Below are 1,153,433 nucleotides of genomic sequence, written 5' to 3' on the forward strand. Positions count from 1 at the left end.
TAAAATATCTGAACCCTAGAATCCAGCTAAGGAAGGTGGGGAAAAGCCTTTGGAATTTAAAAGAGTTCAATGTCCACTGGTCACCATACAGTCTATTGTTTCTCCAACCTTTAATGATGTTTATTCTTAAAATTGATATAAATTAAATGCTTTTAAAAATCAAATTATATTTCTTTGTTGCCTTATATTTCAATTTCGGAGATGAGACTCAGAAGCAAAAGTGACCATAAGCCACAGTCCAAACTGTATCTGAGGATTTAGCAAATGCCATATTTAAAGGCAAATGGTATGCATGTCCTGATGAAATATTGATATGCTCGGTGTGCACCTTCAGCAGGACAGACCTGGGCTTAAAGGAGTGGAGCTGCAGTGGAAGACTGACAGCTATCACAGGGCAGGTCTCCTGTGGGCATGAGTCCATATACTGATCTCCCAGGTACACAGCCTGAACAGCTTACTTGTAGTAATTTAGCCCCAGGAAACCGGGCTCACACCAATCAAACTCACACAGGATTGATTGGTATTAGAAAGCTACTTTAATAAGTTACAAGAAGAAATCTTGACTGCCAGGATTCCAGCTATCCACAGAAGCCAATCAGTGTACTTTCTTCCCAGCGGGGAAGCCTGCTTGAGAGACCATCCGCACCATAGGGATTTGCTAGAGAATTTAATCATAAATTGATGGGAAGCCAGTGTCGGCTAAAGGATTATTTAAGACAGCTGATATTGGAAGAGAATGAATCCAATGGACTATGTAAATAATCTATTCTTCTAGATTTTCCAAGTTGCCAAATTATCAGAAAGCAAAGTGCTTGAACTATATTAACTTAACATTCCCCATCATGGAAGATGTGGTCTGCTGTCTCTTAGATTCCAGTATTCACATTCAGTGAATGAATGTTGTGATCAAATGGTCCTCATGTATAGGATGTGCCAAGGAGAAGATAACATTTTGACTCTGCATTTGAAAACTGCTAATGGCTTCTTATGTTTCCTTTAGTTAAATTGTACAATAGATATCATTAATCTCCTACTAGGTGTTAGGTGCTCTGCAAGATTCTGAAATTATAAAGTTGAATAAGACACAGTCCCTGTCCTGGGGGAGTTAATAGTCTGTAAGGAAATTACATACTTAAGACAGCTAACATAATTAGCATTGGGCAGGGGCATGAACAAAGGGTGGAGTCACTAATTTAGCCAGAAAGCAATACAGGAAATGGTTCAGTAAGTTTCTACTGAGGAATTCAAAAATAAAATGGCACTTCCTAGATGCACAGAAACATATGGGCATTCCAGGCAAAAGAAAACATGATATGTTTACTGGACAGAATGCTTCTGAATGAAAGTAGAGTAGATATCCAGTACAAACCAGCTTAGGAAAAATGCATATTGGCTTATAAAACTAGAATATCTATGAGAGTATACAATGTTCACGATTCACTTCAGGCATGACTGAAACCAGGCACTCACACTTCAGGCACCACTGGTTTCTTTCTTGTTTCCTGTACTTCTGTTTATATTGTCTGCGTTTTCACGGAGGCTGTCTCCATGTGATGGGAAAGACAATTAACAATTTCGGGCTTGCATGTCCCTTTGCAGCCTGTGATTCTAGAGGATATTAAGGAACATCTTTCTCAACAAAAACCTGCAAAAGTACAGGAAAAACTCTAGGTCTGGCTTGTACAGCATACCTATACCTGAAATAATTGTGATATTCCTTGTGTTGAAATGCTCTTAACTGCTCAGTAAGGTGATGGAGACTGAAGAGGATTATTATGACAGAGTGGGGTATTTCCTACAGAAAGGAAAGCTGGAAAGATATATCCTATGTGTCCACAATGCTACCAAAGCCTAAAAACACATTGTATTTTGGAACTTATAGGTGTGACAAGTGAATACAGTTCAGAAAATAATATAACGTCAGTCAATAAAGTCAGGTTGTTCTAATGAAGATTTCAGAATATTAATTTACCTGACAACATGATCTGTAAATAGTTCACATAAAGAGATTGGTGTTTATTCTAAATGTCACCAGGAATCTGTTGCAATTTGTAATTTAAAATGTGCCTGGTACCTTGTAAAAACTTTCTAGTATAATCATTACAGTGAATTCTTAAAAATTCCTATGAATTAAGTATCATTCTCTTTATTTAAAAGATGGAAAAAATAAGCTCAGAGATTAAGTAATATGCCCACATCATAGGACCAGTAAGTAGCAGAATCAGTATTCAAGCTCTGACACAAGTTTAAGGCCCATACTTTTAGTCCCTATGCACACACATCTGTTGCAGATGTTTTTGCTCCTTAGTTCAGCTAAATCCAGGTTCTTGTGCCACGACCAGAAAAAGTTAAGCGTGCAGACACATTGAAGGGTAAGAGGAAAGGAATTCATTGGACAAAAAGGGGGGCAGGGAGGGGCAAAACTCTCAGCAAAGAGAGAGCGGGTCCTGCCAGCCAGTTTCCGCCTCACAGATTGAACACCAAGTCACCACACAGGAACTGAAGAGGCCAGGCTCCTCCCCTCTGCAAATGTTGGGAACGCCCCGTGGCTCCATCCCGTCCATCCAGCCTGCAGGCCAGTCGGAGAGTCTCCTGGGACTCTCCCCCTTATCATTTATCACATTTATGTAGTAATTTAGGTGAGCCTGCCATGATGAAGAAGGGTGGCTTTAAAATGTCAGTTTTAGAAAAGGGGAACAGTCTTTACTGAGAAAAAGAAGAGTTGAAAACTCTTTAGCAATGATCCAGGGGTCTATTCTATGGCTATCCGGATGGATTGACTGGATTATATTTAGTGAGGAAGTATGATTTAACAATTACCACAACTCAATTTAAAAAAAAAAAAAAAAAAAAAAAAAAAAAGACATTCCATAAGAGCAGCCTCTTGATTCTGATCTACATTTAATGGGTCAGTAGTTCCCAGTACAGGTTGTGCATGTGGCATTTGGGTTTTAACAAGCTCCACAGGTGACACTGATGCTCAGACACATGTGGGGCCCATAGTACCAACAGTATTCCCATTTCAATGTGCTCCTTTTTCCCCGCCGAGGTACAGTGATTTGTATCCCCAGGACAAAATATTGAAATGCCTAATAAAAATGTCTGGCATTTTATACAACCGTATGCTTAGGACAGAGGGTAGCTGCCCTCTCATTCACTAGGATTGATAGTCTCTTGGTTCCAGATGAGCAAAGCTAATTCCCCTCCTCAGGTATTTGCTGTTTCAAAGTTTATTTGAGAAGGTTTATTTACCCTAGTCATTCTGAATTTGGGAATTGGAGTGGATTCATCTGTTGCCACTTTAAATTTCCTTTGACTTTTGAAAAGCTGTGATTACCTCAGTATTTCCTCAAGTTTTTATTTTTTCTACTATCCACTCATCTTCAAAAATGTCTCTTCGCTGTTTATCTTTCTTTTAATAAATCAGAACTATTTCATTTAAAATGCTTTATGGTTATATTTGGAACAGACATTTATTTCCTTGTTCTTAGCATTTTCTCAGATAATCATTCTTAGTTTATTCTGTTGTGTGTTTTGAGCTTCACGGATCCAGCAAAAATGTCAGTGAAAAACAAACCATCAGGAATGAATTGTTTAGAAATTGATACTTGAGTCACAGGAGTCTATCAGAAGCTTCCCTAAAACTGGATTTAAAATAACACGAAAGGCTGGGCACGGTGACTCACGCCTGTAATCCCAGCACTTTGGGAGGCCGAGGCGAGGGGATCACAAGATCAGGAGATCGACACCATCTTGGCTAACACGGTGAAACTCCGTCTCTACTAAAAATTAAAAAAAAAAAAAAAATAGCCAGGCATGGTGGTACACGCCTGTAGTCCCAGCTAGCTACTCAGGAGGCTGAGGCAGGAGAATGGCTTGAACCCGGGAGGCGGAGCTTGCTGTGAGCCGAGATCGCACCAAAAAAAAAAAGCGGGAAGCACTATAAATACTACGCGCATCTTACCAGAATGAACACAAAAGGAAGAGGGAACGTGCACAGAAAGGGAAGATTTGAGAAAAGAAAGATAAACATTGTCTGTTTCATAGTTTCTTTTAATGTTTCCCTAATTGAGTTCCTTAATTATTCTCAGAAATCTGAACATTTTCTGGAGAGAACATGGAGCTAATGTATTAATTTTTTTTTATGTGGAACTCTTTTCCAACAGAGGGCAAGTTCAAGAATATCTATTCAGTATTTCCGAAGACCTCCATATAAAAACAAAAGTAAATTAATAGTTTAGAGATCAAAGCACTTAGAAAATGTTGTTTATCATCCCTCTGTGAGTAAGTGGAGAATCATCACATACAAGAATATTTAGTAATATGCATTTCATTAAAATCAAATATTAGTGGGAGTTATGTGAGTGTGGAGAAAAAAATAACTGACTTCAATCTGTAGGAAAAGCAAGCAAATTTTTGGGATGGGAAGGAAAATTAAAGTTTAATTATCAGATATTTTCTTAAAGTTAATTTTCCTTGCCTTTGTCTCATGCAGAAGCTCTATCAGAGACATGATTTATGGGCATCTTATTTTAATTAGCAGTCTGGAGGTAAATGTTCTGTGAAAAGTTGAGTGTGTGTCCTCACTTTGCAAGGCTGCAAGGGGAACACATTGTGAAATATGTCACAGAAGCTTACTAATGCCATATGTTATATATTCAGTTTCATTTTGCTTTGTTTTTAATTGCATAAATGTGACCAGGCATGTGTGAACCATAAAGCTAATAAAATGCAAGTTTCATGGCCCCTACCTTGCACAGATTCTTCCCAAGGTCCCAAGAGGGGCCTTGGCAATGGCATCTGGTCATATGTTTCTGTAAAATTAATTAAGTAAGATATATTTGCTGCAATCTTTAAGATCAGGTTTCCTCAACCCAAACTGGTATTCCCTAGTGCCATTTGAAAGTAATATAGTCATGGCCATTTATGAAATCCACTTAAGGGGAAGAGGAGTTGGGAGATACATTTATTTTGCATTTAGTGAAATATAGTTATGAGCTTCAGAGTCACTTCTGTGTATAGTTAGATTATTGCCAAACACCTCAGTGTTGAAATGACTTCCAGAAATATCTTCCTGCCAACTGTGAAGATTTACTATGTGATATGGTTTGGCTCTGTGTCCCCGCCCAATTCTCATGTCAAATTGTAATCCCCTATGTTGGAGGTGGGACCTGTGGGAGGTGATTGGATCATGGGGATGGATTTCCCTGTTGGTGCTGTACTCGTGATAGTGAGTTTTTGTGAGAGGTGGTTGTTTAAGTGTATAGCATCTCCCCAACCCTCTCCCACTCCTACTCCAGCTATGCAATGTGTGTGCTGTGTGTGCTCCCTCTTCACCTTCCTCCATGATTGCACATTTCCTGAGGCTTCCCCAGAAGCCGAGCAGATGCCAGCATCATGTTTCCTGTATAACCTGTGGAACAGTGAGCCAATCAAACCTTCTTCATTTATAAATTACCCAGTCTCAGGTATTTCTTTATAGCAGTGTGAGAACAGACTAATACACTATGCCACGTTGAAAAACTACGAGGCTCAAAGTGGTATTGTAGTCTGCAGGTATGCCTCAAATCTCTATAAGGGCGATATGTGAAAAATTGAAGAGAAATAAGCTTTGAACTTTATGGAGCCATAAGCTAGTCTCTGGAAATTTCTTCCCAATATCACATGTGTAAAATTTTAAGTAGAGGATTTGTTTCTTAATGATGCCTCTTCAAAACAGAACTTTTCTTGTCATGAATATATGAGATAATGCAGATTATATACTTATAAATGTACCAAGCACCTTTACGGATATCATGCAAAATAAAATTTGTCAGAATTCTGGTGTTTAGAGAGAGTAAAGCTGTAGCAGACATATGAAACAGAGATAATACGTTTGAGAATTGTCAACTGTTATGAATACCCAATATACGTAATTGTTAAAAAACTACGTTTGTTTATTTATACTAAAGAAAAGACTGAATTTGTCCAGACTCTATATAGAAAATCTTTTTAAATTGTTGTCCCATAAAGAGGTGATTTATTAAAGAGTATGTGGTCAAAAGTTATAAAAACTAAAAGTATTATGGTGACATATGATCAAGTTGTTCATGAATAAAAAAGTTATTTTTCTCAATTCTGTGGTATTTATTATATTTGTCAGCTATATAAAATTTTGTAATTTATTATGTGGTTTCTTTTCTATTTTAAATATATATTCAATTTTACATAGTTTGTATTCATAATTCTATGAGTTTATTTTTAGAGACAGACTCCAAACTGAATAAGCTTTAGGTTCCTATAAACCTGAATTTTCCTGTATAGGCGACTTCTTCCAGGAATGACATCTGAAGAAATGGAGCAGATAGCTCCTTACTTGCAGAAGGGGGTCATTCTCCTTCCTAAGGAGTATGAACAAGTAGTGTTTATTCCAGCAATGTCAGAAAGTTTAACTTTAGAAAACTCTGTTGATGTAATTTACCCCATTTATTGATTAAAGGAGAAAAATTCTGAGATCATTTCAATAAATTCAAAAATATATTAAATAAAATACCCAGGAGAGATAAAATTCATAGTAAACTAAATATGGAAGGAATCATCCTTAACCTGATAATGGTTGCCTACCAAAAGGCTATAGCAATTATTGGACTTAAGGTGAAATAATAGAATCAATCACTTTAAGATCAGGAACAGAATGAAAAATCTCTACTATTACTGCCAACTAAAGCAACAAGACAATAAAAAGCAATTAGAAGTGAAAGTATTGGGAAGGAAAAATAATTTATAATCTACCAATTATATATTTGTGTTCCTCGACTATTAAATACAATCTATAGGAAAAATGCTAGAAATAATAAGCAAGGCAGTTGCATTGAAGATACAAAAATTAGTTATATCCCTATGCACTAGAAACAGCCATTAAGAAAATATAATTGTTTTCAAAAACATCATTCACATTAGCAATAGAACCCATCATGTAGCCAGAAATAAATCTATCAAAAAAGGTCCAAGACCTATATGGAAAAATGAATAATATCTTTATTGAAGGCATAAAAGTCCCCTAAGTAAATGAAGAGAGATACTTTTGGTCATGGATGGGAAGAATCAATTTCATAAAGGTGTCAATTCCCTCTAAATTAATCTATAAATTTAATGAATTTCTATCATAATCCCATCACAGTTTTTTATAGACTGTGACAAACTAGTCTGAAAATGCATATGGAAAAGTGCATAGCCAAGAATGGTTAATTTCAAAGAATAAGGAGGAGGAATTATCCCTATCAGACTTATACAGTTATAGTAATTGGGAGAATATTTATTCAGAGATAGATAAATTGACCTTTGAAATGTAATACAACAACTCTGACACAAGGATGAGGACTTTATGTTTGACAAAGGTAGCAATTTACAATTCAGCAGGATGTTGGACTGCATAATAGGTAGTGCTGAGACAGGATGCAAATGGAAAAAATACAGAATTATTGATGTCATTTATACCAGTGTTTCTCAATTGGGATGATTTTGGCCCACTGTGGCAATGTTTGGGGTCATTTTTGGGAGAACAACTGGAAGGGAAGAATATTATTGGTGTCAAGTGGATACAAGTCAAGGATGCTGCTGAATGTTCTACAAAGCATAGTGCAGTTCCCCACCATACCCCTCCCAAAAGAGCATTATTCAGCCCCAAATGTCATAGTGTCATCACTGAGAAACCCAGCACTAGCAAGAACAGATTTCTTTCAGATAACCAGAAGACTGGGTTGTGGTTATCTGGGAGAAATCTGTCATCCCTTTTCAGATCTGTTCAAATGTCACCTTCTAAATACAACTTATCTGAACCCCGTTTATTTACTTATTCTTTCATTCACTTAAATTTCTTCTTTATGGCATTTAAAAAATTTTTTAAATTTCAGTTTTTATTTTAGATACAGGGAGTACATGTGCAGATTTTTTTACATGGGATTATTGCATGATGCTGAGTTTGGAGTACAGATCCCGTTACCCAGGTAGTGAGCATTGTACCTGATAGGTAATTTTCTTAACCCACTCATCCCCCTGCCATTCTCTCGTAGCCTACAGGGTCTATTGTTCCCCTCTATCTAAAATTAGAACCTCCATTCCTCCTTCTATAACATTTCTGATCCCTCTCGATTCTACTCTCCTTTTTCATTATTCTATAGCACTTACATTCTAACATTCAACAAAATGTACTTGTTTACTATGTCTATTGTTCATTGTCAGTCTGCTAGAATGTCTTGTTTTGTTTATTGAAATATCACAAACACCCAGAAGAGTGCTTAGCCTGCAGCATTTAATCAATAAATATTTAATAAATAAATAATCCCAAGTGCTAATTACTACATACAGTGGCAGGATCGTTCCTAACCTTCTGGTGGATAGTGTCATTTTGAAGAGGACTGTGGCACTGTCAATTATATTTGAAGATGCACACACCAAGAAAGTCAATGTGAAGATGGAGGTCAAAGTTCATCACAGAACTTTTCCCCCCAGCACCTAACCAGATGAGCCAATAAAGTCGACTCCAAGGAAAAGAGTCACCAAGTTATTCTGAGTAATAACTCAAATGCATAAAATTAATGACATGTAACTAATAAAAGAAGCAGAAGATTAAGAACAGAAGAGAATTGTAGCATGTCAGGGCTCCTAACCCTGACTACCTCCCAATTTGTATGCCATGATCTTTTAAAAACATTTTTATTTTTAGGCAATAAATAGGAACTCATATTTGCCTTTTTTTCCTCATAATTTAAAACAAATTGGCATTTGAAAGTGATTATCCAACAGCACAAATGTAGAATCACATGAGACACACACACATACATGCACATGTGTGTGTGTCTGTGCATTTGTGTATGTGCATATAAATATGTATGGATATTTATATCCTGATGCTCAAACTCAGACCTTTTGAAGTGGAATCTCCTGGTATGGACCCAAAAAATGTGTGTGTGTGTGTTCTTGTTTGTTGTTGCTATTGCTCTTCGGTTGATACTGATGATCAGCGAATTTCTACAACTTTCCATCCAGCAGGTTTTCAAATGTGTTCCAAGAAGCCCTAAGTATGTGAGTATCTGTGGAGATATCTGTGGAATCATATATTTGGTACTCTGGTAAATAAGATGGTTTTATCTCTTTTATATTTTATGTATATTTATGGATTTTATGTAAGATATTTTTTGGAAAAAAAAAACTATTTTTTTAAAGCTAATATTCTATTGATTCAGAGAAACCTGGGAAACTGAATGATGTTTAAAGTATGTGGTAGGTGCTGTGATGGACCACGCAGATCTGCAGGAATGAGGAAATTTTTCTTCCAGCTGTTGAGAGTGCTACCAGAAGATGAACCTCAGCTGCCATCCATCTTTGAAGATTGCTTCAGCTGAAGAAAACGGTATGGTCCTAGGTCAGCTTCCTTCTAGGAAAGGCACATATCCCATATCCAAAGGTTAACTTTAGAAAAATCTGTTAATGTAACTTACCCCTTATGTGGGTGTAAGAGAGTCCTGACTCTCTTGCTTCAACTCAGGACAACTTTGAACAGCGATCCCAGTCTCCAGAACACCCTCTGATGGGGAGCGGAGCCCTTCACTAGGACGGCATCACAGCTGCCTCTGCCCAATCCTGCTCCCTTTCCATCCTCACTGTTAAATTCCCAGAGCGCTCCCTAATAAGCATCCTGCTCATTAACGTGCATCTCAGAGTCTGCTCCTGAGACACCAACTTACAACACCGAGTGAACCTAGATCATATGAATATATGATGCGCCGCACTGCATCGTTGCGCAAACGAGTGAGCTGACTAAAAGACTGACAGATAAAAGAAGGAAAAATGTACCACATGCCAAAATCACACCGTTCTGCATTCATAACACATGGAAACTAATGGTCTGCCAGTTGTGAGTTAGCAAAACAGGAAGTTTGTAAGGCACACTGGCATGAAATTACATGGATACACATATATAGCATTAACTTCTGCCTTCGCCTGCTTAATTAGAGACACTGTTTGGAATATCTACTTGTGACAAAAGTTGGAGAAAGATAAGAGCAGGTAATTATTAAAGTCTGAGAAATGAAACTATTGAAGAGAAGTCAAAGAATTTGTTTTAAACATAGCAGTCCTACCTCTGAGACCAGTGGAAAGAATTAAACGAACTACACCCACCTTCCAATTTGTAAAAAATAATAAATAATAATAATGTACATGCAATAATTGTTTTTTAAAAGATGACATCTTAAATAAGTTAAAATACATATACACCGATGTCAGATAAAAATGTACACCAAAGTCATGGACCAGTTGCAGGGTTCCACTGGCGGTGAAGGAGACCGAGACAACACCATTCTGGGTAAGGACATGAGGCCACTGTGGGAAACACTGCCTCCCAGTTCCTCTGTATCACTTACGTCTTCTGAGACTACGTGCTCTCTGCGTTCTTGTTTTATTTTGCAGATTTATAGTTGCTGCTGTTTTACTCAAATAAATTCCCATCTAGAGAAACTTCAGTTAATGTCATAAGAAAGCATTCAGATGACGAACCATTGAAAGAGGTGAAGAGATCACTGTTAACAGTGAAAAAGGCAGTCAAGGAGATATTTGACAGTGCTGCCAAGATGAAAGGATATACTAAGGCTGGAACCACCGCATATGAAGAGGACTCCCTGTGTAAGAATATCTGTGACAGATGATATAGGATAAAAGAACTAATACTGTGGTAAATTTATTCTGTGGCTTGCATCACTGTTTCTAACTTTTGTTCTCATAATACAGATTTGTATGCATTCATTGTTTCCAAACCAGTGTATTTATTGTTCCGATAAGTAAATGTGGCAAAAACAAAATACAACATCAATATGACATTTTTCAACCTTTTGTACTATTGATTCAGCTTATTTGTTCACTTCTCATTAGAATATGTAGTTTGATTTAAATTTTTTTAACTTATTTCCACTTTCTATAAATCCAACTAATATGTCAATAAAAAGACAAACATGATATTGTAAAAAACCTAGTCAGTATTCTGGAATTCAACATGTTATCTACCCAAACTTTCTCCAATGCCTAAAATGTGTCTCAATACTCCTAGATGAACAATATTGCTTTGAATTCTTAAATATAATCAAAAAGCTTAGATTTACTTCAAACTTGAATAACTGCTACAGATAAAATAAAAATGCTCATCTCTCTTCAATAATTCTGTATTATAATAGGCTATTTAATAAAATAGAGCATGAATTATTTAATTGCCCACCATAAGAAATGAAAAAGACCTGTGAATTGGTGATGAGATTGAGAAATACAATTAAACTGTAAAATAAAATCTCCACTTTACCTAGATGGGTAATTGAGAAATAATACACATTGTCTAAGAATTTAATTAGACCAGAGTAATTTTAAAGCTTAGATTCACAAAAGGAGTCCCACACTAAGCCTATGGGAAAGGAATAGAAAAAGCTAACACTGTGTATAAAACTACCGAAATATTTGTTTTTATGTGTGCAAATAAAGGGGCCTAGGAGGAAAGATGAGGAGAAACAGAGAGAAAAAGAGAGAGAGATAGGCTAAGCAGATGGCAAGAACTAGGATCAAGGTCTGTAGAAATGGCTACAACATTGCAAGTCTGTTTGTGTGGTTGTATAACTTTCCTTACCTTCAGTCAAGTATCCTACATCCACACATGCCTTTTATAAGTGTTGTGTGAGTTGTATGTATGTGCATTCATATGTATAATAAACAAAAGGACAGAATTCTACACGTAGACCTCCATGAGAAAAAGGCATATGCATAGGATGGTGAACAGCGGCAGAAACTCGGATCAAGGTGAACTTAAGAATCCCCCTGGGAATTTACAGACTTCATAGGGAGAGCCTTAGACTTTGCACAAATCATAGAATGGGTTTAGCTAGTCTTACTCAGGATATTATAAATTCACCCAAGCTGACATTTGCGGTTCAGATCTGAGCACGTCCTGGTACATTCTATAATTTAAAATTCAACAATGCCAGTTCCTGCTAAATATAACTTGTATTCCCTAAGGGCTTGGCTTAACTTCATCATGACTCTCTTCTTAAGGTCAGAAATCTTCTGAGTTATGCTGATGCAAACATCTATTGAAAGCAGTAAAGACAATTTCTCTCTCCACCCCAACCCTCTCCACTGCATCAAGAGGCTGATGTTAACTCTCCAGTTAGATCTTAATTAATGTAGGCTTTCTACACCACTTTGGAGCCTCAAGACCTGCCGTTCCCATCATTCCATTAAGCAATTTTTGTTCCGATTTTCTACAAATCTCTCTTTCATGACAAACTCACACATTTAAAGAAAGGCACGTGTTATCACCAATACAGGGAGATTCTCTCAAGAGGTCCTCTAACCAAGAATCCCTGTTGAAGACTACTGTCTCTTGTACCCCTCCAGTCTCTTCCTTCTGCGTGGAACATTCATTACTTAATGAAATATTTAACCCCTCTTTGCAAATCTTCTTCAACTTTCAGAGATTTTTAGCATTTTACTTTCTATTGATGTGAACTGGTTCTTTTCCGCCTCCCATTGAAAATATTTCCTGTTTAGAAACCTTTTTTAGAAATAAGTTTACAGTTGTTTCATCACAGGGTCAGATTGGTAAAACTGAGAAAAAGATGGTAATTCATCTTCCTCCTCCCTGCAACTCTTCTCAACAAGGAAATGACTATAAAATAGTGGAGAGAAAATACCAAAATTTGGATCATTTTCATTAGCATTGTAATTAACTGTATATCGTCTGTGTCTGTCTGCTGTAAAGCACATACTGTCTGGAACGTACTTTTTGGTTCTTCCATGTTGAAATAACTGTATGATTGTTTCTTCTTTGCCCGAGTTATATAATATATGTGCATTTTAAGATATAATTGAATATTGATGTAAATAATTAAGAAAGTTAAAACGATCACACACAACTATCATATCTGTACAATTTGTTGTCCAAACTGGGACCTTTTCAGAATGAAAGCGGTGGTAATAATTACTTTGGGAAAAATAGACTGTTCCAGGAGAATCCCGATGCGGTCACTCTAACATCAATTGATGTGTAACCTTCCAGAATTTATTCTATGAATATACACACTATAGATTGCTTACCTATTTAGAAAAAATGAAATATGATGCATAGTTGTGTAAGCTTTTTATATAAAATAGACATTTATTTCTATATCAATAAGTACAGAGCTACACAATTATTTCAATGGCTAGAGTGACTTGCACTTGTTAAGTGCTACATAAATGTTATTCTTATTAGTTTTAGAATTCCTGTGTTGTTATAGTATGCTTTTGCTTAGTAAATGAAATTAGTTTTACATCCTATTACTTAAGATCCTATTCCATTTTTGCTATTTTAATCAATACTGTGATAAATATTTTTGCCCTTCCTTAAGGTAAATTTTTGCCCTACCTTAAGATAAATGTTTAGAAGATGAATTTTGGAATTTAAAGTATGTAATTTTACATTTGGTGACATGCTTATATATTGTTTTCTTAAAACCAATTTGTTTTGTATATTTTTAAGAACAAGATAAATTTAAATGTATCAACATACATACCCATTGGAAATGTATGATTGCCAATTTCCCCATAACCCTGAGAACAATAAATGTTGTCAACAATTTTGACCTTTTTCAATTTAACAAATAGAAATGGTTTCGTATTTTAATTGCACTCTTTGGATCCAGCTAATTAATATTCACCCTGGAGCTGGGGATACAGTAGATAACTCAATAGAACAGAGCTTATTGTAGAAAATAGGAACAGGGACAGAAAATAGAGCCACAATGTACCTTACAAAAGCAACCACAGTTTAGAAAATTTTAAGTGGCTAAATAGAAAAAAATTACATTTTTGTCAGAAATTTATTTTTGTGAGGTTTAACACAGAAATCTAATGTTATTCAAATAGTTTTAATTTTGATGATAAAAATATGAGTATTTATGTTTATACTTTTTGTTTCCTACTTAAGGTATCTTTGTCTAAACCTGATGTTTTAAAATTTTAGCTCGCATAATTTAATGAACTGTCGTCCTTTCTACATTCAATTGCCTTAGTGTTTTTTCTGAAAATCAACTTGCTGTATTTGTTTGGGTCCATTAATGGATTTTTCTATCCATGTCCATTCATCTATGTATTTTTGTGCCAATACTGCACATTCTTACCTTGGGTATTTTTTTTAATTGCCTTATTGCACTGTATAGGGCCTAGATGCCCTTTATTAGGTTGAATAACTTTTTCCTACTTCTAGTTTACTGAGAATTTTTGTCATGAATATATATCAACTTTTATCAAATGTTTTTCTGTAACTATTGAGATGACCATGTATTGTTTCTTCTTTAGGCTGTTAATATTATGAATTATATTGATTAATTTTAAGATATTAAAGTAGTCTTGCATTCCCAAGATAAACTTCACATGGTCATGATGATTCTTTTTTAATGTAATATATATTGCTAAGTTTGAACTGCTAACATTCTGTGGAGGATTTTTGCACTTATCATCAAGAGGGCTCTGTAGAGGTGATTTTTGTTGTAAATTATTTGCCTGGTCTGGACTCACAAAATGGGTTAGTTACAGTTTGTTCCTCTGTTATACTCTGGAAGATTTCATGCAAAACCGAGACTCCTTCTTCCTAAAATACTTGCTAATATTCACCAGTAAAGCCACCTGTGTCTGGGATTATCTTGGTAGAAAAGTTTTTAACTACAAAATCAATTTCTCAAATAGATGTGCCCCTTCCGGTTACCTAAATCTTCTTTCATGCATTTTGATATTTTTTGTCTTTTACAGAATTCCTACAGTTGCTCAAAGTTGCTGATTTATTGGCATAAAGTTGTTTATAATAAATTTTTATTATTTTAATGTCTGTAGAGTCTGCAGTTATGGCCATTATTTTATCTTTTATATAGTTAAATTGTACCTGTCTTCTGTTCCTCATCAATCTGCCTGAAGTTCTATCAGTTATGTTGATATTTTTCAAAGAAGCAACATTTGATTCTATTGATTTTCTTTTTCTGGTTTCTATCTTGTTGAATTATGTTATTTATTATTATTACCATTTGTTTCATTTTGCTTAATTTGACTTTCTTTTTTCTAGTTTCTTAAATTGGAAGCCTAGTTCAATCACTAATTCAAGACCATTTTTCTTGTCTAATATAAGCATTTGATGCTATATAACAGTTCTCTAAACACTATTTTAGCTGGATCCCACAAGTTTTTATATATTATTATCATTTTTAATCAGTTCAAAATATTATATAAATTTTCATGTGTGTCTGTGTGTGTGTGTGTTTGTGTGTGTGTTGTCCTATGGCCTATTTAAAAGAAAGTTGTTTAAATTTTCAAATATCTGGGACTTTTTGCAGATAATTTTCTATTATTCATTTTTATTTTAATTATTTTATGATCAAAGAACATAGTATGCATTATTTCTGTTTTTCGTAATTATTGAGATGTGCTTTATGGCCTTCAATGTGGCCTGTCTTGGTCAGGATTTGGGTAGTAATTGAAAATAATGTATATTATTATTTTCTCTGTTAAATAGAGCATTCTATAGATATCAAAGAGATCGAATTGGTCGATTAGTTATAACTTCCATTTTTAAAGTACTTTACTTATTTTATCAATTACTGAGAGAGACAGATCTTGAAATCTTCAACAACGGTTGTAAATTTTTAAAATCTATGTATTTATTAGCAGAAAATTCTCAAATTCTTGCTCAGTGTCTAGAGTTTAAATAATATGAGCATTATGATATAGTACTTAGTAACAAAGGTTCCTATAAATTAGTACTTCAAGGGGAGAATACTTATACAAAATAGTATCAAAGACAGTATTTAAGGCAAACAAGACGTTGAGCTCCTCTGATTTCTCACTTCAAATTCAAGTATTATTAGTGTAGATAGTACTATATGAAAAGGTTTTCTCTCAGCTGACTTCTAATTGTACTTCATTCTTCTAAGTACATGCTTACATGAAAGTCTGCCTAAGCATTTATTAAATGAATAATGGGAAGATAGAAACATGATTTTAAAAGATGCTGGTGGAAATTCAGAGTCAGCTGTTTTAAATTTTATGAACGCAGTAGTAATTTAACTTGTGATGGAAAGAATTTTATTCCCATTTCCAAGAATGCTAATGCTCACATTTCAGTTATTAAAATTAATCTGACTCAATTTTGTTCTGTATGCGTGGGTTCAGCCGTACTGATTGAGAATAGCAACAAACATTAAGTATGTTTTTGTGATCTGTGACACTCTATGGCTGTTAACACCAAATAGGAATGGGTTGATAAGAGTGTCCTTTTGACCCAAAATGCAGAATTCATTAGGAATTAATGGTAAATGATATTCCAAAGATAATGTCATTCATTTATTTGACAAATATTTATTGAGTCTTTCCATAAAACCATGCCTAGGGAAGGGAAACTAACATTTACTGGAGACTCCAATATATGCCAATAACTGTTAGGCTTTTTCTAAACGTGACTTAATCCTCATGACAACAGAATGAAAATAGGTGTTATTATTATGGTTTACAGGTGAAAAAAATATAAATGTATCAAGGTCACCTTGCTCAAATTCAAACAAAAGATAAGCGGTGGCACTGTAATTCACATCCATATATTCTGTAATCTCAAATCTCAATTCTTTTTATTATGCCATGTTCCTAGTAACTGGGTGGATTTCAAGAAGCATAAGACATGAATTGTTTCTATTGTCAAAAACTTACAGCCTAATTGGAAAGACATGATATGCAAATGTCCATTCACTCAACAAACACATTTAAGCCACAGCAATAAATAATATTTTATACAGGTGGAGAAAAATTAGTTCCATAGTAGATGCAATTTATATCCCATGAATTGAGAAATTCCTGAATTATTTTTTCTTTTATGAGCAAATAAAATTGTTTATGCTTTTAAAAATCCACTTTATATATCCTATGGGGTGAAGTAAAAATAAATGAATGAAAAATTTAAAAATCGACTTTAATAAAAATGTTTTCTTCTTAACTATAAGGTGAAACATGAAGTTTTCCAAGAAGTAACCACTTTCTGATGCTTGCAAAGTTAATCAGAGCATCATATTTAACTTAAAGCACAAAATTGCTCATAGACATTTCAGTGGAAACTTTAATTCATGAATTTTCTGGCACTGGCTTGGACATGTTTGTACACATATGAGACAATGAAATTTTATTGTCCTTTACATTTGTTTAACTCGCTCAAGTTCTTTTTCATATGTCACTTGGGAATCAATAGTGTATTCATAGTATCCAAAATTAAAGTCCCAGTTTATATCCCCAAATTTGTTCCAATCCCAAGTTTTCTATCTCACTGAATTACAGAACAAAAATATAAAAGTTAATCTCTAACTCTTTCCTTTTGCTATCATTCCATCACCCCTATTATTCATTAATACATTTTTTCATTCTACATGTCCACAATGTCTGCCAAAAATATATATTTCTCTCCAGTTTTAGTCCTTCTACCATAATCTACCCCATTACCACTTGAAATTTGGTCTATGGCAATAACCACCTAACTCAACACTCTGCTTCTATTTTTGCCCCACCCTATATCTTCTCTACACTATAGCCATTTTTTATTCTTTTAAATATAACTCAAATATTATTTATTCCATATTTCAACACTTAATAAACTTAAATTCATTGATTGATTAATTTCCAAGGCTCTGAAATTCCTTTGATTTTAGAATAAAATCTACATTTCTTATTCTATAGGAACCCACAAAGCTAATGCCTCTTTGCCCTTTATCTGCAAAACATAGGTTAGTACATGATAGCCATTTTCTCCACGTTGGAGTTGGTAAACCAAATGCTTAAACCAAGATAATCACTACTTCGATCAGCATCTTGTTATAGAACCAACAAATTTATATGCCTGCTGCACAGTGAAATACCAATACACTGAGACAGTACAGTTTGCAGCAGAGAAAAAATTTAATGATCTCAGGGTAGCAAGCAAAGAGGCAGGAAGAGGCCCTCAAATCCTTAGCCCTGAGGAGTTCAGAGCTGACATTTTTAAGAGGATTGTGGATGAGGAGCTGGAAAATCAGGATCATTGATTGGTCAGGGTAAAAGGGATCAAATCATCAGGATGTGGAAACTTCATTCTTTAGTGAGTCATCTCCTTATTGGATACTTCAGACCAGCTGACATCAGTAGTTTTGCTAGTTAGTATACAGGACCTGAAAGAATATCTCAGATGGAAGGCATAACATTTCATAATGTTGTTGTCTACAGAGGAGTTAGGGAAACTATAATCTTGTGACAAGGTCTGCATAATTGGCAGCAATAACTATAAGAAAGTGAATCAGAGCAAGCTGACCTAATGATTATTGCTGAATGTGCTGAATCAGCAATTTATTTTCATTTCTTACCTCTTCTTCCCTGGTTAAGTTCATAAAGTTAATAGAAATGTTTTCAATCTCACGTCTACATCACGTTCACCAGGTTGTTTTATAGTATTTTATTTTTGCAATTGCTACTCTGGGCAAGCCAATTATATAAGATTTATATATAATCTTTTTAGGGCTAAACTAGTCCTACTCATATGCTTATTATAGATGGAAGACGTTTGGCTTCAGAATGACACTTCCAATAGAATCTGGGTTCTACCACTCCCTTTCTGAACATACTTAGTTATTTCACTTCTCTTTGTCAGTCTCTTAAATTATAAAGTGGGAACAATCAACATATATTTTACCAAAGTGTTGTGTTTGAGTTAAAAGGAAATAAATTGCAAAAGAGAAACTTGGAGTAGAAATTTAGCCAAAGTCAGTTCCTTTTATTCCCCTTACCTTATAACACACAAGCCAAAACTAAATTTTTCTATAGCTTAGTCATGGCCATTTAATTTTATAGCCTAAATTATGTTCAATTGGTTAATTTACTAACCAGCATTGCTTTCTTAAAGTAACCAATTGCTTTAACAATAATCTCAGCTTAAATTTTTTCTTTTACATTTTCAGTTCTGAGGTTTTCTCCTTTTAATATGCTAGAGACAGCTGCATGATATTCCTAGCTGTGGTACAAACACCCTATGACATTGGGCATAGTTGCTCACATCTCCCGTTACAGCTCCACTGGGAGCTGGTACAGCAGCAAGAACAGGAGAATTCTCTTTTGATTGTTTTGTAATAAGTTGTAGCTGTAACTATATGTACAGCAGCTTTTGGTTTTCTTGGCTTGAATACAATCATTTTCATAGCCTTTGTCCAGAGACTAAAATATTCATCAATCCTGAGGGATGGGGTGTGGGGAGAGAGAAGATACACCATACTTTAAGGCAAAATATACTCCTTAAGAAGAATTTGTAAAACCTTTTATAATAAAATGATTTAATTTTTTAATTTTGGAGACAGGGTTTTACTGTGTCACCTGGGGTGGAATACAGTGGCATGATCGTGGCTCACTGCAGCCTCGACCTCTCAGGCTTAAGTGATCCTCCCACCTCAGCCTTCCACATAGCTGGCCTGCAGGCATATACCATCACTCCTGGATAACTTTTGTATTTTTTTGTAGAGATGGGGTCTTGCCCTGTTGCCCAGGCTGGTCTCAAACTCCTGGGCTCAAGTGATCTGCCATCCTTGGCCTCCCAAATTGTTGGGATTACAGGTGTGATCAACTGCATTTGGCCAGTTATTTCTTTTGAAATTGAATTACTTCATACCAGAGATGATCAGTTGATCACTGTCAGGTCCACATCTACCTCACTTTGGAGCTCCCAGGTACTCTTTCCTTGGCAGTTCTGCTCAGGGGTCTAGTGCTATGCAACCAAAGTCACATCATGATAATGCTTAGGGGGCAGAGCAGTGCATTAGGATGTTGAAGAATAAATGTATTCAAGAAGGATGAATGTTCCAAAATAATGGATCAGAATGTGATGTGGGTACTCTTATAATATTAAGAAGCATTAATCAACATGTAAGCCCTATGATTTTCTCTTCACACCTTTGGAAAGACAGAGACTGACTTGACAACATCAGTTTTACACCCATAATCCACCGGTTTTGAAAACTTCTCATTAGTGAAAAGCAAATGATATATGACTTTTAATGGACCCTGAGTAAAGAGTTTCATGTTGCAGTGCCATTCCAACATGGCCGAATAGGAACAGCTCCGGTCTGCAGCAACCAGCACGACTGACGCAGAAGACAGTGATTTCTGCATTTCCAACTGAGGTACATGGTTCATCTCACTGGGACAGGTTGGACAATGGGTACAGCCCACAGAGGGAAAGCCGAAGCAGGACAAGGTGTCACCTCACCCAGGAAGCGCAAGGAGTCTGGGGATTTCCCTTTCCTAGCCAAGGGAAGCCGTGACAGACTGTACCTGGAAAATCAGGACACTGCCTAAATACAGTGCTTTTCCAACTGTCTTAGCAAATGGCACACCAGGAGATTATATCCTACGCCTGGCTCAGTGGGTCCTACACCCATGGAGCCTTGCTCTCTGCTAATGCAGCAGTCTGAGATCAACCTATGAGGCAGCAGCATAGCAGGGGCATGGGCATCTGCCATTGCTGAGGCTTGAGTAGGTAAACAAAGTGGCCAGGGAAGCTTGAACTGGGTGGAGCCCACTGAAGCTCTGCAAGGCCTGCTGCCTCTGTAGACCCCACCTCTGGGGGCAGGGCATAGCTGAACAAAAGGCAGCAGAAACTTTTGCAGACTTAAACGTCCCTGTCTGACAGCTCTGAAGAGAGCAGTGGTTCTCCCAGTATGGTGTTTAAGCTCTGAGAACAGACAGACTGCCTCCTCAAGTGGCTCCTTGACCCCCATGTAGCCTAACTAGGAGACGCCTCCCAGTAGGGGCTGACTGACACCTCATACAGGCAGGTGCCCCTCTGGGATGAAGCTTCCAGAAGAAGGATCAGGCAGCAATATTTACTATTCTGCAATATTTGCTGCTCTGCAGCCTCCGCTGGTGATACCCAGGCAAACAGGGTCTGGATTGGAACTCCAGCAAACTCCAACAGACCTGCAGCTGAGGGACCTGACTCTTAAAAGGAAAACTAACAAAAAGAAAGGAATAGCATCAACATCAACAAAAAGGACATCCACAACAAAACCCCATGCGTAGGTCACCAGCATCAAAGACCAAAGGTAGATAAAACCACAAAGATGGGGAGAAACCAAAGCAGAAAAGCTGAAAATTCTAAAAACCAGAGCGCTTCTTCTCCTCCAAAGGATGGCAGCTCCTCACCAGCAATGGAACAAAGCTGAATGGAGAATGACTTTGACGAGCTGACAGAAGTTGGCTTCAAAAGGTCGGTAATAACAAACTTCTCTGAGCTAAAGGAGGATGTTCGAACCCATTGCAAGGAAGCTAAAAACCTTGAAAAAAGATTAGACAAATGGCTAACTAGAATAAACAGCATAGACAAGATCTTAAATGACACGATAGAGCTGAAAACCATGGCACGAGAACTACATGACGCATGTACAAGCTTCAATAGGTGATTCAGTCAAGTGGAAGAAAGGGTATCAGTGATTGAAGATCAAATTAATGAAATAAAGAGAAGAGAAGTTTAGAGAAAAAAGAGTAAAAGGAAACGAACAAAGCCTCCAAGAAATATAAGACTATGTGAAAAGACGAAATCTGCGTTTGATTGGTGTACCTGAAAGTGACAGGGAGAATGGAACCAAGCTGGAAAACACTTCAGGATATCATCCAGGAGAATTTCCCCAACCTAGCAAGGCAGGCCAACATTCAAATTCAGGAAATACAGAGAACACCACAAAGATACTCCTTGAGAAGAAAAACCCCAAGACACATAATTGTCAGATTCGCCAAGGTTGAAATGAAGGAAAAAAATGTTAAAGGCATCCCTTTCTCTCTGCCTTTAACATAAAAAAATGTTAAAGGCATCCCTTGGGTTACCCACGAAGGGAAGCCGATCAGACTAACAGCAGATCTCTTGGCAGAAACTCTACAAGCCAGAAGAGAGTGGGGGCCAATATTCAACATTCTTAAAGAAGTGAATTTTCAACCCAGAATTTCATATCCAGACAAACTAAGCTTCATAAGTGAAGGAGAAATAAAATCCTTTCCATACAAGCAAATGTTGAGAGATTTTGTCTCCACCAGGCCTGCCTTACAAGAGCTCCTGAAGGAAGCACTAAACATGGAAAGGAACGATCGGTACCAGCCACTGCAAAAACGTGCCAAATTGTAAAGACCATTGATGCTATAAAGAAACTGCATCAACTAACGGGCAAAATAACCAGCTAACATCACAGTGACAGGATCAAATTAACACATAACAATATTAACCTTAAACATAAATGGGCTAAATGCCCCAATTAAAAGACACAGACTGGCAAACTGGATAAAGAGTCAAGACCTACCAGTGTGCTGTATTCAGGAGACCCATCTCACATGCAGAGACACACATATGCTCAAAATAAAGGGATGGAGGAACATCTACCAAGCAAATGGAAAGCAAAAAAAGCAAGGGTTGCAATCCTAGTCTTTGATAAAACAGACTTTAAACTAACAAAGATCAAAAGAGACAAAAAAGCCATTACATAATGGTAAAGGGAATAATTCAACAAGAAGAGCTAACTCTCCTAAATATATATGCATCCAATACAGGAGCACCCAGATTCATAAAGCAAGTCCTTAGAGACCTACAAAGAGACTTAGACTCCTACACAGTAATAATGGGCAATTTTAACACCTCACTGTCAATATTAGAAAGATCAATGAGACAGAAGGTTAACAAGGACATACAGAACTGGAACTCAGCTCTGCACCAAGCAGACCTAATAGACATCTATAGAACTCTCCACCCCAAATCAACAGAATATACAGTCTTCTCAGCACCACATCGCACTTATTTGAAAATTGACCACATAGTTAGAAGTAAAGCACTCCTCAGCAAATATAAAAGAACAGAAATCACAACAAACTGTCTCTCAGACCACAGTGCAATCAAATTAGAACTCAGGATTAAGAAACTCACTCAAAACCACACAACTACATGGAAACTAAACAACCTGCTCCTGAATGACTACTGGGTAAATAACAAAATGAAGGCAGAAATAAAGACATTCTTTGAAAGCAGTAAGAGCAAAGACATAATGTACCAGAATCTCTGGGACACATTTAAAGCAGTATGTAGAGGGAAACCGATAACACTAAATGCCCACAAGAGAAAGCAGGAAAGATCTAAAATCAACACCCTAACATCACAATTAAAAGAACTAGATAAGCAAGAGTAAACACATTCAAAAGCTAGCGGAAGGCAAGAAATAACTAAGATCAGAGCAGAACTGAAGGAGATAGAGACACAAGAAACCCTTCAAAACATCAATGAATCCAGGAGCTGATTTTTTGAAATGATCAACAAAATTGACAGACCGCTAGCAAGACTAATAAAGAAGAAAAGAGAGAAGAATCAAATAGATGCAATAAAAAATGATAAAGGGGGTATCACCACTGATCTCACAGAAATACAAACTACTATCAGAGAATACTATAAACACCTCTATGCAAATAAACTAGAAAATCTAGAAGAAATGGATAAATTCCTGGACACATACACCCTCCCAAGACTAAACCAGGAAGAAGTTGAATCGCTGAACAGACCAATAACAGGCTCTGAAATTGAGGCAATAATTAATAGCCTACCAATCAAAAAAAGTCCAGGACCAGATGGATTCACAGCCGAATTCTACCAGAGGTACAAAGAGGAGGTGGTACCATTCCTTCTGAAACTATTCCAATCAATAGAAAAAGAGGGAATCCTCCCTAACTCATTTTATGAGGCCAGAATCATCCTGATACCAAAGCCTGGCAGAGACACAACCAAAAAAAAGAGAATTTTAGACCAATATCGCTGATGAACATCGATGCAAAAATCCTCAATAAAATACTGGCGATCTGAATCCAGCAGCATATCAAAAAGCTTATCCACCCCGATCAAGTTGGCTTCATCCCTGGGATGCAAGGCTGGTTCAACATACACAAATTAATAAACATAATCCATCACATAAGCAGAACCAATGACAAAAACCACATGATTATCCCAATAGATGCAGAAAAGGCCTTTGACAAAATTCAACAGCACTTCATGCTAAAAACGCTCAATAAACTAGGTATTGATGGAATGTATCTCAAAATAATAAGAGCTATTTATGACAGACCTACAGCCAATATCATACTAAATGTGCAAAAACTGGAAGAATTCCCTTTGAAAACTGGCAGAAGACAGGGATGCCCTCTCTCACCACTCCTATTCAACATAGTGTTGGAAGCTCTGGCCAGGGCAATCAGGCAAAAGAAAGAAATAAAGGGTATTCGATTAGGAAAAGAGGAAGTCAAATTGTCCCTGTTTGCAGATGACATGATTGTACATTTAGACAACCCCATCATCTCAGCCCAAAATCTCCTTAAGCTGATAAGCAACTTCAGCAAAGTCTCAGGATATAAAATCAATGTGCAAAAATTATAAACATTCTTATACACCAATAACAGAGAAACAGAGAGTCAAATCATGAGTGAGCTCCCATTATCAATTGCTACAAAGAGAATGAAATACCTAGGAATTCCACTTACAAGGGAAGTAAAGGATTTCTTCAAGAAGAACTACAAACCACTGTTCAACAAAAAAAAGGAGGACATAAACAAATGGAAGAACATTCCATGCTCATGGTTAGGAAGAATCAATATTGTGAAAATGGCCATACTGCCCAAGGTAATTTATAGATTCAATGCCATCCCCATCAAGCTACCAATGACTTTCTTCACAGAATTGGAAAAAACTACTTTAAAGTTCATATGGAACCAAAAAAGAACCCACATTGCCAAGACAATCCTAAGCAAAAAGAACAAAGCTGGAGGCATCACGCTACCTAACTTCAAACTATACTACAAGGCTACAGTAATCAAACAGCCTGGTACTGGTACCAAAACAGAGATATAGACCAATGGAACAGAACAGAGGCCTCAGAAATAACACCACACATCTACAAACATCTGATCTTTGACAAACCTGACAAAAACGAGCAATGGGGAAAGGATTCCCTATTTAATAAGTGATGTCATGAAAACTGGCTAGCCATATGTAGAAAGCTGAAACTGGATCCCTTCCTTACACCTTACACAAAAAATAATTTAAGATGGATTAAAGACTTAAATGTTAGATGTAAAACCATAAAAACCCTAGAAGAAAACCTAGGCAATACCATTCAGGACATTTTATTCCATTCTTTATGGTGGTTTTAAGCACAGTATTAAAAGTATGGCTCTGATATAAGGCTGGGCAAACTTTATGTTTTGGCTTTTTAACTTATTAACTATATGACCTCAAGCAACTTATTTAGTTTCCCTGAACCTCAACTTCCTCATAATTAACATTATTCCTCATGTTAATAGTAATAGTCATGTATTGTCCAAAAAGGGATATCAGAATTTTAAATGAGCAAATACATATACATTGTTTAGCAGAGTGCTTGAAAAAATACGTGTTCAATAAATATTAGTTGTTATCCTTTAACAGGTCTTTTGAAGTATAATTAACATAAAATAAACTGCATGTTTTAAAAAGTACAATTTGATTAGCTTTGACATAAGTGTTCACTCATGAAACCACTGTCACAATCAAGACAATGAACGTATACATTATCCTCGAAAGTTTCCTTGTGTCTTTATTTGTAATCTTTTCCCCCCTCTCCTGATTAAAATCCCTTCACTGCCCCAACAGTTTCTAGGGAAGTATCAACATTCTTTCTGATACTATAGATCAGGTTTCATTTTCTTGAATATATACATGGAATATTCAGTATGCACACTTTTAAAATCCACCTTCTTTAAATCAGTGTAATCATTGTGAGATCCATCTTTGTGTCAACAGTCCTTCAGTTTTTTGCTGAGTAGTATTCCATTGTATGGATATGCCACTATTCATATATTCAATTTTTCAATTGTTAGATTTATTTTAAGAATATTTAATATTTAATAAAAAATTAAATCTCATGGGGTTTGCTTTAAGCAACAAGATGTATCATTTTCTTCCTTAATAAAGATGTAGGGGACCCGAGTTCCAAAGAGAGGGAAACACACAGTTGGTCAAAGGTGGACTTGTCTCTGCAACTTGGCTATAGGACCAGGCTTCAGGAGATATTAGCTAGGAGACCACCTTTTACGGGAACATTAATTTCTAGTTTTACATTTTCTTTTTCTGCATGCTAATAATTTATCGTAAAATCTTTAATAAATGTCATGTTAAATGTTACAGCCTACCAAACCTTTAAGGAATGATACCAATTCGACACACAACTCTCCCAAAAATTTGGCTTCATTTTCAAGGCTAGTACTGCCCTGATACTAAAACCAGGAAAAAGGCAAGATATGAAAACAAAGGTATGGACCAATGTCTGTCATGAACATGGAGGCAAAAAATTTCAACAAAATGTTAGCAAATTAAATCCAGCAATGTATATTATAAAAAGGATAATGCATCATGACTAGCCAGGGTTCATTCCAAGAAGGCAAGGTTAGTATAACATTTATCTACCCATTAATGTCAACGTAATTTAATACATTAAAAGAGAGGATAAGGAGGAAAAACTATATGATCGTCTCTATGGATTCATAAAAAGCATTTGGATTTAATAATATACAACATTTGTTCATGGTAAAAAAAATCTTTCAGGACTGTAAGGGAACTTCTTCAACCTGATTAAGAGAATCTTTTAAAACCTATAGCCAGTATCATACTTAATGAGTAAAGATTAAGCTCTTCTATCTAAGATCAGAAACAAGGCGAAAATGTCCACTCCTACTTTTTCTATTGTACTGGGCATCCTAGCCAGTGAAGTAGAGCAAGAAAAGTAAGTCAAAGACTTACTTTTGGAAAGAAAGAAGTGAGATAGTCTTCATTTGCAGATGACATGAAAGTTTACATATAATAAATCTATAAAAATCTACTTATGAAAATCCTGGATGCTGAACATGACATGATATTAAACAATGAAATTAAAGAAGAGCCATATATATATATATATATATATACACACACACACACACACACATATACACACCTTGTATGTGTATGTATGTATATGTGTGTATGTATACACACACACACACACACACACCCCTTGTTCATGGATTGGATGAATAGGTATTGTTAAAGTGTCAGTTCTTCCAAATTGACCTATACATTCAATGCAATCTCAATCAAAATCCTAGCAGGCTTTTTATTTTAGTAGCAATTGACAAGCAGATTCTAAAATTTTTACAGAAATGGAAAGGATCCAAAATAGCCAAAACAATTTTGAAAAAGAAGAACAAAGTTGGAAGACTTACACTATGTGATTTCAAAACTTCCTATGAAGCTACAGTAATTGAGATTTATAGGATTGGATTAAGGATAGCCATATAGCTAAAGACAGTATCATAGAGATAGAAATATAGATGAATGAAACAGAATAGAGAGTCTAGAAACAACCAGTACATACATGATCAATTCATTTCTTTTTTTTTTTTTAATTTATTTGTTATTATTATACTTTAAGTTGTAGGGTACATGTGCATAACGTGCAGGTTTGTTACATATGTATACTTGTGCCATGTTGGTGTGCTGCACCCATCAACTCATCATTTACATCAGGTATAACTCCCAATGCAATCCCTCCCCCCTCCCCCCTCCCCATGATAGGCCCCTGTGTGTGATGTTCCCCTTCCTGAGTCCAAGTGATCTTATTGTTCAGTTCCCACCTATGAGTGAGAACATGCGGTGTTTGGTTTTCTGTTCTTGTGATAGATTGCTAAGAATGATGGTTTCCAGCTGCATCCATGTCCCTACAAAGGACGCAAACTCATCCTTTTTGATGGCTGCATAGTATTCCATGGTGTATATGTGCCACATTTTCTTAATCCAATCTGTCACTGATGGACATTTGGGTTGATTCCAAGTCTTTGCTATTGTGAATAGTGCTGCAATAAACATACGTGTGCATGTGTCTTTATAGCAGCATAATTTATAATCCTTTGGGTATATACCCAGTAATGGGATGGCTGGGTCATATGGTACATCTAGTTCTAGATCCTTGAGGAATCGCCATACTGTTTTCCATAATGGTTGAACTAGTTTACAATCCCACCAACAGTGTAAAAGTGTTCCTATTTCTCCACATCCTCTCCAGCACCTGTTGTTTCCTGACTTGCAAGAGAAAGAAATCAAGGGTATTCAGTTAGGAAAAGAAGAAGTCAAACTGTCCCTGTTTGCAGATGACATGATTGTATATTTAGAAAACCCCATTGTCTCAGCCCAAAATCTCCTTAAGCTGATAAGCAACTTCAGCAAAGTCTCAGGATACAAAATTAATGTGCAAAAATCACAAGCATTCTTATACACCAGTAACAGACAAACAGAGAGCCAAATCAGGAATGAACTTCCATTCACAATTGCTTCAAAGAGAATCAAATACCTAGGAATCCAACTTACAAGGGATGTAAAGGACCTCTTCAAGGAGAACTACAAACCACTGCTCAGTGAAATCAAAGAGGACACAAACAAATGGAAGAACATACCATGCTCATGGATAGGAAGAATCAATATCGTGAAAATGGCCATACTGCCCAAGGTAATTTATAGATTCAGTGCCATCCTCATCAAGCTACCAATGAGTTTCTTCACAGAATTGGAAAAAAACTGCTTTAAAGTTCATATGGAACCAAAAAAGAGCCCGCATCTTCAAGACAATCCTAAGTCAAAAGAACAAAGCTGGAGGCATCACGCTACCTGACTTCAAACTATACTACAAGGCTACAGTAATCAAACAGCCTGGTACTGGTACCAAAACAGAGATATAGACCAATGGAACAGAACAGAGTCCTCAGAAATAATACCACACATCTACAGCCATCTGATCTTTGACAAACCTGAGAGAAACAAGAAATGGGGAAAGGATTCCCTATTTAATAAATGGTGCTGGGAAAATTGGCTAGCCATAAGTAGAAAGCTGAAACTGGATCCTTTCCTTACTCCTTATACGAAAATTAATTCAAGATGGATTAGAGACTTAAATGTTAGACCTAATACCATAAAAATCCTAGAGGAAAACCTAGGTAGTACCATTCAGGACATAGGCATGGGCAAAGACTTCATGTCTAAAACACCAAAAGCAATGGCAGCAAAAGCCAAAATTGACAAATGGGATCTCATTAAATTAAAGAGCTTCTGCACAGCAAAAGAAACTACCATCAGAGTGAACAGGCAACCTACAGAATGGGAGAAAATTTTTGCAATCTACTCATCTGACAAAGAGCTAATATCCAGAACCTACAAAGAACTCAAACAAATTTACAAGAAAAAAACAAACAACCCCATCAAAAAGTGGGCAAAGGATATGAACAGACATTTCTCAAAAGAAGACATTCATACAGCCAACAGACTCATGAAAAAATGCTCATCATCACTGGCCATCAGAGAAATGCAAATCAAAACCACAATGAGATACCATCTCACACCAGTTAGAATGGCGATCATTAAAAAGATCAATTCATTTCTGATAAAGGTCTCAAGGTAATTCAATAGGAAAAAAGATAATGTTTTCAACAAATTGTACTGGAACAATGGTATGTCCATACTGAAAAATTTAAAAACCCTCAATCCCTATTTCATATCATATACAAAAATTAATCTAAAATAGATCATCCTAGACCTAAATGTACAAGCTAGAACTATAAAATGTTTAGAAGAAAACGAAGGATTATAAACACATGCACACGTATCTTTACTGCTGCACTATTCACAATAGCAAAGACTTGCGACCAACCCAAATGTCCATCAATGATAGACTGGATTAAGAAAATGTGGCACATATACACTTTGGAATACTATGAAGCCATAAAAACGGATGAGTTCATGTCCCTTGCAGGGACATGGATGAAGCTGGAAACCATCATTCTGAGCAAACTATAGCAAAGACAAAAAACCAAACACTGCATGTTCTCAGTCATAGGCGGGAACTGAACAATGAGAATATTTGGACACAGGGCGGGGAACATCACACACGGGGGCCTGTCATGGGGTGGGGGGCAGGGGGATGGATAGCATTAGGAGAAATACCTAATGTAAATGACGAGTTAATGGGTGCAGCAAACCAACATGGCACATGTATACCCATGTAACAAACCTGCACATTGTGCACAAGTGCCCTAGAACTTAAAGTATAAGGGGAATAAAAGATTTTCACTTTGCATCCTCAACACCACATGAATTTTATTAGTGAATGGCTTTATAGCTATTTTGAATATTGAGAACACTCAGGGAGCATTCTTACAGAAGTCATAACAATGCCAGAAATTGTGATAGGTATAGAGTTTAAAATAAAATCATCAGAGTAGAAGCAAACAAGTGAGCAAAGGAATAATGTATTGTCACATTTGTCTGTTTACTTGTTTGTTTACCTTGAATATTTTGAATACATGAACAGAGGTAAAGATAAAAGATCAGAAACCAAAACAAGAGAAAAATAATTACAGGCCGGGCACAGTGGCTATGACCTGTAATCCCAGCACTTTGGGAAGCTGAGGTGGGCAGATCACAAGGTCAGGAGTTCCAGACCAGCTTGGCCAACATAGTGAAACCCCGTATCTACTAAAAATACAAAAATTAGCCAGGCATGGTGGTGCGCGCCTGTAGTCCCAGCTACTCAGGAGGCTGAGGCAGGAGAATCACTTGAACCTGGAAGCTGGAGGTTGCAGTGAGCCAAGATAGTACTACTGCACTCCAGCCTGGGTGACAGAGCGAGACTCCATCTCATGGGAAAAAAAATTATAATATTTGAGCAATATATTGAAGCCCAGGTTTCCAAAGCAAAACAGGAAAGGGGGCTTTACATGATAATGTACACAAGTTTTCCTGTCTGATAAAAGAAAGCTTATAAAACCTTTAGAAGAAAGTTTTGCTGGCACTAAAGACTAAAATTAAATTACCTCATGGAAACATTTTTCCTTTAGCAAGGAATTATCAAGATGTGACAGTGAAGAGCATGAACTTCAGAATACACTTCTTGAGTTCAAAGACTCCAAACTTGCTCTAAGACTTAGTTTTCACATCTGTTATATGGTGGTAACAACATCTATCACATAGAGCCTCTATAAAGATTGAATGGAAATTAGGCCGGGCGTAGTGGCTCACGCCTGTAATCTCAGCACTTTGGGAGGCCAAGGCGGGTGAATCATCAGGTTAGGAACTTGAGACCAGCCTGACCAACATGGTGAAACCCCATCTGTACTAAAAATACAAAAAAAAGTTAGCTGGGTGTGGTTGTACGCGCCTACAGTCCCAGCTACTCAGGAGGCTGAGACAGGAGAATCACTTGAACCCGGGAGGCAGAGGTTGCAGTGATCCGAGACTGCACCACTGTATTCCAGCCTGGACGACAGAGCGAGACTCCATCTCAAAAAAAAAAAAAAAAAAAAAAAAAAAGATTAAATGGAAATTAAATGAATGTAATGCAAAATTTAAGAAAAAATGTAATACAAATATGAAGAGCTTAGAATAGTGCTTGGCACGTAATAAGCACTATGAGTGTTATGATGATGATGAAAATGACGATTACTACTATTATTAAAAGAAGACTTGTAGTAAAAATCAAGTTTCCTGCCACAAACCTCTCCTGTCCTGTCTAGTTCCCAGGAAATTCCTATATGTTTTAACTACTTTTCATATTGATTGCTTCTGGTTGGTCATTTCAAAGTGCTAAATAACATTCTAATATGTATTTATCAACTTACGTACTTCACCCCCACCTTCTTTTCCTCCACTTCTGTGTCACTGCTCTCACTCCTCCACTGGGCAACTCTCCAACTCTAAAAGTTCTCTCTCCAAGCATCAGTTACTTATTCATTCAAGTCAGACAGCATCTCTTGACCCTTAGGTTAAGGGTAATAAGTCATGTTAAAGAAACTGTCTTTAATTGTTATACAAAAGCTGAAAAACACAGGTTACCCAGAAATTTTTTTCTATTGACCTCATGTAAATAGTAATGGCATATCAAATCACGTTTTTTGTATAATTTCTATGATACCTAAGCTAGCAATATTAAAAATGCTTTGCTTTCTGATGATGTGACCTGATAGGAGAATTTTGTGAGAAACCAGAGAAATCAGAGAAATAGGTGAGTTCACTCAAATGTTATTTAGTTTAACCATGCTTTTGACAGGAAACAAACCATGTGCACTTTAAGATTATAGTGTAGATATTACATGCTTGAATACTGAAAAGAAATGTATGTGCTTACATTGCCAAGCTTTCAGATTGAAGTCTTAACATTTTGTATTAAGAAAGGAAAGTCTTTTGTTGCCTACCATGTGATTTATTGCACAGAACTCTAAAAGCACAGGCAACAGAAGCAAAAATATACATATCGGATTGTATCAAACCAAAAAGTCTCTGCATAGTAAATGAAACAAATAACAGGGTGAAGAGACAGCCCACCGGTTGGAAGAAAATATTTTCAAACCATGTATCTGATAGGGGATTAATATCACAAATATATAAGAAACTCACACAGCTCAAAAGAAAGAAAACAAATAACCAAGTTTAATACTGGGAAAATGGTCTGAAAAGACATTTCTCAACAGAAGAGATATGAATGACCAAGAGATATTCAACATCTCCAATCATCAGAAAAATGCATATTAAGACCATAATATGGTTTGGCTGTGTCCCTACCCAGATCTCATCTTGAATTGCAGCTCCCACAATTCCCACGTTATGGGCGGGACCCAATGTGAGATAACTGAATCATGGGGGCAGGTCGTTCCCATGCTGCTTTTGTGATAGTGAATAAGTCTCATGAGATTTGATGGCTTTATAAAGCGTGGTACCCCTGCACAAGCTCTTTCTGGCCTGTCGCCATGTAAGACATCCCTTGTTCTTCTACCGTGATCATTAGGCCTCCTCAGCCATGTGGAACTGTGAGTCAATTACATTCTTTCCTTTATAAATTACCCAGTGTAAGGTAGGTCTTTATTAGCAGCATGAGAACAGACTAATACAGACCACAACAGAATACTATTTTACATCTGTTAGAACAGTTATCATCAAAAAGACAAATGATAAGAAGTGCTGGTGAGGATGTGGAGAAGTTGTTGAGGTGATGGATATATTAATTAGCTTGACTGAATATTTCTACAATGTATACATAGATCGAAACATCACGTTGTCCTGCATAAATATACGTAATTATTATTTGTTAATTAAAAATACATTATTTTTAAAAGAAGGGAAAGGACCTAAAGTGTACTGATATTTGTAACTTGTTTTGAGATGCTTGAAAAGTACGATGGATCAATAGATGGGCAGATGGGAAGATAGAAGGATGAACATGAGACAAAGAAAATGTAACAAAATTTTAACATTTGTAACATTTACATGGTAAGTGTATGGGTGTCCACTATATAATTATTTCAACTTTTCAATATGTTCCACAATTTTTAAGATGATATGTTGAGGAAAAATAATAGAAATTCCTGATTTTCTTCTATCAGCACTGAAAATGCATTGAAGTGGTTTGTATGAATGAAGAGCTACATTGTTTTCAGAAAAAAAAAATTGAAGATTTACCTGTTTAAAATTTAAATGCACAATCTGAGGCTCTTAAAGTCTATATTATAAAGCAAAAATGAAAAAGCTCTGTCTTTATAGATACTATGCATGAGCAAATTTGATGGCTAAGAAATCCCAGTGCAACTATCCTAGGCCATATAGTTTTCAATGACATTGTCTTCTAGTAATCTCCTGGCATAATGAGTGAGCATCAAAATTTACCCCCCAAAACTACATGTGTAGACCTATGAGATTTTTTCAAGTTTACTTCTTAAAATGTTAGCTAGTGTCAGTAAATAACAAAATTAAGCTTAGTACTGAAGTATAAATATTTCTTAATCCAGATTGAAAGAAGAGCATTCCAGGAAGAAAGCTCGAAGCAAAGCACAGAAATGTAGAAATATGAGTGTTGGTTAGCAAATGGCAAACAGACAAGTATGGCCAGAGCAGGAGATGAAGGGAGAAATTAATAAATGGGTCTGGAAACGCAGAGCAAGATGGTGGAATAGAAGCCTCCACAGATAGTTCCCCCTCCTCCTGCCCAAGGACACCAATTTAAAAACTATCTACACAAGACAAGGATCTTCATAAGAAATAAAAATCAGGTTAACACTCACAGTCCTGGTGTTAACTTCATATCACTGAAACAGGCACTGTAAAGGGAGAAAAACACAATCTTGAATCACCTATGCCACCCCTCATGACCCCCCAGAGTGGCAGCATGGTGCGGGGAGAATTTCTGTGGCTGGCAGAGGGAGCACACAGCAATAGTGAAGCATTAAACTCAGTGCTGTCCTGTGATAGCAGAAAGGAAAACCAGACCAAACTCAGCTGACACCCCCCATCCACCTTGCACACAGACGGAGCATTTAAACCAGCCCCAGCCAGAGAGGAAACTGAGATCCCAGTGATTGGAGCTTGAGTCCTGCAAACCTCACCACTGTAGGCTAAAGTGCCCTAGGGTCCTAATACATTTGAAAGGCAGTGTAGGACTGCAACCTTTATTTGAGTCCCAGTGCTGAACTGGAGCCAGAAACAGTAGACAGTGGGGAGAGGAGAACATGCAACCTACCCAGACACCAGCCAGGGCAGCTAAGGGGTTGTTGGCATCACCCTTTTCCTAACCCCAGACCATAGCTCACAGCCCCAAAACAGACCCCTTCCTTCAGCTTGAGGAAGGATGAAGGAAGAGCAGGGAAGACTTTGTCTTCAGTCTCGGATACCAGCTTAACCACAGCAGAATAGGGCACCGGGCAGAGTTGCAAGGCCCTCTTTCCAGGTCCTAGCTGCTGATGACACTTCTAGACATGCTCTGGGGCCAAAGGGAACCTGCTGCCTTGAAGGGAAAGACCCAGTCCTGGCAGGATTTGTCACCTGCTAACTGAAGAGCCCTTGGGCCTTGACTAACCATCAGCAATAGCCAGGTACTATGTCAAGGGTCTTAGGTAAGGCCGAGATTTTCTGGCTTCAGGTACCAGCTTAGCCACAGTGGAGTAGAGCCCCTAGCAGCCTTTAGAGTCCCTGATTCCAGAAGTTGACTCTTGGACAGCGTTTCTGGATGTGTCCCGGGTCAGAGGGGAGCCTACTGCCCTGAATCATGAATCCCAGGTCAGGCAACATTCACCAAAAATTAATTCAGAACTCTTGGGCCTTAAGGTAAGGTTGGCAGTAGTCTGGCAGTACTCCTTGTGGACCTGTGGTGGCAGTGGCCATGGGGTGGGGCTCCTCTGCCTTTGGAAATGAGAAGCAAAAGTGGGAACCATTGCAGACTGTGGTTTGAGTGCCAGCTCAGTGGTAGTACAGTGGAACACCAGGTAAACTTTTAAAGTTCTTTACTCTAGTCCCTAGCTCTTGGAAGGCACCTCTGGACCCAGCAGGGGACAGGGGTAACTTGTTGCCCTGAAGGGAAGAATACAGACCTGGTAGGCTTCTCTGCCGGCTGATTGTAGAGCCCCAGGGCCTTGAGCAAACATAAGCAACAGCCAGGGAGTGGTTACATCAGGCCTTGGGTGAGACCCAGTACTGTGCTGGCTTCAGGTATGACCAGGTACAGTCACAGTGGTGGTGGCCACTGAGGTTACTGTGTCACTCAGCTTCAGTTTCCCGTGGCTTAGAACAGAGAGACTCCATTTGTTTGGAAGAAAGTAAGGGAAGAGAACAAGAGTTTCTGTCTGATAATCCAGAAAATTTTCCTTGATCTTGTCCAGGATCATCAAAATGGTACCTTCACAAGTCTTTTTTTTTTTTTTTTTTTTTTTTTTTTTTTTGTGACAGAGTCTTGCTCTGTTGCCAAGCTGGAGTGCAGTGTCACAATCTCAGCTCACTACAACCTCTGCCTCCCGGGTTTAAGCGATTCTCCTTTCTCAGCCTCCTAAGTAGCTGAGACTACAGAAGCATGCCACCACATCAGCTAATTTTTGTATTTTTAGTAGAGGTGGGGTTTCACCATGTTGGCCAGGATGGTCTCGATCTCTTCACCTCGGTATCCACCTGCCTCGGCCTCCCAAAGTGCTGGGATTACAGGCATGAGCCACCGCACCCAGCCCTACACAAGTCTTTAAGAACCACAGTATTATTGGGCTTGGGGTGATCCCTAAAGCAGATACAACTTAGATCTGTAAGGAACATCTCCATCCAAGTCTTTTGGAATATCTGGGAAGCCTTCCCAAGAAGGACAGGTACAAACAAGCCGACAGTGATGACTATTTAATGCCCAGACAGAAGCAAACATCTACAAGTGTCAAGATTTCCCAGAGGGAAATTCCTCAGGTTTTATCTGGGAATGTCTTTATTTCTCTTTCATGTTTGAAGGATATACAGTTCTAGGGTAAAAGATTTTTCCTTCTGCACCTTAAATATGTCATGCCTCTCTCTCGGCCTATAAGGTTTCCACTGAAAAGTCTGCTGCCAGAAGCATTGGAGTTCCATTGTATGTTATTTGTTTCTTTTCTCTTGCTGCTTTTAGGATCCTTTCTTTATTCTTGACCTTTGGTAGTTTGATTATTAAATTAGTTGAGGTAGTCTTCTTTGGATTAAATCTGCTGGCCATTCTATATCCTTCTTGTATTTGGAGATCAATATCTTTCTTTAGGTTTGAAAAATTCTTTGTTATTATCTCTTTCAATACCCCCATCTCTTTTTCTATCTCCTCTTTAAGGCCAATAACTCAGATTTGCCCTTCTGAGGCTGTTTTCTAGATGTAGGCATGCTTCTCTTTTTTTTTTTTTTTTTTTTTTTAACTCTTTTTTCATTTGTCTCCTCTGTGTATTTTCAAGTTGTCTTCAGGCTTACTAATTCTTTCTCGTTAGATCAATTCTGCTGTTAAAATATTTTGATACTCTATTCAGTATGCCAATTGCACTTTTCACCTCCAGAATTTCTGCTAATTTTTAAAACTTATTTCAATCTCTTTGGTAAATTTATGTGATAGAATTATGAATTATTTCTCTGTGTTATCTTGAATTCTTTTGAGTTTCCTAAATATTACTATTTTGGATTATCTATTTTGGATTATCTGTCTGAAAGGTCACATATTTCTGTTTCTGCAGGATTGGTTCTTGGTGCCTTATTTAGTTCATTTTACTTGACTTGTGCTACAAGAAATGCTAAAGGAAAGACACTAAAGAGCAATAAGTAATCACCCGAAGGTAAAACACTCACTGGTAATAGGGAGTGGTTATATTAGGCCTTGGATGAGACCCAGTACTGTGCTGGGTACACAGAAAATCCCAGAATACTATAGCCCTGTAACTGTGGTATGTAAACTACTCTTCTTATAAATAGAAAAACTAAATGATGAATGGATCAAAAATGATTATCTACAACAACTTTTTAAGACACAGACAGTACCATAAGATATAAATAGAAACAACAAAAAGTTAAAAAGCAGGGGAACAAAGTTAAGATAGAGCTTTTATTGGTTTTGTTTTTTTGTGTTTGTTTATACAAAAAGTGTTCATGTATTATCAACTTAAAATAATAGATTATAAGATGATATTTGCAAGGTTCATAGTAACCTCAAATCAAAAACCATACAAACCAAACAATAAAAAGCAAACTAAATTGTTTCACAAGAGAAAATTGCATTCACTAAAGGAAGACAGAAAAGAAAGAAAGAAGAGGGGACTGCAAAACAACCAGAAAACAAATAACAAAATGGCAAGAGTAAGTCCTTACTTATCAACAATAACATTGAATATAAATGGACTAATCTCTCCAATCAAAAGAAACAGACAGTGAATGGATTAAAAAAACAAGGCCCATTGATCTCTTGTCTACAAGAAACACTTCACATACAAGTACACACATAGACTGAAAACAAAGAAATGGAAAAAATATATTCCACGGAAACAGAAACCAAATAAGGAGCAGGAGTAGCTATATTTATATCAGACAAAATAGAATATAAGACAAAAACTATAGGAAGAGACAAAGAAAGTCACTATATAATGAAAAATGAGTAAATTAATGAAGATGATATAATAATTTTAAAAATATATGCACCCAAAACAGTTGTGCCCAAATAAATAAAGCAACTATTATTAGAGCTAAAGGGAGAGATAGGCCCCAATACAATAATAGTTGGAGACTTCAACACCCCACTTTCAGTACTGGACAGATCTTCCCAACAAAAAATCAACAACAACAAAAAAATCAGATTTAATCTGCACTGTATACCAAATGGATCTACTAGATATTTACAGAGCATTTCATCTAACAACTGCAGAATACACATTCTTTTCCTCAGCACATGAATTACTCTTTTTTATTAATTAATTAATTTATTATTATTATTATACTTAAAGTTCTAGGGTACATGTGCATAATGTGCAGGTTTGTTACATATGTATACTTGTGCCTTGTTGGTGTGCTGCACCCATCAACTCGTCAGCACCCATCAACTCGTCATTTACATCAGGTATAACTCCCAGTGCAATCCCTCCTCCTTCCCCCCTCCCCATGATAGGCCCCGGTGTGTGATGTTCCCCTTCCCAAGTCCAAGTGATCTCATTGTTCAGTTCCCACCTATGAGTGAGAACATGCGGTGCTTGGTTTTCTGTTCTTGTGATAGTTTGCTGAGAATGATGGTTTCCAGCTGCATCCATGTCCCTACAAAGGACACAAACTCATCCTTTTTTATGGCTGCATAGTATTCCATGGTGTATATGTGCCACATTTTCTTAATCCAGTCTGTCACTGATGGACATTTGGGTTGATTCCAAGTATTTGCTATTGTGAATAGTGCCGCAATAAACATATGTGTGCATGTGTCTTTATAGCAGCATGATTTATAATCCTTTGGGTATATACCCAGTAATGGGATGTCTGGGTCATATGGTACATGTAGTTCTAGATCCTTGAGGAATCGCCATACTGTTTTCCATAATGGTTGAACTAGTTTACAATCCCACCAACAGTGTAAAAGTGTTCCTATTTCTCCACATCCTCTCCAGCACCTGTTGTTTCCTGACTTTTTAATGATTGCCATTCTAACTGGTGCGAGATGGTATCTCATTGTGGTTTTGATTTGCATTTCTCTGATGGCCAGTGATGATGAGCATTTTTTCATGTGTCTGTTGGCTGTATGAGGATAGGCCATGTGTTAGGTCACAAAACAAGTCTTCAAACAATGAAAAAAACTGAAGTAATATAAAGCACCTTCTCTAATCACAGTGGAATAAAACTCAAAATCAGTAATAAGAGGAATTTTGGAAACTATGTAAATACATGGAAATTAAACAATATGTTCCTGAATGACCAGTGAGTCAATGAAGAAATTAAGAAATTGACCAATTTCTTAAAACAAATGATAAAGGAAACACAACATACCAAAACCTGCGAGACAGAGCAAAAGCAGTAAAGAGCTTCTGTACAGCAAAATAAACTATCATCAGAGTGAACAGGCAACCTACAGAATGGGAAAAAATTTTTGCAATCTATCCATCAGACAAAGAGCTAATATCCAGAACTTACAAAGAACTTAAACAAATGTACAAGAAAAAAACAAACAAACCCACCAAAAAGTAGGCGAAGGATATGAACACACACCTCTCAAAAGAAGATATTTATGTGGCCAACAAACAGGAGAAAAAAAGCTCATCATCACTGGTCATTAGAGAAATGCAAATCAAAACCACAATGAGATACCATCTCACGCCAGTTAGAATGGCAATCACTAAAAAGTCAGGAAATGGCCAGGCATGGTGGCTTACGTCTGTAATCCCAGCACTTTGGGAGGCCAAGGCAGGCAGACCACAAGGTCAGGAGATCGAGGCCATCCTGGTTAACATAGTGAAACCCCATCTCTACTAAAAATACAAAAAAAATAATTAGCCGGACGTGGTGGCAGGCGCCTGTAGTCCCAGCTACTTGGGGTGGCTGAGGCAGGAGAATGGCATGAACCCCGGGAGGCAGAGTTTGCAGTGAGCTGATATCGTGCCACTGCACTCCAGCCTGGGTGACAAAGCAAGACTCCGTCTCAAAAACAAAAAACAAACAAACAAAAGTCAGGAAACAACAGATGCTGGAGAAGATGTGGAGAAATAGGAATGCTTTTACACTGTAGGTGGGAGTGTAAATTAGTTCAACCATTACAGAAGTGTGGCAATTCCTTAAGGATCTAAAACCACAAATGCCATTTGACCCAGCAATTCCATTACTAGGTATATACCCAAATGATTATAAATCATACTACTATAAAGACATATGCACACGTATGTTTATTGCAGCACTATTCACAATAGCAAAGACTTGGAACCAGCCCAAATGCCCATCAGTGATAGACTGGATAAAGAAAATGTGGCACATATACATCGTGGAATACTATGCAGCCATAAAAAAGCATAAGTTCATCCTTCTGCATGGTCCTTTGCAGGGACATGGATGAAGCTGGAAACCATCATCCTCAGCAAACTAACACAAGAACAGACAACCAAATACTGCATGTTCTTACTCATAAGTGGGAGGTGAACAATGAGAACACATGGACACAGGGAGGGAAACATCACACACCTGGGTGTGTCACGGGGTGGGTGGCTAGGGCAGGGATAGCATTAGGAGAACTACCTAATGTAGATAACAGATTAATGGGTGCAGCAAACCACCATTGCACAAGTATACATATGTAACAAACCTGCACATTCTGCACATGTATCCCAGAACTTAAAGTATAATAAAATAAAATAAAATAATTAAGAAAAAAAGAAAGGAATACTTATAAGTGCCCACATCAAAAAAGAAAAAAAATCTCAAGTAAACCATCTAATGATGCATCTTGAACTGACCATTAACAAGTAATGAGATTGAAGCCATAATAAAAAGTTCTCCTGTAAAGAAAAGCCTGGGATCCAATGGCTTCATTCCTGAATTCTACCAAACATTTAAATAAGAACTAATGCAAATCCTACTCAAACTATTCCAAAAAATAGAGGAGGAAGGAATACTTCCAAACTAATTCTATGAGGCCATTATTACCGTGATACCAAAATCAAAGACACATCAAAATAAAAAAGAAAAAAAGAAAACTACAGGCGAATATCTCTGAAGAATACTGATGCAAAAATCCTCAATACTGAATCCAACAATATATTTGCTCATTTATCGTGACAAAGTGGGATTTATCCCTGAGATGCAAGGATACTTCAACATATGCAGATCAATCAATGTGATACATTACATCAACAGAATGAAGGACAGAAACCATGTGATCATTTCAATCAATGAAGAAAAAACATTTGGTAAAATTCAATATTCCTTCCTAATAAAAATACTAAAAAAAAACTGGTTATGGGGGAACATACCTCAATATAATAAAAGTCATACATGACAGACCTACAGCTAGTATCATACTATATAGGGAGGAAATGAAAGCCTTTCCTCTAATATCTGGAACATGCCCACTGTCACCACTTTTATTCAAAATAGTACTTAAAGTCTTAGCTAGAGCGATCAGACAAGAGAAAGAAATAAAGGGCATCCAAATTGGAATAAAAGAAGTCAAATTATCCTTGTGTGCAGATGATATGATCTTATATTTGAAAAATCCTAAAGATTATACAGACAAACTATTAGAACTCAAACAAATTCAGTAAAGCTGCAGGATACAAAATCAACATACAAAAATCAGTAGCATTTCTGTATTAAAAACATAAACAATCCGGAAAAGTAATAAAAAAGTAATCCAATTTGTAATAGCGACAAATTAAATTAAATACCAAATAATTTTATCAAAAAAGTGAAAGACCTCTGTAATGAGAACTATAAAACACTCATGAAAGAAATTGAAGGGGACACCAAAAAATGTGAAAATATTCCATATTCATGGATTAGAAGAATCAATGTTGTTAAAATGTTCATATTACACAAAACAATCTATAGATTCTATGCAGTTTCTATCAAAATACAAATGAAATTCTTCACAGAAATAGAAAAAGCAATCCTAAAATTTATATGGAACTACAAAAGACCCAGAATAGCCAAAGTTGTACTAAGAAAAAAGAACGAACCTGGAGGAATCATATTACTTGACTTCAAATTATACTACAGGGCTATGGTAACAAAAACAGTATAGTACTGGCATAAAAACAGACACATACACCAGTGGAACAGAATAGAGAACCCAGAAACAAATCCACACACCTACAGTGAACTCACTTTGGACAAAGGTAGCATGAACATACACTGGGGATAGGATGGTCTCTTCAATAAATGGTGCTGGGAAAACTGAATATCCATACGCAGATAGACTCCTTTATCTCACCACATAAAAAATCAAACAAAAATGGATTAAATAACTAAGTCTAAGACCACAGACTCTGAAACCCCTACAAGAAAACATTGGAGAAAATCTCCAGTACATTTTTCTGGGCAAAAATGTCCTGAGTAATACCCCACAAGCACAGGTGACCAAAGTAAAAATGGACAAATTGGATCACATCCAAAACCTTCTGCACGGCAAAGGAAAAAATCAACAAAGTGAAGCGACGATCCATAGAATGAGAGAACATATTTGAAACTACCCATCTGACAAGGGATTGATAGCCAGAATATATAAGGAGTTCAAATAACTCTATAGGAAAAAATATAATAATCTGATCAAAAATGGGCAAAAGATCTGAATAGACACTTCTCAAAAGAAGACATACAAATGGTAAACAGACATATTAAGAGGTGCTCAACATCATTGATCAACAGAGTGAATCAAAACTACAGTGAGATATCATCTCACCTCAGTTAAAATGGCTTACATGCAAAAGATAGGCAATAAGAAAAGTTAGCAAGGATGTGGAGTAAAGGGAAGCCTTGCACATTGTTGGTGGGAATGTAAGCTGCTAGTACAACCACTATGGAGAAAACTTTAAAGGTTCCTCAAAAAAATAAAAATAGAGCTACCATATAATCCAGCAATCCCACTTCTGGGTATATACCCCCAAGAAAGGAAATTAGTATATCAGAGACATATGTGCTCTCCTATGTTTGTCCTGCCTTTGAAGTGCTGATTACAATAGCTAAGATTTAGAGGCAACCTAAGTGTCCATCACCAGATTAATGGATAAAGAAAATGTGGTACATGTACACAGTGAAGTACTATTCAGCCATAAAAAAGAATGAGATCCTGTTATTTGCAACAACATGGATGAAACTGGAGATCATTATGTTAAGTTCAATACACCATGACAAATATCACATGCTCTCATTTATTTGCGGAATCTAAAAATCAAAACAATTGAACACAGAGAGCAGAAGGATGGTCACCAGAGGCTGAAAAGGGTAGTTGGGGGCTGGGGAGATGGTGGGGATGGGGATGGTTAATGGGTACCGAAAAAATAGAAAGAATAAGACCTACTATTTTATAGTACAATAGGGTGACTGTAGTCAATGATAACTTAATTGTACATTTAACTAAAAGAGTATAATTGGATTATTTGTAAGACAAAGGATAAGTGCTTGAGTAGATGACTACCCCATTTTCCATTATATGATTATTGTCCATTGTATGCCTGTATCAAACATTTCATGGACCCCATAAATATATATATACCTACTATGTACCCAAAAAAATTAAAAATAAAAAAATTTTTACATGGGTCTGAGAGGGTGGGAAGTGTCCCAGTAAATAAACATGATCAGTTATTTAGACTTCCTTCCACGTGTAATAAGAAACTATCGAAGATTCTGTGCAAAAGTGTGTGACTAGATTTGTAGTTAAAAAAATATATTTATCCTGGCATAAAGGAACATGGAATAGAGTATAAAATTAAAGTCAGAAGATCAGGTTAGTTAGATGTTATTCTTTTCTCCATTAGCCTTTCACTATCCCACTTCACCTTCCCTTCGCCCCTTTCTATGTTTTCGGAAAATAAAACACTGGCATCTACTTATTTGTGCAACTATATATGTATTAGGTTGATGCAAAAGTAATTGTGTTTTTTGCCATTGAAAGTAATGGCAAAACAGCAATTACTCTTGCACTAATTTAATATATATATGGATGAGTGTGTGTGTTCAATACACTGTCTCAAACATTCATGTGCAACAGAATCCTCTAAGGAGCTTTTTAAGAATGCAGATTTCACAGTTCCACTCAAGATCTAGAAACAAGTGAAACAGCTCATTAGTGAGACATTCTGAGCATTACTAAAAAGCATATTACACAAAATAATATACCTATAAATGAACTTTTAGCAAGTGTTCCACTGATCATTTCATAAGGGCAACATCTGTCCTGCCTTTGGCTCAGTGTTTCATTGAATTTTTATGAAAAGTGCAATGTGTTGTCTGTTTTGAGCTATCTCAGAAATTAGTGCTTTGAACAGATTTGCCAGAGGGATTACCACGTAAGAATTAACAATGACTTCATTATCACAGTGAGTTGACATTTAAAGTCTTATTATAGGAAAGAAAACAAAGTCAGCTGCCATTTCTTGGGAGTCTGCATTGAGAATCTCACACAAGATTTTACATGTTTTACATCAGTAAACTATGAAAATATAAGCAGCTTGAGGACGGGGTGAGGTCCATGTTGACAAAGACAAGAGACTTAGTACCTAACACTGTAAATTAATGCCATTCTTGTTAGAAGAGACAGATGCACATCCCTTCAGCACTGCTTACTCTCATTGATTCATTTACCCATTCATTCAGTCAGTACTCATAATACTTACATCTAGCAAGAGGATTTGATTAAAATAAAAATTATCATAATATAAAAACTCAGATGATTAAGACTGGCTGGGCTGAGGCATGTGAGCCTAATTTAGAAGAATCATTTTACTTATCACAACACATAAAAACATTTCCTGCTGACAGCCCCAACACGAAAAAGTGAGAGGATATTTTGCAGTTTTAAGAAATGACACCTGGCTATGTGATTATCAGATACTTCCTAATAAGAGGTCAAATCTCATTCACCATGAGACAAAGGATGAGGTGTGAAAATGAAGGCATTATTCTTCAAAGATAAATATGCTTCAAAGATACCTCATTTACGGTGAGTAGACATCTAAGCAAAATGGAATGTAATTTCCTATAGGTGAGAGAATCTCAGACACATGGTATGGCAAATTAAAGACTGACGCAAATTTTTGGACACTCCTCCCACCTACCGATGTGATCTATGTCTTCTTCTCTTGAATCTGGGCAACTTATGGGACTGCTTTGACCAATAGAAAGCAATGTTGCCTCAAATTTTAGGTTCACACCTTAGGAACATGTTCTACCACCTGTTCTTGGAACATATTTGGAACCCAGAGCCCTGATTACGTGGCAGCTGCTTCTGCTGTGTGAAAGCCCAATTTAACTATGTAAGGAAGAAGTCAGATAGAGATAGGGAAAAAGAGAAAGACAGAGAGAGAGTCCCAGCCGGGGCCTCCATTGTTCCAACTCCAGCCATTTGAGTCATCTCAGCAGAAGCAAGTTTTGGGGTAGTTTGTTCAACAGTAATAGATAACCTACATGGAAGTCCGTGTTAGTGGCCACTGAGGAAAGGCCTCGAGAGATCAGGCAAACAGTTCCCATGACTGAACTCATGCAGGAGGGAATGGTGCACCAAGGGAGCTTCCTGCCTTCAAGATCACTAGGCCTGGGTAACTGGCAATGGCATTGGTGACCACTATGGCAAAATGTCGTGATCCTATCTCAGGAGTCCTCGTTTTATCCAAAGAAAGGGAAAGCAACCTTGAAAGATGACTGTTGCTGTACTGCCTGATAACCTTGGGGGAAGGAGAACTGAACTAGGTTTAATCTAAACTAAATAAAAAATTTCACACCTCGCATCTAAGTGTGAGCAAGTCTCACTGGTTAAAAATACATTGAGTTCTTTCTAGCCCTTCCTTGAAGAATGAACTTGGGAAAGCCATTGAGACCCTCTGTTCTCCTTCTATAAAATAGAAATAACTCCTACATTACCTAATTTGAAGAGTTATTGTAAAATCAATGAAATACTAGCCATGAAATCATGTTGAGAACTATAAAAACACACAGTACAATAAATAAAACTGTAACCACCTAACCACCATCATTCTATTATGTGTTCAAATATGTTTTGAAACAAAAGAAAAGGTAATCCCTCTGTTTCCTGTATATATGTTTATGTACATACACACACACATACACGTGTACTCCTCCTCCTTAGATATCTCTATGCCTGAGCATAAACTTTCATAGATGAATGGTGGGCCTAGTTGATAAAATAATCTCAGAACTGAAGAGAACAAGGACAGTGGAGAGGAACAGGAGTCAGTTATTTATTAGCTACCTGCCATGTGCTTTTTATGCATTTATCTTATTAAACCCTCATTAAGTCTAATAATCTAGACGTTATTATTATCATCTTTGTAAAATGCAAAAACCGAGGCACAGGTAGGTTAGTTACTTTGCCAGAGTCACAGACTAGTGAGTAGCAGAAATGGATTTAAACTCTAGTCTGTGTGACTACCTAATGTGTTTTCTTATGCCTCATTGAATAAAGTAATAATAATAGTAATACAGAATGATAAAAAGTTTAGCTTTAAGCTTTGAAAGTAGCTTTTCCCTATAGTATGGTCAAGTGCAGGTATCTCAATGGCCCACAATATCACCATGACAACCAATCCAACCCAAGGCTAGCTTTCCTTTATGTGTTCCAAATTACCTCTGTGTCTGGGGCACTCCAGGGCTTGCTGGCCTTGTGAATTAAACAGAGAGTCAGTCAAAGCAATGAGTAAACTAATTTCCACTAAACGTCTGGACTCATCAATGTATGATGTGCAGATCTGGATTTCCGGGTTCAGCCAAATGCAAGGAAAACCTGACAAGAATTCAATTGAGGAGTGTGCAAGAAATGAGAGTTGAAAATAGAACAGAAGGCTCAGCATCCTGTTAGACAAGACATGGATTTGCTATGTTCCCATCTTTTCCCCCCCTTATTCTTCCTACCAACAAAGAACCCAAGCTTGGACTTTTGGCTAAGCTGCTCCATATTTGAATTTTGCAAGGTTTAACTCTTTACCTGCTGACTCACCCCTTCTGTGTACATGGGCATCATGGAGAATTAAGCCACGTGATTCAGAGAAAGTTCCCTGTATCAATCCTGCAAGGTGTGTAGAAGTATGAAAGAAAGAATTAAGTCTGTACCAAAAAATGAACTTTCAATTTCCTTAGGATGGGGGATCAATGAAACAGCCTATGTTGTTTACTGAGCAACTAGAGTTGACATTGGTTAGGTGAGTTTAATTGGGTATGTTTCAAGGTGAGTGCTGAAGAGAGATGAAAAGCTATGCTTAATAAGAATAAAATATTGTTGATAATCTTGTCAGGAGAGAGGAAATTAAAGAATTCTCATGGTGTGACTCCTTTCCCATAATCTCCATAATCTTCAGCAAATCTGCTAAACACAAAATGCTACATGCAAATGTATTTCTGGTAGAAACTGATGGAATAATTGATTTTTCGCGTCTGGGATGATGTGGAGCAAAACAGAATGTGCTTGTACCAACAACAGCGTGGGAAGCATCAGGTACCATGTCTCTAAAGAGATAGAGCCAATAGGATATGGATAGATATAGATGCAGCTATAGATACAGATACAAATATAGAGATGTATATGACATAGATGTAGATACATGAGCAGGGATTCATTAGTAGGCTCACATAATTACGGAGGCTGTGAAGTCCTGTGATAGTCTGCAAGCTGGAGAACAAGGCAAGCCAATAGCATGGCTCAGTCTCAGTCTACAGGCCTCAGAACCAGGGAAGGCAACTGTGTAGCTTTCAGTCTGAGGCTGAAAGACTGAGAACCTGGAGTTCTGATGCCCAAGAGCAGGAGAACATCAGTGGCCTAAATCCAGGAAAGAGAGGGGAGAGGGAAGAGGGGAGAGGGGAGAGAGGGGAGAGGAGACAGAAGGGAGAGAGGGGAGAGAGGGGAGAGAGGGGAGAGGCAGAGAGGAGGGGACAGAGGGAGGAAGAGAGAGAGAGAGAGAAAAGAAAAAAAGGAAAAGAAAAGAAAAAGAAAGAAAGAGAAAGAGAGAAAGAAAGAAAAGAAAAGAGAAAGCAAGCAAGAAAGCAAGAAAGAGAAAGAAAACAAACAAACACGAACTGGCCTTTCATTCTGTTGTTTTGTTCTATCTGGACACCCTCAGCCGATTTTATTGTACCTGTCCACATTGGGAGAGGACAGATCTTCTTTACTCAGTCCACTGACTCTAGTGCCAATCTTTTCTGGAAACACGCTCACAGCCATATCCAGAAATAATGCTTTACCAGCTAAAAGAGTTCCTTAATCTAGTCGAGTTGACATGTAAAATTAATCATTACAGACTGTAAGAGCAGAGGCCCTCAAGAATTATTGTTACTACAGGCAAGGTCTTTAGACTTCTACAGAGCAGGAAATCTGTAGTTAGATCCGATTTTAACTAGGGAATTTTACAAAAGGTCAAGAAGTCCTCCACATCACATAGGGATTACAGATGAATATACTTGAGATGTCTTATCCATTCATCTTCTCTTTCATTTAACATTCATTCAAATAAGTATTGCAAGCACTGTGCTAGACAAACTGAGTAGAGAAATAAACAATATAGTTCAGTGTTGCTCAAACTTGTTTGCACTAAAATTATCTGGTGATTGTTAAAATGCAGATTCTGAGATTTTCTTCAGCCTCTCCACATAATTTCATTTATAAGTTTGGGGTGGAGCCGAAGAAATTTGATTCATGTTGTCTGTGGACTCTATTATAAAAGGATATAGATTTAATCTTTCACTCAAGAAAGGTACAGCATAGTAGGGAAGACAAATATATAAACAAAGATGATATGGTTAACAATTGTAGGGGTTGTGATTGCTCTATGTTTTGGGACCGTAAGAGAACCAAAAGAGAGACTACTCATTTTCTTCTTTGGGAAGGACTTACTGGGGAAGATCACACTAACATTGAGAGTAAGAAATGACTAGAAGTTGATGAACATGGGTGGGAAATAATTTCTAAAGAGAAATAGCACAAAACAGTTGTGAAATCATGAGTTGACAGAACTGCAAGAAGCCAAGAGTGGTTGAGTTCAGGGTCAATAAAGAATCCTACCTAATATGTAAGAGATGAGCACGAGAAAGATGTGAAAGGCTTTGACAGCCATACAAGGAGTTGGACAACAGGGGAGCCACTGGAAGAATTTGCAAAGACTGGACAGGAGGGTAAAATAGCCCAAATTTCATTTTTTGAGGCTTAATATAATTGCAAAACAAAAGGCTGGCACTGAATTATGGTTGACCTCTGGGAAACAGCCTTGGAAAGCTTCTTCTGTTAAAATCTCAAAGGTGTCAGATTCTCAGGAAGACTACAAGAACTTCTAAGTAGGCAGAAAAGAGCAATAAGAAGGCATCCTCTCCCTCTATGGCTCCAAGAATAGGAATGTATTTCTGCTGTGCTGTTGATATCATCTGGAGTAAAGAATAGTGAGTTTCATGAATGTCTTATATGGACCACCAAGTAAAGTTATACTTATTAGTTATCCATCTCATCAATAGAAGACTCAGCCCTTTCAGGCTTCTCCAGCATTCCCTGTTCATCATCCAAAGCTTGAATTTCTACATCTGAAGGCTGAAATCCCCAAAGGAGATAGATGGTCTTTTGTTTCATTTTGTTTTGACTTCTTCTATCCTTTGTACCTTCACCATTCTGTAAATTTGTAATCAGAACTTTATCACATCCTGGCTTTCAATCTGTAGACGTACAAATCTAGTCCAGTATCTATACAATGTCTAGAAAGTCACAGGTCCTGTAGTCCAAATCCAGTGTCAAATGATGGCTAGACTTGTCTGTATGAGAGACATATAGCACTGGATAAAGTTGGGTATTGTAGTCATTTAGGTGAAAAGGGAGAATCTAAGATAAAGATGACCATTTTTCATTCATTCTTTAATTTGTACTAAATACCAATTGTTGAGTCTTTGTTCAGAATTGAATGGCAGTCCTAATAGCCTGACCAAGTCAACTAGATTTCCAAAATGCCCCACTTGTGCTTTCATACCTGGAAATACCTACCCAGGTATGTGCATGCATTTATATCTAAGGGTGGATAATCTGACATCCTGTAGGTATAGATGTTGTAAAACTTTTGAGATTTCTGTCATTCTGAACAAAGTTATAAAATTACCAGTTCTTGTAAACAAATATTAATTCAGGAAATGATTGAACAAAATAATATTAAAGGCACTAAAATAAATATTAGCACCATTCTAAATAATGTAAACAAGGAGCACACCGTCATTCATTAGAAAGCAAAGCTTTGGTTAAAACACACACACACGCACACACGCACACACCTGGAAACCATCTGCTTAACTACAGTGACATCAAACAGTAAAGACTTAGGATTTAAACCAAAGTCAGAAAACCTCTCATTCTACCTTTGTTGAGTACGAATTATTTAATAATTATTATTATAGTAATAAGTGCTAACATTTATTTCTTACCCAAGTAGCTTAAGATCCTTGCCCAAGGTCCTACAACAACCCAAGGACAAAGCCAGGCTTCAAAACCAAACCTGTAATATTCTCATGTGCATACACATAGTCATTTGTCTGGTCCTTCTTTAACTTTTCATCTACAATTGATGCCCCTTTGATGTTCCTGCATGTTAATTTAATGGAGTATAAATACTGAGACTAAACAATGAGGTGCGTAAGATTTTATCTTATAATTTGTCTTCAGACTCTCTATGACTGCACCCTCTTCTTTCCTGTACTTGTTGGTCAGACTCTTATTGCCTTAGGATTATTATAAGGAGGTGTTGCATGTTGCTATTCAGAACAGGCAAAAACCTTTAGGAGCAATATTGGATAAGACAATGCTCTCATGCCCTCATGCCAAAATACGTCTTCCCAGCACTTCAAAAAGAGGAGTGAGCAGGGAAAGATACTAGCAACTTGCTGATATACCAGCATATTTCTCAGAAAGACTCCTCTGACCTGTACAAAACTGTGTTTGAACCAGAAAAACTGGACTCTTGCCCTGTCTTAGTCACCAATCATCTCTGGCACTTGGTAAAACAAGTTATTTCCTTTGCCTAGAACCTCATTTGCCAATCTCTAAAATGGATTCATTGAGCTAAATGATCTTATGCTTTTTTCTAACTCTTAACTTTCTAGGATCCTAAATAGAAGAAATCTTTAGTGTAACCATTTGCATGAGAATTACTTCGTCCAAGAACCAAAGAATTTTCCCAAGGCACTACAGATTTTCTTCCTTTATTTATTTCTGTACAATCACTAGTAGTGTGCTGATTCAAGACACTGCCATGTTACATTCTTTTATCAAGAAATGAAGTGAAAAAAAAGTTTTGTTTTTTAAAATGTGTAACTGATTCAAGTGATTGGGGCAGCAAGAAGGAGAGTTGCAATTTCTTAGAAACACTATGAAACTTTTTCAAATTGCACTGGCCACCTATTCTTTGACTTCAAGGGTAAGGTGGAGGAGAGCTAACTCTATGTTGGGGAAATTGAAAAAGGATTATTTTAATCAACCAGCTGGGGAAACCAATGGCATAGAGTGGTAACCTCTAGGGAAGAACTGAGCTTCTTTAAGTGAAAAAAAGTCACCTGGAGAAGTTGAGGAAGGCAAAAAGAAAAGGAGCAAGGGGAGAAGGCAACTTTTACCGACTGTCCTGTTAAAAGTACCCGAGATTTGTATAAGCAGCTAACTTAGGGTGTCTCCTTCTGTTTTCAGTAATTCCAGATTTAAATCAGTGGCTCTAATTCATCCTCAGAACTTTTTTTTCGTGATTCTGCTCGTGTGTGTGTGTATATTATATGTACATATTTTTACTGTTTATGCTGGGGAATAGGAAGTGTCAGAGTGATGGAGGTAGTTATGAACATAATCTAGAGCTCCGCAAGAACAAATGCCTCTACTCCAGGTAGCTTTGCATAGCTCTAGAAGCATAGCTTGTGGCTAAATACACTTAGGACAGGCAGATCATTCTGACAAAAATGGGAAAGTGAGAAAGAAGGAGGGAGAGTATAAGGAGAATGACACAGAGTCAGAGAGATGGAGAGAAAGAGGAAGAACAAGGACGAAAAGGAGAAAAGGAGAAGGAAGATGAGGAGAAGAGGGGAAAAATACAAATTATTTACATACAGGATTCAGAAGAATTCTGGCCAAAAATTACTGAAAACTTGGAGGTAGGGAACATTCCTAGAACAATATTTTTATCCTGTTTCAGAATTATTAAAAGAGAACTTGTTACTGGCAAAAATATACTCAAAACTGGAAGGTAGAGAACACTCCTAGAACAATATTTTTATCCTGTTTCAGAATTATTATAAGAGAATTTGTGATCTAAAGCCTAGGTTCTCTTGCATAAAATTATCTAATAATAACAGTAATAGCTAGATAACAAAATATAGAAAAATAACAGGTTAAAACCACAGGCTGAAGGATCAGACTTTCTGAGTTCAAACCCTCAATTCACTAATTATATCATCAGGTATCAATTATACAGTCTAGGGCAAAATATTAAATATCTATGAGTCTTAGTTGCTTTATCTTTAAAAGAAGGATATAAGTTTATAAATGAGGATAAGTTTATTTGCCTTGCTAAGTTGTTCTAATGATTAGGTAAAATGACACTTGTAAGCTGCACATTGCTTAACACAAATTGGCCATCAAATGCTAGCTCTGATTACTCATCTTGAATAGAACATCTATCATGTGCTTTGAGCTACATTACAGCTAATCCTTACAAAATTCATTCTCCCATTAGATTGAACACAGTCCTTTTCTCAGAATCATGCAGTAAAAATAGAGATCTCTGACTCCAAAGCCTTCACATCTTCTATATCACTGTCCTCAGAATATGACACTACTATATGATGAAACTGATCAAATAGAATAAAAAGACACTGCCAATAAAACAATTAGTTAAAAAAAAAAGCATAGTGAGGTAACAAAAGCTATATGCCTTAGACAAAATAAATTAGCACTAATTTAGAGTATTCAGATTTTCATGGGATGATTATTTTTCTACTACAATTAAACTTCAAAGGTAATGAAAGAGTAGTTGCTTTCCACTCAGTTTATTAAACATAGGTTATGAATGTAATATTTCTTTTTAAAAAGTTTTTATGAATCAGGAAATAAGAGAAACAGAGAGAATGTACAAAAATCAAATGTAGAGATTTTATGTTGGCTGTGAATTTGTCATAGATGGCTTTTATTATATTGAGGTATATTCCTTGTATGCTGATTTTGCTGAGAGTTTTAATCAAAAAGGAATGCTGGATTTCATTGAATGCTTTTTCTGCATCTATTTAGATGATCAGGTGATTTATGTATTTAATTCTGTTTATGTGGTGCATCACATTTACTGACTTTCCTATGTTAAACCATTGCTGCATCCCTGGTATGAAACCCACTTGATCATTGTGGATTATCTTTTGATATGTTGCTGGATTTGGTTAGCTAGTATTTTGTTAAAGATGGTAGCATCTATGTTCATCAGGCATAGTGGTCTGTAGTTTTTTTTGGTTATGTCCTTTCCTGGTTTTGGTATTAGGGTGATATTGGCTTCACACTATGATTTACAGGGCAGGTTCCCTCTTTGTCTATCTTGTGGAATAGTGTCATTAGGAATGGTACCAATTCTTCTTTGAATGTATGGCAGAATTCTGCCATGAATCCGTCTGGTACTTGACTTTGTTAGTAATTTTTAAATTACCAATTCAATCTTGCTGCTTATTATTGGTCTGTTCAGGGCATCTAATTCTTCCTGATTTAAGCTGGGAGGGTTGTATCTTTCTAGGAATTTATCCATCTCTTCCAGGTTTTCTAGTTTACGCACATAAAGGTGTTCATACTAGCCTGGAATGATCTTTTGTATTTCTGTGATGTCAGTTCTAATATCTCCTGTTTTGTTTTTTATTAAACTTATTTGGATTTTCTCTCTTCTTTTCTTGGTTAATCTTGTTAATGGTCTATCAATATTATTTATCTTTTCAAAGAACCAGCTTTTTGTTTCGTTTATCTTTTGTTTTTTTTGTTTTTTTTTGTTTTGTTTTTTTTGTTTTGTTTTTTGTTGGGTTTTTTTTGCTCCAATTTCATTTAGTTCTGCTCTTCATGTGGTTTGGCTGTGTCTCCACCCAAATCTCATCTTGAATTCCCATGTGTTGTGGGAGGGACCTGGTGGGAGGCACTTGAATCATGGGGGCAGGTCTTTCCTGTGCTGTTCTCATGTTAGTGAATAAGTCTCACAAGATCTGATGGTTTTAAAAACTGGAGGCTCCCTGCAAAAACTTTCTTCTTTTGTCTGCTGCCATATGATATATGTCTTTCACTTTCCACTATGATTGTAAGGCCTCCCCAGCCACGTGAAACAATGACTTTATTAAATCTTTTTCTTTTGTAAATTGCCCAGTCTTGGAGATGTCTTTATCATCAGTGTGAAAATGGACTAATATAGTAAATTGGTAGCAGTAGAGTGGGGCGCTGCTGAAAAGATACCAGAAAATGTGGAAGTGACTTTGGAACTGGGTAACAGGCAGAGGTTGGAACAATTTGTAGGGCTCAGAAGAAGACAAGAAAATGTGGGAAAGTTTGGAACTTGCTAGAGACTTGTTGAATGGCTTTGGCCAAAATTCTGATAATGACATGAACAATGAAATCTAGGTTGATGTGGTCTCAGATGGAGATGAGGAACTTGTTGGGAACTGGAACAAAGGTGACTCTTATTATGTTTTAGCAAAGAGATGGCATTTCAGCAAATGGCAGCATTTTGCCCCTGCCCTAGAGATTTGTGGAACTTTGAACTTGAGAGAGATGATTTAGGGTATCTGGCGAAAGAGATTTCTAAGCAGCAAAGAAGACAAGAGGTAACATGGGTGCTGTTAAAGGCATTCTGTTTTAAAAGGAAAAAGAGCATAAAAGTTTGGAAAATTTGCAGCCTGACAATGTGATAGAAAAGAAAGTCCCCTTTTCGGAGGAGAAATTCAATTGGCTGAGGAAATTTACATAAGTAAGGAGGAGCCAAATGGTAATCACCAAGACAATGGGGAAAATGTCTCCAGAGCATGTCAGAGACCTTTGCAGCAGCCCTTCCCATCACATGCCTGGAGGTTCGGCAAGAAGAAATGGTTTGGTGGGCTGGACCCAAGGTCTCTGGGCTTTGTGCAGCCTAGAGATTTGATGCCCTGTGTCCCAGCCACTCTAGCCAGGTCTGAAAGGGGCCAACATACAGCTTGGGCCATTGCTTCAGAGGGTGCAAGCCCCAAGCCTTGGCAGCTTCCATGTGGTGTTGAGCCTGCAGGTGCACAGAAGTCAAGAACTGAAGTTTAGGTACTTCCACCTAGATTTCAGAGGATGGAAACACGTGGATGCCCAGGCAGATGTTTGCTACAGGGGTGGGGCCCGCATGGAGAATCTCTGATAGGGCAGTGCAGAAGGGAAATGTGTGGTTGGAGCCCTACTGGGGCACTGCCTAGTGGAGCTATGAGAAGAGGGCCATCATCCTCCAGAGCCCAGAATGGTAGATCCACTGACAGCTTGTACTGTGTGCCTGAATAAGCTGCAGATACTCAATGCCAGCCCATAAAAGCAGTCAGTATGGGGGCTATACCTTGCAAAGCCACAGGGGTGGAACTGCCCAAGGCTGTGAAAGCCCACCTCTTGCATCAGTGTGACCTGGGTGTGAGACCTGGAGTCAAAGGAGATCATTTTGGAGCTTTAATATTTGACTGCTCTGCTGGATTTCGGACTTGCATGGCCAATTGTTTTGGCCAATTTTTCCCATTTGGAATGGCTGTATTTACCCAATGCCTATATTCCCATTGTATATAGGAAGCAACTAACCAGCTTTTAATTTTACAGGCCGATAGGTGGAAGAGACTTGCCTTATCTCTGATGAGACTTTGGACTGTGGACTTTTGAGTTAATGATTAAATGAGTTAAGACTTTTGGGGACAGTTGGGAAGGTATGATTGGTTTTGAAATGTGAGGACATGAGATTTGGGAGGGTTCGGGGCAGAATGATACTGTTTGGCTGTATCCCCACCCAAATCTCATCTTGAATTCCCACATGCCATGAAAGGGACCCAGTGGGAAGTAATTGAATCATGGGGGCAAGTCTTTCCCATTCTGTTCTCATCATAATGAATAAGTCCACAAGATCTGATGGTTTTAAAAACAGGAGTCTCTCTGCACAATCTCTCTTCTATTGTCTGCCACTACGTGAGATGTGCCTTTCACCTTCAGCCATGATTGTGAGCCCTCCCCAGCCACATGGAACTGTGAGTCCACTAAATCTCTTTCTGTTATAAATTGACCAGTCTCAGGTATGTCTTTATCAGCAGCATGGAAACAGACTAATACAGCTCTGATCTTGGTTATTTCCTTTCTTCTGCTGGGTTTGGGTTTGTTCTTGTTTCTCTAGTTCCTTGAGGTGTGACCTTAGATTGTCTGTTTGTGCTCTTTCAGACTTTTTGACGTAGGTGTTTAGGGCTCTGAACTTTCCTCTTAGCACTGCCTTTGCTGTGTCACAGAGGTTTTGGTAAGTTATGTCACTATTGTCATTCAGTTCAAATAATTTTTTAATTTCCATCTTGATTTTATCCTTGACCCAATGATCATTCAGGAACAGGTAATTTAATTTCCATGTATTTGCATGGTTTTGAAGGTTCCTTTTGGAGTGGATTTCCACTTTTATTCCATTGTGGTCTGAGAGAGTGCTTGATATAATTTGGAGTTTCATAAATTTATTAAGGCTCATTTTGTGGCCTCTCATATGGTCTATCTTGGAAAAAGTTCCATGAGCTGTTGAATAGAATGTATGTTCTGCAGCTGTTGGATGGAATGTTCTGTATATATCTAAGTCCATTTGTTCTAGGATATAGTTTAAATCCATTGCTTCTTTGTTGACTTTCCGTCTTGATGACCTGTCTAGTGCTGTCAGTGCAGTACTGAAGTCCCCCACTATTATCGTGTTGCTGTCTATGTCATTTCTTTGGTGTATTAGTAATTGTTTTATAAATTTGAAAGTTCCAGTGTTAGGTGCATATTTGTTTAGAATTGTGATATTTTCCTTTTGGACAAGGCCTTTTATCATTATATAATGCCTCTCTTTGTCTTTTTTAATTGCTGTTGCTTTAAAGTTTGTTTGCTCTGATGTAAGAATAGCTACTCCTGGTCTCATTTGGTGTCCATTTGCATGAGGATGAAAAGGCATACTAATGACACAATGGACTTTGCAAACTCAGGGGGAAAGGGTAGCAAGGGGGTGAGGGAGAAAATACTACGAATAGGGTGAAGTGTATACTGCCCAGGTGATGGGTGCACCAAAATCTCACAAATAACCACTAAAGAACTTATTGATGTAACCAAACACCACCTGTTCCCCAATAACATGTGGAAATAAAAACAAAAACAAAAATCGAACGCAGAGATTTAAGAGAAGAAAATCTAGCTATGGAAAATAGACAATTTCTTAAGGTCAAACAAAATTTCAAACTCTTGAAATCTAACATCATGAAACATTTCAAACACAGGATTTCAGGAATTTTTAAATCTACAGAAAAATCAGGTATTTATTTTGATTAATAAATGCTGAAAACTAGATAATACAGCCACACTTCACAGTAACTATACAACAATGAATTTCAAATGGCAACGCCATAGAGCTCTGGTATGCATTTAATGTTTACTGAAAGAGCTCGTTGTAATTAATGTCACTGCACTGAATGTCAAAGGAATTAATAATGATTAGCCTCTGATTATAAAAAGCTGCCTATCATGGTTATTATGTTAACATTCAAAAACAACTTGCTTTATTAAAGCATTTGTTTTTGAATTGTCAACAGCAATCTGTAAATTAATGAGTTGCATTTTTCAGGATCAAGGATCTCATATAGGTCGTTGGTTTTCTCACTGGAGCTGTGTTCCGTAACTATGCTTTTAGGCAGATGATCAATCTGAAAGGGGAAGAAAACTGAAACTCCCTAAATTAGATCTTGATATTACCCATTACCCTGTATGGGGTTGTGTCTATAGTTATCTAAATAACTAAAATATTTTTACTATTTGAAATGTATAGTGTTATAAGTTACAGTCTAATCTGGAACTAAGAACATAAAATTTTTTTTAAAAAAACTGGCAAATTGGCCTGCATTAAATGCTATAAGATTTGTCCAAATCTACAAAACTTGTGAAAATTTGTGAAAATTAAAGTTGCTGAAGTGCTGAGTGTCATCTTTCTCTTCATCAACGTATAACTTTTAAGACGGTTGAAATTCATAAGCAAAATGCCTTACAAAATAATTGAATTTTTGAAGGATTAAAATTATTATTTATATATAAATCTGGACACCTGAATGACAATATGAAAGCTGGTTTCCAGAGGGCAATGGCATATTTAAGTCAAAAGTACCATCGATAAGAGTGAATGATGATCAAACCCCAGAGAACAAAAATGTGGGGGGTCTCAGAAAGATAATTGCACTTAGACAACGTGTGAAAAGGAGAAAAACATTGTTTTCCAATATTTATGCTGTCAGCTGCCCACCAAAGATAGTTTACTTCTTTCTTTCAATGCAAGATGATGTATTTAAAATGCACATCAGATTGTGCCTATACAACAGACTGAACCCTTCAGTCTTCAAGAAGTTCTTAAGAGAGAAATAATGGAGAGGAGCTTTGAGGCTTCAGTGCCATATGATTTGACATCAGGAAAGCAGGCAAAAGTTCTCAAGGCTTATTTGAACTGGCCATGAGAACTTTTAATATAATAAATAATAATACTATGTACTTACCATGAAAACCAATACTCCTTATTATTTCTTCCTTTCTCCTCTTGCCTAAAAATAAATTCTTCTTTCTATCCCAGGAGACTCTTGCTGCTTTGACTTCTACTCACATATCACCCAGGAAACTGCTGTTTTAACATCAGTAGGAATCTTTTAAAAATGATAGGAAAGCTAGCCATCAAGATCTATATTTGGTAGGAAAATAAATCATAACAAATTTCCAGCCATTATTCAGCATGCCTTGCTCTTCCAGGCTGCCATTCCTTTGCTATGATAATTTGCTGATTCCTAGAATGTGTGAAATTCCGGAATAAAAACCTAATTTCTGGTTTCCCCATTCTTCTCTTCCTTAAGACTCAATTTCAAATGTTTCCTGCCCTGATAAATATTTCTAATCTCTACCTCAGGGATTCCTCGGCATACAAATGTATTCAAGACTTACTATATTATATTAGAACTGTTCATTTATGCTTCTGTATGCCTTCACTTGACACAGGGTTGGAGGCTCTGATCAATTTTCATCTCAATATCCCAGACACATATGGCTTTAGCCCCTTTTCACTGCATGAAATAATTTCTCAAATTTAGAATAGTTTAGTAATAATTCAGCTAATCTAAGGAAGAGCCTGCCCTCAAATGCCTGATTATAGATTTTTAAATTTGCTTTAATTATCATTGTCGAGTATATAATAAACAAAGTAGTGGCTCTTAAACTTATTTGTGTCAAAAGCACTTTACATTCTTAAAACTATTTGAAGTCCCCAGAAGTTTTTGTTTATGTGGTTTGTGTCTATTGCCATGTAACATATTAGAAATTAAAACTGAGAAGTTGCTAAAACTCAATAAAAACAATACACATTTCATCATACATTAGAATGATGGTGCCATCACACACCATGTAGCCTCTGGAAAACTCTACTGTATACTCCTGAGACAATTAAAGTGAAGAGAACAAATATCATCTTTAAATTATTATGGAAATAATTTGGCTTCATCTACCTTTATAAAGAATTTGGGGGTCTCACAGGGTCCCCAGACCACACCTTTGAAAGCCACTAGAGTAGGCTAATAACGCTGATAAATAATAAATTTTCTATCACTTTATAGTTTCAAAGTGATTTTACACGTATTATCTTGTGTGATGCTTTTAACGACTCAGAAAAGAAGGATAGCAAACTGGGAAATCAAGGCTTGGGTTAAGCCACTTGCTAAAGACATACAATAAGTATCAGAACCAAATTTTAAATAAAGGTTTCTAAGTTAAAATCCTCTATCTTTTATATAACATTAAAAGTTGCCTTTCACTGGAGTCTTGGAGAGGTGCTTAGGGGATTAATAACTAGCTTTTGTTATTTTTTAAATTTATTTTCAGTTTCACTTATTTTTTTATTTGGGTTGTAACTCAATATTGCCATTATTCTGTTACTCAAACTGTTTCAGCTTTGGACATTAGGAGATCGTTTAGAATAGTTTTATGTTTTTTTATATGCATCTATATATCTATTTTACATATATATATACACACACATATATATATATAAAACCTAGTAAATTATATTCCACATCTATGTGTATATATTTAGTATATCATTTTTAACTTTTGAGCAATACATGATGCTCCAGGCTCATTCTGTATTTTCCATGCCTTAGCACTAGTATCAGCCATTTCTTTAAGAAGCTCTAGTTTCTTTGATGGAAAAATTGTGTTTGGAAACTAAGATCCCGGTACTAGGTATGCATGTTTCTATTTAAGTGTCACTACTTCTAGGTCCTCGCAGCAGACAGATCTACAAAATATATGTATATATGCTAATCTATGTTTACACATGTATCTATCTATAATTATTTATCTACAAACACAAGTTCATATGAACATATCTGACTATAATCCAGTAACGAAGGGATTATTCTAGCCTTCTCCTCTTTCTTATTTGTAAATCCTTTGACAGTGAAAGTCAAGGTGTTTTTAATCATTATATCCTTCCAATTTATAAATGTCTTCTAAACATTAACTTTAGAATTTGGGATGCATTTTCTCATAGAAAGAAACAATTGTATGCATACTGCCCTATTTATACATGGGAGTTAGGTTCCCAGTCTAGCCTACAGAAACCTGCTAAGCCCTGGTGCAAGATTTAGAATTCAATTCCAAATTCAACAGTCGAATTTACAGTACTCTCAAATCTCAGTGGGTTCTATTGCCATTAATGCTAAAATTACTACCACATCTCACATTTTAATAAAACTGCTAAATTTACAAAGTGCTTGCACATAAATTATCTCACTCCATCCTCATAAAAACCACAAGAGATGGTGGTGATTATTTATAATTTCCGTCACTTTAGAAATTAGAAACTTGAGAATCATCTTCAAAAATTAATCATTGATTACAGAAAACATTTTATTTATGTTTAATGCATATCTAATTAAGTTAGCCAAAATTTGCTGGGTATCATTTGTGTGCAAAATTAAGACAAATAATGCAGTAATACTTTGGAGTAGTACTACTCAAAATATACTTAGCAGCAGCATCACCTGAACGCTTATGCAAAAATTATATGGCACTCCTGGCATATTGAATCAGAATGGTTGAGATTGGCAGTCAAAAGTTTGTGTTTTAACAAATCTTTCAGGAGACTTTTAAGTTCACTGAAGCTTGAGACATAGATAAACCCACTTAGAAACATAAATCAGGCTTCATAATGATGGGACTTGAGCGGGACTTTATCAGGGTCAGGAAAAGGATTTTCCTATATTCTAGTAGATACTCAGGTCATTCTTGCCATGTTTTTCATTTTATTTTCAAGACAAGTCACAAGTAAGCTAATTGTTCTCTTTCTAGGCAGGGTCTGGTAGGAAGATTGTTGGAAACATTCTTGGTGGGCTGGTAAATGTGTGACTTGTATTTGCAAGACTGGTCAATAGTGTGCTTAACATTTCTCAGAAAAAAAGTATTTGGTTCTTATTGTTATGCATATTCACCCTGAGGAATGAACAGTAGGTGTGAAAAAGAATATTTTTGGATGTGGAGTTCAGGACAAGGAAGATTTTGGTGGCCATTGAAGCTCATCCTATGAAACATCTAAATCCCCTCATTAGTATTCACTGTACCTGGTAAGCAGTACTTCTGAGCACAGACTTTAAATCAAAAGCTTTGCTCAAAATTCTCATCTCTTTGCAAATCACAATGAATATCAATGATGAAAAAAAATTACAGCATAGAAGATTGCAAATGGGCCTCAGAAATCATCTGGTCCAGCTCTGTCACTTTGCAAATGAGAAACCTGCGGTGTAGAGAGATTCATTGGCTTGCCCATGGTCACACAAGGAGTCAGTGGCAGAGCTGGGACTGGATTCTTCGTTTCCTGCCTCTTTAGATACTTGTGGATATTTAAATCAGACCCCAAAAACAGGGTTTTCCTCAAGTGCCTTTTCCACTTAATCACTCACAGGATAGCAATATTCTTACAGGAAAGGGGCTCTCTTACATGTCCCCACGTCATTCTGGGGTTTCATGGATACATGCAGGAGAATGCCAACAACAGAAAAGCGAGAGACTCCACTGAATTAACAGGTGTGGAACAAACTGAAAGAGCAAAGAAAGGTGGTGTTTGTAAATATCTTGAATAATTTTGCTGTGAGTCAACTCATTTTAGGTGAGCATACATATAGACAGGGGTGATTTAAGTTTTTATAGTCAAGCATCTATTTGAGAGTGAAATGACAATTACAGAATTTTTTAAAGGAATGTACCAAAAAGGAAGCTGGCACCAAAGGGAAGAGGACCTCATGGAAAAAGTGATGGACACAGAAAGTAATTCCCCAGAAAGGATTTAAAGGAAGAGAGAAATATGGTAACTCTCTGCAAAGTAGGCTTGATCCTTGACACTCCTTTCAGGAAATCAAGAACTCATTGATGGGGGCTACAAGTTGAAGAAAAGACATGTAAGCAGCCTTTTCTCATGATATGAGTCACCAAATCCTGAAAGCCCATAATCAAACATGATCAAAGCACAAACACCCAAAAGAACAGCTGAGTATGTCCAGAGGAGACCTAAATCTTCAGGAAAACATTAATGCACAAACTTCAAATTCTGCATGTAGGTTTTGAGAAGGAAGTTGCCCAGATACCTTTTTTCTTTTGTTCTTTGTCTATTTATGTGTGTACATATACATACACATACACATATATACTGTTTCTCTCTATATATACATATATACACACACACATACATACACACATATATATTCCATATACTTCATATTCAATGAATGTTGTAGGTAGTATTTTGTATTAATTAAAGATATCAATATAGGTTTATGTCAAGAGTACTTATACTATATTGAAGCTTTTTTGGAGTTCTATAAAAACTTTATATGCTACTCACAATAGACCAAGAAAATAACAACCTGGTAGAATTTATGAAAATATCTATGGAAAGAATGTGCTACAAAAATAAACAATTATTCTTGGTGTATTATCACTGCGTTTTTCTTAACCTTGCAGCATTTTCATTTTCTTTAGAATTGACTGTATGCCTATTACTCTCTTAGGTGCTGTATTAAGGGAAAAATAGGCCACAAAGGAGCACACAGAGTTGAGTTCTGCAGTCATGAGAAAGCTTTGAGTCCTTAATTGTTATATGCTAGCTTAGGAGAAAAATCTAACATGAAATAAGGGGGCAAAAAAACACAATAAAGTGCTGAACTAAGAACAGTGAACAAAGGGATTAGCATTATTAGAAATGGACAAAGCTTCACAGAAGAAGTGGAATTGAAGTTGTGTCTTAAAGAATAAATAGAATTTGGATCAATGAATAAAAGAGTTTGTGTATTTTAGGCTAGGAAAAGATCCCTGATCACTAAGGCAAGAAATAGCTTGACCTATATGTATGGAAGGTAGTGGGGGATGGTGAGGAGATTATGAGAGGAATGCCCTGGGGAACACCGGAAAACAATGGGGGAACACATTAGAGCGCAACTGAGGATCAAACCTTCTGGGTGGTTTTGGTACCAGAATATGCCAGGCCATGAGATTTTTGAGTGTTTGCACTTGATGCTGAGAAAAATAGGAAGTCACTTAAGCAGGGAAGAGCCATAAAGGAAACATTGTTTTAAAAAAATAATTTCAGAATAATGATAAAGGAAAACTGAGAAGGAAGGTAATATAATGAGAGCTGTTTGAAGTAATGCAGGCTGTAGTTTATAAATGTCTAGTCTAAGGTATTAATATAGTCATGCATCACTTATCAATGGGGTATGTTCTGAGAACTATATTATTAGGTGATTTTGGCATTGTGCAAACATAGTAGAGCATACTTACACAAATCTAGCTGGTAGAGCCCTACTACACACCTAAGCTACGTGACATAGCCCATTGCTCCTTAGCTACAAACTTGTACAACATATTTTTTTTTTTTTTGTATTTAACCTAATAGGCAATTGTAACACAATGGTAAGAAGTTGTGTATCTAAAGATATCTAAACATAGAAAAGGCACGGTTAAAACACTTTATTATAATCTTATGGGACCACCGTCGTCTATGTGGTCTGTCATTGACTAAAATGTTACATGGCATATGGCTCTACTGAAAATGTGTAAGTGATATTTTAAAAGAAGAATAGGTTGTAACTGTCAAATTTATATAATGATGTGTAAATGTTTGTCTAAAATATTTCTTTTAAGCTTGAGATATTCAAGAAAAAATAATGAATGACTATTGGATATTGTTAAAGTTAGCTAACTACAGTTTGGGGAGGAAGACAATGATGTAGATTTAAGACTTAATAAGCAGCTTGAGTGGGAATATGTAGAGAAAATAGTGTTTATCAAATTCTATTTTATTTGTTCCCTCTAGTGTTCATGCGAAGGCTATGAAGGCTACATTTATGAGTCTCCCTCAAAGTTAAGTTGGGATCATGCAGCTAAGTTCTGGCCATCAGAATGTGGTTGGAAAGCATATATGCCATTTCCACATTTAGGTCACATCTGGATCCCTGAGCCAGTTTGGAAGAGAACAAGTTGCCACACATTGGGTATAGCATGAGTAGAAATACAACTTTTTTTATCACTAATTTTTCAGGCTTATTTTTTGTGAAGTAGAACTTGTCCTGTCCTGACTCATATAGATGCACCATCTTGGCAGACATAGACAGTGTTGGAATGTAGATAACCAGATTTATACTTTGAAATTGAGAATTGGAATTTGTCTACCTGGTTGGAATAGTTTAAAAAGCAGCAGTGGGTAAGCTTTCAGAGGGAGTGAATGAACAGAAATAAAAGCATAAAACATGGGGCATGGACGGAAATTCACAGTTACTATGAAAAAGAAGCAGTCAAAGAAGATGACAAAACAAAAAATTTCAGAGAGGAAGTGGTTTAAAGAAGCAATGGCTAATCAACAGCATCTAGTGCTTTAAAACTATTGAGGATAGTGAAGATTACGAAAGGACATTGGGTTTTTCAAAGAATGTGTTCTCAGTGATATTAAAGACCGTAGTTTCAGTTGGGGGGGGTGGGTCTCAAGTCACACTCATGGGAATTGGTAAGGGAAAGAAAAAAGAAGTTTGTTTAAACAAGGTAGGGAAACCTGAAAGTTTTGTGTATAGAAAAGAGAAGGGGAAGGACATTTTTGTGATGGGCACAGCATGCACTGTGTTTATATCTGCATCTCCCCCTCTAAGCAAGACTGACCTACTCATGTAGGATGCTCCTTTTGCCTCATATGTATGAGATGGTTTCTGAGGTAATCCCCCTATCATTGCTTCATTTTCTTTTGCTTGATTCCATCTCCCCTGGCATTTCAGATCTGGCTTATTAACCTTGATTTTTATTTCATCTGATTTTCAAAGATTTATTCAACCCAGTATTTGAACTTCTGCTTACTTAAACGATGTGAAACACTCAGGAAACAGCCTGAATCATAGTACACACAGATCAAATATTAGCAGTAATAATAATTACTGTTATTATTCTTTTAAACTCAGTCTTAACTTGTCTTTTTAGTTCTCGTAAACCATCATTATCTTGGGAGGAATTTCTTTTCTGCCCTAGGAATAAGCATGATTATGCAACAGAAGTCTGAGAGACTGAGAAGCTATTATTCCAACATAAAGTAGACGGTGTATCCTGAGAGCTAAGTGTGAACATGCATTGGGTCTCTGTTGTATCCACAATAACTAGCTTGTGAAATGTTATTAAAAATGACTTGAAAAAAATGAATGCAGGCATAAGTGAAAAAAATGAATGAATTAAGTCAAGTTGGCATTATGGTGTCATTGCTGAGAAGTTTGGTTCAAGAGTCAGGCACACCTAAGGTTAATCTCAGTTCTCATTTATTTTAAGTAAATGTTAATATTACCTTAATGCATATCTCCTACAAAAAGTTTATATTATGAGGTTGATTAGTGTACATAAAATGTTTGATTTGATATACAGTACAACATAAGCACTCAATAAATGTTAGCTATCATCATTACCATTAAATAGTAGGATGACATCCGATTCTGGAAGTTTATTAAATTCTAGCTCAGTGTTCACTGAACTACAAAAAATTAATATGTCTACCCTAATCCCTCAAAAAATATCTAACTGCCCAGTTGGAATGATATGTATTTGTTAAAATGGCTATATAGAAAGCAGCTTACATTTTAAAGAATTCTGTGAGACAAACATAAGCCAAGATGCTCTTTTAAAAATTTATTATATGCATTTAAGGTATAAGGTATGATATTTTGTTATACATATACGTAGTGAAATGATTACTTCAGGCAAGCAGATTAACATATTCATCAACTCACAAAGTTAACTATTATGAGTGTGTATGTGTGTGTTGTGGGGGTGGGGGGGTAAGGGCACCTAAAATCTACCCTCTTGGCAAATTTTCAATTTACAATAAAATATTAACTATAGTCTTCATGTTGTACCTTAGATCACTAGACATATTCATTCTACATAACTGCTGGTTTGTACCACTCAACCTGGCTATATCCATTTCCTCATGTTCTTTTGTAACTACCTTTCTACTCTCTGTTCTATATATTTTACTTTTTCAGACTCCATGCAGTATTTTTCTATGTCTGGCTCATTTCACTTGGCATAATGTCCTCTAGGTTCATCCATGTTGTCACAAATGACACAATTCACCTCCTTTTTAAGGCCGAATAATATTCTATCACTAACACACCCACACACATGCCCCACAATTTCCTTATGTTTTCATCTATTGATCATTTAAGTTGTTTTTATATCTTAGTTATTGTGAATATGCAGCAATGAACATGGGAGAACAGATACCTCTACAAGATTTTAATTTTATTTCCCTTGAGTATATACTCAGCAGACAGAGCTCTGGGTCATATAGTCCTTCCATTTTTAGTTTGTTTGGCTTTTTTTTTTTTTTTTTTTTGAGAAACCTCCACACTGTTTTCCATAGTGGTTCTACTGATTTATATTCTCACCAACAGAGTACAGAAGTTCCCTTTATTCCACCCCTTACCAATACTTGTGATCTCTTGTTTCTTGATAATAGCCACCCTAACAGGTGTGAGGTGATATCTTATTGCAATTTTAATTTGCATTTTCCTGATGATTAGTGATGTTGAACACCTCTTCATATAACTGTTGGCAATTTACCTGCCTTCTTTGGGAAAATGTGTATTCAGGTCCTTTACCTATATTTAGTCAGATTATTATTTTTCTTACTGAGTTGTGTGAGTTCCTTATGCATTATGGGTATTAACCCCCTATCAGATATATGGTTTGCAAATATTTTCTCCAAATCTGTTGGCTGCCTTTTCATGTTGTTGCTGCTGCTTTACTCACCTTGATTCTTCCCAATTTAGATTGACCGACATGGTACCTTCTAACTTCCGCTGTCTTCCTGTTATATTTATTTAGCACACACTACATGAAAATGACTTTGTTGCCTTTTAGTCATTATGTTCTCTCATCTACCCAGGAACAGGTTGGCAGCTTTGTTTTTCATCTTCCAATTTTATCAGTGTGGGAAGATATCTTATGCTTGATGCAGCTAAACAAATCCATTCATTTTAATCCCAGATTTTGCCGCATCTAAGATGTCTTTGAGGGACTTGCTATAATCGTGTCTTTGTTCTTATCATTCTTGTGAAAATCACATTTCCAGGACTCTGGCCAGCTCTTCAACCTTGTCATAGTCCCTACACTGAATTCTGTCTCTCCTCTCTGCTTTTAGATAAGATTCCTATTCCACATATCTGAGGAGAGACTGAAAGCCTAGCTTGTAGGTGGGGGTTTCCAATAGAACAGAAACCTGGATACTCATTTGGTATTTTACTGAATTTTATTGTTCAAGTTCAGGTGAATGTTAATGACTCCCTTGCACGTGTATTAAGGATTGCCTCTTATAAATCATTGACATTAAATTTTGTTTGCATAATTTTAATGACTTATAAAATTATATTCATCTTGGACTTAATACAATTCTCACTCTTACTCTATACATTTATTTCTAAATAGTCCTGATATGATTTAATAAACACTGATATATATATATACACATTAAAATAGTATTTCCATATTTTACGTAATTTAATTTTTATATTACTCTTTAAATGTTAATTTTATTTAAATTTTACTTAAGAATAAATCCCCCCGGTAAAATTTTTATACAATGCTTTTGTTTAGTTTGTTTTGAGAGAATTTTGCTCTTGTCACCCATGCTGGAGTGCAGTGGCACCATCTTGGCTCACTGCAACCTCCACCTCCCACCTCAGCCTACAAAGTAGCTGGGATTACAGGTGTTCAAGCGATTCTCCCACCTCAGCCTGCAAAGTAGCTGGGATTACAGGCATCAGTCACCACACGTGGCTAATTTTTGTATTTTTAGTAGAGATGGGGTTTTCACTATGTCGGCCAGGCTGGTCTCAAACTCTTGACCTCAGATGATCCACCCACCTCGGCCTCCCAAAGTGTTGGGATTACAGGCATGAGCCACTGTGCCCCACCTGCAATGCTTTTAATAGAACAATAGAAGCAAAGTAGTTAAATTGTCAAATCTCAAACTGTTGCAGTCAAAACAAGATATTTACTGATGTTATGGGTAAATAATATGACTATCATGCTTATACTCAATGGAAAATGTTCAATTTCAGTTTAGATTCAAATTGGAAAGCAACTTTTCCCACCAAAATTACTCTGTACCACAGCAGTACAAATAGCACCAGTTTGGGACACCATATGCATTCCATTTGGAAAACAGAGATAGCAAACTGTCCATACAGAGAGAGAAACCTTTCCAGGTTAACACACAACTGGCAGTAGCATTCAGTTCCTTACAAATAACTTCATAAGGGCTGTGCTTAAAATTAACTTTATGTAAATTCAGAAGTAAAAACTGAGGACAAAAATCTCAATTATTTTATGAATAAACATTGATTGAACATTTATTAAGCACCAGGAACTGTGTTCAGAGCTTTGTATTTATTATTCCATTTAATATTCACAACAGCCCTAAGGGGTAGTAATCTGAAGATGCAGGTAAAATATGAAGAAATTGATGCATAATTGTTTTAAAATTGGAAAAAGTCACACAACCAGTCATGTCAGAGCTGGGATTTCAGCCCAGGTCTGCCCGATTTAGAGCCACTGACTGACTCTTCACCAATATGGACTTCCTGTGTTACACAGAACAGTCTTAGATAGCATAAAAATAGAATGGGATACAGAAAAGAAAATGTAGTAGAACAGGAAAGAAGACTTCACATAACAGCAAAAAAGAAGCTACATATGATGGATTAAGGTCAGCCCCAAATTCTTTGCTTCTCCTCCCTTAAGAGGTAGAGTCATTTTTTCCTTCTCTTCAGTCAGGGATGACATATAACTTGCTCTGACTGCAAGAATGTGGCAAAAGTAACAATCTGGGATTTCTGGGCCCCAGTCTTGAGCAGATTAGGAGCTTCCTCTTGCACTCTCTGGAAAGCCACATGCTATGCTTTAAAAGTTAAGGGTTATACCAGTGGTTCCAGTTGGTGGTAAATTTTCCCCAGGGAACATTTGGAAATATCTGAAGATATTTTTGATTGTCACAACTTGGGGATGAGACAACCACATATCTAGTAGGTATAGCCAAGGATGCTGCTAAACATCCTACAATGCACAAGATAGCCCTCTGTTGTCCTATCCTGTAAAGAATTAATCTAGTCTAAAATGTCAATAGTTCAGAAGTTGAGAAACCCTAAATGATGAGAGAAATGAAATATGGAGAGATGAAGGTCATATAAAGGACCATTAAGAAACCAGACATGTACATTGAAGACTTATTAGACCTTCTGGCCTACATCAGTTGTCAGCTTAATGAAACTGAATGAGTGAACGACCTCAACTGGCACAACTTGGAGCAGGAAAATCACCCAACATAACCCTATCCAAATTCCTATACTATGACATTGTGAAAAGTAACAAATTTAAACAATTAAGTTAGGAGCTAGTTTGTTGCACTGCAATATATACTTGAAACACTATACTTTTAGCCATATTTGGAAGAACTAATTCATTCATCAAAAAGGATTTACATTGAAATTCAATTGTACAGTATCTCCAAATTGTAGCTTATTAATATGCCTAAATTACTAGCATCATTAGAGTACATAGTACTCCCCTGGATTTGGGCTCATTTCTTCCCATCAAAATGTTTGTTTTCTTATAAGGTCCCAAACAAACCATGATATGCTTTGGCTGTGTCCCCACCCAAATCTCAACTGGAATTGTATCTCCCAGAATTCTCACAGGTTATGGGATGGACCTGGGGGAGGCAATTGAATCATGGGGACCAGTCTTTCCTGCGCTATTCTCATGATAGTGAACAAGTCTCACGAGATCTGATAGGTTTCTCAAGGGTTTCTGCTGTTGCTTCTTCATTTTCCCTGGCTGAAAATGAACATGCCACCATGTAAGACATGCCTTTTGCCTCCCGCCATGATTCTGAGGCCTCTCCAGTCATATGGAACTGTAAATCAAATTAAACCTCTTTTTCTTCCCAGTCTCAGGTATGTCTTTATCAGCAGCATGAAAAAATGGACTAATACAGTAAATTGGTACCAGTAGAGTGGTACATTGATGAAAAGATACCCAAAAATGTGGAGTGACTTTGGAACCAGGTAACAGGTCAGAGGTTGGAAGAGTTTAGAGGGCTCAGAAGAAGACAGGAAAATGTGGGAAAGCTTGGAACTTTCTAGAGATTTGTTGAATGGCTTTGACAAAAATGCTGATAGTAATATGATCAATAAGATCTCAGCTGAGGTGGTCTCAGATGGAGATGAGGAACTTGAGAACTGGAACAAAGGTGACTATTGTTATGTTTAAGCAAAAAGAATGGTCGCATTTTGCCCCTGCCCTAGAGATTTGTGGAACTTTGAACGTGAGAGAGAAGATTTAGGGTATCTGGCAGAAGAAATTTCTAAGAAACAAAGCATTCAAAAGGTGACTTGGGTGCTGTTAAAGGCATACGATTTTAAAAGGAAAACAGAGCATAAAAACTCAGAAAGTATGCAGCCTAATGATGTAGGAGAAAAGAAAGACCCATTTTTTTGAGAAGAAACTCAAGCCAGCTGCAGAAATTTGCATAAACAGCAAGGAGCCTAATGTTAATACCCAAGACTATGAGGAAAATGTCTCCAGACCATGGCAGAGACCTTCATGGCAGCCCCCTCCCATCACAGGCCTGGAGGCCCAGGAGGAAAAAGTGGTTTTGTGGGCCTGGCCCAGGGTCCTCGTGCTGTGTGCAACCTAGGGACTTGGTGCCCTGTATCCCAGCCACTCCAGCTGTGGATGAAAGGGGCCAATGTAGAGCTTGGACTGTGGCTTCAGAGGGTGGGAGCCCCAAGCATTGGCAGCTTCCACATGGCATTGAGACTGTGGGTGCACAGAAGTCAAGAATTAAGGTTTGGGAACCTCCACCTGGATTTCAGAAGATGTATGGAAAAGCCTGGATGCCCAGAAAATGTTTGCTGTAGGGGTGGGGCCCTCATGGAGAACCTCTGCTAGGACAGTGCATGTCTGGTTTCTCAATGGTCCTTTATAACCTTTTTCTCTCCACATTTAATTATCTCATTCAAGCCAGGCTTTCTCAACTTCTGAACTATTGACATTTTAAGCTAGATTAATTATTTACAGGACAGGACAACAGAAGGCTATCTTGTGCATTGTAGGATGTTTAGCAGCATCCTTGGCCTGTATCCACTAGATATGTGGTTGTCTCATCCCGAAATTGTGACAATCAAAAATATCTTTAGATATTGCCAGATGTTCCCTGAGGGAAATTTACCACCAACTGGGGACCACTCTTGAAGAGATCAGAGTTATAGACAACAGCCAATATCATGGTCTTAGAAATGCTTGTTCCTGTGTTGATATTTTGGGATATGCCACATGGCCAGCACAAATGTAGTGGAAAATTAAGATAAACTGTGAATTTTTCAGGCACAGGTACAGCAATTTGTAGAGTGGGGAAGCTTTCGAAAGTTGTCCTCTTGTAAATTGATCTAAAATAAACAAATTAGCACAAAAACCTTAATGTGAGCATATTAGGATGATGTTGCATTGGTAAAACAGGTTTCTGGCATGCTTTAACTAATTATGATTATTTTGGTAATAATGAAACAATTCTATTTAAGGCTGAATCACATATTCTCAATCAACTTATGTAAATTCAATTGTGCTAGCTTGATCTATAATAAAAAAGGAGGAATAAACAAAGACAACACATGATCTGACCTGATAATCCATTCACTAGTTTGCAGCCAAAAGCAACCTTGACGTGGGAGAGGCAGAGCCATTCTCTTAAGCCCAGGTTCCTTATGTTTCTGATAGCATAGCCTTCTCTTCTCCCAGCGTGTGCTTATGATAGTATATTTTTAGAACAACTTCACCCATAAATGCAAGAAACTATTTTTTATACTTTTATACTACTTTTTAACTGAAAAAAGAAATTATCCCAAGGCAGGTGGGAAGTGCTATATTAAACCTCTTTGAAACTAACTTCCCACAACATGAAGTTTTGCAACAGGATATTCAAGGGCAATTTTAGCTACCTTTCATTATTTTCACTTTAAAATCACTTTATATTTTGACTCTTAAGGTTGCAACCCCACCATGTAGTATATTTGCCACTACTATTGGGGTTATCTTTTTTAACTTTTAAGTTCAGGGGCGCATGCGCAGGTTTGTTATGTAGGTAAACTTGTATCATGGGGGTTTGTTGTGCACAGATTATTTCATAACCCAGGTATTAAACCTAGTACCCATTAGTTATTTTTCCTGATACCCTCCCTCCTCCCACCCTCTACCCTCTGGAAGGCTCCAGTGTGTGTTGTTCCCCTCTATATGTCCAGTGTTCTCATCATTTGGCTCCCACTTATAAGTGAGAACATGTGGTATTTGGGTTTTTTTCCTACTTTAGTTTGCTAATGATAATGGCCTTGATAGTAATTTGTTGATTTAAGCAGTGAACCAGCATTTTTAAATATCTCCTATATGATCATTCAGGGGAATACAGACTTGAAGAAATCATTTTTTTATGTGAAATACCACATTGAATGTCAGTGTAATTGATTTGGAGCTTAAGAAGGAGGATTCAAACCCATGCCCTGGGAAGACTAATAAGTAGAGGCTGAAAAGCATTGTTGCTACACATTTTTATGCCACATTAGGCTAAAACTTCCCAAGACATGGACCACACTGCTATTCTTGTTTGACCATCAGTCATCTCCATTTCTTTCTTCTCTTTGTCTTTCTTTCCTTAAATATCCATAAAGTTCTCAATTATAAATGGGAAATATTTCAAATACATATGTAAGAATGGGAGTAATGTAAAAGACACACATATATTCACCACATAATCTAATATTTTATCATCGTATTACACTTACTTCAATAATATATTTAAAAGGTAACAATGGAAATAATTGGAAGCTCTCGCCTTTAATCTCACCTCCAACCCTTTTCCTGCAGAGTTAAATATCATCTCAAAATTGGTGAGGACTATTGACGCACATAATTTTAAATTAGCACTACATATGTATAAATCCCTAAACTGTATTTTGTGAGCTGTTTTTTACTGAAAAAAAAAATGCAAACATGGTATGACACTGTTCAATACTCTATTTCATTTTTTGACCATTCAACGTTGTTTTGATGTTTATCCCTCATATATGTTTATCAATTCATTTTAACATTTACATGGAATTTCACTGAATACAAACAGTGTAATTTATATAGTATCCTTCTATTACAATTTCTGGGTTTTGTTAAATATTACATATTACAGTCAACTCTGGTGAACATCTTTGTACATGCTTTGAGTATATGGGAAAAGATTTATCCGGAGTTCACACTTGTGTCATAGGTATCCACAGCTTTCACTTGATGTAATGTGTATCTTCCCATATGGTTGCAACCAATTTACCATTCCTCCAACAGTAAGTGACAGTTTATCTTTTATCACATCCTCCCCTTCAGTTGATCTTAATATATTTTTAATGTGGGCCTATCTGATGAGTGTGAAGCATTGCCTCGTTGTTTAATTTGCATTCTCCTGATTGCTAGTGCTATTGAGCATCTTTTCACAAACTAGTTGGCAATTCAGTTCAGGTTCTCTCCTCTGAATTGCCTGTTCATTTTTTAAGTTCTTTTATCGTATTGATTTGGTGAGGATTCTTTATATAGCCTGAGTAAAAATTGTATTAGTCATTGTTCTTGCAAGCAGTGGAATATACTGTAGCCAGTTTAAGCAGAAATGTTGTCTATTAAAAGCATACTGGACAGATAATATAATAGAATCTCCAGAAGGGGTAAAGAGTCAGAATCAAGGCCCTGTGGTTCTCCCAAATCACACTGCAGGATTGTCCCGGCAAAACCTCACTGATGCACAGCTGGAGCCAAACACTTCATGTACCACTAACAAACCTGGAGCCTGAAGTGGACACACCTCTTGCAGTCCCCCAAAACCAAGGGCTTTGTTCCAGTTCAGAGTCTTTTCTGCATGCATCAATCACTGAAACCTAGGCCTCTGCCCATGCCCTACCTGGTTTCTGCCTTGAAGAAGCAGAAATCACACAATGGGGAATTCCCTAAATATCAGGAAAAGTGTGCAAAACATGACGGGCATGGTTAATGTCTACCTCACTGTATTAGAGTGCTCTAGAGGGACAGGACTAATAGAATATATGTATATATACAAAAAGAAGTTTACTAAGGAGAATCGACTCACACAATCACAAGGTGAAGTCCTACAATAGGCCGTCTTCGAGCCAAGGAATGAGGAAGCCAGTCTGAGTCCCAAAACCTCAAAAGTAGGGAAGCCAACAGTGCAGCGTTCAGTCTGTGACTGAAGGCCCAGGAGGCCCTGGAAAAACCACTGGCGTAAGTCTAAGAGTCCAAAAGCTGAAGAACTTGGAGTCTGATGTTCAAGAGCAGGAAGCATCCAGCACAGGAGAAAGAAGAAGGCCGGAAGACTCAGCAAGTCGGCTCCTTCCAACTTCTTCTGCCTGCTTTATCCTATCCATGCTGGTGGCTAATTAGATGGTGCCCACTCAGATTGAGTGTGGGTCTGCCTCTCCCAGTCCACTGACTCAAATGTTCATTTCCTTTGGCAACACCCTCCCAGACACACCTGGAAATAATACTTCGCATCCTTCAATCTGATCAAGTTGACATTCAGTATTAACCATCACATTCACTAATCATGTGTTGCCTATAAGTGATGTAAATATGTATTTCTTGGCAGTGATTCATCTTTTAATTCTGTTTCATGATGTCTTTTGGTATATAAAATTTCTGCATTCTGATTCTGTTGGATTTTTAAATCTTTTCCTTTGTGTCTTACTTTTTGTGTGAGTTATGAAATCTTTCTCCATGCTCAAGACATAATAAAATTCTCCTATAATTTTTTCAAAAAGTTAGAAGTTTTGCTGTTTCTATTTGTGTTTTTCCTCTATCTGAAGTTGACTTTCATGTCTTATGAGAGAAAGACATTGAGCCGATTTTCCCACATATTTACCCAATTATCCAGCACCATTTATCAGGCAGTCCCTGATATTCTCATTCATGTATGCAGCTATATGTCTCATATACCAACATCTCCTATCTATGTAGGCCTCTGCTTAGACTTTCTATTCTGTCCCATTAGTCTGCTTGTCTATTTTTGTACAAGTACCATGTGGTTTTAATTACTAGAGCTTTATAATATCTCATAGAGTACCACTGTCTCGTTATTTTTCTTGTTTTGGCTCTTCTCATTTCATCCACATGAATGTTTTTAGTTTGACAACCCATAATGTAATTTTGATTGCAATTGTACTGAATGCATTAATTTATAACATTTTATTTCATAAATACCTTACTGTTATTAAATTTTCTAATTGATTTTTCCTTGTGCATCAGAACATCTTTGATTGTGGCATGTTAATTTTGTGTCAGGTAAATTTGCTGTATCCTTTTTATTAATTCTGTTTGTCATTAGATCCTTTCAGATATTTCTATATATACAATTATATCTCTTCAAATAAAGTCCGTTTTATGTTTTATTTTCACTCTTATACTATTTGTTTATATTGTCTTACTGGGTTGGATATTATTATCTTACTGGGTTGACCACGACCTTAAGGGTGGCACAGAATAGAAGCTGCAAAAGTGGGTATCCTTTTCTTGTCCTTTCAAGCCAATACTTCTAACATTTCATAATGAAGCACAATGCTTAGTGGAGGTTATTCATAGTAACTCTTTATCAGATTATGTAAACTCCTTTCCGTTGTCAAGAATGAGTATTTAAATTTATCCAAAGCTGTTTTTTCCTCCATTTTTAGTATGATCATATATTTCTATATCTTTTTTCTGTTATTGTGGCAAATTATATTAATAGATTCTTGCATTCCTTGTGTAAATACTAATTGGTCATGGTATGTTTATATTTGTGTATATACTTCTGTGCATATGTAAATGTAACGAGGTAACCCACATTCTATAGAATCGGAAAGGTAAAATTTGGGATCCTTCTTTAAGAAAAGATTCCAAAATTCCAAATCCAAATATGGTAATATGACTTAGAAGGAATCCTGAGACTCTGTCCTTCTAACTGAAGGACCCTGAGGCTTAAATGCCACTATTTTCATGGTAAATTCGCCTCTGCAGGTGTATGAACAACAAAATTCTGATTGTTAAATATTTAAGACATTATTTATTTTATAACATGAAATTGCAAATTTATTTTACTCACATTTTCCTCTGGTTTTAGTATCAAGGTTATACTACCATCGTAAAATAAGTCGGACAGTTTTTAATTATTTTTGTTTGTTTCTAGAGCTACTTGAGTAAAATAGAAGTTACCTATGCCATGAAATTTTCAGTTTGGAGCTGGTGCTTTCATTAATTCAATTTTCACAATAGGCCTAGACTTCAACAAGGTGCAGAGGAGGAACAGGAGAAGGAGGTGAGAGTATTAGGAAGCCCATCTTGTTCTCCACTCTGCTTTAAGAAGTAATAAAACCAAAGTATTTTCCTTTTCTTTGGTAATCTTTTGTCTATTTTAAATTGATTCAGGCCTCAGAGAGAACAGGCATAGCATTTATCATCATCTTCACTCCTTAAAACCCTCATACTTAAGTTTCTATTAGCATGATCCACACTTCGCATTCCGAACTATGGGAGCCACTCAAACAACCCACACTGAATACAGGAGTTTCCAAACTTCCATGAGTGGCCAGCCACCCAAAAATTTACTCAGCACCTACAGAGTGTACAGAAACACTCACGGCAGCTATTGATTCATAGACACTGCCCTGGCCTTGGGAAACAAAGTCAAACCTGAGACTTGCCTCTGCCCCTGGTTTTAGAATATCATCATGATACTTATGACTCAACACCACCCTACAGTCATTGAGTAATAAATTATTCCCCATAGAAGAACAACCAGATAAACATATAATTCCAAAATCAACACCAAAATTATTCCCTAAAATACTTTGATAGGATTATGTCTAGATTGTTTTCTTTACTGCTCTGTTTTCTTATTCAAAGCAATATCTGGAGCATGAATCTTTGTTTCTGGACTCTGTTTGCACACTGCAGTTCTTTGCACATTGCAATTCTTTACAAAGACTTTCTTTACCTAGGTCCTAATCAGCCAACCTTCTGAATAGACAGCAACGGATGACAGTATCTGCCTCTTAAGAGTTTGAAGTCAACCAGGAAAACGGTGATTGAGTGGACAATGCAAGGCACTGGAGTTGCAAGGTCACACAGACTTAGGGACAGAGTCAGGCTCATGACAAGCCATTGCCTATGCAAGTCACAATTATGAGAGGAAGTAATTAAAATTTCATTGAAGGGCAGAGGTTGCAGTGAGCCGACATGGTGCCACTGCACTCCAGCCTGGGCAACAGAGTGAGACTCCGTCTCAAAACAAAACAAAAAAACAAAACAAAACAAAAAAAGGCTCACTGAGGAAACAGTTCTGAAACAAAGTCATGACATGCTCAGGAAGAGGCAAATACATATTTTTAATTCCAAAAAAGAACAAGAAAGTAAGATTGCCAGAAGACTTTTCAGTCCTATGAAATAAAAGTCTTTATTCTGCATTTGTTTCTATGGAATTTTCCTGTCTTCTTAAAATATAATGTTTATATTTGGCATTGAGTGAATTTCTTATTTTTACTACCAAATCATCCCTAAATAAGGATTAGTAATATTCATCTGAAATATAAGTAGTGAGCATTATGCTGATATAAATTAATTTGATCAGTTTATTATAAAATTAAAATTTTCAGCTATTGCCTTTCTTATAATAACTTTGGTACCCACCACGCCCAAAGATGTACAGTAGTTTTACCAGGTTGATTCCAGAATTGAACAAACAAGGAATAGAATGAAAAATATTCACTCATACCGTGACATTTATTGAGTGCTCATTATGTTCTGGGCATGGGAAATATAGCTAAAATATGCATGATCCCTGACATCATGGTTTGTATCATATTGAAAGAGGTAAGATGTATTTTAAACAACTATATGGAAATTATAGAGCAAGTGCTATGAAGGTAAGTTATATGGTGATATGAGAGAGGAGAAGAGGGATAGTGGATCCATATTTGGGGAGGATAAGGATTCTTTCAGAAAGTAGCACATTAGCTGAGACTGAGGTTAGAGGTTAGAGGTTGGCCAGATAAGATGTCACAGGTGAGCGACACACTCCAGGGACAGGAAATATACTGTGCAAAAACCTTCATTTGGAAGAGAGGAAGCCAGTCTGTGTGAGAGGAGAGAGACTATAGGCACAATGGAGAAAGAAGAAAAAGTCAGATAATTTAGAATCTTTCAGATCTCATTAAAGGAATCAAAGCGTACTCTGTTAAAGGAAACGGTAAGTCACAAATCCAGTGGCCCACATCTTTAGGCTGGATTTTTTTATGAGGCTTGATCTCTCGCAAGTTTTTAATGAACAATTTTAAATATCCATGAAGCAGGAAAATGTTGATCCTTTGTCTATGTTCTTACTCCCCACTCAGGAAGTAAAATAAACGTCATCTGTAAATAAAAATTATCTAAGATACATTATCAGCCTCTAAAGCATATCTACTCCATGCAAGCCTGCCCCTGTGTGTAAAACATCTAATTCTTCCAAGCATTTATTTCTCCACTATATGCCAGATTACCTTACCACCATTGCAGCTAGAGCATGTGATACAAACAACATTGTTAAAAGTGTATGGCACTGAACAAGATGTTAAATTAAAAATCATTAGATAATACATTAACATAACAAACATTAATCTTATAATCATCCAAATAAATATATAATGGAAACAGTAATGGTATTGAGCATTTCTAACTGGTGTGGGTGACTTTATGTGGCCTGCTTTGCTTGTAATGTTCCAAAGTGTTCAAGAATAAACTGTGCTGAGTTGCAGGCTACAGAGGCTGGTGGTAGGAATAAGAACATTTAATTCAGCCTGGGAAAGACAGTTTGATGGATTTCAAAACAAAAGCTAAGGCTGCAGAAGGAAGAAATGAAGCTGACATTCAGTGACCAAGTACAGACCAAAGCAAATTTGGTGAAATATCTTTCTTCTCTGATTGACACACTTCAGTGCTGCCATTGCCACATGGGACAGGACCAGGGACAAAAGACAGTGTCCTCTAATGAACCAGTGTCCGAGCAACAGAGTCGAGTACTTGAATAGAACTGACTTGAGAAAGTGTAGGGCTGAATAAACCTAAGAGACATCCTCTATAACAAAACTTCTTCTCAGCTTTTGGCATGTGAGAAATGTAAGGTGGGAGAAGATTGATATAATTTTCAACTGTAAAAAGTAGAAGAACTGGAAGAGATGACCAAAATATCTGCTCAAGTATCTCATTTTATAGGTAGGGAAGTTTGCTCTCTAGTTTATTATCTCTCCACCTTTATCCCAAATCCCAATGCCTATTCCCACCTTTCTAATATCATTCATGACACATATCACTTTCCTTTATAAATGTATTTACAGAATAGAAATATTTATATATCTCTTATGCAAATTTCGTTGTACACAGAGCTAGTTTGGGGTAAAATTATGAGGTCATTTTGGGTGGGGGGGGGCCTTTAGGAAAACACTCACAATAAGTAGGAGATGATATTCTCATGTGAGAGTTTCTACTAATTGATCTCGCATGACATCATAGATATTGGAACAATATGTCCCAACTCTATGTTACGTATTGAATGTGCCTTTACCTATCTCCCAGGCAGAATGATTTCTGGCGAGTCCTTACTTTTAACTGGCTCAAGTTTACTCAAATATGAAATAAGAGGTTGAGAATAGATCACTGGTTTGCAGGTATTTGTCATGTTGATATTGGATGTGTTAGTACAGTCATCCATTTCTTTTAAACAAAGAAGAGGTTAGAGAACTCTGCCCTAGTTTACCCCCTTAATTCCTCATGCAGTATGGGGAACAATTCAGAAATCCTAGGGGTCCATGTAATATAACCTTAAATCCTGGAGGAGATGATTCCCATGGGCCTGTTCAGCTGTCACACTTTATGGTTTGTGATTAATGGTCAGTCTGTAAGGGAAAACCAATACTGAGATCCAAGTTGGAAAGAAAGTGAACATTGTGGGGCACCCACTGTGTGTTCAGATACTATGTTAGTGCTTATATGGATTATCAAATGTAATACTCAGAACCACCCTGTGGAGGAGGTACTGTGCTCCCATTTTACCTACAAAATAATTGCAACTCAGAGGGGTCAGTCATCAGGAATTACATGACTCTTAGTGCCATGGGATTTAGAAGCAGCTGAACTAGGATTTGAACCTAGTTCTTGTTAGCTCCAAAAGCTTCTGCTCTTTCTACTATTACGAGTTTCAGTCATGAGTTAAGAGTTTAGGCTTGTTATGAGACATGTCTTATTTGTTTTAGCTACCCAGAGGTGTTAGCTGCTGTTCCGGTGGGGCAGTAAGATTGAGTAGGCCCTCTGATTTCTCTCAATTTGAAATAAGTCTGAAGTGCTATACTGAGCTCCTGAGTGATCTTAGCTCCTTATGCATATTTGATTCCACTAAATCCCCATTTCCGAATCAGCGGTTTTTCCTATGCTCACAAAGGACACAGAGATATAACACACGTGCTGCCACAATGTTCTTTTTTTGAAGAAGAAATTAAGGCATATTTCTTGAGCACCAACCTCATGTCAGATCTTGGGCTTACATGTATGTTCCTGCATTTTACCTTTAACAATGCTTCAATGTAGAAATTAATATGTAGTTTATGGACAAAATAAATAGGAATTTAGCTAAGACGACACAGCTAAGAACAGGTGAAGCTAGGAGTTTAAATCTAGGCCTCCTGGCTCTAAGCCTAATCCTTTTTTCATTTTTCCATACTGCCTCCCTAATGGTTCCCTGTCTGAACTAAATCACAATTCAGCTGCTCTTTCATCCTGCCCTTTTAAAAGGTTTGTATGCTTAACCGGATTTCAAAATAGTTGCAATAGTTGTCTGGGTTTTCAAAGAAATGTGTATTTCATTCTGACATCTTTACTCCCTCATTACTTTTAAATGCTGTTAAATTAACTGCCAGTTTACTCTGAAATTCTCATATCATGAGATAATGATCACTGGCACAGGGTTCAAACCCAATGACAAAGCAGAAAGATTAATGCATGAATGTTAATTATCCAGCATGGAGGGTTCCGAGTCCTCTGTCATGTCACTGGAAAAGATGGCTTTATTTTAATAGACAAACCTCTTTCAGGTGAGCTCCATATTACTCACTGGCAAATCATTACTGGGTGATATACAGATGACACAAACCTTGGCAACTGGGATGATTGCCCAGGCCGACTCCCCAGATTCCTGATAATTGGGACAGACTGTGGCTAAAATTGAATATGGCTGAGAAAGTCTTTCTAAATAAGAACCAAGAGCATGAAGCTTTCTGATCTCACATGTGTTCCTCATTCACTCACCACTCATTTATAGTTTCCATCTTTAACCAAATATTTGTGTGCTATCTCCTAAGCATTGTGCTAAACACTGGAGATGCAAAGATGCACAAGCTCTCTGCTCTCAGGAAGCACACCCTCTAGATGAGAGAACAAACATATATCTGACCATAATTCCATGTAACATGAATATCCTTAGTAAATTCAAAGGCATTAAAGGTCTCCTGATGATGCAATAGTTCAGGCAACTTGAGAAATAGAAGGGGTGGATAAGACTCCAGAGGTGAAACTGAACTGAAGTGTGAAGGAAGAGAATTATTTAGCCTTGCAGAAAAGAAGGTAAAGGATTGTAAAGCAGAGGAAACAGCCTATGCAGGAAAGAGCTCAGAAAAACATAACATGATCTGGAAATCATAATGATAATAACGTCAGATAACTAGCACATTGGTTTTGAGACAAAAATAATAGAAAACAAATCTGAGGTAAGTTGATACTAGATCATGAGGGTGCTTGAGTGCCCTGCTAAGGCCGTACATTTATTATACGGATGTTAGGAAGCTAGCTTTCTTACTGATCAGCTGTCCTTGTTATCACCAGTGGGAGGTAGGCAAAGGTCGTAAGGACTCTGGACAGCTGTTTTCAGCTCACACCAATCACACTGTGCGTGAGCCAGCATCATACATTAGAAAAAAAGACACGATGTTCTCTCCATTTCAATTTTCATTTGCACTAAAATGGATGGCCTTTTTGCACACTATCAATAATGCCTGTGCTGGAAGAGCTTTTAATAGGACAAGCATTCATCATTTTAAGGTTACTCTTTCCCCAAAAGCATGAGAGCAATCTGTTGGTAAAATAGAAAAACCTTGTACACGAGGCTGCCCTGCTGCCTTATTTTTCCAGGTGGTGTCCACTGATAGGAAAACTGGCAGCAACTGGGAACAAAAGTAATAAGAATTTGCTGAGGATCCCTCCCTTTGATCCACAAAACAAAAAGAGCTGGGACAAGAGCAGATGACCCGGGCTCTAACTCTAGCTTTCTTACTAAATAATTGTGTCACTTCAGGCAAATGATTTTCACTCTCCAACCTTAAATCTCCTGATCTTTAAAGGAGGATTAGACTATAGATTATCAATTTTCTCCCATAATAGCAAAATCCTATGCTATCTTGATATTAGATTAGATAATATAAGAACAAAAATAGGTTTTTAAAAAAGCATGAGTTGTTCAAAATTTCTAGTATGTTATCCATAACATCACACAGTTCTCATAATTGATTCCAACATACTAGCTGTATTAGTCTGTTTTCATACTGCTATAAAGAACTGCCTGAGACTGGGTAATGTATAAAGATAAGAGATTTAATTGACTCACAGTTCAGTATGGCTGGGGAGGCCTCAGGAAACTTACACCCACGGTGGAAAGGGAAGCAAGGCATCTTCTTTCAAGGTGGCAGGAAGGAGAAGAGCCCCTTATAAAACCATCAGATCTTGTGAGAACTCACTCACTATCACGAGAAAAGCCTGGGGGAAACAACCCTCATGATTCAATTACCTCCACCTGGTCTCTCCCTTGACATATGGCCATTACAATTCACGATGAAATCTGGGTGAGGACACAACACCTAACTATATCACCAGCTGTGTTCTGATAGTCTTATCACTCATATAGAAAACACCCTTTCGACTCTAACATACCCACCACTGGTACCATAATCAATTAGAAATCACTCATTTTAATTTAGTAGAAGAATTGCAGATGAGCTGTGAGTCCAAACCAAAAGACCATATATATCTGATGCTCACTTATTCTTTATTAATAAAGTTTTAAACTCCTATTGCCAGTTAGTACACTGGGTGGTGACTGTGGCGTAGAAAGGTTGCTCTCAGCAGGATCACATAATAGTACCCTCGTGCAATAATGGCATTTGGATTTAAATGCAATCAATTTTCACTGCATCTGCATTTAGAGATGTCCTGTTCTATGCTAGACCCTGTGGGAAGTCTTGACAGCCACTGGAAATTAACAGAAGACAAGATCTCTCACTCTAGAGGGGCTAGAGTCTAGTTCTAGAGGACAAACACACAAGAGAAAGAGAAAAAATCCAAAGCATTCTATAAGGGTGCCCAATAGTTCAAAATAATAAAAATCATCAAGTGACAAAGTTGTCCAGGAGCACTTCAACTGAAAGTTATCTCCTTTTTTGAAACATTCCATAGCAACAATTGCTCCTTTTCAATAGCATATCTCATTTCTACCACTGCATCACAGTGATTGGTATCTTCTCCTTATTTTAAGCACTCTGAAAACAGGAATTGGACATTCACAACCAAGGTGAACTGACTTGAGTACTGAAGGATACTGAAGTAAGAATCACAGAATACTGGTAGTGAATGGTGAGGGGCACAGAAACGAGGAACTCATTTGGGGGCATGTTGAGAGACAAGTGTATGTAGGAAAGGAAAGGCTTTCAGGTAATCGGCCAAGCTTGAGGAGTTTCCTTTCGATCCAGCAGAGCTAGTAAAAGTTATTGAGGAGAGGAGAGATATGTGATAAAAATCTGTGCTTTAGGAAGATTCATCTGACAATCTTGTACATGATGACTGAACAAAGAGAGCAGAGGCAGGAAAATCAACCAGGAGGCTATTACCACAGCCCAGAGTTAGAAATATTGGCTTTGATATGTACCTTTTAATCTTTAATTTATTAAGACGGAGTATGGGCAGAACCTTATTTTATCTTGTCCTGGCTACTTCTCTAGCCTCATCTTCTATTATTCTTTTTGCTTTCTCCACTCCAGCCTTGCTATATCTTTAACAGATCAAGCACAACTCTCAAAACAAGACCTTTGCTCATCACTTCTGCCTAGAAGTGGAAAGCTATAGAGGAAAGCTGTTCTCCTCTAAGGAATTCTCTTCTCCCAGATCACTAACTGGCTACCCCCAATTCACACAGGCATCCTATCAAATACCACTTTTTGAGAGAGTCTCCCTGACCACTTTACCTCTCCATGGCATTCTCTATCTCTCTAAATTGTTTTGTTGTGGTGGGTTTTTTATATATATAGTCTTTGTTGTCTACCCAGGTAGAATGAAAGCTGTATGATAAAAGACATCAGAGACCTTTTTCTTCTTAGCTGCACTCCTGGGAATAGTGTCTGGCATATAGCTGGTGCTAAAAAATACTTGCTGAATGGATGAACAAATGAATGGGCAACTCTAAGAAGTGACATGAGCTAAAAAGCACAGTTTCTCTTTTTCCAGGTTAAAATAGACACTTCCACCTACTTACTTCTATTGAAATGAAACCACCTTTTTAAAATTTTATTCTTATGATCACATTAATGCTAAACTGTCATCTTGCCATGCAGTGTAGAAGTCAAACGCTGGACTTCAAGTCACATGTCTTGGTTGTAGATGTGGCTCTCTGCATGTTACATGTTGTGGCTCTCAGCTATTACTTTCCCCATCATCTCCTTCCTTAACTACTGAGCTATCATCATAATTATTGTCTCTGCATTCCCCTTGCCTCCACCAAACCAGTCTCCAAAACAGCCGCCAAACTAGTGTTTTAAAAGTCAGTCCCTGGGTCAGGTGTGATAGCTCATGCATATAATCCCAGCACTTTGGGAGGCTGAGGTGGATCTCTTGAGGCCAGGAGTTTGAGACCAGCCTGAGCAACATAGTGAGACCCTGTCTCTAAAAAATAATTAAATTAAAAATTAGCCAGGTGTGGTGGCACAGACCTGAGGTCCCAGCTACTTGGGAGACTGAGGCTGACAAATATCTTGAGCTCAGAGATCAACGTTCATAGTAAGCTATAATGGCACCACTGTACTTCAGAATGAGTGACAGAATGAGACCCTATCTCTAAAATACTAGATAAATAGTAAGATTAAAAATAAATAAAAGTCAGTTTCCCCTCCACCTAAAACCTGTTGACCTAAGGGTTGAGTTCACAATGCTTCATATATCCACAAGTCTCTGTATGCTTTGGTTACTGATTATTTCTTCAACTTAATTGCATGTCACTCATGTCTTAGCTGCTAAGCCACAAAGGTTTTCTTCAGTATCTTGATGCTATAGGGCTTTTTTCCTATGAAGTTTCTTATATTTGTTGGTCCTACTGCCTGGAATGCTTCCCCCATTTCTATCGCCCTTCCTTGTTTTCTCAATTTGGATTTATAAATTTCTGCTCGCTGGCTTAGTCTCATCTTGAATATTTCCTTAGGAAAACTGCCCCAGGTCCTTTAGCTCAACTACACACCACATGCTTTTCTTAAGAACATCATACTTTTTTTCTTAACATCAATTATTTTAAATTAATTTTATCCTATAAAAATAATAAGAGCAGATGGTTATTTCTAAATAATAGTCTTATGTTTCTCTATTATCTATTAGCTTTCTAGTATGAGAAATGAAGAATTCACTCTTTTCCATTGCCATTTCCTCTGCAACTCTTTCATCATCTTGATACAGTTATATTATACTTTTCTGTTACAGAATATGCAGCGTTTATATTCCTATGGCTAGAGTAAAACATTTCAAGCTGAGCATTGTTGGGTACCATGACTAGATTTTCCTTCTTTTTTATTTTTAAAATAATGGTCCCTTGTGGTTTTTACACTTTAAGATTCTTTGTACTTCTTGTAAATTTTTCCATCACTTTCAATAACCTTTCACTATAATTTTGATGAACTCAATCCAGACAGAGGCACTATCAGCTGAGTTTTATTTTTCTTGGAGACATCCCTCAGGTAGACGTTCATTCTTCCATCTGGGCTGGTTGCTCTCCAGGACTGCTGCAGAGCTGTTATCCTAGGTTTTCCTTCTGTTGCTATTCTTGAGTTTATTTTGTCTACCTCCTAGGTTTCATTCCCTGTCTCCTGGATTGATTTTTTTGTTGTTGATCTTTTAGGATTTATTTTATTCATGGAGCACTTTTTCCAGTACATTCCTCAAGTTTAAAAAACAATGACAGAGAAGACAGTGATGAGAGCCCTCAGCTCTTGAGTCAAGTTCTCTAGACTGGAGTGATCACCCTCTATGCCTGGTTCACAGTTTTCATCTTGAATTCTCTCTGCACTGTCATCCTGAGATGCCTGTTGCAACTCTCCTATATCCAATATCTTTTTTGTTATTGTTTACATCCTATGTGGAAGTCACACTCCAGTAGTTTCCAGGGAAAAGAGTATTGCAAGATTATTTACTAAAATGTTGGAATATGTCATTATTCTACCAATAAATTTAGCTGCTATTTTTATTATTATTTTGGCTAAGTAAAATTTTAAGTGTGAAATCATCATTTTGTTTTGTTATGTAACAATTCTTGTACCTCCACATTCTGAAAGCTTGTAGAACTTTTTCTCTGTGCTCACTATTCTAAAATTTTACAGTGCTTTCCCTTCGTGTCGGTACATTTTCCTACATTGTTCTGGGCACTCACTGATCCCTTTCATTCTGGAAATTCCATACTGGAGACTTTAATTAGAGTTACTATAGTGATCAACTCCATTCCATTTTCTCAGTTATTTCTTCTGAAATGCCTATTATTCAGATAACCTGGAATTTATTTTATATATATCTTTTTGTCCTTCAAATTTCCTCCCATTTTGTTTTTATTTTGCTCTACTTTCTGAGAGACATCTCCAACTTTATCTTCCAACTCTTTCAATTAGATTTTTAATATTTTAAAGCTTCTTTATTGCTCTTGAATCTTTCTATCCATCTATCTATACATGTATATGTGTCATGTTATTCTTTTTTTACACAGTTTATTTCTCTGAAGATATTGTGTATTATTTAAGTTTAATATGTATTTTAAGTTTCTTATTCTCTGAATAGTTTCTAGTTTCTCTAATTTATGCCCACCCCAACCCCCCACCCTCCACCATCTCTCTTTTCTTAATTAGGTCTCTTCTGTGTTAGAGGCTTTCCTCAGTTGTTTCAGATATCAGTAGATTGTGATTTGTCTAAATATAATTCAGAGTGGGCAAATAAAAACTTGATTGGCATCTCTGAGGATGGGGCTGGGGCTTTTCCAGTTTGAGTTTCCTTAAGGATAATGTGATAGGCTTTTGGCGGTGAGCCCTCGATGTCGGCGAGCAGGGTGGAGTGTTGCATTGGTGACCTCCAATGCCTTATGCCTCTCAGCATTCATGAATGTTTACACTGACTGTGGGCTGGGCTTCTGCTTCATTTAATCAATGAAATATGGTGGCAGTAATACTGTGCCAGTCCTGGTCCTCCCTTTTGAACTCCTGCCTCTTGAAACATCACTTGGAAGTTAGTCTCCATGATGTAAGGCAGCCCAGGCAGTCATGTAGAGAGAGCCAAAGGGAGAAGAACTGAGGCCTTTAACTAACAGCCCCAGCTGCAGCTTCACATGATTCCATCCATCCAGTACCCGAGTCCATGCCAAGAGGGGCTAAAGAACTCTTCTGTCCACATACAGAATTATGATAAATAATAAGTTGTTACGTTAAGCCCCTGAGTTTTTCAGTGGTTTATTAGACAGCACTAGATCCTTGAGTCAATATCATTAAGGCTGTTTGTTTTTTTTTCTTTAGACTTGTCAGGTTTCTCAGAGAGAAGCATTTCAAACCCCTACCTGGAACTCAAAGTATGGCAGTCTGCATTCTGAGAACTAACTGGAAAAAAGTTTTGGAGGACCTCAGCTTTCAGTATGTGTATAGTCATGTAACTTCCCTGCTTTTCAGATGAGATCCATGGTCTCAAATGTGTCAGTCAATCCTGGTGAGGATAAATCTTGCCAGAAAATAAATATCCATTTTTCTGCCAGAGAGGAAGATGTATAGTCACTCAGCATCATGAAATGGGGGAGAAGATCTAGATTTCTAACTAGTGCTCAAAAATATTTCACCTAATAAAACATAGTTTGGCTTTCTTCCTTACCTTTTCCCCCTACTTCTAGTAATTCCTGGTATTTCCAGAACCCAAGTCTTTTAGGGGCTTTGCAATATTAATTGGGTTGTTTCCCAGCTGTACTGCTGGCTCAGAATTTGGCTTCTTTGGTATATTTGGCCCATTTTAACTTGTTTGTCTGCTTTCCAGGTTCAAAAATGCCATCAGTGTGTTGTGTCTTCTCTCTTGTTTTTGCTGTACTTTTAAAAAGTCTCAAGGGTGGATAAAAATCTTTCCAGTAGTGACTGCGTGCGGTGGCTCCCACTTGTAATCCCAGCACTTTGGGAGGCCGAGGCAGGTGGATCACCTGAGGTCAAGGGTTCAAGACCAGCCTGGCCAATGTGGTGAAACCCCATCTCTATTAAAAATGCAAAAACTAGTGGGGTGTGGTGGCAGGCACCTGTAATCCCAGCTACTCGGGAGGCTGAGGTAGGAGAATTTTTTGAACCAGGAGACAGAGGTTGCAGTGAGCCAAGATTGCGCCACTGCACTCCTGCCTGGGTGACAAGAACAAGACTCTGTCTCAAAAATAAAAAAAAAAAAAATCTTTCCAGTAGTTTTAATGGTGGCTTTTGGAAGATTAGAAATGAGAAATTAGATGTATTTGTTCAATTTGCTATTCTAACAAGAAATTCTTACCTTTAATGGTAACACCTTGCATAGCTAGTACAATATCCTGTGCTAAAGAATATTAGGAGTTTGACATGGTACAATCCACAGAATTTATATAGCCCCAGAATTGCATGTTATCATTTGTATGTATGTATGCGTACGTGCATGTGTGTGTGTAGTTCTGTGTAATTTTATTATGTATGTAGATTCATGTAACTCTTACCACAATCAACACAAAAAATTGTTCCATCATCACAAGAATTCCTCCCTGTGCTACTCCTTTATAGCTATGCCTACCAACCCTTTACCTGTAATCCTTGGCAATAACTAATCTGTTCCCCAATTTTATATTTCCTTACTTTAAAAATGATATATACTTTGGAGGTCAAGGTGGGAGGATTTCTTGAGCCCAGGAGTTCAAGATTAACTTGGGCAACATAATGAGACCCTGTCTCTACAAAAAATAAATTTAAATTAGCCAGGAATGGTGGTGCATGCCTGTAGTCCCAGCCACTTGGGGGTCTGAGGTGGGCGGATCACTTGAACCTAGGAGATAGACTGAGACCGCAGTGAGCTATGGTTGTGCTACTGCACTCCAGCCTGGGCAACAGAGCGAGACCCTGTCTCCAAAAAGAGAAAGAGAGAGAGAGATACAGAGAGAGACATTGGCTTTTCCTTTTATTTCTTATACTTACTCTTTAACTTTTTGTTTAATCTTTTATTATACTTTAAGTTCTGGAATACATGCGCAGAACGTGCAGGTTTGTTACAAAGGTATACACGTGCCATGGTGGTTTGCTGCACCCATCAACCTGTCATCTACATTAGGTATTTCTCCTAATGCTATCCCTCCCCTAGCCCCGCCCCCAACAGGCCCTGGTGTGTGATGTTCCCCTCCCTGTGTTCATGTGTTCTCATTGTTCAACTCCCACTTATAAGTGAGAACATGTGGTGTTTGGTTTTCTATTCTTGTGTTAGTTGCTGAGAATGACGGTTTTCAGCTTCATCCATATCCCTGCAAAGGATATGAACTCATCCTTTTTTATGTCTGCATAGTATTCCGTGGTGTATGTGGGCCACATTTTCTTTATCCAGTCTATCATTGATGGGCACTTGAGTTGGTTCCAAGTCTTTGCTATTGTGAATAGTGCTGCAATAAACATATATGTGCGTGTGTTTTTATAGTAGAATTATTTATAATCCTTTGGGTATATACCCAGTAATGAGATTGCTGGGTCAAATGGTATTTCTGGTTCTAGATCCTTAAGGAATCACCACACTGTCTTCTACAATGGTTGAACTAATTTACACTCCCAACAACATTGTAAAAGTATTCCTATTTCTCCACATCTTCTCCAGCATCTGTTGTTTCCTGACTTTTTAATGATCACCATTCCAACTGGTATGAGGTGGTATCTCATCGTGGTTTTGATTTACATTTCTCTGATGACCACTTATATATATTCATGGGACACAAGTGCAATTTTGTCATACTGATATATTGCATTGTGGTGAAGTCAGGTCCTTCATAGAATCTATCAACTGATTATTTTTTTTAAGTCTTGAATCCTCACTAAGCCATAGGCTTTGTGAGGGAGAGACCATATCCATCTTGTGTCCCTGGCGCTATTATATTCCTAGCACCAAACATACCAGCTGACGCACAGAAGGAAATAAAAATGGTTGGCTAAGTGACTGAATAAAGCTCTGGTCCATGATTCTCTTCATTGATTAGGATCATTTTGGCTCCAAGTATCAGGAAAAAAAAATAAAACTTAAAAACATTTAAACAACACAGGAATGTTTTATCTTTCACATCAGGGAGTCTGGAGGACAGCGGTTCTAGCAGCATGCCAACATTATTATCAAGTACAGAGACTCTGGACTACTCCCCTTCATGGTCCCAGGACAGGCGCCAGAATTCTAAGCACTATGTGCAGAGGCTGCAATATCCAACAATAGATACTTCTTCCTATTTATTTCTAAGGAGTATGTCAACCTTTTCCATAAGCTCTTCAGCACACTTCATCTTGCAAGTTGTTGACCAGAATTAAGTTTCCTGCTCATATCTAAACCATTCACTAGCTGGGGGAACAGGACCATTGTTATCAGCTTACACAAATATAGTTCAGTTGTTTCTGAGACACTGGCTAACCTGCTCTGGAAAACAAGAAAGATAGTTACCTAAACAAATTGGGTTCCTACTAGTAAAGAAAAAGAAATAAATTACTATCAGGAGAGTATCAACTATAAAATGGAGGCAATCTTGCAATAGGATAGGAAAAAAATCATTTCCACTTCTGACTTTTGTGATTATTAACTAAAAGTTTTTGTAGAAGCTGGGCGCTGTGGCTCACACCTGTAATCCTAGCACTTTGGGAGGCCAAGGTAGGTGGATCACGAGGTCAAAAGATGGAGACCAGCCTGGCCAGCATGGTGAAACACCATCTCTACTAAAAATACAAAAATTAGCTGGGCGTGGTGGCTGTATCCCCAGCTACTCAGGAAGCTGAGGCAGGAGAATCGCTTGAACCCAGGAGGCGGAGGTTGCAGTCAGCCGAGACAGTGCCACTGCACTATAGCCTGGGCGACAGAGCGAGACTCCATCTCAAAAAAAAAGAGAAAGTTTTGGTAGAGTTAACTCCTACAAACCTGGGATCTGCATTTGTTCTGAAAATTAAATCAGTCTTTATAAAAACTGCTTACATTTATAATACAGAAAAATAAAGTGAGTACTTTCTTTCCTTTTTTTTTTTTTCTTTTTGAGATAGACTCTCCCTCTGTTGCCCAGGTTGGAGTGCAGTGGATCTTGGCTCACTGCAACCTCTACGTTCTGGGTTCAAGCAGTTCTCCTGCCTCAGCCTCCCTGAGTAGCTGGGACTACAGGCGCCAGCCACCAGGCCAGGCTAATGTTTTTTTTTTTTTTTTTTTTTTTTTTTTTGTATTTTTACAAAATACAAAAGAGACGAGGTTTCACCACATTGGCCAGGCTAGTCTCGAACTCTTGACCTCATGTCATCCCGCCTGCCTCAGCCTCCCAAAGTGCTGGGACTATAGGCCTGAGTCACCACGCCTGGCCAAAAGTGAATACTTTCAATTTCATTAAGGATATATTTTCCTTCCACTTTTCCCTTAACCTTTCAATACAAGTTCTCATTGCCCTTTCATTGATCATCATTTACTCTTCTCCTAAAATGGTGTTACTATAGCCAAAAGAACTAACGAGATATTCATGAAATGAGGGATAGTGAATGGATGAAATACTGCTAATAGAAGCTCAACAGAGACATACGAACCAGCGCCAGCAATCCCAGAGGCTTCTGAGACTGCAGATAGTTTTGCATTTCTACTTCTTAGAACTAATTTTCCCAATTTTGAAAAGAACAATCATTAGAGGAGTCTGTTCTTCCCATAATGTTCTTTCAGGACCCTTCATTTCAGTCCGGTTGCATTAATGTGGTGCTTAAATTTATTGCTCTGGAGTCTAATGTGCATTTCTCCTGTCAGCATTAAATTTAATTTACTACAATGGGGCAAAGGGGTTGCTGAAACCAGATTTTAATTCCCAAGCCATTAAAAAGTGTTGTCCTTGACAAGCAAGATCTTTATTTTATACCGGTACAATGTGTGTGCCTATATAGAGCTATAGCTCTGTAGAATGTGCCTCTTTGGATGGGCTTTTTCTTTTTCTTTTTTAAAATGAGGCTTAGTCTCTTTATTCTGCATATATGAATGTTCCAGAAAGGCTAGGCTATTGAAGCATTTTGTTCTATGATTTTTTTCAGATGATGAAATAGGAAATCTAACCCCAGCAAGACTACAGAAATCTGCTGTATTCCTGCTGAGGTCTTCTCACCAGTGGATTATAGCCAAAGACACAATGTTGACATTTTTTGTAAGGGCAGATACTGAAGACAGCAGGGATTTCTTTGTTGCCAAAATGAAAATAGATTTTTTTTAATCTTTAAAAATTTTTAAGATCATTTTGTTGTTAAAGTAATACATGCTTGTAAAGAATTCAATCGGTATGAAATGTTACATATTTTCAGCATTTTGTCATCTCTCCTTTGAAATCTTTCCTATCTTTCTTCTTGTCTCTTACCTCCCCTCTGTATGTTTATGTGTGTACATGTCAGTTACATGTTTGCATATGTACATTGTACATATATACTAACATTTGCTGCATATTTACTAACCTAACCCATTTCCATGCATAGCACATAGTGAGTATTCAGTAAATGTCTGGAGAATGATGGAATTGCCTAATGTATATATGTTATTCTTTCTCGTTTACTAATTCTACCAATCAGATGGACAATGCTATATGTAAAAACGAACAAATGAAAACAACCACTAATGGAAAAGAAGCTGTGTTAGCTCACCTGAGAGGCAGTTTGTAGGTAGGATGGACTTCAGGGTTGATTTATTGGGAACTCCGTGATGTTTTCAAGGCCCTAGGTTTGTCACGTATCTCCTCCATTCTGTGATGTCTAGCAGAGGCTTTTTGTTTGTTTGTTTTTGTTTTGAGATGGAGTCTCGGAGTCTCGCTCTGTCGCCCAGGCTGGAGTGCAGTGGCGCCATCTCGGCTCACTGCAAGCTCCGCCTCCCGGGTTCAGGCCATTCTCCTGCCTCAGCCTCCTGAGTTAGCTGGAGTTACAGGCGCCCGCTACCACGCCCAGCTAAGTTTGTATTTTTTCAGTAGAGACGGGGTTTCACCGTGTTAGCCAGCACAATCTCGATCTCCTGACCCCGTGATCCGCCCGTCTCGGCCTCCCGAAGTACTGGGATTACAGGCGTGAGCCACTGCGCCTGGCCTAGCAGAGGCGCTATTCTAAGGGGATTCCCCTACATCAGTAGCAATTAGAGCTCCATGTTTCCTCATTTACAACGAGTATTCTTTGGCTCGCTCAAGACGGCAGAAGAACTTGCTCAGAAATCTGCATTATGCCTCCTCCTGCCATCTTGTTAGCCCAAATTAGTTTACATAACTATTCCTCAATCAGTCACTGGCAAGAAGGTGAGAGTTTCATTGGATCCATCAGGTCAATCTTTAGCTTATTCTGAGAAACAGAACTGTGGGTCTGAGGGGTAAATACTTGAGAAAAAGTTAGTTTCTAATAAGAAGGGAGAATCCTGGGTCTATCACTGACAAAATCCATTACGGTAGTATAAGTATTTAAGGTCCTGATTTCACTCATTGACCTCAAGATGTATTGAGCAAAATACTTTTCCATTTAATTTTCAGTTACTTACTGTTTCTTTCTCTTTTTATGTGTCTTTGGTTTTAAATGTTTGCTTTATGATCTGTGTTTCTTTTTTGCTGTATTCTGCTTTTCCCCCCTTTTGGTAATTCCAACATTGTAAATTAAAATTAAAGGCTTTCCAGTGGCCACCTTTTAATACCTTATAACTTCAAAATAACAAACCTAAATTTGATTTATGAATTTAATGACTTCAACATCTACTGATATTTTGCCCTAAAAATAAAAACATTATTATACTTCCAATGTCGTCTTCTTATAGTCTCTGTCTTTGATATTGATTAGTTGTAGTAATATGACATTGTCAAATTTTGTATCATTTGCATTATATTCCATAAACCATTTAATATAGATTTGAATTCTAATTTATGTATTTACATGCATTCAGTGATCTCAACTACTTCTTTTATAGTTTAGTTTCGAAATTTCTGAGTTTTCATTTTGTTTCTTCTTTGACTCTCCTGCTCCTCCTCTTCTATCTCTTCCACATCTTTCTCTTTCTCCCACTTCTAATTGGCTAGATACCAATAAAATATTTATCCAATCCATTTAAGTGCACTTTTTCTCTAAGTTCTGAAGTTACAGACATTACTTTTCTATACATCTTTTAAGAACAGTAACTTAGCTGGGTAGGAAACTTATGTATTCGCTTTCTTCTCATAATTCTGAAAATATGGTTCTAATGTACTCTGCTGTTGCAGTATTGTTGAGGAGAATTGGGAAATCAATGTTTTTTTTTCTCTTTTCATGTATTTCTGTTCTGCCTAGATAACAATATTGTTAATTTTTATATGATGAAATTATAGTAATTTCATCAGGGTGATGTTAGATGATACTTCTTTTTTTAAAAAAAAAATTATACTTTAAGTTCTGGGATGCATGTGCAGAACATGCAGGTTTGTTACATAGGTATACACGTGCCATGTGGTTTCCTGCACCCATCAACTCGTCATCTACATTAGGTATTTCTCCTAATGCTATCCCTCCCTTAGCCCCACCACCCCCTGGCAGGCCCTGGTGTGTGATGTTCCCCTCCCTGTGTCCATGTGTTCTCATTGTTCAGCTCCCACTTATGAGTGAGAACATGTGGTGGTTGGTTTTCTGTTCCTGTGTTAGTTTGCTGAGAATGATGGTTTCCCTGCCAAGGACATGATACTTCTTTAGCAGTGGTAGATACATTCTTTAGCTGTTTTTCCCTTGTACTCATGCAGTGTTCTTTCAATCTAGGTATTTATGGCTTTTTTCATTTTAGGAAAATTTCCTTGTATTATATTTCTATTTTTTCTGTTCCACATGAAATGTATGTGTTGTGTTGTTTCCTCTATTTAATAAGAGGATGCCAATTATGCATATATGTATTCTTTGTAGCCTCCAAATACTTCTGCTTCTCTCTAATTGCTGTTATCCTTACCCTGTGATTTGAATAATTTTAACAATCCAGTTCACCATGCCCCTGTGTTCTATTAATATCTACTCAAGTTCCTTCTGCATTATTGTGTGGTTGTCATATATGTACATTTCTGTCTTTTCTGACATTTGTCATCTCACTTGTATTCTCTTTCCGTAGCTATATTAACTTTTCTGTGATTGCTTATAATTTTTGAAATGCTTATATTCCTTTAATTGTTTGAAAGCATAAGAGAGTGGTTATCTAAAATATTCTTTTGTAGCCAGGCATAGTGGCTCACCCCTACAATCCTAGCACTTTGGGAGGCCAAGGCAGGAGACTGGTTGAAGCCAAGAGTTCAAGCCCAGCCTGGTCAACATCTTCTCTACAAAATTAATAAATAAATAAGTACAATTAGCTGGGTGTGGTAGCATGCACCTCTAGTCTTAGCTACCTGGGAGACAGGCAGGAGCATTGCTTGAGCCTATAAATTTGAAGTTGCAGTGAGCTATGATAATACCACCACACTTAAGCCTGGGCTGAGTGAGGCCCCATCTCTTAAAAAAATAAAATAAAGTATCATTTTATTAATTAAATAATTATTTTTAAATGTACTTTTTTCATTTCTCTTTTACGTTTTAGTTCTCATCTTTATGACATTATTTAGCTTTTTTTTGTGTGTTTGTTTTCTCCCATCCAAGAACAATCCCAAGCTGGGATTTTCTGTTTTCTGAATGAGAGTAGTTTATTCATGACCTGCCAGTGTTTCTCAAGAGTAGGGGACACTAAGGTGTATCAGGACAGGTAGCCCCTCATTTCTGATTTCTTGTCTTAAAATACTACCCTACCCAAACAAATGCTATCTGTGGTGTGAGCACACTCCCTCTCAGTGTTCAGAGTTCCTTCTTTTGGGGTTATAGTGTCAATCAGGAAAAGGATATTTTAATCATCGTATTAGTCAGGGAGGAGATGAATCAGTGAATTTCTGTAGCTCATGAGAATTGGGGTTTTTTTTTCCCTTGAGATGGAGTCTCACTTTGTCGCCCTGGTTGGTGTTCTGTGGCGCCATCTCGGCTCACTGCAAGCTCCGCCTCCTGGGTTCACGCCATTCTGCCTCAGCCTCCCCAGTAGCTGGGACTACAGGCATCTGCCACCACACCTGGTTAATTTTTATTTTTATTTTTGTATTTTTAGTAGAGACGGGGTTTCACCACGTTAGCCAGGATGGTCTCAATCTCCTGACCTCGTGATCCGTCTGCCTCGGCCTCCCAAAGTGCTGGGATTACAGGCGTGAGCCACCACGCCTGGCCGCTCATGAGAATTTTTAATGGTACAATGCCTATTTACTTCTGCTCAGTTACCACCATTCAGGAGCTGCCAATAGTATGGCCATCTCTCATCTTTTGTACAACAAATCCACCTCTGATAAAACAAAGGTGCCATCCTACAAAACCCCTCCTAAAACCCTGCCTCTCCAGCAGTCTGAAATGTAGTTTTGGCCTCCCAAAAGGTATTCCCCACTTATGATGATGATCTGAGGTTCATATTACGACTATGAGGAACCAGGCTGCCTCAGTAGATTGTGGTTTCACATATGTCCCGTGGACAAGTTGTCTCACTCTGCTGTGCCTCACAGACGTGATTTCACCTGTAAAATGTGTTCACTAGTAGTATAAGCCTTACTGGGCTGGACAAGGATTAAATACACTAATATGCATAAAACACTTAGAACAGTGTCTGGCACACTCTTGAAAATTCATGGGCTGCTCGCACCCTACATTATTTCAAGAAGATACTTACCCATTTGACCTCCCAGGAAAGTTTTACTTTCAGAGCTGTATGCATCTTGTTTGAAACCTGGAGAGGTCTGAATACACTTTTGCCATCCTCCTTACTGAAGAGAAAAGTCACTGTATTGCAGGCAGTTTTCATAGCTTAGGACCTCTGGTTTTAGCTGCTTCCTGTTATCACTGCTAATAAACTTTTATTCCTTAATATATTTTCTATCATGTATTTAGTATGCTTTCATGAAGACCAGTAGATAAATGTCTTTTCTATCCTTGAAGAAAATTCTATTTTATTCTTATTCTAGAAATATGTGTATTTCTTTTTAAAAAGGAAGTCAAAATGTACTGCAGTAAATCAAAACAGATTACTAGAAATACCACCAATCAGAATTAGCTCCCATCAATAGTTTAGTGAACATCTGTTCAAGCATTTATGTGTACATACATGTGCGTGCACACACACACACGCACACACACCTACTGATCTGAAGACCCTTCTGTGTCTCCTTTCTTCCTTCCATAATATGTTACAAAGTTCTATGTAAAGAAATGCACAATTTTAAGTTGATTCATATTATTCCATTAGATAAAAATAATATCTTGATAGACATTCATTTGCTTCCAGACTTTATGAGACTTTTTTTCTATAACGAATAATGTTTTAATGAGCATACTTATCCAGTGATCTTTTTCATGGTACAGTTCAAATTGTGGAATGAGACAGCAGGTCTATGCCTCTCTCCATTTAGCCTGTTCTTTGAAATCACACCTTTTGTCCAAGACACTGATAATTCTCGCTGTCTCTCTCCCTAAGAGAGCAGTCATATGCTTTAAAAAAAAAAAATGCTATTCAGTCAAGGCAAAGATGGACTGTGACTTAAACCTGGAAGGAAATATGTTTTCTCCTTTCCCCCCCTTTTTTTTCAGAGGAATTCTGAAATATTAAACGGATGGATGTAGGGTGCTAAGAGAACAGTTATACTCTCTGTTCCCTAAACTGGTATCACCACCAGAGGAAGTTCTAAATATGAAATCGACTTGTTTGGCTAAAGCCTTACTTTGTTCTGTAAAATCCAAGCTTGAGGACTGTCAAGAATAGTGAGTCTGATCACTTGTCAAAAGCCCAGAGAAAAGACAGGACTATTGAAATCAGCTAGAAGAGAGAGAAAGGAAACTCTCAGAGGTCTGTCTGGTACAGAAATCAAAACTAAAAAAAAAAAAAAGTTTAAATGTCTACGCTTTCTTTTGTATTTATATAAAATTCTATTTCTAGACAGTTTGGAAAATTAATGTGCTAGCCTGCAGTGTCTGTATTAATGACTCTTAACTACATAGCAGTGAATCATCTTACATGCTCTATCACATAAATTCTTCACAAAACTCCATCTATACATTGCATATTCTTTTAGGCACAAATTCAGTAATATTTTTCCTCTTTTCTTTCATTTTTCTCATGCAGAAATATTCACTTTTCCTGGTAGATATTTATCAAACAGACTGTACCATGTTGCAGAGAAAGATTACTCTGCTACCATTTCTCTGCATGTTCAACTGATAGCCCTGAAAGAGTAACTGTGAGTATAAAATGCTTAGAGACATCCTGTATCTACCAAAAAAAAAAAATTAATTACCCATCTGTGATGGTCTGCACCCATAGTCCCAGCCACTCAGGTTAGGAAGGCTGAAGTGACGGGATTGCATGAGCCTAGGAGTTCAAGGCTGCGGAGAGCTGTGATTGCACCACTGCACTCCAACGTGAGCAACAGATTGAGACCCTGTTTCTAAAATATAATAATGATAATAATAATGTTCAGGAAAAGTGCTGAGACAAATATGGTAGTGGACATATCAACTAATATCATGATTCTTCCCTGTTGATGGACATTATTGTACTCTTTGAAGTATTTTGGCTGATTCCAGTGACACTCTAAGATTCTCTTTTTTTCCAAATCTTTATCAAGAAAAATAGATGTTAAATTATCAAACTAAAGTAAGGCAGATTCATTCAGATTCAACTTGTAATCAGATTTGCTATAACACTTGTGAAAACATGAATTTGTTCCAATGCAATTGATGTATTAGGAAATAATTTAAGCAAACTAAAAATGTTATATTTGCTTATGCATGATTTTATACGGGACAAATATTAAGTGAAGGCAGAAAACTCCACTCAGTTGAACCTAGCCAAGGAAAAATACACAAAACACATACACACAGATCTCAAATATCTACACCTGCTTCAGTTCATCTTGTGTTATGAGCCATATCCGTCCACATCTGGTCTTACAACTTTCCGTCTTATTTCAGATAATACTTCTTCCACCACTTCACAATAACTCACGAGCTGCAGCTCTTCTAATGTCCATTTCTATGGGCAAACTTCAGATCTTCTTTAAGGAAAGTACCCTAATTATTGTAGCATTTATGTGTTTCTTAACAATTTTACATATGAACAATGATGCTACGACTTTTATTAGTTTCCTAGCTTTTGTTTTCTTGTATCACCTATGAAGTTTTTGGCTGTTGTGCCTTGATTCCATTTTTTCTGCAAGGCCTATGGTGTTTACTATGTTATTTTATGTATCGTGGTCATTTAAGAAATGCCTGTGTCTTATGATAGCAGAACTAACTATATGTAGTCTCACTATGACTATCATTGGTGATATTGCTTACGGTGGTGTCTGCAAGATTTCTTCACTGTAAAATTACTAATTTTCCCTTTCCATACTCTAGTCATAAGAAGAGAGTTGCCATCCTGGCTAACACGGTGAAACCCCATCTCTACCAAAAATACAAAAAACTAGCCAGGCGTGGTGGCGGGTGCCTGTAGTCCCAGCTACTTGGGAGGCTGAGGCAGGAGAATGGCGTGAACCTGGGAGACAGAGCTTGCAGTGAGCCAAGATCACCCCACTGCACTCCAGCCAGGGCGACAGAGTGAGACTCCATCTCAAAAAAAAAAAAAAAAAAAAAAGAAGAGAGTCACCAGTCTAGCCCACCTTTAAAGGTAGGAAAATTACCATTCCCTATATAAAAAAAAAAAAAAAGACTATAAATTATCTGTCAGAATATATTAAACCATCACAGGAATTAACATTTTTGGGGCGTGTATTGGGCTGTTCCTTGCATTGCTATAAACACCTTAGACTGGGTAATTTACAAGAGGTTTAATTGGCTCATAGTTCCACAGTTTGTACAGGAGGCATAGCACCAGCATCTGCTTCTGGGGAGGCCTTAGGAAGTTTTTGCTTAAGAAGGCAAAGCAGGAGTTTGCATGTCACATGGCAAATGCAGGAGCAAGACAGAGAGTGGGAGGGAGTGCCACACTTTACAACAACCAGATCTTGTGAGAACTCACTATCTAAGTGAAAATTCACTATCTAAACTCAGTAAGGAGAGCACCAATCCATGAGGGATCCTCCCACATGACCCAAACTCCTCCCTCCAACATTAGGGATTACAGCGCAACGTCAGATTTTGTGGGGACATAAACTCAAACTATATCAGGGAGATATTTTGAGGCTATGCAAATATCTCTTTTTTCCTTAAAGCTTTGTACACTCATTTTACCATGCATCAATAGATCTAACATGCAGCAATTCTTACTGTAGTTCTAATGGTGATTTCTATTGCTCTCATTCCTTATACATTTATTAATTGGAATTATTCTGTACAGAAGATTTGTCACTTCTTTCCCAGTAGTTTATTCATTTAATCATTTATTTATAAAAGTAAGGACTCATGGATATATATTTACAATGTAACAGGAAAGACACATTGCCTCCGTGATTTCCTTCCCCCAAATCCAAAATCATGAGATAACATGAAAGAAACTCAGACTGAGGCACATTCAGTAAAATATCTGACCATTACTCCACAAGTGCCAAGATCATGAAAGGCAAGGAGAGGCCAAGAGACAACACAAATGTAAGACTAAACAGACATGAAAACAAAATGCAATGTGGTATCCTCAGTTGAATCCTGAGACAGAAAAGAACATAAGCATAACAACTAGGAAGATCCAAATAAAGTTTGTACTTTAACAGCATTGTATCAATGTTAATTTCTTAGTTGTCATAAATGCATCATTGTTATCTAAGATAGTAACATGAGGGAAACTGGGTAAATGGTATGTGAGAATTCTATGTACTATCTTTTCCACTTTTCTGTAAATGTAAAATTATTTTGAAGTAAAAGGATTTGAAGAAACATAGGAATGGGCCAGGTACGGTGGCTCACGCCTGTAATCTCAACACTTTGAGAGGCCATCGTGGGCAGATCACGAGGTCAGGAGATGGAGACCATCCTGGCAAACATGGTGAAACCCCGTTTCTACTAAAAATACAAAAATTAGCTGGGCGTGGTGGATCATGCCTGTAATACCAGCTACTCAGGAGGCTGAAGCAGGAGAATCGCTTGAACCAGGGAGTCGGAGGTTGCAGTGCGCTGAGATCACGCCACTGTACTCCAGCCTGGCGACAGAGTGAGACTCTGCCTCAAAAAAAAAAAAAAGAAAAAGAAAAAGAAATATAGGAATTTAAAAATGGGAATGACAATTTTCCCTTCACAGAGTTTTTTGAAAGGCAAATAAGTTAACATGTAAAGCTCTTAGAAAATTGTCTTTGCCATGGTAAGCACTATGCAATAACTTATTATTATTATTTTGTTGCATACCTAATACAGGTAAAGAGCTTTATATACATCATTTTCTTTATTCTTTGAAGTAATCCTTGAGGTTTTTCTTTTCTCCTATTCTAGAACTAGAAGCTTAGAGACCTGAAGACATTGAAGGTTCCGAAGGTTGATGGCTAGTAAGAGGAGAAGCTGGGTTTTAAATGTGATCTTCTCTGAATCTAAAGAAAGCCTTCTTTCTCCACACACATGCTGTCTTCCTGGAGAATGTGTGAGGCTGTTATGTATTATGGATCAGTTTGTAAAACTTTTCACACTGCTCTAAATAGTTTTGGGAGTCTGATGGAGAAGGAATTTTTAAGCAGTGAGTAAAATTCATATAGTATTGCTTTATGTGTAGGGGATAACGGCAGATTGAGTGATTGCATATATTTGTACTTCCATAACATTCTTAGATGTGATCTCCTTAGTTGTCTTTGTATTTAATGGTAAAATAAATGCAAAAGCATTTTATATAAGACACTCAACTAAACAGAACTTGGGAACCAGTTTTTTTGTGTGTTTGTTTTTGTTTTTGTTTGAGACAGGGTCTTGCTCTGTCACCCAGGACAGAGTGCAGTGGTGTGATCTTGGCTCACTGCAACCTCTGACTCCTGAGTTCAAGCAATTCTTGTGCCTCAGCCTCCCAAGTAGCTGGAATTACAGGCGTGCACCAACACACCTGGCTAATTTTTGTATTTTTAGTAGAGAAGGGGTTTTTCCATGTTGGTCAGACTGGTCTCAAACTCCTGAGCTCAAGTGTTCCATCTGCCTCAGCCTCCTAAAGTGCCGGGGTTACAGGTATGAGCCACTACATCTGACTGGGAACCAGTTCTTAACAAAAGCATAGCTAAATGACCTCTAGTAATGTCTCAGATCTACAGTGAATTCATTTGATCATCATTATCCTTATCCCCAATGACCTTGTAAAGCATTAAGGAAAAACCAGGAGATTTTTATTACAGTAATCACTGCATTCTAGAATTCACACTTTAATGTTTCTGAAATCATGATGCTTGTTACAGTCAATATGCGTATTTCAGAGTTTCCTTTTTCCCTAAAATTCTCTGTTATTTTTCAAAATAATGGCAAGAATGAATATCAATGACACCACCAAGTTTGAGGAAAAGATAGTTTGTATTATCATAATTCTTCTTTCTATCATCATCCTTCATTTCTATCAAAGCTGAATATAAACGATAAGTTCACCATCCTATCCTTCTCACATTTTGAAACTCCTAAAGTCCCCATAGCAATCTTCTTTTTCTCCTTCATCCACCAAGTGGTCAGGGTAAAAGCTTCGTCTGTAACTAAAATAGGTGATAGACTTTGATGTCACAGTTTCAGTGTCAGGAGAATGGCTCTCCATCCCAAGACCTAACTCTCCCACCTACAGGCTGCTACCTGGAGTTGCATATTTAGAGATTTGAAGTAGCCTGCTGTGGTTCAAGAGCACAAGCCTGAGTAGGGGGAACTGAGCTTTAAATGCCCGTTGCTCCTCTTACCAGCCATATAGCATCAAGCAAGTTATTTAACTACTTGGAATCTCAATATCCTCATCCACGAAATGAAGATATTTATAAACATCTCTTATAGTTGTTACTAGGACTAAATAAGATAACAAATATGGAATGATTGGTGCAGTGCCTGATATATTGTGAGCACTATGCAATTGTTAATGCCATTTAATTTAGTTGGATGCCATTGAAATGAGCATGTGTATACATACAAAAACATATTTTAAATATGTTGGAAGTTAGCTTTGGAAACAAATTTTGTAACAAAGCTCAAAATTATTTGAACTCTACAACTAAAGTGGAACAAACCAAAAAAGTTCAAATTATGAATATTGATCCTTGGTGACTTTTAGTATACCTGAATCAATGTGTGTCTTTATTATTCAATTGCATGAATTATTCAGAATATATTGACAGAACAAACTTGAAATACAGATGTCCAATGAACAATTTCTTGAGGATTTCAAAAAAAAACTGCTTTAATTGGAGGAAAATCCTTTCTCTTAGAATTAAAATCTCAACACAGAGAGGACTACGGACAAGGAGGGAACTTTATTATTTGAAATAAACAATAATGGTATTTACTGTTGCTGTTGGATTTAATAGTAAAAATAATACAGTTACATTTATTCAGAGCCAGGCAGTGTTCTAAGTTATTTGGAATAGTAATTCATTTAATTAATCATATTAACTCTAAGTGACAGATATTACCCCCATTTTAAAGTTGAAAAAAATGAGGAATAGACAGGTTAATAACTTGCCTAAGTTAGAAAGTAGGGTAGAAACAGTCAAAACCTGGCAGTCCAATTCCAGGGTCCACATCTCAACTATTAGGCTATAAGGAGAAATTGTTAGGTCCTAAATATGTGTAAGAAATGTCCCTTGATAGTTCTGTCCATGATATAGTATATTATATTGTAATATTAAAACAGTAGAACTAAAAGATCATGTCTCAGCAACATGTGTTTTTGAGTGCAAAATTGGAAAAGATTAAGAGACTGAAAATTTCTCCTTAAGACCACAAGAAAGAAGAGAGATCAAGAAGGATTTAATGTCACTAACAGAGAATTAAATTTTATGATGGGGTGGGTAATATGTAAAAGAGATCTATTGACTCAGTGGTCACTATAGTCATAAATGAATGTCTGAATCCCCACTGATTCACTTTTCCTAGTGGCTGATAGAAATGCACAAACACATAGACACACATCCTGGTTAGAGATGGCTAGTCTCTTCTCTTGGTCAATTTTGCAGATTCCTGAATTGCCATTAATTGTGGCTTAATCAGTGGTTGCCTTCTCTACTGATAGCTGACAAGTGGTGAAACCAAATTTTGAACCCATTTGTGTCTGTCTTCAAAGATATTTTTAGGAGCCATTATGTTTTGTGAGTTAATTGATTCCCAATCCTAGATCCTCTGAGTAACCGACCCTTCCTAGAAGCTTTAAGTAGACAAAGAAGCAGCTTATGCATTTTATTAAATAACATAATAAATTCAATAGATATCTTTAATAAGATTAATAATAAGGATGTTTTTTAATAAGATAAATAAAATGCAATAGAAGTCATGTATTTTATCTCTTTCCTCTGACTTTTAGTTCCTTTTCTGTAAATTGGAATAATAATATCTATTTCTCAAGTTTATTATCAGGATTAAATATGAAAATCTTTATAAAGCACTTAGTATCTGACACGTTGTAGACAGTATATTAAAATATGTAGTATTAGTACTGTTTTGTTCCCACTACCATTAGACAGTATTAACATGTATTTGTTTGAAACATGACTTCTTTTCAACTAGCTGGTCACTGCTTTATTTCATAAATAATAGTAACCTGGAACTACCAAATTAAACATTTCTTAAACTTAATCCCCAGGAATTACTCTTGACTTCTCAAAAGAAGCCTTATCTTGACTATTGTATTTACACTGATTTAAAAAAAAAAAAAAAAAAAGAGCTCTAAACATCCACTGAGACTGTGGCAGAATGCATACTGTCTTGAACATCATTGGAGTTTGTTTGATAGTATTTGGAAGTCATGGTGTAGTTGTGGTACAAATATGAAAGGTGGGCAAACTATAATGTATCCTACAGGAGTGAATTAGAAATGGCGACATTAGGCCAGGCGCGGTGGTGGCTCATGCCTGTAATTTCAGCACTTTGGGAGGCCAAAGTGGGCAGATCACCTGAGGTCAGGAGTTCAAGACCAGCCTGGCCAACATGGTGAAACCCTGTCTCTACTAAAAATAATTTAAAAAAAAATATTAGCCAGGTGTGGTGGCACACACCTATAAGCTATTAAAAAAACTGAGGCACGAGAATTGCTTGAACCCAGGAGACAGAGGTTGCAGTGAGACAACATTGCACTATTGCACTATATCCTGGGCAACAGAGTGAGACTCTGTGTTAAAAAATAAAAAAGAAAGAAAGAAAAGAAAAGAAAAGAAATGGCAATGTTGGTGTTTGCCCATGATTTTAAATATACAGAGATAGAGAAATACGTGTGTGTAAGTTGCTTATTTATGTATTCTTTACCTCTATCCACTGACAGGGCCTGGGAAAAATGATAATTCAACAGCAATGAGTACTCTTAATTCAAGATTGTGGTGTCTTCTCTAAATGGAACAAGAACACCTTGAACAATAGATGATTCCAGCACTGGCGTAGAGTAAGTACATGATAAACACAGAATATTGTGTTGTACCAGAAACTCAGGGAAGTGTTAAAGAAGTAATGGGAACATGTCAAAAGGACATGAAGGTCAGATAGAAGGTTCTCCAGCTGGCCTAAGAGAGGATGATGTGAGAATGAATAATGATAGTAATGGATTATATCCAGCTTAATAAAATATGAAATTATAAGTCCACAAATAGTTAATAAGTTGAAAGTCTGATGAAGAACAAGATATTTACGTAATTTCAAAGTGTTTCCCTTAAACTACTTAGTAATTATAAATTGGAAAAGAGTAAGTTTACATTGGAGCAGCCCAGAAGGTACTACCTTAACTAACTGATCTAATTTAACATTAACAGTAATAGGACAAACAAAACTTGAACACTACTTTAAAGGGTGCAATGAAAGGAACAAGCCTGCCAAAAATGTGTGAAGTAAATCTAACCATTTGAAACACTGGACAAACCCAAATTAAGGGATATTCTACAAAATAATCTACCTGTAATCTTCAAAAGGGTCGGGGTTACAATAATTAAGGAAAGAGTAAGAAAAACTGTTCCAGACTGGAGACTAAAGAGACATGACAATTGAATGCAGTGCCTCATTCTGAACAGGATTCCTCTACCATATAGAACATAGTGGAGATACTTGCCAAATGTGAATGAGGTCTGAGGGTTGGATATAATATAATAATACAATAATGTAATTTTCTGATTCTGATGGTTGGGTTGAGACCCTGTAGGAGAATGACCTTGTTTGCACAAAATGCCTCCCAAAGTATTTAAGAAAAATGGGACATCAAGTTGGCAGCCTATTCTCTATTCATTCAGAGGGAATAAAATTCTTTGTACTGTACTTCCAGGTTTTCTGTATATTTATAATTATTACAATACTTAAAAAAACAAAAAGAGATTTTTTAAGTCAATAACATGCTTTTTCAAATAAATAAATTAAAGGAATGGCTGTCTGTGATTGTTAATTTCAGGTATCAACCTGATTAGGTCATGATACTCATATATTCAGTCAAACATTATCCTAGATATGTCTGTGAAGGCATGTTTTAGATAAGATTGGCATTAAGTCAGTAAAGTTTAAGTTAGGCAGATTACCCTATACTGTGGTTGGGCTTTGTCCAATCTGTTAAGGGCTTTAATAGAGAAAAGACTGACCTACCCAGATGAGGCGGGGAGAATTCTGCCAGTAGACTGCCATCAAACTCAAACTGCAACTCTCTCTCTCTCCCTCCTCCATTCTCTCTTTCTCTCTCTCTCTCTATACTCTCTGTACATATATATATAATATATATATATACACATATGTAATATATATAGAGAGAATATATATGAAAATATATTATTCATATATATATAAATTACATATGTTATATATAAATTATGTGTATATGTGTGTGTATATCTGTATACACACTACCTTCACAAAGTGATCTAATTTATCACTAATAGTAATAGAACAAACAAATCAACATATTTTGTTGATTCTGTTTCCCTAATGAACCTCAGTAATACATCTGACTTATATACTGCAGTTCTTTTCTGAAATCATATTATTACACGAGAATTCACACTTCATATTGAATGAACTTTAAAATATGCAAGACAAGATAGAAAGTTGAAATTTTAATATGAATTAGCTCATTGATTAAATATTGACTCCAGTTTTTGTAAAATGTTCTAAGATCCAAACCACACTCATTGATGTTTTTAAGATCCAGTTTTTAGGATACCAGTTTGTCTCCTCTGCTCTGTGGCTATCATACTGAAAGCTTTCCAAGCCTTGGGTGCACCATAGCTGGAGAGTTGGGGAAAAAAGCCTTTGGCCAGGGTTCAGGCATGACACAACTGCTTCACTCTGAGCAGTTCTGTTTTGTATGTGTTCCGTATTCGTTTTCTACATAAGATTTCCTTTGACAGAAGAGGTTCAATGCTGAATTTTTAAGAGGTTAGAAAATTACAGCTCTAAAGAACCAGAATTAAACTATTTTAAAATGGCAAAACATCATCACAGAGATGCTCTAAATCATTCTCTCACTCAGCATCCACCCTCGCAAGTACCACTTTTCATTCTGTGACCATGAAACGTGAGAGTCCCACAGCAGGGCCATCTCCTATCACATAAAGAGAACTTTGTCAAAGCTTTCAGAACCTCTTCTCCTGGGAAGGCTAGAGTCTTGTTGTTTGTATGTGCTGAGATCAAATGAAAATCCGAAATCATGAATAGTGACTGGGAATCTCAATTGTGCAATGGTGTCTAGGTGATCTCTCTTTTTCTCTTGATTCCTTCTCCATAATTCCAGTCATGTACCTCACCAGTTACTACTTAGATCCTTTCCATATTCTTAACTTGTTGGAGGGGCAGTAAACACGATTTTAAACTATCAGGGTCTAAGAAGTCTTCTCAGTTATAGAGGAGGCTTTGGGACATGGATCTAGGGAACGTGAGTACGGCAGTATGGCGGTCTCAGGGTCCTAAAGGAGGTCAGTACTGAGACATTACATCAAGAGGACAGTCCAAAGATCAAGGCAGCCTCACAAATTTGGGAGTCAAGTATCCTGATTAGTGTGTCTTATGAGTGATTTGCCACTTGTGTCAGGATACTGGAAAACATGCTAAGAACATGGAATGCAGAATATAGCAGTCAGATGGGAGTTAAGGTGGGCATTAGAATGCCAATCAAGTATTTGGAGGTTTTGTTGGGAACCGCGACTCTGGAAAACTGGAAATCAACTCTAGAAAATATGACAGTCTATGGACATGGAGAGGTAAAGATCCAGTCTACAGGACTAACCTGACCCAGGAGGTGGGGAACATGACTGGGTGGGAGCCATGTGTGTATTCATGACTTATTCAACTATGTGGTCTGGTCAGGTTGTCAGTAATAGATTCTGGTAAATCATGAGGGAATGGAAAAGCATATGGAATTCAACAGGTGATGATTTTGCCATCAAATCTCTAGAAAGATCAAGGAGTTGAAAATGTGACTCTATTCAAGTCCTTACCAAACAGCTCAGTCTGAGCCATCAAGGCTGACAATCTTAATTGACCTTCCAACTCAGTGGAGAAAAAGAGTAGAAAACAAAACAGGAGCTAAGTGAGTAGCCTCTGACAACTACTTTTTCCTATAGCATTAGATGTGCAACTAGCTATTAATACTTTTTAGAGCAAATCTCATTTCTCCAGAGGGATGGGAAACTCTTCAGCAGGGATAGACCATTGTCTTTTTCATTATTAGTGCCTATCACTGCAACCCACAACTAGGAGCCTTCCACTTAATCTTTACTCCCTCCCAAGCAGCAGCATGATCCTGTTATTGTTCTAGTTAAAGATATTTAATGGCTCTCAATCAGTGCACATCTCAGCTTCTCATCCTGGCCTCAGCTCTCCCTTCCCCTTGCATCCTACACTTGAGCCATGCAAACTACTTATAGTTTCCCACGTTCAACAGGCCAGCAATAATTTTTACTTCACAAGCTCAGATACACAAGAAATATCCTTCTTCTTTGCACTCTTTACATTAAAATAAATCTAACTTTGCACCCATGTTGCCAGCTTGAAGGCAAATTCACTCAGTCATTGTGGGCTCTCGTTCCACCCAACTCCTCCTCCTACAGTTCTTTAAAATGTTATGTTAAGCAGAGCATTCAGAGAGACTCCTCTGATGTCCTCCATACTGGTCACTGCTAGTCTCTGTTGATGTGCCCATTGTCCAAGCCAAGGAGTTTGCAGACCTCCAACTTCCCTGTAGGTTGATTGATTGCTTGATTTATTAGAATTAGAAAAAATTGTTGTGGGGGGTGGGGTACAAAAAATAAATAAGACATACATGAATTCTTCAATAAGTTATGCTTCTTTACTCTCAGTATTCTATTAGGGCAATACTCTCCTTTCTTTCTGGTAATTTTTTTCTCTCCTTCAGAGACCAGCTCAAATATCTCCTTTTCAGTGAAACCGTCCTCGTTTTTTCTCCCTACCTGAATGCATAGCTCCCTCTTCTGGTCCCTCAGCACTTGATACCAACCTTTACTGTAGCACTTACCCAGCTGTCCTGTGCTTTTATTGATCACATCTCTATTTTGCCCTACACACTGTTCATTTCCCAAAGGTAGAAATTATGTATTGTTTTTATATCCTAGGTCTCTACTAGAATCCATGGAAAGGGATGAATGTCCAGTAATGAATAAATGGAGTTAAAATAAATTTCTCTATACTTATTGATTTTATTTATTTATTTATTTATTTATTTATTTATTTATTTTTTGAGATGGAGTCTCGCTCTGTTGCCCAGGCTGGAGTGCAGTGGCATGATCTCTGCTCACTGCAACCTCTGCCTCCTGGGTTCAAGCGATTCTCCTGCCTCAGCCTCCTGAGTAGCTGAGACTACAGACATGCACCACCACACCCAGCTAATTTTTGTATTTTTAGTAGAGATGGGATTTCACCATGTTAGTCAGGATGGTCTCAATCTCCTGACTTCGTGATCCACCTGCCTCAGCCTCCCAGAGTGCTGGGATTACGGTGTGAGCCACCACACCCGGCCTGATTTTATTTCATTTGATCATAAGTGTGTGTGTGTGTGTGTGTGTGTGTGTATGTGTGTGTGTGTCTGTGTGTCTGTGTGTTTGGGGCAACCACATACAATATACAATCTAAAGAAATAGTTTTGATTTGTTTTATTTCCAATCTAGGTTAGAGTAGAACCACTATGTAAGAGATAGCCATGAAATACCCTGAAGGACCAGCTCCAACCCAGAGGCAAGCAGCTTCTTCCAAAAGGGCAGAGCAACTTTCATATAGAAGACACAATTCCTTTCTCATGAAGAACATTTTAATTAATGCTTCCTACCAGGCAACCATCTTCAGTGGGATTGCTCAAAAGGAGACCCTGAGATAAGGATTTGTATGCAAGCAATTTATTAAATAAGTTTGAGGAAAAACTAGTAAGTGAGTAAGGAAAGCAAAAAAGCAAAAGGAAGCAAGAGTGCAATTTCAGGCAAAGCTTCCAGAGCTAAAACTCCACCTGATCTAACAGAGAGACCCTGGAAGTACAGAAGTATAAATTATACCTCAGCACTATCGCAACCTAAGCAAAGAGCTGGGCTTTTAAACCTCCTCACCCATAGATATTTAGCTAAGGATCATCCCTACAAATGAGTGGGGTGAGGTATAAATACCCAGGCACTGCCCACTTTTTATACTTGAGGGGCAAAGTGGTTCCAGTAGCCTGAGGGTGGCCTCCGAGGTGGAGCCACTGCTATAGGTCATTGACGGCAGAAGCCACTGAAGCCAAGAGAGGTGCCTGAAACAGTAGGAAAGATCTGTTTGGGAATAAACATTGAGTGTTCAATCAAGGAGTCCCACTGCCTTTGAGCCACAGTGCTGGACCTCTTTACACAGGCTCTGAGAGAGAGTTTACAGAGCCATTTATCCCATATCAGCAATCATCCTCTGCCCACAACAGATTTGTGTCAGTGTCATACAAACATAATCATCAAATATCTTAAAGTGGTTATTATTCTTAGACATCAGGTTTTGTATAAAGTCAGGATACATGGCACATTGCTTAAGACATATTTGATAGTGGAGAGACAGAGATAAAAATCCAAGAGAAAAAAAAATCCTCAACATTGTGTTTCTATTTTGCTCATACTTTAAATGAGGAATAATAACATCGTTTTGAACTATCATAAGGATTAAAGATATGTAATAATGACCTAGGAAAAATATTTGGTAAAACATATGTACTTATTACATGATGGCCCACTGATGGTCTGGTTTTGTTTTGTTTGGTTTGGTTTGGTTTCTGCTTCATTTGCTACAGAAGCAGCATTTAGTGCAGTGATTGTCAGTCTTTTATTAAACAAATGAGTAAATGAACAAATGAATTAAATGATTAACACTACAGACATTCGCCTATCTTCCAAATACTTAATAAGCACAGATCAATGTACTAGAGAGGATTCAGAATTACATTAAACAGCCCACACTTTGAGGGGCTTATAGTCTAATAAGATGAAATGTTTGGTATTTAGTACAATCGCATGATCAAGGAAGAAGTGTCAAATGTGTTAAGAAATTATTATAGAACCAATGAAAGACATGAGAAGACCAGGATAGAGGCTGGAGATGAGAGATGGCTCAATGGAAAATAAAGGACATTTTAACTGGACATGAGGAAGAAGTTGCATAGCCTTCAATATTCAACAATATTTGAGCTGTTGTTCTGTGACAGCGGTACAAAAATAGACATAACTCCTGTTCTTATGGAGCTTTCATCTCAAACAGAGGGCTAGTGACAAAGACGGGATGAACAGATAAGCTAATAACAAATACATACTAATCAAGTGGCGATAACTGCTATGGAGAAAAATAAAACAGAGAAAGGAATGGAAGAGAAGGCAGCATTTCTGATGCACGAACAGGCCAAGAAGAGAGCAAGTCTTGAGGATATCTAGGAGAAAAGCATTTAAACAAGAGGGAGCAATAACACTGAAGACCTGGGAAGAGGAGCAGGTTGTTAGATTTGAGGATTAACAAAGAGGCTAGGGTGGCTGGAATTGAATGGTAGAAGATGTGGTCAGAAGGATGTTGGGGAGATCATGAGGTTGAAGAAATGGAGAAAATGCATTTTTGGTAAAACAAAAAAAAAAAAAAAAAAAAAAAGGTCACAAAGCACCAAAGCACCGCCGCCTGCATTAAATCTAGGACATGAGCAGGAATATCAAGCCAATCTGTCATGTTATACTGCCACCAGCAAGGGCAGTAGGCCCACTTCACGCCATTTAAAATCTCTTGTAGGAGTAAGGGGTTGTATAGGAGAGTCTGACTTCTCTTCACTAACTTCACTCACTGACAGGCTGTTCTTTCCTAAATCTTTCCTGTCATCTGCATCTTCATGAAGACTAGCATATCTGGGCTTGTGACCCAAGTAGGTGGGTATCTTAGATAAGATGGTGACATTTCATTGGCAGTACTGCCTTTATCTTCACCACTTAATGCTGTGTAAGATCTGCATTTTCAGAGAAAAAGAGTTGGTAGGGAACATATTGGCCCATGTTATTTTTGGTGGTTCCATTATTCATCATCCCTTAGCTTGCTTCTGCTGACGTGTGTGGCAGCTAAATGGTAGTTTTGAGGGGGTCTTTGTGATGCTTAGGAATGACTTAAAAGCAATGAGGGGGCTATTAGGCTAGACTTATTGCCAGCATATGGTATCCAAAGGTACCCAAGTCCCTTTATGGTAGCTGGAAGAATTTTGTGTCAGGACACCCTGGATTTTACTGGCACAAATGAATTATGCTAACTGTTTCTGAGTTATGGAGATGGACTGGCTGGCCCCACAATTACTTCCTATATATCTCACTTTGGGAGATGTGAATACTTGTACCCAATAATCACTTTCAAGGGAATATGTTCTCCTGTTCATGAAAAGGACCATCTGATAGGATGATAAAGACCTTATAATCTCCCCTGTCATGCCCAACTTGATTTCTCAGGTCTAACTTTGTTTTCAAATCAGAGAGCAAGACATCAAATAAGAAAGTTAGAGTAAGAAAAAGGCTCTAGATACCTAGCCCTAGAAATCAGTAAAAGGAAAACAGCCATTAGCACTAACATGTTACATTAGTATAGGGCTTTGTCATTTACAATGTGTGTGTGTGTGTGTGTGTGTGTGTGTGTGTGAGTGTGTGTCTGTGTCTTTAACATTAGCTTTATTCCTCTGATTATCACAGTCACTCATCGGGATACATGTTGGCCAGAAAGCACTACCATTTTAAAGATAAAAAGCAAACAAATATATAAACCATCAAACGAAAAGAAAATCTGAGGTCTAGTGGTTCCATGAGTATTTCACCAAAGGTGAAAACTGGCAAAACCAAGTTCTGTCACTTTAATACTGACCATGAAATGTGCTAGAGAGATTGTCTAGTAATGGCCTGCTCTGCTTGTCTGTAAACATATTGAGACACAGAGATGCACCATCTAGTTCCCTTCAGGGAAAAATTTGTTTGCCTGCTGTGGGGGGTCCAATCAACAGACAGCTTCCTCCTGTGAGCACCTCAATGCTCAGCCTTACCTGCAGAAAGCCATCCTGCCAAGATGATATTCTTGCTGGGTCAACCCAGCATATCATGACTGAGTGAAGCAAAAGCATAAATGTCAACTCTAGAACTCCCCATTAGGTTTGTTTTTGTCAAGCCTGCATTACAATTTGACTTTTCCCTCTACCAAACCCCACCTTTTCTTTCACAGGTGTTAATCCATAATAATAAGCATTTGCACCCAAAATTCTAGTGGCTGTTTCCTTTGAACCCAACCTATAGTGGTCATTACGATGAGTAACCCCCTAAAATGGTGGTAAGATGGGATTTTGGAGGCAAATTGCTCACACCTGGCAGATAATGAGCCCCCGACCCTCCCCATTGCTGGTAGCAGGTAAAGCACAGACAACCTCCAGCGCAAAGTGATGGTCCAATTTTTAAGATTTTCACCAGCGCTAAATTGAAATGGTGCCATGGTGGAAGAATATAATTAGCTGTCATTTAAAAGACATTAAGAAATTAGGAGCTCTAAAAATAACAGTATTGAATACTATTGTGAAACTATTGTGAAGCATGATTGATGTGCTCCAGAAATATAATGAACTGATTATGGCCAATAACAAGCAATTGAAAGTCAGGGGCAAATGCCAGTGGGTCTCTTTGTTTTCATGCAATTAAGCTCTAATCTTCAGTGAGAGTATTGATAAATCTAAGTTAAGACTTGATAAAGCCAGTGTCTGAATTTCAAAGAAAGTTAAACACAATTAAATCAGATCTGTTAAACCAAGGTCAGGACCTAGATCAGAAAAACCTAAATGAAAATGTCTGGGTGGAGGCCTCCAAAAATTGTAACTGCCCAGACTCTTCTGAGCCTTCTGTGTTTGCAGAAGTGCTTCAGCTTTCCCCAATAAAAGTGGGCACTACATCCCTCCAAGTGGGAAGAAAATGCTAGGCATCTCTCTCACAAGAGAACAGATGCATTCCTCAGGACTTTTCCTCTACCTGTAGGCCTGTACCTAAAGGTTAAATCATAGCATAACCAAACTGGAAACATGCTGGGTCTAATATGGCAAGAAACAGACTATATGCCTAAGGAGCTGCACAACCTGGCTTGCAAGTGCTTATGGAACAAGATCCTCAGGATACTTAAACAAAGGTGCTAAGAACATGCAATTTGATAAGAGAGACTTCATTGATTTTGAAGCATTCTCCTGATATAAAGAATCTGACAGTGGGCAAGGATCCCAAGAAATAGTGCAACATGCAGAAACATTTTAAAAATTCTTGGACACAGGATATGTGTGGACATTGAGACTCTGAGACCTAAAACATCATCATGGCCACAAAATTAAAGTGAAGACAGATAGGACTCAGGTAATAAATGGAGTCCTAGACAATATCAAGGTTATAGTGGTCATTTCACCAGTTCATGTATGTAAAACTGAAATTAGTATCATTGAAAATTAGCATACTCCCCACAGTGGAATCATGGTCTGTGGGAAAAAAACTATCATGTGGAGGTCTAGTGGAAACCTTGAAACATGCCCATCCCAAGGCAAAATAGTGAACTCAAAGCAATATAGCATCCGGGCAAGCAGAGAATGGCAAAGATTGGTGCCACCATTAAAGATCTGAACGAGGCAGAGGCAGAGGTAGTTGTCCCCATCATGTCTCCATTTGATTCTCTAGTGTGGACGCTGCAGAAACCAGATGCAATCTCAATGATGATTACAGACTACTGCAAGCGCAATCGAATAGTATCTCCAATAACCATGACAATGCCAGCTGTGGTATCTTTATTACAGAAAACAGAGTTTTCTTGTTTGTTGGTTGCTGGACACATGAGCTCAAAATATCCAGGTAGTAGGTATAGGTTATAATTAAATGGGACTCTTTTTAACAAGCATGTTCACATATCCTATGAAAGAGGCAGAGAAGATTTTATTATTTCACCCATTTGTAAACTAAGACAAGATGTTAAAATTAAGTCTTCTAATTACACATTCAAACTTTTCCCCTCAGTTCCTGAAGCACACAAATTAAACACAATAGGTAGTATACCTGCCTACAAAGACACACAAACACAAAAAAGACCAATAAATATTCTTAATATCATGCTAAATACCCACATTTTTATGCAAATCATAGCAGTATTTTAGATGAAATTTTATTTTTTGACAATATTTAATAATTTTGCTTAAAATAATATGGTTAGACTAATATTTGGTAATGAGATGCATTTTGAAGTTTTTCATTTTGAAGATTTTGAAGTTTTTCATTTAATTAGTCCTTCAGGCTATAGTAATAAGTTATTTGCAAACTTGCAAGTAAATCATTTCTGCCATCAATTAATGGAGAATAAATAAATACAATCCTTTTTTCTGTATTTACACTTTATATTTTTTCATTAAACATGAAAGTATCAGTTGCTTAGATTTTTTATGCTAAAAAATGTTAACATTAGATTCTACAGTTTATACTACTTTGAATTTAAAATTTCTCCTATTAAAGAGGTAGAGAGAATATAGTCTAAAAATAGACCCAAGACAAAAGGGGCATTTAGTATACCCCATCTTTTATTAACAATGACATTTCAAATTACTGGAGGAAAAGATAGATTATTTGGCATATGGTGTCAAGGCAAATACCCACTTAGAAAAACATAAAGCTGGATAATGCTCCTTAGAGAATAACAAGATAAACCAAAAATTTAAATGTGAAATGTGTCTATTTTTATAATCGAAAGTTTTACTTTACGTGTTTAGAAAATATTAACTTCATTCTGTGACAAATACTGTCCTAAGTGCTGATACTGACATAATGAACAAAAGAAATTTGAGTTTACCAATTTAACATCTAGTAGGAAAGGGAGCAATTAAAAATAACTACACAGGTATTTGTGCAATGATAGATAAACCAGTGAGTGAGAATACCAACTGCAGAAAAAAGACACAAGAAAATAAATAGCAAACATTGTATCAGAACTAAATGAAATAGAAACCAAAATAAAAATAAAAATAATCAACAAAACAAGAAGTTGGTTGTTTGAAAAGATAAACAAAATTGAAAAACACTAGCTAAAATAACAAGACCCAAGTTAACAAAATCAAAAATAAAAATGGAGACATTGTAACTTACACCACAGAAATACAAAATATCATCAGAGACTCTCATGAATAACTACACACTAACAAACGAGAAACCTAGAGGAGGCCAGGTGCGGTGGCTCAAGCCTGTAATCCCAGCACTTTGGGAGCCCGAGACGGGTGGATCACGAGGTCAGGAGATCGAGACCATCCTGGTTAACATGGTGAAACCCCGTCTCTACTAAAAAATACAAAAAACTAGCCAGGTGAGGTGGCGGGCGCCTGTAGTCCCAGCTACTGGGGAGGCTGAGGCAGGAGAATGGCGTGAACCCGGGAGGCAGAGCTTGCTGTGAGCTGAGTCCGGCCACTGCACTCCAGCCTGGGCGACAGAGCGAGACTCCGTCTCAAAAAAAAAAAAAAAAAAAAAAAAAAAAAAAAAAAGAGAAACCTAGAGGAAACAGATAAGTTCCTGGAGACATGCAGCCTCTCATGATTGAAGCAGGAAGAAATGGAAAACCTGAACAGAACAATAATGAGTAGCAAGACTGAATCAGTAATAAAAAATCTCACAACACACACACACGCACACAAACACACACACACAAAAGCCCATGACCAGATGGATTCACAGCTAAATTCTACAAAACATACAAAAAAGAATTGGCACCAATCCTCCTTAAACACTTTCAGAAAATGGAGGAGATAATCCTTCCTAACTTTTCTTTAAAGCCAGTATCAGCCTAACACCAAATTATCACCCTAATACCAGGCAAGGACAAAACAAGAAAAGAAAACTACAGACAAATATCCCTGATGAACAGATATACAAAAATCCTCAAAAAAATTAGCAAACCAAATCCAACGTACATAAAAAGATAATATAACAAAATTAAGTGGGTTTTATCCCAAGGATGCAAGGATGGTTCAACCTATATAAATCAATAAATGTGATTCAACATTTAAACAGAATTAAAAATAAAAACCATATGATCATCTCAACAGAGGCAGAAACCACATGATGATCTCAATAGATACAGAAAAAGTATTTGATAAAATTCAGCATCCTTTCATGAAACCCTCAACAAAGTATGTATAGAAGCAACATACCTCAAAACAATAAAAGTCATATACGATAAACCCCCAGCCAATATCATACTGAACAGGGGAAACCTGAAAGCATTCCCTCCAAGATCTGGAACAACAGAAAGATGTCAACTCTCCCCACTCATTCAACATAGTCCTGGAAGTCCTAGTAACAGCAATCAGGCAAGAGAAAAAAAAAAAATGTTATCCAAACTGGAAGACAAGTCAAATCGTCCCTCATTGCTGATGATATGATCTAATACCTAGAACACCCTAAAGAATTATCCAAAAATCTCCTGGATTTGATAAATAAATTCAGTAAAGTTTCAGGATACAATATTAATGTACAAAAGTTAGTAGCATTGTTATACACCAATAACCATCAAGCTGAGAACTAAATCAAGAAGTCAATCCCATTTACGATAGCTACAAAAAATACCTAGGAATAAACTTAGCCAAAGAGGTGAACAATCTCTACATGAAAAAACAAACAAACAAACAAACAAACAAACAAAACCACTGGTGAAAGAAATTATAGGAAACACAAACAAATGGAAAAACAACCTATGCTCGTGGATTGGAATAATTAATGTTATTAAAATGACCATACCTCCCAAAGGAATCTACAGATTCAGTGCAATTTCCATCAAAATGCCTATGACCTTTTTTCACAGAATTAGAAATTACAATGCAAATATTCATATGGAACCAATAAAAGAGCCTAAATAGCTAAAGCAATCCTATGAAAAAGAGTAAATCTGAAGGCATCACATTACCTGAATTCTAATTATACTTCAAAGCTACAGTAACCAAAATATCGTGGTACTGGTATAAAAATAGACACACAGATGCATGGAACAGAATAGAGAACCCAGAAATAAAGGCACATATTTATTGACTACATGGATCTGATCTTTGATAAAGTCGACAAAAACATACACTGAGGAAAGACCTATTCCATAAACGGTGCCAGGAAAATTGGATTGTCATATGCAGAAAAATGAAACTGAATTCCTATCTCTCACCTTACACAAAAGCAACTCAAGATAGATTAAAGATTTAAATGTAAAACCTGAAATTATAAAAACATTAGAAGAAAACCTATACAAACTGGTATGATTAGGCTTTGTAACCACACCCAAATCTCATCTTAGATTGAAATCCCCATGATCCCATAATCCCTACATGTGTCAAGGGAGAGACCGGGTAGAGGTAATTGAATCATGGGGGTGGTTTCCCCCATGATGTTCTCATGATAGTGAGTGAGTTCTCAGGATATGTGATGGTTTTATAAGGGATTTTTCTTCCTTTGCTCAGCACTTCTTCCTACCACCCTGTGAAGAAGGTGCCTTGCTTCCCTTTCACCTTCTGCCATAATTGTAAATTTCCTGAGGCCTCCTCACCCATGCTGAACTGTGAATCAATTAAACCTCTTCCCTTTATAAATTACTCAATGTCAGGCAGTCCTTTGTAGCAGTATGCAAACAGAGTAATACACAAAGTATTATAGATATTGACCTAGGCAAATGATTCATGACTAAGACTTCAAAAACAAATGTAATAAAAAATGGACAAATGGGACTTAATTAAACTAAAAAGATTGTGCACAGCAAAAGAAATAATCAACAGAGTGAATAGACAAAGTACAGAATGAGAGAAAATATTTGCAAACTATGCATCCTTCAAAGGACTAATATCCAGAACCTGCAAGAAACTCAAGCAACTCAACAACAACAACAATAAAGAAACAACCCTATTTAAAAGTAGCCAAAGGGCAGAAACAGATATTTCTTAAAACAATACATACAAATGGCCAACAAGCATATAAAAAATGCTCAACGTCACTAATTCAGAGAAATGAAAATTAAAATGGCAATGTGCTATCACCATTTTAATTACACCAGTTAGAGTGTCTATTTTAAAAAGTCAAAAAGTAAGAGTTGTTGGTGAAGATATGGAGAAAAGGGAATGCTCTTAGGCTGTGGATGGGAATTTATATTGGTACAACATCTATGACAAACAGAATGGAGGTTTCTCAAAGAACTAAACATGGAATTAACATTCAACCCAGCAATCTCACTACTGGGTATCTACACAAAGGAAAAGAAATAATTAAGAAATCATTATATCAAAAAGATAGTTGCATTTGTGTGTTTATCACAGCACTATTCACAATAGCAAAACTATGGAATCTTACTCCATTAATGGATGACTGGATACATGTCACAAAACGTGAATGAATAGATATACCAGGGTATGTATACCTAACATATACTTAAAAAACACTTCTAGATATTGACTTAGGCAAAGAATTAGAAGAAAACCTAAAAAAGCTCTTTTAGATACTGACTTTTTTTTTTTTTACAATGGTGTGTATATACCTACAAAATGTCATTATCTAGAAGAGTTCTTTTAGGTATGTGTGTATACACATACATCATATATTATTTATATTTATATATTATGAAAATGTATATTATGACATATATGCATATATTATATATCATATGCATCATATATAATATGTATTATTATATATAATTATATATAAATATATTATTGTATATACACATCTATATCTTATATGGGTATATAATATATAACATACACATAAATATATACATATTTATATATTACATATACATATTATATATACATTGTTTAGTATATATTGTATATACATTATAATTATATATACACATATATACACATATAAAACCTACACATGTAATATTTATGTGCATATATAATGTATATTTAACGTATACACATAAATATATATCTTTATGTCTATATATTTTATATATATTTTATGTACTTGCTTACTATATAAAATACATATTATAGGTATATATGTATTTTATGTTATGTAATATTCCATGGTATATTTTTTTTTAGACATATATATCATATGATATGATATAGAGCACATCTTCTTACCATCCTGTGAAGAGGCTGCCCTGCTTCCCTTTCACCTTCTGACATAATTGTAAGTTTCCTGAGGCCTCCCCACCCATGCTGAACTGTGAATCAATTGAACCTCATATCATATGATATTGTATATCATATCATATGATATATATGTTTAAAATATATATACACCATGGAATACTATTCATCCATAGAAAAAAATAAAATCATGTATTTTGCAGCAACATAGATGGAACTGGAGGCCATTATCTTAAGTGAAACTATTCAGAAACAGTCAAATACCACTGGTTTTCACTTATAACTGGGAGTTAAATAATGTGTACACATGGAGATAGACAGTGGAATAATAGACATTGGAGACTTGGAAGGGTAAGAGAGTGTGGGGTGGTGAGGAATGAGAAATTACTTAATGGGTACAATGTACACTATTCAGGTGTTGGTTACATTAAAAGCTCAGACTTCACCGCTACACAATATAGCCATGCAACAAAACTGCACTTATAGCCACTAAATTTTTACAAATAAAATAAATTAATTAATAAAACAATAATTAAAATTAGCAACTTTGGCTGGGCAAAAGACACAGTTCAGAGAATGAGAAGACAAGCCACAGAATAAAAGAAAATATTTGTAAATCCTATTTCTTACAAATAACTTGTATTCTAAATAAAGGACTCTCAAAACTGAAATATAAAAAATAAAAAAGCCCAAGTTTAAAAACAGGCAAATTTTCTCAATAGAAACTTTACCCAAATATATATACAGGTAGCAAACAATATATGAAAAGATTCTCAAATAATATAGGACAAAATGCTCAATATTGTTAGTCATTAGAGAAAATTAAGTTAAAACACCAATGACATACCACTGACACCACTTACAATGACTAAAAGAGAAAATAGCAATACCTAGGCAAGGGTACTGGAACTCTCATGCATTACTGGTAGAAATGTAAATTGGTACAGCCTTCTGAAAAAAACATTTGGCAGTTTCTTATAAAGTTAAATACACTCACTAGGTGATCCAGCTAATAAACATGTGAGTATTTGTCCAAAAGAAATGAAAACTTATATTCACACAAAATGTGCACACAAAGGTTTATATTATAGCAGCTCTATTACCAATAGCAAAGCTTGGAAACAATATCCATGTCCTTCCACTGGTAAATGCATGACCAAATTATGATACAAAGGAGTAGTACTTATTCACTGAAAAATCAAATTTTGTTGATTTATAAAACAACATGAGTGAATCTCAAATGCATTTTGATAAGTAAAAGAAGCTAAACCAAAAATGCTACATATTGTATGATTCCATTTATATGTCAAATCAGTAAGAAAAAGATAAACATAACATTTATTTTATTTTTTTTTTTCCTTAGAAAGAAACGTTTACTGGGGACTTAGGAATAGAAGCCATGTCTGTGTCCTGGGCAGCAGCAAGACAAGATGGTGGATCTTCACACCATCACCCCCCCAGACCAGAGATATAGACTGTATGGGAGGGACACAGGTGCTTCAGAGGGAATGGGTATGAATTTGCTCTAAGGGCACGATTTATGTTAAGTATGTGCTCTTACACAAGGAATAATAGATAATCTGGAAATCTTAGAGGTATTCCCAGAGCTGGGGTTCATCCAAAGCCAATCTGTTGGATTAGCATCCAAGATGGAGTCCCTTTGGCTTCCACACTCCACCTCCACCCACACTCCAATTTGGTTCTTTCAATCTCACATGCCCTCCTCTTCTGTGATGGTCCCTGAGCCTTTAAGAGGGGTGGCTGATATGGTAGAGGTTAAGCAGCAGTGCACTGGCAATGGAAAACCTATCAGGCCAGTGAAGTTCCAAATGCAGTAGATTTACAGGCTGTTGAATCATCTCTAGTCTTCAAAATATCATGACTTTGGTTTTCACAGAAGTAAGACAATGAGAGTCACATAACATGAACAATTTGAATAGCAGAAAAATAATATACACAACGATTACAATCAAAAGAAAATTTGTATGCCAGAACAACAACAAAGAACCTATTCCATTAAGGAACCAACTGAAATTATCATGAAGAAAATTAAAACCTGGTTCTTTTTTAAAGACTACCTGTAGCCAAGAAATAACTCAGGGTTAGCCCAAATTGTGGGCAAATAATCAAAACTCAAAACAATGGGCAGAGCTAGATTCTAAATTTTTCTCCCTTCAGGTTCCCCATTTCTACCAAGAATAGATCACAGTAGGACCAATTTATTTGCAAATTAAATTTTAGTCTCATTATAATTTGCCTGATTTTTGCATCAAGTATAGCAAGAATAGTAGTCAGCCATATAGGCTCCTTTTAAGGGGGCTTTATTAGAACTTTTAGAAGGAATTCGAGATTTGACTTTTTAAATGTCTTGAGGCCAGAAGCCAAGCCAAGTATCCACCATTAGACTGTACTTATAACACCCGTACAAATTCCTCTCTTCTCAACGTCCCCAAATATCTTGAAGCTCCAGGGCCTGTTAGAAAGTGATAATCTTTACTTACCACACATGTCAGGAATCTTGAAGGGAACCATTGAGACGATGTACAAGGCCAGTCTTTCCAAGGGGCTTTTTATCAGCTCTGTAAAGTCAACCTCAAGTTCTCCACACAATCTGGCCATATCTGAAAATGTGTCATTTCAGTCAAAGCCTTGGTAAAAAAACCAATGTCTCCAATTGCACCCTGTAACAAAGGAAAACATATTCTGACTGAGCTTGTGCGAATAACTATATTGATATAAAATAAGAAGACTCACAAATAGTTTCCAAATTTTGGAACTTAGGTAAAGAGAAAGGTAAATTTTGCTCACAAAAATATACTTAACTTAATTTTTGTAAGATATAAATAGCTCAAAATAAAAAGTTTTTTCTTGACTCATCTTCAATCAGAATAGCAGTCTTCCAGACAGAATGTAGTTTGTTCACCTTGGAACTGCCATTTACAAGCCACTCAACTCTTTGTCAGTCAGGTGAGAGCTATTTATTGGGCACTACAGAATCCGACAGCTCTTCACAGTTCCAGAATCAGTCTTAGGGAAAAAAGAGGCTTCCTGCCCATAAGTATCACCTCCTTGCATTCCCCAGGTAGCCAAATCCATTATAAACTATTTCCATTTTATCGTGGGACTCTTTTGGGCACCCCATTCCATTAGGGTAGCTTCAGTTAACATCACATAGCAAGGCAGTAAATACCTCTGAAGTAGAAATTCTCTTGTCCAAAGTCTCAGTATTTGTCACTGTGAGGTGCTCACAGGCTTTTGCCATAAACCCCTGTAAATGCTCCATAAAGGTCTACCAAGTGGAGAATTCGTCCTTACCAGCACTCCATCTCCCACTCTACACTATGTGGGCCAGGCAATCTTACTAGTTCCCATTTAGCATGGCCACTAAACATTGTAATATTGCTCAAAGGGTGGATTTACATGTCTTCTGTTTTATAGTACTGTTATAGGAGTTATTAATAAATTATTTTAGGCAGATAGGAAAAGGGGTTTTTGTAATTTTTTTCTTCCTTTAAAGCAGTTCTAGAAACATTTCTCATCTAGCAGAAAAGCCCTGACTCTTAGAGCCCCGCCAGCATGCTTTAATATGCAAATGCTGGCCATTAGAATCTGGGTCCACCCAAACATGGCGATTCCCCTCATCTTCTTCTTGTCCCCACATGTGCCTGGCAACATGGCCGCCACCATGTATCCCTACATGTGTAGAGCATCATGGCGTCCTGCACTTGCATATTCAAAGGTTAGGGTTGTAGCAGGACAAGCCACAGACAAAACCCCTCAGACACTGAGTTAAAGAAGGAAGGGCTTTATTCGGCTGGGAGCTTCCGCAAGACTCACATCTCCAACAACCGAGCTCCCCAAGTGAGCAATTCCTGTCTCTTTTAAGGGGTTACAACTCTAAGAAGGTCCACATGAGGGTCATGATCGATTGAGCAAGGAGGGGTAAACCACTGGGAGCTGCATGCACAGGTAATCAGAACAGAACAGAACAGGACAGGGATTTTCACAATGCTTTTCCACACAGTGTCTGGAATCTATAGATAACATAACAGGTTAGGTCAGGGGTTGATCTTTAACCAGGCCCAGGGCACAGCACTGGGCTGTCTGCCTGTGGATTTCATTTCTGCCTTTTAGTTTTGACTTCTTTCTTTGGAGGCAGAAATTGGGCATAAGACAATATGAGGGATGGTCTCCTCCCTTAGGGTGGGAGGGCCAGTTTTTCTGTGGGCTACTTGAATGACATACCTGGTCAAACCAATCCCCTGGGCCCTATGCAAATCAGACACCACCTCCTCCAGTCTTCTCATATAACTGACTGTTTTCCACCACACTGGGGGTTCCCTCTTTCGGCTTGGAGTCCCCCTCCCTCCTCCTCTGTACAGGGGGAGTCTCTTCCTTCTTTCTTGCCTGTTAAATTTGCCACTCCTTAAAACCACTCCACATGTGTCTTGTGTCATTTTATTCACACCAACACGAGACCAAGGACTCTGGTGTTCCTCCAGTCATCAGAGCCAAATCAGTAGTAGGTAGGAGAAATACCCCCAGGTCAGATACAATATTTGTTTTCATAAAACATTTAGGTAAAGACGTACAAACTATGTTACATAAAGCGTCATAACAATTGTTAAAAAGAAAACTAGGTAAAGGGCATACATATGAGGGAATGTCAGTGCCCATAAATATATGAAAAATTGGTCAACCATATTAACTATCAGAAAATACAAACCAAAACAGAAAAAGGTTGTAATTTGTGTTTATCAGATTGGAAAGGTATTTTAAAAGACTTAAAATATCCAATGTTGATTACAAAACAGTGTGGAGAAATGGACAGTCTGTGCTGCTAATGAGAGTGTACCACTTTTCTGGTGGGCAGCGTAGCAATATGCAGCAACATCTTAAACTGCAAACCTATAGACCTAAAAATGACACTGCCCCAGGGAAAAAAAAAAAAGTATATTAAGGAGATGATCACATAGGTTTGCAAAAATATAAACACATAGGTAATCAATGCAGTATTATCCATAATGGTGAAAATTCAACAGAAAACATAAATATGCACCAATTGGACACTGTTTAAAGATTTTATTGTATTAAATACATAGCAACAATGGACTATCAGTCATTTCCAGCACTAATATTTCCTAGTTCTGAATTCCAGTAACCTGATTTACATTTGACATTCAATTTTGAAAGCATTTCAGGACCGAGGAGGTACCCATCACTGCACTAAGTGCTCAGGTTACCAAGATGAATAAGGCACAAACCAAAACTTCCAAGATCTCATGATTTAATAGAGCCAGACTTGTAAATTAACAACTTAAAAAGCCATAAGTGCGTATGATAAAGCAATTTATAAGTTTCTAAGGGAATACAAAGGAGGAACACTTAATTCAGACTCTAATTAAAAGTCATACTTGCCAGAGAGTTGATACATTTCCTATTTTCCACTAATAATTTGCTCAACATAACACAGTAGCAAGTTTATGTGCCAGCATTTGAGCATGTGTCTGCCTGAGGGTAGATCCTTCAGAGTTTTCTGTTACTTCTCCTATGGTTGAGATCAGGGCTATCCACAGAGAAGCTTAAATTCTTGGGGCTATAATAAAGAGTGAGGTCTTTGACCAGCACAATGTACTGGCACAGAGCCTTTGAAGCGTACATTGAATATAGATTCTCAATGGATGCTTGTTGGTTTGGTTTCTAGATTTCTAAAATCTTTCAAAAGAGGTTTGCTGTAAGATATGCCAAAGCGAAATGTCAAGCCTTTCTCCAGTATTGGCAAAAATAAACTTCCCTTGATGGGTATATATCAGATATAGCTATAGAACAATAAAAATTGAAGGTGAAAAGTTTTAAGCCTAATTACCTCTTTGTTATTATAAATATTGGGCCACACAGGTAACTAGTTTGCTCTCTGGAAAATCGGAACCCCCAAAGACTGTCCGGAGAAAGTTTTGGTATGAATCATACTAATTTATCACTGGCTGCCATACCTAATAAGAACTTTAAATTTGTATCTCACTCTCTCTAGAAAAAAATAAAAAATAAAAAAATGAAAGTAAAAAATTAATAATGAAACTACTTATAGTAGTAAGTTTAAGGATAAATCACTAATTAGACTTTTAGGAAGGAGAGAAGGGAAGAAGCAATTAATGTATTTTTTCTTCTGTAGAACAATGCATAGGTAATAGCCTATTGTGTGCATGAATTGCAGCCTAGCTGCAAAAATGCTGTATAATTTTAACATTCAACTGGCTTTTCTTAATCAATCTCATTGATGGTCTTTCCAAGGATAAAGAATGGAAGCTTGACTTCTTTAACTTAAAGAAAATATAAGGTCTCATTCTGAGTTTCTCCGTTTCTTTGTTATGATGCTCTAATGCCACCAGTATAATTGATTCTCTCTTTCTCCTCAAGTCGAAGGCTCATTTTGATTCTAGCATGATAGCATCTGCTTCTCTGAAGCTGTGATAAATGAGGTATATGTACTTCTCTAACTCTTCACTTTTATGTCCAAAAGATGTGCTGCAAGAAGAGAATTGCTGGTTGTCAGAATTAGAGGCGCATCTTTCTACACTGGTGAAATATTTCCTGACCATTTCTGGCACAAATAGAGAACAAGCAAAACAGTCATCATAAAACCCTGAGGGAGTAGGCAAAAATCCCTTGCAGGCTTGCCTAGAAAAATCTATATCAGAATCTAAGAAATGCATCAATTGCAATGGTATAGAGATAAGCATTTTTAAGCAATTTTGTTCAAGTGCCTGCTAGCCACCCCAACTTTCAAAGAATCTTTGAAACTTTGAATTCTCACTATAGCTAAAAAATGTATTAGGCACATTGCATATATTATTATTAATTGTTACAATATCCTAGAAAATCACTCCATTAATTTCCTTTCCAAATGAGAACAATGGACTCCCACAGTTTAATTAGCAGTTAGTTCCAAGATCACCAAGCTTGTAGGTATTTAAACTGAGATTTGAACCGAGGTACATCTGTCTTCAAAGTCCAAGCTCAACCAAACTATCTAATGGACAAAAATGTGGGTGAACCCAAAATATATTCTTTAACACTTGGCTGGGTCTTGAAAACAAAACTATTGTGAACCTCTCTATTCCACTGCCTCTCACACCAATGAAAAAATGCTGTTTTCCTCCTCTCATCAAGAAAAAAGGCTGGGCACCCAGTTGCTCATGCCTGTAATCCCACCTCTTTGGGAGGCAAAGGCAGGTGGACTGCTTGAGCTCAGGAGTTCAAGACAAGCCTGGGCAACATGGCGAAACACTATCTCTACAAAAAATAAAAAATTAGTGGCACTTGCCTATAGCCCCAGCTACTTGGGGGGCTGAAGTGGGAGGATGGCTTGAGCTCAGGAGGCAGAGATTGCAGTGAGTCGAGATTGCGCCATTGCACTCCAGCCTGGGTGACTGAAGCGAAACCCTGCCTCAAAAAAAAAAAAAAAAGAAAAGAAAAAAGAAAGAAAGACCATAAATAATTATTTTTAGTATTTTTGCTGAACTCTAATGGGATATAAATCATGTAAATACTGTGACACTTAATTTGACCTGGTTTTAAAAGATTTTTTAATAGACTTGGCACGTTGTTAAGGTTATTTTTACCTATTTGCTAATATAATTTAGATTCATTGCTAGCAAGAAAATGATAAGATGACCAGTGGTAAAAATGCATGCTTCCTTATTATTCAAGATAGTGGCTTTACACATCTAACTCTCCGCTAAGACAATACTTTATACCTCTAATACTTTGCGTAGATGTTGCATGTTATCAAAAATTAGTTTTCTTTATCTTTCTGTCTCTCCTTGAGTTTGTCAATTTTTTTTAACTTTATCTCATTATGGACCTACTAAGTACCAAGAAACTTTCATATTTTCTCATTTCATCTCCAATAAGAAAGAACTGTTATGTCTATTTCTACTGCATGTTTAAGATCACATAGACAATATGAGAAGAGCCTAAGATTTAACTCCAAATGTTTCTGACTTAAAAGCCAATGAATTTTCAATAGTACGATGATGAATCTCTATTATCCTTTCTTGGTCTCATTCCCTTTATTTCTCTGTATAACCCCGTTTAATTGAATATTATTATATTGTTCCTCTGGTCAAAGAAATAACTGTACCTGTATTTCTTCCATTTCTATTTCTTTTCACCTCTGTATTCTATATATTCTACCTGCACTAAACAACCCTCAGGACCAACTCTCCATGTCTAGAGGTATAGTATTCATTCATTCATTTATTCATCAATTCAATCGATCAATTATTATTCCCTTCATTAACAATTCAACAAATATTTGTGAACCATCTATTATGCACCAGGCCCCTTGATGAAAATCACAAATATAAAGAATAAGGTAACATATCCCTTCTATAAAATACCTCATGGTCAACCAAGCTAAACATGCTGTGATGAAAAATGTAACCAGCTCTAAATATACAAAGCTAAGGAAACATAAAGGCAGGGAATTCCATCTTACAGATAAAGGGAAGTTTATCTATATTTTTTCCAAAAGTGAAAACCATAATTGTATATATTATTTGAATTCTGAAGTTTTAAAAATCTAACTTATGCATATTTTCTTATGAGAGTACATATTACTTAAAATATTATTTTAATACCTATGTAATAATTAATGTGTAAGCTTATGGTTTATTTTTAAAATTCTATTATTGTTGATTGTATTGTTTCCTTTTTTATTAAACTAATAATGTTGCAATAATTTATCCACACTTTTTATTATACTTGTAAGATAGATACCTAGAAGTGGTATTGAAAAAATTCAGGTACCTTCAATACATTTTGCTAAAGTGCTTTTCAGAAGCATTTCAAGCACACATGCCCAATAGAAGTCTACAGAGTGGCCACCTCACAGCACTCACCCTAGTATTAATACAAAAATTTTAAAAATTCTATTTAATACATTAAAAAGAATACTTTATTGTTACATGTACTTGCATTAATTTAATTACTAGCAAAGTTAAAAACATTCCCACATAGCTATTGGTTATTTAAATTTCCTTAGCTTGCTTTTTGTTCAATGAATCATTAATGTTTCTCACACTGATTTATCCAAAATATCTTAATGAAATGTTAATTTTTATTAGGATTATTGTATTATTTGGCATTGTATATTATATATTATAGAGTATTTTTCATTAAATCAAATATTCGCACAATACTGGTTAAAAGACTACTGGCTCCAGGTGATAGACTGAGCACACAATGTTTTTCTCCCTCTCTTGTGACTTCCCATTAAAATGATGATACAGAAGTAAGAGGGAAAATAAAATCAGAACAAAAAGAACACAAAGGGAGCATTAGCATAGCAGAGACTTCAGCAGATTTTTGGATATCGAAAAGAGATGGAGGCATATTGATAATTGAAACAAAATGGAGGAAACCAAAGCCGAGAAAAGCAAGAGAGAAGTTAAGCAGAAGACGAATCTCATCTTTCTAGGAGACCTTCAGGAAGGATCCTGAGGAAGAGGTGAATGATGGAAGTGAAGGGGAAGGCTAAGTCTGTTCATGGAAGACCCCTGATAGCCACCCCTAGTCCCTGCTCCATGCCTGTCTACAGTAAAAGACAGTCTGATGCTGATGTACAGGCAAACAAACAAAAACAGAAATAAACTACTTAAAGAAATTCAGTGCGTTAATGGACAGACCTAGAGATGCCTAGCTCTGGGTGGAGGAGTGAGCCTCGAGAAGGGGTCTTATAAGCCAGAGTAAAGTGCACATCACTGGTTGGGGATGTAGGGTCAACACCAAAACAGCCAGACCCCACCTACTTGCCCTAAAGTCAGCCCCAATAGACTGAGCAAGCACAGGGTGGGGTTTTTTTTTTTTCTGACTTTCAAAAGTTTTTATTTTTATGTAGTGCAACCTATTAATAATCTTTGTGTTGGAGTTGCTTCCATTGGCTTTTATTGTTAAAAAATTCATCCTATCCATGTACTCAATTTAAATATTGCTTATCTTTTCAAAGATATTTTCAGTTTTAAACATTTTAAACCCTTTAATTCCTTGAAAACATATTTTCTAAAATGTCCTACAATCTAACCTAATATTTCAAACAACAACCTTCTGAACACTATTTTTGGTGTTTTAAATGCTTATGTAAGTTTTTATATAAACTATTGATTTTTTCAGTTATTTATTATTTTCCATTGAGTTGTCTCTTGGTTAATGTGTCAATTTCACTCTGGTTGAACTTTAAAATAACTCAATATTTGAAAAGGCAGATTCCCCCATATTTTACTTTTTTCAAAATTATCCTATATATTCCATAGATTAATATCATTTCACTAAAGTCTCCAAACTTCTAACATTTTAATTGATACAGTCAAAACTATCAGTAAATTTAAAAATAGATATTTAGTCTTTCTACTCAGGAAGATGATATATTTCTTCATTAATTTGTATATTTTTATTCTTCTCATAAAATGTTGCCATTTTCTTCACATGACAACAACATATTCTTCATGGTTATCTCTAGGTTTTTTGTTTTTTTTTTTTGTTTTTTTTTTTTTTTTGAGATAGAGTCTCGCTTTGTCGCCCAGGCTGGAGTGCAGTGGCCGGATCTCAGCTCACTGCAAGCTCCGTCTCCCGGGTTTACGTCATTCTCCTGCCTCAGCCTCCCGAGTAGCTGGGACTACAGGCACCCGCCACCTCGCCCGGCTAGTTTTTTTGTATTTTTTAGTAGAAACAGGTTTAGCCAGGATGGTCTCGATCTCCTGACCTCGTGATCCGCCCGTCTCGGCCTCCCAAAGTGCTGGGATTACAGGCTTGAGCCACCACGCCCGGCCATCTCTAGGTATTTTTGTTTCTGTTGTTACTATCAAGTGTTATTTCTCTTCAATAATTATTTGTCTCTGTTATTAAATTTGCATTTTTATCAAAATTTAATACACATACAGACAACAAATCATCAAATAGCTCTACAAGGCTTTTACAATAACCAAGAGAAGTCCGTTACCATCACCAACCCGTCTACAGTCCCTGATTTCCAGGAGCAAAACCACCTTCAATACTTTGAGCTGATCCTTTCAGTATTTACTCCCACATTTCTAAATAATCTGCTTATATTACTATTCATTGACTTCCATTTTTAAGGATTATCTATTGATTTTTCTCCTGTAGAAAGTACAAACTAAGCTTTACTTTGCAGTCTCCCCACTCATCCTTCCAATATCTTATTTTTTATTTAATCAATATTTACATTATTTTTATGTAAATATTATTGACAGCAGAGGAGAAGTTTAACTTTCCTGATCAACTTTTTATTTTCCCTGACATTGTAATTATCTTGTTTTTATGTATTTGTTTGGGTGGAATTTTGGGAGGGGAAGGAGGCAGGGCATAGCTTTCTATGTACTACTCTCTAATTCATCTTCATATTCTTTCCCAGTGGTGCAAAATCCTCTCAAGACATTAAAAAATACTAAGTGTTCTATCACATTCATCTTATAGGAGGAGTTTTCCATGGAGACGTGTACACTTTAGGCCTACTTTAAGTGGGGTCTCCCTCAATTTAGTTATTCCCTTGAGCTTTCTCTAACGTTGGCAATCTTTCTCTTGTGTTGGATCCATGTTTTACAAGATTCCATTTCTTCCTCTTTCATGCTTCGCTACTGTATTTTGGCAGAGCATGTCTTTCAGTAGCTCCCTTAAAAACAGTGCATTTCTCGGAGTATGTACATTTAAGCAGAGGGAGGCAATTTTTTTTGTGTGTATACCTTGCATGTCTACAAATGTCTTTATTCTGCTCTCACATTTCGTTGATAATGTAACTGAGTATAGAATTTTCAGATGAAAATTATTTTCACTCAAAAGTGTAAAGGCACCTCCACAATAGCTTCCAGTTTCCAGTGTCTTTGTTGAGAAACACTTTGCCATTCAGACTCTTGGTCCTTTACATGTACCTGCTTTATTCCCTCTGGAAGGTTTTAGGATGTCCTTTTTCTCTAATGTGATCTGAAATTTCTCAGCATGGGTGATATGGGTTGACTTTCATCCATTTTGCTGGGCACTCAGTGGGCCCTCCAAATCAAGAAACCTGAGTCCCTCATGAACCTTTTCATTCTGGAATTACTTCATATGATGTCCCTTTATACATTTTCTCTTTCGGCTTTTTCTGAAACTCTTCTCTGCCATTGTACTTCTTAGACAATTCCTTCAACATTCTCTTTTTTCTCTTCTATTTTTCATCTCTCTGACATTTGTCAATACTTCTGTTAAATTCTGCTTTACTGAAATTGTAGTTTTCATTTCCTAAACCTCTATTTTGTCCTTTAAATATCTTATTTTTTCTCCTGTTTTGACTTTTTAAAAAAATATCTCTTGGAATTGTCTGTTTTCTCAAGGTTTTATTAATGTCTATTGTGTTGGCCTTGATCTTTCATGTTTTCTCATAATTCAGAAAGAACCAAAAAATTGATTAGAAACACTGTGTAAAGTAGCGGAACCTGTTGTACAGTAGAATGATCTCACTGAACCATATACTTTGGATGCCTCCCACCCCATCCCCTCCCCGCGCCCCATGCCCCCACCCTCCCCCGCCACACGCACACAAATACAGTGTTATAGTATTTAGTCATTTTTCCTGGACTGGTCACATTCACCAGAAAAGGTGTTTAAGATCTCCTGGCTAAAGGGCACAAATGGATTCTAAGCCTTCCAAGAGCCACCAAAAAAAGAAGGCTGAGGATCTCAATAGTCAGTGAATAAACATATATTTATTTCCTTCTTTTAGTACTAGCACTCTTAACTGAACCTGGAGGTTCCTACTGTTATCTTCCCCCTAGTATCCTCCAATTTTCTGCTACCACCATAGGAAAAGGCAGTCATTCATGTGGGTGAAGTTGGGGACAGAATCTAGGAGTCTACATAGGCTTTTTTTTTTTTTTTTTTTTTTTTTGAGATGGAGTCTCACTCTGTCACTCAGGCTAGAGTGCAGTGGCACAATCTCGGCTTACTGCAACCTCCACCTCCTAGGTTCAAGTGATTCTCCTGCCTCAGCCTCCCGAGTAGCTAGGATTACAGGCATGTGCCACCACGTCCAGCTAATTTTTGTATTTTTTAGTAGAGATGTGGCTTCACCATGTTGGCCAGGCTGGTCTCGAACTCCTGACCTCAAGTGAGGGTGGCCGCCTCGGCCTCCCAAAGTGCTGGGATTACAGGTGTGAGCCACCGTGCCCTGCCAGGCTATCAATCACTCGCTCTCTTTTAAGCTCCGTAATCACCCACTACTAGACCATCCTCATGTACCTACTGCCACTTGTTCCTGAGCCTTTGATAAGCCCACAGTATATATTAGCTCGCTTATGTTTTCCCCACTGGCAGCTTAGGATCACATTTCTCAGGTTTGGTAATAAGTGAGGTACCAGTCTCTCATCTGCTTATCTATTTCCAAAATATTTCCCATGGTCTTTTACCTTGTGAGCATGTATTAGGCCATTCTTTCACTCCTATAAAGAAATACCTGAGAGTGTGTAATTGATAAAGAAAAAGGGTTTAATTGGCTCACAGTTCCTCGGGCTGTACAGGAAACGTGATGCTGGCATCAGCTCACCTTCTGGGGAGGCCTTGGGAAACTGACAATCATGGCGAAGACAAAGGGGGAGCAGATACCTCACATGGTTGGAGGGAGAGAGAGTGCTGGGGGTGGTAACAGGCACTTTTAAAAAACAGATCTGATGAGAACTCCCTCACTATCATGAGACCAGCACTAAGAGGATTGTACTAAACCATTCATGAGCAACACTTCCATGACCCAATCACCTCCCACCAGGTCCTACTGTTGACATTGGGGATTACAAGTCAACATGAGATTTGGGTGGAGACACAGATCCAAACCATATCAGGGCATATGCCATTAGCTGGTATTCTCATTACATTTTTTAAACTCCAGTTTCATGAGAGGCCATTACTAAAATGTATAGTTATTTGTCCTCTGTAATAAAAAATGTTTATTGATTCTACACATTAATTTGTTAAATTAATGTATAGAATCTACAGACTTATTCTCATTTTCTATATATGTAGTACCTGAACTCTTTCACTAATGATGAGTTTATCAACTAGTTTTTTTCATATTTCTAGACTTAGAATTGTCAAAAAAATTTGACATGTATTTACTTCATATGTTTATATTTATATATACAATGTATATGTGTAAATATACAAGAAATATATATCATTTATAAAATACATATTTATGTATTATATATAGAATACTTCATGTATTATTGCATTTACAAGAAATTCCAGCAAAAGGTTGTATAACAATGATTTTAGTTGTTATCATTTTTTCATTTCAGTTTCTAATGTTTTACCATTAAGCATTTGCTTTTCCATTAGTTGTGGTAACACTGTATTTTTTTATTACCTTAATATAATTCAATGCATCTTAGGAAAGTATCAATGCTATATATTTATAGAAGAGATAAGCAACTTTCATATGTTACATTAAATACATATGCATTTTTAAATGATTTACAACTAATATATATATATATTTGTTCAGGACATTATTTTCAGAGCTAACCCACTAAAATAAAAAATCTTCCATCTAAGATTTATAAGAAATATTTATTGAATTTCATTTTACTAAATGCACAACAATTCATTAACCATTCATTTCCCAACACTATTGCAATCCTACTATATGGCAGGCAGTTTGTTAAGCACCGGACAAGATAAACAAAGTTCTTGTACCCATGACATCAATATCCCAATCACCTTGAAATAAAGGTGTCCAGATATCCAAATTTGGTAGTCAGGAAAGATCTCTCAGAGTATGTACATTTAAGCAGAGGTTTAGGGCTTAAGTAATATGGTGAATGGTGGTGCCATTTAATACAATGGGGAATACTGGAAAGGTAAAGTTTTGGGGGCTGTGAGGGAAGAATTCCAGTGTTTTATTTGGGTATATTAAGTATGAGATATCTATTAGGCAACCTGGTGGAAATGGCAAGTAGTCAGTCTGATATAGGAACCAGGAGCTCCGAGGAGATGCCAGAACTATGGATACAATTTTATAATTTTTCAGGATCAATTATATTTAAAAGTGTGAGCCTGGATGGTATCATCAAGAGAGTCAGTGTCATGAGACTGGAGGAGAGGAATTAGGACAGCACCCTGAGAAGCTTCAAGAAGCTAAAGCGTAGGAAAGCAGCCTGCCAAAGAGTCGGAAAAGAAGCATCCTGTGAAACAGGAGGAAAAACAAGAGCGAAAAATAATGAACGCAACACAAGCAGCATTTTCAGAGGAAGGAGTGATCAGCTCGGTCAGAGGCTTCTGAGATAACTGGTAAGAAGGGCCAGAAAATTGAGCATCAATTTGGCAAGGATATTATTGACCTTGAAAAGTACGATTTCAAAAGGGTGGTGGGCACACAATCAACCCCTGGTATGTATGTGTATGTGTTTGTCTAGCAAACATTAAGTTGCTGCTTAGGTTCTCACACAGACTAAGTAGAAAGTTGGATTTCACCAGGTTTGGAATTTTCCCAGGGAAGTGCAACAAAAGAGAAAAAGATATAGAGAGAAAGAGAGGTGACTGTAGGAGTATGTAATGATGCACTGTGAAATATATCATGAGTAAGGAAAGAAGAAAATGGTTGATATTGAGAAAATAACAGGGTCCATGGAAGAAACAGCTTCATGATATTTAAGAATGATCCTATTAGTAGTAATGAAATATATAGCTGAAAGGATACAATTTGTGATGAGAGAATTAGATGCCTGAGGTCAAGAGCTCAGAGGCGGTTCAGAAATAGTGATGAAAATTCAAGTAAGTAGTCATTGATGAAGACAGATGAGATGGGGTGAAGGAAAATATTGAGAGACAGACTGTAAAAGACCTGAGAGGACAAGGTTGATGCATCATCCTGATGGTTGATGAAATACTAATATTTTACTGTTAATCATTTGTTTCCCCACTAGTTGTTGGTGGGGAAGGATGGTCACAGAGGCAGGAATTTTAAAAAGCAAAAAGTAAAAACAGTCAGTCAGATGCCCATTAACAACACATGAAGGCAAGTAATTGGCAACCCCTTTACAGCAACCAGAAAACATAGCAGACTGTAGAAACTGACATTAATACACACTTGGGTGAGTTACGAAGTCGACAATGGACATCAAAGAAGACATCTACTCCCAAGTTACAGGGTACTCCTTGAGTGTGTGAAGTAAAGGTTAGAAGGAAGAGAGAAAGAAAATCAGTTTGATATTGCTCACATGCGGAGTTTGTGGTGAAAAGTGATGAGAGGAAATGGGAAAGGTATCCGAGATAATAGACAACATTTTATACCAGGGTAATTAACTTAAAATATGTCCTATGAGTAATGAAGAGTCATGGAAGATATCCAAGTTTGTATAATTATTTTCCTTACAGCTATAAAGCCGTTTTAATGGAAGGGTCAAACACAAAAAGACCACTGCAAAGCAGCATCCTGAGTTGTCAAATGAGACAATTCAGACACTGACTTATGAGATGATTGCTTCACATTCATTCATTCTTCACAAACCTCTTGAATGCTTGCTTCATGAAAAAAATGGTATTGGGTACTGACACATATGAACAAATCACAAATGGGCTTGTCACAGGATTTTAGCATCAAGTACAACAAAATTGAGGTGAAACATGTTTTAATTGGTTGGCATCTAACAAGAATAATTGAAAATGTGAATATATTTTATTGTATGTGAACTCAACATGATATATATGCTAGATATATATGACCCCTATATATTCAGTATGATTTAACAGTCATCTACTCCACCTATCTCAATTTAAGGACAAGGAACTGAGACCCAGAGAAGTTAACATGAATTCTCAGAAATCACCCAGGTGTTCTTACGCCCATAAGTGTTAGGCCCATCACATTTCCATTCAGGTTTGCACAGCTGTAAAGGAAATCACTTCACAGAAACTTTCCTCAAACTTGGGTGAATACCCTGGGCAACAGAAGCCTAGGGAATCAGGCAGATGGAGAACATATTAAGAATGTATTGACTTGTTAGAGCACAGAAGTTCACAGGTGAATTGTCAAGTAGTAATTGTCTGGAATCTGGAGCACTGAACGTAGGTCCATGGTCCCTTGGAGAGAACTCAGCAGCCTTTCCACTCATTAGACAATGACTCTACATTCTGTGGGGGTTTTCTCTTAGCTATTTGCGATGTAGAAAAATTATTCAACACAGAGACGCCTTCAAAGACAGACTGTTGGGAAGCACTTGCGATGTGGAAAAACTGAAAACCATTCTTAATTTCTTGTTTGCTGAAGGTGTTCTGCATGCCATGTTAATCAGCAAAAGCACTCATTTGCCTCCTTCTATCTAAATCACTATTTCTTCTACGTTTATTAGAATTTTGAAGGCATGCTTAAAGACAGAAAAAATACAAAATCTCAAAATTTAAAAAGAATTTATTGTCAACAGTCCCTTTTTTTTATATTACAAAACTAAAGAGGGTACATGGTATAACAGAAAGAAGGGACTTTGGCATCAGCCATACCAATATTTAAATTTAGGTCTCTTACCAAAAGTTCGGAACAAGTAGTTGAACTTTTAAAGTAAATAGAAAGTTTTACTTTCCTCTTACGTAAAATAGGGAAGAATACCTCTGTCTTGGGCTTATTCTATCAACTAAAAATAATATTAATATATATTCAATGAGATGGTAGAAGCAATAATAATTAGAGAACATTGAACTTCCGTACTCTACCTGAGTGAAAAAGAAACCACAGTGTATAAGTAGAAATATCACAGGAAGTGTGCAGTGACTTTTACATGGAAAATAATCAGCATTACCAGTAACAGTCATATTGACATCTTGCGCCTCCTAAAAGGGCACACTAAGAAGGACACAATACCACTTTTGTGATATTCTTACCAAAAATCTACAACCTGAATATAATCATAACGAAATACTAGACAAACTTCAAATGAGGACAGTCTACCAAATAACTGGCCAAATCCTCTTCACAAGTGTCAAGGATAAGAAAGATAAAGAAAGGCTACAGACAAAATATAAAGAAAGGCTAGCGACCCATCTCAGACTAACGGAGACATAAGGAGACATGACAACTAAATGCAGCATATGATCCTGTATTGATCCCGGCCAGAGAAAGGACCTTAGTGGCACAATTGCTAAAAGAGTAATAAGATATGTAGATGAGAATAGTAGTACTGCATCAATGTTAATTTCCTGATTCTCATAATTGTACTGTGGTTATGTAAAATGTTAGCCTTTGGGAAGTCTTGGTGTGGTTATGTAAAATGTTAGCCTTTGGGATGTCTTGGTGAGGAGTACAAGGGAATGTTTTGCTTGGACTATTTTTGGGATGTATAATGGAAATCAAAAATTGTTTCAAAATAAAAAGTTAAAATGTAAAAGCACTTTAAAACTTGAGTGTTAAAAAAGTAAAACACTGGGAAAAAATAAAATCACATTTCTTAAGAGTATTCTAAAATTCAGACAAGCCTTTCACATCAGTGCTGTTTTGCCCCTGGGCTCCAATTAAAAATCATTGTGGAGAATTTTAACAAGTTTTAAATTAAATAATTAGATGGTTAGAAAATAAGTAGTCCAGGGCTTTCCAACTCAAAATAATATTTACTGAGTATCTACTGCATGCAAATAATAGAGCTACATAATATGGGTGATACAAAATGAAGAAGATACAGTTTATTTTCTCAGTCAGCTTTCAGTCCAGTGAACCAGGAGGACTTAAAATGATATGATAAAATAAGCAACTATAAATGAAATTGTGAGCAAATAACCACAGATAAACAATAATAAAGAAATGTTGTTATTCGGTGACACTGACAAATGTATCATTCTGATTTACTGGATTGGTTCAAAAGAAGGGGAAATTCCCCGTGGCAGATTGTAGCTCCATCTACCTGGCAACTCCAGCCCACAGCCTTGGGTCACAGGAGTGTTGTGAAAAGCAGCACAGTATAGCACCACAAGAGTCGGAAGAGCAGAAACAATTGAAGTATAGATTCAGATGCCTAAGTTCAGATCATGACTCTGTCGTTTATCAGCTGTGTGCCTTTGGACATGTCACTTGACCTCTCCTTGCCCCAATTCTTCATTTCAAAAATGAAGATTGTTAACATATAGAATGGTTAAATCAACCCAATGAATTCCTATATGCAAAAGACTGGCATATAATAAATGCTATGTAAATATTATTATTCTGCATTCCTTTCTTTCTCTTACCCAGCCCCCCTGAACCCACACATATAATCTTTCCAGAAGTTCTTTTGCTATTCCTCGATAAACATTCCCTTAATCAGTCTCCTTTCCTCTATTTCCACTGCTAACTTTTTCAAGTCGGTGCCATCTCTTGCTTGCAGGGCTATAATTGTGTCCCTAACCAGTCTCTCTGCCTCCACTTTTGCTGCCCTCCAATCCGTCCTCCACACAACAACAAGAGCATCTTCCTAACATAAAACAGATGCCACACCTCCACTTAAACAACCAGCACCTTCCTATCGCACTTAGAATAAATTCTAATTTTCTTACCATGGCCTGAAGGTCCTCTGTGGTCTGGAGAGTGCCTCCTCTCTGAACTGATAATGCCTTCTTCCTCGTTCACTATACTCCAGCACAGGGGCCCCTCCCTGTTATCTGCACACTCATTCCACATCACATCCACCCTCAGCCTGTGCTCTGCTTCCACGTCTTCAGATACCTGTCTCCTTATTACCATTTGTTACACAAACTATTGGTTATTTCAGCATCAATATACTCCATTTCCTTCTTCTGTTAGAATTCAATTTTGTTCAGGTTGATATCCCTCCTTCACATGATCCATAGGATGACTCTAGTACAATCTTAATTTATGCCTATTACTTAAGTATAAATAACAGCATTCCCTTTCACTCTCAAAAGTGTCCTGATTGGTACCAAAAATTATATGGTCCCTCTCTCCATGGGCAAGTCCTAATTGGCAAGCGGAAGATCAGCAAACCATGGCCTGAGAGTCAAACTGAATGTGTGTTTTTATAAATACAATTTTATTGGACACAGACACACTCATTCATGAGCATATCGTCTATGGCTACTTTTGCATTACAACAACAAAATTAAGTGATTACAACAGAAGCCTTATGGGCCACAACCCTGAAAACATTTACTCTCTTGCTCTTTACAGAAAAAGTGTGCTGTTCCCTGTTCTGAGCCAATCAAGGTTATTCATTCCCCTGTCCTGCCAGTGATTGGTGCAGGAAGGGGTAGAAAACCCAATCCTGGCCAAGAAAATGTGAAAGGACATCCCCCGGGGAAGAACCTGTGAAAAAGTTCTTAGCCGGTGAAAGAGACACACGGGGAGAGCTGGTATTCTTTTTCATCCAGATGATCTGGATATATGGATTCACTGTCTGGAATGCTACAGTCATCTTTAGCCAACCTGAGGATGAAACCAACAAGCAGATATCAGAGCCAAGAGATTTTCAGGAAAGTGGAACTGGATCCCTGAAGTATTAAGCCTCGAAGCTATCATATCTATGTTTATCTTCTCATAGGAGAAGAAAATCTGATTATTGTTTAAGCTACTTGAATGTTAGCGGTTAAAGCTAAAATCATTTCACCTGATGGAAGGTCATCAACCCATGCTGGGATTTTAGTAGTGGGCTAGTCAACAAGGGAGGGAATGTAGGAATGGGCTTAATTGGGGTAGGAAATTGATCAAGCTGTAGGATAGAGTCTTGAAGGCATTGACCAAAAATCTAATTAGAGTGCAGAGAGAGTTTTATGTATTTGGACAATATCAACATCCAAGAGAGTCTTATGTAGTGTTTAAAGAAGGGTTAACGGGGACTTAGACAGCTATCTACTGATCCAGGTGGTTACAGTTTCTCATTATTTAATGCAGTCTGTCTTTCTAGAGTGGGACAGACTATGACAGCAGTTGGGAGTCCAGAGGATAGAAACCTCTCCTGGCCCAGGAGGAGAGGATCTAAAAGAGCTCAGCAAGTAGCCAGTGCTCCAGTTAAACAGGCTGAGGTTTTGAACAGGGGTCCAGAACAAATATATGGACTAAATATGAATTATAATGGCTGCTCAGGGGTGATAAGCTCATGTATTCTTCATTGCCAAGAATGAAGGCAAGGGCCTTGCTAGATCTCAGCTGTAAATCTGCATATTTTTTTTCTGAGGACCCCAAGTTTTAAATGTTGGCAATTCATTTGGATGTTCAAACAGTATTATGCTAATTAACCATGTGAGAGGCAAGAAAAACCTTTTTAGGTCTGAACAAAATAAACACGGTAGTGGTTAGGCTACAGCTGAATGAAATGTGGAAGCCCAACTAACTCTGCAGTTAGCCAAACTCTGAACCTGGGGAAGCAAGACAACACCTGGACTCTACTCACCTGTAAACAGAGATGAGGCTTCAGACACTCTCTTTATCCTGGTCAGGACTCATTCAGGAATGGGTCAACCCTGAACCTGTAGCTCAAGTCTCAGTAAATCCACCTGCTGCAGGCAAAGGAAACTGAGTCTGGTTCAAAGAGAGGGTTTGTGTATTGGGAGAATAAGAGAGAAAGCTAAAGACTAAAGACAATGTAGATCCAATTGGTTGCAGAGGACCATTATTCAAGGAATGAGGCTCATAAGGAGAAAGAGATCTCTTTGCCATATTTGGAAGTTCGATGAATGTGCCAGGACCTGGTTTACCTCATAGAAATGTTTGCACACAAATGAGTAAATACACCTGTCTTATTAGCAGGCAGCCTGAGACCAAAATGAGCTGGAAAAAAAATTTACATTGCAAATGTTATAACAGTTCAAATTTTCATTTTTTAACGTAGCTGCGTTGAGCTAGCCCTAGAGCTATGAGGATCAACATTAGGAATGTTTAGAAACTACGTCTGCAAAAATGAGAGTTGCAAGTTGATACTCATCTTCCTAAATACCTACATTTATTCTCAAAGCTGTCAAGGAATTATTCAGGAACCACTGTCTCTCCCTACTTGCCCTCCATCTGCCTCACATCAGCTTGTTTCTCTAAGAAACAGTGACAATGTTTGAACAGAAAACTGTCTTTGAAACTTGGCCACCTATCTACTAAAGCAAAAGAAGAGGAAATGTGTATTCAACCTGTTGTATGTACAGACAAGAGCCCGAAAATGCACAGCATCGGCACAATCGCCCAGCAGAGCCAGTCTCCACTCGGCCTTGGGAGGTAACATAATCTGCTAATGAGAGACCATGGAAAACACTCTGACTAACACTCTGACTACAAACCACTTAGGCCTTTGCTGATTGATTTCAAACCCACAGAAAAAGACCTAGAGCACTGATTCATTTGTAAGAATAATTATGCTATGAAAGCCGAACCTGCCGTACAAGAAATTAAAGGTCTAGCACCAGGTACATTCATATCTCAGGATTTTAAACTACAGCTGGATGCTTTAACTTAGTTGTACAAGTTCTCTCAGTCTAATTTGTTTCCAGAAAATAGTAATTTTTATTTATCAACATCATCATCAGCTACCAAATCATAATAGCAGTTAATAAATATGCAGCATTCACAACATGCTAGACATTTTGCTAAATATTTTATATAATGTATCTCAATGAATACAACAACCTTATAGGGGAGATACTATTTTTATTCCCCACTTAACAGATGGGAAGAAAAATAAGGCTCAGAATTACTAAGCACTTGAACAAATTCCCATGGCTAATCATTGATAACGCCGGGATTTAAACCTTTTTTTTCTCTGAGGCCAGAAACTGCACTCTTAGCCAATATACTGTAAATAACGTGCCTCTTCCACTTGAAAACTATGATGCAATTTCCTAAGAGGCATATTTAGATAATAGGGTTACTTAGGCCTGCAATGATGGCTCACGCCTGTAATCCCAGCACTTTGGGAGGCTGAAACAGGTGGATCACTTGAGCCCAGGAGTTCACAACCAGCCTCGGCAACATAATGAGACCCCCATCTCTACAAAAAAATACCAAAAAATGAGCCAGGTGTAATGGAGAGCGCCTATAGTCCCAGCTACTTGGGAGGCTGAGCTGCAAGGATTGCTTGAGCCCAGGAAGTCAAGGCTGCACTGAGCCGAGATCACGGCACTGCCCTCCACTCTTGGTGACCTTGTCTAAAAAAAAAAAAAAAGATAGTAGATAATAGGGTTATTCCAATGTTTAATTTATTATTTGTAACATTCTATCTATCCTGTTATTTAAATTAATTGAGGTATGCAAAAATATAGGCAGTTTATGAGAATTGCATGTCAGGATACTGCCTTTGTCACCAGTTTATATATTGAGACAACCTCTACCTCATCTAGCCCATCAATTACTCTGTTCTCTTTCCTGTCTCTGCATCAACAATTTCTGTTGTTGTTGTTTTTTAAATCACCATTGGCTTTTGACACAGTTTTAGACTTCCCTCTCCAACTCAATGCTAAAGTTTACATTTTGACATGCCTAAAGGTTTTGTCCCTTTTTGTCAAATGACACTTGTACCCTCCTTCTCCCAATTGTAGCCCCCAAATGACTCAAACTACCTGGACCTACCCTACCCAGCCTTCCCCCTAGGAAACAGGAAACTGACTATGACCAGTTATGGAATTTCAACTGATTTTACTATAATTTTATACCTTTTTTTCCTGCTTCAGTGACTGGCAATAATATATGGAGATCCCACACAGCAAATGTCAAAACCTAGAAGACTCTGCCAGCATTTCAGGTCATTTTCAGTCTACAGTTAGGGCAGGCAAAACAGGGAGCCAATTACAATAAGCCAATTATAGGCCCCTGACCAAGGACTGAGTCTGACTCAGGTTTATGACAGTGTGAAGTAAGAGGTTTAATGAGAAGTAAGAAAAACAGTTTGCTTTCTATTTTCTGGCTTTCCCTGACTGGAGACCTATTGCCTGATTCCACGTGCTCAGCCATTGTAAGGCAGGGCCTGTAATGGGCTGGTTGCCATTCCCCAGGGAAGCACAATTGAGCTGGGTCTGGCATCTGTTTGCAGCTAATAAGGTCAGATTGTGAATGCCCAATCCCAAATAGAATAACAATATATGGTCACTCAGAGTGACAGAATTAAATTCCCGTAAGTCACACCAATAAATACTACTAATAAAGCATCAGCACCCTCTGGTCTAATAATATATCTGATTCCTTAAAGATAGCGAAAAGTAATACACAGCAATGAATGTTTTGGTTCATATTCCTAGTTATTTACCATACCCAGGGCCCTTGGAGGCTCTGTCCAAAGCTGTATACAGAAATTGGAGCCCCTGCCTGATAAAGTTAATATGTCTATTTGCTTCATTAAAGTAATCTAATTTTGCTTTTTAAAAAAATCCTGATTAACAACATTTCTAATTGATCTTCCCTGCTGTGTTAGTCCCTACTGGCATTTTTTCTTTATATAAATATATGCACAAAGCAGTCTGTGTTCACAATACTGTAGCTCTTGGTTCAATTAAGCATTCTCTTGTATGTTTCTGTTCTTGACATATGCTGATACCTCTTCCTGAGACTCCTCCTTCTTTTCTGGCCCTATCAGACTCTTACTCCTACTTCAGTAACCAGTGTGAATGTCACTCATTTGGGAATTCTTCCCCAGATCCTCATGTAAACCTTATCATTTCATGTAGTGAAGACTTCTAGGCATAACCACAGTGATACTGAAAATGACTATTCTGTTTTTTACTTTATGGACAAATCTATCCAAAGTCACATGAGACTATAGTTTTCTTTGACTTTCATCAGTCTTTGATTTCATACATAGAAACCAAAGAACTTAGTATGTGCTGTTTATTACCGACTAGTAATGTTTATTACTGTTTCTTCAAAATCTGTACTCTAATAACTGCCAAAACTAGAAGTGATCCATCAATAGAAGATGGCATTTTTAATACTCTACAAAGACACAGTTTAAACTCTCTTCCCTATTTCAAAGTTTATATTTGTGTTAAAGTGAATTGAGCCCTGTATCTTCTCACCATACTGAACTAAAAGATTAAATATTCTTCTATGTATTGAGCTAATATCCACAGGACAAATATTTCTGGTGTAATACCCATTGCTATTGATATACGGGCACACCATTACTTTAAAAAGTAAAGCATTGCCTTTGCAGAATCTCTCTAATATTTAATGAGTCTGTATTGATTAGTAGAATCCTATGCTTGGTATCACCAAGGAGAATGCTGATACTAGACAGGGAGGTCCTCTTAGGCAAGTTTCAATGTGAAGGGAAACTTCACATTCGCATCACAGCCTGTCTGAGATGATCAGACAACTTCACATTAGGTTGAAAGATAGAAATTCAAAGTCCAAATGTATGTTGACAAATAAGATCTTAACTTCTTGGTACATGAAATGCTCACATTGCCAGTCTGGCCAGAAGTCAGAATTTGGGGGGTGCCTCACTTAAGCTCTGGGAAAGCCCAAGTAACTGGACTGTTTTGATATTCCAGATTTCATTTTTGGACAAGGTTATATTCATATCAATAATATTAATATCTCTTAACTAAATTTTTTTAAGATTATGACCTCTGTCTCACTATCTATTGCTGCATAACAAACTCTACTAAGACTTCAAGACACAGCGTTCCCTATGTAAATCAGCCAAAACCCAACTCAGTGTAAACAGAAAAACAAAACTTAAGCTTAACCAATCAGAAACTGCCAACCAGTCTCTAACTAGGGACTTTGCCCTGGAATGATCCAAATAAAGCTAGTGCTCCACTTTAACCATGCAAATATTTTCTTTGCCTTGTTTCTGAGTTCACCCTATAAAAGCTTCCCCTTATGCTCTTTGGCAGAGCCCCCAAATTCTCTTTAGTCTGCCTAATTCATAGTATGTTACCTACTCAAATATACTCCTTAAAAGTTTAATGTATCTCAGTTTATCTTTTAACAGCACCATGACTTCTATTGCATTTTATCAGCCAAAGGAAATGAAAAGTTTAGTTTATATTCAAGGACTCCTACATTGAAGAGGAGTTGTAAAGTTATACTGCAAAAGTCATGGATGCATGGATGCTTCAACAATAGTATTTTTGCAGTTGATCACAACCTCTACCTCTTTTTTGACACTTATTTTTCTTTTGATGTAATATCATTGTTTAAGCTATGGTCGAGTTTCTGCCAGCCTGTTGTATTGAGAGGCATTCTGGCCCTTATTATTATTACATACTTTGAGGATACCTTGTATGTACAGTCATTCATTGCTCAGGCATATATTTTTATGGCTGACTCATTGTCATGAATTCTTTGCTCCACTCAGGATTTTTGTGGTCACAGTTAATGAATGGTACAGAGTGCAGCAGAGCAAGGGAACTTTTTCCAAAAAGTTGGAAAGAGAATTGAATAAAAGTGAATTAATAGCTCATATTCAATACCTTAGCATTGTATATATGTAACTACTGAAATGACAGGTCATAGGGGTGACTGCTGTTTCCTGCTAAATTCCTTGCTAAAACTATTCTAGCCTTGGTCTATTATTTGTTTCTTTGGAATATTTTGTAGGGGATTTTGAATGACAACATGCAGTGACTTCAACCACAGTTTCAAGACAGATGCAAAACAGAATCCATGAAACTATAGTTCAGCCAAGTGCTGAAGCATATCTGAAAATTATTTCTCATGAAAATCCTGGTTTGATGGTAGGTCCCTCTGTGCACTGACTCATGGCTTCTCATTCAGGGAAGTACGTATTTTACTTTTCGTGCCTTTTTCTATTTTTCTGTTTTTCAAGTTAGTGAGTCTTTCATTAGTCAGCAGTTTAGGATATGTTTCACCTAGAATCTCAATAAACCATTATAAATTTGAAAAATCTGTAATCTAGTGCTTGTCAACAATCTGGGACATTTAAAATTCAGGTTACAAGAATCCACACTACAATACCACTGGTGTGTAGTTTGGGAATAAACACTTCTTGTTGCATTAGCCTACACTGAATATCAGTACAAAGTACTGAAGAGAGAAAACTCCATGGAAAACACTTCAGAATCAAAGTACAACAATGTAGGATTTTTGGTAACTGGGCAATAGTAGGAATCAAGCCACATGTCCAAAGCTTTTTTGTGAATAGGTAATTGGGAGTCAGTATATATAAGCACAAAATCTTTGGTTCAAATAGATCAAGGTTAAGCTGACCTTGTTGGGAGGATTATAAGAATAATACACAAGTGGAAGAAAGGAGGTACAGCTCATCAAATGTTTTATCTGATTAGCTGGTTCTAATAATAGTGCAACAGAGAGCACCAGGCTGGAGGAAGTGAAGAGAGGGAATCTAAAGGCATTTCTTTTGAAAACTACAGTTTTTCTTCAGGAAAGAAAAGCACTATATATGATATCCCTATGGTGGATATATATAAATATATTGAGTACTAGGCTGTAGATTCAAGGGAGCTGCTGATGAATTTACCCTAGCCAGATGGTTCAAGCGAAAAGAGATGCTGTGCTAGCTTCAAAGATACTGGAAAACTCCAAGACCCAAGTCATGGACAGACTGTAGGGTCACTGAAGAAGTAGAGTCAGGTGTTTTGGCCATAAATGATTCAACTCAGAAGAAATGAAGGCAGTGCCCTCCATCTACATTCACACTCTGCATCACCATATTTGCATAGCACTTTAAATGACATTTTCTGCAGCGTTTTCACAACTTGCAGTTTATTTTATCCACACACCTTCCCTTGGAGACAGTTCAGAGCAAGTTTCATAAAATTCACAGTATTTTTAAAGAGAAGACATGAAAACAATAAGAGGTAAAATGATTTGCCCAATGTCACCTAAATAATCAGGGACAAATTCAGAAATAGGACAACCATAGGTCTCTGCTTCTCAAAGTCACTATTCCTTTAGGATACCAGTACATATGACAAGCAGATTTAGTAACAGCCCCCAAGGTGAATTCCAAAGTCTTCTTACATGCAGCTGCTCCTAAATTATCACTGTCCATCCTCTCCTTCTCTGCATTTGATCTGTGGTGAGCCTCCAGCCACTTCCCTTCTCCCCATCCCTCCCTGAGAACAGTTAGTTAACTGACTTGGGGAGATGGGAGACGAACTTCCCTTTAGCATCTGCTTATTCTGTTTTATTAACTCAGTCTAATTCTAAAATTAGATTAGATGGATAATTGAAAAGCAAAGAGGAACAATCAATATTAGATGTGGTCATTTGCTATAATTCCTGGTTATGCAGAGCCTGCATTCATCAGTGGGTGTTGGTCACAGGCAAAGACAGCCCGGCGGGGTAAACACAAGCCTTGGAATCAGCTGGGCCCCATTTCAATCTGGAAAACACTCACTTGTTTATTCCCTGATCGTAGACAATTTAACCTCTCTGATCCTCAATTTTTTCAACTACAAAATAGATATAATAAGTCTCATTTCACAAGACTTAAGGGAATATTAAATAATATATAATACCTCCAAAAAATCTATTAATCTTTTCTTTCTTCATAAAAAAGTCACTTGCCAAACAATATACAGGATTATACACACAGCTAATTCAAACAGAATAAGGGTAAAAAAATTGTCTGAAATACTTAACATAGTGTCTTAGTCATTTCAGGCTGTTAAAACAAAGTACCATAAACTTTGTGGCTTATAAGCAACATAAATTTATTTCTCACAGTTAGGGAGTCTGGAAGTCTGAGATCAGGGTGCCATCATGGTCAGGTGCTGGTGAGGGCCCTTTCCAAGGTTGTATACTACCATTTTCTTACTGTACCCTCACATGGCAGAAAAGATAGAGCGAGCTCTCTGGGATACCTTTTATAAGAGCATTAATTCCATTTATGACAGTTCCACCTCATGACCTAAATACCTCTCAAAAGGCCCAGCTTTTAAATACTATCACATTAGAGGTTAGAAATTCAAAATATGGATTTTGAAAAGACACAAATATTTGGTCCATAAGACAGAGTTGTATCATTTTTATTTATTTAAATATATTCATAAACGTAATGGCTAAATGTTTCCCAACTAGAATCTAGAATATGGATAATTTGTTTTGTTAAACAAAATACTGTGTAATTTGAACATTGCATGTCAATATTAATGAAGTTATGATAGGATTAAGTGGAACAGACATTTCTTTTTCAGTTTATATACTAATTTAATTTCTATGATGGTTTGATGTGTCAGCTTAGCTAGAGTATAGTCCTTGGTTATTTAATCAAATGCTAATCTCATGAAGGTATTTTGTAGATGTGATAAAAGTCCACAATCAGTTCACTTTAAGTAAAGGAAAGGATTATCCTAGTTAACCTAGGTGTACTTGATTCAATCAGTTGTAAGACCTTAAAAGCAGATCTAAGACTAACCAAAGAAAGAAGAAATTCTGCCTCTGGACTGCAACTTTAGCTTGTGCCTGAGAATTCCAGCCTGTGCTTCTTGATGGCCTGTCATATGGAGTTTGGATTTTCTTAGGCAGATATACATATGTTTATATGTATATCTGGGTAGATATATGTGTATGTATAGTAGAATATGTATCTTACTAGTCACACGTCTTTGGTTAAGCCTGATATACCTCCTTTTTTCCATAACAAAGTATATGCTTTTATTAATTTTGTGTAAAAACTGTGTGTGTGTGTGTGTGTATATATATGCATACATGCATATGTCTGTGTGTATATATATGTGACTGTGTGTGTGTCGTTCAACTATATGACTCTGCTCTTCTGTAGGTCTAAAAAGATCCTCATGAAAAATATACCAGATTTTCCTGTACTTCTATGTGCTAGAGGGTCTCAGCCTGCTTTATCTAACAAATACTGTGAAATGGAAACACTTAATGAGTCTAGTGATTAACCAGGTCCTGGACCGCAGTCCCCTCACAGCATAACAAACTGGGAATCTGTAAGAATTGTATGTCTTTCTAACAGTACTAGAAACTCCCACCAGCTTTGTGGAAGTGTGCAGCTTGTCTTTGTTCAATTCTCCCCACCTTGCATATTGTCAGATCTGTTTCATCCCCATTCATACCAAGCCTTCAACAGGGCTTAGAGGCAGCATTTAGGAGAAATTAAGAATTGAAGAGTCCAAATAACCATTCCTTTGTCAACGCAAAGATTCAGAAAAACAAACTCCCAACTAATATGTTGTGATTCAATTCATTCTCAGACAGACATAATCAATACCACCAGATTTGAGGATATCATCTTTCTTGCATCCCCCCCGTCTTACAGACTCCCCACCCCACCCCCCGCCCCAGAATTATCTCCAGCCTAATACTGCAATGAAGCTGCAAGTCTGCTTTGAATTGAACCAAAATATTCCTCCTGCTCAGACAAAGCCAGGAAACTTTGCTTTGTACACTTTTCAGCTGATGTGCAGCTTCCTATTGTGTGAGTAAGCCGGCCACCATCCATCTTCCTTTGGAAGGTTGTGACGCTGCTCCACAGCTCCTAACGAACTGGCAAGGTCAATTAAGCACTGCATAGAATATCCGTAGCCAACTAACCCTCTGAAGTACAGATAGAACACATTAATACTGTATCTTTTATAAATGGAGATTACCAGGAAAAGGGGCTTTTGTGTTAATTTCTAGCCCGGAGGGAAGTGGTTACCCAAATTCACCAGACCAACGTCTTTTTTTCCCTTAGGGACTTCTTGGCCAACTAGATCCAGCTAACATTTACAGAATGTCTAATATACGCCGGGTGCTAAACTAGGCAGTTTCATATGTGTAATGTCATTCAGTTATCACAGTAATGACTGGACATAAGGATCACTGTGATGAAAATATTGGCACTCATAAACTTGACAAATCATGCAGCTAAAACAATGGCAAGGCTGGAAGCCACATACAGATTTCTTAACACCAAGTCTGATGTTCTTTTCACAGTTATAGCTTTCATAGAGAGAGCACTTGCATTTATGAGATGGCTAACTTCATGGGATAGATACTTTTTAAGGTAGCTTCCCTAAAATGTCTTCTGTGGAAGCCATTCCTCTTCTTTCTTCTGAGTGCTTACTTTCTCCCACCTCCACTTGAAATCTTTCCATGAATTCTAGAAACAGAGGAGGGGGAAAGTAAGCCTCACCATAGTTGGCTGAAATTGAGACAAAGTAACTTTGGAGGCTGTTAATGGCTAGGTCCTACCACAATTGTTCAATCTGCCAGAAGAAAGATGAGACAAAAGCGGGAAAAAGCATAGTAGCAGCAAGAGAAATGATCATGTTTGATTCTTCTAGGAGCTCTGACCCCTCTCTTCAGTCTGTTGCTGGTGTCAGCCAACTTTTGAATACTTCCCCCAAATACCACTGAATCATCGTCTTTTATTTAAAGTAGACAGGCAGTTTTTGTTCCTTGGAATCAAAAGAGCTCTGATACAATAGAGAAGTCACACAACACAAGTTTGTCATTGGAAGCTAACAGGGAATTGTGCTTGGGTTTATATCAACATCCTTCTTGAAGCACTACTTTGGGGTGATAAGGTGAACTGTACTTATAAGGCAAAGGGAGTATGGGTGGAATTGAGATCAATTTAGGTATTAGCTAAAGCCACTGGTGAAACTGTCAAGGGCTAGGTAGAAGAATTGAAGAATTTATACCTTCAGGGAATGCCACATTTATAATATAAGAGGAACAAGATGTGCAAAGAAAAAGAAAGAAGAGTCAGGGTTAAAGAATTAGAAAAAGAGACAGGATAGTGCTGAGTCACAGAAATTAATGAGAACATTTCCAGAGGGAAACGAATGTTCAATAGCACCTAACGCAGACAACATGGTGAAGTGCCTCAGTTGACAGGAGGGGACTTAGTTATGACCCATGAGCAAACTTTTTCATAAAAGACCTACGAAGACAAGTCAGATTGCAGTGAGTTACAAAATAAGTACATGTGTGATAGGGAAGTTTGTGTACTAAGAGTACATTACTGCTTTTTAGAACTTTAGTCATAAATAATGAAAAGGGGGCAGTAGCTTGAGGGTGTAGCAAACTGAAACTATTTATTTAGCACATGGGAAATGTGAATGTCCTATTAGTCAAGGAGAAAGCACACTTATTTCCCTACAATATCAGTCTACAAACCCATGGCAGAAACTGATAACTGTCCCACAATACCCATTCTCTCCTTCTTCCTTTAAATAATAAGTTCCTTCCACAGCTGGATATTACATATCCCAGCCACCCTTACACAGCATCCCGTATACTAATTCTCATCAATGGAGTAGAAATCACGTGGGCTGCTTTCACACTCCTCTTACATAAAAATCCCCTGCCCTTTCCCCATAAGCTGGAAATCATATTTGCTGGTGAACCAACTCAACCAGAATTCTAAGGAGTGGTAGAGAAACAAGAGAGAAGGAATTTGGGCTTCTCACGGAGTGAAGCTAACCACTCATTCCCCTTCTAACATCCCTTAGACCTCTGGGTTGTTATAAAAGAGACAGAGAAAAAAAATAGTAATAAAACCCCATTGTGCTTGAGTAAACTATATGCCGGGGGTCTATATTTCAGAAGTTTAGCCCATGACTCAACATATACTATAGCAATGATAAAAGGTAATTATCCTAGAGAATTTTAATGAGATGCAATTATCCTAGGTTATTTTAATAAGAGTCTGTCTTAGTGACCACTGAAAATGACTGCCTACATGGAAACAGTTAGGAAGATGTGTTTAGCAGGTTTAGATCAAGCACTAAAAAAAAAAAAAGTGGCTACTTCTAGATATGAAATAAATCAGATTTGGGACATCCTCCTTCAGATAAAGACAGCTATTAACTTCAGACAAAGAAATGGAAGATTAATAAAAAAAAACTACAGAAGTGCTTTATAAATGCGCAATTGGAAGAATCTTTGCTAAGAATGGCAACAGATTCCGTTTTGATGCTGTTTACTGACAGTTTGGTCTTGCAAATGACAGAACTAAACTCCAGGAAGTTCAGGTAAAAGGAGATTTTTTTGGTTCATACACACATAGAAAAGTCAAGGATAAGAAGGCAGCCAAGAAAAAGGGAAGGAGAATCGCTTGAACCCAGGAGGCAGAGGTTACAGTGAGCCAAGATCTTGCCACTGCACTCCAGCCTGGGCAACAGAGAGAGTCCGTCTCAAAAAAAAAAAATAGGAGGGGAGCTGAATCACCTCTCTCTCTCTCTCTCTCTCTCTCTCTCTCTCTCTGTGTCACTCACTCACTCATTTTCATTGTAGGCCAGTTTCTGTATTTTACAGCAGACTTCTCCACAAGTTGGAGAACTTGAACATGGACAAATTCTTAACCTCTCATAGCTCAACTTCACCTCCCAAGGGTGGCTGGGACTTGCTCTATGCTCCCAAATTCAAAAAGAGCCCACAGATTAGCCTAGCTTGGCTGAGGTCCCCAACTTTGGGTCCACTAATTTATGGCAGAGAACAGGATATCTAAGAAAGTGGTTACCCACATTTAATTATTTATTCAACAAGTTACATTTGAAACAGAGAACATCACTTGTTCCAGAAGACTGACTAGAGCATTTTGGAAAGTTTGATGTTTAGTCTGCTTCTTGGAACTCATATTATCAAGAAACATTCTTTTTATCTTCTCATAGATAAAGTTTAGGCTCCTTAAAGGAAGCATGCTTGGCTGGGGATGACTAATAGGACAATTCTATGCCCTCCTCATCTTTTCTTTGTTTTCTTGAACAAGGACATAAAATAAATTTGTGAAAATCAGGCCTTATTTAATTCAAGTGTTTGATCATAGGTTATCAGTGTGAACTTTCTATTAGGAAATAATCAAATCCCAGCCTAATGAATACAGGACATAGATGAGTTGAAATCTCTGGAAACAATGGCCAAAGGAATCACGAGGTGGCAGAGAGAAAGGCAATTGCAGGTGATTCTGAGAGGTAAAAGCCTCACCAAACACGAGACTTAGTAGGGTCCTGAAAACAGAAGGATATTATCAACCACAAAGCTCACGACTAGAGCTTTGTGCAAGATTGTGCACCAGAGCCTGAATCAGGTTATTTTATGCCATGATAAGGAGAGGATTCCCCTTCATAACCCCAGGATGAGATCAGGGTCTGGGGCCATCTGTCTCCTTCTTATTTGGTACAGTAGAAGAATTCAAATGGATCTCCCATTGCCATAAAACAACCTAGGTCTGAAGCTAAATCAAGACTTCAGATCCCAGTTTCCCCCATCTCCTCTACCCCAGAGGGAGTGGATATTCTGCCAAACACTCGCCTGCAGAGTTAAATAAGATAAGAAGCTGGAATCTTTTTGAATGCAGACCGTAAAACATAATTGGAGAATCTCCACAGACAGTATAAAATATTGTATCCTGTCTCACACAGATGGGATTATTTAGCCTTCACACAACCTTCAAATAATGTGTTGTGCTCCTTTTAATCAATCCATAATTCAAAGAGGACATCTTGTAGCCTCCAGAGGTTTTTCACTATGACAATAGATGTGGGCAGGCTATGGCGAGATATGTTTTATTATGAAAGTCGAAGTCGGCTTGGGCTATAATTTTATAAATCTCATTAGTGATTATAGTTTCTTATTTCCAGGTATGATAAAATACCAGTTTTACTTTGTAAATGTATCTCAGCCAGAAGGAGGGATCCCAGGGCCTCTCTACCAGGCACCAGGAACAAAGGGTGTGGGAGACTGTGCCAGTGCTGATAATGCTGTCCTTTGCTTACAAGCAGCGCACAATGAAAGGTCAGAGAGCAGAGGAGTCTCTCTCTGAGTCCCCCAGGAAGAGAAAGGCAACGAGTTTTGTGAATGCCAAAATAAATGACCTTCCTCTGCTTCTCATGCTATGAGGCCTGTGTAAGGCCCAGTGACATATAAATTAGGAATACAAATTTCTTGCAGTCACCAACTGCACATGTGCTTGCAGAGGCTGAACTGCAGACTCTTAGAGAGCTTAAGCTGCAGCTGGAGAAACCCCTAGTGGAAGATGGTAAATCTTCCACCATCAATCAGTCAACTAAGCATTTGTGCCCATGTGGCCATGGATCTTAGTGTGATAAGAGGTAAGAGGCAATTAATACTCATTTGGAAACAATTTTCAAGCATCTATTTCAGGCAAGGCTACAGGCTAGATGTTGAGGAGACAGCGGTGAAAAGATACCTTTTGCGTGCTCAGATGAGAGGAAAAGTCAGCTGTGATGGGGTGGATAAGAAAAGTCTGCATAGAAGGTAAGATCTTTGATTTTGTTCTCAAGTATGAGATAAGATTCCCCAGATGGACAAGGACAGAAAAATCAGTGGGAATAGCCAATATGCCGGTATAATAAAAGAACAGGAAATATGAAGTTGAATTGGTAGAAAGGGAGATTGAAGACTTACACAGGGATCAAATCCTAGAAAGCTATGTTAAGGACTTTAGAGTTTTCTGTTTTGTTTTGTTTTGTTTTTCCTGTAGGCAACGAAGAGACATGGAGGCATTTTAAGCAAGAAAATGATAAGAACATGTCAGAGGCATTTAAACCAGAGCAACTCCATCTTGAATAGGAGCTCGGTAAAATAAGGCTGAGACCTGCTGGGCTGCATTTCCAGGAGGTTTGACATTCTTAGTCACAGGATGAGAGAGGCGATCAATACAAGATACAAGTCACAAAGACCTTGCTGATAAAAGAGGATGTAATAAATAAACCGACCAAAACCCACCAAAAGCAAGATGGTGCTGAAAGTGACCTCTGGTCGTCCTCGCTGCTCATTATACACTAATTATAATGCATGAGCATGCTAAAAGACACTCCCACCAGTGCCATGACAGTTTACAAATACCATGGCAACATCAGGAAGTTACCCTATATGGTCTAAAAAGGGGAGGAAACCTCAGTTCCGGGAATTGCCCACCCTTTTCCAGGAAAACTCATGAACAATCCACCCCTTGTTTAGCATATAATCAAGAAATAACGATACATATACTCAGTGGAGCAGCGAATACCACTGCTCTTCCTATGGAGTAGCCATTCTCTTATTCCTTCACTTTCTTAAAAAACTTGCTTTCACTTTATGGGTTTGCTTCAAGTTCCTTCTTGTATGAGATCCAAGAACCCTCTCTTGGGGTCTAGATTGGGACCCCTTTCTGGTAACAAAACATATTTGTGCTTTTGCAGTATCATCCAGTGACAGCACAGTGGAGGATAATAAGTCTGAACAAATGGGAGAGTACTTCTGGCACACAGTAGACTCAGTAAATATTTGCTAAATGAGTGAATGACACAGACCAGACACGATCAAACATGTACATTTTTTTAGAAGATGGCTCTCCTTTATCTTGCCTTTTCCATGTAAAAGGCATGTAACTGATTACTAACGTCAGACTATGCATAAATGAGCCAGAATTCACAAAGTTTTAGCAAAGAACTTTTGCTACATCAGTCTATGGCAAGCAAGAAAACAATATTGAGAGTGAGTGAAGCAGTCGATCACGGTGGTAATGAGTTTCATCAATGACTGGAGATGGAATTTTATTAAGTTGCATGTCAATAGCAGGAACAATTTAACTTAGAATGCCAATGGTTTCACTACCTTTTTAAAATGATGTGCTGAAATAATTTAAGTACATTTCAGCAGTAATACTACAGGTTAAGAGTCAGGAGAAAGCAAAAGTGCTGCATATTTATCCTCCTCCATATTTTATTGTGAAAACTACGGCATGAGAGATCTTGAAAGAAGATTCCATCTTCATCCCTTGTCGTTCTAATTTTTGTGTTTGTTTAGAATTTTGGTTGCATTGTTTAATTGCTATAACCATAAGACATATAGTCTTATCCCTTAAGCATCACCATTCTGACCTATTTGTCTGTATGAGATAAAATACCAGCTGCTTATATACTTTTCATGGATGTAAGTAAGAAAGCAAGATTACATTCTTTTTGAACTTGGAAAACAACTGTCCCAAGGTTTTGAGCAGGCCGATTAACCCACACAGTTGTTTTGCTGTTTATGGCTACATCTTTTATTCTGATAATCAGGCAAAATTTCATAATCCAGCATTTTCCTCTAACCTGCTGCTTTAGAGGGCTGCACGGGCTATCATGCCACCAAATTAAGAAGAGGCATAGGAAAAATATATCAGCTCTTCAACTCCAGAATCCCAACTCTATGATAATACAGAGTCTGGATTCAGTAAACATTCTCCTTACCAGGACAAATATTAAACCCTGAAATTAAACATGTCTCTCTGGGCCTCTGTTGCCTTGTTTACAGAGACCACTCAGTTAATCTCCAAGGGTCTTTTTACTTGTAACATTTTCAGGTTTATAAGAGAAGATACAACTTCAAATGCAACACAGATAATTAAGGGTCAAAACCTTAAATGGTTAATGGAAATAAAAAAGGCCTGGGCGACAGAGCGAGACTCCGCCTCAAAAAAAAAAAAAAAAAAAAAAAAAAAAAAAAAAAGACTCAAAACCCAGTGCTATTAGCTTTTAAATACCAAGTATCTCACATTCTCTTAAATCACTGGTAAGATCACAAGACTTCAGCATAAAACTCTTTAAAATATCCTAGATCATAACCGATCCACCCCACACAAACACTTGAAATACACTGCCTTTTAAAATGTGAGTTGTTAAATCTTCTTCGGCATTTTGTTTATTTTTAGTACAGTAAATTTACCATGGCTACATGTTATCTATAAGACCTGCTAGGGCTTTCTCCTCTCAAGCACATTGTACAGTATATCTTTTGTTCCAGACACTACCCAGTGTGCATGTCATAATATCTTTTCAATAAAATATGTGAACTTGTGCAGAGGGAGTCGTGGGGGGCAAGAAATTGGAAACTCAAGTCACACACTGTGTAAGCCACAGGGAATCAGGCCTTATGTGTTTTAAATGAAATCCTTTCATCTTTGGAGACGCCTCTGCGGCTCTCTACTTAACTGAACAGGTCTGTTTCCAGGACGTTTTACTCATCATCAGACCTCCTCATACTGCAGGGTGACAATGTCGTAAGCACAGAGCCAGAGACTTCTCATTGTTTCTAATATAATTGGTTGCTTTCACTCATTTCCTCATTCTTCTTTATTTTATTTTATTTTTCTTAATTTCACAGACACCCAGCAGAACTAATGTAAGTGCCCTCACTGCAATCTCTTTTCCAAAAAGAGAAAGGGGGTAGCAGGTGGGGGTCATACATTTGTTCTGCTTGAGTGTTCCTGTTTTTCTCAGCAGAACAATTAGACTTTTTTTTTTTTTTTTTTTTTCTGGTGTCTCTCACCAGACCATTTTAGCTTTCCTAAAATAAAAGTGAGGATTTTAAACCCCACTCATCTCTCAGCTCCTGTCTCACTCTCACTCATATGCTAAGGTTTGTAAGGGTCACACGTCTGGATTCCTCAGCACTTTCTTTCCTTTCTTTCTTCTCTAGCTCCTTGTTTCTCATTTGATTCACCAACAGGACATTACCTCTAGTCTCAACTGTTTCTCTAGACCCCAACTAATGGAAACCTAATCGCATTGTCTTTCTTCTCTCCATACTTCCTCAGATTCCTGGTTCTGAGGGCTGGAGGATCTGGAAGTGGGTTTCTGTGTACCTGTTCTGTTCTGGCGACATGGACAAAATATATCTTCTGCTTCGTACTCACCTTCCATGTAGTTTGTTCAGAAGAAAGTAGAGACAGCTGGGAAGTGATCCACATGCCAGATGATATCTAAAAAAAAACTAGTAGGATTTTGAGAAACAATTCCAAAAGAAGAGCTTTTAGCTCAGATCCTCAATACATGAAAACCTGAATACCTAGATATCTGAATACCTGAATACTTGATACCCAGTTATCTGAATATCCAGATTCTGAAGAGTGGCAAAATACGCCACCCCCAAATATGCCACTTTGGCATAAAGATTATTTTGAGCTGAAAGTAACTGAGAAGAAGTGGACACAAGAAAAGCTCTCTGCCCTCCCCTTATTTGCCCAAAAGCAGGACCTAAATTTACAAAGGAACCCCTCTCCTCTCTACTTGTGAAGGACAAACTTTTAGGACCTTTTCAGCACCAGCATAGCAAGCTGTACTGACTAGCCTTTATCACCATTTATTTGCTTTCCCACAATTTGCTGTCCCTAGGAACTCTAAGACCTTTTTCTTTGTCTTGTCAGCTCTCTAAAAATTTGCTCTTGTTTGTGGAAGAAGCTATATTAGCTGAAGTTATAAGCTACCTCTTTTGAGATTTACTCATTCCCTAGGTATCTCCCTTGTATATAGGAGATATAAATGTTAACGAACTCCTGTTTGTTTTCTCTCTTCTCAATTTGTCTTTTTTTTTGAAACAGAGTCTCACTTAGTGGCCCAGGCAAGAGTGTAGTGGTGCAATTATGGAACCCTCCACCTCCTGGGTTTAAGCGATTCTCCTGCCTCAGTCTCCTGAGTAGTTGGAACTACAGGCACATGCCACCATGCCCGGCTAATTTTTATATTTTTAGTAGAGACAGGGTTTCCTCATGTTGGCCAGGCTAGTCTCGAACTCCTGACCTCAGGCGATTTGCCCGCCTCGGCTTCCCAAAGTGCTGGGCTTACAGCTGTGAGCCACCACGCCCGGCCTTCAATCCGTCTTTTATTACAGGGGTCCCAGGTAAAAACTCAGAAGGGTAGAGGGAAATTTTTTCTCCCCTACAACTCTTCCAAGAATATCTGATAAAGTTCCCTGCTACTAGGTTTACGCCTTTCCAAACCTTCATCACGATCTGCCAGAGTCATCTCTCTGAATGTGAAATCTGATGCATCACAGGGCTATTCATATCTTCCATAAGCCCCTAAGCCTCCAGGATAAGGTGTTGGTCTTTAGCAGGGCACACAAAGCCCTCCAAGACCTCGCCCTTCTGACTCCTACAGCCCTATCACTTTCCTCTCAGCTCCTTCTCCCACCTCAACATGAATCCTATGTTCTATTCACATTCAGTAAACTGCAGATCACTGGACTGCATCCTGCTCAAACATCTCCCTCTGCTCAAACTGTCATTCTTGTCTTCATCCACACACAGAATACCTCTTGAGTTTTTAAAACTAAGCTCATACTATAAATCCTGTTCCTCACAATTATCTTCAGGGAAAATTGAAAACCGTGTATCTAGAGTCACAAATTTATTTTACACACACATTTCTCAGTACATGAGCAACACTTCTGAGATATTTTTTTTTTAAGTTGTCTTTTCCCAGCAAGACTGTAAGTCCTTTAAGGGCAAGGGCAGGCCTGTCTTATTCATTACTGACTCCCCAAGGTCTAGCACAGTGCCTGGTACATAGTAGATGCTCAGTAGCTCAGTAAATGTTAAATGGATGAATGGTGATAGTACATTGTTGCTCAGGCTGGAGTGGTGCAGTGGTGCAATTTCGGCTCACTGCAACCTTCACCTCCTGGGTTCAAGTGACTCTCATGCCTCAGTCTCCCAAGTAGCTGGAATTATAGGCATGTGCCACCACATTCAGCTAAACACACACACACACACACACACACACACAGACAAACACACATATATGTACTTGTAGTAGTGATGGGGTTTCACCATGTTGGTCAGGCTGGTCTCGAACTCCTGGCCTCAAGTGACGAGCCCGCCTCAGCCTCTCAAAGTGCTGGGATTACAGGCATGAGCCAATTCACATGACCATTTTCTTAAAATTAGTATGGGTTACAATGGTTATTCATTCTCTTTAGAAATCTACCTCTGAGCACCTGAACTAAAACTTAAACTGGAATCAGTTTATACATTTTCCTCCACTGATTCTGACCTGTACTTTTCACCCAAATCAGGAAAGGAATCTTCTGCTAATTTTGATCATTTTATCCTAAGGACCACAGGACCCCAGGGGGAACACTAGGTCAACTGTGACATTTAGTATGGTATTTTTTTAATTATGCAAATATCCATCTGTTCAGATACCATTTGGGGGCTCGTTTAATGTGTATAATTTAGGATAAAGGGGATAAAACTAGAAAAAGTGCATCTCGCTTTGGCTCCATAGAAATCTGAGTGCTACCTGATTCATTTGAAGCTATGAAGGGGCTGTGTTTTAATAGCGCATCTTTTCTCTTTGGTCAGAATTCTAAATCTTTTTAATTGCAGTTTAAACACCTGTAGCCAAATTTTAAATGTCTTTCTCATTTAAATTCCAAACATTAAAATTCCAAACATCTTGATTATGTAAATGGTAAAAGGAAAGGACAGAGTTTTCTTTAAGATTTTTTTCCCCCACTCCCTCCCACTGCTCCCAATTGTGGTTCTTCTTTAAGCCCCCAGCAAGGTGGCTAGGTTTCCTGGATTACCCCGAAGTTCATTTTTGGAATAGAACAGGAAGGCTAAATCCCAGCAATGTGTTTTTAAGACACAAAAAACAGTAAAAAATAGCCACCATTTGTTCAGCACCTATTATTTGCCAGCCACCACAAGGGCCCTTGAAGCAAATCTGATATATATATTCAATCTTCATAACAGCCTACAATTTAGTATTATCAAACCCATTTCTCAAGTTAGGAAACTGAGGCTAAGGTACAGAAGCAACCTGTCCCAGGTTAGATATCAAGTGACAAGGCTAGGGTTTAGAATAGAAGAGCCTGAGTCTGCGTGATCTCTTTACCACACCACTTCCTTCCAAATGCCTGTTTCTGCCAGGACACATGGGTAGAAAATTTTTAAATAATTAAAATTGACAAAGGAGGTTGATAAAATGGACAGAGACACAGAGGAGTATGCTTTAAAAAGAAGACAATATACAAAATGAATAGCCATTGTAATCCATACTAATTTTAAGAAAATGGTCATGTGAATTGGCTCATGCCTATAATCCCAGCACTTTGAGAGGCTGAGGTGGGCTGGTCACTTGAGGCCAGGAGTTCGAGACCAGCCTGACCAACATGGTGAAACCCCATCACTACACAAGTACGTGTGTGTGTGTGTGTGTGTGTGTGTAGCTGGATGTGGTGGCACATGCCTATAATCCCAGCTACTTGGGAGACTGAGGCATGAGAGTCACTTGAACCCAGGAGGTGAAGGTTGCAGTGAGCCAAGATTGCACCACCGCACCACTCCAGCTTGAGCAACAAGAATGAGATGAGACAAAAAAAACAAAAGGCCTGGCATACATGCCAGGGTGAGGTGAGGAGGGGACACTATCACAAAGATTCATCTACTGAAGGTCTTAAGGAGCTTGCCTTTCAGTTTGAGACCCACTTCTGTATTTCCACCTTACTCTGGCTTCCTGTGAGACCTACTTCAGCTCTGCTCCACCTGATTCCTACATGGAATGGTCTTCATCGTAGTTTCATAACATGATTCTGCTCTTGGATATTTCTGATCTTTTTTCTAGTACCTCATTTATGTACCCTAGATTCAAATGTTTGAATCTATTCCTCCATTCCTTGCCAATCTGCCTCTAAGAACTGGCAATGTCTATACCTGAGTATTCTTTATTCTGATCTGTAGCCTTTATTTTTTTAACCTCGTTATTACATTTGTGCATCAATGGTCCAAATACTTTGCCTTGCCAGCTTGAAGTATCATGGTGTGCAGGAAAGAATCTGCAACAGACCAATTTTAGGAGTCATGTCAGGATATGTAAGCTCTTTGGGTGTCATTTTTTTCATCTATGAATTGTGAAGAGTAAAAAGCTACCGTCCAGATGTACTTAAGATTAATGGAAATAATCCATGTGAGAATGCCGTGACACAAAGCAAGCACTCTGTGAATCTTATTCGCTCAGCACATATTGATGCTCTGTCTTTCTGAATGCTTGGAATATACTGATGAACTTAACAAAGTTGAGTCAGATAGCAAACAACAGACAAATTAACAAAGTTTACACTATGTGATAAGTGATTTGTGCCATGTTTAAAAAAAGCAGAAAAAAGTATAAACAGGAGAATCAAGAGTGCAAGAGGGGGTGATGGGAGAGGTGTAGGTCAGAGTATTAAAGAGGAGGATGAGTGAGAGGGTTAGAAAGTTAGCCAACTGATATCTGGAAAAAGAGAGTTATGGGCAGAAGAAATAGCCATTGCCAGTGGGAAATTCAGGGAACAATAAAGAGGACTGTGATCTTGGAGTGAGTGATGGAGGAAGAGACTGGTTGGAGATGAGATCAGGGAGGTTAGAGGGATGGGATATGTAGACCTGAGGACATTGTAAGGGCTCAGATCTTTACTTTGAGTGAGATGTTAGTTGACTTATCTTTCCTTTGGAGCCTGGTATGACAGTTGACTTTTCAGAACTTTTCTTTGTTTTCATGCATACTCTGCGTCTTGATTTTAGCACTAACTACTCAAGGGAAGAAGCATGTCCTATTCATCTTTATAGTGCTAATGCCTAACATGGTGCCTAGAACATAGGCCATACTCAATGAACATCTCTTAAACTGATAATATTGTTTTAGATGCTTATCCTGGGAATTTTTTAAAGATAACATAATGCTTTTACCTGGTTAAAATGTACATGACACTTGAAGGCCACTAGAAAATAAAATCTTATAATAGGCCTTTTCTAGTTTCTCTCAAGTCCCAGCCAGAGATGGATGTGTGCCCTAGCAGCATATTACTTACCCTATATCAGACCATTTAATAAAAAGATACAAGCTTGGAACTCAGATGACCTAGGTTTGACAACCAGAAATACCACTTACTAGTTATATGATCTTAAATAAATTATGTAATTCTTCAAAACCTTTTATGTCAGACTAAATGCCATCCAAATCATGGGATCCAATGAGAATCTAAAAATATAATGTGGAGGAAAACATTTTGCTAAACTGCATTGCAATATATGAATGTTAAATGTTCTTATTATAATTTAAGCATTAGCTAATATTTTACATGAAAATATAAAATTGTCCCTAAAAATTACAAACATACTATTTGGCAGAACCAGAAATTATGTTGTGTTGCTCTGGATGCTCAGTGAGGAAGGAACTCTTTCACCAAAGGAATAAATACTTCTGTTGCTCTAATAATTTGCCATACTGTTAAATTTTTTCTCACTCTCCTATGACAACTTTGCTTATGTTAGGATGTTCTTAAAATAGAATTTTCCCAATTAAGAGTCCATTAAAGTCCGTTAAAGATACAGAAGGTATTGTGCCTGATCATAACTTCAAACCATTCAAAAACTTGGCTATGAGGTGCTAAATAAACTCAGCTCTCCATCTGTATGCTCTTCATTGATTGCACACCTCTCTGGGCACCTACCAGATCCAGGGGTGGAGGCTCCATGATTCCAAAAGGGTTTGCTGAGTTCATCCCAACTAGCCTGTTGGGAACAAGTTGGGAGCTTCCCAGTGCCATTAGCAAGGCAGTCACCCAACTGATCCAGAGGAGTCCCACCTCCCAACTTCAGCCAAATTCTTTTCAAAACTGACTCTGTTTGTAGATATACAGGCTTTAAGCACTTCCCACAGAAGATTATATAAAACTACAAAGAAAATAGAGAACTGCATTCATTTCCCACGACTGGGTGGGATAACATATTCAGTTTTAATTGACTCTGGAGAATCCAAGTCAATTAGATGAAGGGTATAATAGGAACAAGAAGCTGTATTATTTCACTAGCTTGATTATTTTATAAAAATAGAAAGAAATAAATGTAAAATTTGAATAGTCCCACAGCATTGAGATGTGCCATCTATACCAGGCTGTTTTGAGCCACTTGGGGTACATCTCTTTATTTTAAAACTAGCTGAAAAGTGGATTTGAATATTCAATAGTCTGAGTCGTGCACTCTTCTCTAAAACATTAGTTCCGCTCTGGCCAAATGAGCAAGCCACTTCTGGTGGGTGGGTTAAGTACATACGTAAGAGTAGAGCCAGATATCAACATATTTTTTGAAATGGTGAATTTAAAACTAGGAATTCTGAGAGAAAAAAATAATTAAGGATTATTTGACATTAATTACCTACTATGTTCTACACACTGAGCTATGTTCTTTGCATGGAGGGATACATGCATTTCCTGAAGTGATTCTCAATCAAACAGTAGAAATATACAGAAAATCAGGGCAAAACAATTTACTTGCTATGGATTTTTTTTTCTGAGGGGGAACTGAAGAGGAAGTGGTTGATTTTGCACACAAAGAAAGGTGAATTTATGGAAGTTTTCACTAAGTCAGTGAGGTAGGTCTTGCAAGATTAAAAGGATCTCAACAAAGAGAGGTGAAAGAGACAGCTATTCTAGGCAAGAACACCACCATGTAGCTCTGAAAGTACATGGAACATATGGGCTTGAGAATAGCTCTGTGTCTAGATCATAAAGAACATATTGGGAGAGAAAGGTAAGAGAAAGTAAAGACTGGGGAAATGGAAAGAAATAAGGCTGGACATGTTGAGTAAGTTTAGATTGTAAAGAGAATTGTTCTGCTATCGATTTTGAACTTTGTATTATAGGACTTCAAGAGCTACTAAAGATTTAAAAGAAAAGATATGACATATCTAGGTTGGAAACACACACAAAAAAATATGTATTAGGTTAAATATCATTAAAGAAAGAAACAGATCTCTGGAAGTACTAAGTTGTTTAAATTCTGTGTCAAACTGGTAATATTTTACCCAGACCTTGCATTAATCACTGATTTTTTTTATAATCATCCTTTTAGTCAACAAATATTAAGTAAAATTCCTGTACCATGCTAGATTTCTGGGACATAATGTTGACTATGACAAATGTAGTTCTCGTCCTCATGGAGTTTACAATCTACTGGGGAGATAAACATTAAATATATAAAAGAGATAATGCAGGTAATTACTGATCTTTCTACAATAACATGCTGAATAGCCTCAGGAACTCACTGGTACTGAGTTACAAAGATTTCAGATTTAGTTCATCATTATCCTTCTCACCAAATATGTGTGGGAGTTATTTTTTGTTAAGTAACAGACTACATTTTTTTTAACTATGGTGTTTGCCAGTGAATTTGAGGTTTAGCGGCCTCAACACAACCCACTGTAGTATCTGCATGATTTTTTGCTATTGCAAACATTTATAAATTACTGGGAATCATTATATTTTGCAAGAGAAAGAAATAGTCAAGTTTTTCTCAGTTGGAATCTTTGAAATGTATGGGTTCACTGGTAAAAAGGACAGATGGCTGAGCTAATGTTAGTAATTGCCAAGAAAAAAGTCCACTGTTGACCTAAAAATGCAATGAAATCTATTCCTTTATAACTTTCCACTGACTGTTTAGCTTAAGTCCTAATTATTACAAAATTGAGAAAGGATTTCTTAACATTAGAAGATTTCCCTAAGAACATAAGAATATTAGGCCACATCTCTATATGTGCCTGTTAACCCATTTACTTCACAGCTTATTTAACCAATTTTCTTTGGTCTGTGATGCATCCAAGAATTTAATTAATCACATGTCATACTACAGGAATGAAGGTGAAAGTTAGTAGTGAAAGTTAGCGAAAAAGTAACCCAACAATTTAATATAAAAATATTTTTATGAGAGTATCTTTTTATCTAAAAACTTAAATTCTCATTAAGTCGTTTTAAAATGTATAACCAATACCCTTTTGCATTTTGATCATAACAGTGCACTACTTTCCTAAGGCTGATATAGCAAAGTATCACAAAGTGGGTGTTTTAAAAAACAATGTGTAGCCTTACAGTTCTAGTTGCTAGAAATCTGAGATCAAGGTGTCTAGAAGGTTGGTTCCTTCTAAGGACTGTGAAAAAGACTCTGTTCCATGCCTCTCATTTACTATATAGTGGTTTGTTGACAATCTGGAGTGTTCCTGGCTTATAAATGCATCACTAGATCTCTGTCTTCATCTTCCCATAGCATTCCTCTGTATGCTATGTCTGTTGTCTATCTCCAAATTTCCCCTTCTAATAAGGACACCAGTCATATTGTGTCAGGGCCAATCCAAATTACTTATTTTAAATTGGTTACCTCTGTACAGAACCTGCCTCCAAATAAGGTAATAAGGTCGTATCCTGAGGTACAGGAGGTTAAGACTTCAGCATATAAATTTTGGAGAGACCCAATCGAACCCGCAACCAGTATTTTCTGAGCTGAAAAATAAACTTTCTTTTCAGAAAAAAAGAAAAGAAAACCTTCAGCATCTTTGCTATAAGCATCAAATTGCTTTATTTCCTTTTTCATACTCAAGGGGTGTGTGTGTGTGTGTGTGTGTGTGTGTGTAGCTCATTTTTATTTTTCATGCAGCCTGTACTTGGGAATTTTTTAATTGTGAAAATTAATGTTGGAATACGAGGTGTATAGCAGACAATTTTGGTGGTGGCTGCCTAGCTCAAAACAAATACTCCTTCTCTGAGATGGACTCATAGCTGACGGGATTATGCTCTGGAAGCTTTGCCTTTTCTGTGTGACCCTACCCCACTGACCATCTAATCCAAGGATAGATGCCGGACCTGGAAAGACCCCACGGGATTTTGAAATTTGGAGTAACAACATTTGGAAACTGGGAACAATTAAAGCTGATGTGTTGTTACTCGCCCCCCCAAAAGGTCCAAAACTTCTCCTGAGGAGGTGTCTATGCTGTCCTTATTCCTTTCCCTAGTGAGGTTCAGTTACTCATTTCTTCCCTCATTTCTGTAAGATACCACATTGTGACTAAAATAAAATATTTTTTAGTGTGCTTATGCTTCTCAGGGTTATTTTTGTTGCATGTGACCAAGAGAATCTTAACAAATACAAGTGGCTCTGCAGTAATCTATGTCCCATTTGTGCACTTCTGGTTCTTTAACCCATATAATTTTTTCTGGTTCATGATTGCAGATGATACTTCTGGCTCCTGTCAATCCATGTCATTAGTCATAATGGGAACTCAAGGCAATAGTAAGAGTTTTTGGGCAGAAATCCATCCCTACTCCTAGAAAAGCAATAAAAAGCGTGCATTTTATCCATGTTGGGTCTATAATATAATCTTTGTATATACCTAATTGTAAAAACATGTTGAACTACCAAGTTTATTTTTTGATTTCAAAATAATAGAGAATAATCTGAAATAAGTCAAAGTCAGGAGCCCTTATTGAGGAAAAATTGCAATTATAGATCCGTGGAAGTTAATATTTACAGTCCATGATTGTCATTCAGCAACTTCCATCAGAGTTTCTGCTTTTACCTTCCACAGAGGCAAGAGCAATTGCTGTTGCCTCTAAAAGAGAATGTATTAAATATGGGCACTGGCACACAGCAACCTAAGCCCTTCTGTCCCACTCATTCTTACACAAGAGCCCCTTGATGACCAAACATTGCACCCAAGACCTCTTTAGGGTTTTGTTATCATTTGCATAAATAAAGGCCAAAATTATAACTTTTTTTTTTTTTTTTTGAGACAAGGTCTTGCTCTGTTGCCCAGGCTGGAGTGTAGTGACACAATCTCTGTTCACTGCAACCTCCATCTCCTGGGTTCAAGTGATCCTCCCACCTCAGCCTCCCTAGTAGCTGGGACTACAGGTGCACACCACTATGCCCAGCTAATTTTTGTGTTTTTAGTAGAGATGGGGTTTCACCATGTTGGCCAGGATGGTCTCAAACTCCTGTCCTCAGGTGATCCGCCTGCCTCAGCCTCCCAAAGTGCTGGGATTGCAGGCGTGAGGCACCACTCCCAGCCTTTTTTTTTTTTTTATGTTAAGTTTCCTTAAAGGAGCTTCTAATTAGTTTATCTACTGCCACTTAAGACATTTGCAAGCCTATCTGTAAAACTCTTTGTATAGTGGAATGAGTAACAGCAGAGAAAGTTAAGGGTTCCTCAACTTTGTACAAGAAATACGCATCAACATCAGACAGAAGGGCAGATTTCCATCAATGACTTTGCATTATTTGATGACTCCCTTCTCCATCAAATCTCCTAGGAAGGAAAGAGTTGTAGCACTGAAACTCCACAATAAGTCTCTGAGAACTTAGCTGTGGCTTTACACAGAGAGTTGCAAAGCGTTGTAGCTCAAAAGAAATGCAGGTTATATGGCAATACTAATGCTCTGCACAGATTTGCTTCAACCATGATATCTACATTAATCTTTTCTTTTACCTGCAGATCTCTAGAGAATTCTTAGCTCAAGACAATTTGGTATAGGCAACTATGGAAGCTCATCAGTGAGTGAAGGAAAACAGGTTGGGTTGGAATAAAATCTAGGTGGATGAATTAACTAAATAGAAGACAAGCACTTGATGGCACTAACCCACAGTACAATCACGATATTCAGAAGGATGCGGTAAGGTTGAGTTTATTCTAATCCTGTGCTCTCCTGCTACAGGAAATAGCAAATCCAGGCAGTGGAAGCATTCTGGTTACAAATGAAACATCCACATGGAACAGGAGCGCAGTCAGCATCAAAGGCTGTAAGTAACAGTGTCTATCTCTAAAACAGATGGGTGTTAAGGACTTAGTGAGATGTCAGTGTCTCAGCAAAGTGTCCTGGGCTTCACTAGAGGAACCAGCATCTGAATCAAGACACCAATGTAGTAGTTCAGAACCAAAGCTCCACAAACCAATGATTTTTCCTTTGTTTTGTTTTACTTTTTGTTTCTTAAAGTGATGATATGGTTTTGTTGTGTCCCCACCCAAATCTCACCTTGAATTATAATAATCCCCATATGTCGTGGGAGGGGCCCGGTGGGAGGTAATTGAATAATGTGGACCAGGTCTTTCCCATGCTGTTCTCGTGATAGTGAATAAGTCTCATGAGATCTGATGGTCTTATAAAGAGGCATTCCCCTGCACACACTCTTTTGCCTGTCACCATGTAAGACATCCCTTTACCCTTCCTTTGTCTTCTGCCATGATTATGAGGCTTCCCCATCCATGTGGAACTGTGATTCCATTAAACCTCTTTCCTTTATAATTTACCCGGTCTCGGGTATGACTGTATTAGCAGCATGAGAACAAACTAATACAAGTGGCAAAACCATACAGGTGGAGTTCCCAAGCAAGTTGGCTAGTATACTGCACTACACAAAGAAGAGTTCCAGGCCCCATCAGCTGGAGTGACTGGTTCTGGTACTCTGCCCCCTACCTTGCTCAGGTCTGACTAAGAACCTAGGCAAGGTATATATACCTTTAGTTGAAATGCCTTCAACATCTGAGCTGACTCATGTCAAGGGAGGCAGGAACTAACATTGTGAGCATCTAATATTTACCTACCTAGACTCATTTTTATCAGCCTATTTTCTTTACACTGACACCAGCACAGTACACATTTTTCCAAGTATTTCTGAGTTCATGTAATCCTCATCATCACTTATATAAAAGTTGGGTTTTATGTTACTTGATAAAAGCTACTATTGTTTCAGTACCTACTGTATTCCAGGTACTGCACTAGGTATTTCAAATACAGTACTAATTTTCAAAACAGTGCAAAATAGGTATCCTTATCCTCAGAAGAGGTAGATAATTTTCTCAAGGTTATAACACAGGGCTGAGATATAAACCCAGATACATCTGACTCCCAAGCGTGTGTATCTTGCATGTATCTTGCACTACATTTCCCTGAGAAATGTTTAAATTCATTTTGATGTAAGTTTTCTGTGTGAAGTTTTTAATATAACCAGTTAAACATAAGCTCTTTCCTTCAACTTGAGTTTGATTTCAATGTATGTTCCATCCTTTAAAAATACTTTTCATATTGAAAAGCAGTTTTACCAGAATAAACACTGATCAGAAATGAGATGTGAGATCTCATGCCAGTGAGTCATGTGACCTTGGGAAGTCTTTCACTTATCTAGGAAAATGTTCTTACTTAAAAAAAAAAAAATGTGGGGGAGTAAAGACTAGTAGTGGGGGAAGGATTAAACTTGAAAAATTAAACTCTGAGAGTCTCTTCTAGCTCTCCCAACTTAAGGGTCTCTCCAATCCTTTAAAATCCATTCTCTTTATATATTTTAAACACTACCTTTTGCAAGGGAGTCATAAGCAAAAAGACAATTTTAAATTTACTTTAAAGAAAAAATTATCAACTGTCTGCATATCTCAACAAGTTAGTCAACTTTCTTCACTTTTGTGCAACTTATGAGCATGGCAATTATGATATTTGAAGTTGACAACTCAAAGCTATTTGAAGCCTTGTTGACCAATGAAAATGTATAAATATAGATAGCAAATAAATCAAGTTCTTGTCTTCAACTAAAAATGCATTTTCAACATAATTCAATTTAAGGAACCAGTATTTTAGTTTTAACCATGAAAATATCATTAGATGGTGTATGTGGAAAGAAAAAAAAAAAAGGAGACTAGATATAATCATGTCCTTCACAAAAGAGTTGGCAATTGCAATGTTAGTACCGTAAATAAAAGTGTTTTCAGACCTTAAAATAAAAGTCTGTGGAATGCTTCAGGTACACAGCTGTAACAAAATCACCTATCTGACTGCCTTTGTGGCCTAAGCTAAGGACTATATGAAAGAGAGAAAGGAAGGAAGGAAGGAAGAAAGGAAGGAAGGAAGGAAGGAAGGAAGGAAGGAAGGAAGGAAGGAAGGAAGGAAGGAAGGAAGGAAGGAAGGAAGGAAGACCTAGAAGAAAGTACATAATAGACTGCTTTGACTAGGTAATTTTTCACCTAATATTAAGTGCAGATGGTTAGAATAGTTCGTCGTGATTTTGCAGTGTGGTCTCAGGTTTATTGCTACAATTAATTTCTACATTTCTGTGAAGGACATTATACATTCCATTCCTATCATTTTAAATAATAAATTAACTTTAGTGCATTTTTGCACTCGCTTGAATGGAAAAGATGAAGACCAATTGATAGGCTCTGAGTTTTTAGAACGCCTTTCAACAAGATTAAAAGCATAAGGCATCCCAAGTCGGCTCTTCTAAAAACAGAAAGTAGCCATCTGCTGGGGCTGCAGAGCTATTCTACCCTAGAGTGCTGAGTAGTCCAGCAGAACAGACAAAGCACAAGGTATACTCCTTGACCAGACTGATCCTTAGACAGATTTGTGGCTTTGTGTGCTTTCAATCAACATATTGTTTGAGGTGCCCTCTATTTCTGTGTGACATAAGTAATGAAAAGAAAAAAGCTACCTGTAATCATACCAGAACTAGAAAATGAAAATAACCCCAGTGAACTTGCTAGCAATCCTAAAGAATTCCTGGGTTTCCCTACGGTTATTCGAGCTAGCAGGGGGGACTAGGGAGGGAAATTGCGTTGCTCTTTATAAATGAAATGCTATGTTGGGACTTGGGTAGAAAGGGGAATGAAATTATTTTAATTTTGTTTGTTCATTTCATTTTTTGCTTTCTTCCAGTACTTCTTTCCTGTTTGTAAATCTTCACTCATCTTTAATCCTTTCTTGCTTGCCTCTCTACAATGTATGATACTGAAAATTGTGCTGGAAAGCCAATTCTCAAGGAAGTCTCTTCTCTTAATTTACTCTCCAATTTCTAATGGGTGCGTTTTTCTGAGGTCAAAGCATAAAGCTTGGGTGAATTTTTATTCCGTTAAAGACAGAACTCCATCATCTTTATGTAAAAATGTGTTGATATCTGATGGAAAGACCAGACACCTGAAGAGACATGCTGACTCTTAATTAGTTTTAATGATTAACCCATGTCCACTGAAAGCAGCTTTGAGAACACAATACTACACTTTATTGTTCATCAATGGATTGAAAACAGATATTTCAAGAAGATATCTGTGGCAAACACTGTTAGCTGGCAAAGCCAACAGCCATCCTCCAGCCAGCCCCTTGTTCCTTGCCTACCTTCATCTATAGGCAGAGAAGGCTAAACACTTGTCCAGTCTCCCATACAGCTCACAATGGCCATGTGAATTTCAGGCAGTGAGAGGGGAGCAGAAGTCTGATGGGGGCTTCTGGAAACGCATGTGCTTTCCTAATAAAAAGAACAAGTAAATTGGCATTTCTTCCTTTATCTCCTTTCTTTCTACTTTGGATGCAGATGTAATGTCTGTAACTGTTGCAGCCACCTTTGAGGCAACAAGTATAAAGACAAAAGCCGAGAAGCAAAAGATAATGGAGTAAAACTAGAAGCAGATCCCGAGACCCTGATAACACAATGAGCCAGCTGAACCAACAACTTACCTCCATATTTCTAGTCAATGAAAAAACAAACAAACAAACAAACAAAAAAAACACCTCTATTTGTTTAAGCCACTGTTTTTCTGGTTTTGTTTCTTGCCATTGAAATCCTTCCAAATGATAGGGCAGATGTGTTTTCAACATCTAATAAGCTACTTTTTTGTGGTGATCATAAAATCTGGCATTTGTTTAGCATTTCCCAACTTATAAAGTTGGGTTTTGCCATATATTATCTCATTTAATCTGTACAATAGGATGGTAAAGCAGGAATTACAAACATAGCTTTAAAGATGAGCCCATTTAAGCACAGAGGGTTTAAAGTAACTTGCTCAAACTGACAGAAAGAGAATATGGCACAATTTAGGACTTGAACCCTTAGCCTCTGACTCCAGTTCCCAGCTGATCATAATTTTCTCATATTGGAAACCAAACCAAACTCTCGTCTTTGCATATTTATTATGTTCTTCATAATCCCTGAAGTACTTCTGTGAATCAGTCTTTAAAAGATAACAGACAGGAATTAGATAGAAATTATTGAACTCATAGCCTGGAATGAACAAAAGCGCTTTGATAAAGCCTGAAGTTTTAAAGAGGAATAGTAGGAAATATTCAATTCTAAGGATTTCACAGGCTACTAAAAAAGACAAACATATAAACAAGTTATTCTAAATATGATATAGAGTGGGGGTAACGGATGGATGTTTATTGCAGTACAGGAATCCTAATGCTTCCTTTAGGGGAGCGGAGATGAGGAATGCGTGAAGGTGGAAGCCATGGAAACAAAAACAGGTCATGCCATTAAACAGTTCTGTATGGCTGTGATATATTTGGAGTGGGGTGATTTATAGGGCTTCAAAGCCGAACATGTCTAGATCATCAAAATTCTTATAGGTACTAGGGTTTTTCTATTTATGTGGGTGATTAAGATCAATAAAAGTATTTCAAACATGGTCATATTATATATAGAATTATATTTTTGAATATATCTTTGGCATCAGGCAATAAACTGGAAGTAGACAAGACTGGAGACAGGGGGCGAGTAGGATGCTGGGGCAAGCTTCCCAGCAAGATATAATGAGACCACAAACTCCAGTAATGTCTGTGGGTTGCATAGAAGGAAACAGATTGGAGACATATTCAGATATTATAATCTATGGGCTATAGTAGACAACTGGACACAGTTGGAGGGGTGGTTGGTATGTGAGAGGGAAAATATAGGATTTTACGCAGGTTTCTGGCTTGGGCTACTAAGGAGGTGGTGGTGCCATTTATAATAGAAAATACTGGAGAAGTATAGAGAGGTAGAGAGGCATAAAAAGGAAAATAAATTCCACATTGCATATGTTGAGTCCGGTAGCCTTTTAGAACCTCCAGATAGGGATGTTCACCAAATAATCGGAAATGAAAGATGTAATTCAACAAATATTTCTGGACTGGAGAAATCAATTTCTGAAGTTATGGAAGTAAATAAAATCTCACTGGGAGCATGTGTAGTCAGAGAAGAAGAAAATAGAGCTTTGTAGGAACACAGACATTTAGTGAGGAAAAGCATGGGATCCAGTAAAGGGAATGAAGTAAGAGAAACCAGAAAGGGAGGAGAAAAGCAAGCAAACAGAGAGAAGTTCTTTCCAGAAAGCTTCCAAATAGGTCTCAAGAAGTTAGTGAGTGGACAATAATAATCTTAGTAATAATATATGACATTATTGAGCACTTACATGCAATATTGCTTTTAATCTCTGTACTGTCAATTATCATGAAGAGGTTAAGTAATATAGGGGCTGAAAATTTACAATTGGATTGTGCCACAAGCGGATCTGAAGAGGTTACATAATTATGACGATGTTAAGTAATATAGGGGCTGAAAATTTACAACTGGATTTTGCCACAAAGCAATCTGACCCTCAAAAAAAAAATGGCATTTCCATCAAATGGGGAGTGTAGAAGTCACATTGCAACAGGCAGAGAAGTGAGTGGGAGGTGAGGAAGTAGAAGGCAGTAAGAGGAGTCTATCCTTTTTAAAAAGCTTTACTGAAAATAGAAAAAGAACAATAAAAATTTCAGCTATGGGTAAAGGGTGAAAAGAGGTAACTACAAGAACAAAAGAGAGGGTAGAAGTGATGGAGCAGGGCCCCTGAGAAGGTGAAACAGGATGAAATCATAGGCTGGGCAGAGGAAGAATTAGCCATAATAGAAAGAAGCACACTTCTTCCTCTGAGAACAGTGGGAAAGTAATATGTGCGACTGCAGTATTTGATGACAAATACAAACATATAAATATCAAACTGGAACTGGCATATATCCAGCAGTTAACTTACAACTGCTCCAGTCATTTTTGACCAATGGCCTGTCTTGATTAGACGCTCATCTTCTGTGCCCAGTCTGTGGGAAGTCAGCTTGTGCGGATTAGTTGCTTTCATATTTCAAGCTGATTTGATAACTGAAGAGAACTCTAACATTCTCTATTGGCCCGTGAGCAAAGCTCAGACTTTAAGAAGAAACATCTTAAATTAGTTGCCCCTGGAAGCAAGACCAGAGATTCAAATTTTAGTGCAAGTAGTTTATTTGGGAGAGGAGCAAGTATGGCAGGGAAGTAAGGAACTGAGACAGAGAACAGAAGAAAGTTAATGCAGGGACCACCATAAGCAGATTCCTGTTGTGGGCAATTGAGGTCCCATTTCCTTGAAGAACTCCAAGAGATCGTGCCAAACGCACCTCAGAATTGACCCTCTTCCAGTGGAGGGACAGGAATCTGGAATATTTATCTGCCAATAACTGTTAGTCATTAATGAGAGCTGCCGTGGGCTTGTAAACTCTCTGACACTTCCAGCCTGCCCTGCGTGTGCACTAAAGCATGTTCCCATAGCCAAAGAAAGCTCTAGGCGGAGAGGCAATGATGTTAACAGTGAGAAAGCTTAGGAAACAGGGACCAGACACCAACAGTGTCTACTCAAGCTCCTCCTCATGAATGGCACTTCTTTGGATAGCAGTGGAGTTTGAGGGAAGGACAGATACAGTCCCCTCCAGTGTTTAGCCATAAGGGAATACATTCTGAGGAGAGTACTACCAGAAAAAGTTCCTATTCTTTAGTTATGGAATTCTGATTAGAAATTAAAAATAAGCAGCTTTGAAATCATAATAGACACATAAAAATGTACCAGACTTGTAGTTACAAAAATGTAGGTTCACGTTCCTGGTGCCTGCCACTTACTGTGTAAACTTGGGACAGTTGCTTGGTCTCTGGAACCTTCAGTTTCCTCATCCATAAACAAGGATTATACTTCCTCTGCTATCTAGAAAATCAAGTTATTGTGAAAATCCAATGACATCATGCACATAGGACTTCTCCAGCCATGAGATTAAGGGGAAGAAGCATTCCAATTAGACTTATGGAAACTACGAAACAGCATGACTGTGTGTAGAAGTAGAGGACAACCATGAATTCCAGTAGAAGTAGTTTGGACTTGTTTCTATAGGCAACATGGAGCCATAGAAGTTTCAAGTGGGAGAGCAGGTCTGTAGGCATATATTTTTGAAAGATCACTTTGACAACTATGTGGAGAAGAGTATATATTGCTTTTCAGCAAGAGAGACAGAAACTGGAGAGAGGAAGACCAGTTAAGATGTTATATTAAAAATCCCGTCTCTGAAATTTATCTAGCAGTCTCCTTTTGGGTGAGAAGGTGAGGGTTGAGGAACAGGCAGAAAAACTGAGGAAGGAAGTGATATCCAAGAAATAGCCCAAAGGTTGATTAAGTTATTATTTGATTACTTCCCCAACTCAGTGATCAGGGCTCAATCTACACACAGTAATGAGGACTGAAAATTCAGTTTACAGCTTGAGAAGACATATGTGCAGGGGGACAAAATTACAAGCAGCCTTTGGGGTAAAATGAAGCCTGCACATACGCTTATAAATACACAAGACATCCAAATGGTCTTCCTGATTCAGCTCAAATTAAATACAGTTACTTTTGAAAGGTTAGTGAGCTTGGCTTTTGCTGAAGTGTTCCTTCTCCACACTTTGTTTTAATATTGCACTGACAAATTGCCTTCACTTTGAGGATTTATTTCCCTTCAGATACAGCTCACCAAATAGAAGCTGTACAGTCATAACACTTCAAGGGGGTGATTAGTGGTAACGGGTAAAGGGCGGGGGATGGGAGGGTGGGAAGAGGACTATGTGCAGTGCTATTTCGGGAAGAGGAAGCTCCCCCAGAGCCAGCTGAAAACATCTGCCACCCAGGTTTTCAAGGTGTCATTAGCCCTAGGGCTAGTCAGCACTCTGGTAAGCCACAGAGTGAAATTCTGCACTTGTGACAAAGACCAGGTAATCACACAGCCCAGCGGTCCTCTCTCAGAGCTTGCCCAAGAGCAACAATTCAGTCAGAGCCTAGAAAGGGGAAGCTGCCTTCTAATTCAGATCTGGGCTTCCAAGGATCTTGTCTTGACAGCCGCCAGGCTCTTGTCACTGAGAAATGAACAAAGCCGTTTCAGTGCGGAGCAGGCAGCCCTCTGGGTAGCCAGACTCCTAGGAAAAAATAGTCTGCCCTGTTTTGGTCCCTGCTCATGAACTCCCCTGGCAGCAATGCCTCCAAGGTGTTTCTGTACTCGCAGCTGCCACTGGTTTTTCCAATTCATTGAGGAGGAAGCCTGTAAGAAATCAGATGTAAAAGCACAGAGAAAGGGCTGGTTTAGCAAGCCCCTAGCAAGGTGGTGGCATGTCCAAGCCTTTAATAAATCTAAGGTTTTCTTATTTTTCTTTTCCAAAGTTGTTTTTCTAATCTCATCAACTTGATGAAATGCTGACATTACAATTTGGCTTACTATTCTGCCAAACATCTAACCATGTTTAACGGCCTCACTGGGTTTTCATGGATATACAAATAACTTAATCTATTTATTGTATAAAGTTTTATGACTTTGGAAATATGCAAACACCTATGGTACCATCGCCACAATCAAAGCAAAAGACATACTCAACGCCTTCCAAAGTGTCCCATTGTTTTTATTTTGTTGTTCTTGTTTTATTTTTTATTTTTTTACTTTTTGTGCTAAGTACATTTAACATGAGATCTACCCTCTTAACAAATCTTAATATATGTAATACCGTATTAACTGTAAGCACTAAATTGTATAATTAGATCTCTAGAACTTATTCATTTAGCATAACTGAAGCTGTATACCCATTAAACAACAACTTTCCATTTCCCCCACCCCCATCCCCTGGAAACACTCTTATATTCTCTGCTTCTATGAGCTGTGACTATTATATTCAATCCACAAGTTCCATACCCATGGATTCAACCGACAATAAATCAAAAGTATTTGGAAAAAAATACACATAGATGTTTGGAAAAAAACAGAAAAACAATACAATATTAATAATATAAATTTAAAAGTACACTATAACAACTACATTGTATTAGGTATTATAAATAATCTGGAGGTGATTTAAAGTATACAGAGGATATATGCAAGTTATATGTAAATACTATGCTATTTCATATAAAGAAGTTGAGCATCCACAGATTTTGATACACTGTGGGGTCCTGGAACCAATCCCCTAAGCAACAATTGTATAGATAACTCAAATAAGTGGAATCATGCAGTGTCTCTCCTTCTGTAACTGGCCTATTTACTTAATATAATGTGCTCCAGGTTCACCCATGTTGTAGCAAATGGCAGGATTTCCTTCTTATTTAAGGTTGAATAATATTCCATTGTATGCATATACCACATTTTCTTTATCCATTCATCTGCCCGTGTTCATTTGCATTATTTCCATACATTAGCTATCGTGAATAATTGATGCTGCAATGAGCATAGGAGTGCAGTTATCTCTTTGAGATCCCAGTTTTAATTCTTTTGGATATATACCCAGAAATGGGATTGCTGGATCATATGGTAGTTTTATGTTTAATTATTTTAAAAACTTCTATACTGTTTACCATAGTGGCTATACCATTTTGCATTTCCACTAATATTGTACAAGGGTTCCAATTTTTCTATATCTTTACCACCACTTGTTACCTTTTGTTTTTGTTTCCCTAGTCAACAATAGCTGTCCTTACACATGTGGGTGATATCTCCTTGTAGTTTAGATTTGCATTTCACTAATGATTAGTGATATTGAGTGCCTTTTCATACCCGTTGGCTATTTGCATGACCTCTTTGGAGAAATGTTTGTTCAAGTCCTCTGCCGATTTTTTAACTGGGTTATTATTGTTATTATTTGCTATCAAGTTGTAGGAGTTCCTTATATATTTTGGACATTAACCCTTTATCAGATACATGGTTTTTAAATATTGTCTCCCATTCTGTAAGCTGCCTTTTCATTCCATTGATTTGCAGATTTTTTTTTTTGTCATATGTAGTACCACTTGTCTATTTTTGCTTTTGTTGCTTGTGCTTTGGATGTCATCATATCATCAAAACATCATTTCTGAGATCAATATCAAAAAGTGTTTTCTCTATGTATTCTAGCACATTTATAGTTTCAGGTCTTACATTTAAGTTTTTAAACCATTTTGAGTTGATTTTTTGTAAAGCATGTAGATATTTAGTTTTCCCAGTACCATTTATTAAAGACACTCTCCTTTCTCCATAGTGTATTTTTGACACCTTGTCAAAGATCAGGTGAACATATATGTATAGATTTATTTCTAGGTTCTCTATTCAGTTTCATTGGTTTATATGTCTGTCTTCGTTTTAACGGTAGTATTGTAATATATTTTGAAATCAGGAAGCATGATGCCTCTAACTTTGTTATTCTTTCTCGAAATCATCTGACTATTTGGGGACTTTGTGATACCATATAAATTTTAGGATTTTTTTTTTCCAATTTCTGTAGAAAAATGCCATAGGATTTTGAAAAGCATGGCACTGAATCGGTATATAGCTTTGGGCAGTGTGGACATTTTAACAATGTTAAGTCTTATATCTCCTTTAATTTTTTAATTTTTTTATTTGTTCGTTTTCAGTGCACAAGTCTTTTACCTCCTTGGCTAAATATATTTCAAAGTATTTTATTCTTTTTTATGCTATTGTAAATGGGATTGTTTTCTTAATTTCCTATTTGGATGGTTCATTGTTGGTATATGGAAATATACTATGTGTTGATGTTGTATCCTAACAGTTTACTGAGTTTATTTATTAGTTCTAGTTATTTTTCTGTAAAATATTTCAGGTTTTTTTTTTTTCCTATAGGATCACATCATCTGCAAACTAAGATCATTTTACTTCTTCCTTTCTATTCTGGATGCAAAAATTCTCAACAAAACACTAGCAAACTCATTTCAACAGGACACTGAAAAGATCATACGCCATGATCAAGTGGAATTTATCCCTGGGGTACAAGAATAGTTTACCATATGCAAATCAATAAATGTGATACTTTAGGAATAATCTCTAATGCTGATACGGAAGTTAAGAAGAAATTATTTAGACAGATAATGAGGGTAAGGAAGTCCTTGGTAAGGTTTTCCTTTTAATGAAAAGCAGCCCCCATATCATTTTGTTTTCTATCAAAGTGCAGTCTGTAAAATCAAGCTGCAGACCTACACAAGCAAGCAGGAAGCTTGCACAGGTGAATGCCAACAGCTGTGACAATGGGAAAGGGGTTCCCTGGGGACTAGGCATGCTCAAAATGGCGGCACCATCTTCCCCTTTCCTTGTCAACCAGTGCACAGTAAGGAGCAAGCAACATGGCTGTCAGCCAAGTAGAGACCCCACCTGCATAATAAGATTAGGGTGGAGCGGCCAGCTTCCTCACCAGCTATGTAAATATCACACCTGCTCCAAACAATCTTTGGGCCTTACGTAAATCAGACACTGCCTCGTCAAACCTGTCTATAAAACCCTGTGCTCTCGGCATGGGCCAGAAGTCCCACTCAGGGACCCCTCTCTCTCTCTCTCAAGAGAGATATTCTCCTTTCTGTTTCTTTTGCCTATTAAACCTCTGTTCTTAAAGTCACTCCTTGTGTGTGCCTGTGTCCTTGATTTCCTTGGCATGAGGCAACGAACCTCGGGTACTACCCCAGACAACTATTCTGCCTCAATACACTATATTAACATAATTAAGGATGAAAATCACATAATCAGTTCAATGGATGTCAATAAAGCTAGACAAAATTCAACACTTTCAAGATAAATATGCTTAATAAACTACAGAAGAAATGTACCTCAATATAATAAATAAGCCCACAGCTAATACCATACTTAGTTGAAAAATTAAAATATTTTCCTCTGAAATCAGGAACAAGAAGACAAGGATGTCCATTCTTGTCATTTCTATTTTAACACAGTACTAGAAGTTCAAGACAGAATAATCAGCCAAGGAAAATGTTAGTTTTTGTGAGGGTGGTGGTGACTCCTTCTTAGTCAGTAGAAGGTAGGGTAAATTCAATCCATTACCATAAATACAAAAACCACTAATAGGCAATCATGAGCTCCCAGAGGCCAGAGGTGGAACAAAGATTTCTTCACCTTTCTCATCAAATAATCTATCAGTTCACAGAACAAGATTTCTTGTCTCTCTCTTCCTCCTTTCTATCCCTTCCTCTTTTTCTACTCCTCTACTCTCCTGCAATGGTTAGAGCTCTATCTTGGAGAAAGAGAAACAGATCTTCTTTCAAACTTAACACTCTGGATGGTGACGGTCAGTCGTTCTTTTAAAGAGGTAATCTTATTCAACACAAACAAACTCTTCTCTACACTCTGTTGACTTATTTTCATAGCATCACTTCAATGTATTGTTATACAAACAATGTCTCTACTTCACCATTTTTTTTTCTTACTGAACACCTCTAGTCATAAAAGGAATAAAAGTAGGCAGAAGAGTATAAATGGAAAAAACAATGTACTACTACAATCTTGTTTCTGCTGCTGATAGTTGTTATTACTGATGTTAATACTTTATCATTATTATATATTAGATAGGAGCTCTCTGCACAGACCCAAAAATCCAGTAATTGAAAATTTTCAGTGTTCTTATGTAATAAATGTTCAAGTATCCAAAGATTTTCTAGTGAGTAACTCAAAAACTCTTTTGTTATTGCAAAAGAAAGGGCAAGGTATAAAAAGTATATCTTAGTTCAAAAGCCACCATCTGAAAAAGAGTGGCAACAACAACAAGATAAGGAGAATTGGTTTACAACGCATTAAATCCAGGTATTAGAGGAGATGAAAAAGCAAATTAGGAGCCAAATCATTGGGAAGCTGATTCCAAAGTTGGGTTAGAACTGGAAGCAATACACACTCAAAGCTGAGCCAAAAAGCAAATGATATGGAGCTCCTTCTAGCACCCCTGCCTGGAGCCAGGATTGGTTCTGGAGCCCAGACATCCTGGGCTGCAGGCTGGGATTAAAGAGAGATAGCTGGCCCAGTCAGAGGCTGCAGGAAGTGAGAGCTGATGTTTCTATCATCTGTTAGTTAGAATTTGTTATTCACATTTGATTTCAAGAAGATGGGAGCATCTTTATCTTTCAAAAACAAGAATAAACTCTTTTAAATTCTGAATATTGCAATGGTAGTGGTGGTTTTATAACATGTTTGGATGTACATTATTGTTACTTTACTCTGAATTAAACTTTTAAACCTGCTTGTCAAGCCCCAGCTGGATCCCAGAGAGACAAAAATACGTATTATCAAACTAGAAAAGAAGTACTTGTGCAAATATATATTCTCTGTTTTCAAATAATAACATCTGTATACAATTAAATCTAACATAATAGCAGAGAGTTTTCAATTATATTGTCTGGACCTGCTATATTTTTCTTGTTTATCAGAGAACAGTTAATCATTATTGAATTATTTATCTCTGCTCAGTTTACAGTAAAGTTTCAGCCATAAGGCTAGTGAACGTTTCTTCTCTCTCCTTCCTGCCTCACGTACAAGTTTAGAGAAAACAGCTGGTGGGTGTATTAGTTCATTCTCACACTGCTATGAAGAAATAGCCAATACCCAAGACTGGGTAATTTATAAGGGAAAGAGGTTTAATTGCCTCACACTTCCACATTGCTGAGGAGGCCTCAGGAAACTTACAATCATAGCAGAAGGCAAAGGAGAAGCAGGCACCTTCTTCACAAGGCAGCAGAATGGAGTGAGTGTAAGCAGGGCAATGCCAGACACTTATAAAACTATCAGATCTCACGAGAGCTCACTCACTATCATGACAACAGCAGTGGGGAAACCACCCCCATGATCCACTTGCCTCCACCTGGTCCCACCCTTGACATATGGGGAATATGGGGATTATAATTCGAGGTGAGATTTGGGTAGGGACACAGAACTAAACCATATAAGCGGCATGTTTGCACTATTGCTTCTCTCCGTTGTTCCCTTATATACTCTTCTCCACATAGCCAGAGTTATCCTTAAAAACAATTGTTCTCAACTGTGGGTGATTTTGCCTTTAAAAAGACATTTGGCAATGCCAGGGAACATTTTGGATTGTCATAATGGGGGATTGTGGTGGTGCTGGCATCTGAGATGTAGAAGCCATGGATGCTGCTGAACATCCTACAATGCACAGAAATCCCTTCACAACAAAGAATTATATGATCCAAAATGTCAATAGTACTGAAGTTGAGAAACCCTGCTTTAAAACTTTAGTTAGATCGTGCCACTCTTCTGCTAAAATCACTTCAATGGCTTTCCATAAGACTCAGGATGAAATTCAATTCCTTTTTGAAAGTACATGATTATAAATACATAAGTGAAAACATACATAAACAAATTACAAGATGTTTGCCATCTTCCATTATCTTGTTAAAAAAATTAAGCTCAACCAAAAGGGTCTCTGGGATAAGTGTCATATGATTTAGACAGAGCATAAAGGTCACTGGGTGTAATAGACATGTTTGAGATGGAGGAAGGACATTTCATGTAGCAACTAATATAATCAAAGGAGCAAAAGTGAAAAAATTGAAGATTCATGAAAAAGTGCACAGGCTAGCCAAAATAGAGGTATCAGGTATAGGAAGGAGTCATAAGGGAAAGGAACCAAAATTCAAATGCTGCATTTATTGTAGAGAGTCTTGAATGTCAGAATTTGTGTTTTAGTGATATGAAGCCATTAAAGATTTTCAGGTTGGGTAACAACAAATTGAAATCTGTGTTTTAGGTAGACTTTTAGGGTATTACAGTACAATACGAATTACAGAAGAATGAATGAAAACAGGAGATAAGAAACTATAAGAACCGTTTGAGTGTGATGTAATTTGTACCTAAACAAAGGTTGTGCAGGTAGTAAGAGCAAACAGGACAACAGCAAAATATTTATAATGTGTCAGGGTTTTAAAATGCATCCAGCAACAATTGGTAAATGCCATGGCCAGAAAAATATTTTGGCACTGAAAATATAAAGAATAATATTAAATTTTCCACCCCAAAAGCTACTCATATAGGACACATCATTCATGTATTTATTATTAAATACTCAGTGACTGTCTATATGTATCAGACAATGCTCTAGAGGCTTGTAATTTATCAAACAACAAAAAAGACAAATGTTTCCCTCATAAAATGTATGTTCTTGTGGAAAAGATAGACAATAAACACATATGTAATGAAATAATAAGAGAACACAAATGTTTAATTTTATCATTTTAGCAAGTACTTAGTGAGACCCTAGCCTAACTCAGTATTTTTGGAGGTGAAAACAAAAGCATATTTAAAACTTAAGCTCAAAGTCTCACAGTCTTGCTGGCAAGACAAGACTAATGCACACGTCACAGAAAACTACATTAGACAGCATAAGATAGCACCATACAGTTTACAAAGCTTATGTCCCTTAACATATTTGACCATCACAACAATTATTTCAGGCAAAAATTATGATGTCTCTATTATAAAAGAGGAAACAGAACCTTAGTGATTTATTTACTAATCAAAGGTTCCAGAACTAAAAACTGTCATAAGCAGTACTTGCAGTCAACTTTTACCATCTAGCCTTTGCCTTTTTCATATAACAAGAGGAGACTTATAGTTGTTGCCAGTTGTGAATTCCCAAGGCCAGGTGCATGCGCTGATGAGTATTTCTTTGTTAATACAGTTATTATTTTAACTAGTAATTCAAGTGTGGTCTAATGATGCAGGTACATACTACATGCAGTATATAATTTATGGAGTCCGGTTCCCATAGTGTCAGATTATAAAGAGATGATCAATTACTGAGGCTTCTTGGGTAACTTGAGTTGAGTGGGAGGCAGGAGAGTAACCAGCACATGGAGGAGTTGAGACTTACTCATTGCCTCATTTATCATCCCACCATCAGCATCCGTTGGAGGAGCTACCAATTAGGACAAGCTTCCAGAAAGTTATTTTAAAATCACAACTTCCGTTTCAGAAGTGTCATGAATTGGCAGCAAAGTTAAAGTTGTGTGGAATTGCATATGTTGTATAATAAACAGCCTAAAATTTGGAATCAGAGGATCTTTATTCAAGCCAGATTAAATACTTTAGAGAGTGTAACTTCAGGAATCAAGTAACATTTGGTTATTGGCCTCAGAATCTTTGTAAAGTGAGGATTATGACCATTAAATACTATTAATACCATGTAAACAGCACTCAATAAAGGTGCAAAATGTACTGTTAACTTGGGTTACTTTTGAGAGGTTTTTTTTTTTTTTCCTTACACTCTCTGTTTTATATGGGAAAAATGTAAATAGATTTTAAAGTGACTTTTCCAGGTTCTTTTGAGCATAAAATAAGACAAATTTTATAAATTTTAAAGATGTGTATGTGTGAATTGTCATCATCATTGTTATTCTTTGAGAACCATCTCCAAAACATTTTGCCCCATGAAACAATGATAAGACCTGTGAGAATCTGTCTTTCCAAATTTAATGCACTTGTCCAGCACCCAAGAAAGATATCACATGGGGCCTAAGAGTGCAGACTTTAAAGAGAACAGAAATTTTAATTCTGGTTCTGCCCCTTTCCAAGGATTTAAACTAGGGTCAGTTTCTTGAAATGTTATTAAAATTATTTTGAGGTGTTTTTATAATTACCTTTATAAGTATCAAATTCTCATCCTTCGTCTCTCTATCGTCTGATTTACTCATCAATCTTCCTCTTTCAATACACTAATTCTCTCTTCAGCTGTGTTTAGTCTATTCTTTGGTCTGTTTCCTGAGGTGTTTGTGTATATGTTTGTTTATAAATTTTATTATTCATTATTTTTATTTCTTTTTAAAAATATACCTGTTTTCATAGTTTTCTATTATTTCTCAAAAATTCTATACCTTATTTTATCTGTCTGAACATTTACATGTAGTTAATTTAACACCCATATCAGAGTGTTCTATTTTCTGAAACTCATTGTGCATGATTTCTGTAATTTGCTCAGTTGCCTATTTGTCATGTCATTGTATTTCCTTGTGTGCTTTGTAATTTTTGCCTGTAGAATGATTTTTATTCGTCCTAAGAAAATAATTCTGAGGAAGTTGCAACTGTTTCTATGTTGTGGAGGGTCTCCTAGGGGTAGTTTTATGATCAGCCTTGTAAGGGCCTAATAGGACTCAGTTTCAGACCAATTTTTACACTAGTGTCTGGCTAAGGGCTTTTGCATATAAAGATAGTGTATGAATTTAAGCTTCATAGGCATATGCGGCTCAATATTTTTTATTCCATTTCCCACATTGACTCTCTGAATTCATGCCTTTGGGGAGATGACTGACTTCTCTGAAGCACACTGGAGGTGATAAATTTATCTAAAAAGACCTCCCTTCCTATCTCCCAGAGTTAACAAGGGACCATAGTTCCTATTTCAACGAGAGGTCTAAGGCTTTGAAGCCAGGCTCTGTGAAGGTGTTTATTCCCTAACCCTAAGGCATATATCCCATGTAATTGCCCCATCAACCATGCCATTTCATAAACCTCAGGGATTACTTTTTCCATTCTAGTGCAATAGTTGTAAAATACCTTTTAAAACATTTACTTTGGTGCTATATTTATATTATGGTAATGATTATTTTAATCTCACCACTTTCACCAAGCATTTATATGTGTTTGAAATATGAAGCAGGAGACCTATATAATTCATTTGTACATCTTGACTGGAAGATCCCCCTTTACTGTTTTGGAGGTGGTATTTTTATTTTCTTCATTATTATTCTAGATTCAATATAATTCTCATTCTTAAGACATCATAAAAATTTGTAAACATAGGATTATCTAAAATGCTACAATTTGAAAGGATAAAGTTCTAGTGCTATAATGAAAAGACAAAAATAAAACTGTTGAAGCTGTGAGGGGCAGCAATCTCAACGGACTTCTCCTTGTGATGCTACAAACCAGAACTGCCACCCTTGTTGAAAGGGAGAGAAAGAATGTAAATGAGAACAGATGCTCTCCTGGGAGACACTGGATTCCTAAATACTGGTAGTGTTCAAAGAGAACAAGAACTTCAGCCTTCATAGTAACAGAAAACACAGCTGTATTAACTTTTATTCGCTTTTCTTAAGGGACCAAACAAATCATTCAGCAATTATTTTCAAACAGTTTATCATATAGTTTTAAGATATATATTGAGAAAAGAACAAAAATCAGGGTTTATGTAAGACATTGTCATTTTATAGCCTGTATTCTATAGTAGGTTTTTCAGCTTGAGTTATTCGCCCTTAAGGATGGAAAACCAATAAACTTTCTTTTCATGTGAGAACAACTGGAATACATTTGGAGACAGCTAGCCAGATCCCACACTATTCCTGCAGCCAAAATTCAGCCCTCAACACACATGTTTCTGACTTCTACTTCTGCCAAAATAATAGACTGCATAACCAGGAAATGTCCCCACTAAAACACTTAGGAAGTCTACAATAATATGTTGAACAGATTTGAAACTCATAGCTAAAATTCTGAGAAGGGAAATTCTTGGGGACAAGACATAAAAAGAACACTGAAAACTACAAATGTAAATAGGTGAGCAGAAGTTGCAACTTCCCTAGGAGATACTGTCAGCCTGTATGATCTGTATTCGTATTGTTATATTCATTATCACAGGAGTTGAAACCTCAGGCCAGTGGGAAATACGGATATGGAACTGAAACCTGCATCAAGCTGAGCAACCTTGACAGTGGGATTAGTCAAGTATTTCAAAGATACTTTGTCTGCTTTTGCTTGTTCTTTGCATAGGAAGACAAGCCTGCCTTAAAAATTCATAATTATCAATTATGTTACATATGGATTTGGTGTCAAATTTATATCATCTGCATAGAGAATGAACTTCTAAACAGAGAAGAGAATATTAAAATTGATCCCAATTTGTAATACCTGAAAATTCTAGGCCACCTTAGAGAAACATGCTTTTAAGCCAACCAGGATTTTCACAGGGAAAGCCAGTCTAAGGAAACTATCACATCCAAAATCATAAAAGAAGTGAAAAATAGCCAACCATGAGTAAGAGATCGCATGCAGGCATGCGCGTGTGCACACACACACACAAACACACACACACACACTGAATTAGGCTACCAAGAAAATCAGATTGTAGAATAATCTGAAATTATGAAAAATTGTATTTAAAATGAGTACGAATAAGAAGTAAGAATTAGAGTAAGCAAGCAATCTGTGAAAAAAGAACAGATGTATTTGAGAAAGAAACACATAACACTTCTGTAATTTTAAATTTTTTTATCGTTTAAATTGAAGGATAACTAATGGGTTAAAGGGCAGATTGCACACAATGTAAGACAGCTGAAAAATACATAGAAGAAAATTATCCATTATGAAACAAAGGAATTAAAGTAAAAAAAAATATGAAAGGGAGGTTAACAGGGGAAAGGGAAGGTTCACAATATACCTCAATATATCTGGTAGGATTTCTAGAAAAAGAAAACAGAGTATAGAGAAAATATAATGTTTGAAAAAATAATAGCTGAGAATTTAGTACAACTGATAAAAGACAACAATCCTCAGATTTTCTAAACTCGGAGTCTTACGAATAATTTGAAAAGTTAATGACTAGACATGCAGTAAAATGCAGCACACCAAAGATGATTAGAAGGTCTAGAAGGCCACTAGTGGAAGGAAGATTACAACAAGAGTAGCCAGAAGACAGTGTTATTTCTACATGTTAGCAATGGAAAATCCAAAAAAGAAATTAATGAAGCAATTCCATTTACAATAGCATTAAAAAGAATAAAATACTCAAGAATAACTTTCTTTAAGTGTAAAACTTGCACATTGAAAACTATAAAACATCCTTGAAATAAAGAGCAAAATAAATGAAAACACATCTGTGTTTATGGATTGTTAAGATTGCAACACTCTCCCAATTGATCTATAGATTCAGTGCAATCTCTACCAAAATCTCAGCTCACTCTTCTGCTGAAATTGAAAAGCTGATCCTAAAATTCATATATAATTGCGGCATTATTCATTGGGGAAATGCACATCAATACCACAGTGAGATATTACTTCTTATCTTCTAGGATAGTTATAATTTAAAAATGGAAGATAACCAGTATTAGTGAGGATTTGAAGAAATTATAACCCTCGCATATTACTGGAGGGAATGTAAAACGGGGTAGCCACTTTGGAAAACTGTTTAGAAGTTGTTCAAAGCTTTAGGCATAGATTTACCATATCATATAGCAATTCTTCCGCTAGGTACATACCCCAAAGAATTGAAGACATGTGTCCACACAAATATGCGTACACAAATGCTTATTCATTATTCATTCCAGCCAAAAAGTGGAATTAAAATATTCATCCACTATGAATGGATAAACAAAATGTGATATATCCATACAATGAAACATTATTTATCCTTATGAACGAATGAAGTACTGGTTCATGCTGCAACATGGACAAAACCTGAAATCATTCTGCTAAGTAAAAGAAGCCAGAAAAAAAGGTCACACATATTCTATGATATCATTTATATGAAATGTCCACAATAAAGAAATCCATAAAGATGGAAAATGAGCTAGTGTTTTCCAGGTGCTGGTGGAAGGGAGGACTGAGGAGTGACTGCTAGTGAACATGGGGTTTATTTTAGAGATGATGAAAATGTTCTGAAATTAGACAGCAATGAATTTAATGTGTAATGATTGCACAAGTTGGTGAATACACTAAAAACCACTGAGTTGCACACTTTGAAAGGGTAAATTTTATGGCAGATAAATTATATCTCAACATCTCAATTTAAAAAAAAAAAAAAAAGAAAAAGAAAAAGAAAGGTAGGAGCCCATGAAGGCAAGCCACACTGTGCAAACACATCAAGCCTCTGCTCACACAACCTTTATGAATATCCCATTGTCCAAAGCAAGTCCACATGGTCTAGACCAGAATGAACTGACAAGAAAGAACATTTCACCAATGAAAATGAGGAGTGAACATGTACTGAGCAATCATCCAATGGAACATAACTCATAATAATTTATAACTTTGACTGTATAAAATCATGAAGGAATTAAAATACTAGACAAAATCAACATATAAAGTAAATGACTTAAAGCATTTTAATATTATTGTATTGATTAAATGGACTATACAAATATTACAACCCAAATGTCCATCAGTGACAGACTGGATTAAGAAAATGTGGCACATATACACCATGGAATACTATGCAGCCATAAAAAAGGATGAGTTCGTGTACTTTGTAGGGACATGGATGCAGCTGGAAACCATCATTCTCAGCAAACTATTGCAAGAACAGAAAACCAAACACCGCATGTTCTCACTCATAGGTGGGAACTGAACAATGAGATCGCTTGGACACAGGAATGGGAACATCACACACCGGGGCCTATTGTGGGAAGTGGGGAAGGGGGAGGGATAGCGTTAAGAGATATACCCAATGTAAATGATGAGTTAATGGGTGCAGCACACCAACATGGCACATGTATACATATGTAACAAACCTGCATGTTGTGAACATGTACCCTAGAACTTAAAGTATAATTAAAAAAAAAACAACTTTTAGACTTAAGAAGCATATTTTATATTTGAGTAACACAAAAATCAAACATTTTATACACATATGTATACACGTATGTATTATATATACACATTCATATTTTCTAAAACAATTGAAAAATAAAAAGGGAATAAAAACTACTTAATTAATTCAAGAAGGTAGAAAAGGAAGCAGAAAAAGTGGTAAAGAGAAGCCTGGTGAATAGAAAGCACAAACTAAGATGGTAGCAATAATCCCAAATACATAATTAGTCATAATGAATGTAAAGTGCTCCAAAACCGTCAGGTAGAAGACAAATTTTGAGATTACAATTTTAAAACAATAAATGCATTTATATGTCATACACAAATGAGAAGACAGAAGGTTTTTTTTTTTTCATTTTTTTGCAAATACAAATACTCCCTTTCCCCTCTTAAAGTCTTAAAGGCTCTAATGAAAACATATTTAATTAGTATTTCAAAATCATATGAGCACTTCACTTCAAATTAAGGACATTTAAACTCTGTACAGGATTTTTCTACATTCACCGTCATATCTGCCCCCATTGTTGGTGGCAAAGAGTAAAGGTCAACTTCTCCAAGTGGAAAAACAGGCAGACCGACAGAAATTTGCAAGTGATCTCCTGAATGCACATTGGGGGAGGCTGGAACATGAAGCATATTGAATCTCCATGTGATGAAGGAACTGAGATATAGTCTGTGACAAGGAGCATATCAGGGGACTCTTTCTCCCCGACTCACTATTTTGAATTGTACAGAAGCTCAGTCAAATATGGAAGCTATTAAGGTGAGGGCTAGAAAAGCAGCAAGAAAACTGTCTGAGGTCAGTTGCTGCAAACCACAATTCCTATATTAGGTTCTGGACACAAAGACTACAGTTCAGCAACCTATTTGATTTGAAAGAAGCAAATAGACAAATAACCTAGTAACCTTTAAGATAATTGTATTAAGAAATAAGGAAACAAAACATAAGCTTATCTAACTGCTATATGATTGATTAACCCAGGGGTCCCCAAACCCCAGGCCACTGACCAGCACCATGGTACCATGGCCTGTTAGGAGCTGTGCCACACAGCAGGAGGTGAGTAGCCTAAGAGAGCATTATCACCTGGGCTCTGCCTTCTGTCAGATCACTACTGAAGTATTAGATTCCCATAGGAGTACAACCCTATTGTGAACACGCATGCAAGGGATCGAGATTGCACGCTCCTTATAAGAACCTAACTAATGCCTGATGATCTGAGGTGGAACAGTTTCATCCTGAAATCATCCCTGTCCCCATCTATGGAAAAATTGTTTCATGAAACTGGTCCCTGGTGCCAACAAGGTTGGGGGCCACTAGATTCACCCTTAAGAAAATTCCCATGTCCCTGAGCTCACACTGTGTTACATAGACTGCTAAAGAGGTACAACCACCTATACGCAGAAAATGGCCTTCTTAAATCTAGCCACAGAGAGCAGTGTAAAAAGAACAATCCGTTAGAGAACACCTGGGCCACCAGATTGACTAATCAAGACTTTCTGCCTTTATCAGAGATGAAAATTCCTACTTTCTGACCTGCAGGATATGACAACTGCCATGGATATATAACCACTGTATACTATTCACCAATATCTACCTCTTCAAAGAGGAGTCTTATACCATCTGTACACCACAGTGTATTGGTTAAGTTAGATGTAGATAAATTTATAATTTAGGCATATATTAAAAAATGAGGAGGAGCAACATCCCAAAATGACCAAGAAAGCTATACATCAGTTAAGGAGGAATCCCGGACTTGAACTTTTTCCCTTTGAGTGAGTTTTATCTATGAAAATGTAGGTATGTAGGTATATTTTGAATAGCAAGGAATATACTTTCTTGAACATCTGTTGTTTTCAGCTCAACATCCATTTACCCTCCTTCTGGGGACAAGACCATGAATTTCCTTTGAGAAACTAACTCACTTTCTTTCTCAGCCTGGTGGATTTGGTTGGATTAACCCCATACCTGCTCAATGGGCCCTAACTAGCTAAAACCAATAAATGAATCCTAACTCCCTCGGAACAATGAGATGAACTCCATTATGAGAGAGGGGGAGAATAATGAACTCTTTTTTTTTGGTTTGGTTTTTAATTCTTTGTCGGCAACAGAGTATGTACCTATCTCTATGAAATTACTTGGTAGTGATCATTTTGTTTATTTGGTAGCTCTATGATTTAAATAGATTATTTTGATCAATTTCCTTCTTTTTTTTTTTTTTTTTTTTTTTTTTTGACACAGAATTTCACTCTTGTTGCCCAAGCTGGAGTGCAATGGTGCGATCTTGGCTGCAACCTCTGCCTCCCGGGTTCAAGCAATTCTCCTGCCTCAGCCTCCCCAGTAGCTGGGAGGGGATTACAGGCATGTAACACCACGCCCAGCTAAATTTTGTATTTTTTAGTAAAAACGGGGTTTTACCATGTTAGCCAGGCTGGTCTCGAACTCTTGCTCTCAGGTGATCTGCCTGTCTCAGCCTCCCAAAATGCTGGGATTACAGTCATGAGCCACCGCACCCAGCCTGACCAATTTCTATACAAACACTGACATTAAGCTCAATGTATGACACTATCTGCAACATTGAAATCACCAGTGGATAATCAAAGGAAGCCTATTTGTAAAATATATGTTGGGTAGAGGAACAAAATCAGGACATTGGTTAAAAAGAAAACAAAATAAAACCTTGGTTAAGAGGGCAGACTGGTCTGAATAAGTTCTCTTCTGGTTCTGAAAACTACTGAGGGTGTTGAATTAATGTCTTTCAAATAAGGATTTGTATTAGCTTTTTATTCTGCCATAACAAATAACCATAAATGTAATGGCTTAAGACAACACAAATTTATCTTTCAGTTGTGTAGGTCAATCTGACTTTTGGTCTCAGCAGGTTAAAAGCAAGGTGTTGGAAGTGTTGTGTTTCTTCTGGAAGCTCTAGGAAAGATTCCAAGTCCTTATTCATTCAAGTGGTTGGCAAAGTTCATTTCCTTGTGCTTATAAAACTGAGGTCTCCATTTCTTTACTGACTCTCAACTGAGAGTCATTCCCAGCTTTTAGAGACTGCCTGCATTCCTTGGTCATGGCCCCCTTCCTCCATTATTAAAGTCAACAATGACAAGTAGAGTCCCTCTCATACTTGGAGTGTCTCCTCTTTCTTCTTCATCTTCTCTCTCTGACTAACCCTTCTGCTTTTCTCTTCCACCTTTTTTTTTTTGGAAATGGAAGATTGGGCCCACCTTGATCATTAGGATAATCTCATTTCAAAGTCTTTCCCCTTAATCACAACTGTAAAGTCCCTTTTACCATGTAAGGTAACTTATTCACAGATTCCAGAGACAAGGGTGTGGACATCTTTGGCAGGCCATTATTCTACCTCCCACCACATTGTTACTATAATTTTAGCAGGATTTCAAGGAAATGTGTTTCAGAAATGGAAAACACAGTGGTGAATGTTTATAAGAAGCAATTCAGTCCAGCTATCTTAAAATCAACTAAGCATGTTGTTTGTAACATTTGCACAAAGTGAAAATGGCCCTCACTACCCAGATTGACTGACAAGTAAAACACACTACTTATCTTTCAATGACAGCTATGGTCCACAGTGTGACACACACAGAAGAGACATCCTAGGTCCTTCCTTCCCTATAAATCAAGGGTAATAGTTTGGGAATAATGAATTACTTTCACATTGGGCCACTGAAGTACATGATCATAGATTATTCTCCTCTGCCTAACATATTATCATTTCTCCATCTCCAAATTCTGTTTAGCTAGACATAGCAGGTCCAATGTAGCCTGTTAAGATAAATGTAGAAACTATCATCCTCACATTAAGGTTTGTCTTAATTTTATTGTGTCTGTATCAAAGCAAGATGCATTATTCCTTGATTTATTAAAATTCAAATCCATCTACACAGAGAATAAGAGAAAAGCAATAGGGACCAGAGGTGGAGGACTCTAGTCTCTACTCAGTTACAGTAGTGTCCTTGGCCATGCCGCTTCCCTCTATAGATTTTCTCAGTTGCAAAATGTACACATATATTCTTAGGCCATTTGACTTCTGGAAGTCTACATGATTAACCATGTCAGAAACTGAATCCAAAAAGTTCTTTGAAATCTCATTTTCACTGAGAATCCCAATTTATTTAGGACCCTATGGGATAACGCTATTTTAATATTTAAAAACATATATTAGGCACAAGTATACATATGTAACAAACCTGCACATTATGCACATGTACCCTAGAACTTAAAGTATAATAATAATAAATACATAAATAAATAAATTGTAAAATTTCAAAAAAAAACCATATATTAATTTATGCTGTTAGCTATTAGCAATTGCTCATTACTTTTTTCAACTCATCTTTGGAAAGGTTATTTTTCTCATGTCTTGAAGAATAGAAAATGCATATTGGCAGTAAAGTGTGGTTGTCAAATATACAGGATCTATCTACCTCAGACTATCTGGGCTCAATACCCTGACTCCTACTTAGTAGCTGTATGATTGTCAAAAGATAACTTAATCTCCTTGTGTATCTGTTTCCTCATCTGTAACATAAGAATAATAATAGTTATTATGAAAGTATATGAGAGGAGTTAATGAGTTAATACTAAATTCTTATTGCTCAGCCTGACAGACAGCAAACATCTAATAAATGTGAGCTATTATTACAAAACTCAAAGGTTCTTTTTTAAAAATAATAATAATAATAACTGAAGGGCCTCCCTTAAAATAGTCACAAGGCCCATTCTCAAATTTGAATCAATTCTCAAATGCCTGGAATCCTCCAGCCTATGGCAATATTCAGCTGAAATTAAAGCAGAAAAGAATCCAGGAATGCACATACAATGAGGCTCTCCTTGTAACAGTGGTGATAAAACTTAATTGAGCCAAAGTTGTTTTTTTCTGTATGCTTTTAAAGCATGTATATAATTTTAAGCAACGCTTGGATCCATCAGAACAAAATATCTCATCCAAAATTAAGGCCTGTGATTCTACACTTAAAAAAAAAAAAAAAAAAGAGGGGCTGCGGGAGATGGGTGTGAGAGTCACAGTTAAGCAGGCTCTGAAATGTGCCAGGAATCCTTTGACATTAGTGCTAGTGATATTCAGGCTAGAGCCAATGCTTGCTATGTAAACTCTGGAGCATAACTGCAGCTTCTGCGAAGGTATCATTTTTCCTTCTCTCCAAACATTAGAACTTAATCCTCATTTGTAAGTCTATAACACCAGCAAACTGACAGTGTGCCTCCTGTCACCCTTTTCTTCAAAGGTGAGTCTCAGGGGCTAGGTCTTCTCTGCAGAAACAGGATAGGAACAGATGTGACAATCAGTTCTATTTGTCGTTTCTTCTGGGTCTTCCCAAAGTAAAGAAAGGTCTCTAAGAAGAAAAACTTGGCAGAGATGATGATGATATTGGTAAGAAGAAGAAACACCTTTGAGTTAAGTGTCAGCACTTTATCTAACTAGTACCTCAACAAATAACAAATTCATGAGATGGGAGTATTTGGGTCATATTCTGTGGAAGAGAACCAAGGCACATCCAGGATTAGTAACTGGCGCAAGGTCACTACATTATTTAAACCTCTGTTTGAATTCAGAGACCCTCACATTGACCACTGTACTTTATTGTCCCCATAAAAACTGCAAGGAGGGTCCCCCTCCACCCCTTCTCACCTCACCCTGGCACAGTGTCTTTCCCTTGTCTCATTTTTCCTTGGCATCCAGGCTCACATTCAGTATATTTGTTTACTTACGAAGGGCTTTGCTCCAGTGATTAAGGACCTAACGCGGATAATTACTCTGTGATTTGCAAGCAGTGCAGTGGCTGGTATTTCAGGAAGTAGCATTGCCGTATAAATATTACCTGTGTGCTGTGTCAGCTTATTGCCCACCTTGAGAGCAATCTCCCTGTTAGTTTTATGGCACATTAAGTCCCCTTTTGGAATGAATTGGTTTTGTGTGAGCCGGAATGGTTACATCAGAATAAAAGAGTAAACAGCAGGGATGACTGGAAAGCTATAAAAGAGACGCATTAGAGGAAGGGAAAGATGGTGGGAGGGGAGAGGCATTTAAAGGAGACGTTTAAAATGATAAACTAATAGAAATGGAGTGAGAGTCCAAGATGGTTATACTTACTGCAGACAGTCTGACTGTTATAGCAAAGGGGCGAGTCAGAGGATGAAAAACAGGCCGGGCGCAGTGGCTCACGCCTGTAATCCCAGCACTCTGGGAGGCCGAGGCAGGTGGATCACGAGGTCAGGAGATCGAGACCATCCTGGCTAACACGGTGAAACCCCCGTCTCTACTAAAAATACAAAAAAATTAGCCGGTAGCGGGAGCCTGTAGTCCCAGCTACTCGGCAGGCTTGAGGCGGGAGAAGGGAGTGAACCTGGGAGGCGGAGCTTGCAGTGAGCCGAGATCGCGCGAGATTCAGTCTTAAAAAAAAAAACAAAAAAACCGCTCTACAGGAAGGAAATTACCTGGGAGGGAGTGGGGAGAAGACAAATACTAATAGGTATTATATGTCTACCTCTGTCTCTTCTTGGACATTTAAGTCAGCTGCGGACATGCACTTACTTTTAGGGACCAAGGTGACACCACGCGCAGTCTTCCATCTTGCCTCCGCCTCCAGGCCCTTTGCCGTTGCCAGGAGAAAGGGACAAAGAGGGACTTCAGCACCATGTGCCAAGCACTTGTTACACGAACCAAGGTGCTGATGGGTGTTTCCTCTGCTAACATTATAACCATTGAAGCCAGAGAGAATTTTGCATATTGTGGTATGCCTGATACTGTCAGGAAGCGCTCAATAAACATTTGTTTGTTCAAAATAAATAAACGAATAAATAAGACGATGTACTGAGCAGCAAAGTCCATCTCTAGAAGTGCCAATGAAACTGGATTTCTTGGTATGAATTTCAGTACAAACCTGGAGCCTCTCAAATGCTGTTTTATTTACTAATTACAGAAGATTAGGGGCCTGGAATTTGGTCAAAGTCCCTAACTTTAAAAAATTTATTAATTTTGACATTGCTTTGTGTAGGAATTTATAATAGTACAAAAAATACAATAGTTCCTCTATGCACTCCTATGGCGGGGGAGCAGTCTCTATGATGTATAATTAAACAAAACCAAATCAAGGTGAAGAAAAATATTTGGAAAAAGGAATGCAAGGAAATATGTGTTTGCTTTGCTTATTTCAAAGAGTCATAGAAAAATTTAAAAAATTAAAATGGTAACCTGTGGGAGGAAGAAAGAAAGAGGATACAGAGGACTGAGATTACAAGTTAGAAATGTCTAAATATATCTTGTTTTATACCTTTGATCTTGGGATAAAATATATATTTAACATAATTAGAAAATAAAAATATAAAAGCAGTTTCTAAAACTAGAAATCGTAATGAGGCCGGGCGCGGTGGCTCAAGCCTGTAATCCCAGCACTTTGGGAGGCCGAGACGGGCGGATCACGAGGTCAGGAGATCGAGACCATCCTGGCTAACCCGGTGAAACCCCGTCTCTACTAAAAAAACACAAAAAACTAGCCGGCCGAGGTGGCAGGCGCCTGTAGTCCCAGCTACTCGGGAGGCTGAGGCAGGAGAATGGCGTGAACCCGGGAGGCGGAGCTTGCAGTGAGCTGAGATCCGGCCACTGCACTCCAGCCTGGGTGACAGAGCGAGACTTCGTCTCAAAAAAAAAAAAAAGAAAAGAAATCATAATGAAATCAAGGAACCTGTGTATTGAGTTGGTGGCATCGCTATACATAGGATAATTATTTCACGTGCTTTCAAAACATGTTTATTATACTGAATATCTCTAGTAAAATACATGCTAAGAACAGCAGACTATTACATATTTGGAAAACATATATCTTTACATTTGTGGCAGTCTTGATAGTTATTGTGAGACTGTCATGAATTTTAGAATTTCAAAAATTAATGCTTATGTTGCTGACATTGGGAACAAAGATTTTTGATGAAAGAATGAAGTATAGCTCTAAGCTTAAACTAATTTAAGTTAGTAGCCCAAGCAAGCTTATTTTGAAGTACCATAAACTTATGTGTTTTATCTTCAAACATAAACATGCACTTATGTGTGTTTACAGACACACATGTACATACATACACACACATGCATATATGTATGCATATATTTCCCCTTCTGATTCTGTGTACTGTAAAGACCTAGAAATTATGGCCAACCTAGGAGCATTGAACACCCCATCATACAGAATATGGTCTCAAATATCAGGACTGTTTGAGAGTTATTGACAGGAATTGTACCAGGTGACCTTGTAGCATTTCATCAGACCAGAAAGCAAGGAAGTTATCAAAACCATGTTGCTTTTTTACTTACTAACCTATTCTGGAGCAAGTAAAAATGATTTTTATTAGTCATTGTTTTTTATTTATACTAGTTTCTTCTTCCATTTGGTGTAGTGCACACATACGCACATTTCATGAATTTATGGTGGATAAATATAAACATGACTACATTTGAAGGAAGGGAAAAGGAAAACCACCAAAAACCCATTTAGATAATTAGAACCTACTCTTTACATCTGTCATATAAGCTGCTGAGAACTACTCTCTTTAAATCATTGTTATATGCTATTAATTAACTTGAAGTCTTGACTATTCTTTGGCTTTTCCTTTTAGCTTTTGTTTCAAATAAATATTTCAATTTGCTATTGTTTTGCTCACATTCTATGCTTTGCTTTTCAATACAAGTTAAGCACAAGTATTTTTATGTTTTTACTAAAATCAGTAAAAGGTTTATGTTGCCTTTAATAGAATAAATACAGAAGAAAATGGATGAAATTGGCTGCTAGAGTATTTCAATTATGCAATTTATAAGGTGTATTAAAATCTCCCACAATTTTAATTTTTTCTATTTTCAAAAGTTATATTTTAAAAATATATGTGACATTTTATTAATTGGTGCACAAATGTTTACAATTGTTATCTTTTATTGCAGACTATGCTGTTAGTAGCATAAAATAAGCAGCTTTTGGCCAGGCGTGATGGCTCACACCTATAATCCTAGCATTCTGGGAGGCGGAGGCGGGTGGATCACGAGGTGAGGAGATCCAGACATCCTGGCTAACACAGTGAAACGCTGTCTACTGAAAATACAAAAAAAAAAAAAAAATTAAATTACCAGGCATGGAGGTGGGCGCCTGTAGTCCCAGGGAGGCTGAGGTAGGAGAATGGCGTGAACCTGGGAGGGAGAGCTTGCAGTGAGCCGAGATCGTGCCACTGCACTCCAGCCTGAGCAACAGAGTGAGACTCCGTCTCAAGAAAGAAAGAAAGAAAAAAAAAAAGCAGCTTTTTTTCCACTTAATGTTTCTTGCCTTGAATTATAATTTCACCTATGCCTTCATTGTCCTGGTACCTTTGTCAGATTGTACATTGCATTCAGTCCAGTCAGCAAATTTGATGATGTAATTTCAGAGATAGTTTTCCTCTGTCTATAGAATCTCTGTGGGGATAAATGTCTCTAAACTATAAAAAGTATCTTTTTCAGCTTAGGTACAATAAAAGGGAAGACCCAGGCTACATACTCTATTGCCTCTTAAAAAGCAGATAATTAAGTGTGGTCTGTAGACTACCTGCATCAGAATCACCTGGGATGTTTGTTAAAAAGATAAGCTGCCAGACCCCACCTAAGACACGTGGAGTCCGAGTCTTTGGGGAATAAAGTCCTGGCGTCTGAAGTTTCAGCAAGCTCCTCAGGTGGTTCCTATGATCATTGCAGCTTGAGAACAACTGAAACTGAAAAAAAATAATGACAAAGCATCACTAAAATAAATTCACTTTTTATGTATTTGGATGATTTTACATGGAAAGCTTCCAAATTAACTTTTTCTCTGTGCAGGAAGAGTTAAGTATTTATTAAGATAAATGGACAATATTTATGGAAAGATTATTTCCTATTCCCTCTCTCTTACTAACTCATAATAGCAGAAGAAAAAGAGGTAGCATAGTATTCAATTTGCCCTCTTTCCTGCCCTAGATTTTTCTCTCATTTTGCCCAAATGTTTTCCATTTTCTACCTTTACCCTATCTTTCGCTATTACTGCCTTCCTATTTATATTTCATGATCCTCACCTATAGGATCTTTTGTATAAACAAACCAAGGCTTTTTTAAAAATTTTTTTATTTTTTGCAAAAGGAAACAAAATAACCCTACACATTTGAAATGATAACAATGTGTTAACATGCTCTGATTACATAATCAAGGTTTCCTGTTTTCGTTTTATTCCTATGCAACAGAATTTCAATTTACCAGACCAAATATCTCAGTACTTTTGCTGTCAATCAATGAAGCTGTAATATGTAATTCAATCATCATGCATTTCTTTCCCCACTGAACAAACATTTACTGACTTTTTAGATTAATCTTTTGGCTGAAGTAACTGGAAACATTGTCAAGCACATAGCAGTGTATAATAACTAGATTAAGTCCCTTCCCTTTGCCCAGGCATTAGTGAGACAAATTTTTGTTTATTCACTTTGTTTTATTAGGTCAGGTCATCAAAATGGGACTCTTTGTAAGCTTTAAATGACATTTCAATTTGTTGAGTACATTCCTAATTGAATTCTATACACTTTCCCCTTGGGAAATATTTGCCTTACAGGCCCCTATGAAGCAAAGCCTGCTGCAATGTCACTAATGAGTTCAAAATATCTATTAGCAAACAAAGGTTTTGTTTGATCCTTAGAGACACAGTACAAATGAAATAAATGGACCTTTAGAGAAAATCTAATTTAACTCTTTCATTTTTACATATAAGAAACTGGAGTACCTAGAGATGGAAAATTTCTTACTCAAGGCAAAATTATAAGTGACAAAGCTCAGAAAACTATCTGAGTTCTAGTCCAGTGCCACAGTGGCTATGCCTGGCTATCAGTGGGATATGCCAGGATATTATTTTTCACATTACAATAAAACTTTTCCTTGAAACTACTGATTCTCTGCCAGTTTGCAAAACCATTATGTCTTTGTTCCACAATAAAATCTTTAGCTCCTCTTTTTCCTCCATCCCCGTGTGTTGATAGTTCAACACATCCTGTAGACACTACCCTGGAAATAAATTCCAAATCCAACCACTTTCTCTCATCTATGACCCCAACATCTCTTCCCTAGTCTGCAGCTGTAGCTTTTCTCAGATGATCTCTCTGCTTCCACTTTCCATGTCCTCCTCTTTGTTGTTACCTGTGTCAATTCTCTACACTGGAGATAAAGCCAGCAATTTTCTCAAAACAATAAAGCCTTTGAACCAAACACTTAAATGACTTCTACAGTCCGGTAGGAATAGAATCCAACATGTTACCATAGCCTACAAGGTTTGACAGCGTTTGATTCCAGCCTACCTCTCTGACCTCGCCTCCAACTACCCTTCCTCTTGTTCACAAATCTCTTATGGTTTTTCATACCAAGTTCATTATCTTCTGGGTCTTTGTGCTTGCTATTAGCTCTGTCAGAAATGCTCTTTGGACTCTGCTACTTTGTCCCTTGCTTTGATCAGGTCCCAACTTGAGTGTTACCTCCTTAGCAAAATCTGTTCTTATCACTTGATCTCAAAGAGCTACCTGCTCTCCACCACCCCACCACTTTCTATTACCTTATTCTACTTTAATCTTCTCATTTAGCTATCTGATATATAATTATATAATGATATGTTTACTATTCCTCAACTACAATATAAGTTTTACAAGAACAAAAAAAGTGTCTATTGTGTTCATCTCCAATGTTTTACTATCTGTAGCAGTGTCTGTCACGTAGTAAAGACCTTAATTAATATTTATTGAATAAATAAGCATCACTTTCTAGAAAAAGCAAAAGCATATATATACACACTCACCCATACACCCATATACAAACACACCCCATCTGTTCTGGTTAGACCACATGAGAAATACTGCATTTAATTCTACATCCTCTTTAATAGGTTGAATAAATGAGGCTCTTTATCTTTCAAAAATGAATAAAAAATTATTTGAAAACCAAAAAAATCACCACCCGAAAAAGCAGTAAATGGAGCATGGGTAGAGCCTGAATAGATGAACATTTTGGAGTAAAAGTTGCAGGCCGAGCACGGTGGCTCACGCATGCAATGCCAGCACTTTGGGAGACCGAGGCGGGCAGATCACCTGATGTCAGGAGTTCAAGACCAGCCAGGCCAACATGGTGAAACCCTGTGTCTACTAAAAATACAAAAATTAGCCAGGCATGGTGGCAGGCACCTGTAATCCCAGCTACTCAAGAGGCTGAGGCAGGAGAATTGCCTGAACCTGGGAGGCGGAGGTTGCAGTGAGCCGAGATCATGCCATTCAACTCCAGCCTGGGGGACAAGCGCGAGACTTCGTCTCAAAAAAAAAAAAAAAAAAAAAAAAAAGAAAAGAAAAGAAAAGAAACGGCTTTAATAGCCATAAATAACTAAAAATAGAATGGACATCAATATGAAATCAAGAGTCTGCAATTATTGAAGATGTCCAAGGTATAACCCAGACAACCATTAATGAGCACAGCTGTAGAAAGTAGTTTAACACAAAAATAGACAGCTGCAGGAGGTGGTCTTATTTGTCTGTTCCAATCCCAAGGTGCTCTGATACAAAGATTTTACTCGCATTAACATTATTTAGAGCATTTATGAAATAGTTTCTTAGAAACTGCTTTCAAAGTCTGTGGTTCATTCTTTAGAATATACTTATTACTGACAAATTCAAGATTGCTGAAGAAAGTGAGTGATAAGGCTTGTTGAAAATACTTTTTTATACTTAAAAAAATCGCTGTGACTGTTATATGGCTACTTCATTTTGCCATGACTTTTAAAATTCATTTTTCAAATAGGAATTCCCATATTATTTTGAGAAATGATAAAATTGGAAACATCCTTTTCTGAGGTTCCTCCTTTGAAGAACGAAATTGTTTCAACTTGCAAATTTTGATTTGCGTGAATAAAAAAGAAACATGCTGAAATCATCAAATTAAATTACAATCTCATCTCTTGCATAACATTCATAAGTTTCCTAATATATGCAAAGCGATTAAACGAAATATCTCATTTTAACGCTTTCATAACAGTAAACATCATTAGTGTCTCTGTTTTGGTGATATGTAATTGAAGATAAGACACATTGAATTACTTGGCTCATAGCTAATTGAGTGCAGACCAGGTCTCAAAATTTGATTCTAGGTTAGTGGTCATATTATTCACCTCACCTTGATCACTTTGGTCTAGAATGAAGACCTTAACCAATGCTGCAAAATTCCAGACCCCACCAAAGGTACATGGAAAAAATAATTCTGGGAAGTCTACTTTTTATTTTTTCTCAAACTATGCTGTATAGAAAGTTTTCTATTCAACCTCCTCGTTGGAATGTTCTGGCTGTAAAGCACAATAAAAATGTCAAAAATTATTCTTTCCTGTAATGTGGGCCTTTTCTTGCCAGCGTGTAGAAAGCAATGATGGGTTTTCAATACACTTGATAAATTGTCACACTCTTGTTATTTTGTTTTCCAAAATCTATTTACATTCCATGGCTTTATATTAAGCTTGGGTTACTAACTCGCACATTTATTCTAAACTTAATTGAATTTTTATTACTCATGATAAAATTGGTGTTTTGCATTTTGCACAATATTTCTCTGCTGTGGACTTTCATAAGGTACAATTATGCAGGAATCAGAGCCTGGAGCAATTAATTATTAATGAATGGAATAAAGATATTAATGTTTATTTGTAACAAATGAGAGGCTACATTTGCTTCCCTCAATTGTCACAGCAGACCCTGGATTTTGATAGCCCTTTCCTTGCCTTAATTAGTCAATTCCAGTCCCAGGATTATAATAGCTAGATTGTCTAATATTAAGATACTATCTGAAATAGGTCTTTTATATGTGTATGTGTGTATATAGATAGACATGCATATGAACATATATACACATATAAATATGAATTCACACACATATGTACAAACATACACATATACACTCATATACACATAGGCACACACATATAAAGTGTTTCCCACTGATATTTCTCGTCAGATCAACCACTGAGTAACTCTGTAAGGTAAGGAGACTCAGTATTACTCTCTTGGTTCCAAAGATGAGGAAAACAAGACTTGGAGATTTTAAGTGACTTACCCAGTATCACACAGCCAATAAGTGGTGAAGCCAAGACTCAAGTTCTTATCTCACTGATTCCAAAGTCCACAAACACTAAATGCTCAGGAGCTGACAATAATGACCCCCATTAGGGTTTGGGGAGTTTATTCTGTACTAGGCACTTTGCATGTAATATCTCATTCATTCTGCTAAACAGCCATAGGTTAGATCTAATTCACCTGTTACAAAGTCAAAAAACAAAACAACAACAACAAAGACTGGGGCTGGAAAAAGTTAAGTAACTTTCCCAGATAACTTCTAAATTGCAGAGCCATGACATCAACCCATGTCTTTTGGTCCCTTTTACAGTTCTTGGAAACTCATCTTTCCGGTGTTTTTCCTCTCTGATAAGAACAAGAAGAAAGACTTGTTAAGTGAATGCTGAATAAATATTTGCTTAACACAGAAATGTCTGCTTGAATAATAATCTATTAGATTATGTCTAATCTAATAATCTATGAATCTAATAATCTATTAGACATAATAATGTAATAATATAATTATGCCATACTGGTGAGTGGGGAAGGGATATAGAATAAGATGCATGAGAACCATAACTTGGTATACATTAAACATCTGGTAAATAATGTCTTTTTAAATTCCTGGTTGGTATGTTTCATAAACCACATATTACATTTTCCAATTACAATTTCATATAGAATTAGATGAATTAATTATTATCTATGATGTGTTACATGCTTTTTATTTATATTCCATTTCATTGTTTCAATCTATATAAAACATGTTTTTTTCTGCTTTTGCAAAAGAAATTGTGACTTAAGCACTTCAGTGTCTTTTAAAATCTCATAGGTGGAGAATGGCAGACTTCAGATTCAAACGTCAGCCTTCTGATTCAGGGTGCAGTGCCTCTTTATCCACTGTATTCTCCACAGTGCCTGAGGCTGGCACATCTTTAAGTTCAAGGCAACCCATTTCTTTCATCAAAATTTGCCCAAATGTATGGTTGATATTGGGCATTCCTCTTCTGGATTCCTATAATGGTTTCTGAAACTGCAGGTTGGCAGCATTGCTTCTCTCATTCAGATGACCTCAGGGTCAAGTTTCTGAGCCAGAAAACATTTTATTATTATTATTATTATTTTATCATTAACATTATCTTCTGGTAGGTTCTAGGGACATGGAAATGAGGCAACAACCTTGGTGTGATCAGCTATTTGGAGGCTAGTCCCCACTGTGATTGTAAGGAGGGCTCAGCCATTGACTGTGATGGCAGCAAGCCAAAGCTGTGGGATGACAAATTTGAAGGTAGAAAAGAGACTGTGGGGTAGGCTGCTTAGTTTCATAGGGTACCAAGAGCTTAGCTCAAAAGCAGATTTTTTGGAAAGCCAAATACATACGAAATTGTGGGTTAGATATCAGAACTGCTATTGAATGAGGGAGAAGTGCACTGGTTCAACATCAAGCACAGTGAAAAGCTTCTGAGGAGCAGCACTTCATCCTGAAAACCCTGCAGTATAACAACCCATGTAGCTCTACAACATTAGAGGCTAATTTTTCTTTCACTCAAGTCCTGTCATTGTTGGAATTAATGGGTGTGACTGTTATTAGCCTATAATCTTTTTTTTTTTTTTTTTTTTTGAGATGGAGTTTCGTTCTTGTTGCTCAGGCTGGAGTGCAGTGGCACGATCTCAGGTCACTGCAACCCCCGCCTCGCAGGTTCAAGCGATTCTCCTGCCTCAGGCCCCAGAAGTAGCTGGGATTACAGTTGCACACCACCACGCCCAGCTATCTATTTTTTTTTTTTTTTTTTTTTTTTTTTTAGTAGAGATGGGGTTTCACCATGTTGGCCAGGGTGATCTCGAACCCAGGTGATCTGCCCGCCTCGGTCTCCCAAAGTGCTGGGGTTACCGGTGTGAGCCACCACACTCAGCCTAACCTGTAATCTTTTCACTCCCAATCCCTCCATATTCTGTGATGCTATTGCTGAGTCTCAACCAAACACACTTCTCTTTTGTCGACTTGCTCTCTATTAGGTTTTTGCCAACAGGGAGTGCTAGAGGGAGCCTAGAAAACAAACGGTGCAAAGAAAGGACTTGATTCATTCAGTTTTACATACCGGTTTTGCAATTGTCTCCCCAGCAATAGCTCTTCACTTCAGCAAGCAGCAGTTGCTTCCACTTTCCAGTTTCTTCCAGCAGTCTCTGAAGCAGCCTCCACTGGGTTTCATTGTCAGCTGAGATGGAGGCTGTACTCAGAGGTCTAAGTTACAGCTCCTCCTCTGAGTTCTAAGGTGCCGGTCCAATGGAATGCACCATCTCTTGCGAGGTACAGTTCCTGGATTGTCAGGGACCCCTCCTCTAGGCTTCTAGGTTCTGATCATCCTAACCTCTTTATGTTGTCTGCCTGGTCATAATGGTGATAGCTGTTTCCTAGAGTTATTCTCTGTGTGTTAACTTGGTGTTTCTTGGTGGCTTTTTAGTCCTCCAATGCCTGTTCAACCAATTCTCTACTTTAAATTCTCTCTGAAAAATAACTTGCTGTTTCTGTTCCTGGAAGGACTCTGCTTGGTTTTTTGGATCTGCATTATCTAGTTTGGGTTTCCACCAGAGTAGACCAAAATGTCTTCCCCTCAGTGTGAATGGTTAGACTGAGGTTCTTAAGTTCCCTTACCCCTAGGTACCTTTATTTTAAATTTGGCCATTGCTTCCCTACATGGCTAAAGCATCTCCAGCCTGACTCAAGGTTGCACCCTGCTGGTTGAAAATAGATAGCTGGTAGACAGGAGGTGAAAAGAGGCTATCCTGATACAGCTCAGCTGCCAAACTGGATAAAATCAGTCCCTGAACCAATAGAGACTCTACTCTTTATACCAATGACCCTTATTCAAACTTTTTATCATTTGATTTTGTGACACTTTCATGCCTTATACCTCATTTGTAAATTTACTTTTTATTTGTATTTTACTTTTTTAGAGACAGAGTCTTGCTCTGTCACCCAGGCTGGAGTGCAGTGACACAATTAGCTCGCTGCAATCTCAAACTCCTGGGCTCAAGCAGTCCCCCCACCTCAGCTTCCTGAGTAGCTGGGAATACAGGTACATGGCACTTGGCTAATTTTTTTTATTTTTGTGGAAATGGGGTCTCACTATGTTGCCCAGGCTGGTCTTGAACACCTGGTCTCAAGTGATCCTCCTCCCTCAGCCTCTTGAAACTCTGGGATTACAGGCATCAGCCACTATGCCCAGCCCCTCTACACTTCCTTAAGAGCCATTGTAATTAAAGTATATTAAAATCAATTTTTCTTTGAAAATATTATGAAACTTCTAATGGTAAATGAGAATTTTAGAGTAGCACCCACTTTCTACTTGATAGGAAGCCCTATTATTTATCTTTGGTTATTGAGAACTATCCAACAAGCTAACTCAAGTAGTTTTTGATTGAGCTGAATCCAATAACTCAAACATTATTATGGCAACATCTCCAAAATTACTACCATCTTCATCTGAAATGTACTTATACAAGAGGAGAAAAATAGAGCTTATTCTGCTCATTTTATTTCCAACAAAAATTGACTGAAGCGAAAAGGGCAAGTTGCCAGTCTGTATCCCATTTCATGGGAAGGAAAACGAGAAACAGCCACCAGAAATTGCTATTTTCTCATAAGAAAGGTTGGGTGAACACAGATGAAAAGAATATAAGTTTTTACTTTAATAGTTGATCATTTAAACTATATTTAAGATTTCATTCACATTCATTTAAAAATCTATTTTCCTAAAGAAATAATAATTTATGAAACATGAAAATGGAATATCATCTTATATGTGATATTTATGTTCTTCCACATCCCAAGAGGAAATTCTCAGTATAAGGTATTATTAACTCATACAAGTCTTAAAAGATTCATTAAGAGAAAGCATTTGAACTAATGAGATAAGAAGCATTACTTAGTCATATGTTTATGTGACATTTACAGCAACCTTGATATTTTTCAATACCTGACAATGGCATGTTTATATTTTTGTAGGAAAAACTCTACTTTTGCAAGCTTCTTTGATCTCAATTGTTGTTAACTCCGTCATAAAATTATGGCTACTCATAATATCTCCTGTCCTGCTGGGCAGCAGGCTTTTTTTGCTTTCATTAGTTTTCTTCTCTGTCTAGTAGCAATCAGAGAACACATTCAGAAATTTGAGGGTTTTCTGCTACGGTAACTCAACTCTGACTTTATTACATTCACACAATAGAATCAATGAGAAAAAAAAATCTGTTGTTTTGAAGCAGGATACAATTCAGGAAATCTCATTTGCAGGAGAAGAAAATTAACTAGATCTCTATAGCAGGGTCTCATCTTCTGTACTGATTTGGAAATGGAATTCCTTTCAGAGCCCTCCAGTTGCAGTATTCCTCCCTTGCTGAACTTCCTCAATGCTCTGAATAAGTGGCATGTTATTTCACACAAGGATTTGATGTCTAATACTGTTAAGGTGTGTGTTCATGGTGGTTGGGTGGGACCAGGAGGATCTCTTTCCCCAAAAGTAGACTGCAGTGCTGGCGAGTGCATACCCGGGACTGAACCTGTGGTCAAAGAATGGCCCTTTAAGGAGATGTGTGTAAAAGTATGGTCTTAAGGCACTTGATCTTGAGACATCTCAAACAAACATGAAAGATGCTACATGTGTCCCCTGACCATGAAGACAGTGGCCAGGAGTGGAAAGAGAAGGGGCAAGGGGCATGGGCTTCAGGGAAGGAAGACTCTTGTCCGAGACCTCTGACTTTTCATAGTGGATCTGTCTGCCACACCCATTATTTGTTAATTTTCCTAATAAATAAATGAGACCCATAACTCTATAATCTAGCATGTAGACATTGCTGAGTAGAGAACTACAAAGAGTCTTCCAAGTGCAAAATGAAGCTTAATACTTGTAATTTTAATGCTAATCATTGGAAAGGCAATGTAAAAAATAATCTCAGCAAATAGTTTTGAAATCTAACGTGTTAGTTGCTAACTCTAAAATTATGCAAGCTGCGGTGAAAGCAGACTGTTGTGTGAATTAAAGCCTTTCTTTACACCTAAGAACCATTATGAAACTAAAATATTCTATACTGATCTATAACTGCTACCTGATAGTAGGGCAGTTGACTCACAGAGAAGAGCGAAGGGTTCCCATTGGTATAAAACTTCACTGGAAAGTGCTTAATGTAAAATAAACACACACCACCCAATCACACCCACACACATACACACACACACAAATGGTCAGGTAGAGTTGAAAGTGCATTGGACAGAAAGAACCAATCCAAGAAAAACATCTCCCACTAAAATGCATGGTTTTGACTAATACATTTGCCATCTATGTTTCAGCTGTTGCACTGTGTTACTTGGTCACAAAAGAAATAATGATGGGAATGGAAGGTTTATAAAAACTAATAATTAACTAGGAAGGCTGAAATTCTGACTCTGCCCCTGCTTTTGCCTCTGTTTGAACTCGGACACATCACTTGACCTAATCTTAAGCCTCCATCTTTCCACATAAAAAAATAAGGGAGTTGGACTACATTAGGACTGAAAGTATATTAATGTGCACCTACAATGTATTAGGAAACATTTATCATCAAATTCATTACAAAAAATGGAAGAAAAAGTAGATTTATTTGAATAAACAAATAAACAAACCTATTCAATTCTTCAGCAATCTTTTACAGAATGCCTGCTATGTACTCATTGCAAATTAGTCTTCCATTTTTAAGATCTTGAGTTAAGAAGGCTGGATATTTGAGAGAAATTAACTTAAATAAAAGAAGAAAAGTGTAGCATGGGTTTTACTACCTTTCAAATGATGCCTAAAGCCTTAGCCCACGTGCCACAATCTTAATGTGAACTATTTCATCAAACTCATTATCCATTTGCCAAAATTCAAATAGCAAATAAGGTATAGCATTTTAATTCTTTGATGTTGGACACAAATTATAGTATGGGTGAGAAGAAAGTCTATTTTTAAAATATAATGAGCACTGGTGGTAATTAAACTATTATCTATTCTGATGTCAAAGAGAGGTAAATAATCTATTTTCCTAATGGTGTATGTCATTTCGGCATCCTCACATTCTTTGTACAGAGAAATGAACTGCATCCACTCAAATACCTTAACATCTCCTCTTGATAGACTCATTTATAGAGAACAAGGTCTCATACCAATTCCTCAAATAACTCACATGAACTCACTATTGAAAAATGTAAGGTACATTACCGTATAGATTGAAAAGCGGCAGCTTTTTTTTTTCAATTACTTTATGAGAAGCTCCACTGATCTACACTTGGCATTCTTCATGTGACCCATATCAATCTGCTTGCGATAGGTAGAATAATGACCTCCTCAAGATGTTAACATCCTAATCCCTGGAGCATGGGAATGTGTTACTTTACATGGCAAAAAACATTTGACAGATGTTATTAAATTAAGGATCTTGAGATAGGGAGACTATCTTGAAATATCCAGTTGGGTCCAATGTAGTAATATAATCCTTATAAGGAAAAGAGAGACTCTGGGGAGAAGATGTGAGGATGAAAGCAGAAAGTATAGGAATATCATTTCTGGAAGACAGCCGTGAGCCAAGGAATATAAACAGTATCTAGAAGACAGAAAAGGCAGGGAAAAGATTCTCCCCTAAAGCCACCACAAAGAATCTGCCCTGCAGATTTGTTTCAGATTTTGACCTTCAGAAGTCAAAGATACATTTTTGTTGTATCTTCTGGTTGGCGAATGCATCCGTGTGCTAAGAGGGTGGCACATCCTAACTCCATGGGAGAAACTCCTGGGCTCAGCGCCCTTCCGGACCTTGTCCTATCTACCTCTTCATTGGTATCTTTTATGATAAACCAGTAAATTTCAGTATAAATAAATAGTATAATAAATAAATATATTTTTGTTATTTTAAGTTACTAAGTATGTACTAATTTATTACAGCAGAAATAAGAAGTTAATACACAGCTCGACAGCCCCAGTCTTCACACTGGATAGCAGATTACTAGTCCCCCTTTTGAAGTTTTTTCCTCCCTATTAACTTTTTTATTTAAATATAATGGTCATACACTTTCTTCAGTGTTTTTATTTCCACCTGACCTTAGTCTACACTGAATATCTTTTAATTTTTTTTTTATTTTTAGTGCTTATGGATATGTAATGGGTCTATATATTGAAAGAGTATATGAGGTATTTTGACAAAGGCATGTAATGTGTAAAACTCACATCAGAGTAAATGGGGCATAGGGTATCCATTACCTCAAGCATTTATCATTTACAAACATTCCAATTATACTTTTTAAGTTATTTTTAAAAGTACGATAAATTATTGTTGACTGTAATCGCTCTGCTATGCTATCAAATATTAGATCTTATTTATTCTAATTATATTTTTGTGCCCATTAACCATCCCCACTTCCCTCACACCTCCACTACCCTTCCCAGCCTCTAGCAAATATCATTGTACTCTCTATCTTCATAAGTTCAATTGTCTTCAATTTTAGCTCCCACAAATTAGTGAGAATATGTAATATTTGTCTTTCTGTGCCTGGCTTATTTCATTTAAAAAAAAACCTATGGTTTTATCTATGTTATGTCAAATGACAAGATATCATATGTTTTATGGCTGAATAGTACTTACTGTATATATGTACCACACCTTCTTTATCCATTCTTATCTTAACGACCCCTTAGGTTGCTTCCAAATCTTCAGTATGGTAAATAGTGTTGCTATAAATATGGGAGTGCAGATACCTCTTCTATATACTGATTTCCTTTCTTTTGGGTATATTACCTTAAGAGTAGGATTGCTGGATCATAGTTAGTTCACTGCAAAAGTAATTGCAGTTTTGCCATTACTTTCAATGGCAATTACTTGCGTAACTAAAAAAAATTGTTAATTTTTTGAGGAACCTCCAAACTGTTCTCCATAGTTATTATACCAATTTACATTCCAAACAACAGGATATGAAGTTCTCTTTTCTTCATATCCCCTCCAGTACTCATTATTGCCTGTCTTTTGGATAAAAGCCATTTAACTGGGATGAGATGACATCTCACTGTATTTTTGATTTGCATTTCTCTGATGAACAATAATATGGAACATCTTTTCATATAGCCATTTGCCATTGGTATGTCTTCTTTAAAGAAATACCTATTCAGATCTTATGCCCATTTTAAAATCAGATTATTAAATTTTTTTCCATTGAGTTGTTTGAACTCCTTATATATTTTGGTTATTAATTCCTTGTCAGATAGATAGTTTGGAACCCCTACTAACTCCTGGGGAGTCCCTTCATGGTTGACTCATCTGGTCATAATCCCTGTTATCACTAGTGTCTTTACCATCCCCCACCTCCGTTCTGCCACAGGTCTGCCCTTTGTGTCGCTGTCCCTTCTACTCCGTGATTTGAAGTACCACCAAGGTTGGTTTCTTCTTCTCCTACCATCTCCACATTGCTTTCAGAACTGTGGCAATTCCCCTCATCATTTTAGTCCATGTGTTTGCAGGAAATTTTTCCAAAATAAATTACAATGTTTGTAAATAGTTATCTGAAGAGCTGGTAGAAAGGAATAACATTGAGGCTAACTTGTCACTGGTCACCAGATGTGATTACTCTCAGATCAGAGTTACATTGCCAATTTTACTAGGTCACTTCAGTGTACCTTTCTGTCTTATAAAGCCTTCCTCCCTGCCTACCTCACAGCCCACAACCCAATGACAGTAGTCAGCTTTCCCAGCACCATTTCACATCCGCGAGTGTACATAGACACTTCAACCTATCATCCTTGCTTAATGAACAAAGCATTTGTTGCTCAGCCACAGTTTAAGGCTCATCTTTCGAGTCTTTATTTCTATCCCAAGAGCTGCTTCTCTCCAAGTCTGGCAAACCTGGGTATTTTCCACTGCCTCCAAAGGAAATCTGCCCAGTTAATAACAAGGAATTTTACCCTGTGGTACCAACAGGACAATTACTTTATAATATAATAATCCAATACCTGTAAAGCAGATAAAGATATAGCTACAACATCAGAGCTATTGGTTTTACACCAGAGCTTACAAATCGCAGAGAAATACAACTCTTTTAATATTTCTCAAAGTTTAAGTAATTAAACATTTTGTATGGAAAAACAACAGTTCAGTAATGTTGAGTTTCTCTAAGCCTAGTCCAGCCACACTTTTTAAAATATCTATTTATCATTACAGTTTCTGCCTTACATTTTCAAAAAACTAATTCATTCATTTAGCTGGATTATTATCAGGTATAACTGACCTAAAACAAACTGCATGTGTTTAAAATGTATACTTTGATAATTTCTGACATATGTGTACACCCATAAGCCATCAACATAATTAAGATAATTAATATAGCCATTAACCCAAAAAGTTTCTTATGCTGTTTGCAGTCTCTCCCTCCCATTCCTCCCCATTTTCTGGCCTGCCTCCCCAGGCAACCACTATTCTGCTTTCTGTCAGTAAAGATTAGCCTACATTTTCTAAAATCTCGTATAAATGGAATCATACTATATGCACTCTATTTTATCTAAATTGTTTCTCAGTGTAGTAATTGTGAGATTAACCCATATTGTTCCATGTTACAATAGTTCATTACTTTTGTATTGCTGCATAATTATTTCACAATTCAATTGTCTATTGATTTGTTGATGGGCATATGGGTTGTTTTTAGTTATATCTATTACAAGTGAAGAACTACGAACATTTGAGTAAAAGTATTGTATAAACATTAGCTTTTCTTTCTCTAGGATAAATATCTATGAGCAAAATGGCGAGGTCATATGCTTTATATATATTAATATTTAATTTTTAAGAAACTGCCAGGCCAGGTGCGGTGGCTCATGCCTGTAATCCCAGCACTTTGGGAGGCCAAGGCAGGAGGCTCACGAGGTCAGGAGATCGAGACCATCCTGACTAACATAGTGAAACCCCGTCTCTACTGAAAATACAAAAAAAAATTAGCCGGGCACAGTAGCAGGCACCTGTCGTCCCAGCTACTTGGGAGGCTGAGGCAAGAGAATGGCGTGAACCTGGGAGGTGGAGCTCGCAGTGAGCCAAGATGCGCTACTGCACTCCAGCCTGGGTGACGGAGTGAGACTCTGTCAAAAAAAAAAAGAGAAACTCCCAAACATTTCTCTAAAGTCGTTGCATAATTTTACCTTTTCACCAGCAATGTACGAGAGTTCCAGTTGCTCCATGTTCTCACCAACACTTGGTATTGTTTTTTATTTTGTTTCGTTTTGGTTTTAGTTTTAGCCAAACTAATAAATGTATACTGCTATCTCATTGGAGTTTTAATTTTTATTTTCCTAATGACTAATAATGTTGAGCATTTTTCTATATTCTTAATTTCCATTACTATATCTTTATAGTAAAGTATTCAAATCATTTGCCCATTTTGAAATTTTTGTTTTAATAAATTGAGTTTTCAGAATTATTTACCTATTTTGCTTACAAGTCATTTGTGCCATATATAATTTTCCAATATTTTTTCTCAGACTGTGACTTTTAAAAATTATTTAAAATTGTCTTTTGAAGAAGATTAGTTCTTAATTCCAACAAAGTTTAATTAGTCATGATGTTGGTGTCATATATAGAAAATCTTCGTCTAACCCAAACTTACAAAGATTTTCTTTCTTTCTTTTTTTTTTTTTTTTTTTTAGCAGTTTTAAAGGCTTAGGTTTTACATTTAGGTTTATTTTGAGTTAGTCTTTTTTTTATATAGTGTAAGGTATGGACTGTAGTTCATCTTTATTTTTTCTCAAAAATAGACACCCAAATATTGAAAATGCAATTTGTTAAAAAGACTATTCTTCCTCCAAGGAAATGAGTGTGCACCTTTGTTGAAAATCAACTTAATCAATATATGTCAGTCTATTTTTAGACTCTCTCTGTTGTATTGATTTGTTTATATTGATGCCAGTACTACATTGTCTTGATTACTATAGCTTTACAAGCCTTGAAGTCACATAATTTAAATATTCCAGCTTTGTTTTTCTTTTTCCAAAGTGTTTTGGCTATTTTAGTTCCTTAGTATTTTTATATGGATTTTAGAAACAGCTTGACAATTTCTATTTTTAAAATTTGCTGGGATTTTTATTGGGATTATGTTGACTCTATAGACCAGTTTGGGGAAAATTGGTATTTTAACAATATTGAGCTTTCTCATTCGTGAACATGGTATATCTTTCCATTTATTTTGGTAATTTTATCTTTTTGGTAGAAGTTAGGGGTAGCTTCATCGCTAACTTCTCTTTCCCTCTGGCATCTAAGCAATTAAAAATAGAAACATTTTCTAAATGGGTATGGAACTGTCCTTAAATAGAGCTTGATGTGTTTCAAAATGGCATTTTCCAACTATTCACCCCAAATTCAAAACTAGAAAATCACTTGTAAGGATGGTTGGGTCTACAAAGAAGGCTCTAAATATGCTTTCCTAGCTGCATACATGATTGTGACTGGCCCCAGAAAGCTAAGTACTGCAAGAAAGCAGAGATCTTACTGGCTCTGCTCTTTAAAAGTGGCACAGAAAATAAATATGCATAGGTACACACACTAAAATTGTGAGCTCAGTGTGCCTGAGGGCAGCTTTACCAAGAGAACAGAGAAGTGGGAAAAGTGATAGTTTTCCTTTGTCTTCTAGTACAGTGTGCTTGGCCTCTGATAAATGCACCCTAATGAAAGTCAAACACTTACAAAGTTTACCATCAGATGAGTCATCCCTTCTTCTATGGTGTTGGTACAGGAAGAACCCAAAGGAATTTAATATTATCCTCTCTTGGAAAATGGAAATATAATTCCTTGCTTTCTACAGGACAATTGGTATCTCTCACACTTGGGTGGGCTTGGCCAAGACTCTCTTAAATGTGTAAGATACTTGCACTTAATTTGTAGTGCAGAAATGTAGAGGAGTAAGCAAGGAACAAAAGATAAAGGCGGATATAATGTGGAGAGATTCTTTGTAGTTATTTAGATAAACATATAAGCACATTAAAATACGAAAAGGGCTAAGAATATTTTCTAGCTTCATGGACATTTTTTTCCACATGTCTTTGGTTTGTTTTGTGGACTAAAAAAACAACAAAAAGGGGAGGCAGAATTTACTTAAATTTAAAGGCTTCTACTTAATGCATTTTTTTACTGAGTTATTTTCTGTATTAAGATGGTGAATTTCTCAGAAAAACATATAGCAACCTACTCTAGAAATGTGGTAGCCTAGAAATGACTCAAGAATGTATGGCTCTTTCTTCTAGCAATTGCTAGTATGGAATCAATATGTTGGGGACTATTGTGTTCATTGCTGTATTCCAAGTGCCAAAACCAGAACTGACATCTAGCAGGGGCCAAAATTCTGTCATTAGAAATGCTTTTGATTACTTCTGATTCCCAGTGATCTTTTCCTTCTCCCAACTAATGTAGTCGGGTTCTAAATTGCATTGTCTACTATTAAATTTTCATACCACCTTTGATTACCTTCTAGCTGTCATGTGTGTACTTCTGCTCTCTTTAAGTGCAAAATGACCTCCCCAAGATGATATTTTTCATTTTACAGAGCATATAAATATGTGTGACATGATTTCTGAGTTTAGACTTTCCAGCTATGGTCTCTACACTACTGATTAGTAGTTGTGGAACCTTGGGTAAAGAACTACCCAGGTATTGTTTTATTGTCAGTAAAATGGAAGTAATAATGACATTTATGTCACGGTCACATTATGATGATTAAATGAGATAATTTATGTAAGGGATTAATAATGCTTCACACATAATCTTCACACATAACAATCAATACACATAATACTTCATACATAACAATCAATACATTCAAATTTGTTTTTTAACTAACAAATATTCTCATATGAGTTGTCTTTTTAAAAACTGAAAGCACTTAGTGGCTTCAAAATGGAATTTTCTTTGGGAATGCTGGAGGTGAGTATGCAGACTGAAAGGGTGGAAATAAAGTATTGTTTTACTAGCATTGGCTCTTAAAGCAGAATATAGAGGGATATATGGTCTGCAGATTTTTTGAAAGCGAGGATAATGTATTTTCAATTACAAAGCCCAAGCATCTTGCCACAGTGTTTGACACATATAAGATACTTAATAGTTGCAGAATTCATTAGTAAATGAGTGGGTGGTGACGTAAAAATTCAGGCACCCTGCTTCTGCTTCCAGAGAGAGCTCTTCTGCCAGCGTTGTTTCCCCACCCAAGCACAGACGGTAGGTCGCTGTCCACGGTTCTGAACTCTCTCCAGGATGGAATCTGCTCACCTTTGTCAGACTACTTTTTTTTCTCCCGCTCTCCAAAAAAAAAAAAAAAAAAAAAAAAAAAAAAAAAAAAAAAAAAAAAAGAAAGAAAGAAAAAAAAATAATAATAATTAATAATAGTTCTTCATTCTTCATGCAGTCTACTTTCAAGGCACGGAGACAAACGCCCCCATATGTTTCCCAAATGGGCTAATTCTCACTGTCCGGAATTCTTTTAATGTTCTGAAGTTTCATTCTTTTCCCTGCTGAGCCTGGAAGCTCTCTACATACGAATGCTGGATTTGTTTCATCTGGGCCTAGATTTTTAATGTGTTGACCACCTAGAGTCCTTGGCCTTTGTTTCACAGAACAGATCTCACGGCCATATCTCCTTTAAGAGTAGGCAAGTCGGCCGGCGGTTCCTTTTTCGAATCCCTAGAGTCGGTGGGACTGCGTAGCTCTGGCTCCTGCAGCCGCCCAGCCCAGACAGCTCAGAAAGCTGCTGATCTGCTGTGTGCTCTCTCTTGTTCCTCCGTCTTCTCCCCGCCACTCAGCAAAAAGACCCATCAGACTCCTGGGCAGTTGGAATCCCTTCAAGAATCCCGGGAGCACTGTAATGTAACTCCTTTAGCTCCCACTCCGCACCCTCGGATGCCGCACAGCCTAGGGGCTGGGATCAACACGGGAAGATTCACTAGATTGACTCTGTGCGGATGAACGGCACCCTTTCCTTCCCCTCCTCCATCTCCACTTATCTACCCTTTGTGCAGTTCTTCGACGGAGGTTTATACTGAAATAGCTTCTAAACATCAAAAATTAAAAGTGGATAAAAAATCCCCGCGGGGTATGTGTGTGTTTATGTTTGTTATGTGTGTGTTCATCCGCGTTTGTGCAAAATCTCCTAACGTCACAGTTCCCAATCGGGACAAGCGCGCCGAGAAATCCTGGATCTTCCCAGGGATTCCCTCTACGCTCCCTCCTCTTCGTCAGTCAGTAACCCCAAAGAGGTAGGTTTGAGCTTTCGCAAACCACCACTGCAGCGATGGAAGCAAACAAATCTGTTGAGATTTTGTCTTTCCCCTTTCGTTCCCAGCCCTCTTAGGCAAACAGTCCTGAGCACAGGGTTTTCTTCAATTCTCCTGCATCCACACTGAAACCGGGTGCAAGTCTTTCCTAGGCTATAGACAGCCCGCCTCCCCACGATACCTTCTGCGGACCGGCTGCCCCTGGCCTCGGCCGGGGTGGGCGGGTGGTGCTCGCGCCGCCCCTACCTTCCCCTGGGGCCCTGGAGCGCCGCGCGCTGGGTGTGTGTGTGTGCGCGCGCGCGGGTTTGGTGGGGAAATCTCCTTCAGTGGAAGCTGCTGAGTGTCGTTGGCGGAAAGTATCCTGGAGCCCAGCAAAAGCCTCCAAAGCACTAGAGCTTCCCTAAAGAAAAGCAGAATAAAAGAAAGACGAGAAGGGAACCCCGTTCCTCTAAAGCTCGGGTTTCCAATAGTCCCGAATCCTCCTGGAGTTGGGCGAAGGCGCAGTTGGCAGCAGCTGCTGCTGACACCCGGACTTGGAAAGGCGGTGTTCCCCCCTTTCGCGAGGAGGGAGGCAGGGACTTGCAGGCAAGAGTTGCACCTGGTCTAGGAACCTGCAGAGAAAAGAACTCTGGGGTAAGTAGTGTTCTGGCACTGGAGCGGAAAGGGGGAAGGGGTGGGGGGCATGAGAGGGACGAAATGGAGAGGGCAGGCAATAAATTATGCAAAAAAAAAAATCTCCAATATTTCGCAGCGGAGGGAGAGCACAGCACAGCACTCCCAGGATGAGTCCTGCCTGGGTCTCCCGCGCCGAACCCGCAGCACGAAGTTCTTTTTAAGAAGAGAAACTCGAAAATCCTGGAGGGTAACAGAGGCAGCCAGGGCGGTGCGGAGTGCGGAGGCGGCTGCCAGGGACTGGGGCCGAGGCGGCGGCCAAGGTGGCCTGAAGCTGTAACACCCAGCCTCTTCCTCCTCCTCATGGCCGAGCTCAGCCGCACCTCCCCGCCCGGGCCTCCTGCATCCGCCCCCGGATGCCGGGCTGCGGAGCTGACGCTGGGACTCCCGGCGGCGGCGGGGACGCTCACCTGGCCGAGCCTCCTTCTCCTCCTCCTCCTCCCGCCCCCACCTGCCCTCCTCCTCTCTGAGTCGGGAAGCATCGGGATCCGTAGGCGAGGAAATAACGACCCCTGCAGTTGCATTGCGGAAAATCTCGGCAGCGGCGCTAGTTGCGGGCGATGGAAGCCAGGCAACTGGGGGTTCTGGGGAGTCTAGGAAAATAGCAAAGAAGCAGGAAGCGCGCGCGCGACCTGGAGAGTCCGTGGGCCCCCGCCTCGCCCCAGTCCCCGGGGCCCAGCCCTTCCCCTTGGCGCCCTGGACGCACGGCCGGAACCCGGCTGAGAGGCGGCAGGCTGCGCGCTGACTTGGGGAGCAGGGAGGGTCGGCGGTGGCTGCCGGCGGCTGGCGGTTTCGGGCAATAATCCCTGCCTCTCTTTCTCTGTGTGTCTGCTGTGTCTGCTCCTTCCCCGCCCCCCGGAAGCAGGAGAAGAACGGCCCCGGAGCGCAGCAGCCACCCTCCGACCATGCCCCGGTGAGGGGGGCGGACTTCGAGGGCAACTTGCCGCGGACTGCCTGGGCTTAGCCAGCGAGCTACGCGCTCCCGGGAGCCCGGAATTGCACGGCGCGGCCCGGCGGGGGGCTATCGTCTATGTCTTCTTGGGGCGCCAGGCGAATCGGGGTCTTGTTTTTGCTGGAAGAGCCCAGTGTTGGTGGCTTCAGGTGGCTGCCGCCGCCGCTGCTAGTGCGGTTTCCGCTGCTGGTGCGAAGAGAAGAGACACGCGAGCGGGGAGACCTCCGAGGCAGCGAGGCATCGGACATGTGTCAGCACATCTGGGGCGCACATCCGTCGAGCCCGAGGGGAGATTTGCCGGAACAATTCAAACTGCGATATTGATCTTGGGGGTGACTGTCCCTGGCCGGCTGTCGGGTGGGAGTGCGAGTGTGCACTCGCTCGGAAGTGTGTGCGCGTGTGTATGTGTGTGTGCCGTGTCGGGCTCCCCCCTGCCCCCCCTGTTTTCCCGTCGAGTGATGCACTTGGAATGAGAATCAGAGGATGGAAATAGTCTGGGAGGTGCTTTTTCTTCTTCAAGCCAATTTCATCGTCTGCATATCAGGTACGGGACGCGCCGAAGTCACTGGCTGATTTGGGTTATGTTGTGATGTTTGGGGTGTATGGGGTTTTATTGTATGTAGCCGCGGGGCGGAGAGGGGGGTGGCGAGACCCTTTCAGTTCTGCGGGTTTGCCGCCTTCAGAATCAAAATCCTTCTCAGCCCAAGGGTGTCTGAATGTGTGTGTGGGGGGGGGGGCGGGGCGGGACGGGGAGGGTGGTTAGGATCTGTGTGCAGTCCTGGAAGGGTGAAGGAAAAAGTGGTGGGGGATGAGAAAGAAGAGCCAGATGGGTGTTGATTTTCAACTGCTTTCCTGGCTGAGAACTCTGGCGCCGAAATCCGAGCCTTGGCAACCACCACCCCCATCCCCTGGCTTTCAAAGTTCCCAAACTCGGTGGTTCCTGGCTGGCAAAATGGACGCGGGGCCCTGCCCGGGTATCTAAACACTTTCAAGAGACTGCGGGAGGATGCAGGACTGGAGAGTACCGGCAGGGATCAGATATGTCCTCCATGCCTTCCCCAAACACATCAGGACTGATTGCGATGTTTTGAAACCTGCTGGCACACCCTCCTCTACCCCTCAATTTTCTTTTTAAAGCACTACAGTGTCACAAATACCACTTTACATCATGGTGTTTCTTAATTCCCAGTAGCAAGGATGTGCTGGCTCAGACCTCTCAGTCTACTTGGGCCTGTCTGTGCTTTTAAGAGCAAACGGGATTTCAGGGTGTTGAGGTGAAGGAGGTAGGGCTTGTGGACACCTGTGCCTGAGTGTGTTAGTACGGGTTCTGGTTTTTGAGCAGTGTCTTTGTTGGTGCAGGGAATTGGGGATGGGAGGAAGCTGGGAGGGAAAGGGGAAAGCCCCTGGACCAGCAGTATTCCCCAGTTCCGTGGCTCCTCCCATTGAAGGCACCCACCCCATTTCCCTTCACACCTGCCACTTGAGCACCCAAGGAAAAGCCCATTTGTAGTGCTGCCTTCTGCCTGCATTCCTTCTGCAGAACTGGGGACTCGGCCAACTTCCCATGAAGTCATCAGAAGAGGAGAGCAGGATATTGCCCCTTTGAGCAGCCACATTTAAGCAGCATTGGGGTGGAGAGACATGTTTCCTGCCTCTTCCTTCAACCCTGTCAATCCCCTCCCCTTAAACCAGACCTGATTCTTGATAGGAGAAAACAACCCTAGTTCTGCCCTCACTCTGGACTCTGTTCCAAATCCCAGTCTCGCTTCCAATTTTCTCCTCATAGGGAAGGAATGGGACTCTGTTATCCGAAACCATTCTATGTGGGACTTGGTTATCCTATTAAGAAATTTGTCTCTGTGATACATCAGTGAGATGTGTTGTGTACCTGGCAGACAAGAAAATGTGCCCTGGGGTCACCCCAACTCCTCTAGTGGGACTTCTATTATTCCATTCTGCATCTAGGAGTAAAAATTCTCAAGTGACTTGTAAAGGTTTGTATCAGTCATATGTCCAGATATGAACTGGGTGGCATCTCACAAGGCCATATTTTACATCTTTCTCTTCTACATGTCTATTTCAAACTCTCTCTCGTTCCGGAATATTTGACTAGTTATAAAATAGCCTTTCCTTACTTTTCCCCAGTATCATTAATAATTTTCAAATCAGACAAGCCATCTGAGTACCTTTAAGATTTATAAAGGGTTAACATTGATTAAGGCTCTGGATTTCCTCCAGCATCCTCTTTGTCCCCAGCCCTTACCCTGAGTTTGGCCAGGCAATCACCGAGGGGAACAGGCTGAGAAAGGGTCTGATCTTAGCCTCCAAAAAAAGCATTAGTGGGATACCTGTCACAGCTATATTTGATTTGGTGTATCAGCAACTAAATTATTCAAATGGAAGCATTAGGAGGGGGGTTATTTCCAACCCAGGAGGAGTGCTATGGAGTACATGGCCTTTCACATGTATTTACTAAATAATCATTATTGCTATGTAATGAGAGGATAAAAGTGTAAGCAAAATTGCTAGCTATTAGCTAAACACAGAAAACTAGGTTAGCGTTCCAAATGCCTAGTTAGGATCTGCATTAATTTGCACTTTATGAAGACATTTAGGCAGGGATGCAACATCATATACTCTTTATTTTACACATCCATAAACAACTTTAAAAAGCCATTTCTTCTCCATGGTCAGGATGGCCTCATCCTCCTGTAAGCAGAGGCACTCATTTAATAATGCCCATGTATGTGAGAATTATTATTAGTAATATGATTATGACTCACAATTGCTACAGTTTGGGAGACTCAGACTCCATTCTTTTTCCGTCTGGCAGCCTTAGAATGTATAGGAAATGCAATGCACTAAGGTTGAATAATTGTGGCTTTGAGAGAGTTTAGTGGATCTTTCTTTTCTGTCTCCATGATTTGCAGTTTTAATTTACTCATGACTGAGCTCTACTGAAAGGAACATAACCCTGTGATCATAGAATCTGCTAAATCTTAAATTAAAAAAATTTAAAACAAAGCACCTCTTTAGCATCTTGGAATGAATTTTCCTGACCACTAAATGGGTGCTAATCCTTACAGAGTTACCAGACATTGATACTTAAAGCACTGATAGAGTTGGCTCCATTACTGAGAAACACCAGGCTGGAAAAGGCTAGTAGAAGTCTGCAGTCTAAACACTTTACAGAAGGAAAATGTTGGTAGTAGATTTGTCGTATGGAATATATATTGACTGAATTTCATTTGGTGGCATTTGCTTTCAGGAACACACTGGTGCTTTGTAGCTTAGTGTTTTGTTAACAAAAGGTTCCAATACTTCCTCTAACCCACCCTCAAATTTCTCCATGGGCCTATTTGGATATATTGCTTAAAGTACAGACACCTGGGCTTGGCATGTTTGATGGTTCTGCACTAATAATTTGGTTTTGATGAAACTATTGGAAAATGGGACTGTTTGGCCAGGCTTAGCTAGATGCTGGGTCAGTAGCACATATGTCTTTTATTTGCGAGATCACATCAGCTTTGGCTACTTAATGCAACACAGCTAGGCTAAAGGGCATGATTTGGGAGTTCTTCTGGCTTTCCATTAAACTCAGATCTCACTTTGCTGAAAATGTAAGGCATCCAGGGTCTATGAAGAGATCAGAGAGTTAAAGAGAGAGAACCAGAATGATTTTTCTGTGTACTGCAAGAGCACCATTCCCCTCCTACCAAAGCAGCTCAGATCAGCAAGAATGTATGCTTAGCAGCATGAGGAGAGAATTTCCTGGTCAGACAAGAGCTGCCTAATTTAGTTTATACAACGCATCCTACTTCCTCCTTATGTAACTTTACTTCTTTGTCAGTTTATTCACAATAATAACATCAACAACCATTTGAATTATGTGGCATTTTCACACATTTTACATATATTGCACATATTTAATTCATCTATTCTTAGAATTTGTGGGACAATCTTATAGATATAGCAACCAAAGCCCACAGAGCTTCAGCCTAGAGGTTTCACATCCAGGTCTACCTGAGTCAAAATTCAGTACATCATTTACGTTTTGGTTCAAGATTCCTTTCAAATATTTTTATTTAATTTTTTTTATATTGATGTCTCTGAAAGAATAAATTGGGTTAAATGAATGTAAGTCTTAGAGAATTTGGTAGTAAAAGTTTAAGATGATTACAGTTTAGAGCTAGAATTAAGGTAGCATTTGAGTTGTACATTACCCTGTCAATCAAACAGATGAGGCTATTACCCAAATGCCTCTAGCATCTTAGGATCAGCAATCTCTACAAGAAAGGAATATTTCCTACATTGTTTTCCTAATCTTAACATTAAAATGGCATAACTTCAGTTTTCTTATGTGTAGAAAAGAGATAATAGTACACATACCACATGTTTGTTCTATCAACTAAATGAGATATTGTGTCCAATGATTTTCACACAGCACAGTTTCTATCACATAGTAAGCATGCAATAATGTCATTATTTCCTACAAATCTGATATTGTATAGGCTTAGTTCATGGTGGAGTAGAGCTTTTACCTTTTTCCATATCAACTTGTTTAAAAGCAAAAAGAAAACCATCATCAGCAAGCACATCTATAACATTGAGCACAAATCTTATTTTCCAGGAAGCTTTGGCTAAACAATTATGAAAAGTCTCTTAGTTTTCCTTCCCATACAAATGAGACTGGTGGCATTAAGCTTTGGTGCATAGTCATGAGCGTAACCCACTTTATCCCTGTAAGTCCAATATGGAGTTGAGGCTTGGAAAGTTTACTAAACTACCTGGAAACCACATAGTACTTATTACCCAGGGGATTCACAGAATTTTTCTTTCCATTGCATATTATAATGCAGTATAGACCCAACTTTAAAGTGCCTCAAAAATGGCAATTTACATAGCTTTCAATATGGCTCGAAATAGAATGTCCCCCAATAAAAAGTCCCACCCTTACAATGACTACTTATCTGATGATCTCCTTAGCAATGTGGCTTCTTTAAATCCAGTTTCCCATGTGATGTCATATAGCCCAGTTACTGACAGATAACCACCATCATAGATAAAACTCTCCAGATAGTGAGTCAAGAAAGTCTTCTGGAGTTGTATAAAATCTCAAGGGCAAAAATAAATGTCAATGTGGACTGCCAGTCCCTTGGCTGGGGAGAGGGGTTTGAGTACCAGTCCAAGTCAGTAACTAACATCTCAATTTATCACCGTAATTAAGCATTATATACTTGGGCCTAAGGGTTAGGTCAAAAAGAGATCCAAGTATCATAAATGTGTATGATAGCAAGTCATTATAGAAAGAATATGGAAATCAGAAGACATTTCCTTCAATACAACTCCACCTTCATTACCTTTATAACTTTGGGCAGTTTTCTTGACCTCTCAGAATCTCAGTCCTCATCCATAAAATAAAAATTATATTTGCTTTGCCTATTTCAAAGCATTGCTGAGGGAAACTTCAGAGAGTTATTCTTGAATAAACATGTTTTGCATTATGCAAGTGTAAAGCATCTGTTTTACACTATATATGCTTTACACTATATATGATCCATACTTAAGATACAGTTATAGAAGCAAAGTTGAGATACATACACACAGTTTATAATGCTATAATGTAATATGAGTAATGTTTATTTGTTAAGATATTATTATAAATGCAACGTTGTAATGCTAAAATGCATTGTGATATAAACGAATAAGAATAATGTCTAATTGTTTAATAATTGGCATAAATTATATAGAAGGGAGAAGTCTAGACATGAAAGAAAAGGAGATTGATTTTGGAGATTTTGATGAAAGAGACAGAGGGGACCTCATCATCAAAAAGGAGGAATAGAAACGAGGATGTACGCTAAAGAATGTCCCAGCTGAAATGAAAGATTCACTTTGGGAGATACTGGAAAGTTGGGATGAGCCCACTTAGGGAGCTATTGAATTGAGAGAATATGAAGTATCCTAATATGGTTATTCACTTTGTGACTTTTGTTTTTTTATTACGGATCTTTGCATCAATTCAATGGATTCTTGGTTAAAATTCATTTGAAATTCTGACATTTCTTTGGATTTTAAATTTCTGTTGCATGTCTACAACTAGCACTGTACTTTACAGAGTTTGTAGCCTGTTTGAGATTGTAGACAGTTGAGTTGGAGTTCTTCTGTAGGGGGTGAACTAGAGGGGACTGGAGGTAGGGTCTCAGCTTGCTCATCTGTAAAACAGATACTTACCTCTCAAGGTTGTTGTTCCTACAAGGTAATTATAAGGATAATAAAACACCATTTGTGAAATGGCTAATGTGGTATCTGGAATACAGTAGCCATTAGCCAATACACATCATATGAGAGCAAGCCTGGGTTTTAGAGCCCAGATAGGCAGACATGTGAATTCTAACTTTGGGATTCACTCTCTGTGTGGTCTTGGATAAGTAATTTAAGTTCTGTGTGCCTTAAGTCCTCATCTGTAAAATGTGAGATATAGAAAATGTACAAAAGAATCTGCCATACTGCCTGACGTGTTATTAATCATTCAGTAAATTGAAGTTGCTCCCATAAAATTATCATCATCATCATCATTGACATCAATAATAATACTTGTTGACACTTTGGATCAGTTTTTCTAAATGCCAATTAATTATTTAATCATTTATTCTATGTTCAACAAAAATATATCGACAGCAAACTGTATGCCAGGCACTGGAATCACAGAAATGAACAATACTTGGTCCTTAGTATTTAACAAGAGAGTACATGCTGTAAAATAGAAGTGTGTATAAAGTATAATAGAAATATAAAGGAAGAGCAATTAACTCTGTTGTGGGTAGATACAAGTGGGGAAGGGAAAAGATTTATAGAAAACATATGAGTTAGACCTAGAAGAATACATGAGATTTCAACAGAACATGGAGAAAGAAGACATATCATGTGGCAAGAATAGTATGTTCATAGACAAGAAGGCATTTAAAAAACAAAATATCAAAGTATGGTGGATTGGGCATATGGAGTGGATGGGTTGGAATAAATGACTGGATATAGGGGTTACAAAAATAACCGTAGGCCAGTGCGAAGGAGATTGTAAGCCACGATAAGAAGCTTAGACCTTACCTTTTACTTATGAGGAGCTAGCTAATGGGGAGCTAAGGAAAATGACATAATTGGGTTTGTGTGCAACTTAATATTTTTACTTTGATTGTAATAAGATATTACTTAGAAACTCAACTCCTTGTCTTCTTTTCCTGTCAACATTTATTCTTGATCACAAAACCCATTAAAAAAATCCTGGCCTGATAGATCAATTAGGCCATTATGGGACATTCTAAGTGATAGACTTTTTTAAAAATTCATTTTTATAAATCTCTTGTGGCTCTCATTTATCCTGATCTTTGAGATTTGGTATTTTCAGGTTAAGCAAATACAAATGTCTTCAATTTTGTACTTGAAGAATAATAACAATGTCTTTAGCATTAGATGAAGGCTAAGAGAAATGAATCATCTGTACATGCATTGGTGTCATGAAGATTAATTGTGGGCTAAGCAATAGATACACTATTTGACATAAAACAGATGCTTGAAGCACTACAAAGCATTGTGTAGCAGTTTTATCTTATTACATTCTGTTCAACTCTTATTTCCAATAGAGTACATATTCACTTAACAGAATATACCCTTGGTTAACTAAATGATATATCCAATTTACCCACTCTATGGTTCAGTTAGTATAGAATGAGTGTAGAGACCTAAATTGAAATGGTTTTCTTTGTCCCCTTAATCATTCAACATTTATTGAGGGCACACTGTACATCAGGTACTCAGAATCCAACCAGAATAAGTAAGACAGTGACCTTTTCCTCCAAAAATTCTTCATCTAGTAAGAGACTGATTTTTTAAATATTGGTAGTCACAGCAGAATGTGATAGGCATTGTAATAAAAAGAGGTATAGAAAGTGTTTGAGGAGAAGAGAGCAGGGACATCTGACTCATCCTGAAAGTAGGAGGGGTAGAGAAGGAGAGTAAGTAGTGTTAGTAGAGGATGCTTAGGGTGAGTCTCCAAGGATGTTAAAGAGTTGTTGTGGAAGATTTTGGCTAATTAACCAAGAGGGATGTGATGAGAGATGGATGAACATATGAAACAGCATTTGCAAAGGAAGGGAGATTAGATAGGACATAGGACACGATTAATTCAGGGGACGGTCAAAAAGTCAACATGGCCACAACTAACGAGTGTAGTGTGATGGATGAGGTTGAGACGGAAGAGTATATAAGGTATGTAATTTCAATAACAGTAATCCCTTGCATATAATATTGTCAGTAAGAATCACCTAGTGCCCCTCTATGCAAGGAAGGCATCTTTTAAAGGCCCAAGGAAGTATGCAGTTTGCATCCTTCATTAGGAAGAGACCAGTCAGTATTAAAGCTTTGGCTCTTGTCCAGCTATGCTCCACTTGGCCCAGATCATTTTCCAGTGTTGTCCATGGTTCCAGATGGCTTCCCAGAAGCTTTGGAGTAATCCAGATATAGATTACAGAGTTTATATCATCTCTTTACTTAGTTTATTGCCATATATTTACACCCTGGGAAACAAAAGCCAGGACCCTACTGACTGATCGTGAATTTTACAGTATGTCTATTATCATCTTACTCATTGATTAGTGAAGGTTTTCTGTAACTTTTTTGCAGTTTTTATTTCATGTAACCTTAAACAGAACTTTAAAGGATTTCCAGCAGTGAGGGGTTGGGGTGGGAAGGTTTGGGTGATGAGAAATGATCTAGGATCACTTTTATAACAAAGCCACAATTGCTGTTTATTAGCAAGATTGGGCTGGTAACGGGATAGCCAGTGTGGGGTTTGATTACATTTGCATTAGGGGGCCATCAGCATGGCAGTGGAGAGATTATCAATGGTTATGAAGGAGACAGCATACAAATGCCTTTGCCTGCTGATCTGGGAGAGGTGGTACTTTCGTCACAGTAAATGAAGAATTAATCTTTAACTTTGTCAAATACTTCATGCCTGGTGGCTGAAGGGGCTGTCAGTAGGAAATGAGGCCTGTGACTTTCAGGGGAGTTTTCCAGAGCCAAGTCTTGCTGGCTTTGCAACACATTTGGCAGCAATGCCAGAGTTGGAATAAACACATTTACTGAAGGATGTGAGTCAACATATTCTCTTTCTGCTCCCCTCTCTCTCACTACACACACAGCTACCTTTTACCCTCAAGGAAAACAATTCTGATAGCTGCAATTATTGAGGGAGCATAGGCCTGTCCTCCAACACAAGGTTAGAATAATAATAAATACCTCAGAGGATTCTTGAAATAAACAGTAAAGTAATATATATGGAAGATTTTTTTCCCCGTGTTTAATATATTTGTTAATTTATTCCACAAATGCTAACGAATGCCTCCTATGAGGTGGGCACTGGGCCAGGCATAAGATACAATGTAGCAAACAAAACAGCAATGGTCTTTGCCCTATAGAATGTGTATGTAGTGAGACACAAATGTGTGTGTGTGTGTTTCCCATTACCCAACCCAGTGCCTGGCATTTAGAAAATGCTCAATAATGAATGACTGAATTAATACATAAATGAATAACAAGGAGCGATTGAGAGTGGCTTTTCCACATTCAGGAGAGACTGGGGGACAAGATCTGAGGCCATGAGGGAGGGGAGATGAAGATGACACCTCTTTCAGCTGTTGTCTTGCTTCTACTGCATGTAGGTTTTTGAGTGTGCAGAGTCACAGAGAATGGGAACCTTCCCAATGAGCAATATGTTTGATAGTTTTCTAGTCCCTGCTCTGACTCATATTTCCATTTGACAAATCATCCTTATTTGGGGCACCTTATAGTTGTTTAAAATGTATTTTGGCTCTTTCTGTATTTATGACACCATACCAAAGGTTTGAACTAGGACAATTAAAGATCGGTGAATACACTGTCATTCTTTTCTCCCTGTCATCTCTGTTCCTTCTTGAGGAGATTGCTTAGAACATGTATGGTATTTCTTACCAAGTTCCTACTTGGGAGGAAACAACACTTTAGAAAGCTCACTGTTCCCTAGTTAGTGTTGAACTAGAGTGCTTGAGGGAGAATAGCCTACCCCACTTTTTAGTCTTGATGCAGAGCAATACAGGAAATTACTGTGGTCTCTATGGTGTTTTCAGTCTTGTGTCAGAAAACATTACTTCCCCTCTGGCCTTCTGTAACAGAATTGTGGTGTAGTTGACTAGTTCTTACCAGAGAAGAGCTGACAGCCAAGGAATTGAAAGAACGGAGTGGATTTGCTGTCCTTGGCCGTGAATTCACCCTGTAATTACCTGGTTAATCTTTACAACTGTGAGATTGGTCAGTTGGATAATGTTGTTGTTTGCTTGTAATCTTAATTACAGAAAAAAATAAAAAGGGGTTATAGAAAAAAAAGGGGCCCTATTGTTAATTTCTCAGTGGATGTTTGGGGATTTTAAAGTGAGACATTGGTGAGTATCAGGTTTCTATTGTATGACCTGGGTGTGAATAGAAATATGTCACTTGATGTCCAAGTCTTATAATGCACCATAATGATACTGGCTCTAAGTTACAGTGATTCAAAACCCTGTAGAGTGGAATACAAAGTAGTGAAGTCATTATGTTTTATTTCTGTAACAAGTTTCATTCCTGTTTTTCCACTATGGTGTAGTTCTTTGTGGCCTTTTAGTTTTAGTTTTGTTTTAGCACTAAGTTTTATTGACTGAATGAAAGCCATGTGCTATTTTAACTGTATAAGTTAGTGAAGGCTTTTTTTTTTTTTTTTTTTTTTTTTTTTAAATCTGCTTTCAGAACTGCTGAAATTAGAGCTTGACTAAGCCAGGTAAAGGCATATAATGTGCCACATCCAAAGTAAGACAAGTTGAACAACTTAATGAATGAGAGTTGTGTTTATGCCTTGGTTGTTTAGGCCAATCATGTATTGTTTTTTTTTTTTTTTTGAGACGGAGTCTCGCTCTGTCGCCCAGGCTGGAGTGCAGTGGCCGGATCTCAGCTCACTGCAAGCTCCGCCTCCCGGGTTCACGCTGTTCTCCTGCCTCAGCCTCCCGAGTAGCTGGGACTACAGGCGCCCAGCACATTGCCTGGCTAGTTTTTTGTATTTTTTTTTTAGTAGAGACGGGGTTTCAACGTGTTAGCCAGGATGGTCTCGATCTCCTGACCTCGTGATCCACCCATCTCGGCCTCACAAAATGCTGGGACTACAGGCTTGAGCCACCGTGCCCAATCATGTATTTAATTGAGATGTTCTTTCTTGACCAGTGCTCCTCGCAAGACAGGGACTGTATATGCAAAGTGTTTTAGTGTCACAGACATGAGTGAAGCCAGGAATCAATGAGTGTATTTTATGCCAAATATGATACAATATTAGAAAAAAAAATTTAGGAAAAAAATTATTCCCCATAGACCAAATTTTTGTTTACTAAATTTTGAAACAGTGACTTTTCCAATTTGTACTTTAAAAAGAAACTTTGTATCTTAAATATATTCCCATTTTGCTTCCTAGTTGTGTCAGTTCAGGATATCCTGAACCCTGACACATACACTCTGCAATCTCAGTGACATAACACAATGGAGGCTTACTTCTTATTTGCATTAATTGTCCAATAGATGTCAATGTATGTGTGTGGGCATGTAGGTACTTGGTGAGAGGAAAGAGATACAAGAAAAAAAATTATGTCATTAGTAGTGACTTGGAGTCTCAAGGTTGATGGGGGCTCTGCTACCTCCTGTGGTTTCCAAAGTTTTCCTGGGCATCGATATCACCAGATGGGGAAAAAAATGTGTAGAGGAAGACCACGGGAGGGGTTTTTGTGGGCCAAGAAGGAAAGCTGTGGGCATCCTTTCTGGTCAGTCACATTACCACATCTTATTTTTATTTTTGTTTTTTTACCATGGGGTTTCACCATGTTGGTCAGACTGGTCTCAAACTCCCAACCTCAAGTGATCCTCCTGCCTCCGCCTCCCAAAGTGCTGGGATTACAGGCATGAGCCAAAGTGCCCAACCAGCCACATCTTATTTATTTATTTTATTATACTTTAATTTCTAAGGTACATGTGCACAACATGCAGGTTTGTTACATTTGTATACATGTACCATGTTGATGTGCTGCACCCATTAACATCTTATTTTAAAGCACTTGGAGAGTTGTAGGCTAGCCTTGTAGCCAGGAGCAAAGGGAAAATGGTTTGTGAACAATTAGCTAGTATCTGCTACTTTAATATGCATTTTTTTCTTATATTTCCAGAGTAGTTTATTCATCTAAAATCGCATTATGTATATTTAACTTTTCCCTTGTTTTTAAGCATATATGTTGTTTCTAGTTTATGACATTTTTTGGCATTTGTTTTTATCCAAGTAGATATTTATTGAATTATTTTTAAAAAATAATCTCAATATTGTGATTATTGGGTCAAAGAGTATGAAGTTCCTTATCATTTTACTGTATTATATCCGAAAGTAAAGTATAACCTGTTTATGAGGCTCTAGTAATGTGCTTGAATTCCTTGAGAGAGTAAGCAAGTATATAGAATAGTGACTAATCTTTCAAAGATCCTTTCAGCAATGGTTTACCTCAAAATCTATTAAACAAACCTAAATAGCTATGGGATTCAAGATGTTATTTTGCATAACAAGTTAGATCAGAGACAGGAAACCGTGGTTAAGAATAAACAAATACCTTTTCTAGGTCTAGAATTTTAAACCTTCTTAAGTATTGTTCCTGGAGGACATTTTTATACATTATAGGAAAGCTAGAATTAGGTGATTTGCTAAAGAGATGACTAGGATGGAAGTTAGGACATGTTGTGTTTAGCATTAGTTTTGCCACTGCTACTTCTGTAGCATAGAGGAATTAATTCTACTATTCTGAGGCCAGTTTTCTCCTTTTAAACAGGTTAAGCATATTGGAGTAAGTAGTTTCTCGGTCCCTTTCCAACTTGGGAACTTTAGTATGTTAACAGACTTTTACAGAAAGTTGTTCAAATTTGCTATTCATGCTAAACTTACCCAGTCTTTGAAATGTTGAGGCAACAAGATGAAAATATGGGAAAATCTTTCACGACTTGAGTGAACAGAAAAGTGGCAAATGACTTTCTAGATGGGCAATCATAAGATAAGACATTATGAGAAAAATAACCCAAATAATATTTGTTGAAGATTACCTTGTCACCCTCTAGTGCAACACTGGGAAAGGGTCTAGGGGTCATCATTGACTGCTACAGATTTATTGAAGAGCATTCATTGAAAACATTATACATTGTTTTACTATGTAACCTCAACTCTGCTGTTTCTTATTGTGTGACTTTAGGAAGTTATTTAACATCTCTAACTAAGTGTCAGTATCCTCATTTGTAAATTGGACGTAATAACACCTATCTTTGGAGTTAAGCGGGCTTGAAATAAAAAAATGCGGAGCCTGGTGTTTGGCATGTAGAATGCACTTGATAAATGGTGGCTTTTGCTTTCGTTATGGCTGAAGCTAAAATAATAAAAGACACATGGAGCAAAATTAGGAAGGAATTTGGCAATATCATGTAAAACATGGCGATTAAATGAGCCAATGCATGTGAAAATGTTTAGCACAATGTCTGCACATAGCACGTAATCAGTTAAGGCTGGTTGCATCTGATTCACTAGGGGAAACTAGAATGTTTGGGGAATATTTTAAAGGTAATAAAAAGGGAGATAATGATGTCTTTTCATAGCATCATCTTCAGAGACAGTTTACTGGGTCTGGCCCATATGTTCCTTTAATAATTTTTTAAAAATTAAGAAATTAATGCCACCTATTTTTAGTTTACAACTGCACTTTAAATTTATCAAAATCTCTCATGTAGACATGTGGTCTCATGTAATCCAATAAATATTCGGCCTTGACAGTAGTGGCATAAATAGAATCCTGGCTCAGGAATTTGCTGCTTATTTTTTCCCACTTAATACATTAGTAAATTCTAGGTCATTTGCCAGAGCAGTAAAGAAGTGAGGTATTATTATGGTCTAATCCATTTATGATAAAAGAGATACTATTTACCCTGCAATTTTTGAAACTGTCACTCATTTTTATTGAAATTTGGCTTCTCTATTTCCTTTTCATTGCTCAGTTTTACCTGCTTCCCCAAGCACTAATTTGTGTTTATGATAACCTTACCCATGTTTTTTTCAACCTATTTGCAACATGAAAACATAGCTTTGATTTGTGTTTCATATTCACTTGACAGAAGGATTTTTTAAAATGATAATTAAATGCTGAGCTATTGCTGGGATTGCGGTATGGTTCCTTTTCAAATATATCTGATCTGAGCATTTCAGCAAAAGGCATGAAAGGAAAACCAACAAGAAATAGGACAGATGATAAATACTGTATTGATGTTAAGTAAAGACAAGCAAACTGTGACCTGAGTATGTCTGTCTCTAGGGAGCCTGCTTTAGAGCTTTTCCAGTGTTTGTTTTTTTTGTGGGATTTTTTTCCTCCAATCTCGTTGGTAGAGGCTGGATTACAACTGAGAATGCAGAGATTAATGGCCTGCTGTGACTAATCCACTAAACCTCTACTCCTGTTTCTCTTAAATTGATTGTACTTAGAGAAGCTGAGTATAGACCCATCCCAGCTAGCCTGATTTTAGGTCCCAGGGATTTAATGAGATCCAGTTGCTTTAGGTACATGGAACCTTCATGGAACATCATCACTTTTTGCATTTGGGCATTATTTCATTAGTTGCTGATTAGTTCCCAATGTATTATTTTTATAACCTCTCTTTTTTTATTTTTATTTATTTTTTTTAATTTTTTTTAACCTCTCTTTTTTTAAAAAGAACATTTTTCACATGATTATATTTTAAAATTTTAACACTAATATAATCCAATTTAAAATAATTTGGAAAAAAGAGAAAAAACAGATCACTTATAATCACATAACCATAATACAACTATTATTAATATTCTGGTTTGTTTCTTTCTAAGCTTTTATGTATATAAGCATTTTTTACTTATTTAAACTTTTAATTATTATTATTATTTTTTAATTATTATACTTTAAGTTCTAGGGTACATGTGCACAATGTGCAGGTTTGTTACATATGTATACATGTGCCATGTTGGTGTGCTGCACCCATTAACTCGTCATTTACATTAGGTATATGTCCTAATGCTATCCTTCCCTGCTTCCCCCACCCCACAATAGGCCCCGGTGTGTGATATTCCCCTTCTTGTGTCCAAGTGATCTCATTGTTCAATTCCCATCTATGAGTGAGAACATGTGGTGTTTGCTTTTCTGTTCTTGCGATAGTTTGCTGAGAATGATGGTTTCCAGCTGCATCCATGTCCCTACAAAGGACATGAACTCATCCTAACTTATTTAAAATTTTATCACACTATTGTGTTTGGCCAAAAATTCATGTTAGATAAATATATGGTTTGTGTTCATCAAAGCAATATCCTCCTAAAATGTAACCCAAATAATGTGAAAATAATTATATACATAGATGGATAGATTTGCCATTGATGGAAATTAAGATTTAATGCTAAATCAGTGCACTGGGTTTGTATGAAACTTGAACAAAATTTAAATTTACAAATATTTTATTATTAATCTGGTGATCTTAAAAAGTAATTCATAGGAAGATAAAAAGATGACAAATGTAATTATAGTATTGGGGATTTTTGAGGAGAGGGAACACTGGAGAAACAATTTAGAAATGATGTTAAAAGTGTTTTATTTAACTGTTAAAATGCAGAAATATGTTTAAATCCACTGAGATGCCATATAGCTTGAGTTGAGAATGATTAAGAGGTGCATTTAAACCCACACTCTGCCTCTTACAAGCTGGTTGGCTTTGGGTAAGTTAACTTCTTATGTATCTCAGTTTTCTAATCTGAAAAATGGAGATAAAAGTAACCCCATCAGTGATTTCTTATAAGCATTATTAAATGACGTATGAAAGTAAAGCATTTAGTACAGTATTATCAGGCAGATAATAATGGCTTAATAAATGTGATTTGGTATTAGCATCAAATTCATAACATGTGAGATGCAGCCAACCATAGTCTCTTTGTAAAGGAGGAAGACTATTTGAGTTGGCTGCTTTGTAGGGGATATGAGCTCAGAAACCTTCAGTACCTGTCACTGACTCTTAAAAATAAAAAGTTCACACTGTTGAAAGTGATGTTTTAAAGTCTTCCATGATGTGCCATAGACTGACCTTTCCAACTTTGCTCCAACTTGCCAACTCAGGATTCTATGCAGCACCTTGCAGATACTTCCCTGTGCTTTTGCTCATGCTGTGGTTTTTACCTTGTTTTGACCCACCTGAATCCTACGTGGCTTACTCATAGGTTCTCACATGTTCAACCAGAAGCTCCTTTGTGAATACTGTTATGAGCAGTCCAGCCAGCAGCAGTATCTCCCCACAATGCCCCATCGGCTCTTCCTGTCCCCGGTGCTGCCCATCCACTGGCTGCCTTTCTACTTTCATCAGGAAAATTCACCATGGCCAGGATTCATCTAGGGTATCCCCGCCCTACTCCTAATGCAACATCCTCATTGGTTGGGTTTTACTCTCCAATCCGTAATAATAGGTTTTTCCACATTCTCACCAGTAGTCTCTGCTGGTTTAGGTTTTTTTTTCTCTTCCCTAACCGACCTAGTCCCTTCTAGATATAACACAACTCAGACCAGAGCTCAGCAAACAACAGCCTGTGGACTAAATCCAGCCCACAACCTGTTTGTTTACAACTTAGAAAACTAAGTTGTATTGGGACACAGTCATGCTCATTCATCGATGTATTGTCTGGGACTTGTTTTACATCACAACAGCAGTGTTGAGTAATTGCAACAGAGACCATACTGCCTGCAAAGCCTAAAACATTTATTATCTGGCTTAAAAAAAAAAAATAGTGAGAAACGATTGAATCAAATTCTTCCAACAGTTAGGAGGATAAACTGGGTGCCTGGATAATAATTTTTTCTTCATGCTTCCAACAGGTAGGAGGATAAACTGGGTGCCTGGATAATAATTTTTTCTTCAATAAAGGATTGATTGAATTTTACATGTAATAGTCAATTTTTAAAAGCTTTGAAGCTTCAGGAACCTCTGAACTATCTTGACTTTTGTGGATACCTTGGCCATTTTACTACCCTAAAAATGCTTCAAGCACCTTCTACTCTCAGAAACCAAAAACAAGAAACCTCAGTTTGTGCTGGTTTGCATTTATAAAGCTCCCTTTGCTCTCAGAGGAGCTTAGAGTAGCTCTGGACCCACCCAGGCAAACATTATGGGGGAAAGCCACCCTCCCCTAAGGCATGGTTTGCGCTGGGATGCCAGTTTGGCAGGGAAGGAGCAAGCTTTCTGAGTACTTTGCTTCTGCCAGCTCTTTGAAAAAATAACCCTTCTCTTTGGGGAACGAAGGTCAGACCATATTCAGAAATAAGAACATCACCTGGAGAACAAGCAATTTTAGGAATGACAACCTGAGAAATCAAACCTTTCCCCCTGATGATTGAGACAGGCCAGACTCATAACCCAGGCCATGATCAGCTTTTGCACTTGGATAGAGCATTTTCTCTCAAATAACAAACTCAATGAGCTTTACCGGGCTCTGAAAGATGACTGTTGTCCTCTCTGCACAGATGGCAAAATTGAAGTCAAGAAGCAGCGGCTTAGGCTGGCCACAGAGGGAGTGGGTTCTGGCAAAGACCCGGCAGGGCTCACAGGAGCTGGACTCCCAGCCCTCTTAGACATGGTATTTATACTAAGTCCCTAAAGCAGATTTCATAACGCTGCCTAACAAAGCCTCTTTGGAACTCTAGAGCAGGGGCTGACAAACAGTGGCCCACTGATCAAATCCAGCCTACTGCCTGTCTTTGTAAGGCCCAGGGTCTAAGAATGGTTGTTAGATTTTCAGATAGTTGGGGAAAAAATCAAAAGAGGAAATAATATATTTCATGACACATGAAAATTATATGAAAACAAATTTTGGTTCATGAATTGTGTTTGACTGAAACACAACCACACCCATTCATTTATGAACTGTCTAGTATCTATTTTCAATGGCTACCTTTACACCACAGTGGCAGAGTTGAGTAGCTGCAACAGAGCCTAAGGTCAGCAAAGCTCAAATTACTTTCTATCTGGCCCTTCCCAGAAAAATGTTCGCTAACCCTTGCTCTAGAATACACATAATACATTAAATAAAATAAACTTTTATTGAAGTGCAATAAGCATAAAATGCACTCACTTTAAGTATATGGTTTGATGAGTTTAGGGTAAAAAATGTAGTCCTATAAGCACCACCGCAACTAAGATGTGGAACATTTCCATCACTCCCCAAATTTCTGTATGTTTCTTTGTAGTCAGTCCCTCTCCAATTCTTGTGCGGGCAAACACAGATCTGATCTCTGTTAGTGGTAACAACCTTTAAACAATTATTTAGAAAGGGTTTCAGATCACTAGAGACCGTGTTGAGGGAAGGTGGTAGTGGTGGGGGATATTTGAAAACATGAAGTTGATTTTATTATTTCATTTGATAATTCCTTAATTCACTCCAAACACCCGCTCCAAACAGCCACTTAACTGTTCATAATATTAGAACCTAACAGGCACTGTGCAAAGTGCTCTCCATTTATTATCTCATTTTATCTCTAACCCTATGAGGGAGTTCTTCTCCATCTCTGATTCTATTGAGAGGAGACAGGCACCCAGGTAACACTGGGGAGCACACAGCTGTTAAGATGTAAGCTAAGATTTGAATGTGGACCTGTCTGAATCCAGAGTCTGAGCTCAGCCACCATACCACATACTTATTCAATCTTCACTATGAGTCTGTTTGGGAGCATAATATCAACATTTTTAGAAGAAGGAAGCTCAGAGAGGTTAAGCAACTAGTTCAAGTCACCCAGCTACTAATTGCTACAGTTAGGATTTGAACCGAGTTCTCCAAACTGCAAGCAGAAGACACTGAAGAGAGAGGGATGGAAATGCATTATTTTGAGGGGAAAAAAAAATCACCTTCTCTTACAGTTGGATAAAGTAAGAGCCATATGTAAGCAAGTTCTAGATAATGCAGAGGCGAGTGAGGCAGTAGGCAAAAAGCAGTTTTAAGCCAGATATAACTTTGCTTTCTAAACTAATGGCTATCCAAGACTATTTAATTTAATATAAACAATTAATGACTGTAAAGTGCTTTGAAAATCACTGAGGGGTGCATCCATGCTGACCAGAATCAGTAATCAAAATGTCTCTTGTTATTCCTTCACAAACAGAATTCTATCTGAATTGGTCTGTTATATTGAGAAGAGATGAAAATCAAAGTCTCAGAACAGACCTCCATAGGATATTCTCTTTCTCCCCTCCCCCTACACCAGGTGTTATAAAGAACAGCGCAGTTTACCAACTCCTAGTTTGAATGATTGCATTCCATTTCTTCAGGGTCTTTTTACGAAGTACTTGGCACCTAAATGATGCCCCAAATGATTGTCTGCTGTTCCAATGTTCTAGGAGCACTCCGTCAGCCGCCCTGAAGGCCCTTCTTACAATCTAGCACAGGAGGCGATGTCCATTGGGTTCCTTAGTTATAAATAATAAAACTTTCAGGATTACTATAAGCAGAAAAAAATTTTGTTAAAGCACTTGAGGTGCTCACAAGGTCTGAGGGTAGGCCAAAAAATAGGAAGTGGAAACTGTACTTACAAGGATATATTATGGCATTGCTCTGAAAAGGGTTCCTGCCCTTTTCAGAAATAGCCAGATCTCATCGCTGGTGTGGACTGAGCTCTATACACCATTGGTATCCAGAAGCTGGACACTGCTGCTACTAACCTCACCAGAAGATGGATTTGTTATCAAATCTGCTTCCTCATGCTGTTCACTTTAGAACCATAATCTCAGGCATCTGAATGACTAAGTTCAGTCACACGCCTCCTGTTCAAGGTAAAGTATAGGATTCTACCTGGGTGGGACTGGATACAAAAGACAGGAAATAACTGCAAACATAGTGAGTTGGCTGAAGAATAGCCTCCCAGAGATGTTCGTGTCCTAATTCTAATGCCAGGAACCTGTGAATATGGTTATTTTACATGGTAAAAGGGATTTAGCATTCATGATTAAGGATCTTGAGATTGGGAGATTATCCTAGATTATCTGGGTGGGCCAAATGTGATCACAAAGGTCATTATAAAAGAGGGGCAGAATGATCGGAGTCAAAAAAAGATGTGAGAACAGAAGCTGAGGTTGGATTGATGCACTTGGAAGATGAAGGAAGGGAGTTACCAGAAATGCAAAAGGGCCCCAGTAGCTGGAAAAGACAAGGAAATTAATTCTTCCCTGGAGCCTCAAGAAAGAACACATGCCTGCTGACACCTTGATTTTAGCCCCTTAAGATTCATTTCAGATTTCTGAGCTCCAGAACTTTAAGATAATACATTTGTGTTGTTCTAAGCTACTAAATATGTAGTAATTTGTTACAGCAGCAATAGGAAACTGATGCACATAGGATAGGCATTGAGAGTGTGATGACAGTCCAGGGAGCATGACAAATGTCCACCACAGCTGCTGTGAAGGAAAGCTAGAAAAATTATTAATATTTCCCACATCCAGTGCTCTCCACTTTTTGAGAGCATTCTAATAGAGTCCTAAAGCTAAGTTGGGTGAATAAGCTAAGTAAAATTGCTTGTGACCGTTCAGATTGTTCGCCCACTTTATTCACCCCATGATTTATTCAATAAATGTTCCATTTATTAAATAAATATTTACTGGAGTTGAGTGCCAAGCACTGTGAAAGATATTATGGCTTCAAAAGAGAATAAGAGAGTAAGACTCAAAGCTAACAGTCAAGAAATTCACAGATACCAGACTTATATTGAGCTGATTTTCAGTTGTCTCTTCATATCAAATCCTACCCCAAATTTATATTGTTTGTTTTGAACAATAGGAGTTAGGATGTTGAGATGATTCACAATTTATGCATAAAAGCATTATACTGAAATGAATATTTTCACTTGAATATCTAACAGTAGTCAATATTTATCTAACAGTAGTCAATATTTATTGAGTGCTTCCTGTGTGTTATAGATAACAGTAATATTTTATATTATTTATTTCATTTAATTGTTACATCAACCCTGGGAGAAATGGATAGTTGTTCTCCCCATTTTGCAGATGAGGAAGCTGAGGTTAGGAAATATGACCAAATTCATATTGCTAGGTAAGAGAGCTGGGATTTGAACTTCCAGTTATTTGACTTTTGGGTCCATACAGTTTTGCCACCCTTCCTCCCTGTGTGCCAAGCTCTGGCCCAGGGACTCACATGTGTGTGTGAAAAAAAAAAAAATCCCCACATAAGTAAACCTCAAAATTTAATAGGTATTATAAAATGAGCTATACAAATACAGAAGAAGAATTTATATAGATTTCCAAGTTGACTAATTTTTATAGGGAAAAATGCCTCATTTGAATATTAATTACCAGGTCATTTGGTAAAAGTTCACATTATTTTACAACTGAGGTATTTTCCAAAACAACTCTATGTTGCCTTCACTAATCTAGGTGCAAAATTTATTCTGTTAGATTATTTCCATTTCAAAATCACATCTCACAAGGAATATACATGAAATCTACTCTCCCTATCACCTCCTTCCCTCCATCCATAACAGTGTGAATACTTCGGCCAATGATTTTGTTTATGTTAATACCTTTTGTAGCCTCTTGCGGGAAATTATTAGGCTCAGAAAGGGACAGACGGAACTCTCCAGGACCCTATTTCTAGCTGGATGTCTCCCTTCTGCAAAGCTCATCAAGCATCCACACAAAAAAGCTGAAGCTGGCTGGACTGTGAGCAAGACACACAGATAGCACCCTTCACTCCTAGTCTGAGTAGTTAGGGTGCATAGGATTCCATGACCGTGAAGCTAGGGGCCATGTCTTACACAAATAGCACCCAAGTGTTTTGCTTCTTAAATTCTGGGAACTGCTGTTGGCTGAATTACCTCTCAGCAGTCCTGTTGACAGATGGTGTAACTTGCTCATTAAATCAGGATCCTCCCCATTCCGAGGGCCCCAGGCATGTTAGGAGACAGACCTGGTGGTGTTTTCTAATGTTAATGGTCTGCAGCTCCAGAGCGAAGATAAATATTCTACTTTATTGTGCAACCACTAACTTAAGCCTTACTGGGTCTGCTCCCTTCATTTTGACAGGGCACATTTAGAAAAGTGAAATGAAGTGCTTTTAGGCATCCAGTTACTCCATCCGTCACTTTCTCTTATATTCTGCCAGCCTCGTCTTTTTCTCTGAGACTTGCCTCCACACAGTGCTTTACATCAGTGACATACAATATCCTGAACTAAAAAGAGACCTTACTAGTCCAGAGTTCAGGACTTAACTTTGGTTTTAAGGCAGTATTGTGCAAGGCTTATTTATTTGGAGAGCTTGTTGGAAGAAACAACAACAGCCTATGGAAAGAGGGGGCCTGATATAAAGTCAGTATGGCTCCAGCACAGATAATAAGCATGATTATTAAACAGCCATGTTTAACAAGTTGCATGTGTATGCTAAGAGCAATGGGAAGCCAGGAGAGGGCCTTAGGGTGGGGGTTTCACATGATCATAGTTATGCTTTAAGAAGACCTCTCCAGCTACAGAGTGGAGAATTGAGCAGGAATGAGAAGCAGAGAGGGGAGACAAGTATCAGCTGAAGAATGACAAGATTCATAAATTTGGGAAAACGGCTTTATTTCTCATAAAGCATTGCAGCCTGCAGGGTGCCCATTTCCACAGGCTAGGAAGCATAGCCTCTTGCCAGAAGCTAGAAACAGACACTTCAAGGGAGAGGCAAAGGGAATAGGAGCATGTGCTGAACAGGGTGGCCGAATATACATATTTAATAAGCTATAGGAGCAGTCATGAATATTCATGAAAGGAGAAACGTGGTCCTGTGCAATTGAGCTTTATGCTTATTCATGGGTCCCATGTACCAAAAAAAATGGTAGCATTAGCATGATCCAAGGGTGGAGTTTTAAGCTCTCTGATGTCAAAAGGTGAAGCAGAGGACACAAAAGCCTTTACTGCACATTCTCTGTAGGCTGGCCAGAACCACTGCATGGTCAGTGGTCTTATCTCAGGCAAAAAAAGGAGAAGCAGCATCAGGTGGTTGGTTAGTATCAAAAGTGGAGTCTTTCCAAAGAGCTAGTTATGCTCATCCCTTATGGAGGAAAGCCTAACACGGTTAGCAAGGGAGGGGTATACTGAGGCACATCTGACCTCTCATTCTGTCATTGCTGAGAACTCAATTTTCAAGTTACTCTGGGGTCCCCTTGGCAAATAGAGGGTCCGTTCGGTTGGGGGTGCTTAGGATTCCATTTTTATTTCTCACAGGCGACCTCACGAGGGCAGTCAGGAGGCTCTGGTGGCAGTCTGGGTTGGAGATGCAGGTAACCCGTTGAAGGTGATGGCACACGTGGAGAGCAATGGCCAGCATCAGGAGCTGTTCAGGATGTGGATTAACAGAGCCTGATGAACTGTGTATGGTGGGGGTGAGGGAGAATGGTGAGTCAGAAAGAAACCAGGGTTCTGGCTCATGCATGGTGTGGATGGCAGTGACATCCACAGTGCGAGGGCACAGTGGAAGAGGCAGCTGTCATGCGTAACCTGCACCCTGCTTTGAGTCACACAGAGAATTGCAAAATACTGTGAAGGGAAAAGGCAGATATGCAGTTGTAGGAGGGGAGAGAAAAAGAAATAATAACCCAAGAAAGAGAGGACAATTCTTTCTCCCATAGAGTATACCAAGGCATAAGAACAAACAAACTTACTACTGTTATTATTGTTAACTAATATTGGCAGTGCTGCTATCACTAGCTGCTGGTATTGATTGTTTAGTTCATGTTTAAACTTTACAATAGCCTTCAATTCTTACAAAAATCATGTGGATAGGCATTATTTATCATGCCTATAAAGGTGAACAGATATTAAATAATATAATATCTGTGATATTAAATAATTTAAAGACAGAAAGCTGTGGGTAGATGAGCTAAGATTTGAACCCAAGTTTGACACTAGAAAGTACACTCATAACTCTTAAAGAAAACCATCACTTCCCAAGGGACAAATAAATAGGTACAAGGTTACAATAGGTTAAGAATAAAGTACTAAGGAACAAAGATGGGAGGTTATTTTAGGATTATTTCTTGGAGAAGTTGAGGTTTAGGATTATTTTCTAGAGAACTTGAAACATTTTGTTTTGAATGAGTCTATATATGTCAAACCTTTGGATGTGAGCACATTAGTTCGAAGTAGGGAAGAAATGAGATTAATAACGTATGGAGTGAAGATGGCACTGGGGAAACAGCGCTTTGAAACATTCTGCTTTACAACCTTTTATTATGCTACCTTGCCAGTGGTTGAAAGCTGAAACGCTTAGCTTGGCGCACATCACCAGCATGATATGCTAAGACACCTTTATAAATCTCACTTCCTGCCTCCCCTTGCATGCACCCTGTACAGTCATAAAGCATCTTCCCTCCTTCGTTCTTTCTTCATTCTTTAATCTGCTATTCATTTAGTGATCATTAATTGAGCATTAGCTAATATGTGCCAGGAACTTTACTAAGGCCTGGGGATATAAGTATAAATATCCTCAAGAAAATGATGAGTGGCTATAATATCCAGAGTCATAATTCATTGCATAATATTTTAAAATATGCTATTACAAACATTGTATCTATTAAAACAGAGGCCAGAAGAGGGTACGGCTTTGTCTAAGGGAGGTAAACTTTGAGCTAGAGTTAAGAACAAGTAAAAATTTGTCAAATTCATAGAGCAGTCGGAAAAATGGAAAATAGTGTTCTCTGTAAATGTCTATTTGAGACTTGAGCAGTTTCTGATATGCAACTGTTTTTTTTTTTTCTTGTTACCACTTTTTGCTTCGCTTTCCCCAAATCCTGAAGCCTTTTCTTCCAGTCTCCCATTTTCTGTTTCCTTCCACCTCTTCCCTGACTTTCCAGATTAAACTCAGAATTGCGGATCTCTGACAGTTTCTCTCCTGCTTTGCTAAATGTCTATTTAAAAAATAGACATTTAAAAGCCTTCTGTGTGTCTCCTGCTATGTTGTGGCTCTCCTGCTGTGTGAATTGAAGCTCCCTGCCCAGAGGATGGATGCCCCACTGCTGGGTGCACTGGAGGCTCCAAGGCTTACCTTAGAGGTTTGCACCGTGGGCTGTGATAAATGACAGCTTGGCTTTTGCTCCCCAGGGTCAGTCACCTGTTCCATGCCTGCTTTCACCAAAGGGCATGGTACCAGACTGCTTGCTCACCAAGAAGGTGAGGCCCGGGCAGGGCAGTGAAGCAGCTCCATGCAACATGGATTAGGTCCAGCCCGACTCCCAGCTTTTCCTTACCTTCGGAGTCATAAAATCCTTATCTGCATTCTCAGCCTGCCCATGGTCCTCTGGGCTGCTCCTGAGAAGAGGTAGCACTGATTTAAGCCCTATAATTCCACCCCATATATTAGACTCTGCTCCAAGGTACTCTTGCTGCTGTCTCACTGTGGTCCTGTGCATCAGCTGAGCCACGAAGTGTCACCTGTGTCTGGACCAAATCCCCAGTTTGTACCCCAGTCCTGATGAGCGCCCTCTCTTCCGTACCTGGTACATGCATTTCTGTTGTGTTAACCTATACAAGGACCTTGGAATCTCTAGGCTTAGGGCCCCAAATCCTCCCTAAATTTGATTCTAGAACTGCCTAGAGGCTAACTTCACTAAAACCAAGTGTGCTCAGATGACCAGAGCCTGAGGAAAGATGCCGAATTCTGCATGTTCACTGTGCCTTCATTCCCTGTTGCTGTGCCCCACATATAAGTCAGAAACCCAGAAGTCAGATATTGGTCTTCATTCTAATTATTCAGAATAATATAGCACTTAACAGGTACAACACACCTGCTTTCTCCTTTACTGTGCTTAGCACTTTAGAAGAATTGACTCACATAGCTCACAACAGTTCCAGGAGTGGCACTCTGTGGCACGGGGATTCCAGTTTAGGCAGTCCTCTTTCAGAGTCCATTTTCTTAGCCCCCCATGTGCTTTACTGTCTGCCTCATCTGGACCATATCCTGCTGTTGTCATGCTCAGTGCCTCTCCAGTCAAACCATCTCTCTTGCAGCGTCTTCCTCTGAGTCCGCCTCTCCATAGCTTCCACAGCTCTTGGGGGCAAGTTGTTGTAATTTTTTTTAATTTAAAAATAAAAATAGTATATATTTATCATATATAATATTATGTTTTGATTTATGTATACATTGTGGGATAGGTCAATCAAGCTAATTATGCATATGTATTACCTCACATTCTTATTTTTAAAAACACTTAGAATCTACTCTTTCAGCAATTTTCAAGTATACAATACATTGTTATTCACTATAGTCACCATGGTGTACAATAGATCTCTTGAACTTATTCCTGCTGTTTAATTGAAATTTATATCCTTTGGTGGTGTGCGCCTGTTGTCACAGCTACTCAGGAGGCTGAGGTGGAAGGATCACTTGAGCCCAAGAGTCTGAGGCTTTAGTGAAGTATGGTAGTACCACTGAACTCCAGACCGGGCAACAGAGCAGGACTCCATCTCAAAAAAAAGAAAAAAAAGAAAGAAAGAAAGAAGGAAAAAAGAAATGTATATCCTTTGACCACCATCTCCCCAATCCCCACCATCCAGTCTCTAGTAACCACCATTCTACTCTCTGCTTCTATGAGGTCAACTTGATTGTGTTCCACATATAAGTGAGATAATGTGATATTTGTCTTTTTCTGACTTATTTCAATTAATGTAATGTCCTCTAGGTTTATACATGGTGTTGCAAATGACAGAGTTTCCTTCTATTTTAAGGCTGGATGGTATTCTATTTGTGTGTATACTACATTTCTTTATTCATTCATCCATTGATGAACATTTAGATGGATTCCATATTTTAGCTACTGTGAACAGTGCTGCAGTAAACATGAGAATGCAGATATCTCTTCAACCTCTGATTCCATATACTCTGGATATATACCCAGAAGTGGGATTTCTGGGTCATATGGTAGTACTATTTTTAATTTTTTGAGGAACCACCATACTTTTTTCTTAATGGCTTTTCTAATTTGCATTCTCACCAACAGTGCACAAGGGATCCCTTTTCTCCATACCCTCACCAACACTTGTTATCTTTCATCTTTTTGATAAGAGCCATTCTAACAGGGATAAGGTGATATCTCATTGTGGTTTAAATTTTTATTTCATTTCACTGATGATTAGTGATGTTGAGCATTTTTTCATATACCTGTTGGCTCTTTATATGCTTTCTTTTGAAAAATATCTATTCAGGTCCTTTGGCTATTTTTAAAGCGAGTTGTTTTATTGCTATTGAGTTTCTTGTATATTTTGGATATTAACCCCTTATCAAATGTATGGTTTGCATATATTTTCTCCCATTCCATTGGTGTTCTCTTTATTCTGTTGATTGTTTCCTTTTCTGTGCAGAATTGTCAACAAATCTTGTTCCAGTCTGGCCCATTCCCTGTGTCCAGGCTGATGTTAAGTAATTGAAACATATGCAGTTGAGTCTTGAGATGATGTTAGAGAGGACTCAAGGACACCGAAAAGACCATGTGCAGCAAACTGTAAATTAGGCATTTAATGAGTACTTACTTTGTACTCATTTATTACTATTTGGTACCATTTATGTTCTCAGCTGTCTTTGGTACTATAAAAGGATCACATGAAAGAAAGTCTCATTGGTTAAACTCTTAGACTCTAGAACCAGGCTGCCAAGATTCAAATACCTGATTCACCACATAGTATATCCGTGTGATCTTAAGCAAGTTGTTTATCCTCTCTGTGCTCAGTTTTCTCATCTGCATTATGAGGATAGCAATGGCATCTACCTCATAATGTTCTTGTGAAGATTAAATGGATTAATTCATGTAAAGCATTCTTCACTCAATAAGTTAAAAAAAAATTTGCAGTGGTGAAGAAGACAATTATGAGAAAGGAGAGTATGGCAATATGTTCCCTGCTACAAGAAACTTTTTGCCTAATAAGGGAGATGATGGATCACATAAAACAATATAAGACCATATATAATTAAATGCTAGTTTGGTTGATGAATATCAGAAGTTAATAAAGTTTCTAGTAACTGTTGGGGACAGTTGAGGAAGGCAACATGGACTATGGCTTTCAGGATGAGTAGTCTACAAAGAGGTAGAGGAGAAAGTGGTGGCTTAGTCTTCCTGACATGAAGGCCACTTCTTTCAATAAAACACTGTTAGTCCTTGTTACAGTGTTTGTTATACATTATTTCAGTTACCATTCAAATAAACAAGAACTCAAGAGACTGGGTCTAACTGAAATAGTGAGGATTTGCTGTAGTCATGGGTAGGGTATGATTCATCCTTGGGAAGTAGAGCATGAATTGGAAGGTGATTCAAGAGATAGTATCCAGATATTTAGCTGTCATGGAAGCCAGGCAGTCAAATCAGGATTTCCCTCAGCAGCTGAGTTGGAAGGCAGAATGAAGGCATGCCCAAAAGACTAAAATCTGTAGTTAAATGCTAGAAGAAGAAGTCTGGGAAGGAAAGTTAGAAAACAGGGTTTAGAAGTGAAGGGCTGCAAGATATGACAGTCTCCATTTGATCAATTAAGGCAAATTAATTCTACTTAACATATCAGATAAATTAACTCACATGAAGGCATCAGATCTTGCATCAGTGGTGTCATATGAGAACGGGCCACAAAGCAAATGGTTCTCAGTGGTAGAGATAGGATTAGAAACCATTCCTATCTGGAGGTTCTGATGTGAGAATTACCTCCTGAAAAGATGCCACAGTGGGCAACCATGAAGGCCATTGTCAGATTCAGCAGGGGGAAAATCAGTGATCTGGGATTATAAGGGAGAACTTTTGTGAAGCTGAGTGGTAAGTATATCTTTCTTTCAAGATATATTTATCAAGTTCCTACTGTGTTTGAGGTACTGTTTTTTTTGAAATGGTCTTGGAGACAGAGGTGACTCATCCATGCATTTTTCAGTTGAGAAGCTAACAGGCTAAAAGATAAGATACATCCTATTGACGAATAACTAATGAAAGGTAGAAAGCAATGCCTGATGCAAGGGACGCAGAGATAAACAGCCTTAGGAGAGCAGAGAAGGGAATGATTGCCTGCAGCAGAGCCCAGTGGCTCATAGCCCCAGAACTGGTGTTGAAACCACCCAGCCCAGATCCAGATTTCTGCTCTATGACTTAATAGCCATTATGTCCCTGGGTAGACTTACATACCTCTTTGACTGTGTACTCATTTGAAAAATGTAGATCAAAGCAATACCTATCTTACAAAGTTATTTTGAGGATGTATTTTGAGGATGTATTGAGATAGTATGTTCAAGTATATGTCAGTTCATCAATGGTAGTTGTTATTAATTCCAAAGAACAATTTTAATGGTCAGCTGAAACACAGGTTCACAGGATATCTGTTGTCAAGGATCTAGCCTTTTAAGTACTGTCTGAATTATTGTGAGCATGTGTTCACATCTTATTTCAGCTGAAAACTGAAATAAGAAAGGACAAAGAAGCATTAAAAAGGAGTTCACTCCAGTGAAATGAAAAGGGGGGAACCATTGCCAGCTGAGCTCCTTTCACCTTGTGGGATTTACCTACTGAATGTATGTTCATAACCCTCAGAGAGCTAGAGGACACCAGCCTCTTCTGCCCAACTGATACCTCCCTAAAATAACACAGAGATGCTTAACTGGAGTGGATTCTGTTGGTGAAAGTGTACATTGTTACTTTATTGGAGGGCAAGTCTGCAGTGTCTATTTAAATTTAAATGGAGGAAAGGAAGTGAATACTTCTGAAGCCACAATCATACCTCTTAGTGTATACCCTGGAGAAATATGCATGCATGTGTGCTAGGAAGCATATACAGCATAATACATCAGAAACAGCCCAGAAGCCCACCCGTCAGAAATGGGGTAGGTGAAGTGTAGTAGTGGATCCATGTAATACGATACTATGCCACAGTGAAAAAGAATATGCTAGAACTCGATGTCCCCACATGGTAAGGTCTCCAAGACATATGTCAAAAACAAACTTGCTGGACAATATATAGAGCATGGTATTTATGTAAAATCCATATATATGTTTGTGATTACATACTAAAAACTCTAGAAGGATACATACCAAATTGATAACAGTAATCAGTTCATGACTGGGGTAAGGTTATGATAAGGGAGGAGAATAGGTAAGAGGAACCTGAGTCTTTTAAGTACTGTCTGAATTATTGTGAGCATGTGTTCACATCTTATTATATAATTGCAAATAAATATACAAATATATAAGTAAAGTAAAGAGGCCAGTGCCCTCCTCCATTTGCTACATTCTCTCCTCACTCCTAGTCAGCTTTCAAAAAGGTTGACATCAAAACATTCTTTAGCAACATGTAATATAGAAAAGGCATTGCTTAGTTTATTTTTATGTATTAATCCTTTATAAAGCTACCTAAAGTATGCTGCCATTTTTTGAAATTTTGCAAACAGTTGCAAAATTAAATTTGATTCCTAAGTTTCATGGGTAATGATTTAATGTTCTCCCATGCATTGCTGGAATTCACATATGCCCCAAATAAAAATGAGCCACATAGAAATATAAATAACATTTATGTGAGATGGACAGTCCTGCTTAGCTTGTTTTTCAAAGTGGGCATGAAAATGCCCATTTAAAATTTATGTTTAGACAGGAAAATTACCATTATCTCAATAGTATAAGAAAAAAATAATAATCCTGGAGATTGATGCTTTCAAGGGCACAACAGTAAATGCATGACTTTTCCAACCATGCAGATAGGTTAACCAAACATTCAGATGAAGACCGAAGCTGTCAGCCAGACATTTGCTTATTTTCAAACATCTAAATGACTGATGGATTTTTTTTTAAAATTCATGTGTTGGCTCTTGGAAAGGGCAAATAGACACTGCATTACATCAAAATTAAAATAATAGCAATAAAGGCATATGCTTGATCTGTTTTCAAAAATGCATTCCTATTCTTTCATATGTGAGCCTCACAGCCACCCTTGCTAGTTATTTAAAGCAGAAATTATTAGCACCATTTTATAATGTTATTTTATAACATTGAGTTTCAGAGAGCCTTTAGCAGGTTTGTCCAGGACAGGATGAGCAATATCATAGCCATGTTTTCCACATAACACTTACCACTAGTATATATTATATTGTATATGTGATTATCTTTTTTTAATCTGGTCTAACTCCCTTACTGGAAAACCTTAGGAGGGCAGAGGCTTTGCTTATTCCCTTTATCACCTAGAATAGTACCTAGCACTTAGGTAGAAAGTGTTCCATAAATAGCTGTTGAAAGAATGAATGAATGAGTGAATGGATAGGACTTGAGCCTGAGCTAGCACCCAATCCAGCATTCTTTCCACCACATCAGTCACTCTCAAACAATAACATCAGTCACCTTCAATCAGTCATCCCCAAACATCAGTCACCCCCAAACAATGGAAGCACTCTATGAAGAATGGAAACTGAAAAGATGGAAACGAATCTACAATAAGGAAAATCAAGGAGAAACTGATCACAGACTCTTCTGGGAAAGGCAGGAAATACATTAAAGAAGAAAAAAAATATTTAAGGATAACTGTTATGGGAAAAACACCTTCATCCCCAAACTGGGAAGGTGTCAAGAGACCGAAGAACGATTTGGACAAGTGCAGCTTGGCAAGCAGATGAGTTAAATTTACATATAGGGCACTCCTGGATGGTAGGCAGCAAGGCACTTCCAGAGATCCGCCCCACTTCCCATCTCTAAGCTGCTTTTAAGCTAATTCTCTGGCTCTTAGGCCTATTGCGCATGTGTGATGGGACTGTTTTTCTTGATAGGTTCTTAGATACTCTAGGATGTTTGGGTTCTCAGGGACACCTGCTCTTTGGCTGGTCACCGTGACCTCAGCTCACCCACCAGCTGGCTGTCAAGATGCAGGCAGTGGGTATACACCCTTAAGTAACCTGATGGGGGATCCTTCACACTACAGTAACATTGGAAGAGTCAGTCACTAAGTGCTTATCAATGAGACACTGGCAAGGAGGTACCATGATGGCAGAAGCACTCAGACAGCAGGGGAGACTGACACCAACACTGACTCGGGGCTTCCAGAAGAATGTGACACCTCAGCTAAGACCTCACAAACACCGAGTTGAAATTTTCCTAGCAAAAGCGAAGAGGGAGGCAGAGGGAGCTGTGTGTGCAAAAGCTGTGAGGAGAGACAGACAGTGATGTGTATGTGGAAACCATAAGTAATTCATTATGGACAGAGAATAGCGTCAGAGGGCATGGTAGGTACAGGAGAAGATAAGACCAAAGATGTAAGCAGATCCAGATCATGAAGGGCCTTGACTGCCACGTAGAAAGATATAGACCTTATCCTGAGAGCTGTGGAAACTGCTGAAGTAACAGTGTTGTGGGCACAGAGGAGAGCAAGCCTCACTCAGTGAGAAAGGTTCCTAAGTCATACTTAACAAGTTCTAGAAGGATGAGTTGGAATTTGCTAGGTGAACAGGGTGGGAGAGGCATTGAGGATGAAACAGCATAGGCAAAGGCTTAGAGGCATGAAGGTGGAGGACAAGGGGCCTGCCAGGTTGGCATAGTTTGGGTACTATGGGAATAATGAGGAGTCATGAAAAAAAAAAGCAGGAAATTCAGACAAGCCAAATTATGAATATCTTATATATCATGCTACAGAATTATATTTTTATTCCATAGGCACAGGAAGATATGGCTCTCTAGTATCATCCAAACCTTCTTACATGACTTATGTCACCTCTTATGTCAGGCTTTAAGCAACTGCATGCTATATACCATGTTGAGGTCCTTGGTAATATAACAGAATCCTGGGGAAAGGAGACCTGGTTCTGAATCCCAGATCTATCACTTACTGAAATCTGAGGTCATCACTCTTAAATTCTCTGACCTTCAGTTTCTCTGTCCATAGAATGGAACCAAAAATAACTTTTGCATTGCCTGCTTCATAGAATTGTGAGGAACCACTCAAAAAGTGTGCAAGAAATTATCCATGCTGGACCCAATTGTGTAGATGGGAAATGGGATGAAGGAGAGAGGATAAATGCAGGACTAGAGAGGGTAAACTAGTGTGTTGGAGTGGCAGGAAGTACAGGATGGAGCACCATAGTGAAAATAAAGAATAAATGAGTGTGGTTAAGGTTGTGTACTATCTTGAACAAGTTACTAGAGAGTTCAAGTGGGACAAATCCAAAAGGAAGCATCTGTGGAACATATCATTGATTTGTTAGCCAACAGGTGTGAATGAATGAGGTGCTTTATAATGTCTCTTAATGATTGTTCTTGACCAAATGCTTTTTAAAAACAGGGTCCCAAGGCTCTGCTCCTGTTGGATGTCCATATCTATCTTAATATGGGTTTCTAATCCTGATGCCTTTTAAAGTTTATTCAGATGTTAAAACAATGGTGATAAAAGAAGGAGCTCCTCATTCATTCATTTATTCAATAAATATGCACTGAGTCTGTCTGGAGAAAACACTGCAGGATATTAGGCCACACAGGTGGCTCCTGCAACTCAGAGAGCTTACATTCTAGTAGATAATCTTGAAAAACTTCTGGAAATATTATTTTCTTAATGAGTTATATCAAGCTTCGGTCAATGGCTTTGGGTCCCTTGGACTGCTTTCCTTCCATGTATTTATAAGCCTTGTATTCATTCACACTTGCTTAGAAACTCATTCCTCTACCAGATCTCTTTCAGTCATTTGCCATAGCTGATTTGTTTCAACAAAACAATGATTCCTACCTAGGAGGTCCTTAGGTCCCCAAAGAACTAGAAAGCTGGTAATGGAGATCTGGATTATTTTTCAACTTTTAAATGAAAACAAGACACACACACACACACACACACACACCGCATACATATATATACACACATATATATATACATGCACATATATATACGCATATATATACACATATATATGTAATCCTGTTATTACTATACCAAACTTTTTTACTTATTGCAGTTTTATAAAGCTAGATGAAACATGGTATAACTACCATTTCTTTCATGTCACTCTTTTAAGTTAATATTTCATTATAATTATTTTTGAGAACTCAGTATTTCAAAATACCTAATGAAATTGCAGCATTCTTGATGAAGCTGGGCAGGCTGAATTGTGGGTCAAGTATCTCCGCCTTTGATCACAACTGTGTTGGTTCCCTCTGGCAGTCACAGGTGATCTCCCACTGATCAGAGGATATGACTGGCAAATTTAGATATCTTGGTGTATTAAATGGTGGACAGAATTTATGCATAAATTCATTCATAAATGATGTATTTCAAAACACAAGCCCTAGTTGCAGGTGGGGAGAAAAAGAGTCTTTGATGGTATAAAGCCCGGTAATTATTGATCTGAAAGGACCCTGTTTGCGAAACAAAACCCAACAGCAGAAATGGAAAAAGTTGATGTTAAATTTGGGACTTTCCAATTACAGTTTATCTTGAATAAAAGCCATAGCATTTGAACCCAAGAGGCATATTTAAGCTGTTTAAGAATGCTTACGTAGGATCTGCCCTCCATTCCACTTGTACTAATTCCGGGGCCTCTGATTTTTTAAAATAAGATGGGTAGCAATATTATGGAAGGCTGTATCAGAAGACAATACCCTTGTTCTTTCTAGTGATACAAGAATTATCAGTAATTTGGAGCAGGGCAGGGATAAGCATGAGATAAGCAAAGAGCTTGCCTTGGGTGCAAATTTAAGAGGGTGCCACCAAGAAACTCCTAAATCAACATACGTAATATTTTAATAAAATATTTTTAAAAAATCAAACTTCATGCAAAAAAAATCCATGATGAATGAAATATCCAAATTTTTAATGAAAACATAATCAGCATTACTGATTTTCTCTTTTGTCTTAGGCTTTAAAATGGCTCATGATGGTACTGCTGAATTTTATTATTTAAAATTTTGATATTTCGTTCACAATGAATTTATCTGCATTAACTTCTATTTTTAAAAATGTATTGCATTAGAATATAATTTATCTATCTCAATCACCACTGAGCTTTTTAATGCACCTTAAATTTTGCCTTACCTTCCTAACTTCCATCAACTAGCCCCCAGCATCTGTGGGTTCTTAATACAAATTTGACTTTGCAGTTCATTTGTCTGGCTTTAGAACTTTTTCTTACTCTTCTCCCTCTCCAAGCTGTGTTAATGGCTGTTTGGGTAATTCCGATTGAGGTGTGCATAAAAGGCTATTTGCTACACAATGAAAGGCAGTAAGAAGTGTATTCGTGGATGAGATGTTAGTTTGCTGCTGTTGGTGCTAGGATAATAAATACTACATTCTGAGAGACGCGCCAGAGGTTAGGGACGAGTGAGTAGGTCAAGGCTCCTAATGATCAGCTTCTTGCCTACAGGTTTCTGGAGGCCATTGGATGAGAAGGCAGCACAGGTGTGCAGCAGGGGCAGGATTGTTGTCTGGGAGATGAGCTTGCTTTTGTAACACAGTTTTCACTGTGTTCTGAGCTGTGATTGACCCAGTGCCTTCTAGCAGTGATTAGAAGTTAATATTTTGCCCTGGTGTGTGTGTGTGTGTGTGTGTATGTGTGTGTGTTTAGAGATAGCTAGAGATTCCCTCATTGTTTTCCAGTTTATGTGATTTCCGGAGGATTGTCCACTGAGGGGCTGCAATTCTTTTTTTTGAAATGAAGATCTCTTTCTAATGAAAATTATGGAATGGGTTCACAGCTTCACATACCTAAGCATTGTAGAATGATTTATGGAAGAACTATTCAGCACCTCTGTTCTGCAGTACATACTAAGTATTAGGCTTTAGTTTGCATGCTAAGCAGAAGTCTCTTTTTTTTCTTTTTGAAGCAATATCCCTTCCACCCTAGGCCTTCTCCCTATTTTAATGCTAATGAGACAGTCTTGCCAATAATAGGAGAATCAAGGAGTTCGGAATGTCACCTTCGTCTTCTCATTTTGTCAAATTAACTAACCAGAGATGAGGCAGAGAAGGTGAATCCTTTAAGAATGCTTGGAAGGAACTCTTAGTGTATTTGCCATAACATTGGCAAGAGAGGAGGTGATTCAACCTTTTGAGGCTATCTGCTATATGGAAAACTCTGACAGCATTTGAGTAGATTAGACACCAAACCACAAATGGCAAAGACATAGAAACCGGTCAGATTATTGGAGGCAGAGGAAGTGATGGGTGAAGATTTCAACAGAACAGTGGAAGGTATCCAGGTTAATATGTAGTCATCATTTGAGCCGTCCTACCATAGACAAGTTCTCAGAAGGTAATGATACAGGATTTTTCCTCCTTAGTTCAGCTAAAATCCAGGTTCTTGTCTCACAACAAGGAAAACTTAGACATGCAGACACATTGCAGGGTGAGGAAGGTGGATTTATCAGGTGAAAAGAAAGCTCTCAGCAAAGAAAGAGTGGGTCCTGCCAACAGGATCCCACCTCACAGATTGAATACCAGGCTACCACAGATGAGCTCAAGAGGCCAGCCTCCTCCCCTTGCATGAGGAATGAGTTCCTGGTGGCTCCGCCCCATTGCCCCAGTGCACATGGGCCACCAGTCCCTTGCAGGCATGCCCAAGCAAGACCCTGTGCAGGTTCCCCTATCTGCACAAAGACATCTGGCATAAACACTTGTGGGGCAGGTCAGAGATTCTCCAGGGACCCTTCCTTATCTGCCTCCTGCATCTATCATTCCCCCCACTAAAGAAGTACATCTAACTGCTCTAAGGATAAGGATAAGGATAAGAATAAGGATAAGGATAAGGATAAGGATAAAGACCAATATTAACTGCTTCCTGCTGACAGGGGGCGCTGTTTTGGGAAATCGGCAATCAGATCTCCCTCACAGGCCTATCTAAGGGTCCCTGGTAAAAGGGTTGATCATTGAAGGCTCCGGTGGCAGGACTATTTGGAGTATTTGGAGTTTGATGGCCTGAAGGTCAGAAGAGACAAACTGGGTTATTGGAAAACATGTATCAAAATGAAACAAAAAGAAATGGGTAAGGGCTGCTCAAAAATCCCAAGGCTGCTGGCACATACAGGTAACTGGTGACTATAGTTATGCTTGCTAAGATGTGGGTGCATGGGGCTTGACTTTGGTTAGCTCCCTTGGTCTTATTTTCTCAAAAACGATACCTCTGGGTGATGGGCACCCTATTCACTCCTATTACCTGCCAGGATTTGCAAGGTAACTGCCCAGAACTAGAATATTGATCCAGATTTTTACATTACCCATCTCTTTTGTTTCTTCTGAGCTGCAGCTGGAGATCACTGGTTGGTTCACAGGAATAAGCAGAGTTAGTTTATAATATGGGGAAAAAATCTTAAAACAACTAATGAGTCTAGAATTTAATGACAAATGTCTAAGTTTTGGAACATAATTTCTGTCTCTCCAGTCCTCATTCTTGTTAAAAACAAATCATGATTGGACTGAGTTGTTTGAAAAATAGACTTTAGTCTTATACTTGGCCTGATTATTTGCATAAAGTACAGCACAAATAATTATTTTTATATAGGCCTTTCAGATTGGCTTTGATGGAACTCTGTTCCACAAGGAATCGGAGATAGGACTTTTTTTTTCTTTTTTTTTTTTTTTTTTTTTTTTGAAGATCAGCCTGGCCATAGTTTTGTACCCTCAAATACCTGAGTTGTATGAACTCCTCTCTTCTTGAGGTCCCAAGAACATGGGGTTCCTGGACCTGTTAGAAAGTGACATTCTTTATTTACCACAAGTCAGGAATCCTGTACAGGCTCCTGACCATACAAGGTATGAGGCCAGTCTTCCCAAGGGACTTTTACTGGCTGTGCAAGTTGAGCTTGATTCCTTAATGGGACGCATATCCTTCCAGTCAAAGCTTTGATAAAACAACCAGTTTCTCCACTTGCATTCTGTTGCAAAAGAAAATGGATTCTTATTGCATTGACACAAATAACTATATTGCCATAAGTCACAGATACTCAGGACTAGTTCCCAAATTCTGGAGAAGCCAGGCAAAGAGAAACAATTTTGCTTCAAATTTTGTTCACAGAATTATACTTTACTCAATTATTAAAGGCCATAAATAGCTCAAAATAAGTTTCCTTGACTCTGAAAAACAAAACAAGGATCAGCAATGTTCTAAGCAAAAATTTAAGAAGGCTACTTCAGTTTTCTATTAGTTCAGTTCATTCTGTTAACTCTTGTTCTGTTTGATATTCATTAACATTTCAGCTCTTCGTGAACCCTGTGCATTTTTGTTTATTCCAATGTCACAATCTCCAAAATTACCAGAAACCTGCATTTGAGAGCACCTGTCAAGTTCTATAGCTGATTATAAACCATCTTTTGAACAGGATCAAAACAAGACAACAATTGTCTGTGAATAAAAAAAAAAAATTCCAGGTAGTTACAGTCAAAAACACCATTAACAAATAAATTTGGTTATCTCTGTGGTTTACAATAACTTAACATAATATCAACCTTAATCAAGATTGATAGCATTTACCTAGACATTAGAATTTTAGAAATCTCATACAATTTTGGGACATATATTAATATTATTCCCAAAATTATAACCTGAAGAAGATTAAACATCATTTTAGCAATCCCATGTACCTTAACATGTCAAATAATCCTGTTTAACTCTCTTTTGGATGCTCCAGGGGCCATCTGTAGCATCCAAAATCTGGGGTCAGAAAAGACAACCTGAAGCTGAAATTTGATTCAGGGAAGCCTGTTAAATATGTTAAAAGTTTAAAACACTTGATGTTATGAAATAGAATTTCAGATTACCATAAGTTATTTATTTTGCCAAAATGATGACTTAGGAATTTTAAAACAAGGCAAAAAATCGTTACTCATTAAAAGGGAAGGCTTAGTTTTCCAAAAAATTTTCCTCTTGTTTTTTCTTTCTTTTCCTTGGCAGTCTATCCACAAGGTAAATGAAAATCGCTCATTATCCTTTACTAGTACATGAAAATCTTGTACAAGTGAGAGAAAGCCAAATTTCACCCTTATGTTAATAGTAATTTTACTCTTACTATTAATGTCAATCCCAACTTTCTAATGAAATCTTATAGACAATTCTATCTAATCTTAACCAGTTTGACCACCAGGTGAGATCCTTATAATCCTTCCATAACCCTCTACAAATTTTGCTAAAGAGCAGATTAGTGCCTTAAGGAAACCTTGTTGTGCTTTTACTTCAAAGTTCCATATACAGAAAAACCATATAATATCCTTTTGAATAAAAACCATATAATATCCTTTTGAATTTAGTCGATGTTCAAACACAGAATTTCTTTTGCAAGATTCTTAGAAACCTTCCACAATATGTTTAAACCTTTAGCTTTATCTTATCTAATTCAAAACAATTATTTAGCCCTAGGCAAAAATTTACATTTCCATGCCTTCTTATAATCTTTTATTAAAAACACATTTTACTGTTCTTACACACCTTGCATGTAAATCCATTTTCAGTGGTCTCAATTACATGTTATAGTCGTAACTCTTAGCAATTTTTAACTGTAATGTAAAATCTGGTAAGTTGTTTTAATTATGTACTAGGTACCGATACACACTTTGACTCCTTCCAGCATAGTTAAGGGAGTGGCTAATTCCATATGTCCCCAGGCCTGACCATTTGTGAAGCAGAGAAGTTGAACAGTTCTCAACAGCTAAAGAAGCAGTTTATAACCTTAAAATATTTAGCAAACCTAGTATTTGACCCATATAATTTAGACTACCTATTTACATTTTAACAACATTTGCATTTTACCAATAATCTTTAGAACTCTTTTTATTTCTCAAAGACTAAAGTCATATTAACTAAAAGGCATTATGGCTTTTATCTTTCCTTCAAAAATATTTGATCTAAGTGCTTATTTTTCTTTAGGCCAATTAATTAGAGCTCTTTTTTATAGACGTCACACACAACACATATATAACTACACAGACAGAAGAAGATCCAGTAGCTATAAAATTTTTCATTTGCCAATCTCAATTCTCAGGGTGCAGAAAAAAGAAAAAAAAAATCCCAATCTCAACAATCCCAATTGGATTATTCGCCTCAGAATGGAGCCCTTTAAGAGCATGCTGTTTCCAGGGCCCAATAAACAGGTATATCTGAAAGACAAAAACAGATTTTGAGAGGGATTTATCTGCTTCTAATTCCTGGGCTTCCATGAGGAAAACAGAGGCTCCTCCCAAAATGGAATCCATGGTGCCTTTTCTGTCTTTCCCAGGGAGTCCCAGGCCATCAGAAATTATCTTGCGGCCTCCCATGCACGCGTTAAGAGTGGCAAGGCAAAATGGAGAAAAATAATTCAGTCAACTGAGGAAAAACCTTTTTTCAGCAAAACAAGATTCAAGAAGAGAAAAACATAAGGGCCTTTTAAATACACCTATAACTTGGTTATACACTTCTAATTAAGCTGAGCTCTCTTTAAGAAAATCCTTTTAAATCCCTTATTAGCTCACTTTAGCCATGCCAAGCAGCCGATATATCTAGCTTTTGAACTTTATCAAAAGTAACCTCACCAGTGAAACCAACAAGCCTCAATTAAGACACACAAAGCATACCAGATTGGCTATAGCTTAAGACCAACCTCATAAATCCTTTTTCATTAATCAGAACTTTACAGATAATAGAAACAGTTATTCTTAGCATTCCTTTTACTGGTTTGCACAGGGAGAGGGAAGCCAAAAGTCCGACTGGTAATAAAAAACTTTTACCCTTTTGCCAGCATGTCAGGCTTCTGGGTTCCTTTCCCCTGAGCTCAACCCCAAGCCAACTAGACTGAAGGTGAATGGCTACTCATCTAGAAAGGGTAACAGGCACCCCTAGTTCCTTTCTCTTTTTAGCGAATACCCAGGGCATATGAGTGAGAGAAGGAAAAAGCACCCTTTTTCCTTCTTCCATCTTTTTATTTCTGAATCCCAGTGGCCATGACAGGGTGCTGCCCATGGGTGTCAATGTGGCTTTCACCCATGTTAATAGGGAGGCCTGGGGGAGGGATTATCTGCTTTTACCCATGAACACCATGTCCTGCCTGCTGTCAGTAGCCTTCAAGTTCCAAAGCCTGGAATGGAGTTTGGGACAAAAATGTGTCTCATGGGGTTGCATGGATTCCTTATAAGCTGAATGTTAAGGCAAAGCTATGGAACTGAGTCCCCCTCCGAAAAGGGAGAGAAAAGAGTGTCTTGTGAATTGGGGTCCTGGCCTAGTTAAAAACACCTTCTAAAAGGAAAAATCTCTCACAAAAGTTAATTCCTGATAGGGTGAAAAAAGAAGAAAATAATAATAGCTTAAGTGCGGGGCTGGAAAGATGCCTGGGGGAATAACCTCTTATTCTTATGTAAATGGATTTCTCCAACAGGGAGATAAACTGTTTTGTTTGTTTGTTTGGTTGGTTGGTTTTGAGATAGAGTCTCGCTCTGTTGCCAGGCTGGGGTGCAGTGGTGCAATCTCAGCTCACTGCAACCTCCTCCTCCCGGGTTCAAGTGATTCTCCTGCCTCAGCCTCCTAAGCAGCTGGGAGTACAGGTGTGCACCATGACACCCAGCTAATTTTTGTATTTTTAGTAGAGACGGGGTTTCACCATTTTGGCCAGGATGGTCTTGATCTCTTGACCTTGTGATCCACCTGCCTTAGCCTCCCAAAGTGCTGGGATTACAGGCGTGAGCCACTGTGCCCGGCTGAGAGAAACTTTTAATTGATGTTGGACTGAGCTGGATCCCTTGGCCAGGAGAGGGGAAGACTCCTGGTGCATGGCAGGGAATGCTGGCCAACTGACCATGCAGGGCCCTTGGGCCATGTGCCCAGCCCCAACCGAGAGGAGCGGGGGGCAGAGAGCTGCTGCTCACCCATCTGTCCTGTGCATTCACCTGTGGCCATTGGGGTGGGGGTGGAACACCCCCAATACTGTAAAAGAAAAGATAGCTGCCATTACACTCCTGACAAAAAGAAGGAAATTGACATAGAAAAAACTGGGCTGGACTGAGGCCAACATTCCTGACCCCCAAGAGTGATAAGGTGAGTCTCAGCTTTCTCTACCTTTAGAAGAAGTCAGAGGACAAGAAGGCTACAAAACAAAAGGGAAAGAGATGTTCAGGTCCTCATTTTACTCACCCTTCCTCAGGTCCCCGTATGGGTCATCAATATGATGCAGGATTTTTTGCTCCTTAGCTTGGTTAAGATCTAGGTTCTTGTCTCAAGACCAGGAAAAATTAGGCACACAGACACATTGAAGGATGAAGAAAGTGGATGTATTAGGTGAAAAGAAATCTCTCAGCAAAGAATGAAGGGGTCCTGCCAACAAGCTACCACCTCACAGACTGAATACCAGGCCACCACACAGGAGCTGAAGAGTTCAGGCTCCTTCCCTGCATAAAGGGTGAATTCCTGGTGGCGCCTTCCTATTCCTTCAGTACATGTGGGCATGCCCAGGAAAGACCCTCCGTAGGTTCCCTTATCTGCACAAAAACATCTGGTGTAAACACTTGTGGGGTGGGTCAGAAATTCTCTAGGGACCCTTCCTTATCTGCCTCCTGCATATATCAGTGGCAGAGCATAGCATTAGGGGACCCCAGTGGATGAAGAATGGCTGGGATGCAATGACTTAGTTTTTAGAATCACTGACATCAGTCAACACTAGTAACTCTTTCCAGAGAAACACAGGTAGTCTGAAGCCAGGACCTGATACGTAGAAGGAGAATTTTAGAATTAATTATAATATTATAATTAGGTCCTATTAGTGGAAGGAGTGGGGTAAGATACCCACAAGGCCAGAGAGAAGACTACCAGACTGATAAACTCCAACTTGTTATATCTCCATTTGTAGGACCAGTGTTGGTCCCAGAGAAGGAGGCACGTTGCCTCTATAGCTGACATGTTAAGTAATTAAAAGAATTACTAATTCTACCCTCTTACTTAGCAGTGACAGGGTATGCCAGCTTATATTTATAAGGTATTTACTATGGATAGTTCAAAAAACTTCACATGTATTAGCACATTTTGCCCTAATGACAACTCTATGAGTTTAATACTAGTATCCTTCCCATTTACAACTGGGCAAACTGAGGCTCAGTGGATGGATAAGCAATTAGCTCCAGATCACAGCAGTGGGATTGGGATTGGAACCCAGGTAGTTTAGTCCAGGAGTCACATTCTTTACCGCTATGCTTATGGAGTTTATCCAAGCAGATCATCAAGCTCCAAAATAAGAACTCTAGTGGTCCAAAAGGAACAGAAATCTGAGGGTGTAGTTAAATTTGAATTTGGTGCCATATCTGGAAATAAGCCTCTTCCCCAAACATCTAGGAAACAAGGGTGGCTGCAGTGAATTGGTGAATATGATAAAGAAGCTTCATTCAGGAGACTCACTTGTAAGTGTTTTAGCTTAATCTTTCCAGAAAGTTTTAGAATTCAGGCATGCCTGTTCATTCGTGCTGACTCTGGGGAAACTACTCTGAATTCAATTGAATTCAAGTTGAATGTTCTGTCAACTTGTGGGCCTTTTGATGCTGTTCAGGACCCCATCCCATCCTCCTGTTTTTGCTACAGGAGCATGCCTTCTTCTCAAGACTTCACCATTCCCGGTGTCCTGATTTCCATCTGAGTCTTTGGGTCTAACCTACACATTATAACTGAAGTTGTTAGAAAACAAGGTTCAGTGACTGATTAACAAACATTGTTAGCCTGGGATGCTAGTTAATTAATTTTTATTTTAAATGAAAACACCTTAAATTACTCACTTGAAATGTAAATACATATTTAACTTTAGCGTTTTTTATCTTCCTTCAGTAGGAGGAAGTAGTATGGCCATTTTCTTGTGTTTTGGTTAACAAATTTACGTCATGTGGATTTTATTTTCCCCTGAAATTTCTATAATATTAACTATCTGAATTTAGCAACTAATTACTTAACTGCATGGCAGTATCTTTTCCGTTGTTGTCTTGTACTGTCATTGAACTCATTAATTGCTATTTAACTTTTCATAGGCTTGTCTTGTTTTCCCAAGCAGATGATGAACTCCCTAGGATGGGAATTTTACCACATTGATTTTCTCCATGGTGCCCAGGGCAATGCCTTATGCATATGGGCATCAGTATACATGTTTTTAGAACTCAGAACACTGACCTTTTTATTATGAACCTGGCCATAAGGAAAAAGTGGAAAGGAAGTGAAAGAGAGAGAGAAAGAAGTATAATCTGTTTATTGATCTGTATTTCTCAAAAAGGTGGGTTTTCCAAACTTCTACTAATTTTACCCCCACTTTACATTCCTACCTTACGGAGGCTGTGGCCCTCTGTTCATCTTGAGCATCTAATCTGGACAAACTTGTAAACTCTCTTAGGAATTCAAGGTTTATATTCTAAGCCAATCTCTGATCCTACAATCTCTTTACAACCCCTAATTGATTCTAACCATGAGAAAACACTGCGAGTTCTGAAAACAAACCAGTTGTTCTACCAGAGTTGTTAGTCTGGCCATTAAATATTTTAGGCAGAGGAAGGAGGTTTGAAATCTGTGCTTGAGCTTTTTACTGAAGCCATCTTCCAAGAATAAAGCGAGGAAAAGAAATGGCTTCTTCCCTTCTGCACAGCTGTTACAGAATAGCTAGAACACCTAGAAAGTATCCGTCTGCATTCAGAATGTTGGAGAGACATTCCAAACTTATCCATGAGAAAAGGCAGAAGGGCCTCTGGGTGGTTCTGTTGGCATGAGAGCCAACCATATATATGGGGAGAAGTTTATTTGTTCTTACTGTTTATAATAATAATGGCTCATAGTTATTAGATCCTGAATACATGCTAGATGCTGGTCTAGGCACTTTGGATATTTAAACTTACTCAATCTTCACATCAATCCTAAGTGGTAGATAGTGTTCGTTTCCTCTTGATGATGATATTGAGAAACTTTCTGAAAGTACCACAGCTAAGAAGTGATAGAGCCAGTATTTAATATCATGGAGTTTGGCTATAGAGCAAGAGTCAGCAAACATTTTCTGTAAAGGGCCAAACAGTAACTATTTTTTGGCATTGTGGCCAGCATGGTCTTTTTCTCACCTATTCAACTCTACTGTCTAAAAGAGGCATAGGCAATATGTAAATGAATGGGCATGGCTGTGTTGTAATGAAACTTTACTAACAGAAACAGGCAGAAGAGAGATTTGGTCCTTAGTTTATGGGCTTCTAATCTAGGGCTCAGCTATATTCCTTTCCAAAATTAAAGTCTGTTTTTGCCATTACAGTGGATGTATTAATACATGTGAGAGCTAACTTGTTGTATTGCCCATACCAAATTGTGAGTTTTGGTTTTTTTACTTTTTCTTCTTTTCTCAAATACCTCATGATCCTAACAGAACTAAAATGAAAACTGGTGAATTAGGGTAGTAAATCCACTTGTTTTACACACATGAATCTCCTGAAATTCAACAACTAGTCTTTAGATATTCATTTCCTTGACTTCACGAGGGTGATGATGATGCAGAAAATCCTCATTTCCTTTTTATATGTTATCTGTTGGCCGCTCACAATTAAGACTCTTGAACCACTTGCCAGGTTGTTTTCTGAATTCAATTTAGTCTCTACCAGTAGAGAGAGTATTAGATAAAAGTACAAGAAAAGAGCTAGTTCCTCAACCTGTTTAGGCTCCTTTTTATTTGTCCCCAGTCACCTGAACAGATGTGAAATCTCTGGAAGGGGCTGATTAATGCAGAAGGAGATGGAGGTAGAGCCAGGAGCACTGAACATAAAGTTGATGGTAGAATAATTACTACTAATAATTGACCTTTATAAATCACCTTGTGATTTACAAAAAGCTTTCCTCCATTCCTACTGATGACCAACCCAGCTCTTTCTTTCTATCCCTGAGTGTCTGGGATTTGTCCTAATGGTGTTTCAGAGTGTAAGGCTGCTGATACAATCTAATCTGAGCAGGTACTGGGACCTGTGTACATTACTTATTCATGCATTTGCTGATGGAGATGGAAACCCAAGCATGACATCAGTAGATTCACAAGGCAATCCTTCACATCTTCTATCTCTTTAAATCTGGGTTCTTGCTTGTCAAGGAGAAGAAAAAGTACATTATTTAAAAGTGCACCTGTCACTTACGTGCTTGGAAACATGTCACAGTGAATGGTGAAACATTATTAATTCCTTTTGCCTTCGAAGAACAATTCATGCACTTACAAGCGTAATCTGCATCACAATGAAATATTTGGACGTAAGCGTAGGTGTAATTAGCACCAGAAAATCTCTGAAACAAGAGAAGCAAGAAAATTTACAGTTAAGTGAGCTTCATACATAATCAGTGTGCCAAGGAATTTAGGGGCGTGCTACAACCTTGTGTAGTCTTAGCGATTCTGAGGGCCGGTGAAGGGGAGGAATGTGACAACTGTTTCCAAAGATTCTGGACATGTAGATGAGAAAAAAGCTATTCATGCTGGCTGTGCGTAGTCTATGCAATTTAGATTTTTTAATTTAGTTCAACTATTTGTTGAGTCCCTGTCATGTCAAAAGCTTGTATTTGGACATAGAATGATACAAATATAATAATAGTGTAGTGGGTGCTTCTGGTGCCTTGCCCAGATCTCCCTTACATGGTTGCTGTGAGTATAGGTTGCTGTCAGCTCACAACTGCCCTATTCTTCATGGAATTGTCTTTGGCCATGGGAGCTGCTTGGACATGGAGGATACATCCTTCTCTGCCCACACAGGAAGGCAGACTCTATCCAGTAACCAATGGAGATGGAGGGTTTGAATCGGGGGAGGATAGAAATGGCTGGACCCATCCCAAGAGGAAACCAACCTTGTGGTGCAATTTATGCTTCAGACCTCCCTGTGGGATCAGGCTGAAGCTAGAGTTCAGCTTAACTCCTCCCCCGACTCTATCTTACTTCCCTAACTCCTTTCTTTCTGAGACTTCTCCTTCAAGTAAATTGCAGACACCCAAATCTCCATCTCAAATATTACCTCTAGAGAGCCCAACCTAAGATACAGTGCTATTATTCATCACATCAATTGCTAGGGGCAAGCATTGGCTAAGAAATTTACATAAATGTCATTGGATACTTACAGTAACTGTTTTCCTATTGGAATTGAGGCTCAGAGAGGTTAAGTGCCCAAAACCCTACGGTTAGTAAAGTTGGCCTTCCAGGATACGTCTGTCAGACTGCAGAGGACTCATTTTATCCTGCTGTCTGAGTTAAGTGAGGCACATGATCATACCTGCTCCCTACCCACAGGAGCTTACAGTTTAACAGGCAGAGAAAGCAAATGAAAAGCTATTATCGAGAATGCAAGAAAGGTTATGGGGATCCAGGGGAGGGAGAGCTAGCACTCAGTTGAAAAACATGACTAGAGATTGTATCACATGCTTATACAGAGACCATGCTGATCTCTCAATTTTTTCAGTTGGACTCATGCCGGTGTCTGGTCTGGGGTATTTTATGCTTTGTGTTTGCAGAATAGTCATGTGGATGAGATTAGGAAGGTATGAGCATTCATAGTTATATTATATAAGCTCCTCATACACCTGTTGCAGATAAAACTTCTGTGATCATGATACCAGAGGAGGCATGGGATGTGATGCCTCTAGGTTCCAGAGACAATAGGAAGAGGGTCTCAAATTCTTTAATTTAAGTCAGAAAGGAAAATGATTCTTCTTTGATATTGCCTTCTCTGAGATTAACTGCCCGAAAGTCATGAAACACACTGTCAATGCTCCTGTTCCTATCTTTTGGACCACTGATCTAGGATAGTAATAGTGAAGATGGAGAGAATAATGGAATGTGAGACATATTTTTGAACTAGACCTGATAGAGTTTAAAGACTTGCTCAAGGGATTGAATGTGACTTGCATTAAACTCCCTCTCTATTATTTTCCAGTCCCTAGAAACTGATAGCCACTATTTTGTCTATAGTCCTCAGACAGAACACAATGTAATCTGCATTAATCTGCAATAGTTTATTCCCCAGCCAGGAAATGAGCTGCGAAAAGATTACAACCTTCTACGATGTTGCACACACAGTGTCTTGTTCTGGAAGATACTCACACTGAATAGAACTCTTGCTTTGGAAAAGTTAGTGCAGAATCACACTCAAACATTTCGTCTCTCTGCACTGTTGCTTTGGTTTTCCCCTGGAAATATGTGGTTTATTTTGTTTTTTTCTCTCTTTGGAGAAGAAGATACACATATATAAATCCATATAGCCCTAGCATCCTTAGAAGGACTTGAATGTTTTCTCAGAAAATCTCTTAGAGCAAAATTTTAGATATCAGAAAATAGTACTTATTATCTGTGGGATTTGGTCTTTGTAGGGAAGGTATATAATCTTCTTAATTATCATTTACAACATGAGTGTAATGCCCCTATGATTCCCTTCCTAGTATTGGTTTTGTTGGTGGTGTTGTAATAAACTTACAGATTAATTTGGGGAGAATTGACAGCTTTATTATGTTGAGTCCTCCAATCTGTGAACATAGTAGGAATGTCTCCATTTATTGAGGTCTCCTTTGATTTCTTTCATCAGCAATTTGTAATTGAATATATAGATCCTGTGTTTTTCACATTTTTTAAAAAAGTTTGTACTTAAGTATTTTATTTTTCCATAACTTGTTGGGGTACAGGTGGTATTTGGTTACATGAGTAAGTTCTTTAGTGGTGATTTGTGAGATGATTTTGGTGAACCCATCACCGAACAGTATACACTGCACCATATTTGTTATCTTTTCTCCCTTCCTCCCCTCCCACTCTTCCCCTCAAGTCCCTAAAGCTCATCACATCAATTTTTTTTTTTTTTGAGATGGAGTCTCCCTCTGTCGCCCAGGCTGGAGTGCAGTGGCTCAATCTTTGCTTACTGCAACCTCTGCCTCCCAGGTTCAAGTGATTCTCCTGCCTCAGCATCCTGAGTAACTAGGATTACAGGCACATGCCAACATGCCTGGCTAATTTTTTTGGTATTTTTTAGTAGAGACGGGGTTTCAGCATGTTGGTCAGGCTGGTCTCGAACACCTGACCTCGTGATTCACCTGCCCCGGCCTTCCAAAGTGCTGGGATTACAGGTGTGAGCCACCATGCCTGGCCCATTGCATCATTCTTATTTCTTTGCATCCTCACAGCTTATCTCCCACATATCAGTGAGGACATACAATGTTTGGTTTTCAATTCCTGAGTTACTTTGCTTAGAGTAATAGTCTCCAATCTCATCCAGGTCATTGCAAATGCTATTAATTCATTCCTTTTATGGCTGAGTAGTATTCCATCATACACACACATATATATAGATATAGTATATATATACACACACACATATGTGTGTGTTCTTTACATGCATACACATATATGTGTGTGTATATATATACCTAATATTGATTTTTAAGAAGCAAATACAATTATTCATTTGAAAGTGCCTGATAGAATTAGTGCCTGGCTTATTCTTTTAATAGAATAAATGTCTGGCTAATTAATTGCAAGGACGTTTTATTTTTAAAAACAAATTCTGTTCTTGAAACTTGGTAAATTTTCACTAGGCCAGATTATTGCTAAGTCAATCAATTTTACGTTGTTGTATGTGGCATTTTCTGCTTTTTCTCATGGTAGAAAAGAAGTTCTTCCAGCATTGCCTTGCTCTTTCTTAAATGCTCTTAATGTTTGTTGCAAGGATGGAGGATTATACTGTGCTCACCTTGCCTGAGCAAATGTCTTCTTTGAACTGTGACTAGGGACTGGTTAATCCACCAAAACGATGGAAGCAAAAGTTTGCTGATCACATTGCAGATCTGCTTTGAGAAGGGAAGTAGTACGGCTTTTAAATAATGTTTCTGCTTAGGGACTCAGAGCCAACTGTTCTCCCTTGGACTTGAAGGGCCTCATCATTTCATTTTTCCCCCCAAATTATAAGAATCTGCAATAAGTCTCTAGAATCTGGTGTTGGACTTTTTTCTCTCCTATGTTCTAGATAATAAAAATGTTACAGGTTTTTCAAACTGTTCATGTTGAGACAATAGTTGCAGCTACAAGTATGAGGAGCGTTGTAAGGAATAGATTCTATGTTTTCTAGAAAATTGTCATGGGAAAAAAGAAAAAAATAACCTTTTAAAAGAGCTTTAAGAGGACTTATCTTTCTGAAAATTCCTCCCTGTCATTTATATGTGCTCGAGGTTAGTATGACTTGAGTCCTAATATATTGGAATTCAAAGGAACCCTGGAGATTGCATACCCTCCTCATTCACTTTATGGCAAGAGTAAAAGGGAATCAGAACTAAATCTCAAATTAGGACTAGATCGCAGGGCACCTGGCTTCTAACATAGGGTGCAGTCCCTACCACACCAGCTTGAGAGATTAAAAAGGAGCCTTGTGCCTGTCTAGCCCCAACCTTCTCCTTTCACAGATGAGAGGGTAGGCCCATGTGAACTCGGATCTTCTGGCTCCTGGTCATGGTTCTTCTTAAATTACCAAATATATGGAATCGAAAGATCTTTCAGGAAGCAGAATATTCAAAAACAGAGCAGATAATATGGGGTTTTATACACAGAAGTCTCTCCACCGTACTCATAATTGACCTTGAAAAAGTGTTCGAGTTGAAAAGGCCAATAGTTTCTAAAAATAGCTGTACTTTTTGTAGGACATGGTCAAAAACAGGCATGTACTCCAGCATGTGGCCAGTAGAGGGCGATCCAGTTAATACAATCTGAACTGTGGGCTTTCAATTAATGCATGGAAGTGAATAAATAAAACAAAGAACCAAGTTAGTCTAAATGTTTTAAAACAAACCCGTTAATCAATATCTGCTAAATGCAGGAAACCAATTTTTCTTTATCTACTGTAGTCATTCACCAAGGAGTATTACAGAGTTATAGCATAGCCTGTTACAGTTCCTTAATTAAGCCCTAGAAATCCAGGCAGCTTGCTCTTCCATCATTGTCAGGGCTCTTGATGGCCGTCAGGTAGAAGATAGGCATGGCACTTGGCATGCGTTTTTGTAGCACTTATAGCAGTATCTTCATATTAACAACAACGAAAAGCTATACTCTTCCAGAGTGAAAGGACCTCTTATCAAATGTGATGGGGAGTAGCTCTTAACTCATTCCTCACACCTCCCCTTTCCTCCCTATTCAATTTTCAAGGACTCAGCAATAAACACATCGATGGTGGAGGATTCCACCTCCCTGGCTCACTCCACCTGCAGCATAAATCAGTTCTGCTCTTGATTAGAGCTATGGGCGGGTTGCAGCATTTGGAAACAGAATGAATGGTCAGGAAGACTCTCACAATCTTGAGACACAGGCAAAATTAGTGTGGCACGTGAAGGCAAGGGGAAATTCCCTAGTAATCCATTCATTTGTGCATTTAGAAAACATTCCTTAAACCCTTGATGCGGGCCAGCCCCTGTAGCAAAAGCTAAGAAATAAATACAAGGAAGATCTTTGGCTTTACTTAGGAGTCAATCTGGGTATTTTCTTGGGCAGGAAATGTATTAAGAATACTCCAGAATTTTCGACTTTTATTGAAAATCGACCATTACGTGCAGTTATAACAGCTGGCATTTACTGAACATTTACTATGTACTAGGCCTCTGCTAAAAACTTTTCATGCAATATTTCATTGAATCCTCATAACATACTTCTTTTACGCTGTTTATAATCTCCTGATACACAAAGGTGTTAGGTAGCCCAAGGTCACAGACCTGGAGATTAGTCACTATGTCTTATATACAAACACACATAAAATGCTCATCCACAGTAAGGGAGGGCTCAATAAATGCTTTAACATGCTAATAATAATAAGGTATCATTTCGTGAGACTTGCTTTGTGTCACACATTATGCTAAGTAATTTCCATCTTACTTAATCGCCATGAACACTTCCGTGGCAGGTACTGTTGTTATTGTCATTTTGTAAGTGAAGTAGGTAAGAACTTTGCTCAAAGTAATATGGTAGTGAGTGCAAGAATAAGGATTTGAGGCCAGGTGCGGTGACTCACGCCTGTAATCCCAGCACTTTGGGAGGCCGAGGCAGGCAGATCATGAGGTCAGGAGATTGATTCCATCCTGGCTAACATGGTGAAACCCCATCTCTACTAAAAATACAAAAAATTAGCCAGGCGTGGTGGCGAGCGCCTGTAGTCCCATCTACTCGGGAGGCTGAGGCAGGAGAATGGCGTGAACCCGGGAGGCGGAGCTTGCAGTGAGCCGAGATTGTGCCACTGCACTCCAGCCTGGGCGACAGAGCCAAGATTCCATTTCACCAAAAAAAAAAAAAAAAAAAAAAGAATAAGGATTTGAACCTGGGTCTGATTTCAGAGCTGGAGAGTTTAATAGGAAGCCAGTGGGTTTTTAAGCTTTAATGCGTGTAGAAATCATCTGGGAGCTTGAATACAGGTTCCTTGAGCCCGGGCCAGTGATTTGACCCTAATCATCTTACAAATCACCTGAGAAGCTTTTTAAAATATCCATGTGGCCCCACCCCAGCCTAACTGAACCAGAATCCCTGGAAGTTGGGGGTCTAGACTTCAGGTGAGTCTAACGTGCAGCTAGGTTAGTGATCTTTCAACAGTCTGGGTGGCTCTCAGGAACCCCTTATTTTTTTTATAAGTACTCCAGCAAGAAAAGTTGCCTAAGTGCCACTGTTAATTAATCTAAGCTTTATCTAACCTACTGGGAGAAGAGAAAAATGTTGTCATCTGTGCAGCAAATGATGAATCGACGGAAAGCCGTAGCAGGGCCAAGACCAGCGAGAGGCACCCAGGGCCCACAATGCAAGGAGTCAATGCTTAGGACTTGGGAGAGAGTGAGCACCTCCTTAAGTCAGTACCCTCAATGCTTCACTTGCTGTGCCACAGAGTCCAGCACCTGGGAAACATGCCGGTAAGGCACAAAGAGAGGAGGAGAAGGAGGTAAGGTTGGAGATTTCAAAGAGGGTTGGATCTAGGGGTGGGAGAATGGATATTTTGACAAAGTTCTCCCAGTAGTTACTGTTGTTTGTGCCCTTGTTTGAGAAAGAAAGATAAGAACAAGGCAGGGAGGGCCAGACACAGTGGCTCAAACCTATAATGCCAGCATTTTGGGAAGCTGAGGCAGGCGGATTGCTTGAGCTCAGGAATTCAAGACCAGCCTGGGCAAGATGATGAAACCCAGTCTCTAAAAAAAACATTGCAAGAATTAGCCGGGCCTGGTGACGCACGCCTGTAGTCCCAGCTAGCTACTTCGGAGGCTGAGGTAGGAGGGTTGGCTTGAACCCGGGAGGCCAAGGTTGTGGTGAGCAGATATTGTGCCACTGCACCCCAGCCTAGGTGACGGAGCCGGAACCAGACACTGTCTTAGAGAAGAAAAAAGGCAGGAGGTGTGATGAGGGACCCCACCCTCCTTTGTAAAGGGAGCCAAAGGAGGAATGAGCAGGTGCTGATTGCCTAACGGATGTTCTAATATCATCTTAAGTCCATTAGACTTGTGAGGCAGGTGTTATTTTATTATTATCCTCATTTTATGGATCGCAAATGGAATCTTAGTTAAGCATGGTCATTGGCCTAAGGCCACAGAACTTTAGGTTCTGCAGAGCTGGGGTTTGAACCTAGATCAGTCTGGCTCCAAAGCCCAAGCTTGCTTCACTACATCAGGCTGCCCATGTGGAAACATCTGAGGTGTGAGGCAGCACCCACGCAAGTGTGAAATCATGTCATCCAACTAACCACCCCAAGTGCTGGGGGTACTGCCTCGTGCAGTAAGGAGAAACTTGGGCTATGAACTTAAAACAAATGAGAGCCTTGGAAGAAGAAATGCAATGACCTGCATCCTTCATTTTGTGTATATGAAAAGTAGTTCCCAGCTTTGTGACTAAAGACAGACGTCAATGCCGAAATCACCCTAGTTCATCCTAGCTGCAGCATCAAACAGTCATGGCCACCTAATCCAGTAGGGAAGCCAGCAAAGGTTGAGTTTCCCTAATTTAAGGGTCAGCAATCTCGGGCACAGGCAGAGACTACTGAGTTGCTCTGATTAGGCGGGAGCTTACCCAGACTCACTCTTGAGCAAGATTGACCAGCTCCCTGTGGGGGAGCAAGAATGAGATTCAGGTGACAACCAATGGTATAAAAACTGAATGTGTGAACAAGCGCAAACCTGCCTCTCCGGCCTTAGAAGTCACTGTGGATTGTTCTGTGGATGACTGGGAGTGTGATTGGCAGGGAGTTGATGCTGGGGCAAATGATAGCGCTCGTGGTCATTGAAAAGCCTTAATTATCTAACCATTGGAGGTGGTGTGCTGGTGCCCAAAGAACGAAAACAATAACGCTATCCTCCTGTGCTAAATAGTGGGGAAGTCTTACAGCTGTATACAAAAATTACCAGGGAAGATGGTTTTACAAAACACAGGTGTTGAGTATAACCCTCAGACTCTGATTCAAAAGATCTAGTGACGTTCTCAGCAATTTCAAAATCTCTAGGTTATTCTGATGATTACCTTAGGCTGAGACAGTTCTAAAAGTGTAAACCCAAAAACAACGAAAAGGAGAAGTGCATGCACATAGCAGGTTTAAAAAAATCTAATAAATGAAAGCCCTCGAGGATGTCTATTCATGTCAAGAGTAAGTGACTTCCATAGAGGATGAAGGATAAATAAGAATATACCTGGGATGACATGAATTTTGGACCTTGTGCAAGGTTTACTCATTAAGAATGATGTCTCTTTCTTAGATCTGTAATGAAGTTGAGGACAATTTTATTTACAAACATTCTTGAGAAGAATACTGGTAAAAGATAAACGGAGGCACAATAAAATTGTATAGAGTTTATCTGAGCAAACAGTGACTCATGAATCAGTCAGCAAGTGGTTCAGGTTTCCACTGAAGAAGTCCGAGGGGAAGGCTTTTATGGTGAACACAGAAGCAAGGCAAGGAAGATATCTGATTGGTTTTGGTTATATAGTTGCCTCATTTTGTCTATACTACTGGAAAGTTTCTAGTTGCATAACTCTGTTGGCAGCTTTTGATTGGTTCAGTTCAAGTTTCATTTTTCTTAATGTTGGCATTTATAAGAAATAGCTCAAGCTAAGTTCCACTTATGATTGCAAATCAAGTTTAAGGTCACTTTCAAGACCTAACTATCTCTGTCTGCTCTAGAATTTTTCATGCCTGGTCTCCATTTTATTTTGTTTTAACAACACTGCATTTGCTTGAGATAATCGCTCAGCAAAATTGTTTACTAAGGAGGTGAGAAAAGATAGAGACCTCAAGGACATGTTTAAGTAAACAAAGATGTTCCACAGACAGCCTTTTAAGGAGGCCGGCCGGAATTCTCTGGAGGAGTCTCTGTTTTCCTGAGAATCTTGGTGTTTAGGTTGGCAAGTTACGAGCTGAGAGAGTGTTATATTGGGAGTTAGAATACATGGGAAAGTAATTTGAAATTCCACAAGAGGAGGGGACAGGATTCAGGAAAGGTGTCAGGGTGGCTAAGGAGGGATTTTGGAGAGCAAAATTGTCTGTGGATTTTAAATTTTAGTGGAAACAATATGCCCTCTAAAATATCCTTTATAATGACTCAATCGCTCTTCAGTATGGATGACCAAGGAAAAAGTGAACAGAAGAGAAAGAGAAATGGAAGAAAGGAAAGAAAAAAAGGGAGGGAGAAAGAAATTTATTAATTTAGGTGTTCATTATTTACCTTTGAATGTTTCTATTTAAACTCTATGCTATATATAAGTTGATTTCATCCATACCCTAGGAACAGCTAACATTTGAAGTGCCCTTGAGAAGAATACACACCCCAGAGGGTAGCACTGAAGAGACACTAATTAGTAGTGAACAGTTCAAAAGCAGCCCAACAAGTGATCAACTCTCCATACCTAAATCTCTACCTAGAGAATTTGTTGGTTAACATAAGAATATTATAATTTTTTATGGGTGAAATGGATGGTCTTCAAGACATGTGGATTGGTCAAAAGCATCATACAGGAACCACAGCCCTTGAATAAGCCCAATACAGCAAGCCCAAAAGCTGTATGCTCCTTTCTAGTGGTAGCCCTCACTTAGGGATCCGTTTAATAAGTCTTATGTCCTGCCACTTAATAGATAATTTGCTTGGCTGATTTTAACTGGAATACTGGCTGAATTCTGCTGCTGACATGATGTCACATTTGCCTCAAGTAATCTTTTTATACGAGGGTCCTTTTGAAGGTGTCTTAAAGAACAGAGATTGTGCTTCACCATCTCACATGAGGAAAAAAAATTGTGTACATGCTCATGAATAAAAGGATGTATGTGTTGCAGAAATCAGTCAGATACATGTTTTCATTGCAACATCTCACCTAGTGGCTGGGTTGGGAGGAGGGGACTTAGCTCTCACTTGTGTCTCATTACTGGACGCCATCAACATGTACCCAAAAAATCCTGCCAGCTGGGAATGGTGGCATCAGCTTACATTATTCTCAGGGTCATCGAGACTAGAATTCTTGGGGGAATATGTTAAAGTCTGAATTTTGCAACTACATTGACTTAGAACCAGAAGAGAGTAAGCCTCATTTGTGCAAAGGATAGCTAATATCTGGACTGTAAGTCAGAGTAGCAAAAAATATTTAGAAGGCATCATAGACAATGAAGATATCATTATTTCCTCCAAAGCGCCTACCAAAGCTATAATACAGTACAAGAAAGACCTTGCTAAGCATGTAATAAAACTGAGAGAGATCAAAGTAGGGCAAGATCAATGGTGGGTGACATTGATGGATATCAGGAAAGGCTTGATGAGGGTGATATATTTGAGATGTTCCTTGGAGGAGGAGTGGGAGTCTCAGCATACCAGCATAAGAGACAGGGTATGGGGAGAAGGCTGCCAATGGCACCATTTTAAGTGTCAGAAATAGTGTGGGAGAATTGAGACAGGATGAGATGTAGTTCCATAATTTTAAAGCGATTTTATGCTGTTGAGGATATCATATTTCCTCTCCCCATTTCTGTTCAGAACTTGCTTACCTCTTTCTTGCCCTCTTTCATGTAGAGTTTTGCTTTTGTTTTTGTTTTTCACTTGTAGTTTGTGGGGTCCCACTAAGTGTCGGCTTGTCTGTTTTTCTTGAGAGTCCTGTTGCCCTTGAGAATGGGTTATGTTTTTTTCCCAAACATAGAAGAAAATTGAGGCAGACAGAAACCCCTATACCTTTTCACTGCCCAACTAAACGATCTGTATCTCTATCCTGTCTCTTCCAGTCCTGTTTCTATGAAGATGATATCTCTGTGCCTATCAGAAATCAATCCTAATGCTTTGGTCTGGATCCCGGTCATTTTCACTTTCTCAAAGTCTTTGCTTCTGCCGTGATATCTTCCTTTATTCCTGAATCATCACGTTATCCCTCTCAACTAGTCTATTTCCATTATTATACAAATACACTCTTGGATCTCCTATTAAAAAATTGATCTCTTCTTTCCTTCCAACTACCACTATCTTCACTCCCTTCACACAAAATCTTGAGCTTATTATCTACAATCATTTTTACGTCCTTTCTGACATTCTCAACCCATCTGATCAGACTTTCCTCCCCACCACTCCACTAGGGCCACTATTATCAAGGTCACCAGTAATCTGTGTATTGCCAAATCTGGTGGGTTTTTCCTTGTTCTTATCTACCATGACCTTACAGTAGCATCACATATAGTCAGGCCCTGCTTCCTTGAAACATTTCTTTGAGCTCATGAGACTGCATATCTTCAGTCTTCCTCTTTTCATTCTTCCTCTGCCTGAACTGGCCACTTCTCAAATTCTTTTGCTGGTCTTTCCTCCTCTGATCAATCTGTCAGTATGACATTCCCTATGGATATGCCTTAAGAACCATCTGCTGAATATGCCAGGTCTTTTACTCTTGCCCAACAGCTCATTGATTCTTCAGGACTCTTATTTCCAACGGTCAGCTTGGCACCAACACATGGATGACTGGCAGCCATCTGAAACTTACCATGATCAAATGAAACTCTTGTGTTCTCTCCTCAAACATCACCCATAAGACAACTTTCCCCAACCAAGTAAGTGACCCCAACAGCCAACTGATTGCTGAAGCCAAAAACAAACAGAAAAAGTAGCTACCCAGTAATTCTATCTGAAGCCTTATAGAGTCTATCTCTAAAATCCCAAAACCTCAATGATCACTAAGGCTGCATATCACACTTAGAATAAAATCTATACTCCTGACCCTGACTCATGTAGGTCAGCAGGATCTAACCCCTTTCTACCTTTTCAATGTCAGTGTGTTCTATCCCAACCCCCATTCATTATGCTCCAGGCAGTTTACTGGCCTTCCCGGTCTGTGAGCATATTAAGCTCTTCCCTGCTTCAAATTCTAGTACCATCTATTTTCCTGCCTGTAATACTTTTTTTCTTATTATCTATACACGGCTTCTTCCTGCTAGTAATTCAGGTCTGAGCTTAAATGACATCATCCTGGCCACCCAATCCATAGGAGCCACTCTGCCACCCTCACCTCTTGCTATTATTTTCAGCATAGCACCACCATATGAAATTCTTCTTGTTTATTCATGTATTTTTAGAGCATATCTGACCCCAGCAGAATACAAATTCTGTGAGAGGAAGCACTTTGTCTCATTACCTAAAGCAATGACCACCAGGTGTGAATGCTCATGCACTATTTGTTGAAGGAATGAATGAAACCTTGTAAAGATGTGTCTTAGAGCCTTAGCTCTCTGGAGGATTTCTTTAATATAGCAGTGGGCCTTTGTACAGCTAAAGAAGCTCGGGTGCATTGTTGGATGCATGCTAGGTATACCTTCTCTATGGGCTGGCCCGGTAGAGGAACAGGTGGGTATTACAAGCCCCTCCCAACATCACTAGCCTCCAAACTAGTGTAGCTGCAAAGATATGTGTATACAAAAACATATCTCCATGAATGGACGATGAAGTAGTATTGACTTTAACTTTTGCCCTTCCTAAAAAGACTTAGAGGACTTAGGTCAGTACCTGTCTATAGTGTGACACTGTTGTCAAAGAACTGACTTGACATTGGGTGGGGTCGCTAGTGTTGGGTCAGAATTATGGTGGTGTTGGTTCGTCTACATTTTAAGCTGCAAAGACCCTTGCTACTCAAAATATGGTCCTCAGACTAGCAGCATTGGCATCACCAGGCAAGTTGTCAGAAATACAGAATCTCGGGCCCCAGCCCAGGCCGTCTACGTCATATCTGCAATTTTAAAAAAATGTAGATGTTTCATGCACACACTGAGGTTTGATAAACACTGTGCTTAGACTATTTTCCCATAAACCTACATATTGTTCTGAGCACTATAATGTATGAAGAATAAAGACAGATCTGAAAGAGAGTGATTGGGATGATGAGAATACCTGTAACCAGGACACAAGTGAAAGTAGCTCCTTCCAAATACGACAGTCAAATATGTAACAGCAGTTCTGGGCACCAGCCCATCAGAACAGGTCAGTTTCAGCACAGGCATAAGGTCCTGGTGTGCCTCCTACACCCTGCCACCCCCTTAGTTGATATAGAAATATTGGGGGGCCTTCCCTGGAAGAGTGGCCAGGTGATGGAGGAAAGATACACGAGAGGCCTATGGCAGTGGATACTTATTGCAGGCAAGTTTTATAAAAATGTCTATTTTAATAAATGGTATGGTGACAGGGTGAATATCTGTTAAACTCATCCTCATTCTGTCCTACCTTTGTTTCTTGTGCATACCACTATTACTGGGCTTACCATGTTGTATCGTTAGTTAATTTGATATCTGTCTCCTCTATTAAACTGTATCTCCTTGATGACTTGATCCAGGTTTTATTCCTGACTTTGATGAGTGCTTAATTTGTGTTTGCTGAAATGAATAAATGAGTAAGTATGTGAATGAATGAATAAATGAACAAATGGATATGTAAGGCAGTGATATGAAAGAAAGGTCAGACTTATTCTGTGTCATCCCAGAGTGCAAAACCAGTGTATTGGATAGAAATATCAACAATGCAGATTTGGGTTCAATTTTAAAAAAGAAACTTCTGAAAATTAGAAGTGTGAGAGAAATTGGTTGAGCTTTGCTGGGAGAAGTAAAATTGAACCAGAATTATTCAAACAGTCTAATAAACCATTTGATGTACAAAATATATAAACAAGACTGTTTATAGATAAATTCCAACAGCCATAAATGTATGAAAAATTTGTTCAGCCTCACTGGGATTCAGGGGAAATTAAAATTGCAGTAGCATGCCATTACAAACCCATCTATTGACACACATTTAAAAATGTGATTATACAAACTGGCCAAAAGATGTGGTGTTTTAAATTGTTATAACCACTTCAGAAAGATCTAATTTATTCCAAGATAGGCATACTCTACAATTGAGTAATTCTGCTTCTCAGCATCCATTCTAGATTTTTTTAAATGGGATATCCTAGTTCATAAACAATGAGACACAAAGATATTCATTGCAGCATAATTTAAAATAGCCAAAAATGGCAGAAGTGAGGTGGATCCAGCTATTTGTAAGAGAATGGACAAATCCATGACCATTTATACATTGCAGTTAAAATGAATGGATTGTATCTGCATTATGATAAATGAAAAAAGCAAGTTACAAAGGATAACAGGGCTAGATGCATTTTCTATAACTTTAATGATACCCCATACTATATTATATGAAGACTGTGAATAGAAAACAAAAAGCATATATACAAATGGCTTTCACTAGCCTCAGAAATGAGGTGCCTCAAGGGAGAGGAGAGAAAGAGAAAGCATACAGAGTAGAACTTCAACCCTATCTGTATTTTTTTTTTCAAGAAAGAAATCTTAGCACATGTAGCAAAATATCAATGGCTCTTCCAGAAGGATCTTGGAGACATTGGTATCTATTCTGTTATTGCCTGAGCTTCTTGGAATCTGATATGTAGCAATTCTTAAAAACTGAGGGATACCAATTGTCATGGTTGTTGATGGGAATGGGGGGAAAAAAGATTGTTCACTCTGTCCTCAGAGCCAGTTCTCATCTCTCTCTTCTGTAATCAGATGTACCAGAGTGTCCAGGAAATTTTTCTCTAAAGATGGGGAAAAGAAGGTAGACCAGTGGTTCAAGTTCCTTGGTCATTATCCAGCCAAGCCTTTTAAGACACTCTTACAGGCTTCTTGTTGAGATTCCTTCTTCCTGACAGTAGACGGTGTGTTTTCATTAGTGAGAACACCCACTAAGTTCCAGAAAGGAAATGTGGGCCAGAGAAAAAGTGACAGATGGAGAGCAGTGAGATGCTCAAGCTGTAGTGGACACTCAGGTCTGCTGCATTTTTGATGTCAGCCCATTTACCCCTACATTGGCAGCCGGGTGAACCCTGCTACCCATGCTTTCTAGCTCACAGTGCTTTCCCCAGTGCATTATCCCAAGAGATATTCACAATATCTGGGAGGTAAATAGGGCTAGCCTGGTTTTTAGAGGTGAGTGGGCAAAGGTTCAACAAATTTAAACCAAGATTTCACAGGTAATAAAAGGACATCTAGATTCAAGCTAAAGTTTTCTGACACTGAATATTGCTCTCCTTTTATACCACCTTTCAATTTCTGTGCTAAGCACCTTGTTCATTTACTACATCATGTTATATCCTTACCTGCATCCAACACGGTTTTGAGGTATTGAACAGCATACATAAAACATTTTCATGAGAATGGAAGTGGGGCTGGAGTTTGGGGAGTGAGGAGCAGAGAGAATGAAAGTAAATATACCAAAACCTAGGCTAAAATGATTAATTTAGTATTGAATTCGTGTGTGCTTCCTGACACAGGTGAGACATGACAGGATATATGGTTTTATTATCTGATAAAGGGAATATTGCCAGAGTGTCAGGAGAGACAAATGTTTTCCTTGGACCTTAATTATGAATATAAAATAGATAGATCATATAAATTCTTATTTGGGAAACTGGTATAATTACAAGTATATTTCCATTTTCCATGCTCTTCTCACTGACAGAGTGCTGTTTGGTTGATTATTTGCTTTTTAAATTGAGATTAACATACAAATGCACAAATCTTAATTGTACAGATTAATTTTACACATGTATATGCCACATAACTATCACACCAATCAAAATATGGAACATTTTTATCACTCCAGAGGTTCACCCCCACCCCTTCCCAGTCAATTACCAACACCCTTTACCCCCACCCAACAGAGGAAAAAAATATTCTGACCTTTATAACTATGAACTTGTTTTACATGTTTTTAAACTTCATATAAATAACATCATGCAGAATGTACTCTTTGGGTCTGACTTCTTTCACTCTACAATCTGAGACTCACCTATGTTGTTCAAGGTAGGAATTGTTCATTCTTTCAATGTGTAGTATGTATGCCATTGTATGAATGTACAAAAATGTATTTCTCCATTCTTGTGTCAGTAGACATGTAGGTTGTTCAGTCTTTGGCTACAATAAATAAAGCTGATGTAAACATTCTTGTACATGTGTTTTAAGTAGACGTGCACTAATTTTTTTGCATATATACCTACGAGTGAAATTGTTGTCATAGAGTAGACGAAATTTGTAGTTTTTATTAACTTTAGAAGGTAAGGACAAACACATTTCCAAAGTGGCTGTGCTAATTTATATTATCACCAGCAGTATATGAGAATGCCAGTTTCACCACATTCCTGCCAATTCTTGCTATTATCCATTGTGTTAATTTTAGCCATTCTGGTGGTGGTAGTGTTATTTCATTGGGGTTTAAATTTGAGTAATGTTGAGCAAGTTTTTATATGCTTACTGGCCATTTGGATATTCTCCTTTATCAAGGGTCTATCAAGTCGCTTGTCCATAAATGAACAAAAGACTTCGTCTTTTCCCTATTTTTAAAGTATTTCTGGATACTGTATGAGTATATTTTGGATACAATATATTCTAAATTCAATAATTTTGCCTGGATGTATGTATCTTCTCCCAACTCATGAGTTACATTTTCACTCTTTTAATGATACCTTTAGGTGAACAGAAGTTCTTAATTTTAAAGAAGTCCAATTAATTGTTTCCCCTAGTGTCCTGCTAGTGAAGCCTTTGCTTACCCCAGTTTCCTGACGATACATTCCTATGTATTCTTCTAGAAACTTTATTGTTCACTGTGACATAATTTTAAGGACATAATTTTTTTTTTGCTTTATACATTTAAGTTTTTAAAATTATACTTTAAGTTCTGGGTTACATGTGTAGAACGTGCAGTTTTGTTACATAGGTATACATGTGCCATGGTGGTTTGCTGCACCCATCAACTCGTCCCCTACATTAGGTATTTCTCCTAATGTTATCCCTCCCCTAGTTCCCCACCCCCTACGGGCTCCAGTGTATGATGTTCCCCTCCCTGTGTCCATGTGTTGTCATTGTTCAGCTCCCACTTATGAGTAAAAACATGTAGTGTTTGGTTTTCTGATCTTGTGATAGTTTGCTGAGAATGATGGTTTCCAGCTTCATCCATGTCCCTGCAAAGGACATGAATTTATCTTAAGGACATAATCTTTAGAGTTGAATCTTTCAGGCCCCAACTTTCCAACTTACCAGATGAATGACGCTGATCAAGTAACTTTGAACTTCAGTGTCCTCGTGTAAATAAGGTAAAACCTACCTAATAAATTTCTAGTGAGAATGAAACAAGATATACGTGTAAAACATCTAGCACAGAGGAGACTCTCAGAAAATTTAATTATTACCCTCTTTTCCATTCTACCGCATGAAAGCTAGCAATGCTTAGGAACACTGGTCTCTTGCACTCAAAATATTAATAAATTAAACATTTATTTATACTAGCACAATGAAAACACAAAAGTAAGGTTCTCTTAGTTGAAGAGACAATGACAAGAGAGGAGTGAAATGACAACACAAAAGTTAAGTAATGATTAAAAACCCCACAGGGAAGTAAAGGATAAATTGCTAAATAGGTGAACATTGTCATAAACATTTAGAGAGGAAGAGTTGTTTCAATTCACAGCAACACAGGAGATTTTCCATGGGTTGGTGATGGTTTTGGTCAGGATGTAAATAGCATTTGTACAGAGAGGGAACAACCTCAGATGAGGTCTGTGGATGTGAGCACTGCATTTATAGGGGACACTTTTCTAGTTGGCTGGAGCGAAAGATTTGCTTAGATGAAGATGGGGAGATAATTCTATTAGTTAGTTAATTCATTAAGTCAACAAGTTAATATATTAAGCAGCTAGTATGTGCCCATCTCTATGTTGCTTGGTTTTCCCAACTATGTGCCCTCATTTACTTCCTTGATACATGTATGTGTACGTATGTATCTACATATACGTATATGAACAGTAAGTCCTCACTTAACATTACCGGTAGATTCTTGGAAACTGACTTTAAGTGAAAAAACAAATAAAACCATTTTTTTCATCAACATTATAAAAATGACATTGAATGAAATGACATTATTGAAAGGCCTACTATACATTGTTTTACTTAAAGCTCCAGTTTCCAAGAACCTATTAACAACATTAAGTGAGGACTTACATAGACAAATTATTTTACCTTTTATTTTTTACAGAGAATAAATAGAAATCAAAGGCCATATTATCTTACCGAAGCTAAGGAAAAAGCAGCTTAAGAAGATGAGCTCCATGGTGCTCAATGCTCAGAGAGCAAGTACAGTAAGGACTGGGTGTGAAGGACATTGGGTCTACAACATTAGAAAACCCTATCAAGGATACATTTATTTTGTCTTAGGAATGAAGATCAGGTTGCAGGAAGTTAAAAAGAGAGCTGGTAGGAAAGGAATGGAGGTGGGAAGGATGGAGGACTGGTTGCTCTGCTGCCTTTATACCTGTGGGTTAGGTCAGTTTACATCTTAGGCCATGGATTTCCCAGCCTATAGGTTAGGAAGAATAGCCTTTATCACAGAGAAGGTACACTCTGCAAGCATGTCCGCATACCAAGAAGGGTGTTACTCCAGGGTCCAAGGGGACTCATTACCAAACAGCCATCTTCCATTTTCTGTGAATAGGTGGCCTTTGGACAAAATTCTTCTGTGAGCCTCAGTTTCCTGATTTGTAAGAAAAGTTTTTGGTTTTATCTTAAAAAGTTTTTTCCTCCTCTTAGGATTGCTGAATGGCTTGAATTAAATAGTGTATATAAAGTAGCAAATACTAGTGCCAGAAAAAGTAAATGCTATAATAGTCCCCTTCCCTTCTAAGAAAAAAATTCCGTGGACAAGAAGGAAGGAATGTGGTACAGGGAATAAGACAGAGATAGACCCTGAGAAAAATACAAGCAGAGACACTCATAGAAATGCACACAAAGAGCGAGAAACAGACAAAGAAGAGAGTCAGAAGGAGACAGGGACAGATACAGAGACAGATAGGCAGAGAAAGAGAGACAGAGAAAGTCAAGGTGTTTTAACTTGTCCCTCCCACAGAAACATGTATCAATATGTAAAAGTTTGCGTAGTGATTTGGAAGCCCAGGTGTGTGAAGAGCATAGGCAGCATATACCTTTCAAAGGTAACATTTATCCCATTTTACACATGACTTATAAAACCTCACTGGCTATGCAGAAAGCAGGTCTTTCCAGGGCACATTTATTTCATTGTGCAGTCCTCTTATGAAGTCCTCTTAGGAAAACCTGCATCGTGGAGCTGGTTCCCTAAAGTGTTTGCAATTTCTTGCTAAATTGAATTCTGGCGCATACAGCAAGGTTCCCCCCAACAGCAGTGTTCATTGTCTTGTGCAACTGCAAATCAAAGTTGAGTCCAAAGTGTCACCAAGTTCCCTGAGCTTAGAGCTTGAAGTAACACTCCAGGCTGTCCTCATCATTAATCACCCTTAGGGTGGTTTCTCTGATTTAACATGTATCTTTTATGCATGAGCAAAATGAATAACTGAGAATGGGGGGACATTATTTAGCCAGCAGCACAGTGGCCAGTGTGCGGGAGTGAGAAATTATGCTCAGAAACGGTCAATGTCCTGTGGGTTTTCTTGCTCCCATCTATAGCACTGAAAATGAAATATTAATGTTGGGAAAACTAATTATTGTTACCACTGAGAAGATTTTGTTAGGGTCCTCAGTGAAATCGGGGTCACTGGTTCTGGGAAGCTCGGCACACACTGGGAGGTTTTACCTTTTTAAAAAATTTTATACCATTTTTATCCTAATCATAAAAAATACACATTACAACAAGAAGTTGGAAAATATTGGTGAGAAAATTAACTTCACTTCATCATCATAAGACTTGAAAATAACCTCACTTAACATTTGGTTGTATTTTCTTCCAGATATCTTTTTCCTTCTCAAAATTATGATCATATTTTATATACTTTTTTGTATCCTGATTTTTTTTCAGATAGTATTTTTTGGTGAGGATTTTTCTGTCTTTACATAATTTTCAAAAAACATTATTTAATATTTCTTAGTGTGAGTGTTCCATGATATATTTAGCTAATGCTGTATTGTTCAAAATCCTGTTATTTGTAAGTTTATTAATAAGAGTGTATAGTCAGCAGTTATTTACATAAATCTTTATCTTCCTTGGCTCATGGCAACTCCGCTGGGGGATCCACTTATCTTTCCTTTAAAGAAGCCCAGATCATCAGATAATCTACATAGATCTGTAACCCAGTTTTACACCATGTTCCAGTTCATCTCACACAGGGGTGTGGGCAGAATTTATTTTAATTTCTCTGAATGTTCTGTGAGAGTTAGGCTGCTGGTCTACCTAGAATGCACAAAAAACCCTTAGGTTTAGGACAAAGAGGAATCTGCATTAATTTAAAGATGCTTTATTTACAGAAAAAAAATAGTTATATTCTATTCACCTATTTTAAAATTTTCATTTTACATTTAACTTTTAAATCTATCCAGGATGTATGTTGTGACAAATAAAACAATTTTTGTTACAGTTAGCCACTTTTCTTAGTAATTGTTAAACAGCCCACTTCTTTGCCGTAGATTTTGATATTTACACTGTTATATCTTATATAAAAATATGCTAGGGAATATTTCAGCATCATCAATGATATTTCATTGACCTGTCAATTACTTATCAATACCTCATCATATTAGTTATTACAACCTTATAAAGTTTTGAAATCTCCACAAGTAAGTCCCTAGAATTTTCTTTTTTAAAAATCTTGTTTGTTCTTCCATGTAATTTTGGAAACGGTTTAAGTTACTGAAGAATCCCTTAATGTTACTGAATTAGGGTTTCATTAAAACTACACCTATCTAAGAATTGATGCCTATTTGGCCTATCACTTTTGAACTATAAGGATTCTCACTGATCTCTATCTTACTGATTTATCTATCTTACTCTTCCCTTCTGAGGTGGTTTTTTTCTAGCTAATTTTTAAAAACACATGTTTAAGGTTATCTAATAACTTGTTTGTTTACAACTATACCTGTTTTTCCTCACCTATTTTAAATCATGGCTTCTTTTAAGCATACTGGAAAAACTACTGAGAATATGTGAAATACTAATAACCCATCATTCTAAAATAATAAATATTAACATTTTGCCGTATTTGCTTCTGATATTTTAAAATAAATAAAATTTGTAGTAATCTGTGTAACCTTTCCCAATTCTATTCCCCATTCTCTCCCTTCCTCTCAAGGTAGAGAACCAATTTTTCAAAGTTAGTATGTATCCATGGTTTTAACTTTACCACATGTGCATGCATGCATGAAATTTATAGTTTTATTTTGAGAGTTTTAAAATATGCATATTATAAATGTCATATAAAATATATATACATTTCATATTATCAGTGGTCAAGTAAACCTTATTTAATTGTTCTATTGCTTACTATCTACTGCTATTAATCTCTTACAGTGCCTAATTTGTAAATCAAACTTTATCATAAGTATGTATGTATAGAGGGGGAAAAACCAGTGTAAATAGTCACAAACTATCTGAGACTTCAGGCATCCACTGAAGTTCTTGGAACACAATCCCCTGCAGAGAAGGCAAGAATACTGTAACACTAAAGACAGTTGTTGTGAATTTATGAGTCAATACATATATAAAGTGTTTAGAACAGTGCCTTCCCATAAAAGCTATTTAAATGTTAGCTATTATCATTTCTTCTCTTGGCTAACTTTTGGCTGCTAAGAACACCTTGGAATCCAACTGAAGTCCAAGACCTAATGCCAGCCCACCCTTGGTCTCTGTGGTGACACTTTCACACATTGTACACTCACCAAGACCGGCATCTTTTCATTGAACACCATAGTATGTGTACACATAGTGACACAAAAACTCAGTTAAGGTCAATACTGGTGTATTTCTTGCACAGTTCTGTAATCTTCCTATCCTATCTTTTTGACCTTGAAAATTAGAGCACAACATTTGCATCGGCAGCATGCGGAACATTTTCTGTGTCTGGTTTTGCCTGCCTTTTGAAATTCATGATTACATGATCCTGCGTGTTCCAAAGGAAGTGAAATTGTAGCACTGTAGAGCATTAGCCTAATGATGGAATTGCTTACTTTCTAAACAAAACATAATCCGAGAAACCTGGCTACCATGATAAAAGTATTTTATTGACAGATTTATATATGATCTATAGTGTATTTTTCACTTTTGTGCTTGGTGATTTTTTTCTTTTCTGAAAGTTAAGGATGCTGTGGCTCTTACTAATGGCATCTGCCTCACCCGTGATTTTAAAAAGCGTGAGGGTTTTCTTCTTTTCATTTCTTGCTTTTGTAACTATATGCTGGCATGCAATATTTATAACAAAAATACGGTGTTCTTGGCATTCCCAGAAATTTGAGAAAACTATTGTTTGAGAGGAAAAAATGTCTATTTTGAAGTACATTTGCCTTTGTTCATTGAAAGATTAACTTTTAGAGTGGGATCTCAGGGAAAGCAGGTTCCTATTGGTTCTCTCTTTTCATTCGTAATAATCTTTTTGATGTATAAAGTGAGTAGACCTTGAGGGTGCATGGTAGAGTGCTGGAGGTGGATAATGGAAGAACAAAAGGTGCTTACTGTAACTTGTGACCCAGGAACGTGCCAAACTGTTCTTCCACTCAATTTTCCTAGACAGGGTGCCCATCCTCCTCTAGGGTCACTTTTCTATATGCCAACAAGACAGAATCTCATTGTTACACGTTTCTTTGGTAGAATGACTGCATGTGATATTAAAAAACTTTGGAGTTTACTGACTACTTAACTAATTATCCTAAATAACCGAATTCAGATGTTCTGTTTAGCTGACAACTAATTCTTCCTTTTACAACTTTTTTAATTCAAGGGTACATGGGCGGGTTTGTTACATAGGTAAACTTGTGTCATGGGGGCTTGTAGTACAGATTATTTCATCACCCAGGTGTTAAGCCTAGAGCCCGTTTGTTGTTTTTCCTGATCCTTTCCCTTTCCCCCACCCTCCATCCTCCAATAGGCCCCAGTGTGTGTTGTTCCCCTCTATGTGTTCCTGTGCTCTCATCATTTAGCTCCCCCTTGTGAAAACATGGTATTTGGTGTTCTGGTCCTGTGTTAGTTTACTAAGGATAATGGCCTTCAGCTCCTTTTAAAATCCTTTTGTATGTAGTTGATAGAGCAGCAATTTGGTCACCAGAAGCCCTCATAGTGTTGGCTCCTACCATTAGCTCTTCTGAGTTTTTATTCCTCTAGGACTCTGTTTCCCCATCTGATAAATAAGGGGGGCATAAAACACTGTCTTAAATCTCCCTTTCACATGTATAATTCTATGTTGTATTTTCATTTTTCTACTCATACTGGCTCATAATTAGGGGAAAATAAATAATTTCTGTATAAGATAATTATAACTTATTATATTCAATATTTTGTAATATAACTCATTCCGGCAGCTATTCTCACTGTATAGAACAGAGTTGAAGACAGCATAGGGAATCATGTTGAATATTTGCTGTTGAAGAAAAGTTATTCAGGGAAGAGGGAACCATTCTCCATACCTTCTACCACTCAGCCTTTAATTCCTCTAATAAGCTTATTTTCTTGACATTTACCTCTTTTTATCTAGCATTTAAATACAAGGAAAGGGGCCAGGTGCGGTGGCTCACATCTGTTATCCCAGCACTTTGGGAGGCCAAGGCCAGGAGGATCACCTGAGGTGAGGAGTTTGAGACCAGTCTGGCCAACATGGCAAAACTCTGTCTCTACTAAAAATATGAAAAATTAGCCGGGTGTGGTGGCATATGCCTGTAATCCCAGCTACTCAGAAGTCTGAGGCATGAGAATCACTTGAATCCAGGAGGCAGAAGTTGCAGTGAGATGAGATCAGGCCACTGCCCTCAAGCCTGGGCAACAAAGCGAGACTTTGTCTCAAAAATAAATAATTAATTAATTAAATACAAGGAAAGGTATCTGGGTCATCAGGTTTCTAGTAATTGTGTCTTCTGTAGCCAGTTGAGTTGTTTGTATTGACTTATTGGCTGGCAAATGGTGAGTAAGAAAGCAAGTGAAAGAGATAGGTTGCAGGAGGACTGAGAGAAGGTGCACATTCTTGATTTCATTTAGACAGCAAACATACAAGACAAAATATGTGTCAATATGTGGGTGACCTGGTAGACACCTAAGTTCCCTACAGGCAGAGTCTTCAAAATGGCTAAAGCTGTATGTGGCAAAGACTGCTAAGTGTGGAGATGTTACATAATTTATCATCTAAACTGGGACATCTTTGAGACCCCACTTTATAATAATATTGGGACAACAAATGCAAATAGAATATTCTAGGCAAATTAGAAGTTATAACCACTCTGGCTGCATGTTCTCCAAAACATATTTACTCCTCTTCTTGGTCCATCTTAAGAGGGTGGAAAACTTTCAAATTCTCTTCAGTATCATTGTGGTGTGTGAGGGATTCTACAAGACTTCCCTCAGTTCTATCCAATCCAACACCACTGTTTAGTCCACAGCTGTACTACATTTCCCTAGCCTCCTTTTACATTTAGTTGTATTGAAGAGGCTAAGTTCTAGTCAATGAAATGTGGGCATAAGTAGTGAATATTATTTCTAGGTTTAAGCCAGGAAAACAACTTTTGAGAAATCCTCCCTGCTTTTTTCCATTCTGGCTTGACCTATACAGCATAGTGGCCTTTGAAGTCTCGTATTGCAGATAGCAGAGCCACAGGATAGAAGAAACCTGGGTCCTGACTTGGAGAGCAAATCAGGAAAACCAGTTTGGAAATTTATATGTATGAGAAATAAACTTGTACTACGTCATTGAAATTCTAGAGTTTGCCTATTATTTCAGGTAAACTAGCATTGTCAACACTATCATTATCTTCATTTGTATATTACATACAGTTTAACCTAGAATATATTAAAGACATCCCTTTATTTCTCATTGCACTGTAAACCACTCCAAAATAAAGACCTAGAATGAATATTCAAACATAATGAGTATGTTCTAAATACTAATATTTTCTGGATTTGATTGAATTGAATCATATTGAATTGGACTGAAATGAAATGAATTGTATACAATATGGTAAGAAACTTCAGAGATAATAAAGCTTTCTTTTATCTGGAGAAGCCATGGAAGGTTTCTAGAAGGTAGTGTTTGAGCAGACACTTGAAATGTTGGTTTGCTTTGGATATACAGTAAAGAATATGATACTCCAGTAAAAGTAAATAGTGTGAGCACATGGCAAACATCACCAAGAGCAGATAGTTCAGTCTGACTAGGATGTAGGGTCAGTCAGTGAGAAACAAATGTCTAAATTTACTTCAGCCCAAATACATTTACAGGGCACCTATTCTGATAGGAGGACAATCTCATGAAGAGGTGATTTAAGAAAAATATATATGTGATAAATAAATGTATAAAATAAATGCCATGAAAGCACAGAGAAAAGATGCCCAAAGGAGATAGGATGAGTTTTGGAAAACAGGTAAGTTAACCACACCATACAGTTTGTTGAAAGTTTCATTGGAACACTTGCACGTTATTGTGTAACCAATAGGGATTCATTGAAGGGCTTTGTGGAGAGCCTCGAAAGATGATCAATGAGTTTGGACACGGCTTTGTAAATAGTTGGTAAATGAGCTTCGTAGGAAGACTCTGTGCATGTCTTTCACTGCCCCTCAAAAGTGAAAGATGACATGGACACGGTGTTGCTGTAAACAGGAAACGTAATCATGCAGGAGGTGTGAAGACCACAACGGGGAGTATGGATGGACACAGGAGTCCAGTTACTAGGGCCTTTGTCTAGGATCTGTGTCTAGGTGGTAGAAATGTGAAGGAAAGAATGGATTAGAGTTATAGCAGAAGTAGAGTCAATGTTTTCACTCCATGGGTATTGAAGGCAAGTGTGTATCAGCTAGGATTAGTTTCAGCTATGAGTGATGGATAAGTCTAAATAAGATGGGGAGATTTATTTACATCTTATAAATGTAGATCATGCAGGGATCCCAGCTCTTTCTATCTTGATGTTGAAAATAAGGCATTTGCATGATGGTTCATGATGGCTATTTGAAGTCTAGTTATCATGTCCACATCCTAGCTTGCTGAAATAGGTGAGGAGAGGCATAGCATTTTCTTTTAGCCCTTTCTGGAACTCATACATTTCCTAACATCTCATTGACCAGAACTTAGTCACATGTCCACACCTAGCTACAAAGGAGATAGGGCTACATAGTCTTTATTCTGTGATGTCTTACCAGACATCATGCAGGAAACATGTGGTCTTTGCTGGGACAAAGCCCAGGGAATGCCCGATGCCCGGTAGGAAAGAAGGCAAAATGACCTATTAAGTCAATTTGCCATGGTGGGACATAAAGCCACATGCAAACCATAGAAAAAGGCCAGAGCAGATATATGTATATCATAGCTCTATGTATTTTTGTCCTCCATTCTGATTCTGATCCGCACAGCATTTGCTGAGCATGCACAATATGACAGGTACTGTCACATACTTATAAGTGGTAGAGCCAGCGAATTATGACCTTATCTGGGCTTTCCACACAAGAAAACTTTGGCTTTCCAAACCAGAGTTTTCCTTTTTAAGGAAGAAGGAGAAATAAATATTGGGGGATTTAGTAGCACTATCTTTGCCACAGGCGCAGAAGACAGTTGTGATCATGAGGTCCTGGAAAATAGCAATATTCTAATTAGTAGGCTGCTGAAAAGCTTGCATGGAACTGGAATAAAAAATCCAGGTGGGGAATATAAATTTGAGAATCATCCTCATTGAAGTAGTAGCTGAGATAGGGATGGTCCTCAAATATCCTCAGATACAACTCTCCAGACAATTCAAGTTCCAAATTTTAGTTTGGTCTTGGTTATTTATATAATGAAAATCTAGTTTGGCTTGTGTGGAAAGCCCAGATATGGTTATAATTCACTGGCTCTACCACTTATAAGTATGTGACAGCACCTGTCGTATAGTGCATGCTCAGCAAATGCTGTGTGGATCAGAATCGAAATGAAGGACAAAAATATGTTGAGCTATGATATATCTAAAAAATCTGCCCTGGCCTTTTTCTATGGTTTGCATGTGGCTTTATGTCCCACCATGGCAAACTGACTTAATAGGTCATTTCACCTACTTTTCTACTGGACATTGGGCTGTCTCTGGGCTTTGTCCCAGCAAAGACCAATGTTTCCTGCATGAGTTCCCTGAATCAGTTGTTTTCCTGCTGCAAGTCTTATGTTCTGTTCCCCAAGTTTCTTCAGTGACTGTACTTTTACTCACAAATGGCGTGAATGTCCTCAGAGGCTCCTGAAGTCTTTTTTCTGTCAGGCAGGGCTATCTTTTTTCTTCCACAAGTTGGCTCATACTTTACAGGAGTTTTCTTGGTAACTAAAATTAGACTACCATTCAATCTAGCAATCACAGTATTGGGTATCTACTCTAAAAAAGAAATCATTACATCAAAAAGATAACTGCATTCATATGTTTATAGCAGTACTGTTCACAATAGCAAAGACATGGAATCAACCTAAGTCTCTATCAATGGGTAAGTGGATAAAGAAAATGGGGTATATCCATACCATGGAATACTATTCAGCCATTAAAAAGAATGAAATCATGTCTTTTGCGGCAACATGGATGGAACTGAAAACCATTAGCTTAAGTGAAATCCGAAACAGAAAGTCAAATATCACATATACTTATAAGTGATGCTTATAAGCTATAATATGTGTACACATGGAGATAGTGGAATAATGGACCTTGGAGACTTAGAAGGGTGGGAGAGTGAGGGGGATGAGGGATGGGAAATTCCTTAAGGAGTACAGTGTACCCTTTATGGTGAGGGTTACACTAAAAGCCTGGACTCCACCACTAAGCGATATATCTGTATTTAAACAAAAAAAAACTGCATTTGTACTTTTTAAATTTATACAAATATTTTTTAAAAAGAGAAATAATTTGCCCAAAGTGACACAATTAGTAGTAAATTTGTGATTTAACTACAGGGTGCCATGTATTTTCCATCATTTCACACTGCCTTCCAAAACAACCATTCTGCTTGATTCCTTTCTTTTCATTGCATTTAGCCTTGCTGAATTCAAGCTTAAGAGAGATACAAGGAGATTTTAGTCTCATTCAGAGATTTTAGCTGTGATAGAAAATTTTATGTGACATGAGATTAATCCCATAATTGACTAACCCATTGATTTTAGGAATTACCAATAGTTTCTTTCCAATTGTAGTTTAAAAATGGATTTATTACATCAGTATGCTCCTAGCATTCTGAATGCAGCACATACACATTTTCCTTATGGCTGTGATTTATGGGAGGCTGCATGAACCTGGGCATGGACTTGGACTCTTTTGATCTGAAGTTTCATCCATCTGTTTAAAAACATAAATACACTCTACTACCAAAAGGAGCTACAATATTTACAGAGAATAAGTCTGTACCTGATTCCAAACAGATAAATAATAGTAAAAATATGGAACAGATTTCTATGAAATGTCCATTTCATGAGTTCATGACAGAACAGATTCATCCATTAGATAGAGTAGTGATGCTTCTTAAGTTGCCTATTTTTCAGAAGTCAAAATTATATTTAAATGGTTAATGTTATTTTATTATGTATTTGTCCTGAAAGTACCCCCAGAATTTTCCTTTCAGAAATAATAATCTATACTTTTGTGGCAATGCAGATTGTTATAACATTTTTTACAAAGTAACTTGACATATATACTTTTGTCCCTTGACTCTGATTTTGGCTCACTGTGCTAAAGAAAGGTCTAAAAGAGGATAAGCAAGGGAAGCTTTGTACCTGAAAAGGTTAAGTGCTGTATTCAAACAAGTAGATAACCAATAGGGAAGGAATAATTGGTAAATTATGGCGTATCTACTAAAAGAACTATTATCTGCACATTAAAAATAAGAATGAAAAAACAAGATGTAATGTTTGGTGAAAGAAGCAAAAAAAATTATAGCTATCCTCTTAAAATTACAGAGATTAGAGGTAATCTTTTTGTCCCTTTTCTTTTGTGTTCCACTATTATTGTTTGAGTTATACTCTTCTTTGAATTCTAAGGACCTTTTATCATTAAACTTATTCCAAGGAAATAATAGAGGGTAGTCATCAGAGTGAATATTTCTGTAAAACTTGTCAATAACATTTATAAATGGAGGTTCACATGTCATTCTCCCTTTCCTAGATTTATTAAGCAAATATTTGTTAAACACTGTGCCAGCATACCCCTATGATATGTGTTGCATTATGGAAGACAAAGCACAACATTTTTACCCTTGAGACAGTTTTAATTTAGTCAGGGAGAGAGGAGTAATAGCAAAATATACAATAAAAATATACAAAGAAAGTGTTGCAGCCATGAGGAGACTAAAGAGACATGGCAAGTAAATGTAACATGGGATACTGCACGAGGTCCTAGGGCAAAAGGACATCAGGTGAAAAATGTAAGAAATCTGAATAAAGCGTGGACTTTAGTTAATAATAATGTGTCAGTATTAGTTCACTAATTGTGACAAACATACCATATTCAGCATAGAATGTTAACAATCAGGGAACCTGGGTATGAAGTATATAATGAGAACTCTGTATTATCTTTGTAATTGTTCTATAGATACAAATTTCTATAAAATAAAGAGTGTGTGTATATATATAGAGAGAGAGAGAGAGAGAGAGAGAAAGACAAAAGGATAGAGTGGGAGAGACAGAAACGGCACTGGGCTATTTTCTCTTCTTCTTAACTTTAGTGGCCTCTTCCTCTTAGTCTCATTTTGCACTTGTATCCTCTATTCAGCCTTAAAATATTGAATATCCTGGAGTCCATTCAGTGTCCCTTCTGGTTCCTTTCTTCACAGTTCTCACAGTCTTGGTGACCTCTCTTAGATTCACGGATTTAAATATTATGTATATGTCGAAGAGCTGTAAACATAATCTCATCTTGACTTCTCAGAACTCATTTTATATGGCCTATTTGATGTCTGTCTCCCCATAAATGCTTACTAGCTATCTCTAACAGAACTGTTTACTTTATGCTCCCAAACTACTCCTCCCTTAGTCTCCCTGGTCATCTCAGTAACTGTCAAGTCACTCAGACTAAAAAAGGGAGTTTTCCTTGGTGTATGGTCTTCAACTTCCCTCATCCAGTTCATTACCAAGTCCTATCCATGCTTCACCTAAATCTTATGATGTTCTATTTTCACCAGCACTGCCCTCATTGAAGCCACCACCATCTTTCTCCTGGGCTGCTATCTACATTGTCTGGTTTCATTTTTAGCCTCTCTCTCCCCCGTATCTACTATTGTCACACCTATTGGCCACTTTTAGTTTTCTTAAAGAAGCCAAACTTATTTCTGCCAACTTTCAGTCTCTGAATCTACCTGAAATACTACCACTGTTGATCTTCATGAAGCCAGATTGTTTTCGTTATTTAAATCTCTGATTAAGTGTCATAATTTCAGAGACCATCACTGTCACACAATCTAATATGTTCTTCCAGTCACTTTACTACCTCACCCTCTATATTACAGAGTACTTTTCTCTGATTTTTCTTATATATTTGAATTCAGTTCTTTTCTCTGTCTCCCTCCCGGAGAATGTATTAGATTTATGCAAAAGTAATTGTGGTTTTGCCATTACTTAACAGCAAAAACCACAATTACTTTTGCACCCACCTAATAACTTCATGGAAAACAGGAACTTTGTACCCTCAATGCTTAGAACACTTACTGACAATCATAGGTACTCACTAAATGTTTCTTGAATTAATAAGATTGATAAGTGAGGAATAGACACTAAAGTCCTGAAATTCAGGGAAGTGAGGGATTACAGTAGAGTTGGAATGATCAGTACACCTTTCTTGAAAGGAGTGGGAATTGGAGAGGCTTTGAAAATTAAGTAAGACCAGGTCAAGAAACAGTAGACAAAGAGGGAATTTCAGGGGGGAAAAGTGCAGAGTGAAGGTGTGAAGAGAGTAATAAACATGGTATACTTGGGGACAGCAGGAAGAATGACTCTTGTAAATATTATGAGAAATGATATTAAATGTGTGGTAAACCCATATTGCAGAAATTCTAGAATACTAGGCTCAGAATTAGCCATACTAGGGACCTTCCTCTTATTGATTTTAAACTGTATTTACTTTTGAGCTTCTCTCTCTCTCTCTTTTTTTTGGGGGGGGCGGGTAGGGGTGTGGAAATGGAGTCTCGCTCTGTTGCCCAGGCTGGAGCACAGTGGTGTGATCTCGGCTCACTGCAAGCTCTGCCTCCTGGGTTCAAGCCATTCTCCTGCCTCAGCCTCCCGAGTAGCTGGGACTACAGGCGCCCGCCACCACACACCTGGCTAATGTTTTTGTATTTTTAGTAGAGACGGAGTTTCATCGTGTTAGCCAGGATGGTCTCAATCACCTGACCTCATGATCCGCCCGCCTAGGCCTCCCAAAGTGCTGGGATTAGAGGTGTGAGCCACCGCACCCAGCCTTGAGTTTCTTAACAATAGTATCATGCTAAGCTTTTTAGGTGAAAGTAATACAGGCTACCCACCATCAATATTTTTTCTTATCTCCCAACACAAGTGTAATTTTGTCAGCTTGCTTAGGTCTGGTCCAACCTGCAAGGTGATTCTAGGTCATACCCATCTTCTCTGCTTGGAAATAGTTACTTTGTCACCCATTAGCCAGTTCAATTCTTGATGATCTGAGTGTCCTAAAGTTTTTATGGTAAGTGGGGGTGTCACATAGGGTGGAGAGATAGAAATGAGTTTCATCCTGTCTGGAGAATTCAAGAAAAGCAAAGAATGACAGAGATGTAAATAGTTCCAGGTATGACACATTTTCCCCTTTGCTTTTAAATGAAACACATTGTGCTAAATAAAAGTGGGTTTGCTGAGAGGCTTTGATTTCCCTAGGCAGGGTGTCAGCTCCTGGTGCTCTTCCATCTGTCAAGCACGTGTGGGCCTGTCAACCAAGTTGAAACCACTTTTGTCCACATTCCCACTGACCACAAATACAGGCGTCATACCCACAAGTCTTTGGATATAGACTAAAACCTCCCAAGGATTGTGTGAGCTGGACTGCAGGTTGGTATAATATACAACTTCACTACCACATTTATCAGGCATTCACCCAATATTTTTCTGGCACTTTTATGTACTAAGCTTTTGCATAAATAATGGAATTTTTTTTTTTTTTTTTTTTTTTTTTTTTTTGACAGAGTCTTGCTCTGTCACCCAGGCTGGAGTGCAGTGGCATGAACTCTGCTCACTGCAACCTCCATCTCGTGGGTTGAAGCAATTCTCCTGCCTCAGCCTGCCACGTAACTGGGATTACAGGCATAGGCTACCACACCCTGCTAATTTTTGTTTTTGTTTTTGTTTTTGAGATGGAGTCTCGCTTTGTCGCCCAAGCTGGAGTGCAGTGGCATAATCTCAGCTCACTGCAAGCCCCGCCTCCCGCATTCACGCCATTCTCCTGCCTCAGCCTTCTGCATAGCTGGGAATACAGGTGCCTGCCACCACGCCTGGCTAATTTTTTATATCTTTAGTAGAGACGGGGTTTCACCGTGTTAGTCAGGATGGTCTCGATCCCCTGACCTCGTGATCCGCCTGCCTCAGCTTCCCAAAGTGCTGGAATTACAGGCGTGAGCCACCGCGCCTTGCCAAATAATGGAATTTTAAAATAAAATATATTCTCTGACCTCAGGAAGGTTACGGGTAGGTGGAAAAGAATGATATGGAAACCGATAGTGTGGGGCACTATCTAAATGTTAGAATGTAGGACCACACATAATACAGAGAGTGCACAGAAGAAAAATACCTTCCCGGTGTTGTAAAAGTCAAGCACTTGAGGAAGGGCATTATCCCCGTTGGTCCAGTGAGTGCCATGCAGCTCAATGGGGCTGACATTTTTGGTTCTTCTGATGATCCACACACTTCTCAATGTTCCTGCTCCCCACTTAAAACACAGAGTTGGCCATTCAAGGAAAGACAGTGATGTCATGGATATGCATCCAATGTTAGAAGTACTTTTTTACCTTCCAACTTATGGTGTTTCCTGGTCAATAGACTTGGTACCTTCCTCCTTGAATTTTCCAGTGGAGAAATGCAGTTTCTGAGGGAAACAACTGTTCAGGGCTTCTACAATTACATTCAAATGAGGTAACTACAGCAGCGTATATACTCTGCCTCTCCTCTATATCTGGCTCCATCTTTGCTAGTTGTAGACCACTTGGCACAGGTATAGCTTGGAAGCTCATTTTTTGCAATGTGTGTGCTTATGGTTTGGTATATTTTGACTGATGGTGAAGTTTTATTAAGCAATGTCCCTTCCCTGACTGCATCCCTTTGTGAGGGCTCCTCTGTTCCCTGTTGCACCGTTTCCTTCCCCACCTCAACTGTGCTGTCTCAGATGTTGCTTTTAAGTCTTGTTTCCCACCAGGTCAAGAGACCACTGTAATTTCCAAATGGAGGTATTTCACAGTTATGTTATCTCTGAACCTAAGTTAGTTAAATTAGTTGACTTGGAGCAGTAAGCTCTGTTAATGATAGGGATTTACTTACAGTCCAGATCGCGTCATCTTTGGAAAGTTTTAGTCTGGATCGAAAGACTTGTTGGTGTGATGCCTGTATTTGTGGTCAGTGGGAATAGGAACATAATTTTTTCAGTTGGTTGGCAGGCCCATACTTACTTGAGAGAGTTTATGGACTTGTGGGAAGAATAAAAGGGGATTAAGATATTGTTCAGGTCTTTATTGACTGGTTTCAAAAACCCAACATGGGATCGGGCACGGTGGCTCATGCCTGTAATCCCAGCACTTTGGGAGGCCGAGGTAGGCGGATCACAAGGTCAGGAGATCAAGACCATCCTGGCTAACACAGTGAAACTCTGTCTCTACTAAAAATACAAAAAATTAGCTGGGCATGGTGGCGGGCGCCTGTAGTCCCAGCTACTTGGGAGGCTGAGGCAGGAGAATGGCATGAACCAGGAGGCTGAGCTTGCAGTGAGCCGAGATTGCACCACTGCACTCCAGCCTGGGCGACAGAGCAAGACTCTGTCTCAAAAAAAAAAAAAAAAAAAAAAAAACAAAAAACCCAACATGGGTTGTGGGTCTTGTTTATATAAGGCTCCACCAACTTTGGTGGTTTAGCCCAATGGAAATCAGGTGGAGAGAGGGAAATACTCAATTTTATGTAGATGCTGGTGACCAGTTTCAGATCTGGAAAAGATTTAGTATGACACATAGCTTCTACAGTACATATTGATTAGATACCAGGTACATGTAATCAGAAACCCATATATTTCAACATTCTGACTTTTTTGTAAAGTAGCTCACTTCTTAACATTTAAGTAAGAGAGAACTGGATAACAAAAATCTTTTAGATCCAAGACAGGACTGAACAAACTATGGCCTACAGATCAAATCCAGCTCTCTGTTTTTGTAAATAAAATTGTACTGGCACACAGCTACACCCCTGCATATTGTATACGGCTGCTTTTGTGCTACAATGGCAAATTGAGTAGTTGGCACAGAAATAGTATTGGCTTCAAAGCATAAAATATGTATTATGTTGCCCTTTATAGAAAAAATTTGCTGACCTCTGTTTTAAGATCCCAGCCTCTTATAAGTGCGATCCCTTCTCTGTGCAAGAAGGGATCACCAGAAGCCTCTGTTCCATCCAGAAACTTGCAAAACACTTTGCTGTTTCTTCATCCCCAGTGATGGCTTCTTCAGCTATCCCATTCATTCTGAAGTAGAATTATGTAAGATAATTCTGCTTATTTGTATAAGAAGCCATTGGAGCAATGAACGTTGTCTCTCAAAATCCTGAGATTCAGAGTTTCCTTTTGAAACTCATCAGTTCTCAAACTGCCACAGTGAAAAATAAACCAAGAACAAAATTGAAATAGATTTTTCCTTGCTATGTATATCTTTCCTCTGGCAGTGATGACAATTTTTATTTTCAACACAATTTTTTTAATTAGACACCTGGATTTTTCCCAGGGGCTGGTTGCACATTAAAAATTCTGATCCATACCTAGGCAAAGAGGAGGAGAGAATGCTGTAAAAGCTCAGGCGGCTCTCTGTTCACCTGTTTGCTCTGAGGAATTCTCAATTAGCTCTTCACTCACTTCAAATCACATGTAAACAACAACAAGATGACTACCAAGGATCTGGTGGGAGGCGTTAAAATAGGAATCCTGTATTTCTCTAGGAGCTCCGTCTATAATAAACTCCTTGTAGTACTGTGGCAGAACTTTAAATGAGTTACCTTTTTAAATGTGCCATCCTGCCTTTCTAAATTGCCCAACAGTATGAGGCTAGACTGAGCATCCAAGGGCATTTGAAAACATTACATAAAACACCTTTATTTTCTTCAACTCTAATCTGCAGCCATTATATTTTGTAATTGACAGACATCAAATGGGCTCTTCTGGCTGATTGATTTTTGGAGGGTGAATTTGGTTCTTCACGAGGCACATCACAGACAGCTAACAGGAGCTCTGCAGTTCTACTGATAGGCTTTATTCAGATGGTCTGATTGTCTTATTACCTGCTAAAATCTTACATAGTTCTACTTCTGAACGGATGGGTTAGCTGAAGAAGCAATGATTGGAGATGAAGAAAGAGCAAAGTGTTTTGCAACTTTCTGGATGGAACAGAAGCTTTGGGTGATAATCTTGTCAGTTCCAATACTTTTACTTACACAGGGGCTTCTTTCTTCTTCCTTCTAGATAGATGTTTCTTAAATTGATATTTCAGTTTGACTGATAGGTTGTCCTTATAGGGGAGTGTAGAAGATGTGCACATGTAAGAAAGAGATAAAAAGAGGGACTAGGAATGCATCTAAATATCTGAGAACCTAGTCATCTTACTCAGGTTTTATTAGAGTTAGCTTTCCCTTTTTTGCCATCTTGACAACGCGCATCTATGCTTTCTCTTTTTTTCCTTACTGCTTTATCCCTTGTAGAAATGAAAGTTTCTTAATGATATGGTCAAATGGCAGGAAAGAGTAGAAAAAATATTTGAACATATTATGCGGTGGCAAATGTATTCGGTAAGACACTGCAATTCAGATATGTGGGGAAAGATGTATCTTTTGTCTACTTAGACAAAGCACTATCCTCTGATTAGTGTTCAACATGTTTCATTTTATCCTCTTTTAGCACACGTAAGTACTATAAATAGCACCTTTATGTCAGTGACTGTCAATAGGAATGTCACTGTTTCTGGGGGAATATTTTGGAAATAGGTGAGGGCACTTAAGATTGTTATAATGAAAGAGTGGCAATTAGCACCAACTAAAGGGGGACAGAGATGTGATGCTCTGCAACATATTAGATAGATAGAAACAATAATAAATTATCCCATGTCCCAACAGACATTCAAGTGAGTGGAAAAACTTTTATTTATTTGACCCTCCAGTGAAACTCCATTTTGCTTATGCACACAAAGCATGTCTTACAAAGTTTTATTATACCTGGTTCTTTAGCAATGCAAAGATGTAAATCAAGAGAAGGTGGTACTTAATTGTGTTCTCATCTTTGCCAAGAGTTCACTATTTTGGAAAATCATGTACCATTGAGAGCAATGCCACTTGTGGATTCTGGAATCTCTAATAGAATACAAAGTTATTTGTGTCTGTGTCAATCAAACATCCAACTTCTTCATTTTCTCTTCTAGTGCACCATGCCTGAGTATTTACATATTGAAATATGTAATATTTTGTTTTACATTATGTTCCTTGTATTCCCCCTTGTATTATAGTCAAAGCACTCTATTGATTATATTGATTATTTTTCTTTTTGAAATTATGTATGTAAATTAGCACTCAACAAATTTTTTTAGTAAACAGCCATGGAGGAAACATTTTAGGCTTTGTGGGCCAAATGGTCTCTGTCATAACTATTCCACTCTGCCATTGTAGTGAGAAAGCAACTCTAGAGAATATGTAAATAAATATGTGTGGCTATTTGGCAATAAAACATTATGGACACTGAAATTTGAATGTAATATAATTTTAACTTTTCAAAATTTTTTTTCAACTCATTTTTTTTCTTTTTTTTTTTTATTATACTTTAAGTTCTAGGGTACATGTGCATAACGTGCAGGCTTGTTACATATGTATACTTGTGCCATGTTGGTGTGCTGGTATGCTGCACCCATCAACTCGTCATTTACATCAGGTATAACTCCCAATGCAATCTTTCCCCACTCCCCGCTCCCCGTGATAGGCCCCGGTGTGTGATGTTCCCCTTCCTGAGTCCAAGCGATCTCATTGTTCAGTTCCCACCTATGAGTGAGAACATGCGGTGTTTGGTTTTCTGTTCTTGCGATAGTTTGCTGAGAATGATGGTTTCCAGCTGCATCCATGTCCCTACAAAGGACACAAACTCCTCCTTTTTTATGGCTGCATAGTATTCCATGGTGTATATGTGCCACATTTTCTTAATCCAGTCTGTCACTAATGGACATTTGGGTTGATTCCAAGTCTTTGCTATTGTGAATAGTGCCGCAATAAACATACGTGTGCATGTGTCTTTATAGCAGCATGATTTATAATCCTTTGGGTATATACCCAGTAATGGGATAGCTGGGTCATATGGTACTTCTAGTTCTAGATCCTTGAGGAATCGCCATATTGTTTTCCATAATGGTTGAACTAGTTTACAATCCCACCAACAGTGTAAAAGTGTTCCTATTTCTCCACATCCTCTCTAGCACCTGTTGTTTCCTGACTTTTTAATGATTGCCATTCTAACTGGTGTGAGATGGTATCTCATTGTGGTTTTGATTTGCATTTCTCTGATGGCCAGTGATGATGAGACTTTTTCATGTGTCTGTTGGCTGTATGAATGTCTTCTTTTGAGAAATGTCTGTTCATATCCTTTGCCCACTTTTTGATGGGGTTGTTTGTTTTTTTCTTGTAAATTTGTTTGAGTTCTTTGTAGGTTCTGGATATTAGCCCTTTGTCTGATGAGCAGATTGCAAAAATTTTCTCCCATTCTGTAGGTTGCCTGTTCACTCTGATGGTAGTTTCTTTTGCTGTGCAGAAGCTCTTTAGTTTAATGAGATCCCATTTGTCAATTTTGGCTTTTGTTGCCATTGCTTTTGGTGTTTTAGACATGAATTTCTTGCCCATGCCTATGTCCTGAATGGTACTACTTAGGTTTTCTTCTAGGGTTTTTATGGTATTAGATCTAACATTTAAGTCTCTAATCCATCTTGAATTAATTTTCGTATAAGGAGTGAGGAAAGGATCCAGTTTCAGCTTTCTACTTATGGCTAGCCAATTTTCCCAGCACCATTTATTAAATAGGGAATCCTTTCCCCATTTCTTGTTTCTCTCAGGTTTGTCAAAGATCAGATGGCTGTAGATGTGTGGTATTATTTCTGAGGACTCTGTTCTGTTCCATTGGTCTATATCTCTGTTTTGGTACCAGTACCATGCTGCTTTGGTTACTGTAGCCTTGTAGTATAGTTTGAAGTCAGGTAGCGTGATGCCTCCAGCTTTGTTCTTTTGACTTAAGATTGTCTTGGAGATGTGGGCTCTTTTTTGGTTCCATATGAACTTTAAAGCAGTTTTTTCCAATTCTGTGAAGAAACTCATTGGTAGCTTGATGGGGATGGCATTGAATCTATAAATAACCTTGGGCAGTATGGCCATTTTCATGATATTGATTCTTCCTATCCATGAGCATGGTATGTTCTTCCATTTGTTTATGTCTTCTTTTATTTCACTGAGCAGTGATTTGTAGTTCTCCTTGAAGAGGTCCTTTACATCCCTTGTAAGTTGGATTCCTAGGTATTTTATTCTCTTTGAAGCAATTGTGAATGGAAGTTCATTCCTGATTTGGCTCTCTTGTTTGTCTGTTACTGGTGTATAAGAATGCTTGTGATTTTTGCACATTAATTTTGTATCCTGAGACTTTGCCGAAGTTGCTTATCAGCTTAAGGAGATTTTGGGCTGAGATGATGGGGTTTTCTAAATATACAATCATGTCATCTGCAAAGAGGGACAATTTGACTTCTTCTTTTCCTAACTGAATACGCTTTATTTCTTTCTCTTGCTCAACTCATTTTTTTTCAACCATTTAAAAATGTAAATTCATTTTTAGCTCTTGGGCAGTACAGAAATCAGACAGTGGGTCATATTTGGCTAGTAGGCACTAGTTTTCCAATCTCTGTTCTAGTGAACCATACTCAAGCATTTTCACGTTGAAATACATATTATTATAAATTTCTTGTATTTTTATTTATAGTATAGTTAAAACACTACATTAAATTTTTAAAGTGATGTGTAAATACTGTAAAATTTTTTTTTGTAAAACAATTAGATAAAAAGCTTAATGTAAAACAAAAATTGAGGGCTAAGTTTATATTTATTTGGGGTAATGAAACACATGCAAGAGAATGCAGCTTCCCCAATGACTGTCTCATAGAATAAAGAGAGAAGCCTGGATTTATGGTTTAAGTTGTTTGATGACAGTCAGCAATCCTGATTGGATAAAACTTGGTGTGAGTTTTTATAGAACTCTGAAGTTTTTGCCTGTGATAAGGAAAACCAGTCCTGGCTTATCTCTGATGCAAAGCTGTTATGTGATGTTTATCGTTCAAACTTTCAAGATCTTAGAAATGTGCATTTTTCCCAGGCTTGAGACATTTTACATGTCTAGCAGAGCTAGGCTGAAGTTTAGTGAATTATCAGGGTTGGGGTTTGGTTTTGTTGTTGTTGTTTTTTAGTAGGTTGTACTTTCTGTGAATTTTATTTAATTATACTCAAGGTAAGAATAACAAAGTGGTTGTTTCATAAGAGGGCCATTAGATATCTGATCTCACAGGTTTCTAAGCCTTTTGGATTCTCCCCTGGCTCCTATGATGACTATCTAATGAACGGGGAGAAGGAGCGTGAGTCAGGCAATACCAAGACCCAGAGGAAGAATCAGAGCCCTTTCTGAACTCTAGAGAAATGTTCTTTGTCTACCCACTTGGGGAATTTTGCAGCCATAACCAAACCTTGATTTGGCTTCTTGACTTGGTCAGGTCTAAAGACCTCCTGGCTGACTTCAAATCTCCTTGTCTTTCCCTGGTGCTACAAATTCCCAGAGTCTCAATTGAATCTTCTGCCTGACTCCCTGGTTGGACAGAACATTTCTGGCTTCTGCTTTGAGGTCACTTCCTCCTTTGCCTGCTGTCCCAGAGCAGATGCACTGGCTTCCAACTCAGTTGACCTCGGGATCTTCCTCAAGGGTTATGGAAATGTCTGAACTCTATCCACACCACAGGGGCAATAAGAATACCAGGAAATCCAGTGTACTTTGGTGTGTCCATGCCCGAGATTTGTGCTGGGCAAATTTAAAGGCATTATTTTTTCCAGAATCTTAAATAAGCTCTTTGTCTCTCTTCTATTTGTTTTTAAAGTCCCCTAAGCCCACTGTCAGTTCCAGAAGGAGTGGGCTTCAGTTTCACTTATCCTATGTCAGAAAATCTTCAACCACAAAGATACAAGCCTCAGGGCTCTTAATATCCTAGGAAGAAAAAGTATCTTCCCTGTACTATGAGAAGAGACTTGAAGCTAAACAGTACAAACTTATCTGGAAGCTAGAGAAATCTAGTAAATCTTCTCTCTATACAAAGCTTTGCATTCAAACCCATTGTCTTAGACCCATTCTTTCTAACTCAGAATGATGAGTCTTTCCCCTAGAACTTTGAAGAGGAAGGTAGGGGGGAAAAAACCCCCACCAGAATTAAAGAAGGAAAGAAAAAAGTGAAGGTTTAACATTAACTCTATAGTAGCCAAATTACAAATATGATTGATTCACTTATTTTCTTCCAATGTGGCTAGGAATTGAAATATGAATGTAGTTTAATAAAGGGATAAGCAAATTTATGTAGCATGTATACTTTGGGGTTTGCATGCATGTGTAATGGCATTGTCCCAATTCACTTGTCAACTGTCATGAATTCAAGGGTTTCCCTGAGGTCATGTCAGCATGACCTTACAGATCTCAACAATATTTTCTAATATCTTGAGCCCTCTGCACTTAAGCCCTGTGATGTCAAAAACCTTCACCACAGTTATTTATATTCTTGTTTTCATTTTCCTGGGACCTAAGGAAAGCTGGCTGGGTATACCTTTCAGCCTTCTACACTGGCTCCTTCAGCAAACTTCAATCTCTCCCAAAATAAGGGTTCCAAGGACATACATGGATGGGATATGCCTCCTCTCCTCAATTTCAGCAGGGTGTGTGTGTGTGTGTGTGTGTGTGTGTGTGTGTGTATGGGGAAGATGATGAGGACAGGTAGCAGGGGACTTAAATACATAATTACTATCTCTTTAACATCAATTAAAATATTTGAGTACTTTAAATAAAAATTTGGTTTTATTTACCCATCAATGATCTATTTGGGGAAAAAAAAAGGAAGGGAGAAGGAAGGTTCTGTTGTAGTATGACTTTGGGGTAGAAGAGGATTATTTTATGGTATCCACCCTTGTTGCTTGGACAGCTGGGACACAGTGCTTCTCTACTATCATCTTAGTCTCTCTTCTTTGCTTTTCCTTTAGCTCAACAGAATTCACCAAAAATCCATGAAGGCTGGTGGGCATACAAGGAGGTGGTCCAGGGAAGCTTTGTTCCAGGTAAGTACACATTAATTCTTTTTTTTTTTTATTGAAAACAATTAGAATGAAAGCTAGCATTATTTCCAGGATTTTACATTGCAAAAGGTGAGGCAGTCTAATTTATGTGTGCAATGAATACTCCATCAAGACAAAGTTTGTTAAGTAACAGGCAATTAGAGTACTTTTTTTTTTTCCATCTGAGCCTGCAGTCTCAATGTCCTTCAATCGATAGGATACCCTCAGGGGCAGGGGGATAGATGATTAAGGGCCGAAGCTCTGTCTGCTGACATTTGGTTAAGTGAGGAAGAGCCACTTCTTAACATTAATGAAACAGGAACTATGAAAAGACTGACCATGGCAATGGAGCTTGCTGGAACACATGCTGTCACTTTAGCAGCATCCATGGCCAGGACTTAGCACATCGGGCCAAGTATCAGCTAAAAATACCAGGCAAAGTGGATCCTGTCAGCATGGGGGCAGAGGACAGAAAACTGAAGACAGATTAAAGCAAGGATTATATTATGACTTTAGTTCAGAAGCAAGGTGGAGGGTCCCTGTGTCTCCTCCCACTACTCTTACCCTCATTATGGTCCTCTTGCTTTTGCTGCTTTAGTAAAGAGAAAAAGCAAGCAAAAGGCAAAGATAGAAGGGAAGGCAGGTGACATATTTCAAAGTATTTTTAACTGCTCAGATGTGAGAATAAGAAATAAAGCACTCAACAGGAGCCAATGTGCAATCCCTACTCAGGCACTGAAAACAGAGGGCTGGAGATGTCAGTTGAGGTCTCTGTAGTGGGTGGCAAATAGAAAGACCAGTGTCCCAGGTCACTTCATTCATTCTTGGCTCCTATGTCTTCTTTTCCTGTCCTTCTGTAGAGTCTATTACACCAGCTGTGCAGAGCTAAGCAAGTCACAAAACCCCTCTGGGCATCATTTTTCTCATTTGTATGATGGGGCAATTATTCGTACTTGTGAGGCTTTGCAGTAGGAGGAAAGCAGGCATGGTAAGGGAGAGTGGGTGACCCAGGAAAAAGCCAAATGGCTGCCAAATAGCTTCAGAAATGAACATTATTAACTTGATAAATTTACTATGGCACATCTATTCTATGGCCCAGTGAACATAGAAACTGAACTTGATTAACTCATCTAGAAGTGACCAGGTTTCTTATGATAATGTTAGAACAATTTCATTGGCACAAGCTATGTTCATGTGAAATAATATCGACAAATGGCATTCAATTCTTACAACTGAGGACACTCCTTTTAAAGAAATAGAATGTTTATGTACTTTTTGCCTAGGAAATCTGTCATATTCAAGATATCTCAGAAGTTACATTTATAATTATATTCTTGTACCTTGTGAGTATGGAATTAGAGAAATAAAGGGTATTCTCTCCAGGTAATAAGAAGTCTTGCTAAATTAGTACTATGCCTGAAGAGAACATCCTCTGTAGTGATTGACATGTCCATGGGTAGAACTGGGTGGTCACCGCAAAATGTTGTGTGTCTGCCTCTTATTTTTTGATGTTTTCTTCTCTGTTGTCACATTCTTTCTTTAATGTGTTCATGGCCCTATTTTGAGTTGGTTGTTGCTTCTAAGACAACCACAGGAAATAATTTTTATTGTCCCCTTATGTGTTGATATAAAGGAACTTAACTTTTCCTTACTCTCAAATTTAATTGAGATACTATGTGTAAACCTTACTACATGGGAAGCAGTGAGGTGTGCAAGTGTGATTATGGCCTCTGAAGTCAGACTGGACGGGACTTGAGTCTGCATTCTGTGGTTTCTTGTTGGTAGAACTGTCAGCAAGTTACCTACCCATTCTCAACCCCCTGGGTTCTTCATCTGTAAAATAGAGATAAGAAATCGGTTTTGTGAAGTTTGCTGAGGATTAAATTACAAAACGGAGGTAAAGTGCATATGGTAATGTCTGGTGCATGTTGAGTCAGTGTATGTCCATTGTTGGTATCTGCTTGAGAAGAGGGAGACAATTACAAACTGGAAAGTGTAATAATGTGTGTAAGGGTTTCTCAAGATGCCTGAAACATGGGGGATGCTTGAATTTATAAGGTAAAGGGTTTCTACACAGTGGACAACTAAAAGATGACTTCCTCATCCTCTGAACGTAACAGTTCTAAAGCCTTTTGTCTTTCTGGTAGAGGAGATTGGTATCTGATGATTCTATGTTCTAAACTTTTGGGAACTCCAACTCTGTTGAAAAGGATAAGAGTCATGAGAATTTGTGAATTAAGTAACTGAACCTGGGCTCTAACATCTGACTCCAGATGACCTACTTTATCTGAGTGGGTGGTTGTGGCAAACAATGGACCCCTTACCTCTTATTACTTGACTGTGAAGTTAAGAGTGTTCTTCAATTTGTTACTGAGATTTTTTTCAGGTTATGGATGTGTGAAATAGGAGAGAACTTGATATGACTGAGCTAGTTTTATCATCCCATAAGTTCCTCACTAAAGTGTCTAGAAAGAATAGTCAGTTGGTATAACAGTTGTGAATCTGTGACTTCAACAAAGCTGTGGTAGATAAAAATATATGAGCTCTATAACAATGGTGGGTACAAGGTTAATTCAGCACACAAATGCCCTACTTTGGTCAGTTCAATAGCATTTATGGAGTACCTATCTTGTGCTGAGCACCAAGTTTGGGCGGTTAATAAACAGGTAACTGACACATGATTCTTACTCAAAGGTGAGCCTACAGTCTAAAGGGGAAGATAAGCCATAAATCCATGACTCAGGATAACAAGGGCTCCAGTAGGGTTTGTAAATGTAAAGGAGGCAACACAATATTGGGATTCTGCCTGCCTAAGTGTTTAACAGATGTTGTTTACCTGCTCAAACCTACGCCTTCCTCTGACCTCACCCACAACTAGAATCTGTCTTGCAGGCAGAGCCCTGACTATGCTTGCACATTCACCCTCCATACCATCATACTCTCAGGGAAGGAGCCCCTTATCAGCTGCAGAGGGTTACTCTTGGCTGAGATTTACACCAGCAATGGTAATTCTGGTCTTTTCTTATTGGTTTAGACATTGTGATGGCTAATTTGATGTGTCCATTTGGCTAGGTATGGTACCCAGATATTTGACCAAACATGCCTGGATGTTGTTGGGAAGATGCTTTTTAAGACCAGATTAACATTTGCATCAGTAGACTTTGAGTAAAGCAAATTATCTGTATAATATGTGTGGGCCTCATCCAATGAGTTGAAGGCCTTAAGAGAAAAAGACCAAGGTCCCTGAAGAAAAAGGGAAATCTACCTCCAGAAGCCTTAGGCCAGGAGCAGCAATATCAACATTTCCCTAGGCCTCCTGCCTATTGGCTTGCCCTGTACGCATCATCCTTGCCAGCCATCATGTGAGTCAATTCCTTAAAGTAAATAAATCTCTCACTGTCACCCCATTCTGTTGATTCTCTTTCTCAGGAGAACCCAGAGTAATACACTAATATAGACATGCACATGTGATACACAGTTCTATTCACGCCATGTAAGGAGAAGCCTTCTGAATAAACTTGGGTACAAAAGACACACTAAGATGGCAAAATGAAGAGTTGAGAAAATTCCATATCTTCTATGGCTCACTTAAGGGTTGAATTCACCATGGAACTGCCTCACCACTTATTGTGTTAAGTGATGTAACAAACTTCTTACTGCTCGAGCCACTTTGAGTCAGACTTTCTGTTACTTACAGCCTAAAGCAGTCTTCTAGGGCCAGGCATCTCACTACAAGGCTAATGGAAGAAAAGAAGTTAGAAGTGGGTCCTGACAAGGTTCAGGAATACTCAAATTGGAGAAGGGTGGGAATGTGAGGAATATTTGACAGTACAGGCAAAGAGGGATTGTATTAGTTCATTTTCATACTGCTTTAAAGAACTGCCTGAGATGGGGTAACTTATAAAGGAAAGAGGTTTAATTGACTCACAGTTAAGCATGACTGGGATGCCTCAGGAAACTTACAATTATGGCAGAAGGCAAAGGGGAAGCAGGATACCTTCTTTACAAGGCTGCAGGATGGAAAAGTGTTGAGCAAAGGCGGAAGAGCACCTTACAAAACCATCAGACCTTGTGAGAACTCACTATCATGAGAACAGCATGGGGGAAACCACCCCAAGATCCAATTACCTTCACCTGGTCTCTCCTTTGAAATGTGGGGATTATGGGAATTATAATTCAAAATGAGATTTGGGTGGGGACACAAAGCCTAACTATACCATACCACTTTGGGTCCCTCCCAATCCTCATGTCTCTGACATTTCAAAACCAATCTTGCCTTCCCAACTGTCCTGCAAAGTCTTAACTCATTTCAGCATTAACTCAAAAGTCCATAGTCCAAAGTCTCACCTGAGACAAAGCCAGCCCCTTCTGCCTTTGAGCCTGTAAAATCAGAAGCAAGTTAGTTACTTCCTGGATACAATTGGCATTGTATGGTACAGGCATTGGGTAAATATAGCGATTCCAAATGGGAGAAATTGGCCAAAACAAATGGGCTATACAGACCTCATGCAAGTCCAAAATCCAGTAGGGCAGTCAAATCTTAAAGGTCCATAATGATCTCCTTTGACTCTGTGTATCACATCCAAGTCATGCTGATGCAAGAGGTGGGTAGCTCTGCCCCTGTGGCTTTGCAAGGTACAGTCTGCCTGCCAGCTGCTTTCACAGGCTGGTATTAAGGGTCCACAGCTTTTCCAGGTGCATGGTGCAAGCTGTTGGTGGATCTACCATTCTGGGGTCAGGAGGATCTTGGTCCTCTTCTCACAGCTCCACTAGGCAGTGCCCCAGTGGGGACTCTGTGTTGGAGTTTGCACCCTGCATTTCCCTTCCACACTGCCCTAGCAGAGGTTCTCCATGAGGGCTCCCCACTGCAGCAAACTTCTGCCCAGACATTCAAGTATTTTCCTACATCGTCCAAAATCTGGGCAGAGGTTCCCAAACTTCAATTCTTGGCTTCTGTGCACCCACAGGCCCAACACAACATGTAAGCCACCTAAGCCACCAAGGCCTGGGGCTTGCACCCTTTGAAGCAACAGCATGAGCTATATGTTGGCCCCTTTTGGTCACAGCTGGAATGCAGGGCACCAAGTCCAGAGACTGCACAAAGCAGCAAGGCCTTGGGCCCAGCCGAGGAAACTTTTTTTTCTCCTAGACCTCTGGGCATGTGATGGGAGGGCTGCTGTAAAGACCTTTGACATGCTCTGGAGACATTTTCCCCATTGTCTTGGCTATTAAAATTTGGCTCCTTATGCAAATTTCTGCAGCCAGCTTGAATTTCTCCTCAGAAAATAGGTTTTTCTTTTCTATCACATCATCAGGCTGCAAACTTTCCAAACTTTTATACTCTGCTTCCCTTTTAAACATAAGTTCCAATTCAAAACCATCTCTTTGTGAATGCATAAAATTGATTGCTTTTAAGAGTAGCCAAGTCACATCTTGAATGGTTTGCTGCTTAGAAATTTCTTCTGCCAGATACCCTTAATCATCTCTCTTAAGTTCAAACTTCCAAAGATCTCTGGGGTGGAGCAAAATGCCACCAGTCTCTTTGCGAAAGCATAGCAAGAGTCACCTTTATACCGGTTTCCAACAAGTTTTTTTTATCTTCTGTGTTCATCTGTTCTCATGCTGCTAATAAGGACATACCCAAGACTGGGTAATTTATACAGGAAAGAGGTTTAATTGACTCACAGTTCCATGTGGCTGGGGAGGTCTCACAATCATGCTGGAAGGTGAAGGAGAAGCAAAGTCTTGTCTTACATGGCAGCAGGCAAAAGAGCTTGTACAGGGGAACTCCCATTTATAAAACCATCAGATCTCATGAGATTCATTCACTACCACAAGAACAGCATGGGGGAACCACATCCATGATTCAATTATCTCCACTGGCCCTGCCCTTGGCATGTGGAGATTATTACATTTCAAGGTGAGATTTGGGTGGGGACCCAGTCAAACTATATCACCATCTGAGATCTGAGCCAAATCATATCACCATCACTGAAATCTGAGCCTAACTGTATCACCACCTTAGCCTGCTGTATTTTATTGTCCATATCACTATCAGCATTTTGATCAAAGCCATTCAACAAGCCTCTAGGAAGTTCCCACATCTTCCTGTCTTCTTCAAAGCCCTCCAAACCATTCCAACCTCTGCCTGTTACCCAGTTCCAAAGTCAATTCCACATTTTTGGGTATCTTTATAGCAGCACCCCACTCTCTGTGATACCAATTTACTGTATTAGTCTGTTTTCATACTGCTATAAAGAACTGCCTGAGACTGGTTAATTTATAAAGATTAGAGGTTTAATTGACTCACAGTTCAGCATGGCTGGGGAGGCCTCATGAAACTTACAATCATGTTGGAAGAGGAAGCAAGGCACCTTCTTCACAAGGCGGCAGGAAGGAGAAGAGCTGAGCAAAGGAACCACCACATATGGTGAAACCTCATTCAGTGTCAAGAGAACAGCATGGGAGTAACTGCCCACACAATTCAATTATGTCCCACCAGGTCCCTCCTACAACATATGGGGATTATGGGAACTACAATTCAAGATGAGATTTGGGTGGGGGCACAGCCAAACCATATCAATGGGCAAAGGCCTGAAAGCTTGGAAGAGAATGTTCACTAGTGCAGGAAGAGCTCTGGTAATTAAGAGCAGCAGGGGCCTAATTATGGAGAGCCATACCAAATGGGAGTTTGGATTTTACCCGAAAGGATCTAGAAGTTTGGATTTTACCCTAAAGAATCAAAGGAGAGGTTGAAGTCTTACAGAATTCAAAGTCAGAGAAGAGGGCCATATGAGCTAAGATAGGAGCAGGGGAGGGGTCTGGGGAGGGTGCAGCTTCTAGGGTTAGGGACCTTGTCTCTTTCCACACCCTATCCCTCCAGGATATACCTCAGGGCTTCCATGCACCAGGGACTCAATGTTTGCCAAACAAACTTGGGTCAGAACAGACAGCAATCTTTGTTCCTTAAAGAAAAAGACAAAGGCTTGACTCTGGAGACAGTCAAGGGCTGTTCCTCAACCCTTAAATTGAGTTATAAAATAATAATAACAAATACATCAGTACAATCTGCAGTACATGCTATAAAGGGAAAATACTCAAGGTTTTGAAAAGCCTAGTAGAAATAGTCTGGAAATCAAGGAGAGCCTCCTTGTGTAATCTAGGAGAAGCTTAGCTAAGGAAGGGCATTGCTAGTGCAGAGTGGTCTTAGACCAGCTGTTTAAGGCAGAAGCATGAGCCTCAAGCATGGGCATGACATGTATGAGAAATGGAACAAAGCTCACTGTGGCCAGAGTGCAAAGTGGTTGGAGATTGGGGTGGTCAGGAGCCAGCTCATAGAGGGTCTTGTGGGCCACATAAAGTATTTGAATGGAGATCCTGGAAATAAAGGACAATACATAGTTATAAGCAATTTATTCTTCCTCTGAGATCTGGGAAGCAGGGATTTCTGAGGAATTAGATCACAACTTATTCGGCAGCTTAAAATCGTAATACAGAATTCCTCTGAATGATTAATAGAGGAACTCATTGCTGCCATTTCTGATCAGCATTGGACCCAGCAGGCTACTTTGGCTCAAGACAGCATCATCTGTTGCATTCTATAAATTGGGTACAAATGATTTACCCAGGTCAATAACCCTCCCAACATGCTATTTCCCATCTCTTTCTTTTTGGGTAGTTTTAAAATGTAAAGATTATTGGACAATGAAGGTAATTATACCCAACCATCTACAGGTTACCACTGATGTCTGTTTAACAAAATGTCCATTTTCTTTTTTATTTGTTTGTTTTGTTTAAAAAAGTCTCATGCTTAACAGAGGTAAGGAGTATAAGCTCTTCTTTCTCCACAATACTCCCAGGAAAGAAATCTGGCTGGATGGTGAGGGTTACTTGCTGATCCAGGATGGCCAGCCTGGGGCTGTGTATGCTCTTCATTCCTTAATTCATGGAGTAAGTGGTACCTGCACTGATTTTTTGGTTGCTACATAAGAATTAGCACTTATTCAGTAGCTTATAATTACATACATTTTTTGTCTCAGTTTCCTTGGGTCAGAAATCTGGACATGGCTTAAATGGATCCTCTACTGAGTCCCATAATGCTGAAAAAGGTGTCATTCTGGCTGCATTCTCATCTGAAGTCAAGCTCATGGAGGTCCTTGGCAGAATTCAGTTCCATGCAGTTGTAGGGCTGAGACCCTTGTCTCCTACAGCCTGCCACTGCTGCATAAGCAGTTCACAACACAGTTGTTTGCATCTTCAAGGTTGGCAGAAAAGTGACTCATTTACTTTGAATCTCCGCATCCTGAGAAGGCCTGGACTCTCTTTTAAAGGTCAAGCCTACTCAGTACAACATGCCTTTTTATTAACTCAAAGTCAACTGATTAAGAACGTTATTCACATCTGCAAAATCCCTTCATCTTTGCCAGAAACGACAATCTAATCAAGGAAGTGAAATCCCATTAAACTCACAAATCCCACTCATACTAGAGGGTGTGTACACTAGGAGGTAGGAATCTTGGAGGCTGTCTTATTCCATTTGTGTTGCCATAAACAAATACCTGAGGCTGGCTAATTCATAAATAATTTTGAGATAAAGAGATTCATTTGGTTCACAATTTTACAGGTTGGCGTACAAGAAGCATGGCACCAGCATCTGCATCTGATGAGGGCCTCAGGCTGTTTCTACTCATAGTGCAAGTGGAAGGGGGGCAGCATCTGCAAAGAGCACATGGTGAGAGAGGAAGCAAGAGATACAGAGAAACTGCCAGGTTCTTTTTAACAACAAGCTCTTACAGGAACCAATAGAGCAAGAACTTACTGATTACTGTAAAGATGGTACCAAGCCATTCATGAGGGATCTGCCTCTATGACCCAAACACCTCTCATTAGACCCCACCTGCAACATTGCGAATCAAATTTCAACATGAGGTTTGAAGGGTCAAATATTCAAACCGTAGCATTCCACCCTTGGCTCTCCATGCCTCACATCCTTCCCACATTGCAAAATACAATCATTCTACCCCAATAGTCCCCAAAGTCTTAACTTGTTCTAGCATCTACTCAGAAGTCCCAAATCCGAAATCTCATCTGAGACTCAAGGCAAGTTCCTTCCACCTATGAGCCTGTGAAATCAAAAGCAATGCCTCTACTTCCAATATGCAATGGTCGTACAGGCATTAGGTAAGCATTCCCATTCACAAAGACAAAAATTGGCCAAAAGAAAGGGGTAGCAGTCTTCATGAAAGTCTAAAACCCAGCAGGGCAGACATTAAATCTTAAAGCTCCAAAATAATCTTCTTTGACTCCATGTCCTGCATCCTGGGCACACTGATATGAGAAGTGGGCTCCCAAGCCTTTGGAAAGCCCTGCCCCCACAGTTTTATTGGGTGCAGCCCACATGGCTGCTCTTACAGTTTGGAATCTAGTACCTGCAACATTTCCATGCTAGTGTGGCTCATTGCCAGTGGCTATATAATTCTGGGGTCTGAAGGGTGGTGCCCCTTTTCCCACAGCTCCCCTGGGTACTGCCCTAGTAGAGGCTCTCTATAGGAGTTCCTCCCCTGCAGAAGGCTTCTACCCGGGCACCCAGGCTTTCCAATACATCCTCTGAAATCTAGAGGCTTGGCAGCTTCCACCACTCTTGCATTCTAGGAGCCTACAGACTTAGCACCAAGTGGATGCTGCTGAGGTTTATGGCTTGCACCTTCTGGAGCAGCAGCTGGAATAGTATGTGGGGCTATTTGTGTCTCACCTGGAGCTGAAGCAACCTGAATGTTGAGAAAGCATACCAAAGTGGCTTCGGGGTAACTTGGGCCTGTTCCCTGAAACCATTTTGTCTCCTAGGTCTGCAGGCCTATGATGGGAGGGGGCTACAAAGATTTCTGAAAAACCTTTATTCAATTTTCTTGATTCTTCACACCTGACTCCCTTTTAGCCATGCTAATCTCTTTAACAAGTGGTTACCCCTCAGCACCATTGGATTTTTCTCCTGAAAACACTCTTTCCTTTCCTGTTACATTGCTAGACTGTAAATTTTTCATGTTTTTATATTCTGCTTTCCTTTTAATTATAAATTCCACCTTTAGGTAATTCCTTTGCTGCCATATCTTACTGTAAGCTGTTAAAAGTAGCCACATATTAGCCAGGGATGGTGGCAGGTGCCTGTAATCCTAGCTACTTGGGAGGCTGGGGCATAAGAATCACTTGAACCTGGGAGGTGAATGTTGCTGTGAGCCAAGGTTGTGCCACTGCACTCCAGCCTGAGCAACAAAAAAGAGTCCATCTCAAAAAAACAAAACAAAAAAACAACAAAAAAAGCTATACCATTTCTTGAAAGCTTTGCTTTGCAGCATATAGTGAATTTCTCCCTCAGAGGGAGAAAGCCTCAGAAATTCACTATGTGACCACCCCTTCCAAGAGACCCACATTCAGTCTCCCTTTGATAAGCCAGTAAGCTTATCCTTCAATACATCCGCATTAAATGATAGTTAAAGTCATTGCATTAGTTTCCTATAGCTCCTTGTACTAGACCTTTTTCACACTGCTATAATGATACTACTGCTATAATGATACAAGACTGGGCAATTTATAAACAAAGGTGGTTTAATGGACTCACAGTTCCACATGCCTGGAGGAGCCTCAAGAAATTCACAATCATGGCAGAAGGTGAAAGGGAAGCAAAGACCCAAGGCAGGAGAGAGAAGAAGCCAGCAAGGGAGGAACCATCGAACACTTATAAAACCATCAGATCTCATGAGAACTCACTATCATGAGAACAACATGTGGGGAAACTGCCCCCATGATCCAATCACCTCCCTCTACGTCTCTCAACACCTGGGAATTACAATTTAAGATGAGATTTGGGTGGAGACACAAAGGCTAACCATATCGCTCTTGTAATAATTTACCCTAAAGTTAGTAGCTAGAAACAACAGATTTATTATCTTACCATTTTAAAGTTGGACACACTAAAATCAAGGTGTCAGTAGGGCAGCCTGCCTTATGGAGGCTCTGAGGAGAAATCAATCCCTTGCCTTTTCCACCTTCTAGAAGCCACCTGCATTACTTAGTTCAGGGTCCCTTCCTTGCATGGCTCCAGCCCATGCTTCTGTTATCACACATCTTTCTCTAACTCTGACCCTTCTGCCTCCCACTTTTCAGAATGTGATTGCATTTGGCCCACCTGGATAATCTAGGATGCTCTCCCCATCACACGATCCTTGACATAATCATATCTGCAAAGTATATTTTGCCATATAAAGTAACACATTCACAGGTTTGGAGGACTAGAATATGGACATTTAGGGAAGACTTTTTTTTTTTTTTTTCATACTCACATTGTCTCCAAAGCTAATGGAAGCACAATAACCTATCACATGAACATTCGATTTTGTAGTTGTCAATGCTTCCTCACTCATGTTACTTCATTCAGCCCTTACAAAATTTGCACTCATACTCCCCTTTTTCCAGATGAGAAAACAAGTTAAGTAAAGTTATTGTCTAAATTTCCAATGCAGATCAACATGGAAGCAGGTTTGTAAATAAGCACATTTCGAATCCAGTGCTCTTTCCACTACAAATATGTATAAATATGAGTAACAAATGATACCTCTTCTTGGATAGACAATAGTACTGTTCTGCTTATATTCTAGAAAAAAATGAACTAGAGGCAAAAATAAAATAAAAGGCTATATATCAGATTAATCCACTGAAAACTCAACACAAATCTATCTTCTCTCTAGACATGATTTAGCATTTGGATATCATTTATTACATTTTAGAAAGCCTTTCCAGGTGTCATCTTTCAAAATAAATTTTTTATTTTGGAATGACTTTAGATTTACAGAAAAGTTATACAGGGAGCTTCCATATACTCTTTATCCAAGGTCCCTAATTTAATGTCTTACATTAGCATATACATTTGTCAAAACTAAGAAACCAACCTGGATACATTACTGTTAAACTAAACTACAGATTTTTTAAAATATCCAAGTTTTTCCACTAAGGTCCTGTTGCTGTTGCATAATCCAATTTAGGATACCACATTACATTTAGCCTTCATGTCTCTTTAGTCTCCTCTGGGCTGTGAACGTTTCTTAATCTTTTGATTTTTTATGGCTGGCAGTTTTGAGAAATACTGGTGAGCTACTTTGTATAAAATTCCTGAATTTCCGTGTGTTTGATGCTTTGATTAATCTGGGATTGTGAGTTTTGGGGAAAAGTTTCCTGGAGATAGAGTTCCATTTGCATTACATCCTATCAGAGGGTACGTGATATCAACATGTGTTTGTCTCATTTGTGACAACTTATAAAAAAAAAAAAAAAAAAGACACGTATTTCTATCACCAATCAGTAAATGTGGAAGATTCAACAAGGCTAGAAATTGATCTTTAGTTGTAGAACAAATGAATGATGGAGTTGGACCTAGAACCAGATCACCTGTATTAACAGGTAGTACTTCTCAAATTGGACTGTACTCCAAAGCCCCTCCTGATGTTTTACTTTAGGACATCAATTGTTTTGCCACAAAAGTGTATATAAACCTTTGTGTTTGAGAGTAGAATTTTGTTTCAAGTTATCTTAAGAATAAAACTTGCATTTTAACAAGCCCTGTGGCATACTGAATAACTCTTTCCATTGAAGGTAGTCATATTTCAGCCATTGAATTTTCTTGGGCAGGAAGTGTGTGGGTGAGCACACCAGTATTTTGTCCCCCAGACTTCGTTTTTGTTACCAACTGTCTTCCTCCTTTGGATAATAGATGCAGCAACGGGTTTTGGAAAATGCTCAGTGGATTGTGTCTTCCACTGACCGAACATGAGATCTTAGGCGAGTCACTTAGTATATCAGGACCTTGTTTTCCTCATATAGAATCGGGGTATTGAGCTGTGTGGTTTTCAAATAACCATTCCAGCTCTGATACTTTTTGTGAGCTTGCTAAGATTGATTTGGAAGTTATAGTTAGCAGCCTTAAGGAATAGAATATTGATTTCATTCACAGGATAATTTTATTATGTTCTCAATATCAGTGTTTGTAAGTGGAGGCAGTGATGCACATCTCTCTCTAGATTTCTGATTTTTCATCTTCAGGAGGAAGCAAGCAGAATTTAATGGATATATTCTCTCAGTATGAGAGGGTGATGTTACACTGACTCACCCTCAATTAGAAATACTTTGTTTTTTCCCCAGAAATTGGGATGCATAGTGTGTAAAATTTACCCAGAGCCTGATGTGCCAGACACTCTACCAGACACTAGGGATACAAATAAGAATAAATGACAACTCCTGATCTTAGGAGCTCACAGTTGAGTTTAGAGACAGACATGCAAATTAAGAGTTACAGTTTAGCCTAATAAAGCATGTGAGACATGAGTGGTGGGATCCACACATGTGGATTGGCTGCAGAAAACAGAAAACAACTAACCCCACCTGTGGGGTCAGAAAAGGCTTTGCAGATGAAGGCTTCTCTTGACATAGGACTTAAAAGATGAATAGTCATCTGCCAGGTATGCAAGATAGAAAAGATCATTGCTGGTGGCTTAAACATAGTGAAATCTGAACTACTACGAAATAACAGATTGAAAACTTTATGTAAGCAGTAAGCAGTCCTATTTATCATTTCATCTGTGAAAGTCCCTATTATTACCACACATCAGAGCTGCATGGTGGAAAGCCCACTGGACCCAGAAGGTCATGCTTTGGATCCCACTCCATTGTGTTCCAACCATTTGATAAACAGTAATGTTTGAAAATCACCTAATGTCTCAGAGCCTCAGTTTACCCATTTGTAAAATACAGTAAGACCTGTGTCTCAAACATTTTTGTAAAAATAAAATTTTATATTAGAGCTAGTCCTGCATCATAGACTATGAAAGTATACAAAGACATTACTATTTTTATTATTATAATTTTGCTTTAGGCTATTTAAAGTTGCATAAAAGCAACCTGATCAGTTGTGCCACTACTGAGTTCCTAACACATCCTTCTGATCCAGGGAGGCACGTGAAAGGCTTTTCAGTATGTGCCAATGACAGTGTATTGTACTTACAGACACCACCTCGTGTAAGTATATATAAACCTGCATATATATTTCAGCACTGAGAGGGTTTGGGTCATGTTGCAACCATCCAATATGAAGTACTCCTGTTGGGTAGGCTTTTGTACCAATCCTTCTCAGAGGTTCATGGCTTTCCTGGTCACACCAGGAAATTTCTGGCCAATCAACACAAGTGGTTCCAGCTAATCAACCTCTTGAGAAGCACTTTGGAAATTCAGGACCTACACAGTCAGAAGTGCACAAAGGAAGGAACATAGGGAGTCTTCCATGCTGGGTGCAGGCAGTAACAGCATGCACTGTCTGGAGAGACATTTAATAATAATAATGAAACCCACCGAAAGTTTGACCTGCTTTTTATTATCCCCAGGTGCTGGAAATTGTAAAAATGCCAGTGATAAAACACTGTACTTCGAAAAACCTTTTGTTGGTCTAAGTTTTAAACAATTGCTGTAGTTACTGATTTTTTTTTTTTTTTTTTTTTTTTTTTTGAGACGGGGTCTTGCTCTGTCACCCAGGCTGGAGCACAGTGGCACGATCTCGGCTCACCGCAAGCTCTGCCTTCTGGGTTCACGCCATTCTCTTGCCTCAGCTTCCCAAGTAGCTGGGACTACAGGCGCCCACCACTATGCCCGGCTAATTTTTTGTATTTTTAGTAGAGACGGAGTTTCACCGTGTTAACCAGGATGGTCTCGATCTCCTAACCTCGTGATCTGCCCGCCTCGGCCTCCCAAAGTGCTGGGATTACAGGCATGAGCCACCGTGCCCGGCCAGTTACTGTTGAATTTTAACAATACAATTTACCCTTGAGCAATGTGGGGATTAGGGATGCTGACTCCCATGCCGCCAAAAATCCATGTATAACTTTGATTCCCCCAAAACTCAACTACTAAGAGCCTATGGTTGACCAGAAGCCTTACTGATAACAAATAGTTCATCAACACATATTTTATACATTGTATGTATTATATACTATAGTCTTACAATAAAGAAAGCTAGAGAAAATAAAATGTTATTAAGAAAGTCATAAGGAAAAGAAAATACATTTACTATTCGTTATGTGGAAGTGGATCATCATAAAGATCTTCACCCTTGTCTTCATGTTGAGTAGGCTGAGGGGGAGAGAAAAGAGGAAGGGTTGGTTATGCTGTTTCAGTGGTGGCAGAGGTGGAGGAGGTAGATAGATGGGGAAGCAGGAGAGGCAGGCACCCTCGGTGTAACTTATTGAAAATAATCTGTGTATTATTGTAATCTATGTATTTCACACCCCGTGTTGTTCAAGGGTCAATTGAACGTTTTTGTTACCGTTTCTTTACTAAGCGCTGTATTTTACATAGAATTTGATTGGGGAAACTCATTATTCAGTTAGCCTCCAACACAGGGGCATTCAGCTACATGACTTTTGTTCCAAGAGAACATTCCAAAGGGTTCCAGATTGGTGGAGCCACTGTAGGACAAGTCGTGTCTCCAATCCCTGTTGTACTACATACTCCTGAATTTCAGCAGTTCATATAAAATGAACAATAGCCCTGTGATTGTAAACACAAAGAACAACTGGAATTACATCAACTATGTCATTTTGTGTGACTATTTGGAGCTTTTATTTCTACTTAAAATCAGGTACATCTTTATTGAAGAGCAGCTTGGTTATCTGTTGATACTTTGTAAGGGTAAGTAGTACTCATTGTGTTGTTGTTTGATAATGGGATTGTTTACAGAATACACAGCAGGATACTTTCACCTCAGGTTATTCCTTTTTGTCAGGTAGAAGAAAATCAAAGACAGCAAGACTATAACCCCCAACCAGGAATTCTACTTCTTATAACTGCAAAAGCATGACAGTGATATGCCTGTGGATACTTACAAAATGTAGTTTCTATAACAGTCTTAAAAAAGACAAACTATATAGCAAAAGCTTTTATGCAGCAAGTATCCAACATGGGATGCTCTTACTTTGAAAATTTCACAACACAAGCAAGCCAGCTCCTCTTTCCCAGCCCAGTCTCAGTTGAAGGACCCGTTTTGATGATCATGGCTGAGGTTAGGGGGCTTCTTTCTCCCCACCAACCCACTTCATGACTTCTTATGAATAGACTCCATGGTGACTGATGATTTTTGCATTCCAACTCCAAATTGCCCTGCAAGCTGCCTTCTTCCCTTACTGAACGGAATTGGGTCGTCAGTTCCTGCCAAGTGCCCTTGCCTCCTTTCCAATCACCAACCACCAATCACTCTCATTTTGGACACCTCCTATTCCTTTCTGGAGGAGTGCACATTTCTAGGTTTGAGGGCTCCTTTGCAGCCGGCTGTGCCTGCTCTTCCTCATGTCACCTCCTAAAAGGTAGATTTCCAGAGCCTCTTCATCTGCCATCTCCTCTTCTCACAGCTTCCATCAGTGGTCACCTGCTTTATGTGAACTACTACAAAATCTCCCACCCTAGTTCCAGTCACTTCCCAGTTACCTCCTCATATTCCAAGAATTTGGTCAGCTTTACCTCCCCATGTGAGCACCTGAACTTCACAGGGTGTAGCTAATATCAATTATAAATGCTATTATGCTTTATTTGAGGCTATCTGCCTTATTCTTGGAGATATGATGGCTTCCCCCTGAAGGATCTTTCTGACACTATATCAGTTGCCCAGAATTATGTCTCATTTTAAAGAGTTTTATATTCAGACCATGCCATTCTTGCATTTATTTTTACTAGGAAAATATTACCTTTTTATGGGTAATCAGGAGATAACAACCTTTCATCTCATCAGTCTGAAACTGTATCAGTAATATATTATAAAACTTTTTATAATATATCACACAATAATATATCAGTTTCACAATGCATTTACACTCTCGATTTTTAATCATGCATTTGGTGTTATGACAACTACTTTTTCTTGAAGACATTATTGGAGCCTCCAACATGTTGTTCTAATGATAGCTTTCTAACCTTGTTTCTCAGATATCACACTAAATTTGTTTTACTGCCTAGATTATTTCTATTCTTTTTCATATATTGTGATATACATTTAAATTCACTTTATAGTTTTGGAAACTCCATATTTCAGTTTTGCTTTGCTTTGATTTTCACAGGAAGGGTATATGAGTGATGAATTTTCTGGGTCCTCAGGTGTCCAATAAAAGGTTTTTCTTCACCCTCACACTTTATTGACAGTTCATCTGGTAATAAAATTCTAGTGTCAAAATTACCTTCCTTCCTTAAGATATTCCTAGGTGTTACTCTATTGCCAGCTTGAAGAGTCCCAGATAAGCCTGATGCTTTTGTAGATAAATGTTCCCTACCAGACCAGGCCTTACTGGCTTTTATGATATCATCTTTATTCTTGAAGTTCAAAAATGTCACTGCGATATATCTAAGTGTATATGTTTGTTAATTATTTGTGCAAGGCAGAGATTTTTTTTCCTGTTTTGTTTCCTGATCTATAAATGCTAAGAACAATGCCTGGCAAAAAGTAAGAGCTCACTAAATCTTACCGACTAAATGAATATTCAAGTCACTTCTTAGAAAAATTTTTCTTCTATTATTTCTTTGATTATCTTCTCCCATCTGTTACCCCTACTCTCTCATTCTGGGTAGGTTTTGTGACACATGGGTTTTTATGCCTTTTTTCTTTCCATTTATAATTTCCATATCATTTCTTTGCACTCAATTTCTATCTGCCTTTTAATATTAATTTTTAGATTTCCTTTCTTTATCTTCCATATTTCTTCTTTGGCTTTCAACAATGTCCATTCTTTTGTACAGGACTTCTATTACCATCTTAAATTTTGACAATTATATCTTAATTTCCAAAAACTTTTTATTTTTCTATTTGTTTATGAGTATTTTCTTATTTTATAGACATATTAGTTTGCTAAATTCTTGCAAGTATATTGATTGAACTTTTTAAAAGTTTTCTTTCATTTTTTATGTTACCTCTCTTTGTTAATCTTGGTTCTTCTCTCTCATGCTGTTGATTTCCGTCAGATGTCTGGTTATGTTTATCTGTTTGTTCCTGCTTTAAACAAAGAGCTCAGTTGGTATTGGAAGCTGGTATGATTTCCTCTGCAGTTATACCTGTGCCTATGATAGACCCCTACTTTTAATGAGAAAAAAGGAGACAATGCTGGTTGCACCATCTTCCTTCAAGATACAGGAGCAGAGGATAAAGAGACAAGTTGGTGAAATCTATTTCTAAAGTAAGGAAAACATTAGGAAGTGATATGTATCGTTGCATTTTAGTCCTCTAAAGAATTGTCCTTATTTTTTCATTTCTGTGTCAGCTGTATGATTCTGAAGTTACCTTGGTTTGGTCTGCTTCTCTCTGGCCCCAGGCACACAGTAGGAAGCCACCACACACACACATCACTCATACTCACTCTCTCTCTCTTTGTCTCTCACACACACACATACTCACACACGCTGTATTGCTTTACTGGAAGGCCCTTTACATGGTTTCAATATGGGAGCAAATGCCATATCCAGTCTTAGCATTAATATGCAAACGAGGAGAAAGAAAATCAGCCAAGGCTTTCATAGGTTGTACTCTAGTTATTGCCCTATGTAAGCTGCTTCTGCTCCCAGTACTTTTGTCAGCAGGTTTAACCTTTATCTAAGGAGCCAGTGAGAAGTTAGGATGAAAAGCTATTATACTGCAAGGAGTTTATTCTCAGTCCTAGTTATTTATTTATTTATTATTTTATTAAATCTGATCCTATCCACTTGATATCTTCTGAAAACTCCTCAAAATTCCTGGTCCTACAAGTACCACTTGTTCATGTTTATTGAAGTTGTTATGTATTCATTTCTTTTCTAATATCTTTTCTGTAATTACATGTGGGGAGCATGCATGGAGGAGAGAGTAAATATGTGTGCCTTGAATGATAATGAGCCAAAACTTAGTGAGTCCTCTTTTCATACCAAACTGGTTTATCCTTTTTAACTCCATTGTTTCAATGCCTTGCCAGATCTGAGAAGCAAGTCAATGGCTACTAGTCAGGGTTGGTGAATGCCTGTCTTAAAAAAAAAAAAAAAAAAAAGAAAGAAAAAGAAAAAGCCTTTAAGTTCAGGGGTACAAATGCAGGTTTGTTTGTTACACAGGTAAACTTGTGTCATGGGGGGTTGTTGTTCAGATTATTTCATCATCCATGTATTAAGCCTAGTACCCATTAGTTATTTTTTCTGATCCTCTCCCTTCTCCCACCCTCCACTCTCTGAAAGACCCTGGTATGTATCGTTACCCTCTATGTGTCCCTGTGTTTTCATCATTTAGCTCCCACTTATAAGTGAGAATATGAAGTATGTGATTTTCTGATCCTGTGTTAGTTTGCTAAGGATAATGGCCAGTAGCTCCCTTTATGTCCTTGCAAAGTACATGATCTTGTTCTTTTTTATGGCTGCATAATATTCCATGGTGTATATGTACCACATTTTCTTCATCCAGTCTATGACTGATGGGCATTTAGGTTGATTCCATGTCTTTGCTATCATGAATAGTTCTACAGTGAACATATGTATGCATGTGTCTTTATAGTAGAATGATTTATATCCTTTTGGATATATGCTCAGTAATGGGGCTACTGAGTTGAATGGTATTTCTCTCTTTAGATCTTTGTGGAATTGCCACACTGTCTTCCATAATGGTAGAACTAATTTACACTCCCACCAACAGTGTATAGGCGCTCCACAACCTCATCAGCATCTGTTATATTTTGACTTTTTCATAATAGCCATTTTGATTGGTGTGAGATGGTATCACTGTGGTTTTGATTTGCATTTCTTTAATGATCAATGATATTGAGCTATTTTTTATAGGCTTGTTGGCCATAGGTATGTCTTCTGTCGAAAATGTGTGTTCATGTCCTTTGCCCACTTCTTGATGGAGTTGTTTTTTTCTTGTGAATTTGTTTAAGTTATCTATAGATGCTGGATATTAGACCTTTGTCAGATGTATAGTTTGCAAAATTTTTCTCCCATTCTGTAGGTTGTCTGGTTACTCTGTTGATAGTTTATTTTGCTGTGCAGAAGTTCTTTAATTAGAACCCATTTGTCAATTTTTGCTTTTGATACAATTGCTTTTGGTGTCTTCATCATGAAATCTTTGCCCATGTCTGTCCTGAATGGTATTGCCTAGGTTGTCTTCCAGGGTTTGTGTGCCTTGTTTCTTTCCTTCTTTTCTTCTCTCTCTTCATCCTTCCCTCATTTCTTCCTTTCCTTTCCCTCTCTGCCTCCCTCCCTCCCTCCCTCCCTCCCTTCCTTTCTTCCCTTTTTTTTTCTTTTCTTTCTTGTCAAAACATACATTTCAACCCAGGTACTAAACAGGGTTTGGGTGTATAGCAGTGAACAAAACAAATATGGTCTTGTCCTCTCAGCTTATAATTTAGGAGATGAGGCAAATATCAACCAAACAAGCCTATAATAAATACATATTTTCAAAGTATGCACATTCTATGAAGGAAATAAGAGTTGGGGGGCCTTGCTGGGAAGATGCCATTTGAAGGGAGCCCTGAAGGTTAAGTAGAATTTGTTCGGTGAACCAGCAAGGTTAGTAAGTTGCAACAAGGTGGAGCACAAACCTCAGAAGTCCTTGAAGTGATAGAGAGCTTGGCATGTTGGTAGATGATAGAGAAAGCCAAGGAAGGAAATGAAGGACATGAAAAGATAATGAGAAGCTAGGAAGAAGAGGCCTTGTAGGCCATGTGAGAATATTGAAGCTTAAGTCTTTATTCAGTAGTGAGCGATTAAAGAGTGTTAACCAGTGTAGTGGCATGCATGATATACATTATTGACCAATCTGTTTAGCCGTTGTGAGGAGAATCGACTAGAAGAGGGCAAGCGTGGAGCTGGAGAAACTGATTAGATGTCAATTACAGAAGTGCTGTGGAAATGTTTTGGAGATAATGTCTCCAGAACATACTGATGTATTGAATGCCGGGGGGGGGGAAGCAATGAAGGATGAATCTTAAGTTTGGATTTTCAACACCTCTATGAATGATGGTGCTGTTGTCTGAATTCAGGTTTGGGGTGGGGAGAGTCAAATAGTCACGTGTCACTTACCACTGGGGATATGTTCTGAGAAATATGCTAGACTATTTCATTGTCATGTGAACACACCATAGAGTGTACTTACACAAACCTATGCAACATTGCCTACTGTACACCTAGGCTATGTGGTATAGCCTGTTGCTCCTAACTTACAAACCTACACATTAAATCGCTGTCCTGAATACTGTACGCAATTGTGGCATAATGGTGAGTATTTGTGTATCTAAACATGTAAACATAGAAAAGGTCCAGTAAAAAATATGGTATTCCAGTATAATCTTATAGGATTATGGTTGTATATGCAGTCCACCATCGACTGAAACGTCCATATGTAGTACATAACTGTATTCTGTTTTAGTCATGTTAATTTTGATGCACTTGTGAAACTTTCAAAAGAAGGCATCTTGTTGGCAAGAGAAGTCTGAGGGGACATACACATTTGTCTCCTGCCAACATACAAAAGATATTTATATCCACTGAGTGAATGAAATTGACTAAAGAGAAAATATAGCTTTCAAACAAAAGATTAAGAATGAAGAAAATACAACACTTTAGGAGATGGGCAGAGATGCCAAAAGTTTCACCCACTATGGCAACTCACATTAATATAGGACTGTGTGAACATAGCGAGGTTTTGTTTGTTTTAACAAACACTTGTAAAACACTTACTTTGTGCCAGGCATGATTCCAAGCACTTTGCAAATTTTAACTTATTTCTCATAACTTTCACATAAAGGAATTATTATGATTGTTGGCCGTATTTTACGAGAGGAGGCATGTGCAGGTTTAGTAACTTACTCAAGGTCACATAGCTAGTAAGTAGCAGAATCAGGACTCAAACCCAGGCAGTCCAGCTGCAGAATTCACATTGAGTACTCTGCCACGATACTATTCTGAGCATCCCGTGGTCACACCTGGATTCAGTGAGATTCTCGCAATCATAGGTGAATATGTGAGATGGGAATGAAAGTACATCTGCTCCTGTTAGCCTTCTGGATCTTGATTCTTCCTAACTCCCGCCACTTAAAGTCAATATTGCTCAAACTCATAGCTTTTAACTACAAAATAATTCGTATATGTGTCATTTTATTGTATGCCTTCTGCTACCATTGTGGTTTCAGGCTTTCAGAATATTGTGATAAACTCCTACCTTGTTTTTATTTTCTCCAATCATTTTTTAGGCATTACAACAAAATTAATCGAAGCACAACAGCATCCTATTATATCCTTGATCAAAACCTTCAGTGACCTCCCATTTCTTGTAGGGTAATGTCTACACTTCTCTCCTGGTAGCTAAAGCCATCTGCAATTTGGCCTCAACTTCTAAGCTCATCAGTCACAATTCCCCCAGCATGTAGCTACTGCTGTCAACCTGGACTAATTAACTCTTCCCTGGGTATGTCCTCAGCATTCTCAGCTCAGCAGCTTTGTCATGCCTCTCAGCATATTCAGATTATTTTCCTACTCTACCCCACCCTGAGGGCTCCTATACCTGCCTGTTGGAATCTGACTCGTTCCACACAAGCCAGCTTTAGAGTCCCTCCTTTCATGACTCCTTGGTTTTTCAGCTGGAAGTGATCAAATTCTATTCTGAATTCTTAAACTTTCTTTGTACTCTTTACAATAGACATCACATTATAGGAATTTGTGTACAGATTGTCAAGTCCTAGAGGGCGAGTAATTTGTATCTTTCCACCCGCTATACTGCCTGCACGGTGCCTGGCTAACAGTAGGTGCTTAAAGTATTTATGTACTTGATAAACAGATGCAAGAAATCGCTCTCAGCTGCTTCTTTCTATCTGATTAGTACCTGCAGAGCACTGCCCCCTTTGTCTTGCTTTCCAGTGGAATGATTCTGCTTCCCAGAGGCATTTGTATCTTGGAGTGATTTATTACGTCTTTTCCTGAAATATATACTAAAACCAAGAATGTTAAGTGACTGACTCCAAAGTTAAGCCTTTTGCAGACAGGGTGAACTCTAAACAAGACTTTTTTTTTCCCCTAGTTGGGCTCTCAGCAAACTGCCTTTCTGATGCTTCAGCAAAATAAATAAAACCAAAAACAAAGGTTTGGTTTTTTTTTTTTTGTGTGTGTGTGTGTGTGTGTGTGGGTGTGGGAGATTGGAGGGAGCCATTGGTGTATAGATTAGAAGCAAGTCTTGAAAATTCATTTGTTTTCATCTAAATAAGACCAAATGAAACTTTTTCAGGCTTTTATTTTACTAATATTTTTTCACCATAAAACATATTTTCTAACTGGAATTTTTTAAGTTGGAAAGAGTTATTTTGCAATACTTATGGCTAGATATTCTGGGTTTTCATATCAGGAAAATAAACATATATTAAGTTTTAATTTTGTAGTTTTAGTAATAAAAGCAAGATATTAAATCACATATATAGTATGATTAAATTTTTTATATTCTCTCATAACTATATAAGAAAAACTCTGGAAGGAAAGCTGCAAAAAATAAGTATTTATCTCTGGATGATAGTTACTGTCTTTTTTGTACATTTCTACATTTTCTATCTTTAAAAATAATTTGCATGAATTTTATGTGAAAATTTTGTTAAAATTGAACTTTCATTTAAAAAGACTTATGAAAAAGGGAGATGTTGAGAGTTTATAGTCTAAAATTTAAGACTTGCAAAAACCTTGTAGTCTTTTAAAAATCTATTTTATTGAGATATGATTTACTTACAGTAAAATTCTTTAATTTCAAATTTACAATTTTATGAGTTTTCACAAGTGTATACAGTACTGTAAAAGCAGGATATGTAATATTTTTATAATCCCAAAATGTTCCCTTGTGCCCCACTGTAGTAGATGAACTCCTCTGACCCCTTCATCCCTGGAAACCAATATAATTTTACATTTCCTAGAGGTTCATATTAACAGAAACATATGCATATAATCTTTTGCAGCATTTCTTTCCCTTAGCATGGTGCTTTTAAGGTTCATCCATGTTATATTGTTGACTGTGTTCGCGGTTCATTCCTTTATATTGCTGAATAGTGATTTATTCTATACATACATCACAATCACATATTGATGAACAATTTGAGCTGTTTCTAGATTTTGTCTATCTGGAATAAAACTGGTATCAGCATTCATCTGAAAAGTCCATGTATGAACATATGTTTTCATTTCTCTTGATTAAATACCTAGGAGAGGAATTGCTGCATCTATGGAAATGGCTGTGTGGTCTTTTATTTTTAGTTTGTTAAAGTGGTGAATTAATGATTTGTTTGTGAATGTTGAGCCAACCTTGTATTTCTGGGATAAACTGCACTTGACTATGATATATTATTCTTTCATATATTGTTGTATTCCATTTGCTAATACTTTGTTAAGGATTTTTGCACTTGTGTTCAAGAGGTAAATTGGTCTAAAAGTTTTTTTTCTATATAATGTGTTTGGTTTTAGTATCAAGGGGATTCTGTGTCTGGTCTCATGAAATGAACTGTGAAGTGTTCCATCATCTTCTATTTTCCAGAAGATTAAATATTTGGTAGAAGGCATCAGTGAAACCATCTAGGCCTAGATAATTTCTATAAAGATTTATAACTACTACTTCAATTTCTTGAATTGTTATATGACTATCCAGATTATTTCTTCTACAATAAGCTGTAGTAGAAAGTATTTTCAAGGAATTTGTCCTTTTCATATAAGTCGTTAAATTTATTAGCATAACATTACTCATTATATCCCTTTAGTATACTTTTAGTGTCTGTAGAATCTTAGTGATAAATTTCTTCCTTCCCTTTGTACTATTGATAATTTGTACCTTTTATATATTATTTTCTTATTTAAAAAATTTTTTTAACTAGAAGCTTACCAATTTTATTAATTTCTCAAAAGAACAGTTCTTGGTTGGTGTCACCGATTTTCTTTTTTCTTTGTTTTCCATTTCATTGATTTCTCCTCCAAGCTTTATTATATCTTTTTCTTTATTTTGGGTTCAGTTTTCTCTGTTCTAGTTTTTAAGCTGAAAGCTAAAAACCTTGCATGCATTATTTTTTCATATAAGAATTTAGTGCTACAAATTTCCCTGTAGGTACTACATTAGCAACATCCCACAAATCTTAGTATGTGTGATTTAATTTTTATTCAATTCAAACTATTTTCTTCTTTCTCTGTAATTTTTGACCCATGCGTTATTTAAAATACACTAGTTAAGTTCCAAATATCTTAAAATTTTCCTAGGTATATTCCTATTACTGATACCTAGTTCATTTCTGTTGTGATTGTCACACGTCTTAACTTTTTAAGACTTGTTTTATGTCTCAGAGTATGATCGAATTGGAAAACATGCCATGTGCACTTGAAATGAATACATATAGTGCTGTTATTTGGTGGAGTTTTAAAATAAATGTCATTTAGGTTCCATTGGTTGAAAGTGTTTTTCAAGTCTTCCATACATTAACTGATTTTTTCATTGTTAGGTAAATTATTTAATAAGGTGTGCTGAAATCTCCAACTATCCTTGTGGATTTCCGTATTTCTTCTTTCAGTTCTAGCAATTTCTTTTTATGTATTTTGAAGCTCTCTTATTAGTATATGGAAACCTTACAACAGTACACTTCCATTGCCCTCCTCTTGGCTTTGTGGTATGAATGTCATATATTTTATTCCTACTCGTGTTATAAACTGTATTACAATTGTTATTTTCACTTTAAATCAAAAGTTATCTTTTGAAGAAATTAAAAATGAGAAAAATCTTATTTATCCAAATATTTAACTTTTATTATGTTTATTCCCTTGTGTAGATCCAAATTTCCATCTATAAAACTATCATTTTCTATATGATTTTAGTACCTCCTTAAATAGTTGTTTGAAATATTGCAGAGCTCTCGCCAATGAATTTTTTAATATTTTTTTTCCTGAAATGGGCTTTATTTAACCTTTATTTATAACCAGTGTTTTTACTAGATAACAAAATCTAAGTAGGTTGGTTGGTTAGTTGGTTTTCTGTATTTGATATTGCATCAGTTAGTTTTGTTTTGCATAGTTTTAAGTAAGTTTGCTAGCATTCTTTGTATCTCTGTATATAATATACTTTTTAGTTTGCCCACTTCTAAGATTTTTTCTTTGTTCTGGTTTTCATTTATTTAGTTATGATGCATCTTATTATGGTTTTATTTATGTTCAATTGTTTATGGTTCATTGAGCTTCTTGAATTTGTAGGTCTTCATAAAATTTGGAAAGATTTGGCCATGATTTCTTCACAGTTGTTACCGTCACCCACTTTCCAACCTCGATTCCTTCTGGGATTCTAGTTATACATATCTTAGATTGCTTGATAATGTTTCACAGGTTGAGATTCTGTTCAATTTTCTTCTTTATTTATCTTTGCACTTAAAGTTTAATAGTTTCTATTGCTGTTTCTTCTAGTTCAAAATCTTTTCTTCTGTAGCATGTAATCTGCTACTAATCTCATGAAGTGTATTTTTTTCATTTCATATATTTAAATTTTTTATGTCTAGAAGCTCCCTTTGTATATTTTGTAAAGCTTCCATTTCTCTAAAGAAATTCCCAGGCTGGGGGCAGTGACTCACATCTGTAATTGCAGCACTTTGGGAGGCTGAGGGAGGTGGAAGGCTTGAGCTCAGGAGTTCGAGACCAGCTTGGGAAACATGACAAAACCCCATCTCTCCAAAAAATGCAAAAATTAGTCAGGTATGGTGACATGCACCCATAGTCCCAGCTATTTGAGAAGCTGAGGTGGGAAGATTGCTTGAAGCCTAGGAGGTTGAAGCTACTGCAGTGAGCAATGAGCATGCCACTGTACCCCAGCATGGGCAACAGAGGGAGGCTCTGTCTTAAATAAAAATAAAAAATAAATTCCCAGAAACATACAACCTATCAAGACTAACCATGAAGAAACAGAAAATCTGAACAGACCAATAGTGAGAAAAGAGATGAAACCAGTAATCAAAAACCTCTTATCAAAGACAAACCCAGGAGCAGATGGATCATGGGGGAATTCTACCAAACATTTAAAGATGAATTAATACCAGTCCTTGTCAAACACTTTGATAAAGTTGAAGAGGACAGAATTCTTCCAAACCAATTTTACAAGGAGAGCATGACTTTCATATCAAAGCCAGATAAGAGCACTAGGAGAACAGAACATTACAGGCCAATATCCCTGCTGAACATAGATGCAAAAATCCTCAACAAAATACTAGCAAATTGAATTCAACAGCACATTAATAGAATCATACACCCTGATCAAGTAGGGTTTATCACTGGAAAGCAAGGATGGTTGAACATACAGAAGTCAGTAAACATGATGTACCACATAACAAAATGGATTATGAAAAACATATGATTATCTCAATAGATGGGGGAAAAGCATTCGACAAAATCAACATCTTTTCACAGTAGAAATTCTCTACAAATTAGGTATAAAAGAAATGTACCTCAACACAATAAAGGCCACATATGACAAGCCCACTGCTAACATTATACACAACAGTGAAAAGCTGAAAGCTCTTTCTCTAAGATCAGAAACAAGATAGGAGTGCCCACTGTCACAACTTTTATTCAACATAGTACTGGAAGTTCTAGCCAGAGCAATTAGGAAAAAGAAATAAAAGAGTCAGATCAGAAAGGAAGAAGTTAAATGGTCTCTCTCTGCAGATGACATGATCTTATTTATAGAAATGTTAAAACTCCACCAAAAAAACCTGTTAGAACCAATAAATTTAGTAAAGTTGCAGTATATAAAATCAACATGCAAAAAATTTTGTTTCTGTACATTAGCAACAAAATATGCAAAAAAGAGATTAAGAAAACAAACAAATTTACAATAGCACCAAAAAGCATAAAATACTTAGGAATAAATTTAAGGAGATAAATGATCTATACAGTGCAAACTATGAGATACTGATAAAAGAAGACATAAATAGAATGATATTCTTTGTTAATGAATTGGAAGGATTAACATTGTTAAAATGTTTATGCTATGAAAAGTTATCTACAGATTCAACACAATTCCAGTGGATTTTTTTTCACAGAAACAGAAAAAACATCCTAGATTTCACATGCAACCACAAACAGCTCTGAATATCCAATGCAATCTTGAGTTACAATAACAAAACTGGAAGCATCACACTTTCTGATTTCAAACTATATTGCAAAGCTCTGGTAATCAAAACAGTATAGTACTAGAATAAAAACAGACAAACAGACCAATAGAACAGACTAAGAGGTCAGAAATAAACCTGTTTGCATCACTCAACTCATCTTTGATAAGGATGTCAAGAATACACAACAGGGAAAAGATAGTTTCTTTAATAAATGGTGTTGGGAAAAATAGATATTCACATGCAAAATAATGAAATTAGACCCTGTTTTACATCATACACATACAAAAACCTTGAAATGGATTAAGACTTAAATGTAACATTTGAAACTAATACTCCTAGAAGTAAACGTAGAGGGAAAGCTCCTTGATATTGGTCTTGCCAATGACTTTTTTGATATGACACCAAAAGCACAGGCAACACAAACAAAAATAAAGAAGTTGGACTACATAAAACTAAAAAGTGGCTAGGCGCAGTGGCTCACGCCTATAATCCCAGCACTTTGGGAGGCCGAAGTGGGCAGATCATGAGGTCAGGAGATCGAGACCGTCCTGGCTAACGTGGTGAAAACCCGTCTCTACTAAAAATACAAAAAATTATCCGGGCATGGTGGCAGGCGCCTGTAGTCCCAGCTACTTGGGAGGCTGAGGCAGGAGAACAGTGTGAACCCGGGAGGCGGAGCTTGCAATGAGCCAAGATTGTGCCACTGCACTCCAGCCTGGGCGACAGAGCGAGACTCCATCTCAAAAAAAGAAAAAAAAAAAAAAAGCTTCTGAACAACAAAGAAAAACATCAAGATGAAAAGGCAAACTATAGAATGGGAGAAAATATTTGCAAATTATACATCTGATAAACAGTTAATATCTAAAATATATAAGAAACTTATACAATTCAATAGCAACCAAACCAAACAAACAAACAAACAAACCCTAATTTAAAATTGTGCAAATTATCTAGATAATTTTTTTTTTAAAGACATACAGTTGACTAACAGGTACATGAAAAGGCATTTAACATCATTAATCATAAAATAAATGCAAATTAAAACCACAACAAGACATCACTTCATACCTTTTAGGATGGCTATTATGAAAAAGACAAGAGATAACAAATGTTGGTGAAGATGAAAGAAAAGTGAACCCTTATACACTGTTGATAGAAATGTAAATTGGTACAGCCAGTATGGAAACAGTATGGAGATTCCTCAAAAAACTTTAACATTGAACTACTACATGATCCTGCTGTCTCATTTCTGGGTATATACCCAAAGGAAATGACATCAGCATCTCTAAGATGCCTGCAGTGTCATGTTCATTGGAGCACTATTCATTATAGCCAAGAGATGGAAACAAGCTAAGTGTCCATCAATGGATGAATGGATAAAGAAAATGTGATTTTCTCATACACACACACACACAGGAATATTATTCAGATGTAAAAAAGAAAATCCTGTCACTTGCCATGACATGAATGAACCTGGAGGACATTACATAAGATGAAATGAGCCAGGCATAGAAAGACAAGTACTATATGATCTCACTTATATGTGAAATAAAAAAAAAATTGGAACTCATAGAAGCAGAGGGTAATATGGTGATTGTCAGAGCCTGGAGAAGGGGAAAGAGCAGAATACAGCGAAAATGGGGAGATGTTCTTCAAAGAGTACAGACTTTCATTATAAGATGAGTAAGTACTGAGTATCTAATCTACAACGTGGTGACTGTATTTAATATCATATTATATACTTTAATTCACAAAAGGAGTAGATCTTAAGTGTTCTCACCACACATTCACACAAAGGGTAATTACATGAGATAATGCATGTAATTTGATTGTGGTAATTATTTCACAATGTACACATGTATCAAATCATCATGCTGTGTGCCTTAAATGTATACAATTTTTATTTGTCAATTATACCTTAATAAAGCTGGGGAGTAAAAAGCTTCCATTTATCTTCTCATCATGCTCATACTTTTGTCTACTTCCTGAACATGTGGAAAATCATGATAATAGCCATCTCAATGTTTCTGTTTGCTAATTGCATCATTTGTGTTATTTCTGCTTTTGTTTCCATTGATTGATTTTTCTCCTGGGCATAGGTTATCTTTTCTTGCTTCTTTGTATGACTTGCCATTTTGAATTGATGGTAGATATTGCGAATTTTACTTTTTGGGTTGCTGGATTTTGTCATATTCCTTTTCTAGTGTTGGATTTTCTTCCAGTATGCAGTTAAGTTACTTGGAATCTCTTGTCGCCTTGGAAGCTTTGCTTCATTAGGGTAGTTCCAGAAATCATTCTAAGGCTAATTTAGCCCCTCTACCAAGACCATGCCCTTTAATGGGTTCTACCTGATGCTATGTGTATTATTTACCTGTGTATTTCCTCTTTACCTGTTGGGAATACAAACTCTTCCCAGCCCTTTATTACCTTCAGAAATTGTTGTGATTACATCTTTTCACTTTTCTCCCCAGGCTTTGGGTAGTCTTCTCTCAAGCATGCTAACATTCATCCTCAGCCAAAGACTCAAAAAGACCCATCTGCCCCATCTGCACATTTCTGGCAGTCCATCTTGGTATAGTTCCTTCCTCTTCAGTAACATGCACCATGATTTCTAGCTGCCTTGGTCTCTCCAAACTCTGAACTCTGTTCCCTCCACTCGGTGAGGCTACTGGATTTGGTTTGGGTTCTCCCTCTCTGTGCTTTGACCTGGAAACATATTTTTCAGATGATGCTCTGGGCCATTTATAAGGATCATCTTGTTTGTTTCTCTTCTTTCAGGGATCATTGTCCTGCAGAGCCAGCTGTCTAATGTCTGAAAACCACTTTTTATGTATCTATACTAATTATCTAATTGTTTAAGGCATGAGGGTAATCTCATCCCTGTCATTCCATGGTGGTCTGAAATGAAAGTTTCTTTAATCATTCTCTATTTGAAGACCTACATTCAACATCTCTAGAATGCAGAGAAACCTTTCAAGGAAAAACAGGAAGCAAATTACTATCATAGAAAAGGATATGAGGGCCCCCAGTACCTGTAATAAAAATGATACCACTAGTGGAAAACAAACATGAGCACTCATAAGTAGAACAGATACCTGATATCAGAGTTCCATGTTTACCGATGAAGATGAAAGCTCATGTCTTTCTTCCAGGGGAGATGGTGGTTTTTCTGTTATTGATTTTGAAGGTGACTTGAGAATGACTCCAAAAACAAAAGAGGAAGAAAAAAAGGGATCTTAATTCTATAAAGAATCTTTGTTACTTCCTAGCTATATCATCTCCAACTAATAGCCATTTGACCTCTCCTTACACACATTGTGTGTCTAGTCAGTGTCAGCTTCTGAGAGGACCTGTTCTAACGCAGGATTGCTTGATCCTTTGGAATCTTCTCTGTACCATTTAATCAGATATCTCTTCCTCCTGTTTATCTGCCGTGTCCTCCTGAATAACATAGAATGTATTGTGTTCAACATGAATAATTGACGACCATTATGAGGTCTCTCTTAAATCGTCTTTTATCTGAATTACAATCCTCTGTCATCTTATAGAGAACATGACTTTCAGACCCTCTTACTGTGCTACCCATTATTCTTTGGACAACTCTGATGTGTTACTTTTACACTTAGCAGATGATTACAAGAAATGAATACTCTAACTTAAATATAGAGTGAATGAGTCAATTACTTCCCATGACAAGGAAATTAGATTTCTATTAATGCAGCTTAAGGTGGTATTAACTTTTTTCAAATGTGTAGAGATTTAATTTCTAGGTCTATCTGGAACTGAATGTAATTTAAAACACATTTATTTTCTACCCAATTGATATATGGGTAGCAGAGATGATCACAGGGAGCCCATTGGTTCATCCATCTGTCTGGGCTTTGGATAGAGATTCGTGCTGGTTTCAGATCACTTTAAAAAAAATCAATGTAACTTTCATTCCCTGAATTAAAGCCAGGGCCTATTGTTTAAGATGATCACTTCTCCCCTGAAATTTTCTGTCAGCTTCCAGCTGACAAAAGGTGCTGTGTGGAATGGAAGTATGTTTTTAATCGCTGTCAACAGTGAGAATAGGAACTTAATCCAATATTTAGAGGAAAAAGTTACTCATCCTGGATTTCAGTGCTATAATAATAATACTCATAGAGAAATTTGTCTAGTATGTATTTACTTTCTTGGAATCATATCAAGAATAAGAAAATAAAGACACTCTCAGATTCCTAAGAACCAAATTGTCAAGATGGGGGAGAATTAATCTACATTTCCCTTATCACAGGAATTTCAGAAGAGTAAATAATTATAAAATACATGAGTTGGGAAAATTTTAGAAATGATTTAATTCCATTCTCTCACTTTACAGGTAAAGAAAGAGGCGAAGACAAATAAAATTATTTCCACGTGGCCACATAGTTGGTTTGTGACGGAAAAGGCCTTCTGACCCCCAGTCAAAATTTCTATGACACTATTGAAATATTTCTTGAAATATACCATGTTATTAAATTAATTCAAAACAGGACTCAGAGAAACACCAAGTCTTACTTGCAATCATATTTTGATGCTAAGGCAAAAAGGAAAGGATAAGCAAAAAATTGGCAAGAGAAATGTTTGAAGAGTGTAGAGCAGGGAGGAAGTCAGGAGTCCTACAATTTATTGTCTCTTAGATACATAGAGTTGTTCCAGTTTTGCACAATGCCTGCAAAATATATTGTCTTACTTGCTTCTCATCACAATTGTATGAGGCAAGCAGATGGGACAGATCTGATTTCTCTCCTTTATAAATCCGTTTTTTATACGTGTATCTCTTCTTGCCTCAGCAGTACAGATGCCATTTACTAGATCAGTTAATGGATGCCAAGTCTCTATTTGCATCTTGTTTTAATGTTTAATTCAGTTCAATCTTGTGTATTCTAATTCCTAAAAGCAACATGGTATCAGAATACTGAAGTATTATAAGAATCATATTCAATTGTGTACTGACACAAGCTGCTCAATTTGGGCAACAAATCGGTACCCTCTCCAAGCTTCTGTGCACTCATTCTTGAAATGGGAATAATAACACTATTTTAAAGTTTATGTGATGATGAAATTACTTGTGATAAGTGTGCCTAGTAGGTACCTGGTTACTTTCCTCTTCTTTGTAAGCCATCCGCACTCCCACATCCTCTCTCTAAACTTCAGTTCTCTGTATCCCACTCAGTTGTTAGTTTATGTGAATAACTTCTTGATTACTTTTCTTTTGCTTGTCCTGAATTATTTAGAAATGCATTTTAAGCATGGCATCTATTTCCTCCATCCTTTCAACACTGCTTATTGAGTGCCTTCTGTATATCAGGCACTTGGATACAATAGAACAATTAGATAGAATACAGACCAACAGAGAGGGAGTCGTTTTTCACCTTGAGGCACTGAGGAGGTAAATAAAAGAAGCATGGGTTGTGGAAAAAAAATGCTATAAAGAGTGTTGGGCCAGAGGATAGTAGTAGGTGGGCAAGATAACGAGGGTCTGGTATGGAGCAAGAATCAAGCTTTAAGGTATGAGAGAATTATTTCCTCATTTTAGGAAAAGTTAAGGGAATTCTTCACTGAAGGAGCAGGATGACCAAAGGCACAGAGGAGTCATGGTGTGTATTGGAAAAATACAGACTCTGCATGGTTAAGACAATCTTCATAAAAATGTCTAAGGAGGTAGGTGAGGCTGGGCTAGTGTTGTCTGGGGATCACAGAGAGCTTGGAATGTCCTTGGGGAGAGGGTGAGAGTAAAGCTTTCAGATTTTTATTCTTCTTGAGGTTTTTAGGAGGAGGGTACTTTGTTCATTATGGGGAGAAAAATTGCGCTTTGACTTAATTTCTGCTTATCCCCTTTTACCTTCTTACATGCAAGTGTTTCTTTCTTTATGAAATGTACACAATGCATTCCACCCAGTATAAAGCAGAGGTCTAAATTGCCTCTGCTGGTTCTAAATCTAGGTGTTACTCACTGATCTTTATCTTGCTTGATCACTGGAGTATTCTATATTGTTGACGGCAACTCCTTCTTAAAATTATTCTCTCTTAGCTACTTGGATGATGTCTCATGATTCTTCTTTTCTACTTCTCAATGCTGACTTTTTAAGCATTGGTGTGAACTCTCTTCTCCCTACATAGTATTGCAGGGTGATATTTCACTTCCATCTATTCAACTGCCAACCCGGGGATTTCGAATTTGGGTAGCCAAGATCTTTCTTTTGAGTTCCAGACATTTCCATTTCGATATCCCACTGATTTCCAAAATTGACATCATCATCTTTTCTTCAAAATCTTTTCCCAATTCTTGGGTTACCACATCACTTGTCTTAATCATTCTCTGCTCCTTCACTTATAATGTAGACTTTAGCATGCCACTCTTCTGCCACTCTCTGCTCATTGCCCTCCCTGAGTCAGGCAGGGACTAGAGTCCTTCATTTTCTGGCCTTGCCCGCCTCAGTAGCTCCACCTGCACCTCATACTCTAGTTCATTAATGACTGAATGTATCATGCTCTGATACATCACTGGCTATGATAACAACACTAATAACAATTGCCCATATTTATTAAGGACTAATTGTGTTTCAGGCACTAGGCCAAAACACTATACATTCATTATCTTATGTAATTCACACATCAACCCTAGGTGGTCAGTTCTTTTATTATCCCTACATTTGGAAGAAGATACTGAGGTTTACAGGTTAAATAACTGACCCAGGCTTGCAGCTAGTAAGTGGCAGAGCCAGAATTCCTACTGTGAAACATAATGCCATGTTGCTTCTCTTATGCCTTACACAATCTGTTCCCCCTACCTGGAATTTCCTCCCCTTACCTGCCTATTTTTCCTGTTCGATGACTATTTATTCTTCAAGATACTCCAGGTGGCCCCTCCTTCAAGAAACCAGGTAATTATCTGGGGTCCCAATGTTTCCTATGCTCCCAGGAGTCTTACATACTGTATCATCTATTATCTCATTTCTTCCACTAGACAGCAAGCCTCTAGAAGGCAAGGGCCATGTCACATTTATCTTTATATACCCAGAGTCTAGCACAGCACCCAGGATACCATTGTCACTTTATATGTTATTTTAAAATAAACAAGATTTTGAGTGAAACCCAAATTCTTTTACTTGCTGTCTGACCTCACTTTCAAAATTGGATCAGTTCTATTCATTGATCCAATTTGGCCTCATTCTATTCATGTATAAAATGAGAAAGTTACATTAAAACAGTGGACACCCCCACATGTGGTCCTTGGCCCAGCAGCATCGACATCCTCTGGGAACTTGTTGGAAATGCAAATTCTCAGGCTCTACCCCTACAGAATCAGAAAATCTGGGAGTGGGGCCCACCAATCTGTGTTTAGCTCTCCAGGTGATTCTGATGCATGGAATATTTGAGAACCACTAGACAAGGCGTTGGCCAACTACAGCCTGAGAGTCCATGAACCAAATCCTACCCAAGGCCTGTTTTTCTATGGAAAAGTTTTGCCAACTTCTGCATTAAATGCTAGTGAAGCAGGATATTTCCCTGACCCCTTCATGGGACTCACAACACGGGTGCCTCATTTACTTAGCCCGCTGCCCTCAACTCCTCGCAGGAGAGAGTTCATGAGCGAACAAGGCAGGAACTGGAGTGTATCAGTGTTGGAACTGACAGGCTGCATCTGCACCAGCAGGGGTGAACTCCATGTGGGCCCCGCGGCAGCATCCAGGTGGGGGTGCCTGCGACCCCTGAAGCCCCAGAGGATGTGTTACAGTGCCCTTTTAGCACTGCCCTCTGTGGATGGCTTAAATGTTAACAGCTCAGTGAATCTTTTGTCTTTTTGTGTGAGGCAGCTGCCCTCCGCCAGCGAGGGCAAAGGGCCAGTGCGACAGCTTTTTGTATCCACACTCATGGTTCTCGAGCTCTTGTACAGCATCCAAGAAAGTGAAGTCACACAAACAAATTGAAGAATGGTAAATGCAGGAGATTTGATTGCCGATGAAAGTGGCTCTCATTGGGAAGGGGAGCTGAAAAGGGGACGGATGAGAGGGTAGGTAATCTTCCCTTGAAGTCTAGCCATCTCTGGCCAGATTATTCTCTGAAGTTACTCTATCAAGCCATCCCTCTGAAGTCAAGCCGCTTCTCTCTGACATGCAGCTGCTCCTCCTCTCTGCTGGCTGAATCTGGGGTCTTTATAGGCACAGGATGAGGCGTGGTGGGGCCATGGGTGCTTTATGAAAAGGAAATATTCAAGTGGAAAAGCAGGGATAGAATTTCTTACTTTGGGCTGCTGTTTCAGGCTTTTCAGCTTGAAGGTAGAGCTTCACCAGAGACCCACCCTTTTCTGGATAGAGTTTCTCTGCCTCCTGTCCCTATGGGTAGTATCACCAAGGAGCCTTCCAGGTATATAGTTCTTTTGTTATGAGCCCAGTGTGATATCTCTGTTTCTACCTTGTAATAAAAGTTAATTCTACTCCCCTAACCTTAGTTTTCTTGTCATGAAAAATGAGATTGAAATAAGGTTATCATCACCCATCCCAGCTCTCCTGTCCTCTACCTAATTGAGCTGTGCACTGCATTGTTTATTTTTATTTCACCATCACTTATATTTATTCCTGTAGTCTCTCAGAGCTTTCAAACACTAACTCATTTAGCCATTGTAGCACTGTTATTAGCCATATTTTATAGGTAAGGAGTTGAGACTTGGAGAGGTAAAATCATTCTCCCAAGGGGTCATGCACTGGTGAAATGGTTGAGCTGGACTGGATTGGACTCAGACAGCTTGGCTGCAGATCCCCACTAATCTCCCCATAAAATAGAGGGGACTGGTATGTAACCATCCCCCAGCTCTATCAGATCTAAAAATCCTGCCAATTTGTGTTACATTTCCCTCTTCTAAGAAATAAAGATGCGACCGGGCGCGATAGCTCACGCTTGTAATCCCAGCACTTTGGAAGGCCGAGGCGGGCGGATCATGAGGTCAGGAGATCAAGACCATCCTGGCGAACATGGTGAAACCCCCGTCTCTACTAAAAATACAAAAAAAAAAAAAAAAATTAGCCTGGTGTGGTGGCAGGCGCCTGTAGTCCCAGCTACTCGGGAAGCTGAGGCAGGAGAATGGCGTCAACCCGGGAGGCGGAGGTTGCAGTGAGCCGAGATCACGCCACTGCACTCCAGCCTGAGCGACAGAGTGAGACTCCGTCTCAAAAAAAAAAAAAAAAAAAAAAAAAAAAGATGCAGTCACAGTTAAAGGCAACTATGTACATCTTAACTGATTCTCTTCTTTGCTTTTCTACCTAGATCAAACCACTGTCCAAGACTCTATATTTGCATTCTCATGCAAGCTTTAAAAAACTTATATTGAGATATGCTTGACATAGGCTGTACATATTTAATATATACAACTTCATGAGTTTAGAGATAAACACACACTCATGAAACCATCACCACAATCTATGCCATAAACCTATCACCTCCATAAGTTTCTTTCTGCTCTCTTTATCGTTATTTCTAGTATTTTGTGTGTGATAAGAACATTTTACATAAGAGCTATACTCTTGACAAATATTTAAGTATACAATACAATACTGTTAACTATAGGCACTATCCTGTACAGTAGATCTCTAGGACTTGTGTATTCCAAGTGTGGATAAAGTGAAATTTGTGCCTTTTGACTAATACCTCCTCACTTACCCCTTCCCGAATTATTATCAACCACCATTTCACTCTGCTTCTATGAGTTTGACTAGTTTAGATTTCACATATACCTGATATCACACAGTATTTGCATTTTTGTATCTGGCTTATTTCACTTAGCGTAATGTCCTCTAGGATCATTCATGTTGTGGCAAATGGCAGGATTTTCTTCTTTTTAAAAGCTGAATAATCTCATAGGAGTGCAAACCCTATTGTATATAATTGATCAAGAAGAGATAGTTTCACTCTCATGTTCATTGCAGCATTATTTACAATAGCCATGCAAGCCTTTTAATGTATATATTAAACAGTTTGTGGTACCATTTCCATGCTGTTAATCTTTATTGGTATGGTATCTTACAGTACATATCTTTCTGTAGCTTGTTGTTTTCTTTTTCCACTTAATATGTTTGTTGAGACTTATTTATTTTGATAGATCCATTGAGTTTTAGTTCATTTAACTGCTGCATAGTACCCTATTAAATGGATTTACTACAATTTATTTTTCCATTCTGCAGTTCATGAAAACTTAAGTTATTTCTAATTTTTCACTATGGTAAACAATATTCAATGAACATTCTTTTGTATTCTTGGATACACACGTGGGTTTATATCAGGAATTTGATTTCTGGATTATAGGTATGTGCATCTTCAATTTTATTAGACACTTCTGCAGTGTTCTCCAAATTAGTTCTATCTATACATGGAGTATTAATCTATATCTTTATCGGTACTTGGCATTGTCAGTCTTTTGTATTTTTTCGGTGTGAAGGGGAAAAATGAAATCTTCTAATTGTTTTCTCCGGGTTCAAATTGGTATGAGCCACAGCATCCAATTGTACTACTCCATATCTTTGTCCTTGCTGTTTCATTTTGTATGAAACATTCTTCTGATTCTCCACTTAACAACATCTATTTTTCCTTCGTGATCCAATGCAAAAATTTTTCTGAAACCTGTAGTGGCCCACCTTCCTCCAAATCCATGGTTGGAGTTGGAGTCATTGCCAACCACTTAATAAGCCAAATATCTTAGTTCTCTTCACTAATGCTTCGATGTATACCTCAATTAGGGTTCTCCTTTGTGTTTCAAGACATTTAGATCCTAATTAGGATAATGTTTATGTCAGTTGTCCTTGCAGAATTATTGATACTGCCCCCTTTCATTCTCAAATGTCACCCTGTTTGGATAATGAATCAATATTGACCCTTATGCTAACTCTATTATGGGCTTTATTGGAGTACATTGACATCCCGTGTTGGCCCATTTTTCTCTCTGGCAAATCTGAGATCTCTTAGACTACTGATATTTTCAAAGTGCCTGACTTCCAATATTTGCTCAATAAATGTTTGCTTCTAGCCAGCCACTCCTTTGTCATCCAGAAGGAAGGGTTCCAGTCATACTTTATTATCTTTTCATGGGGCCTGACTTGGCCCAAACCCAACTTTTCCTTGCCAGAGAGAAGTGTAAAGAACCCTTTCTGTGCAGAGGCATAGCCCATTTTCTTATGAGCAACCAGCCAAAAGGAAGGTACCATGAAGACAGTAACTAAAGGAAAAGAAAAAGGCTGCTTTGTAATTTTACTTCAAGCTTTATTTAAGAGTTGAGTTTCATGAGATAGATTAAGTCAGCGTGTTTCTGGCATGCAAAAAGAGGTACAAAGCCTTATGGATTACAATTATTCAGAAAGCTATCAAGCAGACCAATGCATAAAAGGAATTGCTCTGCAAGGAAGGTTCTTTGCAAAATGAAAATAATAATAATAATAAAGTGATATTGATATCCTTTGATTGCCTTGGAAATACTAGTTTATCGGCTCCTATAAGGTACTGTGGTTCATCCCACTATATTAGGTTTAATAGAAAATCACATAACCAGCTATATTTTTAACCATGTCTAGGATTTAAACCATTCACTGGGCTGTAGCAGTAGTGGGTAAGCACAGAATTATACATTTTAGTTTGTGCATTGATATGACCTCTCTGTTGGGTTGAGAGGGCAGAAAAGCCAGTGCTTTTAACTTACTTGATGTTTATTTGTGTGTATTAGAGATGTTTACTGTGTTCGTGGCAGCTCTTGTATTTTTTCAGAGTGCTTTCAATTTCAAATTTCTGTCCCTCTGTTAAAATTCTGTATTGCCCTAAATATGTGGTCATGGTAACTATATCTCAAAAATTTCAGGGAAGCCAGACATTCTCAATTTCTAATTTTTATCAACTATATGTTTTCTCCATCATTTGATTTAAAGATTGAGTAAGTTATTGCAAAAGGGAAATTCGGGGGAATGGGAGAAGATATTAACATTAATTAAACACATGGCATCAGCAAAGAACTGTGTAAAAAACTCTTTACTTATTATTGTCTTTAATCCTTGAGATGTTAGAAACCCTTGATATTTAAAAAAAATATTTTGAGAAACTCTACTAGAAAATGATAGAGCTTTATATGAATCCTTTACATGAACAGTCACAGAATCCCATGTTATTCCTATTACACAGTGGTGAATTGGTGAACACTACCTATATTCTAAAAGTGTCAAAATTTATAAGATTGGGTACAGTTAAGTAAATGTGTTTGTGCTTTACCTGTCGGAGAGTTGGAGTCACAGCCAGGCACGGTAGCTCACACCTGTAATCCCAGCACTTTGGGAGGCCGAGGTGGGTGGATCCCTTGAGGTCAGGAGTTTAAGACCAGCCTGGCTAACAAGGCAAAATCCCATCTCTACTAAAAATACAAAAATTCACCAGGCATGGTGGTGCGTGCCTGTAGTCCCAGCAACTTGGGAGGCTGAGGCATGAGAATCACTTGAACCCCGGAGGCGGAGGTTGCAGTGAGCTGAGATCATGCCACTGCACTCCAGCCTGGGCGAGAGTGAGACTCCATCTAAAAAAAAAAATAAAAAAAAAAACAAAAAAAAAGTTGAAGTCATTGCCAACCACTTAATAAGCCAAATATCTTATTTCTCTTGACTTATGCCTTGATATATACCTCTATTAGGGTTCTCCAGAGAGACAGAATCAATAAAATATGTATGGATAAATGAGAAGAAATTTATTAAAAGCATTGGCTCATGTGATTATCAAAGCTTAGAAGTCCCATGACATCCTCAAGCTGGAGACCCTGGGATGACAGTAGTGTGGCTCAGTCCAAGTCCAAAGGCCTCAGAACTAAGGAAGCTTGTGACAATTCCCATTCCATGACCAAAGACCTGAGAGCCTCAGGTGGGGAAAGGGGTTGCTGGTATAAATTCTGGAGCTCAAAGGCTGGGAGCCTGAAGGTTTTGTCCAAGAACAAGAGAGGAAGAGTGTATCCCGGTTTGAGCAAATAGATTGACACATTCACCTTTTCTGGACTCGGAAGGATGAATGGTGCCTTCTCATATCGAAGGCAGATCTTCCCCACCTATTCTACTCAGACCCACATGCTAATCTCCTCGGAAAACCCCCTCACAGACACCTAAAAATAATACTTTACCAAGTTTCTAGGTATTCCTTATTCCAGTCAAGTTGAAACCTAAAATTAACCATCACAGTACCCAAAGCCTGCATATTTAGAGCAGAGATGGAAATGGAATCCCATTTGTACCTCCTGTGCTTCCATTTACGTGGGATTCTTCAATTCCCACAGGACTAAAGCAAGTTTCCTTTGCCAGCCTGAACATCCCTGTCCCACCTCCTCCTCTCCATGGGTGCTGCTTCTGGGTACACACTCTTTCTTCCTTTCATCCATTGATGTTATCCCACTGTTTTGCAACTCATCGTTAAGCGAGAAAGGTCAACAGGCCCTACGGCATGATCTTTAAAAGGCTGATAATGTCAAGATAAATGCATTCTCTTAAATCTGTTTTTAAAGGCCAGAACCATTCATGCATTTCTAGGAGAGGATAATGACATCAAAATTATTACCAGGAGCCAGTCCCTGTGATCATCAGGGGCAGCCAGGATTTACTGCTCAGCTGGACAGAAGCCTTTGCTACTACAAGCCTGTGTTTCATCCCTGGTGGACTCAATTTTAGGGTATGAAGAGCAAAGTCATTCTCTCTGCACTCTGCAGCAAAGCAGTATGTGCTCTACACAAATGAACAGATGCCCTCACTTGACGTAAAAAGTCTTATAAAAGTCTTTCTCTCTTAAAGTATAAATACATAGTGTGTGAGATGTATACATATGTATTATAATACAATAAATTATAGAGTAGATCCACTTTTTAGTTCAGTTACATAGCTTTTTTCATACTTGGATTTGAAATGAAACATATGGCTAAGGAGTTATAAGTTTCTTAGAATATTTGTGATCAAGGTTCTTAATTTCTTAATTTCTTTACTTTTCTTGAGAGAGTCAAGCTCAAGGTGACTGTGAAAGTCACTGAATGACTGAATCAGGTACCACTATTGGCCAAACATCCTGGCAGGCACTTTATGTCTTGCTGATCTCCCACAACAGTGATGGGGATGGCAATCTTTGGTATTTTACAGATGAGAAACAGCAGAAGCCTTGAGAGGTTGAGCAACCTTCCTAAGCCTGTTGTAGGGTGGTGGGGGGCCGGGGGCGGGTGTGGTTTAACTCCAAGACCTGTGCTGTATTAATACACCCCTGTTTCAATCTCAACAGGATTATTCAAGGTTCAGAAACATGGTGCTCTATCTAAATCAGTGTGTTTGCTCTAGAATCAGGAAGAGCACTCAGAAGTTGTGGGAATAAGATTGGGCTTGTTGACCAAAGCATGTTTTGATACCATCTCTTGAAAACTTAAACGTGAGATGATAACTGTTCGTCTCCTATGATGGTCTACCTAAATTAGGCAAGAGGGGGTCCAGGAGATCTAGGTGGGTTCCTTCTTGGGTTTAGAGAAGTTATGAGAAGGCAAGATCTAAGAGGAACTTCAGCAATGAATAAACATAAATGGGCTCAAGTAAGTTATAGAATTAACTTATAATTTAAAACTGAAGATGTTCAATGTTTACTAGTGAAAAACCTTAGACATTGACATATTTGGGCTATGATAGCACCCTCAAAGGAATTATCTAGTCATTTTAAATAATATTACTGAACAGGGTTGAGGGACAGGAATAATGTTGGAAACGAAATGTAATGCCAGAAAAACACGTTCTCCAGGCCACAAGCTGGGAAGAGTTTTAGTGTAAGCTATGTGGGAAAAGGGAAAAATTGAAATGTAAGAGTTAGTGTTAGCTTCTTCATGGCTCTAAAAGTCCTATCACAGCAGAAGCTTTGTGGGCACTCTAAGAGTCAATAATTTTGTGGGTTTGCATTAGAGAAGTGGACAGTACGTCTAAATCAAGGTGATGACCCCACTGCTCTTGACCAACACTGGCCCTTTGCAATACCCTGGCTCATAGCTAAGTGTGGCTCCCTACTTATTTTGTCCACACCCAGGTATTATTTTTAGTTGCTTTTCCAGAGCAACGGCCTCCAATATTTGCATGTGATGCAACTGGCTGGTAGAATCTTCTCTTGGGAGGGCTCCACTGCCAAAATCTCAAATGGTTGTCTAGGAACTTCAGTCATACCTCACTTCATGCCAGATCTGTACCTTTAAAAGGTTTTCAGGAAATCATTATTTTACAATTCCAATTTCACTGAAATGCCACAAAGCATGAAATATTTTGAAGTTTTTTAATAAGGAAAACTAGAATAGTTTTGTGAAAGACAGCTATACGTATAGATCCTTGATGCTTTTTCTGTTGATTGTATTTGCATAGAATAGGTTTGTTTAAAAATGAGAACCCACTTGTAGTCAGTTTCACTATTGGGAAATACTGATTTCATATCTATATCTCCTTGCTAAAAAATTGAGAAGTGTAAGAATTTGGCCAAATGTAACTCTGCAGCCTCTGCATTTTGTTAATAACATCATAGTACCTCATGGGGTTTTTAACACCATCATTAAGAGGAGCTCATTTGGTTCTCACCTCTATTATCTCATTTATCTTACTATCCCTGGGAGGCATGGACTCAGATATTGCTGCTTGTATTTACAGAGAGGAAACTCTGAGAGGTCAGCCAATATAAAGTGATGGTCAGCAAGATGACTTTAGAGAGAACTCACCTCAGCCAAAAGCAGTCCAGCCTCCCAGTGTTGAAAGTAGGATCCCAGAAGCTCCTGACACAAGGGTTCGAGGGAAGGGAGATTCTGTCAAATGACTGTCTCTGTCTCCTACTTGTTTCTCTCTACCACTTATTAGATACACTGTGTCACTGTGGACAAATTACTCAACTCTGACTCACAGTTTTCTTATCTGAAAAATGCAAAGCGTTGTATCTACCTCACTTCTGGAAAGAGATTCTTTCCTAAGAAAAATTAGCTCTGATTCTGAGTAGGGGTGAGGGGAAAAAAGTGAATGAGGGTCTGCAAAAGGGAATGAAGTCTCCTGAACATAGCTTCTGTAAGAAGAGTGGCATAGTCATTGCTTCAGCCTCAGGGCTCCCTTCCTTCCTACACTACATAGATTTTTAAAATATAACTTCTCCTATGTGCATGTCGTCTTTCCCCAATTTTAGATCCTAGACTCTCAGAGTACCCAGCTGGGGCAGACTTCAGATAATTATAGTTCAAACCCCTCTTATTATAGATGAGAAAACCGAGAACCAATGAGGGGATTCCAAGAAGAAAGCCAGTCTGTTGCATTTCCTTTCCTCTAGAAGAGGGGTCTCCAACACCGCCACCCTCTACCCCCATACCAGTCCGAGGTCTGTTAGGAACTGGGCCACACAGCAGGAGGGTGAGCAGCAACAGATGAGGGAAGCTTCATCTGCATTTACAGCCACTCCCCATGACTCACATTTCCACCTCAGCTCCGGCTCCAGTTGATCAGCAGCTGCATTCGATTCTCATAGGAGGGCAAACCCACATGTGAGGGATCTAGGTTGTGTGCTTCTTATGAGAATCTAATGCCTGATGATCTGTCACTGTCTCCCATCGCCCCTGGATGGGACCACCTAGTTCCAGGAAAACAAACTCAGGACTCCCATTGATTCTACATTATGGTGAGGTTGTATAATTATTTAAATATTTCAATGTAATAACAGAAATCAAACACACAATAAATGTGATGTGCTTGAATCATCCTGAAACCTTTGCCCCAACCTCCAACCCAGGTCCATGGAAAGAATGTCTTCCACAAAACTGGTTCCTCATTCCAGAAAGGTTGATGATATGGTTTGGCTGTGTCCCCACCCACATCTCATATTGAATTGTAGTTCCCATAATCCCCATATGTTGTGAGAAGGAGCCCATGAGAAGTAATTGAATCATGGGGGTGGTCACTCCCATGCTGCTCTTCTCGTAATAGTGAGCTCTCTCAAGATCTGAGGGTTTTATAAAAGGCTTTTCCTCCTCTTGTTTGACGCTTCTCCTTGTTGCCACCATGTGAAGAAGGATCTGTTTGCTTCCCCTTCCACCATGATTGTTAGTTTTCTGAGGCCTCCCCAGCCATGCTGAACTATGACTCAATGAAACCTCTTTCCTTTATAAATTACCTAGTCCTGGGTATGTCTTTATTAGCAGCAGGTGAACAGACCAATGTAGTCGGGGACTGCTGCTGTAGGAGGTTTTCTCTCATCACCTGCCTCTGTTTTTGAAAACTCTAGGTCTCTGGGAGGATTAAGCTAGAAAAAAAGGGACATAGTAGGTGCTGTTGAGTAGAGAACTATGGGACTAGTATGAGAGAGGAAAGTGAGATTCCTCAAATCTAGAAAGACAGTGGTGGTTCAGAGGAGACTTTGAGGCTCATGTAATTTTACTCTAGTGCACATTTATTCCACAACTCACTTTGATGAAGAATCTTCCGCTGCATGGGGCCCCTAACCCACGTGACTCTGTTCCACCTCAGTGGAAGACCCTTTAGCTTTCTTAGACAATTTCCTCTGTCTTCACTGGGACAAGTTAACTTATGAATGGGAGCCCATATTTGCTAGAATCTTAACCTCAGCCAGATTAGAGGAAAACTGTTATCCTTCCCTCAATTTAAAAGGTATTTTCCTTCTGTGTGTACATGCATGTGTACACACACACACACACGTATGTAATATACACATTATATATACATATATACTATGTGTGTATATATATATATTTCTATGTGTGTATATTTCTTTGTACATAAAAAAGCGTAAAAGTACATCCTGGCCAAGTTTATTTCCTCAGCCTTTCTCGTATGGGTTCCATCTCTTCCCTGTCACCATCAATTCTGTCTTTATCTACAGCTTGAAAAGCAAACATCAAGTCCATTTGTATCAACAAAGTTGCCTATCACATGCTGAAAAGGCTGGTATTTTATGCATGTTTTACTTCTCTACAATCAAAAATATCTTAAGTTAAATGAAGACAGGAAAGGCATTCATGAATAGAAATGGCAGTGTCCTGATTTTATCATTTTCTATCTAGGTGCCTTACCCATTTGGTTTAAGTGGCAGTTAGATTTTTTTTTTTAAATTATCCTCTTCTAAAAATGCCGTGAATTTGAAGCAAAAAATCCATCTAGTCCTATGTAAATGAGCCTTGGGAAAATTGCTTTCTATTATCGATATTTTCCAGCAAGAGCCACTGTGAGGAATGTGTCTCTTCTGAAGCATGTGCTGTTTCTCCTTGGAACCTTGCTTAGTAATCATCCTGAAACTCTGAGCTATATAAACTGGTATGAAGTCCTTCTTCAAACCCTACGACAATGAGGAAGCTTTATTCTCTCCTTGACATTACTGGGATGAGGGAAAATGGAGTAGAACCCAGGTGGACCCAGGTGGAGGCATGTCCTATGTCACAGAGACCCTGTTTAGGGCACTGGCGCCCTGATTAGAACTCAGCAAGTTCAGTCAGATAGAGGCTCAGAAGCATGACCACTTTACAGTAGAAAACATGTTTTAAAAGCAGCAAATATTGGACTCCCCTTTTTACCTTGACCTTAATATACAGTATGTGTGTATATTTAAGACATTTTTTTCCATGGACCGGGGTTGGGAGGGAAGGTTTTGGGATGATTTAAGCATACATACTTACTGTATATTAAGGTGAAGGTAAAAGGGGAAGTCTAGCATTCTGTCATAGCTGACTTTTTGGGAGACTGTATATATACATATACTGTATATAGGATATCCTCTTTCTTCCTGGTAATGATGATCATTCTTACTTTATGACCGTCATCACAGTCGTCAATATCTTAAACACAATAATCATTCTCACTATCACCATTATCATAGCTCTGACTTATTAAGCAATTACCATGAATGAGACACTATTCTAAGAACTTTGCATCTTTGTTATTTACAGTCACTACCAGCTGTAGCATATAATTATTTATGATTATCATTTTAAGAAATCTGAAGCTTAGAGACAAAAAGTTATCTGCTTATAGAGGGAGGCTTGGGCATCATCTGTGAATGAGGAAGTAGCCTGTGAGGGCCCCAAAGTGCTTCTGGATATCTTCCAAGACACAGTATACCACGCTGTTACTTCCTTTACCTGGCTCCCTTCCTCTGCTTCCCTTTGGCTTGGGATTTCTGGCAGTAGCTTTACCCCCTCCCACCCCCCACTGACTCCAGCTTGTGATTTGGCAGCCTCTCAAGCATGCATGGGTTTATAGTGAGGTCACATTGCCCTAGTACTCTCACTTAGGGCAACTGGTGACTAGGACTGCAGATCTTAATGTTACTTAATAGGCTCAACATTATTATCTTCTTACATAACTTAAATTTGGCTCACATTTCACATATGTGACTACGTCTAAGTAAAAATAAGTATATTATGTGTTCAGTCTATGGCTAGGATTATGACAGTATAAGAAGTATCACCTCAAAAGGGGATGTTCTCCTTCTGGCTATGGAGGATTAGCTTAGATCAGATTGATCCTTTCACAGAGAACTAGATAATGTGCATAAAATGATTTAAAAATATCCCAGAAGGGATTTTAGAGTAACTGAGGTTACCAAGCCCTAAGCAGCCAAGAGCCCAGATAGAAGGGAAGTGCAGAATAAGGTAGGAGCCATGTTTGCTGAGATAATGGTTGAGAATTTTCTAAAACTGATAAACACACTAACCCACAGAGACAATAAACTTGACAAACCCCAAGAAGAATAAAATAAAATAAAACTACATATAGGTAAAACATAGTAAAACTGTTTTAAAAAAAAGTAAAAATTTTAAATAGAGACGGAAGAAAAAAGAGACATAACTTTTAAATAAAAAGAAATAAAATGCAGACTTCATTCAACACAAATTATATCGTTGCCCACTTTTTAATGGGGTCGTTTTTTGCTTGTTCAATTGTTTAAGTTCCGTTTACATTCGGGTTAGTATAGTAAGCCTTTGTTGCATGCATACTTTGCAAATTTTTTTTTTTTTTTTTTTTTTTGCCATTCTGTAAGCTGTCTGTTTACTTTGTTGATAGTTTCTTTTGCTGTGCAGAAACTCATTAGTTGAATCACATCCCATCTGTAAATGTTGGAGGTTTTTATGTTGCAATTGTTCTTGAGGACTTAGTCAAAATTCTTTGCTAAGGCCATGTCCATTAGGGTATTTCCTAGGTTTTTTTCTAGGATTTTTATAGTTTTAGGTCTCACATTTAAGTCTTTAATCCATCTTGAGTTAATTTTTGTTTACAGTAAAGATACAGGTTTAGTTTCATTCTGCATATGCACAGCCAGTTATCCCGGCACCATTTATTGAATAGAAAGTCCTTTCCCCATTGCTTATTTTTGTTGACTTTGTCAAAGATCAGTTGGTTGGTTGTAGGGAAATGGCTTTATTTCTGGGCTCTCTATTTTGTTCCATTGGTGTGTGAGCCTGTTTTTGTACTAGTGCCATTGCTGTTTTGGTTACTGTAGCCTTGTTATATAGTTTGAAGTTGGGTAATGTGATGAAGTCTAACTTTTATTTTTTGCTTAGGATTGTTTAGCCATTTTAGCCATTTGGGCTCTTTTCAAGTTCCATATGAATTTTAGGATTGATATTTCCAATTCTGTGAAAAAAGACATTGGCAGTTTGCTAGGAATAATATCAAATCTGTAGATTGCTTTGGGCAGTATACTCATTTTAATGATATTGATTCTTCCAGTTTGTGAGCATGGAATGTTTCTCCATTTGTTTGTGTCATCTGTGATTTCTTTCAGCAGTGTTTGGTAGTTCTCCTTGCAGAAAATTTTCACCCCCTTGGCTAGATGTATTCCAAGGTATTTTTTTTTTTTGTTACTATTAATAGGATTGTGTTCTTGCTTTGGCTCTCAGCTTCAATATTATTGCTGTTTAGAAATGGTACTGATTTTTGTACACTTATTTTGTATCTTGAAACTTTATTGAAGTTGTTTATCAGTTTTAGGAGCCTTTTAGTGGAGTCTTTAGGGTTGTCTAGATATAAAATCATGTCATAAGCAAAGAAAGATAATTTGACTTTTTTTCCTATTTGGATGCATTTTATTTCTTTCTCTTGCCTGATTAGTCTGGCTAGGAGTTCCAGTACTCAGTTGAATAGGAGTGGTTAGAATGACATCCTTGTCTTGTTCTAGTTATTAAGGGGAATTGTTCTAGCTTTCACCCATTCGATATGATGTTGGCTATGGGTTTGTCACAGATGGTGCCAATAATTTTGAGATATGTTCCTTCAATGCCTATTTTGTTGAGGGTTTTTATCATGAAGGGATTTTACTGAAATCTTTCTGTGTCTATCAAGATGATCATGTGATTTATATTTTTGATTCTGTTCATGTCGTGAATCACATTTACTGATTTGTGGATGTTGAACCAACCTTGCGTCCCAGGAATAACACCTGCTTGATTGTGGTGAATTAACACTTTGATGTGATGCTGGATTCAGCTTGCTAGTATTTTGTTGAGGATTTTCATATCTATGTTTGTCAGCGAGAGTAATTTGTAGTTTTCTTTTTTTCATCATCTTTGCTGGGCTTTAATGTTGAGCTGATGCTCACTTCATCTAATGAATTAGGGAGGAGTCTCTCCTCCTTGATTTTCACTTGATCTTAGCCAAAAGGCCGAGAAGCAGTCTCCTCCTTGATTTTCTAGAATAGTTTCAGTAAGAATTGGTACCAACTCTTCTTCATATGTCTGGTAGAATTTGGCTGTGAATCCATTTGGTTCTGGGCCTTTTTTGGTTGGTAGTCTTTTAATGACTGATTCAATTGTGGCACATGTTATTGTTCTGTTCAGGGTTTCAGTTTCTTCCTGATTCAGTCTTTGAAGGTTGTGCATTCCTGGGAATTTATCCATTTTCTCTAGATTTTCTGTTTGTGTGCATAGAGGTGTTCATATTAATCTCTGAGTAACTTTTGTGTTTCTATGGGATTGGTTGTAATGTCACCTTTGTTGTTTCTGATAGTGCTTATTTGGATCTTCTCCCTTTTTTCCTTTGTTAATCTAGCTAGTGGTCTATTGATCTTTTTTATCCTAACAAAAAAAAAACTTTGGTTTTCTTAATCCTTTGTATAGATTTTTATTTTATTCAGTTCTGAAAAGAAGACATACAACATTACTAATTATCAGAGAAATGCAAATCAAAGTTACAATGAGATATCATCTCAAGTCAGTCAGAATGGCTATTAAAAATAGAAAAATAACAAATATTGGTAAGGCTGCAGAGATAAGGGAATGCTTATACACTGTTGGTGGGAATATAAATTAGTTCAGCTACTGTGGAAAGCAGTTTGAAGATTTCTCAAAGGACTAAAGATAGAACTACTATTCAACCCAGCAATTCCATTGCTGGGTATATCTCCAAATCATTCTCCAAAATAAATCATTCTCCCAAAAAGAAACATGTACTCATATGTTCATTGGAGTGGTATTCACAATGACAAAGACATGGAATCAACCTCAATCCCCATGACTGGTGTAGAATTTCAAAATTTCTGTGATTTGCTTTAATTCTTAAAAAAATGTCATTCCATTTATTCTGCCTTCCATAACTTTTATTCAACTTTTATTTTAGATTCAGGGGGTACATGAGTAGGTTTGTTACATGGAATCAACCTTGATACCCATCAATGGTAGATTGGATAACTAAAATGTGGTACATACAAACCATGTAAAACTACATGGCAATAAAAAAAAGAACAAAATCATGTCTTCTGCAGCAACAGTGAGTGATGCTGGAAGCCATTATACTAAGCAAACTAACACAAAAGCAGAAACCCAAATACTACATGTATGCATACATGGTGGCTAAACATTAGGTACACATGGACATAAAGATGGCAACAATAGAACTAGGGACTACTAGAGGGGGTAAAGAAGGATGAGGCAAGGGTTGAGAAACTATTTATTGAGTACTATGTTTACTACCTGGGTGATGGAATCAATCATGCCCCAAACTTCAGCATCATGCGATGTACCCATGTAACAAACCTACTCATGTACCCCCTGAATCTAAAACAGAAGTTGAATAAAAGTTATGGAAGGAAAAAAAAATGGAATGACATTTTTTAAGAATTAAAGCAAATCATAGAAATTTTGAAATTCTATACCAAGTAAAATTATCCTTTCAGTGTAAAGACAAAATAAAGACACTTTTAGACAAAAGCTGACAAATTTGTAGAAAACAAAATACAAGTGAATTCTTTAGGCAGAAGAAAAATGATCTTAGATTGAAGCAAGGAAATTCAGAAGGTAATGAGGAAAAAGTAGACATATAAATTAATATTGACCGTATAAGGTGATATTAAAATATAATGCTACTAATATTGTTTTGAGTTTAAAATTTATGCAGAATTAAAATACCAACCCCCCAAAACAATGACATAAAATATGGAAAGGGCATCATTGGATTTGAAGCTTCTAAGAAACTTGCATTGTTCAGGAAGTGCCAAAAATATCTGAAAATATATCATCCAAATTGTTTAATATGAGGTAATGTAGATTTAAGGCAAAAAATATTACTAGCGGTAAACAGGACATTTTATAATGATAAAAGGGTCAATCCACTAAAAAGATGTAGCAGTTCAAAATTTGTACTCACCTTAAATCAGGCTTAATTTCAATAAAGCAAAAATTGACAAAACTAAGTGAAGAATAGAGAAATCTATAATTATAGTAGGAGACTGTAACAATTCTCAACAACTGATATAACAAACTTTTTAAAAAAAATCCAGAAAACACAAAGCAGATTGTGTGTGTGTGTATATATATATATATGTATGTATATTCTCTTCACAGTGATATTACACTGTAAGTAAATAACAGGAATATAACTAGAAAATTCCCAAATGTTATTCCCAAATGCTGGAAAATTAGGCAACGTATTTCTAAATAACCCATGGATCAAAGAAGCAATTACATTGGAAATTACAAAATATTTCTTGCATATGCCTACTTTGATCTGGGGCTTCTGGGATGCTGGTAATGCTCTATTTTTTAGTGTAGGACCTAGATTTTCGGTGGCAAACACATAGATGTATTCACTTTGTAGAAATGAATCAGATTATATGCTCATCTGTGCACTTTTCTGCATGTGTTGTATACATCAATTTAAACATAGTAAAAAAATTATAAAGGGTATGCTTGGATTGTTTCGTGTAAGAAAATATCCAAATACCTTCTATCTGCTGAAAACTGCTTGTGGGATTGACAAATTAAAACCAAACCAAAATAACCCTTCTCTCCCAGTATTCAGAGAGGGTGAATCAGTCAAAAATAACGTTTTTGCTATAAGAGACAATGCAGAGAAATATTAACATATTTACAATGTACAAATTAACATAAGTGGCTACCCTAAATTTCATTAAAATATATAATTTCACAACTAACATTTTGTTCATTAAAGAGAATAATGGCAATAAGAATCTTGACCCTAATTTTGAACCACTGAAATGTCTGAATCTTGGTGTTTGTGAAAAGAACCTAGAATTCTGTGTGTCTGTTTTGTGCTGCTATAAAGGAACACCTGGAATTTTGTAATTTATAAAGAAAAGAAGTTTATTTGTCTCGTAGTTCTGCTGGGTGTACAGGAAACACGGCATCAGAAACTTCTTGTGGTGACAGCGTCCGGAAGCTTCCAATCATGGTGGAAGGAAAGTGGGAGCAAACATGTCACATGGTAAGAGAGGGAGCAAGAGATAGAGGAAGGAGTGTCAGTCTCTTTTAAACAACCAGATATGTGAACTCACAGAGTGAGAACTCACTCATTATCATGGGGACAGCACCAAGCCATTCATGAGGGATCTACCTCCATGACCGAAACACCTTACACTAGGTCCACCTCCAACACTGGAGGTCACATTTGAACATGAGATTTGGAGATGGCAAAACATCCATATTATTTCTTCCCTGGTCCAAATTTCATGTTCATCTCACATTCCAAAATACAGTCATCCCTTCCCAATAGTCCTCCAAAATCTTAACTCATTCCAGCATCACTCAAAAGTCTAAAGTATCATCTGAGACTAAAGGCAAGTTTCTTTTAACTATGAGATTGTCAAATCAAAAAAAGTTATTTATTTCCTGTACAACAATGGTGGTACAGGCATTGAGTAAACATTTCTATTTTCAAAGGGAGAAATTGGCCAAAAGAGAGGAGTAACAAGCCCCACGCAAGTCTGAAACACAGCAGAGCAGACATTAAATCTTAAATCTCCACAATAATTTCCTTTGACTCTGTTTCTTGCATCCTGGGAACATGGGTACGAGGGTTGGCCTCCTAAGGCATTGGATTGGCCTGTCCCTATGGCTTTGCAGGGTACAGCCCACATGGCTGCTCTCACAGGTTGGAGTCTGTTACCTGTGGCTTTTTCAGACTGAGGATATAAGCTGTCAGTCACTCTACCATTATTTGATCTGGAGGGCAGCATGACCCTTCCTATAGCTCCACTAGTCAGTGTGCTGGTGGGGACTTTGTATGGGGTCTCCAATCCCACACTTCCCCTCTGTACTGCCCTAGCAGAGGCTCTCTCTGAGGGCTCATCCTCTGAAGCAGGCTTCTGTCTGCTTTCCCATATGTCCTCTGAAATCTGAGTGGAAGCTGCCAAGCCTCCTTCACTCTTGGGCTCTGAGGGCCTGAAGACTTTGCACTATGTGGAAGCTGAAAAGGCTTACAGCTTGTGCTATTTGAAGCAGGGGACTGGAGTTGTACCTGGGATTCTTTGAGCTGCAGCCAGGAAGTGGGGAGCAATGTCCTGAGGCTGTATAGGGAAGCAACGCCCCAGGTCTGACTCATGAAACCATTCTTCCTTTCCGGGCCTCTGGGCCTGTGGTGGGAGGCCTGCCTCAGAAACTTGTGAAATGCCTTTGAGGACTTTATCCTGTTGTCTTGGCTATGAGTGCTTGGCTACCATTCAGTCATGTGAATCTCTCTAGCAAGTGGTTTCTCCACAGCCTGCTTGGACTATTCTGAAAATGATCTTTCCTTCTCTACTATGTGGCCAGGCTGTAAATTTTCCAGAGTTTTGCACTCTGCATTCCTTTTCATTATAAATTCAAACTTTAAGTCATTCCTTTGCATGCGCATCTAATTAACTGTAGGCTGTTAGAAGCAGCCATGCCACATCTTGAATACTACTGTTAGACATTTTCTTCCACCACATACCCTAAGTCATCCCTCTTAAGTTCAAACTTCCACGGATTCCCTAGGACATGGACACAGTACAGCTAAGTTCTTTGCTAGCTTGTAACATGGGTAAAGTTTACTCCAGATCCCAATAACTTCCTCATTTTCATTATGAGATTTCATTAGCCTGGACTTTGCTGCCAATGTTTCTATCAGCATTTTGGTCACAACTACTTAACAAGTCTCTAAGAATTTCCAAACTTTCCTTCATCTTCCCACCTTCCTCTGAGACCTCCAAACTCCCAACATTTGTCAGTTACCAAGTTCCAAATCTGCTTTCACATTTTCAAGTATCTTTATAGCAGTGTTCCATGCCACAGTACCAATCTTCTGTGGTAGCCTGGTTTGCATAGCTATAAAGGAATATTTGAAATTGGGTAATTTATAAAGAAAAGAGGTTTATTTTGCTCACAGTTCTGCAGAATGTACAGAAAGCATCTCACCAGCATCTGCTTCTAGTCAGAGCCTCAAGAATCTCCCAATCATGTTGGAAGACAAAGGGGAAGCAGGTCAAATGGTGAGAAAGGGAGCAACAGAGCAAGAAAGAAAGTGCCAGGCTATTTTATTTTAATTAATTAAATTATTTATTTATTTTGAGATGGAGCCTCATTCTGTTACCTAGGCTGGAGGACACTGGCATAGTGTCGGCTCACTGCAACCTCAACCTGCTGGTTTCAAGCAATTCTCCCACCTCAGCCTCTTGAGTAGCTGGGATTACAGGCATGTGCCACCATGCCTGAATAATTTTTGTATTTTTAGTGGAGACAGTGTTTCACTATGTTGGTCAGGCTAGTCTTGAACCTCTAAGCTAAAGTGATCTATCCACCTCAGTCTCCCAAAGTTCTGAGATTACAAGTTTGAGCCACCACATCTGGCCCCAGGCTCTTTTAAACAGTCAGGTGTCTCACAGAACTCAGAGTGAGAATTCACTTGTTGCCTTGAGGACAGGACCAAGACATTTATGAGGATCCACCCCCATGACCCAAACACCTTCCTCTAGACCCCAACATTGGAGGCCACATTTCAACATGAGATTTGGAGTAGGTGAAACATCCAAAGCAAAGCAAATTAGCTTTTTGCAATCAATGCAATGAATACATTTACTGAGTGGTCATTGAAATTCCCAGCAATCAGGAATGCACTGGAAATAGAGTTAATGAAATGGTGGGAATGGTCCTTCCTTAAAAAGATATCTCTCTCCTGTAGTTGTAAGGCTTTTCTTTGTTTCTTCTAATTTCTTAGGACAAATTGTGCAATTAAGAACAGAAAGATTGCCTGTATTATGGGAAAGGCTGGCTACAAAGCACTCTGGATGCTTTGCATAGAGATGCTCTGAGCTGCTTTGAGTCCTGATGTCTGAAAGCCCCAGCCTGTTAAAGCTCTCAGTTCAAGCTATGAACTGAGATACTCCAATGCCTCTCCCAAAGGATTCTCTTTCTCCATCCATCCCAACCCTTCTCCAGTGTCTACTCCAAGGTGAGCAGAAGTAGGCAAGGTGAACGGAATGTCTACCTCCACTCACCTGGAACTCTGATGTCTACTTCCACTCAACTGGAAACTACCTTCTCTGAGGAGCTTCCATTCTAAAAATGATCCTCCCCACATCCAACGTGGTTGACCTGAAAGAATATCTGATTTGTTTAAATAAAAAGCAGCATTCACAATTAGATCCTATGCCAACAACTTGTAGCCTAGGACTGGTCCACAGAAATTCTTAACAGTGGATGTTCTTAGGTAAGGTTTCAGATCTTAGGCTTCAGAAATTATATGCAAATTTTGCATATATGTGCTCGTTTCTTGAAGAAACGGTGAAATGGAGACTTTAAGCTTCCTTCAGACTCTCAAGGAAGTCTCTGACACGAAGAATTTTATGTACCACAGGCTTAGAAGAAATAACTGGAGACCTGTGGCTTATAAATCCTTACTTCTCATCAGTCACTTGCACCTCTGGCAATTACCTTCCTCCTTAAGCCTTAGTTTTCAATTTGGATAACTTTCTCTCCAGTTCATTCAAGATCTAGCTATTAAGTTTATTAGGATTTGTTCATTTCTTCAGTGTTCTCCGCATCATGCTCCTTGTTGACAACTCACAGTTTATGAACTGTATCAGTCATTGAAAATATACTATTTGGGACAAATTCCCTGTTTGCCTTTAAGGAGCTAAAAGGCAAATGAAGAGGAAACTAACAACATCCGTGCAACTTACATCAAGTCATCAGCTTCATGACCCAACCCGAGCAGGATGTCAGTTCCAAGGACAAATGGCAGCAACAAAAAATAATCAAGTATTGTCTCAGAGGTTTTGTTCTTAGAAAAAGTGTCGTTATACATTTATATACTTCTTCATTCCAGTTTGTTGTTTGTTTTTTGTGTTCTGTGTTTTCTTGGTCACTAGAAGGGATCACTACGCTGAAGTTAGTACATCACCTTTTATTCTTGGTACATATATGTGTTGTGTTCATAATTATTGCACATACTATACGTGTCCTTTGCAACCTACCTTTTAAATTATATTTTGAAATATATTCATGTTCATATATGTAGGTATAGTTTATTTATTTGATCTTGAGGATTACATTGTATAAATGTACCACAATTATTCATCCATTTTCTTCTCTGACATGTTTGCCCAATTAATTGCAAGATTTTGCTGATGTGAATAAATATCTTTGTTTTTCAAATATGCATTTCTATGAATTACAAGTGAAAATGAGCATCTAGTTACTTGCTTGGGTATCTTCTGTGAGTTTTTAGTTTATATTATTTGCCTATTTTTTATCAATGTGTCAGAATTCTGGATACTAACATTATATCACTTATGTGCCCAGCAAATATCTTCTGTCAGTCTCAGGCATTTAACTTTGTTTATACAATTTAAATGACAATTTAAAATGTTAATATGACACATTTATCTACTTAACTAACTTTTCCTTGATAGTTGATAGGTTTTGTACCTTATTTCATTAATCCTTCCCTATGCTAAGATTATAGAAATGTTATATTTCTCTCTAAATTTTATAATTTTTCTTTTCACATTTTGGTATTTTATCTGTATGAAATTCTTGAATTGTATTAATATGAAGTAGGGATCCAATTATTTCCCACAGCCAGTTGAATCACTAAAATTTGTTAAATAGTCTATCCTTAAGTCTGTATTGATTTTAATGCCACATTCTTCATATTCCAACTTCCCACATAATGCATGTGATTCTGGGCTTTCCCTTCTGCCATCGGTCTAGTTGTCTACAACTTTTACTTGTATAGGTCCTAATATCATCTGGCATAATTAGTCATCATTCCTTATATTTCTAGACTTGTGTTGGTGCTTTCCTTTTTCATATGAATTTATAATTTTTCATTCATAAATTAATATGAATTTATAATGTTTCATTATAAGGTTGAGTTATTTTTAAATGGTACCTGATATTATCTTTTAATATGGAAGTTTAATTCCAATTTTCATCCTGATTACTGGTATATTTGGTCAAACTTCTGCCACTTTCTATCATATTTTTTTCATGATTTATCTTTGCTTCCTCTAGTTTCCTAGAGTTCTATTTATATTCACTTAATAAATAGTTAAACTTGTACTATGCTTACATAAATGAACAGAATTGAAATTTGATCAGTGTAGCACAGTAAGCGCCACATGAATGTGGAAACTGTGGCTATGAAGGGTCAACTATACTATGTTATTTTATGCAAAGGACTTGAGCAACTACAGATTTTGATATCAGAGTGGGGTTCTGAAACCAGTCCCCTGTGGATACTGTGGGATGACTGTAATCTACTTCTGAATATGTAAGTAACTCAGACATCACAAAAACAAAACAAGAAGTCAGTTAAATACTATCATCAAAGACATAAGGGAAGACTAACAAGGCACAAGTATATACTTAAACAAGTTATTTCTTGGAAGTTAATCTAATTCTTTCCATGTTCCACATCTCTTCATCTGTCTTTTAAATCTTTCTATACATTTCTCTCTATATGCTGAATTCTATGTGGCTTCTTCACTTCTGTTTTTCAATTCTCTAATGCCCTCTTTAGCTAATCATAGCGGTTGTTTAATACACCCACTGCATTTTAATTTTATTCTTATAATTTTCATTTTTATCTGTCTATTCTGGTTTCTTTTTAAATCTGATTTTTCTTTTTCCCATAGGGGGTCTTGTTCTTTCATTATGATTGTGATTTCTATCTCTTCTGTTACATTTTTATTATAGATATGTTGTCTTTTTCAAGAGTATATATTATTTTTGATTCTTACAGCATACATTATCAGTTTAATTTTAGCTTCTGACTATTCCTGTGTTGATTTATTTACTCCTGTTGTTTCTAATTTTGGTTAGGAATCTTTTATTCAATGGATATCCCTTTTTCTGTGGAAGTTCCTAGTGAGGATGGTTGTAAAAGTGTTTCTATAGAACAATTTTGTTCTTGCTTTTCCAGGTTCCCAGAGAATGATTGTTTTGTCAATTTAAGAGTTTCTTATACTCATTGTAGGATTTAAATTAAAATTTCTTATATGACATTGATGTCTATATATACACCTTGGCCAGCAAGTAAGCTACATTGGTATTTTCTTTCTTTTTTTTTTTTTTTTTTTTTTTTTTGAGACGGAGTCTCGCTCTGTTACCCAGGCTGGACTGCAGTGGCCGGATCTCAGCTCACTGCAACCTCCGCCTCCCGGGTTCACGCCATTCTCCTGCCTCAGCCTCCTGAGTAGCTGGGACTACAGGCGCTCGCCACCTCGCCCGGCTAGATTTTTGTATTTTTTAGTAGAGACGGGGTTTCACCGTGTTAGCCAGGATGGTCTCGATCTCCTGACCTCGTGATCCACCCGTCTCGGCCTCCCAAAGTGCTGGGATTACAGGCTTGAGCCACCGCGCCCGGCCGGTATTTTCATTTTTAGATAAATAGGAATAGTTTTCCTAACTCCCTATCTACAGCAGAGGTAGCCCTCTCAGGGTCAAGCCTGAGCCAAAACAAACAAACAAACAAACAAACCAAAACAAAACAAAAAAAAAACACAATGCTAACAGCCACCTAACTTTAAAATAGGACATTTTTTTATAATTAACACATTTCCATTTCGTTTTTTATGTTCAAACTTACCATTCTCCAGTTTTCTACTCTTACAAAGAGAATTATTTGATATTGAAAAATTGTAGACAATTAATTAGAAAATGTTAAATTTGGTATCACAAAATTACACATGTAGGTGGGACACAATCATTTTCTGTGTGTATGATTCCATTCTTTACATTAAAAATTGTTGATCATACTGAACATAGTTTAACTTTGAACCATTTACATTTCCTGGAGTACTTCCTCATGTATAAAGTAAGCATATTGGAATAAAAGATATCTAAAGGTCCTTTCACCTCTAAAATTCTATAAACTTTGATCTTTGCATATAATAGATATTTCATAACCAGGTGACTTAGACTCGGCTTCTGTCAGTTTGGATAGTAGGAGATAGTGTGTTATCCCAAGTCCTGATATATGCATGTATGTGATTCTCTGTTTTCTCACAGATCCATACTCAAATTTTGATTTTTCTACCTATCTTCTGTGTGGCCATTGTTAAGTGACTCAGTGTCTCCAAATTTTAGTTTCTTACCTGAAAATAAGGTTAATAATGCTGAATTAAGGTTGTTGTAAGAATTAGGGATTTCGAAAGAATCGGCAAAGGTTAACATCTTTTTTCCCTCAGTTTCTTCGTCTGTAATATCAAGATAATAACCATCACAAAATCATTATAAAGATTATGAGATATTGTAATAAATTGCTTAGTATTAATATTAAATCTAATAAATGGCAAGCTACCATAACCAACTCAGTTCATGGCATACTGGGACTCCCAGGTGGAAGGTCTCCTTGGCCAATCCCTCCCTCATTCATCCCGGATCTGTGAACCCTGTTTGGCTTCACAGACTATTCTGCCACTTTTTCTGTGGATTGCATTAAAACACAACTGTGTTCACCACCATACCCTTGAGACTAGTTACCTGGGAAAAACAATTCTCATTTCTGAGTTTCTACTTATTTCTTCTATGATGCTGAAGTCATTTCTCCATTAGCATGTATTCTGGTCTCTGTCTTCTTTATGACTCTCTCTTCCCCGCCAGTTGATAGACCCTTGTTTGTATCACGATCTCCTGTAGTTCTTCCTGGTCACTTAACATACGTGCAGTCCTTGTGTTGCATGTGTATTTCATATACATTTTTATTATAAATTGGGAAATAGCTCTCCCATGTTACAGAGCACTGATATATAGTAAAGAAAAAAATCCAAATGTTCTTTTGGCAAAGTAGATTTTTTTTCTCATTTGCTTTAATAAAGCATCTCATGTTTTATATATTGGTTAATAGAACAAAATTATTTGGCTATAACTTCTTCTTATGATGGACTATTCCACTTTATTATGATTATTTATAAAAGATTAATACCCAAACCATTGAGAGTGTAATTTTTAAAATTGCCCTAATTATTTGCACCAGAGCATACTGTCATGATCATGACCCTGAGGACAAACTTCATTTACCTCATCGAAGCAGAAACTCAAGTTCTTGTTTACAAGTCTGATCATAGGTCTGTGAAGCCCATGATTGCTAACTTTGTGGAAAATGTTCATCATCATCTTCATAATCATAAATGATTATGATAAATGATCATTAATTGTAACATAAATGATAGGCTCCATATATGGTATTAGGAGCATATGTACATACATTTTAGTATTCTTAACAAACATTCTCCAGAGCCACAATTACAATTCCCAGTTTTTAGGCATAGAAAGTAAGGCTCAGAAGGGCTAAGTAACTTCCCCATGTTGGTCATTAGCTGACTCAGGACAGGATCCCGTCTCTGTGCCCCCTCTCCCCCTGCCAACTGCTTGTGTGTTTGTAGCATTCTACTTTGCACGCTTCTTCTCACCATTTTCTACAGTTAATTTGCTGAAACTTGACTTCATTCCCTGATCATTGAATTTAAACCTTAATGATATATCTACTGATAGAATGGGTTTAAGTTTTTGATTTGATTACGTCAGCTTTTCTGAGTCTAATTGAAATAGCACTGACATTTAGAAAATGCATTTAGAATGCATTAAATGCATTCTAAAAATGCATTTAGAAAAATGCATTTTTCTAAAATAAAAATATATTAATAAGTCCACATTGAATAAAACATAAAAATATCCCAGGCATTCTTTAAGTTATTTAGTGGTGATTTCTGGGATTTTTGTGCACCCATCACACAAGTAGTGTAACTGTACCCAATGTGCAGTCTTTTATCCCTCACCATCCCCCAGCTTTTCCCCCAGCGCCCAAAGTCCAATGTATCTTCTATGCCTTTGTGTCCTCATAGTTAAGCTCCCACATATGAGTGAGAACATATGACGTTTGGTTTTCCTTTCCTAGGTTACTTCACTTAGATTGATAATCTCCAGTTCCATCCAGGTTGCTTTGAATGCCATTATTTAATTCTTGTTTTATGGTTGAATAGTATTCCATGGTATATGTGTATATACATACACATACACACACACAGCACATTTTCTTTATCCACTCATTGATTGATGGGCATTTGGGTTAGTTCCATATTTTTGCAATTGCAAATTGTGCTGCTATAAACATGCGTGCGCAAATATCTTTTTTGTGTAATAACTTCTTTTCCTCTAGGTAGATACCGAGAAGTGGGATTGCTGGATTAAATGGTAGATCTACTTTTAGTTCTTTAAGGAATCGCCACACTGTTTTCCATAGTGGTTGTACAAGTTTACATTCCCACCAACGGTGTAAAAATATTTCCTTTTCATAGTATCCATGCCAACATCTATTATTTTTTATATTTTTTTATTATGGCCATTCTTGCAGGAGTGGGGAGGTATTGCATTGTGGTTTTGATTTGTATTTCCCTCATAATTAGTGATGTGGAGCATTTTTCTATATGCTTGTTGCCCATTTGTGTATCTTATTTTGAGAATAGTCTATTCATGTCCTTAGCCCACTTTTTGATAGGATTGCTTTTTTTTTTTTTTTTTTTTTTCTTGCTGATTTAAGTTCTTTGTGGATTTTGGATACTAGCCCTTTGTTTGATATATAGATTGTGAAGATTTTCTCCCACTCTGTGGGTTGTCTGTTAACTCGGCTGATTTATTTCTTTTGCTGTGCTCTCACTTTTTAGTTTAATTAAGTCCCATCTATTTATCTTTATTTTTGTTGAATTTGCTCATTCTGATTTAAAATGTGAGTTTTGAATCATAATTTTTTATCACTCTAAAATTAAACATCTCAGAATTATAAATTTAAAAGAGAAATTATCCAACAAATTATAATTGACCTTTGCTTTAGAGGTACTCTGAAAGCCTGGTAATTTTATGTAGCCTTGCTACAAAGCCAGTGTTGAGGGATTGATTCTTGTTAAAAGGAAGGAAGGCTTTTTAATGATTGCCATTCTAACTGGTGTGAGATGGTATCTCATTGTGGTTTTGATTTGCATTTCTCTGATGGCCAGTGAGGATGAGCATTTTTTCATGTGTCTGTTGGCTGTATGAATGTCTTCTTTTGAGAACTGTCTGTTCATATCCTTTACCCAGTTTTCGATGGGGTTGTTTTTTTCTTGTAAATTTGTTTGAGTTCTTTGTAGGTTCTGGATATTAGCCCTTTGTCAGATGAGTAGATTGCAAAATTTTTCTCCCATTCTGTAGGTTGCCTGTTCACTCTGATGGTAGTTTCTTTTGCTGTGCAGAAGCTCTTTAGTTTAATGAGATCCCATTTGTCAATTTTGGCTTTTGCTGCCGTTGCTTTTGGTGTTTTAGACATGAAGTCCTTGCCCATGCCTATGTCCTGAATGGTATTACCTAGGTTTTCTTCTAGGGTTTTTTATGGTATTAGGTCTAACATTTAAGTCTCTAATCCATCTTGAATTAATTTTCGTATAAGGAGTAAGGAAAGGATCCAGTTTCAGCTTTCTACTTATGGCTAGCCAATTTTCCCAGCACCATTTTCGTGCCCTTAGGACATCTGCTCTCCAGGTGACATATCAGCACCATAGTTCAGCAATCTTCATACTGGCCTGGTGAACAAAATGATTAATTAAAAGGCAAACAAGTGAAAAATCCAAACATGATCATTTCCTTTATGTTATAATCTATTCATCAAATATTTATAAATTGTTTTGCTTTGTATAGAACAAAAATTAGATAAATCCTGGTCTTAGAGAGTTTACAGTCCTATAGAAAAGAAAGTCTATGTCCATAGATCACTGTCTTATGGCATAGAAAACAACAAGTGGCATAAAAGAGACATGTTAAAAAAATTCAAAATTAAAAGAAATTATTTCCAGTTGTCACTATAAAGAAAAGCTTTACAATAGAGGGAGACTGACTCTTGAAGGAGTGAGATTTAGACTTGTAGTGTCTTTAAGGGCTATGTTCATATTTGTAGAGATGAGATAGACTAAGATAAATGGCAAAAAGACTCACTTGTAACTATTAGAGAAATATCTGTTGAGTACTCTGTGCCAGGCACTGTAGTAGGCACCAAAGTCAAAACGATAAGAAGCACTTCCCATTCTCTAAGAGCTCATGGTCTAGTGTTTAGGTGAGGAACTGAGGGAAAGGTGAGATGTTAAACAAAGGAAGGCAGAAAAATGCCAAGCCTTCAAGAGCAGCATCTGCTCTTCTGTTCGCTAAGAGGGAAAGGTATTCAAAAGCCAGATCAAAAAAGAAGCTCAGATAGGAAGCCCAATACATTCTTGTTTCAATTCTATTTTTGTTTTTTACTTGAGCAAGTTAAAGAACTTTATGTATTTAAGCTCTACATGACAGTTGAGACAGGTTATCTTTCAAAATTTCCTTAAGTAAAAGAAAGATACTGGAGGATCTGTAACTTACAATATGTAAGTTGTCAAGATGATGTTGCCCTTCTTCTGATTCAAACGCATAGCAGTAATAGAAAAAAATAAAAAATTGAAATGAGAAAGCCTCTAGAGTACTCCATTAAATTATTAACATACTTAACCAATGTGTAAATTATTTAGTTTCTCTATGCTGGTCCCTCCAAAAGGCAATCATACATTAAATACCTTATGCACCCTGTTCCTTAGCAATTGTTCTCTAACACCTTATCTTCTCAATAAAAATAGTTCTTATGTTTTTATCTAGTCATGTATTCTGAACCATCTCATATAAAATTTACTTTGTTCCCTCTATGATTTTTATTCCATTTGGAATATAGTCAAATCTTAATCATTGATTTTATCAACTTTCTTTGTAATAGTTTTCCTCAAATGGTTTAGAAATTTGTTTGCAAAAGAATCCCCTGGAAAGAAGCAATAATGAATAGAAAACAAACAAGAGATGATCAATACAAGTAAAACTGGCCCTTTGAAAATTAAAACTGATTGTATTAAAGAATAAATAAGCAAGACTGATTAAGAAAAAAGAGAGACTGAATAAGTAATGAAAAAAATAATGCAACTGTAGATGCAGTGGAATGATAAACCTATGGTACTATTTTGATCAGTTATTTTATTACAGCAAATATTTAAAATGTTAAGAGATGGACAATTTTCTTAACAAATTATTAAACTTGCTTGAAAAATTAGTTTGAAACCAAAATGAACCAGTAGCTATTATAAAATGTCTTCCTTAGAAAACTATAGATATAAATGGATATATGAGTAAATGATAGTATATATATAGTCCAATCTGTTTCAAAGAATAGAAAAATAAAGAATGCTACCCAATTCATTTTATAAGGCCAATATAGTCTTAACATCAAGAGGAGATAAAAACAGAAGAGAAAAAAAAAGTATAAGCTCATGTGTGATCATATATACAAAATTGTAAATAAAACACCAGCAAATTAAATCCAACAGAGTATTAAAAATACATTGAACTATTTTAAAAAAGCCTTTTTCTTCCAGGAATATGACAGTCAGCCACTATCATAAAAATTCACAAAAATCTCTCAGTGTAATTCTGTACATTGATTAAAGAAAATAATCACACAATGACTTCAATAGAAGTAGGAAAAAATATTTCTGAATGTTAGCATTATTCATAATAAAAATTCTTATCGACCTAAGGTTCAAATACACTTAATCTATTGAAGAGTATCCACCAACATTCTCTAGCAAACACCTTACTTATGGATGAAATGTAATAAATCTTTCCATTAAAGACAGGTATTTAGTAAGATATAAGATATTCAGGGCTACTGCTAGCACTTAGATTTGTTACTGGAAAGAAAAGAGAAGAAAATAAACTATAGGTTGATTGGAAAAAAAGAAAAAAAATTGTCACTATTTGAATATGATATGATTATATAGATATTTGAAAATGAATTTCCAGCCAAACTGTTAAAAGAGTGTTTAAAAGGTTTATTGCACATCGGATTAATATAAAAACTTGAGAGTGTTTTTATACATCAGCCATAACAAAATAGAGAATATAATAGGAAAAGAATTGCCATTGATAATAATGACTACAAGCAACCTGTAACTATGTACATAATATGTGTGAAAAGCCTTTAACAGCAATCAAAAAACTGTAACATGCAATTGAAGGATCTAAAAGATTGGATGAAAGAGAAAGAATCACATGTGCATGACTGGCAAAAGTTAATATAATGAAGACATTAATCTCAGATTAACCAATTTAGTAATATTCTAATTAAAATTCCAAGAGGGTCCAAGAATCACAATGATACTTTTTAGAGGATGTATTTATAAAGAAATATATTCTTGAACTTGAATGAGCTAGATTTTTCCATTTCAGCACTGAAAAATCTCAACCAATCTTGTGTGAAAAAGCAAATTGCAGCATAAATACTATATGATTACATTTATGTAAAACTTTTAAAAACTCAAATGCTATGTGTTATGCGGAGATGCAGATAGGTGATAAAAATATACGAATAACAATCAGAAAGGATATAAAACAGCTTTGGGACCTTGATTACCTCTAGGGAAAGAGGGAAAAAAATGCTTAAAAGTGACGAAAATTTATCTTCCACTACATTTGCATTTTTCTCACAAAGAGAGATTTGTTGAAAGAATGGTAAGTGTTAACATTTGCTAAATCTGAGTAGAAGCACATGGCATTAGCATTTTAATATTATATTCCAAATTTTATGAAATTTTTATTGTGATATTTTATAATTTTAGCCCCAAATTTAGCCCCAATTTTATTGTGATATTTTATAATTTTCTGCCCCATTTTCTTTTTCAGTATAGCTAGTTGGGAACAAAGGGACAGAATAGAGTAATTTGCCCATCATGAGTTCATCCTTTCTTCTGTAGGAACTGCTAGTGTAATGCTGGAGCAGTCAATAGAAATAATATCAGGTGCTACTTCCTTGTACAGACACAGAGACCAAAATCTCTGATCTCTGTTGATCAGCGATTTTATAGTGTGTGCCTTCAGCATCATCTTCTCTTTGGCCATCTCATTGCCTTACCGATTACATGGGATAAAAGTTGCAACATGGCATTACCCCTAAAACCAAACGAAGCTCTGTGTGGGATGGAAATTTTTATACATAAAGGCAGTCTTTTTTCATCTTCTTTTTGCTTTGAACCTTTAAATCAGCTCACCCTCACCTTTCTTACCTCTTCAAGTATCACTCTTCTCCTTCCATGTCCAGATGTTGAAAGTAAATCTGATTTATGGCCCACCATTCTCCAGACCCTGGTTGTTTATCATATGACCAATTAGTATGAGTCAGTAGAGCCAAGAGATCAATACATTTTAGAGAAAGTTCTCTGAAACAGAATTTGTGAGGATATAAAAGGATTCTTTTGAAAAGTTTATCGTTACATCAACATAGCAGACAAAACCCCAATGGCTCCCCACTACTGCTACCCTGGACCATGGAAGTCTGGTAAAGAATTGTCAGTCCATGAAATGGTTTTGATAGCTATTCTCCAAACCAGTTAAAGGGAGCTCTTCCAGGCAGCATGCAACACTCATGGTGTCTCCTATTGACAAAGTACCCTAAAGAGTCATAATGTGTGATGAGTATAATACCACTGAGGCATAGACTGGAAACACACAGTGTGATCTGGCCAATCTCTTTGGCCAGGGAGTAGCCCAGGTGGACTGCCCACCTTCTTCATCTCAATAAGCTTTGGAAGTTGTCTATTATTCATTGTTTAGAGATCAATAACTAATGGAGATTAAATGTTTCTTTTAAGATTCCAGTAACTTCACAATAATGTCACAACAGTAATGTGGAAGCATAATGAGGTGTTGTGTTTATTTCGGAAGCAGAATTTATTTTTATGGATTATTAAACGATTTTATTAATGTATTTGTAGAATAATTAAGGTCCTAAAGGGTTCACTGAACTATTATTTTGTACTTTACTACGTTTTATGGGATAAATGATGTGCTATAGAGGTATTCACAACTTGAGATTTATGGAGATCCATGATCTTGGTTATATACTTCAGAATAACTTGCTAATATACCATTGAAGTTCAAAAGCACTTTAGTACTTGAGGGTCTTATTTCTTAAGTCTTCGTTTTACTTTATTTTAGACAAGTTTATGACTTGAGGGGAAAAAAGAGTCTCATTCTTGACCTAGCTTTGGATGTCTGAGAACAATTAGCGAGTTTCTTCAGAGGCTAAAAATAATTGGGGATTTTAATAATTTTATACTAAAAATAGAGAGTTTTGCATTAGAGGATGTGATTGGTCTGTCATCTTATAAAACAAGACCTAGTCTTGTTTTATCATTTAGCGTTTATCACTATCTCATTCGTATTTTTGAGGCATTCTCTGAACTTCTCCATGCCTTACTTTCTCTAAAAGATTGAAAAAGTACATATTAATTATTAAAACACTTCGAGCATTTTGTAGAAATGATGTGAAAATAAGGTAAGATAGTGTCATGTGTACTAATCATGCAAAAGACGTAAATTCCAGATCTCCAATGTTACATCATTTTATTAATTCTCTGGTTAATGTCTAAGGCATAGAATGGCTGTACTAAGAATCTCTACTGTGAACTTCTAAGAAAACACATACATGTGTCTTTTCTACAGTGTTGGTTATAAATTACAGTTTTGGTGGAATGAGCAAGATGTTACACTTATTTTAGAAATATGCAGCTGACTTTCTTATTGACTGGGTAATTTTGTTGTTCTGATTCCTAAACAGGTTGGGTACTTCTCTCTATGTCTTTTGGTTTGGGTTCCAGTTAAGAAATTATGAAGTGAGAAATTTGTTTCATTAACTCTTCATATGCCTGTGTGTATATAAAATGCATTGATTGCAAGTGACTGCTAAAGGGTAACATAGGGAAATCGTTACTTATCATGGGGATTTATTCTGGTGCTGAAAAACAAGATATTAAATTATACTATAAGAAGCAGCATAATTCAATGAATTTTTATGATCTGTAAAGCTGGGCAATTGCATTGCAAATGATAGATGGATTTTCAGCATCAACATCTACAAATAAATCATCATAAGTAGATATTTTGATGTATTAATGTAACTAGGAAGCAGCCCTTTGGGATGTGCATGTTATTTTTGGTGGTCGTCCTCATAGAGACAGATACTTATTAGGTGTTGTGTTAAGTTTTTGTTGTTGTTGTTGTTTTTAGATTTTTACTGTAAGTATTCTGGATATTTTTAGGAAATGTTTTAATCCCTTAGAAATAAGCTTTTTTGCACATGGAAGTGGAAATAGATACTAATTTGATTAGCTCAGTATCAAAACATAGTAAAAGCTGATGAAAGTCAACAGGACAGTTGGGAAGTCTCTTTCTCTGTCTTTTCCTTAAAGAAAGCCATTGCAGCTAAATGTATCCATTTCCCTTTTGTGTGAACTTTTGTTTTCTACCTGAGTTGCAAGCTCCTTTCAAATCTCTCTATCTGAAGCTTCTTCTACTCCAATATCATTGGATAAATAATAAAATAATGAACATTCCTGTTTGTCTTTCCTTGATCTATTCAAAATTGTAGCCTAAAAATTATTAAAAAGGAAAACAAAGGTTTCATCTACTCATTCTTTTAACGAATACTAACTGACCACCTACGGTAATCAGGGACCATGCTGGAGCCCGGGGAAACAGTGAACACAGCCCCTGCCTTCAAAGAATTTATAGTAAAATAAAAGAAATACATATGCAGTCTAGCTCTTACAATGTACTGTGGTATTTGCTTGATAGGGAGATGGTAAGGTATTATGGGAACCCACAGGACAGGCATCTTTATAAACTGGAGGGCATCCTTGGGGAGCAATGATGGTGTCACAGCGAAAAAGGGGTGAGGGAAGACTTCCAGGAGGAGCTGATGGTCAAGTTTGACTTGAAAAATATAAATAACAGTCAGGTTATCTGTGGCAATGGGAGCAGCATGTACAGTGGTCCACAGGTTAATGGGACTATATTCAGGGATCAATAAGGAGATGGCTCTGTTGACAGGTCCGTCATATAACCTGAGGAACAAAGTGGAAGCAGCTTGATATCTAGAAAGAACAAGAGACTTGGAGACAGCAAACCTCATTCCTGTACAAACCTTTCTCTCCTTATTTCTGAGGGTAGGATAATCCTACATAGAGAAGGAAGGGTTGTATAATGGAAAGAGGTCAAGGTTATAGCCAGTCATAGAGCTCAAATTCCAACTTTAGAACTTGCTACTTGTGTGGGATCTTGACTAAACTTCTCAGTCACAAATTTTTCATATGTTAAAAGACAACAATAACATCTAAATACACGGTAATAAGCACATTGACTTCTTGCCATGCTTGCATGAGGTAATGTGGAAATGTCTATGGAGTGCCTGAATGTTCATCAGAGGGGTTTAATGGATATGTTTCCTTTACCTTTTTGAAACTTTTCTAATTACTGAAATGCAGAACTTGATTCTTTCTCCCTACATGAATTTTAAGAATAAAATAAAATTATGCATTGAAAATAATCCATAAATAAGTGTAGATATAGTGCGTGCTCATTATTTATTTTTGTGTGGGCATACATTTAAAGAACCCCTTGAAGTCTCACCATTTGTTTAGATACTGGGCTCTCTTTGACTCCGTAACTGTCCATCTTCCCTCCTCTACATTCTTTGTTCAAATGACCCCAATGTAGTCCCAGAGGCACCTGGACTTTTTATGGCCCTGTATGAATTTGTAGGCTTGGCTTACATGCCTCTGGCCTCCCCTCTCTCATTGATAGAGATCACTGCTTATCTTTCTCACACACCTTACCTCTGCAGTGGGCCAACCAAGAAGCATTTCCAGGAGATTAATGTGTTTTTTTTTTCATTTATAACTTTTCTTTTTTTATTATTATACTTTAAGTTCTAGGGTACATGTGCACAATGTGCAGGTTTGTTACATATGTATATATGTGCCATTAATTGAAGTTTCATGGGAGTCTTGGAAGCACTTGTTTGCTTTAATATCTGTGGGTTCTTTACTCTCTTCCTAACATATTTTTGGTAAAACCAGGATAAATCTCAGAGTGGCTATCAGGTTATCTGTCTTACGTGCATCTTGCCCCTCCTTATTTTTGACCTAGAAAGGAGGCTAGTAGCCTTGAACCTCAGGGTAACTGTTGCCTTCAGGGTCAGCCAAATGAAGGCTGCCCCGAGCTCTCCAGCACAGTGACTTGGCTGTAACACTATTGTGTGTATTTTTCATGAAGATAAATGCTGTCTCCCAAACACATTTTATCATAGAAAGATGTGAATGGTAGTAACTTAAAATCTGCTTCAGGCGGGATAGTTTTGAGAAGATACATATATAACCCTAATAAAGTTGGGCTGCCTTATGGTCTATTTCTATACAGTGTAGTACCCTAAAGAAAACACAAATCCACTTTCAAAAAGTTATAATAATCTTTACTAGGATGTCTTCTAAAAATGGTAAGAGATTACATGGCATGACAGGGAGCAATATCCCCTATAAAAAACAAACACATACTTCCCTATAGTTACTTATCCTTTAATTGCTTACAGAAAGGTGTGACAGCAAAGGCAGAGAATATCTACTATCTCATTTATTCTTATTCACTTCACTGAAAAACACCAAACACAGTTTTCTTCTACTTCTTTCATTCACTCCTCTATCTTCCAAGATCTGTTCGCTGTCTAGGTTGAGCTCTGCCTTTTTAGACTAAATCAGTATAGGCTTTCTGGCTCTTTTAGTTCTGCATCACAAGGTTGAAAAAACAGCATGGATAGTCTATGGTTTGGCAAACTTTTTCTATAAAAGGCCAGGTAGTGAAGATTTTTGGGTTTGCAAGCCACACAGGCCTCTGTTGCATATTCTTCTTTGCTTTTTACAATCCTTTGAAAATGTAAAAACATTCTTACCTCATAGGCCACACAGAAACAGGCCTCAGGCTGGATTTGACCCATGGACCTTAGTGAACTAATCCCTGGTATATGCAATAAAGGCACCAGGTCTTCTTAGACTAAGCCCTCAGGAGTGAGACAATTAACAATAAACAGAGTGCTCAGTACATGTCAGGCATGGTATCAGCAGCTTACTTATCTTAGCTTGGTTAGTTCTCAGAAAAACAGTTTGAGATAAGTACTGTACTGTTTCATTATTAATAAGCTGAGGCTTAGATCATCATACCCACCCCCACCCCCCAGCCAGTTGATCATCTGTAGTTGAGATTTTAATCCTCATTACCATTTAACTTGATACAACATGAAGAGATAACTTAACCTCTCTTAATATTTGAACCTCAGTTCCCTAATCTATAAAAAAGGGATACTATTATTATCCTCATAGGCTTATTTTTGAGAATTAAATAAACTGATATGCATAGGCAATGTCTGACACATGCTTATACGTCCCATACTTATCAGCTCTATCATCATTATTTCAGTGAATTAGATTATTGGTCCTTGTTCTACCACTTGCCAGCCATATGACTTTCAAGCAAGCCATTTTTATACTCTGTGCTTATTTCCTCTTAAGGAAAGTGGGTGTTAACAGCATTTCAATATTACTCTGAAGATCCATTGAAGAGAGCTAGCAAAAGTCACAGAAACATACAAAAGTAAAATATAATAATTACCATTAATTCACGACTATGTGCCTAGCTTCATCTTGAGGTCTCCAGATCCATTATCAATGTGCTTCTCACAGCAACTTTATAAGGCAAACGTTTTGACAGGTGTGGCCACTAGCTGTGAAAGCACTTGAAATAAACAAGGTGTTAAACTCATGTGTGGAGTTATTGCTTTCACTACACCTGCATGAAACCAGGACATTCAGCAACCATAGGTCTTGCTCTCAACCTTCATCTTCATCACAGACTTCTTCACATCACTGGCCCAGGGCTTGAGGACTTCCTTGAAATGTTGCTCACATCATGAAGTCCAAGATATAATTCCCAATGGTGATTCTTACCTTCACAACAGCATCACCTGTTAATTTAGCTTATGATTATTTAAAATGCAAATTGCCTATTTTGTGAACTATCTGTGAACAGAAAGAAAATGCCCTTAGCACAATTCTATGTCATGCTTCACTTTCACCATAGAGCCAGAGGAACTAATTATTGATTAAGAAACAGTTTCAGAGTTTGATCAGAGAAGCAGACCTGATAGGAGCCATAAATAGTAAAGAATTATAACAAGGATTGGATGTTATGCAATTGTGGGTGCTGGATAAACAGTCTACGTGAAGCTACTGCTTCTGTGTCTTAGTGCTAGAGCCTGAAGCCCACATGTAAAGCAGTAGAGAAGAAAAATGGGATGTGAAGTCGAGGAAACAGGGACAAAATGGATAGGCTGGGACCTATGAGGACAGATGAAACATACATTAGTCTCTCCCCATACCCAGCTTTCAACTTCGATGATGGAATGATCTGCAAGAAGAGCTGGCACCCTTCTTCAGAGATATGAACACACAGAGGATATCCGGCAGGAACTGAAGGTGCTGCAGACCCAGTCACTGCCTCACACTAACAACTCAGGCTGGCAGAAAAGTGACAAGGCTTGTGCACTTCAGCAGTGCCTCATACTCAGCACCAACCTTGCCCACATAAAAAGAACATGGCTGACACCTTACTTCTGCCTTCCAGTCCCACACAAAATATCTCTTGTGGCCCACACTAACTCAGAACTGCAGCAAAAGAACTTTTCAAAAACAAAATTCCAACTTAGCTACATTGCCACAACACATATCCTCCATTTTCAATACATGTGTGATGCTCTAGAACTGTTTTCCCTAACTCTTAGCCCAGAGATTTTCCCACAATCCTCTGCTTCTCTGAACTTCCTACTCCATAAACTAGAAGAATGCCTTCCTCATGGAGTGATTGCACAAGACAATGTTTATAAAGTACTCCAAACAGTACTGGCTTGGCATTCTAAAAAGTACTATCTTCTTTTTCTTGATGTCTACTTAGAGATCAAGAAAACATCTTTAATAAGAAATGTAAATCTTTTGGAGGGAAAAAGTATGTATTGTGTTACTCAAGACAAGTATCATTAATTCAGAGCCACCCATGATTTTAGATTATTCACTCCATTAATTCCCATTACAAGTCAGTAATAGAGAGTCAGTTCCAATTTCACCAGACCAATTTGGAACTTGCTCTAGCTCCAGTTTATGTGAAGTGGAAGAAATGCACTATTCTATATGGAAGAGAGAGAGAAGAGGTGGAGAGACTCATTTGATTACTCTCAACTGATGGCCTACCTGACACCCCTGGATTATTACTGAGAATTTTTCTGTGATCAAAATAAGGTGATTAAAACCAGAGTCCTAGCATTAAAGTGAAATTAAACTACACAGTGTGATTTTGATATTAGACTCTTTCCCTGTGGTGTGTTGCATAATAGAAACCAATTGAAAATAATAGGTTTTAGGACAAATAAATATAAATAAGCTGATATACTGCCAAAAATGGGCCGGGGAGCCCACAGTGAAAGGGGGTACTGCCAGAGTTTAGAGCATTATCTTTTAATTAATAAAAGGAAAATGAGAAGAGAAATCTACTCAAGGAAGAAAGGATGGTGCTCTAATTTTATAAGGTTGGTGTTTTATGGGATAAGAAATTCCCAGGGACAGGCATTAAAAGAAAGTAAAGTTAAATTTATTCTTGGCTGACTACACTCAATGAAGAACTACAGGAGAGCAAATACTTCTATCCCATTTTTTCTGGATGGCCATTCTCTTGTCTCTAGTTATCTATAGCACCTGCAGTCTGAATGTGTAATTGAGCACAAAATTATTATACTGCTTTCATTGTTCCTTCATTTTCTCCCATGAGGAGTCATTTTTATTGTTGCCCAGTATGTAGCAGTCTAGGGTGGATGAACAAAGGACGTGGCTCTGTAAAGAACGTAGGCTTTGACCTGGGTCCCCACCTAGTGGAACAACTTAGCATCCCAATACTTCCTCTGTCTGTCTGCACTGGGCTGGGTCCAGGGAGACCTATCTTTTACCTTGGCGGATGCTACAGTTAATATGCTGCTCTCCAGTTTGCCACTTGGTAGCCATAATATCCACCTGTTTCTGTCTCTGTGGTTCCCACTAGGAAAGTGACCTTAGGGTTGTCACGGGAGGCTGACATTGTTACAACAGCTTATGCTGAGTTTCTTCCATTACTCTGAGTGCTTCTTTCCCTGGGACTCTGGTGTGGTGTGTACGCAGTGGTGGCAGTTTTCTTTGATGATCCCTGAAAGTATTGCCCTGTTCTTTTAATTTTTTAGACCAAGTTATTTTAAATATGATTTCTCCCAGTTTGAGTCAGATAATATTTGTCTCAACATTGTGTTACATCTAAAATTCTTTCCCCCTCACACACACAAAAAAATCAACATGTTTCATGAAAGAATCATGGACAGTTTAACTCTCTTCTACCACCAGATGAGTTTTCCATCCCCTGGAGAGTGTGAGAAGAACTTTGCTGAGCATGATTGCAAATTTCAAAGTACTTTTTTCCCTCTTTGTCTCAAGGTATCCATAGGTTCCTCATACAGTCAAAACTCTTGGAAACCATTTAGCTACCCTGATAGAAGTAGATTTTCATAAATAATTGATTTATCCATGGACCAAACTAAGAACATGCCATCTACTAATTTTTTATACTTTTATGTCACCTGGCATGATGCAAAATGGAATTATATTTATTCCACACATACTTATTGAGGACTTACTCTGTGCCAGGCTAGGGCTAGGTATGCGTGGATAAACAAAACAGTGTTAGGTGTGGATGGATGAACAAATCATTACAAAGCTTATGAACAAGTGCAGAAAAATACAGCAAACAAATAATCTACAATGGTAAATTAGGGTAAGTACTATTAAGGAAAAGAACCAGATTCTATGAGAAAGATGATAGCAGGGATCAATCTGGGTTGAATATCTAGAAAGATCTCTTGAGGAGGTTGAACATAAGCCAAAACTTAAAGGGTCAGCAGGGACCAACCAGACAGAGGGATTGAAAGTCATGAAGCTTAAGGTACAATCTAGTCTCTGTCACCTGGAATCTCTGAACCCCTAGCCTACACCTGTAGGCTGTGAGAAAGATATTTTCAGAAATTCATAAACATCTTTGGATCAAGGGGAAATAGTTATGCATATTACAGAAGTTCTCTTGGTGACATTTTTACCACCTGTGATTGTTTTGTGTTTGGCTGGCCTGGGGTCCTCAGCTGTGATTTACAAGGTAAGTTTTTGTTCTCATTTGGAGTAACCTGCTATGGTTGGGTGTAGCCGTCTGTTAGCCCTTTACAAGGTGGGTGTCAAAAAGGCCAAGTGGGCGTGATTTTTGGTCTACTGAATAAGCATTTTTATGAAGAAGATGGAGTCATGAAGAAATTCTTACCAAGTAGAGAAAAGTACATGCTGTAAGCTACAGACAATTTGAAGAAGAGGGCATTTTTAGGAAATTAAGAAAAGTTTTATGTATCCTGGAATATGAGATAGGAAATTAGGCTGGAGAAATATAAGAGGACCACACTGGGAAGAGTTAAACCATGGGCCATGTCAAGGAGATTGAACTGTTTTTGTGAATAAGTCAGACCTGATGTAAATTTTTGAACCAGTGCTGCTTAAAAATAATAATAATTTAAGGAAGGAAGATACTAGTGGCAAAGAGGTTATTGTAATTGTCCAGGCAAGCGATATGGAGGATCTAGTTCACTGACGGCGAGAAGAGATATGAGCTATTTCTGAAGGAGAAAACACCATTTAATATGAAAAGGTGAAAGAGGAGAGGGATATGATTGTGAAGTGTGGAGGACAGGGTAGATGATGACACCATGAATAGGGAATGTGGGAGAGTCAGTATTTGAATGAGCTGCTTCCTCATTGGTACTCTTCCTCTGACATGAATAACTACTTACATATTTGCTTCTCTTGGTTTACTGGGAGCCCCTCAAGGACAAAAATGTTTTATTTATTACTGAACCCACAGTTCAGGTGACAAGGCACATCTGAGGAGTTCAGTAAGTAGTAACTACTATTATCATTAAGCTTTCAATAGTTGTGTTTGAGTGAATGCATGGATAGCATGCTTTTGACAGTATAATAGTGAGTTCTGAAGACTCCAGAGAGAATGATGGGAAGTTGATTGAGATAAATTCTCTTTAGATGAATTTATTTCAAGGAGGAGAAAAGTGACAGCTCCCCAGGGAAGAAGAAATGTAATATGTGAGGGGACACAAAAGCTGACCCAGTTTGGTTCCACTGCTAAAAGTCAGCCACTGGAAAGGTTTGAAAGCAAGAATAACACAGGAAATTAGTTCTGAAAATCCAACCATCTCAGTTGAGTCATCCTTAGGCCCGGATAGTCAGAGAACCTTTGCACAAAGAACACATAACTTTCTCAGATATTACATAAATTTTGGAATTAACCTTGGCTATACTTTTCTAAGTTTGCATCCTCTTTTTGTTAGACCCAATTCCCCTTATTTAGGGAATGTCACCAAATGTAAGGATTTAATATAACTTTCATGAAAATGTTAAAGTGGCCTGATGAGGTTTTTAAAATTTTCTCAATGGTTGAATGATATCTCCCTTAATGACCGAATTTCAATTATTTAGTTAAATCATTATTTGCATATCTTTTTTTATAAAAACAATGCTAACGCACATAAACAAAATTCTTAGTTGAAAATTCAGCATTTGTGTTTCAAGCATCTTATTCCTTATTTTTTAAACTTATTTGTAGTAAGTGAAGCACAACATAAAAGCAATTAACAATTTTAATTAAAGAATGACATTTTTCTAATAATCCAAATGCTGGGTGTTGGGTTTTATTTCTCTTGGTTGTTTTATTTGTACCAAATATTTTATAACTTGAGATGTGAGCAATAAATCATATTACATGGTTTTACTCCTCTATGATAACTTTGTTTATCAACCATAATCTTGATATTTTATCAGTTTTATTCTCTTTCTTCTTATATGGCTATGCCTATTTGTTGATTTCTGGGTACCATCACATTCAATTCCATTCAAGCATCTTTTGTAGTAAACTATAGGAAAGAAAAAAAGACCTATAGAAAAGGAAAATTTGTAAGTGGTAAAAGTCTAGAAGAAAACAAAGTCTGAGAGGTGATTCTTTAACACTGTTTTTAGAAAAGTGTTTCTGGTCCATCTTATTAAAACCATTCCCCTTGACAGACAAAACTCTACCATGAATATGGATATAATGAGGTAGGTGCTTTTAGGATCTAATATCATAAAATATTTAAGTCATTCAATTCTTTTTGCTGGAAGTCCATACTTAAGTAGCTTTTGATTAAAATGTATATTTCCCTATAATTTTTAATAAATTTTAGGGCAAGCTGACAAGAATATTTACTATAAATCAATAAATTGATCTATATTTATATAGCTTATTCTAAATTTAGTCTGTATAGATCAGATACTCAAGTCCAGATCTCTGTAGCATTGATGAGAAGTTTCTGGACTTCCAAAATTAGAAACCAGATACTGAACTACAGTAAATTCACCAAGGTAGCCTTCCAGCTTAGCTCTCCTAAAGACAAACCAATCTCATTTCCTACTGTCTCTCAGGACTTCTGCAAACCTTCAGTCAGATGTGTCCTGCCCAAAGCTCCTTATATTAGAGTTGAAAAAAATTAAAGCCTAGAAAAGAAATGTGACTTGACTAAGGTCACATGCAAATTTGGTCTCTTGCCCGATCTATGTTCCTTCCATTGTACCATATAGGGTCTTAATACATCATTATCCTTGGAAGTCTAAGGAAACAATATTATCCAAGTCATAGCGGGAAACAAAACTCTTGGATTATGTATCAACCTAATCCTTACTCTTGTACCTCAGTGGGCAATGGGGCTACATGCAATTGAATACACTGTGTGCTTTTTTCTTTCTGATGGAGTCGGAACCTAGACAATGTCTATTCACTCTTTAAGATTCACCATTTGTTGCCTCCAGTTTCAAAGTTTTTCCCATTTCACCAAGTAGGGTTAGTCGTTCTCTCTTCATCCATGTGCATCTCTGTTACATTCCATATAATATATGCCACATGATATTAAATATGTACCTATTTTATTGCCTATTAAGATGTGAACTACTCTAAAAGAGTAACTACTGGTTCCTTATCTCTGCATGCCAGCCCCCGTCACAGCATCTGACACTTAGTAATTTCTCGATAAAAGAAGAGAGGGAACAAAGGAAGGAGGGAGGTATAAGAGAGAGAAGAAACTTGAATGCATCTTCCCCTGGGAGAGACGAGAAGAGGAGGTGTATAAATTTAGGCAAAACCACATATACGGCTCAAAATAATACTTATTTTTAAGGCTGATTTGGAAGACCTTGAGTTATTTTCTCTTCCTATCACCTTAAGGATAATACAATGATAAATTATTAGAATTTTTCTTCACATTCCATGGTGAATTTAAATAACAGTGCCCTTAGAACACCTGAGGCACTGGGGAGAATTTCTGTTCATGATTACACAGATGCTAATAAATAACTGTATCAGTTCTCCAAAGTGACCTCATGTCAGACCTGAAGGATAGTTGGTTCCAGTGGCAACTGAGATGCTGCATCAGTTGAACAGATGGGAAAGAATCAAAGTGTATGCTTGAGAAGAGATCCTTATAACATTCAGTGTCAGAGACAACAGTAGATGTTAATCCAGCAGAGCTAATTCTGTAGTGGGGAGTGAAATATTATTTAATCAGCAGTGCTTCATACATAATTCAATTAACTGCCTTCACTCATCAGTATTAACGAGAACAGGAGCTTGGATTAATGTGCAAGAGCCTCATAAAAAAGCTCCCAGCCTACCTAAGTGCTGCCAAAACTTAATAAAATCCTGCCAATCAAATCCTGGTATCTGGACCCAATGCATCAGTGCACCGATGTTACAAATTATCCCAAGCACTTCTTATTGTTTCCTAATTCTTTAATTATGCTGATATCTGCACTAAAATATTTAATTAGTGTATGGGGGAAAACGAGTAAGATTGCCTGCCACTTCCTTGACTATCAGTATACAAGTAAACAAAATCGAATTTTATTGCAAATAATGTTTAAAGGCAAGTTCAGCTTTTTTATTCTGTAAATCTTGATAATTGAAAAGGAAACAGCAAGTTGGGTTATAACAATCTAAAAGGCTGAGAAGATATTGAGGATGCCAGAAGATTGAGTGCTCATCTATCCATTATCTTTCAGTGCAGGCTCTGGACTTTGGGAACCTTAGTTTTGTCCTGGTTGTTTTTGTTTGTCTGGTGTCAGGTATTGGAGATGCGTATGTGATACTAACAATCAGGCGATCAGGGCCCCTTGAAAGAATAAAGAGATCTTCATTACTCTGGATTTTTGAGGATGAATGGATATTAGCCTGCATATTCTGGTCAAGTTACTATTTTGGAGAACTGGTAAATAACTATGCCTAATGTGCTTTAAGACTATGCCTGAAATCAGAGAATGGAAGGCAATCAGTCCAGTCTTTACAGCCTTTATTTACTTTGCAAGTTTTGTGTACTTCCTGTGTATCAGGAACTGGGCTAAGCTATAGGCATATAGAGAAAATATATAGTTCTAGATCTCAGAAAAGCAAAGACTTACTGGAGGAGACATACGAATGTGCAGAGAAACATAATAAGTTCAAGAGTGATGATAACAATGATGGTGATGATGAGGATGACAGAGACAACTATTGTTTTAACTCTTTGTCAGTCACAGTATAAATTTTATTTTACTTAAGCCTCATAACCCTTTAAGAGGGGTATTGTAACTCCTTTTTTTATAGTAAAGCAAAAATGAAACTTACAGACACAACAGGACAGTGGTTGCCTCCAAGGAGGGAGGAAGAGAATAGAATTGGAAGGTTCACAGCTATATCAGAAACATTTAAAGATCTTTAAAAACCAGAACCAAACTAATATAACAGATGTCAACATTCATGAAAAATTGAGTGGTAGAGTAAATCACGGATGTTTTGCTTCTCTGTATGTTTGAAATGTTTTATAATTAAAAAAAAACAAAGGAACAGTGCCCAATTTGCAGTTAAGTGAATAAGGTCTGTGATGGAGGGCCCCAGAGTAAGATGACAGGGCAGAGCTGGAGTGGGCAGAGGAGGGGGTGGTTATGGAAAGTTTTCCAAAGACTTTAGGCATGCCTAGCATCAACAAAAGGCATTTATTTATTTATTTTGAAATGGAGTTTCGCTCTTGTTGCCCAGGCTGGAATGCAATGGCGTGATCTCGGCTCACTGCAACCTCAGCCTCCCAGGTTCAAGCGATTCTCCTGCCTCAGCCTCCCAAGTAGCTGGGATTACTGGCATGTGCCACCATGCCTGGCTAATTTTGTATTTTTAGTAGAGACAGGGATTTTCCATGTTGGTCAGGCTGGTCTCAAACTTCCCACCTCAGGTGATCAGTCCACCCCAGCCTCCCAAAGTGCTGGGATTGCAGGTGTGAGCCACTACGCCTGGCTTAACAAAAGGCATTTACTAAGCACCCGTTTATTCCTGGCATTGTAGTAAATGCCCAAGAAGGGAAATCGAGCTAACCTAGACCCTGTCCTAGGATGTTGATGATGCAGTTGTAAGTAAATACAGGGGTCGTTGCTTACAAAGATTATTCAGCAACAAATACATCTGAAATACATCTAAAGGACAAATACATTTTGGAGGGAGTTGACATGGACATGTTTGCAGTTGGCCATTAGAAAAGTTTTAATAGAGGGATAATATCAAGTTGAGGCCTCAAAATTCCTGTGATTCAGTAGGAAATGTATTGAAGGAAAATGCTAATGGATTATCATTTGTCAGATGCTGGACTCTGCACTATATTTTCCATCATTTTTCTCATTACTGTCGGAAACCCTAGGTGATAAGTTAAAATGCCAAATTACAGATGGAACCTGCGATTCATAGTGGTTATCTAGTTCACGTTGACAAGGTTAAAAACATAAGGTTCAGAGAGCCTGAGTAACTTGCCAGAGGGCATACAGCTCTTAAGTGGTGAAGGTATATGCACACCATGGTCGTCTTTATACCCCTCCAAAAAGGGCAGATTCTTCTCCATGTTTCTGGCATCTGCTTTATTTGAGGCAAAGACTGGGGCCATCTATGATACAAGTGTTTTTTCTGACCTGGCAACACCTCCTAGGAAAAAACAACTAGATGTTGACAGCCAAAGTGTGCATCCACCTAAGGGCACAAAGAGCTTCCCTACCCATACCTCTCAAGAACATCCCAGCCACTTTATTGCAGTGAAGTGAGAAATGGAGTGCGGAAAGTTCCAACGGAAGAAGAATTGGACCCTTTCCAAAAAGCAGGCATGTTAACTGAGAAAATGTAAATGAAATTAGATTGATTAGAATAAAAAGCAAGAGAATCTGAAAAGAGGATCACTAATTGATGTGCAATAAAACTTATCACCTAGATATCAAGAAAGTGGTTGTTTGGATTTAGAATTATCTCAGCTTCGTACTTTCTCCCCTCCTACTTCCTTTATGGGCATTTCACTGGTTAGCACAACTTCTACTTGTAAAACTCAGATCTGTTAGGTTATCAGTTAGATTAATTTTTTTTAAATTAGGAAAACATTTTAGCAAAAATTCTGTTTGGATATTATACGATTTCATAAATATTTTCTTAATATTAATGTGAAATGATAGACACAGAGCTAGCACCTGGCAGGTGTTTTGACCATGACTGTCACACAATAATATGTCTACTAGCACCTATAAAACAGAGATCTTGAGTACTGGAAATTCTGGGGCAATTGGACCTGGAAGGGCAGTCATAGCAGGAAAACACAAATGAAGCTGTCCCTCCCTCCCTTCTTTACAAACACATTTACTGTATTAAATAGTTGTTGTAGAGAAAAGATGTATAAGATATATATCTTTGAACAGCTAGATGTATCTTAAGTAGAAGAGACAGATATATAAACAAACAATGGTTGGTTAAGACACTGGATTCTGGAAGCAGGCTACTTGGTTTCAAATCCCAACTCCACTAATTACTAGCTGGGTGATATTGAGCAAGTTACATAATCAATTAGTGCCTGTTTTCTCTTCTGTAAAACGTGGATGATACATCTTGTAAAGCATTAGCACGTAGTAACCAGCACGTAATAATTGCTTTTTGGAGGAATGATGGATATGAGGAGAGAATTGCAGCAGAAAACAGGTTAAGGAACTGGTAAAGAGCTTCTAGAAAGTGATTGAGCTGGATATAGGTAGTCTTGCTACTCAAAGTGTGGTCTGTGAACCCAGCAGCAACAGTATCATTTGAGTGCTTGTTAGAAACAGATTCTGTTCCTGTGTTAGTTTGCTAGGGATAATGGCCTCCAGCTCCATCCATGTCCCTGCAAAGGACATGATCTCATTCTTTTTTACAGCTGCATAGTATTCCATCGTGTATATGTACCACATTTTTCTTTATCCAGTCTTTCACTGATGGACATTTAGGTTGATTTCATGTCTTTGCTATCGTGAATAGTGCTGCAGTGAACATACTCATGCATGTGTCTTTATGATAGAATGATCTCTATTCCTTTGAGGCCATTATCTTTGGCAAACTAACACAAGAACAGAAAACCGAATACCGCATATTCTCTTATAAGTGGAAGCTAAATGGTGAGAACACATGGACACTTAGAGAGGAACAACACATACCGGGGCCTTTCAGGGGGTGGACCATGGGAGAAGGGAGAGGACCAGGAAAAATAACTAATGGATACTAGGCTTAATACGTGGGTGATGAAATAATCTGTACAACAAACCCCCATGACGCAAGTTTACCTATGTAACAAACCTGTACTTGTACCCCTGAACTAGTTATACCTGATGTAAATGACGAGTTGATGGGTGCAGCACAGCAACATGGCACAAGTATACATATGTAACAAACCTGCACGTTATGCACATGTACCCTACAACTTAAAGTATAATAATAATAAATAAATTTAATAAATAAATAAATAAATAAACAAAAAAAAAAAAACAAAAAAAACAGAGATTCTGATATAGTAGCTCCAGGATAAGGACTAAGATTCTGCATTTATTATATTTTCTGGGTGAAGCCAATGCAGCTGATCTGCGAACCATATTTTGAAGAGCAAGGATCTAGAACACACTGTCCAATATGATAGGTACTAGCCACTTGTAATTGTCAAGCACTTGAAACAACTATGAATTGAGATGTGCTATAAGTGTGAAGTACACACAGGATTTCAAAGAAAGATATCCAAAAAAAGGTGAAATAGCTCATTAGTATTTTTATATTGGTTATATTGTTGAAACTATAATACATTGGATATAGTAAGTTAATAAAATATTAAATTAATTTCACATTTTTTCATTGTACATACTAGAAAATTTAAAGTTATATATGCATCTCCTATTGTATCTCTATTGAACAGTGCTGCCCTAGGACATTTTTACCAACAGATTTCCCTATAATATTGCATCTCTAAGTATTGTACTTAGAAGCTGACACTAGTAGAAAGGTAAAAATAAAGAATGTTTATTCTTGGGTAAGAGTAAAGAACCCGATACTTTAAAAATGATTTTTATTTTATTTCTTATTACGACAATGTTGCATATTTACTGTATGATAGTTTTTAAAGGTAGAAACAGAATGGAAAATAATTAAATTATCCACAAAAACCACCACACTGAAACAACTACTGTTTAAATTCTGTTTTATAGGTACTCAACATCTAATAATATACTTTTAAATGTACTTTTTAACCTCCTTTTATGAGAATCTTTCTTCATAGGCATTCTGGAAACCATCCTCTCTTGGTTTTTCTCCTGTCTTACTGACTGCTATGTTTCATTTTCTTACCTTATTTCTCTTCATCTTCCCCACCAACTATACTTGCATATTTAATAAGTTTCTCAAGGTTTGTGTCTAAAACCCAGCTCGATTTCTGTCTCTTAACCAGACTTTTTCTTTTTCTTTTTTAACTTAGTGGTTGCACTGGGGTTTACAAAATACATTTACAACGAATCCAAGTTCACTTTCAAATACAACCATACAACTTCACAGGTAGTGCAAGTTTCTTAAAGTATTCCCAATTCTTCCCTCATTTCCCTTATGACATTACTATTATTCATTTCACCCATCCATAAATTATAGTCACAAGATACATTATTATTTTGAACAAACTTATCTATTAGAGTACTGAAGAATAAGAAGCAGAAAAGATTTTACTTTACTTTCGTTTATTCTTTCTATAACATTCTTCTTTTCTTATATAGAACTTAGTTTCTGACCTATATTATTTACCTTCTTCTGATGAATTATTTTAACATTTCTTACATGGCAGGTCTGCTGATGACAAATTCCCTCAAATTTTGTTTTTCTTTTGAATTTCAATTTTCATGTATTTGTACTGTACCCCTCTCTTAATTGCCTTTGGTGAATAGTTGATCTATTTTGAGTTGTTATTTATTGTTGTTACTTTTTTCCATAGAACAAAATATCAGATTTAGTAGTCAGATCTGCAGTTTTTCTGTCTTTCATTTATTTTCTGCTTTTATCTGGCACACAGAATATTCTGAATAAATATTTGTTGAATAGATTATTAAGTGAATATTTCCTCATCCTTTTCTTATCTTTTCTACATTTTTTTTATTTCCATAAGTTATTGGGGAACAGCTGGTGTTTGCTGATATCAGTAAGTTCTTTAGTGGTGATTTGTGAGATTTTGGTGCACCCATCACCCGAGCAGTATACAGTGCACCCTATTTGTAGTCTTTTATCCCTTGTCCCTCTCCTACCCTTTCCCCCAAGTCCTCGAAGTCCACTGTGTCATTCTTATGCCTTTGCATCCTCATAGCTTAGCTCCCACTGATGAGTGAGAATATATGATGTCTGATTTTCCATTCCTGAGTTACTTCACTTAGAATAATAGTCTCCAGTCTCATCCAGGTTGCTATGAATACCATTAATTCATTCCTTTTCATGGCTAAGTAGTATTCCATCATATACATATGTGTATCACAGTTTCTTTGTCTACTTGTTGATTGATGGGCATTTGGGTTGGTTCCACATTTCTCCAATTGCTAATTGTGCTGCTATAAACATGCATGTGCAAGTATCTTTTTCGTATAATGACTTCTTTTCCTCTGGGTAGATATCCCATAGTGAAATTGCTGGAGCAAATGGTAGTTGTATTTTTAGTTCTTTAAGGAATCTCCACAGTTTTCCATAGTGGTTGTAGTAGTTGACATTCCCACCAGCAGTATAGAAGTGTTCCCTGTTTAGCATATCCATGCTGACATCTTCTGTTTTTTGATTTTTTGATTACAGCCATTCTTGCAGGAGTAAGGTGGTATTGCATTGTGGTTCTGATTTGCATTTCCCTGATCATTAGTCATGTTAAGCATTTTTTCGTATGTTCATTGGTCATTTGTCTATCTTCTTTTGAGAATTGTCTGTTCATGTCCTTAGCGTACTTTGTGATGGGATTGTTTGTTTATTTCTTGCTAATTTGTTGAAGTTCGTTGTAGATTCTGGAGATTGTTCCTTTGTCAAATGTATAGATTGTGAAAAATTTCTCCCACTCTGTAGGTTGTCTGTTTGCTCTGCTAACTGTTCCCTTTGCCATTCAAAAGCTCTTTAGTTTACTTAAGTCTCAGCTATTTATCATTGTTTTTTTCTTTTCTTGCATTTGCTTTTGGGTTCTTGGACATGAAAGACCTAAGCCAACATCTACAAGGGGTTTTCTGATGTTATCTTCTAGAATTTTCACAGTTTCAGATCTCAGATTTAAGTCCTTCATCCATCCTGAGTTGATTTTTGTATAAGGTGAGAGATGAGGATCCAGTTTCATTCTCTTACATGGGGCTTGCCAAATATCTCAGCACCATTTGTTGAATAGGGTGTCCTTTCTCCACTTTATTTTTGTTTGCTTTGCCAAAGATCAGTTGGCTTTAAGTATTTGGGTTTATTTCTGCATTCTCTATTCTGTTCCATTGGTCTATGTGCTTATTTTTATATCAGTACCACATTGTTCTGGTGACTATGGCCTTATAGTATAGTTTGAAATCAGGTAATGTGATGCCTGCCTCCATATTTGTTCTTTTTGCCTAGTCTTGCTTTGGCTATGTGGGCTCTTTTTTGCTTTCGTATGAGTTTGGGAATTGTTTTTTCTAGTTCTGTAAAGAATGATGGTGGTACTTTGATGTTAATTGCATCGAATTTGTGGATTGCTTTTGGCAGTATGGTCATTTTCACAATATTCTACCCATCCATGAGCATGGGATATATTTTCATTTGTTTGAATCGTCTGTGATTTCTTTCAGCAGTGTTTTGTAGTTTTCCTTGTAGAGGTCATTCACCTCCTTGGTTAGGTATATTCCTAAGTATTTTTGGTTTTTTATAGCTATTGTAAAAGGGGTTGAGTTCTTGATTTGATTCTCAGCTTGATTGCTATTGGTGTATAGGACAGCTACTGATTTGTGTACATTAATTTTGTATCTGGAAATGTGCTGAATTCGTCAGGTCTAGGAGCTTTTTGGAGGAGTCTTTAGGGTTTTCTAGGTATACAATCATATCATCAGTAAACAGTGACAGTTTGACTTCCTCTTTACCAATTTGGATACCCTTTATTTTTTTCTCTTGTCTGATTGCTGTGGCTAGGACTTTCAGTGCTATGTTGAAGAGGAGTGGTGAGAGTGGGCATCCTTGTCCTGTTCCAGTTCTCCGAGGGAATCCTTTCAACTTTTCGCCATTCAGTATTATGTTGGCTGTGAGTTTGTCATAGATTACTTTTATTACATTAAGGTATGTCCTCTGTATGCCGATTTTGCTGAGAGTTTTAATCATAATGTAATACTGGATTTTGTCAAATGCTTTCTCTGCATCTATTAAGATAATCATGTGATCTTTGTTTTTAATTAGATACATGTGGTGTATCACATTTATTGGCTTGCATTTGTTAAACCATCCCTGCATCCCTGGTATGAAACCCACTTGATCATGGTGGATTATCTTTTTGATATGTTGTTGGATTCAGTTATCTAGTATTTTGTTAAGGGTTTTCGCATATATGTTCATCAAGGATATCAGTCCATAGTTTTCTTTTTGGGTTATGTCCTTTCCTGGTTTGGGTATTAGGGTGATGCTGGCTTCATAGCAAGAATTAGGGGGAGTTCCTTCTTTCTCTATCTTATACAATAACATCCAAAGGATTGGTACCAATTCTCCTTTGAATGTCTTAGAATTCTTAGAATTCTGCTGTGTATCTGTGTAGTCCTGGACTTTTTGTTGGTAATTTTTATATTACCACTTCAATCTCACTGCTTGTTATTGGTCTGTTCAGGGTATCTAATTCTTCCTGATTTAAGCAGGAAGTTATATTTTTCCAGGAACTTATTCATCTCATCTAGGTTTTCTAGTTTATGTGCATAAAGGTGTTTGTAGTAGCCTTGAATTATCTTTTGTATTTTAGTCATGTCAGTTGTAATATCTACTGTTTTGTTTCTTAGTGAGGTTATTTGGATTTTCTCTCTCCTTTTCTTGGCTAATCTTGCTAATGGTCTGTCAATTTTATTTATTTTTTCAAAGAACCAGCTTTTTGTTTCATTTATCTTTTGAATTTTTTTCTGTCTGTTTCTATGTTATTTAGTTCTGCTGTGATCTTGGTTATTTCCTTTTTTCTGCTGGGTTTGGGTTTGATTTGTTCTTGTTTCTCTAGTTTTTTGAGATGTGACCTTAGAATGTCAGTTTGAGCTCTCACAGTCTTTTCAATGTAGGCGTTTAGGGCTATGGACTTTCCTCTTAGCACCGCCTTTGCTGTATCACAGAAGTTTCGGTAGGTTGTGTCATTATTGTTGTTCAGTTCAAAGAATGTTTTAATTTCCATCTTGCTTTAGTTTTTGACCCAAAAGGAGCGGGTTACTTAATTTCTGTGTATTTGCATGGTTTCTTCTTATTTACATTTGTTTTGTATCTCTTTTTCTATCATACTATTCTGTGAGATTGTATAGAGAATTATAGATGGGTAGATGTATATTTCTTGGTGAAAGGGTAGAGCACTTTCATTACTTTAGTAGTCTAATAGAATCAGAATTCATTAAAAGTTGAAAAATACCAGATTAAGAATAATTTGGGGAGAATAATCAAAATACAATAGCCATGATAGTTATACTATTCAAAGTCAACTCTTGCATAGAGACTTCATGTTGGAAATATTTGCCAAAAAGAACAGAAATCAAGGTGCTCTTACCAAAATAGTTGAAAAGGTCTTCCACCTTTTAATTTGGCAAACTTCACCTGCCACCCAAGGAGTAACACTACTGTCCTTGATTTGTTGGCATAGGATTTTAAAAATTTTATCTCCAATCATGAAAGTGTGAGGGACTAACAAAGTCATTGACTTTCATTATTGTTGTCCAGGAACTAGACCACCTTGTTGCTGGTTGTTTGCTGAAGCTTTCTTTAATTACAGTGTTCTTTTTATGCTTGATATACAGCCAGAGACAGTGTCTTATTTTGTTTTGCTTTCATATCTGACTTTAAATCAATAAGAAGTATACAAATGAAAGGTGAAATGCATATGCAGTCATCTGGAAAAAAAAAAACACTTTTTTTTTTTGTAAACTGGGGTTCACAAAACTAAGGCCTGCCATACATTCTCAGTTATTTAAGTAGAGTATATTATTGCATTCAAGAGACAGAGAAGAGGTACTCTAGCTACAGATAATTTATTGAGATTTCCATGGTACTTTTGATATTGCATATCATACTGGAATAAATCAGCCAGACAAATCAGAAAGCCTTATGTGAGAGAGATTGTGTACAATAATCCCCAATTTGTTTTTAGGAAAGAAAGAAAAGTTATTCATGATGACAGAAAGCACTCTCTGTTATGAATGCCCTAGATAGGAATATAGCTTGAAAAGTGTTCAGGTTTGCTGATGCGCACAAAGCTGACAGGGAACATTAAATGGTGAGTAATCTGGACAGAGTTAGTTTCATGATGGATAAATGGCACACTCTATTAAGGGTGACCAAATATAAAACACAAAAGAGTTCGAAATGAAGGAAATAGAAAAAAATACATCATTTCCTATAACAAAATTGAAAGCAGACTCAAAGATGTGAAAATAGATTAGGCTTGAGATAAAAAGCAATATTAGTGTAGAGGAAAACTCAAGAAAAATAATCTAAAATGTAACTGAATATCTTAAGCTGAAATCATCTTTATAAAGTTGGCACCTAATCTAATTTTAGGAGTGATGGTATTTCAAAATTTCTCTTCCTATAGGTCATTGGTCCCTCATCAAACAGTTATTTGACACTTACTATGAACCAGACCCCAGGGGCAAAGATTAATATTACAAAGTACCTGCCCTCAATGAGCTCCTAGTCTTGTAGAAAAGAGACATGAGCAAATATATTTAAAATATCTAAAGTTGATGGTGTAATTTATTGGGAAAAGGTTGCGGTATTTGTCAGTCTTGAGTGAAGAGTAGGGCAGAGTAGGGCTTTAACCATCAGGGAAAAGGAGGGAGAACATTTCAAATAGAGAAAGAGACATAAAGGAGTCTGGACCACCAGATGTAGTTTGGAATGGCCTTTGCTGTTGCAAATTACTTCAACCAAAGTTTGAACATGTGAAACTGGGATGTTCTTGACTTAATGCTATGTTTTTGAAGGCTGGAATGAGTCAGGGCATTGCATTTCCGTCCCTGGACACTTTAACTTGTGAACACGAAAGGCTCCATCGTGTATGACAGAATATAGCTGCATGTCTGGATAGACCCTGATTGCACAATTTAAGTCAACCAAAAAGCTGAACACAATGTGGTTGTTGACAGTAGTGATGAGAATCTTCCTAACTTCACTGCCTTTATTGCCACCACAGCTAAATCCCCAGGGGGAAGTTTGCACACAGCAGACACGCTGGCAAATGTTAAATACCAGGAAAAACACTCTTTGAAAGCACAGTGCCTGTATTATTTATGTATAATTTCTCCTTGATGTTTACCTAGTCCCTATAGTTCTACATGTTTGAAGAGGGAGGAAAGGTTCCAAATAATTTGTATAGTCTGACAGTATATTATAAGTTAAAATTTCATGATTAAGAATGTAGTTCCACATCTGGTATTTGTTCAATCTATAAGCCTGAATGGCAATTTTCCAAGTGTGCCTTAAGTTCTTGATACCCTCATGTATTATGTTGGGCTTACCTGTAGAAAATGTTAGGGGAAAAAAGATAATAAATAAATTCAGCTGGTTCTTATCATTTAAGTGAGTTATTTTGTCTTATGCAGTATCTTCCCAGTGTTCAGACCAATTTCAGTACTGTCAAAATCTGCTATTTTGATTATCATTTGTTGTACATCCCAGTAACGGGGGAGAAAAGAAATTAAATGGCTGTCCTAGAGCGGGCAGAAGCAAGTATCAAGTTTTATTACTAATCACATGGGTAGTCTTGTAGAAATGAAAATATAATGTATTTACAGTGAAATGCATATGCTGTAACTGTAAAATTCAGTGAATTTTGACAAGTGTAAACATTTGTTTAATACACCTCCACCAAGATATAACACTTTCATGACCCCAAGGAATTTCCTCGGGTCCTTTCTCAATCAACCACCCTCTCAAGTGAGAATCAATGCTCTGATTCCTTTCACCATAGGTCAGTTTTGCCTATCCGAGAACTTAGTATAATATAGTCCTTTAATATGTATTATTTTTCTGTTTGACATTTCTGCTTAACATAATGTTTTTGAGATTCACCCATGTTGCATGTGTCAATCGATCTTTGCTTTTTACTTCCAGACAGCATTTCACTGTATAACTCTATTACAGTTTATCTATTTTCCTTTTGATTTTTGAGGACCATTTGGGGTGTTTCAGTTTGGGGTTATGATCAATAAAGATGCTACGAATATTTGTGTGCAAGTCTTTATGTCAACATAGATTTTAATATTTATTGGGTAAATATTTAATAGTGAAAAGGCTGAATCCTATGGTAAGTATATTTGTAACCTTTTAAAAAACTATTAGAACTTCCAAAATGGCTGTACCATTTTATTCTTGCAACAGCAGTGCATGAGTATTGGAGTTGTTTCACCTTCTCATGAGCATTTGGTGTCACCAGTGTTTTCATTTTGTCTGTTCCATTGGGTGTGTAGTGATAATCAATTGTGTTTTTAATGTGCATTTTCCCTGATGGCTAATGATGTTGAATAATTTTTCATGTGCATGTTGTCCAGTTGTAAATAACAGTTTGTGAAGTAACTGGTCAATGGAACAGAAAAGAAAGTCCAGAAATGAGGCTGCACACCTACAACCATCTGATCTTCAACAAAGCTGACAAAAACAAGCAATGGGGAAAGGACTCCCTATTCAATAAACAGTGCTGGGAAAACTGGCTAGCCGTGTGCAGAAGATTGAAGTTGGGCCCCCTCCTTATACCATATACAAAAATCAACTCAAGGTAGATTAAAGACTTAAATTTAAAATCTAAAACTATGAAAACCCTGGAAGACAACCTAGGCAATACCATCCTAGACATAGGAAAAGGCAAAGATTTTGTGACAAAGACACCGAAATCAATTGCAACAAAAGCAAAATTGACAAATGGGATCTAATTAAACTTAAGAGCTTCTGCACAGCAAAAGAAACTCTCAGTAAATGGACAACCTACAGAATGGAGGAAAATATTTGCAAACTATGCATCTGGCAAAGGTTTAATACCCAATATATATAAGGAACTTAAATGTATAAAAGAAAAGCAACCCCATTAAAAAGTGGGCAAAAGACATGAAGGGACACTTTTCAAAAGAAGACACACATACAATCAACAATTATATGAATAAAAGATCAACATTACTGATCACTAGAGAAATGCAAATGAAAACCACAGTGAAATACCATCTCACACCAGTCAGAATGGCTATTATTAAAAAGTCAAAAAATAACAGATGCTGGCCAGGGTAGAGAAAAGGAAACACTTACACACTGTTGGTGGGGATGTAAATTAATTCAACCATTGTGGAAAGCAGTATGATGATTCCTCAAAGAGCTAAAAGCAGAATTAGAATTCAACTCAGCAGTCCCATTACTGGGTATATACCCAGAAAAATATAGATCATTCTAACATAAAGACATGTGCATGTGAACTTTCATTGCAGCACTATTCACAATAGCAAAGAAGCAAAGACTTGGAATCAATTTAAATGCCCATCAATGACAGATTGGATAAAGAAAATGTGGCACACATATACCATGGGATACTATGCAGCCATAAAAAACAGGACCATGTCTTTTGCAGGATCACAGATGGAGCTGGGTACTTATCTCTGGGTACTAATCCCTAACAAACAATAGCAGTAACAGAAAATGTAGCTCCTGCATTTCATGGAATCCATGAAAACAAATAAGGCCTGCCGTCCATTCTCAGTTATTTAAGTAGAATATATTATTGCATTCAGGAGACAGAGAAGGGGTATTTTACATATAGATGATTTATTGAGATGTCCATGAGATTTCTGTTTTCATTCCTATGAAATGCAGGAATAGAAAACCAAATACCACATGTTCTAACTTATAAATGGGAGCTAAATGATGAGAAGTCATGAACACAAAACAACAGGCACTGGGGTCTACTTGATGCAGGGAGAGAACGGAGAGGAGCAGAAAAGGTAACTATTGGGTACTGGGTTTAATACCTGGGTGATGAAATAATCTGTACAACAAACCCCAATGACACAAATTTACCTATGTAATAAACATTCACATGTACCCCCAAATCTAAAACAAAAGTTTAAAAAAAAATAAGATGTTTATTTTGTATTACTAAGATATTTGTTCTGGGTACAGGTTATTTGTCAGATATATGTTTTGCAAATATTTTTTTCAATCTGTTATAGGCCTATTTCTCAATAAGGCTGTGTCATAAGTGGGGGAGCAAATACCCCTTGTGGGGTCTTTAAGGTTCATTCCAGTATGGTCATGGAAATTATACCTGGAGAGGCATAAGAAATTAAAAGATTTATTATACCCATAGGTCCTAGAGAAGGAGACACCACATGCTCAGAGAGCCATGCAAAGTCACCCAAAAGCTAAACGCTTATGGCAGGCAGGGACGAAACAGAATAAGGACCTCTAGGCAAGTGGCTTTACTGAGGGTCATGGGTGAAGTAGCTGTGGCATGCAGGAAGCCTTCTTGTGGGTAATCTGAATGTAACTGAGTTACTATGGAGGGGAAAGAAGGAGTAAAATGATGAAGTCATCATGAGACTTACTGCTTGAAAATACACATGTTAGGGATGAGTACCCAGAGACGGGCCATGACTAGGTAAAATTTCAAAACAAGTGGGGTGGGTGCTGGCATTCAGGCAGCCATGGAGACAACAAATAGCTTTACATTGCAAAGGCCTTTTAATGAGGAGAAGATTTTTCATTTTGATGAAATATAATTTATTCATTTTTCAAATAATGGTTAATGCCTATTGTGTTCTGCCTCAGATATTATTGCCTACTTTAAGACCAAAAGGCTCTTTTTGTACATTTTTGTGTAATTTTTATAGTTTTAGTTATCCTGGTTCATTGAAAACGATATGATATGAAGTAGAGGTTAAAGTTTGCTTATTTTTTCCTATATGAATATCTAGTTGCAGCAGCACCATTTGTTGAAAAGAGTTTATTTGCTCCATCGTATTGCTTTGGTACTTTTGCGAGCACACGCGCGCACACACACACACAGACACACACACAGAGACACAAATCAATTGAGTATGTAAGCATGGATCTATTTCTGGGCTCTTAATTATGTTCCATTGATCTATTTGCTTATATTAGTGTCAATACCTCACTATTTTGATTATTGAAGCTTTACAGTAAGTTTTTAAGTTATCCAACTTTCTTCTTTAGATTGTTCTGGCTATTTTAGATTATTTGAATTATTATATAAACTTTAGAGTCCATTTGTTTCTGTTAAAAATACAAGGCTGCTGAGACTTTTATAAGAATTGCATTGAATTTTTAGATCTATTTAAAGATAAAAGACTTTTTATTAATACTGAGCCTTCCAAACCCTAAGCATGGTATATCATTCCATTTATTTAGACTTTCTTCAATTTCTGTCAGCAATATTTTAATTGTATCAGCATTCTTACACAGCACCCATTAAATTTAACCCTAAATGTTTTATGATTTGAATGATATTTTGAATGATTTTTTGTTTTTATTTTTCAAATGTTTATTGCTGGTATATAGAATACCAATGTTTTTCTAGATTGGATTGTATTCTGCAATATTAGTGAATTCACTTTAGTTTCACAGGAATTTTTCTTCTGTAGATTTCTTAGAACTGTACATGTTCACAATCACGGTGTCTACAAACAATGATGGCTTTACCTCTTTACAATCTCTATGCCATTTATTTTTATTACTTTATTGATCTGTCTGGGGCCTCTAGTAAAATTTTAAATGAAATGCTGTTAATATACATCTGTGTCTTTTTCTAGATCTTAGAAGTGTTGAATATTTTATAATGTATGACATTAGCTATAAGTTTTTAGCAGATACATTTTATTAGTTTGAAGACTTCCCCCCATTTCTAGTTTGCTAAGAATTTTTCCATGATTGGCTGTTTAATTTTTTAAAAATAGATTTTTTGAGCCAATCTAAATGATTATATGCTTTTTCTCTTTAATATTTTAATGGAGTAAATTCTATTAATTTTGTATATTTAGCCAACCTTGAATTCCTGTACTAAATTCATTTAGTCATTATATAGAACCTTTTTAAAAAAATGTGTTACTGGGTTTTGTTTACTAATATTTTATTAATAATTTTTGTGTCTGGGTTCATGAGAGGTATTGGTCAGGATTTTGAGGGATTTTTTTCCCTTTTGTCTGGATTTGGTATAAAAGATATGCTATTTTCATAAAATAAAATGTAAAGTTTTCCATCTCCTCTATTGTCTGAAAAAGTGTATGTGAAATGGATATTGTACAGTTCTTAAATATTTGATAGTATCACCAGTGAAGCCATTTGTGCCTAAGAAATATTTAATAAAAATTAAGTTTCTAAAATGTATACAGGGTTGGTCACACTTTCCATTTCTTGTTCTATTAGTTTTGCTAAGTTTTGTTTCATGGAATCTGCCCATTTAATCTATATTGTAAAACTAATTAGCATAAATTATATATAATCTTTATTGTCTTTAGAATGTCTGTAGAAAAGTCCCTTCTTTTGCTTCTGATACTGCTGATTCTTGTTTTTCCTTTTTATCTTGATGAGTTTTATTAATTTTAAACCTTTTCTTCAAATTTTGATCTTGTTGATTTCCTTTATTCTTTTTTTCCACTCTCATTTTTAACATTCCCTTTCATTTACTTTCAGTTTAATTTGTTCTTTATTTTATCTTCTTAAGATGAAATCTTAAACCATTGCTTTTATAGCTTTTATTTTCCTTTCTAATGTAGACATGTAACACTATAAATTTCCCCCAGAAGAACTGCTTTAACTGCATTCTACAAATTTTAATATATAGTGTTTGTATTTTCCTTATGTTCAATAATTTTTTAAAATTTCCACTGGGTTTCCTTGTCTGACACATAAGTATTTTAAAACTGTGTTGTTTAATTTCTAAATATGTGTTTATTTTCTTAAAATAATGATTAACTTTTAATGTGTGACAGTGTGGCCAGAGAACACAATCTGTATGATTATTGATAGTCTGAAATAAACTGGTAGACTATCTATCTTGAAAAGAATATGTATCCTGCAGTTCTTATGTGTAATGTTTTAATTAGGTCAAGATGATTTATAGTGTTATTCAAAACTTCTATATCTTACAGACTTTTGTTCATTTCTTCCAACAATTACTGAAAGACTGGTGTTATTGTTTTTAACTACGATTGTGAATGAATCTAATTCTCCCGTTAGTTCCAAAACTTTGAGAGTTTGAGAGATTTTCTATGAAATGAATGCATTTAAGATTTATGTCTTCTTGATGAGTTGTCACTTTCAACATTATAAAATATGTGTCATTATCCATGATAATACATTACTTGGTGAAGTCTAATTTGTAAGATATTTATATAACTATATTGGCTTCTACATGATTAACATCTCCATAATGTTCCATAATGTTTTCTCCATCCCTTTTCTTTTGACCTGTGTCTTTGTGTTTAAAGAATATTCCTTATAAACTGCATATAGTTGACTCTAGCTTTTTTTTTTTTTTTTTTTTTTTTTTTTTTGGAGACAGAGTCTTGCTCTGTCACCCAGGCTGGAGTGCAGGGGCACAATCTCAGCTCACTGCAAGTTCCGCCTCCTGGGTTCTAACGATCTAGCGATTTTACTGCCTCAGCCTCCTCAGTAGCTGGGACTATGGGCATGGCCCACCAAACCCAGCTAATTTTTGTATTTTTATATTTATTTATTCATTTGTTTTTGAGACAGTCTCGCAATGTCGCCCAGGCTAGAGTGCAGTGAGGTGATCTCGCCTCATTGCAACCTCTGCCTCTGGGTTCAGACAATTCTCCTGCCTCAGTCTCTCAATTAGCTGGAATTACAGGCATGTGCCACCATGCCTGGCTAAGATTTTGAGAGACGGGGTTTTGCCATGTTGGCCAGGCTGGTCTTGAACTCCTGGCCTCAGGTGATCCACCTGCCTTGGTCTCCCAGAGTGCTGAGATTATAGGCGTGAGTCATTTCGCCCAGCCAGACTCTTGTTTTTAAGCATAATCTGACAGTCTTTGCCTTTTAAGTGGGCCATTTAGTCTGTTGACACTTAATATAATTATTTACAGTTAGATTAAGCACACTATGATTATATTTTCTACTTTTCTATATTTTCTCTTTGTTATTTCATTTTTGCTTTCTATTTGTGCTGTTTGCTCTGTTACTTCAGCTTCTCCTTTTCTACCTCCTTTTAGGTGAACTGAATAATCCTTAGTGTTCTATTTCCTCTCCTATATTGACATTTTTGCCATGCCTTTTTGGGTTACTATTTATTACTCTAGAGATTATAATGTGCATGTTTAACTTATTGCAGTCTATCTTCAAAATATTAACTCTCCAAGAAACACAAGTTCTATTTACCTACACATTTTACCATTTCTTGTGCAATTTATTCTTTCAACTAGATATGTGTTCCATTATCCTTTAACATAAAAATCTTATGATATGACATTTCTTGCCTTTCAAATTCTCCTCATTTTAGTTTTTTACTGAAATGTCTTTATTTTACCTTTATATTTGAAAGCTATTTTGTTGGGTATAGAAGTCTGGACTGTGAACAGGAGTTTTTTTCAGCCCTATAATGTGTCCCCTTTTCTTCTTACTTGCCTTGTTTCTGATAAGAGGTCAGCAACAATTCTTATCATTTTTCTCTTGTATGTAATGTGCCTTTTCTGACAGCTTTTAAAATTTTATTTTTAGTAAAATAGTAAAATAAGTTTTCAGCAGCTGGACCATTAATTCTTCAAATAATATTTTTGCCAAATTTCTCTCTCTCTTCTCCTTCTAGCACTTCAATTACACATTAGACTATTTGGACTATTTGACATTGTCTCACAGGTCATTGAAGCTCTTTTCTTTCTTTTTTTCTTCCTTTTTTTTTTTTTTTTTTTTTAACAGTTTTTTTTTGTTTTGTTTTAGTTTGCATGACTCCTTTTATCCTTGTCTGCGAGTTTACTAGTACTAATTTGGCATTGTCCATCTACTGATAAAGCTATACAATTTCTTTTCTTTTTTTTTTTTTTTTTTTTTTTAATGAGATGAAGTCTCACTCTGTTACCAGGCTGGAGTGCAGTGATATGATCTCCGCTCACTGCAACCTCCACCTCACGGGTTCAAGTGTTTCTCCTGCCTCAGCCTCCCAAGTAGCTGGGATTACAGGCTCCCACTACCATGCCCAGTTAATTTTTGTATTTTTAGTAGAGACGGGGTTTCACTGTATTGGCTAGGATGGTCTCAATCTCCTGACCTCATGATCCACTTGCCTCCACCTCCCAAAGTGCTGGCATTACAGGTGTGAACCACCGCACCCAGCCTACAATTTCTTTAAAAATTTCTGTTGTAGTTTTCAGTTGTAGAATTTCTATTCTTTTTTGGAGCTTTTCTTTAATGAGATTCTCTATATAATCTCATCAAGGTAATAAGTATATGCTTACTTTCTCTTTTTGAAGAAAAAAATGGAACATATTTATGATAGCTAATTTTGCAATCTTTATCTGTAATTATCTGCTAATTACAGCATGAGTCTTACCCACATCTATTGACATTATACTTCCCAATTATGTGTCATATTTTCCTGCTTCACGTTCTAGTAATTATTTTATTTTCTGATGTACATTATGGTCACTTCATATTTAGAGCCTAAATATTACTGTCTTTCTTTAAAAAGCAATGTCTCTTTTTAACAGAGGATAGTTAATTTTCTGGAGAATCAGATTTATGCTGTGGAGACTTGGATTTGGCTTTGTTAGAATGGGTCTAAAGACGACTTTAAGGCTCGTGTATCCTTATTTATTTGCAATTTTTATGAAATTTCAGCTGAATGCTTGAGGCATTAGGAAAGTCTCTCCACTCTGAATGTCAGAAGTATGGTATTTCCCCATATTATGCAGGCTTCAGAAACTCTGTTCAGCTCACAGTTCCCCAGAAGTTATTCTCTGCTAGACCTCAACAAAGTCTAGCCTTGCTTATGTACTCTGTAATAGTCACTACAGTCTAGGAGACTCTTAAGCAGATTTCTGGAGCTCCTTATCTGCAGAGCGTCCTCCTGTCCTCTTCCCTGCTGGAGGGTTCCTGCCCCTCACAATCCCTGTAGTCCAATGTGTTTCCTTCATCCAGTTGAGAACGCTCCTCTTTGCATGGGCTCCACTCCATATGTCAAGATTTGAAATGTGCCTCCTGGCAACAATTCAGGATCAAAAAAAAAAAAAAAATGTGGATCTCACTCGGTGTGTTTTTCTTTCACAGATCACAGCCTTGTCTTCTCTCTTATCCATGTCTGAAAATAGTAACTTCTAGTCATATAGTTGTTTACGGCAGGACATTTGGTCTGGTATTCATTACTCTGTTATATCAGGAACTGAAAATGGTGATGCTAATTAGCATTTAATACTAAATTAGATTGAGACCCTATAGAATGCTGCCTCATCAATTGGCTAGTACTCTGCAGACCCATTTTCCAACATTTTGTAATCAATTTGACCACATCAGCCTGAAGTGATATGAGTAAAATTCTGTCCTTGTGACTCTCAATAGCCTTGCTTGCATTTTTCCTCATTTTTATTTAGGTAGCATTTGGATGGTCTCTTGATAAGCTGGCCTTCATGTTTTGACATGTTCTTTTAGTACTGTTTACTAAAATTTTTGGTTTTTTTCTTTATCATTTCTCGCCTTTACTTACTAATTTAATCTTTTCCATTGTCTTCAGAGGTGGAAAGATTAGCACACTATGCTAGATATTTCACTTTTTGTTTTAAGATATGGTTTTCAGAAATGTGTGATATTTTCAAACAGCCTCTTTTCGATCACCCAGTACATTGTGCTATTACAGTATATTAGATTTATATGTTCCTGAATCCACTTCCTTTAATGGATGAACCTCTTCTAAGACCAGGAGTCTTACAAATCTCTATATCAATGGTTTTATCCACCTCTATATCAATTCTTATTAATCTCTGTATCTATAACAGTAATGAAGGTCACAACTGTTGTTTTCAAATAACTTAGATGTTCAGAAAAGTGCATTATACAAAACTTAGTTTAGAATACCATCGATAATCTTGAGTATTAACTTCAGATATGGAATCGAAAAGACTGAGGACTTTATTCGTTCTCAATATTAGTGAAGATGCAAATATTAGAATTATTTCTAATATTAGAAATATTAGAATTAGAATATTAGTGAAGATATGAAGTAAAATGGCAAATTATGACCATCGCATGGTTTTTCAGCTGGTCTCCAAAAAATTTTCAGTGTTCAGTCTGAACCTTTCCATGACCAGAAAAAAGAAAGGAGAACTGAGTAATCTCACATTTCTTCTGTAATCTTGTTCTTTTTTTGATTCCCCAAATGGCATGCTTCCCTTATATAACTCACATATCACATTTTCTATAATTTCTGGTTCTATTTTGTTATGTAATTACATATGCCCATATCTTTTTCTTCCTCCAAGGCTGCAAGATATTTGAAATTAAAAAATTGTGCTTATTTTTTAATCCCCCTCTAGTGTGATCAAATGACTACTCTGACAAATCAGTAGAAACTAAATAAATGTTGGTTGGTAGAATACAGGTATAATTATTATAAATTGAAAGGAAATCTTAATGAAATTTTCAATTTTAATTTTTATAATTTCTAAGAAAAATATTTAAAATTATATTAACTATGTTATACTAGCTTAGGCTAATAAAATAGATGTCTAGTATCTTTAGTCTATGTGTAAACAAGTAAGAATAGCTTTTTATTAACACAGGACGCTATGAAACAAGAGTTCTTTTTAAAATGGTAGAAATGTAAAGCTCCAAAATGCATTAGTATTTTTAAATATTTCCAATATCTTGTTAAAATTCTAGTTGGCCTACTAATAAAAATCAGTAAATAAGATTAACTTTCACTCCTACATTAATGTTATCTGAAATAGCACAAGTCCTGATTAAGCAAGTAATAATTTTCTATAGTGGTTGCTCTCTAGCTAGATCATCCCCCAAAAATGTTAACTAAGCTTTATCCTTCAACAAGAAAAGCCTAGACTTTCTGAAGATTTCCTTTATAATACAGGATCCATATCTCATACGCAGATGTATTTTTGATTTATCATGCCCGAGGACAGGCTTAAACAAAATCTCACTAAGTATTTTCTGCTTCTTAGGAGAGAAATTGTTGGGTAGAAGTTTCATATGATTTTTCCGCTCTTAATCCTATGAAAATAGTAAGCATAATGTTGCCTTTTACAGATAAGAAACTGTAAGCTCTGAGTTGCCTGTAAAAATGAATGTGTTGTATTCTAGGTTCATTTCTAGGCAGTCCTCATGGAAATGTAGAGTGGTTTGAGAAAGTCTCAAACCCCTTTGGTTTGAGACTTTCCAAAAATGTTGGTCTGAGATTAATGAACATTTTAGGTCTTTAGTGTATGGAAATATTCCAATCAAGTCAAAAGTCTGATCTGGAATTTATTTTATAGTATATTTTGAAATCCGTATTTAGATCATACCCACTAATGAATGAACACCAGTTACATATAGTACCTACCCAAATATGGAATGATCAGGGCAATATTTCCCATGCAAGTCCATTTTGTAATCAAGTAAATTTTCATCACTGTTTGCCCACTTTCTCTACTGCTTCTCTTTCCAGTCTCAAAACCACTTATTATTGCTGATTCTTCTTGGTTTCCTCTGTGTAGGTATTTTACCTTACAATATAAATGTTACTTTATTTTTAAAAGGAAATAGTAAGAAAGCAAACGAAACTTCTCTGTGATTTGTGATAAACAGAATAAACAAAATGCTGAATATTTTCAGGATAAAAGAATAAAGAATCTTTGAAGAATATGCTTTAGTAACTTAGAAAGACTGATGGATTAGATCACAAAAGGATTAATGTATATCATGCTTATCTCATGCGAGCTAATGGTTCAAATAATTCTGAATGAGCCAGATAGGCATTTCAGCATTGGATTAGCAACACATCTATGCTCTGCTATAAAAAAGTATGCAGGGTGATAACAGAATTGCTTTTCCTCTCTGAAAGCTGTATAGGATAAAATTTAAAATAAGCTGCAGTAGTAGCTTTTAATTCCGATTTTTAGACTTTCTGTTCTCTTTTTATTTCTCATGTGTAAGAAGAACAAAAAATAATAAAACTAAAATATTCCTTTTACTTCGTGGAGGACATTTTTTTTTTCTTTCCTGAAGGAAATGCCTTTTTGGATAATTCCTTCTGTTTTTCATATATATTTTTAATCCACAGTCTCATACAATTCAATTGAAGAATAAGACTTTCTAGATGTCATAAAAGGATATTTGAGAAGATTGTGCTTTAATAGGATTTAAATGAAGTAAAGACTTAGCTTGGGTAGCTCAGAATTGGACAAGCTTTTGCCCAGCCTTGCATTGTATCTTTTTAATTAAAGAGCCTATGAAAATTCTATTTGGAGTAAAAATTTACATTGGCCTGAGTTGTGTGTTCCATCTCTCCCCTTTCCACTCCTTGAGCTAGCTGTTCTGTGAGCTTATATTACTCTACAAACAGCCCACTCAGTAGCTCCATATGCCTTGGTGGTTTCACTGCAGTTAGAGCATCCAATTCCCACTGTCAGACAGCTGTGAAAAGAAGCAAAGAGCATTTAAGGGGCAGAGAGGGTGGTTTCTCAGAGCTGAATTTTTATTTTTATTTTTCCATTTCTTTGTTAATACTGTTTCCCTCTGCCTGGAGTGGACTTTTCTGCTTATTTCCTACTCATAAGATCCCCACAAAAATTTCTTATGGTTTATTTCTTTTATAAAATTTTTGATCTAAACTCCATTGCTTAACACAGTCCCTTGCACACAGAGGGTACTCAATAAATATCCACCTGCGTGGAAATATGAATATGTAGCTGAGTTGAAATAAGAACTGGGCTGTTTCTTATGGTTCTAATCTATTCTTTTATTCAACATAGCAGATTAGGGAAGACGTTCTAGAGGGGACAGTGTTCTCCTCTAAGACTGTCAGTCGGTTTGCTAGAAATAAAGTGAAAAAAGGCATCACATTTGAAGAACTATTAAGGGAAAATAGCAAAGCTATGAGTGTGGTGTAGTAGTGATAGAAAGGATATAGTCATCTAGACTCAGACGCACTGTGAAATTACAGCTCTGTCCACTTACCAAGTATGTGAACCTGGGCAAGTGTTTAACCTAGATGAGTGTGTTTTCTCATCTGTAAAATAGGAGCCATTATTTTACCTGGACTGTGGTGGCATATGTAAAGCATCTAGCAAAGTGTCTGTCACAGAGAAGATGGTAAATAATTTGTAATAACCATATCATTGTTGTTAATTAGTTCATTGTGGTGGGAGTGTTGAGTGGAGAACTAGGCAGGAGGTGAAGCTCAAAAAGCAAGCTTGTTTAGGTTTTGAAGACATTTTCCATGATATTTGGAACAGATTGCTGCCCTTTATCCAAATATATGTGGGCTTTTGTTTTCTTTCTTATCAAAGCTGGGCGGAGAGAAAAAAAAAATCCATGCTTCGATGATTCTTTAAGACCTGAGCAATGCCTATTAGATGAAGGCAGCTTAGAAAAAAGATATTCAATGTAGTTCAAGTTAAAAACAAAAGAAAACTAATATTTAATAGGGTTAAAAATGAGATTGTATTCACCTTATAGGTTTGTTTTCAAGGTAAATATTTAAACTGAGTAAATCATTTTTTCCTAAAACTACTTGGTGAGTATTATCATGCCCTTCATTGCCACACAAATACAAATTTGAATTTAAAATCTTAGATTACAATGTAGAAGCTAATCGAAGCAGTTCACCATTTTTATTTTTTATTTATGTACAATAAAATTCACTCTTTTGTGGTGTATAGTTCTGAGTCACGTAACCACTACCAGAATCAGGATACAGAACAGTTCACTCACCCTTCCCTCAAGATCCCCTAGTATTACCCTTCTGTGGTCAATATTAATCCCCATTTCCTAACCTTTGGCCACTACCTGTCTGTCTCTATAGTGTCTGTTTCTTTAGAAAGTCATACAAATGGAAATGTAAAATAGGCAACCTTTGAATCGGTTTTTGGTTTTGAATCTGTTTTGTTTTTGCTCAGTGCAATGTATTTGAGATTCATTCATGGTGTTACATGTATCAGCGGTTCATTCCTTTTTATTACTGAGTAGTCTTTCATCTATAACACGGAATACTTCTCAGCAACCAAACCACAGTTTTTTTATCCACTCACCAGTTGAAGGACATTTAGGGTATTTCTAGTTTGGGGTGATAATGAAGAATGCTGCTATAAATATCTGCTGCTATAAATATCTGCATACAGGTTTTGATTGAATATAGTGTTCATTTCTCTAGGGTACTGCTGTGCTGTGGCCTAGGTGGGTTATAAAAGATGTATGTTTAACTTTATAACAAATTATCAAACTGTTTACTAGAGTTGCTGTACTATCTTATGTTTCCTCCAGCAATGTTAGAGTTTCTCTTGCTCCATATCCTCACCACACTTGGAATGTCTCTGACTTTCCTCTCTGTTCTCAGCTGGAGACAACGCTATGCTTGTAAATGGATCATGTGGTTAGATTACTTATACCTCAATAATCTCCCTTTTCAATATAGGGTAACACACAGGAATGATAGCATTAAGCTGGAAAATATTGGGAAGTCATTTTTCGTATTCTACCTCCCTATTTTTTTTTTATAATTTCAACTTTTATTTTAGATTCAGGGGTACATGTACAGGTTCATTACATGGGTATACTTTGTGATGCTGAGGTTCAGAATATAAATGATTCTGTCACCAAGGTAGGACCTGACAGTTTTTCAACTCTTTGTCCCCTTTTCTCACTTTCCCCTGTTGTAGTCCCCCATGTCTATTGTTCCCATCTTTATGTCCGTAAATACCCAAGGTTTAGGCCCCACTTATAAGTGAGAATATGCAGTATTTCGATTGCTGTTTCTGAATTAATTTGCTTACGATAATAGCCTCCAGCTGCATCTATGTTACTGCAGAGGACATGATTTCACTCATTTTTAAAGCTGCATAGTATTCCATAGTGTAGATGTACCACATTTTCTTTATCCAGTCCACCATTGAGGAACGCTTAGGTTGATTTCATGTCTTTGCTATTGTGAATAGTGCTAAGATGAACATAAAAGTACATGTGTCTTTTTGGTAGAATTATTTATATTCATATATATATGCGTGTGTGTGTGTGTGTGTGTGTATATATATGTATATGTGTGTATATATATATATATATATATATATATATATATATATATATATATCTCCCCATATCCAGTAATGGAATTGTTGACTGAATTGTAGTTCTAAGATTCTTCAAGAAATTTCCAAACTGCTTTCCACAGTGGCTAAACTAATTTACATTTCTACCAACAGTATGTAAGTATTCTCTTTTCTCTGCAGCCTCACCAGTATCTGTTGTTTTTTGACTTTTTCATAATAGCCATTCTGACATATCAGATGGTATCTCTGTGGTTTTGGTTTGAATTTCTCTAATGATTAGTGATGCTGAGAATTTTTTCATATGTCTGTTGTCTTCTTTGAGAAGTGGCTGTTCATGTCTTTTGCCTGCTTTTTAATAGGGTTGGTCTTTGACTTGTTAAGTTGTTTAAGTTTCTTTTTTTTCTTTTTTTTTTTAATTTATTTATTATTATTATACTTTAAGTTGTAGGGTACATGTGCATAACATGCAGGTTTGTTACATATGTATACTTGTGCCATGTTGGTGTGCTGCACCCATCAACTCGTCATTTACATCAGGTATAACTCCCAATGCAATCCCTCCCCCCTCCCCCCTCCCCATGATAGGCCCCGGTGTGTGATGTTCCCCTTCCTGAGTCCAAGTGATCTCATTGTTCAGTTCCCACCTATGAGCGAGAACATGCGATGTTTGGTTTTCTGTTCTTGTGATAGTTTGCTAAGAATGATGGTTTCCAGCTGCATCCATGTCCCTACAAAGGACACAAACTCATCCTTTTTGATGGCTGCATAGTATTCCATGGTGTATATGTGCCACATTTTCTTAATCCAATCTGTCACTGATGGACATTTGGGTTGATTCCAAGTCTTTGCTATTGTGAATAGTGCTGCAATAAACATACGTGTGCATGTGTCTTTATAGCAGCATAATTTATAATCCTTTGGGTATATACCCAGTAATGGGATGGCTGGGTCATATGGTACATCTAGTTCTAGATCCTTGAGGAATCGCCATACTGTTTTCCATAATGGTTGAACTAGTTTACAATCCCACCAACAGTGTAAAAGTGTTCCTATTTCTCCACATCCTCTCCAGCACCTGTTGTTTCCTGACTTTTTAATGATCGCCATTCTAACTGGTGTGAGATGGTATCTCATTGTGGTTTTGATTTGCATTTCTCTGATGGCCAGTGATGATGAGCATTTTTCATGTGTCTGTTGGCTGTATGAATGTCTTCTTTTGAGAAATGTCTGTTCATATCCTTTGCCCACTTTTTGATGGGGTTGTTTGTTTTTTTCTTGTAAATTTGTTTGAGTTCTTTGTAGGTTCTGGATATTAGCCCTTTGTCAGATGAGTAGATTGCAAAAATTTTCTCCCATTCTGTAGGTTGCCTGTTCACTCTGATGGTAGTTTCTTTTGCTGTGCAGAAGCTCTTTAGTTTAATGAGATCCCATTTGTCAATTTTGGCTTTTGCTGCCGTTGCTTTTGGTGTTTTAGACATGAAGTCTTTGCCCATGCCTATGTCCTGAATGGTACTACCTAGGTTTTCCTCTAGGATTTTTATGGTATTAGGTCTAACATTTAAGTCTCTAATCCATCTTGAATTAATTTTCGTATAAGGAGTAAGGAAAGGATCCAGTTTCAGCTTTCTACTTATGGCTAGCCAATTTTCCCAGCACCATTTATTAAATAGGGAATCCTTTCCCCATTTCTTGTTTCTCTCAGGTTTGTCAAAGATCACATGGCTGTAGATGTGTGGTATTATTTCTGAGGACTCTGTTCTGTTCCATTGGTCTATATCTCTGTTTTGGTACCAGTACCATGCTGTTTTAGTTACTGTAGCCTTGTAGTACAGTTTGAAGTCAGGTAGCGTGATGCCTCCAGCTTTGTTCTTTTGACTTAGGATTGTCTTGGAGATGCGGGCTCTTTTTTGGTTCCATATGAACTTTAAAGCAGTTTTTTTCCAATTCTGTGAAGAAACTCATTGGTAGCTTGATGGGGATGGCATTGAATCTATAAATTACCTTGGGCAGTATGGCCATTTTCACGATATTGATTCTTCCTATCCATGAGCATGGTATGTTCTTCCATTTGTTTGTGTCCTCTTTTATTTCACTGAGCAGTGGTTTGTAGTTCTCCTTGAAGAGGTCCTTTACATCCCTTGTAAGTTGGATTCCTAGGTATTTTATTCTCTTTGAAGCAATTGTGAATGGAAGTTCATTCCTGATTTGGCTCTCTGTTTGTCTGTTACTGGTGTATAAGAATGCTTGTGATTTTTGCACATTAATTTTGTATCCTGAGACTTTGCTGAAGTTGCTTATCAGCTTAAGGAGATTTTGGGCTGAGACAATGGGGTTTTCTAAATATACAATCATGTCATCTGCAAACAGGGACAGTTTGACTTCTTCTTTTCCTAACTGAATACCCTTGATTTCTTTCTCTTGTCTAATTGCCCTAGCCAGAACTTACAACACTATGTTGAATAGGAGTGGTGAGAGAGGGCATCCCTGTCTTGTGCCGGTTTTCAAAGGGAATGCTTCCAGTTTTTGCCCATTCAGTATGATATTGGCTGTGGGTTTGTCATAAATAGCTCTTATTATTTTGAGGTACATTCCATCAATACCGAATTTATTGAGCGTTTTTAGCATGAAGGGCTGTTGAATTTTGTCAAAAGCCTTTTCTGCATCTATTGAGATAATCATGTGGTTCTTGTCTTTGGTTCTGTTTATATGCTGGATTATGTTTATTGATTTGCGAATGTTGAACCAGCCTTGCATCCCAGGGATGAAGCCCACTTGATCATGGTGGATAAGCTTTTTGATGTGTTGCTGAATCCGGTTTGCCAGTATTTTATTGAGGATTTTTGCATCGATGTTCATCAGGGATATTGGTCTAAAATTCTCTTTTTTTGTTGTGTCTCTGCCAGGCTTTGGTATGAGGATGATGTTGGCCTCATAAAATGAGTTAGGGAGGATTCCCTCTTTTTCTATTGATTGGAATAGTTTCAGAAGGAATGGTACCAACTCCTCCTTGTACCTCTGGTAGAATTCAGCTGTGAATCCATCTGGTCCTGGACTTTTTTTGGTTGGTAGGCTATTAATTATTGCCTCAATTTCAGAGCCTGCTATTGGTCTATTCAGGGATTCAACTTCTTCCTGGTTTAGTCTTGGGAGAGTGTAAGTGTCCAGGAAATTATCCATTTCTTCTAGATTTTCCAGTTTATTTGCGTAGAGGTGTTTATAGTATTCTCTGATGGTAGTTTGTATTTCTGTGGGGTCGGTGGTGATATCCCCTTTATCATTTTTAATTGCGTCGATTTGATTCTTCTCTCTTTTCTTCTTTATTAATCTTGCTAGTGGTCTGTCAATTTTGTTGATCTTTTCAAAAAACCAACTCCTGGATTCATTGATTTTTTGGAGGGTTTTTTGTGTCTCTATCTCCTTCAATTCTGCTCTGATCTTAGTTATTTCTTGCCTTCTGCTAGCTTTAGAATGTGTTTGCTCTTGCTTCTCTAGTTCTTTTAATTGTGATGTCAATTTTAGATCTTTCCTGCTTTCTCTTGTGGGCATTTAGTGCTATAAATTTCCCTCTACACACTGCTTTAAATGTGTCCCAGAGATTCTGGTATGTTGTATCTTTGTTCTCATTGGTTTCAAAGAACATCTTTATTTCTGCCTTCATTTCGTTATGTACCCAGTAGTCATTCAGGAGCAGGTTGTTCAGTTTCCATGTAGTTGAGCGGTTTTGATTGAGTTTCTTAGTCCTGAGTTCTAGTTTGATTGCACTGTGGTCTGAGAGACAGTTTGTTATAATTTCTGTTCTTGTACATTTGCTGAGGAGTGCTTTACTTCCAATTACGTGGTCAATTTTGGAGTAAGTACAATGTGGTGCTGAGAAGAATGTATATTCTGTTGATTTGGGGTGGAGAGTTCTATAGATGTCTATTAGGTCTGCTTGTTGCAGAGATGAGTTCAATTCCTGGATATCCTTGTTAACTTTCTGTCTCGTTGATCTGTCTAATGTTGACAGTGGAGTGTTGAAGTCTCCCATTATTATTGTATGGGAGTCTAAGTCTCTTTGTAAGTCTCTAAGGACTTGCTTGATGAATCTGGGTGCTCCTGTATTGGGTGCATATATATTTAGGATAGTTAGCTCTTCCTGTTGAATTGATCCCTTTACCATTATGTAATGGCCTTCTTTGTCTCTTTTGATCTTTGATGGTTTAAAGTCTGTTTTATCAGAGACTAGTATTGCAACCCCTGCTTTTTTTTGTTCTCCATTTGCTTGGTAAATCTTCCTCCATCCCTTTATTTTGAGCCTATGTATGTCTCTGCGTGTGAGATGGGTCTCCTGAATACAGCAGACTGATGGGTCTTGACTCTTTATCCAGTTTGCCAGTCTGTGTCTTTTAATTGGAGCATTTAGTCCATTTACATTTAAGGTTAAGATTGTTATGTGTGAACTTGATCCTGCCATTATGATATTAACTGGTTATTTTGCTCGTTAGTTGATGCAGTTTCTTCCTAGCCTAAATGGTCTTTACATTTTGGCATGTTTTTGCAATGGCTGGTACCGGTTGTTCCTTTCCATGTTTAGTGCTTCCTTCAGGGTCTCTTGTAAGGCAGGCCTAGTGGTGACAAAATCTCTAAGCATTTGCTTATCTGTAAAGAATTTTATTTCTCCTTCACTTATGAAACTTAGTTTGGCTGGATATGAAATTCTGGGTTTAAAATTCTTTTCTTGAAGAATGTTGAATATTGGCCCCCACTCTCTTCTGGCTAGTAGAGTTTCTGCTGAGAGATCTGCTGATAGTCTGATGGGCTTCCCTTTGTGGGTAACCCGACCTTTCTCTCTGGCTGCCCTTAAGATTTTTTCCTTCATTTCAACTTTGGTGAATCTGGCAATTATGTGTCTTGGAGTTGCTCTTCTCGAGGAGTATCTTTGTGGCGTTCTCTGTATTTCCTGGATTTGAATGTTGGCCTGCCCTACTAGGTTGGGGAAGTTCTACTGGATGATATCCTGAAGAGTGTTTTCCAACTTGGTTCCATTTTCCCCCTCACTTTCAGGCACCCCAATCAGACGTAGATTTGGTCTTTTTACATAATCCCATACTTCTTGCAGGCTTTGTTCATTTCTTTTTCTTCTTTTTTCTTTTGGTTTCTCTTCTTGCTTCATTTCATTCATTTGATCCTCAATCGCTGATACCCTTTCTTCCAGTTGATCGAGTCGGTTACTGAAGCTTGTGCATTTGTCACGTATTTCCCGTGTCATGGTTTTCATCTCTTTCATTTCGTTTATGACCTTCTCTGCATTAATTACTCTAGCCATCAATTCTTCCACTTTATTTTCAAGATTTTTAGTTTCTTTGCGCTGGGTACGTAATTCCTCCTTTAGCTCTGAGAAATTTGATGGACTGAAGCCTTCTTCTCTCATCTCGTCAAAGTCATTCTCCGTCCAGCTTTGATCCGTTGCTGGCGATGAGCTGCGCTCCTTTGCCAGGGGAGATGCGCTCTTATTTTTTGAATTTCCAGCTTTTCTGCCCTGCTTTTTCCCCATCTTTGTGGTTTTATCTGCCTCTGGTCTTTGATGATGGTGATGTACTGATGGGGTTTTGGTATAGGTGTCCTTCCTGTTTGATAGTTTTCCTTCTAACAGTCAGGACCCTCAGCTGTAGGTCTGTTGGAGATTGCTTGAGGTCCACTCCAGACCCTATTTGCCTGGGTATCAGCAGCAGAGGCTGCAGAAGATATAATATTTCTGAACAGCGAGTGTACCTGTCTGATTCTTGCTTTGGAAGCTTCCTCTCAGGGGTGTACTCCACCCTGTGAGGTGGGGGGTGTCAGACTGCCCCTAGTGGGGGATGTCTCCCAGTTAGGCTACTCAGGGGTCAGGGACCCACTTGAGCAGGGAGTCTGTCCCTTCTCAGATCTCAACCTCCGTGTTGGGAGATCCACTGCTCTCTTCAAAGCTGTCAGACAGAGTCGTTTGGGTCTGCAGAGATTTCTGCTGCGTTTGTTATTGTTTACTGTGCCCTGTCCCCAGAGGTGGAGTCTACAGAGACAGGCAGGTTTCCTTGAGCTGCTGTGAGCTCCACCCAGTTCGAGCTTCCCAGCAGCTTTGTTTACCTACTTAAGCCTCAGCAATGGCGGGCGCCCCTCCCCCAGCCTCGCTGCTGCCTTGCCGGTAGATCACAGACTGCTGTGCTAGCAATGAGGGAGGCTCCGTGGGTGTGGGACCCTCCCGGCCAGGTGTGGGATATGATCTCCTGGTGTGCCTGTTTGCTTAAAGCGCAGTATTGGGGTGGGAGTTTTCCGATTTTCCAGGTGTTGTGTGTCTCAGTTCCCCTGGCTAGGAAAAGGGATTCCCTTCCCCCTTGCGCTTCCCAGGTGAGGCAATGCCTCGCCCTGCTTCAGCTCTCGCTGGTCGGGCTGCAGCAGCCGACCAGCACCGATCGTCCGGCACTCCCCAGTGAGATGAACCCAGTACCTCAGTTGAAAATGCAGAAATCACGGGTCTTCTGTGTCGCTCGCGCTGGGAGTTGGAGACTGGAGCTGTTCCTATTCGGCCATCTTGCTCCGCCCCCCCTTAAGTTTCTTATAGGTTCTAGATATTATACTTTGTCAGATATGTAATTTCTGGATGTTTTCTCCCATTCTGAAGGTTTAGTCTGTTGATAGTTTATTTTGCTGTGTAGAAGCTCTTTAATTTAATTAGGTCCTGCTTGCCAATTTTTGTTTTTGTTGCAGTTGCTTTTGAGGACTTATTCATAAATTCTGTCCCAAGGCCAATGTCCAGAATGGTATTTCCTAGGTTTTCTTCTGGGATTCTTAGTTGGAGGTCTTACCTTTAAATCTTTAATTCATTCTGATTTAATGTTTGTATGTGGTGAAATGTAGGGGTCCGGCTTCATTCTTCTGCATACAGCTAACCAGCTATCCCAACACTATTTATTGAATAGGGAGTCCTTTCCCATTGCTTATTTTTCTTGACTCTGTTGAAGATGAGATAATCATAGGTGTGTGGCTTATATCTGGGTTCTCTATTGTTCTATTGATCAATATGTCAGTTTTTATACCAGTACCATGCATTTTGGTTACTGTAGACTTGTAGTATAGTTTGAAGTCAGGTAATGTGATACCTCTGGCTGCTTCTTTTTGCATAGAATTGCTTTGGCTAGTCAGGCTCTTTTTGAGTTTCATATAAATTTTAGAATTGTTTTTCCAGTTCTATGAAAAATGACATTGGTAGTATAATCGGAATAAAATTGAATCCATAGATTGCACTGGGCAGTATGGCCATTTTAACAATATTGATCCTTCCAATTCATGAGTATGGAATGTTCTTTCATCTGTGTCATCTATGATTTCATTGAGCAGTGTTTTGAAGTTCTCCTTGTAAAGATCTCTCACCTTGGTTAGATAAATTTTGGGGTATTTTTTCTATGGCTATTGCGAATTAGATTACATTCTTGATTTGGCTCTCAGCTTGAATGTTATTGGTCTATAGAAATGGTACTGATTTTTGTATGTTGACTTTATATCATGAAACTTTACTGAAGTTTTTTGTCAGTTCCAGGAGGCTTTTGACAGTCTTCAGGGTTTTGTAGGTATAGAATCATATCAGCAGTGAAGACAAAGAATTTTACTTCCTCTCTTCCTATTTGGATGCTTTTTTTTCTTTCTCTTGCCTGATTGTTCTGGCTAGGACTTCTAGTACTATGTTGAATAGGAGTGGTGAGAGTGGGCGTCCTTGTTTTATCCAAGTTCTAAGGAACAGTTACAAATGCTTTCAGCTTTTGCCTGTTTGCTATTATGTTGGCTGTGGGTTTGTAATAGATGGCTCTAATTATTTTGGAGTATGTTCCTTTGATGCTTAGTCTCTTGAGGGTTTTTATTATGAAGAGATGTTGGATTTTATAAAAGGCTTTTTCTGCATCTGTTGAGATAATTGTATGATTTTTTTGTTTTAATTATGTTTATGTGGTGAATTACATGTATTGATTTGTGTATGTTGAACCAACCTTGCATCCCAGAAATGAAGCCTACTTGATCATGGTGAATTAACTTTTTGGTGTGCTGCTGGATTCGATTTGCTAGTATTTTGTGAAGGATTTTTGTGTCTATGGCCTGCAGTTTTTTAAAAATTGTCTTTACCAAGTTTTAGTATCAGGCTGATGCTGGTTTCATAGAATGAGTCAGGAAAGAGTCCTTCCTCCTTGATTTGTTGAAATAGTTTCAGTAAAATTGATAGTAGCTTTTCTTTGGTAGAATTTAGCTGTGAATCTATCTGGTTTATGGCTTTTTTATGTGACTGATTCAATTTCAGAACTCACTGTTGGTTTGTTCAGGGTTTCAATTTCTTCCTGATTCAATCTTGGGAAGTCATACATTTCCAGGAATTTATCCATTTCCTCTAGGTTTTCTAGCTTGCATGCAAAGAGGTGTTCATTATACTGTCTGAGGATCTTTTTTATTTCTATGGGATTGGTTATAACGTCACTTTTGTTGTTTCTGATTGTGCTTATTTGGACCTCTGTTTATTTTTTAATCTAAACAGTGGTCTATTGATATTGTTTATCCTTTCAAACAATGAACCTTTTGTTGATCTTTTGTATGGATTTGGGGGTCTCGATATCTTTCAGTTCTGGTCTGATTTTAGTTATTTCTTTTCTGTTGCTAGCTTTGGGATCAGTTTGTTCTTGTTTTTCAGGTTCCTCTAGGTACAATGATGGATCACTAATTTGAGATCTAAATTTTTGAGGTAGGGATTTAGTGCTTTAAACTTTCCTTTTAGCACTATTTTGGCTGCATCCCAGAGACTTTGATATATGCAATCTCTATTTTCATTTATTTCAAAGATTTTTTTTAATTTCTGCATTAAATTTGTTTTTTACCCAAAAGACATTCAGGAGCAAGTTGTTACATTTCCATGTGATTGTGCTGTTTGGGGCAGGGGATTTTCTTGGTGTGGATTTCTAGTTTTATTCCATTGTGATCTGAGAGTACGGTTGGTGTAATTTCAAATTTTTTTTGAAATTATTGAGACTTGCTTTATAGCCAAGCATGTGGTCAATCTTGGTGTAGGTTCCATGTGCAGTTGAGAAGAATGTATATTCTGTCGTTTCTGTGTGGAGTGTTTTATACATGTCTATTAGGTCTAACTGGTCAAAATGTCTAATTTAAGGTGAGAATTTCTTTTAGTTTTCTGCCTTGATGATCCATCTAATTCTGTCATTGGGGTACTGAAGTCCCCCATAATTACTGTGTGGCTGTGTAAGTTTTTTCTATAGTTCTAGAAGTTGTTTTATTTATCTGTGTGCTCCAATGTTAGATGCATATATATTTAGGATAGTAAAGGCTTCTTGTTGAATTAAACCCTTTTTCATTATTTGATGCCCCTCTTTGTCCTTTCTTTAATGTTGGTGGTTTAAAGTCTATTTTACCTGATTTAAGAATACTGACCACTGCTCTTTTTTGTTTTCTATTTGTGTTAAAGAACCTTCTCCAGCCCTTTACTTTGAACCTATGAGTGTGATTATGTTTGAGATGGGTCTGTTGAAGACAGCAGATGGATGGGTCTTGTTTTTTATCCAACTAGCAACTCTATGCCTTTAAAGTGGGGCATTTAGACCATTTACATTGAAGGTTAGTATTGATATGCAAGATTTTTATCCTATTGTGAAGTTGTTAGCTGGTTGCTTTATCGTGTCTATTTTTTGGTTGCTTTGTAGGGCCTATGGGATATGCACTTAGGTGTATTTTTATGGTACCAGGTATCATTAATTTGTCTCCATGTTTATAATTCCCTTAAGGGTCTCTTGTAAGGGCTGTTCTAATAGTAACAAATTCCTTCAGCACTTGATTATCTTTAAAATATTTTATCTCCTTCACTTAGAAAGCGTAATTTCACAGGCTGTGAATTCTTGGTTGGAATTTCTTTTCTTTAAAAATGCTAAAAATAGGCCCCAGCCACTCCTGACTTGTCAGGTTTGTGCTGAGAAGTCCTCTGTTAGCCTTAGGTGGTTCTCTTTGTACATGATCTGATCTTTTTCTCTAGCTTCCTCTAAGATTTTTTCTTAGTGCTGATCTTGGACAGTCTGGTGGGTAATTAATTGCTTTGGTGATGTTCATTTTGCATAGGATACTGCAGGTGTTCTCCGGATTTCTTATATCTAGATGTCTACTTCTCTAGCAAGATTAGGGAAGTTTTCTTGAATTGGCCCCTCAAATATGTTTCCCACATTGCTTATGTTTTCTCCTTCTCTCTCAGGAATGCCAATAATTTGTTGGTTTGTTCACTTTACATTATCTCATATTTCTCAAAGACTTTTTTCATTTTTCTAATTTTTTTTCTTAATTTTTGTCTGACTGGGTTAGTTCAAAAGACTAGTCTTCAAGCTTTGAAATTATTTCTTCTTTCTAGTCCAGTCTATTGTTGAAGCTTTCAATTATATTTTGAAATTCCTTAAGTGAGTTTTTCAATTCTAGAAGCTCTGATTGATTTTTAAGGTGTTTGTCTCTTTCTTCATTCCATTGATTTATATAGAAGTTTATTTGTGTTGACTTTTAACCTTGTCTTAGATCTTATTGAGCTTCCTCTCAATACATGCTTTGGATTCTTTGTCATTTCTGAATTTCCGTTCTGGCTGGAGACCATTGCTGGAGAACTGCTGTGACCCTTTGGTGGCATCACTACATTCAGATTTTTCATGATGCCAGAATTTTTGCACCATTTTATTCTCATCCAGAGATGATAGGACTTCTAATTTTTATAATTATTTAACTATGCGTAGGATTTTTCCTTTTTTTCTTTATTTCCCTATAATATCATTAGTGGGTTTTTTCTTTCCCTTTCTCTTTCCCCTCCCTCCCTATGGGGTGTAACCATAGAGAATGTTGAGTATGGCTTCTGTTTTGCTTCTACAGCCATATGCACTTCCTTTTGGTAAATTTTATATTGAGTTGTGTGGTTTGACTTACAAGCCAGTAGATGGTACTTATGGGTAAGAGCTGACTGTGGCCAACATGCCTGGGTATATATTTTATTCTTGTTTACCAATAGAAGCTCTCTGTTACCTCTAGCAATGGGCTCATCTATGGAGCCCACAGTGGTCTGAGCTGTCTGCTCAGTCCTGAGGAGTTTGGGAGCCAGATGGGTGAGGTCACACTGGATAGGCCCATGTACAGGTCCCCCAGTGTCAGCCACATGCATCAGCACCAAGGGAGAAACCAGTGAAGGGCCACCAAGCCCCCAAAGGTGTGACTAGGCAAGGGCCTGGGAAACTTTTTTGCTCCAAGTTCTCTGCACAAGCGGCGAGGTCAGCCTAAACTCCTGATCCAGGAAAGTGTTCCAGATGCCTGGTCATCTGCCTGGTCATAGAGTGTGGAGGGCTCCACTGCACCACAATTTCTGCATAGAAAGTGGGAGGGCAGTTTAGGCTTATAATCCAGGCAAATGTGTGTTCTGACTGCCTGGAGATTTGCCTTGGCATGGGGCAGAGAGGCCCTGCTTCACCACAGTCTCTGCACAGGAGGAGTTGGGTGGTTCAGTCTGCTGATCCAGGTGACTTGGTGCTTTGACTGCCTGGAGATCTGCTTGGGCATGAAGTGGAGAGGGCCTGGATGCACCATGATTTCTGTGCAGGAAGGGTGAGGCAGCTTAGGCTGTCAATCTGGGTGAGCTGGTGCTTTGAATGCCTGGAGATCTGCTTGAGTGCGAAGCAGAGAGGGCATCCCTGCACCAGAATCTATGCACAGGAAGGGATGATTGCCTCAGACTGCTGATCCAGGTGACCACTACCTCCCCATTTCTTTTGAGTTTTGGTAGTTTTTAATCTTTCAATAAATTGATTCATTTAATCTGAGTTGTCAAATGTTGGGGAATAGAGTTGTCTATAATTTTTTCTTAATATCATTTTAATGTCTGTGTGGTCTGTAGTGTTATATTTTCTTTCATTTCTAATAGTAATTTTCTACTTATCTCTTTGGTCAGTCTTAGAGGTTTATCAAATTTTATTGACCTTTTCAACAAACCACCTTTTGATTTCATTGGCTCTATCTGTTATTTTCTATTTTAAATTTCATTTTTTTTTTCTTTTGTCTTTAACATTTCTCTTTCTCTGCTTGGTTTTGGCTTAATTTGTTTTTTAGTTCCTAATATTTTAATATGGAAGCCTAGGTTATTGATTTGAATTTTTCACTTATAATTCAGTATTTAGGGCTGTAACTTTTCAGTAATGTATGACTTTTTTCTCTAAAGCTTTAAATGCATTACAGACATTTTAATGAGAAGTATATCAGTTTCCACAAAAGAAGCTGTGTGTGTGTGTGCGTGTGTGTATGTGTATGTGTGTGTGTGTGTGTAGGTAGGTAGAGAGAGAGTAGGGGCAAGAAATTGGCTTATGCAATTATGGGTTCTGGCTAGGCAAGTTCAAAATTCATAGGGCAAGCCATTAGAAGCTGGAACTACTGGTAAGTTGGAGCTGAAGTTGCAATCTATAGTTAGAATGTCTACTTTTGCTCCAGGGAAGCCTCAGTTCTGCTCTTAAGGCCTTTCAACTAATAATCTTGCTTAAAGCAAAATAATTATACAGTAATCATGTCTACAAAATACCTCATAGCAATACCTAGACTCATGTTTGATTAAATAAGGACTACCACTTAGCCAAGTTGAAAATACAGAACTGACCATCACTTGTGGTATTTTCATTTTCACTTAGTTCAGAATATATTCTAATGTTTCTTTTGACTTCCTCTTTCATATTTGGATTATTTGAAAGTGAGTTATGTTCCAATATTTAGAGGTTTTTAAATATCTGTTTTTGATTTCTAGTTTAACTTCACTATGATCAGAAGGTCTTTATTTCACTTTTTCTGAAGGATATTTTTGGCTAATATAGAATTTAGAATTAATGGTTTACTGTCAACACTTTAAATAGATTATAATACTGCCTTCTGGCTTCTGTGATTTTCAATAAAATACGTTGTCATTTGAGTTACTTTTTTCTATATGTAAAGTGTTCATTTTACTTGTTGCTTTCAATATTTTTTCTTTATCTTTGGATTTTAGTGGTTTAGGTATGAGAGTGCATGACTTTTTTTTTTTTTTTTTTGAGGGGGGAGTGGTTTCTCAGCCTCCTAAATCTGTAAATATATGGCTTTCCACAGATTTAAGAAGTTTCTAGCTATATTTTTTTCTGCACCAATCTCTTACCTGTCTCCCTCTGGGATTCTAGTAACACAAATGTAAGACATGTCCCACAGGTCCCTGAGGCTCTGCTCATATTTTTTTATTTGTGTTTTCTCTCTTATTTATAAAGGATTATTTCTGTTGATCTACTTTTCAAATTCAGTGACTCTTTTTTTTTTTTTTTCTGGCATCTCCATTCTGCTATTGCATTCATCCAGTATATTTTTTAGTTATTTTTATTTTTAAAATATTTACTTCTTGTTTATATTTTCTATTTTTTTTAAAACATTTCTTTCCATCAATTTAAAAAGAATATTTTTCTTTTCATGGAGGATGGTTACAATAACTACTTTAAAATCTTTGTCCAATAATTTCAACATATGGGTCACCTTGGGGATTGATGTGAGTTGACTGACTTTTGAGATGCTCTTTTCTATTTTTAGCAATTTGGGATTGTCTTATGGTCTTTTGAGTATTATATATTAGACTCTGGTCCTGTTAAAATCCTCTAGAGAATATTTTTCTTTTCTTTTTTTTTTTTTTTTTTTTTTTTTTTTGTCTTAGCAGGTAATCAATCTCCCGTGGTTCTTGTCATAAGTCTAACCTCAACCTGCTTTATGTAGACTTTGGTTTCTATGTTAGTTTAGTTTTCAGATCCTTTGTAGAGCTAGTTTGTCTGCTCCCACACACATATCAACCACCCAGGGGTCAACCTGAGCTTCGTTCTATATCATGGTTTAATTATTAAAGCGGTTGTTATGCTGCCTTGGTTAATTTCAACACATGTGCCAATTAGTGGTGAGCCTGAGACTTCACACACAAAATTAGGTGTACTTTTTCTCTACCACTTTCTCCTCCATGGTTTCTCTTCACTTGCTAGTCCCCAGGGGCTTATTTCTCTGGTCTTCTGTCATAAAAGGCAGGGTTTTAGGTTCCCTGTGCTATTTCACACTTCCCATGATGACTTGCTTTCCTTGAGGGCAAAACAACCAGAGACTGGAAAGAGAAAATTAATGAGGATTCATACACATACACACACACACACACACACACACACACACACACACACAGAGACAGAGAGAGAGAGAGAGAATTACAAGAACCCAGTTTTCCAGTTTATCTGCTCATAAAAAAAAAGAATGTCTTTCAGAGTTTGAGGTGTATGCATAGCTGCTGCTTTCACTATGCTAAGGCTTTGTGACTGGGGCCTTTCTAGGATAGAGACGGGTGCATATGTTTCCCTTGAAGCATTTCCTGTCTGTGCTTGATGTGCAGTTCTGGGACTTGGGCTGTCCTGGGGTCCAAGCTGGAGGATTAAGAAGAAAACTGAAAATACCTTTAAACTTACTACCATATTGATACTACTTTCCATTTTCATTTTGTTCTGCAATTCACCTGTTATTATTTACTTTTCTGAATTTTCAGATAGACTCCTTACATTTATTTATTTGTAATCAATGGGAAATGGAGGGTGATATACGCTTATTCACAGCCAGAACTGGAACCAAACCAAATTATTATTTTTTCTTCTATTGGTATTCTCATGTTTTCTTCTTGTTTTGTTTTTGCTTATCTGTTTGTTTTGTTTGCATTGTGTTTACATCATGAATATATTAGCCTAATATGTTTGAGTTTTAAAATAATTTTTCTTAGCCTGCCTTGCTAAGGTATATTTCTCTTTTCCTGTAAATTATCTAGAGAAAAGAGCCCAGATATTACTTAGGGAAAAGCCATTCACAACTGTTTCAAAAATATAATGAACTATAATATTGAGGGAAAAATAATACACTTTTATATTCCCTGTCTAGTGTTTTTCTTCTTGCCTTTAAGTTTTCCTCCCTGGGCACAATTTTGAGCTATTTATTTACTTTAATAAAAGCAAACATTTCACCATGTGCTATCTAGGAAAGGTAATGAATCCAGCAGCAAATGGCCTGCTTTGAACATAATTTCTAAATGAGATTCATGTGAAATACCCTCACTTACCCACTCAAACATACACAATTTGGTTGCTTGCCCAGGGAATTGAACCTAAGATCTCTTGGTAGAGCCAAAGAAATGAATGCCAATTACCAAAAAAAAATAATAAAATAAAACTCTCAGTTATTTTCAGTAGAATCATACTTACATGGAATTTGATGCAATTATACTACCACTATCTGTTGACTACTCTAATTCCTAATACTACACATATTTTTCTTTTCAGCTACACACGTCATTTAATGAACTTCACATTGAACACTTACTATATGGTAGTACTGTGCCACAGATTGAAGGCACGACAAAGATGAATTAGATGAGTCCCTGCCTTCTGAGAGTAAAGGACACAGAGGCATGCACAATTTACGAGACTATTTGTCAGACTGTGCGGAGTGCTGTATTTTACAGAGGCAGAAACAGCCTTCTCTGGGAATGCACACAAGGGAGGGATGATTCACCCCTCTCGGAGGCAGTGAGGAAGGTTTCCTAGAAAGACAATGCTTAAAATTAGCTTTAAGGTTGCATTACACAGTGGATAAGTACAGAATACAGGGAATGTCATTCAAAGCAGGAGTATCAGCAAAGGCTTGGAGGCTTGCAAATGCATCGCACTCTAGGAGAGCAGAAAAATAGTTCAATATAGCTGGTGTTTGGCACAATCCATTTTGTTTTTATTCTCTTGAACTAAGTTGTATTATTTTTCTTACTTCGTGGTTTGGGCAGTGATGGAATTGAGCAAACTATGAAAACCAGGACTTGGACTCTAAGTACATGTGCTATTGCAAGTGCTCCTTGGAGGCAGTAATAGATTGTTATAACTTGGCCTTCATTTGCATGCACCCTCTATGTGGAATGTGCTTCCTATGTGACTCTCCAGAACTCCTCAATCTCCTGCCTTCATCAGTGAACCATATCATCACTCTCTCTTTACAAAAAAAAGTTTTCGTATATTCAGGGAGTAGCAAGTAACTTATTAAGAGTCGACATCATCTTATTCATCCCAATGTTCTACCACCATGTCTATGAAATTAGATGGTCTCATAATAAACAGAAGGAAAAAAGTGATAAATGTAAATGTTTCAGTAGAACCAGTGGGAACAAGGTCTGCCTTGAACACCTTGGAATAACATTTCTTGCTTTTCTTTCAATTTGTATAAAATCGTTAAGAAATAAATCCAAGTTCTACTTTAATGAACTCACAAAATACTTGAGCTCATCTATTACCCTCTATTCTGTAGAATATAGGCATATTTTAAAACTGAGGAAAAACAATCATATTTTTTGTAAAAGAGCTTACTATTTCAAGAGAAAATAAAAGCAATCTGGGCCAGTGCTGAATACAGAAAACTGGGATTTAAAGAGGTAAGACTACAGGTGACATTTGGACTTAATTCTACCATTCTGTACAATAGCATGAACAACATCTCCTACCTCTATTCTTGAGACTTGGAAGAGCTTGGCAGAGGCTAAAGGGCCCCCGTAGCATGTGTAGCTCCCTTAAAAATGCTGACTGATTTCCGTCTGCTTTGGGTGTGGGTTTAAAAAAAAGCCTCTGCTTTTTTGTAGGTCTAAAGAATAAAAAGATTTTTGCTGAACCAGAAGGAACAGGAAACCTCTCACCACTGCCAAATGTATCATTTTGATTTCCCCATGATTTCTTTTCTACCCTAAAGGCTTCAATGGTGTTTAAGGATGGGTAAGATTCATAGTTAATGGATCAATCCAGATCCACTTCCTGTTTTTGCTAATACAAGCAGTGCTGCAACGTGCACTGTTGTATGTTTCTCTTACTCTACATTAAAAATCAAATGAGAAGCTAAAATGTCTATCCATTGAAGAGAATTATTTTTATGTATTCACACAATAAAATACTACACAGAACATTCAATAAGTGAACTACATCTACAAAAATCACAAATGTATTGCTGAGTGAAAATCAACATATGTACAGCTGATCTATATATAGAATGATGTCATATGTGTCCAACAACATATGAGACAATCAAATATGACTGCTGGGATACATACATGTGCAGTGAATATTTAAACTCATGCCAATTAACCATAAATGCTTAATCAGGAGAGTGATTAATTCTGAGTAGGAAGAATTAGAATAAAGTCTCCTTAGAATCAAGGAGATTTTTATAGAGAACCAAGTATTGTTTTATATCTTTAAAAATAATCTGAATCAAATGGCAAAATATTGAGATTTGATAAAGATGGAAAATGAGTATACAGGTGTTTTTAATATCATTATACTTTTCTATAAAATGTTTCTTCTAAAAATTATTAGGTGGGAACTGTCTATACTATATCTGCAACATTTTTGGAAATCTGAAATTAGTCCAAATAAATTTGTTATTTTAAGTTCTGGGATACGTGTGCAGAATTTGCAGGTTTGTTACATAGGTATACATGTGTCATGGTGGTTTGCTGCACCTGTCAACCCGTCATCTAGGTTTTAAGCCCTGCATGCATTAGGTATTTGTCCTAATGCTCTCCCTCCCCTTTGCCCCCACCCCCTGATAGGCCCCAGTGTGTGATGTTCCCCTCCCTGTGTCCATGTGTTCTCATTGTTCAACTCCCACTTATAAGTGAGAACAAAAGTTGTCAGAGCTGTCATCGGTTTACAAATGACTTTGTCTTTAGGTCTAATCAAAAGAACCAGAACTTAGAGCAGAAGACTTTGAGACCAGAGAAAAAGCTTGGGTGGAGGAGTGATTCATTTTGGCTGGAAGGTTTCTCACAAACAGGAGCCTCTGATCTGAGCCTTGATTCTTAGGGAGAATATTGATTGATGAAGGAAAGAGGGGGAAAAAAGCATACCCAAGAGAGTGGACAGCCAGTGGCATGTTTGAGGAGTGGCAAGTTGTCACTGTGGCCAAAACCTGAGTTACCTGGAGAAGTGGAGCAGAAAATGAGGTTGGACTGGAAGCTGAATTTCCAAAAAGCACGTGGCTTGCTATGCTGAGGAATGCGGACTTTGCAATGTGGAAATAACAAAGGTTTCTATGAGTGGTGACAAAATGCAACCTGTTTAGCAGTGTGAAGGATGGTAGAGATGAGTTGAGGCCATCAGGAAAGCCACTCAGAGGTAATGAGGCTCTGAGATCAAAGAGGTGACCACTTTGAGATCCAGAAGGATGAAGGAGCAGTAGGAAACCAGTTTCTCTCTTCTTTTTTGCCTCTTGCTTTCCTCTTTCTCTTTTTCACTCTTTATTCCTTTCAGTACTTCTCCCAAAGTTTTCAGTTCCTTTATGAAGGCCATCAAATACTCCACCCAAGAGCTGGGCTATTTTTAAAAATGAGGTGCAGTGTATTCTGTGGGAAGGTCACCAGTAATAGAGCCTCAAACTTCCTATCTCTTTTGTGAATCTTGACAGCCTGAAAAGAAGCATACATTATCTGTTACACAGACTCCCTGGAAGGAACTGATGTTCTTTCCTCTGGAGCTGTAATGGGGTCTCTACAGAAAGAAGCCTCATCCCTCGACATGCAACCTCTTTTCATTTCCTTACAGAGGAGCTGCTTTGTGCCTGCAAAGGGCACCAGGGCTTCCAATTTAATAATTCTGAATATCACCGTTGCACAGTATTGTACTCATTTGCAGTCTCTCCTGTGCATCTTTGATGACCTTTCTTGGCTTCAGAGAAAGCGGAATAAAAGCAATCTGATCAGGACTTTATTCCAGCTGGTCACTCTCTGATTAAATCAGTGAAATCAGTGCCAGATTTTACAAGCATCAGAATGCTGGGTTGGGAGTAAGGATATCTGGGTTTTTTACTTGCTCTAGGACCTAGTGCCTTAGCTTTTTTATTTATAAACCAGAGAGCATTATTTAGAAATCCTCTAAGCCCATTCAAATCCTAAGCTTACATGACTCTGTGACTCCCTAGAGTCTACAGATGAACTGTCATCATTTGTTCATATTTTATGACCATCTGCTGAGTGCAAAGAAGTGGATGCCTCAAGTGCTTGGAAATGCTTAGAGAGAGCTGGTTGGCTTGTGCTAAATTTACATTTCAAGGGAGGCATAAAAATGGAAGTAAATGAACTTTTTTAATGTTTAGTTTAATTTTGCTCAAAACAATAAAAATTTAGGAAAGGGAGCATTGGAATTTGAAACTGAAATTGTAATAGCATACAAGATTTGTCAAACTGGCTTGTAACACTTTAGTTTAAAAAGTCACTTATCTTTGAACCTCAGTTTTCCTTTCTGTCAAATGAGAATAATGTTTGTTTCTCAGACTTTGCAGAAAACAAATGATAATGGATTTGAAAATATTTTATGGTGGAAGCTCTAATCACAACCAAGTAATATTTATCACTATTAAAATTGGTTTTATTTATTGGTTTAACTTTGTTGGAGCACCGAGCAATTGCCAGGTACAGTGTCTGGCACTGAAGTTTTATTATTCAGTACTGAAGCCTTGCTTTTCCTTTTTATTTTTGATATTTGTACTTTTATATGTCTAAGAGCAACAAGTTAAAAAGTTGTAATGTAAGAAAAGATGCCATCACAATAACCAAAATGATAAAATATTTAGGAATAAAATTAATATGCAAGATATATATGAATTAAAATGCTACTGGTATATTATATCAAATATATTGTGCAATATAAATATATACAGTGTTCCTTTTGTGAATTAAAAAATGTTCGGCCGGGCGTGGTGGCTCAAGCCTGTAATCCCAGCACTTTGGGAGGCCGAGACAGGTGGATCACGAGGTCAGAAGATCGAGACCATCCTGGCTAACACGGTGAAACCCCATCTCTGATAAAATAATACAAAAAATTAGCCGGGCGTAGTGGCAGGCGCCTGTGGTCCCAGCTACTCTAGAGGCTGAGGCAGGAGAATGGTAAACCCAGGAGGTGGAGCTTGTAGTGAGCTGAGATCCGGCCACTGCACTCCAGCCTGGGCCACAGAGCGAGACTCCGTCTCAAAAAAAAAAAAAAAAAAAAGTTCAATGCTATTGAGAAACACCAAAAGAGACTCGAATAAAAAGTGGCTAGTTCTTGAGAAGACTCAGATGTCAATTATCCCTGATCTATAAATGTAATGCAATTCCCAATAACACTTCCAACAGGAAAACCAGACATTCTGATAACAAAGTTCAAATAAAAAACACAACAACAATATCTGGGGACTATTCATATCAGATATTAAACAGGTATTCAAACAATGTGGTAGTGGAGATGGAAAAGACAGAGTGTAATGGAATACAATTTAAAGTCCGGAAATAAACCCAAATGCATGTGGGAATTGAATATATAATAAAGATGGTATTTAAAATGAGTTAGGAAAAAAGTTTTTCAATAAATGTTTGGATCAACCAGATAGCCATCTGTGAAAAATAAAGTTAGATCCATACTCACAGCTTATACCAAGATAAATTCCTGATGGAGCAAATATTTAAATGTGAAAACAAACTGGTACTAGAACAGACTGTATCAGTCTGAGTCCAATCAGGAGGCAAACCACACAGTGATTTAAACAAGGAAAGTTTGTATAAGACTTTGAATCTAGGCTGCATGCAGTGACTCACACCTATAATTCTAATACTTTAGGAGACTGAGACAGGAGTATCTCTTGAGGCCAGGAGTTCAAGACCAGCCTAGTCATTTTTTAATTCTCCTATTTTGAATGACCTCCACAAAGCAAGTTACTGTAGATATGTCGCATAAATCTTTGAATGGGTTTTTCACATTGGATGAGTCACTGCTGCTACTTCCCCTCCACAAATGCGTGTGAGTCTCAGCTTTGGGAAGAAGGAAATAAAGGCAGTGTGTGCTTTGGAAAGCACCAGAGCAGAGCCATGTGCCTTGTGCTCTGAGTCTCTCATATGTCACTATTGCTGACAGGTAACTCTGGATAAGTCACTTTCCCTTTCTATTTATCATTAAAAAACAAAAGAGCTGGACCAGGTGTCTCTTAGTATCTTCTTAAGACCTAACTTTTTAAAAAAATTTTTACCATTTGTTACGGTTAAATTGTATTCCCCCAAATGTATTGATCTTCTTTTAGTTTTAATTTTTTTTTTTTTTTTTTTTTTTTTGAGACAGGGTCCCTCTCTGTCACCCAGGCTGGAATGCAGTGGCATGATCCTGGCTTATTGCACCCTTGAACTCTTGAACTCCTGGGCTCAAGTGATTTTCCCACCTTAGCCTCTCAAATAGCTGAGCATGAGCTAGTGTGCAGTTACATCCCCTTCCCCAAATGTACAAGTTGAAGTCCTAACCCCCGGTACCTCAGAATGTAACCTTACTTGGGAAAAGGGCTGTTGCAAATATAATTATTCAAGTTAAATTAGAACTCTCTCCAGAACTGTGAGACAGTAAAGTTCTGTGGTTTCACCACCCAGTATGTGATACTTGTTACAGCAGCTTTGGCAAACTAATACAACATTGGAGAGTCACATCACTGGTGGCAGAGGGAAATACAAATGCCATTCAAGTGAAAGAAAATTACATCTTATTTTGCACTTACCTGTTCATGCAAGCTGTTCTGTTCTGGTTCTAATAGAAAGTAGAGTTCCATTTTAATAATTTTGGCAGTTAATTTTCTCTTCTTCCCAAAGACTGTTTGAACATCACAGTGTTTTGATTTATAGCTCAAGAAACTCAAAACCACATGAGAAAACTCTTACTCATGCCACTATATATAGCCAGAGATGAGCACAGCATTAAAAAATGTAGCCACATGCACATAGAAGTTATTGTGTGTACAGAATGTTTCCTCCTGGATGCAGGATTCAGCAGTTTCTCCCCACTTAGGTTCTCCCTCCCAAGGCAACCTCAGCAGGTTCCACGAGGTTGTCTTGAAGATCAGATTTTGTTCAGTATGGTAGCAACTCTTAGAGTACAGCTGCAGTTATTGATTAGTGCAAAGGAAGGAAACTCAGGCATGTGAAAAATAATCTGGTGTATCCAATAGTAAAGTAATGGGCATGTTTAATAGTCATAGAGCAACTCATAAAGAACCCATCACCCAAATTTTCACATGGAAGACAAAAAGGTATTTGTATATGTTTCTCATTTTTTAAAAAAATCATTTTCTTTTGAGTTAGCTCTTTGCTGTAAGGGATGTTGTTACCAAAGACAATTAAGTCTGATTTGGGCAACTAAGCCCTAGGAGTTATAAGTTAATTAAGTAATGGAGCATCATATGCAAATTAAGTAACTAAGCTGGGGAGCAGGATTTTGATTGATTTTTCCTGTTGCAAGTAGGGACAAAGTGAGTGAGCCAAGGCTTTGCTTCCTTGGGCAGTTTTTATGGTCCTTATTGAAAGAAAAGAAGAAATGTCCTTAAAACAGAAACCAAGAGGGAGAAAGAAAATCTGTTAAAGACAACTTGTAAAGGTGAACTAATAAGGTCCTTCTCATGATTGGCTCAATATCTGTTGGAGTTTTCATTATAAGAATCTTGGAGGAGGAAAGTGAGAACTTTCAGGAGAGTTTGCTGCTACATTACATTTCATGTGCTTTGAAAATAATCAGGGATATGTATCATGTAGGAATTAAGCTAAGTTAGTCTGACACTTAGAAAAGCCGGCAAAGAATGATACATATTTGTCCCTTAAGTTGTTGATCTCCAAAATGGAATGTGCAAGACAATCCATTGGGACCTAGGAGGAAAGTATTATTCATCTATGTATTTGGCAGGTACCTCAATGCCTACTAAGTGCTGTGCACTATCCTAGGAGCTAAGCACATAGCAGAAAACAACAGGTGAAAACTCTCTGCGCTCAGCTATTTTACATTCAAATGGGAGGAATCAGACTAGCAATATAAATATATGCTATGTTTATTGGTGATAAGTGCTGTATCATTCAGGGTCTTGGGAAGAAAAAGGTGGCATGCTCAAAGTAAATGAGGAGAGTGCATGAAAAGCTATTTATAGAAAGCTAGGCAGAGTTTAAGAGAAACTAACAAGGAATGGTGAAGTCATCTAGGGGCTTCTAATAATAGAGAACTATCTCCTCCAGGGGAAGGAGCAGTGGCCCAAATGAAGAGGAAGCAGTGATTAGTGTTAGGAGAAGGACACCCAATAGGAGGTGTGACCTTGGAAGAGGAAAACAGCCATTTCCCATCCATAGCCCTGCAAGGGTGGTTGCTGATGGAATAAATGTCCAGGCATCTCTCCTCTCACCCTCCAGCTCCCTGCGAGTGCTTCCTATTGGCCAAACCCAAAGAGAAGCCATAATTCAGGGGAGCCCAGTTGAATGTAATCCATGCAAATCAGCCTCCTAGGGCACAGAAAAAGGACAAAGAAGGGGAAAGCAGTGTCTGCAAGGTAAACAGAGAAACCCAGCACAAGTGTTCTAGAGTAACAGGAGAAGGAGGGTCAGAGGTAACACAGGAGGTCAGAGAAGGCCTTCTGAGATTGACTTTTGAGCAGTCCTGAAGTAGTTGAGAATATGAACCAAGTGACTAGTGGACAGAGAGGCAGCCAGTGCAGGGATGGTGAGACAGGGCATGTTTGGCAAGGCTAATGATCAGTAAGAAAGTCAGTGTGACTACAACTTAATGAGAAGTCGCTGGCTGATATTCAGTGTCTTGGAGGGTACCCAATACTAATTGTTCCTAATTGTACTAATAGTGTAACAGCATCCGTATGTAATTTATGAATAAATATTCATATGGTGGCATTGCACGCTACATTTTTTTTCCCTGATAGGGATATACTATCCAACATTTTTTGCAACTACTGCCTTAGACTGAGTTGCTTTAAAACATTGCAGTTAAGTGATCTTGTATAATGGCAGGCTGCACAGGGGCCACAAAGCTCTATAGTCCAACATCCATCTTCACAGATGAAGATTAGCCCAGGGTTCCTCTATGGAACATCACCCTCAAGTCTAACCTTCTGTAGTTCCTGCTCAATGTTTGCTTCCATATATCATAATCCCCTCCTACTTTATAAGACGCTGAGGGCCAACTGTCTTAATAAGGAGTTCTATGTTGGCTTACATGCTAAATGAACATTCTTTGGCTGTGGAATCTTGGCCACAGTAAGAGACTAACCTCCTTGCCTGTGCCTTAGAACCTCACCCACACAGCTCTAAGTGGAAATTTTGACAAAGGAATCAAAGTGTAGAAATTTCCAGCATATGTGCAGATATTCAAACACTGTCATTTTCTGACAGGTACTTATGGCTTGATTAAAGGCAGAGGCACAGAGTTAAAATTAATTCATGAATGAGTTTGAAAATAGAAGTGTAAATGAGACCATAATTAAAGTTTTTACTAATTCTTCTTCCCAGCTGTAGACTTTTCTGTGAGTTAGTTTTAGTTATATTTAGTTAAAAAGTTAAATTTTAGATGCAGTAGCATGTGTGCCTTTGAATTACACATATTATATAAATGTTTTGGGTTTCAAACTGTGACAAAGACATAAATTGCATCTTAATTGTTTGATAGTTATTGCAATCCCAACTAAATATTGGGCAGAAGAAAAATCCTGCTTCCCCAATTACGTATGTTAAAGATATTCTAAGTTATTTAAATAGGGATAACAAAATATTCTCATAGAGATCATAGTATCCTGTTTTTTTTTTTTACTTCTTAACAATTTCATTTATTTTTCTTTAATTATGAAACAAATGCTTACTATTAAGAAATCACTGCTGTTATCACTCAGTATATTATGGACATCTTTCAGGACAGTAATATTGATCTATCATGTTCTTTTTAATAGACACAGATTAATCACACATTTTTAGCATGTAAATATACCTTCCAAAATATATGATATCAGCAATTTAGCAAAAATCTGTGTAACTCTGTTACAAGTAATAAGTTATGTCAATTAGGGCCCAGTGAAGAAAATAGAAACCATGCAATTATCTCAACTGTGAAAATTTAATATAAAATAATTGTTTAATTGGATATTAGAGGGCTGGAAAGGCACACACAGAAAAGACCCTGGTGCACCACAAAAATCATAATAAAAGGAACCAACTACCACTTCAGGGAGGGCAGAACAAGGAGAAGGAACTGGGATAAGAATTTAGAAGCGGAGCATTGGAGACCACAGAACTGGAGACCCAGAGCAAGGCTTTCCCCACCTCCTGTTGAGGACTCTGGAGCTTGGAGGAGGCCCTTGCAGAACTGGAACCCAGTCCTCTGGGAGCGTTGCGGCTGATCGGTGTTGGTGTCTCCAAGGAGTTATGATGAGTCTGGCTCTAGGAATATGGGAGGGTAAATCTGAAGAGTGGAACCAAGTGCCAGGGCAATGACCCATCACTGGAATGATGCCAACAGGAACAGGAGGCAAACAGGAAGAGCTCCAGCCTTCCGGTGTCCCTCTAGATTTCCTATGGGCAGAGCCTGCAGGAATGAGCTGACAAAGCAGAAATATGGCTTATTGAGCCCCAGCCCCAGCAACACAGGTGGAGTGTAGAAAAGTGGATTGAAAATGGAGAGAACCTGACAGGGCTCGTAGTCTTGTTGCTAAGTCCCAGCAGTAAAATAAATTCCACTGTGTCTAAACTTGAGCTCAGTTTCCTTGGCCTCCCTTAATTGAAGTCCTAAAGGATAATTAACCTTGACAACAACTAGCAGGTTGAAGATGGATCTCTTTGCTGTATGCCAAAGTCCCCAAGAATGAATCTAGATAAAAAGTAGTTGGGGTTTGGTCTAACCCCAACTACTTTTTTCTTTTTCCTTGAATTTCTTGAGCCTTGCTAACATCTCTAGGATAGACATGTTTCATATTCTCCTAAGAGGGGAACGTCACAACTGGATATAAGTTGCTGCATGTTATTCTATGGGGATTTGCAGGCAGAAGTGTTTGAAAATGCTCAGAGAGGCTGATAAATAACCTCACAGCCAGCTCCTGCATCATCTCAGGATTGTCAAGGTGTGCTAAGTGCACCGTGGCCCCTGCGCATGATGCTACAAGAGGGGCTTGAAAGAAGGAGCAGAAAGTTTTAGTCAGAAAGAGGTAATGACTTAATCGATGCTACAAAGTGCTGCATTGTTAAAACTTTGCATGTGTAGTTTTACCCTAGCTCCAACAAGACCCCTGTCTCACATTAAGAATTCAGATTATAGTGTTATATTAAAGTGAAGTTAAACATCTGTCTGTTTGCTGGGAGAATAATTTCGCTGAGTATAATGTGCCTTTACAATTGAGTAGAAATATTTGCACAGCACTAATATAGTCTGCAAAGAGACCGGCAAGGTCACGTCTACACTGACAAGAACATATGCTCTGTTTACAAACCCCAGGTATGTGAACCTTTGTCAGATTTTATGAGGCTCTCCCATTCACTGTAGCCATTTGGGCTGCTCCTACCAGTCTTTTACAGCACACAAATAAAGGTGACTCAGAAAGTCTAAACAAAGTCTTTGGCCTTTTTTTTTTTTTTTTTTTTTTTTTGCACATGAAGATGCATTCTAAAATCAAGATGTCGCATTGTAAAACGTGCCCGAGGGCCTCTAAAGAACAAGGTGGATTCTACATACAGAAATACTTGAATAATTACATTATAAAGACCAAGTAAAAAAATTCTGTCATTTCTGAGACAATAGAAGCATTCATCATATTTTTGGTTTTACTGTTTTTCTCTCTGCTTATCAATATTTTATTTTTCAATTTAGATACTCAAATTGTGCTCACTGACAGAAATGTGCAAATATATGAGAGCCAGAGCAAGTAAACAAGCATAAGAGAAAGGTCCATCTGTGTGGTGTAGTAACATTCACTCAGAATTTGTATTCAGGGTACCTCAAAAATTCACTTCTCATTCATTCATCAAACAATGTTTATTTCATTATCATACTATAAGCTACAAGGAATATTAAGATGCAAAAACATGGTTTCTGCTATTGTTATAAGACATATTACAAATGGTGTAAGAGAGACATTGGATACAACAGAATTTTAGAGGAAGAAGAAAGTACCACTTAATGTAAGGAGCATTGAGGAAAATCCTCAAAGGAAGCAATACTTGAGTCCAGCCTTGGAAAATGAGTAGGATTTGAATGAGTAGGCATGCCAGGTGAGGGACATGGTGTGATGGAGAAAGGAAAGCACTAAGACACACTGGAAATGTCAGACTCTCATCCACTCAGAGGCCAAGATGAGGAGCCACAGAAGACAAGCCCCATGGGGTGGATTGCTGCCAGACAGCACAGGGCACTGAAAGCCAGACTAAAGGAGGCTCAATGCACCAGGGGCAATGAGGAGCCATTGACTGTTCTTAATCCCCAGGGATACTACAAGCATCTGATCAGTAGGTTGAAGTAGTTAAACTAAAGTTCATTAACATATGTCTTACCTCACACATTTAGTTTTTTGTGGTGAAAACACTTAAAATCTGTTCTTAGCAATTTCCAAGTAGACAATACATTGTTTTTAACTATAATTACCGTGTTAATACAATAGATTTCTGGAACTTATTCCACCTAACTGAAATTTTATATCCTTTTTTTTTTTTTTTTTTTTTTTTTTTTTTGAGACGGAGCCTCGCTTTGTCGCCCAGGCTGGAGTGCAGTGGCCGGATCTCAGCTCACTGCAAGCTCCGCCTCCCGGGTTTACGCCATTCTCCTGCCTCAGCCTCCCGAGTAGCTGGGACTACAGGCGCCCACCACCTCGCCCGGCTAGTTTTTTGTATTTTTAGTAGAGACGGGGTTTCACCATATTAGCCAGGATGGTCTCGATCTCCTGACCTCGTGATCCGCCCGTCTCGGCCTCCCAAAGTGCTGGGATTACAGGCTTGAGCCACCGCGCCGGGCCGAAATTTTATATCCTTTAACCAACATCTCCCCAGTTGCTCCTCTTGTCCTAGCACCTAGTAACTACCATTCTGTTCTCTGATTCTGTGAGTTCAACTATTTTAGAATCCACATGTGAGTGAGATAATGCAGTATTTGTTTTCTGTGCCTGGCTTGCTTTAGTTAATATGCCTCACCCCCTCGGTTCATCCATGTTGTGACAAATGACAAGATTTCCTGTGATCTTTTTAGGATGGTTTGGTCATAGCCCTCATCTGGCCTGAATTTCTTATCTAGCACAAATTTCAATCATCATCCCCACCTTTCCTAAGTGTGTTTTTTCTTATATCTGAACGTAAGTACCAATCAGCAGTTCAGGCTGTGTGACTGTGAGAGGTGTAATCTTGTATGGGGAGAAGAAGAGAGAGACTGAAAGGGAGTGAGAAATGGAAATAGACTACCTGATAAGGGAATCAAGGGGGAGGAGGCTTAAAAGGCAGGTGAAAATATATGGAAGACCAATTTAGCCCACCTCAACATTTTGCAGAAGGCTAGCTCTACTAAGTGGTTTTATTCTGATACTTTGATGACAGTCCCAAGAAATGAGGTTGCTAATCCCCCTGTTAAGTGGTAGAACTGACTGATGTGGGAAAAGAAAGAGCAAACTCAGCTGACATGGGCTTACCTGGCACCTTCAGAAGGCCCACATAATGCAAGAGCCTCAGCCCCACAGAGTCTTCTGTCCCTACCCCAGAATGAGTCTGTATTGATTTAATCTGAATTTAGCATTAGATGACAAAATTGAATGTGTGCCATCGTTTTCAGTTTTTCTTCAATGAGGCAGGAAAGCCTGTGGTGTCCCAGCAGGGATATTTACCCCACCTTTGATGGAGCCCCCAGTCTCCAGGAAAGCTAATACTCTGAGCTCCAGCACCTCAGACCCCCTGACACATAAAATGCAGTCTCTAAAACATCAATCGGTAGCTGAGCCCTCCTGTTATTTGTTTCCTCCTCTGCAATTTTTCTTGAGATTGGAATGGATTCATCAGCCAATTAGGAAGAAAACCAGCCAATTAACTAAATTCCTGTTAGCGTCTCCTGTCCAAGGGCAGGGATGAAAAGGAGGAATTCTTGCTCGGTATAGAGAGGTCTCCCAGGTCTACTTTTTGACAATTGCTAAGTGTGACTGCCCTTTCTCTCCTTTCCTACAAGGGGAGGGCATACCACCTGCATTTTATTCCCGGGTCTACCCGGATCATCCCAGTTGACCCAGAAATTCAGAAAGAGGGTACAGGGAAGTGGAGTCTCTTTATCATTTCCTTGCTAATGAAAAGAGATGTGATAAGAAAGTTAATTGGTTTAACAGAATATAGTTCTCCGTAGTGTTAAAATTTGACCCAAATAAGCAGTCTTATTTTTCAAATGTTTTAATTGTGAAAGTACTACCTGCTCATTGTAAATAGCTTGGAATATACATATATGTTAATATTTACCTGTAATTTCACTATCCAGAGATAACGTCTATCCGCATTTTGGTTATCTTTTTGTCCCTCCAGTGCACATTGTTTTATATATTTGAGACTATATATAAAAATTTGCTGTATTGTTAAAATTTATGTTAATGATGGCACCAATATTCTTTATGTAAGTATACCTAATTTGCTAAACCATTCCCCTATTACTGTTGCACGTTTAGATTGTTTTCAGGGTTTCATTGTGCTAAATTATGTTCTGGTTAATGTGTTTGTGCATAAATCATTTTTGGTTTTTAAATGCAGCTTGTTGTTTCTAACGTGATGATGAGTTGCAGACTCCCTTCCCGTAAGGCGGGGGGTAGCCTGCAGAGGTAGGCCATTGAGAAGCAGGGTCAGGTTGCTGGCAGTGCCTGTTGGGGGCCACATACTGGTTAAAACTTCATGGCCCCATATCTGATAAACAGATTCTTAATTCCAGAAACAGGATAGTCCTGGTATATTCACTGATTAGGACCTTAGGGCTGACTGGTGATCATTAAAATAGCACAGGATGATGAATAAACCATTATGACAGTTCATTTTATAATGTGGGAATTGGGAAATCCCCTTTCTATAACAGAACTATTCATGTCGGCCATCTAAGACATTCTTTTTCTTTCTTGGGATTAGAACACTCGGTAACCTTTATCCAAAGGTTGTTTGGTGGACAAAGAATTAGAACAAAAGGTGGACAAAATTGAGAGCAATGGTAGGTCCCAGTGAAATTTTACTAACCCCACCAAGAGATACTGTTCTGTACCTCTCTCAAGGGGCAGGGCAGGAGGCAAAATTTGAATGTTTGTTTCTCTGTTCCATATTTCGTTATCGACCCGTTAGTCGATATATTTTTCCTTTTAGGCCTGTCATTGTTAAGGTCATGTTGCTGACCTTGTAAAGCCAAGAAAAACCTGCTTTCTTCCAATAAATGTTAATTTCATCTGCTGGTTTCTCCTATTATCATGACCTATGGACAACTGCATGGGAAGCACCTGGGCTGCTTGTTAAATAATGCAAATCTCCGGATCCCACCATAGACTTATTTAATCAGTCTCTGGTTTGAGTCCCAGATTGCGCTTGCAACAAGCACTCCATTCAATTGTTGTGTATCCTAAAAATCACAAATTAAAACAATATAGGATCACATAGTAGTTAAGGTGTATAGGCTCTGGAGCCGGACTGCCTCGCTTTAAATACTTTCTAGCTGTAATATTTTGGAAATTTGCTTCAAATCTCCTTGTGTCTCCGTTTTCTCAACTCTAAAATGACGATGGTAACTATACCTACATTCCAGGAGTGTTGTTAGGATTAAAAGAGTTAATACATATGTCAAACACTTAGAATGGGGCCTAGAATGGGTTTAGTATTTAATAAACATTAACCATTTAACCACAGCACTAGACCAACTCTCTGTTTATGGCATCCTGCAAAGACCTTTGACCCTTTAACCATTATTCCTTGTTTCCCTTTCTTTGTCAACATTAGTCTATTCCCTTATTCCCTTGCTGAACTAGTATTAGCCAATGCCTCTTATGCTCATAGTCTTGCTAAGCCCTGAAATTAGTGCTTTATCACTACACTAAGCCTTCATTAGTATATATTTACAGTTATCAGTAATGCATCACTTCTGATTGCTTCTAGATTTGGATTTTGCTTCCTGCTCTTTAGAACAAAAAGAAATTTTAAAAGTTGCCTCCTTCTGAGAAAAGAAGGTGTACAATCTCATTTGGTGACTTGGACTTTATACAAGGGGCTTTTGTTGAACTGCCAAATGAAATCATGCACTACTGTATAAGGTAGTAGTGAAACCTTTATGTTTTGAGAACGTGCTTTATAAACCATAAAGTAATACAAAAATTAGAGCTCCCCTGATTCAGCCAGATTTCTCAATGCAAAAATAAATAATAAATAAATAAACAAATAGAAAAGGGCAGTAAGGGTAGTCTTATGATGAATCTGGAGCTAACGCTTAGGCTGCTTACAGAGGAAGCTTCTTAGAATGTGTTCACTGCTGATCTAATTTCTGAGCAGTCCTTGTGACTGTCTTAGGCATCATGGCCTTTAAAACTCAAATGTTCTTTTCATGTCTTGTCACCATGAACTGGTGTTTCCTCAGGGCAGTTTGAGTTCTCAGTGAAAACCAGGGCAGCACTTCCAGCTATACTGAGAAAACTTCGTACTTTCACTGTTTCACACTTAACACACAAAAATGTTGAACTTTAATGTCTGGAGCCATTGATTTGAGAGAGTTTTCTATGCTTGATTAGTTTCTTAAAAAAAGCTTAGCTTAGATCAGCATGAATTTCTTTTGCTGGATTATTGGGGATCTCCTAGGGAGGCTTCAGGTTGGAGTAGGGTTTGTTAAGCACCTTGGGAAGCAACAGTAAAGGAAAAAGCCAATATTTATGCCATATATTTAAGTAAGTATGACAACATAAATACGTTCCTTGTGTTTTAGTACATTAACTTGAGCTGTGGTCCTGTCTAGGCAGCAAAATTGTACTGAAATACAGAGACCCAACTGACCAAGAGAGTGCTGCTCATTTGTATGCATATTGCAATGTAAATATGAATAATTAGAAACCAAAAATGTATAAAAACTGACAAAGCACATCTACATTCATTCTTCATTGAATCTTTGTACAGTAGTCTATGGAAATGAGAAGCATCTTTAAAAATGAAACCTAAGGACAGGTGTACATTCTTTTATGTTCTAAAGTCATATTGACCAGTGTCAAGGTCTCTTGAGGTGGTACCATTTTACTACTTCTTCTTCCAACTTGATTATTGGACACAGTCTTAAACCTGTTTTTCATGATTGGTACAAGGATGGATCAAATGTTTGCCATAGGGCTATACTTCTGAAAGCTCAGAGCATACCATGCTCATGAACATAGAAATGAGTAAAATGCTTCTCTGTTTATAGTCTAACTCATAAACTTCTTCTATTCCCTTTCCCACTGACCACTGCAAATCTCCTTACTAATCTGCTTTCTTCCTTTAGTTTTGTATCTTGAATCACTCTTTCTTTTCCTGTTCAATTTGGTATCTCAACTTTGGACTTCTGCCTTACCAAGAATGTGGTCAAATCCCCACTGTATCTGGTATTCATACTTTACAACATGGATAAACAACACCGTGTTTCTGGAATCAAGCCTTATCTATCACTTCATCTGGGGAGGGTTACAGGATAATAAATAGTCATCCTGAGTAAATGCCTAGCACTGGGCCTATCACAAGTACATGCCCAGTAAAATGACTGCCCTCCCCATTCCCATCATTTGCCTCATCTTCCACTAGTATATATCAGGTTTTTACTAACTTTTATCTCTCTTTTTGTTCTTATTTAAACACCATTGCCTGTGGATCTACCAATACTGGACACTTGTCTTTGGAATGATGAGAGATGGAAGTCTCTGTTTTCAAGAAATGTTTATCCTAGTTGAGGAGGCAGGCATGTACAAACTTACAACATAGTGAGTATTAGAGAAATGCCCAAAGATCACAAGGGCATATGACTCCACTGGAAAGAGTCTAGAACAGAGGGAATGGAAGATGGGAAAACCTGCTTAGAGGAGTCATTGACCTGCACCTTGAAGAATGAGAATATACTCTATGCATAGGAAAGTAAGGAAGGATGCTCCAGGCAATGCAGCCACTGCAGGCAAAGGCTTGTTAGTGGAACTGCCAGGAGCCCTGAGGCTGGGCATGCGTTTGGGTACAGGGTGGTGAGGAGTGCCAGAAAGTCACTGAATCTATTTTTCTGCTAGTGTTATTTTGAATACAAGAGATTTTCTTTAAAAACCCTTTAGAGATATTTACTTTTGGTCAGTCACCTTTTATAGGCCCAGGCCCTGTAATTAGGTCTTGTGCCATATCAGAGTTCCTGATCTTGAAGAACTTGCATATACTTAGGAAATGCATTTTTAAAACAGTGAACAACATAACCATGCATAATTAAGTAGGAATCCTCTAGCACCTAACCAGCTTCTCTAGAAATCCAGAGTGATGATTTCAATAGTAAAGGATGATGTAATGCAGGGATTGGGATTTAAATTAGGGATGCTAAGAGGTATAGAATTTGACTAGGGGCTGTAGAAAGTAGAAAGAATAATTAAAGCAAATGCACAAAAGTAAGCATGAGCATATTGTGTTGTTGCGGGTATTGAAGTAGAATAATTCTCCACTCATTCTACAAATTGTATTGTAAGATCATAGTATGACAAGGACGGGAGGGAAAAATGGTATGCAAAGCAGACACTTGGTCCTGCCCTCTCTCGTGCATCTATCCATTCATCCATCCACCCATTCAATAAGTAGTTGTTGTATATCTACATTGTGTCAAGTATTGAAATGGAAACTGGCAACATCACAGTGGCATCAAATCAGAACTCCAGGGCTCTAAGGGAACACAAGTCTAGAGTAATCTCATCCTTATATTGCTGTGCACTAAATTCTGTTGTGGACCATGGACCTAGCCCAGTTGTTAGTCTTGGTTCTTCCTTGTCTGCCAAGCTCTCACGTCATTTGCAAAAGGCCTGCAAGATTTCCTTCCTGGCTAATAGGAAGCGTGATTATACAAAAGTCTAACAGGAAAGTTAAGAGAACAAGTGAAATGTGTTGGTCAAGACACTATATCATAGAAGCAAAATCTAGCCCCTCAATAAAAAATACGTCACACATTTATTGGACAATGAATCCCAGTGCAAAATCATTAAAACACCAACAGATCATATATGTGGTTTCGTGCCATCTTTGGTGACCAATTGTGTTGTGTTTGGGCTCCAAGACTCGGTGGCAGAATGAAGGTTATTTCTCCTGATGTCTCATGAAGATAAATAAGCCCTGTTATTTGTGTAAATAATAAAGAAAATACCCTACATCCACATAAACCTCAAGACAGACGAACAGTTGGAGGTTTCTGTAGAATTCAACAAATGTGAAGACAATAAGAAATTGCAAAAACTGAGGTATCCACTGTTGCAATGGGCTCTAAGGCTAAGTTCAACTGACCTCCATATACAGTTATTAATAGGTGATAGTGTTTGCAATTCTACTGTACCCTTCATTATTCACCTACTTTTGACATATGTGTAAGGGTATAATTTTGCATGTACATACAGAGTGAGTGAGTGTTAAAGGGATAGAGGGACAGTGAGATGTTTATATACTAAAATAGATAAAGGATAGTGTATTCCAAGATATCCAGATGTTTTGCAGGATTTTAGAAGTGCTTCACCAGATGTTTGAATTTGTAGGAAAACATCACCTGATACTGTTTTGGTGAACTTTCAGAATGTACAAAGGCTGAAGAAGATCACCTATTTTCAGTGGTCGTATTATTTTATCTGGCATTTAATTCTCATGTCCCTGCTGGTTTCGACATTACTGGTATTTGCTTCTGAAAGTCAAGAAGATTCAGCTTTTGTAGAAACATCAAGGAGGTCATGTGATTATCCAGAGGCATCAGCCTGGTCGTTTTCTTCAGAGTTGAGTAGGTGGAAATAATTAATGGGCTGGTTTATTGTCATACATTGAGACATTCCTCTCTTTGTGGTTTTAATTCCCAGCTTCAATCAACTAATTTCAGGTTTTATCTGAAGCACCCATAATTACCGGGGGCAAGAAAAATTGCCAGCCAAATGTAACCTGATAATGCTTAATACAACTGTTAGACTAAATCTTAAACCTGATACAGGCACACAAGAGCTTAATGCCTACATAAACCAGACTGTCTTTTATGCCTTCCCCTGGGTTCTCACAAGAACAAGTCACCTGATTCAGGAGCCTTAATTCTCAGAAAGCAAAATATTGAGGAGGAAACAATGATGGCAGCTTAATTCATCTTAATTCTGTGCTGGGTTTGAGGAATGAATGAGAACAGAATGAGAATAGGAATTTTAGACCTGGATTCAAATCACCAGCTCAGCTGTGCACTGGCTGAATATCATTGGATAAATTACTCAACTTGTTGAGCCTCAGTTTCCTATCTATAAAATGGGAAAACTAGTACCCATCTTTGGGGACTGCAATTATGTAGAATTTGATGTAAATCTACCTTCTTTCTGGTTTCCCAAAAAACGGCATACTCCATGACTTGGTGAGTAAATAGAATTGGCTATGATGGCCATTGCTAATTTTGTTGTTTTGAGTTTTCACTATCACTTTGGTGGACAAAGATATTCAGCAAAGTGTGTCCTCTTATGACCCTGATTTTACAAAGGAGGAGACTGAGGTTCAAGAGAAAACATGTTTGGCTTAAGTCAGGGCACCAGGTTAGGAAGGAAGTATAGCACAGGAGTTATAAGAACAAGGAATCTAGAGCCAGAATAACCTGAGTTTTGAATTTTGACTTCACCACTTACCAGGGTGTTTTTTGTTTATCTTGAACAATTAGTTTGACATCTCTATGTCTCAGATTCCTATAAGACTGGTGAGAATCAGGGCAATAGTAAGGTCTACCTCCAAGGTGATTAAAAGAGTAAATTTTCCCTTGAGGGCTTTTTGAGGAAAGGGGCAGGCACTGTCCTCTATCAAGTATGACTGAAGTACATAACTACCTGAAGACATGAGGAGGAGCCAGATAACCTCTGACAGTCTTGTGCCCCCAAGAATGCTCCAACAGCATAAGGGTTCCTAGGATCACTAGTCCTAACTCCAGATTTCCCTGAAGCTTGGGTGTTTATGGTCCCATAGTGGTGGCAGGGGAAGAGCAGCGTCTTTTTGATCAGGAAGTTTTGTCGTATAAATTACCATAAATGTTACTACACTCAAAACAGCATGCACTTACACAAGAATACACAAATAGATGAAACAATCTAGAAAGACCAGAAGCAAATCCAGTACGTATGGAAACTTAATCTGTGATCAAAGGGGCATTCAGTTTGATGGTGAAAGATGGTTTGTTTAATAAATAATGCTGGCACTATTTACTTTTTACCTGGGAAAAATGTTAGACTTCTGTCTCATAGCATATACAGATATTAATCACTGGTATATATTTTAATCAAATTGTAAAAAGTGTAACAATAAAAATATTTTATAAAAATTTAAGGAAAACATATATATAACCTGTAGTTGTAAAGGCCATCTTAAATGAGAGCGAAAACTCAGAAACCTTATAAAGAAAATTATGAACAAATCCAAGCATACAAAATGATAAAATCCTTATATAGCAAAATACCAAAAAAACAAGGTTTAAAAGCTAGATAAGAGGCTAGGAGAAAATATTTATACCATATCACAAAAGGTCAGTATCTCCATAATTCACATGACAGCTAAAGTTGAAATGAAAAACATAACCCGGAGAAAAATATGTGAAGAATATGATCAGAAGATAAATGCAAATAATCAATGAGCATATAAGATATGCTAGAAATATTTCTAGTAACTAGAAAATGCAAATTCAATCAGTGAGATACCATTTTTTCCTATAGATTGCTAAAAATAAATAATAAATAACATCCAATACTATGGAGATTGAGGGGAAATGGACACATCACACATTGCCGACAGGAGAGTAAATATTCATCACCGTCACTACCAGTATCTTTGAGACTAATTTGACAGCATCTATTAAAATAAAGCATGTGCATACCTTGACTGAACAATACTACCTTTAGGAATCTTTCCTACTGAAATGGAAGCACTAGTATGAAAAAGAATATCTCTGAGGCCATTTATTGCGGCATTGATTTTCATGGTAAGGTAAGATGGAAATAACTTTAATGTCTTTCATCTAGGGAATGATTGAGAAAAGTGAAGTGCATTCAAACTATAGAAGTTCTGTAGCTTTACACAAGAAAGAGTAGCTCTATTAGTATGGACATGGAGGGACATCCATGGCATAATGTTACTTTTTATAAAAATATTTCTTTTTTAGAAAAGAACCTCTCAAAAAAAAAAATATATATATATATATATTTGTATGTGTGTTTGTAGGAGCATACTAAAAGATATTGAATGATGCCTAATACACTTTCATACTGGTTTCCTCAGGGCCTCACTGGAAGGAGGAAGAGATGATTACCTCTTGCTTTATATACCTGTATATCATTTGACATGTTACCATGTGTGCATTACTTTGTTTTTTGTTTTTGTTTTTGTTTTTTGTTTGTTTTAAAGAAATAAACTGATCTCAAATTCTAGTTCCCTAACCTACTTGGCCAGGTGACCTTAGAAAGCCATCTGACGTCTTTGAGTATTATTTTCCTCACCTGTAAAATAACAATATTGAGGAGGATTGAGCAAGATAAGATGTGTCAAGTTCCTAGCACAGAGCTTGTTAAACGGGGTGATCAGCAAAAGAGAAACCCTCCTCTTCCTTTCTCTTTACCTTCAGTGATGTGTTTTCTGGGATCAAGCCAGTGACCACTTGGAACCAAGCACAAACAGGAAGAAGGATGAAGCTGCTGCTGCACAAATAAATAATCTGACAACTTCCAAAAGCTACATTAAAATCATTTTTATTTGGAGTTAAAAACCCTCTTGGATGATCCACATCGCTGCTCACTGCCTCCATTTATCCAGACACTGAGATCTATGGATCTAAGAAATAAATGCACATGGCTGATTAAAAGTATGGAATTAAGCAACTAATCCTCTGACCTAGACTCCCATCAGAGCGCCTGTTCTGAAACCAGGCTGGGTTGGGTGGGCATCTGAAAGTTGCCTCCCTGTACCCTTCTGCCTGGATCCTTCACCCTCATCTGTCTCTGCCCTGAGAATGCCACAGTGTTGGAATCACGGTGTGGTTCATGCTGTTCCCCCTCCTCACTCAACCCCTTCTCCAATGTTTTAAATCCTTATTATAGAGCCAACATTATGCTAGACCATTTATAAATACATTCTCACAATCTTCCCAACAACTCTGTGAAGTAGCTGTCATCCCCGTTTTTACAGATAGAGAATGAAGCCACCTAATAATTTAGCCACCTTCTTTTGGTTCTGTGGTAAGGACATGGTACTACTGATCTTTCCCCCATAGAATAATAGCTGTATGGGAGAAATATTGGAGAAGTCAGAAGATGCAGTGGCTTAAATTTTCCCTGTATAATAGTTTGTATTCTGGTGATAATCCATCTTAGTTGTTAGGACTAGTATATCTCTGTTTAAGGAAATGCTTCAATGTTTTAACTAGCTACAAGATTAAAAACACAACCAAAGCAATAGGATTAAAACAATGCACTCTCTACTAGTAAGGCTTGCCTTAGCACTTGAGAAAACAGCCAGATCAGCTTGCTTCTTGCTCTGAATTAATTTAAGCCTTAATATACACATACCTTTATTATAACACTTATCATATTTTGTTAGAACTATTTGTTAGCTTGCCTATCTTCCCACCATACTGAGTGTCCTGAAGAGTGGGAACATTTTGATTTATCTTTCTATCCCTGGTTTATTAGATACAGTCCATTAATTTTTTAGATGAATGCACAAATTAATGATTATGGGTTAAATAGAATATATGCAATTCCTTAGAGGTTCCCAAGTGACAGCCCTAGTTCTCAATGGGAGAAATTACCTTTAACAATGGGCAGCCCTAGTTAAGGACCCTCCATGTGCTATGAGTCGGAGGCCCTGCAATGGAGGAAGAATTCATCAGCAAAGGGGTTAACTTTAAGGCCAATTCCATCTATGAAATAAATCTGAAATCAGAAAGGGACCAAAAGCCTGCAGCAGTGGATATTTTAAACTTGCTCATTAATAATGGCTCAAAGTGGAGATTTATTACTGTTGAGAAGAGAGGAAGAGACAGTAAATCAGGATTGGTGAGGAAAAGAGCAAGGGAAAGATATGAGTTCTTATTTAAAATGTATTCATATGCTTTATAACCCCAAAGTAGAGATTGCTATATCGAAGTGGAAGGCTTTATTTGTAGGACTGAATTCACTATAGATATGTTTTTATGCCAGTGTTCATTTTCCCAACTTTCATTTGCTTTTCCTTGACCGAAAAGTAGGGGACTTAGTTTATAGCTTGAAAACGAGAAAAGATTGCTTTAGCTGAGTGTCTTCATGAAAATATTCCTTGCTTCAAAGAATGGTTTGTAAAGCACTAGTTGGATCCTAGGAAAACACGATTTTATTGGCACATATTTTGAAGAGAATAATTTTTAAAACATTCAATTAGTTCTGCCTTTGAGATACAATTTAAACACACCCAAAGCAATAGGATTAAATTCATGTAAAAACCTATGTCCCCAGCTGTTGCTTGGGAACAAATTCTTTTCCCATTCAAACTACTCCAAGGATAGTCAAGCTTGCTGTTGGCTGTGTTCCACCTGAGGCAGATACCTGCCTTTAATTCAAAAATCAGACCATGGTACTTCCCTGCTAAACTCTCAGTGGCTTTCTATTAATTTGGAGTAAAATGCAAACCCCTTAGTGTGGCCTGCAGAGCCCTGAACCATCTGTTCCTGGTCTACCCAGCCAGCACCATCTCATTTCGCTCTTCTCCTCATCTGGTTCATCAGGCTTAAGTCAACTGACTTCCTCTCAGTTCCTGAACACATCCAGCTCTTCTCTGCCAAGACTGCTCTCTTTTGCTCTGCCTTGGACATCCTTTCTCCTGCCTCTGTATGAAAGCAACTTTTCCAGTCCTTCCAGAGTCTACCAGCTGACCTTTCTAGAGAGACCTCCCTTGACCATGCTACCTAGGTTTTCTCTCCCATACATGCTTTAAGCTATGATCCATTACCATCTTGTCTCCCACAACATGCTTACCAAAAACTTTACACAGATAGACATATAGAAACTTGTTTGTCTCCCATATTTCCCACTAGCCTGCAAGATTCATGAGAATAGGAACCATATCTCTCATTCATAATTGACTTCCCAGAACTGATGGCAGTGCCTGACACATAGTAGGTCCTCAGTAAAGATTTGTTGCAACAACTTTCAGTGCCAATCCTAATGCCTGGCACATCAGAGGCTGTCAGTAAATGCTTTTGAATTGAATTTATCTTGTTGCCATAGGACTTAGCAAATTCACATAAGCTGTATAAATTAATTCCAAGTGCCTAACATCCTGCCCACAACAGCAAATTCTGCTGGCTCAGGACAAATGAATAAGGAAGATGCTTAAAAGCTCAATCTAACTTTGTAACACCTTCTCTAGGACAAAGATGTCATCAAGGCCAGTTTTAACTCCCTTATCGGACTTGATTCCTCTGGTTCCTTGCTCTTCTGACCTATTTGTTTTTGGTGAAAACTTTGTTGTTTTAATCTGGACATTGCCAAGGTGTGTTATTAAACAGCTGGAGCTTTTTTATTTCATGGGTCTGAACAAGCAGCTGAGAAGTTTTGCTTTGGGTTTGCCAAGGCGCATGATTTAAGCAGTTGAAATCACAGAGTCACTGAGCATCTTTCATAACTCACTGGACCCAGAGCCAAGAGAACGTTTGGGATTTGTAATTTATGATAAGAATGGCAGTAGTGCCATTGGGAAATATTTTGGCAAGATAACACATCGCTGTGATGCAGCAGTTAAGTTCCATGGTTTAGGCTGTGTGAAAATTAATTTGCAAAAATATTCAGGTCTGTTTTGTGTTCTAGTTTATATGTAAATTAGAAGATTGTACAACAAGGATGCCAGGGATGATGGAATTCAAACATCATCAGACTGGTTGTCCATTAATTAGAGTGATTCTTTATTTTGCTTTATTTACATTTTCTGTCAACAATAAGTTGTATTGATCAAGTAAACAAAAGACACAGCATTAGCTAATAAGCCATGATAATGGACACTTTAAAAATAAAAGTTTAAAAATCTGATTTGGGAGGATAGCCATGGAAACTAAGAGAAAGAATTCAACAATATTTCTCTTAGCTTGGAAATAGAAGCAGTGCCTGCCACAGCATTATATAAGCCACTTTTACTCCTAAAGGTCACTTTTATTCCTAAAGGTGACAACATTATATAAGCCACTTTTACTCCTGAAGGATAACACTATGAAGGGTAGTTAAGTATCAGAACCTTGGGTATAAGTGAGAGTTCTGTGCACACCCACAGGGCGAGTTTCTCACTCTAAATACTGAAGCCTTCATTCATACACCCATTCTTGCTCTGCATGTAAAGTGAGCCATCTGACTCCTATGCCCCAATAGGCATGGGCACTTCATGCCCTCCTGTTTTCACAGCCTTCATTCTAAACCATTTCCCGAGAATCTAGATTACGCCACATTTGCAGACCTAGTCTGGTCCATTTGGCGCTTGAGTTCCCTGGACTAGCTTCAATACCTTAATTACTGTCCCAACACTTAACACTGCTTCTAACAGCAAAGACTTCTCATTTTTATCTGCACTAAAACCTTACTCGGTGCAGCTGACCCCAGAAACTATCCCTGGAGCAGCTCTTTGTGTGCAATCATCCCCATCAGGTCTCCTCAGAGGCCTGCAGATGGGACCCAAACACATGCCTGAATTGAAGTATTTTCACACCCAGGCCATTCTGTGTATATTACCCCATGGTTGTATGGCTACTTTAAAATCCTAAGTGTATTCAGAATAGTTGACTTTCAAAGCAGTTTGATTCCAACCTTTGCACTTGAAATTTATTTTAACTGGAAAATTGGCACTAACGTTACTCTTGATTTACCAAAAGAGAAATGATGGCAAAAGTCTTACAGGGGTCTTGGCAACAATTAACTGAAATTTCCTGCAATGATCTGCTCATGTATAGAGCCTGCTGGAAAATAAGGGGTTTAGAGCAGCAGAGGCTCAGTAGCACTGGAAATCTTGAGTTCTGTTCTTTACTCTCTCCTTCCTCGCCTTTACCTGGCTGTGTGACCTAGAGTGGAGGACTTTACTCCTTACCTGTATGGCCTTAAATCCATGTAATGAATTTAAGTCAGACAAACTCTAAGGTGGCTTCTGTTTCTGAAAAGCTATTAATTCATAGCTGATTTAACATCAGCAGTCCAGGGGTAAATAAACTTAGATACCCGTTCAGGACTGGATCCAATGAGAGACACAGCTGGGCAGGGGAGAGTGTTTCTCCGTTGTTCCTCGATTGGCTGAGCAGGTGATTAGCATCAGAGACACAGGCTTTGATTGTGAAGTGGGGATATAAAACCCTGAAACTGTTTGTCATAAAGAATTCCATGCCCAATAAAAGGGAAGGCAGATGTTCGCATAAAGTTTTTGCTGTTTGTGTTTTTGTGGGGGTACTTTTTGGGCATGACGTTTATTAGTGAAGTACAGCAGCAGCTGCCCACCCATGTTGCCACATAATAGCAGTCTTACAATCCATTTATGGGCTTGGAATTATTTTTGTTAATGCTTTTCATGGGAGTAGATGAAATGCAATGTGCACCAGCTGTAACTACTTTAATTATGCAGCTGCCTTCTAGGGAGAGCCCCGCAAGCATCATAGATGTCTTCATTGTCAAAGAGGTTATTGTCTCACAGAGTTTTAAAGGTAAAGAGGTGCTGTATTACTTTTCTATTAGTGCTATAACAAATTATCACAACTGCACAGCATAAAACAGCAGACATTTATCTTCTGTTTCTGGAGGTCAAAAGTATATGTATATGTATGTATATATAGGCATATATATATTCTCAAGGGGTTAAACATCATGGTATCAGCAGGCCTGTATTCCTTACAGCAGGAGGCTCTAGGTGGAGAATCCATTGTCTTGCCTTTTCCAGCTTCTAGAGGCCACCTGCATTCCTTGGTTCATGTCCCCTACTGTATCTTCAAAGTCAGCAGAGTATTATCTTCTCTCCTGGCAGGTCTCTGTTTCCATCTATATATCTTTACTCTATATCTCTGACCCTCCTACCTTTCTCTTATAAGGACTTTTGTGATTACATTGGGCCCACCCAGATAATCATAGATAATCTCTCCATCCCAAGACCCTTAATTACATCTGCAAAATACCCTTTACCATCTAAGCTAGTATATTCACAGGTTCTGAGTATTAAGATGTAAACATCATTGGTGGGGAGCTGTTATTCGGCCTACCACAGGAACCATGAAGAATGAGTCAGGTCCAAGGGACACATGACTTACCAAGGGCCACTCAGTTCACTTGTGGACGTGCCATGACTGTATCCCTGGCATGCTCACATTTGCCACTTGTGTGTGGGTTACTGAGAAAGACTGCTAGGAAGATGCCCTAATGAAGGTTTTATTTTCATAATTTGAGATGATTGAGGGATAAATAAATACAAGATCAAGTCAGTGTTTTTTTTAAAAGAGTAGTTTAGAAAAGACAAGTTTATATTTATAATATAAGTGCATTCATAATGCAAGAACTTTCTTAAATATTGTAGTCTTTCTAGTATATGGTACCTTCTAAAGGTGGAATAACTTGTAATGATAACATATTTTAAGCAATGATAAGAAATGACAGTGCTGAGGAAGCACATGCACATGTGTCAATATTTCTCCTCTTCCTCCTCCTTCTCTTTCTCCCTCTGTAACTCAGGCCATTGCTACCATTTTGAAAGTCATTAATGACTGAAAAGCCAATTCAAACTCCTTAAAGGAAATGGTCTACCAGAGGCTTGTGGGCATGGATGAAACCAAATTAGATATTTGTCATATTTTAAAATGAGACCCATCTTATTTTGATGTTGAAGTGTTTGTCTAGGCCAAGGAACTTATTTTTAGTTCTCCTCCCATGTCTGTTACAGTTGCCTATAACAAATAAGAGAGTCACAGAATTTGAGTATCTTTGGCAAGTGTCTGCCAAACTCCTCTTTTGCCTTAGTTTTCTCCATCTATGCTATAGGCAAGAATGATGGCTACTGTAAGTTAAAGGCTTTATTCAATTTGAGTTTAATTAAACTTGAGTTTCTGAGAGGACAGATTCATTTAAGAAAGCTAATGTGATTGTTAGGCTCATCTTCTCCAGGAGTCACTCCCTGCCTCCCCTCTACCATGGCAGGGTTGGCTTCCCCTCATCCAGAGTCTCGTAACATACTCAACCTTACACTAGTGAACCTCCCCAGTGTGTTCGTTATTCTTGTGCTTACCTGCCTTCCTCGAGATTCAGCCTAACCCAGGGTGTGGTGCAAAATAGGAATTCACTGCGTGTACTATGGGTGAATGAATGAATGGTCATATAATCTCAGGGGAATTTGAAGGACAAATGGATCCAGAGATTCAATGGAAGTACTGAGAGGGGCAGGGAAAGGCTGAAAGTATAGTTTTGATCTTCACTGATATAAAATTAGTAGGCTGGCTTCCCACCCTTGCCCTGAAAACTTTCTTAAATAGAAATAGAACTGGAAACTGCTACAGAAATTTATTCTAATAGATGTTTTAATGTGACACTGAAAATGAGTGGATGGTTTCCTTTGGGTATTTGTGCTTAGCTCTCGATGTCATTTTTCTAGCTATCAAATGAACACCAATTTTTTATCTACAGGTACATTAGGTTGATGACACAGTGTTGAACTAAACAAAGATGAAGTCAAGTTGCTAAGCTCTTGTCTGACACTGATTAGAGAGCTCATATAAGAAGTCACTCCCTCAGTTTAGTCTTGACAGTCCAAAGAAAAACTGTGTATACTGAATGACGCTTTCCTTGAAAAACTTCTAAATAGGATAAGGTTGATTTTCACATCATTCTTGCCAGATAGGAAAAGCAGAGCATCAACTCAAGGGAATTGCTGAATATTTGTACTACCTCAGGCATATCGCAAAGATGATATGACCTGAACAACGATGTTAGCATTAAAGTGGTAATGATGGCTGCACTCAACACAGAAACTACAGGATGAGTAGGCCTCAAACAAGAAAATCTGATGACAAGAGATCATGAAGGTAGGACTTAGAGAAGTGGACCAAGATTCAGGCCAGGAAAATACCGTAGCAACCCCCAAGTATCTCCATGGGTGGGAAGATTTGGTGGTTCTTTTCCATTTTACCACTTTTGTACATAGCTCTGTTTGTTTATGTTGTTTCCCCAACCTGCTACTCAGCCTAATTCTACAATTTCTTTTTGTTTCTAGTTCCTTCTTTCTGGGGATTGGTGAACTCAGCTTGGAATCTTTGCTCTGTGGGGAAACGGCAGTCGCCAGTCAACATAGAGACCAGTCACATGATCTTCGACCCCTTTCTGACACCCCTTCGCATCAACACGGGGGGCAGGAAGGTAAGCCACCATATTGCTTCCATGGTTAACCTGAAGATGGGGCCATCTTGATTCTGAAGGCTGAGCCTCAAGGCTTCAGTCTCTGTGATGAGTTTGTCCTCTCACCTAGGAATACCACAGACTTCAGACCTGCCGCCATTAGAAAAATGTCTACATTGTGCTTTTTCACCCTAGTCACACTTTTGTGCTTCTAATTACCCTGTACCTCCTGGAGGTTGCCTGAAGTCTTATCAGACAACCTTGGTACCCCCATAAAGGACAGAAAGATAGTGGCCACCCCTGCCTATCATGCTGGGAAAATCTTTCCTCTAAGAAACTGCTTTACTAGGCCTTCTTTTAACCTCAGTGAAGTGGGAAAACCAATTAACAAAAATAAAATCAGACGTTTATCATCTTGGGAGGAAAAAAACAAAAATCACCTTAGATGATTTATATAAAAATCAATAATCTTCCTAGGGGCATCTTGCTTGCTAAGAATCCTAGCTCCTGCACAGAAATGCTGAGCTGGGCTTTGTGATTCTCAAACCTGAATCCCTCCCTCGCTCTCCTCCCCCCATAACGAGCTCCTCCTTAATTTGTGGAAGAGCACAGTTAGTTGCCCATTGGGTCTTCTCATCACTGGAATCTTAGCATTTCTCTTGCTGGTTCATGTCTACTTGGCTATCTTTTACTGTTGAGTACGTGTTAAGGGTAGAAAAGAAATGCAGATGCAGAAAGTTGTGTTCAAAGGTAATTTAGCTGTTAACTCAAGAGAAATGGAAAATAATTTGTGTGCAAAAAATTGAGGTTAAAATAATTGACAGCTTTTGTTAATACCAGCAGCTGATACTTTAGGGTTTGGACTCATTGGGCTCTGTTCTGTCTTCCTTTGCACAGTCTGTTCAGTATAAATTCCATGAAGTTTGTACGTTAATTTTTCCCCTTCTGATATGTTGAAATATATTTTCTTGTACCATGTAATTGTCACAGACACACACACCCCTAATGACTCATCCAAAAGCTGTAAGTGACTTTGACTCAGGTCACAAGTCAGGTTTTAAAAGACATTGCATGTGGCCCACACCATTTAGTTATGCAGTATTTGTGTACTGTTTTAAATATGAATTGAGAAGCACTTTTGTGGAAAGGTCATATATAGGTCATTTGGTTTATTGCTCCTATTCCATATAAAACTATGTTATCCTAATTATTGTTCCATTTACAGTTTTATTTTTATAAATCCTGCAAGGAACTTGTCATGGCTTCTAAGTATATTTCTCTTTTAAAAGGTGAATTATTTATTTAAAGTCATGAACACGTGTGAGTTCACTGGTCAGTATTTAAGAAGGGAACATTGCAGTTATGAATAAATATTCAGTCATCCTTCCTTTCTTGGAGAGGGTGATGTAGGAGATAATTGCATTCTAGGCAATAGAAAAAGCAGGGAGGAAAAAGCCTGAGACTCAGAATGGGGTTTGGTGCCTGAGTTCCAGAATTCACCTGAAAGGTAGCCAGCAAGGCTGAACCCAGATAGCGAAGAGGGGCTTGCAAGATGGTAGGCTGGAGAGGACAGTAGAAGGCAGGTCCCGAGGCAGTGTTCAGGAGCTGAATCCTTTACCTGAGAGTTATGGCAAGCATTTGAAGGGTTTTTAGATAAAGTATAGATTGGAATTGAGATGGAAAATGTGTCAAACTAACACAAACAATGGATATATAATTTTTACTTTCCATCAGAATGTCTTAAAGGAAAAATGTTGATGTGAAAGAAACAACAAAAAAAAGTCAACACAGCTTCTCCCTAAAATGTATTGGGAAAGAAGAGATTGGGAGATAGTCTAGTGGTAAAAATCACTCACATGTTATGATTTGGGGTTTTTTTAAAACAGATGATTTTGTATCTTTCCAATTCAGTAAAGTATACCTGATCCAAACCAATTTTCAAATGCATTGGAGTTTGGAATCTTAGCAACATTTACTTTTCACGATGTAAATATTTATATCTGGCACAATTTTTGTTGTCAGTGGTTTGAAGAGCTGAGAACTGTCTGATGGTTCCTTTTGCATTTGTGAAAGGTAGAAAATAAAATATAGTTGGTCGTGATAAACTAATTGGTAATGAAATGCCTTAATTTGATAGAAAATAAGTAAATCATGTTTGCATCACGTTTTTGAAGGTGAAGTTTAATGAGTTGGAAACTTGTTTTGAAAGTGAGAATTCAAATCGCTATTCTGAATTTTGTTTTCCCTTAAAGAAATACCCAACTTAATCGATCTGAAAATCACCCTGTAAGACTGGGAAGTTTTGTAGAATTTGGGCAAGATGTCACATTTCAAAGTCTGAGTCCAGCTGGGTGTCAGTAGGTGAAATGCAGCCCAGTAACTATGTGTTTTGTGTTGCATTTTTATCCACAAGCATTATTCTTTCTGGTGTTCAAGTGTATCTTATGCACAAAACTGTGATGCAGCTCTCTGGAAGCCCCTGACTTGTGTTACTATGTTTATTTTAATGTATTTGACCTGACATTGGGCTCAAATGAAGGAAAAAGGGCTTTTCTTACCATAGTTTAAGGCTAAAATTCAACCTCAGTACAAGAATAACAAGGAATAATAGTTATTCCTTATTCTGCAGTAACTTTCTCATTCTATACACTGTGTCTTGAATGTAATAGAAAATATTCATTTTTACTTAAAAATGAGACTTATTTCACCTTTTAGCCTCATGTGACAGGTTGCAGTCAAAATGTAGTTCAAACTGTGTTTCATGCAAAAAGTTATTTAAAATATTGTATATAATTACCTTCAGGCTATGTACATAAGACGTAATGTATATGAAGCATACATGAATTTTTTTGTTTCGACTTGGGTTCCATCCCCAATAAATCTCATTATATATATATGAAAATAGCCAAAATTAATAAAATTTGAAACACTTATGATCCCAAACACTTTGCATAATGGATATTAAATTTGTAATTGTATTTTTACAAATGGCACGCCCTTAAGGCTGGGTTGTATGTAAATATAAGACACCTACCTTGGAATCAATCCCCAGCCTTTAACGCCATTAAATTTAATGCCCAATTGCTACATTGTTTGGAGCTAATTAATCCATTGTAGTTAAAGCTACTAAATTAACTCAAGAATCAAAAAGGAGGATGGGGAGGTAATTCTTTGTAGTTTCAGGTTGTTTAAAGTCTCCGTATATGAAGAAGTTTGATTATGATATAAATGATGTTTTACACTGTGTTAAGCCTCACTGACTGTTTTAAAGATCGAGACCCTTGTTAGCCACTGAACTTGTAAAATTTCACAAAAGTTTCACCTTTCATGTCTTTTTGCTCAGACCAAAGTGAGTGTAAGCAGTGTGTTTGTGTTTTAATTTTAGTGTACTAGTCACATAAGTGAGAATCTTGGTAATTTGAAAATGAAATACAGGATGGGAAGGTTACCACAGAGTAAAATACGGATAACTTCAATGAATTATTTTGGAATATAGATATTTGCTTTGAGCATTTGATATAGGTGGGAATTGAAAGGTTGTGAGTTTAGCTTTCAGGAAGGAAATATGGCACATAGAAACCTATCTGCTGATCTAAAATACCTAAAAGGAGAAAAAACATATTAAAACTGAGACTAAAATCCTCTTGCCGATTCTACCATTTTAACCAAAAATTAGTCCTGCCAACTTTTCTCATCTGTTAACTCATTTAATAGAATAGACACCTCAGTAGTTAATGACATGACAGTTCCTTAAATATAAAAGGTAGGATCTATCATATGTTAAGTATAAAAGGTAAGATCTAAACATACTTATCATATGTTAAGTATAAAAGGTAGGATCATATGTTAAGTTTAAAAGGTAGGATCTGAGTATAAAAGGTAGTTAATGACATGACAATTCCTTATATGTTAAGTATAGAAGGTAGGATCTAAAAAGGAGACTGGGATGAAGGATAGTACTGTTTTATTTTTTCTTTTCTAAAGTTTCTAGATTTGCTTAAACAGACTTGCATTAATTTGGTAATCTGAAAAATACTTATGTTCTAACCTCTCTTTCCATTTCATTTCAAAATATATTTGGAGTTGTTAAATGTGGTAGATAGAATAATGTCTCCTCCCAAAAATGTCCACATCTTAATCCACAGGACTTCTAAGTGTGTCACTTTACATAGCAGAAGGTATCCTGAAGATATGATTAAATAGAGGATTTTAAAACTGGAAGGTTACCCTGGACTATCCAGGTAAACCCCTTGTAATCACAGAGTCCTTAAAAGGAAAAGACAGAGGCAAGAGAGTCCGAATCAGAGAACAGAGACGTGAGGATGGAAGCAAAGGTCGGAGTGACGCAGGGCCACAAGCCAAGGAGGCCTCTAGAAACTGCAAAGCGCAAAGAAACAGATTCTACCTTAGAACTTCCAGGAGGAATACAGCCCTACTGACACCTTAATTTTAGCCCAGCAAAACTGATTTCAGATTTCTAACTCCCCAAATATAAGATAATAAATTTGAGTTAACTTGAGACACTAATTATGGGGTAATTTTTTGCAGTGCCAAAAAAAAAAAAAAAAACTAAAATAATAGATGTGAACATAAAAATTGTACTGGTTTACTAACCACAAATCAACAAATTATTTTTAAAACTTTTTGGCATTTTTGTAAAATTATAGTCAGAAACAGCCTTTTTCCTATACAACGGGGAAACAATTAAAATGAATTTAATCACAGATTCACAGCAGCTTAGATTTGTGACAGCACCTTTGGAAGCCAACTCCTGACACTTCCAGTCCAGTGCTGGAGTCTAAGTTCCTCTCCACCCTCAGTATCATCTAGTTGTTTCTAGGAGTTCTAAACTACCGGTAGTTCTTCATTTGGGTCCTGTGTTTGGTCTCTGCTGCAGAATATTTGACAGCCATTTTTTTCTTTTACTGTTTTAAAGTGGATGGTTCAGTGACATTGAATACATTCAGGCTATTGTGCAGTCATCACAACTATGCATTTTTGTCACTCTTTTGTCATCCCAACTTGAAACTCTGTATCCAGTAAACAAGAACTCCCCATTTTCCATCCCCCTAGCCCCTGGTAACCTCTGTCCTACGTTCTGTTTCTATGAATTTGCCAGCTCTAAGTACCTCATAGACGTAGAATTACATAATATTTATCTTTTTAATGTCTGGCTTATTTCACTGGGCATAATGTTTTCAAGGTCCATCCATGTTGGTGCAGGTATCGAATTTAATTCAATTTTAAGGCTCAATAATACTCCATTGTATGTATATACCACACTGTGTTTGTCTGTTCTTTCTGTCGATAGACATTTGGGTTGCATCCAGCTTTTGATTTTTGTGAATAATGCTGCAATGAAAATTGGTATACAATGAACTGTTTGAGTCCCCTGCTTCCAGTTTTTCTGGGTGTATAGCAAGGAGTGGACTTACTGGGGCATATCTATGTTTAACTTTTTGAGGATTGTCACACTTTTTTCCACAGTAGCTATACGATTTTACATTCCCATCAGCAATACACAAGTATTCCAATCTTTCCATATCCTCACAGAAACTTGGTGGGGTTTTTTTTGTTGTTGTTATTTATTTTGAAATAGCCATCCTAATGGTTGTGAAGCGATCTCTCATTGTGATTTTGATTTACATTTCCCTAATGAATTGACAGACTTTCACGGACATCCAGTACAAGTTTTTGGAATACAACCTGTTCCTGATACAGAGTATAGAAGATCTTGAAACCTCTAGGGAGGAGATAGGTGGTAGAAATAATGTGACCTTAGCCTAATGACACACTCAGGAATATAAGAAGTCAAAAGAAGCAGGGTGCAGTGGCTTGCACCTGCAATCCCAGCTACTCAGGAGGCTAAAGCGAGAGGATTACTTGAAGCCAGGAGTTCAAGACCAGGCTGAGCAACATAATAAGACCCCGTCTTTAAAAAGAGAGACAGAGAAAGAGAGAGAAGCAAACAAGAGAAGAAACTGACCATCAGCAGACTGTGGACCTACATAGGTTATCTCAAAGAAGCAACCTTTCTCCCATATGTTCAGGTTTCTTGTTTGAAATTTTGCCCAGTAGAGGCTAAAACTACTGTTGTCACCAACTTCCTTTTGATTTCTAGATACCTGGGGCTTATATCAGGGAGAGTCTCAGCAGGAGACATGGAACATGGTGAGTCATAAGGATCCCTCATAGAGGGATCATTTGTAACCACCCCAGGTCTGGAAGGGGTGAGGAGAGGGAGTGAGGACCAGAACCTGGAGACCAAATGAACCAACCATGGAGAGGAACACCTGACCTTCAGGGAGGGAAGCAACCAGCTCAGGGCAACCCCTAAGAATGGAGCTGGGGAACAAGGCCCTGACTGTACTCCTTTCCTCCCCTCTTATGGAAAGAAGGCAGAAGCCAAAGGAGCTTACTGAATCAGTCCATGCAAGCCAGCCTCCAAGCCCCTAAGCAAGGTAAAGATGGATCCAAATGGACAATCGGAAGACATCCAACTCAAAGCTATAGGTGTATCTACATTGAAGTTTCCATATTTCCCATGAAATAAATATAAGCTAATAAAACTCATACTTGCTTATAAATCAGGTATAAATGCTTCAGCCTGGCATTCACAGCCCTTGTAATACAGCACCAATTCTCCTTTCCAGAGACATTTACATTATACTTTGTACACACCTTTTATTCCCAGCGAGAGTGTAAACTTTAAAAAACAAACAAAAAACCTGAATGCATCTCACCTTTTCCTGGGATCTGTGCTTTGGCCACAATATACCCTTCACCCCACTTGCCTAAGAAGCCTCAACCCCTGCTTTTAACCTCTGTGGCTCCAATACTATCTCTTTCATTAAATTCCTCTTGATCTCTTTAGCTAACTGTGAAATCTCTCTTTATTTGGCTTCTTAAGCACCTTACTTATATATAGGATCTGAACCTTGCCTGTAATATTAATATTGCTTTCCTTGTAAGGAATAGTAAGACAAATATACTATAGATATTAGCCCTTAGATTAAGAGCTCCTTATGATAAATATGCTTTTGTATTTTCATTTTGTATCCTTGGGGTCATCCATGACAGTGCTGGCTGATTTGAATTGAACGAAGAGTACCCTTGCTTACCAAAAAATGTGTTTAGGTGGAATTCACCAAAAGTTGCTATGATACAAGTTGGAGGAATGTGAGAAGGCCCATGATGAAAAATAACTTTGCTATCCAAAGAATCTGTTACTAAAACTAATTTTCAGTTATGTTTTTATGACCATTAAAATAAGTTGAAATAATAAGAAATGTGAATTGGCTCGGTATTTAAAATCTTATCACTTCTCTATTTTAAAATTTTCCTGTGAACCTGATTGCAAAATTTAGTTGACTTTATTTAATCATTGCTATTCATAGCATGTCCACATTGCTATGTTCTGAAACCTTTTATGTTTGAGGCTTCAATGTTCCTTCAAAAAATTTATGATATATTTGGGAGAAAATATAGATACCCAGAAGTTAAATGGCAGTAACTGATTTAAATAACTATTTGAGATAATAATGGAATCAATGTTAAGAAATGATTAATTAGCAAATCAATCATCTTGGCATTAATGTTTTAATGAGAGTAAGAAGTTGGGTTGGTCACACAAGACTTTATGGAAGTGGTAGGATATGAGCTAGCATGAAAAGGGAGGTAGAAGGAAATGTAACTTACAGGAGGATCTTAAATGTCAGATGATCTTACTCCATATGCAGAAGGTGGAAAGAAAGGAAAAAGGTAGATTGATTTTGTCATCTAAATGTGTTGCCGTGGTGCTGATTTTTATTGGATAACTATGTTAAATTTTCCTGGATAAGTACCTTACCCATTTAGAACTCACTAGCTGTCTTTAAGCACCAAAGGTCTTTTTACACTGAAACTCTGATATGAAAATGGTATATATAATTGTATGTATATTTGTGGGATAGAGCAGATCTTTAAGAGCTGCTGAAAAAGTGGATGCAATTCTTACTCATCTGTATTTTGTGGATAGACAAATTCCTTTATTGGCATATCAATTATATCCTTTCCAGGAGAAAGTGATGGGGATCTGTTTATTTAAATTTAATTCTAACCAAAGGCTTAGCGATGTGGAAAGGACAGTAACTCTAGGAAAAAAGTAGGTATCTTATCTTAGAAACAATGGTAGCAGGGTAAAAAAAAAAAAAAAAAAAAAAAAATCTAGGCTAGGCTTTGTCCGACATGGATATGAAAACTTCAAAAGGCAGATTTTTAAAATATCATGATTAAAATTGATGTGATCTCATTGCCTCATGGACGATGGCTCTAGTGGATTGGGAAGCTCTTAAAAATAAGATCATGGTAATATAATTACAAATGATAGTACCAAAAAAGGAACTGGTAGGGGCTAAAGATATCGATGTGGCTGCATGGGGAATTTTATGAGAAATAATATTGTTAAATGGCATGTAAGAGATGTAGGAGAAAGGGCTTACAGCCAAGGAAGACCAGAAGATAAATCATTTGTAAATGGTTTCACAGAGAATAAAGCCCAGGACAAGTTGAAGTTTCCAGAAAATGAGGAGAACTTTAAAAAGTTGTGGTTAGGGGAAAGTAGGATAAGTAAGACAATGTATACCTCCATTTGGGAGAGAATACATGGCCATGGATGACCAGATGTGAGAACTGAGTTTGAATTTTAGATTGCCACTGTCTAGTCAGCACTATCATAGATAAATGTGAGAAGGTACTGGCTGGTTCAAAATGAACCAAGCTTATCTCTGATTACTAAACAAAGGGTTTATTTGGCTTACTTCTCTAAGCTTCAGTTTCCTCATTTGTAAAAGGAACATTCATCATTCTACCTCCCTCTCAGGGTGGTGGTGGAGAGAATTATATGAAAAAATGCACTTATTAGGCAGGTTATAATGCAAGTTATCAAGCCAGTGACTGGCAGAGAAGAACATGTTGTTAGCTACCATCACAGGTATTTTTGTTGTCAGCAAGAAAACATAACTCCCAGTTGAATTTGTCAAACTAATGTTTGCATTAGAATTCATAGCATATGTAGCAAGAAGTGAAGTGATTTCAACTCTTTGGAAGACAGAAGAATTCAGAGCTACCTCGCTAGTACCCCAAACCCAAAAGGCATAAAGATAAAACTTTCCTCCCAAATATATATTTACATAAAATGTCACAGATTCAGGCTGGGCAACATATTCTATAAGAACATTACATATGAAAAAGTAAAGGAAGTTAATGGATAATCTGCTCAGTTGAGCAAATAGCACAGGGACAATACCAAGAGATGAATTCAGCCTAATTACACAGTACATGAGGTTCTACATCCATGAAAACTGAGACCATTGTCATGCAATACCCTTCACCGAGAAGACAGTATCTGGAATGTTAGCATCAGTTCCCCTAGTGCCGACAGTAAGATTAACTAATAGAAAAGACATTGACACAGTAAAGTACAGAAGAAGAGGAAGAAAGTAATGAAAAATGAAAACATTTTATATTTAGTTTTCTCTTTCTATGCAACTATTGGAAAAGAAAATATTTTAAGAAGTCATTACAGCTGACTTTTAAATGTACCTTTTCTGTGCAGGCTCAGACATAGAACTAGTTCTGCTGTTTGGAAGTAGCTTTGGCCAGACTTCAATTCAGAATAGGAATTCAAGCTATGTGAAAATTGAATGACCTTCTGTTTCATTGAGACCCGTGGCACAAAAAGAGTTCTGATGGGCACTGAGGGGTACTTGAAATTGTAGAACACAATGAAGCATCAGATAAGAGCTTTTGACTTGACCTGTGAGTCCCCTTCCAACTTTGATGTACTTTGATTCTGTATGAGCAGTGGTTCGATGGGATGTGTGGAATATATTTGCTTGCAGCCACCCTGGAATGAGGATTTAACTAGGATGTAAATCCTCCTAAAGGAAAGCACCCTATAAAGCACTAGCATTGGAAGAAACTTGCATTGCTTCTCAACCACTATCAAAATTATTCCTGAAAGTTTTGGATACAGGCTCTCTCCTTTGGTATATTGTACTCTGAGTAACTGGAATGAAGGATTCAGAGCAAAATGAATGTTATAAAAGAGGACTTTGATTACAGATTTTAAAAATGAGACCAAGGTAATTGTGTTTGTACTCAGAGCAGAGCTTTTTGCAGAGAGTGAAAGATTTCAGTGCGTAGCAGTGAAAAGTGATGAAAGATAAGCAAAATGTGAAAGACTAAGATGCTGTATTTTAAGTTGGGAAATGGATTCAGTGCAGAGTCATTCTGTTGTGGATATCAGGTTCTCATGCACCATTGCTGAGCTTAGATCTTGGCTGAGGATTGCCGCTCACTGTCTTGGCGGTTCCTTGTAATGTTTACCTCTTGACATCATCCAGAAAATCAATGCAGAGTCATTAAGCAAATCTCCCAAGGAAACACCTGCTTGTTGGCTTTAGTATTTCATAAGTCTCTCTAATTCTCTCTCATTCTTTACTCCTCTGGTGAGTATTAGAAAGGACTTTGCTCTTCTTTCCTGCATCATGTTCCTTTATTTCTCTATACTTCTTCTCAAATTTTTTTCCATTTTTCATCTCTTTTACTCTCTTAGCCTTTTCTTTTCTCTCCAGTCTTTATCTCCAACCTCCTCTCTCCCTTTCATCATTTCCCTGTCTCTTTCCCTGTCCTTTCATTTCCTCCCTCTTTTCTCCTGGTTCTGTGTACATATGACAAAGGAACCTGTGCCTTCTCTTTTCTGTATGAGTGAAATTGGTTCTCCATTTTCATAGAACACTTTAAACACAGAGAGATTGACAGTTGTACAGTTTTAGTGACAGTACTTAAATGAGAGAAAATTCAAGTTATCCCAGAACTGAGTATAATTTTTATTAAAAATTATGGAAGGACCAACTTCAGATGTTTAATTAATTTATAGGCAGATGAACTCCTAAAAGAGAGAATGTTCTTCAGGAATCTCATGAGTTCAATATCCATCACTTCATACCACTTTAGTTTTCTGGTTACAAAATCCCACAGATAAAACTAACAGGCATTTGGCTGGGAGCAGTGGCTCACGCCTGTAATCCCAGCACTTTAGGAGGCCAAGGCAGGCAGATCATGAGGTCAGGAGTTCACAACCAGCCTGGCCAATATGGTGAAACCCCATCTCTACTAAAAAAAAAAAAAAAAATTAGCCAGGGATGGTGGTGCACACCTGTAGTCCCAGCTACTTAGGAAGCTGAGGCAGGAGAATCGCTTGAACCAGGGAGGCGGAGGTTGCAGTGAGCAGAGATCATGCCACTGCATTCCAGCCTGGGTGACAAAGTGAGACTCCATCTCAAAAACAAACAAACAAACAAAACAACTAACAGGCATTTTACAAAACAACCAGCCTCTTAAACATAGGCAACAAAATGTGTTATTCACATAATACTGCTTAGAGCCCAGCTCTCTTACCATCCATCTAAACATGGAAGAGAAAAGAAAAAAAATGACCTAATTTTTACAGACTTCTTTCCAGCTAACTTCACCTGTGTAGCAGCCTAAGACAAATGGTTTTTCGTTAGTTAAAAAGATGAGACTTGTAGATCTCCTGGACAGTGGCAGAAACAGCCACACACACCCAAGATAAGCTTTTGATGTTGATCTTAAAAAGCTGGTATCAGTTGTATGTTCTCTCCAAGAAGGCTCTAAAATTGGTTGATCTACTCCTTGTAAGCCTGACCATTTGAATAAACTCACAAAGTTGTTCTATGTAAACCTCAGACACTTTGAATCCTATTAAAGGAATATTATTGCCTATAAACTGGATATCTTTGGTTGCAAAATAAAAATAAATAATAATGTATCCACTACCTCAGAAAAGAAATATAGTAGATTCTGTTTGAAAGGCTTAAGAAAATGCTCATTTTCTTCTAAGCTTGGTTTCTGAAACAACTAAATTAAAACTGAAAAACTGGAATAAATAATGCAATTTGAGTGGTCTATGCAGCGTAAACAGTTGAACATCTGAGCAGCTCTCAGACTTAATTTTTCTGATGAAGATTTAATATCATATGGATACAACTTTATTAATGTTGCATGAAAGATTAAGAATAGCTAAAATGATCAATCTCTTTCCAGTATCTCATATTTTTAATGTTTTAGAAAGTTAGATGTTTTAGTTCCTTACTCTGTAGTATGCTAGGGCAAAGATCCAAACTGCAAATAATGTTAAAATAAGCCATTCAGCCTAATATCTGTTTTTCTCATAGAGCAAACCCAGTGTCTATTCATTAAGGCAAGAGTTTTATTTTGTTAATGTTATCTTTGCCCACCTAATGTTCTGAACAGATTAGTGTTCTGTTTCTAGTCAGATCTTCATCAGATGTGACACTTGATATGATGTTAGTCCATCCTGGCCCTTAGCTCTGAAACATGCATGCTCTAACCCACATGAAACATTTACATACAATATAAGATGAAGGTACATGATTTCATTTTTACCAATAGGTGAAAATGTATATACCCACACAGTTTGGTATGTTACATCTAATAGAAACCTATCAAACTAGCAGCATCTCACCTGCCTAAAAATATTTTCTGCCACCTTCATATCAAGAATATTTTTCACATCTCATCTAAGGAGCAGAGATTTTTCTCAATTTGCATTTTCCTCTGAAATATTCAGAAACTTTTTTTTTTTAAGTTAAGGAAAAGCCACTCTTGCTTCCCTTTAAGCCAAGTAGCTATTTTCACTATTCTCAGTATAAGCAAAATGCATTACTTGCACTATGATGAAGAAAATGAATACACATTATGCTTAGTACGTTGCTGTTTAATGCATCGTTGCTAGGTAGGTTTGAATACAGAAATCAATTCAGAGTTTGTTGACTCTCACGTCATTTATTCTGAGCTTGTCAAATTCAAATAGAATAAGATTTTCACAAAATTATCTGTTCAAAATAAGGGTTGTGTCACCCTTCCAGAGTCTGATGCTCTCTAAGCATAGGTTTAGAGCTTGAGATGAGGATTCTTAAGCAAATAATTTTCTGAAGAAGATTCTCAGGTGAAAGCTGCAAGGGAATGGGGGAAGTAGGCCTGGGGAGAAGTTCAGCAAAGATAATAGTTTAACTGGAATCCAACCATAGCCTGATCCCATGGTAATATAGTTTGGACATTGTACCCTCCAAATCTCATGATGAATTGTTATCCCCAATATTGAAAGTAGGGCCTGGCAGAAGGTAATTGGACCATGGGGGTGGATTTCTCATGAATAGTTGAGCACTATCCTCTTGGTGCTGTCCTTGTGAGTGAGTTCATATTAGATCTGGTTGTTTAAAAATGTGTGGCATCTTCCTTGCTGGCTCTTGTTTCTGCTTTTGCCATGTAACTTGCCTGCTGACACTTTTTCTGCCATGAGTAAAAACTCCCTGAGGCTTCCCAGAAGCTAAGCAGATGCCAGTGCCATGCTTGTACAGCCTACAGAACTCTAAGCCACTTATACCTCTTTTCATTATAAATTACCCAGCCTTGGCTATTTCTGTGTAACAATGCAAGAACAGCTTAACATACACGGGGACCTCCTAAGCATGAATAACACCAAAGTGCTGTGATCCTGCCATGCACTCCTAGGGCCTAGGGAGGCAGCCTTCGGTACCTTCTAAAAGGCACATCTCTTCCCTGGTACTCCCAGGCAAGGTGTCTCCTGTACAGTGGTGTCCTTAAGGAGTTGGCTTATCCTGCCTTTCAGAGCCCATCGTGTGTATCTATTCCCACCTCCACATTGGGTGCTATCAATGTGGTGACTTGAAATCTACCATGGTAGGGGTGTTAACACCACAGAAATCTGCAAATGCTACATAGAAGCCCCCCCTTTTTTTTTCTGGAGAGCTGGATGATAGAGATTTATCAGCACATCACTGTTCTTCTAGGTCAGGGGCAATTCCCAGAAGAAAGGTGAGTTGATTGCAGCCAAAATTAATAGAAGCTGGGGGACATGTCCAGTGGCCTCAAAAAGTGAACCCAGGTAGATCACCAACTATTGCAGCCGGTGTTGGAAAGAAAGCCTCAGATTCATTACAAATACTCATATTCGAAAGGACTCCAGTGGCCATGGTTTGGCCTCCTGAAGAATGATTCCAACAGAACTGCCTGTGCCCTGTATTTCAGGTCCCCCAGGCCCAGTTGCCACTATCTCCTTCACAAAGGTGAGGGGCAGGGGAAGAGCACAGGCCTGATTACATGGAGCTATGACTTTTCTTAGTTTCATCTTAATTCCTCTTTTAATACATCTTTGTGTTAGTCTGTTTTCACACTGCTGATAAAGACATACCCAAGGCTGGGTAATTTGGTAATTTATAAGGGAAAAGAGGTTCAATGGACTCCCAGTTCCACATGGCTGGGGAGGCCTCACAATCATGGTGGAAGGTCAAAGGCGTGTCTCTCATGGCAGCAGACAAGAGAATTTGTGCAGGAAAACTCCCCTTTATATCAGATCTTATGAAACTTACTCTCACAAGAATACCAAGGGAAGACCCACCCCTGTGATTCAATTACCTTCCACCAGGTCCATCCCACAACACATGGGAATTGTGGGAGCTACAATTGCAGGTGAGATTTGGGTGGGGACACAGCCAAACCATATCAATATTCTTTCTTTGCTTGCGTCCTCCAAGACCATAGTTCTTCTAGTGGCAGCTTTGCAATGATAAGGTTGGCATATAGGTATGGCTTTTGCCCAGTGCCTTGGCAGTCACAATGTTCTCATCTTCTTTACCAGTTTAAGCTTCTACCGATCCAGAGCCTGGGAAGTCCTGGGCTATTTCACAACCCAGGTGCCAATCAGCTTCTGGCCAATGACACTGTGTTTCCAGCACCATAGCATTACAACACTGTAAATGCATGCTGGAAATATGTTCAAAATCTAAACAGAGGAAATAGAGGGGAGCTTTTAGGCTTCTTCAAGCATGTGATCTTTATTCTACACATTGCCTTTTAATGATTCACAGTTTCTGAATATAAAAGTTAAGGTTGTTTTTTGGTTTTTTTTTTTTTTTTTAACCAAAATCTTAATAGCAGTGAGGAAATAGGCCTATGCCAAGCAGTTTTGAGTTCATGCTGTTCAATCAATTCAACGTATTGCTAGCATTTTCCTCAAGAGTGTAATATATGACAACTGCCAAGCTTTCCTTTTGCGATTACAAAAAGGACAGATACTGGAGTGAGCCATATTTCTGCACTGCAGGGATATAAAAAATGAACTGCTAAAAACGGCCCGGGAGGAATGAATAGCAATAAGACATCAATGTCATCTGTATACTGATTTGTGATGAATTTTCAAAAGGCTTAATGGTATGATGCTATGATATATAGGGGCCTCCTGAAAGTTAATAACTGTAAGTTATCCACTTGGAGGAATGTAATGGGGGAAAGCGAGTGGTCACAGATAACATATAAATAAGTAACTTTATTAATATAGTCAAACTGTTCTGTGTTGTTGGCCTCTGTGATTAGAAATATAAAATTAAAAGAATCGTGGAGACATGGGAAAGCTGAATGTTACACAGACTCCCAGGATTACACACTTGGTGAGAACTTTAATTTGACTTTTAATACATTGGAATCAATCTGTTAAAGGGAAGAATGTAAGAGTTTGTCAATCACCTTTCAGAGGTGAAGTAGTAACAGAGACTTTGAAGGGAGGCATTCAAGTGGGAGCAACAAAATCTGTTTTGATGAACAAATTGTCCTTGCCAATTACCATGAGATCTGGTATTTCCTACATGGATGGTGTAACACGGTGTAATATCCATATAGGATGGTTGAAATGTCAACAGATATGAGGCATAAGATCTGCATAAAGATGACCCCTTTCAATCTATAGTCTGGGTTCCTTTTGGCCCACTAATTTTTATGGCTGTGTCAGATAGCATCTGGTTAGCAAGGTATGTAATATACAGAAAGCAGTCAATAAATGTTTATTGAATGAAATAATAAATAGATGAATTCTAAAATGCCTCAGATCCTGGAATTACCAAATAGATGAAAAAGGGGAAAGGAACTAAGTATATTGAATACTTACTACTGCCATTTATACATACATATTTTATCTCATTTAATTCCCCAAATGACCTGAGATGGCCAGTTTTACAAACCAGAAAACTGAAATGTGCAGTTGTTAAATAATTTACCCAGAGTTACAGAGATGACAAGAAACAGAGCTGAGTTTTAATCTTAGATTGTCTGACTCCAAAACTGGTTTCCTTTCCAGAACGTTGCACTGAAACTGAAGACAGGGGAGAAATAGATTCCATCCATATCAGGGGCTTAGGAAGAAGGCAGCATGGGTCAGAAGAGTCCTGACCTTCAGCCAATTTCCTTCTCTTTGCCATGTTTTGAGAGCATAAGGGAAGGTGGGTGCTCTGATATCACCATATTTCAGCCTATTAATTGCATCTCTGCAGCCTGTTTGTTTTGGCTCTAGCACTATACATATTTTATCCTTAGGAGTGGTGTTACATGTCTGCTTTGTTTTCTGATCATTGCTCTCTTCCCTGGCAAGGTGGCGAATCACATACTGAATGTCGTTTCTGAATGGGTAATTTTTTTACACCCTTCATCAAAAAAATGGCACATAAAATACCCAAGATAGTTATCATCACTGCAGCAGTTCTGGCAGCTAGAGAGTCAGGGGAAAACACATAGTTTTAATTTCTAGGTCACGATATGTATGTTTTCTCTCTGTAAAAAATGGCAGTGGTGCTCTCTCTGTCTCCTCTGCAGTCTGTCTTCTTGGCTCTGTCTCTTACTTTGAAATGAGGACAGACCTTAGTATTTTTGCAGCTGGGATGTTCACCCCAAAAGCATGATTGTACTTTGGAAACCATAATAGGCACATTTCCAAGTTCTTCAGGGCTCAGAGTGGATCAGGAATAACTTGTAAAGTCATGAGCCTCAAAGGACTAGCCAGTGTAAATGGCCTGTCTCTGTTTCTCCTAGGCAGTCATCCTTTAAGTCATTTCATATGATGTGCATAATTTAACAGGGGCAAAGCTGACACATCCCTGCCATTCATTTCTCAGGCTGCCCTCAGTTCTCTGTGGATAATAATAATGATAATAGATGGAAATTTAAGATTTGTGCGTCTCCTAGTTCAGGGTTAAGATGGAAAGGAATTCAAGGGTGACCCTCAGTTCCCAAGTCACACCAGGAAGAGGACAATCAAAGGTTTTGATTGCCATAGTATTTGGCTCAGCATCCCCACCAAACACTATTACTGCCAGCTTACCCCAGCCTCCCAGGGTCATCCCTTCTGCACAGTCCTGGGAGACATATGTTTCTTTGGAGGCTGGTGCTTGGGGATGTGTGGTCATTCGGACTTCTCTAACCCAACAGCATTCTACTCCACTCTTGCAAGCACTGTTGAAACGTGACACAGCTACTCCCATCATGAGAGTGGGATTTCTCCAAAGAAATAAAGAAATTGTTCCCAAGCCTGAAAGGTCTGACCTTGAAGGGACTTTAGTCTTTCGAGTTTCCCAGAAGATGGCATGGCTTTCCCAAATTTCACAAACATCTCAAACAGTTTAAAACAGGATCCCTGAAGACTTGCTAGGATGCCATCTGAGTGCACTACACCACGTGAGACTCAGAGACTGAGTCACCAACACAAGGATGTCTCTGCTAGGCATATATGTCTTTAGACTCACCCTGCCTTCAATCCTTCAGCTGCCAAAAATTGGTGCATTTCCTCCCCCCTGCTTTTCTAGAGATTCTCACTACCAGTTCCAAAGTTTCCTTTGCTATTTCCTGAGAGTGTCCTGAAAGCTTTATGTAAATGTGTCTTAGAGGCTAGAATCAATACCATTGTGATTCTAGAGAGATATGCAAATTCAGCTCCTACTTAACTCCCTGTGCACAGGAAAGAAATTCCTCCCACTATCCTGCCATTCAGGAGGAAGCCTTAGTTAATGGATGCCCTCCACTCTGCCCCTTAGCTTCCACCTCTTCCCCAGCTATAAAGAGTGGGTAAAGCCATTGGGTTGAGCTTTTCCTCCTGTAACTGAAGGATAGATTCTTAGCACAGACAAGTGAACTGCCTAAAGAAGGCTATGAGGGTTTTTGAATGCTATTAATGTGAATGCAGCATTATTAGAATGTACTTTGAGTTTTAGATGGATATTTTATCCTTTTGTTACCAAGGCTTTTCAAAAGATAAAATATACATTATACTGCATGGAGTATATGAAAGTTCAGTAAAATATGATAATGTTGCTTCACACGCTGTTCTCTTGGGTATGATATCAGGAAAATGTTTTCCTCTGACAGCCTCTTATAATGGATGAAAATATTCCCTTTCATTGCACACACAGTGCAAGGTTTGAGGCATATTATTGGAGTCAGGTAATCTGCCTCTGAAATACTGGTATTTGAAAAGCAAATTTAAGGCTTAGGACGTTTCAGCTTTATGATCATTGACACTGATGTTAGTAAACTCTTTCACTGGCTACGAAGAAGAGAAATGGCAGGCAAGTTTTTTCTTTTTTTTCTTTTTCATTGCCATTTGCTTTGTAGTGACTGCACCATATGGAGCACAGTAAATAAACTATGAAGGTGGCAGGATGCATGAAAACAAGGAGTACACCTGGACTCCAGGGGTCCCTAGCAAGTTACTTTACTTGTAGTAAAGTACAAGTACTTTACTGACTTGTAGACTGGAGCTAATATTTAAACACGGTGGTGAGGACTACAGTTTACTGGAATGCCCCCATTATTGTACCTAGCACACAGTGTTTCCACAATTTAATTTTAATTTTACAGTGAAATAGCTGACCCTGGAAATCATGTCAATAGAGGCTACTCATGTAATATCCTTGTGATTTGAAGTCGGTGTTATTTATTCCGTCAAGTTTACTATACTACTTAGTCCACAAAAGAGGTAATGATGCTACATATAACATGGTGAAATAGATGCTAGATTTGTGGGCTTTATAGAATGTGGTATCTGTACTTGTTAGTCTTCATGAAGTGCAGTAATTTACATAAATTACTCATGTAATCGCTCATGTAATTATAATTTGTCATATATTTAACCATGTCTAATGGTCTGTTTGCTTATCTCTGAGGCTACAAATTATTTGGCACATAGTAGGTGCCCAATTAATATGCACCAAAATTGTTGGTCAGTGCTTGATAAATGCTTATTATGTTTATTTGGACTAAGATGACCAAACTAGGTTAAGAATATCCAGAAATTTGAATGATTTCATTATCACTTCTATGATGTTCCTCAGAAAATGACAAGTAGATATTTCAGAATTCTACAGATTCCGAAGAGGTGTCTCCATCATGTCAGATGATTAGTGCCTAACTATAGACCAACCAGACTTCCATTTTGGTTTTCAAACTCCTTTTGTAGCTCATTACTATTCTGTCTCATTCTTTTACACTTCTCAATTGTCCTTTTTGTATCATTCCAACCAGAAGTCTCAACTCAGCCTTTCTTTCCTGCTTGGCAGATCAAATATACGCAGGGCCCATTGCAATACAGAACCATCCATATAACATGTCAACTTAATGGATCTGGTAATGCTATGTAGAACGAACCGTTTTCTCTAACTCTTCATTTGCTCGTTCAATTTGGATATGCAAATAATATCCAAGATCATTCTCTCACTTAGTCTGCACAACCTCATGAAGTCGTCAAGGCAGGGTGTTAGTTATTGCTGCAATAATGCTCTCTAACCACCATAAAAATCTCCGTGGTATAAAATGTCAGCATGTATTTCTTGCTCATGAGTCTTCAGGTCTGCTGGGGAAGGTCTGATTCAAGCTTCAAGTCAAGATCAGATGTATACTATGGCCCAGGGTGAAGAGGCAGCTACCTAGAGCTTGCCCCCTTGACTGAGATTAAAAGCTCCTGGAGGGGCAAGTGGAACCACACAATGCCACATAATGCCTTAGGTTCAGACTTGGTCCACAGCCATCTCCACTTTTATTCGACTGGCCAAGGTGCATGATCACCTGTGTATCCCACCCACATTCTTTTCACTGCAGAGACTGGCTTTTACTTGAAAATGTAACATAGAACAGTTCAGAGTTGACAAAAGTGATAAATTGAATGTGTCCCAAATGTGTCCCCTCCCTGCAAGGACAACCACCTTTAAGATTCATTTTGCTTTACAAAACTTAATTTTATGAGCAGTTTGGGGGAATTGCTATTGGTATTTTGTAAAGGACATTGTGTCATTGGGTCTTCCAGAAGGAAGCCCCAGATGAGAAATTTCTTTAACCCTAAGTGCTAGAAAAACCTCGCTTCCTTTGAACAATCGATGTGTGTGTGTGTTTTGTTTTGTTTTCCTCTCTATAAGAACGGTGTAACGATGCTGTCCATTTCCCTTTGAGTGTCGAGGCCTTCAGAGCCAAATTTTCACTTGTAATAAAGTTAGAGGAACTTTATAAGCTGGTGAATTACTCTGGATCCTGCCATTCTATCTGAATTTGTCTTTAATCTGCTTTGATTTTTGTGTTGTTTTTGTTGTTACATGTAATGTTAGACACAGTATGTTTTTCTTATCCTGTAAGCCATAACAAGTCTTTTGTGAAATGAGGCAGGGTAGAAGGAAGAACAAAACAATTAAATGAAGCTGTGCACCATCAGGAACGGCTGATTCAAAAGAGGGATATCAGCTGGTGTGTTTCCCTGCTCTTTCGTTGTTATCAATTACCATTGGTAGAAGGATATTTTGTTTATAATCAAAATTAAACTAAATCTTTGGAGATTAAGTTTTCTGAAAGAGCTTAAGGGCAGGATCAAGGGGGATTGAGCACATTGTCTCTAATGCTGCCCTCTCACCATGCCCCTCTCTAAGCCTCTCCTCCCCCCACCTTCCAGGATGAACCCACAAAAGGACATGAGCCTCCCCTTCTGTTATTAATTCCTATCACCCTGCTTCTCATGGTGCATCTGGTTTAAACAGCTTCAGTCACCAGGATATGAAAAGAAAAGATGATGATAAGAAGAGGAGCAGATAGATTAAGCAAGCAGTGCAGGGCAACATTGTATTACATGTCCATAATTTTTTAAATGGAAGCGAAAAATATTTCCAATTACAGAGTGGAAGAACTTGCAGTAGTTTAAAAGAGCCAGTGCAGGAAAAATGGTGAAGGGGCTATGGGATGACGGGCAGGCTGTTGAATAAAGGGGTCTTTCTCGACATTCTTGTTACTTTCTGCAGTTAACATCGATGAGATGCGAACATTGAACAAGAGTGAATACTGCAAATCTCAGAGGTACTAAATGATCTAAGAGAATAGGATGCTTTTTCTGGGAAAGTAAATTATAAAAATCTGAGCCTCCTGTTGACTATTAAATAAAAAGCTATCAAAAGAACATCTGCAGAAGATTCCCTGAAATGGGGTCTTTGTCCTCTGAGTAGATGATTGGAAATTGACAGGTTCCGTTTCATCTCAACACTGTAATTTTGCTCTTATGAAGGGTTGCTTTTTATTTCTAATACTTGCCATGTTTCTTTAGTGTCTTCCCATGTCTCAAAATAGCTCAATAAAAAGAGCAGAGGACGCTGAGCTTCCCCCTTTCAAATTTACAGCGTTTGCCTCTGAATTTCACCTGACTTGCGTGGCTTTCAATTCCTTGAAATCATGGTAGCAAGCTGGATTCTTGGTCTTCAGATAAATAGTGACTAATTCTGCAAGCCTGACCTCCAGTTCCAAAGAACTCTGAGCTCCCCTTCAGTGTAATTCTACAGAACCAGGGATGACATCCAGTCTTCTTTGGTATTGCTTTAGCTGGAAAAAAAAATGAGTTTTTATCTTTAACAGAGGCCAGGAAAGAGATATCTCAGTATACCTTTCACCTTCTGTCTCACCTGTGACGAGGAAGTGCCTGCGCATTTATAGTGACTATGGGAAAGACAGCACGGCTGCTTTGAAATATCATGTGCGCTGGAGCATGCGTTCACTGGAGGTACAGTCTTCCCTGAAATGTAAGCAGCTGTATCTCTGGCTTTTGCAGAAAACCAGATGAAGTAAAAAAATCAGTTATGAAAGGCAAGGACATTTTATTCAGTGAGAGTGGCCTATTTTACTAATGTCTTTGTGTCGATATCAGATTAGCATAATCAGAGTTTGATTCTCTCTGCGTTTGGACAGATGTTACAGTCCATGGCTTTCCTAGTGATTTGGTAAAGTAGGGTACTAAATACATCACTGGAATATAAGTGGTGACGCTGTGGGTTTTAATCCAGTGAATGCGACAGGAGTCATTTGGAAGATATAGCATCATTCCTTATCTGAACTGGCTTTTTATTTAGTAACTGGATTTGTGTTTCCCCAGTAGTCAGGAATGAATGTGGTCAGTATACTTAGCTATTCCTATTGGCTGCCTCCCATTTTATTTTGGTGTAGAGCTAGCTAATAGCAAAAGTGTCTCAAGTGGAAGTCCAGAACAAGAAGATATGGAGTTGAATGCTGTCAGAGGAAAACCCGGCTTCTTAACAAAATCAAATCCAGCAGGCAGCAACTGCCAACATGATAAATATTCTAGTCTTTAATATCAGTGTACATACTGGGCAGAAGAAAAGGAGAAATTATTCACACACTCAAAATTTGTTAAAATTATGTCATTTGACTTCAAGGGAGAGAGGCCTAAGGAAATACAAAGTTCAGATGGAAAACTCGGGCTGAGCCTGACTCTGGGCTCTCCAGGGACCTTCTGATGTGTCAACGTGACCAAAGTAATGACACCGCCATGCATGAGCTCTCCCAGGTTCACCATTTGTGGGAATGAGTTCTTTCAATTAATCTGTGTGCCTTAGCAACTGCAAGTTTCATCTGGTACCAGGTGCATGCAGAAGCAAGGGCAGAATTTCAAATGGAACTGAATTTCTAATTGTAAGTTGGAATTGCCTGGATGGTAGTGTTTGTGGGGCAGAGAACACAGTGCCTTTGAGATCATACAGTACTGAATCTGATCCCAGCCCTTCTACTTTATTCATTAATTTACTCACTATTTATTGAACACCTGCTATGTGCCAGGCACTGTTTTAGGCTCTGGGAAGATAACTGAAAATCAGACAGATGAGGTTTAAGCATTGGTAAAACTTACATTTTCGTGAAGGTTTTACACGTCACGTTCCCCAGGAAACAGCCTCTGACGTGGACATTCTGCACAGGAAGTTCATTGAAAAGGGCTCTCAGGTTTAAGTCCTGCGGGAAAAAGGAAGTAAGAAGGACTGGACCATGAGACAGGCTCAATAAAGGCTGCAGCTGACCCCGTGGAAAGCTCTAAAGCTGGGATGACCCTTCAAAATGGTCCCCCATTGTGCCGAGGGAACCCTCATCTTTAGACAGGTGTATAGGTCAGTCATTGACTGTGGACTTACCGGGAATGAGGTGCAATCTTGGACAGGGGCTCTTATCAGCTAAAGACAATCCTGGGAAAGAGATGGCCACTGAGGACTCCCAGCAGTTGGGGGAATAAGTCCTTCAGCCTTGAAGAGGGATCTGGTCAGGAACAGATATTAAACCAATAAAGTACATAAATATATATACACACACATATACGTATATATGTAAAATATTTTTAATGTGGTAAGTTAATAAAATAAATAAAACAGAATGAAAAAGGCCGGGGTTGCTATTTTAGATGGGGCAGCCAGGAAGGCCCCACTGAAGGAAGAGGTGACATTTGAGCCAACCTAAGTGGAGTAAGCAAGTGAACACCAGGAAGTTGATTATTGAGCCAAAGAGAACAGCTGCTCAAAGACCATCAGGTGGTACGGATTTGGCACATTCAATAAACAGGAAGAAGGTTACTATGAACAGAGGACAGTGAGCAGAAGGTGAATTCAGGTTACAGAAAAACGGCCAAAAATCTGATTGTCAAGAGCCACATAGGCTATGGAAAGGAGTTTGGTTCTAATGCTGATGTTATAGGAAACCACTGGAAAGCTTTCAATAGAGATTGGAAAGACTTGGTGTAGGTTATTAAAAGATTGCTCCAAGTGCTGTGTGTGAAGTTGACTGTACAAGGTAAGGATGGAAACAAAACCCTAGGAAGCCACTGTGTCATCTGGAAGAGACGTAAGACATAGTAGATGCAAGGTGCAGATAAGTGATGTAGTGCAATATCTGTCTCAAAGGTAGGGCAAGCAGGACATGCAGATGGATTGGACATTGGTTGTGAGAGAAAGAGAGCAGTCATTGAGTGAATGGCCCTTTGATATATTGAGATAGAGAAGACGAAGGGAGGAGTGGGTTTTGTCAGGGATGAGAGATCAGGAATTCTAATCTAGAGTTACTGAGTTTGAGGTGCCTTTTAAACATGCAAATAGAAATGTCAAATAGGCAAAACACATGTCTGGAAACTATGAGAGAGAGTGGAGCTGAAGATATAAATTTGTTGGTCCATGGCATATAACAAATATTTAAAGCCAGGGGCCTAGGTTAGACTCTCTAGGGAGTGAGTGTAGTTAGAAAACAGGGCTAACAATTGAGTCCTATAGTATCCCGACGTTTAGAGATTGGCAGGCAAGGGAGGCACCAGCAATGGAGACTGAAACGGCACATCCAGTGAGAAAGGGAAATCCAGAGAGTGTGGTGCCATAAAAGCCAAATGAACAAAGTTTTTCCTGTAGAGAGCAATTAGCTGATCATTTGATTTAGCAAGACAGAAGTCATTGATGGGAGCAGTTTCAGTGGAATAGTTGGGGGGAAAAGCTGCTTGGAAAGTTGATAAATGAATATAGAATGAGATAGTGAAGGCAGTATAAAAACCATTAAAAATTTTTTGACATAAAAGGGAGCACAAAATGGGGGTAGGCTAGCTAGAGAGAAATAGGGATCAAAATAAGGATAGATATTCATCCAGGAAATATTAGGATATACTTGTGCTGATGGGAATAATCCAATTCACTGATGATGCTAAGGAAAGACAGATTCTCTGTAGGTGTCAAGTCCTCCTCCACGCAAGAGAATGTGGGATCCTATCCAAGAAAAGAGGTGCAGGCCATCAGTATGTGAAGGGACAGCTCACCCCCATAACTGGAGGGACAGAGGAGGGTTTCTGTGTGAGTGCAGCTAGGGAAGTAGGTTTGGTTGTGGGAAGATAAAGTAGCTCTGCTTTATGTTCTCAAGTGAGAATCAAGGTCATCAACTGAGAGTGAGGAGCGGTAATTGGAAATTTGGGTAATGGGGAAGGCAGATAATAAAATAGCTAGCCCTGAATGTGGGAGCGTGAGTTGATTAGGGCAATGTGGGAGAATGGTGAAACACACTTGAGATTTATGGTTACAGATGAAATGATAACTGTATGTCTTTATCCAGATTCATTAAATAGCTTGGGGATAAGAACAGAGAAGACAGAGAGCTAGGTCCAACCAGCTATAAGGAATGACATGTGAGTTTGATGAAAGAGAGCAGCAAAGGGTTGAGTTGTTAAAAAAAAAAAAAAAAAAAAAAAAAAAAAAAAAGGACTGATAGGGATGATGGGCCATGAACTCTAAGCAGGTAAGGAGGAGAGCCAGAAAATGATAGAAATACCACTTACTAGCATGTGGCACTTCTATGCCTTGTGCCAAGAGGAGAAAAGAAGTGTGCCCAACTTAACCAACAGTCAAGAGCTTACTCTGTGTCATACACTTTTAGATCACTTCTCAACTCATCTTTACAACAGGCCCAGAAGGTCAGGGGGAATTAACTCCACCTGAGACTCAGCGCAAACCATTTACCCAAAGCCTCCTGTCTCCAAGCCTAAGCCCCATTTTCCACCTCAACGGCTGTCTTAGTACCACAGGGAAGTGTCAACTGCAATTTATGGAGCACTGATGGATAAACTTTTTGATTTCCAATCTTAGGGCAAATATTCAACCGCTTATTTTGTCATCATGAAGAGAATATAGAGAATTTACTTACATCTTTGATGGTTGAAATTCTTGTATGCCTTACAATTATCTATCATGCTGAACATGAGAGCAAACCAAGCAGCCACCTTAGGAGGTTGGGAACATGTAAATAGTATTTTTTAATGTTTCTAGATCTCTGTGAAAATGTAACAAGTGAACCGAGATTTAGAGGATTAAATAATTCATCTAAGTATACTGAACTAAAAAGTGGCAGAGCAACTGACCTTAAACCAGCTCTGAACAAGCTGGAGAGGTCCAAATTCCATAGGGTTTGTATTACATGCACTGCCTCCGATGGGCATGAGAAGCAGAAGCAGCCTAGGATAGAGGCTCCTTCACCGAGCCTGCAAATAATACAGGTAAAGGGGGCTTAGGGATAGATTAGAGGAAGCATTGGCCCTCTTGGGTATGAACTTAATACATAAGCAAACTGAGCTAGAACTTGCTCCTTGGGCATATAAAATTTCCAAATGCACATTTTTATTGTGAGGTGTTTTTTTTTTTTTTGTCCTTTTTATGACTTAAAAGCTTGTCATGTGACTTTTTTTCTGTACTCTGGTGAAAAATGCCTAGAAAATATAAAAGGAGCTCTGGGCCTTCTTCATGGATAAAGGGTGGGTGAAGTTGGGGGACTTTCTCTCGCTGCAGTGGCTAATTGAGTATTCAGCCCCAAAGCTGTGAGCATGGCCATTAAAAGGCAAGGAGCTGGGCCAGAGGAAAAGAAAAATGGTGGGAGAAGGCTAAGGGGTTTGGATGGATGAGCCAGTTTAGAAATTACAAAGATCTCTGATATTCCTATAAGCAGGTAGCCTCATTCCTCCACATTGGTCAAAGGAGAGAACAAAGGCGACAGCACTGTACTGGTCAACATGACCTTGTAAGCATATAAAAAGAGGGTTTTTTTGTTTTGTTTTTAAAGAGCCATATACTATATACATCAAGGGTTATCTCAGATTGTCTGGGACTTTCTCAGTTTTAACACTGAGATTCTTGCATCCCAGAAAGCCCCTCCATCCTAAGCAAACAGGGTCGGTTGGTCGCCCTGTGACGCATACCAGATAAACAGAGACTACTTATTTCAAATATGCTTGCTTCTAGTCCCACACACATACACACCAGACCACACATTTTCCACATACATGTCAGGTCATAGATTTTTCCATTTTTGTATAGAAGATATGGCAACCCTGCTACATCCAGGGAACCCAGAAAATTTTCTCCCATTTCTAATTATCCAAGAAAGAATTAAGACCTTGATAACAGAAAATAGCTTACTACCTTATTCTCTTTCCTTTGTGTTCTAAGAATTCTCTGCCTGCCAGAATATTTTGGAGCTCTCTTCTCTTGTTCTTGAAAGTGTAGTTTTTGACATAATGTAGATGGGGTACAAGTGTTGGCTAATTAAGTTTTGACACATCACCATATTCTGTGAGGTGGCTACAGCATCCTTCATGTAGGAGGGGAAAAAATTAGAAAGAGTATAATCAGGTTTGCATTACTTCTAACATAGGCACCCTGATGCCATCTGTTACCCTCAGCAGAGGATGCTTCAGGTTGGGAGTTAATGCTTTACTATGAACACTGTGGATATGATTGCAGTTTTCTGTCCATTAGTGTGTGCCTGGCTCATTGGGCAAAGAGGAACAGTCCAACATTACACTCCATATATAAACTGAGAACAGGAAGATTAGCATCTACTATATGCAGGGCTGTAAAGGAGGAAAAGGAAGCAGCAGTGTCGTAAGAAATAGCCTATCAGATTATTACAATAAAGGATATAAGCAATATTAAGTAAGCCACTTCCAATCAGCACCTGCAAACTCTCCTTTGAATAGCCAAGCCTTGGAGGAAATACAAAACTTCTCATGTTCTAGTAGAGGGCTGCAAAGACTCACCCTTGAATCAAAAGGATAGATCACATGCTTCTTACACCACTAACTATCCTTTGCCATATTTATCACTTCTGATTTAATGTAGGTCTATATAATCATTTGGTCAATCTTAAATTTCCCACTAGATGATAATCCTTGAGGATAAATATGTTGTGTCTATATTAACTGTGCATCCTCAGAATTCAACGCAAAGCATGGCAACAAGAAGGCAGTTTTTATTTGTTGAATAAATGAGTTAATGAATGATGAGCGACGTGTCCCTTTTCTGAGAGCCCACGACACTTCATTATGTCTCCTTCACATTACTGATTCTATTGTGTTGTACTTCTAGATTTAATTAACTGCTTCCCCCACTATAAGCTACCTGAAGACAAGCATCACTGAATGCCCAGCACTTTCATAGTTCTCTGCATGCGATCAATGAGTGTTGCATGAATGGCAGAGTAAAAGGTGGGATACAACTGATATTCCTTTGATTTTGCTGAGAGTTGTAGTAAACTGAATTTACAGCAGACATTACACAGAACCTTCACCCATAAATATCTTAGATAGCTGATATATTGATAGGCTTGTCTTTCCTGCCAAGAGGAATCAGGGCTCACAGATAAGCTGTTGTCATGGAAGAAAGCACTGAGTTAAGAGTTAAGATTGTGTTCTGTGTTCAGGTTTTTACTAGCTCATTGTGTGGCCTTGGCAGGTAACTATGCTCACTGTCCCTCATTTTCTGTAACATGGGCATTGACAATGCCTAGTGTCCTAGTCTCCCAGGGCTCTTGTAAGGCACAAATGGGAAAAAAAAAGAAGATAAAAATAAATTTACTGAGAAAAGCATACATCATCATGACACCTGAGGTGACATTTCTTTACGTTTCATCAAAGACACCTTTCCCTTTCTGAGCAATCTGTAACCATGTTTCTCTTTTAGTGAATTCTGTAGTGGTGCCTCCAAGAGAGAATGGTAGGAAATACATTTTTACCTGATGAATAGCAAAATCTAACCTAGGTTTCCTCGAGGCCCCAAAAGATCCTTTGAGAAAAAACATTGCCTAGTCATCTCCAGAAAAGAAATTGCACATCGTCTGTTTATTTTAAATACATTTTCTTGTATTTTCCCATTGTAACAAGGGTTTATAAGAGAAAAATAAGGGGGAAAAAAAGAAAGGAAAAACTACACATAGTTTTACCTTTGAGAACCAACAACTATTAATATTATACTGTATTTCTGTCCAGGTTTTTCGGTAAGTTGTTTTTCCCTTATAAAAGATAACATTTTATGTCTTGCTTTTTCCATTTCTCCACTTTATTTTAAACTCTTGGTAACATTATCTTGTACTAACTTTATAACTTAGCTTTGTAAGATTGTTCTGAGGACAAAATGAGAGGGTGAATCTGTTCCTAATGATACCTAATGAGGAATCAATAAATGTTAGCTGCTGCTATCATCAACAACAACATTGTCATCATTATTAAAATTACCATGGTGTACCTAATGTTTTCTTTTGAGACAGAGTCTCACTCTGTCACCCAGACTAGAGTGCAGTGGCACAATCTCAGCTCACTGCAACCTCCGCCTCCTGGGTTCAAGCAACTCTCATGCCTCAGCCTCCTGAGTAGGTAGGACTACAGACATGCACCACCATGCCCAGCTAACTTTTGTATTTTTAGTAGAAACGGTTTCACCATGTTGGCCAGGCTGGTCTCGAACTCCTGATTTCAGATGATCTGTCCACCTCAGCCTCCCAAAGTGCTGGGACCTGATGTTTTCTTGTGTTAGACATGTAGTGTTTCTGAAGTTCAGATATTAGAAATAAAACCTGCTACACTGCTAACTCCTTTTTAAATGAAATGTTTAAGGAATTATTTCACTGTTGCTTTGCCATAATCAAACCCTCTCAAAATGCAAGGAACATAAAAAATTGTAAAATTACATAACATTAATAATGTTTCCGCCTTTAGCCTTCCTACACTGGACTCACAAGTAATGTACATGAGTGATATAACTAGGATATTAGGAACGCCCGTGAGAACTTATCAAGTTCCTGGCGCTCATATTCATAGCTCTGTTTGCCAGCATGTGTAGCTTAGAGCATTTAACCTTTCAGTAGACTGTTGCCTTCTTGTCATCATCACTAAATAGAAGCAATACTCCATAGAAGCTGACTCTAACCTGGACACTTTTGCACATACAGAACTATATCTAGATGATTTCTGCCTCCTGGGTCCTGTCCTACAGGACTAGAATGGGCCCATAGGAGAGGATTTGAAGGCCTGGACTAAAGAAGAAAGGGTATTTATAGAGGCAGCACACCAGTGATTAAGCACTGGGGCTCTGAGTTCAAATCCCATTCTGTTATTTTTTAGCTGTGTGATCTTGAGTAAGTCACTTACCCTTTCAGAGATTCATTTGTTGACATATGTAATGGGGATAATAATAATAGTACTTCCCTCACTGGGAAGGATTGTGGAGACTTGTAGCTATATGTGAAGTGCTCAGTGCAGTGCCCGCTGAAGAGATGCACCCAAGAAGTGTTAGTGCCTATTGTTGTCGTCGTCAGTATCGTTTATTTTCCTCCTCCTTCCCTGTCTCTTCCACATCCTCCTTCTCAAAGTGACCTGAAGTAGGGTTTCTGAGACAGAACATCAATTATAATCAAGAGGAAGAGCTAAAATTATAGCCTGGAAAGTGGTACCAAGTGAAATTTTAAGGGTAAAATAAGATGAATAAATAAGAACAGGAGTAAAAAAATATCTGCCATAGAAGATAAAGAAGAGATTAGATTAGGGAAAGAAGTTTAGACCAAGTTTATGAAAAGTGTGGAAAGTTTACATCAAAGATGGTTTCATCTGGCTCTTCTTTGGCCTCTGCCCAAATGATCCACTATTCACTGGGGACTGTTCATTTTTGACTTAAAAATAGATGAGAGAGAGAGAGCTCAGTCTTAGAATTGGCAAAATGCAAAGTATTACACCTAACATAAGTAGACAGTGATATCATTGCATGATTCATATAAGCGAGGGATAATTTTATCTTAGATTTATATTCTTTTTTACTTTCATGCATGATCCAGCCAGGTGTATCACATGCAGAATATCACAGTATAATATAGAATATATATGAGCTATCAAGTGGAGACACCTGACATGATGGGCTGAGACAGCAATATGAAACGCTAAAGGAAAACTCACCAATAGTGTCTCCTTTTTTTTTTTTTTTAATTTTTAGATAAGGAACATAAACTGTAGTTTGGGTTTCTCTCTGTATGTTAGACCCATAAAGCCCATATCTTTTTCAACCATATAGCAAGCCCATTTGATTTTAACTAGAGTTACTTAGAAAAAAAACACATTAAAAAAATCCCTTCATTCCATTAAGTACAGACTTTTAAAATATTTATTAAGGCAGGGCACAATGGCTCACACCTGTAATCCCAGCACTTTGGGAAGGCGAGGTGGGCGGATCACTTGAGGTCAGGGATTCAAGACCAGTCCAGTAAACATGGCGAAACTCTGTCTGTATTAAGCAAACATTAGCTGGGCATGGTGGCCTGCACTTGTGGTCCCAGTTGCTCAGGAGGCTGAGGCAGGAGAATCACTTGAACCTGGGAGACACAGGTTGCAGTGAGCCAAGATTTCGCACCACTGCACTCCAACTTGAGTGATAGAGTGAGACCTTGTTCAAACAAACAAAGAAGCAGAAGAACCCTTATTAAGCAGGTTCAAAATCAATTAAGATTCAAATAGATGGATAAAGTCCCCATCATAGTGAGAAGAAGGAAATCACGTTTTGCTAAGAACACAGCCTAGGCTTGATTTCATGAGAATGATTTGCCATGTGAGAATGTCAATACTTCCTCCTATATACCTCCAGGAATCCATCCACTTCTCTGTGTACTCCCAACTCCATCCTAATCCAGATCATCCTCCCTTTCCAGGGCAACTTAATAATCTTCTCATTGATATGGTCCCCCTTTATGTTCCAATTCATATTCCATTCTCTTTATCCAGAGGTTTTGAAATTAGAATCTCATCACCTCCTACATTAGCACTGTTTAAAGCCTTTCAGAAGTTTTTCAAGTGTTCATCTGATCTCAGAAGCTAAGCAAGGTCAGCCCTGGTTAGTACTTGGATGGGAGAACTTTTCCAAGTGTTTACGATAAAGACAAAATTCCTCATCATAACCTCAGAATAAACTCATTGAACCTTTTACTATTCCTTTGTAGTAGTTATGACCATTATAATTTTACTTTCACTTGTGTAATGATTTAAATTCTACCTGCCTTCTCCACTGTACCACAAGCTCCACTGGGGCAGAAACCACATAATTTTACCCAGCACACTACTTAGCAAATAGCAACTGTGAAAATGAAAATGTATTCAATAAATGAATGCTATTTTGCCCTCACTTGCCATTGAATCTGGGCAAGGGACACCAGAAGTAAATGCTTAGGAAGCTGGGTTCCGAATTTTTGAACTCCGAATTTTTCCTCTATTGCCAAACTACGTGGCCACGCATTTGATGTTTTCTGTGACTTTTTCTGCTAGTGTGGAAGAATGGAGAGGACATGGCCTTGATTTAAATCTCAACTTTGTACTTAATAACTCAGACTTAAAGAAATTTCTGAACCTCTCACTCTTAGTCCATTTGGGGTCCTGGACCCAGGGACTTGGGAACAACAGCCACTGATTTCACACAGTGCTAGAGGCTGGAAGTCTGAGATGAGGGTACCAACATGGTCAGGTTCAGGTGAGGGCCCCCTTTTGGGTTGCAGACTCCCAATTCCTTGTATCCTTATGTGGCAGAAAGAGGGCAAGAGAGCTCTCTGGGATCTCTTTTATAGGGGCATTAATCCCATTTATAAAGGGATTTATCCTCATGGCCTAATTGCTCCCAAAGGCTCCACCACCTAATACTGCCACATCGAGGGCTAGAATTTCAACATGTGAATTCCGGGGGAACACAAACATTCGGTCCATTCTACACACTAAGCCACAAATTTGTCACCTGTATGAAGCAAGGAGGCTATGAAGATTAAATAAAATAATGCTAGCGAAGCACTTAACAAAATGCCTAGCAAATAATAAGCACCCATGAAAGGTGAAAGGGTAGCAATTATTTTTGTTATACTATTATAATAATTACTATCACTAATACTTCTGTTATTTTTAATATTACTCTGTCCAGAACTTTGTGATCTGATTACAAAAGGTCTTATGACTACTAAAAGTATAAGCTCTTAGAGGATGACTTAAAGTATTTTTCACCATAATAAAGGTGACAGTGCTATAAATGGTTCCAATCGTTTCAAGGATGTGGTAAATGTCTGGGGGGTGGGGCGCGGGTTGGGATTCCAAATTTGTGAAATGTTTCTACTTACTTAGATTTGGAAATACTCATGACATCAGTTTTATCCCCTCTTATGGTATAAACAAACAAGGCTATTCTTAGTAACTAAAGGTGATGGGGGCAGGGGCAGGGGGTGATCGTATTTCCTTATTAGGGTGATAATTGCTCACAATTTATTCAACATTATTATTAAATTCGTATTGAAAAGCTAATTTCGTGCTTCATGAAGTGGCAAATTCAATTCATATGCTAGGAAGGCAAAAGAACCAATATGACATTGACCTGGATAATTATGTCCCACCCTAAAACAAGGCAAGGTAAACCTTTCACATGACTTTGGAATGAATGACCTTTTCCTTACCATCTTCTTACTAAGTAAGGACAGGACATCATAATGGAAGTCCCTTTGTTAGAATTTATTGGCCTGATCTTTTTCTAAGTAACAAATTGTTGCATTTTGTTTGTCCTGCTCAGGAACAGATTTGTCACTTGCTAACATGAAATGAATGAATTCCCCATATTATGTATGAAGGAGGTCGAAACAGTCTCTGCATCCCCAAAGTGTCATCATACTCTTTATCCAGTCTTGGCTTTGGTTTACAAAGAGCTTCAATCTTTGAGGGAGGAGTCTGTGAAAGCAAGCCTTGCTTCATCTCAACCTCCCTCACCAAGCAATCATTTCTTCAATCTTCACTTTGTACAAGTGGGTAGCAATGTTTTTTTTAATGAGGCTGCTATGTTTTCTGTCTGAAGAACTAAACTCAGACTCACTGATGTTTTCTCGAAAAAAGGAGTTTTTCTTCCTTGGGACTAATCTGATAAGGGAGTGGTTAGTTTAAGAAGTAGCCTTACAAATTTATCATGGTGTTTATTGTGGATAGAGTTGTTGAGGTTACTTGCCTCAGTGTTTTATATGAAGCCCAAGGAAAAATTTTGGTTAGACCAGAGTACCTAGAAAAATGGTATCACTGGAGACTATGGCCACTGTTTTGCGAGGTTATTATGGTTTCTGGGATCATTATACTGGATATGTTTTCCTTCTTGCTTTGAACACTGGAATGCTCCGTACTGGCTTTATGACTCAACCCTATTAAATCCCTGAATTTCTGTGAATTCATGTACCCCCAGTGTCCTCTTATTATCCTAACCTTATCTTGCTTTTACCATCATCAATTTGTCTATTTTTGTTAATTGTAAAAGTAATGTTACAAGTTCAAGATTAAATACCATAGTATCAAGTTAAGTCCCAAGGATCGCTATCTAGGGAAGTTCATTGTTGACAATTCAGCATTGTATATCCTTTTAGACATTTCCCTAAACATAATCAAATACCTAACATATGTACATATATACATACCTACATGTGTATGCGTAAACAGGTGCGTGTGTGTGCACATGCTTTTCTTTACTTAGCAATATATGGACATTCTTCCACGGCAGTACATAAAGTTCTACTAAATTTTTTTTTAATTGCTTAGTATTCCATGGTATGACAGGTCTTTATTTTGTCTAGCCATTCTGTTGTCAAAATTGAAATCAACTTTTCTCTCTTCAAATAATCATACACTGAGTATCTTGCAGTATACATTCCTAGAAGTAGTCTATATAGAAGCATCTATATTTTAAAATTTCTAAGGGGTACTCCTAAATATCTATATTTTAAAATTTCTAAGGGGTACTCCTAAATTACCTTACATGAGACTGAACCAATGTAAATACTAACCAATAAGCTATAAGAATGCTTGTCACTTGAGGTCAGGAGTTTGAGAACAGCCTGGGCAACATGGCAAAACCCCATCCCCACTAAAAATACAAAAATTTACTAGGTGTGGTGGTACTCACCTGTAATCCCAGCTACTTGGGAGACTGAGGCACAAGAATTACCTGAACCCAGGAGGCAGAGGTTGCAGTGAGCTGAGATCATGCCACTGCACACCAGCCTGGGCGACAGAGCGAGAATTTGTCTCAAAAAAAAAAAAAAAAAAAAAAAAAAAAAGGAATGTTTCTTTCTATACACTCTACTAAAATTTTAAAAATGTTTTCCAATCTTTTTGACAAAAAATGCATCTTGTTTTAATTTCCATTTCTCTCATCACCAACGTGAACATTTGTTGCTATGTTTGTTAAACATTTCTATTTCTTCCTGGATCAGTTTCTAGTTTACATCATTTACCCATTTCTCTACTGACCTGTTAATTTTTTCTCCTTAATTTGTAGATTCTCTTTGTATGTTATTGGTGCTAAGCATTTATTAAATAGACTGTAACAGTTTTTTCTCTTTCATATTTTATTCAGTTTGTGACTATTGCTACAAAAAATGTTTAATTTTTTGCTTTCCAAACTGCTGTTCTTTATGACATTTATGTCTCAACTTTATATCCTATTCTTAATTCTTCTCATCTCTAAGGAGTCTGGATGGTCACTTTTGACATTCTCTTTACCTAAAATGTTATGTACGTGAGTGCTTAAAAATGTCCAAGAATTTTGATTTTCCTATTTTTTTTTTTACTTTTCTATTATAACTTTGCTTTTATATCCAACTTTCTTGCAGAGAATGTGACTTGTAGGATATGAATCTTTGCATATTTACTGAGATTATCTTTGTGGTCAACTGTAGGATCAATTTTTGTAAGTATTTTATAGGCATATAAAAGGAATGTACAATCTCAGTATGTCTGGAACAAAATTCAATGTTTCCTATTCCTTAATTCCTTTCTTTCTTCCTTCCTTCTTCCCTCCCTTCATTTCCCCTTTTTCTCTCTCATTCTTTCTGGATTGTTAATTATGTTATTGAAATTCTCCATATCCTTAATTTAGTATCTACAAAACTTTTCACTCTCCCCATATATATTTTATTAAAATTATTCTTTTATTCTTTTTTCTTTTATGTATTCTCAGTATTATTCATGACTATTATAACATTGTAAGAACATATACTTTTATCAATGTGAATTATGCTCTGTTTTGTGTATAATGTTTTCTGTCTTGAGTTCTACTCTGATTATAACTCTTAGGTCGTTGTTGTACTGTCACTGGCTTAATAAATCTTTGTCCTTTTTTTTTAATTTTCAACTTCCTTGTGTGGTTTTGTCATAGGTATTCCTCCTTAAGCAAATATAGTGGTGGTGTTTTGTGTGTTCATTTGTTTGTTGTTTTTCTCACCCTAGACTGAGAGTTCTTTAAATTAAAAAATTCAGACTAGTGCCCCAGCCCTGCCACACCACTGCCACTGCCAGTGCAAGCACATGCAGGAACACTGACACCCCACTCCCACTGGTACCTCTCTTTAGCCAGCACGTGTGCCCCATGATGCTGCTGTAGTTGCTAGCATGTGTGAGTGAGCACAGGTCCCATGGCCAGTGCCCCAACAAAACACTTTGGCTGGCACCCCCCCCCCCATTGAGTATTGTGGCTAGGGAACACCTCAACCCCTCTTGTACAGCAGATTTCTAACCTCAAGGGACTAGAGAACAGAGCTGGGGGCTGGGTACCAGGCCCCCAGAGTTAGAGCATACAGCCCAGGAGTACTGAGCTGAGCCTTTGCCCCCTAAATATTCCAGAAATGAAGCCAGTTGACTGAATCCACTTTATACCACAATCAAACACCCACAGGCCTCAAAGGGGGGGAAAAAAGCAATAAAACCCATCCAAAGGGCAGTAACATCAAATATAAAAAGGAACATCATCCCATACACATAAGAAAAAACCAGCATAAGAACTCTGGCAACTCAAAAAGCCAAGATGTCTTCTTATCTCCAAACAACTGCACTGGTTCTCCAGCAACGGTTTTTAACCAGGCTGAAATGGCTGAAATGACAGACATAAAATTCAGAATATGGATAGGAATAAAGATCATTGAGATACAGGAGAAAGTTGAGACCCAATCCAAGGAATCTAAGGAATATAGTAAAATGATACAGGAGCTGAAAGACAAAATGAACATTTTAGGAAATAATCAAATTGATCTGATAGAGCTGAAAAACGACTTCAAGAATTTTATAATACAATTGCAAGTATTAACAGCAGAATTGACCAAGCTGAGGAAAGAATTGCAGAGCTTGAACACTGCTTTTCCAGAATAACTTAGACAAAAATAAAGAAAAAAATAAAACCACCAAGAAATATAGGATTATGTAAATAAATAAAATCTACTATTCACTGGGATCCCTGAAAGAGAGAGAAAGCAAGGAATTTGGAAAATATACTTGAAGATATGGTTCATGAAAATTTCTGCTACCTTGTTAGGCCAACATTCAAATTTGAGAAATACAGAGAACCTCTGTGAGATACTATATAAGATGACCATCCCCCAAGACAAATAGTCATCTGATTCTCCAAGGTTGAAATGAAAGAAACAAATGTTAAAGTCAGCTAGAGAGAAGGGGCAGGTCACCTACAAAGAGAACCCCATCAGGCTAACAGTGGACCTGTCAGCAAAAACCCTAGCCCTGAAGAGATTGGGGGCCTGTATTCAGCATTCTTAAAGATAAGAAATTCTAACCAAGAATTTAATGTCCTGCCAAACTAAGCTTCATAAACAAAGGAAACATTAGAATCTTTTTAGACAAGTAAATGCTAAGGGAATTTATTACTTCCAGACATGCCTTATAAGAGGTCCTTAAGGGAGTACTAAATATGGAAAGGAAAGACTATTATGGGCCACCACAGAAACACACAAATGTATAGACCATTGACACTATAAAACAACTATACCGTCAAGTCTGCATAACATCTAGCTGCATAACAACTAGTGACACAAAGCCAGGATCAAATCTACACATATCAAAATTGAATGTAAATAGGCTAAATGTCCCAATTAGCCGAGTGGCAAGTTGGATAAAGAAGTAAAACCCAACTATATACTATCTTCAAGAGACCCATCTCACATGCAGTGACACCCATAGGCTCAAAGTAAAGGGATGTAGAAAAATCTACCAAGTAAATGGAAAACAAAGCAGGAGTTGCTATTAATTTCAGACAAAATAGACGTAAACTAACAACAATCAAAAAAAGACAAACAAGGGCTTTATATCATGGCTAAGGTTATTCAATTCAACAAGAAGACTTCACCTGAATATATATGCACCCAACACAGAAGCACCCAGATTCGTAAAACAAGTTCTTAGAGAGCCACAAAGAGACTTAGATAACCATACAATAATAGTAGGAGACTTCAACACTCCACTGATAGTATTAGACAGAACACTGAGGCAGAAAACTAACAAATACGTTTGGGAACTGAGCTAGACACTTGACCTAATGGGCATAATAGAGAACTACAGAACACTCCACCCAAACACAACAGCATAGACATTCTTCTTATCTACACATGGCACTCTAAAATCAACCACACAATTGACCATAAAAATTCTCATCAAATTAAAAAAATATATATTACCAACCACACTCTCATACTCCAGTGCAGTCAAATAAGAATTAATGCTAAGAAGATTATATAAAACCATACAATTTCATGGAAATTAAACAACCTGCCCCTGAATGAATGACTTTTGTTAAACAACAAAATCAAGGTAAAAAAAATTCTTTGAAAATTTTCTTTGAACTAATGAGAGCAAAGATACACCATACCAAAATCTCTGGAACACAGCTAAAGCAGTTCCAACTTAAGAAAAAAGTTCATAGTGCTAAATGCCCACATCAAAACATTAGAAAGGTCTCAAATTAACAACCTAACGTCTTAACTAGAGGAAGAAGAAAAATAAGAGCCAGCCAACCCCAAAGCTAAAGACAAGGAATAACCAAAATCAGAGCTAAACTAAATGAAATTAAGATGAGAAAACCATACAAAAGATAAATCCAGGAGGTTTTTTTAAAAGAACAAATAAGATTGACTGCTAGCTAGACTAATAAAGAAAAAAAAAAAAGAAAGAAGATCTAAATAAACACAACCAGAAATGGCAAAAGGGATGTTACTACCACTGACCCCACAGAAATATTAAAAAAAAAAAACCTCAGAGACTGCTATGAATACCTCTATGCACACATACTAGAAAACCTAGAAGAAATTGATATGTTTCTGGAAATGTACAACCTCCTAAGATTGAACCAGAAAGAAACTGAATACCTAAACAGACCAAGAATGACTTCTGAAATTGAATCAATAATAAAAAGCCTACCAACCAGACAAAGCCCAGGACCAGATGAATTCACAGCCAAATTCTACCAGATGTGTTAAAGAGCTGGCACCATTCCTATTGAAACTTTTCCAAAAAGTTGAGGAGAAGGGACTCGTCTCTAGCTCATTCTATGAGGCAAGCATCATTCTGACCAAAAAAACAGGCAGAGACACAACAAAAAAGGAAAACCTCAGGTCACTCTCCTTGAAGAAAATAGATGCAAAAATCCTCAAAAAAATACTGGCAAACCAAACCCAGCAACACATCAAAAAACTAATTCATCATGATAAAGTAGGATTTATGCCTGGGATGCAAGTTTGGTTCAACATAGGCAAATTAATAAATGTTATTTATCACATAACCAGAACTAAAAAACTACATGATCATCTCAATAGATTCAGAAAAGGCTTTCAACAAAATTCAACATCATTAAAAAAAAAAAACCAACAAACTAAGCATTGAGAAAACATATCTTTAAACAATAGGAGCCATCTATGACAAACCCACAGCCAACATCATACTGAAAATGCAAAAGCTGGAAGAGTTACCCTTGAGAAGCAGAACAAGACAAGGATGTCCAATCTCACCACTCCTATTCACCATAGTACTGGAAGTCCCAGCTAGAGCAATCAGGCATGAGGAAGAAATAAAAGACACCCAAATAGGAAGAGTGTAAGTCAAACTATCTCTGTTTGCAGACAATATGATTCTATACCTAGAAAACCCCATAGACTTTGCCCAAAAGTTCCTAGGTCTGATAAACAACTTCAGCAAAGTTTCATGATACAAGATCAATGTACAAAAATCAATAGCATTTCTATACATCAAAAACATCCAAGCTGAGAGTCAAATCTAGAACATGATCTTATTCACAATAGCTGCAAAAAAGAACAAAATACCTAGGAATACAGCTAACCAGGGAGGTAAAAGATCTATACAATGAGAATTACAAAACACTTCTCAAGGAAATCAGAGATGACAAAAACAAATGGAAACACATTATATGCTCATGTATAGATGAATCCATCTTGTTAAAATGGCCATACTGCCCAGAGCAATTTATAGATTCAATGCTACTTCTATCAAATTACCAACGACATTCTTCCCAGAATTAGAAAAACTATTTTAAAATTAATATGTAACCAATAAAGAGCCTGAATATCCAAAGAAATCATAACCAAAAAGAACAAAGCTGGAGGCATTGCATTACCTGACTTCAAATTATACTACAAGGCTACAGTAACCAAAACAGCATGGTGCTAGTTCAAAAACAGGCACACAGAACAATGGAACAGAATAGACAGCTCAAAATAAAGCTGCATACCTACAACCATCTGATCTCCTACAAAGTTGAGAAAAACAATGAAGAAAAGGACTCCCTATTCAATGAATGGTATTGGAATAACTGGCTAGCCATATGCAGAAGATTGAAACTGGGCCCCTCGCTTATACCATATACAAAAATCAAATCAACTCAAGATGGATTAAAGTATTAAATGTAAAACCTAAAACCACAAAATTCCTAGAAGATAACCTAGGAAATACGATTCTGACATAGGCTCTGGCAAAGATTTCATGATGAAAACACTGAAAGTAATGGCAACAGCAACAAAATTGACAAGTCAGACATAATTAAACTAAAGGGCTTCTAAAGAGCGAAAGAAACTATCAACAGGGTAAACAGAGAACCTACAGAATAGGAGAAAATATTTGCAAACTATGCGTCTGACAAAGGTCTAATTCCCAGCATCTACAAGCAACTTAAACAAATTTACAAAAAAAAATATTAAAAACTGGGCAAAGGACATGGACAGACACTTTTCAAATGAAGACATACACATGGCCAACAAGCATATGAAAAAATGCTCAACATCACTAATCATTAGAGAAATGCAAATCAAAACGAGATACCATATCATATCAGTCAGAATGGCTATTATTAAAAAGTCAAAAAGTAACATGCTGGGGAGGTTACAGAGAAAAGGGAATGCTTATACATTGCTGGTGGGAGTGTAAATTAGTTTAGCCACTGTGGAAACAGTTTGACAGTTTCTCAAAGAACTTAAAACGGAACTACCATTTGACCCAGCAATCCCATTATTGGGTATATACTCAAAGATATATAAACCGTGCTACCATAAAGACACATGCATGCATATTTTCATTACAGTACTGTTCACAATAGCAAAGACATGGAATCAACCTAAATGTCCATCAACATTAGACTGGAGAAAGAAAATGTGGTACTTATACACCTTAGTTCGCAGCCATAAAAGGAATGAGATCGTGTCCTTTGCAGTAACATGGATAGAGCTGGAACTCATTATCCTCAGTAAACTAATGCAGGCATAGAAAACGAAATACCACATGTTTTCACTGATGAGTGACAGCTAAACATTGAGTACATGTGGACACAAAGAAGGGAACAACAGACACTGGGGCCTCCTTGAGGGTAGAGGTTAGAGGGAGGCAGGAAGGTGAGGACTGGAAAACTACCTACCAGGTACTGTGTTTATTACCTAGGTGATTACACAATTTGTACAGCAAACCCCCATGACATTTACCTATATACCAAACCTGCACATGTACCCCTGAACCCAATATAAAAGTTTAGAATAAGTTAATAAAAATATGTGCATATTATTGTATGCAAATAATACCTTGATGAAGCTGATTTTAAAAAAAAAGAGCATGGAACATTGCATATTTCTAGAATAGTTTAGAAAAATTCAACTGATAGTCATTCACTATATTGTCTCATATATTCTTATTTTATGTTTTTTATTCTTTATTTTCTTGTTTTTTATTTACAGTTTACCTCATAGTAGCTTAAAATTTTCACCTTACATTTTTGTTCTGCTGGTGAACATCCTTAAACTTGTCACAATGAGAAATTGTTTTCATGTCCAAATAAAAATACAGCAGTGTCTACAACAACTTCACTTAAACGAAATACAGGTTGTATCATTGATATTTTAGAACTTCCCTTTATTTCTTCCTTACTACCTCTTTGATATTATTAAAAATTATCTTGAATTTTGGTTCCAGATTGTTAATTTTTTACTTTGTGCCTCTTCTGTTTTATGACTAACTACTTAACAATTCCATTAAATTTCACTGCCATATTTTCAACCATTACTTAGTATTAGCTATAAGTTTTACTGATATCCTTGCACATTTTATTGGTATGTTATGTATTTCTGTTTTTCAACTTTATCTTGCTGAAGTACAACCTGAAGTTTTTTGTTGTTGCTTTGTTTTCAGAAAAGGTTATGTGGGTGGTAAGCTTTCTATGTTCTTAAATGTCTAAAAATGCCATTCCTCTCTACCCCATACTTTAATGATAGGACTTGAGCTTGAAAACGTACTTCTTTAGCTTTTTACAGGCACTGGTCCATTGTTTTCCTGTTTTCTGTATTGTAAATGAGAAGTTTGATGCTAGCAATTAATGTAGTGGTCTTCAGAAACCCATGTTTCTGAACTTGACTTTTAATTCCATTTCTACCACTTACTAACTGTAGAACTGCATAACCTCAGGGATCCTCTTTCTCCATATCCACATACAAATAGATAAGAGTGTGGTATAGGGTGCTAGTGTGGTGAAGATTAAAGTAAAATACTTAGCTCAAATAAATAATGGGCTCAGTGATGAGAATAATAATTCATTTATACCAACCTTACATTTTTTTATGGGAGCTTGTAAGATTTTTCTTTATCCTTAGGGATTCCAATTTTTTACAGTTTTGCCATAAGGGACTCAGTTGGCCTTTCCTTCTCTGAAAACTCAAGTCCCTTTTCAGCTTCGAGTCAGTCTTTCTATTATTTATTTGATTGCATCATACCCTCCATCTATATCTCTTTCTTTCCTTGTGATTTCTCACTACAGAGTTATTGGGTCTATTGAGTCTGTTCTCCATGTGTATTAGTTTCCTATTGCTGCTGTAACAAAGTACCACAAACCTGGTGACTAAAAACAACACAAATTCATTATTTTAATTTTTTAAAGGTCAGAATCTGAAATGGATTTCATTGGGCTAAAATCAAGATATCAACAGGGTGGCATTCCTTTGGAGGAATAAAATTTCTTATTTGCATTTATGAATCAGGATCTAAGAAAATAGAATTGGTTCCTGAAACATAATCCTCCTTATATGAAAAAATTATTGTGTCTCCAACAATGGGTGTAAATTCTTAAGACAGAAGCCCTGGCTCCTCTCAGGGGTTGGGGCATTGGGAAGTCTTTTCTTTAGTAGGTATGAGAATTTATCCTTTAGTAGCCCATTATGGTAATCAAAGTTCCTTGGGAGTTCAGTGCTCAATTTTTTTCGATGCTAGTGCCCACGCTGGGACCCTCTCACAGATGATTCACCAGTTTATTCAGGGAGCTATTCTTTCAGCTTTGCTTGGGGGACAAACGCGGTGTCAGCCTTTTGAATGGGCCAGCTCTTTCAGGTCTCTTTATTCAGTCACCCCTCACCTTTCTCTGCCTCCTGATCTTGGAATCCCCCAGAATTTTGCTGGGAAAATCCCTTCTTTCTTCCATTTTGTGTTATGAAGTATTTAGCTTTTTGATATTCTCAGACAATATGTTACTATCTGCCTTACACCTTTCAGAAATTCCTCAATATTCTCATCTGCCAAATGCAACCTCCCTATACTTTTCTAATGATGTTAAAATTTTGTCCTCTTTGTGAATATCTTGTGTCATCTAATGGAACATGAGGTTGGAAACATGCATAGTCAAATATCTTGAATTCTAAATTCTTTTTTCTATTGCTTATTCTATTGCCATATATGTGTTTCTGTACATTATAACAAATATTTCTCAAAAATGTATACTTGAATATAAATTATATAGACAATAGATAAGTAGATAAAAAATTTTGATCTATTGACCTCACAAACACAGGATCTCTGATTTTGTCTGAATAACCGTGTTATTTACTGGGTCAATTGCTTGTTTGGCAAGCATATCTATGCCTGGGCTATGTTACTCACCGGAGTTACTTTTTTAAAATAAGCCTTTTAATTCTTCATGGTGTCTATTGTTTGTATGATTCAATTTTGTACTTTAGTTTCATTCTGAACATTTAGCATACATTATAGATTATCAATTTATCTCATTCAGTAGTTGGTTAGAGAAGTCTGAAGATCAGAGAATTCATTTCCATGGACCTTAGCTTTTCCTATTTCTAAATTCTTTACCAGAAACCGGACTGTCTTTGGTAGTTTGACTACTTTCTATCCCTACAAACACTGAACACTGTATTTAAGTCAAAGACACAAAATCCCTCTTCTATAGTCCAAATGCTGATTTTACAGTCATCACTCAAAATACCCCAGTAGAAATGCTTCCCTCCCCACATCCCCTGCCATGGTTGCTGTGTTTCTGCATCTGGACAGAGAGCCCTTTACTATAACCCTGGCTTCGGGCTTAGAGCGTGGATTTTCCCAACATCTGTACAGACAATTTCCACCCATGTAGAACCAACGTGGTTTTATGTTACTCTCAATCATTCGTGGTGACTTTATTTTCATTTTTTCATGAGGATATCACATATTTGTTTATGTATTTTGATTATAGTCTTTTTATCTGTAAGTTAGTCTATAACTTGATGTTATGCAACTTACAAAAACAATAACAATAGTGATGATGACAAGAATAATAATAAACATCATTTACTGAGTATGAAGTAGGTACCAAGTGCTTTTATAAACTATCAATTTTAAGTGTTTTTAACTGGAAGTAATGAAAAATAAAGCCATAGTGTCTAATACAAGTAGTTTATTTTTGTCACATAATGAGAAGTTTGAGGATTTGCAGCTGCTAGTGTTGGTCCAGTTGTTCAATGTTATTCATAATGAAGCCTCTAGTACTCACATGGTCTTTTCCCCATTGTGCTAAAATGACTGCATCAACTCCAGCCATCATGCCCACAAGCAGGAAGAAAGGAGTATAAAAGGGAGGAACCTGTATCAGAAAAGTAAAAGTATCATTGAGACTGTAGCTGATCCCATCTATGTCTGATTGGCCAGAATAGTAACGCACCAACTGCCTTAGCTGGAACTGGCTAGGGAAAATAAATGTGGAATGGAGGTTGGGCCAACTAACCCATATTGGCAATATATTTGCCATAACAAGATTATCTCATTTTATATATTTCTGCCATTGTTATTCCTCTAAGGATATCGAAAGCCAGAGAATTTCTGTGATTCATGCAAAATCACACCATTGGCAAGAGAAATGGCTGGATTTGAACCTATCTCTACCTTTCTCTGAATTCTCTTTATTTCCTTTTATTACACTGTCTCCCAGGATTGTTTACAACACAACAGTATATATAATTAAAGCAGAATTGAAGGAATAAATGAATTAATGGCTTCCTAGCATTGTTGTTTATGCAAATGGCTCTATATAAGAGATCATTGTGTTAAAGGCCTTACTGAGTCAGCTTTGAGAGACAGGTGGAAAAAGGCCGGGAACAACTAGCCTGGATTCAAATCCCAGTTCCACCACTGACTCATATAGGACCATGAATCCAGCACTCATGTCTCTGCATCTTGAGTTCTCATCTTTCTCTTTGTAACTGTTCTCTTCAAGTCCAGTTATGTATTACAATCAAATTAATCATCAAGCAGTGTTTTATTCCCCTGCTCAAAAACCATAGTAGTTCTATGGTGAATGCCATGAACTAGCTACTCAAAAGGGACTCATAGTTACCTTTTCCCTGAGCTTTCTTTGCCAAAGACTTGGAAAATAGAAAATACTCAATTTATCAGCCTCCCATATGGGTCTGGATGGCATGATACATTCCTAGCCAGTGAGATGTAGGTGACAGTCTTGGGAGGGGATTGGCCAGTATGTCCCTTGACTCTTAAACCGTCTTCCTGCTTATAGTGCAGACATGGGGCTGGAAGGGGAGCAGTCATATTCCCATCATGAGAGTGAAAGCCACCTGTGCAGAATGACAGGGCAGGGCAAAAGGAAAGAGCCTGAGTCTTCCATGGCCTCCTGAGCCACCATACCAACCCTCATGTAACTTCTTGCCTCCTAACTTCTTGTTCCATGGAATAAACCAACTGCTTTTCATGTAAACCACTGTCTGTTATATTTTCCCATCAATTGCAACTGACTGCATTCTTACCTGACAACACTTTCCAAGTAAAATGAAGCCCTTTACACCAATCTTGAAGATGCTCTAGAGTCTGGCCTCAACCTTCTTCCCAGACTTTTCTTCCACTTCTTCCATTCACAAACTCTATTACTCATCCAAACCAAATTGCTAACTGTTACCACCTCTGTTTCAAGGCCAGGCTGAAGTCTGACCTCCGCATTCAACAGGTCTTCCTCATGTTGCCTGACTGGTGCTATTTCTCATTCCTTAGAACTTTAGTCTTCTTTAATACTTAGTACTTTCTCTCTTGAATTACATTTATTTGGCTATCTATCTCATCTCTGCCTTTGTGCATTACTAAAAGTCTTATTTTCACTACCAACAACCCCTCCCCAATCACACACACCACTTCCATCCCCACATGGCACCTTGCCCCGGTGAATCCATAGTGTCTCCCTGGTAATAAATGGGTAGTAGTAGATGTGATTGTTTTGGGCTATTTCCTCTTGTTTTAAATACCACTGATAATCATTGGAACCTCTTATTTGTCTCTACTGCCTTTTGCATCTTTTTCAATCAAAATTATTTTCTTAGATCTGGAATTCCATCTTTCCTGAGCTATTGTTGACCTACTTATAAAAACCTGTAGAGGAGGAGAAACGGCCTTGTTTGCAGTGTTTGGTTCATAAGACTCTTTCCGGGCTGTCTGCTGTGCACTGAGCAGAAACAAGTTTTTAATTCTCTCCTTGACAGGCAGGCAGACTGGTCTGTTCTCCTGGCATAACTGTCAACTAGCTCCAAATTCAGTAACCTCTGGATAAGTAGAATAAAAGCAGCTTTGCATACAGGGACCAAATTTGAATTCAGTCCTCTACAGAGCCTAGCACAGTACACTATATGTACTAGTGACCCAATAAATGTTTTTATGGGTTTGAAACTATGGTTTGAGTCCAAATTTTCAAACAGGCTTACTTTGCTTTAATATTCTGTTCACTCATTTTTTATTTATGTGTATTATTCATACCCTGACTACTTCTCAAAGAGATGTGTGGTAACTAAAAGCTACAGGTACACCATAACTATTAAATCATTCAAGCGAGGTTAAAAAGGCCAAAAGCAAACAACAAAATAGCCTAGTAGTAGGGAGACCTAGGGTAGGGTCTTAAAGTTCAGCTCCTTTGTTCCTTCCAACAAAATTATGGATTTGGTATTTTTTACAAATGAGGAAGCCAAGGATCAGAAATACTGAGCAATGGCAACAGGTCTTATACTCGTGAATTTAAGAACCTACAACTCAAATCCAATATCTGCAGATGCTATGGTCTGAAGTCTTCACTCAGTTTCATGTTGTGATTGAATAAGATTCTAAATACCCAACCTACTCTATCCCCATGAATGAACCAAAACACAGACAAGAGAGAGATTATTAAGTAAAAATGCATTACAACAACCAGAAGTTAACTGGAGTGTTCTATTCTGTGAAGTTCCCTGCAAAACACTAAGCCACTGGCGCATTAGTGGAATATCAGGAGAGAAGTGCCCCTAAAATTCATCCAGTGTTGCTACCCCCTTTTCTTCAAATGAAGAAAACTAAGTGAATTGAGCTGCCTAAGATAATCAATGTAAAGGGTTCATAGGTGCCAACCTACTTCCCTGGGACCGCTTGGAAACTGGGAGATACCAACTCTCTTTCTGTCTAGAGATTGAGGTCAGAAAGTCTCAAAGCATGATGTCTCCAGTGGGTGTTCAGCTAATGAAAAAGTTTTCACAAAGCTTTCTTTGGCAAAATCATATTTGGTCATATGTTTTGTTACCTTTGATAGAAACCTTCTTTTCATACAAGCAGGTGAAACTTCCATTTGAAATTTGTAGTTAAATGGTAAGTGATCCCACTATTGATCTGGCAAAGATAGAAATGCTCCTATGGGTGGGGAAGTTCAATTATAATGTAGGCAAGCCCAGCAGCTAGTGTCTAAAGATGGCTCCCAATTACCCACACTTCCCAGTAGTCATGTCCTCGTGTACTCAAGTATTTGTGCACTGGATTCTTTTTTATTTTATTTTATTTTATTTTGAGACAGGGCCTCACTGTCATCTAGGCTGGAGCACAGTGGCGCAATCATGGTTCACTTCAGCTTCAACCTCCCAGGTTTAGGTGATCCTCCCACCTCAGCCTCCTGGGTAGCTGGGACTACGGGTGTGCACCACAACACCTAGCTAATTTTTTTGTATTTTTTGTAGAGACAGGATTTCACCACATTGCCCAGGCTAGTGTTGGGCTCCTAGCCTCAAGCAATCTGCCTTCTCCAGCCACCATACCTGCCCACCTGCTTGATTCTTGACTACCCCTGTATAATCAATAGAATGTGGTAGAGGTGACACTGCATGACTTCCACATCCAGGTCATAAAAAGCCTTGCAATCTCCTCCTGGGTCTCTTGAAATGCCCACTTGTGGGACTCTACCTCACAGAATTCAGCCACCATGCCCAAGAAGCCAAAGTCTAGGGAGGCCATGTGTTGTTATTCTGATTGGCACTCCCAGCTGAGCTCCTGGCCAACTTCTAAGAGCAACTGTCAGCCTTCCAAGTGAGCCATCTTAGACAGCCATGCCAGAGAACCTTCAAATAATGTATCTCCAGACTACAATCATATTAAAGACCCCCAAGTGAGAGTCACCCAGCTGATCCCAGTCAATCCATGGAACCATGAGTTATAATAATAAATAACTATTTTAAGGCACTGAATTTTGAAGATGATTTGTTATGTAGCAATAGGTAATGGGAACAGAAGAACACACTAAAAAGGTTATTTTTCTCTCCAGTTTCCACAAAACTCAGTGGCAAAACATTATCAATATCTACCAAGATCTAGAAGATGGTCAACCTGGAATTTATTTAAACTCCTCTCCCATCCTACCAGAGATTATGTCATTTCCAACTAAGTTATTTGTTTCATTCCTAAGCAAGAGACACAAGGGATAGAAGGATCTTGAAAGAGGAATGCAATTTAAAAATATCTATTGAGATAGGTATTATGACATTTGAAGGAAGAAAAGACAATTTAGGATGCTTTAAGAGCTTTCCAATGTTTACCTTCAAATTATTTCATGCTCAGCTATAGAAAGTAATCCTTATTCTACTATTTAGTTACGATTTAGTTTGGAGCAGTCTACAATGGCATGGTGTACCGTTTAAAGATTTTAATGTAAATGTTCAGTAAAAGATGGTATTTGCAGGTAGCTTATTTTATCTGCCAAACTCTGAACCAAGCTAATTTTCTTCTATTTATGTATCTTTTCTTTTTTCTATTTCCTTTTCCTTCCTTCGTTACTTCCTCTCTCCTTTCCTTTCCTTTCTTCTCCCTTTTTTTTTTTTTTTTCAAATCAATACCACCTTCTGATTATCTCTTACTGGAGACAAAGAAATCTAGAAGATGTCATATTTCAGGGACTTCCCAAGTTTCAACTATCATGTGAAGTGATCACACACAGTTTTGTTTCTGTTTTTGTTTTTTCTTGAGACGGAGTCTCGCTCTGTCTCCAAGACTGGAGTGCAGTGGCGCGATCTCGGCTCACTGCAGCCTCTGCCTCCTGGGTTCAAGCAATTCTTTGCCTCAGCCTTCTGAGTAGCTGGGATTACAGGTGCCTGCCACCATGCCCAGCTAATTTTTTTTTTTCTTTTCTTTTTTTTTTTTTTTTTTTTTTTTTTTTTTTGCATTTTTAGTAGAGAAGGGGTTTCACCATCTCGGTCAGGCTGGTCTTGAACTGCTGACCTCGTGATCCACCTGCCTTAGCCTCCCAAAGTGCTGGGATTACAAGCATGAGCCACCACGCCCAGCCAACACACACTTTTATTTTATTTAATCTTCACAATAGGCCAGCCAACGGGTGATGTTGTTCCCATTGTGCAGATGCGGAAACTGAGGCTGAGATGAATAACTTACCAAGATTCACTGAACCAAAAGTAATTGACAGAGCAAGGATACCAAATATGTTATTTGTTAGTCCAAAGACTTTGCTGTTCCCATCATATAACTCTGTACCTGAAGTCTACATTTAGTTCTGGGTTGCTGAAAAGTATACAGAATGGCTGCCCAGAGTTTCTAGTCATCGCAGAGTCCCCGCCTGCCTTCAGGTTTGATTGCTAACAAGCTCTCAAGAACTACTGCTCTCCTCCATTCTGTGTTTCTGCCTTGTAGGACTGCCTGCCTCAGCCTACAGGCTGCTTTCTGGGTGTCTATTCTCTAAGGGCAGTTCTATTGGAGGAGGTGAGTATTTAAGAAGACCCTAACTTGAAGACAAATAAACCTATACAAAGACTTGTGTGTGGGGTTTTTTTCATGTTTTTTTCTTTCCAGCTTTTCAAGAATAGGATTGTATTAGTCAGAGTTCTCTACTGAAACAGACTTATGGGATATACATATGAGGAGGTTTATTATAGGAATTGGTTTACATGATTAGGGAAGCCAGGAATTTTCATGATCTGCTATCTACAAGCTGGAGAACCTGGAAAGCCAGTGGTGTGATTTGATCCCAAGTCCAAAGGCATGAGAATGGAGCAGGGTGCACACAGGGAGCTAATGGCATTAAGTCCAGGTTCTAGTTTGAAGGCCCAAGAACAAAAAGTCCCAGGGCAGGAAAAGATGAATATCCAAGCTCGAACAGACAGCAAATTCATTCTTCCTTTGCCTTTTTGTTCTATTTGAGCTTTCAACAGATTGGATAATTCTGGCCCATTCCGTGAGGACTATTTTCTTTATAGTTCTACTGATTCAAATGCTAATCTCTTCCAGAAACACCTACACAGACACACCCAAAAATAATGTTTTACCCGTTATCTGGGCATCTGTTAGTGCAGTCATGTTGACACATAAAATTAACCATCACAATGGTGACCACAATAAACCATATACATGGATTTAGGGATGGGTTTCCTTAATGTAGGTATTCTCATTTAGTATTCTCATATTCTCCTGGGAGCTTATTGCCAGTGCACATTCTAGTACACTACTGCAAATATCTGATTCCAGGGCATCTTAGATGAAACCCAGGAATTAGGTTTTTTAAAAGCAGTCAAGTTATTCTAACAGAATGACTCTAAGATTTTGTAGAACACTGTTTAAAGATAAGATCAATTGCACTTTTCAGTTACATTGTGAGAGGGAATTGTTACTCCAGGAAGTTTTTATAGTTGGAAGGTACAGTTTTTATAGCCACTCTGTCTCATCTATATCTAAGACCACACTGCCACATTCACCCACAATGCTCAAAATACCTCTAAAAACAGCTCTAAGGGATGGTCTTTAGAAAACAATGCAAGTGGCTATGGGCGGATTCTCCCCTTCACTTACTGGATGGGCATTAGCTGTTAGACAGCTTAAGTCCATTTTTTGTCCTCCTGAATAGTCTGTTTTGTGTGCTTCTATGCTAATCTCTCTGTACTCTCTGACCATGACTAAGGCCTTTCCTCTAAGGCACTTGTTTATAGTAACTTCCAAATGCCTTAGTTAGAAACCTCATCTTTCCCACCTACTTATTGGCTAACTCTGTAGTACATACATCCTGGGGCCCAGTGGCCTAAATTATATTTGCTGTTACTTCAAATCTTAAGAAGGCAAATCTACCCTAATTCTTTCATTTGGTCAAAGGTGTTTAGCATGCAACTGTTACAGTGCAAGCACTGGATAGATGCTGGGGGTTGGACTGAAGGAAAAATGAAGAGATAAGGAAGGCATTGGCCCCTCTCTGAAAGATCTCCCAGTTGAATGGAGAAGATCTGGGTTGTCATGATTCTCCACCAATACATTCATGTGCTAAGATGATAAAATTTCTAATGAGAAAAGGGATAACTGAAAGGGACCCAGAAAAAAAGGTTGTTAACTGTTCATATGGAAGGTTTCAGAGTGAGAACTGAGCTGGTCTTAGGAGAATGGGTAAGATTTTCACAGAGAAATATGTGTCATAAAGGAAAAGAGGAGTAGATGGGGCTGAAGGGGAGAGAAAGAGCAAATAATGGGAGTTGTGAACATGTTTGTTTGAGGAAGATCCAGGAGTTCCTCTTAGTAGAAAGGGGAGATACTGAGGGAAGTGATGAAAGCTAAGAGTGAAAACTTCAGTGAGGACCAGTTTGTCTAAGAACATGAATGCTGTATCCAGTGTTTGAACCTTTGTCCTCTTAGTCATGAGGAGCTAGCAGGGGGATTTAGTCATTCAACAAGTCTTTATGGGTTGCATCCCACCCAGGTATAGCAGTGAAAAAAAATCGACAAAACTCTGTGCTTTCTTAGAGCTTGCATTCTTGTATAAAGAGAAAGACAAAAAACTTAAGTAAAAATATTTGTATGTCCTATGGTGCTAGGGGTTGAATTGTCTCCCCCAATAATATATGTTGAACCCCTAATCCCTGATACTTGTGAATGTGATTTCATTTGGAAATAGTCTGCAGATGTAGTGAAACTAAGATGAGATCATACTGGATTAGGGTGGGCATTAAATTCGGTGATTGGTATCCTCATAGAGAAAGGTCATGTGAAGATACAGGAACACAGACAAATAAGGAAGAAAGCTGTGTGATAATGGAGAAAGTGATTGGAATGATGTGTCTACAAACAAAGGAACTCCTAGGATTGCTGGTGACTACCATCAGGTAGGACAGAGGCACGGCACAGATTCTCCCTCAGAACCTCCAGAAAGAAACAGCTGTGCCAGCACCTTCATTTCAGAGTTTGTGGAGCAATACTTTTCTGTTGTGCTAAGCCTCCCGGTTTGTGCTAATTTGTTACAGCAACACTAGGGCACTAATCATTTTGTACTAAGTGCTATGAAGAAGAAAATGCTGAAAAGGTTAGGAAATACAGAGAGGGTAGGAGAAGCTGTGTGCTATTTTAAATACCATAGTCATTGGAAAGCCTCAATGAGAATAGAACATAGAGACCTGGACGAGTTAAATTTGCAAGCCACTGGATGTTTGCAGGGGAGAGTGGCCCAAGAAGGGAGAACGGCAGATGCAAAGATCCCAAGACACCTGTTCTAGAGAAAGCCTGGAGGCTGGAGAGGGAGAGTGGAGGAGTAGAGGGCAATAAGGTGAGAGGGAGCACAAGGATTTTGCTTTCAATTTGAGCACACAGAGGAACTTACGTAGGGCTGCGAGCAAAGTGGCCATATGTTTTAGAGTTTTACAGCATCACTCTGTGTTGAAAATTACTGAAGTTTCTCAAAGACTGAGTCCAGGTGTCCAGTGAAAAGACCATTGCAACAATCCAGGGAAAGGGTGGCTGTGTCTTGACCCAAGGAGGCAACAGAAGAGCTAGTGAGAAGTATTCGGAATCCAAATATAATTTGAAGGTAGAGTCAACAAATTTTGCTGATAGGTTAAATGTAGAATGCGAAGAAAAAAGAAGGGTCAAGGATGACTACAAGGTTTTCTCTTGAGCAATTGAAGGGATTGAAGTTATCCTTTATCATTTTGTAGAAGAATATAAGAAAAGCAGATTTGGGAGAGAATATCATGAGATGAGCCAGTTTTGAGTATGCCTAGTTTGACATATTTGTCAAACATCCAAGTGGAGACCTTAAATAGGAGGTAGAGTGTGTAAACCTAGATTCCTGGACAGGGTTAGGCTAAAAGAAAAATTTTGAGGTGTATTTGACATAGACGATATTTAAAGCCATGGCTAATGAAATCATGCTAGACAAAAGGCTTAAGGACTGAGCCCTGGAGCACCTAACATTAAGATGGGGAGGAGTTGAGGTGGAATCAGAAAGGGAAACGAAGATGGAGCTGCCAGGGAGGGAGCCAGAAAACTAGAAGAGTGTAGTATCCTGGAAGACAAAAGAAGAAAGGGTTCTAAGGCAGAAGGAGCTGTTCATGGGTCAAGTATGGTAAAGACTGAAAATGACCACAGAGTCAACAATATGGAGGCCATTCATGAGTGGCCTTAAAGAGCAGTAGAAGTGAGTGGGAAGGGGGATCATTAGCATATATTCATGAGAAAATGGGAGGAAAGGATTTACAAATGAATATGGATAACTCTTGAGGACTTTTAATGTAAAAAGCTCAGAGAAATGGAGTAATAATAGCACAAGTGGGAAGAGTGATCAGGAGGGGATGTTTTTTTAAGTTGGGAAGAATAGCAGAGCATTGAGTATACACTGAGAAGAATGATCCAACAGAAAAGGAAAAATTAGAGGAGAGAAAGAATTATTATTGTATTATTTTTAAGTTGATGTGCATGTGTTTGTGTATGTGTGTGTATGTCCAAGTTTGTTAACCCTCTCAAAATGAAATCAAACCAAAGTTTACTCCAAAGTGCTAAGGAGTAAATGTGACTGACAGTAGTTGTTTAGTTTCACTCCCATTACTGCCCCCCTTTCCAAAAGGAGATGACTCACCACTAATAGTTTAGTGTGAATTCTTCTAGACCTGCACTGTGCACATAAAATCGATCCTACGAACAAAATTTTCCACCAGTACCTTACCCAAGATGTACCCAGCCAGGATTATATCTGTTGGGAGCACAACTTTTTTCAAGAGAGAAGTGTCAAACTATTACTCTATTCTGAGAAAGGAGAACAAACAGCAACTTCTGAGATTTTAAAAAGAAAACCTTCCTTGACCTCTTTGTAGGCTCCCTAGAGAGGGAAGGAGGATGGCAAGGTTAGGTCTCTAAGCTGACAAATTCCAGTCTTGACTCAGGCTCTGGCTGGCAGGGACCGTTGAAATTGTTTGTGTAGGAACAAGAGAGCTGACCACAGAGAGCCACACTCGCAGCTGAACTCAGCCCAAAAACCATAGGGAGCATCACTGTACGAGTACCAAGTGCTTGACATCCCAAATCAGGAGGCATCATCACAGTCAAGTGTTACCATCATAGACTTGACTATGCCAAGTCGATGTAGTCAGGTGACACCTGGAGAAAGCCAGCCCCATTTAGTTCCATCTTTTGAGTCTGGAAGATGGATTGCCATCCTCCCCCAACACCCATACACACACACACAATTTACAATTGGCATTCATGAGGTGCTGAGGTTTTGGGGCAATTCTGGGGATAGGCAATCTCAAGTGGGAGATCCTGGATTTTCTTGTACTAAGGCTTATGGGAATTCAAATGATCAGCTGGGAAAAATGAAAAAGAATATGATGATATAGCACGATAATATGAAACAGTTTTTCATCAGTTACTTATATTTTGTATATATAAATAGATAACTATCATATAAAATATTTTTATAAACACATATATACGTAGTGAATACTGTACATGTTATATCATTTTGCAAGTTTTCTTTCTTTTTAGCCAACAATGTAACATATGCATCTATTTTAAAGTCAGGCTGTGTAACTCTGTTCTTTTTTTTTTTCTTGGTTTTTTTTTTTTTTTTTTTTTTTTGCCACTGCAAAGTTTTCCACAGTATTCAATCATGTCTATTGATGAACCATTAGCATTCTTTCACTTTTTTACTATTACAAATAGTATTGCATCTAACATTTTGCACATGTGTCTTTATGCATGTGAGCCAGCATGCCAATAGGATATGTATCTAGAAGTGAAATTGCCAAACCAAAAACTCACAAACTTGTAGTTTGGATGAGTTCTGCCCACTTGTCTTCTCCAAAGCTGTCTTCCTCACATTAACAGTGAAAGATGCTCCGTTCCTACCCACCTCCCACACAGCTTTGCCAAACCTGGATATTACCAGTCTTTGTAATTTTTGACAATTTAATATGGAAAAATGCCATCTCATTATTGATTGAATTTGCATCTCTTTGTTAGTGAGGTTCATCACCTTTTCATATGTTTGCCCTTTGTATGTAAATTGCCTATTCATATCCCTGTTCTTTTTTTCTATCAGATAGGCTGTGTTTTTCATATTGATCTTTGGTTTTTATACATTATGAATATTAACCATTCTTATGTTTTAGGTGTTGCAAATTTTTTTCTTTTTTATCATTTGTCTTTTTGAGTGTGTTTATAGTGACTTTTGCTGGTGTACAAAAGCTTCCATTTTTAAAATATACACCAATCCTTGTGATTTCTGGGTTTCATCCTTTTCTTGGTAAAGCCTCCTTTAGTGTAAGATTATAAAAATATTATGCTATTAATATTTATGGTTTTTTATATTTGTGTCTATAATCCATCTCAAAATTTTTAGTTCATTGTATGATAAAAAGATAAAGCTTTTTCTAATTACCCAACATATTAAATAGTCTAATCACCACTAATTTGAAATACAACTAAATTTCTACATGTATATATAGAAATATGTTCTGTGCTCCCTCTTTCAGTTTCTTTCTTCATCTATCCATGCACTATGAACATTATCTGTTTTTCATGCTTCCACATAGGTCTTTCATTACTTATTTTTTATTACTGAAACTTACTGGATATGCCAATAAACAAGGTTTCCTATAGGAGATTGGCAGGGAGTCAACAGTTAAGTTGGGAACACCAGATGCACCACAGTAAGGAAGGCTTGCATTCTAAAATATGGTGTATGTATTAAAAATGTGAGGTGCGGTTAGCCCAACAGATCAGGAAATAATTGCCACTGAAAAGACATTTTGTGGCAGGCCACAATGTCTCACACCTATACTCCCAGCACTTTGGAAGGCTGAGGCAGGAGGATCACTTGAGCCCAGGAGTTCGAGACAAGCCTGGGCAACGTGGCGAGACGCCATCTCTACAAAAATTACAAAAATCAGCTGGGTGCATTGGCACATGCCATCCCAGATGCTTGTTAGGCTGAGGAGAAAGGGTCGCTTGAGCCCTGGAAATGGAGGTTGCAGTGAGGCAAGATCATGCCACTGCACTCCACCTGGGTGACAGAGCAAGACCCTGCCTCAAAAAAAAAAAGAAAAAAAAAATTTTTGTTGCTGACAGTTTCTAAGAGGAAGGGTCATGCCAGTCTACTCAGTACCACGCAGGGACATACCAGGGTTGGTCAGGAGGAATAAAGGGAGGAGGGAACTATGGAGAAGAGCCTTTCTTATGGTTTCTGCTGGAAGAGGCAAGGCAAGGAAAGCAGGGTTGGGATTGGCTAATTTGGTAATTTCAGCAGGTTCTGGGGTGACTAGAGCAGGTGGTTAGTGGCCTGGAGTATGAGAGCCCTATAAAGGAGATAGTTGAGGTGTGGATTCTGGATTGGCCAGTTTGCATATGAAAGGCATGCTTAGAGGCAAATTGTTCATTATGTCTAGGAATTGGCTAACACCGGGAGGGACACTTCCTCCTGAGTCACCAAGGCCCCAGATATCAAAGCATACAGAAAATAGAAGACATGATTAATACACCTTTACTCAAGGAGTGCCATTGGTCAGTGAAATTTACTCATGGACACATGTCACTTCCTTTTCTTTTTAAAAGAATTCTCCTCTCTTATATGGATAAGAATAATTTAATAGGGGACTTGTTTGCATTTCATTCCTGCTCCTCATGCTCACAGTTTCTCCAGGATTCTGTTGGGAGCAATAACTTCTCTGCAGTGAGCTTTTCATTGGTCAACTTTGGGACGCTCTGTTCTCTGGTCTTCACTTCCAGCCAAGCCTATCTTACTTGTTCTTTATCATTCAGAAGTTTCTCAAAGTTTCTGTTTATTCCTGTTTTCTAGAGTTTTCATTGATTTAGTTCTTTATTTTAGACCTTTTTGTTCATCTTAATACTATTGAGAAGTTTGGAGTTGTTAGATAAGTGTGCTCAGCTCCACCATCTTGAGTGGCGATCCCATGGTAGACTTAATGAAGTAGAATAGAGGGTAGAATCACTGGGTTAGATAGATAATCTTGGGAGTAGTAAGGAAGATGAGTAGAAGAAGAAAATAATTAAAATAGGACATTTTAAAGGCTTATGCAGCTATTTGTAGTATTTGTCTCCTCAGTAATTCCAATTCTGGTGGTTTATCTTAAAGAAATAGAACTACACATAAAAAAATTCACTGTAACACCATGTTCAGTGGAAAATAATTAGAAGCCGTCTGAAATATCTGAGAGTAGATAAATGGCTACATAAGTGTGATAACCAACTGATAAGATACTAGTCAGTGGTTTAAGTTCCATTTTGAATAAACTGAATCATGGGGAAATTCTCATGTTATAATGGAAAATAAAAAGGGAAGTTACAAAGCTATATAGTATATGTTTTTATTTAAAAATGAAACCAATAATCTAAAATACCAAAAGTGGTTATTTTGAGATTTGGGAATTATAGAATTTTATTGTTATATTCATTATCTATCTATCTATCTATCTCTCTCTCTCTCTCTTTATATACACACACACACACACACACACACATATATACACACACACATATATATAAAAATGTGAAAAAGTTGAACTGATGAGTTCCTTGGAAGAGCACCCTGTTTGTCAGTGAATGAATAGTTATACGTTTGAAAAACATTTCTTTGGCTCATATTATGTATTAAAATCCTGGAAAATGTAGAAAATTCCTCAACACATGCAATCATCTAATTGAGTAATTAAAATGAATACCTGGATCACAGAAGATAATGGATCAAAGATTCTTATAGGTGGAAGTCCAACTCACACATTTTGCAGGTATGAACCCTGGTGCCTACAGAGTTGAGTTCTGATCTGCCAGTTAGATCAGAGCCAGGGATACATTTCAATCTTGAACAATAATGTGAAAAATATCCTATGACAGATTGTGATTCTGCCAGGTAGGTAGTATAAACTGTTCACATCCCTAAATAGCTGGGATAACTGCAGGAGTTTTCCTGAGTCTTGTCAAGTTTTGTAGGGTCGTACTTCTTACCCTTCTACAACTAATGCAGGGCTTCTGAACTTGTCTACTCATCAGAATTATATGGAGAACTTTTAAAAATATGTTAAGTCTTAGGCCTCAGTGTGGTTAAATCTTAGAAACAGAATTCCCAACTTTCAGGAAGTAATTCAGATGCACTGTCATCTTTGAGAATCATTGTGTTTTTCTTTTTTTTTTTTTTTTTTTTTTTTGAGACGGAGTCATGCTCTGTCACCCAGGTTGGAGTGCAGTGGTGTAATCTTAGCTCACTGCAACCTCTCCTTTCCGGTTCAAGCAATTCTCCTGCCTCAGTCTCCCAAGTAGCTGGGACTACAGGCGCATGCCACCAAGCACGGCTAATTTTTTGTATTTTTAGTAGAATTGGGGTTTCACCGTGTTAGCCAGGATGGTCTCAATGCCCTGACCTTGTGATCCGCCCGCCTCAGCCTCCCAGAGTGCTGGGATTACAGGTGTGAGTCACTGCGCCTGTCCGAGAATCATTGTGTTTTTATATCTCTTTACCTCTCTTTACATTCTTAGGAAATGGACAAGCAGACAAAAAATGTGGAAAAGTTGCTGGTTAATGAAAGACCTTCTATACACTGACCTATAGAAGACAGGTTTTAAAATGTCTTAGTAATACTGATTGTCATTTAGAAGAGGATGTTTGCACCAACACAGTGATGCTACCTCCTTGAACCTTAGATGGTGTGCCAGCACACCTGTTGGTCAGGTGGTCAATTAAATGGGTACTTACTTTACTTCGTATCTTTGAATTTGATTTATTGCCAAGGTACATTGAAGAAGCTAAAGTAGTTCTGCTAATTCTTTACAGAGAGTAAAAGTTGTGAGTTTATCAAAGGGAGAATCATCATGATGCAGGATGATCAGAGAAGGGTAAATAGTTATAATAGTAACAATCATTCACTCCGAACTTCTTTTGAACCAAGAACTGTGTTAAATGCATTACCCACATTTGTCACATAAATGCTCACAATAAGTCTATCACACAGGAATTTGATTTAGTCAAAATAAGCTAGCAAGCAATCTTAAAATACCAGTGGATTTAAACAAAGGTTTATTTCTCACGTGTACCTCATGTCCATTTGAGGTTTGGCAGGGGACTCTCTTCCATGTCATTTCTACTCAGCAACATTGGCTGATGACATCTCCACCATCTGGACTGTAGGTGGTTGCTAAAGCTTGGGGGAGGGAAAATGGAGCAGTGTGCAACAGCTCCTACACATGTCCACCGTGAAGTGACCCACCCCACTTTCACTCTGGCCAAGCCAATTCACATAGTCACATGCAACCTAAAAGGAGCAAGAAATGAAACTTTCTCAAGTGAGGAGAATTGCAGAACTAGAAATATTAGTGAGCTGCATGCACTAATATCTGCCATAGTGTCATTATCCCTGATTTTAAAATCAAGAAACTACCTAATTATAGAATGGCAAAAAAATTTAAGACACCTCCTGATATCAAGTACTGACAAAGATACAGAACAACTGGAGCTCTCAGGTGTAGCTGGGGGGGATACAAAATGGTACAGATGCCCTGAAAAATAGCTTGGCAGCTTCATTTAAAGTGAAACATATACTTACCATATGGACCAGGATCTTGTTTATGAGTTTTTACCTTAGAGCACTGAGTCCTCACTGAAGTCAATTTTGCCCCCCAACATTTGGTAATGTGAGGAGACATTTTGGTTTTCACAACTGGCTCAGAGGTTCTTATGGGTACCTAATGGGTAGATCCAAGGATGCTGCCAAACATCCTGCAATGCACAGGACATTCCCCACAACAAAGGGTTATTCCACTTTAAATTCAAGGTGGAGACATTTTGCACTGAAGAAATAAAAACTGCCAGGTACCCTGACTCATGCCTGTAATCCCAGTACTCTGAGAGGCCAAGGCAGGAGGATCACTTGAGCTTAAGAGTTTGAGACCAGCCTGGGCAACACAGAGAGACCTAATCTCTACAAAAAAAAAAAAAAAAAAAAAAAAAAAGATGAAAAAAGTAGCTGGGTGCGGTGGCATGCACCTGTAGTCCCAGATACTCAAGAGGCTGAGGTGGGAGGATTGCTTGAGCCTGAGAGGTCCAGGCTGCAGTGAGCTGAGATCATGCCACTGTACTCCAGCCTGGGCGACAGGGTGAGACCTTGTTCCAAAAAAAAAAAAAAAAAAAAAAAAAACAGAGAGAGAGAAGAAATAAAATTTTATCTTCACATAAAACCTATACATGAATGTTTATAGCTGCATTATCCATATCACTGAAAGCTGGAAACAACTCTCATGTCTTTCCATAGTTAAATAGATAAACCATGGTCCCCCATACAATAGAATACTACTCAGCAATAAAAAGAAATGAACTATTGATAAATGCAATATGAATCTCAAAGACATTGTGCTAAGTCAAGGAAACTGACTCCAAAAAGTTTCATGTTATTCCATTTATAGAACATTCTGGAAAAAAGAAATAGGAATAGATAACAATCAGTGGTTTCTGGGAGTAAGAAGTGTCAGAGAGTGGTGAAGGGGAGTTGAGTTAAAAGGAACTGCTTGAGGGAAAGGTTGGGGATGTTGGAATTGTTCTGTATTCTGATTTTGGCAGTGGCTACACGAATCCACATGTACTAAAACTCGTTGAACTATATACCCCACCCCCCCAAAAAAAATAAACTTTAGTAATATAAATAAATTTTTAAGTTGAAAAAATTAAAAATAAGTAAAAACACAAAAGAACAGGGCTGAGAGACTTGTCTGTGTCCCAGAGATTGGGGTGCAGAATAAAGAATAGAACTCAGATTAGAATGACTGCAGAGACAGCCTTCTTCCCCGTTGCATAAAGCTGCCTCCACACGAAGAAGGACTGTGAGCTGTAAACAGAGCTTAAATGACTTTTAAGTTCAAAAGTATTTGTTGTTCCATTGTGTTGACTCTTGAAAGTGTTAAGTGTATTATGGTGACTTGGTAACCTTGTAATAATACCATGGTTCTCCATCAGTCTAAGAACACAGATCTAGATCCAGGTCAAAACTACATTTCTAGGCTGGGCACTGTGGCTCATACCCTTAATCCTAGCACTTTGGAAGGCCAGGATGGGAGGACTGCTGGAGCCCAGGAGTTCAAGACTAACTTGGGCAATATAAGGAGTAGAAGCAGCTCTCCTGGTTCCTGGCAAATAAAGGGAGACCCTATCTCTAAAAAACATTTAGAAGTTAGCTGGAAGTGGTGGCTTACAACTGTAGTCCCAGCTACTTGGGAGGCTGAGGTGGGAGTATGGCTTGAGCCCAGGAGGTCAAGCCTGCAGTGAACCATGATCACACCACTCCAACCTGGGCAACAAAGAAAGACCCTAAGAAAAAAAGAAAAGAAAAGAAAAGAAAAACAGAAGAAAACAACTACCTTCCTTACTCACTACCCCTCACCCTACCCTATACAGGATGCCCAAGTGTAAGCATGGAGACATATCAACTGGAGGAAAGACCCAGTTTAAGTTGCAATAGCCTTGGGTAAAACCAACACTCTATAGGAGCAATAGAAGCAGATGCTGAATTTGGTGTTAGAGTTATTTCAACTCAAATCTACACTTCATTTTTCCAGACCTTCATTTTGTAATAATCTTGCAATGGTTAATTCCAATAGTGAGCCATTGCTTGAGGTATCAGAAACAAAACCAGGAAGAGCTGAGTATCAATGTTTTCAGTACATTTTACATGTGGAACAAGGTTAATGTAATAGACCACGTTAATAATGAGGTCACCTGGTGCTCTCTCATATGGCTTTCCTGGTGCATGTGGTCAGAGGCTTTTCTAATCAGCTCTGCCCACCTCCTGACATTTTAATCACTCAAACAATTACTATTGCCTGGGAAACAAATTTGAAAATGAATAAAAGAGCAGATAAAGGGGAGCTGAGTTTTCAATTTTTTTTTTTTAATAGTTACTCCAAGAGTAGATGCTCAGATGAGAACTTGTTTAATGGAATTAATAAGATGGTGTTAGGGGTTGGACACAACCTCCACTAAGAATGGACATAAATGAACCCAAACCTGATTCTTAAATCTCAAGGAAAATACACCACATAGTCCTGGCCATGAAAGCCACAGTCTTGTAATATTGTTTGGTATCCTTCAAGTATTTCTATGTACAAAAATGGACTTAGAGCATTGGTCTAGATTCTTCAGGAAACAAATATAAACATTTCCCCTACACTGTACACAGAAAGTTCATAAAACAAACCATGCTGATTACAAGCCATAGTTAACTGGGTCTTTTTCTTTCATCGAGAAAGGAGGGTTGGCAAGTCTGGGAAGAAAAGGAACTCAAATTTATTAAGAACACACAACAGTAGCCAGGCACAATAATAAGTGTTGCAAGTGCAGTACACTATCCTATGTGCCTGTGTAATCCTCCCAAACACTGCTTATCAATCAGGGTTTAGTTGCAGAACACAAACACGTTTTTGGTCGTTTTAGGCAGTGAACTGTGTATTTACATCATTGAGAGAGCTGAAGAAAAACACTAGGCTGGACACTCAGCAGTGACTCCCAGAACAGCACTGTGGAAACCAGGAGAGTTGCTTCTACTGTCACAGTCAAAAGGAGTGGAACCAAAGGCCCACCCCATCCAGCACAATTGACTCTCGGCACCCCCACGGCCATCATGGACACTAGAATTGTGCTGCAGTGAAGCCCAGCATCTCCACAGCCATGCTTGCCAATAAAACCAAAAAGCAAAAAAATGGCCTCTCTCTTGTATCTGCATTTCAAACAAGTACATCGCATTGGTGGAACCTAATTCTCTTATGAATGCTAACTCCAAGGGAGTGTGGGAAATGTAGTTTTTAGCCTCCCAGGTTCTGTAATACTGAGATCAGGATGATAGAACGATTGCTGAGTGCCAATTACCTAATACACTGCACCCTGTGAAGGAGTTTATGTTTTTCCAATTCTTTATAAGAAAAATATCGAGGCTCAGAGAAGTGAAATAAGTTTAACAAGATGGTACAAACTGAAAAGTAGCAGTGCCAGCATTTGAACCTAGTTGTCTATCCTCATTGTCATCATCTATTGGGTACTTACTCTGTTCTGTACATTGCTCTAAGTACCTTCAAATATTATTTTATTTAATCTTTACTGTAACTCTGTTACATAAGTATTATGGTCCCCACTTTGCAGGTGAGGAAAAAAGAAAAAAAACAACGCAGAGACTTAAATAACTTTCTTCAAATCCCAGTTAGTAAAGATTAGAGCCAGCACACTTAGAAACTAAACTCCAGCACTTCTTTTCCTACAGCACATTGAACTCTTGACAGTGGGTGTTTGATCAGCACCATTGTTGATATATATCTCTCAACACTCTTTGAGACACCAACATTCCATGCACATGGAGTAAGATGGTAATCCTCTGAAAATCACTTAGGTGCTTTTGGCTAACTGGTGTGGAAAGTTTGAGGGCTCTTTAGAGCTAAATACTTGGTGCAGTGCTGGCAAGAATCTAACAATAAGCTCCCTGAAAATAAGAGTCCTAATTTGTAGCCTTTACCAGTCTCTGCGATATAAATACTCCAACCATGGCCAATTTCAAGGTACTAGTATGGTATCAACCAGTTTGCAAAATTCCTGAAAATTTAACAATTGGCTCTTGCAAGCTAGTATGAGCCAGCTCCAGACGGCTCTGTAAATGGTTTCTATTTGCTCAGGGTCTAGGATACCCTTACAAGGAAACTTCAATCCTTTCTACATTTGGAGTTTTGACATGTATTAAGATGTCTAAACACCAGAAATCTCTTGACAGAAGGCAGACAGCAGAGAGAGACAAAGAGGTCTCTGAAGGGGGAAGAACACCGTAGGTTTGTCATAAATCTGGTGGGATGGGCTTGATAATTTCTGAAGAAACAATGGTTTGGGGTGCTACTCTTGAACTTGCTTGGTCTCTGACCCCTGTGTTAACTATGAGCCCTAGAAAGGAGAGACAAACTTTTAGTGATTCAAGACACTTTGCTGGGGGAAGCCTTTATCACAGGTAGGTGAGTAATAAAGCTGAAAAAACACCATGACTAAGGTTCCAAGTCATTCTGTGGAATAACTCCTATTCTTTGTGCTATCAAAAGAAGGGAAAGGTATTTCCATTCTAACCAGAGACTTACAGGAGCACCAGCACTGCAGAAATTCTCCATAGAAAAGACCAAGTGTAGCTACTGCCTTTCTGCTGTCTTTAATGTGCTGTTTCTTACCTGGGTATGCTTTTCCCATTTCTTTACCAATAAAAAAATCCTATTCCTCAGTCAAAATTTAAATGCCATCTTGTATAGGACACTGGGACCCTTTCCCAAAATCTCTACTGTTGGGGTTAGTAATTCTTTCCTTTGTTTATATTATCTCTTAAGGTACATATTTCATTCTTGTTGGTATTAGCATTAATTGCCTACACATGAGTCTCTGAGGGTACATGATGAACTCTCAAGGTAATGGTGGTAGCTCATTTGTGTCTGTGGTTCTGTTCTCTGGTACATAGAAAAGGGCTGTCGCATATGCATGCTCAGTAAGTAATGCTGACGTTGCTTATATAGCAGGCAGAGAAGCAACTGGTATTAGAGTGCACTCAAAAAAAAAAAAAAGAGGTTAAAGAAGAAGGAAGGGCTGGCATGGTGGCTCACGCCTGTAATCCCAGCACTTTGGGAGACTGAGGCAGGTGGATCACCTGAGGTCAGGAGTTCAAGGCCAGCCTGACAAACATAACAAAACCCCATCTCAACTAAAAATACAAAAATTAGCCAGGTGTGTCTGGGCACGATGGCTCATGCCTGTAACCCCAACATTTTGGGAGGCTGAGGCAGGTGGATCACCTGAGGTCAGGAGATCATGACCAGTTTGGCCAACATGGTGAAACCCCATCTCTACTAAAACAAAACAAAACAAAAATTAGCCAGGTGTGGTGGTGGGCACCTGTAATCCCAGCTATTCTGGAGGCTGAGGCAGGAGAATCGCTTGAACCCGGGAGGTGCAGGTTGCAGTGAGCTGAGATCATGCCATTGCACTCCAGCCTGGGCAACAAGAGCTAAACTCCAACTCAAATAAATAAATAAGCCGGGCATGGTTGGGCACACCTGTAGTCCCAGCTGCTCAGGAGGCTGAGACAGGAGAATTGCTTGAAGCCAGGAGGCGGAGGTTGCAGTGAGCCAAGATTGTGCCACTCCACTCCACCCTGGGTGACAAAGCAAGACTCTGTCTCAAAAAAAAAAAAAAAAAAAAAGAGGTAAGGAAGAAAGTAAAGAAGGAAGGAGGGGTGGAAAAAGAAAAGAAATCTCTACCATTCAATGCTTTGTCTAAAGGGTGAGGGTACATTTTTCCCCATTATCTGATATTAAAAACATGTTTTTAGAGAAAAGCAAAGAATCTCTTTGGAGCTAGCTGCCTGAGTCATGGCATAAGAATAATCCCCCCACCCCCTCTATTTCTTATTTGTGATTCATCCTTTCTAGGGATACACATGTTCCCCACAAGAAGTGTTTACCAGTGAAGTTATCCTTGGCAAAGCCATTGATCAGAGGGCAATTCAGTCCATGTGCCATTGCTTCCTTGATGGCGGTTGCTTCCACGAAGAAAGCACCTTATTCACTTTGTTTTCTCTAGCATGTCAATAAGTGCTCATATATAATAAATGTGTGCTCACAGCATATATAATATATATGGATGTATGTGGTGTTTTGTATTCCACGCCTGAAAGAACAGCTGATTTATTTCATAGCTTTTATGAACTGTTTTATTATTCTCAACAACATCACATCCATTCTCTTTGCATGCATATTTTATAGCACCTTGATGGACTTATTTGATTTGACCCAGTGTTTTGATGACAGCACAGCCATAGGAGGTTCACATTAGCTTACACAAATCATTTGCTCAAGTCACTTTAGAGTGTGATCCTGCCCTCAGGTGATTTGTGGACTGCCAGCTCTTTCATGATGGGCAAAATAGCATAGCATGCCCTATAAAGCTATGGCTCAAGAAAAGCTCTTGGTGATTCTTGGATCAGCAGGGCAATCTCCTAGGAGGGTCTGTTAACTGTATAAGTACAGTCAGTCATTGACAGAATTCTGTCACTGGCTTTGACTTAATGTGATTCTTCTGGCTGCCAACGTCCTTATAGGGAGAGGCTAAGACAGAGCATCATAACTGTATGTCAGATTCTTGAATCCTAAAAGATCATGCAGTGATAGATTGGTCTTGGTAAATACTAATTAAAGAGTGGTTTAGGCAGGAAGGTCTGAGGATTGGCTGCGATGACTTGGACAAGCACTAAAACTTGAGAAGCCCTGCTTTAAGAAGCTCATGATCTTGCCAGGGATGTTAACAAGGGCTCTAATAGACATCTTTATACAGTGCTTTAGGAGCACAAAGAATGTAGTAAGAAACTCCATTTTGGGTAGTTGAGGCCAGTCTTCCCAAAAATTGACATTCAGACGTTTTCTCATCCTTAGATTTTTTTCCTACTCTGGCAGACAAACTGCTTTTTTATATCATTATTTTTTGTAGAGACAGGGGGTTTGCTCTATTGCCCAGGCTAGTCTCAAGCTCCTGACCTCAAGTGATCCTCTCCCCTCAGCCTCCCAAAGTTCTGGGATCACAAGCATGAGCCAATATACCCAGTCTAATCGGCTTTCACTCCGAGTCTCATGATGAGTCAAAATGGCTCTGTCCAGGGTTCTGAAACTTGCCTCATAAATGTCCTTCATGTAAAATCAGTTCAAGGATCTGACAGGGAGTCTCCTGTTAAGTTTACTGCTGTGTTTTATATTGTTTCCTGGTGATCCCATATTAAACATACCTGGGAGGCCACAGGAGTAAACTTTCACGTCAGAAAACTGAGTCTAGAAGAGGCCTAGCAACTCAGCCCCCAGCACAAAGCAAGTTGATGTCAGGACCAAGAAGACCAGCTCTTAGGCTTTCTGACCTTAAAGAAGCTACTCTTTCCATGACATTGGGGTCTTTTCCTGGTCCATTTGAAATGGTTTGTGATTGGATCTGTGGCCATAAGTTAGTGTTCAAGGCTGAAATTTTCATAACATCAACAGAGATGAACTTCTTAATCTTATTAATATTTTCTTCTTGTCTGTGTAGCCTTAATTTGTGGCAGTAGTCCTTTTTCTATTGGAGTTTGACTTTTCCCCTTGATAATTTATATACAAAAACTATTATGAGCGTCAAAATATTTATATACCAGTATATTTTGAATGGCATTAGAGGTGTATAAATCTTTTTTAAAGTAATATGTTTCCATCAAAAGTAATTAGCATAACTGAAATTAGACATTATCTTGACTTTCCATTTTTTAATACTTGTGTGTGCATGTAACCTTTTATAACATCCTTTGTAAAAAACAAAAAAAAAACTTTTGGCTTCAGGGCTAACTTGGAATTTCTTTCTTAAAAGATTTGAGAATGATCGTGAGTGTTCTATATCAACACTCTTGGGCAAGAATCGAGGAGAGCTGGTGACCATAAACACTGCGTGGTGTCCAACTGAGCTGCCCAAAAGTGTTATTTGTAAAGGAAGGTCATAAGGCCAAGCAGGAGATGTCAGAATATCAGGTGGTTAGTCTGAGCAGTGCTGGACTAGGAAGAGAAAAAACAGGAATCAAATCTTTCAGCTAGAGATGCAGCTAAATCAAGGCCACAACTCTGTGGAATTTATTAAAAGGGAGGCCAGAAGATCAGGAGACATATCAACAAAAGTCAGGCAGAGATTGGGCAGGGTTCATAGTGTAAAATAAGGTCAGTTCAGGGATAAATCTTGTAATTTTAACCACTGAGTGCCTTTTACTAGGAACTTGACACCCTCATACTGGGTAAGGCAGGAGACAGCATGCTTAAAGCAGTAAGCACCTTCTGAGCAATAGGTCAGTTTCTCTCAGAAGCCGTACCACAAGCATGCATTTATAACCCATGGCAGTAAAAATAATTTGAGCATTATGAGAAGGAGTGGAATAGATTCTGGTGCTTTGTGTAAAAACCTTTAAATTCCCATTTCATTAAAAATTCTTCTCTGCAGCTGGTAGCAGAGATTACCATGGTTCACCATCTGTGCGGATTAATGTTTGCTTAAAAAGAGAGAGGGAGAGTGAGCAGCAGATAAGATGAATGATTTCCAGATACGAGAGAAAGCCAAAGTAGAATATCTTTGTGTGTGTCTGTGTGTGTGTGTGTGTGTGTGTGTGTGTGTGTGTGTGTATGTGTCTTACACCTGCTTTATTTGAATTCTGTGATAGAATTGTTTAAAGAAAACCCAGGTTTATTTATTTTTAAAGACTGAATAATGTAGAAACAGTCGATCATCATCAAACTGTTTAGATTTACATTTTATACAGAATTCGTTTTGAGAGGATTTTAGAATCTGTTAGAAATAATTTGGCATGTTTGGAAATTTCTTTTTACATTTCCCATTCTGGGAAGATTTTTCTTGATACTTACAGATTGAGTTCATGAGGCAGAACCCCAGATTCTATCCTGAGGGGACCAGATTACCAATTCCCTCTAGGTCTGAATCTAATCAATTACAGACATGCATCTCATCCGTAGACTGAATTAGCTTCAGTAGATCACTGAAGTTGCCTTCCAGGAACTGGAATTGCTAGTGAACTATGAAAACAATAGAGGTAGTTTTTTGCTTGGGGTCGGTTGGTTGGTTTGTCTGTTTGTTTTAGCACTGGCTGTGTGACAAGTGCAGTCTGTGCTTTACCTGCAACGTCTCTTTAATTCTCACAACCACCTAGAGAATAAACACGGTGAGTATCTCTTCTCATTATAGAGGAGACTGAGACTTAGAGAATTTAAAGAACTTGCTGCACTTCAAAGCTAATACATGTTAAAACAGATATTTGAATTCAGATCTGTCTTCCTCGAAAGACCATGCTCTTAACCATTACACTCTACAGTCTCATTCAGTAGTTAGGTTATTTCCAGTTCTATTTAGGCAGTTTTAGACCCCATCTTAATATTGAGAATCTCGTTTCCTTGAAAATAATGCTTTTTCCTTTCAAAATGCCACGAGTCACCATTACCAGAGCAGAAAGCATCTTACTTACTGCAATTACACTTGCTAATCAATTCTGCATCACTGCCCAGTGTTATAAATGTGTAGTTACCTATATTCTATTGACATGTGGCCTCATTTCTTACTGAAAAGGGCAGTAGTCTTAATTTAGAGACACTTTTTTAAAATAGCACAGGGGAGCCAAGGAAATATGTCAATCTCATTGCCAATCAAACAGAAATAAACCATTGTGGTCATTCCTCATACCTGGGATCCATCAGCTCAGTGTGATCCAGGTACTTCTGAGTCTTAACTTCTGAATTAAGGGGACTATTCTGAGAAACTGTTCTTCTTACCATTATTTTCAAATTTCCCTTTAAATTTTATATTGATAATTATCTAACTTGCATTAAAATATTCAGTATTATTTTATAGGGTTTAAAAACCACTATATGGAGCTACATTTCTGCTAAGCTTTACAAAATGAAACATCATAAACCATGTGACTATGTTAGAAGAAATCAGGATTGATTCAGTGGTTGACTAGCCAACCACCCTAAAAGTGGTATAATGGAAGGTGAGGAAGCCCTGTCACTTCCAAAGATGAAGCCAGGAATTATAAAGTCGAGCAGGTATCTTGAGTGTTAGTTCAATGAAGGTCAGCAATGATGTCCAGGGTGCAGAAGGAGCAAGGGCAATTAAGAGGCAGAGGTCTTAGCATCAGCTAGTTGCTTATGCTCTAGATACAGAGAAAGCTGTCATGGCTGAGGAGTCACTGGAAGCATGGTCCGCTTTTGGGGAAACACTGATAAGAGTGAGATGAGAAGAACACAGGAAAGAAAGGAGTAAAACCTAGCTGCCAAGAAAAATAGCCATGAAGTGGCAATGAGGTTTAGGGGGAGTGCAGAGGGCATGGTTACTTAAAGAAGCTGTTATGTGAACTCCAGTCCACCTTTAAGCAAGACATGGAGACAATATACTATTTTTAGAGTCTTCTTCCTACTCGAGGTATGGAATAGTTCCTAATCTAGCGCCTCCCTGGGGCATTGTTGGCTCAGACATAGGGAGCGGTAGTCCTTAACCAGAATAAGTCAGATTAAGATTAATGACAGTTGAAATGGTCTTAATGACACAGTCAGGAACTAGCAGGACATGACAGAGACTTTTAACATTGCCTTTGTTTATTTGGCAATAGCCATTTATTTCCTCATTTGATGTCTCTTCAGAGTAAGTCACCAGGGCACAGTTAACAGGGAGATAAGGGAAGCCAATAGCTCATTCACTGCATCATTTTTATATCTGCCCCGTTCAGCCTTCTTTGAATGGTACAAAGGGGTGCATGGTCTCATCTTATAGAATCAACGTAGTTTCCTCTGTGAATATTTGTCTAGCTTAGTGCTTCTAGTGAGCAAATGCATCTTGCTTATTTTTCACATTCACCAGGATATGATATAGATGCAGACTAACATCATAGATGAGGAAAGCATGAACCATGGCATCTCTCAGGCATGGATTTAAAGCTTAGCTCTAGCACTGATGAGCTATGGGGCTATAGGCAAGCTATTTCAGCACCCATGTCCTCATTTCTGAAATTAGAATAACTTGTATCTCACAGGGGTACAGCAAGGGTTGAATGAGACAACACATATTATATTATCTGGTTTTGACAGCATATTGGCTCCCTCCCCTCCTCCCTGAGGCCTTGGACACTGCCCTGTGGCCTGGCAGCCTAAGGAACATGTCCAGCCCACTCTGGAGGATCATTGCACTATAAACGTCTTTTCAAATTTTTCACTAGCCAAGAGGAGTCTTAGACATTTGGTCAGCAGGAGGAACCCCCTATTTAGTAGATTCATTCATTAATTCAACAGATTTTTATTGAATACCTACCATGATCCAAACACAGATTTAAAAACTAGACATACAGCTGTGAATGACTAGATAAAAAACACTTGCCTTCATGGAGCTTACATTCTAGCTGGGGAAGAGACAAGCAAATAAACCAATAGGTGAATTATATAGTGTGTCAGAGGTTGGTGAGTGCCATAGAGAAAAATAAAGCAGGAAAGAGAGATGAGGAGTGTCAGGGTGCAGCAGAATCAACGCAATGTGATATGTACCAGCCACACTTCAGAAGGTAATGAAGAGACCCTGAAGAATTATTTTGAATTAAAGGACCTCAGAGGGAAGGTCCATTCTGCCTGTTCCCATCCCCACTGTCCCTAAGACACTAGGTTCCTCAGGAAGATGCTGCCCCTTCTTAGTCCTGGTATTCTTGGCACCCAAGCACAACATCTGACACATACAAGGCACTCAATAATTGTTTGTTGAACCAAACTGCACTCCTCAAACTTTGTTCAGGAGCCAATGTGCCCTTTGACACCTGAAATATCAGTTTGCATTAACAGCTCCACCTGCATGCCTCAGTTTGACAGGCAGTGAGCTGTGGGCCTGCATGTTGTTTATTGATTTGACTAATAATAAGTAATGGAGTGACCACTCAAGTGACATTAATGTGGAAGGAAATGAACACCATAATTGAAATGCTGTCCTGCGTCGAGGCACCTCTGTTACTGAGAGAAGAATTTGATTTTCTTACACAGTGTTTTCTGTTTCACTTCCTCAGCTCTCAGAACTGTAAAATCCCATTGAAAAGGTGTGAAAGGCAAAAGCAGGGTTTTAAGTAGAAATTCAAAGTCTGTTTCACAGTAGTAAGAAATGGTGATAGTGGGATGAACTCAATGAAAATAGGACAAAGCAGAGAAGGAAATAGAACAAGAGATGTGAGGGCTTCAAATGCCAGAAGTAAATCTATCCAGAAAAATAAAGATAATTGGCCAACTCTCCTTCCACAAAGTTAAAACAATGGCCTTGTCTTGACTTTTATTATTCACTCTGTTATTCATTTAGCAAATATTTATGGACCACTTACCATGTTTTGGGTTACTCTACTAAGCAACTTACGGTGCATAATCGTTATCCCTATGTAATAAAAGAATTGGCTTTCCTTTTTCCCTGGTTCCTGGGAGGTAACCACTAAACTTTTGGAATTTCCCAAGTGATAGAAATGTCTCTGTTATCCATGGTGGACCCCTTGGAACATACACCTGATAGTTTTTGCTAATGAGGTGACTCATGGTGGGCTCCCACATAGATTATGCTAATAAGGTGAGTCAAGGTGGGAGCTGGCTGCATTAGAAAGACCAACTGTGTGATTAGAAGGCTGGGGTTTTGAGCTGCCTGATATTAACCCAACCCTGGAGAAAGGAAAGGGACTGGTTATTGATGGCCAATGAATCATGGCCAATGATTCAGTCAATCAGTGGACATAATGAAGCCTCAATAAAAGCTCTGGACACCAAAGCTTGAGTGAGCTTTCCTGGTTGGCAGTCCTATAAGTATTGTCATATATTGATGTGCCAAGAGGGTAAGACATCCTTGAGGATGGTGGGAGCTTCACATTTAGAATCCTCCCAGACTTCTTTCTATACCTCTCTTCTTTTGGTTAGTCCCTGTTTGTATTCTCATCACAAGTATAGCATGTTCCTGAGTTCCGGGAGGTGTTCTATTGAATTACCAAACCTGAGGGTGTCCATGGGGACCAGTGAATTTGTATCCAGTTCATCAAAAGTGACGGTGGCCCAAAAGACCTCCAAACTTGTGACTGGCATCTTAAGTGAGAGGAGTGTGTAGAAAACTATGCCCTTAACTATGAAGCTTGAACTAACTCCAGCTAGTTCTTCAAGTATCTCAGAGTCTAGCTAGCAAAATCAAAGAAAAAAAATCACATTCACCAAGCAACGGGAAGGCTATTTGCACACAAATACATCCTAGTATGTCATGAAAGGGCAAGGTCCGTGCCATCTAACTCACGGGGATAATCAAAGGTGGCCTTCTAGACAAAGTAAAACTTGAGCTGGATTTAAGCATAACTAGTAATTAGCAAAGCAAGGCAGGGATTAGGTAATGGAGACAGAAAGAGCAGCATATGGAATAACTTCCAGATTCATCCTTGTGCCATCTGAATCGATGATGATAACAACAACCGTAGTAGTGGCTACATTTCCTTGGAATATTTTTATGTGAAATGTGCTTACTGTTTGTTGACTTATACAATACCCCAAAACCTCATCAAGAAGTTATTGTTGTTCGTATTTTCCAGTGAAGTATACGAGATTTAGAGGGTGTATACAATTTACCCAAAGTCATCCAACTAGTGAGTTGCCACACCTTTGCTTCACGCTTCAGTTTATGTTATGGAGTGAATATTTGTGCCTCCCCTCCACATTCATGTATTGGAACCTTAATGTCTAGAGTATTTATATTTGGATATGGGGCTTTTGGTGGGTAATTAGGGTTAGATGAGGTTGTGAGAGTAGGACCCTCATGATGGGATTAGTGCCCTTTTAAGAAGACACATCAGATAGCTTGCTCTCTCCTCTCCCTAACTCCCCCCTCCCCCCCCACAAACACACAGAGAAAAAGGCCATATGAACAGATGAAAAGGGCCCTCACCAGAACCCAACCACAATGGCACCCTAATCTTGAACTTCCAGACTCCATAACTGTACAGAAATAAATTTCTGTTGTTTAAACCACTCAGTCTGTGGTATTTTGTTATGGCAATCCAAGCAAAGATAGTTGCTGAACCCAGAACTCTTATATATGATTATTGCACTGTATTTCATTTGGGAAAAGCAACTTAGCCTCTGGAAAATATGATTACTGTAAGGCACCCTATCTCCTCTAGAGTATAATGCACACCTTGAGGTGGGAGAAGGTGCTAAGTTTGAAGCCCCAAAAAAGACTCCAGTTAAAGGCTGGTTCTGTCTCAAATCCTCTCTTATCTAAATGAATAGAGCTGTAAATTTCTGTGGTAACATATTCTTGTTACTGGCTGCTAAAGAATCCTAAGAATCTCAGTGCAGAAGGGACTCCCCCATCTGATTCTAAGTTCAAGCAGTCCTCCAACTTAAGCTTCACTAATACTAGTTGGAGCAAATTAACTACCTTCCTAGGTAGCTGATGCCTTCATCATACAGATGAGATCATTAGAAAATTTCTTCAAGGGGTCGAAATTTACCACTGTGTGTTTTCCACTAATTGGTCCTGACGTTATCTGTGAGAGAATTAAGGCAAAAATTAATGGCATTAGCAAGAGGGTGGGTGTTGTATCTGGTTCTATCTGTAAGAGAATTAAGGCAGAAATTAATGGCAGTAGCAAGCGGGTGGCTGTTGTATATGGTGGACCATACGAGAAGTCTTACAGTTCTGTTTTGAACCCTTTCTAGCCTTACAGAATCCATTATAGTTCATTTTAAGAAAATCATGGGTCTGGAGTGCTTTTCAGATATAGCCTTTGGTGATTCATCTTTCACTATAAGCCTTTGAAGTGTCTAGTCATATACATAAGTAATCTTTTCAACTCTTATTTTCTGTGTATGCATTCATTGTTCACATTAGACTTATTTTATGTAAATCAAGTCCCTCCATATGAGGGAAACAAAGCAAAGCCACATTAATTGGCTAATTTTCAAAGACTCATTGCAGCTTTTTTTCCCATGAAATTTTTATTATGCTCTCTCTTTGCTATGCTGAGTCTCCTTTGAAACAACAAAATGTAAAGTTGGTATACAGAAAGTCGACCCAAATCATCTCATTTAAACACACACACACACACACACACACACACACACACACACACCTGCAATTGTGACCTAGTTCTCATTTTATCAAACTCAGCAGGTTTAAAATATAATAGGGGGAAAAGAGTTTTTCACAGGTAAAGCTTTTCCTAATGCCTTTCTAATCCTATATTTTGTGTATGTACACCTTTTTTTTTATCTCTCTCTCATCTTTATTTTTCCACTTTTGCCATTTTAACTCATGCATTTAGAAAATTTCCGCAACGAGGCTGGTTCTGCAATGTTGGAGAAACTGCAAACTGAATTAGATTTCTGTTAGAGGGAGGAACTGCTGCTGCCAGAATAAAAAAGCGAGGCCAGCAACACTTTGCTAGGAGCAAACACTAAGCAGACACTACTAAGGGTATCAGATCTCTCCCGTGTCCTCTGGCTTCGCAATCTCCTTTAGCACCCCCTACTGGCAGAACCTAACAAGGATCAGCTGGCAAAGCAGAAATGCAGTTTCCTAGTCCTTAGTCCCAGCACCTCAAAGCAAAGTACGGAAAGTTAGATGTGAAGCTGAGGGACAGTGGCTTCATAAATGGCATGGAAGGTATTTTATGTTAAGACTTCAGAGAGTACACTTTCTGTCCTTGGCTTAATAGGAGGTCAGCACAATACAGCCCACAAGTTGTGGGGAGTAGGATTAAGTCAAATACTTAGTGTAATATATTTGTCCCATTCTCACTCTATTTTTGTTTGCTTCCCCAAATCTTAGTCTATCAGGATGGCTGCTGGAGGGGCGTCTATTCTGAATACCCCTAAAGGTATTTTAGTGGGAGAGAGAAATCAATAACTGCTATGTTGTGTTTATATATACATATAGCAGAGCAACTATTGATACATGGCCATATCATCTCTCTCTATATAAAAATATGATATATATTACTGGCATATATAAATATATCATTAAAAGTCTATAGCCTGTTTCTGTTATATAGGTAAAAGCCTAGGAGGAGGAGAAAACCTAACTGAGGGAAAAAGCATCCATCCTCCAAGACTCTCTAGGAAAAGTGAATGTGGACAGGGTCCAACCATGCCCCACCAGTTGGTTCTTTCCTTCAGTTATTCTTGCATATCTGAAGCATGGAATGTCAGGCCTGCCTCCTCCATATTCAGAAACATCACATATTTGGCCACTATCCTAACCATTGTTTGCAGTCAGACTTCCAGCCATTCAGTTTCCTGGGTTTCTTGGAGAAAGAAAACAAGAGAATGCTGAAAATAAAGCCTTAAGACTGCTGAGGCAAAGAGAATTGCAAATCTGGTTGTGCTTGAGTCTCTACATAATTGGGTGGTTCTAAATAGGAAGGGCTAATTTCATGGGGTCAGCACTGGATCCTGTAAAAGCATATGCCATTTAAAAATTAATGCTTGCAGTCTGTCTTTGAACAAAACATCTTTATACATTATGTATATATTATATGCAGAGAAAACAGAGGCTCGGAGTTCATGTAATGTGCCCAAAATCACATCATCAATAGCAGGTAGATCCAGGACCTGGACTCAGCTCTCCTGATGTCAATATTGACAGTCCTTCAGTGGCCTGTGTGAAACATGGCACAAAGAACCATGTACCACATAGCCTTACTGTGTGACTGGGTATCCCAAGGTGATTTCAAAACCCAGTCACAAGTATATTCTTGGCAGCTCTCCTGAACCAAGTAATTCCAGTGTGAGGGAAGAGGGTAACAAACGTGGCCAGTGCAGAGACATTAACATACTAGTTTGGGACGCTGACAATTGTTTACCTGCTGTCACTCACTCACAGACATGGCCAGGCAGCAGTGTCAATCTTGCTGTGGGCTGGAACCCCTTGGTGAAGGAGGCGCAATCTCGGCTCACTGCAAGCTCTGCCTCCCGGGTTCGCGCCATTCTTCTGCCTCAGCCTCCCGAGTAACTGGGACTACAGGCTTTGAGTACTCTTAAGAAAGTGATTACAACACTTTCTTGTTTGAATTCGGTCATGAAATTTCACTCTGCCACAAGTTGAAGAACTCTGCCCTGATATAGAAGAGAAAAAGATATCAATCCAATAATTAACTAGCATTTAATGGTAATTATTAACATGTTAATTATTAATAATTTATTATATAATTAACATTGGGCACTTACTAGATGCTTTGTATATCTCATTTAATTCCCACCACATCCTATATATGGAGGTACCCTTGTTGTTCCCATTTTGCAGATGGGAACACCGAGACTTTGATAGGCTAAGTGACCTGCTCCCATAGGGATTAAGAGGCAGCTCTAGGATTCAAGCTTAGTCCCTCTGACTCTAGCACCTTTCCTCTTAATCACTGCGTCATATGACCTAGACGTTAACGTTGTCCTTAACTACCCTTCACTAGCCACTGAAATTATTTCCGTATGATGTTTCTCTCAGTAGGTTTGCACAAATGTGCTAGCCATAACAATTTACAATGTTCCAGCAGAGGCAAGGACCAAGACACATAGGAGCCAAGTGTTTTAATAACTTCCTGTGCTAGCAGTTACAAAAATGTAATTGTTTCTGCAGGTTCAAAGAATTAAAATATGGCAAGGTAGAAGGAGCTATTAAAGCCAGCTTTCAGAACTACGGCTTTGCCCTTGTAAACAACTTTTATATACCCCTTTTGGAGTGTGTATAATGAAATAACTAACATTTTCAGCTGTAACTGGAGCTATTACCCAGCAGCTGACTGTTTTGTTGCTTGAAATCTGTTCAGGAAAACACTGAAAATTGGTGGAAAGGGTACACTATGGGGACTCCTTGTCTCTGCACGGGAACATTTTCCTCGTCGTCCCAGTGAAAATGGCCTGCAGGTGAATTGCACCCATGCCTTCTCAGTATAAAATGAGGCTCTCATCTGCCTGTTTTGCTTCTGCTTTTAATACCGATGTCCCTTCACTCTTGCTCACTAAAGTGGAACATATGGTTTTCTTTATTTTTAAACTTCTCCAAAGAAAACTACAAGTGGAAGATTCCAGGTGCCCACCTAGAATTCTGAAACTTACATGATTTACATTTTTGGTGGAAGTTCCAAGAGAGATATATAATGAGTCACTTCTCTCCTCTTCTGTTTCTCAATTTACATAATAATATAGTTACATGTCACAGTTATAAATATTAAGAAAAAGTTAATAGGAAGTTAACTGAGCCTGTTTTCCTCTGAATTTCAGAGTGGGCCTCTGAAGACCGAACAACTGAGGCTAAGGAGAAACCCCTGAACTTCTCATCCAATTTCAACCCTGACTGTGCTAAAAATGAGTGTTTTCTAAGGACAGATGCTATCACAGAATCAGAGAGGTTGTTGTTTTACTTGCTCCTGCAGACTAGACAGGAATCATAAAATTATGAAAGCAGAATATTGTGCTTGTGTCATCCACTGTCTCTTATGTCATTCAGATCATAAAGATAGACTCTGTTCTATTTTCAACACTTTCCTATGAGAATGGCTGTGGGAATAGAACATTAGGACTGTTGCTCTTCCCCCAAATCCAATAATAGTTTTTTGCTAACAGTTTGTTGCAATAGTAATTTGATGCATGAAGCCATGCGTGTCTCGGTCATATCGTGACAGATAAATTGGGCCAGCTTCATTATCTGAACCAGATTATTGTATAGTGCTGCATGGTGTGGAGATTAGGATTCCTAAGAGTGACCTTGAGGAGCTATGCTAATGACAGTTCTTTTCATCTCTGGCTTTCCCTGGTAAAATACAGAGTCATGCTCTTTGCTGCCAAAATCAGTAGCATGTGGTGGAAGGCGTACACTGCAGGTGGGAGTAAAGCAGCATTTGAATCTGATAGCCTTTTCTTTAGTCTTCGCTCTGCCATGATACGCAGATTATGTCATTTCTCAGAACCTCGGTGTCCTCATCTGTAAAATGGAATAATAATACATATTTAGGAGGGTTTTGGCAAAGACATCACAATTGTAAAATGCCTGGAGATGTTAGACACTTCGTAAATGACATGTAATATTATGGAGTACATGGTTTGGTAAATAAAAAACAATAGTTTCCATTTGTTTGGAGGATAATAATGTTTTGAATCCTTGATTTATGTGATTGTGGTATCACTTTCCTCCTCAAAACAAATGAATTGCTCTGCACTGCATATAAGATCAACCTCCCTGTCTCTGTCTCCTGTAACATATGTACACACAAACACCTGCAAAATCCATAATTCAGCCACCATTCACTCTGGACTATTATCCTGAGCCATGGACTTTATGTTCTGTCAGTCATTTAGAATGCCAATTACTTCTTTCTCTGCATGTAGAACCATTTCGTCAGCCTGTTGAGCCCCATCTGACCTCCCCCTCTTTGGAGCCTTTCATAAGTCCCCTGATTCAACTTGGGGCTCCTCAGACCTCCAGGTAACCTTTCATCATACCTCCATCCTAGGACTCTGCACAAGCAGCTTGTAGTAAAGGGATCTTGAAGCTGTCTTTCTGCCCCATGAGAATGTGAGAATCGACTGGGAATGGGAATTGTGGCATATTCAGCTTTGTATTCCTCTTAGTTGTGGACCAAATAAATCAGTAAAGGCTGGTTTGTGCAGACGTTTGGTGTTTATGCTACTCCTATCACTGCTGTGAATTTTCTACTTGTTTATCTATGATTTGCGTGCCTTGTCATTATTTTTATGCTCCTTGGCGGCCACTTGCTTTACAACTATCTGCCCTTTTATATTAAGTGTTTCTAGACTCCTTGTGGTCTCATGTAAAGCATTTGGGGACCAGGAGAGCTGTTGTTGTTGATGTTGTTTTACTGAAATGTCTCCCTCACCAGTTTTCATGTGGTTGACCCCTTAAATAACCAGAATTAACCTCGGGAAACAAACTATGAGTTTGCAATGCAGAGTTTCTGCCAGAGCTATTGCACGGAAGGAAAGAAAGATCTAATACATTAGGTTTGGATATGCTTTAGACATTTTAATCAAGCATGTCAGGCCTTCTGCAAATAGAAAGCACTGGCAGCAAAGAGCCAGGATCGTCCAGGGAACAGGTCGGGAATGCTAGAAACAAACATTAGAAAGTTCACTATCCTAGTACCCTCTTCAGCTTAACCCTTGCACATTTGCCCTGGGCACAGGTGCAGGCCTGCTCAGAGCTGAACGAACCTTACTGTTTGCTCCTTCAGCCCCCCGTTGATAGATAAGATAATTGAGTCCAAAGGTGAATCACCCAGTCCAGGTCCTGTTGGCAATTAGGGAGGAAAGCAAAGACCATGACAAAAGTCTTCAGGCTCCAAGTCCCCCGCTCTTTCCTCCTCTATACCTTGCGGCTACTTTCTGTACACTGATTACTCGTGTAGTTCAAATTTTGACATTTTAAGGATTCATTTAAGGAATTAATTGCTACTTTCATCATTACCGCTTTTTACTTTGAGGCAGCACCAGATTTCAACATTATTAAACTCTGCAGCTCCATGAATGTTGAAGAAACCAGCCAGTACCTAATTGCCTTCATGCATTACCTACCAGCAGAAAGCTGGCCTGGATGAACATCTGTGTGTAGCTTTTCATTTTCTTTATGGTCCAGGCACTGTGCTCCTCAAGAAACTGGTTCTGTCTTTGTTTCTTTGCATTTCTTTCCTTTCTTGCTGGAGTTGGGGTGGAAGGGGATCTCGAATGCTTTTTGAGTTGTTTGCACCTAGGTCAACTATACTATATTTTGCATTTAGCATCATTGAAGTTGAGATGGGTCTTATAGTCAATGGTGTGTGATAGTTTAATTTTCAACTTTATTTCTTAAAAGGATGGTGCATATTACAATCTTGCTATTGTGAATTTTAAAGGTCTATTATAGTTCACATTTTACAAAGTGCTTTTCTGTATAGTCATAAGAACTAACATATATCAAATGCTTATTGTGGACCAGGCACTGTGGGCTTGGTGGGAGACAGTAACTATTTTACCTCTTCCTCATAATTCTTCAAGCTGGCGTTATCCTCCATTTTATAGGTAAGAAAACCAAAGTAAAGTAATTTTGCCAGTGTAACAAAGCAATAAGACACAGAGTTCTAGCCACACCCAGGGTGATTTTAATCCAAAACTGGTGCTCTTTCCACCTCTCTTCCTATCAGGTTTTGCACTCAGCCTCCCCCAGAACCAAATGGGTGGTAAGAGGGACATCAGAACACTGACTCTGGAGTTACCTGGAGCCAGTTACTCAATCTCCCTGTGCCTCCATTTTCTCCTCTGTGAAATGGGGGTAAAAAGAGCATAAGGTACTTGTGAGGTTTAAGTGAGTTGAGCTGGATAAAGCACTGGCACCCTAACTCAACACACACCAAATGCTAAGGAAAGATGAGTGATCACATTATTCCCTGGTTTGCTTCATACCCTGTGGGCACCACAGTAAGCTTTGAATATGCTCCAGTTCCTTCTGTTAGGTCATAAGCCATGTGGCCAGAAGCCTTTAGAGTGCCTTGTACCATACACCCTCTTCTAGGAGAGAGAAAGGGGAACCACAGTCTTGATGCCTCTGCCTTCCAGGGACCCTCCACAGTCCTGGGATGATGACTTGAGCAGAACTCACCTTCCTTAGATGCTGCTGTCATTAGGAAGTGACTCCTCAGCCATCTCATCTCTTCATGCATGTTTCCCAGGCTAAAGGGGAGCTGCCCACAAAACTAGTCCCTGAAAACTACTCATGCCACTAGTAATAAAGCCAAGAGGTTGAGTGCATCCTGTTCATTTACAAATTGCACGGACATGCATTTCACTCTCCTCTGGAGAAGCATTTCCCGGCGACAACTCTACCTTTGCTTCCCAATGCCTGGTCCTAATCCTAGGTCTCCTGCATGACCAGAGACTGTCTGACCTCACTGAACATTAACAATGTCCAGCAGGGCTGAAGCTGTTGCCACCCCTGACCTGTGAACCCATTTACTTGGCCCCAGTTTCTCACCAGGGACCACTCGTTGGTCAGAGTAACCTCCTGAGGAGGGTGGAGAAAGAAAACTGCCGAGCAAGCCAACTGGCTGAACATTCACTGAGAATCTTGGCAAGGAGAAGGTGCCTCTCATCCATGGCCAAGTGTAGGACCAGAAGGTAAACATCTGAAGTGTATCTGAGAGCAGGTGCAGAGACTGAGTCATAAAGTATGCCTGTATAACAGATCACCAAGGCCAGATGTATTCATTTGTTTTCACACTGCTATAAAGAACTTCCCTGAGACTGGATAATTTATAAAGGAAAGAGGTTTAATTGACTCACAGTTCCACATGGCTGGGGAGGCCTCAGGAAACTTACAATCATGGCAGAAGGGGAAGCAGACGCCTTCTTCACAAGGCAGCAGGAGAGCAAGCATGTGAAGGAGGAACTGTCAAACACTTATAAAACCATCAGATCTCATGAGAACTCACTCACTATCACAAAAACAGCATGGGGGAAACCGCCCCATGATCCATTCACCTGCCTCCCTCGACACGTGGAGATTATAATTTGAGATGAGATTTGGGTGGGGACACAGAGCCAAACCATATCACCAGGGCATCCTACAGTGGACAAAAATAGCTAACGAGTCTGGAGAACTGAGGAACCAAGAATAGAAAGAAGCACAGATTGGAGTAAATGCACCAAGAGGTGACTTGGGCTAAATCCAACATCATGGGCAAGTGCCTCTGTTGGGGTTTGGGGCACTTCCTATATGGGCAGGCCATATATACTTAAAGGAATCACTGGGACAGACATTCTAAGTACCCAGAACTCCCTGCCCATGGAGCAAGACCCCTGACCAGTGCAGGGACAGCAAACAAGCTCCAGGCCGTGCCCCACAGACTAGCCCTTGTCCAGCCTTATGCAGAACAGCCTGAGGAGCAGGGACACCAGGTGGCAACGCTAAGGCTTTCAGCATTAGATCGCTGTAGTATTTCGTCACCCCACTCCCAATTAGCAGTTTCCGTGGGGTTTATTATGCAGTTAAATATCATCATTGGGACTTTAAAAATATTCTCTCTTTTATTAAACAACAAATATATTAGCATTCAGTTTAATGTCTCTCAGTAGACTCAAGCTCTATTTAGCTATCCACTTGTCCCCTTTCAATTTTTCCAAGGACATAGGATAAAGCCCCCCTATTTCTAAATAAAGTGCATCTTCATTTAAATAAAACAGCTTAGACAAATTAGGGTTTCTAAATTAAACATTTGTAAAGCCATTGTTCTCTTAAGAGTTAAGAGAATGGGACAGATCTGAATTATGTAAGTAGCATGATGGAGGAGTAGTAAATTTAAAAAGTAGTGTTAATCTGAACTTGATTAATTGTTTATTTTGTGGCAAGCATTGTGCTGAGACACTCAGGTGCCAAATCTCACTTAACCTTGACAACAACACTATAAGACGAGTGGAGTTCTTTTTCTCATTTCACCATGTGGTAGAAATGATATTGGTTAAGTTTAATAGGTTCCCCCAAACAATACAGCTCTTAAGAGGCAGATTTAGAGTTTACATCTAGATCCTTCTGATTCCACAGCCCAAGTGTTTAACTCAGCATAGGGCATTTAGATTCAGACCTGGGTTTAAATTTCAGCCGTGTGACTTTGGGAAAATTACTTTACCTCTCTGAGTCTGTAATCTGAAGGTTCATCATCCCTACCTTAACTGCCATGATGACTGAACTTAACATATAAGCAAGTGCCTCGTAGTACTATAATAGCACTATATGTGACACATATTTACTACTTAAGAATTATTACCCAAATTCCTAAGTATTTCAGAAAATTAATGGAGGCTTTTTTTTTTGCCTGCAGTTTCTCTGGCAACTTCTCATGGCAGGCTTTTTTGCCTGCAGTTTCTCACCTCCACTTACCATTATAGTGTGGAGAACACAGACAAACCTGATCTCCTCTTCTCTGACTTGGTGCAGCTGAAATCTGTTTGAATGGAGCTGGGCTGCGATCATGGTTGAGTGTCCATCCACCCTGATACTGTCTTGCAAACATGGACAAATGAATGTTGCAAGTGACAAACCCAGTGCTGCCCTGATTCTAACACTGGCCCTGAAAGGTTTAAAGGCCGCATGATGCTGGCTGGGTCCTGGGTAGAAAGTGTTGCCTTTATATTTCTTCTACTTAATTGTATGACCCAAAGGAGAAGAGCAGCAGATGTTGTAAAGCCATTTCAAATAGAAGTCTTTATTATGTGTGGACTTCTGGCTAACAGCCAGATAAAGAGCTTTTCCTTAATTTCTTTCAAAATACGAGGATTTAAGATGGAACTGAAAGTGGGGAAAGAAAGTTTAGCAAAATCTGAAGTTTGGTGAAATCTAAACCTCTTAATTAAAAGAAGTTAAGTGTTTGGCTCAAATTTCCCGATGTTTGAAACAGGAAAAAGTAATTCATGAGGAAACATGGCTAAAGGGACTAGGGATTTTATTTGACAAAAGCTGGTTCAGATTAGTTCAACAAATATTTACCAAGAACCCAGTATTTGCCCATCACTAGACAAAGGGTGATATGTGGATAAGTGGATGCACCCCTTGACTTCCAGAAGCTTCCAGTCTGTTCAGGAAAAGACCCTAAAATAAGTTGCTTCAATATAGAATTTTTAAAAATAGTAAAATTATATCATAAATTTAAAATAACCATAAAATATTTCTCATTCATTTGCCACATGCCTTCCAAATGCTTTACATGTATTAATTAATTTTATCCTCAAAACAACCCATGAGGTACATATTTCTTTTATTCCCACTTACAGGTGAGGAAACTGAGGCAAGATGGCACAGCTTGAGAATGGCAGAGCTGAGGTTTGAATGCAGGCTTGGCTGGCTCTGTTTGTGCCTTCTTTCTGCTGTGTACCCATGTCCTCATCCAGGAGCAGGACCACAGTGTTGAACAACTTCAGGGGCCACTGTTTGCATCATAGGTTACAGGCTGTAGAGTTGGGCACTATCTAGCCTATGAAGCTTGTCCAGCCTAGAAGACAGTAAGACGGGCATTAATGTACTCATTTCATAGGGTTAGGTGATACCTCCAAAGTCACACAGCTAATAAGTGACAGTGCTGAGGCTTGGAACTGGATCTGCTGCCCCCATGCATCTTGGTCTTTCTAGACTCCATGCTGCCTCCCCTTTGCTCCTCAGAAGCTACTATGTGAGCATAGGGAGAATTTAGTATGGCAGCGTGGTCTGCAGGAATGGTCGGGGCAGGCACTGGGAAGAAGGGGCAGCTTGCCCTTTAAACTGTGACTTCCCAAAGGGTCTCCATAACCTGCCCTCTCAGAGGCTGCAGCTCTCCCTGCACTCACATGAATCCGCACAAATAAGCTGCTTCATTCCTGTCATCACTGCAAAGATTCTATCGGAAGAAACCAGACAAAAAGTCAGCTGAATTCGAGTTTGCCAACTTCACTCACTTGCTCAACACATGCACCGAGAACTTACTAAGTGCTGGGCGCTGCTCTAAGAGCTGAGGATACAGTGGGGTGCAAGGCCCTTGCTTTCATGAGGCTTCTATTTCAGTGCAATATCTGCTGCCTATGTGTCCTTCCAAATGTAACTCAACCTCTTGCCCATCGGTTCTCCCATCCATGAAATGGAGACAGTAGTACCTGCCTCATAAAGTTGTGGGGAGGCTGAAGTGAGAGAATGAATGTAATGTGCTTAGCAGAGACCTCACCTATTACAGAGACCTCACCTATTGCAAGTGGTCAAGAAATCTCAGTCTGTTCTCCACCCACTTGCCACCCTACAAAATGCATGCAGACAGACCTGCCTTTGCTGCTGGCATTCCTCTAGGTGGTGAGTGTACTTGTTTGATGCTGCATAAGTTCTGTGGATTATTCCAAGACCATTTGACTAGCATGGGTTAAAGCAATAAACTGGATCTCTGTGTTCCTCTACTTTATATACATTATGATTCTGTATATGAAACCATAAAACTCAGGACAGATTTATACATATGCCATGCTGCATATTTTCATAGAAATGCTTTTCCAGGCACCTGTAATACACTGATATATGTGAGCAGTTTCCTAAAGTTTATTTTTCATAGATCTCTCTTAAACTGCATGTAAAGTGACGTTTTATGGTTTAACTTTTGTTTTCATGACACAGCCCCAATTTGCATCTCTGCCATAGCATTCAGGACTTCCCTGCTTACAGCATGTGTATTTCCCTGTCCTTGAAGCATTTCTTCGGGAAGCTGTTTCTAAAGACCCCAGTTTGGCATCTTTCCTGAAGAAGCCAATCCTTCTGTGACTGTCTTGTGGAAATGGACTTGAATTATTCACATCCCATATCCAACTTGCTTATGGGATATTAATGCAAAGAAACAGAATGGTCTCATCCTTGGTGTGGTCAGAGCCCTTGGCATGACAGCAGCTGTGAAATCTCATTGCCTGTTTCCCAAGTGGTTTTATTTGCCTGGGGTTGACTCAGCCTTTCTGACCTGTACTTTCTTCCATCAAGTTCTGAAACAAAATAGAAAAGAAAGAAATGCACATCCACCAAGTTCCTTCTATGAGGCAGACTCTTTATGGAGCACTTTGCAGATCTATAATCTCACTAAAGACCTGCACATTTGGTAGTATTGACCTTATTAAAAGAAATAGTTGCAGAAAGATTAAATACATTGACCAAGGTCATATGGCTAATGAATGGTGAAACCAGGTTTCAAGTTCAGATCTACTGACCACAGATCTTTCTGTTGCATCAAGCCCTCCAGCATCCAGGACACTCAAAGGGGTTCTAGGTGGGCAGAGTGTAACCTCGTCATCTCCGTTTTAATTACAGGAAGCCATTTATTTGAACAGTCATTCAACAAACATTTTATTAAGTGTATCGTATGTGCTAGACACTGTGGTAGGTGATGCATGTGAGCTAGCCACAACTGCATATATTTAAAGGGACTCCAAAAAACTTAGTTTTATATGTGTGTGGATGGATGGATAGATAGATAGATAGATAGATAGATAGATAGATAGATAGATAGATAGATAGATATTGAGAAAGACAGTCAGTCAGTCTCATTCTGTCACCCAGGTTGGAATGCAGTGGTAGAAACACAGTTCACTGCAGCCTCAGCCTCCTGGGCTCAAGAAATCCCCCTGCCTCAGTCCCCTGAGTAGCTGAGACTACAGGCATGCACCACCATATCTAGCTATTTTTATTATTATTTTAGAAACAGGGTCTCACCATTTTGCCCCAGCTGGTCAAGAACTCCTAGACTCAAGTGATTCTCCTGCCTTGACCTCCCAAAGTACTAGGATTGCAGGCATGAGCCACCATGCCCTGCCCACAGCAATTTTTTTAGTTCCAAAAGGATCTCTCACGACTGCCTCCTGCCACTATAAATGTTTTGTAAGGAAATACTGACTCACATAGTGACTATTTTCTTCCTGTGACTCCAGTTGTCCCAGGCTCATATTGGGCACACTCAGAGGAGGTGCTTCCTGAACATTTTGGAATGAATCAATGAATAGATGCATTCACGACAGCCCTAAAGAATATATGGCACATGTTTGTTTGCTTATGGACATTCTCCACAGGTCAGTGCTGTGTCCACTGCCTGCCACAGCACCTGGAACAGATTGGAGGCTTGCTGAATCAGTATGAGTCAACAGATAGTTAATATCAGACCAATTTAGGCACAATTAGAAACAATCATCAGATGCATCAGAAATGTCACCAGAGTCAAGATGAGTGTGAGGGGAGTGAGGCACAAGCCTCAGGTGCAGAATTTAAGGGGACACCAAAAAACTTAGTCATCAAGATAAATAGTATTTTAATGCAATATTTTAAATATTCAGGACAGGATCTGAAAGGACTGAGACCAGGATAAGTCAACAGAGGCATCAACAGATGCATCAAGAGATGCATCAACAGAATGAAGAGCTGGATCCTGCCTCTGTTTAAAATTTTTATTTTTTCTTCCTTTCTTGCATTAACTTTGGTTTTTAAAAATATTGCATGAAAATATTATTTATCTCAATCACTGAGATTTTTGCACCTCTTAAATTTTGTGCCCAAGGTGAATGCCTCAATTGCCTTAACCTAGCCCTGGCTCTGTAAAGCCAGTAGAAGTAACTGAAATTCCATGATGTCAGATTCTATGAAAGGTACTTTGTGTACATAAAGTTGCAGAAGGTCCCCAAAAGGTCTTGTCTGGAAAGTGCTGTTCTGATCTCTGTTTTACAGATAGGGTGGCTCACACTCAAGGAGACAAGTCTCAGGACACACACCTGAGGTGTCACAGATGAATCACAGATGCACTTGAGAGATTGAGCTTCTCAGTCCCCAAGGAGTGCTGGCTAGTAGCTTTGGTTACAGAGACCCCTGGATGGCTGCCTCCAACCAGATGAAGCCTAGTGCATTTACCCCCGCATGCTGCATACATAATATATCCCACTGATTCCAGCCATTGTAAGAAGTAGGATGATTTCAAGTACCATGTTCCTGCTGCCAAGATGACAGCAATTGTAAGGTGCTCACATTTGTAAGATATATCCCAACTTAAGAGATTTTATCATGCAAAAAAGTGCATTTTGGAATTAGGTGAAATGCGTTATCATCATATCCCAAGTGACCATGATATTGAAAAAAGTTGGGGAGACTGTACTCAAGGGTACACTGCAATAACAGACATAAAAGGACTTTGGCATTCTCTAAATATCCAGAAGTCCATTCACCACCCCCAGGCTGTCAAAAGCTGATGTGATTCCTGCAATGAAACAAACTTTAACAGAAAAGCAGAGGATGCTTAAAAAGGAGACTATTTCATTTGCCTTCTGGAGCAATTTCCCTGAGAGAGGAAAGATTGCAGTATTAGTTGTCTGATTATATTATTCTTGGGTGGGTTCAGAATTTTAGCTACTTACAAAATTATTTGGAGCCACAGATTAAGGAGAGAGGGCTGATGCAGTGCAGCTGATGTGAGACTCAGACTCTCTTTTAGTTACCAGCCTCTATTTAAAGTAAATCTATGTTGAGCTCCAGAGATTCCCTAGCTGTCATCCAGGGCGTCATAGGATGGTTTTGGGTTTATTATATAACACTAAACTATCCATATTATTCCACGTTGTACTGATCTGCCTACCCCACCAGGCAATTATATCAGCACACCTAATTAATTTCATTCCAAAATATTACATTAAAATTTATTTAGACTTATTCACAGTGCTACTTTGATCCATGTCAGCCACTGGCTTCCTGACCATTTTAGGGCATGATCACAAAACAGCTGAGTCTGCCTCCCATCGTGTACTTTTCTAAAACATATCTACCCAGCACAGACCCAAATCAGCCCACAGTGGTAGAGCAAGCTCGACAGCATTAGACTTGCATGATTTGCTTAAAAGGCTTGAAATTCTGCCTCGTGTCATTTTTATCAAAATTCCAAATCAGATGTAGTAAAGAGTAAAACATCCTTTTTGCTGGTGTTCAAAAGACTATGGAGAGATTAATATGGAGGGGCATGGCCTGAGGCCAGACTGCCCAGTTTTAAACTCACCTGTGCCTCTTACTATGCCTCAGTGTCTTTATTTGTGAAATGAGGATAATAACAGTACCTACCTGTTAAGGTTGTTATGAGGATTTCCAGGGCTAATATCTGTAAAGCTCTTAGATCATTGTGCAACAATGGGCACATAAGATTGGCTGGCATTTCTGACCATAGGCAGCCCCAGCTCAGGGTTTCCACACTCAGTCATCAGAGCTTGTCTATTCATCCAAGGGGTGTGAGCCTACAGTTCTGAGGCTGCTGTATAAGTGGATTTGCTTCTCCTCTCCTGCTCTGACCTTTCCTTCTTCAACATTGGATGGATGCAGTTATCACCTGAAAAGTGGTTCCTGATTCATAATGATGGGTCTTTAACATATTGTGCCCAGTGCATGGCAGGGACTTGATAAATTTGGGTGAAATCGGGCAAAAGACCAATGCCGCCTCTGTAGACCTGTGGTATGTCCGTAAGTGGTTCCATTTTCTCTGCTCCATGCTGAGGTATCCTCTCCCTTCCTCACTGGAAAAACTGTCGAAGCAGCAAACTGCCCTCACTGGGCTCTTGAGGGATCAGGGAGACCAGAGACCAGCTATTCACGTAGATACATGAATTCCCTTGAATGTCCTCTAAAGCTTACTGGATAGAATGCCAGTGTTGGCATTCATGCCCATGAGCATTTTTCAAGGGATATGAGAAACTTCAGATCATTTTTGAAACATCTAAGGTAATAAAACGAATAAATCACATTCACAGAAGGCAGTCGCCCTTTATTTAGAATCTTCACATATCAGAGATGATGGGCCTATATGACAGAGCGTTCTGTGCAAGAAAGAAGCCCACTTTTTATCCTGTCAGGAAAAGAGGTGGACAAGGAGTAGAAATAAAGTTATGAAAAGTTATCAGAGCCTTGGGAGATGAAGGATCTGTTCAATGCTGAGTGCATTTTGAGTATACTTTTGAGTTGGGGAAATTGGATCTGAGGGAACAAAGGGGACTGTATTAGTTGTTTATTACTGCATAAAAATTATGCCAATGCTCCGTGGTTTAAAACAATATTTAGTATAACACAGTTTCTGTTCATCAGGAATTTAGAATTTGCTTCACTGGGGTGCTAGCTCAGGGTTCCTCAAAAGTAAGGTCTACTTTCAAGACGGCTCACTCACATGGCCATGGCAGGAGGCTCAGTTCCTCACCACGGGGTCTCTCTGCAGGCTCATTGAGTAACTTCAAGATTTGACAGCCAACTTCCACTGGAGTGAGAGATCCAAGAGAGAGTGAGCACGGAGGAAGCCTCAGTGCCTTTGTATCACAGTCTTTGAAGTTATCTCCTGTGCTGATGTTCTAGGGCAGCCATAGCAAAGCACCACAAACTGGTGGCTTAAAACAATAAAAAAAATTATTCCCTCTCACATCTGGAGGTGAAACATTCAAAATCAAGATGTCAGCAGAGCTGTGCTCCCCCTGAAGGTTCTACGGGAGGAATCCTTCCTTGCATCCTCCTCCTTCCTGGTGGCCACTATCAACCCTTGGCATTCCTTGGCTTGTAGATGCATCATTCCAATATCTGCCTCTGTCTTCACATGGCTGTCTTCTGTCGGTGTTTCTATTTGCCTAAGAGCACCAGTCATTGAATTAGGGCCAGCCATAATGACCTCATCTTAACTAATTATATCTGCAAAGACCCTATTTCCTAATAAGGTCATATTCCGAGGTTCTGGATGGACATCAAATTTGTAGGGTGGGTGGGGGTGTTTCTATACAGTCCACTCTACCTACCATCATTTCTGTTTTGTTTTATTAATTACCACTGAGTTATACGTCCAGGCCACACTCAAGAAGAGGGGAATTAAGCTCTGCCTCTTGAAGAGAGAAGTATCAAAAATTTTGTGGACATATTTTGGAACTACCTCAAGCACAGTGTCACACTTCCATTCCAGATACCTGTTGTGCTGGGACTTTCTGGTCTCCTGAGGTTGTGTGGCTCCGTGAAAAGAGAGAAGAATATTTGCAGACATTCCATGTTATTTAATGACAATGGATACCTAGAAAAGGCTATTTTAAGTGAGTTATCTTAAAATGAAAACCAAAATTCATTTAAAGATGAGTGAAAATATTTTGACTTGGACTTTACATTGAGAGTGTATTTAAAAATTAGTATCTTTTACTTAAATTTGAAAAATATTTCAGGTAATATAACTATTCACTAATTCTTGAAGGATAAATTGTCATGTTTTGTTTCAACTTTTGGTGCAATTTTTCTGATAAAAATTACATGATTTCACAACATATTCTTTACTTAAAGTTTGACTTTCTCAACATTATAAAAAGGGTTATTTTGCAAATTTCAGGTATTTTAGCAATATTCCCCAGTTCTATTGGGATTCATGGCATTCTTTTCTAAAAGGTTAAACTATCATTATCCTTAAAAATTCCTCTTCTTCAAATAAGCTCTAGTAATGTTTCTGTCACATCATCATATCAATAATTCTGCATGTGATTCCAGCAGCTCTTCAATATCACTTTTTTAAACTTCATGAATCTCCCATTTCTGGCAGAAATTTAAAAATTTACCTTATGATCAATTTACAGAGCATTTTTATAAGACTATTTTATAAGAGTTGGTGAGAGATCGGTTATGATGTTGACTAAGATTCCAGTGTTAAGTCGAGACTGATTTTGAATGGGGACTGACTTTATAAGTGGTCAATTCAGTGACGACTATTTTCATACTATTGTGAATTTACTTTTCTGTAAAAGTTTGCAACAGTGGAGACTCCTATCATGAAAACCAGGCAATAAGAACTCCCTGAATTTTTCTCTTCTTTCTACAGCTACGCTTCTATCCTCCTAAAGATATCATTAAAATCTTTCTATCTTCTTTAATGCAATACCATAAAAAGTAATAATATTAGAATTACTTTGAAGGGAAGTATATTGCTGTAGGGGAAGGTTGGCATACATAATTAGACACTATTACTAGTATCTAATTGCATCATGAACTTCTTTACGAAAGATGAGCACACATCATTTCAGATAACCAAGAGAAGATCTGGTACCCTGATTTCAAGGGAGACTTCACGTGGGGGAAAAAAATCGACCCCAACTGGATTATTCCATTTCATTTTAACCTGACCTGTAGCAGAGGTCTACAATTTGTTCTTCAAAAGTCCCATGAAGTCTTAAACCAGTGTGCAAGGCAAAAACCAGTGTAACAAAAATAAATGACAGGATGTCTTTTCTTACAAATGTCATGGTTTATTCAAAGGCTGTGTAGTTACGGAGTCGTCAATTTAGTAAGTTTTTTGAGCCAAACATTAGAGGCCCAGTCATGAGAAGCTGTCTGCCTTTCTTTAGAGAATGGCCCCTTCCCACAGCAACCCACTCCAGTCCCACTTTACCCACTTGGAATGTGCTAGATGCCTGAAGTTCCTTGCTGTCTTCAAGAACAGATTGCCTCCACTGATGGAGATGTTTCCACGGTTTGTTTCTTCTGCAGCTGTTTTTCTTTAACCTTCACTTTAGCTTGTTTCTGGGTGAATTTTGGCCATCACCTCAGTATCTCTATCAATCCCAGCTTCAACACATTCACAATGGATTTTTAGCAATGGAGATGGTCAGTGTACTTATCATTTGCAAGTAATTTAATAAGCCTGCATATATGCATTTTGCTTGTTCAACTTTTGGAAATAACCCATTCGTAGCTCCCATTCTGCACATTTTTCTGCAACAGAAATGAATTTTTGGTTGTCTCTCAGAAGTTCATTTATAAAAACTTAAAGCCAGCTGAAGATATGGGGTCAGGTTGTATGGTTCCATACCATATACTGTTAACTTTCTCAGACTAAATGTTTGTATTTTCATTGATATGACTCTTACTAAAAGCAAAAAAAAAAAAAAAGGTTTAATATGAATGAAAAATAAATGATCAGTTATACATATTTCTCTGTGTAAGTGTATATGTGAAAGAGTTTCATGCCAACGATGCCTTATCTTTTACAAGGATATGTTTCCAACAAGTAAACCTAGTGACCGTGACTTTTTAAAACTGCACATGATGTAACATATAATGACTGCTCACTCTAAAACTGCACACATTCCGATAGTGAACACAGAGTTATCTGACATGGCGCAGTGCTCAATCTCAGTAGTGTTTAATGGATAAACAGGAGATATTTTCACATTTATGCAGCTGTTGCTCACAGGCAACCAGTTCTTTAGACCTTCAGATTTTCTCTATAATTGTCACGCGGTCCATAAGCAGACTTCCTTGTCCCAGAATCAGTGTATCTTCTTGAGCCTGGTCCTATTCTAATAGCATCCTTTGTGATTGTTTTTGTTTTTTCTGTTTTTTTTTTTTTTTTAAGTATTATATGTAGAGAGTAACTGTAGCAGATGCTGTTGGCTATACACTTAAAATCTGACCTTCTCTTCTTCATTGATGGAGTAGTGATTTTGTTCAGGTAGGCCCTCTCAGAAAACATGACTGTATCCCCCCTTGGGGGACAAATTCCAAATAGTCTAAGACTATCACAGGAATCCCATACTGCTTATAAGTGACTAGGTTTAGAGCTATGCACACAGACCTTGTTCAGACCAGTGAAATGAGAAAGTGTCAGTGCATTTATGGGAAATATTTATTTGGTCTTAAAAAGAGGCAGAAGGAGAAGACAGCCCCTTCTCTTCCTCTTGTCATTGGCATGCCTGGATATGATGCCTGGAACTGCTGATGAAGCAAAACTTGGAAAGGAAGACAGGGTCACAGTGAAGTGGGGTCAGTGTCCTAACATACCCTCCCTGGAGCTTTCCTGACCTGTGGGCACCTTGCTCTGGGAAATAATAAATCTTAAATTTAAGCTGGTTAAGTCCAGGTTTTCTGCTCCTTTTGCCAAAGCGATTTGAAAAAGTAGCCAAAATAATAAATCAACCCATACTGTAGGCTTTGCTTGGAGGGAGCTTCTGCCCATGTTTACTTGGTGATTTTGAAGACTAGCCAAGGTTTCTCTGAAGTGCAATGAACTGTAGTCCAATTTCTCATGAAACCTTGTGCTTACATCCTGCTATTTATCCTATTTATTGGAGTTTATTTGTAGGTTTGTCTTCCCACACTCACACTGGGAATTCCCCTTTGGAAGGGCCAGATGTGCACCAGAAACACTACCATAAGCACCAGTCAGTAAAATGTCACTAGCAAAGAAGATGCACTCTTTTTGCACACTGGTTTACTGGGGAAGACGCTGCCAGAGTTAGAGAAAATACTAGTGTCATAGCTGTGTGTGGAGGCCATGAAACCAGGAAAGGGGACTATGAAAATTAACTATCAGTATGTGTCTACACACAGTCACATAAGATGGCAACTATGAATGACATGCAGACTGAAGATGGCAACTATGAATGACATGTGGACTGAAGGCTTAAGGTTGGTGTGGGAAGGTGAAGTCTGGATATGCTGCTATAGGAAAGGGAATGGAAGGAACCAAAAGAACTAGTCTGTCTTATGGGCAAACAAAAGGGACTTGGCATATCAGAAACTGGTTCTCTCCAGGAAAGCAGGATCCTGACTACCTGGTTGAAAAAACTGAAGGTCATTACCATCTCTCTCTACTCCTATCACTTAGCCTTCGAGAATATTACTTCAGCTCTACTTCTGAGCAACCACATGGGTCTCATGAAAGGGACTCAGCTCTGGTTTGCTTTCTGTTTCTTAAATGATAAACTATGAGTTTATTCTCCCTGAGGTCTGCCTCTGTTGCTGCTTTGGTTTCAGTGCTGGTCTGTAGTCATAGCCACAGCCACACTTCTTTTTGGCTGTGGTTTTGATATTGTATTTTCATACTCAAAACTTCTTGGCCTTCTATCTCATAGTCAGTTTCCTATAAATGATAGCTTCTCCGTTTGTACTTTCCTCTGTACTTATATGATCCGTGGTAATCTCAGACCCAATATATTCAAAACTGCAATCATCATCCTTCCCATCCTCAAGCTAAGACCTACTCTCCAAAGTCAAAAACACAGGAAAGAGTCTTAATTTTTCCCTCCCTTTATCTATTACCTACCAACTCTGTGTTATTATAGATATAAGAAACTATATTACGTGTGTGTGTGTGTCTGTGTATTAAAGGTTGGGATTGGGTTCAGAGTTCAAGTACGTCACAAAAAATCTATTGTCAGGACAGAAATGCCCTAATAATGCAATCAGAAGAACTGCATTCTGCCTTTTTGTCCACATCAGACATCTAATGAATGCGTGTCAATTATCCAGTTTGCCCAGAAAGGCAACAAACTCAGTAAAAACAGCATGAGCTCTGTGATAAAGCCTGAGTGTGAAACCCTATCTTGATCCTTGCTAGTGGTGTGCTCTCAAACTAAAGAAATAGTCAGCACTTAGTGGGGTCTGTATTAAATATTCTACCTGCCTCACCAGTGAGGTGGACACTATCATTAGCCACTTTCCCAGGTGAAAATCCTGAGGCTTAACATGATTTGTCCAAGGTTACACAGTTCAGTTATGGACCCAATATTCAAATCTAGTTCTGCCTGACTCCAAAACGGGTATACTTAACCACTATACTCTATTTACTTTATGTACTTGATCCTGTGTTTTATCTGTAAAGGGAGTCGGGTGTTTACTTTCTAGAGTAAGCATAAGGAATAAATGATACAATAGAAGGAAGAAACCTGCAACAGTGTCTGACACCGAGTAACACTTTATCTAAATGTTAGAGACCCATTGCTCATTGACTAGCTATGCCTTGCTGATTCCTGGAATTGATTTTCCTGTGGATTCCTTTGCCAGAGCTATATTTGCCTCTCTTCCAAAGTTTTCTAATTTTATATTTCAGTCTTCTTCCCATGTAGGACTTTGGTTTATTTTAGTTAGTTGATTATAGGCCAATCTCTTTCTACCAAGCTACAAGCCCCTCCAGGGTCCCCTGTCATTACTTTGTATGTCTAGTTATCAGCTCACACCTGGAGCAGAATGAGTACTTACCTAATATCTGAGGAATAAGTCAATGAATTTTTCACATCATTTCTGTTTTTAACTGCCTCTTTTACAAGGTAGTGCCTTTTTTTTTTTTTTTTTTTTTTTTGTCTGAGACAGTCTTGCTCTGTCACCCAGACTGGAGTGCAGTGGCACGTTCTCGGCTCACTGCCAGCTCCGCCTCCCAGGTTCATGCCATTCTCCTGACTCAGCCTACCCAGCAGCTGGGACTACAGGTGCCCGCCACCACACCTGGCTAATTTTTTTGTATTTTTAGTAGAAACGGGGTTTCACCGTATTAGCCAGGATGATCTCGATCTCCTGACCTTGTGATCCACCCGCCTGGGCCTCCGAAAGTACTGGGATTACAGGCGTGAGCCACCGCGTCCGGCCAAGGTGGTGCCTTTTTAATCACAACATTCTGCACATGGTAGGGAAGCACTGGATATGTTCAAAGCCTGTTGCTTCTTTTGCTTAACAATGAACATGTAATTAACTAAGGATGAAAACCATGATTTTAGGCATTTGTGTCTCTTCCAACAAACATTTTGTAGTGCCTGCCTTGTGCTAGGTACTGTGTTAGACATCAAGACTACAAATGAAAATAAAACAAATCAATCTCTGACTTTGGTGGTAAGCACACGATTTTGTAGGAAAGAAAATAAAAAATGAAAACAAAATAGCTTTATTATTCATAGAGGTCTATAAAGGGCACAATGATGGTAGATGAGTAGGAGTGATTCAATCTTTGATGGGAGAAGTGGAGATGAGAAGGGCAGGAGCAGGGTCATGGAAGGTGCTGGAGAACTAATCTGCAGGCTCCCTTGAGCATAACTGTGTGTTTTCCAACCATCTTCTTTGTGTTTGAGAAGTACAGGGTATGTATGTAGAGATATTTGCTATGTAAAGGGGAAGGGCTCTTGCTTTACTATGCAATGTCTCATTGAATTTCTATGGAAGTTTTGATAATGCATGAAGTAGTTCCACAAAATAATTGTCAGTCTTCAAAGAAACCAAGAAACAAGGCTCTTTTCCTCTGAGTGTTGACTGCAATCGGCGCCTCATGGCAATTAAGCAGTCCCATCCCCTATAATTGAGTTAGTGCACAAGCCACTTCGTACATTTATTTCTCAGGATTGCTGAAGCTACAGCAGTCCTAAGAGCCACATTTTCATGGAAGTGGGGGGTTGGAGGCAAATAGGTGTTGATTTAGATGCTACTGGTTCCATCAGGATCTTTTCTACAATATAAATATTTAATATGCCAGGACATTAAGATATCAAGGGTATATATACAAAAGGCATAGGTTAATACTGAGACTCGAGCAAGATGGTTTAGTAGAAATGCCCTAAGTTCAGAACGCAGAGCCAGGAATCTTGATTTCAGTCTGTCATTTGCTTCTTCTGTTGACTTAGAGGTAAATCAACTGTCTCCCTGGGGCTTAGATTTTTAAAATCTGTTAATGTATATTTGTAAATTGAATGAATTAGTGGAAGAATGTAAGATGAGGATCATAATACCTGCACCACCTACTTCGTAAGAGTTTTAAACAAGGTAATTAATTATATGTTGGAAAGATAAAATGCTTCAAGACACGTGCCCTCCAATTTTTAAATCAGTGGTGATAAATATCACTGTCAGGATTTCAGAGTCTGAGAATGTACAAATGCTTTCATCATCCAAATTTGCCCTTGACCAGGAGAAAAGAAATGTTAACTTGAAGAGCAGATGTTATATTGCATTTTTATTAGATAATTAACTGATTTGAAACTCTAAATATCTAGCCTCCCATGGACCTGACTCAAAAATAAAATTTAAAAGTTAAAAATAATGGAAAGTTTTCAATAGCACTGAAATAATGACAAATAACTATAATAATCCCTCATATAGGTGTACCTAACATATACAAAATATTTTACATTTTCACATTTGATCATGCACAAACAGAAGGCACTCTGATGAAGCAGTGGTTCCAGCTAATGCTTTCAGGGAAACATTGCATAGTGGGAAAGACAAATGCTTTGGAATAAAGGAGGCCTGGGTTCCAATCTTGACTTGTACCACCAATGTCACTTCAGATAATTATTTCATAACTCTAAGCCACAATTTCCAGACATCAGTGAAATTGATCTAGCCTTTCATACCCAACATTGTAATGTGGTCATGAGAATCAAATGAAATTTTATATACTTATATCAATCTATCCATTTAATCTGTCAAAGGGTAGACCCTCAGAAACGTCAGCCCTCATGTCATCGCCACTGTAATTGGTAGAAGAAGGTCCTACTTTTATAACAGGTGCCAGGATAATGCTAAAAGATGAGGTTCATATTTTCTGGACACTGGACTTGCAAAGGAAAGCTGTGCAAAGGCCTGCTAACTCTGTTTTGCCTTCCGGAGCTCTTCCTTGGAGAATCTTCCTGAAGGCTTGGAGCTTACATAGGACTAACCTCAGTCTTTTTCACTGACCTTCCCAAGTTGTGTGTGTGTGTGTGTGTGTGTGTGTGTGTGGTCTGAACTCAAACCAATGTATATGTACTGCTTCTTATGGCATTATAAATGCTCATACAATATTTCATTCCCAAGTCCTTCCTTCTCCCCAGCCTCACACCCCCTTTCCCTCCTTCATTACTCCTTAATGCCCAGCCAAGTAAAACCTTCCAGTGGAAGGAACTAAGTATATACACTAAGAATGAAAATGCATAGCAAGCTCCTTTCATTCTCTTATACTCAAGTATGTTCATCTTTGGGGAGTATTTGCTGTACCCACACCCTCCCTGTCAAACCCCACTCCATCAATTGCCTCCCTCCTTTGTGCCATCACAGTTGTCTAACATTCAGCATGTTATATACAATTATTTTTTTACAAGTCTCTTTTCCTCATACACTGAGAGATCCTTAACAAATGTGTCCAAAGCACTTGGCCTGGGCACTTCACAAATATTAAGTATTGGCAAATGAATGAACCTGTGTCTTTTTCTTCTCTCAGAGCCTTTACTACCTGGTGGGGAAGGGTGGGGGCTCCCCACAGGCGAGTGGAGGAAAGACCTGGGTTACCCAAGTGCCCCGTGCATGTGCTGTGGTACCTCTGCCCTTAGACAGCTTGGACATGGCTGCCTCCATCCTGTGAGCTCTGACTGCAAAGGAGGAACCTGACTTCTTTACCAGACTGATTTTGCCTATATGTTGGGTCCTGCTACCTTTTTCAAAGTGCTTTTACATAGAGCATCTCACCAAATTTACAAAGGATTCATGGGGTTTTGGGAAGAAAGATCACAAAGGGAGTAATGACAGTTTTCCTTAGCAGTGTGTTTACCTAAAATGGCAGTGAGAAATGGAGAACCAACCTTTAGCTTATAGACAGGATGCCTTGCTTTTTGGCCAAGTCAACAAAGGCTGTTGTAGTCCTATTTGTGTTTGCTTCTCACAGTCCCTTCCCAGTGCATGAATGAAAAGTGTGTATGGAAGCATAAACCTGAGCTGAGAGGTATATTGATGATGGCTGAGAGTATAAATCTGTTACATGCTATTTCATTTTTTTTTCTGCTCCTCCTCCTCTTTTCTCTCCTTGCCCTTGGGTCTTAATCACCATCATCATCAACACCATCATCATGCCTTTATTCACGTTCTTCCTTCCATTCCTCTTCTATGTGGCTAAGTCTTAACATTCTAACTCAAATGTCACCTTCTCTGACCTTCCTTGCAACCCTTCTCTGCTGCAGTACCATTCTGTCAATTACACTCTTATGGCACTGAGCACTAGCCCTGCCTATTAGGTTGTTTAAGTAGCTGACTTCCCACTTAAATCAGAGGCAGGTGTTATATGTTATTTTTTTATAAAACACATAAAGTACTTAGAGCATTGCCTGGAGGCAGTAAAACTCAATAACTATTAGGAATTACTGTTGTTGGTATTAACCCCCCCTCCCATTGCTCCATTTCTTGGCACCAAGGAGGTATAATGTGAATGTTTATTCTGTTGAATCCAAAGATAACAACACCTTTCTTAGAAACCTAATTTCATTTTGCCTTCTGCTAGTTTGCTTTCAGTGCCTATACTGAACTCACCATGTAGCAGAGGAGGAAAGCCTGATTGCTGAATGGGAGTGGCAAGCCATAGATAGCTAGGATATTTAAGAAGTACAGCTGTGTTGTCAGCAGGCCACAGTTCCACCTCTGAAGTGCCACAAAGTAAATCTTGACTCATAAAATATATGGGTCAAGGGAAAGTGGTCTCCCTTCTCAACCGTATACTCCAAGGCATAGCCTCCACTAAAATGCCAACCTTGCTGCCTGCTGCTGAAAGCATCTGCCCCATCTTGTGTACCCAGCATGTATCACTCTCTGTGGTTAACTCTTAACTCTTCCAGTGGGAGGGGCTTAGACTACCTGCAAATGGGGGCTGACCTCAGTCTAGGAATAAATACCTTCCTGAGAAGCTGATGTTCAGCTGCAAGATGTTTACCTACAACAACCTTGAGCAGCCAGGGCACAAGGTCGGATTGCTTTTGCTGCTTTTTTGAGAATTATCTTATATTCTTCCTATATAAAGTGAGAGTAGCAGGGATGGGTTGGTCCCATTCCCAGAGCACAACCTCACACTATGTCTGGCCACCTCAGCTCCTGGGAACCGCTCTCTGTCAGAGACCGAATAGAATTGTCGTACTGATCCTCTGCCCATAAATTTGCCCAATAAAGTCTGCTTTTGCATGACACTGGGATGGTTGCCATTACTTCTAGTCCCCACTAATGAGTATCTTTAATTCCCTTGACAACCATATGAAGTAAGTTTAATTGGCACCTTTTAGCAGTTGAGGAATCTGGAGCTCAACTAATTTCAGCAACGTGCTCAAGGACTCGCAGTAAGTGGAGAAGTATGGGTTCAAAGTCACGTTTGTGTGACACCAAAGCCTTATTACTTTGTCACCTGCCTCATGTGGAAGCTTCTGCTCCTCATGGAGAAGGGGGACCCTGTGCTACATGATCGTCAGAGCTCCTTGCCAGCCCAGATGCATGGAGTCAGCTGGCGTCTCTGAACCTGCAGTTAAAGAGAAAGTGCAATGTTAGTGCCTCGATTTTATTATGATCATTTGGACAGCAAGCAACTTCCCTTTCTTCTAAGTAATTGCCATTGTACAGATGATGTCTTTCAGGCGCAGGAACAGAGAATCTGAGGAAGGAGGTAGGTCCATGAAAAGTATTCATTCTCTTCCTGTTTTCCCAGGAAATCCCAGGAAGTGCTACACGCAGTTACTTTATGAATTGAAGTCTGGGAAAAATCTCTAAACCCTTCTCATGCATGCATCATATGTTGCTTTTCAAAGGGAAAGAATATGCATTAAAAAGATATGTTCAGTCTTAAACCTGCCTTTGAGCATCCAAGATCAATTTGAAGGCTGATTAAGTTGTGCTCTATAGATTTCTACAGACAAGTTCATCAAGGCATCCATTCCTCTTCCCCTAATGATGCTGAACCCCAAGTTCTTCTCTGAAGTGCTTTAATTTTCACTTGGCCATTGCAAAAAGACAGTGACTTAATGAACTGCAAATAGGAAAAGAAAGTTACATAAATCATCTTCGCATCCTTTTCCGTGGTCGTACCATGACTATTCTTTCCTCATTACAGTGCCTTCAGTGGCTTCTCCGTACTTGGCAGTGGAAATTAAATTATAAACCACATTTTCAGCAATGTGATACACCAATAAAAACATAAAATCATCAGGATAAATAACAAAGATGAATTTATGTCAACATAGTACAATATTATTTTACCCTGTGTTACCATAATTTTCTCCCAGTTGATTCGTTAGATCTTTTAGAAGATGGTTGCCTGCTATTATATATATATATATATATATATATATATATTTCAGAACTACTGTCTATCAATGAAAATTTTACAAAACTGACTTCCAGGAAAAGACTACTACACAGTACCCTTTTCTTATTCTCTGACAGACAGTCCTGCCTTTCAAAATGATAAGATAATGAGTTTGTGGTTTGAACACAGCTCTGTGTTTTAAACGTAGCATTGAAAATTAAAGTGAAGTATTAATTAAAGATTAATCAAAAGTGCTAGACCCCTAGTAAGTTCAGTGCTTTTTGCTTAATTCTGAATGGCCCACTTTGAAAGAGTATTTCAGCTGAGCTAGAATTTTAATCAGCTGGCTAGAAGTTGGGAGAATAAGAGAAAGAAAGAGAAATAATCCTGAGGGTAAATATTTAAAAATGCATCGAAGGCTGTTGGAAAATAAGCTCTTAATCTGTGTCGTGTTGGAGGGAAAGAATGTTGACAAGAGGACAGGATGCATTGGTTTCTTCTGGCCTCCAGGGTGGTGGCCTTCCTGAGATCCATCAGTGAGAATGGCCAGCCGGCTTCCCTTTCAGAGCAAGCTACCCTTACTAATGCTCAAGGGAGAAGCCTGGATACCTGGAGGACTTCATAGTCATTCTCCCAGCAGAGGCACTAAGGGAAGAGCAGAGGAGCCTACGCCTGTGTTTGGCTCCAGACGGTCTCTTTAAATTCAGCACCCCTCTCAGCTGGAAGGGCCTCTCCATCCATTCCAGAAACTCCTGTGTGGCTGGTGTTGCCCTGCCCCTAGCTCTCACAGAATTTTGGATCTCAGAACTGAAAAGGTCCTCAGAAGCATCCACCCTTACTTCCCTGCCTCCATCTGAAGCATGAATCACCTCTATAGGTGATGTGCTGCTTGATTACCCCTAGTGACAGGAAACCCACCTCTCCCCAGGGTCACTCATTTCACTGTTGCCTAGCTTATACCCCATGTCCTTTCTTCTGTTGTTCAAAATTTCTCTCCAGTAATATGATCCTTATCTTCAATCTCTGGAGACTAAACGTATATGTGAAATTGCTGCTTCACAAGCCAGTGCTGCTGACACTTAAAGAAAATCACCTTAAAGCTCCTGGTTTTTCTCCAGGAAAATCCTCAATGGTCATCAGGCAACCTGCTACTGACATTCCTGTTCAGTTTCCAGGTACTGAGGTTGAATGCAAAGAGCCCAGGTAGACTGGATGAGTGATTCTGCTCAACGCTTACCAGATTCTTCCTTCAGATCCATCATGAGCATCTTTAAGCCTTTGAGTCATCACCTGTATAAAGGTGTTGTATGAGATTAAACAAGCTGATGCACATAACATTGTTCTGCAACACACCTGTAAGCGCATATCTGTGGAAACCCTCACCTTACACGTGGAATCAACTACCTCTTTTCAAAAATTACTGGGTTATATACATGTGTTGTCAATCACCCTCCCTAGAAGGATTATGTGTCAGAACACTCCACACTACTCCTCCTCCTCCTCCTCCTCCTCCTAAAATAGTTCTTGCTTATCATGTTCAGGAATTGAGTGTTACTATAGCATTCAGTCTTCACAACAACCCATGAGGCAGTGCTATTGCTATCCCCACATTACAGATGAAGAAAGAGAAGTGAGGAAACCCTTGCCCAGGTTGCACTGGGGGTGTGGGAGAGCCAGATTCAAACCCAGGTGTCTGACCATGGGTCCAACTGAAGGCCCTGAAGCACCTAGAAGTTGGCCTGGGGAAAAAAGGAATGGGAATCTTCTAGGAAAGCTCTGTCTTCTAGGAGCAGAGTCCCATTGCCAGATCTTGTCAAAGAGGGAGCAAGCTTGGAGTGGGACTTTGGTAGGAATCAGTTGCCTACCCGGCAACCCCTCCCCTCCCTTCTTTCTTAATAGTAGAATCTGAATGTCTTAGCCCCTGTCTAAGCTTACCATGGCTATCACATTCTTCCTTGTCAGATCCTTTTGCAACTAGTGGTGACCTTATAACCCTGTCCAGTCCATGAAAAATAAGGTGGAAGGAAGGTCTTTTTCTGCTGCTGCTGCTGCTTTTCCTTTTCTCCTTGGAACAATACATTTTGATGATATCTTCCTCTTTTTTGTTTTCCTTTTCCTCTTGGAAAAATAAATTGAGAAGATGTGCTACTTGGAGCCATTGACAGTCTTCTTGGTCATTGACAGTGACCGTTAGACAACCAACCTTAAGATAAAAAGTAAACTCACAAAACATGGGAAGATAGAGGCTGAATCCTTACTGATACTTTGAGCCACCACAGCAACCCTGAAATAACCTATTCCTGCCCCATACTTCTTGTCACTTGACAAGAATCTGAATTGCAAACAACAGCATCCACCGTGGTCAGGAATCTGAATTGCAAACAGCATCCACTGTGACTAGTTCAAATTTTAAAAACAGTAATTTTAAAAAGATGTTAGGGGACTTGCAGACTCTCCAGGAGGGCCAGAGAGAGCCAGGCTTTGAAACTACAGAGACAAGAACAATGTCCAACCACGCCTTGGGAACTGTTTTAATGAAAGCATTACCATCATAGCTATTGCTCTCAGCTCCAGTTCTGCACATGCTGGAATGCTAGAAGTTCTGCTTGGCTTCTTGGAAGAAGTAGCAGCCTCTACCATGATGAATCTCGGCATAGTGAGTGCCCACATGTGGCCACCCCCTCACATTGCTCACTCATGAATTCAAGTCTTACATGGGTATATTCGATTGGTATAGGTTGGTGAAAAGTAACTGCAGTTTTTATCATTACTTTCAATGGCGAAAATACAACACAAGTTCAAGCCTGTAGTCTAGATGCGAAGAGGTCTGGAAATACCAGTTTTCTAGTCTCCTATTTTTGAGCAGGGAGGACTTGTAATGTTAGATTTTAACTAAAATATGGGCAAGATGTGGAACAGCCACAAATGGCAAATATCTACTAGAGTGACACAAACACATCATCATTCCTTAAGCCAGTATAGGTTGGTCAGTCAAGTATTCTGTTTCATGGCTCTCTCCCCTCTGTCAGGTGTGAAGTAAGCAGAGAGGCTGCATGATGGCCTCTTTGCTGAAGCAGAAATGTCAGCTTTGTATCCCTGGAACACTTGGGCCCTGACCCTGCAAGCTCAGGGTTGTGACAGAGCCATTTAATGAGTTGAATTCCTAAAGTCATTCAAGAGTTGCAACTTTTTGGCATCAACTGATCATAAACCCTTCATGAATAAAAACAACAGAAACTACAAAACACGGAAACATAGAATTGTAAGGCTGGAATGGATCTCAGAATTTTTTTCTTTTAAGAACAATACTTTTTCTAAATCAGGTACATCTGAGAGAGAGAGAGAGAGAAGAAAAAGACATCCCTGGTCTACTGTGCAAGAATCTCATCCATTCCTACATTCAGAGAGTGTTCTGGGATCCCAGCACACTCTTCATGTTCAGTCACCTATGTGTAAATACTTTCAATACTTTCTTGACTTTTTTCTTTTTCCTTTTTTTTTTTTTTTTTTTTTTTTTTTTTGGAGACGGAGGCTTGCTCTGTTGCTCTGTTACTAAGCTGGAGTGCAGTGGCGCAATCTCAGCTCACTGCAACCTCCGCCTCCCGGGTTCAAGCGATTCACCTGCATTAACCTCCCCAGTAGCTAGGATCACAGGCATGTGCCAACACAGCTGGCTAATTTTTGCATTTTTAGTAGAGATGGGGTTTCACCATATTGGCCAGAATGGTCTCGATGTCTTGACCTCGTGATCTGCCTGCCTCAGCCTCCCAAAATGCTAGGATTACAGGTGTAAGCCACTGCACCTCTTGAGCTCTTTATGTCTACATTGACTCCTTTCTTTCTGTGGGTTGGGCTACTTCTAAATGTCATAGCAAAGTTTCAAATACCTTATGTTCTAGGAAAGAACAAGGTCTTATAAATCATCCTAACCTGGACTCCAATCCTGTCTGAATGAGTCCTTGATTGAGCAGGCCACTTGCCTCTCTGAACTAGAGTTTCCTTGTTTGAAAAATTGGGATGATAATTATAAGCACCTCACTGGACTGGTATGAGAGTTAAAATGCTGCTATGCTAAAGAAGGCATCTAGCACGATGCCTGGCATATACTAGGTACCTAAATAAATGCTACTTTCCCTTCTCTTTCCCTTTGTGGTCTTTCCGCTTAGGGGGGTGCATTGATTGTCAATTGTATTCTTCCCTTACCACTCTTTTTCCTAAGTATTAGCGTGAAGCTTTTCAATGTAGCTCCTCATGGCTGCCTTCATTTGCATAGCACTGTCTTTGCAAGATGTCACAGGGGTAATCTTTTGAACCCCCATGGAACATAGCCTCAGCACCTCACTGCTCTGTTTCTGTAACAGCTTGGACAATCCAGACGTATAATGAGTCTTTATAGCCACCAAAGCTACAGACTTGGTAAAGATTTCAAACACTTTAAAAATTAAAGGAGGAAACTGCAGGGAAGCTGCAATGGGCTGCTTAGAGGATTCCAAACACATTCATGGGGGCAGTCTTTGAGCTGTTACCCTTAGGCAAGGATTGGCAAACCTTTTTCTCTAAACAACCAAGCAGTACTTATTTTAGGCATGCTCTTTTTTTTTTTTTTTTTTTTTTTTTTTTTTTTTTTTTTTCTTTTCTTTGTTTTTTTGTTTTATCCCTTAAAAATATGACAACCATTCGCAGCGTGCAGGGCCATACAAACACAGGCTCTGAGCTGGAACTGACCTTGGGGGGTGGTTTACTGACAAGTAACAACCAGACATCTTAATAAAATCAAGGAATGAAACCCTTCACTTATGAAATAATGAAAATAGCTAACATTTAGTGGGCACTTGCTATGAGCCATGCACTATTTTAACATAACTCTTCATAGCAACTAGGTATTTTCATTATTCACATATTACAAATAAGAAAAGAGAGACAAAAAGATTAAGCAACTCAACATAAATGTTAACCAGTAAATCTTTGAAAGATTTATTCTGTGAACAAAATGTGTTTAGCTATGACACCACCCTATTGGAAAGTTTGAGCATGAAAATTGTTTTGTTTTCCATGTTTGTTGTTCTTGAAGCTTTGATTCCTCCTGGAGTGTCTTGAGTTAGTTTTCATATTTGTTTCGATGGTGGAATTTACTGGGAGGTAGTCTAAATATGTGGGGAAGTAAAAGTTTGGGACGCCTTATTTTGGCTATAACAAGTCCTAGGAATTCATTCATTCAGTAAATTTTTTTTAGTATCTACCCAATGCCAAGCCCCACATAAAACCTTAAGAGGAGGGACAATAATACATTAAGGTCTCTGACCCCATGAAACTCATGGTCAGAGGAGGAAGATCAACATGTATGCAGAGAAATGAAATGCAATGTAACGAATGCTTGCAAAAGCATTTGTTACATGCGCAGGAGCAGGTACAATGGGCAAGGGAATAGCCAGACGAGCTGGGACATGTGGGAGACTTCAGAGAGAAGAAGGCTGGATGCAGAGGGATGTTCTGAGTTTGAAGAGGCCAAGGCTGTCTATATCTCCAGGAAAACCACTGTCTGCAGTGCCCAGCCATAGGCCACCCCCTTAGACCTCCTAACTCCCTAGTCACAAGAGGCTGCGTTAGTTTGTACAACACCAGACACAGTCACAGATGAATTCTACAATCTCAGTGAGTTTGTACAGTAGAAATTTATTTCTTACTTGCTCTAAGTCCAAACAGTGGCAATGGGAAGAGGGGTGTAGAGGAAGTTCATGTCTTCAGAGATGGAGGCTGAAGAAGTGGCTGCCATCTTCAATGCGAGGTTTCCAAGTTTGTCCTGGGTATTGACATCCTGCCAGCATATGAGAGAAGAGAACAAAAAGGGGAGAGTTTTATGGGTCAGGCTTGAAGGTGGTCCACATTATTTCTGACTACATTCTGTTAGCCAGAACTCACATGGCCACACCTAAGTTTAAGGAAAGCTGGGAAATGCAGTTCATTTTGTGCACAGGAGGAAACAGAACCAGGCTCGGTAAAGAGCTAGCCAGCCTGTGCCACAGAGCCTACTCAACCACCAAGTACTCACAGAGCCCATAGGATGTGTTAACTCTATGTCTAAAGATGGGACTAGTAACGATTTCCTGTCAGCAAGAGATTAATTATCTGTAGCTATTTAGTGCAATCATGAAAGAAATATATAGATATTATGTATGCTGTTAGCTGGTAAAAGGTATAAGAGTTTGCCAAAATATGTCCCTAAAGCTCTATTTCTCTGAGATTTTCTTTCCGCAAAGGGTTCCTCAAGTAAGAAAACTTGTAATGTCTATATATTATATTCCATCAATTCTAAGACCAACATTTTTCACATTTTAACATCTTTAGTGATACATTTTATAATAGACTTCTTACACTTTAATTTGTGTGTGTGTGTATGTGTGTGTGTGTCTTAGTGGTGCATAGTATGCACGAAAGCAAATGAAATGCTCTGAGAAGTCCTGCAGATTGAAAATAAAAGGGGGTGGTAGTGAGATAGTCTTTTAACTTTGTGTCTTCCAAAGGTATTAGAAAGTAATTTTTATGTCACTAGTATCTATTAGATTGAATGTTCCATGGTATGCACTTTGCCAAAACTGGGAAAAACGGTGAGAGCTTTGAGTTCAGTGCCAGGGGGAGTAGCTGTCTGCTAGGTCCAGGCTTGCTAGGAAGGCCTCATAAAGAAAGTAAAACCTTGAGCAGATGAATCATGAGGGTCCCAGTAGGAAATAATAGCACTTATTAGGAGAACTTGAGGAGAGTTTGGTAGAGGGAATGTTTGCAAAGCTGTGTGCAGAGTATAGAGAAACCACAGGAAGAATGCAGTGCCCAGCACTGGCTGTCACTGCCTTTAGCTATTTGAATGAGAGGGCCAGGTAGAGAGGGCTGCCTTGAGGGCAGCAGTGACCTCGGTTGAGGGACATAGCCACACGGATGAGATCCTGAGTAGGGAGAGGACAATAGAATAAATACCCTGGCTTCTTGTTCCTTCCTCACTCCAGTCTCCTGCCAGGGCCCCTCATTGGCCAAACCCAACCAGAAGCCAGAGAATAAAGGAGCCGCTGCTGACCCTAAATCAGGGGCCTCCCTAAAGGCCGGCCTCCCAGAGCAGAAACAGTAGGAAAGAGTGGAGGCAGGAGCTAGGGGTAACTCTGAATATCCACACAAGCAGGGCTCTGAAGGATGCATGGAAAATAGACTAAGCATGATTAAATTCGCCCAGGGAAAAATGTGATCACCTTCCAACTGCCTCATTGCTTCATAGCTTATGAAGTCCTTTCATATCATCTTTCATTTGCTGTCACAACAGCCCGTGAGGTACACTGAGCAGGAGTAATTATCCATATTTTACACATGAAGAAGTTGCCTTCCTCACGTTGGAGCTGGAAAGGTCACGTTGGAACCTGAAGGCAGAATTTCCCGGAACCAACCTGGTGCAATTTCCACCATGTCAATGATGCACTTTGCTGACGGTGTCCCAGAAGGGTCATCTCCATGAAAGGACATTATCATTAGTCACCTGCTGCTTTACTTTCAAGTAGATAGTACACTTCAGTTCTTCCATGTGTATATAGCACTTTATACTTTCCATCCACAGTATAAAAAGGTCATGGAAAATCCACAAAAACCTGAGGCCTTGCAGCAGCTGAGAGGCCATTCCTACTGGGCAGGCCCCATTCCCCTGTACCCCCTTCAGCAAGTACTTATTACCATGCTATTTTGCACAATGCAAAGATGAAATTACACACAATGGATTAAGAGAGATTATAAGTGCCTAGAGTAAAAGAACAATAAAGTATGTTGAGAAATTGAGAAATTAAGTGCTATGGGCATTCTAGGAATGATAGAGAAGTCCTATCTTGGAGTATCAGGGAAGGCAACTGGTTCAGTCTGTCAGAGCCACCGTCTATACTGCCTGTTGTGCAACGTTCAAATCATTTTGTTACATTTCCTTTATCATGGAAGAGGTAGCTTTTATCTGAGCCTTAGAAAAGGCAAGAGTTAGGATGAGCAAAAATGGGAGAGGGGCATAGGCTGTTTGTATGTAATGAGTATGCAATTGAAAACAAAAATAAACATGCAAAAGTGAAATATGTGAAGTCCAGTTGATGTACATGTTGTGTAACAGGTTTGGTGTCCTGGTTCAAAAGATGGAATTCTGAAGTCAGACTAACTGGGTTAAGTCCATGCTCTGATGCTCACTAGCTGTGTGACCTTGGGCAAGTTACTTAACCTCTCTGTGCCTGCTTTTTCATCTATAATAGGCAGCACATATAAAACAGACAAGGTTTACACCCCATAGGGTTCTTAGAAGGATTACATAAGTTAATTCATGCGCAGTGCTGAGAAGACGGCCTGGTACAGAGTATATTCTACATTAATAATTTTAATAATGTTACAAAGATGGTCCCAGAAGAGTTAAAAGAGGAGGAAAAAAGCATCAAAGCTTAATTTAACTTCAGCTTTTGACACAATCTTCGATAACATACCTTCAGCAGTTTTATGCATTCCTTAATCCTGTTCTTTTCTTACACGTGTGGACACAGTCAACAGGCAAATGCAGCGAGGCTCTGATTGAACTGAGAAAGCATTGCTTTTGACATGCCTAATGATTTCCATTTTTGTTCCTATTAGATTAGATTAGCAGACGTATGCTTCCTCTTGCTAGATTCAGCTCTTTCGTTTTTCTGTTTTCCACTCATGATCACAAAATAATAAAGAAAATGCAACAAAATGATCCGAAAGTTAAACAGCAGGCAGTACAGACAGTGGTACTGACAGACCAAACCAGCGGCTAGCCAGCACCGCTGCCAAGGCCATGCCTGCAAATGGCCATTGGTTAGTAAAGTGAGGAAGTCAGAATGTGTGAAGCAACAGTGAGAGATATCACACAGTGGTATATGATGAGTCCACCATAGTTTAAGAATATAGATAAAACACACAAACATGCACATATTTCAAGAGACCGATATCCCCAAAGTCTAGGAGCAGTTGCCCAAAGGTCTGGAGGGAAGAAATGCCCAAAGAATAAAAGATTCAACATATAAGTATGATTAGAGTGCAGGGCAGGAGTCAGGGTGTTGTTAAGGATGGGATCAGGGCTGGTCTGAGCCATATTGAAGTCTGAGGCAAAAGGAAGAATAGTAAGACTGATCTTGCCTTTATTTAAAATGTTAAAGTTTTATTCATCCTAGTGTTTTTAGCATTAAAATTTCTGAGTTTTTAAAGTACACTACAAGTTATTTTAAGCACATTGCAAGTTATTTATTTTAAGTATATTACAATGTTATTTATTTTGATTATTGAATGTTGGTGCCTTCTTAAATTGTGCGGGGAGACGGGTGCCTCTCTTCCCCGCACCAACCAATCCCTGGCCCTGCTAGAGTGTACCTGAAGGGATGTATTAAATGAGATGTCTTCAAACTCATCTGGCACAAGCTTAAATCCTGGCTCAGATCTGATCCCAGCCACATCCTGAATATGTTACCATGGGTAATTTATCACCTCTTTAAACGTTTGGTCTATTTCTCAGTGAAAGAGCCATAAAACCTAACTCATATGTTCATTCATCTACCAATATTTATTGAGCACCCATTATGTTATTGAGGCATAGGGACTCTAAGTTAACAAAACAAAACATCCCTATTCTTAGGATGTTTTCATTTTAGTTTGAGAGAGCAATAATCAGTAAAAATAATATGAAATGTCATGTAGCCTAGTTATGGTAAATGCTTAGAAGAAAAATAAACCAGGGTGGAGTGACAGTGAAGGCAGCAGAGAGGGGTAAGAAAGAAGGACAAGCTTAGAGAAAGGTTATAAAAAGGAATAGTGGGACAGTTATGTCTAACATGTGTGTCACAATGCCTAACACAGCTTAATGACTTAATAAATGATTTATGTTGCCCTAGCTAGAAAAAAGGTAAATTTGGGATGACAAGTGGGGACCCACAGACATGGCTATGCTGCCACCTATGAAGTTGAAACTCCAGAACTCTGGGCAGTTCTAACAATTCTACCACTAAGAGCATTAAGTGCACAGACACAGTGTTCAAGTCTTAAGAGTTGTCCTCATCCACTGGTTCAGCTCTGGGAGCATGAAGGTCTCTGGCTCTGAGACCTGGAAAATGGAGTAATCAGAAAAGTTCCACCCTGTTCTCCCTCCATAGTGAGCACACCTAGGCTTCATCCAATTACAGAGAGAACAGAGGAGAACCCAGATATGCAGAAGAGAGTAAAAATGATGGGCAGAACTGGAAAGCAGCCCCTTGGCAATTGGTATCCAAAGTGAACATGATTCCTTTCCAAAGCAGCATCCAACCATGAGTAGAGAACACCGGCAAGGCCGTCGCCCTTGGCTGGAACCAGAGGGGCTGCTCCTTACTCTGAACTGCAGCGACTTGAGTGCGTACACCCACCATGGCTTCCTGGAGTCGGCTGATCTGTCCTGGCCCAGTCATGTGGCCCTTTGCCAAGGTTCTGATGTGAATGCCTGGGCATTTCACTAACTCCTTTCTTGGCTGTTGGCTTCCAGCACAGCAACATGTAAAGAAAGGAAAGATCCCTCTTCTTCATCTGGACTTTCAATGTCTGTTAAAAATCAAAGAAAACACAAAAAGGGAAAACAAAAGTAAAAAAAAAAATAAATAAAGTGCTGCCCAGGTTAGAAAAGGCAGGGCTTGTGGAAATGTTTAAACTCTCTCTGTTGATAAAACCTCTAGTGGATTATTAAGCAGCAAAAGTGGGTGGGGGGAGGGCAGTTGAATAAGGCTATGTCTCCTCCTTAGGCCATTGTAGAAGAATTCTGGCTGTCATTCCATCTAGAAACACCAAAAATTTCACAAATGACTCATGGTCTTTCATTCCTTTAAGTTTTCTCACATGATATTTGGACCCCCCATCAAATACCTTCTTCCCTCCTTTTCTGCCTGCCTAACACCTTCCAATTCTTCAAAACTTAGAACAGATTTCCAAGAAGGACTCATGACCAAGTCCAGTTAGATGCCCCCTTTTTTGTGTATCTAGTGCACCACGCTACACATTATTTCTACTTACATTTATTGAGTACCTACTCTGTGACACTGTTAACAATTTCTAGAAATACTTCACTGAACCAAACCAGCTTTCATTCTAATGGAGTGCAGGACAGTAAACACCTAAATAATTTATATATGTCCAGAAAAGTTAAGCAGGAGAGTAGTAATAATGGGAGAATGCAGGTAGTAATAATGAGCGAGTGTGGTCAAAGATGGTTTTTCTGTTTTTGTTTTTTCGTTTGTTTGTTTGAGACAAAGTCTTGCTGTGTCACCCAGGCTGGAGTGCAGTGGTGGATCCCGGCTCACTGCAGCCCCTCCCTCTCAGTTCAAGCTATTCTCGTGTCTCAGCTTCCTGAGTAGCTGGGATTACAGGTGCCTGCCACCATGCCCGGCTCATTTTTGTATTCTTAGTAGAGACAGAGTTTTCCGTGTTGACCAGGCTGGTTGTGGTGACTTCAGGTGTTCCACCTGCCTTAGCCTCCCAAACTGCTGGGATTACAGGCATGAGCCACCACACCTGGCCAAGGATGGGGTTTTTAATATGAGATATGAGCAGAGGCCTAAAGAAAATGAGGGATGATCTACGTGTATATCTGCAGAAAGGAGAGTCTAGGCCAGGATTGCTGTCAAAGTCTCTGTAAAAACTCTCAGGTGAGCATGTGCTGGAAGTCATCAGGGCCAAGCAAGGAGGCTGATGTGTGTGAGCTGGGCTGGAAAGGGGTGACCACAGGTGAGAGCAGAGAGTGTCCAGAACCAGATTATCCAGAACCTTGTGAGGAGTTCAGATTTTACACTGAGTGAAATGAGAAGCCACTGAGGAGCTCTGAGCAGAGGAGTGACATGTTCTGACTTAGGTTTTTACAAGTTCTTCCTGACCCCTGGATATAGATTAGACTGGATGGGAGGGAAGGTAAAAGCAGGAAAATCAATTAGGATGCCATTCAAATTAGTTTGTGGAGAGATGGTAATCATTTGGACCAAGGGAGCAGCTGTGGGGAGACAGCAATGATCAGATTCATGATGTATTTGAGAGTAAAGCTGGCATGATTTGCAGATAGATGGACTGCAAGATACAAGGGAAACTGAGGAGTCAGTGACGATTCCAAGGTTTAGTGGATGTTCTTTCAATATTGACTTTCTCTCTTTCCACCTGTCCATGGCACTTGACCTACTTCAAAGTGGTTAGGGATTCACCTGTCTCTATTTCCTTTTTAACTGTGGGCTCCCATGAAGGGAAGGAGGTTTTTCATTTGGTTTCATCTACCCAGCATCTAGCACCTGAATATCCAGCACTTAGCACGTAGTACCTGGCATGCATTATGTGCACAATAAATATTGGGAAGAAGGGAGGGAGGGAAGGGAGGGAGGGAAGGAAGGGAGGGAGGAAGGGAGGGAGGAAGGGAGGGAGGGAGGGAGGAATTAAGGAAGAGAGGAATTAAGGAAAGGAGGGAGGGAGGGAGGATGGATCTTTGAAGAAATCAATCAGCTACAGCTCTTCTACTAAGGAGTTCTACCTGGTGTAACAATCCTCGAGATTTCTACTGGATTTGCTATCCAAACTAAATCACTGCTCAGTTATTCTACCGAAAAGAAACACTTCTGCACCCAGTTTGTGGTCAGTAAGAATAATAACTGATGTACAAGTTAGATGCAATGTATTATCTGACATAACCCTCACACTAATTCTGGGAAGTGGTCTCAATGAGTAGGTGCTAGTATGCCCATTTTACAAATGAGAAAATTGAAGCTCCAGAATCTTGAGCCAATTGCCAAAGGTCACAGCCAATAGGTAAGAGAACCGGGAGTCAAATTTAGGTCTTCTGACTCTAAGCTCCTTGCTTTTCTGCCCTATTACAGTAGATTGGTGTTAAGTAGTCTTCAGGTATAGGTGGAAATTTTCAAATATGATTCAGACTACAGGAAATGAGTTTATGTGTCAGAGATTTCATCTAGACATGAGAAAGAACTTTCTCAATAAAAAGACTATCTGATATTCAGAAAGAATGTAACAGGTTCAAACTATGAGCTCAACTTTGCACAAGAAAATCAGAGCGGGGGAGGGGAGTCCCCAGGTTTATAAAACAAAATCATTGCCTTCAAAAGATTATAACCCATGAGTCATCCAACAAACACTGACTGAATGCCCACCGTGTGTCAGCTGGGGAGGTTCACATACATGCACAAGATAAGAACACTTTGGAGTGGGAAACTGTGTAGGTGCAAACAACATTCTAATAACTCACAGTTGAACGGAGTATTACCGGGGGCGGGGAGGGTCTCAGGTTCATGTTCTGGAGTCAGACTTCTTGGGTTCAACTTGCAAGCTGTGGAACTTGGGACAAGTCATTTAACCTCTCTGTGCCTCATCTACATTACAGGAACAATGGCAGTAACAGCCTCATCAGGTTCTTATAATGATCAAGTGAGAAAATGTATACGGGAACTCAGCACAGAGTAAATCCTCAAACACGGACAGACAGAGAGGGGGATAAACAAAGAGCAACAGGCAGACAGAGACAGAGAAACCAAGAAACAGAGGGAGAGAAAGACAGAGATGGGGAGCATACATTTCCCAGTAGGGAGCAGGATTTGAGTAGAGCTCTGGAGGCTGAGTCTGGAGGCAACAGGAAGAGAGGGGAGGGTTATTCACTGGACCGGAAGGCCTTCCACGTTTCAGGCTCTGGCCCAGCTGGGAAGAGAACCCCACCTGCACTACTTCATATTAGAAGAAATATGAGCGCAGGCTTTGGGGCCTTGGGAAACTGCTGGAAAGTTACTTTATTTTTAGGCTGCAAATCTGCTAAGTGACTTCAGAAGGTGACCACATTTCAGTTCCATTAGCTCATCAGCAGTTTCTTAATGAGATTAATTAGCCCCAAACAGCTCCCATCCCTGCAGGGTTCTGCAGAGAGCTTGGTTGTGTGTGAGCCAGCAAGCCTGTGACCTCTGTCAGTGGCGAAGAGGCCTGTTTCCTGGGCATCAACTTCACCCAAACTTAATGCTTCAGACATCTCATAGTAAGGGTTTGTGGTGCCATGGATCTCTGGAGCCACCAAGGTGAGGATCAGCTCTATGGCTATGAAGGAGGCTGCCCCAGGTGCAGATTAAATCAAGTGGCCAATACCAACTCTTGACCAGAAAGAAGGCATCCACAGGAGATCTAACTCAGGAAGTTTAAAGTGTATATGGTGGTTTCCTGAGTACCCACACTTGCTGACACCAGAACACAAAATAAATACATATTTAAATTCACATTTAGTGATTCCAAGCAAGAGACCTAAACTAACAGTGATTTTCTAAGATGCTGTTTTTCTCAGTTATAAAACTGGGCAGATAGCCATGGCTGCTTATGACTTGTTTTTTTAGCATCCTTTTTATGGACCTCAGGATGACACATCATAGCCTCTTTCCTGCCCCATGAGTAAATTGTACAAAGGAGGCTTTTGATGTAGGAGCCTTGTGTTGGGCAGCTAAAACAGTAACTATGATAACAGCTGCCTTTATAGTCTTACTACATGCCAGGGACTTTACTACATGCTTTATCCACATCATCTTATTTAACCTCTCGACATCCTGTGAGGTAAGGGCTATTATTATTCTTGTTTTACACATGGAGAAGCCAAGAATCTGCAGGAGGGAAATGAAAGAGCCCAAGATCCCATGGCTTGTCAGTGGCAGAGACACCACTGAAACCCAGGTCCTTCTGAAGCCAAAGCTGGTGAATTTAATGTTGCACATCTACCCTGAAAGAAAAGGGACACATTAGGTGCGACTTCTGCACTCAGAGAACCATCATCTCAAAAGTGATCCCTCCTTCAGGAGTCAGTGAAGTAGTGTGGAGAACACAGGGCTCTAGGAACCAAGGACCAGAGTTCTAGTTTCAGCTCATACTTCCTGGGAGACACAAAGCAAATCCTGTTGCCTCCCTGGATGCTTGTTTCTTCAACAACTAAAAGAAGGGTTGGTTTAGAAAAATGTGCTAAATGCCCTTCCAACGCTGGCATTACATCATTCTACAATGTACTGCGGTAATAGAAGCAAATAAGATATAATCAAATAAAAAGAGATGCTACTTTTGGCGGCTGTCAGTTTTGTATTTCTAAGAAAATTAACTCTTTTTTAGTGCAGAGACTTCAAAAAGAAAGATTCACCCAGCTAACTTATTTCCTTTCTTATTTAAATGAGTTTGCAATTACTCAGTGAGGTAGGCTAAAGATTAGGATTCTGTTCTGACAGTTGAATGAAGTGAGGCTCAGAGAGGTTAAGTGGCTTACTTAGGATCACACAGCAATTCAACATCAGAGACAAACAAGAATTGACTTGTATCACTTGAAAGACCATTCTGGCAGTAGCCTTGTCACAGTTACACTTGGCAAACACATACATTGCACAAAGGCAGTCAGATGATGATACTAATGGCAGTAAAAATGATGGAGAAAGCAATGTTGGGCTGTATAGACTGCTGGACATGGAATCAAGCTAGGTTACAATCCCCGCTCTGCCACTTACTAATTACACCATGGTGGGTAAATTCTTTGACTAAACTTGTCTTTATATGGTAGTTTCCTTCTCATATTTTCTTAACCCCTCTGTGACTCAGTTTCCTCATCTGTAGACTGGGCGTGAGCATATCTTCTGCACTGCTACATACCGGTATGAAGGGATGTACCACTAGAAAGATATGGGACAAACCAGCTTTGGTCTTCTGCCCCATGCATGCCTTCCAGATCTGAGGATGTTGGTCTACCTCATCAAAGGAAACCCATCAATACAGTTAACTAATTCAAGCAAGTGACAAACGGGCCTACAGGTTCTGGCTTTAAATTCAGTTGGCCCAACATCCATAGGTGGCAGGCATGCTGTGTGTTCCCTTGTGCCCAGCTTCAGGCATCCCATTGAGCCTGAGGAGGGTAGCATCCTCCCAGGCTTTTTATCTGCATAAAGAGCCTGCAGTGCATCCCTCCCCACCATCGCTTACAGGAGAAAAGTAAGGCCTAGGGCAGAGGTTGCAAACTTTTTCTTAAAGAGACAGACAATAAATGCTTTAGACTTGCAGATCATTGGATCTCTGTCTCAACTACTCAACTCTGCTATGAAAGCAGGCACAGACAATATGTAAACCAATGGGTGTGGCTGCATTCCAGTGAAACTTTATTTACAAAAACATGTGGATTGTAGTTTGTTGACCTCTGGCTTAGGGAAAAGCAGCCCCACTTGGTGATCCATAAAAAACCCTCCCTTCATCTGTTGTGCATTTCCATACCAGTTCTCCCATTTATTCCTCCCAGCCATCCTGTGTGGATAAGATTCTTTCTAAGAGCAAGTTTGGAAGCCAAGCTCAGAACAATTAAAGGGTTTGGCAAAGTTAATTAGAGCCAGTCAGGATAGGCTAACGGCTTTAACAAACATCTCCAATATCTCAGTAGATCAACACAAGAAAGGCTTATTCCTTGCTTACACCATAGCCCAATGAGGGAAGACACGACTTTGGTGGAAGGGAGGACTCTGCTCCATGCAGTCATTCAGGGACCAAGCTCCTTCCACCAAAGCAGCAACTCAATATTTTTGTGCCATGGTCCTCTTTGACAGTCTGGTATGTCTATGGACCTTTCTCTGAGTAATGTTTGTAATTCAATAAAATCTACAACAAATTTGTAATGTGGTAATATGTGTGCTTCTGTATCGATGTATTATGAAACAAGATCTTGCAGCTACTCTGATAACTACTATAATTACAAAGTAGTGATGAGTAAAAATATTATTTTGAGATAGTTGATGTAATAAGTATAAGTGATACGAAAATATCTCTGATTTCTATTAGAAAATTAGTCATGCATACCAATAACACTACAATAGTTGGTGCTTACATTCATAATGAAAAAACTGCTTTCAGTTAGAGGTTAGTGACAATAAAGAGGCCATTTTTCATGGAAAGCAGTTTGGAGGTTCTTCAAAAACTAAAACTAGAGCTACCATATGATCCAGCAATACCCAAAAGAAAGGAAGTCAGTATATTGAAGAGCTATCTGGACTCACATATTTATTGCAGCACTGTTCACAATAGCTAAGATTTGCAGCAACCTAAGTGTCCATCAACAGAAGACTGGATAAAGAAAATGTGGCACACACACATAGCGGAGTACTATTCAGCCATGAAAAATAATGCGATCCTCCTGTCAGTTGCACCAACATGGATGGGATGGAAGATCATTATGTGAAGTGAAATATGCGAGGCACAGACAAACATTGCATGTCCTCTCTTATTTGTGTGATCTAAAAGTCAAAACAATTAAACTCAGAGAGAGAGTAAAAGGATGACTACCAGAAGCTGGAAAGGGTAGAGAGTAAAAGGATGACTACCAGAGGCTGGGGCGAGGTAGAGATGGTTAATGGGTACAAAAAAATTAGAAAGAATGAAGAAGACCTACTATTTGATAGCACAACAGGGTAACTTTAGTCAATAACAATTTAATTGTATACATTAAAATAACTAAAAGAGTGTAGTTGGGTTGTTTGTAACACGAAGCATACATGTTTGAGGCGATGGATATGCCATTCTCCATGATGTGTTTATTTCACACTGCGTGCCTTGTATCAAAACATTTCATGTGCCCCAAAAATATATATACCTACCGTGTACCTGCAAAACTTAAACAAGTTTTTCAAGAGGCCATTGTCCCCCCCTCTCAAATTCCAGCATCCACTGACTTCTTGGGGATCTAGGGACTGTTATGCCCAGACCGTTTATTCCCCGAGGAAGACCACCAGAGTCCAGAGTCAAAGCTAAGCAGCAAGGATCTTTATTACAGGTTCGAACCTGGAACTCTCACTCGCTCGCGAAACGAGACGGGCAGGAGAGCTCCCCCACTGAGCTCCGAGCAGTGTTATATAGTCTAAGAAAAGTGGGCATAGAGTTATTATACAAATCAGATATATGATTGGCTAGTGTTTGAACAAGGCGATTTGGCTAACTATGATTGGTTCCCGCCATTTCTGATATTTCGGTTCAACTTTTGAGGCGGGAGAGCAGGTTTATGGCAGCAAGAGTTTATCTTACTTAAACACGTCTTGTGACCTTGCCTCAGAACTTACAAAATCTCTGGTACGTGCAGAAAAACAGATACTCACAGAACTTACGAAATCTCTGGTATGTGCAAAACAAAATCTCTGGTACGTGCAGAAAAACAGGTACTCACAGAACTTATGAAATCTCTGGTATGTGCAAAGATTAGAGAGCAGAACAAAGGGTGTAGCGGGGAGGGGGCGGGTACACATCTATCTTTGTGTCCTTTCAGGACCTAAGTTTAAGAACTCCTGATTCATTATCTCAGTCAGATTTCAGAATCCTCCCCTGGATTCTCTGCCACTGGCAGATGGTAAAAAGGAGCACAGATGGAAGGTCTCATGGATGGCTTAGGGGCCTGATCATTTCACCAGCAGCTCACTGCCAGGCACTAAGTGACAGGACTCTACCAACCCATGGTAAGAGGCAGGGAGGAGCTCACTGTGTGAATTTTATCTGTACCAGGAAGTAGAGGAGAACTATATGGCAGTGAGCCCCAGAAGCCTTTCTCACACTGGTGCAAGCAGGACTTGAACACTGACTTTCAGGCAACCGAGCAATGCTGTCTTCAGTAATCCAAGCTGCCTCAATAATTGGACACGCAACCCAAACCATCTCACTTCCTTTAGTCCAGGGTTTCTCCACATCAGCACTTTTGATATTTGTGCAGGATAATTCTTTGTTGTGGAAGGCTTTCCTTTGTATCATAGAGTATTCAGCATCATCCCTGGCCTCTGCTCACTAGATGCCAGTAGCGCCCACCCGGGGTGACAGCCAAAAATGTCCCCAGATACTTTCAAATGTCCCCAGGCAGGAGGCGTGGGGCGGAGTTGCTTCTAGTGGAGCACTGCTGTTTCAGTCTGTTTACCTAATTGTTGGTGTTTAGTACTGTCTCTGGAATGTTCAACACAACTCAGAAAGAAAAGCCAATAAGACACCAGAAGTTTCACTACACCTTTCCCTGAACTCCCACCCCTGAACCTTTGGCCGGATGTTTTAGAGAGACAAGAGAATCTGGGCCAGCTACACAGTGATGTGAAATTTGCTCAGTACAGGTAACTTAGCATTTCATTGGCAACAAGTGGAATTTAACGGGGTTGGAGTGGTTGCCCAGCTCTGTTTAGCCAAAACAGCTAGGAAACCGAACAAAAAAGGTTGTTAAATTTGTTATGGACAGAGGGCTGTAAGATGTTTCTGCTATTACTGCAAGTCAGCTGCATATTGACTCAGAAACAGAAGAACTGGTTTTGCCAGACACACGACCTTGATCAAATTACTTAGTCTTGATTATGCTAAAGGTTCCACAGAACAGGAGCACAGCGAAACCCAATTTTACAAAATACTAATAGAAGGCAGTTTCTCTTTCAGGTTATATGTTTTAGCAAACATATTTAAACAAAATTAAGCAGGTTTCCTTACTGCAGGACTTATCAGAGCCTTTAATTTGCCTTGCCCTTTTTTCTAAGTAGGGGACATAGTATTTCCCACTCATACATTTCTTCATAGAGTATCTTGAGGGACTAATATTTTCCCAAAACACATTTTATATAAAATGCCTCTGGAGTCTCTAGGCCTCAATTTCTTCACACTCACACTGGTGTAGTAACATCTGTCTTAGCAACCTTCCAGAGCTATTGGGAGAAGAGATAAGAAGACACTCGAGAAAGTGCTTTGTAAACTCTGAAGAGTTATAAAAGTTTAAGAGGTCATTATTAATGCATATTTATTAATAATTTACTACTAATAAAATTTTGCCTGCCATTTCTTCAATGTTGAGTTAATGAATGTGACAATTGAAGTAACTGAGGCCCCGAGAGGTTAAGGTCTTGCCCAAGGTCATGTAGCTAGAAATGAAGTCACAGACCAGATTAATTAAAATGACAAATACCGAAGCACTCTGAGCTCTGGAAAAGCACTTTCTGCAATGTCAGTGGCTTCTGTCATTGGTGTGGTTATGATTTTGACTGTAGTAGGAAACGAGGCAGTAGAAAATCAAACAGTGGCATAAGCCACCCGAGAGCTTGGAAACACTGAGGAAAGAGTGCTAGATTTAGGGTCAGAGCTAGGTTTCAGCCCTCTGCATTTGACTTGACTTTTTGAACCTTTATTCCCCTATCTACAAAGTAGGAATTTTTTTTTATAATACCTGCTGCTTCCCAAGAGTGGTTGGAAAAGCCGGCATATTCTATGGGACATCAGGATTCTAGTGTGGGAGTGGAGCCATTCGGAGGCGAAAGCTTTCACTCTCACTGTACAATTGCACACAGCTTTATGGAGAACCCACTAAAGCTGCAACTCTCTTTGATGGGCAGGTCCCTTCACAGAAAGCAAGAGAAGCAGGTGGAATGATCCTAGACCTTCAGGTGAAACATGCAAACAACCATGCAAAATAACATTGAACTTAGGGTCACCCGAGAGTGAGTTACTGGAGTTCTGAACGGGGCCTGATCATCTGAAAGCGCTCCATGGGGGAGGAGGGGCATGTGCTGACCACCTCTTATTTCACATGTAAGCACAGGCGTGGCCCCTTACAGCACCCTGGGAGAATGGGGCAGGCCAGTGCCTGATGGAAGCCAATGGATTTATGCCAAGACTGCAGCAATTTGAAAACCTGCACTGTAGGTGTGCAGTACTGAAGCTCCATGTTCTGATATAATGGCACAATTATGTCTCAGCATTGATGCAGTGCTTTATGCTTTTGAAGTGTTTTACAACCATTAATTACCTGGACTATTAATGTGCCAGATACCATCACTGGAGGAAGCTGCTTCCTTCAGAGCACAGTGCTCTTGTTCCTCTCCCGGTGGCATAATTTTTAATCTGTTATCTATGACCCTCTTTTCTATTCACCCTGCGCTTTTTCTATTCACTCTGTGCTTTTTCTATTATCCGATTTAGTCCAAGTGAAATTTTAATGCCAATTGAAATTTTTAAAGTAAATAAATTACCTGGGCATGTTTATTTCTAAACAGACCCTGACATAAAAGGAAGGCTTGCCTATTGTGACTGTTCCCTTAGTTGAAAATGGGGAGCTCTTTGGGAGATGGTTAAGCAGGTCCCCTCATCCTGATGGCTCTCATCAGTACTCCAAGAGTGCTGTCAGAAATCCTCCCCTGAGCTATTCCTTGCTTTTTCTTGTACTCAAGCCATAGACAAGCAATCGGCCTGAGAGCAGGTGGGACTCAGGACAGCATTACAAAAGGATATCTTAGTGCCCAAAGATAGGACTCCTTAGACAAAGAAAATCTGATGCTTATACTTTTTATACCAGAGGTCAGGAAAAGAGTTTAGATAATTAATTTCCTTCTCCATCATTTATCTTATCACCTAAACAGTTCTTGAATCCATCCACAGATCTCCAGCTTTGCTCTCAATGCCTCGTGCAAGGCCTCAGCATCCGTGGATTAGTGTAGCCAGTGGGGCGCTAGTAAATGTTTAGCAATCAATTGGAGAAAGCAGAGCAGAAGCCTTGGTTTGCAGTGTTTTCCAATTTCACTGGTGTAAATATTTTCACTATGGCAAATTTCGTGGCAACATGATGACACTAAACTTGGGATTGGAAAGAGATGCACAGTAGGACACCATTTTATGCAATCTCTACCATATAGATACAACCAATGCTAATGTACTCCAGAAAAAACATAAAAGTATGAAAAGAATTAGGAAGTGATGAGTTTTGAGAATGTATTACCGTTGTTTTTAATATCTTTAAATGTATTCAGTTATAAGTTTATATAACTTAATTTGTAGTAGTGCTATGTTTAATACTTGGCTTGCAAAATTCCTAAAAATTTGGCAATCAGCTGACATGATCTGGTACAGGTGGGCTCCCACATATTAGTGACTACAGCAACCTTTTAGCAGTGCCATTGCCTTCCAGACAAAGACAGGAACACATCTGCAGTTGAACAGGTTGAGTGTATTGCTGTGCGTAATGTGAGATATCATGAGGCATATCAGCAAGAGGTACTGGGAGGGACTTACAGGATTCAGATTTAGATACTTTGGAGGACAGTTCAAGGAAGCAGGGCTTCACTCTGGACTGTGTGCTGTCAGGAAATGGGGCTAGTTATAAGATTGTGTATCCTAGTAAATCTTATCTACACAGAGGAGGAATGCAGCAGGGCTAAAACTGTAATCAGTAAACCATTACTAAGAAATCATAATAAATAATGCTACTATAAAGACACATGCACAAATATGTTTATTGCGGCACTATGCACAATAGCAAAGACTTGGAACCAACCCAAATGTCCATCAATGATAGACTGGATTAAGAAAATGTGGCACATATACACCAGTAATACTATGCAGCCATAAAAAAGGATGAGTTCATGTCCTTTGCAGGGACATGGATGAAGCTGGAAACCATCATTCTCAGCAAACTATCGCAAGGAAAGAAAACTAAACACCACATGTTCTCACTCATAGGTGGGAATTGAACAACGAGCTCACTCGGACACAGAGTGGGGAACATCACACACTGGGAACTGTCAGGGGGTGGGGGCTGGGGAAGGGATAGCATTAGGAGAAATACCTAATGTAGATGATGAGTTGATGGGTACAGCAAACCAACATGGCACATGTATACCTATGTATCAAATCTGCATGTTGTGCACATGTACCCTAGAACTTAAAGTGTAATAAAAATCAGCCACTCATATAGGCCAAGAAAGGGGAATATTTGGTCATTTTTATATTAGCCAAGAAGGGGAATATTTGGTCATTTTTATAGTTGGACGATGTTCATGCTTTTTGTTTGCATTCAGTTTTTTTTTTTTTTTTTTTTTTTTTTTTTTTTTGAGAGATGGAGTCTCTCTGTCATACAGGCTGCAGTGCGGTGGAACAACTTTGGCTCACTGCAAGCTCCGCCTCCTGGGTTCAAGCAATTCTCCCACCTCAGCCTCCCAAGCAGCTGGGATTACAGGCATCCGCCACCATGTCTAGCTAATTTTTGTATTTTTAGTAGAGACGGGGTTTCGCCACGTTGGCCAGGCTGGTCTCAAACTCCTGACCTCAGGTAATCCACCCGCCTTGGCCTCCCAAAGTGCCCAAAGTGCTGGGATTACAGGCGTAAGCCACTGTGACCAACCTGTGTTTTTTGACTTGACCCATTGGAATTGCAGTGGCCTTGTCTGGTGTGGTTGGAGAAAATGTTTATGTTGATCAAGCAAGCATCAAGTCCTGGCTGATAGTCCCAGCCCAGCTCCTGGAGGGTCAGGGGCCACTTTTTCTCAACAGGGATACTCACCCCCAATCTTGTGTCACCCAAATGTGGCTTTCCATACTGCTGAATTTTTTTAAATGCTGATTTGATCACGTCATATCTCCAATTACAAACTCTCCAATTGATCTCCTTTATCCTTCAAAGCTTCTGGGGCTTCTTCTTGAGCTTCATGTAAGCAAGTCCTGCCTGACACTTCCCAGCTCCTCTGCATACCACGTTTCACCACCATTGTCTGCCTGTGCCGTTCTCATGCCTTGCAATGCCCTTCCTCCCTTCCCTCAGCCCTCTCGCTCTTGCCCTGATTCCGTGGAGAACCAGTTCATCATTTAAGGCCTATCTCACTGCCACCTCCTGCAGGAAGCCTTCCCTGACATCCACCCCGCCCCATTCCTGTCCAGGCTAGAAACCCTTCTTAGTGCTCCAAAAAAATAATTAACTCAATAAATATTGAGCGAATGTTTTCTTTTTCAAGCTTGGTTTGAGCATTTAAGAATTCAGGTAGAAATAAGACAGACATGGTTCCTGCTCTCTTGGATTTTATATTCTAATGAAAAGAGATAAACAATCATATTTGTTTAAAAATGACAAACTGAGAAATGTAACCAATGTTGATCAATATTTTGTATAGATTTAAGATTGGGGTCTATGGGAAATGACTGGATGACTACTACAGACCAGGCCTTTCTGCAGAGGTGACAATTTGAGGCTGGAAGCTAAATGATAGCATTCTGTCCCATGTTTTGGTCTCGTGATCTGATTATGGGCCCATTTCCCTTCCAAGACTCAGGGAGGCTGGACGATGGCTTATATATCACTTCATTCCTAGCCCCCAAACAAATATAGATGTTTAATGAATATCTGAGGATCAAAGGCCGCTCTTTGTCATTCCTTATTGCGGTCGCTGCATTATATTTGACATAATTTACTTGACTCAATTGTGATTCACTGAAGGAAAATCACCCCCAGCCTCAACCCAGCACATCCTCCCCTTCTGCACCCCAACACCATGATCATGGGGTCATTCTCACCTGCCTGCCTTTCTGAGCTGCTGTTAATATCTTCCCCAGTATGTCCACATATCCAAATCTTACCCACTATACAGCCCGGTGAGGTCCTCCATTGTTCAGGAAAGCTTTGCCAGCTACTGAGGAGTTTGTCAGTCCTGCAGCATCTGTCATCTGTATCACATGATGGTCCTTGATACCAGGATGTTGCAGAGAAGCCACTGGATGTGCTACAAAGAGCATGTTAGTAAAGCCCAAGAGATATTAATTTAAATCCTGGCTCTAGCACTGTCTTTCTGTGGGACATTAGACAAGTCATTTAACCTTTCTGAACCTGCTTTTTGCATCTCTTCAGTGGACAAGCTTCCTTGAGATAAAGAGCTATACTTTTCTTAGGTATAATAATTTTGGTATAATTTACATACAGCCATAATGTTGGTATCTTACTTATCTTTGTAATTCCAGTATTGAACACACTGCCTGACACATAACAGGTGTTTAGAAATGTTTGTGGAATAAATGAATGGGAATGATCATACCTACCTTCATCAGGGAGGTGTTTATGAGAAAACTGATTTCAAGGGTCTAATAAGCAATAGGTCAAAATAAACTGTTTACATTCTTACATTAGCCTCTATTTTTTCCCTATCACTTTTGTTCCTTTTATTTGCATCGTTGTATTTTGTTTTTGTTTTTGTTTTGTTTTTTTTAGCCCGCATAGTGCTATGAGAAGTTCTAGATGCCAACTCAGGGCTTAATAAACTTCAATTTACTGATTTAAAACTATAATGTTATTAGTAATATGAGAAACTCAATAGCTTTGAAAAACAGAATACATTCAGAAAGGAAGCCTTAAAGATATTGAAAATGAATTTTGTTTGTCTTCAAAGATGTCATTTTTGAAATTATAAATATAGTGCATATTCTTTAAGGAAAATTTGGGAAATATAGAAAACCAGAAAAAGAACAATATACTCTAGTTTTCCTACCTAAACATAATCACTGTTGACATTTAGTATATTTTATTTTTATACATGTGTAATTTTGCTTAGTCGAGACATGCTATATGGACAATTTTGCTTGCTTTTTCTACTTACCATATTATAAGCACTTTCCAAGCTATTGTTGGATTTTAATAGCTGCATTATATTCCCTCTAGCAGGTGCATTATGGTTCACTTAAGCCTTTCCTGTCATTGGTCATTTATTTGCTTTCTATTAGTTTCTATTGTAAATAATAGCAGTAAGCTGTTCTATGGAACAAGAGTCTTCCACTAAAACAAAACAACATCAAAAGTTCAAGAAACAGAGATGCAGATGTACATCTAAAATTGTCTGTAGAACTTTTGGATGGGTAAAAAAGAAAAAGGAAAAAAGGCTATACGTACTGCTAAAAGAAAAATAAAATTCCTTAGATCTAATCTCCATTGGTATAGGTTGAAAAGTCAGAGAAAGAGGATTTCAGAAGTTAATTAAGAAATAACAAGCAAGTTGAGTAAATTGCCTAATCTAAACCCATTAGATAAACATTTATTGCAATACAAAATCTTGATGACTATAATTAACACATTTACAAACTCTCTAAGAAAATTAAAAACCTTTCTTCAATTGACTGAAAACCAGCAGCTTTTTCAAGCAGAGCTTATGGCTGGGCTGACGTGTTCCCTGGGCTGTGAGACTGGTCAGCAAATTCCCTAAGCCTAACATTCTTAAACCTGGTCTTACCTCTCAGAACTGTAGTGAGAACTATGGGATATGACAGTGGAAACTTTATTTTTCATTCATTACATCTATTGACATATAAGTTGCATTCAGAAATGCACACAGATCTTAAGAGAATATCCTGGCAAATTTTTATCCACGTCGATACCCCTATGTTACCTCTACCAGATCCAGACACAGAACATTCCCAGCACCCTGCAAGGTTCCACTAGTGTTCCCCATCAGCCATAGCCACTGGCACTATTAAGACTTCAATCACTATTTTGCCTGTTCTTGGATTTCATGTAAATGAAATCATGCAGTCAGGACTCTTTTTTTGTCTGAAATCTTTTGCACATCATTGTGTCTGTTAAGATTTACCCATGTTTGTTTTGTGAAGTGGTAGTTCATTCTTTTTCACTGCTATATAATGTTCCATGTTGTCACCATACCACAATGTATACACCCATTCTACCACTGAGGAATGTTTTTGTTATTTCTATTTTGGGCTATTATTTAAAAAGGTGGCACGAGCATTTTTATGTCTTTTGGTGGACAACAGATATAAGCATTTAAGTGTTCTACGAATTAATGGTGAGAAAACAGATCCAAGAGCTAGAGGACCTGAGTTCTTGTTGGAGTTCTGCCATTTCCTAGTTGTGTGATTTTAGACAAATCATTTCATGTCACTGGTTCTAAATTTCCTTAACAATAAAATGAATAAGGGCTTTTCACTCTGAGAATGCATGGCCTTCTAACTAAATACCTGTGTAACCTGAAAGAAAGTCCTTTCATTTCTGTGGGCCTCAGTTTCATTATCTATAAAATAAAGCAACTGAAGTAAATGCTCTCCAGGGTCTCCTCCAGCTGCAAATTCCATGTTTCAAAAGAGTTCACCATGGTGTGCCTCCTAGAGACAATCATTGCTTTCTACAGGGAAACACCCAAGTGTCCCAGATGTGGCATTTCTTTCCAAGAGCCACTAGCCAGCAAAAGAGCTTGGAAGCAGAAGGCATAGGTTTGCATCTCAACTAATACCTTAGACATGCACTTTAATCTGCCTTGGTTTTCTTATCTGTAAAATGGAGATAATGAAATTTGACTTTCCTCCCCTCAAGCCTGTTACATGATCCCCTGCTCCTTAGCTTCCTTCAACAAGACCACAGTCCCTCTCAAGGGGACTTTTACTATCTTGTTAAACCAGGTACTAGCCAGCACCACATAACATAATACCTGTTATCTTATAGGTGCTCAGCAACAATTTCCCCAGTGAAGGAAAGTGCTTTGAATACTGTACATTATTATCATACGTTATATTCCTTGTGCTGATGGAATTCAATCTCAAGGTAGATTCATGTACTCACATGAAATTATGCATTGCCTATTTTGTACATTAAATTATGCTTCTTGTTGTGGAGATTCAAAACATGAAGCATGGTCTTGATCCTTGAAGAGATGCATCATTCAATTCAACAAACATTTATTTCCTGAACACCTGTTACTGTACCAGGCATAGTGCCAAGTGCTAGAAATAGAAGGAAAAACAACATATAATTCTTTTTTCTTTCTCATTTGTATTTGCTTATTGAATTTACCATTAATTTACTTGTTCAGTGAGATGTTTTCCCCCATGCAATCCACCAAATGAGTTGATAGCCTGATAGACATGTAAACAGATTATTAACGATTGCATATAATTCTTTGTTTAATGAAAGTGTAAATTGAACTCCATGGAAGCAAAAGCAGAAACACTGAGAAAGTCTCCCAAAATGGGTCACATTTAATTAGGCCTTAAAGAATGAGTTGAATTCAGCCACATAGAACTAGCCTTCTAACTGACCTTCCTGCTTCCCTCTTTTGCCTTCCTCTAAAATAGTCCCTACAAAACTGTTCAGAATTTTTTAAACGAGGATTGAAGTATGTCACACTGCTATGTGAAACCCCTTAGTGATCTCCCAATGCTCCCGGAAGAAAACTCAAGCTCCTCACCATACCACAAAGCTCTGAATGTTCTGGACCCTGACTCTCGCTCTGCTCTCACCCTTGCTCATTAAGTGCAGCGGCCTCCTTTCTGCTCCTGGGCTAAGCTCTTTCCTTCCTCCGAGCCTTAGCCTTTGCTATGCCCTCTGCCAGAGGGCGCTTCTACACATTGCTTGCACAGCTGGTTTGTTCTCATCCTTCAGATTTAACTTCACCACTCTCTTCCTCATTTGCTCAGTCATAAAGGTCCTCAATCCAGACTCCATCGAAAACTCCCTGGGGAATGAATTGTCTAGAAAAGGCAAATCTATAGAAAGCAGATCAGTGGTTGCCCAGGGATGGGTGTGGGGAGTTACTGTAAATGGGGAGGAGGAAGCTTTTTGGGTGATGGAAATGTTCTAAAACTGAACTATGGAGATGGTTGCACAATTCTGTAATTTACTAAAAACTATCAAATTGTACCCTTACAGTGGGTGAATTTTATGGTATGTAAATTGTTCTTCAATAAGGCTGTTTTTAAATTTTTCTTGGGGAGCTTTAAACAATACTAGAACTTAGACCTCATTCCCAGAAATTCTGATTTAATTGATCTGAGAATGGGGCCCAGGTACCCATAGTTTGGAAGTTCTCCAAAGGATTCTGATGTATAGCCACAACTGAGAACCACTGCCTTATCTTATCACCCTGGTTATTGCCTTCACAGCACTGTAATTGTCTTAGTTACTCAATGGTTTACTCAGTATTTGTCCTTCTCAGGAATTATAATGAAATATCCCTTAAGGGAGAGACTTTTACTCAATCACCTTTGAATCCCCAGTTGCTAGCACATAGTAGCTGCATAATATGTTTATGAAGTAAATGAATAGAATAGTGGAAGATGGAGGGAAAGCACTCACTAAGGCACAGAAACGTGAAAGAACGTGGCATGTTAACATGGCGTGCTTGCCAAACAACTGCCCAGAGTGGCAAACGTAGCTGGAACTAAGATGTTTCTGTGAAAATCATGCAGACAGTGCTGAAACGGACCACTGAGACCAGGAGTCCCAGCAAGGCAGTCACGTAACCCTGCAAAGCAATGTGGAAAGACTTCAGACACAGCAAATGCAGGTCCTCCGCAGAGGAGCCCAGCAATATGGAATGGAAAGTTCAGGAAAAGTACTGTCTCTCCCTTCCCTAGTTCTCCACCCTCAAAGGGGGAAAATTAGCAATTGAGGAACTTAAGACCTTCTGGCAAAAAGAGAGTTAAAGAAAGTGCTATAAACCTATGCAACCCCTTATGGTTGATTTTGCGTTCACTAAGATAATAAAACAAAGACAAGTTACTAAACAATAAAATATAAATAGCATCACGTACATATTTAATTAGTAAAAATGAGCTAGAAAGTTTTCAGGCCCCCTCCCCCGTTCTCAGTGAGATGTGTGTAACTTTATTTCTCCTGGAAAAGTACATTCATTTGTTCTCTTTGGTGCTCTATTCAAGCTGCAAGAGTGAAAATGGAAACTAAGGCAGAGTCTTGGTGAAGACTGGGATTCTATATTAATAGAGACATTTCAATAAGGGGAAACCAAAATGTCTGACCTGAAGTCAAAAGCTGACCATGAATGCGATACAGGGAGCAGTTTCAAAAGAGAAGACCCAATAAATAAAAGGAGAGTCTAGGCTGGGAGGATCTTGTGGGGAGAGCAAGGTAAGCAAGATGGGGTGGACCTTGCTCAGAGTTCAGTAAGCGAGCAGCTTTCTGTGAAGAGGATGAATGAATGATTGGCTAATTTTGTGTGGCAGATGTTATCAATGACTTTCCATTCTTGTTCTCTTTTTCTCCAGATTCATTTATAGAAATTTGTATTTTTTAATAGGCTTGACACTGGAGGAGATAAGTTTAGAAAGCACAAAGATTGTTTAAAAATCATCATAGATAGGACTAATTTAACATTTAAATATGTGCCAGGCACCATTCTAAAAATTGCATAATAACTAATTTAGTATTCACAATGACTCTATGAGCTGGACACTAATTAATATGAAGAAACTGGGGGATAGAGAGGTTTAGTAACTTAGTCAAGATCACACAGCCAGTCAGTATCCAAGTCATACCATGAACCAAACAGCTCAGCTCCTGAGTTTATGCACTTAACTACAACACAATTCATACAAAATACAATGTGGAAGAAAGTCTCTTTGATTATCATTGCTTTGTCTGCTTTTTCTTCTCTGACAAAAGGAAAGATGCTCGATTCCTTGCAGTTCAGTAACTTACAGGTTCACTGCAGTGAAAGTGAAAAACATTGAAAAGTAAATTTAATTAGTTCGCTGGTAATTATTGTCTGACTAAATTATACTTTAAAATTTAATATTCCAGTCACCACTTAATTAGCAAACTGAGTTGTAGAGGATAGCCTTATGCTCCTAAACTGACTAAAGCTGCAACTTAAAAATCAGTGTTGTACACATTTCTCCTTTTCCTAAAATGTAGTATTTCTTTGCTTCTTCCTTCACACCACCCAAAAAAGGTAGAAATAAACCAACAGTTTTCCATGATTTCAAAAGAGGCAGAAATGTTTTTGGTTACTGTATTAGATTGTAAGGCCAGGAGAGAGACTGAGAAACCGGGATTTGGAGAGAAGAAGCAGTAAGGAGAAAGCGTAGTCTCCAGCTGAGGCCTGGAATGTAGGAATACAGGAGCGGGACATGCTGTGGGAGAGCTGTCCGCTTCCTGCTGCCATGTGGGACAGCGAAGACTGGGAAAAGGAGGCCCCATCGCAGGAGGATAAAAGGCAGGGCCACTTCTACAGTAATCGCTAGGCAGAAAGCCCCATCCTTATCAGCTTCTCAGGGCACAAACCCCAAACCTATCTTCCTGAACAGCCTTCCTGCAAGATTATCCTAGTTGCCCACAAATCAGAGAGTTGGAAACTATCCATTTTCTGGGAGGTGTCAAGTGATGTCAGGGAAAATAAGGAAAAAACTAGTTTGCACTGTGTTAGCATAATCCCCCCATTTAAACCAGGAGTAGCATGTTAATTCTGTAGCCAGAAGGGTGTCTTGTCATCACTGGCAGAGTCCTGAGATTTTGGAATATGAGTCTTGCTGTCTGCTACTCTGCACTTAATGTCAACGAGATGGCTGTTTTATCACTATTGGGAAAGGAATGGGGCACTTAAATACAGGGCAGATTCAGCAGAGCCTGGAAGCAGATAGAGCTTGACTCTTTGGAAGTAGGTACAGGTTGCAGAGCTGTTGGCTGTTAGATATCATGTCTTAATGAGCATGGCATGGACATGGCAAGGCCCTTCTTCACCACAGCTGTCAGTGTCATCTGCACACGAACTGCAGGTGGGGACACTCTGGGGATACCCCTAGTCATCTGCCCCTCAGGCTGAATCCAGACTCAGCAACCCCCCTCTCACTTCAGGATGAATTCCCAGATGTCCTTTTTCTCAAATGTAGGGAGTGCTTCTGGGTTGTTTGTTGTTTTTTGTTTGTTTGTTTTTGTTTTCTGTTTGTTTGTTTTTTTCAGACTTCAGGCACACATGATCCAAGCAGAGCCTGCAGATTACATTAGACTTGGTCTGAAGGCACTAGCCTGAGGGGAAAGAGTTTTCTCAAGTGAAAAGTGTCTTACTTCTACAGATTCCAGGTACTGATTCTGCTAGGCATTTGTGAAGATCACATGAGTCAAATAGATAAAGCCCGTTTGGACAGTGCATGGCAAAGTGAGCTCTATGTTAGAGATCACTTGTGATCATTCTTCTGACTCGGCAAATGAGAAAATGGAAGTTCAGGGAGATTCAATAAATTGCCCCACTATCATGTGATAAAAAACAGAACAGGATGGAAACCAGGTATGCCTGAATCCAAATCATTCCCTGCTAGGATACGGTCTCCCTGAGAGGAAATTAATGAGACGTAGTGTAACAGGCAGAACTCAACTCTTCCACAAGCCCTAGCTAAATCCATAGATAGGCATGATCAGTAATAGTTGGCTTTTCACCTGACGTTCTAAAGCAGCCTCAGAATCCTTCACAAGGTATGCCAAGCAGTCACTTTCCACCATTTGGAATCCAGATGAAGAATGATGCTATTTGCCATCTCTGAGTCGTAATACCCAACTGTAAGCATCTAGACCACACCCTGCACCTCCTTCCCAGGAAGCTTCATCAGTTGTGGTCTATCGGTAATTGTTCTCTGAGCAGCGTCTTCAGTAAGGCTGATATTGAAACTTCAAAAAGAAAATCTCACATGTGTTTAATACAAGAACCGCTATGGGATTTACACACCATGATCAAAGACTTCCTGGTGTCACTGGGTTAGATCCCTATCATAAAACGTGGGTTGTCTGGCACTAGAATTCCTTCTTCTTACTGCACTATAATTTTCATGAAGTTCTGCTCTAAACCTGGAATCATTCAGAACAAAATGCCAGCCGAAGAGAACTGTAGTGATGTAGACGCAGCATCTACCACACTGCTTACTCTTCTCTTTCTAGATTTTGTTTCGAGAAAGGTATCTGATCACACTTTTTTTTCATTGTCTGTCCCCACAGAACAATTCTGCAGCTCATATAAAGTTCACATATATGGAAGACAGAACTGAAGAGCCTATTTTTTTAAATTTTTTCCTCTAGTGTGAAAATTAGAAAGCACACACTCATGCTGTTAAGAAAGTACATGACAGCCTGCCAACAATGAAGCTATTATCTTATCTTTCCTAGATGAGACTTGTAAATTACAAGAGGGAGAAACTAATTCTCCCTAGTCCCCAAGGGAGACTGGAGATTTACTGATGACCACAAGGTGGATGAGTGAACCTTTCATGCATCCTATTGTCTATTAGTCAACAGCTCTGACTACTCTTCACCCAAACAACAGACACATGTGTGTGGTTTTACACTCTCTTCTCCATGGAAGCTGCTACGGGGACCAGATGTCTCTTGCCATGACAAAGCACTCTCCTTGTTTATCCTAGTCACATCCCATTATAGGAGAGAGAGAAGATTCTTGAAGGGTGTGGGAGGCAGAAGTGACCTCCAGTCCCTAAGGGAAAGGCAGGTCCATTCCACACTCAGAGATCCACGCCTACAAAAACACAAGAGATTCTCAGGCAGACCAGACACTCCTACAATAGAACTGTAAAGGGAATGACAGAGCGGCAGGTAGGACCAGAGAGGGCAAGTACTTCTTCTGGGCATACCTGCTGAATTTGATGAAGGCTGGGAGTCAAAGATGGGTACTCCCAAAATCCATTAATCTAGGAAAGATATCTGAGCCTAGAAATGGAATCCGAAGACAGAAAGATCTACTTAGTTGAATAGATTTAACTTCAGATGCTGTTTCTTCAACACGTGCCGTAATTCATTGATTCTAATATGCATTTTCCATATTTTAACATCTTCAAAATTAAGATACGTCTTATAATTGATGATCTGTCATAGTTCACTTGGTAATGTTTTTTCTTGGTGTATATTAAATAATGATGTCTCTTACAATCTATAGCATCATAGATTTTACGAAGTATGGTTAACTTAGCCAAGCTTATAAGGTACTGTGCTGAGTAACTTTAAAGGAGTTGTCTCATTTGGTTCTTTTTTTGTAGAAGGTTTATTGAGACACCATAAAATTCTTCCATTTCAGGTGTATAATTTAATGGTTCTTTTGTACATCCACAGAGTTGTGCAACTACCACCACGATCAATTTTCAAACATTTTTATCACTCTGTTAAGAAATGCAGTATAAGTCACCCTCATTTCCCTCTGACCCATCCAGACTTAGACAACCACTAATCTACTTTCTAGCTCTATAGATTGCCTATTCTAGACATTTTCTATAAATGGAATCATAGCATATATAGCCCTTTGTGTCTGTTTTCCTTCATTTAACATAATGTTTTAAAGTCTGAATAATATTTCATTATATGGGTCTACTACATTCTATTCATCTACTAGTCAGTTGATGAACATCCAGGTTGTTTTCCCCTTTGGCTGTTATGACTAATGATGTTATGAACATTTCTGTGGACATATATTTTTATTTCTCTTGGGCATATACCTAGGAGTGGAAGTGTTGTATCAAAAGGTAACTCTGTTTAACTTTTTGAAGAACTTCCAAACTGTTTTCTAAAGTGGCTGCACCAACATACATTCCTCCAAGCAGTCTATGAGACTTCCAGTTTCGCCGCATCCTCATCGACACTTGTAACTATCTGACTTTTTTATTTTAACCACCCTAGTGGGAATGAAATGGCATCTCACTGTGGGTTTAACTTGCTTTACCCTGATCATTATTGATGTGACCATTCTTTTTATGTGCCTTTGAGACATTTGTATATCTTCTTTGGATAGTGTACTCAGTTTTTGCAACAAACTTTTATTGAGCCTTTACCCTATTCTAGTCATGTAAGAGACTTATTGCTGACTAATTATTTACTGTCTTCTATTTTCATACTCTTTGCCACATAATTTGGTAGCACTTTCTCCTTTTGACTCTGAACTTAGCCACATGACTTGCTGTGGCCAATGAAATGTTAGGATATTGTACCCAAGGGAGTCTGTTGGGGGATGAGATTCATGGTGGAGAGCCAAGCTGCCCCATCATCCCAACTAAGACCATACTAGATCAGCCAATAGCCAGCAAATCCCCAGATAGATGAGCAAACAAAGCAAGTTTAGCAGAGCTGCCTAGATGACTTGCAGATAACCACAGAAACATGAGCAAATCCAGCTAAAATCATCAAAACCTCAAAGACTTATAAACTAAATAAATTGTTATCTGCCACTGAGGGTTTATGGTTATTTATTTTGCAGCATTGTTAAGGAACTAAATAACTGATATAAGACAGTGTCTTAAATACTGAGGATAAAAAGATGAAAGAAGTGATTCATGCCTTCCAAGAACCATATTGAATTGGGGAAAGCAGAAAAGTACCAGCAAGTGGTACTTTACTGTGCTGCAAAAGACATTTGGACACTCCTTTGACCAAGTAGCTATGACTGCCCATTTTTCAGAAGAAAGCTTTCAGAGTTTGTGGAACAAAGCTTCCTAGCTACTCCCCACTATTTCCCCACCTTGTGCATTTGACTGGCTCCCTTGATGTTCACTGCAATGTATCCTGTACCCACATCATGTTCTTCCTGGAGCCATTAAAAATGTTTGGTGATGCGCAGAGTTGGCATAAAATTTTAATTATGAATCTTGGTTGCCCAAATTAGTGTACTAGCATAACTTTAATTAAAAGTTACTGCTTTATATTCCTCTCAAGTCCTGCCCTGATAAAATGTTTTATTATCCTTCCAAGTCTGTGTCTTAAGCCTTCTCTGGCTTCTCTTGCCTTTTCCTTGAGGCATTTTGGGTTGGCCAGACTTGTGCTTCTCACTAGTGACAATGCAACTTTAAGCCAATTAAAAAAAATTCTCAAGCTGCATTAGCTTTTATGATCATGTTTTCTATGTTGACATTTTATCAATCATTTTCACTATGCCTGGCACAGCTAGATGTGCCAAAAAGTAGTAACTTAAGCTGTGTCTCTCAAGTAAAATTATTTTTGTATTTTTTTTAAGTTCTAAACCATCGCCTCCAAAACAATAGCCTCTCATTAGGGATATTGTAAACCAGAAGTTTTAGCCATTTTAAGGATATAGATAAATGCCATTGGGCATGTATGAAAGCTACGAAATTTCTTGCCTAAAACAGACACAGATGCACCTACACAACAGTATTCATACATTTTCAGAGACTGATCTCTAAAGCTTTAGGGTCTTCCTAAAGCCTTGAGGTGCCCACCTAAACAATGTAGAAGGAACCTGAGCTTCCGTAAGAAAGGAGGATTAATATTTTTGATCAATAAATGTGCTTACCCAGCCAAATGTCCATGTGTTGTATTATGAATATAGAAAAATAGGAAGGAAGCTGTGGCCATGATTAAGGGACAGGGCATGTGCATTGTGAGAAGGAGCAAAATAAAAGAGGTGAGTGCATTTATTTCTAGTCTTATAGTCCCATTTCTGTCAGGGCTTTGCTTAAGGCAAGTCACTTCCTCTCCTAGGGCCATTGTGTCCTCTTCAATAAAAATTGCAGGGAGGGGTGGATATTTGAACTGTGATCAGTAGCCCCTACATGCTAGTCTGTGGATGTGTGGCAGATTAGCTACATCCAAATGATTTGGAAATCTTGCCAAATATAGATTTATTTCTCTCTCTCTCTCTTTTTTTTTTTTTTTTTTTTTTTTTTTTGAGATGGAGTCTTGCTCTGTCGCCCAGGCAGGAGTGCAGTGGCGCAATCTCCACTCACTGCAACCTCCACTTCCTAGGTTGAGGCAATTCTCCTGCCTCAGCCTGAGTAGCTGGGATTATAGGTATATGCCACCATGCCCGGCTAATTTTTGTATTTTTGGTAGAGATGGGGTTTCACCATGTTGGTCAGGCTGGTCTCAAACTCCTGACCTCATGATCTGCCCACCTCAGGTTCCCAAAGTGCTGGGATTACAGGTGTGAGCCACTGTGCCTGGCCTCTTTCTTTCTTTTTAAGGGAGTGGAGGGGTTTACCTGTTAATAATTCTGATTCAGTATGCCAGGGGTGGTGGGGCCTGGGAGTCTGTGATTTCTAAATACCCCCCAGATGGTCAGTAGGCATAGTCAAGTTTAAGAATGACTGGATTAAATGATCTTCAGGTCAGGTCACCTCATGAGTCAGTGAGGTTGTGTGTGTGGGTGTGGGTGTGGGTGTGGGTGCGTGCGCACACACATGCATGCTATGATTTAGAACAGGATAGGGTTTGAAGCCTGACCATGGGAAGTCCACAGAAACAGCAGCACACTGCACTGTGTGGACAACTGGATATCCTTCTTCATGCTGCTTTAACTAAGCCCTCAGTGCCTATTCCATGTCCAAGTTGGCTGTGTCATCCACCAACAGCTGGGGCTACCCATGACAAGGCTGCCTGCCTGTCTGATGCTGGAGATGCACTCTGGAGCTGTGCAGAGACTCTCTTGGTCCATCTTCCTTCTGATGGGCAGCTGTTCTGGCAGAAACAGCTGGCAGATGGTCTGTGGCTACAAACCTAAATGTGTATGAGATACTTCTGGGAGTAAAAAGGAGGCCTTTAAAGATGAGAATAATGACTGAATAATTGTTAGGGAGGTCACTATCCCTCATCTTTAAAGACACCTATTGTATAGTTTATAGAAGAAAGTGCCAAGGTCTCTAATAGTTGTGGGAGCTGGCTTTGCTGTGACCTCTCCAGGCCTTGTGGATGGCTTGTGTGAAAGTAGAGGGCTCCTTGCACGGATGCAAGCAGGCTTAGCAATGGACAAGACTTCAGGGAGCTGGAGAGGAAGAGGATGAAATGACAGATGTTACATTAAAGTTAGGAGAATGGCTGCCCTCATTTGAAGAGTTCCAGGCACCCTAACTGTAGATAGAGAAAAAGCCCAGAGCAATACAATTTTATGACTATCGTTGTGAACTTACCAAAGCTAGAGTGCTCCAGGATTCATGAACTTTACTCAAATTACCTAAAAAATACTAAGACTAAGGAGTAATAGGTCTACTAATCTGTTTTGTTGATTCAATCTCCTCCCTATCTCCCCCACCCCATAGAATATAGATTTCTCTGCACAGTGCCCTAGAATAGCCTCAGGACAGTGCAGATGGGACACTTGAACTTGCAATCCCTGGGGGTGAGGGGAGCACACTGGCCCTCTTTGAAGTCTTTGCACACTGCAGTAGAAATGGCACTGGGTCTGTGATAGGGCAGGCGATCTCGGTCAGGCTTTCTCATTAACTTCCATGAGATCCCAGACAAGGCACTTTCCCTTTTCTGGGCCTCAGTGGTCGCCTCTAAAAAAAGAACAGGATTGGAACACAGACTCTGTACGATGCTTTCCATCGATAACATCTAACTCCATGTTAGGGGTCCTTGGGTGGCCTTAGGAAAGAAGGTCAAGGGCCAGGTCATCAGAGAGATGTCAGCAAAAACACTGGATGAAAAATCAGCACCCCCAGGTTCCAGTCTCCCTGCTGCTATTTACTAGAAACCTCTGTCTCATTCCAGTCTGCAAGTCCCATTCTATAAAATAAAGCTCCTGATCAATAGCTCTGCTTTCTGTGACTTTTTTATGCCATGATTTTCTTGTGCTTTGAATTCTCTCTCACTTCAATCTACCCACAAAATCTATTTTTGGAAAGCAGGGAGATCTGACACATTTGGAAGCATTCATATGTGGACACTCACACCTATTCCTTCCTACAACTGCCCAGGACACTGATGCCCTGTGAGGATGAGGGCCATGCAGAAGTCACCTTGTGCCTCCCTGGGGTCAGCCCTGAGCTCTGTCAGCACTGGACAGATCTGAGAAAGACTATTTTTAGTAAGGGCACTTGGGTCCTTTACCTCCTGGAGGGAGTGATGCCAAGAAACACAGACCTGCACCAAAGGCACCTTTGTTATGTTAATATAAAACAAAACCTCAGTCACCCACAATTCTTGTAGCCACTGTATTCTGAGTCATTAAATCTTCTGGTTGACCATGTGGCAAATACTTTTTCCTTTTCTCTGGCTAAAAAGCCCTTCCAGAAATGTGTTTCCTTTTCTCTGGCTAAAAAGTCCTTCCAAAATGTGTAACGCCATTGCTCTTCTTTGGTAATTGGAACACATTGGTGAGAACAGAATTGTGTTTAGATGGCTACTGCATTCCTGGGGCCTCGCTGCCATCATTTCGAATGTTCATCCTCACTGTTTTATCTTATGGTGTAGATGGCACCAGAGACAGCTTTGTGTATGGATCAAGCCCAGGAAAGTCCTCAGGAAGTGCATTTTTAGAAATGAGAAAGAAAATATGCATTTACTAAGCAGGGGCTGTATGTCAGACTCTGGGCCGGGTACTCTACGTGCATTTTATCCTCCCACCCACACAACAAAGCCTCACATTGGCCTTTTTCAGTAAATGAAACTGAGCCATAGAGAAGTTAAGACTTATGGAAAATCTGGAACTGAACCTAGACTCTTTCCTGATGCCATCCTGCATTCTTTGTGGTCTCTCTCCCAAAGCAGAACTAGCAAAAACAGTTCTGATTAACTGAGAGTCCCAGATAATTCCCTCTAATCAACTAAGATTTTACAATAAACCCTATTTAAAGTGAGAATTTCGCATGTTTTGAAAAACCTCAAGTATCTTGCCTTATAGACATGGGAATGCCTTTGGTTAAGCTGCAATTGCTACATTTCCTGGGTTGTACTCTCTACTTTTTAATTTCTCAACTTTTTCACTCCACTGTAGATTTATTGTATTTACCTTTGAAACTCTGACAATCTCTATTCCAGTGCTCTGCACAGAGGCCCCAAATAAATGTTTGTTGAAAGAATAAGGAAATGATGATGTTGCATGTTATATGTAGTGTATATATAGATATATAACACATGATACTTATATGGTTTTATATCTTTGGTGTCATTTAGTAAATATCATATGATTCAATTTTAAATAAAAATAGAACCCTAGTTGACTAGGAGGGGAAGTCTTACAGCCCAATACGGAGAAATTAAAATTAATACAATATAGTGGGATGACACCTGCCATCCCAGGAGTAAAAGGACATAGTCTCCACATCCACCTCAACCACAGTTAGCTATATGACCTTGAACCAAGCATGTAGCCTGTCTGACCTCAGTTTTCTACTGGTAGAATGAAGAAGGGGCACTTCCAGCAGCTTTCTTTCCAGTTCTTACACCCCTGTCTATACATGGGGGAGTGCAGGCAGCATAACGCCCTGTTGACAGGCTCATTTTTGTTGTTAACAATGGAACCAGAAACAAACTAAAAACACACCTTTCCCTCTTGTGATATTCAAGAAATTCAAGGTGACTGGTGTAATTAACTTCTCTCCATGGGCCTTTCGAGACCCAACAAAAACCCTGGCAGGAAAGCAGTTGTTTTAATTTGCAAATATCTGTCCTGCCTAGTTCAATTCAGCTTTTTCCCAAACAACTACCTGGCATCTGTTGACTTTGCAAAGGTGGGTCCCACAGTCACCATTTGCTGTTTGACGTGTTGTGTACAAAGAGAAAAGGACTCTGAAAAGCAAATCCCCATCAGACTGCATGGGATGTCCAGAATCTGCGCATGCTCAGGCATTGGAAGGCAGATGGAGGCACAGCAGGTAGATAAATGATAACCCCACACTGAATGCACAATTGACAAAGAAAGGTCAGAAATGAGATGGTAAGGAAAGAAAGCACAAGGAACACCAAACATCTGTCTGAAAGACACAAGGGAAAAGAAATTGTCTCTCCTCTACCGATACCATGTGGGTCTGTGTACTAATTTACCAATCAACAGCTGTTCAGCGATTCCACTGTCCATTGTGCTGGAGACAAGTTTATTACCAAGCTACAGCAAATATCTCTACACTCAACCTCTAACCAAATAAACCTTTTGTTTTATCCTTCCATCTGAGCCAACAGTTTCCACACAGGACAAAACCTGGTTTCTGTGGGGTATCCAGCCTCTCGGGTGATAATGTAATAAGTTTTTAGCAAATTAAAGATTGTCAGGGATTATCATTCCAGTCTTGATTCAGTTTGTTGCAGTCTGTGTTCTTTCTTCCTTTTCAACCATGTGGCTAACTGATAGGGGCAAGCAAATAACCCTAATCCCACTCCCATCACATGAAACCGCAACCACATGGTTTCCATAACATCTTACTTTTTGTTTCCTTGATTTTTTCCCCCAAATGGCCATTGATACAAAGGAAGTTGTCAGGACATTCAGGCAATGCAAGAAGTTCATACCCCAGCATTCTCCCAATTCCCCTCCACCCCAAGTTTATGTTAAACCGTAAAGCAAAATTTTCCATTTCTTGAGTTCACATGCAAGGTATGCTGGGTCCTCTGCATTGGCCATAGAGAGAGAAGAAAGATGGAACAGCACAGACAGGGATAATGTGACTGGAGTAATCAACTTTTCTCCATGGACCTCACCACAACCATCAAAATTATTGGAAGAAAAGCAGTTCCTTAAGGGTCTGCAATTTCTTCTTTGCTCTTCCATTAACTATGGCCATCCTTGGGCAAGTAGCTTACACCCTTGAACCTCTGCTTCCTCTCCAGTGAAATGGAGGCAATAATATATACCATATAGTCTTTTTGAGAATACAGATTTATGCAGATTTGAGATAATGTTAAGATGACAAAGAGATGTATAAACAAACAATTTTGCTCTATTGCTATATAGTTGTCATAAGAGTTAAACAAGACATTGATCATCTCTAAAGTTTACTCACACATGATTTATGACTCCTCACTGTGTAATGCAGACCAGCCTCTCCACTGGTTGTGTTGATCTTGGTGCTTATTTTCCTTCCTTTTCTTTTTCAGATGTATGAAAGCATAATTAATAGCTACCAGTTCATTTATTTTTTTAAAAAATTAACAGCATGCTAGGATGATTGTTTTGCACAAATCTAGCAACTAAGGCTAGGCTTCTACATGAAGCTTAACTCATTAATTCTGTCTTTGCCTTCTATCTAAGTGAATTGCCTTTTCATAATGTAGTTATTCAGACAAACATATGCTGCCACCAATCTTCTATTGCTCAAGTACTTTGAAGCTGTTAAATGATTTGATTACGCTTAGCTATGATCACATACCTCCTATATGCAAGTGAGTTTATTAGGTCTTGTTTCAACACTTGCTAAACCTCTGTCTTGTGCAAAACATTGAGCTGGAGATGGAAAAGCAAAAGGGATTTTGAAACTAAACAGAATTGGTCTCTATATCTAGCTCCACCATTTGCTGTCTTCATTGCTTGGAGGAAGTTGCTTCACCTCTGTATGTCTGTTTTCTCTTTGGTAAAACTGAGAAAGTAATATCCTTCTCTTCCATGAGAATTACCTGTGATAGCTCTAAAGCATCTGGCATAATACCTGAACTCAGATTAGATACAGTATAGCATCTCTTTATTTATTTCTCTCTCACTTGTTCTTCTCTTTCCTTCCCAGCCCCACCCATCATGCATGTTTCTCTGTGCAAAGATTATATAAGTGTCTATTGTCAAGAGCTTAACATCTAATAGAACAGAAATACACATAAAGAATTTTAATACAAATCAGAATTACATAGGTTCTAAAATAAAGGTTCAAGCAAAGTTCCATGGAATCACAGTGGAAGTGGATTAATCCCAAAAATTTGAATAGATTTACAGGGTCTTCAAAAGCTATTAAAAGAAAGAATTCTGTTAATAGTAAGTGGGAAAGATAGAACATTCACTTAGATAGTTAACTCAAAACAGCTGATTCTACCACAGCACCATGAGAAATTCATTTGGGTCTGGTCATCCGAGTTGGTGGCACCACAGTGAACATGATTCCTCAGACGTGGGGATTCATCTCCTTATGGACCACAATGAGTTTCCTTAGGGTCTTCATCATTGACAGTTTCCCTAAAGTGGACCAGAAAGAATGGGATTGATTCAGGCAATCCAAAAAAAAAAATACGTTCATATTATCCTGTTATAATCAGTTACCAAGTCTAGCACTTGCAAGGGGAGGAGAATTCACAGGGCATTTTATTTAACAAACAGTTGAACACCCACTGTGCACCAGGCACTCTGCATTCCAATCAAAATGAATATACAGATGGAATATTAATTTTAACTTTGTAAATGAAGATAGAAATATGAGAATTTCTTGTAATATTGTCATTTGATTGCATGAATGGGTTTTGAATAGAAATTTAAAATGAGGAACTGTTCTATCAGGCAATAGTAAACTGGTACAATAGACAAGTCGTGAAATTTGGAATGCCTAGACCTTAGTCTAGCTCTTCTATTTACTAGGAGGTATGTGATAAGAATACCATTACCATTACCATGCACAGAGAACAAACTATATCATGGGTACTTACATAAACTCACTTATCTTTCCAAAAGTGCTTTGAGGTATGTATCTTGGTTCCCATTTTACAAATGCAGAAACTAAGGCTAAACGAAGTCAAGTAACTTGTCCAAAGTCACATGGCATGTAGTTGGTGAAGCCTGGAATTAAACCTCAGTCTGTCTCACTTCAAAGTGCATCCTCTTAAGCAGCATACTGTGCTGCTTCCATGCCAGTTGGCTCCTGAATAAGTTTCCACGCCCCCAAAGCAGAGATAATATATATGAAAGTGGTGATGTACTGCAAAACACTGTACAGATGTTGGTCATTACTTTAAAGTGGCATTTGTTAACAATGCCATTGTTTACAAATGTTAATATGTGCATTGTTAACAAATGTTAATATGAATGAGATGCACAGATGGTAGAACCTTTAAAATTGATCCACCTACTCATCTTACCTTGTCATGGTAACAGAAGGAATTTGTGACTAAGTTTATCTGGACACACATTTAAGGCAACCAATATTTTTTTTATTCCATTGTTTTTCCCAATATAAAGATGAGTAGACAGAATCTCTGCCCTCAAGGTACTCACAGCTGCTTGCATTTGCAGGCAAATAAATTGCAGTTTGTTTTTGGTGAATTCATGAAAAGAAGTGTGTTCAAGGTAGACAAATAGCAGAGAGGAAAGAATGCTCACTAGAACTGGGAAGGTGACAGGTCAAGAGGGTGAATCATTATGGATTTGCCAAATACAAGAGGTATAATCCCAACCACATATCCATTAAGCCAGAGATTTATTAACTGCAACTCAGAGGACAGTTGCTACAACAGGCATGTTATCCTGTTTCACACAGGAGCCAGGTTCTAGCAGCAGGCACATTAGATCTGCTGAGTTCCCTTCTCTTCACATCATTGAGGCAAGTTACCATGGGCCCAGCTGAACAAGGGAAATCAGAGGCTGGGGCTCCAGCAAAGCAGCACGTTAAACAAGGGCTCCTGGCTCTGGAAACTCTAGTTTTTGCAGATTTAGAAAGCTGCTACTCAGAGTGAGTCCTGGCTCTCCACTTGGTTAGTCTAAGCATCTGATGCATGATGGCTCCTCCCATTTCCAGCAACCAAGGAGGCCACTAAGTTAGATGCTGACCCAGCTTCACCCAGCAGGGCAAGGCTGGAGCTGGCTGCTGCTGGCACAACGTGTGGACTCCCAGGAGGGCCCTTAGGGTAATGGAGATGTAAGATAATATGACTCATACAGAGAAGAGGTCTAGGGGCATCACTGATCTTCATCCCTTAGTCATCTCCACAATATCTCCTAAGGCTAAGAACCAGAGTCATTTCCTGGGTTTCACAAGCCCCTTACGAGGGTAAAAGGTGAGGTGGACCTACTATCCTAGGCATGGAAAATGGAAAATGGGTCTCTAAGTGTGAGTGTCCTGAGCACCTGTGTATGAGAACTTGGCATGTGAAACAGGCTTAGGGAGCCATTACAAGATGAGGTCAGAGAAGGCTTCCCCAAGGAAGGAAGAATATGTTAGTCAGGTGGAGTGGAGGCAAGAGTGGGCAGAGAAACACGTTTCAAAACTGAGGGAGTACCATGAGCACACACTCAGAGGCAGCAGGTGGTGAGCTCAGGAAGCTGTAAACTATGCAGCATGTGCTGGAGTATTGCAGCAAAGGAGGTGGCCTTGGAGAAGAAGGTACTTGCCAGGATTTGTTGATGGAACATAGAAGAAACTCATGATGAAATACTAAACTTGCTTCTATACGTTGCAGGCTGTAATCTGTTAGTATACAATAAATTACAAATAAATATAGCATCAAAGCATTACCATCATGTAAATGTCTCTTATTAGAAAACTGTAATTGGACTGGGCACGGTGGCTCACACCTGTAATCCCAGCAGTTTGGGAGGCCAAGGTGGGTGGATCTCGTGAGGTCAGGAGTTCGAGACCAGACTGATCAACATGGTGAAACCCCCTCTCTACTAAAAATACAAAAATTAGCCGGGTGTGGTGGTACACACCTGTAGTTCCAGCTACTCAGAAGGCTGAGGCAGGAGAATTGCTTGAACCCAGGAGGCAGAGGTTGCAGTGAGACATGCCAAGATCATGCCACTGCACTCCAGCCTGGGTGACTGAGCAAGACTCTATCTCAAAACAAAGAAAGAAAGAAAACTGTAATTGAAAATTAAATTGTATGACAAACACTATACATGCCATTGAATGTTAGAGGAAAGGAAGAAAGAGTGGATTTATTTAGTTATTCTGTAGTTGTACATTCTATCTAGAGGTATTGAGGTAGGTTTTTTAATCCCAGTCTTTCGGGGAGGAAACTGAGGCTCTTGGGGGGCAGAAGTATAAATTACTTTGCCTAGAATCACAGACAATTAGCAATAGAACCAGGACTTTAATCTGTGTCGATTCACTTCCAAAGCTGCTGCTCTTGCCTTCTAAGAACCATTGAAGCGTTCAAGAAAATCATCCTAAAGGAGGAGATATGGGGCTCTATGGAAATGCTGTATAGCAGGTTGCTTTGTTTGTTTTTTAAAAATTATTTTTACTGATACATAATAATTGTACATATTTATGGGGTATGTGTGATATTTTGATACATGCATCCAATGTGTAATGATCAAATTAGGGTAATTAGGCTATCCATCCCCTCAAACATTTAGTTGGAGGTCATCAGGTTAAGCAAAATAAGCTAGGCACACAAAGACAAATATGGTAGATATTTACAGAACATTTCACCCAATGGCTGCAGAATACACATTTGTTTCTTCAGTACTTGGACCATCGTCAATGGTAGACCATATGTTAGGACACAAAACAAGTCTGAAAACATTCACAAAACTTGAAATACTATTGAGCATTTTCTCTGATCATAATAGAATAAAACTAGAGATCAATAACAAGAGGAATTTCAGAAACTAAACAAATACATGGAAATTAAACAATCTGCTTCTGAATGACCAGAGGATCAATAAAGAAATTCAGAAGGAAATTGAAAAAAATATTGGAACAAATGATCATGGAAACACAACATACCAAAAAGCAACAAAAGCAGTACTAACAGGGAAGTTTATGGCTCCAAGTACCTGCATCAAAAAAGAAGAAAAATTTCAAATAAGCAACCCAACCATGTATCTTAAAGAACTAGAAAAGCAAAAGCAAACCAACCCTAAAATTAGTGGAAAAAGTCTTTTCTTCTCTCCTTTTCTTTTCTCTCTTTCTGTTCAGTTCTTTTTTTTTTTCTTCTCCTTCATTCTTCTCCTTGCCTGCCTCAGTATAGGGAATAGAAAAAGGCTGGATTGGAGTTAGGTGGTCCTTACTGAGAATTCCAACTCCAACATTAATCAGCAAAAATGGGAAAGCAACTTGACCTTGCTGGGGTTTGGTTTTTTTATGTGTATAATGTAGACAGTGGTAGCTAGTTTGTGTGTTTGTTGTGAAGACTAAATGTGAATATCTGAGTTTTTATCTAGCCATTAATACTATTTAATTAATCCATTAATCAGAGTACCCAGTGTGTGTGAAACACTGTTCTACATTTTGAGAATAGAGCAATGAGCAAAAGCAACATGAGCTTTCATACTTCTCTAATGGGCCATTCAATAAGTATTCATTTTCAATGTAGTTCCTGCTTTGGGGGCATTGTCCTGCTTATCATTGTCTCTGAAATATGGGAAGGAAGGAAAGAAAAAAAAAATCATTTCTCTTCAGCCAGTAAAACAACTCCAGGGAAAAGAGATGATTATTTAGACAACACTTGGGTGATTGTTGATAAAAAGTCTACATTCCATATTATGTCACTCAGGATTCATGGTTGCAAGCAACAGAAATTAACTCTGGCTGTCTTATGCAAAATGGAGATTTTTCTGGAAGGAGATTGGTGGGAAATTAGAAGAGCCGACTTGGAGCAAGGGAGGCCAAGCACCAGAGACAACCACATGCTGGTCAGGAGGCTGTCAGTGACACTGCCACGTCACTGCTGCCGTCACTACTCTACCACTGCTGGGTCAAGCTGATGTCCGCCAAGCCATCGTTTGCTATCACATACTCAAGATGCAACATCCTGCCTCCCTGCTGAACCAGAAATATTGGAAGGATCTAAGCCCCAAGTTTCCAGAGTGGAGGACAGGCATTGAGAACTGCTTTCCTGCCAAGACCATACGCACTGGAGGAGAGACAGAGTCCCTCTCGGTCAAGGGAGTTGGATGCTGTACAATCAGAAAATGGACACACATCTATCATATTTTTCTTTCTGTTTTCCTGGCTCCATGGAGAATGAAGAGATGAAAGAAGCAAGCTTGGCCTTTTCTTATCAGAAAGGAATAAAGCAGTGCTGGATATCATCTGCCATTGTTAAAAGGAAGATTCTAGTCCAGTTGGCCTTGATTTCATTTTGATGGAGAAAATGTTTTCTCCATGAAGATCCCTAGTATCAAACCTGTTCTGCAAAGAGACTGCACTGATGAGCTGGTTTGTCATCTGTGATTACAGCATCCAGGTGCTTGTGTGATGGATGGGAAGCCTAGATTTTCAGGCAGCTGTTATAATGCTGCTTAGCATATAAACAGAGAAAAATATTTTCATTTTTCCCATATGTCAAAAGAGTGGTGATTCCCAAAGATGAGAACAAGTTAGTAGTACATTCTTTGGAGTAATCAGATGACCATGGGGCAAAGGTCTTTTCAAATTAAGTCTCTGAGTATTTAATAAATGTCTGCTTTTCCACATTAGGTTGGGTACTGAGAGAAAGAAAATATTCAGCGAACAGTCTGGTTGGGGAAAGAGACTAACGTACATGGAATGAATTAGAACATCGGAAGACAGTGCACAAACTCAGGCTTAAGAGTCAGATAAGTCAAATCCCAGTCCTGCCACTTACTGGCTGTTAAGATTTGGAGCAAATCTTCTGAGCCCTGTTTCCTCATCTACAAAATAGGAATAATAACAATACCTCTCTCATTGTTATCTAATACCTACCTCATTATATAAGATATAAAATGGTATACGCCGGGCGCGGTGGCTCAAGCCTGTAATCCCAGCACTTTGGGAGGCCGAGGCGGGCGGATCACAAGGTCAGGAGATCGAGACCACAGTGAAACCCCGTCTCTACTAAAAATACAAAAAATTAGCCTGGCGCGGTGGCGGGCGCCTGTAGTCCCAGCTACTCAGGAGGCTGAGGCAGGAGAATGGCGGGAACCCGGGAGGCGGAGCTTGCAGTGGCCGAGATCGCGCCACTGCACTCCAGCCTGGGCAACAGCGTGAGACTCCGTCTCAAAAATAAATAAATAAATAAAAAATAAAATGGTATACATACATTGTTAAGGATTATGCCTAGCACATAGTAAGAATTCAAAAACTGTTACATGTCCTGATCTAAGAGCAAAGTCTATATGGCATAGGGATAAAGGTGTGACTTAAAGGGGAAAAGAAAAGGAAGGTGTCACATGCAGACAGAGAAATAGACACAAAGACATCCTTATTAGCCATTCATTGAGTCCTATTGTGTTTCTGGTTCTATGGATGACAAATGAATTGGTCCACTTTCAAGGAATTCGAAGTCCAGTGGATGAAATGAACAAGTAGATTTTCATTATTAATGCAAGTGAGTTCAGATAATAAGAGGCCATTTGATCTAGAGCCTTCATTGAAGACTTCCCCTCTGGACTCATGGCCAAATAGCATCTCTCCTTATTTAACCTGTTGGAAAAAACAAAGCACCTTGCTTCTAGGGCCTGTGTCCAAACTCATGACAATCCCACATCTCCATCTTCAAATGCCTCCCATTTATGGAGAAAGTGCCATGAATAGCAGCCAACATTTTACAACACCCACTAAATGTCAAGAACTGTGCTGGATTTATCTCAGATATTATAAGAATATTCACAATAGTCCTCTCAGGAATTACTTTTATTCCCATTTTACAGATGAGAAAGATAAGGCTCAGAGATGATAAATCACTCGTCAAAGCATGTCTTTACCATTTGAGTCCCTTCTTGATCTCATCTTTACCAAGCTGATCAGATTCATCTTTTGTCACACCTTCCCTCCCAGTTCTTCCTCCCCAAGCTCTACACTCCAACCATCCTGAACTACTCATGATAGACACACATTTAGAAGAGTGTCAACAAACTGTGGCCCACTGGCCAAATCCGGCTCTCTGCCTGATTTTGTAAACAGTTTTATTAGCCCACTGCCATGCCCATTTACTTACATGTTGTCATGCTACCACAGCAGAGTTGAAGCCATATGATCCACAAATCCTAAGATCTTTGCTTCTTTGCTCCTCACAGAAAACGTTTGCTGACACTTGCTTTAGAATTCGAAACCGCCAGGCTCTTGCTCACACTGGTCTTTCTGCCAGGTGTGCCATTTCTTTCATCAGGACATAACAAGATTTGACTTTTGACTCAATACCCTCTGAGAAGATGTCCCTAATTTTTCGAGGAGTTAGTCACTTTCTCTCTTGAGTTGCCACTGCTCTGTGTGTACTTCTACTCTTGCATTTGTCATATTTTATTGCAGTTGTTCATTTAGGTGTCCATGTGACCTTGTATCCTTATACCTCATCATGCCACTCAATTCCTTGAATATATTGGGCTCTCACTTAATATGTATGAAAAGAAAATGAAGTCCTTGCTGATTTCCCTGCTTCTTAGCATATTGTAGTCAAATAATGAGGGGATCTCAGAAACGGTGTGGTGGCCAGAAAGAGCCACTGGGACCTGGAAGCCAAGACTCAGAAAATGTGGCATCTCATCTTTAGTTCTCTCATCTTATCTCCCAAGTAGCGCTGAGCAAGTCCCTCCACCTTGCTGAGCCTGCATGCCTTCATCTGCACCATGAAAGGATTAAACTAGATTATCTCAAATGTCCCTCCCTGCCCGAAAAATTCTACAAGACTCTGATATCTATGACTGAAGTTTAGCACTCTAAAATACAGTCAGGAAGACATCTAAGTCACAAACTCTCTTTTGTTGTCAAAGGAGGTTTCGCTACAAAGAAGCCCAAGAATGTTCTAGAAGTCCAGGTTGAGTGTCTATGATTACACTCTAGAATCTATTTAAAGTTTTTTTTCTATAAAAAAGTATTAATTGCCAAATTATGATGTTCCTTCCTGTTTTCATGTGTGTTGGATTAGAACACTTCTCACTCAGCATCCACAGGGAGAGATACAGCCTCTGGATACTACGTATGGCAAAGCCAAGCCACAAAGGGGTGGCTGATGTCACTGTGGTGCCCACCATCATCCAACCACAGGCAGCACTTCCCAGCCCCAGTCGGTTCCAGCCTTCTCCTGAGGCACACTCCCTAACTTGTCTATGACAAGAGGCACACAAATTACTTTCCAAGGTACAGATTTTCAGGTTCCTCACCCAAATCCATGAATCTGAATTACCTAGGTGGGGCCAAGGAAGCTGTGTGTTTCACGAACAGCCTCAATGGTTCAACAGGCAAGCTTGGGAATCCCGACATAGAAGTCCGACTCCAAACGTGAAGTTCTACTGGATCCTAAGCCACAGAGGTTCAGCGTCACTGTTTGGTTGAAATGGCAATCCATTTGTCACCCAAACAAAGGGTAATTCCGGGAAAGCATTTGCTGGAGGGGATGCATTTTTCAAGACCTGCTGCAGCACCTTCAGATTAGGCTCATTTGCACACCTGCATATTTTCCCCCAATTTTCCAGCATAACCCTCTGTGAATCATTGCAGTTTTGCTAATTGAATCTGAGAACACCTGTTTCTTAATATTAATGCATCACATGGACACAGAATTTGTAATGAATCATTCTAGGGGGAAGAATGATGAAATTCAAAACAGAAAAGTAAAGTGTTCACTGTTCATCTGCAACCTGGTAACTTGTGGCCAGAATTCCATCTGGGAAGATGTAGGGCAGAGCAGGGCTAGCAGACAGGGAGCCTCGAGACACCAAGCCCCTCCACAGGGCTCTCACTCAGGGCACTTACCTTTCTCCCATTTTTGGAAAGGGAAAACAGTACCTATAACCTGCCAACTCCCAAACACCTGTTCCGTTGCACCCTGGAAGTCCCCCTCCCTGGCTCTGAGGTCTTCAGTATTATTATAGCTTTCTGTTTCTTCTCAGTCCCCAGGCTCTGCACTTCCTGCCACAAACTCTCTCTTGATCTTGCTGTAGATAAAATGGTGCTAATCCAGCTGGCTGATGGAGGTCAGGGCCTTCCAGGAGGTAGAAGCCTGAGTTCCTAGGTCCAACTTTGACCCAAGAACATGAGGCTCCAGTGTTTCCATTTCTTCAGCAGTTTCCGCTAAGCAGTTTATTTCTCCAGGAAACACTTACCCCTCTCCTCCTCCCTGAGCAGCCTGAGCTACAGGCCCCATTTCTGGGATCCCCTCCATTTGTTGTACCTTCTAGCATGCTCTCCTCTGATTGTCCCGGGAGCAGAAACTGCCCTCCTCGCCTCTGAGTCCCATGCCTCGCACAAGGCCTGGGAAAATGTAGGCACTTTACCACTTTGAGTTGAACAAATGATTGACACTGAATTGTTTCCTCTGTGTAAAGGTGTTAGATGTGATTTTACAGCCATCAGGACTATTACCATGTGGTCAAGGTGTGTTTTCTGCAATCCCGACTAAGTTGATGGAACAAAACCTACTAGCAAAGTGTGAAATCCCGTAAGACCTCATCATCTGGATCACCTGTTCGGTAGCCTTATACTTAGAAAGCTATCTGAAGAGTACTCATACAGCGATCCATGCCCCTGAACAAACTTACAGGCAAGGCCAGCTGGCCAAGCTTGACTTCCACAGAGCACTGAGTCTGAAGGGCTGTGAGCCATGCCTCTGTGCTCCTCCAGTCCATCAGTTGAGTCTGGGGAGAGCTTTTTATGTGCCCAATAGTGGCTTTGTCCCATGAAACAGGACCTTCAGAGTTAGTGGGTCCCAAAAAGACTAACCCAAGGTAAACAAACACCCAGAAGAAGGCAGCATAAACTGAAGGCCCTATTATTTAGAATGAGCATGCACTTTCTGAAGACTATGTCCTTTACCCAAGACAGCTCTCTTTACTATCATTTGTCAACAAAAGGTGCTTGGACTCAGAGAGCAAAAGGGAATAAACATTCCTGAAGGATCTTTTCTATCTCAACTGAGGGGAACACTGTGAGCCAATCCTGCTTCATAACAGATGAGGCTCCATCAATAACCACATTATATATACATAATATATTATATATAATATATAAGTATATTATATATAAAGTATATATAAATATATAATATAATGTATATATTATATACATTATATAATATATGATATATAATTATATATAATACATTATATGTAATATAAAATATAATATATATAATATAATTATATATAATTATATATAATGTATATTACATATAATGTATTATATAATATATATATGGACAGTGACAGACAGGGTCTTGCTCTGTTGCCCAGGCTAGAGTGCAGTGGCACAATTATAACTCACTACAGCTTCAACTTCCCAGGCTCAAGCAATCCTCCCATCTCCTCCTCCAGAGTAGCAGGGACCACAGTTGCATACCACCACGCCTGGCTACATATTTTTGTTTTTTCTAAAGACAAGATCTTGCCATGTTGCCCAAGCTGGTCTTGAGCTCCCAGGCTCAAGCAGTCCACCCAAAGTGCCAGGATTATAGGCATGAGCCCCCATGCCTGGCCTATAAATACTAATATCTGCAATTTGGCCATTGTTTCATCTTGTGCCCAGACTGGGAGCTATTCTATAATATTTAAGATGAGTTTGCACATATCTGATCATTCCCTTTGTAGTTGTCCCTCAGTATACACAGGGTATTGGTTCCAGGACTTCTAAATCTACCCAAATCCTCTCATACTCAAGCCCTGTAGTGGGCTCAGCAGAACTCTTGTACAAAAAAATCGGCCCTGCATATACGTGGGTTTTATATCCCTCAAATACTGTATTTTTGATCCACATTTGGTTAAAGAAAATCTGTATATAAGTGAAATATGTTATTTTTATTAGTCAAGCTCTAAACTGTCCTGAAATCTTTCCTGATCTCTTAGCTGGTCCATCTCAAAGCCGACTCAACATCGCCACTTGGATCTTTCACAGGAACTCCAAACTCAAATGTCCAGAATCAAACCAATGGTCTTATTCCCAAACCAAGGCCTCCTTCCATCTTTCCTATCCAGTAAATGCTACTACTGTTCACACAATTGTAAGCCAGAAACCTACAAATCATATTTGATTTCTCTCTCTCTTTGCCTCTTGTGTTGTTCAGTCTATAAACTGTTTCCTACATTAATTCTCTGGCAGTGGATTCAGCCCTGCCCCATTCCCCTGGGGTTTTATTTTCATCAGGGTTCATGGCCACCTAACTACCAACTGCCTCTGGCTTCCTCTGGCTGTGAGAGTCTGCTCTGCCCAATCACAGGCAGGCCTAGAGTGCCAGGAACAGTTCTTGGCCACTGACTGCAGTTGGTGTATGAAAAACCTGACTCCCATGCCCCACTATACAGATGAGATTCTCCAGGACTGAACTGTCCAATACATGTAGGTACTAGCCACATGGACTACTGAGGTCTTGAAATGGGGCTAGTGCTAACAACTGACATTTTAACTTTACTTAATGTGGACTAATTTAAATTGAAAAATTAATAGTTCAGTTACTGGAAAGCTTTCAAATATGTTAATATGATCTAAGTTAATGAATATTTTTTTCAACTACAAGTTTTATGAAATTTAAACATAGATCAAGTACTTATAAGAAAATCTGGTACTCAAGTTGAGATGTGCTGGATTTTGAAGACTTCATATTAAAAATGCACGTAAAATATTAATAATTTTTATTTTGACTACCTGTTGAAATGATCATCTTTGGGATAGATTGAGCTTAAAATCTATATTCTTAAAACTGATTTTACCTGTTTTCTTTTTCTTTTGCTAATGTGGCTGCTATAAAATTGTATTTTTTATATTTATTATTATTATTTTTTAGATGGCTTCTTGCTTTGTTGTTGACGCTGGGGTGCAGTGGTGCATTCTCGACCCACTGCAACCTCCACCTCCCAGCTTCAAGTGATTCTCCTGCCTCAGCCTCCCGTACTATAAAATTTTAAACGATGTATATGACCCCACATTGTTTCCACTGGTCAGAGCTGCTCTAAGGCCTGTGTCCCAGTGAGATCAAGCTCCAGTTGCCCTCACTACAGTAACTTGATTATTCATGCTTTATTGACCTCCTCCTTTTCCCTTTCTCACTATCACCTTCTGCTATTGCTGTTTCCTGAAATCACTTCCCAGATAAATTATGATATTTGGGTCTCAACCCAGTCTAAGACACCTAAACCATCTCCATTGCAGCAAGGTGAGTTTCTGTCTCTATGTCACATTTGGATTATGGTAATGGCTTCCTAGGTAGGTTCCTAGCTTCTGCTCTTGCCCTAATTCATTTTTTTTTTTTTTTTTTTTTTTTTTTTTTTTGAGACCAAATCTTACCCTGTCACCCAGGCTGGAGTGCAATGGTGCAATCTTGGCTCACTGCAACCTTCACCTCCCAGGTTCAAGCGATTCTCCTGCCTCAGCCTCCCGAGTAGCTGGGACTACACATGCACACCACCATGCCCAGCTAATTTTTGTATTTTTAGTAGAGATGGGCTTTTGCCATGTTGTTCAGGCTGGTATCAAACTTCTGACCTCAGGTGATCTGCCTGCCTTGGCACTAATCCATTCTTTATACGACAGCTAGGGTGACCTTTGCGAAAGCCAAATCTCAGCATATCTCACCCTTGCTTTAAGGCCTTCAATGGCTTCCCATTTCTAAGATCTTCTCTAGATCTTAGAAAACACCTAGAGTATCCTAAATCTGACCCACAAGATCCTGCACAATTGGCCTACCTTACCAGCTGCATCTTGCTGTATGTCCCATTCCCCTTCTGTTTCTGTTTCAGCCACACCTGCCTCCCTTCAGGTTCCCAAGTACCATGTGGGGAGATCATCCCTCATTCTTTCCCACATACATACTGTGCTTGCCCTCTTCCTGCTAATCCCTCAGAGTCCTGTTTAAATGTCACTTGCTCAGAGAAAACAACCTTCAACTTCCAGACAAGACTGTGTCGTGCTCCCTGTTAGACATTCTCCCAGCATCCTGCGCTTCTTTGCTTTGTCTTTATTGCCATGTAATTGTGCATTTAATTGTTAAATGCCTTTCTCCACCACTAAAATACATACTTGATGAGGACTCTTTATTTAAAACCTGTGCCCTGACACATAGTAGATACCCAATAAATATGTGTGGAATAAATAAAAGAACAGCTTTGCTATTTACAATAGATTCTTATTTGTGTTGGAGATGGCTAGTAAATAACATTCCCTACCCACCCCCTTGTGCCCTGCATGGTTTAATTAAGTAAGAGAAAGACCCAGGAGTCAGGTGAAGGCCAAAATGTTAGCTTTATGGATGATGAAAACTATGTTGGGGATCCAGCTAACTGATGCTGCAAAGTGAATTTGAGAGCATTGCCTACACCATCACCCCAAATTAAACTTACCCTAAACCGTCAGGCTGACCTCAGAGAGGACAAGTCTTTACCATTGAAGTCCCAGCACAGCCAAGAGAGTAAACCAGACTGTGCCCGCTCTGTGAGCAGGCCTTTCAGAGCAGAGAGCGTGGCACTGAGCTTCACAGGCCCAGTCCTTTCACTCAAGTCACCAGTCAGAGAGGCGAACCCCTCCCCCTTTAGAGGAGTGAGAGGGGGGCAGAGAGTCCAGAAGTGTCTCCCTGGGAAGAGTCCCTTCTCATGAGTCAGGAGGCATGAGGAACAATGGTCCCCCAAGGCCTGGGAACCTGCTTACTCATCTGTAAGAGGAGGGGAATAAACAGCACTGTTAGGAGGGTCGGGTGAATTGGGGCACATGTAAGTGCCCCCACATGGTACATAACTATAGGGTGTATGTATTAAAAACCTCTGCATGCACCTTGGCTGGCTGGCATCCTGCTTTCTTTCCTCATCTTTCTTTTAATAAAAATAAAAATTACTTATGGTCTGAAAAAACTGGTTTCTGGCCCATGGCCTTGAGCCTAGATGATGACCTTGAATGGGCTGGGCGCGGTAGCTCATGCCTGTAATCCCAGTATTTTGGGAGGCCAAGGCAGGCGGACTCCCTGATCTCAGGAGTTTGAGACCAGCCTAGGCAACATGGTGAAACCCCGTCTCTACTAAAAATACAAAAAAAAAAAAAAAATTAGCTGGTGATGTGCGCCTGTAGTCCCAGCTACTTGGGAGGCTGAGGCAGGAGAATTGCTTGAACCTGGGAGGTGGGGGTTGCAGTGAGCTGAGATTGTGCCACTGCATTCCAGCCTGAGCAACAGAGCAAGACTCCATCTCAAAAAAAAAAAAAAAAAAAAAAAAAAAAAGATGACCTTAAATGAAGCAAGGTTTCCACTCACCCCTCCCACCAATCTAGCATTATATTGCCACCCCACTCACAGAATATAATAGCCAAACAGATTGTTTTGCAGGCTTGCGGGCAGGGGGAGAAGCTAATTAAAAATGTGCTAAAGTCCTTTGAAAATTCATAAGTAAGAGCTAAGGTTCTAGTTTGGTGCTTACATTCTGACAGCCTGACAGCTTCATGGGTTGAACTCTTTTGAAAAAGTAACTTTAAAACTTGCATAAATTGCACCTTTTGTATTTTAAGTCACACAGGCATGACAACATGATTATTCATGACTTTGGAGAATGTTCTTGACAACAAGAGGGCATTAATATCCCCAGCCCTATACCAAATTAATAAGAAGCCCTGAGAATCAAAGAGAACAAAGAAGCAGAGGCCCTTCTCCATAGGAAGAGAGAAGAGTCTGTGCTTTTGAAATGTGCTGGGACCTGGGGTGCCACTTATAAAAAGACAGGTGTGTGTTTCTGGCTAGTAGCTGATAAATATGCTCAGGCAGATACCGCTGAAGAGACAGGTCTGTCTACCAGCAACCAAGCCAACTTTGATTTGCTTTGTGTTGTAAGTAGCAATTGGACTTCTGAGGGTTCTGAAAGCAGGAAGGAAAAAGTATCCAAGATGCCAGAAACATTCAGGTGGAAAGCACAAAACAATCAAATGGAGGCACAACCTTAAAATGATAGCTTCGATGAAGATGACAGTTCATCGAAGTTGTATTATGCATCCAGCACTGTGCTGAAGCACATGACATGGGACCCTGAGGAAGGCATTATCATCTTTATTTCACAGAGGGGCAAACTGAGGCCTGGGCTGGTTAAACAGTTTTCCCATGGTCACACTGACTATAAGGAGCAGAACCAAGATTTGGACCTGAGCAATCTGGTTCCAAAGGCCCAGTGAGATCCTTTCCATGATGATAATCCTGCAGAAATCTAGCAACTTCTCCACCAGGCTCTGAGGGTGTCTTCCTACTGAATGTCTACTTCATCCTTCTCTCTGCTTCTCAGACAGGAGATGACCAGCCCGCAACGCCTCAGTTTACATCGCCTGTCTCTAAGAGACCACCCCAGATGTCATCTCCCTAGTCCTAGTCCCAAATTAGAAAGACAATTATCTGAGCAGCTCAGCTTCAGTAAAGGATCCATACTTGAGTCAATCTTCTATGACCAGGGATGGGAATGTACCACCCCAACCTGACTTCCAGAATGTTCTCCACACTGAGCAACCTTTGATTATGAAAGTTTTTGCATTCTCCTCTGTCTTTAATATCATAGAATCTCTCCTCTCTACTAGGTTACTCAACAGATACTTACCATGTAGAATACAATATGTTAGTCAGGTAGGAAATAGGAAAGTGACTAAGATGCTGACTCTGTCTTCAAGGAGCTTATGGCCTGGTGGTAGGGATCACTTGCTGTGTGCACATAAAGCAATGCATGCCGTGTGTGAGTGTTGTGTGCATGAATTACAGAGATGCTAAGTGCTCTAAGAGTTCAGAGAAGGGAGACGTCAAAAGGTGCTCTCCTGGGGTGCTCCCCAGAGGCTTCTGTTGGTGGTAGAGAGGTAGAAAAAGCACGGGTTTTAGAGTAAATGTCTGTTAAAATTCCGTTTCATTTTGTGACTTCAACAAGGTACTTGAACTTGAGTCTCAATTTCCACATTTGTAAATTAAGTCTAATACCATGTATCTCACATGACAGTTATGACAATTAAGTTATATAACTGTGTTAACTGGCCCAGTTAAAAAAAAAAAAAAAAATGCTTCTCTCTTTTCCCTCTCCTTGTCTTCTCTGTTCCCATGGCAATTGTAGGCCTTACCTCATTTTAACCTGGTGGCCTGTCTCTGTATCTGTCTTTCCATCTTTGCCATTTGGAAAATCCTCCAGGATTTAGTCAATATTTTAGTTCTCTTCGTGGCCTTAATTACTGAAACATGAAATGTTAGAGAGAGATATATATCAAAAACAGCCAAGTTTAGGAAATCTTATTTTATATCACTTTTTTTGCTCCGTATCATTCAACAGTTTCATTCATTGTAAAATAATAAGCAAGTACTTATACTGATTTGCATTTATTTGCATATATCTTTATAATTGTTACCTGTGTGGGCATCATAGTATTAGCAGTAATGATAATACTAGTAATTATTAATAGTGACTAACTACGAGTACCTAATGTTTGTTAAGTAATTATTATGTGTTATGTACTTTTTTAACTATCTTTACATGTATTACCTTATTTAATCTTCACAACACAACAGTAGCCACTGTTGTTCTCCCCATGTACAAATGAGGAAAGTGAGGCACAAAGAGGTTCACTTGTGTATGAGAATGAAATAGAGGAAAGTAAGTAGGAAGAGACAAAGGACTCAGCAGCAACGCAGAGCACTCCACCAGGCATCACAGGGATGGTAATTGAACGCTGATTCTGCACAGCATGTGGCCACAGATGAGGCACATACACTCTGTGAGAGGCTTCGTCCTCACTTGTGAGATGGGATGCCTGCTCCTACTTCAGAGATTCCTATCTGGGAACCATAGAAGAATGGATGTGTGAACACTCTCTGTAAATGGTAAAGAGCCATATTGACGTTAGCCAGCTTGGCATTGGTCAAGCCTCACCTCGCTGGTCTCCTCCCCTCCTGCCCTACTCCATCACTCAGAACCTAGGAAACCGTTGGTCCAAGTACAAGTTCAATCAGTGCTTGCTAAGTCAACAGGAAAGAGTCAGGGCTGGCTAACATTCACTTTCTCAAATTTAGGATGAAGTGGCAAGGCTGAGACATAGTGGGACTGCCACCCATGCCAAAAGGGGGAAAGGCAGAACTTGAGATTTCCAAGTGTATGACTACTGAGTTTCATGGAAAATTGGAGTCTCCAGATCCACCGCAGCCATTACAGAGAGTAGGCAATGCTGGGCGTGGCGTGGGAAAACTCCATTTTCTTACTTCTGGGAGGTGATATAATAGGGAGAAGTCCTTGCGGTGGGCAAGCCTGGCTTGGTGACCTAATTTTGTCACCTCCTAGCTCTGTGATTTTGGACAGGTCAATCATGCTTTCTGAGCCTCACTTTTCACCTCTATAAAACAAGTGTAATATTAGTGATATAGTTTGGATATTTGTCCCAGTCCAAATCTCATGCTGAAATATATCCCCAGTATTGGAGATGGAGCCTAGTGGGAGGTGTTTGGCTCATGGGGGTGGATCCCTCATGAATGGCCTGGTGATGAGTGAGCTCTTACTCTCCGTTCATAGGAGATCTGATCTTTTTTCTTTTTGTTAAGACGGGGTCTCACTCTGTCACCAGGCTGGAGAGCAGTGGTATGATCTCGGCTCACTGCAACCTCTGCCTCCTGGGTTCAAGCAATTCTCCTGCCTCAGCCTTCTGAGTAACTGGGACTACAGGCATGTGCCACCATGCCTGGCTAATTTTTGTATTTTTAGTAGAGACGGGGTTTCACCATGTTGGCCGGGATGGTCTCAATCTCTTGCCTTGTGATCTGCCTGCCTCAGCCTCCCAAAGTGCTGTGAACACAGGTGTGAGCCGCTGTGCCTGGCTGAGATCTGGTCTTTTTAAAAGTGCGTGGCTCCTCCCCCACCACCCTCTCTCTCTTGCTCCCACTTGGCCATATGAGATGCCTGCTCCCTCTTTGCCCTCCGCCATGAGTAAAGGATCCCTGAGGCCTCCCTAAAAGCCAAGTTGATGACGGTGCCATACTTCCTCTGCAGGCTGCAGAACCATGGGCCAACTCCACCTCTTTTTTTTTTATTAATTACCCAGCCTCAGGTATTTGTGTATAGCAACGCAAGAACAGCCTAATACAATCAGTACCAGAGCTCGTAGGGTTACTGTGATGATTCAGTGAGATACTGTGCTCAGCACAGGGTCTTGCACATAGGAAACAGTTGAGCAAATTTGCACAGTACAGTGTAGCAAATATGAGTACTAATGGTGGTATTTTGTGCCCCTCCAAGCCTAGGGTTTGCGGGGAGGGTTTATGTCTCCTTAGTTTTCATTGTTTAGGGGTTCTTTGTTTCTCCATAGCATATGGAGAAAACACAGGATATTATAGCCATACTTGGTAACTTGCTGCTCACCACAGATAACTATGATTTAGAGCATAACGTAGAAGTCATGCCTGGAAAGCTTTTTACTTCTGCGGGGAGCGGGGAGTGTGTCAGGAATGCGTTTTACAATGTGGAGCTACTGTGCATTCTTATGAATTAAAAACAGACAGGCACTCCCAAACAGCTTTAGGAAAAAAAAAAAAAATACTACAGAGACTATTTTTAAAATGTTTAACCTCAGTCCTATAAAAGAGCAACAGAGATATAGAATCTTAGATTCAGGAGGAAGCCTCCTAGATCTCCTGTCTAGCCTTTCTACAGATCCTCCAGCAACTGGCCTAAAAAAGACTCATAGTAGAAACTTTATGGCCTCAGAGTAACAGAGGATACACCCATTTCTTAAGCACAAATGGACCCCCATATTTACATACTGCCCCACATTGCTATTTGATCATTGCCTGTGGCTGAATTGCGGCTGTCCTCCCATCATCAACCACGTTGGCTTCTCTTATATCCCCTCTTTACCTGGTCTGGGGCTGAACAATCAATTCATGTTGATCAACTGTTTTAGGATGCACTGGTGAGTGCCCAGGAAGTAGTGTTTAACTCACTAGCTATATTGAATATGCTTTTTCTCTGGTTCAGTTCAAACAGAAGGATGACCGAATATATACCTTTGATGTACTGCGCTGGTCTCATAGGATTTATGTGAGCCTGAATCCACCCCTTTTTACATATGGCTGATGTCTACCCATTCTGCTAGACTGATGTCAGGTTTTATTTCCTTCCCAGAAATGTTTCTGAGTACCCTTTAACCCACTCCCCATCACCCCCAAATACACACACACAGTGTGAGTCATTAACTTCCTCTACATATTTCACTAGCACCCTTTGCAAACCTCTGTCTTAGCACTTGCCATTTTGTATAGAATTGTGTATTTACTACTCAGTCCCCACCAGAGAGATGACTCTCTTTTTTATCTTTCTATTATATTTCTAGTTCTAGCACACTGCCTGGCACCTTGTGATTGCTTAAGAAATGCTGGAGGAGTGACCCAATGTGCCCAGTGGTAGCAAAAACTGCACCTTCAGCTCTCCCACCCACTAGCTTGCCATGGATCCTGGGGTGTCATCTCAAGGGAATCTGTCCATCCATTTTAAAAACTATGAGCAGGCTAAATATTAGTCATCCAAACGCTGTTTTCTCATTGAGTTGCCTTAACAAATGGCAAGAACAGATGGCATTCAAGACATGTTGTCATTATAAAAGTATAAAAATGTTATTTGTTTTTAAATTAAAAAAAAAAAATACCTGCACATCACTGCAGACAATTTCAAGAGCAGCCCTGGAAAAACCGGTGTAGTGAAGAAATACTGTGCTTTTTTCTTCTCAGTCTTGCTGTGTCATCAGTTTTCATCATTGACCCTTTCCTTTCTGAAAATGAGATGAACTCTCAAAATTGAGTTCTGAGACAAGTTTGATTTTCCTTTGTCCTAACTGGAAAGAGAGCTTTAACAGAGATCACATACCCACTATGTGCCGAGTACTAGCTTACATGACTTGCAGCATAGACTCACAGGCTTTGCGCCACATTGTTTAATAAGCATTAGCAAAATTTTACCATAAAGTTAAAGCAGCAACGATGGAGAGAAGGTAACTATCATCACTGTGGACTTGATGTAGTGCCAGGAACTGAAATTTAAAGTCAGGGACCCTGGCCTCATAAATGTCTCTCCCCATGTAAGCAGATGACATCCTCATTGCAGAAAAAGTACCAGCCAGCAACTCTTACTGGCTTGCCTTATTGAAAGTTGAGCACTAAGATCAATAGAGCAATATTTTATGAAATTCAATTTATCAGAAGATTTGACGTCTTAAAGATGATGGAATGTCTTATTTATTGGCAATCGTGGAAACTTCAGGAATGTTTGGCATACTGAATGCTAAAGCCCAAAGTTGATTTGAAATTTCCTGTCCTTGAAAGAAGACAGTGATGGAGAGTCACTTTTGAAAGCTGAATCTCAATCCCAAACCTTTGCAGCTATTGTACAAGCAGGCCAAGATCCCAAGCCGAAATGAAAGTGGCGTGTGCCATGAGTTTTAAGAACTGCTGCTACCAGAAGTAAAAAATAAACAAGAAAAAAAAAACCAAAACAGAACATCTTTACGTGGATCCAGGCTACAAAAAATGTTAGCCTTTATCCCTACCCTGACTTTTTCCCAAATGAAGTTGTGGCAAATAATCAGATTACAACTAAGAGTCACTAAATGCAATGTAGTATCCCAGCTTGGATTCTAGAACAGAAACCAGACACAAGTGAAAAAACTGGTAAAATCTAAATAAAGTCGGTAGCTTAGTTCAGGGGTCCCCAACCCCCAGGCCATGGACTGCTCCCCATTGCTCACATTACTGCCTGAGCTCCACCTCCTGCCAGATCAGTGGCAGCATTAGATTCTCTTAAGAGTGTGAACCCTATTATGAACTGTGCATGTCAGTTAAGTTGTGTCCACCTTATGACAATCTAATGACTGATGATCTGTCACTGTCTCCCATAACCCCTGGATGGGACCATCTACTTGCAAAAAACAAGCTCGGGGCTCCCAGTGATTTTACATTATGGTGAGTTGTGTAATTATTTCATTATATGTTACAATGTAATAATAATAGAAATAAAGTGCACAATAAATGTAATGTGCTTGGATCAGCCCAAAGCCGTCCCCCAACCCCTAGGTCCCCGGAAAAATAGTCTTCCACGAAACCAGACCCTGATGCCAAAAAGGTTGGGGACCACTGGTTTAGTTGATAGTGGTGAAACAATGTTCATTTATTAGTTGTAACAAATGTGCAATGATTACATAAGATGTCAACATTAGGGGAAGCTGGGTGAGGGATATATGGAAATCTGTGTACTATCTTTGCAACTTTTCTGCAGACCTACTGAAATTATTCCAAAATAATACAAGTTTAAGAGGTTCAAATCCAGAGGAGGATGAAGGAGGATCCTTCACTGAGGATGAAGTACTAAAAAGAATGTGAGATATGGAATTCACCCAAGGATGAATGAATTATGAGTATGAAACTCCCCTCTTCTTCTGTTAGTAGCTAACTATATGATTAAGCTAAACTCCCTGAGCCTCAGTTTTCTCACCTCTAAATACAGGCATAATTAAACCCTCCTCATGCAATTATTATAAAGATCAAATTAGACAACATTTAAAATGAACTTGCAGTTAGTAAATGTTCAGTGCACAGTAGTTGGATTTAGTCAAAGGCCAAGACAAGGTAGAAAAGTCAAAAGTTAGAGATTTTTTTTTAAATCACAACTAATCTCTGCCAAGGCACCTCCCAAAACTTCTGGACAATGAGTTTTATTTCAAGGATGGAGCAAGCTAATGGGCTTTGCCAGTCATTGCCTATCAAGGACCTCTGGCAGAATGTTGAACTTAGCACAATGCACTTCTCACCTTAAGTAAACACTTCCTAATTAACACATTATAATTTTGAGCCCCCTGAATCATGGAAAATTTTTCTTTTCACAAGTTATTTTCACGAGTTACTTGAGTTAACAGCAACCTTACTTTCCTGGCTAAAGTCCATTTTAGATAAGAATTGCTTCAAGGGAAAGAATACTGATTCTGTTTATAACTTATTTTTTCTTATCTTTGGTGTTGGAGAAATAAAAATAAGCAAAAATAAGCAAACTGACATATTCATTTATCTCCCCCACTTCCCTGCAAATAGATAGATCGCCCAGCAAATTAAATGTCTGTTAAGGAAACCACAGCTCAGAGAAGTTAAGCAACCTGCCCAACACCATGAAGCTAAGAGCAAAGGAGCCAGAACTTGAACCTGACCCCAAGAGCTATCCTTTCTCCTGCTATGTTGCCTGTCCACTCCACTGGAACCAAGTTGAAAAATGCTAGTGAAACCAGTATTTCCCACCTGGTTCTCCCGGCCAGATCAGAGCCTCCGGGCGTGGTTAGATAGCGTGCTGGAGATTCATCAGCTCCCACATGGAGACTTGTGGAATTCGTTTTCATCCACTTCTAACTTTAAAACCAAATAAGTACCTTATTGTGGGGTGCAGATTATAGCATCAAGCAATTCCAGCAAGCCTGAACATGGAGTTCTTGCTCTTAGAAGGTCTATCTTGGGCTGGAGCCTTTTAAAGAGACACCATTGGCTAGGGCTGCACTTGGCTTCACCACCATCAAGTGCCTGGTTTTTCCTCATACCTCGTAGGCAACCCTGAATTAGGATGAGTTTCCAGCACCATTGCTTACTTTCGAGCGTTCCTGAACCCTTTTGCTGCCCAGCATTCCTGTTTTTGAATTGCATCTGTTTGTTTCACCTTCAGGACCACCTACTTTCTCAGGCTGGATTTCACACTTGGCACTGCTTACCTCGTAGTGATCTCAGCTTCTCTTTTCAGCTGTAATTTACTCTTGGCTCTCAGACTACTTACCCCTGACTTTTCCAGATATTCGTCTGTCTGGCTGGCTGGAGCCATCTCAGCCTGATACCCTTCTAGTTCTGGACTCTCCCCTGGTACCCTTCTAGTTCTTGACATTTCTGCTGGATTGTCTACAACCAACACCCCCTACACACATGCACGCGTGTGCGCATGCGCTCTCTCTCACACACACACACACACACACACACACACAGAGCTGCCTGCCTTGTAAGCTCTCATTAGCATTAAATGCCAAGTTTCAGGAATAACCAGCCTTCTTGGTTACAAGTAAAACGGAGATCGCTGCATTAATGCAGTAATGGAAATATAATGGAGGAATTTATTGTCCCTGAAAGACAATATCTGCCACACAAACCCCATGGGATATCTCCAGACAGTAAGTAAAGCTCCACGGCTCTAATTCCTCTGGCCCATAATTATCTTGGGAAGACCGTGACCCTGCAGTTCTCTCTATTAAGAGTATATTTCCTTACAAAATGAACTGTGCTGTATTGAATCGCATCATTTTGATCACTAGAAATTGACATATTGGGCTCATTAGCCAGGAAGTTGGATAGTTAATTTATGAGGTTTCTCAGAGCCTGTCCCAGACCACTCATTGAGGGAGCTCAACAGCCCACGATGAGATAGAAGAAAGTTACTCCAGCAGAGTGGATTTATTTTTCTCTCATTACAGAGATAATGAACAGAAAACTTCCCTGGTACAGATATCGCTTTCCATCCCTTCTCCCCCCAACCCCAGAATGACTTTGCCTTATTGCAACCAGATACCATTTGATGGGCGAACAGTCTTATTCTGCTCATTAGCACCATTTTTCATTTAAAATCTTCAACTGCTGAGATAAAAAGATGATCTAAGTATTTGCCTTTATCTTTAATATTTAAAACTGTTCACACAACCTTTTAAAAATCAAATATTGATGCTGCTACCTGTTGTTCTTCAAAGTGGAGCAATTATATTGCAGGCCCTTCACAGTAAGTCTGCCTTTATTAGAAATGAGAATGGGGATGTTAAGGAGACATTTATTTCCCTGTCTGTGGCCTCTGCCCCCATCCCCATAGGGTGGAGAGCTAGGAAGAGCATTTGGCTCTTAATCAAGAAATGTGCTGAGGCAGCCACTTGAAAGCACCTAGTGGGCAGGCTGGCAACAAATACAGAGATGCTAGGAGCATCCTCAGGGTCGATTCTGCAGAATGGTACTGGGCCCTTGGAGTCATGTACCCTCCTAGGCTCTCAGCCATTTTGCCACAGGAGGCCAGTTTGCTACAACCTCTGCAGCCTGGATTCTTGGGGAACCGCAGTTCTGGGCAATGGGATGGTTCCACACTGCCCTCTAGTGACTAGGCTCAGAAGCTACATGTATCACACAGTCCTTTGCATTCAGCAATTCACGGAGGACCTGCCCTGCCCTGTGTCGAGGACTGGGGATGTGGAGGTGAAGGAGACACACAGCCTGTTCTCCAAGCATTTCTCATAGTGGAACATGGGAGCAGATAATTACAAAGCAACGTTTATGTGTTATTACACTTAAGGATGTCATAGGAACTCAGGGAAGCATCATCACCAAGCCTATGGGGTTTCAAAGGACTTTGAGGAGGTGGTCTTGACAAATGAGAAGGGGCTTTGCAAGCCTAGGAGAAGGAGATGCAGCTCAGGGCCTGATTGTGAAGGGCCTGTTGTGCCACTACAAGATTGTGGGCATGAGCGGTCAGGAGACAAAAGAATTTCATAGAGATACTGTGTATTGTCCATTTAAGATGCACATTTTTTTTTCATGTTTCAGCACCTCTTTAGGAGGCCTCCCACAAACAACTGCATATTTTATTTGTAGATTTTTTTTTTTTACTTTCATGGTGGTTCATAAAATCAGGATATATTTCACAACCTATGGCATATTTCAGGAAATATGGTAAAATAAGGGCTAAAATTGGGCCATGTCTAGGGGACAGAGAGGAGGGGTCAGAATAAGAAGAGGGAGCGAATAAGATACATTAGCAGAGACAGAGAGAATGGGCAGATTACAGAGGGTTTTTAGGACGTGAAATTTATTTAAATTGTTGAATGAGTGTATGTCAGATGAAGAAGGAGAAGAAAAGGCTCGTCTGCTAAGTGTGTGTACGTGTGTATATAAACAACTGGAAGGAACTCATGAAAATAGGTTTTACCATGAGCATTCAAGTTCATTGACAGCAAAAGAGGTAGGGGGATTGCATAGCAGAAATGCACCATGAAATCACCTCATTGAGTGGAAATCTGAGAGGCTTTTCAGTGGACTAGAATGGTGAAAGTGGGACAGAAAGGGTGTTAAAATGGATCAGATCATTTCATTTGGACCCTCTGGGTTTATGATGGTCTTCTGTTTATAGAAAACAGGAGCACAGAATTGCATTTAATTGTCTCTAATTCATCTGGTGAACATGCTTTCCTGATATTAGCTGGATCAATTGTACAAATAACTTCAGAACCACTCAATACTTTTGTCATGGATGAGACTGAAGGGTTCCATTTGCTTTCCCGTGCTGGATAACCAGAGAGCTGATTTTAGGGTCATTAGATGGCAATAAAGACTCCCCACCCCCACAGCACATACTCCACTGACTTCCCTCAGTAGGCATTTCACTATATTAAAGACACAAATTGGCTGATATAACTGTTGCTTTGAAGCCATGAAATGGAATATCAGTTGCATAAACTGAGCCACATATTTCTGAGATATTGATTATTGCAGTATAAATCTTCTCACCCCTAAGGTAAAATCCTAGCTGGTGCTGTCAGCTACTTGATAATCATGCCATTGGGCTTTTCTTGGTTGTTGATTTTTATATTTTATTCCTATTAGGCAAAGACCAGGCAAGAGGGAGAAGACCGTTGAAAGAGGTGTGGTAGGAGTGGAGGTGGGGGTGCACATCACAGAGGAGGCACCGAGAGTGGGGGCTTGCCTCGATATAGAAATGTAGCAAATCTGGAGAATTGGTGTAGGAGGGCAGAGCATAAAAATGGGACATTATTTCCTAGGAAAAGTATCTTTTTTAAACATGATTTATTTCAATTTGTAGTGGGAAAGGGTTGGACAGATGTGCATTCAAATTCTCCCTCCTTTTCTTGCTAGCATATGGCCTAGGCAAGTTATTTAACCCCTCAGAGCCTGGTGTTCCTTCTTTGTGACTCAGATATAGTAATAGTTCCTACCACACAGATTTTGGTGGAAAGTAAATAATAGAACTATGTGAAGCCCTAGCAAAGAATCTGTCACACAGTGGCTGTTTGGCACCTACTGTCGCAGATCCTCTGTACAGACCCTTCCCAGCAGCTGCTCCTGTTCCAATCACTCCGGGAACACTGGACTCGTCACTATTGCCATTCCCTTTGCATGCCTTATATTTGCCCATTCCCAAGACTTCACTTATTCCCTATTTATTCCCTATTCTAGGTATCTCCAGATGACTACATCCTATCCGTGCTCTAAGACCCATTTCAAATGCCCAGTCCTCCGGGAAATGCCTGTTGTACCCATGGACAAAAATCATCTCTCCTCCTTACAGCCAATACAGCAGCTCAGCAGGCAGTCAGCATGGGCTCTTTCACATGTATTATCTCTTACACTTATAGATCTGCAGCCTATTTACCCTCACTGAGCCTCAGTTTCTTCATCAAATGGTGATAATAAAAATATTCACTTCATGGGGTGGTGGCAAGTATCAAGTTGCTAATGCATGCACAGTTGCAGCCATATAGAGCTCCATAGACGGTAGTGATATTGATGGATGATTATTAGTAGTATATCTAGATTTGACCTCTAGTTAGAAAATGTAATCTCCTTGGTTGCCTGCTTCTAGAAAGGATGCGTGCAGATTCTAGAAATTTCCGTGGTCACACCTCACTTGTTAAGGGCTTCAGTAGTAGATAGCAACAGTGGTGAATCCAATAATACGTGCATGAAGGGTAGAGACCTGTTTGGATTTTGGTTGTGGATGATGTTTATTTATCAGTTTAGGACCCAACGCCTTGCTTCCACGGCACAGAAAATGTTCATTACACTTGCAGAGCCACTGAGAAATGCAAATACGTGAAAACTGGACAGCAATGTGAAATATCAAATTCACAGTCATTAACTGACAAGACCAGGAGCTTTGATGAATAGAATAAATGATTGACCTTCAAGATGGGAGCAGAGATTATACAGTCTTGGGAGGAGGAAGAAGCAGTGAAATGAAAGCCCCTGGGAATTCTTCCATCATCCCCCACCAAATATACCTGTGAACAAAAGGTTTCCCACTTTTATGTCATTTATCTTTTCAGGTTTTTTTTAATGATGTTCAGATTCAACCAAATTCTTAGGAGAGATATTAAGAGGCTTATAATTTAGATAATGGGACACATTATGTATTCCTAGTAAATAGCACTAAGCTATGCATTACTGAGTTTCAACATCAATAGATTCTAACTGCCAACCCAGGCGACTGTCACTTGGCTGCTCCCAGGGTGGTTGGCCCATAAAACTTGCAATATGAATCACACACACAAAAAGAAAGAAACCTCAACAGATAGAGGGCTATCTGTCTATTTTGGGGATAGGAAACAAATATAAGTTACTGGCATTAGATGCCTAATTTATTCATGGAGTGTTCAAGCCTCCTCAGAGCCTGGTATCCTCAGCAGCTGCCCAGCTGGCCACTCCTTAATATAGCTGTGTTTGCATGAGGGAGGGCGGCCTGTGAAGGAAGACTGACCAGGCTGCACTTCCAGTATGGCAGCCACTAGCCACATGCCGTGATTGAGTCCCTGAAATGTGGTGAGTTCGAATTGTAATGTGTTTTGAGTACAAAATACATATTACATTTCCAAGATTTATGAAAAATGAATGTAAAACACCTCATTCATAATTATTATATCGATTACATGTTGAAATAATATTTTGAATATATTGGGTTACATGAAATATACTCCTAATGTTAATCTCACTGTTTTGTTTCATTAATGTGGCTACTAGAAAATTTAAAGATTGCAGATGTAGCTTGCCTTCTGTTTCAGCTGGATAGCTGCTGTATTGTACAGGACTCTTGTAACAGCCCAGGTTATACCATCAGATGTGGTTGTCTACAGAGTATTTCATTTCATTTTAAAAATCATTCTGTTTATTTTCAAAATTCAAACAAGATGAAAGAGCACAAAATGAAAAATGAGTCTTGCATCCCATCCCCTCCTTTTCCTGCATTTCTTTCTGTCCCTCCTCCAGAGGCCAGCTCCCAGTGTCCTGAATACTGCCCCAAAGACATGTAGGAGACGAGAGATGATGCTCCTCCATACTGCCACCATCTCCACCACTCCGTGCTGTCACACACCTGGCCTGTCTCACTGATTTACACTGCCTGCTGACCACTGTGGCTATCTGAGTGCGTCCTAGAGCACAGCACTCACAGTGAGCGAGAGCCTAGACACCATGGGAAATAAATATTACATCTTGAACTTGCATACAATGAAATGAGGAATGAGCAAAGAGACTTACTATCTAATTATCCCCCAAGCATTTGCTATTTCTACTTTCTTTGAAAAACTGGCATCGAGGATGTTAACATCTGACCAGTGACGACCACACGGGGAATGTTAAGAAAATGATCTATGGACACTGCCAGTGTCCTGTGCACCATTGTGTCCCACAGGCACCCCTTAAAAGGCATTTTCCTCTTTGGAGATAAAATAACTGGAGATCGGGAGTTATTTGCCTAAAGCCCTGTGAATCAGGGATTGAATTAAATGACATTAAACTAGAAATAAGCTTTCTAAGGCAAGTTTTAGTATGTTAATTAAAGCAGCCTAACCTTGAATTTTCATAGTTTAGGGAAAAATGGTGGCCTGAAGATGAATCAAAGTATAACCCACTACATATATTTAGAAAGAGCTTTAGTGCTATATCTTTATAATTATCAAAGCAATTCCTTAAGGCATGAAGGGAGGATGGAGAAAGGATAAAAAAACTCACTCTATATTACTGTGCCCCTTCCCCCTGCACTGAAGAACTGTCAGACTCAGTTCAATTGAACATCAAAGGAAGCCCGGAAGAGGAAGACATCAGATTCCCGAGTCCTACCTCAGACCTACTGAGGCAGAATGGGGGCTGGAGCTTGGACCAGGTACCCAGATGATGCTCAAAGCAAAACCTTATCCATTTTCATTCAACAAATGGAAACCAAACATTTTTCAGGAATCAAGAAAGGTAAATAGACATCCAGTCATGCCTATATTATCCTTACAAAAAGTTAAATATATTAAATATAGATTATTACATATAATAAAAAATATATTAAATAGTTTATATATTACATATTTACATATAATATATTAAATATATTTGATATATTAAAGTATATTTTAAGCACACGGAGCAAAGAAGTGTACTCAACCCAATCTCAATTTGGCCTGGCATTGACAGCTAAGGTGGGTCCCCAACTCATGAAAGGAGCAGCAGCACAGGCGATTCCATTGGGGACATACTGCTAATCAATCAGCTGGTACCATCTTGGTTCCAGTAACTTTATCCAGTTGGCATAAGACTCCAGCCATTCACTAAGTAAGAAGTTAAAAAAAAAAAAATTGGATCCAGACAACCAACAATGATGGGCTTGACAAGAACTCTCCAGGCTTTCCACATGCTAGTGGGCTAAGGTTTAAAGCAGAGTTTTAACCCAGGTAAAGGAATTGGAGAACTAAACCAAAAACCCCGACTGAACTGGGGTCATTCGGACTCGGCCTGCTTGTTGACGGTTAAGAGAAGCACGGTGAAGCATAAGGAGATTGGCTTTAGATCGAACAGTCTTGCATTCACAGTCTGGCTCTTGAACCCGCAGGCCGTATGAGCTGAGCACGTGGCACCACCCTCCTACTGGAAAATGGGAAGCTCATGCTGACCTCGCAGGTTTTGTGTCAGGATTTTAAATGTTCATAAGGCATCTGAGCAGACACAGAAGACAAATTATCAAATTTAAATTTTACTTATAATACGAAATTATTAAAATAACAATATTAAACTATTAAAACCATTGGTTAGCAGTGGTGGTTCAGTAAGAAAGAAATACATGGGACTCGCCCCTGGAAACCCATGTACCAGGGTTGTGAGGGAAAAACTCATTCCAGGTACCACTCTCTGAAGTGTGCCTTCCTGGTCAGAGGCTGGGCAGCCTGAAGTAGGTGAAGGGCTTCAGTGCCAATGACTACGTGTGTCAAGAACATGTTCGGCCTAACACCAGTCATGAGCCCATGGTATCCTTGGATTGGATGGAGGAAAGGGAGCATTCTCTTGACTTAGCCCATGCCTTAGTGAACCAGGCAACATCATTCACACCTGTTCTCTGTGTCTTCTGTCATTACCACCATCAATCAAATTGAAGAGATGCTTCACTGCAATGGTGCCACCTAGCATCCCTGCAGAGTGTGCAAATAAATCATCTATTATTTGAAGAGTCAATATTATCAAAAACAGATTCAATGTTTTTAATAATAATAGGATTAATACAATAAGCAGCACATGTGATCATTTCATCTAGTTTTTCAGTGTAGATGCCAAAATCCTATTCTTTTCACAGAGGAAACACAGGCTGACTCAGATGGATGGGTAAGAGAAAGATCAGAGTAAACTTAGCATTACTAAGGAAAAAAAACACTATTTTCCCTGCAGGGTTAAGAGTAGTGGGTGAAATCTTAGAAGTACGTCAACTCCTGTACCCAATCCCACCAATGGTAACTCAAAGCAGATCACTCCATTCTGGTTTCATTTTCTTATGTACCTACGTCTAAGCCACTTTCTTCCTAACAGCCCCAGCCTATGAGCTCCAAATATTTTCCTTCTGCTTTCTTTCAAAGATGCATTGCAAAAGAAAAAAGAAAAAATGCATGCCTACTCCTAAAGCTCCACACCCTCTGCCACCGTGCTCTCATCTAGCCTCTAATCTTTTCCATTTGTAATCAATACTATGAAATCTACATAGCATAAAACATCTGGACAAACACTGAGAAGAGCCCAGTATCTAGATACACAGTGTCATGTAAATGGCAGGTCCAGATGTCAACTTGAATTGTTTCTATTTTTCTGTAGGCTGTAGTAGTTGTATATACACACACTTATTATAGTACTCTAGCATTTCTAACTTTGAGTCAGTATTCTTAGGTACCCTCAGCATAAGATAATTTAAAGGAAAAGCAAGCGAATAAGAGGAGGGGGAAGTGTGTCACACAAAGCAAGAAACAGTCAGTGGGTTGATTTCTAATCTTGGGTTTGCTGCTTGTTTGCATAATCCTGGACAGCTCACTCAACCACTCTGTGTCTCAGTTTCCTGGTTTATTGAATAAGAAGTTGGGCTTGATGATCTCTGAAGTCCTTTAGCTTTAGAATCCACACACCCCTAAGTTTGCTAATCTGTATGTCTGCTATGCTGCACTGAAGCCAATGATTTGACTCCAGTTTTTGGCACTAATTTTTTTTCTTGCATTGATGCTTCCAGAGTTCCCATGTAAGTAAGCAGCACACTGGCTTTTTGTATTCACTCTTTACAAATCAACCCTTTCATCTCTTGAGCTACTTTGCAGAAAACTAGACTAAGTGGTGTTCTTAAATCTCAGACTCACTAATTACATTGCAAAGAAGGCCTATTACACACCTCAGCAGAGTGGCCAGAGACATATAACAGGAAACTTCGGTTGCAAAGAAAGGTCACCTAATTCATGACATGGCTGTTGGACCTTCTTCACTGAGTGGCCTTCCAACATTATGGGCTCAGCCACCCAGTTGCTCAGCACTAGGAGAGGCAGGTATGACCCATCTCTCAACTCCCAGCAAGCGAGGATTGAAACTGCCCTGCCACCCTAGGTCTAGACCAGGTCTGGACAAATTAAACCCAATCTGGCATAACCATGCAGGCATCGTATTTTAATTAAGAATTGATTCCTAACCCCAGAAGCATTTTAAAAACTTACCTCATCTCCCCAACACTCTTCCTACCAACTCTGACTTCTCTTTCAAAGAGCTATAGAATGTGCAGTCAAATAGGCCTGGGCTAGAATTCTGGGACTGCCAATTTCTAACTGTGGTGCTTGAGGTAAAATCCTTTAACCCCTTTGAGCTTCTGTCTCCTCATACGTAGAATATGGATAATACCTTCCTCACCTGGGCAGCATAAGGATGAAATGAGATGATGTATAGAAAGGGCCTGAATACACGGCCCAGAGTACACCACAGTCAAGCCACTGTTGTCGATGTTGTGATCCATCACCACCCAGTGTGTTTACAGTTACGTGTTTTATAGTTATAGTAAAAGAAAATCTGTTGATTCAAGCTCATTCTTGTTGGTTAAAAAAAAAAAAAATCTGCTGAATAAGACTGTATCCCAAATCCCAAAGACAAGAATGCCTGCTCTCCTATGTTATCAGTGAACAGGGCCGAGGTGCCAATTCCATATAGAATAGTAAATAAATAAAAAGGACATTATTACATTTCTGAAATGTACATGGTCACTGAGAAATGGGAGTGCACCCTCTCTACAGTGACTTAGAAGCTGCTCTTTGAGACCCTGGGAAGAGCATGAGCTTTGGGTCATGAAGATTTGAATTCTAGTCCCCTCACTTTTTCCTTTTGTATTTTTGAGTAGAACTCTTAGCCTACCTGTACCTGGTTTTCTAATCTAAAAAGTGGTACCACACCTGACACATAGTAAATCCTCCAGATTAGTAGGTGTCCTCCACCCTTCCTTTCCTAACTAACTGGGTTAAGAATGCAAGTAGCTCCTGTACACGTCAGATGGGCCATCTCTTCCTTCTACACGACTGAAATTCTGTTTCCTCTCAGCTACTCCATGTGTGGTGTTATATTTCCATTTGAGCTGTAGATAATTATTTTTTACTATATTAGAGGAGATCTGAGTCAGACTGCCTTGAGAGAGAACATATCGGAAACCTCACATAATCTTTGTGTCACATCAAGCAAGTAGCTACTTATTGAATCTTTTGGAATTTCTGAAGGTAAGATTTCCTCTAGCTTAGCTTTCTGCAATAAACATCCACCCTACAAGCACTATCTCCATTAAACCAAAAGATCTTTGACGTGTATTTTGTGAATTGGTCTTTGTAAAAAGATATACCTCCTCTTCTTTTTTATTTCAAAATATGAGTTTATACAACATCTAAGACCAAAAACAATAAGGGATTTACATCAAAATAATCTCCACGGTCCCATCTATACTCAAGGATAAACCTGCCTTGTTCTTTAACAAGAAAATTTAAATTATTTCTTTATAATTGTTCTATCATTCAGATGTGCATTTTTTCAAACTGGTTCTCCTTCCATGTGACTGACATTTGGAAAACAGTCTTTGTTTAGCTGACTTTTAAAATTATGTGATGTAGGAAATATATAGATAAAATGCATATGTGTTTGTATTATATATAATATATGTATATGTATATATAATATATACAGATATAGATAAGGTAGCTATATAATATATGCATGTATATATACACACATTCATATTTGTATAATATATATAACCCTTTATGTGTGGTATCAGAACAACTACTTGGTTAAGAGCTATTTGAACAGATGTAATAAAGAAGGCAAATAGAATTTGAAAATAAGTGTAGTGGTTAATTGATGTGTTAACTTGGCTGGGACATGGCACTCAATATTTGGTCAAACATTAATTGGGATATTTCTGTGAGAGTGTCTATGGATGAGATAAACATTTAAATCAGTGGAATTTGAGTAAAGCAGATTGCCCTGCATAAGGTTGATGGGCCTCATCCAATCAGTGGAAGGCCTCAAGAGATCAAAAAGACTGACCTCCCTGAATAAGAAGGAATTCTGCAGCAGGGGACCTTCAGAGGTAAAATGCAGCATCAGCTCTTGTCTCCAGCCTGCAGGCCCACCCTGCCAATGTCCATTATTAGATGAGACAATTTCTTAAAATCTCTTTATTTTACCTGTGTGTGTGTGTGTGCATGTGTTGTCTCTTTATTTTACCTATATATATGTATACACACACACTATTTTACCTATATATATATATGTATACACACACACACACTATTCTGTTTCTCTAGAGAACCCTGAGTAAACAGTAAGTAATCCTAAACATCCTGAACTCCAAAATACTGTGAGGCTCCTACACTCTCAACCCACCTCTTGAAGAAAATGCCGAAATATTATGTTGTTAAATAACCATCTCTGGCTGGGTGTGGTGGTTCACGCCTGTAATCCCAGCACTTTGGGAGGCCGAGGCAGATGGATCACCTGAGGTCAGGAGTTCGAGACCAGCCTGGCCAACATGGTGAAACCCCATCTCTACTAAAAATACAAAATTTAGCCAGGCATGATGGCAGGTGCCTGTAATCCCAGCTATTCGGGAGGCTGTGGTGGGAGAGTCACTTGAACCCAGGAGGCAGAGGTTGCAGTGAGCCAAGATCACGCCACTACACTCCAGCCTGGGTGACAGAGCGAGACTCCGACTCAAAAAAAAAAAAAAAAAGCTGCACAACTTAATAATTTCCAGTGCTTAAAAGCATAGGCTTTAGAGCCAAAGATAGCTGAGGTCAAGTTCTGGCCCCAGACTGATGGCGGTTTGCTTCTATGGAAAGTGCCATAGAAGCCAGGTAAGACAGGTATGCCCTGTGGGAGGCCTTTCCTCCACATGTGGGTTTAACCTAATATCTTCCCACTGAGAATAAGCAAATGGTAGGGTGTTAAGTACCACATCATGTTTGGTGCTGGGTTTGGTGAGGGAGAAATTGTGATGATTAACAGAGAAAGTTCAGGTTCAGAATTTACCACCACCCCCTGTGACACCCAGTAAAGGTTCTAACCAAGATGCCATCTGTTATGAACAGGATTGTAGATGACTTTCAAAGAAGGAAAATTTTTCTTACCTTAAAAATACATTGACCGGCTGGGCGCGGTGGCTCACGCCTGTAATCCCAGCACTTTGGGAGGCCCAGGCGGGCGGATCACAAGGTCAGGAGATCGAGACCATCCTGGCTAACACAGTGAAACCCCATCTCTACTAAAAATACAAAAAATTGGCCGGGTGTGGTGGTGGGCGCCTGTAGTCCCAGCTACTCAGGAGGCTGAGGCAGGAGAATGGTGTGAACCCAGGAGGCGGAGCTTGCAGTGAGCTGAGATCGCGCCACTGCACTCCAGCTTGGGTGACAGAGTGAGACTCTATCTCAAAAAAAAAAAAAAAAAGCGTTGACCAAATTTATTTCCCTCTAACATAATGGTGTCACCAGAATGAAAAAAGATGACCCTATTTATTAGAGGGTCTGCTACAGACTGCTTCAAAGCACTGTGTTTGCTATGCAAGGATATCTAATTTTGCAAAATAAATATACCAGGCTAAAATTTTTGCTTTGCAAAAGAACATATTACTTCTAGATGGTTTCAAGTCATCAAGATAATATTGATTGACATAAAACCTGGACAGGCATATCTGTGGAGGACCTATTACCTGCTTCCCTCAATATATGTAGCTCCAGTCTTAAACCAGTATGAATTCTGCAGGTGAGGAAACTGAGGGATTTCCTTAACCTTCGGGTTTCTCGAAGCCTCCTCCTGGGATGAACTTCAGCAGCCTAGTGTCCAATTATAGTCCTATCTTTTCCTGAAAAAGATCCCACTTTTTCTGGAACTGCCTAAGATCTGCAAATACAGACTGGAGAAGAAATGAAAATCCCCAACATATTTTTTATTTACTTATTTTTAATTTTAATTTTAATTTTTTTATTTATTTTTGAGATGGAGTCTCACTCTGTCACCCAGGCTGTAGTGGTGCAATCTCAGCTACTGCAACGTCCACCTCCTGGGTTCAAGCAATTCTCCTGCCTCAGCCTTCCAAGTAGCTGGGATTACAGGCACACACCACCACACCCAGCTAATTGTATTTTTAGTAGAGACGGAGTTTAACCATGTTGGCCAGGCTGGTCTCAAGCCCCTGACCTCAGGTGATCCACCTGCCTCGACCTCCCAAAATGCTAGGATTACAGGCATGAGCCAACGTGCCTGGCCCCCCAACGTATTTTTTTTTTTTTATCTGAAATGAGCAAGGATACTTGCGTTTGCTTACATCGAGATCATTAGTCTTGGAATCAGAAGACCTGGGTTTGCCACCTGCCACTGTGTGATTCTGGATAAGTCACTGAACCTTCACCAACCCCCACTTACTTTCTTTGCTGTTAAAATGGATATCACACACATCTCACACCTTATTTTGCAGTGAATTAAGATAAAGCAAAAAGAGCTGTGAGGCAGCCAGAGGCAACCTGGACATCCCTTGCAGCTCCAACTTCTCCATTCTGTTTTGTTTCCTGGTCTGTATAATACAACTTTTTTCAACATGCTGTGCACCAAAGTAGTTCATTGAAAACACAGTAATTAGCATTCGAGATAAAATGACACTGCTGCAATGTTAATTACTAGAGTGCAGATGTACCCTTAGATATCATACATAACGTTGTCAAGCCTTTATTTTTAAATTAAAGTGCAACAAACCATACCCTGGCTACACAGCTTTTTTTTGATTAATACAAATTAATGTTATTTCGGTGTCTAGGGAAAGAGTGGGGATAAGGGGGTGTTGCATCTCATTGTAAGAACACATAGGAAAATGATAGCAGTTATGGATTGCCCATAACTTTGTGCCCCCATTCAGGTCTCTCCATAATGGAGTGTGAGCTCCATGATGGCAGGAAGAGGGACTGGCTTTGCTCACAGTCATACTGTCCCCAGCTCCTAGCACACAGTTAGGTGCATTGAATGTTTTGTTCTGAGTAAATGGCCAACTGAATGAATGAACGAAGACAGAGCCATGTATGCAGAAGGGGTCTGGAAGTGGGATCGAAGAACTAGAAGGCACTCTGGTGTATTCCTGCTCTGGTTTGGGGTTTGCTTCATGGCCTTTAAGATGATTGTGCATTCTCCTCATGTCTAGCACCTTAAAACCCAAAATGAGAAGCCAGTGAATCCTCACAAGGCAGAAGTTAGCTCCAGTTCTTCAGGATGACATTTAACAAGCAACATTATATTCCACCAGGCTCTGGGAATTTGGGAAGACATGGGGAAGAACAACGAGAAACCTTCAGTATCACCTAGGCACCCATGCCATAATAGCCAAGAGTAAGGGAAGGAAAAGAATGAACATTTGTGACCATTGCATATATTAGTTAATTATCACAACCTCATGAGGGCAATTTTTACCAACTTTTTATTGTTGTAAAATACATATGACATAAAATTTACCATCTTAACCATTTTTAGCGTACAATTCAGTGGTGTTAAGTACATTCATATTGTTGTACAACCATTACCACCATCTGTTTCCAGAACTCTTTTTATTTTGTGAAACTGAAACTTTATACTCATTAAATACTAACTCTCTCTTCCTCCTTCAGTCTCTGGCAATCATGATTCTACTTTCTGTTTCTATGATTTTGGCTACTTTAGATACAGCATACAAGTGGAATCCATTTACATTTAAAGTAATTACTGATAAGAAGGGACTTTGTCATTTTGCTATTTGTTTTCAATATGCCTTACAGCTTTTTTGTCTGTCATTTTCATGGAGGAAATTCTGTTATCTCTGTGGTTAAAAAAACTGAAGCTTCAAGAAATTAAGTAAACTACCCTAGGTCGCATGGCTAATAAGAGGCATACTGAGAATCTTTTGACTCCAGGGCCCCTGATTTTTCCACCCGCTGGTGCCAATGTGTTTCCCAAGTACTGGGAAAATTCAGGCAAGCATAAAATGTAGTCAGTGCCTTGATTCAATGGGCAAGAATTTTCTTGGGAACATTAGACAGACATAGATGAAAGGATTTCTAGAAGTGTTAGGAAGCCCAAGATACTTGACTAATTACACAAAGCATGCATGTCATAGGAACTTGGAGCAATGTTTTTTGTTGCCTTTTATACCACAGAATGTCACTGGATTGAATCCCATGGTTCTGTGCTTAATGTCATTTGAAGGGAATTACAGAGATCCAGCCCTGCTGTGTGGGATCTACTCCCCATAGCAGATGGATGCAGCAATACATAGTAAATGCTGTAATAATGTGCACACTGTTTGACCTGGAATTTGCATAATGAAATATCTCTGGATTAGTGAAAAGATTGATCCATAAGGATGTTTATTACAGATTTTTTTTTACAATAATGAAAAAGTGAAAGGACTGTAAAGATTCAACAATCAGCCATATATTTTTACAAGGAAACATGATGTAGACATTTCAAAGTGATATTGCTAAAGAATAGTTAATTACATGGAAATATCTATATGTTAGTGAGAATAACATATAAAGTCATATATACATACAAGTGAAAAGTCTTTATTATATATTCATAATGCACATATATAAAATGATCTCATTAAAATATGGGTCTATAGGTATGAGTGTGAAAATTATATGCCAAAATATTAGTGGTGATTACTATTTAATTGTGAAATTGTGGTCTATTTGCTATCCCATATCTTTCAAACCATATAATAATGCCTATGTATTATCTTAATAATTAGGAAAAATAGGTTATATTTAGAGATGGAAGTCATGTCAAACACAAATCTGTCTTGAGCTATTGCACTGCAAAGGAAGTTATGGGAAATAAAAAGAAGACAACTTCTGATTATCTCACACTAACTAAATAGACATTTATTTGAGCCTGGAGAACAGGAGTGAAGTCATTGGCATGGATCATTTGGTTGCAAGGAATAGATAACTTGAGGTTAAAAATGTGTTGGTAAGGCATAGAATATTACAAAGTACAGTTCGGGCCTCTAGAAGGAACTAGATCAAAGAGACACAAAGACATCTGAAGCTAAGTAGTTATTCTCCCCATTCCCTCCCCTCTTCCCCAGTGTGTGGTCTCCTCTGTCAATGTTGGGACATCTGCCTCAGTCCCCTCTCTCTGATCTGACTTTCTGTGCTTAACAGTATGGTTGGGACCAGGCGACCTTGCAGTTCAGGAACTCAGTAGTCTCTGTTGATAGTTCCAGATTTCATAGGAGAAAGAAGATGACTGACTTAGTGTATATCAGCTCCCTTTTGCTGCATAACAAACCACCCCAAACTTTAGAGACTTAAATAATTTTTTTAGCTCCAAGCCTGTGGTCAGTGGGCATTTCTGATCTGGGCCAGGCTAAGCTGATCTCAGCTGGGCCAGTCAGCTAGTGGATCAGCCACAGAATAGCCAGTCTAGACAGCCTCTCCTGGAATGGCTCTCCTCACTGTGGTCCCATCCTCCAGCGGGCTAGCCCAGGCTCATTTGCATGGTAGTTCACGGCTCCAGGAAGAAATGAAGAAACATGCGTGCCCTCAAGGTCTACTCTCAGGACTATCATATTGTGTGTAGCACATGCTGTTGGCCAAAGTAAGTGACAAGGCCAGCCCAGACTCGACGTAGAGAAATAGCATCTTATCTAGATGACAGCAGTTACAAAGTCACATTGTTGGGAGCGTAGTTATAGGGAGGGGAAGAATTCCTGTCATTTTTGTAAACTGCACGTAATCTCTAGAGGCCAAGCCTGACATGAGCTCCATGCAGTAGCTGCACCACATTGCCATTTCCATATAATGTCATTGGTCGATGTACCAGGGAAGGTGAGTCTAGGGAATCCACTATTTCAACCTGGAAGTGACACTTGTCATGACCCCTCCCAGCCCATGGCCCCCACCAGTCACATGGGCTCCATTCTACAGTAAGGTAGCAGGAAACAAAATGAGTCACTGGAGTATTTGGTGAGCATTATGGTCTCTGCCACGGTGAACAACCCAAGAGCTACTCATTCACAACACCAGTGTCAGAAAGGTGGAAGGGGGGCAGGAAAATGATAGCGCTATAGAGCATATATATGAAAACCACATCTAATGAAGGTATCAGAAGTTAAGGAAGCCCTTCAGGAATCACTAGGGCTGAAAGCTTGGCCAAAGAAGTCAGAGTAAGTAGGAAGAAAATCCAAGTAGTTCAGCCTCCTGTAACCCAGAAACACGCCTTTCAGACTCATTCAATGTCTCCCCTAAGCTCTAGATCCTACTCCCAAAGCTAAGCCAACCCAAGAAAGTAGGAAAGTAGAGTTTCAGATGGGAAAGAGTGTTCTAGAATCAATTGTTGTTGAGAAGTGCTAAGGTCACAGTCAGGAAGATGAACCTGAACATCAAGGCCCAAAAAGGAAAGAAAGAAGGAAAACGAATGCCCAGCAGTCATGTTAGCAGTTTGGAGGGGCTGGAGCAAGATGGAATCAGGAATAAGGAGTAAGTCTAGGAATCTGTGAAACTGGAAACTTGAGTGAATCCCTTTAGTTTAACACTTGAGGCCCACAAGCTATGAGGATTCTGTGCAATGTCTGGTTGCAGGGCAGGAAAAGGAACTAACCAAGACACACCATATAGGACGCTTGAGAATTCAGACCTAGGCTTTCCATCTCCCACGAGCGTCTGCTTCTGTTCACTCATTTTCTCTTCCCTGTCTCATTTGGCCTTCTAGTATCTCACCCCTTACTAACTGCCTTCTCCAATTTCTCAGCTGAGATTTAGAACTCTTGCAGTATCTTTCCATTCCAAACACTTACAGTAAGAAGGACAAGTTCATGTTTTATAAGATGCAACGCACAAAATATTAGTCACAATTGGTGAAGTCTCCTGTGAGTTCTTACCTCAAATTCCTAAGCTATCATGTGGTTTATGCCTCACAGAAATTACCATAGATCCCACATATACCCTCTGGGGCAGCTGCCACTCCCTACTGCACATGTGGATTTAGCCCATCTTCCCATCAAGAGGAAGCAAAAGGCATTGATCCAAGCACCATGCTGGGTTTGGGGAGGCATAGAAGAAGGAGGGCCTTGCTTGACCTGTTGCTAATTGCCTTGCAGGTCAGTGGGACCATGTACAACACTGGAAGACATGTATCCCTTCGCCTGGACAAGGAGCACTTGGTCAACATATCTGGAGGGCCCATGACATACAGCCACCGGCTGGAGGAGATCCGACTACACTTTGGGAGTGAGGACAGCCAAGGGTCGGAGCACCTCCTCAATGGACAGGCCTTCTCTGGGGAGGTATGTTAGTCTGTCAAAGTACTAAGTTTAAATGTCAACGTACAAGATTGGGTGCCTGTTTATATCCAAGATGGGATAACATAACAAAGAGATTTTCCCTAATCTATGAAATGAGAAGACCCATGCCTTCTTTCTCCATCTGTCTTTTGCAAATTGGCATCAAAGTCAATAACAAGCTTCTAGTATTTTCCAGGGAAGGCTACAATGAAACTAACTCTTTCTTTCTGAGACACTGGTGTGGCTCTCTTGAGACTCATACCCAGTGATATTTCTAGAGCATTATTTCAACCCCAAACCCTCACCTTATATATATAATACGTCTTTACTTACACCTATCTGGGTGATCAGCCTCTCATGTGTCACATATGATAGCACAGATTCCATAACTTTTCTTTTGAATATAATGAGTCATATTTGCATAAAACTATAACATACCATAAAATAAGTGTCAGGCAACTCAATAGGTTTCCTGAGTTTCTGCAAAATGGAAATGTCACTGTGTGCCACCATCAACCCAGACAGAACTCAAGCCACAGCAGAGAGCCCAACCACAGTTTCATTTATAGGACAAAAGCTATGGTTTAAACAATTGTCATCTGTGGTGTGACACTTCACAAGCAGGGTGTAGGTAATTTGATCTCTTTTACATTATAGTGGAGGGCGTTTATGAATTAGAGATCAGGGGTCCTTAGACCCTAAATGCCCTGTAACTAGGTTTCTGTTTAAGAGTCCTCAATAACTGATGTCAGGAAGGCTTTGAAATTACAAAAATATGTATCGCATGTGGTCTTTTCATTTTTTTAAAGATCATGTATAAATCTGGCCTTGTTTTTAGGATGTTAAGGCCAAGCACTAGGAAACAGACCCACAATCTTAATGAGTCCAGCAGCCAGATTTTAATGTGCATTCAAAATGCATCAATAAGAGCCTGCCTAGGCACTCATCTAGTTACCAGGGATACAGAGATTAAAAAAAAGAAAGGCTCCTACCACAGAGGAACTCAAAGAGTGCTATATTCAAGTCATTAAAGTATAATGTCATGCTGTAATGGGGATGTACAAAGGCCCTGGCAAACTCAAAGGAAGAAGTGACAAATTTTGCTTGAAGGGGTCAGGAGAAGCTTCACAGAGAAGGTGCCCTTTGAACTGGGCTGTAAAGAGAGGCAATGAAGAACAATTTTAAGACCATCAGCTTTGGAGTCCAGTGACCTGAGTTTTGTAGTCTCGCTTTGATACGCACTGTGTGATCTTGGGATGTTACTTGAGCCTTCTAAGGCACAGTTTAGATACCTCTAGAGGTTATTTTAAAAATTAAGTGGGATTCCAGGTGTAAGAACACTGAAAGTATTCAATGATTGATAAACAACAATGATAAAGCAGGAAATGAGGGCTAGTGTGAGCAAAAGCCACGAGGCATGTCAGGGCGGTGTGTGCTGGAGAAGCTGCATGAAGATTTCATCTAGCATTTTATCTGTGATCTATTAATAATGACTGTATAGACAATAGGGTTGAGCTGTAGGATGGATCTCCCTCCTGGATCTGTAGGGAAAAAAATGCTAGGATTCATTAGGGATGTCTGCCAAAGGCATTGTAATGCCAGGCTCCCAAGTTGCAGATTCTGAACTAGAGTACAACAAGAAATACAGTGAAAGCAGGACAGAAACTCAGAATTTGAGCATAACTGGGTACGTCCAGTCTGAATTAGAGAATATTCAAAATTAGATGAATTCTTGCTCTTAAGTTATTTTAAGGTTTGTAATTATTTTATCCATTGGCTTACTTGCTCATTTTTTTCTTTTCCGTTATTTCTTTTTCTCCCCCATATCCTGTCATATTCCAGCACCTATCACAGCACTGCCTCAGAGTAGAAATAATTTTTAAATGAATAATTGATAAAATGTAGACGTTCAGTAGGCTAAAATCTTTACATTGTATTATTCTTTACTGACACTTGTTTCTTCAATATATGGTAAGGGTGCTTTGTAACTTATACATGAACCACAATTTTAGAGTAAATGAGTGCTTCCAAAATCCCTAAGGGAAACATATAGTAATTTGATCTCTTAGTGTATGAATTTTCCTAGACCTACCCCAGACCACAGGTATCAGGTACACCAAAGAATTTTCATTTTAAAAGTTCCCAGGAGAGTCTGACGATTAGGTTTGTGAAGCATTTCCACAATGGTACATTATTATGTGTTCCCAGTGAAGAAAGCAATGAGTGAAGAAAGCATGTAAGCAGGGTTGCAAATCACAATGAACTGGGAAGCCTTGTCAAAATACTTTCCTCTCAGTCCTTCCCAAAACCAACTGAATCAGAGTCTCAGGATATAGGGTCCAGGTTTGTACATTTGTAAAACTTTCCCCCAAGAAATTTTGTTTAGCAATCACTATGCCAATTTTAGGTGAAACTCCGCCTGAATTATCCCAGTTTTCTAAACCAAGGGGACTTAATCAACAAAATCACACTGCATAAAAGCGGGGGAAGGAGCACACTTTGGTAATTGTCCCCTGGAAATGGCAAGGCTGGGTGCTGTCTAGACTGATGAGACTTGGAAAACAGCTTCCCAAGTAGGGTGGTCACACACACACATCCACTACTTCAATGTAGGCTTGAGCACTGGCCTCAGCATAGGTATAATTATACCTTGCCCTGGGTAGATGCATTCATCGAATCACATTTCTTTCCAAACCTCTCAATGTCAGGGGTCTATGGACGAACTGGTATGGGTTTAGGTGCAAGACACCAGAATTTCAGAGTCCCCAAAACAATGTTATATGCAAAGGAGTGCGATAAGCAATTGACCTTTGAGATCCCATTTAAGGATTTCAGCCAGCAACAAGAGTTTGGCATCTTCTATGTAGCCTAAGGGAAGATACCTATAGATGGAATTCAGCTACATATGTGTTCTAATGATGAAAATAATACACTGATGAAATGAGTTTCCCTCTGAAAATTGTGACTTCCTATTACTGGAATTATTTTATTTATGTATTTATTTATTATTTATTTATTTATTTTGAGAGAAAGAGTCTTACTCTGTTACACAGGCTGAAGTACAGTGGTAGCACCATCACAGTTCACTGTAACTTCTAACTCCTGGGCTAAAGCAATTCTTTTGTCTTGGCCTCCCAAAGTGCTAGGATTATAGGTGTGATCCATTGCACCCAGCCCCATTACTGGAGTTATTAAGCACTGAACAGAATTTGGTTACTCCATAAAAGTGACTCACACTCAAATGAGCAGGGGAAACTGTCAGTTTTAATGTATCTTCTGATGCTGAAATTTTATACAATTCGTAATTTTTTTTTTTTTTTTTTTTTTTTTGAGATGGAGTCTTGCTCTGCCACCAGGCTAAAGTGCAGTGCCATGATCTTGGTTCACTGTAACCTCTGCCTCCTGGGTTCAAGCAATTCTCCTGCCTCAGCCTCTCTAGTAGCTGAGATTACAGGTGTGCACCACCATGCCTGGAGAATTTTTTTTTAATTATTTTTTAAGTAGAGATGGGGTTTCACTATTGGCCAGGCTGGTCTTGAACTCCTGACCTCAAGTGATCCGCCCACCTCAGCCTCCCGAAGTGCTGAGATTACAGGCGTGAGCCACCACGCCAATCCGTGATTTTCTTATAGAAATTTCCTTCAATTGTATTCTACTGAGGATTAGCCTCAGTAAAAGTCAATATATCTCACCCTGAAGGTTAACTTTTTTAAAAACGAATTTCAACTTTTATTATAGATTAAAGTGTACACGTGCAGGTTTGTTATGTGGGTAGATTGCGTGAATCTGGTTAACTTAATTTTTATTTTGTGCTACCTTCAAAGCCACCTTTGGCCTCTATTTTTGGCTATCCTTTGAGAGGACCCAAGTAGACACTTCTAGCAAGAAAGCATGTGTTTATTTTGTTGACAGTGAATAATCACATTGCCATCTGCCCTATCTATCATTGCTGATCGTGATAAGTCAATTAATGCCAGGCATTTTCCTTGGCACAGTGCAACAGTCGTTATCTGAAGAGCTGTAGATTAATTGCAGTCTTGTCTAGTGAGGTTATTGTAATTGATGGTAATCATTTGCTTTGTTTTATAAAGCTGCGTGGATGTATGACACAGTCAGCAACTGCATTTTTATGAAAATTACTCATGTCCTACACAGAGAACTCCTGGATTCCTTGTTGGGGGCTGGTGATAAATGAGCATATTCAGGGATTCAAATGTCTCAATTTCTTTAAGAAGGAAAAATTAACTTTTTAATAAGTAAGACCCTTAGCTTGCTAATCATGTCTAAATGGTTAATGTCCAGTATAAAGTAGGGTATTTATGAAAAGAAGAAAATACATTAGCCAGGCAAAAAATAATGTTTGAAAAGAATCATGGCTTGGATTCCATTACAGTAGTGGGGCTAGACAAGAAGAATCTTCCTGATTTGGGATACATTGGACAAGGTCATTTAAAAATCCTTCCTTTAGTTCTTCTTTTCAAGCGGGCAGAGGGGTACACTGAGAATTGTACCAGCCACTTCATGCAAGATCTACAGCCAATTCCTCCTGTTAATTTCATCCACTCTTCACACGCTCTTGTGCTTCCGCCATGTGGTAGACTCCGAGCTAGGCATGGGCCAGAGTGTAGCTTCTGCCCACAGATGTGTAAAGTCTATTGAGGGATATGTATATTGATAATACCACATAATATGGATTATATCTGAAGCTTATTCCAGAAGGGGATTATGAAATAGCTCTCTCTGGATAGCATAAGGGAAGAAGGGGTGAACAGCTGTGCAAACTGACCCACTTGCTGCTCCCTCTGAAAGCAAGGTAGAAACACCTTGACCTTGCTAGATCTCAGCCTCTGGAATCTCTGATCCTGCTCAAAACACATGTGAGAGAGGGAAGAGTCCACAGCTGTTGCTATGGTGATATAGATAGGATGTGTTTAATTAAAAGGGGAGAATTGAGGTCATATGTAAAATATGGGGCTTTCTCTTGCTTTCTCTCTCTCTCTCTCTCTCTCTCTCTCTCTCTCTCAGTGGCTCTGAATCAGAAAAGAGAAAACAATTATCTCAGAACCAACAACTGAAACTAAACAACAGAAAATGCAGGCCTTGTCCTCTTCCAGGAATCAATTATTTGCATCCTTGAGAGGCTGGTTTCACTAAAGCAACACAAATTTGTAGGAATAAGCAACTAACATCAAATTGTCCTGAAGTGTGCTAGGGTATGAAAAGTGCTGAGGAGAACATCCTTGAGTGCCAGGGCCCCATTAGGTATTGAATGGCTTGTGAGGAGTACTCAGGCAATGTAATTAGCACTTTCCTGCTCTACTACGACCTCCTGGTAGAGATGGTCCGTTGACACAATTGGAGATTGAGAGGGAATGAGGATTGGGATGTTTAAGGACAAGTACATGGACAATACATATGGAAGCGCTACTTATATGACACGGTAAAGCTGCTCCCTCTACTCTGAATGCCAGCCCCATCTCCCTTCCCCCATCCACCAGTCCCCCATCATAGCTTCCCAAGCCCCTTACTCTCCTCCCAGACAGGAAGGTGCTGCCTCCCATTGACTTCCAGAGGATCCTGTGTATTCATCTATTATAGAGGTTTACAAACCATACCCTGTGGGCCAAGTCCAGCCCAGGAGCTAAGAATGGTTTACATTTTTAAAGGATGCTATTAAAAAGAGAGAAACTGACTGACCATATGCAGCTTGCAGAAGCCAAAATATTTACTACCTGGCCTTTTTAGCTGACCCCAATCTATTATATTGCCCGTCACTGTGGGTCTTGTAACTGTTTAATCTCACTTCTATTGGAACCATAGTCATTCGTTGATGGGAATTTTATACTGATTATTGCTGTGTTCCCAGCATGTCATACATTGTCTGAACGTGAGGATAGTCAATAAATATTTGCTGAATGAGGGAATAAATACCTTGGTAAACCTCTTAAGGACAAGATCTATTCATCTTTGCATGCCAGGCACCTAGCACAGGGCCTGACATACAGTCAGTGCTTAAGTGGTGTTTGTGCAGTCAACAATTCAGTCAATCATTTGTGTCCCAGGAACAAAAATCTTATAGGCTTTTGTCCCCTGAAATTCTGATGTTGCATCCATTGACTATACAGGAAATATACAGCCCCATTTAACTTGAAGATGGAGCATTTAAATGAAGGCTACCCAAAGCATTAAATTCCATTAGAAACAGTAAAAGAGGAAGAGTGGTTCAGTCTGCAGTTACTACTAAGACGTGTTCTGGAATTTCTCTGGTAAAGAAATCTGCTTTGAGAAATTCAAAATGTATTTAGAAGGCACCCACCTAGCCCTATCCTAAATGTGGTAAAGGACACAAAAGGATTGAACAATTTAAGTGCTACCCTGGAGCGATTTAAGAGCCATTGGAAGTACAGGGCATAGACTTGAATTAATTACTGTGTAGCACAATCTAGAACTCACCCAGTCGTGCCCATAGGTGGCTGCAGAATCTCACTGCCAACACTTGGCCACTGTTCATGCTTTGTGGTTTACCTTCATTCATTCATCCAGTTAACAAATATTGATTGAGTGTCTATTATGTGCTACAGTGAATAAAACAAATAAAAATGTCTACCTGTAAGGTGCTTATAGTCTAGCGGGGGGAGACAGATAATAAATAATAACATAATAAATGAGTAAATGTACATGTCAATTTAGAATATTATAAATGCTACAGAGACAGAACTAAAGCAAAACAAGAGAGATCAGAGAATGAGGAGTGGAAGGAGTGAGCTACAGGTTTAAATAGCGTGGGCAGTATAGGCCTCAATGAGAAGATGACATTTGTGAGGTTTCTAGGGAGATGTCTGGGGAAGGAAATTCCAGGCAGAGGCAATAGCAAGTACCATGGTTTTGAAGTGGGAGGGAGCTGTGAGCATGCAAGGAAGAGGAGAAGCAGCATGGGCACACGTGTGAGTGATGGGGAAGGAGGTCAGAGAGGTCAGAGCATGGCCAGAGGCTGCTGCAGACCACGCAGGTCCTCTCTACAGGCACTTTGTATGGACTTTAGTTTTTACTCTGAATAAATTCCAAAGCACAGGGACAGAAATTCTCCCATTTGATCATAAACCTCAAGGAGGTTGCTCTCAATGTTACTACCTTCTTGGGGAAACAAAGGCCCAAGACCATGCAGGCAATAAATAACCAAGATTGGACTTAACTCAGGTCTTCTGATTTGTAACACTACCTAATGTAGCCCACAGTTTATCCATAAGCCCAATACGAATGATTACTCATCTGCTCTGGGCCCTAGCTTGGTAGGGAAATTCAAGGACTGATAGGCCATAGTGCCTGCCTGTAAGGAGCCTACAGTATAGTAGAGGATCCTGTCTTTCCAATCAGACTGTTAACTCCCTACAGTCGCAGAGTATGTTGTACTTTTTAAATATCTCCCCATACACATAATGGGCACCGGGTACATATTGCTGAGTAGAGATTAAATGAGTAAATGAAGATAATTTAAGAATGTAGCTTTCAAAGTATCCAAATTATGCCCAATATATCATGAATTCAATTGTGAGTCATAATGGCAAACCTAATAAAGTTGTCAATATTAACAGAGGTTCTAGAATTTTTTATGTTAAATTATTCACAAATACAAGGAAAGTAAATTCGGAGTACCTGGGAGAAATAATGGAACAATTGAGAGTCTGTGTACCAGAAAAATTCATTTAGATTCCTCATTTCAGCCCTGGAATTATGCCTAGGATCAGACTAAGGAGCTTTGCCAATGCTAGACGTCAAATTTCTAGATTCCAAGAGCCAGTCCCACCAGAGTGAGCAAACTGGCCTTGGAGAAGCAAAGCAAACAGAGGCAGAAGCTCAGATGGTGGTATGGCACATTACAGCGATATCAGCAAGCAGATGATGACTCTGATCTAAGGAGAGGAAGTTCTCCCTCTGGACATTTTTATAATTACTTCTGGGAAAGCACAGCCCAATCAAGTCAGCAGTTCCTGAATTGCCAGTATTAGACCACTAGTGCAGCCTGAGAGAGAGGGCATTGCATTAGAAGACAGCCTCCTGCAGTCAACTCATTATCCCATTGACTCCAGCCTAATCTGCATCATAACTCTGGCCTGGACCCCCAGGATGGCATATGACAGCCACCATCCTCCTCCACTTGACTCTGATCTCTCTGCTGATGTTTCATCGGAAGCAAGGAGGGAGGTGTTACATTACAAAAGACAATATTAAAGACACGCATTAACTGGAATTTGATCAGGGTTCTGCCTCAGACCTGTCACCATGGAGACCATGGCTATCATTTTACAAGTGTTGAATGAGACCTTCATTTATTTAGTAACCAATGACACTGCAGTTACAGGCATGAGTACCGTTCACCACACTTCCATGAACTGGCTGTGTTTTTTAACTCATTTCCAACGCCACAGGAATAAAATCAATTGGAAAAGGAGGGGTTAAATAAGAATGACCTATATTCATTGGAACTCTGATACTCTCAAGGGCCGATGAAAATTTGTAGAGGTTCTGTGAAAGGTCACATCTCTCATTTCCAGACATAGACCTGGACTTGGAAAGGACAAGTCTACTCCAAGTGTCCACCTAAAGAGACAGTGTCAGAGGGAGGAACTTTTGAGGCCATCTCTTCCAGTGCACCCCCTGTAGGTACAAGGGAAAAATCAAATGTCAGAAAGGGCAAGAGACCTGCCCAAGGTCACGGAGATTTAGCGGTAGAATTAGGACCAGAACCCAAGTTTCCTGACTCTTAATTGGAGATTTTTAATTTTTTAAATAAAATTTAGAATTCTGTCAAATCCCAAGATTCAAAAAGCCTTTTTAGGTCACCTGGTTTAGTCACCTCATAGAGCAAATAGAGCCTGAGAATCAGATTTCCTGCATTTGTGAGCACAGCCCCATCACAAGGGCATTTATAGAGTCAGCCTCAAAATGGCAAAGACATTGGCAGATTATTTTACAAAACATAAGCCATGATGAGCATCCATGAGGAAATGGATCTAGAAATCACCAAATCACCCCTGAGAAAAGACCACCAATGTGAGAGCAAGCCATAATAGTGCCTGATTGAGATAAACGTGAGAATTAAAGATTGGAAAACTAAAATACACTATCTTAAAGATTCTTCCTTGGTCTCAATATGAAAAGGCAATCATACTACTGCATTAAGAACCTAAGAACAGAAGCAATGCTTTTGTGCAGTTTAAATCTCCCCCGCCCATGTTCCCCAATAACCCTCCAGAACAGTTCAGTGATATTAAATATAAGTAATCTACATAATAATATTGCTAAATTAAATCATTCGATGTCTAGCTGCTCCATGGATGTGCTGCTCTACAATTCAAAATAAAGCCATTTAAAACCCCCGGATTCATTTGCACTGACATATCGATAAACTTTTGCTGAAACAAAGCTAATCATTTCAATAGTGCCAACTTAATTGCTCGCCCAGTTGACAGATAATAAACAGACCTGAGGATTAAAATATGAACTAATTACCGTACTCACTTCCATTTACTTGATTTCATGTTCCATTAATTTTTTCGCATCATTTCTGGTGGAAGCCTTAGATTTATGGTTGCCCCAAATGAATTATGCCACTTTGTTGCCTGTGCCATGCCTGTGTTCAGAATTGGTTGGAAAGGGCAGAATTCTGGGCAGTAAATATTTAGCCAAAGCAGCCTAGGATATAGTAAGTGAAGGTAATTATCCATTCCTAAATACCAGCCAGAGTCAGTTCTATAAATCTATCCCCATCTCCGCAGTAAAAAGGGCAACAGTAGGGTTACTCTCATGATTATTCATTGGATCTGCTGGTGAGAGGCAGACTCCAAGAGCAATGGTTGGCTTGGCCTGGAAGGGGGGCTGTAGGGAAGCAGGGACAAACACACTAAGGGGAAAAACACTGGCCTGAGAGTTGGACACTTGGGCCACCGGACAGAGGGCAACATTTTGACTTAGAAGATCTGACTTCAACACTCCTCTCTACCACTTACTAGCTGCGTGATCTTGGAAAAGGCAGAATTCAGTAAACCACTTTGCCTTTTTGAGTCTTTTAAACTGGGAAATGGGGCTAATCATGCTGGTTCTATATATATATATAACTGTATAATAAATATATATTACCGTAATATATATATATATATCAATTGGAAAAGGACGTGTTAAATAAGAATGACCTATATTCATTGGGACTCTGATACTCTCAATGGCCGATGAAAATTTGTAGAGGTTCTGTGAAAGGTCACATCTCTCATTTCCAGACATAGACTTGGACTTGGAAAGGACAAGTCTACTCCAAGTGTCCACCTAAAGTGACAGTGTCAGAGGGAGGAACTTTTGAGGCCATCTCTTCCAGCGCACTCCCTGTATGTACAAAGGAAAAATCAAATGCCAGAAAGGGCAAGAGACCTGCCCAAGGTCACGGAGATTTAGCGGTAGAATTAGGACCAGAACCCAGGTTTCCTGACTCTTAATTGGGGATTTTTAATTTTTTAAATAAAATTTAGAATTCTGTCAAATCCCAAGATTCAAAAAGCGAGCCATATATGTATTTTATATATATATAAAATATATATAGCCATATATATACTATATACTATATAAAATAAATACACAATATATATATAATAGGGTAATTGTGCAATGCAAAGCAAACTCTTCTGTGATAGGGCTTTTTAAGCCATAAAGTGCTGTACAAGTCAGTTATTGGCTAGCCAATGACTAAGTTCTAAGGTTCACCTTAGAACTCATCTAGTCCAAACCAAAGATAAGATACATTAGCATAATCACAGTGAACTAAAACGACTTCTACTATCAGCTGTAACTTATTGAGCATGTACTTTGTCTCAGGCATTGTGCTTAGCGCCTTATCATACCCGGTCCTCACAGTAAGCTTGTGAGCTAGCACTCATTAGTACCATTTTATATTCAAGGAATGGAAACCTCAAGAGGTTAAAGAACCTGCTTTCAGTCTCATGGTTGGTCCAGGGAAGAGAACCGGGTCTCTGACTCCAGCTATGCACTGAGTGACCTTAGACAGTCACCTTACCTCTCTGGCTCTGCCACTAAGTAGCTACTTGATCCTGGGTAAGTCCATTCTTCTAATCATAAGTGCCTGATTCTGTTACCTGAGATGATCTTCCAGTTCCTCTCAGTTCTACATCAGCCTTAAGAACTGATGTTTCTAGCTGTAAAGTGAGACAGGAGCCTATTTCTCCAAGTAGTACAGCAGCAGTGTGAAATATGACACAGCATCATTCTGTGTTCCTGCGGAGGACCGTGGCTTCATTCACCTTCCCCTCCCAGACGGACAGCTACTGGGAAGTTACCCACAAATGTACAGTTATATTTTTTCTGTCTTCTTTATAACAAGCAAGGCATTGTATATCTGTAAATTTGTGTATAAACACATCTATTTGCCTCTGCAGAGCACAAGAAACCGTATTCCTTAATCTCAGAGGTAGCTTGGGTGAATTCATTATCTCGCTTTGGATCTATTTGCTGAGCTAGAAATTTCTGGACTCAGCCTTGGAAATGAATCCTGCAGGAGCTATTTGGCAAAATGAGCTTAGCCAGGAGGTTTTAAATCACACTCTCAGCCAGGAAAAAGGGGAAGGCCCAGGGGCCACTAGATAATCTGCATCAGAACTTAGCATCCCGGCACCAGTTTTTCAAATCAAATAATTGTGTCTGCTTTGGGAAAGACTAATTGTGTGTGGACTCAAATGGCCACCCCAGAACAGCTGCTATTTCTGTAAGGTCCTCTGTGGGGGTCAAGCATTTCCTGCCTGTTGCAGCTGACTCTTTAGGGCTAATGTGTTCCCATGACCCAGGTTAAGGGCCATGACCTACTTGCATGAGCAGCTGTTAATTGTGAAAGTGAAAATTGGTGGAGTTATTCATTCCTGTGTTTGAATCCTGGCTCTATCAGCTGTGACCCTAGGCAATTTATTCAACCTCCTTGTGCCTCAATTTCCTTATTAATGAGACAAATATGAGTGATGTCCATTCTACAGGGCGGGTTTCCCCAGCTTTGTCGAGGTATAGTTTGCAAAAAGAAAAATTCAAGAATTTAAACTGTACACTATGATGCTTTTTCACAAATACATAATTGTGTAACCATGACCACAATGGTCTAGAACATTTCTATCCACCCAAAAAGTTTCTGTGTTCTTCTGCAGTCCTTCCCTCCTGCCCTAGCCCCTGACAATCACTGATCTGCAATCACTAGAGTTTTGCCTTTCCTGAATTTCAATCCGTGGACTTATACAGTATATAGTCTTTTTTTCTTTTTTCTTTTTTCTTTTAAGTTATACAGTAGAATTAACTTTTTTATTTTGGCATAAAATTCTCTGAAGTTTAACAGGTATATAGATTTGCATGGCCATCAGCACAATCAGGAGACAGAACAGTTTCACTTCATAGAGTAGTTGTATGGATTCAGGGGATCAATGTATAAAAAGTGTTCAGAATAGTTCCTTGCACAGAATGAGTGCTCAAAAATTGTTGTTTTTATTAGCAATGACATGCTTCTTCAAGATGCATCACCTGTGGTTCACATTTTTTTTAATAATTTCAACTTTTATTTTAGATTTGAGGTGGGGGTACATGGTCAGGTTTGTTGCTTGGGTATATCTTGTGATGCTGAGGTTTGGGATACGAATGATCCCATCACCCGGGTACTGAGCATAGTACCCACCAGTCAGTTCTTCAACTCTTGTTTCCCTCTCTCCCTACCCCTCCAGTAGTCCTCAGTGTCTGTTGGTGCCATCGAGTATCCAACGTTTAGCTCCCACTTATGAGTGAGAACATGCAGTATTTGATTTTCTGTTCCTACATTAATTCACTTAGGGTAATGACCTCCAGCTGCATCCATGTTACTGCAAAAGACATGATTCTGTTCCTTCTTATGGCTGTGTAATATTCCATGCTGTATATATACAGGGTCAGCATTTCTATCCTCCATCCACATCTAACAAGAATCCAGAGTAGCACCCATGCAGAAAGTAAAATTCTGAAAAATTACATGAGCAGTTGTGAGTTAGTTCCTGACACCCTTATTCTAAGAAGATGAGTCAGGGGCCCTTCTGAGCGCTGTTTTCTTATCAGTGTCAAGGCTCCCTGCTGTAGGGCTACCAGGAGAAAAAGGCTCCTCCTTCTTTCCCTTCTGCCTTCTGCCATTGGATGACACAGCATTCCTCCCCTCTGGAGGATGCAGCCTCCACCAGAGAACTGAGCCTGCTGGTGTGTTGATCTTGGACTCCCCAGCCTCCAGAACGGTGAAAAATAAATTTCTGCTCTTTTTCACTTACCCCATCTCAGATATTCTGATAAATGGACTAAAACACTCACTCAGGCCTGCAGAAGACAGTCAAGCCCCTGCTAACCGCACTGAATTGTGGAGAAAACCCATCAGCTTGAGGTCCTGCAAGAAGCGCCCTCCCATTCCTGGCCTCCAGGTGGTGCCCTTCCCCGCCCCCAGCTGGCAGTTTATTCTTGCAAAGACTCGCAAATAGAATATTCCTCATTCCTTGTGAGTTTGAAGCAAAGCCCTGAGCTGTCTAGACAGGATGATCACCTGCCCTGCCTTGCCTGAACAGTCCAGTTTGACACCAGTTAAGTCCTGGTATCACTGTAATACTACAGTACCTCCTTTCACCTTCAAAAGTGCTCCAGTTTGCACAATGAATCATATATGCTCACCCTAGGACTAGGTGACCTTTGGCAAGCCACTTAATCTCTCTAGATCTCTTTCCTTTCATCCAGAAATGAAAGGACTAGAGCAGCTCTTCCAGCACCAAGAGGCCTATGGAAGTAAAATATCCTTGCATAGGTTTGTCATCACGTATAAACCATTCATTAAGGAGTCATGGTGCTATCTTGAGAGTCAGAAACACTGATGTGTAATAAATTCTTTGTGTAACATTGGAGCCCCACCACCACCACCACTGCCAAAGATTGAGTAGACACTTTGTAACCACCCTCATACCTCCTTTAAGGTAAAATCTTGGGAAATTAAGTCATTTGATGTAACATCAAAAATTAAAAATTAACATCAAAAATTCTGCTCACTTGGATGTGTGACCTTTTCTTGTTATGATGCTGGAAATATTGAACCTCCTGCTCCTGCCACTACCATACTAGTAGCTTGCACACACACACACACACACACAGAGACACGCCGTCATACCTCAGTCATTTTGCACCTCCCAGGTAAAACTCCCCTGTGGTTAATAAGGTATTTTACTAGAAACTCTAGGTTCCCCTTGAACCATTTTGCTTTGTATAATTAATTACAAGTTAAATGATTTCTCTGCATTGAGCACCCCTAGGAAGCAACCCCAGGAATTATCAGCATCATCTACTTAGGTTTTGTTTCAATTCTGGTCTTTAGAGAGCCGAAACAGCAAGACGATTCTGTCACCTCCAACTCCTCCATGAATCCTACTGGTGTCGGCATTTAGCCTCCTTTGCCATCAGACAAAAGGGAGAGTGTTTCTGCTCCAAAAAGCAGTTGCAGGCTTTGCTTTTAAAACCTCAGGGGCATCCAAACACTCAATCCTACAAAGCTCTAGTGCTGCTTCTGGAGTATTCATTTAGCTTGATTTACATTATTTTAATTTTCTTAGGGGTGCCTTTACTAGCTGGAGGGTGATATTTCCCCCTTAATTAAAGAACAAGTTGATTCCAAAGCACTCAAAACAAAACAAGCCCCATTCAAACCCTGTCTCGCTTGTCACTTTCTCCTGCTGTTCCCTGTCTGCTGAGTGCTTTTCAGCTTCCCAGCCTCCCTGCCTTCTCAAACTGGAAACAAGGTGGAACAACAGCGAGAGGCAAAGCCCGGCTTTCAATGGAACCAGCCAGCCCTTCGTTTCAATTCATTTAATTTCCTGGAGCAGATGGCAATTTGGGGAGGACCAGGTAGTGTTATCTCTATCTCATAGATAGAAAAACTATATCAAGTTAGTAAAATTCAACAAAAATTCATATAACTAAGCCAGGAACTGTGCTAGCTCAGGACTGCCCCCGAGAACAAATCCTGCCACTGTCCTGTGAGGGCTCTAGTTCCTGACGGCATCTTAGGTAAAGTGCTTTGGGGTGTGAGTAACAGAAACGCACTCAAATGGGATTAAGTTAAAAGGGAGATTTCCTAGAAGACTTTTGGGATATGTCGTAAAACTCAAGGGTAACTGGGCAAATGAAGGAACTGGAAGCCAAAACTGAAACAAGGTCATGAGCCGGGAACTCACTCCTCCTCCATTGCTCATCTCTGCATGATGGCCTTTATTCTCAGTTCTCCCCAGGAGCTGTCTTTTTTTATTATTATTATTCTCTGTGTATATAGAGGGTAGAAATGGTTCCACTTCAGCTCCCAAGTTTATGCTCCTTTGGCACAAGACCTTCTTGTACTGACTAGCTGGCTTACTCTTTATCCCAATTCCAAATTCTTCAAAGAAGAAATTCGATTTTCCCAGAGAGTATCTGATGTCCTCTCCGACCCAATCAGCTATCCATCTGGGATGAGGTCATGCAGATAAATAGGTCTTGGTTACCTGCCTATATGGTGGGGAGAACAGTTATCTGGAGAAGGCAGACACTGTCAGTTGTGCAGACACCCTAAAAGATGTCTGCCACGGTGGGGAAGATAGACATTTCTATTCAGATCAGCCTGACAAAATTCACAAGCTCAAGTGCTGTTGACACATCCGACTCAAATCAGGGGGATGGAGAAGGCTTTCTGACATAAGCAGGATCTTGAAAGAGAAGCATGAGCATAGCTACAATGGGATAAAAGCATCCCAGACAAACAGGAGTATCACCCATTAATAGAAAGAATAACTGTAAGCAATCCATAATGTACACTCAAAGAATTTAGCATCTTGTAATTGAGTGTCACAATAATCTCACTCATCACAGGGACATCAGTGGCACATCACAGCCATGTGACTCATCTTCCTGGCTGCTAACATTGTTCTCCCTCTCCTTCCTTTCTGCCAGTCAATGCAAAAATCACAGGGTGGGCTCAGATGAGTTGCTCAGGCGTTACCATTAGCTTCAAGCAAACACATTTGAATGACAGCTCTGCCACCTACTATGTGCCTTCTGATAAATTATCTAGGCTCTTCCCAAGTGAGAAGAATGGTAATAATAATAATAAATAATAATAATAACAATAATGTTAACCTCAAAGGGCTGCTGTTGGGATAAAATGAGTTAGTATGAGATAAAGAACCTAAGCAGATCTGGCACAGAGTACTAGCACTTTGGGAGGCTGAGGCAGGTAAATCACTTGAGGCCAGGAGTTCAAGACCAGCCTCGTCAACATGGTGAAACCCTGTCTCTACTGAAAACCCAGCCCGGTATGGTGGTGGGTGTCTGTAATCACAGCTACTCAGGAGGCTGAGGCACAAGAATCGCTTGAAACCGGGCGGCGGAGGTTGTAATGAGCCAAGATCTTGCCACCACACTCCAGCCTGGGCAACAGAGTGAGACCCTGTCTCAAAAAAAAAAACAAAATTTTTTTTTTCCAGCCCCTTCCCTCTCTGTCTTTTCCAGTAGTAGGCTGATGAGACGTCATAGACTTTAAAAATGCAGACTTTAGGTATGTGGTCTAACATAGGGACAGAATACTTAAAACAAGGACTACCCCCACCACCAAAGAAGGAAGTTTTCTAACATAATGGTCCTTCAGATATGTCCTCATCTCTTGTCTCCCTGTCAGTTTCTAGAACTCAGAGCAAAAAGAATCATTTATATTGTTCCAGATTACTCATTGACCAGGATCCATTTCCCTTTTTTTTTTTTTTTTTTTTTTTTTTTTTTAATTTTCTAATTTGCATACTTTATTCTAAAAAGACCCACTTGTATTTGAATTTTTTTTTTTTTTTTTTTTTTTTTTTTTTTTTAATTTATTTATTATTATTATACTTTAAGTTGTAGGGTACATGTGCATAACGTGCAGGTTTGTTACATATGTATACCTGTGCCATGTTGCTGTGCTGCACCCATCAACTCGTCATTTACATCAGGTATAACTCCCAATGCAATCCCTCCCCCCTCCCCCCTCCCCATGATAGGCCCCGGTGTGTGATGTTCCCCCTCCTGAGTCCAAGTGATCTCATTGTTCAGTTCCCACCTATGAGTGAGAACATGCGGTGTTTGGTTTTCTGTTCTTGTGATAGTTTGCTAAGAATGATGGATTCCAGCTGCATCCAAGTCCCTACAAAGGACTCAAACTCATCCTTTTTTATGGCTGCATAGTATTCCATGGTGTATATGTGCCACATTTTCTTAATCCAATCTGTCACTGATGGACATTTGGGTTGATTCCAAGTCTTTGCTATTGTGAATAGTGCTGCAATAAACATACGTGTGCATGTGTCTTTATAGCAGCATAATTTATAATCCTTTGGGTATATACCCAGTAATGGGATGGCTGGGTCATATGGTACATCTAGTTCTAGATCCTTGAGGAATCGCCATACTGTTTTCCATAATGGTTGAGACAGAGTCTTGCCCTGTCACCAGGCTGGAGTGCAGTGGCGCAATCTCTGCTCACTACAGTCTCTGCCTCTCGGGTTCAAGTGATTCCCCTGCCTCAGCCTCCGGAGTAGCTGAGACTAGGCATGCGCCACCACGCCCAGCTAATGTTTGTATTTTTAGTAGAGATGGGGTTTCACCATGTTGGCCACGATGGTCTCCATCTCTTGACCTCATGATCTACCCGCCTTGGATTCCCAAAGTGCTGGGATTACAGGCATGAGCCACTGTGCCCAACCCCATTTCCCTTTGTTGATGTGGAGCCTGTTAGGTGTGCACCGTCCTGTGCAGCCAATCTTCCTAGCTCCCTGTTGTCCACGCCCAGTCAGGGACCATCTTATCCGGGCAGAGGAGATTGGTCTATAACAGCTGTATTTAGTATTGGTCCCTTCCAAGGTAGTAAAACAACCCAAGCACTTTTTTTTTTTTTAATCCCTGTGTTGATTTATCTTTTTAAGAGTCCCAGATGTAGGACACTTTCCAAAAACCTTTTGAATATTTAAGTCCAAGATATCCCCACTGGGATAGTTTTTCCATTATTAATGTTTTGAAAAATGTCAACAGGTTAGAAACACACAGCTTTCTTGGGCAGAGGTTAAGCTTGATCAACATTGCAGGTTATATTGTTTAATTTTTGTGCTTGTTGTAATTAAAAGTTTAGTTACAGTGGACCTTTAATATGGAAGATGCTTTTTTTTTTCATACTGGCATGCATTTGATTTCTTTTCTAAAGAAAAAAGAATGTTTGCTTGAGTTCAGAGCTGGGTCAGGGTTGAATTTACAAAACCACTACTTTCTTAGCTGCAGTATGACTCGCTTTATTGCAAATACACGTTAATTCCTTTAACCTCCCTTAAGTCCCTGTTGATTTTCTGACCAGATTTACAAAACATTTCTGTGAGGAAATAATACCCAAAAGATGTAGAAAAGGAATCCAACTCAGGAAAATAGATTCCTACATTACAGTCTGAGCAGTGTTTCTGCCTTCCTCATCAAGGAAACAGAAGAATGACTAATCCAAAATAATGAATAATCCAAAACTCTGTATGATGAATAATATTTATTCCTCACAGATACCTGAGTTCCTACTGTGTGAATTATTTTGCCAATCTCTAGGTTCAGTTAGGAGTAATTCATAATTCTTGCCCTCGGGGAACTTCCATTCTAGTAAGGAGATATTTATAGTCTCTCTTTGCTCATGTTGTGCTAGGAGAAGGCACTGTCTGCAATAGGAGTCCTCCACACTAAGCCACTGCCAGGGGATTATGGCACATCCAGATTGCTTGGACTTGATTCTTGGCTCTGCTCCTGGTACTATCCTTAGGAAAGTTATTTACCACTTCCTGCCTCAGTTTACTCATCTGTAAAATGAGAATTATAGTGGTACTAACTTACGCCTCGCTGATTTATTTTCTGTGCTGATTCATTGGCCATTTAGGAGACATTCCTATTCAAGACTTATTTCCCTTTATCTGACCATGTGGATTGACTTGCCTTTTATTTTCTCTGAAAAGAAATGCGACCTCAATATCCACATCCACATCATTAGCGAACACAGAGATTTATGAGGTTTAGTAGAAACTATATGATATCATACAACTCATGCCAGCTGGTGTGAGGCATGATGCATGTGCCTCTTTAGTCACCAGCAAATGAAGAGGGAGCAGCAGAATTTGCTAATACCTGAAATTTAGGCAGTGTCTAAAGCACGGAGCAAAGCAATTGATTGTCAACCTGGCAGTGATAACTGTCAGAAAAAAAAAAAACAACCTTAAGGAGATGGATGCTAAAGAGTCACAGTTGCCTGTTGGCTTTTCAAGCAGGGCCAGTAAGCTTAAGAAAGTTTCCAAGCCCGTATGAAAAGTCCACATGCAATGGGCTTCCCTCTAACCCATGTGCCAATACTTCTAGGGGCTGGGGCACCTACTCACTCACTATGTGTCTGTTTGTGTGTGTGCGTGTTTGTGTGTATGTGTGTGTGGTGATACAGGAAAAAAAAAAAAAAAAAAGATTAAGCATCTGAAAAGATGACATTGAATAAAACCTTAGAGAAATGAGGGAGATGACCATGAGGGTAAATAGGAGAATAGTTTCTCCATAAGGAGCTGCCGGCACCAAGGCCTAAGTATGGAGTGTGCTTGGTATGTTTGAGGAATAGCAAGGTGGTCAGTGGGGCCAGAGGTGGAAGGGGGGACAGACTGTGCAGATTGTGTGGGCCAGTGTTGGGACTGTGGCTTTCCCTCTGGTGGAATGGGATTCATTGGAGGGTTTTGAACAGGGGAGAGGCATAGCCTGATCATGCCAAGTTTGCTCCTACACTGGAAGCTGTTCCTTCTCTCTAGCACGCTCCTCCCCCTGGTCTTTTCATGGCCAACTTCTTATTATTTGGGACAACTGAAACTGTCCCTAACCACCCAGTCACTCACAATCACATTACTTCATTTTGATTCTCTGCTCAAAACTGATCATTCATTGATAATTTTTTGTGCTTACTTACTTCATTATTCTCTATCTCCTTTCACTAAAGAGCAAGCTCTGCTAATTCTCCTCCTCTTTAGTGTGGTGGGCAGGACTTCGTAACTTGCTTCCAAAGAAAAGCAAATGGAAAGGGAAAATAATATCTTCACAGAGAAGGAACCTGGCAGACACCACCTGGGCCAAGTGATCAAAGCTAACTGCACCAGGGGCATCATGTGGATATTGGGTACCTCTGATGTGATGAGAAGGGCACTTTCCCTCTGTGATATGTATCCAAAAATCCATAAGCCCAGAATAATTGTAAGAGAGCATCAGACAAACATGAACTGAGAGACATTCTACAAAATATCTGATAAGTACCCATCAACAGTGTGAAGATCATGAAAAGCAAGGAAAGACTGAGGATCTATCGCAGATTGGAGGAGACTGAATAGAGATGACAACTAATTGTATGTGAGATCCTGGATTGGATCCTGCAACAGAAAAGGGACAATAGCAGAAAAAGTAGTAGAATCTGAATATAGTCTCTAATTCAGAGTGTTGTGCCAATGTTAACTTCTTAGTTTCAATAATAAAAAAATTAAGGGAAGATGGATGAAAGTTATATGCAAACTTACTGTACTATCTTAACTCTTCTTACAAATCAAAATTATTTCAAAATAAAAAGTATTTAAAGGCCCGGCACTGTGGCCCACACCTATTATCCCAGAAATTGTGAAGGCTAAGGCAGGGATCACTTGACCCCAGGAGTTCAAGACCAGCCTGGGTAACATACCAAGATCTTGTCTCTACCAAACAACAACAACAAAAAATTAACTGGGTGTGGTGACATGCACCTGTAGTCTCAGCTACTCAAGGTACTGAGGTGGGAAGATTGCTTGAGCCCAAGTGTTCAAGGCTGCAGTGAACTATGATCATGCCACTGCACTCCAGCCTAGGAGAGAGTGAGACCCTGTCATTAAAAAAAAAAATTTAAGTCTTTTTTTTTAAAAAAAGAAGTCCTACAAAAGTCTTTTATTTTAAAAAAAAGAAAGTTCTGCAATAACAGGGGCATTGTCTTTCTTTTCTCACTGCTGTGTTCCTAATGTTTAGAATGGTAATAGGCACTCAATAAATATTTGATAAATAAATAGGATGGACATGAAGTAAAATCAGAGATGGCATCTTTAAAAAAATAAATGAAGCATTTAAAGTGGTTTATCAAGCTCAAAGTACTTTGCAAGTCACTATTTACAAATAAAAGGACATATCATTATTATCCTATTTTGATTTTTAGAATAGGAGGACTGCCTACTTCCTGAGGCATAGTTGTAAAAAGTGACAGCTTAGCCCAGGACCCATGTGAACCACTGTATGTGATCAAGGCATTTCTGAGCATCATTGACATGCAGCCATCTCTGTTCATAAAGATCTTCTGAATCAAAGGCTCTGAAACAAAAGAAACTTCATTTTAAAGTAAAAAAAAGAAATCATCTTGGTGACATCTCATTAATCTGGGTTCATTAAAAATGTGTGGGATTCCCCTCCTACTCCACAGGTGATTATTACTCTGAAAACACTCATCAGAGATGGGGGAAGACCCTCCTGAAGAATTAAAAATGAAAGCAGGAAATTACATCCTCTCCACACCCTTCCTCCCCACCCCCCACAAATGCCAACTGCTCTGTGAAAGGTGTCCTCAGAAGGCTCTGGTAGGAGATAGTCCATTGTTGAGGTGTCTCCACTTTTGGAAATACAAACTCGCCTCCCCCAAGATGGTGTGGAGGCAACAGGGAGAGAGATGAAAGAGGTTTAGCAGATAGCTGAAGAGTGGGTGGCATTGAGACAAGGCTGCAATTGACATGCATCACACACCCATGATATCCATCTATCCACCTGCCCACAACAAACAGGGAAGCAGCTGATGAAACCGGCAGGCCACTACCTGAGAATTAGAAGACCTGAGTTCTGATCCTACCTGTGCCACCAAATGATTTCATTAAAGTTCATTTCCCCTTTCTGAGCCTCTTATTTGTCAAATGAGAGCAGTTCTCTGAAAAATCTCTGAAGTCTTTTTCTGGCTCATTCTAGATACATGTTAAATATTTTTAAGTACTCTGTTCTATGCTTGTCATAGTAGGGGAACAGAATATATATAGAATATGCTCTGTGCTTTCCAAGGGCTACTGGTATAGTTAGGGGGAAAAAATAGATATCCATTGGAGAGTTAAGTAACAACACAAGGCCTAGTTGATTAAGTATAGACAGATAATGCTACTGATTTTTTTTATACATTAAAAAAAATTTCAACTGGCAAATTTAAAATGTATTTATTTTTGGTGTATAACATGTTTTGAAATATGTGTATTTTGTGGATGGGTTAAATCAGGCTAATTAACACATACATAATCTTGCATACTTATCGTTTTCTTGTGGTGAGAATATTTAGAAATCTAATCTCTCAGCAATTTTGAAGTATACAATGCAGTATGTTGTTAACTACAGTCACTGTGTTGTACAATAGATCTCTTGAACTTATTCCTCCTGAATTTCAAAGGATTCAAAATTTTTGAATCCTTTGAAATTTTGAATCCTTTGACCAACATCAGGATTATTTTAAAAGGAGAGCAAGGTGTTACCTGAAGTAGTGTAGATCCGCCTCTCAGAGAAAGTGGGACTTGTGCTGGACTTAAAGGAGGCATCACATTTACCTAAACAGAGAATGAGTATTTCCCAGTTTCTTCTCTGAAAACCACATGTTTCTCCAGCCCTTTGCATAGGCATTTGTCTGCCCCGAACACTCCATCCTGCTGCCCTGTTTGCCTATCAAATCCTACTTCTCTTTCAAGATTCAGTTTAAATGTGCACCTGAGCTATGAAGACTTCTACCCCACCAGTATCACCACTTTCACTCCTCGACAGGGTGAATGACTCTTTGGGGCTCTTGCAGAATGTATAAATGTGTTCTCATTACACTTCACATTTTTTTGTACCTAGAGGGTCTTCCCACCCCCAAGATGGTTCAGGGTTCCTGTCCTGCTTAGAACACAATGTCCATCATAGAGTAAGCACTCTATAAATAATGAATGCACAAGTGCACACACATATGAATAAAGAACAAGCCCAGAGCCCACTGCAGCTGGCTGTGAGTATCTGCCTTCACTCAAGCCTGAGAAACAGGCATGCAGGATGGGTGCAGAGAAAGGGCAGAGAAATCTCAAGAGAAAAAAGGGTCTCTCTCAGTGAGCTGACACACCACCCTGGATGCTGGAGAAGAGTGAAACCAAAAATCATTCTTTATCAATCAGCCAGCAAGTGGCCACTGTGTACTTCCCTTTGCCCACTCCCACTTCCTAGGGACGTGTGGAGACCTCCAGGAGGGCTGCACTGCTGGTCCTGCCACAGAGAGGGTTACTGGGAAAGCTTTCCTTGCCTTGATATGCTGGGCAGTGGTGCACGCTTCCCTCCCTGAAAAGTGTGGCTCACACTGATGAAACCTTGACATTTAGTGAAACTAAAAAAGAGGAAGATGTGCATTCTATTAAAGTTCAAGCCTACAGCAATGAGAAAACCAAGAAACCAAGCCAACTTACTGGTCCTTTCTCAAGTGGGTTATTCAAAAGCTATTTTCAAAGGATCTCCGGCCCACTCATCAATCTTTGGCTGTCCAGGTGCAAATAGGAGCACACCAGCTGGTCACAGCAACGTGTGTCCTGTCCTGTGCAGAAGCCGCTGAGATCTCTGCATGGAGCAGGGTCTTTGGAATCAGATTCCAGTCCTGCCGTTTACTGATTGTGTGGCCTTAGACTTCGCCTTTTTGAATCTCAGGCTGACCATTTGTGAAATGGGATATAATTCCTTTTTTGCTGGCTCATTATGAGGAATGCATATGGTGACTATTGAGGACCATAAAACTGCTCCCACCAGAGCTGGCTCCTGGTAGGCACTCAACAGTGAAAACTGTTATCGCTAGATTAGCTATTACTGTCTGAGAAAACAAAATTTAAAAATAGGAAAAAATTTACCCACAGTTCTCTCCACCCATTTTTTTTTTTTTTTTTTTTTTTTTTTTTTTTTTATTATTTATTAATTAATATACTTTAAGTTATAGGGGCTCTTTAGATTTTTTTTTTTTTTTTTTTTTTTTTATTTTTTTTTAATTTACTCCTCCTTTTTATATTATATGAACTCAAGTATTGTTACATATGTATACTTGTTTACTGAGCAGCCAGTAGACTCACACCAATGTGCTGCGCCCTGGGTAAGCACAAGGATATTTAAGAGGGGAATTTCATGGAAGGAATGGAATTTTCCCTGGGTCTTCAGGGGTAGGCATGGTTTAGTTTCATTCTCAAGTCAGGAAGGGAAATATTCTCTTTTACATTATATTTTCAATTGCAAACCTTCATCTCTTTAAAGAGCAGGTAATTGTTTTTCCACATTGCACAGATATCATAATGATATTCTGAGAAAACAAAATTTAAAAAAAGGAAAAAATTTACCCACAGTTCTCCACCCCAGTAAATCAAAACTGCTTTTGATTTCCAGAGTTCAGAGTAAGGGCAGTTTTATTAGGCAAAGACAGAGTGAGGAATGACGTTTCATTCAGAAGTGGTTGGGCCTCTTTTACCTCATCCAAAGCATGGAAATTCTAGCCCATCTTATACTTTTGTTGGCAACTGCCGGTGTTTATAGTGAGCCCATTCTGAACATTCAGGTTATTTAAAAGTGCATATCCCAACTAGACCCTCCGAATTACATATATGGAAAAGTTTCCTTAAGTAGAAAATAAGCAGGCAGAACCAAATAGCCTCAATACATCTCCCAACCAAGGAATGTCACTTATTTTGGCAATATTCTTTCATATTCCATCCATTACAGAATTCATGAGAATGGGTGTGTCTGTCACTCTACAAGGACAGTAATATAAACTGCACTTGCTGGAAGTTCTTTCTTTCGTTTAAAATAACTGTTTACAGAATCTCACACTTTCTAATTCTATCCAAAACTTCATTCCTCTCCAGCCCCCTCAAAATTCCAAACTCCCAGCACCCCTCATCCTCCTGATTACTATTTGTCAGGCCTGTTCATCTGCCCTGCAGCACTGTTGGGAGCCAGGACTCAGGGCAAGGGATGTCAGAGCCCTTGGTTTCTCTCGCAGGTACCCAGGGCAATGCCAGGCACCCCATGGGCACCCAGTAAACATGGGCTGACTGGCTGCAGTGGTGCCCCAGCTAATAAGTGCCAGGCTTTTAATCTGTACTCAGAAATGTGAGGACAGATGGAAAAGAGGGCAGAGGGGAAAAACAGTTTCACACTGAAGCCCAGATAGCATTGTACCAGCACATGTGTCAGACATGAAGGATTCTGATTTCGGCAAAGATAAAAGGGTCAGCAAGCACCCTCTCTGAATGACAAGTAGGCTAAAAAAGATTTCAGTCTAATTCTGCTTTTTCCACATCAAAGGAAAGATGAACTGAGTTTCAAAAAGCTTCCCCAGAGACCATATGTATGTAATTCCTTGATATTATAGGATGTTATTTCCCTAAAGCGTGTGTCTTTCCCATAGATGATATCTGCAGGAGCACTCAGTAGATGCCCTGTCTTGTCCTGCGTGGTACCCATCACCACATCCCAGGCACCAATCCTGGGCACAAGTAGCACTTACCGGGTGTTCACATCTTAGGTTCTGAACCACGTTCCTCATACTGAATCCATCCTTTTCTTGAACCTTTTGGCTTCAACTTCATGATTCATCTTCCAATTTCATCCCTAGCCTCACCTTTTGAACTTGACATTCAGCACTAATTTTTAGCTGCAACCTTGATCCTCCCTGTCACAGTTCAAGTTCTCCCACCAACTACATGTGCTAGGCTAGCTTGAGTAAGTACATGCCCAGGTTTGACTCATCCCTCACATTCTCCTTCCCTTGGGGTCTTATTGGGCAACTGTCCCATTTGGTCCAGTCCCACATGTGGGAACCAGGCAGCATCTTGAAGGGCTCATTAATAAAGCTGAGTGTTATTAGTCTAATTACACTTTTCCAATCTTTGTCTCAACAGGAGGGAAACTAACTTGAGGAGGAGTCTAAGTTTTACAGGCAGTGGTATTGGCAGGGAGGGGGAAGGTAAACCCTAGATTTACTATAAAGAAAATCTGCACTGGGGGTCTAAATGATATAACCAAAGGAGAAAGTACCAAACTAAGAAGACAAATGGGTTTTGAACCCAGCTCTACCAGTGACCTTGTGGCTTTGGGCAAATCACTTCCTGATCCAGGCTTCATTTTCCATTCACAAAATGAAGGGATTTTGCCACATGATCTCCAAGATGCCCTCTGGGTTTCATATACTTTGATTCTTTTATTGTAAGTCTGAGATTCCATGCTCTCATTTGGAAAATAGTGATAATATGTCTAGTTGAAACGTCCTCCCAAGGCTAGTATGAGTATCAAGTAAGAAACTGTATGAAAGTCCATGGCGCACTGTTAATTTTGGTAAAGGAGCAGGGGATCAGGGACCCTGAGGCCATTGCACAACCTACTGTTTAGCGGAGTTACTTACATGAGCTATGACTGCAAAAATGCATCCCTCTTTCTCATTTCTTCAATTAAAGAAAACTTAGAAAACACACAAAATAGAACCGGATTACAGGATACCCAAATCAGTCCTGTTGAAAAGATGCTTCTTAGGGGTAAAATGTCACACACACCAACAAATTTGCAATGGACCTTAATGTTGGAGCAAGGAGTTGGGCCACTGGAATTAGGCCAGATCATTGAAGTGGCTGGGGAGGCATGAGGGAGAATAAGCATTCACACAGTGCTATTGCCTTCTAGTCACTCTGGGTGCATTAGGCAATTCAGCTGTCTCTGAAATAATGCTGTAAAAGTATAATTCATTATTATTATATGTTTTTTAACACCAACAAATTCTCCAGTTCTCCAAACACCAGCTGACTGTTCTACAATTTAATTCAATTCTGAGACTTATCTACCTAAAGTTAACATCAGATCCCAAGAGTTAAAGTGTTTCGTTTCATCAGACTCCTCCTACTTCAGAGGCCAATCATAAGTCTAGGCCTCAAACTGACTAAGCAACTACAAATCCTACAACCCCCCTTCATGTTTGATAATTTGCTAGAATGACTCACAGAACTCAAGGAAACATAATAACTCTGGTTTAGTGTAAAGGATACAACTCAGGAATAGCCACATGGGACAGGTACACAGCTTAAGGTTGCCGCAGGACTAGGGCAGGGATGAGGAATATGCAGACTATGCAGGAAGCTTCTAGGCCTTTTTTGGGTGCACCACCGTCCCAGCACCTCAATATGTTCACCAACTGGGAAGCTTATCAAATCTTGTGAAGACTTTTTTTTTTTTTTAATTATGACCCTCACCTGATGGACAGAATTCTTTTTTCTAATTCATACATCTTAAAGTTTATTTTTAACTGGCCAGGTGCGGTGGCTCATGCCTGTAATCCCAATACTTTGGGAGGCCAAAGTGGGCAGATCACTTGAACTCAGGAGTTTGATACCAGCCTGGCCAGCAAGTGAAACCCATCTCTATTAAAAATAGAAAAATTAGCTGGGTGTGGTGGCAGGCGCCTGTGTAATCCCAGTTACCGGGGAGGCTGAGGTAGGAGAATCACCTGAACCTAGGAAGTAGAGGTTGCAGTGACCCGAGATCACGTCACTGCACTCTAGTCTGAGTGACAGAATAAGACTCTGTCTCAAAAAAAAGTTTTTTTTTTTTTTTTTTTTTTTTTTTGAGATGAAGTCTCACTCTGACCCCTAGGCTGCAGTGCAATGGCATGATCTCGGTTCACCGCAACCTCCGCTTCCCAGGTTCCAGTGATTCTCTGGCCTCAGCCTCCCTAGTAGCTGGGATCACAGGCTCATGGCACCATGCCCAGATAACTTTTTTGTATTTTTAGTAGAGACAGGGTTTCGCCATGTTGACCAGGCTGGTCTCAAACTCCTGATCTCAGGTGATCTGTCCACCTTGGCCTCCCAAAGTGCTGGGATTACTGGCGTGAGCCACCACGCCTGGCCTAATAAAGTTTATTTTTAACTGACAAATAATAATTTTGTATATATGAGATACAATGTGATGTTTTGATCTAGGTATACATTGTAGAAAGAGCAAATCAAGCTAATTAACATATACATCACCTCACATCATTTTTTTGTGGTGAGAATGTTAATCTATTAGCAATTTTGAAATATACATTATTGTTAACTTCGATCACCATAGAGCAGAGCATAATAGATCACTAAAACTTATTCCTCCAGTCTACCTGAAATTTTCTACCCTTTCTCCTTCCCTCTCTCCACCAACCTCTGGTAACTACCTTTCTACTCTGTTTCTGTGACATTGACTTTTTTAGATTGTACATATAGGTGAGATCAGTTGGTATTCATCATTCTGTGCCTGGCTTATTTCAGCTAGCATAATGTCCTCCAGTTCCATCCATGTTGTTGCAAGTCATACAATTTCCTTCCTTTTTAAGGCTGTATAGTATTTCATTGTGTATATATACCATATTCTCTTTATCCATTGATGGACACTTGTTGTTCAAGACTTTTTATAGAGCTTGTATCTCCAGCTTTCAGACTGGTGGATGGGACTGAAGTTTCAGCCCTCTAATGAGTTGGTTCTGCTGACCAGCCTCTTCCTGAGGCTATCTAGGGTCCCCACCTTAAGTCACCTCATTAGCATACACTCAGATATGATTAAAAGGGCTCATTATGAATAACAAAAGATACTCTTATCATTCAGGCATGTCCACTGCTTCCAGTATATAATACTGTGCTATAAAAGGAAGTACAGAAGACTTCCTCGCTGTAGTAGGTTTCCAAAGATGGCAGGAACCTATTGAATAGATTACTCAAGTAATAGAATAATTCATTGTAGATGTCCCGTCCTACTTAAGATTCCTGCTGTCTACATATTCCAAGCCAGAAATTCCAAGTGTTTTGGAAATTCTGTGGCAGGAACCACAGACAAAAACCAAATAATATTTCTTATTATACCACAATTATTATTACTCTTATTATTATTATCATCCTTTCAGTGCTGGAAAACCAGGGTCCAGAGTTTTTATGCCTATTATGTTCTAGAGTTGAGAACCAAACTCCAGCCTATCTGGATCAAAGCCCACTTCACTGCCTTCTTAAAAGGCTGCAAAAGTTTTTTTTTGTTTGTTTGTTTTTGTTTTTGTTTTTGTTTTTGTCTTTGTTTTTTTTTTGGTGGCAGGGCCTGGCTCTGCCATCCAAGCTGCAGTGGTGGGATTACAGCTCACTTCAGCCATGAACTCCTGGGCTTGTGATACCCCCCGACCCCAACTTCCTGAGTAGCTGGGATTACAGGCTCATGCCACCATGCCTGGCTAATTTTTTTTTCTTTTTTGAAGACAGGATCTCACTATGCTGCCCAGGCTTGTCTTGAACTCCTGGCCTCAAGTAATCCTCCCACCTCAGCCTCTCAAAGTGCTGGGATTTCAAGCATAAGCCACCACACCCGGCCAATACTTAACCTTTTAAATCACCCCAACGTAGGACCGGGATATCATGAATGAAAGACATCCGATGGGTCTTAACTTCTCTTGAACAGAGGCAGCTCTTCTTCCTATTTGTAAACATGCCAAAAACATTTTCTGAGACCTGCTGTGTCCCAAACTCATATTAGATGCTGGGCAACAGGGGTAAATACACCATGGATCTTTCCTTCAATTCCCCAGTGATTCAACTTTCTTGTCTACTTTTCAGCAACAGGTGAATTCCAGGTGTTACCTAGGTTCAGTGGTGAGAGGTGTGGCTATTGCACAAGTTTTGTGAGGACAAGTTGAAAAGAACAAGGAGGTGCCATCTGAGAGTTTAAAATTTCATGCCTTCATGCCTCAATTTGCAGGCGATGTCATGCATCATTTATGTGGGGGTTCTGGTGGCATTTATTTTATTCAAAGCCCATTTATCCTGGACTTTTTCTAGTGCTGTGTGAGATTTTATGATTCATCAAATCCCTCTTCTCCATAATGTAGTTTTGCACGCATGCTGATGTGTGCTATGCTCAGATGAGCTCTCAGATGGGAATAAAGAACTGGAGTGAGGTCAGAGGAAAGTGTGACCATATTTGGACCTGGCCATGCTTCCCATGTGTGATGCTGTGCTGTGAATAGAGGTATAGAAGACATCCTCAGGGCAATAGTATGAGATATGGAGAAAAGAAAAAACAAAGTGTCTTTTTTCTATCCTCTCATTCAACAATCAACACTTCTGTGACCTCTGGTTGCCAAAACATATGAGGATTTCTTCCCACGGTCAACCAAGCAATCAATTCTGTAGCAGACACCAGCTGGGTGTTCTCTTATTCAATTCAATTCTGATGCTATCTACTTGGAGATAGCAACAGATCCCACAGATGGAGGGCTTAGTTCCCCCTCCCCACCCCCAGAGGCCAATAATAAGCACAGGTTGTGATGCGTGTTCCCATGACCACCTTTTTGGATCAATTAATTTCCTAGAGTGGCTCACAGAGATCAGAGAAACACTTACCAGTTTACTACAAAGGGTATCACAAAAGATACAAATGAACAGCTGGGGGAATAACTGTATAGGACAAGGTATGGGGAAGGGTTGAGGAGCTTCTGTGCCCTCTCCAGGCCTACTGCCTTCCAGGAACCTCTAGAACTCAGTGCTTTTGAGTGTTTATGGAGGCTTCCTTACCTAGGAACAATTGATTAAGTCATTGGTCATTGGTGATTAGCTCAACCTTTGGCCTCTCTCTTCTTCCTGGAGACTGAGGTGGAGCTGAAAGTTCCAATACTTTATTTTTATTTATTTATCTATCTATTTTTACTGTAAGCTGCTTTGGCTTTTATTTTTAATCTTTTTTTCATAAGTTATTGGGACACAGGTGGTATTTGGTTACATGAGTAAGTTCCTTAGTGGTGATTTGTGAGATTTTGGTGCACCCATCACCCGAGCAGTATACACTGTACCATATTTGTATGTCTTTTGTCCCTCGCCCCCCTCCTACTCTTCCCCTCAAGTCCCCAAAGCCTATTGTATCATTATTATGCCTTTACATCTTCAAAGCTTAGCTCCCACATATCCGTGAGAACACACAATGTTTGATTTTCCATTCCTGAGTTACTTCACTTAAAATAATAGTCTCCAATCTCATCCAAGTCGGCAAATCGTGTTAATTCATTCCTTTTTATGGCTGAGTAGTATTCTATCCTATATATATATATACCAGTTTCTTTATCCACTTGTTGATTGATGGGCATTTGGGTTGATTCCACGATTTTGCAATTGTGAACGGTGCTGCTATAAACATGTGTGCACAAGTATCTTTTTCGAATAATGACTTCTTTTCCTCTGGATTGCTGGATCAAATAGTAGTACTACTTTTAATCACATGGTTCATTTTCCTGGCAACCAGGCCCATGTTGGGCTAGCCAGGTGCCCACCAAGAGTCATCTCATTAGAACAAAAGAGGCTCCTATCACCCAGGAAATTCCAAGGGATTTAGGAGCTCTGTGTCAGAAAATGGGGGTCAAGGACCAAATGTTAAAAAATTCCAGCACCCCTGTCTACAAGGGCATTAGGAGCTCTGTCTCAGGAACTTAAGCAGAAGCCAAGCATTAGAACAAAAAAAAAATTCTCCTAGCACTCCTACCACTCAGGAAATTACAAGGGTTTTAGGAGCTCTGTGCCGGGGACTGGGGACAGAGACCAATATGTATATTTCTTATTATTTCTCAAGTGACGGTTCCAAAGATGGCAGTAACCTATTGCACAGATTACTCAAGAAGCACTATAATTCATTTCTCTGTGTCTCATCCTGGTTAAGATCTCCCTGCCAACATATTCAAAGCTCAGAAGACTATAAACTTGATGAAGAAATGCTGGACCTACCATGACCTTGGCCAACCTTTGGCTTTCTGTTGAATGAAAAACCAATTTCCTATCATTGTTCAGTAATAGGTCTTCAGATTGAAGGGTGCATAAAGGAAAGGATTTTATACCTAATTCAACATTTATTGAGGCCAGTGATTCAGTAGGGTACACAGCACATGCTTAAACAATTCCTCTACAAAATGCTATGGAGGGAACTGTAGCTTAATGAACCCCAAGTGCATACATTGGTAGGTGGTGAGACAGTATTTGAACCATGTCACTGACATCACCTTAGGGGCAGCCCTGCTACCCACTCCAACGAGAGCCCAACCCTGGGGGGCTGGCGAGAACCAGGAGGGGACAGAGAAGTAGCCAATGGATGGACTTATTGCCATTTTTTTCTCTCTCTCTTTTTTTTTTTCCTCTGAATAAATATCACTTTTCAAGGCCAAAAAAAAGTGGGGGGAACCATGAACATTTTAGACATCCTTTTATTTGGGGGTGTGCTTCTCCCAAAAATACTGATCCAGTTCCCTCAGATTAGTCACATCCAGGCCCAGGGCTCTTCCATCCCAACCCAATTCCCTTGAAAATGATTAAAGACTCTATAATATATCACTCAATCTCATTTGCTGGATCAAATTGTAGAGAGAGAATTGCTGAGTAAGGTGACCCAGGGGACCGTCTCCAGGTGGGGAGCAAAAGAAAGAAAGTAGTAGCCATTTTCACAGTGTATTGTGTAGTATTTATTGATTTAGGAAAACAAACACAAAATTCTATATCAAATTACTTGGAGGATGATTACCAGAGTCTGGGAAGGGTAGTAGGGGCTGGAGGGGAGGTGGGAATTTTTAATGGATTCAAAAAATGATAATTAGAAAGAATGAGGACCAGGCGCGGTGGCTCATGCCTGTAATCCCAATACTTTGGGAGGCCGAGGTGGGTGGATCACCTGAGGTCAGGAGTTCAAGACCAGCCTCGCCAACATGGTGAAACCCCGTCTCTACTAAAAATACAAAAGTTATCCAGGCGTGGTGGTACGGGCCTGTAATCCCAGCTACTTGGAGGCTGTGGCAGGAGAATCGCTTGAGCCTAGGAGGCAGATGTTGCAGTGAGCTGAGATTGAATCAGTGCACTCCAGCCTGAGTAATAGAGCGAGACTCTGTCTGAAAAAAAAAAAAAAAAAAGAATGAGTGAACAAGACTACCATCTGTTCACACAACAGGATGACAATAGTCAATAATAAATTGTACATTTTAAAATAACTTAATTGTACATTTTAAAATAACCAAAATAGTGTAATTGGATTGTAACACAAACGGTAAATACTTGAGGGGATGGATACCTCATTCCCCATTTTGTGATTTCACATTGCATGCCTGTATCAATACATCTCATGTACCCCAAATATATATACAAGCATTATTTACCCACAAAAATTTTTAAAAAGGAAATTTTTTTTAATTACTTGGAAACTTCTCCCCAAAAATGTTTTAATCCTCCCTTATTTTGTTCTTTTCACCACAATAAACTTAGAACGTGAGAACATGAAGCTATAAGAACTATGATTATTGAAAAGCTAGAACTCTTATAAAGTACGGATAATTTGAGAAAAGGGCTCTTGTGTTACCAGGCTCTGCTATTTTTTTCATTCTCTGAATAATGAGTACCTATTTAGCCAGAATCACAAATGTGAAGGAAGAGCCGTGATTTTTAATTCCTCCCTGCCCACTATCTCCTTAGGAAACAAACTGAAATCATCACACATAGGTGTAGATTTAAAAATTGAAGTTCTGCAGATTTCTTGTATCTGTGATTCCTTCTTCTCTCTCCATCTGAGCACATCCTTGCTTACATCTCAACTAAGCTTCTCCCATCACCATCGAAGTCCATTGTCTTAGCAAGAGCAATCATCGCCTTCTCAGTCACATCTCCCATGTTTGAAACCACAGTGTGTCTCTACCCACCCACCTGAATGTGGCCTCATCAGGTATCTGGAGAAGGTCCAACCCTGTAAAATAACCATAGTGATGAGGACCCCAGCCCACCTCCCAAAGAGCTCCAGAGGGAGGAAGGAAATTATTTTTCTAGTGCAAGTCACAATACTTGGCCCTTTTTATACATTGCCTTAAATCTCTCAAACCCCTGTGAAAAGATAGGTATTAGTGTACCCATTTTACAGGTGACAAAGGTGAAAGGATACAGAATTTGCCCAAGATTACACAAATTGAAAATGTTGGAACTGGCAGTCAAACTCAATTTTTTATGGATTGCAAAATCTATGCTTGTTCCCCTATGAGACTGTACCTCTTTAAGAAAGAGATGGATGGTCACATATAATATCACACCCTGCCTCTCAAATTGAAAAGGGGCCTGAAGTACCTTTTGTAGAGGCCTCAGGAACTGGTGTCAGTGCTTATACCAGCACAAATGCACACATATACAGACAGAGCAAGAGAAAGAGAGACTGGCCTTTCTCTCCTTAGGGGCATCATGGCCCCTTACACTGAACACTCAGTGTTCTTTGACTATAAGAAGAAGAAAGCCACTCTAGTTAATTTAAGGATTCGTTTATTTGAGAGAATACTAGGTAACTCGTAGAATCAAGGACCACAAAAGGCCAGGAACATCAGGTCAGTACCAGGGATCTCCAATTCATTCTTTCTGAGCACTGCCATCAAACTGACTTGTCTTCATTCACCTTCCATTCATATTTCACTCCACTTATAATTCAGATTCCTGGGAGACTGAGTCTGGCCAACCTGTAAAGTCATGGACACACCCAGGAGCAGGGTACTGGGATTGATATCCCCCAGGGCCATATGGAAATGCAGGAGGCACAGTTCTCCAAATGAAAGGAAGGGTGCTGTTACCAAGGGAAGAGGGATAAATAGATGCTGGGCAAGATAACAACAGATGCTTGTACCCGCATTCTACTCTTTGCTCTAATAAGTAAGCCTAGTGATTAGAGAAGCTCTTGTTTGGTCCTAGGCTTAAGTGATAACTAGGGAGTGATATTTTTCAAAAGATATAGAGCCAAAATTTGTATTTTTTTCAGGCCCTATTTTTCTCAAATGACTTACCATCACTATTGTCCTTAGGTCCTCCCGTTGTCCCCACTAGACATCATTGATGGGTTCAGAAATGCATATTTCTAATAGTAACCTCACACTGCCTGTTAAACATCTATGCCCTTGCTGTGGTCATGACCCAGCCAAGAAATGGCCAATCATAGGCTCCTTTCTCCTTCTGACCATGCCTGAAGTCCAGCCATTGATCCAGTCCCTTAATCAATGGTAAGAATGATGCTCAAACCATTCAGTGTGTAAGATCATCTTGAGGAGCAGCTCCCAATCCTTCCGGATCTCTAAAGTAGGAAAACACTTTCTTGGGAAGTTACCCGATTGAACAAATGAAGTCTTCATGGTCCTGGTGAAAACCTCACCTCCAATTTACTGTTTGGCTGAGTTTTTGTGATGATCTTCTGCTCTAGACCCACAGATAGCTGAGGACACGACAGATCATCAGACAGTGGGAACACCAAGTCACAGAGTTCCTGCAGCTCTGTGTCCTGTGCAGACAAAGCCACTCACCCTCCTCCTGCCTTTATGGAAGGAAGGTGGTAGGCAATGTTACTTTGTTTTTGGCAAACCCCCACAAAGAGAAATCATTCCACATAGTCTGAGAGGGAGTATAGTAAGTGTTGTGCATAGAGACCTCATTAATGGCCAACACCTGTTTTATTTGCAACTCACCATCTTTCTAGTTAAGAAGCGTTCAGAGCCTGACCTGCAGACTATATTGGGAGATAAAACAATGAGATGCTCACTCTCAATGTGCCTGGCTTTATGGAGTAGCTTCATTCCTACAAGTGTATTCTGTAGATCAATATCAATCCCCGGTGCCTATTGACTTTACCGCACAGTTCCAGTATTGCTTTATCTTTACAGAGTAAATTTTTATTATTAGAGGCTTCTAATCCTTTAGCTTTAAATGTCTCTATGCCTGCACTTCAGCCTTTCTGCCAAAGAAAAACATTTCATGAGAAAAAGCTAAATTACTAAGTATATTCATGTGCCATTTCTCCTAATCCTAACAAAAGCCCTGTCATGTTGTGATATTTCCCTATTTTAAAGATTGGACAACTGAGGTACAAGACCTCATTCCTAATGAAAAAATACACAAGGGCTCAATCCATGTCTTCTGATGGGACTGAACCTCAAGTCGCAGTTATTGCTTCATCTTCAGTGGGTATTTGTGAAATGTGTAGAAAGGGCATGGAAGCTGCATCATGTTCAGTGGACACTGCAAGTGATCTGTTTGCCATTCATTTAACACACATTTGTTGATGACTCATTATATTCAGAAGTGAACAAGATAGTGTCTGGAGCCTGGGGCAGCTCTCACTTTAGAATAGGCTTGTTTATCAGAGACAACTTTCATCTTGCCTAAGATCACTCAACAATCTCTATGAGGCAGAAGTTCCTTGGTCCAGTCATGTAGACTTCCTGCCCAGATCCCATCCGGTAGCCACTGTCCCTCTCCTCCAGCAGCTGTGACTTTGTCTGATCACACCTCACAGCCACCACTTTTCCTGGGGGATTGCCCTCTGCTAATTGCTCAACAGGCTACACTCCCACATTCCCAAGTCACCCCCAGCAGAAGCCCACAGCCCATGACTAATAGATACATGCCAAGGGGCATCAGAGGCTGATCTTCTTGCCTCAGGTGGAACTAATTTTGTTGTGAGATTCATACTCCAGCGCCTTCCTATGGGCTCAGACTGAAGCAATCTGCAGGCAAGTCAAAAGCTTTGCTTTGATATTTGTTTCAACTCTGTCCCACTTTCCTCCTTCCCCTTTTCCGGGGACCATATCATCAGGAAAGTACTTGAATTAGACTCTCCATCACAGGCTGTGTCTAAAGGAACCCAACATAAGACATCTAGATTGACTTCATTTTGCAGCAGAAGAGTTACAAATTTTTAGTGTCTGAAAAAAATCTGTATTTCATGTTTTCATTCATTCAGATTGGGCCTTCTCCTAAAATTAAATAAAACCAGCAAGATCTGTCTTTGCAGGATTTTGTTTGTACTGAGGGTAAGGAAACAGTCATCTCTTAAAATATTCAGGACTACTAAAATACAACAGGTGCATTGCCAGTTTCCTAATAGTATATCTCGAAACCAATTTTTTTGTGAGAACGTCACACCCACTGATAGGAGTCATGAGTTTTTGCTTTTGAGTAGTGATATGAACCTAAGTGTGAGTTGCATTGAAAATTAATGTACTGCCTGCCTGATCATTTTCACAGAGCCTTTGGTGAGGTTGATGTTGAGCTTGTTGGATAATTATCTGTTTTTTAAAAATCTAAGCATCCTTTTGTACATCGTGTTTTCTGTTTGCAAGTTTCGCTTCAAGTTTACTGAACCGTTTAATTAAGTGTTTAAACTTCTAGAGGTGTTGATTGATTCTAATCAGTATTTTCTGCTATTCTAATTGAAGGCTTCCTCTCTTGGACTATTGTCAGTGAAGCAAAAAAAAAAAAAAAAAAAAAAAAAAAACGCAAAATGTTGTTCAGTCTTTGGCATAATCTAACACAAATTTAGTTGGCCCCATGATTGCATGAACTTCAGGAGGCCAAAAGAGAGCCAATTTCTCTATGTTCTTGAAATCGCAGAGCCAGCCCCAGGAAGAGACTGTGCTGCAGGTACAGGGAGGACGTGCAACCTCTGGCTGGGACTTAGACTCCGAGCCAAACCACTTTCAGCTTTGGCAGTTTTCACTCTTCCTGGAAACTCAGTCGGGGGATGTTTTGCAGGGACCCTTACCACCCAGAGGAAATGATTTTCTCCTTTAACCACTCTTCTTTTCTCAGAAAAACAAAAAATTACCCCCAAACTCCCACCTTCTGTGGTAACACCCCAGGCAAAGGCAAATTTAGTCCCTAGAATAAGAGCTGCCCAATATCGAGTAGGTCTTTCTGCTGGTGGTGAGAAGTCAGGCTTCTAAACTCTAGGTATTCAGACAACCTGGGTGTTGTGTTTATCTGGCCTTTAGAATTGCTCTGGAGAGAGCGAGAGGGGAGTCCCTGCCAAAACAGCTCAGGGAGCTCCTCCAGCCAGCGGGCACCTGAGACATGGCCCCTCGACTGCTCCCCAACTTCAGCTTTTGAAGACCAAGTTTTCTGCTGCCTTCAAAAATATTTTCTGGCAAGCTGACTTTGGTCCCTCTTGAGACAATTCTGTTCTAGTTGACTTCTGTTCAGCACAAAATAATGTATTATGGATATTGCATTTTTCTGCTAAGAAAACGTCGGCTGCTAAACTAGATCAAACCACCCTCCAGTTCTTCAGTGCTGACTCATTTTAATTATTGAACTTTTCTCCCTGGAAAGTACACTCCGTGCTGTTTGTCGAGAAACTGGCAGTTTTAACACAATTTGGAAACTTTTCATAGATTGATCACCCCGGAAAACAGGCGGCTGCTCACCAGAGAAATTCTGCAGTTCAGATTAGTTTGCTGGGTGATGACACTGAAGAAGTGAAATGTGTGGGGTTTCTCCCTACCACCCATTCCAACTCCCTGGCTCCTCACAAGATAGTGCCACTGCATGCAGCAAGGAGCTCTTGTTTTCTGTGTACTTCTGTGGGGTCCAGCTCTAGATCTGTGACATGCTCACCAGCTCACCTAAGTGAATACAATCCCTGACTCTCTCCAGATTTGTTTCTTACCTCCATCTAATTCAGTCATTCCCATCCAGCCATACCTACCTTCTCTCTCCCTTGGGAACACTCCAAGCCATTCCCTACCTTAGGACACTTGCATGTGCTATTCTGTCTAGTAAGTTCCGCTTCTAGTCTAGGTGGGTTTGCAACCCTGGCTGCATGTTAGAATAATTTTAAGCCTTATCTTGAGGTCAATTAAATTTCAACCTCTGGAGGTGGGGTCCACTATCTATTTTTAAAAACTCCCAGGTGATATGAATGCACTTCAAAGGTTGTGAGTCATCACTTTTAATCTTCATGCGGCTGGGTCCTCCCATTGTTCAGGTCTCAGCACCAAGATCTCTTCCCAGAGAAGCCTTCCTAATCATCCTATCTGAAGGAGCCTGAACTCTAACCCCTGGAGCTCTACATCACTCACTGATTTCATTATCTCTACAGTACTCATCACTCTCTAAAGTTATCTTTTCTATTTTTTATTTATCGTTTGTCTTCCCCACTGTAATTCAAGCTTCAAGAGAGGGATTTGTTCATCTTGTTGACTTCTGTATCAGGACATCTGCCCAATACGTAGCAAGTGCTCAAAATATATTTGCTAGATGAGCAAGTAAATGAATAGATGGATATATGAATGAATAGATGAATGAATGAGTTTCTGCCCTTAGAGTCTGTATTAGTCAGGGTTCTCTAAAGGGATAGAACTAATAGGATAGGTGTATATATGAAGGAGAGTTTATTAAGGAGTATTGACTCACACAATCACAAGGTGAAGTCCCACAATAGGCTGTCTGCAAGCTGAGGAGCAAGGAAGCCAGTCCCAGTCCCAAAACCTCAAAAGCTGGTAAGCTTACAGAGTGCAGCTTTCAGTCTGTGGCTGAAGGCTGAAGGGCCCTGGCAAACCACTGGTATAAGTCCAAGAGTCCAAAAGCTGAAGAACTGAAGGTCCAATGTTCAAGGGCAGGAAGCATCTAGCCCGGGAGAAGGATGAGGGCCAGAAGACGCAGCAAGTCTAGTCCTTCCATGTTCTTCTGCCTGCTTTATTCTACCCATGCTGGAAGCTGATTGGTTGGTGTCCACTCAGATTGAGGGTGGGTCTGCCTCTCCTAGTCCCCTGGCTCAAATGTTAATCTCCTTTGGCAACACCCTCACAGCCATGCCCAGGAGAAGTACTTTGCATCCTTCAATGCAATCAAGTTGACACTCAACCATCACAGAGTCCAAGTTAGTATTTTTGATAGTATACTTCACTTGATAAGAGCTGCCCCTCAGCACACCTGGGGAAAAGTATACTTGCTCTACAGACATTATTTTCTACTTTGAGTTCCTCAACATGAGGATTCAAAAAGTTTTAATAAACAACAAATTAATTTAACTACAACCTATCACAAGTTGCATATTGATATTGAAAATTCTGTGAAAGTCTAAGTGTTCAATGCCTCCCCTTCCATGTGTCCCTTCAGCATGGCCATCAGAGCAGCAAGTCAATGCTTAGCCATCCAGCACTTGTGCCTTCCCCACCCAGTGCCAAGGCACGGTGGAGGCATGAGAGCTCTTTTCTTTCCCTCTCTATTTGGTCTCCCACCTTTCGAAGCTCCTGAGAGAAGTATTTAAATAATATGCTGGTCTTCAATAGAATCGCTTGGAAGGACTGCTGGAGACCACTTGTAATCACTGAAGCAGCAAGGAGAGATCACGTCTTTCATGATTTTCTTCCACTTTTAGTGCCATCTTCCACTCGCTTCTACTTCCAGATCCTTCCTGGGTTGGTGTCCTACCTTAAATGTCTCCATGAGTGTCTTATCCACTCAAGTGTCTTCATCATGAATTGCCGGCAGCTCATCCTTTGACCAACACATGTCCCAACTTGGAGAAGCCTGACGAGTTCTGGGAATCACCACCACCGTGTTTCTCTTACTCAGAGCTGCCTCCAGTTTTTCTGTAAAAACCAAACCACTATTCTCTAAAACAGAAAAAAAGGTACAACTTCAAATTTGGCCATAAGGTATTCAAGAAGGGATTCCATTTTCCTGATTAAGGACAGGAACATGAGAGAAACACACACACACACACACACACACACACACACACACACACATATTCATCCCCTTTCCTTCCTGCACACCTGCTCAGCAGGCACAATGCCTGTGTTAATTCATACTTATATAATAAATTTATCCTCTTTCCTTCCCTGGAAAGTGGATGAATAATGGCACACTCTGCCATTTCCTATCATTTTGGCTATTAATGCACGTCAGCAAGTGTGTTTTGGCTTCAGAGGACACAGAGATATTTCTGGTAACCTGTGAGAGCTAATTCACCTTCAGGAGGTGAGTAGCCAAATATTTATATCTTATCAGAGTCTGACTCATTCTCCACCATTGCAAATATGTGTCACAGTGCCTAAAGCTTAAGCTGGGTATCAGGGACATCTAAGGTCCCAGACTGACTCTGTAGTCCAGAGGATTCAGAAATTTGATTTTAGCAGAATCTCTATAAAGAGAATGCTTGGGGAGCCTGGCCCACACTAACCTTATAAGCCAGGACAGTTTCTGAGCATACAAATAAGGCTTCACCCCAAGAAGTGTACTGACCATTCATTCACATAATAAATATTTATTAAGCACCTAGCATGTTGCTTCTGTGAGAATCTAGGCACCGAGGAACAACAGGGAACAAAAAAAGAACAAAAACTCTTTTGTAATGGAACTTAGTGGGAGAGACAGACAACAGACAAATATGTAAAATATACAAGGATCAAACAGTGACAAGTGCTGTGGGTAAAATAAAGTAGGAGATGAGTTATGGGAAAAGGCGTCCAGTGTAGGGTGGGGATTGCAGTGTTAAATGAGGCAGTCAGGGAAGGCCTCAGCTAGAATGTGACATGTGAACAAAGACCTAAAGGAGATGGAAAGGCCAGCTTGCAAGTTTCTAGGTAGAGAGGTTTCCGGCCCTCAGGCAGGAGTGTGCCTGGTGTGTGGCAGGACCACTGTAGCTTGAACCTATGTGTTAGGAGAGAGTGCATAGGATCAAAAAAGTTGGCTGATGTGGAATCCTGAAGGTTTCGGGGGACTGGATCTGGATATGGGTTTTCTTCTAAGTGTGATAGGGGCCATCAGAGGTCTTCAAGTAGGGGAGTGGCATGATCTGATTTAGCTTTTAGCAGGTCTTTTCTGGCTGTTAGCCAAGAGGAGACCATAGAGGGTAAAGGCCCCAGCAGGCAGGCCTATTAGGAGGCCACTACAGTCATCTGGGAAAGATACTGACAGCTTGAACCAGGGCAGTAGCAGCAAAAGGAGAGAGAAGCAACTGGGTTCTGCATGCATTTTGAAAGGAGAGCCAATGCAAGTTGCTGCTATACTTGGTATGCTGTGGAGAAAAAGAGAGGAGTCAAGGTTTAGAGCCACCTAAAGGAACAGGTTCCATGAGAGCCCATTTCTGGCAAATGGGTTTACTCAGGAATCAAATGCAGACCAGATAGACAGTTAGGTGAGCACAGAATTATAACAAAGTAATTCATCTCAGTGGCAACAGCTTTCACCTAAGAGCCCTGAGTGTAGGCCAGGCCCTGTGTTAAGCATGAGCTTACATACTCCATTTCCTCTTCCAACAGCCCAATGGTAAACATACCATTATCCCCATAAATGAGGAAATTGAGGCTCAGAGCACAGTGACTTGCACAGCACTGCACAGCTACTCAGTGCTGGAACTATGACTTCAACCAGGCCCGTCTGACACGCCCTCAACCACTGTGCTACACAGATTCCTACTCAAAATGCTTTTTAACCACATTCAAGAACAACTATGGATTGTTCTTTTTCCTCTAGGGCTTTTTCAACTATTTAGCCAACATTCTAGACTGAAAAACTACCCCTACCTTGCACAGTGGCAGAGACCCTTGGTCAAATTCTGTCTCTCTGGCCTTTTGTTTTCTCCATCTCTCCCTGTCACCTATACCCTCCGTCAACAGCTCAGCAGTGGCTTCACAGCTATTGTTACATCCATTTTGGTTCAAAAGTGTCCTCCCCCTTAGGTTTGAGAGACACCCCGGGCTACCTGATGGGGTTTAGAGAGCACCTTGCTCTTATGTGCAGTGAATTTGCAACATATAGGTGGCTTTCTTTTGAGGCGTTTTTTTCAAGTGAATTACCCCAATAAGGATGCTATTTCCTGTCCTCATCTCCAGGTGTGAGGAATTCATATTTGTCAGCCTAGGGCACTTACCATATTCTCCATATTTGTTCAGAAAAATGCTTGCTGAGGGCCCTCTATGTGCCAAGCACTGTTTTAGGGAGTGCAGTAGTGAGCAAACTAGACCCAGTTCCTTCTCCCATGAGGCTGGTAGGCTGGTGGGGCAGCAAGATGTTAACTAAGGACCCCTCTGCTAGGGTTAAGGGTTAAGGTTTGTGCTCTGAAAGGAAGAAATATTGATCTATGTGTATATATAGGAGCCAGGCCTCACCTGGGAGGTGAGAGAAAGTGTCCCTGAAGAAATGGTGAGTAGGCTCCTATCTGAAGGATGAGCAGTTCTCCCAGGATAGAAGATGGGGAAAGGTACAAGTGGTCCACATGGAAGCCTTGTAATAAAAGGAAACATAGCAAGTTTAAGGAGCAAAGAAAGCAAGTCAAGGCTTAATACAAAATGAGCTGGAGAATTGGGAAGAGCTGCAAAGACCTTCCTTAAGAATGTTGATCTTTAGCCAAAGAGGAATAGAATCCACCACTACACCACTACAGGGATGAATGAAAAAGAAAGATGTGACAGATTTTCTTTTTTTTTTTTTTTTTGAGACGGAGTCACTCTGTTGTCCAGGCTGGAGTGGAAGGGTGTGATCCTGGCTCACTGCAACCTCCACCTTCACCTCCACCTCCCAGGTTCAAGCAATTCTCCTGCCTCAGCCTCCCTGATAGCTGGGATTACAGGTGCATGCCATCACATCAGGCTAATTTTTGTATTTTTAGCAGAGAATGGGGTTTTTCCATGTTGGCCAGGCTGGTCTTGATCTCTTGACCTCAGGTGATCCACCACCGTAGCCTCCCCAAAGTGCTGGGATTACAGGTGTAAGCCACCACACCCGGCTGTGATAGATTTTCTTTTGAAAAGGTGATTCTGCCTGCACTGTAGAAGATAGAAGATAGAGTAGATGGGCAAGGTGGACAGAGTAAGATAGAAGATAGAGTGGATGGGCAAGGTGGACACAGGAGACCACTGACTACATTATTGCACTGTCTGCACTCACATGATGATCTCATCTTACACTGAATTTGCCTGCACAGAGAATCTTAGCATATCTGACCATGAAGAGATCATAGAGAACATTCCTTGAGTTCAGCTACATTATTTTATGGATGAAAAATATGGCCTAGAAGCCCAAGACCACAGGGCTGCTTAAATTACAAAGTCAACTCTCAAACCAAGGTCTTTTGACTTCACGCCTTGTGCTTGTAACCATTGTTTCAGTTATGTGCATTTACATGAAGCCTGGGCTCTTTCAAAGTATTGATTGTGTCATATTTAGTATAGAATCTCCAGTGTTTGGTGGGAGTAGCAACTCAGTATGTGTTGGATGGATGAATACAGAGATGGGTGAATAAATGGCTGGAAGAATAGGCAAATAGATGGATGGATGATGACTGGATGATGGATGAATGAATGAATGATAGATGCATGCATGCATTGATGGATGGATGAATGGATGGATGGATCGATGGCTAGGTACATGGATGGGTGGATTTGAAAGGATACTTTTTTATAATCTGCAAGCTTCCATAGAAACAATCGAAATAGATCATTTTTCCTTTAGTGAAAACCATACTTCATAACCTTTCTCGAGTCATGGCAACCACTCTTGGGCCACAGCATCAGTGTGACCCCACAGGACATCCTTCCTTATCCAAGTCTGTGCCTGGGAACCTCAGTCCCTGAAAGAAGGTGATAAACTTACTGCAGTTGTTTGGAATGGCAAGCAGCCCGGGACTGGTTAGGTCATGCACTGACTCCTTATTTTTCCTGGAAAGGAGCCTAGCTTGCTAACTGTCCAAATTGAATTTTAAAAACTTTAATTAGGTCACCACAAAGGTTTGTCTCCTTTAATGGCAGAAAGCCCAGTTTCCTAAGTGTTTCCTCAGGAGCCCATCCTTTGCCACCCCACGACTCTTGTACATCACACACCTCATTAAGGGAGGACCCTGAATGGAATGCTGATGAAATATTATCTTGAGTGTCAACAGTATGGAGGTGCTCAGAAAACGGCTCAGAGACTATTGCCAAAATACACCCTTGACACACATCCTCTCATTTTATTCTCAAAACAATATGGGATGGGGTGGGGTGGGGTGGGGAGGGGAGAGAATGAGGCCTTATCTCAATTTTGTAAACAAAGAGAATGAGACCATAGAGTCTAAGGGGCTGGCCCACCCCAGGGCCAATACACAGACTCAGATCTGCTAGGGACACTCCCAGTCTGGAATATCATTATCTTTCCATGGAAAGATATTATCATGGAAAGATAATGATATTCCAAATGTGCTGACTTCCTTGTTGGAGTTATTTAGAATGTAATCACTATACTAATGAACAAATAAAACATGTTTGTCATCAGCCAACATTTATTGATTACCTATTATGTACAGTACATTTTACCAGAGGCTTATCTCAGGCCAACTGGACATTCCTCTTTTCCCTCAGAGCATGAAACTAGGGACCTCATTCAAGTTCCCAGTCAGCCGCTTTCTCCACAGTACAACCTAGAGAAAGACACTTAGCCTCCCTGAGCTTCAGTCTCCTTCTCTGCTGAATGGGCACAGTGATTTGTATACAACCTCCCAGCAGGATACACACAGAACATGCCAAATTGAATTATTTGAGAAGAATATATTACAAAAAGACCATTCCCAAAGGCCTGGGTAAGGGAGCCACCAGAGATAATGTACTAACCCGGAGATAGAAAGAGCCTGGCTGTTACTACTCCAAGGTCTAAAGAGACAAAAGGAAGGAGAAGGTTATAGGAACTGGAAAGGGAGAGATTCTTGTAGAGTTGGCATCCCTGAGAGAACCAGGAACCTTTGGGACACAGCCAGCCTGAGACAATTTCACAGAGCAGGAACCAGGGTAGGAGGGCCCTGATCTCCCTGTCTACCTCCCTCTGGTTTCCTTCCAGGGTGGCCATGGCAGGAACCTTTGATAGCCAGAGGTATGGGAGCCAGTGAGTGCCATGCACACGCTAGGACTCCAGGCAGAGTAGAGAAAGGAGAAGAGGGAGTCTGGGGTGCAGGTGGAAGCCACCGTCACACAGCACCTGCTCTGCCTTCATGAAAGTGATCTTATAAAGGTAAAGATATTCTGTAAAAGAGAAAATGTCAACTAGTATGCAAAATTTTCTACAAGCCTGAGAGTAAGAATGACCTGTCATCAGCCGTCTATTGGCTATCTAGTGTGCCACCAAGGATGATAGTGATTGAAAAGCAGAGGCCCAGTAGTTCAAGGCAAGGTCATGTAAAGGGCTCCAGATCCAGGCAATGCTGGATCTGAATCTGGATCTACTGCCTGCTAGCTGAGTAGTCACAGCAAGTCTCTCAACCGCTCTTGGCCTCTGTGCTCTCATCTGGAATGCAGAGACCATAATATCTATCTTGCACAGTGCTGTGAGGTTCCAAGGGAACAGAATAGGAAACTCACAATGCCGGGCACATAATAGGTGCTCAAGAAATATATTGTAAAGTGAATAAAGGAATGATTTTTAGGACCCCTTCTGACTCTCACATGGTAGGGGTCAGATTCTCCAGTCTGGTTGGCTGATTCTGAGAAGCATTTGTGAAATCTGGGTAAGGTGCCAAGCTGAGGGCAAGACCCAGGGCAGGATGGGGTGGCCAGAGGTACGCATGGTGACTACAAGGTCCACAGAAGGAGGTTCTGAGTGGAGACAATGTGTCTCAGAACTCTGTCTCTAGTCATAAAACCTTTTGTAGAACAGTGGCAGCCTCTAGGTAAACGGAATGTGAATGCAAGCTAGAAACTTTGATAGAATGTCTAATTTGTCAAAATAGGATTTTTCTGGCAATACAGTACAAATGACTGTGAAATTGCTTTCTTGGCCAGTTACCAAACATGGGTGAGTAATTGAGAATTAACTATTATGAGACTTTCATTTGGGGATATAAATAATATTTAAAGGGGATTAAGAACTTGAGGGAAGGAAGCTGCCATTTGTGAGTATCACGGGATCCTACCAGCTCATATATTGAAGGTCCTAATCTTTGCAGTTTACTGAGCAGAGGTCAACAAACAAGAAACATAATAAAAGTAAATAAGAGTGTTACAGGTTGAATCGAGTCCTCCAAAAAGATATATTGCAGTCCTAACCCCCAGAACCTCTGAACGTGACCTTATTTGGAATGAGGTCCAGGGTCTTTGCGGATGTACTCAATCAAGTTAAGATGAAGTCATACTGAATTAAGGTAGGCCCTGATCCAATAAATGATGTCCTATGAGAAGAGGGAAATTTGGAGACAGACAGAAGACAACCATGTGAGAACAGAGGCAGAGGCTGGAGTGATGGCGTCGCCAGCCGAGGAATGCCAAGGACTGCCAGCAACCACCAGAAGCTAGGAGACAGCATAGAACAGATCCCCCTCCCAGCCTCGAGAAGGAACCAACCCATCCAGCACCTTGATGTCAGACTTTTGAAAAAAAAAAAAATTATTCTGTTTTTTTTTTATTTTAAGTTCTGGGATACGTGTGCAAGGCATAGAAGATTGTTTCATAGGTATACGTGTGCCATGATGGTTTGCTGCACCTATCCATCCATCCATCCATCACCTAGGTATTAAGCCCTGCATGTCTTAGCTTAATCCTGATGCTCTCCCACCCTGCTCCCTCCACTCCCGCCCCCATAGGCTCCGGGGTGTGTGGTGTCCCTCCCTGTGCCCATGTGTTCTCATTGTTCAGCTCCCACTTGTGACTGAGAACATGCAGTGTTTGCTTTTCTGTTCCTGTGTTAGTTTGCTAAGGATAATGGCTTCCAGCTCCATCCATGTCCCTCAGTTTGTGGTGTTCTGGTAGCCCCAGGAACTTAACGACCGCTTATGGGATGTTAGGCGATGGTAAGTGCTGTCATGAAAAGCAATCTAGAGAACAGATGAGAAGGATTAGGAGGAGAGGCTAGGCAGGCAAGGGAAGAATAGAGTAGTTAGGACAGGCTTCATGGAGAAGGTGAGCAGATGGGAGGCCGTGAGGGCGTGAGCCAAGCACAGGTGGAGAAGAATGTGGCAGCAGAGGAAGCAGGTGCCATTGAGGCCCATGGAACTGTGCCATGTTCAAGGAGCACCAAGGAGGCCAATGTGGCCAGAGTGTGAGCAAACGGAGGTGGGAGAAGGGGCCAGAGAAGACGTCAGACAAAACCCAGGGGTCTTGTCATCCATTGCCAGGATTCTGCTCTTACTCTGAGTGGGGCGGGGAGCTTTGGGAGGGTCTGTGAACAGTGCAGTGATATGATCTGAAGTATGACTTAAAACACTCCCTCTAGCTGCTGCACTGAAGACAGATGGAAGCAAGACAAGGACAGCAGGGAGACCTGTTAGGTGGCCACTGCAGCAACCCAGCTAAGACTACTTCACTGACTGGGACATTCACCAGTTTTCCAAGGACACTCTCCTGTTTCAAAGGCAGAGCTGGGATTCCAAGTCTGGTTCTCTCTGCAGCATCATGCGGCCTACCATCCAATGGCCAGGCCTCTAGCCACAGCCATGATGCAAACTTATTCTAACATCTTGAAAAGAAGGAAGGAAAGTACTTTGCATGCCTTCCCCCGTCCTTTACCCTCATTTCTGATGTCTACCCCTTGGGGATGTTGCAAGAATCAAATAAAGGAACAGCTGTGGAAACATTTTTGAAAAAGCATGAAGCACTAAATGCAAGAGATTATAATTAATACTAATAGCAGTCACCTCTCTCTCTTTATCCTACAACTGTCTGCTTATAAATACCACCAAAATAATGTCTCATAAAGCGTGGGGATGAAGCTGGTATACACATCTGCTGGGGGGAATTTTTCATTTAATAGATTTCATTGTAACAAGATCAGCAATGCCCCGTTACCATGGGCCATCTGTCGGGACATGCAAGTAGACTTGTCACGCAGAACTGGACCGTCAAAGGGCACAGCAGTCTACCAACATGCAATCAAGCAATAGATTTTTTTCTGTATTTTTAAAAATGATGACTGTTTTTTGTTATGCTCTGGAGAAATGTCTTGGCTGAAGCTAAGCAAAAAGTGGGCATGAGAGACCAGCAGACACCTGCTGGCAAACAAGCCTTTGCAGGAATTAGTAGGCCTGGGGGCTGTGTGTGTCTCTGGTTGCAAGAAAGGGAGGAGGTTAGTTCAAAGAAAACTAGAAAGCACTATGGAGGCTCCTCAAAAAATTAAAAATAAAACTACCTTACTATCTAGCAACCCCACTTCTGGGTGTGTACCCAAAGGAAATAATTTTTTTTTAATTAATTTTTTTTTTGAGACGGAATTTCACTCTTGTCACCCACACTGGAGTGCAATGGCGTGATCTCGGCTCACTGCAAACTCCACCTCCCGGTTTCAAGCGATTCTCCTGCCTCAGACTCCTGAGTAGCTGGGATTACAAGCGCCCACCACCACACCTAGCTAATTTTTTTGTATTTTTAGTAGAGACAGGGTTTTACCATGTTGCCCAGACTGGTCTCGAACACCTGACCTCAGGTGATCCACCCACTTTGGCCTCCCAAAGTGCTGGGATTACAGGCGTGAGTCACCACGCTCAGCCCAGGAAATAAACTATTTGTATCCTGAACAGATATTTGCATTCCCGTGTTCACTGCAGCCTTATTCATAATAGCCAAAATATGGAAACAACATAATGTTCATGATCAGATGAATGGGTAGTGAAAACGGAATATTATCCAGCCTTAAAAACGAAGGAAATCCTGCCATATGCAACATGGATGAACCTGGAAGACATTAGGCTAAGTGATATAAGCCAGGCACAGAAAAGCAAATACTATGTGATGTCTTATATATGGAATCTAAAATAGTCAAGCTCACCGAAGCAGAGAGTAGGTGGTGGTTACCAGGGGTTGGAAGGAGGGGCAAATTAGGAGATTTGGGCAAAGGGTACAGTATCAGTATGCAAAATTAATAAATTCTGGAGATTTAATGCACTGTAATGTGACAACAGTTAACAATACTGTATTGTGTATTTGAAATTTGTATGAGGGTAGATCTTAAGTGTTCCTACCAAAGAAAAAAGAGAAAAGGTAACTATGTGAGGTGATGGATATGTTAATTAACTTGACTGATTATTTCACAGTGTCTACAAATATTAAAAAGTCATTCTGTATACCTTAAATATACACAAATGCCTTTTATCAATTATGCCTCAGTAAAACAGGAAGAAAAGCAGAAGGGAGACAAGAAAATTAAGGGCACGATGGTGTCTCTTTGTCAGATACCGGTCCTAAGTGAAAACTGAAGAAGACTTGCTTTGACCAGTGACCTTGAAAGGCTTGGAGCACACGCTGCTTCACTTCAGGGTCCAGATGAGCCAGCCAGACGGAGGGTGAGGGAGCGGAGCATTTTCTGAGTTTCTAGGGAGAACCTAGCGACAGTAGCCAGAAAGGATGGGAAGCAGCAACAGTAGCAGCAGCAGCATCTGCTGTGTCTGGCAAGGTGATGAGGAAGCAGCAGGACCCAGCAGGGAGGCAGGAAAGCAGTATCCCACAGAGGGCAGCAGCTGCTGGGCAGAGAGGGGCCACCCCCACAGGACTTCAATTACCTAATGCCACCACAAGTCCAGAGCTAAAGAACAAAATCAGATGGCCACCTGGCCCCAATTATAAATGACCAGAGGAGACATCACGGTGGTGGTCGAAAAGGAGGGTGACATCCTGCAGGTGTGCAGGTTTGGCAAGTAGTGAAATGGGGCATTAAAATTATTCACAACTCCAGGATGAAGTAGCCTGGGGGAATCCAGGTAGCAATAATAATAGCTACATTCCTTAGATATATACAATATGCCAGGCACTGTACCGAGTGATTTCATTCATGAAATCATTTGTTTATTCATTCAGTGAATATTTATGGGGTGCCTTCTATGTGCCAGACTGTGTTCTAGTTGCTGGGGATACATCAGTGTAAAACACAAAGACCCTGACCCTCATGTGGCTTATATTCTAGCAGCTGGAGATAGCTACCAATTAATAAATAAATACAATGTCTCATCTACAAGGAGATGTTAACTGCTATGGAAAGAAGAGAAAGCAAAGCAAAGGGTCTTGAGAGTGGCAGGAGGAGGATACAGAACTAATCAGAGGAGTCAGGACAAGCCTCATGGAGGGGGGGACATGACAGCCAAGACTTGATGTGGTGAGCCATTTGGGGATCTGAGAAGAAAATGAGCAAAGGGAAGAGCTGGTACAAAGGCCCTGAGGCAGGCACTTGTCCAGTGAATTTGAGGAATGACTAAGAAACTAAGGCAACTGGAGAGAAATGTGCTTTGGGGAGATAAGCTCAGAGATGAATGGGAAACCCAAATCAGGTAGAGCTTTATGTATGTTTAATCCTCACCATGAAACTAAAATACATGTTTGTTACTCTTCCCATTTTACTGATAGGAAGGCAAAGGTACAGAGAGTTTAATTTGCCCACATGGAGATAATACATAGGTGATGGTACTGGTACAGTCCAGCTCTAACACGATGCTTTTTTTTTTCATTACATTGCATTATTATCTCTTAAGAGGCCCCTGGGATATACCTACCCATGTGCATAAATTAAAACCAAAGTCCTGTGGTTTACTGATTTCCCAAAGCCAAAACACATAGACACAGATATATGTACATATCAATCTACAGGATGTCTCTTCCCTCTATTGTTTTCTTTGCTATGCAAACTTATTTTAGTTTGATGCAACTATATGTTTGTTTTTTGCTGCCTATGCTTTCGTGGTTCTATCCAAGAAGTCCAACAGTTCATTGAAATAAATGAAAACAGAGACACAACATGCCAAAATCTCTGGGATACAGCAAAAGCCATGTTAAGGGGAAAGTTTATAGTGCTCAACACCAGCCTGAAAAAGTTAGAAAGATCTCAGATTAACAATCTAACATCACACCTAGAGGAACTAGAAAAACAAGAACGAACTAACCTCAAAGCTAGCAAAAGAAAAGAAATAACTAAAATTGAGCAGAACTGAATAAATTGGCAATCCAAAAATCCATGCAAAGAATTAAAAAATCCAGCAGGTGGCTTTTTGAAAGGATAAACAAGATCAATAGACCACTAGCTATATTACCAAAGGAAAAGAGAGAAGATCCAAGTAAGCACAATCGGAAACTGTGGAGGTAACATTACAACAATCCCATAGAAATAAATAAATTTCTGAAAATATGCAACCTCCCAAGATTAAATGGAAACCCAGACCAATATTAAGTTCCAAAATAGGATCAGTAATTTAAAAGCTACCAGCCCAAAAAAAAGGCCAAACCAGGTAGATTCACAGACAAATTCTACCATATAAACAAAGGAGAGCTGGTACCTACTCTACTGAAACTATTCCAAAAAATCAAGGAGGCGAGATACCTCCCTAACTCTTTCTATGAAGCCAGCATCACCCTGACACCAAAACCTGGCAAAGACACAACAAAAAAGAAAGCTAAAGGTCAATATCCTTGATGAACATAGATGTAAAAATCTGCAACAAAAAACTAGCAAACCAAATCCAGCAGCACATTAAAAAGTTAATTCACCGTGATCAAATAGGCTTCCTTCCTGGGATGCACGGTTGGTTCAATATATACGAATCAATAGATGTGATTCACCACATAAACAGAATTAAAAACAAAAACCGTGGTACATGTATACATATGTAACAAACCTGCACGTTGTGCACATGTACCCTAGAACATAAAGCATAATAAAAAAATTTGAAAAAATAAAAAAACAAAAACCATATGATTATCTCAATAGATACAGAAAAAGATTTTAATAAAATCCAACATCCCTAAGTGATAAAAACCCTCAAGGAACAAGGCATCAAAGAAACAAACTCAAAATAATAGGAGCCATCTATGACAAAACCACAGCCAACATTATACTGAATAGGCAAAAGCTGGAAGCATTCCCCTTGAGAACTGGAAAAAGCGAAGGATGCTCACTCTCACTACTTCTATTCAACACAGTACTGGAAGTCCTTGCCAGAGCAATCTGGCAAGAAAAAGAAATAAAAGCATCCAAATAGGGAAAGAATAAGTCAAACTATCTCTCTTTGCTGATGATATGATTTATCAGTGCCAGCAGCTTTTTGACAGAGTCTTTAGGGTTTTCATTACATTGCATTATTATCTCTTAAGAGGCCCCTGGGATATACCTACCCATGTGCATAAATTAAAATCAAAGTCCTGTGGTTTACTGATTTCCCAAAGCCAAAACACATAGACACAGATATATGTACATATCAATCTACAGGATGTCTCTTCCCTCTATTGTTTTCTTTGCTATGCAGAAGAATATAGTTGCATCAAACTAAAATAAGTTTGATGCAACTATATGTTTGTTTTTTGCTGCCTATGCTTTCGTGGTTCTATCCAAGAAGTCCAACAGTTCATTGAAATAAATGAAAACAGAGACACAACATGCCAAAGACTAGAAAACCCTAAAGACTCTGTCAAAAAGCTGCTGGCACTGATAAAATTACTTCAGTAAAGTTTCAGGATACAAAATAATGTACAAAAATCTAGCATTTCTATACACCAATAACATTCAAGCTGAGAGTCAAATCAAGAACACAATCCCACTTACAATAGCCCCCCATACACACACACATATCTCAATACATCTAAACAAGGAGGAGAAAGATCTCTACAAAGAGAATTACAAAAACAAACAAACAAAAAACTGTGAAAGAAATCATAGAGGACACAAACAAATGGAAAAATATTCCATGCTCATGGATTGGAAGAATCAATATTGTTAAAATGGCCATACCGCCCAAAGCAATCTACAGATTCAATGCTATTCTTAGCAAGCTACCATCATTTTTCACAAAAATAGAAAAAACTATTCTAAAATTCATATGGAACCAAAAAAGAACATGATTAGCCAAAGCAATCCTAAGCAAAAAGAACAAACCTGGAGGAATCATATTACCTAACTTCAAACTATACTATAAGGCCACAGTAACCAAAACAGTATGATACTGGTACAAAAACAGACACATAGAACAATGGGACAGAATACAAAACTTAGAAATAAGCTATACACCCACAGCTATCTGATATACAACAAAGTGGGAATAAATAAGCAATGGGAAAAGGACTTCCTATTCAATAAATGGTGCTGTAATAGCCAGCCAGCCATATGCAGAAGAATGAAACTGGACCCCTACCTTTCACCTATACAAAAGTCAACTCAAGATATATTAATGATGTAAATGTAAGACCTCAAACTGCAAGAATCCTAGAAGAAAACCTAGGAAACACCGTTCTGGATGTTGGCCTTGGGAAATAGTTTATGAATAAGTCCTCAAAAACAATCGCAACAAAAACAAAAATTGACAAGTGGGACCTAATTAAACTAAAGATCTTCTACACAGCAAAAGAAACTGTCAACAGAGTAAACAGACAACTCACAGAATTAGAGAAAATATTCACAAACTATGCATCCAACAAAGCTCTGATATCCAGAACCTACAAGAAATTTAAACAACCGAAGAAGCAAAATAATAATAATCATCATCCCATTAAAAAGGGGGCAAAAGACAGGAACAGCCACTTCTCAAAAGAAAACATACAAGTGAACAACAACAAAATGTTCCATGTCACTAATCATCAGAGAAATGCAAATCAAAACCACAAAGAGAAACCATCTCATACGAGTCAGAATGGCTATTATTAAAAAGTCAAAAAATAACAGATACTGGCAAGGCTGTGGAGAAAAAGGAAACACTTATGCATTATTGGTGGGAATGTAAATTAGTTCTGCCACTTGGAAAGCAATTTGGAGCCTTTTTTATTTTTATTTTTATTTATTTATTTTTTTGAGATGGAGTTTCGCACTTGTTGCCCTGGCTGGAGTACAATGACGCGATCTTGGCTCACCGCAACCTCTGCCTCCCAGGTTCAAGTGATTCTCCTGCCTCAGCCTCCCAAGTACCTGGTATTACAGGCATGCGCCACTATGCCCAGCTAATTTTGTATTTTCAGTAGAGACAGGGTTTCTCCATGTTGGTCAGGCTGGTCTCAAACTCCCAACCTCAGGTTATCCACCCACCTCAGTCTCCCAAAGTCCTGGAATTACAGGTGTGAGCCACCGTGCCCGGCCGGGGGTGGATTTCTTAAAGAACTTAGAACAGAGCTACCATTCAACCTCACAATCCCATTATGTGGTATATATCCAAAAGAAAATAAATTGTTCTACCAAAAAGACACATGCACTCCTCTGCTCATCACAGTAGTATTTATAATAGCAAAGACAGGGATCAACTTTGGTGCCCCCCATTAACAGTCAACTGAATAAAGAAAATGTGGTACATATACACCATGACATGCTATACAGACATAAAAAAAGAATGAAATCATGATTTTTGCAGTAACATGGATGCAGCTGGAGGCCATTATTCTAAGCAAATTAATGTAGAAACAGAAAACCAAATACTGCATGTTCTCACTTATAAATAGGAGGTAAACATTGGGTACTTATGGACATAAAGATGACAAACACAAACACTGGGGAATACTAGATGGTTAGGGGGTGGATAGGGGGTCAAAAGCTGAAAAACTATTGGGTGCTATTCTCAGTACACCTTGGTGATAGGGGGAGTCATATCCCAAACTTAGCATAATGCAATATACCCAGGTAACCTGCACATATAATGCCAAGTCAAAAATGTTGAAATTATTTTTTTTAAAGAAAAATATATAATTGCCTAGAGGAGTCTAAACTGTTCTAAACCAGTCAAAACCAGCTAAAACTGGCTGCCACTGCTTTAAAACAGTTGAAGCCAGCTAAAACTAGTCAAAACAGTGGTTGAAGCCAGCTAAAACTGGTCAAAGCTGGATGAAACCAGCCAACATTGGCTGAAGCTGGCTAAAACCAGTCAAAAACCAACAGAAACTGGTCAAAACCAGCTGGAACCAGTTGGGCCCTACTGAAACTAGTCAAAACTGGCTAAAACTAGTAAAAATCTGTTATAACCAGTGGAAGTTAGCAGAAGCTAGTTGAAACAAGTCAAAAGCAAATGAAACCAGCTGGGCTAGCTGAAACTGGCTGAAACCAACTAAGACCTGTTGAAACTGGCCAACACCAGCCAAGACCATTCAAAACTGGTGGAAGGAGGGGGGAGGGATTGCATTGGGAGTTATACCTGATGTAAATGACGAGTTGATGGGTGCAGCACAGCAACATGGCACAAGTATACATATGTAACAAACCTGCATGTTATGCACATGTACCCTACAACTTAAAGTATAATAATAATAATAATTAAAAAAAATAAAAAAATAAAAAAAAACTGGTGGAAACCAGTTGAAACTGGTCATAGACATCCAAAACCAGTGATGGCTGCTCAAAACCAGTCAAAGCCAGTCGCAGCCAGTTGAAACTGGTCAATTCATAGTAACACTCCTTGGTGTTCATTTAAATTAATAAAAAAACATTTCCACATGAAAACCTGCACACAAATATTTATAGGAGCTTTATTCATAATTGTGAAAACTTAGAAACACCAACATGTTCTTCAATAGGCCAATAATTAATGGATTAACCATGGTGCATCTACACAATGAAATACTTTACCATGATAAACAGAAATGAGAGCTGAAACAAGACAAGGATGTTCATTTTCACTGCATTTATGCAACATAGTACTGGAGGGGTCATGAGCAATTAAGCAAGAGAAAGAAATAATGGGTATCCAAGTTGGAAAGGAATAAATCAAATTATCCTTGTTTGCAAATGAGATAATCTTAGGTTTTTTTTAAAAAAAAAAAACTATCATTCCCACGGTTAATGGTAAAAAATATAGCTAGCTAGCTAGCTAGCTAGATAGATAGATAGGTAGGTAGGTAGATAGAAAACAAACTGTAGCATTACTATATGTTGTTAACAGTGATCAATCTGAAAAAGGAATCAAGAAATCAATCCCATTTACAATAGCTAACAAAAAAACCCTAAGAATAAATTAACCAAAGAAGTAAAAACTGTCTTCAAGGAAGCCTATAAAACACTAAGAAAAGAAATTGAAGAGGACACAAAAAAATGTAGTCGGATATCCCACGCTCATGACCTGGAAGAATTAATATTGTTAAAACATCTGTACTACCCAGGATGGTCTAGAGATTCAAGCAATCCCTATCAAAATACCAATGACATTGTTCATAGAAATAGAAAAAAATCCCAAAATTCATATGGAATCACAACACATGTCAATTAGCTAAAGCACTTTTAAATCAAGTTTTAGGAGCCATGTTTTATTTTTAAGTATCCCGTGGGTTGGGATGTTTTTTCTCAGCAACATCTGAAATTGACTCAGGCCAATATAACAAGGGTAACAAAGGTATCAAGAACACACAGTGGGGAAAGGACAGTCTCTTCAATAAATGGTGGTGGGAAAACTGAATAGTCACATGTAGAAGAATGAAATTCGACCCTTAACTCACACCATGCACCACAAAAACCAACTAAAAATGGATTAAAGACTTAAATGCAAGACCTGAAACTATGAAACTACTAGAAGAAAACATAAGGGAACATTGGTCTATCACATTAGTCTAGGCAATGATTTTTTTTATATGAACACAAAAGCACAGGCAACAAAAGCCAAAATAGACAAAGGGGACTACATCAAACTGAAAACCTTTTATGCAGCCAAGGAAATAATCAACAGAGCGTAGAGACAACCTACAGAAGGAGAGAAAGTATTAATATTTGTAAACCATATACCTGATAAGAAGTTGACATCCAAGATATATAAGGAGTTCAAGCAACTCAATAGTAGTAAAACCAACCTGATTTTAAAATGGGCAAAGGATCGGAACAGACAGTTCTCAAAATGACATGCCAATGACAAATAGGTATGTGAAAAAATGTTCAACATCACTAATGATCAGACAAATGCAAATGAAAATCACAGTGAGATATCACCTCACAACTTAGAATATCTATTACCAAAAAGATGAAACATAACAAGTGTTAGAGAATATGTGCAAAGGATGTGAAGAAAAGGGAACCCTGGAACACTGTTGATGGGAATGCAAATTAGCATAGCCGTTACAGAAACAGTATGAAGATTCCTCAAAAAAGTAAAACTACCATATGATCCAGAAATCCCAGTCCTGCTATATGCCAAAAGGATATGGAATCAGTATATTGAAATGATATCTGCATACCATGTTTGTTGCAGCATTATTTGCAATAGCTAAGATATGAAATCAACCTAAGTGTAATGGTAAAGAAAATGTGGTGGATATACACAATGGAATACTACTCAGCCTTAAAAAAAAAAAAAGGAATTCTGTCATTTGAGACAACCTAGATGAATCTGGAAGACATTATGCTAAGTGAAATAAGCCAGGCACAAATACCACAAGATCTAACTTACATGTTGTATTAGTCCATTTTCACACTGCTGTGAAGAAGTACCAAAGACTGGGTAATTTATAAAGAAAAAGAGGTTTAATGGACTCACAGTTCCACATGACTGGGAAGGCCTCACAATCATGGTGGAAAGTGAAAGAGAAGCAAAGGCATGTCTTACATGGCAGCAGGCAAGAGAGCATGTGCAGGGGAACTGCCCTTTATAAAACCATCAGATCTCATGAGACTTATTCACTATCACAAGAACAGCACGGAAATACCCATCCCCACGATTCAGTTACCTCCCACCAGGTCTCTCCCACAACACATGGGGATTAGAGGAGCGATAATTTAGATGAGATTTGGGTGGGGACATAGCCAAACCATATCACACATGGAATCTTAAAAAGTTAAACTCATAGAAGAGAAAAATGTTGGTTACCTGAGGCTGGAGGAAGGTTGGGAGATTAGAGAGATGTCAGTCAAAGTATACAAAATTGTAGTTAGAATAAGTTCAATAGCCCTACTGTACAACATGATGACTATAGTTAATAGCAATCCCTATCAAAATATTGTGGTATTAAAAATTGCTAAGAGAGCAGCTGGGTGTGGTGGCTCACAGCTGTAATCCCAGCACTTTAGGAGGCCAAGGCAGGCGAATCACCTGAGGTCACAAGTTCAAGATCAGCCTGGCCAACATGGTGAAACCTCTGTCTACTAGAAATACAAAAATTAGTTGGATGTGTTGGCATGCGCCTGTAATCCCAGCTACTTGGGAGACTGAGGCAGGAGAATCACTTGAACCTGGGAGGTGGAGCTTGCAGTGAGCCATGATCACGCCACTGCACTCCAGCCTGGGTGAAAGAGTGAGACTCCATCTCAAAAAAAAAAAAGAAAAAATTGCTAAGAGTAGATTGTAAGTGTTCTCTCCACAAACAAGTATACGAAGTAATGCATATGTTAATTAGCTATATTTAGTCAATCCACAATATATACGTATTTCAAAACAACACATTGCACACAATAAATATATTTAATTTTCATTTGTCAGTTAAAAATATAAATAAATTTTTAAATGCTAAAGGAAGGAAGAAAGGGAGGGAAAAAAGAGAAAGAAAAGGCATGTTGTCTGCACCACAGGGCACATGGAGGCTGGGGACAGCTCAAATTGTAAAGGATGTCAGTCTCCATACTGGAAGTTGTCACTGGCAATCAGCAGGTCACATAAAATAGAATGTTATCCAGCACAAAGTCAATATTCTTCTTACTGTGGCATCATTTCCTTATATCTCAATAACCCCATTATTATTTCAAATTATATTTATCTCAAAGTAGAAATAAGTACATGTGGATCATTCACTTTCTCCTTTGCCAATTTATGACAAATGATATTCCATTACATATTCATGTAATCATTCATTCATTCATTCGAAATGATTGGGAGTGTTTGATGCCATGAAAAAAGAATGGCCCTTGGAATCAAATGGCCCTGGGCTGGAATCCTGACTGCTGTGCCACTCTTAGGAGCCTTACTTACCCTAAGTTATTCAGGCTTGCTAAGCCTTAGGGTTCTCATTTGTAAATGGTGATTTTTTTAAAATCCCTGCTTTGTAAAGTGCTCAGCATAGTATTTTATATAGCAGATAATAATTGCTGTTATTTTTATTACAAGCTTCCCATATTCCAAAAACTCTCCTGGGTACTAAGGATGCCAACATAAGTGAGCCAGGGTCTCTGTCCATAGGGTGCTCCCTTTCTCTGAGGGATGATATGGTTGAGAGCACCACATTGGGAGCTGAAATGCCCAGGTTTTAATCCTGGCTCTACTGCATGCTTAAATCTCTCTGTGCCTCTGTTTCCCCTTATATAAAATAGAGATAAAAATAGGACTTGCCTCATAGGGTTATTGTAAAAATTACATGAGTCAATATATACAAGTGTTAGGACAACACCTGGACTGTTGTAACAGTCAAATAAGTGCTTGGTAGGATTGTATGTGGTAGGAGAGATGGACATGGCAGTAACTAATTGTAATACACAGTGATAAGTGCTATAATAGAGAAAAGAATACAGGGACAGAGGAGGAAAGGATCAGTTCTTTTGAGGTCAAGAAGGGCCTCCTAGAGGATAGATACTTGTACTAGGTCTGGAATAAAGAGTAATTCTGCAGGCAGATGGGGAAAGGGATGCAATTCAGGCATAAAAGATGGTACTGCAAAGTCATTTAGGCATGAAATAGTCCATAATAATATAAAACAAGAATAATGATAACATTTAATAATATTAGTTCCAAACACAGACATCATCTCATTTAATCCTCACAGCAACCTAAGAAGTAGGGATGAATACTATTTCTATGTTATAGACAAGAAAGCTAAAGCTTAGGGATGTTTAGTAGTTAAACTAGCCGGTCGTGCAAACCATGATTCAGAAAAGATTACAGCAATGCCGAGGTCTCCAGATTCTTGGAATTTTATTAATCAGTGTATTAGTTATCCATTTCTGCAAAATTCATTATCCCAAAATTTAATGACTTAAAAGAAAAAATATTACTTCACACAGTTTCAGGAATCTGGGAGTGGCTTAGCTGGGTAGTTCTGGTTAGGGGTCTTCGAGAAGTTGCAGTCTGATGTCACCCAAAGATGCAGTCATCTGAAGGCTTGACTGGGGTAGAAGATTCTCTTCCAAGGTGGCTTACTCATATGGGTGGTGAATCAGTGCTGGCTGATGGCTGGAGGCCTCAGTTCCTCACCACACACATTTCCCATAGGGCTGCTTGAGTGTTCACATGACATTGCAGCCATCTCCCACCAAAGCAGGTGATCCAAGGGAGCATAAGAAGGAAGTTGTGGTGTTTTATGATGTGGCCTTGGAAGTCGCACACTGTCATTTACTCAATATCCTGTTGGTTTCACAGTTCAACTCTATGCAACATGAGAGGGAACCACACAGGAGCATGAATATCGGGGGGCAAGAATCATTAAGGAGTATTCTTGGAGGCTTGATACCACAATCATAACTTTTTTTAGAAAACTAGAAACTTTATTGGGTTATCACAGTTTTTATTTTGTTGAGGAAGTTAAAATAAACTCCCAAATAACTTGTTATATATTATCAATAGCATTTTATAAGAGCAAGGACATTTTAATACCAAAAAAGCAAGAAGTAAATAATCTCAAAATATAAGCAAGTTGTTTCCATTTGATAGAAACACAGTGTATTTGTTCTCATTTCACTTTGGATTGACAAAAAATTGACCTGGAAACCACTGGTATAAACTATAGAGCATGGCCACTACAAGCCATAAAATCAAGCTAGTTTCTCTGGGCCTTGCTTTCTTTCACTGATAGAATTCATTCATTCATTCATTCAACATGTATTTATTGAGCACCTATTATGTGCCAGGCTCTATATATTAGGCACTGAGAATTTAGCAGTGAACAAAATAGACTAGGTCCCTGCTTCATGGAATTTACATTCTAGTGAGGGCTTGTAGGTGAGAAGAAAATACTACATGGTGATAAATGACTAATTGATATTGAATGACTAAGACTGATCTAAGAAGGAGACATCTTTATGGTGTCATCTAAATGACAAGACCCAATGAGCCCTGTGAAGATCAAAGGAAGTACATTTTACACAAATGAAATGGTACAAAATTTCAAACATGGGAATGAGCCTGATGGATGAAGGATGAATGATACAAAATGAGATCAGAAAGGTAAGATGCAGAAAGTCATTGAGGGCTTCAAAAGTCAGGACAATGAGCTTGGATTTTATACTGCATGGGGTAGAAGTCATTGGAGGTTTTTAATCAGGGGTGTGACATGACCTGGTTTTAATTCTACGATTACTTTGGATACAAGAAGGATAAGTGAGTAGAGAAGAGCCAAATGTAAGCAAAGACTAATTAAAATTTGCAGTGTTACAGGTAGGACTTCACGGTAGAATGATGTTGGATGTTTTCAAGTTGGAACTGAAGAATTTGCTGGTGGAGTAGCTGTAGGTAGTGAGAAAAAAACAACTAGAATCAAGCTAACGTTTGGGGCTTGAGAGATCCGTGGATGGGGAAGTGGGGGGAAGCTTCCCCATCCACTGACCAAGTGTGAGATGATCAAGTGTGAAATAAGGATAATAATGAAGTTTGTTTGGTCATATTACATTTGAGACACTATTTCTACATCCAAGTGGAGAGATTAAGTGGGCAACTGGGTATAGAAGTCTAGAGCAGTGGTTCTCAAACTTGACTGCACATTGGAATTACCTGTAGTTAAAACTAATGCCTGGATCCCACTCTTTAAAAAAATCTTAGACATTAAGATTGTAATACATAGAAAAATTTGAGACCCCCTGACTCAGCTATCCTCAAGGTGATTGTAATACATAGAAAACTTTGAGACCCCCTGACTCAGAGATCTAAGCTAGGCAGTGGTCAATTGAAGGTATAACTTTGAGTATCTTCAGGGTATAGATGATTCTTAAAAGACACAGGACTGGTTGAGATTCTTTGGCGAGATAGATAGGGAAGATGAAGAAGAGAAAGCTGAGGCCCAAGTCCTAGGGCACCTGTATTAATCTGTTCTTATGCTGCTAACAAAGATGTACCTATATCTGGGTAATTTATAAAGGAAAGATGTTTAATTGACTCACAGGTTCACATAGCTGGGAAGGCCTCACAATCATGGCAGAAGGTGAATGAGGAGCAAAGTCACATCTTACATGGCAACAAGCAAGAGAGCTTGTGCAGGGGTACTCCTATTTATAAAATCATCAGATCTCATGAGACTTACTACCACAAGAACGGTATGGGGGACACAGGCCCCCCCCCACCATGATTCAATTATCTCCACCTGGCCCTGCCCTTGATCCATGGGGATTATTACAATTCAAGGTGAGATTTGGGTAGGGACACAGCCAAACTGTGTTAGCAACCAAACCCTGGGGCACCCCAGGTTTGGAGGTTGAGCAGAGGAGCTGGCAAGGAGCTTAAGAAGCAACAGCTAGCATTGAACTCAGAATGGGTGTCAGGCCATTTGTATTCCTCTTTGTGGAGTATCAGGTGCCTATAAGGCAGGAGTTAACTTGATCTTTCTCCTCCGACTTTTCTGGGGTTATTTTTCTACAACAGGGACCGGCCTCTTCAGCCTTCATCTCTGTCGATTGTTTGGCTGCCTCTCAGGCCCATTTCTATTCCCTGGTCAGTGTAATGCAAACCAATTCATTTAGCAGCTGTTCCTCCTTCTGATTGTTTGTTCCAAGACATATTATTTTACATTTGTCTGCATTAAACTGCATTTTATCATTCATTATCCCAAGTCTTTCAGTGATCTGGGCTCCTCTGCATTTGATTGCAAGGCTCAGAGATTTGTGGTGCCTGCAAAAGCCATCATTTGCAGATTTGAAATCCTTCTTTCAGGGCCATTACGTGGGTCATTAGCATCAATAACACAGAGCAGTTGTACCTGGCAGCTTTGCAGAGGTAGGAGGAGACACAAGGGGCTGGAGATGGGTTTGTTTTCTTTACCAGAAGACACAACAACACTCTAGCCCTCCCATTTCCCACTCCCAGCATCTGGGACTTCCCTTCTAGTCCTGAGGATGACACTGAGAGTCTCAAGTGATTTACAGACTCCAAATCTGAGTCTTCATGTCATCTTCCCCATCATCCGTAGCCTCCAGAAATGTTCACAGCAACATGCCTCTGGCTATCTCTAAGCTGGGTGTATTTTTCAGCCATCCCTAGCCTAATTGTAAGGGATATTTCTGGAGATCAAACATATATTTGTATTTTTAGCATGAGAGCCTCAGATGGCTATATCAGGTAAACCATATGTCCCTCCTAATATCCTATGATTTGCCTTTGACCCACATGTGAGACCTAAGAAGGTGTTCAAGTGGGTAATGCCTGTCTAATTTTTGCAGTCAGGAATTCAAGGCCAAAGGTGGAGCTAAGAAACAAACCCCCACCAGGCATCTAAGTATCTCTTTCTCTGCTCCTTTTAATGACATTTGATTTCATTATTTTCAGCTTACACTTTTTAATATTTTTAAGGCATCATAAATTCTTTTTGGATGAGTGAGAAAGAGAGAATCCATTTATTTTCTTCACAATCACTTTGAGAGCATGAACTCTGGGCCAGGTGGTGGATCCAGAAGTACAGAGGTCATGTAGGCATAATGAAGTTTCCAATCTCATAGTGAGCAAATTAATATTAAAGAGAACCATTAAGCTTTAAATGTATTTTTTAAATTCTGCTTTTCTGAAGCGCATTCCCACCGGTTTAGTCCCCAGATATGTCAGTGATGTAAGCTGTGCCTTTCAACCAGGGCATGGCACATTTTGGGTAGTTGAAATGATTTGGGAGGCTGGCATTTAGTACTTACCAGATGCTAGGTGCCCTGCTATGCTAGGAACCAGCCTCCACTCACATGACAACAGCACCCCACTGATAAACACTGGGATAGGTGGGGGTGCACTGGTTTCCTATGGCTACCCTAACACTACCACAAACGTAGTGGCTCAAAACCACACACATTTATTATCTTATAGTTCTGGAGGTCAGAAGCGCAAAGCGGGTTTCGCTGAGCTAAGATCAAGGTGTTGGTAGGGCTTCATTCCTTCTGCAGGCTGTAGGGCAGAATCTATCTTCAAAGCCAGCAATGGCCAGTTGAGACCTTCTCACGCTCATCACACTCCAACCTCTGGTCCCACATCACATCTCCTCTGCTCTCCTCCCTCCCCTGTTCATTTGGAAGGATCCTTGTGATTATGTTGAGCTCACTTGAATAATTCAGCATAATCTCCCCCATTTTCTCAAGACCCTTAACTTAATCACATCTGCAAGGTTATTTTCTCCATGTAAGACAACGTTTTCACAGGCTCTGGGGATTAGAACATGAACATCTTTAAGGACCTATTTATTCAGCCTGCCGCAGGGTGGCACCAGGCTTAGGAGTCTGAAGGTTCTCTGACAGTCTCAGCCACTAGAGAGTGATCTAGGTAACCCCCAATTATCCTTCCTAAAGTGGCAGTCCTATTAATATTCATTTATTCACATTAATCCAGTGGCGCACTGGCTGTCACATATCAGGAGTTTCAGAGAACACATGTGCACATGCCTTCAGAGGGTGGCTTGTCCCGGGGTTTCTTGCATTGAGTAGCAGCCTTTGCCAGAGAGCACTTTTCATACTTTATTTCATCTGTTAATAAATGCAAATTCCTTGTTTTCACATCATCCACGCTATGTGAAGTCACCCAAAAGTGAGAGAAGTCCAAAGCTTTACGTATTGCACAAAAAGGAAACTGGTTACACAGATAATCAACTCCATCAGGACTGGATAATATTAAGACCTCACAGGCAGCTTTACCATTTGCAAAACGTTTTCCCGTGCATTATCTCACTTGGTCCACACAATGGATCTGGAGGCAGTCAGAGCAAGTGTGATTTTTTTAAATCACCATTTTACAGATGAAAAAACTGTGACCAGGAGAGCTTTAGTAACTTGTCCAAGGTCACAGAGCTAATAAACTGCACAGCTGTAACTCAGTCCTTGGACTCCAGTTACCGCGGTCATGTCCTCTCCACCACACTGACTCTCAAAGCTCTAAGGAACTGATATGCAAAGCAGATACAAATTTTAAGCCCATCTTGTCTGAGTCTTAATTGGACCTGTCATTGCTAAGGAGGCAGCATGAAGCCATGAAAAGGGTTTAGAATTAAGGGTCAGGCAAAACTACTTTCCACAGCTATATAACTTGGGGATGATGAATTACAGTCTAATGAAGTGTTTTCCAATCTAGTCTGATCATTAGAACCCCCTGACGTGATGGTTAGAAATACAGATTTTCGTGTTTCCCCAGAGAGTAGGATTCAGTAGGTCCAAGGGAGGGACAAAGACCTCTGGATTTATAATAAGCATGCCTGATCGTTCTTACAAGCAGGCAAATTTGGGAAAGAATCACCCACAGGATTTTTTGTGTGAATTAAATGGAATGATGTATGTATCAAGCACCCAGCACTGTGCCTGCCACAGAGGAGCCCTTCATCAGCGTCAGGTTTCCCTTCGTTGCCCCATCTTTATCAGGGCGTGTTCCGTCTTTCCATTTCCTTACATTTGGTTATTAATGGTAAGGGGACAAGCTTCTGTTTCCAATTTATATACAAAATTCCAGAATGTTCTCATAGAATATATGGCCATGGGTAGGTGGGGTAAATGGGACGAAGCCTTGGGTGGTGGCAGTAAATGGTTGCTTAAGAAAGAATCCACTGGGTTTACTGAATTCTCTTCATTTTCTGTGTTAACTGTAATTCACCATCCCCTTTCACCTTTATCCAGGAAGCAGGAGTATCTAGCCCAACGCATTTATTTTACTTACCTGCGGATTTATAAAACCCACCTTCTGCCTTGAGCCCTGAGTATATTATACTCATATAAACAATAAACCCCATATAATCAGTCTTGTCAACCAAACCACATCCCCTGAGATAAATTCAACCTCCTCACGGTGGCAAGGGGAACTTTCATTTTGCCAGTGGGTTCAGCTTGTACCTTGGCCCAACTCTCAGAATAAACACCCACATAAATCCACCTGGCCTCCCATCTTATCAGTGTGACTGCCCAACCACGATTTTAGAAACCCGATGGCAGACTCGACCCGGAAAACGAATGGCCTCTTGATGGCCAGAGTTTCAAGAGTCTTCTTCCCCAGGCGGGGCTCTGCAAAAAAAAAAGGTTGTCCCTACCTAGAGAACAGGAGCCATGTCTTATTTCTATCCATCCCCAGGATTGAATGCAATGCCTGGCATTAGAGGAAAACATGGTATGTTGAATTTACAGACCATAGAGCTTGGAGATTTATGTTCAGATTTTTTGCTAAGACAAAAATCAAAGCAATCCTGCATTTCTCCCTTCATCCCAAACAGCCACAAATCAGAAAATTAAATACCCCATGTTCCGTCTAAGTGAAGCTTAATACATACCAGTGGACCTAGAGTATGGCCTTATAGACACTGGAGACACAGAAGGGTGGTGGTGGGTGGGGGACAGGATGAGAAATTACCTGATGGCTGCAATGTATGTTATTTGGGTGATGGTTACACTAAAAGCCCACACATCACTACTATACAATATATCCATGTGACAAAACTGCTATTGTACCCCTTACATTTATACAAAAGACTATAGTCTTTTTCCCAACCATTTAAAAATGTATAACCATACTTGGTTCATGGGCCATACAAAAATAGGATGTGGCCTGCAGGCTGTTTGCTGAATCTGCTATATGGCATCCATGTGACCATCCCACTGCAAATCCTTTAGCATTCTTGACTCCTGGGGAGTAAATATCAGGAGACATCCCCTAATTATTATGACAACCCAAAACAGATGTTTCCAAACACTCCCTGGGGAACGGGGTGTGGGAATGTCACTCCCCAACTTTGAGAACCACTAAGTTCCAAATGCTCACCCAGAAATCCAGTTATACCTGGCCTTCATTATTGCTCACAGATACACATGTAGTCCACCATACATTTGCCCAGTTGGTTTAATCTTCCAGAGCTGGGAACCAGAGTGTCTATGTTTATCTTTCCCATTCAGAGGGAAGCTGGCAGTCTGGACAGCAACCTGGCTTAAGGCTTTCGACACTGAGCTCTGCAGTCATACCACCTGCTTTCCTTATTTCCAAGCCTACGCATTTACTAGATTTCCTTCCTCCTCAAAGGCTGCCACTCAGATCCTACTCACTGGCCAAGCCACTCATATGCTCTTCCTTCATGAAGTCTCCCCTGATGAAAATAGCTGGAAATGATCTTTCCCTCCCTCTTGAAATCCCCTATTACTTTATACCAGGGATAGACAATTTTATTTTCCTGTGAAGGGCCAGATAGTAAACATGTTATGCTTTGTGGGCCATATGGTCTTAGTTGCAACTACTCAACTCTGCCTTTGTAGTGGGAAAGCAGTCATAGACAATATGCAAACAAATAGCGGTGACTGTTCCAATGAAACACTGCTTACAGATGCTGAAATTTGAATTTTATATAATTGTCAGTTGTCATGAAACAGCCTTCTTCAATTGTTTTGGTCTGAGTTTTTTCCCAACCATTTAAAAATGTATAACCATCCTTAGTTCATGGGCCATACAAAAATAGGAAGTGGCCTGCAGGCTGTTTGCTGAATCTGCTGTATGGCATCACCTTTTATTGTGGTTTTCACACTCTAGCCCCTCAGACCAGGAACACAGGCTTCACCTCCGTGCTCTTAGAAATACAGAGTCTCCATTCAGGAGGCTGACGCAGGAGAATTGCTTCAACCTAGGAGGTGGAGGTTACAGTGAGCCGAGATCACGCCACTGCACTCCAGCCTGGTGACAAAGCAAGACTCTGTCTTTAAAAAAAAGAAAAAGAAAAAGAAATACAGAGTCTCAGACCCTGCCCCAGACATAATGAATCAGAATCTACATTTTAACAAGATTGCCGAAGGATTCATATGCACAGTACAGTCTGACATATGATGCTCTGATTTACTGTACACTTGTTTGTGTCCATGTCCTCCACCCCCACCAATAAATGGTAAACTCTTTGAGGGTGGAGAATGACTGTAGCATACAAATAAGAAATGCAATTGCTTTGGAACATGAAGGAATGAATGAATGGAGAAAGCGTAAGTCTACAGGCAATCCTTGTCCTTGTTTCCCTTCATTCTATTATTAGTCTCTCCCAAAAACTTGGTTTCCTATTTGCTGGCTAATCCATTAGGGAAGGATAGGGCTTACTGTACCTAAGACTTCCTTTGCTAATTAAGATAAAGAGACAGAAACTTGGAGACTTCAGACCATCCCAAATTGTTTAATGGAGAAAAACTGCCAATTTTATGCTCCTGGATCTGTCTCTCAGAACTTGCCTGCATCTTTCTCCTTCACATTTTTCTCTTGACTGCATTAAACCATTCCTACGGCCCTGTCTTAGATGTTCACCTGTCTTAGAAGCAACTGAGTTATTAATAACTTTCATAGTTCCTGATTTTTACCTGAAATCCCTGGACCAGCAAGGCCAAGTTAATGACCACATACACATGCTGGTGGGCTGCATATTGGCCACCTGAGTTCCCCACACCGACAGGGATTTTTAGTTATAGCCCAGAAGCAACAGAAGTAAAGTATTTTTTAAATGGCTTTGCTTTTCAGGAGTAACTAAATCAGTTATTCAGGCTCAGCCTTTCATCCTTTATTGTTCCATAAACATATATACATATATATTTTTAATTAGTTTAATAGTATAAAAGTAACCATTTTAAAGTGAACAATTTAATGGCACTTAGCACAGTCATAATGTTATGCAACCACATTTATCTAGTTCCAAAACACTTTCATCATTCCAAAAGGAAACCTCATTATCTATTAAAGTCACTCCTATTTCTCACTTCCCCCAGCTTCTAGCAACCTGTCGCTATGGATTTACCTGTTCTAGATTTTACATATTATACAGTATGGGAGTTTTTTTGTCTGCTTTCTTTCACATAGCATGTTTCCAAGGTTCATCCACATTGTATTTTTAAGTTTTAAGAACATTGTATTGTAATTGTAATTTCTTCCTTTTCATGGCAGGATAATATTCCATTTTGTGGGTATAATTGGAATTTCACAGCAGGATAATATTCCATTTTATGGGTATACCACAATTTGTGCATTCATTCATTGATGGACATTTGGGTTGTTTCTACCTTTTGGCTATTGTGAATAGTGCTGCTATGAATATGGGTGTAGTTTTCAGTTTGGGTACCTATTTTCAATTGGCAGCGGGTAGGGGGAGTATATCCCTAGGAGTGGATTGCTGGGTTGTATGGTAATTGTATGTTTAACTTTTTGAGGCACCAAATTGTTTTGAGCACTTACTCTGTTCCAAGCACTGAGTTGAAGAGTTCACAAAATAGTTCACTTGGATGACAAACATCTAGAGCCAAGAGGCAGCAGAGGGCCAAAGTAGTTCAAAAAGTCTTTAGGAATTTGTGACAGTTCTCTCTCACTCCCTCTACTCCACCCTGTCTCCCTCTTTTAATGTACATGCTTTTTCTTTAATTATCAGCAATGATTAATAACAGCAATAACCACTTCTATTCGTTCATTCTCGCATTGCTATAAAGAAATGCCTGAGACTGGGCACATTATAAGAAAAGAGGTTTCATTGGCTCATGGTTCTGCAGGCTGTACAGGAAGCATGGCAGCATCTGCTTCTGGGGGGGCCTCAGGGAACTTACAATCATGGCAGCCCGCCACTGCACTGTCTTCATATGGCTGGAGCAGGAGGAAGAGCACAAGAAGTACTACACACTTTTAAACAACCACATCTCATGATAACTCACTATCAACAAGAACAGCCCCCAGCAGATGGTGCTAAACCATTCATGAGAACTCCACCCACGTGATCCATCGACCTCCCACCAGGCCTCACCTCCAGCGTTGAGTATTACAGTTGAACATGAGATTTGGGTGGGGACACAGACCCAAACCATATCACCACCATTTATTGAACAAATATTATTCCATGTAGTAGATATTATTAACTCATTTTGCAGGCTCAAGTAGCAGAATCAGAATTTGAACCCCAGTCTGTTTGACCACAAAATGTATGCTCTTTCAACACACTACATTACCACTTCTTGACAGCAGAAACAGGAAAGGCTTAAAACAAACACCAGATACCAAATCAAGGCTGCTCTTGGCTGTCAGGAAGCCACAGAGGGCTACTCTGTGGCCAAGGATTCTGTGGTAGACCCATCATTACATTTGCAGGCTGGCCTGAGTGGTAAAGAAGAGCACAGTCTCAGGATTACTAAGACAACCCTGGATTACTTCTGCCATGACAAGTTAAGAGCCCCTGCCATGACATGGAACCGAGGTGACTCTGCCTGGAATGGTAGGGTTTTGCAGCTGTAAGTGAAGTGGGTGCAGATAACTTGCTAAAAGTGGGGAATATTGCATATGATTCACTGTATTTAAGTTAGAGAAGACTCAAAGCTATCTCTAAAGCAGTATCTGTCACTCATTTTGCAGCCAATAGGGTTTCTGATGTAAGAACAAGGATAATGCTGCACCTACATCTATCTCAGAGTTTCTCAATCTTGAGTAATCATCAGCAACCCCTAGAGGGCTTCTTAAAAACAGATTCCTGGGCCTCACCCCCAGAAATGCTGTTGCAATAGGTCTGGGTGGGGCCTCAGATTCTACATGTCTAATATGCTCTCAGGTGATGCCCGTACTGATGGTGCCACTCACAACAGACAATCGGTAGAGGAGTAAGAGCAAGTGAGCAAGAGGAACAATTGTGACAGATTCCCAAAGATGACTTGAACTACTTTGGCCCTCTGGTCTCCTCCTGGCTTTAGATGTTCACCCTCCAAGTACACTATCTTGTGAACTCTTCAACTCAGGGCCTGAAACACATAAGTGCTCAACTTTAAAATATAGGAAAACGATTTGGGGGTTCCTCAAAAAGTTGAACATAAAATTATATAACCCAGCAATGCCGGTCATGGGTATATACCCAAAAGAACTGAAAACAGGTACTCAAACTAAAACTTGTACACACATGTTCACAGACTCCACTTTAAGTAGCACTAGCCAATCTTATTTGTGCCAAGACCCCCAATAACCAGCCATTGCTGACTGACCATTAATACTTACGACATTACAAGCATCATGGTGCTTCATGTCCCTACCAGATATGTGTAGATCCTTCTCAAAAGCAGAGTGTTCCCATGGGAGTATCTCTCACATGTGAACATCTTGCATGTGTACAAGAGAAAATGTTAGTCTGGTACAAAAGTAATTGCGGTTCTTGTTCTGAAAACTTAAAACTAATGGCAAAAACCACAAGTACTTTTGCACCAACCTAATAGAACCACTGATTCAGAGAATTGGGAGTTGTTGTTTTGTTTTGTTTTTTGAGACACAGTTTCGCTCTTCCGCCCAGGCTGGAGTACAAGTGATAAAATCTCAGCTCACTGCAACCTCCGCCCCCAGCGTTCAAGCAATTCTCCTGCCTCAGTATCCTGAGTAGCTGGGATTATAGGTGCCCACCACTGGCTAATTTTTGTTTTTGTTGTTGTTTTCATTTTTTGTTGTGTTTTTCTTTTGAGATGGAGTTTTACTCTGTCACCTAGGCTGGAGCGCAGACGCGATCTCAGCTCACTGAAACCTCCCCCTTCTGGTGAGAGATGACAATGTGCTAGCAGCCCTCACTCTCTGGGGTGCCTCCTCTGTAATGTCTGTCCCTGCTTCCAGTGTAGGACGCTAGCCAAGCCCAGAGGAGTCCGGCCTCTAGGGAGCCCACCACAGCCTCCCCAGGCCAGCGGCCCCCACTCAGCCCACCTGGGCCTCCTCTCTCACTAGGAAGCCCTGCTGCTTCTTGCAGGCCTTTTACCTGACGGTGCGCCTACCATGCTGTGCCAGTGTGAGGGCTTCAGCCCGCCACTGCACTGTGGGAGCCCCTCTCTGGGCTGGCCGAGGCCGGTGGGGCTCCCTCTGCTTGCGGGGAGGTGTGGAGGGAGAGGCGCGGGCAGGCGGGAACTGGGGCTGCGCTCGTCGCTCACAGGCCAGCGTGACTTCAGGCGGGCGCAGGCTCCGCAGGCAGTGCACTCGGAGCACAGCCTGCGGGCACCACCGGCCCAGGGCAGTGAGGAGCTTAGCACCCGGGCCAGCAGCTGCGGAGGTTGCGCTGGGTACCCCAGCACTGCCGGCCTACATGAACCCCGCTCGAATTCTCACCGGGCCTCAGCCCCCTCTCCACGGGGCAGGGCTTGGGACCTGCAGCCCGCCATGTCTGAGCACCCCCTCGGTGGTGGGCTCCCATGCGGCCGGAGCCTACCCTATGGGCGCTGCCCCCTGCTCCGTGGCACCAGGTCCCATCCACTGCCCAAGGGCTGAGGAGTGCAGGTGCAGCGTGGGACTGGTGGGCAGCTCTGCTGCAGGATCCACTAGGTGAAGCCAGCTGGGCTCCTGAGTCTAGTGGGGACTTGGAGAACTTTTCTGTCTAGCACTCTGTGTCTAGCTCAGGGATTGTAAACGAACCAATCAGCACCCTGTCAAAATGGTCCAATCAGCTCTCTGTAAAATGTAACAGTCAGCAGGGTGTGGGTGGGGCCAGATAAGGAAATAAAAGCAGGTTGCCGGAACCAGCAGTGGCAACCTGCTCGGGTCCCCTTCCATACTGTGGAAGCTTTATTCTTTCGCTCTTTACAATAAATCTTGCTACTGCTCACTCTTTGGGTCCATGCTGCCTTTAAGAGCTGTAACACTGAAGGCGAAGGTCTGCAGCTTCACTCCTGTCAGCGAGACCACGATCCCACCAGAAGGAAGAAACTGCAGACACATCTGAACGTCTGAAGGAACAAACTCTGGACACACCATCTTTGAGAACTGTAACACTCACCACGAGGCTTCATTCTTGAAGTCAGCGAGACCAAGAACCCACCAATTCTGGACACACTGGGTTCAAGCAATTCTCCTGCCTCAGCCTCCTGAGTAGCTGGGACTATAGGTGCCCACCACCGTGCCCAGCTAATTTTTTTATTTTTAGTAGAGACAGGGTTTTGCCATATTGGCCAGGCTGGTCTCAAACTCCTGACCTCAGGTGATCCACCGGCCTTGGCCTCCCAAAGTGCTAGGATTATAGGCATGAGCCACCATGCCTGACTGAGAATTGGGAATTTTAAAGGGCACGGATCCCATTCACATTGCTCAGGCAACACAGAATAATGACAATTATGCTAATTACTCCTCCAAACCTCATGGCAGTTTGGAGGACTATGCTTTTCCCTCCTCCAGCCGCCTCCATGGGCAGCGTCCTCTGCAAACCTATGCTTTCTTACCTCCTTGCCTCTTCAGAACTTACCTCTTACAAAGGAGTGCACAGCCTCCTGGAGATGGTTCTGTTTGTTTAAGGCAACTGGGGGCAACAGCCTATGTGCTGACGATGAAACAGGAGCCGTGTTAATTTTGTGTTAATGACAGCAGAGCAATTTTCTTACAGGAAATAACTAGTTACCTTAATCATTTTAAGTAGTTATTAGCAGCAGCTAAAAAGGATGGCTATGCTTATCACAATACACGCACAAAGGAAATGAAGACATGAATAACAGGACCTTAAACAGACTTCTGGCATCTTCCTTCTGGGTGGTATTAAATGGTATTAATCTTTTTAACTGACTTCAATCCTGAGTCCACAGCCATGTGATAAAATGTTAAGTGAACTGCTGGAAATAGAGGTGGTCCCTCCAGATTTATTGTGCCAATTTACCAGCAGTGGAAGAGCACACCACTGCTGTGAGAAAAGCCATAGAAAAGAAAGAATGACAGGTAGATGTATGGATTAATTAGTATAATGCAGATAATAGCATCTTTTCCAATATTAATACTTCTTCAGAGGCTGTTCTATATATGTCTCTGGGAAAGAAAAAAGCTAGAATATATTGTTTGCTATTTCATCCCATCCCCCTCACAAGATAATGATGAGAGTTAAGAAATGAATAAAACTCAGACAACTTTATCCAGACCACAGCCACACAATAAAAAAGTAACCACACAAGAAGGACAAAGTGCTTGTTCAAGGGTTTTACGATTAAGACATGTCAAGTAATTTTTTTCCTAAATAAGAGGACTATTTTTCTTCCCTGCAGTGGTTGTGCTTGTGGAAGGAATCAACTGGATCAGTTCAGAAAAATCATCTATCTCAACAAAGTATATTTAGTGCTTATGATGTGTCAGGAGCTGTGCTAGGTCCTGGGGAAATAATTTCTATGAAACACTGTCCGGCCCTCAAGCAGCTCTCATTTTACTTGGGAGATATCCCACACACAAATCATTGCAATATAGAGCAGTAGAGGCCTTAATAGAGTTATGTTGTGGGCACGATGGTGGCAGAGAGGCATGCATGAGCATCTCTACCTGGAGGATGAAGCCTGGGCAGGTTTTTGAAGGATGACTAAGTTTTCCAGATGAACCTGGGGAGGGAAGGACATTCTAGGAGGAGGGGAAGGTGTGTTTACAGATACAGATGTGCAAACAGCCAGGTCCATGCATTATGTGGACTGGGCAGGGAGGTGAATGGTGAGGCTGGAGGTCATGGAGAGCCTTTCGGGCCGGATAAAAGAGACTGGACATTTCCCAGAGGAAACCAAGGTACCGCTGAAGGATTTCCTCTGCAGGGAAGTGAAACGTTTAGACCTAGAGCCATCACAATGGCTATGGAGAGACTGGCTTCGAGATGTAAGGTTGGAAGCAGCAAGGCCAGTTAGGAACTGATGCAATAATAAGGTAAGATTACTTGAGGCCCTGATCTGAAGCAGTAGCACTGGGCATAAAGAGGACAGGAATAGTTGCAAGAACCATGAAGCGTATTACAAAAATTCACAAAACTTCGTGACTAATGAGCTCTCATGAATAAGGAAGACAAAAGAGTCTCCGTAGGCGCCCACGTCTATAAATGTAGCACTGGGAGGATGATTGCCATGTTAGAGGGGACGAAGGAAGAGGAGATTTGGAGTGGAGTTCAGGGTGGCAGGATAATGAGCTTGACTTGGAATAGGCTATTTGAAGTACAGAATTCCCACTGAGTGCTCATAAGTCTTTCTTGCATAGACGCAATGATTCACTACAACCAGCTGAGGTAGCTGCATGGACTGCTTGGGGCCATCCCTTGTCTCTACCATCTGGGACATCAAGGTTCCTGCTTACCAAATGCCAAAGGAGAGTGAGCCTGAGAGAGAATCCAGGGCTGGCTGGGGCTGGAGGGCTCATTTTCTCATCACTGCTCAACCCAGCTCTGAATTCATGGACCAAGAAAGCAAAGAGTGGCCCTTTCCTGAAACCATCCAGTGTGACAGGCATTAAGGCCACAAGACTGTTCAACTCAGAAAGACCAACAAGAGAGGTGTGTGTTTTGTCTCAGCCAAGACAGAGTCAAGAGTATCCATTTCTTGAGCATGCCTTAGAATAAGCTAAGTTGATGGAGTTCTTCCAAATCTCCCCTCCTGCAAAGCCGCTGGAACTCCCTCCCCACTAGAAAGCAGCCAGAGCTCAGGGAACTCATTTTAACTATTCCAGGAGAAGATTGGGACTGGCAGGGTGGGGGATCTGGGCTGGTAGAATTCATTTATGTTCAATTCAGCTCCCCTGGGCAAATAGCCCTGGCTTGGGAATCAAGAAATGAGCTTTTCCTGAATTTCTGAAGTCCTTTCTGAGACACTGCAGAGGATTCTGAAAATAGTGCAGGCTATCTGGAGTTCACTTTCATTCTGGCTTCTGGTTAAGAGCCAGGATCTGATATTAGGCTCCTGGGGTTCGAATTCTAGCCCTTCAACTTATAAGAAAAGTGAGATATTGGGTAAACTACTTAACCTCTAAGTTTTGGTTCCCCGGCCCCCACCACTCTGCAAAAGAGGGGTGATGAAAATGTTATTACCTAACCCCATAGGGGATTCATTGGGAGGCTCAGATAAGATAATGCTTGTAAAACACCAAGTACAATGCCTCGGTGTTGTACCCAATAAATGTTAACTGCATTACTGTACTTAGGGCAACTGATCCCAACCCAGGTGCTAGTTACTCGATTGCAAAACAGTGACTAAAACCATGGACTGTTAGTGAACATTATAGCGCTGGCATGCTGTGATCCTGTATGCACTGGGCATTGAGCCATCTTTGTGGTGGTGGTAGCAGCAGTAGTATTGTTTGTGTGTGAGAGTTTGTATTTTGGGGAAGAGGTAATAAGAAATGTGGGAATATGGGTAACTTAAGATTCTTGAGTGCCTATTTCATGTCTGGTGGATACTAGGTGTTTTATATGCATTAACTTACGTAATTCTTACAACAACTGAGGAAATAAACAGTATTATCTCTACCCTAAAGATGAAGTTCAGACAGGTTAACTCAATGCCCTAAGTCAGTTATGAAGTGGCAAGGCTGGGGTTAGATTTCTAACTCTTCTTACTACATACAGGCTATGGAGGAACCGCTACAAGCAAAGAAGCTATCATTGAAAGCACAGTCAAGTCCACATTTTAATGTTACAAGATTTCAAAAGGAGGAAGAGAACAAATTCATACAGGAAAATCCAGAAGGCCAGCATGGAGGAGATAGCAATTTAGGAGGGGCATTCCACTAACAGAAATTATAGCCAAAACAATGGCCATTCCTGGTAGAGACAAACCACATGGATAAAGATCCAAATGTGGCCGGGTGCAGTGGCTCACACCTGTAATCCCAGCACTTTGGGAGGCCAAGGGGGGAGATCACGAGGTCAGGAGATCGAGACCATCCTGGCTAACAGGGTGAAACCCCATATCTACTAAAAAATACAAAAAAATTAGCTGGGCGTGGTGGCGGGCGCCTGTAGTCCCAGCTACTCGGGAGGCTGGGGCAGGAGAATGGCATGAACCCAGGAGGCGGAGCTTGCAGTGAGCTGAGATCGCACCACTGAACTCCAGCCTGGGTGACAAAGCGAGACTCCATCTCAAAAAAAAAGCGACCCAAATGTGTGAAACTGTGAGGCATGTTCAGGAGGCATCAAAGAGCCCCTTCAACAGTAGGTGTATGTTGTAAAAGAGGAGGTGAGAGGAGGCTGGAAAAGTCAGGATTGGGCTGTGGAGAACCCTGAGGGACAGCTCAGGGCAGGGAGCCTTGAATTCAGGTGGGAAAGAGATAGCATTAGCAGCTGGGAAGAGCCAAAGGCCGGCCCCCAATCAGAACCTGCAGGAAAGGGTTAGTGCTGTGCCTGGGGTAGCTCCTACCTAGAAGACAGAACCTGAGACTTACAGCTGGCAGATACACCAAGTCAGCTGTGCCCATTTCTCCACAGCTGACATGAAGTAAAACACTCACTACAGGAGTGCGAGGGGACTTCATTCCACAGGGGATCATTTATTTAGCCACCCTCTACGTCCCAGAGCACTTCCATCTATTGGAGGCAAGATAATTTGGTACTTAACATTTTGTCTTTGGCATCAGACACAAGCTCTTGTTCTATTAAAAACTGTGTGACCTGGATACATTACTTAGCATCTCTAAGCCTCAGTTTCCTTAACTCTAAATTGGAGGTGATAAGGTTCTCATACATGGAATTTTTGCGAGGATGAAATGAGGTAATGCATGAGAACAGGCTATCACAGCCCTGGCTCACATTATAGCCCAATAATGTTCACTAGAGTTCACTAGTGGTGGTGTTACTCATTGTGGATATAAGAGATAAGCACCTGGAAACTTGGGGAAGTATGGATGCTACAGATAAATCCAGAGAAAGAGCTGGAATGGAGCTCAGGGATCACTGAACCCCTCAGCCAGGGCCCAACAAGAGAAGATTAATTCCCCAGGTTCACGCATGAGTTGGTGTCCCAGAGATTCCAGGAAAAAAATTAAAAAAGGAATGCAGACCCAAACAATCAGGGAAGCTCTCCACAATCCTTGGTGAGAAGGGGCTGCTTCTGCAGCCCACAAACCAGGTCTAACATGTGGCTCTGCCTTTTACTGACTGAGTGACTTCAAGCAAGTTATTTTACCTCCCCCACTTCAGTTTCCCCATCTGCTAAATGGGGACAGTAATCCCTGCCTGTACACCTGCTGTGAGAACTGAATGAGATGACCTCTGTAGGGCATTGAGGACCCTGCTGGCACATGGGAAACAACTCTCCTTAAATGGTAGCTACTATAATTCTTTTAAATTGAAGGTCAGGCAAGATAGGATGGGCAGATAAGAGTAGGGAGGTGTATCAGTCCATTTTCATGCTGCTGTAATTTATAAAGGAAAGACTCAGTTCCACGTGACTAGGGGGGTCTCACAATCACAGCGGAAGATGAAAGAAGAGCAAAGGGACGTCTTACATGGCAGCTGGCAAAGAGAATGAGAACCAAGTGAAAGGGGTTTCCCCTGATAAAACCATCAGAACTCATGAGACTTACTATCATGAGAACAGTATGGGGGAAACCACCCCCATGATTCAATTATCTCCCACCGGATTCCTCCCACATGTGGGAATTATGGGAGCTAAAACTCAAGATGAGATTTGGGTGGGGACACAGCCAAACCATATCAGGAGGGTACACCAGACAAAAGCAGCAGCTTGACCAAGTCTACAGATCGAAAATAGACTGTGTTTGGGAATCAGAGACCTGGATTTAAGTCTAGATCTGTTGATAAACAACTAAGTGACTTTGGGTCGTCAGCTCCTCCTGTCTGAAAGACAGTTTCGAAGCATCCTGGCCTCATTCACAGAAGGGCTATTGTTTGGGTTCAGAAAGGAAGTGGGCAGGAAGATACATTGTAAATTATAAAGCTCTGCCTGCAAGAGCTGGTTTTCTCTCTCCCTGGACTGAAAAATGCTTGAGGCCAAGACTGAGTCTCTTCTTGAAATTGCCCCTCCCTGGTACAGTAGCTGGCATAGCATGCATGCCACCACTCTGTGGATGGGAACCACACTGTCCCCACTCACCCTTAGGAATGCCTCAGACTCTGGCTACCCAAGGGATGAAGACCTTCCCCTCTAGCTGACCCAGTTCTACTGGAAACAACCTTTGCCCTGACAAGAGGCCCCAGAGCGAGCCACGGTATTTGGGGGTGGACCCTCTGCGGAATGGTTGGGCCTGGGTTACAAGTATAGGGAGGAAAAAATTACAAATGGAATCTGCCCCAGAGAGATCGGGACCAGTGGTTTCCAAGTAAAGCCACAGCGCTTTCACATACACACAGATACACTTGGAATGGATATTGAAGTCTTAATATAGACTGCCCACACGCCTGTTCCCAAGTGCTGTCAGCAAAATGCTGTCTCTGTTTCCCTCCCAGAGCATATTTTGGAAGCTTAGGACAAGGGCACCATCTGGACTTCCCTGCAGTACAGTGAGAGTAATTTGGCTTTCCCTCCTTCTGTCTCCTTTCCCCACTGTCACCCCCAACTCACCTTTCAGTCACAGGATGAAAGATCCTTCCATAAAACAAAATCCACTAGGAGAGGAAAGAACCAGCTGCATCCTGCACGGAAGTGACATTGAATGACCACACAGGGTGCATGCAGCAGGAAGGATGTTCCAACCCAGTCATTTTTTTTTTTGCTTGCTCAGCAGAAATGTGTAGCACAAGAAACTATCATTCTTCCAATTTACAGATAAGGAAACTGACTTTCCTAGCCACAGCCCTCCATCTGGGCAGTACGCACACATATATACCACAAGGGCTGTTTTAAAATGGGTAGGAGGTATTTGGGATTGACATCATGATGGAAGTACTGCAAGCAATTAGTGGGAGTAGTGAAAGTTTCTAAAGGCCCTGCAAGCATGGGACAGTCACACACAATGAAGACTTGTTCAGACCTCACTGTCCACCGATCTCTAGTAACACTGTCTGGGGAGCAGGGGGAGAGCTGGATTCTGAGATTTAACTTGGCCCAAAAGCCCTTCCATCAGAATTCATAATTCCTTCTTCAATGTGATGCGTTCCTGTGACTCCCTCCCTCCTATGTGGCATGTAAGAGCCCGTAAAACAGATCTCATTGTCCTCTGGCATTTCGCTTCATTTCAAATTGCAGCAACAGGCTAGAATCAATATGACTATCCCTGGATTGTTCAAATTAGTTCCTGAATCATTGCTTTTGTACTTTTCCACATAAATGTGGGTACTTTCTTGGTATTTGGTTTTTCTTGCCATTTATTTTCCAATAATTGGATGAAATGTGTCTTGTTTCTTGGAATAAGCTAATACTTTTCTGTGCTCGCCAAAAGTTGTTTTGTGCTCATTACTCATCTTTTATAATCTTCTTGGATGCTTTTCCCAATTTTTTCAGAAGCCTGCGTTGGGATCTCCTATTCCCTGCAATCTGAATTGATACATCATTTTCTTATTTGCTTTTTTATTTAAAAAAAAAATAAATCACTAAATAATTTGTGGTGCCTCGTATAGTTAAAATATTAGTAATCAGACAGATATTCAAATTACTTTTAACATGTCAAGTACTGGCACATGAGATTATTAAATTTGGGTGATTTGATTCCAGGCTCACCTGGCTCACCAAGAACCTAGGCAGGCTCTGGAAGGGCAGGAATAGGGGAAAGTTGGCAGGCAGTTGGCAATGTGATTTCTGGCAGAATCAGACACCACCATTGAGAAAATGTGCTATAGTAAAGGGTCACTTCCCTCTAGAGTTTTCAACCGAGTGTCAGGAACAAACCTGCTGTCATCAGCATTCCCTACCCCTGCACGTACAACCCCCTTCTCCATCTTCAAACTTTGGATGACTTTCCACTGTTCTTAGGATAAAGGCAATATTCTTACCAGGGTGTCCAAGACTGAATGTAGTCTATACTTACCTTTTTCTCCTGAGTCAGCCTACCTCATTCCCCTTCCCTTCTGGGCTCCAGACTCTTCCTCTTACACATGATGCTACAGGACACTTGCACATGTGCCTCCTACTACCTCTAAGGTCTTCCCTCTTTTCATCTCCTCATGCCCAGCACAATGCCTGGCACATGGGAAACATATACGGGTTTGTTGGAAGAATCAATGAGTGAAGGTTTGAGATATTTTATTTGGATTTGGTTTGATTAGACCTAAGCACGATCAAATGGAGAAACCAGAAGTCACAAAGTGTCTGCCAGGAGGCCCTGGGACTAAGCTGTACATTCATATTTTTTGCCCATGTCCTTGCCTAGCCTTCTTCTCTGTTGAGACAACCAGCCTGGTCCCATAGTTGTCCATTTGCAACCCCAGGCATAAACATGCTGCCTACTGAAACTTTGGTTTAAATATTTGGTTTCAATTCTACATACAATCACATACCACATAACATTTCCTTCAATGACAGGCTGCCTGTGTGACAGTGGTCCCCTAATTTACAATACCGTACATTGCTTGAGCCTTTTCAATGTTTGGATACACAAATACCACCGTGTACAATACAATTGTGTATGGTAACATGCTGTGCAGGTTTGTAGCCTAGGAGCAATAGGCTATGCCATATACCATCTAGGTTTATATAAGTACGCTCTATGATGTTCACACAATGACAAAATCACCTAATAATGCATTTCTCAGAGTGCATCTTGGTTGTTAAGCAATGTATGACTGTAAGTTGACTTTGATGAAAACTCAGGAGGCAACATCCTATATTTCCCATCAGTGTTTTAGAAGAATGACAAAACACTGTCCTTAAAATCTCCATGTTTTCCAGATAAAGACCCTGAGGTCTAAAAGGGGGCAGTGGCTCACCGAGCACACCTACCTACTGAGTGGCAGAGCTGTCATTCAAACTCAGCCCCTTTGACTCCCAGTCCTGTGCTCTTTCTAGTATCCATCCCCCACAGTCAATCCACTGTGGGTTTAATGGCTTTGGAATAAACTAGTGTGTGTTTCTGCTTATTAAGTATCATACTTTATGCAATTAATGTGTGCAAAACCAAGCCTAGTTCTGTTAACATTTTATCCAAATTGCTGTGCAGCTTCATTTACGAGAGGAGAGAAAACCCTCCTCTCTTATCTAATAGATGTTATGTGTCTATTTTCCATGAATATGTCAGTTAGGACTGTAGACACCTAAAGTGACTCTTCTGAATTAACCCTGAGTGAATAAGAGGACTTTGGCAAGCAGTGCGTGAGGATTCAGTCTTTCCTTCCCCCAGGATGGGGACTAAGTGTGAAGTGAGCTAGAAAAGTCTTTTCTCAGTCAACCCTTTGGTGTGCATCTATTGCAGGTACTGAGAGTCAGTGCCCCTGGATATTTGACAAATCACATTCCTCTTCAATTTAGTTCTATCTATACCAGTGAAGCTATAAACCTTTATGAATAACTATAAGAGGATAAAACTTTGCATTGTGGTCTCCTGAAATGTCATTCAATCACATTGCCCTCTGGACACCACATTGCTGAAGCTTTCAGAGCCTTTCTCAGCATCACAGAGACATGCTTTGGCCTAAATTGTCTCATGATCGTGTAGAAGCTGTCTTCCTTGTTCACTCCAGAGCTCAGACCTCAGGCAAAAGACATCCCAGGCATCCGGCTGAAGCATCGGATTCTTTTTTTGTTTTTTTGTACAGTTTATCCATTTAAGTGAGAAGTAATTCCACTAAAATGGATGTTAATTTGGTTAGCTATATCTAAATATAAGTAGTCCCTATTGAGATGTTCATGGCCCTTTTTTTCTACTTCATTCAATCGATGTGCTAGATCACATTGCAAGATTTCTCCAGCATTGATTTACCCTTAACTCCTGATATGAGCCCTACTTGATTGTAATAAATTATTTTTAATGCTTTTTCCACTAGCTAGTATTAATTTTGGCTTTTTGCATATGTGATTGTAAGAGACATTGGCCTATTTTCTCCTCAAATATCTGCTGAAATATACTTGTAAACCCATCTAGACCAACACTTTTTGTGGGTAGGAGATGATCAAAAATAATTCTTGCCTTTATTCAAATGAACTACATAACATTAAATCTCTACAATTAAAACAAAGCGAGCCTTTACTAACACTATTATGTGGGCTCTGGAATGACTTAATAAATATTTAACAAAAATGCCCTATACATACCAGTACAGTGGTTCTCATGGGACAAACTCTTCCACAGAAATGGCAATGATCCTAAAAGAAAAAAGGTATATCGTTTGAGACGTGTTCAGTATATCTATTTTCATAATACAAGAATACGAGCAACAGAAAGACAAGACTGGCAAAATCTTCTTGGTAGTCATCAGACAATAAGATAAAGTAAGATACAAACGTGAATAATATATGGACTCTCAGGAAATACGGTCCCAAAAATGTGTGAATGGCCTGACTTTGTTATCTATGGAACTTAACACATCACTTCATTCTAGGGCCTCTCCCTTTATCGGAGCCCCAGCAGCCAGACATTTCTAGTAATAAGCATTGCAACTCCCATTTAATGAGGGTTTAGTTTGAGCCAGGCACAGAATTTGAAGCCTCCTTTATCTCATGTACACCTGAGCTCATTTACATGTTTTAGGCTTATTTAATCAGCATGATTCTTTGAGTAGTTATGTTGTCATCACAGTTTTGCCTATGAAGAAACTGGAGTTCAGAGAGACCAAAAGACCCAGGAGTTGGAGCCAGAGCCAAACTCTCCTCATCCAGGCCCTGTGTTGCGATGAGTTTGAAGTCATAGGAGCATGGGGAGGAAATAGGTTTAATTAAAATCAGCAAAGGTTTCAAAAGGTCCTGCAGACTTCACCGTTATTTCATGGATGGTGGCAGCCACTGCCTAGAAGTCACTTCTGGGAGGATCTGGACGTCGTTGCAGGAGGCTCATCCCACTCTGGCTTTCAGCAGCTTCTTTAATAAGAAGTGGAAGAGATACAGATGCTCTGGGGAAAGGATCATAGAAGAAAAGTTGGCTTCTAGAAGCAGCTATTTCAGAATGTTTCAGGGGAAAAAAAAAAAGCATCACGGGACTTCTCTGATTCTTTGTGTGTTATCTCATCTGTTTCTCTTATTTGCTTATACTCTGCCAAGTTCCTGAAAGACTGTGTCATTGATTATCTTGTTTCACTCTAATGACAATTCTTAGATGCATCCCTATATTATGGATTAAAAAAAAATAATCAGAGGGGCTAAGTAGCCCCAACTTACGTGGACAGAAGAGGTATCTGACTAGGCTTAAGGTCTTGCATTTTCCAGCATGATCCTGCACCCAAATATATCACTGTACATTTGTGCAAACTCCTATACAACTTGATGAAAAATGTGCTTTAAAATCCAAGTTTTCTTATCTTTGGGGGGAAAATAATTGCATTTCACTCTGGTTTTCTAGGTTGGTATGATAGCCAGACCACATTTGGGGATCTTCAGTCAATGAAACTATGGAAAATTCTTTTTATTTTTAGCCATAATTGCATTCCATATCCTACAATGCAGAAAATCTCATCACCAGGCAGACCCATGATAATTGCCAAACCTTAGGGTGAGAATGTGGTGGTTGGTAAACATCAAACTGTGGTCTTCTCTGCAGACTGTGTGTGCTCTTATGCATAAAGACAAACTTGTTAATGACTTTCTATAAATAAGTTCTAGCTTATAATTGTTGCAGCAACAGCTGCTGAAATGTGATCTCCCCTCAAATACAGAACACCTTTCCTTTTCTCTTTACTTTCTTGTAGAAAGAAACTATTTGCATGCTCTAAAGTGAAATAGTCACTGTCACTTTTTGTCTGTGTGACCTCAGAAGAGGTGTTTAACTTCTCTGTACCTTAATGTCTTCGCTTCACCTATTTTAGGAACAAATGTGGTAATATGGGTGAGCTCTTTTAGGCTATAGAATATACAGCATTCATCTCTGAACTTCTGGGATCTGGCATAGGGTGGGCATTTTGGACCTATACACGTTGACTAGAATTCAGCTTATTTGAGTTGAATATGCCTTAAAAAGTTTAAAGGACCGTAGAAAGGTGACAATAGTAATCATCATCATTTAAAGGAAAGGGAGAGCTTAATGTTTAGGTTCTCTCAACATGTATTTTCCTTCTATCTGTGTAGAACACTTACTGGAAAATATATGTCCTGGAAGTTCTTTATTCATCTCCCAAATTAAAACTAGCAGGGGTCAGCAAACTACAGTCACAGACCAAATCTAGCCTATGCTGTGTTTCTGTACCTTTACTGGAACCCAGCCACGCCCATTCTTTTATATTTTTCCATAACTGCTTTCATACTATAAAAGCAGAATTGAATAGTTGTGACAGGTACTATATAGTCAGCATAGATAAAAATATTTACTATCTGAATTTTTACAGGAAAAAGTCTGCTAACCTTTGAATTACAGTATGAGCCATTCAGAATGCATTTCTCTTTAAAAGTTCTCACCTCATTCAGTGTCTGGAACACAGTGAGTGCTCCCCAATAGGTGACATCTTCCTCAAGTTCCCTTGGGAGAACAGACTCAATGTCAGATCCACAAAGGAGACCTGCACATACCTAACCCCTATTTCTGCAGAAGCTGAAGGCTGTATTATCTATTGCTTGTATAATAAATATTGCATAACAACAACAACAATAGCTAATTATAGAATGCTTACTGCATGCCAGGCCCTGGGCTAAGTGCTTTTTTATATTCCATTTTATAGAATCATCACATTATTATTACTATCCCTGTTACAGATGAGAGACTTGCTCACCTAATGGTACCCAGGGGTGAAAACAGGCTTTGTGACCCATACAGCCCAATGTGATACTCAGTGTCTTGTTTCCCATTAGAGACACCCTTTGGAATTCCAGACTGTTCTTCAACCAGTTCAGTCAAGCGCTTTGTTCTCTCTGTCCCTTGGGACATCACACTTCTTTGTACAATAGACAGCCTGCATTGCTTCATTCATTCATTTAACAATTATTTCTGCCTTGATACAGTTAATATGTACCAGGTATAGGGGATGTCACAGGGGCCAATAAGATAGAGCCCTTGCCTGGATGAAGTCTAAAGTCTAGTGAAAGAGGTGAGCATCATCAGTCACACGACAAATGTCAACATAAAACTGTGATATGTATTTTGAAAAGTACAGAGTGCCATGAGAGTGTGTCATGGGGATCTCCCTCAACAGGTGGCCCTTGAGCTGAGATACAAAGGAGTTCATAAGTAGGAGTCAAACAGCGAAGGGAGGGAAGGGTATTCCCTCCCTTCTCTGTTTGAGGGAAGAGAAGCATAAGAAACAGAATCATCACATGTTCTAGGAAAGGAAGAAACCCAGTATTATAAGGGAGGCTGAAAGAAAGACACTGAGCAGAGCACAGAAAACAAGGAGACATGGTTAGAAAAGTCAGGGGTCCCAGATGTGCATTTTTATGTTACAGGCAAGGGGAAGCCACTGGCGTGTTTAAGCAGGGGTAAGGTCATAGCATTGTCACTCTGAATGCCATGTGTGGTCTTCTAGTTCCAAGGCTGCTCTTTTGCATTCAAAGGGCTTCTGCTAATGGAGCATCATGCTGAGAAAGGCGATCTAAGGTCTGAGAATATAGCCTGTTGCCCTCCTGAGGCATGAGGGGTGAGTGAGCAACCCCCGGCATGCACTGGTGCATCACCTTGCTACCACAAAATGAAAATTCGGAGACCTGTGCAACTGAAGCTGCTCCCAGCTTAACCTATGACAAGTGTGGCTTGTGTCAACTTGGAAGCCTGCTTGCAGCAGGTCTGCTTATTTAACACAGAGGAGTACTTGTCTATTAGCTTGAAAGCTGAATTACTGGTCACCAAAGGCTAATGGTTTTCAGGCTTCCACTTCAATTAGGTGCACAGGAGAAGCTTTGCCTCTGGTCCTAAGAAAATTCTAGGACATAAGTGAAATTCTTCACTACCCTTAGGATGGAATCAAGACCCCCTACCTTGGCCTGCCAGCTCTTCATGGTCTTCTCCTGCCTTCCAATACAATTTCTCCTCATACCACCCTCCCTTACTTAGGAGTTGCCCAATAAGCACATGTCTAATGATTGGATCTATGAATGACTGTATAATCATGGGCAAGACATAGCTCCTCTTTGATCCTCATTTTCTTCATTTTTAAAAGTAATGGGCTGAGAACTAAGGCCTTGGTTTTCTCTAAGACGCCTTCTAAGACTCTATGAGATGCAGAATTGGTATTCATTCAGCAAATGCTTGCCAACATCTCCTCTGAGCCAAATCCCATCACCAGGAATGTGATGATGGATATCCATGCCCTTGAGATGTTTACCCAAAAGTAGACACAGACACAAAGAGAATAGTTTCAAAATAGCATATGCTTGAGTATGAACTCAAATAGTCACAGGAACTGGGCACAATCCCAGCTCTGCCACTATCTCTCAGAGGCTTGGTGTCTCCATGACTCAAATGGAAATAATGGCACTAACTCATGGAAGTTTTCAAGAATTAAATGAGATGTTTCTGCTGCCATCATCTCTGGCACAAAGAGGTGCTCAACAAATGTTGGTGATGATCATCAACAAGTGGTGATGATGACTTTTTTTTTTTTTTTTTTTTTTTTTTTTTTTTGAGACGGAGTCTCGCTCTGTCACCCAGGCTGGAATTTTCAGTGGTGTGATCTCAGCTCACCGCAAGCTCTGCCTCCCAGATTCACACCATTCTCTTGCCTCAGCCTCCCAAGTAGCTGGGACTACAGGCACCCGCCACCATGCCTGACTAATTTTTTGTATTTTTAGTAGAGACGGGGTTTCACTGTGTTAGCCAAGATGGTCTTGACCTCCACGCCTGACTAATTTTTTGTATTTTTAGTAGAGATGGGGTTTCACTGTGTTAGCCAGGATGGTCTTGATCTCCTGACCTCGTGATCCACCCGACTCAGCCTCCCAAAGTGCTGGGATTACAGGCATGAGCCACTGCGCCCAGCCGATGATGACTAACTTTGACAATGATGTTCAGCACCCATGTGACTGTATCAGGTGTCCATGGTTTACATCTGTTCTGATCACCCAGTACCCATGCCATTTTGGTTGCAAAATATTTTGAATTTTGATTAGAGTTCTCCAAACAGAATCAATAGGCTATATACACAGATATATGAGAGATTTATCGTGGAAATTTGCTCACAATTATGGAAGCCAAGAAGTCCCACAATATGCAGTCTGCAAGCTGGAGAACTAGGGGGTGCTGAGTGTGTAATTCCCAACCCCAAACCATAGGGAGAGAGGTGATCGCTAGTATAAATCCCAGAGTCTAAAATCTGGAGACCCAAGAACCAGGAGCTCTGATGTCCAGGGGCAAAAAAAGAGGGATGTCCCAGCTCAAGGAAAGAGAGATAATCCTCCACCTTTTTATTCTATTCATACCTGCAATAGATTGGATGTTGCCCACGCCCACTGATAAGGCCAGATCTTCTTTACTCAGCCTACTGATTCAAATGCTAATATCTTCTAGAAGCACCTTCACAGGCACACCCAGAAATAATGTTTTTCCTGCTCTCTGGGCATCCCTTTGCCCAGTCAAGTTGCCCATATAAAATTATCACAAACTTGCCTCCTGGATGAGAGCACCTATGAGAGCAGAGAGGAGCTACACTTGGTGCTCAGAGATAGTATTTCATGGAAGGTGTCCTGGAGAAGATGAGACACAAAGAGAATAGTTGCAAAATAGCATGTGCTTGGGTGTGAACTCAAATAGTCATAGGAACTGGGCACAAACCCAGCTGAACTATGAGGTAAGGAAGGGTAAGCAACGCTTCCTCAGACCCCATTTTGCCCTCCTCTATACCAGAGAGATCTTTCAAAAATGCACATCAGATCAATTGGTTTCTTCTTTAACACCTATTACTTCCTATTGTATTCAGAATAAAATCAAAGCTCCTCACCATGATCTACAAAGCCTTGCATGAACTGATCCCATCTTGAGCCACCTTCATCCTTTCCCAGCCATTCCTAGCTGCTTGTCCCTATCTCAGGCTCTTTGCATTGGCCATGCTCTCTACAAGTGATATGCCTCCCTCTGATCTTCCCATACCTGAGTCCTCGTCATCAGAATTTGGCTCAAATGTTAGCCTACCCAAAGGTTTTCACCAACCATACTACAGAATGTTGCTCCCACTTCTGCATCCCTGCCCCCATTCTTTCCAATATTGCCTTTCACTTTGTAAGTCAAAATCTTGTTTTGTTTCCTTCAAAGCTATCTTTGCCACCATCTGAAACTATCTCTAGGAGGACAAAGACCTTCTCAGTCTTATTCCAATTGACCTTAGCACATAGCTGGCCCTTAAAGATGTTTTGAACAAATGAATTCCAGGTCCACGTAAAGGATTGAGGTGAGGTGGCCTTTCTGAGATGAGAAGACAAGGACAAGTCACATCAGATCATGAAGGACTTAGATATAGAGAATGCACTGGATCATGGCACCTGCCATGTGGGAGCATCATGACAAGACTGGTAATATTCTCCCTGGAAGACTGCCTGTCATTTCTCAGTCTTGCATTTCCAGGAAGCTTCTCTAGGAGGATACTCGCCTAAAACTAATTTAAAAAATCAAGATTATAAAATAATTTCCAGGAATCCAGGTTTAGCCCTTTCCCATGGTAATTCCAACTAAACTAGCAGAAGTCCTCAAGGCATCTCTTTAATGAATGTCTTAGATTCTTGAATTTGGTGTTTAATTAGCATGTCATCCTCAGCCCCCAAAGAGTTTGCTCTCATTGTCCCTGCAATCTTAGTCAAATCATGCACTTGCTCAGACAGTTGAACAATCACTTATTGATCATCTGTTTCACATCAGACACTCTGATTACTGTGCATAAGCCTTAAAATTGGGGCTCAGTTAAGGTATAGCTTAGGGCCCATCTAAGTTATTCAAAAATTCAGACTTTAAATGGTTGAGATTTAAAAGTGTTACCTATAAACGGCAAAAAGAAATCCACAGGCATCACTTTCAGAACTCATCTGCCAATCTGATACTCTGTCCCTAGCAGGATGTGATTTGCATATTGCTGCTCCCCAAGCCCAAATTCATGGTAGGAAAGCAGTGAACCCCACTTTTCTCCAGACCCACCTGGACCCATGCATGCTGTGAGTGGTTAGTGGGTATTGGGTTGGCATTCTTGTGCCTGACTAGGGAAGAGCAAAGGCAACAGCTGCAGGAACTGTGATCACCACCAACAAAGACCTGGAAGGCAGTAGAAAGGAAGCAGCACTTTTTCATGGTTAAGCCCTGCTGTTGGTACATGACCTGGTACAGGTCCCAGGTTATCCTTGATGCCCAAACTGTGTTCTTACAGCTGAGAACAAAAAGCCTGGTGACTGTCAAGCTGTCTCCTGAGCTCTTCTGTTGCTCCTAGATGTTCTGTTGCCTGGGGAATCTCCCGGTGCCTCTTCAGCACACAAACATACACATTCTATAAACTGCAAAGGCCTATAGAGCACATGTCTGCCTTAATAGCCATCACCTGAAGTTAAACACCCCCCAAACTCCCACCTCTATTTTCTCCTGGTTCCAATCTGCTCTCTTACCGTCCATGCTGATTATCTCATTCCCCTGCTCAAAGCTTATCTATTGCTGACATTCCAGGGGTCCTATGATCCGGACTCAGCCTGTTTTCCGACATAGGTGATGCATGTGCTCCTTAACCCACCCAAACTGAAGTAAAGAAGGGGTAAACAGCCAGACAAAACAGGACTCTGCTCACCAGCCAACAGTATCGGCTATAGCAGCACTTCCGAAACTTTAGCGTGCATCCAAATCACTAGGAATTTGAGAAAATGCAGATCTTGATTCAGAAGACCTGGGATGGAGCTCCCGATTGTGCATTTCTAACAAGCTCCTAGATGCTGCGGCTGCTGCTCATCCCTAGAGCACACACTGAATAGCCAAGCTCTGTCATCTTATTAACATCTGACTGGGGGTCAGAAAGAAAATGCTCAAAACTCATATTCAAAATAGCTTTATTTCTAGAAGGTATTAACTATAAATTCACCAGTTTTGTAAAGCAAAAGATCAATTTCATACGGTTCAACCTAACACAATAGACAGTCCAGCCATCAACAACTGCTAATAGAAACCAAAGCTCCTGATATCAGAATCCTAGCCAACTCACCTTGGAACAGACAGGAGGCACGACTTCAGATCAAAGTTTTAAATGTGTTAACTTAAGCTTAAAGCACAGCACAGCCTCAGCCCTGTACTTGCCAGCTCCTTTCTTACAGTGTCTGGCTCCCGAAAGAATCCCACCCTATGGGGCAACCCATGGCCCAGGAGACTTCTTCCTGCCTTTTTCTGGCTTGCAAGCTGGACAGAAGGATCACTCCACTGGATTGCCTTTCACATCCCTGCTTTGGTGTTCAGAACATGCTGTAACATCAAGGCATGTCTGGAAGCACTGGCACATTCCCTGGCGGTTTTGTCGGTCACCTGTATCAGTGGGAAGAACTTAGCAGATGGCAGGGTGTGTTTTGTTCTCATTAGAAGCTTACTCAGCACTGGAAGGGAGGTGTGCTGAGTGTGTGAGAACCCCCCAGTCCCTGGTTCTTCCACCTGGCAACATTTCTCCCCCTGCAGAAAGTCCTGGTTGTGTGGGGGTACAAGGGAGGGGGTATTAAAAGTCCTGCAGAGGCAGAGCAACCCCTGCCTGCGGTTGCCTTTCTGATGGCAGAGTAGCTACTGTAGAATCATCCATCTCCATTGGCAAAACTCATAGGTGAAAAAGCAAAAAGCAAATAGGATATTTCAAGAGCAACAGTAATACGTGCTCTCTTCATGAGAAGTTCCACTACTGCTCAGGAAGCTCAGGATATTCTCAGATTCAAGGTACTGTCCATCTGATTAGGCACCGATGGGATATTAATGCTCATTGATTATGTTCCACTTGTTCTCAAGTCCAACCTCCCTCTAGCTGGTAAGCTTTTGATGAATACAAGTATCACCCTACATCAATTAAATCAGAATGTGAGAAGGCATAGACAGGCACAGGTGGGCTTTAAAAGCACCCAGGCGATCTGGATGCACAGTGAAGGTCACAAACCACTGGGTTAGATATGGTTTATGTTTCTCAAAGTTCAAGGAAAAGCATCTTTTTTGATCATCACATTTCTCAACTTCCAAAACTTCACCTTTTTTAATGCAATACAAGAGATTGGCAATAATGAGTACTCTCCTACACTTTCAGAGTCACAAATCACTTCTATGCGCACCACCTTATTGGATTTTCAAATCAGCCTGTGGAAAATGCTAACACCATTACAGAAAGATATATGATGTGCTTGCTGTGCCATTGTTTATAAGAGACAAAAAAAAAAAATGGAAACAACCCGAAAGCCAGTGAGAAGATGTCTAAATATGTTATGGGCGTTTGTGCAACTGAGAATTGTATAGTTATTAGGAAGACTTGGGGAGATCTATATGCATTGACTTAGAGAGATAGCTACAAACTACTTTTAAATTTTAAAAAATCAAGTTCAGAATCATAATTATGAATCGTCCCTTTCTATTTTTTAACACTTACTGTGGACTAGGGAATTTATTGTTTTTTATACCCTATGTGGGTTTGTGTGATTTATAAGCACAAAACAAGTAATCACAGGATGTACACTAAACTGTTAATAGTTGTATGTATGGTGTGGACTAGAATTAGAAAGAGGTGGTAGGTGGGCATCACTTTTTTTACTTCTATATTTTAATTTGTTAAAAAATTATGCTTCCGGCTGGGCGCAGTGGCTCACACCTGTAATCCCAGCACTTTGGGAGGCCAAAGCAGATGGATCACGAGGTCAGGAGATCAAGACCATCCTCGCTAACACGGTGAAACCCCGTCTCTACTAAAAATACAAAAAATTAGCCTGACGTGGTGACATGCACCTGTAGTCCCAGCTACACTGGAGGCTGAGGCAGGAGAATCACTTGAACCTGGGAGGCAGAGGTTGAAGTGAGCCGAGATCATGCCACTGCACTCCAGCCTGGGTGACAGAGCGAGACTCCAACTCAAAAAAAAAAAAAAAAAATGCTTCCATACTGTTAAGAAAAAACTATTTTAAAATCACAGCCCTGAGATGAATTTTAAGGAGAGATCATCTTACGCATTTTTCAGAGGAAACAATTGATCCCAGTGATGTGGGGTAACATTATCATGTGGCTTAAAATTGCTGAAACATCTGTTTGAACATGTATGTATGCTTGTGCACAATTTTTAAAAATGAATTTAAAAAAAAATAAGTAACAGGAAAAAGGCTCAACAGGTGGACTGATCCTTGTTGAATGAGGAGGAAATAGAGTCCTGCACAACCAGATGACCGGAGCAGGCTGATGCATCAGAAGCCTGATCCATCAGCTACTACTGCATCTTGCAGGCTAGCCAGTTTCATCCCAGGTGATGACTGACTCAGGACCTAACAGTTCCCTGTTTGCCCCCAGGCTGCGAGGAAGATTTACTGGCTGCCAGTGGCAGCTGTTGGTGCAGCAGGGACACAACGTCCACCCCTACAGGGCAGTTCCGTTCCTAACAAGGAAAATTCACTCTACACGTGCTTTAGGGGAAATGTCCTGGAATGGAGCCAGAGCCAGATGGGCTCTGAGCTTATTAAAAGCATGCTTGTTACCAGAAAACATTTGCAAATATGTGTGGGTATTTTTGTGTGTGTGCATGCATTTTACACACACGCGAACACATATCCCTCTGAAATCCCTTCAATTAAGATTGTCTTCCAAATTGTTCAATATACTTTGCAGTTTACCCTTATGTAGGGGCAAGTGCTATGCCTCCTACCTTTTAATGTTGGATTATTGTTCTGATTCTTGTTTTTCCCTCCTGCCAGGTGCAGCTCATCCACTATAACCATGAGCTATATACAAATGTCACAGAAGCTGCGAAGAGTCCAAATGGATTGGTGGTAGTTTCTATATTTATAAAAGTAAGTCTCTTGCATTCCTTCATTCTTCTCACCATCCCCAGCTCAATCAGAATACCAATTTATGGTCTCTGTTGGAGTTAGAAATATTAAAAGGGGTGCTATCCATGCCTAAGAAAACTACGGGGTGATGCCTTTTATATACATGAGATTTATGAAAAATGAGGTCCCCTGCAGTGAGATGCAAAAATGATGAGCTCCATTCCAGAGCATCTGGGCCTGAGGATTCAAGCAGCTTCTGTCCTAGAAAGAAAAAGGCGGCTGGATCCAGGAACAGGCTTTGGGACCCAACTAATGTAGTCAAATCAGAAGGATGTAATACTAGAAGGGCAGGTGGCTCACTAATGCCCCACAGGATTAAAGTCCTGTTCACCATTCAGCTGCCCCTTATAAACACAGGACGCAGCGAGATGTCTCTCCCCTCCAGGCACTGCACTGAATAGCTCCTTCCAGCTTCCTCACAATTGCTGTGATCATCGTCTTTCCGTCTTACTCTCCCACTTCTTCATAAGCATCCCTGGTAATAAGATTACCCACACTGACTTTATAACATTCTAAGGAAATTCCACATCTCCCTAACAGTCAGCAATGACAACATAAAATCTCCAACCAAGCACATTCTAATTTGTTTTAAAAAAAAAAAACACCAAATACCTTTAACATTTTAGCAGATGTAGAGAGAAGCAGGTGTGCAAATTTTTTAATAAAAAAAGAAATTGCTTTCCTAATTAGAAAAAGTTTTTAAAAAGCAATGTGTGGCAGTTCCAACCATTAGCAGTCACCATGCTAGCCCCTGGGGACGTTTTGGCCAGATCATTCGAGAAAGTGCCCCAATCAGAACTGGGAATCTGATGAAGATGATGAATAGAAACCCAGTATTTGCCACCAGGGAATTTTAACAGGGCTGTCATGATGACATCATTATTACTCCAAAGAATGGGTACCTGGGGCACTACTCCCTCTCCCCACCCTGACAAAAGCATTACCCCGTGCAATAGGCACTTCACCCTCCCTGGTCATTCATGCCATGCCCCCTCCTAACTTCCTCACCCTCCCCTCAGTCAGATCGTGGCAGACCTATGCACTGGGCAGGGGCTCGACGGAGCATCTATGGCATGTTGCTATCCATGGCTACTAAGGTCAACCTCCTCTGGCTTGTCATTAGCAAAGAGAGGAAGGGACATTTGGCCAGGGAAGCATATTTTTAGGCTTTCATGCCTTTAGGATACTCGACACAACATCTCAAAGGAAACTGGTCCCAGCACAGATCCTAATGGTATCTCCTGGCATCATCACAAACCCTGGAATGATAAACAGTAGATTTCTGAATGCCAGACACTATGATATGTATTTTACATCTATTTTATTGTTTAGTAATAAATTCAGAGTTGGGCATTTGTGTTGTATCTTACAGATGAGTAAAATCGTTCAGAAAACCTTTGGCATTTCACCCAAGTTCATGTCGCTTATCACAGCCCAGCCAGGAGAGGATCCAAGTCTTCCCTGACTTTAATACTCATGAAAGAATGGCTTACTCATTCTATCCCTTTCCAATAGAGCTGGGAGAAAGCAAGTGAGGGCAAGAAGGGAAACCATGACATTTTAAAACCTTTTTCCCATGCTCCTCACAACCCCATGCTACTCATAAGCACAGGGCAAATTCCTGTATCTCTTAATGAAGCCCTGATTATGGCATTGATAACCAATTTGTACATTCAACCTGGGCCGCACTCACTGTGAAGCCTGTAGATATGTCACAATATTGTCATGTGTGTCCAGGAGCTCACCTCCCCCTATGGCTTTCCCAGCACAAATCCTGCCTGCCCCAGCAATTCCTGTCCTTTGGGGAGTGTCTCGACCTTGGTCCTGACTTTGCCTCACGTGACTGAAAGCTTGAATCAGTGACTGTCATTCCGGAAGCACAGGCACATGACTGCTGACAGAGTGATGGATACACTGGGAAGCCAACAGCAAACTACTGGTGTGTTTCACAAGCTCCTACAGAAACGTTCATTCCTACCGAGCTCATGACTAGCAGTTGGGGTTAGCAGGTCCTGGTTGCTTGCCCACAGGTTGTTGAAAGGAACTTAGCCTGTAGACCCTAAGGTCAGTGAAGGGATAATGACTAGCTCCTGTATCTTCTCAGGTCAGTTTCACTCCTAGGGATGAAGCCCTTCTTTCCCTGAGCAGACCTAAAGCTTTCTTGCTAGATCTCAAAATAAGCCACAACATTTCTGTCTTCCCTCCATATAATCAACTCCCAGAAAATCAACTCCCAGACAATCAACTCCACCATGAGTTATTTATGCTGTGGCTGACCATTCACTCATCTCAAAACTCTGATGGAGCGTGGGGTACTACAGGCCAGCCCTCTGCTAGGCACTGGTACCCAGAAGTAAGACGAACAAAGCTCTTGGTCCCTAAGGGTTCACAGCTTCTTGTAGTTGTCCTCCCCTCCTTCTGAACTCTCTGCCCCTCCCTTTCCAGCAGGGTAGGCAGGAATGGGATATGACAAGCCCCACATCCTGGTAGTTTAGCCCTAGAGTTATCACCCTGGCTAAAAGCTGAGCCATAAAAAAGTTGGAGTTACTGTCTAAAAGGAGATACTTGCTTATCTGTTTTATTTATCTGTGTCCTCCACAAATCTCCCACCCTTGCTGTGACCACAGGGAACTGAGATTTGGCTGTAATTGCTGCTCAATCACACACCATTAACTTCCCACTTAAGCTCACTTATACCAAGTACATATTTTATCCTCTCACCCACGCAGCCAACACACTAGAGCCCACAAATCATCTGTGTGCACTTTGGAAATTTTTCAATTATTTTTAATCAGCTCAAAACAGTCTGGTCCCAACATAAGAGCTGCCCAGACTCACCAGGTGCCAGGAGCTCAAGGCACCCAGGGAGTAAGGTACATAACAGATCCCTTACCTGCCACGACAATATATTCCTAGCCATCTTTCTTTCATGGGGTGCCTCAGCACCAGGAGCAGGCTTCAAGCTATCTTTTAAATGACTGAAGAGGATGTCAAAGTAGATGTTGAATATAGCACTGAGGGGAGCAACAGTATTTAATTTGGGACTTTTTCTATTTAGGGGTGGACTTTTACCTCCATTGGGTGTTGTCACTCACCAAGCTCCCTTTGGTGTGTGTCTCACCACAACACAGCCAGGAAACTGCAAAAAGAGAGACAGATGGTGGGAAAATAAACAGTCTGTGCTTTCTCTAAGCTAAAATTACCTGTTGCTTATCTAATAATAATAATCATCTGCTGCAATTTTTCCAACCCTCAGATAAATCAGATTTAAAATGTTGATGTGTCACAACATCCGATTAGCCGCTGAGGCATAAATTACAGAGCAGAGCTAAGCAAGGTAGGAGAGAAATGACTAGGATGAACAATGGTACCCCAGAAAAGGCTGAGTAAACAAATGTTGTTAAGAAAACCCTTTTCTCATGTAGGGCCACATCACAGTCTCATCAATGATAGTTCCCTACTGAAGCCCCTGAAAACCTGGTTTCTTCTCCCAAAGGAGGAATTTGAAGCTATAAGGGCATAGGCATAAAATGGGAATGGATCCCTGAACATCTGGTACAATGTTTGACCCATGATAGACCCTCTGCAAATATTTGTTGGATGGATGGATGGATGGATGGATGGATGGATGGATGGATGGATGGATGGATTGAATTACATGGCTTATGACGTACTCAATTCATGCAATAATGAGCAGTGATATACCAAGATCCTATACTACTTTTCAGTTTTTTTTCCCATTTCCTTATACCTCTATTCTGGGTATTCTTTATGTCTCGCTCTCTACCTAGATGAATTTCCCCTTCCTAACATGCCAGTCCCTACCTTGCTTAAAAGCCTGACATCATCTGGCCCCTGCCAATCTTTCTAGGATCACCTCCTCTTCTTCCCCACACTCTCAGCTCCAAGTACACTGAAGTCCTTGCATGAGCATGCCTAGTTCTCACTTCCCCGTGTCCATGTATGTACAGATTTCTCCATATGAAATGCTTTTCCTTGCCTTTCATCCCTTTTCACACTCTATCAGCAGAACACTTTGTTAACTTCTACCCACCCTCCCAGACGCATGACTTAAATTCCCAGGTGGTGGCTGGTCTTCCTCCAACATCATTACACCAATGACTCAATCATGGCACTCTCCACACTATATGAGAGTGGTTTCACTTACCTGTCTTCCTCTCTAGACTGGACTGTCCTTGAGAGTAGGGACTCTGGCTTTGCTCTCTGAATTTCCAGCTGTCATTGTGTTTGGCTCATGGTAGGTACTCGGTAACTATGAATGAGTAAGTGAATGCCACGGGGAGATGTTTGTCCTGCAAGAGTGATGGCCAGTCATTAATATTTTCTTTTCTCCTCCAGGTTTCTGATTCATCAAATCCATTTCTTAATCGAATGCTCAACAGAGATACTATCACAAGAATAACATATAAAAGTAAGTTTGGTTCAATTTCCTCTACAGCAACTATTCTATAAAGGTTAGACCTGCCTGAAGGCAGGAAGCCAGAACTGATGATCTCCATGGGCCCTTTTCAGTTTCATGATCCTGCAATTCTGTTGAAAGTCACTCTGGAGAGTAGGGTTTGGCTAAGAAGCAGCTCATTTCAAGCAGAAGTCCCTAGTCATCCATGCCTAAGGCGATAATGATTATGATTATGGTGGTCATCTTTATCCCACAGATTGGTAATGAGCCAGGGGACTCTGCTGGCTGATACGCTCCACCATGTCAGCTGGCCACAGTTGGGGCTTTGCCAATGATGGGATTGAGAAAGCACTCATCAGGTACTATGGATCCGATCGCAACACTTACAGAAGTCCTCAGCTAGACCAGTTCTGTGTGTGTGGCTGGGTCTCCTTTCCAGGCAGAGATAGGATGGCATCTCTCTTTATCCACATGTGTGGCCCATGGATGTAGAGGACTTTGTCCAGTTTCCTTGGGTTTCCAGAGTGTTTTATCCCCAGACTCCTTACACAGAAGAGAGAACAGTGCAAAGTTGAAGGAGGAAGGAAAAAGATGCTGCTGTCATCCCCAGCAATCCCAGAAGGTGCAGGATTTGGGAAAAGTTGGGTGAGATGGCACACACCAATAGATGAAAGAAATAATATGAGGATAAAAAGATTGTCTCTACCTAGTTAGGAGTGAGCAGGATACTGGGATTCAAGTCTTGGCTTTGTCCTTTATCAAGGAGTTTCCTCACTTTGACTGTCATTCATCTTGTAAAGTAAAAAAGCTGAACTTCAAGTTTCTAAAGTCCTTCTAGGTCTGGGATTCTGAATCAAGCAATAGGTAAATAATGATTCTCACAAAAGTGAAAAATAGTTGGCAAACATCCCAGCACCCCACATCCCCTTGGTGTGCCCTTCACCAAGCCAGGAGCTCAGCTGTGTCTGCTGCTTCTATCTCCAATGGCAATGTGAAAAAAAAAAAAAAAAGAATGTGTACAGATCTCATCTTGGACTGCCAAGGGAGAGTATGGAGAATCCTTCACTCAGCCGTTTACTCACTTATCCGACACACATTTCCTGAATGCCTTCCACATGACAGACACCAAGTGAGGCTCCAGGGATGGAAAGATGGCCCAGACAGCAGCCCTACAACTACCAGGTGCTCACCGCCAAGTCCCTCCCATCTGCAGAGGCTGGTAGGGCTGAGGAATGAACCTGGAGAATCCCACTCCACCTAGACAGACATTTCCCAGAAGAATGAATTAAGTTGTCTCCAAGCATATTCTGCCTTTTCTCATTAGTATTCTTGTGGAGTCCTCTCTAAGCACACACTTAGATTGCTCAGCTAAGGGAGATATTTCTGTCTTGTGTGTAAATAGCACATTTATAACTGCCCATAAAAGATTATTATTCTTTTAACTTTTTTGATTAAAAAAGCATGAAAATTAAATAAAATGTTTTCAAATAATCTTGGATTTGCAATTTAGAGACCGTGAAAATGCATGAAATCACACATTAAGCCCCAACACACAGTCTAACAGATTGCCAGTTGCAGAGTAAATCATTAGAGGGACTTTCCTCCCCACCCCACCATCCCGCCCCCAGCACTGGTCTGATTAATATTAAATGATGTGGCTTGGGCCACCAAGGGAGGAGCAAGAGTGGGGAGGGAGTGGAAGGGGAGGCAGGGAAGAAGGGAAAGACGGATGGAAGGAAGGAAAGGAAGAAAGGGAGGGAGGGAAGGAAAAGCATTCCAAGTGTGGAGAGCTACATGCACAAAACCTGGAGAGTACTGAAGGCCAGTGAAGAGTTCAGAGGGAGGAACTCTGTCTTCATCAGCTCTTCGTCTCAGTGCCTAAGACGAGGCACACCCAATAAGCACTGGTGATGGCCTGGGTGAATAGAAGGGTGAATGGCCTCTTTCAGGAGCTGTGACGGGGCAGAGGGAGTGGCAAGAAAGATGTTCTGGAGCCAGATCTTGAGCCATGTTAAGGTGTTTATGCAGAAGGCAGGCAGACATTTAAACACCCTTACCACCTCTGAAGACACATTCCTAGAAATACAAATAGAAGACAGCAGGAGCACCCCCGCTTGTGATCCCCATACTCTATACCTCTCAGGGCCCAGGGAAAAGAAAGGGGAGCCAAAGCAAGATAAAGAGATCCTGGCCTACATGGGGAAAGGTAGTTGATTTAGGCCCCCTAATAACCCTAATAACAGGAATTTTGAGCTCCTATAATCCAGCAGGGAGTAATGGAGGTGTCCTCTGTAGTGACCTTTGTCACATACCTGAAGGGAGCAGCACTGCAGGGATAATGATGGCCGATTCATGGGAATGACCTCAACACTGCTTTGCCCAGGACACTGTGGCAGAAAGGGATTGATTTGCACAGCAGAAAACCACAGCTCTCTTTTGTCCCTACGGCAGCCAGAAAGTTGGCCCAGTGGCAGGCAGGGGAGTCTGGAACAGGAGTCATTCACTAGAACACAGCCAGTGGGTGGGAAACACAAGACTGGAAGTCTCTCCCGAGGCTCTCCAACAGGCAGCAGGTTAGGCCAGCACTGGCCCATAAATTCAGGTTACAATGAAGACAACTCAGGCGGGCCCATCAGGGTATCCTGCTTCTGTCCTTCTAAGTGTTCGAGAGACAGAAATCAACCCCCCACCCCACCATTTCTACCATGCTACTGAAGGACACCTAACCTCCACCCCTGCCCTTTCTACTGCTGCTACCCAGAACTTCACACCAGCATAGCTTCAATTTGCTCTGCTCATTTAGATGTAGTATCCACTCTGCAAGGTGCTGAGCCACAGGATTATGGAGATGATGCTTACTGAGCACTTTCCACACACCAAGGTCTATGCTTTACATGCAGGCCCCTTACCTAGTGCTAATGAAGTCCTTCAGAGTGGTATGATTGCCATCCCCAGTTTACAGATGGGAAAAATCAAGGCTTCAAGAGGTGAAGTCATTTGACCAATGACACACATTTAATGGCTGTATCAGTCAGCAACTTCTGCGTAATAAACAAGCATTCAATGATAAGCATTGATTTCTTATTGCTGCCTCTGTGGGTTGGTAGGGGTGGCTCTGCTTCCAGTTACAGGTCTGCGAGTGAGCTGAAGCAGCTCAGCTCCACATGGCTCTCATTTTTCTAGGATCGAGATGATATCCAGGGCAAGTAGTTCTCATGGTAGAGGGAAGAAATAAGTGATGTGACTTAAGGCCTAGTCATGAAACTCACACATTCACTCTGTCCACTTCCACAAGCCAAAGCAAGCCATATGGCCAAGCTCAACATGAAAATCCTCCCAAGGAGATGAAGATGAGGAAGAAGTGAACATTTCCTGAAAAATACTCTATTCTTCCATGGTGGAAGAGCAAGGATCCAAATACGGGTCTTCCTGGGTACTGTTTCCTCTGCTTTTCCTTCCTATCATGCTTTCTCCCTGAGGAGGAAGGAAAGCTTAGGTCCAGGGTCTTAAAACTAATTGCAATGAAGATACTTTCACATTCCATGAAACTTATTAGTACGTTTCTCTTAATTCCAACTTTGGTTCAGTTTGAAGAAGCATCTTTTTGCTGTTTGCATGTGCCTCCACTTGAAAGGGACATATACTAACCACAGAACTGATGGGAACTTTGGCAGTTCAAGTCCATCCTGACCTAAGCTCTCTCCAACTCCTGCCTGGCATGGTACCTCCAGTGGAAATCAGTCATTCAGAGGGACACAGTGACATTGCCATTATTGCCATAGTTACCAGAGAAGGCACAGAGATTAATTCTAGAAGGGATTGGTCTTCTGCAAATCTGCCCTTTGAAGGTCATTGTAACAAAAAGCCAATCTAGGAATTTAAGCAGAGTGACATAATCTGCTGACAAAAGGATTGCCTCAATGCTTGGTTGAGAATAGACTACAAGGGGTAGAGTCAACAATAGAAGAGGATTGCAGCAACCCAAATGATGAGACGATGGCACTCACCATGACCAGGCTGATGGGGATTGGCAGGGAGATGGTGAGAAATAATTGGGTATATTTTAAAGAAAAACCCAAGAGACCAGGCACAGTGGCTCACACCTGTAATCCGAGCATTTTGGGAGGCTGAGGCAGGTGGATCACGAGGTCAGGAGTTCGAGACCAGCCTGACCCCATCAGGTCAGGTCAGTAGAGATGGTGAGACCCCACCTCTACTAAAAATACAAAAAGTAGCTGGGCATAGTGGCATGCACCTATAATTCCAGCTACTCGGGAGGCTGAGGCAGGAGAATCACTTGAACCTGGGAGGCGAAGGTTGCAGTGAGCTGAGATCACACCATTGCACTCCAGCCTGGGCAACAAAGCAAGACTCTGTCTCAAAAAAAAAAAAAAAAAAAAAAAGCCAAGAAGTGTACTGATATATCTGATAATACGTCTGATGTTTTATGTGAGAGAAAGGGGAGTGAGGGATGACTGTAAGGCTTTTAGCCTGAGCAACTGCAAGGAAGACATTTTCATCCACTGAGATGGGGAGACTGTGGATGAAGCATATTCGTGGGTGGGGAGGAAATCAGAAGTTTTGAACATGTTCAGCTTGAGATGTTTATAAGGTACCCACGAAGAGGTGTGGAGTAGGCAGTTGGATATATGAGTCTAGATTTCAGGAGGGAGAACTGGAGATATAAATGTGGAAGACGTTGGCATCCAGATGGCGTTTAAATGTTGGTGAAATCCTGGGAGTAAGAATAAATAGAGAAGAGAGGCGGGACATGTCCTCACTTTTGAAAGAGCAACTCAAATCTCCATGACTTAGGATTGAAAATCACTTCTAAAGATATCTTTAAAATCCCACCCTGGAAGAGGCTCCCGCGTGGCTGCCTCATCGGCTCGCTGAGGTGGTGCAGGGAGCTGCTGCAGGCATGGAGGCACTGGGGTGAAATCACAACATGGCAGCTGGAAGAGACACTGTCCATTTGCCCAGTTTGTAGGATTGGGCACAGAATGAATGACCAGGAAAAAAAAGGGGGAACTGTGCAAAATCATTCTTTTGAGTCAGTTAAAAAAAAAAAATCAATGCCAGGAAATTCATACAAGGAGTAAAGAGGGAGAATCTCGCCAAGAGGATTGGGAATTTTGGAAGCTACATATTATGCTGGTAAAGGCACCACACCCATGGGAGGCAGTGTGTTCTAGTGAAGAGAGATCTGGGCTCCTATCCTGGCTCTACCACTTCCTTTTGTTGCCTGACTTCAAGCAACCTTCTAAACACCTCCCCCATCTGTAAGAGGAGGATATCAATGCCGATGCTGAGATGCTTGGCTTGAGAATCAAACAAGGTAATGAGTCAAATGCCTGAACAATGAGCGGTATAAACTAGGTGTACAATGAACGTGTATTTCTAAGTTGTCCTAAGGTACATGACTGTCAAATCCAGCTTCCTTCAGGGCAGGAGGCAGGTTGCTATGATGCCAAATAAAAATTATGTTGAAGGTAAATGCAATACAGGACACAGAGTCAACAGAATTTGCTTACTTTAAATGAAACACCACTCCTGTGCTTGAATCCATGCAGTGGATGGTAATGATTTAATGAGATTCTACTACTTTCCTTGCAAGCTTAGATTTCATATGTCTGAGTGAAACTTATAAAACACTCTAACTGGGACTGACAATGAAAAAGACCAGCCTGAACTAAATTTGGGCTGAATTTAGAAAGTCTTCTAAAGAAAATCCATTTTATTAAAGTCAAATTCCCCTTCAACAGATTGGAGGTGAAGACTGAAATCATGACATTGAAAAATAGATTTTCTGAATGGATTTTCTGGAGGAGATACTGGTAATTTACTTGAAGTATTTTAATTTTTTAATGTAGTGTATACGAATAATACTAATATCTCTCATTTTTCTTGTGTTAATTAATTGGCATTAATTAACAGAATCCCAATTAAATAAAAGGTAGTATTCTTATTTTATCTACCCGATTTCATTAAGCTAGCATTATTTTTTAAAGAGATTTTATGCTATTTTCAAGTGGCTAAACTAGTGACCGATGGAGTGTAAAGAGGCTTCTTAAGTGGGTAAGAGGGAATAGTTATTAGAACACTGCATATAAAACACTTTCTTCCAACATCCTAGGACAGTATTATTTTAGTAGCTTCATTCTCCTTCAATGTCACATGCCCCATTCATTTCATGGGTAATAAATACAGTGGTGAGCTTTAGTCCAATAAGAATCCAAAAGATCACAAATTTCAAATTTAAAAAGGTATGGTGGCCGGGCGTGGTGACTCACGTTCATAATCCCAGCATTTTGGGAGGCAGAGATGGGCAGATCACCTGAAGTCAGGAGTTCGAGACCAGCGTGGCCACCATGGTGAAACCCTGTCTCTACCAAAAATACAAATATTAGCTGGGCATGGTGGCAGGCACCTATAATCCCAGCTACTTGGGAGGCTGAGGCAGGACAATCAGTGGAACCTGGGAGGTGGAGGTTACAGTGAGCCAAGATCACGCCACTGCACTCCAGCCTGGGCAACAGAGTGAGACGCCATCTCAAATAAAAAATAAGAAAAAAAAAAGAGATACGGCTATTGTCTTAAAGTATTTCCTCTAAGGAAATAAAACCACACCACTGAAGGCATCTGGAGGAGAGCTTTCAAATACAGCATTTTAACACGTGGCACAAGCCCCTTAAAGCATTTTTTTCAGTCTTACCCGTTTGTAACTTTGCTTTACCCGCTATAACTTTATAACCTCCCCCAACCCCCAGATATTCTATTCAGCTAAAAGATGAATGTGTAGGCCAGGACAGACTAACTTGGAACTGCCTTAAACTTCTCAGTTCTTTGGGAAGTGTTTTATGCGCCGCTCCTCAGAGGGACGCAGTGTTAAATGTGATGAAATATGACCAAGGAGTTTAAGCATATTGCTCCTGGTGCCTTTCTCTATGCTTAATTGAACTTGTACTCTCATTTCAAAGGAACGGCTTTGGAAATGTTTTCACAGAATGCGAAATGCAGCACACCACTTTCCATGTTGCAATCTAAGTAGTTACTCATGTCAGCAAGGAACAGAACAGGAGCAGCTCACCTCCATGAATCCAATTCTCAGAGGCCCCTTTTTTCATTTATTGTTTGTGTAAAACAAAATATCATATTACTTCATTCTTTAGTAATTGCCTTTTTTCATTTCAGTTGAATTTGCCTCAGATTACAAGAGGAAATGTCATTCTATATGAGAAAATTGCCAAATAGTTCCATATTGATCAGGAACTAGTCCAGTATTGATCTCTGAAACTGCCGTGCCTTGTTCTCATTGGAATAGTTCTCTTTGAATGGGAACTTCATAAGCAGGAAGCCGGGCAATATTAAATCTCATCAGTGGTCCACATGAGTAAGCACGATGCATTTCACAGAGGCTGCCTGTTAAATGCAGACTGAAAAAAAAAAAAGCTCAGACCGAGGGAAAGTTTTCCCCCACCCACCCCATGTGGTCCTAGGCGTTTTATCACAGTGTACATCTCCTACAAAAAGAAAAAGTCAGCTTGGGAGTTGTAACCATGACTAAGAACTCAGTATAAGATAAATCACAGGTTCATCAAGAACATGTCAAAAAACCAAAGGTTCAGCTGTCAACTTCTGCAGTCATTTGAAATAATAAAATTGGGTGATAAACTACACACATATATTCTACACTTATTGATTATCCAAGATCCAAGGGGTCTTCCTTTACTGTAAAGATATAGCCAACACATACAAAATTACAACACCGTCATACAAAAATTTGACCTGCCTAAGATAAATTTGGCTAACAAGCTTATTTATGTTGAAAGATGTTTTTGGATCCTAATACTTGAAGATGCAATTTTCCAGGACTGTCTGGTACCCTCAAATAAGAGGTTACACTCTTTTCCATGAAGGAAGAATGAGTTGCTGGCAAAGCTACCATTAGAACTCAGACTTGAATTAGGACTCTTGACTTGACATCTAGGATTTGCCCTTTATAAGCTATTTTCTCATATGACAGGTAAATAGCTGATAGAGATATGAGAGAAAGATGAAAGAGAGAGAGACAGAAAAAGGGGATAGGTAGAGAAACCTCTCTGTAAAACTATTCATGAAACTTGATTTGAACATCTGTCCTCACTTCCACCAATAAACATCCTTAAAGCAAGCAGAGGCATGCAGGATCACTCCCACCGGCCTCTGAGCTTCACCCCAGATTTGCATCTTTGTTCACAAACAACTCTGACCCCCTCTAGATCTTTGCCATCCTTACTCATGAATAGAGCCATGGAAGTTTAGAGAGAAGAATCGCCCTTCTGGTATATTGGTTCTCAGTCTCCTTTCTGTCTATAATGCCCAGACGATAATGCTGACAAGAACCAAACAATGGTTTTCTGCTGGCTGCTGCATGGACAAGATAGTATGTGACTAAAAACTAGTTCCCGGCCTAGTTAGCCCTGGAAAACACCCCAGCATACCTTGACATTAGGGCTGAAAACTTCTGTTTTACTCATGTTCTTTTCTTGGGTCCTTCTGCTTCTGTCCTATCAAACATACCAAGCAAGCTTCAATAGAGAGAAAAGAAGATGTAAAAACTTTAGCCAGTGTCTTTCAAATCCCAATACCTAAAAGACAGACACTGATTCAATGGCAGCCTCTGAGGCAGCATGATGAGTCATGAAAACAAACATGACACATTAAATGCACACCGACTCAGCAATGTTAATATGAAGGTACAGGAGTCTTTGGTATGGAAACATGGTAATACCATAGGGAGATGGAAACAGGGCAGGCAATCTCACCCTAATGTCTTAGGGTGTGACACATGGGGGCGGGGATGGTATGCAGCATGTATTTAAGCTGAGGACGCTGACTGGAACCTCAGAGATGCTTCCCCTCATCCGACAGATGATGTCATCTCTTTCTCCCTTGCTTTTGCCCAGCACTGCCGGCAAGCAGAGCCGCTGAGCAGAAACCATTTCATTCGTTCATTCAAGCAGTGTTTACTATACACCCATTATGTGGTGGACTCATGCTGGCATTTGGGGGCTCAGAGATAAAAGATGCAAACCCTTCCCCTGAAGGCGCACAGTTTAGTAGGGACAGTCAAACAGGTAAATAATGATTGGCAAGCTAATTCAGTAAATACAGTGAAAGAGGTGGGCACTGGCCCAGCTGGGGAAACCAGGGAGTCCTTGAGGAGAGGAACAGTAGTTATCCCAGGGAAGCAGGGCAAGGACCCTCCAGGGCAGGGCAGGAGGATGTGACAAACCTGGACCGCACCTTGTGCTAGGTGCTTGAGAAGCATGATCCCGTTTATTCCTCAAACAAGCCCATGAGCCAAGTACTCCAAACATCTGCATATTACAAATGTGGAAACTGAGGCTCAGATGGTTACCTGTGGGTCCAAGGACACACGGACAGTGAGCAGCAAAGTCCGCTCCAACTGAGATGTGAGTCTAAAGCTCACTCTCTCCACTCTGGGTCTTTCCAAGTTCTGCTGTGTGAGGATACAGAAAGGGCAAAAGGTAGAGTATACGTATTAACAAGATTTGCAGAAAGAACACAGTGGGGAATGAAAATGTCAGGACAGCAGAAGCTGCCTATGTCCTCTGATGACTGTTGCATCTTGGAGAGGGAGCGGACAACGAGGGATCTCCTGGCAGGACCTCAGTGGATGTAGTCTGGGGTATCAGCACTATGGTGTTTTGGAAACTTGCTGTGTGTAAGAAATCCCTGAGCATAACCTTTGCCTCTTGCTCCTAGCCTATACCACACCTCGGCCCCCAATATTTTCCACAAATATAGGTGCAGCACAAAGGCTGGTTATAGTTTCAAAGAAACAAAACATGTTCCTTTTATTTACTCCAGTCATGCCTGGAATGCCTCTCTTTCTACTTCTTCACTTCTCCCCACCACCCCAAATAAAATAAAATGCAATAATAACAGCATGCTAGAGTACGCAATGTGTTCCCGTGCAAGCTTGGTTAAGCAAATCACATTGACCTTTAACAAAAATGTGCCGAATGCTTCCTTATCTTATTCAATATGTTAATCTTCAGGCCAAACCACCATTAGAGCAAGCCTCATTAAGTGCAGATCTGATCATGCAACTCCCTGGCTTCAAACCCTTCAGTGGTTCCGCATTGCCTCCGGATGAAGCCCAAACTCCCAGTAGCGCTGGAAAGACCTTCTGGTGTGGCCTGTGCTGACCCCACCAGCCACATTTCTCACAGCAGCCCTCCCTCCCCTTGCATCTCCATGTCCCCCTGCAGCTCACACTCCATTCGTCCCCAAGTACACACCACTCTTTCCTTGGGTCTTTTTCTAGCATTGCTCTGTCTACAGTGGCCTTGACACCCTACCCCACTGCCAGCTACACACTGATCACCTTCTGCTGTTAAAGATGCAGTTGAAGTCAACTCCTCGATTCATTCCTTCCTCAGTCCCCCGCACCCCCGCCCCAGACAAAACTCACAGCCTCTCTTGGGCCCAGTGCAGATTTAGGTCAGTGTCTCTATGATGCCTTCTGCATTCACTTAATTATTTCCTACTCACCTATACCTGGCTTAGTGCCTGACACGTATTAGGGATTTAAGAGGCAGTCAGAGACAAATGCTGATATCCAATGTTAACTTATTATGTTGGCCCCGATATATATATGTGTGTGTGTGTATATATGTGTATATATATGTGTATGTGTATATATGTGTATATATATGTATACATGTATATATGTGTATATATGTATCTATGTACGTGTATATATGTATACATGTATATATGTGTGTATATGTATATGTGTATATATGTATACATGTATATATGTGTGTATATATGTATATGTATGTATGTATATATGTCAGCAATACCATCCCTTTCTCAAGAAACCTAATTTTCAAATCTTCTTTCCTTCTCTAGATGATGCATATTTACTACAGGGGCTTAATATAGAGGAACTATATCCAGAGACCTCTAGTTTCATCACTTATGATGGGTCGATGACTATCCCACCCTGCTATGAGACAGCAAGTTGGATCATAATGAACAAACCTGTCTATATAACCAGGATGCAGGTGAGTTTCTCTCTGGTCCTTTAGCTAAAGGAAAAGAATGATGTAAAAAAAAAAAATCACTGAATTGTGGAATGCCTATTCTAATAGTTTACTAGGACCATTATAACAAAGTCCCACAAACTGTGTAGTTTAAACCAATACAAACTTATCACCTCACAGTTCTGGAGACTAGAGGTTCAAGACCAAGGTGTTGGCAGCATTGCTTCCTTCAGTGGGATGTGAGGAACAATCTGTTGCATGCCTCTCCCCTAGCTTCTAGTGGTTTGCTGACAATCTTTGGTGTGCTTTGGTATTTAAAAGCAGCACCCCAAGCTCTACCTACATTTTTTTTCTTTCTTTTTTGAGATGGAGTGTCACTCTTGTTACCCAGGCTGGAGTGCAGTGGCGCGATCTCGGCTCACTGCAATATCCACCTCCTGGGTTCAAGCGATTCTCACGCCTCAGCCTCCTGAGTAGCTGGGATTACAGGCACATGTCACCACGCCCGGCTAATTTTTGTACTTTTAGTAGAGATAGGGTTTCACCATGTTGACCAGGCTGGTCTTGAACTCCTGACCTCAGGTAATCCATCTGCCTCGGCCTCCCAAAGTGCTGGCATTACAGGCGTGAGCCACCATACCCAGCCTCTACCTCCATCTTTATAAGGTGTTTTCTTTGTGTCTGAGGCTCTGTGTCCAAATTTCCCATTTTTATAAAAACACCTTCTGTATTGCATTAAAGCCTACCCCCAATAAGCTTGTCTTAGCTAATTCCATCTGCAATGACTATTTTCCAAATAAGGTCACATTCTGAGCTACTGGGGGTTACCAGTACCTTCAGCTTATGAATTTCAGGGGTATACGATTCAACCCATATGCCTGGGTTTAAAGAGCCAGCATCCAAAAGGCTTAGCCTGAGCTAATTATAGAAGCATCTCACCTGTCTCAGTGGGAAAAGACAGCCATTAGTTCCCAGAGTGCATTCTACAACTACAGTGTTCAGAAAGCAAGCCAGCAAAATGGAAGATGTCATCATGCATTTGAAAAAGTTGGGTTTTAAAAAGTTAAATAGATTCCATTCTTGAAGGACTTCTGGGGTCCTTAAGTGCTAATACATGTGTCAGTCTTCAAGAGGAAGTGGTATGATATGTAGCGTTTCGCACACATATTTGAATGTGGGGTTTTTTTGGATCATCTCGCAGAGTTAGTACTCGACGGAACTCGACGGAAGGCAGATGGGTCCTCCTGTGTGAGCTCAGCTACACAGCTTATTGTGCTCTTCAGGCCTGTCACCCACCTCTATGAAATGAACACTCCTCTTCTTTATTGAGAGGGGGATAAATTACATGAGTTCGCTCCAGCTCTGACATTCTACGACTGTGGGAGTCTATAACAAATTAAAGGAGAGATGAGCAAAGGAAGCAGAAGCCAATCTCCTTGATGGGATATGTGTTCCCACCTGACAACCATCTGAACAATTTGAAATTCCTTATCCCATCTGTATTGATGAGGACTCACTAGGTGACAGGCAACAGTAACTCCCCGCTTAAGCTTAGAAAAAGCATTTATTCGAGAGCCACAGGGGCATCTTAGAGAATTTAACATCAGAAATTGACATCAGAAATTCACTGAAATGGGAACCCCAGAAGTGCTTTCTCTCTGCTGTCCTCTTGTCACCACACATTCACTTCATTCTTCTCTCCTGCTAGAGACCGTCTTCTTTGGCCTCACAGTCCTGTGGCAGAACACGGCTGCAAACAGTCCAGCCACGTGGCCCTCATAGTCTCACAGAAAAGAAACCAAACTGGTCCAGCTTAGTTTAGCTCTGACCCACGGACCAGTCACTATGATCCAGGTAATACTATGTGGGAGTCATGGAGTTATTGAACCAAAGAGTATCAAAGAACGAACGAACCCTGGAGAAACCAAACCAGATTTCCTCCTTATATGGATGCTGCATTTGAGGGTGACAGAGCGCAAGTGACTTGTTCAGAGGCATACATAGGCTAGTAAGCTAGAAGCAGGGCTGGCTTCATGCACGGAGGCATAGTGGGCCTTCAGCTCAACTGAACCCATGGAAAAAAGGGATTCTGTGGGGCTTATACAGCCCTTTCCTCATACAGCTGATACCACCTAGCTTGGCCACAGTCTCTGTGGTCTTATTTCTTCCCTAGTGCATTTAAGAGGATGGTTGGATCTCACAGCTACTTCTCTCTCCTCAGATGCATTCCTTGCGCCTGCTCAGCCAGAACCAGCCATCTCAGATCTTTCTGAGCATGAGTGACAACTTCAGGCCTGTCCAGCCACTCAACAACCGCTGCATCCGCACCAATATCAACTTCAGTTTACAGGGGAAGGACTGTCCAAACAACCGAGCCCAGAAGCTTCAGTATAGAGGTGGGTGTGGTGGCTCAGAGCGTGGAGGATCTAGGCCAGAGCTCAGTCTCTCTGCTTAGACCTGTTCTTAAAGGCCTGGCATTATCTTCCATCATAGGAATGATGATTATAAATGACAATAACCATCACGCTCCATTTGCATGGTGGTGAAGGTCTTAAGTTTTGATATATGTGATATAGACATCTGTATGAACGCATCTAGGTAGCTAGGTAGGTAGGTAAGTGGGTGGGTGGATGGATGGATGGTAGGTAGATGGCAAGGTGTAGAGGTTTGATATATGTGAGAGAGAGAGAGATATATATATATAACCTTTAAATACACATATGAAACCTTTAAAACCCCTGTAGATCAAGCAAGACAGCTTCTTTTTATTGCCATTTTATAGAAGAGCCCAGAAAGGCTGATGCTCCCAAGGTTATCTGTTAGAACAGGACAGCAAAAAGCATTAGAGCTTTTACGTATATGCAAGAAAGACCCCCTTTTCCCTAGAAGGTTAACAAATACTCTAAAGGGCAGGCCATTAGGATCCAATGGGATAATTTGTGAGTGTATCTTTGCCCAGTGCTATGTCCCTAGAAATGGTTATTATTCCTACTAAAGGGGACATTTAAGGTGACATCTGCCTCCTGTAACTCTGTGATCCACACCCAGCCCTCTCTCTCTTCCCTTCTGCATACTACTAAACATCTGTTAATCATTGTGGTAAACATTCACTGTAGAAAGAGGCACGATGGGGTCTTGGAGGGCCCTGGACTGGAAATCAGGACATCTAAGTCCTGGGCTGGGTTCTAACAAGCTGTACAAACCCAGCCACATTGTTTACCCCCTAGACCTGGCTTCTTCATGACGGTTCCTATGACATCTACTTCACAGTTTGTTAAAGGAAGCAAACAAGAGCCTGGATGGGGAGGCCCTTTGTAGCAATAACATGCTCCCCAAATAGGAGGGCTGTGGTTATTACCAGACAGCTTTTAGAAGCAGCCTCCACCACTACTCCTTGATCCTCCACTTCATTCTTCCTACTTCCCCCATGTTCCCTTCTTTTTTGTCTCTCAGATACACTTGCGTGCCCAAACTACATATTTTCCACTCCCTTCCAGCCAGAACTACCAGAAAAGTAAATACCTAACTCATTCATTGCTTCTTCTCATTAGTCAATACCCCTGTATTGTGTTCCTAGTATGTGTCAGTTAGTTGGGTGATGGGTGACAGACAGGACCCCTAGCCACACAGAGCATATGGTCTACAACAGGAGTCTACACACTTTTTCTATAAAGGACAGAGTAAATATGTTAAGTTTTGAAGCCATAAAATCTCTGTGGCACTCTGACATTATTGTATGAAATCAGCCATTGATAATATGTAAATGAATGGGTATGGCTGTGTTCCAATAAAACTTTATTTATAAAAACAGGTATTGTGCTGGATTAGATGTGTGGACTGTTGTTTTTCCATCCCTGGCCTAGAGCAGTGTCATCCACTAGAACTTTCTGTGGTAATGGGAATGTTTTCATGATAGGTTGATTACTATCCTGCATTGTCCAATACAGCAGCTACTAGCCATATGTGGCTATTGAACATTGGATGGGTGACTAGTACAATGATGCAACTAATTTTTTAATTTTAATTAATTTAAATGTATAGTATGTTGGTCAGTATAGGCCTAGAAAGTCATGGAGAATTGGAAGGGGGTAGTTGAAATGCACATAAGTAAGCAGGCATTTACAAAACAGTCCCGTCCCCTCTGGAGGAGTTCCGTAAAACTGTGCAAATTAATTGAATATGCCTCATTTTATGTTGTATGTGTGATTTTTTTTTCTTTCTCTCTCTCTGCAGTAAATGAATGGCTCCTCAAGTAGGGAACAAAGCCAAGAAGAATCCCACCTCAGTGAAATGCTACAACTGTGAATTGACGTAACCTAGAATGTCCCCCTTCTTGCTTCTCTCTCCTTCTTTCCCCCAAGCCTCATTCATTCTTGGGATTGGCCCTTTCTTCATGAAAAGTGTCTGCAAAACCATGGCAGAGGAATACATCTCTCACACACTCACAAACACACACACAAGCACTTGCACATACATACACACACTCTCTTACAACCTCCATCATGGGAAGTCAAGTTTCAGAAACAAAAGTCTCATTCATAAGGTCTTAGAAGAAAATAACCAGTTAACCTGATTACAATTTTGATACCGTTTTCCTGAACTAATAAATCTACCCAATGAGACTTTTCAGCCTTTGTACATACAAAATTCTTCCAAAAGAGAGAGAAAATACAGCTCTGATGGCATCAAACGGACTTTGCATCAAGTAATTTCAGATAGTGTCCTAGGATCCTTTGAGGGTGCTGGTAGCAGGTGAGCAGGACAAAGTTGACCAAGGACACTTATTTCTAGATTATGATTCTTCTGTTTACTCAACAATTTAAAAAGAAAAAAAAAGGACAGACATTGAAGAGCTACACATTGTATATATATCACCACAGACTATAAAGAAATGGAATTATTTCCTTCTTTGTCACATATCTGTAGTAGGATTTGCCAAGATCAGAAATGACCCATTTGCTGTTTCTTGTTTTCCAAAGGTCATACATTGTGTTTGGTTATTGTTACCAGCTCAATAAATGTGTTTAACGAGTTAATTTCATTTTTCTGGCTTTGGTCTATTCTCCTTCCTTACAGGCTAAGCCCTGGCTCCATGCAACTGCATTCTTTGATTTCACTTGTTCCTTCATCTACATGTTTTGTTCATTTGCAGCCAGTTTTTACTGAGTTTGTGGCAATCAGGAATGCATTTGCTAAGCAAGTATAACTTTAATTCCACTCCATGGCTCGATCATTCACATGAGGTGAGCTTCAGCCTGAGATAGCAGGCGACAGATTTCTTGCGTTTCAAAACTGCCATGCCCCCCTGTGATGCTCCCGTGAAGGAATGCACTTTGCCTTGTAAGTTCCTGGGAAAGGGGTATCTTTTCTCTCCAGGTGCAGCCAGATCTCACAAAGTACAAACGAATGCCTTTCTTTTCTTGTTTATAATGGTCACTCACTGTGTTTGGTTACTGTCAAGAAATCAATAAATGTGTTTAACAAGTTACCCAGTACCTATGTCTGACTTTATTGAGAGAGAGGATGCTCCCTGCTGAAGTCTCTGAGTCCTGCTGGGTGCAGGAGCAATTGCATATGAGACTGGCAGGGCAGCCAGAACAGCCTGTCTGGCCATTCCCAGAGCCAGGTAATTAATACCCTGTTGAGAAAACATATAGGCTTAGCTGCTGGAAGAGAATACTTGGATGTTTGTTCAGTGGCCAAATTAAAAATAACTTTCATCTCTCCTTTCTGTCACACTCTCCTGCAAGGGGGAAAGCTCAGGCAAGGAGAGTCTGTGCAAATGAGAACACTGCCAAGCATGTGAAAAACTTTAGCCCAGTGACTAGATGGATTGACAAGGAAAATTTCAAAACACTCAGTTATTTCATATTCAAAATAATATACTTAACTGGATTTTATCTTTTACTTTTTGCGTCAATGTCAGACACACGGCAGCCTTAGCTATGATGGCATCTAGGCCTATTTCTGAGCAACCTTATTTTTCCAGAGAACCAAATATTCACAAAGGTTTAGGGTGAGCAGGTGGCAATCTTTATTTATGTGGCTTGCTGCTGCTTCTGAGGTAGAATCTTCCTTATCCTGCAGTGGCAGGCAGCGATATAGTATAACAGCTGAAGAATATGGATGGTAAATCAACTTTACTCTGCCTCTTGCCTGCTGTGTGACCCTAGGCAAGTTGCTTTACTTCTCTATCGGTACACTGGGGAGGTTAATAATTGCCTCTCTGAGTTATGAGGCTTAAACACTATGTAGCTACTTAAAGCAGCTTGCACAATACCTGCAATGACTGTGCTATAAATGGTACCAATAGTAGAGCATTTGTATGACCTGCCTATTAAAAGTTTATCTGAATCATATCATGCCTTCCTTTACAGGGTGGTGGTAGCATCAATCACAACAAGGACACCAGAGTGACAGCAAAAAAAAAAAATAGATACCCAGCAGACTGCACATAGATAAATGCCTGCGATGTGTTGAGGAAGACAAGGAAAAGCACAAGTGAGGAAGGAAAGCAGGCATCTGGGTTTCTAGGCCCCACCCCATCACAGCATCCTCTCTGACATTGGGCAAGTCAACTCCCCTCCCTGGGACTGAGTCCTTATTGACAAATGGTTTGGACAAGACGACCTCCCCTGACCTTTGCACTCTTCATTCCCCCAGCTGTGCCTCTCATTCAGTTCTTTAGTCCAGTGAGAACAAAGAAAAACTCAGTCTCTCACCCCTAGGGTCCCTGGGCAGAGGCAGACTTTCACCTTGGCCAAACACGACTCAAAATGGGGCAGACTGGCTCCTGCCTCTGACTTTCTGGGCCAGTCCTAAATGCCCCTTTCTCCATACTCACTAGATTTCCCAAACTATAAAAAGAAAATATAGTCACTTTGCCCTCACAATATGCGGGAGTAATAAAAAGACTAGCTAGATTAGTACCTCTCAAAAAAAAAAAAAAAAAAAAAAGCGGTGGTAGTTTTTAAAGTACCAAAGAGCCCCTGGACTTCCTGAGCACCCATGGGCTGCAAAATCTATTGACGTATTTTTGTTCTTTGATGTCTTCATCTAGGACTTGGTCTGATCTGGGTCTTGATCTCTTCAACATCACTAATCATCAGGGAAATGCAAATCAAAACTACAATGAGATACTACCTCATACCTGTTGAAGACATCAAGGAACAAAAATACATTAATAGATTTTGCAGTCCATGGGTGCTCAGGAAGTCCCAGGGGAGCGGTGCCTCCTCTGTGCTCCACAGTGTGTGCCAATAGGCCAGCTTTGCCTGTTGGAGCCCTGGCTGACATGAGCACCCCTTCCTTTTTGGAGAAGAAGTCTACAATCTGCAAGGAAACACATGCTAAGCCTCAGTTCTCTCCTCTGCAAAATTGGGGAGGGAGGTAAATATACACCCGAGAATGCTCTGGACAAATTGAATGAAAAAAAGAACACACCGAGGTGGGTGGATCACCTGAGATCAGGAGTTTGAGAATAGCCTGGCCAATATGGTGAAACTGTGTCTCCACTAAAAATATAAAAATTAGCCGGGCATGGTGGCATGTGCCTGTAATCCCAACTACCTGGGAGGCTGAGGCAGGAGAATCACTTGAACCCAGAAGGTGGAGGATGCCGTGAGCCAAGATCCATCACTCCACTGCACTCCAGCCTGAGTGACAGAGTGAGACTCTGTCTCAAAAAAAAAAAAAAAAAATCATGTGGAAATCCACAGCACTAGCCCCTTCTTGGGGATACATTTTGTGGTTTTCAAGACCATTAGGGCCTTGTTCCAGTCTCCCTCTGTAGCAGTTAAGTTTCCATGGTGACATCAGGACAACCACAACTCGCTGCACTAAATGTGTCTGGAACGTGGTACAAGACAGTGAGATAATCACATGGAATCTGGACAGGAAAGCAGTCCTTGACCACAGCCCATAACACACACATCAGGTCAAAGAAGATGATTGACAATGGTCAATTAGCATATGCCCACACCCACAGGGTGGACCCTTCCTGCTGGAACCCAGAACACCTGCAGCTCATAAGAGTATCTCAGTTTTCCTGTTCCAGAAATCCTAAAAGTAGGACCTCTAGGAGCAGAAACTCACTGTAACATTATTCACCAACTGGCACAACTAAACATAAGGAAAGATCTGCCAAGACTCCAGTTGAAAAACACATACTATTATTGATAAGGTCTGCCATAGGTTGCACATTTTGTGGTCCAGGTCCTGTGCCAAGCAGCTTACAAATATCATCTCATTTTACCCACACAATGACCCATAAAGTAATCACTACTGCTGTCCCTGGGTTATAAATACAGAAATGGACTTCTTATAGACCAGGTGATAGCCTCAGGATCACATAGCTCATAGGTGACAATGCCAGACTCAACTCTTCTAAGCCAGTGGTTCTCAAAGCATGGCCCCAGCCATCAGCATCACTTAGGAGCTGGTTAGAAATGCTCATTTTTAGATTGCACTGCAGACCTATTGACACTCAGAGGGTGAGGCCCAGCCATCTGTGTTTTAACAAGCCCACTAGATGATTCTGATGCACACTCAAGTGTGAGAATCACCATAAATCAAATATTCATCCCTACTACTTCCTACTCTAGAGTTTCCCAAACTTTACTACATATTAGAACCTCCTTAGCATAATGTCCTGCAAGTTCATCCACGTTGTGGCAAATGGCAAGATTTCCTTCTTTTTAAGGCATTCCATTGTATGTCTATGCCACATTTTCTTTACCTGTTCATCTATCAGTGAGCATTTTAGCTTTTATCCATGTCTTTGCTATTATAAGTAATGTTGCAATGAACGTGGGAGTACAGATATCTCTTTGCAATCCTGATTTCAATTCTTTTGGGTATATACCCAGAAATTGGATTGTTGGATCATACACTAGGTCTATTTAATTTTTTGTGGAATCTCCATACTGTTTTCCATAGTCTGTACCAATCTACATTCCCATCAACAGTGTACAAAGGTTCCCTTTGTCAATATTTGTTATCTTTGGTTTGCTTGATAATAGCCATTCTAATAAGTATGAGGTGGTATCTCATTGTAGTTCTGATTTGCATTTGCCTGATGATTAGTGATGTTGAACACCTTTTTGTATACCTGTTGGCCACTTGTATGTCTTCTTTGGAGAAATGACTATTCGGGTCTTTTATCCATTTTTTAATCAGATGATTTGGGCTTTTTGCTATTGAGTTGTGGGAGTAATAAATGAAATAAGCCAGACACAGACAGAAGAACAAATACTACATGACCCCATTTATATTAGGAATCTAAAATAGTCAAACTCATAGAAGCAGAGAGTAGAATGGTGGTTACCAGGACCTTGGGGGAGGGGAAATCAGGGAGGTGTTGGCCAAAAGTCAAATCGTTTTAGTTATCCAGGATGAGTAAGTCCTAAAAGATCTACTGCAGAGCATAATACCTATAGCTAACAATGCTATCCTTTACATTTAATAAATGTATACATAAAAATAATAGGGTAGATCTTATGCTAAGTGTTCTTATGACAAGACGAGGAAACTTTTAAAGATAATGGTTGCATTTATGCATTGTTTATGGTGATGGCTTCAAGGGTGTATACTTATCTTCAGACTCATCAAGATGTATATACATTAAATATATACAACATTTTTATGTCAGTCATAAAAACATAATTCAATTATATAGATGTCATTCATTTTATATGTCAATCATAAAAATATATCTCAATAAAAGTACATACTAATAATTTTTAAAAAGAATCTCCTAGAAAGTTTTAAAAATCCTAATGCCCAGGTTGTACCACATATCACTTAAATCAGGATGTCTGGGAGCAGTAGCCAGGCTTCAGTGTATTGTAAAGATCTGCAGATGATTCCAACATGCAGCAAACTTTGGGGATCACACCTCTACCTAAAGGACCTTCTCAGTGGAGGGTTCACCTCTGAGGGGCATCCATGGAAGCCCAGAAGTCAGAGTTATCTAATGGCCATTCCCTTTTCAGAATCAGATCCAGATTCCTATGCATGTTAACTATTTTGGATGGTCTCAGAATGTTCCCTATCCCAATTTTCTCCTTCAATTAACAGGTCCAGAGTTTGAATAACAAATCTCTCTCAGAAACATTACTATTTGAAATACTGGTTTGGCACCAGCCTTCTAAAATTCACTCCAAGTCATCACTTCTAATAACTCAGACTGCAAAGCTTCCAAGTCCTCAGACTATTACAAACAAATGAAAACAAGCTGTGAGTCAGGACACCAGAAGTTCAGAAACATACGCTGTGTCCATCACTAAAAGTTATAAGCCAGCTATGGCCCATCAGTTCTAACTCCATCGTGTCTCTTCCATGCCACATTCCCTCCCCACAACCCTTCAGTCCTGTGACAATGCCTAGTCTGAGCCCTCATCTTCTTTGGCCTGGACTACAACAATATCTACCCAGAAGGTCCTTCTGCCTTCAGTCTCCAGATAAGTGAGAGACCCTGGGTCAAGAGTGTAAAAATACCCAAACACGGTTCTCATATAAAGGGAACCTGAGTTCACCCTGAATAAATGTTGAAGGAAATTTAGGCTGGGCTGAGGAGTAGGTAGAAAACAATCTCAGGCACTTTCCAGAGAGGAGACCAAAACACAAAGCTACACAGAAAATCCAGCAGGGCAGCATTCCAAATTGATTTGGTAGAGAAACAGATTTCAGGCGCAATGCAAGAGGGCAGTACCTGGACGCCAGACCTGGAATGGACATAAGAATCAGGACTCAGGAGAATTGCCTGAGCAGCTCTTCACAGGGCATCTGAGGTCTTAGCCACGGCCCAGGTGGGGAGGAAGGGTTAGAGAGTCACATTCTGACCCAGACATTGCCAGCCCACTCCCATCTCATCACTAGGACTAACGAACGAAAACCTCCAACCAGAACACATCTCCCAATACTCAAACTTTCAATGGTCCCCAGTTGTTTCAAGGTTAAAGGATCAAATTCTTTCACAAAGCCTTTCTTAATGGCTTCTCAGCAGAGGTCCAAAGACTCATGTCTCAACCCTCCTGATGAATGTTACGGGGCCAGCTACCCCAGAACCTTCACTGACATGCAGACGCCCACTCATACTTTCCAGTCTCCTAACCATAGTCCATGTCATCTCTCAGCTTAAAATGCTCTTTTTGATTCTTCCTCACCCATGGAAACATGATATACCTTTAAAGAGCCCTAGCTCAAATGCCACTTCACAGGATTCCTTCATATCTTTAGGGGAAATGATTTCTTCCATCCTCTGAGCTCACACAGCATATTGATTATATCTCTAATTAACATTTACTTCACTCAGTTCTATGTTAGAAATGTGTGTATGTAATATATGAAGAACTTCATGTGGTTCTGTATTTTCCTGTCTGCACGTGCCAATTTGAAGTTCCCTAAAGACAGAGATGATCTCTTCATTCATCTTTGTCTCTCTCCCTTCTATGCATAGAAAGAAATAGAAATCATATCATAATACTTTGCAAAATAGGAGATACTAAAAAATATTGCTACATAGAATTTTCCTATGGGATGGAGGATAGCATTTGATTCTTTTCAATTCAGAGTTGTTGACCTATGTAGCAAGTATGTATCAGGCAGAGTGCTGGGTTATTTTACAAATATTTTACATACATTATTTTATTTGGCGCTCCTAGCAGTTCTGCCAAGTAGTTCTTGACCTTATTTTATAGATAAGGAAGTTATCAAAGAGATAACCATACACATGCAGGATCATATAGCTGGTGTCGTACTGGAAACAGAAAGTTACAGCAAAGGTTGATGCTAGAGAAGCCTCAGGTGAACATGTCTTAGCTGATGCCAGAATGGAACAGTGCTTCCCTTTGGGACTGTAGTCATCTAGTCCTATTCTTTATACTGGATCTGTTATGGTCTGAATTTTTTTTGGTTTTGTTTCCAAGACAGGTTCTCAGTCTGTCTCCTGGGCCAGAGTATAGTAGCACAATCATAGCTCACTGTAGCCTCAATCTCCTGGGCTCAGGCCATCCTCCCACCCCAGCCTCCCACATAGCTGGACCACAGGTGTGCGTCACCACACCTGGCTAATTTTTATTTTTAGTAGAAAAAAGGTCTCATTATATTACATAGGCTGGTCTCGAACTCCTGGGCTCAAGTGATCCTCCTGCCTCAGCATCCCAAAGTGCTGAAATTACAGGTGTGAGCCACCATGCCTGGCCTAATCTGAATGTCTGTCTCCCTAAAATTCATATGTTGAAATTTTAACTCCCAAGGCAAATGTATTAGGAGGTAGGACTTTTGGGAGGTGATTAGGTCATGAGGGTGGAGCCCTCATGAACGGGATTAGTGTCTTTATAAAAGAGGCACGAGAGCGATGCCTCACCCCCTTCTACTATGTGAGGACACAGCAGGAAGGCACCATCTATAAGACAGAAAGTGGACCCGCACCAGACACTAAATAAATCTGTTTTAATCTTGGACTTGCCAGCCTTCAGAACTGTAAGAAATACATTTCTGTTTTTATCATGCAGTCAGTTTATGGTATTTTGTTTAAATAGCCAAAATGGACTAAGATAGGACCTAAGGTATAGGAACTCTGCCAATGGCTCCCAACCCCAGACCAATTAAATCAGTCTCTGACTCTTGAGTCCATGCCATCAATAGATTTTTTAATTATTTTTTAAGTCACAGGTGATTCTATTCTTCTATCTGCAAATATATCAAGACATTTGCTTTCCTCTAGAAAACAGCTTCCAAGGGAAAAAAAGATATTTGCCTAACAGTTCCAAATACATATAGGTTACCTGGCCCTGGAACAGATGCTCACATAGAGTGGTAGGATGGAGACTGGATGAAAGAAAATAACAATTCCTTTAGGGGCCCAGGATGCTAGGTTCTGACACATGAATTCAGTGAGATGTGCTACGGGTTGATTATCCCTTATCTGAAATGCCGAAGTGTTTCCGATTTTTTCAGGTTTTGAAATATTTGCAGAATAAATACCATTTTTGAGCATCCCAAATCTGAAAATCCAAAATTCAAAATGCTCCAATGAGCCTTTCCTTTGAGCACCATGTCAACACTCAAAAAAGTTTTGGATTTTAGAGCATCTTGGATTTCAGATTTTTGGATCTGGGATGCTCAACCTGTAGTAGGATTTCTAGAGCTGATGAGGATACTCACCCCTCCCACCCAAGTTGGCCTCTTTACCTCTGGGGTCAGATTCTGAGAATTCTAAGGATATTGAATGGTTAACTTCAGACAAGAGTTAAGAGGAGGAAACAAGAGCCAAACTGTCACTGTGCCCGAGTGAGTGGCAGCCTCACCCCTGTCACCAGACAATGAGATAAGATGCTTCTGCCTCCTGGAGTTAAGGTGCCTCATGGGAGAAATGGATATAATTTCTTTTCTCATAACCTAATAGGTTGTGAAAACAAAACCAGAGAAGAGATGAGAAAAAGCTTGGGGAAAGTGTTAAACACATGTCAAATAGTGCTAACAGAAGGGATGCAAATACTTTTGCTGCAGTGAATGAAGATGCATTGCTGGAAAATGTGCATAGCTAGGGAACCTGGTGGACATACATTCAATAGCCATTGAGTGAAGGCCTACTATGTGCCAGGCACACGCCTTGTCCACAAAGGAACTTAGTGTAGAAGGGGAGATGTGGCCCTAGTGGATTTGGGGGATTTACCTCCCTGATAGAGATTTTAAAGGTAAAAATTTGAGCTGCATCTTAATAAATACTTTTGGCAGTTGAGAATTGTGGGTTAGAAGAGAAAGACCACTTTGGAAATTGTAGGAGGAAGAAATTGATTCTAACAGAGGCTTCTGAGAAAGAAGACTTCCCTGATGAATGCCATTTCAGCTGATAAAGCTCAAAATGAAGGAACACTAGTTTGTGGGTGTGCCCCCAAAATAGTGAAGCAGCCAGTGTGGCTAAGATCATCTGTAGGTGTCAGTCAGCTCTTTCCTGCAAGAGTTTTGCTGGGTCCCTTCAGAGCCGAGGCTGACACACCTCCTCTAAGTCACTTCATTTGCTGGACACTGGAGACTTAGCACCTGGCTTTGGACCAGGCACAGTGGAGAAAACTGAAGGATAAGTAGTGGTCATTGCCCTCAAGAAGTTTAAAATCTAATTGGGAAGACACAAGAAATGAGCGTGGAACTCTTGCAATCTATGTGACAGGAATATTTAACACTCAGCAGTTATTTTGAAACTGTCAGATAGGCAAGTTGGCTAAGTATGGTTGTATAGTCAGCACACTGCCCAAATGTGCCCAGCTGAGAAGAAGACTAAGGACCTCCTTTTACAATTCATCAGCCTAGGGTAAATGAATGGTTCTTGTAATTCACACAAAGACACTGCTTGTGCTAGCTGAGGGCCAAAGAGCAGCAACTTGAAAAATGATAGGAAATTCAGAAATGAGGAACAAGGTCTTGATTGAAAAGCTCAGTAGGAAGCTTTAGTGAAGAAAGAGGGATTTGAATTATGCCTGCCAGGTGGCAGGATTGGAACTGGTGGGAGGCAGGATGGTATTCCAGACAAACAGAACAGCTGGGGCTAAGATCTGAAGCTAGAATGAGCCTGGCAGGTGCTCTGGGCATGATGAGAATTCACTGGCTTAGTATAGATCAGTTGAAAGTAGACTAAGGAAAAATCAACTGGGTTTGATACAATGGGTCAGAGAGGGAAGGCAGTGTGCAAACTAGAAGTAGCAGGTACTCCTGGGTCTGCTTGTGTCTTCTAGTCTGGGCTCTGCAATTCACATGCTGATGACACTTGACAATTATGTTATGCCTCTGAGTCGAAGATTCCTCATCCACAGAAAGCAGAGGAATCTCCCTTACCCCCTTTGCAAGCAAATACACAAAAATGAAATGGAGAGAGAGCTACCTACTTCATGAGGTTTCAGAGAGGTTTTCTTAATATAACAAACAATGGGAAGCCATTGTAAGTCGTGAGCAAGAATATGGCATAGTCTGGGCATATATCTGAGACACAGATCCAGAGAACCCATGGAGGGGAGGAAGAAGGCAGCTTTAGATCCCTACTGGTCAGGTGGGAATAAGCGCAAAGCCCCAATCCTCTAAACTTGGTGGGTGTCTTCTTCCTGTTCCTGAGAAGCTGACTTCCCAGGTTCCTAGGACTCCTTGTGTTAAAGGGACAGCCCAGTGGCTCAACCACCTTGCCCAGGAAGAAATTTCAGTCACCAGCTGATGAAAGAGCTGCTCTGGATATTTGAAAGATGAAAGATCCTAATACAAACAGGGGTCCAAAGGGAGACTGCAGGAAGTAAGTACTGAAAAGAGAGGATAGCAGTGATTGCTAATATTCATTACACACAGACTATGTGCTTTACAGGTATCAATTCATCTGATTATCACAATCCTCCTATAGGGGCTGTCATTATGAACTCCATTTTACAGAGGCGAACACAGAGGTATGGGGAGGCCAAGCCCCTTGACCAATATGGTTCAACCAGTAAGTAGCGAAGAAGAGAGCCAGGTATCAGAGTCCTCACGCCTCATCACTCTGTCATAGTGCCTCTCAGAAAATGTGGTGGCAAAAAACACAGCAGAGATTAATTAAAATAAGTAGCCAGAATATACCCCAAGGAACTGAAAACAGGTATGCAAACAAGTACACATCAAGCATGTTTACAGCACCACAAGTCACAATAGCCAAGAGGTGGAATCAGCCCAAAAACCCATGGATGGATGAATGGATAAGCAAAATATGCTACAATGACTATTATTCATCCATAAAAAAGAATGAAGTACTGATATACACTACAATACGGATGAGCCTGAGCACATTATGCTACGTGAAAGAAGCTAGACCCGAAAGGCCACATGCTGCATGCTTTCATTTCTATGAAATATCCAGAACAGGTAGATCCATAGAGACAGACTGGTGATCACAAGGGATTGGAAACAGAGGGGAACAGGGAGAACTGCTTAACCAGTATGTGGTTTCCTATTGGGGTAATAAAAATGTTTTGGAACTAGATAGAGATAGTGGTGGTACAACATTGTCAAGGTACTGAATACCACTGAATTGTTCACTTCTAAATGGTTAACCTTATGCTATGTAAATGTCACTTCAATTTTTATTTTTATTTTTTTTAGATGAATCTTGCTCTGTTGCCCAGGATGGAGTGCAGTGGCACGATCTTGGCTCACTGCAACCTCTGTTTCCCAGGTTCAAGCAATTCTCCTGCCTCAGCCTCCTGAGTAGCTAGGATTACAGGTGTGTGCCACCACGCCTGGCTAATTTTTATATTTTTAGTAGAGACAGAGTTTCACCATGATGGCCAGGCTGGTCTTGAACTCCTGACCTCAGGTAATCCGCCCACCTCAGCCTCCTAAAGCGCTGGGATTACAGGCATGAGCCACTGCACCTGGCCTCACCTCAATATTTTTTTTAAAAAAATAAGTAACCAAAGCCCAGGATAGGCAATGCTAGGGAGGAAAGCACCTGCTCAACAGGGGAGGAAATTACAGGGAGGCATAGAATCTACAAACAGCCTCTGGCTCATGTCCCCCACACAGCCTTGCTTAAACTGAACTTTGTTGTATCACTTGGTTGGTGGGAAAATACAGTAAAGAGCAATGCCTGCTAGTCGCTGAATACCTTCCATGTGCCAGACATTATGTTAAGCACTTTACCAGCATTATTTTATCCAATCCTTTAACAGTATTCTGTAATTTAAAAAAATACTTGTTGTCCCTAAGCACAGTAAGCCCAACAAAGGTTCAGAGTGTTGAAGGAACTTGCTCAATAGCCTAGTCTTAGTAAAGTGGCAGAGCCAGGATTCAAGCTCTGGTCTCTCAGATTGTTCAACACTACACCTTGCTATACTATTCCTCTGTCCCTGAAACTTCACAATCCCTCCTCATATCTGGGTTACTCTGAGACTGGTGAGATCGCTGCTGTAGACATCCAGCAACACTTTCACCTCAGCTATTTACAATCCTTTGGGCAAAGAGAAGTGAGCTCACCCTTCCACTAGCAGCTTGCAGTGGAGTTACCTGCCTGCCTGAGTTTAAACTAATAGCATGCAGCTTGGCCATGCGGCTTCCAATTTTTTTCCCTCATTCAGAGGTAGACAAGTAGTCATTGCGGCTTAGAGCAATTGTTTTGTTTTCAGTGAATTAAAACAACTGTCAAACCACTGAGGCCATCTTCTAGACTCTTGTTACAGAATTATTCAGAAGGGAAGTTTGCATGATAAAGATGCAAACCAATTATAGAGAGAAGCCCAGCATCAGAGAGAACCCAGACTCCTTCCTGTAGTCTGCAAAGTCTGCAAATAACTACGGATCTGTCAAACACCCAAGGGAAGCAGAGAATGAAAAATGGATAATAAATATTTTCAAGAGGAGACTGGACACTGACAAGAGGAAGTGATACAAGTGGCCCAATTCCAGGAATTCAGACAGCTTACCCTTCACTCAAGTGGCATACAACCCGGGCTTCCCAGAAAAGCCAGAGTTGGGAAGAATTGATGACACCAAGGAAAGCTTCGTAGGAGAGCATAATTTAATAAAGAGAGAGGAGAAATTTGGTTACCCTTGGTGCCAGAAACCTCAGGAAATAACTACTCTACCAACCTCAAGGAGCACTGACACTTCAGCCCACATTTGAGATCAAAGACAGAGCTAGTTGGGCTCTCCTTGAGCACATTCTATAAAATTGCTGACTTACAATTAAAGTCATAGATTGATACTGATAGTTTTTAGACTTATAACAGAAAGTACATCTATATTAGCAGAAGCAAAGCAAAGGTAAGACTTTGATTTGGGTGAAGAAATTTGCCAAAGCTGGGATCTTTTTGTGTGCCAGCTGCTCCCGCCCACCAGAGGTACTGGCCCATCACCCAACCTTGGTTCCCCTGGTGTTGAAATGTGGCTACATGGTGAGTTACTTTTTAAATTGAGCAGAAACAGTTCTAGAAGCTCTGAATAGAGACTGGCCACTTTCTAGGGGAAGTCTGATTATCAACAGAAGAAAAAAAAAGGTGGGCTTTGAATATGGGTTCCAGTCCCAGGGTTTCACCTTACTAGCCAGGCGACATGGATGAGGCACTTTCCCTCTACGGCCCTCAGTTTTCTCACATAAATGGGTAGGGTGTTACTTTCTATTCTCTTTCTTTTTTCACTGAAAACACATGTACATGTTTTACACAACACTTGGTGAAGCTTTCTGAATTCTGACAGCTCATTTACTCTGGTCCTTCCTGCATTACAGATGTCTTGTTCTTCATATGCCTTTTTGAAAGGCTTTCTTGTATTGTTTCATCTGAAGGTCCCTTCTTCCTTCCAGATTATTAGTAACTTGATGGCTCCCCAGCTGTGCAATGATTGAAAGTTATTTAATTTTTTTTTGAGCCACAGTTTCTTCTTATGCAAAGCAGAGATAATGAATAATAAATAATCTCTGATTGTTGAGAAGATTAACTGAGTTAACATGTGTGAACATGACTAGCATATTTTTTAAAAGCCTAGCATAGCATTGGCCACAGAGTCATGATCAGATAAGTGTTATTTTTATCTAAGAATAAAATGACAAAATAGGGGTGGTATCTCCTCCACATACTAGAAATGTTTCCCCTGAATATTTCTATTTAAAGGTTCAGCACATCAAGCACACATTTGTCCAGCTAAAGACTAGGAAGAGTATATTAATGAGTGAAGTTAATTCAAGCTAGCTGCTATAAAAACCTCAAAAGTTTAAGATAATAAAGATTTCTATTTCTCTTACATTACAGTTCAATATCAGCATCAACTCTCTTCAGTAGCTGTCCTCCAAGCAGGGGGTGACTCAGGGATCCAAGTTCTTTTTCCCACTTAGGATACTGCTGTATTAAACACAGCCACTGAGTTAGTCAGGATTCTCTAGAGGGACAGAACCAATAGGATAAAAAGGGTGGTGGGGAGGGAAAGAGAGAGAGGGAAAGGGAAAGAGAGAGGGAGAGGAAAAAAAGGGAGAGGGAGAGGGAAAGGTGAGGGGGGAGAGAGAGATGGTGGGGGGGAGAGAGAGGGGGGAGAGAGATGGGGAGAGGGGGGGAGAGAGATGGGGAGAGAGAGGGCGAGGGGGCGAGGGGGGAGGAGGGGAGGGGGAAGGAGGGGAGGGGGAGGGGGGGGGAAGAGGGGAGGGAGGGGGGAAGAGGGGAGGGAGGGGGGGGAAGAGGGGAGGGAGGGGGGGGAGGGGGGAAGAGGGGAGGGAGGGGGGAGGGGGGAAAGGGGGGGAGGGGGGGGGGAAGGGGGGGGAGGGGGGAAGGGGGGAGGGGGGGGGAGGGGGGGGGGGGGGGGGGGAGGGGGGGGGGGGGGAGGGGGGGGGGAGGGGGGGGAGGGGAGGGAGGGGGAGGGGGGGGAGGGGGGGGGAGAAGGGGGGGGAGAAGGGGGGAGAGGGGGGAGAAGGGGGGAGAAGGGGGGAGAAGGGGCGATAGGGGGAGAGAGACAGAGAGAGATGGACTGAGTGGGGAAGATTAGCCCTCAATGTGAGCAAGTACCACCCAATTGGCTGTGGGCCTATCCACATTGAGAGCTAATCTTCCCCACTCAGTCCATCAATTCACACAACATTCTTCTCTCAAAATACCCACACAGACACACCCAGAAGTAATGCTTTACCAGTTCTCTATGCATATCTTAATTCAGTCAAGTGGACCCTAAAATTAACCATCACAGACACCAGCATCAGTTTTGAAGAAAAGAGTCCTTTGCTTCTAGCGGCACAAAAGGAAAAACCAGTGAGTTTGTGGACAATGACTCATGAGGTCTAATGGCCAGACTGGGAAGTGTCATCTGTTATTTACGGCCACATCTTATTGGCCAGGATCCAATCACAAGGCCCACTCTAAATCCAAAAGAAACTGGAAATGTAGTCTTCCTGTGTGACAAGAATGGAGACAAAATCGTTTCATGAGAATGTGGCACTGCCCCCAACATGGTCTGGCCTCAGCCCTGGATTTTACATGACTGTGGCATTGAATGAATGCATGATTTGATTTCTCAGCAGCTCTTACCATTCATGTAGTTGTTTCATTCATTCTTTAATTTATTCATTTACGTATGTATTCATTCCACATTAATTGGGCATCTACTATGTGCCAGGCATTATGCTTCCTCCTCAGATTACAAATAAGACATAACGCTTGCCTCCAGGGAGTTGCTCATCTTGCAGGTAATAGATAAGCAAACAATTAGAGTATAGTATAAAAGTGTCTGCAATACAGACAATTCTTTTTCTCAATACAGACCTGTACAGGCAGTACAGGAGACTTGACTCACCTCACAAGGGGAGGGTCACCTGTGAAAGTGAATGTTGCTGCAGGAACACAAATGCTTAGACACCTGAGTCCTGGGCCCTCTTCATCCACAAGTCCCAGGACAGAGCTTCCTCACTTCCCCAGGGTGCTATAGCATCTCCGTTCCCCTTCCAGACCCATTTTCTTTATCCTGCTCTGCACCCCAGGAGACTGACCTTGGCACCCATTAGCAAGCTCCCTGGCTCTCATTCCCATTTGGGACCAGTAGTAGTCCTGTGACAAGCAAGAGACTAGAGGATTGGGAGAGAGTGAGGTGGAGGTATTTATTCCCACAGTTCTCTCTCCCAGGCAGCAGGCTGAGTGTCTGGATTCTCTGTGAAAGGCCAGAGCTCCAGGGACCAGCCCTTCCTGCAGCTACAGGCCTCAGAGAGCAGCTGCTTCCTCCCTCTGCCCCGTGGGTTTCATTTACCCATGATGCAAGTCTCCACCATGTTCCCTTGGCTAAAGCATTTATGCTGTATGTGTCTGGGTACCTGGTAACCTTCCCAACAGAACAGCTACGTCCCATGTCAAAGCTTCGGAGGATCTAGATCTCATCAAGACTCACAGATCCAGGGCAATGTGGACCCTCACTGCAGCCTCCAGGCCCAGGAAGATGTGGGATGTGCTAGAAAGAGACTTGAGTCTAGGCCCGGATGGGGCAATAATTTGTTTCACAAATATGGGCAGGTTCTTTGGTCTGAGGCTCATTTTTCTTATCTGTGAAAATAGGGTGAAACTATCCCTTTCTTGAAGACTAAATGAACAATATAGGTGCAGTGCTAGCCAGAGGGGAGCCTTCAATAAAAGAAGAAAAAATATCAGAAAAAAGAAACTTTTTTCTTTCCTTCCTTCCTTTCTTCATTCTTTTCTTCTATCCTTCCACTTCCTTCTTTGTTCCCTTCCTCCCTCCCTCCCTCTTAAATTCCTCACCGATACAGTAAAGGAGGGAATTTTAAAATCAGATTTAAAACAACACATCTTAATTAAGCATCCTACCGTGGGCAAGCAACTCTACAGCATGCTGTGGAGGACACAAGACGATGTACGCCCTATGCCTTCTTCCAGAGAGGTTAGGACTCTGACAAGGGAAACGGATTATCAGTCCCTGCATCTGAAACAGGTGGAGGTCGGCCAAAACTTGAACAAAACACAAGGGGAGCACAGTGCAGGGAGCAATTACCCAGAACTGGGAGATGGGAAACGCATCCTGAAGGAGTTCAGGTCTGAAGTTCTGAGTTTTCTATAGAACAGTTGGGACAATTACCTATTCACGCTAAGCACCTCATCTCCTACAGCAATCTGTCACCGTTCAGCAGGTTGGGCCTGACATCCAATTCTTCCCTGGGCAAAACCCTCTTCAGAGTGTAAATGACATTTTCTTATGGTTTTGTCCAAAAATAATAATAATAATAATAATGCAAAAAGGAAAAACCAACATTGCTGTACACTGTGGGCTCCTGACTGCAGTGTTAACAGAGATGATTTGTTGAGAAAGTCTCCAGAAGGCTCCCCTGCAGCCCCCTGGGCTCATCTGACCTCTCACTTCCTGCTTGTATCTGTCAAGTGCCGCCACTGCCCTTGGAATAAAGATGAAATTCAATCCACTTAGTACTGTCCATAAGGCCTTTTATTATCTGACCCCCACCTTTCCCCACTGCTCTCAGACCCCAGACTCTCTGTCCTATACCCTGTGTTCTCATCACACAAATTACCGGCAAGGCCTTGAACAAATCACAGTACTTCAAGCCTTGGTATACGCTTTTTCTCTCTGCTTGAAACATCCTTCCCCAAACCCCTCTCGTCACCTGCGTAGTAAAAGCATTGTAAGTACCACTTCCTGCCAGAACCTCCCCTGAATTTGCCATCTGCCCTTCCTCTATGTACGTGTCTGTATTGCAGACACTTTTGCCCTGTACTGTAATTGTTTGCTTATCTATTACCTGTTAGATGAGCAACTCCCTGGAGGCAAGCACCATGTCTTATTTGTAATCTGAGCAGGAATCATAATGCCTGGCACATAGTAGATGCCCAGTTAATGTGGAATGAATAGACATGTAAATGAATAACTTAAAGAATGAATAAAAGAAATAACTAAATGAAGGCTAAGAAGAGCTACCGAGAAATCAAACCATGCATTCACACAATGCCACAGTCATGTAAACTCCAGAGCTGAAGTCAGCACTCGGGGTCCTGTGCAAGCCGATGTGTATGCACTCTGGAGAGAGGGAACAGAGCAGCCCCTCAGCAGCTGGACAGCAAACTGCTACTTAGATGGAAGAAAGAGCCATAGTTAACTCTTCCTGCACTCTTATGTCATAGGTATAATTACAGTCTTCATTTTACACATTAGGTAACCAACACATGCCCAGGGTCCCACAGGTAATGGGTGGTGATCCAGGATCCACACCTGGGAAATTTGACATCAGAGCCACCTGCTCAACCCCTACACAATAGCCTCCCAACTTGGGGATACTGTCATCAGTTCCTCATCACTCCCCAGGTCTCACAAGACCTGGCTCCATTTCTTATACTTGCCTTGAATTACACAATGCTACCTGAACCCTGACAGTCAATGCCCTGCACCCGACCTGCAGGTCTGTGTTTCCTATGACCCAGGAGGCCAGATTCAAGGTCCTCTGATGAAGGCTTTGGGAAGGAATGGGAGCAAAGGCCAGGATAACACATGAAGGAGACCTAAGTGGGCCTCCCTGAAGTTCAGGGCAGGAGGGCACAGGCTGCCTGGATAAAATATGCCAGAGGGTGGGTCCCAGGCTGGCATTTTTTTTTTCTGGTAGAGACAGGGTCTTGCCATGTTGCCCAGGTTGGTCTTAAACTTCTGGCCTCAAGTGGTCCTCCCGCTTTGACCTCCCCAAGTGCTAGGATTATAGGTGTGAACCACTGTGCCCAACCCAGGCTGGCATTTTAAAAAGTAAAGTTCTAACAGCCCACCTAGAATGCTATTCCTAAAGCTTCTCCTTATCAATTCCCAAGGCACAAGCCTGGATAAGGAATCTGCTCAAATTGTTTATTGTTTCTCAAAGGAAATGTCACCTAGGAGCTGTCAGCCTACGTCTCAGAGAAGCCTAAACTAAAAATATCAGCAGGATTCTGAGACTCAGAGACTCCTTGAGTAGTAGAGCTGGAATAATGAACATAATAATGAAAGCAGCAATGACTATATGTGCCAGGCCTCAGGATACATACTCGATATATGTTCATCCAATTCTCAAAACCCTCCCTGCAAAGTTATTATTATCATCATGGTTTTTATGGCCAAACCATCTCAGGATCAGAAAGATTAATTAACTTGCCTAAAGTCAAATCGTTAGTGTCCAAGGTAGGAATCAAGCCCCCACGGGTCTAATCTCATTTCTCAAACCCTTCCCACTATAGCAGCATTAGCCTACTGCCTGTTTGTGTAAATAAAGTTTTATTGGAACACAGCCGTGTTCTGTGCCTGCTCTTGTGGTACAACAGTAGGGTTGAATAGTCCCACAGAGACCATATGGCCTGAAAAGCCTAAAATATTTGCTCTCTGAACCTTTATAGGAACAGTTTGTTGATCCCTTTTTTTATACCTTGCTACTTTGGAGAGTTTTTATTCCTACCTTTAAGATTATCCAAGTGATGTACAGATAAGTGACTTACCCAAGGCCACACTAGCTCTCCTCACTGGTTTTCACTCAATAAATATTTACTTCTTCACTGTGCTATTTACTCTGAGGAACAGGAATTGGCTCCTGTCCACAAGGAATGTAACCTACTGTTGCAAAGACAGACGTACCAAAAACAGTTTCTGAACACAAGTCAGTACATACTGCATATTGCCACACGTCTCACTTCAGGCTCACCTCCCGCAACCCTACCCATCCTTTGTTACACTCTGGCCTTCCTTCTGTTTCCCAGCAGGTTATTAAAGACCAACCACAAGGCAGAAAATAAGTCTTGCAGGGAGAAGCCAGGAAATCAAAACAACTGGATGTAGGCAAGAAAGCAAAGTGTGTGCAGGTCCGGCTGAGTGGATGGGAATGGAGGCTGTGAACACTTTGTGGGTAGACTGGGAACTCAGAAGCACCAGACAGAAACAGACATCCCATGTCAGGGAGCTGACAGATGTGCAGGCCTCTTTATAAAGCTGATGCTTCAGCTCCACTTTTTATAGGAAACTTGGGCTGCTTTTTCAGTTGCACAGAAAGCGAGAACTCAGTCAACAACATCTTCTTAGTTGCAAACTCCCAAGTGCCTGATCTGATGTGAAAGGTCTACCTGAATTTCTCCCTTAGAGAGCTAAGGAATTTGTATGAGAATCAGTTGAATGACTGCATTAGCTACTCCTGTTACCTAGACTAGGCCAAAAACTACCTCCTGGAAATCAAAACTCATTTTGGCTGGTGAACAACAAAGACATCAGAGACAAAGGAGAATCTTGGCCCTCACAGGGTCATAATCCAGTAGAGAAGAAAGGACATGTACAAAGAAGCAACATGATAGAACATGCTGGGCTTTTGAAGATATGGGTTGTAGATCTGGCCCTTCGGATTGACCCTTTACAGGCTATCAGGCCCCAAGTAATTGAATTAACCTCTCAGACCCTCAGCATCTTCACTTCGAGCCTGGTGATGATCTTGCCTATGACATAGGGCCACTGTGAGGATTAATGAGATTATTGTCGATATTAACAAGTAGTTATTAACTAGCATTTCTCTCATACTTTACAATTAACAAATCACTTTCCACTTAGTGTTTTCATAAATGGTAAGAGTGTTGTGAGAATTAAATATTTGTGGAAACACTTAGATCATGCTCTTTTCCTTGTAACTACGGAGGACTTTGCCTGAGCTGCCTCATTTGATCCTAAGGGTCTGTTGCCCAGGAGTTGTCACATTGGACCTTGGGGGAGGCCCATTCTTCTTGAGGGAATTTACAACCAGATAGATTGACATATAGAGTCTTGAGCAAGTTATTTCTTTCTGAACTTCAGCTTTCTCCTCCATAAAATGGGATTATTACCACCTTAGGTTATTGTGCTCTCAAGAAAGAGTTCCCAACACAGTAGAGGAGAGAGATAGGAGAGAAGTAGGTAAATAATACCTCTTCACCAAAGGCAAGCCATTCCCTAAGTTAGAACAGAACACAAGATTTTGTTTTGTTTTCAACTGCAATGAAGTTTCAGGTCAAGAAGCAATGATATACTGTGGCAACTCATGCCAGCTCACAGAAAGCTGACTGTAAAACATTCAAGAATTTTGCAGGCTAGTTGTTAAACCGTTGGTGGTTTGAAATCAGCCACGGTGGAAGCATTTACACCATGGAAATTGGCAAACACTACAAACTAGGCTTTTTTCATCTTCCTGGAGAGCTGCTTCACCAGCACACCAATGGCAAAGTTAACAACTTGGTAGCGATCAGAGTGTCAGGGTCAGTGATTAGAAATTCACCCGGGAATAGAATGAATGGAAAGCTGTTTTAAACAACATACTCAATTCTATAGTACTTCAGACATGAGGGGGGGCCACAATCCTTTCCTCAAAACAGGGGCTCTTAAAATTTTCTCCCAGTCAAATACACGTCACAGGAAAGACACATAAGTCTGATTTCCTCCAGCACCCTGCCTGGTGCTCCCCCATCCCTTCCCATCCACTGAAGAAAACATATCAGAATGCCACACGTGGGGGATAATACTTCTATAAACATAATCTCGAGGCTGCTCCCACTTTTCCTAAGTACACTGTTTGCAAACACTGTTACTTCATTACTACCAACAAATTGGTTATGACAAACTTCACCAGAGTCAAGACCCAGCTATTGAGAATAATCATACTAAGCAGATGATGATGGCTCACAACTTGTACTCAATCCAATGCCCTCATTTTTCAAGCTGACTTAAGAGCTGCTAATGCATTTTCTGAACTGATTTGGAAAAAGAGAGAAAAATCATCTCAGAGGTGACACTTGTGATTTTACACTTACATTTCCCCATAAGCAATCAGTCATTCACTCATCTATCTGTTCAATAAACACGTGGTGACCCTGTTGCGTCCCCCATTCTCTAGCTGCTGCCAGGGGTGGCCAACAGAAATGTAGCCTTGATCCCTTTCTTCTCTTTTTAGACCCTTCACTAGCTCCCCGACTGTCTGCAGGGTGGGTTCAAACTTGACCCTGAGATACAGGGCTCATATCATCTGACCCCAGCATATGTCCCCAACTGCACTTTTCTGGAATGACACATGCTCCCACATCTTGACTTGTTCTTATAAAATAATTGGGAACACATTCTCAGGATTAAAATTTTAAACAATAAAAAAAATACATGAAGTAAAAAAAAAGTTCCTCTTTGTCTTCCACCTCTCACCCCCAATGTCATCCTCTGCCCCAGAGGAAACCACATAACATTTTAGGTTCTATCTATGTAGACTTTTTAAAAACGCATTTTCACATTTACAGTGTATGTACGAATGTATTGTTTGGATTTTTAAAATAAATAAGATCATATATATTTATATGTATTATATGCTATATATAATATGCAAAATAATTTTTTTACTTTATATCTCAGAGATCTTCCTGTGTCTTGGCATGTGTGTATCTCTCTCATTATTCTAAACTGTTGTCAATTTCCATAGTGTGTATGTGTGTGTATATATAATTATTTAATCAACTTCCACTTGATGGACATTTAGGTTAAGTTTTTCACAATTGCAAACAATTCTGTAATGAGTATCCTTGTACATATCAGTGCACATGAATAATATTTCTGTAAAACAAAAATCTGGAACTGGAATTTCTGGGTGAAAGTACATTCATTTAGAATTTCAACAGGTACAGCCAAAACGCCCTCCATAAAGATTCTACTGATTGGTACACCCATCTACAGTGTATGACTGTTCCTATTTTCTCACAATCCCATCCAATCCTGATCTTTCTTACTTTTTCATTTTTTGCTGATCTGATGGGTTTAAAGAATAGTATCTCATTCACTGTCACTTAAATGTTTATTTTCTTGGTTACTGGAGTATGCAATTTTTCAAATACTTATTGGCACTCTTTTCTACTGTAAATTATCTGTAACTCTTGACCATTTTTCTGTTGGGTTGATAAGGTTGTCTTGTCTTACTGATTTGTATGAGTTCTTTATATACTAATAGGAATAATCCGTTGTCTATTAAATATGTTAATTCATCACTCCCTTTGCTTTTTAAGAGGGCTTGAATGAGAAAAAGTCTGATACAAGATTTTTTATAATATATAATCCCTACAAACACTTCTCTACTTATATTACTCATCCTTAAATAGGTGCAACTGTATCCGGAATTGGTGGGTTCTTGGTCTCACTGACTTCAACAAGAATGAAGCCCCGGACCCTTGTGGTGAGTGTTACAGTTCTTCAGGATGGTGTGTCTGGAGTTTCTTCCTTCTGATGGGTTCGTGGTCTCGCTGACTTCAGGAGTGAAGCTGCAGACCTTCGCCTTTAGTGTTACAGTTCTTAACGCCACGGGTCTGGAGTTGTTCATTCCTTCCAGTAGGTTCGTGGTCTCACTGGCCTCAGGAATGAAGCTGCAGACCTTCACGTGGTGAGTGTTAAGGCTCATAAAGACTGCATGGACCCAAATAGTGAGCAGCAGCAAGATTTATTGCAAAGAGCTACAGAATAAACTTCCACAGCATGGAAGCGGACCCTACCGGATTGCCCCTGGCTAGCTCAGGCAGCCTGCGTTTATTCCCTTATCTGGCCCCACCCACATCCTGCTGATTGGTCCACTTTACAGAGAGCTGATTGATCCATTTTGACAGAGTGCTAGCTCAGTATTTACAAACCCTGAGTTAGACACAGAGTACTGATTGGTGTATTTACAAACCCTGAGCTAGACACAGAGTGCTAGACAGAAAAGTTCTCCAAGTCCCACTAGGTTAGCTAGATACAGAGTGCTGACTGGTGTATTTACAAACCTTGAGCTAGACACAAAGTACTGATTGGTGTGTCCACAATCCCTTAGCCAGACACAAAGGTTCTCCAAGTTCCCACTAGACCCAGCAGCCCAGCTGACTTCACACAGTGGATCCTGCACCAGGGCCGCAGGCGGAGCTGCCTGCCAGCCCTGTGCCTCGCGCCCGCACTCCTCAGCCCTTGGGCGGTCAATGGGAACGGGCGCCACGGTGCGGGGGCGGGGCTCGTTGGGGAGGCTCGAAGCCGCGCAGGAGCCCACAGTGGTCCGGGGAAGGCTCAGGCATGGCGGGCTGCAGAGATCCTGAGCCCTGCCCCACCGGGAGGCAGCTGAGGCCCAGCGAGAATTCGAGCACAGCGCCGGCAGGGGACCCTGCACACCCTCTGCAGCTGCTGGCCCGGGTGCTAAGCCCCTCACTGCCCTGGGCTGGCCGGCCGCCAGCCGCTCCACGTGCGGGGACCTGCCCGCCCACCGAGCCCACACCCACCCGGAACTCGCACTGGCCCGCGAGCGATGCGCGCAGCCCTGGTCCCCGCCTGTGCCTCTCCCTCCACATCTCCCTGCAAGCAGAGGGAGCCGGCTCCGTCCTTGGCCAGCCCAGAGAGGGGCTCCCACAGTGAGCTGAAGGGCTCCTCAAGCACTGCCAGAGTGGGCACTGAGGCCGAGGAGGCGCCGAGAGCAAGCGAGGGCTGCCAGCACGCTGTCACCTCTCACAACCATGGCCCCTTTCTGTGCCTGTGGTACTCACTGAGCAATCATGACATTCTATCCCACTGAGCCTGAACATAGCCCTTGAATCTGTGCCAATGCAGTGCTCCAGCTAGCTAACTTGAATAAACCAAAATTGGCCCAGTAGAGTAAATCTTTCTGCCACAGCAGCTATGAAACATACATGGTGAATGTTTAAGAATGGTCCTGTCCAAAGAAGCATCATCCCTCAGTCCTTAGTTTCTAGATTAATATTCCAGGGGTTTGCAAAACTTCTCTGTCCTTGGCCAGGTCGCAGTGCTCTTATAAATGTTTAAAATAACATTGTTACTTGTGTGCACACCCTCCTTATCTCCTTGGGAGTTGTTTTTGGGAAGGGTGTGTTATTATCCTTATTTTTAAAGTTAAACTGTAAACTAAGTTCCTCCCACAGCTGGCTTGGCTTACATGCAGGAATGAGCAAAGGCAGTTAGCCTGTGAGGTCAGAAGCAAGATGGAGTCAGTTATGTTCGATTTCTCACTGTTACACTCACTACTGGGAAGCCAGACTGGATGATGACTGCAAGATTTTGTTCTTTCTTGTCAACTGTTACTTTCATCCTCCAGCTGAAAGTCCCATCAAAAATAATGTTTATGCTACGTATTTTCCTCCAAATGTGAATTCATTAATTCAGCCATATGATCAGGTTATCCTTAAATCAATGAAGAGTAAATATTAAAATACTTTGTTGAAGAGCACGCTAGCAGCAGTGAAGAGAGGCATGGGTGTGACAGGTTTTCAAAAGGAGTTTAGCATGAAGGATGCCATACATGCTGTTGCCAACACTTGGAACACAGTGACTAAAGACACAGTTGGGCACGTCTGGCACAAGCTCTGGCCTGCGACTACATTCAGTAATGATGATGAACAAGATGGTGACTTTGAAGGATTCTGTATGTCAAAGTGAGGAAAAAATGATGTCTAACCTCCTTACATATGCAAAAAATATACCTTCAGAGTCCATCAGTAACCAGAAACGGATATCAAATAAATTTTTAACGTTAATAATAAGGTTACAGTTGGTTCATTCATTGACCGACCGTGAAATAGCAAAAGTGATTGTAAATCAAGGTGATTGAGATAACAGTGACAAAGATGACATTGTTAACACTGCAGAAAAAGTGCCCATAGACAACATGGAGAAAATGTATACTGGGCTTATTTAAGGACTAGAGCAGCATGTGTTCATAACAGAACAAGAAATCGTGTCAGTTTAAGCCAAAGAGAGTCTTCTAAGATAAAAACCATTGTTCATGAAGCAAGTGATTCTGGAGGAAACAGCTTTTAAATCCCATCCAGCAGAATGCCTGCCTCCTCATCCCAAGTGACCCATGTCCTCGTCCCTCAACTGCTTCTGATGTTTCTTCTCAGCAAACAAAACTGAAATACAATGCAGAGTAACTTAAGTCAAAACACAACATTGAAGGTGGAGACTGAAAGCCTGCTCTTGTCAGCCACTGCTGATGTCTAACAGCAGATGCAGATATTATGGCAATGCTGTTGTGCTGCTTAGTTATCCTGAGCACATTTTTTTTCACTCTATTAATAGCATGTCATGTTTTCTAATGTTAAGTACCTATGGGTGAATAAATGTAAGAAAATGATTGCTTATGGTAGCATATAAATTCAGTCAGGAATGACGGTGATGTCAAATAACCACAGATCATCCACATAGGTGATGCGATAGAGTCCTTTTTTTTTTTTTTTTTTTTTTTTTTTTTGAGACGGAGTCTCACTCTGTAGCCCAGGCTGGAGTGCAGTGGCCGGATCTCAGCTCACTGCAAGCTCCGCCTCCCGGGTTCACGCCATTCTCCGGCCTCAGCCTCCCGAGTAGCTGGGACTACAGGTGCCCGCCACCTCGCCCGGCTAGTTTTTTGTATTTCTTAGTAGAGACGGGGTTTCACCGTGTTAGCCAGGATGGTCTCGATCTCCTGACCTCGTGATCCACCCGTCTTGGCCTCCCAAAGTGCTGGGATTACAGGCTTGAGCCACCGCGCCCGGCCCAGTCCTTTGCTTTCTTATGGTTCAATGTACACAAACTGTTTCATGCACAAAATTATTTAAAATATTATATAGAATTACCTTTCATATATATAAATACGTATGAAACATAACTGAATTATATGTTTAGACTTAGGTCCAATCTCCATGATATCTCAGTATGTATATGCAAATATTCCAAAATCTGAAATCTGAAACACTTCTGATTTCACGCATTTTGGATAAGGGATACTCAACCTGAAGTTTCTATCTGATGAGTACCGTTGTGTCCGGTCATTCATGGCCCATTGTGCAAACCTGGGCTGGCCCTGGTTTCATAAGGCTGAATCTGTCTCTTGGCCTTGAACAATATGTCTCCAGCAGATAAAAATTAGGGATAGAGGAGGTATACTCCAAGTCACAGAGCATGCACACAGGAGACATGCTTGTGAAGCTGACACAGGCATCCTTACCAGTGGTGCTAGAAGAAATTGATTTCCTCTTCTGTAAAATGTTTTTCCTCCATTCACACAACACTTCAGACACCAAATGCATACCAAGAAGTTCTCCACCTCTCTGGACACCTACTGGGTGTCCAATAATTTAATTAATTTTGACACTACCTTAAGTTAGCATCAGATCCTGCAAGCTAAAGGCTCACTCCACAAGATTGCCCCAACTTCAGATGCCAGTTGTAAGTCCTGACCTCTTATACTTCTGATCAACTGACTATAAACTGGGGCTTCGTACCATCCCCTCCTTGGGTTCAATTATTTGCTAGAATGGTTCATAAAACCCAAGGAAACATTTTATACTCATTTTTACAGGTTTGTTATAAAGGATACAGCTCAGGAACGGCCAGATGGGAGAGGCATGGGGCAAAGTATGGAGGTGGAGGGGTGCATGGTGCTTCCTTCAATGCCTTCTTTGGGCACATCATCCACCCTCCCATCACCACCCAAAATCACTCATTAGCATAAACTGAAGTATCATCAAAAAGTGCTGGTTATGAATAACAAAAGACACTCTTATCATTCAGAAAACTGCAGAATTAGAAACTCGGTTCCCAGAACCAGGAACAAAGACCAAATGTGTTTTTTGTTATACTACACTTCTGCTGCATGAGGAAAAGAGGAAGTAAAGACAAGCCTGAGAGTGCATGATACTTGTGTCCCTGATATGACACGCCACCTAGGAAGCCTATGCACCATCTCCTTCCCCACTCCCTGTGCATTCCTCAACATTGCTGCTCTTATCTCCTTGTTCTATAACTGTGTTTTTACTTATCTGGAGCTGCTTCAAGGTAGGGATGAGGCCATATTCTAATTTTTCAGCCTAAGAATTTGTCATAGTGACTGAAACTCTATAGCTATTCAGTAAATGTTATCGCACTAATAAATGAATGGTCATTGTACTTAACAGTGAAGGCAGAACTATTCTGTGTTGAGCCCTATGCTAAGAACATTACATACTTTATAATTTAATTCTCACAACACTATGAAGTTGGAGTTATTATATGTATTATATTGCTGGTGAAACTGGGGGTAAGTTAAGTAAATTCTCTAAAATCATATGGCTTATATGAAAGTTGTCAGAATAAAAATGGATTCATTTGTGTCAAATAGCCCTGACAAATCGAAATGTGGAAGGCCGTGAAAAGAGAATTCTCATGCATAAATGGCTGATAACAAAAACTGTCAAAGACTGCAAAAAAACACAACCTTGCACAAAGGCCATCATAACTTTATACAAAAAAATACTTCTGCAAGGACATCTGCCCAGTAACAGACTGTCCAACCTCAGACTGGTGTCACTCGTGTTATTAATCCTTGTAGCCAAGGATAATTATGTCAAAACAGTTATGCAATTCTCCTCATTTTTTCTTTAAAACCCCTTGTCTTCTTTTACTTCCCTGAATACTAGGGCATGTATATTCCCATTGCAATGTCCTACTCCCAAATAAATATCATTTACTTTTAGAGAACCTCACTCTTTTTATTTAGGTTGATGTATAGGCCATTCTTAACATCCCTATAAAGAAATACCTGTGACTGGGTAATTTGTAAGGAAAGGAGGTTTAATTGGCTCATGGTTCTGCAAACTTTCCAGGAAGCATGGTGCTGGGCATCTGCTTAGCTTCTGGGGAGGCCCAGGAAGCTTTTGATTATAGCAGAAGGCAAAGGATGAAAGCAGGAGCAAGAGAGAAGGGGACAGGGTGGGTACCACACACTTTTAAATGACCAGATTTCCAAGAACTCACTATCATGAGGACAGCACCAAGCCATGATGTATCTGCCCCCATGATCAAAACACCTCTCACCAGGCCCCATCACCAGCATGGGGGATTACAATTCAACATGAGATTTGGGTGGGGACAAATATCCAAATTATATCATTCTGCCCCTAGCCCCTCCCAAATCTCATGTCCTCTCACTGTTGATGAAGAGGCAAACTCTGTAAAATATTTAAAGAGACTTATTCTGAGCAAAACATGAGTGACTAATAGCCCATGACATAGCCCTCAGGGGATCCTCAAAACATGTGCCCAAGGTGGTTGGGCCACAATTTGGTTTTATACATTTTAGGGAGACATAAAGCATTAATCAATACATGTATGATGTACATTGGTTTGGTCTGGAAAGGCGGGACAAAATAAAGTGGGGGCTTCCAAGTCATAGACATATTCAAAGATTTTTTTGATTGGCAATTGGTTAAAAGAGTTATTATCAATAGAAAGTAATCCTTCAGTTACAATAAGAGTCGTGGAGACCATGGTTTTATCATTCAGATGAAGCCTCCAGGTAGCAAGCTTCAGAGAGAATAGATTATAAATGTTTCTTATCAGGCTTAAAGAGTCTGTTCTATCAGTAATTCCAAAAGGAAAGTGGGTACAATGATGCATATCTGTCTCCCCCTTCTCATCATGACCTGAAATATATTCTTCAGTTTAAATTTGGATGCCCTTGACCAAGAGCAGGGATCCACTCAGATGGTTGGTGGGGCTTACAATTTTACATCACATTGCAAAATACAATTATGCCAGGAGTTCCTCCCAAATCTTATATCTTTCTCACATTGCTAAATACAATCATGCCTTCCCAACAGTCCTCCAAAGTCTTAACAAACTTCAGCATTAATTCAAAAGTCCAGTCTCCTCTGAGACAAGGCAAATCCCTTCCACCTATGAGCCTGTAAAATCAAAAACAAGCTGGTTACTTCTTCCAAGAAACAATGGAGGTATAGGCATTGGGTAAACTTCTCCATTCCGAAAAGGAGAAGTTGGCCAAAAGAAAGGGACTACAGGCCCCATGCAAGTTGAAAACCCAGCAGGACAATCATTAAATCTTAAAGCTCCAAAATAATCCCTTTCAGTTCTATGTCCTACATCCAGAGCACACTGGTGAAAGGGGGTAACTCCCATAGCCTTGAGTAGCTCTACTTTCGTGACTTTGCAGGGTTCAGCCTCCAAGGCTGCTCTCACAGGTTGTTCAGTGCCTGTGACTTTTCCAGGAACAGGGCAAACTGCCAGTGGATCTACCATTCTGGAGTCTGGAGAATGGTGGCCCCTTCTTATAACTCCAGTAGGCAATGCCCCATTGGGGACTCTTTGTGGGGCCCCCAACTCCATATTTCCCTTTGACTCTGCCCCTGCAGCAGGTTTCTACCTGAGCACTTAGGTTTTCTCATACATTCTGTGAGATCTAGGCAGAGGCTGCCAAGCATTCTTCACTCTTGCATTCTGCACACCTGTAGGCTTAATATCACGTGGAAGCCACCAAGACTTACAGCTTACATTCTCCAAAGTAGCAACCTGAGCTGTACCCGGGCCCTTTTGAGCCATGACTTAAGCCAGAGCAGCTGATTGTGAGAAGCAATGTCCCAAGGCTGTGCATGGCAGTGGGGCCTTGGGCCTCGCCCACAAAACCATTCTTCCCTCCTAGGCCTCTAGCCCTGTAATGGCAGGGGCTGCCACAGAAGTCTCTGAAATGTCTTTGAGGTATTTTTCCAATTACCTTGGTTATTAACACTTGGCTCCTTTTTAATTATGCAAATTTCTCTAGCAAGTGGTTTCTTTCAGCCCGCTTGAATTCCTCTCCCTAAAAAGTATTTTCTTTTTCTGCCAAGTGGTCAAGCTGCAAATTTTCCAAACTCAATTTGCTTCCCTTTTAACTGTAAGTTCCAACTTTAGGTCATTTCCTTGCTCCCACATTTTAGCACAGGTTGTTGGAAGCAGCCAGGCCATATCTTGAACACTTTGCGCTTAGAAATTTCTTCCACCAGATACCCTACATTATCACTCTTTAGTTCAAACTTCCACAGATCCTGAGGGCATGAACCGAATGCAGAAAAGTTCTTTGCTAAGGTATAACATGTATGACCTTGGTTCCAGTTTCCAATAAGTTCCTCACTGCTATCTGAGATCTCATCAGCCTGGACTTTACCATCCATATCACTGTTAACGTTTTGTTACTATTTACCCAATCTCTAAGAAGTTGCAAACTTTTCCTCATCTTCCTGTCTTCTTCTGAGCCCTCTAAACTCTTCCAACCTCTGTCTGTTACCCAGTTCCAAAGTTGCTTCCACATTTTCAGATATTTTTATAGGAATGCCTCACTCTTGAATACCAATTTTCTGTGTTCAGCAATGCTTGCATTGCTATAAAGAAATAGCTGAGACTGGGTAATTTATAAGGAAAAGAGGTACGGCCGGGCACGGTGGCTCAAGCCTGTAATCCCAGCACTTTGGGAGGCCGAGATGGGCGGATCACAAGGTCAGGAGATCGAGACCATCCTGGCTAACATGGTGAAACCCCATCTCTACTAAAAAAATACAAAAAAAACTAGCCGGGCGAGGTGGCAGGCATCTGTAGTCCCAGCTACTCGGGAGGCTGAGGCAGGAGAATGGTGTGATCCCAGGAGACGGAGCTTGCAGTGAGCCGAGATTGCGCCACCGCACTCCAGCCCAGGCGACAGAGCGAGACAAAGTCTCAAAAAACAAAACAAAAAAAAAAAAAAAAAAAAAGAAAAAGAAAAGAGGTTTAATTGGCTCATGGTTCTGCGGGCTTTACAGGTGCTGATATCTGCTCAGCTTCTGGGAAAGCATTAGGAAGCTCATAATTATGGCAGAAAGTAAAAGAGTAGCAGGCACATCACATGGCAAAAGCAGGAGCAAGTGAGGGAGAGAGAGAGCAGGGGTGGAGGTGCCACACACTTTTAAATGACCAGATCTCACAAGAACTCACTATCACGAAGACAGAACCAAGCCATGAGGGATTCACCTCATGATCCAAACACCTCCCACGACGCCCCACCTCTAGCACTGGAGATTACAATTCAACATGATATTTGGGTGGGGACAAATATCCAAACTGTATAAATTGAGAAATAAAAAGAAAGGCAATCCCTGAGAAGCCTTGAAAGCTGAATCCCCAGCCACAACAGGATGAGAGATCAGACGTGCCTTGTTATCCCTCCTCCCTCACTAACCACCATTAGGCTTTCTTCCCTAAGGGTTAAACAAAAACCAGTTCTTTTAAAAGACTCCACGACTGATATCAACCAACCACCTAATGCTACCCAACCATTCTGGGGTTTCCACACAACCAGCCAGCATTCCTTCCTAATAAGGGACCACTGACCATGGAGTGATTCTTGCCAGTCTACAGACGATACGCAGCAAGGGTTTTTGTGTCCTCTGCTTCACCCTTTGATGTCAGAGGGATGAAAACTCCACCCTCAGATCATGCTAACACTGCCCTTTTTTGCACATAGGATCCAGAGAGCGACATGAAACTCAGTGTGCGTGCACGTGTTTCTCATTCCATAAACATCCATAACTCCTCCTGGAGCTTATTAAATATGTATATTTGGCCACTTCATTCAGCATAAATTCACGTTCCCTTTGCCCCTCCCTCAAAGTGCCTGGTTACTGGCTCCTAGCCCAAGGCTATGCTTCCCAGCCTGTTAGAATGGCCACCCTGCAAGCTACGACCCTTTATGAGAAGTCAAGCTCTCCTTTCCAAATTAATGAACTTCATCATTCTCCATTTGATGAGGTTAACACTTATAAGTGGTAAATCCAGAAATAATGCCAAGATCTATCTGAATTCAAAGCCCACTACTCTGAATTATTATTCTATACAGCCTCTAACTGAAGTCAGGTTCACAGGTAGGCAGGATAATGTCATTGTCTTTATGGAGCAAAAAGAATGAATACGCATGCAGGATATAAAATATTCTATATATAAAAATAGGATATTATAGCTATTAGAAATAAGATGAATATTCATTGATAACAAATTTATAATATATTAAGTGAAAAACAGCCATTTTCAAAACAATAGGCCCCATTATATATATAATTACAGAAAAATATAGAAGAAAATATACACTGTGATATTACAATAATTATCATGGGTCTTGTGCATTTTTTATCTTCAAATTTATCTGTATTTTCTAACGTCTAATATTTTGATTAAATTCATACACATTATCCTTGAGATATTAGAAGACAACAATGCTCTCAAGACATGAGTCCTTGTGCCAGCTAGCAACTGATAATCAGAGATGTGAAATAAAACAGTATAGAATATTACATTTAACAATTAATAATAATGACCCCATTTTACAGATAAGATCAGTAAAATCCAAAAACATGGAGTGATTTACTCAAGTTTACTAAGCTCCTAAGCAAGATATTCAGGATCACAGCCAAATAAAAATACCGCATGTTCTCACTCATAAGTGGGAGTTGAACAATGAGAACACATGGACACAGGGAGGGGAACATCACACACTGGGGCCTATCATGGGGTGGGGGACTAGGGGAGGGAGAGCATTAGGAGAAATACCTAATGTAGGTGACGGGTTGATGGGTGCAGCAAACCACCATGGCATGTGTATACTTATGTAACAAAACTGCAAGTTCTGCACATGTACCCCAGAACTTAAATATAATTATTTTTTTAAAAATGTCCTCTCCCAACTCAGGTTATCTCCAGCTTACAACACATCTGACTTCTTCCAGCGGGTCTGAATGAGGGACCTCCTGTCAGTGTCAAAAACAGCACCTGATATCTCCTTGCACTAAACTCCCTTTTCCCTGCTGCTCTCTCCCTCCCACGGTGACCTCTGAAAGTATCCCAGGATGGAATGCTAACTCATTGCTGAGGAAGCACTTTTAAATACAGCAAAGGCAAAGGCACAAATAGACAAGAAATAGTAAAAGCTATAAAATAAAAATGAAAACAGAGGTCAACCAAAGTCCCTCAACCAAATCTGGCCTTCTGCCTGTTTGTGTGAATAGTGGTATTGAAACACAGTCATGCCCGTTCCTTTACATGTTGTTTTAGACTGCTTTTGTGCTACAGCAACAGAAACTGTATAGCCTGAGAAGCTGAAAATCTTCCCCATCAGGCCCTTTACAGAAAGGGTTTGCTGATCCCTAATGTAAACAAGTAAATGTTGTTAAATGAAGTTTAGCATAAAGTTGCCCCATTTTTTTTTTTTTTAAGACAGGGTCCCAGCCTGACCAACATGATGAAACCCCGTCTCCACTAAAACAAACAAACAAAAAATACAAAGATCAGCCAGGCATCGTGGCACGTGCCTGTAATCCCAGCTACTCAGGAGGCTGAGGCAGGAGAATCTCTTGAACCCGGGAGGCAGAGGTTGCAGTGAGCTGAGATTGCACCACTGCACTCCAGCCTGGGTGACAGAGTGAGACTCCATCTCAAAAAAAAAAAAAAAGACAGGACCTCACTCTAGTGACAGAGTGACTCCACTGAGGTGGAGTATAGTGGTGCAATCACAGATCACTGCAGCCTCAACCTCCTAGGCTCAAGCGATCCTCCCACTTCAGCCTCCCAAGTAACTGGGACTACAGGCATGCACCACCATGCCCAGCTAATTTTTATATTTTTTGTAGTGAGGGGGTTTTGCCATGTTTCCCAGGCAGGTCTCAAACTCCTGGGCTCAAGCAATCCACCTGCCTGAGCCTTCCTTACGTATTTTACGTATTTTAAGTTCAGCCTAAAGATTTCTCTGTACATAGTGAACTATAACCTAAATGGAGGTGTAAACAGACTGTAACCCACTCTGGTGCCAATCGCCAGGTTTTGGCCATTCAAACTGTGTTCAAATAAGGCAAAAGCTGAGCTGTAACCCATAAAGCTGTTTCCATACCTTCCTTCCATTTTCTACACATCACTTTCCTCTTCCTTCTGTAAATCTTCCACCACAAGGCTGTGCTGCAGTCTGTCTGAGCCTACTCTGGCTTAGGAGGCTGCCTGATTCATGAATCATCCTTTGCTCAATTAAACTATTAAATTTCATTTGGCTAAGGATTTTTTTAACCATCTACTTCCCCTTTTGGTGACACTCATCAACAAGGACCATCAAACAATCCCCCACAAGCTTCAGAGGTGGCCACTGAAGGGCATAAGTTCACACAGTCCCTCCTATTAACTTCAGCAGGCACACAGCCCAGAAGCAGATAAACAGACACCCAGATGGGCCCTCAAATGGGAACACTCAGATCACGGCTACACATTTAATGTTTGCCATTTTCCTTTTTTTAAATTTTTAATAAGAGAAAAACACAAACCCCTACTAAAGGTCAATAAGACAGTTAACAAAGAGTGACGACAGGGCAAGATATGAGAGAAACACTGTCAGCGCAATCTGCAAGATTCCACCAGTCAAACAGCATCGATAAGGAATAAATGGGCCATCCAAAGAGCTGGAAAAGGTCAGGGAAGACTACACAGATGATATTAAAAAGGAAATAAGGAAAATTGGAAAAGGCAGAGTATTCATAAGTGGGGGCAGGAGAGACAGATGGACTGTCACAGAGGGTAAATTGCTCCGAGAGAGAATGAGAAATATGCCAAGAGCTGAGAGAAAATCAGATCCTGGGCCCACGACGCAAGGTGGGGAAAGGAATAATAAAGACAAGTCTGCAAGCACAGTGATGTACAAATAGTGTTTTTTCCAGAAATAGACTAATAAAATGCAGATGAAAACCATCAAATTGAAAAATGCTTTTCATCTCCTGAAATGCAGCAGCACTATGTCCTGAAAAGTGTATGGCCGTGGAAGCCGGTTAGAAAGGGGTTGGAATTCAGGCTCCATCACTTAATAGTTCACCCACATCAAAATAAATTTTACTGAGAAGGAATTCTCTAAGTGACCCTGCTTACCTAGCTTGGCTCACTATAGGTACCAGAATCTTGACTGATCCCAGTATTTACATCATGGGTAACATTCAGAATCTCTAACAGCAGTTATGCCATCAGCCCTGGCCAGAGTAGATGCCTATTGGTGAGGCATAGAGGTGTGTGCTAAGCCAGCATGAGCCCTGATATGAGACACAGCAATGCCCAGGGTGGATTTGTGAAGAATGGTTAGAGCCTTAGTCTGGAATGAGAACTACTTACAATGTGAATGTGTATGAGGTGGACTAGAAAAAGATGTGAATCTTGACCCTAGTCTATGCTTACTCTTCAGGAAGGGGCAATGATAACTCTCAGCGCTGGCCTAGGATGGATCCTCCTTCCTTCCAGTGTTGAGGATCACCTGTTTTTCCCACGTTGGCTTCTTGCTATAGGCCTTCATAACTAATTCCACATGCTCAAAGAGAAATTCTTAAGGATTTAGTCATTTTTCATTGATTTCTGCAGAAGGCAACATTTTCCTCTAATGTAACCCAGTAAGCACAAAATATTGGCTGTGTGTATTCCTATCAGGAGAAATACTCATGTTTTTCTCTTTTTTTTCTTTTAACCAGAGAGCTCAGGAAGGTGGCAGAGCCTTCCACTCTGACGGAGGAGGGTTTTCATCACCTCCAATGAGCAGAGACACTTTCTGATTGAGATCTGAGCTGGAAATGGATGGAAGATATGTCACCTTCAGCTTTCTGAGCCTCAGCTTCCTCATCTATAGAATGGTTGTAGCAGAATTCATAAATTATTTTAGTAGCTGATACATGACGAAGCCTGAACTTCCTGGATGAAAAATACCCTGCCACCCACCCACCAGAAAACACCTGTGTCTCTCACCTTATCAGTGAGGGAAAAAAAAAAAAAGCAAGAATTTGGTTTTAGGCTAATGTATTTTAGTGGAAAGAACACAGTCTGAGACCAGGCCTAGAGGCCCAGGTTCAAAATTCCATCCTGGCATTACCTGGTTATGAGCTCTTGCACTGACTGTATTCCCAGCTGTCGAATAAAAGTTCAGATCTAGAACAACAGTTTCTCTGGAGCTCCAATAAGATGCTTCAGGGACCACAGAGAATGAGGCTGAACACTGGGGACCTTCTCCCCCCCCCATTATCAATCCATTTTTACCTGAACCATTTCCCATCATCTGTTATATATATTATGTAGTCACATCACATTTCGGTTGATAAAGTGGACCATTACTTAAGAAGATAAAAAGTTTAAAAACCTCCCTTAGCATTCCATGCTTCTATAACATGATCCTTTTTTTCAATCATTTAAAAATATTTTTGTAAGATAAAAATGTAGTGCTTATGTTAAAATGCTAAAGCAGAAAGAGAAAGAAAGGGAAAGAGAAAGAGAGAGAGAAGGGAAAGAAAGGAAAGAAAAGAAAGAAAAGACAAGACAGAGAGAGAGAAAGAGGGAAAGAAAAAAGGAGAGAGAAAGAGAAAAGTAGCAGGCAAAATATGGAGGATTAAGTCAAGTATTTAGCAGAGAATAATAAAAAGTAATAAAGGGATTTTTCTCTCCACTTCAGAATGGAACTGGGGTGAACACTGGATTGGTACTATTTGTCCTAAATTGCCTATGTATCAGGTCTTTTTGGAAATATTCTGAAATCCATATTATCTTGTCTTCTTGTCTTTATGTCTGAACTGATCCACCAGAAGGCACACGGTCTGCCCAAAAGAGCCGAGTGTTGGTTTCCTATCGCCACTCTAACACAAATTTAGTGGTTTGAAACAACAGAAATGTATTACCTTACAGTGCTAAAGGTCTAAACAGGGTCTCACTCTGCAAAAATCCAAGTGTTGGCAGAATAATTTTTTCCAGGAGGCTCAAGAAGACTCTGTCCTCTTGCCCTTCCCAGCTTCTAGAGGTTGGTTCCCCACATTCCTGGGCCACAGCCCCTTTTATCTTCAATACCAGCAATGGCCATTCAAGTCTCTCACATACATTACTCTGACCCTGACTCCCCTGATCCCTCCTTTCCCTAGTACGGACGCTTGTGATTTCACTGGACTCAGCCAGATAATCCAGGATAAACTCTCCATTCAAGGTCAGCTGATTGGCAGCCTAAATTCCATTTGCAACCTTAATTCCCCTTTATCATATAACATACGATACTCAGCTTCTGAAAATGAGAGCATAAACATCTTTGTGGGGAGGAAGGGAGGACGTTATTATGTCAATCACAGGCAGTTTCCAAGGAAGGAGGTTTCAGGACCTGCCAGAGGCAGGAGGTAGTTGGGAAATGATGGAAGGAGAAAGGGTTATTACCAGTCATCTACAAGCACTAATGTCAAGGTAGAAAGATAAACTGAAAATGGAAGTATCAGGAGTCCAAGATAAATGTTGAGAGCTCTGGTCGAGCAAGTCAGTGTCAGAACTGGATGTATGTATTAGAAGTGGGGATGGACTCGATGGGAAACTAAAACTTACAGAGATGATTGACCCAATGACACTCAAGTTTTGTTTGTTTGTTTGTTTGTTTGTTTTAGGGGTTTTGGTTCTTTCTGGGTTTTTGTTGTTGTTGTTGTTTTCCAGACTTGGTCTTACTTTGTTGCCCAGGCTGGAGTGAAGTGACGCTATCATAGCTCACTGCAGCCTCAAACTCCTAGGCTCAAGCGATCCATACACCTAAGCCTCCCAAGTAGCTAAGACTACAGGCAGGTACCACCAAGACCTGCTAAATCTTTTTCAATTTTTTGTAGAGATGAGGTCTCGCTATGTTACCCAGGCTGGTCTCAAACTCCTGGGCTCAAGCAATCCTCCTGCCTCAGCCTCCCAAGTCACTGAGATTACAGGCATAAGCCACCACACCCAGCTGACACTCAAGTTTCAGGTGAATTCTAAATCATGTCTGACTCCAAAGCCCATAAACCACTGGGCTATCATCCTCCCTATCACATACAGCTTTTACAACAGAATTGGCATGTTTTGTCAGACTGGGGGAAGAGTCTTAAAAAAAATTATCATTCAGTAACTTCACATTTTTAATCTAAAATGAGTTTGTAAAATGAAAAATACACTTAAAATATTTTTTTTTTAATTCTCAACTTGTAACTTTTTATTTTAAGAATTTTTTAACCGTACTTTCTAGTATCCGATAATCAACAAGCACTGTGCAAGGCACCTTAAGCTATGTATTTGGAAAATGTTTTCGCAATTGACAAGCAGTTAACAAATGTTGGTTACACTTCCATTTTAAAAGCATTGCCTGGGGAGTGTTGAGCTTGGTGTTAGAATCCTGTCTGGGTATTGAGGAACTACAGACAAAAACTCTGCCTCAAGGTCTCCATCCCTTTTCTCTATTCACTTCTCTTTCACTCCAGAAACTGTCCACTGTTTCCTCCAGGTGTCTGAACATGAGGCAAAGTATTCAGATCCTTTTAGCTACGAAGGGAAAAAGAACCATAATTGAATTCTGTTTTCCAGAGTTTATTGTATGAATTCAAATTGGCATTGATTCACTTCTAGCAGAAAATTCACTCACCAAATACCTTGACATTTGAAACAAAGATAGCCTCCTTTTTTGTAATCTTAAGAGCAATAGAAAAATGCCTTTCAAGACTGAGTTTCGGGGCCTTCCATCTGCAGATTCCCATTCAGGCTCTGATATTGCTGTCCTTGATGTATCACCTTCCATAGACAGGCTCTGGGTAACACGGTGAGAATCCTGGCCCACAAGAAAATGAGGTATTCTCCAAAGGTAGTACTCATAACTGGCCAACAATAGCTAGTCAGGTCCCAAGAGATAGAGGCAATACTCGAGGAAAGCCAGCTTTCTAAAGCGAAGCCAGATCACATCAGTCCTCTTCAATTATTCAACGATCCTCCACCACTTACGGGACCCATGCCAAGATACTTAGTGAAGTACAAAAGGCTCTTCATAACCTGGCCTCTGCTGATCTTTCCAGGCTCACTTCCAAGCCTTTCTCAAACATGCAGCCAGTCAGAGCCCTGCACTCTGGTTCTACCAAACTTGTCATAGTTTCCAAGTGCACCTCATCTTAAGGGATTGACACACGCTCTTTGTTCTGCCTGGAAAGCAAATTCTTTACCTCAACCTCCACTCTGTTGACTGAGCTAGCCCTTTGGAAGCCTTTAATACCCACAGTCAAATATGATCCCATCTAACCATCCATCTGCCTATTATTGCCATAACAGTTGTATCATATACGTATCTTCACAAATATGTATAACCCAGAAGCAGAAAAGGCAAAGAAAAGGCATTGTTTCTATCCACAGCTGTTTTGCTTCCCTTAGTCATCCCAAACCCAATACTAAGATTGAATTTCTCTCCTTCTGTGATTTACACCCAGAGGAGTATATACATCTGCAGAGGCCAGCCTCAGAGTATCTGATTTACGGACCGGATAAAGTCAAGTTCAAATCATGGTCCTGCCCCTTATTATTATTTTATATTACACAAGTTACTTAACTCTTCTGATCTTTAGTTGTTCTATTCTGCAGAATGGGGGGTACTAATATCTACATAATAAGAATTTTGTATAAATTAAACGATATAACTTAAATAAGAAAACTAGTAGTGCCTGGCAAATACTAGGTACTCAACAAATGGTGTTATAAAAGCTTCACATATAACAACTTAAAAGTTCACACTTTAATTTAAAAAACAAAAAGAAAATATATATACACATTACATTTCAAACTTAGTATCCCAAGAAGTATAACTGAAAGTAGTAAAGACATAACCAAAAAGGAGAAAAAGTGGGTGAGTTACGCAGCCTCCCTAGGTGACTGGTCATTAACTCCCTTTCTTTTGTGAAGGGAGGTTCAAAATGTCACAACTCTAAAAGATCCCAGAGATTATCCAAATCTACCCACCCAACATTGTACTTTTCAAGAAGAAATCAAAGACCCAGTGGCACTGCTAAGAAACCTTACAGGGCCTAGAAGCTTCAAAGGACAAGGTCAAAAGTAAGAATTTAGCTGCCTCAAATTCGTTTTTGAAGCAGGTGGGACATAAATAATACATAAAATAAATAAATAAGATTAATCATTTTCTTCCTAACAGCAGCAGAGACTGTCTGCCTCTGATAAACCAGAAGCCAAGTGCAAAGACCCTGTAGATGAGAGGCAAATACTAGCCTACATGCAATCACAAAAGGGGAAGACCCAGATAAGCAGCAGATCATGGTAAAAACAGTCTTCAAAGGAAGAATATGAGTGACAAAACATACCTTATTTATAATCAGCAACTAGGAATTAATATCTTCTTTCTTAACCAAGAAAGGCTTTTGTGGGAAAGTATGAGCAAGTGTGAAGTCAATTTATTATAAGTTATTGCAAACAGGAAGTTCCCCAAAGCACTCACATTATTTCTAAGAGCATCTAATCACCTAAGGCTAGCATTTCTTCCCTTAAGTGATACTGATGAAGCATTTACAGATGGTCCCCAGCTTGCAATGGTTCAACTTTGATTCTTTGACATTACAGTGAAGTGAATGCAATATGCATTCAGTAGAAATCGTACTTAGAGTACCCATACAACCACTCTACTTTTCACTTTCAGTATTCAGCAGATTACATAAGATATTCAATACTTTATTATAAAATAAGCTTGTATTTGATTATTTTGTTCTACTATAGGCTAATGTAAGTATTCTGGGTACATTTAAGGTAGGCTAGGTTAAGCTATGATGATCAGTAGGTTAGGTGTATTAATTGCATTTTTTACTTAAGATATTTTAACTTTCAATAGGCTTATTAGGTTGTAACCCCATTGGAAGTCAAGGGGTAACTGTATTTATTCAGCTAATATTTATTGCACACCTATTAAGTATCACACACTGTTTATCTAGGCACTAGGAATACTAGCAAATACAACAAAATAAGGTTCTGCCTGAGACGGGAGACAGAATCAACAATTTTAAAAGCCAGATAATTTTTATGGAATGACAAGTGCTCCTTGGAAAAATAAAGCAAGATGGTACAAGGGAGAGAGCTACCTTCGTGATACAAATCTACCTTCGTGATACAAATCTCTCTGGCAAGGTGATGTTTGCACTGAATGACAAAGGATTAAGCAAATGAAAATCTGGGAATAGTGTTCTAAACAGAAGGAAACATAAGTTTAAAGGCAATACAGAATAAGCCTGGTTGGTGTTCAAAGAGCAAGAGGAAACCAAGTGTGGTTAAAGGAGAAGGAGCAAAAGGAAGACTACAAGGAAAAGAGGTCAGAAAAGTGATCGGAAGAGGACAGATAGGGTCAAGTCTATTAGGCCGGAGAAAGGAGTTTGAATTTTATTCCATAACTGGAAATTATTTGAGACTTTAAACATGAAAGTGAAATAATCTGACTTAAATTTTCATTATCAAGTTTTAAAATCTTCAATATAATGGAAGTCAGTATCTAAAATAGGTGTCCCTAGAGGAAGAACCCAATGCCAGTAAGCAGCAGAGCTTCCCCTAGAGTGAGTGTAAAACAGTAGCTTAGATAATATGTGAATATGTGCATGTAACCCAGATAAGTCCTAGGGCCCACACGACTCAGTGTCAGTATCATTCATGCATTCATTCATTTATTCATTCAACAAATATTTATTGAAAACTAAGTGCTGGACATAGAGCATTAAATAAAATAAAATATATCTCCTGATGGATTTTATATTTTGAGAGGGAAATAACCAATAACACACACACAAATATTTAAAGATTAGTACTATGAAGAAATATAAAATAATGCAAGATGCTAAAGAACACCTGGAAATAATATTTTTGATTTTCCTCTTTTTAGAGGGAAAGTCCCTTTAATAAAAGGAGATTTAAGCATAGAGCTAAATAAGCCATGCAGCTATCCAGGGACAGAACATTCCAAGCAAGGAATAAACAATCACAGAAGCTCTGAGGCAGGGGCATGTTTGCTGTGTCCAACAAACAGCAAAGGCCAGGGAGGCTCTGCCATTGCAACAAAAGCAAAAAATGACAAATGGCATCTAATTAAACTAAAGAGCTTCTGCACAGCAAAACTATACACAGTGTAAACAAAATACAGAATGGGAAAAACATTTTTACAAACTATGAATCTGACAAAGGTCTAATATCTAGCATCCATAAGAAACTTAAATTTACAAGAAAAAACTAACCACCCTGTCAAAAATTGGGCAAAGGACATGAACAGACACTTCTCAAAAGAAGACATACATGTGGCCAACAAGCATATAAATAAAAGCTCAACATCACTCCTTATTAGAGAAAGGCAAATCAAAATCACAATGAGATGCCATCTCACACCAGTTAGAATGGCTATTATTAAAAAGTCAAAAAATAACGGATGCTGGTTGTAGAGAAAAAGGAATACTTAGACACTTTTTGTGGGAGTGTAAATTAGTTCAACCATTGTGAAAAACAGTATGGCAATTCCTCAAAGACCTAAAGACAGAAATATTCAATCCAGCAATCCTACTACTGGGTATATGCCCAAAGGAATAAGTCATTCTATTATAAAGACACATGCATGTATATGTTCATTGCAGCACTATTCACACTGGCAAAGTCATGGAATCAACCTAAATGCCCATCAATGAGACTGGTAAAGAAAATGTGGTACATATACACCATGGAAAACTATGCAGCCATAAAAAAGAATGAGATCATGTCCTTTGCAGGGATGTGGATGAAGCTAGAGACCATTATCCTTGACAAACTTACACAGGAACAGAAAACCAAATATCACATGTTCTTACTTATAAGTAGGAAATAAATGAGAGCACATGGACACAGAATGGAACGACACACAGTGGGGCCTATCAGATGGTGGAGGGTGAAGGGGTGAGAGGATCAGGAAAAATAACTAATGCCTAGGTGATGAAACAGTCTGTACAACAAACCCCCATGATATACATTTACATGTGTAACAAACCTGCACATCCTGCTGAAGTACCCCTGAACTTAAAAGTTTTTTAAAAAGAATTATTAACTAGTAAAAGGTAGTTTGGTGCTAAAAGAATTTAAAGAACACTTTAAGGAAGACAGAAATAGCAAAAGTAGGGAGTAGCTACTAGTCATGGTGCTATAGTCCAAGGCTGGCAAGCTGGAAGGTACCCAGTGGGGTGCTAGCAAAACAAGCTGGAAGGTGGGCACTACAGAGTCTTCTACAAGCTGCTAACAGCCACATGATCCGAGGAAGAAAAGCATCCTAGAACCTAAAGAAACACCCCCTTCCTCCTTCTGCTATGCCTTGCAGTGTCCCTCCAGTGCCCTCTCCTGACAAAGCCTAATATTCTGCCACCTGGCATTGAAATGTTTCCAGGGTCCAGCTCTACTACCACAAAGCAGAGCAAAGAAGGGTGCATTTGGAGCTAAAAGTCAATAAATTGGTAACTAGTGTAATAACACTGTAAATTATTTGACTCTAGAATGAGTTTTGAAATCCTTTAAAATAAGTCTTGAACAAATCCTCTACCTTCTTCTTATTCAAAAGCACCTTGGTTATTTCTGGCCTTTTGCATTTCCAAATGATCATTGGAACCAGCTTGTCCATTTAAAAAGAACAAAGTTTTAACTTGCATTGAGATTGCATTGCATATATAATCAACTTGTGGAATGTTGACTTTTCAAATCTTGAGTTTTTCCTTGCATGAACGTATTAAATCTATTTGTTTTTACATTGTTCTTAATTTTTTTCATCTTCTAGGTACAAGTTTTGTCAAAGTCTTTTAGATGTATTTCCAGGTGTTTGGTATTTTTGTTTTGTGGTCATGAATTTCAGGTCAAACAGTCATTACAGTTACAATTTTTCTTCAGTTACATTCAGCTTCCATGGGTGGAGATACAGTGTAGGAGGAGAGAGTTAACCTGAGATAGTGTTTGTCTTATTGAGTGAGACAGGGGAAAATAGGAGCAAGAGAGTTGCTCCATAACAAAAGATTTATGCAAAGGGCTACAAACATGGGCCTTGAAATTTAAGTTGGGTAACAGGGAAAGTGGGGTCATGAGAAAGATAATGGACAATGGAAAGTGTTGAGATTAGTGGATTGAAGGTCTGTGTGGAGTCAAAGAGTTACTAGAATGAGGCATGTGAGGTAGGCAACTGCAATAATGTGAGATGGTAGTCTGTAAGTACAATGCTTGAAACTGTAATGACAAGGTCTTAGTGAGCACTGTTCTATGGAGCTTTCTGCAGTGATGGAAATATTCTACATCTATGCTCTTCAATATGGTAGCCACTAACCACACAGGGCAATTGGGCACTTATAATGTGTCTGGTGCTACTGAAGGACTAATCTTTATTATATTTTATTAATTTCAAATTTAAACAGCTGTATGTGGGTAGTTACTGTTGTATTGAACAGCACAGGTCTAGTGTATGACCATGACAATGTCTGGCTGAGTGCGGGGAAGGACACAATTATTGGAGGTGAGGTAGCCAAGGAACCGAAAAGCCAGGACACTGGATGGGTCATCCATGTGGATTTTGAAAATACCAAGAATGATAGCAGGACTGGGGATGGAAAGAAAGAAGCAAAAACAGTTTTTTTGTTTTGTTTTGTTTTGTTTTTTTTGAGATGGAGTCTTGCTCTGTCACCCAGGCTGGAGTGCAGCGGCACTATCTCGGCTCACTGCAACCTGCGCCTCCCGGGTTCACGCCATTCTCCTGCCTCAGCCTCCTGAGTAACTGGGACTACAGGTGCCCTCCGCCATGCCCCGCTAATTTTTTGTATTTTTAGTAGAGACGGGGTTTCACCATGTTAGCCAGGATAGTCTCGATCTCCTGACCTTGTGATCCACCCGCCTCGGCCTCCCAAAGTGCTGGGATTACAGGCGTGAACCACCGGGCCCGGCCAGTTGCTCAAATTTTGAATGGATGAGTTTAACCATCAGAACTGCAGAAGACTGCAACAATGAAGGGCAGTGGATGATATGGTCTGAAGGAGCTGGGTTCTTTTTTTTTTTTTTTTGAGACGGAGTCTCACGCTGTTGCCCAGGCTGGAGTGCAGTGGCGCGATCTCGGCTCACTGCAAGCTCCGCCTCCCGGGTTCACGCCATTCTTCTGCCTCAGCCTCCTGAGTAGCTGGGACTACAGGCGCCCACCACCGCGCCCGGCTAATTTTTTGTATTTTTAGTAGAGACGGGGTTTCACTGTGGTCTCGATCTCCTGACCTTGTGATCCGCCCGCCTCGGCCTCCCAAAGTGCTGGGATTACAGGCTTGAGCCACCGCGCCCGGCCTTGGAGCTGGGTTCTTTAAGGATGCAGAAGAAACAATGGTCTGGAAGTGAGCATGAGGAACAGACAGTACCTTCAGGACCAGTAGTTGGCAGGAAGTGGGGGAAGGAAAAGCTACAACATGAGAGGATATAGGGGAATCAGTGGCTTCAGGGGAGAGTCAGTTTTCATATAGAGCAAGGAAAAGAAGTAATGTTATAAATAGAGTTTGAGAGTGCTGGGAATTTTGCTATTAACAGACCAATGAGTTCCAAAGGGCAGAGTGGAAAGATCTGAGGAGTTAAAGGGGTGATATATTGGGTCAAACTGGGGATATACAGACCCATAACTAGATGAGAGTCTGGGTGAAAATGGGTCAAATAAGAAGCTTGAAAGTCTTGGTAAGTGGGGTAAGCACACATAAGGGTATGATGCAACTGGTCCTTGTGGTTACTTAGGGCACTGGCTTTCAATCACTGCTGACTGAAATTCGCCAAAAGAAATACCTCATAGCAACACTAATATACAGACATCATGTAAAACAACCTGGAGGTTCCTCAAAAAGATTAAAAGAGTCCAGGTGCAGTGGCTCACACCTGTAATCCCAGCACTTTGGGAGGCCAAGGCAGGCGGATCACAAGGTCAGGAGTTTGAGACCAGCCTGGCCAATATGGCAAAACCCCATCTCTACTAAAAATACAAAAATTAGCCAGGCGTGGTGGCGGGTGCCTGTAGTCCCAGCTACTCAGGAGGCTGAGGCAGGAGAATCACTTGAACCCAGGAGACAGAGGTTGCAGTGAGCCAAGATCGCACCACTGCATTCCAGCCTGGGCAACAGAGTGAGTCTCTGTCTCAAAAAGAAAAAAAAAAAAATCAAAATAGAACTGCCGTATGATCCAGCAATTCCTCTTCTGGGTATGTATGCAAAAAAAAAATAAAATCTGTATGCCACAGAAATAACTGAACTCCCACATTCAGTGCAGTGTTATTCACAATAACCAATCATGAAATCAACCTAAGTGCCCATCAATGGATTTTTTTTAAATGTGGCACATATACACAATGGAATACTGTTCAGCCTTAAAAAAAAAAATAAGGAAATCTTCTTAGTTTCAACAACATGGATAAACTTGGAGGACATTATGCTAAGTAAAATAAGCCAAGCACAGAAAGACAATTACTGCATGATATCACTTATATGTGGACTCTGAAAAAGTCCAATTCAAAATCAGAAAGTAAAATGGTGGTTACCAGAGACTGAGAGTGAGGGGTTTGGGGAGATGTTGGTGAAAATATACCAAATTTCAGTTACACGGAAGGAATAAGTTCAAGAGATCTATTGCACAACCTACTGACTATAGTTAATAACAATATATTGTATACTTGAAAATTGCTTGGGGAGTAGATTCTAAATGTTCTCACTACAAAGGAAATGTTAAGTATGTAAGGTAATAGATATATTAATTAGCTTAATTTAGCTATTTCATAGCTAAATTATACATTATACACGATATGTATACCCCCACCCACCCACCCACCCACACACACACATATAGGTTTGGGGTTTCAGGGAGTACCTTCGCCCGTCTGCCAAGTGAAGACTCAGCAACACAGCACTATCTATGAAGCAGAGAGCTTTCACCAGACACTGAATCTGCCAGTCCCCTGATCTTGAACTTACACACACACACACACACACACACACACACTTATAATGTATAATTTAGCTATGAAATAGCTATATCAAGATAATTAATATATCCATTACCTTGCATACTTAACATTTCTTTTGTGGTGAGAACATTTAGATTCTACTCTCCTAGCAATTTTCAAGTATACAATATATCGTTATATTGTGTATACACACACACCATGTTGTACACCATGTACATACAATCATTGTACACCATGTTGTATACTGTCTTAGTCTATCTGGGCTGCCAGAACAAAGTATCTTAGATCATGTAATTTGCAAACAACAGTTCTGGAGACTGGGAAGTTCAAGATCAGGGCAACAACAGATTCAGTGTCTGGTGAAAGCTCTCTGCTTCATAGATGGTGCCCTGTTGTTGAGTCCTTACACGGCAGGTAGGCAAAAGAATTCCCTCAAACCTCTTTTACAAGGGCACTAATCCCATTCATGTGGGCTCTGCCATCGTGACCTAGTTACCTCCCAAAAGCACCACCTTACCAACACATTGAGTATTAGATTTCAACATATGAATGTTGGAGAAACAAAAATATTCAAACCATAGCAAATATAAATATATATAACTTTTGTCAATTTAAATTTTAAAAATACTAACATAAAAGAAATGCTGCATTAATATCCATATGGTGAAACAAAGGTTTTAACAACTGATACCTGCCTTTACTATCTGTCACACAGCTTGTTTTTTAAATCTGTTTATTTCCTTGTCTATTTTGTTTTCATTAGAAAGGCAACATACAGGTCACAAGACATGGAACTTATTCCACTACTCTGTAAGTTGGGAAACACTGGCTTACAAGGAGGGGGATAATCAGATCTGGTTATGTCCTTCTTGGAAATGGTCTCTTGGACAGTTTAGTCAGGGGAGGCAGGGAGTTTGTATATAGGGTGTTGAAAGGTGAGAACCACAAGGTCTTCACAGGTTCATGGAGAGCTCTATGGATCCCCTCATTTTAAATCCTATAAAGAGGACTGGTGAATCCAGACAAGAAAAAGTCTTGCCATAATATGATGTTGTCATCAAAGACTACAGATTAGTTAGCAACCAAAGCAACTTTAATTCTATATGCATCTATCAGGAAAAAAAAATTAAAGATCCAATTTATAATCTACAGCACTACTTTTTTTTCAGAGCAGGAGTGAAAGTATATTAAAAACCTTTAGAACATTAAAAAAAAAAAAAAAAAAGGAAAGTACAACTTGGAAGAGGACCAAGCGAGCAACCTGAAAAACCAAGTGCGCCCACAGCACTACTAGTTAACACTTCCTCAAATCCTCTTCCTAATCATCGTGGTTACCAATTTTCCCACAAGCCAAAGCTACACTGGAACCTCCTCCTTTCCAAGCCCTCGTCAATCAGATCTCAACCTCAATGGCCCTAAATACTGGATGCTCAGTTGAATCACCTAGGCAGTTTTATTAAAATGCCAGTCCCTAGACCAGTTAAATCAGAGGCCCATGCATTGGTATTCATTTTTGTTATTATACTTTAAGTTATAGGATACATGTGCAGAATGTGCAGGTTTCTTACATAGGTATACATGTGCCGTGGTGGCTTACTGCACCCATCAACCCATTATCTACATTATGTATTCCTTCTAATGCTATCCCTCCCCTTGCTTCCCATCCCACCGACAGGCCTGGTGTGTGATGTTCCCCTCCCTGTGCCCATATGTTCTCATTGTTCAACTCCCATTTATGAGTGAGAACATGCAATGTTTGGTTTTCTGTTCCTGTGTTACTTTGCTGAGAATGATGGTTTCCAGTTTCATCCATGTCCCTGCAAAAGATATGAACTCATTTTTTATGGCTGCATAGTATTCCATGGTGTCAGTCTATCATTGATGGGCATTTGGGTTGGTTCCAAGTCTTTGCCATTGTGAATAGTGCTGCAATAAACATACATGTGCATGTGTCTTTATAGGACAATGATTTATAATTCTTTGGGTATATACGCAGTAATGGGATTGCTGGGTCAAATGGTATTTCTAGTTCTAGATCCTTGAGGAATGGCCACACTGTCTTCCACAATGGTTGAACTAGTTTACACTCTCACCAACAGTGTAAAAACATTCCTATTTCTCCACATCCTTTCCAGCATCTGTTGTTTCCTGATTTTTGAATGACCACCATTCTAACCGTATGAGATAATATCTCATTGTGGTTTTGATCTGCATTTCTCTAATGAGCAGTAATGATGAGCTTTTTTTCATGTTTGTTGGCCACATAAATGTCTTCTTTTGAAAAGTGTCTTTTCACATCCTTCACCCACTTTTTGGTGGGGTTTTTTTCTTGAAAATTTGTTAAAGTTCCTTGTAGATTCTGGATATTAACCCTTTGTTAAATGGGTAGATTGCAAAAATTTTCTCTAATTTTGTAGGTTGCCTATTCACTCTGATGATAGTTTCTTTTGCTTGCAGAAGCTCTTTAGTTTAAGTTAGATACTGTTTGTCAATTTTTGCTTTTGTTGCCATTGCTTTTGGTGTTTTAGTAATGAAGTCTTTGTCCATGCCTATGTCCTGAATGGTATTACCTAGGTTTTCTTCTAGGATTTTTATGGTTTTAGGTCTTACATTTAAATGTTTAATCCATCTTGAGGTAATTTTCATATAAGGTGTAAGGAAGGGGTCCAGTTTCAGTTTTATGCATATGGCTATCCAGTTTTCCCAACACCAGTTATTAGATAGGGACTTTTTTCTCCATTGCTTATGTGTGTCAGGTTTGTCAAAGATCAGATGGTTGCAGATGTGTGGTCTCTATTCTGTTCCATTTCTGAAGTCTCTATTCTGTTCCATTGGTCTATCTCTCTGTTTTGGTGCCAGTACCACGCTGTTTTGGTTACCATAGCCTTGTAGTATAGTTTGAAGTCAGGTAGTTTGATGCCTCCAGCTTTGCTCTTTTTCCTTGGGATTGTCTCGGCTATACAGGCTCTTTTTTGGTTGCATATGAAATTTAAAGTAGTTTTTTCTAATTCTGTGAACAAATTCAATGGTAGCTTGATGGAAATAGCATTGAATCTATAAATTACTTTGAGCAGTATGGCCATTTTCATAATATTGATTCTTCCTATCCATGAGCATGGAATATTTTTCCATTTGTTTGTGTCCTCTTATTTCCTTAAGCAGCAGTTTGCAGTTCTCCTTGAAGAGCTCCTTCACATCCCTTGTAAGTTGTATTCCTAGGTATTTTATTCTTTGTAGCAATTGTGAATGGAAATTCACTCACGATTTGGCTATTATTGGTATATAGGAATGCTTGTGATTTTTGCACATTGATTTTGTATCCTGAGACTTTGCTGAAGTTGCTTATCAGCTTAAGGAGATTTTGGGCAGAGACGATGGGGTTTTCTAAACATACAATCATGTCATCTGCAAACAGAGATAATTTGACTTCCTCTCTTCCTATTTGAATATGCTTTATTTCTCTTGCCTGACTGCCCTGGCCAGAACTTCCAATACTATGTTGAATAGGAGTGGGGAGAGAGGGCATTCTTGTATTGTGCCAGTTTTCAAAGGGAATACTTCCAGCCTTTGCCCATTCAGTATGATATTGGCTGTGGGTTTGTCATAAATAGCTATTATTTTGAGATAAGTTCCATCAATACCTAGTTTATTGAGAGTTTTTAACACGAAGGGGTGAATTTTATAGAAGGCCTTTTCTGCATCTATTGAGATAATCATGTGGTTTTTGTCATTGGTTCTGTTTATGTGATGGATTATGTTTATTGATTTGCATATGTTGAACCAGCCTTGCATCCCAGGGATGAAGCTGACTTGATTGTAATGGATAAGCTTTTTAATGTGCTGCTGGATTCGATTTGCCAGTGTTTTATTGAGAATTTTCACATTGATGTTCATCAGGGATATTGGCCTGAAATTTTCTTTTGTGTCTTTGCCAGGTTTTGGTATCAGGAGGATGCTGGCCTCATAAAATGAGTTAGGGAGGAGTCTCCCATTTTCTATTGTTTGGAATAGTCTCAGAAGAAATGGTACCAGCTCTTCTTTGTTCCACTGGTAGAATTCAGCTGTGATTCCATCTGGTCCTGGATGTTTTTGGCTGGTAGGCTATTAATTCCTGCCTCAATTTCAGAACCTGTTATTGGTCAATTCAGGGATCTGGCTTCCTGGTTTTGACTTGAGAGGGTATATGTGTCCAGGCATTTATCCATTTCTTCTACATTTTCTAGTTTATTTGCGTAGACATGTTTATAGTATTCTCTGATGGTAGTGTGTGTTTCTGTGGGATCAGTGGTGATATCCCCTTTATCATTTTTTATTGTGTCTATTTGATTCTTTTCTCTTTTCTTCTTTATTAGTCTGGCTAGTGGTCTATTTTGTTAATCTTTTCAAAAAACCAGCTCCTGTATTCATTGATTTCTTGAAGGGCTTCTCGTGTTTCTATCTCCCTCAGTTCTGCTATGATCTTAGTTATTTCTTGTCTTCTCCTAACTTTTGAATTTGTTTGCTCTTGCTTCTCTAGTTCTTTTCATTATGTTAGGGTGTCAATTTTAGATCTTCCCCGCTTTTTCACATGGGCATTTAGTGCTATAAATTTCCCTCTAAGCACTGCTTTAGGTGTGTCCTAGAGATTCTGGTATGTTGTATCTTTGTTCTCATTGGTTTCAATGAACTTATTTCTGCCTTAATTTAGTTATTTACCCCGTAGTCATTCAGGAGCAGGTTGTTCAGTTTCTATGTAGTTGTGCGGTTTTGAGTGAGTTTCTTAATCCTGAGTTCTAATTTGATTGCGCTGTGGTCTGAGAGAATGTTATGATTTCCATTCTTTTGCATTTACTGAGGAGTGTTTTCCAATTATGTGGTCAGTTTTAGAATAAGTGCTATGTGGTGCTGAGAAGAATGTATGTTCTGTTGATTTGGGGTGGAGAGTATATAGATGTCTATTAGGTCCACTTGATGCAGAGCTGAGTTCAAGTCCTGAATATCCTTATTAATTTTCTGTCTCATTGATCTAATGTTGGCAGTGGGATATTAAAGTCTCCTACTATTATTGTTGGGAGTCTAAGCCTCTTTGTAGGTCTCCAAGAACTTGCTTTATGAATCTGGGTGCTTCTGTATTGGGTGTACACATATTTAGGATAGTTCACTCTTCTTGTTGCATTGATCCTTTTACCATTATGTAATGCCCTTCTTTGTCTTTTTTGATCTTTGTTGGTTTAAAGTCTGCTTTATCAGACTAGGATTGCAACCTCTGGTTTTGTGTGTGTGTGTGTGTGTTTCCTTTCCACTTGCTTGGTAAATCTTCCTCTATCCCTTTATTTTGAGCCTGTGTGTGTCTTTCCACGTGAGACAGGTCTCCTGAATACAGAACACTGATCTTGACTCTATCCAATTTACCAGTCTGTATCTTTTAATTGGGGCATTTGGCCCATTTACATTTAAGGTTAATACTGTTATACGTGAATTTGATCCTGTCATTATGATGCTAGCCGGTCATTTTGCCCATTAGTTGATGCAGTTTCTTCATAGTGTTGATGGTCTTTACATTTTGGTATATTTTTCCAATGGCTGGTACCAGTTTTTCCTTTCCATATTTAGTGCTTTCTTCAGGAGCTCTTGTAAGGCAGGCCTGGTGGTGACAAAAATCCCTCAGCATTCGCTTGTCTGTAAAGGATTTTATTTATCCTTCACTTATGAAGCTTAGTTTGGCTGGATGTGAAACTCTAGATTGAAAATTCTTTTAAGAATATTGAATATTGGCCCCCACTGTCTTCTGGCTTGTAGGGTTTCTGCTGAGAGATCTGCTGTTAATCTGATGGGCTTCCCTTTGTGGGTAACCCAACCTTTCTCTCTGGCTGCCCTTAACATTTTTCCTTCATTTCAACCTTGGTGAATCTGATTACATGTCTTGGGGTTGCTCTTCTCGAGGAGTATCTTTGTGGTGTTCTCTGTATTTCCTGAATTTGAATGTTGGCCTGTCTTGCGAGGTTTGGGAAGTTCTGGATAATATCCTGAAGTGTGTTTTCCAACTTAGTTCCATTCTCCCCATCACTTTCAGGTACACCAATCAAACATAGGTTTGGTCTTTTCACACAGTCCCATATTTCTTGGAGGTTTGTTCATTCCTTTTCATTTTTTCTCTAATCTTGTCTTCTGGCTTTATTTCATTAAGTTGATCTTCAATCTCCGATATCCTTTCTTCTACTTGATTGATTCGGCTATTGATACTTGTGTGTATGCTTCACAAAGTACTCATGCTGTGTTTTTCAGCACCATCAGGTCATTTATGTTCTTGTCTAAACTGGTTATTCTAGTTAGCAGTTCCTGTAACCTTTTATCAAGGTTCTTAGCTTCCTTGCATTGGTTAGAACATGTTCCTTTAGCTCAGAGGAGTTTATTATTACCCACCTTCTGAAGCCTACTTCTGTCAATTCGTCAAACTCATTCTCCATCCAGTTTTGTTCCCTTGCTGGCAAAGAGTTGTGATCCTTTGGAGAAGAGGCATTCTGGTTTTTGGAATTCTCAGCATTTTTGCACTGGTTTTTTCTCATTTTTGTGAATTTATCTACCTTCGGATGGGGTTTTTGCACAGTTGTCCTTTTTGATGTTGATGCTATTGCTGTTTGTTAGTTTTCCTTCTAGCAGGCCCCTCTTCTGCAGGTCTGTTCGAGTTTTCCCAGGTATCACCAATGAAGACTGCAGAACAGCAAAGATTGCTGCCTGCTTCTTCCTCTGGAAGCTTTGTCCTAGAGGGGCACCCGCCAGATGCCAGCTGGAACCCTCCTATATGAGGTGTCTCCATATCAGGAAGCACAGTGTTCAGGGACCCACTTGACTTTTCCAGTGGCTAGTACCAAACAGAGGCAGTCTGTCCCTTAGCAGAGCTCCTGTGCTGTGCTGGGAGATTCACTGCTCTCTTCTGAGCCAGCAGGCAGGAATGTTTAAGTCTGCTGAGGCTATGCTCACAGCTGCCCCTTCCCTCAGGTGCTCTGTCCCAGGGAGAAGGTAGTTTTATCTATAAGCCCTTGACTAGGGCTGCTGCCTTTCCTTCAGAGATGCCCTGCCCAGAGAGGAGGAATTTAGAGAGGCAGTCTAGCTACAGCAGGTTTGCGGTGCTGTGGTGAGCTCCACCCAGGCTGAACTTCCCTGTGGCTTTGTTTACACTGTGAAGGGAAAACTGTCTACTCAAGCCTCAGTGATGACAGAGCCCCTCCCCCCACCAAGCTTGAGCATCCCAGGTCAACTCCAGACTGCTGTGCTGGCAGCAAAAATTTCAAGCCAATGGATCTTAGCTTGTTGAACTCCATTGGAGTGGGATCTGCTGAGCTAGACCACTTGGCTCCCTAGCTTCAGCCCCCTTTCCAGTGGAGTGAACAGTTCTCTCTCACTGGTGTTCCAGGCACCACTGTGGTATGAAAAAACATTCCTGCAGCTAGCTTGGTGCCTGCCCAAATGGCTACCGAGTTTTGCGCTTGAAACCCAGGGCCCTGGTGGTATAGACACCCAAGGGAATCTGCTGGTTGCAAAGACTATGGGAAAAGCGTAGTATCTGAGCCAGATAGCACCGTCCTTCACGGCACAGTCCCTCACTGCTTCCCTTGGCTAAGTGAGGGAGTTTCCAGACCCTTTGCACTTTCCAGGTGAGGCAATGCCCCACCCTGCTTCTGCTGGCCCTCTGTGGGCTGCACTCACTGTCTAACCAGTCCCAATGAGATGAACTGGGTACTGTCAGTTGGAAATGCAGAAATCACCCACTTTCTGCATTGATCTTGCTGGGAGTTGCAGACTAGAGCTGTTCCTATTCAGCCATCTTGCCCGGGAGTCCTCACATTGGCATTTTAAAAACACTCCCAAGGAGGTTCTAACAAGCAGCCTTGCCTGTCTCAACACCCCTTGCACTCTTCCTTTCCCTTCCTCCTTCTCACCATCTGCCATTGTTATTTTTTCTCTCAAGTAATCTTAGCTGGATAGAGGGAAGAATGCAGATGAAAGGATGGTAAAAAGTCAAACAGAAAACCCAGAAGTTTACCTAGTAGAGGTTTGGAGTGGAAAAGATTCTACGACGATACTAATAGAGTCGTAATTTTTCTTGGCTGCCCCATGTATAACTACAGAAAGAAGAAACAGATTTTGGGTGCATGAATAAGCAAAAACTGCCTAGTTAACCATTATGTCGGTTCATTATCAAGTATGGGAAGGCTAAAGTGTGCTTTTCTATCTGAACTATATTTCCTGTGATCTTATGTGTACATTATAGTCCCTGGGTATAGTCCCTGCCCTTTTAACTATAGGGCTGCCTGGGATCAATGGGCCAGAAGGACTGTACCAAACAGAAGAGTATTCAAGTGTATACACACTTTGCAGAAGAACTTTTAGCAATGCAGAATTTCCTCTAATTTAAATGTAGTAATAGGAGATGACCTTGTTTTTTTTGATAAGTAATATTTGTACATATTTTGGGGGTAGCATATTTTGCTACATGCATAGAATGTGTAATCATCGAATCAGGGCATTTAGGGTATCCATCACTTTGAGTATTTATCATTTCTATGTGTTGAGAATATTTCAAGTACTCTCGAATATTTTGAAATGTGTAATACATTGTGGTTAACTATAATTGCTCTACTCTGCTGAATATTAGAACTTATCCTTTTTACATAACTGTATATTTATACCCATTAATCTGTCTTCATCCTCCACTCCCACTGCACACCCTCCCCAGCCTCTAGTACATACAATTCTATTCTCTACCTCCATGAGATCAACTTTTTAGCTCCTACATATGAGAGAACATGCAACATTTGTCTTTCTGTACCTGCCTGATTTAACATAATAATCTCCATGAACTTGTATTTTTGAGGTCTGGAAAACTTTTTAGAGAACTATATAATATGCATAAATTGATCAGTAGCTTAATCATTTCAAAGATAGCTTGGAAAATCAATAATTGCATTATTTTCATCAGAAATCAACATTTTTCTCTAGCATTTTCTACCCTCAAAGGGGACAAGTGGAAAGAAAAAGTGAGAAGAACAGGAAACCTGAAATTACACATGTATGAAGTATTTTAATCCCTCTCCACAAAAAGGGGATAAATGTTCAGAAAGTAAGGACAGTTGTCCCAAAACGTGCTCTTCTACCTGAAGCTCCAATATAAACATCTCATGATGGACATAGAGGATGGAGAAAAATATGTCAAAACCACCGTTCTTTAAGTGTCCCCAAAACAAAACTATTTCAAGTTAAATTATCACTGCTACTTGGAGACTGCTGCATTTTTTGCCTGTTTCTGATGAACACCTCCTTCTGTTTCACTCATTTGTATTTTCTCAGTTAAGAAAGTATTTTCCATGACTTTTAATATGAAAAGCAAAGGACAAAAGTACAACAGGGTCATGACTCACTTATATACTCTGAGTTTTACAAGGAGATACCAAGATTCATGGATCCATGAAAAATCCTGAGTCCTGCTCAGGGTTTTCCTTTATCAACGTCAGTTTGCTTTATATAACCTCTTTTAGCTCAGTGGTTGGTTCAACCCCAGGGAAAAACGAACAGGCCCAATGGTCCTTCATTGTAACTAGTCCAAAGGACCATCAGCTCCTGTGTCATGGGTATATGAAGCAAGAAAAGACTGTTTGGACCTGAGAAAGTAATCTTGGCAGTGGCCAAGGCAGAGTCTTCAGCCTTCATGTTGGAGCCATCTTTGTTTCCCTGGCTTGGTGTCAAGAGGCCATGGAGATAAAAACTCAGCAAACCTAAGAACTATGTGTAGACATTATATTTTTACCCCCTAGCAATTCTTTGGGTTGTCAATTTGATAGGGCTCAGCTGGGATGGCTCATCTCTGTTCTACGTGGTAACAGCTGGGCTGACTCATCCATTTATGGTCGGTTTTCAGGTCAGCTGGTGGCTGGCTGACCCAAATGAACTCAGTCACATGTTTGTCAGTTACCTGGGGCTTTCAACCAGTATGCCATGCCTCTCCTTTGAAAGACTTCTCTTCCCCAGTAATTAGACCAGGCTTTTTCCATGATGACAGGGGCATTCCATGAAGATGACAGTAGCAGTTGCAAAGTCTTTTTATTTTGGAGATGGAGTCTTGCTGTGTTGCCCAGGCTGGAGTGCAGCGGTGCGATCTCAGCTCACTGCAAGCTCTGCCTCCCAGGTTCATGCCATTCTCCTGCCTCAGCTTCCCGAGTAACTGGGACTACAGGTACCCACCACAACAACCAGCTAATTTTTTATTTTTATTTTTTATTTTTTTAGTAGAGACGGGGTTTCACCATGCTAGCCAGGATGGTCTCGATCTCCTGACCTCATGATCCACCCACCTTGGCCTCCCAAAGTGCTGGGATTACAGGCCTTTTAAGGCTGAGCCTCGGAAGTCTCAGATGTCACTTCTGTAGCATTCTATTAGTGAAAGTCACAAGGGCAGCACAGATTCAGGAAGTAGGGAAACAGACTCCATGTGTGGATGAAGGGAAAAACAGTCACATTGCAAAGGGAGAAGACAAGGAGGCATCATTTATTGGGGGCCAGTATTCCAACAAACTACCACTGTCCTCCCTCTGGCCCCAGTGATTCATGTGAAATACATGAAATATATTCACCTTCTCCCAAGATTCCCAAGTTCTCTTTTAATCACAGTATCAGGCTCAGTCATGATTTCATGATCTGTAGCAGGTTCTAATACAGTCAAGGTTGTTTGGGTACAGCTCCTCTTGATTCAAAGACACTGTGGGCTGGTAATTTGGGCAGGGCTCAGCTGGGATGGCTCCCCTTTACCCCACGTGGTGTCAGCTGAGTTCATTTGTGTTTTTGTGATCAAGTGGTAGTTTGCTGGGCCGGATAGTTTCCAGTGACCACTGACATTTGGCAGTTGATTGCAACTACTGACTGGGAGGGCAACATTCTTTTCCATATGACTTCTCATCCTCCAATAGGTTAGACCAGGATTTACCACAACGACAAAAGCATTCAAAGCTAGACTTTGTCATTTCATGGGTGTCTTAAATTAACATTGTGTTGTATAGGGTGTCCTTTAAAAATTGTCACCATATACAGTCTTACCTGAGGCCACATTCCCCCAGAAACAGACCCTGAGACAAGGATTTGAGTACAGGTAGTTTGTTTGGAATGTGATCCCAAGAAACATGGTTAGGGAAGTGAAAAAGTGAGATGGAGATGGGAAGAATGTCAGTCAAGAGTTTGTTGTCAACAAGGTTGACTTGTGGAATCCTAAGCTCAATCCACCTGGGAAACATTGAGAGGCAAGGCAGTACCCACCACAGAGTTGTTCCTCTCAAGCAGTGAGGAAGCCAGGTTATTTATCCTCCAGTTCCCATATTTCATTGACCAATAGCTATTCCCAGGGTCATTAAACTCCCAATACTTCCAGTCGCCCCACCTGCAGGTTTAGAAAATCCTGAAGTGTAGGATTTTAAGAGCTTGCAGTAGGGTTAATCAGAATATGCTCAAACAACAAGTACCAAAAAAAATGCAGGTGAGACATGAGTAGTATTTGCTTCAAAACTTTATACTAGCAAACCTCAACTCAGAAATGTGTTGTATTCTAAAAGTTTATATGAACATTATATGAACAATTTTAAACTCAATATTTTGTAAAAAAAAAAAAGTTATTTTTATATATGTATATATATATTATATACACACATCTTTTTCTTTAAAAAATTTGTAGATGTATATATACATGCATATATATATATTCAGAAGTTCTTAACTTTAGGTCCATCAAAGGAATCCCAAATGGTCTTGATCCCCCTGAAGCTTTAGATAAAATGCTGACAGTAAAATTTTCTGGAAAGAGCATCCACAGCTTACATAATATACTGTAAGGATTCCTGACCTCAGATGGATAAGAAGCACTGCAGAAGAACACAGGACTAAGAGCCCTACGTTTAAGCCTTAGCTTGGCCATTTGAGCAAATTTCTTAACTTCTTTGTGTCTCTTATGTTCTCATTTTTAAAGAGGAAAACAATAGTACCTATTTCATAGGATTGTGAGAACTAAGCTCAGGAATATAGCACGAGCTGGTGCCAAAATAATATAACTATAGCTGATCGTAACCTGAGCTGCTAAAAGTATCTGGAACAATCAAAATTCCCAGCTCTGACTGGGAAAATCCTGTAGATTTTTATTTATAAGTTGTTACCCCAATATCTCCAACTGTCTCCTCCCCAACTATGTGTGGAGAAAACCTAGACAACGTTTCTCCCTAGCATTTGCTTTCCCGATTTTCCGACTTTCCAAGATTCTAGGTGAATTTTTTTTTTTTTTTTTTTTTTAAGACAGAGTCTTGCTCTGTCACCCAGGCTGGAGTACAGTGACACAATCATAGCTCACTATAGCCTTGAACTTTTGGGCTTAAGCAATCCTCCCACCCTCAGCCTCCTGATTAACTGGGACTATAGGCATGCATCACCACACCCATCTAATTTTTTTTTCCATTTTAGTAGAAATAAGGTCTCCCTATGTTGCCCAGGCTGGTCTTGAACTCCTGGCCTCAAGTGATCCTCCCACCACTGCCTCCCAAAGTTCTGGGATTATAGGCATGAGCCACCATACCAGGCCTAAAGTGAGAAATCTTAAAATTAGCGAGACATTTAAAATAGTCACCTTGCTTGAAAAGCTCACCACTGAGATTGACTTTACATTGTCCCTTTGATGTAGAGCTTCTCTGCTCAAATTTGCTAGACAACTGCCAAAACGTCAGTGTAGCACCACATAGGTTGTCTATTACATGCTCGTCCCTTTAAATGAACCCAGCCTGATCTTCCCAACATGTCTGACTTTCTAAAACTGAAATTTAACCTAAGATCCCCACCTCCAGAATTAGCCCAAGCAACAATCCTGCTCACTAATTCTACCCTGCTTCTACCTGTTTTTATCTTCCTTCATGTTCTGACCCCCATTTGATTCCAAATCTTGGTCCTAAGATTGGTGTCCCCTCATTAACTACCCCACTTAAGATCTGTTGGATCTCCATACTTTGGGGGCACAAATTTGCTTCTCTGCAACCTGATTCCATGCAGGGACTAAGTAGTGGGTCTCCTTCCTGCCTTCTTCCACACTGGGAGAGAATAACTGCACATGGTCAACCGTGTCAGGAGTTAGGGTCTAATGTAGTTCTCCCAGCATTGTCGGCTCATGCCCTTCATCTGGTGCCCATGGGTCCAGACTGAGCTGCCCATAAGCTGCCCATAGGCTTAGGTTATTTTATACACAAGTAAATACACAAGTATCAAATAACCTAAGCCTATGCCAAACAAGGGGCTTATTCCCAGTGATCAGTTCACATGAAAACTGCATACCATGAGGAAGCAATCTCAAGAAGACACCAGGAATCAAAGCCAAGGGTGGCCACAGGGCACTGTAGGTGAAGGTATTAGGTAGAAGAGAAATTTGACAATAGAAAAGGCAGATAGCAGGAAGGCCACAAGTTGTAGAAAAGTGGAGCCGTTCTACATCTCAGTCTATGAGGCTGAGCACCTGCAAGAATGTTCTAGGTCCATGCCAGCCCTTGAAGTAACATTAGGTGAACATTGTTTTTGCTTGAAATCAAAATTGTCTTTACTAACAATGGACTCTGCCTTCCTCTTATTGAAAGCTACGCTGATTATCAGTGTCAATGATACAAGTGACATGAACTCATAACTAGCATAAATTTAATTTTTCCTATGTTTTACCACTAAAATGTTAGCCCAGTTTCTTCTCATTTTTCCAGGGATCTTCCAAATTCTCATCAAGAGGCAGCAAATGGAAATCTGCTCTTAGAATGGTTAGCTCCGTGAAACCCAATCATTTCCTCTAGTGGAGGAGACAGAACTACTAGGGTAGGGTTGCTTTATTCTGGGCTATTTGTTACTTTTTTTTTATTTTATTTTTATTTTTCACTTCTCTGCTCAAGTACAAAGCAATCTTCAGAGGCTGGTTTAGTTCCAGAAATAAAGCATAAAATTTAAATACAACTTTCTCTTGTAGTGCAAATAGAAACGAAAACATGTCACACTTTTTGCCTGCTCATGGTTGCAAAGAAAGTACAGGTCAAATCAGGTGAGATGCTAATATCTGTATTTAGAATTTGTTAAGAATGTATGAAAAAAATACTTAAAACATAACACAGAAAAAAAAGAATGCATATGAGGGAAAACAGTAACTCAACAGTGCATAATCAGACAAACTCCTTGACTGGATGGTCAAAATTAACATCAGTGAGGGACAGATGGAGATGGGCACCTTCAGATGTGATACCTTGAGAAGGACATAGAATTGCTTATACAGCATTCAAGCAAGGATGCATAACCTGAATCCAACCACAAGGAAACATCAGATAAATCCCAAAACAAGGAACTTTCTGTTAAACATAAAAACAGGATTGTAGCTTCAAAAATATCAATGTCAAATGATAAAGGCTGCAAAAAGTTCCAAATTAAAGGAGACTAAAGAGATGTGACAACTAAATGAAATACTTGAGCCTACATTTATTTCTGTACTGGTAGGGGAAAAAAAGAAATGCTACAAAGGGCATTATTGAGTTAATTGACAAAATTGGAATACGCATAGTAGATTAAAGCATCATATTAGTGTTAAATTACTGAAGTTGACATATAAGAATATTCCTATTCTTAGGATACACATATTTAAAGTATTTAGGGATAAAGGGGCATGACGTATACAAACTTATATCAAAAGGTTCAGAAAATGTGTGTGTCTGTGTGTAAAAAATCATCAAAGCAAATGGGCTAAAAATGTTAACAATAGCTCATCTGGATAAAGAGTGTATTGGTGGTCTTTGAACTATATACTATTTCTTGTAGCATTTCTGAAAGTCTATTTTCTAATAAAACGGGGATATTTTGGCTTTTGTTTTTTATTTGTATTCATCAGTACTTTTAGAGTTATGTTGCTTCATTTACCCTGAATGTCACATACAAGAACCTTGAATACATTCTTCTTTTAAGATGAATTAAAGAAACAATAGCCCAGCATTAGGGAAAACTAATGTAAAAACCAATGAAAACAGCAAGCCTTGCGCTCTCTTCTACCTCCATGTCAACCAAATGTCTTTATTAACCTAAATATTCTAGTACACATATCCAACAAGATGTCATCCTGTTCTCAGGTATTTTTAATTGTCTCATTTCTCTATTTGTGCCTGGTGAGAGGGTCCAGTGGCTTCCAAAGATATCTGGAAATTCTGACTTTTCCCATCCTAGCATCACACTTAGAGGGGGTGACCAACTCTTCCCATTTGCCTGGGACTAAGGAGTTTCCTGGGATATACAGTTTCAGTGCCAAAACTAGGAGAGTCATTAAGAGTTACCCTGCCTTATAGTTCTGAGTCCTAGCTACTCTGGTTTCACTCCCAACACCTACAGCATCTTTTTTCTCTGGCCCTCACCAATCTGGAACTCAGCCCCTTTTCTGTGGTGACACTTCCCATCTGCCCCAAAGTGGACACTACTCTCTCTCAAGTCATCTGAGGAAGTAGGTGTCTCAAGATCTGAGCAGTGAGGAGTTTTACAGCACCACAGTGCTCAGTCACCTGTCCCTTGGTTTCTTGCCTCTCTTCACTCTGGCTTCCTTCTGAAACTCAACTCTTCTCAAGTATACCCCTGGAACCTGCACTCCTGAGTCTTCCTTTGGATAATCGGAAACTTTTTTATTATTATTATTGTTATACTTTAAGTTCTAGGGTACATGCATACAATGTGCAGGTTGTACGTGTCTTTATAGCAGCATGATTTATAATCCTTTGGGTATATACCCAGTAATGGGATGGCTGGGTCAAATGGTATTTCTAGTTCTAGATCCTTGAGGAATCGCCACACTGTTTTCCATAATGGCTGAACTAGTTTACAGTCCCACCAACAGTGTAAAAGTGTTCCTATTTCTCCACATCCTCTCCAGCACCTGTTGTTTCCTGACTTTTTAATGATCATCATTCTAACTGGTGTGAGATGGTATCTCATTGTGGTTTTGATTTGCATTTCTCTGATGGCAAGTGATGAGCATTTTTTCATGTGTCTGTTGGCTGTATGAATGTCTTCTTTTGAGAAGTGTCTGTTCATATCCTTTGCCCACTTTTTGTTGGGGTTTCTTCTTGTAAATTTGTTTGAGTTCTTTGTAGGTTCTGGATATTAGCCCTTTGTCAGATGAGTAGATTACAAAAATTTTCTCCCATTCTGTACACCAAAAGCAACGGCAACAAAAGCCAAAATTGACAAATGGGCTCTAATTAAACTAAAGAGCTTCTGCACAGCAAAAGAAACTACCATCAGAGTGAATCTGAAACATCTTAATATGTTTCACTAAATAAAGAATCAACTTCATGTTTTTCACTTTAGAGGCCAGAACCCTGGACAGTGACTTTGAAATTTCTGCATTTTTTTCTCTGCCGTCTCCTCTCTGATACTGAAAAATATTTGGTATCATGTAAGAGAATAAAATATATTCTGCATAATTTGAACTTTACATGTCCTTTTATTCTAATTCTTTGAAAATAGCAATTCATGGTTAGCATGTAATAATATCTTCAATAGGTATATTTCAATATAGAATGTTCAAAACACTCCTACATACATCACTTCATTTGATTCCTGCATTATCACTGACAAACAGACAGGACAGATATACGATACCCAGTTAGAAGAGTCAAAGCCCGAAGCTTGGATAATTGATGTAATTCACTGGAAAGCAACAGAGCTATGCCTTTGATCTAAGCCCAGGACTCTTGCCACCATTCCACAGCCTCGTGTTAATTCTGCATTAACTAAAGTGTCCAATTAACCAAAAAATTGATTTCTGAGCCATGCAGTATATCCGAAAATTTCCCTAAGATGATGATAGAGCAGACCTGGGTGGGTGAGAAGAAATTCCTTTCATCCTATTAAGAACTACTGGTCTTGTAGGTGCAGCCAGGTGCTACCTGACAGGAGCCTTTACAGCTAAATCAGACTAATTAGGCCCTGAACTGCCAGTGATTATTCTCTTACCCTAGCAGAGTATGAGAGGCTCTCTGGGGCAGACATTGTGTCCATTTCAAAGCCCTCTAGCTTTAGGGTACAGGTAGCTCCATCCATTACCATGACTCTCCCAGTCTCCTTGGCTCTCCCTTCTGCCCTGCCTTCCACTTTCTGTGCAATGTTGTATCTTGAGCAATGTCAGTTTAATTTAGCCTCCTATGAATCCACCCTACATGATTTCTTTGCATGCTACTTTCCAATTGCCCTTTCTTGTTCAGCTTTAGCAGCCATTCACCTACTTCCAATTCCTTCATGTCATGGGCCTCTTAGTTTTACCTGACACAGACAAGATCCCATTTCACCTCTACCACTCACAAAAAGCTATCCTACACTTTATCCTAATAGCTTCTGTCTTACCTTCTTTCTCCCAGAGCTTGCTAGGAAAACAAGACAGTGTTGCTGTGGTTTCCTATCTGAGTCTCTTTTTCAAGGCTTGAGGTCAGGCCTAGTGGAGATAATGACAAAACAGAGTCCTGGGGACAGATTCAATAGGATTCCTTAAAGCCAACAGTTATGAACAGAGGTGGAGCAGAAGCTAAGAGATAGCCAAGGATTTAAACCCAAATGATGCAATTGATTTATGGGTCTAAAACAGAGCTTCTAAGTCCAGCACTAGTAAATATCCTGGGTTGCATAATTACTGTTGTAGGGTAGGGATCCAATAGTTGTAGGTACCAGTCCATGGCCTGTTAGGAACTTGGCCACACAGGAGGTGAGCAGCCAGCAAGCCAAGGAAGCTTCATCTCTGTTTACAACCACTCTCCGTCACTCACGTTGTTGCCTGAGCTCTGCCACCTGTCAGATCAGCAGGAGCATTAGACTCTCAAAGGAGCACAAACCCTACTGTGAACTATGCATGCAAGGGATCTAGGTCATGTGCTCTATGAGAATCTAATGCCTGATTATCTGTCACTGTCTCCCATCACCCCAGATGGGAGCATCTAGTCGTAGGAAAACAAGCTCAGGGCTCCTACTGATTCTACGCTATAGTGAATTGTATAATTTTTTCATTATATATTACCATGTAATAAAAAGAAAGTACACAATAAATGTAATGTGCTTGAATCATCCCAAAACCATCTCCCCCACCCCCACCCCCCACACCGGTCCATGGAAAAATTGTCTTTTATAAAACCGGTCCCTGGTACCTAAAAGGTTGGGGACTACTGTTGTAGGGGACTGTCCTGTGGACTGGAAGATGTTTAATTCCAACTCTGTCCTCTACTCACTAGAAACCAGGAGCATCCCCTCCAAGTTGTGACAAACAAAAATGTCTCCAGACATTGTCAAATGTTCCCTGGGTGGGGAGAAGAAATGTCACCTTCCCCCACCGAGAACTACTGACCCAAGATATAAACACAGGGTCTTTTTCAGAGAGACAGTTACACTTTTCGGGCCAGGTAAATGAGAAAGAGAGAAGACAGCAAATTGCTAAATTGGGTCAAAAACTGATAGCTTTTACTACCATTAAGAGTGATATGCCCCAAACTCATGCTAACTGAGAGCTGCACAAGTCTACATGACTTAAGAGAATAGAGGTTAATGTGACCTCATAATTGTCTCAGATTGTCTTCCTTATTAGTCCAAGATAATCTGCAGCATGTTAGGCAGCTGCTCAGCTCTGCAGCCCACATCTTTACGATGATCATGAACTCTCCCCTAAAGTTCTAGGCAAAGAAGCCTAATTTCCCCCTTTGTAGTTTATGTCAGGGCAGCCGCACAGATCTGTGTCTACTCTAGGTCAGTTCATTATGTTGCCTTTGTTATTAGCCAGGTCTCCATCAATTGGGAATGATTTTGGCTGAAAAATAATTTTTAAAAAGGAATATTCACTTCTGTTTAAACTAATTTGAGCAAATTAAGGATTTTTATTTAAACAAATAAGATTTTCCCCCATAAGAAGTCTGAGAGGAAACAACTGATAGTAGCTCAATGATTGCATGGCCAATTTCTTAGTAATCTTCTTAGCCTTTCCCATGCAGTTCTAAGTTGGATGTTTCAGCTCCAGGTATTTGATCCATGTGTTCTCAGGAGGAAAAAAAGTAGAGATGATGTCAGCTGTGTTCATCTCTTTATGGGGAGAACCATTCCTGGGAGAAAGGAAGGCTGAGAAATGAGCATTTAGCTTTCCTAGCCTCTACAGAGCAGGTGAGCAAAATAGGAGTGGGTACTGGATTAGCCAAACAGTAAAGCCTTACATAGCCTCCACATTCAAAATTTCCCGAATTATCACCCTATTACTCCCTTATCTAAAAGGGGAAAAGGCTACCAAAATGAAGCGTCTTAGCAGAATGATAAAACTACTCATCTACTAAGCCTGAGGTGATTACGAAGTTCTCCCAGAAAATTAAGGGAAAGCAGGAAATATCTCCAACAGTCAGTCCCCAGAGTGTATCTGTGAATAAAAGTACTTACCCTAACAAGGAAAGGAAGGAACAAGGAAGACAAAAGGTCAAGAAAAACATATTGCTGGAAGGTCAGTCCCATTAGTAAGAAGGTAGGGCACACAGTCAGAATGCCTCTTACCCTCAGCCCTGTGGGGCAGGATGACCAACATCAAGATCATTTCCTAGAAAGGTGTCAAGGACAAAGCCAAGAGAGTGGCTCAAACCAGGAGGCAAGCAAAGTGTGGAAAGGGAACCGGGAATTAGAATCAAAGTGAAGACTGAGCCACGAGAAAGCCATGAGCAAGAAGCGGTGGAATGGGAGATTGGGAGGGGGTCTACAGGAGGTTTGAAAATAGAATCTACAAATGCCAGAGCAGGTTTTCCAAGCATTGATAAGGGAACCATGCTTATTAAATGGGACAGAAAGGAGAAGATACCTGCATTCCAGAAGTCACCACATGGTTTACCTACTCAGCACACACTCTTGCCTTTAAGCTGCTTGGAAAGAACATGGCTGGAATCAAGGTCAAAATGTGCTAGCAGCCAGCAATACCAGCTGTTGTTGAGATGACATCAGTGAGGTAAGGTGCCTACCAGGCTATAGAAACTGGTTCTTCTTCAGAGAGGACCCCATCAATTCAAGATATCATGTCCAAAGGGTATAGTAAGCTCAAGCCTGGTCTGGGTGAGTATCAATGCTGACAAGTCCAATCTGACAGAAGAGCACAATAGCAAAACTCAAGAGTGGAGATTTCATGAAGTCAAGGGAAGGGTATGCATTATTCGAGTGATCTACTTATTCATTATAGGACCCTTGCTAGTGGCTGGGGGAATGAGGAGCATGATTCAATCCCCCATCAAGGTCGTAGCTACTGGAATACCACTCCTAACCACCTCACTGGGGAACCCAACGAGGGAGGATATCAGCCAAGGAAACTGTCAGAGATTGGTTTCCAAAGGGCCATGCATAGTGAGGGCAGTTCAGGTTGAGACAGGTTACAAGCCAAAGTCCATTAGAGAGAACCATGAATCCAATGCCAAAGAGACCAACACAAATATAAAAGCCAAAGGCCCAGAGGAATAATGTTGTGGGGGCAGTGCTAAGGGTTCAGAGTTGGGCAGGGACAGCACTGAAGCAGAAACAAGCAGGGAGAGTGCAAGCCAATTGCAATAAACAGCCCTGAAGAAACCATGGCTCACCTTCATCAACTGGTAGATAATTGGTGCATACATGTGAGACTGTCCTAAAGGTCAGAACAGGCCAACACCAGACAAGTTTAAGTGTTCTCCTGGAGAGCCAGGCAGTCAATAAGCCAGAGTCTAGTCTGGGGCTAACAAAGTAGGCAATGCTGTGTGACTCAGAAGCATCCCTGATGTATCTCTGAATTTCAACGTAGAAAACTTAAAATTCCGAGAACTACCAAGTGATGGTGCTGTGGTCATTAATACATTCCCAGCCTTTGCCCTAATTGACGGGAAAGAGGGTGAACTTGGGCTCCAGGATTGGTCCTTCGCCCCAGCGATGAACTGAGTTCACAAATTTAAAAAATAACTCGAAGCAGGTTTTGCCTCAATTTTAAAGGCTTCAAAGCATATCCTGGCGACTGTGGCTGATACAACATTTTTTAAGTAAACTTGGTTTTGAAGTACAACACATATACAGAAAAGTGCACTAATCAAAAGTGTACAGCCAGATGAAATTTTGCAACATGAACATACTGTGTAATCAGCACACAGATCAAGAAACAGAATATCTGCTCCCCAGAAGCTCCCATCATGTGCCCTTCCAGTTTGACATTTTTAAACTTTTTATTTTGAAATAATTTTAGATTTCATGGAGGAGTTGCAAATACAGTACAGAGAGATCACATATCACCCTATTTCCCCTAATGTTAAGCTCGACTTTATTCTATATTCACATTTCTTGTCCCTCTAACTAAGCCCCTGGTCCCTGTCCTGACCTTCAGCCCTGATTTTCTATAGACCTGTGCCTACAGTTGGAGATAAGAAATGGGCGGGCTTGCATTCAGAGCTTCAGATCCCAAGAAACTCACTGAGAAATGATGGCTCCTGAGCAAGAATTCTGCAAAGAATCTGATTTGCCACTTTGAAAAAGTCTGTTTCCTAACACATCAGAGCCAACATTTTATAGCACACACACACAGGGCCACAGCGATAGGGAGAGGCCATCTTGATGTCCCCCACTATTCAAAAGAACAATTAGTCACGGCAAAAAAAAAAAAAAAAACCACACAGGTCATCTTTTTAAATATGCCCGAGATTTTGCAAGATCTTCTAAACATTAATTTAAAATTTTTTTCCACCTCAATCTCCCAGTCATTTTTTTCTCATTCTGTTCTCATGATTCACAGTAATGTAATGAGGTTGGATTCTAAATTTTATTATTAATTAAACATGTAAGAATAACCAAGGCTTAGTAGTAGATTTGTCAGGTCACCTGTAATTACCAGAGTCCTGCTAACAAACTAAACCACACACTCACGACTCTTCATCAGTGTACAAGGCTGTAGTGTGGCTAGTTCCAAACTCTCCTGGGTATCCTGCTAGCACAGGATATACATTATCATTGACAATTTGACAACAGAAATATGGTAACAAAGACAATTAAAAAAAACAAATTTGAACATACTAAAAGTTGTGACCTCAATAAAATGCCAGCAATCACTCCCTCCAATTCCAGGTAGTTCAAAGTCTATCACCTGATCACCCCAAAGCCAATATGAAACCAGTCATCCAATTGGACTCCCAAACCAATGCAAGAAAAAGAGGAACATACACAATTAGTTTAATTAACATACCCGATAAAACTACATATTGTTAGTATTGCCACCAGCTGCATTTAACAGAAACCTGACATTAACGTTTCAGTCCAAGAGTGTATTGTTTTTGAGTAACGAGCAGTCCACAGGGAACTGACTAGGGTTGGTACAGCTTCTAGAGAAATCTAGTAAGGATGCAAGCCCATTCCAGCTTATGCCTCCACTGAACTTGTTTCTTTCCTTATGCTCACAACTTAGCTGCACTTATTGCATATATTTTTTAATTAAAAACATATAATTTATTCTTACAGTGTAAATAAGAAATTAAAAAAAAAAAAAGCTTAAAAATGATTCCAAACCCAATCAACCAGAAGTAACTAATGTTATTTGTTGACTATCATTTATGATAATTCCCATTTCCCATACAGGTAAAAGTATGGATGGATAGGCAGAGAGAAAGACGGCTAAGCAGATAAAAGGTAAATAGATAAGAACAAGGCTATGCTTTATATACTACCTTTAGTTAAAATGATTAAACCTTTTTAAAAGGTATATAGAGAGTGCTGTATCATCTGAGTTTTCACAGGCTTTGAAATATGTGTCTATGGCCTTTATATCTGAAAAACATCGTGGCTGAGTATAAATTCCTGGATCAACTCTTTTCCAGAGACTCCATAGATACTTCTCCACTGTCTTCTAGCATTACATGTGGCTGTAGAGAAGTCTAAACCTCGGGGCTCCAATCAAATCATGATTCCATCAAACGATGATTAGAGGCTCATTGTTTGCTCCTCATCCACCAAACTTTTCTCGTACCATGTCTAATCCATCAGTGGACACTTCTTACTCTCTTCCAAAACATACCCCAAGACTTCACATTCCCCTCCATCTCTACTACTTTATCCCTCTGTTCCAAGTACTATCATACTTGTTTAGGCAACTGCAATAGTTGAACTGCTCTTCCTGCTTCCACCGCTGCATCTCTTCATTCCACCCTCCACACCATCAAGATTAGCCACCATAATCTTCCTGACAGTCAGATCATGTCAGTTTATTTTTCACTACTTAAAACCTTCCAGGGCTGTTATTTATAATAACCAAAATCTAGAAACAACCCTTGTGGCCATCAATGGGTGGGTGAATAAGCAAAAGGGGCTATCTATACCATGAACTGCTACTCAGCATTAAAAACGGAAGAAACAAAGTATGGGCCACAACATGGATGAGTCTCGAAACCTTAAAGAGATCAGTGAAATCAGTGAAAGGAGTCAAATGCAAAACATTACATATTATATGATTCTTTTATAGGAAATAATTGAAGACAGAGTAGACGAACAGTTGCCAAAAGCTGGGCGTGGGAATAAGGAATGACTGCGAAGGAGCAGGAGAAATTTGGCGGGGCAGGTGGGGGCGGGGGATGATGAAAATGATATAAAACTGAACTGTAGTGATGTTTACAAACCTCTGCAAATTTACTAAAAATCATTTAATTGTATACTTGAATAGGTGAGTTTTACGATACGTAAACTGTAAACTATACCTCTTTTTGAGATGGAGTCTCGCTCTGTCACCCAGTCTGGAGTGCAGTGGTGCAATCTCAGCTCACTGCAACCTCCGCCTCCTGGGTTCAAGGGATTCTCCTGCCTCAGCCTCCCACCTAGCTGGGATTATAGGTGCTCACCACCACACCGGCTAATATTTTCTATTTTTAGTAGAGACGGGGTTTTGCCATGTTGGCCAGGTTGTTCTCAAACTCCTGACCTTTGATGATCTACCTGCCTTAGCCTCCCAAAGTGCTGGGATTATACCTCACTTGTTAAACAGGGGGCCTCCAAGAGTATCCATAATACGTCAGATAGTCTTCCCGACTTACAAAGCCCTACATGACATGCCCCTTACTCACATGTCTGTCATTAGTATCTTCCACTTCTCCATCCAACATAAGCATCCTCTGTGCACACTATGCTTGATCCCATCTTAGGGCCTTTGTACTTCCCAACTTCCAAATAGCTGACTCCTCCTTGACATTCAGATATTGGCTTAAATGCCAGCTTCCTAGAGTAGCCTTCCCTGAAAGACATAAGCTAAAATAGCCACCTATTAGCTACACCATTCTGTTTTGATTCTCTGTATTGCCTTATTTCCACCTTATGTTTTTCTTGTGGTTTATTACATGTCATCATTCACCAGAATGTCCAAGTGAATTGGCACCTTTTTGACAGGGTATCACTAGTCCCATCATATATTCCTACTCATAATATCAGAGGATATTCACTGAATGAATGACTGAATGAACAATTGAAATTATCAGAAAGTCATACAGAAAAAAAAATGCTTTTCCAAGAAAGAAAACAGGAGTTTCCTGTGCTTGCTTTGAGTTTAAAAGATACCAAAAACATTAGATGGCTTCTTTGACCTGGACAATAGTAGCAACGAGACCATTTGCTCCTCATACCAAAAGAAATGGACTCCCATGAAACCTCCTAAAAACACAGAGGAACCTCTGAAATTAGTTATTTGAAAGAATGTTGGTTGTTCTGCTCAAGGCACGTTGAGTGTCAAGGAACAAACCCATTTTAAATAGCTCCAGTGAAGGAGTTTTTTCTAAATGTATGAACAACAGTCAAATAAAAATCTAAGAATTCATTGAGACAGGAGCCATGACTATTTTCTACCTATCAGAAGCTATTTGGGTCCATTGTAACTTTTCTTGGCTATCAGCAATTTAGTTCTTGATAGTTTTTTAGTTTCCTTCACCAAGACCTTGACCCTGAACAAATGTGACGTGGGAGAGGTAAGTTGATTTGCATAAGAGTTAAAGGAACTGGTCTGAGTACCAGTGGAGTGCTTAAGTGGAGTGCCCTGAAGGAAGGAGAACATGGGGCTATGAACAATTAGAGTGGAAAGAATGTAGAAAGGGGAAAGGAGGAATCTAGGGAAGGTACAGCAAAGCTGACGTGGGCAATTCTAGGCTATTGGTTGGGGAAAAGCAGGTCTAGAGGGTGAAAGACTTATTTTACTTCCGTACAACCAACATAGAGTACTATTATTTCAATATGTAGTCTACATATTAAGTAGCTATTTCATATTTTTCATACTGAATCTTTGAAATCATTGTATATTTTGTATGTATATCTCATATTTCAAGTGCTCAATAACTTCATATATCTAGTGGCTACCACATAGATCTATATGGGTGCTTCGATACAGACAGGCACTGCATTAGGCAACAGGGTACTAAGTTGCAAACTGCAATTTCTGACCTCAAATTGCACACAGCCAAGATTGTCAGAATCTTGAACCTAAATTGTGCCTACCACTGTGATTCGGATAAGATCAGGCAAGTTAAGTGAACTGGCCGGAAAAACCCACCTGAAGGCTTTTTAAATTAGAATCCAAAAAATCTCCTGAGGAAGAATTCTTCCTACAGAAATAGAGCCAGAAAGAAAAGCCAGTACTGGTAATGGATCCTTAAATTATTGCAAAAGAGAGACAATTATGAGAATCAGTATGATCTGTTTGCAAATCCAATTCAAGTTCCAAGACACTCCCTGACCCAAATCACGTCATTTTTTTTTAAACAGTGAATATTTTTCTTTTATGATATAAATAATAATCATAAATTTTTCTCAAAGAGGGATTAGCTAGGCGTGGGGGCGCATGCCTGTAGTCCCAGCAACTTGGGAGGGTGAGGCAGGAGAATCGCTTGAACCTGGGAGGCAGAGGTTGCAGTGAGCCGAGATTATGACATTGCACTCCTGGTGACACAGCAAGTCTGTCTTAAAAAAAAAAAAAAAGAGTTTGTGGTGATGGTGGTTGTGGGCTATAAGAGTGAGAGGGGGACTTCTTGTAAAGTTTGTCTTGGCACCCAGAGCCTCTCCTCTCATCGGCTGTCACTGTCTTGTGCTCTTTGGAGACATCATATCCAGGTTTGGAAACAGATGTTTTCATTCCACTCCATGAGTTCCACTCCCTGAGTGATATATCCTGCACGCTGATAACAGCAGATGGCCATTCCCATCGTGGTGGCAGCATTGCTGTCTGTCTGTCTCCTGTAGCAATTTGTGAGCCTCAGAAGCTGGTGTTTTTAGTGCATTTGTGCTTGGTTTGTGGCAAATGCCAACCCACACAAAGCAAAACACCAAGATGCAACATCAAGGACACAAGCCCAGGCAGAATGGTTCACTCAGTAATCACATATACGTCACCTCCACGGGAGCCTCATGTGGCAGCGACAAGTGATGGAGAGGAAATGGCACCCTTTCCATAGGGAGTTATATGAGGAGGCAGGTTATGGGTTCAGAACGAGGAAGCAGTGTTATAGGCTCCTGGGTGAGTCTAGAAATCCAGAATAAAGTATAGAAGAGAGACACTAATTTGGAAAAGGAGATAGTGATCCAGGGGTGAGTGGTCAGGACAGAGAAAAGGGTCCAAAATCAGGAGAATGTTTACAGCAGAAGTCAACAAACCTTCTGTAAAAGGCCAAATAGTCACTATTTTAGGCTTTGTGGGCTGTAAGGTCTTTGTTGTGACTGCACGATTCTGCTGCTGTGACATGAAAGCAGTCACACGCAAGTCAAGTGAATGAGCATGCTGTGCCCCAGTAAAGCTCTATTTAGAGACACTGAAATTCAAATCTCATGCAACTCTCATGAACGATTCTTCTTTTGATATATTCTTCAACTATTTAAAAATGTAGGTCAGGCATGGTGCCTCACTCCCCTAATTTCAGCACTTCGGGAGGCCAAGGCAAGAGGATCTCTTGAGGCCAGGAGTTTGAGACCAGCCTGGGCAACATAGCGAGACTTCATACCTACCAAAAAAAACAACTAGCCAGGCATAATGGTGCATGCCTGTAGGCTGAGGTGGGAGGCTGAGGTGGGAGGATAGCTTAAGCCTAGGGGTTTGAGGCTGGAATGAGCTGAGATTGCACCACTGTACTCCAGCCTGGGCAACACAATGAGACTCTGTTCTGAAAATTGAAAAAAAAAAAAAAAAAATGTAAAAACCCATTCTTTTTCTTTTTTTTTTTTTTATACTTTAAGTTCTAGGGTACCCATTCTTAGCTTGTGGCCATGCAAAAACAGGCAGAGGGCCAGATTTGGCACAGGAGTAAATTTGCCTACTTCTGGTCCAGAACAGCACCATCCAATAGAAATATGGTGTGAGTCACATATGTAACTTAAAATTTTCTAATAGCCACTTTAAAAAGTATAAAAAACAGGTCATTGAGGAATTACCCTAAACTCTCTAAGATTAGGCTAATAACTCTAAAACAAAGGCTAATAGAAGTAACTCACAGCATTGCTGTGATGACTAAATGACCCAGATCACGTGAAGTATCTAGAACAGCGCTGAGCACACAGTAAGTCCTTGATAAACAGCTTCATCGTTACTCTCTCAAAAAAGCATTAAAGTAAAATTTTATTTTATTTAATTACATATAACCAAAATAGAATACTATTATGTTAATATGTAGTAGGTAAATTCATTAGTTTTACATTTTTCATACTGAATCTTTGAACTCCATTGTATCTAGTGGCTGCCACGTAGACCTAGAGCACAGGTCTCAGGCAAAGATGAATCCCCTATCAAAGGTCAGAGTCAAGCAAATAAAGCAGATCCTGGAAGAAGTAGACAATATCACACAGAAAAGGTAAAGTCCAAGGTCAAAGAGGTGGGTAAGTTACTGGCACCTGGGCAAGCACCAAAGCAGACCATGACCCAGGATTCAGATGAACATCTGGGAAGCAGAGACCTTCTGGGCCAAGCACAACAGGAAGCACTTCACATTGATTCTCTCATTTAATCTTCACACGACCTTATGGTATTTTCTCTTTTTTTTTTTTTGAGATGGAGTCTCACTCAGTCGCCCAGAGCTGGAGTGCAGTGGCATGATCTTGGCTCACTGCAAGCTCCGCTTCCTGGGTTCATGCCATTCACGCCATTCTCCTGCCTCAGCCTCCCAAGTGCCTGCCACCATGCCCGGCTAATTTTTTCGTATTTTTTTTTAATAGAGACAGTTTCACCATGTTAGCCAGGATGGTCTCAATCTCCTGACCTCGTGATCCGCCCGCCTTGGCCTCCTAAAGTGCTGGGATTACAGGCGTGAGCCACCACGCCCGGCCGACCTTGTGATATTCTTACCTTCATGTTAGGAGTGAGATGCTAAAGAAAATGATTTGTTCAAAATCATAGGTGGTAGGTAAGTGGTGGAGTAGGATTTGAACCCATGTCTGTCTGGTTCCAACTCCCACTCAGCTTCTTAATTACACTGCTTCATGCATAGCCAAGGCAATGAGGGTGCATAAAAGCTCAGAACCCAGGGGAAGACACTGAGCAATGATGTCTCATGCCTCCATCTACTCCTCTCCATCCTGACTGCCCAGGCTCCAGTTCATTCTGTCTTCACCTCTTACCTGAGCTAGTACAGCAGCATCAACCCCGGTCTCAAGTATCTCCAGCTTCAATTCTTCCACCATTCATCTGACAAAATAATTTTCATCAAGCCCAATTCTGGGCATATCCCTTTCTGGCTCAAGACCTTCCACTGGCTTCTCTTGGTTGCGGGATACAAACCCGAGTTCAGAAAAAATAGATCCTAGGCTCCACTGTCTTACTTTAATTAGCTCTGACTTCTAGGCATGGCATTCTAGACTCTCTGTGCCTCAACCTATCACTGCCTTCACACTCCTTGACTTCTATATTTCAAGAAAGTGTGCTAGAATCTAGTCAACCAGCCATTGACCCCCTGACACCAGCTTTTTCCCAAACACAGCCTATGATGTTTACATCTGTGCCTGGGGGTCACATTGTTCCTTCAACTTTAAAAGACCCTTCCCTCTTGTCCTCCCTGTTCTGCTTGTATAGACCCTACTTGTTTCAATCACATTGCTTCGTGAACCTTTGGATCCCTGATCTCTCTTCTGGACTCTCCCGATACCATGTCTGTGCCACTTGTATAGCTCTTACTACTTCCTTATTTCTCAGATATATGATGTGTCTCTGCCTTTCTACAATGTGAGCTACTCATGGAAAGGTTTGGTATCTGTCTCCCATAGCATATGCAATAGTGTTTCACATTAATGGATCAGGTACTTGGTATGCTTGTTTAATTAAAAAACAAAACAAAAAAACAAAAAGTGTTGGTTGAGTTGAACTGATCATGATGCTTAAAGTATTTTTTATCCAATTTCTTCCTTAAGCACACTCAAGAAATTTTAGGTTGGGTGTGGTGGCTCATGCCTGTAGTCTTAGCACTTTGGGAGACCAACACGAGCAGATCACTTGTGGTCAGGAGTTCAAGACCAGCCTGACCAACATGGGGAAACCCCATTTCTACTAAAAATACAAAAATTAGCCAGGCGTGGTGGTGTGCACCTGTAATCCCAGCTACTTGGGAGGCTGAGGCAGGAGAATCGCTTGAACCTGGGAGGTAGAGGTTGCAGTGAACCAAGATCGTGCCACTGCACTCCAGCCTGGGTGATAGAGCAAGACTGTCAAAAAAAAAAAAAAAAAAAAAAATGTAAAATAGAACAAAAAAAGGAAACAAACTAAATGAAACTTCTGGAGCTCACCAAATACTCCCTTGGCACTGGGCTGGGGTACAAAGTCTCCCCAGTGAGGTCAGTGCTCTCCTGCCCTGGGGCTGCAGGTACAGGGGGCTTCAGGAGGGAAAACACACATCCCCAAGGTGAGCTGTACTCACACCATGGAGAGAGAAATTCCAGTCCCCAAAGGTGCCTGCTGCTGCTTCAGTTCATGGAACTGATTATGTCTGCCAGCTCCTTGGGCAAAGGGCTCTGCTGCAAAGCTGAAAGGTCAAGTGCACTGTTCCTCACCACCTGACGGTTGGGCCAGGCTGGCAGCGAGGGCTCCGATCTGGACAGTTACACCTGCTTAGAGCACAGAATGCCTCAGGCCTGCCCTACCCGCCTTGACATTTCCTCTTTAATTGCCAATCCTTGCTTTTTACCTCTTTGAGAAGCTGATTCATCCATTCAAGCCATAGAGCTGGTGTGCAGTGGTCCTCTGAATTCTAATATGCCAAGAGTTTTCTCAAGCCGTATTTAATGGGAGAAAGCGCATGCCTAAATCCATCTTGTTTAACAAGCATTTTTGATGCTTTCTGTGCACAAGCAACTTTGCAGGCATTGTGGTAGACCCATGGTTTCCCAATCAAGGGGAAGGCAGAAACATATCACTAACTTAAGTTAGTGATGCCAAACCTATATAAGAAATCTACAGAAGCCATGATTAAGGGCGGGAAGGAGGGGGGAAGAGCCATTCAGTGGTGCCTTAAGTCCTCACCTTGTACAGTCTCTAGGATGCTTTCATCTAGTAGATTCCAGGAAAATAACATCCCCTCCTGGCCACTGACATTTTCTGCCTTGTGCCATGGGTATCCCCTCTCTGTTCTGCTGAACGGTATTTTAATCAACTGCTGTTGATATTTACACCAGTAAATCCCTCGACTCCCCAGGTTGTTGACCCTGGATGCCTGTGTTCCCTTGGATATGGGGGAGGGAGGATTAAGGATTAAAACTATGTTACTATATTCCCAAGAAGGGGGGCTTTGTAGTGAAAGAGTGCCTGTTCTTCATTAAGAATTGCAAGACAAGTTCCCCTTCTCTGAAACTGGTTAGAGAACATTTGAGTGTCACCATCTATGACAAAACCAAAGTCTCTTTCCTTGTTAATAATCAATTTGTGTCTCAAAACAGAAGGAAACTCAACATCAAGGGAAAATTCTAACCTATGCCAAGAACTTCACCGCAGAGGTGGGTAATAGGGTTTATCCTCTTTTCTTCGCTGGAGAGACTTTTTTTAGAGAGAGAGTCTCGCTCTGTCACCCAGGCTAGAGTGCAGTGGTGCCATCTTGGCTCACTGCAACTTCTGCCTCCCAGACTGAGGCGATTCTCCTGCCTCAGCCTTCTGAATAGTTGGGATTACAGGTGCCTGCCACCACACCTGGCTAATTTTTATATTTTTAGTAGAGACAGGGTTTTGCCATGTTGGCCAGGATAGTGTTGAACTCCTGACCTCAAGTGATCTGCTCGCCTTGGCCACTCAAAGTGCTGGGATTACAGGCATGAGCCACTGTACCCAGCCGAGAGACTTAATTTTGGTTTCCCAAAATTTAACCATCAGTTTCAAAATACTCTCTTCTAATATCCCAAGAGTTCCATGAAATTCCCAGGTAAATAGTACTCCTGGCAACACGTACCACTGAACCAAATTTCCCACTCCAGCAAATGGATTCAGCTTGTCTCTCAAAACCACACAGCACTCATACAGTATACACACATATGTATTTGTAGTTAATAATTATGTAAAGAAAAACCTAGAAGCATTAAGTCACAAAAGTAGCAAGAAGCAATTTCTGAGCCCAACCTAGGAATGTGACAATATTCAAGTCAGAAGCCAGGACTGACGGCAAGTTATATGATGTATTGTAACAAGTGGTTCAGAACTAAGACTGTGAATGGTGAGACAGTGCTGGAAGTTCACTTTTATATGCTCTATGTAACCTGGGACAAACCCAACCACCTAAAGGGCGAGTCAAGGGTCAGATAGGGTGGCCAGGGTCTGCTGGTCCACAAGTGGGCTTGAACATGATGGTTAAGGGTTCCTAGTTCCACACTGAACTCAGTCGAGAGCAATTCCTTCTCTTGCCTGTGCCTATGCAGAAGTTTGTTTCAAAGCTGCCCTGAAAGAGGGAAAACTTGGGAGGGAGTTGGGATTAGGGGCACTTGGGATGAATTGGCTGCCCCTGGAGTTCGCCTTGACTGATGCTAATTGAATTCTAATTGAAACCATCCATCCAGGCCCCAAGTGCCCCTGAAGGAAACTTCAATATCCGGAAGCCACACCCCAGGGAGTTTGCAAGCCCCCTCTCTCCTCTTGCGCAATTCCACCAAGTACATCATTTGTCCATTAAACCTTAATACACCTTTGGAGACTCCGCAGATTGCCCTGCTAAAGACAAAAAGCACAGCCTCTATTTTGGGCTGCCCTACAAAGCTAGGTTTTGACCTGGTAAGACTATTACAGTTCATTTAGCATCATTGCTGTGCACCATACTAATTAGAACTTGGGGACTCTTAAAATCACTGGATTATGCAGTGTTTCCTCCCAAGTCTTTCTGTGTTGTGGTCCAAATCCTTATGAAATTTGTATTCAATGAATAGAAACCGGGGAGGAAAGACATGGGGAGTGAAGGGGAGTAGCTAGAGGTGAATCAGAATGTTATATTGCTTCACTGGGTAAACAAGCTCTTCAAACAGCCTTTTGTTCATTCATTCCACAAACAATTACCAATCCCCTACTATGTGCAAAGTATTAATTATTCCAGAACCTAGAATACAGTGTCTCAAAAGTATGTATTTTAGTGAAAGAGGCCAAACAGGTGGAAATGAATACATGAAATACTTACAGGTGCAAAGTGCAATCAAGAAAAAATGGGGCAATCAGATTAAGAGTAGATGGAGAAACAGGGGTTAAGTATTAGTCCCTTCCTACACTGCTATGAAGAACTACCTGAGACTGGGTAATTTATAAAGAAGACATTTAATTGACTCATAGTTCTGTAGGTTGTACAGGAAGCATGGTTGAAGAGGCCTCAGGAAACTTACCAATCATGGCAGAAGGCAAAGGGGAGCAGGCACGTCTTACATAGCCAGAGATAAAGGAGGAGAGATCAAGCAGGGAGGTGCTACACACTTTTAAACAACCAGATCTCATGAGAACTCACCTATCACAAGAACAACAAGGGGGCAGTCAGCCCCCATGATCCAATCACCTCCCACCCAGGCCCCTCCTCCAACACGGGATGACAATTCGACTTGAGATTTGAGCAAAGACACAAATCCAAACCATATCAGCCAGGGTTGATGGGAAAGCTGTCTCTATGGAGATGACATTTGAATTAAGAGCTGAACAATGAGAAACAGGTTTGTGAGAAGCTCTGAGGAAAGAGTACTCCAGAGGAGGCATAGCCAGTATAAACAAAGGCAGGGAAGAACTTGGCATGTGTGAGGGTCAGAAAGAAAAGCAGAGACAGTTAAGACTAGAGAGGTAACCAGGGACTCATAGGACCTTGTAGGTGATGGAACAAGATTTCCGGGGGCTGGGGGGCGTTTTCTTAAATGAAATGGAAACCACTCCTTAAGCAGTAAAGTGTCCTGATCCGATTTCTACTTTAGGAAGATCATTCTGGCTACTCTATGGAAGATGGACTGGGAGAGGGGGCAGTGGATGCAGAAACAGAGCCAGAAAGATCAGTTAGGAAGCTATTGCAAGAGTCAAGCAAGAAATAATGCCTTGTACTGGATAGGAGCAGTGATGGAAAAATGTGGAAACAAAGTCCATAGAATGTATTAACAGATTGCATTTGGGAGTGTGTAGAAAGAGGAAATAAAGCTCAGGCTTTGGGCCTCAGGGATGAGGTGGATGGGGGTACTCTTTGCCAAGATGGAGAGACTGGAGTGAGAGATGGAGCTGGAAGAAAATCCAATGCTGCATTTGGCCACATTTTGTTTGACATGACAATGGAACATCCAAGTGGAGATGGGAGGAGGTGGCTCTTGGATACCGAAGGCTGGTGCCTGGGGAGAGGTGTGTGATGAGGCCTCAGCATGAGAAGGATGAGGTGGGGTCAGGTCACCAGAGACCAAGTGTAAATGAAGAGGAAAGCCACTGAGGTCAGAGTCCCAGGCCTGGAGAGCCTGGCTGGGGCAGGGGAGCCAGCTGAGGGATCTGGGAGGGAAAAAGAAGGGAGAGGGAAACCAGGAGAGGGGTCTCCTGGAGGCCTAGAGAGAGGTTAGCCCTGTCAAATGCTGCTGAGAGCATCGGTCAAGCAGTTTCTGGGACTAACCACTGGTTTTGGCCGAATGTGGTCACAGATGACCCTTATTAAGGGGAGTTTCCTTGAACAGGTGGCAGTGACCACCCAATTGAGGAGTCATTAGAAGAAAATGGGAGGTGAGGAACTGGGGAGAGTGAGTGTAGACAATCTTATTTTCTTACTAAGAGAAGCAGAGGAATTAGGTAATAGCTGGAGGGAGATGCAGGGGTCATGACAGGACATGGATCTTGTTTTGTTTTAAAGATGAATGTTAATGGTCTGTCTGTGTGCAGTGGATGTAAGCCCACAGAGAAAAATCGGTTATTCGAGAAAAGGAGATAGTCACTGGAGCAGAGTCCCTGAGGAAGCAAGAGAGGGATAGGATACAGAAACCAAGAAGATGTATCAGTCTAAGTCAAGAACACTGCCCCAGCCAAATGACAAGGTCATTCCTAAGGCTTAATATGCAGAGAAGGGTTACAGACAATAAACAAAGAGGCAAATATAGAACTAGGAAAATTTCTAGTAGTAGCATTATGAAGAAATAAAACAGTGACATGACAAGGAGTGACAGAACAGGAAACGGGCTACTTCCAGCCATAAAAGCCTCAGTCACCACAGCCCAGTGGCCCTGGCCCTGTTCACAGTGCTCAGTGACAAGCTGGAGCCAAGGTGGAAAATAGTTTGCAAAACCAATTTTCCTCAAGCCTGTTTTATTGGCTAGATGCTTTATAAGTATTCTCTTATTAAATTCTAGTTTAATCCTCACAAGAACCCCATGCAGTAAATATTAGCCTCATTTTCCTGATAACAATACCGAGACTTAAAAAGCCTAAGTGGGCTGGGTGTGGTGGCTCACGCCTGTAATCCCAGCACTTTGGGAGGCTAAGGCGGGTGGATCACCTGAGATCAGGAGTTCAAGACCAGTCTGGCCAACATGGTGAAACCCCGTCTCTACCAAAAATACAAAAAATTAACTGGGCATGGTGGTGGGTGCCTGTAATTCCAGATACCTGGGAGGCTGGGCAGAAGAATTGCTTGAACCCAGGAGGCAGAGCTTGCAGTGAGCCAAGATCATGCCATTGCACTCAGCCTAGGCGATGGAGTGGGACTGTCTCAAAAACAAAACAAAACAAAAAAAGCCTAAATGCTTCCTCCAGGGTCAAGCAGCCAGTGAGCATCAGAGCTAGGATCTAACTTCACATCTGCCTGATTCCAGGTATCAGCAATCAGGTATTTTTTTCCAACATCTCACGTTGCATTTCTTTTATAAACGCTACTGACCTTTATTTATTATGCTTGGCATAAATGGATATGCTCAATAAAAAAATATATAAAACATTCAATTTTTCAGCAAACCACCATGGCACATGTATACCTATGTAACAAACCTGCACGTTCCACACACATATCCCAGAACTTAAAGTATTAAAAAAAAGATGCCAAGACCATCATATTGATGACAAAAACCTATTATGTGGTTGTAGGGACATTTCTAAGGGGAGGTAGTGTATGGCGTGACGTGGGAGAAGGTGAATGGAACCTTCCTGAAATTCTTCCCCGTACTGGAGCAAGCCTCTCACTCCCTTTCTAATCCTACATTTAAAATTTATCCTCTGGGAAATCTTCCCTGAATTCCCTTTCCGATCCTGTTTCTCAGTATACATCTTCTGCATCATCTAATGAAAAGAGATACTATTTACCTGGAAGGTAATGAAATATGAAAGTGGCAGGCACTTAGTGTGTGTTACTATATTATTGCTATTATTACTGCTTTGCCCTTTATTGTTACTGTTAATATGGCATCAATTGCTAAAAGCTTTCTCAGACATGGTTTCATTTGTCCTGCCTCTCTTCATCCTAAGATACACAGACCACAACACAAAAGAAAAACAATGTAGATAATGTTCATTTGTACCCAAGTAACCAAATCCTGGCTGTAGCCTGCAATCTTGTAAAGCTCATTCATAATGCAAAGGTACAACGAATTCCATCCACATCACAGCTTTCCATTTTCCCTAGCTCATTGCTTGAAGTCACACATTATAAATTGCCTTTTATGTTATCTCTCTATTCCAGCAAACCCTTCCCCTAATCCTTTTGCCCTGCCCAGAGCCCATGCTCTGGGGCTGCCTGCAGCAAGCCACCAGCAACTGCTCTTTGTAAAGCTATCGATTTCTATAAACTACTTTATTAGTGGTCATTATTATTCTGTTTCTAATCACCACTTTAATTAAAGTTTTATCATCCACATTAAAGAGGGTATATGACTTTTCATAGGCTGGATGGTTCTCTCCCAGCCATGAAGCATTCCTGTGAAATCAGCCCAATGGACTCTTGGTTTCAAGGACTTTCTGAAGCCTGACTCTGTCCGGGACACAGGTGTGTGTGTTTATGAGTGAGAATGGGGTGTAATGCATGGAGTTCCCTCCTCAGCAGCCCCTTTGTCTCCCTGGCTCAGGAACCCCCTCTCCCCCCCGATGGCAAGTGCTCAGTGGTCACATAAGAATGATCTAGTCTCAGAACTGAAAGTACCACCTAACTTGAATAGTCTGTAAATTCAAAAGGGGATATTGATCAAGACTTCAAAATCTCCATCAAGTCCACATTTCTTATCATACCACCTTTCGCAAAATCTTCCCCGCTTGCACTAAGATCTAAATAATAAAGAGAAGCAATTGCTTCTCTGACCAAACCTACATCCAGATAGAATAATTTGCTGATATATCTGCCCCCACAGGCTCCCTGAACCCTCTCTTCCCATGCTAAACTGAGCTATTTGAGGGGAAGGGCACATCTGAGTTGATTTTGGATCTGCAATATCAAACCCAGTGCCACGAAAACAATGGGTCTTCAGAGGGTCTAGAGTGACGTCAGTGACTATCCAGGAGGCCGAGCCCACAGTGGAGGGTAAAATAGAATCGAAATGGGTACTGCCCTTCAGGGCCCTCTCCTTTGTATTTCTCCTAGAGTAAGAAGCAGGAGAATGTGTTCTTTGCAGCATTACTCACAATAGCCAAAGGATGGACACAACCCAGTGTTCGTTGATGGACAAATGGATAAACAAAATGTAGTTATATATGTACAATGGAACGTTCAAAAGGAAGGAAACCCTGGCCAGGTGTAGTGGCTCATGCCTGCACGCCCAACACTTTGGGAGGCCGAGGCAGGAGGATCACTTGAGGTCAGGAGTTTGAGACCAGCCTGGCCAGCATAGTGAAACCCCATCTCTACCAAAAATGCAAAAATTAGCCAGGTGTGGTGGCATATGCCTATAATCCCAGCTACTCAGGAGGCTGAGGCAAAATAATCGCTTGAACCCTGCAGGTAGAAGTTGTGGTGCACCGAGATGGTGCCGCTGTACTCCAGCCTGGGTGACAGAGCGAGACTACAGCTCAAAAAAAAAAAAAAAAAGGAAATTCCGTCATATGCTACAACATGGATGAACCTAAAAGATATTATGCTAAGTAATGTGAGCTCATTACAAAAAACTTTATATTATTTCACTTATATGAGGTATCTAGAGTAATCAGATAGACAGGAAATCGAATAGTGCTTTACCAAGGGCTGAGAGGAGTGGAAATAAGAAGTCATTAAGGAGCTTCTGTTCATGGAGATGAAAGATTTCTGGAGATGAATGGTGGTGATAGTTACACAACAATGTGAATGTACTTAATGCCACTGAATGTTTAAAAATGGTTAAAATGGTTAATGTTATGTGTATTTTAATCACAATTTTTCAAGTGGGGAGGTATTCTTTGTTATCTAGGGGCCAGGAAATACAATGTTTTTGCAGTTAGATCTTTGTGTCTCCTCCTGGGGTTCCAGGAAGTCTAGCCACAATGTGGCACAAGTCACCAATTGCATTCATGCTTTCATCAGTGGACACTGAGTGCTACTGTGTGTTAAGAACTAGAACTACAAAAACAAAGTGTGCACACCGTGCAAGGGACATGCTTGCAGTCGGCAGCACCCCACAGCCATCAAACCCTCTGGGGCCGCATGATGTTGTGTTCCCTTCCATTCCTACCGCGTGGAGCCACCCTGGGTTCTTTCAGAGACAGGGAGAATGCCCCTTACCCAAGGCTGTGTCTTAGGTTGTCGGTGGGCCTGATGCCACTCTGCTGCCCAAATCCCATGAGATCCTAGTGCAAACAGTCCTTTTCCCTCAAACTGACAGCTCTCATTCCAGGCTCAGAGCGGGTCCACGGGGCCACCCTAGAGACAACAACACCATCTCTCTTCCTCACAGGGCTGGGACTTGCCTTGGGCGCAACTTGAAAGGGGTGCCAAAAAACCTCACAATCAAGATAAAGAACATGTTAATGCAACATTTTTTAAAAATCAAAATGAATGCAAAGAATCCCAAGATGAGCAAAACATCAAAACTTGAAATAAAAACAGGATTAGTATTACTGATTTGTCCTTTTGCCTCAGGCTTCAATATGGTTTGGCTTGACACTGTTCTTGACCCTTTGTTCATTTGAAACGTTGATGTTTTGTTCATTGTGATATGTTATATTCATATTTTGTGTTTCAACTGTTTTTCCATTGCATTACAATATAATTACTGAGTTCTTGGGCACCCCTTTAAGTTTGGGCCTGAGACAAGTGCCTTGCTTCACCTCACCCCAGTCCAGGCTCTACTTCTCCATTTCATTCCCTCTCCCACCAGCAGCCAGGACCCTCAGCAGCCTGCAGCAACGCCTCCCAAAAGATAATTAAGAACCCACCTGGTCATCAAAGAGAAAGCAGTATCAATCATCCCAGGCTCATACCTTTAGGACCAGGGAAGTGGGGGCGTCTGTGGGGGAATTGAATGTGTGTGTTCCTAACCACAAGTTCGTAGGTGGGAATTCTAGCTTTCAGTGTAAAAGTACTAGGAGGTGGCAACTTGGAAGGTGTATTCTTCTGTTCTCACACTGCTAAGAAAGACATACCTGAGACTGGGTAATTCGTAAAGGAAAGAGGTTTAATGGACTCATAGTTCCACATGGCTGGGGAGGCCTCACAATCATGGCGGAAGGCAAAGGAGGCACAAAGTGACATCTTACATGGTGGCAGGCCAGAGAACATGTGCAGGGGAACTCCCCTTTATAAAACCAGCAGATCTCATCAGACTTATTTACTGCCACAAGAACAGCATGGGAAAGACCCAGCCCCACCATTATCTTCCACCAGGTCCCTCCCATGGCACGTGGGGATTATGGGAGCTACAATTCAAGATGAGATTTGGGTGGGGACACAGCCAAACTATATCAGGAGGTGATTAGGTCGTGAGAGTGGAGCCCTCATGAATAGGATTAGTGCCCTTATAAGAGCTTTCTTTCTCTCTGCCCGACCCTCTCACCCTCTCTCATGCCCACCCCACCCCATGTGAAAACACAAGGAGAAGGCGGCCATGTGCAATCCAGAAGAGGAAGCTTGTGCGAATTACACCAAGCTGGCACCCTGATCTTGGACTTCCAGCCTCCAGAGCTGTAAGAAGTAAATTTATGTTTTTTATAAGCCACCCAGTCTATGGTGCTTTGCTGCAGCAGCCTGAGCTGGCAAAAACAGTCTCTGTCCATATGCTCCCACCCATCTCTCCCACCAGCCTGCAAGCACTTACAGAAAGGCTCTGTGCTGCTTCCTTGGTGTCTGTATCCCGGGCCCCTAGCGTAGCACTTACAATAGGACATGGTCTCAAGCAGTGTTGCCAAACTCACTTTAATCCCTCTAAGGGTCCCTGCGAGAAATATAAACAAGTATATTTACTTCTACACCTTCTCATTTGCCTCACGTGAAGTTTCATAACACATGAGGTTTCATAGTTTTATAGTTTTCTTCTTCCTTTTCTTCAATCCAGGCTTCTTGGAGAGGTTAAGCTGCTTTTTAATCAAATACATTTCCCTTGCAACCTGTTCCTCATATCTCTATCGAGCAGGTCACAGACTCTTGCCTGTAATTACCCCCGATTTTCAGCTTTGCCGCCTAAGCCTTCACTGTGGAGTTCATCCCCTGCGGGTAATTTTCAGCTGTTTTGTGAGCTCAAACCAATCCCCACCCCAGCCCCCGACAACTCTCATAGACACTTCACCGTTCACTATTTTATTTCCTTAATTGGATTTTAATTTGTCTCACTAAACCCAGATTTACTTGAAAATTCCTCATCCCATGTTTAAAACTGCAAATTGAAATGACACATACCTTGCAGAAGAAGGAACAGGATGTAGGTCAGGAAAATTACAAAGGGCAGAAAGAGCCAAAAGAAAGGTCAGGCCGGGCGCGGTGGCTCACTCCTGTAATCCCAACACTTTGGGAGGCCGGGGGTGGCGGGGATGGATCACGAAGTCAGAAGTTCGAGACCAGCCTGGCCAACATGGTGAAACCCTATCTCTACTAAAAATACAAAGATTAGCCAAGCATGGTGGTACACACCTGTAATCCCAGCTACTCAGGAGGCTGAGACAGGAGAATTGCTTGAACCTGGGAGGCAGAGGTTGCAGTGAGCTGAAATCACGTCACTGCACTCCAGCCTGAGCAACAGAGTGAGACTCCATTTCAAAAAAAAGGCCAAATGGACCAGTTTTGGTTCACAAAACCATCTAACTTGTGAGTATAACAGGACCACCTCATGGCCATTTTACAATGTTACATTCCCAGAAACTTCCAAACAGATTCAAAAGATGCACACACTGAAAAATAGTAAGTCTTTATTTTGCTCATCATTGTCTCTCACTACTCCCCTCTCTTGGTAAATCAGTAACCACTCTTTAGCTTCCCTTTGATCCTCCCCATTCTTTATCCTAAGCAACACAGCAAGGCCCAGGAGCTATGCAGGTGATCTGGGGATCCCTCCAGAAAACAATGGAGAGGTCAACGCTGTGAGCACTTAGACACTGTATTACTTGTGCCTCTGTCACACACCCATTGCCTCTGAATCTGTTTCAAGGCAAATCTGCGGCAGGTACCTTAGTTCAAGTGGACAGAATAACAGCATCTCCCTTTCGGCCTGAGGGACACAGAGAGTGGAGGTTGGGATGGAACTGGTATACAGGATAAGGGCAGCTGTTCAGTAGGACTGACCCATTGTGTGCAGGGGCTCCTTAACCCTGGCTTTTGAGAAGGTGCTGCTAGGTGCCAACTCATACCTGCATCCTGACTCAACTTCAGCACATCTTTAGAAATAGGTTTCCTAAGCTGATAACCTGGTATATTAGTCTATTCTCACATTGCTATAAAGAACTACCTGAGACCAGATAACTTATAAAGAAAAAGGGTTTAATCGGCTCACGGTTCTGCAGGCTGTACGGGAAGCCTGGCCGGGAACTCCTCAGGAAACTCACAATCATGGTGGAAGGCAAAGGGGAATCAGGCACATCCTACATAGCAGGAGGAAGACAGCAAAGGGCTAGATGCTACACACTTTTAAACAACCAGATCTCATTAGAACTCACTATCACGAGAACAGCAAGGGGGAGGTCCGCCCCCATGATCCAATCACCTCCTACCAGGCCCCTCCTCCAACACTGGGGATGACAATTAGACATGAGATTTAGGTGGGGGACACAAATGCAAATCATATCACCTGGCTTCTATGCCTTCCCTGCCCCTGGGTTAGTGTTTCCAAACTCCCCTGATGATAAGCATCACCTGGGTACTTGTTATAACTGAATTCCAGCCCCATTCCAGACCCACTAATTGAGAATCACCTGTGGAAGGACCCGGGGAGCTGTATAATCAGCCCCAGGGGATTCTTTTTTTGGTTGGTTGGTTTGGGGGAATTTTTTGTTGTTATTTTGTTTGTTTTTTGTTTTGACAGACAGGGTCTCTGTTGTCCAGGCTGGACTGCAGTGGCTCAGTCATCACTCGCTATAGTCTTGAACTCCTGGTCTCAAGTGATCCTCCTGCCTCAGCCTCCTGAGTAGCTGGGACTACAAGCTCATGCCACCATACTCAGCCAATTTTTAAAAATTATTTTTTGTAGAGACAACTTCTCACTATGTCACCCAGGCTGGTCTCAAGCCATCCTGCAGCCTTGGCCTCCCAAAGAGCTGGGATTACAGGTGTGAGCCACCACACTCGGCCCCTAGGGGATTCTTAACAGCAATGAAAACTGGGAAATTGATGATGCCTGGTCCCTGCCCTCATAAATTCTGGCCAGGGTTTTTCAACCTTGATATTATTGACATTTTGAGCCGAACAATGTTTTGAGGGGCTGTCCTGTACACTGAAGGAAGCTTAGCATCCCTGACCTCGACCCACTAGATGCCAGTAGCACCTACAACCCGGTTATAACAACCAAAACTATCTCCAAACATTGGCAAATACTAGGAAGTGTGAGGCAAAATCCATATGGTTGAAACCCACTAGTCTAGGGTGTGGCCTGAGCACTAATAGTTTTTGTAAAGCCCTCTGGATGATTCAATGTGCAGCCAAAGTGCTTTAGCACTTCTAAAACCATAATGTGCATGAAAATCACCTGTGGATTTTGTTAAAATGCAGTTTCTGATTCTGTAGGTCTGCGTAGGGCCTGAGAGTCTGCATTCCTAACAGGCCCCCAGAAAACACTGATGTTGCTCATTGGCACTTTGAGAAGCAAAGCTAAAGATCATCCTTTAATGGGGCCAGTCACGAGGGTTATTTTATGCAACTGTTATAGCAAACTAGTTTTCCCCTGAGTCAACAAAGATGAAATCACCATAATGCAAGAGTGGAACTTACAAGCAAGGTCCATGGAGTGGGGAGGATACTGACAGGTTGCCCACCATTCAATCTCCTGGAGAAATGATTTGCAGAAAGCTACCTGCACAGGTTCTCCTGCATACTGCACCACTAACCCTGAGGACCACAAATTAGCCATTGGTCTGGAGGCTCTCCATGGATGACAAGAATCACCTGACTCCCTCCAGGGGCGATAGAAGGGCAGGGGTGGGTGGAGCCCAGCCACAGATGACTCTGATCTTCCTGTGTCAGTTGATGTAAGAGCAGTCCTTTGCCCAGATAATTCTTATTTGTTTGTTTGAGATGGAGTCTCGCTCTGATGCCCAGGCTGGAGTGCAGTGGCAAGATTTCGGCTCACTGCAACCTCCACCTCCTGGGTTCAAGCGATTCTCCTGCCTCAGCTTTCTGAGTAGCTGGGATTACAGGCGCCTGCCACCACACCTGGCTAACATTTGTATTTTTTTTTAATAGAGACGAGGTTTCACCATGTTGGCCAGGCTGGTCTTGAATTCCTGACCTCAACTAATCCGCCCACCTCAGCCTCCCAAAATGCTGGGATTACAGGCGTGAGCCACCATGCCCAGCCTTGCCCAGATAATTATCTTTCTCCCTTAGCAATAGCTTTCTGGGGACAGAAAATGGAATGTAACAGAGTTCTTTGGGGGAGACTGCAAAGGAGGGACAGAAAAAAACTTGGGAGTAGTAAGTTCAAGGCTAAATGTCAGAATCTTCCTGTCTAACCCTTTGGACAGGGGCTCTGGCCTGGCCACGTGCTAGGATTCTGAAAGCCTAGAATTCTTCATTTGAAGCTTTAGGAAATCCAAGAATGTGCAGTTCCTAAAACCTTACAATAAAACCAACTTCCAAAAAACCAGAACGAGTTGAAAATTTTTAGTAAATTAGCATAAGAAAAGGTGCTTCCTTACCATAATAAACCAAGAGCAGCCAGCATCATTTTTATCAATGAAATACTAAAGACATTCTGAGAAATGAAACAGGGATGTCCACCATCACCACCATTACTTATCTTTATTATTTATTGTTATTATTCAGGTAACTCTAGCCAGTGACTGAGGAAATAAGAGAGAAAAAATAGTATAAATATTGGAGGAAAGGAAAAATGTGATTACCTGGAAACTCCAAAAGGATTAACTGAAGACTTTTGGTCTAATAACAGTTTGGTAAGCTGGCTAATTACAAAATGCAAACACAGAAATCAATAGCATTTTTATGCATGCCAAGTCTAAAAAAAAGTCTAATAATTTACACTCTTTCCCCACGCACTATAAAAAATAATCCATGAGGATTTTAAAGATATGTTCACAATTCTTTAATATGTCTCTCAAGAAGTGAGGCTTCATTTCACTCCCCCAGTCTTCTGACTTGGGTTCAGTCTCTCTCTCTCTCTCTCTCTCTCTCTCTCTCTCTCTCTCTCATCACTTTCTCTCTGTATGTTCTGGGGAAAGCTAGCTAACATATCATGAAGACACTCAGCCTATGTAGATCCCCACATGGCAAGTGTTTCAGTTCATTTTGTGCTGCTGTAACAGAATACCACAGATTGGGTCATGCATAGAGAACAGACATTTATTTCTCACAGTTCCGGAGGCTGGAAAGTACAAGATCAAGGTGCTGGCAAATTAGGGCCCAGTCTCTCTGCTTCCAAGATGGTGCCTTGAATGCTATATCCTCTGGAGGAGAGAAACATGCGTCCTTATATAACAGAAGAGAAGGAGAGCAAACTCACTCCTGCAAGCTTTTTTTGTTTTGTTTTGTTTTGTTTTTCCGAGATGGAGTTTTGCTCTTGTTGCCCAGGCTGGAGTACAATGGCACGATCTTGGCTCACCACAACCTCCGCCTCCCAGGTTCAAGCAATTCTTCTGCCTCAGCCTCCTGAGTAGCTAGGATTACAGGCATGCACCGCCACACCCCGCTAATTTTGTATTTTTAGTAGAGACAGGGTTTCTCCATGTTGGTCAGGCTGGTCTCGAACTCCTGACCTCAGGTGATCCGCCCACCTCAGCCTCCTAATGTGCTGAGATTACAGGCGTGTGCCAACTCGCCCAGCCCCTTGCAAGCCTTCTTTACAGTGGCATTAATGTATTCCTGAGGGCAGAGCCCTGATAACCCAAACAACTCCCACTATGCCCCACCTCCCAGTGCTGTTGCATTGAGGATTAAGCCTCCAACACATGAATGTGGAGGGGAAAAAAACGTTCAAACCACAGCCGCAGGAAACGAAGGCTTACCAGCAACTTGGAAGCAGCTTCTCCCACTAATTGAATCTTGAAATGACCGCAGCCTCATGAGAGAGCTTGCACAAGAACCATGCAGCTAAGCTGCTCCCAGATTTCTGACTCAGAAACTGTGAGATCATAAATGTTGTTTTAAGATGCTAAGGTTGCAGTCATTTGTCAAGTAGCAATAGATAACTAATATAGGAGATTTTGTTGCTCAAGTGACCAAGGATCTCAGCTTGGGTGGTGCTTGATCAGAGTAATGGATAAACAGGCAGAGTTGGAACAATCCTAGAAATACCAATTTAGGTGACATTTAAAAGGGCTTGGTGCTACCCAAGGAAGAGCAGGATAGATCTGGAAGAGGTGAATGGAGAGAGAGTGACACACAGTTGGCAGGATGGGTGACCAATGATGAGGCATCTAGCCTGCTTTGCTGCGCACCATGCAAGGTAATGCTCCCCTTGCACCCTTTAGTGAGCCTTCGGGAAAGATTTGAATTGTTTTTAAATTCTTTTAAATATCAGCCTTGTGTTCTGCCAAATGCGACACTGCTGAAATCTGTGTCAGTTGTGAAACCACAGCTGAAATGTGGCAGTTCAGCTTTATTTGCATATCAACCATATCAATAATAACCAGTTGGAAATGTAATGGGATAATGGAGGGAAATATTCCTTTGTAATAATAACCAAAAATTGCATAATGTCTAGCAATACAGCAATCATGCAGGCTTTATATGATATAAGCAATAAATTGTTACTATGGGACGTACAAGCAGATTTAAATAAGAGATAATCAGTCATTCATTTAGTCAAAAAACCCTTGGTTGAAAGATCAAGGCCTTAGAGAAAATAAAAGGGAAGCAATTTAAAGTGTATATATGGTTTAAATATTAATACGTATTGTAAAACAGGATGAGCAAACCCTGTAGGAGCTATCGCCTTCCAAAACAAGCCACAGACGTTGGCATTAGAAATCTTCTTTAGGAGAAAACCCTTTTCTTGAAAACCTTTTTTGAGCAAGCAATTCTGAAGCATCAGGGTGTTCTGGGGAAGATTATCCTCAGAATCTTATATTTTGAACACAATAGTTAACAGTTATGTCTTTTATAAATTTAAATGTAATGGCTTTTCTTACAATCTCTCATTTCACAAAATCATCAAAAAATGACCTTCTAGAAATTGTGACAATACTAAAGGTAAATTTTCAAGACCTCTTATTATATCTTGTATGTTGAGAATTAGAGTATAAACTGACTTCCTCTCTCTGAACTACCCCATTGACCAGTTCGTGTGACCTACCAAGGCAACGATTGTTAGCCTGTCACACACATTTTTTAAAACTGTTCATTTTAAATTTTATGTTATACAAATGTGAAATTAAGTAACTCATACTGAGGTAGACAAAATTGTTGTAATCATTGCATGTATGCCCACATAGCTCTGCTATGTCAGTGAGTGATATTACTATTCCCAGTTTATAAACAAGGAAACCAAGGCCAAGGGCACCATTGAATACATTGCTAATAAGTGGCAGAACTGAGATTCAAACCCCAGCAGGCTGGCTCCTACCTTCTTAGCCACTATGTAATCTCAATGTTCAGTATAGAGAATTAGTTGCAGCCATTAAAAATATTATATAAGAGAGGCTTAAAAACTGGCTCTCAGAAGCCACAAAAAGGCTAAGTGATCTAGCATGACCCACTCTACTCAACCTCTATTTAGAGAAGCTCTGCTTTCCATTTTGTTTATTGGGATTCCACAAAAGATTTCATTTGTAAGACTGATTAGAATGAGTGTATTGAGGAAGGAGAGGTTATAATCAAAGTTATAGAAGAATCTCTAATGACATGAGGAAATGTGAAAGGAAAGAACAATTTTCCAAGCAGTATATATAGTAGGACCCCATTTGTAAACAAAACACACACGCACACACACACACACATATATGACTGAAAAAAAAAACATTTCAAATAGTAACAATGGTGGAAATACAAGGGATTTTTATATTTTTCTTTGACTTTTCTGAATATTTTTAATTTTGTACAATGGATATCTTTAATTTAAAAAAAATTAAGGCACATAAAAATGCCCAACATCATTAGTCATTAGGGAAATGCAAATTAAAGCCACAATGAGATACCATTTCATACCCACTAATGGCTATAATAAAAAAGACATGCAATAATAGATGTTGGTGAGGATGTGGAAAACCAGAAACTCTCGTTTATTGCTGGTAGGAATGTAGAAAGGCACAGCTATGTTGGAAAACAGTTTGGCAATTTCTTAAAAATGAAACATGAGTTTTCCTTATGATCCAGCAATTTCAGTCTTAGGTACCTACTCAAGAAAAATGAAAACATACGTGCACACAGACTTGCACGTGGACGTTCTCAGCAGTGTTCTTCATAATATCAAAAAATTGGAAACAACTCAAATGTCCATCAACTGGTAAATGAATGACTAGACAAAATATGGCACAGACACATATAATGTAAACTAGTCAGCACGACCAATACATACTATGACATGGATGGACCTCAAAAACATGATGGGCCAAGAGACCACATATTGTATGATTCCATGTACATGAAGTATCCAGAAATGACAAAGCTATAGAGACAGAAGGTAGATTACTGGTTACTTGGAGAAAGAACAGAGAAGAGGGAAAGATGTATATTAGCAATAAATATGCTTGAGAGATCTTACTAAGATTATAAGAATATTGGTTTTTTTATTTCAATATTTTTGGGGGAACAGGTGGTGTTTAGTTGCACGCAAAAGTTCTTTAGTGGTGATTTCTGAGATTCTGGTGCACCCATCACCCGAGCAGTGTACACTGTACCCATTGTGTGGTCTTTTAACCCTCACCTCCTTCTCATTCTTCCCCCTGAGTCTCCAAAGTCCATTATATCACTCTTACGCCTTTGTGTCTTCATAGCTTAACTCCTGCTCATAAATGAGAACATACGATGTTTGGTTCTCCATTCCTGAGTTACTTCACTTAGAATAATGGTCTCCAGCTCCATCCAGGTTGCTGCAAATACCATTATTTCATTCCTTTTGATGGGTGAGTAGTATTCCATGGTGTATATATACCACATTATCTTTATCCACTCATTGGTTAATGAGCATTTAGGCTGGTTCCATATTTTTGCACCTGCAAATTTCACTGCTATAAACATGCATGTGCAAGTGTCTTTTTCATATAATGACTCCTTTTCCTCTGGGTAAATACCCAGGAGTGGGATTGCTGGATCGAGTGGTAGTTCTACTTTTAGTTCTTTAAGGAATCTCCATACTGTTAGTGGTTGTACTCATTTACATTCCCACCAGCAGGGTAAAAGTGCTCCCTTTTCACCACATCCACACCAATGTCTATTATTTATTGAGTTTTTGATAATGGTCATTCTCGCAGGAGTAAGGCGGTATCTCACTGTGGTTTTGATTTGCATTTCGCTGATCATTAGTGATGCTGAGCATTTTTTCATATGTTTGTTGGCCATTTGTATATCTTCTTTTCAGAATTGTCTATTCATGTCCTCAGCCCACTTTTTGATGAGATTATTTGCCTTTTCCTTGCTGATTTGTTTGAGTTCCTTGTAGATTATGGATATTAGTCCTTTGGTGGATGCATAGTTTGTGAATATTTTTCCCACTCTATGGATTGTCTGTTTACTCTGCTGACTTTTTTGCTGTGCAGAAGGTGAAATGATAAGAATACTCTAATCTGATTTGTGGTGATAGATGCGCCACTTGGTAAATGTAATAAAAAATCATTGAATTGTGTATTTCAAAAGGGTAAATTATATGATATGCCAAATTTACATCAATAAAATAATTTTTAAACAATGAAAACAACATGAGGAGAACATCTGGAGAGACTCCAAACCATAGGAGCCAAAAACAGGAAGTAAATCCAAAAATTAAGAGGGACAGACATCAAAGTGAGTGACAGGAAAAAAAAAAAGGAGAGAGATTATTCTAAATAGTACTTCTCAAACTTATCTCAGAAAGAATCCTACTGGTGGTAATGTGAATCCGTATATCCCCTGTGGAAGGTCATCTGTCAATATGTGTCATGTTTCAAATGTTTACAGCTACTTTAACTCTTCAATTCCACTTCTAGCAATGTATGCTATGGAGTATGTTGGACAATTGTTCAAAGATACATGAACAAGGATGTTCACCACAGCATTGTTTATAAGAGCAAAATCCTGGCAATACCCAAGAAATCGAGATTGGTGTAAAAAATTATGGTGCATTCATATAACTAAACAGTATGCAGTCATTTATTTAAAAATTCATTCTTTGGAATGATATTTATTGCTATGGAAAGATGTCCATAGGACATTATTGAAAAAACTTGCAAAAAAAATGTAAACTAGCCTAGAAAATATCTAGAAGGTTATATGCCAAAATGTTAACAACAGTTTTCCTTGGTGGATGGGATTATGAATGCTTTTATTGCTTTCTTCTTTATAGCAGCCTGTATTTCTACCTATGGAAAGGCATTAAGGTATTTCGATGAGGATAGGGCCTTTAAAGCAAAGCCTCCATTCCATCCCCTATGATACTAGCTTATGTCTTGAGCAAATTATGTAACTTTTCTCAGCCACACTTTGCTCATCCGTAAAATGGGCATAGCAATAGTTCCTTCCTTCGCGTGTTGCTCGTGCATGTAAAGTGCTTAGCCCAGTTCCTGGCACAGATTATGAGCTCGATCAGTATCAATTCTGATAATTTTTCAATAGCAATACTTAGAGTCCATACTTTTTAGAACACATGATAAAGTTATTTTGTCTAATTTTTTTTAAAAATAACAATGACGGAACAGAGAAGAGCAAAGGCGCAGTAAGTGTTGGCAGGGAACAAACACCGGATACACACGCCTTTACCTTTTCTCTTCTCCAAAGCGTGGCCTGGTCTGCTCTTCTGCTCACACTGCCAAGGCTCCCTCCCTTCCCTCTGGGAGGCCACGGGGGCCAGAGATGCTGGACACTGCACCTGCTCGCCCGGGGAGGAAGGTGCCACATTGTATATAGCTTGATTTGTTTCACGAGCCTTAACAGTTTCTGTAACACACGCCTCATCTGCACAGAGCTTGTGTTTGCAGGATAGACCAGAGGAAAAACGTGTTCCTGTCTGCTCCCTCACTGACTCCCTTCAGCCAGGCTGCAAGGAGAGGTGGGGGGATGGCCAGGATTTTAGATTGGGAAACAAAGCAGAGAGATGCCAGGACTCATAAGAGGTCCTACTCCAACGAGTACCCAAGCCAGGACCTATGGCCCACAGTGCTATATGACCTTTTCATTTACGAAGTGCCTGAATGTCCATCGTGTCCACTGATCCTCACAGCAACTGCCCTTTCCTGAGTCTTTCGTGCAGGCCCACCGTGCAGCCAGCAGCCAATGAAACCAGACCTTGGTGCTTTCACAAGGTTCGAGACCCCCACGGTCAACTGCACCTGAACCACCCCATTCGCCACTGTTCCTAACACCCCTGATTTCTGAATTAGTGACTCATTTCCCATCAGTGACCCTGTCTTATTCCTCAGAAACAGCTCTTGCTGTAGGGGCATCAGACCACAGGCCTTTTGTGTGTGCTGTGGGGAGAGGAGAGGAGGGGAAATAGGAATGGGGGAATAATCATTCCATGAGATTCTTTGGGAAACTTTCTTTGCCATTCTCAGTGGGGTTTTATACCTCCTTGGCCCTCCTGGGAATGCTGCAACACTGCCTGTATGTCTACTTAACCACAAGGTTCAAGAACAAGAAAAAAAAAAATCCCAGCCTATTCCTGAGAGCTTACTGTCAACTTCCAAGGTGTGGCTATCTTCTAACAGGTCCAGGCTCTAGGACTACCTGAAGTCTGTTGTAGGACCAGTTTACATTCCAGCTAGTATAGGAATACTTTAATCCTCAGCCTGCAAGAGTTACACACATTTAGTAAAAACACATGATTCCTGCTCATGAGCTGGAATGTATTAGAAGGAGCTCCTCCCATAAATAAGATGCTGAAATAGGAGGAGGATTCTAGCGCCAGGTTGCAGTAGGAGGGGTTTGCCCAGAGTAATGTATGCAGTCAGAGGGGTCACAGTCATAGCTAAAGGAGCAATGCCAAGTATCAAACATGAGAGGTCAGGGGATGACAAAAACGAATGGATGAATGAAAATAAGACCCTTTGAACTCGCTGACATAGGTTCTGCGTAGAACAAAGTCCTCCTGACACTCCCATACTGTATCATTTCAGGTCCTCTGAGCAGCAGCCCTCAAGACAGAATCAAATGTGCAAAATATTTATTAGGGAAATGGCCATGAAAGACAAATGGTGAAGGAGTAGGATAGGCAAGAGGAGTGTGTGCAAGTCTGACACCCGGGAAAGGAGAGAAGGAAGGAAGAATTGGGTAGGAAGAGCCTCAGACTGCAATGCAGTTCTGAAAAACATTTGACCTGGCCAATACAGAGTCTCTAAGCAAAAGTTGCCCATTAGGGAAATCCAGCACTGTACAGAAATAGGGCTGTGCTAGTAAGCCAGCTGCACCCACCATTGGTTGGAAGCAACCTGGAGAGTGTGGCCTTGGCCTCCATGGAACAACAGCTGGAAACTGTCACTCAACTATTCTCCCTGCTGCAGGTCCTCTCAAAAGAGGCCTGAATGGCATACTTCTGCTACTGCCATACCTTCCAAGGGCCATTCTGTAGACATGTAGTTCTGTCTTTATGGGAGCCTTTTCCCAATCTGGGCATTTGCCAACACACCCCAAACCATGAAATGATGTCCACCCAGACGGGATTCTTTCCATCTCCGCCTACAAGCCACACAGCAGCTCTCACCACTTTTTCAAGACCAAGCAATATATAGTTTGTGAACCCTCAGCCATTTCTGAGATCAGATATCCTGCTATTTTTTGCCAAAATTAAGTATTTTGAGGCAAGTCACTTGCTACCAGAGTTCTCATCCTTAGTCACCCAAAGAAAGGCAAGGACTTTTCTCCATCTCATCATTCTTGTATTCTAGCTGACTGCTGCTTTGTACTTCTTCAGTCTTGAGTCTAGAATAGAGCCTTCCTACTAAAAAAAAAAAAAAAAAATTAAAGAAACAGAAATAAATCTTGTAGCTCCATCCACTGAAAAACTCATTCCATTGTTAATGTTAAAAATTCTGTATCTTTGGCCTCTTTGTCGAACTTTATGTCACTCCTAGGTTTAATGGGAATCTGATCCTCACCTGAGGATAACTTCCACCCCACTTTATACCAAATTTGATTTGGACCTTTACTGGATCCCCACTACCACTTTCTAGACCTTATCCTTTTCATCTTCCCCTGGGGGTCACACCACTGGGCTTGATCACCCTTAACTTCTACGCATCTGACCATCCAGCAACCTCTTAGCACTTCCTCTCATTCCCTGAAGATGTTGGAACCTACTCATGGTTTTCTGCTTTACCCCAGCGGGAGATTTCAGTCTCCATATAAATAATGAATTCAGTAACCTAGTCTTGGGCTTGGGCTTGGGCTTGGAGAAGGAGTGGGTTACAAGACTCAGGAACAGCAGAGTGTTGGAGAAAGAATCCATGAAGTGGAGCCTGGGAAGACCAGGCAACTGGAAGAAAGTAGCATATGTGGAGAAGAAGGCTGACAGAGGGATGTCCACAGGCTTGGGAAGCTGGTGACCTGAGGGAGTATGTCTATTTAAAAGAATAACTACTGCACACCTATTTAAATAGCTAAAACCTAAAAAATAGATGATGCCAGCTGCTGAATGTGGAGGAACAGGAGCTCTCATTATTGCTGGTGGGAACTAAAAATAGTGCATTACTTTGGAAGATAGTTTGGCAGTTTCTCACAAAGTTAAACATAGCCTTACCATACAATCCAGCAATCATGCTCTTTGGTATTTGTTCAAATGATTTGAAAACTTAAGTCCATACAAAAATGGACCAAGAATGGCCCTAACATTCTCCTCACCTTGTCTACACTTTAGACAGGTTTCTCCCTGACCCTAGGTCCCTAAACCTCCCTTTTCTTAGATCATTTACTTTAGAAAAATTGCAATAGTAAATTCTTTCTCTGCCCCTTTATGATGGAAATCTTCTTCCAGCCCCTTGCCAGTTTTGCCATGCAGGAATGTTTCAAGGACCTGGGAGCTGTCCCTTTGAAATGTAAACATCAATAAATATAGTGCCCCTATCTCCCAGACTCTGTGGAAGGAGTCTAACTTCAAAAATGCTGATTAATAATCACAAATGCCCTGATCACATTAGCCAACCTTCACCTTAATATCCTCCAGTACTCTCCAGTACTTTTTCACTAGCTCACCCCAGCACTTAAAAAAACTTTCTTTTTTTTTTTTTTTTTTTTTTTTTTTTTTTTTTTTTTTTTGGCCGGCCAAGTTAATTTCAATCTCTCTCCCCTGTTTTAATAGTCTGGAGTAAAATCCCCCTTGCCTATTTAACTTGCCCAGTGCAATTACCTTTGACAAAACTTACACACAAATGTTTATAGGAGCTTTGTTTATAATCATCAATAACTAGAAGCAACCAGGATTGTTGTCCTGCAACAGGTAATAAATAAACAAACTGCAGTATATCCATCCAGTGGAATACTATTCAGTAATAAAAAGGAATGGCCTATCAAGCCATTCAAAGTCATGGACGAATCTTTCATGAATGTTGCTAAGTGAAAGAAGCCAGTCTGAAAAAACTTGACTCATATGACATTCTGGAAAAAGCAGAACTAGAAAGTCAGTAAACAGATCAGGGGTTGGAAGAGAGGAGGGTTTTTTTAGGGTGGTAAAACTATTCTATATGACAATATAATGGTGGATACACAGCATTTTGCATCTGTCAAAATCTATAGAGCTTTACAACACAAAGTAAACCTTAATATCTGCACATTTTAAAAATTCATTTGAGTGGTCAGGAGATTTCACAGTGGAATGCAGACTGTGATGAAATAATCTGCCTGTATTACAAATGTATGAAATAACCTTTCTGAAGGAGGTGGAGAGAACTATTCTGACCTATATTACTTTGTTGCTATGGTTTGGACATCCCCTCCACTCATGTTGGCCTAACAATATTTATAGACATGTATATATAACCCTCCACTCTTTGAGTGTGGGTAGCACAGGGTGACTTCCTCCCAAAAAATACAACATGGAAATGGGGAGGGGAGAGGAGTAACTTTGCAGCGGGGAAACCTGATACACACTACTTCAAGCCAGTTGATCAAGATCAACATCAACAGTAATAAGTCATGTTGACAATAGGTCCCCATGATATGATGTGATGAGAATGGCACTTGACCTTTGGGGTTTCCTCTCAACATCTCATAACGCCAGTTTAATAAGAGAAAAATGTCAGACAAATCCCCAGAGGGACATTCTACAAAATGCATGACCAGGACTCCTCAAAACTGTTAAGGTCATCCAAACTTAGTAAAGCCTGAGAAATTGTCACAGCCAAGAGGAGCCTAAGGAGATGTGACAGTTAAATGTAATGTGGGATCCTGGATGGGAACCTGGAAGAGAAAAAGGGAACTAGATTAAAAACTAAGAAAATCTGAATCAAGTATGGACTTTAGTTAATTATAAAATTGCACACCTGCTATATGCTTTTTGCTCTACACACTTTTCTCCCATGGCCCTCTTTGATTTGAAGTTGCCTCCTCATTTCCCTGCTCTCCTTCCCTGGCCATTACTTGTTTTTGTCACTCATTAGATTACAAGTTCCCTGGAAGCAAGAACTGTGTCTGCCGTGTTCGTTATTGCATCAGTACTTAGCACAAGGATGCCTGGGACATAGCAGGGAGTCAATAAATTTTTAATGAATAAAAATGAATTCTAAAAATCCTTCATTTATCCTGTGCCCCTCTGGCTGATATCCAGTTTCTCCTCACTTGCTCATCCGAATTTCTCAAAATGGTAATTTACAGTTGCTTTCCACACTTTTTCTCTTTCCATTTTTTTTTCCAATCCACTAACATCTGGCTTTTGCCTCCTGCAACCACTCCATTGAATTTGCTCCTCTTGGGTCACCAATGACCTTCAGACTGCCAAAAGCAACGGGCTTTTGAAAGATGCCCTTTCTCTATGTTCCTAGGCCCTGTGCTAGATCTCTCAATAATACAATTAACCTTTTATGTGTCTATTTCTTCCACTACACTGAGATCACCTTGAGGACAGGAATTGTGTCAAGATTATTCACCTTTGTATCCTCAGCACGTGGCACATTTCTCAGAACTTAGTAGGTGCTCCACAAATTCTTGTTTTTGGTTGAAGTTGTAAGGGTTGACAGCAAAATGGAATTATGCATGAGGAGCAGCTATAAGAATGTGTTTCTAAAACAAGACTGCAAAAGGCACTTTGTGTCGAAGCTTCTTTTCTACAGACTGCTTTCTTCATATGTGACAGTTTAAAGAAACTTTGCCCAGTCAAGAAGAAAAGGGAGAGGAAGAGAATTCCCTTGGACTCCTCACTCATGATGCTTCAGCAGTTCTGAAACACCACGACAAACTCACGAGCCCACTGTGGGCAGATAAACCTTGTATTAAACAAGAGTTCTCTGACTCGAAGCAGTGCGGATGGACAGGTGCGCACTTACAGGCACACATACACCTGCCTCCCCACATCCTTAAGAGGGGGCTACGCAACCATCAGCAGTGTAGGCAGCAGCCTCAGGGACAGTGGTAGTGTCTTCCTGCCTGAATAACATTTCCTTTACCTACTGGCTAATGATGAATGCCTGGCCTTCACTTACCCAGCTTAAGGGGTTTAGTCTTTCTTTTTTTTCTTTTTGGTCTTTTCAAAAAAAAAACATATTCAGCAGAAAGCAGCAAGTTACCCAGCTGTTACCCAGCCATTGTCCCAGTGAAGATGAGATCCAGCTCCTTCCCTGAAGGAAGTTGTTGATGGAGGGGGACAGCAGAGTGTCTGCATGAAGGAGTGGAAGGAGCCCACCAGGTGCGACAAGGCTGGAGAAAACTGAAGGTGCCACCAGAAACGTCCACTTAACAGGTTTGCCTGGAGTCAGCCTTGCAAGGAACTCTGCTTGTGATGGCTCATTTACTTCTCAAATTGCTGCAGAAAAAAATAGGGAAGAAAGAGGCTAAGAGATGAAAGAGAATTTTCAAGTAGACCTCTTGCATGAAAAATACTAGTTCCGGTTCCACCTGGGGTTCACACAGCAAACAGGTTTAAAATCCACATCGAACATTGGCCACTGAACTATAGATATGACCATGCATAGGTTTTTCTCACGGCTATAAAGTTTCTTCAGGACAGAATTCAGACTCATTAGCATGGCACTCCAGACTCCAATATACATTTCAGGTCCCATGTGACATTCCCCAAGCATTCTCTGTGTCTTTCAATCACAAGACTTACTGCTGAATTCAGGACACTAGGATTTTTATATCTCCACACTTTCTCTCTGTGACATTATAACTTAAAATCAGAGATACATACTTGGTCTTCATCCCTGCTTCCTGGCACAGAGCTCCTAAAACCCCTGTAGATAGGGGTGCTAGGAGAATCTTTTGTTCTAATATTTGGTCTTTGAGCCCAGTTCCTGACACAGAGATCCTACAACCCTTGTAATTTCCTGGGTGATAGGAGTGTATGACACAGAGCTCCTAAATCCCTTGGGATTTCCTAGGTGCTAGGAGCCTCTTTTGTCCTAATGAGGTGACTCTTGGGGGACTCCTGGGTAGCCCAAGATGGGAGCTGGGAACCAACCACGTGATTAGAGGTTTGGAACATTCAGCCAACACCGAGCCTCCAAGGAGGAAAGAGGGATTGAAGATTGAGTTGATCACCAATGGCCAATGATCTGATCAGTTTTGCCTATGTAACGAATCCTCCATAAAAACCTAAAAAGGTTGAACAATGAGAACACATGGACACAGGGCGGGGAACATCAGACACCAGGGCCTGTTGGCGGGTGGGGGACTGGGGTAGGGATAGCATTAGGAGAAATACCTAATGTAAATGTCGAGTTGGCGGGTGCAGTAAACCAATGTGGCACATGTATACCTATGTAACAAACCTGCACATTGTGCACATGTACCCTAGAACTTAAAGTATTAAAAAAAAAAAAAGTAAAAGGACTAGGTTAGGTCAAGGAAGCTGCTGGATGGCTGAACATATTGAGGTTCTAGGAGGGTGGAGAGGCCGTGGAAGTTCCTTAGCCCTTTCCACATGACTTGCCCCATCTGGCTACTCATCTGTAACCTTTGTCATATCCTTTATAATAAATGACTAAGCATAAGTAAAGTGTTTCCCTGAGTTCTGTGAGCTGCCCTGGCAACTTAATCAAGCCTAAGGCGGGGGTCATAGAAACCACAATTTATCGCTCATGGGTCAGAAGCACAGGTCACAACCTGAGCTTGCAATTAGCATCTGACGTTGGGGTGGGAGGCAGGAGTCTTGCAGGACTGAACCCCCAACTTGTGGGATCTGACGCTGTCTCCAGGTAGTGTCAGAATTGAATTGAAATAGAGGATACCCAGCTGGTGTCCACTGAAAAATTGCTTGCTTGGTGTGTGAGGAAACCTCCCCCATGAATCTGGTGTTAGAAATGTTGTGTTGAGTAGTACGTGAGAGGGAATAGAAAAATAAACACTTCAGTCTTTGGTTTTTCTTATGTCTATTACTCTTTATCTGAAATATCCTCCCTCCTTTACCTTCTGGACCTAGTAGACTTATATGCTCCATCCGAAGCCCAGCTTGCCAATCCTTCACTTGCTTCCCCTTGCAGAGCTTTGTACTACTTTTTCTATTTTCTCAATGATACAGTAGTCACACTTTATTATGGTGTTGGAGATAGAAACTGTCAATTAACTCCTGCTCTTGTCCTCTGGGCTCTAACTGGTAGAGAATGGAATCAAAAAAGGCTCAGAGTAAAATCAGCCTCATTAATGATAAAACTAGATTGGAGAACATGATTTGAATGAAGTCCTAAATGTGCTTTCTGCTCTCTGCCTTACTAACTGAAGAGAATTAGCCCCTAAGAAACAGCTGGCCTGCTCTCCCTCCCACATTCACAGGCCAAGAAGCTGGAACAGAAAGAGCCAAGACCTGGGCTGGGCACGGTGGCTCACGCCTGTAATCCCAGCACTTTGGGATGCCGAGGTGGGCGGATCACCTGAGGTTGGGAGTTCGAGACCAGCCTGACCAACATGGAAAAACCCCCACCTCTACTAAAAACACAAAATTAGTCAGGCGTCGTGGCGCATGCCTGTAATCCCAGCTACTCGGGGGGCTGAGGCAGGAGAATCGCTTGAACCCAGGAGGCAGAAGTTGCAGTGAGCCGAGATTGTGCCATTGCACTCCAGCATGAGCAAAGAGCGAAACTCCATCTCGAAAAATAAAAATAAATAAATAAATAGGAAGAGCCAAGACCTGACTGGTTAAGCAGGAGGCAGGTCCTACCTGGTATGTGCACCCTTCAAAGACTGGCCATGCAAAGGGCCTGCTTCCATCAATCCAGGGTTTCTCAGCCATGACGACACACTAAAATCACCTGGGAGCTTTAAAAAACACAGCTGCCCAGGGCTTACCTAAGACCAATGAAGTCTGGAGGTAGGGCCTAGGCGTCAATATTTTTTTTAAGTTCTCCAGTTGATTCTAATGTGAAGCCAGGGCTAGGAATCTCCAATTGAGTCTAAGCGGCCAGAAGGAAACACAAACCAACCAGTAGACAAACTAGGCTAATAATGTCAATGGCTTCCCTGCTTCACCAGTCAGGCTAGCTCTGCCCCTTCATTAGAAAAAGGCGAAGAATGGAAGGAGAACTAGAGGGTCTCTTTTCACTTCTTCCTTGCTGGCTGGGCAAAAGGGTCATTTGTTCTCTTATGGGCTGAGGAGGAATATGAGAACAAATGTTTTCATATAATACTTCACTTGAACTTCACACTTTCTGTGTGATATTCAGGTAGGCAGAATTCTATGTCACAGGGGAGGAAAGTATTTATACGCTGTCATCCTTTTCTTTCTTTTTTTTTTTTTTTTTTTTTTTTTTTTGAGACAGAGTCTCGCTCTCTCCCCCAGGCTGGAGTGCAGTGGTGCCATCTCAGCTCACTGTAACCTCTGCTTCCAGGTTCAAGCAATTCTCCTGCTTCAGCCTCCCGAGTAGCCAGGACTACAGGTGTACACAACCACGCCTGGCTAATTTTTGTATTTTTAGTAGAGATAGGGTTTCATTTTGTTGGCCAGGCTGGTCTTGAACTCCTGACCTCAAGTGATCCACCCACCTCGGCCTCCCAAAATGCTGGGATTATGGGCATGAGTCACCGTGCCTGGCTCTTGTCTATTTGACCTTCACTTCATATTTTATATTTTTCTGATTATAAAACTAATGCAGGTTCACTATGGAAATGTATGAACAGAAGTATAAAGCATTAAATAAAAATAAAGAATTCTACTACCAACCACACAGCTATTGTTTTGTTGTATTTCCTTCCAATTTTGTCTTTTTCCATTCTCATTTAAAAATATATACCTTTATGTATTTTTTAATGATTACATTATATTCCGTTATGTGGTTGTATGACTTATTTAGCCATTCTCCTCACTTTAAATGTTTAGGATATTTCCAAATTTATATCATAGTAAATAAAGTTATAGGAACTCTCTTAACCATATGGCTTTCTACATTTTAAATTATTTCTTTAAGGTAAATTATTATAAATGGAGCTACTGTGTCAAAGAGTATGAATATATTTTTAAGAATCTTGATACATTTTTCAAAACTTCTTTTTGGAAAAGTTTTTGCCAAGAGAAGCCATAGTTATTTATGAAAGCAGAAAAAACACTGAGTTTTCTCTATTAGTGACAACTCAGTGTGTTTTCTGACACGTTTTAGAAGTAAAAGGGATTTCTGCTTTTCATTCTTCAGGAGACATCTTTTATTTTTTCTTCTGTAAGAGATGACAGAGGTACTTCTAAAGTTCGTCATCTTTATAACAATCATCATTTGCTTTTCACTATTCCTGGTTTGACAACCAAATGATTCCAGTAGATCCTGGGTAAAAGATAAATGAGGCAAGAAAAGCCAATCAGTTTACCCATCATGCTTTCCAAGTAATAAAGACCTTTTGTGTACTCTCTCTGTGTCTACAAAGCCAGTAAAGCAGTTGTGACAAGTTTCACAAGTATCCTGTTGCTGCTGGAAGAAAGTGGGGCTCACAGAGACCATTGTCCAATGTCACAGGTTGGCAAGGATCCAAACACAGATTTTTGTTTGGTTGGTTTTTGGTCTTGGTGTTTTGTTTTGTTTTGTTTTGTTTTTCTGGTTTTTGGTTGCTTTTGGTTTGTTTTTGTTTTTGTTTGTTGTCTTGTTTGTTTGTTTGCTGTCACCTATCTGTCCCAGAAGTAGCCAAGTCTTCTGTCTCTAAATCTTGGTACTTTGCCCCTATGCCTCAGCTGCCTCTGTCTCATGCTGTGTATAAGGTGGGATACAGACATCATTTTTTTAAATTTAGATGGTAGTGTGTTGTTGTGAGGGTTTTTGTATTTTTTTTTCTCCTTCAACTTTTATTTTAAGTTCAGGGATACATGTGCATGATATGCAGGTTTGTTACACGGGTAAACGTGTGCCATGGTGGTTTGCTGCACAGATCATCCCATCACCTAGGTATTAAGCCCAGCATTTATTAGCTATTCCTCCTGATGCTCTCCCTCCCTCCCCTCCAGAGGAGAGAAGGTCCTTCTCCTCTCCACCCATGCCAACCCCAACAGGCCCCAGAGTGTGTTGTTCCCTCCCATACATCCATATGTTCCCATCATTCAGCTCCCACTTATAGTGAGAACATGTGGTGTTCAGTTTTCTGTTCCTTTGTGTTAGTTTGCTGAGGATAACAGCTTCCATATTGATCCATGTCCCTCCAAAGGACATGATCTCATTCTTTTTATGGTTGCACAGTATTCCACGGTGTATATGTACCACATTTTCTTTATCCAGTCTATCACTGATAGGCATTTAAGTTGGTTCCACAGACATCATTTCTTACCAAAGATATTCCACATGTCAGCTGAGATCTCCCTGCCTCTTGAGATGTAGATGAGATCACCTAATCCCTTGCACTAATTTTCTAGGGCTGCCTAGAAACAAAACAAAATACCACAGACTTGTTGGCTTAACCAACAGAAATTTATTTCTCACAGTTCTGGAGACTGGAAGTCCAAGACCAAGGTACCAGCAGGGTTGGTTTCTCCTGAGGCCTCTCCCCTAGACTTGCAGACATCTGTCTTCTCGCTGTGTCCTCACGTGGACTTTTCTCTGTGCACGTGCATCCGGGTGTCTCTTTTTCTTCTTACAAGGACACCAGGGTTACTGGAGTATAGCCCCACCACCATGACCCTGTTTAACCTTAAATACCTTTCTAATGGTTTTGTCTAAGGTAGTGGGAGTTAGAGCTTCAACATACAAATTTTGAAAGGACAGAATTCCTCCCATAATACCCTTTATCCCACCTCCCACAGAGCATAAAGCTCTCCCAACTTGAGGTGGGTTCTTGGTGGAGAAGTGGTGGGAGCAAGGAGAGAAGTGCCCCTCTCTGGCTCCAAACTCCATCTTTCGTAAAATTAAGTCATTGTATTCATCTTGTCTCCATCCAACATAGATTCTCTCTCTTCCCCACTTCCTGTTGACACAGAAGTGAGAAAGAGATCTTGTGTTTTCCAGGGTGAAATCATTCTCAGGGGCCATTTGGGTGTATATTTGATATTATTAAGAAGTCCAGGGACCAGAAGGGATAGAAAAGGTCTCTATGGACAGTTTCAAATTGAACACCAGACAGCCTTGTTCTTAGGAGAACAAGCTTATCACATTTGAATCCAAGTATCTAGTCTCAATCGGTTAGAGCCCAAGGGAAGGAAAGCTGGTTAACTTATAGTTCACATCATTAACCTCATAATAATGTGTGAATACCGTATCACAGGGAAGTAGAGAAGATCCACCTATGGGAATGTTCCACTGGCTACCTAGTCATGTGGTTCTAAGCCTAGTGCCATCCTGTAGGCTCTTCTCTCATGCTTTGCCTTCCTTTATTCCTCCTGACTCTTGCCCTCTTGAATTGCTCCCTAGAAATTCTAAATTCATCTCCCTCAGTTAGGTAGAGTCTTTACGCTCTCCCCAGCTCCCAAAGACAACCTCTGCTCCAGACTGCCTTTGAATAGCCAGACCGAACCCCTGGAAGGCTCAACAGAATGGAAGGCCTTCAATTTAACCAGCTCTACTTTCCTCAGACTCCAGTTGCAATTTAAATAGCATTATGTCTTCATTACTCAAACAAATCCTAATAATGTTGATATTAGTGAAGATGAATGTTTAACAGCTTGGGACTGAAATAATGAAGTTGCTAAATAAAGAATGAGGTCAGAGTTGCTAAACTGCTTGAAAAATGTCAGCTGGGATGGATAAAAGGGCATGCTGTCCATGAGTGGCTTAAGAATATAAAGTAAAAGAGTCTGGGAGAGAAAGTTAAGTGAATCAAGCTATAGTCCTAGGTGTGCATTTAGTCACAGTCAATGATACACTTCAGTCCTGAAGCCATTGCTTATCACCTGGGGTGGGTGGGGCAGAGGTGGAATCTGACCTTGGGGAGAGACAGAGAGTGAGAAACTGACAAAGAAAAGATGTTAGCAGGTAGCTGCCTCTCTGCCTTAGCCACTGAGGCCCAAAGGAAATGAATTTTGACTCATTCCATTCAGCGACTTACAAGCAGGAAAATAATTGCAGTAGAAAACCAAACCGTGGGGTTTAAAAAGAAAGAAGACATAGAAGAACCCCATAGAGTGTGCTGTAATGTGGGCTTTCATTCCTAGCCTCCATAATAGCAGCTCCCATTTACTGATCACCCCCAACTGTGCCAGGTATTGTTTAAACTGGAAACAACCCGAAGTTTGTTTAGCAGGAAAATGGATAAGCACACTGTGGTACATCTGTACATTGGACTATTATTCAGCAATAAAGCGAACCAACTATTGATACACACAACTTAGATGGATCTTAAAGGCATTGTGCTGAATAAAAGAAGCAAGTCCCAAAAGGCTGAATGATTCCTTCTAGTGGATATTCTCAGAAAGACAAATTATAGTGATTGAGAAAAGAGAAGTAGTTGTCAGAGGTTAAGAGTTGGGGAGGGTGTAATGATAAAGGGGTAACTGAGGAATCTGTTCTGTATTTCCATGGTTGTGGTGGTAACACAAATCTATGCAAATGTTAAAACTCATAGAACTGTGCACTCTCAAAAAGCCAATTTTACTCTATATTATTTTTTAATAATTTTAATAAAAATTAAAAAGCAATAATGGAGAGAATGTGGAGAAATAGGAACACTTTTACACTGTTGATGAGAGTGTAAATTAATTCAACCATTGTAGAAGGCAGTGCGGTGACTCCTCAAGGGTCTAGAACTAGAGATACCATTTGACCCAGCAATCCCATTGCTGGGTATATACCCAAAGTGTTATAAATCATGCTGCTATAAAGATACATGCACATGTATGTTTATTGCAGCACTATTCACAATAGCAAAGACTTGGAACCAACCCAAATGCCCATGAATGATAGACTGGATAAAGAAAATGTGGCACATTTACACCATGGAATACTATGCAGCCATAAAAAAGGATGAGTTCATATCCTTTGCAGGGACATGGATGAAACTGGAAACCATCATTCTCAGCAAACTAACACAACAACAGAAAACCAACCACCACATGTTCTTATTTATAAGTGGGAGCTGAACAATGAGAACACATGGACACAGGGCAGGGAGCATCACACACCAGGGCCTGTCAGAGGGTGGGGGGCTTGGGGAGGGATAACATTAGGAGAAATACCTAATGTACATAATGCGTTGATGGGTGCAGCAAACCACCATGGCATATGTCTACCTATGTAACAAACCTGCACGTTCTGCACATGTATCCCAGAACTTAAGGTATACTTTTTTTTAATCATTATTATAAAATAAAATTATTCATTTAAAATAATCCATCAACCTAAAAATTCAAAAATATACCTGCACTAAATGTGTATATGACGTGATTCTTCCTTATGTTTCTCCAATTCCCAGGTTTCCTCAGAGATGCCCCAAGGGCTAGGGTAGCAGTGTAGAGGAGGCCCAGCAGACAGGGCTTTCCACTGCCTTTCAACCAGAAAGCTCCACTCTAATCTGTTTTCTATATTTAGGTCTAGGAAACATTTCATCTGAACAAATTAAAGCTTGAACCATCAATATAACAAAACCTAGTAACAATTAGCATACATCGAGAGCTTACTATTGCCAAGCACTGAACAAAGTTTTCTCAGATGCATTATCTCATTCATTCCTTCATTGAATTTCACGATTAAGAGATGAATTATCTTAAAGATGAGGAAAATGAGACTAAGAGAAATTAGTTAACTTGCCGCAATCACCTGGATAGTGAATGGCAATGTTACTGTAGAGGGTCTCGACTGCAAGTTTCCTGGCATTTTGAACACAGAATTGGACAAAACACACCACAGAGCAAGGAAAGACTGAAACAAGGAAAGCAGAGATTTATTGGCAATGAAAGTGCATTCCACAGGGTGGAAGCGGGCCGAGTGGCAGCTCAAGGGCCCCAGCTACACAATCTTCTGGGGTCCAAATACCCACTAGAGGTTTCCCACTGGCAACTTGGTGTACACCCCATGCAAATGAAGTGGTGGCCTGCAATCAGTCTTCAATCACCAACCAGAGGCTGAAGTGAAGCTACAAAAGTTAGGCTCCTATGCAAATATCTAATTGGTTACGGGAAGCAACCACAGAGGCTGAAGTGAAGTTACAAAGTTGCACTCCTCTGCAAAGGAAGACTTGGCCTCCAAGCAGTCTGGCTGTGGAAAGCAACCTATCAGAGGTACTTTCAATTTTCCATCTGCCGCGCCGAAAAGGGGGTGGTTTGCAAAGGGAGTAGCCTCATCCTTTTGTTACTGAGGCATGGAAGGTTGGGGTTTTCCTTTCAATTTAGTTCTAGGAAATCAGCATGAATTGGTCTTCTGTTTCTGACTCCAAACCCTATTCTCCTGCCTCAGCAAAACAGAGATTGGCACCGTGGCAGTGCCTCTCAGGTCCTCCATGCTGGAAGGGTAACAGGCCCACAGCCCTGATGCACTCTGAAATCCACTGCTGCTTTCACATAAAGCCACATGTCCCAGGGGCTGCCCTGGGCCAATGACTGAGCACAGCAGGGGTGCTATTCTGGGGAGATGCGAGGCTTTTCTCACATATGAATTTGGCTCTAGATTCTCCATCAGCGTGGCTCCTTAAAGCTATTCTGCAGTTCTTCCCTTCCTTCCTTCCTTCCTTCTTTCTTTCCTTCCTTCCTTCTTCCTTCCTTTCCTTTCCTTTCCTTCCTTCCTTCCTTCCTTCCTTCTTCCTTCCTTTCCTTCCTTCCTTCCTTCCTTCCTGCTATCCTGTCTGCATGGCTTCCTTCCATCTCTCTCTCAGGGGCCAAACTTGCAGCAGTCTGATGCCTCTCCTGGACTTCTCTGTCTCCCTTCCCATTTTCCCTCATCAGGAAATTCATCTTTCCCGATGAATCCTTGCATGCCTAATTCATCTTGATGTTTGCCTCTTGAAGGACCCAGACTAGCACATCTTACTCCAGAAGTCAAGTTCTCATAAGCTTTGCAACAAGGAAACAATCCAAGTCTTAGAGATAATAATATTTAACATGGGGTTGTTGTAAAAATTAAGCTTCCTAAAGGCATAAGAATGATCAATGGACTTTGGAGACTTGGAGGGGAAGAGTGGGAGGGAGGTGAGGGATGAAAGACAACAAATATGGTGCAGTTTATACTGCTCAGGTGACGGGTGCACCAGGTTCTCACAAATCTCCACTAAAGAACTTATTCATGTAACCAAATACCACCTGTATCCCAATAACTTATGGAAAAATAAAATTTAAAAAAAAATTAAGCTTCCCGACACAGATGAATCCCCACTGTATGCCCTTCACCTGGCTTGTAGTATATACTCAACAGTTATTGGATGAATGAAATGAAATGAAGTTTGTATGACCATTAGCTAGGAGGGATTTCATGAAGGCTTGTTGTCTTCTGGCATTTGAAAAGAACAGAGGAGGGAACAGCAAGTGGAGTCCCTCCAGGCATCTGGCAGTCCCTACCTGAGTGTCCATAGGACCACAGCACTACCAGCCTCTTCCTCCCTCCAAACCCAGCCAGACGCGGACAGACCTGGCTGCCTCTTCTCACCCCCATCAGCTTTTTACACAAAGAAGAGTTTTCATGCTGTCATCCCAGCTGGCCCCAGAGCTCATGAAAGTCACTTCATGGGCTGAAAAAGAAAAAAAAAAAGTCTCTGTCTGAAAGAATCACTCTTATAAAGTGCCGTGAATTGGATGCTGACCTGGAGTTGACCAGAGGAATTTTTCAATACCCACTTTTATATATAAAATTTGTAACCTTTCTCTTTTCATTGAAACTAGGTAGTATTGACAGAGTAGAAATTTCAGGAAAGTATGTTTGGGACTTAATAGGAGTCAGCCCGTGGTAATCGCGGCTACCTGCAGTTCCATCAAGACTCCTAACCAAAAGGAGAAAATAAAATCAGAATCAATACTTCCATGGGCACGCAGTTTAAGAACTTTGCAGTGATTTGAGCAGAGCCTCCTTCTGGCACAGCCAGCTCTCATTCCTGCCACAGGCCTGTTTCTCCATCATTTGTCAGTTGGGAGACAAAGAAGGAAGAATTGAAGAAGGAATAAATGGAAGGGGATTCCAGCAGAGAGACAAGAAATCCATCAGCAGGGAAAGGAGACCAGAACTAAGAACCAACCAGAGAGGAAAACAGATGCTTTTATGTAACAACAGAGCACCAACTCTTGCCTGTCAATAGTAGGCAAGGGTTCTTGTCTTCAGAACTTGCAGAAAAATCAGAAAATGTCAGATCTTGAAGGGTACAGGAGAATCTTGTTTTGAAAATAAAACTAAGGCTTAGACAGGCCCAGCAACTTGCTCAAGATCTTGAAGAAACAGGTGAAGAAGGGGCTAAAATGTAGCCCCCGTCATTCAGAATCATTACACATAGGCCTATTCCTTCTCACGATAAAGGATCTCACTACTTGTAAGTTTCCCTCTTTCCTCCTTCTTTAGTTATCTAGAGGACTCGACTTTCAACTTTCTTTAAGTCTTCCAGGACCCAAGCACCTAAGAGTTTATCAAGTTTCACTTCCACTGGGAGGTGGGGTTCATGGGTTGGTGTATAAACATCACAGGACTCAGAGACTTTCATCGGCAATGCCTGACAGGAAGACCTGGACTCATGGTGCACAGCAGGAGATGGAGGCAGGACAAGGTGTTAAGGGACCCTCCCCTATAGGACAAAGAAATTGGGCCCAGGTCCAATCAGAGCTTTCACATCATACCCTGAGTCACCCTCTCCACTGCTCCCATTGTTCTTTCTTTCTTCTCTCTCTCTCTCTCTCTCTCTCTCTCTCTCTTTCTTTCTTTCTTTCTCTCAACAGGGTCTTGCTATGTTGCCCAGGTTGCAGTGCAATGGCACAATCATAACTCCTTATAACCCCAAACTCCTGGGCTCAAGCAATCCTCCCACCTCAGCTTCCCGAGTAGCTGGGTCCCCCATGCCCAGCTAATTATTTTTCTTTTTTGTAAAGAGAGGATCTCATTGTGATGCTCTGGTCTCAAACTCCTGGGCTCAGGTGATCCTCCTGCCTCAGCCTCCCAAAGTGCTGGGATTACAGAAATGAGATGCCGGCCCGGCCCCGCATGGTACCCCCTTCCAATTAAGCATGACTGAAAATCCTAAAGAACTGAGATCTGATTATTCACAGTCTTTGTGTAGAGGCGGGGGGCTTGATGAGTTGATCTTTTGCCAATCAAAAGAACCCAGCTTTTCAGAGTGGCATAATTTTCTCCTACTCATGAGATCCTACTCCACAATTCTATCTCTGGAGTGTTTGGGGTATCTTGCAACCAGCACACCACTGGCAATTTGGAATCAATGGAAAACGGGGGAATAAGTGAACAGTGAACACAAAGGAAAACACTGTTCCATTTGGCTGCACATGTCCAGCAAATGAAAGCGTGCAATAGATTACCCATGAATTTCCAGTAATACAACGTTTTAAAAGGCTTCTTTGAAACCCAGATGTCTCTCAAATAGCTGAGCTGAAGCCTTGTATCTATACCACAGACTTTTAAATTTCCTTCCCCAGTTAATGGGCTATTCATACTTTCCACTTCTTCCTGAATCAATTATGATCATTTATATTCTGTCAGAAAATCATCCATTCTTTTGATATTTTCAAATTTGTTATCATGTAGTAGAATTTTATCCTTCCCTTAAATATCTATTGTTATATCTTCTTTCTAATTCCTCATGTTGTGTGCTTATGTTTTCTCTCAATTCTTGATTTGAATTGCTAGCACCTGGTCTATTATATTACTTTCTTTTATTTTTTAAAGTTGTCATAATCTTTATTTGCTTTACATTAAGCATATTTGTTTTTTTAATTACTGAATTAAATTTTTGTATGCAGTTTATATGCCTTGTTTAAAAATAAAGGTATTTAAGGTCATGCATTTTCCCTGAGTCCAATTTTGGTCATATCCTATAACGCTGGATATCTAGCGTCCTCAATGCCATTATTGTCTAACTAGACTCCAAGTGTACTTTTTTTTTCCTAAGACAGAGTCTTGCTCTGTCATCCAGGCTGAAGTGCAGTGGCACAATCTTGGCTCACTACAACCTCCACCTTTCGGGTTCAAGCAATTCTCATGCCTCAGCCTTCCAAGTAGCTGGGATTACAGGTGTGCACCACCACACCCCACTAATTTTTGTATTTTTAGTAGAGACAGGGTTTCACCATGTTGGCCAGGCTGGTCTTGAACTCCTGACCTCAAGCAATCCACCTGCCTCAGCCTCCCAAAGTGCAAGTGTACTTCTTAATTATTCCTTGACCTAAGAATTGTTTAGGTGAATGTTCTGCATTTGTTTTGTTTTTCGTTTTCAAGCGGTAGCAGTTTTATTTCCACTTTTATTTATTAATAGCATTATAGTTAAAGAATGTGACCTGTGTAATTTTGATGAAGGGAAAAGAGAACAGTTTAAATTAACTGCAGAATTGCAGAGATCCAGCAGCCCGAGGGAGGAAGCTGAAGCTATAGGACACTACTGCAGAGGTTTAATCTCTGTGTTTACAAATTTATTTGCCATGCTAGAGTGGTAGCCAAGAGTCAGCCAGGGAGTGCCCCCATGCGTTGTCTGGCAGAAACATCTGTGCCAAGTGCAGTCTGTAAGTAGGCACCACACTGGCATAGAACACTTAATGGGCTTCTTGCATGATCCAGACATTTCTCTCTGACTGGCTGCTGCCCACTCTTGCCTCCAGTTGGCATCCCTCAGAATGCAAAGATGTCTGAATTCTGGCAAAATATCTCCTGCTCACCTCCCAGACACACTGGTTTTAAGTATAAAAGAAGTCATGAATCCAATCAGTCCTTCTTTAGATCCATATTTAGCAGACAGGCTATGGTTTCTGGCATATGTGTCTATAAACATTTCTCACGTCCTATGCAGATTTCTCCTTCCTTTATACCCATGGCCATTTCCATGAGATTCTCCAAGGATAGGAACTAGATCCCAGTGCTGAAGTCACTAACTTCCTTAGAAATTCACACTGCCCCTTTTTCTTTTCTTTTCTTTTCTTTTTTCCCTGCCACTCAGAACAATAGTCTATTGGCAAAGTACTCATTAGTGGGTAGGTTAATATTTCCTCTTCAGACGTGGACCTAAGGATAGAAAACTAAATGCATTGAAAGCAGCACCATTACAGAATGTGCTCTGCCTAAGACTGGTTTTAGCTGAGCTTCAGGGCCACACTCTACTCCTACCAGAACAGCAGATGTCCCTGAGTCACCAGAGCTCACCGTCAATCATATCTTATGTCTAAAAATAAATCCAGCATTAGGCAGCTGACCACATATGTGCCTCTGAAACTATGGCAACAGAAAGTCCTTTTACCTCTGTGTCCCAATTAAAAGTGTTCTGTTGGCTGTAATTGGGGTGTTTGGTCTCCAAAACTAATAGATCAAAGCAATCACATAAGCCTCAAATGTCACCATCATACAAATTGATATTTCCCATGCAAGCAGCTAATGAGTGGTCACACCAAAGAGCATATGAAATTGAGGTTACAGAGAATAACTGGATAAATCCATTTTTGGATCCTTTTCTCCATGTTCCCAACGCACCCAAGATTTGAAAACTGATTGAATGTTGCAGAGGGGGGAGAAAGGACAATGGCAATTTCAAGTTGGATGTCCAGGAGGATACAGGAGCTTTTAACAGAAATGGGGAGAAAATTCTTGGAGTAGGTTTCGTAGAAAGAATGACACATGTTGAGAAATAAATGTATTCAAGTCTACTGTACTAGGGTAGCCAGGTGTCTGGCATTGAACCAGGGCACATAACATTTGAGTTTTCTGCCTGGTTTCTAAAAAAAGATTAACTAGTAATATGAATGTCTTCTTTTGATCATTATACTTTCAGATTTGTTTTATTGTTGTTTCTGATTGATTCTTAATGAGCAATAGCATGGAACAACTCTGCTTTTAGTTTTTTCTCTGATAGTATGAAATGATCAATAAACAAGCACTTAAAAAAATGCAACTAAAAGATCTTTCGTGTGATCCCTGTAATCTTTTGGTAATAGGAAAAATCCTCTGGTAACATAAACAAGCTCACTCTCTAATAATCAGTTTACTAACACAAGTAATACTACTTAATAATGTAAAAGGCTATGGGGGGGAACAAAGGTATATGTACACATTTTTTTTGCTCTATCAGAGGAATATGTTTGACAAACAATAGGAAGCTCAATTTATAGTAGCTTAATCAACTCAGAAAGTAGGTGGTTGCTGATATTAGTTCAGCAGCTCTGAGTACAATTTTGTCTTCCAGTCACCATTAGACCAAGAGAATTGCATGAGATTTGGCTCAAGCTCAAGCCAAACCCTTGCAATTCTCTTGACCTAATGGTGACTGGAAGATTATTCTGCCTCTAATATGTCATCCAAATTCTAGGCAAAAAGAAGAGGGTTAAAGAGAAATGGCATATTCGCTGCGTCTTCCCTGCTGTAAGGGAACCTTCTCAGCAATTCCACCCAGTGATGTCACCTACATCTCATTACCCAGAATTGTGTCACATGGTCATCCCATCTGGAAAAAAAAAAAAAAAAAAAAAAAAAACCTGGTAAATGTAGTTTCTTAGTGGATGCATCATCATCTTTTAGCTGGAATTTTGCTAATAATAAAGAAAGGAAAATAGATACCGGATAAGTGGTTAGTTACCATCTCCCCTCTCTATTGAACTCACCCAGAAGGACTGGCATTTTTCTGGCAGCCATCATGCAGCATTGAATCTAGGGTTTCAAGAGGTAAGCCATACATGATCTATCATTAAAACGAAGGAGTTCCCATCAAAAGACCTAGGATCAGGTTCTGGCTCTGCCACTAGCTCCGTGACCTTGAACAACTAAGTCATTTACTTTCATTTCTAATCTGTAAAATGAGAGAACTTAAAGCAGTCATTGTAAAAATCCTGAAATCCTATGCTTCCATTGTAGAGCCTTACCTGGTAGATATCAAAGTTTTCTTATGCTCCTCTCCTGGACCCTGTGCCCTACCTTTTGTTCCTGGTAGACAAGGAAACATTGCTATAGCAGTCTATCCAGAACCTAAGAGCAGTATCGCTTCAGGAACCATGTTGCTTTGAATAAATAAAAATAGTTTCTTCTATCCCCTATAAAGAGAATGTTGAAGGGCAGTGGTGGTTCTAAGGTAATGCACATGATCCACTTCAGCAAGGCTCCTGGGGTGTGTGTGACTGGCACACCTGTGTCCAAGACAAGAGGTCATCTGTGGAAGTCAAAGATAAGAAATCCATCATCTTATGGATCTTCCAGCAGACGTCTCCAGACAGTAGCAACACTGTCCACCACCATTGCACACAGACCGCCAGGAAAACAGCTGGAAGTGGGATGGGAAAAGGGGAGGAAGTAGGGAGGACAGGGAAGTAAGAAAAGCTTAGGGTAACACAGGTAACCTTGCTCAGATCTACAACACTGTGAGGTCTATAGTGTTTTCTTTGGCAAATTTACATCACACCACCAAAAAGGAAAAATTCACTTTCTTCCTACTCCCTCCATCCAGGAAACCTCATCCTTTCTTAGCTAAACCCACTTTCCCAGCTAGAAAAGGAGGGCTGCTCTATTGGTTACATGCAAGAGGTACCAATTATGCTTTGCATCAGGGAACCTGTCTTACTAGTTACACCACTGTAGGTGAGCCCTGTTCAAGCCAAAGAAATTTTACAGTCTTCCTCTCTCTTTCAGCTCCACCTACCACCTTCTCACTGCATCAAACTTACTGGTGGATGGAGACTTCCATTAGCTGCCTCTGGTTAGCTGATAAATTGGGCTTTGGAATGCTTCTATGACTTTATATCACCCATTAAGCTCTTTCGATATTTAATAATAGAAAACCCTGACCTCTGTTGGAAATAATCCACAAAGGAGTACAGCAAATAGAAGAATAGAAAGTGCCTCTTTCCCATGTAAATTGCACAGGCTAGAACAAGATTACCGAAGAGTCTGAGGGACCTTTGACGGGTAGATAGTGCAGTAAACCACCATGGCACATGTATACTTACGTAACAAACCTGCAACTTCTGCACACATATCCTGGAACTTAGAGTAAAATTTAAAAAAAGAAAGAAATGAGCTATCAAGCTATGGCAGACATGGAGGAAGCTTAAATATTTCTAAGTGAAAGAAGCCAATCAGAAAATTTGTGATTCCAAAAATATGACATTTGAAAATGGCAAACTATGAAGACAATAAAAAGATCAATGGTTGCCAGGAGTTAAGGGAGGAGAAGGATGAATAAACAGAACCCAGAAGATTTTTAGGGCAATAAGACTATTCTGTAGGATACCCTAATGGATACATGTCATTATGTATTTGTCAAAACCCACATAATGTACAACATCAAGAGTAAATCCTAATGTCAACTGTAGATTTTAAGTGATAATGATGTGTCAGTGTAGGTTCATCAATTGTAACAAATGTACCAATCTGGGGCCACAAATCCATAGTGGCAGAGGTTGTGCATGTGTAGGGATGGAGGTATATGGCAACTCTCTGTGTATATCCCTCAATTTTCCTGTGAACTTAAAACTGCTCTAAAAAATAAAGTCTATTAATTTTTCAAAAATTTATTTGCTGACCTAAAAATGAACATAGATGGTTCTAAACCCTCTTCACCTTCCAAGAAACTAACACCTCAATGCTTCCCAAAGAGAGATTGCTAGAAATTTAGGAGCATCTACTGATTGCAAGCATTTCTGTTCAGTCCTGTTCTCACCACTGTGGCCAATTGACTCTTTACTCTGCCCACTGAGCTTTAATTTCAATGACTGCATTTTTCATTTCAAGGTCCCTTTGGTTGTCCTGCTTCATTTTTCCCGATATTTTCACTTTCTTCTATTATAACCTTGATGATTTTCTTGGTATACTCATTTCATGGTCTCCACTAATAGCTCTGTTACTGGAAGCTCTTGGGGCTCCAATCCTGCTGTCTCTTTTGCCTAGTGGCTCTTAGATATGGCAGATGGTTTCCTTGTGCGTTTTGTAACTTTGGTTTTTGAGTTCAATTCTAGTAGAGCTCTATCTGTGCAAATACCAAGCAGCCTGAGTTAAGGGTCTATTCAGCTCTCCAGGGTAGTTTTGTATTTGCTTCTGTGGTCATTCCAAGGATATTACTTGCCTAGAACCAGTGCCATGTTCATTTTTCAGTTTAATGGCTCCCAAGATCATGCAAGTAGAATACATTAGAATCTCAAACTTGTGCAAAAAAGTGTGTTGTCAATGAATATTGTTATGCATTCTCAAGGGGAAATTTATCCCCCACTCGGAACTCAAGAGAAGACAAATAAATCTCACTATAGTATATCTGCCAGTGAGTGAGCTTTTTTCTATCTATCAATTTCTCCAAAGGTGTAGCTTTTCAATGCCCCAGATTTTTTCAGTGATCTCCATTCCAATTTCCTGCCACAGAAGGGCTCAAGATCTCATCTCCCATATCCATTTGAGCTTTAAAATCCAGAAGCCTTATACATTGTCGGTGGGAAAGTAAATTACTACAACCTCTATGAAAAACTGTATGGAGATTTCTTGAAGAACTGAAAGTAAAATTACCATTAGACCCAGCAATCTCAATACTGGGCATCTACCCAAAGGAAAAGAAATTGTTATATTAAAAAGATACCGCTCTTTTTCAGGCTAGAACCATGGAGGGTGTAGAAGAGAAGAAGAAGAACGTTTCTGCTGTGCCAGAAGCCCTTAAGAAAAAGAGAAAGAATTTCACAGAGCTGAAGATCAAGCACCTGAGAAAGAAGTTTGCCCAAAAGATGCTTCAAAAGGCAAGGAGGAAGCTTATCTATAAAAAAGCAAAGCACTATTACAAGGAATACAGGCAGTTGCACAGAACTGAAATTCAAATGGCAAGGATGGCAAGAAAAGCTGGCAACTTCTGTGTACCTGCAGAACCCAAATTGACGTTTGTCATCAGGATCAGAGGTACCAATGGTGTGAGCCCAAAGGTCCGAAAGGCATTACAGCTTCTTCGCCTTCGTCAAATCTTCAGTGAAACCTTTGTGAAGCTCAACAAGGCTTCAGTTAACATGCTGAGGATTGTAGAGCCACATATTGCATGGGCGTACCCAAATCTGAAGTAGGTAAATGAACTAATTTACAAGCGTAGTTATGGCAAAATCAATAAGAAGTGAGTTGCTTTGACAGATGACACTTTGATTGCTTGATCTCTTGGTAAATATAGCATCATCTGCATGGAGGAGCTGATTCATGAGATCTATACTGTTGGAAAACGCTTCAAAGAAGCAAATAACTTCCTGTGGCCCTTCAAATTATCTTGTCCATGAGGCGGAATGAAGAAAAAGACCACCCATTTTGTAGTAGTGGAGATGCTGGCAACAGGGAGGACCAGATCAACAGTCTTACTAGAAGACTGAACTAAGGTGTCTACCATTATTATTTTTCTAAGCTTGTTGGTTAATAAACAGTACCTGCTCCCAAATTGAAAAAAAAAAAAAAAAAAAAAAGATAACTGCACTCGTGTTTGTCACAGCACTGTTCACACTAGCAATGTCATGGAATCAACCTAAGTGTCCATCAGCAGATGATCGGATAAAGAAAATATGGGATATACACACCATAGAATACTATGCAGTCATAAAAAAACTGAAATCATGTTCTTTGCAGCATCATAGATAGAGTTAGAGGCCATTATCCTAAATGAAATAACTCAGAAACAGAAGATCAAATACTGCATGTTTTGACTTATAAGTAACAGCTAAACTCACAGACATAAAAATGGAAATAATAGACACTGAGGACTCCAAAAGGAGGAGGACTGGGAGGAGGGTAAGGATTTTAAAAATTACCTGTTGGGCTGGGTGCAGAGGCTCACATCTGTAATCCTAGCACTTTGGGAGGCTAAGGCAGGAAGATTGAGCCTTCTTGAGCTCAACTCCTGCTTGAGCCCAAGAGTTTGAGACCAGCCTGGGAAACATGGTGAAACCACAACTCTGTAAAAAAAAAAAAAACAACAACAACAAAAATTAGCTGGGAATGGTGGTGCATGCCTGTAGTCCCAGCTACACAGGAGGCTGAGGTAGGAGGATCACTTGAGCCCAGGAAGTCAAGGTTGCAGTGAGCCATGATCACACCACTGCACTCCAGCCTGGGCAACAGAGTGAGACCCTGTCTCAAAAAAATACAGACAAAAATTTTTAAATGGCCTACTGGGTACAATGTTCACTATTTGGGTAATGTTGCACCAGAGCCCAAACCTCACAATTATGCAAAATATCCATGTAACAAACATGCACATATACCCCTTGAATCTAAAATTATTTTTAAAATAAAATAAAACAATGGCCTAGCAAAAAAAAAAAAAAAAAATCCAAGCCCATTATTTACCAGCAACAATAAACTCTGGATCCTCTGAGACTGCATGACTATCGGCCCTAGTTTTCAGCTCCCTCTGGTTCTAGGCATTTGAAAAGATGTTTGTTCAGGTTAAATTTTGTTATCACTTATGACAATTTCTAATGTTTATGGATAAACACTGGGAAACTAATCCTTTCTGAAAACTACTAGTAAGCCTACATTAGTATAAAACAACTAAATATCTTATGTCATAGTTGCTCAATGTGTTATAATGTACATTTGAATTTACGTATAATGTGTGACTATGGAACAGTCTTTTTTCCATATCATTATGAATGAGAATAGATGTAAAAATCAAGAATAAAATCTAATGGTGAAAAAATAAAAGGATGTCCATTACATTCTATTATTTCTAGGTATTTTCTAGTAGGAAGGTTTTCAGACTACTTAGACTCCTATCTTACTGGAAATGGAACCAGCAGTTACATTAGATGCATTACTCCATTTAATCCTCATCCCAACCCTGCAAGATAGATAATCATACTCCCATTTCACAAATGAGGAAATTGAGACTCATAGAAGTTACCTAATTTTATCAAGGTCACACAACTAATGCTGTCTGATCTCAAAGACCACATAATTCTCCTTATCTCATATTACTTCTTTGGAGAGCCAGCCTATTTCCTCTACTGTGCCTGAAAGAAGGGAGTCCAGAGTTTGTGAACAGTTTAAGCCAAAGAGTCCTTTGAATGTTCTCCTTGAAAAACAGTCTTGAGAAAAAAAGTTTCTGGCAAGGTTCCATTATTAATTATAAGGGTGAGTGGTAAGCCAAAGAATTATGAAGCCTGGATGTGACTTGACATCACCTTTGGGGAAACCATCAAGAATCCCTGAATAGGCTCGTGTCTGAGCACACAGAGAGAGAGAGACAGACCTTCCCTCCCCAGGTAGCCAGCCCCATTTTATTGAAGGGTGGGTCAGCAGAAGGTTTGGAGGATTAGCTCTGCCTGAAATCTGTAGGAGAAAGTGGATACAGGAGAGGTTAATGTCCATGCTGAGGAATCATGAAGCTGATAAAAATCTGGATCATTGGGTTAGAAGCTGGCCCAAGGCCAGACACAAAATATAGCCATAATGGGAGCCTTCCCAAGTAGAAAAAGGTTATTAGTGGAATCACATTAATCACAATGATTAATGCTGAAACTCAAGCCTTTTATTATGTAAAAGGCTCAAAAGAGTATATTGGCAGAGAGGGAAAGGGTTCCAATTTTGCAGAAAATAGTGAACCAAAGAGGTACAGTAAATACTCAGGATGTGATTTGAAAATCAGAAACCTGGACGGGTCACACAAATCACGCTTAAAAGCTGCTTATGCAAAGAAATTTGCCAGAAAGCAAATATGCCTACAGATGGCCCATCAGGAGGCAGTTGGGTACTCCCAGCTTGCTGCAAGGGCAGCCAGGCCAAGGGAGAGGACAAGGCCAGGAGGGCCCAGGGTGTGGGGTGGAATGAGAACACAAGCCAAGAACAAAGATCTCACTGTCCACAATCCTCCCAGAGTCCTCAACCTGCCAAGGGCAATGCCCAGGAGAGGTCATCTTGGAGCTCCAGGGCCTTTAAAATCTCCTACCCTGGACCCGTTGGGGCAGAGGAACAGTGCTAACCAGGTATGACTTGTGAGTCGAAAGAGAAATTACAAAAAGAAAAAATCCCAAAATTTAAAACCAGTGCTGAATCAAAATAAAAGTACACAAACCAAAGCCTCACCCATGAATCCAAACCAAGCTGGATGAAAGGTTGATCAGTGATAAGGGAGACTGAGAAGAATGAGGCCATTTAAAAATGAAGAAGAAAGTTTACACTGGAGAAAGTCTCTAAACCGGAATTAGGTACTCAGGAGTCTTCTGTGGTCTGACCATTACCAATGGCAGGGACCCAGCTCACAGGCAGGAAAGGACCACGAGTGTCCTTCCATATTCCTGGGCTTCTCAAACTGAGAGCAGACCATTAAATAATTATTCCCTGCCTTACATCTTATAGAAAAAAAATTCTGGAAGAAGAGAGGCAAAGTATGTATCTTTTAAAATTAATTTTTAACATACTTGTTTCTAAAAGGATCTAGGGTATGTCCTACTATTAAAGCATATGCACATGGCAGTTAAATAAAGATGCTTGGCAAAGACTGGCTCACTCTTCACCAAACCCATTTTCTCTTTCAGCCAATAACATATGAACAGAAATATTAGTGCCACTTTCAGGGCTGGCCCGTAGACACCTACTAGGCATGACCACCCATAGTCTTTCTTCATTTCCTGGCTAAATGCAGGAGGCTCTGAGTGGAACGACTCTCTGGGTCCCTGAATCTTTGCCTGTGGGACAACTGCCTGATGATCAGGAAAACACATTTGCACTTCACATGGGAAAACAATTCCGACTGCGAGAAGCCACTATGACTTGGAGGATTATTGTTACAACAGCTGACATTATATTTAATACAGAAGTTGGTAACTTGAACAGCAATACTGACATGATAAAAACTAAACACAGTATTGGCTTAGCACTCAGGTGGCAGGCAGAGAGGAAACTATTCTCAGAGTGGAAAGATGGAGACCTACAATATTCCATGGCAAAACATTACACTTGTCACCTGGCATAACTTGGAAGCCAGAGCATGTGCCAACTGAGCCTATAGCTCTGGAAAAGAAGTTGAAGAAAAGCTCAAATTTTTTTTCTGCTTTTAATAAGAAGGAAGAGGGAGGGAGAGAGAGAAACAGAGATTGAGTCAGGGGCCTCTAAGGATTGTAAAATCCTACGATTTTAAGGCTGCAAACAGTAATAGATTAGACTGAAGGAAGTTAAAGAAAAAGGACTCCCAGAGAAGAGTGTATTCCCAGCCAAAGCCTCTCATTATGACACCCTACCCTCTATGGCCTTTCTGTTCCAACATGAGGCTCCCTCAGCTCCTTGCCTCTCTAGCACGTGCACAGCCCTCACTGAGGCTCTAGGGAGCCTCTCATTCCCTGGACATTGTTCATGGACCCTGAGGAACTGTAGAACTCTCTCAGGCCCAGCTACATGGAAACTTCCCTCAGCCATGTCTAATCTACATCCGGCCTCAACCACTGTGATATCAGACACCATAGTGCAAATGGAGCATCTCCAAAGGCCTTGCAATTTTCTTAGTCTATGGCTTAAGAAATATGAAGTTCCCTGCCACCGGGTTTTCCCCTACCAACCTCTCCAGGTGCTTCTACCACCCCTTGATTCTCCTCTCTACTCCCAGTTCTTTCTACCCATACCAGAAGAGATTCCTTCCTCCTATTCCTATATGAAAGAAAATCACCTCTAAGGAAGGTCTTTCAAAAATATTGACCCTCTTATGCCTAGGCACATCTAGGCTATAAGATCCTTAATAGCAAGGATGCCTTGCCTTCAGGACTCATCCAGTGTCTGACGTGAAGTAGGCACCAATGTATTTTTGGTGAAATAAGCTGAACTGTAGTAAATTAAGGGACAGAGGAAAAGGGCTTGCAAGCAAAAAGTGGAAGAGAAGCTCCAAGGTCTCAAGATAAAGACCTGGGGAAGCAGGGAGCAGTGGGAAGGGTGGTGGAGTTGCAGAGTGTATCTCTTGCCTGTGATAAACTTCCCAAGAGGACTTCTGAATTCAACTTGTTGCAATCCCTGTTTTCCTGCAAACCCCAAGAAAGGAGTACAGGCATGACTGAGGTCCAGACTTAAAGCCTAAGCTGTATTCATTATAATTCAAACACATCTGGGCATGAGTAGAAGGCTGGTGGGGCAGGTGTTCCAAGGATCAGTTTGCATGAGGCACTAAGGAGTCCCCTGGGAAATAATCCATCCCAGGGGAAGAAAGAGTTGAAGGGGAAAGTTTGAACCAAACAGAATAGAGGGTCAGGAAGGGAGGGGCAACTTTGAGTACAGCATAATGTCTATCTTTCAGCTCATTGTCTAGTCTAGTCCCTGTGGATCTGTGCCAGAATCCAAGATAAAGGACACTGCATTAAAAATAATTTTTAAAAGAGAGAGTTTTATCTTTTTGGAAAAAATATATATATATATTATTCAGTTGGTACTACAGAAATTGAAAGAAAGTTTGAGATCTATGCAGAGCAATCATATGTCCCAGTTCTCCCAAGACAGTCCCAGTTTGCACCTGTTGTCTCAGCAGGTAACCCTGTTCCCTGTTCCAGCTTACTTCTGAAGTGTCCTAGAAGTTGTATGGTCACCCTGGTTCTGAGGGACATTTTGGGGATAAATCTAGGTAAGTCACACACTCTTTTTCTAACATATAATGTTCTTGTGTTCATAAAAGGAGTCTCCTACTACAAAACAAAGAGAACAGGAAAATGAAACAAATTGCATTTTCATATGAGACTAGGTGATATCTGTAACCCAGAAGAATATGAGATGAATCCAGAAAGCAAATAGAAGAATAGTAAATGGCTCAGCAGGGCAGACTGAACTAACACAGAAGTGTCTTTAGAGGGACTTAACAGTGAGAAGAGGGCTAACATACCCTGAAGAATCGAAGAAAAACTAAGGAACTGGAGATACCAGCTACCTAGAAGGCAAGAGTAGAACCATCACTGTGTGCTATAAAGAAATTACCCCTCAATATCCCATCAGGAGATGGGATATAGATTCTCTACATGAGTTGAACCAGACTTGCCTCATCTCAGGGACACCAGGCCCAGAGGAGGGCATGCAAATCAAACTCAAACCAGGGAGAATTAACTGAATACTGTATCCTGAATCTGAGACTCTAATTATTTTCCCAGTTCCAGCTTCAGAACATTATCATTTAGCCTTCCATTCTCCAAGAAGATTTTAAAAAATAAAACACCCTGGGGGTGGAGGATTGAAGGGAAAACCTATAAATAATGACATTTGGGGCAATTTGCCTGGCCAGCGAATTTTCCTACTTGAAACTCTGTAAGTCAACAAGACCAGCCCAAGTCTAATCAGGTTTTTAGTGCCTCATTCTTAAATATGAATGGGCACCAGGCTTTGGAGCAGCTGTCGACGTGAAAGACAGAGGCTAAAACAAACAGGATAAAAAGAACAGTGGGGATAAACAGAGACAACATAAGAAGCAAGAGAAAAATGTTAAGAAAATTATAATTAATGATAACCAATGACTTTAGAGGGTGAAGAAAGATAGGCTACTATCTTCCTAAAGAAAACAGAGAATATAAGTAAGCTCTTAGAAATTTAAATATTATCTCCAGATTTTTTTAATTATTGAACAGAAAGATAGAGGTGGACATTAGGAGAGGAAAACTGAGGGAAACGGAGGATCAATCCAAGTGGACAATACCTGCCTCATAGGAATTCCAAAAACAGAGAAAAAAATGGGGCTCAACAGAGTGGGTGGCACATGGCTGCAATCCCAGCACTTTGGGAGGGTCATGTGGGAGGATAGCTAGAGCCCAAAAGTTTGAGACCAGCTTGGGCAACACAGTAAGATCCCATTCTACAATCAATCAATCAATAAATAAATAAATAAATAAATAAATAAATAAAAATTTACATTAGCTGGGGGTGGTGGCATATCCCTGTAGTCCTAGCTATTCAGGAAGCTGAGGCAGGAAGCTTATTTGAGCCCAAGAGTGCAAAGTTACAGTGAGCTATAATTGTACCACCACACTCCAGCCTGGGCAACGGAGTGAGAGCCTGTCTCTTAAAAGAAGAAAAGAAAAGAAAATTATCAAAGAAATACTACAAGAAATTTTTCCATTTGGACAATCATTCAAATTGAAAGAACACACCAAGAATGTAACATACTGAATGAATAAAAGCACATCATTTGTGAAATTTCAGAACATTATGGATAAAAAGATTTCAAAAGATCTTAAAAGTTTCCAGGAAAAAAAAACAAGTCATGAAAAAAATGAAGAAAGAGAATAGCATCAGATTTTTATTTTTATTTTTTTTTAATTTATTTATTATTATTATACTTTAAGTTGTAGGGTACATGTGCATAACGTGCAGGTTTGTTACATATGTATACTTGTGCCATGTTGCTGTGCTGCACCCATCAACTCGTCATTTACATCAGGTATAACTCCCAATGCAATCCCTCCCCCTCCCCCCCCCTCCCCATGATAGGCCCCTGTGTGTGATGTTCCCCTTCCTGAGTCCAAGTGATCTCATTGTTCAGTTCCCACCTATGAGTGAGAACATGCGGTGTTTGGTTTTCTGTTCTTGTGATAGTTTGCTAAGAATGATGGATTCCAGCTGCATCCAAGTCCCTACAAAGGACTCAAACTCATCCTTTTTTGGCTGCATAGTCCATGGTGTATATGTGCCACATTTTCTTAATCCAATCTGTCACTGATGGACATTTGGGTTGATTCCAAGTCTTTGCTATTGTGAATAGTGCTGCAATAAACATACGTGTGCATGTGTCTTTATAGCAGCATAATTTATAATCCTTTGGGTATATACCCAGTAATGGGATGGCTGGGTCATATGGTACATCTAGTTCTAGATCCTTGAGGAATCGCCATACTGTTTTCCATAATGGTTGAACTAGTTTACAATCCCACCAACAGTGTAAAAGTGTTCCTATTTCTCCACATCCTCTCCAGCACCTGTTGTTTCCTGACTTTTTAATGATTGCCATTCTAACTGGTGTGAGATGGTATCTCATTGTGGTTTTGATTTGCATTTCTCTGATGGCCAGTGATGATGAGCATTTTTTCATGTGTCTGTTGGCTGTATGAATGTCTTCTTTTGAGAAATGTCTGTTCATATCCTTTGCCCACTTTTTGATGGGGTTGTTTGTTTTTTTCTTGTAAATTTGTTTGAGTTCTTTGTAGGTTCTGGATATTAGCCCTTTGTCAGATGAGTAGATTGCAAAAATTTTCTCCCATTCTGTAGGTTGCCTGTTCACTCTGATGGTAGTGTCTTTTGCTGTGCAGAAGCTCTTTAGTTTAATGAGATCCCATTTGTCAATTTTGGCTTTTGCTGCCGTTGCTTTTGGTGTTTTAGACATGAAATCTTTGTCCATGCCTATGTCCTGAATGGTACTACCTAGGTTTTCCTCTAGGATTTTTATGGTATTAGGTCTAACATTTAAGTCTCTAATCCATCTTGAATTAATTTTCGTATAAGGAGTAAGGAAAGGATCCAGTTTCAGCTTTCTACTTATGGCTAGCCAATTTTCCCAGCACCATTTATTAAATAGGGAATCCTTTCCCCATTTCTTGTTTCTCTCAGGTTTGTCAAAGATCAAATGGCTGTAGATGTGTGGTATTATTTCTGAGGACTCTGTTCTGTTCCATTGGTCTATATCTCTGTTTTGGTACCAGTACCATGCTGTTTTGGTTACTGTAGCCTTGTAGTATAGTTTGAAGTCAGGTAGCGTGATGCCTCCAGCTTTGTTCTTTTGACTTAGGATTGTCTTGGAGATGCGGGCTCTTTTTTGGTTCCATATGAACTTTAAAGCAGTTTTTTCCAATTCTGTGAAGAAACTCATTGGTAGCTTGATGGGGATGGCATTGAATCTATAAATTACCTTGGGCAGTATGGCCATTTTCACGATATTGATTCTTCCTATCCATGAGCATGGTATGTTCTTCCATTTGTTTGTGTCCTCTTTTATTTCACTGAGCAGTGGTTTGTAGTTCTCCTTGAAGAGGTCCTTTACATCCCTTGTAAGTTGGATTCCTAGGTATTTGATTCTCTTTGAAGCAATTGTGAATGGAAGTTCATTCCTGATTTGGCTCTCTGTTTGTCTGTTACTGGTGTATAAGAATGCTTGTGATTTTTGCACATAATTAATTTTGTATCCTGAGACTTTGCTGAAGTTGCTTGTCAGCTTAAGGAGATTTTGGGCTGAGACAATGGGGTTTTCTAAATATACAATCATGTCATCTGCAAACAGGGACAATTTGACTTCTTCTTTTCCTAACTGAATACCCTTGATTTCTTTCTCTTGCCTGATTGCCCTAGCCAGAACTTCCAACACTATGTTGAATAGGAGTGGTGAGAGAGGGCATCCCTGTCTTGTGCCAGTTTTCAAAGGGAATTTTTCCAGTTTTTGCCCATTCAGTATGATATTGGCTGTGGGTTTGTCATAAATAGCTCTTATTATTTTGAGGTACGTTCCATCAATACCGAATTTATTGAGCGTTTTTAGCATGAAGGGCTGTTGAATTTTGTCAAAAGCCTTTTCTGCATCAATTGAGATAATCATGTGGTTCTTGTCTTTGGTTCTGTTTATATGCTGGATTATGTTTATTGATTTGCGAATGTTGAACCAGCCTTGCATCCCAGGGATGAAGCCCACTTGATCATGGTGGATAAGCTTTTTGATGTGTTGCTGAATCCGGTTTGCCAGTATTTTATTGAGGATTTTTGCATCGATGTTCATCAGGGATATTGGTCTAAAATTCTCTTTTTTTGTTGTGTCCTTGCCAGGCTTTGGTATCAGGATGATATTGGCCTCATAAAATGAGTTAGGGAGGATTCCCTCTTTTTCTATTGATTGGAATAGTTTCAGAAGGAATGGTACCAACTCCTCCTTAAAAAGCAATATTGGAAGCTAGAAGAAGATAGAGTAACACATTATACACTCTGAGAAAAATAGTTTCCAACATAAAATTCTATACCCATTTAAACTATCAATCAATTTTTAAAGTAGAACAAAAAGGATAGAATCTTATAAAATATATCTGCCATATTTCCCTTTCTCAGAAAACTACAGGAAATGGGCTCCACAAAAATGATGGAGTTAAACAAGAGAAAAAAAAAAAGAGTATATCGCATCCAGGAAATAGGAGATTCAAGATAGGAGAAAGGCAGAAGGAACAGCCAGGATGACATTCAGGGAACAACTCTTTATGACTAAAGCAAGGGAAGAAAGGATCTAGGAGAAGTTAGCCTCTAAGAAAGGTTAAAATGCTAATTGATTTTAACATTGTCTGGCAGGTACATGAGAAATTATCCCCATAAATTTTATAAAATTCATCAGGGAAGGGTGAGAAGAGACACTAAAATAAACCAGGCTTGCAGCACATTCAGCATTAATCATTAGGTCAACTTGCTCTTTGATCTGCTTTCTCACAGTCTTTTTGGTGCCTATTGCTTCAGAATCACTGTCACAGCTTCAGAACCTGTTACAGGATTATAGTTCCAATGACAGAAAACGAAACACCACATGTTCTCGCTCATAAGTGGGAGTTGAACAATGAGAACACATGGACACAGGAAGGGGAACATCACACACCAGGGCCTGTCAGGGCCCTGGGAGGGGTTAAGAGAGGGTTAGCATTAGGAGAAATACCTAATGTAGATGACAGGTTGATGGATGCAGCAAACCACCATGGCACATGTATACCTATGTAACAAACCTGCATGTTCTGCACATGTATCCCAGAACTTAAAGTATAATAATTTAAAAAAAGATTATAGTTCCCATGAACTACTCTACAGATAACAACTTAAACATTATAAAATGTTCACTTTTCCACTTAAGATATTCTTTCATGTCCTGTGTACCAGTGGAATTACTGACATCAGCTGGTCTGAAGGACCCCATGAGAAGCTGACTCACCCAAAAAAAAGTGTAGTTTCCTCATCCTGATGATTTCATTCCCTTTACCTCAACCAATCAGTGACACTGATTTTCCAACCCCTCACCTTCCATAATCCCCTTAAAAACCCCAGCCCAGAACTCCTTGGACAAATGGATTTGAGGGTCTCCTCCCATCTCCTCACTTGACACCCTGAAATCACTAAACTCTTTCTCTGCTTCAAACCCTGCTGTCTCAGCATATTGGTATGCTACTGCATAGCACGCATATAAAGGTGTTGGTCCTGTAACACATGTAGAAAAATTGAATTGAGTGGAATTTTATAGAACTATGGCAAGATGTGGAAAGATTTAGCCCAAGATTCCTGAAAATAAAATAAGTAAAAATAAATGAGATACTTACCAATTTTTGGAAAAATAAGTTGTTCAAGAAGGAAGTAAAATAATATCCTCTTAACTCATCCAGAATGAGTAAGATCAAACAATATGCTAAGAACAGTAAATATGGACTTTACTATGGTAATGTAGTCTTATAATTATATTGGGAGGGTGGGAGATAGCAGGTGGTAATAGAGATTTAAAAGTCTCATCTCCCATAATAAACACTGTCTAGAAGTGGTTAATCAAGAGAGAGCAGCATGTCTATATTATTTAGAAATATCAAGGTAAATATCAGAAGAAGAAAGATTAAAAGCTAAAAGTGACTACTTCTGGAAAGATGGAGGAAGGCTATTAAGAGGGGAAAACTGGGTATTTTTTAAATAAGTATTTTAGCATTACTTGACTTTTTAAAATTACGGGCATGTACTTCTTCAACAAAAATAAAAATACTCTTCTAAAGAGTAGGACTTCTTTGTAGGCTCTTTTTCCTCCATCTAGTAATTTTTTAAATTACAATAATAAATCTATGTAAGAAGATGGGAGCCTAAGGCTTTAATGAGCGGTGAAAGGCATTATCTCCATTTCAAAGCCATTGCTGAAGCACAGAACAGACCCAATAGCCTGAACAGTGAGTACCAAGGAGGTTTTTCATAATTTCTGGTATCCAGAACTGTGTGAATTGCCTTCCTGAGTTTAGGAAAGTTTCCACTAGAGTACTACTGCCTCCCCAAGTCAGATTCTTGTTTCCCCAGTCTTCTTTGCAGCCAGGGCATGGAGCACAGGCTTCAGTGTGAAGCAAAGTGACGTGAAGAAGGAGGCACAATATGGGAGCCCTTCTGGCAGAATGGGAAAGCATGGCAGGGTTACAGCTGGCCCTCAAAGGCAGCAATGGCAAAGGTCTTAGCAGTCAGCATGCCAGGCCCAGCATTGGCACTATGAGCCACATTGCCCCTACACAGCAGGAAAAGTGAGCAGTCAGCCCATGTAGTTGGGCTTTGTTTCTAGCTGTGTTGCTCAAAGCCTGATTCTCTGATCTCTTCTATGATTCTTTAAACAACCTGGAATCATTTAACAAATTCGTTTTCTGCTTAAATTAATTAGGGTAGGTTTCATTACTTTCAACTACGAACCATAACTGGTACAGTGAGCCAGACCAGCATAACCTGGAATGGAGATTTATGAGAGGACAAAAGAACACTGAAATGTCAAGATCCAGAGGAAACTCCCTTGTAGCAACCAGAGCAGGAGGAAAGGAAAACAGCAGAAGAACATGGTAGCTTGGAGGGCTGGGTTAGTAGACACTTGAAGATGTCATAGTCTCCCTGAACTCATTGCAATAAATTTTAGGATGGGCTGGAATTCTGACAAAGCACATCAGGACAGAACCAGAGAAGTATAGTTTCATTATTGTTAAGTGATGAGCCTAGTTCTATCCCTCGAACTGATGTGTCTAGGAAGCAAAGTCCAGAGTAGTCAAAGACTTGAACAGAAACCTATGTGTCACATTGAGCTTCTCGTGGGTATTACAGTCCTCTGCTCAAACCCTCCAATGGCTTCCCCATCTTATTCAATGAGTCCCTCCCCAACATTAAGCTTCTGACCTTACTTCCTACCCCCTTCACTCCTTATGCCCCAGCTACTGTTTTTGCTATTCCGCAAATCCAGACATGCTCCAACCTCAGGGCCTTTGCACTGGCAGGGCCCTCTCTCCATAACACCTTTCCCCAGATTAAGCCATATGGCTCACCATTCCCTTTTTCCAAAGACTTAAATGTGGCCTGCTCTGACCATGCTATTTTATATCTCACCCTTCCCAAGCACTCCCCAAACCTCTGCTTTTTTTTTGTCATAACACTCAGTGCCATCTAGCTCACTATACAATTTACTCAGTTATTCAGTTATTAACTGTCCCCCTTGACTAGATTGAGGGTGTTGGATCTCAAGTGAAGCTAGAGAAGCTATTTGTTCATTTTTAGTTTCTGTATCAACTGATCTTCAAAGGAAGCAAAGTACTTTTAGCAGCTCCATGTTTCCAAACATGGCTGAATTAAAAGCAGTCGAATTCTACTGGCCTGAGGATGGCATGGCTTGCCTTTCACCTGAAATGAAGTCTAAAGGGTAATCAGCATGGCAGGCCGACTCAGTCTCTAATTGACGATCTTCCACAGCCCGTTAGCAAACAACTCAGAAAACACCAATCTCTGCTCTCAGGAGCCTTCCAAAGCCGCCTAACAGCCAAGAAGATCAGATTCCATTATTGTCTTCAAATCTGAAATCACTGATGTGAAAATGAAAACTCCAGAATACATACACAGGCACGCACACACACATACACACGCACACACACACACAAACATACACACACTCTATGCAATAGGTAGTACATTCTCTTACTCCCAATTTGAGGAGCTGACATTGTACCAAGACTTACTACTAATATCAAGTATGTGAATGAAATGAGAATGGTTGCCCCTCCCTGGTGCAGAATTCCACTCATCCTAGTGTCTCCAGCAGTGTCCACATTTGGAAATAAGAGTGAGGTGTGTGCTGCCAGGGGTCTGGCCAGCACTCCTGAGAATTCAGGCGAGCAGCCGCTGCATTGCCTCCGTCAACCGCGTGCTCCTGCATGGTCCTGGCCCCACCCAAGGGAGTGTCAATGTAACTGAAAACCACAAGCATCTGGAGGGCCACTTAGGGTCTCTAAACTCCCTCCCAGATGAGTGGGGCTCCACCCAGGCTGGATTTCCGGAGCATGTCAAGTGGGCGTGATGGTAAGGCACATCCGCAGAGTGAAATGGAGAGCAAAAGGAAATGGAAAACTGTGCCATCTTAGTACATTCGGGCGGCTATAACAAAATACCACAGACCATGTGGCTTATAAACAACAGAAATGTATTCCTCACAGTTCTGGAGACTGAGAGGTCCGAGGTCAAGGTAAATTCAGTGTCTGGTGAGGGCCTGCTTACTAGTTTATGGACAGCTGTCTTCCTGTTGTGTCCTCACATGGAAGAAGGGGCAAGGGACTTCTTTGGGCCCTCTTTTTTTTCTTTCCTTTTTTTTTGTTTTTTGTTTTTTGTTTTTGTTTGTTTGTTTGTTTTTATTTTTTTGAGACAGAGTCTCACTCTGTTGCCCAGGCTGGAGTGCAATGGTGCAATCTCAGCTCACTGCAACCTCCAACTCTTCCTCTTGGATTCAAGCGATTCTCCTTCCTCAGCGTCCCAAGTAGCTGGGATTACAGGTGTGCACCGCCACGCCCAGCTACTTTTTGTATTTTTGGTAGAGACGGGGTTTCACTTGTTGGCCAGGCTGGTCTCAAACTCCTAACCTCAGGTGATCTGCCCTGCCTCAGTCTCCCAAAGTCCTGGGATTATAGGCAGGAACCACCACACCCAGCCATCTGGGCCCTCTTTTAGAAGGGCACTAACCCCATTCATGAGGACTCCCCTGTCATGACCTAATTCCATCCTCATGTCCTAATTCACCTCCTAATTCCATCACACTGGGGACTAGTAACTTATGAATTTGGTGGGAGACACAAACATTCAGAGCCTAGCATGTGCAAAGACAAAGAGCATTCAGAAGCAAGGAACCTTCTGAATCATCAGGTCTAAGGAAGCAGGCAGAGAAGACAGAACAAAATTGAGTCTAGAGGCTCTACCCAAATGCAGGACAGATGCAGCAGACAGGTGCAGAAAGCAGTGCCCAGAGTGGTTCCCTTGGTACCAGGGCACGGAGGAGAAAAATGTTTACAGAGCACGTGAAGTCTCATTCTCGAAGAGCGAGGTGGCAATTGAGGATCCTGAGCCATACCAGACTGTGGGGGAAACAGTCACTGAGAAGGTGGCTGGCATCACTGCCATCAGGGTTGATGGAGGGCCTAAGTCCATGTGGAACACAATGAGGAGGACGGAGAGCAGCAGCCTAGGATTCCAGGCAAGAGAAGGGCATTGAGTAAACATGTGCTAGCCCCTAAAAGCAACACTGGCCACTGCAAAGATGTTCAAACATTGATTTTTCATAAGCCAAAACTTTTTTTTAGAGACAGAGTCTCGCTCTGTCATCCAGGCTGAAGTGCAGTGACACCATCATAGCTTACTCTAACCTCAGCCTCCTGGGCTCAAGTGATCCTCTGACCGCAATCTCCCCAGTAGCTGGGACCACAGGCATGCGCCACCATGCCCAGCTAATTTTTCAAAAAATGTTTGTAGAGATGGAGATCTCACCATGTTTCCCAGGCTGGTCTCAAACTCCTCAGCTCAAGCAATCCTCCTACTCTTGTCTCCCAAAGCGCTGGGGATACAGGCGTGAACCACCGCACCTGGCCCCAAACTTATTTAAGTACACTGAGCGATGATTTTTAAAAGAACCTGTTGTGATATAAATAATCTCTGAGCCGCAGTGTAACTTTAGATCCCCAGATATTTTAATTTCTTGAAGCAAGTCGAACAAGTACGCAAATAGGACTTATTCTCAGCGTTTCTACCCTCCCTGCCACTAGGAGGGTGTATGTAATAGGTAGTCCTCCCAGGCAGGAAAGGAAAAACAAAACCTCCCTGAAGCCAAATTCTGCAAAAAAGAGGAGGACCCTCTTACTTGATCCTGATGGGGATCAGAATATTGGCCATAAAAAATTATTTCAGATTCATCCAGTTTGGTTATCTGCATAAAATACCTAAAGAGAATCTTTTTTAAATATGTCATTTTTAATTGACAAATAATAATTGTATATATCTATGGGGTACAATGCAACGTTTTGATATATATATACACATTGTAGAAAGATTAAATCAAGCTAATTAACATATCTACCACTTCACATTTTTTTGGTCTAGTGCAAACATTTAAAATCTACTTTTTAAGCAATTTTAAAATATAATTTTTTATTTTACTTTAGGTTCTGAAAATACATTATTACTAACTATAGTCCCCATTCTGTGCGATAGAACTTATTCCTCCTAACTGAAACTTTGTATCTTTGACCAACATTCCATAACTTGAAACTTTATGAAGGCAACAAAATAATTCCTTAAGAATGTCAATTTTATATACCCAAAGGATTATAAATCATGCTGCTATAAAGATACATACACACGTATGTTCATTGCGGCACTATTCACAATAGCAAAGACTTGGAATCAACCCAAATGTCCATCAGTGACAGATTGGATTAAGAAAATGTGGCACATATACACTATGGAATACTATGCAGCCATAAAAAAGGATGAGTTTGTGTCCTTTGTAGGGACATGGATGCAGCTGGAAACCATCATTCTCAGCAAACTATTGCAAGAACAGAAAACCAAACACTGCATGTTCTCACTCATAGGTGGGAACTGAACAATGAGATCATTTGGACTCAGGAAGGGGAACATCACACACCGGAGCCTATTATGGGGAGCAGGGAGGTGGGAGGGATTGCATTCTGAGTTTTACCTGACGTAAATGACGAGTTAATGGGTTCTGATGAGTTGATGGGTGCAGCACACCAACATGGCACAAGTATACATATGTAACAAACCTGCACATTATGCGCATGTACCCTAGAACTTAAATAATAAAAAAAAAAAAAGAAAGAAACTTTAAAAAAAAAAAAAAAAAAGAATGTCAATGACCTTCCTTCTCCTTGGTAAGGACACCATCTAGATTACTCTGCTTGTCAATACACAGCAAACAACAGAGAATATGTGGGGAATTCTCATCCTGAGTCCCCCATTTCCTACACAGTACAAACCAGCAGCAGACTCACGAGTGTTCTTATCTGTCCTAAATCCTTTTGTTTATAGTTAGGTTGCTTTTGGCAAATGCTACTTTTGACTTATCCTCTGCCTTTGCAGCCATTTAATATACAATTTTTAAGTTCTAGAAGACTTGTCAAACTGCAAGCCCTTTTGGATTTAACATTCACAGTTTTGACCATGCTTGAATGGCACTGAAGGCCTAGGGCATCTACTATTTTGCAGTTTTATTGAGGCACAAATTTCAATCCTATATTCTACAGGATCAGTGGTCTGAGCCAAGTTATCAACTTAGCTAGTGAATAAACCTACTTGGATCCCCAAATCTGCATTTCAACATGAATCGGTCATTCTCTCCTTGTTGTCATGTACACCATAAGTTTTATGAAGTAACTGAAGTTTTGTTTCTGTGTGCAAAGTTGCTCCCAAAAGAAAATCAGCTGCTGGTGCTGATGATAAAAATGAAGAAAAAGTGAAGATGTCTCAGTAAGTAACGGTTCTTGTCAGAGAATTGAACATTCAGGGTAGAATGTCACATTTGGCATCTATAATCTAATAGACTCCACTGTGCATTCTATATAATAACAATAAAGGCAATTTGTAAAATGGCTTCAGGACATTTTATAGCCAGCGTAAAACAAAAATTGCTCATTGGGTGAGCAGTAAGTCATTTTTGTAAGAGTCACTTACATTTTTCAGTTACACTCACAAGGAAAAAGCACATGCTGGAATGGTGGGGATTCCTGTTGCTCTTGAGACATACGTTGACTAGCAAAGACACATCTCAACCATCAATTGTATTAGGTTTTTATTCACCGGCAGTTGCAAAAGGTTTTGCTCTCCGCAGCCCCCTGTGCCACACGGCAGCCGTGTCTGTGATGTTGCCACCCTCTGTCTCTCTAACGTGAGGACTCCGTGATGACAATGGCTCTTACCTGTGATTGCCTTTCATGTACTCAGGTGACAGATAGGGTGGGGCCTTCATGGGTGGACCCTCCTCCTGCCTGGACTTAACTCTGAAAATAGCTCCCTCTTGAGACAGAGAGATTCATATGGTGACACTCCCTGGCTTACAACACTGAAGAGCCCCCAGAAATCACAGTGACTGTTCAATCATTTTATTTGTTCACTTACTCATTTTTCCTTTTTATGTTATGCCCTTAAAAAATAAACAGCACAACTCTTCATCATCTTGAAGACCACACCTCTTTGTGATATTGGCCATCAACCATTTGAGTACACATACACACATTATTACCTGGGGAAGATAAAATTTTCTAATGTGATGGACCTAACCTTAACTCCCAGAGACACGCCGAACTGCAAAGGTTCTCATCTCTCTTCGGAAAAATAGCCCTCCTTTTCACCATTTTCTCACAAGTTGGGCAGAAATTCCATGGCCACTGAGAGGGGGCATGCTTAGCATATTTGACACCTGGGGCAAATTATTTTATAATACCCCCCTCCTCTATAACACAGAATTATTTTCAGCAATAATCATAAAATAAAATAACAATCATTTCTTGGGAAATTCAGAGAGTAATAAGTTTCTTCTATTGAATCTTCTATGTATAAAATAATGTCAGTAAAGTTAAAATATTATGGTACCTTAGATGACCAATCCCCAACATTATGCAGTATACCCACGTAACAAACATGCCCATGTACCCCTTAAATCTAAATAAAATAAAATAATAATAAGGCTGGGCGTGGTGGCTCAAGCCTGTAATCCCAGCACTTTGGGAGGCCGAGATGGGCGGATTACGAGGTCAGGAGATTGAGACCATCCTGACTAACACGGTGAAACCCCGTCTCTACTAAAAAAAATACAAAAAACTAGCCAGGCGAGGTGGCCTGCAGTCCCAGCTACTTGGGAGGCTGAGGCAGGAGAATGGCGTAAACCTGGGAGGTGGAGCTTGCAGTGAGCTGAGATCCGGCCACTGCACTCCAGCCTGGGCGACAGAGCGAGACTCCGTCTCAAAAATAAATAAATAAATAAATAAATAAATAAAATAATAATAACAAATAAATATTACAGCACAAACAGGAAAAAAATGAATAATTTAAAGCTTTGTCATCACCTATACTCCCCTCCCCAGTCAGCATGCGCCCAGGACTGAGAACATCTGCAAAGGGGCAATGAGGTCAGCAGCTGCCTTGTTAAGATCATAACACACTCTACTCTGGCTGTATCATTCTCGATTCCAATTACTAAAATTCAAAACTATTTTAGTAAACAGACACTCAAGATTTCTCCCAGGATAACACGGTGTCCTCGATATTGCCTGCGTTTTGGCCAAATTAGTGCAGATTCATGTCTGGTTCTCTAGTTACTATAGATAACTTCCTAGAAACATATAATGGCTTAGATAATGTCTCCATAATGTACCAGTCATTATCTTGGCAGTTTTATCTTTTTTGAAATATGTCTGTGCATAGAATGAGGTCCTCAAGTCAGAAAATCCATGCACAATAATCTCCACGCACAATAATTCTTGTGGGATGCATAGGCCTCTTGGTCCATTCCTTTAGCTGCTCTCTCAGTCTGGGCCTTTCCCTTTATGTGTTTTACAAAACTGTTGGTACCTGTATTTCATATGCATTGCCATTCCTAGAAAGTAAAATTAGCCTCTTCCCAATTCACTTAATAAATATTTACTGAGTCCCTGTTCTGTGCCAAGCACACAGAATATAAGAGGGAACTAAACAGTCCCTGCCTTCAAGGAATTTAAGTCTAGTTAGAATCCAGACAACACCCAGTTAATCACAATATAGGAGCTTTTGATGAAGCCTTGGCTCTCTGACAGATGACAGTACTTCTTCCCTTTGTGGACTTGGTAAAGATACTCTGTAAGACCAAAGACCTGTTCATTTACACCAATTACAAAAGGGAAGTCAATGGATGCCTGTGAGTTCTATAGTCTTTCTATTGTGAACTTGCTTATTTGTAAAGTATCTGTTAGAGACTTTAGAAATACCAACTCTCAGTACCCAAAAGGAGAACAGAAAGGCTGTAATAGGATGACATCATTGCTAATCACCCAGGTCTAAAACAAGCAGGTTACATAAAGAAACAGCAGCAATGGCAGAGCCTGATGCTGGACTTGCCCTCTTCTGTGTGCACCTCATAAAAGGAACTGGAGCTAGGCTGCTCTCCAGGTCTGTGTGGGTCTTGGAAATAGTTCAAGGAGAGAGATCTCGCCCCTAGAGTGCTGAGAAGGCACTTCTGTCAAATTCTGATTCTTAATGTTACCGTAAATAGAAAATGAAGAAAGTCTTTCAAACCACTTATGAGGAGTATCTGCTTATTAGAGTTCTGTGATATTCACTTTATTGCTGCGGTCTGGAACCAAACTTGCAATATCTATGAGGTATGTCAGTATTTATATTCCAAAGATCTGCTACAGGGAGGGACTTGATTACTATCAAGATATTTAAAACCAGGGGTGCTTTAGCAAATTAAGCAACAAATAAGCCCCAAAACAGCTCAACTTCTAGGTAGATAAAAGAAACCAATCCTTGCCCTAGCTGCCTGACAATGGAAAGAACAATCTCTTTTAGGGGAAAATATTATCTATTTCAGACTTTACTATTCTATTATATATAATGTGACTCGTAACCAGAAGAAAAAGTAGTTAACACAAGTAAGTAGTCTCACAGATGATCAAGATGTTGGAATACACAGAAAATATCTCTAAAGTAATTATTATTCATATAATAAATAAACTAGAGCACACCATCAATAAATCGGGTGAAAAGATGGGAAATTTCCATAGATAAACGGAAACCAAGAAAAAACAAACTGAAAAATAAAATATCCAAATTGAAGAAATCACTGGATAGCCTTAACAACAGACTGGACATATCAGAAGAAATGATTGTCCAGGTGTGGTGGCTCACGCCTATAATCCCAGCACTTTGGGAGGCCAAGGCGGGAGGATCACTTGAGGTCAGGAGTTCAAAAGCAGCCTGGCCAACATGGTGAAACCAGTCTCTACTAAAAATACAAAAATTAATTGGGCGTGGTGGCATGTGCCTGTAATCCTGGCTACTCTACTCGGAAGCCTGAGGCATGAGAATCACTTAAACCTGGGAGGTGGAGGTTGCAGTGAGCCAAGATCGCACCGCTGCACTCTAGCCTGGATGACAGAGCAAGACTCTGTCTCAAAAAAGAGAAAAGAAAAAGAAGAAATGATTAATAAACTTGAAGACAGGTTAGTAGAAATTATCCAAACTGAAGCATAGAGAGAAAAAAAATATATAGGGGAAACAAAGAACAAAGCATCAGAGACCTCTGGGACAACATCCAATGTATAATTGGAGTCCCAATTTCGTGTTTGAAATGCTCGAATAATAGCCAAAAATTTTCCAAAATTGATTAAAATTATCAACCTCCAGATTCAGGAGGCTCTACAAACTCTATGCAGAATAAGGGAAAAGAAACCTACACCTAGTATATCACAGTCAAAATGTTGAAAAGCAAAGATAAAGAGAAAATCTTAAAAGCAGCCAGAAGAAAAAAGGGCATATTGCATTCAGGGGAATAATAAGAACAATGAGTGACTTCTCTTTAGAAACAGTGGAAGCCAGAGAACAATAGAATTACATATTTTAAAAGCTTGAAAGCAAAAAATAACTGTCAACATTAAATTCTATACACAGCAAAAGTATGTTTCAAAAATAAAGGAAAAACAAAACTCCCACCTCCAGCATTTTTCTAGTTTTTCTAAGTACAACTAAAAGCACTGAACATTATATATAAGTGAAATATAAAAAGAATCAGAAAGATGAATAAAAGGCAGACTGGCTAAGGACCCCAGGATCCAAGGAGTGACTTAGTGGTGAGTTCCGTGGGTTTTCTTTTTGCCTCCTATATCTGACTTGGAGACAAAAAAAAAAGCTAGCAACCCAGAAATGCCAACAGGCACAAAAAACAAAAGCCCTGGCAAAATCCTGACTGCTCCAGCCAAAAAAGCAGGAAAGGGGCATCCTAGCAGACAGAAAACTTAAAGACAAAAATGACTTTGCTTCAACCAAACACTACAAAAAAAAAAACTGTGAGCACACTCCACCCACATCAGTAAAGGCCAAATGAAAAGCCTGGGCTTCCACTCTCACTGCAACAAAACACTCCAGTGGCCCTGCCAGGGTAGGTAGTGTCAGAGAAGGACAAGCAAGAAGCCAGGACTTTCATCCCTGACAACTTGCAATGGGCATCCTCTGACCACAGGATCAGTGGAGACCACACAGGGAGCCTGCACTTGCACTCCTGCTCAGAGGTAACAAGAAACCACCCACACACACTGGCAGTCCACAGAGGTTAAGTGGGGAAACTGGAATTATGCCTTCAGCTGTCAGGATGAGGTGGTGTTTCCCCTTCCCCAGCCGGAGCAATGTTAGAGAAAGCCAACTAAAACAGAAGGTTTAAAAAGGATCTAAAATTTTAAGATATAGTATGAAAATCAGGTCTCAATAGAAAATCACTCTCCATGCTAAGAACCAAGAATATCTCAAACTAAATGTGAAAAAAAGGCAGTAGATTCCAATGCCAAAATGACAGAGATGTTACAATAATCTAACAAAGATCTTAATGCAACCATGATTTTTTTAAAAGTACTTCCACAGCCTGGGTATCCCAATATTTGGGAGGTGGGAGGAGTTTGAGACCAGCCTTTACAAAGAAATAGAAAGTCTCAGCAAAGAAATAGAAGATATAAAAAAGACCCAAAGGGACATTTTAAAACTGAAGAATACAATAACAGAAATAAAAAGCTCAGTCGATGGGCTCAACGGCAGAGTGGAGAAAACAGAGAAAAGAATCAGTGAACAGGAGGGTTCACTGGTTACATACTGTTGAGGTTACATAACCTCAACAAAGAAAAACTAGGCTGAAAAAAGAAATGAACAGAACCTCAGGGCTGCAAACAAAACAAAACAAAACAGGACTCAGGACTGTAACAAAAGACCCCATTTTCATGTCATGGGAGTCCTGAAGAGAGCGGATAAAGAAGGCAGGGCTGGAAAAGCACTTTGAAAATGTAATGGCTGAAAACTTCCCAGGTTTTGCAAGAAACGTAAACTACAGATTCAGAAACCCTAGCATATCTCCAACAGGGTAAACCCAAAGAAATCTGCTCTAAGATGCATCATAATTAAACTTGTGAAAACTAAAGAGAAAGAAAAAACCTTGAAACAACCAGAGAAAACAACATCTTGTCTATGAAAACTAAGACAAATGACAGTGAATTTCTTATCAGAGGAGTGGTTAACGCTGGCCAGGTTATCAACAAGGCAACTATTTCTATAACTAAATCTTCATATGGGTGGTGGCAACATGATAAAAATTCATCCTAGCTGTACACTCAAGATGTGTGCATTTTGGTATGTAAATTTTTCCTCAATAAAGTACTGTAAAAATACACTACCAGCATTAAATGTTGGTTTGGAATAAGAAAGAGAGACCTGGGAATAAATTAGCTATATCATAGTGGACTCCTCTATAGAGTGGCCTAAGATGGCTTTGCCACACATAAACTCTTCTCCCACCACTCAGTCTACTGGTGGGAGAACAAATAAAACTGTCTTTTCTAGTGAGTTTGGCTGTTTCAAATGACTCCCTTAGCACATCAGGGTGGTCGGACTGTAGGGTCAGACTGTAGGGGGTCAGACTGTAGCCCCCCTTTTTATAATGTGGGTATATATATATATATACAGGGTCTCGCTATGGTGCCCAGGCTGGCCTCAAGCGATCCTCCTGCTCTGCCTCCCAAAGTGTTAGGATTACAGGTGTCAGCCACTGTGTCTAGCCAATGTCCCCTTTTAAAACCTTCTTTTTGTTGTCTAATTAACTCCAGCCATTTTATGAACTAACCACTGTTTTCAGAGCCTAGTTACTATCCCAGAGATTCTCACTAAGGCTTTCAACCCTCATACGAATTACACTAATCTGGGACACTTAAAAAAAAAAAAAAAAAAAAAAAAAAAAAACGAACAAACAAAAGAGAAAAAAAAAACACCCAGGCCCACAGACCAATTCAATCAAAATCGTTGTGGTGGGTCCAGGCGTAGGACTGCCATTTGAAGCTCCTCTGGTGATTTTAACATGCAGCCAGGACTGAGACTGCCTGCACTAAGCAAATGAGCACAGCAGAACCGCAACCTGATCCGATCCAGATCTGACTACAAACAGACCCAAAGCAGGCAGCACATAATTGGGTACAAAAAGAAAAAAAAAGGAAAAAGAGTCCTATTCCCAATCCAGGCCAAGGGGCGGGAGTGGGAGGTGGGGGCAGATTTTCCTCTGTGTTAAGTGGCAATGATTATGAAAGAGCATGTCAGGCTACTTAGGTTTTCTGGACAGCTCCATCTCCAGCAGGAGGCCTTTAATTAAGCTCGGTCCCCACAGCACATCAAGAGACAACTGGGAAAAGAAACCCGCCATCAAAACTTCTCACTGGACTCAATCTCCAGATCCAATTCAATCAAAAACATTTCCCCACAAGCTTTATAAGAGTTTTGTGTCCTCAGCCTCCAGCAGCTCTGAAATAGCCTGTGGAAGACACCTGCGCCCTGAACTCCAGACACTTTTTTATTAAGTCTGACTCTGAGAGAGTTGGCATCAGTGCAGGACCTCTTTGCAAGTCAGGCAGATCCTTGGCTATTTGTGCACAAAGTCCCAGCACAAGAGTGCTGTGAAATCTAAACACTTGCCAATATCAGTAATGACCCCGGCTTTCCGCAGACTCTCCTTTTGAGGTCTAATGGCAGGTGTAAATAACATCTCTGCCCTGGAACTGGTATTGAGTGTGCTGGGGGTAAACCCTGAATAAAGCAGCTTTTCCTTGCAAGCTCCCCATCTCAACTCTAGCCCTCACTAAAGCATACCCTCTTGGCTGGGACTTGGACACCTGCCTTGTATCTGCAAGCCCCCATCTCTCTCTGGAAGCTGAACACTGCCGTTTGTACCCCTGTAAACAAGTTATGAACTTGCTACATGTAGATATGAAAACGGACACCTCACCCTCTTGAAGCTCTATCATCTTCTGCTTACATGCCCACTTTCCTGCCCAAAACTGGGCTCCCTGAATTCCAACACCTGCTAACACAAGCTTAAATAAGCATTTCAACATTGAATATTGGATCTCTAAGACACCCTTATCAACTCTATTTGATTTCAACATTGGCTATTGGATCTCTAAGCCATTCTTATCAAATCTATTTGATTTCCACATTGGCTATTGGATCTCCAAGCCACTCTTATCAGATCTATTCACTGCAGCTGGGTGAGTGTCCTCAGCCTCTGTCTGAGCCCAGACTTCCTGCACCTCCCAAGGAGCCAAGTTCCTGAGCTTCCAGCACATCTCATGAAGACCCCATCAAAGTTCCGACCTTTGAAAATCCAGAGTTCTTCAGGTAGAAATAAATAAGTATTCTTCTATTAATTTACCTTTTTCCCCAAGAAAGAACATTGATTATACATATACACAACAATAGAATTTTGGACAAAAGAGAATTGCTTTGCCCTAGAGTGGCAAGTAGTTTTCATCTCTAGTAACCCTAATCAATCAGCAGGAGCAGCTAGAGAGCCACTTAGAGAAGAATTCTGAGGCTGTCTCTCGACTCCACTTGAAATCTTATCTTGATTGATTAGCAATGTCTGCCATAGACAAAGATGGGAGTATCAGGATTATGTCAAATATCATCAGACACTGATTCTACTCCATATTAGCAGCAGAGTCAGGTCTAAAACCCAGGTTTCCTGACACCCAGTTGTTCCCATATGCCATTACACAACATCTAATAGACATGCATCCAATATTATAAAATAGAAACTAGGTATGATCCATTGCATTCCAGAACTCTTTTTGCCTTGAAATGTCTTTACATGAAAAATGTCAAGTCTTTAGTAAGTTAAAGGGTTGGTTTGTGGATCATTAGCAACTTGACTGTAAAACCTGAAAGCAGATCATTGGGAGCTGTCACTAAATGACCGTCAGAGAGAAATTAACCTGAAATTAAGCTCAGAGATGATCATATAAACTAGTGGTGAAATAAGACATAGTTTATAAGAACTCCATTTCCCTTGAGTTTTTCAGAATCATGTCTCCTAAGGAGATAAATACATTCTCGAATTGCAAAGAAAAATAAAAGGAGACATAATATTTTCTCTTTGGTGCTCTTCATAAGGTGTGAAAATGATTCTCTTTGGGATACATGATTTATGAAGTTAAACACTTATTTGAAAAGAAAAAGAGAAGTTTTACAGTTTTACAGCAATTTTCTTGAGTTAATGGATTAGCCAGAAATCCCATGAAGAGACGTAATACATTTCTCCCAGGAGAAGAAACTCCTAAGCAACTCTTCTCATTGTGACGGAGGTGTAATGAGACATGATGGAATAACCAGTAAATTGAAAGGATATCCAAGGACTTGGACCTGATAGACATGAGTTTCCCAGGAAAGAATTAGCAGAAAGAGGGAAGGAGGGAACTCTGGTTCTGAGAGCTCAATAGTGTAGACTGCCCAGTGGTCACTGAGCTCTGCATGGCTGGCACTGACTGTGGACCTCTGGCTAATGCGGTGAGGGTTCACATTAGATGGGAATAAAGTGAAAGGAGCTTCTCCATGGATGAAGAAGGATAGCCAGCTGCCTGTAGACTTGCCGAATTACTGTTTTTCTGGTTGATTTGCTGTCATGCTAGCAATTCGCAGCATTATGCTACTTGACTCAAGTTTACAGACCATTGTTTAGGTAACAGGGCCCCTGTACTTGCCCCTAGTAAGGACTCAGAACCAGCTGCCTGCCCTTGGTCAAATCTGTGTCTCACCGTCACCTTTTGAATCTGCAACACAATCTATAATAGCAGCATCCTGGAAGAATAATGATCCTCGACAATAAATGGACAGAGGGTTCACCTTCCATTACAGCAAGAGTGACTTGCTGCCTGCCAAAGCTAAATAAGTTTTTTGTTTTTCTTTTTTGTTTTTTTGTTTTTTGTTTTTAAGAGACTGAGTCTTGCTCTGTTGCCCAGGCTGGAGTGCAGTGGCACAATCTCAGTTCACTGCAACCTCCGCCTCTTGGGTTCAAGCAATTCTGCTGTGGCCTCCAGGGTAGCTGGGATTACAAGTGCGCATCACCATGCCCAGCTAATTTTTGTATTTTCAGTAGAGAAGGGGTTTCACTTGTTGGCCAGACTGGTCTCGAACTCCTGACCTCAGGTGATCCGCCTGCTTCGGCCTCCCAAAGTGCTGGGATTACAGACGTGAGCCACTGTACCCATCCCCAAATTAAGTTTTTTAAAAGATCCAAGATAAAACCTGTGTCACACCCATAAACTTCACACACTGAAGCTACGTTGGAATTTCTGTGCACACAGATAAAGATGCTCACTGATTTTTTTAATCTACTTTTTTTAATAAAAGAAGGCAAAACAAAATTATATCAATAATTCTTGTGGACTGGATCTATATATCTATGTCAAGCAACTGCCTTTGGCAATTTTTTCATTTTTTAACTGCATAATTATAAACCTGCAAGAGGTGTGGTGTATAATGAAGTCACTGATGTAACCTTAACTGGCTCCCTACTAATAGGTGTCTCTCTCATTTTGCAAATTATAAGCTGCAAATGATGGCTTGCCTGGAAAGCAGTGATGGGAACTCATGAAGCTTAGCACCAACAGTTAGAAAATGCCCATGAGAAGCCATTACAGGCAGATTTATTATGACATTACACAATACATGTATGGCATTAATTATACCCTCCAAGTTTTTGCTAGATTGCAGCCCCAGATAGTGTGTCAGGCAGTAACACCCCATCCACAGTGTCTCTTAGCCACTTATCAGTGACATCTTTGTCACGAACAGCCTGCTGCACTAGAAGCCCCCAGGCCCAGGCTCAGAGGACAGGCTCCAAATGTTCCAGCCTGTCTCAGTCTGGAAGGCAGCCTGGTGAACTTGAGCTAATGATAAGAAAGCAGTACCCTCCTCAAAAAAAAAAAAAAAAAAAAAAAAAAAAAAAAAAAAAAATCTCAAGATTGAAGAGAAAATGAGAGATTGGCTGAGAAGCAACAGGACTACAGAATCGGGGAGAAAGAACTTGGAATTATTGAGCAAAAGCAAAATAGTGCTAGAGATGGAAGTAGGAGAAGAGGCAGAGAAGATGTCTTTATATCTTCAGATTATTGATTCTCATGCCCAGAAGGGATCTAAAACTTCCAGCCAACACTTTGGTCTTTAAACCCACCAAAAAGGCAGACAAACCCCCCTGCACAGCCCAATCACAAAAACTTTTCACTTCCAAGATTGTTCATTTTGTCTTAGCCAGCTCTGACGATCAGCAAGTTTATCTTTCTGTTGAACCAAATTCTGTCTCCCTGTAACTGACAGCTGCTAGAAGAAACCCAGAATGACTGCTTCCTCCTTCAAGTGATAATAGCAGCTTCAAGTATGATGAGAGCTATTGTATCCCACAGATGACCCTTCCTCAATATAGCATCGATGCATCTGTTTCTGACCCATGGGAACACTATTATCAAAAACAGAAAAAGAGAATTTTTTAAAATAAATAAGTGTATAAAATAAACACATGGAAGAACTCTGTGATAATAAAGAACTGTTAAAAGATAATTTTCCCCAAAAAAAGTAAAATCATGACATTCATATAGATATAAACTAAACTTGTGTTCAAGATTTTATTTCATTCATGACTGAATGAGGGAACCACTAAGATGTTAACAACCAATTCAAAGGACAAACCAAAGAGCAGATACATTTATAGATGAAGAATATCGAAATGAACATGCAAATAAAAGCAAAACTGGTTTCTTTCACAGTAGGAGAAAGAAGCCAATTAAGCCTCTATGTGGACAGGACAAAATTTGCATGTCTATATATAATAATTATTTTGCATTGGTAATAGTTACCTACAATTTTGAGGTTAAAATAGCTCAAAGGCAATGTATTCCTTTCCTAGGGCTGCCTTAACAAAGTGTCACAAATGGGGTGGCTTGAAAAGCAGAAATTTATTGTCTCACAGTTCTGAAGTTTGAGCATCCACTATCAAGGTGTCAATAGGTCTGTGAGAAAAAATCCATTCCATACCTCCCATCTAAGTTCTGTTGGTTTGCTGGCAATCTGCTATATTCCTTGGGCTATAGAGGCATTGCCCAGATCTGTGCCTTCATCTTCACATGACAGCACTCTCCTTGTGTGTGTTCATGTCCAAATTTCCCCTTTTCATAGCAACACCAGTTATTGAATTAGGGGAACACCCTATTCCAGTATAATCTCATCTTACATCTGCAGTGACCCTAATTCCAAACAAGGTAATAATCTGAGATACAGGGAGTTAAGTCTTCAACATATTAATTCTGGGGGGACGGAATTCCATTTATAACAGGTGCAAAGCTCCCATATAATCAGAATAAAATAATCTGAAAGAGTATGCTCTAAACAATGCATAAATTTCCACTGAAGCACAAACTTCTTCCCTACCTAACCACATAGAGAACTTCCATTAAAATTTTCAGGAAATATTGAAAGAGTGATACCTGGAGACCTGGATATTTAGAACTAATTCTCAGGGATTTTTTTGAGTGTGTAATTTGTCAAAACATTGTAAATTCTGTTCTGCAGATCATTCTCCAATGACCTGATGGAAAAAAAATCCACAATTCAAAAGGCTAAGGAAATTGCCTACTGCTGCAAATGTGTCCACTTGCTTAAAAATTTTGTCTATGCAAATTTTAGCAGATGCTGATTGAGCTGGGTTAAAAAAAAAAAAACTCTGTTATGATAGCAATAATTTATTTCTATAGTGCTTTCTAACATAATTTTCATGACCTTTGGAGGTAAAGAGTTTGGTTCTGTTAAAAATAATTAAATGGGAAACTACTGGACTGGGTACTCTGACACCCTGGCTTCCTACATAAGCAAACCAAAATCAAACTCAGAATTTAAAAGAAAGCAAAACAGGCTAGCAAACTTACAAACAACCAACTGGGATTAGTTATATCATCTTGAACTTCCCACCAGGATAATCCAAATAGAGAAACTGCTCAAACTCTAACCAAGTAAATAATTTCCTCGCCATGTTTCTGCAGTTACCCTACAAAAGCCTTCCCCTCATGCCCCTTACAGAGAGCCCTTACCCACTTCTAGTTTGCCTGTTTCATGAATCACTGTCTGCTCAAAAAACCGTTTAAAATTCCAATGTGCCAAAGTTTATCATCATTTTTTTATGTACAGAAAAATTGGAACGTAAAAGTTTATATTTTAACAGTCCCCATCTAGCCCAATATGATGGCCTATGCCTGTAGTCCCAGCTACTTGGGAGGCTGAGGCAGGAGAATCACTTGAGCCCAGGAGGTCGAGGCTGCAGCAAGCCCTGATTATACCACTGCACTCTAGCCTGGGTGACAGAGCAAGACCCTGTGTCTAAAAAGAAATAAAATAAAAATTAACAGCTCTCATGTTATAAATGGAGAAGTGAAGCTCAGAGTATTTAAATCTCACATAGTAGGTGCTCCTCTGAGAAGAAACTAGACTTAAATCTCCAGAATCAGAAAGCTTGATAGAGACTGTGTGGCAAACACAGCTTCACTTTATTGTTGTTCTACCTTCTCTTCGCCTTTGCCCAAATGTCCTTATCAATTCTTTAAATGGTTGAGTAGTGTTTGTTTCTCAACCCACATCCACATGCTTTGTTGAAATAGAGCAAGGAATAAAGAAGTTAAAAAGCCACACAACCAGGATCCGAATATGGTAGCAATGCTTCTGCCTATGTCAGCACAGCTACTAGGTAATGGGTCCTGCCCCACCACCTCCTCTGTGGGTCTGGTGAGCAGGACTGGTGAGCAAAACTGATGCTCAGAGTCCTGGAAAAACCTGTCAAGTGCCCCAGATTCTATGTCTCATATGCATAGTCAGGGTTTAGGAAAAAAGAACATTTCGGGAGAATTACACCCTCCTGTAGCACCTTCATGTGAACAAGATCAACAAAAACAAGACATGTGGGATCTCAGAACTGCAGAGGAGCAGCATATGTTATGTGACAGGGACTGGCACCTAGCTAGCAAGTGTTCAATAAATATTAATTTAGTGAATGTTCTCCTTTCCATCCCTTGAGTAAAGCCAGATCCACACAGCATGCAGACATAACTCGTCCCTTTCAGACATGTTTATCTTGCTTTTTTCCAGTATTCAAAAGTTAAAGAGAAATATAGAGTTTGGTTTACAAGATGAAAACGTTCTGGAGCTCTATTGCACGAAAACATGAATAATGAGTGCTACTGAACTGTGCACTTCATCATGGTCGGAATGGCAAGCTTTTTGTTACTTTTTTTTTTTAAGAGATGGGGTCTCACTGTGTTGCCCAGGCTGGAGTGCAGTGGCACCACGATGGCTCACTGCAGCTTTGACCTCCAGGGTTCAAGCAATCCTCCCACCTCAGCTTCCCGAGTAGCTGGGACTACAGGCAGGTGCCACCATGGCAGGCTAATTTTGTTTATTTTTTTGGTAGAGATGGGGTCCCCCTTTGTAGCCCAGGATGATCTCAAACTCCTAGGCTCAAGCAATCCTCCCCTCTCAGCCACAAAGTACTGGAATTACAGGCATGAGCCACCACACCCTGCCTATGTTACATGATTTTTTACCACAGTTTTTTTTTAAGGAGACCCAGAAGCTTTCTAATCGGTTATGGTTATTCCTCAGTCATTATTGATTCAGACAACTTTTTTCCTATAGGAGACTGAGGTTTTCCTCTATACAATTGGCAGGTAGTTAGGTGAGGAGATACTCCTTTACTCTTCGCCCAAATTTCCTTATCTATTTTTTAAACTGTTGGCTAGTATTTGTTTTGGATTAATACTTGCTGACCTTTGTTTTGTCAAATGCCAGGTGTTGGTTATACCCATACATTCACACTTTATTAGTATGCACATGTTAACTACAAAAGCGAAGGGAGGGAGGACCAGAAAAATCAAGAAAGCCATTTTAAATGAAACTGCTTGCTCTAGATATCTTTGGGGAAGAGGCTGCTTTTCAAAAAGGATTCTTATAATGTCCACCCCCTTTCTCAGATTGAGGGTAATTTGGATCCAAGAAAATCTGTGTATGAATTCTGCCCCCGACTCTCTACACCCACCCCAAACATAACTATTTCCTCAAACGCTCCCTCTGTGGGTGTAAAGCAGCAGCAAGCAGTGAAGTCCATTACTCAAATATCAATTGCGTGGTGACAGCAGGGGGAACAGCTACTTTCTCTCCCCAAACTGAAGAAGGAGAGTCCTCAAAGTACCTCCAAATAGATTGTTTAGTTATCAGGTATTTACTGAGCACCAGCTATGTGCCTGACACCACGCTAGTTTCTGCAGACGGTAATTCGAGATGTGGCACACATTTCTGTGCAGTTACTTGCTGTGGATGGGCAATTCTGGTTCCTGCAGGCAAATCATTAGCTGTTCCCTTGCACGTACAGAGGCACGAACCAATGTTGCAGTAGAGTGCAAATCCCTCTCACAGACTTAGCAGTGTTTTTATATTTCTCACAGCTCCAAACTACATGTTTTTTCTTGCAAAGGATCCATGTGAATCAAAGGACTTACCTTGCTTCATAGGCCTGTCACAAATAAAATTAATCTAGCAGGAAAGAGGCACCCCTCCCCTGGGTATTATCCACAGTAAGGATGAGTGCTGGGCCAAATTCCTTCATGCAGGACTCCTCTTGTATCTGAGAAGCACTGAGAAAAGGGCCTGGAGAGAATCTCAGGAACTTTCTAGCCCCAACTCTTCTTATTCTAATGGGAGAATCTGAGGCCCAGAGATATTAAGCAACTTGCCCAAAGTCACACAGCTGGAGCCAGAACCCAGATCTCCCAGAGCCAGGCCAGGGACTTTTCCAACACATCCTAAAGAGCTTGGTTTGATTTTAAAACATCCCCTCCTCCTCCTAGTGATCCGTAATACCTGACACTTTATTAGATGTTTGCTTGCCATAGGTTTTGCATTGTTGGGGCCTTTTTTTTTTTTTTTTTTTTTTTTTTAAGAGACAGGGTCTTACTCTGTCACCCAAGCTGGAGTGCAGGGGCTGTCATAGCTCACTGCCCGCTCAAACTCTGGGCTCAAGAGCTCCTCCTACCTCACCCTCCCCAGTAGAGGAAATTCTTTGAGTACTTCTTTTGAAATTTCACGAGAGCTATTAATATTACTGGAGACTTTCAGACAGTAATTTTTAACCACGTGTAACTTGAAAAAAAAATGCATGAACTCCATACCAAACCTGCTGACTCTGAATCTTAAGGATGACTTTTAAGCCTCACGGGAATTTCTGAAGGCCAGAAACCATGGCTCCAGGTTATTCCAGAATCAGTCTGGGAATGGTCCCTTCACAGGGCATAATTTTTTTCAGGGTCTTAGTATTTTATTGATTTTAAATGTACATATCATTTCCAACTATACCTACTATGCTTGGGCATGCTTAGTCAAGGATTACACAGAATCTGCCTGGAACATGAGACTACATTGCACAGGCTAATGGTTTATTGCCATTTCAAGTAGCTCTTGGGTTTTTTTTTTTTTTTTTTTTTTTTTTTTTTTTTTTTGGAGGGGTGTTGTTTTGTTTTGTGTTTTGAGACAAGATCTGACTTTGACATCCAGGCTGAAGTACCATGGCATGATCACAGCTCACTGCAGCCTCGACTTCCCAGGCTCAGGTGATTCTCCCACCTCAGCCTCCCGAGTAGTAGGTATGTGCCACCATACCAGGCTAATTTCATATATTTTTTTGTAGAGAGTTTCACCATGTTGCCCAGGCTATGGTCTCGAACTCCTGGGCTCAAGCGATGCACCCACCTCGGCCTTCCAAAGTGCCAGAATGATAGGCATGAGCCACCACACCTGACCTCAAGTAGATATTCGTTAAATGTTTGTTTAATATCTATTTAGTGGGGACAGGATCAGGCCTAACTTTAATTTTTTAATATAGAATTGGAACTTTTCTTTTAGATTCAGGGGGTACATGTGCAGGTTTGTTAAAGTGGTATACAGCATGATGCTGAGGTTTCGGTGTGACTGGTCCCATCACCCAGATAGTGCACGTGGTACACAATAGGTGTCTTTCAGCCCTTGACCCCCCTCCCTCTTTAGCTGTCCTCATGTTTATTGTTCCCAACTTTATGTCTACATGTACCCAATGTTTAGCTTCCATTTATAAGTGAGAATATGGGGTATTTGGTTTTCTGTTCCTGCATTAATTTGCTTAGGATAACAGATTCCAACTGAATCCATGTTGCTGCATAGGACATTATTCTATTCTTTTTTATGGCTTCATAGTATTCCATAGTGTATATTTACCATATTTTCTTTATCCAATCCTCCACTGATGGGCACCTAAGTGGATTCCCTGTCTTTACTATTGTGAACAGTGCTGCAATGAACATACAAGCACATGTGTCTTTTTGGTAGAACAATTTGTTTTATTTTGGGTATATAACCGGTAATGGGATTACTGAGTTAAATGGTAGTTCTGTTTTAAGTTCTTTGAGAAATCTCCAAACTGTTTTCCACAGTGGCAGAACGAATTTACATTCCCAGTGACAGTGTATGAGTGTTCCCTTTTCTCCACAGCTTCACCAGCACCCATTGTCTTTTGACTTTTTAATAGTAGCCATTCTGACGGGTGTGAGATGTTATCTCATTGTGGTTTTGATTTTCATCTCTCTAATGATTAGTGATGTTGAGCATGTTTCCATATGTGTGTTGGCTGCTATATGTTTTCCTTTGAGAAATGTCTCATAGGGCACATTTATTGAGCAAAATCATTTCACAGAGAAAGAAACAAATGCTTCTAAGAGTTAAGAAAGTCAGTAAGGGCCGGGCTCACGCCTATAATCCCAGCGCTTTGGGAGGCTGAGGCGAGTGGATCACGAGGTCAGGAAATCGAGACCATCCTGGCCAACATGGTGAAACCCCATCTCTACTAAATATACAAAAATTGGCTGGGCTTGGTGGAGCACACCTGTAGTCCCAGCTACTCGGGAGGCTGAGGCAGGAGAATCACTTGAACTCAGGAGGTGGAGGCTGCAGTGAGCCGAGATCGCGCCACTGCATTCCAGACTGGGGAGAGAGCGAGACTCCATCTCAAAGAGAAAAAAAAAAAAAAAAAAAAGAAAAGAAAAGAAAAGAAAATCAGGAATGTGCACATACAAAATCTCCACTTTCATTATAAAAACAGACATGCTGGACATGCTTACGAGGCAGGTTCAACCCCTTGCAAGCTGCACTTTTGCTATTTGCGTGAGTCCAGTTAGAAGACGGAACACTCACACATGCAACTGACATGAAGCTTATTATTTACAGACTGCAGGCGACAACGGAAGACTAGGATTCATGACAAGCTGGTTCCCTCAAGGCTCAGGAAAGCTGCTCGGGCAGATGGAGGCTCATCTCATCTTCTCATGCCCCACTTTCACCACAGCTGGGGCACCCTAGAAAGCAGCCCACCCTGGGTTCTATACCCCAGAAGTCACAGGATCGCTGCGCTGAAGTGCTAAAAAACATCCTGTTTCTAGCAGGGACTGGAGGAGCCCAGGCTGTTCTGGCCAGTCTCTCCTTATCTCAGGATGTTGAATTCCCAGTACCTTCTACAGTTATTCTTGAGAACTACAAGTGAAAAACTGAAACTGGGTTGGAAAGTGGGTCGGTCCTAGACTACCCAGAAGAGTGTCCTACAATGATATTTTGTAATATATAAAAATACATAGTATGGGATAAACGAATTGTCCTATATTCATACAATGAAACAATATCCATCAATAAAAGGGTATAAATTAGTGAGACAAGTATCAATATGGATGAATCTCAAAATGATGATGTTGAACCAAAGAAACCACACAAAAGAGTGCATATGTGAGATTGCATTTACACAATGTTCAAGAACAGGCATAACTATCTCTTGTAATAAAAATTAGGCTAACTCGTAGGAGAGATCATACTACCAATAAAGGGACCAAGGAAAAATTCTGGAGTGAGAGAAATCGTTTTTGTTTTTTTTTATTTTTTTGAGAAATAATAAAATTTTTATCTTACTCTGTTGCCCAGGATGGAATACAGTAGAGCAATCACAGCTCACTGCAGCCTTGACTTCCCAGGCTCAAGCGATCCTCTCACCTCAGTCTCCAGAGTAGCTGGGACTACAGGTGCACACCACTACACCAGGTTAATTTTTGTAATTTTTTGTAGAGACAGGGTTTCTTCATGTTGCCCAGGCTGGTCTCAAACTCCTGGGCTCAATGATTTGCCTACCTCAGCCTCCCAAAGTACTGGGATTACAGGCATGAGCCACCACACCCAGCTGAGATAGGTTCTGTCTTAATGTCACATGTATGTTAAGTACACTTAAGATTTTGTCTTTTACTGTATATAAATTATACCTTAATAAAACATCATTAATATGAAAATTCAAAAAGACAAAATACAAAGCTGTATTCAAAAACAGGAGGAAAAAAGGAGCAGAAGGATATAAAATTGAGGGTAGTAACTGCCCGTAGGGAGAGAAGGCCTGGGTCAGTGCACGGCGCTGAAAATGAGGCTTACCTTTACTTTTAAGAGTTTCTATCTCCTATGAAAAGCAAATAGGACAAAACCATTTTTAATTCTGGACTGTTAGATTACGAGTGTTTGTTAAATCACCCACTGTACTTTCCAGGTTTTGTTTTTGTTTTTGTTTTAAGAAAGAAGAGAAATCAATGTGAGAGAAGGCTCAAGAGTCATAAGCAGAGGCCACATCTTCTTTCACCGGGTCCAGCAATCTTTCCACTCTCCAGAGAGGGCTATTAAAGGAGTTCTTCCTCAAATGTGTGCATTCTTCAAGAAGCTTGTCAATGAAAGGACATGTGTGCTAATTGGTGTTTTGCCTTATAATGTTTGCACTTCATATTCAGTTTGGGGTGTTAATGGGCTCCGTTTATTCACTCAGATGAAAAGATGAGCCATAAACTCCCCTCTGAGAATGTTTTATATCTTAGTTTTCTCATCTATAAAATGAATTGATTGGACCAACTGATCTGTAACTTCCCCTCATTCATTCATTCATTCATTCAGCTGCTCAGATTTTTTTTTTTTTTTTTTTTGGCTTTCACTATTTGCCAAGCCCTGATGCTACGTCTCGTTCAGATCTGACGCACGTACAAATTCATTCAATCATGTATTCATTACATATTTATTAAGCATCCCTTGAATGCCAAGCTCAGTGGCAGGCAGTGGCCAACAAGCTGAGAGAGGAGCTGTGGATACTACTGACCCACAGGCCAGGGGATGCTTGAACCAGACAGGAACTCATCCAGCCCAGCTTTGTAACAGGTGAAGGAAAAGAGATCCTGAGAGAGACTGTGACTGACCCAAAGTCAGCTACCTGGTTAGGGGAAGAGCCAAGGCAAAAGCTTGGTCTACCTGCTTCCAGATCTCACTGAAGCTGGTGGTCTTCCTAGAGGACAATAGAATAAATATCAGGGGTGTGCATATATAAATGCCAAGTTGCTTTCACAATGAAGAATGGCCATAGGAACCCAGAAGAGGAAAAGCATAGCTTCTGACTAGGGTCGTAGGAGAAGCTTGAAGGACGGCTAGCATTAGAAGCAGGTGAGAATCCAAGAGAACATAATAATCAGCAAAAGAGAAGATGCCAGAGGCACGAAAACTTGCTCAGTGTTCAGGAACGGTGAGAAAACCAGTTTGGCTTTGGCAGAGAATTCAGGAAGACAGTAGGTATTATACTGGGAAATCATTGCTATTTATAGATTCTTCCAGTAGATTTGGATGTTTGTGGACTTGGTATTGTGGCATGAACACTGGAAAGAATTAGAAAACTCAATCCTTTATTCAAAAAACCTGATTCTGCAGTTCCTGCTAAGTTCCAGGCTCTGTTCTAGCCCACTGGCAGTCAGCCTTTTCTACATGTTAGAATTACGTGGGAAGTACATATATGTCAGACACACATGATAACAATAGCTTAACTTCAGAAGAAGAACACGTGTTCAGAGTTCTGCACTAAAGAATCCAGCACTGGCCAACCTGGAGATTCATTCCTTATCTGTGAGGAACATCTGAAGGCCTGGCCCAACCCATGGAACCCAGGTCATACAGGGGATTGAGGCCCTTTATTTGGGTTTAAATGAAGGTTGCCAGGTGGAGGTTGTTAAGGGGAGGGTGCTAAGTGAAAATGCTATATAAACTGCATACTTTTGTAAGCAGTTGTGGTTCTCCTGTCCAGCCCACCAATGCTGGACCACCCTGTATGTAAGTCCCCTCAATAAACCCTATGTTTCATTCACTGGCTCTGGGTCTCTTCTTTAGCCTCTTGAACATGGTGCCACTGCTGTTGAAGTTAATAGGAGTCTGGCATGACAGTGTATTACTCAGTTCAGGTACATAACAAAGGACCACAGACTAGGTGGCTTAAACAACAGAAATGTATTTTCTCACAGTTTTGGAGACTAGAAGTCTGAGATCAAGGTGTTGGCAAGGTTGGTGTCTTCTGAGGCCTTTCTCCTTGCCATGAAGATGGGCATCTTCTTCCAGTGTATTCACGTGGTCTTCCTCTGTATCCATCCATGTCTTCATTATCTTTTTTTTTTTTTTTTTTTTTTTTTTTTTTTTTTGAGATAGAGTCTCACTCTGTTGTCCAGAATGGAGTGCAGTGGCGCAATCTCAGCTCACTGCAGCCTCCGTCTCCCAGAGTCAAGCGATTCTCATGCCTCAGAGTCCTGAGTAGCTGGGATTACAGGCATGCGCCACCACAACTGGCTAAGTTTTGTATTTTTAGTAGAGACGGGGTTTTACCATGTTGGCTAGTCTGGTCTCAAACTCCTGGCCTCAGGTGATCCACCCGCCTCGGCCTCCCAAAGTGCTGGGATTACAGGTGTGAGCCCACTGTACATGGCCATCATCACCTCTTCTTATAAGGACACCAGTTATATTGGATTAGGGACCACCCTAATAATCTCAGTTTACCTTAGTTACATCTTTAAAAGCACTGTCTCCAAAACAGTCACATTCTAAAGTACTGGGGATTCTAACTTCAACATATAGATGGAGGTGCAGGGACACAATGCAGCCCAATACAGCTTTGAAAACATAGCAGTTCTGGAGTCCCGAATTGGTCTGGATGGGGCCTGGCACTGGTATTGTTTTATAAGTTCCCAAGAGATTCTAATGTGCATCCAGCATTAAGAACTACTAGCTGCAGATTCTAGTGCCAATGCAAGCCAAAAAAAAAAAGTAGGGGGGCAACATACTTTTCCCAGTTATAAAATGAGCCAGCTGGACAAAACAATTTTAAAATTCATCTTAGTAGTGAAATTTCATGGTACAGAGGGAAGCAAATAGTCTCAAGCCTAATTCTTCTTTTCATCCTAGACACTGTTACCTTTCATGGCATCCTGAGAAGAAGTGGCACATTTGGGGTTCACGAGTAAATGTAAAGAACTCAGAAAAGTTACAGGAGGATCAACTTCTAGCCAATCAGGTGTTCCCCAGTAATACAGTTAGGCAGGACGCTCATGGCATTCTGCCTAAGTGCTATTGCAGCTGAAAGCTATCGGGAAAGCATCAAGGGGCCCTGCCATTAGCGTCTCTGAGCAGCTGCAATGGGACTCCTCTGAAAGCAAATTTGCACAAAAACTATGGTATGCTAATTAAAATGGAATTCTGTGTGGATATTTCACTTGTGGATTAGTTAAATGCAATTAGCATCTGGGGCAGAAAGGGGACTTCAGGAAAGAGGCTGAGCTGGGGACATTTTTGGGTGGAACGGAAGAGTTAGGCTTTAGTTACGGTGCTTAAGGGAGCTGACTCTGCAGTCTCCTTGGGAGCTCTGTTATAGTGAGACAAAAATCCACAAAGCAGGCTGGGGGAACCCAGGCCATATGATAGATTCCGTGGGTTCTTGAGCTTACACCATCTTTCTTTCTACTTCTCGTCTTGCTTGCCACCATTAGGAACGTAATATAATAAAAGCAGATTGATAAACGGCATGTTCACTTTTAGCCAGCTAGTAATATGAGACATCAAATTGCATGTTTCTGGAAATTTCCTACAATGAAGCTTTTAAAAGGCAGCAGGGTGGGGAAAGAAGGTGAATTCCAAACTGCCAGGTACAGTGGACTATAGGCCAGGAGAGACAAATCACTGGAGGGCATGTGTGAATTCAGAGAACTTATTTTTCTTCCCTCTGCCCTAAGGCAAGACAAAAAAAGGCCTGGAAATAGGGGACAAGAGATGGTGGAAGGTAAACCAATGTAGGGGGGGCATAGTAGCTCAAGGTCCTTCAATTAACGAGGAAAAAACAGGGAATGTGAAAGAAAAATATGAGAGAATCCTCTGGAAGTTTAGGTGTATCTGTAAATGTGTGGACTAACATGCTATTTATTTTTTTTAGAGTCAGGCCAGCCCAGACTGGAATGCAGTGGTGCATGACAGCTCACTGCAGCCTTGAACTCTGGGGCTCAAACAGTCCTCCCCATCAGTTTCCCAAGTAGCCAGAACCACATGCATGAGCCACTGCACCAAGCTCCCTACAGTGCTCTTTCTTGACTAATATTAGAAATTGAGAGTCCCACCAATGCCGTGCATAGTACAAGACATGGAAAGGACAATAAAGAGACGGTAGCAAGCATTTCCAGACAGGAAACGGCAGAAGCGCCCCCTAGCAGCTTGCACCTAACATGGATAAGACCCAGAAGGTATCCATGCCCCGGGGAGAGGAGATACACGGAAGGCAACAGTCTTGGTGGGCATGCTTGACCAGCCATTTCTATGGCAAGCAGCAAAGTGACCCTGGAGTGGAAGACTTGAAGGCCAGCCTGCCCTAGCCCAGGGGGATCCCAACTGCAGCCAGAATCAAGTCCGAAGTTCCCCTAAAGAGATGGCTAGTGTATCCGGTGGGGTCCAGTCAGGAGACAGAAACCACGCCAGTTATTTCAACAAGAAAGAATGTAAAGAACTGCCGGCCGGGCGCGGTGGCTCAACCCTGTAATCCCAGCACTTTGGGAGGCCGAGACGGGCGGATCACAAAGTCAGGAGATCGAGACCATCCTCGCTAACACGGTGAAACCCCGTCTCTACTAAAAAATGCAAAAAAACTAGCCGGGCGGGTTGGCGGGCGCCTGTAGTCCCAGCTACTCGGGAGGCTGAGGTAGGAGAATGGCGTAAACCTGGGAGGCGGAGCTTGCAGTGAGCTGAGATCCGGCCACTGCACCCCAGCCTGGGTGACAGAGCAAGACTCCGTCTCAAAAAAAAAAAAAAAAAAAAAAAAGAGGTAACTGGAAATGCCAAAAGAGAATTCTAGGGTATCATGGAAGTAGAGACTGAGGGAAGAGCCCCTAATCCCCTAAGGCTGGGGGAATAAAGGAGAGAGACTGTAATTATTGACAGTTGAAGCTTGAATCAGAAGATGTTCCATGGAGGTGAAACTCAGATCCATGAGGGCCAGGGTGCCAGCCAGTTGGTGCCGATGTCTCTAGGGATACAGGAGATAGCTGGTTCTGTGGTGAAAAAACTGCAGAGTAGATTCAGCGGCTGCTACACGGAGGCACTGCTGCCGCCAGGGTGCATCGCTAGAGCGATGCTCAGAGACAGACAGGAAGCCCAGCGGAAGGCGGCCATCCCCTCTCCCTGCTCCAGCCTGGCAGTCTGTCTCTCTCTCTCTCTCTCTCTAGCACCACCTACTGGCAGAGCCTAACAAGCTCAGCCGGCAAACAAACTTCACAGTCCCAGCCCCCAAGATCCCAAGTATAGAGTATGGATGTGGGGGTTTCGATCCAAGAAACAACAGCTTGGCAGTAGCAATAACTGGCACAAATGGTCAGTCCCTATGAGGGACCAGACTGTATATACAAACAACAGTGAACAACCACCAATCTTCCTCTGGTATTTTAGAATTAAAGGGGATTCTCTTCTTTCTGTGCCCTGTTCCTCCCTGATAACATGGTTTCTAACCATGAGATCCAAGGATTCCTCAACTTACTTTGCTATTGGTCGCCATCTAGAACTCTGGAACTCTTTAGGTGCAATGTTGCTGCCACTACTACAAGACTGACCTCAAGAAGAAAGTGGTGTAAGCAAGACCTAACGTCACTTTAAGTCTGTCCACACCTTCATGTCAAAACTTTATGGCACCACCAATACAACTTTATTGAAGGTTTAGGCATTACCAAGGAAAATTATCATGCAGAACAGGAAACAGCTCAAAATTGAATATTAGATATTACTGTTGCTAAAGTTTATCAGACATTCTGTCTTCAAAGACTCTCTGTCCTTAAGGCTTGATCTGCTATCATATTCCTATGCTCTATTTTCCTATTCTCTTACTTCTTTGAGTTCCAGGCCCCAAATCCACAAGGGCGAGCTGAAAAGTCCTGCTGATTTGTTGTCTACAGCAAATTCAAGTCCATTGTCTCAACTTCTCAAATCCAGAATTAGCCTTTAGTCTCTCTTTTCATAAGCAAACGTCCATTATCAGGCTTTCCTAAATAAAACAATATTTTTCCCCTAAGGAAAATTATACTACTTCCCTAAAATACATGAACAACGGATGTTAATATTTTTATGATTCTTCTTTCTTTCTTCTCAGTAGTTGTCCTGGAGTAGACCCTTCTGACACATCATGTCTCAGAGTCACTTGAATCTTCTGAACTAAACATATTGGACAGATCATAAGCTAGTCATATCTGCCTGTGGAGCTTCCATTTCCTCCTCAGCAAAATAAGAGGGTTGGATCAGATCTAATCCAAGATCTCTTCCAACAATATGATTCCATGAATATTCATATAAATTATGAAATTGATTGGTTCTTCTTTAGCTTTGGCTTTCTAACAGCTACCACAATACTTGATCCATAATAGATGCTCAATAAACATGCATCAAATGAATAAATGAATCAAAGAATCATAGTCATAATTTTGTAGTTTTTTTAACATCTACAAGGGAAGGAGAAATCCAGTTGTGAGTCCCATGTGTGGCGAGCTGCAATTGGTCAATGAGCAAAAAGACACATTAATGATTCAAAAAAGGGAAAGTATATAATTATATCAACAGGTATGTCAAAAAGTAAAATATTTTATAAGCTCAAATTAATCAATTCATTTGCTCTTTCAGTAAATAATTTACTCATGGCCTACAGGCACTAATCTAGCCACTGGGGACAAAAGAGATAAAAACCCATGTCCTCACAGAATTCATTACATTCAAAATTAAAACTTTTTTACAATCTAGGAACAGAAAAAAACTTTCTTAACCTGATAAAGGATTTTTTTTAACCAAAAACCTACAACAAACATTATAGCTACTACAAAAACCTTAGAAGTACGCATATTGAAGTCAAGAATTAGTTGCGCACTGTCTCCTTTTTTATTCAACATTGTAAAGCAGGCCCTAATCAATGAATTTACATAAGAAAACTAAATAAAATGCATAAGAATTAGAAATAAAGACTTGCAGATTGCTGACACAGAAAATTCAAGATATCTAAAAATTATAAGAATAAGAGAATTCATCAGGATTGCCAATTGCAAAAACAAAATTTTAAAATCAGTGGAGTTCCTTTATACTGATAATAATTAGTAAGAAATTATAATAGAAAAAAAAGTACCCCTTGTTGCAGCATTCTACATACCTCTGAATAAATAAGATGTGTAAGAACTTAATAGTGAAATTACAGAACATTATTGGAAATTCTCAAGAACACCTAAAGACAGAGCTATGCCATGTTCATAAATAGGAACAATTCCATATAGATTTTTTCCAAAGCAATCCGTAAGTTTATGACAGTGACTGCCTCTCTGAAAAAGAATTGAAAGGACAGAGAGAGAAAAGGAAATAAAAGTGAGTTTAGGAACAAAGGTGACTCAAGTTTATCTGTAAGTGTCTATTTACTTTATAGTTTTTAAAATGAAGGAAAAATGGGAGAGGAAGATTTGCTGGACCTAACTCCCCATTCGACTAAGCCTCCCTGACCCATAGCCTTCTCCCCTCCATGGAAGCAATCATCTATCTGTTCTTTGGAAGGGAAAGGAAAGGTAGCCACTGGCTGGATCAAAAGTGGACCGCACAACCAGTTCAAGGACTGGCCAGTAGTCTATGATGCGGCCTGAAAGAAAACAATGGGCTAAGCCAATCAGATTTTTTTCCCCCAAGACATGAACTGGAAGCACTGAAAAAAAAGATACCAGCTGCTATGGTCGGAGCTGGCAAAAGAGTTACTGAATCTTTTTTTTTTTTTTTTTTTTTTTTTTTTTGAGATGGAGTCTCACTCTGTCACCCAGGCTGGAGTGCAGTGGCGCAATCTCAGCTCACTGCAACCTCCACCTCCCGGGTTCAAGCGATTCTCTGCCTCAGCCTCCCAAGTAGCTGGGATTACAGGTGCCTGCCACCATGCCCAGCTAATTTTTTTAAGTATTTTTAGTAGAGACAGGGTTTCACCATCTTGGCAAGGCTGGTCTTGAACTCCTGACCTTGTGATCCACCCACCTCAGCCTCCCAAAGTGCTGGGATTACAGGCGTGAGCCACTGCGCCCAGCCAAGAGTTACTGAATCTTGTAAATGGGTGTTCTGGAGTGAAAATCTGCAGCCCAGCAATGCTAGGGCCATGGTCTTCCCAAGTCTGGCCATTCAACTTTTCCTGGGTTTCCATGCATGCAGCAAACTGTCAATAAACTCCAGTACTTGAAGCAACTTGGGTGGGTTGCAACCAACAACATCCTGCTAACAAACCTCTTCACCTATGAACTGAATGGCATCCCCTTCCAACTGCTGATTATTGTCATCCTCCTCTGGACCTAAAATCAATCAATCAATATCTTTCTCTCATTCTCATTCTCTCTCTCCCGCCCCCCACCCACGCCTTGCCTCCTTCATGTCTACACATTTAAATACATTCAAGTCTTCAAGTCTCTTTAATCCTTCCCTCTGTCTTAATCAGTTTGAGTTGCTGTAACAAAATACCATAGACTGGGTGGTGTAAACAACAGAAATTTATTTCTCACAGTTTTGGAAGCTGAGAAATCCAAGATCAAGGTGCTGGTAGATCCAGTGTCTGGTGATGGCTGATTCCTGGTTTACAGATGGCCATCTTCTCATTGTACTCTTATATGGCAAAGAGCAGAGGGGGAAAGGAAGCATGCCCTCACATGTCTGTTTTTGTTGTTGTTTTGTTTTGAGACTGAGCCTTGCTCTGTCGCCCAGGCTGATGTGCAGTGGCAGTGGCGTTATCTTGGCTCACTGCAACCTCTGCCTCCCAGGTTCAAGTGATACTCCTGCCTCAGCCTCCGGAGAAACTGGGATTACAGGTGTCTACCACCATGCCTGGCTAATTTGTGTATTTTTAGTACAGACGGGATTTCGCCATGTTGGCCAGGCTGGTCTTGAACTTCTGACCTCAGGTGATCTGCCCGCCTCGGCCTCCCAAAGTGCTGGTACTACAGTCATGAGCCACCGTACCCGACCTTCATGTCTTTTTATAAGGGAGCTCTTTGGCGCCTTCCATCTTGTGAGGACACTGGAAGAAGGCACTATCTATAAGGAATGGGCCCTCACCAGACACCAAATCTGCTGGCAACTTGATCTTGGACTTCCTAGCCTCCAGAACTGTGAGAACTAAGTGTTGTTTATAAACCACCAAAAGTCTAAAGTATTTTGTTAAAGCAGCCTGAACCAACAAAGACATAAATATTAACATTCCTTACCATTTTTAACCATCCTAATGTTGAATGTCTTAGCCCTGAATAATTTCACTAATAGTAAACTTAATTTTTAAAAGTCTACAAATTGGTCAGGGCCACCTGTATAGAACTATATATTTGGTCATTAATTGCATCTTAAATTGATACAGCTATTGCATTCAAATAAAAGAGTTCTCAACTCCCTGACTTTTACGGAACCTCAATTAAACCTGTTTATAAGCTGGTTCCCTTGAGCAGCCTCAGGGATGGAACAAAGAGTGAAGTTGTGTGGTTCATGCAAAGGTGTCTCTCTCAATCAAAAACAGACACTAAGGACCCTGTTTTAAAAGGTACAAAGCAAACCTGGTTCCCTCTGAGACCACAGAGACTTGTTGGCCATGTCAGAGAAAGAGTTAAGCTTCTTGTTTCCCCTTTGAACTTCATGCAAATATAAATGGTAAGTGCAGAAAATGTAGCAGCTTTGGATTTGCGTCATAAATCACAAGCATGAGCAGCAGCCTTTCTTCTGGCAGTTTTAGAGTTTATTATGTTCTGACTCATGCAGTCAAGGATGATATCAGCACAAACTCAGTTAAGATATATAAGGTGATGACAACCCTGACTGATGCCCACTTTTAGCTTCCCATTTCTGAAAGTTGAAATGTGCCCTTTCTCCCTCCAAATGCAGTAAATTCACATGGACTTAGAAGACACCTTTCCAAATAAGATACCAAACTTCACGTAAGGGCATTTCTCTTGAAGGCAGTGGATACGATTGCTGGCCCAGTTGGCTGCTCCACTTCTGAAGAATTCTTGAGTGTGACTAAGGCCAGGAACCCCATCCCAGTCGTTGTGGATCTTGCTATAGGGTAGTTTAAAACTAGACAGATGACGGGCACAGTGGCTGACACCTGTAATCCCAGCACTTTAGGAGGCTAAAAGAATCACTGGAAGCCAGGAGTTTAAGAATGGCCTGGGCAACATGGCAAAACCCTGTGTCTACAAAAAACTTTAAAACTTAGCCAGGTGTGGTGGTGTGCACCTGTAGTCCCAGCTGCTTGGGAGGCCGAAGTGGAGGATCACCCGAGCCCAGGAGGTTCAGGCAGCAGTGAGCTATGATTGTGTCACTGCACTCCAGCCTGGGCAACAGAGCGAGACCCTGTCTCTAAAATTAAAATAAAGGAAAATAAATAAATGAAAGTAGACAGAAACCAATCTCGCTGCTATTCACTTGAGAGATTTTGTCATCTTCATAAACCCAAAGGGCCTGATAGGAAAGTTAACAGCTACCAGGGCTCTCTCAGGGGTGCCCAGGATCAAGATTGTAGTCGCTTACCTTCAAGATGGCCACCATCAATTCTTTTCTCCCTACAGACATATGTTCCCCTCCTATCAAGAGGTGGAGCCTATTTCTGAGTGCAGGAATAAATAGAAAATATTTCCCGAGGTATTAGTGCATAGGCAAAGCTTTCCTTGAGTCCTCCAGGCTATTATGAGCTTTCTCCTCCAGGATATTGTACCTTCCTCCACCGCAGCACTTACCTCATTATGTGTAACTCTTCTATACCCACAAGACTGCAGGCCCCTTGGCAGTTCCAAGCCGAAAGTCTGGCAGGTGATGGGCAGCGCAGCACAGTGATTAACTCCAAGGGTTTGGAAGATACCCTATACCACATTCGAATCCTGACTCTCCCACTAAGTTTTAGAAGTATGACGTTAGACAAGTTATTTGACTTCTCTGATTCTTAAGTTTCTCCATCTGCAAAAGGGGGTAAGAATATCTCATAGTGTTGTGTGGTGCAAGCATTAGATGAGATAATGTGTGCAAATGACTCAGCACAGGGCCTGGCACAGCAAAGCCTTCACTAGGTGGTGGCTAATATTATTAGGTACTCAACGCATGTTATAGAGCAAATGAAAACACTCCTAAGCTCTCTCTGGCCCTATGAGATGGCTTCTTGTATTTCTCATCTATCATCCCCTTTAATTGATTGCTCTTCACTTCGGCTACACAGTATTATTACCTGGGAAGCCTTAAAAAGTCAGATACCAAAAATAAATAATAATTTTTAAAGCATACACACACACACACACACACACACACACCATTCTGATACCCTGGTTGCCTTTCAGGCCAATGAAATCAGAATATCTGGAGGTGAGACCCAGGCATCAGGAGCTTTTATAGCCTCTAAGTGATCCCAACATGCAGCCCAGGTTGAGCACCACTCCCTTAAATGGAGGCATTTCTCAAGGACCAGTCTTTGGACCTCTGCTCTTCCTCATCTGCGTGGCCTCCCTGTGGGATCACATCCCTCTCACGGCCTCACTGTCTTCCCCTAGGCTGGTGACTCTCAGGACACTCCTCTGGACCTATCTCCTCTCCCAAGCACCAAATATGGATTTCCCTCTGCTGTCTGGCCCTTTCATCTGGATAACTCACAACACTTTGAATCAATAAATCCAAAACAGAAGTCTCTGTCTTCCAACCCCACCCTCAACCTACCTCCCTTGTGGGTTTCCCATTTCAGATAAGGGAAAGGGCAGATTCCTAAGTGCTCAAGCTGAAAATCACAAAATCATGTCTTTCTCTCCTAGCCCTGAAAGGATGGGCTTGGCCAATTGAAAGCCCACCTCCCTATTCACTTTCATCATTGAAAGGAGGTTTCCAAGTCACTGAATCTACTATCTCAGTGCTGAGAGCGTCATTCCCTGTTGTGCCAAGAGGAGCCACAGCACAGATTTAAGAACAAATTCCGGAGCCAGAATATTTCTTAGATTTTACTCCTAGCTCTGCCACTTGTCATCTGTGTGAACTTGAGCAAGTTGCTTAACTCCTTTGCTTAGCTCCTCCATTTGTAAAGTGGAAATAATAATAGTACCAACTTATAAAGTTGTCATGAGGATTAAATGACTTAATATTTTAAGCTCCTTAGAATAGTATCTGGCACATGGTACTAAGCATTGTGTAAGAGCTTGTTAAATAAATAGGGAATCTGAGTATGTGTTAACAAGCCACCTAACAAGCATGTAAACCCCCTCAGGGCAAAAATAATGTCTTATTGGTCTAGAACACATTAAGTGTTCAAAAAATATGTGAGTGCTGATAGCTGGTGGTAGAAGGAGAAACTGATACGTTTCTGGAGGACTGTTAGATAATATGTATCAAAATCTTTAACACGACTATTATTTGATCCAGTAATTCCAACTCTTAGAATGTTTTCTATGGACACAACTAAAAAAATGTGAAAAGATGCATCTATAAGAATACTCATTGCAATGCTGTTTATAGTAGAAAAAAAAAAAATAGAAAGAGCCTAATGTCCGTTAACAGAGAATCGGTTACATAAACCGTGAGACACATACACAATGGAATATCATGCAGCTATTAAAAGATGATGGGGCCAGGTATGGTGGCTCACATCTGTAATCCTAGCACTTTGGGAGGCCAAGGTGGGAGGATCACTTGAGGCCAGAAGTTCAAAACCAGCCTGGGCAACATAGTGAGATCCCCCCACCATCTCTTAAAAAAAAGTTTTAAAAATTAGCCAGTCATGGTGGCATGCACCTGTAGCCACAGTTACTTGGGAGGCTGAGGTGGGAGGATCGTTTGAGTCCAAGAGTTCAAGGCTTGCAGTCGCCCTCCAGCCTGGGTGACAGAGCAAGACTTGTCTCAAAAAGAAAAAAAATGCTACATATCTGTATTCTGAGAAAATGAAAAGATGTCTAAGATATATCATTAAGCTTTAAAAGCAGGCTACACCACAATATACTTTGATTTTTTTTGCACATACACGTATATGTATTTACATATGGATAAAAAGCATCAAAAAGATGTCAATTTAAAAATAAATTTAAAATTAGAGAAAAAATCAGAAAGAATGCATATTAAATGTTAAACGTTATTACATCTGGACAGTGAGATTATGGGCATTTGCATCTTTTTTGTCTTTAAATTATAAAATGATATATTTATTAACGTGCTTTTGATTGAAATAATACCAAAGTATATGTACTAAAAAAAGAAAACAGTCCCTTCAACCTCCTGATCACTCACACCAAGTAGTATTCTCCACATGCAGCTACACAGTTTGAGGTGTGAACTTCCTAAACTTGTGTGTGTGTGTGTGCATTCAAACATACTTGAATGTTGTATACGGTTTTTGTTTTTGTTTTTTTTTTTTTGAAATGCCCAAAAGCAAGTACAAGAAAGAGAGAGGAGAAAGAGAGAGAGAGACTGACTTAAAAAAAAAAAAAAAAGAAAGAAAAAAAGGCCTCAAAGGTTTAGACTCTGCCTGGCCTTTAGCTGCTTACGGTAATTTCAGTGAAAATTTAGACTTTAGATTTGCCCTCTTCATGAGTCTAGCTTTGCAGAGGTTGAACTCCTACTGCATGCCAGGCCCTGACAGTTGGCAGTGTCTGGTCTGGTATGCAGTAGGTGATCAATACATATTTGTCTGCTGGTAATTGCTAATACAACTTTTGAGGTTTTCTTTGGTCTTGAGGAACTGGTACCTTGCAGCATGTGGTTTGCTTTTTTTTTTTTTTTTTTTTTTTTATTATACTTAAGTTCTGGAATACATGTGCAGAATGTGCAGATTTGTTATATATGTATATATGTGCCATGGTGGTTTGCTGCACCCATCAACCCATCATCCACATTAGGTATTTCTCCTAATGCTATCCCTCCCCTTTACCCCCACCCCGTGACAAGCCCCAGTGTGTGATGCTCCCCTCCCTGGGTCCATATGTTCTCATTGTCCAACTACCACTTATAAATGAGAACATGTGGTGTTTGGTTTTCTGTATCTGGGATAGTTGTTGTGTTAGTTTGCTGAGAATGATGATTTCCAGCTTCATCTATGTCCCTGCAAAGGACATGAACTCATCCCTTTTTATGGCTGCATAGTATTCTATGGTGTATATGTGCCACATTTTCTTTACCCAGTCTATCATTGATGGGCATTTGGGTTGGTTCCAAGTCTTTGCTATTGTGACTAGTGCTGCAGTAAACATACATGTGCATGTATCTTTATAGTAGAATGATTTATAATCCTTTGGGTATATACCCAGTAATGGGATCACTGGGTCAAATGGTATTTCTAGTTCTAGATCCTTGAGGAATTGCCTCACTGTCTTTCACAATGGTTGAACTAATTTACACTCCCACCAAAAGTGTAAAAGCATTGCTGTCTCTTCACATCCTCTCCAGCATCTGTTGTTTCCTGACTTTTGAATGATTGCCATTCTAACTGGTGTGAGATGGTATCTCATTGTGGTTTTGATTTGCATTTCTCTAATGACCAGTGATGATGAGCTTTTTTTCATATGTTTTTGGCCCGATAAATGTCTTCTTTTGAAAAGTGTCTGTTCATATCCTTCACCCATTTTTTGATGGGGTTGTTTTTTCTTGTAAATTTGTTAAAGTTCCTTGTAGATTCTGGATATTAGCCCTTTGTCAGACGGGTAGATTGCAAAAATTTTCTCCAATTCTGTAGGTTTCCTGTTCACTCTGATGATAGTTTCTTTTGCTGTGAAGAAGCTCTTTAGTTTAATTAGATCCCATTTGTCAATTTTGGCATTCGTTGCAATTGCTTTTGGTGTTTTAGTCATGAAATCTTTGCCCATGCCTATGTCCTGAATAGTACTGCCTAGGTTTTCTTCTAGGGTTTCTATGGGTTTAGGTCTTACCTTTAAATCTTTAATATATCTTAATTTTTGTATAAGGTGTAAGGAAGGGGGTGCAGTTTCAGTTTTCTGCATATGGCTAGTCAGTTTTCCCAATACCATTTACTAGATAGGGACTCCTTTCCTCATTGCTTGTTTTTGTCAGGTTTGTCAAAGATCAGATGGTCGTAGATGTGTGGTGTTATTTTTGAGTCCTCTGTTCTGTTCCGTTGGTCTATATATCTGTTTTGGTACCAGTACCATGCTGTTTTGGTTACTGTAGCCTTGTGGTATAGTTTGAAGTCAGGTAGCATGATGCCTCCATCTTTACTCTTTTTGCTTAGGATTGTCTTGGCTATACCAGCTCTTTTTTGGTTCCATATGAAATTTAAAGTAGTTTTTCTAATTCTGTGAAGAAATTCAATGGTAGCTTGATGGGAATAGCATTGAATCTATAAATTACTTTGGGCAGTATGGGCATTTTCATGATATTGATTCTTCCTATCCATGAGCATGGAATGTTTTCCAATTTGTTTGTGTCCTCTCTTATTTCATTGAGCAGTGGTTGGTAGTTCTCATTGAAGAGGTCATTCACATCCTTTGTAAGTTGTATTCCTAGGTATTTTATTCTCTTTGTAGCAATTGTTAATGGAAGTTCACTCATGATTTGACTCTGTCTGTTCTTGGTTTATAAGATGCTTGTGATTTTGCACATCGATTTTGTATCCTGAGACCTTGTTGAAGTTGCTTATCAGCTTAAGGAGATTTTGGGCAGAGATGATGGGGTTTTCTAAATATACAATCATGTCATCTGCAAACAGAGATAATTTGACTTCCTCTCTTCCTATTTGAATATGCTTTATTTCTTTCTCTTGCCTGATTGCCCTGGCCAGAACTTCCAATACTATGTTGAATAGGAGTGGTGAGAGAGGGCATCCCTGTCTTGTGCCAGTTTTCAAAGGGAATGCTTCCAGCTTTTGCCCATTCAGTATGATATTGGCTGTGGGTTTATCATAAATAGCTCTTATTATTTTGAAAAACAGTCCATCAATACCTAGTTTATTGAGAGTTTTTAGCATGAAGGGCTGTTGAATTTTATCAAAGGCCTTTTCTGCATCTATTGAGATAATCATGTGGTTTTTGTCGTTAGTTCTGTTTATGTGATGGATAATGTTCATTGATTTGTGTATGTTGAGCCAGCCTTGCATCACAGGGATGAAACCAACTTGATTATGGTGAATAAGCTTTTTGATGTGCTGCTGGATTCAGTTTGCCAGTATTTTATTGAGGATTTTCACATCAATGTTCGTCAGGAATATTGGCCTGAAATTTTCTTTTTTTGTTGTTGTGTCTCTGCCAGGCTTTGGTATCAGGATGATGCTGGCCTCATAAAATTAGTTAGGGAGGAGTACCTCTTTTTCTATTGATTGAAATAGTTTCAGAAGGAATAGTACCAGCTTCTCGTTGTACCTCTTGTACAGTTCGGCTGTGAATCCTTCCTGTCCTGGGCTTTTTTTGGTTCATAGGCTATTAATTACTGCCTCAATTTCAGAATTTGTTATTGGTCTATTAAGGGATTCACCTTCTTCCTGGTTTAGTCTTGAGAGGGTGTATGTGTCCAGGAATTTATCCATTTCTTCTAGATTTTCTAGTTTATTTGCATAGAAGTGTTTATAGTATTCTCTGATGGTAGTTTGTATTTCTGTGGGATCAGTGGTGATATCCCCTTTATCACCTTTTATTGTGTCTATTTGATTATTCTCTCTTTTCTTGTTTATTAGTCTGGCTAGTGGTCTATTTAGTTAATATTTTCAAAAAACCAGAACCTGGATTGATTTTTTGAAGGGATTTCATGTCTCTATCTCCTTCAGTTCTGCTCTGATCTTAGTTACTTCTTGTCTTCTGCTAGCATTTGAATTTGTTTGCTCTTGCTTCTCTAGTTCTTTCCATTGTGATGTTAGGGTGTTGATTTTAGATCTTTCCACCTTTCACCTGTGGGCATTTAGTGCTATACATATCCCTTTAAACACTGCTTTAGCTGTGTCCCAGAGATTCTGGTACATTGTGTCTTTGTTCTCACTGGTTTCAAAGAACTTATTTCTGCCTTCATTTTGTTATTTACCCAGCAGTCATTCAGTAGCAGGTTGTTCAGTTTCCACGTAATTGTGCAGTCTTGAGTGAGTTTCTTAATCCTGAGTTCTAATTTGATTGCACTGTGTCTGAGAGACTGTTATGATTTCCATTCTTTTGCATTTGCTGAGAAGTGTTTTACTTCCAATTATGTGGTCAATTTTAGAATAAGTGCTATGTGGTACAGAGAAGAACATATAGTCTGTTGATTTGGTGTGGAGAGTTCTGTAGATATCTGTTAGGTCTGCTTGATCCAAAGCTGAGTTCAAGTCCTGAATATCCTTGTTAACTTTGTCTCGTTGATGTAATATTGACAGTGGGGTGTTAAAGTCTCCCACTATTACAGTGTGGGAGTCTAAGTTTCTTTGTAGGTCTCTAAGAACTTGCTTTATGAATCTGGGTGCTCCTGTATTGGGTACATATATATTTAGGGTAGTTAGCTTTTCAGGTTACATTGATCCCTTTACCATATGTAACGCCCTTCATCTTTTTTTATCTTTGCTGGTTTAAAGTCTGTTTTATCAGAGACTAGGATTGCAGCCCCCGCTTTTTTTTTTTTTGCTTTCCACTTGCTTGGTAAATCTTCCTCCATCCTTTTATTTTGAGCCTATGTATGTCTTTCCACATGAGATGAGTCTCCTTAATACAGCACACTGATGGCTCTTGACTCTTTATCCAATTTGCCTGTCTGTGTCTTTTAACTGGGGCATTTTGTCCATTTATATTCAAGGTTAATATTGTTATGTTTGAATTTGATCCTGTCATTATGATGCTAGCTGGTTATTTTGCCCATTTGTTGATTTAGTTTCTTCATAATGTCGATGCTCTTTACATTTTGGTATGTTTTTGCGGTGGCTTGTACTGGTTTTTTCTTTCCATATTTACTGTTTCCTTCAGGAGCTCTTATAAGGCAGGCCTGGTGGTGACAAATTCCCACACATTTGTTTGTCTGTAAAGGATTTTATTTCTCCTTTACTTATGAAGCTTAGTTTGGCTGGATGTGAAACTCTGGATTGAAAATTCTTTTCTTTAAGAATGTTGAATATTGGCCCCTACTATCTTCTGGCTTGTAAGGTTTCTGCAGAAAGATCTGCTGTTAGTCTGATTGGCTTCCCTATGTGGGTAACCCAACCTTTCTCTCTGACTGCCCTTAACATTTTTTCCTTCATTTCAACCTTGGTGAATTTGATGATTACGTGTCTTGGGGTTGCTCTGCTCAAGGAGTATCTTTGTGGTAGTCTCTGTATTTCCTGAATTTGAATGTTCGCCTGTCTTGCTAGGTTGGGGAAGTGCTCCTGGATAATATCCTGAAGTGTGCTTTCCAGTTTGTTTCCATTCTCTCCATCACTTTCAGGTACACCAATCAAATGTTGGTTTGGTCTCTTCACATAGTCCCATATTTCTTGGAGGCTTTGTTTGTTCCTTTTCATTCTTTTTTCTGTTTTCTTCACACTTTATTTCATTAAGTTGATCTTTAATCTCTGATATCCTTTCCTCTGCTTGATCAATTCGACTGTTGATACTTGTCTATGCTTGACGAAGTTCTTGTGCTGTGTTTTTCAGCTCCATCAGGTCATTTACATTCTTCTCTAAACTGGTTATTCTAGTTGCAGTTCCTGTAACCTTTTATCAAAGTTCTTAGCTTCCTTGTGTTGGGTTAGAACATGCTCCTTTAGCTTGGAGGAGTTTGCTATTACCCACCTTCTGAAGCCTACTTCTGCCAATTCATCAAACTCATTCTCCATCCAGTTTTGTTCCCTTGCTGGCAAGGAGTTGTGATCCTGTGGAGGAGAAGAGGCATTCTAGTTTTTGGAATTCTCAGCATTTCTGCACTCGTTTTTCCTCATCTTTGTGGATTTGTCTACCTTTGGTCTTCGATGTTGGTGACCTTTGGATGGAGTTTTTGAGTGGTCATCCATTTTGTTGATGTTGATGCTATTGCTTCCTGTTTGTTAGTTTTCCTTCTAACAGTCAGGTTCCCCTGCTGCAGGTCTGCTGGCATTTGCTGGAGGTCCACTCCAGACCCTGTTTGCCTGGGTATCACCAGCAGAGGCCACAGAACAGCAAAGATTGTTGCCTGATCCTTCCTCTGGAAGCTTCATCCCAAAGAGGCACCTGCCAGATGCCAACTGGAGCTCTCCTGTATGAGGTGTCTGTCAACCCCTGCTGGGAGGTGTCTCGCCATCAGGAGGCATGGGGTCAGGGACCCACTTGAGGAGGCAGTTTGTCCCTTAGCAGAGCTTGAGCGCTGTGCCAGGAGGTCCGCTGCTCTCTTCAGAGCTGGCAGGCAGGAACATTTAAGTCTGCTGAAGCTGTGCCCACAGCCACCCCTTTCCCTGGTGCTCCCTGCCCCAGGGAGATGGGAGTTTTATCTATAAGCCCCTGACTGGGGCTGCTGCCTTTCTTTCAGAGATGCCCTGCCCAGAGAGGAGATATCTAGAGAGGCAGTCTAGCTACAGCGGCTTTGTAGTGCTGCGGTAGGTTCTGCCCAGTTCGAACTTTCCAGTGGCTTTGTTTACACTGTGAGGGGAAAACTGCCTACTCAAGCCTCAGTAATGGTGGACACCCCACCCCCCCCCACCAAGCTTGAGCATCCTAGGTCGACTCCAGACTGCTGTGCTGGCAGAGAGAATTTAAACCAGTGGATCTTAGCTTGTTGGGCTCCGTCAGGGTGGGATCTGCTGAGCAAGAGCACTTGGCTTCCTGGCTTCAGCCCCCTTTCCAGGGGAGTGAATGGTTCTGTCTCACTGGCATTCCAGGTGCCACTGGGATACTAAAAAAAAACTCCTTGGCTAGCTTGGTGTCTGCCCACCCAGCCACCCAGCTTTGCGCTTGAAACACAGGGCCCTGGTGGCATAGGCACTGGAGGTAATCTCCTGGTCTGCAGGTTGCGAAGACCATGGGAAAAGCATAGTATCTGGGCTAGAAAGCACGGTCCCTCATGGCAAAATCCCTCATGGATTCCCTTGACTAGGGGAGGGAGTTCCCTGACCCCTTGCACTTCCCAGGTAAGGCAACATCCCACCCTGCTTTGGCTCACCCTCCATGGGCTGCACCCACTGTCTAACCAGTCCCAGTGAGATGAACTGGGTACCTCAGTTGGAAATGCAGAAATCACCCACCTTCTATGTGGGAGTTGCAGACTGGAGCTGTTGCTATTCGGCCATCTTGCCCAGGAATCTCCCTGTATAAGGTTTTTCCAAGCTTTCCGATTCAAATAAAACTGGCAACGTTGCTTCCACAACCTCCTAGAAGACAAAGGCTCTTCCTAAGATTTCTATGAATCCCCAAAGACATACATTTTTGTGACCTCCACCGACTTTGAATCCCTAATCTTACCAAATTCTGTCTTGTTTCTGAATTCCCTTCCCCATCTGTTCTTTCTTCTGCATTCACTGATCCTAATGTGTGTAGGGTAAACACACCTGATAGCATCATTGAAGCACACCCTTAGAACAACCCTATATGGCAGATGCACCTGAATGTGTGTTCTGAGCTAGAGAATCCAGGAGTGGCCAACCTGGAGATTCATTCCTTATCTACAATAAACATCTGAATCCCTGGCCCATCTGGTGAAACATTGACTGAGGCCCTGAGTTTTGGGTTAAATGAAGATTGCCAGGTGAAGGTTGTTGGAGGGAGGGGAGTAAGTGGAAATGCTACATAAACTGCATGATGACCTTTGCAGGCAGTTGCAGTTTTCCTCTCCAGCCTGCAGCTACTGGGCCCTGTGATTGTCTTGTCCAGCCTGCTGTCGCTGCACTGTCTCCCTTGTATGGAAGCCCCTAATAGGACCCCATGTCTTGTTTATTGGCTCTGAGTGTCTTCTTTGGCCTCTTGAGCCTGGTGTCTTCACTATTGAGGTTAATGGAGGTTCAGCACAATGATGTGCCACAGAGTTTTTATGGGTTTCTTCTGATTTTGCCCAAATCACTCCCATATTGCTAGAAGGATTTACTGAGTATTTGATGCAATGGCTGGGGACTTATTTTACAGAAAAAGAACTTGTAACCTAAAAATTCCCGTTCTTTTATTTTCATTTCAGGTTCAGGAGTACATGTGCAGATTTGTTACCTAGGTTAACTGGTATCACGGGGGTCTGTTGTACAGATTATTTTGTCACCCAGGTACTAAACCTGGTACCCAACAGTAAGGTACCAAATTTGACAGGTTCAAAATTTCAGTGAAGGAAGTAACTGTGGATGTGGTAGAAACAGCAAGAGAACTTGAATTAGCAGTGAACCTGAAGATGTGACTAGATTGCTGCAATCTTGTGATCAAATTTGAATAAATGAGGAGTTCCTGCTTATGGATGAGCAAAGAAAGTGGTTTCTTGAGACGAGATTTACTCCTGGTGAAGATGCCATGAGCATTGTTGGAATGACAACAAAGGATTTAAACTATTACAGAAACTTAGTTGATAAAGCAGTGGTAGGGTACCCAATAGTATCGGGTTTAGTACCTGAGTGACAAAATAATCTGTACAACAAAATTAATATGTTTTTCTGCTCCTCTCTCTCCTCCTACCCTCCACCCTCAAAGAGGTCCCAGTGTCTGTTGTTCCCGTTTATATCCATGAGGTCTCCTCATTTAACTCCCTCTTATAAGTAAGAATATGCACTAGTTTTCTGTTTCTGCATTAGTTTGCTAAAGATAATGGCCTCCAGCTCCATCGTGTTCCTGCAAAAGACAGAAACATGATCTTGTTCTTTTTTATGGCTGCATAGTATTCCATGGTACCTATGTACCACATTTTCTTATCCAATCTGTCATTGATGGGCATTTAGGTTGATTTCATGTCTTTGCTATTTTGAATAGTGCTGCAATGAACATTTGTGTGCCTGTGTTTTTATGGTAAAATGGTTTCTATTCCTCTGGGTATATACCCAGTAATGGGTTTGCTGCAGCAAGTGGTATTCCTGTTTTTAGCTCTTTGAGGAATCACCACACTGCTTTCCACAATGGTTGAACTAACTTAAACTCCTACTAACAATGTATAAGTATTCCCTTTTCTCCGCAACTTTACCAGCATCTGTTATTTTTTGACTTTTTAATAATAGCCATTCTGACTGGTGTGAGATGATATATCTCATTGTGGTTTTGATTTGCATTTCTGTAATGATCATGATATTGAGCTTTTTTTCATTTGCTTGTTGGCCACATGTATGTCTTCTTTAGCAAAGTGTCTGCTCATGTCCTTTACCCACTTTTTGATGGAATTGTTAGTTATTTCTTATAAATTTGTTTAAGTTCCTTATAGATGCTGGATATGAGACCTTTGTTGGATGCTTAGTTTGCAAATATTTTCTCCTATTCTGTAGGTTGTTTACTCTGTTTACTCTGTTGATAATTTCTTTTGCCGTGCAGAAGCTCCTAGGTTTAATCATATCACATTTGTCAATGTTTGCTTTTGCTGCAATTGCTTTTAGTGTCTTCATCATGAAATCTTTTCCCGTTCCTGTATCCAGGGTGGTATTGCCTAGGTTATCTTCCAGAGTTTTTATAGTTCTGGGTTTTACATGTAAGTCTTTAATCCATCTTGAGTTGATTTCTGTATATGGTGTGAGGAAGGAGTCCAGTTTCAATCTTCTGCATATGGCTAATCAGTCAACCCAACACCATTTATTAAACAGAGTCCTTTACTCATTGCTTGCTTTGTAGAAGATCAGATGGCCATTGGTGTGTGGCCTTATTTCTAGGCTCTCTATCCCCATTCTCAAAAATCCTCCTGCACCACCACTCCCATCCCGTGCAATGGGAATTTCTCCTCACCACTTTTCTCAATGGTCTAGAGACTCCAGCTAGGTTTCTTGAGCTTTCTATATTTCCCAAGACCATCCTCACATTTCGAGCTTACAAACTGTTCAACAAAAGGTCATGTTCTCTAGGCCTCATCCTTAAGGTGACATATTAAAGACCCCAAAACACATTGTTCAGCCGAAGCATCCAGATATTTCCCCAGATGGTGCCCCAAGGCGGAAGTGGTGGCTCAGATGATTCCACAGAGCACTGCATGGGTAACATCTTCCTCTCTCACTCCAGAGGAACTATAAATATTTCTTGATAAAAGGTGAATTTCTTTCAACCCAAGAAAACTGATTTTTAAAAAATAAAAAAAAGAAAATAACAAATAAAGCATGAATTTCTAACTCTTCCTGTTGAGACATCCTTCCTGTTTCACTGCCTTTAGAGGGGGTTTCTTCCTAACACTGTCATTAAATAATGTTATTTCAGTGCCCAGAAGCCTCAGCTCAGTCAACCAATTCCAGGAGCCCCATATTTAGCTTATATCATGGGGGAATTGGGAGGGATGTCCCTATGGGATGTCCCTATCTTCAACGGTACCATGTGTCCCTCTCCCATGCTCAGACTCGCTATTTACCCACCTCCCTTTTCTCCTAACAGTTTGAAAAATCCCCTTAGGAAAATCTCCCGAGAGTCAGAAGGAAGTTCTAAAACTCCTTTGAGATGAACCTCACCATGAGGGTGGTGGGTGCAGGTACACTGTCAGAGAGCCAAGTACACATGGTCTGAGGGCCAAAAAGTTCCCTCAGGTGAAAGCAGGCAAAGGAGGCCTCTGAAAATTGCTCGGAAGAATCAGCAGCTACAGACACAGGATTTCTTTAAAGTTGAAGTCTTTGTTGAAAGACATGCTTGGACTGATGGAAAATCCCTACCCAGCCCACCTGCCAAGGCAGAAGCCCAAGGAGACTGGCTGACACAGCACAGAAAGAAATTAGGGGTACAATGGACTCCCTGGTAGAAGCTGCGTGCTATCAAGCTCGGGGCAGATTCTAAGGAAATGCAATGCAGGGCCTGGAGAGGATAATTGTAACGTGTGGTTAGACACGTTCTGGAGATGTTATTACAATACTGGCAGGGCCCTGAAACAGAGGAGCGGGAACTGACAGTCAGTCTCCCAGTTTCTGCTTCAGAAGCCAGCAACTGCCTCGGAGCTTCAAATGCCTCGGTCCCTGTGGCTGGCTGCTTAACAACATTCAAACAGGTAGCTAGAAATGCAGAGGGAAGCGGGGACTCAGACACTAAATGTTGACTGTGTTCCAACAGATAGGAGAAATGTTGTCCTCATATGTGTGTCAAAGAACAGTTGCTGGAGACAGCGTGGGAACTGTGAGCCGGCTCCCAGAGAGAGGCCCACCCCAGACTGTCCCAAGGTGGCATGACCAGGCCTTTGGGATTCTGCCCCTGACACTCAAGATTCAGGGGAGTGGGACAGGCCCCACCTCTGTCAGAGGGTTTCCAGCAGAGACCTACTTGGAGTCAGCTATCCTACTGATAGAGACAGCTACAAATTGCCTCTTGGTGCTTAGCAAAGAGAACGTGACAGATCCACGAAAGAGCCAAGAATGTGCCAAGAACCTTCTAAGGGCAGAAGAGACAAAAGCGAAAAGAAATGCCCTCTGCTCTGAAGAAGCCTGAGGTCTCCTGGAGACAGAGTTACACAATGCAAATCATAAAGCAGTAAAGTGAGGTCAGTGGTTTACGCAGGTTCAGATGCTCTCCCAGGCCTGGATGGGGTGTGTCTATGGCACCCTGTGTTTACTCTTCAATCACTGTCTTTTCTGTCTGCTTCTCCTACTATACTGAACATGCAGAGAGGAGGTACTATGCCTCAGTCAACACCATATCCCTGCCATGGCATCATGCCTCACAGTGGCAGGTTCATTTATCTAAGCGAAAATTAAACACAGAACACATATGTTAGTTGGAAAGTAAAAACTGAGACGTTCACACCCTTGAGAAACAGGGTACATGGCAGGAATACAGAGAAGTGATCTGAAAGAGGCAACACCTAGCACAGTCCTCAAACCAAAAGAGCTCTCCCTCTCATTTGGAAGAGTAGATGAAAGAATCCCAGATGTGGGTTGGAAGGCAGGGCTGCTGGTTCACCTGGGCCTCTGGCGCAATGTGTGGTCAGGTGGTTAACCTCCTGAGCCTCACTTCCATGGTCTCTAAAATGGGAATAGCCACACCCCCACTGCCCACCTAACCAACCTCATCAAGTTGTGGAGAAGCTCACACAGTCAATGAAGAGACAAAATATAAAACAGTGCTATCAAGTGCTACTCAGGAGTCAGGAGCTATTGTTCCTGTGCTTCCCATTGGATAGGCATGAAGGCCACGGCAGGCCCAGCAGCAGAAGTAGAAGCTCAGGGTTAGGAGAGAAGAATTGGCTGACACCTCCTGCCTGCCTCTCTCATTAGCTCCAAGGAGTCCCACAGCGCCCCTTCCTCCTCTGGGCCCTGGGCCCCATGCACACATCAGCAGACCAGAACCACCTCTTCCTCAAGGAGAGAGGCCTGGCCCTTCCCCAGCCTGGGCAACTTGAGCTGAGCTGCCCTGGACCACGCCCATCTATCAGAAAACCCACTCCTGCATTGCTTGACTGAGGCCACTCTGCATGGTGTAAATATCACTCAGCTGGTGCGATGGGTTGAATCTTTGTCCCCTCCAAAACATATGTTGCAACTTAATCCCCAGGGTGGCAGTATTGAGAGATAGGGCTTTTAAGAGATGATTGGGTCCGAGAGCTCTGCTCTCATGAATGGATGAGTGAATTCCTGGAGTCACGGTTATCATGGGAGTGGGACTGGTGGCTTTATAAGAAGAGGAAGAGACAGCTGAGTTAGCACGCTCAGCCCCCTCACCATATAATGCCTTGTGCTACCTCAGGACTCCACAGAGAGTCACCACCAGCAAGAAGGCCCTCACCGGATGTAGCCCTTGACCTTACACTTCTCAGCCTCCATAACTGTAATAAATAAATTCCTTTTGTTTATAAGTTACTCAGCTTCAGGTATTCTGCAACAGAATACAGACTAAGACACCTCAGGGGGAGGAAACCTCCACTCTGGTCTCATCTCTGCCTCACTTGAGCTGTGTGACTTAGGGGTGGGCATCCAACTCTTAGGAACCCTGTTTCCACATCTGCAAAGGGGGGGTTTCCAAGATCAGACTTTCTCAATCTCAGCACCATTGACATTTCAGGTCAGATGATTCCATATTGTGGGAAGCTACCCTGTGCATGTTTAGAGTCTGGCCTTGACCCACCAGAGGCTAGTAGCACACACCCACCCCCATCATGACAACCAAAAATGCTTCCAGACATCACCAAATCCCCCACAGTTGAGAACAAATAACCTAGCTGATTCCTTAGGGCCTCCAACCTGCTTGGACTTCTCCAGCCCAGGCACTCTGCCTTCAGTACAGGCTTCCTTTGCTTGAGACAAATGCCGCCTCATATCAACCACCACCTCCTCTTTAACAACCACACCCAAAACAAAGGCCTTCTCCTCTCTCCATGGGTTTCTTCAGTTACCTGCATTCTTGTATTCCATTTAAATGGTGGTCAGGCATGGAAATCTGAGCAGAAAGGATCCAGCTGTCATGTCACAGGGTCCAAAGGAAAAGGGAGATTTCTGGAATGGCCTTGGAGTCAAGCAGATCTGAACGTGAATCCTGGCTTTGCTATATGTCCTTCACCAATTCACAGAATCGCTCCAAGCTTCAACTTCCTGTCTATAAAGTATGAAAATAAAATAATTGCATGGGGCAAACATGAGGATTAACTATGTTGAAAGGGCCTGATGCTCTGTCTCCTTCACAGTGGGCTCTGGATGTGAGGTCACTTCTGCCCTGCTCTGTAGTTGTGTTGATGGCAAGGAACTCAGTGATGGGGAGTCCCTCCCCTCCAGCTCTTTGAACTGACACCTTTCTCAAACCTAAGTTGACACTGCATGGCTTTGCTCCGTCTCTCTTGGCTGTGGCAGCGTGTGGCCAGAGGCCCTGGCCCATTTTCATCTGGCCTCAGCAATAGATGCCTGGTCCACGGGCCAGCTCTCCAGTAGGAAAGTCAGTCCTCATCTTCAGAGCTCTGCCACCAACACGAAGCAATTAAGCCCATCTTCACATCGTATGGATGTATCTGGACTAAGTGGGAAAAGCTTCTGGGGAATTCATTACTTGCTGAAAACAGAATCCTCTTAACCCTGCTTCATCTCCCTTCCTGCCCATCCTCCCCAATCCTCACATTTCAGTAATTTAATAGGAAGGAACCAGAACCAACAGGAAACAGAGCTGCCTGTCTGTTTGCAATAAACACAATAGAATCTCACTTCAGAACAAATCCAGGAGCACAGGCTCGCCTATGAGTCACGCCTACTGATGAAGCATCCCCTTCCCCACTGCAGCAAGGAGGCCTCCCCAAGACCGGGAAAGGCATGCAGAGAAAGCACATGAACTCTGCAGTGTGTGTGTGATGTTGGCCTGTCTGCTCAGCCTTTCCTCTGTCAGATAGAAAACATCAGAGCAGACCAAGAACTTCTGGAGGCCTTGAGCAAGTTAACCACTCTATGCCTCATTTGTTAAGTAGAGGTAGTAAGAGTACATTACCATATAAGGAGGTTGTGAGGATTGAGTGGGTTAATATATAAAGCACTTAGGACAGTACCCAGGATATACTTAGTACTATATAAGTGTGCCATGTTTTTGTTATCATCATTATTACTATCCTCAGTCTCTATTCCTAGTTATTTGGGGACCCCAGAGACAGATGAGATCCAACACAGCACTATTATCCAAGCTTACATGATTGTAATCACAATCAAAGCCAATGTTGATTGAGAACTGACTGTGCGTATGTTTCTTCATTCTTTATGGCCATTCTATGTGGCTGGCATCATTATTATCTCCATTTCATAGAAAAGAAAACAGGCTTAGGGAGTTTGGGAGACCTATCCAAGGACACCAATAAGCAAAGGAGCCACTAGATGTCACATCCAATTTGGCTTAGGTCTCTTCACTCCAGAGCCTGAATGTCACTAGGTGGCATGGCCTGCACTTCCAGCACTTCCAGAAATTTCTGAAACACAGAGCACATTACTTGCCACAATGGGGTCGCAAACAACAGAAAGTGATTTTGCCTAACTTAAGCACAAAGGGATACCAGGGAAGGAGATCAGAGGCTCTGGGAATCCACTGGAAGGCTGGGACCCAGGCCTGGACGCTGCTAGGGGGCACAGACAGTTCCTGGAGGCAGAAAGAACAGAAATGGTCCCAACGCAGGAGCAGCCAGGTCCAGGCATCACCAATGGATGACGTTTGCAACCTTTTCCCATTTGCTTGAGATTCAAATTCTAGGGAAAAAAGCGTCTCTTCGGCAGGGTTTGGGTCACATGTCCCCCTCATGTTTATTGGAAGTTAGGGTCCTGCCAGACTAAAGCCACTGGACAAAAAGCAATTGTCCCAAAGGATACCAAGGCACTGTTAGGAATGAGACATGGATGCCAGAGGGCCCCAGGCATGCTTGCCAGCACCAAGAGGCTTCCAAGAGTTTTCACATCATGGCACATGAGGAAAAGAGTGAGTACTCTGATGGGGGATGAGTCAAGTTATCTTGGGTGTGACAGAGCTAAATAAGAATCCTAATGTGCTAGAGTTTGAAGGAATCTTGGAATTATCTCACCCAGCCTCCCCCTTCCCCTTTTTTTTTTTTTTTTTTTTTTTTTTTTTTTTTACAGACAAGGAAAGAAAAAATGGTGGGTTACCAGAACCACACCACACGTTGCTAGTAGAGCCAGGACAAAGGACTCTGCAGCCCATCGGTGCCTCTTCCACTAAAATACTAATGATCTCCCACTATCCAGAAGCATTGCCACCCATTCCAAACACCAAGTCAGGCCCCTGTGCAGTCCCAGAGATCTTTCTGGGGTCTGGAAAATCAGGTCAGTCATCTACTCTAGGGCCTCCCTTTCCTGAGCAGCCAGCCAGAGATGCCTTTAGGGAGGCAGAAAACCATAGAGAAAGGGGTAGCTCAGCCAGCCCTGAGACACCTGTCCACACACACTGGATCTGAATGGGAAGATTTGTTGCTCATGCCTTTCCCCTTCTCCATCCCCCTCCCAGTGTGGTCCTTTGCTGTATCCTCGCATCCCTGAAGGGGTCCTCAATATTCACTGTAACCAGACTTTCCAGTGTTCTGATGTGGGGGAGTCTGGGGGTTCCCTCGGCTGAGACACACCCAGGTGTCACACTCAGATAAAGATGGTTCTGTCTGTTCTTGGTCTTTTGAGTCGTGACATCTGGACTGCCATTGCTAGTGCTCTAATTTAGACTTTACATCGCTGCAGAGGCAGAAATAAGAAACAGGGGGCGAGCAAGAGTGCAGGGATGGGACGGAATATGTGCTCCCAGGTGCTAGAGGGATGGCCCCTGTCAAAAAAAATTAACAAATGCTAGTTTTTGTAAATTCTAGCTCAGCTATGTGCCAATAAGGAATGTGGGCACAACCATATATGACATTACCTAGGGGCATCATTAACCTGTCGACTCCATCCACTCCTTGTTTATATACTAAGTCAGGGTCATGCAGATAAAAGTCTACAAATAGGGTGCAGTGTACACTGCCCAGGTGATGGGTGCACCAAAATCTCACAAATCACCCCTAAAGAACTTACTCATGTAACCAAACACCACCTGTTCCCCGATAACCTATGGAAATTAAAAAAAAAAAAAAGAAGTTACCTATCACCTAGTCAAACTTCTGGATGGGGAAGAAAATTCATCGCCCCAACTGCTTTATAAAAAGCTTCTGAGGCCAGGCACGGTGGCTCATCCCTGTAATCCCAGTACTTTGGGAGGCCAAGGCAGGTGGATCAACTGAGGTCAGGAGTTCAAGACCAGCCAGGCCAACATGGCAAAACCCCACCTCTGCTAAAAATACAAAAAAAAAAAATTAGCCAGGAGTAGTGGTGCACGCCTGTAGTCCCAGCTACTCAGGAGGTTGAGGCAAGAGAATCGCTTGAACCCGGGAGGTGGAGGTTGCAGTGAGCTAAAATCATGCCACTGCACACCAGCCTGGGTAACAAGCAAAACTCTGTCCACCACCCCCCCCCCAAAAAAAAAGGCTTCTGAGAGTATTGATGCTGCTACCAGAAAAATGGCTTAGACAAGAGCAGACTTCCACTGAGAAGGCAGAAAGTCATTAATACATTGCTCTTCCTCCTTTCCAAATGCAGTAAAGCTTGTGTTCCCATATTCTAAAATGGGGCACTCTTTGAAACTTTCAAGATCATGACAAGCAATAAAACACTGAGACACTGTCACGGATGGGAGGAAGCTAAGGACCTCTATCAACTACACACAATGTGGGATCCCAGGTCGGATACTGGAACAGAAAAAAAGACATTCGTGGAAAAGCCGGTGAATTCTAAAGTCTGTAATTAATAGCATTGTACCAAAAAAGGTTAAGAGCAAGGCAAGCTGGATAAAGGGTATTTGGGAATTCTGTACTATCTTTGCAACTTTCCTGAAAATTCAAACTAAAAAGTTAGTTACAGTGGGGAAGGGATCTCAGATAGGGCAATGGATGGACCGCCCCTTGGTACTAAGCCCAGCATGGGTGTGAAGGGAAGCCTTGGATGAGGCACATTTAAGAGCAAATCTAGCTCAACCTCACTCAGGCCTTGAACATTCAGAACCACTTTGGCAGAAATGCCAGAGAAAGAAGCAAAGAAAAGGCCGAGAGTTCGTCGAGTTAACAAGCAACACCAGCAAAAAAGCCAGGAGAGATCATGGGGACTTATCCTTGTGAAAATACAAAGCAAAAAAACATCAAGCTGGGCCAGATTGGGTGGTAAGCTCCCAGATTTTAAAAAAAGAAGAAAACATGAAAAAAAATTCTGTGATATTTAATAAAGGAAAACCTTAAAATTTTAAAGTAGCATTAAAAAGGGAGCCAAGGGGTCAGGCAGACAAAGGGTGGAGAGGGGACAAAGATAAACACCGGTGTCCTCTGGTCACAGGGGAGCAGAAATCAATCTGACTGCGCAAGCAAACTCCCCAGAAGCCAAGCATGCCCTTGCCAAGTCCAACTCACCCTTCTGAGGCTCCCTACCGGGTCGACTGCTGGTAAATATGACTGCACAGCACCCCACGTGGTGAGCAGGCTGAGTCTTGCATAGGGGCTCCCCTGGCTGTACATCTAGAGCTTAGAAAATAGCAAAACCCCACACATTCCCCAGCATCTCCACCTACTATCTGCAGCCACTTTCTGGCTGAGCTCAACCAAAATACTTTCAGCTGAAAAGCAAAGGTAGCAAAAACTCCAGGAAGTGGTCTTCGCATCCAGGACGCAACTCAGAGTCTGTAAACTTTGACTCTCTGTTTTTCTTCTTTTTCCACCAATTTATTTGTTCATCCAGCAGCTGCCTAACTGCCCAATGTGTTCACCTTGCCCGCTGCCTAGACACAGCTGATACATCAAGACAGGGGAATTGCAATAGAGAAAGTAATTCACTGCAGAGCCTGCTGTGCGGGAGACCGGAGTTTTATTATTACTGGAAGGATCACAGTTTTTCAGGACAGCTTGGTGGGTGGGGAAAAGCCAGTGAGCCAGGAGTGCTGATTGGTTAGGTAGGAGATGAAATTATAGGAAGCTGAAGCTGTCCTCTTGTGCTGAGTCAGTTCCTGGGTGGCGGCCAGAAGATCAGATGAGCCAGTTTATCAATCTGGGTGGTGTCAGCTGATCCATCAAGTGCAGGGTCTGCAAAATATCTCAAGCAGTGATCTTAGGAGCAGTTTAGGGAGGCTCAGAATCTTGTAGCCTCCAGCCACATGATTCCTAAACCATAATTTATAATCTTGTGGCTAATTTATTAGTCCTACAAAGGCAGTCTAGTGCCCAGGCAGGAAGGAGGTTTGTTTTGGGAAAGGGCTGCCATCGTCTTTGTTTTAAACTGGAAACTAAGTTCCTCTCTAAGTTAGTTCAGCCTACACCCAAGAAGGAATAGCGCAGCTTAAGGGTTAGAAGCAAGATGGAGTCGGTTAAGTTAGGTCTCTTTTACTGTCTCAGTCATTAAATTTTGCAAAGGCGGTTTCAGCTGCACAAGCTGATGCTCAGAATTCTTACAGATTTGATCCTCTTAACTTCATTAACTAGCCTGCCAAGTTATGCTGTTAGTTACGAGTTCTATATTTCTTTTCAAAGAATCAACATTGTCAGTATGTTCAATTCTTTGCCTTCTACTTTTAAACTTCCTCCTAAAGCAACCTTTTTCGATTACTGCTCGACCCTGACTTATTTCAATCACCTGCTCCACCCTGACATTCCAATTACCTGCTACCTGCTCGGCCCTGACTCATTCTCCACCCACCCTGCATAACCATTTTTTCCCGCTAAACCACTCACCCCGTCACTCTCTTTAAATTAGCCAATTGGAATTAGTTCAGCCTGTGCGGTCTCTCCCTAGCCAATAGGGGAATGGCACAGCAGCAGGGGCCGCGGGCCTCAGGGATAAGAACCCTTTCCCCTCCCTTGTGCGCTCACCATTGCTCCATCTGTAAGGGTGCACCCCTCTATAGAAGTACATTGTCTGACTGAGAATTTTAAAAAAAAAATTTATATTCGAGTGCTATTTCTTTTGCGGCACCAAAACTTTATAACACCCATCTCAGAGTTAAGGAAGCCAATGGTCAGTAATGTTAGTTAAGCTCAGGTGACTAAGAAGGTGCAAAGCTGGGGCAAAAATAGGTCAAACTTGAGGGCCAATGTTGTGTCCCCAACATCATAGTAGTGAATTGCTTACCATGTGTAAGGCTGTGGGAAAATATAGAAAACTTTTTTTTTTAATGGTCCCTGTCCTTAAACAGATGAACAAAGAAACCAAAAATGCCCACATGTAATTCAATTGAATAAATATTTCTTAATAATTAAATCTAAATGATAGAAGTGGGACTTGAAATTGCAATGGAAGTTTAAATGGATTCTTAAACTATAAGAGGCATGCTCTAAGAAAAAAGTTAACATAAAATTAAAATTCCAAATTATTTTGGCAAAACTGGAGGGACGTGATCACTATTTCATTTGTGTAATTGTTGGAGACATATATTTAACTACGTATATTAAATGTAAACATAAGTAGAATATGAATTCATATTAGAACTTCTAATTCACTGGAGATGAAGAAAAAGGAATCAACTGTATCAACAAAATAAGTAAAGCAGAAATGAGGGAACCAATAGAAAGTATAATAAAAAGAAAGCATAAAATTAAATGGCAGGAGTGAGACCAAACCTCCTGGATGCCAAATTCATGTGAGAGGGTTAAATTCCACTTTGAAATGATATAGGTCCTTGGGGATGGGTTGGAAAAACAAAAATCCAATTATATGCAATTTATAATAGGTGGACCTAAAACAAAATGACACAGGAAAGGTGAAAACAATTGGATGAGCAAACATATATCAGATAAAAGCAAACAAAAAGAAACATGGGTAGAGATATTAAGGGCTAAGAATAGAATGTTAGGCCAAAAATTTAAACAGTTTAAAGGCAGGATATTCTTAATGATAAAAGGGCACTCCGTGAAGAAGTAGCTATAGTCATGAAAATGTATGCAGTGAACAATCTACAAGGTAAAGTCTCTAGAAATGCAAAGCAAATTCAATTAAAAAAAAAAAAAGCACAGTGAGAATCCAAAACACCGCTCTTCAAATTTTGTAGATTAAACAGACAAAAGAAGGAACGAGTATAGACATCATTTTGGCAGCATAATTATCAATCCTGATTTAATAGATATGTAGAAAGAGAACCATGTACACTAAAAAGGAAAATATATTCTTTATTCCCATAGAAGATTTAAAAATAGGGATCATGTACTTGGCCACATATGTTTTTTTCTAAAAAGTTAGTATTTTACAGGTCACGCTAATTGACTATAATTAAACAAATTCAGAAGCTAATAATTAACAGATAAGCAAACAAAAAATTGTAATCATTGGGAAAACCTGAAAATTATCCTTTAAATAACTTGGGAATTTTTTTTAATTATTAGAAATAAAATGACAAAATTGCCAGGCTGAAGCCTGTAATCCCAGCTACTTGGGAGGATAAGGTGGGAGGATCGCTTGGACTCAGGAGTTTTAGATCAGCCTGGGCAACAAAGTAAGATCCCATCTCTAAAAAAATAAAAATTAAAAAATTAGCCAGATGTGGTGGTGCATGCCTGTAGTCCCAGGTGCTCAGTAGATTGAGATGTAAATATAGCTTGAGCCCAGAAGTTCAAGGCTGCGGTGAGCTATAATCACACTACGGCACTCCAGCCTAGGTGAAAGAGCAAGACCTTGGTCTCTAAAAAGAAAAAAACAAAAAAGATAAATTATTTAGGGCTAACAAAAATTAGATCACTTCTTTTCAAACTCTTTGGGATATGGCTAAACCCATACTTAGAGGAAAATTCATAGTCTTAAATTATTTATTAATAACTATTAGAAAGATTTAAAAATGAATTACACAAGTAATGAGCACATGAGAAAATATTCAACATCATCAATCTTCTGAGAAATTTAAACCATGATAAACTACCACTACATACCTGCTTAAATTGATAAAATGAAAAAGATAGACATCGTGTAATAGAAAAGATAGACACCATTGAAGAGGATGTTGAGTAACCAGAACTCTCGTACTTATTGGTAAGAATGTAAAACGGTGTAACCAACTTTGGAGAACTGTTTGGCAGTTTCTTAATAAGTTAAATGTACATCTACCCTATAAGGCTGAAGTTTTACTTCTAAGTTTTTGTGATTTAATTAATTATTTAAAAGTGTTTAGAACAGGGCCTGGTACACAGTATAGGGTCAATAACTAATAGCCGTTATTATTTCAAAAGAAAGAAGTGTGTGGCTAATAGTCTAGGTGATTTGGTAAAGTCAAGCTCGTGTTCCCTATTAGAAGGTCTTATAGTTTAACGACAAGATCACTTACCAGTAGTGTGAGCACCCCACCCTCACTAGGAGAATTTACTTCTGTCTTTTTCTATGAACAGTAACAGAAAACATCTTAACAGGGATAATACCCACTAGGCCATCTGAGCCAGAAAACAGGTGTAAAACCTAAATGTCCTATTGCCATTTCCTCCAATCTCTTTTCCCAAAATGCAGGAACCATGCTGAGGGGGCAGAAGATCAATGCTGAGGGGGCAGAAGATCAATGCTGAGGGGCACTGGCAAGTCTCTTGTTCATCTGCAAGCTGAAAACATTTTGCCCATGCCCTTATCTGTGAATATCCATCCATGGAGGGCATCACGATGTAGAGAAAGCAGCCGGTACTTGGGTAGAGTCCACCCGGGTCTGAATTCCAGCACGGTGGCCTGGGCCAGTCCCTGCATACCAGACCACCAACTTCCCCATTGGGAAAACCAAGAGGATGACAGGCACCTGAGATATTTCACCTAAAGCAGCCTCTAGGACATGGCATGTGATACATTTTAATTCTCTTGCTTAGTCAAATCTTTCCAGGTTGCAAGTATCTCCTTTGAAATTTTAATTGCCTGTATTGTTTGAATTTTGCTTACAATGAGCATGTATCACTATATAATCAGAAGAAACAACAAAAACCCCCCACTACATGGGGAAAAAAAAAAAAAAACGCAATTACTCTGGACAAATAACCTTCTAAGCATTGATCAGCTAATCCCTTAATGAGGCAGACTGGATAAGAGTGTATGGGATGGGCGGTCAATGAAAACTGTCAACAATAATAACAACAACACCTTACAGCTGCATAACACTTGTCCATTTACAAGGCACTTTCAAGCATGTAATTTTGATTTGTTCTAACAACAAAGCAGCACAAGCTCTTCTTCCTTCCAGGTATCTGCCCTCCCCTCCCTTACGGCAGGGTTCTGTGGCCCCATCGGAGAAGCTGTCAGAGGCTGTTTCAATAGACACAACTTTGTCTCCATTACACCATCCTCATCCTGCTCTGTATTCCTCCAGAGCACTGATCACTACCTGAACCTAAATACATAGAGATCTATATTTATATCTTTATTTATTTATCTAGGTAAATCTAGCACCCGGTATGTGTTAAGAATTAAAGAAAGAGGAAAGAAACATGAAAGGTGGCTCAACAGTCAAGGACAGGTTTATTTTAGAGAAACCAAACCTGAGAGTGGCTTCTGGCCGAGTTAGGTCAGAGCCCACTCTCTTACAAACTAAGGGTTTTTAAGGATTCAGGGTGGGAGAGTTTCTCAGAGGTTTGGACTGCTTCTGTGTCTCTTTGTTGTGCTTCTCTGGGAAGGAGAGTTTTGTGTCTGTTCTCATACATCTTTCTGCAGCTGCAGACATACCCCTGAGTCTACTTTTAGCTTCCCTATCTTAGTGCACCTGAAGGGAAAGGAATGTGCTTATTAAGGCCCACTTTCACTGGGGCCCACCGTATGAGGGTGAAGTTTGGCAGTTACCCAAGAGACTCTCCCCCTACCTCCCTCTGTGCCCAAGCTGTCTTATCTGTGTTTTACTGTCTGCTCTTTCTGGTTGCTTGTTGTTAGTAGTTATTTCCTTGAAATGCATGAGGCTAGAAAGGGAGCTGGAACTTAAAGTAGCAGTGTTTATCTGAGATGACGGTGCTCCTGCTCTGTCAGTATGTATGTAGCCTATCTCCCCTACCAGAATGCAAGCTCTGGGAGATATAGAACTGTGTCTGTCTTACTTGCTGTTGTATCACCGGAGGTACATAGCAGGCACTCAGTAAATTTGCACTGTGTGAATGCATGGCTGTGATAGGTGACCTCTAGGATGGCCCCCAGTGATCTCTCCTCATGGAACCCATCCCCTTATGGTATTTCCCCTCCTTGAGTCCAAGCTGGACTGAGCAACTCTGTTCTTACAAATAGAATACAGCATAAGTGATGGAAGTCAACATGATAAAGGTCCTTTTCAAGATTGGGTTATACAAGGACATTTGGGAGTACTTTCAGATTCTCCCATGCATCACCAGCATCTCTGTCACGAGAACACTCAGCAGTTCATGGAGAGGCCTGTGTGGTGAAAAACTACTATGGCCCAAGTTGTGTTCCCCCAAAATTCATACGTTGGAGCCCTAGGCCCCAATGTGACTACATTTGGAGATAGGGCCTTCAAAGAGGTAATTAAGGTTAAATGAGGACATGAGGGTGGGGTCTAATCCAGTAGAACTGGTGTCCTTATAAGAACGGGAAGAGATCCCAGGGATGCACAGGCACAGAGAAAAGGCCACATGAGGACACAGCAAGAAGGCAGCCATCTGCAAGCCAAGGATAGAGGCCTCAGGATTCACCAACTCTGCCAGCCCCTTAATCTTGGACTTCCAGGCTCCAGAACTGTGAGAAAATAAATTCCTGTGGTGTAAGCCACCCAGTCTGTGGTATTTTGTTATGGCAGCCCCAGCAGACAGGAACCAAGGGGATGCGAGTGAACTTGAAGTTGAGCCTTAAGATGACTGCAGTCTTGGCCCACAGCTTGATTACAATCTCATGAGAGACCCAAAGCCAGAAGTACCCAGCTAGGCTGTGCCCAGATTCCTGACCAACAGATACCGAGAGATAATAAAATGTTTGTTGTTTTAAGCCACTACATTTTGGTGTAATAACGCAGCCATAGGCCACTAATATAGTGAATGAACACTTTCCTGAGTTAGATCAAGACTGGTTTTATCATTGGCCCCTGTTCATGGGCAAGAAAGCTAAGCCTCCAAAAGGTAGAATGACTTGCCTAAGGTCAAACAGCCTGGCAGAACCTGTCAAGGGAGAGCAGAGGAAACCAAAGATGAAGTTCGGCCTCCGTGCAAGTTTTGCTATGGGCAACACTGCCAGGCCTATTCAGCTGGGGACACCAAGATACAGAGAACATTCCTGAAATACCCCAGAGTGTCACTTTAATGGTCTCCTTGGAGTCTTTGCTGCCAGACAGAGTTGAACAAGAATTGGAGTTTTAACAAGGTTCACCTTGTTAACCTGGCCACATGCAGTAACAAGCTGCTTGGACACAGTCTAAGAGAACCACCTTCGTCACACCAAACAGTGTGCTACTGAGGCTCATGTCAGAAAAAAATCCTAATGTTTGTGGTCTTATCAGAAATTATAACTGCAAAGACTTACAGAACATGTACTGTGTTCTAGGCAGTGTTCTAAGCACTTTATTATATTCATTTAATTCTCTGAGGTAATTCCACAATCATCCCCATTTTATAGGTGAGGAAACTGAGGCGCCTAAAGGGGCTGAGCAGTTTGCCCAGAGTCATATAGTTAGCAAGTGATAGAACCAAGATTTAAGGCCAGGTAGTTTAACTCCAGAGTTAATACTCTGACAAATTTTTCTCTAAGTCTTTGCATTATTTAATATCCCCAATATAATAGTAAGTAATTTGCTGGCAAGGCTCTATATCCCAAAGCCTCTCTAGCTTTAAAATACCAAAGTGAAAAATAATCACAGCACAAGAAGGCATCTTGCCATGCCCCAAGGAGAACCTTTTAGGGGCTCCCCACTGCCCTCAGAGTGGCTGATGAGGCCCCCCAGGTTCTGACTCCCAGCCTGTGTTCACTACTCCCTCCCCCACTCAAACAGCCTGATTTCCTCTTTGCTGTAACCCAGGCACCCCACATCCTGTGCCTTCCTGCCTTTGCAGAGGCTCTGCCTGGGAAATCACCTTCACTCATCTCCCTTCCTGCTAAGCATTGTTTATTCTTTGCTTCTGGGGAGTTTCACCTTCACACTAGTCAGGAGCCTTAGTCCTGCCCCCACCACCCTGGAAACCCTGGCCCGGCGCTAGTGTGTTATCCCTTCTCACTCCCTCTCCCACTGGACTCTGATTTCTGCAAGGGCAAAAGCAGGTTATTTGTCTTTATATTCCCAGCAATTAGCACAGCACCTGGTTCCTATTAAGTACCAGTTTGTTGAATGAACACAAGCCCTCCAAAGAACCTAGGAACACTGTTTCATTTCTCACTCCAACTGTCTCTACTGTAAGGTCCTGGAGCATAGACCATACAAGGGCCATACTGGAAGGGGCCCAACAGAGATGCCAGTTTAATCCAATCCCTTCAATGAACAGGTGGAAAAACATTGCCTCAACTAGTCAAGGGCATCATAGGAGCACAGTGGGGTCAAGTTTCCAGACGTCTAAGCCCCAAGCAAACACTCAAAGTCATCTGTATTCGTTTCCTGTTGCTGCTGTGAGAGATTGTCACTATTTTTGAAGGGTTTTTTGTTTAGGTTTGGTTTTGGTTTTGGGGTTTTTTTTCTTTTTTCTTTTTTCTTTTTTTTTGAGCCTTGCTCTGTTACTCAGGCTGGAGTGCAGTGACACTATCTCAGCTCACCGCAACCTCTGCCTCCCAGGTTCAAGTGATTCTCCTGCCTCAGCCTCCTGAGCAGCTGGGATGATAGGCACATGCCACTTCAACCAGCTGATTTTTGTAGTTTTAGTAGAGACAGGTTTCACCATGTTGGGCAAGCCAGTCTCAAACTCCTGGACTGTCACAAATTTAGTAGCTTAAAAACAACACGCACTTATTATGTTACAGTTCTAGAGATCAGAAGTCCAAAATGGATTTCACTGGGCTAACACATCAAGGCGCTGGCCGGGCTGTGTTCACTCTGGAGGCTCTAAGAGTGATTGGCTCCCTTGCCATCCCAGCTTCCAGAGGCCACCTGTGTTCCTTAACTTGTGACCCTTTCTTCTTCAGAACCCACAGCGTAACATCTTCAAATCTCCCTTTTCTTGGATCTCTGCTTCTGTCACCTCCTCCTGCCTCTCCTGCCCCCTTCTTTTCCCTATAAGGGCCCTATAATAAGGACCCAGGATAATCTCATCTCATGACCCTTAATTTAATCAAGGCTGCAAAATCTCCCTGCCATGTAAAGCAACATGTTCACAGGTTCTGTAGATTGGGACGTGAACATCTTTGAGGAGCCACTGTTCAGTCTACCGCAGCATCCTTATGTTTCTGATGTTAAAACACTCATGATCTGACAGCATCTTCCATGGGCAGGATGAAAACAAAACAAAACAAAACAAAACTTCACCAATGTCCAAACATATTTCATTCTCTTTTTCCATTGTCTAAATGTCTAGTTTTGAAGAACGGGTAAAAGTGGTTTATATATACTTATATAAAATATGATATTATATACTAATGACCACAGTCTATTCCTCTGTAACATTTATGTTTTAGGCATGCATTTCTAATATATTAATTCTTCTGATTGATTCCATACAGAGTCTGTAATACTTAATATGCAAAGAGAGTGGATAGAAGGAAGTAATGTTTAGTGAGTATTGCTATATGTCAGGCACTCTGGGTCTTACCTAATGTAAGCCTCACAGTAGCCTTCTGACCTTGGCTCTGTTATCTCCTATTTCATAGATGAACAAACTGACTCTTAGATGAGGTAACTGATCTAACTGATAGAGCCAATAAGTGACAGAATGGGTTTGAAATCCAGATTTATTTGACTCCAGAACTCATGGTCTTTCCACCAGACCTAGTGGTGTCCCCAAAAAGTTCAACTTTCTTTTAGCTGCCTGGTTTATTGATTGATCCAGAGGAAAAGGGAAAAGAGGGGAAGAGGAGAAAAAGAGAGAGAAAAAGAAAGAGAGAGCAGGATGGATAAATTTGGGTGGAAATTTCCATGTGCAAAGCAACTTTGGGGAAGCCCTTCTCGAGGGAGTATGGATACTGTCCACCAAAATCTGCAGTAAGGTCCAAGAGACTGCTGGTTGCTAGGCAACTCCTCTCCGACCACACTCCACATCAATCTAATTAGCAGATTTCACCTGAGTTCCAACAGTTGCTAGGTAACTCTCTGACTGGGGCCTTTTCCTCTCCCCTTCAAGCCACTTCTGATCCCAAAAGAAAAGAAGGGTGTGTTCGTAAAAAAAAAAATCCACTGATGGTGTATCTATCTACAAAATTCCCCTGTGCTTTCACTATATCCACCAAGAGTAAGCAAACCCAGGAAATGGAATTCAGTGGTTCTGATGTTGCAAAAAAAAGGGGATCCATGAGCCAGAGAACTGATACTTTAGGGACAAAAGACTTATGGGACAGGGAAAGGCCAGAGACCAGGCTGAACTATGTTTGTGAACCACTTCAGACAAGAATTCCTATTGGAGACTCTAAAAGGACTGAGCTTGGAGCACCCTGAGAGGGAGGAAGGGGGGCTAATATTTATGGGCACCTGTTATGTACCTGGCAACAGGTTCGATGGTTTCACAAACACCTCATTTAATCTCCACAAAATTTCGGTCAGTTGGGTAGCTGTTACCATCTACATTTTACCGATGAGAAATTGCAGTTCAGAAATAGTAAGTAATTTGATCACAATCACGTGCCCAGAGGAACTTTAAGTTAAAGGCAGGACTGTCTGACTAAATTTCATGCATGATCTTTCCACTACTCGCTGCACATTCTCCTGTCTCCATGGGGCTATCTCCACAGGATGACAAGTACTATCATGCATTCAATATAACTTCAGTATTAAAACAGACTACTGCAAATGAAGATACAAGCAGAAAAAAGGTAAATCCCCTTCCCCCGTTCATTGCCAGGGACTTAACATTACCCTAAGGCAGTGAGTGATTCTCAAACTGTTTAATCCCAGGATGCCTTCACAGTCTTAAAAATGAGTAAGGACCCCAAAGAGCTCTTGATTATATAGGTAACATCTATCAATACTTGCCATATCAGAAATTTAAACTGAGAAATCTCTACAAATGTACACATTAATTCATCATTAAAGTAACTAATAAACTCATTGCATGTTAACATAAATATCTATTTTTACGTAAAGTAACTTTTTTTATTTTTTTTGAGACGGAGTCTCACTCTGTCGTACAGGCTGGAGGGCAGTGGCACAATCTCGGCTCACTGCAATCTCCACCTCCCGGGTTCGTGCCATTCTCCTGCCTCAGCCTCCCGAGTAGCTGGGACTACAGGTGCCCACCACCACACCTGGGTAATTTTTTTGTATTTTTATCAGAGACGGGGTTTCACCGTGTTAGCCAGGATGGTCTCGATCTCCTGACCTTGTGATCTGCTGACCTCGGCCTCCCAAAGTGCTAGGATTACAGGCGTGAGCCACTGCACCTGGCCTAAGTAACTATTTTCAAAAAAAAATAGAAGAGTGGCACTGTTTACCATCCTTGTGGACTTCTTTGATGGCTGGTTTCCTGGAAGAGTTAGGTTCCTGTGTCTGCTTCTGCATTCAGTCTGTAGCATCGTCACATGCCAGGCATCCCCTGGAACATTTCACTCTCCTCCACTGAACACCGGTGAGTCAATGACAGTAACATAAACAAATAACGTCTTATATTATTATGAAAATAGTTTTGACCTTGAAGACCCTCTGAAAGAAATCTCAGAATCTCCCAGGGCTCCCCAGAACACACATTGAGAACCACTGCCTTAAGGCACAATAGCTGGAAAGCCCAGAATGCATTCCAAGTTTGACTGTCTTCTTTCTGTTTTTTCAGCCAATTGTTTAAGAAAACCCACATCTTTCTTGCCTGTAGCATTTTATGGCCCCTGAGAACCCCCAGCTCTCCCTCTGGTATGCTGTCTTTGCAATGCCATCTGTGAAAAACAAGATTCAGATACTGGCTCCAGCCTGACAGGAATGGTTAGAAATATCAAAAGTTTCTGTGTTCCCAGCAACCTTTCCCCCACCTCTTCTAGTAACTGGTACAGAAAGAAGCAAGAGACCCGCTGGCCTGTGATTGGTAGAAGGGGATAGGCATTGGACTCGGCCAGGCCAATTAGAACCCTTTCCTGAATTTTTTCACCCTGTCTTGCAATTTATCTTTCCCCCGAGGTATTAGCATGTTATACTGGATCACCAGCTTTATGTCGGTGCTTTACAGTCATCCCTCCTGCCCTCCCACCTCAACCCCACACTATGATGTCACATATTGGAAATTCTATCAGATGACTTCTAACAGAGCTTTTAACACTGAGGTTCTGCCCTAGGTTTGTTTGCTAAACAAATGTCTCATTGTCCCTGAAAAATCTCATCTTGGCTGGCCATCAAAGTCCACAGCCTGGAACACTGACAGGCATCTCTCTGCTTCCTCCCACCCTCCCATGCACTTACTCAAATTCCTTTTCCAGGGACTCAAGCCCTCTCGCTTTCACAGCAGTGGCGAAGCAGCTCAGGATGAATAGATGCAGCTTCCCACCTTGCAGCTAAGTGCCATGGTATAACATGCCTTTTGTCTTTGTGTGAGCCATTCCTTCTGCCTGGAAGTCAGCTCAACACACTTTAGCAAATATTTATTGAGCACTTACTATGTACAGAAACATAAAAGACAGTCCTGATCCTCAGAGAGCTCACATACAGGAGGGAAGCTGAGACATAACCAATAACTACAGTAAGAGCTAGTTGATAAGATTTATATATCACCTAGGACTCTTAGGACTCTTACAGTACAAATGATAGAAGAGGCATCCAAAACTGGCTTAGGCAAAAAGAAGGATTATTGGTTTTCCCAGCAGACAAATCTAACAGATGTTAGCTTTGTGCTGTTTTTTTTTCACTTACCTCCCCCACCCCAGATCCATTCTCTGCCCTTCTCTGCTGTGTTCTGTGTCTGGAAGGCTGACCTTAATCTCTGGCTTTGATTGTTGTGTGCAGTCGATGCAGGTGCCAGCAGAAGATGAGAAGGCTCCAGGAGGGTAGGGTCAGAGCATTTGCCTCCCCCAGCCCATTCCACTTCCTGCCTGCCTCATCACAGTCTGCCAACAGCTGCATTTCTCTACCACCACCACCCCCCTTCCATGGCTCAGCTCCTGTCAGGCTCTGGTACCACTGTTCCCTCCCCTCACCCCTTCAGGACTACGGGTACTAATAGCTTCCCTCTGTTGCTAGTCCCTGAGTGATTCACTGTGCTTTCTCATTCCCCTAATCCTCCTTCCACACCTCTGCAAATACTCCTGGCATTAGCCTTTCTTCAGTTATGTCATTTTGTGTATTCCGTCTGTTTCCTGCTGAGAATCTGACATAAGTTTGATGCAGAGGCCCAAATGATGACATCGAGAACTGGTTTCTTCTCTAGGTTCTGCTATACCTGTTGGTTCAATTCTCAGGCAAGTTCTCCCCTCCCGGCAACAGGGTGGCTATTGCTGAATAGAGCCTCCTATCCTCGAGCTGTCAAGATCCCAGGCAGTGGAAACAGGGTATCTCTCTTTCCTGTAGCATCCACTAAATTCTAGTCACCTGCCCACCCCTCAACCAATCACTGTGGCTAGAGGAATTCAGTGGTCCGACATGCCAGGCGTGGCCATGGGATCCACCCCCAAAGCCAGCAATGGAGCCATCTTCATCTAACACCTGTGCCCTTAAGCATGAGGAAGGAGTAGCCCACAGGAAATTCTAGGTGCTGTCACCAAAAGAAGGAGGAATGAGCCGGGGTGGCCCCAAAACAAGGAATTTCACTTCAGTGCGTCACAAAAGAAAGAACCAGGTGGAGATAGAGAGATGAGAGGAGCCACCAGTAATAAAGATTGTCCCTCTGTTGATTATGCCAGAACGTTCATGTCCCCCTTTTACTTCAAAGGCTATTCTCAGCCTAACATGCTCACTATTACTCACCAAGAGGGTGAGACACCTCTGCATATTCCTCCATGATTCTCTGGACCATAGACTTCTCCCAGAATACTCACAGGAATATGTCTGCTGCCACTTCATTTCAAATTAATAAACTAATCCAAAAGCTGAAGTTGAGGCGTATGCCAAGCCTCATCACACTTGGTGACTTCTTTCAAAATTTTCATAATATGCATGGATACATGTGAACTTCAATAAGTTGTAACAGACATGCCCTTTTATTCCGTTTAATGCAGCAAATATATTGCATGCTGAAGTGGAAGCATTTTGTAAATTGAAAAGCACCATACAAATAGCAGACATAATTAATGCCATGTTTAAGCAATATGCTGGGCCCTGTACCACCTGCTCAGCCCTGTAAGACTGCAATCCCAGCCTCCGTGCCTGGCAGCCAGTACTACCAAAGGTAGGTGCTTCACATCCACTATCCAACTTCCAAACAGCCTATTCCACTACCCTACATCCCAGCCTGCTGCAAATCACAAAGCCTTGTGACATCATTACTCTGGGTGTCCTCCCTCTTCAGACTTGAGCCTTCCCAGGTAGGACCTTGTCTCCACTCCTGCCCAGTTAAGTCTCGCCCTGGCTGCATGTCTCAGACCATATGATAGAGGGCCTGCCTCTGATCCAGGATGGGCAAATACTCCCTTTCAAGATGCAATTGGTTCTGGTGTCCTCCTGACCCTTCAGAAACAGAGTGCACAACTCTGAAGAATCCTGAGCCACGGTCCCTGAGAACAACACGTCGATTATCTTCCAGGATGCTCACGATATCAAATGCAGGGAGAGAGTGAGATACGGCAAGCCCCTAGAAAGAACTCTTTGATGGTGAGACTATGGCACACGTATCCATCAGTGCCTTAGAGTCTAAAACAATGGCTGATAATCTTGTAATCAATTAAATCTGATTCCTCTCTTGCCAATTTGTTGCCCTTCTGCACTTTCTCCTCCCTCAATTTGGATATCGATATCTGTGGCCATACAACTTAGATGTGAAAAGCAAAAATTGTAGGATCACATGACCTGTTTTCAAATGTAGGCACTGTCCCTTATCAGCCATGTGACCTCAGGCAATTCACTTAACCTCTCTGAACCTCACTGGTAAAATAAGGATAACCATTCTGCTCTACCCACCTCACCAATGCCTGCAGATTAAGTGAGACTGTGAGTAGAACACAGTAGACACTCAAAAAAGAGATGTGTGAACTATTACTATTTTATCATTATCATTACTGTATTGGTCTGTTCTCACGCTGCTAATAAAGACATACCAAGACTGGGTAATTTATAAAGGAAAGAGTTTTAATTGACTCACAGTTCCACATGGTTGGGAGGCCTCACAATCATGGTGGAAGGCAAATGAGGAGCAAAGTCACATCTTACATCGTGGCAGGCAAGAGCGTGGCCAGGGGAACTCCCCTTTATAAAATCATTGGATCTCATGAGACTTATTCACTCTCATGAGAATAGTACAGGAAAGACCCTCCCCCATGATTCAATTACCTCCAACCGGGCCCCTCCCACAACACATGGGAATTATGGGAGCTACAATTCAGGATGAGATTGGGGAGGGGACATAGCCAAACCGTATCAATGACTATTAATAAAACTTGAGAGGACATAAGTCCCATTTTTCCCCTTCCAATAATCATACAGCACCCCCCAAATCACCCCTCAAATATAATCACCTACTTCAACCAAGCTCACATCCCTCCCTGACCACCAGGGCACTGTTTGCCTCATATATTTCTCTTTAAAAGTATCATTACTTGGAACTGAACTCTCCATAGAAACCCAGAGAATAAATAGAAGCGGCAGGTTTTCAGTAGTTTCCACTCTGACTGCTTCAATTAAATAAACTCCACACAACTCTTCCATTAGCATGTGGGTGGAGAAGCCAGCAATGTCTCAGCGACCCTCTCTCCATGGTTCACTCAGACCATCCAATTATTTTCAGCCAATAACATCTCCTTAGCTGGTCTCTTTACAAGTAACCTGTGCCAATGTCTGCATGAAGAGATGTGGTTGGGACAAGTCTGCTGTAACCTTCACATCTCTTACAAGTGCTGAAATTATAAATGTGTTTCGAATCATGAAATTCTTTATCAAGTACTTTTTTTTTCTTCCAGCGTTTCTCCAGCATCTTCTATTAGCAGACTCTTGAACTTATAAAAAGGTGAACGATAAATAAATGGAAATAGGAATCCTCAGCTTGGTTGAGAACAAATGAAATACAATCTATATAAGGAAAGTCCTATGCCTGGTGGGGCACTCCACGAGTCAATGTGCACCAGGCAGAGTTCCTACATATTTCCCCATGAAGGCTTTCTTCAGGGCCACAGGTAGCCTGCTCTCTTGTTCCCACCAGATACAGCCAGGTAGCCTCTCAAAGATGTGGCTTGGCTGGCTGCCAGAGGAAGAGATTTCACTGCAGTGAGATGAAGTTGCTGAGAAACAAGAAGAGAAACCCTGGCTTTGGTGTCAGTGAGAGATGTGGGGAGTGAAGGATGAGGGTGCCCGGAGTCCACACCTGCTGCAAGGGAAGCAGTTCTGCATTTGGATTTAGAAAGCTTGAGGGTGATATAGAAAAGTGCCACCTCTCTACCAAGGAAAACAATGAAGTAGTCTGAAAGAATGATTCCAGTTTGCAAAAACTAACATGTAAGACTCTCCAAAGCAGATTGTTAAAAGAAAAAAGCCAGTTGCGACTTATCTACAGTATTCCACGCGTGGAAAAGAATACATAAGCACATGCAAAATAAAACTATGTATTTCTGTTGGTATATAGATAGATAGATATGCATATATCTATATAGAGAGAGAGATATGTGTGTATATATATATAGAGAGAGAGAGAGAGAGTACATGTGTAGAAAAACATCTGGCATGTTAAACACCTAACTATTAATAGCAGAGTCCTGAGAGAAGACTGGGTTCGGGGTCGGGGGGAGAAAACTCAGATCCCACCATTTCCAATTTTTGTATTAAGCTCATTCTGATTTTCCCCATTCTGCATGTGGGCAATTTGAGATCTTAAAAAAATTGCCCAGAGACCCAGAGAAGTCTCTGGCCTTTTGCATGAACATTGAACATCTTTGTTTTTATACCTGAAGATAATGGCCTTTGCTCCCTTGGTGCACCTGTGCATATAGTAGGTATCATGTGCACACGCTTCCTCTAGCTAGTGACTCTCAGACGCTGCCATCGCAGTGCTTTCTCGGGTACTCTTGCTTCTGTGGCCACATCAGCATCTCTGCATCCTGACTATCCCTACTGTAATCGGATCGTACTAAACTCTCTCCAGGATTATTTCAAGAGACTCCTAAGTGGTCTCCCTGCCTTTCTCTAATCTGCCCTACACTTAACTCCAGGGAGAGTTATCTAAACCACAGATTCAGCAACATCACCACTTAAAACTCTTCAATGACTCTTGTCTATTTCCACCACAGTTCTCAACTTCAGGGTACACCAGAATCATCTGGGAGCTTCTCTAAACGCAGATTTCTGGGTCCCTCCTTCAAAGGCTCTGATTCTGCAAACCATGATTTTTTTTTAACAAGCATTTCAGATGATGCTAATGCAAAGACTATGGGGATCAAATTTTGCAAAACACTAATCTTAGGCTAAAGAAGCCCTAGTTCCTTAGCATGGCCTTCAGATTCTTTATAACCTGGTGCTTACTTACTTCTCCAGGCTTACCTTGCACCTCTCCACACCTCATACGTTTCCTTCCAGCAACACAGAACAGCTTCTTGACCCCCACTTGCTGTTTTGCCCCCAATGCTGTTGTCCTCAGCTGTCCCAAAAGGCTCTCTTTGCTCATCCACCACCACTCTTCATCTGGCTGATGCCTACACAACCTTTAAAACTCAGCTCAGGCATCACCTCCCTCAAGAAACCTTCCCCAACAATCCCAGGTTATGTTACCTGCCCCCACCTCATCCATCTAATAGGTAAGGTACATGTCAGGCAAAGCTCTTACTCTGTTCCCTGGATTTCGTAGAATTCCTGGATTCTGAGGTCCTTGTAACAAGTCTGTGTCTTACTTGTCACTTGACTTCCACAAGAGCTAGCACAGAGCTTGGCACACCGTGGGCAGTTATCGGGGCATGCTGTGGGCAGTTACAGTGGTACACTGTTGGCTGATGGTCGGATGAGGCCACAGCAGGGAAAGACTTTTCAGATGACATTTCCTTGAATCCACAAGAGCAAGTTGGCCAAGAGATGATAAACTTGCCCCCAACCCCTCCTCAATCAGTGTTTCTACTCAACCTAAACTTTAGTATTTTTCCAGCCTCACACACACATACAAAACGCATCTAGCAGAAGTTTGGCTCCAAAAAATTCAATAACCACTGCTACTGAGAAACAGGATTTTGCCCAACCCCCTTAGTAAACCAGGCAGCCTTATGCTGGGTGAGGTTCTTACTCATCTCACAGTTTGCCACCATTCTATCTTCTGACCCTATCCTCACTACCAAATTACTTTTAATTTCTGGAAAATACTCACAAGGGCCTTACCTCCAGAGAGTAATGGCTATGCTTAGGGGCAAAAGTAAAGAATGAACTTTCCCTCTCTCCTTGCCCACAACGTGGGTTTGGAGGTCCCTCATGAGTGACTCCATGAATGTTCACCTCATTCCTGAAGGATTTGTGCTAATCAATCATAGCCCTGTTTGATCCAGGTTACCAGTTTCTGACTTGCTGCTGTACACCGGACATCACTAAAAAGAGATAGGGAATGCATTCCCAAACTTACTTGACAAACTGTCTCAAAGGACTAGTGTCCCCTGAAATATATTTTGGTAAATGCTGCTTAAGAAACTACTCAATCTTCAGATTTGCTCAACAAATGCCCCAGATATTCCAACACATTGTCTTAGGATCCGATGCTTCATTCCATTTCCAGGGCAAGCTATGGAGTGGGGGTAGAGGAAAGAATGGACCTTATTTAATCGGGATAACTTCATTTTCCTGAGACTTCTGAGGGAACCCAGTCCATCAGAAAAGGTGAACAGTAGGAAGTACTGTAGAGATTATATCCAATGCTCTTGTTTCCCAGCAAAGAATTGTAAGTGCCAGATAGCTGGGGGAAAAAAAAAAAAAAAAAGGTGTCTAACTTCACAGCCACACAGTCATGGAGCTAGGATCCAGAACAAAGTTCTAACTCAAATTCAGAAGTCTTTCCACTACACCATGCTGCCTTCAAATCATTTATTATATCTGCAAGATATATAATACTTTCACCTCCCCTGCAGAAAAACAACATGTAGTAATGCCATTGGGTGGTTAATGCATCCTAAGTAAGTAATGTACTTCTGCAAGATCTCCCTAGATCTATCCTCTCTGTTTCAAAGACCCTTTCACAGCCAGGCACAATGGCTCACACCTATAATCCCAGCACTTCGGGAGGCTGAGGTGGGCAGATCACTTGAGGTTAGAAGTTCAAGACAAGCCTGGCCAACATGGTGAAACCCCCTCTCTACTAAAAATACAAAAATTAGCTGAGTGTGGTGGTGTGCACCTGTAACCCCAGCTACTCAAGAGTCTGAGGCACAAGAATCGCTTGAGCCCAGGAGGCAGAGGTTGCAGTGAGCTGAGATCATGCCACTGCACTCCAGCCTGGGTGACAGAGTGAGACTCTTATCTCAGAAAAAAGAAAAAAAAAAGCAAAGACCCTTTTACAACCATCCCTTTTTTCCATCTCAATCTCACTACTATCAAGTGATTTTTAAATTCTAGAAATTATACACTAAGCACTGGAAGGCAGTGCTTACCCTCTGGGGCAGTCAAATAAAGCCTTCCCGTCACTCTTTATGCATCACATGACTTTGGAAGTACTTGATATTCAAATATTGCTAATTCTAATAATGTCTCCCTCAAAGCTCTTTCTGACCCATGGAACTATTCTGTCTTGATTGTCCCATCCACAGCCAAATTTCCTAAAAAATGATGTACTATCTGTCACATCCTTACATACCATTCACTCTTTTTCATCCAATGTGGCAAAGTATCAATAGTTGATGAGTTTAATACATTCACATTTATTGTTGTTGACATATGTGGACTGGGTTTCTGCCATCTTACTTTCTGCTTTCTATTTATTTTAATTTACTTTTTCTTTGCTTCCTCCTTTTCTTTTACTACACTGTCAGGAGCTGAGGGAGATTGTGTTTTTGTTATTAGAAAAAGAGGGAATGAATACTAAGTAGGAAAAGCGAGAATTTTACTACATGCTGTTCAAATAATTTAAAACTAACTTTTTCAGGAGCACCAATTACTCACGAACATTACATTAATTGCAAATCTTTCTTGTCTATTCATTATAGCACAGCTGGCAGACCTCTAATTTTCTAACATTTCACAATAGGTTTCATTTCTCCTCTATTCGTTTAAAATTTAGGCCAGGTGCAGTGGTTCACATCTATAACCCCAGCACTTTGGGAGGCCAAGACAGGCTCTTGAGGTCAAGAGTTCGAGACCAGCATGATCAAATGATGAAACCCTGTCTCTACTAAAAATATAAAAAATTTGCCAGGTGTGGTGGCGCACACCTGTAATCCTAGCTACTTGGGAGGCTGAGGTGGGAGGATCACTTGAGCCAAGAGTTAGAGGTTGCAGTGAGCCGAGATTGTGCCACTGCACTCCAGCCTGGGTGACAGATGAGACTCTATCTCAAAAAAAAAAAAAAATTATTTTAGTGGCTACCCTTAAAATTTTACCAGAAATACTTAGCATAACAAAGTCTAAATTATTCAGTATCTTAAATCCATCCACACTTCAATAAGACAAGGGCCTTAGACTACTTCATTTTCAATCACTGCCTCCCAATATATGTGTTCTTATCATGTAGCATTTTAGCTCTGTCCTTTTTGTTTTCTCACAGATTTTACCTTATCATCATCATCTTCATCACCGTTCATCATTATAAACAGACAATGCTTATTTACATGTACTGACATGGTTTCTGATTTATTCATTCACCATTCCTTCTTACATCTCAGATATTTTTCCTGGATCATTTTCCTTCTGAAGTCCAATCCTTCAGAAGTTTCCTTAGTGAACGTCTGCTGGTGATAAATTCTTGGCTTTTGTTAATCTGAAATTTTATTTTGTAGTCTCATTATTACTGTATAGATGATTCTAAATTGTTGGTAATTTTCCTTTGGCACTTTGAAGATATTATTCCATTGTCTTCTATCTTTTGTTGTTGTTAGAAAGTCCACCATCAGTCTAATAGCTGCTTCTTTGTTCTTGATCTGTCCTTTTTCTCTAGTTGCTTTCAAGATTTATCTTCATTTAGGGGCTCTGCAATTTCACTATAATAGGTCTAGAATAGATTTATTTTTATTTAGCCTGAATGAGATTTGTTTTGCTTCCTGATTAAGAATAACTTTTATCAGTTACAGAAATTATTTCTTCAAATATTTCCTCTCCCCCATTTTCTCTGTTATCTCCTTCTGTGATCCTGATAAGACATATGTGACACATTCTCATGTGATTCTCAATGTCTCTTGTCTCTCTTTACTATTTCTCAATTATTTATCTCTTCATGCTTCATTATTTATAATTTTTTAGACCTATATTCCAGTTCACTAATTCTCTCTTCATCTTCCTCTTATCTTTAACACATTCACTGAGGTTTTAATTTCAACAATTACATTTTTATTTCTAAAATGTCTATTTTCCACCTTTTAAAATCTGCCTGACATTTTTATGACTTCTTGTTTCTTGCTCACAGTTCATTTCATCTTTTGTATCTTTAGACATTTCATATTTAATTGCCTTATATTTTATATCCAATATTTACAATATTTGAAGTCTCTGGAGATCTAAATCTCTTATTTCTATTCTACTAATTCCCATTTATAGTGGTTTGTTTCCTTGTATGTTTGGTAATATTTTTACTGTAGGCTTATATTTTATAGAACATAATCTTAGGAATTCTGAGGGCCTAAACTGCCTATTCCTCTAGGCAGGACATGTTTACTCCTGTCCGATTCAAGGGACCCTACTGACTCGGTCTTGACCCTTTCAGCTCCTCTCCTTTGCCAAGGTTTCAAGATCTAATCTCCCATTTGCAGAGTTGATATTATATTTGCCTATCAAGAAGTCCCCCTGTTTGAGTTTGCTTATTGCTCACAGTTCCCTTCTTCCTGATCTGTGTTTAACTCCCTGATTTATGAAAAATTTTTATTTGGCTTTGTTCTTCCTCTTGGTGATTTCTCTTATTTTCAAAAGTAAGATATTAATTAATTATTAAAAATTAAGGCCAGGCATGGTGGCTCACTCCTCTAATCCCAGCACTTTGGGAGGCTGAAGTGGGTGGATCACTTGAGCTCAGGAGTTTGAGACAAGCCCAGGCAACATGGCAAACCTGTACCAAAAGCACAAAAAATTAGCCAGGCATGATGGCATGCATCTGTGGTCCCAGCTACTCAGGAAGCTAAGGTGGGAGGATTGCTTGAGCCTAGGAGGCTGAGGTTGCAATGAGGCATGATCCTGCCACTCTGTCATCCAGCCTGGGTGACAGAGTAAGACCCTGTCTCAAAAAAAAATTATTAAAAATTATAGTTGATTGTATTTAGCATGAAGGCCTTTCATAGCATTTTGATGCTTCAGCCCAATGTAGCCTGGGTCTGACCGCCTCACTCCATTATAACTATTCTCACAAAAGTCACTGGCAACCACATATCACGTCCAGTGGCTTCCTCATTCCAGCATTCATTCAAATTGACATCTTTGTAGCATTTGTTAATATTAGCCACTAATGCCTTGTTAAAATTCTGTGCTCCCTTGGTTTTTGCGACAGCTCTCTCTACCTCCTCCACCTCTGGTTATTCTATTTCTCTGATTATTTCTCCTCTATCTTTTCACTGACTCCAATTCCTCTATCAAAGCCTTAAATAAATGCATTCCCCCAGAGTCCACTTCTTTACTTTCGGTCATGTTCTCTTCCTGGCCTCTCAAAATCACTTCTTGGTATCAATTAATGCCCATTCAAACTTATCCATCCAAATATTCATGATGCCTAAACCCATATCAGCAGCCCAGGCTCTCACACAAATGCCACTCACAGACCTGCCTGAGTCCCACTAGCACCCCAAGCTGACTACATCTAAAATGAAACTTATTCCACCTACCCACAATTGTTAAAAACTTGCTCTTTGTCCTTTGTCCTCTCTCTGTGGTGATAGCATGTCCATTCCCAACGTCGTTCAAGCTAGAAGTCACACTACCCTTGACTTCGACTTTCCCTCCCCCTATGAGGTGTCTTTGTCAATTCTTCCTATCTGTCACAACTGCTATTCCCTTGATTCAGATCTTCATTTTATCTTGTCTGGATTCTATCAATAGCTCCCTAACTCATCTTCCCCACCCTCCTCACTCCATCTTCATGGTGATGTTACCACAATCTGATCACATTATCTTCCTTCCTTGACTAAAAAATTACATTTATGATGACTATAAATACTACTTAAAGTTTCCAAAATTCTATGATATAAAAAGTAAAAGGCATAGAAGATATATAGACACACTAAAAATATGCAAAAGAATAGATATGTGTAAAAGATAGATATTTAAAAACACCAACTAGTAGTTGGATTGAGGTGATAAAATTCACCACAGATTTTTCTCTTTTGTCTATTTTTCATAATGAGGTTATACTACCTTTTCAACTGAAAAAAATAAACTTATTTTTTTAAATTAAAACTCTGATGTGTTCCCATCACCTATAGCAGAATTTTCTAAAGTGCTTTGAGCTGTTAACCTGTCTTAGGTGAAGAAAAACAAAAGGAAACTTGATGATCAAATAACTTTGGGAAATACTTGATAGACAAAGTTAAACAGGTCTCTTTGCTGCATGATTTCTTGGGGTTTTTGAATTATTAATGTTCATTATGAATCTTCAAATGGGGACAAGAGTATTCAGTGATACCCAAGGTGATTTCATCTTTAAACTCTATTTCTGCAGAATATATCAAAGGACAGAACACTTTTTTGGAATCTCTGCCCTGTAGGAAAAAAGAATGTAACCTACGAAGCTTTTCTTAGCCTGGTTCTGCCCACTTCAGACTCCTCCGCCACATCCTCTCTTTCCAGTCGGTATTAGGTTTCTATTGCTGCTGCAAAAATGACCACAATCTTGGTGGCTTCAACAACACAAATGTATTCTCTTATAGTTCTGGAGGTTGGAAGTCCAACATAAGTCTCACTGAACTAAAATCAAGGTGTCGGCAGGATTGTGCTCCTTTCTGAAGGTTCTGTGGGAGAATCCCTTGCCTTGCCTCTAGTGTTTCTGGAGGTCACCCACACTCCTTGGCTTATGGCTCCTTTCTCCATCTTCAAAGCCAGTTAAATTCAGAGTGAGTTGAGCTTTTCTCACCTTGCATTACTCTGACTCCTTCCTCTGCATCCTTGTTCTATTTTCAAGGACATTTGCGACTACATTGAGGCCTGCTGGATAATCCAGGATAATCTCCCTACTTTAAGATCAGTTTATTGGCAACCTTAATCCCATCTACAACGTTAATTCCTCTTTGCATGTAAGGTAACATCTTCACAGGTACCAGGGATTAGGATGTGGACATTTGGAGGGTGGGAAGCATATTCTGCCAAGCATATTCTGCCTACCACACCACCTTTTACATTTCCTTACCTTTCTTCCATAGTACCCTCTACACTTTTCACCAAAGCCACCTATTATTCTCAGAGATAAAATTTTTCATACCTCTACTTTCCTCTACCTCTAATACCCATTCCTAGCCTCACCATTGTCTTATCTATCCAGAGCATTCCTACTTATCCATTGAAGTCTTGTTCAAATCTCACTTCCTCTATGAATATGTCCCTGAATCCTCCAAGTACAATGGGACACTCTGGGCTCCTATATTATTTTGTTCATGTCACCCAGATAACACTCATCATACTGTATTGCGTTCATAATAACATAACAGCTAACACTAATAACATAACAGCACTTACTAATGTGTCCATCACTGTGCTATGTGCTTCACCCACATTATCTCATTTTCTCTTCACAGCAATCTTATCAGGTAGGCATTATTGACCCTTCGTCTCCTCCTCCAGCCCTAGATGATGAGCATTTACAATGCGTGAACCCTCCATGCCTCCTTCAATTCCACACCATCAACACCTCATTCAAGCTCAGTTCATTTGGATCTGTTTAACTGCACTGCTAGTTCCCTGAGCCAAAAATGGCCACCCTACTAAATGCTGGAATAAAAGCTTTCCTGTAGGTCACACTGAAGGCCTATGACATCTGATCTATCTCAAGTCTTGGGATCAGGAGCAAATATGTCTGAACTTGGTACATGACAGATCACAATGCAGCCCAGCTGTTTGAAGAGCATCACACAAAGCCCTCGATGAGCAAGAAAGAACAGCTTGTAAGGCAAGTGCTGCATCAGAAGCATATTTCTGCTGTAGCACCTGCAGACACCACTGTGGTGTCCATTTGGTCATGTACCCCTTCTAAAAGAATGAGCCATCCAGGCCTGACACAGTGGCTTACACCTGTAATCCCAGCACTTTAGGAGGTCAAGGCAGGTGAATCACTTGAGCTCAGGAGCTTGAGACCATCCTGGGCAACATAACAAAACCTCGTCTCTACAAAAAATACAAAAATTAGCCAGGCATGATGGTTCATGGCTGTGGGTCCCAGCTACCTAGGGGGCTGAGATGGGAGGACTGCTGGGACCCAAAAGACAGAGGTTGCAGTGAGTTGAGATCACGCCACTGCCAATTCAACCTGGGTAATAGAGCAAGACCCTGCCTCAAAAAAAAAGAAAAAAAACTGAGCCATCCATCACTGGCTGATGATTCAGCCCTTAAATCCACCATGGAATAAATATTTGTTGAGTATAGCCCGTTACATATTAGTATAAAATAAACTCACTGATTAATAAGCACATCAGTATATTGAATGGCAACATTTCTTCATATAATAATAGTTCCTGAAGACATGTCACACTGGGGGCATAGACAATGAATAAAACCAGGCTCCTGCCTGTGAGGATGTCATGGTTCCATAGGAATAACAGACCAGAAAACACATTTGTGCAATTGGGCTGTGATGTGATAATAAAACCCCTGGACAGTTGCTTTATTGCATAAGCCTCAGGTTCCTCATCTTTGCATTGGGGATAATTATAGTATCTACCTCTATAGGGTTTGTGTGAGGATCATAAGAGTTATGCATTTAGGGAGCTCAGATGGACAGGAAGACACAGGGGGTGTTTTGTTTTGGTTTGGTTGTTTTTTTGTTTGTTTGTTTGTTTGTTTGTTTGAGACGGAGTCTTGCTCTGTTGCCCAGGCTGGAGTGCAGTGGTGCAACTTCTGCCTCCCGGGTTCAAGCAATTCTCGTGCCTCAGCCTCCCAAGTAGCTGGGATTACAGGCACCCACCACCACACCCGGCTAATTTTTTGTATTTTTAGTAGAGACAGGGTTTCACCGTGTTAGCCAGGATGGTCTCGATCTCCTGACCTCGTAATCCGCCCACCTCTGCTTCCCAAAGTGCTGAGATTACAGGCGTGAGCCACCGCGCCTCTCCACAGGGGGAGTTTTCTATAGAAATAGTCTCATCCCAGGGGTGCCCATAAGGGAAAGGATGGTCCTTGCTGCTCTACCCTAGGGTTTCTCTTTGACGCCAAGTTATGCCGCACATGATGTTAGCCTAAAGAACTTGGGCTGAACTGTTTACAGCCAGTAATTTTACAATCCTTAACAAAGAAAGTGTAATCAATGGTTACATTTGTGCAGGGTATTTGTGGGGGCTTTGGAGGATGGAGGAGCTTACTGCTTGTATTTATTGTGACTCTAAATCTTTAATAATAAAACAAATGTAAAAAAAAGTTTGCCATCAGACTAGAAGTTCCAATAAACGAAATGGCAGAAATCAGTGGCTATACATTTTATCATGAGGAATGTTTAGACTCTGAAGGGTAATAAATAAATGGACAATGAAAAAAATTAAAATAAAGAGCTCAGAACAGGGTCTGGCACCTAGAAAACCCTGATTAATGTTGACAATGCACAAAGATCTGTGGAAGCAAAGAGGGGGATGGGTGCTCGTGCAGAGCTGGGAGACACTTCCTGGTGATGTTTAGGCTGGGCCTGGAAAGATAAGGAAATGTTTACCCACCCAGAGAAACAGGGGAAGAAGAATTTAGGCTTAAATTTTTAGTTTCGTTTAGGGAAGAAGAGTTTAGAGAAAATAGCAAGGACAAACGCATTAAGATTTGAGCTAGGCCAGGCGCAGTGGCTCACCCCTGTAATCCCAGCACTTTGAGAGGCTGAGGCGGGCGGATCACCTGAGGTCGGGAGTTTGAGACCAGCCTGATCAGCATGGTGAAATCCCATCTCTACTAAAAATACAAAATTAGCCGGCCATGGTGGTGCATGCCTGTGGTACCAGCTACTCAGGAGGCTGAGGCATGAGAATCGCTTGAGCCCCAGAGATGGAGGTTGCAATGAGCCGAGATCATGCCACTGGACTTCAGTTTGGGCTACAGAGTGAGACTCTGTCTCAAAAAAGAAAAAAAAAAAAAGATTTGAGCTACAGAAATAATGCTATTTGTCCATCAAACCCATTTCTTTGTCCTCTTGGGCACACAACTCAACTACATTTCCCAGCCTCCTATGCAGTTATCAGGGTCACACAATTGAGTTCCAGCCAATAAAATCAGAACAGAGTGATATAAGATCTGGCTTCTAAAACTTCCTAAGAATCCACCCATACCCTTTTTTTTTTTTTTTTTTTTTTTTTTTTCTTTTTTTTTTTTGAGACAGTCTCCCTCTGCCATCCAGGATGGAGTACAGTGGTGTAAGCTCAGCTCACTGCAACCTCTGCCTCCCAGGTTGAAGTGATTCTTGTGCTTCAGCCACCTGAGTACCCAGGATTTCAGGTGTGTGCCAGCATGCCCAGCTAATTTTTATAGTTTTAGTAAAGACAGAGTTTTACCATGTTGCCCAGGCTGATCTCAAACTCCTGACCTCAAATGATCTGCGCACCTCAGCCTCCCAAAGTGCTGGGATTACAGGCATGAGTCACTGTAATCATCCATTACATGAGTCCATTACATGAGTCACTGGCCTCATCCATACACTTTATCCTCTCATCTCCTGGCTGGATGACTCCAGGGTGAACTTAAAATCACTTGTAGAGATGGAAGGAGCCTGGATCCCTGAGTTATTGCTTGGAGGAGAGCTGCCCAGGAAAGCTGCCAAACCAGGAACATCACATTAGACTGAGGAAAAGCAGTATATAAAGTTTTATTGTGTTAAGGCACTGATATTTCACAGTGTATTTGTTACCTCAGCAGAGCCTAGCATTACTTACCTTAATACAATATAAAACCTTATCTTGAGCTTAAACAATAACTAGGAGTTGTTCACTAAAATTTAGATTTGTGTGAGAAAAGGCTGGAAAGATATTCAGGAATCAATTTGCAAAGGAGCATAAATGCCTCACTAAGGACTTCGGGCCTTGTCCTATAATCAATGGGAAGTTATTAAAGATTTTGACTACGGCAATAGCAAAATCAAAGGTGTGCTTTTGAAAGATCACCCTGCAACAGGGAGGAAGGAGAACCTGGGTGGAAGTGGGGCTGAAAGTGGAAATTCAGTTATTAAAGACCATTAGTTAGTGAGGCCTTGAAGGCAAAGAGTGTATCATGCCCAGCATTGCTCCGGGGCTTAGCCCAGTGCAGGTCCTCAGTGCAGCTGGGTGGATGGAGAGATGGACGGGTGGACAGGCAGATGTTATTACAGAAATCCTAGTGAGAGATGATGAGGCATGAACTAGAATGGTGGCAGTGGGGATAGAGAGTAAGAGACAGACTGGAGATGTATTTAAGGAGTCTGAGTGAACAAGGCTTGGGGACCCGTTGGCTGTAGAGATGATGAATTTCCAAGAAACATCAAGTTCTGGGTCTTGAAGTCAGAGCCTAGAGGCAGGGAAGATAAACAGTAGAGGAGAGCCCTGTCATGAGCCAGGCTTTCAGAAGGACCATCTCGAGACCTGGTCTTTTTCCAGACTTTCAACACCTATTTTCCTACAATCTCTGCAAAAGGTTTTGCATCCCCCACAGAGATAGAGGAATTAAAAGAAGAAGATATTTCCTGGCTGCTATTGCCAGGTCTCTGGAAGGTCTGTATTCTCCCTTCATTTCCCCTCACTCCTTTCCGTGGAAAGTAGTGTTTTCTCATAAATTCTCTGCCTTAATCTCTTGGGGGTTCCTCAGTTTTCTGATTCTGTGATTCCTCATTTTGAAATTCCTCCCACCTTAGAAGTCAATGATGATCTATGACAGGAATCAATAAACTTTTTCTGTAAAGGTCCAGAAATAAGATATTTTAGGCTTTGTGGGCCGTGCAGACTGCCACAACACCTCAACTCTGTTGTTAAGTCATAGATAATACGTAAATGAATGAGCATGGCTGTTTCCCAAAAAAACTTAACTTCCAAAAACAGGCAGTGGGCCAGATTCAGCCTGTGGGCCACCGTTGGCCAACCCTGCCCTAGACAGACCCAAAGCCATATTGGAGTGGAAACCACAGCCAGAAAGGAGAAGACCCGATCCCTGGTCTTCTTTTGCTGTGTCACCATGAGCAAAGACCATAGAATCTCCCTGGACCCGAGTTCAGGAATAATAGGGATATTGTTATCAGTTATTCCTGCCATCCCTATATTGCAAACAAAACAACTGACTACTGTTACATCCCAACCATGTGCCAGGGACTTTCTACTCCATATTTCATCGAATCCCCAGAGGAACCCCATGATGTATTATCACATCCACTTTTCAGATGAGAAAGGCAGGTTTCAGAGAGGTTTACTTAACAAGGTCTATATTAGTCTGTTCTCACGCTGCTAATAAAGACATACCCAAGACTGGGTAATTTATAAAGGAAAAAGGTTTAACCCTTCACGTGGCTGGGGAGGTGTCACAATCATGATGGAAGACAAAGGAAGAGCAGAGGCATGTCTTAGATAGCGGCAGGCAAGAGCATGTCCAGAGGATCCCACCTTTATAAAACCATCAGATCTCATGAGACCTGTTCGCTATCACCAGAACAGCAGGAGAGAAACCTGCCCCCATGATTCAATTACCTCCCACCAGGTCCCTCCCACAACACATAGGGATTGTTACAATTCAAGGTGAGATTTGGGTGGATGGGAACACAGAGCCAAACCATATCAATGTCACATTGCTTAAAAAAAAAAAAGGCAGAGCTAGGATTTGACTGTGGATTCACCTGGTTTCAAGTTCAACCCCCTTCCACTATATCACACTGTTCCCCAAGGAGAGCTACTGCCAGGGAAAAGCTAGCCGACCAGCTCTGGCCAGAGAGGCCCTCAACCTCACCACCACTTCCCCAGGTCTGGTCCTCAGCTTGCAAGGTGAAGAGTTAATTGACCTGTCTCTCTTGGACAAACCCCCATTAACCAAGCTCATAAAAGACTTCTTATAATTCAGAATGCCAAAGTGTCTGTTTCTCATGGGGGATCCCATTCCTCATTTTTTGTAACTAGAATGTTCTAGCCCCTAAATCAGTGCACACCACTTCCCAATATCAGGGCACACAAAGGTCAAATTAAAATCCCAGTGGTTGTGGAATCAGCCAGGGGAAATGGGAAGCCAAGGTGAGGCCCAACTCATGATCCATCTCTGGACATAACAGGGCCTGGAATCCTCATGGCCCCAAATTCAGGTCTCAATGACCAGGACATTGCTGTCCACTGCACCTTTCTGTTCTCTCTCTGCCTCCCCATTTTCCCGGGAAGGAAAACTGGTCACTGGTGGTGGAGGTATCTGAAGATGGACAGACATACAGTCTCTGCTTTTCAGACCTGTTGCTGTTCTTCTCCACAGAGATCTGAACTAATAGAGACAGGCCCAGAGTGCAGCACGAGAGGTGCAAGTCAGACCTAGGGCATAACTTGATGGCTCAATACCTCCCTTTTAATGACTCATTCTTTCTTTCTTTCTTTAATAAGTGTTTATCTTACTCCAAATACAAGTTCATTTTAGGAAACTTCAAAACTACACTAAAGAAAATAATTATAAATCAGCCATAATCCACCATCTTAACATAATTGACTGAAGACTTGGTCAATATTTTGGAATACAGACATTCAACCTTTTTTCTATACATGGTAGTATATATACACATAAGAATGTACATATATGCATATGTACATACACATACACATATATGCTTTTATAAGACTGGCACTGTCTTGTATATGCTTCCTGGTCACTTTTTTTCTTCACTAAATAATATATGGCAAACAATTTCTTTCCTTTTTTCCTTTTTTTTCTTTTCTTTTTTTTTTTTTTTTTTTTTTTTTTTTTTGAGAGAGAGTCTTACTCTGTTGCCCAGGCTGGACTGCAGTGGCATGATCTTGGCTCACTGCAACCTGCACCTCCCAGGTTCAAGCAATTCTCCTGCCTTAGCCTCCTGAGTAGCTGGGATTATAGACGTGCACCTCCACACCCAGCTAATTTTTGTATTTATAGTAAAGACGGGGGTTCACCGTGTTGGCCAGGCTGGTCTCGAACTCCTGACCTCAAGTAATCCACCCGCCTCAGCCTACCAAAGTGCTGGGATTACAGGCGTGAACCACCGCACCCAGCTGGCAAACAACTTCTCATGCTGCCATCTTATCTTCCTGATCATTAATTTAATGGTTGCATGATAGCCCATTACAAGTATGTGCCATAATTCATTTTCCCAGTTCCCCTTCTGTTGAACTCCTTCTTCCTTTAGCTGCATTAATATCCACCAATTTGACAATAGCTTGTCCTGGGAACCTTCAAGTCTCTTAATCCCTTGCCTTATTTTTATTAGTCATGCTCTCTGCCTCTCCTATCTGAACCATTCTTCCTCACAGCACGCTCTGGGGTCTAAATAAGGTGTGCACATTAAAGCCTTCTGTGTGCTGTAGAGCATGGTCCCCAGGGAAGTGCTGATTGAGCCTGCGTATGAGAAACCGACAGGAGGCTGGGATTAGCACCAGGGAAGAATGTACCGTGGAGTGGGGTTGGGGAATGACCTTGGGTTTTCTATCCCCGGCCTCTCCCTCCAAGGAACTGCAGAAACCCACACTAGAGAACAAGGGAGTGGGAATGGGCAGGCAAAGGCCAAGGTGCATCAGTGCCCAGCATCGTCAACTGGGACAGCCCACGGTGCTCCTGTACTGACTGCAATCACTCATGCAAACACATACGCACACGCACACACACACACACACACACACACACACACACACACACAGAGACACCAGAGTCTGCCAAGAATATGAAGCTCCTCGATGTCAATGTCAGAACGAAAAAGTCCCCTTCTTCCTGTGGCTGCTGAGAGAGCAATGAGCATCTGGGCTCTGGATTCAGACTCTCTGGGTTTGAATTCCCAGCTCAAATCCTACCAACTACAGGGCCTTGGGAACACTGCTTAACTTCAACACAGCTGTACACTGCACCTTTGTAAACTGGTGATAAAATAATGTCTACCTTACAAGACTATTTGAGAAGCATGAAATAATGTACATTAAGTGTTAACATATATGCCCAGCACCTAGTAAAGGCTTAGCAGGCATGAGCTATTTTTTTTATTATTATTATTATTATTATTGTTATTACTGCTGTTGTTAACAAAGGTTAAGTGACATCTCAGAGCCTGCTACACATAGAAGAACCTGAGCCTTGATAAATTCCAGCTCACTAGGGCCCATAACAACTCCATTATCACAGCCATAAACCACTGGGGGCACCTTCAGCACGCTGGCTGATATAATGCTGTACGCTGGATGACAGAGGCCAACCCATAAATAAATCAGACCAAGCTTCAAAACCAGAGCGTGCAGCCTCCTAAAACTTACCAGTGTGCTTGTCATTTCAGCTTCCACCCTTTTTCCATCAGCAGGGTCCCAGGGCCTAAGTTTCCACAACCTGTCACCACCTGCAGGTCTAATTAAGAAGGGAGGCTGGGTGTGGCAGTGTGCACTTCTAACCCTAGCTACTCAGGAGGCTGAGGCAGGAGGATCAGTGGAGCCCGGGAGTTCCAGGCTGCTGTGAGCTGTGATTGCACCATTGTACTCCAGCCTGGGCAACAGAGCAACACCCCATCTCTTTAAAAAAAAAAAAAAAAAAACGGGAAAAAAGAAGAAGAAGGGAAATGGGAAGTATCGTGGTGGAAGCAAACAAAGGCACAAGTAGGAGGCGTGTGGGGATGATGTAATTGGCAGGGGAGCTGTCTGAGGATGCACAGACCATATAGTCTTTACTTTTCAGAGCCTGTTGCTGTTCCTCTCCACAATGATCTGAACTAACAGAAACAAGCCCAGAGTATAGCATGAGGGATGCAAGTCAGACCTACGACATAACCTTATGGCTACAACAACAGTTAAAACAGTGGCTGAGAAGTCAAAGTTGTTTTAGCGTATCTTTCCTCCAGGGTGTCATTAAAAAGAAAAACAGATTGGATCTCCCTGGTTCAGGCCAGACTTCCCCCGCAGAGGGGAAGAAGAGGACGGTGAAACGGGGAAGAGGAGGCAGTGAACAAAATAGGAGGGAGACACATGCTGTACCTGTTGGTCACATGCTCACTTTACTCAGAGATCAACTGCATAACAAGTTCATATGCTCTAAAGTCAATCATGACATTAATTCCAAAAGGAGATTTATTTCCTCGCCTGAGTTGAAAGTCCTGTATTGACACATGTCTGCTACTTGGCACTCTTCTTGTAAATTAGTGCCTCTTTCCATCAGGGTCTGCATGCTGATGAGAGCAGGTGGTTTTTAGTAGCAGAATCAGGCTTCGGCTGCCTGGTTTGAAATTATACCCCAGGGTACAGCTAGATCCCAAGCAATTCACTCCTTCTAGGCTGACAACATCACCACCACCCCACCCCACCCATCATGGGAGAAGGTGATCTTCCTGAGCTCTATGAGATGGGATGGGGTTCCTTCCCTGCTCCCTCATTCTCTTCTTCCCACACTCACTTCTTCCTGAGTCAAGGTCTTTGGTAAGGCTGTAAAAGACGCACTTTGTTAGGATAATGACACCCCCGGGTTCTCCTTTAAGAGGCTGTAGATAATGACAAACCAAGGGTTCTTGGTCATACGGAGGTTTTACTTGGAAGACTTGGCAAGACATGCAGTGCCCAGGGTTGGGCCTATGATGAAGCCCTTCAGGGTGGAGCTGAGACTCTGTGGGGAGAAGCAAGAGCCTGAAAAGACCAAGAGGGTCCCAAGGTGGGAAGGGGACAAGAAGGAAGGGGATCAGAGAGAAAAGAGCCTCCCAGGCATCTAGTAATAGGAGTTCGATACGGACAGAAAGGTGGTCAAATGAAGCAGGAAGGAAATGGCTTATATCCTCTGGAATTTGTGTGTTTTTCTTGGTCGAGTGAGGGTAAGACTTTCATTCTGGCAATAGTTCACATAACCACACCCCACCAGATGTCATGGGCATTACCAAGGGCTTTGTCCTACACCGAGACTCTGTCTGTCTTTTTCTGGTGGCACACTGAGAGCCCAAGAAGGACCACATGAAAAGAGTAACAGCAAATAAGGATTTGTAGTTTACTGCCTTTCAGGTGCTGGTCCAAGCACTGTATGCATATTAATTCATCTAGTTTTCTCCACAGCCCTCTTACAAGCATAGCTCATATCCCCATTTTATAGACGAGGAAACTGAGGAGCAGAGAGGTTAAGGAATTGCACAAGGCTACACAGCTAGGCAGTGGATGAAGCTGGGATTCAAATCCAGGCAGTCTGGTTTCAAGGAAAGGCCGTGGGCCAGGATCAGAGCTGAGGAGTAGAGCTTGAGGCCATGTCAAGAAGTCTGGAACAAGGAGATAAACAAGATAAATGGGAGAGGAGGTCAGGGGCAAACATGAGTCATAAGGGAAGAATCCATGAGTGCCTAGAACATCTTCTAGCATTCATGACTTATTTGGGGGTGCAAAGAAGTATGGGGCATGGTGTGTGGATGGTCCCACCTGGCTTGATGGGCCAGGAGTAGTAGATGTACCAGATAAGCAGCACGTTAGAGAGTGAGATACTGACAGGTTCTGCATCTCCACCGACGACTCCTGCATGAGACCTTTTTGCCCTCTCTGATCCTTTCACTATATCACATAGGAAGAGCCCACTAATGAATCAACACATATTAATTGAGAAGCTCCCATGAGCTAGGAACTGTGCTAGGTGCCAGGGGCATAGGAGAGTGAACAAGACACAGTCCTGCCCTTAGGTGCTTGCATTCAAATGGGCCCGGAGGAATAAATTTTGAGCAGGAAAAGGAGAGAGAGAGTGGACCCATCTGAAGGGATGCTTTGAAAATAAAATTCCAGATACAATCTGGAAACAAAGCAATGTTTTCGCAGCCCTTCTGTGTCAATCTGCAGGGAATGTCAGCATTAAGCAAACCAATTTGATCACTTTAGGGAATTCTCTTGCACGTGGTACAGTAAGTTTTTAAGGTTTAGCTAAACACCAATAAATTGTTCCAATAATGTCATAATAATCAGTCATTCGGATCATTTTCATGAATTCCGTATTTTTTAAAGTGATATTTGAATGCACTTTGCAAATTATGGTGCCTCCCCCAAATGGTATCTAAAGCTCATGATAATTTTCAGTGACAGTATTTGTGTGAATATGGACACCATTCATTCTTTTATATATTCCACAAGCGATTATTCGGTGCCTGCTCTATGCTGGGCACAGCATGCTATGTTTGCCCTCAAGGATCTACGGCATAGCAGGGACATACTATTGTGTGCCAATTACAATATGGCCACGAGGCACTGAGTGGGGTGAGTACCCAGTACTAAGGAAGGCCTAGACTTGTGGAATAAGAGGCCACATGAAGCTAGGAATTCACATCCTAGCTAAGACCCGCAGGATGTATAGAATGGCCAATAAAATACCCAAATAAGAATCCTGCTGTCAGCTGGGCGCGGTGGCTCATGCCTTTAATCCCAACACTTTGGGAGGCCGAGGCAGGCGGATCTCTTGGGGTCAGGAGTTCAAGTCCAGCCTGGCCAACATGGTGAAATCCCGTCTCTACTAAAAATACAAAAATTAGCTGGGCGTAGTGGCGTACGCCTGTATTCGCAGCCACTCAGGAGGCTGAGGCAAAAGAATCACTTGAACTGGGAGATAGAGGTTGCAGTGAGCTGAGATCACACCACTGCACTCCAGCCTGGACTGCAGAGCGAGACTCCGTCTCAAAAAAAAAAAAAAAAAAAAAAAAAAAAGGAATCCTGCTATCACTTCTGGAGAGAATAAAAGCTCCAGATTCAGAAAAGCCTAGGTGTAAATCATAGCTTACCAGTTGGGTGTTACTGGGCAAATTCCTTCATTTCTGTGAGCCTCTGTTTCCTAATTTCAAAGATAAGCACACCAACATTCACTTTCCAGGCTCAGTTTAAGGATCACTTGTAAATTGCCCAGCACAGCGCCTGGCACACAGCACATACTTAACAAACGGGAGCCATTGTTTGTGTGATTGTGGGAAGTCAATAAACAGTTGTTCCGTTCAACAGACCAGGAGTAACCCTGAGCTGACAGACACAGGCAGCTAGGCAAAATAAAGGAAAAACGTTACCATATTTCCTCATTAACACCTGACTTCGCTTTGGAAATAAGAAGATTTTTCCTCCCTCTTCTCTCATACATTGTGATTAACTAACCTACTCCAAAGTGGTAGAAATGCCACTTCCCCCTCCAATAAGTAATAAGGTGAAATTTTTCTACATGCTCTGGGCCACCTCTGGTCTCATCTTTGTGAGCCAGCAGGAAGACTCTCCTGAGTGCTGAGGGTGACTGGAATTGAATCATTTGGCATGAAATTGGGGAATGCACCATAATAAATCAGACCCACTCCTGCATCCTGAAAGAAGCAGGCACCTAAGAGACTCAGATGCCAGATCTAGCTGGGAGGCCCCAGCTGCTGGGGCCATAGAAGGTTGCACGCATTTCTGCACAGTTGTTGAAAGCAAGGCTATTGACAGGTCGTGCCACCTATCCTTCTGACTCCAGAACACCGTGCGCTCACCCGGTGGACATAGACAGAGCCTTTGATGTGTGCAGACGTGCTCAGAAAAGCAGATTGCTCAGGCAGCAAAAACAGATAGTGGGAAAAGCAGAGGCTCCGAGTCTGACAGTCTAGTTCAGGACCAAACCTTTATTCCATCTCTTGCTAGCTGTGTGTCTTTGGGCAAGTTGCTCAACCTGACTGAGCTTCCTCATTTGTAAAAATGAGGATTATAAAAATACAACCACATTAGTTTCCTATTGCTGCTATAATAAACACTGCAAATTTAGTGGCTTAATACAACACAAATTTATTCTCTTACAGTTCTAGAGCTCAGAAGTCTGAATTCAGATTCACTGGACTAAAGTCAAGATGTCAGCAGGGCTGGTTTCTTCCAGAGCATCTGAGAGGAGAATTCATTTCCCTGCTTTTTCAGCTTCTAACAGCCACTTGTACTTCTTGGTTCATGGCCCTTTCCTCCGTCTTTAAAGTACATCACTCCAACTGCTGCTTTATCACACTGCCTTCTCCTCTGACTCTGACCCTTCCGGCTCCCTCTTATAAGGAAGGGCCCTTGTGATTACACCAGGCCCATGTGGATAATCCAGGATAAGCCCAATCTTAAGATCATTAACTTCTGTCTGCAAAGTCCCTTTTGCCGTGTAAGGTATCATTCACAGATTCTGGGGATTAGGATGTGGACATATTTGTAGGGGTCATTATTCAACCCAACGACACTACAAAAGAACAAAAAAGACATGTATGTAAAGCACCTAACACAATGCCTGGGACTCAACAGGCCCTTGGTAACCTTCCCTCCTTTCCTCTTCCCCCTGGACCCCCACGGGACACTTGTGCCTGGAGGGATCATTGCATAGGCGCGCCTTGCCTTTCATGCCATAGACACCATACCGTGTCTTCACAGCTGACTCATCCAGCTCCACTTGGAAGCTGCATATCTTACCACTGAGACTCTGACTGTTCCTGACTCTCTGATGAGGCACCTCTCGTCATCTGTGACATTCTTCTGGTCAGGGGTTGTTTGCTTTCAAGGAAAAGAAACCTTCTTGGGCTAGATTGAGTCATTGTAGGGCTACAACAAGCAATCAAGCATCCAGAGACAGGAAACTGGGTCGCAAGGGACTTGGAAACTCCACAACTCTCCGTCTGGACCTTGGCACATCTCTGCTTCTCTCTGCTTAATCCTCTCAAAAGACCAGCTTTGGGGCAAGGCTTTAGAGTCTCCCCGAATACCTTCAGCTTGCCCGTGGGCCTGGCTGGCCCTGGCTCCAACTCTGGCCCCAACATTGCATGAATGTCCCTTGCCCAACACCATCCCATCCAGCCAGTCTCCATATCCTTTCATTCTGTTGATCAACAGAGATTGGTTGGCTCAATGCATTGGTGATACCCCTGAGTTAGGTGTCCGCCCCAGCTCAATCAGCCCTATGGTTAAGGGGCTGAGATGGCAGAGGACAGACCTAGACCCTTAGATCTCTCTCCACACCTGGGAGACAGAGAGTATTCTCCAAAAAAGGCGATCTGGGCCGACACTCACTCCAAAACACAGATATTTGACAACCATCTTTTTTTTTTCTTTTTTTTTTTCTTTTGAGACAGAGTCTGACTCTGTCGCCCAGGCTGGAGTACAGTGGCACAATCTCAGCTCGATGCAACCTCTGCCTCCTGGGTTCAAGTGATTCTCCTGCCTCAGCCTCCTGAGTAGCTGGGACTATAGGAGCACACCACCATGCCCGGCTAATTTTTTTTTTTTTTTCTTAGTAGAAACAGGGTTTTGCCATGTTGGACAGGCTAGTCTTGAACTGCTGACCTCAGGTGATCCACCCGCCTTGGCCTCCCAAAGTGCTGGGATTATAGGCATGAGCCACCATGCACGGCTGACAAACCACCCAATCTCTAAAAGGGATCCAGAACTCTGCTCATATTCAAAAGTGACCATTAGTTTTATTAGTGCTTGGAATACCCAAGAATCATTAATAACAAACTGCCTAATGATTAAGAATGAGAACTCCATGAATTGCTAATCGCAAATTCCCACTTCCTTGCCTTGGAAGCTGGCAGCCTAGTGAAGTAAAAGGCACCAAATGGGCCCAAAGTCTAATGCTGCCAGCTGCTCTGCCCCTAGAAGCAAAGATGTCCATTTCCTCCAAGGCTTCAGAAAGCCCGAAACATACATAACAGTGCCTAATTTGGGAACTTTAGAAATGTCTTTCTCTATTGTTAGACCTAAGACAATTTTTCAGCAAGACAAGACAGCCCTGCTGTCTGAGCTTTCAATGACTAATGCAAAAATCACCCATTTAAGGAAATACAGAGTTGAGTCTTGATTTCAAAAAGCCAAGAATTAGAAGGCAGGCAGAGAAAGAGATAGAATCTGATCTGTTGATCAGACCACAACTTGCCCACACCCCAGAATAATGGGAGACGGAGTCACCATGCCCTGGAGGTATCATTGGTGTCATTTGTAACTAAGATCTTATGGGCCTCATTGGCTGTTCTCCCAAAAACGATGTGAGGACATCCCTGTGTAGGTGAGCCTCCTCTCATCCCCCTAGTCCACAGAAAGGTAGCCAAATCAACATGAGCTGGCACCCATCTAGAGCCCTCTAGACCTCGTCTGTTTCAAACACACTGGAGAAATGGAGGTAGTTTAGAAGACTCTTCATTGAAACAGTGGTACTCCTGCCCATGGGGGGAGGCGGGAATCCTTCTAGGCCAGAGTTGGCAGGGTTCTGCCTTGCTGCCGAGCCCGGCGTAACGGAACACAGAGGGAATGGGAGTGAGATTCGTGCTGCGTATGTTTATCAGCCCGTTTCCAATTTTGTGTCTGAAATCAAACAGCCAAGGATCTGCATGCCTTGAATTTTAATCTGTCCCTTTAGGGCAGTCACAGGTTATGAATACAGAGTTCCCGGCATGGTGAGCCAGATATGTACATATATTTATCCTGTGCGTGCCTTTACCAAGGCCTCAGCATAGAGGTCCTGCTGGTCTTATTTTAGCCAAAATTCTTGTGCCAAAAAAAAAAAAAGAGGCATTTTTATTTCCATCCAATAAACACCATCTGACCATGCTCTGGAGGCAGCCAGGTAGCTGATGAAATCTCATTTCCTCTCTTGAACAGTGATCTACTCTGACACCTCAGTCCCCAGGTGACCATGTTCGGAAAGAACTTCGTTTATCAGGGATGTTTGGCCTCCACGAAAACAGATTCTTCATTTTCAAAACATCTTCTCCATGGTGGCAAAAAGAAACCAAATACTCATTCTATGGGGCCTCAAAATTGAAATTGAAGTTAAAATGAATATCAAAAAATAAAACATTAGAATTTTATGAGTAGCCATTGATTTTTAGATATTTTGAATGTATGGATTTCTTTTATGTGGTCTTAATGTTATGCATTCCAATATCTTTGGCCTTGCTCAGGATTTTTAAAAGTTATATGTTGTCTATAGATGTGAAGGTTGAGTTCTAAATTATGAAAAAAACAAAGCGATGCCTTTTTTTTTTTTTTTTTTTTTTTTTTTTTTTTTGAGACAGGGTCTGGCTCTGTCACCCAGGCTGGAGTGCAGTGGCATGATCTCGGCAAACTGCAACCTCCGCCTCCCAGGCTCAAGGGACCCTTCCACCTCAGCCCTACAGGCATGCACCAAGATGCTTAGCTAATTTTTTGTATTTTTTGTAGAGACAAGGTTGCACCATGTTGCCCAGGCTGGTTCTGAATTCCTGAGCTCAAGCGTTCAGCCTGCCTCAGCCTCCCAAAGTGCTGGGATTACAGGTGTGAGCCACCACGCCTGGCCAAGATACATTTTTCGAGTAGGAAAAGATAACACCACAAGCAACTCCAGAAGTTTCCTGTAAATCAAAGTACCTGACATTCAACTTGGACTCTTAACCAAGTCTAAGTCTACATATTTAGCAAGTGTATACTGAATGGCTGATTGGGATTTAATCCTATTTAACTTGCAAATATGAAGAAAGAAAAAAATTGAGACAAGTTTTTTTTAAGGCAAATTGGTTTTATTTTTGCAGAATCAAAGGGCAGTGCAGCTTTCTTTCCCCATTTCAAGCTGTCTTCAAGATGTCTGTTTAAACCTAATCAAAGGCTTCTTCCCTTGCATACCATATCAGTGTTTCTGAAATTATGGGTGATCAACCACCATAAAGCTGGAAAAGTATGAAACCACGTTTTGTTTTGTTTTTAATTTAAGGTCTAGTTTGGCAAATGGATTGAATTATGTAGTGAGCCTACAAACTACATGTCAATTAAACTTCTTCTGGGCTTGGTAAAGAAAAAAAAATTCAACCTTCTACGAGGGGAAAACTTTGGCCATGAGTCACTTTTGCAAACATAATTGTAGAAAAGAACCCCAATTTGCACAAAGACATTTATCTTTGTACCTTTCCTACTTTAAATCAGTCTCAATGCTAAATGGGCCCCTTGCAGTTCATTGATTTCTTTCTCCATTGCCTTCAAGGACAAGATTTCCTAGAAACAGAGTTACTAGGAGAATTAACTCTAGAAGGTAGATTGAAAACGCGGAGAATAGTAGATTCTCCCATGGGATGGGCAACAAGGCACTGTTCTGGAGCCAGAAGGGTAATCTCACTGGAAACTGAGGGAGACTAAAAGCTGTGCCCAGAAGCCTAAAATGAGAAGGCAGATCACAAGGTCAGGAGTTCGAAACCAGCCTGGTCAACATAGTGAAACCCTGTCTCTACTAAAAATACAAAAATTAGCCAGGCATGGTGGCGCATGCCTGTAGTCCCAGCTACTCAGGAGGCTGAGGCAGGATAATTGCTTGAACCTAGGAGGCCGAGGTTGTGGTGAGCCGAGATCACACCACTGCACTCTAGCCTGGGCAACAAAGCGAGACTCCATGTCAAAAAAAAAAAAATGAGAAAGATATATTGGATCTACCCTTTGCTCTGCCTCTAATACCCTTCTTAACCTCTCCCCTCATTTTTTCAGCTGGAAGAACTTCCCATCCTTTGAGCCCAGACAAATTGACACCTTCTCACTAAAGCCCATTGGTTTTATTGGCCAAATGAGGATAATCTCAGAGGAGAAAGGGTTTTTCATAAGGATGGATGAGTAATGGTCTGAAAAGGACCACGGAAGCAGGAGGGAAGCTAATACTTAATCTACACCCCATTGACCAAAACCTAGGCTTTTCCACACCTGACCCTGTGTATCTTTTATCATGCTGTAACTTAATATATTGTCTTCCCAGCTGATTCTACCTCCTCCCCACACTCAAAACCTGTGACCATGAGCCCCAGAAGGTTCAGGACTGTATCCCAGGATCTCACACAGAATACAGCCTGGGACATAATCATCTCATAAGGTTCATAATCATCATAAGGTTTCAGCTTATATTTACTCTCCCTGACTTGAAATCCATCGTCCCTTCCTGATTGCCTGCCCGTAGAACTTCAAGCTTCAGCATAAGACAAAAGCCTAATAGAGACTGTTAAACCAACTTGCACAATTGAGAACAGCGTAAACTTGTAACTATGTGTATATCTCCCAGGGTTCCGTTTCTCTGATTAAACCTAGTATTGTCTTTTTTTTCTTTTTCTGCGTGCTATGATGAATGGTGGAGGCCCTCTACCCTCAGACACAAAGAAAGACAGCCATCGTTGTTCTCTAAATCCGGAACTATTGAGTATAACAGGGTCCAGGAAAATCCTGAAGGCAGGAATTCCTTCAGAATTCCTAAAGAAGAAAGTACTGATGCACTCCCCAGCTCAGCCACAAATATTCAATCATGAGCCACCATTTGGCACCTAAAATGTTTCCACCTGATACCCAGAAATCTGTAGTCTTCTTTATTTCCCCTCTTACTGGCTCACTCTTCCCCTTAAACTCAAGACTGTGTGCCCAAACTGACTACGGCCAAATACACGAACCACAAAACAACCATTGCTGTTGACTGAAGTGTGTTTGAAAATGTTGACTCTTGACTGGCCTTACCCTGAAAAATAGCTGTACACTGGTGAGTGTCCACGTGTCATCTTCCTTTCCCCAAACAGTGCACCTCAACATCTTTGAGTGTCTCCAGCCTTGGCCCAGTGTTCTGGACCTCCAGCCCACAGTCCCTTGGGAGAATTTGAACTTCTAAAGTTAAAAAAAAAAAAAACCTGGAAAGTAAAGAATGCTGCTTTCCACTGTCTCTTCACTCCACAGAACCAATGGCAAGGGCAGCTCACAGTCGCCAGGAGGGAGGGTGAACAGAGGGAACAAGAGTCTCCCACAGATCAGCCTCAGAACAAACGCCCTCCACCCTGTGATGGTGGTTGCCAGCTCTTCTGCCTGCACTGTCTACCCATTCTCTCCACAGCCACTGCCCTGCTCCAGATAGACACACACTCACAATACACACACACACACACACACACACACACACACGGTTCATTCTTAGCACCTCCTACCATCCAGTGCTCCAGCTGAACAAGTGCGGTGGCTCTTTGATCTGTCAATTTATCTAGGCCGAACATGATTTCCCAAAATTTCCTTCCCCGTGGCTTCCCATTAGGTTTGACCACAGGTTGGGGCAGAATCATTGCTGTTTCTGTAGCTCAGAGGTTGTCACTTACCTGATGACTCATCTTATTGGCACTGGGGCAGCGTCAGGTCTGCAACTGTCCCACCTTCCCCTGGAGCCTCCGTAGCCCTCTCCGACGCGGAGCCAGGTGTGCATTTAGCTCTGTGATGAAGGGTTCCTGCCTCCCCCACAGTATGATCACACCATCCAGGCTGGAGGCAGTGAGGATGCTGCAGGTTCTAGTCTGTCCTCGTGGGTTCTCACTCATGCTCATGGGTTCCAGCCTGTCTTTACTCTCCCCTACTTGAAATCCATCCTCCCTTCCTGACTGCCTGTGGGAGAACTTCAAGCTTCAGCATAAGATAAAACCTAATACTGTTTAACCAACCTGCACAACTGAAAACACAGTAAACTTGTAACTATGTGTATATCTCCCAGGATTCCATTTCTCTGATTGAACCTTGTATTCTCTTTTTTTTTTCCCCCGTATGTTATGATGTTTTGATGTGTGTGTGTGTGTGTGTGTGTATGTGTGTCAGAGCCTTGCTCTGTCACCTAGCCCAGGCTGGAGTACAGTGGCACGATCTCAGCTCACTGCAACCTCCACCTCCTTGGTTCAAGAGATTCTGCAGCCTCAGCCTTCCAAGTAGCTGGGATTACAGGCACCTGTTACCACGACTAGCTAATTTTTATGTTTTTAGTAGAGAAAGGGGTTTCGTCATGTTGGCCAGACTGGTCTCGACTCCTGACCTCAAGTGATCTGTCCGCCTTGGCCACCCAAAGTGCTGGGATTACAGGTGTGAGCCACCGTGTCCGGCTATGTTTAGACACCTTAATAACATTTCTAGGTGGGGAGAGACTGCCCCTCCCTGAGCTAGCCAATTCTTACAGAGAGCAAAGGGATCAGCCAGGATACGCCTTAGATACACAAACCAATCAATATAGAGCCGCACCTCTTCTCTCTGGCTCGTGATCCCCAGGAGGCAATACTCCTCTACCTTCATCATCCCAGGGCTTGTACCAGGCAACTGAGGACTGTTGGTGCACACACACAAAGTTCATTCTTAGCAACTCCACCCTTAAGCTTGGAGTCCGCTAAAATTATTTAAACTAGCCCACAGGCTGTGCCTCCCCTTTCTAGGACCTGAGAGTACAATCAACTTTGTTTTCCTGAGCCTCCCCTGTGTCTCCTCTCGTGGCCACACCTAACTGACCATTACATTAAAAACACGGGACAAATCTTGGCTGATACAACATAAATGCTAGAAGACCCTTCTCTTCTCCATCAGCTCTGCATCCCCTGGGATTGGACCGCTGTGTCCCTCCTTTGATCTCACTGCAATGAAAAGGCATTTTCTATCATCTCTGCGGTGGGTGTTATCTTTATTTGCCCCATGCTCTTTCATTCCCATTCCTGGATTATACCCAACCAGGGGCCAATAAAAGAACCAAATATCCCTCAACAAACGTGACCCAAGCTGAGGCCATTACAGTCTTTTTACACTGGAGCTGACGGAATATTTTCTTGCTTTGGGGGTCATGGAGAAAGCTCCCCTGAAGGAAAAGGGAATGAAACTTAATGAAATCCAGCAGAAAGAAGTAGAGATGAGCGAGAAACTGACAGAGACTCAGTTCTATCACACGCTCCTGATTTCCGTCATGACATCACTCACACCAGTCCATGGACATCACTGCAGGTCCATGGCCCTTCACAGCTGTGGCCTATTTATTTTGCTTCCCTGGAGGACCTTTCTACAAAGACTATTTACTAAAATACAAATTCCTCAACACGGCAAAGGATTCCACCATCCACTAAGATGAGGAAACCCTGTTACGGGCTCAATTGTGCCTCTCCTAAATTCATTCGTTGACGTCCTAACTCCCAGTATCTCAGAGTGTGACTGTATTTGTAAATAAGGCCTTTAAGAGGTGATTCAGTTAACAATGAGTCCTTTAGGAATCTGAGCGGGAGATACCAGGAAGTTGTACATGTGGAGAAAAGATCATGTGAGGACGCAGGAAGAAGGGGGCCATCTGCAAGCTAAGGAGCAATTACCTTGGGAGAAACCAAACCCGCCAATGCCTTGATCTCAGACTTTCAGCCTCCAGCACTGTGAGAAAATAAATTCCTGTTTCTCAAGTCACTCAATGTGTGGTACCACGTTATGCAGCTGATCCGACCAGGACACTGACCATAACGTCTCCATGAAGAGTCACAGTGTGTACTAACCAGGTAAAGGCTCTGTGAAGTCCTGCAGTGAAGATGACTTCTTGCCTTCAAACTGTGTTTCCTGAAGTTCTTTCTCTATTCTCTGCACAGAGCTGCCATGATCAAGAAGGATGGCAGAGAGAAGGTCATCTGGATATCAGTAAAAATTATGTTCTTGCTCTTCAGAAATAAAGAGGTGAAGAAATAATTGTCAAAACATTTACCAAATTATGAAAAAGGAGGGATGTTATAAAAATGTAGACAGCTTCATGGTGTAAAGATAAAAACACCAAACTTAAAACCAAAGTTCAGATTCCATCTCTGCTATTAACTGACTGGGTGACTTTAGTCAAGTCCCTTCTCCTCTCTGACCTCAGTTTCCCCATTTGTAAAGTGAGTGGTCTGGCTGGTGATCTCTTTAACTAGGTTTTCTCAGAAATTTGCTGGCATGCTAAGATTTCTTAGAGATTCCCTAGTTAATCTACCAAGGTCTCTTCCTTGTTTCCAAATTCAGGTTGAAGTTTCTTATTGTTGCTGTTTTAAATTTGAAAGCATATCTCATAACTTGGTTCCCAACTCCTCTCTGATGTTTTCAGTTTTCCTGATCTTTAATTTTTTTTCTCACTCTGTCACCCAGGCTGCAATGCAGTGATGCGATCACGGCTCACTACAGCCTCAACCTCCCAGGCTCAGACAATCCTCCTACCTCCGCCTCCAAGTAGCTGGGTCTACAGACATGTACCACTGTACCCAGCTAATTTTTTTTTTTTATTTTTTGTAGAGATAGGGTCTCCTTGTGTTGCCCAGGCTGGTCTCAAACTCCCAGGCCCAAGCAATCCGACCGCCTCAGTCTGCCAAAGTGCTGGGATTACAGGCATGAGCAATCGGCACTCAGCTTTAATTTTTTTAACCTTTAACTGTTGTCATAAAATAACATTTTGATAAATTACCAGGATTTCCCACTTCCACGCATTTCCTTTATCCTTTGCTCTTCTTTATCCATGGATATGAGCATTCATTCTATAGTTACCATTTCAAGGAAAAAAATCACATAGCAAAATACAGAGAGAACAAGTGAGTCATTCTTGGCTTTTTGACTGAAAATCCTAAAATCTGAGTGGGTTTGGGGCATAGAAGAAACATGAAGAAGAGCAAAGCTGGACTAGCTGGAGATTTCCTGGAAAGACTTCTGGTTCCAAAATGGTAACACAAAACTCTTTCCACCGCCTTTCCTTCGGAAAAATTATCTCAAAATAACAAGCGGAAAAAGATACCAGAAATCCACATTAATGAGGCTACAAGATATCTGTAAAATCAAACCGTGACATATAGAAATAGAGAATGATGGAGGAATGGAAAAGGGCATGGCAGAGAAAGGTCAAAACTGAGCGTCCAGAGGAAGAGATCATCAGTGAGAAGAAAACCAGTTCACCCCTGAGACCCTCAGAGAGGCAGAAAGGACTGGAGGCAACAGATACCTTGAAGGGCGGGGCACTAAAAACAGGGGGCTTCTTGAGAGTCTGCATAAAGAAACAATAGAGCCTGTGATAGCCAAGCTTTAAGATTTCCCACAAAGATCCCCATCTTCTGGTATTCACACATTTGCATTATTTCCTGCACATTGCATCAGGATCAGTTTATGTGACCAGGAGAAGACAGCAGAAACGACAGTAAGTCATTTCCAAGATTAGGTTATAAAAGACACTGCAGTTTCCACCTGGGTCTCTCTCTTTCTCTCTCTCCTCTTATGGTTACTAGTGTCATCTTGATTGGACTGAAGGATGTAAAGTATGGTTCCTGGGTGTGTCTGGGAGGGTGTTGCCAAAGGAGATTAACATTTGAGTCAGTGGACTGAGAGAGGCAGACCCACCCTCAATCTGGGTGGCTACAATCAAATCAGCTGCCAGCACCCCTAGAATAAAGCAGGCAGAAGAAGGTGGAATGAGCAGATTTGCTGAGTCTTCATCTTTCTCTTGTGCTGGTTGCTTCCTGACCTCATACAGCAGATTCCAAGTTCTTCATCTTTGGAGTCCTGAACTTAGACCAGTGGCTTGCCAGGGGCTATCAGGCCTTTGGCCACAGAGTGAAGGCTGCACTGTCGGCTTCCCTGCTTTTGAGGTTTTGGGACTTGGACTGATCCACCAGTGGCTTCCTTGTTCTTCAACTTGCAGACAGTCTGTCGTGGGACTTTACCTTGTGATCGTGTGAGTCAATTCTCCTTAATAAACTCCCTTTCATGTATACATTTGTCCTATTAGTTCTGTCCCTCTAGAGAACCCTGACTCATACACTCCACTCCACCTTACTCCTTCTCTCTCTTTCTTTCTCTGCCTCTCTCTCCTTATCTCATCACTAGCTCTATGGACTAGTACAGGACTTCTCAACTGCAACACTGAAAGCTAGAAGAAAAGGAACCAACACCTTAAAATTCTGACTGAAAGTTATGTTCAGCCTAAAATTCTTGCCATCGCCAAACTATCAGTCAAGTGTGATGTAAGAAAAGATACTTTCAGATGCTCATGGACTCAAAACAAAACACCTCCGTTCACCCTTGTCTCGGGAAACTGCCAGCAGCTGTGCTCCACCCACGTGAAGGACTAAATCATAATAAACAGAGCTATGGGATTGAGGAAGCAGAATTTCCAACACAGGAGAGAAGTAAGGGGCACCCCAGGGTGACGGTTATGCAGCAGGTGGAGGCACCCAGGACAGGCTGGGGCAGCAGGACAGAGGGTTCCAAGAAAGATGACTCCAGGGTAGGGAAAAAGGTTTGACTATGTGGACATTTGTATCAAAGACTATTTCATAGACTTATTGGAAGATGTGAGGAGGCTTAGCCAGAAATGCAAAGAAAACAAGAAAGCAAATAAAATGTCACAATTATTAATGTTTTAAAAGAGTTGTGCAAGAAACGACATAGGATCAAAGCACATTCCATAGTGAGCAGTAATAGTATAGTTATAATAATGAAACACTTGATATGCACAAAAACCTGCAATACAACTAGATTAGAGGGATGAGAGCATTGAAGAGGGTGAACAAAGGCAAAATATTCTCATCTACCATAGTAGGAATTAAGTAGAGAATGTCTAAAGTGGACAAATCAAGAGAAAGCCATATACATGTATTATTTACAAAGCTGGGGAAATAGCTTTTTTTAAATGGAAAGAGTTGCCTCAGGGGAATGAGAAGGAGTGGAAGTGGAAGATAGGCAGGTCAGTGTTGCTCGTTTTTATTAAAAGACTTTTAGCACAATTTGTCCTTCATGGACTGATGCTGGGATGAGGGGAGGATGCCTTGGGAATGACAGCAGAGACACCACCAAGACCTTGGCATTCATTATGTAAGACTCCCAGAATCCACCCCGCCACAGGAAATGGGAGAAGGACCCCAAAAAGACCATTCATTAAGTGTCCTTCATCCAGCCTGAAAAGGGCTTGAAATAAATATTAAATTCAGTCATAGAACTTGAAGCTACATTTCTTAACTACATAAGTAAACAGACTGATATTCGCACCCATTAGCAACACGGCCCAGAAGAACTTTCTGGAATGGTGGAAATGTTCTCCACTGTCCAGTGTAGTAGCCACCAGACACATGTGGCCATTGAGCCCTTAAAATGTGGATAGTGTGACTGAGGTCCTGAATTTTTAACTTTATTTAATTTTAGTGAATTTAAATGTCAATAGCCACCTGAGGCTAGCGGCTGCCATAATAGACAGCTGCAATAGAGTATCTCCCATTACATCAGTCTGTCCTTCAACAAACGTGGGGGCCTACTGGGGTGAGGCCCTGTTCAAGAAGATCGAACAAGTCATGCTAGTCCCTTTCCTTACAGAGTATCGGGCTAAGTGGGTGAGGCAGACACTCATGGTTCCCATGTGTGGTGCCATGAAGGACAGACAGGCTGGTAAGGGAGAGTATCACTGTGGCTCCTCATTCAGATGGAGAAGTCCTTTCAGGAAAAGGGGGCAGGAACAGAGCCAGAAAACAACGGTCGGACTGGAGGCTAAGGTATCTGTAGGCCCAGGCTTGAGGGAAGACAAGGACCAGGAGATGAGGCTGTGCAGGTGGGCAAAACCACATTGTCAGGGCCTCTTGGCCAGCCTGGAAGTTTATATTCTACTCTCAGTGGCACGAGCAGATTTCCATTTTAAAACAGGAATTAGGCTGCGCACGGGGGCTCACACCTGTATTCCTAGCACTTTGGGAGACCAAGGCGGGCGGATCACCTGAGGTCAGGAGTTAGAGACCAACACCAGCCTGACCAACATGGGGAAACCCCATCTCTACTAAGAATACAAAAATTAGCCGGGCGTGGTGGCAGGCGCCTGTAGTCACAGCTACTCGAGAGGCTGAGGCAGGAGAATCGCTTGAACCCCGGAGGTGGAGGTTGCAGTGAGGTGAGATCGCACCACTGCACTCCAGCCTGGACGGCAAGAGTGAAACTCAGTCTCGAGAAAAAAAAAAAAAAAAAAAAAAATGGTGAATTGAACTCCAGTTGTGTGGAGAATGACGTGAAGAAGGCAGAGTGAACGGGTGAAGACTTGCAAGGGACTGCCCTGGGTCTAAGGGCGAGTGACGGTGACTAGGGCCACGCTGGAGGCGGCTGAGGCGTGACCAGGTCGCGGCTGTTTATGGGAAGAGTCGCTGTGGTTGTGGGAGGGGACGAAAGGCATGGGGGAGCGGGCCTAGAGGAGCCCACGTGAGGGGAAGGATAGCGGATGAATCTCGCCAGTGGTCTGGATCGGCGCTGCAGCTTCTTGGATCTGGGGCTCTGTTCTCCACCCAATCTTGGAAGGCACGAGGGATGCAGGGGTGGACCCTTCAGCTCCCAGCGACTGCTCCATAGCCTGTCCAGCTCACTACACAGCAGCAGCACCCTCTGGTGGCCCAGGCCCCTTTCCCCACCCCACATACCCATCTCACTCCAATCTGGGTTTTCACTGCAGGTCCTTACTTTCACCTGGAGTTCTTGTCATCAATGAATCTCTCTCCAGGCCCCATCTCCTCGACACCCCACTCCCCAGAAGCCTGTCCTGTGTTTTCAGAGCAAAGACCCCCATGCTCAGGACAGGGCTGGGGCCTCAGGGTTAAGGGGCTGGGCATGGGAGTGGGCTGAATTCACAGCGAGGGCTGCGTTTCCAGGATGAGAATGTAACTAGAAGTCCAGGGAAGAGCCAACATCCCAGAGTCTGTAATGGAGGGAGGGGAGCAAGAACAGACCCCAAGCAGGATGGAAGGCTGAGGAGGCCACGGGCAGAGAGCCCTTTCAAGACGGTTCTTGGGAAGACTCCCCCGGCCAGTGGCACACGGGCAGGGGCCTTTTATGGCCTGTCTATGAAGGAGTTCTGGGCTGAAACAGAGCCCCTAAAACCGCCTCAAGGAAAACATTTAACTCTGGTGAAATGTAAACTCTAAAAGGCTGGGCTGTTTTCCTTTGCACAGAAAAGGCGCCGCACCCCAAACTCCGCAAAAGCCTCCCTACCTGGGACCACGTGTTTGGGGTCCACACTCTGAAGGAGCTGGTGCTCTGGGGCAGCACGGTCATGGCCATGTGTCTCAGATCCAGCCCGTCCATGGGCACAGCCATGACCCCTAATACTGCCCGAGGCTCCACTCGGCGCCTCCCTAGACCCCAATGAGCTTGTATTGGCCTTTTCTCCTTCCCATAACCTGACCGGTCTGAGTTCTCAGGTGTGCACCCTTTTCTCCAGCTGGTGTAGGGGGTCCCCATCTGAGTGGCTCAACTAAGAGGATGCCTGTTTAGGCATATCTGGGAAATCTGAGGAATCAATGAGACGCCCTCCACCAGTGATCTGTGTGCAAAAACGAAACAGGGGCCTCCCGGGATGTAGGGACCTCAGCTTAAGAGAAGAGGAAATGTGATATATAAACTTTTGGAAGGAGAACTTTTTTGGAAAGGTTAGTGAAGGTAGGATGATTCTGACCACAGTCCCGGAAAGAGGAGTTGGCTGCAATAAGAGCCCCGTGACAACCTCTGCAAGGTGGTGTGAGAGGAAGCAAGACCTGCTTTGTAGCCTATGTTCCATGCTCCAGTGTGACACACACAGCATAAATGCCACCTCCTCCAGAGGACCTCCCAGTAACCGACACTAGGTAAATTCTCCTTGCCATATGTTCCCACAGGATCCTGTGCTTCCCTCTCAGCATTTATCAACTTTCTCTAGCACTTGCCTGTCGGCTTACCCACCTCTCTGCTGGACGGAACCATTATGAGCCCACAGGCCACATCCATCTTGTTTGCTGTTGTTTGCCCAGCACCTGCAGCAGTGCCTGGCGCAGGACTTGGAAAGTCATGATGCAAGTGTAGACACTTTCCCCATTTCAGTGAGGAACCAGGTTCCTTCCGAGGCAAGACACCTGTGCTACCCACTGACATCAGGTGCCAAAGACCTCCTCAAGGGGCTGGCAGGAACTCAGAAGAAGTTTCAGCAGCCACAGTTCTGCAAGCAGGAATAAGAGCATAGGAAAGCTGCATGCATGTGCCTGCAACCCTGAAACTGGCCTAGCTAGGAAACAACTATGACACACACTAGGACATCCTAAGCAAAGGCTACCAAGGTCAGGGCCACATCTCTCCCATCATAGGTTAAAAGTGCAAGGACTAAGTTGTTGCAGATGGATATATAGAAAAGTAAAGCTTCTAGGCCCAGCATGGTGGCTCATGCCTGTAATCACTTTGGGAGGCCGAGGCAAGTGGATCACCTGAGGTCAGGAGTTCGACAGCAGCCTGAGTAACATGGCAAAACCCTGTCTCTACTAAAAATACAAAAATTAGCTGGGCGTGGTGGTGGGTGCCTGTAAACCCAGCTACTAGGGAGGCTGAGGCATGAGAATCACTTGAACCCAGGAGGTGGAGGTTGCAGTGAGGTGAGATCGTGCCACTGTACTCCAGCCTGGGTGACAGAGCAAGACTCCATCTCAAAAAAAAAAAAAAAAAAAAAAGTAAAGGTTCTAATAGAAGCAACAACATTTCTTCAGCTTTACAGACACTGTCAGATACCACGACAATATTCATTGTCTTTTCTCCTGACTTAAATCATTTTTCCTCAGCCACAGGACCATCAGTTTAGAATCTGATGTACAGCTATCAGAGAGAATAACAGACACTTGCTGCTCCAAACTTGACTCCTAAAATAAGATAATAATTCTTTTGACACCTCAGAGAATATTCCATCAGTTGGTCAAAAACGGATGAAGCCATCTAAATATATTTCCAGAACTCAGGAAGGGTTGATTTAAGCACATTTTTTTCAAAGAATTGGAGAAGGGGGTAGAGAAGAGACTGCTGATTCTTAAGCCCAGAAAAGTCATGAATTTACTACTTGACCGCAGGCTAAAACCATATTAATTTCATTTCAAATGTATGTATCCAAGCTAAGAGAGGTTGTCGTGAAAGCTTTAAATCTTAAATCAAATGTTCTTTCCAATAAGGTCGTTAGTGACAGGCTGAAATGTTGCAAGGGATGTATTACATGATGGATGTTTGTCATTTATTCACAGAAAAATGCTACAGTGAGCCTAAAGGGTCATTTCTCCAGCCACAAAGTATTCTCAAGGGGCAAAGCTGCCAAGCAATGAAATCCAAATTGCTCTCCTCCTCTTCTCACCATGTTAATTACTCCTGAACTTTGCAAGGACAAGCATTCTGCTCTCGATCAGCGGTCTCCCGCATTGCCAACGGAAGTTATAGCCAGTATGTTTGAACATGTGCTCTTCAGGAGATCACCAAACCCCAGAAAAGGGAAAAGGAAGAAGAACTTTACATCATCAGAAAGGTCTGGTGGCTTTCCCTGAGCATGAGATTTATGGACATTTTTACATGTTCGTATTTGGGAAGAACCAAAGTAACCAAGGATATCGCTGGACCAGAGGTGGATATGGGTTCAAATTCTACCAGTTGGTACATGACCTGTCATGGGGCCATTAAGTATCAATACCACTGCTGTGTCCCCCAGCATCTACAACAGTGATAATCAGATAGTTGCAGAATCTCCCTGAAGTCCCTATGAACAATCTAGGGTTGCACAGAACAGAGTTAAAAAATAACTAGGAAATTTGAGATTGCGTAGGCGTAGGCAAGGTTGAGACCTGACCCCACCACTTCCTAGCTGGGTGACCATGGATAAAATGTGTAGCTAAGTAAACAGCCTTTCCCTAGTGTCCCACAATTCCTCCCAGAATCCCCTTCTTTGCCGCAAAGCCTGCTGGTATCCTCACTGTCACGGAACTATAATAATCAGCTAGCAACCATGGTTGCAATAAGCAGAATACCACTCATATATATACAGTTTACAAAGCATTTTCAGCATACATTATCTCGCATCTTTCTCCTGACAGTCTCTTGATGGAGGGAGCACAGGGCTACTTCCCTGTGTTATAGGCCAAGAAGAGCTCAGAGAGATGAAATAATGGGCCCAAAACCACCCAGCAAAGAGATGCGCCGGGACTAATACTGGGAGCTCCAATGTTCTCTTTCTGCACTGTGCTGCCTCCTCACTCAGCACCCAGCAGTACCCACCAGTCACCTGGCATACACAGGGGTATATAACCATGCCACAGTCTACTCCAGGGGGCCTGTAGGAAGCCTGTGGTCCCAGGGGAAATGACTGCCCTGGACTGGGCTTTATGAAGGATGTCATCTACAATAAAATGAAGCCAGGGCTGTCCTTGGAGCAAATAAATTGGCTCCTGCATCACACTCAAACCTTTTCTTGAATATTACAAATAAGAGTTCATGGATGTCCATAGAAATGGCCATATCATGGTGATACTGCTGCTCTGGGCTCCTCTGGTAAACTATCTTCCACAATATTGGATTTTCTGTTCTGAATCTGCATGGAAAAGTCATTATAGAAATTATAATTCTCTACCCTCATTGTAAGTTGACAAGATGAACAAGTCACCTTTGATATCACATTCAAGTGGCATTTGGTATGGAAAAAACCTTGTAATTTACAAGTCTTGGACTGGCAGCATTGAGCTACATTAGCCAAGCACAAAATCTGGAAAGTCTAATGGCAAGGCAGCCTCTTCTCTTCACATACATTGAAAAAACAGCTCTTCAGGACCACTCCCTCCCTGCTTATTTATGTCTTTCCAGACTGCTAGAGTCGGAGCCAGGCACCCTCAGTGTCTAGTAGTCTTATAAGTGGTCAGCCTTGGCTAGGCTTTGGGAGGCTCTTGCTCCTGTCCTGGAGGAGTCCATGTACCTGATCTTTTCTGCCAGGAGAGACCTCAGGGATGGTTTTATCTTATAGCCTCATTTTACAGACGAGAAAACTGAGGCCAAAAGAGTTGAAGGCCCTTGTCCAGAGACAATCAGCAATTTAAGATATGAGCTCCGATGCTGTTAAAGAGACACACTAAATGAACCAAAGCAGCCATGTTTTTCCTAGTTCCCCACGCAGTAATATATTCAATCGCTTTTCTTTCTTTAGGGTAAGCATAACTCTTTTGTGCCACCAAGCTAAGCTCTGGGCCTTATATGATCCTTACATCAATGAAACAAAAGACACACCTGATTTGTCTCATTTTATAGATGAGGAAGCTGAGATGGAGTTGTCCAAGGCCACAAAATGAAGAAGCAACAGAACCAGCATCCAAATATAGTTTGGCTTAGCTCCCAAGTATGCTCGCTCTCCTTCCTCAACCTGTGGAGTGTACAGAGACCTCAGCTGGGTTGTTCTGGAGACTGGCACTCACCTGGAATTTGGAAGTTTGGTTCTAGGTAGGCTGCTGAGCACCTGGTCCTTGCTGTCCCAGAAAAGAACCCTTTCCGCTTAGCTGTCAGGGGAGCCTGCAGCAGTCAGATGCTTACGGGCCACCTGAAGATGTGGAAGCCATTCTCCTGAATGCCCAGAAGGTGCCCTTTGTGAACAGAGTAGCTGGGAGTCTCTACCTTTAACCTGCCACCACCATGACTTAGCTCCTTTCCTCTGGCATTGGGAAGCCAGCCAACCGCAAAGACTTCTGTCAGGAGAGTAGAAAACCTCCTAAGCCAAGAAATGGAGCAAAGGTCTAAGAGACATGAGACTCAGACCCACGTGACTCAGACTGCCACCTGAAACCTGCCTCGCACTGGCACAAATGCCCTCCACACCAGGCAGCCCGCCTCCCCTGGGCCCTGGGCTCCATGCTTCAGGAGTCTGCTCGCTCAGAGGAACGGCAGACTGCCTCTGTATGCTAGTGCAAAAAGGAAAGCAATTGATTTTGTTTGGGAGAATTTTATGTTAGTCCTTTTTATTATCTCAAGAAGGGTCATGGAATCTACTGAAGCAAAATCAATTACAACCATGCTGAGGGAGGCCAGAGCAGCCCTTTGGCTTTGAGCAAGAGGCAGGTCTCCAGATGAGAAATCCTAGCCTTTGAGTGGTTGCTGGTCTTCTCCCTGCTGGCTTGGAGTCATGTCACCCTCTGCTCTCTATAAAGCTCCTTTGTCACCTGACTGGATAGCCCTGCCCTAAGACCCACAGTATGGGACAAGGGGGGACGCTGGTCCACACTGGACCAATTGATTCCCTCTCCTAGAAATTGAGAATTGGGATCCAGAGCCAGATAGCCTCTGAATGTGGCTGGAACAGAAAGGACATTAAAATGGTAACTGGGGAAAGGGCATCTTCTACCACATGTTCTAAAAAGCAGGGGAAACCTGTCTGAACAGAAAAAGAAAAAACTGATAGATAAAAAGAAACAGAAACAAAAGGTAGTGTGGAACTCTGGCAAGTCTTCAGACCCTGGCCGCAGACCCCCTGACTAGGCATGGCTTCCAGAAGGAACTCTCTCAGTTAGGCCGGCTCAAGCTGGTATGTGCTGTTTGCAACCAAATATCAGAAATATTTTTCTTCAGTTTCATAAATGTAAGAAAGATACCCCACAAATTTGTTCAGATGTTTTCTTTTTGTCCTTTTTTTGAGATGGAGTCTCGCTCTGTTGCCCAGGCTGCAGTACAATGACACCATTCTCCGCTCACTGCAACCTCCACCTCCCAGGTTCAAGGGTTCTCCCACCTCAGCCTCCCAAGTAGCTGGGACTATAGGTGTTTCACCATGTTGGCCAGGCTGATCTTGAACTCCTGACCTCAGGTGATCCACCCACCTCAGCCTCCTAAAGTGCTGGGATTACAGGCATGAGCCACTGTGCCTGGCCTCAGCTGTTTTCATTAAGAAACAGGGCCAGGTGCAGTGGCTCACGTCTATAATCCCAGCATTTTGGGAGGCTGAGGTGGGCGAATCATGAGGTCAGGAGATGAACCCTGTCTCTACTAAAAATACAAAAAATTGGCGGGTGTGGTGGCAAGCGCCTGTGGTCCCAGAGGTGACAGAACAAGACTCTGTCTCAAAAAAAGAAAAAAAGAAGAAGAAAAAGAAAAAAAGAGGTAAGTCCACAGAGATAGAAACAAATTGTCAGTTGCCAGGGAGAAGTAGGGAGTGACTGTTTAATAGGCATGGGGTTTTCTTTCCGGGTGATGAAAATGTTTTGGAACTTGGTATAACTGCTGGTTGTACAAAATTGTGAATGCACTAAACACCACTGAGTTGCATACTCTTAGATGGTTACTTTTACGTTTGGTAAATTTCACCTCAATTTAAAAAAAAAAAAAAACCAGCTTGTTATGCCTATGAATATCAGGAAGGTCCAATAAAACGCACATTTTGCCAACTAACTTGCTGAAGTATCTAATTCATTTGTCCATTTATTCATTAATGAGAACACATATACATAGTATTGACCACGTGCCAAGCACTGTGCTGAGAATACTGTGGTGGCCAAGATAGACATGAATCCTTGCCTTGGAGAGCAAGATGGACAATTAGCAAGCTGTAACATTAAAGTACTTGTTTTTGTCCTCCAGCACCCATGCCTCCTTTCTTCCAGCAACAGAACTCTCCAACAAATAACATATTCTCTCTGTGTGATACAGAAAGGAGGCTGGTTCTACCCACCCCTTCCAAGAGATCAGTCAGAATACTCCCATCCTCCTGGCCACAACGACTGGTTTGGAAATGGACACTTGACCAAAGGTGAACCAATGAGAATCTCCCTGGAAATTTTCTACCATTGGTATTCTGAAAGACTGTCTTTTCACTGATGTTGCTAAGCATGGGATGCTGGGGCCATCTTGCCCATCATGTGGAGATAACTGGTCCAAGAAGTAGAGGGAAAGAGAGAGGGACCGAGAGCCCTACAATTAGCTGTCCAGTGTTATTTCACATTTCCAGTGATGAAGCCAAGAAATTATCTTGCTTTTGCGTTAAGCTAGTTTGAGTTGTGTTTAATCACTTGTATTGAAGATTTTTTCATTGCGAGGAGGACAAGGGATGTACTTGATACAGTGGAAGCTCACAGCAGGCATTTCTATTAGAGCACAGGTTATATGAAGTGTTTTTTCCTATAATTTACATGTACATATAGGATTTCAACATTGATTGACTAGTGAACATTTATTCTCAAACTGCTGTTGCTATACATCACTACACTATGATTTCCAAAACGTTTTATGAGACCAAGCACAGTGGCTGATGCCCGTAATCCCAACACTTTGGGAGGCCAAGGCAGAAGGATCACTTGAGGTCAGGAGTTCAAGACCAGCCTGGGCAACACAGTGAGACCCCATCTCTACTAAAAAATTTTTTTTAATTAGCCAGGCATGGTGGTGCATGCCTGCAGTCCTAACTAGTCAGGAAGCTAAGGTGGGAGGATCCCTTGAGCCTAGGAGTTTGAATCTGCAGTGGGCTATGATCATGCCACTGTACTCCAGCCTAGATGACAGAATGAGACCCTATTTCAAAAAATTAATTATTAATTAATTAAATGTTTTATGGCCACTGCTGTTTGAGAAAGATTACACCACAACATACCATCTCTGAGCCCTTGGAGAACAGTCTGTAAGGGAGCCATTCCTAGGGCCTCTGTGTTTCCAGATCCCTGAGGAAATAGCTGGCCAAAGCCACACAATGGCAGTGGCAGGGCAGGGGTAACCCTCAGTCTCTGGAAGCTCAGAAGAGCCTGAATTGATCATGTACGTTTAGCATTCTTCATCACATCCTTCATTCCAGCAGGACTGAGGCTGGTTTCCTAGCAACCCTGCTCCATTCCTGTCCACCCACCCAGAATTACAGTCCATTCTTCTTCCCTAGGTTACTAGAATCACTCCCTGATGGTCAGATTCTCAAAGTCTACTACCTCCCTTCTCCCTTAACTGCCCCCCGAGGAAGTTCTCACTATTCATCACACATGACATTTACATACAGCTTTACCACTTATAACATGCTTCCACTCACCTTTCTTCCTCAGACACTCACCGCCACCCTACGAGGTAGGAATTTCTCTCTTCAATGTACTGATGAGGAAACCGAGGCTCAATAAAGGAACCAGGATGGGACAATTAAAAAGAAATCACCCATCTCAACAGACTGCTGTCCACATGATTACTCATAGGCTGAACACTCTCCCACCCTGGTTTCTGGCCTTTGCCAGTTGATTCTGTCATCGGTCTCATTGAAACTCTGTGACTCTTGCTATCTTAACTGGCAAGGGATCTGATCCTGCTTTACCTTCCAGGATGCAGTTTCCACATCCTGCCCACATTCTTGGGGACATCTAGTCTCTTACTAGATGGGTGTTTTGCTTTTCACCCATCACAGACATCTCAGGAGGTCACAGGGTCACAGGCATAGGACAATGGTTGGAAAACACCAAATCCAGGAGGTCTTTTGACAACCTGAAGGTTTAGGTGCCTGTCAGTTGTAGCTAATACATAGGTTAACAATAGGGATACACAACATAATTCAGGATATGGCTGATGTTTCCAAAACTAATTTGACATTTATGGCAAAGAGAACTTAACCCTAACAGGACTCTGCCCTGGCTCCCTGGGGTGGGCCAGGGAGCTCAGTTCACCAAGGTGGGGGCGGTTTCCGGAGAAACCAGAAGCAAAGCAGTTTCTCCAGAAGAAGGTGCTGATTAAGCAGAGGAGATTGTGCAAACTGTTCGATTCCATTTAAAATTATGAGAAAAAACTCCAGGAGACCTTGTGTCACAATGTCAGCCACAGCAGTTGTCTGTGACAAGGCTGGCCATTCAGAGCCTGGTTACCAAGCCCTGGCAGCAAGAGTTTAACACACACAACTGTGTGTGTTTATGTGCATGTGTGCATCTGTGTGAGTGTGTGTAGTTTTATGATTGTGGCATATAAAATTACTGTTTTGTTTTGTTTCTGGGGGTTTTTTTGTTTTGTTTTGTTTTGTTTTGTTTGAGATGGAGTCTCACTCTATCACCCAGGCTGAAGTGCAGTGGCACAGTCTAATAACCTCCCTGGGGAGTCTAATAACCTCCCCATCCCCTAGGGTTCAAGCAACTCTCGTGCCACCCGAGTAACTGGGAGCTCACCACCATGCCTGGCTAATTTTGGATGATTAGAGATGCAGTTTCGTCATGTTGACCAGGCTGGTCTCGGACTCCTGACCTCAAGTGATCCTCCCACCTCGGCCACCCAAAGTGCTGGGATTACAGGTGTGAGCCACCGTGCCTGACCTAAATTTGCTGTTTTTCTAAGACCAAAGCAGCTAGGTCTCAGAAATGTTATTTGGTTCAAACTAATGTTTTGAAAAATGGAAAATTCCATACTCATGGATGATGTATTCACAACCCTCCTCGGAAAGTTTACTTTTCAAAACCCACAAGCAACACAAAGGACTGATTTGGCTTTCAGTTGATGAGTATTAGAAGTAAGGGCCCGAGGGAGACTGGGCCGTGCTCTCAATCATGCCCAGTCCCTGGCAGCTCTGGCAGGAGGCCTCACAGCTGCCTATCAAAGGCATCATCTGCTGTGACCAAGTCAGACCCTGCTTATTCTACTCCGAACTCCTATGTGCCTCATTTGCTGGCAACATGATCTTGTTCTCTGCTTCCGTTTCCCCTTCATGGACTCCAGCACTTCCTCTGCTTCCCAGCAAGTGTGAAGGCTTCCAGCACTCCAAGCTCAACTTGCAGTTCCACTCCTGGTTTCTCCGACTACGAGTGTCTTTTCCTTACCATACACCCGCTCCCGAACCCTCTTTCCCCGCTACGCCTCATTCAATGCCAGCACACCACAGGATGGCTTTCGTGAATGTTTTTAAATGTCTCAGAAATGTATTACAATGGAAATGTTTGTCATTTTTATCCAGGTCTATTCCCCTAAAAATGTGGGCTGTCTTGAGAAAACTTCAATAAGGGAGGATGCTGCTTTCAGAGAAAAGAGACTCCGGGAGAAGCTGGAAACCTTGCAACCTTATTGAGGACCTGGGGAAACAGAGGCCTGGGAAATGGCAACCCAATAAGGGGCACAGTTGGCCAGAAAAAAAATGAGCTGTCCAGGAAGGGATGAGCCCTCAAAAGGTACCCATAGGAGTTTTCAGGGTCTGATTCACGCTAGGTGGGCTTCTCCAGGAAAACATCCCAAACTCACATACCCTGAGACAGGCAGTGCAGCCTTCGGTTCAGATGCTGCTGCTGGCAGTCCTGTGGGAGGAAGGTAGAGACTGAGAAGAAGGAAGGGAAGTGTGCAGAGGAAGTCAAGAAGCTAACATTACTGGTATGGGGGACCCACCAACAAGGCTTGTACAACTTCTCCACTATTTACAAAGCAGGCATTTCACCAAAACAAGGCTCTTTAGTTTGGTGATGTTATACAAAGAGTGCAATATTTGGGACATATTTATACTAAAATATTGTTCATTGTTTATCTGAAATTCAAATTCAACCTTTGTCCTGTATTTTACCGGCAATCATAGGAGGGTGGGGAGGCTTCCAGAAGTGACACAAAACTACCTACCCAACCTGTGATGACAGCCTACCCACACCTCTCCCCCAAGGTGAAACCTACACTACCATCAGCACGAATGAAGGACAGGCTCACATTTCAAAGGGAGAGTCAAGAGGGGTCAGGATGAGGATGCGACAAAGAAGTGCTCCCAGCTCCCTGCAACCAGCCTGGGCTCTGGCCCAGTTCCCAGACCAAGGGTCTAAGCATACATGGTGTAAGTAGCTCCCACACCTACCTATCCGTCACCTCCAGGAAGTATTATATCCCTCACCCTGTGACACCTTCCCCGAAGTACATCTGTGGTCCCTACAGCAGCCTTTTCAAATTTTAATCTCGACTATGTAAATGACAGCTGTAAATGATTATGCGAATGGTTCACTGTAAAAGAAATGGAAAATAGAAGAAACCCTAAGTGAAAGAACAACAGGCAATCCTATTGTGCTGAAATGTTCTCTTGCAGTCTTTTCAAATGCATATATGAACTTCTTTTTACGTAGCTGGCATCATACCATACATTCATTGTTTTCCCTTGTTTTTACTCCAGCTGTTTTTTCATTTGACATCATCCCATTCAACTCAACTTTAGTCAATAAATATTTACCAGATGTCTGCTATAGGCGCCTCACTGTGTGCAGAGCAGTAAACAAGCCTGACAGTCTCTGCTCTGTGCTGCTATGGTTCAGAGTGGGAGTCAGACACTGAACAAGAGAGATAAAAAGTGAATTAAGTAGTCTCCTACAAAGTCTGCAATATAATTCAATTGTACATTTTGCTTTCGAGGAAATATGTTCTTAGAAATACCGAGAGAATGTTTTAAAGGGTTATATTTAAAGTAAATATTTTGTGCATGACTCTAAATGGTAGAACATTTAAATGAAAATAGGTATTGCCTATTTGAATTTATTTGTGCACCACGTGAACCCCGAGGCTTCCTGGGATTGCTACTTAACAAAGCACTGTGATGTCTGAAGGGCCAACATGTTCTTCTACCGCATGATTTTGGGGGCTGCCTCCAACACTTTTGTGTGACACTTTTGCGTGACTAGACTGTAAGTTCTTTAACATGTTATAGATAAACATTTGCATTAATTCTAAACATTTACTTTTATAATAACAGAGCAATGAACATCTTTGTGCATGAATATCTGTGTGTACAAATCTGATTATTTATTTGGGATAAGCTCTATCATCCATATAAAGAATGAGTCTGGGGCAGAGATTGGCTGGTTATACGCAAAACCTATTTCCTCATTCTCCCAGGCACAGGCTAGACTACCTTTCTCAGCCTCCTTTATAGTTAGGGATGGCCTCATGACTCATTTCTGGCCAATGGAATGAAGGCAGAAGTGATGTTTCCATCCCCATTGGGGCTGGCTGGAATATCTCCCATGTGTGCTCCTCCATGTTCTTTCTACTTCTTCTAAGAGTCTGTAGAAGCCACATGTTGAAAATGGAAGAGTCCCAAGTTGGAAGGAGGTTGGGTGCTAGGATCACCATTGAGGAAGAATTACCCACTAGCTGGTCAGGGATCAGCCATTCTGAACATTACACAACTTCTGTTGTGGTAAGCCACTGAGATTTTAAGTCTTATCTGTTAGAGCCGCTAGTGTTAACTAATACAGGAGTCCTGCCTTCACTTCCCCTGCCTGAGTTCAATCCAGGTATGCCCAGCTGGACATCTCAGGTGGTAGAAATGCTGTGGTCCCCACTCAAAGTTTCCTCTCCATTCGCCTGTGCACCTCCCCAGTTTCACCACAGGAACCAAGCCCCAGTCTTGTTCTTGATAGTCTTCCTCCCTAGGAATTGTCCCAAAAGCTGAGCCTCAGTGGAAGCTGCCCTATCCAGATATCCACCTGGGAAGATCCCAGAGAAAGCCACCGGCTGCCTACCCTGGGATTTGCTTTGCAGCCTCTGCATCTAGAAGGCCAGCACCGATTTCTACCCATGAAACAAAAAGAATCTATATACATCACAGGATAAATCACCCCACAGATTACAAATAACCCATTCTCCAGGCTCACTGGCACTCATTCTATGCCCGGAAACCTCTGTGTCATTTTGTCTCTATGTCTCTTTCATCAGAAAGCAAATGGACAATGTAGCTCTGTTCTGGGAAGAGCTATGGGTTACTGCAAATGGAAGTGTCTGACTATGACTGCTGGACTGCCTGGAGTTTGGGTCAGCAGGGGATGTCAGCTTTTCAATCCCTCTCTAAAAGCCCCTTCCCCCAACTATGCATTAGGGAGCCTTCTCTGTAGCTGGAAGACAGACACTCAGAGTTCCTTCCTGGAGGCTGCAAGTCCATCCATCCTTGTGCTGTGACTGCCATCTTGTGGCAGAGAGACAGCAAGGCAGTGGGCGAGGATCCAACCAATGACGAGCCTCCCAAGAGCACCATGAGATGATGGTTAAAATCAGAGTTCCTTCCAAAGCCCTTTCCTTTGTCTGCCCCACCACAAAAAAGAAAAAAAAAAAAAAAAAAAAAAAAAAAAGTCCTGCTCTCTGTTTACCATTCCCCAAACCATATGCTTTGGGGATTCTCTGCAACTAGTTTTTTTATTTAGCTATTATAAAAATAATACATGCCCATCATTTACAAATTTATTCCAGGTGCAGTGGTTCACTCCTGTAATCCCAGCACTTTGGGAGGCTGAGGTGGACAGATCACAAGGTCAGGAGATCGAGACCATCCTGGCCAAAATGGTGAAACCCCATCTGTACTAAAATACAAAAATTAGCCAGGCATTGTGGCACGCATCTGTAGTCCCAGCTACTCGGGAGGCTGAGGCAGGAGAATTGCTTGAACCTGGGAGGCGGAGGTTGCAGTGAGCTGAGATTGTGCCACTGCACTCCAGCCTGGCAACAGAGCCAGACTCAAAAAAAAAGAAACACTACTGAAGAATTTAAAGACTAAAGTCACAAGTCACCCCAAATGCAGCCACTCTGAACTAGCCAGCATTAGTACGTGGGGCAAGTCCCTGCAGACATCTCTCCATGCCACCACAAGCAGAGAAGCAGATGGCCCAGTAGGGGTTCAGAGCTTGGGCTCTGGTGCCCGGCTGCTGGAGTTCCTGGTTGGCTTTGCCACTTCCTCATTTGTGACCTTGGGCAAATTCCTTAACCTCTGTGTATCTTATGTTCTCACCTTAGAAACAGGGACAACAGTGGCATCTCTCACAGAGTTGCTATAAGGACTTCCTCTGCAAACCTCAGAGCACAGTGCCTGGCACTTGGTAAACATTCACATGTCAGCCACTGTTATGATGGATGGATGAACAGGCAGATAGTAAAACACACTTTTAGGAGAAGGATGTTTAATGTCGCATGTTACTTTTTTTTTTTTTTTAGTTTTAGTTTTCCCCTTCTTTTCACGGGCAGTGATGCATGTTACTTTTTACTTTAAAGCAAAAAGTATGAACTGTGAAAAGAACAGGATAGGGAATCCATAATTGGAGAGACTAGGAACTGAGTAGCTGAATCCTCCTGAGGCCACAGGTGATTAGCCACATGTCTCCTGACTGGCTCTTCATCCCCATCGGGTCTCCCCTGCCAGCAGCATGCCACCAGGGATGCTGCCCCTAGCTGTAGCAGTTCCCACTTAAGTAGTTCTCAATCAGGAGGAACAAGGTGTGCTGATAACCAACCAATGAGAAACAGAATTAGGAGAGAAAACCCATCCCGCTGCTGGCACAAATCTATGAACTGGTACAAACCCGTACATTGCTCTGTCCAGGGGCTTCAAGGCCACGGAGGAGGGCGAAAGAAACCAGCGGCCATTTCTGCAGTTGTGAGGGGCAGCGGGGGCCACACCACACCTCCTCACTGCCTTCAGGCACTGCCCCCAACTGTGTATGATGCAGGCCTTCTCCCAGCCCCCAGCAGAACACGGACCTGCCCTGGCTCCGACTCCCCAGAACCCGCACTCAGGTGATTGGACCTATTTCCACTCCAAACTGTGGGTGAGATGGCCCTAGTGATGCAGAGCTGGCCATCGCCAGGGCCAGCCTGCTTTCCAGCCCCCTGGTTTCCCCATCCAGGATTTGAAGAGTAAACCCAGAGTTTCCCAAAGCAGTCAAAGGAGCCCTGAGAAGAGTCACTGGGATGGAAGGAAAGCTCCTGCCACATAAGAATGGGGCATAAAAGGCTATGTGCAATTCCCCTTAGGAGTCCCATACACCTGTAGGGGAAAAAAAAGAGGCTGGCAGGCTGGGAATGTGCTCACAGAAACAGCCAGCCTTTGGGAGAATGCCAAGTAACAAGGGTATGGACACTCCCTCTTGCCCAGGACAGAGGCACACACCCTGGGGCCGCAATTCTCCTTTCATCTTCCCCTCCCCTCCTGCAGTGAGTGGAGGCCTGGACAGGTAAGAACGTCCCACAGAAAGGCATGTCCATGACGAGGCACTGGGAAAGAGAGAACAGCATTCCCAGAAATGTGTCCCAGGATTCTGCCAGACCACAGATTTGTCACATTTGAGTAGCCCTGAGAAGGCCCCTAGATCTGTTCGTGTACTAGTTGGCTTTGTAAGTGGACATCAGATTTGGATTCTGGAAACTTGGGCTCAAGTCCCAATCCAGGCACTAGCCATGTGACCTTATGTAAGGCATTCCCCATCTCTGGGCCTCAGTTTGCTCAGCAGCATGACAGGGTGAATTAAGAGATGCCTCCATGGCCTCCTCCAACTCTGACTCTACAGTCCTCAGTAGTGGCCGTAGCATGGAGAAAGGAGAGGAGGAGTGATAGGTGAGGCTCCTGCTCAAGTTAAGTCCATCCCCAGATGCAGCAGACGAATGACTGACTGGTTATGTTTCCACCTTTCTATCTGCCCAAAACATGCCTGCCCTTGTTTAAGGAAGGCAACTCCTGATCTCCACCTTGATTTCACATCAGAAAAACATCAGAGAGACTCAGAGTGCAGCTGGACAATCCTCACATTTTACATCCAAAGAAGATAAAGCCCCGAGAGTGAGAGGCAATGTTGACAGTGAAACCCAGTGAGACCCAGTAGGACTCTGGGTCTACCTCTGCAGAGTGACTGCAGGCTTTCTGAAGCACGCCATCCTTCTGATTGAGACTGCCCAGAACCACAGGGGCTGAAATGGCACTAGGGGCACTAGAGTGGTGTGCACAGAGTATGAACATAGGAATTATTAATTCTAGGAATCCAGCTGCATTACAGCCCAATTATTTGCATAATCTCAACAATGGAAGTTTCACACATTTGGAGTTCATTAAATAATTTTTCTATCTTGTAAGAAAGTTGAAATAATGCAGTGGTTCATTCTGTGGATCTAAAGAAAGCAATGGACCCTGATCTTGACCCTGATTTCCCAAAAACATAAATGCCTGATTTTGAAACAATTTCAAAGGGTTCCCAAACCCAATGAAACTCACAAATAATCTACTAGGTGTCCTGGGACCCCAGATTAAGAGTCCCTGGAGAAGAAAGACCTCAGGCTTTTAAAAATTGACAAGTGGGATCTAATTAAACTAAAGAGCTTCTGCACAGCAAAAGAAACTATCATCAGAGTGAACAGGAAACCTGCAGAATGGGAGAAAATTTTTGCAATCTATCCATCTGACAAAGGGCTAATATGCAGAACCTACAAAGAACTACAAGTGAAAAAACAACCCCATCAAAAAGTGGGCGAAGGATATGAACACACACTTCTTGAAAGAAGACATTTATGCAGCCAACAAACATGAAAAAAAGCTCATCATCACTGGTCATTAGAGAAGAAATGCAAATCAAAATCACAATGAGATACTATCTCACACCAGTTAAAATGGCAATCATTCAAAAGTCAGGAAACAACAGATGCTGGAGAGGATGTAGAGAAATAAGAATGCTTTTACACTGTTGGTGGGAGTGTAAATTAGTTCAACCGTTGTGGAAGACAGTGTGGCAATTCCTCAAGGATCTAGAACCAGAAATACCATTTGACCCAGCGATCCCATTACTGGGTATATACCCAAATATTATAAATCATTCTACTATAAAGACACATGCACACGTATGTTTGTTGCAACGCTATTCACAATAGCAAAGACTCAGAACCAACCCAAATGCCCATCTATGATAGACTGGATAAAGAAAATGTGGCACATATACACCATGGAATATTATGCAGCCATAAAAAAGGATGAGTTTATGTCCTTTTCAGGGACATGGATGAAGCTGGAAGCCATCATTCTCAGCAAACTAACACAAGAACAGAAAACCAAACACCGCATGTTCTCACTCATAAGTGGGAGTTGAACAATGAGAACACATGGACGCAGGGAGGGGAACATCACACACCAGGGCCTGTCAGGGGGTGGGGGGTTAGGGGAGGGATAGCATTAGGAGAAATACCTAATGTAGATGACGGGTTGATGGGTGCAGCAAACCACCATGGCACATGTATACCTATGTTACAAATTTGTATGTTCTGCACATGTATCCCAGAACTTAAAATACAATTAAAAAAAAAAAAAAGAAAGAAAGACCTCAGGCTTCTCAGCTAAAATTCTGAGGTTCAAATCTCAGCTCCACTACTTTCTAGTTATGTAATCTCAACCTATTTCCAAACCTCTGAGCCTCCATTTCCTCATCTGTGAAGCTAAGGTTAATACCTCCTCCCTCGTAGGATAGTCATGGGATTGAAGGAGATGTGAAATCCTATAATACAGGGATGCTGCCAGGCTTGCAGTCAGTAATAATAGGTGATATACACTGAGTGCTTTCTAAGCACCAGGCTCTGCCCAATGCAGTGTATCTGCACTATCTCAACACCACTAGGAGGCAGGTACTGTTGTGATCCCTGTTTTATAGATAAGGAAGCTGAGACAGAGAGGTTAATATTCGCCCAAGATGGCACAGCTTCTAAATGGCACAGCCAGTCAGTGGATTCCACAGTCCATGTTTCTAACCACTGCATCATATTATCTCATTAAACAAATTGAATTTACTCCAGAAGTGTGGCTTTAAAAAAATTAAACTCAGAGAAGGAAGAAGAATGGAAAGAAAAAGATAGATCTTGGTGAGGAATGAGTTGACCTAAAGGCCCCTTTGCCAACCTGTCCATTTTGTCCCTTTCTAGGGACAGAGGCAGAAAAGCAGTGTCCTGAGCTCTGGGCAGCAGATGGCCCTGAAGCTCCATCTCACCCAGGTTGGGCCGGCCGGTGCCTTGAGGACACATTTCATGTGCAGGCACTGCTCAAAAATGCTTTGCAAAAATCATCCCATTCAATTCATCCCACACACTCACAGTGCTATGAGACAGATGCTACCACTGGCTCCATTTTACAGGTAAGAGAACTAAAACACAGGTGTAAAATGTCCCCCACAACCACTGCTGCCCTAAACTACTTCCCACCACAGGGTCTCATAAACAGTTTTGGTAAAATGCTGAGAGGGGATAGTACTCTTGACCCCTTTGTGGGCAGGAACTGGAGTGGCTCGTTTCACTCAGCTCACCACTGGCCACTCCTCTCAGGAGGGAGAGTGTGAGTGAGCGAATACAGGAACCAGAGCGAACGAACACTGGAACTGGAACCAGCTGGTCACTCTTCTCTGGCTGGAGCAGGCTCTGTGTGGGCCCCACGGCAGCGTCCAAGCGTGTTACAACCAGTGCTCTTTCAGCTCTGCCATCCGGATCAGCCAAGTGCCAGCCAGCTCAGTGGAGGGTCAGAGTGACAGCCTCTGGCCTCTCAGCACCCAGGTTCTTGTCCAGCGTCCAGGAAGAATCAGGTCACATGGCCTGTCTGAAAGGCGATGAATGCGGAAGACTTTATTGAGTGGCGGGTGGCTCTCAGTGGAAAGGAAGGCTGGAAAGGGGATGGGAAGGTGATCTTTCCCTGAAGTTCAGCCATCTCCGGCCGGGCCCCTCTCCGAAGCCACACTGTCTGAAGTCAGCCACATCTATCCATAGTCTCTGATGCTCAGTTGCTTCTCTGCTCATTGTTCAGCCGCTTGTATCCTCGACACTCAGCCTCCTGTGTTGTTCTGCCAGCTAAAGTTTTTTATGGGCACAGGATATGGGTGACGCAGGCCAAGAAGGCAACATTTAGACAGAAAAATGGGGTCAGCTGTTTTCACTTAGGGTGCAGCTCCAGGCTTAAGGGTGAGGTTTAGCTGGGAGCCCAGCCCTTCTGTTTCAGTACGATGGTTAAAATCAGAAACTTTGGGGCCAAATCCAGTAAAACGTGTGGGGGTGGGGAGAGGGGCTGTTAGGGAAGAGGATTAAATAAGCACAGTCCACATACCACACATTGGAGCTATTTCTACCCCATGTGAACTGCATGGGTGTAAGGAACATGGCTGTTCTTTGGTCAAGGATAGGCCACGGTAAGATGTTTACATCCCTGTGTGTCTCAGCGAGTTCAGAGCGCAGGTGTATAACTCCACTTGTTATCACAGCCATGTAGCCATCACTACCTGGGAAGGCCATCACTTCGCTCTACACCACTATTGTCTATAAAAGGCATAATTGCCCTGTTGACACTGTGCTGGCGCCCAGAGAAAGAGAGAGAGAGCCAAAGCTGTCCATCTGCAAGACGGACAGAGTGGAACCACGGCACTGCTCGCCCTCGTGCCCAGAGAGAGAAAGAGTTAAATTGCTGACCCTGAAGGTAAGAGAGAGCAGGCCACGCAGCTGTGTGTGGGGGCCGCCAGACCAAGCAGCTGAGACAGGGTGGACAGTGTGAGAAAGCTGTTGATAAGAGCTGCTGCTGAATAAAATAATTCACCTGCCTATGGCCCCCCAAGTGTTCTTTGTGTTCATCCACTCGCTCCCTCCAGATCTCAGCATGACCTTTGGCGTAGTCATGAACCTGACAATGGGTGTGTCAGGACTCATCAGAGTAGCCATCCCAAGGCTGGAGAAGATAAGTAGAGGAAGTGAGCTGGCAGATTTGAGTCAGAAAGTTGTTGGGTGAGGCAGGCAGTGTTTTAAAGGAGGAAATTGGAGGCCTGAACCCCAGCTAGAAAACAACAACCCACTCTGATTTTCAGAGCCCCTGGGAAAACTCAGCACCCAGGGCTCTGACATAAATGACAGTGGGACACAGGAAGAGCCCTTGCCCCATCCCCTCCAGCCAAGTGAACCAGACCTCATTCTTTGGCTCTGAATTCAGCCTCCAGATAAGCAGCAGCAAGTCAGTAGGGACAGGACGGAGACTTTCAAAGGAAGAAGTGCAGGACCACGGAAAAGCTGACACCCTGTCTGCATACGCATCCTCACACCCCTCACCTTGCTTAAAAATAGTTGTTCCTAATCTTGGCCACACAGTGGAATTACTCAAGGAGCTTTTTAAAAATACCAGTCTCCTCTAGGGATGGGACTTGGAGATTCAAGTGTCAAAAACCCACCAGGTGGTCTTCATGTGCAGGCAGAATTGAGGATTCATCCTCGATTTGTCACCCATCATGTCCTATCAAGGACACCTGCACTCTAAGTGTGGTCCACAAAGCCTCTGCCTCAACATCGCCTGGGGACTCATTAGCAATCCAGAATCACAGCTCCCTCCCCAGTCCTCTAGACTCGGAATCTGCATTTTAACAAGACCCCCAGATGATTCATGTGCACAGTAAAGTTGGAGAGATGCCAGTTTAGACTCTTACGACCCACCCACCACCCCGTTCCGTCTAAACAATCAGCAGCTGTTCCACTCCCCACCTCCCTTAGCCTGAGACGGGAATCAAGATGTAATGCAAGGGTTCCCAAGTTTTAGCATGACTTAGAAGCATCTGAGCAGCTTATTTAAAATACAAATACCCAGGCTCAGGTGTGTTTAACACACACTCCCCACTCCAGGTGCTTCTGCCCCAGGTGCTCCAGAAGCTGTGAATGGAAAAGCTGTTACCGTGAAAGCACAGAGGTATTGGAATCAGGCGAATCACACCCTAAATTCTGACTCTGCCACTTGCTATCTATGTGAACTACAGGAGTCACAGACGTCTCTGAGCCTGTTTTCTCACCTACAAAAATCAGGATAATGACATCTCACTTACAGTGATGTTATGGCTCGTATTGTGTCCCCCAAAAAGATAGGACAAACTCCTAACTCCCAGTACCAGAAAATGTTACCTTATTAGGAAATAAGATCATTGCAGATGTAATTAGTTAAAATAAGGTCATCCTGGAATAGGGTGGGCTCTTGATCCAATATAACTGGTCTCATTAAAAAACACACACATACACAAGGGGAGAATGCTTTGGAACAACAGAGGCAGTGATTGAAATGCTATAGGTGCAAGCCAAGGAACACCAAGAATTGCCACCACCACCAGAAGCAAAGAAGAAGCAAGGAAGGCCTCTCCTCGCTCCAGGTTTCAGAGGGAGTGTGGCCCTGCTGACACCTTGATTTCAGACGTCTGACCTCCAGAACTGACAGTTTCTGTTGTTTTAAGCCACCTGGTTTGTGGTGCTTTGCTATGGCAATGCTGGGAAGCAAATACCAGTGAGGGTCAACGATTAGAGGGTTAATATTTGGGAGATACTACAAATACAAGGTATCAACAGAAATGGTTCCCATCTCCTGTACCATACCCCATTTTCTGGTTTTCCAGTCCTTTGTTGGCATTCAACACGACAGCACTACAGCTGCCCACTCCTTCAAGGAGCTTTGGGTCCAGAGTAAAGCAGCAGGGAAAATTCTTTGCAGGGTAACACACGAAGATACTCAGTCCTGGCTCCATAAGCAGCCAGACAACAGCTCTCAGAGCAGAGCAGTGTGATCAAAACCTAACTCTGCCTGTGCCAAGTCCACAGCAGCAATGACCCCCACCGCGTGGCCCCAGCAGCTGTCAGCAACCCAGAGGGAAGCCTTCTCCCTGAGTGACCCACTGCTCCCCCTACCCACACCCCAAAGAAAAAATTCAAAGGATGGATCAAATAACTACTCAGACTTGGAAAATTATTTCGGAAAAGTCATAAAATCTTAAAAGGAACTTTGAGTGATGCCAACTGGATTGAGTAAAAGAGAAAAGAGATGCAAGGACAAGGTTATTTGACTATGAAAAGCAAAGAATGGCTCTTAGAATGAATGAAGAATTATAAGACATTCCTGCAAAACGGGACTTAGAAAGCATCTCCCATCCCCGCTGTGGCAGAGAGGGCGATGAGCCCACCCTGAATCATTTACAGATAGGGAACTGAGGCACAAAGACAGGAAGGGTTATCCAAGGTTACACAGGTGAAACAGAGCTAGGACCTGAGACTTCTGACTCCCAGCCTGGTGCTCTTTCCAACACTAGAATTCCTGGGAGGATGCCTCATTCGTTTGTCTGTAGAGGGTTATTGAGTCCAAGCTGGTCTGATTGTGAAAGGTTCTCTCAAGCCACAGAGCTATGAGCATGTGAAAGAAACCCGAGAGTGTGGCAGCAGGGATCCTTCCACTGAAGTCAATACAAAGAGAAAAGTTTTGTTTTGTCATAAAAAATCAGACCCAGAAACCCTGCCAGGCAGCAACTCTGGACAGTGCTCCTCTAAGCCCACGTGTAGACTTTGCCCTGGCGTCTTTGCTGCACAGACAGAGAATCTGCTGGGCTCCCCTCACCTTAGATTGTATCCTGACCCTTTGTTATGGACGGAATGTTGGTGCCCCCACCAAAATTCATACGTTAAATCCCTAACGCCTAATGTGATGGTATTAGGAGGTGGGGCCTTTGGGAGGTCATTAGGTTTAGATAAGGTCATGCGGGTGGAGCCCCTACGATGGAATTTGTGTCCTAACAAGGGGAGACCAGAGCCCTCTCTCTGCCATGTGAGGATACAGTGCGAAGGAGGCTACTGTGAGATGGAGGCCATCCGAAAGCCAGGAGGAGGGTCCTGACCAGAACTCAACCATGTTGGCACCTTGATCTTAGAATTCCAGCCTCCAGAGCTGTGAGAAATAAATGTCTGCTGTTGAAGCCACCCAGTCTATGGTAATGTTACAGGGAGCTGAACAGGCATGAGTGGTACTTAGACACTCACTAAGAATGCTGGGTGATGGTTCAGCAATTATGACATTGCCTCTCTAAAAGTGATAAATTAAGGCTGGGCACAGTGGCTCACACCTATAATCCCAGCACTGTGGGAGGCCAAGGCGGACGCATCACCTGAGGTAGGGAGTTTGAGACCATCCTGACCAAAATGTAAATGTTTAGTAAAACTCTGTTTCTACTAAAAATTAGCTGGGGCTGTGGTGGCGTGTGCCTGTAATCGTGGCTACTCAGGAGGCTGAGGCAGGAGAATCCCTTGAACCTGGGAGGCTGAAGTTGCAGTGAGCCGAGATCGCGTCACTGGACTCCAGCCTGGGCAACAAAGGGAGACCCTGTCTCAAAAAAATATAAAATAAAATGAGAGTAATAAACCAGCAGCTGGTGCTAGGGAGAAGCCATTTCCTTAAGGTCCACAGCTGTTGCACTGAAGTGTTAATTGCGGCCGGGTGCAGTGGCTCACGCCTGTAATCCCAGAACTTTGGGAGGCCAAAGTGGGTGGATCACCTGAGGTCGGGAGTTCGAGACCAGCCTGACCAACATGGAGAAACCCCATCTCTACTAAAAATACAAAATTAGCTGGGCGTGGTGGCGCATGCCTGTAATCTCAGCTACTCAGGAGGCTGAGGCAGGAGAATAGTTTGAACCCGGAAGGCGGAGGTTGCTGTGAGCCGAGATCGCGTCATTGCACTCCAGTCTGGGCAAAAAGAGCGAAAGTCCATCTCAAAAAATAAAGTGTTAATTGAATGCAGATGCCAGGAAGAAGCAACTTCCCAGGCATCTGCATTAAGACACAAAATGGCGGAGTATGACTTTCCAGGGGCACTCCACCAGAAAAGGGAAGAACCTCAGATGGGCATGCGTACAACTTCCTAAGCACACTGCATGTTCTCACTTCCCAAGCCTAAGAAGGGCACTGCACACGTGGGCAGCCCATCCTAAGGGAAGAATCATGGGAAAGAGGCAGCCTATAAAGCCCTAGGATCACACTTAAGCTCCGCACTTGACGTTCAGGTGCCCACTTGGGTTTCTTCCAAGTGTACTTTTCTTTCTTTCTTGTTCTAAAGCCAATTTAAGTAAACTTCCACTTCTGCTCTGAAACTTGCCTCTGTCTCTTTTTCTGCCTTATGCCCCTCAGTAAAATTCTTTCTTCTGAGGAGGCAAGAATTGAGGTTGCTGTAGACCCCTATGGATTCACTGCCGGTAACGGGGATATCTTCCACCAGTAATGGTATTTTGTTATAGCGGCTTGGACAGAGTAAGACATCCTTAAAATCCTAGAATGGCTCATCCAGAGGGGGCCTAAGGAGCATTCTGGTCAAACCACCCCATTTAACACCAAAAGCCAGGCCCAGAAAGGAAGGACACATTTGGAATGGAATAATGAGAATAGCAATGGATGGTGACAATAACAGATGCTTGTTAAACAGTGATCATGCTAACCATGTGTCAGGCACCGCTGCATAGTACTTTCATGACCTCCTTGAATTCTCATGACAACCCTGGGAGGTACTTGTATCAGTTGGGGTTTAGTACAAGAAACTAGGTGTGCTGGCTTGCGCCTGTAATCCCAGCACTTTGGGAGGTCAAGGTGGGGGGATCACGAGGTCAGGAATTCGAGACCAGCCTGGCTAATATGGTGAAACCCCATCACTACTAAAAGTGCAAAAATTAGCTGAGCATGGTGGCATGCCCCTGTAATCCCAGCTACTTAGGAGGCTGAGATGGGAGAATCACCTGAACCTGGGAGGTGTAGGTTGCAGTGAGCTGAGATTACATTATTGCACTCCAGCCTGAGTGACAGAGCAAGACTCCATCAGAAAAAGAGAGAGAGAGAGAGAGAGAGAGAGAAACTGGAACAACTCTGGGTATTTTAAGCAGAAAGAGATTTAATAAAAGAAATTAGGCACTACAAAATCATTAAAAGAGCTAGAGAAGTAGGCTCTGGCCTAGGTGCCAGGACTGATGTCCAGAACAATAAGAACTAGTCAATTTTGGGAGATGCTATGTCTAAGGCTGACGCTAGACTACTAAGTCCATGACACAGCCCCAGTGCTGTGAGCCAGAGGTCAGAAACCAGAACGAGGAATTTTCTGCCCCCGAATACTGTCTCCGTAACCACTGCTCATTCCAAGAGGCTGGAAGCAGGATACTAGAACACTGCAATAAAACCTTTTACTCTCACTCCCTTGCTTGCCAGCAGAAGGGTCAGGAAGAAGGCCTGTGCGTGGCCTCACTTGGCCTTCCAAATACTGGGCAAGTGTCTTTAATTATAATTAGACTCTACATTCTATTCTAAGCCCTAGCCGCAAAGCATCTGAAAAATGTAGATTGTTGCTTTCCAGGTTCCATAGTATGGGAAGGCAGCCTAGAAGGAGAGTGGAATGGAGATTGAGCAAGCCAGTTCACAACACTGCTAGCCAATCCATAGTCATTACTAGTGTCATTTCTGCGTCTTACAGATAAAAAATGAGGCATAGAAAGGTTCAGTAATTTGCCTAAGGTAACACAGAAAATCAGTGGTGGAGCCAGGATTTGAACCCAAGGGATCTGACGTCAGGATCCTCACTCTTTTTTTTTTTTTCTTTTTGTTTGTTTGTTTGTTTTTTGAGACGGAGTCTCGCTCTGTCGCCCAGGCTGGAGTGCAGTGGCGCGATCTCGGCTCACTGCAAGCTCCGCCTCCTGGGTTTACGCCAGTCTCCTGCCTCAGCCTCCTGAGTAGCTGGGACTACAGGCGCCCGCCACCGCGCCTGGCTAATTTTTTGTATTTTTAGTAGAGACGGGGTTTCACCATGTTAGCCAGGATGGTCTCGATCTCCTGACCTTGTGATCCGCCCGCCTCGGCCTCCCAAAGTGCTGGGATTACAGGCGTGAGCCACCGCGCCCGGCCGATCCTCACTCTTAAAATGATCCCTTTCAAGAAAGGACAGTTTGCAACTTTAGACAGCATATTTACAAAAGAGATACACTTTTTGCTGCAGAAAATGACCAGATAAAGCTCCATTTTTTGACATTACACTATCACAAAATTGTCAATATGGGACTCTAAATTCAGCAGAACTGCTTGAAATAGAGTTCAGATATCTAAGAAGTTTTTTAAATAGCCGTTGTATAAAATCTAGTCTCACATGTTGATGGAAATGGAAGGATGAAGTAACACTATGCTATTCAACTCAGAATATCCTAGGAGAACACAGAGAAGCAGAGACCCTATAGCCTTGGAGCACCAGCAGCTTGTCCTGGCTTCTTCATGAATGGCCATGAAGAAAGGTGGATAGGAAACTGTAAAACTACTAGAAGAAAACAGGAAAAGCTCTACCTCACTGGTCTGGGAAAGTATTTCGTAAATATCATTCACTTCACAAACACTGGCAACAAAAGCAAAAAGAGACTAATTGCATCAAACTAAAACACTTCTGCACAGCAAAGGAAACAACAAAGTGGAGAGACGACCTACAGATTAGAAGAAAATATTTGCAAATCATGCATCCAATAAGGCACTAATACCCAAAATACATAAGGAACTCAAACTACTCAATAATAGGAAAACAAATAACTCTTTCTTTGTTTGTTTGTTTTGTTTTTGAGGCAAACTCTCACTCTGTTGCCCAGGCTGGAGGGCAGTGACATGATCTTGGCTCGCTGCAACATCCACCTCCCAGGCTCAAGCGATCCTCCCACCTCAGCCTCCTGAGTAGCTGAGACTACCTAATCTTAAGCAGGGACAGGTGCATGCCACCATATTCAGCTAAATTTTTTTGTTTCTTTTTGTTTTTGGTAAAGATAGGACTTCATCAGGTTGCCCAGGCTGGTCTCAAACTCCAGGGCTCAAGCAATCCAGCCGCCTTGGCCTCTCAAAGTGCAGGGATAACAGGCATGAGCCACCGCACCTGGCCCACTCTATTTTAAAATGGGTAAAAGACCTGAATAGCCATTTCTCAAGAGGCTGTATAAATGGCCAACAGATATATGAAAAAATGCCCAATGTCACTAATCATTAGGGAAATGCAAATCAAGGCCACAGTAAGATATCACTTCATCCTAGTTAGAATGGCTATTATCAAAAAATAACAAATGCTGCCAAAGATTTGAAGGGAGGGGAATTCCTATACATCGTTGGTGGGAATGGAAATGAGCATGGCCATTGTGGAAAACAATATGGTGGTTCCTCACGAAATTGAAAACAGAACTACCATATGATCCACCAACCCCACTTCCGGGCGTATATTCAAAGGAATTGAGATCAGTATATCGAGGAGATGTCTGCATCCCATGTTCATTGTCACGTCATTCACAATAGCCAAGATCTGGAAACAACCTACGTGCCCGTCAATGAATAAATCGATTGTTAAAATGTGGTGTCTATATATACTATAGAATACTATTCAGCCTTGAAAAAGAAGAAAATTCTGTCACTTGCAGCAACATGGATGAATCTAGAGGACACTATGCTCAGTGATATAAGCCAGGCACAGAAAGACAAATACTACACATGATCTCACATATATATGGAATCTTTTTTTTGAGATAGAGTCTCACTCTGTCACCCAGGCTAGAGTGCAGTGGCGTGATCTCGGCTCATTGCAACCTCCAGCTCCTGGGTTCAAGCAGTTCTCCTGTCTCAGCCTCCCAAGTAGATGGGACTACAGGCACCTGCCACCACACCGGGCTAATTTTTGTATTTTTAGTAGAGATGGGGTTTCACCATATTGGTCAGGCTGGTCTCGAACTCCTGACCTCAAGTGATCCACCCGCCTCTGCCTCCCAAAGTGCTGGGATTACATGCATAACCCACCGCACCCAGCCATATATGGAATCTTCAAAACCTGAACCCATAGAAGCAGAGTAGATTTTCAATGTCCTCACCACAAAAAAAATGGTAAGTATTGAGGTGATGGATATGTTCATTAGCCTGATTTGATCAATTCTACAATGTCTACATGCATGGAAACATCACATTGTACCCATAAATATATGTGATTATTATTCATCAATTAAAAGTTTAAAAATTAGCCAGGCATGGTGGCTCATACCTGTAATCCCAGCACTAAGGGAGACCTAGGCAGTAGGATCACTTAAAGTCAGGAGTTCAAGACCAGCCTGGCCAACATAGTGAAACCCTGTCTCTACTAAAAATACAAAAATTAGCTGGGCATGGTGGTGTGCACCTGTAGTCCAAGCTACTCGGGAGGCTGAGGCAGGAGAATGGCTTGAACCCAGGAGGCAGAGGTTGCAGTGAGCCAAGATCGTGCCACTGCACTCCAACCTGGGCGACAGAGTGAAACTCCACCTTAAAAAAAAAAAAAAAAAAAAAAAAAGTTTAAAAATTAAAGTGGATTAATTCTGAAAAAATAAAAAGAAAGCAGATAGGCATCTGGAAAAGGTACCAGAACCTCCCCATTCCAAGGTTACTTATCACAGAGTTGTGAATGGATGTCTGGGGGTGATGCTATAGAACAAAGTCATCAACGACAAGCGACAAGCAGTGATTCCCAAACCCTCACCTGGGATCTAGGGTGCAAGACCCACAGATCTGCCCTATGGGCAGTGAGGAGAGATCAATGAGCAGCTGTCCTCACCCTTGGGTGCCCACCTCCTTTCTTCAACCTTACAAATCTGACCTGTGGATATGAGGTCTAAAACCCCCATCGACATAAGTCTGATTTTCTTTCTGCTCTGTCTCCAACACAGACAAGAAGAGAACCTTTTAGGTCCCAAAAGAAAAATGATAAATTCCAACAAGGTTTGAGATTAATTGCATTTTTCATTTTTTATTTAACTCGCTTTGCTTTCTATGGCTCCAGGAAAGCATGAGTGGTCTGTAAGGGCTGTCCCTTAGCCGAGTATCATAATCTTTGCTAATTCAGGACCATGACATGCATGGAGGAACAAATGGATAGTTACATAGATAAATTGACTCTTGGTGGGTGGATGAACTGGTAGATAAATAATGCTATAAAGAGAGAGAAACAGAGACAGAGAGAGTAAATCTTAAACAGTCAATCAGCAAGGCCAGGGCTGGAACAAACACCATCTCCCTAGAATTTCCCAGAAGAATGTGGCTTCTGGAAGGCTTCTAGGAGTGTACATCGAAGAATATTCAAACTGCCCAAAGAAATAGCAACAACAACCACAACAACAAAAATCAGTTATCCAACTACAAAAGAGTGAACAGAATAATTATGAACCTCAGCAATTAGAAATAGAAAAGGAAAGAAAATGGAAAGAGAGACTTAGGAAAACCTTAACACTCCTATCTACTGCCAGGTTCAAAGTAATGTCCAAACCAATCAGCAAAACTCCTAAGAGAAGCCTGAGGCTGCAAGAAATCCTTCTGAGGTCACTGAGTCCCTACCCTGCCGGAGGGAGGCAGAGCTATTCCTAAGTCGCCCTCCCCTGGAACAGAAGCTCGGATCCCAAGGGCTGATTCCTGAGCCTTGGAGAAATACTCTTTAAAATTAAAGAATTACTTGGCAGGTTTTTTCTTCTCTTGCCTAGTCATGCATTACCAAAAGGAAGAGTACGCTGCAACTGTCACGTCCAGTGACTCCACCCTCAGTCTAGGAAGGAGCTCACGTGTGCACTGTCATCAGACAGATTTGTCCCTAGAGCCAAGATGTTCTCTGCAGTCTCAGTTATAACGCCCAGAAAATTAGATCCAAGGCTGCTGCTGTTTCTGCAGACTGGCATTGGTCAGTTACAGGCAGGGCAGGGAAGGAGTGGATGGAGAAAGTAATTACCTGTTTTGAATAGGGATGGCAGGGAGGCAGTATGGGGGCGGGAGGAACATGCACAGATCTTTGGGTTTTCATTTCTGCTCTGCCAGATGGCCACTGTGTGCCTGTAAGCAAGCGACCTCACCTCTCTGCCTCTCTGAACTTCCACTTTCCCATCTGCAAAAAGAGATAGTAGTGCCTATCCTCTGAGGTTATTTCAGGATTAAAGATTATGCATAAAAGGGCCCATCCCACAATCCGTGAAAGCTGTCTTCATGGTCATCAGCCCCTGTCTGGCTCTCAGGACCACCCCGCTGCTCCAGCCCTGCCCACAGCTGAGGCTTCTGACTCCACGTGCAGGTTCTTCCCCTCACTTCCCTCCAAAAGGCAGCTCCAGACGGAATGTGTCAGCTCTGCCTCAGTCTTCCTTGCTACTGTGCCAACTTAATAGGGTGGCCCCAGCATTAGAGGTGGCCTTTGACCTGGTGTCTGCCTCTAGTTTCTTGGTCTCATCAACTATGCAGTGGTCTTACAGAGTACCTGCTAACTCAGGTCCCTTCTGAAACAGACATCCCGCCTGGCTCCTGCCTTACTCTCTCTGTCTCTCTCCCAGAGACTGGACCTCCGCTCTGAGCCCCAGTCTGGTGACAAATGCTTTGCTATTCAAAGAGAGACCTCTGTACTAACAGAATCCTAAGCATCTCCCACACCAGGATCCCTGTTGCTGGACTCTGCCCACGTCAACCCCCACCACTTGGTTCAGTCCCACCCTTGTTGCAGGCTGCCTGCCAGAGATCACCAGATACCTCCCTCCTTCCTGCCAAATCTTTCTCCCTCTGCAGAATGTGGTTTGGTGGAATAGACACAAATTATAGAATCAGACTACCCTGCACATCTGTGTGTGACCTTGGGCAATTTCTTCACCTCTCAGAACCGCATGTATAAAATGAGAATAACAACAGCCTCATTGGGCCATGGAGGAAATTCAGGGAAGGGCATGCATTGCAAGCCTGGCACCATGCCTGGCATGGAGGCAGTGCTCCCTAAAGGCCCACTCCCCTTTGCCTCCTGCCATCGCCAATGGCCTGTAACTGGTCATGCCCACCTGAATCCAGAGGTAGAAAGTGGTCATTAAAACAAATTGTCACTTGATTCTATAAGCCAGGTGGCACATGACAGCCATTAATTTTTCACATGAAAAATGGCTCTGCTAATTGAAAAACATCAAAAAGATTGAGGTTTACACAAATGTTCAGCTCTGTTTATTTTTTCTAATTTACTTTTCAGCAGTCAGTAAGAACTTAATGAGCTCTCATTTATGGCTTCCTCCCTATTTATAGATATTGGCGCCTGCGGTGTTCTAGATGTATATACTGAGAGCATTCAGCCTGGGCTACATGGCCAGTGGGGAACAGTTACAATACCCAGGTAAATTCCAGACAGGAATTACTGCTCCTCAAAAACTTAGCTAATACACTGTTCATTAGGAAAACGCCACAGCTGGTACTTTACATGGGCTGGATACTGTTTTCCTCTTCTTGGGACAAATTTTTCTAGCTTTAAGTTTCAGTTGATATGACATGAAAATAGGTAACATTTATGGAGCAATTGCTCTGTTTCACACGCCACATTGTGCATGGTATGTGGATTCTTTCATTTCATGCTTGTCATAACACTGAGGAAAATACCCTGATTAACCCTGTTTCCAGAATAGGGAATTAAGATGTAGGGGAAAATTAAAAATGTTGAAACCCTCTCTGGGTCCAGATTCCATATTTTTATCATGGCGTCTACACAGGCATACCCTCTTTTCAACAAGCAGAGAGCCAACTGGTGAGTTCTGTCCATTTGAGGAGGAGAGACAGATATGGGAGAAGAGCTAAGAGTCAGGAGACATGAATTCAAGTCCCACATCTTCCAAGAGTCCTCAGGACCTTGAGCAGGTCCCTCACCATCTCTGCTTTGAAGTTTAGAGGTCTGGGGTAGGGCTCGAGCCAGAACGTGGGCACCAACCCTTCTTCCCCTCCCACTGACCAGCTAACAAAGACTAGGGGAATTAGAGTTTCAGATTTGTTAATGGCCAGTTTTATACCCCCAAACCACCCAAAGTAGAGCCCTCTGACAAAGCTGGAATGGCAAACACAGATTAGACAGAGGGCAAAATGGAGGCCTCTGACTCCTGCCCCAGATCTAGACCTTGGAACCCACCAGACCGTGAGGATGTCCCACCTGGTCAGGCTTGGAGTGAGAACAGAGGTCTTTGAGTCAGGGGGCAAACAGGTCAGAAAGATAGAGTGGAGCCTCTTTACCACTGCTGAGGCACCAGAAACCCTGCCCAGCAGCAAAACATGACTCAACCAGTCCTCTAATGAAGAGAAACAGAAGGGCAGAGAGAGGATCAGAGCTTCCCTGAGCAGGGAGACATGAGAGCAGAAGTTCTCACCTCCATGGGCCAAGGTAGGGGGTCTGCGGAGAGGAGGAGAAAGATCCCCCTAAAATTCTTGACCTGTAAACTGAAAGGCCGGACCCCTGAAGCAAGAGGCAACACAGATGAATGAGAGGAATGGCTGCCACTATGCAAAGTGAATGGATTCAAGAAGTTTGGTTGTACCTGACTGCAGACTAAAGACACAGCAGTGGGAAGGTTGGTACCTCTGGTTTGGAGAAACTGAAGATGATCCCTTTGAGTTAAGGACACTGTCTTACTCATTCTGTATCCCCCACACCCTGCGCTGATGGAGCCTGGCTCAGGTCAGGCACAATCACTATCTGTTAAACTAATGAGAGAATGAATAGAAGGGCTGTGGTTTGGCATCTCCTGAGACAAGAAGCCCACAGAGCTGCTCTGAGACATGATTCATAAGCCTTCGGGTGCTGCAGGGACGGTCACCCATGTTGTACCTGTTCATTTTGACTCCCAGTCACATATTAACAACCAAGATGGCAGCAGTTCTCACAATAGCATTTGTGGGGAGATGACACAAACATAAATAAATTACTTCTAGAGATCAGCGTGTTACAGCCCAATCACTTGTGTAACCACATACCTCACACCTTGGGAGTATAATAGAAATTCAGCCTGAAACCCTGGGCTCCCGACTCGCATTCTGGTGCTCCTTTCCTACACCACAGAGCGCAGCGGATGCTGCCGTACAGGCAGAGCTACACACAGCACAGGACTCGGTGAAGACCCTATCTACACTCAGGCCAATAACTCTTTTTTCTTTTCTTTTCTTTTTTTTTTTTTTTTTTTTTTTTTTTTTTTTTTTGAGGCAACATCTCATTCTATCACCCAGGCTGGAGTGCAGTGGCGTGATCTTGGCTCACTGTAGCCTCACCTTCCTGGGCTGAAGCAATCCTCCCACCTCGGCCTCCCAAGTAGCTGGGGCTACAGGTGTGCACCACTATGCCTGGCTAATTTTTTTATTTTCAGTAGAGATGAGGTCTAGCTACGTTGGCCAGGCTGGTCTCAAACTCCTGGGCTTAAGCAATCCTCCCACCTTGGCTTCCCAAAGTGCTGGGATTACAGGCTTGAGCCACCACACGCAGGAAAGAGTTCTTCTTACAAACTGCTTCTGTCAACACTCCTAACCTTGCCATCATCCTACAAGTAACGAATAGTTACAATACGCTTCTTGGACTTCAAATACAAGTGCCAGGAATACACAGAAATATATGCGTGAGTTCTCTTGCAATCTTATGTTGACAACTGAACCAGTGAGTTCAGGCAGCTAGTAAGCAGCTGATCTGGGCTGTGGTCCCAGATATTCCCTGAGCCAAGGCCCAGGAAGAGCTTGTTCAAGAATGTGATGTTTAAGCTGAGCCCAGGAAAATGAATAAGGAGGAGTTAGCTTGGGGAAGGGGATGAGATGGAAGCTCCTACAGGGAGAGGGAGGACCACTTTCAAAGTCCTTCAGGTGGGAGTGCCTATGATTTTTCCATCAGACCATGCTGCCTCACAAAACCTCATTTTATGAATGAAAACAGGACTTCCCCCACAACAACAAGCTTGTATCATATCACAGGAAAGGAAGGAAGGGGCAGGGAAAGCGAGGAGGGGACAGAAGATCAAATTATTCCCCTTTCCAATATGACAACATCCTTTTCAGCAGATCACTCACCTTGGGAGATGCTCCATAAAAACAGAGTTCTGAGACCAAATAAATTTGGGAAATAACCACATAGCTATGTCCTCCTCTTGACAAGTCACACAGCTCATTAACCATTTAAAGACCTTCAGAAGTCCTGCAGCAAAGAACATGAGTTTCTCCAACCCATTTGACTACTTCTTCAATCAATACCTATTTAACATTCTACAGGATATACGTCAGGGAAAGCCTTCCCTAAATTAACTTCAACAGCCACGTGGAAAGTGCTAACTCCGACCTCGGCCCCAAGGACCAAAAGCTCTTTAATACCACAGTCTATTGTGCCAAGTTTCCTATGCAGTCCTGTGAGCAGCATCGCAAGTGCCCTGGTCAAGCCCCAGGCTTAAAGCACCCATCCCCAAGACAAGGGGTGTGTGGAATGAAGCACACGCTCACTATTTGATCCCTGGGAAAAGGGAGGAGGAGGCATGACTCGAGCTGGCTTAACAGAGATTTACTTCACCAGTATCCTTTGGAATGGATATCCTGCATGATTGAGCCGGGCTTTGTTCAATTCTCAAAGCAATTTGCCAGGAGCGAGAAAGGAGCGCTTAGAAAAGCAAGTTGGTCAGTCCTGGATGATTACTTCTTATTCCAAAACAATTACTGTAAAGGTAAAATGGGTTATGTTGCTGTAAAAAATATGACTCTCTCCAAACAGTAACACATGGATTCCCACCCGGAGCCATCAAGGCCACAGCCAAAAGCAGACCGGGCATAGGAACTCGGGGGGAGACGCTTCTGCCCGTCAAACAGTACTGATTTAAAACAGAATTAACACAGATGAAGGAGGGCTAGATAAGTAGGGGTTGTGGGGGGCAGTGATGGGGTCCCCTGAAGACAAGTACCTCCTTAGCAGTCTGAGCCCATCCCTACTGAGTACCCTGAGATGTAAAAAAGACAAACACCCAGTTTCCTTCTTCTTCTGCCTCAACCTCCAGACCTACTGGGCCTTCTAAAAGAAGAGGGCTAAGTAGGATTTCTCAACCTCAGCACTGCTGACATTTTGGTTTGGTAATTCTTTGTTGTGGGGGGCAGTCCTGTGCATTTTGGAATGTATAGCTGCAGCCCTGGCCTCTACCTCAAATACCAATAACAATCCCTCCTCCTCACCCAGTTGTGACCATCCAAACTGTCTCCAGACATTGCCAAATGTCCCCAGGAGGTAGGAAGTATGGGCAAAATCACACCTGATTGGGAACCACAGGATAAAAGCAACATGGACATGGGAGAAGGATCCAACCAAGTCTTTGGATCCAGCCCATCGCCAAGAGAAAATTGTGCTCAAGACTGGCCTCTCCAAGAGAGCAAAGAGGAATGCATCCAGAAGTTGTTGCTGTTGGCCCCTTTTTTGGGCACCGATGGAACAAGAGGGGTCTGAGTGCCCAGTCACTGGCATCACAGCCACGTGCCCAGCCTGCTCCATAGAGGACACCAAAGAGCCTTCCTGATAAGCCAAGTCATTCTAGGCAGCCACTCCCCTTACCTAGCCTGGTTTCCAATCATTCCTTTGCTGGTTGAAAGAAGACAAGTTAAAATATGAGAGTATCTTGTAAGACTCAGGGAGGCTAAGTAGGAAGAGTTTGATAACTGTTTCTCAAAACTAAAGATGTTCATTGTTCCCCAACTGACAGCCAACAGATAATGTTGCTATATAATGGCCTGGGTTTGTTTCTCACAATTTATTAATAAGCTGCCATTAATATGAACTGCCTATGAATGATAGAGTGGGAAGAATGCCTTGGCTTGGTGTTAGATGCTGAAGTACGGCTCCTAATGCTGACATCTGTTCAAGATCACTTCACTTTAGCATCCCCAAGCTTTCTCTCCACCATAAAATGAAGAAAACAGCAATATTCCAAAACCCACCTCCCTGGGTTGTTGCAAGTCTCAAATGCAATGTGTGTGAAAGTGAGTTGCAAATGCAGAGCACCAGGCTGATGTCAGTTGTTTTTAATAACTCATCAGGTCAGTTTTGACTCACTTAAAAGTAGACATGAGGCAACAATTTGCAGAGGAGAACACTGGGAAGAAATATCTGCTTTGAATATAGTGATTAAGGGAAGCTAAGATGGAAGAAAAATGTGGAACAGTGTTTTTAAGATTCTAAGAGTGATTATTAAAGCATCTCAGAACTCTTAGGTAGAGAAAAAATAACATTGCTCTTCAAAGTGGTCCTTTCTGTGTCTTTTTTTCCACTTTCTTAGCCCTTTATTCTCTTTTCCCCCATTCACCTCATTTCCATCTCCGCCCAGACCCCTGAAGTACCCTTAATTGTCATTGCCAGCCTCATCCAGAGCCACTATGAAGCGTTTAACTGCTGATGGCACCAACAAGGCACTGTACCGAGAAAATTACTATTGGTGTAGGAGGGAAGGAGGAAGACAGGGAAAGAGAGAGGCAGGGAGAGAAGGAGGAGGTGGACAGAGAGAGAAACTGGGACCTGATCTCTCTTAAGCTTTGAATCTCAGCCGTGCATCCAAACCTGGAAGTCGGAGGGGAAACTAACATTGACTGGGGACTTAGCATGTGCCTGGGACTATGCTAGGAGATTCACGTAGCTGCTCACATCTAATCCTTGCAGCATTCTTAAGTAGGGCAGCCTTCCCAGAGCATGTTCCATGTAACTGCAATGGAACTACAATCGCATTGATTCAACCAAAGTTTACTGTGCTTTCTCTATGTGCCAGACACCGCTAGGTAACTATAAAAGCAAATATTTATATAGGGCCTATTATTTGCCAAACACTGTTCTATGTATGTTCATTTAATCACAACAACTTTATAAAGATGTTATTATTACCATACCAATGTTACAAATGAGAAGAGTTCAGTTATTGCCCAAAGTCACACAACTAGTGGGACAGGCAGACTCTCAGATGGTCTGAAGACCCCACCTTAGGGTATTCACACCATTGCATAGTCTCTCTCCCTGAGTGTGGACTGGCCTAGTGACTGCTTCTAACCAACAGAATATAGCAAAGGAGACAGGCTATCACTTCCATAATTAGGCTACGTGAGATTGTGCCTTCCATCTTGCTAGCAGACTCTCTTCTTCACTGGCTTTAATGAAGCAAAATGTTATGCTGGAAAGGTCCATCTCCAGCCAACAGCCCACACGGAACTGAGTCCTGCCAACAGTCCCATGAGTTTAGAAGCGGATCCTTCCCCAGCAGAGACTTCAGATGAGAACCCAACCCTGGCCAGCACCTTGACTGAAGCCTCATGAGAGACACTGAAACAATGACTCGGCTCAGCTCTCCTGGATTCCAGACCCATGGCAACTGTAATATAATGAAAGTGCATTGTTTTCAGCCACTATGCTTGTGGTCAATGGTCACATGGCAGTAAACAGCTGATACAACTAGTAAGGAACAAAGGTGGGGCTTGTGCTCAGGCCATCTGGCTCCCAAGCCTGTGTCCTTCACCACTACATTATATCACCTTTCATGTCTAAGGGGATATTCTGTTTGTTTTAAAAAAAAAAAAAAAAAGTGGTAACATAAGTCTGGAAATGTTGAATATTATACTGCCTTCTTGAAGATTCACATTGCAAGAAGTCCTATAGTGAAGAAGTGTCTTTATCTTCACCTGACCCAGCATTGCTCATACTTTTCAAATCACAGATTTCTTTGTTTATGTGACACCTGTGGCATCCCACAAAACCAGAACTCCATAGAAGGGATTTTAGAAATGTTGAGACAGGTATAATCTCCTTATTTTACAGATGAAAGAAACTAAGACTTGGAGAGGTTCAATATTGTCAGAAGTCACACATGACGGTGGTGAGCCCGGATTTGTGGTCTGACTCAAAGACCCATCCTTCTCCCACCAATCTACCCTGAAAAGGGAAGGGCAGACAAAATGATGTGGTGAGTAGGGTGGGGAGGAGTTGGGGAGTGGAGAAGAAATCACCTGAAGCAAGCATTATTTGACTGATCAGCGGCCACTGCTTAAACCACAGCCAATCAAACAGTCACCAGCCTCACACCCGGAAGCCCTCGGTGCCCAGGTGATAGCACCTGAACACTGGGAAAGGAAGTCTCATCTGCTGGGGCCACAGCTGCAAAATGACTGCGGTGAGAAAGGACAGGTGGGAAGGTGCAGTCCAGTAAGCAGGGGAGAGAGCCCCCGGGACCTGTGTCTACAGCATGTGCAACCCCAACTTTCTTTTATGCCCTGCTTTGCCTGGACAAGCAGGTCCCGAGGCCCTGAAAGTGCTGCCTACAAGCAACCTAGAGGCCTGCTGTCCTCTTCGGCCAGGTGGCCACCTACACTCATGCCCTGTTTGAGGGAGCTTGGCATCATCACCCCTAATTAGCTCATCCTTTGAACTGACCTCTGAAAAAATGTCAAGAAGGAGAGAGGAGCACTGCCAAGTGGCTATATTGTTGCATGCTAGATGCTGAACAAACGCTATAGCATTGAATGCTAACAAGCTTCCGAACTGGTGACTCTCCTGCCTCTCCCATTTTGTAAGTGAGAAAACCGAGGTTCAAAAAGATTAAGGCATCTGCTCAAGGTAAGTAAATGGTAAGTAAACACAGGTGGATCTCACTCCAAAGCCCAAAATTCATTTAAATACAGTTTGGAGCAGGCAGAAGTTTCGTAGAAACCCTTTTCCCGCTCTCCACATTTCACATAAAGCTGATGAAACATAGATGCATTGCGAGCTTTCAGAGAACGAGCAGTGTCAGAGCAAAGCACCCGTCTCTTCACAAACACTCGGCTCTTGCTAGCTTTCCAAAAAACCTTGGTGCTAAGAACAACTCTAGGAGGAACGTTTCTGCCCCATCTGCGGACAAATGTAGAAAAACAGCCTCAGGGGTTAGCTTAGGATGTGAGGTTTTGGTTCTCTTTTAATGGCCATTTTTATAAGTGAAATGAAAGGAACTACACTTCCCGAAATAACAGAGGGGGAGTTTTGTCATCCAGGATGTCTTGGAAGCTGCATGGGCCAGACAGAGCAGAGTCCGTCAGAGGTAGAGGCTCTGTCTTGTACGAAGCTGTGGTTCTGGTGCACCACCAGCATACCAACGCGAGCAGGATCCACAACAGCCCTTTGTGTACACAGGCTGTGAAAGCAGATGTCTTCGTTAATATTCTGCAGGGCTACTCCTAGGCTCACATCTCCTTCCGCGTATGTGTTTGTTTGTTTGTGTGTGTGTTTTGTAGATTCAATCACCCCTAGATGGGCAAATAACTATGAATCACTCCATCAATCCACAGAAGAACACGAAAAGGAAATGTACATGTAATGAATTAACTGCCAGACCCTGCATCAAGCACTGAGCACACATTTTGTTGTGTAATGCTCAACTTGCAAGGCAGACCCTCCCCCATCTACTATCCCCAGTTTATAGATGAAGAAGGAAAGGCTCTGAGAGGTTAAGCCACTTGTGCAACACCACACAGCTAGTCCACGGTCAAGCCAGGATCTCACCCAGGTCAGCCTGGCTGCAAAATGCACATCCATCTTCTGTACTGTGCTACTTCCAAAGGGAGAGACATAAAAAGAAAAATGAGCAAACACTAAGGGGTCCCAACTGCATGCATAGTGTCTGTGCTGGCTGCCTTCCACATTCAATCCTTACGGCGATCCTGCAAGGTACATCCTACCATGCTCATTTCACAGATGAGAATGCAAAGGCTCAGAAAGGTTTAATAAATTGCTACCAGATGAGCTATGATCTGAACCTAGGAATACCTGACTCCAAAGCCTGGAAGCTTTCCACCACACCATCAGTACTCATTGACACAACTCTGCCCTCTTCCCCAGCCCTCCACTTCTACTGCCCCACCCCTCCCTAACCCACTCCAGGAGCACTGACCCAGGGAGGTAAAAGAGACAGACTGGGAGCTAGACTGGCTGTTTAGGCACCAGCATAGAGTGGGTTTGGGGGAATCACTGTTTGTCTCAGCCTGCTACAGTGAGTAAGGGTGGATTCTGGTGACAGTAGGAATCATTTTCATTTATGGAGCTGTGTGTGTGCACTGGATGAAGGAAGGGCTTGGGCGAAGGAGAAAGCATATTTGTTACCTCTGGCCCAGTTATTGTGTTCATGCAGCTTCAGTGGTCACATCTGTAAAGTGGGGTCAACCCAACAGTCCTGACGCACCTCACCCTGCAGGTGCACAAGTGGAGGAGAGTTGGTTTCCGGAGAGAGCAGCGCCCTGAGGCAAATGCCTTTGGCCCAGAGCTAAAATCATTCAAGCACCAAGTAGCCAAAAGAAGTCACATGAGACTCTACAGGCCCATCCTATGTATTCACCTTTCCTATTCCACTCTCCCTTCCTCTTAGTTCTAAAAGATTCACTTATGTTACATTATAACCTCTAGTTTGTTTATTTTTGCCTAGATAAACAGATTTGCTTTTTAGGGGGTCAGATTACATTATATAATTCCAGTTTTAGTTTGCTACAGCTACATCCATTTAGGGAAGCCTCTTAGAATAATAAAACATGGGTTTACTTCTTTGTTTTGAGACAGAGTCTCACCCTGTTGCCCAGGCTGGAGTGCAATGGCGTGATCTCGGCTCACTGCAACCTCCTCCGCCTCCCAGGTTCAAGCGATTCTCCTGCCTCAACCTCCCAAGCAGCTGGGGTTACAGGCATGCACCACCATGCCCAGCTAATTTTTGTATTTTTAGTAGAGATGGGGTTTCGCCCTGTTGGCCATGCTTGTCTCGCACTCCTAATGTCAAGTGATCCACCTGCCTCGGCCTCCCAAAGTACTGGGATTGCAGGCGTGAGCCACCGTGTCTGGCCAATAAAACATGTTTTAAGGAAATGTTTCAAAAATGAGTCTCCATGCTCTTCCAGGAGGCAAGAGGTCGCAGCCTAGTGCCCTGTCTCGCCCTGTGTTCCCTTTGATCCCTGCACAGCAGACTGCCATGCGTCGTTACTCTCATCATCCATCCATTTATGCATTCCTTCCTTCATTCACTGAAATGTACTTATTTATCTATTTATTCAACGCCTACCAAGTATCGGTTGCTTGGGAAACATGGTCATGGATGAGCAAAAATAAGCACGGTCCTTCTCATAGAATTTAGTGTCTAGTGGAGGGGAAATGAATTAATATGTCACATGCAAAAAAAAAAAAAACAGTATCTCTAAAAAACACGATAAGGGCATGGAAGGAACAGTACATGATACTTTGAGAGCAAATAACAGAAAGACCTGACCTGGTTGAAGAAAATAATGCTTCTGGCTGGGTGCAGTGACTCACGCCTGTAATCCCAGCACTTTGGGAGGCCGAGGTGAGCAGATCACCTGAGGCCAGGAGTTCAAGACCAGCCTGGCCAACGTGGTGAAACCTCCGTCTTTACTAAAAATACAAAAATTAGCTGGTGTGGTAGTGGGCGCCTGTAATCCCAGCTACTTGGGAGGCTGAAACAGGAGAATCTCTTGAACCCTGGAGGCAGATGTTGCAGTGAGCCGAGATCGTGCCACTGCACTCCAGCCTGGGTGACAGAGCAAGACTCTGTCTAAAAGAAAAAAAAAAAGAAAAGAGAAGAAAACTTGAGGTGTGGTCTAAGGCACAATAGAGCTAGGCATGGTGGTGCATGCCTGTAATCCCAGCTGCTCGGGACGCTGAGGCAGAAGGGTGGATTGAGCCCAGTAGGTCAAAGCTGCAGTGAGCTATGATCACACCACTTCACTCCAGCCCGGGAGAGAGTGAGACCCCATCTCAAAAAAAAAAAAAAAAGGAATGGGGTGGAAGGGGAGTTCCAGATATGATCAGATTTGCATTTTTATAGTGGGGAGAGGCGGGGGGGTAATTTTCCTACAGGGTACAGTGTTCACTATTTGGGTAATAGGTACACTAGAAGCCCAATCCCTACCAGTATGCAATATGCACATGTAATAAACAAGCATATGTACCTCCCTGAATCTAAAATCAATCAATCAATAATAAAAGATCCCTGGATGCAGGCTGGGAGTGGAGACAGTGCAGGCTCCAGGGCATGTGAGGAGAACAGATGGGAGAATGTTACAGAACTCCAGGAGAAAAGTGATGCTGGCTTGGACTAGGGTGGTAGTTACAAGTTAAAGAATAATGGATAGAGTTCAGAGCTATCACAGCAGTATCACTGACAGATTCAGTGACCGGAGGGTGAAAGGAGGAGGCACCAAGATTGACTCTTGGTTTTGAGGCTGCCTAATGGGATGGCTGGGGATGCCATTCATTGAATTTATCACCCACGGTGTGCCCAGAACAGTGCCCAATGCCATGAGCCACACAAAGGGAGCACTGGTCTTGGACCCTTCCCCTGTGTCCATAACTTACTAAGGCCCAGGCTTCATAATCTCTCATACAAACCCACCCAAACCATTAAATGGTTCCATGCGAAGGCTGTCATGGTTCCCCTGGCTGTGCTCTAAACCCTGGTCACAGTGAATTCCACATCCTCTCCATCCCAGAAGACGCCAGGCCCCATTCCAAATTCAGTGCTTTAAACAAACAAACAAAAAAAATCAGCAAACTATCACAAGAACAGAAAACCAAATACCACATGTTCTCACTCATAGGTGGGAATTGAACAATGAGAACACTTGGACACAGGAAGGGGATCATCACACATCGGGTCCTATTGTGGGGAGGGGGGAGGGGGGAGGGATAGCATTAGGAGATATACCTAATGTAAATGACGAGCTAATGGGTGCATCATACCAACATGGTACATGTATACATATGTAACAAACCTGCACATTGTGCACATGTACCCTAGAACTTAAATTTAAAAAAAAAAACAAAAAAAAACAAAAAACAGGCATGGTTCCTGCACTGGTGTAGAAGTGAACTTGAACTTACCCTCCCAAGAGTCCACCCTGATCCACAGTCCCTCTTGCAGCCATTGTCACAGACCCTTTGGCTGGCCTGTGACCTGGCTCTGGGTATCCATTCTGTTCTAATTTTCAACAGCTTCACATACATTTCCCACAGCCCTCATCTCAGTCGTGCATCTGGTGCACGATGACTGAATTTGGCCCTCCTGCTTTAAATCCTGCATGCTCTAAGGTCACAACCCTGTCCCCCATCTAGCTCCTTCCACCACCCTGAAGGTCAGTCTTCTAGGACTAAAACACTAGGAAGACAGCAATGAACAGCCCTGGGACAGAAACCAGTGCATCAGTTTAGGGTTTTCTTTCGTTTTGAGGGAGAACAGTTAATGCATAAGAACATGATGATGACCTAGATGGTTGAAGATTACCAGAAAGCAGGAATAAAAGGGGTTAGAATTTTTCCGTGAAGTCCCATCATAAAGAGAGGTAGATTTCCTCCTGAAGGAAAGCTCACTGGGTTCTAGAAAAAAGACCAAGCTTGAGTCACCACTTAACTGTTTAAGTAAGTGATGTTAGACAGATCACATCATGAGTTTGGTCTCTCTCCCCTGTAAAGCAGAAAATAACACCCACCCAACAGGGGCATGATGAGATCTAAATGCAGTCATGGGAACCCACATGGTGCTGTACACAAGTAATTCTCGTCACTGCCAGCAGGTCTGCAAGGCTCATTCTAAAGCCTGAATCTTCACATTCACTTTCTCTAAACCTGTTTCCTCTGCCCTCCATTCAAAGGGGTCTTTTGGTCTGCAGAAGGCTGCCCTAGTGGCCTGATGGGTACTGTCCCTCTTCTTTCTCATCCACAGGCGAAGAGAGTGATGCATTCAGGCCCCAGAATTTCAGCCCAGTGGGCACCCTCCTTGCCAGTGCCCCCAACCCTATTCATTATTCAATCAATAAACATTTAGTGTAGAACGACTTGGTATTGGGCACTGTTTGGGGTGCTGAAGGTATAGAAGTAAAAAAAATAACACAGCGGCCAGGCAAGGTGGCTCACGCCTGTAATCCCAGCACTTTGGGAGGCCGAGCTGGGTGGATCACCTGAGGTCAGGAGTTCAAGACCAGCCTGGCCAACACAGTGAAACCCTGTCTCTACTAAAAATACAAAAAAAAAAAAATAGCTGGGCATGGTGGTGGGCACCTGTAATCCCAGCTACTCGGGAGGCGGGGGCAGGAGAATCACTTGAACCTGGGAGGCAGAGGTTGCAGTGAGCCAAGATCGCGCCATTGCACTCCAACCTGGGCAACAAGACTGTGACTCTGTCTCAAAACAAAAAAATAAATAAATAAATAAATAACACAGCACCTCTTAAAAAGTCCATAGTCATGGGAAAATAGCTAGGTAAACAGGCAAGTGTTCTATGATAAGTCATGTACCTTTAGATAAGGCAGGTGCTTGCATAAGATAAAAAGGCAACAGTGAGGAGGAAGATTTAGCCAGAAGGAGCCCACCCAGGAGGCTCCCAGAAGAGGTGAAGCTTGAAGAAGGCATAGGACAAATGCAGTCAAAGTGAGATCTTCTGGGGCCATGAGCAGGACAGAGATGTGGAGGAGAGGAAGCCTTTCTTGAATCAAAGAAAGCCATATTAGAAAAGAGAAAGAATTTTCCCCTTCTGCCCTTCTTGGGGTGTTTCCCTGCCAGGTCACAGAATTTTTCATCACAGTGGAATCAAACATTCTTGGATTGGAAAGTGAGACAGCTCACTCATGCATGTTCTTTTAAAAGCATGTGACAATAAAACCAGTGACCTGGTTAACAGCCTACATGGTTGTCTTCTTTTCTTCTTTCTTCCTTTGCTTCCCTTTTACCTGAAAGGGGCAAACATGATGTATACCACCACCACTGATAAATTAGACACAAACCCTGAGCTGAGCAACTTTGGGGAAAGTATAAACCTTTTTTTTTTTTTTTTTTTTTTTTTTTTTTTTTTTTTTTTTTTGGTAGTAATCACATGCAAACGATAAGGGACAAAGAAATTAGCAGACTCTTCCAGTTACATTCAAAACTCCAACCCTGGCATTTACTTGAAAATATTAAGTACCTTCAAGGCAAATCATTGAAGTAGCTGAGAAGTCTCTACTGCAGTATTTAATGATGCTTATAAATCCTAAAACCCTCATGGGACCATTCCTGGCTGGTGATGGAACAGTGTTTGATGTTACTGAAATTGTGAATGTTTAATTATGTCTAACAAAGTTGGTTATCAATAAAATGTGCATCCATGTCTGAACTCAATCCATCTCTTCCTGTCATTTAGGATGACTGGGAATCAGTTTGAATGGGGTTAGTGAGCTTTTTCTGTAAAAGTCCAATCAGTACATATTTTTAAGCATTGCTGTCCACAATGTCTCTGTCAAAACTATTCAACTCTGTCGTGGTAGGGCAAAGGCAGCCAGAGATAATCCATAAGTAAATGAGCAGATCTGTGTTCCAATAAAACTTTATTTATTACTTTATATAATAAAGTTTATTAAAAACTTTATTTACTAAAACCACAATTTGAATATCAGTTTTCATGTGTCATGAAATATTATTATTCTTTTGATTTTTTTAACCATTAAAAATGTTAAAATGTCGGGTATGGTGGCTCATGCCTGTGCCCTCATTTAATCTTCACCAAGGGCCTCTGATTATTCATTTTATTTTATTTTATTTTTATTTTTTTGAGACAGGGTCTGGCTTTGTTGCCCAGGCTGGAGTGCAGTGGTGCAATCTCAGCTCACTGCAGCCAACAAGGCCAAGGCTGGAGGACCACTTGAGCCTAGGAGTTCAAGACCAACGTGGACAATATAGTGAGACATTGTCTCTACAAAAAAAAAAAAAATTTAACTAGCTGGGCATGGTGGTGTGCACTTGTAGTCCCAGCTACTTCGGTGCCTGAGGTGGGAGGATCACTTGAGTCCAGGAAGTGAAGGCTGCAGTGAGCAGAGGTCTGGAGGCTGAGGTGGGAGCATTGTCTGAGCCCAGGAGGCAGAGGCTGCAGTGAGCCAAGATTACGCCACTGCACTCCAGCCTAGATGGCAGAACCAGACCCTGTCTCAAAACAAATAAAAATAAAAATAGTAAAATGGGCTGGGTGCAGTGGCTCACCCCTATAATCCCAACACTTTGGGAGGCCAAGATGGACAGATCACCTGAGGTCACGAGTTAGAGACCAGCTTGGCCAACATGGTAAAACCCTGTCTCTGCTAAAAAAAAAAAAAAAAAAAAAAAAAAAAAAAAAAAAAAATTAGTCGGCACGGTGACACATACCTGTAGTTCCAGCTACTCAGGAGGCTGAGACAGGAGAAGCAGAGGTTGCAGTGAGCCAAGATCACACCACTGCACTCCAGCCTAGGTGACAGCAAGACCCTGTCTCAAATAAATAAATACATAAATACATAAATACATAAAATGAATAATCGGAGGCCCTTGGTGAAAATTAAATGAGGTGACATGTATAGCAGACAAACATTCAGGAAGAATCCAGAACGTTCGAGCTCAGGGGGGGATCTGAGTGCTCTGTAAATGCCAGCTCTGTTTTTCCCCTACTTTCTAAGTGTCTTACAACCAGTGTTTTCTGTTTATTTCTCTATCTTTGTATCTAATCTTCCCTTGTAGCAACTGATTAAGTAATGAAGCATGAGAACAGATTTGCTCCTAACAGGCGGAAAACCAGCCCCGGCCCTTGTTGACTTGAGCCCTCCCAGGCTGACACTTTTCCTCTTGGTGTGGGTGGCCTAAGCCTGGTCCTGGAGGGCTGGGTTTTAACTACCATTAAATATCAGGGAGAAACTAATGAAGCCAGAATTGATTCATCGAGCTGGATCCCATCTCCCTGTGAAAGCGTTCCATTAGAGATTCAGGGTCTCTTTGAGGGGATTTACAGCGGCTGCAAATATCAGTGGCAATTATATGCGTCTCTTCTTTCTTATCAAGCTGCCACCCTCTCCTCCCCCTCCCTCAAGTGCCCCAAGGTTTACCAGTCACAAGCACCACAGGTCAGAGCATCCTCCACCAGACTCACTGTGTCCCATGGGCTGGGTAGCAGTGGGGGAGCATCTCTCCCCCACATGAAAGGAAATCCTAGAAGAAATAAGGAAGCCTGAGCTTCCTGAGAGCCGGAGAGTGGAATCCAAGCGGGATCTTCAAGATCACCTGAAGCTGATTCTTTCTAACTGTGAAACTCTCGAGAAGTTATTTTAAAGAGGCATGGGCCGGGCGCGGTGGCTGACGCCTGTAATCCCAGCACTTTGGGAGGCCGAGGCGGGCGGATCACGAGGTCAGGAGATCGAGACCATCCTGGCTAACACAATGAAACTCCGTCTCTAAGAAAAATACAAAAAAATTGGCCGGGTGTTGTGGCGGGCGCCTATAGTCCCAGCTACTCAGGAGGCTGAGGCAGGAGAATGGCGTGAACCCGGGAGGCGGAGCTTGCAGTGAGCCGAGATTGCACCACTGCACTCCAGTCTGGGCAACAGAGCGAGACTCTGTCTCAAAAAAAAAAAAAAAAGAGGCATGCTCTGACCTACTGCTTCTTGAGGAACAGGATCAGAAATCCTCTCATTTCAAATGCTCCGTATCTGTACTAGTCAAGGTTCCCCAGGCAGACAGAACCAGTAGGATATATGAAAAGAAATGCATTAGGGGGCACTGGCCCATGTGATTACAGAGGCGGAGAAGTCCCATAATAGGCCATCCACAAGCTGGAGAATCAGAGAAGCCGGTAGCATGCCTCAGCCCAAGTCCAGAAGCCTCAGAATCAGGGAGGGCCAACAACACAGACCCCTGCTGGAGACTGAAGGCCTGAGGGCCCCGGGAGGCCGTTGGTACAAGTCCTAGAATCCAAAAGCCAAAGACCCTGTAGTCTCATGCCCAAGGAGAAAAGGCATCCTGCTCCAGAAAGCAGGGAGAGAGAATCCTCCTTCTTCTGCCTGTTTGTCCCAGCCTGGCCTTGAGCTGATTGGATGGTGCCCACTCACACTGAGAATGGGTCTCCCTCTCAGCCTGCTGACTCACATGTGAATCTCCTCTGGAAACACTCTCACAGACACACCCAGGAATGATGGACTCCACCAGCCATTGAGGCATTCCTCAACTCAGTCAAGCTGATACCCTAAGATTAACCATCACAGTCTCAGATCTTAAGAATGCCCAAGGACATCTATTCTGGCTGGCCAGTATGCTAAAGCTGATTGGTGCCATCGGGAAGAGCTGATGAGATTCACTAGAGATGATGCAGCTTTAGCGTTAGGAATCAGTGTCCAGATTTCTGCCTCTTCCTGCCTTTCGATGCTGAACTTGCCTCTCTGATCCTCAGTATCTGAACCTCTAATGCCATGGGAAGATGGAAATCATAGCTCCTAATGTGAACCAAAGAGACAGCATCTGTTGAGCTTTTGGGTTTTCCTACGAGTACTTCTTCCAGGAAGGTCCATCAAACCTTCCACTGGAGGTTTGTTCCTCCAGTGAGCTCTGCAAGGGCAGAGAGTGCCTCGTGCCCCTCACTATCCCTAGCAGCCAGCTGGGTGCAGGACCCAGCAAGTGCCCAGTAAGCATCTGCAAAGCAATGACAGCATGCCTGGAATCTACTTAGAGAAGAAATCAAATGGCCATTGTTCACAGTTGGCCAGGTCTGCCATAACAAAGTACCACAGGCTGGGTAGCTTAAACAACAGAATTTATTTTCTCACAGATTGGGAGGCTAGAACTCTGAGAGCTGGTTTCTTTGGTGGCCTCTCTCTTTGCCTTGCTGTGTGTCCACATGATCATCTCTCCACCTGTGTGTTTTCCGTGTCCTAATCTCCTCTTGTAAACACACCAGTCATGTTGGTTAGGACCCACTATATGACCTCATTTTATCTTAATGACCTTTTTAGAGGCCCTATCTCCAAATACATTCACATTCCAAGGTACCAGGGGTTAAGACATCAATATGAATTTTGGGGGGACACAGTCACTGCCTATATCCCCACCCTTCTGCTTTGCCCTTGTAGCTTCGCTTCCTGGGGTCTCTATGCAAGGCCAAGGGTGGAGACGCCATACCTGGCTACAGCCACCTCAGAACCCACCATTCAGAAAGGCCTCTGTAAGTGACTTGGGTCCCTGACAATTACTCCCTTGTGCCTCTGACCATGTGCTCTTGTTCCTAGAAGCAAGCATGGGGTAGCTGATAGGACCTCTTGTAGATTCCGCTATGTCCTCTTCTCCATGGGCAAACTCTTTACCCTCTTGCGGGCCTGTGCTCTCACCCTTCACCCCCTCAGCCCCACCTTGGTCCAGACCCTCCTGGATCCAACACCGGCCTGAGGTCCACAGACCCCAACAGAGACACACCCCTTTGGTGTCAGGCTCCCACCACCCTGACTTTGTCCCTGGCCCCTGAGATTCATCTGCTGTTTTTATCTCCTGTCCATACGCCTGCACTTCTCTGCACTGGGATAAATTTTGAAGAGTTAACTAATATGTTTTCCCCACCATCCATTTTTTCCTAGCCAGCCCTCCCTACCTACAGCTTCTCTTATGTCCATCCCCCTTGCCTGCCGCATCTTCATCTGCACCAGCAGAAGGGGAGGAGGAAAATCTGCTTTCTGCTGATCACACCTTCTTCCCAAATCTTCCTACTTTATACCTGCTCCTGTGGCTCTGGAGCTTAATGGGTAATAATTTGCCACCTCTCTTCTCTGTTCTGCCCAATGCTGGTCTCCTCGCTGGTCTCCTCTCTCTTGGGGAGAATCAAAGGGCCTGGATAAACAGGGTGTGGGTGGAAACTGCATCGATGAGTTCCTTACCCACCACCCTCCCTACAACACACACATCTGAGGACCTTGGTTTCTGATCCCACCTCACTCCCTTGGCCCCTGTCATGGAATAAATGTTTGTGTTTCCTAAAAATTCATACATTGAAATCCTAACCCCCAAGGGGATAATGGAGGTGGGGCCTTTGGAAGTAATTAGGTCATGAGGGTGGAGCTGTCATGAATGGGATTAGTGCCTTATAAAAGAGACCCCGGAGAGCTCTCTAGCTCTGCCGCCTGAGGATAAGAAGTCAGCAGTCTGCAACCCAGAAGAGGGCCCTAACCACAAGATTGTTGTGGCCCTGATCTGACCTCCAGCCTCCAGAACTGTAAGAAATCAATGTCTGTTGTTTACAAGCCAAGCTGTCTTGATTGTTACAGGAGCCCAAACTAACTAAGACAACCGCATCTAAGGCTGGGCACAGTAGCTCACGTCTGTAATCCCAGCACTTTGGAGGCTGAGGCAGGTGGATCACAAGGTCAGGAGTTTGAGACCAGCCTGGCCAACATGGTGAAACCCCATTTCTACTAAAAATACAAAAATTAGCCAGGCACGGTGGTGCACGCCTGTAATCCCAGCTACTCAGGAGGCTGAGTCAGGAGAATTGCTTGAACCCGGGAAGCAGAGGTTGCAGTGAGCCAAGATTGTGCCACTGTGCTCCAGCCTGGGCAATAGAGCAAGACTCTGTCTCAAAAAAAAAAAAAAAAAAGACAACCCCATCTGGAGAAAATTAAAAAGGCTCAATCTTTCCCCTGGGCGCAGAATGCCCTTCTTCCCCCTGCCCTAGGAAAGCCCAGTCACCTCTGAGGAGGCAACAACATCCTGGCCCCTCCCACTTGCTTTCAGTGCATCCCCACGTCCATTCTCTCATGGAACGCTGTGCATACCTCTATCTGAGCACCTGTAAGACTGTGTTCCACCAGCTTATGTGTTCATCATCTTTGTGTTGACTGTAAACTTCACTTTGTACCCTGTCCCCCAGAATCCAGCACCTAATCTGGCACGCTGAATGAACGAACGAATGAATCAATGAATGAGTGGGCAACTAAGTGAATAAACTAACAAGCTTCCCTGGAGTGATGGCATAGGATTGTTTCTTAACTATTTTGTATGTTTCTCCTCTTTCCAGCTTCTATATCACAACTCAGAATGATTCTAAAGGGTCGTACCAGCTTCAGAGTTCCCTGGGGGCTGGCTGAGGCTTTTACTGGGACTTCACCAGTGCTCAGCTTCTTCATCTGCCCCATGCTGCTTCCACTTCATTCTTTCCACAGGTGTTGATCCCAAGCACATTCCCTCCTGCATACAAAGAGCTTGCTTCTGGGAACCCTCATGCTACAAGTCATTAGGAACATGGATTTTGGACACTTCTAACAAGCCTGAATTTGGTCCTGGCTTTTCTACTTACATGTACTGTGACACTGAGAAAAATTGCCTAACTTCTCAGAGGCTTCATCTGCAATAGAAATGAATTCACTGAGTAGTGGGAGTTCAATGAAATGTTGTTTGAAGCACATTTAGCACAGCACCTGGCACACTGATAAGTGCTCACTAAAGGATTATTTGTATCATCAATATTGCATGGTCCAAGGAACATGGTAAGGCTATGGAACACACAGAAGCCAACTTGACTGGCTACAAGGCCGGCCTCAAGAGAGGTAGGTCCACTCTGGCTTTCAAGAGGTGGTGGTTGGGCCTGTATTCATATGGTAGTGGTACCTGGATTGTGCATGATTCATGGGCTGTATGATGGGTTCTTTGGGAGTTGGTGGGATTTCAGAATGAAGTCTGTAGTCTAGGGACTCCACCAGTCCTCAAGCAAGTTCCATGCATCATGGGGAACTAGAATTTAATCAGCTGCTACAGAAAGCAAGAATGCATTTTTCCAATGGTGCAAGTGATATTGTCCTAGGGGGATGTAAGTCTGAAATCTGTATCAGACTATGGAGGGAGGTACTGCTGTTCTGACTGGGATGCTGGAGACAGACCTGAATACATGCACAGATATGTTGTGCTTTGAGTAAATTTGGCTTTGTTTAATCTCTTCTCTTAGTCTTAGAAGCCACGTCTGAGTAAGCACTTTTGTCTCTTAAAACATCAGGAAACACAAAAAGGATGGTCCCTTGTTAAAGGTCTTGGATGTTCTGTTCTCACTTAGTCTTATTAATGAATACTAGGCAAGAGAGTTTCAAAAACAAATAGGACCATATCCCTACTCTCGAGACACTGATATTCTTATAGGAAGAAACAGATATATATATATAAATACAAATTGTAAACCTTATCATATAAAGTAGTCATTTGTCCACTAACTGGCTATTTAGTGCTAGGCGCTGTGTTTAACGTGGTAGACACAAAGATGAACTAGATGTTGCTCCAGACCACAAGAGACAAAGTTTAGTGGGTACAAAGTGCAGTGGGAGCAGTAAGGAAGCAAAGAAGGAAAGCCTGGAAACAAGAAACGAATTCTGAGCCAGAGCCTGGCTGCAGTCATGAAAACCAGCCCAGTCCTGATGTTCCAAAGACTCTCAGACACCCCAAGTCTTTATTTTGTCACTACCTGGAAATATTGAGGTAATAATAAGGCAAACCCAATGCACAATCAAATGCAGTAAACCTATTTCATTGCATTCATTTCAGTGGCTAGCAAAATGTAAATCAGATTTCTGCTTAATGCAACTTCCCAGCACCTACTCCACTAAAGAGAACCCAACTAAACAAGTATAGTCTCTTTCTGGTTAGTATGTCCACAAAGACATACATTAAATATATTTTTATACATGCCAGAGACAATTAGAAAATCCTTGCCCAGTCCTCCAGCAAATAACCTGTGATATAAATTTATTAAACTGGAATATCAGAAGTTTCTAGCTTCTGATGGTGGACTGAACAAATATATTTATCCCCTCTCATTTTAGATTTCACTAAATTTATAGTAAAGGAATGAAACACAATATATGCCCACAAAAAAGAAAATGGGGGTAAAGGCCTCCTTGTGAATAGAGATTTCTGCAAAATTGTAGATATCAGGCAGCCAGTGGCAGAGCGATCGCTGGTGGAGCAGAGCAAGCAAGCCCTAGCAGTGTGCTCTGAGGGGGGCTACAGACAACAGGAAAGCCAATTTGCCCTCACAGAATGCACAGAAGTTCAGAGACTCCACACTCAGAGAAGCACAGGAGTGAAATGCAGGGTTGAAAACAGAGAGATTAATTAGAGATTTTTAGGAAGAGGACACCACTCACCTGTCCCTTTGCCATCACTAAACCCCATCCCCCATCTTCGCATAACACTGATGAGTAGGCAGGCATTTCCCCACACCCACTATGGCAAAGACTGGAAGTTTCTCTTCTGAAAAAAATATCAGGATGGTCGCAGTAGCTCACGCCTCTAATCCCAGCATTTTGGGAGGCCGAGGCAGGTGGATCTCTTGAGTCCAGGAGTTTGAAACCAGCCTGGCCAACATAGTGAAACCCCGTCTCTACTAAAAATACAAAAATTATCCAGGTATGGTGGCTTGTGCCTGTAACCCCGGCTACTTGGGAGGCTGAGGCAGGAGAATCTCTTGAACCTGGGAGGTGGAGGTTGCAATGAGCTGAGATCACACCACTGCACTCCAGCCTGGGTAACAGAGTGAGACTCTGCCTCAACAACAACAACAAAAAAATCAGGCTATCCCAGGGAAAAAGACCATCTCATTCTGGCCTTCTCCAGCATAGCAACAGTATCTTCCCCATTCACCCAAAGCAAAGCCTGCCAATCATGCAGTACTTCCTTCCTACTCAGAGTTCCAATCGGCTTCACTATGCCCCACTCCTGTAATCAAAACGACCAGCCAGGAATCACCAGGTTACTTGAGAAACACAGGGGAAAAAAACTCCAACATAAAAAAAGATAAATAAGAAAAAGTAACATTCTAACCAGAACATCTATCATTATTTTCTTGAAAGAGCGTAAAGATATTGCACCCGTAAAATAAGAAGACTTTTTGAAGAATAAAGTTAAAAAACAAGAGTTCAAGAAATTTAAAAGTATCTGCTAAACTATGAAAATTTAACAAAAAATCAGAAGATAAAGTCAGAAAGCAGAACAAAACACAGAGACAGAAGATATGAGAGGAAAAAATGAGAGATATTTTAATTCAAGAGGTCCAAAATCTATTGACTTAGGAGTTCTGTTATAGAGAGATAAACAGAGAAACTAAGGAAGGTAGAATTACTGCTGAAACAGTTCAAGTTAATTCCCAGAGCTGATGTTTACAGATAGCAAGTTCCACTGAGAACCCAGAACAAGGGATGCAAAAAGACACAAACCAAGGGACATTACGTAAAATCCTGCAGTACCCAGAATAAAGAAAGGATTCTAAAAGCTACCAAAGAAAAAGGCAAAAAATTTAAAAATTGCTTTGAAAGTAAATAGAATCAGAATAGTATCAGATTTTGTAACAGTAATACTGTCTACCAGAAGAACAATGCTTCAGAATTCTAAGGGATTTGATTTTCAGATTCAAGTAGTTATTTTCAAGTTCTAAGAAAATTTGCCTCCAATACATCCTATTTTAGAAAGTTATTTGAGAAAGTGCTAGGAAAAAGCAAGGGACTTAACCAAGAAAATGGAGAATGTGGGAGCCAGGAGACAGAAGCCAACCACCAAGAGAACAGTCAAGGAGAATCCCAGAGTCCAAATGGGAGCAGAAGGAAGATTCAGGAAAACAGATCAGTGCCTGGTCTAATGGCACAGCTGGAGGAAAACACAAAAACAAACTGAAGATATGATAAAGGAAGGCAACATAATAAATTAATTGTAATCAAAATATACCATTTCCATTTCTAGTTAATAATACTCACTTAGTCATAATAACAGAAAAAACTAAACATAATAAAATTACTATATTGGAAGGACTGAATAGGGGAAGGGAGACTGGTGCAATAGAGATAAATTCTCATTTAAATGTTACAGAAGGAAGTAAACATAAAATGTCTAAAGATGATACACCATGAAAAAGTAGTATTAACATATTATCTGGAGATATGGAAGCCGCTATCAGGAGAAAGGGCGAAAGGGATTCCAAATGTCTGCCTCTAAGGAGTAGGACTGAGGACTTCCTTCTAGGACTGGGGCCCATGTTTAGGAGAAACTGCACACCATAAAGACACATCCAAAAAACAGAATAAAACCATTATTGTTTCAAATCAAGCTCAAACACATTTTTTAAACTACAAGACATAAAAGAACATTATAAATCAGAATTAGAAAAACTCAGAAGTGAAGTGACAGAACTCAGGAAAGAATTGAAAGAAAAAGTATTTCAGAAATGAAGACTAAACTAGAAAGAACAGAAGATCAAATAAACATGTTTATTTATTTTATTTTATTATACTTTAAGTTCTAGGGTACATGTGCACAACGTGCAGGTTTGTTACATAGGTATACATGTGCCACGTTGGTTTGCTGCACCCATTAACTCGTCATTTACATTAGGTATTTCTCCTAATGCTATCCCTCCCTCTACCCCCAACCCCACAGCTAGCCCCCATATGCGATATTCCCCGCCCTGTGTCCAAGTGTTCTCATTGTTCAACTCCCACCTATGAGTGAGAACATGTGGTGTTTGGTTTTCTGTTCTTGTGATAGTTTGCTCAGAATGATGGTTTCCAGCTTCATCCACGTCCCTGCAAAGGACATGAACTCATCCTTTTTTATGGCTGCATAGTATTCCATGGTGTATATGTGCCACATTTTTTTTTTTTTTTTTTTTTTTTTTTTTTTTTTTTTTTTTTTTTTTGAGACAGAGTCTTGCTCTGTCACCAGGCTGGAGTGCAGTGGTGCAATGTCTTCTCGCTGCAAACTCCACCTCCCGGGTTCACACCATTCTCCTGCCTCATTTCCCGAGTAGCTGGGACTATAGGTGCCTGCCACTGTGCCCAGCTAATTTTTTGTATTTTTAAGTAGAGACGGGGTTTCCCTGTGTTAGCCAGGATGGTCTCCATCTCCTGACCTTGTGATCCACTCGCCTTGGCCTCCCAAAGTGCTGGGATTACAGGCGTGAGCCACCACCCGTGGCCATGACACATTTTCTTAACCCAGTCTGTCATTGATGGACATTTGGGTTGGTTCCAAGTTTTTGCTATTGTGAATAGTGCCGCAATAAACATACGTGTGCATGAGTCTTTATAGTAGCATGATTTATAATCCTTGGGGTATATGCCCCATAATGGGATCTCTGGGTCAAATGGTATTTCTAGTTCTAGATCCTTGAGGAATTGCCACACTGTCTTCCACAATGGTTGAACTAGTTTACACTCCCAGCAACGGTGTAAAAGTGTTCCTAGTTCTCCACATCCTCTCCGGCATCTGTTGTTTCCTGACTTTTTAATGATTGCCATTCCAACTGGTGTATCTCATTGTGGTTTTGATTTGCATTTCTCTCATGACCAGTGATGATGAGCATTTTTTAATGAGTCTGTTGGCTGCATAAATGTCTTCTTTTGATAAGTGTCTATTCATATCCTTTGCCCACTTTTTGATGGGGTTCTTTGGTTTTTTTTCTAGTAAATTTGTTTAAGTTATTTGTAGATTCTGGATATTAGCCCATTGTCAGATGGGTAGATTGCAAAAATTTTCTCCCATTCTGTAGATTGCCTGTTCACTCTAATAGTAGTTTCTTTTGCTGTGCAGAAGCTCTTTAATTAGATCCCATTTGTCTATTTTGGCTTTTGTTGCCATTGCTTTTGGTGTTTTAGTCATAAGTCCTTGCCCATGCCTATGTCCTGAATGGTATTGCCTAGGTTTTCTTCTAAGGTTTTTATGGTTTTAGGTCTAACATTTAAGTCTTTAATCCATCTTGAATTAATTTTTGTATAAGGTGTAAGGAAGGGATCCAGTTTCAGCTTTCTACATATGTCTAGCCAGTTTTCCCAGCACCGTTTATTAAATAGGGAATCCTTTCACCATTTCTTGTTTTTGTCAGGTTTGTCAAAGATCAGATGGTTGTACATGTGTGGTGTTATTTCTGTTCTGTTCCATTGGTGTCTCTCTCTGTTTTGGTACCAGTACCATGCTGTTTTGGTTACTGTAGCTTTGTAGTATAGTTTGAAGTCAGGTAGCATGATGCCTCCAGCTTTGTTCTTTTTGCCTAGGATAGCCTTGGCTATGCAGGCTCTGTTTTGGTTCCATATGCACTTTAAAGTACTTTTTTCCAATTCTGAGAAGAAAATCACTGGTAGCTTGATGGGGATGGCACTGAATCTATAAATTACCTTGGGCAGTATGGCCATTTTCACAATACTAATTCTTCCTATCCATGAGCATTGATTGTTGTTCCATTTGTTTGCGTCCTCTTTTATTTCGTTGAGCAGTGGTTTGCAGTTCTCCTTGAAGAGGTCCTTTACATCCCTAGTAATCTGGATTCCTAGGTATTTTATTCTCTTTGAAGCAATTGTGAATGGAAATTCATTCATGATTTAGTTCTCTGTTTGTCTGTTATTGGTGTATAGGAATGCATGATTTTTGCACATTGATTGTGTATCCTGAGACTTTGCCAAAGTTGCTTATCAGCTTAAGGAGATTTTGGGCTGAGACGATGGGGTTTTCTAAATATACAATCATGTCATCTGCAAACAGGGACAATTTGACTTCCTCTTTTCCTATTTGAATATCCTTTATTTATTTCTCTTGCTTGATTGCCCTGGCCAGAACTGGCAACACTATGTTGAATAGGAGGGGTGAGAGAGGGCATCCCTGTCTTGTGCCAGTTTTCAAAAGGAATGCTTCCAGTTTTTGCCCATTCAGTATGATATTGGCTGTGGGTTTGTCATAAATAGCTCTTATTATTTTGAGATATGTTCCATCAATACCTAGTTTATTGAGAGTTTTTAGCATGAAGGGCTATTGAATTTTGATGAAGGCCTTTTCTGCATCTATTGAGATAATCATGTAATGTTTGTCATTGGTTCTGTTTATGTGATGGATTACATTTATTGATTTGCATATATTGAACCAGTCTTGCATCCCAGGGATGAAGCCAACTTGGTCATGGTGGATAAGCTTTTTGATGTGCTGCTGGATCCTGTTTGCCAGTATTTTATTGAGGATTTTCGTATCGATGTTCATCAGGGATACTGATCTAAAATTCTCTTTTTTTGCTGTGTCTCTGCCAGGTTTTGGTATCAGGATGATACTGGCCTCATAAAATGAGTTAGCGAGGATTCCTTCTTTTTCTATTAATTGGAATAGTTTCAGAAGGAATGGTACCAGCTCCTCTTTGTGTGTCTGGTAGAATTTGGCTGTGACTCCATCTGGCCCTGGACTTTTTTTAATTGGTAGGCTATTAATTATTGCCTCAATTTCAGAGCCTATTACTGGTCTATTCAGAGATTGAACTTCTTCCTGATTTAGTCTTGGGAGGGTGGGTCCAGGAATTTATCCATTTCTTCTAGAATTTCTAGTTTATTTGCATAGAGGTGATTATAGTATTCTCTGATGGTAGTTTGTATTTCTGTGGGATCAGTGGTGATATCCACTTTATCATTTTTTATTGCATCTATTTGATTCTTCTTTTCTTCTTTATTAATCTTGCTAGTGGCCTATCAATTTTGTTGATCTTTTAAAAAAAAAAACCAGCTCCTAGATTCATTGATTTTTTGAAGGGATTTTTATGTCTCTATCTCCCTCAGTTCTGCTCTGATCTTAGTTATTTCTTGCCTTCTGCTAGCTTTTGAATTTGTTTGCTCTTGCTTCTCTAGTTCTTTTAATTGTGATGTTAGGGTGTCAATATTAGATCTTTCCTAATCTTGTGGGCAGTTAGTGCTACAAATTTCCCTCTACACACTGCTTTAAATGTGTCCCAGAGATTCTGGTACATTGTGTCTTTGTTCTCATTGGTTTCAAATAATATCTTTATTTCTGCCTTCATTTCGTTATTTACCCAGTAGTCATTCAGGAGTAGGCTGTTCAGTTTCCATGTAATTGTGCAGTTTTGAGTGGGTTTCTTACTCTTGAATTCTAATTTGATTGCACTGTGGTCTGAGAGACAGTGTGTGATTTCTGTTCTTTTACATTTGCTGAGGAGTGCTTTACTTCCAACTATGTGGTCAATTTTGGAATAAGTGAGATGTGGTGCTGAGAAGAATGTATATTCTGTTGATTTGGGGTGGAGAGCTCTGTAGATATCTATTAGGTCTGCTTAGTGCAGAGCTGAGTTCAAGTCCTGGATATCTTTGTTAACCTTCTGTCTCATTGATCTGTCTAATATTGACAGTGGGGTGTTAAAGTCTCCACTATTATTGTGTGGGAGTCTAAGTCTCTTTGTAGGTCTCTAAGGACTTGCTTTATGAATCTGGGTGCTCCTGTATTGGGTGGATATATATTTAGGATAGTTAGCTCTTCTTGTTGAATTGATCCGTTTACCATTATGAAATGCCCTTCTTTGTCTCTTTTGATCTTTGTTGGTTTAAAGTCTGTTTTATCAGAGACTAGGATTGCAACCCCTGGCTTTTTTTGCTTTCCATTTGTTTGGTAGATCTTCCTCCATCACTTTATTTTGAGCCTATGTGTGTCTCTGCACATGAGGTGGGTCTCCTGAACACAGCACACTGATGGGTCTTGATTCTTTATCCAGTTTGCCTGTCTGTGTCTTTTAATTGGGGCATTTAGCCCGTTTACATTTAAGGTTAATATTGTTATGTGTGAATCTGCTCCTGTCATTATGATGTTAGCTAGTTATTTTGCCCATCAGTTGATGCGGTTTCTTCCTAGTATCGATGGTCTTTACAATTTGGCATGTTTTTGCAGTGGCTGGTACCAGTTTTCCTTTCCATGTTTAGTGCTTCCTTCAGGAGCTCTTGTAAGGCAGGCCTAGTGGTGACAAAATCTCTCAGCATTTGCTTGTCTGTAAAGGATTTTACTTCTCTTTCACTTATGAAGTTTAGTTTGACTGGATATGAAATTCTGGGTTGAAAATCCTTTTCTTTCAGAATGTTGAATGTTGGGCCCCACTCTCTTCTGGCTTATAGAATTTCTGCCAAGAGATCCACTGTTAGTCTGATGGGCTTCCCTTTGTGGGTAACTGGACCTTTCTCTCTGGCTGCCCTTAACATTTTTTTCTTCATTTCAACCTTGGTGAATCTGACAATTATGTGTCTTGGGGTTGTTCTTCTCAAGAAGTATCTTTGTGGTGTTCTTTGTGTTTCCTGAATTTGAATGTTGGCCTTCATTGCTAGCTTGGGGAAGTTCTCCTGGATAATATCCTGAAGAGTGTTTTCCAACTTGGTTCTATTCTCCCCATCACTTTCAGGTACACCATTCAAACATAGATTTGGTCTTTTCACATAGTCCCATATTTTGTGGAGGCTTTGTTTGTTTCTTTTTACTTTTTTTCTCTAAACTTCTCCTCTCGCTTTATTTCATTAGTTTGATCTTCAATCACTGATACCCTTTCTTCCACTTGATTGAATCGGCTATTGAAGTTTGTGCGTGTGTCATGTCGTTCTTGTGCCATGGTTTGCAGCTCCATCAGGTCATTTAAGATCTTCTCTACACTGTTTATTCTAGTTAGCCATTTGTCTAATCTTTTTTCAAGGTTTTAAGCTTCCTTGTGATGGGTTCAAACATCCTCCTTTAGCTCAGAGAACTTTGTTATTATCAACCTTCTGAAGCCTACTTCTGTCAGCTCATCAAAGTCATTCTCCATCCTGCTTTGTTCCATTGCTGGTGAAGAGCTGCAATCCTTTGTAGGAGAAGAGGCGCTCTGGGTTTTAGAATTTTCACCTTTTCTGCTCTGGTTTCTCCCCATCTTTGTGGTTTTATCAACCTTTGGTCTTTGATGCTGGTGACCTACAGATGGGGTTTTGCTGTGAATGTCCTTTTTGTTGATGCTGGTGACCTACAGATGGAGTTTTGGTGTGGATGTCTTTTTGTTGATGTTGATGCTATTCCTTCCTGTTTGTCAGTTTTTCTTCTAAGAGTCAGGTCCCTCAGCTGCAGGTCTGTTGGAGTTTGCTGGAGGTCCACTCCAGACCCTGTTTTCCTGGGTATCACCAGCAGAGGCTGCAGAACAGCAAATATTGCAGAACAGCAAATATTTCTGCCTGATCCTTCCTCTGGAAGCTTCATCCCAGAGGGGCACCCACCTGTATGAGGTGTCAGTCGGCCCCTCCTGGGAGGTATCTCCTAGTTAGGCTACACGGGGGTTAGGGACCCACTTGAGGAGGCAGTCTGTCCATTCTGAGAGCTCAAACACCATGCTGGGACTACCACTGCTCTCTTCAAAGCTGTCAGACAGGGTCGATAGACACATGTATCTTAAGAGAAACAGATAAGGCTCAGCATGGTGCTTCATGCCTGTAACCCCAGCACTTTAAGAGGCTGAGGTAGGAGGATCACTTGAACCCAGAAGTTCAAGACCAGCCTGGGAAACATAAGGAGACCCTATCTCTATTCAGGAAAAGAGAGAGAGAGAGAGAGAGAGAAAAGTGAAAAACAGGAAAAAAAAACTTAAAAAAAAAAGAAGAGATAAAAAGAACTCAAGAGAAACTGACAAATATTGAGGGAAAGCAAAGAAGATCGTACATACAGATAATAAACTCCCTAAAAACACCACAAGAAGGGAACAGAACAGACACTAAAAACTATAATTCAAGAAAACTTTCCTGAAATAAAAAAAGATTCCAGACTTCATATTAAAGCAGTAGACCTCATCCCTGAGGATATTTACCCAGAATGACCAGTACCAAGACATTCCAGTAAAATTATTGTACTTTAAATAAAAAAGTCTTTAACTATAAAGAAAATTAGAGTACAATATTTAAGAAGGGAAAGAAATTCAGCTTATTATCAGACTCTCCAACATCAATATTTTATGGTAAAGGAAATGGAATTCACATATTTAAGATGCCCAAGGAAAGAAAAAGTCGAGGATTTTATAGCCAGTAAAACTGATCTTCAATTGTAAAAGGCACAGATAAGGTCAGAATCGCCATGGCCAGCTATCCGTACCGGCAGGGCTGCCCAGGAGCTGCAGGACAAGCACCAGGAGCCCCTCCGGGTAGCTACTACCCTGGACCCCCAATAGTGGAGGGCAGTATGGCAGTGGGCTACCCCCTGGTGGTTATGGGGGTCCTGCCCCTGGAGGGCCTTATGGACCACCAGCTGGTGGAGGGCCTTATGGACACCCCAGTCCTGGCATGTTCCCCTCTGGAACTCCAGGAGGACCATATGGCGGTGCAGCTCCATGGGGCCCCTATGGTCAGCCACCTCCAAGTTCCTATGGTGCCCAGCAGCCTGGGCCTTATGGACAGGGTGGCGCCCCTCCCAATGTGGATCCTGAGGCCTACTCCTGGTTCCAGTCAGTGGACTCAGATCACAGTGGCTATATCTCCATGAAGGAGCTAAAGCAGGCCCTGGTCAACTGCAATTGGTCCTCATTCAATGATGAGACCTGCCTCATGATGATAAACATGTTTGACAAGACCAAGTCAGGCCGCATCGATGTCTACGGCTTCTCAGCCCTGTGGAAATTCATCCAGCAGTGGAAGAACCTCTTCCAGCAGTATGACCGGGACCGCTCGGGACTCCATTAGCTACACAGAGCTGCAGCAAGCTCTGTCCCAAATGGGCTACAACCTGAGCCCCCAGTTCACCCAGCTTCTGGTCTCCCACTACTGCCCACGCTCTGCCAATCCTGCCATGCAGCTGGACCGCTTCATCCAGGTGTGCACCCAGCTGCAGGTGCTGACAGAGGCCTTCCAGGAGAAGGAGACAGCTGTACAAGGCAACATTCGGTGCTGCTTCGAGGACTTCGTCACCATGACAGCTTCTCGGATGCTATGACCCAACCCATCTGTGGAGAGTGGAGTGCACCAGGGACCTTTCCTGGCTTCTTAGAGTGAGAGAAGTATGTGGACATCTCTTCTTTTCCTGTCCCTTTAGAAGAACATTCTCCCTTGCTTGATGCAACACTGTTCCAAAAGAGGGTTGAGAGTCCTGTATCATAGCCACCAAATAGTGAGGACCGGGGCTAAGGCCACACAGATAGGGGCCTGATGGAGGAGAGGATGGAAGTTGAATGTCCTGATGGCCATGAGCAGTTGAGTGGCACAGCCTGGCACCAGGAGCAGGTTCTTGTAATGGAGTTAGTGTCCAGTCAGCTGAGCTCCACCCTGATGCCAGTGGTGAGTGTTCATTGGCCCATTATCGTTACTACCTGTGTTCCCTCACCAGGCATCCTGTCACACGAGCCCATTTTCTCCAAAGTGGAATCTGACCAAGCATGAGAGAGATCTGCCCATGGGACCAGTGGCTTGGATTCCACCACACCCATAAATCCTTGTGTGTTAACTTCTAACTGCCTGGGGCTGGCCCTGCTCAGACAAATCTGCTCCCTGGGCCCCTCTGGCCAGGCTCTGCCTCCGCGGCTGGGACCCCTCACTTGCCTGCCATGCCCTGCTCGGCTTCAGTCTCCAGGGGACAGTGGGCACCTCTCTCTGCCAATACTTTTTTTAATTTGCATTTTTTTTCATTTGGGGCCAAAAGTCCAGTGAAATTGTAAGCTTCAATAAAAGGATGAAACTCTGGGGGAAAAAAAAAAAAAAAAAAAAAAAGCACAGATAAATGTTATCAACACACAATAAATCCCTTGCCTCACATCCCCCAGTTCTAAATTTTTATTGAAAAGGTCTAAAAATAAGGCCCAACCTCAGTAGTAATGATCATCACTAGCAGATTGTGGTCTTGACACACAATTTTGTATTAGGGTTCTCTAGAGGGACAGAACTAATGGGATAGATGTATATATAAGGGGGAGTTTATTAAGGAGTACTGACTCACACAATCACAAAGTGAAGTCCTACAACAGGCCACCTGCAAGCTGAGGAGCAAGGAAGTCAGCCGAGTCCCAAAACCTCGAAAGTAGAGAAGCTGGCTGGGCGTGGTGGCTCACGTCTGTAATCCCAGTACTTTGGGAGGCCAAGGCGGGTGGATTACCTGCAGTCAGGAGTTCGAGACTAGCCTGGCCAACATGGTGAAACCTCGTCTCTACTAAAAATACAAAAATTAACCTGGCATGGTGGCACACGCCTGTAATCCCAGCTACTCAGGAGGCTGAGGCAGGAGAATTGCTTGTGCCCGGGAGGCAGAGGTTGCAGTGAACTGAGATCGTGCCATTGCACTCCAGCCTGGCTGACAGAACAAGACTCTGTCAAAAAAGAAAGAGAGAGAGAGAGACAGAAAGAAAGAAAAGAAAGAAAGAAAGAAAAAGAAAGAAAGAAAGAAAAAGAAGGAAGGAAGGAAGGAAGAAAGAAGGAAGAAAGAAGGAAGGAAAGGAAGGAAGGAAGGAAGAAGAAAAAGAAAAGAAAAGAAAAGAGAAAAGAAAAGAAAAGGGGGGTGAGGGAGGGAGGGAGGGAGGAAAGGAGGGAGGAAGGAAGAAAGAAAGAAAGAGAAGCCAAAAGTGCAATCTTCAGTCTGTGGCTAAAGGCCCAAAAACCCTGGCAAACCAGTAACGTAAGTCCAAGAGTCCAAAAGCTAAAGAACTCAGAGTCTGATGTTCGAGGGCAGGAAGCATCTGGCATGGGAGAAAGATGAAGGCCAGAAGATTCAGCAAGTCTGCTCTTTCCATCTTCTGCCTGCTTTATTCTAGCCACGCTGGTAGCTGATTAGAATGAGCTCAGATTGTGCCCATTCAGATTGAGGGTGGGTCTGCCTCTCCCAGTCCACTGGCTCAAATGTTAACCTGCTTTAGCAGCACCCTCACAGACACACCCAGGAACAATACTTTGCATTCTTCAATCCAATCAAGTTGACACTCAATATTAATCATCACAAATTTCTTATCCAAAGTAACCAGTGATTCTCAGAGAAATGGCTCATTTTATGTCTGGAGCAGGAAATATATGAGATGAGCCTGGAACACTTCTTCATGCCAAATGATAAGGAAACTATAAAAAACCACTACGGTCATGTCCAAAGGACTTAGGATCAAACCTGAAGAAGCTTCCACTGACCAAAGATGGGGGACACCTTGAGCTTCACTGATGATAATAATTGCAATAGACCAGGGGTGTCCAGTCTTTTGGCTTCCCTGGGCCACACTGGAAGAAGAGTTGTCTTAGGCCACACATAAAATACACTAACACTAACAGCTGATGAGCTTAAAAAAAATTGCAAAAAAAATCTCATATTTTAAGAAAGTTTACAAATTTGTGTTAGGCCACATTCAAAGCTGTCTGGGCCGCATGCAGACTGTGGGCCGCAAGCTGGACAAGCTTGCAATAGACTAAAACCATCAACTATATTTAAACCTATGGATTCATAATGATATTTTTAAAAATGATTGGTCACCCTCAGAGGATGATAGGGAGCTAATTCATTGTCTTGAAAACTGGTAGGTAAAGGGGGAAAACTCCAGCACTAATCCAGCCTTTCCCACAGGAACTGCACCACTGGGTAAACAAATAACAAACAAGGGTAAGTTTCCCTTTACAAAAGCATCCCAACTAATAAATGGAAAAAAAAAATGATAGAATATCACCATTCTGCAGCCCTCAATAAAGTACGTATGAATGGTTACAAACATAAAAAGAGAGACCATTAGATATTATGCATTTCCTATAGTCATGCATAACACCACCAATAATCTTGCCAAAGAAACTGAACCTGGCTTCTAATCCAGTCTCTGAACTACCTGTCAATTTGTAGAAAACACAGAGGTCTGAGGATTATGCTTAACTGCACCACGAGTATGTAATCAACAAAACTCAGACTATGGGAAACTCTACAAGCCGAATGGCCTGAACTCTTCTACAGGTAAATTGTAAAGAAAAAAAAGAGGGATGGAGGAAGAATTTACTGAATAATCATGGCTTCACAAAATTATCACATTTTTTTAAATGAGCAAGACTAGAGTATCTTAAGATGTACATTTGGACTTTAAAAATAAACTTTAAAAAGCAAGTAAATGATTACTACAAAAGTCAAGAGAGTGGCTACTTATAAAGAGATAGGGGTAGGCAATTAGGATGGGGGAAAAGGGCACAGGTTCTGGGGTGGGTGGCAAAGTTCTACTTCTTAACTCGGGTGGCGTTCACAATAATTCATTAAGCTGTGCATTTGTTAGGTGTGGGTTTTTGTATCTGTGTTTTATTTTTCAATAAAAAAAGTTGAAGTATGCTTAAGTAAATTGAGAACTTTGACTCACAGAGTTGATGGTAGTATAAACTGATAAAGGTTTTCATAAGGCAATTTAGCCATATCCTTCTCTATTTCAAATTCATATTGGTCCCATGTGCCTCATGGGTTTGGAGCAAATGAAGTCATGAATGTCACTGTGGATGGATAAATGTGAAGGACAAAGATAAACACCTAAGATAAACTCGGGCTGACCAAGCCCCTACTAAGTGCCAGGGACAGTGCTATGCAAGGCTTTTACGTCAACTCACTGAACCCTTTACACAGGTCTGTGAGATAGTAATAGTCATTTCAGATGTGGCACCGAGGCTCAGAGAGAGGTTCAGCAACTTACCCAGCATCACCCAGTCCACAAGTGAAACACCCCTTCATTTCAGAAGTGAATACTCCAGAGGTAAGAAAATAAGCAAGCAACAGCCCTACCCTGCTAACCTATCAAACAACAAAGGATGAAATCAATGCTTTTACTGAACAAAATGGAACGTTCTTGGTAATGTGTAAAAGCAAGAAGCCCAGAGGCCTTGCGTAAGAAGTTATCCTTTGTATAAAATGCAAGTAAAAACTCATTCGTATCTTTCCAGTAATATCAAATATATATTATAATACTTGATATAAAATTAAATCATTCTGCAATTTTCAAATGCACACATATATGTTAGGTTTTATTTCAAGTTGAAGGGAGTCAAAGTAATTCCACCCAATAGACAACTAAGTTAACTCCCAGCTGAAGGCTCAATGTACTCACTGCATGAGCAGGAACCCTCCAGCCTTCCAGCAACTGAATAGCCCTCCTAAATCCTCCGGAGAGGCCTCCATCCTGGCCTCACAGAAACAGGTAGCGTTTTGACTGGTGGCTTTCTGGAAACTAACACCAGGCAGAATTCTGACAAGAGGAGGACAAGCTGGAAGGAAAGAGAATTCACAAACATGAAAGTCGGTCAGGCAGGTCCCCAAGGGAAATGCCATTCATTTCAGAGGTCACTCAGAGGAAGAAGGAGCACTGAACTGAGAGTCAGACCACCTGGGGTCTGGACTGCCATTCACTGGCTCTGTGACCTCAGATCAAGTCATTTAACATTTCTGAAACTCAGCCTTCCCAGGGGTATAGAAGGGTTAATAACACCTGCCCTGCCTATCTCCCAAGGCTGCTGTAGGGATCAGATGAGAAAATAATAACAGCTGGCATTTATTTAATGCTTGCTATGTGCCAGGCAATGGGCCATGTGCTTTATTTGTCGTAGCACCTCTTATTTCTCCATCAGCCCTCTGAAGTAGCTTTGATTGTTGTCCCTCTTTTACAGGTGAAGAAACTGAGACTTGGAGAGTTTAAATAATTTGCCCAAGTTAAGGCTGACATTAAACCAAAGTAGACTGACTCCAGGTTCTGTGTTCTTAACTCTGATGCCACACTGCCTCCTAGAGCACATCTCTAGAAGGACCTTGTGTACTTAACACTCTACAACAGAAGATGGCAGTATGGTATGAACTGTCACCTATAACACAATTCCTCCAAAAGTGAAGCAGAGGGATGCTTCAAGGACACTTGTAAGCAAAGATTGAGGAATGTAGGGAGATTCCAGGATATAAGTCCTCCAGATGCTCAGTCAGACGAGACAGACTCTGGTAAGTAGCAGGAGGGGGCATTATATCCTCCCCCCAACTCCAACCCCATCCCTGAGAGCTAGGCTCTCTAGAGAGAATTTCCAGTTTCTGGGATTGCATGAGATAGTCCACTTTTTGCAGAGGAGACAAAAAAAGACCTTTGAGCACAGAGTCAAGGCCTTTGTCACTTTCTAGTGATAAAAGACAGGGACCCCACAAAGACACTGGAAGAGCATTGGGCACTGTCATAGAAAGAGCATTAAAGCACAAATCAGGATGCCTATGCTCAAGTGTGAAGACCTGGATCCCAAGCCCAGCTCTAACATTAATTAACAAGTCATTTAACCTTGGACAAAACCTTCCCACTGTCAGGAATAGATGAACTTCTAAGGTACTCAATAAACATTTGATTCCTACAACCCTATCTTCTCTACCTTAACTGGCCCATGGGCACCGGGATGAAGGGAGATAAGTCAGCAGTTATGAAGTGCCTGATATGTACAATGTACAGTCCGAGTCTTTTAAAAATAATAGTAGGAGTAATACATATGAAGAGCTTACCCTGTGTGGGACCCAGTGCTAAATGCCTTATCAATGTAGCAATGGTATGGTAAGAAAAGTTAAAAGACAAAATGATTACCCCATGGAAATAAGACGAAATGATTACCGTATCCTTTGAAAGTCATAATAGAGCACTGTGTAAGAAGGAAGAGTCACAGTAGCATTTTTTTCTTTTTTTTTGAAACAGGGTCTCACTCTGTCACCCAGGCTGAAATGCAGTGACAGGACCACAGCTCGTTGCAGCCTTGACCTCCTGGGTTTAGCCTCCAGATTAACTGGTACTACAGGCGTGGGCCACCCACACCTGGCTAATTTTCTGAGAGACATGTTTCATCATGTTGCCCAGGTTGGTCTTGAACTCCTGGGCTCAAGAGATCGGCCCACCTTGGCCTCCCAAACTGCTGGGATTGCAGGCATGAGCCACCACACCTAGCCCACAGGAACATTCTGTTGCCAAACTGAAATGGGGAGGTGGGCAGAGCCATCAAAGAGGAGAGACCCACTGGAGACCCAGGATCTTCAGGAAGAACCCAGGGCTCCAAAAAGAGAAGCAGCCAATAAATGCACAGGGAGCTTTCACAGTAAGACAAGGAATTCCAGAGGACAAGGGAGAGCAGGCTTGAAGAGAAATGGGGTGAGGGGAAGGCGCTGGCATGAAATACTCCTGGTCAACTTCTACTCACTCTTCTGAACTCAACTTAAATATGGCTTCCTTGGGAAGACTTCCAGGACCCTTCAGACCAGGTCCTGTTTCCTTGCCCTATGTTCCCAAAGCACTATGCCTTTCTCTTTTGGTCATGTTTGCCCAACTTGTAATTAACTAATCCGTGACTTTGCCTCTGTGAGTGCTGGGAATCCAGCGTGAACCACATAGTGCCTGACATCCACAGGAACTCCATTGATTCTCATTGGGTGAATGGGAGGAGGGATGGGTGGGTGGATGGATGATCTGAAAATCCAGATGAGGGCAACAGAAGGAAGATGTTGCATTTGAAGAAGCAAGGTTTGGGAGAGAACAGGAGGTATATAAAAATAACAGCATATAACCTTACTGGAACTTTTGGGAATTTGATTTTATTTTACAGAAAGCATATAGGCAAGCCCATATATGTTTTCTGAAGAAGAGGTAGGATCTACAATGAGGGAATTTTATCACTGCTTAGCTGTCAATGAGAAAATGCATTTACTGGCTGCTGGCTAATTCAGCTTCATGGTTTATTTTCAACTCATCATTTTAAAAACTGACTTGAATTTTGCCTGCAGCTACCTATAGTTCATCTGTCCTTACACCGCAATATTCCCTCTCAAGCTCTTCTTTACAATTTAAACTCCAAATAGTCCCAATTCCAAATATTCTGACTTGCTGTCTACAAAACATCAAAATACCTCAGAATTTTCATCATTTCTACATTCATACCATGCCTCCAAGACAGCGTCTCACGTCTCAAAACGGCACAAAAATCCTCAGTTAGCCCATGTATCTTGATTTGGGACTCAGCAAGTGTGCTTTTAGCTCTCACCCCATATTTACTCTGTAAACCAAACATAAAATTCTAAACCCCTCAACTGACTGAATGGACTACCACCTCTCCGCCAAGGGCATTTCCAAAGTAAACCTGAAAAACTAGTTCAGGCCATGATAGGAAGGGAAGTCCAACATCCCTCATTATACCCTCCTCCCTTTGGAATTCAGGAACAACTGATCAGCATTATCATTACAACAGAGATATTAAGACTGACAAAACAGACTCTTTGTAGCAGTAAGATACCAAATTCCAACCTGACTCTAGCATCACATGACAGATAGCAGGCCCTGAAAGAATTCAAAGTATTTTACCCAAAAATGTATTTCTTTGACATTTTTTGAAATGGCCCTGCAAAACTCTCTCTTGTAGGGAAAATCCATATTATATAGAGAATCCCCTTCCCTTTCCAGGTCTTTTCGTGATCCAGGAGATAGTTAATTAAGAGTCTGGCACATTTTTAGGTCTGATAAGAGAAAATTGCCATCTATTCTCTCTGAAGCCAGCTACCCGGAGGCTTCATCTTCAATAATAAAAACCTTGGTTTCCACAACCTCTTATCTTAACCCAAATCTTCCTTTTTATTGATTCCAGGTACTATAATCCCCCCACTTCAGCCTCCCAAAGTGCTGGGATTATAGGCATAGGCCACTATGCCCAAGCTAGAAAATCTTTGAATCCACCTACAAGTTGGAAACCCTCCAGCCCTTCAAGTTGTCCAGCCACTCCAGACCCAACCAATGTATACCTTACATACATACACGCTGATGTCTGCCTGTATCTGAGACAGGTCTCAGTTAATTTAGAATATAACCTTAGATAATAACTTAACTCTTTCAACCAATTGCCAATCAGAAAATATTTGGGTCTTTTTTTGGGGGGTTGGGAGGATGGTGCATGTAGGATATAATAAATTCTTCTTCAAAGGTGTTAGCCTGTAAATTGCTAAGTACAATGAGTTCTGATATCCTCTCCAAAGAACCAATGTATCAGTATGTTCAGCTCCCCTGTTCTTTGTTCTTCATTTTAAAGTTTAACTTCCTTGTTCTTTACATCTCCTTGTCCCTAGTTTCAGTAAACAAACCCTTCCTAGCCTCTATCACCTGCTTTGACCTTAGTCACCTTTGGTCACCTGCTCTGACCTTAGTCATCCTTAGTCACCTGCTCTGTTCTTAGTCATCCTGAGCCACCTGTTCTGTAACTGCCCTTCCTGCCAAACTACCCACCCTGCCACTCCGGTTCATACCCCTGCTCTCTTTAAAATAGCCAATCAGAATTAGCTTAGACTGTGTGGTCCAACCCTAGCCAAGAGGGGAACAACACAGCAGTAGGGGCTACCTGTGTCAGGGATAAGAACCCCTTCCCCTCCCTTGTTTGGGTGTGCTCTCACCATTGCTCCATCTGCAAGATGCACCCTTCTATAGAAGTAAAATTGCCTTGCTGAGAAAATTCATGTTCGAGTGCTATTTCTTTTGCGGCACCATAAATTTATTTCTAACAGTGCAGGAGGAAAGACAAGAGCTCACTCTGTCATCCAGGCTGGAGTGCAGTGGCTCACTGCAGCCTCAAATTCCTGGGATCGAGCTATCCTCCCACCTCCCACATAGCTGAGACTACAGACACGCACCACCGTACATGACTAATTTTTAAAATTTTTTGTAGAGACAAGGTCTCACTATGTTGCCTAGGCTGGTCTTGAACTACTGTGCTCAAGCAGTCCTCCCACTTCAGCCTCCCAAAGTGCTGGGATTACAGGCATAAGCCACTGTGCCCAAGCTAGAAAATCTTTGAATCCACCTACAATCTGGAAACCCTCCAGCCCTTCAAGTTGTCCAGCCATTCCAGACACAACCAACTTATACCTTACATATATGCACACTGATGTCTGCCTGTATCTGAGACAGGTCTCAGTTAATTTAGAAAGTTTATTTTGCCAAAGTTGAGGATGCACACCTGTGACACAGCCTCAGGAGGTCCTGATGACATGTGCCCAAAGTTATTGGGGCACAGCTTGGTTTTATACATTTTAGAGAGACATGAGACATCAATCAGTATATGTAAGAGGTACATTGGTTCCATCCAGAAAGACAACTTGAAGCACTCACAGGTAAGTGAGAGACAAATGGTTGCATTCTTTTGAGTTTCTGATTAGCCTTTCCAAAGGAAGCAATCAGATGTGCATTTATCTCAGGGAGCAGAGAGATGACTTTGAACAGAATGGGAGGCAGGTGTGCCCTAAGTGGTTCCCAGCTTGACTTTTCCCTTTAGCTTAGTGATTTGGGGACCCCAAGATTTATTTTCCTTTCACATTTCCCCCCTTTTCTTTTGAAAAGCTTTTGGAGAAAGCATAGTAGAAGGAAATGAGTCTCTGGTCTCAGGTTTCATCTGATCTCTCATGGCTAGGACAGTTTATTCCTAGATAGGTAGGTCCCAAGTTATCAGGACAGTTCACCTTTAGCAGGCTATGAACTCTCATGTCCTATGAAGAGAAAATAGGGAGAGGAATGGTGAGAAACAACAACAAACAAAAGAACAATCCTGGAAAACTGATATAGGACACGTTACTCTGGAGTCCATACATGAGTAAGCAGGTAAGAAAGTGGCTTATGTATGTAAATTGTTGCTGCTATTTTCTTCTGAAGTTTAAGTTGTCTAGCTTTAGTTTGCAGAGTTTTAAGAAAGCACAGCTTAGTTTTCAGTTATTTCAAATTAGGAAAATGGTGGACGGGGGAAGGAAAAGAAAAAAGAAAAAAATTGAAAACATTATTTTGGAGACTTATAGCCAGGAAAAATTAAAATTCAGTCCAAACTGTAGAAAATAATAAAAACTGAAAAACATTAGGCAAGACTAGAATCTAACAACAGATGTATTATAGTTTTTGAAATATAATTTTTCTCTCTCCAGTTACCCATTTTTACAAAAGACAAATTGTGGTAGGACCAATTTCCTTTATTATACTTGGCCAGACTATTTGTATAAAGTGAAGCAAAAATAATTATTTTTTCACATAGGCTTTTAAAATTGGCTTTGATGGAACTTTGTTCCATAGAAGGAATCTCAGATAAGAATTTTTAAAGCCAAGCCCCGTCATGGATTTGTACCATCAAATACCTATATGTTGAGTAAATTCCTCTCTTCTTGAGGTCCCAAGATAACTTGGGGCTCCTGGACCTATCAGAAAGTGACATTCTTTACTTACCACAGGTTAGGAACCCTGCTCAGGAACTGTGTAGACATGGTATGCAGCCAGTTTTCCTAAGGGACTTTTATTGGCTCTATAAGTCAAGTTTGATTCCTTAAAGAAAAGTACACCATTCCAGTCAACCCTTTGGTAAAACAACCAGTTTCTCCAATTGTGTCCTGTTACAAATGAAAACAGGTTCTTACTGCACTCATGCAAATAACTATATTGCCATAAGTTAAGAATACTCTCAAATAGTTTCCAAATTCTGGAGAAATCAGGTAGCAAGAAGCAAATATGCTCCAAGTTTTGTTCATAGGAGTGTACTTTACTTCATTGTTAAACACTAGCCCAAAAGAAGTTTCCTTTACTCTGAAAAACAAAATAAAGGATCAGCAACATTTTAAGCAAAAACTAAAAAAGATTACTCCAGTCTTCTATTAGTTCAGTCCATGCAGTTAATTCCTATTTTGCTTAATACTCGTGAATATTTCAGCTCTCCATGAGTCCTGCCATTTTTCCTCTATTCTGATGTCACAATCTCCAACGTAATCAGAATCCTGCATTCAAGAGCACCTGTTAGAGTTTTATAGCTAATCAGCTATAAAACCACCTTCTAAAGAGGACCAAAACAAGACAACAATTGTCTGTGGATGACAAAAAGTTTTAGGACAGCCACAGTCAAAGACACAATTGATGAGGAGTTACCTCTGTGGCACATCATAATTTAACATAACAATTATAATTATTCCTGATAACATACACTAAGTCATATCAGAATTATAGGAGTTTCCCATAATTTTGGAACACATACCAATAATATACAAATAGAGTCCAAAGAAAGCCAAAAACCATTTCATGTTTGACAATGCTTCCTGTATATTTTTTATACTAAATAAGCCAAATTATGTCATTTTTTGACTTTCGGGAAACTAATATCTTAAAGGAATATTTATGTCAGAAAAAGTAATAATTTATAATTTGATTTTGGAAAGTTTGTCAAATATCAGAGGTTTAAAACATTTGATATCACAAAATCACAGATCATTGTGAAATAAGTCATTCATTTAACCAAAGTGATAACTCAAGGACTCCAAAAAAGGCAAAAACGTGCATTCTTCAAGAAACGTAATTTTCCAAATAATAAACCCTAATAAAAAGAGCATGAAGACAATTAATCTTTCAAAATTTTATAAATTGTATACTTTTAATACTGATCATAAAATATAAGTCCCATAAGCCTTTTACAACCATTATAAGCTTTATGAAGAGGTTGGTTAATACTTCAAGAAAACATAGTTAATATGACAAAGGGGCCCATATGCTGGTTTTGCATCAGTGTACCTTTCACATTAATGGTTAATTTATAGAGAAACTGAACTTATTTTCTCTCTCAAAATCTGCCCTTATAATCTCACTCACCTACTTTTCCACGATAGCCCCTGGGCCCTGAGGAGTTAAATAACTTTCATTTCTGGCCATTTGTCTCAGGAACATAGCTTATTTTGATTGGCATCTTCTGCCAGGCCAGAAGACAAGGCTTTAATTACTGCCAGTGTTTAAGATTTAAGAAGACATAGTGTACTTTTTATTTTTTATTTCATTTTATTTTTTTTTTTTTTTGAGACAGAGTTTCGCTCTTCTTGCTCAGGCTAGAGTGCAATGGCATGATCTTGGCTCACTACAACCTCCACCTCCCAGATTCAAGCAATTCTCCTGCCTCAGTCTCCAGAATAGCTGGGATTACAGATGCACATTACCACACCCAGCTAGTTTCTGTATTTTTAGTAAAGATGGGGCCTTACCATGTTGATCAGGCTGGTCTTAAACTCCTGACCTCAGGTGATCTACCTATCTAGGCCTCCGAAAATATTGAGATTACAGGCGTGAGCCACCATGCCTGGCCTGGTGTCCTTTTTAGACCCAAGAGTCAAAGCCCTGTAACTCAACGTCACAAAGACTTTAAAAGCACATATAGAAAGATACACAGATGTAATCATCTTAATTTTAACAAAACCTTTTCACGCCTGTAATCCCAGCAATTTGGGAGGCTGAGGTAGGCGGTTCATAAGGTCAGGACATCAAGATCTCCTGGCCAACATGGTGAAATACCTTGTCTACTAAAAATACAAAAGTTAGCTGGATGTAGTGGTGCATGCCTGTAATCCCAGCTACTCGGGAGGCTGAGGCAAAGGAATCACCTGAACCAGGGAGTCAGAGGTTGCAGTGAGCCAAGATCACGCCACTGCACTCCAGCTTGGCAACAGAGTGAGACTCAAAAACTTTTTTAATCTCAGTTTTTTCCTAATCAAACTAACACTTAATAATAATGGCATGGGAATTATTTCAATAAAACATAAAATCTGTTAAGACAGTTACCAAAATGCAAAAGAAAAGACCTTCTGCACTGCACAGAATATTATGTTGGAAGAAAACATTTGCTTTAGACCTTTAATGAAACATTGTTAGCATAAGGCCACAACAAACAGAACCTGAGTGGGGGAGAAAAAAAACTTAAGCTGAAAATGGTTTGAAGAAGTACTTCATGCCTTTTGAAAGGGAAGAGAAAACCAAAAATAGCAAGATGCAATAAAAATTGAGCTTTGGGTTTAAAAAAATTAAAATATCTTAAGAACAAATCAATCCCTTAAGAAAATTTCATTGTTCTGGCCAGGCACAGTGGCTCATGCTTGAAATCCCAGCACTTTGGGAGACCAAGGTGGGTGGATCACATGAGGTCAGGAGTTCAACACCAGCCTGGCCAAAATGGTGAAACCCTGTCTCTACTAAAAATACAAAAATTAGCCAGGTGTGGTGGTGGATGCCTGTAATCCCAGCTACACGGGAGGCTGAGGCAGGGGACTCACTTGAACCTGAGAGGCGGAGGTTACAGAGAGTTGAGATCGCACCACTGCACTCCCAGCCTGGGCAACAAAGTGACACTCTGTCTCCAAAAAAAAAAAAAAAGACAATTTCATTGTTCTAAACAATTCTTTAGTGTATAAGTGTTTTTTTTTTTTCTACATCAAACCCAATCTCTCGAAAGACCATTATATTTTTCCTTTAATTACAGACAACTTGATTATATAAATGTTTTTGGTATTTTTTTAAAAATACTCTTATTGTGGCTTATAGATACCATCCATGACATGCTGGGACTTTCTGGGTTGTCCTGAACATCTCTCTTTTTTTTTTTTTTTTTGAGATGGAGTTTTGCTCTTGTTGCCCAGGCTGGAGTGCAGTGGTACGATCTCAGCTCACTGCAACCTCCGCTTCCTGGGTTCGAGGAATTCTCCTGCCTCAGCCTCACGAGTAGCTGGGATTACAGGCACCTGCCACCATACTCAGCCAATTTTTTCTGTTTTTAGTAGAGACAGGGTTTTACCATGTTGGCCAGGCTGGCCGGTCTGGTCTTGAACTCCTGAATTCACATGATCCACCCACCTCAGCCTACCAAAGTGCTGGTATTAGAGGCATGAGCCACTGCGCCTGGCTTGAACATCTCTCTTTCTTAAACTACCAGTCATTTTATTCTAGGACTAAATTAACCATGCAAGATTCTTTCTCATATGAAATCATTTCTCTTGGCTGGGGACGGTGACTCACACCTATAATCCCAGCACTTTGAGAGGCTGAGGCAGGTAGATCGTTTGAGCTCGGGAGTTTGAGATGAGCCTGGCTGACATGGTGAAACCCCATCTCTACTAAAAATACAAAAATTAGCTGGGTATGGTGGCGTGCACCTGTAATCCTAGCTACTTGGGAGGCTGAGGCAGAAGAACTGCTTGAACCCGGGAGACAGAGGTTGCAGTGAGCCAAATTTTGTCACTGCACTCTAGCTGGGCAACAGAGGGAGACTAGCTGGGTGACAGAGGGAGACTGTCTGAAAAGAAAAAAAAAATCATTTCTCTTTAAGCTTTCTTACCAAAAAATACCTCTTTATTTCTATAACTTTCTTTTTCTGTTTGTTTTTTGAGACAGGGTCTCACTCTGTCACCCAGGCTGGAGTGCAGTGGCACGATCTCAGCTCATCACAACCTCTGCCACTAAAATTCAAGCAATTATCCTGCCTCAGCCTCCCGAGTAGCTGGGATAACAGGCGCACACCACCACACCTGGCTAATGTTTGTATTTTTAGTAAATATGAAGTTACACCATATTACCCAGGCTGGCTTCGAACTCCTGGCCTCAAGTGATTCACCCGTGTCAGCCTCCCGAAGTGCTGGGATTACAGGTGTGAGCCACCATGCCTGGCCTTTATTTCTTTTTTTTTTTTTTTTTTTTTTTTTTTGAGACGGAGTCTCACTCTGTCACCCAGGCTGGAGTGCAGTGGCCAGATCTCAGCTCACTGCAAGCTCCGCCTCCCGGGTTCACGCCATTCTCCTGCCTCAGCCTCCCGAGTAGCTGGGACTACAGGCGCCTGCCACCTCGGCCGGCTAAGTTTTTGTATTTTTAGTAGAGACGGGGTTTCACTGTGTTAGCCAGGATGGTCTCGATCTCCTGACCTCGTGATCCGCCCGTCTCGGCCTCCCAAAGTGCTGGGATTACAGGCTTGAGCCACCGCGCCCGGCCTGGCCTTTATTTCTATAATTTTCTTTACATCTCTCTTATTTCCTGGTTCCTTTTACCTTGATTATACATAATCTTTAAGCATTGAATTAGACAAAAATTATTCACCTTTTTCAAAAGGACACTTTTTTCAATAAGGAATGTTTTCCTACAAGATATTTTTATTGGAAAAATACCCAAATAATGAAATATCTATTATTTAATTTAACATAAGTTTAGATTCTAAATTATGACAAGTTTGTCTACAAGTATTTCTCCCATTACATTTACCTAATTATTTTATTTTGTTTACCTAGTTTATGAAAACTGCGATAGTCATCATTTAAAGCTATGAAACCGCCATTGCAAAATTATAACTGAAACAGTGAAAAAGATATGACTTAATCCATCTTGCTTCTAACCGTCAAGCTGTCCTTGTTCATTCCTGGGCATAGGCAAAACTAACTTTGGGAGGATCTGAGTTTATAGTTTAGCTTTTGTGATAGTTAATACTGAGTGTTAACTTGATTGGATTGAAGGATACAAAGTATTGATCCTGGGTGTGTCTGTGAAGGTGGTGCCAAAGGAGATTAACGTTTGAGTCAGCGGGCTGGGAAAGGCAGACCCACCCTTAATCTGGGTGGGCACAATCTAATCAACTGCCAGCTCGGCTAGAATAGAAGCAGGCAGAAAAATGTGAAAAGAGAGACTGGCCTAGCCTCCCAGCCTACATCTTTCTCCTATGCTGGATGCTTCCTGCCCTGGAACATTGGACTCCCAGTTCTTCAGTTTTGGAAGTCAAACTGACTCTCCTTGCTCCTCAGCCTGCAGATGGCCTATTGCGGGACCTTGTGATTGTGTGAGTTAACACTTAATATTAAATCCATATATATATATGTATGTATGTATGTGTGTGTGTATTATATATATATATTCCATTTGTTCTATCCCTCTAATGGAATATATATATAATTAGTTCTATCTCTCTAAAGAACCCCAACTAATACAGCCTTGAAACAAAGACAATAACAATCCTTTCCCAAAACAGACCTCCTTCCTGCCTGTAGACTAGACTGCCTAAAGCCACAAGATTAGAGGTTATAGTATTTTAGTAAATAATTCAAGCTGTAGCTATCTTCATTAAACCAATATCAAAGTCTTCTTTATTAAAAATTACACAAGCAAAGATCATTGTGTTTGGGGCTGGATTTATAGTTTTGTAAACCCTACGCCAAAATTTTGACACCTTATAGTATTTGGCAGGGATAAGTGTGAAATTGCTTGAACAATAAATACAAACAAAAATGTATGCTGGCAATTCTTATGACATTTCTAATATTACTTTACCAATAATTTTAAAGCTAGCTTATTTATTAAAGATTTTACTTAAGTCACATAAACTTGAAAAAGCATTTGACTAGTCTTTCCTTTTGTTCTGATAAAGTATTTAAGTGCTTTCATTTTTCTTCAAGCCAATTAATTAGAGCTTTTTTATTATTATACTTGAAGTTCTAGGGTACATGTGCACAATGTGCAGGTTTGTTACACAGGTATACAAGTGCCATGTTGGTTTGTTGCACCCATCAACTCGTCATTTACATTAGGTATTTCTCCTAATGCTATCCCTTCCCAATCCCTCAACAGGCCCCAGTGTGTGATGTTCCCTCCCCTGTATCCAAGTGTTCTCATTGTTCAAATTCCCACCTATGAGTGAGAACATGTGGTGTTTGGTTTTCTGTACTTGTTGAGAGTTTGCTCAGAATAATGGTTTCCACCTTCATCCATGTCCCTGCAAGGACATGAATTCATCCATTTTTATGGCTGCATAGTATGGTGTATATGTGCCACATTTTCTTAATCCAGTCTATTATTGATGGACATTTGGGTTGGTTCCAAGTCTTTGCTATTGTGAATAGTGCCACAATAAACATACATGTGCATGTGTCTTTATAGCAGCATAATTTATAATCATTTGGGTATATACCCAATAATGGGATCAGTGGGTCAAACGGTATTTCTAGTTCTAGATCCTTGAGGAATTGCCACACTGACTTCTACAATGGTTGAACTAATTTACATTCCCAGCAACAGTGTAAAAGCGTTCCTATTTCTCCACATCCTCTCCGGCATCTGTTGTTTCCTGACATTTTAATGATTGCCATGCTAACTGGTGTGAGATGGTATCTCATTGTGGTTTTGATTTGCATTTCTCTGATGGCCAGTGATGCTGAGCATTTTTTAATGTTGCTTGCATAAATATTTTCTTTTGAGAAGTGTTTGTTCTTATGTTTTGCCCACTTTTTGATGGGGTTGTTTGTTTTTTTCTTGTATATTTGTTTAAGTTCTTTGTAGATTCTGGATATTAGCCCTTTTTTAGATGGGTAGCTGGAAGAATTTTCTCCCATTCTGTAGGTTGCCTGTTCACTCTGATGGTAGTTTCTTTTGCTGTGCAGAAGCTCTTTAGTTTAAGCAGATCACATTTGTTTATTTTGGCTTTTGTTGCCATTGCTTTCGGTGTTTTACTCATAATGTCATTGCCCATGCCTATGTCCTGAATGGTATTGCCTAGGTTTTCTTCTAGGGTTTGTATGGTTTTAGGTCTAACATTTAAGTCTTTAATCCATCTTGATTAAATACCTTATACTATTTTGTATAAGGTATAAGGAAGGGATCCAGTTTCAGCTTTCTACATATGGCTAGCCAGTTTTCCCAGTACCATTTACTAAATAGGGAATCCTCTCCCTATTTCTTGTTTTTGTCAGGTTTGTCAAAGATCAGATGGTTGTACATGTGTGGTGTTACTTCTGAGGCCTCTGTTCCTTTCCATTGGTCTATCTCTTTGTTTTGGTACCAGTACCATGCTGTTTTGGTTACTGTAGACTTATAGTATAGTTTGAAGTTAGGTAGCATGATGCCTGCAGCTTTGTTCTTTTTACTTAGGATTGTCTTGGCTATGCGGGCTCTGTTTTGGTTCCATATGAACTTTAAACTACTTTTTTCCAATTCTGTGAAGAAAATCATCAGTAGCTCGATGGGGATGGCATTGAATCTATAAATTACCTTGGGCAGTATGGCCATTTTCACAAAATTGATTCTTCCTATCCATGAGCATGGAATGTTCTCCCATTTGTTTGTGTCCTCTTTTATTTCGTTGAGCAGTGGTTTGTAGTTCTCCTTGAAGAGGTTCTCACATCCCTTGTAAGTTGGATTCCTAGGTATTTCATTCTCTTTGTAACATTTGTGAATGGGAGTTCACTCATGATTTGACTGTTTGTCTGTTGTTCGTGTACAGGAATGCTTGTGATTTTTGCACATTGATTGTGTATCCTGAGATTTTGCCAAAGTTGCTTATCAGCTTAAGGAGATTTTGGGCTGAGACGATGGGGTTTTCTAAATATACAATCATGTCATCTGCAAACAGGGACAATTTGACTTCCTCTTTTCCTATTTGAACATCCTTTATTTATTTCTCTTGCTTGACTGTCCTGGCCAGAACTGCCAACACTATGTTGAATAGGAGGGGTGAGAGAGGGCATCCCTGTCTTGTGCCAGTTTTCAAAGGGAATGCTTCCAGTTTTTGCCCATTCAGTATGATATTGGCTGTGGGTTTGTCATAAATAGCTCTTATTATTTTGAGATATGTTCCATCAATACCTAGTTTATTGAGAGTTTTTAGCATGAAGGGCTGTTGAATTTTGTCAAAGGCCTTTTCTGCATCTATTGAGATAATCATGTGGTGTTTGTCATTGGTTCTGTTTATGTGATGGATTACATTTATTGATTTGCAGATGTTGAACCAGCCTTTCATCCCAGGGATGAAGCCAACTTCATCATGGTGGTTAAGCTTTTTGATGAGCTGCTGGATTTGGTTTGCCAGTATTTTACTGAGGATTTTTGCATCGACATTCATCAGGGATATTGGTCTAAAATTCTCAGGAGGATTCTTTTTCTATTAATTGGAATAGTTTCAGAAGGAATGGTACCAGCTCCTCTTTGGACCTCTGGTAGAATTTGGCTGTGAATCTGTCTGGTCCTGGACTTTTTTTGGTTGGTAGGCTGTTAATTATTGCCTCAATTTCAGAACCTGTTATTGGTCTATTCAGAGATTCAACTTCTTTCTGGTTTAGGCTTGGGAGGGTGTATGTGTCCAGGAATTCATCCATTTCTTACTAGATTTTCTAGTTTATTTGCATAGAGGTGTTTATAGTATTCTCCAATGGTAGTTTGTATTTCTGTGGGATCTGTGGTGATATACCTTTTATCATTTTTTATTGCTTCTATTTGATTCTTCTCTCTTTTCTTCTTTATTAGTCTTGCTAGCAGTCTAACAATTTTGTTGATCTTTTCAAAAAACCAGCTCCTGGATTCACTGATTTTTTTGAAGGGTTTTTTGTGTCTCTATCTCCCTCAGTTCTGCTCTGATCTTAGTTATTTCTTGCCTTCTGCTAGCTTTTGAATTTGTTTGCTCTTGCTTCTCTAGTTCTTTTAATTATGATGTTAGGGTGTCGATATCAGATCTTTCCTGCTTTCTCTTGTGGAGAGTTAGTGCTATAAATTTCCCTCTACACACTGCTTTAAATGTATCCCAGAGATTCTGGTACGTTTGTTTTTGTTCTCATTGGTTTCAAAGAACATCTTTATTTCTTCCTTCATTTCATTATTTACCCAGTAGTCATTCAGGAGCAGGTTGTTCAGTTTCCACGTAGTTGTGCAGTTTTGAGTGAGTTTCTTAAACCTGAGTTCTAATTTGATTGCACTGAGGTCTGAGAGACAGTTTGTTGTGATTTCTGTTCTTTTACGTTTGCTGAGGAGTGCTTTACTTCCAACTATGTGGTCAATTTTGGAATAAGTGAGATGTGGTGCTGAGAAGAATGTACATTCTGTTGATTTGGGGTGGAGAGCTCTGTAGATGTCTATTAGGTCTGCTTAGTGCAGAGCTGAGTTCAAGTCCTAGATATCTTTGTTAACCTTCTGTCTCATCGATCTGTCTAATATTGACAGTGGAGTGTTAAAGTCTCCATTATTATTGTGTGGGAGTCTAAGTCTCTTTGTAGGTCTCTAAGGACTTCCTTTATGAATCTGGGTGCTCCTGTATTGGGTGGATATATATTTAGGATAGTTAGCTCTTCTTGTTGAATTGATCCATTTACCATTATGTAATGCCCTTGTCTCTTTTGATCTTTGTTGGTTTAAAGTCTGTTTTATCAGAGACTAGGATTGCAACCCCTGCTATTTTTTCCTTTCCATTTTTTTGGTAGATCTTCCTCCATCACTTTATTTTGAGCCTATGTGTGTCTCTGCACGTGAGATGGCTCTCCTGAATACAGCACACTGATGGGTCTTGACTCTTTATCCAATTTGCCTGTCTGTGTCTTTTAATTGGGGCATTTAGCCCACTTACATTTAAGGTTAATATTGTTATGTGTGAATCTGATCCTGTCATTATGATGTTAGCTGGTTATTTTGCCCGTTAGTTGATGTGGTTTCTTCCTAGCATTGATGGTCTTTACAATTTGACATGTTTTTACAGTGGCTGGTACCAGTTGTTCCTTTCCATGTTTAGTGCTTCCTTCAGGAGTTCTTGTAAGGCAGGCCTGGTGGTGACAAAATCTCTCAGCATTTGCTTGTTTGTAAAGGATTTTATTTCTCTTTCACTTATGAAGCTTAATTTGACTGGATATGAAATTCTGGGTTGAAAATCCTTTTCTTTAAGAATGTTGAATATTGGGCCCCACTCTCTTCTGGCTTATAGGGTTTCTGCTGAGAGATCCACTGTTAGTCTGATGGGCTTCCCTTTGTGGGTAACTGGACCTTTCTCTCTGGCTGCCCTTAACATGTTTTCCTTCATTTCAACCTTGGTGAATCTGGCAATTATGTGTCTTGGTGTTGCTCTTCTCAAGGAGTATCTTTGTGGTGTTCTCTGTATTTTGTGAATTTGAATGTTGGCCTGCCTTGCTAGCTTGGGGAAGTTCTCCTGGATATTATCCTAAAGAGTATTTTCCAACTTGGCTCCATTCTCCCCATCACTTTCAGGTACACAAATCAATGTAGATTTGGTCTTTTCACATAGTCCCATATTTTTTGGAGGCCTTGTTCATTTCTTCTTACTCTAATCTTGTCTTCTTGCTTTATTTCATTAATCTGATCTTCAATCACTGATATCCTTTCTTTCACTTGATCGAATTGGCTATTGAAGCTTGTGCATGCATCACAAAGTTCTTGTGCAATGGTTTTCAGCTCTGTCAGATCATTTAAGTTCTTCTCTACACTGTTTATTCTGGTGAGCCATTCGTCTAATCTTTTTTCAAGGTTTTTAGCTTCCTTGTGATGGTGTAGCACATGCTCCTTTAGCTCAGAGAGGTTCGTTATTACCGACCTTCTGAAGCCTACTTGTGTCAGCTTGTCGAAGTCATTCTCCATCCAGCTTTGTTCCACTGCTGGTGAGAAGCTGCGATCCTTTGGAGGAGAAGAGGCACTCTGGTTTTTAGAGTTTTCAGCTTTTCTACTCTGGTTTCTCCCCATCTTTGTGGTTTTATCTACCTTTGGTCTTTGATGCTGGTGACCTATAGATGGGGTTTTGGTGTAGATGACCTTTTTGTTGATGCTGGTGACCTACAGATGGGGTTTTGGTATGGATGTCCTTTTTGTTGATATTGATGCTATTCAGGTCCTTCAGCTGCAGGTCTGTTGGTGTTTGCTGGAGGTCCACTCCAGACCCTGTTTGCCTGGGTATCACCAGCAGAGGCTGCAGAACAGCAAATATTGCAGAACAGCAAATATTTCTGCCTGATCCTTCCTCTGGAAGATTTGTCCCAGAGGGGCACCTGTCTGTATGAGGTGTCTGTCAGCCCCTACTGGGAGGTGTCTCCCTGTTAGGCTACATGGGGTTCAGGGACCCACTTGAGGAGGCAATCTGTCTGTTCTCAGAGCTCAGATGCCATGCTGGGAGAACCACCATTCTCTTCAGAGGTGTCAGACAGGGATGTTTAAGATTGAAGAAGTTTCTGCTGCCTTTTTTTTTTTTTTTTTTTGAGATGGAGTCTCGCTCTATCACCCAGGCTGGAGTGCAGTGGTGTGATCTCGGCTCACAGCTCTGCCTCCTGGGTTCATACCATTCTCCTGCCTCAGCTTCTCTGAGCAGCAGGGACTACAGGCACCCGCCACCATGCCTGGCTAATTTTTTGTATATTTAGTAGAGAAGGGGTTTCACCATGGTCTCAATCTCCTGACCTCGTGATCCACCCACCTCGGCCTCCCAAAGTGCTGGGATTACAAGCATGAGCCACCGCGCCTAGCCTCTGCTGCCTTTTATTCAGTTATGCCCTGCCCACAGAGGTAGAGTCTATAGAGGCAGTAGGCCTTGCTGAGCTGTGGTGGGCTCCACCCAGTTTGAGTTTCCCCCCCACTTTGTTTATCTACTCAAACCTCAGCAATGGCAGATGCCCCTCTCCCCACCAGGCTGCAGCCTCACAGGTCCATCTCAGACTGCTGCGCAAGCCTTGAGCAATGCTCCGTGGGCGTGGGACCCACCAAGTCAGGCATGAGAGAGAATCTCCTTGTCTGTTGGTTGCTAAAACCTTGTGAAAAGTGCAGTATTTGGGTGAGAGTGTCCCATTTTTCCAGGTACAGTCTGTCATGGCTTCCCTTGGCTAGGAAGGGGAAATCCCCAGACCCCTTGCGTTTCCTGGGTGAGGCGATGTCCTGCCCTGCTTCAGCTCGCCCTCTGTGGGCTGCACCCACTGTTCAACCAGTACCAGTGAGAGGAACCAGGTATCTCAATTGGAAATGCAGAAATCACGCATGTTCTGCATCAATCACACTGGGAGCTACAGACCAGAGTTGTTCCTATTCAGCCATCTTGGAACGAAAATTAGGGCTTTTATATATTTTTAGTAGTGAAACATTGTGTACACAACACATAATTACACAGACATATTAGGCATACCAATACAAGTACATCTGATAGATTCATAAGACCTACTTTTCTTTTCCTGTGTTAGACTTGCGAACTCCTGATAACCTGTTTCATTACCCCGGCAGTTGTCAGCTAAATAGCCTTAAATCTGCATATTGAAGGAAACAACTCTTAGATGAAAAATCAGGTAACGAAATTTACATCTCAAGGTACAGAGAGAAAAAGTCTGGTGGTGCTAGAGGGAGATTAAAGATGGATGCCAAATCAAACATAAAATTATAGAAATGTATCATAGGATTGTATAAGGAAATCAATTTTATTTAGATAGGGACTATCTCCCTTTTAAGTGGATCTCTGATCTCTGGGCAGAGCCACCTGAATCCTGGATCTCCAAAAAGGAAGAATTACTGTGAGGCTAGACCTCATGATACTTTTCCAGTGCACGCAAAAAAAAAATTTTTTTAAACAAAGACATTTCTAAGTGTCTAAACTACATTCTTCCTTAACAACCCAAGAGTTGCCTCTGTAGCAATAACTATTTTAGTTAAAAAAAATCAGGTAACACAATACAAAAGCAGTTTGAGAACTGAGACAAACTTGTCTGTTTACACTCTTTGGATTCCATAAGGAAAAACAAACATTTCCCAAAAGGGAGTCTGGCACCTTCTGTTTTCTTTTTTTTTTTTTTTTTGAGACAATGTCTCGCTCTGTTGCCCAGGCTGCAGTGCAATGGCCGTGATCTCGGCTCACTGCAAGCTCCGCCTCCCAGGTTCACACCATTCTCCTGCCTCAGCCTCCCGAGTATCTGGGACTATAGGTGCCCGCCACCACTCCTGGCTAATTTTTTGTATTTTTTTTTTAGTAGAGACGGGGTTTCACCATGTTGGCCAGACTGGTCTTGATCTCCTAACCTCATGATCCGCCCACCTCAGCCTCCCAAAGTGCTGGGATTACACCTTCTCTGTTTTCTTTAAGGAACTTCAGACTATTATAAACTATTTTAGGTCCTTCATGCAGCAGAGGGTGCAAGAGAAAGGAGGGACAGCAGAAGCAAATAAAGAAAACAGAATTCAGTCAACAGAGAAGAAAAAAGCTTTTGTTCAAAAAGAAAGACAAGGTCCTAAGAGGAAAAAAAAAAATAAAGTCCTTTAAAATACAAACACACACACGCATGCATCTTCGATGTTAGCTTTTAATTGAGCTGACTTTTAACCATTGAGTTCCTTTAAAAAAAGTCTTTTTAAATTTCATTACTGTATTTCAAATAGGAAAAATTGCTGCTATTTCAGAAGTATCAGGTATGAAACCAGAAAGGGCTTCATTTAGGGACAAAACCCAGGCTATCGTGGTGATAAAAAGAAGGCAGAACATTAGCTATGGAACTCCACTGTGGGGTGACAGCCATTGCTCTTACAGTTTGGCCTGGCTACCCAAAAGGTGGCCTTGTTATGTAAATAAATCCCCTTAAGTAATCAAAATCAAAATCAAAATCAAATAGCTTTCCTTTTTTTTTTTTTTTCCTTTTTGCTGGCCGTTATCACCTTTGTGTTAACGAAGCCATTGTCACCTTCCCTTCGTGGGAAGGGGGGTATGGGGGGAGTATGGGGGAATTGAAAAACAGCCAGCAAGAAGGAAAAAAAAGGAAAGATTTTTGATTTTGACTACTTGAAGGCTTTGTTTACATAACAAGGCCACCTTTTTGTGTATGTGTGGGAATTTAGTCAATTCAGAAGGCTTGTTCCCCATAATTTGAAACTTTCTTTGGATTTGATCAAGTCAGATACAGTTGGTCAAACCCAATGGGAAAAAGGTTGAAACAACAAAAACAGAGACAAACAACAACAAAAACATTAAGCAAAACAAACAATCGCACAACTTATATGATTACTGAGCACTCTAATGGTAAGGACAAATTAAGACTAGCTGGTTGTCAACCTTAACTTTAGCCAAGACAAACCCCAATGCAGTTACTTACCTGGGGACAGGTCTCAGGCTGAAGACTGCTCTCTATTATCCTAGAAGCAGGAAAAAAACCTTCAAATTCGCCTTCCCTGGTTGGGAGCAAGTTCAAAGTCCTCAAGAAGTAACCTGCCTTCCATTATCATGGAAGCAGGAAAACTTGCCTGCCTTGTGCTGGAGGAAGCAAATAAAACTCAAAAAAAAAAAAAAAAAAAAAAAAAAGTTGTACAGCAAAATCAGATCTTGACCAAATTGTGAGAGATCAGGGATTCTCTGGAGGGCATTCTTCCAGGCCTCAGCAAATTGTCCTATTGGTTTGAGCCATAAAGATAGCTCAAGATGGTACCAAGCACTGATAGGAGATTTGTCAAAGTTCGGGGGGGGGGGCACCTCCACTCAAGAGTTCCTTCCTGGTTACCAAAATGTGAACCCTGAATATCTGAGACAGGTCTCAGTTCATTTAGAAAGTTTATTTTGCCAAAGTTGAGGACTTGCACCTGTGACACAGCCTCAGGAAGTCCTGACAACATGCGCCCAAGGCAGTCGGGACACAGCTTGGTTTTATACATTTTAGGGAGACATGAGACATCAATCAATATATGTAAGAGGTACATTGGTTCTGTCCAGAAAGGTAGGACAACTTGAAGCAGTGAGGGGGCTTCCAGGTAACAGGTAGGTGAGAGACAAACGGTAGCATTCTTCTGAGTTTCTGATTAGCCTTTCCAAAGGAGGCAATCAGATGTGCATTTATCTCAGCACAGGGATGACTTTGAATAGAATGGGAGGCAGGTTTGCCCTCACCAGTTCCTGGCTTGACTTTTCCCTTTAGCTTAGTGATTTGGGGGCCCCAAAATTTATTTTCCTTTCACGCCTCTGTCCCCCTAAAATATCTAAAATCAAGCTATAACCCAACCACCTTGGGCACATGTTCTCAGGATCTCTTGAGAGTCTGCATCAGGCCTTGGTCACTCATATTTGGCTCAGAATAATTTCCTCAAATATTTTATGGAGCTTGACTCTTTGTTGCCAACTTTTTGTTCTATCTGTAATCAAGTCAGTTTTTTAATAAAATAAAAAAAGTTTATAAAAGTTTATAAAATTGTATGTCTAACATATGGAGCAAGCATTGAACTAAATGCTGGAGACACAAAGGTGAATAAAACCTAGCAGGAAAGAAATAAGTTGACAAATACATGTCAAGAATGTGGAGGCGGGAAAGTATTGCTTTCCCTGATGAACTAGTATAAACTCCTCTAACATTATGAATCACCTAACTTGTGTTACCCATTGTTCAGTGGCAGAAATCAAAATCACAGCTTGAGCAAACTAAAATAACAACAGGAATCATGTTTCACTCATGAGATTATGAACAACATCTAGTGGTGAACAAATACAATAAAGGGTACAGGTACCATAGTAAAAGTCCATCCAGTTTACCATTTAGGACCAAAAAATGTAGACAAGGAATTCCAACTGAGTCTTGCTAGGTAAGCGATGTTTGAAAGGAAGCAAAGGAAAAAGCAAGGGAGACACATCAGCAAAACAAAGTCATGGAGGAGAGCAACAGCTTGGCTTATTCAGGGAAATTACAAGTAGCTCAAGATACGGGCAGCCTCCTAGGAGTGAGAAAGCTGGAGAGATGTGAAAAGGCCAAACTAACAGGCCTTTCTAACAAGCTAAGGAGCTTGAACATCATCTTGCAGCTGACCATGGTCAAAATGATATGATGACTGTAACTAACATTCACTGAGAATGTGTTCCGGGCCAGGTGCTGTTGTAACTAATCCTACAAGGCAGGTCTGTTTTTATGCCCGTTCTGTGTATGGAGAAATTAAAGAGTGTTTGGGAGAGATGAGCTGTTGAAGAATGTTAAGCAAGTATAGCATGTTAAAATGTGCATTCTTAAAACACATCTCTGTATATACTACAGATGAAATAATACACCTTGCCTTTGCTTCAAAATAAACCAGAGTTTGTGGGTGAGGATATAAAGATTTCCAGTTGTTGAATCTAGGTGATGCATACTATTATACTAATCTCTCATCTTTTTTTTTTTTTTTTTTTTTTGAGATGGAGTCTTTGATCACCCAGGCTGGAGTATAATAGTGCAATGTCGACTCACTGCAACCTCTGCCTCCCAGGTTTAAGTGATTCACCTGCCTCAGCCTCCCAAGTAGCTCGGATTACAGGTGCACACCACCATGCCCAGCTAATTTTTGTATTTTTTAGTAGAGATGGGGTCTCGCTATGTTGGCCAGGCTGGTCTCGAACTCCTGACCTCAGGTGATCCACCCGGCTCGGCCTCCCAAAGTGCTGGGATTACACGTGTGAGCTAACATGCATGGACTCATCTTTTATATGTTTGAAGTCTTGCATAATAAATGTTTAAAATAATCGCTGGCTATAATGTGGGCATCCAATTGAAAAGTAGGCAGTGGGAAGTAATAAAACCAGTTAGAGGATTGTTTGATAAGCGAAAGCTGATGAGGGCTGGGGAAGTGGCGGTATGCTAGAGAGAACAATCTTTTTTAGTAAATTTTTAATTTTTGTGGGTACATAGTAGGTGTATATATTTATGGGGTACATGAGATATTTTGATACAGGCATGCAATGTGTAAGAATTACATCATAGGGCTGGGCGCGGTGGTTCACGCCTGTAATCCCAGCACTTTGGGAGGCCGAGGTGGGCGGATCACCTGAGGTCAGGAGTTCGAGACCAGCCTGACCCGTATAGTAAAACTCCATCTCTACTAAAAACACAAAAATTAGCCGTGTGTGGTGGGGTGTACCTGTAATCCCAGCTACTCGGGAGTCTAAGGCAGGAGGATCACTTGAATCTGGGAGGCGGAGGTTGCAGTGAGCAGAGATTGTGCCACTGCACTCCAGCCTGGGCGACAGAGCAAGACTGTCTCAAAAAAAAAAAAAAAAAAAAAAAAACTACATCATGAAAAATGGAGTATCAATCCTCATTTTATCCTTTGTTTTTATCCTTTGTTACAAACAATCCAATTACACTGTTATTTTAGAATGTACAATTATTACTGACTATAGTCACTTTGTTGTGCTATTAAATACTAGGTCTTATTCATTACAGAGAAAAATTGGAAAAATATTGCTTTGAACTTAGTCTTTGTGGTCGGGGGTGGGGTAGAGAAAAATCTCAAGTTTAAAGTCAGTCTAAAGTACCTAGCTTATGTGACAGTTAATGGAGAAGCTTTAACATTACAGGGAACATAAAAAGAGAATTTGGGAATAGTGGAGGACAGGGTATGGAAATGTGTCAAGTTTGGCATGCCAGTGAGGCACCTAGGCCAGTGGTCCTTTAATAAGAAATGTACATTGAGGTGAGACCGGTGGCTCACGTCTATTATAATCCCAGCACTTTGGGCAGTTGAGGCAGGCAAACTGCTTGAGCCCAGGAGTTCCAAGACCAGCCTGGGCAATATGGAGAAACACTCTCTCTACTAAAAATACAAAAATCAGATGGGCGTGGTGGTGTGCCTCTGTAGTACTAGCTGCTCGGGAAGCTGAGGTGGAAGAATCACTTGAACCTGGGAGATCGAGGCTGCAGTGAGCCACGATCATGCCACTGTACTCCAGCCTGGGTGACAGAGCAAGACCCTCTCTCAAAAGAAATGTACATTGAATGTACCCCCAATGTAAACATATCTGTTTATGGCCAGGTGCAGTGGCTCATGCCTGTAATCCCAGCACTTTGGGAGACCAAGGCAGGTGGATCACCTGAGGTCAGGAGTTCGAGACCAGCCTGGCCAACATGGTGAAACCCTGTCTCTACTAAAAATACAAAAATTAGTCAGCCGTGGTGATGGATGCCTGTAATCCCAGCTACTCTGGAGGCTGAGGCAGGAGAATCGCTTGAACCTGGGAGGTGGAGGTTGCAATGAGCCGAGATCACGACATTGCACTCCAGCCTGGGCAACAAGAGCAAAACTCCATCTCAAATACAAAAACAAAACAAAAAACTGTATCTGTTTGTAAGTTATCTCTATGATCTACAGCATGAATACATTATGTAACAAAAATACTTTTTTTAGACAGAGTGTCACTGTGTTGCTAGGATGGAGTGCAGTGGCACAAACTTGGCTCACTGTAACCTTCGCCTCCCAGGTTCAAGTGATTCTCCTGCCTCAGCCTCCCAAGTAACTGGGAGAGAAAACTACTTTTTACACAGCATAGAAGTTCTAGTATTTCTTTCCCACAATCTAAAGGGCTGTATCTCATACCCTTAGAGTATGCAAACCCTGCTTTGTGGACCACTGATCTATGTCAAAATGATGGCTTTGGGACCAAGATGTTCAATCTGTTGAAACCTCAGTTTACTTCCCTGTAAAATGACAAATGTTATTTTCCTCACAGAGGAATGAGAATTGTATGAGATTCTATGTATATATTACTGAGGTCAGCACAATTACAGCACCAGGGGGTCGGAAGTGCTATCCACATTCCCACAGCCTACCTTCTCCCCAAGGCTCTTGCTCCAGCCTCCATTTCCTTCAGTTTAAAAGAAAAGAATGGAAAATGCTTTGTTTCTTGTGTAATGACTTTGCAGATGCATTTAAGTATCTTCCCAAGTAGCTTAAGAACTCTTCGAAGCTGAGTAAGCACCTGACTCATGGGCATTTGCTTGCCTCCATCCCATCCTCAAACTGGAGGTGCAGATATGCCTACAAACCCTTCAGCTGGTCGGCTTAGAACAGGTTACATATCCTCACCAGAAACACACACATACCCACACACACTTAACGTCCATCTGTAAGGCAAATAACTTTTCACCGTACTTTGTTTAAACAGAGGAAATGTCTTTGTAAGACTAATCATTATTCGGTCCACTAAATATTAGTGAGGACGAGGGGAGAGATGAATGGGATACATCAAAGATTTCAACTTGTCGATTTATCACTCAGAGTATACCCAAGTACATCCTGTGTGGCTCTGGATGGCAAAATATCACCTCACAGCTCAAGATGGTTTCCCCCAAAAACAGGGACACGAGCCACTTTCATGCTGTCACAGCAACTGCCAAAAGAGCATCTGTAAAGAAGTTCATGGCTATGAGCTCAAGATGGTTTCCCCCAAAAACAGGGACACGAGCCACTTTCATGCTGTCACAGCAACTGCCAAAAGAGCATCTGTAAAGAAGTTCATGGCTATGGATCTCATTTCCTTGAAGAATTAACTTTTCTCTGGTTACAAGGAGACGCAATGAAAGCCTGACTCAAATCTCTAACTTCCACTGAGGGGGGAAAAAATTAAACGTTAAAATAAAAGACACAGGATTAGTAGCATCTCTGTCTGCAGAACAAATAGCACATCTGTCTACCTTGGAGATTAGAACTGGATTCTTTATTCTGCTCCTAGTAGTGTATAAAAATGATCTAGAGAGTTTAAAAAAGAACAGTTAAAATTTAGACTCTGCTTCCATCATTTTCTGCAGAATAAGTTCCTATAATTGTCACACTTCTGGAACTGAAAACCACACGCAAAATAAGCACATGTAAGGCTTGGTGTCCATTTCTGAAATGATTTAGCTGAAGCTAAGGACAAGGTGACAGCAAAAAGCTCCAAAAGCCTTGCCTTCAACTATTCATGTGATCCAATGCTGCCCTCTAGCAATGGGAGAGAGAAATAGCACTAACAAGCCCACTGGTTTCAGGAATTTGAGGTTTTAGCATTAATACTATTTACTATGGAAAAAGTTGCTGAGAAAGGAAATAGGAGAAGTGTCTCCACAATTAGATTGCAATAGTCCATCTCAAGATGAAATGTTCTTTTAGAAAGATGCTGGGATAAGTTAACACAACCCACACCTATTGGACTGCTCTACATCCTACGTCCTCTCCAGCTGACCCAGGAGAGCCTTGAAGACACAAAGGGACCTATTACTTCACTGGGCAGAGCTACTTTCTGTTGCTGAAAAAACTCCCTCCTCCGCCCTGACTTCTCTCTTCCATGTTTTAGTAGAGGGTGGGGCTGAAAGCTATTAGACCTAACTTGATACTTCTCATAACACCCGCCCAACCCCTTTAATGCTTCTTAAATGCACAACATAGTGTCAGTTCTTCCTAAGAAATGTAAGGACTGGTCTCAAGCAAGGTTATATTATAACTATGGAGCCAGCTGTCAACCTTGAAATACAAATTAAGCATTTAAGTTGGCATAATGAACACTTATCTCCAGGAAGGGCAGTGGCTGATAATCTGTAGGACAAGACTACCAGGTTTACTATGCCCCCTCTTCAAATAACAATGACAATGATTTGAAGTAATAAGCCCAGAAAAGCCTTTTCATTTCCAAAATCACCTTTCCCAGAAGACTTGGAAGTTCAAACTTCACTACGTGAGATTTCACTGCTCTATATCAAGCCGACTGACCTCCACAGCTCAAGAGACTACCTGTTAGCTGATCCCCTAAAGCAAAGAGAGATCTATTCAGGAAGGGGGAAACTAGGCATCAGGGTTAGCTGTGAAGTATGAGAAAATCTGCTTATATTTTATTTTTGGCTACAGACAGGTGTTTCCAATTTCTCATGTTTAGTCTTAAATGCATCCAAGTTTGTGTGTGTGTGTGTTGGGGGTAGTGGGAAGAACCAGATACACTTATTTTCAAACAAAAGCTGCCACAAGTTTATTAAGACATTACCGGCTCTTAAGCACACTGACTCTATAAATCATTTTCCATATATTATCACACATTCGGGAAAGTTTCTGAGACGATATATCAAGATAGGCTTATCTTGTGACTCAACTGGACCTGAGGAAAGAACAAAAGAAATTAAATACCTGATTTATAGCTGCTGGTCATCAACAAACACATACTGGCAATGTAATCTTTAGAGACAGGATAGCCAAACTGCTTTCCCCTCCTGGCTAAAGCTTTGCCCAAAATGCCTGTAACTTCAAAAATCCTTTGTCCTAATTAAATATATATATCTGCATTCTCAAAGTCTCTCAACATTCATTAATCTCTGAGGAGACCAAACAGTCAACTGAGATGAAGAGGCCAATTGCAAAGCTCAATCTCAGAACCACTGCATCTCAGACCCGAAAAGACGCTATGAGAAGGGAAGGATGTTCTATGGTTTGAAATATTGGGCAGTAGAACTAATGGCCAGGCCCATTATCTAGCTCTGTGAAACAGGGCAAGTTGCTAATTTCTCAAGAAACATATATATAAGAGGATTTAAGCTCATACAAGCTATAGCTATATTTGAAGACCCATCTCTCTGTGTTATTAAGTCTTTTGTGGATTAAACATGCTCAGTAATTACAATTTTGATGAGAATTATTGAATGCAACATTAGAGATCAGACCTCAGAAGAACCGAGCCAGATTATTGTGATTTGGGATAAGAAATTTCCAAGGAAGGTTCAACTTCAGCTAGACGGTTCCTGATCTACTTCCATCCCACCCCTCTAAATAAAGATGCAGTAACCTAGGGGTAAAGAAACAAAGCTCAGCTAATGTGCTGCTTCCACCAATTGACAGCAATGGATGTAACCTTAAAACCGGCAGAATTTGTAAGAAAAGGGTTTTCTTACTTCAAATAGTCTCTTTAGAAGTCTGAGTAATGGTGCAACCTGGAAAAGTGAAAAATAAGTCATCTAAACTTTGTAATTACCCACAGTATTTTCAATTAGATCACAGAGTGGCATTTAGGAAGATTTTAGCGGGAAAAATATGTAATTACAATCATTCACACCAGGCAGTTAGGTTCAGAATCGTCAATCTGACATTCTGGAGGATTCGAATGCCTCAGATTTTAGATAACATGAGTAAGCTTACTCCAAAGTTTCACATGGGGGTCTATGAAATACCTGATCAGAAATAATCAATAAAAATGTCATCAGTCCATTCCAGTCACTGGTATAGCTAGAAACAGTCTCATTCTACAGAGCAATCCCCTGGTGAAAAATCTAATGGCCTTTGGGTCTTAGAGAAAAGAAAATTTCAGTTATAAAAATACCAAAGGATTTGGAAGAGAAGTGCAATAAGAATCTGCATCCTTTTATAAAATACAAAACTGAAATAGAACCACTCCAAATCTGATCTGAAATGAGACTGATGAAATTATCCTGGTATAACCCATTTTCCTTTCAAAGTAAGTAGAACTTTAAACTACATTATTGTCTGGTATATTCTTCTTTCACAACTATTTCCTCAAAACCAATTTACATTCCTCCTTTTCTTCACTCCTGATTTAGTTCATTTTGAAAGCAGGAGTTCCCTAAAGCATACAAACATAAACACAGGGTTCTATGTAGCGTTCACTAGCAACACAAGGAGCAAGGAAAGAGGGCTGTGATTTACATCACAAGTTTTCTACTGAAAACTCTTTAGTTTGCCCTGAAGATCCACCTTGTCACCTATATCTTCTGGCAATGATGTAATTAGGTTTTGTTTGTTCCTGTTTTATAGCCAAGTATGTCGGGTACAGAAAAGAACCTGGACAGTGCATGTAAGTTTTGGTTATCTTTGTGCTTAACACCCTTATTTACAGCTTACAGCTACAGGGAAAGAAACACCTTTTAAAAAGAAATCAATTAAATCTAGTGGAATAAACTGAATTATTAAATCAGCAAAAGTTCATCTAAACATAAGGCACCAAGAAAGTGGAAATATATTAAAGTGGCTACTTTTCCTCAATTTGACATTCTCAAAATAGTGCTTTCCAAAAAATATATATATTCCCCTGGTGAACTTTTCTGCTAGTGACATTTTATGGTAGAAAAATACCCAAAGATAATGAAGATGAGAGTCAAGATAAACAGGCTATAATTTACTAATTGTAGAATTAGGAATATATAGTATCTCTTCATACTGTCACACGTAGTTTATAGGTATCTCTGACTTTTAAAGATAAATAATACCTACCTATACATCAGGGCCTTGCCCTTTTCATTCCCCAAGGCAAAGTATCCACTTCTTGGAGAAAAATCCATGGTATGAACATGAGAAATATTCTTCTTTTTAACCACTGGGAAGTTTGAAAATACTGTACAGGAAGGAAGATGAACCTGCAGGAGATAATAAAAAGCTTTAAACTGTAACAACTGGGAGCTCATGTTTCTTAAATTGTAATCTTCGTTCTTTCTGCTGAAACATAAAGCTCATTCTGATTGTAGCACACAAGAAAGTACAGTCTATTAGTGCAGCAAAGTATTCCAAAATCAAGTTTGATCTTTCATTTTTTTTATTACTTTATTTTTATAGTTAAGAGACATGACTGCAGTTTTGCTACATGAATTTCTTGCACAGTGGTGAAGTCTGGGCTCTTAAGTGTCACCATCATTCCAATGGTGGACAGGGGTGTCCAATCTTTTGGCCTCCCTGGGCCAAAACGCAAGAAGAACTGTCTTGGGCCACACACAAAATACACTAACACTAACAACAGGTGATGAGCTAAAAAAAAAAAAAAAAAAAAAAAAAAAAAAAAAAAACTCATGTTTTAAGAAAGTTTACAAATTAGTGTTGGGCCACACTCAAAGCGTCCTGGGCCGTGGGTTGGACAAGCTTGATGTACACTGTACCTATTAGATAATTTCTCGTCCCCTACCCCCCTTCCATGCTATCACCCTTCCAAGTCTCCAATGCCTATTATTCTATCCTCTGTGCCCATGTGTACACATTATGAAATTTTATCTTTAATGTGTTATTAACTGAGAAGAAAAGGGGGAAAGAGAAAAAAGCATCAACACAGCATCTAGCATGATGCCTGAGAGATTCAAATGTTTGTTCAATGAATAGATTAATGAATATACTAAAGCAAACAGCACCCACTCTAGCTTAATGGCCACAGTAAAGAATACTAAAATCTGATCACAGGGAAAAGAGATTTTAAACATGAAGATTCATCTGGTTAGTCAAATGGTGAAAAAAATGAAACATTATAAAGTCTGATTTTACATAACTGAAACCTAGGCAAAGTCATACCACATATATTCTACTACCATAAAATTGCCATTTTGTACTTTTAATTTTAAACTATTGTATATACTCTTTGCCTTTTACAATTTCTCCTCAAAGAGAGCTGAATCATGAAAATCTAACTCCAAGTGAAACTGTCCTGATTTAGAGACAGCCAAAAGCTCACCTCAAAGCCAGACCTAAGTATGAGGAGGAACACACACATCTCTTTCTCCAGAATCTACTTCCTAAGTTCAAGAGACAGGTCCTCACCCAATTTGTGGATGAATAAAACCCAGGTGTGGAAGCAGTTACCTTTAGGCCACAATTGTAACAACGCTCACTTTCAGATGTTCTCTTAGCTCTCCGAAAAGATATAGCACCGTGATGTTCAAATACATATAACCGTTACCATTCAGCTATTTACCTGGGCAGTTAGTCATCCTCCACACTTTCAGGTCACACTTTATACCATCAATCAAAGTGATTTTCACAGACAAGTGCTGGGTAAAACCCATTGATACATACACCTATTAAACTGCTTTCAGTCAGTCACACACTAGGCCAAATTCTGATACATACTTACCGACCATTTTGTCAAGAAAATACTGTTTACAGTGAATCTCCAAGCCACATTCAATTATTTTCAACTTTGCTGGAAGGCAGGTTCTGCCTGCACAGCACAGCATCAATGTGAAGGCAATGGTGCTAATGAGAAGTGGTCTTGACCCATTAAAGCTAAGTTGGCAGTACCCCAATTTGGTCTTCACTTCTAAAGTTCTTAAATACCACTCTCTATACAGGTTCCTCAAGAAATTACTTTTTTATATTAAGTATATATATTTTTTCAAGCACTTAGTAAAAAAGCAGACTCCTGTTTTATAGAGAGAAGCCACAACATGGATATTGCAAAAATTTATTTACATTTAATTTGGGAAGGCAGATATTCTACAAATCTGTGATAAGTACCTTGGTTTAACTGTGTTTCGCTTGTGTTATTGTAAGTTTGTATCCTCCAAGCATGCCCCAACTATGAACAGATGATCCAAAGCATCAGGAAAGCAGATGACCAGGAAAAAAACATTTGCTGCAAGGGCTAAGGACAAAGCTGTCCTACCTCTGCCTTTTGTTCCCACCTTCTTCACCTGATACTACAAAACCATGCCTCAGGCATTCACTCACCAACTTTCCTGGAATGACTTTGAAGTTTGGGGAGCTAGTTTTCTGACTCTTCCTCATCAAAATACACTAGAACCAACCTTTCTATCTGAATTTTTTTTTTTTTTTTTTTTTTTTTTTTTTTGAGATCAGGTCTCACTCACTGTTGCCCAGGCTGGAGTGCAATGGCGTGATCTCAGCTCACTGCAACCTCTGCCTCTTGGGGGCAAGCAATTCTTCTGTCTCAGCCTCCGGAGTAGCTGGGATTACAGGTGTGGGCCACCACACCCAGCTAATTTTTTTATTTTTAGTAGAAATGGGGTTTCCTCTTGTTGGCCAGGCTAGTCTCAAACTCCTGGCCTCAAGTGATCCTCTCACCTTGGCCTCTCAAAGTGCTGGGATTAAGGTGTGGGCCACCGCACTTGGCCTATTTTTAAATTTTATTTCTGCTACTGACTTGGAATATGGGGGAAAGGAGGTGGATTGTTTACAATGTCCTCCTAAGACATCAATAGTCTCTACCTGCAAGTATCTACACTTCCCCAGTGTAACCTCTCACTGCATTGGTGAATCTTCCCTTAGGCCAAAGATCTCACCTGATTAAAACTACGCAGTGCTCTGACATCTATTTATAGTCCCTGTTTTAAAAGCTACAATTGAACTATTAATTAGGAAAAATGCCTATAAAGATCCGACTTCTTTAACTCCTGGCCTCAGGTGATCCATCCGCCTCAGCCTCAAAAAGTGCTGGGATTATAGGCGTGAGCCACCGCAGTCGGCTTTCTAATACCATTTCTATCACAACAGTTAAGTATCCAGATATCAAAATTCAACAAGTAAAAGCTCACTCATCCTTGATTTAATGGGTAGAAAGTTCCATGACGTTCTACTACATCCAAAATTGTCGATGTAACAGGAATTTGACTTCTGAGTCTCCTGCTATTCCAACAGCTGAAATTCACAGTGATTTGTAATGGGATGACAAAACTGTCTGAATCATTATAAGGGATTGATTGCATTTAACGATACTAACAATGTTTTACCAAGGCATTATGGAGCTGCTATGCCTGGCTTCTTTCCATTAGATATCATGGTTGACTACCATTTAAAAACTCTGATTTGGCTTTTACTCATGAATTCCTTGTGTGATTTTGCCACAATAAAAAAATATATAAATGCTGTCATGATCACTGAAGCAAACTATGCAGAACTATTATATGCCTTGCAGAATATATTATGTCAACAGCAGATAGATCCCATGGTTTTCTAAAACAATTTACTACCATTAAAGTGATAAAAGGTTAATATTACTAGTACACCACTCCCATTAGGGAGCAGGGATTTTAAAGCTGACTTGAATTAGAACCTTCTCATTTATCAAATGATTCATTCAACAGAGAGGCAATAAAATGCTATGCTGTATTTTTCACTCTTTTTCCAGCAAACCATTTTGTTGTTGTTGTTGTTTTTGAGACAGAGTCTAACTCTGACACCCAGGCTGGAGTGCAGAGGCACGATCTCGGCTCACTGCAACCTCCACCTTCCAGGCTCAAGCGATTCTCCTGCCTCAGCCTCCTGAGTAGCTGGGATTACAGGCGCCCACCACAAAGCCCAGCTAATTTTTGTAATTTTAGTAGAGATGGGGTTTCACCATGTTGGCCAGGCTGATCTTGGATTCCTGACCTCAGGTGATCCACCTGCCTTGGCCTCCCACAGTGCTGGGATTACAGGTCTGAGCCACCACGCCTAGCGCAACAAAACATTTCTTAAGGAAATCATACGCAGAATCCCAATATATACTAGAGACAACAATGATACTGCTCTACATGATACAAGTAGGCGCTTAGCCTCCTCCTTGCCCTACATGCCATATAAAGCCCTGTGCAGAATCTAGGGCTCTGTGGAATTCAGCCAGAAAACCAATGAACTGCTAGAAAAAAATGTGGCATCCAAATCACAATTCTGCCCTTTATTAACTGTTTACTTTGGTTAAGTTAATCTCTGAAGAACTGTTATTTGGCTCAAACTTTTTGTAGAACTCTTTGTAAATCTTTGTAAACTATATATTCTAATATATATAGTTTATATTAGAAACTGACAAAGCTGACGGCAGATGCAAGGCTTTTTGCCAAGTGAGCACAACAAAAATAACACACTTTGTAAAGTGTGTACAATCTGGTAGTATACACATAGCAGCAAATGCAATTCTGCTATTCAAAGTTCTATGCCTTCTGTATACCTGGTGCCTTGAGCAAAAACTTAAGTGAATGAGGAAATTGGTTCTGCCTGAAGAGTAGGAAACTTCACAGAGATGGGGTGACACTGAAGCTGAGCTCTAAGGTTGGGCAGAAAAAGTTTCCATAGGCCCGAGGCTGCTATCCTTAGAAAGTTCTGGGCCAGGCCCGGTGGCTCATGCCTATAATCCCAGCACTTTGGGAGCCCGAGGCGGGCAGACCATGAGGTTGGGAGTTTGAGACCAGCCTGACCAACATGGTGAAACCCCGTCTCTACTAAAAAAAAACAATACAAAAATTAGCTGGGCGTGGTGGCACACGCCTATAATCCCAGCTACTCAGGAGGCTGAGGCAGAAGAATCACCTGAACCCAGGAGGCGGAGGTTGCAGTAAGCTGAGATCACGCCACTGCACTCCAGCCTGGGCAACAGAGCGAGATTCTGTCTCAGGGGGAAAAAAAAAAAGAGAAAGGTCTGTTTACAAGGGTAGCCATCGCATGGTGTTGGAGAACTTGACTAGCACACAGTTCCTCATCCTGGCATGAAACTTTCCCTGAATGATATGGGTAGCTCACTGTGCCTAAACTGTTTGTACAAACAATGTGGTTTATGCTAAACACCCGGCTTTTCTTCTGGGAATCTAGAATTTTGGTACATGCTAAGCAGAAGGGTACAAGATAGGCAGAGGTGGTACCTATATGAACTCCCAATAAAAATCTTCCGCAATGAGTCTCTAATGAGCTTCCCAGGTAGAAAACACTTAACACATGTTGTTACAACTCATTACTGGAGGAATTAAACTGTCTTGTGTGACTCCACTAGAAGAGGACTCTTAGACGGTTTCCTCTGGACTTTACTCCATGTACCCTTTCCCTTTGCTGATTTTGCTTTGTATCCTTTTCACTGCAATACATTTTAGCCATGAGTTCAACGAACATATGCAGAGTCCTGGAAGTTGTCTATAGTTAGCCACCAAACCTGAAGGTGGTCCTGCAGATTCCTGACACAAAGGTTATATTCACAGGTACTATCTAGCTATTTAAATTACAATACTTTTACACAATTTAATTTTCAAGTTCAACTTACTTTCAAAACCCAAGAACTGCCTCCGTTCCATTAAGACAACAGGCCTTAAAAAGGCAGATGAGGAAAGAAAATTGTGAAGGAAGGGTTTGCCTTAAATATAGTCCTTAACATTAACACTATAAGAAACCTCTGAAAACGAGGACCACTTTAGGAATGGTGAGAATGGACAGCAAAGCTTTCCTGAAAGAACTGACATAATCAAAAGTGGTGGTTACTGTGCATCCTTCCAACAACCACATCCAAAAGCTACAATACTAGTAATTTCTACATCAAAAGAAGCCACTGTTTTAAAAATAATTCAACACTCTCCTTTCCTGTTACTCTTGCATGTTTTCAACTTAAATTTAAAGATTAACAACGATAAAGGAGTAATGAAATATTTACCAATCTGACTGCTTCTTTCATTTTTTCTGAAGCAATTGCCAAGATTTCTGAAGTAGGATTGAAGGTCAGAGAAGTAACACCTGTAACCAGGTTCATTATAGCTTTTATTGGCTTTGGGTTTGTTTCTTGGAGACAAGAATCTTGATTGTATATATTTACCACTCCACAATTGGAACTACAAAGAGAAAAGGGATTAAAGTAGATTAAAAAACAAGTAAAAGGGCTTTCACAACCTAAGTGAATATAGATTTAACCCCACAAACTGGTATTTACAGGAATCATATGTTACAAAGAGTCCAGCTATCACCACTATAGCCACAGATGTCCTATAGAACCTCCAACCAAACAGGTTGAAAACAGAATTCAAATTCTCCCCCTTCTGTTGACTTCTTGAAGGTTAAACTTTACTGACTCTTCTTGCATCCTGTTTCCTTCACAGTCACCTCTTTCTCCACTGATTCTTGTCCTCAGGATTCTATTTCTAACCTACTTCTAGTGTCTCACTCATCTCATTTACTCCCACAGACCACCTAATCACCCACCACATCCAAATCAGTGCCTTTAGTCCTAATTATGCACTGCATTACTAACGGTTTGTGGGGGTGGCCACATGCATTAATTATCTCTTCTAACACCATCACCCCTCCTCCCTTCCTTCCGCCTCCTTTCAATGACAATTCCACTCCTCTGGTTGCACAGGCCTGGAGCCTGAGAACGTGAATACTTCTCTCCCACTCCTCATCATCTAAGCATTTATCAAATACATTACAAACATCCTTTGCCTATTCCCCTATTGCCATTCCTACTGTCCTGGTGACTCATTACCTGATGCCTGCCTATTGCTGCAGTGACCTCAAGGCTCATCTCCCTGTCCCTTTCTTCCTCTTCTAAAAGCTTAAAGATTTGCTTAAGATTCTTTAAGAATAACTTTAAGATTGTAAAGCCTTAAATGGTCTTTAGAAAAGCACATCAGAAATCAATTACACTGAAGGGCAATTAAAATTAAATGAGTTTAAGCTACTAGTATTAGATTCTTTCCTATATAGGCCCTTCAAAGGTGACTAATAAAAAGTGATACAAAAAACAGAGGGCAAGGAAGACTGGCTTCACAAATTTGAGTGAAGACCATTTTTGTGCAGTTTTTCTTGCCCCACATAGAGGCAAATGCAGGTCTTCTTAAAACTACTTATAGTTTAAACAGCAGTCTTCATTTTAAAGGAGCTTGATTCCCAAAAGATCTGCTACTCATGAACTGCTGCCACAGCACACACTACCCTGGCAGATGCTTGGCTTGTGCTGAGATGTCCCTCGCTACAGGCTTGGCACAGGCATGGGTAGGAAAGGAAGGGGTCTTCATCAGGGCACTCCCCCTCCAAGGGATCTGTTACTGTCTTACTGTCTAAGGCAGATGGCCTGGTCTCCAAGCTCCACAGCCTAGTTCTACTTGCCTTTCCTCCCAAACTCCAATTTGCAAATGGTGGTAGGGATATATATACAAGTAGTTTCCCCAGTTTTAACCTGGAAGGAGAGAGTGAACAAAGAGTAGAGAGCATGCTAAGTTTCTGGACAGCAAGACCCCTCCTTGACTTCCCATCCCAGGGAGGATTTGACTGAAATCACTTCATGGCTCAATTGTGTTTGGTCTAAGAAAATCATAAAAGCCTACTTCTTGAAGTTATAGAATTATGGGTGCTAATTAGTGGTTTAGTTAGGTAGCTTAGAATTACTGCAAAGTATCCAATGCCTCATCCTCCCACCCTGCATCTTCAGAATCAAGTAGGAGAACACACCCATCTTTTCCCCAGTGTAATAACCAATTTTTTCAGTAATAGCACAATGTGGTCTAGATAATATTTTTAAAGTTTCTACAATACTATCAAATGGTATTTCCTAGAAACATGTTTTTTATTTATACCCTCAGTTGGATAAAGGAAAAATGCTTTAGGTATCTTAAAGATTTAAACCCAAAGTTAGACTTACCTCCTCATCAATGACAAGAAGCTGAAAATATTACAGGAAAACTTGATGTGACCAAACAGGCATTTTAAATAGGAAAAACTACAATGACATAAGGTAGCGCCAGCATTTTCTTTGCTAAAAAGGCATTCAACTGCAGTTATAGTAATCCCTCCTTATCTGCAGGGCATATGTTCCAAGACCCCAGTGGATGCCTCAAACTGGATTACTGAACCCTATGTGTACTGTGTTTTCTCCTAAACACACATCTCTGTAAAAAAAGTTTAATTTATAAATTAGGCATAATAACAGACTGACATAACTAACAATAAAACAGAACAATTATAACAATATATATCCTAATAAAATTTACATGAATGTGATCTCTTGCTCTCAAAATCTCTTATGTAGATTTCAGATTGTGATTAACCACAGGTAACTAAAACCACAAACAGTGAAACTGCAGATAAGGGGGGAACTACTGTAATATTATTATTCAACACTGCACAAAGACGATAAAATGAAAAAAGCTCAGCTGGGTTAACCAATTTCCTAATTACTGAATAGTTTATAAAGAGAACTACTCACGCACCATCTAGTATATTCAATTCCTTAACATATTCTCATTAGCACAATGTGATTAAGGTTACAAGAATCTCTCTTACCCACAAGCAACATACTGTCCATTCCTAGATGTGGCAATGCTTAATCCATATAAACTGCCTTCATCAACAAATCTGTTAAGGCACTTCCTTGAGTTCACATCCCAAACATAAACTTCTCCATCCCCTGAATAAAAGAGTGAAAAAAATAGTTGTTACTTTTGCTTTAAACTTGAAAGGCAAGTAAACTGGCCACTCTCAGTCCCTCTTAATAGTATAGGAGACTACAAATACAGACCTATTATAACCCTTCTAGTTCTGGAAAACTGGACTAAGAATATTTCTTTTTTCTTTTTTCCATTTTTGAGACGCAGTTTTGCTCTTGTCACCCAGGCTGGAGTGTAACTGCTCCATCTTGGCACAATGCAACCTCCTTCTTCTGGGTTCAAGCGATTCTCCTGCCTCAGCCTCCCAAATAGCTGGGATTACAGGTTTGTGCCACCATGCCCAGCTAATTTTTGTATTTTTAGTAGAGACGGGGTTTCACCATGTTGGCCAGGCTGGTCTCGAACTCCTGACCTCAGGTGATCCACCTGCCTTGGCCTCCCAAAGTGCTGCGATTACAGCTGTGAGCCACCATGCCCGGCCTAAGAATATTTCTTGTATACATTCACATATACAGAAGAAAACTGCATCAGTTAGTCATTAATAGACAATACCTTTAGGTTGACATGAAAAAATCACAAGCTGTTGGTTTGAGTTGAACTTTTAGAAAAAGCTTCTAAGTTCCACTCAGATAAATTATTGGAGCAAAAATCTGAGGCAAAACAAAACACCACTCACTAGCATAGCTCTTCCAACATCTATCAACAGGTATTAGAGTACCTCATAGGCAAGATTAGTGATTTACATACCAAACTGTTAATGATGATGGAAGAGGAAGAAGTGAAAAACGAACTGATCCAGAACACAGGAATTTATAATTAAGACACATAATTTATCTATTACCAAGTTATTTAAATGATAAAAAATGCTAAACGCAAGCTTACAAATAAGCACAGATAGTTTACTGAAATGACCATACATCCATCTCAAAAGTGGATCCTCACTATTTTACCTCTTCCTTTTTCTAGTACCTCAATATCCTTCCTTTTAGGATATTGCTCTAAACTTCACCCTTCCAAATGTACTCTTATTCTCCCAACAAGAATTCAGTGAATCTCAGTTTCAACTCCCTAACAAATAAAATGTTCCAGGCTGGAGTAAGGTGCAGGTGAAGCAGCAGTAAAACATATTTGGGAAAACTGAATAGGATCAAATTTTTAAACCTTTGCCTTATATGTTTGCCTGTACATTAATGCTATAATAAAGGAAAGTGTTTAAAAATTAGTCTCTCAATAGACTAAAATGGGAAGAGATCAAAAGCAAGAACATCTAGAAAGCAAGTGCATGAAATGACCATGAGTTGATGACTTATGGCAAAAAAGGCAGCAAAGAATCCATGAGATTGCCAGGCATGGTGGCTCATGCCTGTAATCCCAGCACTTTGGGAGGCCGAGGCAGGCAGATCACTTGAGACCAGGAGTTCGAGACCAACCTGGCCAAAATGGTGAATCACCATCTCTACTAAAAATACAAAAATTAGCTGGGCATGGTGGCACACGCCTGTAATCCCAGCTACCTGGGGAGGCTGAGGCATGAGAATTGCCTGAAGCCAGTAGGCAGAGGATGCAATGAGCCAAGATCACGTCACTGCACTCCAGCCTAGGAGACAGAGCAAGACTCTGTCTCAAAAAAAAAAAAAGAATTCATGAGTAAACAAAGACAAAACCTATAAAGTCAGAAAAAGGTAAACTCTTCAACTCTTTTTATCTCAAAATATTCTTTTCATGTAAAAATGTAATGTGAACAGTATGTTACCAATCACATAAACTACTCCATACAGAATAAGAAAAGGGTCTGCACCCAGTGGCTCACACCTATAATCCCAGCACTTTGGGAGGCCAAGGCGGGCGGATCACCTGAGGTCAGTAGTTCGAGACTAGCCTGGCCAACACTGTGAAACCCCGTCTTACTAAAAATACAAAAATTAGCCGGATGTGGTGATGTGTGCCTGTAATCCCAGCTACCCAGAAGGTTGAGGCAGGAGAATCGCTGGATCCCGGGAAGCAGAGGCTGCAGTGAGCTGAGATCGTGCCACTGCACTCCAGCCTGGGCAACACAAGACTCAGTCTCAAAAAAAAGAAGTGGCTGGGTGTGGTGGCTCATGCCTGTAATCCTAACACTTTGGGAGGCCGAGACAGGTGGATTGCCTGAGCCCAGGAGTTCGAGACCAGCCTGGGCAACACAGGGAAACCCCGTCTCTACTAAAATACAAAAAATTAGCTGGGCATGGCGGTATGCACCTGTAATTCCAGCTACTCAGGAGGTTGAGGCAGGAGAATTGCTAGAACCTGGGAGGCAGAGGTTGCAGTGAGCCGAGATCATGCCACTGCACTCCAGCCTGGGCAACAGAGTGAGACTCCATCTCAAAAAAAAAAAAAAAGAAGAAGAAAAGCAGGAAGAAGGGGAGAGGGAGGAGGAGAACCATCAAAATTTCAAAATTACCCCTAACTTACCAAGGCTCAACTTTTGATTTCTCCTTCCCTGCTTTCTTAGGACCTTATTATAAATTAGACAGCTGTGACCAAATTTGTAAATACATTACATCTGCATCCAATTCATATACCAAATTTCAGTACCTCTGCTGACCAATCCTCCCCACCTCTTTTCCCTTCCCCACCTCTTCTCCCCGCCCTGACTCTCTCTCTCCCAGGGCCAAGGGTCATTTCATCAGGAATGTTACTCTGAATTCCTTCCTTCCTTCCCTCCCTCCCTCCCTCCTTCCTTCCTCCCTTCCTCCCTCCCTCCCTCCCTTCCTCCCTCCCTTCCTTCCTCCCTCCCTTCCTCCCTCCCTTCCTTCCTTCCTTCCCTTCCTTCCTCCCTCCCTCCCTCCCTCCCTTCCTTCCTTCCTTCCTTCCTTCCTTCCTTCCTTCCTTCCTTCCTTCCTCCTTCCTTCCCCTTCCTTCCTTCCCTCCTTCCCTCCTTCCTTCCTTCCTCTTTCTCTTCTTTTCTTTCTCTTCTTTCTGGTCACAAAAACTAGTATAATATAGAAAATATAGCTACTCCTGGCCTTTTATTCATTGATTAGAAACATACAAATGTAAATAACCTTGTGAAAGTCTGATTCTAGGATAAAAACAAAACAAAAATTAATGTTAATGCTAAAATTAATCCTTTTTAAAAAGTTAAATAATTTTAATTAATGCTACTAATTTTATTAACGTTAAATTACCAAATGCTCCTAGCTGAGGTCAAATAAAAATTATGCTAAAAAGCTGTACAGAGATTGCTGACTACTACTCACAGAGCAGAACCACTTGAAAGCCTCCCACTACCAAACACAGCATTAACTATGCTAAGATTATGTAGCTCTCCCAAGGGATGGCCCCCACGGTCCTTTGGGATACAGAATAAGAGTCAACAAGGCTTAGGGAAGTCAGAAAGGTAGAAGAGCAGGACAGTGCAGTTAATTAAAAGAGCTACAGAAAGGTCAGAAAGGACAATAATGAAGACAATTTAAAACATTATCGAAGTCAAGAGAGTATTGTTACAGGAGTTGATGATTTTAAGTAACTTTCAAAAAGAAAGTCAGAAAACCTTCAAATGAATCATCTTTTTTTAAATAATGTCTGCCTTATCTTTTTAAGAAAGGTAAGACTACTTACTTAAAATCATGTCTCTTAAGATAATTGTAGATTCACATACACTGTAAGGAATAATACAGAAAATACAGTGTGGTCTTACTTTACCATTTCCCCCCAATGTTAACATTTTGCATAACTATAGGACAACATTACAACCAGGATAGTGACACTGATACAGTCAAGACACAAAACTTCCTGTCACCACAAGGACCCCTCCTGTTGGTCTTTTACAGCCACCTCCACTTCCCTCCTGCCCTCAAATCCTCCTTAAACCCTCACAACCACTAATCTATTCTCTGTATCTATGATTTTGTCATTTCAAGAATGTTAATATAAATCAAACTGTAGTGGAAGTTTTTCCTTTGCCCTCTGAAGGTTTCCTGAAAACCAAGTGACAAGAGATAGAATAGGGAAAAAAAGGCATATAAAATTTTATTTTAATGTTCATAGCACGGGAAATCATATGAGAATGATTACCCCTGAATAACCTTTTACATAAGCGTAATCTTCCCATTCTTTCCCCAAACATGTTAAAACTGCATGTTAAATTGTTAGCCCTCCACTATTATTAGTTAATGAGAAGGCAATGGCAACAAAAATGAATTCTAAAAATAAATCCAATTTTCTACCTAAAAAGAAACTTAAAACCAAACACGGCTTTTCGTTAAATTCATATATATATACATATATATATATATATATATATATTTTTTTTTTTTTTTTTTTTTTTCTTTTTTTTGAGATGTGATCTCAGCTCAGTGCAGCTTCTGTCTCCCAGGTTCCAGCGATTCTCTGCCTCAGCCTCCCGACTAGCTGGGATGCCTGGCTAAGTTTTGTATTTTCAGTAGAGACAGGGTCTTACCATGTTGGCCAGGCTGGTCTTGAACTCCTGACCTCAAATGATCCACTCACCTCCGCCTCCCAAAGTGCCGGGATTACAGGAGTAAGCTACCACACCTGACCCTAGTTGTTTTTTGTTTTTTTGTTCTGCTTTTGTTTTTTTTGAGACAGAGTCTTGCTCTGTAGCCCAGGATAGACGGCTAAAAAAAAAATTTATTGAGATGGAGTCTCGTTCTGTCCCTCAGGCTGGAGTGCAGTGGCCCAATCACAGCTCAGTGCAACCTCTGCCTCCCAGGTTCAAGCGATTCTCCCACCTCAGCCTCTCAAGTAGCTGGGATTACAGGCCCGTGCCACCACGCCTGGCTACTTTTTGCATTTTTAGTAAAGATGGAGTTTTACCATGTTGGCCAGGCTGGTCTTGAACCGCTGACCTCAAGGTATCCACCCACTTCAGCCTCCCAAAGTAGTGTGATTACAGGTGTGAGCCACCGTGCCTGGCCCAAAATTTAAAATGTAAAAATATCCTTAGCTTCTTTCAAGTCATTGACTTACCCGAAGAGGCATACACTTTCTTACTATCTGAAGAGAATGTGGATGCTGCAACCCTTCCATTAATTTTCATGCTTCCAATCAGTTCTTTGGTCTAAAACAATAAATATTTATCAAACTGTTAGAAAGTATACAGAAGAATCACACAATGTAGAGAAAACTAACCTAGTTCTCTATTTTCTAGCACCTACTCAACTGTATTTTTCCCTGTAATCAAAAGGTCTACCCCAACTGCCAACAACTTCTCTCCAAGTCCCACCTGTGCTCCTCTACTTAGAGATGCATATTTAAGGACACACTGAGTTAAGGTTCAAGACTATGCCTACACTAATGTCTTGTGGGAGAAGAACAAGTAGCAATAATAATGCTTTACCTTCATTGCTAGCAAATGCAAATATCCAGCAATGCCATTTATGAGCAAGAAGGACCCATCTGAGGAGACTTCAAAGCTCCTCACTATCTTCTCTTTCAAACCTAAAATAGGAGATAAGGCAATTAAATAAAGTTTAATACAGTTTTCAATAAAACTATCATCTATTTACAAATGAGTTTCTTACTTTTTAAAATATGTAAGTGGCTCAAATTAAACAAAACCCTGGCTCAGACCCTGAATAAGTCTAAACCCAGGCATCACTGAGATTGACCCAAACATAAGGTCACTACAAAGCACTTAGCAAACTTCTCTTCTTTGTCCTGGTTAGCATTTACCATTTTACTTGCAGGCCACAGACTCAGCTCTCCAAACAGTAAACATATCAATTAATTTTCCAAATATATGCAGTAATACCGCTAATTAACTAAAAGGATAAATTATACTTCTTTGTCACAAAGTTCATTACCAGAAGGGAAATACACTGCCACTAGAGACAGCCAAAAACATAAAAACATATACAAACTAGCTGCTGGCCACTTACTAAGCAGCTCATGATGGAGAGGAGTCTCATCTTTAACTTTGTGAGACAAAAAAAAAAAAAAAAAAAAAAAAACCCAAAACTTTTCACAATATGTCAGTTTACTTAAGGATTGACTAGCTTCTCTGGATGTGACACATGTAACCAAATCATACGAGAGCTAGGTATACAAACCAGTCAACTTACTTACAAAAGGACATGTCTTTTTCCATGACTGAAAGGTTCATATTGACTATACAGGAGACTCTTCCTGACATCAAAATGCTTAGAGAGCCAAGTTACTCTTTAAAAAGTTACCTAATAGGATGCATCAGAATGCATACAACTGGCTACCTCCAAAGAAGGAAAGTAGGTAGCCAGGGAGACAGAGCAGAAGAGAGTTTTCACTATTCATTCGTTTCTCCATATTAGACTTTCATACCATGTGAATATATTGCCTAGTCAAAAATATATGTCTGTATTTTTAAAATTTTAAGTTACTAAAATACTAATTAGAGAAAAAGGATTTACGAAAATCTGGTTAAGGACCCTTGTTCCACTTCAGGAAAATGCAGATTAAGGCTACTTTCCACTACTACAAACTAAATATCCCACTCTAGTCCTGCCTCCCAAAGACTACATCTTAGTTCCCTTGCTTGCACTCATGCTTCCCAGTATTATTTCAGACACATATTTCTAAGCACTGGGGTTACTTCTGCTGATGACCAGTCTCCTTACTATGAAAGGCACTTCACTATCCCTAATAAGGGTAATTTTAATCGCAATTTCTTAATAAACCGTATGTACTGACTGAAGTATACTGAAATAGTTCCAAACATAAAGAAAATATCATTTCATGATGAAGCAGAGACAGGAGGCTCATTCTAGCACCATGTGAAGCTACAGCTGGAAACCCCTACAGACCTAATCCTAACAGCACAGTATCAGGCAGTGGAAATGTGAAAATAGAAAAAGGAGAAATACTGGGAAGGAAAGATCAATGCCATGTCTCCAGAGGAGGTGGTGACTAGACACACACTCCTGCACACCTAGCAGATCCATGGTAAAGATCACTAACTGTATCTTGGCCAACGCATGGTGTGCTTTCTCCCAAGAGGATGCAAGACAAGGAGACGCCAGAATCCATTACTTTTGATTAGTGAAATGACATGTAAAAATAACAACTACTACATATTGTTTTCTATTTCAATATGAGAAAATGGTTTAAGGCTTTTTAACCACATGAGGTCCATGGACCACAGTATCACCATCACCTGAGAGAACTAAAAATGCAGAATCAACCCACCTAAGACCTACAGAATCAGAATCTGAAGCTTAATGAGATTCCCCAGGTGATTCATGTGCACATTTACTTCTGAGAAGCTCTGCCTCAGAGTAAACCAAGGATCTACTCGGAAAGGATCAAAGTGTCAGGAACACAGGAAAGAAAAGACTGGAAATGCTATTAACATCATAAATGTTTCTAAAGTTGGCCCCATCTACTTTCAGCCACTAGTAGAAAAATGGTTGTACAGAGCTACTCTTGTCCTTTCCAGCCACACGCACGTGCAGTTTAATAGGGAAAGCACCAGTGAGCCGTGCCATATGCCAACACTACCTCCTGAGATTAGCCAGACAACCTCATTAGAAGGGCTTTGGTTCCCAAAGGATGCATGAAGGTGTCGGTGTATTTTAGGGTATAAAGGAGTAGGGAAATACAAGAAAAGAACGGGTATGGTAGAGGGCAAATAAATTTTCACCTCCTAAAAAGGCATTATTTTTAGGTAGTTCATTCTTTAAAATACAGAAGTACCTCCAAAAGCAGTGCTTTATTCCCCCTAAATATAAATTAAAATTTTATTATAACTAACACTAAAACTACAGAGTATCCAAGTTTCCTGAAGATCAGAGAGGTGAAACAGTTTGTCCAAAGAAATGGAATCCGGGTCTTCTAGCTCCATGGCTCATGCTTTTTCTGCTGCATCAACTGCTAACTTTATAGCCAAGTATTTGCAATTGTTTCTCTGGTTTAGGGGGAATATATACTTCCAAATTATGATCATTCCATAAGTGTTCAATAAAAAAGTTCACTGATTTCATTCAAATGCATTACCTCAAAAGCACAAAGACATTTTCCAAATACTATACCGAAAGAAACTCTTATTTTTAAGAATCCTATGGAGTGAAAAAAGTGGTTGTAAACACTGCTATATAAACTCACCTGAGGGGGGATGATTGGTTGCATGTGTTCAACAGAAATCTTACCTCTCACTTGATGCACAGGAATTAACTTTCCAGCTAGCATGTCATAGACATAAAGAACCTTGCTGTGGGTACTTGTGGCTAAAACTTCTTCCCCATTAGCACTAAAACAAGCCTTAAAGATTGGAAACCTTTCCAAATAGATGCTCTGGATTTTAGGATTTGTTTTCCCATCAACCTATAAAGAAGTACAAATTGGTTCTTTTGATTATTGCCATGAACCCTGTATCCTGGTAGTATATACTTTTCACTACAAGCATTCATTTAAAAATACATACCCAAGGGGCTGAAGGCTGACTTAAGCAGCCATGGCCAATGATTTAATCAATCATGCCTATGTCAACGGGCCTTCATAAAAAATCTTAACAGAAGGGGTTCAGAGAGCTTCTGGTATGCTAAACACATGGAGGTGCCGGGGAGGTGGCATGCCCTGAGAAGGCACAGAAGCTCCACTCTCCTTCCCCATACCTTGCCCTACTAATCTCTTGAGTTTGTCCACCCACAGATAAGGAAATAGAGTCAGTCGCATCCAAACTACATGAACTGGACCAAGTGTTATTCCCTAAAAGAAAACTGGGATACCCTATCCAAAAGGAGATACTGTGAAGCACCTGCAGGACTGAATGGTTACATTTGTGACCATGTGTTCACCATCTATAACCCCATCAAAGAGTGACATCCTGAAGTGAAGGGCCAGGTCTGTTGTTTATTGTTGCAATCCAAGAAACTTATCAGGGTACATTAGTGTTAGATGAATAAACATGGAAGACGCAGTAAAGTCATGAGGTCATATTATTGCTTTGCTCTAATAACTCACCAGAAAATTTTAAAAACACGTTTTTATAGAGATAATATATTCACTAACATGATTAATACATTCATCACTTCTCAATCTATTATTTTAAACCAATATTTTGCTGAACTTTTATATTCAGTGGAAGAAAAATTTTACTCCAAATCCCCTATTACGGCTTCTTGTACACTGAAGTCATACAGGTGCATTCAATAAAAATGTGAGTGGGCAAGGGATGGTGAGCTACCAAAACTGTGAACAGGCAAGGGGTGAGCAGCTGTGATTGACAATAGTGACAACAGACTTTGGAGCAAGAAGCAAGGGCAGTATGCTGACTGGATGTTCTATTTTGTACTTCCAAGCAAATGAACTCTGTCACTTCCGTTGAGACTCAGCTATGCTTTGGGCTATGACATTTTAGCCATGAATTTTTTTTTTTCAGTATTTTTGCATTTGGGGTTGCAAATGTCTGGTTCTTAAATAAAAATAATGCATTAGAAATACATAAGTAAATAAGGACGCACACCTGAAATAGTGATACAGCATTATCTAATCCAGCGACCATCACAATCTGTGCACCGGGATGGAACTGCACAGATGAGATCCGAGCAACAGTAGGACGTTCAGCATTCGCAGGCTGGCAGTTCTTCATCTATAGGAAATGAAAGCTGGGATTTTATCAATTGAAATGAATTAACATTATTTCCTTTAGAGTATAAAGAAAAGACATTATCATTTACAATTCAGGAAAAAAAATGCACTGGAATGTTAACCAAAGGACCACAACTCTAAAAAAAAAAAAAACCGCAGCTCTGGCACCAACTAGCAAGTCACTTTACCACACAAGAATCCATTTTTACCATCTTTCAAATAAAAAGATTAAATCATTAAAGTGCTTTCCATATCTAGAAGTCTGTATGTATTACTCATTCTTAGAGCACTAGTATGTAGTCATTTCCCCAAAATACATCCATTTGTGTTAAGAGACTTTCACTTCTGAGGAAATTTCACTTAAAACTTCTACTTTGGCACCTGGCATCTTTGCATTCATGGCACAAATGCAAGAGGCACCACACAGTTGTCCCCACAGTTCTTCGATTGGCACAGGTTGCTTGCTTTATTCTCTTAGGGTACACGGTTCCAAGTTTAAAGTAATGGTAATCTCATCCATCACCTGGACTATTTTGTTATTTATTTTGTTTTTACAGGTTTCCCCTTGAATTTTTAAAACTCAGTTAAAAACAAAAGTGTTTTGTTTGTAGTCACTGAAGGTAAATTTTTACGGTAACTATTACCTTTTTTTTGAGACTGAGTTTCGCTCTTGTTGCCCAGGCTGGAGTGCAATGGCGCGATCTCGGCTCACTGCAACCTCTGCCTCCTGGGTTCAAGCAATTCTTCTGCCTCAGCCTCCCAAGTAGCCGGGATCACAGGCATGCGCCACCACACCCAGCTAATTTTGTCTTTTCAGTAGAGACGAGGTTTCTCCATGTTGGTCACGCTGGTCTCAAACTCCCGACCTCAGGTGATCGGCCCTCCTCAGCCTCCCAAAGTGCTGGGATTACAGGCGTGAGCCACTGTGCCCGGCCATGCAGTAACTACATTTTTAATGGAGGTGAATTCACCCTGTGAAGGCCTGATGAATTGTCCTCATAAGGTGGAAGAGACAAAATCACTCTAATTTATCATAATAGGTTCCCCTGCCCCATTTAAATACTCCTGCCAATGTGTAATAAGATACCTATGTTGCCAGGCGCGGTGGCTACGCCTGTAATCCCAGCACTTTGGGAGGCTGAGGTGGGCGGATCACTGAAGTCAGGAGTTCGAGACCAGCCTGACTAACATGGAGAAACCCTGTCTCTACCAAAAATACAAAAAAAAAAAAAAAAATTGCCAGGCATGGTACTGCACGCCTGTAATCCCAGCTACGTGGGTGGCTGAGGCAGGAGAATCGCTTGAACCCGGGAGGCAGAGGTTACAATGAGCCAAGATCACGCCCTTGCACTCCAGCCTGGGCAAAACAGCAAAACTCCGTCTCAAAAAAACCAAAAACAACAAAAAAAAAGATATTTATGTCATAGAGGGATCTGTTAATATGACAGATATTAAACTAAAGTACTGTCTGCTAATATGATGGATCTAACTAAAGTACTGTGCTAGGTAGGCAGCTGGTTACCACAATGAACAAGCTAGACATAGTGATGAGTTAAAAAGTGAATAGTGTAGACCACTTCAGACAAAGTCTTGTCTAAGGTGCCATCTGAGCAGAAAAGAAAGAATGAGCTAGCTATTAGGACTGCCTGAAGACAAGACAGGCAGAACAAAAGAGCAAGAGCAAAGGTTCACTGGCAAGAAAGGACCTAGCAGCATGTCCAAGAAACAGAAAAAGGCTTGTGTGACTCAAGTGGGAAATCATGGGAAATGGGTCTGAGATGAGGCTAAGGATCCAAGCAAAAGCCAGATTGTAAAGGGCAGTATAGAATACGATAAGGAATTCAGAAGTTTTCAAAAAGCAATGAAAAGTGACATGATCTGATGTTTTATTTTTAAAAGATCCCTCTGGCTGCCATACGAAGAATGATTTAAAAAGAGGTAAAGTGGAAGTAGAGAGCCCAGTCACAAAGCTACTGCAATATGCCAGATAAGAGATGACAGCAGTATGGACTAGGTTGATGCCAATGAAAATGAAGATAAACCAAATAAGATTCCTAGAATTACTGGAAAATTTATTTATTTATTTATTTATTTATTTATTTAGAGACAGGGTCTCGCTTTCACCCGGGCTAAAGTACGGTGGTTCCATCACAGCTCACTGTAGCTTCAAACTCCTGAGCTCAAGCAATAGGAACGTAATACCTCTAGAACATTTTTGCAAAAGGAAAAACAAAAACAAAAAAACAATAACATAAGTATTTACCAGGGCAAAATGACAGCAAACATATTTAACCCCAGAGATAATAGGAATCCATACATCTGTTACTGGGAAGCAGATTACATTGCAGAGGTAAGTAGTCGGATAGGGTCCCCCAACTTCACTGACTCTCACCTTCAAGATTCCTCTTGGAAGAGAAGTTGATGTGGATATGAAATTCCCAGTCCTTTGCAACAAATCATCTTCATCCTCTTCACTTTCATCTAAGTCAAACAAACCCAGAAGGCTGATCTTTAGAATCAAGGAGCTGCCCCTCTACCTACCCAAAACTTCTATGAATATATTTTCAACATCAACTCCCTTTCCAGCCTCCCAACTTCAATTGCTTTTTTTAAAGTTGCAATTGGCAAAAACAAAACAGGAAAAAAAAAAAACCATTTAAAGGGAAGAAAAAGATGACACAAAGCTTAACATCCATAGTTAAAATCAAAATTTAACTCTAGAATGAAAGACTAACACATACACAGATGGTTACTAAAACAAGATAAAGTGAAATAAAAGTTTAAAGCCAGCATTTCATTTAAAAAGAGCAACTCATAATCACGGCAAAATTGGCAATAGGTTGGCTACTGATCTAGCTTAACAACTCACATGAATAAGAACCAGAACTTTTAGCTGACTGATCAGTCAGCAATCTATGTATCAGAACTTCAAAAAGAGCTAATAGGGCTGCTTTTCCCCTGGAGATGACTGATGATTCCCGTGGAGACAGCTAAGGAGCTGAGCAAACTTAAAACACTTGCAAAGCTAAGAAGGAAAAAACTAGCTCCAAGCTTCTTGACAGGGTCTGGTAAGCCACCAGGTTTTGGATTGAGGCCACAAAGGGCTACCACTAGGATTAAAGGTGAAATCAAAGAATTATAAGAATATCTTCCAAAAACTGAAACTCTGCTTCATAATTCCTCATTAAAATAAAACGTTCTGGGATTGCTAGTGTCCCCTGCCAAGCTAGCTACCTAGAAGTAAACATATAAACCATCATTCTAGATCTAATTAATCGACATTATTTTTCATATGAAATGTTCATCACTCAATGAAATACAACCAGACAAATACTGACAAGATAACTTGACTAAAAACCAAAAGGAAAACTAAACAATCCCCACAGGGATCTAGACAACGGAATTATCAGATACAAACCTTAAAAATACTATGTTTAGGCCAGGCGCGGTGGCTCACATCTGTAATCCCAGTACTTTGGGAGGCTGAGGCAAGTGGATCACCTGAGGTCAGGAGTCCAAGACCAACCTGGCCAACATGGAGAAACCCCGTCTCTACTAAAAATACAAAAATTAACCGGGCATGATGGCTTGTGCCTGTAATCCTAGCTACTCGGGAGGCTGAAGCAGGAGAATGGCTTGAACCCGGGAGGCAGAGGTTGCACTGACCTGAGATTATCACTGCACTCCAGCCTAGGTGACAGAATAAGACTTTGTCTCAAAACAAAAACAAAAACTATATTTAATGTAGTTAAAAATGAAAAACAAGACTCAAAATTGAGCCAGAAATCTAGAATATTTTAAAAAGAAATTCTACAACTGAAAAATACAGTAATTAAAATTAAGCCCCCAACAGGCCGGGCATGGTGGCTCATAACTATAATCCCAGTACTTTGGGAGGCTGAGACAAGTGGATCACTTGAGGTCAGGGGTTCAAGACTAGCCTGGCCAAAACGGTGAAACCTCGTTGTCTACTAAAAATACAAAAATTAGCTGGGCATGGTAGTGCACACCTGTAATCCCAGCTACTTGGGTGGCTGAAGCAGGAGAATCACTTGAACTCAAGAGGCAGAGGTTGCGGTGAGCCAAGGTTGCGCCACTGCACTCCAGCCTACAAGACAGAGCAAGATTGCCTCAAAAAATAATAATAAATTAAATTAAGCCTCCAATATAGGTTTTTAACAGTTTACCAAATTAGCTGTAGAGAGAATTTGTGGTCTAGAAAACGAATCAGAAAAATATACCCAGACAGAAGTACAGAAAGAAAAAGGATAAAAAACACACTTGGCCGGGCGCGGTGGCTCAAGCCTGTAATCCCAGCACTTTGGGAGGCCGAGGCGGGTGGATCACGAGGTCAGGAGATCGAGACCATCCTGGCTAACATGGTGAAACCCCGTCTCTACTAAAAATACAAAAAAAAAACTAGCCAGGCGTGGTGGCGGGCGCCTGTAGTCCCAGCTACTCGGAGGCTGAGGCGGGAGAATGGCGTGAACCCGCGAGGTGGAGCTTGCAGTGAGCCGAGATCGCGCCACTGCACTCCAGCCTGGGCGACAGAGCGAGACTCCGTCTCAAAAAAAAAAAACAAAACAAAAACAAACAAACAAACAAAAAAACACACTGAATGCCAACGTGGGCAACATAATAAGATCCTGTCACTACAAAAAAAAAATTTTTTTTAATTAGCTGGGCATGGTGGCATATGCCTGTAGTCCTAGCTACTCCAGAGGCTGAGGTGGGAGAATTGCTTAACCCATGAGGTCGAGACTACAGTGAGCCAAGATCACATCACTGCACTCCAGACTGGGCAACAGAGTGAGACCCTGTCTCAAAAAAAAAAAAAAAAAAAAAAACCAAACCACACAGAATAGGTTGAAAATATTTAATATACATATTACTAATAATCCAGAAAGGAAGACTGGAACAGAAACAATACTTGAAGACAAGTGAGAATTTCCAAAACTTACAGAAGACATCAAGCCAGTTCAAAAGTACTATGAAGTCTAAGCAAAATACAAAGCAAGCTAAAATGATGGGGGGAGGGGATAAACAAAGAGCAACACAATAAAACAACTCATAATATTAATGAATTGCCATTGATTTTTGGAAGTGTGGTTATGTTCAAAAGCGAGAATTTTCTTACAAAGAAACTCAGTAAATATGTACAGATAAAAATTACACACTGGAGATAATTGTGAAGCTGAGTGCTAGTCACCATTCTGTCAACAATAAGTATACCTTCAAGTCACTATCTCTTTGAACCTCTCTGATGTACAAAATGAATGTATTAGACAAGCATATCCCAGACTGTAGTAGACTGACTAATTGCTGACTTAATCCACTTCCTTTTTCTCCTGTGTACAAAGCCAAACTACACTTCCTAGGATCCTCTCAGTTAGTGTGGCCTTATGACTGAGTTCCAGCCAACAAAATGTAGGCAAAAGTATCCTGTACCGGCCGGGCGCAGTGGCTCAAGCCTGTAATCCCAGCACTTTGGGAGGCCGAGACAGGCGGATCACGAGGTCAGGAGATCCAGACCATCCTGGCTAATACGGTGAAACCCCGTCTCTACTAAAATATACAAAAAACTAGCCGGGCGAGGTGGCAGGCGCCTGCAGTCCCAGCTACTCAGGAGGCTGAGGCAGGAGAATGGCATAAACCCGGGAGGCGGAGCTTGCAGTGAGCTGAGATCTGGCCACTGCACTCCAGCCTAGGCGACAGAGCGAGACTCCGTCTCAAAAAAAAAAAAAAAAAAAAGTATCCTGTACCATTTCCAGGAAAGGCCAATAAAAATCCCTTCTTTCTCCTCCTATAAGCCAAGTGGATGTCAACATCTCAGGCAACTATGGAAGAACCAACCTAAAGATGACAGGATTTCTATACAGTTGGGTCCCTAAAGTAAACCATCACCTTCCTACTACCCCAATTTTATGTGCTGAAAAAATCAACTTCAATTGGATTATGTCACTGGGATCTGTGGGATTTTGTTTCAACAGCTAGCATAACCATATCTAAAATTACAGGACTCTAAAATGTTGTGGGGTTCTATAAATGCAGCATTCTGAAATGGACAATAAAATTGTTTCATACAGGAGGACAAACTGGTGATCTAGGGTCTAGAAGTATGCCAACAAAAAAATAGTCAAAATAACGAGGGATATTTAACGTATTAAAAAACAAACATGGAAAGAGGCTTCCCAAATAAGAGAAAAAGAAGATAATCCATATGTTTCAAACGTAGAAGTAGAGAGTTGTTGGGAAATAAATTTCAAAATAGGAAAAACTGTCTAACAGTTCTTCAAGAAAAGGGAAGAAGGGGAAGAAACAGTTTAGTAAAAAGTACAGTATTTAGGCCAAGCACAGTGGCTCATGCCTGTAATCCCAACACTCTGGAAGGTCAAGAGTTCAAGACCAGCCTGGCCAACACAGTGAAACCCCGATTCTACTAAAAATACAAAAATTAGCCAGGTGTAATGGCATACACCTGTAACCCCAGCTACTCAGACAAAACAATCTCTGGAACCCGGGAGGTGGAGGTTGTAGTGAGCTGAGATTGCCCCACTGCACTCCAGCCCTGGTGACAGAGTGAGATTCCGACATACACACACACACACACACACACACACACACACACACACACACACACACACAGTACATTACTAGATATATTTAAGCAGAGGATAATGTAGAAAAGATTACTGCAGTGGATAAAGTCAGGCCACATCACTAAGATTCCTTCAACCTCTGAAAGCAAATGGCTAGAAACAAACACGGTCAATTTCTACTTAATAACAGACTGTCTTTTCTAATAGAATTACATAAAACACTGGCTCTTTGTATGGGCTCCCTGTATTTACATACCATGCGGACTAACAGGCTAGGGAGAAAGGGGACAGAGGTGGTGGTCATAAAATGAAGCTCAACGGACATCAAGGATGCTAAGGAAGGAGCTCCTACATGATGTGAGAGGATATACTCTGGATTCTCAGGATTTCAAAGGTTAATTCCAAGTCGAAAATGTGTAACTCCAAGCACACAAACCAGATTTCAGCTAAGCCATCCATATTTATAACAGCTAAACTCAAAAGATCGAAAAAGCAGAAAATAGCCATGGTACAAGTTAAATTTAAAACCTACAGTCAAAAAACAGATTTTGTTTTTTGGTTTTTGTTTTTTGAGACAGGGTCTCACTCTCTCACTGAGGCTGGAGTACATTGGCACTATCACAGGTTATTGCACCTAGTCTTCCCTGGCTCAAGCCATCCTCCCACCTCAGCCTCCCAAGTAGCTGGGACTACAGGAACACACCACCACGCCTGGCTAATTTTTGTATTTTTTGTAGAGGCGGGATTTCGCCATGTCACCCGGTCTGGTCTTGAACTCCTGGACTCAAGCAATCCACCCAGCTTGGGCTCCCAAAGCACTGGGATTACAGGCGTGAGCTACCCAGCCAGGCAAGAAATACCAGGTTTTAATGAGCCTCATAAGAAAGCTCAAATAATAACAAACAGGAACGGGGACTTACGTACTAATTTAAACAGAGATATCAACGCTCACCATCTGAAGATGTTGTCCGCTTAGTAGTCTCTGCCCAGGCAGGTACTCCTCCCATGGCATGTTGGAATCTAAGCAAAAATATTTGAAAAGTAAATTTATGGCAACCACTACATGTCCATAAAGCTTGACACATTTAAAGCATATAGGTTGGATCACCCTTGAGAATATGTATGGACTCTCTTTCAAAGAAGTTAACTATCTTTAAGAACAGAAGTTATCTTTACTCACACAGAACAGTCCCAACCTGCCTATATTGGAAACTTCCATGAACCTCTGCCCACTTAAACTAGTCCTGGATACATATTTTTTGTTAATTATTTTCATCTAGTTACATGGTTGTCTTATTTGTTCATATCAACACACCCTGGATATCAGGACTATGTAAAGAAGTCTCTGTGGTTTATGCCACAGTACATAGACTACACACTAGAACACGTCTGAAAGAAATTGACCAGATTGGTAAGAATATACAAAACCTCATATATATCATCTGAATAAAACAGAACTACTTCACTCTGGCAAAAGTAAGCTTTAATAGAAGCATGATAGCTGTGTTCTTAAGAACTGGTACCTGGAAGAGGGCAAAGAGTTGTTTTAATTTTTTGATGCAGAAGTACAGACTAGCTCATTAAGCTAAGCCCACTAGCCATAAACAACTAGAAACCTGGACAAAACATATGAAACAACTTTTTTCGGAAACTGGATGACAGCATAGGACTATGATCCCTCAGGGAAGGGAAATAAGCAAGATGAACCCCATCACCACCACGAAATTTCCCCTAACAGCGTTTATAAAACCCTGGCACAAAGCTGAGAGAAAAGATCAGACTTGAAAGAGACTGACACAATTGGACTTTCAGGGGCAGTGTACGGTACACATCATCTTAAGATACTCCTCACCAAAATATGTCATTGAATTCTAACCAAGACTTTAAGCCCAACTTAAGAGGAATTACAGATGACAGAACAAGTTAAACAACACAAAGAAAAAATAATCAGATTGAGGGAAGAGGAAATGCGAAGTGACTAATTAATGGAGAGTTTTCTTTCGAGGTGATAAAAATGTTTTAGAACGAAAAAAAAAAAAAAACCAAAAGAAATGTTTTAGAACTAGACTGAAGAGGTGGTGGCACAACATTCTAAATATACTAAATGCCACCAAATTTACACTTTAAAATGGCTAACACTGTTATGTGAATTTCACCTCAATAAAAAAAAGGAATCTTAAAATTTCAGAATGTGGGATATTCTACAACAGGTCTGAACACTTAAAAGATAGGTAATGGCTGAGCACAGTAGTACACGTCTGTATTCCCAGCACTTTGGGAAGCCAAGAAGGGCAGACTGCTTGAGCCCAGTTCAAGGCCAGCCTGGGCAACATGGCAAAAAACCTCATCTCTACAAAAAAATACAAAAATTACCTGGGCATGGTGGCATGCACCTGTAGTCCCAGCTACTCAGGAGGCTGAGGTGGGAGGATTTCTTGAGCCCAGGAGCTCAAGACCAGCCTGAGCAATGGAGTGCAACCCCATTTCTACAAAAAAATTTTAAAAATTAAGGTGGTAAAGGCCTGTAGTCCCAGCTATGGGGAGCCCAGGAGGTAGAGGTTACAATGAGCCATGACAGCACCACTCCATTTCAGCCTGGGTGACAGAGTGAGACCCTACCTCAAAAAAAAATAAATAAATTTAAGGGACATAAAATCCAAATAAAATGTATGCACCTTACAACAACTGGAGAAACTAACATGGACTAGCCATAAACTATTAATTTTAGGTATGACAATGGTATTGTGAATATGAAGAAAAACATCCTTAATCTTAGGAGATGCACATTGATAAATTTATAGGTTAAGTGTCCCATTATCTGTACCTTACTCTCAAATACATTGGGAAAGCACACACATCCCCCAAATATATATAACAAAATGTTAAAAACCATTGAACCCAGGTGGCAGCCATTTAAATTTTTGAAAATGTTCATATTATAAAATTATGATTAACCACATGCAAATGAACAAGCAAGTAAGCAATATCATCACTGATTATATTTGAGTGGTAAGATTATAATTTTTTTCCAAATTTTCTTTGTGTTTGTGCTTTGTCCCCTCTCCTCTAAAACTACAGAAATTCAGTCACTGCCCGCAATAGTAATCCTCTGTTTCAAAATGGAAAACTACACAAGAAGCAGTTACAGTTAATGACTGGGCATTGGTTATACACACCTCTTGGTAAATCATACGAAAAAAGACACTTACTCTTCTTTAAGTCTCTTTTTAAGGTTGTCTTTCGAAAGTTTACTTTCGCTAGCATTTTTCATCATATCTTTCCGAAACCGATTGTTCATCATGTCAACCCTACAAAACCAGAACAGCATATTTTTAAATAACTTTTAAACAGTTAATATAAATAGCTGCTGCTTTTAGCACCTGGAGAAAAATGTTTAATGAAACGATGTAAGTCAAGGTTTTTAAGATGTGAACATTTCAAATGCATCTTCTCTGTTCTTCCTAAAACAAAAAAGTAGTCTCCAATATTTCAGATCATCTGGTTTACACTTTGGGGAGCTAGTATTTGAGAAAATTCATCATGACTTATCTACACAAAGTTTATGAAATTATCCAAAATAAATCCCAGGTAAATCCAAGAGTTAAATATATAAAGAGCAAACCTTAGGCCCGGCGTGGTGGCTCACTCCTATAATCCCAGCACTTTGGGAGGCTGAGGCGGGCAGATCACGAGGTCAAGAGATCGAGACCATCCTGGCCAACATGGTGAAACCCACCTCTACTAAAAATACAGAAATTGGCTGGACTTGGTGGCACACACCTGTAATCCCAGCTACTCAGGAGGCCGAGGCAGAAGAACCACTTGAACCCGGGAGGCGGAGGTTGAAATGAGCTCAGATTGTGCCACTGCACTCCAGCCTGGGCAAAAAAGTGAGACTGTCTCAAAAAACAAAACAAAACAAAACAAAACAAAAGTCAGGCATACCGGCTCATGCCTGCAATCCCAGCACTTTGGGAGTCAGAAATGGGTGGATCACTGAAGGTCCAGCCTGGCCAACGTGGTGGAATCCCGTCTCTACTAAAAATACAAAATTAGTCCAGCGTGGTGGCAGGAGCCTATAATCCCATCGACTCAGGAGGCTGAGGCAGGTGAATCGCCTGAACCTGGGAAGCAGAGGTTGCAGTGAGCCAAGATCATGCCACTGTACTCTAGCCCAGGCAAGAAGAGCGAAACTCAGTCTCAAAAAAAAAAAAAAGAGCAAACTTTGAAATACTATGAAGTAAAAATACAGGCAAACATTTGTCTCTCTCTGATAAAGAACGACTTACTATTAAAAACAGCAGTAAAAATAATGAAGGAAAAGATTCACAGATTTGACTACATAAAAATTTAAAACTTCTATGCACAGAAAGCTGGGGAAAACCTACAATAAATCTAATATATAAAGGTTTGAAATTCTCAATATGTCAGGAACTAACATACCAAGATTATTTAAAAAGTATCCAACAGACAAAGACATAATAAAGAATATTTATAAGAAATGAGGCCAGGCATGGTGGCTCATGTTTGTAACCCCAGCACTTTAGGAGGCCGAGGCAAGCAGGTCACTTGAGGTCAACAGTTCAAGACCAGTGTGGCCAACATGGTAAAACCCTGTCTGTACTAAAAATACAAAAATTAGCTGAGCATGGTGGCATGTTCCTGTCGTCCCAGCTACCTGGGAGGCTGAAGCAGGAGAATTGCTTAAACCTGTTAGGTGGAGGTTGCAGTGAGGCAAGATCGCGCCACTGAACTCCAGCCTGGATGAAAGGATTAGAGTCTCGAAAAAAAAAAAAATGACAATGACTAAACACAGAAACGTTTTCCCAAAACAAATTAGGTAGAGATACTACCCACGACCAAACTGACAAAGTCTGAAAGAAAACAAATAAACCATTGCATCTAAGAATGGACTGAGGCCGGGCGTGGTGGCTCACGCTTGTAATCCCAGCACTCTGGGAGGCCGAGATGGGCGGATCACGAGGTCAGGAGATCAAGACCATCCTGGCTAACACAGTGAAACCCCGTCTCTACCAAAAATATAAAAAATTAGCCAGGTGTGGTGGCGGGCACCTGTAGTCCCAGCTACTGGGGAGGCGAGGCAGGAGAATGGCATGAACCCAGGAGACGGAGCTTGCAGTGAGCCGAGATCGCGCCACTGCACTCCAGCCTGGGTAACAGAGCAAGACTGTGTCTCGGAAAAAAAAAAAAAAAAAGGAATGAACTGAAACTGACACCTTTCAATGGGAACGCAAACTGGCAGAACCTCAAAGCATGCAGTCTGGCAGTACTTAACATGAGCCTTAAAAATAACTGTGCTCTTTGATCAAGTAATTCTACCTCAAAGAATCTTTCCCAAGGCAACAAATTAGAAAATAAAGAAAGGTTTCTTCATAAAGAGGTGATAAACATTAATGCTGAGATAATTTGCATTAAAGGGAAAAGTAAGGCTGGGCACAGCAGTTCATGCCTGTAATCCCAGCACTTTGGGAGGCAGAGACGGGTGCATACCCGAGGTCAGGAGCTCAAGACCAGCCTGGCCAACACAGCAAAACTCCGTCTCTACTAAAAATACAAAAATTAGCCAGGCATGGTGGCACACACCTGTAGTCCCAGCTACTCGGGAGGCTGAGGCAGGAGAATCACTTGAATCTGGCAGGCAGAGGTTGCAGTAAGCGAAGATTGCATCACTGCACTCCAGCCTAGGTGAAACAGCAAGACTCAAAAAAAGTCTCAAAAAAAGTAATTTTTTAAAAAAAGGTAAAAAGAAAATCTACCCAACAACAGCCATGTAAATTATGGTTAGTTCACATAATGGACTACAACAGAGCCATTTTAAAATGTCTATTTTTTTTTTAAGTAGGGAGAAATGCTTACAAACAACTTTATGTAGAAACTTTACGTAGAAAAAAGCAAAATGTTATATCAAGAATACAGTACATTCTCATCTATGACAGTTCCTATGGTGTGAGCTACCTTCTTTTTAGCCTTTACTCAGTTTCAGGCACTGTGCTAGAAGTTCTACATGTACTATTTCATTTAATCCCAACAAACTTCTGATGTAGTTACTATCACTGTGCCCATTTCACAAAGGAAAAAATGTAGGTTCCAAACTGCCCATGGTCAATTAGAAACTGGCCAAATGAGGAGGCAAATTGAGACCTGACTTCGAACACTGTATTCTCTTAGCTATTGTATACAGCAAAGAGGAGACTGAGACAGAAGTATGACAACATGCTAACAGCAGTTCTCGCTGGGTGGTGGGATTAGGAACCATGGAAGATCTTTTCTATATTTTCAAGTATTTTTCAAATCTTCCCTTAATCACAAATTGGTAAAAACAATGATTTTTAAATCTGCAAAATAACTTTTTTAAATGTCCAGAGGGATTCAGAAGAAAAGTCAGGCAACTTACATTTCCTCATCTTCATCATCTTCATCCACCCAAACTGGCTTCTTTTGAGGTGGAAAATTACCTTTTGCTTCATTCTCCACTTCTGAGTCACCCGAGTCTTCATGTCCTTGAACCTACAGCAGACAAAACACCCTCAAGCACTGAGATTTTCCTATTCCATGACTGCAGACACATAGGCCTTATACCCAAATGGTTCACAGAATGTTTTCTCTACCACTCGCCGATGAAATAATGGGACAGAATGCTACCACTGCAAATGCTGGAGGCAGAGGCAGAAAATGGAGAAACCAGAGAATGGCACCACCAGCTGGACAGGTGAGGCAAGATGGAACAGCCGAGGAGAAAAGTCAACACTCAACACGCAGAAAGGAAAACACCAAGCAAGACAAGAACAAAAGGTGAGTCTGCAGATGAAACGAGGAGAAATGTCAGAACTACAGAAATTACAGGACCGGAGGCAAACTAGAGTCAAAGATATCTCCATTTTCCTAACCTGTTTTTGACCCCCTACCTCCTTAAGAAACTTTATACCAGCAGAGTGCAGTACCTCATGCCTGTAATCCCAACACTTTCAGAGGTCAAGGTGGGAGGACTGCTTGGACCCAGGAGTCCAGCCTGGGCAACATAGGGAGACCTCGTCTCTACAAAAAAATTTTTTTAATTAGCTTGGTGTGGTGGTGTGCACCTGTGGCCCCAGCTAGCTACTTGGGAGGCAGAGACAGGAGGATCACCTGAGCCTAGGAGGATAAAGCTGCCTTCTGAGCTTAAAGTGCTCGGAGAATTGTGCAGGTGTAACTTATCTGTGACTAATAGGAAGAGCAACCAGTTACTATTAGCAAAAGGGAACTGGAAGACTAATAGGTGTCGCTGCACTCCAATCTGGGTAACAGGGTGAGACTGTATCTCTAAATAAGAAAATAATAAATACATTTATACCATCAAATCTAAATTCTAATATTATAAATGTATACCATAAAGTTTATACTATGAAATCTAAATCTAGGCCAGGCGCAGTGGCTCACACTTGTAGTCCCAGCACTTTGGGAGGCCGAGGCGGGCAGATCATGAGGTCAGGAGTTTGAGACCAGCCTGGCCAACATGGTGAAACCCTGTCTCTACTAAAGATACCAAAAAAAAAAAAAAAAAAAATTAGCCAGGCGTGGTGGCACACACCTGTAATCCCAGCTACTTGGGAGGCAGGAGAACTGCTCGAACCTGGGAGGCGGAGGTTGCAGTGAGCCGAGATGGGGCCACTGCACTCCAGCCTGGGCAACAGGGCGAGACTCCGTCTCTCAAAAAAAAAAAAAAAAAAACTTTGGGAGGCCGAGACGGGCGGATCACGAGGTCAGGAGATCCAGACCATCCTGGCTAACACGGTGAAACCCCGTCTCTACTAAAAAAATACAAAAAACTAGCCGGGCGCGGTGGCGGGCGCCTATAGTCCCAGCTACTCGGGAGGCTGAGGCAGGAGAATGGCGTAAACCCGGGAAGCGGAGCTTGCAGTGAGCTGAGATCTGGCCACTGCACTCCAGCCTGGGCGACAGAGCGAGACTCCGTCTCAAAAAAAAAAAAAAAAAAAAAAAAACAAAAAAAAAAACCAAACCTAAACCATAGAATACCCCTTGAAGTGAGTTTGAGCTTCCCAAAACCACAGGACAGAAATGTCCAAGTGGTTTCTACTTGCTCTACTACCAGTCTAATAAACAGACTTCAAACCCAACAGCTCCCACCTCAGTACACTCTTCCTTTTCCAGAAGACAAAACTGTCACAAAGTTCAGTTTCCAGTAGCAGTTCTGTACTTCCCAAATAGATTGCTGCCACTTCTCCCACAAGCACCCGAAGGAGGCTCTGGTAAGCAGCTGACATTAGATGGGTCAGCATTTGTGTAAGAAACATGGACTGGGTAATTTTCGGTGCGCTTTCCTCCGCCCCCTATCTAAAATTTCACAGGCCTCCTCTAGACACGCTCATCTCCCTTTACCGTATGTCCTTTTTTCTCTTCAGCACTTGTCACCAACAAACCTGAAGTTTACCGGTTTATCTCATCTATTTTGTCTCTGCCACTAGCATACAAGCTCCAAGAGGCAGGGATTTTTGTCAGTTTTGTCCATTGCTGTGTCTCCTCCAGTGCCTAGAACAATGTCTGGGACTCTCTCAAGAAAAGCCTGGTATAGAATTAAATGGATAGCAAAATGTGTGCAAAAAGTATGATGAATCACGCAGGGTTTGCCATTGCCAGAGAGGGTATCTGGCAACCAACAGGTTCCCCAATATTTGCTAAATGAACGAAATTCACGATCATTCTCGTCACATGGGGAGATAGTTACAACGCAGATGCCCAGGCCCGTGCCCACGAATTGATTCCATCAACGAAATGGAATTCCTAGATCACAAGGAACTGAGGCAGGTGATCAAAAGACCACATTGTTTGGGGAGAGGCTAGCGGAGCCGAGCAGCGGCGAAAGATGCTCACTACCACAGTTCGCAAAGCAGATACCCGAGCAGCGGCGCCTCCGGGGGCGGAGAAAGGCGCGGTCCCCGCCCTCCAGACACTTTCAGTCTGGAGCAGGGAGGCGAGGGACCCGCAGCTGCGACCCTCGGCGCCCGCGTTCTCAGGCTCCCTCCCACCTGAGCGCTCCCCGCCGCCGCAGGTCGCCCAGGCTCCGCCCCCCAGAGCTTCACCGCCCACCGCGCGCCCCGCCCGAGCGCGCCCAGCCCGCGCGCCGCGGCCTCCCTCACCCGCGGGCCCCGCAGACGCCGCAGCAGAGCGTCCTCGTCGTTCTCGACGTCGCCGAAGACCAGCTCCTCCAAGCACCGCTCCACGGCCGGTTTGTCCTCCTCCAGCGTCAGGCGGTTCCGCTGCCGGAGCCGTCTCTCCTCCTCCGCCGCCGCGACTGCAATCGCAGCGGCCGCAGCGCTCGGCCGGGCCGGCGGTTTCCGCTGGGATGAAGGGGCAGGCTTTTGGGGAGGCCGGCCTGGCCCTGCTCCGGCTTTCCAGTCCGGCCTCGTTCCGGGCTTCCGTTTCGGCTTCGCTCCGGTTCTCCGGTCCAGTTTCATTCGTCTCCTCCGTTCCGGCGGCATCGTTAGGTTTGAGGAGAAACGCAGGCGCTCACGTGGAACCTCGCTGCGCATGCGCCCAGGCACTTCCCTGGCCGCCGCCGCCGAAGCCCCTGGGGCCGGAAGGAGCCTGCGCAGCCTCTTGCCACGTGACCAGCACTCCCTCCCTCTACGTAACTCTCACTCCCCTACCCAGCCCCGCCCCGTGTGGGAGTTCCTCCGGGAGGGCCAATCTTCCGGGTGTAGGGGGAAGCGGCGTGACTGGAGTGGAAAATTTTTCCAACACAACTTCGCAGCTGCAACATATTGAAAGGAGCGCAAGAAAGCCCGAGTATACACTCGGACAGCTGAATGAAACTTCTGCTTTTCCTGTTGACTTTAACCAGTGGATTTAACACAAGCTCCAATGCGCTTTCCACCTCTCGTCTTGGTACGGTCCTTGGAGTACGGAGCCTGCAGAGGGTCCCACGCTGGAAGCGAGTGAGGAGGGTATGTAGGGAAGTGGGCCAATCGGGGCGCGGGTCACGGCGCAGGCGCGCTGGGGAGGGAGGGCTATGCTAATGTTGTTGATATCCTGGGGCCACCCGAGTTAAAGGGGGGAAATCCGGGGGCTGCCGCAGCCGCCACCGGTCTGGGCCCAGCCGGGGGCCCTCTGTAGTCGCCGCAGTCCCGGGGAGAGGCACCTGCCCCCAGCCCGGGGAGGGGGCGCCGCGGGCTCGGGGAGCACGGACAACCCCTACCCATGAGGCCCTGATGGAAAACACAAAGGATCTGGTGAGAGCCGAGCGCGGCAGCCGCTTTGTGTGCCAGGTGGGGGGGACGCCTGCAGCTCCCTGACCCTGCTCCCTGGCCTGCTTCTCCATCCCACGCCCCCTCAATCTCCGGAGCCCCCCCTCCCCCTTCCAGCCGTTAAACGATTCAGGGGTTCCCCTCCCCCCACCCCGTCAGCCCTGGACTCGTTGGGGTTCTCTCCATCTCCTCCACCCTCTAGAAGAAAAATTCGAGAAGAAAGTTTTTCTCTGCGTCCTGCCCCCGCCCCCTGCTCTGGCTAGGGGGGAAAGGCTGGATCCGAGACTTTTCCTTTTTTAGCCACCCAGGGTGGGAGAGTGGAGTAGTCCTCTCTTCTTCGCGGGGAGGGGGAGCATAGTTTTGGTGCTTTGCAGGGGTAGGAGTCTGTCCGGCTTGGGGCCAGTGCCGCGAGGCGGTTTGCACGTGGAGGTGGAAATATTGAAAGGGGGCGGGGTGGGCACGTGCGGGAGAGGTGGGAGTGGTGTTTGGGAAGCAGCCTCCAAGGCTGCGTATTTAAAAGGGTTTCAAGTCGGTGGGCTTCTATGACCATTGCGTTCTCCTTTGTGAAATAAGAATCCTAATATTTCAGAGTCGGAAGAGACATTAGAGGTCATCTAAAGCAGCCGTCCCCTCTGCAGCCTCTCTGACAAGGGGTAGGTAGTCTGACCCCTGCTTAAACCCCTAAAAGCACTGAGCGCTCACTACTGCCCTGGAAAGCCCATTTTTCAGTAGTTCTAATTGTTGTCTGCCTACCCTTGTTAGACCCTTCAGTCTCTCATTCATGTCCTGGTTAAGTTGCTCCTTTTTTTACTTCTCAAATTTTCTCTCACATCCTCCTCACCCACCCACTGCTCATTGGCCTATATTTTGTGTGCCAGGAAAGAACAGCAGGGAAGTGGAGGAAGGGGGGGTTGAGAGATAGTGAGGGCCTGCCGAAAACTTTGCTGGGTCAGTGTCAAATGTGCTGCCTTACATGCCTGAAGGTGTTTTTTCTACAGGAAGCTAAATAATTACAATATGGGAATTTCATGCCTGTTTTCTCTCACGAGTGCATCTTTTTGAAGTCAGAAATTTCAGCGTCATCTCCGTGGTTCTTGTATCGCAAAACACATTTGCGGATTACCTAAATCACTTCTCCTAAGGATGTCTAAAACTGTTAGGGATGGTACTGAAGCATCACCTGATAGAGGGATGATTAGATGATTACCGCCCCCACCCATTTGACCTGTGTTCCTCGGGAGCTAGTCTTTCCTCCAGGGGTCCCTCTTCCAAATGCTTTTACTCCTTTTTTTTTTTTTTTTTTTTTTTAAGTAACTTTTATGAGATTTGAAATTTATGGACCATTTTAATACTTGTTTGGAGTTTACAATATTTTTAATTCTCCTTATACTAGCATACACCAGTACTTATCCCTGGCTGGTTGAGATAGGTCAGTTGAAACTATTGTCACTGGGTGTTTCTTTAACATTCTCCTTCATTTGGTGAGCTGTGCTGCCTCCAAAAGTAGTTTTATTGGCCTAAGAGTCTTGGATGTGCCTGTTTCTCCCTAATATGGTGAAGTGGGGGGTCAAGACATAACAGATATAATGTAGAAATAATGCATCTGATTTAAAAGCCAGCAAATAAATTTCACCTTAAGCCCCAGTCTCCTATTTAAAAGGTTAGACTCAATTTTTCTTTCCTCCTTTTATAACTTAGAGACTATTGCTTTGCTCTTGTGTACTTAGACGGTTATTTTATTTTTCGTTTGTTTACCTCAACACCAAAGAGTGTTAGAAAGAAAATAGCTGTGCTTTTTTTTTTTTTTTTTTTTTTTTTTTTTTTTTTTTTGCATCACCTCCTTCTCTGAATAACAAGTAGCTTCTATCTAGAACCCCATACTGAATGCTTGTAAGTACCTTGCAAATTATGGTAACATCTGTCTTGAATAAGTATTTGTTCATAGTGCCTTATGTTGCGTCATGTTTTTTAACCATCCAATTTCTAACTTTCTGTAACGTTTGACATAAAATATTTCCTCTAAATCTACTCACTAGAATTCAGCTTGTGAAAAAAGAATCAATAGAGCTGTAATAATAGTATTTTTAACATTTTAGTTAATAAGGAGTTCCAGGTTGTTTTCCTGCGTACTTTAAACGTGAACTGTCATGACTTAAGTTGACTGACTTTGGAGACATTTGCATTCTAAACATACTAGACAGGAACAACTGGTTTTATTTTTAAGACACTGCCATATTCTTTAAAGCTGATTATATGTTGACCTTATTATCTAAACCTTTCTAGATGTTTTAGTGCTTCTTTTAGTCCCTCGAATTATGTTGAAAATTGAAACACTTTAAATTGTTTTCAAACATAACAGTGGTCAAAGGAAAATATAGTTTAAAAGTGAAAACATATTAGTATAAATACTAAAGCACTGAATTACTAAAAGCCAAGAGTGCTCGGTAGTCTGAGTAACCACATTCGAAAATTAGACAGACAAGTGACATTCTTTGGGTTGCTCTTTGTTTCTCAGCTTTTCATCTTTAAAATGTTTGCTAAATAAGATATAACCTTTCACACTTATGTATCATTAGTCTGAGGGTTTCAAAATTCAAGAAAGAGAATAAAACCATCAGGACAATAAAAGAGAAAGGACTTACAATAGTTAAAACAAGCTAAGATGTGTCTCCTAACACCACAGTATTCTTTTTTTTTTTTTTTTTTTTTTTTTTTATTGAGACAGAGTCTTGCTCTGTCGCCCAGGCTGGGGTGCAGTGGCCGGATCTCAGCTCACTGCAAGCTCCGCCTCCCGGGTTTAGACCATTCTCCTGCCTCAGCCTCCCGAGTAGCTGGGACTACAGGCGCCCGCCACCTCGCCCGGCTAGTTTTTTGTATTTTTTAGTAGAGACGGGGTTTCACCGTGTTCGCCAGGATGGTCTCGATCTCCTGACCTCGTGAATATTCTTAACTGTCCAAGATGACTTTTGAATTTATGCAAAAATTGCAGATAGATTTAATCATTATTTTTTAATAAACCTTGTCTTAAAGATTTTTTTTACCCGCAAATTTAGAATTTCTCTTCTTGCTTTGCTGGAACCCATGATAAAAGGTGAAAAGGGAAATAATTCCTATTTGAACAAACCCTGAGTATAAGATAGGATGAAGTGATACAGTAGGAAGGGTGCTGGCAGTGAGGTTAATGTCACAATTCTACCACTGATGAGCTCTATGGCCCTTGTTGGACAAGATCCTGTGCCTATGTTTTCTCATGGCAGTTGAAGGGTTGGTGTAGTATCAGCATAATCCAATAGAAATTTCTGCAGGATGGATATTTCCTAAATCTTTGCTCTCCAGTTATGGTAGTTACTAGCCACATGTGGCTGTTGAGCACTTGAAATGTAACTGGTGGAACTAAAAATTGAAGAACTCAATTTTTAATTTTGCTCTTTTAATGAATGTAAATTTAAGTAGCCAAATGTGTGGCATACTGGACATACAGACATAGTACAGTGTTTTCTAAGCATAACTAATCATTAGAATTACTTCTCGGAGACTCTTGTTAAAATATAAAACCTCTCTCATTTAACTTATTTAGTAGATATGCAGTGGGTCCTGGGAATGGATTTTTAACGTATATCCCAGAAAGTTTATCAGATTGGTTAGGGAAACACTCCATTAGGAGATTTCTGAGGTCCCTTCGAGTTCTCATTTTAGCACTGATAATTTAGAATATAGTGCAATAGAAGTGAGCTCTGGACAAAGTCGGCAAGGTAGCTCTCTGAACTGCAATTTTAGGAAAGTTGCGTAACCTCTTTGAAAGCTTCACTTTCCTCATCTGAAATACGGGGTGAACATCAGCCCTTCCTCCTGTAGTTTCTATAAACCTCCACTCAGATGTTATGCCCGCTGTTTAAAAAAATGTAAGCTGCTATAAAAGATGAGACAAGTCATAAGATAAAATGTTAAGATGTGTTCCCAGGCTTTCCTTTTTTTTCCTTTTTCACTGTGTTTAATTCCTACTACTAGTCTGTTAAAACTGATTGTATGCAATACTCATTAGTTTGTTCAACGTTGTGGCCCAATTATTTGGCCACCATTTGCAGTTTAATTGTAGGACGGGAATGTTAAGTCCAATACTTCTTTGTATTTCTGGTGCTAAGCATAATGATTTGTATATATCATTCAATAAATATTGGTTAATGTTAGCCAGGTGTAGTGGCTCAAACGCCTGTAATCCCAACACTTTGGGAGCCAAGGGTGGACAAATTGCTTGAGCCCAGGAGTTCAAGATCAGCCTGGGCAACATGGTGAAACCCTGTCTCTACAAAAAAAATAACAAAAATTAGGTGTGGTGGCACACACCTGTAGTCTCAGCTACTCGGTGGCAGAGGTGGGAGGATTGCTTGAGTCTGGTGGGAGACCGAGGTTGAAGTGAGCCATGATTGTGCCACTGGACTCCAGCCTGGGCGACAGAATGAGACTCCATCTCAAAAAAAAAAAAAAAAAAAAAAAAAAAAAGTTTATCATCATGTATTACTTTAAGACTTCTAAGCTTTCAAATTTGCTAGAGGTTATTTTATACACCAGAGAAGTAGCCCCCTTGTGTATATGTATGTGTTTAACCCAACTTTGTTGTTCAGTGGTTATATATCTTCTGAGCAACCAGTTCCAAATACATTTTTTAAAGGTAAACACCAAGAGAATGTTGTTATTTCAGATCAAGTGTTTTTAGGTTATATCAAATCAACATGACATTGAATAAGCTAAGCTGTTTAATTTATTTTCTCACTTTTTTTTTTTTTTTTTTTTTTTTTTTTTTGAGATGGAGTCTTGCTCTATCGCCCAGGCTGGAGTGCAGTGGCATGATCTCGGCTCACTGCAACCTCCGCCTCCCGGTTCAAGCCATTCTTTTGCCTCAGCCTCCCGAGTAACTGGGACTACTAGCGAGTGCCACCATACCCAGTTCATTTTTGTATTTTTGATAGAGGCAGGTTTTCACCACATTGGCCAGGCTGGTCTCAAACTCCTGACCTCATGATCTGCTCACCTCAGCCTCCCAAAGTGTTGGGATTACAGGTGTGAGCCACCGCGCCTGGCGCGTCTCTATGTTAACATACTAATAAATGATCTTGTTTGATCATTCAGACCACATTTGCCCTGTAGACCCAACTTCAGTATGAATTCTATTATTTGGGGTAGAATTGATAGCTGATAATGATCTCAGGGAACCTCTAGGCTACTGCTTGTTTCAGACTTTATTTTGATATGGTCATCTTTTAATTAGCTTTCCAGATTCGTACTTAAGGATTCATAGCTTTCTTCAGGAGAACTGAAAGTCTATTCATGTGAATTTTTTTATTTTATCATACATCCTTCCTGTGTGGTAAGTGATGTTTTTCTTACTTAGAAGAGAGGGAAACTGAGACCCAAGTAATTGCTACATCCAAAGTCATAACAGTGATAGGACTAGAAGTTGAACCCAAAGAGGTAGAAATTTGTATTTCTTGTACATCAAAGAATGAGTTCCTTTTCTCACTGTTGCTTTAAATCTTAAATATTGCTATGTAGAATATTGTCCTCTCCTGTCATTCTCCTGGGTACTTTTCCATTTCTTTAGGTGGGTTATTCAGAATATTACTGGTTTCGGTTTCCTCTTGATTGTATCATTGACGTGAATTTATTCTTGCTTGCACATTGAATTTGTGGGAAATAAAAACCCAGTAATCCCAAATCCTTACCATTTGTGTTCGTCATAACAGTAAGCTTAGAAAGAAGGAAGGCATTTCTCTTTACACTGATGAGTTTTATCACTATACCAGAATGTGCTTTCATCCTCATACTATAATAGAATGAAAAAGAGGCCTGCAGGAGTTAAATAGCTCTTGAGCTCCTACCAAGTTCAGTCATCACAGAGTATGTAGTAATTTCTGTTTTGTACTTTGTGATCTCATGCATACAATATTCAAATATAAGTTTCTAGAAAATACTTGTTCCATAGCTAAATATAAAACTTGGAAAGTTGTTTGAGCCACTGCTCCCAGTGGGTTTGGATAATGAAGAATTGGTTGACTTCTGATGAGTTTATTCATATCTGATGAGTTTATTCATATTGAAATTATACTGTTATTAACATTACTTGGCTGCATATTTATTGACATCTGCATTTAAGATTTCAAGTGTTTAATGTCATTTCTCCCAGAGATGTTTAGTTTTGTTGTAACTTTTGTTTGATTATACCAATAAGTTAATGACTATGGGCCGGGCGCAGTGGCTCAAGCCTGTAATCCCAGCACTTTGGGAGGCCGAGATGGGCGGATCACGAGGTCAGGAGATCGAGACCATCCTGGCTAACACGGTGAAACCCCGTCTCTACTAAAAAATACAAAAACCTAGCCGGGCGAGGTGGCGGGCGCCTGTAGTCCCAGCTACTCGGGAGGCTGAGGCAGGAGAATGGCGTAAAACCCGGGAGGTGGAGCTTGCAGTGAGCCGAGATCGCGCCACTGCACTCCAGCCTGGGCAACAGAGCGAGACCCCGTCTCAAAAAAAAAAAAAAAAAAAAAAGTTAATGACTATGCCTTTTAATTCCCTTGTAGATTTCATAGGGACGATGGTTTATCTAGGTGACAATTACAGTAGGACAGTGAAGTTATGTCGTGATTTGTGATCTCTTCTTTAATTTTGTCACTATACAAACCTTTTGTTTTATTTTTTATTATAGAAGTGCACCTATAATGTTTAAAAAAAAAATTTTGAAAAGTTAGATTCATCTTCCCATTCTGCTCCCACACTGTTAAAAGTTTAACTGCTCCTAAGGTCTTTCTTAGGGCACATAAAAACAAACATACATATATTGATCTATGTATATGCCAGTGTATATTGTTCCTTTGAATAAAAAGTGAGTCATACTGTGATATATTTTATTATACTATATATGGTGATTTATTTTTTCCACTCAGTATTTTACCTGTTGCTCATCATTCCCCTGCTGATTGTAAGATTGTCTCCAGTTTTTCATTATTATTACATTAGCAAACATCTTTCTACATATTCTTATGTCCTTGTATGTATTATATATGAGTATTTCTGAAGGACAGATTCCTAAAAATGGAATTACCTTGTCAAAAGGCATAGCCATCTTAAATTTTCATGTGTAATGTCAAATTGCCTTCCAGAAAGATAGTATAAGTTTACCTTCCTACCAAGTGTATATGAGCACTGTTTTTCCCACATATATTTACTGATATCAGATATCATCAATCTCTAAATATATAGCAACTTAATTTTTTAATGTACTATATACTTCATACAAATTAGCTTTTATTTTTATCAAAGTAATACATGCACTTCATAGTACAATAATTAAACAATGCTAAAAGTATTCCAAAAAAATGGTTCCTTGTCCAGTTCAGCTCTGATGAGATAACTACTTTCATTCTTTTAGCTTTTTCATGTAGTATCTATCTCTCTAATTCTAAAGTTTAGGCTTATTTATTTAGTGTATTAATTTTAGACATTAGTGATTTTATAGTAGACAGGGAGTTAGCATAACCCAAATATAAAGCAAGGTTTACATACCTACAGTCATCCCATGTTCCTATATGCAAGACCTTAAATAGTCATCTAATATGATTTGCAGTTTTTCGGGGGTTTTTTTTTTTTTTTTTTGAGACAGAGTCTCACTCTGTCGCCCAGACTGGAGTACAGTGGTGCGATCTCGGCTCTCTGCAACCTTCGCCTCCCGGGTTCAAGTGATTCTCCTGCCTCAGCCTCCCTAGTAGCTGGGTCTACAGGTGCCACCACCAGGCCTGGCTGATTTTTGTATTTTTTAGTAGAGACGGGGTTTTACCATATTGGCTAGGCTGGTGTGGAACTCCTGACTTCAAGTGATCCACCCACCTTGGTCTCCCAAAGTGCTAGGATTACAGGTGTGAGCCACCACACCTGGCCTCAGTTTTATTTTGAAGAGCAAAATGTTCAAGAGGCCACATTACCTGAAACATACTTATTTGATGCTTGTTTTCTATGCTTACAGAGGCTAGCTGACAGAACCAGTATTCGAGGGGGAAAAAAGAAAGAAGGTTAAAATTTAAAAGGTTTTAAGATAGTCCCATGATTTATATTATTAGTGTTCATAGTTGTTATATGATCTTGGGCAAGTTGCTTAGCCTATTTGGGCCACTGCCTCCTGTAAAATGGGAGTAACACTTATAAGGTTTAATACGCTGCTACAGATTTAAGTGCTGAATGTGCCTGACACATACTAAGCATATTACAAATATTATAATAACCATAATAGAGTAGTAACAAAAATAGTCCAACATGGCTGGGTGCAGTGGCTCATGCCTGTAATCCCAGCAGTTTGGGAGGCCGAAGGGGGCGAATCACTTGAGGCTAGGAGTTCGAGATCAGCCTGGACAACATGGCGAAACCCCATCTCTACCAAAAATACAAAAATTACCCAGGTATTGTGGCACACACTGTAATCCCAGCTTCTCAGGAGAGTGAGGCATGAGAATCACTTGAACCTGGGAAACAGAGGTTACCATAAGCCAAGATCATGCCACTGCACTCCATCCTGAACAACAGAGCAAGTCCAATATTAGGTTATTGTAGAATTTACAAATAAACTCCTATAGGACGAAATGTGTTTTAAGAGTTCAACTCATAAATTTAGTTTATTTCTCTACCTATAGAGATTTGTCGATTCTTATAGGTAGAGAAATAAACCAAATTCCAACTGCTCCTATGCTCATTTCTCTGGGTGTTAAGAGTGGGAGAGGGAAGACTTGACAAATTTACTGAAAGAGGTATGGGAGCATGAAAGCCTTAGACAAGGTACAAAGATCCACTCACAGAAAGAGAAAATCCGAAAGAAGTTCCAAAACATTGATCACAGGTTTGGAGTTTGATAGTTCACAGCTCTATGTATAGAGAAGAGCTTAACGATAAGCAGTACCAGAATTGGTAGCTTTAAATTATAAGCATTGCCTCATAAGGGAAACATGAAGACTTGGAGACATGGCAGTGAAGAAGGAGGAAGAAGAAAAAATTCTTCAGGAAAAGAAAAAAACTGAACTTAGAGAAGAGGGTGTTCTTGAACTAGCAGCTCTGCCTATGAAACGAACAGAAATAGAAAAGAGCAGGCCACATCCATGCAGAACTATAAGAAAAAACAAACAGGAAATGTGAATCAGCATTTCAACTGATGAAAACTACCCCCATCAAAAACAGCAGGAAAAGGCGGGCACAGTGGCTCAAGCCTGTAATCCCAGCACTTTGGAAGGCCGAGACGGGCGGATCACGAGATCAGGAGATCAAGACCATCCTGGCTAACACGGTGAAATTCCATCTTTACTAAAAAATACAAAAAAACTAGCCGGGCGAGGTGGCGGGCGCCTGTAGTCCTAGCTACTCGGGAGACTGAGGCAGGAGAATGGCATGAACCCGGGAGGCGGAGCTTGCAGTGAGCCGAGCCGAGATCCGGCCACTGCACTCCAGCCTGGGCGACAGAGTGAGATTCCGTCTCAAAAAAAAAAAAAAAAAAAACAGGAAAAAATTGACACAGTGCTCCAAGTGAAATTAAACATCCTGAAACCAATGTTGAGAGATTTGAAAAATAAAATTAAGAAATATTCTGAAACAAATATAAAACTTGGAACAGAAAGGAACAAAAAGCATTAAGAAATGAACACAAAGTAGATTAAACAGAAAAATAGAAGATGAAATGATAACCAGTAATGAAGTTTTAACATTCCCACAGGACAAAATTGACCAAGTTGAAATGGGAGATGGATCCGAAGTTTACTGTATATAATTGGTATCCTTAAATATTTAAAACTATAATCCAAGAAGACTTTCTGGAAGTGAAAAGAGATCTGAATCTAGACCTCAGAAGTTCATACCAGAAGGCACACTTAAAGATACTTCCTAGTAAAGCTGTATGACTGTAAAGATGCAAAGAATTATCAGGGTCTCCAGGCAAAGACGTGACATAGAGGCAAGAGAATTAATTAGCCCATTGTCAGATTTCTCAAAAGCAACGTAACAAAGCAAGACAGCAGAGCAGCATGAGGAAAGTGACTGCTAGCCAAGGATTTTATATCCAGCTAACTGTTGTTCAGGTATTAAGACTGCAGAACAACAGTTTTAATATGCAAGAACTCAGGAAATACTCTACTTGTTTACCCCTTCTGAGGACACTCAAAAAGGATGACTTTCATCTAAAAGAGATAGTTGGGAAATTTCCTACAAAAAGACTGTGACAATAAGTATTTCAGATATCTTTTTGAACTAAGATTAAAACCAATAGTGGGGACCTAGAGAATACAGTAGTACATAAATGTTACACGTTCTGACAAAGCAGAAAGAATGCAACTGAAATATAAGGGGATGGGAAAGGGAAAGAAAAGGAAAAACTAAGGCCATGTGTGGTGGCTCACACCTGTAATCCCAGCACTTTGGGAGGCTTAGGTGGGTAGATTACTTGAGCCCAGGAGTTCTAGACCAGCCTGGGCAACATAGTGAGACCCAGTCTCTACAAAAAAAAAAAAAAAAAAAAAGTTTAGCCAGGCGTGGTGGTTCATGCCTGTAATCCCAGCTACTCAGGAGACTGGAGTAGGAGTCTCATTTGAGCCCAGGAGGTCAAGGCTGCAGAGAGCTGTGTTTGCCTAACTGCACTCCAGCCTGGGCAACAGAATGAGACCCTCTCTAGAACTGTTCTTTTCAGAACTAGAATAAGATTAATTACTGTAGTTGAAATAATATGAGGGAGTCAGAGGCTACCATCTAAAACTGAAAGACCAAATAGAAAAGATTAGGTAAGAAAAAAGATATAACATACTATAAAAGCTATTAATATAAAGGTAAGCATATTAGGAGGACTTTCCAAAATACTGAGAGAAATTTTTTAAGGGACAAAGAAAAGTATGATGGAATAGGAAAAAAGTGTACAGTACATAATGCACACCCTAATGATAAAATATGTGGAGAATTGAGAGCAAACATAAAGGCCAGGACAAAGATGTACCAGGCAAATAGAAACCCCAAGAATCCAAGACTGGCGATGCTGATAGCAAAGTAGAATTCAAACCAAAAAAAGCATTAAATCAGACAAAAGAGAACAGTTTATAATGCTAGAAACCATGATTCACAACAAAGAATAACAGTTAAATATGTACCAAATAACACAGCAACAATCTGTATAAAGCAAAATCTGTATGAAGTATAAGAAGAAATAAAAAACTAAAATCAGAGGACTTTGTTTTTTTGTTTTGTTTTGTTTTGTTTTGGAGACGGAGTCTCACTCTGTCGCCCAGGCTGGAGTGCAGTGGCTGGATCTCAACTCACTGCAAGCTCCGCCTCCCGGGTTCACGCCATTCTCCTGCCTCAGCCTCCCGAGTAGCTGGGACTACAGGCGCCCGCCGCCTCGCCCAGCTAGTTTTTTGTATTTTTTAGTAGAGACGGGGTTTCACCGTGTTAGCCAGGATGGTCTCGATCTCCTGACCTCGTGATCCGCCCGTCTCGGCCTCCCAAAGTGCTGGGATTACAGGCTTGAGCCACCGCGCCCGGCCTAAAATCAGAGGACTTTGACACTTAGCACAAGATGTAGTAGATAAAAAAAGGATATAAAAGATCTAAATAATATAATGCAAATCTTCAAGTATATCCCTAATAATCAAGAATATACTGTTTCCATCCCGCACCACCTCCCCCCACCCCGGTCTCCCAGGCTGGAGTACAGTGGCATGGTCACAGCTCACTGCAGCCTTGACCTCCCCGCCTCAGGTAATCCTCCCTCCTCAGTCTCCCAAGTAGCTGGGACCACAGGTGCACACCACCATGCCCAGCTAATTTTTTCTTTTTGCTTATTGTAGAGACGAAGTCTCTCCATGTTGCCCAGGCTAGTCTCAAACTCTTGGGTTCAAGCAGTCTTCCTGCCTTGGCCTCCCAAAGTGCTGGGATTATAGGCGTGAGCCACCATGCTGGGCCAGAGAGTATGTTCTTTTTAAACACAGAATATTCACAAAAAAATTGTCCATCTATTAGAAAACCATTAGTAGGTCCCATACAAGAAAACAAAAACCCAAAAAGCAAAAGGACATTGCACTTCCGTCTTGAAATTAAGAAACCTTGTATTATGTATTCACAGAAAACCTTGTATAAGAATTTGTGTGGCACTTTTATTCGTAATAAAATCTGGATGAAGAAAGGGTAAGCTGATACATTGACAAATATTACTCAGCAATAAAAAGAAACCCTTTGTACATGTAACATGAATGAATCTCAGAAATACTATGCTGACTGGAAGAAATTAGACACAAAAATATCCATGCGATTTTATGCCATTTATATAAAATCTTAAATATATACAAAATATAGCCAAAGCTGATAGAACTCAGGATTGGGGAGAGCTTGAGTGGGAAAGGACAGGAAAGAGCTTTCTAGAGTGACAGAAAAGTCCTATATTTGGATAAGTGTTTAACAGCATGCCTTAATTTTAAAACTTTTTAACGGGTAAGAGGGAAACACAAATTGCAAAGTTTCTGGAAAATGTTGATAAGGAAAATACTACATAATACTACCTACCAGAATCTGTGGAATACATTTAAAGCAGTGAGCAGAGGAAAATTCATAGCCCTGAACACTTACATAAATGAAAATAAATTCCCAATTCAGAAATGAACAAAGTAAACCGAAAGCACAAGAAAGGAAATAAAGATAAAAGTAGACGTTAATGAGTTAACAGAAAAACTATACGTGTAGATGATGAATCAATCTTGGACTCTTGAGGGAAGAGTCACATAATAGATAAGTCACTAGCTAATTTAACCAAGTGGGGAAAGGGAGAAAGCACAAATCAAATTTTAAGAAATGACAACGGGAAAATAACATTGGATACAGAGGAAATTGAGAACTATTTTAATACAGAACTATTTTGCACACCTCTGTACAAATACATTTCAAAACCTAGATGAAATGGATAATTTCTTAGGAAAATACAGTTTAATAAAATGGACCTCATTAGAGATGAAAAGAAAATAACACCAATTTTCCTAGAAGAAATAGAAATTTGTCAAGGAACCATCCCACCAAACACCAGGCCTAGGTGGTTTCACAGGGGAATTCTGCCTGATCAGATATTCCCGATGCTACATGAATATAGAAAATGGAAAGCTAATTATTTTTATGACGTAAGAGTAATACTGGGCTGTGCGCAGTGGCTCACACCTGTAATCCCAACATTTTGGGAGGCCAAGGTAGGAAGATCACTTGACCCCAGGAGTTTGAGATCGGCCTGGGCAATTGTTGTGAGACTTCAGCTCTACAAACAACTAAAAAATTAGCTGAGCACAGTGGTGTATGCCTGTAGTCCCAGCTACTTGGGAGGGCTGGGATGGGAGGATCACTTGAACCCAGGGGTGTTGAGGCTGCAGTGAGCCAAGATCATGCCACTGCACTCCAGCCTGGGCAATAGAGCAAGACCCTGTCTCAAAAAAAAAAGTAATACTGATTCTTAACCTGATAAAGATAGTTCAAAAAGTGAAAATTACAGAGATACCACATACAGATACTAATGGAAAACTATTATTGTGCAGTCTCTCACACCATATTACAAAAATATGATGAGTGAGTTTTATACCAGGAATACGAGGATGATTCAGTATTTAGAAATCTATTTATGTAATTCACCATATTAATCGGTCAAAAGAGAAAAAGTTGTGTTCTCTTTATAGAAGCTGAAAAAGCCTATGACAAAATTCAACACGTGTTCCTAACAGAAACCTTTCAGAAAATATGAATGGATGAATACTTCCTTAACATATAATATTTTTATTTTTATGAATACACACATATGCACATGTACATAGCCTTAACCCTAAAGCCAGAATCTTATTAAGAAACACCACAATCAAGAATAAAGTAAGGATGCCCATTTTCTCCATGACTTAACATTATACTGGAAATATGAGCCCATACAGATAGAAAAGAAAACAAATGGCCGGGCACGGTGGCTCACGCATGTATTCTCAGCACTTTGGGAGGCTGAGGCGGGTGGATCACCTGAGGTGAGGAATTCGAAACCAGCCTGGCCAACGTGGTGAAACCCCGTCTCTACTAAGAATTTTTTTTTTTTTAATTATCCAGGTGTGGTGGCATGCGCCTATAGTCCCAGCTACTCAGGAGGCTAAGGTAGGAGAATCGCTTGAACCCTGGAGGCAGAGGTTGCAGTGAGCTGAGATTGCGCCAATGCACTCCAGCCTGGGCAACAGAGTGAGACTCTGTCTCAAAAAAGAAATTAGAGACGTAACAGTGGAAAAAGAAGAAAAGATTCTCTGTTAGTGACATGATTGTTTATCTAGAAAGCCTTAGAAAATCAATGACAAAATTACCTTCAAACAATTCAGCGAGTTAGGATATAAAATAATAAACCTTCATGTAGTGAGAAAATAACCAGTTAAGAAAATACAACAAAAGAGAAGATGACAATAGCAACAACAAAACATAGATTGAGCATCCCTAATCCAAAAATCCAAAGTCCAAAATGCTCCAAAATTTGAAACTCTTTGAGCACGGACATGACACCACAGATAAACCACATGGCAACTGAGTGACACCTTTGCTCTCTGCTGGTTCAGTGTACACAAACCTTACTAAATGCACAATTTTTTTTAATACTGTATAAAATTATCTTCAGTCTATGTATATAAGTTGGATATGAAACAAACAAATTTCGTGTTTAGACTTGGGTCTCATCCCCAAGATATCTTATGTGTATGCACATATTCCAAAATCTGAAATGCTTCTGGTCCCAAGCATTTTGGATAGGGAATACTCAACCTGTAATTAAATTCCTAAGGACTTACTTTTTAAAAACGTGTTAAAAACCTATGTGAAGCAGGCTATATAAAACATTCCCAAAAGAGACAAAGCAGACTTGAACAAATGGAAAGACATCTGTTGTTCTTTAGACATATCAAAATGTCACTTTTTCCCAAGTTAATTCGAAATTTAATGAGATCCTAATATAAAGACTGATAACTTTTTGGTATAGAGTTGAACTATCTAATACTGAAATGCACTTGGAAAAATAAACATGCAAGAATGTAAAAACATTAAGAGATTTTTGAGGGGGTTTCTAGCTCTGCGAGATATCAAAATACATTCCAAACCCTTAATGATTCAGAAAGCAAGACATTGACAAAAGAATAGACAGACCAGGGAAATAGTGTAAAATCCAGAAATGGACACAACTACATATGGAAACCTAGCACTTAAAGTGGTATTTTAAATCACTGAGACAAAGATGGACAGTTTGATAAAAGATGTTGGTACAACTAGATAGCCATTTGGAAAAAATATTAGAGCTGTTCTTCATGCCATACATAATAATAAAGTCCAGACACATCAGATCTAAATATAAAAACTATACAAATGCCAGGAAAAAATATGGGAAAATTTTTCTGTACCATGCTTCAGGAAAAAGTTTTCTGACTCATGATCAAGGTACAATGAAATAAAATACTGATAAATTTTGCTACCTAAGATATTTTAAATGGGAAAAACTTCATGTGCAAAATCACAGTTTTCCATACATACAGATAAAGGGTAAATGTAAATTTCTCAATGCCAAGAACTTTGAAGAAAATTAAGACTAAAAACCCTAAAGAAGAAAAAAGGTAGAGGTAGGCACATAAAACCACAAAAAAGAAGATAAAATCCTCTAGGGCCGGGCGCAGTGGCTCACGCTTGTAATCCCAGCACTTTGGGAGGCCGAGGCGATCAGATCACGAGGTCAGAAGATCGAGACCATCTTGGCTAACACCGTGAAACCCCGCCTCTACTAAAAACACAAAAAATTAGCTGGGCCTGGTGGCACGCTCCTGTAGTCCCAGCTACTCGAGAAGCTGAGGCAGGAAAATCGCTTGAACCTGGGAAGCAGAGGTTGCAGTGAGCCGAGATGGTGCCACTGCACTCCAGCCTGGGCGACAGAGTGAGACTCTGTCTTTAAAAAAAAAATGCTCTGTAAAACTGCCCTGAGTGCCCAGATCTTGGCTTTCAATACCAGTTCTTTGCTAATAAGGACTAGAGTTCCTTGGAAAAATTATTGATTTCAGGGCTGGAGCAACATAGGTATAAAATGAGCCTGGAATATCTTGATATGCAAGAAAGTAAGGAATTCCTCAAAATACAGATGGAAGTATGTCAAAAGGACATTAGGAGGCCTGGCTTGGTGGGTCACGCCTGTAATCCCAGCACTTTGGGAGGCTGAGTCGAGCAGATCACTTGAGGCCAGGAGTTCGAGACCAGCCTGGCCAACATGGTGAAACCCTGCCTCTAGTAAGAATACAAAAATTAGCCTGGCTTGCTGGTGCACACCTGTAATCCCAGCAACTCAGAAGGCTGAGGCACAAGAATCACTTGAACCCAGGAGGCGGAGGTTGCAGTAAGCTGAGATCACGCCGCTGCACTGGCAACAGGGGGAGACTGTCTCAGGAAACAAAAGGCACACAAGAACGAGTTCAGGGGCATCATTGTGGCCAAATCTGGCATATTTCGAACCCCAGAATAAGAATAGTGATGAATGATAAACCACTGGGAAAAAAATAGAAGTTAGTGAATTCATACTGATAATGAATAGGTAGGTATGTCAATAAAAGGGGATGATGACAATATTTCTTGCTGACTGATAGAAAAAAGTGCTGGAGTTGGGAAATCGTTTTGCAGCCACCATATTAATGATTGGTATGGCACAAGTTATCATTAGATGCCAAATTTAAGAATGGCGGTGAGACTTCAGTGAGAAACAATGTGATCATATTTCAAAATGTGTCCCTGAGGTTGCTGTTGGTTGCAAGGAGAAATACATAGTATACAGTGGAAAACTGGACTACACCTTAAAAAAGTAATCAAAATTAACATCACTAGTGAGAGACAGATAGGAATCTTGTGACTCTGGTTACGATATCCTGAGGTCAAATGTAGTATTATGGGGTACATAACCAGAGTCTCCTAAGGACACAGGCACATCAGATGAACCTCAAATGAGAAGCATTCTGTTAAGGGTGAAGGGGCTTGCTTGCATTCTTCAAAAATAATTTCAAACCAAACATGTCAGTGTACACCTGTAATCCCAGTTACTCAGGAGGCTGTGGCGGGAGGATCATTTGACACCAGGAGTTTGAGTCCAGCCTGGGCAAATGTAGGGAGACCCTGTGTCTAAAAAAAATTAAAACTAATCTTCCAGATTAAAGGACACTAAAAGATAAATATGACTTTTTAATTTTCATGTGATCCTGGTCCTGAAGGAGGAAATGCTATAAAGACATTGAGTCAGTTGGAATGTGTATGGTGAATTAGGGGTAAGTATCATATATTGTCAGATTTCCTAAAACTGATAACTATACTCCAGTTACAAGAAAATGTTTTTATTCCAAGGAAATGCACTTTGAATTATTTTGGGATATGTAACTTTCAAATTATTCAGAAAAACTATGTGTTTAGAGAAGAAAAAATGGGGTAAAATATTAGTAATTGGTGAGTTTGAGTAGAGTACACAGGACTTCATTGTATTATTCTTCTAACTTTCCTGAAAGTTCAAAGTTATTTCCAAATAGCTTTAAAAAAAAAAAAAAAAAAAAAAAAAACAGTGACAACTATACTGGCATACCATTTTTCATCCATCATTTTGGGAAAAATTCAGACACTTGACAATACATTCCCAGTGCCTCTGGGGAAACAAGCACTCTCAATATTGCTGGTGCAAATGATTACATTTCTTTTGAATGGAATTTGGCAATGTCTAACAAAATTACATATACATATATCCTACCCAGCAATCCCATTTCTGAGAGTATACCCTGGAGATATACCATGCACAGTGTAAAAACACAGATACATAAGTTTGCTGCAGCATATTTGTAATTGCAAAACGTTGAAAACTAAATGTTGAAACAAGAAATTTATTGAATAAACATTCACAATGGAGTACTATGCAGCTGTAAGGATAAGGAAGATGTCAGTGCACTGAAATGGAATGATTTCCAGGATATATTTCTAAACTAATAAAAACAAAGGACAGAGGAATATAGTATGTGACTTTTGTGTAGGAAATGGAAATAAGAAAACATATGTATACCTGTACATATTCTGTTTACTTTTTCAAAATGTACATAAACAAGAAGGATGAACCAGATAGTGATAAAGTTGGTTACCTGCTTAACAGGGTGGGTGGTGAGGCAGGGAAGGAAATGACATTTCTTTGAGTTACACCTATTTGTATAGTTCTTTATTTTTGCAAGAAGGATGATCTTTCCAGTAGTCCCCCCAAAAATGAAGTTAATCCAATAAGGATGATGGAGGAGACTAAAAACCAAAAGCAAACCAATTCTAACTTATCTCAAGTCAGTAACAACCACATTGAAATAAATAAGCTAATCCAAGTAACATTTGTACTCAGTAGTCAGTCTAGAGAGAAGTGACTGCAAAGAAATACTGAACTCTTAACAGTTTTTTTGTAGTGGTATGCTGTAATGCTTCTGTAACTATTTAATTGTCTAAAAGGGTTGAGCAAATGAGTAGATAGGTTTTGTTAAGAGCCAGCATTCTGTTGAAAAAGACAAATGTGAAGTGTGGGAAGGTGAGAAAAAAGCCCTTGTGGGGATGGCTTGGAATTGGGGATTTAAGTGTGAACTCACAGTTTTTGAAAATACATGTGTGTATACATATGTCACATACGTGTGTGTATATATTCTTTGTCCAGTGGAAAGGCCCAGAATCAAAAGAGATACCCAAATAGCAATAAGTACATTGAATACCTAGATCTGTATTTCTTATATCATTCCCCACTAAAAGATACCAAGGCTGTTAGGAGAAATGTTTGGTTCCAGGGCTGGCACAGAGAAATGGTTATAAGATAAGCCTGGAATATCTTGTTATGCCAGAAAGTAAGGAAATGCTCAGAAAATGATAGAGGCATATCAGAATGACACAGGAGTAGGCTCTGAGGGGCTCCCACTCACCTACTCTGGGACGGTATGATCCCCCAGATAATTAAGGACAATAATGAGTTATAAAACCTTGAAAAGTAGGCTGGGCGTGGTGGCTCACACCTATAATCCTAGCACTTTGGGAGGCCGAGGCGGGCAGATCACTTGAAGTCAGGAGTTCGAAACCAGCCTGGCCAACATGGTGAAACGCCATCTTTACTAAAAATACAAAAAAAAAAAAAAAAAAATAGTAGGCTTGGTGGCAGGCGCCTGTAATCCCAGCTACTTGGGAGGCTGAGGCAGAAGAATTGCCTGAACGTGGGGGGTGGAGGTTGCAGCGAGCCGAGATAGCACCACTGCACTCCAGCCTGGGCAACAGTGAGATGCCATC

General features: G+C 40.2%; 3 protein-coding genes, 1 long non-coding RNA gene and 2 pseudogenes across 18 annotated transcripts in view; 5 read left to right on the forward strand and 1 right to left on the reverse strand.

The window, feature by feature from the left end:
• Positions 1-223,730: 223,730 nt before the first annotated feature.
• On the forward strand, positions 223,731-763,865 carry CA10 (carbonic anhydrase 10). The gene is made up of 9 exons (XM_050765092.1): positions 223,731-223,829; positions 311,323-311,397; positions 462,547-462,689; positions 648,530-648,715; positions 743,215-743,310; positions 747,709-747,781; positions 758,696-758,850; positions 761,051-761,225; positions 763,063-763,865. Exons 1-9 carry the CDS (start codon positions 223,769-223,771, stop codon positions 763,083-763,085), a joined length of 987 nt encoding a protein of 328 aa, XP_050621049.1. The 5' UTR covers positions 223,731-223,768; the 3' UTR covers positions 763,086-763,865.
• Positions 462,696-488,246, forward strand: LOC126939634 (uncharacterized). The gene is made up of 2 exons (XR_007720439.1): positions 462,696-468,839; positions 469,064-488,246. It is a non-coding gene; the product is annotated as an uncharacterized LOC126939634 (long non-coding RNA).
• Positions 763,866-885,229: 121,364 nt separating the features above from the next.
• Positions 885,230-885,975, forward strand: LOC126939623 (60S ribosomal protein L7-like; annotated as a pseudogene).
• Positions 885,976-1,064,614: 178,639 nt separating this feature from the next.
• Positions 1,064,615-1,066,243, forward strand: LOC126939622 (peflin-like; annotated as a pseudogene). Its single transcript, XR_007720431.1, has one exon. The product of XR_007720431.1 is annotated as a peflin-like (transcript).
• A 30,517-nt stretch (positions 1,066,244-1,096,760) lies between these two features.
• Positions 1,096,761-1,153,433, reverse strand: part of UTP18 (UTP18 small subunit processome component) — a 241,757-nt gene continuing 185,084 nt past the window's right edge. The window contains exons 2-15 of one of the 2 annotated variants that reach the window (XM_050765077.1): positions 1,132,968-1,133,366; positions 1,130,228-1,130,340; positions 1,127,022-1,127,120; positions 1,124,765-1,124,832; positions 1,119,606-1,119,694; positions 1,117,089-1,117,214; positions 1,115,773-1,115,947; positions 1,112,991-1,113,091; positions 1,112,621-1,112,711; positions 1,107,546-1,107,669; positions 1,104,925-1,105,099; positions 1,099,032-1,099,174; positions 1,097,699-1,097,737; positions 1,096,761-1,096,911 (exon numbers count right to left, since the gene is read on the reverse strand). In XM_050765077.1, the coding sequence (XP_050621034.1) occupies positions 1,097,713-1,097,737; positions 1,099,032-1,099,174; positions 1,104,925-1,105,099; positions 1,107,546-1,107,669; positions 1,112,621-1,112,711; positions 1,112,991-1,113,091; positions 1,115,773-1,115,947; positions 1,117,089-1,117,214; positions 1,119,606-1,119,694; positions 1,124,765-1,124,832; positions 1,127,022-1,127,120; positions 1,130,228-1,130,340; positions 1,132,968-1,133,360 (1,722 nt within the window). In that variant the 5' untranslated portion in view covers positions 1,133,361-1,133,366 and the 3' untranslated portion in view covers positions 1,096,761-1,096,911; positions 1,097,699-1,097,712. Of the gene's footprint in view, positions 1,096,912-1,097,698; positions 1,097,738-1,099,031; positions 1,099,175-1,104,924; positions 1,105,100-1,107,545; positions 1,107,670-1,112,620; positions 1,112,712-1,112,990; positions 1,113,092-1,115,772; positions 1,115,948-1,117,088; positions 1,117,215-1,119,605; positions 1,119,695-1,124,764; positions 1,124,833-1,127,021; positions 1,127,121-1,130,227; positions 1,130,341-1,132,967; positions 1,133,415-1,153,433 lie in introns of those variants that run through there. The other variant, XM_050765076.1, reaches the window with a different exon arrangement.
• MBTD1 (mbt domain containing 1) overlaps positions 1,130,576-1,153,433 on the forward strand; it is an 86,394-nt gene continuing 63,536 nt past the window's right edge. For 5 of the 13 annotated variants that reach the window (XM_050765055.1, XM_050765067.1, XM_050765056.1 and 2 more), the window contains exon 1: positions 1,133,366-1,133,774. In XM_050765055.1, coding sequence (XP_050621012.1) covers positions 1,133,637-1,133,774 — 138 coding nt within the window. In that variant the 5' untranslated portion in view covers positions 1,133,366-1,133,636. Of the gene's footprint in view, positions 1,130,626-1,133,365; positions 1,133,775-1,133,810; positions 1,134,060-1,134,663; positions 1,134,728-1,145,422; positions 1,151,417-1,153,433 lie in introns of those variants that run through there. The other 8 variants (XM_050765061.1, XM_050765065.1, XM_050765060.1 and 5 more) reach the window with 6 other exon arrangements.

The sequence above is a fragment of the Macaca thibetana genome, chromosome 16, assembly GCF_024542745.1.
Source record: "Macaca thibetana thibetana isolate TM-01 chromosome 16, ASM2454274v1, whole genome shotgun sequence".
In the NCBI taxonomy this organism is placed as follows: domain Eukaryota; kingdom Metazoa; phylum Chordata; class Mammalia; order Primates; family Cercopithecidae; genus Macaca; species Macaca thibetana.

Excerpts from the sequence above, each read along its gene's own strand:
- CA10 (XM_050765092.1), top strand. The coding sequence starts at position 223,769 with ATGGAAATAGTCTGGGAGGTGCTTTTTCTTCTTCAAGCCAATTTCATC. Across the intron at positions 648,716-743,214 it reads GACAGGCCTTCTCTGGGGAG|GTGCAGCTCATCCACTATAA; the intron begins GTATGTTAGTCT and ends CCCTCCTGCCAG. Across the intron at positions 761,226-763,062 it reads CCAGAAGCTTCAGTATAGAG|TAAATGAATGGCTCCTCAAG; the intron begins GTGGGTGTGGTG and ends CTCTCTCTGCAG.